General features: G+C 39.2%; 6 protein-coding genes and 2 long non-coding RNA genes across 23 annotated transcripts; 2 read left to right on the forward strand and 6 right to left on the reverse strand.

Annotated features, from left to right (window-relative positions):
- Nucleotides 1-43,060: 43,060 nt before the first annotated feature.
- Nucleotides 43,061-307,939, forward strand: PTPRR (protein tyrosine phosphatase receptor type R). The gene is made up of 14 exons (XM_065932177.1): nucleotides 43,061-43,185; nucleotides 69,117-69,415; nucleotides 185,130-185,243; nucleotides 187,899-188,054; nucleotides 196,295-196,405; nucleotides 208,278-208,540; nucleotides 255,185-255,371; nucleotides 258,180-258,264; nucleotides 265,224-265,303; nucleotides 265,735-265,872; nucleotides 279,170-279,280; nucleotides 280,574-280,731; nucleotides 284,963-285,076; nucleotides 306,851-307,939. Exons 1-14 carry the CDS (start codon nucleotides 43,116-43,118, stop codon nucleotides 306,942-306,944), a joined length of 1,980 nt encoding a protein of 659 aa, XP_065788249.1. The 5' UTR covers nucleotides 43,061-43,115; the 3' UTR covers nucleotides 306,945-307,939.
- Nucleotides 307,940-308,663: 724 nt separating this feature from the next.
- Nucleotides 308,664-431,853, forward strand: PTPRB (protein tyrosine phosphatase receptor type B). 2 transcript variants are annotated; one of them, XM_065934625.1, is made up of 34 exons: nucleotides 308,664-308,761; nucleotides 309,996-310,391; nucleotides 317,740-317,990; nucleotides 340,494-340,767; nucleotides 353,769-354,044; nucleotides 354,749-355,000; nucleotides 356,616-356,879; nucleotides 359,818-360,087; nucleotides 361,456-361,716; nucleotides 366,666-366,932; nucleotides 370,582-370,845; nucleotides 374,771-375,034; nucleotides 375,567-375,830; nucleotides 376,629-376,892; nucleotides 380,291-380,560; nucleotides 385,367-385,630; nucleotides 389,830-390,093; nucleotides 391,065-391,346; nucleotides 395,395-395,673; nucleotides 396,201-396,350; nucleotides 398,932-399,175; nucleotides 404,450-404,556; nucleotides 407,812-407,911; nucleotides 408,986-409,069; nucleotides 409,170-409,187; nucleotides 409,309-409,390; nucleotides 409,993-410,083; nucleotides 410,800-410,876; nucleotides 412,439-412,573; nucleotides 413,813-413,935; nucleotides 414,341-414,504; nucleotides 416,031-416,166; nucleotides 424,184-424,304; nucleotides 426,458-431,853. In XM_065934625.1, the coding sequence occupies exons 1-34, from the start codon at nucleotides 308,707-308,709 to the stop codon at nucleotides 426,478-426,480; spliced, it is 6,636 nt and encodes a 2,211-aa protein (XP_065790697.1). In that variant the 5' UTR covers nucleotides 308,664-308,706; the 3' UTR covers nucleotides 426,481-431,853. The 2 variants fall into 2 exon arrangements, with proteins under 2 accessions (XP_065790697.1, XP_065790698.1); XM_065934626.1 differs by lacking the exons at nucleotides 308,664-308,761; nucleotides 309,996-310,391; nucleotides 317,740-317,990 and adding an exon at nucleotides 339,900-340,088.
- On the reverse strand, nucleotides 424,318-525,652 carry KCNMB4 (potassium calcium-activated channel subfamily M regulatory beta subunit 4). 3 transcript variants are annotated; one of them, XM_065934629.1, is made up of 4 exons: nucleotides 525,048-525,652; nucleotides 498,426-498,553; nucleotides 459,320-459,401; nucleotides 455,968-458,796 (listed from the first exon to the last, which is right to left on the reverse strand). In XM_065934629.1, the coding sequence occupies exons 1-4, from the start codon at nucleotides 525,381-525,383 to the stop codon at nucleotides 458,785-458,787; spliced, it is 558 nt and encodes a 185-aa protein (XP_065790701.1). In that variant the 5' UTR covers nucleotides 525,384-525,652; the 3' UTR covers nucleotides 455,968-458,784. The 3 variants fall into 3 exon arrangements, with proteins under 3 accessions (XP_065790700.1, XP_065790701.1, XP_065790699.1); XM_065934628.1 differs by lacking the exons at nucleotides 455,968-458,796; nucleotides 459,320-459,401 and adding an exon at nucleotides 424,318-425,132; XM_065934627.1 differs by having other exon boundaries at nucleotides 455,968-459,401; nucleotides 525,048-525,651.
- Nucleotides 525,653-539,318: 13,666 nt separating this feature from the next.
- On the reverse strand, nucleotides 539,319-658,521 carry CNOT2 (CCR4-NOT transcription complex subunit 2). Of its 7 annotated transcripts, none has more exons than XM_065934631.1 (16): nucleotides 658,390-658,519; nucleotides 617,594-617,736; nucleotides 580,537-580,659; nucleotides 569,504-569,570; nucleotides 560,325-560,472; nucleotides 559,396-559,578; nucleotides 557,078-557,157; nucleotides 554,375-554,500; nucleotides 552,474-552,598; nucleotides 551,397-551,517; nucleotides 551,144-551,300; nucleotides 550,222-550,283; nucleotides 550,083-550,132; nucleotides 548,187-548,287; nucleotides 546,345-546,489; nucleotides 539,319-540,486 (listed from the first exon to the last, which is right to left on the reverse strand). In XM_065934631.1, the coding sequence occupies exons 2-16, from the start codon at nucleotides 617,639-617,641 to the stop codon at nucleotides 540,400-540,402; spliced, it is 1,623 nt and encodes a 540-aa protein (XP_065790703.1). In that variant the 5' UTR covers nucleotides 617,642-617,736; nucleotides 658,390-658,519; the 3' UTR covers nucleotides 539,319-540,399. The 7 variants fall into 7 exon arrangements, with proteins under 7 accessions (XP_065790703.1, XP_065790702.1, XP_065790705.1 ...); XM_065934630.1 differs by having other exon boundaries at nucleotides 617,594-617,666; nucleotides 658,390-658,443; XM_065934633.1 differs by lacking the exon at nucleotides 658,390-658,519 and adding an exon at nucleotides 630,950-630,968 and having other exon boundaries at nucleotides 617,594-617,666.
- A 154,736-nt stretch (nucleotides 658,522-813,257) lies between these two features.
- Nucleotides 813,258-859,877, reverse strand: LOC136166141 (uncharacterized). The gene is made up of 3 exons (XR_010662858.1): nucleotides 859,745-859,877; nucleotides 839,209-839,359; nucleotides 813,258-813,289 (listed from the first exon to the last, which is right to left on the reverse strand). It is a non-coding gene; the product is annotated as an uncharacterized lncRNA (long non-coding RNA).
- A 23,042-nt stretch (nucleotides 859,878-882,919) lies between these two features.
- On the reverse strand, nucleotides 882,920-978,423 carry MYRFL (myelin regulatory factor like). Its single transcript, XM_065935091.1, has 25 exons — nucleotides 978,339-978,423; nucleotides 971,589-971,679; nucleotides 959,563-959,630; nucleotides 959,215-959,461; nucleotides 958,066-958,157; nucleotides 951,758-951,908; nucleotides 947,400-947,595; nucleotides 945,297-945,373; nucleotides 943,371-943,481; nucleotides 940,196-940,286; nucleotides 932,756-932,956; nucleotides 925,917-926,025; nucleotides 924,963-925,072; nucleotides 908,584-908,747; nucleotides 907,887-907,950; nucleotides 901,498-901,583; nucleotides 898,869-898,910; nucleotides 898,736-898,788; nucleotides 898,435-898,614; nucleotides 889,587-889,646; nucleotides 888,865-888,952; nucleotides 886,505-886,579; nucleotides 883,667-883,787; nucleotides 883,285-883,359; nucleotides 882,920-883,006 (listed from the first exon to the last, which is right to left on the reverse strand). Exons 1-25 carry the CDS (start codon nucleotides 978,421-978,423, stop codon nucleotides 882,920-882,922), a joined length of 2,724 nt encoding a protein of 907 aa, XP_065791163.1.
- Nucleotides 978,424-1,011,165: 32,742 nt separating this feature from the next.
- RAB3IP (RAB3A interacting protein) lies at nucleotides 1,011,166-1,062,076 on the reverse strand. Of its 7 annotated transcripts, none has more exons than XM_065934641.1 (12): nucleotides 1,061,869-1,062,076; nucleotides 1,049,601-1,049,681; nucleotides 1,046,182-1,046,457; nucleotides 1,045,075-1,045,333; nucleotides 1,032,163-1,032,258; nucleotides 1,026,264-1,026,341; nucleotides 1,025,020-1,025,223; nucleotides 1,021,514-1,021,642; nucleotides 1,019,963-1,020,075; nucleotides 1,015,477-1,015,576; nucleotides 1,015,322-1,015,391; nucleotides 1,011,166-1,011,520 (listed from the first exon to the last, which is right to left on the reverse strand). In XM_065934641.1, exons 3-12 carry the CDS (start codon nucleotides 1,046,430-1,046,432, stop codon nucleotides 1,011,438-1,011,440), a joined length of 1,383 nt encoding a protein of 460 aa, XP_065790713.1. In that variant the 5' UTR covers nucleotides 1,046,433-1,046,457; nucleotides 1,049,601-1,049,681; nucleotides 1,061,869-1,062,076; the 3' UTR covers nucleotides 1,011,166-1,011,437. The 7 variants fall into 7 exon arrangements, with proteins under 7 accessions (XP_065790713.1, XP_065790712.1, XP_065790716.1 ...); XM_065934640.1 differs by lacking the exon at nucleotides 1,061,869-1,062,076 and adding an exon at nucleotides 1,061,028-1,061,491; XM_065934644.1 differs by lacking the exon at nucleotides 1,049,601-1,049,681 and having other exon boundaries at nucleotides 1,061,878-1,062,076.
- A 24,712-nt stretch (nucleotides 1,062,077-1,086,788) lies between these two features.
- Nucleotides 1,086,789-1,099,223, reverse strand: LOC136167373 (uncharacterized). Its single transcript, XR_010663091.1, has 3 exons — nucleotides 1,099,099-1,099,223; nucleotides 1,094,108-1,094,230; nucleotides 1,086,789-1,086,923 (listed from the first exon to the last, which is right to left on the reverse strand). It is a non-coding gene; the product is annotated as an uncharacterized lncRNA (long non-coding RNA).
- Nucleotides 1,099,224-1,102,651: the final 3,428 nt, after the last annotated feature.

Genomic DNA, 1,102,651 nt, shown 5'->3' on the forward strand with positions numbered 1-1,102,651 from the left:
ACACAAGCCCTTAAATGTTTCACAACCCTGGAAGCCGACTTTGCCTAATGCGCTGTTTGCCCCACTGACCAGAGTGAGCATCAAGAGTGCTGCCACCTTGTGGACACTTTCCGTAACTACAACTTGACCAAAGGCGTTTATAGGTACCTCCATTTCAGAAGCGGGTGGGGGTGGTGTCAGTGACAGCTTGCCTCAAGAAAGGTCCTGAGGCAAATATTAGAGAAATAAATTGCAAACATGCCCAACATGCAAGATGCCAATAGAAACTTAAAATTTCCACACAAGCCTAACTAAAAAAAAGAAAGAAAGGAAAAATACCCTAACCACCATAAGACAAGATGCTCAGCATCCCTGATTATTGCAGGAGGAATGCTCATCAAAATACAACAAGAAATCAAACCCCACCAGTCAGAATGGCCATTCTCACATGTCTACAGATGATATATGTGGGAGAGAGCAGAGAGGAACAGGAAAGCCCCACACGGTTGGCGCAAGGATCACTGGCAACAGCCTCTAGAACTGACAGCCTCTGCACAGCAGGAAAAAAATGTAAGAGAGCTGACCCCAGGATCTGACGTTCCCACATCTCGGCCTATACGCTGAGAAAACCATTATTCAAAAATTCACGTCACCCCAACATTCACTTCAGCACTACTTACAAGAGCCAAGACAAAGACCCAGCAAAATGTCCACCGATAGATTAAAGCTTAAAAAAGGCCCGGTACTTATAGACAATGGACGATTATTCAGCCATGAAAAACTGGCAATGAAATCATGAAAGTATTCCACTTGTAGCAATAGAAATGGATGCTGGAGTATCACATACTAACTGAAATCAGCCGGACAGAGGAAGATAAGAGCATATAAAATGTCCCTTCTAGGCAAAATTTAAAAAGAGATAAAAAGGAACAAAATTACAACACAAAAATTGACTCTGAGAATTCAAACACAAGAACTTTTATAAAAGGAAAGGCCAAGGAATTAATTAGAATTTTTGGAATAACACATACACAGAAATTTGGGTCTATACTAGATACTCCACCAGGACCTGATGTCAGCGCAGGGAACTATGCTGACCTTCTGCAAAAACCTCTATGGCGAAAGAGTAGAACAGATATGCTGTGTGTATATGCCATAAATGAATCAGGCAACGGTACACTGACAGCAAACAGAAAACCGCAAAATTAATACACTCCAACATAGCACAGGCATGAAATTAAAGAACGTAAAAGCACTGCTGTGTTTGTTCCCTCCAGCCTTCCTGACTTGCACTGCATTCCATCCCTGGAGCCTGAGTAAGCTTGGGTTCCGTCGCTGGATTGGAGTGGAGTCGAGACAGCCGAGCAGTGAGCCCTTAATTGAGACCCCTGTTAAACCTCTTCTGTCTGGTTTTCCTGCCTGAGACCAGAGTCCCTACTGCTCCCAAAGAATGGGGACCCAAACCTCTATCTTCCAGGACCTTGGGAATGTTACCTGGCCTCCAGGACCTCTGGTGCTGGGGTCCCCAGCTCAAGCTTCCTTTTTGAGAGTGCAGCCTCCTAGGCCCCTCAGCAGGGTGCTGTGGCCCCGGTTGGAATGAATCTGGAGGGGAGGGGTGAAGCTATAGGGGAAAGAAGTGAGACACAATCCCTTAATTTGATGCTCATGCACATTCGACTCCAGTTCACAGCCCAGGAAGCCTGGTTGCCCTGACTCTGGTTGCCCAAGGAACCAGAGGTGGCCCAGGGAAAGTGCTGCCATCTTGTGGACACTTTCTGTAACTACAACTGCGCCTCCCGCGCTTACTGGCACCTCTATTTCTCAAGCGTTGGGGTCTGGTAAGGACAGCTGTCCTCAGGACATGCCCTGGGGCAGGAATTGCAGAAATAAGTTCCAAACACAACCGGTTTTCAGGAAGCCAACTGCCACAGGTAAATTTTCCTCACACCGTTCCCGGAAAAAAACAAAGACCCAAACCTCCAGCACAGGATAAGATGCTCAGCATCCCTGATTACTGCACGAATGCCAATCAAAATGAAAATCAGAAATCAAGTCCCATCAGTCGCGTCAGAGCATCCTCAGGAGGCTACAAGCAGTAAAGGCAGGAGAGTCTGAGGAAAGGGAACGTCCCTGCACGGTAGGCGGGAAGGCAGACTGACAACACCCAGTATAATGGACAGTCTCTGAATGCCTAAAAATACACTATCAAGAGAGGCTAGTTCTACGATCTGACATTCCCACGTCTGGCCCTGGAGCCCAAGAAACCCATCACTCAAAGAGGCACGTGCACCCCAACCAGCACTGCAGCCCTACTCACAACAGCCCACACAGAGACAGCAAACTCTTTATCGACAGATTAAGCTTAAACAAGATGTGCTGCGTATATACAATGAACTTATTAGCTATAAAAACCAAAACTGAAGTAAGGAAATTATGTCACTGGTAGCCACAGGGATAGATCTAGAAGGATCATACCCTAAAGGAACTCAGCCAGACAAAGGAAGGCAATAACACAAAATGTATTTTCTCCATCTAGAAAGGTCTGCATTCTCTTATCCCTGTATGGTATCCAAGAAATCTATCATGGTTATCCTTTCCTCAGTAACATCAAAGATATGATTTTTGCTTCCTTCCTGAACTTCTGTATTCTCTGTACTTGTTGGTCACTTATCAAACACTGCCGTTCCTTGTTAGAAAATTTAAGTGTTAGTTGCTCAGTCATGGCCGACTCTTTGCGACCCCATGGACTGTAGCCTGCCAGGTTTCTCTGCCCATGAGATTTTCCAGGCAAGAATACTGGAGTAGCTTGCATTCACTTCTCCAGGAGATCTTCCCAACCCAAGGATCAAACCTGGATCTCCCACACTGCAGGCAAATTCTTTACCAACTGAGACACCAAGTGTAGTATAAAGCTGTGTGGCTCCAGGTGAATTTTAAACCCTTTTGCTGGACATAGAAATCACACCTATTTACCAATAATCTAACATAGCATAACTTAATTAACTAGTTACAAAGACTGATCAAGATTGAGCTCTCTAAGTTCTAATATATGAAACAAATCTTCAAATATTAAGAATAATATCTCTTGAAGATATAATAAAAGTTATAATTAACTTCCAAGTAATGGAAGTCACAAGGAGGTCTGGGGTTGAAGAACAAAAATAAAACCTATTCAAGGAAGTCTGGGTTTAAAGAAAAAAAATAAAACCTATTCAAAACCAAAGGTCTTGTAGGTCTTCATAGAAACGTTGAACTTCAGCTTCTTTGGCATTTGTGGTTGGGGTATAAATAAAACTGCTTATAAACCTTCAGAGATGGTAGAATGCTAAAATATTGTGAAAAATCAAACCTACTCCATTTGGTTTCTGACATATTCCAAAAAGGCAAAGAGGAGATCCAAAAGGCTTCATCAACCAGTTAGTTGCTAAGCAACTCATCACTAAGATGGATGTAAAGTGCCTTGATAATGATAATGGGCATCAGGGGATGTCCTTGCAGTAGTTCAGTGACACAATCATGGGGAAATACAAAAATAAAGAAGGATAAAGCCAGGTAGTCCTCAGATGCTAACCTCAAACGACTGACCTTTGAAAAGGTCTTATGTCTTAGCACAAACCTAAGTACTGAACACTTGACCATTTCACAGCGGATATTCTTCATTACAGAAGTACTTCATGAGTCACAAGAGTACTACAAAAACAATCTAAGTAATGATGTGCTTAAAATAAAACAAAAATCTTCATTTCCATCTCCATTTTCCTATTTTCAATTTATGTTGCAAAGTAGTATGCTTAAAATTAAATCCCAAGTTCTCAAGGTATTATTACTGTCATTTTCACTGCTGATGAGTAGAAACTTCATTTATGATTTTAAAAAAAAAGTTCTAAAAAGTATACTAGTTGCATGGGAAAGTTTTTGAAAATGCACCAGGTACCTTTTATTAACTAGTGGCAATTACATTTTTTATAATTATACGGTCATGCAGAGAAATAAGAGCATACTGAAATTAAAGAGGATATTAAAACAGTAGAGATGAAATAAAGTCCTAATTGTTGAAAATCTCAAAAATGACAGAATGATTTCTGCTCATTTCCAAGGCACACCATTCAATATCACAGTAATCCAAGTCTATGCCCCAACCAGTAATGCCGAAGAAGCTGAACTTGAACAGTTCTATGAAGACCTACAAGAACTTATAGAACTAACACCAAAAAAAGATTCCCTTTTCATTATAGGGAACTGGAAGGCCAAAGTAGGAAGTCAAGGGATACCTGGAGTAAGAGGCAAATTTGGCCTTGGCATACAAAACGAAGCAGGGCAAAGGCTAACAGTTTTGCCAAGAGAACACACTGCTCATAGCAAACACCCTCTTCCAACAGCACAAGAGAAGACTCTTCACATGGACATCCCCAGATGATTAACACTAAAATCACGTTGATTATATATTTTACAGCCAAAGATGGAGAAGCTCTATACAGTCAGCAAAAACAAGACCAGAAGCTGACTGTGGTTCAGATCATGAACTCCTTATTGCCAAATTCAGACTTAAATTGAAGAAAGTAGGGAAAATCACTAGACCATTCAAGTTTGACCTAAATCAAATCCCTTATGACTATACAGTGAAAGTGACACATAGATTCAAAGGATTAGATCTGATAGACAGAATGCCTGAAGAACTATGGAGGTTCATGACATTGTACAGGAGACAGGGATCAAGACCATCCCCAAGAAAAAGAAATGCAAAAAGGCAAAATGATTGTCTGGGAGGCCTTACAAATAGCTGAGAAAAGAAAAGAAGCAAACAGCAAAGGAGAAAAGGAAAGATATACCCATCTGAATGCAGAGTTCCAAAGAATAGCAAGGAGAGATAAGAAAGCCTTCCTCAGTGATCAATGCAAAGAAATAGAGGAAAACAACAGAATGGGAAAGACTAGAGATCTCTTCAAGAAAATTAGAGATACCGAGGGAATATTTCATGCAAAGATGGGCAAAATAAAGGACAGAAAAGGTATGCACCTAACAGAAGCAGAAGATATTATGAAGAGATGGCAAGAATACACCAAACAACTATACAAAAAAGATCTTCATGACCCAGATAATCATGATGGTGTGATCACTCACCTAGAGCCAGACACCCTGGAAGGTGAAGTCAAGTGGGCCTTAGGAAGCATCACTATGAACAAAGCTAGTGGAGATGATGGGATTCCAGTTGAACTATTTCAAATCCTAAAAGATGATGCTGTGAAAGTGTTGCACTCAATGTGTCAGCAAATTTGGAAAACTCATCAGTGGCCCCAGGACTGGAAAAGCTCAGTTTTCATTCCAGTCCCAAGGGAAAGGCAATGCCAAAGAATGTTCAAACTACCGCTCAATTGCACTCATCTCACACACTAGCAAAGTAATGCTCAAAATCCTCCAAGCCAGGCTTCAACAGCACATGAACCATGAACTTCCAGATGTTCAAGCTGGATTTAGAAAAGGCAGAGGAAACAGAGATCAAATTGCCAACATCTATTGGATCATTGAGAAAGCAAGAGAGTTCCAGAAAAACATCTGCTTCTGTTTTATTGTCTATGCCAAAGCCTTTGATTGTGTGGATGACAACAAACTGTGGAAAATTCTTCAAGAGTTGGAATAACAGACCACCTGACCTGCCTCCTGAGAAATCTGTATGCAGGTCAAGAAGCAACAGTTAGAACTGGACATGGAACAACAAACTGGTTCCAAATTGAAAAGGAATAAGTCAACACTGTGTATTGTCATGCTGCTTGTTTAACTTATATGCAGAGTACATCATGCAAAATGCCAGGCTGGATGAAGCATTCAGCTGGAATCAAGATTGCCGGGAGAAATATAAAAAACCTCAGAAATGCAGATGACACCACCCTTATGGCAGAAAGCAAAGAAGAACTAAAGAGCCTCTTGATGAAAGTGAAAGAGGAGAGTGAAAAAGTTGGCTTAAAACTCAACATTCAGAACACTAAGATCATGGCGTCTGGTCCCATCACTTAATGGCAAATTTGATGGGGAAACAATGGAAACAGTGAGAGACTTTATTTTCTTGGGCTCCCACATCACTGCAGATGGTGACTGCAGCCATGAAATTAAAAGATGCTTGCTTCTTGGGAGGAAAGTTATGACCAACCTAGACAGTGTATTAAAAAGCAGAGACATTACTTTGGCAACAAATGTCCATCTAGTTAAGGCTATAGTTTTTCCAGTAGTCATGTATGGATGTGAGAGTTGGACTATAAAGAAAGCTGAGTGCTGAAGAACTGATGCTTTTGAGCTGTGGTGTTGGAAAAGCCTCTTGAGAGTCCCTTGGGCTGCAAGGAGATCAAACCAGTCAGTCCTAAAGGAAATCAGTCCTGAATATTCATTGAAAGGACTGATGCTGAAGCTGAAGCTCCAATACTTTGGCACCTGTTGCAAAGAGCGGACTCATTTGAAAAGACCCTGATGCTGGGAAAGATTAAGGCAGGAGGAAAAGGGGATGACAGAGGATAAGATGGTTGGATGGCATCACTGACTTGATGGACTTGAGTTTCAGCAAGCTCCATGAGCTCTATGTGCCTTTCCCCTTGATCATAAATTCTCAGGAGATACAGATGGCGCCCCTCTACAAATTGATGACAGTAGATAATCTTGTGGTTTTCCTGTTGGTTCAGACGGTAGAGAATCTGCTGCAATGCAGGAGACCCAGGTTCGATCCCTGGCCTGGGAAGATCCCGTGGAGCAGGGTATGGTAACTCACACCAGTAACCTTGCCTTGAGAATCCCATGAACAGAGGAGTCTACTGGGCTACAGTTCGTAATCTGGTCATGTGAGCATACAGCCTTTAATGTCGTGAGTTGTTTCTGCTTTCGGGTTCACCCCAGAGTGTTCTACATGCGAGTGTCTTATATATAACAGAGCAGACTTCAAAGGAAACTGAATGGTACTCTTCAATTTTCTTCCTCTCAGGGTAATTTTAAAATTGTGTTCCCTCTGATCCATTTATGTCCTCAAAGTAAGTTAGACCGTCTTACTACTGACAAGAGTTGCCAAGAGCTACACAAAACAAGGTCGAAAAAAGTTGGGACTAAAAGAAAGTGCAATATTTTTTGACAATAAATACGCAATCTTTCACGGAAAGTTTTCTAAAAGTTACATTTGTATCTCAATTTCTAAAGATAAATTTTTGTAATTTAACAAAAAACTAAATTAAAAGTGAAATGTCTTTGATAAATTAACTATGTGAACCCTTGAAATGCATAAAAAGGATAAGCTAGTTCATGGTGTTGATTGAATTCACGTGTCAACTGTCAGCTACAGTGTGAGTGCCTCTGAGCTGAGCTCTCTCTGTTGTCGTTCAGTCGTGTCCGACTCTTTGTGACCCCGTGGACCGTAGCCCACCAGGGTCCTCTGTCTGTGGGGTTCTCTAGGCAAGAATACTGCAGTGGGTTGCCATTCTCTTTTCCGGTGGGTCTTCCCGACCCAGGGATTAAGCTCACATCTCCTACACTGGCAGGCAGGTTCTTTACCTCTGAGCTACCTGGGAAGCACCCCACACCCAAGGTTACTGGCCTGCTCTCTGTTTATTCTGTGGAAGCTGAAGTAGAAACCACAGCCAGCTCCCTGCCCCTCCTTAGCTCAGAGCAAGTGGGCAGCTCACCCCTCCCCGCCATCACGCCTCACCAAACATCCTCTGGCCAGCATTTTTCCACTGGAACCACTGGACAGGCCATTTTCATATATTCTGCGTAGACTAACTACAAAGAGCACTGTGTACCTTCATTAAAATAGAAACTAATTGTTCCCACCTTAACAAACATAAATCATGTGTTATTATTAACAAACAAAAGACCAACACCTTTGGGAGTTGCCAAGGATTTTCACAGATGTCTACCTTCAAAGAGTCAGTTCTTTCTCCTTTTCCACTCCACTTAATCAATTAGAAAAGGCAAGTCTGCCTATTTTCAAAAGCCACATTTCCCAATAGGAAATCAAAAGCCTAGGGAACAACTATGGAAAATGGGGCAGAGCAAAATGTAGCAGCCATTCATGCTCTTTAAAGTTTTCCTGAACATCCGTTTTCTGTTGCTTCTTTCTCTCTTAAACGGGTTATACCTAATGCCCTCAAAAAGTTAGAGTCTGGAATATGAAGAACTGTTTTGGCTAATATAGAAAGTACTTTCTTACAATATCAGAGCTAAAGGTACAGAGTCTTAGCAGGTAAAAACATCCTTTCTCTTTCGGTCTACCAATGTCTTCAATCTGATGAAGAACAATCTGATTTCTTCATGCTGATTTGATCCAAATCAAAAATAGAGCTAACGTACATAGTTTTGAATTGGAAGTATTAATAAATCAGTTTAAGCTCATAGTTACTGTTTTATGTATCTCACAAGAACTTTCACCAACTGATCTATAAACAGGATGACTAAATAGAGTTTTGTAATGTATGTTTTTGAAAAAAAAAATCATCTATCTTCTTCAGGTAATTGTTTTATGACATTATTTTAAGAAGTATTAGTTTAGATTATTTTAAATCAGGACACAGTTGAGAAAGGCCTTTAATAATGCCTTTCAGAGAAGTAAGAAGAACTACACAGGCTGCTGTCTTTGCCCAGGACTGTGGCGACAGGGCTCAGCTCATAGAAGAACTGTCTGCTGAAGACCTAGATCTCATCTGTGCTCAGCATTAGCAAGAGCCCCAAGGCGACAATGAAGGTGCTGTCCAAGCGTAGCTGAGAACCTGTTAGTGATTCTCAAGAGGTCGTTGACGGCAGTTTTACAGTCATCCCTTTGAAACTTGTAAGCCAGAGTTTTGGTAAGTGTGCACATTTCCTGCAGACGTATGAGGAAACGCTTTGTGCTGTGTGTGTCTAAAACCTGCTGAAATAACTGTGACTTGGCAAATGCACTCAACTGCATGTTTAGGCGTCACACACATCAGGGAACTAGATCCCACCTGCTGCAACCAAGACCTGGAACAGCGAAATAAGTGAATATTTTTGGGCTTCCATGGTGGCTCAGACGGTAAAAGCGTCTGCCTACAATGCGGGAGACCTGGGTTCGATCCCTGGGTCGGGAAGATCACCCTGGAGAAGAAAATGGCAACCCACTCCAGTACTCTCGTCTGGAAAATCCCATGGACGGACTGAGGAGCCTGGCAGGGTATAGTCCATGGTGTCGCAAAGAGTTGGACACGAATGAGTGACTTCATTTTCACTTTCACCAATCAAACTGGTTACCTCGGTTTTTAAAAGTGAAATTTTCAGGGCCTTTCCTGGTGGCCCAGTGGTTAAGAATCCACCTTGCAATGCGGGGTGACTTGGGTTCAATCGCTGAGTGAACTAAAATCTCACGTACCAAAGGGCACCTGAGCTTCCATGCCTAGCTACTGAGCCACAGAGCCGCAGCTAGAGTTTGCACAGCTGCTCAAAAGACCCCACATAGGGCAGCAAAGACCCCGTGTGCCCCAACTAAGACCTGATGCAGCCAAATAAACACACAATAAATAAATAATTTCTTTAAAAAGGTGAAAATTTTCAGTCGTTTGGAAGAATAGTACATTTGAAATCTGTGTGAGTTAATACATTTCTGAAAGACCTGATTTCCTTGTACCACATGAGGGGGGTTTTTAAAAGCCCCAAGAAACTGGGAGTTATGGGAAACACATGGGGTTAAGAGAAGGCCACGGTGGCCAGGAGACACAGGGGTGGAGGTGGCCGGACCAGACCGCAGAGAGGAGCGGCTGAGGATAGAAGCTCAGTTGTGAGGCTGCTACCACCATCACTGTCTGCCTCCTGACAGAACTTAGAAGCTTAGGAAAGAGTTTTCTCTCTCTCTCAGTGAGACCGTTGGGGCAGGTTATCTGGGAGCTCGGCATCTGCAGGATGAAGGCTGAGTGTTATGAGCACTGCAGGCATCGGAAGGCTTGGCTGGAGCTGGGGCATCTGCCTTTGTGTGGTCCAGCCGCACAGGTGAGGGCGGGAGGGCATCCCCACTTCCGGATCACCTGTGCCTTTCCAGAGCTGCTGTGTCCTCCCTCAAGGGGCAGCCACTTCCCACCAAGGGCCCCAGGAGGAGGCGGAAGAAGCTTCCGATTCCATATTAGGAAAATTTACAGCCTCATGGTTGTATATTGTGATCCTGCTTATTTAACTTCCATGCAGAGTTCATCATGCAGAGTTCATCACCGAAATGCTGGGCTGGATGAAGCATAAGCTGGAATCAAGATAGTAAACTCAGATAGGCAGGTCACACCACCCTTATGGCAGAAAGTGAAGAGGAGCTAAGGAGCTTCTTGATAAGGGTGAAACAGGGGAGTGAAAAAGCTGGCTTAAAACTCAACATTCAAAAAACCAAGATTATGACATCTGGTCCCATCACTTCATGGCAAGTAGATGGGGAAATAATGGAAACAGTGAGAGACTTTATTTTCTTGGGCCCCAAAATCACTGCAGATGGTGACTGTAGCCATGAAATTAAAAGACACTTGCTCCTTGGAAGAAAAGTTATGACTATTTAGACAACATATTCAAAAGCAGAGACATTACTTTGCTGACAAAGTTCTGTCTATTCAAAGCTATGGTTTTTCCAGTAGTCATGTATGGATGTTAGAGTTGGACCATAAAGAAGGCTGAGCACCGAAGAATTGATGCTTTTGAGCTGTGGTGTTGGAGAAGCCTCTTGAGAGTCCCTTGGACAGCAAGGAGATCCAACCAGTCGATCCTAAAGGAAATTAGGCCTGAATATTCATTGGAAGGACTGATGCTGGAAGCTGAATCTCCAATCCTTTGGCCACCTGATGCGAAGAGCAGGCTCATTTGAAAAGACCCTGATGGTGGAAAAGATTGAGGGCAGGAGGCAAAGAGGGTGAAAGAGGATGAGATTGTTGGATTGCATCACTGACTCAATGGACATGAACTTCAGCAAACTCTGGGAGATGATGAAGGACAGGGAAGCATGTGCTGCAGTCCATGGGGTTACAAAGAGTCAGACACAACCAAGCGACTGAACAACAACAAATCCACAGAAAACTGTACGAGTCCATATTCACTGTGAGCTGCTCTTATGTCTGAATTAAAATGTTCTACTGGGATAGCAATGCATTTACACTTGTTCTCTTTTGTATGAAGAATAATGCCTGTCCACTGCCTCCCAATGATTTTGGCAAAGGTGAGCAATGTGCAGAGAAAAGAGAACGAGGTGAAAAGGCAGGACTGGAAAGGGAAGAGAAGGGCCCGTAGTCAGTCATTGGGCCAGACCTTCCACTCTGTGGGCTGCTGTCACCATCAGTCAACAGGGAGGAAGCACAGGGGACAGAATTCATTAAAGTAAGGAGCTCAGAATCTGCCTGCAATGCAGGAGACCCCGGTTCAATTCCTGGGTCAGGAAGATTCCCTGCAGAAGGGATAGGCTACCCACTCCATTATTCTTCAGCTTCCCTGGTGGCTCAGCTGGTAAAGAATCCGCCTGGAATGCGGGAGACCTGGGTTCCATCCCTGGTTTGGGAAGATCCCCTGGAGAAGGGAACCCACTTCAGTATTCTGTCCTGGAGAATTCCATGGACTGTATAGTCCATGGGGTCGCAAAGAGTTGGACAAGACTGAGTGACTTTCACTTTCAAGGAGCTTAGGAAGTCACAGAGATTCCGATTCAGCGAGAGGCGAGAGGTTCCTGTCACAGCTCCTGAAACCCTTGGTTTCTGGTTTATAGAAGATTGTGCTCAATGACATGTGTGTGTATCAGTGACCCTTCCATACCTATGAGGTGTATTACGCGTCAGCAGCGGTGAGTTCAAGCCTCGCAGTTTCTTGTGAGACAAATCACTTACCAGACTGTCTTAGGACATCTGAGGTGTCTCGTTTTTTTCATTCTCTCTTCTCAAACTGCCTGAGCCTAATGGGCAAAAGCGCAAAAACTAAACCATGTGGTTTAGTTTCTCAGAGAAGAGTTCAAAATAAATGGAAAGAATGTTTCAAATACCTCTGCTATTTTAATACAGAAATGCAAGATCGACTAAAGTTTGGGTTATTTCAAAATCATTCTTCAAAAAGAAAGACCTAACTACTTCCAAATAATTTGGAGCATGTTATTTCATAATCAGATTTCTAACTTTGGTGGTATTATTTTTGTTCTGCTAATGCAGATGAGGGGTTTCCCCAGTGGTTTAGATGGTAAATTAAAAAGAAACGGAAGTTGTGTCTCTAGAATTTAATCAGAGTACAATGGTGAGAAAGCAGAAATAACATAACAGCAAAATAGGAAATATATTCAGTTCACCTGCCACCAACGACACGTTGTATATCAACGCTACTATAAAATGGAATAAAGGTTAATTTAAAAAAGAATACTCAGGAAAAACACAAAAAACTTTTGGGGGTTTGTTCAGGTACATGCAACGTTGAATTACAGCCCTGAGTTAAAACTCTCAAAAGCTTTCATTTCCCAGGTAATCACAACTGGGCTTGGGAAAGTCTGCCGCCTTGTGGCCATTCCCTGCAATAGCAACCATAAAAGTCTTGCTTGTGAGTCCTTGTTCAGTTGCTCAGTGGTGTCGGACGTTATGACACAGATTATTCAAGGCACATACAGCTCACGGTGGGGCTTCAGCGTGGTGCGTCGCCAGGCTGGGCTGGGCTCCAGGGCAGGGAAAGCAGGTCCAGGGTCCAGAAGAAGAAAGTCTTTCAGGGGAGGTGCTCGAGTGCACTCCCTGAATAGGATTCAGTTTGGAGACGTTAACACTCCGGTTACCTCTTAGAGGATAATGGGAGTTTTCCCGGCAGTCAGAAAAGAACAACGCGTGCAGAGGTGATGAACAGAAATAATCACAAATGACTCTGCGAACCTAAGATGGAGAAGTGTTTGGGTAGAAGAGAAGGAGAGGGCCATTTACAAGGTTCAGACTGGGAGCACTTCTGTGTACCATTTCAGAGACTTTGAATTTTGCACCGAGGAACTGCGGAAGCACTGAAACTTCAGAAGGGGAGGTTGGTGTTTGAAGAAAGGCCCCTTGAAGACAGAAGGCTTCTCACGGCACTGATCTAAATGACCCCAATATGACCTATTCTTTGTTTCTTAATTTTAAAATTTATTTCTTACTTTTCAGCTTTATTAAGAAATAATTGACATACATTATTGTATAAGTAATGTATGTCAGATGGCTGGATGGCATCACCGACTCAATGGACATGAGTTTGAGCAAACTCCGGGAGTTGGTGCTGGACAGGGAGGCCTGGCGTGCTGCGATTCATGGGGTCGCAAAGAGTTGGACAGGACTGAGCGACTGAACTGACTGACGGATTGACTATAAGTTTAAGGAATACAACATGAGAGTTTTGATTGATATGTACTGTGAAATGATGGCCACAATAGGCTCAGCTAATATCCATCTTCTCATTCATCTTTTTCTTATTTCATGAATCATACTTTGAGTACTTCATAAGGCTTTAGAAGATTCATATATCTCTAGCTGAGTTGTGCTCATTCTAACACCTTTAAACAGAAATGTAACAGCCTCATTATTTTTCTTTACATTTTGTAATTGGAGTATAGTTAGTTACTTTACACTGTTGTGTTAATTTCTACAGTGAAGTGAACCAGCCACATGTATATACAAACCCCTCTTTTCCGGGTTTCCTTCCCATTTGAGTCAGCACAGAGCACTGATTAGCCTTTCCTGTGCGGTATAGTGGGTTCTCCTTAGTTATCTATTTTATACTTCACAGCCCTGTCCTGGAGACGGGGCTTGCATGACTCAGTGAAGATAGGAGCCATGCCGGGCAGGGTCACCTAAGACAGACAGGGCAATAGTGAAGCGTTCTGACAAAATGTGGTCCCCTGGAAAGGGAAATGGCAACCCACTCCAGTATTCTTGCCTGGAAAACCTCATGAACAGTATGAAAAGGCAGCAGTCCGTGGGACCGCAAGGAGTTGGACACAGCTTAGCAACTGAACAGCAGCAAAGTGAATATAAGACTTAATTTTTTAAAAAGCATTTCCTGTTCTTTTTATAGAAATGCAATGGAAATATCTAGATTAATGTAGTTACTGTTTCTTAAACAGTTTCACTGAAGTACTTCTTTATGGTCCAACTCTCACATCCATACATGACTACTGGAAAAGCCATAGCTTTGACTAGATGGACCTTTGTCTTCTTTTTATCATAGCTTCCCTTCCAAGGAGCAAGTATCTTTTAATTTCATGGAATATTTCAATGGAATATTACTCAACACTAAATAGAGATGAGCTATCAATCCATGAAAACACATGGAGGAAACGTAAATGCATATTATGAAGTGAAAGAAACCAATCTGAAAAAAGCCACATACTATATGATTCCAACTATATGACATTCTGGAAAAGGCAGAACTACGGAGACAATGAAAAGATCCGTGGTTGCCAGGGATGCGTGAAGAGGGAAGGATGACCAGGTGGAGTACAGAGGATATTTAGGGAGTGAAACTACTTTGTGCGATACTGTAACAGTGAATACATGCTGTCATAAATTTTTCCAAACCGATAAAATGTGAAGCACCAAGAGTGAACCCTAATATAAGCTATGACTTTTAGGTGATCATGATATACCAATGTAAGATCATCAGCAGTAACAAACGCACTGCTCTGGAGAGAGTTGTTAATAAGTGGGAATCATCTATGACTATATGAGGGCAGGGAGTGTATGGAAATCTCTGTATTTGCCATTAAATTTTGGTGTGAGTTTAAAACTGTTCTAAAAACAAAGTCTATTTAAAAAAGTCAATAGCCTGGCCAACTTTCATTTTTCCCATCTGCTTTTTCAATGTCTTCTACATGGAAAACTCTATACACACCAATCACATTTAAAATCATGGAAGTAAAAAATGTCTATTACAGTTATTTCAGTGTACTTTTGCTTGAAGGATAATTATTCAGATGGTGGTCAAAAAGTAAAGTGAAGTAGAGATTAACAGTCAAAGCTCTAAAGATTCCATTTTAATCAAATGATCTGGAAATTTTATTGGGCAAGTAAGTAGAGACACTGAAATTTTAGATAAAGTAGATCTTAAATTTGAGGGTCCCATTTCCCTAGTTATAACAACAATTAGACTTATTTTCCCTAAAAAAACTTGCTAAGGTAATCTGAACGTTGCATGACCATATGGGCATTAGTTGAAAGGATCTTATTACATATCGGTGATCTATTTTGGTTAAAATAATCATGAACGTTTTCATATTTGCTAAGATTCTTAAATTCTTTGGGGGAATTCCAAGTCATATAGCATTTAATATCAAGTGTTGTTCAATGAAAAATGATCTAATGCCAAGGATACTTAGAAAGGCTTTCATAAATACATTTAAGTAGACTTGACCTGTAAAACAGAAGTAAATGTTTTATCAAAAGAGTAGAAAGAATAAATCACAAGAATTTTGGAAGGGAGATTATACAGGTAGCTTCTAAGTTGGTCTTCAAAAAAGAACCTGGATAACCAACAAGGACAGGCTGTATAGCACACAGAACTCTGCCCAGTATTATGTAGCCTTGGAAAAAGAATTTGAAAAAGAAGAGGTACAACTGAAACACACAGTGTCATTAATCAACTATGCCAACATAAGATAAAAAAGTTTTTTGAAAAGGAACATGATAGATCAGTTTACAACAAAGCCGCTAAGGGAATACTTGGATAAAAATGGAAAATATACATATCAGTAACTCCAGATGACATGGTTTTGAGGATTAACTGATAGCCAAAGGAATAAAAACAATGGGTCAAATGACAAGCCAAGTGGATGTCTAATAATTGCTAATGTTTTAGAAGTCAAACAAAAACCAGGGGAAGTGGAAAACACAGATTCAATAAAAGAATCAATGTGGCAAAATAGAAAACAAGGTTACCGTTACCAGAGAATGGGGAGGGGCAGACAGCGATAAATTGGGAGGTTGGGATGGCATATACACACTGCTGTATATAAAGTAGACAACTAATAATGGCTTGTTGTATGACACAGGGAACTCTACGCAATACTCTGTAATGGCCTCTATGCGAAAAAAATTTTTTTTTTTTTTCGAAAAAAATTTTTTAAAAGAGTAAGTGTATGTATACATACAACTGATTCAATTTGCTATATACCTAAAACTAACATAACATTATAGATCAACTGTACTCCGTTAAAAAAAATTTTTTTAAGGAAATGTGTACTTTTGGAACGACTATTAAATGCCTCCCCCTGCCCCCGAAAAAAAACAAACAAACAAGAAATCCTGATATACCTTTTGAAAAACTTGGAAAAGAAGCAAATAAGCAATAAAGGCCGAAAGGCCTTCAGTATGTTCAGCTATGTAACTTGCAAATAAGGACTCTTACAGTTAATATTGTTCACATATTAAAGCACTTAATATAAGGGGACGACTTTGCTGATCTATCGATGTGTATAATTATTGGCTGTTAGAAACTGGTCATATCAAAGTTTCTTGAAAAAATTGAAATATGACCTTTTTTCTTGAGGGAGAAAATAAATTTATAGATTTTTAATGTCTGGAGCCTCATGGGGAGTAAAAAGATGCATGTTTAAAGAATGTAACTCCAGATGATTACCAATGCCTTTCTTTTTAAAAAAATGACCTAACTATCATAAAATGATGATATAAAACCTTTACTAATCGAATATTGTATTCTATTGGAAATTAGGCAGCTCAGGTCACTTGCTGCTCATTATTATGCAAATTGTGCAAGTAACTTAACCTCGGTGAACCTCAATTTCCTCATCTATGAATGGGGATGGTAAAAGTATTTACTCCATAGTGTTGCGTCAGCGAACAGCACTGGCAGAATGCCTAGCTCGTGTCTAGTTAGCATGAAACACTGGGTAAAGACAAACTTCATAGAGTTTGGTGTTGTGGTTTTAAATATTGGCTTAAATACTGAAATGAGACCATTATAACATCAACAGTTATCAGGAAAGTGATAGAATCTGACCCAAGATACTATGAAGAGTTCTTTTACCTAGTGGAAAGGTTAGGTTCAGCATTGGATAGTGGAGGGCAGCTACTAGAACAAAGACATCTATTCCATCAGAATACTTCAATGGACTTAAATTCTTCAGTCAACTCATTACAAATCTGTTAATAAATGCCTTAAATAATAGCAACTTATCAACTCATTCAATACCCCGAAGAATAAGACTTTTGAAACATGAATACAATCTTATAGGAGAATAAAACAGGTGCCTTAGAAAAAACTTAAACTGTTCTTTAAAGAATACGTTCTGATTATATGTCTCTGTGGTTAAAAAAGAGATGCTTAATTTTTTCATCTAGAGCATTGCATAATGACAGATGGGCATTTTTTTCTGTAATTATTCTGATACAGCATGAATAACCAACAGGTACAGAAATTAGTTTCACTCAAAGGGAAGAAATTTAAATTATGGGAAGAAGAATGAAAATTTTGTTCATTTCCATTTTCTGTTGAAAATAAGAACAAAAAAACGAAAGCATCAAAAAAATTGCCATTGTGTCATCTGCCAGAGAGATAATTCTTTGAGAATTCTGTCTCAATAGCATTTATTCAACAGCATTCTCGGAGCTCTGCATAGTGAATTCTCTGGAATACGGAAGCAAGGGAACGACAGTAATTTGCTGTAGCGTTATGCCAGACTCCCACTGTTAACAGCTGCTTCCCTTCCCTCTCTCACTGGCAGAGAGTATATCGTGTGAGTTTTACTCACAATCCCAGTAATACTTAGCCCACACACCCCTATTTCTTTGTAAACTCTAAGGAATAAACACCCTATCGACCCCTCACATCAAGACTTCCTGCAAGAAAATCTAATGAAAAATAAACCATCGATTATTCTTTTAGTGTTATGCCAGTATCTCTGGTTATCTGCTAACAAAGCACTTTGGCTAGTCGATTATGTCTTTCAGACTGTTTTTCAGAATGGCTTAATGGTTCAATCTGGCTTCTTTGTGGTGGATTCAAATCAAAGAAAATGTGAATTCAGATTACCATCTTCGTCAGTTTTCACATTCGCCGGAAACCGATTTTAAGTTAATGCTGATAGCATGTCTCGTCGTAGGGCAATTTCATGTATTCAAAACAAATTCTTAACTTTTGTCATAAAAATATGAAGGGCTACGTATAAAACAATTTAGCTTCGCTCAAGATCCTAAAGCTGAGATGAAACCATAATTAACCAGTCTTCAGAACTGACCTGAAAAAGGTAAGATCCTGATGGATAAATAATTTTGTTAAGCTTCTAGGAATAAGAGATGGGGAAACCTTTGCCACCACAGGAGCTTCTCAGTCTTAAGAAATCTAGATTTAGAAACATGGAACAAAATCTGCTACCTGGTATCCATTAGTAAGTGTAGCATTCTAGGATGAAGTCTAGCCTAGGTTAGGAACAGAATAGATACACATTAGTGATGCATGCATGCATGCTAAATTGCTTCACTTGTGTCCAACTCTGTGCCACCCTATGGACTGCCCCTTGCCAGGCTTCTCTGTCCATGGAATTCTCCAGGCAAGCATACTGGAATGGGTTGCCATGCCCTCCTCCAGGGGATCTTCCTGACCCAGAGGGCAAACCTGCATCCCTGAAATCTAACCTGCATTGGCAGGCAAATTCTTTACCACTAACACCACCTGGGAAACCCATGCATTAGTGAATGAGATAGCAATTCTACATGTTATACATAGATTACATATACAGAGTAGCATGCATTCAGTTACTCATTCATTCAACAAATATTCATTGACTTTATATCAAATGCCTTTCTCTCTATGCTGCATTAGGGCAATGCCAAGATATTCATCTTTGCATAATGCCTACACTTAAGAACTTAATAGTTGAGGAAAATAAAGACTCTGATGTACCTGATTTTAGTGTATCATTAAGTGCTGAAAAAAGAGTTACACAAAAAGAACTCTGGGGTAAACCATCTTGTGGGTCTCCATTCAAAATAGCAAGGGATTGAGTCAGATAATCTCTTTTCTTTCAGCTCTCAAAATTCCATGGTTTTGTTTTACATATACAAATAATCTATAAGGCTGCAAACCCATTTTAAATCATAAAAATTCTTTGTTCCAGTTTGGTAATCACAGAATATACCTTGTTATTTTTCTGTGTCATAAAGATAATTCTTTGTAAAGCATTCCTCGATATATTGTTATAAAGTCTGTTTATATTCTTAATTTTAGTTTACTGTTTTACATAAGACTTTATTTTTATTTTGATATATGGCTGGTATGACTTCCCTCATAACTCAGTTGGTAAAGAATCTGACTGCAATGCTGGAGACCCAGGTTCGATTCCTGGGTTGGGAAGATCCCCTGGAGAAGGAAATGGAAACCCACTCCAGTATTCCTGTCTGGAGAATTCCATGGAGAGAGGAGCCGGGTGCTTACATGTTATCACTTTTAAAATTGATTGGTCCATTTAAAAATTGAAACTGAGAAATGTGTAGATATCACTGATCTTCCACAATTTTGGTAGAGCTTCCAGAGGGTGGGATGGAGTGGGCAGGATTGGGAGGGAGCATTGGAGGGCTCTTTCATTTCAGTTCAGTTCAGAGAATATCTAGTCTGGGTACTATAATAGGACTTGATATGCAGTGACAATCTGAAAGATAATTATTTCAAAGGGGTAAGATACCTGTATGGCTAGTTCAGTTCAGTTCAGTTCAGTCACTCAGTCATGTCCAGCTCTTTGCGACCCCATGAACCTCAGCACTCCCGGCCTCCCTATCCATCACCAACTGCCAGAGTCTACCCAAACCCATGTCCATTGAGTCGGTGATGCCATCCAACCATCCCATTCTCTGTCGTCCCCTTCTCCTCCTGCCCTCAATCTTTCCCAGCATCAGGGTCTTTTCCAATGAGTCAGCTCTTCGCATCAGGTGGCCAAAGTATTGGAGCTTCAGCTTCAACATCAGTCCTTCCAATGAACACCCAGGACTGATCTCCTTTAGGATGGACTAGTTGATATGGCTAGTAAGTCATTCTAAAAAATTACCTGCCCTTAGAGATTCTTGGTCCTAAGTTGAATCATTGCCTATGGTCATGTAGGTAAATAGACAAGAATCCACCTGCCAATGCAGGACACGCGGGAGATGTGGGTTCGATCACTGGGTCGGGAAGATCCCCTGGAGTACGAAATGGCAACTCACTCCAGTATTCTTTCCTGGAAAATTCCATGGACAGAGGAGCCTGGTGGGCTGCAGTCCTGGGTGTCATAAAGAGTCAGACACGACTGAGCATGCACATAGATAACAATCACACATTCAATTGAGAACCTTCCGTGTGACAGATATTTTGTCTACTGTGGATCATCAGGCTAACTATGTGTAAACAAACTGCCAAGAGCGCTGAAGCACCCCACCGTGGGTTTCTCAGCTTCCTCCAGAATTGATCCTGATTGATACCAATTTGCCTGTTCTATCCTTCTGCTATTTGCACTCATCTGTGTAGTTCTGATTCCCATTTGGCCTTAGATCTTGGCTTCTCATGATTGGCTCAAGATCTCCTGCTGCTTTTAGACAAATTTCTGGCTCAAAATTTGCCGGTCATTTCCTCTCAAAGATGATTCTGGTATTTGTTTTCGTGACCTAAGTATTTCGAGCCACAGATAAAAGACACTATTGACATCTGCTGTTGTGCCAGGAAACAGAGAACCCTGGAGAAAGCCCTTTAGAAGGAGCTAGACTCCAGACCTATTTGAATCACTTTTTTATACAAAGTGGGTCCCTGTTATCTTTCTACAGACATTCTCCTACTCAACACAGCATGTTCTGCAGTGAAACACTGATTGTTATCCTCCTCATCTCCTATCTACTCTTGTACTTCTGAGTCTTTGTATATTAAAATGTTTTCAATACTGTCTTCTCAGTCTAGGGGTTTGTACATGTCTTTCAAAGTCAGCTCAAGTGTCATTTCCTCTTGGAAGCATTCTGACTTCGCCACACCAAGTGTGAGGTGATCCTCAGTGGTGACCCCGCATCAGTTAAGTCCCTGCTCAGTAACTACTTGACTTCCCTGTCTGTTTTCCAAATATACTAAGAGCGCTTTCACCTTATGCAGCATCATGTTCACCTCTGAATCCTCAGTGCCCAGGACAGGGACTGGAACAAAATACATGCTTCATTAAGTGTGGGTTGCGTGTGTGAATGCATTAACAATGGCTCCTTGATTGCTAAATGTCTCCTTCTTGGGATAGCATCACCTTGTGGGATAGTGCCAGGTTCAGAAATGTTTCATCTTTTCCATTTAAAATTAAATTATATTTTCCTGCTACTGCCTGCTTTTTTCAGGTTTTCATTAAGAATAAATAGTGAATATTTGGATTTTTCCCTCATAGTGCTTTGGGGATGTTTCTGTGTTATAAACACTTGTTTTGGCATTTGTCTCTTTTGGTGGGTTACCAGTATTCATCCAGTCAGTACATTTTTATATGAGGAAAGTATTTTTCAAAGTATCCAAGGACTGTATCATGACTGTTACCCATTATTTTGACAATACCTTCTTTCTACCAACTAACTTTATCATATCTTCCACTGGAGTCCTTCAAACTCAATGTACTCCATTATTGCTGGAGATTTATAGTTTACTCTTAAAATCAGCCATCCTCATACATTAGCTTGGGGTTTCTCAATTTTGTTCAGGTGGCAAAACGCCTGGAAAAATGAGGCATGTTGATGTAATGAACTCTCACTTAAAGGAGAAGCACTTTTAGTTACAGAAAATGTGGGTATATTCTATGTACATGAGGTAAAAGCCACAACACTGAACGCCCATATCCTTGGAAAAGAATGAGGTCGGTGAATTAGACATAATTATTGCAATAATTTATTTTTTATTTATTTCTTTCTTGTGAAAAAAATAAATGCAAATATTCTACATTTTTCTATGTGAAGACTTAATACTTATGGCAGACCAGAATTTCTTCCTGGATGGAAGGTAGTTTGTATCTTTCAGGGTGTGTTAATTACTCTATATTTTATGAAATGTCTTTTAAAACTATGTTTCTATAAAACACATATTTCTCCACTAAATTGAGTATAGACTAGATGTATAGAATATATAGATATAGAATATATATTTTTCTAATATTTTTTAATTTATAAATAAAGTTAATGAATATTATTTAGTCCATTTTTTTGTTTTTCCCTCATTATTATTCTTTACTTAAAAAAATTTTTGTTAATTGGAGTATAGTTGCTTTACAATGTTGTATTAGTTTTTCCTCTACAGCAAAGTGAATCAGCTATATATATACATATATCCCCTCTCTTTTAGATGTCCTTCTCATTTAGGCCATCACAGAGCACTGAGTTCCCCATACTACACAATAGGTTTTCATTAGTTGTCTATTTTATACATAGTATCAATAATGTATATATGGCAATCCCAATCTCCCAATTCATTCCACCTCCCATCCTTCCTTGGTGCCATATACTTGTTCTCTACATTTGTGTATGCATTTCTGCTTTGTAAATAAAATCATCTGCACCAGTTTTTTCAGATTGCACATATCCATTAATATGATTATTTGTTTTTTTCTTTCTGACTTACTTCACTCTGTATGGCAGTTTCTAGGTCCATCTACATCTTTACAAATAACCCAATTTTGTTCCATTGTATATATAAATATATACATCTTGATTATTCATTCCCCTATTGATGGACCTTTAGGTTGTTTCCACATCCTTCACGTTCTGATTCTTTGATGTCACCTGCTAGTAAATGACAAAATGAATTTACAAGTAGTGAATCAGTGTAAATTCAAACTCCATAATAATAATAACAATAATAATAATAATCCTGTAACCACTTTTAATCATCTCTTCTATATAAACTAATCTGCACATTGAATTTTATTTATATTCATTATATAACATAGTTCTCCTACTAACAACAGAGAAATTCCACTTTGCAGATGAGGAAACTGAGGTTATAGAGAATAAATAACTCATCTAATGCCTCTTGAAGTTTGTGCTTCTTCTTTATCATTCTCTTGCCCTGAATTTCATATATTCTTTGGGAATTATATTGAAGTGAACAGAGGAGGATATTCTAATCAAATACTTTTATGATATTAGTGTGATGGAAAAAATTAACCCAGAATTTTAGGCAGTGTCTCATAAAGCTTTTATTTTGTTTCTATTTTGATGGGGAGGGGCTCATTCTTACTTTTACAAGGTAGCAAGATATAAATTGAATACCTTTAACAATGGTCAGTTGCAACCAAGATTCTGTAGCATTAGAAGGTTTTCTCTGTGAATTTTCATTTGACCTGCCTTCTCTGAAACTGAATCCATCACTGGTGTGATGCTGACTTGAGTGTCTTTGTTCTAACATACAAAGCCTGAATAAAAAGCAAATACATTCAGAAATATATAAATTGGAACTCAGTTCATGGAATAATATATTTTCCCCCTTTGAAAGAAAAATACAGCTCTCTGGATTTATAGCCACCAAAGAGTTTTATTGACACGTTAATTTCTGAACATCATTTAGATAAATCACTGAGTCTTGCCAGTCCCATCATATGATTTGTGATGCTTTCCAGAGTGTCTGGGTCCAGAAATCAATGACTGCCTTGTGCTTATCAACATATGCCATTCTTCATCTGTGACAGACAGAGCATGGGAAATAGATCCCTGTTAATTTTTAATAAGATTCACAAATAACATCCCTTTGGGGGCACAGAAAAGAGTTAGCTGTGCAGAGACTTTAAGATACATTAAAAACTCACATCAAATATACATCAAGACACAATATTAAAGTCCTCACAGGTATAGGCAAAAGAGCCATCCACAAGAGCATCAGTTTGCTTAAAATGTCTCAGGGAGCATACTCCCATCACGTACAGCTTACCATCTGTGACTTTCCATTAACTCTGCGATGGCATGACCTCTTTGGTGAGTGTGCCGCCACAGGCCTGCTCTCTGCTTTCCCAGCAGGACTGGGAAGGTTGCACTTGTGAACAAATGCTCCTACTTCTTCATTCTGTGATGGCTTTTGATTTAGTGCACCCTTAGAGAGTGAAAGCGCTACACTCAATATGCCAGCAAATTTGGAAAACTCAGGAGTGGCCACAGGACTGGAAACGGTCAGTTTTCATTCCAGTCCCAAAGAATGCTCAAACTACTGCACAATTGCACTCATCTCACACGCTAGCAAAGCAATGCTCAACATTCTCCAAGCCAGGCTTCAGCAATACATGAACCATGAACTTCCAGATGTTCAAGCTGGTTTTAGAAAAGGCAGAGGAACCAGAGATCAAATTGCCAACATCTGCTGGATCATCGAAAAAGCAAGAGAGTTCCAGACAAACATCTATTTCTGCTTTATTGACTATGCCAAAGCCTTTGACTGTGTGGATCACAATAAACTGTGGAAAATTCTTTAAGAGATGGGAATACCAGACCACCTGACCTGCCTCTCGAGAAACCTATAGGCAGGTCAGGAAGCAACAGTTAGAACTGGACATGGAACAGACTGGTTCCAAATAGGAAAAGGAGTACGTCAAGGCTGTATATTGTCACCCTGCTTATTTAACTTATATGCAGAGTACATCATGAGAAATGCTGGGCTGGAAGAAGCACAAGCTGAAATCAAGATTGCTGGGAGAAATATCAATAACCTCAGCTATGCAGATGACACCACCCTATGGCAGAAAGTGAAGAGGAACTAAAAAGTCTCTTGATGAAAGTGAAAGAGGAGAGTGAAAAAGCTGGCTTAAAACTCAACATTCAGAAAACTAAGATCATGGTATCTGGTCCCATCACTTCATGGCAAATAGATGGGGAGACAGTGGAAACAGTGGCTGACTTTATTTTTGGGGGCTACAAAATCACTGCAGATGGTGATTGCAGCCATGAAATTAAAAGACGCTTACTCCTTGGAAGGAAAGTTATGACCAACCGCGACAGCATATTAAAAAGCAGAGACATTACTTTGCCAACGAAGGTCCTCTAGTCAAGGCTATGGTTTTTCCAGTGGTCATGTATGGATGTGAGAGTTGGACTGTGAAGAAAGCTGAGCGCCGAAGAATTGCTGCTTTTGAACTGTGGTGTTGGAGAAGACTCTTGAGAGTCCCTTGGACTGCAAGGAGCTCCAACCAGCCCATCCTAAAGATTAGTCCTGGTGTTCATTGGTGGGACTGACGATGAAGCTGAAACTCCAATATTTTGGCCATCTCATGTGAAGAGCTGACTCATTGGAGAAGACCCTGATGCTGGGAGGGATTGGCAGCAGGAGGAGAAGGGGTCAACAGAGGATGAGATGGCTGGACGGCATCACCGTCTCGATGGACATGAGTTTGAGTAAACTCCAGGAGTTGGTGATGGACAGGGAGGCCTGGCATGCTGCGATTCATGGAGTCGCAAAGAGTCAGACACAACTGAGCGACTGAACTGACTAAACTGAACTAATGACTTATGGACAGTCTCATTTTTATAAAGCTATTTATGAGAAATAGGAACTGTGTGATGGCAAGGTATAACAGGAAGTGAAAGTGAAAGTTTTTCAGGCACGTCTGACTCTTTGTGACCCCATGAACCATATAGTCCATGGAATTCTCCAGGCCAGAATACTGGAGTGAGTAGCCATTCGCTTCTCCAGGGGGTCTTCCCAGCCCAGAATTTGAATCCGGGTCTCCCCATTGCAGGTGGATTCTTTACCAGCTGAACCACAAGAGAAACCCAAGAATACTGGAGTGGCTAGCCTATCCCTTATTCGGCAGATCTTCCTGACCCAGGAATCAAACCGGGGTCTCCTGCATTTCAGGAAGATTCTTTACCAACTGAGCTATGAGGGAATCCCAGGTGTAACAGAGAAATATCACAAATGCTCACACTGAGGGACAAAATCTTACTGCCTGGTTATGTTGTTGTCATTGTTGTTTAGTCTACATCATGTCCAGCCCCATGGAATGTGACTGGTGATATTGGTTATCGTTAATGATGCTGTCTAGGACTTGACATTCATCTTACATTCATGCCAGGTAACGTTTCCCTCATCAACTCTCTTTTCCTTAATATTGACGTTACTCAGACTTCATTGTCTTAACCCATTGCTTTTTGGTCTTCACATACTGTTCATCACGTTACTTGATTCAGTCTGATGTCTTTATCTTTTTTTTTTTTTTTTAATTTTATTTTATTAGTTGGAGGCCAATTACTTCACAACATTTCAGTGGGTTTTGTCATACATTGACACGAATCAGCCATTGAGTTACACGTATTGATGTCTTTATCTTTTACCTGCATGCTTTCGCCTTCAGCTTTAGCCTCTTGCTTGTGATTCATAGAAGTCTAAATATAGGCTGTACACTTGGGCTTGACAGGACCCACTATCTCTGCTCTCTCTACTCTTCTTTTCCTGGTGGGTGCTCTGATCCTCTCCGGGAACACAGAAGTCGTTTTTGACTCATCTCTCTCCTATATATCTGTCCTTCAATCCTTCATCAGGTGATACCAATTATATCTTCAGATGTTTCTAGAACGTACACCCTTTCTGTTCCACTGTATACCTACTTCTACTAACCGGGTAGAGGCTCTTATCATCTCTTCCTATACAATTTCAGTGGCTTCTTGTTTTCTTTTACTCCAGTCATGCTCCAACTCCTTAATCAATCCCTCTTAGAACCAAAGTGATGTCCTTACACTGTACACCTTAGCACATCACTCCAGCCCTCAAGACATTTACAAACTCTCCTTTGACTGTGGGGTGAAGTTTAAGTTCATTAGTACTACATGCTCAGTCGCTTTGTCATGTTCAACTCTTTGTGAACCCCACGGACTATAACCTGCCAGGCAATTCCATGGACTGTAGCCCACCAGGTTCCTCTGTCCATGGGATTTTCCAGGCAAGAACGGTGGAGTGAGTTGCCATTTCCTCCTCCAGAGGATCTTCCTGACCCAGAGATTGAACCCAAGCCTTTTGTGTCTCCTGCCTGGGCAGGCGGATTCTTTACCACTGCACCATCTGGTTAGAGTGGCATGTAAATAATTTTATGTCTTGATTCCATCTTCCTCTACATGCAATTTCTTTTCACTTTTAAGCTCATACTCTAATTAATACTAATTTCATACTCTAATTAATAAACTTTATATTCCTTTAACATTTTGTGTGCTCATTTGCTTTGATCCATTTAAGAAGGAGGTCCATCTTTCTTTTCTTGGCTACTAATTACTCATCTTTCAAGGTCTTGTTTTCTTCTGGGAGTCATACATTAACCCAAGGTTGGAATAAGTGGTCCTCCATGCTCACAAAATATCAAGTATACATCTGTGTTATCCTTAGTACTTATGACAATATCCTCCATGTCGTCTTACCCTAATATAAGCTTCTTAGGAGCTACCTGCTTATTTTATTCTTTGGCTTCATTCTTCTAGTCAAGTGACTAGCATAGCGCCTGACAAGTGTTAAGAGCTCATTTTTTCCTGATGTGAACTGAGAGGTATTTTGAACATCATTATGGACACAAGAATCAAGACTTAAATTCTGAGGTTTTCACGATTATATGTCATTATTCAATTTTCAAAGTGTTTAGTGAATTTATTTCTGGTATTTTTTTAGGGTAAGGATACAGGAGGAGGGTAAAGTATGGTTCTTAACCTGAAGGAACGTACTAGTGCAACCAGTATGCCAGGGGTATATTTCATAATCATTATTTAATTGCATATATTGCATGTTTCACAAAATTCACATATATACTTTGTGAATTTGAATACATTAATATTATGTATAATGTATGCATTCAGAAGATCGGTATGATTGTTAACTCTTTACCAGGCATTAGGACAGGCACTGAAAATTTTACAGCTATAAGACATGACCCTTACCCTCAAAGAATTTACAGTCTAGTTTGGGATTAAACTGAGGAGCGATCACAGATTCATAATGCAGTGTGATGAGTGTTTCATGTGCACCAGGAACATGCATGAATAAAAGAGTGCACTTGCCCTTGATTTGAGGGGTTCACACAAGAACTAGTATAGTGAATGGTGTAGGCAGTTCAGGGGGGATCAAAAAGAATTAAGGAAGGAAGGGGTGAGTGTACGTTGAGAAGTGGGTAAAGATTTCATGCGCTATATGGAAACAGAGTTGGACATTAAGGGATTGGTTAGATGGTGACTATGATCTGACTCATCAGACACCATTAAAATTATTCAGCATAGATAGGATATAAGTGTAATCAAATTGTGATGTATATTTTTCTTTCCTTTCTTATTTTGAGAAGGGAAAAACTCAAATAATTTCTTGTTATGCTATGCTTATCATATAGTTACTTCCTTTCACTCACAGTCAAGTTTCATAAATGAAATTCATCTATGAAAATCATGCATGATATTTAAGGAATAGTTGAAACAATATTTCAAAGTTCATTATGGGGAAATACTGTTACCTGCCTCTGGCAAATTTTGTGCAGCAATCTATCTTATATATGAGGATTTCAGGAAGAGATTATCTTTATGATCCTTTAATAATAGGTGGGATAGGATGGGGAAATAAAGAAAACACCCAACACATCAGCGATGGAACACCAGCACCTACTTGTATTTCTATTTCTTGGTTAGACTTTTCCTGGGTTGTGGTTCTTTAGAACTTTGTAAAACATCACATCAGCAAATCTCAAAGAATCACAGGGCATGAGTTCATTTTCCATCTGATCAGTGACAATAGCATTTTAATCATGAAACTTACAAAACATTGAGGATCTCCAGTTTCAAGAATTTAAAAAATCAGTCCTTAAAGCATTAATCCAAATATAAAAATGCTAAATGGTCCTTTTACTCATTTAACAAGTTTTTTCACCAAAACTCAAGATAGAACTTTCCTCAGAAAGCTTCCTCAAGTAATGTGTAGTGTAACACCCAGCAAATGCCTACTTGTGAAGTGTTCCCAAATGACCAGTAGATTAGTGCATCACACGCTGAAGGTCACAGTGGCTGCCAATGGTCGGGTGCATTAACCTCAAGGCCAGGCTCACGCTACTCTTTTTTCTTCCAGCTTTATTGAGATATAATTGACCTACAGCACTGTGTAATTTTAAGGTATATAGCATAATTACTAGACTTACATACATCATGAAATGATTATCACAATAACTTGTTAAACATCCAACATCTCATATAGATACAAAAATTAAAAGAATAGAAAAAATTTCCTTATGATTAAAAACTCTTAGGATTTACTCTCTTAACACTTTCCTATATTAACACACAGCAGTATTAATTGTATTGTACACTACCTCACTAGTACTTACTTATTTTATAACTGGAGGTTTATACCATTTACCTGCCTTCATTTAATTCCCCCTCCTCCCTACTTCCCACAGGTGGAAACCACATATCAGATCTCATTTTTTGTCAGTTTGTTTATTTGTTTATGAAGTCCACTTGAACTACATCCCTATGTTAGCTTATGTTATACAACATAGTGGTTCAATATTTCTATACATTTCAAAGTGATCGCCATGATAAGTCTAATTACCACCTGTCAACATATAAATATATTATATTAAATAAATGTAACTACTGACTATAATTCCCACACTGCACATTTCATATATGTGGCTCTTTTATTTAACAACCAGAAGTTGGCATCTCTTTATCTGCCTTCTCTATTTCTTTTCTTCTCTTACTCTCTGCCCTTCTGATAAATACCTGTTTGTTCTCTGCATCTATAATTCTATTTCTGTTTTGTTATGTTTCTTCATTGTTTTGTTTTTAGATTCCACACATAAGTGAAATTATGCAGTGTTTATTTTTCTCTGTCTGACTTATTTTACTTAGCCTAACAAGTCCCTCCATGTTTTATCACAAATGACAAGATTTCATTCTTTTTCATGGCTGAATAGTGTTCCATTATATATGCCACATCTTTATCCATTCATCTACTGATAGATACTTAGATTGCTTCCATATCTTGGCTATTGTGAATGATGCTGCAGTGAACTCTGGGATGCATATATCTTTTTGGTTTCGTGTTTTTGTTTTCTTTGTGTAAATATCCAGGAATGGGATTGTTAAATCATATGGTACTGCTATTTTCTAACTTTTTGAGGAATCTCCATATGTTTTACATAACAGTGGTACCAAATTTGCATTTCTACCAACAGTGCATGAAGTTTCTCTTTATTTTCTCAATACTTTCACCAACATTTTTTATTTGTTGTCTTTTGATAATGGCCATTCTTACAGATGTGAGGTGATGCCTCACTGTGGTTTTGATTTGCGTATCTCTGATGATTAATGATGTTGAAAATCTTTTCATGTGCCTGTTGGCCATCTGTATGTCTTCTTTGGAATAATGTCTGTTCAGGTCCTCTGCCCATTTTTAAATCCAATTTTTATTTATTTTGAGTTGTATGAATTCTTTGTATATTTTGGACATTAACTCCTTATTGGATATACTTTTCATGTAAGGTGATTACTCTGCTTTGAAAGGTTCTTCTCTTCTGAGAACAGAGTGACATTTTGTTGATCCGTATCTTCTTGCTTATTTGGTCTCCCATTGACAAGAAGCACACATATTTATGAAATAGCTGACAAAGGCAAATGATGTGTTTGTGGTGATAGAACAGAGGGAAACAAGCTGGCAAGCACAGATGGTAAGTAGGGCATCAGAAAATCAAGTCCTGATTCACCAAGAGCGAGATCAGCATTTTGGTCCATTTTATAGACATAGAATTTCACTCTTTTTAATAAAACAGGAATGGTAAAATTATGGAAGAAATACAGTTTAGTATTGAGCATTTCCATCCCCCAAATAAACATTCCCAGTTATTTGCTTTCGATTTTGAACAGGTCTTTGGCCTCTTCCAGACAAACACACAAAACTATGATTGCGTGTGTGCCAAGTCACTTCAGTCATGTCTGACTCTTTGCAACCCTAGGGCTGCAGCCCACCAGGCTCCTCTGTCCACGGGCTTCTCCAGGCAGAATACTGGAGCGGGTTGCCACACCCTTCTCCCGGGAATCTTCCCTTCCCAGAGATCAAATCCATGATGAGTCTTCTGCAATGGCAGAAGACACTAGCGCCACCTAGGAAGCCCACTATGATTGCAATTATAGCTAATTTTTAGAAGCCATTTCGGGCCTACTACTTAAGCAGAAGGTCATGATTAACTGAATTCACTTTTATATACTTGTTCAGTGTATTTAGAGTTGTTGAGGACAATTCAAGAAGAGAAACAGTTCCTGCTTCAGCTACCTAATACCGAGTGAACTGTGACTGATTTCATGCTAGTGCTTATATAACAATGCACTGCTGATGATATGAACTAGTGGTAAACCATGGTGATTGCACTGAGCTGTACCTTATATGTTGCACTTTTGTAAAACAGCATTTGGATAGAGGCAAAGATTTTGTTTTAGTAGAAGTTATAATCATGAATATCATCATTATTATATTCTCTACCAGGTTACAATGCCTATTATGACAAATACGCATGTATATCTATTCATATATATACATATATGTATAGTGCTTCTGCTTTACAAGATATCTTTAAGATATCTGCTTTATAAGATAGAAGACAAAGATCATGTTCTCATTCTGACAGAATGATTGATTAAACTAACTTCTTCCTAACCCTTCTGTTAGAAAATGCCTGGAAGTAATGAAAAAACTGTGACAAATAAATTTAAAGTACTGCCAAATTTAAAATAAAGAAAGAAGTATCCCCAAAGAACAAAACTCAATGGGAAAATGGAAGTCAAGGTACTAAACACAACTTGACATTGGGAGAGAAGTTTGGAATGATGGTGGATATGGTGGTACGGAGTTGGAGGAAGATTAGGAGAGTTATTATATTCTGCAGCTGGGCTTTAATTTCCAATATAGACAAATAATAAACCTTGAGTTAGACAATGAGTTGAAAACTGAGAGATTTCTACATGTATTTAGAACCACTGAAGGACTGTCATAAATAAACAATGTAAAGATTCTGAGCTATGCTCCTGGTTTGATCCAGGTGTTACTGGACCACTGCTCTCACAGATACTATTAACAGTGAAAAAAGATGCAAAAGAAGATGAACTTACAGCACTGAAGAGAAGATAAAACCAGGTATATTGTGAAGGAGAGGTGACATTTTGAAGAGAATGGCATAGACAGCATAAACTATTCATTTTTGTGGCAGTTAGCAGAGAGGGCATCATGAACTCCGTTAAGAAACATGCAGTTCTTCTGGAACAAAGAACTAGTGAGTGGAGTTTGCTGCTATAAAATTACAGTATAAAAACAGATACAATCTAAAGAGCTGAGAGAAAAAAAATATGAGCAAAACTTCAGGGAAAGTGAAAGTCGCTCAGTTGTACCCAACTCTTTGCAACCCCATGGGCTAAACAGTCCATGGAATTCTCCAGGCCAGAATAATGGAGTAGGTAGCCGTTCCCTTCTCCAGGGGATCTTCCCAATCCAGGGATCGAGCCCAGGTCTCTGGCATTGCAGGAGGATTCTTTACCAGCTGATTCTGTATCAGATGGATTCTCTATCAGGGAAATGTGGGTCAAAATCAAAAGTACTAATATTCGTATAATTGGAATCACAGAAAGAGAGAAAATGGCTGCAGAAAATGTGTGTTAAGAAATAAAAGCTAGATTTTCCCCAAATGTGGGCAAAATTATAAATTTATAGATTCAAGAAGCTCACTATCTCCAAATATTATAAACTAAAACAAAAGAAAAAACCTTTGCCAAGACACATCACTGCTGAATTTCAAAAGTAAAGAAAATAATCTTGAAAGCAAGGAAAAAAAAAACCACATTAGTTAGAAGATTAACCATGAGCAGTTTTTTGTACACCAATTAAACATCAGTAAAGCAGGATAAATGGTATGTATCTGGGTAAATATAAAGGACTATATTTTTTAAGATCTTTAAAACATGTATTACTGTTAAAAGCAAAAATTATCATGTTTATAATGGGTTTCAGTGTATATAAGAGTAATATATATGAAAATTAGAAGGGCAGGTCCAAGGAACCTATATGGGTATAAATCTTCTTCTTTACTTAAAATAGCAGCAGAATAATAACTCCAATTGGTTGTGAATGGAAGGTATGTGCATTTTACTACTTAGAGCAACTATTGAAGAAATGATACAAAGAGAGTTAGCCAAAAGGCCAGTGCTGTTGTTGAGTTGCTAAGTCATGTCCAACTCTGTGACCCTATGGACTGTAGTCTGCCAGCCTCCTCTGTCCATGGGATCGCCCAGACAAGAATACTGGAGTGGGTTGCTGTTTCCTTCTCCAGGGGATCTTCTTGACCCAGGGAATAAACCCATGTCTCCTGCATTGTGGATTCTTTAATGCTGAGCCACCAGGGAAATTCTAAAAGGCCAATAGGTAAATTTAAAAGGAATTTAAATTTTTTTTAAATTGTTTAAATTTTTAAAAATTTAAATAGAATATTAAAAATAGTTCAGTAATCCAGAAGGAAGAAGGGAAAGAGGCTTAGAGAAACATTAAAAGAGGGGACAAACAAAAAATGAATAATAGAATTGTAGTGCTAACTGCCAAGAAAAGATATTTTAAAAATGAGATATTATTTAATATGTATTGATTTGGTTTGGAAAGTATGACACTTATGTGTGGGTATAGCAAAATTGATTCTCATACATTGCTGTTGTGAATGCAAATTACTATCAACGCTACATAGTGATAGCCTATACGTGAGCAATTTAACTTCTATGTGTGTGTCTTAGAGAAACTATGGTAAACATGCTTGAAAAACATGTGCAAAGATTTATTGAAACATTTTTTAAAACTAATTTTTAATAGAGGGAAAAATGCAAACAATTTAGCTTTATAGAATTTAATTCTGACAAAATATTCAATATAATTCTGACAGAGTATAGTTCTGACAAAATGTGATCCACTGGAGAAGGTAATGGCAAACCACTTCAGTATTCTTGCCTCGAGAACTCCATGAGCAGTATAGAATATAATGCCAGTTAGTTAACATTAAAATTTTTAAAATGCTGCATATAGTTTACAGATACTACAGTATGTTTAAAGCTCTGACTAGGAACTACAAAATCATGAGCATCATCACATTTGTGCAGGGAGGTAATAAGTATGAGGAAGTAGTTATACTGTTAAGATTTTTAAAAGAAACCAGAAGCAAAAATAATATTTTTTAAAAGAAAGGAAATACACAATTACTTATAGCTCCTATTTATACAATTCACTTTATAGGCCTTTTTACCCCATAGTGCTTTTTGTGATGATAATTTGTGTCAGCTGATTGAGTTATCCAGGGATAATGAAAAAAGGAACAAATACTGCTCAATCATCTCCTGCTTTATTCATCATTCTTAGGAAAGACAGCAGTCTGATTGGAATGTACACATTTGAATTCTTCCTAATTTGCTAGGGGTTGAGGTAGGACTCACAGTCTGTGATGTCCCATTCCTGACACCTGGTTTTGACACTTTATAATTTCCTTTTTTAGAATTTAGAATTTCCTTTTTTAGAATTTAGAATTTCCTGGGGCAGTGGCTTCACCAGTGCTAGAACTGCCATGGCTATGTTAAAAGTATTATAACTTTCAATCTCCTGTACATGTTCCCAAATATTTTACAGGTTAAGCGAGTATCATTTCTTACTCTCTAAAGCAGCTCACAATAATTGAGGAAGAACTCTAAAAACTGAGAAGTCAAAAATGGAAAGTCATAGTGCAATGCTATGCAACAATTAAAAATAATGACATGGTAATATGCTCCCACAATACTATTAGGGAAAAAAGTGTCCAAATCCATAGTTTGATGCTACTAAGGTAGAAATTTTGTTAAAGTTAGTAATAATTATAAACACATGGATGCATAAACTCGTATTTCCCCAGGGTGGGAGTGGAAGGGAAGTCTGTACCAAAATGTTACCTCTGTTTATCACTACTTAATGGAATTCATGACTACACATTTTTCTTTCTTTCTGTATTGTCTATTGTTCAATGGGTGCTTTTACTTTCATAATTTAGAATGTTCAACTCTAAAGAATTAATTTAAACTTGATTTAAATTTAAATACATTTCAGAAAGTTGGCAGTTTCAGAAATTTGGTAAATTTCAGAAATATGGCATCTGTTTTTCCCCACTTCCTACAAATAGTGTGTTAAAGTTACAGTGCTATCTAATTATAGCTAATTCAAAGATAAACTTAGTTTTATTTCCACATTTGTCACTGAGGGCTTCCCAGGTGGCACCAGCAGAAAAGAATCCACCTGCCAATACAAGAGACACAAGAGATGTAAGTTCAAACTCTGGGTCAGGAAGATTCTCTGGAGGAGGAAAGGGCACCCCATCCCAGTATTTTTGCTTGGAGAATCCCATTGACAGAAGAGACTGGCAGGGTACAGTCATGGGGTCTCAAAGAGTCGGACGCAATTGAGCGCCTGATCACAGCACATCTGTTACTGAATTTGGTTTTGAAAGGAGAATACTTTTCAATCTTTGTGATTATCAATTTAGAACAGATCAAATATAAAATTTGGTTTAAGTTCTGCGGTCAAAATCTAAGATAGATTATTTACTTTGTTTTCTAAAGCAGAGTACTTCTAAGATCAGAGGATCCAGATGACTTCTTTCAAGAGAGTTTATTTATGTTTTTCTCCTTTTGTATTGACCACGAAGTAGTATTTGGATGAGCCCTTGTCATATGGACTTGAATGAAAAAAGTATTTTTTAAAATGTAAAGTGAATTTACCTTCTATTCTATCCCCAAACAACAAAAAATCAAAATTAAGCTACTCTAAGAAACAGAACATTTGCAAAATCTTTATTCTCCAGCATTTGGATAGTATTTAGCTCAAGTATTTTGATACCATTTGCCAAGGAAGAAGCTGAGAACACAAAAATGCTTGCTAGGGTATTTTTCTCTTTCTTTTTCTGCTTAGATTTCTCATCCATAATACATTGGATTGATTCTTTTGTTGGTAGTTTAATATAAGGGTAGTCCACAAATTTTTTTCTCTAAGTCAGTCTCTTAGGATAAATAAAGTATCAACATATGCACCCACATTTCTAATTAACAAGATGTTTATTTTACACTAATAGCATGAAATAGAGAGTGGAATTTCATATGATTATGTCCATTGGGTAGTTGCAGTCTCTTGAGTTTTTTTATTTGAAGAGTTGTATTACTGTAATTTGAAATCAATGCAACTAGAATTAATTTAAAAGTTCTTATGGAGAAATTTTCATTTAGTTTAATTTTGCATTTTTCTTACTGTATTTCTCTTTACATACATAGTACATTTATAGGCATGCTGGAAAATTTTTTTGACAGGTTGGTTAAGATATCTATGGAATTACAAGAGACTTTCACTGGTCCCTCCTCCTGGAAAGTTCTTTAACCAGGTATCTGTTTTGATAACACTTTCACCAACTTCAAGTCTCTAATCTTTACTCAGTTTCACCTTGTGGCTTATCTTGAATATCCTATTAATTTGGTAAATTCCTTTTACTCATTTTGACCCCACCCTCACTCTCCTAATTTCCCATACTCCAATCTACATTTTCCTTTCCCTGAAGCACTTATCAACTTTCACCATATTATATAATTTACTTCTTTCTTATATTTACTGTTAAATGTGTAATTCTTCCTCCTAGAATGCAAGTATCCTGAGGGCAGGAATCTTCGTCTTTGGGGCTTAATAATACATCCTAAGAACTAAAAACGCCTGCTGGATCATCACAGGTTCTCAACGTGTGTTTTCTTTAAATTATTTGAAGTCAAATGAGGTATCAATGAAATATCAGCAGATTATTTCACTGTTTGGGAAATGAATGTGATGCAGCCTATCCCACTGTAACTTGACTTCAAATACTGTTTCCTAATGTATTCACTGAGCAATGATGCCAGTGTTGTCCTGGCACACTTGGATTCTGTTGAATAAGTCAAAATCATGGCCATGGACAGGTGACTGACTGCTTGGTTATCTGAGGCCACTAATGGTCATATTAGAGCCATCTTTACTAAGCTTTCCTCTAATTCTCCCCTCCATGTGTGGAGGTGTAGGTTTTTCACAAAGGAATGTTTTAATCTAAAAATGTTTCTCAACACTAAATCTTAGACTGATAAATTATCATCTTCTCTTCTGTAAGCATAAAACTGCAAGAATGAAGGGAATAAGGAACTATAAGACAGAGAGAACCATGGCTTTTCATTTCTAAGAGGGAGAAATCAATGAGAAAGACATGGAGGCCCATGTTTGGGAGATATTCTTTCATATCATCTTACAGTTATGGGAGAAAATGATAAACAGGAATGGAGTCAGATTAAATGATCTAACCAAGCCATAGCTACATTCCTTGAATCTTCTTAGTGGCTTGGGCTTTTGGGTGAATGAATTGTTCCAAAATGGCCTCATTTAAGGAAATCTTAAAGAATGATCAAACAATGTCGAAAATGTATTTGACTGGCCCCAAGTAGCTGGTCTAAGCTGACACTGGGGGTTCTCACATCTGTGCTGCTCGGTATGATGGATGGGGTAAGTGCATCCTGATTAGTGTCTAGGGATGGACAGAGAGTTAATGCAGAGAGTCAGCAGTTTATAAATCTATTACCGACATCTTGGCTGAATCTGACCTTTGCAGTGCCAGAGTAGATGACAGCGTAATACACTGGTACCAATGGCTAGCTCCCAGGGAAGCTTATACTTCATCTTGAATCAAATTTTAATGATGAACCAATAGCAGAATCTATTGGTACTTATAGACTTTCTATGTGATATTTTGTCTTATACTAGAGTGGGTAGCCATTCCCTCCTCCAGGGTAATCTTCCCAACCCAGGGATCAAACTCAAGTCTCCCCATTGCAGGCAGATTCTTTACCAGCTGAGCCTCAAGGGTAGCCCAAATTATACTAAGACAGCTAGAGAAGACTATATATCTTATTTTGGGTTTCTAATTTTTTCTTAGAATACATATTGCTGTCTTTATGTATTTGTATATGTGTGTGTGTATGTGTATCAAACACTTGAAATAGCTAAAACTCAAAAAAACTAGAGCTCTGTTAAGTTGTAAAATTTAATTGCCATTAATCTTCTTGATGAAGTCTGTTTCTTGAGATGTTCCCAACTCAGGGATCAACCCAAGTCCCCTGTATTACAAGCAGATTCTTTACCATCTGAGCCACCAGGGAAACCCATTGAAAACAGTACATTTTCCATTTAAGTCTTGATGTTAATTCTTTCCATTAATCAGGGAATCAGTACAACAGAGTTGTTCAAGCCTGGTACTAGGGTCACCAGTCCTGAATTTTAATCCCAGCCATATCACCTACTAGCTGGATGACCATGGGCAAATGACTAGTCTTACTGAGTTTTAGTTTCTTCTTTCCTCAAAAAGAAGAATAACACCTCCCAGAGCTCTTGTGAGAGTGTGAAAATATATATTTTGTGAATTTTAGTCATTTAGTCTTCATTCCTGGTGCCCTTTCTATCTCACTATTTTCTTCACTGTGTGCTTACACAGAAGGGTAGGTTGTTCTGCTTTTTCATTGTTGGAAAACTATTTCTAAAAATTAATGGTGAAGCCACTCATCTGAATGTACCTTTGCCCCCAAATTTCTACTTCCTTCTCTCTGAGCCGTTTTACTCTGAATATAGCTTAATTCACCTCCAGTCCTTTAATTTGTAGAAATAAATTATTACTCTTCTTTTCCCCTCTCATCTATAGATATCTCTCAGGCAAAGGAAACACACTTCGTGACCGACAAAATTACTATATAGCAAGGGGCAGGGTAAACACATTACAGATCTCAATAATGTGTGGGTCATTGTCGCTGGTTTCTCCTGTGCACGTTCAGAAGTTCCTTGAATTCATTTCACTCTTTCATGTCTCTTTTCCTGGCTCACACAATCCCACAACTTCTCCACATAGAACAGTTAGAACTTATTTATCCAGTGAGACTCGGCTCATTTGTTTTCCACTAATAGCTTCTTGCCTGCTACGCATCCCTGCCTTCACTTCCACCCTCCAAGGAGAGATAATCTCTCTCCTGCTCCACTTTACTGTAAGCTTACTTCTTACAAGTTCTTCTAAGCATGATGGTGTGTGTTGTCTGTCTTTGTTCACTAGATGCTAGACGTTAGAGTCTGCTGCCACAGCATTGCGTCATCCTTTTGGAGACAATCTCCAATGGGTGTTTCTCGCTACAGAGCTTTACTGCCAGGGCTAGAATCAGTGTCTTCTGCTCTGGCCCTGATCTAATTCTAATGAGTTGACTACAACTATCACTATTTACATTGATATATATGTGAAGTAGTATATTGTAGTGGTTTGGTAACAAATTATCTGATTGTACATCCTAACTCTACCAATTTGTCTTTTGGTTGATCACCTACTACTTGAGTTTGGGCAAGCTGCTTCTCTGATGCTTGTCTATGTGAGCTCAGTTGTGCCTGATTCTTTGCAACCCCATGGACTGTAGCCCGCCAGGCTCCTCTGTCCATGGAATTTTCCAGGCAAGAAAACTGGAGTGGGTTGCCATTTCCTACTCCAGGGGATCTTCCCAACCCAGGAGTCAAACCCATGTCTCCTGCATTGACAGGTGGGTTCTCTACCACTGAGCCACCAGCGAAGCCCTACCATCTCTAAATTGAGATGATGATAATACCTCCTTGTAGGGATATTGTAAAGTTTAAGTGGGAAATCCATATGCTTAGAATGCAGCCTGGCACATAGAAGCACTAATCAAGGTTAACGCTCATATTTAAATAATAATCATAATCTAAATAATTTAAAGAAGAAACTTTTACAGTCAGTAGATCCAATTTCTTTAAAGTGTCCTAGGGAAAGATGGCCGGTATGAATGGTTTTCATCCATTTACAGACATGTTAATGTGGAGGCTCATAGTGGTTATATTCAGTTTGAGGGCATGTTCTGAAAGGCTTCTTTCCTGTATAAATTCTTCCCGACTCACACCTCATAGGAAACAGAGATGGTGCATTTTCTGGTGAAAAAATTTCACATGATAGTTATTTTCTGTTTCTCTTTCCAAATGTAAATGATTTCCTTTAGGACACAGCTCTGTAATCCAGTATTATTAATAATTTGCCTGGCTCTCACATAGTAATTTCCAAACTTCTTTAAATTGGAGCTAATTTTCTGAAACGGTATAATTTACTAACAGAGACTCTTCTCTAAAACACCAAATTGCCTTCACTGGTGTTAGATCACCGAGTCAAGGGAAAGCAGCATCTGTGAACTCACAGAGACTCTGTCTCAAAGAACTAAGGGGTTGACTTTTCATTGGTAGGCTGATTCACTTATTATACTCTGACTTCACATGTCACGGGATCAAATCTCTTGCAAATATATTAGGTCAACTCACCAAGGAATATGAAATTTTTTCTCCTTTATCTTTTTCAAGTGAATTAATAATTACTGTCTAGTCACCAAAATTACATCTCACTTGAGGTTATTTTTACTGTACTGAACTGTTCTAGTAGTATATCTTGAATTAGAAACTGGAAATTTTGCTGTGAAGGGAATTTTCATGCACAGTTTAATAACTCAGCTACCTCAACCCCTGGGCAAAATAAATAGCTAGCTGAATGCTTGTTGGCAAAGTCACAGCGAATTATATTATTTGAAACTCGAAATATTCCCCCCCTAAATAAATGTTGGAATTATCTGTGGGAAAGCAAGGGATTCAGGGCATTACAGTAACATTGCTTCCTTACCGTATGTGCATTGTCTTCTTGGAGATCTATGGAGTTTGGTAATTGTTTTTATTAGGAATAATATAAGTACACCCATTGCACTTGGGCTGCAATTACTCCTCCTGGCTCTCAGCCCTGCAGCAATGCTAGGACCTGATATTAGTTGAGAAGAGTTTCTCTTCTGAGTTTTAAACATAGATAAATAAGTTATCTCAAATATCTAGTAAGAATCCCAAAGAGCTGGAACAATTGTCACTATTGAATTTTATCAACTAGTTGCTTTTAATTAATTTATTTTTGAGCATTTATTTTGTGTGAGGCACTGTTAGAATCAGTTGGCATACATTAGTGAATACAATTGTCAAAGATAACTGCCACTGTAGAGGCTGGACTCCGTTGTGGGAAGGGGTTGGGGTTAAGGAAAGAGATAATGAATGATAGATGCCATTAGCAATTCTTTTGGTATGTTAGAAACCGATACAGGCTATGGGGAAGGAGACTGGGGAAAAGTGAATCCGGAGTAAGGAAAGAGGTTGCAGCCTAGAGAGGTTTGGGGTGAAACGGTTATGCCACAGAAATGGTACGTAACACACCCACGTGGGGAAGTGGTGGAGGGGGGAGAGTAAAGCCTCATAGAGCCCAATTTTCAGCACAGAAGTCCTGACAAGGAATCTGAAATATGTTTCATTCTCTGCCTTTTTGCAACTAGTGGAGTGCAGGTCGTGGCCTTGTCTCTCACCGCTAGAGATGAAATAAATTATAAAGGAAATGATACTGCCCAGGCTCAGATCCTGTGACATCCTGTCTAATTGAAACTCTTGTGGGTAGTATGTTTCCCATTAGTTGTCCCAGTTCACAGGGGATGGAAGAAGAAAGCATTGAAGAGATAGGCAGCTCAATTCAACAAGCACTTATTCATATCTCTTATTTACCCAGAATGACTTTATTCAATTTCAGTGATACAAAGATGCAGACCTTCTTAAGGCCCCTCAGCTGCCTTGTAAGATGAACCAAAGATGAATGAATATAAATGAAAAATATGTGATGTTGCTAAGCAAAGGTTGTGTATACATTCACATGTGGAAGAGATATACTGTAATCTGGAGTTAGCCCAGGGCTTTCTGGAAAAATGAGATCAAGGTTAGACCTTTGCAAGCTTGAGTGTGGCAGTGAAGCAAGCGGGAATAATCCGGGAAGGGCCACAGTATCCCACCAAGACACAGAGGTAGAAAAGTCAGAGCTCCTGGGTTAATTAAGGGAGACAAATCTGGCCACGGGATTTCATGACCAGGAGCAATGAGCCCCTGGAGTAACAGAAGGATTTCCACACTCAATGTCCCCAATGAGGGGGATCAACATCTATATTAGACAGACTGCTACAGCCTTCCTAGGGACTCGGATCTGTGCAGGAGAAGCCCAGTTACAGGGGCGATTCCATTACATTTTACCTTAGTAAAATGGAGACAAAGGATAATTATCTCCAAAAAACAAAAAGATGTCTTCTTCTCTTCTGTTACATGGATATATCCTACTAGTCTCTAAGTATGGCCTGACTTAGGTCACTACGGTCATAGGCTTTGAGCTTGAGTCTGGAGAAAGTTTAAAAAACAGGGCCCCCGCTGAAGACACAGGAGAAGGGGATCATGTTAGAAAGAAGGCACCCCCAGGATGCGTGTTCACTGCTTATACTCAGCAGGCTGCCCCATGACCTCTCCCCCTGGCAACCCTGCTTAGAGGAAGACACCTGTCCTCTGTTCCCATGGGCAGCCTGGAGAGGCTGGCACTCGGAGGCCCAGAGAACGTCAGCTCCCATCCACGAGTTCTGTCCACGTGTAAACCAAGATCTGGGGAAGGGACAGGGTGAGTTGGGGGGTTGACACTTTCTTAGGCCGCCTCCTCTGGTTCCTCGGGTCGGGCCCTCATCTGGTCCCACTCCCAGGCTTTGGACAGATACTGGATCCCCGATGACAGCCTCAACACGCTTCCCCCACACCCCCGCCGCGCCGCGCAGCCGGCTCCCCCCGCAGCCGCCGCTAAGACCCGGAGGAGCGGAATTCCACTTTGAAACTCTGCGTGCGGCGCCAGGGCCAGACCCGGGCATGCTCAGTGGCCGCGGCGCGGCGGGGCTGCAGCTCGCACGGCTCCGGCCGCGGGCTCCAGGGCTGGCTCCCCCCACCTCCGCCTCCCCGCCACGTCCCCCCCGCGGCTGCGGAGCTTCCAGAAGGCCGAGCGGCGGCGGCTCCCCGCGATCTCGGCCCCCGCCCAGCGCCGCCCGGCTTGCCGCCGCCTCCCTCTCCTCTCTCTCCCCTCCTCTCTTAAGGTGGCGAAGCTGGGGCTGGCTTCCGTTCGCGCCACACACCGCGCCGCCAGCCCCAGCCCGGGACCTGCCAACGCCTCCCGGAGACCAGAGGACCTCGGCGGGGGCTCTTTCCAACACCACTTTGCCCGAAGTGGGGTCGTGGCGGAGTTGCTGCTCCGCCGCTCAATGCAAAGCGCGATGCGGAGAGCGCTCGGCTTCCCTGCGCTGTGCCTGCTTCTCAGCCTTCACGCTGCAGGTAAGCGGCTGCCCGGCAGAGCCGTGGATGCGCTGGGAGACTGCACGTGCTCCAGGACTCTAGGGAAAGCTGGCTTCGCGAGGAATCCCCTAGAAAGGCGAAGCAGGACAGTGCTGACCCGGTGGGGGCGAGGGAGTCCTGCACCTGTTGGAAGACTGAGGCCGAAAACTTAAGCTAAAATCAGCCCTTGATTTTTCCTGACCTCGTATGAACATTTTCAATGCGAATACAGGTTTGCTTCCTCCACCCCTCCCCTCCATCCAGACTCCCAGGTTTTGTTTCTAAGCTCCGCACTTGACTGCCCGTTTTTCAGGAGGCAGGCAAGACTCCCCACTGGATGTAATATTTTCTACTGCAGCGACTACTTCCGTGAGGTCTCTCGGTTTAGCGAGAGCTCGCAGAGATCCATTGGCTGTAACCTGATGGACCACATCTCTGCCCCAAAGATCGAAATACACGATTCCCGTGAGCGATGCCGCTCCAGGCTCCTTTGGCCCCAGCTCTTGTCAGTCGAATTTTCTAAACCAATAAGACGGACGAAAGCTTTAAAATAGGACCCCCTCGCCTCTTTCAGCATCATGCTCAGGTTCCGAGGGCACGAGACAGAAAACCAATCACAGTTTCAAAGCTGACAACCGCAGGGCAGGCACTGTCCCCTGGGACGGGTTTGATGAGGTATAGAAAGGAATGACAGTGAGACCGGTTCCCAAATATAAATATAGTTGATATCAGAACCAGTATCAGGTTTCGTTTGGAAGCAAACCTTAAGAAGTACCTGGGGAATTTTACATAAAATGTCGCTATAGACCCTGCTTTTTTTGATACATGCAGCCTCGATCTGATGCAGGGACTTGCTGGACTGAATCCTTTATCATTTTTACACACACGTGAACCAAAATAAAATATGGCAGAGAGATTTTAGGAGCCCTCCTGCGACAGCAGTTGTCCATGCTGTATCCCTATAGCAATCAAAGACCAGGTATTTTCCCCGAGTTTGCCTGTCATCCAATCACGCGTATTCATTCATTTTTCCAAGCAATATTTTATTGAGTATATACTACAGTCCGGAGATAGTTCATAAAGATAATGGATGCAAAATTGCAATTTGGGGGTGTCTTTTAGAAAGAGTGTGGGTGAGCCCTTTTCTGTGTAGGCAATAGGTACTTTCTTATTTCTAGCTAATGCTATTTTAATGTATGGTGAATCTCTTGAACAAGTAATGTATGGGAACATTCAGGCTATAATTAAGTACCCATGTTAACTGTTATAATTGTGATGTTATATTGTGGAATTTTCAGTAGTTCTTTGCACTTTGAAAACTAGGATGTAGCTGTGACGTGGTCATTAAATTATTTGCAAACAGTTGTAGTAAATCCTTTTATTACTGCATACAATTCTTTAATGTTGAAATATGAGATGAAAACATACACATAGGGTTGAATTTTATCTACAGTATTGTTTTATTATAGCCCTGAGACAAATAGCTATTACCAAAAAAAATCCTCAGTTCCTATCAAGTTTAGGAATGATTTGAACTGATCTATGAAAAATATTAGTGTTGTTATTTATTTTTAAAACTAACGTATAAGATTTCTAAAGATAACATTTAAGGTATCTTGAGTAATTATAGCTTAAAAGCTATAAATAACCTTAAAACTAAGCAGGTGGAAAACATTTATAAATTTGTCTTAGATGAACATTTGGGATGAGAAAATAGAGGACTTTTGTTCATCAAAAGAGAAACCTAGAAGTCTGTAGACCTAGATTATACCTGGAGCTCTGCCAAAGGGTGTATTACCAAGACAAACCAATCCAACTCTACTTTGACTTCTTAATTTGAAAAAAAAAGGAAGATGATTAATCAATTGAATTTAGTCACAAGGCATTGAAGGCTATCTCCAGATTTCAGTTGCAATATGCCATATAGAAATTAATTGCATTCATATTTTTAATGTAGTGCTTTGATAGGTGTTTTTTTCACAGCAGATTGCAAGTTTAATATTGTGGTTGTCTTGCCAGTTTCATTTTGAATGCATTTTAATTTAAACAGCAATTTGTGGGTCACAAGCTGTCATCAGATTAAAATTCATCACACAGTTATCTAAATAACATTGTTAGGACTTTTCATTAGAACTGAGATGAATCAGCTTTCTTGATCTCAGCTCCTGTAGATTTGGATAATAAAAAAGTGAGTGACTGGAAGGACAAAGATCAAGAAGTCAGTGATGGTCTCCACTTGTTGAATGTCTCATTTGGCTTCTCTTACAGAATGCTCTCCTCTCAGGAGGAAAGTGGGCTTTATAAAGAAGGAGAATGAATTCTATGTAGTCAAGCCTCTTTGGCTGAAAAGCTAATTGATCCGTTTTGGTTGTGCCCAGGGTACCAGCCACTACTTTATGCTGGCAGAACTGATGATAGGTTAGACATCTTTCAGGATGGGAGAAATTGGCTGCCAGGATGTGAGTGCTCTTCGTAGCTATGCTAGAAACTGTTAACTTCCATAGTCATTCTCCTAATGGTAAAGTAGCAGACTGTTTTCACCTTGAGTGCCCTCTCCAACTGTTTGGTCATGATCGCCTGAGTCACTATACAAAAAAAAAAAAATTCTGACCAACCCTGAGTTCTGATGACTTAACAAGGAAAAGTATTGAGATATGTTTGCAGTGTCTATGGGAGCAAAAAGAGGAAGAGGGGTACAATGCTGTGTAATTAACATCTCTAGTAAGATAACTGTAATGAATTACTGAGCATGGCGTTTGTCAGAGAACCTGGACTCAACTCTATCCATGGCAGCTGATGTTCGTAGACCTTCTTAACAGAAAAAGTGATAGTTATTGTTCATCCAGCTGCTTACTATACAGGTGAGAAAACTATGATTCAGTAAAAAGTAGATATTATTACTTTAAAGTGCTGGTTAACAGTATAGTCAGGGTAAAAACCCTGTGTTTCCAGGCCTGTGATTGCACTCTACTACACTCTTTGCAAGGCCACCATTGAGATAATAGTGCCAGATTCTTTTTCCCTAATTGTCCTCATTCCTTAGCCTCTGTGAAGCAACATAATGTATCAACTTCACTAGAAAAGACCACTTCAGGAATATCCAAGAAGGCAACTACAAGCTACTCAATGATATGGATGGTAAAATAATTACGTGGAAAAGCCACAGATAGCTTATTTTCTTCAGTGTTTCTTCTCTTTTCTTGTCCAAGGAACTATGGGAGATGATATTTATTGATAATATTTTAGTTACAAAGGAGTAAATGTCTTGGGGTATCTTGAAGATTCTCATGGGAAAGCTTTCTTTTTCCTAGTGAATGTCTTGCTAAAAAAACACAACTTGATTTCAATGCATTACTCTCTCTTCAAGCTCTGGAAATGGTTCTTTCAAACTTCTGTATGGTTCTTGCTTTTTTTTCTGTATGGTTACCTGCTTTTCTGGATGGCACAGAGACTGCCTTCCATGTATATTCTGAGGATGCTTCTTCATTCTCAGAGAAGTGCCTAGTCAGTTTCCCTAGTCTTTGAGAAGTAAGGGTTCCTGTGATGGAGCTAAGAGGATCAGGGAAGTCACTGGCAGAAACACCATCCTCAAAAGAAAGGGTAGGAACTTCCCTGGTGGTCCAGTGGTTAGGAATCTGCCTTGCAATACAGTGGACACGGGTTCGATCCCTGGTTGGGGAACTGAGATTCCACATGCCGTGAAGCAGATAAGCCAGGCACCCCGACTACTGAAGCCCGTGCTGTGGCTAATACCCAATGTAGCCAAAATAAATAAATAAAATATTTTTAAAAAGAAAGGGTAGACAGATAGGAAAATGATATTTTAAGATATCTTTTCTCAACGAAGAGTCCCTTAGAGTCCCAGAATCAGTCTTTCACTCGACATAATTCTTACGCTGGCCAGGGGTCTGCTCTATTCTCTTCCACATTACCTCCCTGATATCTCTCTGCTTTCCTCTCTTTTGTCTCTCGCCAGCTACAATGGTCTCCTCCCCAATCCAAGAAGACACCAAGTTCTTGCCCATCCCCCCGAAAAGTTTTGCTTATTTCTTTGCCCGAACTATCCTTTCTCCATATTTCCATGGCTTAATCCCTCAATTTTCGGTCTTTGTTCAAAGATTACTTTCTCAGTGAAGCCCTCATTGACTATCCTAATTAATATTTCATCACCCCTCAAATCTTCCAATACCTTTCCCTGATTTATTTTTATTATTAATTTTATCAAAGTATAGTTGATTTACAATGGTGTGTTATTTTCTGCTGTACGACAAAGGTACTCAGTAACTCATACGGGTATTCTTTTTCATATTCTTCTCCTTTCTGGTTTATCACAGGGTATTTAATATATATAGTTATAGTGCCCTGTGCTATATAGTAGGATCTTGTTGTTTCTCCATTCTATACATACTAGTTTGCATCTGCTGATTCCAAGCTGTCAATCCTTTCCCCCACATTCCCTCCCCCTTGGCAACTACAGATCTGTTCCCTATGTCTGTTTCTGTTTCCTGGATATGTTCATTTGTGTCCTATTTTAGATTCCACATATAACCCCTGATAGCTCAGTGGGTAAAGAATCCACCTGCAATGCAGGAGACTCAGGTTCAATTCCTGGGTCAGGAAGATCCGCTGGAGAAGGGATAGGTTACCCACTCCAGTATTCCTGGGCTTACCTTGTGGCTCCGCTGGTAAATAATCTGCCTGCAATGCAGGAGACCTGGGTTCAGTCCCTGGGGTAGGAAGATTCCCTGGAGAAGGGAAAGGCTACCTACTCCAGTATTCTGGCCTAGAGAATTCCATGAACTATATAGTTCATGGGGTCACAAAGAGTCGACACAACTGAGCAACTTTCACTTCGCTTTTCCCAAGTGCTATCAGGTATTTGTCTGTTTTGTTTACTGCTATTTCTATAGCAGATCCTGCCCATCCTAGCACTGGGAGAGGAGCAGCGCCTGGCATAAAAACTACTAAAGATTAGATAAATACATTGAATAAATAAAAACAGCACAGTAATATTTCTAGTCTCCTCTTTTTGCATTTAATTTCTTCTTGGCACTCATGCAAGGCACCTAGTAAGCTTAGTCACTTCCAGAATGGATTTCAGCAGAGCTTATTTACCCAAAAATTAAGTTGCTTCCCAGAAGTCTCACATACCCAGGGGACATACAATCTCAAGCAGGCTTTGCTACTTTGGGAAATGAAGAGCAACTGGGGATGAGCTTTAACTATCGATGAACTCAGTGGCAAAGTCCTCCCAACTGATTGCCAGATGCTATAAGAGCCCAAATGCCATGTTGGTTGGCTGTATTTTTAATTCTTTGTAAAGGGCTTTATACCTGTGGGAATGACTATGGTAATGTCTGCATCTTTAGCATTTAAGAAGATAGATGTATGTATACTTGAGACCACACATTCCTAGAACCCTGGAGATTGCTTATTCTATTGGAAATCACACCCTGACTAGCACCTTATGAAAATTCTGGGTTGTATTATCCACAACCCAAATAATGATGAATGTATTATCTATCATTCAGACTTCTCTGTTTCTCATCTACTTTTCTACCAACTCTAATCTTTTTTTCTTAATCTTAAATTTATTTATTTTTTGATTGAAGGATAATTGCTCTACAGGATTGTGTTGGTTTCAGCCAAACATCAACATGAATAAGTCATAGATAAACACATGTCCCCTTCCTCCTTCCCATCTTCCCTATCCCACCCCTCTAGGTTGTTGCAGAGCCCCAGTTTGAGTTCCCTGCATCATACAGCCAATTCCCCAAGTCTAATTATGGTTCAACATAGTTAAGGTGGTCATTTATCTTTTCCTTATCAATGAATATTGAGATTAGATTAACTCTAATTTTGAAAAATTCTTCTCATTGATTCCCATGGATAGCCACTGGTTTCCTCAATGGCTTCTATCTTATCTAACTAGTCATTTCTCAGTTGTACTTTTAGGTCTTTCTGTGAGCATTCTCTAATAGGTTAGTGCTCTGTAGAATTTATGTGTCCTAGGTCTTTTTTTCTCTCTTATCCTGGTATACTTTCTCTGTGGATGTTTATATTCAGCAAAGTTGAAATCCATATTTCTATCTCAGATATTTCTCCTGCTCTCCAGTCCTATCCCTACAATTACCTAGGAGTCATTGGCGATCCCACAAGTATCAGGAATCTGGCTGTTAATGTTCAGTACTTCCCATAACAACCGCTTTTATTTCTATATATTCTATCATCATGAATAACATGCGAGTCCCCCACAGACACCCAAGCCTGGAGTTAATTGCTCATCTTGTACCCTACCTTTGCTGTTTTCAGTCAAAAAGTTACCAGGTCTTCTCACCACCTCTTTACTTTTCATGCCCACATCACTGCCTTGGGATAGGTCCTTATTTCTCATATAGTATCTTACAATAACCTACCATCAAATTCGTCCTTCATAATCATGTTGGAGGTAAAACTGGAAAAAAGCATACTCGATCACATTCTCACTTTGTACTCTCTAATACAGCCATCTCCTTTTCTCTTAGGGTAAACTCAAACTCATTAGCATGGGGAAGTCTTTTACTCTCAGGTATTTCCCAACTCCATCCTTATTTCCTATCATCATGTTCTGCTTTGCCCACTGTTATCATACTAAAAGCAAATTTCATTGGTTTTCCAGGCCTCTCATCCTTTTCACATACTGTTCTGTTTATCTTAAGTATCCAACTCTGCTTTGTTTTCTAGATAATTTTTCTTCAACTTTAAATCATAGTTGAGCATTGCCTCCTTTGAGAACCCTTCCTTGAATCCCATCTCATCCAAGTAGCTTTCCCAAGTTTTTCTTTGAGGCCTGTGTATTACACTATTAATGCCTTTAACCTGAGGTGTTTTTTTTTTTTTTTTTTTGAGGACAATAAGAGAATTGTAGCTTTTATCTCTGTATACTAATAACATGTTAATAGAACTGTGCTTGTTATCCAGTATACCATCAGTAAATGTTGCATTCAGTAAATATATTCAGGATGAATTTGGAAAAATAAATTTTGATTAATTTATATTTACAAAGAGATTATATCTCATTTTCATGATCATAACGAGTAGAATTGACTTTACTACTGCCCTTTCAATCCAATGTATATTTACTGGTTACAAAGTGGAAATGGGACAGAATAGCTTTCATTTAAACATATTCTGTTTAAGATAAGTTTGTGTTCTGTGAGCATGATGCTTACTCTAGTGGGGTTGTGTGTTGAACTCCTCCTAGATGTATAGACATCCCTATATGATTTTCTAGTACTACTTCAAGATGGGAGTGAGATGAATGTGTTTATTTTAAAGAGATAAAAGAGTTAGACAAGATACATAATATGATAACTGTGCATTAAATGGACCCAGAACCCCTAACTCTGATTACTGATCAGCTGTCTTGAAATAACAAACATGAGCCACCTACACATTTAAAATCAGGTGGGAGTTTGAGGCAGTGGGTTCAATAAGCAGAAATAAAAAATAATCCAACCTTCCTTTACTCCCCCTACCAAAATCCAAACTAACCATCACAGAACATTTCTGAGTATTTGGATGGTTTTATACAATTTTTCTCTTTTTTATGTATAGATAAAGTCTTTATTACACCTTCTTGGGAGCCATGCTTTTACTTGAAGAATGGAGAGTGGCTGATGAATAATAAAAAGTCACTTCTTCTGAGATGATGGGGTCACACATCAAAAACTCATTTATTGCCATTATTATTAGTGATAACATGAATGTTATGTTTCATGGTAAGTATATTGTTAAATCTCTTAAAAGCTGTTTGTAAAGTCTAGTTCAAAAGGTAGAGAAAGCCATTTTTACCTTTAAAGGCTGATTTTGAAAGATCCTACTTGGTCATAAGTGCATTCTTCAACTTCAAAGCACTTACAAATGCTGACGTGCTTAGAGTAGCTTTGATATTTCTCAACACAAAGGATTTTAATAGCTTGAAACATTTTAATGGTAAAATATTATTTTAAGATCAGGTTTCCTAATGCCTGCTCACCAAATAATGTAGCTGTAAGTGTCTACTATTGAGATATTTGCCACAGAATGACAATTAGCAAATTTATGCTGCACATAGTAGCACTTTCCATTTAGATCATTTTCTACTTATAATGACAGTCTAGACTTTTCTCATAATCAAATCTCATTTGATTTCATTTTACTAAGATGTTGATATCCATGAAAATTTCAGCCACAGGAACCAACAAAACAAAACTGCTTACCTGAAACAGCAGTCTAGATCAACATGTCTAATTACACTGAAGTAGATGCTAAGTTCAGTAGGGGCATGAACAATTTTCTGTCTTGGTTTGGACCTGAAGCAATGTCCATTTGCTGACTTAAATGTGCAGAAGGGCTTAAGACAACCTAAACTACTGTTTCTTTGAAAAAGAGCAATGAATGAGCACAGATTAAGAGTATCTCATAGTGATTTACTGGCCTATACTGCAACCTGTGCAGAGTAAGACTCTTCTGCTATTTCACTACAGTAGTAATTCAATTCCTGACGAAGACTGGAGGGGAAATGAGGCGATGCACATAACTACACAAAGTCAGCTGCCAGTACTGGGATACTTTCACATACCTGGGGAAGAGGCTCAGTACAAACTATGCCACACATTATATCATGATGAGTTAGTCTGCATGGCCATCAATCTATAAATATAAATTTATAGATTGTGATTTTAAAGTAACTCACTTTCTTGGTCTCTTGTTGATTCAAGGCAGTATTTTTATTCTCCCTGGAAGAAAATGAAATAGCTTAAGCAGAAAAGTAAAGAGAAAATTGAAATAAAGGAGAAAGTGCCATATTTTTAGATAATGCTTAGCAGAGTACTGTAGCAGTTAAGAGCATGTATATGGTGGTCAGTTTCAAATCCAGGCATGGTCACTTACTGTTTCTATGGTGATTTAGTCCCTAAGTTGTGTCCGACTCTTGCGACTCCATGAACTACAGTTCACAAGGCTCTATCCATGAGATTTCCCAGGCAAAAATACTGAAGCAGATTACCACTTCCTTCTCCAGGGAGGATCTTCCCGACCCAGGAATTGAACCTGGGTCTCTTGCATTATAGGCAGATTCTTTACCAACTGAGCTATGGGGGAATCCCTATGATCTCTCTGTAACTTGGAGTAAATTTCTTGATCTTCCCACATCTCAATTTCTTCTTTTGAAAATGGAGACCATGTATTATAGAGTTGTTGTTGTTGTGTGTTAAATAGGATAATGTAGTGTAAAATAGACTTTGCTGTCTTAGTAAATGCCATGTAAGTGTTAGGTATTATTGGACTAGGGGTGGGAGCGGTCAGATGCTAAATGACCAACCAGTATCTTGGAGCAATTTCTCATTCTTTTTGTATTTGAGCCAATTCTAGAGAAGATACATGCCCAAGAGAGATTCTGGATTCTAGCCCCTTTTTCAGTTGAATCTTATCTGCATAATTCCTTTCTCTTTGGTCTGAGCCTTACTAATGGGCAGGTTTGTGATGGATTTTGAAACTTCAAAGCATCCACCTACTTCTTCTGGCCACGGAAAGGCTGAAGAGAGCCTGGCCAAGCCCAGGATGTCAGATCTCATTCTCCTAGTCCCTCTTCAACACCCCACACCAAACCCCTCAATAAAGTATTTTAACATGCTTCTCCTCCTCCAAATTCACCTCTCCCCTAAGTCTCTCTCCTAATGCCTTACCTATAAGTGTCTAAATGTATTATCTATCTACGTGTCTTCAGCAAATCCTTATTTAAGTGAACATATTAGTAAAATGCAAATTTTTCTTGGGCTTGCTTCATGGTAATTGAAAATAAATAAACTTTTCACCTTTTCCTAAAGACCATAGATCTGAAATATCTAGTTCTTATTGCACTGTGTTGCTTAGCAGATAGCCCAGACTTGTCCTAGGAGCTGCCTCCCTAACTCATCTCACTAGGCACAGATGCAGAGTGAGTTCAGACGTGTGACCTAGGCTGCGACTCATAGCTCTAAGAACTTCTTTCAGGACTGCTGCTCTAGTAAGCCTTCTCTTCTACTGACTGACTGACACTTGCTATTTGTAGCCTATGGAACTTCTAGATCTTTGGGCTCCAGGTCCACATGGAAGGCTGCCCATGGTTCTGTGGGCACTAGAGAAGATAGGAGTGTTTGAACATAAAGGGAAAGCAAGGAGGGACATGGAGATGGGAAGACCTTTTATTGGGGATTGTCAAGCACAGCCTTAGCCTGTTCAAGGGACGACTTATCACTCCCTAATACCCAGACCTTGCTACCCAGCCCCATTTGATCTGAGGATTCTATCCTGCTGGTTTTATCTCAGATGACCTACCATGTATAGCTCCAGTCTGGCTCCCTGAGAGAGCTGCAACCCACCAGAAAAATCAGAATTCAACTAAGGAAACTTTTTCATGGTGCTAACCTCCGATATGCAAAGTTATGTTCGTGGTGGGTTGGCTGTTTCAGTGCCTCTGAATGCTCCATGGCAGTTAAGAAGCTCCCTAGGGGAATTCTCACAGGTACTCACAGGTCTGGTCCAGTTGGGCAGGGCTCTTGGCATTTCTGGGTCCCTCTGCATCTCCGGAGCATCAAGATTCCCCATCAGGTGTCCACTGGTCTTTTCTGAGTGACTTATTTCCTCAAAATGGGAGTGCCTGATTCTTAGAGAGCTTGGATTATAACATTTATCAGCTGTTTGTAATTCCTAAATCTGAACATTAACTGAAGGTATGAAAATATAACAAAAGGTCTCCTCTCTAGATAAACATTGAATTTATAGGGAAGAGACAAATAGATTTCATTACAAGAAAAGAAGGAAAATACAAATGACTATTTCCTAAATCCCTGTGATGTGCTAAGTGTGAAAGTGTTGGCTGCTCAGTCATATCTGACTCTATGATATGGCCTCATGGACTGCAGTCCAGCAGGCTCTTTTGTCTGTGGAATTCTCCAGGTAGGAATACTGGAATGGGTAGCCATTCCCTTCTATTGAAACCAGGTCTCCTGAATTGAGGCAGATTCTTTACTGAGTTCACCAGGTCTATTTAATCCCTACGACGTACTAATCTCTATCCCAAATGCTTTCTATAATGTAATCATCTCACCCTTTAGGATAGATAGTTTGTTTGAAATGGTATGCTTGTACAACAGAAACAGCAAAAATATACTCTAACTCATGTAGCAGAGTAAAAATAAAAGAATTAAGCTCTAGAATCTGACTTCCTGGACTTGAATCACTTCTCTGCTATTTACTGTTTAAATTCTCTGTGCTTCCCTTTTCTTATCAGAATAAAAGGCTAATACCACGGTAACTACCTCGTAGGGTGTTTTAAGGATTTAAAGAGCTAATTCATAAGGCCTACAGCATGGGGCTGGAACACTGCATATATTTAATGGTGATAGTTGTGAGAATTATCATATTAGCATGTGAAAACTTTCATTGGTCCTATATTTCAGGTTCCATACTTGAAAAGGAAAAAGTGTGCACATTGACTATCACCCATTAAAAAGAAATTCACTCTGAAGCCTTCTTTTGTGAAGTGTCCCTGCCCTGAAAATCTAATTGTTGTACCTCCATTTAAAAAAAAAAACACTAGTAGAACTTTTGTCTTATGAATTAAAAACTGCTTGTAATTAGTAAGCATGTGTTGGAAGCAATGAGTGCTGTTTTCCAAACTGGAGAGCATAAGAGAAAAATAACTCCATAGCCACCAGAGGTGCTGCAATTATGGGCAACCTCCCTTCTGGTAAAGACCTTCAGTCTTAGATTTGGGGTCGAATTTGTAGTATCACCCCTCCTGCTGTCTCACTCTACAAATTATCTGAATTCACAACATCCAACAGGGGCCAAAATACCCCACTTCTAATGTTGAACCTTCTGCATGTCCACGGACACCTTGCAAACTCTGTGCATTGCATGGTTTGTGTACTCCACTGTGAGAGCCTTGTCCATATACCTTTGGGGTGTCTACTTGGGAGGGGAGGGAGTGGGCTTCATGAGATCAGAGTTGCTATATATGTGTACTGTGGATCAGGTAACCCACCTGCTCTAGCGTTAAGTTCTGCTGAGTCGACCATAATTTCACCATGGGTACAGAGTCCATGCTTCCAAACCAGTCTTGCCCTGAGCCTGAAGCAAAAGTGCCTTGGCTCTCCCATACTTCAGCCTAAGGCATCAGCCCCGCTGCCAGCAGCCCCCTCGCCGCTCCCCCAACCCTGCCCTTGAAGTCTTGAAGTTCACTCTCTGGAACTCTGTGCTCAGACTGAATCTCAACCTCCTGCCTCCTCCTTCCTCTCCGCCCCAATTAAAGTGTGTTGTTCTTGCTTCCCACTGCAAGAGAGGTCTCTCCTCTGCTAGCGCTATTTTAGGAAAGATGTGACACAGTGATCTACTCCTGATAAAAATAGCTGTTAATTGTATGGTCTTTCCCTAGCAAATGTTCATTTTTTTCAAAGAACAGTGAAAAAAAAAAAAGCAGTGTCTTCTGAGAAAGCAGTGCCTTCGACCAGTGGTGTTCATTTCAAGTGATGGATGAAGGGACCAGGACAGGATGTAGTAGAGGAGTTGACCTGAAGGACCTACCAAGTGCCCTGTGCTCCTCAAATCCCTAAATGTAGGCAGAGGAGACCAGAGCAAGATTTTTTCAAGGCCACCATGGGCCTCCTCCCTTACTCTCTGTCGTATCATAACTGGGGCTTCCCAGGTGTTGCTAGTGGTAAAGAACCTGCCAATGCAGAAGACTTAAGAGACACAGGTTTGATTCCTGAGTCAGGAAGATCTCCTGGAGGAGGGCATGGCAACCCACTCCAGTATTCTTGCCTAGAGAATCCCATGGACAGAGGAGCCTGGTGGACTATAGTCAATGGGGTCACAAAGAGTCGGACATGACTGAGTGACTCAGCACAGCACAGAATCATTACTATGAAAATACTGTAATTTTTTATATGTTCTAATATTCACTTTGCTATTTTTTAGTATAATTCCTAATCTACTATGAGAATTATTCTTAAAACAGATATTTTTCTTGCAATTGAAATACAGCTTTCAAATCATTTGGAGAATTCTACTATAAAAGAGATGATAATAGTTTATAATCTCTATATTTATAAATACTAATATTTTAAATGCTTGCATAACAATGAGGCATAAAAATTAGATTTTACAAGTGTACCTAGAGTTTTATCACTTCATAAATGCATATGGAACTCAATTTCTATGATCTCTGCAGAGGCTAGTGTTACTTAGCTTTCTAGCTGTATGATCATTTTTCCCCACTTCTGCATTTCCCAAGAGGGCATATGTTGATGAAGATCTGCTCTTAACTGCTATGTAGAGTTGAAAAGATTGTAGCTTTCACTCTTGTCAACCTCTGCTCCAGGCATCTTTTAACTCAGTTCTTCAGGAACTGGGGAGCATCTGACTGCTTCTGTGGAGTCAACATAAATCTCACTTCCTCCAGCAGAGTCTGAGGCCGTGGTCTTAATCTCACTTCTTTATGACTTCTGTCTAGTCACACTGCCCCAAAGGATGCTGTCCTAATTGTATTAAATTTCACTCTGTAATACTAATTTATCAAATGAGACATATGGCTACTAACGCTGGGCAAGAACTAGGAAACATGAAATCCTTTCATTATAATTTTACCACCAGCACATGGCACACAGTGGGTATTTTCTGAAATGACTGTCCACTTCTGTGGCTCCCAGATAGAGTTTTCTGTCATGCAGCTCAACTTCGGATGGAAGAGATAAATAGGAAGAATGGAGGGACTCCCAGAGTAGTTACAGTGAGCTCTAAGTGGGAGTAGAAACCATGTTAGTTCTAACAGGATATTTGAGGAAATATGAAGGAGTATTTATATCAAAGATCATGCAGGAAAAGTTGATAAGATGGCTTAATAAAAATCTTTCCTTATTGTTGTAAGATTCAGGCCCTTTCCTACATAGAAAAATATAGAAGCAGTTCTGTAAAAATAAGACTAGTTACTGTGGTGTTGTTTTTTAAATTTTTATTATTGATATACTAGATATATCACTGGTCAAACACTTGAAGCATCTAAATAATGTTAGAAGAAGACATAGAGCTTCCTCATGGAATTATGTGTTTATATCCTAGAAACTAGGGCATAGACTAGATTTTAGAAAAAAACATTTCTGGAAGGGAGTGTTCTTTTGGTAACAAGCTCTTTTACTGAAAGGGAGGGCCTTTCGGTAAATCATGGTAATAATGGGAGGGCCCATGATTGTTTAAAATTTATATATGTATAATTCAAATAAAATTTATAATTGTTATCCTTAAGAAACAATGGCTCAGTGGTTAAAGAATCTGCCTGCGATGCAGGAGACTCAGTATATACGAGTCTCCATCCCTGAATCAGGAAAATCACTTGCAAAAGGAAATGGCAATTCATTCCAGTATTCTCGCCTGGGAAATCCCACGGATGGAGGAGTCTGGAGGTCTCCTCCATGGGGTCGCAAAGAGTCAGATATGACTACGTAACTAAGGACGCACGCACACATTGTTTTACTTTTTATGATTCATTTACTGATTTGAAGATGAACTTTTTTTTTAAATCAAATTGGTTATTTGATATCAGGATACAAAACAAGTGTGTACACATATAAATATATGCATACATAATATAACACGTGTTGTAAGAACATAATTAAGACACACAAACTGAATATTGCAAAGTTAGCTTTATGTTAATATATATAGAAAGAGCCATAATGGAATTTTCAAAACACTAGTGTACCTTGCTAATAAGATTAGTACGAGTGAGTGTCTGTAATACCTGGAAGGTTATCCTAATACATCTCAGTTGCCGCATCTTGAGAAGGCTGTATTTGTTCACCAGGAAGATTCAGTGTTGGTCCTGTGGGTGCTTCTAATTGGAGATTAGTGCCATGGTGACCTCATGGGTTAGCATTAACAGTAGTAAGTAGTATTACAGAACAACTGGAAGAGTTGTTTTAATGTTAGACTCCTTACATCCAAGGATAGCACTTCTGAAAATTCTCCTTTGAGTTCCCAGAGAGTCCTATATTGTTCTTATGGAAAAACTTATCTCTTTAGAGAAAAATCAGCGCCATGTGAAATCTAACTGAATTGAGGCTCTCTTTAAAGAATGTACTGTATTCTCTTGTAAAGTGCATTTCTAATCTGGTTGTAGACCTGTAATACAAGAACCACCTTCATTTTCTGGTGAGAAAACTGAGGCTCAGAGAGGCTGAGGACCCATAACTCAAGTTCTGATAGACGGAGTGTGGTGGTTAGGTATTAAAGATACAATCTAGGTCTCTAATCTCTAAAACCATTTTTTTTGTTTGTTTGTTTTTTTTAAGCATGTTTCTTTCCTTTCTCAGTTCTATTAATTGGCATTTTCTAAGTAAATTTTTACTGGTACTTATGTATTTTTAACTTTTCCTGAGAGGCATTTACAAAGAAAATGAGAACCTTGTCATATCTCATGTAGAAATTCCCGAGGGACTGCCTTGATGTTATCCATTTGCATCTCCTTTCTAGAGAAGAAAGTGCTGGCAATACTTGAAAAACAATGATTGTCCTTTTACAAAATGATCAGAAAACAAAGTTGCCCTTTTTTGATTGCTCACTTTTTCAGGTCTCTTTGGTGACCACTGTTTCATCCTTTGTTGCTTTCCCAAGTCACTGACACTGGTTTAAACAGCTGCAATATGAGGATTTATTCTGAGAGGGTATATGTGGACCCATTCTACCTTATGCATCCAGAGTTACCAAAGTTGAACGTGAAATAATGAATCATAATGTACATAATCATAAAATCACTCTGCGATTTTACATATTTTCTCTTTCCTTTGTTATGGATCTCTTCAGAGACTATTAGGGTCATATCCAGGATGAAATTTCAATTGTGGAATTTTATGACCATCAAAACTGTTTATTGTCCTGTAAATGTTGTTCCTGTGATAAACGTACTTTTATTTTAAATTCAGTTAAGTATCTTTGACAAGCTATTCACTATTCTGTGAGGGAGCTCTGTCCCTTAGAAATTGAAAAAATTGTCATTGAGCTCTCAGTGAAGATGAGGGATCCTACTACTTATCTCATTTCTACTTCCTTTTTCATTCCTTACAAGAAGTTTTTTCAGTCCTTCTCAATTCTCCTGGAACCTCCAATCTTTGTTCTCATCCTCTCTCTCTTATGAGATAGCTTCATCTCCTTCACGGAGAAAATAGAAGCTGTCAGAAGAAACTTGCTCAACTTCCACTGCCAAACCCATTAACATCCTTCATCTTCCTGCCTCTCCTGTATCCCCATATTATAATGGGAGAAATACCTCCCTCCAATCCAGGGCTCATCCCCTTGATGATACTCTGGATCCCAGCTCCTCCAGTCTTCTGGGGAGGCTCAGTCTAATGATTCTTCCATCTGTTTTTTTCTTTTAGTGATATTTCCAACCACTCCTCCTCAACTAGCTCTTTCCCTTTAAAGATTAAATGTACTCAGATCTCTCCTATAGTGAAAAAAAAAAAAAATCTCTCAATCCCACTTTCCCTTCCTGTTAATACATTGCTCTTGTCACACTGAAGTTTGTTGCAAGAGTTGTTTTTCATGTTATTTCTCATTTATCTCCCACTTGAGCCTCAATCCAGTTAAATCTAGCTTTCTTCCCCCACCCCCACTCTGAAATTATTTTCTGTACATTTATCAATCATTTGTTAATGAGATAGATAAACATTTAGTGATGAGAAAAGATGTTTTGATACAGTATTGAGTGAAAAAGGTAGTTTACAAAGCATAATATAGCATAATCTATTGCCTTTATTTGGAGTGTAGTGCAATGAATTTTAACTTATCTATAGAGTCATGTAATCACATTGTATACAGAAAAGTTCAATCACTCCAAAGAACTCCTTCATGCTACTCCCCCTGCTTCTCAACTGATAACTTAATAATCATTGATCTAGTTTTTTCTTTTCAATATTAGTTTTTGCTTTTCAAGAATGTTCTATAAATGGAATTTCTGCATCTGTCTTCCTTTCCTCAGCCTAATGCCTTTGAGAGTGATCCTAATTGTTTTGCAGATCAATAATTCATTTTTTTAAAATTGATGAGCGATGTTCCATTGTATGGATGTATCAGTTTGCTTTCCATCCATCAATCGAAGGACATTTGAGTTATTTCCACTTTAGAGTAATTATGCATAGAGTTGTGCAAAAGTTTGTTTACTATCTGAGTATTGTTAGTGTTTTTCATTTTAGCAATTCTAAGAGGTATGTAGTGTTATCAGATCACAGTTTTAATATGCATTTCATTACTGGAGTAATATTCATGTGCCTCTTTGCCATTCATGTATCTTTGATTTTGTGTCTGTTCAAATCTTTAACCTAGTTTTAAATTGGTTTGTTTTATTTTCCTACTGTTAAATTTCTTGAGTTCTTTATTTTTTCTCATTACAAGTCCCTTATTGGATATGTGATTTGCAATTATTTTTTGCCACTCTTTAGCTTGCTGTTTCATTCTCTTAACAGCGTCTTAAACAGAGCAAAAGTTTTTTTGTTTCAATCCAGTCTAATTGATCAATTCTGGTGACATCTCTAAGAATTTTCTGCCTAACCCTAGTTATAAAGATTTTCTCCTGTATTTTCTTCTAGAAGTTTTATTTGGATCTGTGATCTTTATTAAGTTCATTTTTATGAAGCTTGTATAGAGATTGATTTTGTTACAAATGGATGTCCGATTGTTCCAATATGATTTTGAAAAAACTATCCTTTATTGTTTTTACATCTTTATAAAAAAATCAAATGGTGACATTTTCCCTGGATCTGTTTTAATTAATTAATTATTTTAATTGGAGGCTATTTACACTATTGCAGTGGTTTTTGCCATGCATCAATCTGTTTTTGAACTCTGTTCTGTCTCATTGATTTATCTTTATCGTAAGTCCTAGAATTAGACAGTAGTATTCTGTCACCTTTATTTTTCATTTAAAATTGTTTATTCTACTTTAGAATCAATCTATTATATGTGTAGAATTTTGCTTGAATTTTTATTGTTGTTGGGGATAATTAAATCTTCATTATATAAAGCCTTCCAATTCATGAACACAGTATGTCTATTCAGTTCTTCTTGTTTTACTTTCTCAGCATTTTGTAGTCTTCTGTATATATATCCTGTACATATTTTGTTATAATTATGCATAGGTATTTTATTTTTTGTAACTGCTGTAAATAGTTTTTAAATTCAGTATTCGGTTGTACATTCCTAGCTTATAGAAATGCCATTGATTTCATAGGTAAACACTACAGTCTATTAACTTGCTAAACTCACCTGTTCTACCAAAATTTTGATGAGTTCCTTAGGATTTTATACATAGACAATCATCCTTTCCACAAATAGAACAATTTTATTTTTTCTTCTCTACTGCGTGTGCCTTTTACTTCTTTTCTTTGTTTACATCAATGAATAGGACTTTCATTCAGTATAGTATTGTATAGAAGTGATGAGTGTCATTGTCTTGTTCTCTGTTCTTAAGAGAGGGAAGGTAAACCTATTGTTAATTGTGAGTTTTTGTGTAGGTGTCTTTTATAAGTTTGAAGAATTTCCCTTCTATTTCTGATTTGCTTTTTTTTTCACTGTGAGTTGATATGAATTTTGTCAAATGCTCTTTCTGCATCAGTTGGTATGATAATATGGTTTTCCTTCATTAGACTGTCAATATGATGGATTAGGTTGATTGCTTTTTAAATATTAAAGCAGCCTTACATTCCCAGGATAAGCCTTACGTGGTTATATATTATCCTTTATATTTCTGCATTCAATTTGCTAATATGCTCTTGAGGATTTTTACATCTATATTCATGAGCAATATTTGGTCTTTAGTTTTCTTTTTTTAGTAGGGTCTTTTTCTGGTTTTGTTATCAGAGTAATTTTGGCCTCATAAAGTGCTTTGAGGAGTGTTCCTTTTTCTTCTCTTTTCTGGGAGAGGTTATGTATAAATGAGGTTAATTTTTTCTTTTAAGTGTTTCAATTTGCCAGTGAAACCATTTGATCCTGAAGATTTCTTTTTCAAAAGAAAACTTAAGTAGGAATTCAATTTCTTTTATAATTTTAGGGCAATTTAGGTAACATATTTCATCTTGGGTGAGTTCCATTATTTTCTAGGGTTGGAACTGGTCATTTCATCTAAGTGTTAAATATAGATGCAAAGAGTTGTACACAGTTATTTTCTCATTATCCTTTTCATGTCTGCTGGGTATGTAATGGTATTCTTTCTTTCATCTGGTGTTGGCAATCTGCAAGACGCTCTATTTGTCAATCTTGCTAGAGCTTTATCAATTTACTGATGTTTTCAAAGAATACACTTTTGTTTCATTGATTTTCTTCTTTTCCTCTGCATACTTTACATTTATTTTGCTCTTTTTTTTTTTTCTGGTTTCCTAAAGTAGAGGCTTAGATTATTGATTTGAGACCTCTCTTGTTTTCTAATACAAACATTTATGCTGTAAGCTTTCCTCTAAGCACTGCTTTGACTGCGTCTCACAAATTACGGTGTTGCATTTTCTCCTGGAGCTATCCTTGCCTATACTCTGGTGTACACTGTGGGTTGGCTAGAGAATCCTGGAGGCAGGGAGAGACGGTAAACTTACTGCCGGTGTTGTGCAATTTTGAATTCTGTTCTCCGTCCCTAATGGCTCTGCTACTGATTACTTCTCAGAGTCCCCAAAAAGATGTTTTATGCATTTTGTTTAGATTTTATAGCTCTGTTTATTGTAGTTAACAAGGCAGAGTGTGCTTGCTTCATCTTACCCAGACTCAGAATCTTCCTTAACCTTTTAAGTCCTTAAAAATTCCTTTATTTTTGTTCAAAGGCTCAACAGTGGAGGATGGTTAGCTTTGTATTTCTAATGCTGTACCCAGAGCTTTTCCATGTTGAGTCTGGTGCTCTGAACATCCAGGGTCAGCTGTCCATTGATGAATTTTAGGTCAGTAAATCCTATGCAAGTGTTCAGAGTTGTTTCAACTCGAAGACTGTCAGTGACACTCCTGCTGAGGCTGCTGCTAAGTTGCTTTGGTCGTGTCTGACTCTGTGCGACCCTGTAGACAGCAGCCCACCAGGCTCCCCCGTCCCTGGGATTCTCCAGGCAAGAACACTGGAGTGGGTTGCCATTTCCTTCTCCAGTGCAGGAAAGTGAAAGGTGAAAGTGAAGTCGCTCAGTCATGTCCGACTCTTCGCGACCCCATGGACTGCAGCCCACCAGGCTCCCCCGTCCATGGGATTTTCCAGGCAAGAGTGCTGGAGTGGGTTGCCATCGCCTTCTCCAGCCAATGACACTGGACACTGCCAATCACAGACTCCTTGGCATACTCCTCCCACTGCTTCCATACTTCCACAATCTCTAATTTTTCTTCTTCTCCTGCCAAGCATTCCTTTAATGTGGCCTCTTCTGGATCTTTGCTGTAGACTCATAGTTTTTCTCATTCCACAAGGCAGTCTCATCATTCTGGCACTCACTTTTCCTTGAGTATGCTTATGGTTTTTCAGTACTTATCTTTAGTCCAGCACTTTCTACTGGGTTCCATATAAATGTAATTTCTTTCTAGATGTTTCTGCTTCTATATATTGTAGGCACTACAGAATCACATTTCCGTGTCTCAATAAAGGACACCTCTATACGGTGAATTGCCAACTAGAAATAGAATTATTCTTAAATATCCACTGTTCATTCCTTCCTACAATATTAACTCAATTACTGAATTTATTCCCTTTTATTTTTGCATCAATTCCCATATCTTAAGGCTTCTGGAATTCACCTTCGCTTTGTCCTCCTACTGCCTGCCACCTTGTCTGGGCTATTCTCCTGTCATCTAAAATATTTTACCCCGTACATTTGCACTTACTTTTGCTTCCTCCCAGTCCATTTTATTGTACAGCCAGAGTGATCTCTGAGAAATATAAATTTTACTTTATCACTTCCCTCTTTAAATTTTATAAAATATTCAATTTCCTAATGCTTCATTTCTTAAGTGCTATTAAAGGTATTTTGCAATGTACCATGTTATTCTCAAAAAATCACTCAGTCTCTTGGCATTAGTTTCCTATCACTGCATAACAAATTGCTATAAGATTTAACAAATTAAAACAATACATATTTAGTATTTCTCAGTTTCTGTGAGGCAGAAATTTGGCCATGGCTTACTGGAGACTCCTGCTTCAAAGTTTCTCATTAGGCTTCAGTTAAAGTGTTGGCCTGAGCTAGGCTCCTAGGTGAAGGCTCACCCGAGGACAGATTTGCTTCCAAGCTTATTTGCATGATTGCTGACAGGATTCAGTTCCTTAGTTGTTGTTGCAACTGAGAGCCTCAGTTCTTCCTTGGATTTTGGCTAGAAGCCTTCCTTCTTCATGTGGACCTCTCCAACAACTTGCTTCATCAAAGTCAACAGGAGTCTCCTAGCAGCACAGAAGTCATTTTTTAGCCGAATCACAGAAAGGACATCCCATCACAAGTGAGGTCTCACTCACTCTTAATGAGCATGAATGCCAGTAGGTATGGGTCTTAGAGTCCCAAAGGAACCTTCTTTTTCTTATTTCCTCTCTTAATTTCTCTGTGCTGCTTTCTAAATTATTACCTAAACTTTTCCTACTTACCAATTCTCTATTTAGTGGTGTCTAGTCTACTGTTTAATCCATGTGTTGCATTTCTTCAATTATGATATTTTTCATTTCTTTGATTTTCACTTGAATTGAAACATGCCAGTTCTCTTTCCCTCAAATCCCTTATTCTTATTTTCTCTTCTATTTGGATGTTTTAATTAACTTATTTTGAAGCCCCCTTCAATTTTCTCTTTCATTTTTTCTTTCTTAATTAAGAATCTACCCACTTCATCTTCTGACCATCTCTCATGGCAGGAATCCCCATGTGCTTTGTAATTTTTTTAAGTCTATAAGTATGTCTTCAGGGGGACTCATCTTACTTGGAAACACATGGAAATTCCATTTACATTCAAGTTTCTAGAGACATCACTATAAGATTGATTTTTCAGTTGCTTCTAAGACCTTATAATACATACAGGTTCTAAAATATTTTCTTTCTTAATCTGCTAGGAACTACTCTTCCTTGGTTTTCCTCCTCCTTTACTACCATTCCTTCTCATTTGTCATTGTTGGCTCTGTTTCATTCAGCTTCTTGACTCAAAATGTTGTAATTCTACCATGAGCTCTGTCCTGTATACTCTTCTCTTTTCAAGGAATCTCCAGTCACTTGGCTTTAAATTTTATCCGTACTGGATGAGTCACAAATCAGTCTCTCGCCAACCATGAAGTATACACTTATTAAATTTCTAATTCAATATCTCCACCATGAAATTAAAAGATGCTTACTCCTTGGAAGGAAAGTTATGACCAACCTAGATAGCATATTAAAAAGCAGAGACATTACTTTGCCAATAAAGGTCTGTCTAGTCAAGGCTATGGTTTTTCCAGTGGTCACGTGTGGATGTGAGAGTTCGACTGTGAAGAAAGCTTAGCGCCAAAAAATTGATGCTGTGGTGTTGGAGAATACTCTTGAGAGTCCCTTGGACTACAAGGAGATCCAACCAGTTCATCCTGAAGGAGATCAGTCCTGGGTGTTCCTTGGAAGGAAGCTGAAACTCCAATACTTTGGCCACCTCATGCGAAGAGTTGACTCGTTGGAAAAGACCCTGATGCTGGGAGGGATTGGAGGCAGGAGGAGAACGGGATGACAGAGGATGAGATGGCTGGATGGCATCACCAACTCGATGGACATGAGTTTGAGTAAACTCTGGGAGTTGGTGATGGACATGCAGGCCTGGCGTGCTGCGATTCATGGGGTCGCAAAGAGACGGACACAACTGAGCCACTGAACTGAACTGAACTGAACTTTGATCTTTAATAGGCATCTGAATCTTAAAATTTCCAAAATGTTTACTTGAATATATTCATAATGTTGAAATGAAGAGAGGTAATATTTGAAGACAAGAAAATAAAACTTATGCCAAATAGTAACTCAGTGGTCCTCAACTTCAGAGTTGGAATGTGAGAAAATTTTGTTTAGAAATCTAGATTTGTAAGCTACCTTTCCAGAGAGTCTGCTATGGTAGTTCTAGGCTAAGATATGGAGATCTGAATCTTAATATCCCAGGTAATTTTGATGCAGGGATCTAAGCACAACACTTTGAAAAACTTTTTCTTTCCTAATGTCTTTGGTGGGATTCCTTATTAATAGTGATGCCAACTTGGTTCTTATTACTCAAGGACAAGGCAGGACTGAGTATTTTCACATATAAAACTGATAGGGTTGGGAGATTCTAGTTGTGTTTCAACTGCACTTAAAATTAGATTTTTTTCATCTTTCTCTATAGGGCTATTTTTGTACAAGAGACTTTATTAGTTGGACTCACCTATTCTATTTTTGGGAGATTGATATCATGTGTTTAGCCACTCAGTCGTGTCCAACTCTTTGCCACCCTTTGGAGCATAGCCTGCCAGGCTCCTCTGTCCATGGGATTTTTCAGGCAAGAATACTGGAGTGAATTGCCATTTCCTTCTCAGGATCGAACCTGCATCTCCTGTGTGTTGTGCATTGCAGGTGCATTCTTTACCCATGGAGTCATCAGGGAAGCCTGATATCATATAAAAAAAGATTGAAGATCAATTTCTCAACTCTTCATTAAGTTTTCCCCTTCTCATAAATCTGCGTTTTCTGATCTTCTGAGCTACTTCTTTTTCTTGGTGAAACTCTTCGCCATCCCCTACCATGTTTTGTTTTTTTTTTTTCCTTTTTTCTCTTCCCAAATCTTGCAAGGACTTCCAATCTTTTTTGCATGTTAATTTTTTAATTAGCACGCCTATCTCTATAGCACTATCTTGTTATATAGGGTTATAATCCCTCTTTTTGGTAGGAGAACCAACCCCCAGGTGAAAAACCTAAATTCATTCAAGTGTGCAATATGCCTTTTCTGAAACAAGGGACCATCTTTAGGTGAGGCATGTTTAAAAAGTCAGCTAAGATAAAAATAGTACCTCCATTCTGTTTCTTAACCTTAAGGTGACCACTCCATTGTTGCTCTTTACAATGTCAGACTCAGTCCTCTAACAGGGGAGGGAGGAAACTGTTCATCTATAGTATAGAAAAACTGTAGGACAGCGGGCCCCAGCCTTTCTGGCATCAGGGATCAGTTTCGTGGAAGAGTTTTTCCATGGACAGGCCTGATGGGGGATGGTTTGGGGATGATTCAAGTGCATGACATTTATTGTGTACTTTATTTCTGTTATTGTTACATCAGTTCTACTTTATATCATCAGGTATTAGATCCTGGAGGCTGGGGACCCCTACTGTATGACACTAAAATATAATTTATTAAAGCACTTTTAGTAAAACTTAAACAAACATTTGTGGTCAGAAAGTTAATATATCTCTAAAACATTTTATCACCATTCTCCATTAATAAAACACAGCAAGAATTTTAACAGTAAAGGACCATATTCATTTATATATGCTCCTAATGACAGTGTCGTTTCCAAATCTGAGGAATTCCTACTTCATTCAGAGAAACAAAGTTTACAGTTATTTCAAAGTCATAGTGTCTAATCATCATTGTTGGTGAATTAAAGTAACTTGATTTCTTTTTCTAGAAAGTTAGTCTATTCAACATACTGAGGATTGAAGACATGAGGACTAGTTTCTATTACTGTCTCAGAATTCACATGGAATTTAATTGTGATTTGAATGATCTAAAAGCCTAAAGTCACTGGGACCCAATGGTTTCCAAACAATTACATCGTGGTGAATGCAGCTGACCTTACTGAAAAAAAAATAATAACCTGTCTTCTTATCCCTAAGTGAGAGTTGAGAGCATATTGGTAAAATAACATTACTGAAAGTGCTGTAAATATATGCTGGTCACAGAGGCTTGGTGGGAGGAAAATTTATAAAAACCAGCAATTTCTCTACTATAAATATTTGGTAAGAATTCAAGGCACCCCAGAATTCTTATAAAAAGAGGGAAGTCAACTTCTGGGGACAGCATTTTTATAGCTTATTGTTGCCATAGGCGTCCTGAGGGGAAATCTGTGGTGCCTAGGTTGCTAGGCACAACGTGGATGGCATTACCATGTTGTGATCTGTTCAATCTGCTTGTCATCTTACATAGAAGATCTTAAGTTTGCTTTTCTAATTGATGTGTGACCTAGTGATACTCTTTTGACTTACATGTATATGTTATCTGTTTCCTTCCGTGGCCAATGATAAAAAGAATAAAAGAGATATTCAAGTCAATGGGTATTTACCTAACAGATGAAATAAAAGAGAATGTATTACTTTATCTGGATGCCCATATTACTAAGTAAAAAGGGGAGAATGGTTATTATCATTCAACTTGGAGTTGCTACCACAATAAGTATACTCAGACTTCTGCCCTTAGTTAGCTTCAAATAGTCTACAAGTATTAAAAATTACACATAGTTGATTATAAAATATCAGCAGGATAAAAGAAGTATGAAATAAAAATTGTATGAAATGCTATTGATTAAAGGGAGGAAATCTTGAGTATGATATAAAGGATTGTCATTTGAGGAATAGGTAGGACATCCAGGAAGAGTTGCTCAGCAAGGTGTTAGAACCATGCTTTTAGATAAAGGAGGAAATTCCTGACCAAAAGATGCATTAGAATATCTGAAATATAGGACTTTTTCAAACTATACCCACTTCTGTGCACCCAAAACCTCTGACATGCCTCCGTACCATCAAGTGTGTTCTCTTTATTGGGGATAATGGAGTAGGGATGAAAATGGAGAGTAACTGATCTAAATCCTTCACAAGCCTTAAAGCTTTCTAAGAACAGGTAATTCTCTTTATCAGATAATCTATTCAGCTCAGTGAAGAGGGTCTTTGATTTTTGCTTCTGCTTCTTCCCCCTTTCAGGATGCCTTTCAAGAAATAATGATCACTTTTTGGCAATTCGTCAGAAGAAGAGTGGGAAGCCAGCATTCATTTATCACCACTCACAAGACATTGAGAAGAGCCTGGATATAGCTCCACAAAAGACACAGAAACATAACTACCATTCCTCTTCTGAAGCTCAAATAGGCAAACACCACCAAATTGTTAATTCAGCATTTCCTAAACCCGCATATGACACATCTCTCAACCTGTTGGCCATGGCTGGTCAAGACCTTGAAGTGGAAAACCGCCCACTCCCAGCAGCAAGTGTGATTGTGGTGGTAAGTATTGCATTTAACTGATGCTGACGCTTTCCTCTGTGGTTGATGCTTTCAAACAAATGAAAACTAATGGTGATGAGTTATCATTGGATCTCAGTGACTATTTGCCATAACATTTCTTATTCTCTGGTGTTTCCTTTTTGTTAATTGATTGTTATCTGCTGACTTCCTCTTGAATGTAGGCCCATAAAATAAGAAACTCTGTCTGTATCTTCTCTGCACAGCCCAATGCAAGGTGCATAGTAGGTGCTTAATAATTTGAACAAAAAATTGTATTAGGAAGTCTTTACTTATGTTGGTTCATATCCTGCACTTTTGGATCATATCCTGAACTAAGCCTCCTGCCTTCTGTGATAATTTGCTCTAAGTAGATTGACTTGAGTCTCAGTTTATAAATTGTTTTTGCTGTTGCTTAGTCATTAAGTCATGTCTGACTCTTTTGCGACCCTATGGACTGTAGCCCACCAGGCTGCTCTGTCCATGGAACTTTTCAGGCAATACTGGAGTGGGTTGCTGTTTCCTTCTCCAGGGGGTCTTCCCAACTTAGGGATCAAATCTGCATCTCATACATTGGCAGGTGGATTCTTCCACCTAGCCAACAGGAAAGCCCATATATATATGTATTCATTAAAGATCTTCTGGTCACTTGACTCAAATGGTAAGAAATGAAGGGACCCTGAAAGGGAAGAAGTGATGTTGAAGGAGGGGAGTTTTCTAACTGGAATAGATAAAATGGTTGGGAAGTAATTGATGGATAATATTCCTAATATCACTGAACAAGCATCACCTTTTATTAATCAAGGTGATGTAGTGGGTCCATTGTTTGCATTCTTAGGGTTTGTAGCCTAGACCAGAGGTTCCCAATTTCTGTAAGTATCATGAACTTATGCTAAGGTTGACAGAGCATTTGAACTCCAGTCCCTCTCAAGTTTAAAATTACGATAGGAGGATTCACATTAAAACTACAAAGCAGTAGCTAAATGAGTGTTGATTGCATTTCTGTCTCCAAACATAACCAAATATGTTGACTTTTAAGGCAAGATGATTCAATGAAACCATGTTTGTATTTTGGCAACCTCTCTATAAGCCTAATGTAGTGAAAATTAATAAGCTTTTGTTCCTTTTCTTTACTTTTTTATCTACCACATATATGACAGCTTAGTATGGAGGATCAAAGATCCATTCATTGATGTTTTCAACTAGCATGCACTTAATATTTATTATGATCCAGCCATCATTTTGAGTATCTAGAAATACCCATCATTTGGTGTATCTACAAGTGAAATGGAGTCTCTTGTTTTGGTTGGGAAATGTCTTGGAGGAATGTTGGTAACCAATATAAAATCATAAACTGAGAACATAATATCCCTTTTGTTAAGAAAAAAAATGTAGGTCATTTTGCTGCTTGAAAAACTCAGACAAATTTTCTGCATTTACATGAGTAACAGATGTTCTGAAGGTAAAAGCCATGCACTGTGTCTATTGAGTGAAGACAAATGATGTTAATGATGTTGCTGTATCTCTATATGCCTGTGCTAATGCTCAGACTCGGGAGAGATATTTCCTCTAGTGACCATCATACACTCATTGTTATCAACTCTTAAAGTCACTATGAATTACAGATCAAGACGTTTGTTCTATCTTCTGATGTCATGTACTGTCAAGTTAATTTAATATTATGGAGGATAAAAGGCATCAATGAGGAATTCTGGCAGGTCATTTCACTTTTAGTCCATCTGTGGTTTAGAGATTCATGAAGAAGCTGTGCTTTTTCTTTGGGGTGGTGATGACATGGAGGTAATAGGCAATTTTGCTGCATTAGCCTTCACTAACCTCTCTTGGTCTAGACTCTGACCATGCTGTGGCTCTGGTAGGTGGCACAACAATCGCTAGTGCTAATGTTTCCTGTAATCCACTTACATTACTCATGCACATGATGATTTACTAGGAAAACCAGGGAAGTAGGGTTATTTTTAAATAAATCAATAATTTTCAGCTTGCTCAAAAAGCAGAGTGTCAATATTTAATCAACTATCAGCTGGTTTGAAGGTTTATTCTATACAGAAAGGAGAGTTAGGAATGGAACATATGTAGTGGAAGGGAGATATTTCAGCTGCTAAACGACTTTGGTGGAGTAATTGGTATGTGTTTGCACACACACACACACATACACATATATATTGCAGTGATACAAAAGAATTATTTTGTGGCTTAATTTATGACAGAATGAGTAGTATCAATGAGTATTCATTTCCTGTATTGGGGGAAATGATTGAAGTCTTTTTCAGCCAGGGTGAAAACCTACTCCCAACTTCCAAAATATACATGTAGATAACTTTTAAGACTTCCTAGCTCAGAGAAGACATCACTTGTTTCTCTCTCACTTATTCCTGACGTCTTTAAGACCATGAATTTTAAAATGAAAAATTATCAAGAACTTGAAAGTTGCATGTATCCTTCTTATTTTCCTGATTCCCGGTTGTTGGCACAAAGCATTTCAGAAAACATTTGTCCCCAAATGATTTTTTTTTTCCTTTTTTTCTTTCTTTTATAATCAGGAAAATCTGTAGTTTATTTATTCCAGGGAGAGGACAGCACAATTAGAATGTTTATCCTAAAGCATGCTAACTATGTTCCAGAAGCTCAATTGAGAAGTTGTTCAGATTTTTGTACAAAGAGGAAATATGAATATCCTCAAGGTCAAGGCTGTGGTAGGAGTTAAAAAAAATGGCTCTAGCCAAACATGTGCTGAGAATTCCATCAATATACATCAGGTTGCAAGGCTACCACATTAAGAAAGAGGGAAGTTGGGTGTGAGGGAAAATGGAAGCGTAGAAGAAGATGGAGGCTTTTCCAGTTCAGCAAGTTCAGCATAGGTTGCTGAGTGAAGGTTTTAGCTTGGGCAAAGTTTGAGAAGACTGGGGAATAGGAAGGTTTTGGAATATAAAGGGTGGGGATTATATAGTAAGATTATGGCTTGCTCCCCAGAATGGATTTGAGGGAAGGAAAAGGGATAGGAGGAGGAGGAGTAAGAGAAGGGGATGAAGAAGAAAAGGGGAGGAGAGAGGGCAGGAGAGGAAGGAACCGAGAGTAACAGGAAAGAAACGAGGGGAGAAAGTAGGGGAGGGAGGGAAAAGAGAAGGAGAAGAAAGGAGAAGATATAGCGGCAGTTCTTGGGGCAGTGGGAAGACTTTTGTGAGCACATAAGATGATGGAGAGCCTCCACGAGCCCAAGATGTTCTCTGTGGGATTCCTAGAATCCCGAAGCTTCTTGTCTCACTTACCACTCACCCAGACCATTACCCAGACTATAGACTAAATTAAGTTACTTACTTACTTCATCCCTGAACAGTTTGTGGCCAGGTAATAAAATAAGGCACATTATCTCAAACTAAAACCAAATATGCCTCACCTGTAGAGCATCCCTAAAAACCCACCATCTGTTCACAAGAGGAGAGGTTACCTGAATAAAAATTGGGACACTATTAACAAGTAAAGGCAAAATAGATGCCAGATAGCAACTAAATGCATGCGAAAGCAGAAGATCTGGACTTCATTTTTTATTAAGACATGATAGTGCCTTCAAGAAATAATGAGGATATGAAGCTTACAACTTGTCCTCAAGAATATGATTCTTGTACCAAAAAATATATGACTAAAGTCACACTGACAGTAGCTCAAACAGGTGGCAAATACACTCTGATATAGGATAAAATTAAATAAAGGGGCTTGGGCTGTGTCCTAACACTCAGACTTTTTGCCTATGAGGACTATGACTTAGTGCAATCTTTTGGACCCAGGATATTTTATCCCAAGAAGGTTCTGAACTTATGAAAACCACTCTAGTCTGTATACTTCTTGATGCGTGCATGCATGCTCAGTCCCTCAATGGTGTCCTAGTCTTTTGCAACCCCATGAACTGTCACCTGTCAGTCTCCTCTCTCCATGGAATTCTCCAGGCAAGAATACTGGAGTAGGTTGCCTTTTCCCCTCCAGGGGATCTTCCTGACCCAGGGATCAAACCCATGTCTCTTGTGTCTGTTGGGTTGGCGGTTAGATTCCTTACCACTAGCGCCATCTGAGAAGCCCATATTTCTTGATGCTGCTGCTGCTGCTAAGTCGCTTCAGTCGTGTCCGACTCTGTGCGACCCCATAGACGGCAGCCCCCCAGGCTCCTCCATCCTTGGGATTCTCCAGGCAAGAATACTGGAGTGGGTTGCCATTTCCTTCTCCATACTTCTTGATAGTGACTGCTTATATGGTGGGGACCAAGATGACTACATTCATGCGTAGGCTAAGTGATTGCAGACAGTGGAGTGATGGTCATAGTGGGTAGGCTCACAGAAGGTGGGAAGCAAATGCAGGCTTTGGGAAAATTATGAATTATTGTGTGTCAAGCATATTCAGGGTCTGATAGTAAGTACCAAGTCCAAAATATTAAATGGATGCAAGACGTAAGCCTAATCCAATGTAGTATCTTCCAATGCAGTCCTGAGACACTAGTCCCAAGTTCCTAAAGAAAATGAATATAAAAAACCTCAGAGAAAAATCTCTACCATTTTTTTTGAATGTTGAGCTTTTTTAACTTTATTTTTAATTGAAGGATAATTGCTTTGCAATATTATGTTGGTTTCTGCCATACACCAACGTGAATCAGTCATAGGTATACATATGTCCCCTCCATCGTGGACCCCCCTCCCACCTCCCACCCCGTCCCACTCCTCTAGTTTGCTACAGAGCCCTGGTTTGAGTTCCTTGAGTCATACCGCATATTTTTACCGACTATTTTATATATGGTGGTGCTCTGTCGTGCTGTGTGTGCTCAGTTGTGTCCAACTCTTTGCAATCCCATGGACTGTAGCTCACCAGGCTCCTCTGTCCATGGAATTTTCCAGGCAAGAATACTGGAGTGGATTGCCATTTCTTTCTCCAGGGGATCTTCCCAGACAAGGGATCGAACCCATGTCTCCTACATCTTCTGCATTGGCAGGCAGATTCTTTACCAGTGAGCCACTGGGAAGTCCAAAATGTAGTTAAATTCAGTTAATATAGTATGTTTTGTATTATGTGACTTTTAATGAAATAAATTTTTTAAAAATTGGATTGCTAGGTCTTATCCACCTTTTCATGGATGAAACTGCAGAGGGTTTGAAATCACTGGGGACTGTTTTGGAGCTTGGGTGCCACAATCTTCAAAGCAAAATTGGAAAATCTTTATATTATGCTATTGCTTATTACGTACTTCTACCTGTAAACTTCCAGGAACATGACATATAAACTTCAGGAAAGGTAGCTGTGTGCTAAAACCATATTACTGCAGAAATTGCATCATATATCATAAAGGGGGAAGAAACTGTGTCAATAAAGAAACTTTGAGCCTTATAAAAAGCCTTCATGATTGGTGGCAATTTACAGGCAAAAAAATCAAAACCCTAAATCAATGTTTCTCCAAGTTATACAATTAATAAAAGGTGCTAGAGGCAAAATTCAAATTTGTCTGACTTTAAAACTCAGACGGTTTCATTTTTAACAGAAGATATTTGGTTTGCTTTGGGAAAGTACTATCAATTTTCCTAATAGAGAATGTGACTTTATGAATTACATTTTATTTAAGCTAGTGATAATGTTAATTTTTATACTCTAAAAATACATTCATTGATAGCTAGATGTTCATGTTGGAGCCAGAGATTAAAAGGTAAAAGATCCACTCCACAGACAATAATATAAAATGAATTATAATGTAACATTAGATTTTAAGAAAGTCTAGTAAAAGAAATTCTGCAGTCTACTTCAGATATTTAGTTAACTTTTTACTTTTTTCTGAAACAAAAGCCTTCATATTAAACTACAAGACCTTCTTACATAATCGCCTTTCTTTTAAAATCCCAAGCATTTGCATTTTGGAAAGCTTTGTGCCTAGATTCTCCAGATATTATTGTACCCCTGCAGAATCATCTTGAAGTAGAAATTCCATTCTCGAGGTTGGCCCCCTGACAGTCACAGCTGTCACCATCTGTTGCTTTTCTCCATTTCTAGCTACTAAAGCAGCAAGGAGAATGCCGGAACACATTTTATGTGTTGATAGAGGTCAAGCTTAGGCAACGTCTATGTGAAGTTTCAACACTGGGCCACTCAGTACATCTGTTTGTTTTGGATCATTTAGATTCAACATTAGAATGATGGGAAGTCTTAAGAGAACTGGCTTAATTATCATACTAATTGGACATTGGATATTTAGTCATGTTTTTAACTCCAGAAGTAATATATTTTCATAGCGTTTTAGAATATTTAGAAATATAGAGAAGGACAAAAGAGGAAATAAAAATAATCCTTAGCAGATAACAGTGTTGTCTTGATATATGTATCTATCTATATGATCTTTTCAATATATATGTATATAAATCTTTTTCTTTTTTACCAAATATGCAGTCAGGATATGTAAGATTTTGTCTTTTTTTTTTTTTTGCTTAGTTTATATTGCATAAACTATGATATTCCATCATATATCTTCATATTATTAACTATACAGCATTATTTTTGTTGTTGTTGCTCAGTCACTCAGTTATGCCTGACTCTTTGTAACTACATGGACTGCAGCATGCCAGACTTCCCCGTCATTCACTATCTCCCGGAGTTTACACAACCTGTTGTCCATTGAGTTGATGATGCCATCCAATCATTTCATCCTCTGTCATCCCCTTCTCCTCCTGCCCTCAATCTTTCCCAGCATCAGGGCCTGCTAAACATTCCATCGTGTAATAGATTTCACAGTTTTTATGTATTGATGTATATCCCCAATACATTCAGTAAGTTAAGACAAAAGGAGAAATAAATGTTGAGTATATCAAATATAATACTTGATTCCATTGCAACTGCCTCCTTAATAATCTTGAGAGAATTTTGAGAGTTTATCTTAAGGGAAACTGCTTTCTTTATGAACTCTATATATAACTGTAATATAGGATCGATTTTTTTCCACTTGGCCAAAGTATGTGTTCCATAGACCTTAAATCTGAAGCAAGGGAAATATTTAAAGCAGTCAATGAAGTTAACAGGACAAAAAAAAGGATGTCCTGTTAAAAGCATATTAAAAAATATTCTATTTCCGGACTTTTCATTGAGGAAGATGGAAGGTGCTGTGTCTCATTGTGTTGAAACCTAAAAACTCTTTTCTTCATTCCAAAATTTTCAACAATGTAAAAACAAATAGAATCTGCAGATGAACAAAGAGGATATATTTTCTTTTGAGCAAATATTTACTTGTCAGGTCTCTCTCTAAGAATTGCCCTTCGGTTTTCAGTTGTTAAGAATTGTGCTCTTGCACTCTGGGAGTGATTTAGTCCCTTTTTCTTTCTTTCTCTGTTTCTCTCTAATTATAAATACCTATACGTCATGCTTGGAGAAGGCAATGGCACCCCACTCCAGTACTCTTGCCTGGAAACTCCCATGGACGGAGGAGCCTGGTGGGCTGCAGTCCATGGGGTGCGAAGAGTCGGACACGACTGAGCGACTTCACTCTCACTTTTCACTTTCCTGCATTGGAGAAGGAAATGGCAACCCACTCCAGTGTTCTTACCTGGAGAATCCCAGGGACGGGGGAGCCTGGTGGGCTGCCGTCTATGGGGTCGCACAGAGTCGGACACGACTGAAGCGACTTAGCAGCAGCATATGTCATGATTATTTGTGTGTTTGTTTGTTTTACTGTACAACGCTTTATTTAAAATCTAACTGCTGATGGATAATTCAACTGGGCTTTCTGGGCATCTGGCATTGCCAGTGAATAATGAGATTGGCCCCATTTAGCAAATGACTTAGTTCTTTCACCATGATCCCTGTAACTCAGATGGCAGAATCAATTTGTTCCTTTCTCTTGTTTTAAGAAAACATGAGTTAAAAGTCTCTGGAAGGTTGTCTCCTTGAGCAAAGTTATGAAGCTTACTCATTGGTAACTTTTATCTTTAGCAACGGAGCACACCACAGATGCTGCTTCATTCTATGGGTGACCACATGGCCTCCAGGGAATCAATGGTCATTGTCCCCTGCCCTTTGATCCATTTTCCACCCCCGCCCCCCGCCAGACCACATGTTTTCGTGAACCAGGACTGAAATGAAAAATCCCATTTTTTTTTTAGATTTTTTTTTTTTAATGTGGACCATTTCCAAAGTTTTTATTGAATTTGTTACAATATTGCTTCTGTTGCTTATGTTCTGGCTTTTTGGCCAAGAGGCATGTATAATCCTAGCTCCCCAACCAAGGATTGAACCCCCCACACACAGACCTCACACTGGAATGCAAAGTTTTAACCACTAGGCCACCAGGAAAGTCTCCTACTTCCCACTTTTAACACCAAAATTCAAAGGAAAAAATCCTCCTCTGGTATTCCTCTACTCTCCACATTCTCAGTACTCTGGTTATGACATTTCTGGCCACCATATCTGAGGGAAGGGCAGTTTTTCCACACCAAGCAATTCTGCAACACCAGCTGGGTGTCCTCCAATTTAATCCAGGTCAGATACTCTCTACTGGGAGAGAGTATCAGATCCCACAGGCTAAGGGCTTAGTCCTATGAAAGTTCAGATGCCAATCACAAATCCAGGATGTTACCTGTGCTTTTGATCAACTGTCTGTAAATTGGAGTTCCTTTGAACCCTTTATTGGGTTTGATCAGTTTGCTGGAGTGGCTCACAGAGCTCAGTATGACATTTTACTCAGCAGATTGCCAGTTTATTATAAAAAGATATAACTCGTGAAAAAGGCAACTGGAAAGATGCAAAGGGCAAGGTATGTGGGGAAAAATGCAGAGCTTCCCTGCCCTCTCTGGGTGCACTGTTCTCCAAGTACCAATCTCTCTGAACCCTGTTCTTTGGGATTTCTATAGAGGCTTCGTTATGTAAGCATGATTGACTAATTCATTGGTCATGGGTAATTGATTGAACCTCCTAGCCCCTCTCCCTGCCCCAGAGGTTTGGGGATTGGACTGAAAGTTGTATCCTTCTTTCCCTGAGGTTATTTCTTCTGGCAACCTGCCTTCATCTTTGCAGAGATGGGTGGTCCAAAAGTCACCTCACTAATGTAAACCCAGGTGTGGTTTATATGAATAACAAAAAATACCCATTTCACCTTTATAACTTGAGTTAGTTCAGGAACTGGAGACAACTAATTAGTATAACAAAAGATGTTTCTGCTGCTCTTATATAGGAAACTGTAAGGGTGCCAGGAACTGTGGTATGAAGACCAAAATATTTTTTCTTATTATAAATCACAATATCACATCACCTTAACCATTTATCATTGCATTTTCATCTTGTACTTTATGCATTTTTCCAAATTTTCTTTTTGAAGAGTGAAAGTACAACCCAGCCAGTATTCATAACCCAAGTTGCTCTTTCCTAATCTATCTGCTGTATTTGGACCATATGAAGCCAGAAAAATAAACCAAGAGAAAATCATCAACTTTATATCTTTCAATTTAGCCTGTTTTTTCATATGATTAAGTCATTTAACTGAAACAGTAAGTTAGCAACAGAAACTTCAACGAAATAAGAAGAAAAAGACCCACTTTTGAGGGCTAGGACAGATGTTCACAGTTCCTAAGCCTGCAGGAAAGACGTGTTTGTGAGACTGGTCTGCCCTTTTTTTTCTGGAAATGGCAGTCACACGATACAAATTCCAAGAGAGCTGGAGAGAACACTGAGATATACATCAAGATAATCATGGCTAAAAGTCTTAATCCCAGATTTCCTGGATTGCATTTATGAATGTCATTCAATTATTTTGAATATCTTGGGATTCTGTATGTTTGTGTGTCTGTAGTTCAAAAAGGCCTCTGATTTCTCCTGCTTTCATTATTGACCTAGTGAAGCTGCACGGTTTAAGAATTTGTCTATTTTTCCTGCCTGAAAGCATGGCAACTAGAATTAGGTCTTTAAACAGAACAAGTTATTATAGCATGTTGGTTTACTGTGCTTTAAGCCATCAAGTTGCTTAAAGCTGGTCTGTATTTTAAATAGAAAGTATTGAGCAACAAATGGCAAAATTTGTATGAAATGAGCCTCTATGCAAATTCTTTGAATTTAGACTTTTAGATATCAGCAGTCTTCTTTTTATGGGCAAATAAATGTTTCAAAATTTCCTCCTGTATGACAGGTGATGGTAGCATCTTTATGCTTAAATGTAATTTTTGAAATTATAAGATCAGATTAATTAAATTAAATCTATGATAAGCTGGATTATGAAAAACAGTCAGTTACAGAAAGCAATATATTTCTCATAACTATTATAGTATAGGTAAATCATGGAGATGAGAGAAGAGTATGCCGTATCTGGAAGGAAATGAGAATAAGCAGGAGCAACTGGATCCTCAGACATGCAAAAGGTTTGAATGAACACCTAATGCTTGCTCCTTGAAATATTCATTCATTCAGAAATATCATTGAGTACCTCCTATGTCCTAGGCAGTATAGTAGGCTCTGGTAATGCAAGAGTTGACACAGTAAACAATATCATTACAGCTGTGTAGCTCACCTTCTGATAGGGGAAAAACAATAAAAACAAGTGAGCAACTGAACAGACTTCAGATGGTGATAAATGCAATGAATAAAACAAAATGAAGCTATGTGGCAGGGAGAGAGTGGTGGGACTAGACTAGACTGGATGTTGAGGGATTCTATTGTATATCCAGAAATACTTAGGGATTGGATCAAAGTATAGCTCCCAAATGGAAGCTGCACATTAGAAGCATAACTTTGGAGTCAGCAGAGTGGGGTTGGAATCCCAAATTAGGTACTTATTAATTGTATTTCCTTTGGTGACTTAACATCTTTGTATTTCACTTTCCTCATCTATAAAAAATCGATACTAATAATACCCATCTTATGGAATTCATGTGGGAATTGAATGAGATAAAACATTCAAAGCACTTTACATCATGTCTGACACATAGTAAGATGCTTCACTAACCTAGAGCCAGACATGTTGGAATGTGAAGTCAAGTGGGCCTTAGGAAGCATCACTACAAACAAAGCTAGTATAAGTGATGGAATTCCAGCTAAACTATTTCAAATCCTAAAAGATGATGCTATTAAGGTGCTGCACTCAATATGCCAGGAAATCTGGAAAACTCAGCTGTGGATACAAGAATGGAAAAGGTCTTTGGGATTTCATTCCAACCCCAAAGAAGGGCAATGCCAAAGAATGTTCAAACTACCACACAATTGCACTCATTTCACATGCTAGCAGGGTAATGCTCAAAATTCTCCAAGCAAGCCTTGAACAGCACGCGTGAACCGAGAACTTCCAGATGTTCAGGCTGGATTTAGAAAAGGCAGAGGAACCAGAGATCAATTGCCAACATCTGTTGGATCATAGAAAAAGCAAGAGAATTCCAGAAAAACACCTACTTCTGTTTCATGGACTACACCAAATCCTTTGACTGTGTGGATTACAAGAAACTGTGGAAAATTCTTAGAGAAATGGAAAGACCAGACCACCTTCCTGTCTCCTGCAAAACCTGTTCTCAGGTCAAGAAGCAATGATTAATACTGGACATGGAACAACAGACTGGTTCCAAATTGGGGAAAGGAGTACGTCAAGGCTGTATATTGTCACCCTGCTTATTTAACTGATATGTAGAATATGTCATGCAAGATGCTAGGTGGCATAAGCTGGAATCAAGATTGCCAGGAGAAATACCAGTACTCTCAGATATACAGATGACACCACACTTATGGCAGAAAGTGGAGAGGAACTAGAGCCTCTTGATGAAGGTGAAAGAGAAGAGTGAAAAGCTGGCTTAAAACTCAACATTCAAAGATCATGGCATCTGGTCCCATTACTTCATGGCAAGTAGATGGGGAAGCAATAGAAACAGTGAGACACTTTTGTTTTCTTGGTCTCCAAAATCACTGCAGATGGTGACTGCAGCCATGAAGTTAAAGGATGCTTGCTCCTTGGAAGAAAAGCATTGACAAATCTAGACAACATATTAAAAAGCAGAGACATTACTTTGCCAATAATGGTCCATCTAGTCAAAGCTATGGTTTTTCCAGTAGTCATGTATGGATATGAGAGTTGGACCATAAAGAAGGCTGAGCACTGAATAACTGATGCTTTTAACTGTGGTGTTAGAGAAGATTCTTGAGAGTCCCTTGGACTGGAAGGAGAGCAAACCCGTCAGTCCTAAAGGATATCAACCCTGAATAGTCATTGGAGAGACTGATGCTGAGGCTGAAACCCCAATACTTTGGCCACCTGATGTGAAAATCTGACTTATTAGAAATGACCCTGATGCTGGGAAAGATTGAAGGCAGGAGGAGAAGGGGACGACAGAGGATGAGATGGTTGGATGGCATTACCAAGTCAATGGACATGAGTTTGAGCAAGCTCTCGGAGATGGTGAAGGACAGGGAAGCCTGGCATTCTGCAGTCCGTGGGGTTGCAGAGTCAGACATGACTCTGAGTGACTGAGCAGCAGCAACAATGGCAAATTGTTAGCATTGGGCTTCTCAGGTATTGCTAGTGGTGAAGAACCCACCTGCCAGTGAAGGCGACATGAGACACAAGGGATCGCAGGTTCAATCCCTTGATTAGGAAGATGCCTTGGAGGAGGGTGTGGCAAACCACTCCAGTATTCTTGCCTGGAGAACCCCAAGGACAAAGGAGCCTAGTGGGCTACAGTCCATAGGGTCACAAAGAGTCAGACATGACTGAAGTGACTTAACATACATGCATTATTAGCATTATATGAAACAGTGGAAAATACAGCTTTCTAGTCAGTACCAAGAACACTTGTATTTCTCCTGAGCCCTTGGTTGGCTTATAACATTTAAATACTGTGAATCATATTTCCCTCTTTCTCTTGACAGCTGGAAATCTGAGAGCCAAATTTGTGGTCCACCTCTAGCAAATAGAACTTTATTGAGTGCCTTATTTATTTTGTGAACTAACCTCATTCTTGGCTGGATGTTTACTTTTCTTCACTTGTTTTCTAATTCAATTTCCTCATTTCCTTAGTTTTTATTCAATTTTATTTTGTATTATTTGTGTTTTTGTAAGCTGCCATAAATCCTTTGTGTAATATGTTCTCTCTAAACAAATAGTCACTACAAGGAAACAGCTAATCAGTATGGACAAGTTGAGTCTGAATGTTACATGTTCTCCCTTACAGGGAGAATTTGTTTAACCCTTGGGTTTGAAAATATAAGGAAATATAATTTATGTTAAAAATTACAATGTGTATAATGGTCTGTTTGGCTCACTGCTCAGCAGGCCCTTAGCCTCAGCCCAATCCAATGTCATGGACCAATATTCATTCTTATCATGAGTGGTTTGAGCCAGTGGGAACACAATGGTTTAATTTTTTATTTTTTTAGCTTTTCATTTTATACTAGAATATAATTGATTAACAATGTTGTGTTTATTTTTAAGATGTACAATAAGGTGATTCAGTTATATATATACATGTATCTATTCTTTTTCACATCCTTTCCCCATTTAGGTTGTTACATAATACTGAACAGAGTTCCCTGGGCTATACTGTACGTCCTTGTTGGTTATCCATTTTAAATATAGCATGACATGTGTACGTGTCAATCCCAAACTCCCTAACTATCCCACTCTCCCTTAGAAGGAGATGTCCTATGTTCACATGACTGTTCTGCCACTGACTGCCTTTGAGATCTTAGGCAAGTCAATGAACATTTCTGAGTCTCTGATTTTTCATTTTAATGGCAATTTTAATATGTGACCCGGCTACCTTCTTCTGCTCTTTTCCAGGACCAGTGAATGTATTGTGTAAAGCATATCACATTATCATAATGTCTGCTGTTGCAATCATGGTGATGATAGTGATGGTGATGATGATAATCAGTAGGTTGTCAATTTTGTTGCTGATCTACTCTGATCTTGGGGTAAAACCCCAGTACTGTAATGGGCTTCTTGCCTTGCTATACAAACCTAGAAGGTATCCCTAACACAGTAGTTTAAGCCAACAGCATCGCCCAAAGCTGTGCATCACACAGCCCAACCAGCCACATGTGGTCACCCTGACTGAAGCCCTCCTTAACTTCCGTTGCTAATTGTCTAAGTTCTTGACATCATCTTCCTTCCCTGAGTGTCTGCTTTGTTCAGTGAACTGGTAATTCAGTTCCTCTGAGCCTGGAAACCTGTCTTCTTACTAGGTTTGTCTTTCAACTCCAGTCTCACAGCCAGCCCACACCTCTTTCCTGCTGGTAGCTTTTCATGTTGCCCTGGGCCATGTCTTATGAAACTCCCATCTTCTATTCTTATCTGCAGAAAGCCTAACCATCTTTTCTGTCAGCCAGAATGTGCTAACACCTGCTCCACTTTCACCTCTCATCACCTGCTCCCAGATGCAGGCTTCTTTTTGCCTAGAATTTTCTGAATAAAATAATGCATTAATTGCCTTCAGGATCTTAACATTTGCTGTATTGTCATTAGTTTCTGTTACAGAAAAGATTTTTTAAAAGGCGTTATTAATCCAAATGCAGAAAAATTTATTGAAAATTAACAATTTATTAATAACCTCATTATTTATTCCCAGTTTACTAGGGAAGATCAGGTAATAAGGACTCCATACATATAAATGCATACTCTAGGTAATTGAAAGTTATCTTTATAATTATTAAAGATGTGAATTTTTTAAATTTATATTATGCATTTCTCTATTTTAAATGGGTATATAGTGATTTTAATTACTTTTTAAAAAACTGGGTCATACTCTACAATTTGCTTTTCTTAATAGTAGCAGGTCATAGACATACCTCAAAGCCTTTAGATATAAATTTGGCTAATTAGAATAAATATTCTAACTAGAAGAAAAATTCTAAATAATTCTAAATTTTGAAGGTTGGATCCACCATATTTTCTGAAACTATGCCTCAGATTCAGTGTACAACCAATTGTTCCTTATGTTTTGTATTTGCTACAGTAAAATTGCTGCAATAAATGTCTTTAATACACACTCTTAGAGAAAAAAGAATATCTAATATGTATGTGTGTATATATTTATTATAATATGTATATAATACATGTGTGCTTATATATAGTATGTATTTAAATATATTTTGTTCATTTATATATATATGAGATTTTCAAAAAAGAGTGTTTCTTACAAGAGTATTTTAGTTAATATATTATCAAATTATTATTTTCTGAATAATTGTAGCAATACCCTCTGACTAGTAATGTATCTGACTGATTCAAAATCTCTCTGGTAGCAGTTGGCTGCTGATTTTTTTTAATTTTTGCTGACCAGTAGGGGAAAGAATTGCACCTCACGGTTGCTTTGCTTACATTAGCATTTCCATGACAGTGTAAAATATTGAGCGTCTCTCATGTGTATTGATTATTTGGATTGCCTCTTATGCAATTGGTTATTTGTAACTTGTGTATCAAGTTAATTATCTTTTTCTTAACAATTTGTAGAAGCTCTGTTTATTGGGATATAATCCCTTTGTCTGCCATATGGGTTGCCCAGATTTCCTTCTAGGCTCTCATTTCTCTTTTTTATGATGTCTTTTGCTGTACAAATTTTTAATTGTTTTGCATTCAAACATTTATGTTGGCTTTCTTTGAAAAGTAACTTTCTTGTGGCTCTTTCTTTTCCACTTAACAATATATCATGGTCATTTTTACAAGGCAGGTTTAATTTGTTCATTTATCTTTCCCTAGTTTCTTCGTATGGGATAAGCTTATGCATGCATAGTTCTGTCTCAATGAGAAATCATTTCATTTTTTATTATAATCATTCTTATTTAGCATTTTTTGTGTCCTCCTTCCCCTCTCCTCCTTCTTTTCACCCACTGCATCTCCTGTTGAACCCTCTTATTCTCCTGGTCATTCATACTGAGAACTTAGTGGGTGTCCTCTTATTTATTTTTTATACTCATAGAATTCACACACACATACATGTGCATGCACATACACAGTCACACACATATATGTACATATAGACATATACCTATGTTGAAATTTTTGTCATTTTATGTTCCACAAAAATGGTATAATGTTATAAATATTTCTTTGCTCTTTTTTCCTTTCTTTCCCACTGATAACTCATGATAACTCATGAAAAGCTTTTCTACTCCATGGTCATACTACTTCATGATGTGGTTAGACCATAATTTATTCAGTACTTCCTCTATTCATAGTAATTCATATTGTTCCCACCTTTATTTTTGGCCCTATGAATAATGTTATAAAAAGATCTTTGTACATATGCTTCTACATGCTAGCCCTTTTATTTCTACAGACTAGATTCCCAAAAGTGATATTGCCAGGCTGAAGTAATGTATAGCAAGATTTGTTTCCCAAAAGACAATAGGAATTTGCATTTCTACCCATAAGTACATAAGTACCACCACCTTTCATCCTTATCAAGAACAATGTTATCAGTCTTAATTATTGTGACTGACAGGTGTAAATTTATATCTCATTATTACTTCTGGCTTCTTAAAGAAGCTATCAAGTATAATGGCCCTTTCTGGATGACTCCAGATCCTTTGACTTCCTTTTTTACATGGTGTGGTATGTTAGTTTTGTGAGTTTCCTGATTCCTCTCTGAATGTCTCAGAGTCACTGCCTCTGCCTGCTTCTAGGGGTCATGCCTCCACCCCACCTCCTGGGTTGTCTCAGATATGTTTGAAAAGTTTGGACTTTAAAACCAGAAGACAGTATTTGCCCATAATATTTAAACATCAGTCAACAAGCTCTCAGTGAAGACCCAAAGAGTACCATTTATGAATTCAGTTTGATACTTCATAATCATTCAATTCTTAAGAAAAATTTATTTTCCAAAAAGTTAGTTAATGGGGGTCAGTTAAAAAGCTTGGATTCCATGATTTAAAATTGCTGGACACCATTGTCAGTCTGCTTAGAGTATAAATAAACTCAGAAGCTGCTTATCACATAGCAAGAAAAATGTATAACCTCAGGTCACCAGCTTTGAAAAGGGTGATCACCTCCATCATGACAGCCTCTTTAATGACAAATTCTGTTTGTCACTCACTCTTCCTGCATCCTGCCACTACATCACTGAAATTTATAGACTCTGGTCTTTATATATTCTGAATGTTCCTGTCTGGGAACATTTATTTTCTTTCCTACCATGTCCCTGGGATAGTCTCATGGCAAAATTGTAGCCTAGATAAATGACCCCAGTGAAAGATAGCAAAGTTGGCTCACAAAAGGAGAGAGAAGGCATGCTGGGTGTGGTCCTATACACCCAACAGTCTCCCACAGAATGGAGTCTTTGTCAAAAGATTCCAAATATTTTGGTTTCATAGGTTCATGCATAGTGAGAAAATTCTTCAGCTATCTTAAAGACTTTTCTTTTTTTCATTGATCATTTCAATTCTTTTTGCTTTGATTTTAGAGTCAACAAAACTGACTTCTATTCAAGACTAGGCCCCTCATCCAGCTTAACTACAGGATGAGATTACGCCAAAGAAAATGGTTTTAAGAATTCTGGTTCCCAAGAAATTTATTTAAAAAAAAAAAACAAAAAGGATTCTGGTTCCTATGCAATCAGCAATCACTTCTCTTTGTAAATGAAATCACTAGACACCCAGCTGTCCCAGGCTTCTTGATTGGCATGCATTCACTCATGGTTCCATCACATCTAGGCACTGGCAAGAGAGAGTAAACTCCACAAGTTGGCAGCCTGATCAGTTTACCACCCAGTGAAGTCTGAGTTGTTTCAACCACTTGATCTTTAAATTTACACAAATACTAGTAGAGGAAGTAGTCTTACACACCACCTACCTGTCTAACTCACTTATTTCACAGATAAGACAGAAATATGAGATGTCTTGCTGGAGACTTAAAGCTCATCAAGGACTAAAGCATCTTGAACCAGATCATCTGAATCTCAATTTCTTTCTTGAAAAATTATGATATTAATGTCTGTTCTGTTTCCTTCACAAAGATTTTGGTGATGAGCAAATGAATCAATGCGTATGAAAACACTTTGAAATAATTGTGTTATGAATGAATGTCAGATATCAAAAATTGTTTTACATTTATTTTTTATTGACTTATTTTTTGGCCACATCATGTGGCATGTGGGATCTTCATTTCTTGACCAGAGATCAAACTTGCATCTCCTGCAGTGAAAGCAGTCTTAACCACTGGATTGCCAGGAAGATTCCCACAAAATTGTTTTAAAGTTGAGTGCTGAATTTGTTGTAGTAGAATTTTCTAGATGGATTATAATAGCCACCATTTATTGAGATGCTATCTATGAATGAACCCTCTACCAAACTTATTTCAAGATTTTTATTGTCACACCTCTAGGGCTCCCCAGGTTGTGCTAGCAGTAAAGAATCTGCCTGCCAATGTAAGACAACCAAGAGACACAGGTACAGTCCCTAGGTTGGGAAGATCCCCTGGAGTAGCAGTGTACTTGCCTGGAAAATTCCAAGGGCAGAGGACCCTGGCAGGCTACAGTTCATTGGGCTGCAAAAAATTGGAGACAAATGAAACCCCCTTCCCCCCACACACACATTGTCACACCTCTACCCTTGCCCAAAAGGGATGGAATAGTTGATTTGTTAAACTCAGGATGTTTCTGCCATCATTTTTTCTGAAAGACATTTAAGATGAGCAATATAACATGGAGAAAAGAGTCAAATTCAGGCAGGTCTTTCCCAGTGGCTATGCACTGAACCCACTTGTCTTCATGAAGCCTATTTTATGTGCCACTATATGACCTTCAATAGAAATAAGAGTAAATATTTTACAAACACGAAATAAAAATGTTTATGTCTGAACATAAAGTTTTACTCATACCCACATTTTAAATTACCTTAAAAAAATAAATCTAACTTAAAAAAAGTTAAATATCACTCCAGTCAATTCTGTTTATGGTCCTTATGAAACAGCTGTATGAATTCGAAGTTAAAAAAAAATAAGATTATTCAACTTATATCCATTGTTTTTTGTTCAGAAAGATAAAGTCTGTGTTTTCAAAAAAAAGTTCAAAAGTGCCACTCTGAAAGCTCTGTTGTTACCTCTCTGAACTCTTTCAGGCTTCTCTACTGACCATTATTATTGTCTTTATAAGAATGAAGCCAAGGTGGTAATAGGAGGTGATAAAATAATCCCTGCTCCAAAATATTTCTATCACAGTCTACACTTCCACCAGTAGAAAATAATTTTCTCTAATAATGGCACTGAATTCCCAGGCTATCTGGGGTGAATAAAGTCTTGATATTTTAGCAATACCTAGGTACTGAGATATTCCCCATATACATTTTCTAGATAGCACCACCAAATAATTTATTTATGCAGCTTGCCTTATTGATCCTGACTTGATGATGTATACTGTTGTACCTGTGGGGCTGTGGATTCCTAGCCTTATCCTCAAGGGATAAATGAGGCTTCAGATACATAATCTTGTCCACAAGAGAGTGACCTAGGCTTGGAATATTCTTTTGTTGCTGTTCAGTCACTCACTCATGTCTGACTCTTTGTGACCCCATGGACTGCAGCATGGTTAGGCTAAAATGGGCCTTTTGGGGAGGTCTGAGGAATCAGAACGGGAAGTACAGGGTGTGGACACCTAAGAGGCGTGATGGTGATTTGTTGTAGGGGTGGCTCTGAAAACAAATAGCTTCCATAGCCTTCTTTTCCTTTAGACTGAGTTTGTTACTGTTGACTTTTTCAGCAAACATCCCTTAGCCAGAGGGGCCACATGCTCCAAGTCTGTGAACTGAAGTCAGCCTGCAGAGGAGTCTTTTGTTTCCAGGGTTTTGATGGAAACCCCAAGGCAGAGCTTTCAAGCAGGACCTGATGCTCAGCCTGCACCAACTCCTATAGATGGCAGGTCCCTCATCCTTAACACCCTGGGTTTCCTGCTTGCCTTCTAAAATCGTTTCAGTTTGTAACATTGGTTTTGGATTTCAAGATCCACCGAACCTCTGTATCCCAAGTGTTGGTTGTATTTTTAATCTGCTCCAAAATTTGTTCACATCCTTTACCTGTTGTTTTTCTAGCATCAAATCTGTGAATGCATCCTGCTTTACATATCCTCTGCTCAGTTAATGCAATAAAACTGTGAAAACCTTACTGGAAATGTCACTGTGAATCTTTGCAAAGCCTGAAGGCTGCTGAATGCCATAAGCCTGTAGTCTGAAGCTGCAATAATTAAATCCTTCTTTAACAAGTGCTAGTAACACTGTGTGTATTGGACATGATGGTTGTCAGGATGGCTTAAGGACAGTGGACTTTTCTAGAAGCCTCTCATTCTTCTAATATTCTAGTGACAGGAGGTTGTACTATAAATGTACTATGTTCACAGTGGATGCAGTATCTGTCATCCCTGTCTTTGAGGGAATAGAGTATGAAGACCAGAATTAAAGATTTTTTGTTGTTTCTATTGAGCTGCTAGTTGACTAAGGATATATAGAAAACTCAATGTTGTGATCATGGTGAATATAGAGAATATAGGGTAACAATGAAGGAATAACCATGTATTGGGCTCCCACTATTCATAAGGCCATGGTAGAGGCTTTTTATCCCTCTAGTTCATAATTCTGTCTCATATCATTATTCTCATTTTACAGATAATGAGATTGAGGCTCACAGAGGTTGTCACACAGAACATATCTCGTTTGACTTTTAAAGATAGCATTCTTTCCACCATGTGGCTCTGGGTTTCCTCTCATCTGTGGGCTTTTGGAAAGGTCTGATTAGGATTGGAGATGACTGGTAACTATCTTTCTTGGGCTCTAGCAAGAGAACTATTTGTGCAAGGAAAATCAAGGGCTTTCTAGTAGATAGTAGGTTCCCTTAGTGCTCGGAAGCTCTGAAATTCATGGCCTGGATCTGTGAAAAACTCCATCTCTAGCTCTCCCACAGCATTCTCTTTGGTCCAGAAGAGAATGCCTGACTTCTTGGGAAGTTCCATGTTGCTTTATTAGCTGCCTCCGGTGCTGCAATAAATCACCAAAAACACAGTGGCTTAGAACAACACTCTTGTATCATCATATAATTCTGGAGGCCAGAAGTCTAAAATCAGTCTTACTGGGGTAAAGTCAAGGAGTCTACAGGGCTGGTTCCTTCTAGAGGAGGCTTTAGGGGAGAGATAGTTCCTTGCCTTTCCAACTTCTAGTGGTCACTTGCATTCCTTGACTGATGACCTTCTTCTAGCAATGACATCTTTCTGACCCAGCCATCCATCTTCTCATCTCCTTCACTTTCCTGCCTGTCTCTCATAGAACTCTTGTGATTACACTGATCTCATCTGGAAAATCCAGAATAATTTCCCATCTCAAAATATTCAACTTAATCATATCTGCAAATACCCTTTTGCCCTGTAAAGTCACATTCATAGGATGAAGATGTTGGCATCGCCGGGGGCCCATTATTCAGCATACCACAGCCGCTGTTCCTGATGATTGCTCCACTGGTAATGATATCCCACTTCGGGCAACTCAGGACTGCCCCAGCATCTCCCGAGACACAGAATTCAGAGTTGCTCTCATGCGTACCTCCTCAAGGCAAGAGTGTGAGTGGCGAAGCCAATTTGGGCTTCTTGCTGTCAAACAGGACTTGCAATTTGGAAACCTCAATCTGGATGCAGCCCGTAGATAAATTTTGAATGTGCATTTTTTTCTTAAGTTGGATGTTCTATACAAAAATTGGCATTTTGGGTATTTAAAAATTGTGAGATCTGGCATCACAGTGCCATGTTTTCAAATGGCTGCATAATGGCTTTCACTTCTCCATTTTAGAAAGAGGATGTCTCTCCCATTCATCTTAGTCCCTGTCCCTGTCTGATGATGAATTACACTGGCCTTTTCACTCATTTATTTTAACCACTTGGACTGTGCAGTTTGAGTATCTGAATGTACAATAACGATTCTCAAACCACAGCATTAACATGGTTATCAGAGAACTTCTGTTCAGTCATTTAGAGCAGGGAAGTAACTTTATTTGTACTAGAACACTTTGTGTTAATCCCTGGGGTATCCATGCAAGGTAGAGCATGATCCTTGTCTTACAGCCACATCCTGACATTTGCAGGTTAGTTGGATCCTCCCTTTGGATGTTTATTTTTTCAGCCTAACCATGCAACCTTTGATCCAGCAACACCTGGGCCAGTTTAATATTTCCTTTTCACTGGAGGCAAAATTTTCTACCTGTTACTGGGAAAAGTGACCCTCCCTTTCTTCTTCCTAAGGCTGTTTCATAAGTATATCAGTTTCTTAAAATTTAGAATCTACTTTATTCCACAAAAAGACTGTCATTCTCTTTATGTCCACAGTCTCAGAGAGTGGCTGGTGTATAATGAGTGATTTATAAATATTTACTGAATGAATGAATAAATTATGATAATGAGTGACATTGGTAATGATGGCTAACATTTATGTGAACTTAGTTATGAATGAATGTTGTATCTTTAAATGAGTTAGCAATTGCAGTCCTGATAGACACAAGTTCACTGTGAGTGCATGCCCTCCCACAGGCCCTGGAAAAGCTACCTTATTTATCATATGACGTTCTGTTCCTGGCTACAGATGATAGGACCACAGAAAGATTTCTAAGCCAAGGATTCCCTATCCTTAATCTGACCAGGAACCTGTGACATGGCCAATTGCAAAGAGCATTCCCAAGAAATCAACCTAGCCCTCTAGGGTGTTTTTGTTTTGAGAACTCAAATCAAGAGAAACAGTCTCTCTACAATTGGTAGCAGATGCTGGAGCAAATGGATCATACTGGGATTAGGGACAGACTCCCAGCCAGACTATATGCAAGATGATTAGGCAGAAATAATGCAGCCACTGAGAGATGGAGGAGAATCTCAGTGCCTGTTTTTCCAGCTCCCAGTTAACATTTTACTGAGGCTTGGCTATTTTGGGAAGGCTCTGAAATTATCTGTTGTACCCTTACAACTTTGCTTCATCTGTCTTTAACTCAGAGAGACTATCATTAAAACACTTGCCCAGAACGTTGCCTTAGCCTGGGATCCTAGCATGACAGCAGAATTTAATGAAGGAGGGATTGTCGAATAGCAGTGTGGCCAAAGTGAAGATTAAAGGAAACCAAGAATTCTGACAGCTTCAGGTGCTATAAACTCCCAGTGAACAGAACTGGGACTCAACAGTTTTTAGTGTTGAATGTTTTTCAATATGTGAATGTGCCTGAATCCTTCCATTCTAAATGGTAAAAAAAGTAATAAAAATACCTGGAGATACTTAACCCTGTTATAAAGCAAAAAGAAATGATAGCAATTGCTTCGTTAGATTCATTGGACTGAAAAGGATGTCAAATAAAAAGAAACTGTTAATATTTAATTGGGCATTTTAGGAATAAGCTTGCTAAATTTGTAAAGATTGCATTCTTGGTTTTTTAATATGCTTCCTGGAATAACTACCTTCAAAGTGGGTATAATCTTTATGCAATTGCCTTGGCATTAAATTTTTATGAATTAAAAAGCATGCTAGGGGATTAAAGTAGAATAATAGATGTAACATTACATGAAAGTAGGACACTCATAAATCATTTATGACTTCCTTGCACATCAGGACTTGACTTTTTGAATCTTAATTGAAAACTGGCATGGATTTATTGTTGAAAAAAAGTAAATTGGTAATTCTGATAGCAGACAACTTTCATTAGGGAGTTAATTAATTTTAGGAGGCTAAGAGCCTGGTTTTTTAAACATACACAGTCATGTTGAGTCGTGAGACTTTATTTAATTACAGTCATCTTTTGGTCAGTGCACATTGTTTATCTTTTATTTTCATTCTGACCAATGCTAGTAAGATACAGCATAAGCTACTGTGAGCTATAATTGTATAGCAAAACAAAAAAATAGTGTTAGGCCCCAAGTAGTCTTAGATGTGCATGTGTGTGCTCAATTGTGTCCAACTCTTTGCGACCCCATGGACTATAGCCCACCAGCTCCCCTTTTCCTGGAGTTTTCTAGGCAAGAATACTGGAGTGGGTTGCCATTTCATGCCCCAGGGGATGTTCCCGATCCAGGGATTGAACCCATGTCTCTTGCATCTCCTACATTAGCAGGCAGATTCTTTACCACTAGCGCTACCTGGGAAGCCCAGGCCTCAAGTAGGGCATAGGTCAATTGGTTGACAAAAACACATATTCTGTAGCAATCTTGACACTAAACCAGTCCTCATGTCATCATATTTCTATCTTCCTTTTATGTTTACTTACTCATCAATTGCTGTGATAAACTTGAACATTTTTTAGATCCCAAATGAGATACTATTATAAAAGATCAATTAATTGATTTTTTAGAAAGAAAAGATCAATTAATTGCTGTTTTAATTAATTGATTAAAATTAATTTTATTAAGAAATAATAGAATTCCTTGATAAATTAAGCAACAGATAGACTGGCTGGTATACTTTATCTTTCTGAAGTTATTTATATAATTTCTTTAGTTTTTACCCTTTGAATTCCCTAATCATCTTAGTTCCCTTCTTTAATACAAATGATTATTCTACTATTTATTGCACATCAAACAACACTAGTTGTGATACCTGTACATCTGTAAAAAAGGCATCATTCTCTTCATTTTACAGATGAAGAAACAGGCTCATGATGTCACCAAAACGTAACTTTTCCAGGGCTGTGAAGTTCTGAAAAAGACCGCTTTTTAAGTAAGCCCTGGAGAATTTTCAAGCGCTTATAAATTTTTGCACACTGCTTCACCTCTCCTACCAGGACTGTGGACAATCGCCCTGCTCATCACTAATCATGAACTTTGTCATGCTGAGTGGATTGGTGTGGGAAAGAAAGGTCTGATCATGAGCAATCCTGATTTATTTGCCTTGTGCCCGCACCCTCTGGCCAGATGTCATCCTATTTAAAATTCTTCCTTAAAAGAACATGACAGTCTGAGGATCACCCTATTCTGGATTTGAATTTACAGCCTGGTTTTGAAATCCAAATTTTATTCCTTAAGAACTAGATTTGGAAGACAGTAGCCAATTAAAGCCACCTGTTTATGGGCACAGTGATGTGTTTGGAGGAGTTCTTGTACAATGAAAGAGATTGATGGACCTTCAACAGGATCATAACTCCTATAGGCAGAGGACCATAATTTGCTTACCCAACCCCAAACTAAACAAAGGTCTCTGTGTGACCTAAAGGGGTGCAGTGTAACCCAAAACACAGCCCAGACTGAGATCAATCCCAGTCATTCCACAAGGCCTTGGGAAATCTGCATGGTTGCCTTTGGAATTCAATCTCCACAAGGATATTTGGAGCAAAGCAGCCCAGCCTTATGGTTTTACAGCCATATGGTTTTATAGATTTCACAACCTGATTGATGACCTCTATAAAAGCTTATCCTATTTTCCATTTGCCAGGCAGTTTCTCAAGCTCAACTTTAAAGACACTATATGAAAACATGAAATTTCAAAATTAAATAGTTATCAATTCTAAGAATGGGAAAGACCACATGTGAAAATAATTTTACAGAAACCCACGGCAAGGAAATGGTTTAACGGTAATATTAACAAATGCCCTCAGAAACTCTGCTGTGAGATCTCTTTCAGTCTTTCTTTCTAGCTGGCATTTTCTCCTCATATGGATATCTCACCTTTCATTTCTTACTAGGCCAAGAGGAGCTTCTTGTATGGAACTTTCTTAGTGTGTTGTAGTCTTGTCCTAAATCCTACCGCATCAGAGTCTCATTTATTCGATGAATATTTATTAAGCATTTTTATGTGCCAAAATGAATACACTGACCCCCTGTCTTGTCCCCTTGAAAGAAGGAAATAAATCTCTCCTGTGAAAGGTACCCTTCCTCACCAGGAGATAGAAATACATTCTTATCACCAGACAGAGAGTTCAAGGTCCAGAAGGTTGTGTGAATGAACTTCACTTAGATTCTTCATTAATGAGTACCCAAGCCTAAGTTTCTTTATCTTGTCAGTTCTTGACAAATGTATTATTTCTTTGTCTTAAAAGTATAAAAGCTGCCTGCTTTGGCTATTTCTCCATGTCTCATATATCTACGTATGAAATAATTAAAGTGTGATTTTTCTCCTATTAATCTGCCTTATGGCAATTTAATCACTGGACTAGCAAGAAGAACCTAGAGGAGTAGAGGAAACATTTTTCCCCAACAAGGTTGTAACACAGAATGGAAAGCAATCCTGAGAGATGAAGAGATTAAAACTGAATCAAGAAAAAGGGGCTAGAGCAGCATTTCTGAGAAGTCAGCGCTCTCAGGCAGAGGGTTTGTTCCTCTGTTGAAGAAAGAACATGATTTTGATTAGAACCACTATAAAAGACCAAGGAGAGCCCACAGTGGATGATAGGGCAGCAGTGTGGTAGGATAGTGGGATTCTAGGTGAGTTCTCTCTGATTTAATATCACTGATGGGAAGAGAATTTTGAGAACAATAAAAGAATTTTAGAAATAGTCTTCGTGGAAAATTAAAGGGAGAATTAACTAGGAAACTAGAGTAAAAGAACAGAGCAGTTTGTAGGACCACTCCTGTGAAATGAGAGAGGGTAATAAGGCAGGATTGGCTAAGAAGAGCCTCAGACGCAAGTGCAGCTCTGAGAAAGGCTCAGCCAGGCTGGTGGGGAATGAGCACCCATAGAAAAGATTGTCTAGAGAGTCCCGTATCTGGCAGGAAGGGCCTGGCTTTTTTGTTCCTACTGAGCTCAGTGGTTGATTGGAGTGGTAAGGCGAGAAAATAAGCTCAGCATGAACCTCTGGTGAAAACACAGCAGCTGGAGACGGTGAGCAACAGGTTTTCTCTTGAAGGGAGATCTGAGCAGCACACCCCGCAGCTGCCATGAGCTAAGTAAACGCCACCAACCTCTGGCTCCTCTGGTTCCCCTTCTGTGCCCCACGGGCTTTTGTCTAGCAGCCTGTTGTCAAAAAACAGTGTTCTTGCTTTCTAGGTTTTGAGTCGATTTTTTCCCTGTCTCCTTACTTTAAGTCTTATCAACTTAACTAGAATTTTGTGTGTTCCCAAACTTCTGGTGACTCAGACGGAAAAGAATCTGCCTGCCATGCAGGAGACCTGGGTTTGATCCCTGGGTTGGGAAGATCCCCTGGAGGAGGGCATGGCAACCCACTCCAGTATTCTTGCCTGGAGAATCCAGTGGACAGAGAATCCTGGTGGGCTGTCGTCCATAGGATTGCAAAGAGTCAGACACGACTGGGGCAACTTAATACACATGCCTATCTCTCTATTCAATATCATTTTCACTCAAGATGTATGTGTGTTCAGTCACTCAGCTGGGATAGAGTTTCAGGAGGAAGGTGAAAAATCTGGGAGATGGATGATGGTGAGAGTTGCTCGAGGATATATCTGCACATAGAGCCACTGGAAATGTACAGTTTGTTTAGTCGCTGAGTTATGTCTGACTCTTGTGACCCCATGGACTGTAGCCCACCAGGCTTCTCTGTCCATGGGATTTCCAGTGCAAGAATACTAGAGTGGTTTGCCATTTCCTTCCCCAGGGGATCTTCCTGACCCAGAGATCAAACTTTGCGTCTCCTGTGTTGGCAGGCAGATTCTTTACCACTGTGCCACCTAGAAAGACAAGATATCAAGCACCTATTTGCTAATGGCTCTCCAAATGTATGTCTCCACAACAGATACTTCTCTACAGCCCCAGAATGAACCACCACTTAAAATTATTTGATCATTCGACTCCTTCGTCGAAATCTCCCTTCAGATGTTACACAAGTGCCTCAAAGGCAGTCAATCCCATGTATTCCTAAAATCATATCCCTTGGATTTCTCCCATTTTCCTGATTATTATTCCCTGTTTTGGTTAAAAAAAAAAAAAAAAATCCACTCAGTTGCCCAAAACGTAACTATAGAATGATACTAGATTCTTTCTCTCTCCCCACCTTGCTTGCCAACTCCATCTCACATTGAACACCAACCCTAAGTAATTCTAATCCATATACGCTTTGCCATCCTAACTGCAATTTTAGTGGTTAAGGACTTATAATTTCCTGCTCATTTAGAGCTATAACCTTCAAACTGGCATTCCTGACTCGAGATGTGATCTCTGTTATTGCTGAAGAGATTATTCTCATGGGCAATCTGTTCATATTACTCAAAAGTCTTCAGTAGTTCACCATCAAATACTGCTTATATACCACATGTAGCCTTCCACCATTTTGACTCTGAAAATGTATCCAATTCCATCCCCTCTAAGTCTAACGTTCCTGTGCTCTCCTTGAACTGAACTACTCATGGGGAGAAGCCACCACGCTCCTTCTTACCTGCCCTTTTGTATATATGGCTGCATCTACCAGCCTGGAAAATGCCTTCTCACTCCTCATACCCGAGGCAGACTGGATGTCTTTTCTCTGTGCTCCTGTTCTTTCTTTCATGCACCGTCACTGTAGCCATTGCAATTGGCCTGCCATTGTCGGCAAGGTCAGCAATGTGTGTCTCCTCACCATAAATGACACTAATTACATGCAAAGGTTGTATCTTTTAATCAATATATTCCCAGAGCCTGGGCCTTTAAGTGACTCATGACACTTGAGTTTCAATGAGCACATGAATATGAATGAATTCAAAGAATTGAGTCTTGAAAATAATTTTTTAAAATCTATCCTCTCCTAAATTGTTTTAAAATAGTTGCCTGAAGAGATAGCAGAGAATAAATATTGGGAATGAAAAATACTGTGGGTTATGGATGAAAATTTTCCTTTGTTTACTAAAGTACACATATTTCATTATATTTCAAGCAACTTCAGAGGATTATCTCCAACTGCCTGTCATAGCTTCAGTTGTATCAAGTATTTCCAGTGTGAGTAGGACATGGCGGTGTCTTAAAACACATTGTTCTATGAAGGTTTCCACAGGCAGTGCTTTGTTGTTGTTTAAATGGAATTTGGCCTGAAATCCTTAAAAAAAACAAACTATATTCATACAGTACTTAACAGTTGCCAAACCATTTTCACACCCTGATTTTACTTGATATTTAAAGTATCTCAATGAAGTAGTCAGGACAAAACTGATCATCTTTTTATAGATAACAGAAGCTCTGAGCGGCAACGAGGCTTACTCAAGACTGACCGTTACTGGAGCTGAAACGCACCACTTCTGGTTGCTAAACCCATGTTCCTCCTCTCCACCCTTGCAGCCTTCTTGGTGGTTTCTGTCTGCAGAGCAGATAGAGCTGTGGGCTGTTCGTCACTCCCCAGATCAGTTTGGATTCCTACAGTGTTTCTCATGGCCCCAAGGTTATCGGTCACTGTTGACTGTGGATGTTATAGAAGTTACTTCATTCAAAAGTGCTTTTCCTCAACAGCTTTCCCAGCTGCTCTAGTTAAGGTTGGAGCTGCCAGCTCGAGTTATTGACACTAGCAAACTCCTTTATTGATCTTACATAATGATCATTGCTCTTGGGTTGGTGTCTAAACTGCAATCCTACATTTGATGGTTTTATAGTTTCATCTTCCTGGACATAAAAACAGTCATCACAACAATTTTTTTTTAAGCTTAAACTGAAGTTCTTTAATTCTGCAGAGGGCTAGAATATTTTTTGTAGCCCTCATAGAAGAATTTCTTAGCCCACATTTCTCTACACAAGGCTAAGTTTAACAGCAGATGTGTTTTGTGTGGATTTTACAGTGCTTTAAAACACAGTTAGAATTTGGAAGATTTTAGGTAGAGTATGTACCCTTCAGTTTTTCCCTGAGGCCCCATCCTAAGTCATTTAAGTTTCTGGCCCCAGAAGTAGTCTGAGTTTGCACCCCACCTGTATTAATATATGTCATGGTTTTAAAATAACAGCTAATATTTATGTACTGTATATCTATGTACTATTGTTTTCAATATTTTGCATATATTAGTTTAATTTTCACAACACACTCTTGATAGGTAGATAACTCTTGGTTGTAGGTGAAATCTCACCATCTGCATTTTAGAAATAAGAGGATAGAGGCACCACGAGATAAGTAACTTGCCCAGTCATATAGTCATCAAGTGGCCGGGCTGAAATTCAGACCAAGCACTCTGGATCCAGAGGCGAGCTCTACACTCAAGAGCCCAGATACAATGTCAGCTTTTGTATGATTCATAAAAGGAAACGGAAAACAAATCATTGGTTGGTGGTCCTTACCAAAGAAATGTGAGCTAAGGAGCTTGAATAAATGAGCTGAGAGTGCTCTGTCTGCATATGCAGCAATGAGCATAGGCTTGCTTCTGTGGACATTGAGGACTCTGAGGATTCTCGTGAAGATGCATCTACTACTCCAGTCGAAAAGATGTAAAGGGCACTTGGCACAGAGTGGACCCATGAAATTGGAATGCAGCGTGAGTCCTTGTGCTACTCTGATTTTGTATAAATGTAGATTGCTAGATTACATTGGTAGGAGCAGCTGGTTTTGCTCTGCATTTTCCTTGCTAGTAATTCCACTTCTCTTTGCAAGCTTGTGATATCACTCAGTATCACACAGAGGTTGAATGAGATCCCTAAGAAATCCTTACCAGTCAAGCTGGGGCATTGTATGTAATCAAGGCAAGGGAAGGGGAGGGTAAGTAATTCCTTCCCAATATATGGCTACAAGATAATTATCACTAATCACCAGTATGCAATTTTATTAATAGAATGGAAAAGAACAGAACGATTCAGATGTTTCCAAGTTTTAAGATTTGATAGAACTCTAACTCCAATAGTAATAATAATGACATTTTAGCTACTGGAATTGTAGAGGTTTATTGTTGAATCACTCTGAAAAGACAGAGATGGAGAGAGAGAGTGAGCACTATATTTTACTTTCTGACAGACAAAAGTGGAGGATAGAAACACTTGTAAACTTGGAATGTTATGCTCATTATCATTCCCCCTTGTTGGCCTATAGTAAATTTTGTTCATAAGCCTATGTGATCAATATGTTTCATATTTGGTAAGGGCATTGCTGGCTGACTTGACTTTGGTCCTATAGCAAGCCTGATAGCCAAGAACTGTCATGCTATGTTAGGAACAGAAACCAGGGATAGGAGAGAATGCCATCTTGTCTGGGGTGAGCACAATAGGACGGCAGAGTCCTATACAGGATGCAAAAGCATAATTGGGTTTAGTGCAATGTCATAAGTCAGGCCAGACCCCAAAACTGAGGAAAGGTGGGTGAGAAGCCCAGTGTGCGTGCTTAGTTGCCCAGTGATGTCCAGCTCTTTGTGACCCTATGGACTGTAGTCCTCCAGACTCCTCTGTTCATGGGGCTCTCCAGGCATGACTACTGGAGTGGGTCGCCATTCCCTTCTCTGGAAGATCTTCCCAACCCAGGGAGTGAACCTAGGTCTCCTGAATTGCAGGTGGATTCTTTACTGTCTGAGCTGCTGGGGAATTTATATGGGAAGGCCAGAGACAAAGACCAACTAGAAGGAGAAGAATGTGGCCTGGCAAGGAGACAAGGCAATATTGCTTAATAGAAGTTAAAAGTCTATGTTTTGGAGTCAATTCTGAATTCCTACTTTTATCGTGTGTGTTAGTCGCTCAGTTGTATCCAACTCTTTGCTACCCCGTAGACTGTAGCCCGCCAGGCTCCTCTGTCCATGAGACTCTCCAGCAAGGCTACTGTAGCCCGCCAGGCTCCTCTGTCCATGAGACTCTCCAGGCCAGAATACTGGAGTGGGTTGCCAGTCCCTTCTCCAGGGGATCTTTCCAACCCAGGGATCAAACCCAGGTCTCCCGCACTGCAGGCAGATTCTCTACCATCTGAGCCACAGGCTTCCCTACTTTTCTTACTAGCTGTCTGCCTATTTGTAAGCAGAAGGTGCAGTGGGCAGGTACTAGATTCTGCAGTTGGATTGCTGAAGTTTGAATCCTGTTTCTTTACTACCAACCCTGTGATATTGTTACCAACCCAGGTTCTTGGACTCTTTATGCAGCAGAAATTGATAAGAGGCCAGATGAGAAATTCAGGCAAGGCTTTACTGGGACTCCTGCTATAGCATGAGGGAGGAGAATCAAGTAACAGGTGCCCTCACTCACTCCCTGACAGGGGACAAACAAACCCTTAAAGGGGCTGAGGGTAGGGGTGATAGGCTGTCAGACAGGAGGGCTGGCTTAAGTGGTCTGCCCACCGCCTTCCTGGTACTGTGTGCAGCGATCACACATGGTACCAGACTTTTGCTCCTGGCACCTGAGAAGAAGCAGGTGGATTTTGGCCCTTTTGTATCTTATTGTTCATACTTTGCCCCCACTGTACACGCAAGCAGTTGTTTTCAGCCCCTTATAATTTCTTTGTATTTTGTTTCTCCAAGAGATGTTTGTCCAAGCCCCAGCAATTCAGTAAAGGGTGCCAGGTCCCAGCCTGTCTCAAATGAGTAGGTTATTTAATTACTGGATGTTTCAGCTGTGACTCTGGGAATTAGAGAAGACCCTTCTTCTTCAGAGGCTTCTATGGTGGCTCAGACGGTAGAGAGTCTGCCTGCAGTGCGGGAGACCTGGGTTCAATCCCTGAGTCGGGAAGATCCCCTGGAGAAGGAAATGGCAACCCACTCCAGTGTCCTTGCCTGGAAAACCCCATGGACGGAGGAACCTAGCACACTACAGCCCATGGGGTCACAAAGAGTCAGACACAACTGGGCAACTTCACTTTTCTTCCTCATAAGATGGATATGAGGATTGGGTGAGTTTATATACGAAAAATCTTTAGCATAGTCATTGCAGATAGTAAGCACAAATAATTGTTACTATCATTAATCTTTTTGTGCTTCTGTGCCTCCTTTTTAAAATGAAAGTCATAACACACACTGCAGAGGGCTGTAGCAAGGAATAAATGAGATAAGGCGTGGAGGTAGCCGGCTCCAGAACAGTAGTCAGGGATTGTTATCAGGTCCATAGAGGATGTGTTTGCCAAGGTAATATCCCATGAGGACAGACCTTCTTTTAAGAGCCCTAAGATCCTACCAATAAATCAAATAAATCATAAAGCATGTACTCCAAGCCTAGCATCTGACAGCAGCCACTTTCCTGCCTCTCTCAGCCTGTAAAGCATAATATCAGAAAATTGAAGAGTGCAAGATGGAAGGGAATTTAGAGTCCTAAATTCAGTCTGTGCTTAGTATGAACAAGTGGACAGAAGCCCAGAAAGATAAGGTAATTTGCAGTGACATACACCTAGCTTGATATAAAGCTGCTCTTTGAATTTAGTTATAATACTTAGCCTCCTAGTCTAATATCTATTCCACTCAACCATGCTGACTCTGCCTCTTCTCAATTCTCACAGCCTAACTGGTGCCTCCTCTGGGGCTGACTTGAGTTCCATGAAGGACCTTAGCTTAACTTCACTATGGAGTGAACCTCTCCTGAGTAGGTCCCCAATTTCTGCTTGATGAGTGCTAAGTATTTCTGATAGTAATCACAGTATAAAGGAAATAATATACTATTAATCAGGAAAGCATTATGCTAGCAACAGGAAAACTATGTTATGGTCACAGTTAACTATGCTATTTTTAAACACACTTTTAATTTCAAGTTTCTCTTAGGCATTTTTTCTTCCTATAATTGATAATGTCTTATTTGTTTGTTCTTTTAATATCCTTCACATAGCACATTAAACATCTTGAGTTCACATTGGTTAACTTAATATCTGTTGAATGAGTAATTTGATTAGTGGGTTTGTCTTAAGCCTGACAACTCACTTTGATACCTGATTGAATTTTTCAACCCCTTACATTTTTCTGATTCTCATGTTTGCCAGGTAGTTTTGGATACCGATTTGAAAAACCCAAGTATCCACACACTCTTCAACCCTTTACCCCTTTACATTCACACACTCAAACTTTGTCTATGGTCCTTCTAGAGCCTTCTATCTTTCTTCAGAGGATTGAGTACAGCAAGTAATTTTGGTGGGGGGTGGAGGGAGTGCGCACCACAAAGCATAGAGGATCTTACTTCCCAGACCAGGGATTGAACCTGTACCCCTTGCAGTGTAAGCACGCAGTCTTAACCACTGGACCAGCAACTAACTTTTAAATCTAAACATAAGTAGTATTCCCACAACAATGAGACTAAAAGCTGATGATCAGACACAAAATATTTTTTAAAATAATGCAGAGAAAGTAAAAGTTAGTATTGAAAAAAAAGAAAATGTTAATGTACTCAAACATTTAATTATCTCAAATGGCTTCTTTTTTCTTCTCTATTCTGTCTGTAATAATAAAACGGTGTTTCATCAATTTTAGGATATACTTTTTTAAAAAAACATTTCAACATCTCTAACATTATGATGTGTTTCCAACGTGATGGCATCTTGCATTTTATAATATCAGACTTTTTCTATCAGACTACACAAAAAATATGTCATTGTATGATGGAGGATGTTTTCAACACGATGAAATACAGCAATAACAGTCATCTTCTGAGTATTTGATACATATTAACTTCTCTAATCCTCACAAATACTTCCAGAGTGGGTTCTCTTATCCTTCCTCTTTTCAGATTAGAGAAACAAGGGCAGATTAGCAGTTAAGTAGTTGCCTATAAAGTTCTACATCTAGTCAGTAATGGCTCTGGGATGTGAACCCAGACTCCTTCCCAAGGCTGCTTTCTTAACCTCTACCTGCTACATTTTTCTGGCTTTCCTTATAGGACTTTGAATGCTCTTCTTGTTTCCATCTTCTGGATTGTCTTTTAGAATACTTACATATTTTTGTAAAATAACTATACTATCCATTTTCATTCTCACTGGTGTTTAAAATTAATTAATTAATTTGTATTTTTGTGTCTGCATGTTTTTCCAAAGGGCCATTAATATAGTTATGATAAATGCAGTTGTTAAGATAGCCATCTCTGGGACTGGAAACTACCTGAGTTCAAACACTGGCTTGGTCACCTACCAGCTTGCTTACCTTGGACAAATTACCTAACCTCTGTTTCCTCATTTAAAAAAAAAGGTATTTAATGTTTTTAGAAATTCTGCTTTATAAGGTTATTTTGAATATTAAATCAAATGACCTATATGTATTTAGGACAGTGACTGACCATAATGAATGCCCAACAAATGTTAAATGATTATTATAACTTTTATGAAATCAGTATATGAGACTGAAGTAAAAGGGGAAGAAATGAGTTTAAAATATGTTAGGAAGAAATACTCAGAAAAGTTAGTAGTTTACTAACTTATTTGTGTATTCTACAAAATACATTTGAGGTTGTATTTCGTCCAAAGCAACAGAGGGACAGTATCTTCCTTCTTACACCTGAAGGTCTATAGAAGGAAGATACCTTGCAAAATACCTCTGTGTTCTGCACAGAGCCTGGCACTGAAAGTGAATGAATGAATGAGTGAGTGAGTGAATGAATGGATGGGAAGGAGAGGTACATCAATTCTTATTCCCCAAAAAAGTATAGAGCATAGAGCTCTGAGTACTCAGGGAAGGGTGAGATCACTCCCAGCTAAGATGGATGTGAAGATATTCACTCACCATATATTTAAGTGCCTTCACTATTCTTTCTTGTGGATACAGAGAATAGAATGTCAGGGGCTTCCCAGGTGGTGCTAGTGGTAAAGAACCTGCCTGCCAATGCAGGAGACATAAGAGACAAGGAGCTCGATCCCTAGGTCAGGAAGATCCCCTGGAGGAGGACATGGCAACCCATTCCAGTATTCTTGCCTGGAGAATCCCATGAACAGAGGAGTCTGGTAGGCTATAGTCCATGGGGTCGCAAAGATCCAGACAACTTAGCACATAGCATGCTGCTCTCAAGAGTGATGCTCCTAGCACTTTCTTATTTATGTGTAGATATTAATGGTGAAAAATATCACTAAGGAATTGGGTAGTCATTTTAGTCAATAGAATTGGATTCATTTTATTAATTCAGGCAAGCTGCCTCTAAATTGCTGCTATCTTTTCTTGAATGGATACAAAATTACCTTATTCCCATAGAGAAATGTATTACTCTATCTGAATATTTAAATTAATTTCAAATTTATGAGAGCAAAAAAAATCACATGAACATCTTCGTAAAGACAAATAAAAATTGTATTTATAGTTTAGACAATTGGGTATTTTCTGTTTGTGTGTATGCAATTTCTTGTGCTGAATGACTGGGGTTAAAAAAAAAAAATCTTAATTTGTGGCCAAGAAGATTACATGCTACGTTTTGCAAGACAAGTGAACTCATCCTCAAAGAGCCTAATTTGAATTGATGAAAGAAAAATTACTAAAAAGGCATTAATTTGATAAATATTAAAGGACTAGATGAAATAATTATCTTACCCAAATCATCTGATTATAAATAGTTATTGCTACAAAGGAAATCAGTCCTGAATATTCATTGGAAGGACTGATGTTGAAGCTGAAACTCCAATACTTTGGCCACCTGATGCAAAGAACTGACTCATTTGAGAAGACCCTCATGCTGGGAAAGATTGAAGGCGGGAGGAGAAGGGGATGACAGAGGATGAGATGGTTGGATGGCATCACCGACTCAATGGACATGAGTTTGAGTAACCTCTGGGAGTTGTTGATGGACAGGGAGGCCTGGCATGCTGCAGTCCATGGGGTCGCAAAGACATGACTGAGTGACTGAACTGAACTGAACTTGTCAACTATATATAGATAGATTGATAATTTTTTTCCGTGGAAAAAATCAATGGAAATGTCAAAAACAGTTAAAATATGAATATGAAATTAAAACCCCTCTTCTTTTGCTTATTCCATCCACCAGATGTCCCTCTTCTCAAATGTGGTGATGTGTTACTACACAAATAAGTGTCAACGCTACGTTAATGAAAATAGCTGGTAGTTGAGTTGAATAAAATCCACAATCCCAAAGACTTATTCTGGCAACTGCAAAATGGCAAAGCCTTAGCAACTAAGTCTGAATGCTCTTTCCAGATAAAACTTCTCTCTATACTGTCATTGCGAAGAGGCTATCTGGCCTGTTCTTAAAAATCTACTTCAGTGGGAGAGTCACTCCTATCCAAAGCAGTGGGTCTAACTCTGGTCAGTTCTGCCTGTTGGGAAATTCTTTCTTACACTGATCAAAAATCTCCTCCTTATACCTATCAACTACTGTTTGAATTTCTACCTTTGGAAATTTTGTGTCATAACTAATATATGTATTCCAATAACATGCATCTAAATAATTAAGTAGCTATTAAATAATACCTGTGTATTCTTTTCTTCAGGCTAAGTATGTTATGTCCCCAAAATTCACTGATGAGTGAGTTGTTTAGAATTAGAGACATATTTTCATATAAGCACAAAATTATGGATGGTGATTACAGTTGTGGACTAGGTCACAAAATTTTATTTAACTTATACCAAGATGAAATAGTCAGAAGTTACCTTTATTCAGTAAATATTTGTGAAATACCTAATTAAGAATTTCCAGTGAGAGTATTTAATGTTAATTATATTTGGTTGAATGAATACTACACAGAAATTTATTTGAAAATTATTTTCTCAGATTCAAATCATAATTCTAAGCATCTACCACATATTCTGCTCCAGTGTTTTGATGTAGCTGTAAATAATCTGAATTGTAAATGATTATTTTATATTATTCAAACTCTAAGAGTAACTAAATAGCATTCAAAGTACATTTCCATTCTTAAATTATCAGACAAGTCTCTAATCTGATCATTACAATTTAATATCCATTAATCTGCATGAACACAGATGAGCATATAAATATCCAGAGGGAATAGTACTGAGAGAAGGAAATATGATCACAGACCCGGGTAATTATTGCAAATGGAGATTACTCAGCATCAGTACAGCTGTCTATACACTAAATCACTATATTTTATTTTTAAGAGTTGTTTGATGGCTGCTCTAGTCAACATCTGAACTCTGTTAATTTTAAAGACATTTTTTCCCATTATATGTAATATGAGTGGGCATTTCTTGTAACTCATTGTAATGACCCCATGACACATATACATTTTTAGTTCTAGGTAATAATAGTTTATGATCACACTCATTTGAAATAATTTCCTCCTCAGAATCTCAGTGAAAGGATGGAGTACTCCAAAAATCAACTGACTGCAAATTATCTTCACTGAAAATCATTATGTTTATGCAAATCAAGTAACACAAATTACATGTTCCGACTATTTCTAAACTGGTCTTGACAAAAAGAAAAAGAAAAAATACTTCTTAAAATGAAAATCCAGCCAAATTTCCCAGTTCTGCTGAGTCTTTCTAGGCTCTCGAGATGTCCATCCAGTACTTGAAGACACAGAGTTTGAAATTCAGAAATTCTCTGCTTCCGAGCATTATGGTTGTGGAAGGTTTAGATCTAAAGCCCATTATTGACAAATCTTATTAATTGGTGCTTCATCTCTTGGTGAGGCAGGAACAGGGAGGCAGATTCTCCAGAAAATCATAAAAAAAATAGGCCACCAGACAGTTCATCAGTGATGTTGACTCCACAGGGCAAGATGCCAAGATTAAGTGAATTGCTTTCTTTTCTGTCTATACTTTCCATTTTTCTCTTAGCTCCCTAGGCTCTAGTCGTTTATAGAACTACGAGGGTTCAAACTTTTCTTGGGCGTTTCAGCCAGTGACGACCTAAGATTCATGGTATTGTTGGGATAGTCCTTAAAGGAAATAATGAACTTTTAAGGTTAATGGAAAACTATTAGCATTGTGTGTGTGTGTGTGTGTGTGTGTGTGTGTGTGTGTTAAAGATAATTAAAGAAGAACACAGGTCATCCTCAAGAAATGCAGAAAAGCATGCTAAATTGCTGTAAGTCCATAGATGAATCCTTTCCAAGTTGTCCCGCTGTGATCCTGACTTTTCAGTCTCCTCTCTTAGATGATATATTGTAAATATAGATTCAGATTCTGTCCGTGCAATTCCTATGACTCAGTTTTGTTTCTTTCCTTTTTTTCCCTTTGACTTGTTTTTCTAACCAAGATAAGTGCTTCCAATGTTTCCGCTCATTTTTATTGTGAGCTTCATGTTTTGGGGGAAATTTCCTGTGCACCCCTACAAGTTGCTTTCTCTCTGCACTTTTCTATTCCTTCAACTCTTCCCTCCCAGTGAAGTCTTCCTAGAAGAAGAAAATGAGCTTCATGAGCTTTCATGATCTGCTTTCATGATTTTCAGAACTTTAATGGGAGCCCGAACCAAATGCACTCATTCCAGCTGGCCCCTTACTGCTCTTTCATATACTATCCTCACTTACTGGGAGCCATGCCAGGCAACACGTTGGGTCTCAGTTCCCCGACCAGGGATTGAACCTGTACTCCCTGCACTGGAAGTGTGGAGTCTTGGCCACTGGACCACCAGCGAAATCTCTAATAGCCTCAGTTTTACCTCTTGACCTTTGCTTTTCCAATTCCCTCCAGCTGTCTTCCTTAACTTCCCCAGTCTTCCTTCTTCATGGTCCAAATCAGATCCAATCTCCTTTTTGAAACTTGTCTGATTCCAGTAGCCCACAAAGTCTTCTATTTTTTTTCTTCTTGTTATTATGCTTGAAAAAATGTAACTCAGACCCTCAACTAAACTCTACTTCCCTAAAAGTGTACAAGATGATTTATACTTCTCTGGTATTTTCCTACCATAGCTAGTAGGAAACATAGGTGTATATTGTAATATAAACTGTATTTATTTTTTATTTTGTGTAAATATTTGTCTAGTAGTTACTCTTTCCACAGGATTTGAATGAAAAATTTTAAAATCAACTAAAATTATCATGTAGTTCAAGTCCAAATCTAGTATGAACTTTCTTATGTAATGTAATCAAAACTGATAATTGGATCAGTCACTTAGCTGTGTCCAACTCTTGGCAACCCCATGAACCACAGCATGCCAGGCCTCCCTGTCCATCACCAACTGTAAACTCATGTCCATTGAGTCAGTGATGGCATCCAACCATCTCATCCTCTGTCATCCCCTTCTCCTCCTGCCCTCAATCTTTCCCATCATCAGGGTCTTTTCAGATGAGTCAGCTCTGAGCATCAGGTGGCCAAAGTATTGTAGTTTCAGCTTCAGCATCAGTCCTTCCAATGAATATTCAGGACTGATCTCCTTTAGGATGGACTGGTTGGATCTCCTTGCAGTCCAAGGGACTCTCAAGAGTCTTCATCAACAGCTCAAAAGCATCAATTCTTTGGTGCTTGGCTTTCTTTATAGTGGAACTCTCACATCCATACATGACCACTGGAAAAACCATAGCCTTGACGAGATGGACCTTTGTTGACAAAGTAATGTCTCTGCTCTTTAATATGCTTTCTAGGTTGGTCATAACTTTCCTTCCAAGGAGTAAATGTCTTTTAATTTCATGGCTGCAGTCACCATCTGCAGGGATTTTGGAGCCCCCAAAATAGTCAGCCACTGTTTCCACTATTTCCCCATCTATTTGCCATGAAGTAATGGGCCTGGATGCCATGATCTTAGTTTTCTGAATGTTGAGCTTTAAGCCAACTTTTTCACTCTCCTCTTTCACTTTCGTCAAAAGGCTCTTTAGTTCTTCACTTTCTGCCATAAGGGTAATTTGTTAACTAATTTAATTCAATTGCAGTAGGGAATGATAAAAATCTTAGTTTCTTCACTAATTTAATTCAATTGCAGTAGGGGATGATAAAAATGATGTACCTTTTAGTCTTTTTTATTTTATTTAGTTTCAACTATATAGTCTTAGACCATTTTTGATTATGAATGCACTGATTAGGGTATGATGTTATCTTATAAAACCCATGCTCAAATTTTATATCTAATTTCCAATTTTAGTGTTTTTAAAAATAGAATGAGAACCCCATTTGCAAAAATAAACTCAAAATGGATTAAACACCCAAATGTAAGACCGGATACTATAATAAAGCTCCTAGAGAAAAACATAGGCAGGATACTCTTTGACATAAATCACAACAATACTTTTTTGGCTCCATCTCCTAGAGTAGTGTAACTCAAAGCAAAAATAAACAAATGGGGTTGAATTGAAGTTAAAAGCTTTTGCACAGTGGAGGAAACCATAAACAAAATGAGAAGACAACCTATAGAATGAGAGAAAATATTTGCAAATAATGTGGCCAACAAGGGCTTAATTTCCAAAATACAAATAACTTATATAGCTTAATATCAGAAAAACAAACAACCTCTAAAATGGGCCGAAGACCTAAATAGATATTTCTCAAAAAAAGACACATGGATAGCCAACAGGCACATGAAAAGATGCTCAACAACACTAATTAGAGAGATGCAAATCAAAATGACCATGAGGTACCACTTCACATTGGTCAAAATGGCCATCATTACAAATCTACAAATAATAAATGCTGGAGAGGGTGTGGAGAAAAGGAAACTCTCATACTGTTGGTGGCAATGTAAATTGGTGCAACTACTATGCAAAACAGTACTGAGGTTCCTTAAAAAATGTTTAAAAAGTTACCATTTGATCCAGCAACCCCACTCCTGGGCATACATCCAGAAAAGAAGAAAACTTTAATTCAGAAGGATACATGTACTTCTAGGCTCATAGCAGCTCTATTTACAATAGCCAAGACATGGAGCAACCTAAATGTCCATCAACAGGTGAATGAATAAAGAAGATGTGGTACATATATGCAGTGGGATATTATTCAGCCATTGAGACAAAAGAGGTAATGCCATTTGCAGCAACATGGATGGACCTAGAGACTATCATACTAGATAAACTAAGCCAGAGAAAGAAAAATACCATATGATATCACTTATATATGTAATCTTAAAAAAATTATATAAATGAACTTTTTTACAAAACAGTAATAGACTCACAGATACAGACAACAAAGTTGTGGTTACTAAAGGGATAAATTGAAATTTTGAGGTTAAGGATACACATTACTGTATTTACTATTATATATAAAACTGATAAACAAGGACCTACTGTATAGTATAGGGGACTATATTCAATATCTAGTAATAGCCTATAATGGAAAACAATCTAAAAAAGATCATGTCTCTCTATCTACCTATTAACTATCTGTTACTGAATCACTTTGTTGTATACCTGAAACATTATAAATCAATTATGTTTCAAATAAAAAGGAGTGAGAACCTGAAAGATATAATGTGAGTACAGAATCCTTCTAGATTCTAGAATTTTTCCTAGCCTAGTACAATTGTCTAATCTAAACATAATTCGACAGGGATTCTTTTTAGCAACATGTGTGCCTTGAATCTTTCAAAGATTTCAGCATAGCTTTCATAGAAATAATAGCTATCTGGGTTTCAGTACTCATTTTAACCATCCTACATAAGAGTTCCTAAATTACAGAAGTAACAATAATAAATGCATTTGGCATATACAGGTTTGGAAACACATCCGACTGACTTTTAGTGAGCAGACAATGAGTTGGTGCAGAATCACACAGATCTGCTAGAACGGAATCCACTTATCACCACCATCTAGCAGATCTTGAGATTTGCTCCATATATCTTACAGGGCAACTGGGGAGTTCCTTGAAGAACACTTAATTATGGAGGTAATGTTTGGGAGCTTCTGTGAACACATAATATTCACATTGCCTTTTTAGACATTCATGTTCACCTCCAGAGAGTCATAGCACACAGTTAACGTTCAATAAATATTAGCCATTTCATGTTTCATGAGAAAATCAAATATTTTTAAATGTGTTAAATCAGTAAAACCTTTATAGACTGTTTCAGTTCAGTTCAGTTGCTCAGTCATGTCCAACTCTTTGCAACCCCTGGACTGCAGCCCTCCAGGCTTCCCTGTCCATCACCAACTCCCAGAACTTGCTCAAACTCATGTCCATCAAGTCAGTGATAATCCAACCATCTCATCCTCTGTCCCGTTTTCCTCCTACCTTCAGTCTTTCCCAGCATCAGGGTCTTTTCCAGTGAATCAGTTCTTCACATCAGGTGGCCAAAGTACTGGAGTTTCAGCTTCAGCATCACTCCTTCCAATGAATATTCAGTACTGATTTCCTTTAGGATGGACTGGTTGGATCTCCTTACAGTCCAAGGGACTCTCAAGAGTCTTCTCCAACACCACAGTTCAAAAGCATCAATTCTTCGGCGCTCAGCTTTCTTTATGGTCCAACTCTCACATCCATACATGACTACTGGAAAAACTATAGCTTTGACAAGATGAACCTTTGTCAGTAAAGTAGTGCCTCTGCTTTTTATTTTTTTATTTTTTTCTTCTTTTTTTTAAATTTTATTTTATTAGTTGGAGGCCAATTACTTCACAACATTCAAAAAGAACAGCATGTATATTATCTATGGTGAAACAGATCACTAGCCTCTGCTTTTTAATTTGCTGTCTAGGTTTCTTTTAGCTTTTCTTCCAAGGAGCAAGTGGTTTTAATTTCATGGCTGCAGTAACCATCAACAGTGATTTTGGAGCCCAAAAAAATAGACAGTTTAGCTTGCAATATACATTTCTGGGGTAAGATAACCATAACTGAAGAGCATTAAGACTAACAGTAGTGAGACTGCAGAACACATAAAGGTCTAGTTCATTCCTTATATTCCTTAATTCAACAATCAAGACAGTATTTTTTTAATAACTCAAACACATTAATTTTTTGCCAGCCTCTGCCCTCAATTATACAAATACAGAAATTTGTCAAATTTTAGTACAAGTATCTCATCTTTTTTATTAATATTGTGAGTGATTTCTTTTAACTCTGGAGTAAAATATGTTTTCCAAACTTAATCGAACAAATTTCTGTAAATATTTAAGTAGAGTATATACACAAAACTTTTTCTAGAATTAGTTCTAGTTCTTTAAACACATTGAAAGAACAGTAGAATTATAAGGCAGAAGAATTAGAATATTTCAAGCGAAATGGTTTTAAATATCTGCCATCTAAGGCTAAATAATAGCCCTCCAAAATATATCTACACCAAATCTATGAAATCTGTGAAAGCTGGCTTATTTAGAAAAGTGGTCTTTTCAGATGTGATCAAGTTAAGAATCTAAACTTGAGATGATCCTGGACTACCTTGATAGGCCTAAATCCAATTATAAATGTCCTTGTAAGAGAAAGACCAAAGAATGCTCAAACTACCGCACAATTGCACTCATCTCACAAGCTAGTAAAGCAATGCTCAAAATTCTCCAAGCCAGGCTTCAGCAATATGTGAACCTTGAACTTCCAGTTGTACAAGCTGGTCTTAGAAAAGGCAGAGGAACCAGAGATCAAATTGCCAACATCTGCTGGATCATTGAAAAAGCAAGAGAGTTCTAGAAAAACATCTATTTCTGCTTTAGTGACTATGCCAAAGCCTTTGACTGTGTGGATCACAATAAACTCTGGAAAAGTCTGAAAGAGACGGGAATACCAGACCACCTGACCTGCCTCCTAAGAAACCTGTATGCAGGTCAGGAAGCAACAGTTAGAACTGGACATGGAACAACAGACTGGTTCCAAATAGGAAAAGGAGTACATCAAGGCTGTATATTGTCACCCTGCTTGTTTAATTTATATGCAGAGTACATCATGAGAAACGCTGGGCTGGAAGAAACACAAGCTGAAATCAAGATTGCCGGGAGAAATATCAATAACCTCAGATATGCAGATGACACCACCCTTATGGCAGAAAGTGAAGAGGAACTAAAAAGCCTCTTGATGAAAGTGAAAGAGGAGAGTGTGAAAAAGTTGGCTTAAAGCTCAGCATTCAGAAAACTAAGATCATGGCATCTGGTCCCATCACCTCATGGGAAATAGATGGAGAGACAGTGGAAACAGTGTCAGACTTTATTTTTTTGGGCTCCAAAATCACTGCAGATGGTGATTGCAGCCATGAAATTAAAAGACGTTTACTTTTTGGAAGGAAAGTTATGACCAACCTAGACGGCATATTAAAAAGCAGAGACATTACTTTGCCAACAAAGGTCTGTCTAGTCAAGGCTATGGCTTCTCCAGTGGTCATATATGGATGTGAGAGTTGGACTTCGGCTGAGTGCCGAAGAATTGATGCTTTTGAACTGTGGTGTTGCAGAAGACTCTTGAGAGTCCCTTGGACTGCAAGGAGATCCAACCAGTCCATCCGAAAGGAGATCAGTCCTGGGTGTTCATTGGAAGGACTGATGTTGAAGCTGACACTTCAATACTTTGGCCACCTCATGCAAAGAGCTGACTCATTTGAAAAGACCCTGATGCTGGGAGGGATTGAGGGCAGGAGGAGAAGGGGGCGACAGAAGATGAGATGGCTGGATGGCATCACTGACTCGATGGGCATGAGTTTGAGTAAACTCCGGGAGTTAGTGATGGGCAGAGGCCTGGTGTGCTGTGATTCATGGGGTCGCAAAGAGTCGCACATGCCTGAGCAACTGAACTGAACTGAACTGAAGAGAAAGACAGAGGTAGATTTGAGCCAGACAGAAGAGAAGACACAGAAAAGAGAGCAGTGTGACCACAGAGGCAAAGACTAAGAGTGATCCGCCTCCAAGTCAAAGAATGCATACAGCTGCTAGAAGCTGGAGGAGGCAAAGACTAGATCATTGCATAGACCTTTTGGAGGGAGTGCAGTCAGACCAACACCTTAATTTCAGAATGCTGAACTCCAAAACTGTGTGAGAATACATTTCTGTTGTTTTAAGCTACCATATTTGTGGTTCCTTGTTACAATAGCCACAGGAAATTAATATTCATAAAATAAATCCAGTAAGCATGTCATCTAATCCAATACTGGGAACAACTCAAGATTAAATAGATACTAAAGTCTTCTTTAGATGAAGATTTCCCAAAGAATGGTATTTGAGCAATTCAATGATTTTATATATATATATATATGGATCTGGTTATGTTTATTATAATCTATTTGTGCTCCTTATAGAGAATTATGGGGAAAAGGTAAAATATATTCATATGAAAAAGCAAAATTCAGAAGTCTTACATAAAAAGTGGCAGCATTTCCGTAGGAATTTCTTTATTGTGCCTTTAAAGAGGAAATTTGGTTCTAAGTTCCTTCAGGGGAAATATTAACATTGTATTTTGTTTTTGAAAACTTGTAAAATTAAATTTGAAGCTATGAGACTTGAGTATTGATAAAGAAAATTGCAATGCTAATACTAATAGAGCACCAGGGGAATGTTAACAGAAAGGCTTATCTGCAGAGTAATCATAAATTGTTTTATAAGTACTATGTGCCCATACATGTACTCTCATTAATAACATGTTAATTGGATTTTGAATTTATGGTGAAAACTAATGCCATGAGCAATTAAATGAGTAAGTAGTAATCTAGTATCAGAAATTTTTATTAAATTGGGAGGAAAACTGTCTTTACTTTTATTCAGCTTACAGTGAAACATTTGGAATGTGAATATTTTACATTTGAATATTTTAAGCTATTATTGTGTTGTGTAAAAATCAGAATTATTGTACACTTTGAATCTTACCGTATTTTCAATAGACTTTCAACTCCATGACAAAGGTTTTCTTACTTTACCCAATCTTAAGCATCACATCCTGCAATTATGTCCTAGTTTTCAGCTTTTCTTATGGACTGTGGTACTCAGAATCAAAGTCATGTTGCAAGAGTTAGCTTGTAGAGGTACTAATAGTTTGGGGGAGATCACCCAAGTCATGATTGAGAGAATCAGCCAAGGGATGAGGGATATTCAGTTTGTGATGCAAATGGAGATAAATAACAAATGTGGGAAATTATGTGATACCTCTACAGGAAATTGAATTACCCGTATCATATTAATAGGTTTAAGATTAGATCTTCTTGTAATCTATCATATTGAGGCACTGCATCTTAACTCGACTGCTGATTCACAGGTGGTTCAGGTGAGGGGTGGCTGTAGTTGCTTATGCATTATGGTATTTTGTTGGTACATTGGCGTCTGAGTCCAACTGAGCTGAGATACAATTTCCACTGAATGGCTCTTCTGTGGCAGAGAAAAGGGTCAGTGCAGGGATTTCTCTAAAACCAACCAAAGAAGGCTTAGTTACTGAGAGAGTACAAAAGAAGTTGACTGTAAGGGTCTCTTATCTCTGAGGTAAAGCCAATTAAAAAAAAACAAAGCTTTGTAAAAATTCGAGATAAGATAATCTGACCATGTTGATCATCGTATATTTGTATGCATAGTGACTTTGTGGTATCTCTGTTAAATCTAAGCCCTGTTCTGATCATTCTGGTGGAAGAATTATGCTGGAATTTGATTAACCTTAATCTCCTGCTATGTAGCAGAAGTGAAAAGTGAAAGTGTTAGTTGGTTAGTCGCTCAGTCATATCCAACTCTTTGGGACCCCATGGACTATAGTCCATCAGGCTCCTCTGTCCATGGGATTCTTCAGGCAAGAATACTGGGGTAGCCATTCCTTTCTCCTGAGGATCTTCCCAACCAGGGATTAAACCCGTTCTCTACATTGCAGGCAGATTCTTTACCATCTGAGCCACCAGGGAATATATGTGGTGAAGGATATTCAAATAGAGACACAAGGACAACTCCTGCCTCTCTCACCAGGCCTCAACCGTTCTTAAAAGGGGAGGGATTCGCAGTGGGTTCTCCCCACAGTTTTCAACGATGATCCATGTTTCACTGTCCTGTGTGCTTTCACACAAATTGTTCAGAATCGTGTAAATCTCTATCCCGTGTTGGAAAGAGTCTAATGGAAGAAGCAGCTGGTTACAATAAAAGAAACTCAGAAATTAATCCATTTAACTCAGAAATCCTTATGGTAGACAGAATAATACCTCAAAAATGTCCATGTCCTAATTCCTGGAACCTGTGAATGTGTTACTTTACATGGCAAAGGGGAAATAAAGTTGCAGATGGAATCATGTTTGCTAATAAACTGACCCCAAGATGAGGAGACTATCCTGGCCAATGAAATCACAAGGGTCCTTAAAAGCGGAGGAGAAGCAATGTGACAGTGTCACAGTGGAGTCAGTGTACCACTGGCACCTTTGAAAATGAAAGACAAGGAACATGACGTCCTCTAGAAATAGGAAAAGGCAAAAAAAAAATGAATTCACCCCAGCCCTAGTACCTGCAGAAAAGAATGTGGTCTGGTAGATGCATTTTAGCCCAGTGAAACCCATGTCAGACCTCTGACCTACAAAACTATACGATAAATTTGTATTATTTCAGGCATTAAATTTCAGTTATTTGTTATGACGACAGTATTAAATGAATACAGTGGCATTCAGGAACAAACAGAAAATCAGAATCCAGTGACTATAGTTACTTAATTCACATTTCAGAATCCAAAGACTTGATCACTTCTTATGGGACAACAGGCGAGCCAATAAGAGGACATTAATATTTCAGGATGGCATAGACACATTGGTTTTGAACTGGTAGTGGTTTATATCTGCTTCTAGGAAAGATATTTTAAGTACCAATAAGAGTACCAACCAGTGTCCCAGTGGAGGGAAGCCAAACTGTGTATCTTGCTCACATTGAGCACAGTCATTCAGTCATCAAGTGGGTAAGCTCAGAACCATATCATAGCCAGGTTCTTCCTACCTATCACAAGGTTGATAATTTAATAATCACTCCTTTTACTCACTGTCTATGGTACTCTAATATCATTAAAAGAAAGGAGTTTGCAGACCATAAAATGATATCTCATGGAATGTTTTATCCCCCTGACTTAAATACCCCATATCAATATCAATATAATTACACTAGATTATAATAGTTTTAAAATAGCCTGTATAGCTTCACAGATGAAGCATATGTTGCAATCACATATTCCTAAAGTTTTTTTTCCCTTAATCTTTAGCAATTTAAGCCATCTGACTTGTGGTAACCATGTTCAGTGATCAATGATGTATCAAATGTCTTTTAGACATATATGTTCACACACAGAATAAAGAGGAGTGGAAAAAGGTTGAGTGAATTAGGATATCAATTCAGTGGTTTTACATTTCTTTCCTATAGAAATCTAGCCTGATAGGTATATCAAGTGGGCAGAAAAGTTCTGACCTATGAGCTCATCTGAAAAATTGATGCTTTCGAACTATGGGGCTGGAGAAGACTCTTGAGAGTCCCTTGGACTGCAAGGAGATCAAGCCAGTCAATCCTAAAGGAAATCAACCCTGAATATTCATTGGAAGGGCTGATGCTAAAGCTGAAGCTCCAATACTTGGCCCCCTGGTGTGAAGAGCCAGTGCCTTAGAAAAGACCCTGATGCTGGGAAAGATTGAGGACAAGAGGAGAAGGGGAAGACAAAGGATGAGATGGTTGGATGGCATCTTCAACTCAATGGACATGAGTTTGAGCAAACTCTGGGAGATGGTGAAGGACAGGGAAGCCTGGCATGCTGCAGTCCACAGGGTCCCAAAGAGTTGGACATGACTAAGTGACTGAACAACAACAACAAATGAGCTTATCTGAGACCCATGTTGTGTCTTTCTGGCCACCCTACTTTAGGAGATAATTCTATACATTCACATCACAATGTCACAGCATCTTCAGCATCACAGTATCCACATTCTGGTCCATAAGCGGGGAATGAAGCAGAGGACAGACAGCTTCTGTTCAAAGGTATGCAGACAGGTACACACTCTACTACTGACTTCTCATTAGCTAGAGTTGAGTCACGTAGCAAAGCTGCAAGAGAGGCTGGGAAATGTAATCTGTAGACAGGTGGCTACATGTTCAGCTAAAATTTGGAGGATCATATTAATTAAGGCAAATGGAGAGTCTGGATATTGGGGGAGTAATTAGCAGTCTCAGCGCAGAGAGCTAGAACAACCCCTACCAGTCAAACCAGATTTGGCCCAGACCTTTGTATCTGTATCTTCATCTTATTCTTCTGACAATGTGCCTAGTTTTGATCTATTTCTGGCTGCCAATTTCTCCCTTTGTATTCCTTTATGTATTTCTGTTTGCACATTGTCACTTCACTTGCCTTTGGTACCAGTTTACAGTCTTTTTTCCACTATATTCTTGGGATATCATTTTTGGTTTATGGTTGTCTGTCACTCCTACATTCTGTCTTTAAGTGGTCGCCTTCCTGGCCAACCAAATAATCTGGAATCTCAAATAGCCCAGAGTTCTTCTCTTTCACTCCCAGATAATCTCAACCAATAATGTGTGACATAAATCATCTTTATGCAGACAGCAACCACAAGCTTTATCCTTTGCCAAAATGCATTAAGAAAGAATGACGTCAACAGGTTTTATGTTTTATTGACCTTTAGAGTAGATAAAACTTGTGCTAAATAGTTAGTAGCTCTACTTAAACAAATTAGATTGATTTGAGACCAAATCTACATTAGGTAGTCCATATGAAACCTCATTTACAATAACACATCAATCATAATGTAGGATTAGCAGTCATGTGGATGAACCTCTGAAGCTACCACCTTCCATGGATTACTTATTCTTGATATTTTTAAGATTCTTTGTTTGCATCTTGAAATTTTTTGTTTCTTTTTTAAAGAAATTCTGAGAAAATGAGGCCCAGACTCTAAAACATAGTTAAGAAGAGGCATTTCCAAGTCAATAGCTTTCTTTGTAATAGTCAGCAAAAAATATATATAAGTTGAACTTATAATGGAGAAATCATAATATTCCATCAAAATAAGGCATATAAAGTAACTGACCTTTAGTGCTTATGAAGGCAGTCAATGACTTCAGCAATGTAAAAGATAAAAAACAGAACACTCAAAGATTACATAGCCCGGCACCTTTTGTCTTACTGATTGAAAGACATATCCAAGTGGGGGGATTTTCACTTGAGAAAGCCAGAACTGGAACCAGGTATAAATGCTTGGGCAAAATACAGTGTCTTGGATTTCTGACTGATCGACCTTTAGAGCTACATCTCTTTTTATCTCTTCTTACCTTTTCTTTTGTTTTTTTACTAACAAAGTTGCTTTACTTTGGAAAATGCTGAAGGAAATAAATTAAATACTCTGGTCATTTGGCTAACCAGTTCCACAAATTCCACATATGAGATGAGTTTGTACCAAGTCAGAGGAAACAAAAATACATGCATATTCATATACAAGAGTGGGCTTCTCTGGTCACTCATAATCTGCCTGCAATGCAGGAGACCTGGGTTCAATCCCTGGCTCAGGAAGATCTCCTGAAGAAGGGAATAGCAACCCACTCCAGTATTCTTGCCTGGAGAATTCCATAGACAGAGGAGCCTGGTGGGCTACAGTCCGTTGGGGTTGCAAAGAGTCAGACACGACTGAGTGACTAACACACATACAACAGTAGAAAGAGAATTTTTAAACTTTTAAGACTTTCAGAAGTTCACAGATTGAACGTCCTTTAGTAGTACAAAATTAAATGAATACCAAAATGTTTTTCAAAGGTAGTGAAAAAAATAGTTCCAAGTCAATCTACTGACACCAGGTTGTGGTGAAGGAAAGTGCAGTGTTTATTTCAGGGTGCCATGCAAGGAATTTGGGCCTGTTAAGCACTAGCTACCTGGACTCCTTGCTTGGTATGCTGCAATAAACACTGTACTTTTCTTCACCGTAACCCAGTGTCAGTAGATTGACTTTGAGGCACACAGGCAAGCAGACCCTAGTTTGGTGTGGTAACAGTATCACTAGCTTTTGTTCTAGCATTGAGAAAACTTACATATGAGCTTTTAGAAGGTGAATTGGGTCTAATTCTTGGAAATTTTACTTTTCTGAATGAAAGAGGCCTGAAAGCAACAGGACTTCCTAAGTGAGCGGAGAAAGGTAGGGGGAAGAGGCCCCACATATCTTCACTCAGGCTCCTCCTCTCTGTCTCCAGATTCACAGTGGGCAGAGCTCCCAGTTTCTGGCTTGCTTACCCAGGAGTAGTCAACAAGATTTGTAGGCTACTTCAGCCAAGGGTCCGTGGCCAGCTTCTCCAGGATGGTACACAGTTTAGGGACAGCCTTGTCTTTGACTACAAGCCAGTGCTGTTTTCTCTAAGTCATCCCTGCAACTAACTGTTGACATATGTTTGACTGTCAATTAACTTTTAGCATCAATTACTTCCAGTAAGAGATGCTAAAGAAATATTTTCTAGCCAGGAAGAAAGTAATCAGGATAGATACCTTGTATGCAGAATGACAAATGTAGTTTTCATCCTTTAAAAATGTTCTTATTCTATGGCTTACTTTTAAGGTTTACCTGGGAGTAAATTCATTCTATTAGTCAACAACTGTACATCAAGGACCTGCTGGGTCCTAGGCATGATTCCAACCACTGAAGAAGCAGCAATGAATAAAAGAAAGGAAAACCCTGCCCTGATCAGTCTTATATTCCCATCACCTGAGTTCTTGTAGTTTGAATCACTCAAATAGTTTCTCTACTAGGTGCCAACACCAAACTAATTTGAGAAAATGGGCTAATTCTGCACTTTGCACTACCTATGTGATTTTGTCAGTTGAAAAGACTGAACAAAGATCTTCATGTATCAAAACTTTCGGTTAGGTGGCCTGAGAGATTTGAGGATATGCAGAGAGAGATGGTTCAGAACATTGTCATTCAGTGGGGCTTTGCTACATACATATATAAGCTTGTCACCATAAAAATGGGGCAAAAGCCTGCGGCCCTACAAAACATTAAAACATTTTTTAAATAAAATAAATTTTTTAAGTTGTAAAAGATAATATCAGTAAATGTAAATATATATATATTTTAGAAATACATTCAAAAATAGTTACCATATTCTAAAGGTCACCAATGTACCATGGAACTACTGGAGTCCCACAATAATAGCACGGGTATGTCTGGTGCCCCAGGGTCAGGTGATATTTTGCAGTGAACTTTAGCCCACGCCCCACGAGGCTGACATCTGTGGCAGAAGACAAAGTTTCTGTTCCCCACAATGTGCCCACAATTTCTGAATGCAGATTCAAAAGTCAATAACTGCCTGAGTCTCTAGAAAGCCTGCTGATGGAGTCAAAACCAAAATCATTGTACATTCTTTTTCCATTGTGATAACGTTCGTAGCTGCGGTGACTGTTGGAAGAAGAAATGCATGGGAGGGATTGAGCAGTCCCAGGAAAGCTTCTCCCATGTATTGAGTCTGTCCTGGCTGGGGCCTTTTCAGGGACCACTCTAGATGTCACATTTGTTCCATCAGGGGTTTTCCATTGGATTGCTGCATGCAAAGTGAGCTCGCCGCGTGGCAGCTTAGATATCCAAACCACTGTAATGTCTAGGGGCAGGGAAGCATTGCTCTCTCCTGCCTACTGAGTGAGGCTTTTTGGTTGTAGGATCCACGTCTCCAAGGGTACATATGATGGAAGTAAGAGTGTTGTCTTCGTTGACTGTCTTCCTTAAACAGCTAAGACATCATCCTCGACTCCCCGCCTTAGAGGTTGTTGTGCTCCAGCTGCCGATCCCAGGGTATTTCCTGTCTCACCCTCCACTCCCAGCGCTTCAAGCACAGTCTTTCCACTGATGTCTCCCCAGAAATTGTCTCCAGCCCACCTGAATACCTCACAGCATATCATACCGAACTTGTCAAAACCTGAACTTGTTGCCTCCACTTCCCCACACCACGAATCCACCATGCCCACTCTTGTCCCCATATTTCCAGCCTCAGGGAATGACAGGAGTCACTCTCCACTCATTTTTCCAACCTAGAAACCGACTGGCAGCCTGTGTCCTTGCTTCTCCATCATTACCACTCTGACCCCGTCTCTACTTCCTGTTGCTTCTTTTCCTATGAATTCTTAAGTCTGTATGTCCTCTGCATCCCTGTGTGTGTTAGATCCTCAACATGCTCCCCAGAACTGGTGTGGCATCCTCCTGACTACTTGTCCAACTCCAGTTTTCTGCTCAACTCATCCTCTTAACCTCTCAAATATAAAGGTGAATCTGCACCGTATAACCACTAACATCCTTTCATAGACTCTCAACACCTGCAGGATGAAATCCACTTTTATGACTTTCAGCCCACTCTCGATTATTGCCTAGCATGCGCTACACCCTAGTACATGAAATTGCTTTAATTTCAGACGTACCACATTCTCTCAAATCCTCTCTGCCTGTAAAGTCCTTTCTCCATAATATTTTTCAACTTCAGGTAACATTGAAAAATCTGAGGCTTTCCAGACTCACAGACTTAGAGAATGAACTTATGGTTACCATCAAGGTGGGTATAGTTAAAGAGTTTGGGATAGACATGTACACACTGCTATACTAAAATAGATAACCAACAAGGTCCTACTGTATAGCACAGGGAACTCGGCTCAATATTATGTGGCAGACTGGATGGGTGGGAAGTTTGGGGGAGAATGGATACATGTATTAGTATGGCTAGGTCACTCTGCTCTTCATCTGAAACTATCACTACACTGTTAATTGGCTATAAATTCAGTTCAGGCGCTCAGTCGTCTGACTCTTTGTGACCCCATGAACCGCAGCATGCCAGGCCTCCCTGTCCATCACCAACTCCCAGAATCTACCCAAACCCATGTCCATCTAGTCGGTGATGCCATCCAACCATCTCATCCTCTGTCATCCCCTTCTCCTCCTGCCCTCAATCTTTCCCAGCATCAGGGTCTTTTCAAATGAGTCAGCTCTTCCAATGAGGTGGCCAAAGTATTGGAGTTTCAGCTTCAACATCAGTCCTTCAACCCAGGACTGATCTCCTTTAGGATGAACTAGTTGGATCTCCTTGCAGTCCAAAGGATTCTCGAGAGCCTTCTCCAACACCACAGTTCAAAAGCATCAATTCTTCAGCGCTCAGCTTTCTTTATAGTCCAGTTCTCACATCCATACATGACCACTGAAAAAACCATAGCCTTGACTAGACGGACCTTTGTTGGCAAAGTAATGTCTCTGCTTTTTAATATGCTGTCTAGGTTGGTCATGACTTTACTTCCAAGGAGTAAGCGTCTTTTAATTTCATGGCTGCAATCACCATGTGCAGTGATTTTGGAGCCCAGAAAAATAAAGTCAGCCATTGTTTCCACTGTTTCCCCATCTATTTGCCAAAATAAAAAGTTTAACAACAAAAAAATTAGAAAAAATTTAAAAATAAAAATCAGAGATTTTCAGTTTTCAAAATCTGAGTTTTAAACTTCTCTAGAAAAATCATCTCTGGTGGCCTGGAGTCTGCTTTTGCACACAGCGACAATTGGCTACAGCTCCAAGCTACAGGCCTTGTAGCTAGAACCTCAAATCTGTTTCTGACTACCACTCTCCAGCCCTGCTCACTTTATTCATTGCTGTTACTTGTCTGCTCACTGTTGGCATTTGAATTTGCAACCTCTGATCTACAGAAATGCAAAAGCTTACGAATTCATTTGCCAGTGAATCATAAAGCTTCCAGCATATGGGACAGTTGCATTGCCATGACTTAAATAAACAGTGTTGCTGTAGACATTCTGCCCTCTTGTTCTTTTCCGGGCATGGAGAATAGCAAATTTGGTAAGATAAGGTTATACTGGCATGCCTATTACATTTTGTTTTATTGCATTTGCACTTTTTTTTTCTAAACAAATTGAAAATTTGTCACAACCCAGCATTAAGCAAGTCTGTCAGTGCTAGTTTTCCAACAGCATTGACTCATTTTGTGTCTCTATGTCACATTTTGGTAATTTTCACAATACTTCAAACCCTCCACAAGCAAAATGATTGTGACTTGTTGAAGTTTCAGATGATGGTTAGCATTTTTTAGCAATAAAGTGTTTTATTCTTTGAGGTAGGTGCATTGTTTTTTTTTTTTTTAAACATAATGCTCTTGCACACTCAATAGGCTACAGGATAGCATAAATACAACTTTTATATGCACTGGGAAACCAAAAAATCCATGGGATTCACTGCATTTCAATGCTTATTTTATCCTGGTGGCCTCAAACCAAACCCAGAATATCTCTGAGATCTGCCTGTATCTATTTAGGTCTTGGAGGAGACACTAAATTTGGGCAAGAAAGATTTTGTTTCAGAATGTGAGCATTAAAACTAAACATGTTGGTGAGCAAGAACAGGCAGAATCATGTTTGAATGGAATTAGGGTGCTACTAGAAGAAACATTGTTGGGATTTAGGTGGGAAGATCCATGTTGGAAGACTTCCTGATCGTTAAGACTTTAAGAGATCTAGGAGGAGCAATGAGGTGTCAGGGACTATAAATATGACCTGAGAAAAGAAATGCTTTCTTAAGAAACAGAAAGCTTCATGTAGCTACATGCAGGTGAGCCAACAAGCAGGCCTGAAGCGACAGCTTGCCATCTGTCCTCCCAGAGCCAGCTTTGCAGAACACCAGCCAAAACGAAAATGGTACCACTTGTGTGGGTTGCTCTATTTTGTAGCATTTGTAACAACAGAATTCTTCACCCAGAGTGAAGCCAGAGCATTCCACAGCTGAAGGGAGGGTTGGGAAACCCTCATATCCTCTGTTTCCATCTTCTCCATGGGTGGGCTCAAAGAAGCTTCTTTCAGGTTTCTCTGCAGTCTGGCTCCTTGTTACAGAGAATGCCAAAATAGTATCTGAAAGAGCTTAATTGAGACTTTACCTAAGCTATTGATTGATGGTTATGACTATTAGCCCATTAAGTCTACTGGGTCCAAAAAAGTGAGCTAGTGCCTTCTGGTGAATTGCCAACAAAACATTTAAACCTCCTCCTATCCCCCAATTCACAAATTTAAAATGAAGAATTAATATATTCAACATTTATCATTTTCCGCTTTACACAGTGGTGTTAAAGGTGTGGGCTTTCTTGATCCAAAACTGCTTATTAGGGGAACTGGAGGTTAAAGTTATTTAACCTCTCTGTGCCGGTCACCTTTTCCTTATCTGTAAAGTGGGGATAATTTAACAGTAGCTTTTTCTTAGAGTTGGGAGAATTTAAAAAAGCTAAAACAGGTTAAGTCTTTAAAAAGAGGCTAGGTGTGGATTAGCTACTATCAACACTGTATATATTAGACACTGCACTAGGTACTGAATATCTTTCACAGAGTTTAGCCTAGTGGCTGGCTATGTGTAAAATGTTTCATAGCTACTTTGATTCAGCCAGGCCGGACAGCACATTTGGATACAAAAGAGACCTTAGAACCCCTGAAGACAGCTTTTTTCCTCTGGCAAAGTGATCATATCCCTGCACAAAGATGACCTCTGATACTGCCATATGACCCAGCAATCCCACTCCTGGGCATACACACCGAGGAAACCAGAGCTGAAAGAGACACGTGCATCCCAATGTTCATCGCAGCACTGTTTATAATAGCCAGGACCTGGAAGCAACCTAGATGCCCATCAGCAGACGAATGGATAAGGAAGCTGTGGTACATATACACCATGGAATATTACTCAGCCATTAAAAAGAATTCATTTGAATCAGTTCTAATGAGATGGATGAAACTGGAGTCCATTATACAGAGTGAAGTAAGCCAGAAAGATAAAGACCAGTACAGCATACTAACGCATATATATGGAATTTAGAAAGACGGTAACAATAACCCTATATGCAAAACAGAAAAAGAGACACAGATGTACAGAACAGAATTTTGGACTCTGTGGGAGAAGGCGAGGGTGGGATGTTTCGAGAGAACAGCATCGAAACATGTATATTATCTAGGGTGAAACAGATCGCCAGTCCAGGTTGGATGCATGAGTCAAGTGCTCTGGGCTGGTGCACTGGGAAGACCCAGAGGGTTCGGGTGGAGAGGGAGGTGGGAGGGGGGATCGGGATGGGGAACACATGTAAATCCATGGCTGATTCATGTAAATGTATAGCAAAAACCACTACAATATTGTAAAGTAATTAGCCTCCAACTAATAAAAATAAATGGAAAAAAAAATAAAGAAAGATGGCCTCTGGCAGAAGCCCAGAATGTTGACGGCCTGGTCAGGTGAGAGATCAGTGATTGCCTTTCAGAAGGACAGGTGCCGGTTTGGCCAAGTTGCATCCATAGATGTTACAGTTTCAAAAGATAACAGAAGCTGCTCGAGCAGCCGTGGTAGACTGCACTACCCTTCAGGAGATTCCTTGCTCTTCCGTGGGAGAGTATCGGTGGCCGACTTGGCCATGTAACTTGCTTTAGTCGATATAATCCACTTCCGCTAAGCTTTAGAGCCTTTGTACTGTAAACTGTGCTCTTTTTCTTGCTCCTGAGATTATCGAAGCATGTCACGTGAAGCCTCCTTCAGCCTGGGTGTCTGAAATATTATAATGAGCATTCTTTGTACATGGGGTGCATCTTTTGCACATGAGGTGCATGAGTGAGAATAATTCTTTATCAATGAAGCTCCTGAACATGTGGAGCCCTTTGTTACTGAATCATCACCTATCCTATTTTAACTAATACATCATCCACAGTTACCTCCAGTTGCTAGGATGGCCAGAATGCCCTACTGCATAGATCCTTTAACCTCAGGACCTCTCTTTTTTTTCATTTTCTGTCTTTGGTGGCTCCACTGGTACCCCCAGTCTTGCTGTTCCCTTGGAGGGAACACAGAGTGGGACAATGAGCACTAGACCTGAACCCAAATCCTGAGACCAAGGTCTGGCCGCTCCACTGTCTAACTTTGTGATCTTCAGCAAATCAACTCATCAATCTGAGCCTCAATTTTATTTGCTTAAATAGGAGGAGTAAAATATCTGCTAATTGTAACACAACTTTGTTCTCCAGAAGCACATTATAAGTTTTATGATAATATAGAAAATAATTTTCTTAAGAAGTCATGGGTGAGACTTCTCTGGTGGTCTAGTGGTTAGGACTTACCACTTCCATGGCAGGTGACATAGGTTTGATCCCTGATTGGGAAGCAAAATTCCCACATGCACACGATGCAGCTGGAAAAAATTAAATAAAGCTCACACCAATTTTATACAATTTTTTAAATTAAAGAAAAGAAATTATGGATAGGCCTCATCACCATCAACCCATGAAACTCTCAGTCAACACCAATCGACTGATAAGGGTGACCACAGAAGGCAGGGCACCTTAAAAGACTGGTTTATGAGTGAGAGGTCAAGGTCCTCATCTGTGTCCTTACTCAAACACACTTCTCAGTCCAAAAGCGCCATTCAGAAAGGGGAGACTTAATGACAACTTTTCTTAGTTTCTCAAGACACGTTTTCTTATGCCAAATAATATTGCAATTGTCTTTGAAATGCAATATGTGAGGGAGAAAAGCTTAGACTCAACCATCGATATACACATGAATTCATATTTAGAGAACGTAAATAAATGTGTACATACCCAGGTTGTTCTCAGAGATGCTTACGTCACCACGCACAGTGATTTGTAATAGCCTGAGGGTTTCCCCCAGCCCTGAATGACTCAGAGCAAAGTAGGAGCAGGGGAAGTTAGCATGTTCTTGCCTATCATTGTTTCTCAAGAAGACTCCTTCTCAATCTTCTTTCTAAGTAATCTTACTTGACTACACAATCTGATTTAGATTAATTCATTCATTCACTCCTTTATCAAGTTTTTGAGTGACTATAATGTACCAGTTCTAGACACTATATACAGAATAGACAAGTCCCTGCCTGCATGGAACTTAGATGTCTGAGGGGAGCTGACGTTCTGTGTTTCTATAGCTCCTGACACTTGTCTCCATCTGTCTCCATGTGCAATAGTCACTGGTTTGGACTACAAGATCCTCAAAGATATGGGGAATACATATCTCATTAGCCTTTGTGTCCTCAGTGTCCACAGCCCTGGTGCCTGGAATAGAGAAGGAATCCAAAAATGTTTCTTTCAAATGAGGAAATATCAGGAGTTAGAAGAGCTGGCTTTCAAGTTCCCAAAAAACATGAAAAATAAAGGATTTAGTTACAGTGCACAATCAATAGTTATCCTTAACTGGTTCATTTTGTGAAAATTTACAACAAGATTAATGTTGCTTTTGGTGCCGCTGTGTATTTGCTGACAGACTTAGAGGAGATCAGAGTGAATAAATGCAGAAAGCTAGCTACATTCTTCTAGCTTATAAAAATTGTTATGAAGTACTTTGCAAACAGTAAGTGTCAGAAATTACTCTTGAGAGTCCCTTGGACTGCAAGGAGATCCAACCAGTCCATCCTAAAGGAGATCAGTCCTGGGTGTTCACTGGAAGGACTGATGCTGAAGCTGAAACTCCAATACTTTGGCCACCTCATGTGAAGAGTTGACTCATTGGAAAAGACCCTGATGCTGGGAGGGACTGGGGGCAGGAGGAGAAGGGGATGACAGAGGATGAGATGACTGGATGGCGTCACCGACTCGATGGGCATGAGTTTGAGTAAACTTCGAGAGTTGGTGATGGACAGGGAGGCCTGGTGTGCTGCGATTCATGGGGTTGCAAAGAGTCAGACATGACTGAGCGACTGAACTGAACTGAAGAAATTACACCAAGGTGGTCAAGGCTAAGCATAGGGATGCAGCCATGTGAGCAATCTGTCCTGTGTACAGCCAGTAGTGCATGAGTGTTATGCAGAGAGAAAAAGAAAACCAAAGTGCGTATTTGAAAGCATTTTCTTCTGAGAGTCACTTAGAGCTAAGCTTTGAGTACTGCAGCAGTTATACAGCAAATTCTGTGGGCTTAAGAAATGTTTTCCCAAAAAGGTACTATCAGTTCAGAGGTTGAGAAACTGTAAAGACAAGAGGGAAAAGGGGAGGGACTTCCCTGGTGGTCCAGTGGCTAAGACTTCACAGGCCCAAAGCAGGGACTGGGGTTCCATCCCTGGTCAGGGATCTAGATCTCACACGCCATAACTAAGAGTTCTCATGCTCCAACTAAAGATCCTACATGTCGAAACTAAGACCCAGTACAACCAGATAAACAAATAAATAGTTTGTTTTTTTTTTTAAGAGTAAAAAGGGGAGGAAAAAATGGGCAAAGGATGTGGAGACAGAAGTGAGCTTGTTAGTGACAGTCACATGCTAAGCTACTCTTACCCTCTTCATTTATTTCTGTGGCATGTTGTGTACCTTACAGTGTGTTTAATTACCAAAGGAGAAGAAATACACCTTTATTTAGTCATTTATCAAGCAAATGTTTATGAGTATCTGCTCTTTTATCTTTGTCTCTTAGGTACTTATTTTGAATCAGATACTATCTTAGATACTGGACAGAAAAGGACCCTGCCCTACTGAAACTAACATTGTGATAGGGAAAACAGATAATCAACAACTATCTATATAAATAAGATGATCATAGGTCATGATAAGGGCCACGGAGGTGATATTAACGGGCCATACCCAAGAAGGTGTCTGGAGTGTGGTGGGTTAGTGCTAGTTTAGAAATGCCTACAGAGGAAGACATCCTAAAGAGTTGACTTTAAATCAAGATCTGAACCATGAGAAGAAGCTCACCATGAAAAGCTTCAAATAGCAAAACATTCTAGCCAGGAGAGAGAACAAGTGCCACAGCCATGAGGCAGGAATAAGCTTGGCAAGTATACAGAATAAAAAGCAGACCAATATGACTAGCAGGTGGTGATGAAAGGGTAGAGGAGGTAGAGATCAGATCCTACCCAGCCTTGAGGGGTGTGGCAAGGATTTTAAGATTTTCTTTTGGACCTAATGAGAGTCATTGGAGAGTGTTTGACAGAGAATTGAACATGATCTGGAGCAAAGAACTAGTGAGCTCAAGGTGTTACACAAACCAAATAACACTACCTTCACTGCTTTAAGGCAGCCCCAGGCCTCTTCTCTCCTTTATCACTAAACCAAGGCGCATGCACCCACATTTTAGGTGGTTGGTGACTGATTCTGACCCTGTAGAATTATGAGGCATATATTTGAAATTGGGTGCAATTTTGTTAGATAATTTTGTTAGATAATGCTCATTTCTTTAAGCATTCATGTGATCAGTCTATGTTGACTGCATTTTTCTCAAATCAAAAATTTCGGTACATGAATTGACAAGTTTAAAGTTTGCTTTTTTTTCAATAGCTGAGTAGTATTCCATAGTATATATGTACCATATCTTCTTTACCCGTTCATCTGTTGAAGGATATCTAGGTTACTTCCAAGTGCTAGGTATTGTGAATAGTACTGCCATGAACATTGGTGTGCATGTGTCTTTTCCGGTTATTATACACAGTGAAGTAAGTCAGAAAGAGCAAAACAGATATCATACATGAATGTTTTTATATGGAATCTAGAAAGATGGTACTGATGAACCTACCTGCAGGGCAGCATAGGAGACTCAGATATAAAGAACAGACTTGTGGACGCAGTGGGGGAGGGGGGGGCACTTGAGAACAGACCATTGAAACATGTATATTACCTTATGTCAAACAGATGGCCATTGAGAATTGGCTTTATGATGCAGGGAACGCAAATCCAGTGCTCTTTGACAACCTAGAGGAGTTAGATGGAGTGGGAGGTGGAAGGGAGGTTCAAGACGGAGGGGACATATGTCTATATATCTATCAGTTCAGTTCAGTTCAGTCGCTCAGTCATGTCTGACTCTTTGCGACCCCATGAATCGCAGCATGCCAGGCCTCCCTGTCCATCACTAACTCCTGGAGTTTACTCAAACTCATTCCCATCGAGTCGGTGATGCCATCCATCCATCTCATCCTCTGTCGTCCCCTTATCCTCCTGCCCCCAATCCCTCCCAGCATCAGGGTCTTTTCCAATGAGTCAACTCTTCCATGAGGTGGCCAAAGTATTGGAGCTTCAGCCTCAGTGTCAGTCCTTTCAATGAACACCCAGGACTGATCTCCTTCAGGATGGACTGGTTGGATCTCCTTGCAGTCCAAGGGACTCTCAAGAGTCTGCTCCAACACCACAATTCAAAAGCATCAATTTTTCGGCGCTCAGCATTCTTCACAGTCCAAATCTCACATCCATACATGACCACTGGAAAAACCATAGCCTTGACCAGATGGACCTTTGTTGGCAAAGTAATGTCTCTGCTTTTTAATATGCTGTCTCGATTGGTCATAACTTTCCTTCCAAGGAGTAAGCGTCTTCCAAGGAGTAAGCGTCTTTTAATTTCATGGCTGCAGTCACCATCTGCAGTGATTTTGGAGCCCCAAAAAATAAAGTCTGACACTGTTTCCACTGTCTCCCCATCTATTTCCCATGAGGTGATGGGACCAGATGCCATGATCTTAGTTTTCTGAATGCTGAGCTTTAAGCCAACTTTTTCACTCTCCTCTTTCACTTTCATCAAGAGACTTTTTAGTTCCTCTTCACTTTCTGCCATAACGGTGGTGTCATCTGCATATCTAAGGTTATTGATATTTCTCCCGGCAATCTTGATTTCAGCTTGTGCTTCTTCCAGCCCAGCGTTTCTCATGATGTACTCTGCATATAAGTTAAACAAGCAGGGTGACAATATACAGCCTTGACATACTCCTTTTCCTATTTGGAACCAGTCTGTTGTTCCATGTCCACTTCTAACTGTTGCTTCCTGACCTGCATACAGGTTTTTCGAGAGGCAGGTCAGGTGGTCTGGCATTCCCATCTCTTTCAGAATTTTCCACAGTTTATTGTGATCCACACAGTCAGAGGCTTTGGCGGAGTCAATAAAGCAGAAATAGATGGTTTTCTGGAACTCTCTTGCTTTTTCGATGATCCAGCGGATGTTGGCAATTTGACCTCTGGTTCCTCTGCCTTTTCTAAAGCCAGCTTGAACAACTGGAAGTTCTCGGTTCACCTATTGCCTATTGCTGATTCATGTTGATGTGTGGCAGAATCCAACACGATATTGTAAAGTAATTATCCTCCAAGTAGAAAAATGATGTAAGTTTTGGAGACTCTGCATTGGGAAGGATCCCCAGTGTTCTCCCTACTTGCTACAAGTGAAAATAAAGCCTTCCTTCTCCCACAATAAAAAATTAAAAAATAAAATATGCTTTTGAGGTTAAGAGGACAGAATATGTTAAATCAGAATTGTTTGTGGAAAACTTATTGTGCCTAGCCACATACATCTTGTTATGCGAAATAAAAAGACTGGATTCTTAGCTCTATGTTATTTGTGGAAGGTGTTTCTCAAGTGTTATTAAACAGAAATTTCAAGGAGTTCCCAAGCAGGAGTCAGGGAGCAGATGACACAGCAGGGCTCATTAGTGCTGTTCTTGGTGTGAGCACCACCCCTATGCTGGTGTGAGAAAAAGGGGGTGACTGCCCAGCCCTTCCCACCCTCTTCCCACCTTCTCCTCTATCACTGTTCCATTTGCACCTCACTCCTTCTCTTCCACACCCTATTAGCACTACTATTCCATTTGCAGATGAATTGATAGAAAGGTGTTACCACAATTTCAGCCTTTTTCTCAGTAGTAACCTAATATTTTGATGCCACTGACAATTTCTCTCTCCTGCCAATTCCTTCTCTCATTCCTTTATCACCTCCTTCCTCTTCTTTTCGCCTCATCTCTCCCACTCCTTCTTTTTTAGTAGGGCTTCCTCCAGGACTTCAGAAAGTCCCAGATGAAAACTATTTAAAATCTTTTCTGGTAGAAAAATAGTTTCTGAAAAAGAAGATTGATCATTAATATTTTTAAATCAAGTGATATATACTTGTAAAAGCTTATTTAAGAAAAAGAAATGCATGATATCTTTTCTATATTGAAAAAGAACTGGGATTGCTAAAATATCAACTATATGGGTTATTTTGGGGGGACCGTTTGTGTGCCAAGCACAGTGTGAGATGATGAGAGAGATATATACACACTCCCTGCCCTCCAGAGCAAATATCCAACAGGGCAGTGGGACCCCACAAGGGACTCCAGGGCAAGAGAGGCCGTAACAAGGTCTTTTACAGAGGTGTGGTTTTCCACGGTAAGACCGAGAATAAATGGGAGATTTATTCCAATGGAGGCCTGATAGGGAAGGGATTTGATGCAAGGCCAAATAACACTACCTTCCACTGCATTCTGGAGAAAAATGACAACCCACTCCAGTATTCTTGCCTGGAGAATCCCATGGGCAGAGGAACCTGGCAGGCTACAGTTCATGGGATTGCAAGAGTCAGACACGACTTAGTGACTAAACCAACCACTGCTTTAAGGGGGTGCCAGGCCTCTTCTCTCCATTAGCACTGAACCAAGGTCCATACATCCACATTTTAGATGGTCAGTGACTGATTTTGACTCTGTAGAATTATGAGGCATGTATTTGGTACTGGGTACAATTTTGTTAGCAAGAGGTTAATACAGCGATGTGAGTGAGCACTCTTAAGCGAGGCTGTCTTGAGTGGACTGGCTCTCTGGAGTGGGGTGCTGCCTCCATCATTTACTATCTAGGTGAACTGAACCAAGTAACTTAGCCTTTCTGTTCCATTTCCTTGACTGTAAAGTGGAGTCATAATATTGTTCATATTGCGTGCTAAGTCACTTCAGTTGTGTCTGACTCTGCAACCCTATGGGTTGCGGCCTGCCAGAGTCCTCTGTCTGTTGGATGCTCCTGGCAAGAATACTGGAGTGGGTTGCCATGCCCTCCTCCAGGGGATCTTCCCGACCCAGGGATCGAACCTGCATCTCTCACGTCTCCTGCATTGGCAGGCGGGTTCTTTACCATCAGTACCACCTGGGAAGCCCAATGTTCATATAAATTCCATGAAAGGACTTATTATAATATTTGATACACCATTAGTCCTTGATGGATCTTGTATATATGAGAACTAAATGCATATAGTGCACTTAGAATAGTTGAAGAAAACTTAGTAAACCCTGGATGATGCTATTGAGTGTTAGTTCTAGTGGCCTGTTGTTAGGGCTTTGGGTGAGAGCCGTCTTTGGTCCTGAGGGAGTGGTGCTTTTTCATCATTACTTGTGCACAGACGCCCCCTCATGGAGGCAGAGCCAAATATTTGCGGCCAGTTCCTCTCTCCAGTTCCAGGACAACATGAAAACAGTAAGACTCAGCAGCTGACATCACCAGCCACGCTGCACCCCGTGGCTTCTCCCAGGCCAGGCCACTGCTGAAACCAGGCCTACCCCAGGGGCTGCTAAGTCACTTCAGTCGTGTCTGACTCCTAGCGACCCCATGGACTGCAGCCTACCGGGCTCCTCCATCCATGGGGTTTTCCAGGCAAGAGTACTAGAGTGGGTTGCCGTTGCCTTCTCCTACCCCAGGGGAGAGCAATCCATGTGGGAACCTAGCATTGTGTGGAAACCCGGCTCAATCATATAAAAGGGAGAGTACTTAAAACAGTATGATCATTTTTTGAAAGATGAAACAAAGTCAAAGTGTTAGTAGTTCAGTCCTGTCTGACTCTGCGACCCCATGAACTGTAGCCCACTAGGCCCCTCTGTCCATGAAATTTTCCAGGCAAGAATACTGGTGTGGATAGCCATTCTCTTCTCCAGGGGATCTTCCTAATCCAGGGATCATTTTTTGAGATAATCAAATACAGTTTTACATAATACCCTTCATGGTTGCTTTTAGCCATGAGAGTTTCCCGATGGAAACATTAAAGTTTACTATATGATCATCCCTTACCTTTTTTAAAGATTTAAATTACTCAAAGGTATGTATTCCTTCAAATGCAAAAAAATCTTTGCTGAGTGACTACTATATGCCAGGCACAGGTGAGACCTGAGGTACCAGAGAGAATAAAATACAGCCCCTGGCTCAACAGACTCATCATCAGACAGTACAACAGAGAATGCGGAGCAGTGAGCTAGGACTGAGCTGGAAAATATATCGTAGCTCAGTTGGTAGAGAATCTGCCTGCAATGCAGGAGACCCAGGTTTGATTTCTGGGTCAGGAAGATCCCCTGGAGAAGGAAATGGCAACCCACGCCAGTATTCTTGCCTGGAGAATCCCATGGACAAAGGAGCCTGGCGGGCCACAGTCCATGGGATCACGAGAATCGGACACGACTTAGTGGCTAAACCACCACCAGGGACGCTATGAGGATGCAGGGGAAGGACGTGGAATGGAGGAGTTGCTTGCCAAGGGCAGTTCTGTCTGGTATTGGAAGCTCCAGGGATGCTAAGGGTTCCCGAGGACACGTGTGGAGGGAGGTGGCCTTAGCTTCTCACCGGCAGAGGAGTTGCCTGCTCTGCCGTGTCGCCTCCACTGTTTATCTCTTCACAGAGCCCTGCCCCTCATCCACATGGCCCCCTAGACAGCGGAACTGGGGCCCACAGGCTGATTACTACATCCAGCTCCTGACCGGACAGCAGGGGCAGCCCCTTTCTGGCTAGCCCTGCCCTCACTGGCCCCCTCTCAGGGGCGCCTGCCCTGGCCTGCTGGCCTCTGAGAGGTGTCATCCGTGCTGGGCAAGGCCCTGGCCCTGGACAGGCAGCCGCCGCCTCCCTTAGGGGGGGTCAGGCCTCTCTGGTCCTCTCCTGGAGATCCTGGCCTTCACCGTTGCCAGTGGGAACCAGAGGGAGGAAGATGAAGCTTCAAGCCAAACAGAGCTAGCAGGGAAGTATGGTAAGTGTAAGCTGTAAAAAAAAACAAATACTACTAACATAAAATAAATATGGGATGCTGTGGGAGTATGGGGGCGGAGCTGATTACTCTGCCGCGGGGTCAGAACTAGGTCAGGGCAGTTTTCCTGCAAATCCCTTTTTCTATTTTCTTTGAGATCCTGTGGTCCGTGAGCTGTGCTGTTCTCAGTCGCTAAGCTGTGTCCCAACTCTTTGCGACCCCCATGGACCTCTTTGAGCCCCACAGGCCCCTCTGTCCTTGGAATTATCCAGATAAGAATACTGGATTGAGTTGCCGTTTCCTCCTCCAGGGGATCTTCCTGACCCGGGATGGAACCCTCATCTCCTGCATCTACTGCATCTAAGGCGGATTCTTTACCACTAGTGCCACCTGCCCACTCCAGTATTGTTGCCTACAGAATCCTGTGAACAGAGGAGCCTGGTGGTCTGCTGTCCATAGGGTCGCACAGAGTAGGACATGATTGAAGTGACTTGGCAGCAACAGCACCACCTGGGAAACCCTGTGGTCTTATGAGGCTGGAGGCTTTAGCTTGAGTGACAAGTGACTGCAAGGGCCAGGTTTCTAGACAGTGGTTTGCATCCCTGAGCTGCCCTGTCTGTGGGTCAGTTTTAGAATGGGTTTCAGTATCTCACTATCCTTTTCTTTCATTGTTATAACTGCAGAAGTGTCATATGCAATTATAACATCACCTCTGCTGCTCCATTCTTTTTCTAGCTTAACAAATAGTCTTGAACGCTGAGCAATTCTATAGCATCAGCCATGTTATTTCAAAAACAAAACAACACCAACTCTGTGTGTGTGTGTGTGTGTGTGTTGCTCTGCCAGTGATATAGGCAAAGGGAGGGAAAATTAGGGTAAAAAGGAAGTGAGCACAAAATGTTTTTACTTTATTATTTTTTTGAATTGGGCTTTAGGGGAAATCCTTTAAACCCAAGGATAAAAAAGCACACAGCCACAAAATTGGTCTAAAGAAGGATCAAGGCCCATGACCTTAATTTTATTGGCATTATGCTCTAATCAGCCAATGAATTAAGAGATGAGAGGACATTTCAGTCAATTACAGTCACGTGAAGTCGGTGCCTTTTTCTATGGTGGCAGTTTTCTAAAGGCCAAAAGAGCATTTTTCAAATGCGTTTTTTTCAGAGACTATTTATTGGCAATCCTGCCTCGGTATTGATGGAGGAAGTCATTAAATTTCCTTCCTCTGTGTTCATTCAGATGGGCTCTGAAAGGAGGGAGGAGCTATTTATATAAATGTGAACTGGCTTCTAATTGCATGCAGAATCCTGGCATCTCTTGCTTCAGCCTCAGTTACATCCCCACCATGTGTCTGATACCAGAGACATGAAATTATGAATTGGCTCAGCCTTTACACTGCATGACACATGTTTTTCATGAACATTAAAATTCATTTAACTGAGAGAAAATTAAACCTAGGTTCTGGCACTAATCTCCACTTGTCTTTCTCCTGGCAGCATAAATTGTTTATTTCTGTGATGTAAAAAAGCATAGCTCTTGTTTGTTTGTTTTGCAAACTCCATCCATTTTCTAGGGAAACATTTCCTGTCTTTACCACTCTCTTGTATGGATACCAATGGATAATTCAAGTCTGATCAAGTTTTGTGCCACTTCCTGGGCTCTAGGGTTAAATTGTCACCTTGTCAAAAGCAACCTTACCTTTTTATTTCCTGCAATGCTCAGCACCATGCCTTGTATACAGTGATGCTCAATGAATGCTTATTAAATAAGTGAGAGCTTCCTGGAATGTAAATATTGATTTTTCTATTAATTTTTGATACATTAACCACAGAAATCAGATATGTCAATAAATCTTTAACTCAATAAATCTACAGATTTTCCCTTACTATCCTCCCCTCAAGTGAGCTCCAGCCTCACTAGTCTTCATGATCATTCTTAAGTATGCCAAATTTATTCTTGCGTCAGGATTAAGGCATTGAAAGAAGCAATGATCTCTTTCAACATATTTTCATGTATATGAGCAATGTTGACAAATACTGAAATGTCTCTTGAAAGATAAAAATCTTCTCCTTTGAGGGAAATAGTCTAGTATGGATAATGCCTGGTATCTTGCTTGATCTTTTTGAACTGACCTTTTTTTTTTTTTGGATTGTTAAAGAAAAATTCTTCTGACACTTGTTAGAGCAGTTAAGGAAGACTTTATTTGGGACTGCTGTGATACATGGCAGGACTATTGCCATAGGGGAGAGAAATCAGGTTCAACTCCAGGTATAACCAAGATAACTGAGGATTTATGGCCACTGAGCATAATGAGGAGTCAGTGGATAGAATGTTACTAATAGGAGACATTAAAGATAGAGGTACTCTTGCTAAACCTATTTAACAGGATTCTTGCTGAGGACATTGTGGGGGTGAAAGAAAGATGAAAGGAGGGAAGAAAGGGAGGTGGGGAGGAAGGAAGGAAGGAAAGAAAAGAAAGAAAAAGGAATGAAGGACTCTTCAGACTAGTGGGTTTTTTATTGCTTTCCTTGGAAAACTAGGGCAGAGGGCCAACAAATCTTTCATTTTTACTTTTTTCATATACTTTAAGCTTTTAAAATAAATTTTAAACTATTTTAAAAGACCAGTACATATGCTAAATTTTGACACTTTGCAGCCCACAATCACATTAACATGTGCGGCCTGCTGGGCTCGTTTTTGTGTAGATGTTAAGGTTTCTCCTGCTAACTCTTGTTGAATTAAAGACATCCCGGCATTCTTTCATTCATTGTTTATCCACCCACTTAGCAGTGCCAGTAGTATTGAGGATCTACCAAAGACCTGTGCTGGATGAGATAAGCTGTTAGTCTGTGATCATTCGTAGCTACTTGTCTATGAACACTGCAAAATCCATAGAAATAAATCCAGAAGCAGAGACTGATAAAATGCTACAGCTATCCATAATCCTTCACTTCAAATCAAATAGCTCCATCAATTTCTTGACTGATTTTGTAAAACTCAAATGATAGAATTTTTAAGTTGGAAAATAAACAGTTTTTATTTTAATATGTTTAAAAATATTTATATTATCCTTCCCTTTATTTTGGGGGGGTTTAAATATGCATTTGTATGGGGAAAAAAAGGGTAATGTTTCTAATACTATTTAAACATAACTTGTCTAGACCTGGGTTTCCAAATATTTTTTGTCACATACCCATAAGTTTAAGAATTAATATATTCCCTGATGTATGTTTATTTATATAATAGAGCTTTGCTGGTGGCTCAGCAGTAAAGAATCCGCCCGCAATGCAGGAGACTTGGGTTCAATCTGGATTGGGAACACCACCTGGAGGAGCGCATGGCAACCCACTCCAGTATTCTTGCCTGGAGAATCCCGTGGACAGAGGAGCCTGGCGGGCTACAGTCCATGGGGTCACAAAGAGTCAGACACGGCGGAAGCAACTTTCACACGTGCACATTTACATAATAAGTGTATACTAGAGTAGTAGTGTTTTATATACATTATACAACTTACCCAAAAAAGAAAACTAAAAAAAACCAAGTAAAATGAACATAAATAAAATTTCTAATAACCTCTTCCTTGACTCTCTTGGCTCATCTTGTTGATCCAGCTGACTCCATTGGACCCCTCGCTCTTGTACTGTACTTTTCAATACTTTGAGGCTGAACTCTTTCCTGCTTTATTATCTATTCTTGACTATTGTTTAATGGTGATGACTAGTACTGCACTGTATAAGTCTGTTTAAAGGTCATTTTTCTTGAGGAATGCTAACTTATTTACATACACATTTGTATACATTACATTTGTATATCATATATATATATATCATATACACTTGTATATCACCTCTACAAAGGTCATTTTTTTTAGGGTATGCTCATTCATGTCATACTTATTTGTAAATATTTGTTCTCTCCCACATGACTGTTGCATTTTTACTTGTAATAAAATTTTAGATAAGACGCTTCAGGAAACATTTGTGCTAGAGATAAAGAATGATAAATTAAAGAAGTGACTAAGCAGAAAACTATTTTTACCACAAGCAATACCACCCACCTCGTGCGCCTAGAGAATGATTTCACACATTAAGAAGAAATAGATAACTCAGGAAAAGAGCACTTCTTCTAAATTAGCAATAAGTCCGTGTTCAGTGCAATATGTGATAAGGAAATGAGGAAGAAACAGCTAAAATCGACATGTGTGTCTGTCAAACAGTTTTAAAATTGTTTTAGCCATAACACTTGGAAGGAAATTAGATTACTAGGTCTCTGAGGGCAGGGCTAGTGTTCATTTTTATGTGTCCTTAATGTGCTTTTGCAAAAACAGAGTTCAAATGTTTGTTGAATGAATGTTAGTGAATTAATAAACAACAACATTTTCCCAGCTTCAGTACCAATAATTTTGGTCAGAGTTAGCAACCTGAACTGCTTAGCTCATACAAATTACCAGAAGTTCTATGTTCCCCTTGATGTATTAATTTTCACGATGCTAAATTTGTATAAAATATACAGAGAATGGGATTAAAGGCAAATTAGACCAGGCAGAAGAATAGATTAGTGAACTTAAGGTCATAGCAATAGAAACTATCCAAATGCAATACACAGAGAAAAAATTGAAAAAAAAAATTAATAGAGCCTCAGTTAGGTGTGGAACACCTTCAGGTGGTTTGATATTTAATTATTGGTTTGATATTTATTTATTGGATTCCCTAGGGGGAGTCAGAAAAATATTCAAAGAATACATATATTTCACACCAGACACTGTAATTTTTATCTCTAGAAGTGAGATTTGCCTCTTTTTTATACCTTCAGTTTCTGTCCTTAGAATGTTCATGCTGTCTTCCACCTCATTGTTGTTGTCGAGTCACTAAGTCATGTCTGATTCTTTGCAACGGTGTGAACTGTAACTTGCCAAGCTCTTCTGTCCATGGAATTTTCCACAAGGATATTGGAGAGCACCTCCTAAAATCATCACATCGAGGGCTATGAATTTGGGGAAGAAGCGACGGAAATATTCAGTCCATAACACTGCACACTAAACAGACCTTTCCTCTCAAGCTAGTGTTTTCATTCTAAGAATGTCTCCAGCAGATGGCAATTAGACATAAAGCATGCCTACCACATGGGATGGCCCATCTTGGCCAAATAGGGAGTGCAGTGAGGAGTTGAGTCTCTTGTTATGTAAGGATGTACAAAATATATTTGGTTTTGTCTCTTTGTCTATAAAAGTCTAAAATATGTGAACTTTCATAGGAAAAACTTGTGGACCTTGATCCAAGACTAATCCTGCCCCACTGCTGAGGCAATACCATTCTGAATACTCTGCCCAGTACTCAGTGTAATTTAAGGTTTTGGTGCTCTAGCTGGTGGAAACAGGAACTATTCCCATCCTATGTGAACTCTGAAAACTATTCCTCCCATGTTTTTCTGGTGGTTTTTACTTCTGCCTCAGGAGGTTTCATCCTTTCTGAGGTTCCACAAAAAATTAAAAACAGAGCTATCATATGATCCACCAATTCCACTTCTGAATCTGAAAAAAACGAAAACACTAATTTGCAAAGATAAATGCACCCCACGTTTACTGAATCATTATTTGTGATAGCTAAACCATGGAAACAACTTATGTGAGTATTAGTAGTTATATGAGTAAAGAAATTGTGGTATAGGTATATATTATTCAGCCATAAACAAGAATGAAATCTTATCACTTGCAACAACATGGATGAATCTCAAGGGCTTCATGCTAAGTGAAAGAAGTCAGACAAAGAAAGAAAATACTCTATAATCTCTCATATATGAAACTTAAAAAAAAGAAAATAATAAAACACTAAGGTTATAGATACAGAGAACAGACTGATGGTTGCCTGAGATGAGAGGACGGGGTGGAATAAATGGGTGAATTGAGTATGTGTGTGTTTTAGATTAAGTAAATTGAGTAAAAATTTAAGTGCAACAAATTATGTCAAAGAATAGGCTGAAATTCTTTCTCCCAGATTCTAAAATTTAAAATTAATTTGTACCCAAATAATGATTTTTAGAAAGAAGAACATCTAAATAATGAAGCAATTAAATTAGGGTTTGATTTATATATATATAACTGGATTGCTTTGCTATACCTCAGAAAAACAAAATATCGTAAATCAACAGTACTCAATAAAATGTTAAAAAAAAAAAAAAAAACCTAAAGGCTGATTTTATAGATCCAGAAAGTAGGTGGTGTAACTTTCTCATTGCTGACTCTATTCAGTGAATTTTTTAATCTGTCCATGACTATGAAAATGCATCTGCAATAGTAACAGAGAAACCATTCAGCTATAGTTTCATCCATGAGAAGGGCACTTTCTGAAGAGTATGCTTTTCTTATCCCTAACATAATATCCTTTAGACATATACACACACCAAACTGCTTCTCAAGCTGCCAACTCTTTGTGATAGACTGCCAAGAGAAAGCTTATTTTCTTCTTGTCATTAATAGTTAATTGTTAGTGCGGTTTCTCAGATGGGAGATGTGGGTTACAGAAATCATATCCATCCTTTCTAAAAGTGCTGCAATATTATTAGAGGTGATCATGTGGCAGAAAATAAACCTGTTCCTTGGAGGATTAAATGGAGTGGGCTTGCGGATTTTTCTTTCTCCTCTCCTCTGAAGCACTTTAGAGAGTCACTCATTTTCACAAGTAGTCTGCCTGGGATACTAAATCATTGTTAATGTTCCATGAAAACTCTCCTGTTCTGGAATGATTTGCATTGGTATATATCTAAAGCTTGCCTTTTGAGGGGTAACATGCGTACCCATAGTAATGCTTCATGCATTACTGAAGCATTTAATTTACCCTCTCTACTGCCAGGGTCTCTTGTACAATTATACTGGTATTTGGAACATCATTTTACAATACTGTGAGCCAACTTTTCTAATATATCACCTCTGAGATTTTGTGGCTTCCCTAATTGGGGAAAAGAACAAAAGAAAAAGTGAACAAAAAAGGTCAACCAATGAAGAGAAGGAGAATTTTAAACTATCCTTAGAACACAGTAGAGAGATCACTTTGACGATCCCTCACTGGACAATCTATCTTATTAGAGGATCTTGATTAAAATAAATTGAGTTGAAAAGCTAAAATGAAATAATGCCTAAAATAGGAAAATCTTGATGTAAATATTAGTCAATGCTAAATGAACCCTTTGAAATTTTGCTATATTTGCTGCTTTGCAATGAGACAAATACAAGTTTTTTTAAAAATCGGCTAAAATCTCTGTAGGGCAATGTAATGGATAATGTTATAGAAGCAGAGTCGGGCCCTATATCCACTACTTATAGCTATCTGACCTTGGGCAAGTCATTCACCTCTCTGCATTTCATCTGTAGTTTCCTCATTGGCAGGATGGACACAGTAATGAAACCTGTTGAGTAGGAATGTTGAGAAACTTCAGTGAACTGGTGCCTGCAAAAATGAAAGTGAAAGTCGCTGTCATGTCCAATTCTTTGAACTGCATGGACTGTAGCCCACCAGTCTCCACTGTCCATGGATTTCTCCAAGCAAGAATTCCGCAGTGGGTAGCTATTCCCTTCTCAAGGGAATCTTCCCAACCCAGGGATCGAGCCCAGATCTCCCGCATTACAGGCAGATTCTTTACCATCTGAGCCATCAGGGAAGCAATCCCTGCAAAGGGTTCCATGAATGCTAATATTGTTATTAATAATCAAAAATATCCAGCACAATCTACATTTGCTTCAATTATCTGGAAATATACAATGAAAGTGGCTTGGAGACAAGAATTATCTGGGCTTACAAGCTAAGATTTCTGTCATGTTTTGTGTGGAGGCCAACCTCTACCTGAATTTTGCAATAATTTGCAGAAAGCTAAGAGGAGCTAAAGAGCCTCTTGATGAAAGTGAAAGAGGAGAGTGAAAAAGCTGTCTTAAAACTCAACATTCAAAAAACTAAGATCATGGCATCTGGTCCCATCACTTCATGGCAAATAGATGGGGAGACAGTGGAAACAGTGGCTGACTTTATTTTTGGGGGCTACAAAATCACTGCAGATGGTGATTGCAGCCATGAAATTAAAAGACATTTACTCCTTGGAAGGAAAGTTATGACCAACCGCGACAGCATATTAAAAAGCAGAGACATTACTTTGCCAACAAAGGTCTGTGTAGTCAAGGCTATGGTTTTTCCAGTAGTCATGTATGGGTGTGAGAGTTGGACTATAAAGAAAGCTGAGCGCTGAAGAAGAATTGATGCTTTAGAACTGTGATGTTGGAGAAGACTCTTGAGAGTCCCCTGAACTGCAAGGAGATCCAACCAGTCCATCCTAAAGGAAATCAGTCCTGAATATTCATTGGAAGGACTGATGCTGAAGCTGAAACTCCTGTACATTGGCCACCTGATGCGAAGAACTGACTCTTTAGAAAAGACTCTGATGCTGGGAAAGAAGGCAGGAAGAGGAGAGGATGGCAGAGGATGAGATGGTTGGATGGTATCACCAACTCGATGAACATAAGTTTGAGCAAGCTCTGGGAGTTGGTGATGGACAGGGAAGCCTGGCATACTGCAGTCTATGGAGTCGCAAAGAGTTGGGCATGACTGAACGACTGAACTGAACTGAACCTCTGCCTAACAATCTTGTTAAAATGGGAGCACTTTATAACAGCATTGCATGTGCTTTTGAATATTTTGTAGGCAGATTCCACCTCTGCCAAAAAAAAAAAAAAACCCACAGAAGTATATTAGAAAATGCATACTTTCAGTTATTCAGTCAAACTATATATATGTGTATATACACACATATATATATAATTTCTGTTTTCATTTTTCCTTTAAAGCTGCCTGAAGCACTTCACATTTGGGGACATGTTCACTGAACTTCTGACATAAAATGCAACCAAAATGAAGTTGATGATATCATATTTTGTAGGCACTTGTCAGTTCATAATGTCCCATGAAATTATTATTTCAGAGTAGAGCCTCTCATTGTGAATTTTGCATTGGTTCCAAAACAGTAGTTGTGTCCATCAAATGCAAATACCTTCCATCTATGCTGAAGATACCCTTTTCATCTTGTGCTTTTATTGATGTGAGGTTTAAATACAGTGAATTTTCATCTCCCTATCCCCACTGTCTCTGACATATCTCAATAATACTGGACACAATGACTTTTTTAAAGATGCCTCATTGCACATTCACTAACATGCCTTACCCTTTAGAAGAATAATCCTGGTTAATACTGACAAGATATGCAGTCATAGAATTGCCAGAGTGCATTTCAATTAAGTTTGATTTTCTTACCCACAAGGTCTTAAATCTAATTGGCACAGAGAGCTTTTGTCTTTCTGTGAAAGACAGATACATAATTATGCTATTTGTTAAGGGAAAAGAAATATGCCTGGCACTGAGATTTCCATTGTCATTTAAATGATAAGTACTTTGTAACCACAAGACATTCTCATTCGACTTGAGAAACTACTTAAATCCCAAACATATTGATCAGAGAAATGTTTTCTCAGCAACCATTTCCAGGCAACATGCGTTTTGTTATAGAGTTCATATTCATTCTACATAAGAACAGCATTGTTGCATTAAGTCAACACTCAAGAAAACAATCCTTTAAAACTTATACTCGAGTAACTGTTGAAAAGTCAGATGATTATCCTAAAGGATGTTTATGTATTTTATCACTAATTTTTGTGCATACTTGGAAATGAAGGAAAAAGACCTTCATGGAAGTAATGATATTGTATCCCTAATGACTAAATTTTTTAGTATTACTACCCAAAATTAGAAAAAATACTGGGCAGTTCTACCCTTTGAAATTTAAAAACTGCTACAAAATAAATTCTAGGGACACTGTGTGCTTTGAATCATCCCATTTAACCCCAGAAATTGTTCACTAATTTTAGATGATGTTTTTATTGGGACGGAATCTGAAAATAACTTCAGCATGGATCCTTGTGGTTTAATGAACATAGCAGATGCTTACCTGGATGTATGTATAGGGGAACACTGCAAACAAGTAGGAATTCCATTAGGAATGCGTCCGCAGCAAAAAGCAAAACATTCAGCTTAACAGAGGCTCTCACGATAAATCATTTTAGTTTCTCACATGTAAGAAGCTTATGGGTAAGCAGTCTTGGTCAGACACAATAGTTTAACAATGTCCCATCCCTTCACTTTGCCTTCCATGGCATGTGTTCTGGCCTTGTGCTTCCCACCTCATGATTATAAGGTAACTGGCCTATCTCTGAGTATCACATCAATGTTTAAAGGGAGTTCCCCTCTGGTGCCTCACTCTTATATAAGGAAGCATAAGGTTACTTGTTATGCAACCTGATCGTGTATCAGAAATATGCCATATGACCTCACTTAGCTGTACAGAAGGCTCAGATATGAGCACTTAGCTTTTCCAGTCCCTCTGTGGGAAGTGGTCGGGGAGAGAGAAGAGACTTGAGAATCGCTGCTTGGTCAGTCTCCCTGTAATATCCCCCCATAGACCAACTAGACACGGCAGACAGAAACCAGCTATAAGGAGGAGAAAAGAGCAATTTCTGATTTGGGGTAAGGATATGAAAGTGGTACCTAGACCGGGACTTTTAGGATAAATAAGACTTGGTAAGGGAGTTGCAGGCTACAGAACAATTCAAACTAGAGTAAACAAAGGAAAGTATAAAGTATAAAATGACATGACATGTATGGGCATTGAGCAAAAAGTATGGATCTAGGGATGTATAAATGTGCTGATTGGGAGGCTGTATGCTAAGAATTTACAAAGGGATTTTGAGATTCATTTATAAACTGCCAAATAGTTTAACTTTTCAGTGGTTTCCCAGAACTATCAAATCAAAATCACTCAAACTGCATAGTCTGGCAGTAAGGCTCTCAGTTATTTGGATCTAACCTGCTTAGCTAGTGCATTCTTTCCTTCCACTTTATCTGCATATATGTAGATATCTTTGGTCAAACTGGATTTCTTATCACATCCACTGGCTGCCCCCAAACAACCTGCTCTTTCTATAGCCATTAGTCTCCTGTTACGGATTCTACTGAAATCTTCTGCTCACCCCTTTCTAGACTGAAGGTCTACCCCTCAAGTCCCCTCCCATCAAGAGATGTAGTGGGATCTTAATATACCGTAACTATATTAAGTCCCTCTTCTGCACTATTGTGTGTGTGTGTTAGTCACTCAGTTGTATCCGACTCTTTGCAGCCTCATGGACTGTAGCCTGTCAGGCTCCTTTGTCCATGGAATTCTCCAGGCAAAAATGCTGGAGTGGGTAGCCATTTCTTCCACCAGGAGATCTTCCCTACCCCGGGAACAAACCTGGGTCTCCTGAATGGCAAGCAGATTCTTTACCATTTGAACCACCAGGGAAGCCTGCTATTTTAAATGTTATTGTCCTGTATTGGGAAGGATAAGGTAAGAGAGACCCAATCTCCTAGCCTACATGCAAAGACTGGCAAGAATGATGACTTCAACTCAGTTCAGATTTGCTTTCATTTCAGAGGACTCCCAAGCAGGCAGTCAAGCAGGTCATGGATAGACACAGGATTAGGAAGCAAGTGAGTGGCCATAGCTCCCCAGTTTCTCCATAAACCTTCATGAAATCATGTGTGTAGTTGTTGGTCAACTCACGCCTATCGGGGTAAGAAACCTGTCAGATCCGAGGAGGTCAGAACTACAGGTTCAATGCCTTTTATATGCTTCACCAGGGGCGAGACCACAACAGCATCAGGATCTATCTATTATGTAAATAAATTTTGGCTTCAGCCCAGTTACAGTCCACATTCTATTTCTGGCCAGAACCTGCACACACTATCTTACCACATATTTTTGTAACGTTGGAGTTACTGTGTACATCTGTTACACCTTGTATGTGTATATCGATTACACGTGTTTACTTGTTGTTGTTGCAGTCACTCATTTGTTCCCGGTTCTCTGTGACCCCATGGACTGGAGCAAGCCAGACTTTCCTGTCCTTCATTATCTCCTGGAGTTTGCTCAAATTCATGTCCATTGAGTCGATGATGCCATCCAACCATCTCGTATTCTGTCACCCCCTTCTTCTGCCTTCAGTCTTTCCCATCATCAGGGTCTTTTCCAGTGAGTCAGCTCTTCTCATGAGGTGGCCAAAGCTGAGCTCCAGATCCAGCATCAGTCCTCCCAATGAATATTCGAGGCTGATTTCCTTTAGAATTGACTGCTTTGATATCCTTGCAGTCCAAGGGACTCTCAAGTGTCTTCTCCAACACCACTGTTTGAAAGCATCAATTCTTTGGCACTCAGGCTTCTTTATGGTCTGACTCTCACATCCTTACATGACTACTGGAAAAACCGTAGTTTTGACTATACTGACCTTTGTCCGCAAAGTAATGTCTCTGCTTTTTAATATGCTGTCTAGGTTTGTCATAGCTTTTCTTCCAAGGAGCAAGTGTCTTTTAATTTCATGCCTGCAGTCACCATCTGCAGTGATTTTGGAGCCCAAAAAAATAGTCTCACTGTTTCCGTTTTTTCCACGTCTAGTTGCCATTTATTACACATATGTATATCCATTACAGGGGATGCCTGATGTGCTGCAGTCCATGGGATCAGAGAGAACTGGACACAATTTGGTGACTGAACAACAACAAATGTCTAGTACACATAGAGAAGGAAATGGCAACACACTCCAGTATTCTTGCCTGAGAAATCCCATGGACAGAGGAGCCTGGTGGGCTGCAGTCCATGGGGTTGCAAAAGAGTCAGACATGACTTAGCCACTAAACAGCAGTTACATATTGTAACAAGCTCTAGAGTCAAATTACCAGAATTTAATCTCAACTCTTAGCTGCTTTATTTTAGGGAAAATATGAATGATCTTCATTTTTTCCCTTATACTAATTTTTAATTATTTTACAATGACAAAAAAGCTTTCTTCTTGTGAAAGCAATCATCTTGAAATGTCAGCTTTTACAAACACCAGTGCAATGGCCTGTGGTTCCCAGCCTGTTCACACATTCATCAGGGCTGTCAACAGTCTGTCTTCGGATGTGAAGGCGGTGGGTGGTGTGGTGAAAGCGAAGACCCGAAAAGCAGACTGATTCTAATCCCATTTCTGTTGTTAATTTTCCGTGTGGCCTTGGGCAATATTTCTTCAACTGTCAAGACATACAGATAATCATATCATATTGCTATTAAGTGTAGGTAAGTTTACTTGTTTTCTAAGTAGCTAGCATCAAGGGTCTTCAGATGCTAAAATAAAATAGCTCTAACCCACCTAACTGTAAAGAGCCTACTGCTAATTACAGACCCAAATTTTGAGTTAGGACACACACACACACACACACACACACATACACACACAATGCCAAGTCCAGGGGCAGGCAAGTAAGGCACTCTAGGCACAAAATGTAAGGAGACAGGCATTCTCCGAGTCATGCAAGCTGACTGTCTGACTCTAAACCCATTTCTAATCCCCAAAATGACCAATGCTTGACCTCAACTCAGCCCTGACTGTGAATGCCTCCTTATATTTTCTACCTTAAGTGCCTTTTACCCTAGTCTTGGCCATGCATGTAAGTGTACACACACACACACACACACGCACACACACACACACACACACACACTTTAATAGTAGTCAGAAAGAAGGATGAAAAATATTTCTCTAGAATGCTTGTCAGTTCTATAAAGTTTATCAAATATGTAGAAACAACTTAATTGCACTTAGAAAGAAGAAATTACTCTGTTTTCTGATAGATGATAAGGAACAGTAGAAAAATTTCTCCTTACTCAGATAGTATCCTGTCCTTTTTTTTCCTTCCATGTGATTCTCATTCTGTTTCTTCACAGCCATTGTTGTCTTCTTGGCATGACTCCAGAATTCCCACATTAGAATCCATAGGAATAGTATTATGTTTTGTTTTGTTTCTGGCCACACCGCACAGCATGCAGGCTCTTAGATCCCTGACAAGGGATCAAATCCATGCTCCCTACAGTAGAAGCATGGAGTCTTAACCACTGGACCACAAGGAAAGTCCCCATAGGAACTGGATTAAAAGTGTCTATCCAGTCATCCAGTGAAGCTTCCAGATATCTTCTTACCACAAGTTTCAAGCTTCACATGTGTGAAAAGAAATACATGTTGGCCTCTGTCTAATTTACATACTGCCTTTTCTTGGGGCTTCCATTTAGATTTAGTCTTCAACTCTGGACATTTGAACTTGCTATTGACCTGGCAACTTCAAAGGATGCTTCTTTTGGTTATTACTCACTATTCTTATCTCTGTGATCTGAAACTGCTAACTCCCCATGCCCAGAGTAATTACTTGAATTCTGTTTGTCAGAAGGTGTTGAAGTGATAGCATTTGCAGGGTACTGAGTGTCTGTAAGGACAAAACAGCAGTTTAACATGACCATACTCCTTGGCACATAGGCAGACAGCAAGTGCTTCTGTGACAAAACTTCCTGGTGCACTGGGAAGAACCAGAGGAATCGGGTGGAGAGGGAGGTGGGAGGGGGGATCGGGATGGGGAATACATGTAAATCCATGGCTGATTCATGTCAATGTATGACAAAAACCACTACAATATTATAAAGTAATTAGCCTCCAACTAATAAAAATAAATGGGAAAATAAAATAAAATAAACAAAACAAACAAACAAAAACTTCAACATGACCCCAAATCAAAAATTTACTTTTATAAAAGGACAGATATCCTTTCTAAATTTTTAGTTTGGAGACAAAATTAACAGTTCAGCCTTATGAAATTAGATTTTACTCTGTGTAGCTAAGTAATATAAACCAGACCTGCATTATGCTAATTTACTCAAACATTAATTCATTCGCATGAGTTGAAGTAGGTCATTTTGCCATATGTAGTTACATTTATATTTCTATTTCAGGCCATTTTTTGGTAAAATAAGACATTTCCAAGGCACTATATTGGCAGGAATTTACTCTTTGCTAAAAGCAGTTACTTATGTTCTCACAGAATCATATCTGAAAATGTATCTCAAAGTATGGACACTAATTGCAACTGCTGCAAACAAAGAGAAGTGATTCCTGGTATGGAAATCTGAAAACCTGGGTAAGAGCCCCAGGTCTAACACTAGCTGTGTGACCTCAGATGGAAAGCTACTTTACTCTGTGTTTGGTAAAATGTATCTGTAAATTAAGAGAGTTAAGACAACATAATCTCTAAGATTCCATTACTTTAACATGCCTTATTTCTTAACTATTGTCTAACAGATACTTACAAAATGTATAACAGTACATGTGAAACTAATTGCAAATTCGCTGCCCAGCCATTGGTCTTAACATGCAAATCCACTTTAAGTGTTGTGTCATGTACCTGATTCCTGATCAGTTAGCATCTCACAAAATATGACTTCTTCTACACAACTCTTCAGTCTAATTTGCTTATCATTGCCTAATGGAGTAAATGAAATGATATTTTGCCAATCATGAAGAGACATCTGTGAGAATATTATTCTTGGTAAAATTGCATCAGTTTAACAAATAATGCTTGCAAAGACAGCTCTTTTAGATTGGTGTTGCTTATATTTTGTGAGTAATTCAATAGCTGGTTAGTATTATTTAGTTCATTTCAGAGAGAAGCCCATGTAACATAATATTTTTTCTTTGCTGTCAGACAAGAAAACTAAAGTAAAGGATGACAGTTATTTTGGTTGTATAAGTATTCTGTTCAGCATTGTGGGTTAAAGACAAACTGACTCTTACAGATTTTTGATAAATATTCTCTTGGTTTGGTAACCACAGTCTACTTTGCTACACCCCCACACCATCTGTTTTTATCCTCATAGTCTATAGGATGACAGCCAAAACTTTCTACAAACTCCAGGAGGATGTGAGAGGAAAAGTTCAATCACAAGAAATCTGAAAAAACCTGTTTTTTATCATTCAGTGTCATTGTTATTATTATATGGGTGTGTTAGTGGTGGGTTCTCTGGAAAAAAAACTGAACCAATAGGAGGCATATCTAGATTTATTATAAAGAATTATCTCACATGGTTATGAAGGCCAGGAAGTTCAAAAATCTGAAGTCAGCAATCTGAGACCTAGAGGAATTGATGGTAGTTCCAGAATGAACTTTCAAGTCTTGAGAACCAGGAAAACCAATGGTGTAAGTTCTAAATGTCCAAGTCCAAGTCCTAAAGCAGGAGATGACCAATGTCCCAGCTTGAAGCTTATAAGCAGAGAGCACAAATGCTCTCTTACTCAGCCTTTCTGTTGTATTCAGGACTGCAGGGGATTGGATGAAGCCTAGCCACGTGGGAAAGAGCAGTCTGCATTACTCAGTCCATAGATGCAATGTTAATCTCATCCAGAAACATCCTTACAGACATACCCAGGGTAACAGTCAACCAAATATCTGGGTACCTTGTGACCAAATCAAATTAACATGTAAAATTAAGCATCACAATGGGCGATCTAGAGTGTATAGTCAACTCTATCCATTTAAACCTAAGAAAACTGAACTCCAGAGACATAAAGTGACAAAGTGACTACCCAACTCATATAATTAGTGGAAGATCCAGGATTATAACCTAAATCTTTATAGTTTATAATATATATTATATGCATCAACTATATATATATATATATATATATTCATTCAACTTTCATTCTACTATACCACAGTAGTTCTTTTTAAAAATTGCCATTCAAACTAATTTAAATATAGTCTATGTTAATGAATCCCATCTGTGTGTGTGTGTGTGTGTGTGTGTGTGTGTATGGTGTGTGTGTGGAGAAGGAGAACATGCATGACTTAATAACTATGTGATCTTTGGGAAATCATTAATACTCTTGAGCCTCAGTTTCCTCATTAGTAAATGAGGGCAATAATTGTACCTACCTCATGAGTTTATTGCAAGGATTAACTAGGTCATTGTATTAAGGGTAAGTGCTTCTAGTTACTGGAACATAGCAAATGCCACATAACCATTAGCTATTATTGGTAATGTTGATTTAAAACCTTATGTAGTCAAGTTTTACCTTATTCCTCCCCTTAGCACCATCCTTCTCTGCCCTAATCACTAGGCCTGGTATGTCAGCTAGTTCCTTTTTCTCCATGATACTGTATCTCATTCTGTAAGCACTCAAGGATTTCACAATCAAACTGGACAGCCACAGCACAGAAAGAATAGTATGTCTGAAAAGTACCGGGCAAGGGGAAAACTGGTTTAGACAAGCTTGAAGAAGGAGGCAGTGTTCAGGTATTTTATTATTCCTATTATTCTGTTGCTGAAGCTGAAGCTCCAGTACTTTGGCCACCTGATGTGAAGAGCCTACTCACTGGAAAAGACTCTGATGCTGGAAAAGATTGAAGGCAAAAAGAGAAGGGGGCAGTAGAGGATGAGATGGTTAGATAGTATCACCGTCTCAATGGACATGAATTTGAGCAAACTCCAGGGGATAGTGAAGGACAGAGGAGCCTGGCGTGCTGCAGTCCATTGGGGTTGCAAAGAATTGGACACAACTTACTGACTGAACAACAGCAGCAATTCTTTATTAGGTTTTGGATTTTTGCTTTAACAAAAACAACCAAACCAATGTGTGTAACCATATTCGCTGAAGTTTCCAAATGTGCAGTTTAGCAGCACATTCCAACCTGGGAATCATTTTCCAGATACTTGCTATACCTCCAAGTGGGTAGGTAACCTGGGCATATAAAGAAATAAGAACTTAGGTTTTCCTTTATTTTGTTTGTATCATTGTGACCCTCAGCTTCTTCTTAATTACATGTTACAATATTATTTACAATGACCTGCTAGTTAAAAGGACTGGCCAAGTGATCTGAGAGCTACTCTCTGAGATTTTGCCTCATGACAAAGTGCTTGTGACGTGGGTAATTTGGGGAGCTGTAAATTTACATACCAGGGCTTGAACTAGGCTTATTTTATGAAAACCCACCTCTTTTTTGAAATGACTTACAAGTCAGACATTTGAATATTTTTTTCTTGTCAACAAGGATATTTTCCCATGTTTATTACTGAGAAAGAGTTGACTTCCTGTTACTTAGCAAAATGTTAAGATACTTATGAAATTTATACATATCCAGGAGAACATGTGTTAATATATCCATGGTATGAAAAAATTAGTGCTATAACATCCCTAATGACAAAGAAATATAAATATCACACCTAGACATTGTTTATTATAAGAGGTGCATATTTAATTTCTTCAGTGGCTCTAAACCTCTTTCATACATGATCTTACTGAGATTCAATATATGAAGATAAACTTTTATTTTAGAGGAACTAAATTTGTGATGCTTAGACCTCAGTCACAATCTTTAACTTCTGATGAGGAATTAAGAACAACAATTATAAAATAATACCTGGTGTGTTGTTTCTAGATTTGTGTGTGTTTTATTTAGTTCTGGTGCATATACTATGGGCTTCCCAGATGGCTCAGTAATGGAGAACCTACTTGCAAATGCAGGAGACATAGGAGACATGAATCTAGGTTAGGAATATCCCCCGAGGAGGAAATGGCAACCCGGATTCTGGCCTGGAAAATTCCATGAACAGAGGAGCCTAGTGGGCTATTGTCTATAGGGTCACAAAGAGTCAGACACAATTGAGTGACTGAGCACGCATGCATGCACATATAACACACATGATGTGCATAATATTCACTACATATAGACACAGACTATTGGCTAAGTTGTGTAATTGGGTCTAAAGTACACTGGAGTGCTCTTTGAAGATAAGATTAATGTTCAGGTGTGGTTAGAATGATAAGTGGACCCTACACTTCTCTTCTCCTGGTTGAAAGATTAGGTGCCCTTAAAAGATGCTCTTGGAGCCTCTTATGCTTTCTTTGCCAAGGTCTTTGGACAACTCTTTGTTATTTTTTATTTCCTTTCACTCTTTGGTATCTACTGTTTGCTTCCATTTGTCTGCTTAACAAGAAATTTGTTGAGTACCTACTTATGTGCCACGACCTATGATGGACACTAGGTTGAACACAGCCAATCTGACTTACTCCTCAAATTGCTAACATTCAGACAAATATATAAAGTGAATACATAAGTGTAGTCATTAGAGATTAGAATAAGACTTATGAAAGAAACACAGGGACTGTGTTGAGGATGAGAATGAAGGGCTTCTCTAGATAAGATGATGAAAATAGCCACCATGAGGATGGACACTTGAACCAGATATGAAAGAGAGTAAAGCAGAATTTCAAAATTTGGCAGAACAGCATTATAAACAGAAGAGCCAGTAAAAGATATTTGCAAAGCAGAGAGGATGCCAGTGTGGAGGGAGCATTGAAAAAAGAGGAAGATGAGGTTAGTGAAGTGAGTTGAAGATAGTGTAGGGCTTTGTAGGCCAAGGTATGAAGTTGGGACTTTCTTCTAAAAGGAGTGGGAAATAAGCCTTAAAGAATTTTTGCAGGGAATAGATGTGGTCTTATTTAGAGTTTTAAAGATCTTTCTTGATGCTCTGTGAAGAATGAATTGGAAAGAAGCAAGAATGGGAACAGGGATATTATGTTAAGTGTTCTAAGATACAGATAATGGAAATTTAAACTTGGTGTTGACAATAGAGACAGATCAAAATGAGAAGATTTCTTGTGTATCTAGGGACAGAATGAAGAGATCTTGAGGACAGTGTGTGTGGTGGGTAATAAAGTATTCATGGGTGCTTCAAGTTGTTATCTTGTGCAATTGGATGGTTAGTAGTTCCAGTTACTAAGATGGGAAAGTTCGAAAAATAACAGGCTTAAGAACAGTCAGAATTTCAAATTCAGAATATTAAGTTTCAGATTCCTTTTGGATGTGCAGATGGAGATACTGGGTAGCAGTTAGATATCGGAGTCTGTAGAACTCCGGGTAACGAGCTGGGCTGGAGATAGACATTTGGTAAACATCAGCCCATTAAGAGTGTGCAAAGCCTAGGGCTAGGTAATAGCTCCTAAAGGAAGAGTGAGGTAGAAAATAGAAGGTGTCCAGGAAGGAGCCCTAAGGTTCATCAGCATTTAGAAGCTGGGCAGAAGAAAAGTCAGCAAAGAAAATGAGAAGGAAAATCATCGATGTCGAAGAAAAGTTGAGAGAATACGACACCACAGAAGCTAAGAGAAGAGTTTCAAGAAGGAAAAAATAGTCAACTGTGCCAAAGAGCTTGTGAAAATTAGATTAGGATATATAAGTGTCTATTAGACTTGACAATGTGGAGGTTGTTGATGATCTTAACAAGGCTGGTTTTTTTCAGTTGTTGGGGTCAGTGTTAGATGAGAGTGTTTGAAGAGTGAAATAGAGATAATATTGGGGCAAAGACTACAGAAGATTTGCTTGAAAGTATTGGGTTGGCCGAAAGATTCTTTCAGGTTTTTCCATAAGATCTTATAGAAAATCCCGAACGAACCTTTTGGCTAACCAATATTTAATGTGATGGGGAACAGAGAAATGGGACAATCACTAGAGAAAGATATGGACTCTATGAAGGTTTAATTTTAAAGATACATATTTATACATATGTATCTTATACATACTTATATGTTCATAGGAACTGAGTACTAGTACTGAGAAGGGAACTGATAATGCAGAAGACAGAAGAGGAAACAAATTCTCCAGAACACAACAGGGGATGAGAGCACAAGTGGAGGGATTTGCCTTTGGAGCAGGAAAGGACTGTGTGGGGCAGAGATGGAGCCTTAATAACCATTGTGTGTCCAACGTATTCAGTGCTTGGCATATGTTAGAAGTTCAATAAATATTTACAGAGTGAATCAAGTAAACATCCGCCCTAAGGCTGGGAAACCAAACAGGCAGCAGACTCAAAGAAAAAGTGAAGAGAAAGAAAGCAAAGAGAAGGACATGACACTTTCACACTCCTTCATTAGTTATTGCTTATTTTATAATATGTTCTTTATGATTCTGGTTAGACAACTTAGCCAGAAATTTTAAGAATCAAGCTGAATTTTTTAAATGTGGGGACTCAGGCTATGTAGCGTTTAGCTACCTTAGTTCTTGGTTACTTAAAGCCTAGTATGATCCCCTGACAATGTGAATTCTCAAATGCAAGAGATGTGTTCTACCTCAGTAATTCATTTCCAGATGCATGGCAACAGTCTAGCAAATTTGTTGCTAGACTGCGTGTAATTTCCCTTAGTTTTCACGATTTTCTTCAGCACTGATAAAATTACTGATAATATTAAACAAAAACATATTCATAAATCACATAACCATTTTTACTTTGGAGGTACAAATTGGCACTTTGTAAGATCTAATTCATAGTCACAGAGTCAATGTTTTTCACAAGCCTAAGAAAACTGTCATAAAAAAAAATCTGTGTACTCTGATGAGGTTCAAATAAACACACTTTTATTGTGCCTATGTCAAGATGTTCAGATGAACTAGAAGACAGATCATTTGTTATTAAAATTTTTCTAAACACATTTTGAAATACAGGACTCAATAAAATATTGTTGGATATTTGTTGTTTAGCAATTGCCATCCTCAAAATACATGGCAACCAGCAGTACTCAGAAACAACACTATAAAGAAAGCACATCAAATAAGATACATTTAATATCAGATTTTGTTTTCTTTTTATATTAGGAATGAGTCTATTGATGTTAATAAATCATGAAACTTTGTCAGTGCATTTGGAGTAAAGTAAATTTTGAGGTTCTCATTTTAGTTCTCTAATGTAATACAAACAAATTATATATACACTAGAATGAAGTGTATGGATAATAAATGATGTGGCTATATTTTTATCATATGATAAAAACCAAATTGAAAAATAACATAGTCAGAAGAATTCCGATGAGTTAATCACAAACGTTAGGCTTCCCTCATAGCACAGTTGGTAAAGAAATCTGCTTGCAATATAGGAAACCAAGGTTCGATCCCTGGGTTGGAAAGAGCCCCTTGAGAAGGAAATGGCTACCCATCCCAGTATTCTTGCTTGAAGAATCCCATGGACAGAGGAACCTGGCAGGCTACAGCCCATGGAATTGCAAGAGTTGGATACAACTTGGTGACTAAACTTACCACCAATCACAAATGTGAATTTATTCTCATACATTCAGTGGATGAGAATTTATTTTAATTTATTCTGGAGTTACTGTGAAATTTTCACTTGTGGTTTGTTAGAAAATCATTAAAGATTTATCTCATCTCTTATTATTCTGTTGGAAGCTATTCCAACATACTAATTGTTTGCTTGAACTTTCTAGAGACTTTGAGTGGTACATTGTAATAGTTGTCATATTTAGAAACAGTTTCAGCCTAGAAAATAAGAAGTTTAATTTAATTTATATTTGGGGAGTGTAACAAAAGAACCCCTGAGGAAGTATCATTTAAACTGAGATCCAAATGATGAAAAAGAGTGAAGTAGTTGAAAAGCGACAAGAGAATTGCGTATTGGAGTTCATGGCAAACCAAAAAAGTCTGAAGAAACCTGTATTGCCCTAGCCTTCCCAGCACAGTGATTAGACGTGCATTAAACAGTGATGACAGAGATTACGGATACTGTACTGGCTGCTTGCCCCTCCTTATACCTAAACTCTGACTACCACCTTGAGTCCAACTTCTTCAGTTCTCCCATTTTCATTTTTACTGAGACTCCCTGGAAGACATCAACCTTTTCTCCTAAGTACAGTTCTTTTGGTTTTGCACAACACATGCAGGACAGATGTCTGCTGCCCTCAATGCTGGGGTCACCTGCTCTGAGGTTTCCTTGCCTCCAAGTAGCCACAGCTGATGGCAGCGGGGATATCTGCCTGTGTCTGTATCGAGACTTCCTCTACTGGTGCTGATGCCATTGATAGCTGCCCTGAGGACGCTGTTGTCTGGTTGCTACTGATATTTAAGGCCCCGTGTCTCTTGACTGAGGATGCATGTGACCTGATTCGCTGCATGAGCCCTCCGTGGGCTGAAGCTCTGTTCTGTGTGACACCAGCGGAAGGAGATTTCTATACTGCCTCTCTTCTACCACGCTTGTGTGTTCCTTGGTAATGTGTGTGCCCAAAATGATGTTGTTTCGTTGCTGTTCAGTCGCTAAGTCGTGTCTGACTCTTTGTGACTCCATGGACTGCAACACACCAGGCTTCCCCTTCACCATCTCCCAGAGCTTGCTCAGACTCATGTCCATTGAGTCAGTGATGCCATCCAACCATTTCATTTTTTCAAGCTTAATTTCCCCAGAGTTCTGGAACAAGTCTACCTAAATTCTTCTCTCCTCCTCTTCCATTTCACCCAAGTCCATTGTCCTTAAATCCCTCTCTTGAGACCCAACCCCCACTTCCCTTACTACATGTTTTTCCCCAAGAAGCTTCTTAAGCTCTCATGTGAATAGAAAAGACACGCAGTTATTTCTAACTCATTGGTTTTCTCATTAAGCCAGATTTTCCTGAATCCTCAGATGCACACATCATTAGTTGAAGCTGTGGTTCCTCTAACGTTAGTTCTATGTTTTTGGCAACTAAGTTCCTTGACCAACATTTTCTAGAAAAGGTTTTTCAATAATATGATTACATGTGAATTTTTAAAATTACATGTATGCTTCCAGAATCCTCATTTGGTGCCTATGAAGTGATCTAAATATCTGGTTGAATTAGTCACCCTCTCCTCCCTCATCTCTCCACTGTTAAATATTTCGTTAGTAAGGAAATGTGATTATCCTGTGAGATATTAGAAGAGTTAGTATATGTATAAAATCCAGTATAAATTATAATCTTAATAAGAGATACAGCAGGAAAGTTAACAGAGAGACATAGCATCATTTTCCATAAGCAGAATTGGTCTACCTTTGCTTGAGTCCTACAGAACAGCCCCATGACATAATAATAGAACAATTACGGTTAGAGTAGGAGGAAGTCCTGACTATGAGCTCTGGTTCTGCTACTTTTTGTTCATCATTTAAGTTTTTTAAATTTTAGTATCCTTACCCATGAAATAAAGACAAAAATACCTGCTCAGCTTAAAAATAGCAAAGTAATTAATGGTAATATTTACTGAATGCCTACTAGGTTCCAGACAACATGATAAGCATCATAGAAGATTTATCTCAATCAGTCCCCTTAACAGCCCTCTAGGATGGGTACATGGAACACAAAAGGCTGCATACGGATGTTTATAGCAATTTTATTCATATTTGTCAAAACTTGGAAGCTAACTTGGAAGATATCCTTCAGTAGGTGAATGGATAAATAAAATTTGGTACATCCAGAGAATTAAATACCATTCAAGCCTTCCCTAAATATAATTGCCTGCAATGCAGGAGACCCTGGTTTTATTCCTGGGTCAGGAAGATCCCCTGGAGAAGGGATAGGCTACCTTCTCTAGTATTCTTGGGCCTCCCTGGTTACTCAGAGGGTAAAGAATGAGCCTGCAATGTGGGAGACCTGGTATCAATCCCTGGGTTGGGAAGATTCCCCTGAAGGAGGGCATGGCAACCCACTCCAGTAATCTTGCCTGGAGAATCCCATGGACAGAGGAGCCTGGTGGGCTACAGTCCATGGGGTCACAGAGGGTCAGACACGACAGAATGACTAAGCACAGCATACAGCACAGCGCTAAACAGAAATAAACCAACAAGTCACGACGAGACACGGAGGAAATTTAAATTCATATTACTAAATGAAATAAGCTAGTCTGAAAAGGCTATAGACCATGATCCCAACTAAATGAGATTCTGGAAAAAGGAAAAATATGGAGACAGTAAAAAGATCAGTGGTTAGGAATATGAGAGGGATGAATGGATGAAGCACAGAGGATTTTCACAGCAGTAAAAATACTCTGTGATACTATAATAGTGATTTCATGTCATTACTCATTTGTCAAAACTCATAGAATGTACAACACCAAGAATGAACCCTAATGTAAACTATGGACTTTAGATGATTAGTGATGTGTCAGTGACCTGACTGACCTGCCTCCTGAGAAATCTGTATACAGGTCATGAGGCAACAGTTAAAACTGGTCATGAAACAACAGACTGGTTCCAAATCGGGAAAGAAGTACATCAAGGTTGTATTTGTCACCCTGCTTATTTAACTTATATGCAGAGTATGTCATGCAAAATGCCAGTCTGGATGAAGCACAAACTGGAATCAAGATTGCCAGGAGAAGTATCAATAACCTCAGATATGCAGATGACACCACCCTTATGGCAGAAAGCAAAGAAGAACTAAAGAGCCTCTTGATGAAAGTGAATGAGGAGAGTGAAAAAGTTGACTTAAAACTCAAAATTCAGAACACTAAGATCATGGCATCTTGTCCCATCACTTCATGGCAAATAGATGGGGAAACAATGGAAACAGTGACAGTCTTTATTTTAGCGAGATTCCAAAATCACTTCAGATGCTAAATGCAGCCATGAAATTAAAAGACGCGTGTTCCTTAGAAGAAAAGCTATGACCAACCTAGACAGCATATTTAAAAGCAGAGACATTACTTTGCCAACAAAGGTCCATCTAGTCAAAGCTATGGTTTTTCCAGTAGTCATGTATGGATGTGAAAGTTGAACTATAAAGAAAGCTGAGTCCCAAAGAATTGATGCTTTTGAACTGTGGTGTTGGAGAAAACTCTTGAGAGTACCTTGGACTACAAGGAGATCCAGCCAGTCCATCCTAAAGGAGATCAGTCCTGAATTGGAAAAACCGATGCTGGAGCTGAAACTCCAATTCTTTGACCACCTGATGGGAAGAAACGACTCATTGGAAAAGACCCTGATCCTGGGAAAGATTGAAGGCTGGAGGAGAAGAGGAAGAAGAAGACAGAGGATGAGATGGTTGTATGGCATCACTAACTCTATGGACATGAGTTTGAGTAAGCTCCGGGAGTTGGGGATGGACAGGGAAGCCTGGTGTGCTGCAGTCCATAGGGTCGCAAAGAGTCAGACACAGCTGAGCGACTGAACTGATGTGTCAATGTAGGTTTATCAGTTGACAATCAATGTACTATTTTGGGGTTCAGGTTCAGGGGAGAAATGTTGTTAATTGGGGAAGCTAGGGATGTGTGTGGGAGAAGGAGATATATGGAAAATCCTCAACTCAATTTTGCTATGAACCTAAAACTGCTCTGAAAAATAGTCTTAAAAAGTACTGACCTTGATAGTGGTTAAGTCACTACAGCAAAGTCATCTGGTTATTAGTGGAAGAGCTATGCTTCAGATCCAGACCCTCTGACTCTGAATTGCTGCACTTATCTGCTGTACCGTGCTGAATAGGAGATAATGTTCAAATGTACATGAATGATATTAACTCTGAAATCCCTGTGGTGTTTTTCCTCTGAGATATGTGGCTGAAGCTAGTCATTTCTCAAAAAGAGCAACTGCATTTTCTGTAACTGTCACTGATATCATTTCCCAACTACACATGGTGATTTTTCTTTTATTTTTTTCCATTTCTTTTTATTAGTTGGAGGCTAATTACTTTACAATATTGTAGTCGTTTTTGCCATACATTGACATGAATCAGCCATGGATTTACATGTATTCCCCATCCCGATCCCCCCTCCCACCTCCCTCTTCACCCGATCCCTCTGGGTCTTCCCAGTGCGCCAGCCCAGAGCACTTGACTCATGCATCCAACCTGGGCTGGTGGTCTGTTTCACCCTAGATAATATACATGTTTCGATGCTGTTCTCTCAAAACATTCCACCCTCGCCTTCTCCCACAGAGTCCAAAAGTCTGTTCTGTACATCTGTGTCTCTTTTTCTGTTTTGCATATAGGGTTATCGTTACCGTCTTTCTAAATTCCATATATATGTGTTAGTATACTGTATTGGTGTTTATCTTTCTGGCTTACTTCACTCTGTATAATGGGCTCCAGTTTCACCCATCTCATTAGAACTGACTCAAATGAATTCTTTTTAATGGCTGAGTAATATTCCATGGTGTATATGTACGACAGCTTCTTTATCCATTTGTCTGCTGATGGGCATCTAGGTTGCTTCCATGTCCTGGCTATTATAAACAGTGCTGCGATGAACATTGGGGTGCACGTGTCTCTTTCAGCTCTGGTTTCCTCAGTGTGTATGCCCAGGAGTGGGATTGCTGGGTCATATGGCAGTTCTATTTCCAGTTTTAAGAAATCTCCACACTGTTCTCCATAGCGGCTGTACTAGTTTGCATTCCCACCAACAGTGTAAGAGGGTTCCCTTTTCTCCACACCCTCTCCAGCATTTATTGCTTGTAGACTTTTGGATAGCAGCCATCCTGACTGGCGTGTAATGGTACCTCATTGTGGTTTTGATTTGCATTTCTCTGATGATGAGTGATGTTGAGCATCTTTTCATGTGTTTGTTAGCCATCTGTATGTCTTCTTTGGAGAAATGTCTGTTTAGTTCTTTGGCCCATTTTTTGATTGGGTAATTTATTTTTCTGGAATTGAACTGCAGGAGTTGCTTGTATATTTTTGAGATTAATCCTTTGTCTGTTGCTTCGTTTGCTATTATTTTCTCCCAATCTGAGGGCTGTCTTTTCACCTTGCTTATAGTTTCCTTTGTTGTGCAAAAGCTACAAAGGAGGCAAGAATATGCAATGGAAAAAAGACAACCTCTTTAACAAGTAGTGCTGGGAAAACTGGTCAACCACTTGTAAAAGAATGAAACTAGAACACTTTCTAACACCATACACAAAAATAAACTCAAAATGGATTAAAGATCTAAACGTAAGACCAGAAACTATAAAATTCCTAGAGGAGAACATAGGCAAAACACACTGTGACATAAATCACAGCAGGATCCTCTATGACCCACCTCCCAGAATATTGGAAATAAAAGCAAAAATAAACAAATGGGACCTAATTAAACTTAAAAGCTTTTGCACAACAAAGGGAACTGTGATTTTTTATTTTAAAAACCTTAGGGATTAAGGATTTCAGTGGGTTCAGGGGAGGGAAGGTCTATTAAAAAAAATCTTGGGAATTAGTGCAACATTATAACTTTTTGTTCAAAAACCATTACTCACAATTATTTTAATATCTTTGTATCACTTTACAAATCCTAACGTACTTGTGTAGTTCTAAAGCATACATCCTTTGCATTTAGGGCTTCCCTGGTGGCTCAGTGGTAAAGAATCTGCCTCCAATGCTGGAGATGTGGGTTCGATCCCTGGGTCAGGAAGATCTCCTGAAGAAGGAAATGGCAGTCCACTCCAGTGTTCTTGGTCTGGGAAATCCCTTGGGCAGAGGAACCTGGTCCTTTGGTCCATGGGGTTGCAAAGGAGTTGAACATGACTTGACGACTAAACAATAAGAACATTTTGCATTTATGCTTATCTAATCTTAAATTATGAATCTGCTTTATTCATTCAAAAGATATTTATTGAGCTTCTGCCACAAGCTAGGTATTGTCTAGACTGTGGTTAATCAGAAAGAAAAATAGCTATCTTGATTAATATTTCCTACTTGGGAGAGAGTACTATATATCATTGATGAAAAGTGTTGAGAAATAAAAAGTAAGGCAGGGTAAGGAGGCATAAGTAACAGGCAAGATGATATTTTAAAATAGTCTGATTTAGGGAAGGCAACTCCAAAAACCTGAGTAAAATGAGGGTTTGAGTCCTACATATATCTCAGGAAAAGAGTTTCTAACAGTGAGACAGCAATGCAAAACCTGTGAGCGGAGGAGGAGTTCGCTGTCTTGGGAGATCAGCAAGGAGATAAGAATGTCTGGGGTAAAATAAGAGGAAGAGTAGTATAAGATGGTAGCCGGAGTGGAACAGATGGGGATGGGGGAGGGGAGGAGGGATGCTATTAGGGAGATCAAGATTATTTTTATTTTTCCTCATAAATTTTTGAAGGTATAATTAGAAAAGAGCACTGCATAAGTTTAAGGCTGCAACATGATAATTTGACTTACATACATCATGAAATGCTTGCCATAAGTTTAGTGAACACCCATCATTTCATATAAGTACAAAATGAAAGAAATAGGGGAAAAATGTCTTCCTTGCAATGAGAACTAAGATTTACTCTCTTAACTTTTGCATATAACATACAACACTGTTAATTATATTTACTATGCTATATATTACACCCGTATATTATCTTATAACTGGAAGTTTGTACCTTTGGACTACCTTTACTGAATTTCCCCTCCCCCTCCCCTCACCTCTGGTAACCACAAACTCAGTCTCTTTTTTCATGAGTTTATTTGTTTTTAAAGTGTAGTTGGCCAACAACACTATGATCGTTCTTGGTACACAGTGTAGTGAAAATCGTTCAGTTGTGTCTGACTCTTTGCGACCCCATGGATTGTAGCCTGCCAGGCTCCTCTGTCCATGAAATTCTCCAGGTCAGAATACTAGAATGGATTGCCGTTCCCTTCTCCAGGCGATCTTCCCATCTCAGGAATCAAACCCAGGTCTCTGGCATTGCAGGAGAATTGAGGACTGGGCCCTCCAGTATAGAGAGGTCAGGAAGATGAAGAGAAGTGAGCAAAGGCATCTTGAAAAGGAGTGGTGGTGAATGAGATACAAAACTAAGAAAATGTGGCATCATGGAAGCCTGCTGAGGAAAGAACATCAGGGAGGAAGAACGAATCACCTGTGTCAAAGTCTGCTCATGGGTCAAGCAAGATGGAGTTTGAGAAGTGACCACTGGATATGGCAATCCTGGCTTCATGTCACAGGAGCCAATATAGAAATAAAGGAGGTAGAATAGAGGAACCGAAAACAATAAACATGGACAATTCTTTTTAGGAGTTTGTTTGAAAGGGGCATAGCGAAAGGGGGTGATAGCTGGACAAGGAGATCTTTTAGTCTGACTTGTTTCACTATAAGAAATGTAGCACATTCGAAGGCAAATTAGAAAGACACAAAAGAGAGGGTGAGCTAATGATGCAGGAACAAGAAAGAGAATTATGCAATAATTACCTCTCATTGATGTACCTAATATATTTATCCTTTTGCAACAATGCTCATTTAAGTTGCTTCTGATTTTTTACTATAATACTGCAAAGAGGGCTTTGCCGGTGACTCAGCAGTAAAGTATCTGCCTGCGATGCAGGAGTTCCAAGAGACGCGGGTTCAATCCCTGGGTTGCAAAGATCCCCAGAAGCAGAAAATGGCAACCCATTCCAGTATTTTTGCCTGGAAAATCCCATGGACAGAGGAGCCTGGACCCCCAACTCCATGGGATTGCAAAGAGTTAAACACAACTGAGGATGCACACACACATACTGCAAAGAAAATCTTTGTGTCTGTTTCCTTTTGATTCATTGAAATCATTTCCTTAAGGTAAATATGCAGGTAGGGAATTACTGGATCAAAGATCATGAGCATTTTTAAGAAACTTGATGGTGCCCCATTGCTTTAAAAAAAATCAATGTCCTGTTCTGCTCATAATGTATAAATGGTTAAGATTTATTTCAGTCTTGCTTGCATTATCTTGTGGCCATAGCTCATGGAATCCCCATACTGTTTCAACAGCATTTTTTCTAACAAACTGTTAGCTTCTTAAAGACAGGGATCATACCTTAAAATTATCTTCATTCCCTCCTATTTTTTAAACCAAATATTTCACTTATAATAATAAAAACAATCGTTTATCTGATAGCCCTCTCCATAAAGGTGTGCATGTGGCATAATGGGAAAAAATAATCAGTTATGGAATCAGACCAACCTATATTTGAACACCACATTCATTACTTGGGTTTTTTTTTAATCACTTTAATTTCCCTATCAATTAAAATATTGATAGCAATGCCTGCTCTCTAAATCCTGGTGAGAGCTGAAATGAGATATCTATAAAGTCCCTTGCACGAGTAGGAAATTTTATAGAAAACAGTGGAACTTTTAGAAGACCTTTCTTATAAAACTAACTTGTGAACATATATATATTTTTTAAGGGCAGAAAAAAAATAAAAACCTTCATATAGCTTGTCTGTAGTCGTTAGAGTTCTCATATTATAGTTTTGCTAATGGTCATAAAAAAAAATCCCTATGCCTTTCAGTTCTTATAAACTGTTGAAACAGAAAGCACCTGAGCTATCCCTTGGGAATGTACAGGCTGCTCCAGTAGGCCTGGGATCTGCAACGTCTCGAAATAGCGCCAGGCAGCTCCCTCCAGGTGACTAAATGGGGCTTCCTCTCAGTACACCAGGTTAGAAAGCTTTCTGATTAGTCCGGCTCTCCGAGGTGAGGAAATAACACAAAGAGGAGTACAAATGGAAACCGAACTTAACGCAGCATCTAGCCAATTCCCAAACAGGTAAGAGAATCTTTCATGACACTAACGGTGCTAGGTTAAGAGGTTGAATATTGAGATTTCTGTCTGTAGCTGTTCTTGTGCATGCATATGAGTGAGTCAGCAGAGAATCTTTGTGATACCTAGGGAAATAGCTTTAGCCTCAAAGTTTGAAATTAAAAGAAAATCCTATGCAATTACTCAATATCTCTGAACAGTAAAAGCTTACCACCATTACAAGAAGTTTCTTATAAAAAATTTGTATCCAGACCAACAAAGTCCTACTGTATAGTGCAAGGAACTCTGCTCAATGTTATGTGGCAGGCTGGATGGGAGGCGAATTTGGGGGAGAATGGATACATGTGTGTGTATGGCTGAGTGCCTTTGCTATCCACCTGAAACTCTCAAACGTTGTTAAATGGCTATACTCCAATATCAAAGAAAAAGTTAAAAAAATATTAAACTAAAGGCGTTTCCCCCAGTTTTATAAAATATTCTATGGGAAATACATGTTTTCTTTATATGCAGTGATATAAAAAAATAAAGATGTGTGTTTCCCCCAGAATATTGTGTCCATCATAAAAAGAATGGAATTACAAATACATCCACTTGGACAGATCTGAAAATTTTCATAAAAGCTATTGAGTGGGGCAGCTATTTCCTTGGTTTTGCTTGGTGTAATTCCCACACTGACACTGGGGAAAAAGATGAGCCCTTGCATTTATGATAACTATAAAAGGAAAGGCGAGCTTACACTGGGTTTAGTCACTAAATCTAGACATTTTATCATACTGCATCCTGGGGACCCTGCCTTTGTGTGCAGACTTCACGAAAAGACTAGTCAGTATCTTCCACTGTAATCGGATGTGGGGGACCAATAAACGACAGTTGGTGACAGGAGATATCCTCTGTCTAATTCCCAACCGGGGACCTCAGCTTTGTTGTTTTCTACCAGTAAACCAAGAACCTTATTATGAAAGCTGGGCTGTCCTCATAAGAATTAGGGCTCTCATTAAAAATTATGTATGAATTCATTAGCTAATCTCTACAGAAAGTGCTATCCTCGGGTGAAAAGACTCACAAAATATTTAGTTCACTTAAGTTTATTTCAAAATAGTACGTATCAAGTTCCCATTGTATTCTAAGCATTGTACAAAGTTCTGGGTGTACAAGGACTAAAAATAAGAATTTAGGTTGAATGTTTAAAGATAATAGAGTGATTTTGGTGTTGGTACAAAATTATGGGTTATTCTGATTTTATCTGTGGTCTGTGATGATGAATAACAATGTCAGAAAACAGTACATCTGGTGCTTCCATCCATCTTAATCATAAAATTGGATTAACTTCTTGTCTGATTCAATGTTGTAGAAAACAGTCATCAAGATGCCCCAAATATATCATTTGATTCAAGAAATCAATCTTTATTTGCCACAAAAATATAGGACTGTCAGATTTTTTAAAAGTATGTTTCTAGTGTGAAACATGAGGAGATTATAATGCCAAACAATGGTTTGGCAATCATTTCAAAGAAGGATTCAGGTTTAGCAGCAAGATTTTAGATTAAAGAGAAATAAAAGTTTTTAGTGATTTTCTTTTAATGTCTTTTAATATGAAGAGGATAACCTGTTTAAATCTGCCATTTAATAGAAATGAAAGCTTTAAAGGAGACATGGCTTCTTAATTCTGCACACCAAAATATCTTTCCCTACAGCTTCCACAGTCCTAAATTTATATTTTAAATTGCTAGAGTGAATTATCCAGCTGATAATTGATGCTAGATTGTGTTGTATGAAATATAGAAATTAGCCATTTCTATATTTAGCTGTAACAAGGAGGAATAAGATGTATATAGTTTTCTTTGTTTTTCTGAACAATCCATGTACTTCTATCTAGCAATTTAATAATTAGTTCAGAGATATAGCAATCCTAATAAATATCATGACCCCAATTATGCTTAAATGAAAAAAAAAAGAGTGTCACTAGGAAGATTGAGAAGTAATAACAGGATGAAATTGGCACAGTCATGCTGTGCATTAAAGTTATGCTATAGACAACATCACTCAGAACCTTTATTTTCCAGAAATGAGATAATTCTCAGCATTCTAATCACCAAAATAACACATTGTGGGTAATTATATGCTTATTATTTTGCCATCTCCTTCTACAGATGAAAAAAACCACAAGAACATTGACTAAAACTTATTCCACCTCTCTCTTTATTCATTTTTAGTTATGCAGAAAATTGTTACTTCCCACTGTGTCAGAAAAATCAAGATTCCTAAGAATAAAAGTTGAAAGGACACTAAATCATAAGAGTTTTTATTTGCATGCCCAGAACACATGCCAATAAACCTCGTTTTATTTTACCATACTTCTTGGGAAATTGGGTGGTTCACCAGAAGAGTGAAAAACAGAATCCTATTACAGTCATTGAAGTGAAACATAAACTACTTCATGGAGGGAATGGAAATAAAAGTAAATTTATAACATCCTTCCAGGGATGTTAGACCACAAACCACCCTGTTGATCAGACTGATATTTCAGAGCCTGTGTGGTCCTCCCTGCCACTCACAGCTCAAGATTTCACATGTGAAAAAAGTCAAAAGTCCCAAAAGAATATATTCCTGTTGATTGCACATAAGCCCATAGAGATAAAAGGGGACAATCTCCCTATTTAATCCACAGAGGGATTAAGCACCCGGGGTCTGTAATGATTGATAGTTTCTTCATTTTTTGAGGTAGTATTTATATGCTTAGTGGCTTGGAAAGCATCACTTTCTGACTGAGAAGCAAAGTGCTTGAGGAGTTAAAGGATTATTACTTTGCCCTGGAATGTCTATTTCCAAGCATCCCTAAATGCCACTTAGCAGTCAGCCTGCTCACAATTCTTACTGCATTTGGTGGTCAGATGTCTCCTCCGTCTTTTCAGAAAAGCTGCATGAATGGAGCGGTCATGGCTGTGATGATTAGAGTTTTGTCATCCTGATGGGGTTGAATGTAGAGACCTGAATTAGTCTGACCTTGTTTTTCAGGCAACATGCATCTGAGCAGTGGGCTTTTGTCTGTAGAGTTTCTGCCTGGCCTTGATTCTAGCCATTTTCCATTCAAGCTTTTGGTTAGTGTGCCTGCCTACAGCATAAGAGATGCTGAAGGACAGGGAGGGGGAGTAGTAACAGAGGGGAGATTGAAAGAGAACGCAGGAATAAGAATAATGGAGAAGAAATAATAATCAGTACAAGGTAGAAAACATAATCAGGGGAGTTGAATGTGGAAATTTCTGTTGACTGGAGCATATAATAATGAGACTTGAAAATTCTGTTAAAAGCAAGTAACTTGCTATTATATTTGTTTACTGTACTCAGAGTAATATCTATTCGTGAGTAAATCGTGATTTTTCTCCCGTCTCCAAAGAACTTTGTGTTAAAACTGTATTTTTGTCTGTCTTACCCATAGATGTGTCTGTGACTTTTATTAAAATATTTTTCTAAATGTAAATGGACACCAAGTCACAAAGTATAGGAATGATAGTATCATAAAAGTATATGAAGTGGTATTTTGTGATTTTTGGAAGCCTCATCTCCTCCATTGACTCGGAAAAGTCAAGACCTTAACCATTTCATGATTTTTTTAAATAGCTCATTATAAAGATGGGGGCTTACTCCAAATTAAATAGAATTTAAAGTTTTAAGAGCAATGTATTAAAATTCTTAACTTTATTGCTAAATTATAGGAGGCTTTTTTTTTTGGCCACAAGGCATATGAAATGAAGGATCTTAGTTCCCCAACCAGTAATTGAACCTGCGCCCACTGCAGTGAAAGCTCAGAGTCTTAACCACTGGACCATCAGTGGTTAAGTCTTTAAAGGCAAAAGAAAAGATTTTTTTACAAGAATCTTATTAGAGGATGTGAAAGGGAACACTAATTAAGAGGTAATATTAAAATAGAAAAGGGAGATTAATGAAATGAAGAAAAATATGGTTATAAAAAGCTTTTCAAATGAATAGGACAGGGATTGCAATCTAAATCACTAGATTTGACTGTTTCAATATTAGTATTTAATTTGTAGTAGTAAAGAGAGAAACAAGAAAAGGAACATGAATATGAATTTGATTCAGTAGCTGTAAGGAGTCTTTTATACAATTTGGATCTGAGTTGATGGTTCACACAACCATGGTTAGAGAGAGTGGAATAGGGAGCAAATGGAAGTAGAGATTCTGAAATCAAAGAATCCTTCTTAAAGTGTGCTATTTTAACCTTGAACCTCATGCATGTATTCTTCCAAAATTATGTCACTTTAGCAAAACCAAATTGTTTGACCATTGCTTTTTCCTCTGACCTAGATTTCCTAATTGACTTTTGGCCAAAGTCCTTGGATTGTCAAATCAGTAAATGTAAGCACTGGAAATCCAATCAGGCCACTTCTTAGTATATTAATATTATTACTGTTCCAGGAAATAAGTATAAAACCTTCATTTAGTCAACAGATTTGCTCCTCACCCACGTGCTGAGTATTCGGAGAAGTAGATCACTTCATTGTTTTTAACATTGATGTAGTCAACCCACAATTTTAAGCAAAGTTTATGGAGCACTTTTTATCTATCAGTTTTAGCTGTTTTATGTTTGATAACAGGTGATCTTCAAAAGCCCTGTGAAAGGTATGCAGTTAACATTTGATTTGACAGATGAAGAAAGTGAGGCTCAGAGAGTTAGTAATTTGACCAAGGTCACTTAGCCCAGGATATATCAAAGTCTGTCTTACTAACCATGCTCTTAACTATTATATTATACTGTGGCAAAGTTTTCTTATTTGGTGTTTGCTTACCTGTGTACAACTTCCAAACTCATTATTATTTTAAGTCATATTCATTCTCTCTAGCTATTAGAAAACCGAGTACTCAAGAGCTTTTAAATGTGTGAGAACATTATTTGAGAAGCTCTTGAATATCTCCCTTGTCCATAGGTCTTTCCTTTCTAAACAAGAATTCAGATACATTTTCTCACTCTCTACCAATTTTCATTTAGCTCCTTCATGAATTGTTTTAACTGATTAGCGAATCAGTTGTTTTAGCAGCCCATAGCTCTAACAGAGTCTAGGATATGAGAAACTCGTGAAGCTGGCATTGCAATTGTTTTCAAAATGTCACAAGACATTACTCTGCCTAAAAGTAGTGTTGGCATGTCATGTGTTAAAAGAGGTAACTCTTCACAGTGTAGAGATCTTAAAAAGAAAGATCAAGTCACATGATGCATGATTGCTGTGGTATAAAGGTCAAAACTCTTACCACCTGAAGGGAAAAGATTTTCTATCTATTTACCATCTTGTCTTCTTTGTTCTCAGAAAAAAACTGGCCTTGGTGTTCTGCCTGTTTTTTCAGTATCCAATCACATCTTAACACCCCACCTTCCCTACCAACTTCTCAATATACACTTATTACACATTAACTTTAGTTTATGAGTATCAAATTGAACTAACCCTTAAAAACTCATTAAGGGACACTTTAGGACAAAAGAGGACTTCCCTTATGGCTCAGCAGTAAAGAATCTGCCTGCAATTCAGGAGATGCAAGAGACTCGGGTTCTATCCCTGAGTCGGGAAGATCCCCTGGAGGAGAAAATGGCAACCCACTCCAGTATTCTTGCCTGAAAATTCCATGGACAGAAGAATCTGGTGGGCTACAGTCCAAAGGATTGCAAAAAGTTTGACACGACTGAGCGATTGAACACACATACCTAGGAAAGAAGAAAGTCTGTGGGATTGTACCCCAGGCACCCATATATCTACACAGTGATCCTGCACCTTCAAATAAGTTCCAGTGAGGACTCACTTGGCCTCCCAATGGACCATGGACCACATTTTGAGATTCATTACTTGAGGGGCACCAATTATTTCTCATCAACAAATCCAAGACCCTTTCCTTAGTCTGCATTTTTCATAACCTTTAGCAGCATACAGCATTATTGACAAACCTCTTTCACAAACTGCTCTTGACTCCACATCACCATATACTAGATTTTCCTTGATCTCTGCCAGCCCTGTAAATATCCATGCTGAAATCAAGGTCAACTAACAAAAATAGTTGTTGAACCTTTTTGCCTTTTGTGGGTTTGGGCAATGGGGTGCAATGTAATGTCTAGGTTTGTTGCACCATGTATTGGTGTTTGAGGGGGACAAGAAATAGCATCTCTCTTCTCCTGCCTGAGGAAGACAGAGGAAACAGACCTGTGAAGATAAAAAATGTAACTTTATTGCTGATGGAGCTGCTGGACTGTGACTTAGGAGCATGACAGTATACTTCTATGACTGCCTCTCCTTCTTTAGCAAATTCACCCACCAGTCACAAGAGTACTGGGCAACTCGGGCCTCACTGGAAGGGACAGAGCCTTCACAACTTACTTTACTATTTGCAAAGAGTACACCAGGTTGTATTGTCTTTACAGGTAAGCAGACCCCAAAAGGAAGTACAGAGCTACATATGCCCCAGTGTCTCATTCCAAGTGCACCAATTACATGTCACTTACCCTCCCCCGGGGAGATTGAGGAGGGAAGGAACCAGGAATATTACTATATTTAAGATGCCACCACACAGAATAAAAACATCAGGGTTGGGGAATAGTGTTTCCTCCTAACATTTAGTTCAGTTCAGTTCAGTCACTCAGTTGTGTCCGACTCTTTGCGACCATGAATTGCAGCATGCCAGGCCTCCCTGTCCATCACCAACTCCTGAAGTTTACTCAAACTCATGCCCATCGAGTCGGTGATGCCATCCAGCCATCTCACCCTCTGTTGTCCCCTTCTCCTCCTGCCCCCAATCCCTCCCAGCATCAGGGTCTTTTCCAATGAGTCAACTCTTCGCGTGCGGTGGCCAAAGTATTGAAGTTTCAGCTTCAACGTCAGTCCTTCCAATGAATACCCAGGACTGATCTCCTTTAGGATGGACTGATTGGATCTCCTTGCAGTCCAAGGGACTCTCTAGTGTCTTCTCCAACACCACAGTTCAAAAGAATCAATTTTTTGGCACTCAGCTTTCTTCACAGTCCAACTCTCACATCCATTCATGACACTGGGAAAACCATAGCCTTGACCAGACAGACCTTTGTTGGCAAAGTAATGTCTCTGCTTTTTAATGTGCTATCTAGGTTGGTCATAACTTTCCTTCCAAGGAGTAAGCGTTTTTTAATTTCATGGCTGCAGTCACCATCTGCAGTGATTTTGGAGCCCAAAAAATAAAGTCTGACACTGTTTCCAGGGTCTCCCCATCTATTTTCCATGAGGTGATGGGACCAGATGCCATGATCTTAGTTTTCTAAATGTTAAGCTTTAAGCCAACTTTTTCACTCTCCTCTTTCACTTTCATCAAGAGGCTTTTTTGTTCCTCATCACTTTCTGCCATAAGGGTGGTGTCATCTGCATATCTGAGGTTATTGATATTTCTCCCGGCAATCTTGATTCCAGCTTGTGCTTCTTCCAGCCCAGCTTTTCTCATGATGTACTCTGCATATATGTTAAATAAGCAGGGTGACAATATACAGCCTTGACGTACTCCTTTTCCTATTTGGAACCAGTCTGTTGTTCTATGTCCAGTTCTAACATTATGGGAAGAGAAAAGGCATAGATATATGTGGCAGTTATAGCATCACATTAAAATGAATACATATTTGTATGATTATATATTAGATTATATATTAGATATATATGCACACATATATATAACATATGTGCACATTACATTATATTACCTACATATTAGAAAAAAGCTAACACTAAAACACCACAAGCTTTATTTCAGGGTGATGGAATAAACTATTACGAATAATATTTATTTCTTTTTCCTAATTCTTTGAAGTTTCTAAAGCTCCTATCATGAGCATATTTAGTTTTTATAATTAGAAATATAAAATTTAAAACTCTTCAAATTAGTCACAAGAAATATGCACACTGATAAGTGCCATTTACAAACAGTATAACACACCACTCAGGAAGCTGATATTGATTTTGCATGTTAGAAACAAGTTTCAAAGAATTGGTTAGATGAAACAAACTGATTTTTCCCCCTCCTGAATGGTGCAGTAGTCAAAGAGTGTGTGTGTGTGTGTGTGTGTGTGTTTACACTCAGTTGTGAAGACCAAAGCCCACCAGACTTCTCTGTCCATGGGATCCTCCCAGCAAGAATACTGGAGTGGGTTGCCATTTCCTACTCCAGGAGATCTTACTGATCCAGGGATGGATTCTGTGTCTCTAACGTCTCCTGCTTTGGCAGATGGGTACTTTACCACTAGCACCACCTGGGAAGCCCAACATTGAAGCCCCACCCAATTATAGTTTTTGATCTTTGAATAGTGTGAAAATTAGCTGAACTGACCCCACTTTCAGTTGTAAATCCAAATGTAACTTTACAGTCGGCCCTCCGCATCTGAGGTTCTGCATCCTTGGATCCAACCAACCCTTGCGTTGTGTAATGCTGTAGTGCCTATCCAGTGAAAGAAATCAGGGTATTTGTGGACCCACAACTTTCAAGCGAGTGCTACTCATGGGTCAAGCGTAGTAACTACACAATGTTGAGTGTGATGATTTACATATTCCTTCACTTCACAAAGATTTATTAAACACCTACCAAGTGCCAGGCACTATTCCAAGTCCTGGAGACATAATGGAGAACCAGAAAGGCAAGTTTCCACAACGGCGGCGCTCCCATTTTAGTGAACGCATGCATCCTAGGTTGCTTCAGTCATGTCTGACTCTTTGTGACTTTATGGACTGTAGCCTACCAAGCGCCTCTGTTCATGGGATTCTCCAGGCAAGATTACTGGAGTGGGATGCCATGCCCTCCTCCAGGCACATTTTAGAGAAAGGAGGTATATGATAAGCAAACAAACAAACAAAAAAAGAAGCAAGAAACTATAAGATAGTGAGGAATGCTATCCGGAAAATAAAGCAGGGTGATGTGATAGGGATTGGCCAGGCTGGGACAACCCCTCTGAGGAGATGACACTTAAATTGAGAGCAGAAATATCAGAAGGACCCACCATATAGTGGTGTTGAATGACTATCCAGTGGGCAGGCAGATGCCATGGCCATGGTGTGGGAATGAGCACAGCTTGCTTGAGGAACTGGAAAAAAGGGTGGAGTGAATTGAGGGAGAGATATGAGATGAAATTTAGAAGGAACAGGAGCCAAATAAAGTAAAGCCTGGTAAGCCATGTAATTGAATTTAATTCTAAATGTAATAGAAAGTCATTGGAGGATGTTAAAAGAGAAAGGAAGCTGAACTCTGGGAAAAAATAGATTTAAAAATGGGTAGAGAAGATTAGGAAACTATAAATGAAAGTTTTGTGCCATTTCCTGTCTGAAACAGTTAAGAGAGGATGTATCTTATCTGAAGCATCACAAAGAATACACTGACAGAACTCAAAAGATAAATGAAGATAATAATAAAACATACTTTACAGAATCAAAATCACACTAGAAACCAAAGAATTAGATTAGATTCTATTGAAAACATATAAGAACACAGAACAGACCTGAGAAAATTTTGATGAAATAAAGAAGTGGTAAGAGAAAACAAGTATATTAAACAATAAAGTGGTTAAAAAGAAAGAATATAAAATTGCATAATTAGTATCCTTAAAGATGAACCAAAAAATATTTAGAAGAAAGATCATTCAGATGTATAATAGGAAGAAATACTTCTGAAATAAGACATCTAGGATGTGTAGACATCAAGACCATGTATGTTGCAAAAACTACCAAATCAGGAAACGTCCTGGTGAAACTTTTTCACTTTAAAAAATAAAGACTCCTATGAGATTGCAGGCAGAAGAGCAAGTTATCTCCAAGACAGGCTGGCCTCAGGCCAGGGCATTTTTCACAGCAATTTTCAGTGCCAAGAGGCATTGGAATAATAGCAGCAGAGTTCAAAGGCAAAGAATAAAAATGAGGATTGAATCAAGAATTTAATATTCAGCCAAGTTGTAATTTATTGGTAAAGGCACCATAAATACATTTTCTTATTTATTTATTTATTTATTACTTTACAATATTGTATTGGTTTTGCCATACATTGACATGAATCCGCCATGGGTGTACATGTGTTCCCCATCCTGAACCCCTCCCCATCCCATCCCTCTGGGTCATCCCAGTGCACCAGCCCCGAGCACCCTGTCTCATGCATCAAACCTGGGCTGGCGATTCACTTCACATGTGATAACTTACATGTTTCAATGCCATTTTCAAACATATAGCATGGGAGGAAACAGTGCTTATAAAGCCTGCTTGAAAGAATCTACTTGATAATGAAATACGGCTAAATAAGAGATACATCGAAATAAAGAATTCAGGAATGGTATGCCCTTCTAAAAAAGAGCTGGTCGTGATCTTTACTATGAATATGTAACTAACACTACAGAGCCTTATGGATTTTAATTACAGAATATATTCTTTAGTGTAAATAGTGCTAACACAATTCCAATATTTTAGTGACTTAATGCAATAAAGGTTTATTTTTAACTCATATCGCTGTTTAACAAGTGTTGGATGGGCCCTCTGCTTCATGCAGTGATCAGGTCCTATGCATCTTCTTTTGTATGGCTCCATCATTTTATTACAGTCTTCAGAGTCACGCTGGACCCATACAGCTTATAGACAGAGGGAAGAGACAGGGTAGAGAAGACTGCGTCAGACAGAAAATGTCACTTCACTTTAATTTACATTAATTGGTGACTCCACCGAGATATAAATGGGCTAAGATACCAGGAGGAAACAATAGGTTTAGTGAGTAGTCTCTATTACATAAAAACATAAATATCATCAAATATAACAATACAAAAATAATAACGTAATTCTAAAAACTGGAAGATGATCATGATAATTGATGGAAGAGATGTACATTTCCTCACTTTTCATAGCAGCAATTAGTAAATATTTTCTGAAGTTTTCAAATCAAGAAATAAAGACTTAAATATATTATCAAGCAATATCTATATTATGAACATAGGCACCTGAAGAAAAAATATTTAGAATGACCAAAAAAAAAAAAAAAAGACCACTTAGCAAAAGACAGAAAACTAAGGAGATATAGAAACAAATTTTAAAAGATAGCATAACATAAAACACATTTAGATCTACTAAAATAATAAAGTCAATGCGATCAGCGAAACTATAGTAAGAAATTATTAGGTGAGACTCAAAATATGATATTCAATGACAGTATATATTATAAATACAGAAATATATCTGGGATATATTTAATAAATTAAGTATATATTAAGTGGAATAAAGCAAGCTATGGACAATATGTGTAATTTAATCATATTTGTATTTAATAATAATAAACATGGTGTATAATAAATATACATTATTCTACATTCTATATGCATAGAAAATATTTGCAGGAGTACCCAAGAAATAGCAGTGTTGTGTCTGACGATTTAAATGAAAAGTTAGGAGAAGGCAAGCATGCTTACATTTTTTACTATATATATTAAAATTAAAATTTTTGTAATATGAATTTTTATTATTAAATTTAAACAAAAATAACTAAAGTTCAACATAGAGTACTGTCAGAGAACTGAAAGATGCAAACAAAGGGAAGGGAAAGAGAGGTCATGGAAATCTGACAGCATTATATTTTCTTAAATATAGAAACAGAAGTAAATTTGGTAGTGGATGAGGAGAGGGGAAAAGGCAAGTTCAACTTGAGTAATACTGTGCTTGAAGTATAAATGGAACAGTCAGGTGGAAGGCTGCAGGTGTGACTAAGAAATGTGGGAGCATGAAACATGGAAATAAAAAAGATTAGTATGTAAGTGACAGACGAGGATAGCACAGGGAGTTAGAAGAAAAGATTGAGTGATGGTATAAAATTCCTCCAATAGGTCAGGCTTTTCTTCTCTGTTCAGAGACAGAGCAACTTTTGCTTTTCTTCTTGGGAATCACTTGACATTCCAACTGCTGGCCAAAAAGGGAAAACTCCTTGCCAAGGATGAGTTTAGAGATCCTGGGTAGCAGTGAGCACACATTAAATTTAGGAAGGGGTGAGTGGAGTCTTCCTGACCTGCTTGGTCCTAAAGGAAGCTGGGATTGTTTGTGGCTGTTGGGAATTGAAACTGGACTTCTTTGAGCGCTTTGAGGACATCTCTTTGGCTTTCCTCCCCCATTAGGGTCACTAGGTGTGGTCCTGACTCTTACTGGGGGTGATCAGATGACAGACCAAGCTTCAAGAGGTGACTAACATTTAGAAAACTGACTCCCCCCAGGCAAAAATAATTCAAACTGTCCTTTAAATAGAAATAACTAAAAACTAGCTGCATACTTACAATTTAAACATAATGCTGGTACATAAATTCAGCTGCTACATTTTAATCAGTTTCCTCAAATTGATTTATATCTAAGACTCATAGGCTTCAAATGCTTTAGTAGACTGTCTAGTGACCAAAGAAAGAAAGTTATATTACAGGGGTATTTCTTTTGTGGGAAGAAGTTGACTTGGGGGAGGGGACATGGGACCCAGATCAGAGGAACTGACTCAGGAATCTCTTTGGAAGGTAGAAGCCCAATAAATTTAAATACAGATAGAGCTTGAAATCTTTGAATTTTTACCATGCTTAATTTTTTATATGTTTAGATATTGGTAATATCAATAACAGTACTCAGTTGTTTGGGATAGTAACTCTATCTGCACCATTCATTACTGTGAAATGGCTTACCATTCGTACTTGGAAAAAGCACTGTAATTTCTTTTAAACTTAAAATGTTCAGTCATTTGTATGTTAAATAGTAGGAATGACCAAATGGGTTTAGAATAAGACTGAAATATTTCTTGCACTGTTATATGGTAACTTTGAAGTTGTGACACTGTTATTGCCATGGAAATTTATATGCTGTTATGATCTAACTTAATAGGATGAGAAAAAGCTGTGTGTTTCTAGCATCTCTCCAAGCGGAAGAAGGTAACATATATTCTTTTATTATAGGAAGTCATATTTATTTTCCCTGAAATAAAATTTTCATTTTTTCTAGAACCCTTTCTTTTTCTCAAATTGTAATTGTATATAATGTCTGGCATGTATTAGGCCTTCCAATACATTTTTTGCTTGTTTGTACTGTATTTTAGCATTACTCTTTTATGGTGAATAGTCAGAAATACATGCATGTGCTCTGAGATCAGTTTAGCTTTTCACAGGCAAGCAGAGAACTGAGGTAAATTATTCAAATATTTGATGCAATGAACCGGATGATTGGAGTTTTAAACCAATTGCTTCAACTCACTCCTTTATTTTAGTTAGGGAATCTAAAATTTCTGTTTCAAAGGCACAGTTTTACCTTCTTGGAATGATGCCATCTTGAGTGATTTTAAATCTTGAGTTCCCATTTCACATCCATTTGCCATTTCAGTCTGAGAAACTTAGACTTTAATACTGTTTCCACAGTTACAAGCTTCAAGTTAATCATGGCCCTGGGAATTGAGCTCTCAAGTGTGTACACCACCCCCTTGGCTCACAGTTCTCAGCATAGACTGTTGGCTCCAAATCATGCCCATGGGAATCAAGGGCTGTGCCTGCTTGCTCCCCCAGCCCGACAAACACTCTGGTGAGCCAGAAGTCAGTGGTTCCTCATCAGTGCGTGCAGTAACAGAGGAACCCATCTCTGGGCTTTCCAAAGGGAGGGAGTAAACAGTCTCCAATACAAGGTCCAATATCTACTGGCAGCTTCCACAGCTTTGCAGAGCTGAAAGTAAGCTGTTAGATAAGAGGAAGTCTCTGTTTCTCAGAGCCACCAGATGGATTTAGTTTTTCTAATCTTTTGGATTTTCCATAAAGCACGTTTTTATAAAATATAAAATGTGCTTAAAAGTATTGGGTTTTTCTCATTACTGCATTTCCCTACCCTACTTCAGTTTTACTTTCTGCATCAAAGTGTGTGTATTCAGTCACTCAGTCATGTCTGACTCTTTGTGACCCCATGGACTGTAGCCTGCCAGGCTTCTCTGTCCATAGGATTCTCCAGGCAAGAATACTGTAGTGGGTTGCCATTTCCTCCTCCAGGGGATCTTTCCCACCCAGGGATCAAACCCTCATCTCTTGTGTCTCCTGCATTGACAGGCAGATTCTTTACTACTGTGCCACCTGAGAAGTCACTGCATCAAAGTATATTTTTGTATATAGGAAACATTTTTAAACCATAGAAAAGCACACAGAATAATATAACAAACAATTGTGAATCATTAAATGGCTTTTGTCTGATTTTTTTTTAAATGTTACTGATGGCATGAATGTACCTTTTCTACATACTCCCAGCAAAATTCTCCTTTTCCTCTTTCCAGAAACAAGTTGTACCTTATAGTTAGGGTTTGGATAGAGTTTTTCAATGGTTCTTCCCTTTTATGGATCTCTGGTTTTTGCCAGGAGTCTTCCAGCTACCTAACATGACCAAGCTCTATGGCCTCTGCCCCTACGCAAGTATTAAAAGACTCCAAGGTGCAAAAGCAGTATAGACTTCAGTTGGGTGTACATTTTGATTGGAAACCATTATACTTCTTTTGACCTCCCCCACTCCCTTTGATTTCTGTGTATGTGTGTGCGTGCGTACTCACTTGTGTCTGACTATTTGCAACCCCGTAGACTATAATCTCAAACGACAAAGAATGCTCAAACTACCGCACAATTGCACTCATCTCACACGCTAGTAAAGTAATGCTCAAAATTCTCCAAGCCAGGCTTCAGCAATACATGAACCGTGAACCTCCAGATGTTCAAGCTAGTTTTAGAAAGGCAGAGGAACCAGAGATCAAATTGCCAACATCCACTGGATCATCAAAAAAGCAAGAGAGTCCAGAAAAACATCTATTTCTGCTTTATTGAGACTGTGTGGATCACAATAAACTGTGGAAAATTCTTAAAGAGATGGGAATACCAGACCATCTGACCTGCCTCTTGAGAAACCTATATGCAGGTCAGGAAGCAACAGTTAGAACTGGACATGGAACAACAGACTGGTTCCAAATAGGAAAAAGAGTACGTCAAGACTATATATTGTCACCCTGCTTGTTTAACTTATATGCAGAGTACATCATGAGAAACACTGGGCTGGAAGAAGCACAAGCTGGAATCAAGATTACCGGGAGAAATATCAATAACCTCAGATATGCAGATGACACCACCCTTATGGCAGAAAGTGAAGAGGAACTAAAAAGCCTCTTGATGAAAGTGAAAGAGGAGAGTGAAAAAGTTGGCTTAAAGCTCAACATTAAGAAAACTAAGATCGTGGCATCTGGTCCCATCACTTCATGGGAAATAGATGGGGAAACAGTGGAAACAGTGTCAGATTTTATTTTGGAGGGCTTCAAAATCACTGCAGATGGTGATTGCAGCCATGAAATTAAAAGACGCTTACTCCTTGGAAGGAAAGTTATGGCCAACCTAGATAGCATATTAAAAAGCAGAGACATTACCTTGCCAACAAAGGTCCGTCTAGTCAAGGCTATGGTTTTTCCAGTGGTCATGTATGGATGTGAGAGTTGGACTATAAAGAAAGCTGAGCCCCAAAGAATTGATGCTTTTGAATTGTGGTGTTGGAGAAGACTCTTGAGAGTCCCTTGGACTGCAACGAGATCCAACCAGTCCATCCTAAAGGAGATCAGTCCTGGGTGTTCCTTGGAAGGACTGATGTTGATGCTGAAACTCCAATACTTTGGCCACCTTATGCAAAGAGTTGACTCATTGGAAAAGACCCTGATGCTGGGAGGGATTGGGGGCAGGAGGAGAAGGGGACGACAGAGGATGAGATGGCTGGATGACATCACCAACTCGATGGACATGGGTTTGGGTAGACTCCAGGAGTTGGTGATGGACAGGGAGGCCTAGTGTGCTGTGCTTCATGGGGTAGCAAAGAATCGGACACGACTGAGTGACTGAACTGATCTGAGACTGTAACCTGATGTGAAGAGCTGACTCATTTGAAAAGACCCTGATGCTGGAAAAGGTTGAGGGCAGGAAGAGAAGGGAATGACAGAGGATGAGATGGTTGGATGGCATCACCGACTCAATGGACATGAGTTTGGGTGAACTCCGGGTGTTGGTTATGGACAGGAAGGCCTGGCGTGCTGCAGTTCATGGGGTCACAAAGAGTCAGACATGACTGAGCAACTGAACTGAACTGAACTGAGACTATAACCCACCAGGCTCCTCTGTCCATGGAATTCTCTAGGCAAAAATACTAGAATGGGTTGCCATTTCCCCCTTCAAGGATCTTACTGACCCAGGGATTGAATCCACATCTCCTGCATCTCCTGCATTGGGCAGGCACGTTCTTTACCACTGTACCACCTGTACAGTCCTGTACAGTATTTGGTCGTTTCCAATCACTTATTTTGTATCAACTTTATGTATAGAGAAATTATTTCCTAACAAAGCTATAAATTATTGAAGCAGTATTAATTCTTCTTTCAACAGCAAACTGGGAGAAGGTCCTCTAAGCGTTCTTACACTCTAGTAGATTACACTTAAAGCCAATCGCTTAATCACAAAAGTGTGTACATAGACCTGCTCCTAACTTTATAGAACAGGTGGTATTGCAGCCATCTAACAGTTACTGGTAATCTTCTATGGTCAAGTTGGGGAATTAAGCGTCATAAAATAAGAAATTCCTAAAGGTTTTGTTTTCCCACTTTGCAAAGCATCCATTTCAAGTGATTATGAAGGATTTTTAAAAATACATAGTTAACTAATTTGAATGTAATAACAGCACCCATGGCTTTCATTAAGGATGTAGTATTAATTGCATAACTTGTTTTATATTTTAGGAATTTTTAAATACTTAGTTGTCTTTTTCCAAAGCTATTTGAAAATTAAGAGTGCTTGCCCAAGCAATTGAATAAGAATTATTTACCTTAGACTCAATCATCAGTTCCATTGATTTCTTTACCAGAGTTTGAAAATGCATCATTGCAGCTCATTCTTTTGCCTTGCACTGGCAGCAAATTGCTCTATAGAGAAACTGCCAAGTCTGGTGTTATGGAACTTACACAGAATCTTCTTCTCTGTGACTGTGTGTGAACACAAATTAAAGATGTCCTCTGGCTTGGATTACTGAAATGTACTTGGCTGCATGTTCTATTCTATCATCTGGACTTAAAGCAAAATAAATCAGTACACATTTCAGTGAAATTCTTTGTGAATTGATCATTCATATGAATTCTTGATTATAACTAGACAAATCACATTATTATATATACAATGTACCATCTTCTTAAGTAACACCATTTAAAATTTCACATAAAATGTCCCTATAATTTTATCTCCATTAAAAATGAAATAAAACACCATGACTGTGAATTTCTCAGAGTCACAGGAATTGTGGTCAGTCATCCATCAGGAACTGAATGTTGAAAATCAAAGATTTACTATAATTTGAATTTTTTATTTTCCAGACACTGCAAATGGATGTAAACAGGCTGAACATAACCTTGCTTCGGATATTTCGCCAAGGAGTAGCTGCAGCTTTAGGACTCTTACCCCAGCAAGTGCACATCAATCGCCTCATTGTAAGATACCTACATTTCGCATTTCCAGAGTATAAGCTTTGATCTTTATTGCAGGGCTCAAGAATAATGAACAATAATAAAGAACACCCATGCTGTAGTTTTATGGCCCATGAGCCAAATCTGGCATAACACCTGTTTTTGTCAAAGAAGTTTTATTGTAACAAACCATACCCAATTGTTTACATATTGTATAAGGCTTCTTTCATGCTACAATGGCAGAGTTGAGTAGTTGTAACAGATTGTCTGTCTAAATTGAAAGTTAAAATATTTGTTATCTGGTCCATTACAGAAAATGTTTGTCAACTTTCTCATAGTTCAAGACTAGCTACCCTGGTAGGTATAAATAGAAAGGCCCTGAATACCTGTCTCACCACCCTGATACTCCTCCCAAAATATTCTCCCTAAGAGAGAAATGTTTTGTATCAGGTAAGACTCTGTCTCCAGACAGCATCTATTAAAATTCCTTCAGGTATAGGAGGATGAAGGATAGTGAACACATAGGCAGAGGATTTTGAATAAAGAGTGAAGAAGAACCATCCTTAACGACAGCAGTCCAAGGAAAATGCAAGAATAGTCTTGAAAAGTCAAGAGAAAATTTGGATGGATAACTGAAGTGGGACAAAGTAAGCCCAAAGGATCTTTTCTATTAGGCCCACTTTAGACCTATCAATTACCCATATCCTTTCTTTTCCTCCTCTCTTCAGTATTTAGGGACCTTGATATCATCCAACTACATGTTCCCATCTGTACTTGAAGGTGGGTGTGAGCAAAGGCAAAGAAAGGCAGATTAAAAATATGATTTTCTCTTTGTAAAAAGCATATTATCAAAGCTTCCTGTGAAAAGGGACTTTGGAATAATCTTTTACAGTTTTAAAATTGTTCTTAATTTCCACTGCCTTAGAAACTCAAGCAAGAACTTCGCGTTCTCCTGCCCTAGACACTTAGGCCCCTGCTCGGGCTCAGTTTTATACTACATCAATACCTGCATTTCCACATATGGAGAAGAATTTGCTTTTAATTTTGGTCTAGAATTGTTATTTCTTTTCCTTTTTCCTGTGTGGAGGGTAAATTACTTTCATCCCCATCATAACTTTTATTCTGTGAGTCAGCTAATCTCTGGGACTAAATAAGATTTTTTAAAAAACAATTTTTTAACAATACCAAAAAAGAAGAAATATAGCATTTCCCATTATCTTGAAAGAAGTTATTTATATCCAGAGTGTACCTTACTCAAGTGAGAAGTGAGGTATTATAGATGTCTTAGAGCTAGGTTTTATATGTATATATATATATACTTAGATATCTTAGATATACTTTTATGTGTGTAGATTTAAAGAGTATAATGGCTCTTTGAAAGGATAAAAGAGGAATTTGCCACACCTAGAGTGGGATATGCATATCCTCAGAAAATGTTAGCACCATTTATGCATGTCTATTTCTAAGAGTAGTTTTTGTAATAGTTTGAGTTATGATGACACCTGAGGAAGCATAGTAAGTGCTGTGGCGACAGACCCAGAATTCTATTTCATTTCCACTTTGGCCGTGTCCCAGCTCTATTACCTAAGGCAGGTTACTTAGGTTCTTTCATTTACAAAATGAAATGACTACAATACCTCTGTCCTGGAGGTAACAGGTTTAAGGCACAGGGGAGCATAACAAGTACAAAACAAGGGTCTCTCTCTACTATTGTTGCTATTAGATTGTAAACTATTTGAATTATTACCAGCATCTTTCACATCAGCATTATGTGATATCCTGTTGTTGGCTGTTGTTTGCTGTAAACACAGAAACATTTTTCCCTGGATTGCTAGCTGTCCTCCATTTGATGCCTGACTGAACTTCTGATAAATGGCATTCAAAGAAAATATTCTCTGAAAAAAAAAAGAAAGTTTTCTAGCAGGATAGAACCCTGTGTATTGAAAAGAAAAGCTAACCACAATTTTCTTTACAAGTGCTTTGTGTAAGTTGTGAAAGAGACTCTATCAATGGCAGCATCAGTTTGTGCAGTGTTTGTATTTTATGGGTGTGTGACACATCACCCATTTATGGTAAGAAGTCCTCTCACCCTGCCTCAGCAAATGAGGTCAGACTAATAGAAAAGTAACATGATATCATTGCATAACACATGCACTTCTACTGAACAATAAATCTTAAGAGTGTGACATATTTAAGGTGAAAAACAGGATCAGGGAAGTAAGTTCAAAGACAGCATTGCCTTCCATAGTTAGTCCAGTCTTCACATTAATGCAAGTTATAAGATGGGGTGATGATGTCTAATAACTCTACTCTTAAATCAGATTTTGCTTAGTTCATTTGATATTAAAATACTTCTTTAAACACAATTTCTCAGGAAACATCTAAACAATATATCTCAAAATTTATAGTATTGAATAGAAAATAAACCAGCATCTAGTGAAATATAAAATTAGAAAACGAGGCATGTTAACAATTGAAAGAAGGCCATTTGAAGCTTTGGGACTTTGGGCTGGTAATTTTAAGTGTACAAGAGAATACTTAATAAAAGTGATCTCCAAGATGCCATTTAGGAATCTAAGTTTCTGGTTTTCTTTAGTATTTCTAGAGGAAAACCAAAAAATATTTCCCAAACTTGCTTCACATGTCTACTAACATATACAAATAATCTGCTTTTACTAGGAAAAGAAGAACAGTGTTGAACTATTTGTGTCCCCCATAAATCGAAAAGCAGGATTTTCTGATGCTCTGCCATCTGAAGAAGTGCTGCGTTCACTCAATATCAATGTTTTGCATCAGAGTTTATCCCAGTTTGGAATTACAGACGTCTCCCCTGAGGTAGGTTGTTGCGTGGGATATTTCGTTTAAAATTTTGCACAGTTAGTGTGACACAACCCAATTCTAGGAGACTTTGAGATGAAAACTGTTGATTGTGTGTTAACTGATAATATAAAAATCTCCCTAAAGGTCCAAATTCTCTGATTTCACTCTGTATTTTTATTCCTTAAGGAAGTTCATTTTCATATCAAAGTTTCACTTTTTGACACTTTCTTCTCCAATCTTTATGGCCTTATAATTTATTTTGACTTATTCAACAAATTGTCCAGAAGAAAAGTCATTTAGATATATTTGTCAATTGATTGCTTATTACTGAGCCGTTCCAAAAAACAGCCCGATATCTTTCCTCCTCAACAGTTTTGCTTCTCATTGTTTTTGTTATCAAAATAGTCACTTTTTCCACTAATAAGTGAAAGTCACTCAGTTGCGTCTGCCTCTTCGTGACCCCTTGGAATTGCTGGGTCTTTCTGGACACAGGCTTTCTCTAGCTGCAGGGCCTGGACCTGTCGTCGCGGTGGCTTCTCTTGTTTCGGGACACTGGCTCTGTGGTCCACGGGCTTCAGCAGCTGTGGCTTGTGGATTCTAGAGGGCAGGCTTGGTAGTTGCAGTGCACAGGCTCAGTTGCCCCACAGTATATGGAATCATCTCAGACCAGCGATCAAACCTTTGTCCCTAGGACTGGCAGCCAGATTCTTAACTACTGAACTACCAGGGAAGTCCACGTGTATGTGAAAGAGAAGTGAAAGTTGCTCAATCGTGTCCGACTCTCTGCAACCCCCTTGGCTGTATAGTCCATGGAATTCTCTAGGCTGGAATACCGGAGTAGGTAGCCTTTCTCTTCTCCAGGGGATCTTCCCAACCCAGGGATTGAACCCAGGTCTCCCGCATTGCAGGCAGATTCTTTACCAGCTGAGCCACAAGGGAAGCCCAAGAACACTGGAGTAGGTGGCCTATCCCTTCTCCAGCAGATCTTCCTGACCCAGGAATCGAACCAGGGTCTCCTGCATTGCAGGCGGATTTTTTACCAACTGAGCTATCAGGGAAGCCTACCTTGGGATTAATATGAAATGTGGTTTTTCAGTTGGTGAGAAACCCAGTCTTTAGAACTGTGAATATTTCCTTTATAGTGTTTTCTAAATTTGGCACTTTTCAGATTTCCTCTACCACCTCCACCATTTTCATTCTTAAATAAATCCAGTCTTGTTTTTACTTCACCTTGCTGTGTCCCACTCTTAACAAACTTGCTAGAATAAACATCATCCAAATAAACATAATTAAATTCACAGAATCATAGAATTAGACCTTGAGAGAACACATGGACATTTCAAAGATGCAGAGAGTAAGGCCCATAGAAATTAAGTGACTTCATCAAGGTGACAAAGCAAGTGAAATATTAAGCAGTATTTAGCATCTAGACATCTTATTCCTAGTCTATTTCCCTTTGCAGTGAAGCACACTGCCTCTCATTATAGCAAATGTCAGGTGTAGTATAAAAAGCTCTGTTACAAGATTGAGTTTGAATCCCAAAGCCAGCATTTATTTATTTTTTTTTTTTTTTAATATTATTTTATTAGTTGGAGGCCAATCACTTTACAACATTTCAATGTGTGTGTGACTGTGGGCGATTTAGTCTCTGTGAAATTCAGTCTGCCTTTACCTAGTATCAGCCTCTCGGAGACTCAGATTCTTCATATCCTACATGAATATAGAGAAAGAAAAAAGGAAGGAAGAAAGAAATAAAGGAGGGAGGAAGAAGAAAGGAAAAGGAAGCAAAAGAAAAAAGAAAAGAAAAAATTGGGTATAGTCCTCATCTTATACACTTGAAATAAGAATAAAATTTTAAAACGTAAGAAAATACATGAAAGTCATCACAGAGTAGACACTGAACAAATATAATTTGAATGCAGAATGAAAATGTATTTCATCACTGAACCATGACTGTAACAACAGCCTCCAGCTGGTTTCCCTACATTTAATGTTGTTTTCTTCCCTGCTTTCTCCACCACCAACCCCAACACACACACACACACACACACACACACACACACACACACGCACATGCATACACACATGCACACACACGCACACGTGCACACACACATAGTGTTTTCTTTCTTGCCACCAGAGTAATCAATCTAAAAGCAAATCCGGCCATGCGCTCCTAATGTCCTGATTCTCCCCTGGCTTCCTAAATCCTGCGGAATCAAGTCTGAATGTCTTACTGTGATAAATGGTTCTTTGGGGACAGAGCTGTATTATTGTTGAACAACACTCTCTTGGTTTATGCTTCAGCAAATCCAAACCTAATAGGCACCAAGACGCCGCACACCATTTCTCCTCTCCGTGGGCTTGTGTGCATGTTGATACGTCTACACGCCTTTCATGTTTCAAGATCAGTCTACTGCATAGCGAAGGCTTCCCTTGTGCCTCCACAGGCGTGGCTGCTGGCTTTGTGCTCTCACTGCGTTTAGTACAAAGACGTATCCCCTGGTGGCCTTCCGGTCCTACACTGTTGCTCCTTGAGAGCATTTTATGTGTGTACTCAGCGCCTTCATTCAGGACCTGGCATGCAGTGGGTGTAAAAATAGCCAATAAATGAGATAGGTGGTGTCCAAAGTCAGAAAAATAAATGCATAAGCAAACAAACACACAAATAAAATACGATTTTTGCTTTCGATGAGTTCTATTCATAACAGGGCCACAAGAGACAAGCAGATAAGGAGAATACAGGGCTACAAAAACATAACCGTACTGTGCTGTGGGGGTTTTGAGAAAGAAGAGGACACTTCATACTTCAGAGAGACCAGAAGAAGTCAACATGAACTCAAACACCCAGACCCCTCCCCAGCCCTCGCACGTGACCCTGGAGAGGCTCCCTCTTATGCATCAAACCAAACTCCATGCCCGTAGTCCAGGCCCCTCACAGACTGACTTGTACACATTTTGCTCTGAACAACTCATCTCTAAAAAAGATCATTAGATTAATTTATACTGCTACCCATCCTGGGTTGGGAAAATCCCCTAGAGTAGGACATGGCGTCCTACTCCAGTGTTCTTGCCTGGAGAATCCCATGGACAGAGGAGCCTGGTGAGTTATAGTCCATGAGATTGCAAAGAGTCAGACACAATTGAGTGCGCGCACACACACACCCATAAGCTTTCAGTGAATAATTGTTTCTTCCTGGTGCTTTATTCTGCCTTTAAATGACATCCTGAAGGCTTTATGAATATGGCAGCTTGAGTCATCTAGATTTGTGACCCCAGGGAAGCTCACTGTACCAAAAATTAGTTAAAATCAAATATTTGAGGTGCAGCACACCTCAGCCTGGTGAAGGCAAGCAGTCTAGCCTGAATGCCTCTCATAGAACTGTTAGCTGTCAGTAGACCTCAAGCCTGTACTGCATTTGAATACTGAAAGTTTATTTGATGATCAAAATATGATAGTGTCTGAAAGAATTGTGGGAGTCTAACAATCTAGGAAACCTAGAATATGGGAAGTTTTGTATTACAGGAGCCTAGGATGTGTTTTACCTGGATATAAGGAACATTTCATCAAGGACTGGGGGATTGTTGTGGCCTTTTCTTCCGGCACTTCTAGAATGGGCCCAGTGATACCCTCTGACCAGAAGCTCTAACTGCTGCCAGAAGAAAGCTATCCTCAGTGTTCACAGGCCCCTGCTGGGAGCTTCAGACACAAGCAGTCCAAGAGGCTCTGCAAGAGCATTTGTTGATAGTTCTTTAGGCTGATAGGTATTCTGCGAATTTCCCCACTTCTTTATTCATCGTTGTGGTTCATGTGTAATAAACAGCTTAAGCTTCAACCCATTCTTTCACATTTCTAATCCCCAAATTATAGCCCTGTTATGGTAACGTGGTTATTACCAGAACAAAAAAAAGGAATACTGGTATTTGGGGTTTTCATCCTTTACATTGATTACAGAACATGATGAATGCTGTCTTGAAGCATCCGTTTCTACACTTTTATTAATTACTTTCAGGGAAGGATTTTTGTTGTTGTTGTTGCCATTTATTTATTTGTTTGATTTTACTTAAATTAAAAACTACCCTTGGGAAACACAGACAAATACCAAACAGAGAATTCCTTTCACTTACTCGTCTGTGTTTATTTCGAATTTAAGTTTCTTGAGCGACAAAGACATTTTTTCTTTTATATATTTTCATATGATACCTAGAACATTGTAGGACCTTAAGTATTAAGATGTTCATAAAGATTGAAAACTAGACTTCCTCTTGCCTAATAAGTTAAATCTCAGGGAAATAAAATTAAATTCATTATTTTAGTTTCTATTTTTTAAATGCATTTACAAAGTTAATTAAATATCTTTTGAAACAGTATATTCTGCATTGATAGTGAAAAAAATGATTTAACATTTTGTTGTTGTTCAATTGCAAATTACCCTACTTTCACAGGTCTTATATTTCAAAGGAGGATGTTACCTTCTTTAAATAACAGGTCAAAGTAATGACTGATACCTTCTTGGAATGTTTACAAAGAGAAAAAAATCATACCAAATAAATATAAAACATAATTCATGAGTTTGGTGATTGTTCCTTTAAACATTAGCCAGTTGTCTGAACAGTTATATAGTCCTAGCCATACAGTGACTAGGAGGAATACAGTCAGTTTTAACATGGGTCAGATCATGCATAACAAATTGTTTACCTTGTGCATGATATGGTGGAAGTTTGGCATTTATCTAACAAAACCATATTGTTATATGATCAGTTCAGCTCAGTCACTCAGTCATGTTTGACTCTTTGTGACCCCATGAACTGCAGCATGGCAGGCTTCCCTGTCCATCACCAACTCCTGGAGCTTGCTCAAACTCATGTCCATCAAGTTGGTGACGCCATCCAACCATCTCATCCTCTTTCGTACCCTTCTCCTCCTGCCTTCAATCTTTCCCAATTGGGGTCTTTTCTAATGAGTCAATTCTTCACATCAGGTGGTCAAAATATTCAGCTTCAGCTTCAGCATCAGTCCTTCCAATGAATATTCAGGACGGATTTTCTTTAGGATTGACTGGTTGGATCTCCTTGCAGTCCAAGTGACTCTCAAGAGTCTTCTCCAACACCACAGTTCAAAAGCATCGATTCTTCAGTGCTCAGCTTTCTTTATGGTCCAACTCTCACATTCATACATGACTACTGAAAAAACCATAGCTTTGACTAGATGGACCTTTGCTGGCAAAGTAATGTCTGCTTTTTAATACACTGTCTAGGTTGGTCACAGCTTTTCTTCCAAGGAGCAAGCATCTTTTAATTTCAAGGCTGCAGTCACTATCTGTAGTGATTTTGGAGCCCAAGAAAATGAAGTCTATCACTGTTTCCATTATTTCCCCATCTGTTTGCCAGAAGTGATGAAGTGTTATATGATACATCTCATTAATCTGCCTAAGTCAATTAATTAACCAGCTAATTTGTAACATTTCCATTTTATTCTTATTCTGTGTGCTTCACCTTTCTAAAAAGATATAGCTCTTAAAGTCTTTGTATTATCTTTCCTAGCAATGGAGATCTTTCCCAGCATTTGGGGTCAGAATTGGCTTTTTTTTAAAAAAAAGGAAATTATAATGCATCAAATTATTAAACAGGATGTAGAGAAGTCATTGCTATCAGTATAGGAAACCACCCACTTTTTAAATAATCAAACTGAACAAAACCCAGCAGCTTCTTCCACTGCCACAGAGTTAAAGGGAAAGTGATATGGTTGTGAAATGAGATGTAAAGATAATACTGTACATTGGTGTGACCTCGCCAGGGAGCCTCTGAATCATTAAACCCTCAACCCCCTGTCAAAATGTAAAAGGCATCACAGTAACCTTATACAAAGGTTAGACTGGAGATTTTGTGAATTACAATCTTATGACTTGTGGGATCCTAACTACAAACCTTTTCACTTACTACCCTGCTCTTATCAAGGTTTTTAGATCTCTGTACAAATATAGTAGTGCTCAGTAGGACCAGCATGACTCAAAGGAAATCTGTTTACCAAGAAAGTGCAGTGACTAAGTTCTAGGAGTTCAAAACATGTGTCTTTCTAACTAGGGGTAGGGGGATGGGAGGTGGGAAGTTCATTCCTCCATCATTACTGCTTTGCTTAAAAGGGAAATCATAATTGATTTGTCTTAAGCAGAAAGGAACATGTTGATGTTCAGGAGGTGTTGAACTATAGCAGGAAAAAAAATGAACCAAATCAGGTTAGGAACACAAAATCTCTTTCCACCCACCTAATCACTCCTTTTTAATCCAAATTTTATATGAACTAAAGCTCAGATCCTCACACTTAAATTTGACAAGTTTATGCTGCCTACTTGAAGGCTTAAGTGCTTCGCTTTTATAGCAAGCAATAGATGCTATTTAGTTGCCTGCAAAAAAAAAAAAAAAAAAGCTCATTTCCATATTTATACTTGATTTCTACAAGAGTTTTCTCTTCTGTTAGTATCTAACTATGTTTACAAAGACATTGGAATAAAATATGGTCTGGCTAAGACAAGTTGTCACTTGAACCCAAGATTTCCTTTTTAGGAGGACATATGAGTTTCTACTTATTTAACAAGCAAGCGTTTTCAGATTCTCCATCAACTTACCACTCATGTATTTTAAAAACATGCATTAATCATTTCTTGCATCTATGAATTTGTCTCTGTCTTAAAGAAGGCAAGGTATTACAGTGAATTTAAGTATATTTTACAAGCAAAAGAAAGGGAAATTCAGCTACTTCAAGCAACAGAAGTCTTCCTCACATAGTTATAACCACAGTTGAACTCAGAGATCCTTTTGGTTCTGTTTTATTGAACTCGCCACCAAGACTCACTTGAGTTTCAGGATAGAAATTTTTCATAAAATATTTTTCAAAAGGCAAATATTTCTTTTTGTCTAATTTACAAACATGGAATGCATTTTTTAAGTCTTGACAAATAACTAACAATGATTTCAAAATTCAGACACCTACAAGAACAGGTTTAGCTGAAGACTTTTTTTTTTGAGACAATTACTATTTATTTTTCAGGATTCTATAGGTTGACTAGGATCAGCTGGGTGGTTCTTCTTTTCCACATAGTATAGGCTGAAGTCATTCCAGCGGTTACATTAAGTTGGGAATTTACCTGCCTCTGGAATGCTCAGGATGACCTCTCACTCTCCAGAGCCACTGTCTTTGACGTTTTTCATCATTCACTATCCTATTGTTCAGGGCTTTCTTAATCACTAGAGACAGCTCAACTAAAGGGAAGAAAAATCAGACTTCAACAAAATGTAATTTTAGATGAGTGGGAGCATTCAACTTGATTTAGCCCTATATGTTTTTCCTATTTGTGGACCATTTGGTTTCCAGCTAAATTTTCTTTAACCTAAATCTGTAAATTTCACTGAATTATAAAACTTATGTAAACTTATAATTTATATAAATTATAAAGCTCCATTGCATTATAAGATGTGATTTTAGTAGATGCGTTTTTTTAAAAGAATAGGTAAAATTAAACTAAATCATTCATTGACATTTTATTCATGCTATTTCTCTACCCTCTCAACCCCCAAATAGTAAGCTAATAAACAAATAAATAAAACTATTTTCCTTTTATTACCTACCAAATAATTTTAGATATTTTGATGCCCCCTGTTGATTTCAGTAAAATATAAAGTCCTAACAATTTATATGGCTAAAGTGGTACATTCATCAGATTTTGACAAAATAGACTGGATTTTTAAAAAAAGATTTCATAAAAAAAGGAAGGAAATGATCTCGACATTGTTGCTCTGTTTATTAATGCATCATGAGACTGCACCTGTTTCACTTTTGTTTAAAAGTTGAGAGCAGTGTTACAGCCCGTAAATCAGGGTGTTGGTGTTGTGGGAGGAGTCTGAAAGAGTAAGGAAAGCTTCAGAAACAATTTCCTCAACCCAGAGCAGAGCAGAACTCTCTCACCTACGAAGCAGGTAGTTGCTGAGAGAGAGCTCGAGGGACATTAACAAAGGCTGGGGCAAGGATGCCATGTCGGGCTTGCTTGCTCCTATACAGGAGATAAAATAGTCTTAATGTCTGAGGACGGCAATCCGATGTCTCAGATCAGTTTGAGAAGCAGCTCTGGCAGTGGGGGATGTAGGTGTGTTCTACTACACTGGATGGAATCAAGCTAAAAATATGTTTAGTGTCTGATAAGAACGCCAGTCTCCTCAAGCTCTCATTTAACATCGGACTTTCTGTTTTGCTTTCAAAGAAAAACGTTTTACAAGGGCAGCATGAAGCGGACAAAATCTGGAGCAAAGAAGGATTTTATGCTGTTGTCATTTTTCTCAGCATCTTTGTTATTATAGTAACCTGTTTGATGGTAAGTTCGTTTCTTTATATATTTTCTCTTTTACTGAGCCCACCGTTTGATATTATTGGACACACTGCCATTCATTGGAAAGACTGGGAACAGAAGCAAGGCTCTGATCCTGCTAGGTTGGGAATATTTCACATCTAACAGCAGGGTGAGAGCTAAAGGAAAACCTATGGAATTATGGATTCTGACCTGCAGAATAAGGCTATAATTGCACTGAGGCTTTTAGTAACTTGATCAACCCTGAGAATGAAGCTTCAGAAACTGATTTAGCGAGGTCACTGAAACCCTCAAAGTCGTTTAAATCTCATGAATGCACTTTGGGATTACTTTATTTCTTCGTTTATATCATCTTTATGCAACTTGGGAAAAAATTTTAAAAGAAATATGTCTTAGGGGTAAGTTTACTTCTTAATGAGTAAAAATAAGGTTTTCTTATTTTTAACGGGCCTTGAAAGCACTCTATGAAATTCCAGGCATGCAAAGGAGATGATTATAGGCTAAAAGGCTAAACAATCCATAATCAACTAATTCTTAGGTGAAAGAATAATGTAAAAGTATAAAAGCATATACTGCAGATGGCTCTGTAAATGACAAGTTATAGATATGAAGCCTTTAAGAGTATATTTCAAATTTAAAAAAGTAGAACTCCAGATAAACTTAAACACACTAAAATAGGCGGTGCTTCTTGATGTTGAATGAATTAACAGTTACCTTTCTAATAGAATGATAAAATTTTCTATTGTTTTGAAAATTCTGTGATATGACTTTAAAATATTTGAAGTTTATAAATGGGTTTTAGTATCTTTTTTTCCTGTGTGCTATCTTCTTCTTAATTTTGCACATTTGTAAAAGCATTCCCTCCTTAGTTTTTAAATGCCCCCTGCAAAAGACATCACTCCAGTTATGCTTGTGGCAGTCAGCGGTGTGGCTGGGTGTCTTAATGGGTTTTGTTTATTTGTGCTCCTTGTCCAGGGAAGGGGTTTATATTAGAAAGATTAGGGCTCAGTTTGGAAAGATAGAGGCTGAGCGGATCTAAACTTGAAGGACATAAAACAATTAAGGCTTTAAATAGACTAAAGATTGGCATATTTCCTAGAATCTAAACTTTAGAAAGTTGCAAGTGTCCAGTCGCCCTAAAGTTTCCATCACCATGAATTCAGAGGCATCTCCTATGGGTCAGGCATTCAGAAAGAAGATTTCTAAAAATTGTGACAATATCAAAAAAACAATAAGATTGGGAACACAGATTTTTATAGCTAAATAGTGGAGGTTAAGGGTAAAAAAATTTAATGAAATTTGAAGATTCTATGGAAATTTTGACAGACACCTCTGGACATTTTTTAGGTAGTATAGGATATGGTTTCTTGTTATGGTTAATTGTGTTTTAAAATATGTGGTTCTTTTTTCCTTTTTTTAATAGAGGAAATCTCAAGTGTTGTCCTCTATCTTATAAGTCACAATTACAGTATTTTTCTGCTCGGAACATTGGAAGGAAGAGGAAAATAGAAACGGGTGTAGAGAGATTCAAGTAGAGATTGTATCTTGTCTGACTCTTTGTGACCCCATGGACTGTAGCTCTGATAACTCAGTTGGTAAAGAATCCACCTGCAATGTAGGAGGAAGAATCCCCGGAGAAGGGATAGGCTACCCACTCCAGTATTCTTGGGCTTCCCTTGTGGCTCAGCTGGCAAAGAATCTGCTTGCACTGCAAGAGACCCAGCTGGGTTCAATTCCTGGGTTGGGAAGATCCCCTGGAGAAGGGAAAGGTTATCCACTCCAGTATTCTGGCCTGGAGAATTCTGTGGACCGTATAGCCCTTGGGGTTACAAAGAGTTGGACACAACTGACTCACTTCACTTCAGTTCGGACTGCTGCCCATCAGGTTCCTCTGTCCATGGAATTTTTAAAGCAAGAATACTGGAGTGGGTTGGCATTTCCTTCTCCAGGATCCTCCCTACCCAGGGATCGAACCTGCATCTCCTGCACTGGCAGGCGGATTCTTGACCACTGTGCCATCTGGGAAGCCGCCTTGTTCAGGAAGTAAATACTTAAGATCCAGAAGAGCAAAGGCAAGGATGAAAGGAAGAAAGTGGGAAAGCAGAGTCCTGAGCAGCTCGTGAGCTCTAGAGGGCTGAGGGAGTCGGAACAGAGGTTAACTTGTTAGATATGCTCCAAATTCTGTATCTCTAGCTCGGGGTGGATCCCCATGTATCCAACGTGATTGGATAAATTCCCACCCTACATACTGGTCTCCAGTAGCAATAGAACCTGTAGTCACCACACGTTAAACTACTTGGAGCCAGGGAACAACTGACCCTTCTTTTCCCAATAGCTGCAAAGCATCCATGTAAAATTCAAAAATCTAAGTCTGCTCCAACGTTGCTAGAAGAAACCAAGAAGGAAATGTTTCAAGAGTGTGTAGGCGATTGCTCCCTTCAGTGCTGGTAGGTGGATTCATCAGTTCATTCAATCCAGGAATTCCTGGAGTGGGTTCACTGTGAGCCTGTTGGCCCTTTGGGCAAAGGAAGGAACAAGATAGATAAGGTCTCTGTGCTCACGGTGCTTGTTCTCCAGAAGAAGACAGAGACAATAATTAAGTTACTGTTTTCAAAAATCAAATAGTGTTCATATTCTATGATTCCTAGTATATGACATTCTGGCAGAGGCAAAACTATAGATAAAAGTAAAAAGATCAGTGGTTGTCAGAAGTTGCTGGGGGCAGTGAAACTTTTCTGTACAATAGTGTAAAGGTGCATACTGACATTATGGATTTGTCAAAACAAATCCATGGAACGTACAGCATCAAGAGTGAGTGAGCCCTAATCTACGTTCTAGACTTCAGTTAATGATAACATATCAGTGTTGACTTAATTAGTAACAAGTATGCCACACGAGTGCAAGATGTTAGTAATAAGGGAAGTTGTTGAGGGAGGTGGGGGAGGGGGCAATATGAGAGCTCTGCTCTCTGCTCAATTTCTAATAAAGCTAACACTGCTCCTAAAAAAATAAAGTTTATTTATTTTGTAAAGAATCAAAAAGCATCAAGTGCCATGAAGAGCTTATGGTGAGATAATAGTGAGTGAGTGGAGCAGAGTAATCAAAGGCAACTGAGATATCTGAAAAAGTAGGGACAGGGCCTCCCTGGCAAAGGATGTTACAGATGGTGTGTGGAATGGAGCAGGTGAAGCTGAGGCAGGAGTCCTCTCTGGCTTCCAGGAGAAGGGCAGAAGCTGTTTCAGACAGAGCTTTGATGTGATCTGATTTGTGGATTTAAAAGATCAGACTCTCTGTTGGTGGGGAGTGGCTGGGGACAGAACTTGGGGTGAAGTGTTGGAGCAGCTACTGTATTAGCCTGATGAGAAATATGATGGTGGCCCTGAGTAGGGGGTGGGGATGGAGAATGGAGAGGAGTGAAGGATTGGGATTTATTTGTAGGTGGAGTTGAAAAGACTTGCTGTGTACTGATTCTCTGGGAGGAAGAAAGAGAAAAATGAAGGATGACTCCCAGGTTATTTGACTGACAATCGGATGGTTGTGTTTCCATTTCCTGGGAGAGGAATCTATTCAAGATGGGGAGTAGTGAATCAGAAGAAACATTTTTGATTTGTGTTCCAATAGATTTTGAATAAATGAAAGAAAGTAGTCGAATGATATGTTTCAAACAGGATCTTCCATTTTAATGTGAAAGCGTCACTTTAAAAAATAGCAGGGGAATCAGCAGTATAGAAAGGAATTAATATTGGTAGAAAAATAAATACTACCTGTTAGACAGGAATAAGATGAAGTTAAGGTTATCTGATAAAACTTAACCACTGACAAGTTCACATGTAGGACTGGTCAAATGTGATTCTCTAAAATAAGCTTATCTTTGTACATGTTCAAGTGTTTTTGATAATGATCTTGATTTAAAGTAAGTTTTTCCCTTGGATCTCTTTGTAATAGTTACACTATCACTCTTGTGACTTTCAAACAAATATACTTTGGTTTCTGTTTCCCATAATTTTGTTGATTCCATGGCAAAGGAAAAGATATAACTCAGAAATTTCCCTCTGGCGTTAATTATATTTATAAAAGATCAAATGCCATTATTTGTGTCCAAGCCTTCCTCATATCATAGAAATGAAAAGCATGTGGTTTTATTATGAAATTATATAGGTAAATCGCTGTCACAGAGGATTATATGCTTTGTAACAATAACATAAGGCTTGGCAAAATTTTTGAAATATGGCATATTGTTTACTTTCGTTAAAATTTAAAAAAAAAAATGTATGTTGCCAGGCATAAAATTAGACACGCATGACATTTTCAAATGTGTGACTTATTTAGCACCTCTCAAATGTGAATGCAGAGTGGGTGGCGCAGCAAATAGACAAATACAATTTTCCAGGGAAAAACGTGTGGGCAACTTCCAATCCATTCAGTCTGTTTTAGGTGGAGGAATATATTACTGAGAAGAATTAGTTCTTAAACTGGAATAAATAATAGAAAGAATGTGGTTCATCGCCTGCATTACATCTCCAGTGCACCTAGAAGTTTATTAACAAGTGCAGAAGTATTTATGGAATTAGGTAGAGCTGTCTACAGACCAGATTGCTACTGGAAAGCAATTTTATTTTATTTGTTTTTGGCTGTGCTGGATCTTTCTTGCTGCACGAAGGCTTTCTCTAGTTGTGGCAAGCTGGGGCTGCTCTTCATTTTGGTTCACTGGCTTCTCCATTGCAGGGGCTTCTCTTGTTGCAGAGCACAGGCTCTAGGAGCTTGGGCTTCAGTACTTGCAGCGCAGATGGTCAGTATTTGTGGCACACAGACTTAGCTGCTCTGCAGCATGTGGGATCTTCCCAGACCAGAGATTGAACCCATGTCCCCTGTGTTCCCAGGGGGATACCTGTCCACTGCGCCACCAGGGAAGTCCCGGAAAGCAATTTGAGAAAACACATAAAAAGTAGGTGTTTGGGTCAATAAAATCTCTGCCTTCTTAGCCCCATGGAAGAGCCATCCATATGTCATTCAAAATGTTTGTCTAGTCATGGTCTTGGTAGTGAACAAACGAAACTCTCTATTGGACTACCTAATATAGCCTGAGCATCACAAAGAAAATACATGTCAAGGGTGAACATACATAGCCACACTTTTCTAATATGTTATATGTAATTCCTAGTGGTTCAGGGAATGGGACTAGATTCTGAGCTGGAATGCTTTGGTTACAGAACCATTTTCCAAAGTAGGTATATCTCTCAAACTAATTTTCGGTTTGTTTTTTTTTTTTTCTGTATTAATAGAAACCATTCAGCTCAAAATACAACCCTCTCAATAATAACAAAAATAATATAACAACTATGATAACCAGTTTCTTCCAGACAATACTAAATGTACTGCCTGGTACTAAACAATATATTTTTAACACACTTCATTGACATACAAAGAGCTGTACATGTTTAATGGAAACAACTTGATGAGTTTGGAGGTAAGCATACCCCCATGAAACCATCACCATAATCTATGTCATAAATGTATCTATCGCCTCCAGTAGTTTCTCTTTTCCTCTTTATTGTTATTTTGTGTTGTGATAAGCACACTTAACACAATATCTATCCTCTTAGCAAATTTTCAAGTATACAATACAATAATTCGTTAATTACAGACTCTCTGTATAAACACAGTATATTTTAGTTTCCTAATTTTACTGACAAGGAAACCAAGATTCAGAGAGGATAAGTGACTTGACCAAGAACTAGCAGCATGTGGGTTTATGTGTGTGGGTGTCTGAGAGGAGAGGTTGGAATTCAAATCCAAGTCTATCTGGATTAAAAGTCTGGGTTCCTTCCCGTGATTTTATATGTAAAGGGGTCACACTGTAATTTCTTCCGATCCTGTCGCTCTGTCTTGTGAACATCTATTTCTGGCCACAAAGGAGTCTAGAAATCAATGACAATGCCTGTGTTAATTAGAGACATTCAACTCACGCAGACGTAATAAATGTGTACTACCATACCTGCTGTCGACCCAGCTCTATTTTTCCACCTAGTATCTGGTACCGGACATCATTTTCACACATCTGTCTCTTCTGGAAGCCTGTGAATTCCCAGAAGCAAGGATTGTGTGCTATCTTTGCACCCACAGTGTTGTTCTTACAATGTAGTAACAATTGATTCACATTTTATTCAACTAAAAGAAATGAATGAACTGTTTCAGAACTAACTGTAAACTATTGCAAAGGAGAAATGCTATGACTGTTAGTTGGTGGCATCCTCTTTGAGATCTGAACATATTTTAATCCAAACAGATGTTTTGTGTGTTAGTCACCTATGTGTTTTTTATTGAAATATATTTGACATCTAACATTGCATAAGTTTAAGCTGTACAACTGAATAAGATTTTTAAATGAAAATTATAAGCTCCAAAATAACTTTACAGGATTTTTTAAGCTTCCTCTCATTTGTTTCTCTGGTTTCTCTGGTTCTCTTCCTCCTGTTATTTTTTTTCTCCTGCAGTAGTTGTGACTTTTACAGTTTCTTTCATTCAATATTCCATTCTCTTTCTTTTTTCAAATGATCAAATGAGTGTGTGTTGATAATTCCAAGATTTAAACAGCAAGTTCTTAAAGGGAAAGTTATATTGACTTGCCATTCCTACAGCAAGCTTTTAGGTGGAGTTTGGAAACAAAGTGCATTCATATAGAGAAACATGCATATGGTATATTCCAGATCTCGATCTGCGCAGAGAAAAATTTCTGACAACACTTTTTCAGAGGCTTTGGGAAAAAGATGGGGAAGAAGATCTGTGGGGATTTAGAAGACACTGTAGCAGAGAATGATTATAGGCATATGTCAGGAAGCCTGGATTCTAAACTTCATTTAGAATCAACTTATGGTTGAGTGCCATAAGTCACTCAACCACTCTGGATTTAAGTGTGAAGTGACTTACTACACCAGGTGATTTTTAAGGTTCCTTATCCCAGTTTCCTGATAGCAGCACTGCTGACATGTTGGCCTGGATAATTCCATCAGGACAGGGGGCTGTCCTGTTCATCGTAGGGTACTTGGCATTCTGTCCAGCCTCTGCCCACTGCAGGCTGGTGGCCCCCTGCACACACCCCAGTGCACGTTGTACGCATGTGCATGCTAAGTCACTGCAGTCCTGTATGACTTTTTGCAACTCCCTTGACTGCAGCCCACCTGGGTCCTCTGTCCATGGGATTCTCCAGGCAAGAATACTGGAGTGGATTTCCATGCCCTCCTCCAGGGGATCTTTCTGACCCAAGGATCAAACCCGTGTCTCATGTCTCCTGCATTGGCAGGCATGTTCTTTACCACTAGCACCATCTGGGAAGGCCCAGTACCTTGACCAAAAGAGGTTTCCAGATGTGGCAAATTCCTGCTGGTTGGGAAACACTTCTGTAGAGCTTAATTCCATGACAACTGCTCTATTGCCAAGTGCCAACCTCTCCAATTCTTTTCTCATTTTGTCAGATAGACCAGCTCTCTCTGTTGAATATTTAAATAGTGTCTTAAGAGTATTGTATATTCTCCAGGTTTTGCTTCCCCTAATTAAAGATGTAGAAGTCAGTTTTTACACATACTACATAGATATCGATTTAAAAAGTGACCTCTAACCGGAGATGAAGTAAGGAGATGATTGTAAAATATGTGGCAAGGTTCACCACCAAGAACATAAGCTCGTGAATGGTATAGAAGGACTTTGAACCAGAGCTAGTTTTCCATTAACACCTGTCAGTGGAACTAGGGAGAAGGCTGACATTTTCTTGGCTTTCTCATTTCCATTTTTAAAATATTTATTTATTTATTTGCCTGTGCTGAGTCTTTGTTGCAGCACATGGGATCTTTAGTTGTGGCATATGAGGTCTAGTTCCCTGACCAGGAATTGAACCTGGGCTCCCTGCATTTGGAGCTCAGAGTCTTAGTCACTGGTCCACCAGGGAAGTCCCTCTCATTTCCATTTTTGAAATATACTTCTCCAAAACTCTAATGTAAACAGGCAAGTGAATGTTTTGATTTATATATTATAAGTGAAGTGAAGTTGCTCAGTCGTGTCTGACTCTTTGCAGACTCCTCCAAGGGGAGGAGTGTTTGCAGACTCCTCCAAGGGGCTCCTCCATCCATGGGATTTTCCAGGCAAGAGTACTGGAGTGGGTTCCATTTCCTTCTCCAATATGTATTATAGTTGACTGTGAAAAAGCTTAGAATATACAATATATGCATTATCCTTGATTAAATAGATTTTTGTAAATATATGTCTTTTTCTTTTCTCATTCAGGAAAATAACATACTATTAAAAAAAATAAAAAGCTGTCTCAACTTAAATTCTAATTTCCTCGTATTTTAGTAATTATGTATTTATCTTAATACATACATGTCATCTAATTGATATTTTTCTATTGTGGATTTTGTTTGTGCAGAATGTTGACAAAGTGCTTTTTGAAGGTTATAGAAAATGAAAAGAAGGAGCAGGTCCAAAAACATCTCCCCATCCTTGGGCATTATCTTCAGTATTTTCTATCCTACAGAAAGTAGTTACATGCCACTTAATATTGGACATCTTTTTTCCTTATGCAGTCATATTTGTCACAGGAATATTTAGAACCCATTGTTTCAAAAATTCAAGATTTAGCTTTATCTTTCCACAGTCAACTTTTATACCACCAGTATAAAGTTACCAGGTTATACAAAAGTGAACTGACATAAAAGGCAAGAAAGATTCTCCTTAATTTCCTGGCAGTTTGATTTATAATACATATTTCTAGTTATACCTCATCTGTGCATAGTCCTTTTCCCTAAAAGAACTTTCTTTTTTAATATCTATTTATTTTTATTTATTTATTTGGCTGTACAGGGTCTTCACTGTGGGATGCGGGATCTTTAGTTGCAGCTTGTGAACTCTTAGGTGCAGCATGTGGGATCTAGTTCCCTGACTAAGGATCGAACCTAGGTCCCTGGCATTGTGAGTGTGGATTCTTAGTGACTGTATGACCAGGGAAGTCTCAGAGAGAACTCTCAGCGTACAAAGATGTACTCTTAGATTTGGTGATGTTCAAACCCGTTGCTAGAATCACATGGGCAACAGATGGGATTTCAGAGTCGATCTCTAAGAATGATGGTGTGGCAAAGAGCATGCACATAAGGGGTAGGAAGTGATCAGTCCTTCGAAGCAGAGGGGCCTTGAGTTTGACTTTCCCACAACTAACTGCTGATTTTGGAGCAGCCACATTAGTTAGCTAAACTTCAATTTCTTTCATGTATAATTAGGTCAGAAGGACCTCTATTTTTTTAATATATAAAACCTGTATATATGTTATTGAACACACCGATAATGTTGCATTTATTAAGAGCTGAAAATTGTGAACATGTAAATTATCTCACTTAATATTCACCAAAGCTCTATGCGATGCTATTATAATCCTCATTTTGTTAGTGAGTGATGACCCTCAGGTTGGGAGGGGTCAAGAAATGAATGTACCCAATGACATACAGCTGCAGGATACAACAGAGAGAGAAACATTAGGAAAAAGGAGTTTAAGTAAGTCTTCCAAATTAACGTAGTGACTTGGGAGTAAAATGTTTGAGTCCCAGTTTCTCAGGTTATGATATCATAGAGGTCTTCTCTAGATGCGAATCTCTACCATAATTTTGGGACGGTGGTGACCTTTTCTTCCTTTTGCCCCAAAGCACACAGGTGGGTGGGACAGCTGAGGTCCCGGACTCCTTGGAGGAGCCTGTAGCCAGAGAAAGAAGGAGGTCCTTCTTTCCTAACCTCCTAACACCCTGACCTCCATTCCCTCTGTATCCCTAACTAAAAAGTTACTTAACATATATTCATCCATATTTTTTTTATTTCTTTGCCCTCCTTCAACTTATTTCTTGTTATTACAATCTGAGATGTTGGAACTAAATAAATTTATTTTTTACTCTACATTTAAATAATTCCAGGGCTCCCTTTCATATTACAATTTCTATCTCTTCAGTTCTTCATTTGGAGTCATCTCTCTCATGACGCTGAGTAAAGTTTTTTCGGGAAGGGTAGACAGGTAATATGTCTTATGAAACTTTGTGTATTTGAGAAATTGCTCCTGCTGGCTTTATTCACATGAATATCAGTTTATCTAGGGATGGGATTCATATATACTCTGTAATATGCATTTTTTTCTCAAAGTCATAAAAATTGCTCCATTTTCTTCTCACATTTACTCTTCTTTCAATCGACATACTTAAAAAAAAAAACTAAGAATTTTTTTCATTCCATATCCCTAAATTCCATAGAAACAGGATACAGTCTATTTGTTCATGATGGAATACTTGGTACTTCACACAAGGCACTGAAAAATAGTTTTGAATGACTTGCTTCTCTCTTTTATTCTGGCTTATCATTTACCATAACTCTTCTCTGATGTCCATATCCCATCTTTTCTCTTGTTTTCACCTTCATTTGTTTCTCCTTTGCTATAGATTCCAGGCAGACTCTCAGCTTTGTCATATCTACCACTGATTGTATTTTCTGCATTGTCAGCTCTGTTCTCTATAAAAGAAGATTTACACCCTGCTGCTGAGTTTTCGGTTCTTTGAATTCTTTTCTTCTTAATCTCAGTCTAATACCTTCTCATCTTAGATTGTTGTGGTTTTGTTTCATCCTGGTTCTTTTTTTAATAATTGAAGTAGAGGAGTTATCATCAAGAAAGAAGAAAAAACTATGAAGCCGTTATACTGTACATCTTAAACTTTAAACGTATACAATATTATGTCAATTATATCTCAGTTAAACTGAAAAAAACTATATTAAAATATATAAAACATAAAAATTAGTATTTTAAAAAGAGAAGAGAAAAAAGGGGGAAGGGGCTTATAAAAAGGAAAGCCTGAGGACAGGAAGGACATACCTTGCTCACTTCACAGTTTGGTCCACTAGAGTGTCCCAACGAAGTCAGTCCCATTCTTTTAAAAGTTTTAAAACTTTCTGAATTGAGTTAGCCATTCCAGAAAGAACTCTGAGAATGAAGGAACATGATACTTTGACTTTTTTTCAACACACATTCAAAATTTAAAGGAGCAAGAAGTAAAAAAGAAAATTCTGATTGTCCAAATTATTCTTTAACATGTACCCTAAAATTTAATTTTTTCAAGTATTTACTAGATACTCAAATTAATATGTGACTAATGCGGATACTTACCTACATTAAGAACTTGTGGCTTATAGCATTGCTATGCTCTAATTACTACTTTATGAGACTTTTTTCTTACACATTGTAGTGGTTGCAGATCTCTGTTTCTATAAATGTCTTAAGTCTCTATATCATGGCTATTCTTTCTATAAATTTTCCATGTCAGTCATTTTAAATTAGAGCTTACATGTGATCAAACTGACATCTGATACCTTTATAAAATTAGGCATATTTGTTTTTGAGTTCTATTTGAAAAGCAGACTCATGTACATATACGTTTAATATGTTTGTACTCCTTGTGACTGCAGTGTTTGCTCAGTCACTTCAATCGTGTCTAACACTTTGCAACCCCGTGGACTGCAGTCCGCCAGGCTCCACTGTCCATAGGATTCTCCAGGGAAGAACACTGGCGTGGGCTGCCGTTTCTTCCTCCAGGGAATCTTTCTGACCCGGGAACTGAACTCAAGTCTTCTGCATTGCAAGTGGATTTGTAAACACTGAGCCACCGGAGAAGCCCTTTGCACTCCATAACTGGAAACAAACTGTATCTTTTTAAGGAAAACCCTCAATAGTATAAAACTGAGAAATCATCCTAGGAAGCTTTTCTCACTTACTTTGGTTTGTCTTCTAAGTTGGGATGGAGATCATATTCTGTTGTTCAACATGAAAAACTGTGACGGAAATTCTTTGTATCTCCTTCCATAGATTCTTTACAGATTAAAAGAAAAATTTCAGCTTTCCCTGAGACAAGATAAAGAGAAAAATCAGGAGATCCACCTATCACCCATTGTGTTACAGCCTGCACACTCTGAGGACAAGACAGCCAACAGCATGGTCCAGCCTGAACAGGCTCCAAAGGTCCTGAGTGTGGTTGTGGACCCTCAAGGCCAATACACTCCTGAGATCAAAGCTACCACCGCTGTCTGCCCTTCTCCTTTCAAAATGAAGCCCATAGGACTTCAGGAGAGGTAAGAACTTTTTCTAGATTCCCCCGACAGGTTGCTTTTTTTTCTTTTTAGAGTATTCCTAACTGAGAAGGATAGAACTAGAGATGATTGGCATACTGCGTAGAATTGTTCACCACCAGATGAACACTAGGAGGAAGTGGTTTTTCTTGTCCCCTAAAAGAGACTAGCTGTGTTATCAATAATCTTTTAGTCACATCTGATTTTGATAAGACTTGGGTCTGGTGAAGACCCAAGTCAAGTCTTCTTCAACTACAGGACAGCTTCTATAATCATTTATTGAGCGCTTTTGAAGGCCACTGTTCACACATAACACTATCATGTTTAATTGTCATCAAAACTCTGGTAGATAGAAGGTATGGGAATAAGAATATTTATTGACTATAGTAGAGTATTTCCCACCAAAGACCACATTCTTGTAGGAAGGTAGAAAGAGTCTATACCACAAAATAGCTTTTATGAAGTTTTCCCTCTGCTTCTTTTGAGCCAAACAGTAAATATCTCAAGCTTCATGACATTATTTTTGTTGTTTACCTGCCTTTGTGATATACTTGTACTGGTATGTTCCCATTTAAAGCAAATTTAAATAGGAAAACTAGAATATGCAAAATATTTATTTATTTATTATTGTAGTGGTTTTTGCCATACATTGACATGAATCAGCCATGGATTTACATGTGTTCCCCATCCCGATCCCCCCTCCCGCCTCCCTCTCTACCTGATCCCTCTGGGTCTTCCCAGTGCACCAGGCCCGAGCACTTGTCTCATGCATCCAACCTGGGCTGGTGATCTGTTTCACCCTTGATAGTATACCTGTTTCAATACTGTTCTCTCTGAACATCCCACCCTTGCCTTCTCCCACAGAGTCTAAAAGTCTGTTCTGTACATCTGTGTCTCTTTCTTTGTTTTAGAATATGCAAAATATTTAAATGAGGGGCTAATTCTTTGCTTCCTCAAAATATTAAGTAGAGCTTTCCCATGGTATGTCTTAAAATAAGAAGCTTTGCTCTTACATTTGAAATGTGATTGATATTATATCCAACACTGCACATCAGGGTAGTGGGGAACTGAGAGCTTTTCAAGGTTCATTCTCCCAAGTTTGTCCTCTACTTGTTTCCCTGGGTCTCCATTTTTCTATCACTGTCCTTGTTGTTGCCTTAGAGCATGTATGTAAATTTTGATTGTATTTGTTATCACATGCACAAACATACACCCCATATTTCAGAAAATATAGTTTGGGGCTTTAAGAACTGCAAAAGACAAAGTGGGTAATTCAGATTTCTTTAAAAGTATTATCAAAGAACAATGAATGAAGTGAAAAGAAAGGAGTTTGTTGCAGTGATCTCCAAAGTAAAAGAATACTTTGACTCCATCATGGAAGGGAAATGGAGAACAATCAAGTCATTCTTCCTACTTCCTCCCCCAGAAGACTTAGTTTCCTTATGAATCTACTTGGGTCTACATGGACCATTCTCTTACTTAGATGCCACCAAATTGCTTTCTGGGCTACAATCTTAAAGGCAGACAAGATGAACTTTCTTCCTAAGGCCAACCGGAAGAATGACTCCAGACCCAGCTCTGCCATTTCTGGATTGAGTGATTTCAGATGAATCATTTTACCTATCTGGGTCTTGCTTTCTTCTTCTGCAATACAAAGCAACTAAACTTGACTTCTTCACTTCCTTCAGGCTCTTTTATGCTTGTCACCCAAATTCGTTTCATGCCTTTATGTTTGCTTCAAAGAGAAACCTTGAAGAAGGTGTCTGAGCAGCAGTGGTGTAGCAAGGGCAGGGTGGCAGAAAAGATCTGGTCAGATGAAATTGGTAAGGGAGTCACAAAGATGATTTAAAGTTGATAATAAAACTGACTGAAAATCAGACTAATTTTTATTAGCATCATGCACCACCACTTCTGAGCAAGGTCAGCCGTTTAGTCCTCTGGGGAGAATCTATTTCCAGCATCCTGCCCTTTGTAGGCTACTGCTGGGCATGTTTGAATTTCAAGGGGCAGAAGGTTAAGTATCCACTAATTCATTTAAGTGAAGTGAATGTTTAAGAAAGGATTGCATAGGGATGCTGGCTTGTTTCTCTTTGTGGTCTACATGGGGAACTCTGGAGAGTAAGTGTGTGATCAGCATTGTGGATTCCCTGCCTCCTGGTCTACAGACTTCCCTGCATCCCCACCCATTGCCTTCCACTTCCTGCCTTGAGCAGGAAAAAGCTCTTCTCTACACAAGGGCTCCAGCTCCTCCCTCCCCACCCGGATAACTTACTGTATCAAATTTCTTCGCCTAAGTTCAACTGCAACCTTTTTGCTGATACAATACCCTCAGCATGAAAATGGTTCTCTTTTGTATCAAATAAACTCCCTTCCTCCACTCCCTCCTCTGATTTTTATCTTTTCTTCCTTTCTCAGATGTGTCTTAAATAAGCAGTCTATTTGGTGCGTCTATGATCTTCTTTAAGCATCTATCCTCGCTGTTTCTCTCACATCTTCTTGCCAAGTATGTCAGTGGTCTAACCACCAAAGTCAAAGCCTATGTTTTGTTTCTTTTTACATCCAACATTAACGCCCACTTCCTGTTTGATACTCTCTCTTCCTTTGGCTTCCAAGACTTTGGTTTTCTAGTTCTTGAGTGGCTACTTTTAGGCACTGATGAACTTTCTCCCATAACTTCAGAGTTTCATCAGAGAGGTAGCTTGAGCTGAAGATACTTCTTTAGGAATCAACCATGTCAAAGGTAGTAAGAGAAAAAGAGGAAAATGGTCTTGGATTACCTGTGTGTGGTTGGACTACCCAAAAAAGAGACAAGTGGTCCTGGGGTGAGGAGTGGAGGTGAGGAATAGGTAAGGAATATGGAGAAGGCAATTTAAGCGTCACTGTCTCATGAAAGTCATTACCTCCTCCTAATTCTTCCTCTCACCCACCTTCCAACCCGGATTCAGTTCCCTCTCCCCCATGCCCCTCTATGCTAGTCCCATAATCTTGTGTGCATACAGTAGTTATAAACTTCTTAGGTAAATTTTTTCATTTGTCTTACCCCATAAACTCTAAGCTTCTTTAGGGCACGTATATGATTTGTCTCTTCCATATAGAACATAATTCCTAAAAAGCAAGAGCTCCTGTAAATAAATGCTGTAATGAATGTATGAATGTTATATTGAATAATTCTCAGGTTAACAACAAGTTCTTGTAGGGAAACACCTTATTTATTCCATCATCTCTATTCTCATCCTGTTTCTCTACCATACTTCCCTTGCCAAGATGTCATAGTGACGAGGGTTTTAAGAGTGATAAAAGATGAGAGATATACAGTGTTCCATATAGTAGAAACTTTCCTGAGAGTTTTAAGCCTTAAAACATAATTTATGTTTATATGTTCTAATGGCGCCTTTAAAATAGCCTTGTGTTTTATAGCCTTCCATCTCCTGATCCCAGAGTGAAATAATCATCCTCTGTTTATTGCATGAAAGTCTGGCTTCATTAAAATCACCGTGAGATCATAAAAGCTGCATTATGAGTCATTTGTCCCCCAAAATCTTTTGGGTCATGCCACATAAATCTCTCATCCCTGAAGGGGAGAATCTATTCCTCTGGCATAATTGATAATAGAATATAATTTTAAATTAAAAATAAATAAAGAAAAATATAGAGACTAATTGAATATGCTTGACTGAGTACAAAGGGTATACCCTGAAAATTATGCAGATTAAAGAATTATAAGGGGAGGGATAGAGCAGTCCCCTTGTTTTCCTCTATTTGCGATTAGTCACCAGGTCATATTGATTCTTGCTACTTGGATTTCATCACTTTCAATTCTTCTCTTTGTAGCCATCACCCTGGACCTAGCTCTTACTACTTTATATTAGCATTATTATGTCCTATGATTATAAAAATGGCATTAGGACTAATGGGATTATATATTTCACATATATGATTTTATTCCATCATTTCTGTCTGATCTAATTCTCTTCCCTCCCTCAGTTCATACTATACACTCTTCAGATTTATCTTGCTGTAACAATACTTGCATTATGTTACATTGCTGTGTATGCATCCTCAGTAGCTCCGCTTTGCCTGCAGGGTCAGGCACAGCCCACCTCCGTGAGCCTTAGAGGTCCTGAACTATCTGGCTCTGAATGTTCCATTTACCACAATGCCCCCAAGTAAGCCCTGCAGCCTGTTCTCAGCGGGTCATGCCCCTGTCTGCGTGTGCACCTTTGTTCGCCTGCTTGCTCCTCGTCCTCATGACAGCCATCTCTAGCCTCCAGGTCCCAACACAAAACTTACCTTCCACCTTTGGCCATGACCCCTACTGAAGCCCACAGTGTTTTAACACCTCTGCCTTCTCACATGTACCACACTTCTAGCAGTGATTTTAATTAAAGAATCATTTAGAAAGGGACTGAAATGGGTTTTTGATAGATTGTCCTGTCCCCTCACCGGCTTGTGAGAGTCTTAGCATCAAGTACAGGCTCAAGGTATTTCTGTGTGTTTCATATTCCCGTGTGTTCCATGGTTCCTGTGAGCGCCATATATTGTAAACACATGAAAACCATTATGGAGTTAATTAATTAAGTAATGCTCCTTTACATATGAGGATCTCAAATATTTCTTTTAAAAATTCCATAAAAACAGATAGTCAAATGACAACCTACTGAGCTGGGTCTCCGTGCTAATACTGCTTGACATTTACTAAATAAGTGACTCAAAAGGTTAATTAAGTCCTTTTGGTACAGTTTTCCCAATTTACAAAATAGGTATGATAGTATCTGTTCCACCTTTTTTCAAAGGATACCGTAAAATTAACAATCAATATAGGGACCTTCCCTGGTGGTCCAGCAGTTAAACTGCTTCCACTGCAGGGGACATGGGTTCAATCCCTGGTTGGGGAACTAAAATCCCATGTGCAATGTAGTGAAGACAATTTATTTTTTTAATTTTTAAAAAATTTTTGAATAAAATTTTAAAAACCCAATCAATACAAAATGATATTATTCTTTTAAGAAGGAAAATTAAATCTAGTCCTGTTTTCATTTTTCATTCTCTGATCTCATTCCATAAGCCTGTACTAAGTCAGTTATATTTTTGAACTTAAGCATGTTGAGACTTCTTTTAAACTGAATTGATACGGTTGAACTTGCTGTTCGACATCATAAATATTTTTAACTGTTGCTTGACTTACAGGTTTTCTCATCCTGTTTATAAATTTGGTTATTTAATATTATTTAATAGGCATTAATATCAAATTAAATGAATTCTCATCTAACAAAGAAATTCTTTCCCCACGTGAGTCCATGAATTTGAGAGCTACATTCAGGTACTTGCTCCACAACTTCTGCATGTATAACTTGCTTGTTCACCAGTGATGAGGGGAATAGCACATGCCTTGCAAAGGTCTTGTGACAGTTAAGCCAGATAACCAATGTCACATGGCTGGCACAGCAAGAGGCCACAGTTAGCTCCTGTTCCTTCTTCCTGTGACCCATTCCTGTCCTCCTCAAATTCTTCTCTTGTCCCTCTCAAGGAAACTGTATTTTATAGTTGGTTTTTGCCAGCTTCCAAATGCCCAGTATATAAGAGATCACACGCAGACCTTAGAATGGTACACTTTCTTCTGTACGACGACAGAGAACTTGTAAATAGAAGTTTCTGCAGTTTTCCCCTTTAGGCTATTGTGTGACTAATGCAGTCAATTTTATGGGAAGGAAATCAACAGGTAGATTCACATTATTTCCTCATTTTTCTCATCTGATTTTCTATTAGAAATAAAAAGCAAGCAAAGACAATTAGAAAACTGTCCAGAAAGGAAGGATGGACTCATTATAACAAGGCACTCTCACTCCTGACTTAAATTTGCCTCAGAAATGAGTGAATGTGCCAGTAGGTGTATGGCATTAATGGAGGTTTTCTTCCTATCATAATCAAAATCTCCCCAAACGCCCTAGGGTTGCTGATACCCAATGACATTCATTTTCTAACTTTTCTTACTCTGCACCACAGGATGATTTGTTCTGGTGTCCATAAATACTGTGCAAATGCTGAAAAAGCACCCGGGTATGTGAGTTTAAAGGTTTTGTTAGGGGTTGCAACCTGGCTGAGCCTGGGAGATTTCTTTCAGAGCTAGAAAGATGTTTTTTGCAGTGGAGGAAGCCATGAAAACGCAGGTATCAACAAGAGATTGGTGAGTATTCTACACCTAAACTCAAAGCCTTTGTTTACTGTCATTTCCCTGAGGCAAGGGAAATGTCTTGACTTCCACCCTTGCCCTCCCTTACAGAAAGACATTTCAGTGCTCAAAATTTTAACTTAGGAATGCTGAGCAGTGCTTAGTTGCTCAGCCGACTCTTTGTGACCAGTCCATGAGGACTGTAACCTGCCAGTTTCCTCTGTCATGGGGATTCTCCAGGCCAAGAAAACTGGAGTGGATATCCATGCCCTTCTTCAGGGGTTCTTCCCAACCCAGGGACTGAACTCAGGTCTCTGACACTGCAGGCAGATTCTTCACCAGCTGAGCCACAAGGGAAGCCCAAGAATACTGGAGTGGGTAGCCTATCCCTTCTCCAGCAGATCTTCCTGACCCAGGAATCAAACCTGGGTCTTCTGTATTGCCAGAGGATTTTTAACCAGCTGAGCTACCAGGGAAGCCCTTAACTTATGAGATACATACTTAATTGTTCCTTGACCAATCTCCCTTTGGAGATATAAAGTAAAGGAAATAGTGTAGAATGTATACAACTGAGCATCAGGGTACAAAGCATTAAAAATACTCTAGAAATTAAAATCTGTATTCACCAAATGAACCCATGAGTGAAAGAGGGGTTGAACTCCCTCATTTTCTGTTTAGCGAAACTGAGACCCAGAGTCTCCTTTCTTAGTTGTTTCTTAGGTGTTAGATGAGGTTCCTTCCCAGGCAGTGCTAGTGGTAAAGAACCCGCCCACCCAGTGCAGGAGACATAAGCAACGCGGATTCAATCCCTGGGTTGGGAAGATCCCCTGGAGGAGGGCACAGCAACCCACTCCAGTATTCTTGCCTGGAGAATCCCTGTGGATGGAGGATCTTAGAAGGCTTTATGGTCTGTAGGGTCGCAGAGAATCAAACAGGACTGAAATGACTTAGCTATGCCCTAAAAGCAGACTGATCTAAGGATTCTTGTCCCAAGTTTTAGAGAAAGCTTCTGGGAGAAGCCTAAAGGAAAATAGGGGAAGCAAACAGATGATTTCCATTGATGTCTGGCCTCAGCCTGATCACACAGGAAGAGCTGGAACATGAGACGTCCCACCTTGAGGGCATCTGTACCCCATGTCAGTCAGCCATTGACTTCAGGCCACCTGAGGATGGTGGAGGCATCACTCCCCAGGTACTGCTGGACTAGGCCACTCCCATCAGCCGGGGGCGATTCTCCAGAGAAGTGGCAGCTATGTGCCATCCTCCATCAATATTCCCAGCAGCTGGGGAGGAGAAGGTGCAGGCACCAGTCTAGTAAAGGTGATCTGGGTGGGGAACCAAGAGCGTTACTCCACTCACCAAAGCTGATGACACCAGTTATAATAGAGCCAAGTTTATATTCCAGGTTTCCTTGATCTTTCCAGGCTGTTGTGCACATACCACAAAGCCTCCTTCAAATAAACACTATTTGTTCTAGTGGAATTTAGAAGCCGGCACCGTGGAACACAGTCTATCAGCCACAACTCATTGGTTCAGCCTGATAATATGAGGATAATAACATAGCAAATAACCGTATAGAGACCAATCCTACTGAACTCCAAGTAACGTCAATGAAATTAACAACTCAGTGAGATGTAGTGACCCTTTATCTGTACTTTCTCATTTAATCTTCACAAGGGAGTTATTAGCCCCTCCTTACAGGAAACAGAGTTTACATTATTGCCAAAATAGCGGAATAGTAAATTTCTGGGGATGAGAAAATGACAAACAGAATTCGAACCCATGCAGTCTGGCTCCAGAGAATGTTCTTCTAACTGGTACTATATTGTGGGAGTGGCGGGGGGTGGAGAAGTGTGGGGTATATGGCACATTCCTACCTTTTATGGAAAGTAAGTGAAAAATATATTATAAATCAGTATGTTTATGGAGTGTCATGCTGTTATTCCTCCTAACAAATTTCATGCTTGGCTTTTGGAATGCTTTTTGGTTTCTAATTCTAGTAGAATTCAGCTTTATTGTGTGTGTATGTATGTATGTATTGGCTGTGCCTTGGCAGTTTAAAAATGGGACCTAATCACTAGACCTCCAGGGAATTCCTCTAGAATTCAGTTTCATGAGATTAAGTTTCAATATATTCAAGGCAGATAACGATTTCTTGGCCAGTCTAGAAACCCACTGTCAGCCGCAGGTTTTTCTTGCATCTGGTTGCTCCCACTCCAGAAGCCTGGTGATTATCCAACATGAAGGATCGAGATGGTGGCAAACACGAACATAGAAAGAAGGCAGTCTGAAAGGGAGACATGAGGCAGTAACTCACAAAACTCAAGTCAAAAACTGCCCTCAAGGGTTGTGGCAGGGAGGTCTCTATTGTTCAAACAGCCTGAATAATAATGAAGTCCATGTCACCAGCCACTGTGCCTGCATGGGAGGAGAAGTCGAATAATGCAAGGTAGCATACTGACCCCTCACCTACCACGTGCTGCCTACCACCAGGCTAATGTATTGATTTTATCTCCTCCACTCTTCACAGCATCTCATGAGGCAGGTACTATTTTTATTCCTTCCTGCAGGTAAGCTAACAGAGAGAGATTGAATATCATGCACAGTGTCACAAAGAAATAAAGATGGAGTGGAAGGGTTAAACCTGAACAGTCTGGCTCCAAAATCTGCACATATCCACTCTGTTCTACATCCTCCTAGATGATGCAGATGATAACATTTTAAACTTCTCTTATTTTATAATCATATCCTTATAAAATGTTTTTATGAGGATATCCATATTTGGGGAGGCTTTGGAAACATGCTGAGCCCTTCATTAGTAGGGAACATCAAGCAGGTTTTTTCTTTATTTCTAGGACAGGCACAATCACATTTTTCTAACGGGGGAATGAGGTTCTGAAGGGTTAGAAAAAAGCTTTATATGGTTCTTTATTATTTAAAAAAAAAAAAACAACACTGGAATGGAAAGGATGGAGGCAAAAGTTTTTAAATCTGCCTTAAGTTTTTATGGGAAATGAGGCAAAATTTAATAGTGGTAAATGAAAGAAATGACAGTGGCTACAACCCAGGAAGAGTAGAACAGAAATCAAGATATATTTTTAAGGAATTAAGTGTGGCAGCGTTCTGCCTAAAAAGGTAAAAATTGGCCATCACTTATAGCAAGCACAGACCTAGCTTCTCTCCAAGCAGACTGAAATGTTTGAGCCTGTGTGAGTAAGTCCCAAGAGTGCAGACGTGGAAGTAACTCTACTAGCAATCACTATAATAACTCTTTTCCCCTCTCCCTTCCTTTCTTCCCCCCTCAGGGCCCTTGGCAGAGTAACAGAGTTAAGTCCCATTGGGTCCTCTTACTGCTATTTCTTCCACCAGACCACCCTTCCCACAGGCTGCCTCATCCTGAGATTCTAGTAAAAAGGGCTTCTCAGAACACCATCCCACCCCATTCTTCAACATCTATGAACTTGAAACCTGATCCTGACACTGGCTTCCAGCTTTACTAGGTGATCCCTGTGTCCGTCCACACTATGGGGTACAAATTCCAATAGGCTTCTGGGAAGTTTTAAAGCTATTCTGTAGGGTCTGACCTATTTTTAGAGAGAATTATGTACTTCCCCCAAGCAGCATGACGACAGCATCTCAACAGAATTCTTGTCCTGACCTTCCAGAAGAGGTTGTGTGGTATAATGGTTTGAGGTTCATATTGACCAATTCCTCTTTCCATGATTAAATTAGAGTTTCACTGTGGAGAGTTCTAAATGCACTGCTTTAAAAAAAATTATTTTGTATTGGAATAGAGTTGATTAACAATGTTGGTGAATTTCAGGTATACAGCAGAGTGATTCAGTTATACATATACACGTATCTATTCTTTTTAGCCCTCTTTAGAGCTTCCTTTATGATTCAATTGGTAAAGAATCTGCCCGAAATGATGGAGACATGGGTCCCATCTTTGAGTCAGGAAGATCCCCTGGAGAAGGAAATGGCAACCCATTCCAGGATTCTTTGCCGGAATATTCCATGGACAGAGTAGCCTGGCAGGCTGCAGTCCATGGGGTCGCAAGAGTCAGACATGACAGTGACTAAACCACCACCACTACTTTGCAAATTGCTTTCCGTGTAGGTGATTACAGAATATTGAGCAGAGATCCCTGTCCTATACAGTAGGTCTTTGTTGCTTCTCTATTTATGTATAGAGAACTCTCAATCTATCCCTTTCCCCTACCTTTCTCCCTTGGTAACTGTAAGTTTGTTCTCTAAGCCTGTGAGTCTGCTTCTGATTTGTAAATAAGTTCATTTGTCTTATTTTTTTAGATTCCCCATACAAGTGATAACATGATATCTGTCTTTCTCTAAACTCAGATTTCTAGTCTTTGCTAGCAGATCATGTTACAGATCTTGGTGTACAGGTTGACAAAATTAGGTAAAATAGCCCTTTTTGAAGAAGTGTTTTAATCAGGGCAGGCACAGACAATTCCCAGAGTATTTGGCTTCCTATTTTGAGAGAGTCCAGCTCTGAGTCTCGGTTACTGTGTCAGGAGATTTTAGCTTGTAGGCAAAGTCTTTTGCTTTTGGAATTACTTTAAATGTGTCATAAAGCTACAGCTCGGGGTCCTACTCTCTGTATTTAAAGGACTGTATGAATATTTGTTTTCCTGTTAGGTGATGTTCTACTCTGTTCTCATCAGATTTTCCCAGCTCTTGATACATGACCTCTTTTCAAAACACACTGAAAAATCACAGATCACTCACAGGAGATGACTTTAGCAAAATTATTTTTCAACTGAAGGATTGGTTTGGTTTTTCACCTGTAAGTGTACTACAGACATTACAGTGTCATTTCCATTTAGCAGTGCATCATGATTTGTTGTTCATTTGCTCAATCATATCCAACTCTTTGCCACCCCATGGACTGCAGCATGCCAGGCTTCCCTGTCCTGTTTCATCTCCCAGAGCTTGGTCACACTAATGTCCATCAAGTTAGTAATGCCATCCAACCACTTCATCCTCTGTCATCCCCTTCTCCTCCTGCCTTCAATCTTTCCCAGCATCAGGGTCTTTTCCAATGAGTTGGCTCTTTGCATCAGGTGGCCAAGGTATTGGAGCTTCAGCTTCAGCATCAGTCCTTTCAATGAATATTCAGGGTTGATTTATTTAGGATTGACTGGTTTGATCTCCTTGTAATCCAAGGGACTCTCAAGAGTCTTCTCCAACGTTGTAGTTCAAAAGCATCAGTTCTTCGGTGCTCAGCCTGCTTTATGGTCCAGCTCTCACATCCGTACATGATTACTGGATTATCTGGGTGTAATTTAAACAGGGTGGCAGGGCCTTATTTTCTGATAGGTTCTGAAGTCGGCCCAGTCCATCTGATTGTATTGATAGTACTATGGGGAAATAGTGCCCTCCAGTGGATAACTGCATTTTGAAGCAATTATTAGCTAGCCTCATCTAGGGAAAAGGAAGCCGGCTCTTGTTTTTGTTAAAAAAAAAAAAAAAAATCCATAATGACTTTAATGTCCTCTCTGTCAGATGAAGCCTAATCTTTTTTGACAGATACTTTAGTAAAAGGTCTCAGCCGAGTGAGAAAGAGCTGTAACTTGAGAAATAACAAATTGGTGTGAACGTTCTCAAATATGATGTGCTTTCTAAAAATGCTTAGCTTCCAATCATTTTCATTTCTCATTAAATCCACAAGTAATTTTAAAGACAATGTGTCAGATGGAATTATTATTGCCTACTATGTCTTATAATATATGAATTCTTATATTTAGGAGCCATGTCCCTCCTCTAAATCAGAGGTTTGAATACAAGCCTCAATATTCCTTTCCTTTTCCAGCCTTTTCACCCTGCCTGCCTTACCCCTCATTTCCCCTCTTTTTCCTCTGGATTCTGATTTCCCCACTTGGTGGTGTCTATAGCACAATGCCTGATACACACTTTATGTTCCTTAAATATTTGTTAAGTCTCAATATGAAAAGGACTTTCCTGGTGGCTCAGCTGGTAAAGAACCCGTCTGCCAATACAGGAGACGCAAGAGACTCGGGTTCAGTCCTTGGGTCGGGAAGATCTCCTGGAGAAGGGAATGACTACCCACTCCAGTGTTCTTGCCTGGAAAATTCCATGGACTGAGGAGCCTAGCAGACTACAGTCCACAGGGTCGCAAAGAGTCGGACACAACTGAGCATGCATGCACAATGTGGAAAAAGAAACAAGTTCTTGAAATTAGGTTTATTCTATAGAAAGAAATACATTTAAAAAAGATAATAATAACAGATGATCCCCATCATCGCTGCACTGCCTCCAGACAGAAGTCCTCTGTGATTTCTGGCCTCATGAACCAGCACAGGGGCTGAGAGACCCCTTGTCTGTCCTGGATCTCACACTGCATCACAGGGAACTAACAGACGCTTATAAAAACCCTCCTTCTCCTGCTCTGAGTATGGTTTCCTGACTCATTCGTTTTACTATTGCTATATTTTATTTGCTGTTGAATTTTGGTCCCTAAGTTAGCATCTTGTTACTAAATATTCAAAATAATGTTCTTCTCCTGATAGAATCTTTAGTCTACCTACAGATTCTAAAAGACTAATTGGAATTTTAAACCCACTTGAAGCAATAATGTGAGTAGAAATGATTAAGTGCTAAAGGACCTATGAGTGAATATATTAAAAGTACAGCAAAAACCTGCTGTATAGCCAAGGAATAGACCTCAAGCATGTATCCTTGGCCACATTGGTCTCTGACAGACACTCAACACTGCATCCTTTTTCCAGTCTGTCCTTTTTTCAATCATTCTCTTTCTCATTGTCCAGGGCACCTTTCATAGATCTGTACTGTCCTCCTTAAATTCCCTTCCTTCTTCCCCCACTCCATCCATAGAAAAAAATAAAGACCTCTGGGAATAAAATATCTTTAAACACACCACACACACACACACACAGAGGCACACCTCAAATCTCCTAAGAGTTCATTCATCTGTTTCCCTACTTCCTAGTTTCACACACACAGTAGGCGTTCTTTAAATATTGGTTACATGATCCAATGTTAGCATTATTCATGTTTCAGCCGTAAAATGTCCCTATAGCTCTAGAAAGCCCAAACACAGAGGAAGCTTCTCACTTGCCATTTCATTCTTGGGTGCTTACTTTCTCCAACACTTATGCTGACCGATGAGCTTTTTCAATTTTTTTTTTTTTTAGGCCTATCTGTTCCTGTTTAATGAAGAGTCTTGTAAAATTAAAGAGATTCTATCCCAAACCTGTTATTGTCACACAAATATGCATTAAAACACTTGAACAAGAAACATCATGCAGTTGAATGAGTCCACATTTGTGAAGTAATGGTTTAGAAATCTATGAGGTCTCAGATCATGAGATGGAAAGTTTTTCCAGGAGAGGCAAGATTTCTTCATCTTTGAATATTCTGTAGAGCTTGGATGGGTGACTATCCTTATCCTGTCTTTACTTTCTTATTACACATTTTAAAATGTCAACCTTCTTTTTTAAAAATAATCATAAACATTTTGCAGAAGGAAGATACTTTCAGCCAACTTCTTGTTCCAGGTGACCCTTATGATCTCAACCATGGTGATAATGGCTTGATTTGCCATCACTGTTTTGTAGAAGACAGTTTATTTCTTGAACCAGCCTTTAAAGTGTATTATCTTTAAAAGTGTTTTATTCCCCACTCCATCCTCATAATTCATGGAGGGTTAAATATATCATGGGCAGAAACTAATAGGAAAAAGCTCTTATTTTAGCCAAAATTTGTACAAAAGAAGGACTTAGGTACTGGAGCAGTTCAGAGTAAATTTCCTTCCAGTTGAATGGGTGAGAATTCAAGAATGCAAGTGATAAAGCCTTATGCATATGTAAGGTATGCGGGCAGATTTTATGTATTTTGTGACTTGGGCAGATTGAGTCCAAGAGCTTGGTTGGTAAGTATTCTGGAAGAATGTACACAGAGATATTATTAGAGCGATTGGTTCCCCCATCAAACGTGAAATCCTTGAGAGCCATGCTCTCAGCAAATGTGTGAGTAATGCCCCCAAATTTCTAATTTCTGTTTTAAAAATCCTTTCGTATATGACCTGTAGGGGGAGCACCGAAACAACAGTATACTTAGAAAGTGAAAATGTACTCTTCCATGTATGACAGAAATTTCCAAGCAATATTCTCACGCTATGCCAGTAAGATCAAGGGGGGGGGAGGTTGTCTCATGAAATCTTGAATATGGTGTCAATAAGAGTCATTCCAAAATACGTTTGTTATGGGTTATCCTGCCCTGAGGTGGGAGCATATGCACAAAGTCAAATGGCATTAGAAAGTCAGGAGCCTAAAAATATTAATAATAAGTAAAATAATAAAACATGGCTTAAACATGATTATATGACCCCACACATTATCATCCTTCAAAATACTACACTGTGTCATTTAGTGAACAAAACTGTAGGCTCTTTGGGATAAGGATGATGTCTTACACCATTAATACTTGTATTGCTTATCAAGGTACCTGGGGCACATGAGACCTTAATAAGTGCTGACTCCCCCCTCTCAGGTGATGCAGTTGGTAAAAATCTCCCTGCCAGTGTGGGAGATGTAGGAGATGTGGGTTCGATCCCTGCTTGGGGAAGATCACCTGGAGAAGGAAATGGCAACCCACTCCAGTATTCTTGCCTGGTAAATTCCATGGATGGGGAGCCTGGCAGGCTACAGTCCATGTGGTTGCAGAATCCGACACGATTAAGCACACACGCACTGCACGGTAATGTACCCCCTCTCATTTCCACTCGCTGCTGGTGGCAGTAGTCCTGTGGTCGGCATGGTGATAGTCTGGAAGTAGGTGGTGATAATAGTAGAACAAGGGCATTCTTGAAAAGTCAAAAATACCGCATTTTAGAGTGAGAGAAACCTCAGAGCAGTGGTTCCCAAACATAATTCCACATCACATTCCCCTAAGGGCTTGCCAGGGGGCACTAGTGGTAAAAACCTGCCTCTTGATGCAGAGGACATAGAGACATGGGTCGGGAAGATCCCCTGGAGGAGGGTATGGCAAAGCACTCTAGTATTCTTGCCTGGAGAATCCCATGGACAGAGGAGCCTTGCAGGCTACAGTCCCTAAGATCCCCTGGAAAAGGCAAAGGCAACCCACTCCAGTACTCTTGCCTGGAGAATCCCATGGACAGAGGAGCTGGCAGGCTCCAGGCCATGGGGTCACACAGAGTCGGACACGACTGAAGCGACTGAGCATGCAGCATGCACAAGGAGCTGTTTATAATGAATATAAATCCAAAAATAGCTCCTAGAAAAGCTGTTGCTGACTCTCAGATACATTCTTCATTGGCCACTTGGAAGCCTGATTGCAGTAAAAAAAAAAAAAAAAAAAAAAAAAGTGATAATTTCTCTTAAAAGTTCTTTTGTGAAGTTTTCTTTTATGCTTCTTTATGATTAATTTTAATATGTTATGTATCATTTATGCTTAGAAGTTAAATATTCTGATTTTTTACCCTTATAACCCATTCTAAAGTTGACATTTTATCTTATCATTGTAATTAAAGCCTTTAATCACCTTTTCTCAAAAGTAATTCAGTTTTTTAATGTTCAGCAAAAACTCCTCTCCAGGAGGACTTTTGTATCAATAAATATCTGAGTGTTTTAATCTTCTGAGAAAGGAAAAATTAGGACTGGGACCCAGAACTCAGTATCATCTAGCATGGGGCCCTTACAAGTTTATGAGACAATTTCAAGATTTCTTCTCTGCTATATTGCCATCTGAAACCTTTTGTATGATCAAATATACAACAATAAACATGTGGCATCTTTAACACTAGGTAGGAATTTTAATATATATATTATTTTTACCAAAAACCCATCCCACCCCGCCAACTCTTCCCCATCATCTTCCCTATATGTACCAAAATTTTGAAAAAAAAAAATTTTTTTTGAAAAGAGGAAATGGAAATAAGTAGGAAAGAACCCGATTTTTGAAATGCAAGCTATCCCATGATGACAAGAGTAATAACAGTTAACATTATATTGAGTGTTTACTACATTCCAGGCACTGTTGCAAATGCTTTACGTGTATAGCTCAAATACAAAACAGTCCTGCAGTTATCAGCCCTGTTTAACAAGAGGAACATGGCCCCACGAAGTTTTGTCACTTGCTCAAACTGGTCGTGGGAACCATAAAAAGAATATAGGTGATCTGGCTTGAGACTCCAAGCTGTTAACCATTGCACATACATTTCTAGGGCATTAAATTTCTACCCAGATTTGAAGCCTGATTTTTGTGTTATAGTGTCTTACTCACAATAGACACAACAAATAGATATTTGTTGCCTCGAATTGGATTTCTGATGAAATGTTCCTGAATTCAATTGACCAAAGTACAAGCAAAAAGATAGAGTAGACTTTTTTAAAAAGAAGTAGAAGGATGAGGAGGAGGAGAGGGAAGGGAGGAGGGTAGTGGGTTGGGGAAGGAGGAGAAGTAAGAGGAGGAGGACGGGTGGGGGCATCATTCCTTACTGGGCTTCAGGGTGGGTCCCCTGGACAACGTCTAAAAGTTATATTGAAAATATCACCTGTGTTCATGATCAGTCTCTGATATGAGTCTACACAAGAAGCAACACTATTTAATTATGATTTTCTTATGTAGGCTTGGAAAGGTCCTGCAAAACCCTCCCTTAGCAAAGAGAGATAAACTCATTGAGTTTGCCTTCAACCAGAGTTTTGTTGGAGTCCTGGATGGTGAATCCGTTCATCCTAGAACTTAACAAATAGTCCAGAAATAAAGTCATCATTTGACTCATTTGGCTCAGAGTCAGATGTTTAACCCTTTAATACTTAAAGTTTCAGGACAGTTGGTAAGGGAAGCAATAAATAAATTAAGTATTGCTGTGACATTAGTCTAAAAAAAATTACTTTGTTCTGAATGTTTTCCATTCTTTCCCAGCATTTTCTCTATTCTATTAAAATGGTTTGTACCACAAGGACAATTGTCAGTTTATATAAACTCACTCGACTTGGCTGTTGGCACTTTTTTTTTTTAACCAGTATTCAGTTCCCAAATCAAGAACTGGGGAATCTGAAAATATTTAGTGACAGAAGCATAAAAATGTATTACATTGAAATGATGTAGATTTCCTGACTAAAATATAGAGCTTTTCCTAGATTTAGTGGATAATTTTACTCCATTGTGCTTTATTTATTCTTAGTATAACTTGAGGGGATTGTTTTCAGGATAAGTCAGGATAATTGTTCAAAACTGAGCTATGGGCCAACCCAAGGGCATTCTCCTGGGAGCAGTTAAGCTAAAACATACAAAAGATCTCTCCTCTTATCAAAATTATCTCTCCTTAAAGATAAATGAGGAAAGGTTTGACATGAGATAAAGATAAAAGCAAAGTAGATCAGTGACTAAATGTCTTATGTGATCTTAGGACATAGTTAGATGGCAAAGACATTATGTCTCCCAGTCTCTTCATGCTGACTTTATAATGGGATAATATATAAGATGCCTTTTGAACACAGTTGACACCCTTCCTTTCTCAGAAAGGTAATATTGACCATGAGGCTGTGCAAACTATTGGTAGATATGAGAAATCAATGTTTATCCAACTCATTAATTTTTTTTTCAATTTTTAATGTATTTTACAAATAATATGTTGTTACTGCCGAAATGTTGAAAGCATATTTAAGCCAAAACAAAAGCGCAAAAGTTACTTCAGGGTCAGTTCCACCACCAGGGGGAACCACCATTAACACTTTTTGTATATCCCTCTAGACTTGCATGCACACGCATACGCATCTTCATACACACCAGACCTCTCGCAATCGCTGCTAACCGTGACAGCAGAGGTTGCATCAGGAATAAGAGCAAGCATCAGCCGTAGCTATAACAGTAGCGGTAGCAGTGTTAGCTACCAAAGGGGAGCTAGCAATATCAGTAACAAGAGAATCCATAACCACAGTAGGTGTAGCTACAGAGAAAGCTGTGATGAGTGTAGCAGATGTCTTGGCAACAGAAGCGGCAGCAGCAGCAGCATCGTAGCAGTAATAATATTAATAATACCAGTTAAGAGTTACATAGCACTTACCATGTACTGAGCACCCTTCTAGGTGTTTCACTTAGACTGTCTCAATTTATTTCCACAACAACCTGATGAAGTAAATGTATCAGTTGTATCCCCACTTTACAGATGAGAAACCTGATGTACATCCCAGTTAGTAACTTGGCCAAGTCCACACAGTCTTCATTTAATCTTAGCCAGAAGGCCGAGAAACGATCAAGATCACCCAGTCTTAAGGGATCTGAATGTGATCCCCCGCCAGTCTGACTCCGTAACCCACTTTAACCAGGAAGCTGGTAGTAATAATATGAATTCTGAGATATAGTATGAGAAGTATTTTACAATTTACCTATGTAATGAATGGATGAATTAGAATGATCCTGAAATTGGAAAAACTGAAGAGGAAGATATGAACTAACTTCCCCAAAAACATCTCTTTCAACTAAAATGATAATTTCTTACAATTTTCAAAGTAAAGTGTCTTTCAAAGATAATATATTTTGCAAACATTTCTGCTCCCTTTTTCATTAGCCCTCAACAATCTGTGCCTATCTTTTTGGGTGCTTGTATAACATTTTAGAGTCTCTGACTGAAATTTCTTAAAAATAGAAAGTAAATGAACCATACTGCCTAATTTGTCATATCCTCAGTTTATTTAGATATATTTAGATATATGGAGTATTTATGTTTAATAAGTATTTGTGAGTGAATGAATAAAGCAATAAAGAAATAAAATTTTAGAATCCACACTAAAGGCAAACAGAACCTTATTGGACCAAACGCATACAACTGCAGTAAGAATGCTATTTAATGCTGAAGGCAGCAGCAACCAAGGAAATAAGAAAAACTTACTCACGACAGAAAAGGTGAATGACGCTGATGCTTTGGTTCTATATTGACTCTATTTCACCTTCCATAATTCCAGATTTTGAACATTTAAGTTACAAATAGTATTAATATTTAATCTGCCTGTACACTGGACCATCTTTATAGAAAAGATTTCCTCTGCTCCCTGAAAGCTATAAATATAATTCAAGATAGAGTAAAAACTGAAACAAAAATTGACTTTGGTGCATTAGTAAAATTGTGTCTTTTGTATGATGTGAAATATTTAATCTTGGGCAAAATATATGGCCCCTAACATAAGTTTTAATTTTTGTGGCTTTTTAGTAATTTCAGGCTGCCAGAAAGGGCAAAATTGGAAGTCATTGTACTTTAAATATAAAGTGACTTAAAAGAAAAAAAAAAAAAAATCCCCTCAAAAGTCATCTTAGGACTTTTCGGCTCAGAGTTTCAGGCTGAAGTTTCAGTGATATGACTTGATTTAATTTCCAAGGCTCTTATCTGTAGTTTATTCTTGTTACTGCAGTTGCTACTGGTTTTTAACTTTGTACACAGGAAACCAGTGCCAATCAATTTTGTTCCCAAGGTGACAGGAAACCCTGGTTGGTCAGATGTTGATTGTGCTTGCTGTTCATGCTCCACCCATCATATTTTCTTCCCTTTTGGCTGAACTTAAGACAAATTAATCAGCGTTCAACATCTGGCAGACAGTTTTGGTGTCTTCTCAGTGATTTGTTGACCTGCATGGTTAAAAAGTAAAAATCCAGTGCATAAAACTTGCAGACTTCCAAGAATAAATACTGCCAAGAATCCCTTGAAAGGACTTGCATAGAAGGCCCATCTTTGGGCTTTTTCATTGAAAATGTGAATTTTCTCGAGTAATGAAACATCTGCTGAATAAATATATCACCTTTTTTGTGATGGTCAGTTGCTTACCTCACCCTATTGTAAATTCCAGAGATGAAATGTGGAACAGGGAACAAGGAAGGGCTCGGAGAATGTTAAGCTTTTTAGCAGGTCTCCGCTGTTGATGATTAGCTTTAGTCTCCCGCATCTTTTCTCCATAGTAAGTGCTGTTCCACATAAACATACCCCTTATCACTAAGTACACTGAAAGTAAATGTTGGTACCCAGAACATGACGAATAACAGAACTCACAATTAGAAGCTAGGTGTAAAATCAAGCCCAATGACCTTCCCATCACTCAAAGCCAGTCTTCTTTGCAACTTTTTCTTTCAAACTCACAGTTTATGATTCTATAAAAATTGTCAACTGTCTACTTGCTTTGCAAGCTGTTTTTTTAGAAATCATTAAAGATGGTGATACTAAAATGGATGTCAAAAAAAAAATAAAATAAAATGGATGTCAGATGTTATCATGTCTAGTGATAGTAAAGGTTTCTCATGAGAAATGTACAAGAAATTCTTTTTTTTTTTCTTTTTCCTGTGCAGGAAAATGAAGGAAGGTAAAATGCAGGAAGGTGAGATTAAGATAAACCTAAAAAGGGCAGGTATGTTGGACCGGATAGGCTTTTCCTGTTCCTAAAATGTCTCGTGTTCTTACACAGGAAAAGCATTCTTATCCACCCGAGGCATTTGCAAGTCCTAGGCACAAGACCTAAAAGTACCCTGGCTTGTGATGGTAAGAAAGCAGGAAAGAAGTGGGTGGGAGAGGAAGTGTCCGTGGTAAGTCCATAACCAGGACAAGGTTCCCAAAGGTAGAAACACACCCACGTCTCCTTTGAAAACAAATTCTGCTAGTTTGTTCTTCCCTAATACTTCCATACCAAAAATTGGATACCTTTAAAATTGAGGTTGATTCAAGCTGTTGAGTCACCACAGAATTGGTAAACCTGCCCATTTCGAGTTCACTTCCCTTCCTAATCCTGCCACTTCAATGTCTTCCCACTCCCCTCCCAAAGATTACTTTCTTGATGCATTAGCAGGAGGAGTTTTGATCCACTTGTTTTACTTTTTCATTAAAATATCTTCCTTAGAGAAGGTAGGTCTATGAAATAAAGTTGAAGGGCTAGAAATATTTTGCAGTGTTTTGAATCCTAACCATTTTGCAGAGCCATAATCCTGGGTTTTTTACCAATAACCAAGTAGAAGGAAAACTCAAGAAATTAATTAAGTATTTTTAAGCACGTGCCAAGGTCCTGGTAAGAAAGCTGGTTTTGGTTGTTGTTTAGTTGGTAAGTCATGTCGACTCTTTGTGACCCCATGGACTGTAGTCTGCCAGGCTCCTCTGTCCTTGGGATCTTCCAGGCAAAAATACTGGAGTGGGTTGCCATTTCCTTCTCCAGGGGATCAAACCCAGGTGTCCTGCATTGGCAGGTGGATTTTTTCTTTTTTTTACCACTGAGCCACCAGGAAGCCCTAGCTGGTAGTGACCCCTAATAGAATCCTGTGGCAAACCTAAAATGCATTTGAAAAGCCTTTGCAATTCTCTCTCCTCCCCCTCATATTGGTTCCCTTTGGATTTGCATGACAGTCTAGTTGAACAGGAGCAATCTGCTGTGTACCTGGTCTTCTTTGCATCTGCATTTCCATCAGCAGTGGAAAGGAGTGTGCCCAAGGGTGGGGGGTGGCTGCCCACGATAGCGTCGGGTGCCCCTCCTCAGATGCTAGATCAGGATAGAGGAGTGTCTGCTCCTGGGCTGCAGTATCACCGTGTACAATGCCAGCTGATCTTTGACCATAATCGAAACTGTTCCCTTGGCTCTTCAGCATCATTTCTAACCTACTAAGCTGGGAGCTTTAGGACGTTTGGCGTAGCGTGCATAAGGAACAGCTTTTGTAGGGCATCCAAACAACAGAGATAGCGATGGGTAAATATCTGCACATGCACTTCTTTTGGGAACTTATGGCAAATGTGTTTTTCTGGATGATCCTGTTTACATAACACATTCCGTTAAGTAACGAAATCTCTCTTGGCTTGCTTAGAATACAAGTCCTATTGTGGAGTGGCTATCTGTATAGGCAAACCCTATCTAGTGAAAAATGCTACACTGAGCTTTCATCTGAACCAAGATAGAAAAAGTTGTTGTGGCAAAGGTAAGGGGGTGGGGGAAGTAAGATACTTATTGGGCACATTTATATATAGGATAACATTTCATGGCCTAATGTTAATATCAATTAAAATAATGTCCCAGAAACTAGAAAAGCCTGGATATGGCTCTGTCAGTACCTCAGATTTATTGAGCAGCTGCTCCGTACTATGTATGTATAGGATGCCTCTCAACCATGTAATATCATTTCCTCCTCATGACTGTCTTGGAGAGGGGGGGTTTATGGTCTCACTTTTAACTGAGACGTGTGCGTGTGCAGGCTAAGTCACTTCAGTCATGTCCGACTCTTTGTGACCATATGGGCTGTAGCCCTCCAGGCTCCTCTATCCATGGGATTCTCCAGACAAGAATATGGAGTGGGTTGCCATGCCCTCCTCCAGAGGATCTTCCTGACCTAGGGATCAAACCTGCGTCTCTTGCATCTCCTGCATTGGCATGCGGGTTCTTTACCACATGTGACACTTAGAAAGTCCTGAGATGCAGACACGTAATAAATGTCACAGAGCCCACAAGCTCCAGAAATGGGACTGAGCCCAGGTCTGTGCACCACCACCAAAGCTCATGCTCTTTTCCATCACCTACCTCCCCTGATGCTCCAGGTATCCCATAATTCTTCTGGTTTTGCCTTTTCTGTATTCATGGTTGGACTGTGTTCAGTTTTGTCAGTAGAGAAACATAAACATTCTGAATCATTTATTCCGCTCAGCCCTCACAAGCCCATCCCACTTGGAGAAGAGCCGGTAATGCCTCTTTCCTCCCCTAGGTGGCACCTGTGTGCCACCAACAGACAGAAGAACATTCTGGGTCAAGAGCAGGTTGACCTGCTCTTGCTTTTGTTCAAAGGACATTTAAGCAGATCTTTTCTCTGTCTTCAAAAATCCTGCTTGAGGAATATGTAGCATTTTTTTATGCATTTATTTTATCTTATTAAAGTATAATTTATTTACAATATGTGTTGCCATTTTAAGATTTAAAGTCAAATTAAGTAGACAAGGAGAGGACCAGATCCTCTCTTCAGGATCATTCGATCCTAAAGCTCATGGAGTCTCCGCAGTCAGAGGCACCTTATCACCGACTGGAGAAGGCAGCCCCTGAATTTGCTCAGACAGCAGATGCACTCAATAGGGTTGCCCAGATACAGTGTCCATGACCTTTAAAAAATTCTGGTTTGGAATTAACTGGGAGGGATTTTATTTCTTCTTCGTTAGCAATGATAAAGATGCATGTTGTATGGAAGCAATAGAACGTGGGTGCCTGTGCCTTTGAGTTCTCAATTTTAAAAAAAAGAGGATGTGTTGCTCTCTCATGCGACCCATCCAACAAAACAGTAGTGTCATTAAATCTGGGAGATTTTCATGATTCATTAGGATTTGCATTTAGAAGGGATTTCTGTGATAAAGGCACAATTTCACTGTAGAAATGATCTGCAGGAAAAGATGGGGGTGGGGAGCCTTGAGAAGTGTGCATTTGTGAACACTGGATTCCCGTAATGCAACAGTCCTTATCGAGGGCAGCCCAGGAGTGAATTGGCAGTACATTAGAAAGCATGATTATTAGAGGGAAAGCTGAGATGGCCTTCATGTCAGCTGTTTTCCTCCACAGGATACTGGGTGATTCCTGTCCTAACCAGATACTGATTACTTAAAGCTTAGCCCAAGAGTTCTTGTCACAAATGATTTCCGTAGTGTATTTTGACTTGCTGAGGTCTGAAGAACTTTTGGAATTTGTTAGGTGTGGACCTGAACTCCAGGAACAGATTGTCTTAAGTGCCTCATTTTTATCTCATGACTGGTTTTCTGTCCTCATTTGACATGGAGAATTATTGGTGGAAAATGCTTGCATTGATAATTCAGAGAAATTATGGTTTAAAAAAAAGTTCAAAGGACTTCACATTTTTTAACAATATATCAAACAAAGGCAAACTGCTTATAAATGTTTTAATCTACAAAATTATATATTCTTCTATTTCCCCATTATAATTGCATTTCTTACATTTCATAAATATTTCACTTCATCTATCATATTGAAATTCAAACTCAAAATATTTAAATTGCTGAAGACTATTTTTAGAGTGAATAAATTTTCTTTTCATAAAGTACAAAGAATTAATGTGCCATCCAACTTTTCAAAATATTCTACCAAATATTCAACCCAAAATGGTAAAATACAAAAAAGGTATATGTTTGTGTATAAAGCAGCAGACCATTTGTCTTTTTTTATATAACTCTTTCTTAGCAATATAACTACCAGTGTTAAGGCTTATGGTACTTTATAGTTCCAAATGTCCAACAGTCAAGAATTCCAAATACTACAAATAATATAAATTCGAGTCACAAAACAGATTTTCTAGAACTCATTCTATTTTAAGTCAGATAATTTGCAAGACCTTTCAAGTACTTGTAGCTGTGTGGGATTTTTAAAAAGATTTTATTTTTCATTTCTTAGCATGGATCCCTATTTATATTAGAAATCAAGAAGCATTATTACAGGCAAATCAAGTTTTATATTATTAGGTTATAAGTTTTAAATTACCATTATTACATTTTATATTATAATTGTTTAGAATACCAGCAAAAGCAAATACTACTTTTTTCCCTTTGAAATCGGTGAAAAACATTATGATAAGTACAAGAAACAATTTGTTTCTAGCCAGTCTTGAAAATCTCCCAGTACTTAATTCTTACTTTCCTCCCCACATCTATAGATCTGACGTACACAGAAAGAGATTAATGGTTGCAGATAAGGAACAGAAATTGGGTAAATTATGTTCTTCCCTGGTAGTATAGGCAGGCATTCTATATATATAAGATATGTCCTATATTGTAATGTTTTTGTTCTGGGGTCTTGTATTAATTTTGTCAGGACACCCTAAATGTCAGTATTCAATTTTTTTCATTAAACTACAAAAATTTGACAGTTAGAGCTATTTTTCAAATCTAATGGGCATCCTGTGTTTTCTTATTTGCTAAATCTGGTGACTCTATACCTTGTTATCCCTTGCTAAGCATCCTTTAATAAGTAGACTCATTCATATGTTTCTCAAGTCCTCTCTAACCATTAGAAATTACCATTTTCAGAATAAAGTGTCACTGGTCTAGCTTAGAACCATTTAGCATGCTCAGATGATAGAGTTAATTGGTATTTAAAGTCATTCTAGTCTTTTGCCATACTTGATCTATAGCAGCCATATATTAGTTATACCTCTCATAATTGTTCCTACGAACACATTTGCACAAATAAGCAAAAATATAGTTCAAGACTATCCATTGTAATATTGTTATTAATAGCAAAAAGAATTGGAGATAAATATCTATTATTATTCATCAATAAATCTATACCATTATATATTTATTATTTGTGAAATCCACATTGTTACTCTAGTTGGATAAGCTTTCTAATATATAATGGAAAATGGAAGAAAAGTTGAAAAACTATATGGAATTTTATGATCCAGTTTATATTAAAAGCCATACGTGTGTTTATCTTTGTAAATGCATTGATAGCTTCAGAAATTGTGTATAAGAGCCTGAATAGGGGTGAGCTTTGGAAAGTAGATCCAAAAATTAGGAGATGGGAGGAGCCAAGGAGGAAGGGACTTTTTTCCTCTTTGCTTATTTGAAAACTTTACTGTAAGTACACATTAATTTTATTAATGTTTTAAAATGAAAACAAATAACTTATTGCTTTCTTTGAATTAATAGATACGTAAAGCATAGATATGTCTGTGCATGCTAAGTTGTTTTAGTCGTGTCTGCCTCTGCAACCCCATCGACTGCAGCCTGACAGACTCCTGTCCATGGGGATTCTCCTGGCAGGAATCTAATTGAACATAAAATGAAGTGTGAGTAGAACAGTAACCACATTATTTGAATAGTAATGTAAGTAGACACAGCCTTTAAGACCAAGAAAATAGCTTAGAGTGTTTACCTAAGAATAACCAGGCAATGACAAAATGAATTTCAATCTATGCCGCGTAGTGCTTGTGGCTCAGACGCTCAGTCATGTCTAACTCTTTGAGACCCATGAACTGTAGCCCGCCAGGCTCCTCTGTCCCTGGATTTCTTCTGCAAAGATACTGGAGTGGGTTGCCATTTCCTCCTCCAGGGGATCTTCCCGACGCAGGGATCAAACCCATGTCTCTTATGTCTCCAGCATTGGCAGGTGGATTCTTTATCACTTCTGCCACCTGGGAAACTCCATGCCATGTAGACATAGTTATAAGTTAGCATCCCTCATGTGATCCTTGATATTACACTGGCTTCTTTATTAGGATATATTTCATTTACAGATATATACAGTATGACAATATGAACACTAAACGTAGTTAATAAATCATTGTATTATAAATATCTAGGAATGCTCGTTGCTTTTAACTTATCTAGCTCCTCTCTGTATCCCTGAAAGACAATCAGTATTCTAGACTTGGTGTTTAATCATTCCTGTAGCTATTCTTATGCTTTTACTTAGTATATATATACCTCATATAAAGCATAATGTATAGTATATATTATAGATAATATGTAAATATATAAACAATGTGTAGTATAATTTTGCATAAACTCCATCTATAAAATGATGCCTAAGTATATATTCTTTTGCTTTACTGCATCTCAAATACCTAAATGTAAGAACTAAAACTGTAAAGCTCCTAGAAGAAAACAGAGGTGTAAATCTTCATTATCTTGGATTAAGCAATGATTTCTCAGTTATGATGCCAAAAACACAACAACCAAAGGAAAAGAATATGTAGCTTGAACTTCATCGAAACAAAAATGCTTGTATTTCAAAGGAGACTTTATAAGTCAGGGTTCTCCAGAGAAACAGAACCAATACGATGTGTGTGTGTGTGTGTGTGTGTGTGTGTGCATATGCACGTGGGCTTCCCAGGTGGTGCTAGTGGTGAGGAACTCGCTTGACAATGCAAGAGACATAAGAGATGAGAGTTTGATCCCTGGGTTGGGCAGATCCCCTGGAGGAAGGCAACCCACTCCAGTGTTCTTGCCTGGAGTATCCCATGGACAGAGGAGCCTGGCGGGCTACAGTCCATGGGGTCTCAAAGAGTCGGACATGGCTGAAGCAACTTAGCACACAGGCATGCACACATACATGTGTATTTATATAGAGATTTATTGAAAAGAATTGGCTCATGTGATTAGAGAAGCTGGCAAGTCCCGAGATCTGTGGGGTGAGCTGTCACACTGCAGATCCAGAGAGCTGACATAGTTCCAGTATGGAGGCTGGCAGATTTGCAACCCAGGAAGTGTTGGGGTTTCAGTTCAAGTTCGCAAGCAGGAAAACATTGACGTTCTAGTGCAAGGGCTGTCAGACAAGAAGAATTCTCTATTAACTGGGGAAGATAACCTGCTTGTTTTATTCATACCTTCAGTTGACTAGATGAGGCCCACTTTGGTTATGGAGGGCAATTTGCTTTACTCAGTTAACTGATTTAAATGTTAGTCTTACCCTAGAACATTTAGAATGGGATTGACCAAATATCTGGACTTTACTTGGCACAGTCAAGCTGGCACATGAAATTAACCAGTGCAGATACTGTCAGGCAAGTGAAAAGACAATTCAAAAAATGGAAGAAAATATTTGCAAATCATATATCTGATAAGGGTCTCATATGTAAAATACATAAACAACTTTTCAACCCCAAACTAAAAACATAATCCAATTTTAAAATGGGCAAAGGATTTGAATAGACATTTCTCCATAGAAGATTTGCAAATCACTGATAAGCACCTAAGTAGATACTCCGTATCATTAGTCTTTAAGGAAATGCAGTTAAAACCAAATGAGAGACCACTGCATACCCACTTCAGTTCAGTTCAGTTGCTCAGTCATGTCCGACTGTGACCCCATGAACCGCAGCACACCAGGCCTCCCTGTCCATCACCAACTCCTGGAGTTTACTCAAACTCATGTTCATTGAGTCGGTGATGCCATCCAACCATCTCAGCCTCTCTTGTCCCCTTTTCCTCCTGCCCTCAATCTTTCCCAGCATCAAGGTCTTTTCAAGTGAGTCAACTCTTTGCATAAGGTGGCCAAAGTATTGGAGTTTCAGCTTTAACATCAGTCCTTCCAATGAATACTCAGGACTGATCTTTAGGATGGACTGGTTTGATCTCCTTGCAGTCCAAGGGACTCTCAAGAGTCTTCTCCAACACCACAGTTCAAAAGCAGCAATTCTTTGGCACTCAGCTTTCTTTATAGTCCAACTCTCACATCCATACATGACTACTGGAAAAACCATAGCCTTGACTAGATGGACCTTTGTTGACAAAGTAATGTCTCTGTTTTTTAATATGCTATCTAGGTTGGTCATAACTTTCCTTCAAAGGAGTAAGCGTCTTTTAATTTCATGGCTATAGTCACCATCTGCAGTGATTTTGGAGCCCAAAAAAATAAAGTCAACCACTATTTCCACTGTTTTCCCATCTATTTGCCATGAAGTGATGGGACCAGATGCCATGATCTTAGTTTTCTGAATGTTGAGCTTTAAGTCAACTTTTTCACTCTCCTCTTTCACTTTCCTCAAGAGGCTCTTTGGTTCTTCTTCACTTTCTGCCATAAGGGTGGTGTCATCTGCTTATCTGAGGTTATTGATATTTCTCCCGGCATTCTTGATTCCAACTTGTGCTTCTTCCAGCCCAGCATTTCTCATGATGTAATCTGCATATATAAGTTAAATAAGCAGGGTGACAATATACAGCCTTGACATACTCCTTTTCCTATTAGGAACCAGTCTGTTGTTCCATGTCCACTTCTAACTGTTGCTAACATACCCACTAGGATGGCTTTAATCAAAACTATGGACAGTAACAAGTATTGGAAAAGATGTGGGCAAATTAGAACCTTCATATATTGCTGGTGGAAATGTAAAATGATGCAGCCGCTTTGGAAAAACACTGGACTGTTTCTCAGAAAGTTAAACCTAGAGTTACCATATGACCAAGAAATCCCACTCCTACATGTATACCCAGGAGAAATGAAAACATATGGCCACACACCAAAAAAAAAAATTTGAATGTGCCTAGCAGAATTATCCAAAATAGCCAGAAGTGGAAACAATCCAAATGTCCATCAACTGATAAATAAATAAATGCCATGTAGCCATACAGTAGAATATACTGTGCCATAAAAAGTAATGAAGTACTGATAGTTACTATCAATACAGCATGGATGAACCTTAAAAACATTTTGCTAAGTGAAAAAAGTCGGATACAAAAGTCCATATGTTGTATGATTCCATTTATAAGAAATGTCCAAAATAGGCAAATTTCATAGACACAGAAAGTAGATTCGTGGTTTCCAGGGACCTTGGGAAAGGAGAAATGGGGAGTAACTGCTAGTGCATGGAGGTCCTTTTGTGGCTAAGGAAAACATTATACACTTGACCATTGAACAACACAGATTTCAATTGCATGGGTCCACTTACACATGAATTTTATTTTCAATAAATACACGGATTCTCCTTTGTTGTTCAAGGGATGGCTGAAAAATTGATTATTGTGCTATTTACACAACACACAGACTATACTAAAAACTACTGAACTGTACACTAAACAAGCGAGCTTTCATACTTGAAGTTTGTAAAGTATACCTCAATAAAAAAGGAGAAAATATATAACTTTAATTTTATATCAAAGTGTTGGTTATTTCTAGAAAATTAGTTGGATGGTGCTTCTGACATTTTTCCACTTTATTTGAATTGGTTGAAATGTGCTAATTTAGAACATTTTTATTTATGGAAAAGGAAAGGGATGTATTTCCTACCACAAGTATAAAAGTATCCTTTACATGACAAATTTCAGTTCACTCTTAAAAATGTGTATGGCATTTTGCATTCCAGAAATATTTATTTTTTACCAGTCCATCTGCTCCTTGAACATCATAAAGATAATAAAGCACAGTATCCAAAGAACTCTTTACTTCATCTGATATGCGTGATATCTCTTCTTGGGTGAATGGCTATTCTGTTTTTAGGCTTATCTTGTGCTTACTCCATCTCACAGTAGATAAGAGAAGGCCCAAAAATAAAAAATGAATTATTATTAGTGGCATTAGATCAACAAATCCCAGTTACTTGAGGGGGAAAGGTTTATTTTAAGTTTTAGCAACATTGTTCAATCACTGTTTTTCAGTCCCTCAGTCATGTTTGACTCTTTGCGATCCCGTGGTCTGCAGCATGCCAGGCTTCCCTGACCTCTTCACCAAATCCTAGAGCTTGCTCATACTCATGTCCACTGAGTTGGTGATGCCATCCAACCATCTCATCCTCTGTCATCCCCTTCTCTTCCTGCCCTCAATCTTCCCCAGCATCAGGGTCTTTTCCAGGGAGTCAGTTCTTCATATCAGGTGGCCAAAGTATTGGAGCTTCAACTTCAGCATCAGTCCTTCCAATGAATATTTAGGACTGATTTCCTTTAAGATTGACTGTTTTGATCTCCTTGCAGTCCAAGGGACTTTCAAGAGTCTTCTCCAAGACCACAGTTCAAAAGCATAAATTCTTTGGCTCTCAGCCTTCTTTATGGTCCAACTCTCACATCCATACATGACTACTGGAAAAACCACAGCTTTGAGTAGACAGGCCTTTGTCAGCAAAGTAACATCTCTGCTTTTAAATGTGCTCTAGGTTTGTCATGGCTTTTCTTCCGAGGATCAAACATCTTTTAATTTCATGGCGGCAGTCACCATCTGCAGTGATTTTGGAGCCCCCCAAAATAAAGTCTGTCACTGTTTCCATTGTTTCCCCATCCATTTGCCATGAAATGATGGGACCAGATGCCATGATCCTCATTTTTTGAATGTTGAGTTTTAAGTCACCTTTTTCACTCTCCTCCTTCACTTTTATCAAGAGGCTCTTCAGTTCCTCTTGACCTTCTGCCATAAGGGTGGTGTCATCTGCATATCTGAGGTTATTGGTATTTCTCCCGGCAATCTTGATTCCAGCTTGTGCTTCATCCAGTCCAGCATTTTGCATGATGTAGTCTACATATAAGTTAAATAAGCAGGGTGACAATATACAGCCTTGACATACTCCTTTCCCAATTTGGAACCAGTCCATTGTTCCATGTCCAGTTCTAACTGTTGCTTCTTAACCTGCATACAGATTTCTCAGGACGCAGGTAAGGTGGTCTGGTATTTCCATCTCTTTAAGAATTTTCCAGTTTGTTGTGATCCACATAGTCAAAGGTTTGGTGTAGTCAATAAAACAGAAGTAGATGTTTTTCTGGAATTCTCCTGCTTTTTCTATGATCCAACAGGTGTTGGCAATTTGATCTCTGGGTCCTCTTCCTTCTCCAAATCCAGTTTGAACATCTCAGTTCACATACTGTTTAAGCTTAGCTTAGAGAATTTTGAGCATTACTTTAGTAGCAAGTGAAATGAGTGCAAATTGTGTGGAAGTTTGCACATTCTTTGGCATTGCCCTTCTTTGGGATTGGAATGAAAACTCACCTTTTCCAGTCCTGTGACTGCTGCTGAATTTTCCAAATTTGCTGGCATATTGAGTGCAGCACTTTAACAGCATCCTTTTTATGATTTTAAATAGCTCAGTTGGAATTCCATCACCTCCACTAGCTTTGTTCATATTGACGGTTCCTAAGGCCCACTTGACTTCACACTCAAGATGTCTGGCTTTAGGTGAGTGATCACACCATCATGGTTATCTGGGTCATTAAGGTCTTTTTTGTATAGTTTTTTATTGAGCAATTAGCAACATTGTTCTATAATTTATTTTATTTTAGAGGGTTTTTTTTAGTTGTGTGTTTTTTTTTAATGTGGACCATTTTTAAAGTCTTTATTGAATTTGTTACAATGGTTGTTTATGTTCTTACAATGGTTGTTTATGTTCTCTTGTTTATGTTCTGGTATTTTGGACATGAGGCCTGCAGGACCTTAGCTCCCTGACCAGGGATCAAACCTCCACCCCCAGCATTGGAAGGCAAAGTCTTAACCACTGGATTATCAGGGAAATCCCAGTTCAATAATTTATGTTTAAACATCTATTCTTATACTAGACATGACTGATACATGACCGTGTATTTACATTGGCAAGAATGAGACCATCATGATCAAGTGCCACTCCTCTTCACTTCTCACTAGCACAATGCTTCTAGGTAATTGAGGTGTTCCTTCCACCTGAGAAGTGATAACACTTTAGATAGAGTCCACAGCCCCAGAGTAACCCTGCAAAGTCATTTACTCTTCTCTGGCCAAGAGGAAACAACTCCCTACTCCGAAATTCCAAGGTGAAAGGCCAGTGATTTTAGATGGCCACCATCATCCTGGTTTATTCCTAGAACATTTGAACTGACCAAAGCCCATGACTGCATTGCTGGGTGGTGCACTTTTAAATGAACACTGAACAAACACAGGAATGCATATTTAAATAAATTACTGTTCCTGGGTAAACATTTGGGGAAGTTCTGGAGGCAGTAGATTTTCATAATTTTGACCAAGTTCATTTTAGGTAAAAAGAGATCATGATGGGCTCCAGTGAATGGTTTAAAACATCTGCTTCTTAGATCAAATAACTGAGAAGGACTTCTGGAAGCTTTCAGATAGGCTTTAAATTTAATTACTTTTTCAAGCTATCTAATTCCTTCCCTTAAATGTGAAACTTTTCTTTGTGAAATTTGAATTTTACAAATGTTCTCCTCCAGTGACTAAAGAAAATTTCAAGGATTTGGTATAAAGTAATGTGTTCTGAAAAATAAATATTTTCTGCCCCTAAAACTTCCTGTGCATGATTCAATTCCATAACAGACAGTAAAATATTTGAATATTCTATGTAAGTTTCTTTCCAAAGATGTACTATCAACATTCACTCTAGGGGACTTCCATGGTGTCTCAAGGGTAAAGAATTGGCCTGCCAATGCAGGAGACATGGGTTCGATCCCTGGTCCAGGAAGATCCCACATGCCACTGTGCGCTAAGCTCGTGTGCCATGACTACTGAAGCGCAAGTGCCCTAGAGCCCATGCTCCACAACAAAAGAAGCCACCGCAATGAGAAGCCAGTATGCTCAACTAGAGAGTAGCCCTCGCTCTCGCAACTAGAGAAAAGCCCATGCAGCAGAAAAAGACCCAGAACAGCCAAGAGTAAAATAAATAAATAAATTTATTTTTTTCATTTAAAAAAAGCATTCATTCTAGCTGCAGTCAGAGGTGAAAATACAGTCTTGCTACATTTTTGCAGTTAGAGTCTCTTACATACAGACTTAGCAGTGTCAGATATGTTGGTTTATAGTTTTACTTCATAGTGTACCACTGAAGTGTAAAATTATACCTTCATTGCTAGTTAAAACTTAAAAAGTAGTCTTAAACTAGAAAGCAGCTAATTTCCATCAGGATTGTAGAGTTTGGATTTTAAAACTTAGGTTGAACAACCAGATGTTGTTTAAAAAAGAAGCTGAAGATACCGAGAAGTTGTATGTTTTTGATGATTGGCATTTCAGCTGGGCCCTACAGGTCACTGTAATCGTGTGTCATTTCAGATCTTGAAAGAAAGTGAATGTGTTTAATTCAGCTGTAATGTTCATTACTAAAAGAGTGCTTTGGTAATTGGTTGCTTTAAAGTGACACAGAGTTATTAATTGTACTATGTTGCTGAGAAACCATCATTGTGTGACTGTGTCATGTGTGTATGTTTTTGTATATAAATCTGCTAAAATTCAAGGAAAGATATTTCACTTCGAAAACGATGATTTATTCATTGAGGCTTATTAATGTTTCCTCAGCATCATCTTTTTCTTAATGTATGAGCTTGGAAAAACTAAACTTGGGAACTAAAATTAGAGCTACCATCATTTTGTTCTTTTGTTAGAGGGAAACAGCCTCCTCACCATGAGTGACAGTCAAAACAATAACAAATGCCAAAAAAAGAGTAAAAAAATTAATCATACTCAGATATAAGACAAAGCCCTACTTTTTTTTTTTTCTTTTCTACCACCAAAATCACCATAGCACTTTAGGATATTAATGCTCAGACTTCATTGGTATTCATTAAGACTCAAACTAAATATCTACTGTAATGTTTACTGTACCTAGATAAGCTTGGCTTCTCCATTCTAAATTTTCAAACTCCTGTCTAACATGATTTCCCGCTTCTTTTGTTTTCAGGGAGTTGGAAAAGCCAGCAGAGCACAGTAACTACACATAGCCTTACTCTCACCAATTCACTTGCAACTATTTATCCATGCATATGACAAACATGTTGCTTTCCACGTGTTTAAGACTAGATGGAGAGGGAAGAGTAAAGTCAAATTCTTTGCCCTCAATGAATTCACACTTTAGGGTACATCCTTTCTAGTGAATATAGTATTACTAGAGACATTTTGGGGGAAAAAATTGTTAAGAGGATTCCAAGGAAAGAGACCATAGCAGTAGGGCAATTGGATCTGAAAGAGCTGGGGCAAACCCATTTCAGGCATAGAAAGCAGAGTTGTAGGTTGATTGACCTGCCAGGAGCCCAGTTCTAGGTTAGGATGCCAGAGGAGATGAGGCTGGGGAAATGCACAGTGAATAAATGAGAAAGCATTTTATGTCCACGGGCAGCCATGTGTGGGTTTTATTGTCATATTTTCAGTGTCTCAAACATCATATTGATGAAATCTAGAAGAAAATTTATTGGACTAGGAGATTTTAGAGGTAGGAAAGTTTGCTAGGAATCTACTACATAGATCAGAGCAAGATGTGAAGAGGGTCTTAGCTAACTCAATGTCTGTGAGCGTGAGTCAGTCTTCATGCTTCTTCCATGTTCCTTCCATCCAGTGATTTATCCAAACTCAGAGATTTTGAGTTAGTTTTTAAGACTTCTTGACCTAAAAAATAATCATGAAGTGAAGTGAAGTGAAAGTTGCTCAGTCGTGTCCAACTCTTTGTGACCCCATGGACTGTATAGCCTATGGGATTCTCTAGGCCAAAATACTGGAGTGGGTAGCCATTCCCTTCTCCAGGGGATCTTCCCAACCCAGGGATCAAACCCAGGTCTCCCACCTTGCAGGTGGATTCTTTACCAGCTGAACCACCAGGGAAGCCCATGGAAATATGCAAACATTCGATTTAAGGATGTTCATTTGCAGTCCAGTCTATAATGGTAAAAAACTGAAAACAACTTCTTGTCCAAAAACAAGGTATTGGTTAGAAAGAGAGAAGTCGTCAGTCATGTCTGACTCTTTGCGACCCCGTGGACTGTAGCCTACCAGGCTCCTCCGTCCATGGGACTTTTCAGGCAAGAGTACTGAAGTGGGTTGCCATTTCCTTCTCCAGGGGATCTTCCCGACCCAGGGATCAAACCCAGGTCTCCCACATCGCAGGCAGACACTTTACCGTCCAAGCCACCAGGGAAGCCTCTGGTATTGGTTAAGAAAACTATGATACATCCATCCAGTGAAGTACTGTGGAGTGTTTGCAATTAGGGTTTTAATAAATTTGAAGACACAAAACATTCAAAATATGTTTAGTTAAATGAAAAGCAAGTCATAATGAATATGCAGACAAAAAAATCTAGATTTTGTCATGCATGTTACAGGTATAATACTTAAAGGACAGATAGTTAAAATGTTATTAACAATTACTCTTAGCATTGGTATTATAGGATAGTTTTCTTTTTGATATCTATATTTTTAATTTTTATAGTATTGAGGCATTATTTTTGAATCTGAAAAAAGTTATTAATTTTAATTTTAAGGATAGGAAGTAAGAATTTTAAGGGCTTGTGGAATAAAAAATGGTCCCAACTGAGGTGACCACTGACTTTGCATATGTAATGCTGCTACTGACTCTCCATCACTAAGCAGCTTCCCGAGGTTACGTTCTTCAAACGTTTATCAGTGTATGCCGTATAGCTCCCAGACAGTCATGGCGTGGAGTGCAGTAAGAATTCCCATGTTACCATTATTAAGTGTTATAGTCATTCATTTATTATGTGTCAGTTAGTAGGCTAGAAATGTTTGTCTATTTTTGCTTCTTTACCTTTTATCTTGTGAACCAATTCCACATGTTTTATTATTATCTCCATTTGCAAATGAAGGAACCTGAGGCCGAAAAAGCTTAAGTGAAGTGCAAAGCGCTGACTGAAACTCAGATTCCAAGGTCAATGCTCAAAGAACAATGTAACGAGTTCAATTTATTTTTTTTACTGATTGTTTTGATTTTTACTTTTTATAATAATAAAAAAGGGTGTAGTAAAGTTTGCCTCATGCTGTACATATGTAAAAGGTCAGATATCATTGTATGAATTAAAAATATTTATTTAAAAAAAAAATATTTATTTAATTCCTCAAAAGGAACAAGAATGTTCTACCTAGTGAAATAGGTGCTTTCAAGTAGGGAAATCAATCATTTCTCACACCAAAAAATATTCTTCACATTATAAGATTTTTCTTCTTACTTCAGAGAAAAATTGATTTGTCATCTTCCTGGGTCTGGTGTCTTTCATACTTAACATATGTCTTTCCTTTGGGGAATTTTATTATAGACAATCACAATACCTAGTCATTCATTTCAGCTTCTAGATATTAGTAATACTTTATTTATGTCACCATTTAACTTTCCAAGAGCTTTGAATTTAATTCACAGTTTAACTTAGCATCCTATATCCTCTTTTGTTTTTAATTGCCTTTGTGATCCAGAATGGGGGTTAGCACTATATATAATTTATTTGAAGGTAAAGAGATGGAGGGAAACAGCAAACTATTCATTTAATATCATAACCCTTGGAACTTAAAAATCATAGAATCTGGAGTTTCAGAGAACTGTGGAGGCCAGTCAATCTAAAGGAATTCTATTTCTCTATTTCCATGTTTTTCCTTTGTTATTCAAATGAGTTAAAACTTCTTTTTTTTTTCATCTTTATTAGAAATCTTCCTGAAAACTAAATATGTGGACAAATTTGATGAGCAAATGAACTAAGAAAAATCAAGTTGGTGGTCATGGATCTTAAGGTCACCTTTACAATCAAGCATAGTTTATCAGATTTGTGACCACTGTGATCAAAACACATGATGAACAGATTGGCCTGAAGGTCTCAGACGCGAAACATTTCAGATTTGGAAAAGACTTCACTGTTCAACTTCTTGCTTCTCACCAAGTTGAATTAGATGTGTATACTGATAAAGACAGCTCTGAAAAAATCATGCTTATTTTTGACAAGACCAAGAAAAAAAAAAAATAAGATTGAGAAAGCTCTCAAAGAGCTGTTTGCCTTCATTCTGTACTAAATTCTTATAATCTTTTGATGCATATTTTTCCGTTCCCATTTCAAGTACTTTGAGATAAGCAGCTGCCACCATTTCCCACTGAAACGTAATTTCATAATCTAGTAGTTTCAGAAGTACATCTTCCTGGACTCCAGGCAAAAGGATCACTGTCTCATTTTGTTCTCTTACTCCCATTTCCATTCTTTACTGAGTATGAAATGAGGGACCATGCTTGAAGTCTAGTGTTCTTGGTGATAGCAATACCACAAAAATAGCAGCCATACGTGAGGGTTAGAGTCATGGTCACAATACTGGAAATTAGCTTTTCTGCCTAAATTTAACTTCTAAAATCCAGCATATTGCCCCAACTACCAGGAAAATAAATGCCTAGTTTCTGAGTTATTCCAACACTCAACTTCTTGTATTTTTAGCTTGTATTTTCTTTTCACCTCTTGGTCACTAGGAGCAGCAAGACAAAAATTGAAAAATCTCAACAGAGTTGTTTATGTTCTCTTGTTGAAATGAATGTGTAGCTCTGGTCCATAATATTTATACAAGTTTTCCTTTTTACTTAATTATAATTAACATGCTGTTTATTGCATTCCTTTTACCTTTCCTTAAGAATTTGCTTTTTCCTTCAATTGTTTGCATCGGTATCTTTTGAATTTCCTCCCTCTTATTTATTTTTTGGCATAAATAAAAATTGGTGCTACAGTGGGAGCTTGATAAAGCTTTTTATTATGTTCCCTTTTGTCTAAGAGCAATCATGAGACCTAAAAAAGGTCTAAACGGTTTGTCAAGAATTATGTTACAAAAAAAGAGACAAAGTTTTTAATAAGACTTTGTGTTCTTAGTTTTCCGCATCAGTTTTTATTAAAGGGCCAGATTTCCTTCAGTTATTTCTATGGATTCTATTTATTTTTTTTCTCTAAATCCTTTAAACTTTTTTCCTGTCCCTTAGTTTAAATTTTCTCTTAATATCTTGTATCTGTTTTGTCTTCTTATTGAAATGTCTTTCTGATTCTGGCCTTATGTCTTACCATTTGGCTTATGGGTCCTGTGGAACAGATGTACATTCTCTAGTTCAGTAAAGTGGTATTTTCTCTCTCCTCTAGACCACTAGTCAGGGATAGCTAGTTAAAAGGCTTCCCAGGTGGCTCAGTGGTAAGGAATCCACCTGCCAATGTAGGAGATACAAGAGATGCAGGTTCAGTCCTTGGGTCAGAAAGACCCTGTGGAGGAGAAGATGACTGCCCACTCCAGTACTCTCGCCTGGGAAATCCCATGGACAGAGGAGCCTGGCAGGCTACAGTCCATGGAGTCGCAAAACAGCTGGACATGACTTAGGGACTCAGCACACAGCTGGGTAAAACCTAATATTTGCATATTTATAAAGCACATCCTTTCTCCAGATTGTTTAGTAAATTTTGTTAGAAACATTGGTAACCTATTTGAGGGGTGGAAATCCTAGGTTACTCTCACCTTTATCACACTTCAAAATCAATTACAAATAGATTAAAAGATTAACTCTTTAAAAAACAATCCAAACTCCCAGGAGAAGAATTTCTATGGATTTTAAATCAGTGCAAGAAAATACAAAAGAAAAGAGTAGAATCTTTTCCTCTTTAATTTGTTTTAATATTTAATTTATAAAATTTAATGCTTGACTAGATGTAAACATACTTTTAAAAAATCCTTTGTAGTTTATGATAACAGTAAGCTATGTATATGCAGCAGATATGTCTGAGAAATAATTAGTATCTTATATCATAGAAATCTATAAGTACATTGATGCCAGAATATAAATTTAAAAAGAGCATGAACGGACAATTGTCCAAGATAAGGACCAATAAATGAACAATAGTCATATGAAAATGTGTTTATCCTCATCTTTAACCAAAGAAGTAAAAATTAAAACAATGTCACTGCACATACTGCCCATAAAATTGCAAAATTGAAATATCAGTTTAAATATTAGTGACATTATTTATGTGACTGAGTCATTTTAGTTTCTTTTTTTAAAACCCCTAAGTTTTAAATTTTCTACAATGAATATGTTACTTTTATAATAGAAAAATTAATACTTTAAAATAGATATGTATGCATATTTAATCTCTTCTCTCCAACTCAAGACATGACTAAGAAGTGTACACATTTGTAAGTTGATTCTACTGATTTTATTTCCTAATTCCTCTATATTTCAGTTGACATAAATATTGTTGATTCCTCAAAAATAAGAATTAACCGAAGTGGAGATTTTTCCAAGCTCATGACATCCTATGGCAGTATTTTATAGTTAGGGTACAAGAGCCCTCATGTTAAGGCCTGTGTTTTGTGGAAAGTGTTTTCTATAAGGTCAACAACCTGTGCCAGCTTGACTCCATAATTAAACTTTGAGACATGTCTGAGATATTGAGGTAAAGTGTTCTGGAACTGCTTAGGGCTCCAGGGACATGGATTTGCCATAATAAAATGAAAAAGAGAAACAGATTATCAAGAAGGATGTATTTTGCTTTAGTGACGAAGTATAGATTCTATCCATTGGTTTCAAAATGTTAAAGTTAATCTCAGTTAAACAATTTTTGAGTTTTTGTGGTGATCACTTAAAATGAATCCCTTAGAGAAGTATTAGAAGGTGAGAGTTATATAGAACTTTATTCATTACGACCCAAATTAAACACTGGCCAAGCATCTCCTTTTATAAGCAGTTTACTTAAACTATCTGATTAACTCTTATAATAACCCTCTGAAGTTAGTACACTGAATTGTTTATTCACAAAAGAGAAGGAAATTGAGATGTACGAAGTCTAGCCAGACCAAAAAGTCCGTCACAAGCTCATGCGAGAGGCAGGATTTGAGCCCAAGCAAGCATGACTGTAAAGATTAAATTTGTGACTTGAAAATTGTACTGTTTCCACGTTATGCTTCAATAATCCTAACTTTGGGCTTCCCCCGGTGTTTCAGTAGTAAAGAATCCACCAGCAATGCAAGAGCCATAGGAGTTGTGGGTTTGATCCCCGGGTCAAGATGATCCCCTGGAGGACGGCAGGGCAACCCACTCCCGTATTTTTGCCTGGAGAATCCCACGGACAGAGGAGTCTGGCTGGCTACAGTCCATAAGGTCGCAAAGAGTCGGACACCACTAAAGCGACTTAGCCGCAGCAATCCTAACTTTACTCCAACCACTGACCCCAACTCTACATAGAGCCCTGCACAGACTAGCATGGCCTGCCCACTTTACCCTGCTTTTGTGTGGCAAAGCAGAAAGAGCTTGGGTTCTATGTTCTAACATGGGTTGAATCTTTAGTCTGCGATCGTGTTCCTATTAGTTATTTCTTCACCTATGAAATGAGGGAAAATAAGGCCTCAGAGAGCTGCTCTGAAAGTTGCGATATCATATGTGAAAGTGCTTAGAACAGTGCTTGGCAAGTAGTAGATGTTTAATAAATAGTATTTGTTTCCTTTCTTCCTTCCCCTGCCAAACAAAAGTCATTCTTCCTGACCAAGTCAGTTTGCATGAAAATGCTTTCTTGGCTCTCAGTTTATCACAGAATCCTGACAAAAAAATTTTTTGATTTATTTATTTTTAATAGAAGGATGATTGGTTTACAATATTGTGTTGGTTTCTGCCATACATCAACATGAATCAGCCGTAGTATACAAATTTTACACATTAGATCAAAAGGACCTAAGACAAGGATCCCAAAGACTTTTAATCCTCCAGGTTTGGGCAGAGTATGCCACGAGAAGCCAAAATAGAAGCTGATATAACGCGATGCTCTGAATTCTCTCTTTTCTGGATTCGGGCAGTTTTTTAATACTCTTGTTTCTATGACTCTTGCTTCTCTTTCCAGCTCTCCTACATGACCCTGCCCCCCAGTTCCAAAATACATCTTACACAACAGAACTCTAGCTCAGACTGCTGATATGTGATTTCTCAAAGATGCTTTATCATTTCCTGCTCCCACATTTTTGTTTTCCTGCCAGACTCTGTCTCTGAAATAACTGTCTACTCAAAATTTATCTTTTATCTTCAAGACCCAACTCAATTCGTTCTCGTTCATGCATCTGCTCTGATCACTCTTGACGGAAGAGACCTTGCTTTCTACTAAACCATCACCTAATAGCACTGAGTGTCCCTCAGTTGGCAGGTTGCAGATACGTCTATGTTTTAGGGCTAAAAATGGACTGAACAGAATAATGGTTTTAAATGGCATCTGATCAGAAGTCCCTTAAGCCACCTCTCCCAGCTCCTTACTCAAGTATCTATGTAACCAATAAAGTCAAATTCTTACAAATATAGTAAAAATCTAAGGCCAATAGGCAAACTATTATCAGAATTAGGAATTTCTGCAATTTAAAGGTCAAGAGAACTGGACTGAGAAACTTTAAAAACCACTTTCCCACTAGAAATAGATTAAAATTCTTGGCGTGATTGTAGAAGCACCCTTTGCTCCTCCTCAACTACTTATCTCCTGCTCAGAAACACAGGCGCTCTGTCAGTCACCACTGACAGGCCCCAAGAAGGAAAACCTGGTGGGAGCAACCAGCCCTCTTATCAGGTAGGTGATTACTTTATGGGGTGGCCATTATGCTATCCCCCAATCCCTAATACAATGATTCAGAAGAGTTAAAAATAATAACGGGAACTGGAAAGCTTTTTTAGGAACATGCTCAAAAAAGGCAGATAGTCAATACTAAATTTTGAAGTCGAATGTGGAGGTTAGGGGAGTGTGAATTGAATCAGTTCAGTTCAGTCTCTCAGTCGTGTCTGACTCTCTGCGACCTCATGGATCGCAGCACGCCAGGCTTCCCTGTCAATCATCAGCTCCCAGCGCTTGTTCAAACTCATGTCCATCAAGTCAGTGATGCCATCCAACCGCCTCATCCTCTGACATCTCCTTCTCCTTTCAGTTGTAACCTAAACATGTACTAGGGATGTGATGTGAAATATGATGACTATTAACACTGGTCTGTGGTATATCTGTGGAGAAGGCAATGGTACCCAACTCCGGTCCTCTTGCCTGGAAAATCCCATGGACGGAGGAGCCGGTGGGCTGCGGTCCATGGGGTCGCAAAGAGTCAGACACGACTGAGCGGCTTCACTTTCACTTTTCACTTTCATGCATTGGAGAAGGAAATGGCAACCCACTCCAGTGTTCTTACCTGGAGAATCCCAGGGACGGGGGAGCCTGGTGGGCTGACGTCTATGGGGTCGCACAGAGTCGGACGCAACTGAAACGACTTAGCAGCAGCAGCAGCGGCAGCATGGTATATTTGAAAGCTTTTAAGAGTAGATCCAAGAGTTCCCATCACCAGGAGAAAACTGTTTTTGGTGTCTATTCTAGATAATGGGTATTAACTAAGCTTATTGTTAATCATTTTATAATATATGTAAGTCAAATCATTATGCAATATGCCTTAAACTTCTATTAAGTCAATGCTATGTATCAATTGTGTCTCAGTAAAACTGGGGGGGAAAGTCAGATGTGAGGCTAGACATAAAATTAATGAGAAATTATTTATTTAATATTGATAAACTTACAGTGAAACTATATTTATGAATCTCTTCAAACAGCATAATAGCTGAAACATATAAAGTAAAAATTATTAGAAATATAATGAGAAATAACAGACACAATTCTATGGAAGACTCACATATATATTTCAGGCTATGAGAAATCCAGTAGGAAAAAAGTAAGAAGAAAATAGATTGGAATAGTATTTTTAATAATATATCAGAAAATAATATATAAGGTGATAGATATGTATATATGTACATATATATGATATGTAGACATATTTATCAATAGATCCATGTTTAATAGCCAAGCCAGCTGCTAACAAAAGCATGTATGAAATATTTAGAAAATTTTATTATAGCTTTTGTCTCAAAGAAAACATCAAGAAATTCCAATAATTAGAAATCTAATTCATCCTGGTTTCTATGTACATTTCATGTACTAGATATTAATAAGGAAAATGAGTGGGCAAACAGCTAAATTACCCTCGAGTTAAAGCAAGAATTAAACTACAACTACAAACCATTTAGAAATTAATGAAAATGACAGCATTATATATCAAAACGTAGAATGACACCAAAGCTGCAACTGGAAGCAGATTCGTAAGAGGAAAGAACTGACATATTTTCATTTAATGAATTTTTTGCTGTGTGTTCTAATCATTTTCTATTTCTTAAAATTAAGCTCTAACCACTTCAGCGTTTCTTGATGTAGTACTTCATACATGTTAAACACCATTTAAAGGAAGTAATATGCTACACTGAGCCAGACTTGCCTGTGAGTGTCCAGGAGTCTCTGGCGGAGGCATGGGTCAACAGTGGCCTACGGCGGGGCCAGGGGCACTGAATACAATGGTATGACTGAGCGACTGAACTGAACCTGAACTGAACTATCTGCTTGTATTCTCTACTTGGATTCATTTTGGCTCGTATATGCCAGCTCTCCATTTTCCTGGGACAATAACCACTTGGCACCAAATTTGATCACCTGACACACACCTCAGTCCCCTTTAAATTTAAAAATTCTTTAAATACACTCTCTGACCTTGACCCTCAGTCAGTTCAGTTGCTCATTCATGTCTAACTCTTTGTGATCCTGTGGGCTGCAGCATGCAAGCCTTCCCTGGCCATCACCAATCCCCAGAGCTTGCTCATACTCATGTCCATCAAGTTGGTGATGCCATCCAACCATCTCATCCTCTGTCGTTCCCTTCTCCTCCTGCCTCAATCTTTTCCAGCATCAGGGTCTTTTCCAAAGAGTCAGTTCTTCACATCAGGAGGCCAAAGTATTGGAGCTTCAGCTTCAGCATCAGTCCTTCCAGTAAATATTCAGGATTAATTTCCTTTAGGATTGACTGGTTTGATCTCCTTGCAGTCCAAGAGACTCTCAAGAGTCATCTCCAACACTACTGTTCAAAAGAATCTTCTTCGGTGCTCAGCTTTCTTTATAGTCCAACTCTCACATCCATACATGACTACTGGAAAAACCATAGCTTGGACTAGGCGGACCTTTGTCAGGAAAGTAATGTCTTTGCTTTTTAACGTGTTGTCTAGGTTGGTCATAACTTTTATTCCAAAGAGCAAGCGTCTTTTAATTTTATGGCTGCAGCCACCATCTGCAGTGATTTTGGAGACCCCAAAAATAAAGTCTCTCACTGTTTCCATTGTTTCCCCATCTATTTGCCATGAAATGATGGTACCAGATGCCATAATCTTCATTTTTTGAATATTGAGTTTTAAGCCAGCTTTTTCACTCTCCTCTTTCACCTTCATCAAGAGGCTCTTTAGTTCCTCTTCACTTTCTGCCATAAGGGTGGTGTCATCTGCATATCTGAAGTTATTGATATTTCTCCCAGCAACCTTGATTCCAGCCTTTGCTTCATCCAGCCCAGTATTTCGCATGATGTAGTCTACATATAAGTTAAATAATCAGGGTGACAATATACAACCTTGACAGTATACCTCCTTTCTCAATTTGGAACCAGTCCATTGTTCCGTGTCTGGTTCTAACTGTTACTTTTTTTTTTTCATTTATTTTTATTAGTTGGGGGCTAATTACTTTACAATATTTTAGTGGTTTTTGTCATACATTGACATGAATCAGCCATAGATTTACATGTATTCCCCATCCCGACCCCCCCTCCCACCTCCCTCTCCACCCGATTCCTCTGGGTCTTCCCAGTGCACCAGGCCCAAGCATTTGTCTCATGCATCCAGCCTGGGTGAAGTAAGCCAGAAAGATAAAGACCAATACAGTATACTAATGCATATATATGGAATTTAGAAAGATGGTAACGATAACCCTATATGCAAAACAGAAAAAGAGACACAGGTGTACAGAACAGAATTTTGGACTCTGGGAGAAGGCGAGAGTGGGATGTTTCGAGAGAACAGCATCAAAACATGTATATTATCTAGGGTGAAACAAATAACTGTTACTTCTTGACCTGCATACAGATTTCTCAGGAGGCAGGTAAGGTGGTCTAGTATTCGCATCTGTTTAAGAATTTTCCACTGTTTGTTGTGATCCACACAGTCAAAGGCTTTGGCATAGTCAATAAAGCAGAAGTAGATGTTTTTCTGGAATTTTCTTGCCTTTCCTATGTTCCAACAGATGTTGGCAATTTGAGCTCTGGTCCCTCTGCCTTTTCTAAATCCAGCTTGAACATCTGGAAGTTCTCAGTTCACATACTATTAAAGCCTGGCTTAGAGAATTTTGAGCATTACTTTGCCAGCATCTGAGATGAGTGCAGTTGTGCAGTAGTTTGAACATTCTTTGGCATTGCCTTTCTTTGGGATTGGAAAGAAAACTCAGCTTTCCCAGTCCTGTGGCCACTGCTGAGTTTTCCAAATTTGTTGGCATATTGAGTGCAGCACTTTAATGTACTATTTGACCCTCAACACATGCTATTTGATAGTTACTCCTTGATTCCATACACCTAATGTTATTAGTAAGAGGCACTCACACCTTCTGTTCAGGACACAGGGAGCCTTTATATGTTGGAAGAACCACACCTTGCCTCCCAACAAGAGGGAAATCACAGAGAGAGGCTCAATTGTAATTTAGTATGAGGGTCTGTGGTCTTCCTGTTGTAAGTTTATCACAGAATTAAATACATACATATGCAAGTACATACATATATGCATACATACATATACAGGACAAAATGTATACATATGTATACAGAATGAAACAGTTATCTTTTAGGAATTTACCAGAAACTATAAAAAAAATACATTTTGAACTTTTAAATTCTATTTCAATGGCAATCACTTGAACTAAAATAAATAGATTGTTTTTCTCCTCTGAACTTCAGTTTAGTAAAATCATAAGTATAATATATTGATGTCAAAAATATTAGCTAGGGTGGATACAGAATTTTTATACTGGACTGTCAGATATACAGATAAAGTAGGTTTGTGTTACATCTTATTCCTCAATTCAAATGCTGTTTACTTTCCCTGAATTTTTCACTTAATTTATTAGCCATCTTATTCATTTATTAGCCGTCTTATTATTTCCATAGCAGCTATTTCCCTTAATAAACTATAGTTCATTTTCTCAGTTCAGAGTGGTTTCTCCAACAACAAAACTGTCAGTTTGCTGTAGAGAAGCTACAGTAATTGCTATCATCAATTATGGTACCCTAAAAGAAGGTCCTTATTTCTGTAATAGTTCTCACTGAATTATGTGTATATACAGGAAGACAAACTGATCTGCTGAAAACAATCCATACAGTGTTTAAACCTAATAGCATTTTCCTCCAATGTAGGCGAGGGTCCAACGTATCTCTTACATTGGACATGAGTAGCTTGGGCAATGTTGAACCCTTTGTGGCCATACCAACCCCACGGGAGAAGGTAGCCATGGAGTACCTGCAGTCAGCCAGCCGAATTCTCACAAGGTCGCAGCTGAGGGACGTCGTGGCAAGTTCACATTTACTCCAAAGTGAATTCATGGTAAGCTTACTGTTTGTTATTCACTCTTCAGGAGGCATTTTGATATTCTAGCCACTAGAGGCACATTCCAAAATGACACTGTCAGCTCATAGTAAAATGATTACAGTTCTGTAGGTTAACTGCAAAGATTTCAGGTCCACCCTGCATCTCATCAACTATTGGTGAGTGTTCAAACCAGGATGATACCTAAATTAAGGCAGAGGGTATAGAAGCTGGCCAGGCAAAGAAGTGGCAAGAATGAGCTGACCATTCCAGGATGACAGAGCAGGCTTGCTTGTCACTATTTGGGAAATTAAATTGTTCAATTTGACACGAGCATTAAAATTAAGGTGGGAAGTAACAAAAATTGAGCTTCAGATATAAAACAAATCTAAGACTTAATATGTTACTGAGGGTTTGGATTTATCTTGTGTTTAAAAAAGGTTACTATCCAGTTAGGGAGTTTGGGATCGAGAGGTACACACTGCTATATTTTAAATGGAGAAGCAACAAGCAGAGACCTACTGCATAGCACAGGGAACTCTGCTCAATGTTATGTGGCAGCCCGGATGAGAGGGAACTTAGGGGAGATCAGATACATCGCATGTATGACTGAGTCCCTTTTCTGTCCACCTGAAACTATCACAACATTGTTAATAGGCTATACTCCAATAAAAAATAAAAAGTTTTTTAAAATTACTATCGGCAGTAGAGTCTGCATTGGAAAGAGGTATTTTGGAGACTCTAGAGATTATCCTATGAAGCTGTGATTAGTCAAAACTAAAGAAGTAGCAGTGAAAATTGGAAGGGTCTATAGGAGTCTACAAGCAGTGGCCTTAATGAGGTAAGTCAGTCAAGAAAAAGGGAGGTTAGGAAAGACATCCCCATTTTTAGACTTAGCAACAGGGTGCATATAACACCTTTTAATGAAATAAGAAACACAAAATGAAGACTAAATGTGGGCTAAAGATAATGGTGAGTTTCATTCAGCTAAAAATGATGATGACCTATCATTGTTGCTGGTAACAACTTAATGCATAAAACACATTTTATCCAGAGAGCATGGAGACACATTAGACCTTCTTAGGTCCAACTGTTTCTCCAGGGGAATATCCATTTTCTAGAACCACTTGCATCTTAAAGCAGTTGTACAGTTTAAGCATATCTGTTGGGTATGATAAATTGAACACTCTAGGGTGAGTCAGGTGTTTGCAACTGCCCTTTCATGAGCCAGCCATAGGTTTGATCTATTACTTCATCAACTATTAAGTGTCCAAAGTAAAATACCAAGCATGTAGTTTTAAAAATTAGACTTTGTAGCATGTCATCTCTTTATGTATGAAAAAAAATGAAACCTGGGGGGGATAAACAAACCAATCAGTGATCATGTAAGTGGTCAAAGGTATGTTTCTTGAACTGCAGATAGTTCAGTGAGGTAAGCCTTTAACATAGACTACTTCCTTGAAAGTGAAGATGAGGCCAACAATGAATAGAGAGAGAGAATGCTGGAAGATAATAAATTGTCTGTGTGTGTCAGAAAACAAGAAAGAATGGGAGGAATAAAGCTAATCATGACTTTGCCAAAACAGGCTAACCTATTTGAAATTACTAAGCATGAACATGTGGTTTCTATTGAATAGTCAACAATTTTGCTTATTTTGGTAACTTGAAAATATGAAATTTTAACATTTAGTTGGAGAAAAGAACAGGAATAAATTATAAATGTCTAAAATAATGCAAGTTTCAGAAATGATGTTTTTAAAGTAAGCTTCTCCTCTCTATGGACCGAGTCTTAAATTCTTAGTATAGTCAGGCTTTTCCTGAATTTTCAGATTGCCTGAAAACAAGGACAATTTAAATAAATTTGTAGATAAGTTCTTTCATTTCAATGAATACTAGGCTGTCAAGTTTTATTTTCTTTTGGAGAAAGTGTAGGTAACAAAAATATTATTTTATGTGATCCAGGGATAAAAGGTATTTTAATTCACATTTATCTAAGCAATCCTTTGCAGGGTTTTAAGTTAGAGAACATACCACTTTGTATAATCAACTCCTTAAATATTTGTTTAGAACCTTTTGAAAACTTTGGCTTCTTGTTTCCTTTGTTCCAGTCAAAATCAGATGCTCACCTTTTAGGTCTAACATGTAGAGTGACTCCTGATCTAAATGTTCCCTCCTCCATCATTTGGCATATATTCTGACTTAATAAATATATTTGTATTCTTGTTAATTGCTAGAAGACAGTGTATAAATGCCGTTCACTACAAATACTGCATTTACAACCAGAAATGGAACAGTAAAATTAAAAACCATTCCTTAATACAAAAATGCATCATATCATTATTAGTTAAATCAACAAAAATGCCCTTTATGTTTACCATTTGAGGGGAAGTTTTTCATAATCCTAAAAGAGTCACAGTTAATGTTAAAACAGAATCTGTCATAATAAAAAAATTTAGTATTAAATCTACACAAAGATTGGAAGAAATCTAAATACACTTAAAAAAAGTTTTTCAGCCACCTGTTTATAAATTTCCAGCAATTATGTCAGAACAGGATTCTTAAAACCTAACCAAACCTTTCTATGTCTCCTTAAAAACTACATATCAAATAATACTATCTAACACACAAAGCCATTTCTTAGAGTCAGCTTGTCAGGGTGAAGCTGACGTGTTTGGGAAAGGAAGGGTGTTGGCAAACCAGAGGCGGTGGTCTGTTGTTTCATAAATGACTTTGAAGTCCAATAAAGCTCTGGATCAGATGGCCCCCCATGAAGATTTTCTTTGTGGCAGCATCAGATACAGTATTTTATATCACTTATTTTTGCAGGAAATACCAATGAACTTTGTGGATCCCAAAGAAATTGACATCCCACGTCATGGAACCAAAAATCGCTATAAGACCATTTTGCCAAGTAAGTTTCTTGAATTAACTAGTTTGTGTCGTACCCCTCCCTCAACATTTCCCATCCTCACAACTTCCATATACACACCAAATTTGGAATTGCAAACACAGCTCAAGACTAATAATCATTAAAGTGGAATTCCCTGGCGGTGGAGTGGTTAGGAGTCAGTGCTTTCATGCTAAGGCCAAGTTCAATCCCTGGTCGGGGAACTAAGATCCTGCAAGTGGTGCGGCCAAAAGAAGAAAAAACTAATAACGGTTAGAGTGGGCAAAGGTTAGTAATTTTATCTTGTATTACTCTTGTTACAATGGTCTGCTCACAATTCCAGTAGACCTATGGTTCTAAACTTTACTGTAGCACACGTTATGGTCAATTAATTTTCACTAAGGGTGTCAAATAATTCAGGGGAAAAGAATGACCTTTTCAATAAATGATGCTGAGAAACTGGATAGCCACAAGCAAAAAATAAAATAACGCCTCACACAACATACAAAAATTAATTCAAAATAAGATCAAAATGGATATTCTAAATGTAAAAACCAAAACTATAAAACTTTTCACATAAAACAGATGTCAATCCTCATGACCTTGAATTCATCAATAGTTTCTTAGATATGACACCAAAAGTATAAGAAACAAAAGAAAAAAAGTTGAACTTGATCAAAATTAAAAAGTTTTGTGCTTCTAAGTGAGTGAAGTCGCTCAGTCATGTATGACTCTTTGCAACCCTGTGGACTGTAGCCCACCAGGCTCTTCCATCCATGGGATTCTCCAGGCAAAAATACTGGAGTGGGTTGCCATTTCCTTCTCCAGGGGCTCTTCCCAACCCATAAAAAACTAAAAAGATGACACTGACACAAATTGGGAGAAAAATTTATAAATTATACACCTAATAAAGGATTTGTATCTATAATATATAAAGAACTCTCTTATAACTCAATTATATAAAGACAAATACCTCAATTTTGAAATGAGCAAAGGACTTGAATAGCCATTTCTCCATAAAAGAATATACAAATAGCCAACAAACATATGAAAAGATGCCTGACACCATTAGGCATCAGGGAAATCAAAACCATGGTGAGATACCACTTCATATCCACATGATCATAATTTAAAAGAAAGATAGTAGAAAGTGTTGGCAAGGATGTAGAGAAATTGGAAACTTCATACTTTGATGGTAGGGATATAATATGGTACAGCTACTGAAGAACAATCTGGTATTTCCTCAAAAGGTAAAACCTAAAGTTACTATATGATTCAGATATTTTACTCCTAGGTATATATGTAAGAAAAATAAAAACATGTGTCCACACAAAAGTTGTACACAAATGTTTGTAACAGTATTACTCATAATAGCTCGAAGGGTAGAATCAACCAAAATATTCATCACCTAATGAATGGATAAATAAAATGTTGTATGTTCACATAATATAGTATTATTCAGTAATAAAAAGCAATGAGGTACTGATGCATACCATGACACGGATGAACCCTGAACACATTATGCTAAGTGAAAGAAGCCATCAAAACCTCATATTGCGTGAGGCCATTCATATGAAGTGTCCAGTTAGGCAAATCTGTAGCGATAGAAGTGTTGGAAGGCATGAGAAAAGAAAAGAAAAGGGTATGGAGTTTGTTTGGGGGATGATGAAAATGTTGCCCTTGCTAGAAATATTTATCTCGCATCCTTACAGAAAAGAGTCTATAGGGCTGCCTACAGAACCAAAGAGCTGGGGTTCCTATCCAGCTGGAGTGCTTACTCTATGGCCTTGGGTAAATTCCTTACTTCATCTGCGAGATAGAAGTAGTAGTGTCCCCGTCACACGGCTGTTGTAAAGCCCAGGGCTTTGCACGTGATAAAGTGCTCAGGTCACTCTCATAACTCGGAAAGATATTACTGTTCCTTTGCTGCAGAGGAGGAAAACTGAGATCTATAGATATTAAAGAAGCAAGATTCAAACCCAAACACAACTGCCCACATGCCTTTCATCACTGATGGTTGTACAACTCTGTGAATTAAACAAATAAAAATAAACTCTGTGATGGTACACCTCACACAAGTGAATTGTATGGTATATGAATTATGTCTCCAAAAAATGCTTTTACAGAAAGACTTCATTATGCATAGCAATCACCCGAGTCTTTGTTAGAAATGTGGCATCTTGTGCTCCACCCTGAGGATTCTGTTTAAGTGGGTTCTGTTGGGCCCAAGAATCTGTACTTCTAGCAAACAGGTGACTCTGATGTAAGTGATACCAGGACCACACTTTGAGAAACACTGCTTAGACTATTTTAAAATCAAATTTAACTGTGAAATTTATCGATGTCAAGCAGTGAGCTAAATGCCAGGAACCAGGAAAGAATAAGGAAGATCATATAATATCAAAGAGGTCATGGACCAGAGAAGATACATGTAATGAGTAATTATGTCCAATGTGAGCGTCCATGGGGTTGCAAAGGACATGACTTAGCAACTAAAGAACAACAATAACAACCAGAATAGAAATGTTGCCCGAGTGGTGTAGGAGGATGGAGTAATCAATTCTGCCTAGAAAGGCAAAAATACTTTGGAGAGGAAGCAATATTGTCAATCACTGAACAAACAGATGTGGTTGGGATCATGACAAAACCCATAAACATCTCAGGGCAATAACTCTGGAAAGATGGAGCCACAAAGGTTTGTTTCAATGTATTAACACTGAAATAGTAGCGTTTTCATAATTCAGTTTATTATTTCATTCATAAACCTCCAAATTCTCCATATTTATGCTAATAGAGCAAGAATTACTATTAATAGTGTTCATGCGCTTCCCCTTCTGCTGGAGTTGGAAGCACATTGTAATAGTTACTTCACAGTAACATATTTTTAACTGATCTTTATAGTTAAACCTGTTTACCTAAGATACAGTCATTGCTGAAAGATGTTTTGTAATAATAATTGACTGAAGGGAATAAAAGTGCTGTGTGTTACATCTGGTATTTCTCTCTCTCAGGCTTTTTCATCTCAAATTTACCAAACACAAGTAAGTAGGGCATGAACATGCATTGCAATTATTATACTTACCCACCTAATCTCAGAAGGATTTGGAAATTATTAGGACTGTTTTAAAGTTCAGCCTTCTCTGTTTCCTGCCCAGATGCTATCAGACAACTGCTTCATCGTCCTGTGTCAGCTTTTCCATTCCCAGAACTGGGTGGGTCACTTGAACCAGGGCACCTGTGCTGACGAATGATGTTGCAAATGACGGATTTTCTGTTGAAAATGTCTGTAGCCTGAATACCCCACCCAGCCCCCTGTCATGCAAGATATAATCTAGTAAATATAGCATGGACACGTCACATCACTGGTTGGAAAACCATCAGAAAAGATGGGAATGAATATGAAAATCTGCTGTTCATGGTTTATTTTAGACTGTATGATGGGATAAGTTTGAAATAGTACATAAAATAATTTTTAAATGAATAAGATTTTAAATATTACAATTGTTCTTATTTTTTAACCTACAATAAACCCTTAAGTTTAAAAGCTTCCAGCTTGTGCATATTAGTGAGACTGTGTAATTTGGAGGATGTTTTGCAGCAGAAATATGGATGGCCAAGAACTAATTAAATTGTAGCTTTTTTTTTTCCTATCTACAATGTCAGCCTGGCTCTGATCATTCTTAAGTGGCAGATTAAAGTGCTTATGTCAAATTTATATCAAATTATTTTACAATATAAACAAATATTGTGATGAGGATATCTTTATGTCTTAAACGCAAGAGCAATGGGAAAAACTGGTATCAGTGTGAAATTATTTGTACAACAAAGAATTTTTATGTATATTTCTTCCATTCAGTTTGTTTATACAACTATAAAACAATATAAATCAAATTTTAAAATCTTAGTTACTCTGGTCATCACTTTTTATTTAGAAGTGTAACGTCTAGTAATGTTTCCTACTTACAGTATGTTTTCTGTTTTATTATATTATGTTCCTAGAACAGAGTAGATATGCAAATCAGTGAACCACTCATTAAGGCAACAAGTTGTATGACTCAAGCACAGTATTGGAGTTAGACTTGATTTCCCATCCTGGCGAAAATATTTACAATTTATGGCAGGCTACTTCATCTTTCTGTGCCAGCCTTTCTTTGCCCTTAAAAATAGTAGTAGTCATACTACCCTATAAGGCTGTTGAAAGAATTACATAATCATATGTGAAAAATGGCTTGGAAAGTTCCAAGAAATAGTAAACCCTCAGCGAATGTTAGTTTCTCCTTTCTTTATCTTCCTAGTGAATTCATCATTAATCCCAGAAACAATTCCAGATATTAAGAACACTAACTATGGGAACATTTACAGTTTCAGAAACAAGAGTACTGAAGAGCCCTGTTTTCACATAATAACCATCACTGCACTGGCAAAATCACCGCTGTCCACAAAAGCTCTGTACAATGAGGGAAATGTTCTCTATCTCCCGTGTGTGCTGAGTGCTCAGTCACTTCAGTCTTCTGACTCTTCTGTGGCCCCATGGACTGTAGCCTGCCAGGCTCCTCGGTCCATGGGGTTCTCCAGGCAAGAATACTGCAGTGGGTTGCCATTTCCTTCTCCAGGGGATCTTCCTGACCCAGGGATTGAATCTGTCTCTTAGGTCTCCTGCACTGGCAGGTGGGTTCTTTACCCCTAGCGCCACCTGGGAAGCCTGTATCTCCCATGAGATAGTCATTAGCTGCATGTGGCAATAAGCACTTGAAGTGAAGTGAGTGCACCCACAGAACTGACTTTTTTTTAAAGAAAGCAGCTTATTTTTATTTTTTTTAATATTTACTTATTTTATTTGACTGTGCTGTGTCTTAGTTGTGGCACGTGGAACCTTGGGTTGTGACATGCGAGCTCTTTAGTTGCAGGATATGGGATCTAGTTCCTTGATCAAGGATAGAACCTGGGCGGCCTGCACTGGGAGCGTGGAGTCTTAGCCACTGGAGTACCAGGGGAGTCCCAAGGAACTGACTTTTAAATGTTGCTTTGTTTTAATTAACTTAAATTTACCTACACGTGGCTAGTGGCTACCATATTGGACAAAGCAGGCCTAGATTCTTCTCTCTCTTTCACAACAAATTTGAAGATGATTCCCAATCACCTTGAAGGTGTGACCAGTCCCTGCCCTTCCTTCCATTTCCCTCTTCTCCTGAATTCATCTCTGAGAACTATCCTATTCCTCTCATCTCTGCCTTTGTCCATCACTAGCAGTGATAGGCTTTTTCCTTATCTAATAGCTTCCTCTCTGACTTCAAACCTTAAACACGTTTCTTCCTGAAGAGGAAATCGTCAGACCAGTATGTGGGTTCAGTTGCTGTCATGTCCAACTCTTTGCAGCTCCAAGAACTGCAGCACACCAGGCTCCTCCGTCATCTGTCTCCTCGAGTTTGCTCAAATTCATGGGCACTGCGTCAGCCCAGTATAACCTTTGACAAAATCTGATATGATTCTAATCAAAATATCAGGATCCAGGTATCATTCTGTCTGTTAAATAGAAGATTTAAGATTGTCAGAGGTATATTAAAGAGATGGAGAAGAGGGCAAACTTTCAAGTATTCTGTACACCAGACCTACATGTTTGTGTAATACTTTGTAGAGAGGAAAAGAGAAACAAGAAGGAAAGAAGAAGAGAGCGAAGGATGGAGGAAGGAAAAGGATGTAAGGAAGAAGGGAAGAGAAGAAAGAATGAAAGGAAGAAAGCAAAAGAAGTAAAAAGAGAAGAGCAGGAGAGAGGGGCAAATGTGATCAGTGTCCAATGTAACATTGAATTCATGCACTGCATGAATAAAATTATAACAGTAAAGATGAAAACAGTAATACATGATGGCAATAATGACAAAATTCTGTTTTTTATTATTTGGCTTTTTATTAGACTAAACTAGCTTTAAAAAGGCTTCAATTCATTTTCATTTTCTCCTACTCCATTGTATATTGTATTGTATTGTATATTGTATTTTTTTAAGTATTTCAAAATCTCTAAATATTTGAAAATACTGTAAATTACCAGTTTTCAACATAAATTTAGTTTAGCTTGACAAGGAACCTGCTTCTAAGCAATTTTGGGGTTGAGTTCCCAGTAAATCATATACATCATAGGCATTATAAAAACTGAAGGAAGTGGGCTTCTTTTCAAGTGTGAGTGGTTTAGGCCATTTGTGGAAACTTTTAATAATCAGTGCATACTGAAAAGAAATAGTTTTCTCGTCCCCTTTGCTATGAAAAGAGACAAACCTAGAAGAAAAGCATTCTTTTAACTCTTTCTAATTGAAATTAATTCTGATATTAAACACACTCTGAGCCACATATCAAGTAGAAATCACGAAAGATATAAAAGTTAATTAAAGACAGTCTTTGTTCTCAAGGGGCTCATAGTAATCCATTGAGGGTAAGCAAGAATAGAAGCACTTAAAATACAAGATATTAAATACTAAAATAAAATTCAAGCAGCCTGAGCAAAGAAGGGAATGCCTAATTCTGCCAGGAAGACAAGGAAGGAAGGATCTCTTGAACTGAGTCCTGAAGAATGAGGACGACTTGCCCATGCAGAGACGGCAGGGAAACAATATGCGCAAAAACATAGAATCTGCAAGAATGTGGAGTAGTTGGGAGATTGCCCTTGGCCCTTGTGACTAGAGTATGTACTCTATGTACACACAGAAAATTGATGATAAATACATGCATGCTCAGTCATGTCTGACTCTTTGTAGCCCTATGGACTGTACCTGCCAGGTTCCTCTGTCCATGGGATTATCCAGGCAAGAATACTGGAGTGGGTTGCCCTTCCCTTCTCCAGGGGATCTTACTGACCCAGGGGTGGAACATAGGTCTCCTGCATTACAGGCAGATTCTTTACCATCTGAGCCACTAGGGAAGCCCCACTGACATTCTAAGAAACTTAAAAGAATAAATCTGGTTAACCTATTCTTTCTTGTTTTCTTCATTAGATCCCCTCAGTAGAGTATGTTTAAGACCAAAAAATGTAACTGATTCATTGAGCACTTACATCAATGCTAATTATATTAGGGTAAGTAAATAAACCTAAATTTCTTTCTGATAAGCATGTCGATTCACTATCTGGAATTGTTGGGGGTTTTTTTTTTTCACCCCTCAGAATAGATTAATTTTGATTTAACTTGGTTACTAGCAAGTTTTGTTTTGCTCGCTTGGTCATAATCAATGTTGGTAGGTCTTCCTTTCCTGTGTGTCTGTGGCCACAGTGCTCCCTCTGAGGTGCTCCGGGGAGGACTAAGCTTCACAACCCTCAGTACCGTGTGCTATGCTTGACTTGTTGAGAGAACAACCACAAGAATGGTGGTGCTAGAATCAATGAAGCCTCAAAAGTCTGTGTAGCTTTTGGACCTGCAGAGTTGCTTTGTTTTGAAGATCTTTCACCTAAACTTTCAGTGCAAGGCATGGACTTCAAAACCAACATTTTTTCTTTTTTTCTCAAACTAGGGCTACAGTGGCAAAGAGAAAGCATTCATCGCCACACAGGGCCCCATGATCAACACCGTGAATGATTTCTGGCAGATGGTTTGGCAGGAGGACAGTCCCGTGATTGTTATGATCACAAAACTCAAGGAAAAAAATGAGGTATGACCTTTTTCCAAGTGCAGAACATTGTTATTTTTTCTGTTGCTCTAGAACAGAGATTGTTTAAGGAAAATTACCATATACTTTCTAACAAATTTAGGATGTTAAGACATTGAAAGGCTAGGTCAGTTTATGCTCCCAAAAAATAGTAACTGGTGTCCTATGAATGATAGCTTTCTTTCAGTGAAATCAATGTGCTTGGCATGCACCGTTCACATTTGTATCCATATATCTATGTAAGAAAATGAAGGGCCCTGAATCACCACTCTGATTTATAACAGGGAAATAAAAAATTGTTCATTTACATCATGAGCAATTTTTGAGCACCTCTAAGTGACAGATACTATTTTATTTACTTACGTATTTATTTACGGCTGTGCTGGGTCTTCATTGCCGCACGGGCTTTTCTCTGCTTGTGGAGAGCGGGCGCTACTCTCTAGCTGCGGTTTGCGGACTTCTCACCGTGGACAGAGGAGCCTGGCGGGCTGCAGTCCACGGGATCGCAGGGTCGGACACGACTGAGCTTCTAACACGCACACACACACTGTGCTGGCTTCTCTTGCGGTGGAGCGCGGGCTCTAGGGGCCTCAGGCTTCAGTAGCTGCAACCTGTGGGCTCAAGAGCGCAGACTCAGTAGTTGTGGTACATGGGCTTCGTTGCTTCACAGCATGGGGGATCTCCCTGGACCAGGGACTAAATCCACATCTCCTACATTTGGCAGGTGAGTTCTTTACACTTCGCCACCAGGAAAGCCCCAGATACTATTTTAGTTGCTGGCAGTTTATTAGTAAACAAACACAAAGATTCCTGCCCTTGGTAGATTTTAACTTTCTAGTGAGGGGGAGACAGACGAAAAGCAAGAAGCAGAATTTCATAAGAATATAGCATATTAGATGGGATAAATGCTGTAGGAAAAACAGTAGAGTGGGATAAGGGGACTGGGTGTCTGAGCCATAGGGAGCAGTAGGAGAAGAGTAAGCTGTGATGTTATACAGGGGGTGGGGGATACATCTCACTGAGAAAGTGAAATTTGGAGAAAGATTTGAAGTCAACCAAACCAAACGGCTTTCTCAATATTTTCATAAAACAAAATCCAAGAAAGAGACAAAATTAGATCCCACTCCAAACTAGTAAACTTTTCTAAGGATCTAGCTTATAGAATATGCTTTCTGTATTTTGCATCATAAAAATAAAACTGTGTAATTCCCAAAGAGTGCTATCCTAGGCACTGCCTACATTTCATGACATCCTATTGAGATAATTTACAGTCTGATTTTAGCCAGCATTTGTGTTTGTTTTCTGATCAAAATTACTAAGCCCACATCTCACCCTGACAATAAAAATTTAAGAAAATGGAAATTTCTCTTTTACTCCTTTGGTGAGTTGCAACCACCGACCATAGTATAACCATGCTACTAATGCAGAAAACTTGAATTCACAAAGAGCAACTTAAAGTTCTTTTAAAGTTTTGTTGTTTTCTTCCATTTTTGCTACACTAGACAAAGAATCTTTTTCTGAAATTTATCCTGGGGAAAAAAAAAGTATATTTTTGGCCAGTAGATGAAGTTATATACTACATTAGCTATATGCTTACTAAATAAATGCATTTCTATGAATCTTATATGAAAACCTAAAGTGGCATAATAAAATAATCCCTAATAGTCTTAGCTATTTCACCCAATATCAATTTGTCAACATAATAAGCCGCTGACAAGTCCTGCACAGTTGTTTAATATCTATGACAATTTATCTTCATGGCAGGAAAAAAGTTCTTCAAGTTTTAAAGGTATATTCTCTGTGTATTTATACTCATGTATATATACATAGAACTTATATAATATAGCAAGCTAGATAATCTGAAAAACCAGTCATACTGAGTGAAATATGAGATGGCATGCATAGCAGAGCTTGGGGGAGAAAGTAAATTCAAGTAGTCAAAAACTGAATAAAATGCATAAAACCAGAGAATTACAGGTTACTTGTGTTTTCATGATAATACAAGAACTGGAGACAAAGTCTTGGGCTTGCAGGAGCCAGGACTTAGAACTGAGACCTTCCATGAAATGAACACCTGCAAGGGCTATACCTTCAGTGAAAGGGTGAACCACAAAAATAAACCTGCCTACCAAAATAGGATTATAACAGGAAATTAATCTATCAAAGTCTGGCCTTCTCATGCGATCAGTAGGAAGGTACTCTGGAGTATTCAGAATTCAAAAACCAGGAAGCACCAAGTGGTAAGTAATTAATATAAAATAGTAATTTTTAATGTATGTAAATCATTTATAAACTAGTTTATATTCATTTGATTAAAAAATTAAAAGTAATACTGCATTGGTATGGCACTTTACAAAAACAAAATCTTCAGCTATCTGCACAGCAAACACTACACAGAATTTCAAAGGAAAAAGCCCAGCAAATATAAACTCAGAAGTCAAACTTCTGAGACACACATGTAAATAACCAACATAAGTAAAAAGCAGAAACAACGAATAGTAGAAATAGACCTATTAGAAATTGAAACAATATAAACTATAAATACAGGCTTTTTTATAATCAAACATACAAAATATAAAATTAAAAAACTTGACAAAAGAACAATTTACTATCAAAAAACACTAGGAAGATTTAAAAACAAACCAAAGAGTCCTAGAAATAAATATTATACAGACATTAAAGTGAAAAAACTTCATGAGAAAAGTTGATTGGCAGGCTGGACACAGTTGAATAAATAATTCCTGGATTAAAAAGCAGAGCTAAGGAAATTACCTAGAAGATCAAAATGACCAAAAATGTGAAATAGAGTTTCAGAGGACAGTATTTAGATGTCCAATATATGTCTAGTGGATATTTTAGAAGAAAAGGGAGAATATAAAAAAAGAAGTAATATTTGAGGAAATAATGTCTAGGTATTTTCCAAAATTGGTAAAAGACTTGATCTCTCACAGTAAATCCTAGACTGGATAAATAAAATAAATCTATAACTAGACACACCTGTGGAATTGAAAAACACTGCAGAGATTGTTTTAACAACCAGAATGACTAACAATTGGCTTCTCAACAGTAACCAAAAATCAGTGGAATAATACCCACAAAGGAATGAGAAGAAATCACAGACACCTTAGAACTCACACAAAATTTAGCAATGCTTCCTAGATCTGAATAGACTGAACTACTCCTGCCCACTTTGGTTGGAATTACCATTTTCTGAATAGATTGTCATGATGTGTTTTCGCAAAGAACCTGCATACCTTTATTAATTCTATTTATTTTATTAAAAATAAAATCATGCAAAATTGACATAGAAAAAGCACTGTGATTTATGCAATTACATAAATATAAGGATGTAAATGTTTTGAAACAAGTTTTCTTTCCACTGAAAACATAATTTGTTGCATATTTATTAAGGATTAATACTTGGCAAAACATATATCCCACAAGGATTGGAGAATAGGCTTAGTAACTGTGTAAGATAATTTTTGTTGTCCTGAGCATTTCATTCCTCAAATGTTATGATATATTTGTTCCCTTAGACAAAAAGACAGAGATATGTCAATGGCGCTTTAGCTTGTTCTTGAGTCAGGTTTCATCAGGACAGGACAGAAGAAGCCAAGATTGTTGGTTAGTAAGTAAGAACTCCCTAGAAGTTAAGTAGGATGTGATATACTTTAAAGGCCAACAGAGATAATATGAATAATTGGCGAATATGCCAAAGCCCTAAGAGACAGTTCTATTCTTCCCTTCTGTCCCCAAGATCAAAGTTTGTCATTCTAAGAGAACTGCATTGCATGAGATAAATGTGTATTTCAAAGTGACACTTGAGTTGGTTAACTGACAGTGCTCAGACATCTCCATTCTGAATGTGAATGTGCAAAGAAATAGACCCCATCTTGTTCTTTTCTTTTCAAGTGCGTTAAATCTGAAGCTAACCTGTGGGTTTTCCAGGTGACACCATCGGTAAAGAACCCACCTGCCAATGCGGGAGATAGACAGGGTTGGATTTCTGGGTCAGGAAGATTCCCTGGGTCAAGAAGATCCCTTGGAGAAGGAAATGGCAACCCACTCCAGTATTCTTGCCTGGAGAATCCCATGGACAGAGGAGCCTGGTGGGCTACAGTCCATAGGGTCACAAAGAGTCAGACACGACTGAAGCAACTTAGCACGCAGACCTGTTGGTCCCATGCTCAGAGTTCTTGTTCTCCAGAGGAGAGTCAAGTAGATCTGTTGAAAGCCAGAATTTTTGAAAAAATAATGGCCACATAAAGGATGACTGAGATTTTTATTTTTCACTTTGGCTGCATAATTCAGAAATTGAAGAGGTATTATTTTTTCTTACCATTTTTAGCCTCCTGCCTTTTTAAATGTCTGAGATATATCTTCTGGAAATATCAAAGTAAATATTGATACATTATGTTACACTTCTGTGTGTACTTTGCTACATGTATTTTCCTGTGGCCAGGCATATTCCAAATATTGCAATAAAGATTTTGACTTCTGTTATTATTGATTGCTCATTAAATTAAAATGAAAATTCCTTTCCATCCAGATTCTGTAAAGATGTACAAAGAACACTGTGAAAGAAACTTTGATGTTTTACAAATCAAAATGATACTGAAAAGTCTGGCTCAAAAGAAATAGGCAGTAGACTTCACACTGCCAGGAAGATGCTGTTTACCAAAAATGTGCCAACTTTCAATTGTGTTAAGCGTCATTGTTTGAAATAGACAAAAATCATTTCCTCCAAAAATATGTGAGGGTGGAGTTATCTTTAGAAATTCCCAGGCTTTGTATTTTCATGAACCTTCCTACTTTCTAATAAACAAATAAAAGAAAAAAAGAATTGCCAGCTCTTATTCAATAATCACAATGTTCTCATAGTTACTTTATTAAATAAGAATAGACAAAAAAATTTTAAAATAAAGCTGACAAATCAGTTCTCATCTATTGTGAGAAAGGAGAAGCAATTTTTATTGCTGGTAAGTTTGATTTCTTCATTTAGGTAAATCTCAAGGAAGGAATTCCTCTTGAAAGAAATAAAACATTGAAAACACAGTGTTCAAGCTTTTAACATGAACTATTGCTTAACTAGAGAAGACAGCAGCTAAAACCTGAAAAGCTAGAGTTAGATCAGTATAAACAGCATTTCTGTTTCCAAAGCCCTCCAACTAGCTCAGACTTTCCTCTAGGAAAGAAGTGGCTATGAATGTTGGTCATATTATGCGTATGGTGGAAGATATTTTCCACCGACTGCCGTTTGTTGAATGCATATAGTAAGCACAGTTCATATGTTAATTCAGTATATTTTCACTCTATCTCTACAAAGCAAGATTTACTCTACCTATGTTATGGATGAGAAAGGAAGGTCAGAGGTTGAATCATTTGCCTATAGTCTCAAAGTTAGTAAGTGATGGAGTCCCAATTTTAGTCCAGGTTTATTTGATTCCAAAGCTCATGTACTCATCATGCTCCAACATAATAAATGGGCTAAATAAAGGATGTAAAGTAAAGTGTTAGTTGCTCAGTCGTGTCTGACTCATTGTGACCCCGTGAACTGTAGCCCACCAGGCTCCTCTGTCCATGGGATTCTCCAGGCGGGAATACTGGAGTGGGTTGCCATGCCCTTCTCCAGGGGATCTTCCCAACCCAGGGATCAAATCCAGGTCTCCCACACTGCAGGCAGATACTTTACCATCTGAGCCACCTGGGAAGCCCATAAATAAGGACGCAAGACATTAAAAGACAAAGTAGCCACGGTTGGCTTCAAGGAGGAGTAAGACACCGAATTATCTTTCATGAAGTGAGGGCATTACTTGGCGATCTGGCCTAACAAAATACTTCTCTCGAGTGCTTAACGCTGCCATATTCTGTCTTAATACTTACATCTTTCATCTGAGTTCAGCTATGTGACTTAAATACTTAAAAACCCTATTTTGCCATTGACCTATTCAGCGCTTTGCAAGCAGTTTAACCTCAAAAAGCAAAATGAAATCGTATTTTAAGTATTCCCCAATTTCATTCTCTTCCTTTCTCTAACTGATAAAATTATGGATAAGATTATTTTAACTACACTTCTTCGTCCAAATAGCCCTTATGGTGCCTTACAGTTTTTCAGTAGGGACCTACAGAGTAAGTAGATGCACAAGGAACATAAATCTGGCAAAGCAATAGCAGACAGAGGCAGACACGACACCACAGAGCATGCTGGGCAGTTTGGTGTGGTTTGAGCATAGTAGGGAGTGAAGGGAGATGGGCCTGGAATGTTACATTTTGCTGAAGAATACAGAGGATGAAAGACGGTTCTTTGTATATTCTGCTTTTAACATTACGAGTGTTCTCCATATCATTAATAACTCATCAAAAACATGATTTTAAATGACTGCTAGAATTTCACCGTATGGATGCTAAAATGTATGTAATAATTTCCTTATTAATAGATAAAGTCATTTCTAGTCTTTTTATCCACATCTTTCACTATTAATTTATATTTTTAGCTGTGAAATAGCCTGACTAAATGATAAGAACTTTTGAAAAAATATATTCCCAATGTGTTTCCCAGAAATATATCTAACTGTATCATCATCTTTGGACTTCCCTGTGGCTCAGCTGGCAAGGAATATGCCTGCAATGAGGAGACCCAGGTTTGATCCCTGGATTGGGAAGATCCCATGGAGAAGGGAATGGCAACCCACTGCAGTGTTCTTGCCTGGAGAATCCCATGTATGGAGGAGCCTGGAGGGCTAAGTTCCATAGGGTCGTAAGGAGTTGGAGATGACTAAAGTGACTAAGCACTCCAATATTTTTGCTTGGGAAATTCCATGGACAGAGGAGCCTGGAGGGCTATAATCCATGGAGTCACGAAGAGTCGGATATGACTGAGTAACTATCACTACACTACTGCCATTAACTTTAGCATCTAGAATTCTCCAGCTAACCTTGATGACTTTTAGTACTTAGTTCTTCTTTATAAAACATCCAGTGGTGTGTGTGTATACATTCATTCAACAGATATTTATCAACTATCAACCATCAAGTACCAGTGTAGGCACTTGGATTATATCTTTATTGACAAAATGGTCAAAGATCCCTCTTTCATAGAGTTAGAATCTAAAAGAGGAGACACAGTAAACAAGAAACAAAAATTTAAAATCTTAGATATAGGTACAGTGTTAGGTCTTATGAGGGGTGGAGAAAACATATGGTAGAGTAAGAGAGATGGAATACAGTTTATACCAAGATCAGGAGATCATTTTAAAATGATATATGGCAGCCTATAAGAATCTTATGAATTTATAGAAGTTAAGTAATAGCTTAAGTCAAATCACAGCGACTATAGATGACTTTATTTAATTAAATACATCCAAAACAGGTGTGTTTTTTTGCAATATAAATATTAATCAAGTATATCCCATGTTTACCTTAAGTTTCATCATGAAATCTGATGGGTATTCAGATGGAAATGATCGGTTTGTAAGTAAATTATAGTTAAAAATAAAGTAGATCTTTTTAAACTGTACATTTAAAGAGAAAATAAATTTTCCTGATAAAACACTAGTAATTAAATGTTAATTATACTATGTTATATTCTAAATCCATGAAATAAAGCTATATCTTCTCAACTATTATTAGCTAAAAAGATTAGAGTTTAAGTTAGATAATCTAGAAAGTTCATCAAATATACCTAGAAATTCTAGAAACTGGGCTGTTTGATCTTCCAAATAACTAATGTTTATTGAACACTAACAGAGTGCTTAGAAATCAATCTTTACAGTAAGCTTATTTGTAAAACTCAATGAAAGAAGACCTTGAGGTCCAGGGCAGTTAAGCAACCTGCCCAGGCTAAATGGCCAGCAGCCTGACTCCCAACTCCTCCCTCTCCCCTCTCTACATACCCTCCTCAAGTCATCCTCCTAGTTAGGGTGAAAAGGGAGAAAGTTCCAATCCAAGCAGTGATTGTGGCCAGAGAGCAGTATGTAGGATTGCTTACAGCCCTGGTTTAAAATCTCTAACCATTCTAAGAAGGAACGAGGAGAAGGATAAGCATTTTGACTTAGTTTAAAGAATAAGTGCCAAGTCTGTTCATTCAAAGTAGTGGACAATTTGAAATTGTGGATTGGAGCTGTGATTGGGGGAGTCATGCTCAAGTTAGAGGTCAGTCTGTGAAGCGTGGGGTGGACAAGAGGATTCACTCTTTGTACCAAGCATGGAAATAAATGAGCAAAGTCCCATAGTCAGAGTGTCTGTCAACAAGGTCAGGGAGGGTCATGTTGAAGGAGAGTGGAGACCCATTGACTGGTATTCAGCTGTTCTGGAGGATCAGAATTAGATATTTGGTTTCTAGAGCCTAACCCAGCACTGCCCAGCACTGCCCAGCAGCCTCAGCTCATTTCCTGAATGACCGGGGGCTGGACAGTTACGCTGCACAAGCAATTATGAGTGGCCAGGAATTCTGAGGCTGACAGTCCCTAAGAAAAATTACTCACTGTTCTTCTAAACATGCTTACATTCCAGATAAAATTTGGCACCCTAATTTTTAATTCAGCTGTTCTCCATTCAATTGCTGTAACTTGCTTTATTTCTAGCTATAGTTAGAAGCCCTCTTATTTGACACATATAATCCAAAAACGTCAGAGTAGAGACGCAAACACAGCAAAAAGCTCTTTTATTTTGTCCTAAAACAGGTGCAGTTGTTCCTATTCAGACTTGTTCATTATTTTATTATGGGACAGTCTTTTATTATTTTTAATATTGACTCCAGGTGATGTAGTTTGTGTAATTCCTGCCCTTTATATATCATTAAAATGTCCCATTTCAGTTTCTTTAAAATGAGAAAACATAAAAAAGTTTATAAAACCATACGAATGCAGAATTCTGTCTATATTTCCAAACTTTGCTCTTTCATAAGTCTCGTTTCTACCTGATTTGCATGCTGTTTTCTTTACTGATTCAATTCCCCGCCCCGGATGAAAACCTAATTAACTCACACAATTATTTCATGAAACAATTCTTTTTTTCTTATTACCCTTATGTTTCATGAATTTATGTAAAGTTTCATTAAATGAATGCAGCTGTCCTTAAAAGGTTTGGATACAAATACCACGTACTAACATACAGCTCAGCAGACAGTGACAGAAGTACTGGACTTAGTAAGAGAGTGGATGGAGGGCATTCAGTGTTCCATTATCAGCATATTTTACAGAGGGAAGGAAGAGTATTGGTTAATGGTATAGAAAGAGTTGGTTATTGGAGCAGAAATCCAAACACAAAAGCTTGAGTTTATAAAGTGATATTTGCTCAAAGGGTCTTGGCTCCAAGAGGATGTTCCCTACCAAAACACCTGAACTTCAGTATTCTTAGCTGTAACATTATTAAAAAAAATAATAACAATAACAATATCTACTCTCTGTTCTACTTAACATAAATGATCATGGAAGGGATTAAATGATATATTTTGGTGAAGATGCTTTTAATATTAAATTGTTGCATCTATGTTAGTAATACTCGGTGGAATACTAAGAATTAGAGTAACTAAAACCATAATAATTTTAGACAATCTGATCCATTCTCTTTTATGCAAATATAACCCAACTGCAACTAAGTATCTCTTTGTTTATTTACAGCCACTTCCTATGTGATGATACATCTTTCGCTCATAAAGCAAAAAATCTCTTTGATTTTAAATGCATAGAATTTAAAAAGAAAGTGACTGAAAAATAGATTTTCTTTTCGGGCAACTAATATACTAGCTAGACTTGCTTCTTCTTTATACACAAATAACCCTAATGTGGTGAGAGTGAGAGGGATGATCAAAGAAAAAGAAATAGATTATAAAAACATGGATTTGCATTGCTTTGCACTGCATTCTATTTTTGCTGTAAACCACTGATGATGAAAAATTGGTTGATGTCCAGGATCTTTACAGTCAAGGTTCACTAATTACTTGTTTGTACAAGAGACACATAACCTTCTGGAAACCTCTTTGTCCTCCAAATTATGAATTCTTAGAATTAATAGATAATTTTACTGAAAGAATCGGCCCAGCTAACAGAATAGTGATGATTTGGGGTTATATTCTGCTACATAGCGTGCTATTTTGAATTACCCACAATTAGTGTGATTTCACAATATTATCTTTAAGAGAGCATTTTCCTTCCTTGCATTTTCCTTTTTCATATCATTGTTAACACCACAATGAAAAAACCCGAAAAAGCTGCTCACAAAAATAATTCAAATGTGAACTGATGCCCTTAGAAACAACCACATTTGCAGCTCTCGCTCACCTCATATTCAAAAGCGCCCACACTTATCTGGTCTCTTTTTCTACATCCTCCTTAAAGAGGAGGAAAATGTATTCAGTGTATAAAAATAAGCTATTGTATCTCAGAAAGGAGATGGGATGCTAATTAAGGGTTGTTTGAATGAACAAGTCACATTACATTGTCTACTGGGAGCCGGCTGCCAATTGCATTTTTGGTAAAGAGTCAAGAAAAACATTCAGGAGGGCCCCGGCAAGCTCCGGAGAGAAGCAAGCAGGGCTTCCATTTATCAAGTAGGTGCACAAGCCTGGATTGTATTGGTAAGAGTCAGGGTGCAAGCTGAGAGCTCCTGCCTGGCAGTTTTTCTTACCAGTTTCAAGAGCCACCTTCTCGCTGAGGGGCCTGCTACTCAGACCCGATGCTGGACAATGGGGCACGTATGCCTGACTGCTGGGCCACTGAATGCCTCTTCCTTTGTCCAATACCTTTTGCAAGATTCTTTGTTACTCTTCTTGGATTCATCCAGGAGGCATGGGCTTTAAGTCACACAATAGCCCGGGTCTTGCAGCGAAATAATTGATGCTCCATTGAAAGCAACCAGGCAATTTGGTTAGTATGATTATCTTTAACAAATCGGGGAAATTTCAGACATTTGGCAATTTGTAAAGGAGGAGGGAAAGACATTGCTTTATTTTTTTAAAGATTGCTATTTTTTAAAAAAAATTATTAAAATATAGTTGATTTATATTGCTGTGTTAGTTCCAGATGTACAGTAAGGTGATTCAGTTATACAGATATATGTATGATTCTTTTTTAGATTATTTTCCATTAGAGGGTATTACAAGATTTTGAGTATAATTCCCTCTGCTGAAGGTTTCTCTGTTTTAAAATGTTAATGTTATATTAGCCAGACTAAGCCTGATAGCCTTATAGCTTGATACTCTTGGGGATGGAATGGCATGGAAATAGAGGTGAAAATGATTTACTTTGTTTGGAAAAGGCCCAAAATGTAGAGGAGGCAAATGTGTTTTTATTGTAGTGGATGAAAAACAGTGATTCCACTAGATAAAGCGACTTCCTTGTGGCTCTGTCACAGACAGCATTTGGTACTTAGCATGATAGAGCCCCAGAGGTGTGTTTCTGATATGTTACATGTCTTTTCCTTTAGTTCTGTAATTCTGTAATTTTTTTGCTGTTGCTCTTTTAAATCTATAAGAACTTAATTATTTTTAAGTGTGGTCATATGACTTTGACATAGATGTAAAGAAACAAGTGTCCTGAGGACTGAAAGATCCCTAACTGAAGGCAATAAGTGAAAAAATTTCTTTATCAATATCCATGTGTGTTTGAAAGAAAATGATGAACTCTATTTAAACAATATTTCTAAAATTAAATTACTTCCCTGGGCACTGAAAATAAAGCATTAACTTTCACACTTTTATTCTTAGACATTAAAATATGTGGTGAAAAAAGTAATAATTCTTTTGTGGTTGTTTAAAAGGCAAAAGAATAAATAATATGAGTTTATATGTATGTTTGAAACTCATTTTGTAGTTTTTTAAATAATGTGATGATGTCATAAAAATAATATATTTGACGCATGATCTAATGCATATTTAAGTAATGATCGAATCACTGTAGATCAAAAACCCATCCCATAATCCATTAGTTGTAAAATACAATAACAATAATAATAATATCAAGTTTTGAATGCTTACTGTATGCCTGGTTTTGTCCTAAGTGCTTTCCATGTATTAAATCTTGAGGAAACTGAGGCCAGAGAGAGCTTATGTTTCCTGTTTATGGACTCACAGATAGATGGTAGCACCAAAATTTGGTCCCAGGCTCTTTAACTCCAAAGCTTGCACCTTATCCATCATATCATGTTTTCTTGTTTGCAATATAATTGTTATTACTGCTATTAAACCCTTCAAAGAGGATCCTTCATAAAAATTTTAAAAATAATTTTGCTACACATTTATTTCAATGGATCCCATAGGTGAAAAGAAAATTAGTCCTGGAAAATACAGTACCACAGATATATTAATGGCCATTATGTCTACTTTACATACAGGGGAGACTGCATTCTGTGGCATCTAATACATTACAGATACTCTTACTAGAGACATTAGTTTGATGAAGCAGGAAATGTGTGAAAATGAGAAAGTGTTAGTCACTCAGCTGTGTCCCACTCGTTGCGACGCCATGGACTGTAGCCCGCCATGCTCCTCTGTCCATGGGATTCTCCGGGTAAGAATACTGGAGTGGGTAGCCATTCCCTTCTTCAGGGGATCTTCTCAATCCAGGGATTGAACCCTTGTCTTCTGTACCGCAGGCAGATTCTTTACCATCTGAGCCACCAGGGAAGCCCCAAGCAAATGTGACTTGCCTCAATCATAGTGGGAGAACATTTTTTTTCCACCTTGTTCATTGCATGATGAACTGTAATATTTGGATCTTAGTTTCCTAATTCTTAATTCAGTTCTGAATTAGCCCTTAATTTCTCTGTGGGGATTTGAGAAATTTTGCCTTAATTATTTTTTGTATGAGATTAATAGCAATAGTGTTGGTTTAAAAAAAAAAAAAAACTTGATTGACGTGTAATTTATACTATACATAGTATGGGCTTCCCAGGTGGCACTCGTGGTGAACAAACAAACAAACCTTCCTGCCAACGAAGGAGACAGAAGAAATGTGGGTTCTATCCCTGGGTCGGGAAGATCCCCTGGAGGAGGAAATGGCACCCACTTCAGTATTCTTGCCTGGAAAATGCCATGGACAGAGGAGCCTGGTAGGTTACAGTCCATGGGGCTGCAAAGAGTTGAACACAACTGAGCACCACATGCATATATATGTATACTATAAAGTTTACCCATTTAAAATGTATAGTTTGGTGGTTTTAGCTCATTTACAGAATGTTTAAAATTGATACTTGATTTATTTTATTTAACTAAATAGAAACTTTTGAGATGCTTGAATGAAAAATGCTTCAAGGCCAATGAAAACCATTAATATTTGCTGTGTTCTTCTTTCCCCTCCTCCAGAAATGTGTGCTTTACTGGCCAGAAAAGAGAGGAATATATGGAAAAGTTGAGGTTCTGGTTATCAGTGTAAATGAATGCGATAACTATACTGTTCGAAACCTTGTCTTAAAGGTAAGAATATGGAGCTGCAGCAGTCTACAGAGTGGAAGGTTTTGGAGGACTGCATTTTTATTTTGAACTTTTTTGTCCTCAGAACTGCAGATTCAATTTAACCAAGTTAAATAATGTCAAGATCAAGGGGAAATTATAATCACTCCCTTATGTATTTTGTTGTCAGCTACTGTCACTCTGGAATAATTAAGTAGACATTAAAGAAATCCACTAAGTAAGGTACTATGGTCTTTTAATTTGCATTCATATAACACCTCTGATTTAACCTTTTGAACACCTTTAACTAAAGGACTAAAGGCTTGTGCTGGAGGTGTTACCATGATTTCTTTTTTTAATGTCACTTTGTCTCACCAGATTTAAGTAAGGCCTGGAAACTGTGAAAGGGAAAATCTGTACCCGTGGGTGGTTGTGGGAGGCAAGAAAAGCCTGAAGTGTTGTTGAGATCTTCCAAAACTTGGAGTTACAGTCATTTATAGGGACTTTCCCAGACCAGATTATGTCATAGAAAATTTATCTTACTTAAATTTTGGACAGCAAATGCTGAGGGATGTTGCCATGGTATTGTTGGTATTGTTTTTACTTCTAGAGAGCAATCATCCCAAAGATTCCAGTTCTATCTAGAACCCCACTGCTGGGACAGAATCATCACAAAGAAAAAGAGAGACAGAGCTTCACTGATGGGTTTTGGTGGGAAATTCATGATAGGAAGGCACTTGGAGAAACCTGTTCTTCAACATGCCTTCTCTAGTGTCTAGTCTATGCCGGGCCCCAGCTTGGTTTTGAGATGACTGCATGGACCCTCCTTTCCTCCAGGGATTCCTCACTGCTATTAAGCACTGGTATTTAGGGTGAGTGTAGAGTCATGAGAGTGACTGAGGATAAAATTAAGCATTCTTATACTGGTCAATATGTTTATAATAACCTGTCAGGAGCATTCAAAGAACAGGAAACGCACTATATCCCAATTCTTTCTTGGCCATTTATTCATCTACCATTATGTTCATGATCATAAATTACAAACATATGTATGTTTTCTATATTAAATATATATCGTGTATATATATATATTTCTCATTTAATTGAAGCAAGACTGTCAGATTTTGACATCAGCATATTTACAGTAAATTTTTCTCAGGTTGAAAGAATATTCGTCAAAAGTCTCCTAGATTTTATTGCCACCTGCAAGTGAGGAGCAAGCAAGATGGCAGTGATAGAAAGCGTTTAGTATTGTGGTTTGGATGACTCTTAGTTCCACAAGTAAACGAAGCGCTTGGTGGCTGTTTCTATTTTCAGCAAGGAAGTCACACCCAGCGTGTGAAACACTACTGGTACACCTCATGGCCCGATCACAAGACTCCGGATAGCGCCCAGCCACTTCTGCAGCTCATGCTGGACGTGGAAGAAGACAGGCTGGCCTCCTCGGGCCGAGGGCCCGTGGTGGTCCACTGCAGGTAAGGGGTGAGCTGCCCTTTCTGCCTCAGCAACCGTCTATTCTTTGCAAAGTCATGCAGCAGGTGGAAGCTGGGTTTGACTCCCTGGTTCTGACTTTGCTGGTAAATTGAACAGATATTGAAACTAATGAGCCTCCCCCTTGATTCTTGACCACAATGATACTTGTCAGAAATGAAGTGCCTTTACTAGTGTATTTTTAGCAGTCATACAGTGAAGAAAATTTCCCTAATGAATCACTCAGGGAACAGGAGCTCTTATTCATTCGGTCCTCTACCTTGAAATGTAGGTGGATTCATTTAGTCTCATCAGTCTCATGAGGAGACTGATTTTTTAATTCTCATATGATTTTTTAATTATCAACAGCTTTTTTCTTGTTTTGAGATGCCCCTAAACTTTACTAGGATTATGTCTTGATAGCATTTTTTATTATTATGCCAAATTTGGTGAAAGCCAGTCAACTGTTCTAAAAGTTACCTCATGAAAAACAGATGGAAATAAATTTATGAAATGGTGAATGGCAAGTGGTAATTCACCAAGAGGAAAACAAAATGCTCTTACCAGAACATGGGGTCCTGGAGGCTGGGCTGACAAGAGGCCAGATCGATGTCTAATGGTTCCCTTGACTCGTGTCCAGTTTAAAGGTCTTATCCTTTAACTTATACCTCTTCCCCCTGTTTTCCTGTTAGTGTGCCCAAAGCAAAGTACAAATTTTAAAGTAATTTATGTAACTGGTCATTTATTCTCCATATTTTCTCAAGACAATTTGCATTATTTTACTGATCCCCTTAAGTCTTATAAGATAGATTTTGGTGATATTTTTAATAAACAAAGTATATTACTTTAAATTATGATTTTAGCTTTCTTTTGAACATTTGTGGTTTAATTAAGAGTAAAATTTACTGTATGTCTACTTGCCCAATGTGTCATTATCTAGTTTCTAACATTAGGCCTTATCCTAAACTTAACTTGGGTCTGAAGACAAATATCTAACTGACCATACTCTAGAGCTGGAACCGTCCCCCACCCAAAATCATAAAACAGTCAGGATATCTAAAATGAACTAACCATTTCCCCTCTAAAACCAGCTCCCCTTCTGATTGCTATTTCTAAGAATGAGACCGTCTTTTTTCCAGCCACTCAACATCAAATGTTGACAGTTATCTTTGGCCCTTTTCTCAATTCCAGCCTCAGTATCTAATCAGTCACCAGATTGGCTTTCCCTTCAAAGCTTCTCCCATAATCATCACTTCCTGCCCAACCACCCAAGTTCAGGCCCTTATGACCTCATCCATGTATTTTAGAAGTCAGCTAATTGCACATACACACCCCACTTCCCCATGCTCCACCCCCACCACAGTCTATTCTGTGCACTTCTCTTGGATGATGTGCCTAAAACCCTCTTTCATCACATGGAGTCTCTGCTCAAAGCTTCACACAGGCTTCCCATTGCCTAGAGCAAAATTCCTTAATCTTGGATTTGTGGGTTGGCTACAGGGGCCAGTGAACTTAAAATGACTTGAATAGATTTGAGTACATTAAGTTAAGTGAATTTTCTGGGGAGTGAAAGCTCATTGTTTTCAACATATTCTCAAAAAAAAAAAAAAAAAAAAAGTACCATTCTTTTAGAGGATGAAGTCCAAAGTTCTTAGCTTTCCATAATCCTTTATAGACTCTCTGTTCCTTCCCAGCCTTCTTTCCCACTATTCCTCTAACGTAGCTTTCTTTTACTAGCCAAACAAGTCTACTCATTGTCACACATCTTATTTTCTGTTCTACAAATTTTTCCCTATACCAGTCTCACCTATGGAACATTCTCTCACATTGGTGATAACCAAAGTGCGTGCCATTCACAAGGTACAGTTCAAGTACTATCTCTTTATTGACAGAAACTCTCTGTAGACACTTACACTAAAGGGGATGCATTCCTCCTCTGAATTCCTCTGCACTCATATTCAACAGGAAACAAGTGCCAAGTCCGAGAAATAAGTGCTATTTGACTGCTGCTGCTGCTGTTGTTCATTCACTAAGTTGTGTCCAACTCTTTGTGACCCCATGGACTGTAGCCCACCAGGGTCCTCTGTAATGAGATTTCCCAGGCAAGAACACTCGAGTGGGTTGCCATTTCCTTCTCCAGGCCATCTCCCCAACCCAGGAATCAAACCCACGTCTCCTGCATTGGCAGGAGGATTCTTTATCACTGAGTCATCAGGGAAGCCCATATTTGAGTGCTGAAAGGGGAGCTATTCACTCAAACTATGAGATTTGAAGAAAGTCTCTAAAAGTTGGAATAATGCTGAATAGGATCTTGGAAAAAGGACCAATGTTTGTGGTTTTAAAAGGTGGTAGGGTGGGCATTTCTGACTGGAGAAATATCATTAACTCAAAAAGGAAAATTCAAAAAGAAAAGTTTTTTTTTTGCAAGGATTCAAATGAAAACAATGGCATAAAGGGTACAAAGTCAACAGCTCAAAGACAAAAAGCTTGAAAGTTCGTCCAGTCATATTATGTAAGGCGTGAATACCATGGAAGCTTGCTTAGACATTGTACTGTGACCACCTGCAGTTTTTGCTGGTGCTTATGCATGTTCAGTCATGTCCAACTCATTGTGACCCTTTGGGCTATAGCCCTCCAGACTGCACTGTCCATGGAATTTTCCAGGAAAGAATAGTGAGTGGATTGCCATTTCCTGCTCCAGAGGATCTTCCTGACCCAGGGATCAAAACTGTGTCTCCTGCATCACCTGCATTGGCAGGTGGATTCTTTACCACGGAGCCACCTGGGAAGGCCCTATGGTTTTTGAGTATCAAGTAATATGATCAGGTTCCTATTTCAAAAAGATGAGCCTAGCAACTGTGTATATCATGAATTAGCCCAGGAAGAGTCTTGAGACTTGGAAACCATGGTGAGATCATCGTTAATCATGAAGTAAGATTTCAAAAACGTGAGCACAGTTTATAGAAAGAAAAGCACAGATCCCGAAAGCTCAGTGGAGGTGGGAAACATAAGAATTGGTAACAGACTGGATGTGGGAAGTGAGAGAGGGGGAGATGTTGAAGATGGCTCCAAGATTTCTAGGCTGGAAAACTTGTGGCTGCTTGGTAATGCCATTGAGGAAAAAGATAATTAATTCTGTTTTAGATACATTGAATTTAGAGACACTGAACTGAAGCAAGTGTAAAATAGCAACAGCAGAAGTGCCAGCTAGGAGGTGGAATGCTAATCTAGAGTTTAGGAGGAACTTGGGGAACTTAAGTGTAGATTTGGGAGAAATTTACATAAAGATGGTTGAAATTGCTGAAAGAGAGAAAGACAGAGAAAGTTTGTAAAGTTGATAATTTGCCATCTAAAGAGATTCATGAGTAAACCTTCCATGACAGGTAATATTTCTGTTCAGCTGTTACCTTGATTAAGAAAAAAAAAAAAGACTTGGAAATATGTGCCTTTAGTCACATCCTCTCTCCTAAACTGAACTGAATCTTCAGCTATTCACTAACATCTTTTACATCAGTATATGTGTATGTGCTAGTTGCTCAGTCTTTTCCAACTCTTTGCAACCCCATGGACTATAGCTCACCAGCCTCCTCTGTGGAATTCGCCAGGCAAGAATACTGGCGTGGGTTGCCATTCTCTTCTTCAGGGGATCTTCCTGACCCAGGTGTCGAACCTGGGTCTCCCGCATTGCAGGCAGATTCTTTACCATCTGAGGCACCAGGAAAGCCCCAGCCACATTTTTATATCCAGGACCAAAGCCCCCACTCTCTTCCTCAAATCAGACCTCATTCCAGACCTCCCACTGCATCTCAATGACGCTGCCATTCTTCAAGTCCTCCGGGCGAGTCACCTTTGACTTTTTGCTTTTCTCACTGTTCACCTCCACTCCTCCATGCTCACTTCTGTGATGTATGTAGATCTTTCCCCTCCTTTCTACGGTCCATACCTTACTGAATTTCAGGCCCTAATTCTTCTTTGTAGAACAACTGCTACCTTTTTCACTATTCTTTCCACCCACCACCTCCCTCCATCCCATTCATCCTATTTCTTAGACCTAAAAGGAAGGATGCTGGTGCAGCGCTGAGCAGAGGACCTGGTTTGTACACTCAGTACACGAGAGCAGCTGCTGTTATCATAATTATTGTTGTTGATCCTAATGATTGTTTTCAATGTTAAAAGAATATATTTTATCTCTGCTCTTTTCCCTGCACCTTTTAATTCACTGTCTGTCCTTTGCAGTGCAGGGATCGGCAGGACCGGGTGTTTTATTGCTACATCCATTGGCTGTCGGCAGTTGAGAGAAGAAGGCGTGGTGGACGCGCTGAGCATCGTCTGCCAGCTGCGTGTGGACAGGTGAGTGTTGGCGGGATGCAACAAGAGACACTTCAGAGCAGCAGCAGTATCACAACCTGATTTAATCACACGCCTGACTCTATAAAGATTTGTGTAAAATGCTTAAGAATGTACATTATACTAAAAAGTCATTAAAGAAAGTGTTATTTGCAACCCTGACCCTCAGGAACCCAAAACCAAGAGCTTGTGCTTAACCCTCCTTGTCTCTGATGCAGTTTGTTTATAGTGGTAGCTCTTCTTAGACTTCCACCTCTGTTCCTTCACAGGGACTTTGCATTTTCATTTGAATTCACTGAGTCCTTCACTTTAGGATCTTGCTCCTTGAGAGGCATATGCCATACTACCAAAAGTCTTCCCTTTCCTCCACTCATCCTTTTTTAATTGTGAAAAATGCACATGGCAAAAATTACCATCTTAACCATTTTTAATAGTACAGTTCAGAGTGTTAGGTATATTCATATTATTGTGCAACCAATCTCCAAACTCTTCATCTTGCAAAGCTCTGTACCCATTTTCTTGGCAACCACCATTCACCTTCTGACTCTTTGAATTTGACTACTCTAGGGGCCTCATATAAGTGGAATCATACGGTATTTGTGTGTTTGTTAGCGGCTTATTTCACTTGGCATGGTATCGCCAAGATTCATCCATATTGTAGCATGTGTCATAATTTCCTTCCTTTTTAAGGCTGAATAATATTCCACTGTATGTATATACCAGATTTTGTTTATCCAGCTATCTGTTGATGGACTCTTAAGTTGCTGCCACCTCTTGGCTGCTGTGAATAATGGTGCTATGAACATGGGTGTACAAATAGCTACTTGAGATTCTTTAAGGTATATACTCAGAAATGAGATGGCTAGAGCTTATGGCCATAATTTTTCAAGGAATGCCACACTGGTTTCCATAGCAGCTGCACCATTTACACTCCCATCAACAGTATACAGGGATTCCAACGTGTGTGTTTGTTTGCTTGTTCTTTTGTAGTAGTCGTCATCCTAACAGTGTGTGGTGAAAGAGTCATTTTCAGGGATAGATGGTTTGATAACCTTTGTGATGATCTCTGTTTACGCACTGAAAACAGAACAAACAAGCAGTTTCTTTTCTTGCTTTGCTCCAAAGCTAAACCTGGGGAAATGAACAGTTGAGTGAATGACAGTTGAGTGACAGAGAAAGTGTACAGATGCTCATTGAAAACAGGCACAGAGAGGAAGATGCTTGCAATCACGTGAGCAGAGGAACTGCCTGCTCTGCAGTCCACTGCGCTGTTGTGGAAGAAGAGTTGCCCCAAAAGCTCGGCTGTGGGTTCTCTTCATTCACACGGCGAGGGTGTATCAACCGCCTTCCAACTGCAAGGCATTGTTCTGGATGCTGCAAGTACTGAAAGAGCTTGAGTGAGACGCTGCTCGCCTAGAGTGTACATGCTAACAGTGAGAGATAATAAACACAAAGAAATAAACAGGATAATTTCAGACAAATAAATGCTGTGAGGTAATAAAACGCTAGCATCACAGAAGCTGAGCCTCCTAGAATTCAGCCCTATGACCTAGAGTTTCCTAAAAGTGAAACCACAAAAGTCACATTTTAAGAGTCACGCAATAAATATTTATTGAGCTGCTACTCTGTACTTAGGTCCTGCAATTTCAATACAGACAAAAGAATTATTCTGAAAATTCAATGAGAAAATAGATACAAAGGCAGATAGAAAGCCTTCCAATAAATGTTCACTTTGTTACTGTCATCTTCATTATTACTAAAATCATCAATAAAGCCTCTCCGATCTCTAAAAATTAAACATTCAAATTCCCTTTCGGGATGACGTTTTCCCTCCTCATTGCTATCCTTCTTTCTTTCCTTTTAAATAATCATTTCTCCATCTTAGTAAGTGTATCTTCCCTCTATTTTTCTCTTAAGTTTGACTGGCTTATTAGAGGCTGTTACCCATGGTGATTTCAATTATGGACTCTGTAAACAGACTGCCTGGTTTTGCATTCTGGCTCCCACCATTGCCTGGCTGTGTGCCCTTGGGCAAGTTACAGGACTTCTCCTTGCCTTGATTTTCTCATCTGGAAAATGGAGGTAATAATGATATCTAATTCCTATGTTCTTATAAGGATTAAGAGGTAATCTGTAAAGTGGCTGGCACATACGCATGTAACCAAGGTTAGCCACAGTTATTATCAATAGATATAGCAAGAACCTGGGCATGCATCTGTAAAATGGAAATAATAATATATACCCCAGAGGGTTGCGGTAACAGTAAGATGAGATTACGCCTGTGATGTACTGAGGAGAACACTTAGTCTAGGTTTCTTTCTTCTTTGAATTCTTACTGAATTTGTTACAATATTGTTTCTGTTATTTATGTTCTGGTTTTTTGGCTGTGAGGCATATGGGATCCTAACTCCGTGACCAGGGCTTGAACCCACACACTCTGCATTGGAAGGTGACGTCTTAACCAGTAGGCCACCAGGGAAGTCCCCTAGTCAAGTTTCTTACCCTCTCTCTACCCTCCCCCCCACTTCTGCCTTTCCACGAGTGCTGAGTTGCTTCAGTCGTGTCCGACTCTTTGTGACCCCATGGACTGTAGCCCACCGGGCTCCTCTGTCCATGGGATTCAGGCAAGAGTACTGGGTTGAGTCGCCATGCCCTCCACCAGGAGATCTTCCCAGCACAGAGATAGAACCCGAGTCTCTTATGTCTCCTGCATTAGCAGGCAGGTTCTTTACCACTAGTGCCAGCTGGGAAGCCCCACATGTAACTGCTTCCAAAAATGTTTTTGTGCGTGAGAAGATCAGCTCCAACTCTCTGTCCCTTCCTTTAATATTTACTGTCTCAGTTTCCTGAAACCGCCTTGTATCTATCCACTACTACCCACCCCAACTGGGGTAGGATTCATTTGTTTCACTTCAGACTCTGGGACCTACCTTGACCAAGAAGAGGGATCCTACATTAGAGAGGGAGGGACAGTACCCACTCAGCCTGGAGCTGCTCCTGCAGTGACCTCAATCTCTTCTGCTTTGTGCTTCGGTAAACAAGGCTCCTTCATGGGACCCACAGATCCCTAGGGAATCCAGTTCATATCCGTGCACGCTCTTTCTTATTAGCTAATGCCGGAACTCCATGAATGCCTAGTATGCAGATCTAAATGGACTCCAAATTGATGTACGAGGCTTGATCTGACCCTATTTGAAACAAAACCTTGAAAAAAGGAGGCTTAGTTTGTTCATTGTATAGGCTCTTGTGCCTCTTAGATCTTGTCTATTCACCCACCCCTATATCCCTCCTCCCCTACCTGCTTCTGTAGCCTGACATTCACCTTGGTTTCTACTTCCCAGTCACTTTATTCTGTCAAGTCTACCAAATTGTCCTCTAACTTCGAAGAAAATCACAAATACATTTTTAAAACCATATCACAATGCCTCCTTTCATCGATTCCTTCCTTCCTAAAGCAAATAGGCAGAAAATTTAGCCTTGGCCCACCATCAATACCAAGGTCTTCCCACAAGACTTGTCATTTTGCTCTGGGTAGGAGTTTCAAAATATTCCACTTCTCTGCTGATCTAAGTTCTATAGGTTCTCTACCCCCTGGATTTGAATTACTGCCAATACATGTCTCGAAATCATACTAACTGATTTATTCATCAAGATCCCTACTACAGAAATCCTAAGCAGCCACTTCTATTGTTTATGAAGCAGATCATCTCCTTGAAATTTTCCTTGGAAAGTCTTTTCCTTGCCTGCCTTCCTTCTCAGGATTAATATTAGTTGGTTCAGTTGCTCAGTCGTGTCCAACTTTTCGAGACCCCATGAACGCCAGGCTTCCCTGTCCATCACCAACTCCCAGAGCTTGCTCAAACTCCCGTCCATTGAGTCGGCGATGCCATCCAACCATCTCATCCTCTGTCATCCCCTTCTCTCCCTGCCTTCAATCTTTCCCAGCATCAGAGTCTTTTCCAGTGAGTCAGTTCTTCACATCAGGTGGCCAAAGTATTGGAGTTTGAGCTTCAGCATCAGTCCTTCCAATGACTATTCAGGACTGATTTCCTTTAAGATTGACTGGTTTGATCTCCTTGCAATCCAAGGAACTCTCAAGAGTCTTCTCCAACACCACAATACAGAAGCATCAATTCTTGGCACTCAGCTTTTTTTATAGTCCAACTCTCACATCCATACATGACTAATGGAAAAGCCATAGCTTTGACTAGATGGACCTTTGTAGGAAAAGTAATGTCTCTGCTTTTTAATATGCCGTCTAGGTTTTTCAAAGCTTTTCTTCCAAGGAGCAAGTGTCTTAATTTTATGGCTGCAGCCACCATCTGCAGTGATTTTGGAGCCCAAGAAAATGAAATCTGTCACTGTTTCCATTGCTTTCCCATCTATTTGCCATGAAGTGATGGAACCAGATGCCATGATCTTACTTTTTTTAATGTTGAGTTTTAAGCCATCTTTTCATTCTCCTCTTTCCCTTTCATCAAGAGGCTCTTTAGTTCCTCTTCACTTTCTGCCATAAGGGTGGTGTCATCTGCATATCTGAGGTTATTGATATTTCTCCCAGCAATCTCATGATGTACTCTGCATATAAGTTAAATAAATAGGGTGACAATATACAGCCTTGACAATATACCTCCTTTCCCAATTTGGAACCAGTCTGCTGTTCCATATCTGGTTCTAACTGTTGCTTCTTGATCTGCACACAGATTTCTCAGGAGGCAGGTAAAGTGGTCTGGTATTCCCATCTCTTGAATTTTCCACAGTTTGTTGTGATCTACAGAGTCAAAGGCTTTGAAGTAATCAATAAAACAGAAGAAGATGTTTTTCTGGATTCTCTTGCTTTTTCTATGATTCAGTGGATGTTGGCAATTTGATCTCTGGTTCCTCTGCCTTTTATAAATCCAGCTTGAACATCTGGAAGTTCACAGTTCATGTACTATTGAAGCCTGGTTTGGAAAATTTTGAGCATTACTTTGCTAGCATGTGAGATGAGTGCAATTGTGTGGTAGTTTGAACATTCTTTGGATTAACATAGATTTTTTTCTTGTTTCTTCCTTCTGTTGTGAACTTCTTTTGTCCAGTTGCTCAGTCGAGTCCGACTCTTTGAAACCCCATGGACTGTAGCACACCAGGCTTCCCTGTCCTTCACCGTCTCTTGAAGCTTACTCAAAGTCATGTCAGTTGAGTCAGTGATGCCATCCAACCATCTCATCCTCTGTCATTCCCTTCTCCTACTGCCTTCAATCTTTCCTGGCATTAGGGTCTTTTCAAATGAGTCAGTTCTTCACATCAGGTAGCCAAAGTATTGGAGCTTCAGTCTCAGCATCAGTCCTTCCAATGAATATTCAGGAGTGATCTCCTTTAGGATGGACTGGTTGGATCTCGTTGCAGTTCAAGGGACTCTCAAGAGTTTCCTCCAACAGCACAGTTCAAAAGCATCAATTCTCCGGTGCTCAGCCTTCTTTATGGTCCAACTCTCACATCCATACATGACTACTGGAAAAACCATAGCTTTGACTAGACAGATCTTTGTTGGCAAAGTAATGCCTCTGCTTTTTAATATGCTTTCTAGGTTGGTCATAGCTTTTCTTCCAAGGAGCAAGTACCTTTTAATTTCAAGGCTGCAGTAACCATCTGCAGTGATTTTGGAGCCCAAGAAAATGAAGTCTGTCACTGTTTCCATTGCTTTCCCATCTATTTACCTTGAAGTGTTGGGACTAGATGTCACAATCTTACTTTTTTGAATGTTGAGTTTTAAGCCAGCTTTTTCACTCTCCTTTCACTTTCATCAGGATTTCCCTGGTGGCTCAGACAGTAAAGCGTCTGCCTTCAATGCAGGAGACCTGGGTTTAATCCCTGGGTCGGGAGGAACCCCTGGAGGAGGAAATGGCAACCCACTCCAGTACTCTTGCCTGGGAAATCCCATGGACGGAGGATTCTGGTAGGCTACAGTCCATGGGGTTGCAAAGAGTCTGACATGACTGAGCGACTTCACTTTCACTTTCATCAAGAGGCTCTTTAGTTCCTCTTCACTTTCTGCCATAAGGGTAGTGTCATCTGCATATCTAAGGTTATTGATATGTCTCCCGGCAATCTTGATTCCAGTTTGTACTTCATCCAGCCCAGCATTTCACATGATGTGCTCTGCATATAAGTTAAATAAGCAGGGTGACAATATACAACCTTGACATACTCCTTTCCCAATTTAGAACCAGTCTGTTGTTTCATGTCCAGTTCTAACTGTTGCTTCTTGACCTGCATATATGTTTCTCAGGAGGCAGGTAAAGTAGTCAGATATTCCCATCTCTTGAAGAATTTTTTACAGTTTGTTGTGATACACACAATCAAAGGCTTTAGAGAAGTCAGTGAAGCAGAAGTAGATGTTTTTTGGGATTTTCTTACTTTTTCTATATCCCAATGGATGTTGGCAATTTGTTCTCTGGTTCTCTGCCTTTTCTAAATCCAGCTTGAACATCTGGAAGTTCTCGGATTCACATACTGTTGAAGCCTAGCTTGGAGAATTTTGAGCATTACTTTGTTAGCTTGTGAAAATTTTTAGCATTACTTTGCTAGCATGTGAAATGAGTACAATTTGCACTTCCTTAGTTGTTATAAAAAGCAAAACAGAAAACCTCACTCCTTTCTTTGACCCCATCCAGCTTCTTCCAATACTTCTTGTGTCTTGCTTCATTTTTTCATTCATTTATTGTCATATTTCATTTTCAAAATTCCCAATCTGTAGGTGACTGCTGCTGTTGACCATGTTTTAACTTATGCCAATAAATGAAAAACTGGCTTTAGAAAATCTGAATGTCTGCCCTTCTGCTCTTGCAGCTTATTGTTCTTCATCAGTTCTTCAAACCTGTCTGCAATCCTGGTCTCTGGTCATCTTTACCTTCAGTTGTGGATGTGTCTTCAGACATTCCCAAGTGTGCTATTAATTACAGAGATTGATTTAAGCATGGCCATTCCACCGTGTGTCTTCAAAGCACATCTTATTTAACTCCAAAAATGAACCCAAGAGTCAGAAAAGAGATATTCTTTAGCCTCATTTTTAAAAAAATAAGTAAACAAAGAATTCAAGATATCAAATGTCTTGTCTGATAACATTTAGCTAAGAAAACTGGCAAAGTAGAACTCTGGCATCTGGGACTTCTGATTTCTAACTCAAGGTATGACTCTTGATTAAAAGTAAATAAGATTTTGGAATATGTTTATTGCAAAATTGCTAGACAAAAACATAACTCTTTGAAAATTCTTTGTCAATGAAAAATGCAGTGACACCACAATTTTTAAAACAATGGTTAACATGAAGGACAGCTGTTTCATGAATAAGGTGATATTGTCAGCAATTGTCTTAAGAATATAATTTGAGGAACATAGAGATGTTGCCTCATTCCAAAATATCTATCTATAGAGGGTGCCTAAAATATCTCTGTGTGGCGAATGCCTAAAACACTACCATTAGAGAGCCAATCTTTTTGTTTAAAGAGCTATTCTTTTAAAGTTTCTTGAGCCTAGAGTTGAGAGGTGAGAAGTGTGTATGTATTAGTCACTCAGTCCTATTCAACTCTCTGAGACCCCATGGACTATAGCCTGCCAGCCTCCTCTGTCCATGGGATTCTCCAGACAAGAATACTGACGTGAGTAGCCATTCCCTTCTCCAAGGGATCTTCCCAATCCAAGGATTAAACCTGTGTCTCCTGCATTGCAGGCAGATTCTTTACCGTCTGAGGCACCAGGGAAGCCCCTATATCTTCCTGGGTATTAACACATTAAACAGGGTGACCTAGCCTTTTCCAGCTTAGGGTATGTCAGCAAGAGAGTATAAGTCCACACATCAGGAAGGCATTCAGAACTGAGGTTTTGATGAAGGGAATTGAGGAGACGGCCTCAGCAGAGGTTCTGCCATTGAGGAGACGGCCAGACAGCTCTGTGCACTGCAAAGGTGAGAGGCAGAAGACACCTCTGGCAGGATCAGCTACCTGATTTGCAGGGACCAGTAAAAATGAGAATGTGGAGCCCCATTTTAAAAAGTGATTAACTCTTTCAAGATGGTGACAGCAGAGCCTGAAACCAATACAGAGTCTTCCTCAGCACAGGGAGACAGGCTGGTTTGACCGAGCATGTCAAACCAATGGAGGCGTTCCTGTCGAGGGATATTGCAGGGTGGGTGTTTGTAAGTGGGTGTGAATTCTGTGTGCTGTGGAAACAGTCACCCAAGATCTCTGCTCCGAGCAGTCCCCCTGAATCACACATGCGTTCATGTATTTGACAAAGGTTTACTGAACATTACTACTGAATACGCATCAGTTTCCTGGGGAGCTTGCGTGCATGCTGAGTCGCCTCGGTCGTATCCAACTCTTTGTGACCCTGTGGACTGTAGCCCACCAGGCTCTGCTTGCCTGTCCATGGGATTCTCCCAGCAAAAATACTAGAGTGGGTTGCCATTTCCTTCTCCAGGGGATCTTCCCCACCCAGAGATCAAATCTGTATCTCTTACATCTCCTGCATTGGCAGGTGGATTCTTTACCACTAGCATCACCTGGGAAGCCCCCACTTTGGGTAGAGCAAGATGGATTTCTTAACAGACTTTTCCAGACTGTGTTTCTCAGGGCCTCTCTTTTCTTAGGTAAAGGTTTTTAAAATTGCTTCTTTATTTATTTTATTTTTGGCTGCACTTGGTCTCCATTGCTGCTGCAGGAGACTCTCTCTAGCTGTGGTGCTTGGGCTTCGCATCGCGGTGACTTCTCTTCTTACAGAGCACAGGCTTCAGCAGCTGTGGTGCGCAGGCTTCATTGCCCCGAGGCATGTGGGGTCTTTCTGGACCAGGGATCGAACCACGTCCTCTGTATTGGCAGGAGGATTCTTCACCACTGGACCACGAGGAAAGTCCCTCAGGGCACATTTTAATGATTAGTTAAACTATGAGAACCTGCTACATGTCAGATTAGCTACAGTACAAATTAGCCTCAGTTCAGTCGCTCAGTCGTGTCTGACTCATTTCGACCCCATGAACCGTAGCACGCCAGGCCTCCCTGTCCATCACCAACTCCCAGAGTTTACTCAAATTCATGTCCATTGAGTTGGTTATGCCATCCAGCCATCTCATCCTCTGTCGTCCCCTTCTCCTCCTGCCCCCAATCCCTCCCAGCATCAGGGTCTTTTCCAGTGAGTCAACTCTTCGCACGAGGTGGCCAAAGTATTGGAGTTTCAGCTTCAACATCAGTCCCTCCAATGAACACCCAGGACTGATCTCCTTTAGGATGGACTGGCTGGATCTCCTTGCAGTCCAAGGGACTCTCAAGAGTCTTCTGCAATACCACAGTTCAAAAGCATCAATTCTTTGGCACTCAGTTTTCTTTATAGTCCAACTCTAACATCTATACATGACCACTGGAAAAACCATAGCCTTGACTAGATGAACCTTTGTTGACAACATAATGTCTCTGCTTTTTAATATGCTGTCTAGGTTGGTCATAACTTTCCTTCCAAGGAGTAAGCGTCTTATAATTTCATGGCTGCAATCACCAAATGCAGTGATTTTGGAGCTTAAAAAAATAAAGTCAGCCACTCTGTCCCCATCTATTTCCCATGAAGTGATGGGACCAGATGCCATGATCTTAGTTTTCTGAACATTGAACTTTAAGCCAACTTTTTCACTCTCCTCTAAAATTAAAAAGTTTCTCAATTTTGAGAAAAAAGAATCTGTGTGCTATGTTTCTTAGAACCTGTCTCCCCTGGATAGTCACAAAAAGTATTAAAGTTTAAAGGATACAAAGCATGCCCCAGCATGGTAATCCATTCCACTTACTTGAAGCACTCTTTCACATTTATTTGACCACATAACACTTTCCTCAGAGACTATCTAAATGAAAGGGAAAGATGTTATAAAATAATAAATATAAGCTGTTCTTTCCAATGTTTGGTGCCAAAGAGAAAACTAGAGATGGCAGAGGAATGTGAGCCTGGGAGGAGACCATTAAAAAGGTGAAGGGAAAGGGCAGGATTGACTAAGTGGAGCGTCTAGCTTTAGTATAATAAGGGCTACGAAAGATGGAGTCAATATATCATAAGGCTGATATTTTGAACTCTTCAGAGTTCAAGCTCCACCAGATTGTTCCTATCCTCTCATACCTTTTTTAACAACAGCCTCTATCCACTAGTGATCCAAAGCTGGACACTACCTCTTTATAATTTATCCCCCACCACTTTTACCTGCCTCCTCTGAGAAGTCCAAGGCCTGGCTAACAGCAAAGAAAAAAAGTGATTTGGATACTGGAATGGGTTACATGACTGATAAATCAAGAGTCTGAGCATTGAGTAGGATCAAAAACCTAATCAAAAGAAAACAAAAAACAAATGACAATGCTTGATCATTGTTATTCAACATAACATAAACTGGGCAATTTGTACTCAGATCACAAGTCTACATTTTAGCAATAAATTCAAATGGTCTGATTTAGAAATGAGTATGTTATGCTGAATGGATGCTTTCAGTGTAACAACAATGACAAAGCCATTTGGTGGATTCCTCATTCCCTGGCAAGACATTATTTTTATTGGCTTTTGGGCAACATCTATTAATAGATGCTATAGTTCTCCCTGAAGATTCATGAGTCTGTGATTCTCCTGTTAATAATACTTTTGGGCATATTTTGAACTAAAATAGGATTTTTTTTTTCCCAAATGGGAGTTCAAATTCAGTGCTGGGCACCCACAGGTATTTTATTTAGAAGTGCATTCATGGATCATTGCTTCGTTGCCACTGTGGTCATTTTTAATTAAAGGATGAAGTTGCTAACAGGCAATTGGGATAGAGCACTGGCTGGTGCCTCTCAGGGCTTCCCAGGTAGCACAGTGGTAAAGAATCCGCCTGCCAACGCGGGAAAACACAAGAGACAGGGTTCTATCGCTGATTTGGGAAGATCCCCTATAGTAGGAAATGGCAACCCTCTCTAGGATTTTTGCCTGGGAAATCCATGGACAGGAGAGGCTAATGGGCTACAGTCAACGGGGTTGCAAAGAGTCAGGCATGGCTGACGCTCCGCGTGCCCGCACACACACACACACACACACACACGCACACACACACACACGCATACACACACACTGGTGAGACTGGGAAGCAGGCAACAGCTAGAGAAAGAGGTGGCAGGGATCGCTGGAGCAGATGTCAAGGAACCTGAAGCTTGTCCTAGCTCTGCCCCTAATTCCCTGTGTGACCACTTGTCACTCTGGGCCTCTGAGTCTCCATATGTAGAAGGAGAAGTGGTACTTAGAGGCCTCCAACCTGTTTCTGGTCCAAAGATCTCTTTTTAAGAGTAGAATATTTCATGGACCTCAAACTGATGGTTATACTTTGAATCCCACAGTGCTTACAGATTATCCTGTTTCATTACTTAGAAAGCCCTTATTATCTTATTTAAATATCCCTAAATTGTTGTGACAATACCACCTAATTAAGAATTCCAATCGCTATTAAAGCTAAACCAACCAGATTTCACCATATTTAGGGCCTGCTATAAGAGATTCATTTAGGCTTGTGTATACCACGTTTTGGGCTTCCCTGGTAGCTCAACTGGTAAAGAATCTGCCTGCAATGCAGGAGACCCTGGTTCAGCTCCTGGGTTGGGAAGATTCCCTGGAGAAGGGATAGGCTACTCACTCCAGTATTCTTAGACTTCCCTTGTGGCTCGGCTCGTAAAGAATCTGCCTGCAATGCAGGAGACCTGGGTTCTATTCCTGGGTCGGGAAGATCCTGTGAAGAAGGGAGGAGCTGCGCACTCGAGTATTCTGGCCTGGAGAATTCCATGGACTGTGTAGTCCATGAGGTCACAAAGAGTCGGATACGACTGAACAGCTTTCACATCATACGATGTCTCTCTGATGTGAGATAGTGATGAAGGTCATTTACACATTGAGTATGAGAGATACTTGTCCTTTAAAAGAAATAGTAATACATAGCAATAAAATGGCCCACAATACTCAGAGACTGCCTCATATGCATATGGAGAATGACTAAGGAGCCATATGTGACCATCAAAAGACATCTAGGCAGAGAGGGAAGGAATGTGCTCCATTGCAGGCTGACGTCAGGCAATTTTTTCCTCATTGTATTTCTTTTCACCCCACTTGGCACCTCTGAACTCTGGAAGAACTTGAAAACAGAGTTTGGGAAGTGAAACACATAAAATAATTTGTGATCCCAAAGCCTTTTTTTTTCTTCTTCCCCCTCCCCTTTTTTTTCCTTCCCCAGAAACAGGAAACAATCTGTCTAATCCTCCCTTTTGAGAGTCAGTAGTGAAATCTGCAGTTGTCTTTGTACATCCTTACCTTGGGGACCTTAAATTGGAATGACATCCAAAGTCCTTACTTGTGGCTTCCCAGACAGGATAGAAAAATGCTTCCAGTGTGCGTCATATCATTGTTTAAATGTTTTGATTAATCACTTTAGTTTGATGGGTTTTTTTAAACTATAACAAACTAAGAGGAGGAATACATATGCCATCAGTTTCCTTAGCTAACATGTGTCTCCAGAAAATTCTTTGTTTCCAAAACTTGGTTAAAATAATTCCAAAGCTAAAATTTCCACCTCTTGGTATATTTTTTTAAATTAACTTTTGTCTTGCATTGAACTATATCCTTTTGCAATCCCAACTCATCACAGAGATCCCCTTAATTAGTGAATTTCAACAATCTCATTGGAAGATCAGGAATTGAACACTTTAGTTTACTTATTTTAAGAACACTTGAAGATAAAGCTTAAAAATTGGTTTGGATTTCCTTGACATCACAGTTCCTAGGCCGTAGCAAGATGTCCTCTTGTAAAACAGATTATGCCAACCAAATCTTTGAAGTGGTTGTCAGGACAACCTTTTCCTTCTTCTCAGCTAGGATTCAATTGAGTGTTAACCTGGATGTTCAGAAGAAAATTGACCAGCTTTAAGGGAAAAAAAAATATGGGGAACTCAAGATCTGCTAGGGCATTAAATTATCATTTGATTTGTGTTGGCTTTTGTGCCCTACAAATACTCTGTAGAGAAAATGTCCACATTCAAAATACCTGGTCAGAATCAATCAAAACATTTAGTTTACATTCTCAGTCCTTGAAATGACATGGTGTTTAGACATGGAGAAAACATCTGTCCAAGATACCCCAAGTTCAGCTCCAAACGTTAGCTGTGTTTGACTCACGCCCAAGCTATCGGAGCTTTACCCAGGAGGCACATTATCATCCACACCTTTTGTTCTAAATTTACTGTACCAAACTTTACCAAAAGAATTCCAGATTCAAAAATAATAAAAAGCCAAGGAGCGTCAGTTCCATTGTTAGCCCAGAAATGAGTCACTGCTGCAGAATTTCTTCTGTCTACTGATTAGACCGGATACTCGCTGGGCGGTGCAGCAGGAAAGGCTTGTTGCTCTTTGTATGTGTGAGTTAATAGTCACAAAAGGTCACAATTTTAACATGTTAAAAACCAAATCTCTCTCCTGGGCATCTGGCAGGGTTTGTTTTTTTTTTTTTTTTTCAACACACCCTCCCAGGAGCAAAGGGGAAAAAAAATATAACTTTTTCCTTTCTAACCTGAGATTACACTCTGCTGACATGGCTACGTGCTCTTCTGCATGAAGACCAAGATGACATGGATTTTTTGTGTTTGGCGGGGCTGATGTGACTTGAGTTATCTGACATTTCTGGAAGGGCAGTTGGTCTGAGTTCTTTCTGGCCTGGCTGAGCACACTGTTCATATTCTGTGGCTGCAAAGAAATCTGAGCCTTGCACCCAACACTATTTTTGCAATACAAGAAGTGACTTTCTTCCAAAGCGTGAAATGGGGCATAATTAGGGTGAAAAGATAGTTTGTCTAAACCAATGCACCTCTGAGAGTGAAAAAAGGAGGCTGTATTAATAATTAGACCAGGACAGCAGGAGTAAACTGGCTCTGTCCCAAGCAAACCAGGTACATGATCACCCTAAGGGTTTGTATTAACCAAGCGTTTACCAAAAGAATAACAAATAGAATATGTGACATTTATTTAATACTCGCTAAGTGACAGTCACTGTGTCCACTAAAAAATATAGTCACAACCTGAAAGTAGAGTTATTTTATTTGGTAGAAATGTTTAGGACTCCCAGCCCCCCAGAGACAACATCTCAGTAGCTCTGAGAAAACTTCCAAAGAGGTGGAAGGGGGAGTTAGGCCATATACAAGTTTACAACAAAGGGAGCAGGTAGTCCGAACATCAAAGATCAGATATCAAGTTAAGGAATTTAGCGATCTATGTTTGAGAAGATGCAAGCCTCTGCTGCTAAGTTACTTCAGTCATGTCTGACTCTTTGTGACCCTGGGGACCATAACCCACCAGGGCCCTCTGTCCTTGGGATTCTCCAGGCAAGAATACTGGAGTGGGTTGCCATGTCCTCCAGTGGATCTTCCTGACCCAGGGATTGAACCCACATCTCTTACGTCTACCTGCAAGCTTCTGGGCTCACTGAATTCATTCCTTTCTTATGCACCTCAGCTATCTGGGACCAAATCCTGTTTCCTTGTTCATTTTAAAGAGTGGTAGATGGCTGCTTCTTGCAATCTCCCCAGCTCCTCAGTGAGGCAGGGAGTGAGGTGGGCGGATTGGCTAGGTCACAGTTTTAGGAGCCCTCATTCACATATGGCTTCCTTGGTGGCTCAGAAGGTAAAGAATTTGGTTCAATCTCTGGTTTGGGAAGATCCCCTGGAGAAGGGAATGCAACCTAATCCAGTATTCTGGCCTGGAAAATTCCATGGACAGAGGAGCCTGGTGGACTATAGTCCATGAGATCAACTAACACTTTCAATTTCATTCACATTTGGAGGCTAGAAATTGCTGTTGGCTATCATATTTCTTGTTTATTGATATGGCAGGAGATGTTTTCATTTCACAACTGTGCTAAGCTAAGCATTCTCTGAATTATCTCATTTAAACCTTGCAAATTTTAAAGCCTATTAGGTAAACACTCTTTGCCAGGCCAGTGGTTTTTAAACTTTTGGAGGAGAAACAAAATATTGGGAAGACAAAATCTTCCACAATACACTGATATGGAAAACCAATGACAGTAATTTAAAAAAGAAGAAAGAGTAAAGAGAAATGCCTTGGTCAAAACTGGGATTAGAAACCAGTCTAAGGACACCCTCCTTTCCCACACAGACACTGTGGTAGAACCCTGGGCTCCTGGGAATTCTGTGAATAGCCTTTGGCTAGATGTTGACAGGCTCTGACTCATTTGATCCTCACGATCTTGATGAGGTTTGTCATTTTACAGTTCAGGAAAATTCAGCTGGGATAGCATAAGTGATTTGTTCAAAAGCCTGTAGCTGGTAGGTTTAAACGCAAGGATTCAAACTTAAATCTGTCTGACTCCAAGCTTCATTCTTTCTACTAGGTCATCTACCTCCACTGTAGGTGACTCTTCACTAGTAGGTGACTTCTAAGCTGGTTCATATTTAAAAACATATTTTAATTTTTCCATCTAGGCTTACCCACTCCAGTATTCTTGCCAGAAAAATCCCATGGACAGACCTGGTGGGCTACAGTCCAAAGGATCACAAAGAATTGGACATGACTGAGCAACCAAGCATATCTAGTCCTGCCCAACCCGAGCAGTATGGCAGAGCAGTCTTCTGCCAGATGTGCTCTTAGTCCTGTAAGATCCTCAGAGGACTCATTCCAGAGCCTACCATCCAGCCCTGTTTGACCAGATAGCGCCAAAGAATAGCTAACACGATGGTATCTGCAAGTGCTTAGCTGTGTAGTAATAAATATTTTTAAATGGACTGTTCATTTATATCTCACAACAATGCTATAAAGCACGTATAGTTAGATGATTACCTCATCATTTTGCAGATGAGAAAACAGCATGGCAAAGATTATGTAATAAGTGTAAAGCAGCTAATAAGTGGTGGAGACACAATTGGTCTTGAAAACAGTGTATGATGTCTTTTTACCTCTTAACACTCTTTGGTCCCTACTGGTAATGAACTTGATGCTTTGGCATCTCAAGATTTTTCAAACTCACAATGACTCTCATGTTTAACTGGGTTGCCTTGCCCTGCTTTTATATGGACTTATTCATTTTTGATAATCTAATTCCCATTTGGCAATAGGTATTGTACCTTAATGTGTTATACCCCCAGGAAAAGACTTGTATCTAAACAGGATTCTCCAAGGAGAGACAGTGCTTTAAATACAGTATGTTGGGTAATGGTGGTGATTTTGGCATGCTGCCTGACTGATGACAGTCTTTTTCCACTGAAGCATCATCTTGATCACCACGGAACTCTTAAAATCTTAACCTTGTTTGAGTTTTTAACTATAATCTGTTGGAGATCAAGGATTATTTAGTGCCTTGATAATTGAGTTGGCTTATGCCTTTTATGTGGTGTTGGAGAAGACTCTTGAGAGTCCCTTGGACTGCAAGGAGATTCAACTAGTCCATCCTAAAGGAACTCAGTCCTGAATATTCATTGGAAGGACTGATGCTGAAGCTGAAACCCCAATACTTTGGCCACCTGATGTAAAGAACCGACTCACTGGAAAAGACCATGATGCTGGGAAAGATTGCAGGCAGGAGGAGAAGGGGACGACAGAGGATGGGATGGTTGGATGTCATCACTGACACGATGGACACGAGTTTGAGTAGGCTCCAGGAGTTGGTGATGGACAGGGAAACCTGGCGTGCTGCAGTCCATGGGGTCGCAGAGTCAGACATAACTAAGCGACTGAACTGACTGATGCCTTTTAAAGTATTAAAAAGAAAATGTTGGATGATGCCTTTTAAAGGAATAAAAAGAGAATTCTTGCTTCTTACCTTTAAGGACCACCTTGCTCAGAAACTTTACATCAGTAATATAGATCCAGACCTCAGCAAGTCCTTGGAGCCCTGTCTGACCCGAAAGGTACCTGCAATCTGAGTCAGAGTTCTCCTGGAGGCTGAATTAGCATGGAACTCTCTTGAGGGCTCATGATTAATCTTGCTATGTTCATTTATTCCATAAATATAATTTGTTTTAGGCACTACATTAGCTTCTTGAGTATTTTTCACTATGGTCAGCCTATAAAAGATTATAGTTGTCCTATAACAGGATAAATAAAATCTGCAGGTTAAATTATTAGAATTTAAGTTCTTACAAAGATCAGCAGTGTTCTACATACCAATATATGTAATTTGAAATAATATTTTAAAAGATGATTGTAATGAGTTCCTGATTTTGAGTCAACTTCCAGTTAATGCGTTCTGTGATGCCCCTTCCCTTCTTTTAGCCTAGAGCTTATATGTTTTCATACTACATGAGACAGCCTGGCCTCAATAACCTACTTGACAAGTATTTATTTCAGACTAGTAAATGTTTTCCACTTTTGCAAATATGCACAAACTGTAACATCATGCCTGCTCTTAAAGGACCTAAAGCCTAGTTAGAAATAATTTTGAAATGAAATTAGACAGTATATCACATGATATCAAATTACTTGTAGTCAAGATCCTGCCTTAGCCCTGTCTTCTTCTACTCCATTATAAATGACAGATAAAAAGACACAAGGCATGCTTGTTCACTATCTGGGAGACACCAATCTGGGGGTGAGAAGTAAAGGCTAATATACGGAACGATAGGAATAGCGATGTCAGTAAATAAGGACTTTGTGCTGAAACCAACAAGTTGAATAGGAATAAACAGAAAGTTCCGTACTTAGTTTGAAAAAAGTGGAAGACAGCTGTGATTTTCACATTCAAAAATAATCCTGTGGACTTTTTCTTTATCCCAAACCTTCACTCAATATCCTAAAATACTTGCCAAGCACCAGGCACTCGGTAGCCACTGCGGGATCTTTCCACCCAGCGCACCTGCAGAAGCAGACCCTTTGACTTATAACATGCAGCTAGAGAGGGAAGTATTCCCACTGACTTGATCTCATCGGGAGTAGACACAACACTCTAAGAAGGTCATACTTGATAAAACAGCCTATAGAAAGCGGAGGCTAGACTGGGGAGTGACAGGGAAACCAGGCTGCATAGAAATATTGAGTGACCACAGGATGTTTAGTCTAGAGAAGAAAAGATTATGGGACTTTGATGGTTGTTTTCCAACACTTAGAGAACTATTGTGTGACTCTTAAGAGGAACCTTGAGGCTTTTAGGGTTATTTCAGTTTAACCAATGGGGCGGGTGAAAGTTAAAGAGGAGCAGACTCATTCTGACGTCTTCAAAAGTTTTCCTGCCAACCTTGGCAAAGGCTAACTACCCCCGGCAGAAACTAGCTGACCATCTACCGTGTAGACCTCTCCCTCCTGGAAAGGCAACATTTTGTTGGCAGTTGGAATGCATGACCTCTGAGGATCCCTCAGATGCCGAATCTTTCCCTTTTATTTTTCAAAACAAGTGAGAAGTAACCTCACTTTTCATGCACCTCCCTTAAGCCTTGATATCCACAAGAGTTTTGCTAGTCTGCAGCTAATGAGTTTGTTTCCGCATCTTGTCCACCTTCACTGGCAGAAACAACATTTGACTTATTAACAGAATATCATAGTAAGTATACTCCAAGCATTAAAATTACACTGCTGACCTTTCTGGGGTAAGATGGTGATTAAACCTAGACTGAACCTTCATTCATTCAACAGTTGGACATGTTCACTGGAACATATAAGAAGGGGGAAATCTTGTCTCAAAGTGAAGTAAATGGCGAGAGGAAATTCACAGACCAGAGTCCAGGAGACTGAGCACTTGTAAGGCTCCATAGACTGTCTGTAGCTTAAGGAGGGAGCCTGATGAGCTGTGCTGATGCCAAAGGAAGGGAGGTACCTCTCAGCTCCCTAGAGTGGCCTCAATATTTCCTGTGGCTGGCTCTCCCAAGCCTCACAGTCAAAGCCGGCATCTTCCGGACACCTGCTGTTTTTAGGTGTGCCCAGATGTCATCATCCAGCTGAGAAAAGTCATCACCTCAGCTGGCCACTCCTGTTGTCGACTTACGATCAAGGAACACTTTGACCAGAGAGCTGCCCTTTAGTACAACAAAATGTGCAGTTTTCTATGGAAAAGGAATGAGGATATATTTCTGCCAATGAGTTGCAGTCATGAAAACAGTCATGTATTTGCCTTTCTATTACCAAGTACATCATTTGGGCATCCCATCGAAAAAGCAAGAGAGTTCCAGAAAAACATCTATTTCTGCGGTATTGACTATGCCAAAGCCTTTGACTGTGTGGATCACAATAAACTGTGGAAAATTCTGAAAGAGATGGGAATACCAGACCACCTGACCTGCCTCTTGAGAAACCTATATGCAGGTCAGGAAGCAACAGTTAGAACTGGATATGGACCAACAGACTGGTTCCAAATAGGAAAAGGAGTACATCAAGGCTGTATATTGTCACCCTGCTTATTTAACTACTATGCAGAGTACATCATGAGAAACGCTGGGTGGATGAAGCACAAGCTGGAATTAAGATTGCTGGGAGAAATATCAATAACCTCAGATATGCAGATGATACCACCCTTATGGCAGAAAGTGAAGAAAAACTAAAGAGCCTCTTGATGAAAGTGAAAGAGGAGAGTGAAAAAGTTGGCTTAAAGCTCAACATTCAGAAAACTAAGATCATGGCATATGATCCCATCACTTCATGGCAAATAGATGGGGAAACAGTGGAAACAGTGGCTGACTTTATTTTTCTGGGCTCCGAAATCACTGCAGATGGTGAATGCAGTCATGAAATTAAAAGACGCTTGCTCCTTGGAAGAAAAGTTATGACCAACCTAGACAGCATATTAAAAAGCAGAGACATTACTTTGCCAACAAAGCTCCGTCTAGTCAAGGCTATGGTTTTTCCAGTAGTCATGTATGGATGTGAGAGTTGGACTATAAAGAAAGATGAGCACCAAAGAATTAATGCTTTTGAACTGTGGTGTTGCAGAAGACTCTTGAGAGTCTCTTGGACTGTAAGGAGATCCAACCAGTCCATCCTAAAGGAGATCAGTCCTGGGTGTTCATTGGAAGGACTGGTGTTGAAGCTGAAACTCCAATACTTTGGCCACCTGATGCGAAGAACTGACTCATTGGAAAAGACCCTGGTGCTGGGAAAGATTGAGGGCAGGAGGAGAAGGAAATGACAGAAGATAAGATGGTTGGATGGCATCACCAACTCAATGGACATGAGTTTGAGTAAACTCCGGGAGTTGGTGATGGACAGGGAGGCCTGGCGTGCTGCAGTTCATGGGGGTCTCAAAGAGTCAGACATGACTGAGCGACTGAACTGAACTGAATTGATTGGCCTGTTTAGTATAGTTGAAGGATGAGTGTTTCTAACTTAACACTGCTGTTTAAGAGGGTGAAATCTTACTGCTTTACTACCTTGTAAGCTTATATTTATAGAAGTGGGCAAGTAAACCTATATATAAGCCCAATTTTAGTTATTACCATTAACTAGAAGTTACATTATAGTGAGGTAATATATCTCATTTTTAAAGTTGAAGTGCTGAATGTCCTAAAATCAATTATTTTGAATGGTAACAACAGCCACTAGGAAGAACTAATAAGCTTAAAATTGGTTGTAGTATTGGTTTTAGAGTTATGAAGACTTTATAAGACTTCACATAGTTACTAATAGGGATGCATTTACTCAGTGAGCAGGAAAAATAACATTTATACAACTATAGTAGCTTTGCTAGGTAAAGGAACCATTATCAAAAAAAAATTCAATGTACCTCCTTTATGTATAAATGTATAAGGAGCAATGTTATTACTTCTTATGAAGTTAGGTGAAGTGCAGTCGCTCAGTCGTGTCCGACTCTTTGTGACCCCATGGACTGTAGCCTACCAGGATCCTCAGTCCATGGGATTTTCCAGGCAAGAATACTGGAGTGGGTTGCCATTTCCTTCTCCAGGGGATCTTCCCGACCCAGGGATCAAACCCGGGTCTCCTGCATTGTAGGCAGATGCTTTATCATCTGAGCATGAAGTTAGGTACCTTCCACTAATCTAAAACATATGGTACACAGAATAACTAGTGATGTTAATGACATTAACTAAGGGGGAAAAAGCAAGAACCAATTCTCTTTTTCCAACTCATTTAAGGATCTCCTGCTACTGTGTTTAAATACCCAGCACACCACACCCAAAATTGTTTCCCCATAACATGCTCAAATAAACCATTGCAAGGTAGTTCTTTTAACTTGTAGAAAGAGCAACATTTTACAGTTCAGTTTTGTTTAGTAAACCTACATCAATCAAATCCAAGTGCATAAATCCGTATAACATAAGAAGAATGATAAGGCACCCTAGAAGTAATATTAACACTCCAAATAGAAGTGAATTTATTTAACCCTAGCAATAATCCTGTGAGAATAATCCCATTATTCTCCTACTTTAATAGCAGATGAAACTGAGACAAAAGCATTTTAAGGAACTTGCCCAAGATCAATTTGCCCTCGCTAAGACTAGGCATCGGAGGGATTTGAACTCAGTCTGGTTCCAAAGTCCAAGTACTTAACCATAAGGCTGTACTGCCTCCCCAGTAATGACGTTGATTAATCAAATGCCTACTATGTAGCAGACACTGTTAATCCCTTCATATATATTAGCATATTAAAATCATCTTTCGGGTCATCTGGACATAGGAAAGAGGGACAACAAAAGAATTACCATGTCAACTGTTCTGTGTGTCTTTGGCATAGCACTTTCACTTGAGTGTGGTCTCTGCATTACTTGAGATGGTGGGATGTTAGCAATAAGTTATATTATCTCTTCCTTGCAGGGGTGGAATGGTCCAAACCAGTGAGCAGTATGAATTTGTTCATCACGCTCTGTGCCTGTACGAGAGCAGACTTTCAGCAGAAACTGTCCAGTGATTCTCTGAAGACTTACCAGACCTTTGATCTCTAGGGGTGATTAGCTGATTACCCACTCAAGGCTTCTGGAAGGAGCTTCCCGCAGTGGAAGGGAAGAGAAGCCAAGAAGCCAAGTCGGGGCATGGATTGTGGAAGATGGCAACATATTCAAGTCCTCCAGCCTCTTGTGTATATGAATGCACTTGTAAGCATCCCCTAAATTATTCTGAAGGTCCTCTGCTGATGGAGGTACGGTCAATTTCTCACACCGCTAAGGAGGAATTTGTTTTGTCTGTATTGACTATCTGCCACACAGAATATATGTATGAAATATATGTCATCAGATGATACCTTGAAGAGCTGCTGAAGAAATTATTATTGTGTGTTTAGATGCTTTAATGTTTGCAAAATCTGTCTTGTGAATGGACTGTCAGTTGTTAAACTGTTCCTGTTTTAAGTGCTAATCCTTCTCAGTTACCAGAATCTTGCTGCTAAAGTTGCAAAGTGATCGATGATGGATTTTTAACAAATAAGTCTGTGTTTTTGAAAAAAAAAAATCAAAAGCAGTAACTATTTTATATGGAAATGTGTCTTGAAAATATTACCTACTAAGTGTGTATTTATCAGTACCTCCTATCAAACAATTACAGAGCACAATGATTGTCATTGAGTATATATGTATTTACTCTCTACTATTGAGCATAGAGGTGGTTTCTGCTCCAGAATTCTATCCACTGTATTTATACATTGTGAGTCATTTTACCTTCAAAGGGAAAAACAAATTTGTAGCAACTATGATGTATTAAGAATTTTAAATACTTATCTCTCTTTTACTAAGAAAGAATTTTTGAATATAATGTCTACCTGAAATCTCTCTCCCAGTAAAAGGCAGATGCCTTTGAAATTGATGTAACCTGTCCCATTTCCAGTGGTTCTTTAAAAGGATGCTGCTGTGGATATCCTTAAATCTCTGAAATGATTTAATCCTCAAGAGACAAAGTTAAAAAAAATCTACACTCAGCAAACCCTAGATGTTCTGCTCACATATGAATTTTTAATGCAACTATGTTGATTTTGTTTCCTACTGCCAATAAACTACTCTTAATATTAAATGTTGAGTAAGGCATGTACTTTTTTTCCCTTATTTGGAGAGAGACCATTATCTTTTAGGGAAAGCCTGAAGTCAATAGTGTGATGGGTGTAATTTTAGTCTGCCTCTCCCCAGTAGAGATGATGATTTCAGAATGTAGTATTGTCATCACTTGAGTGATAATGATCTAGAAGTGCCATCATTATGTGGTTTTCCTCAATAGACTTCCAGCTATCATTATACACACAGTACATGTTTATGTCTTCATATCACTTGTCATAGGCCTTCATAAATTACATGGTTGGTGTTTGTTCGGCAGAATCACATCACCTGAAGAGATGTAATGCTGTAGGAACATTGAGTTACCTAAGATTACAATTCTTTTCCCTCTTGAGCTTAGTTGTGTGGCAAAGGGATGGTAGAAGAAAACGTATACATTTTATTCTGCTCCTGGGGGCTGGAATTTTTTTGACATAAAAAAAAGACAGAGGTAATCATAATCCCTTCTTTCTAAGGAAACAGACAAAAGGACAACTGGTGTAAAACTTCCCCCAAACAATTCAATAGGAGGAAGTGCTCGTCACTGACTTTTCCCCCCACCATGAAGGCACATTTCCTTCCTAGTCTTTGCTTCTCTTATCTGGGAGAATTTTTTTTCCCCCAAGCAAAGCATGAACAGTCGTTAAGTGGAAAATGGAGGCTGAATTTTACATGGCGATTCTTACCTGCTTCATCTTCGTGAACTCAGGTGAGTGGATCTGCTCAAGTTCCCTGAGGCATTTCTTCAATAGCCAGCAGAGGAGTCCTTTGAAACGTCTGTGAAACAAAGCGGAAATGGAGCCAGGTCTCCATGGCAGTTTAGCCAGAGACGATGAGGAGGGGGGATAAAAACAGCCTGTGATGGCCACATTTTGTTGAGATTTCTCCCCAAAAGAAAATAAATGGCCTCCTCTGGTGTCCTCCAAACGCCTCAGGCAGCTCCTGAAATGGCATCTGAATGGCAGAGACTAAAGCAGCCCCAAGGTGGGGAAAATGTATCATTATGTAACTGTCTGTGGCATCTTTCTGCTTTTTCTCTGTCAAGTTATAGTTTGGTTTCCTTTGTGTTAAAGAAAGAAAGTATAAGAAATATAATTACAGAGAGTTGAGGAACTGTGCTGGGTTTTATTTGGAAGTTGTTTTCGGAACGTCTGAATATTTTAATGAAATAGCTGAGAAAATTAAGTAAAAGCACCTTGAAGATGGTTCTTAAGCCTGAATATTTCACTTTTTAATCTGATGTTTAACAATTGGGTGTTAAGTTTTTTTTTATTAGCATTTGAGGGAAGATTATAGATACTGTCACAAAACAGAAAAATACTTCTCTATAGTATTATAAAAATTCAATTTGTGATAATCAATACTTTTATTAGTTACTATTAGCTAGGAGAATGTGCTTAGAAGAATGGAAAATTTTGTTTTATTTTGGGATAAATATACCTAATTTTCAAAAATTGTATTCAAACTCATCCATTTGTATATAAACACTTATAGTAATGGTAACTTAAGAACTGGAAAATGGAGTGTTTCTTTAGAGTAGAGAATGGAGGTGAGGGGGAAGGAGTGAAATGGTTAAAATGGGAGTTGGATTTTATATGACTTCAGCATATTAAATGTTTGGGCTAAAGTAGCTCACCGTATTCTTTGGATGGTTTAGTTTCTTTTCCAAGCTTCCTTTCATTATTTCAGTGGGGGTGTATTTTCTTCCCTAACCCATGTGAAAGGAAAAGAAAAGAAGCTAAGTGTGACATTTTTGCATTGTCTGTTTTGGGATTTTTAAATCACATGTGTTGAATCTGGAACTGTTCACTTTAAATGATAGCAATTGCAAAAGATAAGTAAACCTTGCATTTTGACCAGGCTGATTTACGGGTGGGTTGCTTTGTTTTCTGGTGGGCTTTATGGTTTGTTGCATAGCCCTTGATGAGCTTCTCATCTTCCAGAGGGGTTTCAGATTGTCCATGTCCAGAAACAACAGTGTCTTCTCAAAAATGAGAGAGTGGTCATGGACTTGTGCAATAGGACAAACCAGAACCAGCAGTGGATGTGGACTGAGGATGGAAAGCTCCTTCATGTTAAATCTGCTCTGTGCCTGGGCATCTCCAATTCCTCTGGTGGCCCTGGCCGAGCCGCCATCTTTGCCCCCTGCTCCCAGGCTCCTCGATGGACTTGCTATGAGAAGGAAGGGTTCCTTGAGGTGGAAAATGCCTCTCTCTTTCTCAAGAAACAAGGCTTCAGGGTAGTGGTCAAGAAGGGCAGGAAGTACCTCCATAGCTGGATGAAAATAGATGTCAACCAGGAGGGAAAACCAGTCAATGAAAGCCTCTGCTCTAAAAAAGGTGAGTTCTTCCTTTCAGAATTGATTCTGAAAGTTCTGTTAAATATCTTGCTGTTTTGCATTCAAGGGACGTCCACATGCTCCAACAAAATTCTAATTGAAGATTCATAAGCAAATGGAAATTGATTGTGTGGTACACACCAACTTGGAAAACTTCATTATCTTCGTTAAAATAAGCCCATCGTTCCTTTTTCTGTCTGTCTCTCATGCTTCCTTCCTTTTTTTTTTTTCTTGCTTATTTTATTAATTCAACAAATATTTCTTGAGCTTCTCTTTTGTGTCAAACATTAAGCACTTTGGCTAAATACTACTAGATGTGGGGATGTAAATCTGTGCATAGCGTACACAGGTAATGACTAAAGGCAATGATAAGGAAGTTAATAATTTTGCTGATGTAGACACTTCTGTTCTCTGATTATGAGGAGCTATTAGAACATCAAAATGGTGCTTGATAAGACTGGGAAGATAGTAAGTTATGCTTTTGCAAATCTCTTGTACTAATGTTTAGGGGTAGATTTTTTTGGAGGTAGTATCTTTGAAATGTTAAGAACCAATGTGCAGCCACAGAATTTTCTACTTTGTTGATCATTGATGAATAGAACCTAGATAATGGACATATAAAAACTTGTATACACATGCATAAATTTCTGGTACAACATACAGTTCAGTCCTAGACTAGGAATTTTTATTTGTCAATACAGCTTAATTTTCTGTTTTACTTAATCATCTTATTGCTTATTTACTCCTTTATCAGAGGTTTGCTTTAGGAAGTCATGAAGGATAAAAGAATTGCTACATACTAGCTATAAATAACTGGAGAATTATCTAGAAATGAAGCCCTTCCATAAGATTATAATTTGTCAGGGTAAAGTGAATTGCCCCAAATAATTAAATAGCAGAGGTATAGATTAGAACCCAGGTTTATTTTTTTTTAACTTTTTTTTATATTAGAGTATAGCCGATTAACAAATAGTATTGTGATCCTTTCAGCTGAACAGTGAAGGGACTCAGCCATAGATACACATGTATCCATTCTCCCCCAAACTCCCCTTCATCCAGACTGCCACATAACTTTGAGCAGAGTTCCATGTGCTATACAGTAGGACTTTGTTGAGAACCCAAGTTTCTTGATTCCTTGTCCAATATATGTTCCATTTTACAGTAGTTTCCACATGCTTATCCATAGGATTCTTGCCCAGTTGGCTACATTCAGAATCACCTGGTGGAGAGAAGGCGTAAAATGAGTCATAGCCATCATTTCTTCCTTTACTGTTGTCTCCAAGATTTGATTCCAAGAAATCTATGTTTGGGCATGATACTGGATTCTTTTTAAAAAGTTCCCCAAATGATTTTGATTCATAACCTCATTTCAGGATCAGCATGCACTGTACATTTAAATATTTTAATTAGGTTTTGATTTTTGAGACTTAGATGAGTTTTTTCACCACACTGATCTTTGAACAGTTTTAAGTCACTCATTCAGTAAATTAAACATCTAAGTAGGTGCCAATTAAATGGGCTCTTCTACAGTACAAGAGTCTCTGTTCTTATAAAAACTTCTGATATGAGAAAAAGATAAGAAATATAAAGCTTAATTATGAAATTCAACTTTATCAGGGAGAATACATCACATAGCACCATCCATACAGTTCCTTCCCTGTAGTTCATCTAGCTAGGTCCATCCTAAACAACACAGGAACACTGTAAATATTTTGGTTGTATGGTGTATGGTTATACCCAAGCAGTGAGATTCCTCCCCAACTCCCAATCACACCTTAGAAGAATATTCTTTCATTAGAACTTTTAAAAAGCACATATGAATTCAATAGATATGGGTTATTCAAGATAGAAGATAATTCATGGAAAAACTATTTCTTTCAACCTTCACAGAAAACATGTCTAATGATATACTTTATTTCAAAAGTAAAGTAGATATAATAGACCACTGGCAGTTAACCTCTGAACATGCCATATCCAAAATGCCTGATAATGTGTGTTGGGGGGAAAATGGACCTCTAGAAAAAGCAAAGTTAAAATTTGAACAATTCCAATACAAAAAAAGTATATTTGAATATACATAGGTGCAACATATACTTTTACCTTCTGTTAGAAACCAACAGACTTTTTTCTTCTCCAACTGTACAAAATGATATTGGTTGACCCAGAGCATGAACACTCACTGATTTTCTAGAGAGTTCATTGTGAAATGTTAAATTTCATGTAGATGTTTATAATGAATGAATTCCAAATGCCTTTTCTTAAGAATTAATAAATACTACACTTTTAAGTAGCACAAATATGCATGCTGTTCATTCAGAGGATGTATTTTTTTTTATTAGGCTCATCAGTAAAAGCATACTTGTGAAGGTCAAAACCTGGGCTATATATTTCATATTTGTTTCATAGAAGAAACATTCATAATGCCATTCAAGTAGTTAAATAATGTTTCTCTACTTCCTACTAGGTGCCAGAACTTGTGCTAGTAACTGAAGTACCCTACACCAGTTATTCTCAACCCAAGTTTTACATCAGAATACAGTGGGAACGTGAAATAGTATTAATATCTTGGCTTCATCCTCTAGGTCAACTAACTCAAGGATTATATTTTTTAAATACTTCCAATATGCAGCCAAACCTGAGAATCACTAAATATGTCTTGCTCCTTAGGATAATGAGAAGGCAAATAAGTAAATAGTTAGTTATAATAGAGTATGAGTAGAAAAAATATCCCTTCCTCCAATATATATTCTTGCCAATGTGTCACATTAAATGAATTATTGAAGTTGTATGGCCCTACACAATATGGAAAATAACTCATTCATTGGGCCCCCTCTTTTACATGAGAAACAGAGAAATCTTCTCAAAGGATATTACATATTTGCAAGCATACCTAAGCAAATAATCCTTAAGACAGAAAAATAAAAGCATTCTAAACTTGAAAAGGGGTTCCACAACACCAGCACCAATCTATTGACAGTAAACCATACCCAAATAGTTCTAGGACTTCCAAATGAAGAGTACAAAATTCCATCTGTGGTTTGGATACCTATTCCAAGGAATTCCAAGTCTCCTTACAAGTATAAACACCCAGGATGACTGTCTAAAATTGTTACTTTCACTAAGATGTTTCATATTGTATGAAGAGTAACATTGTATATGTCAGCCAACCAATCAACATTTATTCCACATCTGCTACAGATTCATTCATTCAGATCTCAGTTTTGTCTGAGGACAAGCAAATTTTTCCAGATATATTTTTAAGTGTCCCTGATATGGCTGAGTTAGTAAAATCACTATGAGATCTCACTGCTGAAGTAAATCATATTGTTGGCAGGCTTGATATACCTGCTGGTTAAAGTAATTGTTTCATTGTAGTCGTATGGGTGAGGGAATAAAATGCATAAGCATTGTAATAGATAAGCAATCATATATGCTCTTGGGAGACTGGGTTTTAGCAGCTATTTCCTCTAGTGATCGGTAGTAGTGCTTGTAAATACAGAGAGCTTGATGGGAAATGAACAAAGCAAAACAGAAAGTGTCTTTGTATACACAGAGTCTGACCAAATTGGCTGTCACTGACATTTTAGAGTTTCCCTCCTTGCATCATTATAACAACATGGACTTTGCAATTAACCATTTATTTACATGATCATTGAAAATCATCCGGTCATTGAGTATTAATATATGCTTTCTATGATCACTGAAAAACATCTAACATAGCATCCGGAGTTGCTCAACGATTTTCAGCCTGTGACACAGCACTGAACTTACCAGGACACACCCAAGGCTGCATATGACTTCCATGGGCTCTGTGCTCTTATATCTTTGTGAGTTCCTTCCTCCACTGGGAAAAAAAATAAAAAATAAAAAATTATCATGGGTCCTAGCATTCTTATTTATTCACAACCTATGAAAAAAAATTAACATTTTTTTGACACTGAAAGTTCTTTGTTAAAAATTATTTTCAAAGAAAGTAAACCATTTCATGGATCCTAGAAATCAAGAGCCCTAGGCAGTGTTTGTGTTGCGCCTAACAGAAGAGCCAGCCCTGGGCACACCAAGTAATTCACCTGCTTTCCACATGCTTTTGCCCTAACCCTGTTTAGGCTCTGGCTCAGCATGTCTCCCCCAAAGCCTTGTAGCCATGAACTAATAAATCATTCTTCTCCCTCCATCCTTCTACACCACCATTTCATCCTTTTCCAATGTTTGTGTGTGCATTTTCCCAAAAGAAAATGTGGGACATTAGGATAAACCAGGCTCATCGTCATCTAACAAACCATAGTACAGTAGTTGAGTAGTAATTAGCTATTGAAAAGCATTTCTTTGATTGGCTAAACTTTTATTTTTTAATCTAAATTTTTTACTTTGCTATGCTTTGATGTTTTACTATCCTATGTCTTGGTATCAATTTCCATTTATTAATTTTACTTTTTCCTAATCTTGCATCTTTTTAAGGTTTCTTTAAAAAAAAATTAACCCCTGATTATGCTTTCTTGATTGTTATGCCTCCTATTGTTTGTAAAGTTTCCATCTTTGGTACTCTTTTCAAAAATGCTTAACTTCCTAACTCACTTTTTCAAATTTTAGGCATGTGTAATTTTAAATGTATTCTTTATTTCATTGACTGCATTTTCTGAAATTTTAATTATTCATTTTAACATTTCTAATAATTATTCAGAATATTATAATGCCCAGACCTTTCACTTTATTCTAGTCAAATCTTATTTAATATATCTTGTATATTAACTTAAATATTTATGTGCAAATGTATATATACAAATCATCATTTTTCTGAGGTATCTTCTGTTTCATTTATCTCTTTTCCAGATTGCTTTTCCACTTTTAAAGGACTCATTACATTTGGTATCTTCCTACAGAATAGAAAGTATCAATATAGTTTAAATTTTATATATCCAAAATGAGTTTTGTTCAAGTTCTTGCTTTCAATATGCTTGAACATTTTTTTAATCATTTAAAAGAGGGAAACTAACAAATTGTGCATTGTCTCCACTATCATTATACAAAAATTCCATTTCTATTATGATTATTTCTGAGGCAATCATAAATGAATTAATAAACTAAAATGCTTATTGCTTTTTAAAGAAATGTATTTGAAATATGGTCTTGATATGACACAGTCATTGCAAATCATCTTATAGATGAGCTCTAAGTGCTAAGCTTTATTTTTTCTACACTAAATACTAAACTTCTTAGATTGAACTTAGGATGGTCCACCTTATTTTGAATTGTGTTCTAAGAGGAATTGTGTATAATGTGGAAACAATGTAATAGCAATGGTACAATAAAGCTTTTTAAAAATAGCTTCAACATATTGTTCCATTGTGTAGGAACTTTTCCTTGCATTTGTCAAAACACATCTTGTTCTTTCATGAACTGTAAAGGGTATATACCTTTTAAAAGAACATCAGAAGACTTATAGAACCCAAAACACACAGAGATATACTATTTTTAGTATAATTTCATAGCACCCATTTCAACAAAGAGTTCAGGCAATGGAAAGGTGAAATTATTTTAATCACCTTATATATTTCTATGATGGATTTTTCTTTCTTTTCATCTACTTCATAATTCTTCAATTCCCACATTAGACATGATTAGGGTTTAGCTTTGGCTCATATTGTACATATGGATAAAGTTACATATTTAGAGTATATTACACCAGAGAAATGTATATAAATGCAGGTGCTAGATCCCACACCAGATATACTAGATCATAATTTGGGGGTAGGGAGTGGGGCAGTAAGGCTTTAACATTCCAACAAGCTCCAAAGGAGATTGTGATACCTAGCAAAGTTTGTTTTGAAATTCACAAAATTTGGAAGTTAAATGTTAAGACTAAAGTTTCCTTCCTGTTTCTTAAATAGCACAAGTTAAAACATAGACACAAAATGAAGGGGTACCAGACTTGAATATTCTGTAGGTTCTTTCTTTGGAAAAAAGGTGGTGTCCTAAACTGGAAAATGAACTTGTTTGGTTTGGCGTGTTTTAAAAATACGTTTAGAAGGTTAACTAAAGACAGTTATAAAAGAGTAGAATTTTTTCCATAAGATATCCCAAAGCTACTTGCAATGGTGGTAAGCTATGTTATTTGCAAAAGAAATTTCAAGAGTGCTTTGATCATTTACCTAACTTGGTAAAAGTCTTGTTTCATCCATTGAATTAATTCTATAAACTGACTTAAAAAAATAGTTCTCAAGAGGAGAACATACCAACTGCTCCTTGGTGAAGAAGAGTAAACATAGGTCGACATGCAAAGACACATAATTACATGCTAGGTATATGGAAGCTTGTCTCTGCCCTCACCTCACCATTAAATCTTTTTTTTTCTGAGGATATGAGAGCTAAAATTGTCTTAGGTAGTAATCAACTCCGAGGATTGACATTGGCCAAAGCTCGAAATAGCCAAAATACTAATCTCCACGTATAGAATTTTTTGCATCCCAACAATAGATTAGTGTCTGTGTAAAAGGACATTCTATCACCTAAATCAGTTAAGAGTGCAGAATTAAGACTGCTTCTTGGGGTCTGTTGTAAAGACATATTACTAATAGTACAGTTGGATCTGTCCTATAGAAGACATCCCAGGAATGAGTACATCTCTACATATACCAGGCACAATAGCAATAGTGGCACAGAATTCAGGAAGATAAACACAAATAGAAACTAGGGAGAATGTCCAAACATTTACCAAAGCTTTAGTAGATGTACAGGTAGGGTTGCTGGATAAAATACACCACACCCAGTTACGTTTGAATTTCAGATAAATGACAGTTTTTCGTATAAGCATATTCCTAACATACAATATAATATAATCTTTGAATGTTGTATATTGGGGATATATTAAAATATACTGAGTCTTTGGTTATTTATATGAAATAGTAATTTAACTGGGCATCACATATTTTTATTTGCTACATCTGGCAATTGCATATACATGGTACCCTGAACAATCCTTCACATCTCAAGGAAAAGATGCTTAATGGTCTTGGTTATTTTATTACCATTTAAGAGAACAGCTGATATTTACATCTTGCTAAATTATAAAAAGGCCTTTTCCATCTTGAGCCTCATTTTGGGCTTCTCCCTGATAGCACAGTTTCCATAATTCTCCCTGCACCTTTTAAACTGGATAGATGGATAAGAGATGGGTAACAAGACAGGGCAAGTGGGTATGGTCACACTCAAACGATCTTCTATTTTTCGTGGAACTGAAACTTACCTACATGCCCATTGTTAAAGCGGTCTTTTTCTAAGAAAACCTGTTTTTATATGAAGACTGTATCGAACACGAGGGTAATTTTAGCACCTGTGCTTTCTTTACTCAGCTGGCCCGGGAACTGAAGTCTCAGTAAGGAGCGTAAGAAACACAGCTCCTCCCCAGACCCCCTCTACTTTTAATGCACTTCCATATAGCCCGGGACACCTTATTAGAAACACCACCGAGGTCTTCACCAGAAGTACCCCGGAAAACTACAGCCAGAACATTAGCCAGAGGCAGCACCTCAGCCTGTGGGTGGCTGGAATGACATCTTGGGTTCCCTGGACTACTCCACCCTTCTCCAGCACCACGGAAGAGGTAAGTGAGGAGAAGGCAGTGTGTGGAGTGTGTCTTGGGAAGGCCTCAGGAAGCCCGTTGTTTGCAAAGACTGGCTTTGCCAGAAATAATGCTACTCAAGTGGGTGATGAGGCACTCTGTGTCTCTGTTGTTAACTGTACATGAAGGCATTTTGCATAATGAGAAAATCTTGGAGGTAGAACTTAAATGGCTACACCTTTATAAGCTGAAGATAATTATAACTCCTGTACAGGCCTCATTTCTGAACTGAAGTCAGGGTTCATAGTCTTACAAGAATTAAAATCAGGAAATGAAAATTACAATCAGTAATTTGCAGGTCCCCCTGCATATAGGTCACCATCATTTATGCTTATAAGGGAGGGGAGAGAGTCACAAAGCAATGGAAGATTCAGGAATCATTATACTAGATTTGTGAAGATGCACAAGGATAAGCTGAGTCATATAGCAAGTCTATCTCAGCATCCACAAGAGGACAGGTAAATGGCTGAGAAGCAGCCAGTACACGGCTATAGAATCTGTTCTCATAGCGTTTCCATTTCAGGTGTTCACCTCTTTGGTGAACTCAGGGTTTTAGGCCATCATTTTAGACAATAGCTGTAATTAAAGCACATTTTAAAAGCTAAGGTTTCATTTGGCAGTGTTTAGCTGTTTCATAATAAGCGACCTGAGGGCTTCCCAGGCAGTGCAACAGTAAAGAATCCACCTGTCAATGCAAGAGATGCAGAGACCATGGGTTCGATCCCTGGGTCAGGAGGACTCTCTGCAGGAGGAAATGGCAACCCATTCTAGTACTCTTGCCTGGAAAATTCCATAGACAGAGGAGGCTGGCTGCCAATAGTCTGTGGCGTCACAAAGAGTCAGACATGACTGAACACATCCACACACACAAAAGCAACCCAAGTAATTTAAAGAAAGTAAAAGCTCAACACTATGCATGTGACTTAACCATTTTAGAGCTGTTTTCCATTGCATTGTGCAGAAATTAAAATTGCACACGACTCCTCACTAGTGAACCCATACCTCATTATTGATTGCAAAACAAATAGAGCCAGTGCTATAAATCTGCCCTCCAACCTATTTCTTGCCTTGTCTCTGAAGAGTTCAGAAGGCATCATGACTTTTCTGGACACTTTTTAATCAGTTTAAAGCTCAATATTCACTGTCAGCCTATTAGCAAAAATATTATTTCAACAGATAACCTAAACTCTAAGTTCAATTGAAATGTTAGCTTCTCCCTTCCATCACCCCACCAAGCTTGGTCTTGAAATAGGGGAAAGGGAGTATGTTCAAATTCTCTCACATCTCACCAGCTATATACCCACCTCTCCAAGCTTGATCTTCATGGTTTCAGATTTATCTGGGCTTGGAAAGTAGGAAGGAAAGACAGGAAAAAGGAGCAGGAACGCTGTTACTTAAGAATGCCATCATGAACTGGCCCTGTGGTCTCCCTAAATCTCCAAGTCCTGAGCCCTTTCAACCACTGATGTCAGTGAGAGTTTCACCACTTGCTTGTGGAATTGAACACTTCTTGGTGGAACACCTTCTCATTCTGGCTGAATGTGCCTTGACTAAAGCTGTATTCTAACACCAGTTTATTAGAGGATTCTTATAGCTGAGCTTAAATATTTATGTTTACTTTTTTTCTGTACTTATGTGTGTATTTTGTGTATATGTTGCTTTTGTTCAGTCCCTAAGTCATGTCTGACTCTTTTGAGACCCCATGGACTGTGGCACTCCAGGCTTCCCTGTCCTTCTCCATCTCCCAGAGTTCATTCAAACTCCTGTCCACTGAGTCAGTGATGCTATCTAACCATCTCATCATCTGCCACCCACTTCTTCTTCTGCCTTCAATCTTTCCTAGCATCAGGGTTTTTTCCAATGAGTCAGTTCTTCACATCAGGTAGCCAAAGTATTGGAGCTTCAGCTCCAGCATCAGTCACTCCAATGAAGACTCAGGGTTGATTTCCTTTAGGATTGACTGGTTTGATCTCTTTGCAGTTCAAGGGACTCTCTAGAGTCTTCTTCAGCACCACAATTCGAAAACATCAAGAAAACAGCAATTCTTCAGTGATTACCTTTCTTTATGGTCAAACTCTCACATCCATACATGACTACTGGAAAAACCATAGCTTTGACTATACAAAACTTTGTTAGTAAAGTGATGTCTTTGCTTTTTAATAAACTGTCTAGGTTTGTCATAGCTTTCATTCCAAGGAACAGTGTCTTTTAATTTCAAGGCTGCAGTCACTGTCCACAGTGATTTTGGAGCCCAAGAAAATATAATCTGTCACTGTTTCCACTTTTTTCCCTTTCTATAGGTCATGAAATGATAGGACCAGATGCCATGATCTTAGTTTTTTAAATGTTGAGTTTTAAGCCAGCTTTTTCACTCTCTTCTTTCGCCCTCATCAGGAGGCTCTGTGTGTGTATGTATTGATATCAGCATATATGTACTAATTTTTATCGGTATATATACAGGCTTTTTCCAGCAGTCATGTATGGTTGTGAGAGTTGGACTATAAATAAAGCTGAGCACCAAAGAATTGATGCTTCTGAACTGTGGTGTTGGAGAGGACTCTTGAGAGTCCCTTGGACTGCAAGGAGATCCAACCAGTCCATCCTAAAGGAAATCAGTCCTGAATATTCATTGGAAGGACTGATGCTGAGACTGAAACTCCAATACTTTAGCCACCTGATACAAAGAACTGGCTCATTGGAAAAGACCCTGATTCTGGGAAGGACTGAAGGCAGGAGGAGAAGGGAACAACAGAGGATGAGATGATTGAATGGCATCACCAACTCTATGGACATGAGTTTGAGCAAGTTCTGGGAGTTGGTGATGGACAGGGAAGCCTGGCCGGCTGCAGTTCATGGGGTCGCAAAGCGTCAGACACGACTGAGTATCTGAACTTACTTAGGACTTATAGGCTTCCCAGGTGGCTCAAATGGTAAAGAATCTGCCTGCAATACAAGGGACACAGGTTAAATCCCTGGGTCAGGAAGAACCCCTGGTGAAGGGAATGGCAACCTAATCCAGTATTCTTGCCTGGAGAATTCCATGGACAGAGGAGCCTAGAGGGCTAAGTTCATGGGGTTACAAACAAGTCAGACACAGCTTAGTGGCTAGACAACAACAACAGCAAGCATATATATAGAGAGAGAGAGAAAGAGAGAGAGAGAAGGAGAGAGAGAGAGAGAGAATCAGTACCAAAAAAACACAAAAAAAAAACCCTGCATCAAATAAAAAACATGCCAAATAAAAACTACAATCAATAGAGACATATCTGCCTGAACACTATAAGGCTGTATTTTAGCAAAAAAGAATATTGCCTCATTTTTGCCCAAGTTTTACCACTGTAAAACAAACATATAGGAAGCTCCTAGATGTGGCTGGTCTCTACCGGGGTGAGGCAAGGATGGCCAGCTCTAGAGTTCCAGGAGCAAGCCGGTCCTGTGTTACAGAGCTCATGTGATCCAGCCCAGAGCTGGGTTTGCAGCCTTGGGTTGTGATAAATACTCTGTTGGGTTTTTTTTTGTCTTTCGAGTTTTAATTTTTTCTAAGGGGAAATTCATGCTAAGGTTTATATGAGCTCCCAGATGAAGCACCAGTTGTTGAAATTTGTGTGTATCTAGTGTTCAATATGTTTCTATTATCAAATATATATAGAGAGAGAGATAGAGAATTTTATCGAGGAACTAATTATACACACATACACACTTTCTCCTTTGTAATTTCTCCTGTTTCATCTCTTAATCACTCTTCAATTCCTCACCCTCAACCACCAAAAAAAAAAAACAAAAAACTGTCCAGTGACTTTGGAAAATATTCATACATTCAACAAATAATAATATTTCTTGAGAACTTAACTAGTATCAAAACACAGCAGTTAAGAGCTCAGGCTTTGAAGTCGAAGGCCTGAATTCCTCTTACTAGCTGGTGACCAACTTCAGTTTCCTCATCTATTAAAATGAACCTCTACCTCTTAGGGCTATTGTGAGGACCGGGAGAGACAAGGCCTATAAAGCACTTTCATATATTCTGAGAGGTGGGTACTTGTATCTATTTTCCATCACTGTGTAACAAACAACCCCAAAACTTAGTAGTTTAAAACAATAAGAGCTTACTATTTCTCATGGTTTTGTTAGTTGGAGGGTGAGAGTGCGAGCCTCCTCTGCTGGTTTCACCCAGGCTCACTCTTGAAGTTGCCTTCAGCATGGGGGCTCAGATGAGCTGGAAGCTTCACAGTAGCCTCTTCCATGGCTAGCATTTGAACTGGCTACGTGCTTGGTTCTCTACCTGGCCTCTCAGCCTCCATGAGATGATACCACGTTCTTTACCAGATGGTTTTGGAAAGCTTTGCAAGAGAAGAAAGGTGGAAGCTACAAGTCTACTGAGGCCTAGGCTCTGTGACCACACATTACTTTTGCCACATTCAATCAGTCAGTGGAATTCTGAGCCAGGCCAGACTGAGGAGGTGGATGGGTAGAATCCACTTCTTAATGGGAAAGAGCTGCAAAGTCTCCTTGAAAAGGGGCATATGTATTGGGTGAGATGAATCTGTGGTCATTCCACAATCTACCATAGTATTTATTGGGCTTCCCTGGTGGCTCAGATGGTAAAGAATCTGCCTGTAATGCAGGAGACCCGGGTTCAATCCCCAGGGAAGATCCCCTGGAGAAGGCAATGACAACCCATTTCATAGTCTTTCCTGGAGAATTCTATGGACGGGGGAGCCTGGTGGGCTATGGTCCATGGGATTGCAGAGAGTCGAACACGACTGAGCAACTTCACTTTCACTTTTATGCACTGGAGAAGGAAATGGCAACCCACTCCAGTGTTCTTGCCTGGAGAGTCCCAGGGATGGGGGAGCCTGGTGGGCTGCCGTCTATGGGGTCGCACAGAGTCGGACACGACTGAAGTGACTTAGCAGCAGCAGCAGCAGCTTAAAGAGGCAAGAAGGAGTCACCCAAGGTCACATGGTTAAACAGTAGCAGAGCAAAGAGGAGAGGAAACACACACACATACACTCCCGCCCATCTAGTCACCTTATTCTCTTGCATAGAGCTCCTATTAATGAAGACAAAGGCCAAGAAAGAAATGATTTGGAACCCAACGTCACTCACTGATGCTCCTGCAAAACTGTCCTAAGTTGACCCTTTTCGGAGCAGATTTTTCCCTACCTTTGTCCTTTTTCTTCTCTTTCCTCACATCCTCTTATGTCAGTTTGGAGGATTGTGAACCTGAGCCAGTACTTGGCTTCAAGACTCTCTTTCTCTCATCCAGGACATGAATTAAGTAAATCAACCTGTATTACGTGCCTACAGTATTGCCTAGAAAATAGTGTTTAATTAATATTAGCTATTGCTGTTCTTGCCTGGAGAATCCCAGGGACGGGCGAGCCTGGTGGGCTGCCATCTATGGTGTCGCACAGAGTCGGACACGACTGAAGCGACTTAGCAGCAGCAGCGTTGCTGTTATTATTGTTACCATTACAGTATTATGTGATTGTGTGTATGTGTGTTTGTGTGTGTCTTTACAAGGACAAAGTTGGTAGAATAAGAAGCTTGCCTATGGCATGAGTCAAGAAATATCTAGTTCAGTGGTACGCAAAGTATGGACCCCAGATCCAGAATTTGTTAGACATGCAGCCACTATGGCCCTACCGTAGACCAACTGAATCAGAATCTCTGAGTGTATGGTCCAGCAATCTTTGTTTTAGCAAACCCTCCAAGTCACATGGATGCACTTTTAAATTCCAGAACAACTGATCTAGATAAATCTCATCCTTCATTCACAATATCTCTCTCATGGACTCACTAAATGCCTTAGTTTCCCACCATTGATGGCACTTTTGTGCATGTGTTATGAGGGGGGAAAGTAAAGTGTTAGTAGATCAGTTGTGTCCGAACTTTTGTGACCTTATGGACTGTAGCCCGCCAAGGCTCCTTTGTCTGTAGGATTCTATAGACAGACATGTCTATAGACATGTCTATGGAGTGGGTAGCCATTCCCTTCTCCAGGGGATCTTCCCAATCCAGGGATCAAACCACTGAACCTGACCCAGGGATCGAACCTGGGTCTCCTGCATTGTAGGCAGATTCTTAACCATCTGAGCCACCTGGGAAGTCAGTGGGTGGGAGGGGATGGTGCCATAAAAGCTAAATAATCAAGTAGCAGAATTAATGCATCTAATTCCAGTCTGCTGTGACTTTAGCAAAGGTACAATCTTGACGGAAGGGGGCCCGGGGTGGGTAAGTGGAGCCTGAAAAAACACTGAACTGCTGCTGGCCTCCAGGTTCTTTGTGTTCATTAGAGAAAAAGGCATTTCCAGGCCATGGTTCTAGCAGGCATGCACGAGGCTCCATGTTGGAACATCGGCTGGATTTCAGCCCCTGCACATACCCTCATCCAGGCACCCCTGTGTGCCACATCCACAGAGATATACTCTGTCTTTGTACACAAGCCCAGGTGTAGATCAGACCAGAGGTGGGTGTCAGAGGTTCACCTTTCACGTATTAGCCATTTCCTATGGGCAAGGAGAGACAGGCAGGACTGGAGGTAGCAGGAAGTCAACCTTTTGGGGCCATGAGCATGGGGTGCAGGAGGAAATTGCATGTGCCTAAATGGCCTCCAAAGGAAGAGAAGACAGGCCACGGAATTGTGTTTCTCTTCAAACTCTGAGCGGAGTTCATTTATCATTTGAGTCATGGGCTCTCAAGAAAGGACTGATCTGGATCGTCTCTCAGCCATGTGACCTTGGGGGAGATGGTTTGATAAAGTGGTAAAGAGCCAGGGCTTTCATGTCAGAGAAACCTGGTTTAAATCCAAGTGTTATCAACTAGTAGTTACTCAGGTCACACTTGCTTCCTCTTTAAAATAAGGATAATTAAGGTACTCTATCTGCCACATAAAACAGCTGTGAAGATTACAATCTGATTAAGAAGTGTTTAGTGCATTGTCTATACACGATAAGTATTCAGTAATGTTGACTGCTTTAGAAATTAACACTAGCTTCTTGTTTTTGTCTCTTTTTCACTACCCTGCCTATGTCACAGGATTGTTGTAAGAACCAGATGAGCTAGCATTATCACATGACAATGCTTTCAAAGGAATGAAGTATTGAACATGCATTAAAAATGTTACTGGCTGGTTCTAATAAACACCCATCAGTTTTGTTTGGAGACACACCCCCTTCTTCCCCCCACCGCCATCCTGCCCTGGCCCAGGCCTGCGAGAGGGACCGCATTTCCTCAGTTCATGAATAGCCATTGTGGTGCTGGTGCAGGTTTAATGGTTCTGTGCTTCCTTTCATTTGGCCCTAGAGACATCACCGCCCAACATGAGTCTCCAAATAATTGAGGAGACAAATGCAAAAAACAAACAAAACAAAACCCACCCCCAGCAAGTCTGGGGTCAACCCCTTTATCACGTTACATAAACACAGGGGCATCTCCCCACTGCCCCACTGCTCTGTGGCCAGAACTAAAAATGGGACAACATTCCCCTTTTCTGAGACAAACACTTAGCAGCAGAAGTGCAAACATACAGTAAAAAGAAACATTCCAAACCATCCCCTAATGACTCCTTGTGATCAAGAGAAGATTCTCAGGTTGTCTAGAGTGCATAGGATAAAAGATAAACAGATGCTGAGGCTGCTCACAGCACAGGGAGCTCATGCCGGGGGTATAATATTGAGGGAGGGATGTGTCTCTGACGACCCTTATTTATAAGTGCACCATTTAAGCCTAATTCTGACAAAGGACTGTAGTTCTCTCAGATTGCCCGCTAACGTGGACTATTATGTGCTAATAGCATAATATGGCTTATGATTCACTCGACCCTCTCTGGTTTTAAAATCTCTAGGACTTTCCTTTTCTTTCATTTTCTATTAATTATAGGGGATTTGCCTGACTCTCCATTTGGTGCACCAAAAGGCTGTGTTCTTATATTGTCACAATATGGGTCACATGCACATAAAACGCAACCCATAAAATCAAGCATGTGCATTGACATGGGCTCTTTAACCTGCCAGTATTTGTCTAGCATATGGGTTCCCTTTGACAGATGAGGTGGAGCCCAGGTGAAGGTTGATGCAGAGGGGAGAGAATATAGCAATGAAGGAAAATGAGATTGAAGGAGAAGCCAGGATGTGCAAATTGAGATAGGAAGTCTGTGGCTCTCAGTCCTGGTCTTACACACATCAGAATCATCTAGGAAGCTTTTTTAGATTCTCAAATTTTCCCTCAGATCTATTGAATTAGAATTTGCCAACACAGGACCTCAGCATCAGAGTGTAAAAATCTTCCCATGGATTCTAATGTGCAGTTATATTTGTGATCCACTGGGAAATAATTGAATAATTAATCTGTTAGAGAAAAAACACTGAACCCAAGAGAAGAGGAACAGTTCTGTTGACAAGGTGCCTATAACTTGAATCTAATCATAAGAAAACATCAAATAATTGCAAATGGAGGGAAATACATAGCATAAAGATAACTGACATAACATTCAATAAGGTCAATGACATAAGGATGATTTTAAAGACAGGAAATGTTCCAGATTATGGCAGATTAAGAGATTTGACAACTAAATAAAACACAGAATCCTGGATGGGATCCTTCTTAGAAAAAAAAACAGCAACAACAAATGCCAAAAACAATGCTTGAGTCAATTGATGAAATTGAAATATGGATTATGGATTAAAGCATTATATCGATTTTGCATTTCTTAAATTTGCTGTCTTTACTGATATTTAACAATTCATTCAGGAGATATGCATTCTACTCTGAAACTGTGGCAGAATGTTAGAATAAGATTAATGGGTCTTGGTAAGGATATGTCATAGCACTCACTGTTATAATTCATAAGTTTGAAATTATTTCAAAACAAAAAAGCTTAAAAAAAATAAAAACAATGATTTGCTTAAGGGCGTGTATAGGGCAGAATCCAAGGGGTGCTCTTGAGTGAGGGGTAGACCAGTGGCTCAGACCTAAGAAGACCTGTCCATCTTCTTCAAGGACCAGGAGGAGAGAGGGTTGGGTGAGGGGGAGAGGATAGCAAGCATCATGATAAATGATGATGAATTTTGCAAGAAAGAACAGTAAATCCAGGGGTCAGAACTGGTGGGTGAGCCAGCTGATAAGTATGAAGATAAAGATACTCTGGAAAAGACAGATAAATTCTTTAAATCTCTGCAATTTACCCCTGTTACATACTGGTTTTACTCACATAGTCCACTCACAGGATAACAGCTTTGAAAACCAGTTATTATGAAATATGGTGAAAAGTCACTGAAAGGGGAAACTGTATGAATTCTAGGGAATGTCTCTGAAGGGAAATTTTTTTCATTCTTCCCACTCTTTGGGTGAGCTGGCAACAGAATCCTACCACTGCTAAATCCAGATGCGGTCACTCCTGCGGTATTGTCTGTTTGGGAAGTACACAGGAGGTACCTGTTTAATCATCAGAGCTCTCCTTATCTGGATCTCAGGTAGACCTGGGCCAATGAGCACACACTGACAGTGCAGCTTTATAGGGTGCTAAACCTTCATCTGCATCCGTGAACATTTACATTTGCGCCTCTTTGCACAAGGCTGTAATTCCAGCCCAGGACAGCAGAGTTGACAAGAGAATGCCACAATAGATGATTTGCTAAGAGTTTTGATCTCGGTGGTCTGAAACCAATGACCTCTGAATAATTCCAGAAGGATTAGATCTTTTGTGGAGTCAGAGGTTGCTTAGGCACTAGTTTATCTGAAGGCTTAAGTACTAGGTACTCTTCAATTCTGTCATGCTGAGGGTTCCACAAAACCTCAACAGAAGAGTCCGACATGCAGTATTTGGATGCAATCTCAAAAATGACAAAATGATCTCTGTTCATTTCCAAGGCAAACCATTGAATCTCACAGTAATCTAAGTCTATGCCTCTACCAGTAATGCTGAAGAAAGTGAAGTTGAACAGTTCTATGAAGACCTACAAGACCTTCTAGAACTAACACCCCCCCCCCAAAAAAAAAGATGTCCTTTTCATTATAGGGGACTGGAATGCAAAAGTTGGAAGTCAAGAAACACCTGGAGTAACAGGCAAATTTGGCCTCGGAGTATGGAATGAAACAGGGCAAAGGTGAAGAGAGTTTTGCCAAGAGAACGCACTGGTCATAGCAACTCTTCCAACAACACAAGAGAAAACTCTACACAGGGACATCACCAGATGGTCAATACCAAAATCAGACTGATTATATTTTTTGCAGCCAAAGATGAAGGAGTTCTATACAGTCAGCAAAAACAAGACCGGGAGCTGACTGTGGCTCAGATCATGAACTCCTTATTGCCAAGTTCAGACTTAAATTGAAGAAAGTAGGGAAAACCACTAGACCATTCAGGTATGGCCTAAATTAAATCCCTTGAAATTATACAGTGGAAGTGAGAAATAGATTCAAGGGAATAGATCTGATAAATAGAGTGCCTGAAGAACTATGGACAGAGGTTCGTGACATTGTACAGGAGGCAGGGATCAAGATCATCCCAAAGAAAAAGAAATGCAGGAAGTAAAAATGGTTATCTGAGGAGGTCTTACAAATAGCTATGAAAAGAAGAGAAGTGAAATCACTTGCATTCCTATATACTAACAATGAAAAAACAGAAAGAGAAATTAAGGAAACAATACCATTCACCATTGCAACAAAAAGAATAAAATACTTAGGAGTATATCTACCTAAAGAAACAAAAGACCTGTACATAGAAAACTATAAAACACTGATGAAAGAAATCAAAGAGGACACAAACAGATGGAGAAACATACCGTGTTCATGGATTGGAAGAATCAATATTGTCAAAATGGCTATTCTACCCAAAGCAATCTATAGATTCAATGCAATCCCTATCAAGCTACCAACAGTATTTTTCACAGAACTAGAACAAATAATTTCACAATTTGTATGGAAATACAAAAAACCTCAAATAGCCAAAGTAATCTTGAGAAAGAAGAATGGAACTGGAGGAATCAACCTGCCTGACTTCAAACTCTACTACAAAGCCACAGTCATCAAGACAGTATGGTACTGGCACAAAGACAGAAATATAGATCAATGGAACAGAATAGAAAGCCCAGAGATAAATCCATGAACCTATGGACACCTTATCTTTGACAAAGGAGGCAAGGATATACAATGGAAAAAAGACAACCTCTTTAACAAGTGGTGCTGGGAAAACTGGTCAACCACTTGTAAAAGAATGAAACCAGAACACTTTCTAACACCATACACAAAAATAAACTCAAAATGGATTAAAGATCTAAATGTAAGACCAGAAACTATAAAACTCCTTGAGGAGAACATAGGCAAAACACTCTCCGACATAAATCTCAGCAAGATCGTCTATGACCCACCCCCCAGAATATTAGAAATAAAAGCAAAACTAAACAAATGGGACCTAATGAAACTTAAAAGCTTCTGCACTACAAAGGAAACTATAAGTAAGGTGAAAAGACAGCCCTCAGATTGGGAGAAAATAATAGCAAATGAAGAAACAGACAAAGGATTAATCTCAAAAATATACAAGCAACTCCTACAGCTCAATTCCAGAAAAATAAATGACCCAATCAAAAAATGGGCCAAAGAACTAAACAGACATTTCTCCAAAGAAGACATACAGATGGCTAACAAACACATGAAAAGATGCTCAACATCACTCATTATTAGAGACATGCAAATCAAAACCACAATGAGGTACCATTACACGCCAGTCAGGATGGCTGCTATCCAAAAGTCTACAAGCAATAAATGCTGGAGAGGGTGTGGAGAAAAGGGAACCCTCTTACGCTGTTGGTGGGAATGCAAACTAGTGCAGCCACTATGGAAAACAGTGTGGAGATTTCTTAAAAAAACTGGAAATAGAACTGCCATATGACCCAGCAATACCACTTCTGGGCATACACACTGAGGAAACCAGATCTGAAAGAGACACGTGCACCCCAATGTTCATTGCAGCACTGTTTATAATAGCCAGGACACGGAAGCAACCTAGATGCCCATCAGCAGATGAATGGATTAGGAAGCTGTGGTACATATACACCATGGAATATTACTCAGCCATTAAAAAGAATCCATTTGAATCAGTTCTAATGAGATGGATGAAACTGGAGCCCATTATACAGAGTGAAGTAAGCCAGAAAGATAAAGAACATTACAGCATACTAACACATATATATGGAATTTAGAAAGATGGTAGCGATAACCCTATATGCAAAACAGAAAAAGAGACACGGAAGTACAGAACAGACTTTTGGACTCTGTGGGAGAAGGTGAGGGTGGGATGTTTCGAAAGAACAGCATGTATATTATCTATGGTGAAGCAGATCACCAGCCCAGGTGGGATGCATGAGACAAGTGCTCAGGCCTGGTGCACTGCGAGGACCCAGAGGAGTCGAGTGGAGAGGGAGGTGGGAGGGGGTGTCAGGATGGGGAATACGTGTAACTCTATGGCTGATTCATGTCAATGTATGACAAAACCCACTGAAATGCTGTGAAGTAATTAGCCTCCAACTAATAAAAAAAATTTTTTTTAATAAAAAGAAAAGAAAAGAAGAGAAGCAAAAGGCAAAAGAGAAATGAAAGATACACCCATTTGATAGCAGAGTTCCAAAGAACAGCAAGGAGAGATAAGAAAGCCTTCCTCAGTGATCAGTGCAAAGGAATAGAGGAAAACAATAGAATGGGAAAGACTAGACATCTCTTCAAGAAAATTAGGCATACCAAGGGAATATTTCATGGAAAGGTGGGCACAATAAAGGACACAAATGGTATGGACCTAACAGAAGTATAAGATATTAAGAAGTGGTGGCAAGAATACACAGAAAGTGAAGTCACTCAGTAGAGTCCAACTCTTTGCGACCCAATGGACTGTAGCCTACCATGCTTCTCCATCCATGGGATTTTCCAGGCAAGAGTACTGAAGTGGGTTGCCATTTCCTTCTCCAGAGGATCTTCCCAACCCAGAGATCAAACCTGGGTCTCCCACATTGTAAGCAGACAATTTACCATCTGAGCCACCACACAGAAGAACTATACAAAAAAGATCTTCATGACCCAGATAATCACGATGGTGTGACCACTCACCTAGAGACAGACATCCTGGAATGTGAGGTCAAGTGGGCCTTAGGAAGCATCACTGAACAAAACTAGTGGAGGTGATGGAATTCCAGTTGAGCTATTTCAAATCCTAAAAGATGATGCTGTGAAAGTGCTGCACTCAATATGCCAGCAAATTTGGGAAACTCAGCAGTGGCCACAGGACTGGAAAAGATCAGTTTTCATTCCAATCCCAAAGAAAGGCAATGCCAAAGAATGCTCAAACTACCACACAATTGCACTCATCTCACATCCTAGCAAAGTGATACTCAAAATTCTCCAAGCTCGGCTTCAGCAATACGTGAACCGTGAGCTTCCAGATGTTCAAGCTGGATTTAGAAAAGGCAGAGGAATCAGAGATCAAATTGCAAGCATCCATTGGATCATCTAAAAAGTGAGAAAGTTCCAGAAAAACATCTACTTCTGCTTTATTGACCATGCCAAAGCCTTTGACTGTGTGGATCACAACAAACTGGAAAATTATTCAAGAGATGGGATACCAGACCATCTGACCTGCCTCTTGAGAAATCTGTATGCAGGTCAGGAAGCAACAGCTAGAGCTGGACATGGAGCAACAGACTGGTTCCAAATTGGGAAAGGAGCACGTCAAGGCTGTATATTGTCACCCAGCTTATTTAACTTATATGCAGAGTACATCATGAGAAAAGCTGGGTGGATGAAGCACAAGCTGGAATCAAGATTGCTGGGAGAAACATCAATCACCTCAGATTTGCAGATGACACCACCCTTATGGCAGAAAGTGAAAAAGAACTAAAGAGCCTCTTGATGAAAGGGAAAGAGGAGAATGAAAAGGCTGGCTAAAAACTCAACATTCAAAAAATGAAGATCATGGCATCCAGTTCCATCACTTCATGGCAAATAAATGGGAAAACAATGGAAATAGTGACAGACTTTGTTTTTGGGGGCTCCAAAATCACTGCAGATGGTGATTGCAGCCAGGAAATCAAAAGACGCTTGCTCCTTGGAAGAAAAGTTATGACCAACCTAGAGAGCATATTAAAAAGCAGAGACATCACTTTGCCAACAAAGGCCCATCTAGTCAAGGCTATGGTTTTTCCAGTAGTCATGTATGGATGTGAGAGTTGGACTAGAAAGAAAGCTGAGCACTGAAGAATTAATGCTTTTAAACTGTTTTGTTGGAGAAGACTCTTGAGAGTCTTTTGGACTGCAAGGAGATCCAACCAGTCCATCCTAAGGAAATCATCCCTGAATATTCATTGGAAGGATTGATGCTGAAGCTGAAATCCCAATACTTAGGCCACCTGATGTGAAGAACTGACTCATCTGAAAAGACTCTGATGCTGGGAAAGATTGAAGGTGGGAGAAGAAAGGGACGACAGAGGATGGGATGGTTGGATGGCATCACCAACTCAGTGGACATGAGTTTGAGTAAACTCTGGAAGTTGGTGATGGACAGGGAGGCCTGGCGTGCTGCAGTCCATGGGGTCACAAAGAGTCAGACACAACTGAGCAACTGAACTGAACTGAACTGAACTGAGGGTTCCACATCTGCACTGGAACAACTGAAGAATACAATTATTTTAAGATTCCCCAATACTTAGCCGTGTCCTTGTTGAGTGGTGAGATTTGAATATTTACTCTGTTAGACAGATGTACAGTCATTGAGTCTCTACAACATGGGCATGGGGATATAACAAAGAGCCAAGACTTCTTCCTTCAAAAGTTTTCTATTGTTGCTGATGGTTTTATCATCGTATTTTTGAAAAACATGTTAAGACCCCTTTGATTTTTCACTTTGGTCACTGTCAGCTCCAACATTCAGAGAATCCTGAGATGCCCTGTGTCTGCCTCATCCAATAGAAAAGGGTGGAATGGGAAAGCTATATGGAAGAGGTGAGCAGGATGGGGGCCCAGCAAACCTCCATTTTTTACTTTTTTTAAGTGAAAAGTCAAAATTCAGACTTTTTACCATGAGAAATCTCGTATTTTTCTCAAAATTACCTGCTTATTCCATTTTTTAAAAACAATATTAAGATCACACTATAAAAGCCAGAGAAGGAACATGTGCTGACCAAATAGAGTCCTCTGTTTACAACCTCCAGAGAATTCTTGGGAAATAATGTTCTAACATGATGTGTGTTCAGTTGCGCAGTTGTGTCCAGCTCTCTGCAACCTCAAGGACTGCAGCCCACCAGGCTCCTCTGTCCATGTAGTTTTTCAGGCAAGAACATTTGAGCAAGTTGCCATTTCCTACTCCAGGGGATCTTCCTGACCCAGGGGTCAAACCTGCATCTCCTGTATTGGCAGGCAGATTTTTTACCACTGTGCCACCTGGGAAGCCCCCATGCTACACTTGATCTTAGTCAACAGTCTAATATGATGCACAGAAAAAAAGAATCTTTACCCTCCAATCACCCCTTTCTAAGGGAGATGAGATGTGTGATTTTTGTTTTTGTTCTCCTTTTCCTTAAAGCTGGTGTTAGCCATGTTTTGTTTATTTACTATCCTAGGGCTTGGATAGTCGTGAGAATCATGACCTAGCTCCTGACAGCGGAATGTATAGCAGTCACACCCATATAGACATCCCCACTGGCCACATTAACCTCTTGATTTGGTGCATATGTGAGCCAACTCATTTCTGAGGGTGGGGTGACAGCGTGTGAAACGTGGGAATGAAGATGCAACAGAATCGCTTGAGATTGGAAAAGTGATTCGTTTACAGTCACATCTGGTTTTAAGTCATTCTGAGTACAGTTATAAAGCTCTGACAAAAGCTATGCAAAGCCCATTTCCTCTAGATTAAAATTAAAAAGTGGGGGAAGGGAAGAGGGTGAGAAATTTATGTAGGAAAAAAAAAATACCAGGAAACCTTAGAGATGTGTCTGGGAGAGATGGTGGGGCTGCTGCTAGAGACACATCCGGCACTCCCACCCCTCCCTTCCAGGGTTTAAAAAAAAATCTTGGCATGGCCAACAGTCAGAGCAGCCAGTGAATGTCTTTTGTGCAGATCCACTGAAGAATTACTCTTGGGTATGGGATTGACAGAGAGGGTAGTTTATTATTATTTGGATGTGCTCAGAAAGACATTCTCATTCGTGGACTTTGTCATTCTCTAGCATTGCTGGGTGCTCAGCATCCATGATTTATTGCTTTTATATATTATTACTACTCACACTGTCTAACACTTGTGCCCTTTAGCCAGGGAAGTGCTATTCATATAACATGTACCTTCTCATTTAGTCCACCCCCTCATTAAACCACCCCCAAATGTTTGTATTTGTTTCCATTTTCCTGGAGACCTATGACCTAGTAAGGTTACAATTAAGGAAGCTAGAAAGCTTCCTTGAAATGTAAGTATCCCAAAATAGTATCTCTAAACCCAAAAGTCACGGTCCTTTTTAGAAAACTGCTTATCAAAATATCTTACCTTAAATTTTAATAAATCCCTTTTTAAATGCATGACACCTGTGGCAGGTTAAAATTGTATTCACTTCTGCTATCATTGACTTATAGAGCCAGTTCAAATTTAAACAAAGAAAAGGATTTGTCATCTTGTAATTGTTTTTAATTGACACATTCCCTAATTGCTAGGCTTTCTTCTTTTTAAAAATCTCTGAGGAAACAGACATGAGAGCTGCATAAAAAAGGCATCAGAATTGGCCTGTCATCTGTTGTTTGCTGCATGTTGATCATTTTCCCTTTAGCATCTGTACTTTATGGAGAAGTGTTAAATATCAAAATGTGCATATAATGCACACTGTAAATATACTATATAAAATATATACTATATTATATATTATGTCACCACTTTACTTGACACCTTCTAAAACTGTTCAAGACCTTTTAAATTGCCAATATATTTGTTATAACCAGAGAGCTCAGTGAAATTTAAAAGAATGAATTATCATTAACTTTCTTTAATATAAAATGATCTGGTTCAGGACTGACAATCTAAAACTTTTTATTGGAATTTGGATAGCTCTTTCTCACCAACTAAAGCAGAAAATCTTGTTAAACACCACGCACATATTATTGAGCTCCACCAGAGCTCATTTCAAATTCCTCAGATTGTGGTAGGGCCCTAAGATTTTATGTTTCTAGAAAGTTCTCAGATGATGCTGATTCTAGTCTTTGAGAACCACTGTCCTAAAGATTACGCCTTCCCTCCCCTTTCTTCTTTTTCTCCCTTTATCTTTCCTCCCACCCATCTTTCCCCACCTCTTTCTCTTCAAAATCAATCTTCTCTTCTCTCTTCTCTCACCCTCCCTCCCTTTCAAGATGATCTTTGAGGTATACAGCAGGAACATGTCTAGAAGGGCTTGTTTAAAGTACTTATTCAGAGGACAATATTTATTGAGCAGCTACAAAGACTCACTCATTCATTCATTCATCTACTCATTCAAAAAATACCTGTTGAAACTCCACCATACTGCCAAGTTCTGTGCAGAGGAGCAAGACAGACAAAGACTCTGCCCACAAGGAATTCTCTGCATGGCCAGGGAAGGCAGTTTGTATACAAATATATAAATAATTAGATTACTACCAAGTGTCATTAATGTGCAGAATTAAATAAATGGGTTGCTGAGATGAAGGCTGATAACAGCACACTTAACCCCAGGAGGTCAGAAAGGGTCTGGCCCCACAGGGGTGTGTTTAGGCTGAGAGCTAAAGATTGAGAAGATAGCTAAGCAGAGCCTGTGGGCAGGAGTGGTCCAAGAGAAAACTGCAAGCACAAAGGTCCTGGGGCAGAAAAGAGTCAGCTCCTTAGGGTGTCTCCATAACTTAAACCAAGGCCTGGCACACAGTAGGTGCTCAGTCAGTATTTGCTAAATGAATGAGTAAATGGATTATTAGACCCAGGGTGCTAGACCCAGGCAAGCAAGAGAGAGGCATGCGGTGAGCAGAGGCCAGGTCACGAAAGACCTTTTAGGTCATGAGTGAGAAGTTTGAATTAACCAATCAGATTTACCAATCCACTCTCCCTACCTCCCCTCAAGCTTCTCTGCACCCTGCTCAAACTTGGATGTAAAGTAACAATTCTCAAAACATGGCCCCAGGACCCCTGATGATCAGTTGTATCATTCAACATGTATGTTCATAACATGAAAAGAATCATGCTACCATCTATGAATTCATAATTAATGAATGTCACTTAGAGAAATTATTCATTAACTGTTATGACTGTTTGTTTAAAAGGCAGCTGTTTAACCAACAGTTTGATTTTAGACACATATCTAATACAAAAAACAGCCCCACCCTTCCCATGCAGTCTGGGAAAGATTTCATAGTGGCAAAGAGAAGTTATCCCTGAAAAGTTACAGAGAGGCTGACTCCAAATTTCTGGAATGCAGTAACTCATAAAGCAAATGCAGTGGCATTAAACAGGATTTGTTGTTGTTTAGTCGCTAAGTCATGTCTGATTCTTTGTGACCCTATGGACTTGCAGCATGCCAGGTTCTGTCCTTCACTAATTAAACAGGATAAATAGGTTCAAAAGAAGTTGAGGAATTCCAAACAAAGATGAGAACAAAGAATAAAATGAATTATTTTATTTATACTTTGTACAGTAGTTTCAAATAAACTCCTTTTGTAAAAGATGTTATCTGGCAGATTTTCCCAGTCCCTTACTGCCTTGAATCTACTACACATCTCTCTAATTTTTCATATTCATATAAGTGTTTCTGAAAGGAAACTCAGCCTTTAAAATGTAATCAGTAAAAACCTGAGTTTAAACTTTCTCTCCTTGTTTCATAATATATTCATTCTTATGGGTTATTTAGGACCCACTAATTAATTGGGGGCTTTGCCATGAGCCTTAAGATTCTCCAAAAAACAAAACAAAACAGCAATTACATATCTTTGGAAAAGAAATATCTCTGACTCCTAGGGCTTTCCTTCATAGATTGCTATAATTCTCCATACACACTGGTATCAAAATAGATAAAAGACACACAATCTTAAATGTACAACATCTCTCTTTGATAGATCAATAATAAAATCATTGTACTTAAAGAAATTTCTCCTCCTTTTCCTAGTTCCTATCCCCAGGGTTATTATTAGCATGTCACTATTAATTATAGAATTTAGAAGCATTTGAAGAGTGTGGTGGGGATATTTTGTTATTGCCTTGACTAGTCCTCTTCACCTTTTTTTGTATAGTTGCCTCTATTATAAGACAGTATATTGCATTATATTCAGACAGTATATTATATATAAAAAATATAATTTTGAAGTTAACTGATAGGGTACAGTAGGTTGGTAATGTAATATTTTTTTTAAAAAAAGGATGAGAAAGCTTGGAGAACTTAGAAAAAATAAGATTTAGCGAAGTTTTGTGCAAAGGAAAGAGGAGTATTTAGTAAATTGGAGTGGAAAGTTTCCAAACTGGGGGGGGGAGGGGCCAATCTATGAGAAAAAAATGCAAAAACCTCATTGGAAAAGACAAAGAAGGATGGGCAGCAGAAGTTAGGTAAGCGGATCCTACGTGATGGATGAACTTAAAAAGAGTTGACGTGTGTGATTTGGATGCAGTCTATTATTAGGTTAGCTGGCACTTGGACAACACATTAAAGTTTGCAAAGGTGCTTAAACATATGTGATCTTATTCTTCATAATATCTCTGGGAAGTATTTAGAGTAGGCATTATTCGTTTTACAGACAAGGAAATCACATTGCTTTCTGAATACACCAGAAAGGGAAATGGTGACGTGAAAAAGGAATAAAGCTGAAAAAGACTCCTGTAAAGGCAAAAGGCAGCTTGTAGGTTTACAGGATCTAATGTGAAGAGGAGTGTCTCTGATGATGCTGAAAGGCACGCTAGGCTGTGAATAGCCATTGAATTTGAGGGGCAAAATATGGAGGGTAAAGGTTCTTTATTAAGACCAATGACCTGGGCAAATAAATAAGAAAGATTCCATTTTCCCAAAAATACACACATATTTTAGGTTTGACCTTCTTTGAGTATTTGTGACTTGAAAAGGAGACTTGAGATCTCTAGCCTAGCTGCTGGAGAAGGCAATGGCACCCCACTCCAGTACTCTTGCCTGGAAAATCCCATGGATGGAGGAGCCTGGTAGGCTACAATCCATGGGGTTGGGAAGAGTCGGACGCGACTTCACTTTCACTTTTCACTTTCATGCATTGGAGAAGGAAATGGCAACCCACTCCAGTGTTCTTGCCTGGAGAATCCCAGGGACGGGGGATCCTGGTGGGCTGCCCTCTATGGGGTCACACAGAGACAGACACGGCTGAAGTGACTTAGCAGCAATAGCAGTCTAGCTGCAGATTAACAACCTATAGAATCTTCAAAGGAGTAGAAACTTCATTTTTTCGTTAATTAAAAAAAAAACAAAATAAAATATGATTTCTCAAAGAATTGAAATAATTTTCATTTTTCCTTTTTTTCTCAAAGTAGATACATTTGATATAGTAGTCAATAGTATGCTTTTATGTATAATCTATTTGAAAAAGAAAAGAATGGCATCTTTCCCATTAATATAGCTCTACCATTCTGTTTTGAAAATCTCCTCTCTTAGCAATTGTCAGAGATGGTACCCAAAGAAAAGTAACCGAACATTAGAAGCTTGTTGCAATACTTTGCTACTATCACCTGTTTAGCCCATCAGTCCTGTCCAACTCTTTGCCATGGACTGTAAATCCCCAGGCTCCTCTGTCCATGGGATTTCCCAGGCAAGAATACTGGATGGACTGCCATTTGCTCTTCGTTTATTGGGAACTTTTTAAATTTTCAGATACATGATCACTCAGGTATTGAGGCAACTCCTAAAAGTCAGCACAAAAAAGTTAGCGCTTGAAGCTAAGTGAATTTTGCCTTTTTGTAATATATGGGGAGCTGGGCCATTAAAGGTATTTCCCTCAAACCAGAGTTTATATTGCTTTCTTATATACAATTATAGCTAAAACGACTTTAACTACTGAACCGTCAGTCATGAACCTGCTTTGCTTGTGGGCTGAACAAATGGTGGTGATTATATATGTCCTTGGTTGGCACTATTTGCATAACATTTGGAGAGGGCACAGACCTCTACACAAGAGAAAGGGGAAAGTGAATGGCAGGAAAAAAATGAAGGCCAGGTTGACGATGGACACCACCATTTTAGAGTCTTCTGCTCTCGGTGGTGTCAGGGGGCATGCGTTGAGACAAATGAATGCTTTGAGGTGAGAAAGGCCAAAGCAGCCTAATGAAAGGCTTTAGGAAAGAGTGAGGCGACCTAGGAAAATCTGCAGTGGTCAAGTTTAATCCTGGGAAAAGGGACCCTGGAGAAAGCAGATGAGGAAGATAGGAAGGAAGACGGGGAGGGGGAGGCGCAGGGTGTGGGGGGAGGAAGAGGGCGGGGTGGGGAGCTGGAAAGCGAGAGGGGGCGAGTCCAGATCGTGGTGAAGCCGGTGGGGTTGAGGACCACAGAGTGGGGCAAAGTGACAGTCGGGCGGAGAGGTGCAGAAGGAGGCAGAGCTCCGCGGCCGCGGCCGGGACCCCCGGACGGGGAGGCGGCGGCGCGGGGCGGCGGGGGCAGCTTGGCCCGCCTCGTGCCCACTTGGCAGCCTCAAGCCTTGGCTCCTCGGGGCTCCCTCCCTCGCCGGCGCATTGTTCCTTTGCCGGGAGACGAGGAAATTGCCTTTTGATTGCGGAAGTCCGCGGCCGGGGCCCGGGGCGAGGCAGCGCGGGTCAGAATGGCAGCGTGGGAAGGGCGGCGCGCTGCCGGCCCCAGCCGCCTCTCGCGTCCGCAGCCCGCCCGGGGCGGCAGCAGCAGCGGCGGCGGCGGCGGCCCCCGCGCGTCCCCAGCCCGGAGGCCCGCGCTCTGCGCCCGCGGGGCGCGCTAAGCGCGCGCAACAAGTGGTCCCGGCTCCGCCGGCCGTCGGGCCGCGCCGTGCGTCCCAGCCCCGCAGTAGAGTTTGGGGGAACCGCCGAGCGCCATGCGGAGCCATGGAGCCGGGCTGGCCCTGTGGACCGCGCTGAGCCTGCTGCAGGTGAGGGGCCGAGAGGAGGTCCCCGCGGGCGGACGCGCCCCTCCCCGCCGGGGACCAGATTCTCACCCCGCTCTCTGGTGTCCTGGGTTGCGTTTTTGGAGAGGGAGGTGGCAGAATTTCTCCCCCTCCTTGGGGAACGGTGATCCTCTTCTGAGTCCCCAGCCAGACTGACAGCTCGTGCCACAGAAGGCAAAAAGCCACCTTCTCTCTCCAGCTGCTCGGGAGAAAAAAGCAGTTAGGGGGAGAGTGGCCACCCACTTCTTTTCTCTTGACTGGAGGGCGAAAGGATGCAGGGGCTGAGGCTGGGGCCAGGGGTGAGTGGAGGCAGCTTGGGGAGCTTGCTCCCGACTCATCCCTGGGCAGGGATAGATGGTGGGCTTCAGCTTTGTTCTGGTTCCTTTGCAGACTGGACTGGGGGAGCCAGTGAGATGCAACTTCACCTTGACAGACGCCAGGGTCTCCAGCCGGGCCGTGTCTCTGCAGTGGAGAACTTTGGCGTTCCCCTGTAACTTTAACCTCAGCTACAGAAGTGACACGTCGGGGGTCGCGTGGTGCCACCCTGCGCGGATAGACAACACCACCTATGGATGTAACACCAAGGATTTACAAGCGGGAACCATCTATAATTTCACTATTATGTCTCTGGATGGAGAAAAGAAAACTGTGGTCTTGCAAACAGGTAAAAAGTGACAGGTGCGGCTGGAAGTCCAGGCCACTCCTGCTGAGACCTGCCTTTTCAAGCCAATACTTCCTTTGAGTTCCAGGCATACAAAATAATGATTATAAAGGTAAAAACATCTGTAAGATAACTACTGACAAAGATTTCTAGTCTCCTCAGATCTGGCAAGAAACAGCTTGGCTGACCTTCAGAGATGTCCCTAGTGCTGAAAACAGCGGACTAGCCACTTAAACAGGGAGAGCAGCAGAGAGAATGAGTGCTCTGTGGAGGGAGTTTGTTAAAGTGATGGGGTTTGAGCTTCCAACACGTTGAAGTGTCAAGCCCTGGAATAATTTTCAGTCAATGTTTTTAGAATAAATAACGGAAGTGCAATGATTAGGGATATGACTTTCCCCAACTTAGTTTTATTTTTGGAACCAAGACCTAAAATCATCAGGGATAGAATCATTCTTAGGGGGAAATTAGAAAAAGTCCTTTGAAATGAGGATATGAAAATTTTATTTATTTATTTTTTATCACTTGAGTAAGTAAAACCATACAATATCAAAGAACATCTTTTGGTTACTCTGCAAGTTAAATCAATCATTTTCTGTTCGCTTTTGGTAAAACCTTCCATGCATGGTAAGAGTGTCTTTCCGGCCTCAGTTTTCTTATCTGTAAAATGAGAGTGTTAGACTTGGTCATTGAAGTCCAGGTTCCAACCAAGAGCTTACTTAGGCGGGGGCTGTTGTGCATGTTACCTCATTAATCCCCAGAGTCACCCTTATATATGCTGTAAATCCGCTAATGACTTCCATGTTTTATGACCTTATTAGTCTTCCTTTTAACATTATCTTTATCTGTTGCCATAGAGAAGCCTGACTTTCATCCAAAAAGTCAAATTTAACTGAAAAATTCCAGAAGTTAAATTTAGAAATGTATTGTCTTCACTAGTCTTTCACTTTCAGCCGAGCAAAGATCACTTCTTTAGCTATAGTTCTTTGAGAGGTGTGAGAGTGGTAAGTTATCAGGGCTGTTACAAGAGAGTCAGGAAATGTAAACAGATTCATATGATAAGCCAATTAATTACTCTCTTATTAAGAATGCCCAGTTACCTCAGATGAAAGATAATTTCTGAGATTTGCAGGAACTTGAATTGAAAAGAGACACCACTTGTTAAGAACACGGTTGTGTTTTTATATAGAATCAAAGAGAGTCCAAAATCATTGACATAATAAGAACAGGTTACAGAAGTTTAAGTGGCAGGGTTTTTTAGTTATAAAGTTCTTAATTGCTTGGTATATGAAGGTAGTTCCATGAACACTCAGATTGCTAATACTGTGAAATTCATGACAGAACTTCTAGATATGTCGTTTACATTTGATAAGGTGTTGTATTGAATGGAGCAGGATGATTTTTAGAAACAGGTGAGCCTTCAGAAGCTTAAGGGAGAAAAGATGAAGACATTAAGCAAGAATACATTGATTTAACCCAGAGGTTTTGCTTTTTTGGAAAAACAAAGTTGATAAAAATGAACTCACAGTGGTGTCACTAGTTAGAATATGTTTAGAGTTTAATTAGTGCGTGTGTTTCAAGTCCAGAGACATTTGTGAAATGTAAGAAATATTTGCATTTTATTGACTATGTTGAATTAAAAGTAGACAATCAGCATTCACAGTTGTTAGCATTCAGTGTCTCATCATTTTCCTTAAGGATTCACCTTTTACAGTACCACAAGTAGACTTTTCACCACAAATTTTATGAGTGCCGTGCTAAATGTGAAGAATGAAATTTGATCAATGGTGATGTTTGTATAATGATAATTTTTTCATAATTATTTGTATGATGGTATAACCTTACTTAGGATTCTCTATATTTAAAAATAATTTACTTAACTAAATATTTTTTTAATTAAGATATTTTTACAAATGTTTCAGAAAGAATATTTTTGGTTGATTGTTGTTTATTTTTTGTCAGCACTTTCTGTGCTTCCTATATTTTAAGGACATATGTGAGTTTTTATTCTAAGTTCAGAGAAAGTGCTGGTATCCCTCTAGTATTAACTGGTAAGCTACAGAGATGAATGCCACAAATCATATTTTATTGTTATAAAAGCAGGATCAACTAGTCGCATAATATTGAGTCTGAGGTATAACTTCAGACAAAAAAAGTCATTCAGATATATTGTCCTTTTCTTATTCCGTTATGCCTGTCTTATCATTATAGAGTAAAATAGAGTGAGAGCAAGGCATGATGTGGCTGGAGATATAGCAGTTGCTTAGATTATCTCTGTGTCATTCCAAGTGGGATTTGTCTGGTTATTTTTCCTGGTAAATTATCTAAAAACAGTTATTTTAGTAATGGAGACATGACCTTAAAATAAAATTTAACTAAATAGGAACTATTCCAGCAACAGTCAGTTTTCACTTCAGATTTAAAATCAGAATTGGGAAACCTATGTGGATTCAAATTCAGTTCAACAAACATTTATCAGGCATGGATACTGTAGGGAATTAGGCCAGGTAGTGATTAATAAAGATGACAAAGCATGTTCTCTGTTCTTGTAGTCTTCTACAGAGGTGAGAGAAGTTCAGGATAAGGGTGGTGACAGAGCTTTACCACTTCTTCCCGTTGAAGACCCTGCTCTGCTTCTCTTAGATGTATTTGGTCATAAACGATCAATGCAAGAACTGTAATAATTTGAAAGCCAAATTATCTTGTTGTAAATTTATTAGAAGCAGATTATAAATTTGAAAACCTCAACACATCTGTTAATACTCTGTCCTCGGAATATAGATCAGAGATTGCAAACTGGTAGCCCCTGGGGTGTCGAAACATTACGTGAGCCAAACAAAATCTATCTATTATTTAGGCATCTCGACACTCCCAGGGGCTACCAGTTCACAGCCCCTGATCTAGACTCTGAGGACCCAGTGTTCACAAAAGTGTGGAGGTTTTCAATATTTGTTATCTGCATAATTTATTTCAATAGATTTTGTTTGGTTCATGTAATGTTTGTGAAAAATTCAGATTATTTCACCAGCATTGAGCTGAAAATTCATATAAATACCAGGCATATTGATTACCTTAAAATATTGAAAGATTTGGCAAAACTTGATCATTCTGCCTGGAACTCTCTAAAGCTGAATTGTGGCTTTTCTCCTTTCAGATATCAGTTCCCCCGAATCCCCTGGACCGGGGATTATTTATTTCCTTACCTTAAAGTATCCTAAGGACATTTGTGTTTGCTTACATGAAACTGTAGAGTTTTCATTTAGAAATTTGGGGGAGTTTTTATCTTTCCACAAATAAGAAGTAGTTCTTCAGGACCTAAAATGGCATCTAACCTGTGGTAGGTGTTCAGTAAATATTGATTAACTGGATAGAAAGATGGATTGATGAATGGAGAGATGAATGGGTGGACCTATGAATGAATAAATAGATGATAGACAAACATTAATAAATGAAATTAATACTTTAGGGGGAGACTGTATGTAAACAAAGTGAAAGTGAAGTTGCGTCCGACCCTTTGTGACCCCATCCTACCAGGCTCCTCCGTCCATGGGATTTTCCAGGCAAGGATACTGGAGTGGGTTGCTACTTCCTTCTCCAGGGGATATTCCCAACCCAGGGATTGAACCCAGGTTTCCCACATTGCAGGCAGAGGCTTTACCATCTGAACCACCAGGGAAGCTGACTGTCTGTAAAAATATGGTCTGTTCTCCTTGGGTTATGGGTAAGTTATGGAGCCCAGGGAAGTAATTCGATGGTAGGGAACTTTACCTGTAGGAAGAATATCTTTGTGGCATATACTTTCTTGTTAATCACTGTCAGGTTCTTATCAATCAGCCTAGTGCACTTTAGTCATGTCCAACTCTTTGCGACCATACAGTCCATTAGGTGGTTTTAACCTTATGGACTGTAGCCCACCAGGCTCCTCTGTCCGTGGGATTCTCCTGGCAAGAATACTGGAGTGGGTTTCCATGCCCTCCTCCAGGGGATCTTCCCGACCCAGGGATTGAACCTGAGTCTCTTTCATCTCTTGCATTGGCAGGTGGATTCTTTACCACTAACGCCACCTGGGAAGCCCTGCTAATCAGCCTAGAACAAAAAGGCAAAAAAAAAAAATAGCTCTTTAAAATTAGCTCCTGTGTTTTTAACTTTTAAAAGAGCTTTAATTACCGAATTACTACATCAGATATTATTTCCACCTCAACATGTTGTATTAGTTTACCAGAGTTTCCATAACAAAATATCACAGACTGGGTGGCTTTAACAGCAAATTTATTTTCTCATGGTTCTAGAGCCTAGAGGTCCCAAATCAGGTCGTCAGCAGGTTTCTTCTAAGGCTCCTCTGACTGTCTTGCGGATGACCACCTCACTATTTCCTTACTTGGTCCTTCATCTGTGTTGTCCGTGATCTAATCTCCTCTTCTTGTAAGGACACCGGTCATATTAGAGTAGGAAGCACCTTAAAGACCCCATTTTAGCTCAATTACCCCTTTAGAGATCTTATCTCCAAATACAGTCACATTATGAAGTATTGGTAGTTAGGGCTTTAACATATGGATTTTAGAGAGATGCAATTCAGTTCATAAAACTCACATGACTTTAAACACAAGTCATTATTTCTCAGCACTGTCTGTAACTTATGGCATCAAAATCTGTTGCAAGGTTTGTTATAAAAGCATATTGTTGGCTTCTACCTCATACATAATGAATTTAAAACTAGAGCCTAGGGTATCTGATTTTAAACAACTATCAAAGTGAATCACTGCATACTGAAGTTCAAGAGATAATGATATAGTTTTTCTGTTATTCATTGGCATTAAGATTTTGATAACCATTTCTTTTTATGCCTAGTTAATTCTATAATGTTTAGAAATATTTATTGTCTTTCCCAAGAAGAAAATAATACTCTAATATTTGTCTTGTACTCCTCTAGTATTTAAAATACTTTCATCTACCTTGTTTCATAAGTAAAAGTATAAAATATATATATTTAACTGACCGTATATTGTTTAATTATATCCACATGGCAATCCTGTGGAGGGAGTGTCATGAGGCACAGGTTACATAGTGGTTAAGAGATGAGTTCTGAAAGCAGCTGCCTCCATTACTTACTAACCAAGTTGCCTTGGGCAAGTTATTAACCTTTTCTAATCTCTAAAATGGGGACAATAATAAAAATAATGCTCACTTCATAGGGTTGTTTTGAGGTTTTGATTCAGACATAAATTCTACAACCATTTTTGTCACATACAAAGTGTGAAATGTTTCCTGTTATTACTTTCAGGTTAGAGATGAGATTGATATTCATAAGAATTAACTAATCACAAGTCCATACTGTTAACAAACATAGACCTTGAACCCTGGCTTACTGGCCCCAACTCCTACTCCTATTCTTTCTATTACTCTGTAGAATGGATACAATTTTTAAGTTGGCTTTTGTTCTTTCAAATTACCTGTGATAGTTTGTTGTTACTTTTCAACTCAACTTTTTTAAAGAGAAGAAAATATATTACAAAATGCTTTAAATCTATAGATACTTAGCCTTACTCAAGGGTAGAATAATGATTAAAAGTGTGTTAGCGTGATGAAATAATATTGATTTTGATTTTGTTGTACGTCTGGTGATGAGCTTCAGTATTCAGGAATCAGCTATTTGCAATGTATTTATTTCAGGAATTTTAAGGTCAAGTTGAGTTCCATATATGAAATGGACCAACCTAGTTCTCTGAACGTGACTTTTTGTGTGTTTGGAAGCTTCTGCCATTAGTCTGACCTCTGTAGGTGGGCATGGCATTCTACACATTACCAAGAAATAAAATCTAATTTGCCCAGACAGAATGGAAGAAAATTTATTATGGCTTCCATTCCCAGACACCAATTCCCTGGAATCCCCCTGGGGGATGGAGGATAATGCTGACTACTTTCTAACCCTGCAAGAGAAGTCAAGGCCATTCTATATGTAGAAATGTATATAAACAAAGATGAATCTATGGAACTGAAATTAACATGGTAGATATACATACAGATTTCCAGGGATTGGGGGTTTTGATTTTGTTCTTCTTCCTTCTAGACAGAAGAACCCAAATACATAAAAAGTAAGCAGAATAGTATTATGAACGACCATGTACCTACACATCACCTACTGTCAACAGTTACCAACTGACAGACCATTTTGTTTCATCTGTATCCCCACCCACTCCCTAACCATGTATCATATCAACACAGCCCAAGTCATTGCTTAATTTCATTTATAAATATTTCAGTATGCATTTCTGAATGATAAGCATTATTTTTAACATAACCACAGTATCAATATCGTACCTAACATTAACAGTAATTCCTTGGTACTGAGATGTCTAGGTTCAGAAGCACACATCAAGCAACAGCTCATGGATTTCTACATAAGAGAGACTTCTGGGCAATCTCTTTGGAAGAGGAAGCCAAAGGACTTCCCTTTATACTGCGTTTATATAATATTGAGAAAATCTCAATTGGTTTTGCTTTTTGGTCACACTGCGTGGCATGCGGGATCTTAGTTCCCCGACCAGGGATCAAACCTGGGGCCCCAGCAATGAGAATACTGACTCTTAACCATTGGGCCAGCAGGGAATTCCCAAGAAAACCTCCACTGTTAATATCAAAGAGAAGAGTGGGACTGCCGAAGGATATCCGGGGCCTGAGGGTATTAAAGTCTCTATCAGCTGGCAGGGCCCCCGCAGTGTTGACACGGTTCTCCAATGCTCGGTGGAAGTGAGCTTTTGAGTGCTGTAGCTTAAACTGCCCTGTCTCTCTGCAGTGGCCTCTCTTCTCTCTGATTCCTAAGTCCTGCTTGACCTTCCAACTTGCTCACGTTCATTTCCTTCATGAAGCCCACCTCTGAGATCTCCATCCTTGAATGTCATTCCCCTTTTGCATGTTCAGCATTGACCCTGACCTGTGTTACCCTGAACAAGAACAGTAGCAGTACTCACACCAAGTACCACTTTCTGGGGCCTCACCACATGCCTGGGCTGTACTTAACACTTTGCCTCCATTTCTTCTTAACACTGCAACTCTGTAAAGCAGGTGTCCCATTTTACAGATGAGGAAACTTAGCCTCTGTGCAGTTAAGTGACTTGCCTAAAGTCACTGTTTGAAGTGCCATTGTTGGGATTTGAACGCAGGTGTAGTGTGACATCAAAGCCAGCCTCCCTGATAAGTCACATTTGTGTTTACCTTTTTCACATGTCCTGTATGCCTGAGTAAGCTGTAGACCCTCAGAGGCCAAATACGATGACCTGTGAAATAATATGGTATTCCTCGCTGTTAATCATGATGCGATGATTGTCTAACCTGATTTAATTTCAAGGCTGTTAAAACTTTGAAAGTTCTCTGCTACCTGAACTTTATGTCTAGTGTATAAAGGTGATAAATAAAATGTATCATTAGCATAATATGGTATGCCGCTGCTGCTGCTAAGTCGCTTCAGTCGTGTCCGACTCTGTGCGACCCCACAGACGGCAGCCCCCCAGGCTCCGCCGTCCCTGGGATTCTCCAGGCAAGAACACTGGAGTGATTGCCATTTCCTTCTCCAACGCATGAAAGTGAAAAGTGAAAGTGAAGTCGCTCAGTCGTGCCTGACACTTAGCGACCCCATGGACTGCAGCCCACCAGGCTCCTCCGTCCATGGGATTTTCCAGGCAGGAGTACTGGAGTGGGGTGCCATCGCCTTCTCCATATGGTACACATCATCCTATAATTCAGAAAGCTGACTATAGTCAAGCTGCAACAAAGTAAAATAAAATTGTCCTTGTTGTTTAGTCACTACGTCTTGTCCACTCCTTTGCAACCCCATGTGCTGTATGTAGCCCAGCAGGCTCTCATGTCCATGGGATTTCCCAGGCAAGAGCACTGGAGTGGGTTTCCATTTCCCTCTCCAGGGGATCTTCCTGATCCAGGGATCAAACCCGTGTTGCCTGCACTGACAGGCGGATTCTTTACCACAAAGCTACAGGGAAGCCCTTTGAAAGAGATTTTTCTCTCTATGCATGCGTGCTAAGTCACTTCGGTCGTGTCAGACTGTTTACGACCCTACGGACGGTAGCCCGCCAGACTCCTTTGTCCACGGGATTCTCCAGGCAAGAATACTGGAGTGGCTTACCATGCCCTCCTCCAGGGAATCTTCCTGACCCAGGGGTCAAACCTGAGTCTCTTATGTCTCCTGCATTGGAAGTTGGGATCTTTACCACTAGTGCAGCCTGGGAAGCTCTTCCTCTTTCTAAATGTATTTAATTAACTACAGATTGTGAGAGCAGTTGCTTTCTCGTTTTCTTCTTCCGCCCACTTTCAAAAACCTGTACCGAGGAATGGTTTGTGGCTTTTGCCTCACCTTTATTCTGTTTCCATGATAAAATTCCCAGTTAGTTTATATGAATAGTTGATGTTCACACCATTTTATGTAGAGGGCTACTAAATGCAGCTTCTGGTCTCCTAGGCACCCTGCTTTTAACTAGAATAGTATAATTCCTGTAAAGGTACAGAAGTTAACCCTGTAATCACATAAAATCACATAGAACTCTTGGACTGGAGTTAGTGCTGAAACATAAGGTGTGTTTTGGAGAGGTGGGTGGAGGATAGTAGCCTGCTTGAGGAGACCTTGAGTTTCTGTGGGGAAATTCAGGCTTCATCCCATGAAGAATTCTTGGTGCTTCCTAGGAGATCAGGATGGCAGATGGGAGAGATATACAAAGCAATTATTTGGCAACAGTGGGAGAAAGACAGAAAATAAGGAAGGCACTTGGAGTAATCCGACACAACACAAGGAACACCAGGTTAAGGCAGTAGGAGAGAAAAAGCAATAGACAAGAAAAATGTTTTTTAAAAATCGATAGAATGTTCCCGGATGTAGAATTAGATTTAGCTTTTATTAATATTGTTATTCATTTATCTGTATTACAGTATCCAAACCATCATCAAAGCTTCATCAAATGAAGCTTCTGTAAATTTGTCTATTATTTTTCTTAGACATCTGGTTTGATTTTTTGTTATACTGACTATGAGACTCATGACATCATTTTCCACCCTGGGACAACTAGGGTGTGATAGAGAAGAACTCACTGGAAGCTCAGCTGAATTACCTGTGTAATGTAAATGAGTCACTTCATGCATCTCATCGTCTTCTCCAAAGTACATTGTAAATGACCAGACCCTACGCATGTATACTCTGTGCCATAGGATTTCAAAAAAAGCTTTTGACACTAACTTATGAATTCTCTGTTCTCTTGTTGTAAGGCTGAATTTATTTCCAAAATACATACTAACATTTTGAATTCTAAACACTCCTCAAATTCTTATAGCAGTAGATAATAATGCTTTAATGACTATACAAAAGAATTCTTTAAATATCACTTCCATTTTATACATATGGGGTTTTCTCTCTCCTTAAGTCAATTTAAGAAAAAAAAGGAAGAATCTGTTTTGGTTCAGGAATTTGACTAAACTTTATCAGAAAAAGCAGATCGACAGCAAACCTACTTATGAAATTCTAGGGCTTCCTGATAATGAAATTCAGTGAAGCTGCACAGCTGAATACTGCAGAATTTTGCATTTGGCACTCCACATTTCAGGTCTGTCCGGAACCAAGAAATACAAAGAAAGATGTCTTAATTTTATGGCTAATGATAAATTTTGATATATTGATTGAGATTAAGCTATTGATTTATGGTTTCCAATTGTTCTCATGGCTTAATAATACTTCACTGGTTACAGTATATATAACAGCTGTGGATGGAAAAACCAGAAAGGCTATAAATGCACACATGTGTACATTGATAACTTTTAGCCATCAGCATAAATTATATGTCAAGTAGGGTTTTCTAATTACATATGATCTTCATATGTCATACAGACATATGACTAAATTTTCAAATGGCATTAAAACTCTCTTTCATATATCTATCTAGATAGATGATATGTCTCTGCATAGGTAGATGATATATAGATGCATAGGTAGGTAGATGGACAGATAGAGAGATAGATGAAATTAGCATCCTGATGGAAGTATCTAATTTGTTTCTAATAAAATATTGAAAACCTTAAAAAATTTAATATAGCAGAGTTTTCCTTGGTCTTAGATTGAAAAGTCCGAGAACTATTGCACTCCTGCTGCATGCATAGTAATAGTGGACCTCTGCCAGCAAAGGCCTTTATCACAGCGTAAATGGGGTTTTAAGTGTTTGTTTCCAGTGCAGGTTCTTGCAGCCCAGGCACTTCCCAATCTCATTGTTCCTTTGTTCTAGCGGATGTACAAAGGGTTGACTGTTTTGTTTTCTGGCTCAGAGAGATTAGATAAAGCCTGCATTTCTGAACTTCACCCTCTAGGCACGCAACCTTAAAATTCATTTTTTATAGCTTTTATTTTGCAAATTATATATGTTTAGATCATAAGGATCATAACATCATATTCTTTAACCTTTACCTGGCTGGGCTGTGCATGTAGGTGACAGTATTGATCCCATTTGAACAATCACTGGAAAGCATCTCTTTCTCTCGTTCTTGTCCTTAAAATGCCTCTTCAGCAAAAACGCATCACCTCAGTTGGCTATGACAAGGTTGCTCTTGAGTTTCTCAGGCTATGAGAATCTCATGATAACAAGAAAACTTTTTGTGACGGGAAGTTGTGTTTTTTCCTTTTATTATGGCGTCTTTAATTGTAGACTGCTATGTAGGATAGAAAATTTAAATAATATTGCCACACATACACACAGACACAAACCCATACTGTTTTTCCTCAAGAACCCATAAATGAGAATCATCTTGGGAAATTTTTTTTTTAATCTTAAGGGTTAGAAAGTTAGTTCATGAGAATAAATTGATAAGATTTTTCCAAGTTTTTTTTTTTTTTCTTAAGAAAAGCGATTAATGCTATTATCAGTTTAGTCTCTAAAAAATATGGTATTTCAGTTTTGCCTCCATTCTGTCAGTGATTCGGAGGAAATTTCTCACAGACAGAATACGTTGTATACCAGATGAAGTCTCTGGTATATCTTTTTAGTCCTCCAAACATTTAAGAATATAGGTACTGTTATTATGCTCCCCAGACAGAGGGAGAAATAGACTTAGAAGTTTAAGTAACTTCCAAAGGGTCTCATGACTGATACATGAGGGAGCCAAAATTTGAATTGAGTTCTGACTCCAAAGCCCCACTCTCTCTGCCACTACTTCTGTGACAAGATTGTCCCACCTAGAAGAGGAATAATGGTAATAGTAATAATAGCAAAATTGAACACCATGTGCCAGACACCTTTTTAAGCGCTCTAGATAAAATACTCAATTTCATCTTCATAATAGATCTACTGAAAAGATAGTATTGTTATCAGCATTGCATAGAGGACACAGCTGAGACAGAGAGCGGGTAAGGAGTTGCTACACAGCTCTAAAGCGGGAGACCCGATTCAAGACTCTAGAGTCTACACTGCTTAGGTCAACCTGTGCTGCTAGGGCGTAAACCACAGAACCCTGTCCTCCTAGCGCACCTGTGCTGTGCAATCCCAAAGTTTGCTGCCTTGACTTGGCTGTATTTAGCCTATGTGTGGCGTCTACTCAGCTGTCTGGCTATAAATACCTTTTGAATATAGAGTAAGATTACCTTGTTCCTATTTGTATTAATGCAAATAACAAGTGAAGACTTTCTTAAAACATATACTGTTCTAGGAAGATGCTAGAATTTCTTATTTCATGAGTAAAATATAATTTACCAGGTGGTAGATAAGAACTGAGATCGCCATGCCATGCCACTAAAACAGTTAACCTGACTCTTGAAATTTAGTCTCCAGTATCTTTTTTTTTTTCTTTTTTTGTTTTTGAGTCTCCAGGATCTTGAGCTCATTTCCTAAAACAAAAGCCAGGTAGGACTTCTGAAAACTGTATATGTCGCTGTCAACATTTCTTCTCCCCATATTCAGGGTGTGGAGAGCCTCTGCTCAGATGGCCCCACAGCATCACCTGCTCTCTAAATCTCATTGAGTTAGTCCCTAACCTGGAGATGTACCAGTCATCCTGTTTCCGCTTCTACAGTGAAGATGCAGTGCAGAGGAAACAGGACTCCTCAAACTGACCCATGGCTTTGAGAAGTGCATGGCCAGGTGCAGGACTCACCCATTCCCGTTTGCTCTAAGAGTTTTGGCAGCTCTAAGAACTGATGAAGTTCTGATGTCCCAGAACTCAAGTTTAAAAAAATCTAGGGACATAAGGAATCCCAATTTCTAAAAATATTTATTTGGCTGAGTCGGGTCTTAATTATAGCACACAGGATCTTCACTGCATAATGCGGGATCTTTCCTTGAGGTGCACAGACTCTGTAGTTGTGGTACATGGACTTAGTTGGTCTAAGACATGTGGGATCTTAGTTCCCCAACCAGGGATTAAACCCACATCCCCTGCATTACAAGCAGATTCTTAACCACTGGACTACCAGGGAAGTCCAAGGGAATCCCTGTTGTTGGGGGCATTCATTTTGGTGAACATACCTAGTCTTGGCTTCATTGTCAGGTTTGTATCTTTTATGGTTTTCTGATGTCTAAGAACAACCCAAAGTTCTGTAAACGTAAGCCCCTAAGCCCCACAACCTAAAAAAGAGAACATTTAGCAGAAATTTTAAAATTATTTCTTAATATCTGTATTTTCTGTTAAGATTTTCAGTATTTATCCAGGAAGAGCCTGGATGTTTGTCAGTGTTTGAAAAATGCAAAATCTGCAAGCCAAAGAAAATGTAACCTTGCTTGGATCTCCAAGCTCAGAGCTGTCGTAACAAAAAAGTTTTATTAGAAAAAAAGGAGTTTATATGACTATTAACTAAGGTAGATTCCTTTCTTAAATACAATGGTTTGGAAGTAGTGTAAAATGCCCATTCATATCATGGGCAGCAGAGTTCTGAAAGTGTTGAAGGAAACTGAGTCTGAATTGTAGCAAGGTAAGAGTGCATTTGCAAAAGTCCTCAAGCCACTTTCTCTTTTTTGGTTTTTGCCCTGTAGATCCTTTACCTCCTGCTAGGTTTGAAGTCAGTAAAGAGAAAAGTACTTCCACCAGTTTGCATGTTTGGTGGACTCCTTCCTCGGGAAAAGTCACCTGGTATGAGGTACAGTTACTTGATGATAATCGAAAGATACAGATGGCCCAAATTCAAGAAAGAGCTTCACGGAATGAATACACATTTTTCAACCTCACTGCTGGTAATAAATATAATATTGCCATCACAGCTGTTTCTGGGGATAAACGTTCCTCTACAATGTATGCCAATGGATCAACAGGTAAGATTTGTTTACATGTAGTTGGGTATTTAACAGTCTATACACCTTTTGAAATTATATTAGATTCAGGAGTAAGAATGCTGTGAGATCAACAACAGATAGATAGATAGATAGACAGACAGGCAACGAAACTGTTTGATATAGAGGAAAGATTGGACTGGAAACGAGGAGGTGGGATTGGGCTGCCACCTTGCCGGGTGATTTTGAACAAGTCATGGAACTTCCCTGGGACTGGAACTTTCTCCAAAATGAAGATGTTTCCTAGCAAGTCTCTGCTTGTACCCATGTATCCCAGTATCAGTGGCATATTACCATTTCCTTCCATAACGCACTGTCTTATCATTCACTCTCCACTCATTTTCTCTCCTGCTTTATTGCTCTCTTTCAATTTTTCATCTTCTGTAATTCTTTCTTTTCTCTTTTTCTTTTATTGCTATGCTACATCATACTTCATGGGCAAAATCTACCTTGATACCTGTTAAATGGGGGAGATAGACAGGTAAACTATGATTTAGCTTTAGGCTGTGGGATTTGAAAAGAGCGTTAATCCAGGTCCCAGTAAAATGTCAAGGGTGCTATTTTCATTAGTTATCACACAAATTACAGAGAAGCAAAAGTGAATGTGTGGTTTCAAATTAAATGTGTTTATATATTTTATAAGGAAATTATGAATAACACTTTGGAAATGCATTTTATCCCACTAGTGCCATCCCCAGTGAAAGATATTGGTGTTTTGGCAAAAACTAATTCGCTCCTGATTTCCTGGTCACGTGGCTCTGGGAAGGTGGAACGATACCAGCTGATGCTAATGGACAGAGGGGTTCCAGTTCACAGTAGTGCTGTGGACACCACTTTCTACACTTTTCATGGACTGACACCTGGTCACCTCTATAATGTCACCATTATTAGTGAGGCTGCAGGGCTGCAAAGCTACAGATGGAAATCAGCCAGGACAAGTAAGTTTCCCCAGCTTTTCTGTACAGTAATAAGCTCAATTCAAGGAAATGTGTAATAAACAAGGTCTATTATTTGAATAGTGGCAGTTTAGGGCAAATTAAAATCCATATATTATAAAAGACCTTAGTATGTATCCCTATTTCTACTTAGAGGAATTCCCTTTTATTCTAAAGTTTAGGCTAGCCCTTGGCAGTGTTAGGAAATAGCAGAATTAATCATGGATATAGTCTCAGCTTCTCTTTTTATTTAAGGATTGTTACTTCCTTCTCTTAAACCAGCATCCACTGCCTTTGTGACATCACTCACAATGAACCAGGATTACTCTTCTCAGTGCTATACAAACACCTACTCCTGTGAACCAGCCATTTCCCAAACCTTCTCTTCTATGAAGCATCTACTGAGACCCAATTCTATAGTTGTCCTCATAGGCTAATCTGTGCTATGCTCAGTTTTTAATGAATTGGGTATATACACGCATACTCATTCATTTGTTCTTTTAATCAGTATTTATAAGGTGCAAACAATATCCTCGACATTGTAGATACAACAGTGTCCAAGAAAGAGCATGTCTTTGCCTTCATGGAGCTTCCATTCAAGTGGATTCTAATGCTTCTAGTCAGTCTACTGGGTTAATAAATAACCTCCTTTGGGAAGCTATGTAAGTTTATATGAAAAAGAAAGTACTTTTAGCACAAAAATTTATGATACCCAATCAATCAACCAATCTATTTATTATGTACTTGTTGTTACTAAATACATAAAAAAGATGAGTAGAAATTAGGCAGATGACCAACTTCTTTGAGGAGTCCACTTAAAGAATTTCAGAACTGGAAAAGACCATTTTAAGTTTTTCTGACCCAAGCCATCATTAAACTAAGGGCCCCATTATACAGAGTGAAGTAAGCCAGAAAGATAAACACCAATACAGTATACTAACACATATATATGGAATTTAGAAAGATGGTAATGGTAACCCTATATGTAAGACAGAAAAAGAGACACAGATGTATAGAACAGACTTTTGGACTCTATGGGAGAAGGCGAGGGTGGGATGATCTGAGAGAATAGCATTGAAATATATATATTATCTAGTGTGAAACAGATCACCAGTCCAGGTTGGATGCATGAGACAAGTGCTCAGGGCTGGTGCACTGGGAAGACCCAGAGGGATGGGATGGGGAGGGAGGTGGGAGGGGGGTTCAGGATGGGGAATACATGTAAATCCATGGCTGATTCATGTCAATGTATGGCAAAAACCACTACAATATTGTAAAGTAATTAGCCTCCAACTAATAAAAATAAATGAAAAAAAAATTAAATAAATAAATAAACTAAGGGCCCTTAGGCTTAGTGAGATAGACAGAGCTGTCTAGGGTTGCCCAGCCAACCCATGGCCAAATTTGAGCCAGAATCTAGACTCCTGACTGCCATATTTGTGCTCTCTCCACTAGCCAGACAACCTTTCTTTGGTTTTGTATTTTTTTTAATGTTGTGAAGTCATTTTCTTCAGAGCAGAGACTGTGGCTTGTAGAGATTAAAATACAGGTCAGAATTTGGCCATAAGAGTGGTATGACATCCTGAATTAAAATCTCTTTCTGGTTCTTCCTAATTAGTCCCCATGGAAGTCTCAAATCTGAAGGTGATGAATGAAGGCTCTATGACTTCTCTAAAAGTCAAGTGGCAAAGGCCTTCCGGAAATGTGGATTTCTACAACATTACCCTGTCTTACCAAGGGACCATCCAACAATCCAGAACATTAGCATCCCAGATTACTGAAAGTCAATTTAAAGACTTGGCCCCTGGACGACTTTATCAAGTCACCATCAGCTGTGTGTCTGGTGAATTATCTGCTCACAAGACAGCAGTGGGCAGAACAGGTGAGTCTAAGTCTCCATAGATTCCTTAGTTCCTCAAATCACTCTCTGATCCATCTTAGAATGGGATAAAATAGTTCAGTTCAGTCACTCCGTCGTGAGCACGCCAGGCCTCCCTGTCCATCACCAACTCCCAGAGTCTACTCAAACTCATGTCCCTTGAGTCGGTGATGCCATCCAACCATCTCATCCTCTGTCATCCCCTTCTCCTCCTGCCCTCAATCTTTCCCAGCATCAGGGTCTTTTTCAATGAGTCAACTCTTCGCATGAGGTGGCCAAAGTATTGGAGTTTCAGCTTCAACATCAGTCCTTCCAGTGAACATTCAGGACTGATTTCCTTTAGGATGGACTGGTTGGATCTCCTTGCAACCCAAGGGACTCTCAAGAGTCCTCTTCAGCACCACAATTCAAAAGCATCAATTCTTCAGTGCTCAACTTTCTTTATAGTCCAACTCTCACATCCATACATGACTACTGGAAAAACCATAGCCTTGACTAGATGGACCTTTGTCGGCAAAGTAATGTCTCTGCTTTTTAATATGCTATCTAGGTTGGTCATAACTTTTCTTCCAAGGAGTAAGCATCTTTTTATTTCATAGCTGCAATCACCATCTGCAGTGATTTAGAAATCACCATCTCCAGAAAGATAGTCTGCCAGTGTTTCCACTGTTTCCTCATCTATTTGCCATGAAGTGATGGGACTGGATGCCATGATCTTAGTTTTCTGAATGTTGAGCTTTAAGCCAACTTTTTACTCTCTTCTTTCACTTTCATCAAGAGGCTCTTTAGTTCTTCTTCACTTTCTGTGATAAGGGTGGTATCATCTGCATATCTGAGGTTATTGATATTTCCCCCAGCAATCTTGATTCCAGCTTGTGCTTCATCCAGCCAGCCCAGCGTTTCTCATGATGTACTCTGCATGTAAATTAAACAAACATGGTGACAATATACAGCCTTGACGTGCTCCTTTTCCTATTTGGAACCAGTCTGTTGTTCCATGTCCAGTTCTAACTATTGCTTCCTGACCTGCATACAGATTTCTCAAAATAAGTTAGAAGGAAAAAATTTTCCCACCTTGGGAAGTATAGTCTACATCATTCCTATGTAGACTGAGAGTGTCTATGAGTGAGGACCCCTTGTGCAGAGTCAAGCAGAGGGTTCATTGCATTCATATGAGTTTTTTCAGCAAGGGGATTTGGATTGATTTCTGAACGATTTGTATTACTGGCTCTGCCCTGTGCTCTGTCATGTCACACTACTTAAGTAGCATCAATGAATTAGAACTGATACTAATCAAGAAAACATTCCTGATCAACTCTTATCATGAGGGCTTTGTTGTTGTTTGTTGTTCAGTCACTCAGTTATGTCCAACTCTTTGTGACCCCATACATACCAGGCTTCCCTGACCTTCGCTATATCCTGGAGCTTGCTCGAACTCATGTCCATTGAGCTGGTGATACCATCCAACCATCTTGTCCTCTGTTGTCCCCTTCTCCTCCTGCCTTCATTCTTCCCCAGCATCAGGATCTTAACCATGTTTTCCATAAGTCATTTTATTATGCCACCAAACATTTATTCATTGCCTTCCTTGTATAAGTTATAGTATCATGCACTTTCAGAGTTGTTAAGATGGTAGGGTTCAGCAAACTACACCCTTCAGCCAAATATGGTCTGTGACCTGTTTTTGTGTAACCCCAAACTGAGTGGTTCTTACATTTTAAAGAGACTTTAAAAAGAAAGAAAGAAAAAAGAAAAATATAAGAGAAATATATGGCCTGAAAAATCAATATTTACTTTGCTAACCCTTGTTTTTATGGAGGTTACATTTTAATCACACAAATGTAGAATATGCACACAATTTTTAAAGATATTACATTAAATTACATTTAATGATGTAATTATATTGATGTTTCCATGGATCAGGCACTGACTGAACACTTCACAGCATTATTTCATTCAGTTTTCACCAAAATCACTAGAGGTCTTATTGTTATCACCAGTTTATAGATAATTCAGAAAGGTCAAATAACTTGTCCATAGTCATTCAACAAGTAAGTGGTGGGATTTAAACCAGGCTGTCTGATTCCAGGGTTCATTGTCTGTGTTATTGGAGATGCCAGGTAAGAGCCATAAATATGGTCAGAAAGAAATGAGAAGCTCTCCTTCAGAAAATCAGTAAAGATTTTGGGGAGGCAATGGCCTTTAACTGGGATTTTTTAAATATGATGCTCTTAGCAAGTTAAGAGGGAAAAGAGGGAAGAGCATTTGAGGTATAGGAAATAATAAAAACAAAGACACAGTGGCAGAGGAGCCCAGGAGATCTAAGGTCTAAGGATGAGAAACTGGAGGCCAGCATTCAAGAGTGGGGAATAAGGGAGGGGCCCTGCAGGGAGAAGTCATAGTGAAGACTAGCAGGATCTGGGCTCTGATTTGGGAGAGCTACAAACTCTGCATCAAAGACTTGATGTTTTTTTCTGTAGTTAATGGAGAAACCTTGAATGTTTTTGAGCAAAGGAATAATAAGATCAGAGTTATATTGCAAGAAGATTAATCTTTGCAGTTGGAAAAAAAAAAGAAAGGTTTTGTGACCACTGTCTTCCAAAAGATGCCACATCCATCAATGTCACTGTCCTTAGAAGCAACATCAATATTGTCTCTAGGGCTGGTGTGCAATTAAAAAAACTCAGCGTTCGTATCACCAGGTTAATAGTGTTACAGAAGATCACATTACTGATATATTGCTAAGATGATTTTAGCAAACATTTCTCACATGTCAGATGGCTCCAAATTACTCATTTGCAATTCACAAACATCAGGAGGAGATAGAAATGTTTTGAATTGCTGCTATTAGATTTCTTATCTACTGTTGCCCATGAAAAGTGACCGAGTACCCTTACCTTTGGATTTTCGTGTCTCCTTGTGACATCATTTCACGGTTTAGTTCCACAGGAAGTTGGGGACCTGGAGGCAAATAGCAATGGTTCTACGAAGTCCCTGGTAGTAAACTGGTCGCCGCCTGCTGGAGACTGGGAGCAGTATCGTATCCTGCTCTGGAATGATTCTTCGGTGTTGCTCAACGTCACCGTGGGAAAGGAGGAAACGCAGTATGTCATAGATGACGTGGGGCTTATACCGGGAAGACCGTATGAGATAGAAGTCACTGTTGAGAGCGGAAATCTGAAGAATTCTACGCGCTGCCAAGGCAGGACAGGTAAGCAAATAGTATGGTGTTAATGACGGACAGAACCTTAATTTGGACCTTCATCCAAGTAACCTAGGTAGCCATCAATGTCTTACCCCAGCATTCCCTGGATTTGAGACATTTTAGACTGGTAGACTGAAATAGGTTGGTAATATTTATTTTGTCGAATTAGAACAATAGAAATCACTTCCGCTAGTAAGTCCATTGTTGTATCAAAGAAGGACCTTTTATAACATCAAAAGAATAAGGAAACAATCTGGGCCAATCCTCCCCACAAAGTAGATATTTGATAACTATTTCTTGGTAGTTAGTGTTAGAGAACCACTGCCTTGACCCACTTCTGACTAATGGGGGAGTTTCAGGTACAACAAAAGAGTTGTTAAAGCAGTGAGGGATATACTCAGACGTTAGGGCAGAGGAGAGTGACGTTTCTGAGACATGGATTTCGGTATTCTTGCTGTCACCATTACACTGTAATTCCATGGCCAAGTCACAACCTCTTTGAGTCCATTTCCTCAATTTTCAAATAAGAGAGTTGACCTCTAAGCTCAACATTTCTATAAAAATCCCTGTGACATGGAATACGCCACACTTAGAGTGAAATTCAAATATATTCTCTCTTAGTCTTGCCTGATAATCAGGAAATAACTACACTGATGCAGTGTTTTTAGAAGAATGTCAAAGAAAAGGACCAAGACATGTCTTGGTAGCTTGCCAACTGTATCTTCCAGTCATCTCTTCATTTTCCAACTGTTAATATCTCCTGGATGATGATCAAAAGTAAATGACCCAGTAATTTCCAAGAGTATTCTTTTGAATCCTTATTTCTGGTTATATTACACAAAGTTTTTTGTGATTAGCTTTTTTTTTTTTTTTTTTTGCTAAATGCTTATAAGCATTCAGAAAAGAAATGTTCAACTAGAACACTCCTGTGGATGGAAGGGAGCAGATCTGTAAAGAATATTCAAATGTATCCGAGTAAATCAATGACCCAGACGTTGTTGTTCAGTTGCTCAGTTGTGTCTGACTCTTTTCTGCCCCATGGACTGCAGCACACCATGCACTGTCCTTCATCATCTCCCAGAGCTTGCTCAGACTCATGTCCATTGAGTCAGTGATGCCATCTAACTGTCTCATCCTCTGTCATCCCCTTCTCCTGCTGCCCTCCATCTTTCCCAGCATCAGGGTCTTTTCTAATGAGTCGGTTCTTCACATCAGGTGGCCAAACTATTGGAGCTTCAGCACCAGTCCCTCCAATGAATATTCAGGATTGATTGCCTTTAGAATTGACTGGTTTGATCTTCTTGCAGTTTAAGGGACTCTCAAGAGTCTTCTCCAACACCCAAATGACCCAGATGTCTACTGCTTTTTCCTCAGTCCCCCTGGCTGTCCTTCATCTTCGTGTCAAACATGCCAATGAAACCTCACTGAGCATCATGTGGCAGACCCCTGCATCAGAATGGGATGAATACATCATTTCACTCGTTGACAGAGACCTCTTACTCATCAATAAGTTGCTTCGCAGAGATGCCAAAGAATTCACTTTTACTGACCTGGTGCCTGGACGAAAATACAAAGCTACAGTCACCAGTATTAGTGGAGACCTCAAAAATTCATCTTTAACAGAAGGAAGAACAGGTAATATTTTAAAATAAATTTTAGACTTTAAAAGTATCCTATTTGCTGAATTATGTAACATTTCATCTTATAAATGTTCATTAAGAGCCTATTCAGTACAGGGCATACTGGGCATTGTATATATATATATACATTCATGTTTCATGTTTTTCCATATATTTGCTTTCTGGGCTATAGTCTGGATAATTTCCTAGATCTTAGTTTTAGTTTATTAATTCTTTTTTTTTAGTTTTATCTCATCTGTTTGAAAGTCCACCCATTGAGTTTTAAAATTTGTTATGTTCACTTTTAAATATTTTCTTTGGTTGTCTTTCAAATCTGTTCTATATTCTGTTGCTCTTTCCATTCTCCCCCCTCTATTACTATAAGCAAATTAATGGCTTTTATTTTCAATCTATGTCTGGTCAGTGCAACATCTGAAATCATCAGGAGTTCAGTCCTATTGTTTATTGACTTGTCTGCCTTTGTCCATGCTGCTTTACTTCCTCAAATGTTTGTGATGCTTTATCACATATCATATATCTTAGATTTTTATTTTGTGGGAATTCTTTGAGAGGTTTCAGAAGGAATTTTCTTTTCTTGAGATTCTTTGAGGTGCACAGGATTTCTAGCAACTCAGACATTTAATTGAAATTATCAGCTTGAGGTTTTTGATAACCCAGGTTTTATGAATTTGGGTTGCAAACTCACTGAAAATGTGATGAATTCTCAGTGGATGTTTTTTTTTCTCCCAATACTAAGGAGGCTGAAGTATATGGGGAACAGGGAGGAAATATTTATTTCACTTGCATTTAGAATGTAAGCTTTCAGGATTCAGTATTATGCAGAGTCACCTATGAGGTCCCTCACCCTGGGAAAGTCCTATTCATAGTTCCAGCAAAGCTATAAAATCAAAGCTTAGATTTATATTTGAAAGGTGCCCTCATGGTGAAAGTCTACTTCAGCTATCCAGTTATCTCTCTCACTTTATTATAGGTTTCTGAGAATTCATTACATTCTTGGCAACTCATTCATATATTTACATTTTTATGTTTTGTCCAGCATGTGCAGTTGTGTTTATTGAGGGGATTTTCATGGTTTGTGCCAGAAATGAAAGTGTTTTTATAGTGATTTCCCTTGTGCAAAAGCTTTTGAGTTTAATCACGTCTCATTTGTTTTTACTTTTATTTCTCTTGCATTTAGGGGACAAATCCAGAAAAATATTATTACAATTTATGTCAAGAGTGTTCTGCCTATGTTCTCTTCTAGAAGTTTTATAATTTCCAATCTTACATTTAGGTCTTTCATCAATTTTAATTTTGTGTGTAGTGTGATGAAATGTTCTAATCTCATTTTTGTACATGTAGCTGTCTAGTTATCCCAGCACCACTTGTTGAAAAGAATATCTTTTCTTCATTGTATAGTCTTGCCTCCTTTGCCATAGATTAAATAGCCATACGTGTATGGATTTATCTCTGGGCTGTCTGTTCTGTTTTATTGATCTGTGTGTCTCTTTTTGTGCCAGTATCATATTGCTTTGATTACTGTACCTTTGTAGTATAATCTGAACTCTGGGAGCTTGGCATCTCCAACGTTTTCTTTTATTTTTTCAAGATTACTTTGATAATTCATGGTTTTTGTGATTTCATGGGAATTTTAGGATTATTTTTTCCAGCTTTGTAAAAACTGTCATGGATATTTTGGTAGTAATTGCATTAAATACATAGATTACTTTGGGTAGTTTGGCCATTTTAAGCAATATTAATTCTTCTAATCCAAGAGCATGGGATATCTTTCCATTTCTTTGTATCATCTTCAGTTTTCTTCATCAGTGTTTTTATAGTTTTCAGACTTTATATTTCACATCCTTGATTAAGTTTATTCTTTGATATTTTATCCTTTTTGTTTTGTGGTTGTCATGGGATTCACATATGCTGCTGACCTATAATTATATCTACTTGGTTTAGACTGGTAGTCATTTAAGTTCACATGCATTCTGAAAGACCTACGTTTTTTACTTTCCTACCCCACATTTTGTGGGTTTGATACCATTATTTTACGTCTTTTGCTTATCCCTTAATTGTATATGGTTATTGTAGTTGCATTTACAATTTTTTGTCTTTTAATGTACATACTGGCTTATTTGAGTGGCTGATCCTTCATTCTTATTATATATTTGCCTTTTCTATTGGGAGTTTTTCATTTCCTATAGATTCTTCTTTTCTATTTAGAAAAGACCCCTCAACTTTTCTTTTAGGGTATATGTAGTATTGATGAACTTTTAGTTTTTGCTTGTCTTTAGTTTTTGCTTATCTCTACTTCTATTTTAACTGATAATCTTGTTGGGTATTTTAACTGATAATCATCCAATCTTAGGTTGGATGTTTTTCCCTTTCAGCACTTTGAACGTATCATGCCTCTGCCTTCTGGCCTGGAATATTTCTGCACAGAAATCAGCTGACAGCCTTATAGGGATTCCATTGTGTATGAGTCTTTGTTTTTCTTTTGTTGCCTTTAGAATTTTCTCTTTAGCTTTTGCCTTTTTAATTATGCTGTGTCTTGGAATGGCTCTATTTGGGTTCATCTTATTTGGGACCCTCTGTGCTTCCTGAACCTGCATATCTGTTTCTTTCTTCATGCTTGAGAAGTCTTCAGATGTAATTTCATCAAATACATTTTCAATCCTCTTTTCTCTCTCTTCACCTCTGGGGCCCCTATAATGCAAGTATTGGAACACTTAATGTTATTCCAGACATCTCTTAAATTGCTTTCATTTTTTTAAATTTGTTTTTCTTTCTTTCTTTGTTCTGATTGAGTAGTTTACATTATTCTGCCTTCTAGATCACTTATGTGTTCCACTAAATCTGCCCCTCATTCCTTCTTAATGTTTTTTTTTTTTTCTTTTATTTCAGCTATTGAGTTATTCATTTCTGGTTGGATCTATTTTATATTTTTTTGTTCCTTGTTAAAATGTTCACTGTTTAGATAATTTTTTTCCCTAATTCAGTTAACATTTTTATTAACCAATGTTTTTAATTCTTTGCCTGGTAAATTGTTTATTTCTGTTTCATTCATTTTTTTAGAGATTTACTTTTTCTTTTCAATTGAGAGTAGTTCCTCTACTTTTTCATTGTGCTCTCTGTCCTCTTGTTCCACCATGTTGATCTCCTTCTCTGGCTTGTCTTTTCCTTAATTATTAGTTTGTCTTGCAAAACATAAGTTTTTAACTTTGACGTCCAATTTGTCAATTTTTTTCTTTCATGAATATGCTTTTGGTGTCATATCTAAGAAATCTTTGTCTAACACAAGGTCATCAAAATTTTCTCCTAGAAGTTTCGTAGTTTTAGGTTACAAATTTAGGTGTATTATCAATTTTGAATTTTTGTATATATGTGAGATATGAGGCAAGGTTTCTTTCTTTGCACATGGATAGCCAGTAGTTCTAATCCTCTTTGTTGAAAAGACTCTCCTTTCTTCACTGAATTGCCCTTGCATCTTTAAAAAAACGTCAGTCTACTATAACGTGTTGTTCTATTTCTGAATCCTCAATTTTTTTCCGTTAGTCTGTCTACTTTTTTTCCAGCATCACACTGTCTTCATTACTGTAGCTTTCTAGAAGTCTTGAAATCAGGTGATGTTAGTCCTTCCACTTTTTGTTTTTCAAAATTATTTTGGCATATAATTTCACTGCTTTCCACATGTAATTTAGAATTAGGATTGAATCTTTCAATCCATGTACAGTAAAATATTTTAATGAATATGTTTATATTTTAATCAAAAAGTCAGTGATTTCTGAGAAAGGTTGTGCCAAGGTTCTAATCCCTTTGATTATCTATCTTAATTCTGGGAAGAGGCACAAAGGAAATGTTGATCAAGTGCCAACTTCAAGATCTGTGTAAAAAGATTTGTTAATAGACATGTTAAAAATCACAGGGACTTCCCTGCTGGCCCAGTGGTTAAGACTCTGAGTTCCCAATGCAGGGGGCCCAGGTTTGATCCCTGGTCAGGGAACTAGATCCCACATGCTGCAACCAAGACCTGGTGCAGCCAAATAAATGAATAAATATTTAAAAAAAAAAAAAAAAAAAAATCACAATGGCTATTAATTAGGTAAAGGGCAGTAGCTCACAGGCGAGACAGATCAGGCCTTGGACCCCAGAATGACTCTTTCCTAGCACCGTTGTATAGGCCAATTACATTTTTTGATAATTGATTCAGTTGTTATCATTATTATTATTATTTAATACTATAACGTATATTATTGTAGCATTTTCATGTGGAATAGGGCTTTCCCTTGTGGCTCAGCTGGTAAAGAATCCACCTGTAATGTGGGAGACCTGGGTTCGATCCCTAGGTTGAGAAGATCCCCTGGAGAAGGGAAAGGCTATGCACTCCAGTATTCTGACCTGGAGAATTCCACGGACTGTACAGTCCATGGGGTTGCAGAGTCAGACACGACTCAGCAACCTTCACTCACTCACATATGTATAATAAGAATGGGCCTCTTGAGAATGTGCCAGTAAAGAATTACTAGTTTCCTAGACTACAATCTAATCATCAGGTTGAAGGGATTTCCCAATACCACCCCATAACAACCATCCAGTAAATAATGTGACTTTCAGTTCTCATTGAGTAGGGACAGGTGAAATCCCATTAGGTAAGCAATTGTCAAAAATAGCACCCTTTTATTATATAAAATTTAAAATAAAAAATACTTAATCGGCATACATCTTATCCTTGGATATGAAATAATTTTGGTTTTCCACATAAGCAGCTTTTTCAGAATGATGGAGTCTCTGTAGGGGACTAGTTCTCCATATGTCACAGAAAATAAAGGTGACTGTCTATATCAAAGTATATGTATATATTTTACATGCTCAAAACTGCCCCCCTTTTTACTCCTTTTTGTCACACTTCCTTAGGGTAATGAAGTATCACCTGTTTTTTCTTCCCTCTCTGCTCCATTTTAGTGCCTGCCCAAGTGACTGGTTTGCATGTGGCCAACCAAGGGGCAACAAGCAGTCTGTTTACTAACTGGACCCAGGCCTTGGGAGGCGTCGACTTCTACCAAGTCTTACTGATCCATGAAAACGTGGTCATCAAAAATGAAAGTGTCTCCAGTGATACCAGCAGATACAGCTTCCACTCCCTCAAGTCAGGCAGCCTCTACTCCGTGGTGGTAACAACAGTAAGCGGAGGGATCTCTTCCCGACAAGTGGTGGTGGAGGGAAGGACAGGTAAGAAGAGTGTGACCTACAGATATCTGAGCACATGGAACCTCCAGACTATATCCCAGAAGTCTTAAAACATCCTAAAGACAGGCCCAACTCAGACCTTCCTAAAAGCCAAGTTTCAATACTATTTAGATAGTACATGGTGATCTCCCAGGAATGGAAATTGGAGGATGAGTGAGAGAGGAAAGAATGAATACTAAATTTTCTAAAATCTCCAATGCTTGTGTCAGAACTCCTGGAAAACCTTACTGATGACACAATAGTCATTTGCTGCCTAAGTTTATTCCTTCATCCAGCTGGTTTTCTTTGAAATTTTTATGTCAGATTAAGGTAAGCAAGTCATGAACTTTTAAAAAAAAACAACATATCTTCCATTCTCTTTCTTATTCTTTGTTTCAAGACAGAAAAAACAATGATCTTCAACTTCTATGGTTGAAAGTTAATAAAATTCCCTAATCCCATATATTTTCATGGGCAACATTAAACAGTGTTTAATACTGTATGCCACCTAAACAGTCTTCCTTGACCTTAAAGAGCTCATATTCAAATAGGGCAGAGAGCTAAGTAAGCAAATAAATATCTTATGGCAATATGAGTCCGACAGAGGTGCAGCACCAAAGAAAGGAATATAATTTTCTACACAACACAAAGAAAGAATCTAAATACAATATAAAAAATGTATGTTCCAGTTTCTTAGAGAGGAAAACAGTTAAATAAATCCAATAGAAGCTTTAATAATTATTAGTGACCTCAGAATCAGGTCAGTGACTTTGCCTATTTAATTTCATATGATTATAATAAGTTGGATGTCAGGCTCATCCCTCTATATTTTCAATGCTCAGATTCTGAGTATCAGCAGCCTATATCCACAGTTATGTCCTTTTCTAAAATCACGAATCTCATCTGCTTATTGAATCTAAGGACCATTAACTTCATTAACTCTTTCAAAAGATCAACTAAGTCGCTGAAAAGATATTTCTTGTCTAGGTAGAAATTCACGGATGTCTGCTCATTTCTGTGGCAACTGATGCTATTCTTCCCGATATCTTCCTTCTTCTCCTTTAGTGATTTTTGGCACTGTCCATCCGTGTAGCATAATTGGATTGGGGGTCCCAAAAGCTTAGTTTGGGATCAAGAGGCCTAGATTCTGGCCCTAGCTTTCCATTAACTTATCTCTCTAAGCCTTCATTTTCTCTTCCATCCCCGGTAATCCATGCCAACACCAGGTATCAGAGTGGGGAAGGAGAAATAAGTTGAAGAGAAGAGTTGAGAAGGAACTTGCATCCATTTCCCATTGAGTTGCAGTTGCATTAGTCAGATTACACTGACTTATTTCCTGCTTATACAACTGTACAATGTAGGTGTTCCTGATTGGACAACTCTATTGGTTGGTTCTTCTCCAAGCAGCAATTTAGGGACCCAGGGTCCTACCATCTGTGGTTCTTCCTTCCTCTAGATCCTCGGAGGTCTCTTCATCTCTCCAGAGGATGGAGATTATGGGGAGGAGAAAGACTACCAAAGCTGGAAGTAAACACATCACTTCCACCCACATTCCTTTAACGGGAACAGTTGTGTGACTCCCCTGCGCTGCAGGACTGGCTGGGCAGTATAGTCTAGCTGTGTGTCCAAGAGGAAAGGAAGTGGTTTGGTAAGCAAGTAGTCAGATTCTGCTACATAGGTTAATTCCCATCTTAAAATACCCCAAGGGCTACCCAGCTTATTGTGCTATACTAAAATAGCTTCGTGTCTGAGATCACTTGATAAATGGGACTTGTAATTATTTTATACTATATTTTAATGGTAACAGAGGTATCAGTATTTTACCAACATTATATAATAAAAGTATGCAAGAAATAGACAAGAAATTCTTAGAAGAATGATTATAAAGTTTTGAGGAGAGGACAAGATATGAATAAATACAAGCATCAGTTATTTTATTCAAACACACTGACTGCAGACATTATAATGAAAAAGGAGAAAAATGGAATATTACTATAGAGACACAATGTTGAGAATTTTGAAAGGTGCTTTGCTTAGTATATTTTGAACATGGTAGATTGTAAAAATAATTCAGTGGCTAAAGCCTTGATGATCATTACCATCTTCTCAAGTTGCTGAAGTATTAGTCAAGGTTGAAATATTTCATTTATACTTATACAGATTTTAAACATATATATATATAAAACCTCCCAGTTTAGATAAGGTGGCAAAAGATTTAAAATTTAAAATATCAAATGTGTTTAACAAATCTAGTTATAAGCTGAAAAAATGCTAATTCTAAAGAAAAATAAGTTTTATATCTGTCTTTTAATTTTATATCTGTCTTTTTAAACATGAGTTTATATTTTGGTAATATTTTTGATAATTGTATCTTTTCTAATAAAATGTTAGTAGTTGCAAATATTTCCAGGAGTTTTAAAAAACAAGCATAGTTATTTTGAGAGCTACCAAGGGATGTGACGTACAGATACTAGGAAGGACAGAAAAGAAGGAAGGGAATAAAAAAGGAAGCCATCAATACACAAATAATATGGCTAAAAGTTCAATGTTATATCCAGGAAATGTCCATATACATGGAACAGCATTAGCAAAATTATTCAATAGAGTGCTGTTTATATCTTCAGTGATGGATGAGTGCTTATAGATGTAAAAAAGACTTTTAGGGTTTAAATCACGAAGTCGGAGCATATTAGATAAGAAGGATTCTCAGAGGTCATCTAGTCAAATCCCATCAATTATATGTGATGTACAGATTTTGACAATTATATAAAAATAGTTACCTGAAGTCAGTCAACCAATGATGAAAACTGCAGTGGAGTTCATATACACTATAGTATTTTATTCTGATACTGTTTATTCTGATACTGTTTGTTGTGCACTTATTTCTAATACAGGGTATAACTATTATTCAGCATCACAATGATTAATTTTCAGACTGTACTAGTAGCCGGGGAACTCCTGAAAGGCATCCGCATCTTTTCTATTTTTGTACGATTATGGTGGACAACAGAAAAGTCATTATCTCCACGACAGGGCTTTGTGCCCACAAGTCTGGTCCCCAGACTAGTTGCTTACGGAATAGATATTTAAGTTTATTTCTCACCACTAGAGGGCAGGAAATGCTTTGCAAAGGGAAATAACAACCCCTTCACCTGTGTTTATGATTAGACTCCCCAGAAATAAATAACTTAATCACAAGATCGAAGCTATCCCAATGTCTAAGACTTTTAGAAAAGCCATTGTATCTTGAATACCTTTCCCCTCAAGCTTCTTTCTTTATCAGTGGGTTGGGATTCAAGCTCTTACATTTAGGATGTTAATGTTTGTCCCCTGTGCTGCAAAGGGAACCTCCTGACACACGTAAAAATGCCTCCACTTCCAATACTCTGCAAACAGTCACACCACGAAAATTCAGTAGCAGCACCCTTATATTGCAGAGGCATCCAAAAGACTTCTTGCATTTTCATTTTGGTTAGCCTTCTGAGGTAAGAACTCTCAGCTCCCAAAGCTAGTGTGAAATCCTTACACTTCCTCGACACTTCCTAGGTAATCAGATCTTCTGAGTCCACGCCGTTTGTGCAGACCGCAGTAAATGACTCACAATCTGACTGTGCTTTTCTCTTTAAATGTTCCCCCCTCTTTAAAATCCCAGTCCCTTCCAGCGTGAGTGGAGTAACGGTAAACAACTCTGGCCGCAGTGACTACCTCAGCATATCCTGGCTGCCGGCGCCCGGAGACCTGGATAATTACGTGGTCACACTCTCCCATGACGGCAGGGTGCTTCAGGCCCTGGTGATTGCCAAGTCCGTCGGCGAGTGTTCCTTCAGCTCCCTCACCCCAGGCCGCCTCTACAACGTGACCATAACTACGAGGAGTGGCAAATATGAAAGCCATTCCTTCAGCCAAGAGCGGACAGGTGAGGCTTTCATGAGATACAGACTCTCTGAGAACCAGCCACCTACGTGGTTCAGGGCATCAGGCACGCATGTGTGTGTGCTAAGTCGCTTCAGTCCTGTCCGCCTCTTTGTGAGTCCATGGACTGTAGCCCAGCAGGCCCCTCTGTCCATGGGATTCTCCAGGCAAGAATACTGGAGTGGGTTGCCATGCCCTCTTCCAGGGCATCTTCCCGACCCAGGATTGAACCCACATCTCTTATGTCTCCTGCACTGGCAGGTGGGCTCTCTACCTCTAGCGCCACCTAGGAAGCTCCTGAGGACATTATAGATTTGTGGCAATTCTGTAAGGACGGGATTAAAGACTGCTGAGGTCACAACACTGTTCTAGAGTCCTCATATTTTGACCCAACAAGTTCCTTATGTGAGAATACCTTCAGAATAAGATGAACACAATTTTTGTGGCTGGAGTTCATAGTATATTTAAATATAGTATCAGGTATTTCTGTTTAGGGAGTACTTTTTGGCTGCTAGACTCTGGCTTTATATATGTTCACTAATTTAATCCTTGTAAAGTCCTTATTGAGGTGGTTGTTATTATTCCCATCTTACAGGTTGTGGTAAGTGTTGAACCAAAGTCCAAGGTAACTTGCCCAGTTGTTTAACTTGTTAAACAGCCAGGGCATTTCACATCCTGGATTTTAAACTCAGTTCTGAATGACCCAGGAGCCTATATTGTTCTCTGTCCCAAAATTTTTCCTGAAATGTCCGTTGGTCAAGACCACTGTTCATCCTTTTTTTAGATAAGGTGAAAATGTGAAACTTTATTGTTCTGAGACTAGGAGCAAAATCTTAGCAAAGGCATTGAAGGCTTGGTCTTTAATGTGGTATAAAGAACTAAATTTAGACAGCTACCATTTTCCCAATTTACTTATACCTCCTGGGGCTTACATCTGTGATTGCTGCTTATGGTGCTGTTAATGTTTTGTCAAATCTTTCCTGCTGAGCTATGGGTTGATATTTACATTTTAAAATGTCAGTTTTCCATGAGGATCTGGGACAACTAATATCATTTAATGCCCTAGCACAAGATCTGGAGCCTAGTAGTAGGCACTCAATGAATGTTTGATGAATGAATAATCAGAAATCAGTTAGACTGGAGGTTTTTACCCAGTGCTTCATTAGGTAGACTTTTGGAAAACAGTACCCCCAAAATTTTCTGTGAAGTTGTTGGGGACAGGGGAAGTATGTGCATTCCTTTGGAAAGAGGGTGGATGGCTTTTTATCAGAGTCTCACAGTTTCTGTAACCTCAAAAAGTTAAGAGCCACCAATTCACATTGCTGCAGCATGCTAACATTGAAAGTGTCTGTAGAGTGGTCTGATCCCATCTCATTTGAGATAAAGCCCCAGAAAGAAACTGTGGCTTCCTAAAGGTCACATGGCTGACCAGTACCCAAGCTCAACCATACTCAAGGGCTGTTTCCATTACATAATGTTCTCTCTGAAAGCGCTAGTTGGAGATATAAAGAGATAGTCCTTACCCTCAAATGATTGAAAGTTTAATTATGCTGATAAGCACAATACTGTCTTAGATCTGAAAAGCAGATTTCTATTTACAAAGCAGCCTCATGTCAGCGTTTTATGTTGATTTAACTTGGAGCCTAAAAATTGCCGGAAATTAAAGGATATGTCATCCAGTCACCAACCCTTTTCTTTCCCTTGGTGTCAGTTCATGACTGTTCCATGTCCACATGACTTTCATGTTGCAAGGTCTTGTGCTCAGATTGTTTTTAAATGCAAGAAAAGTGAGTCTTTATTCAAAGCACCCTTTTGATTCTTTACCAGCATGAACTTGGATTTGGCGCATGACTAATCAAGGCAGACCATTGCCCCTGACAAATCAGTTTAACTGGAGTGTCGTGTCTGAGCTGTTGCCTTGTTGATTTTGGCTGATTGTCTCAATGCCCCTTTCATTTTCTAATGCTTTTGTTCTACATTTCTGGTCATAATGTCAGTATTTCTAATTCTGTACCACATCATCTCACCGTGTATCAAGGCAAGTCTCACAAATTACCCTCAGTTCCACCTGGAGAGCCCCTTATTGACTTAGCGTGGTATTCAGCCTAGTTTTTCTCCCTGGAAGAGTTGCTTTGTCTTCAGTAAATTGCCTGGATCATCAACCTTTCTTAGCCCATACAAACAGCATTACTCTGGAATGTATTCTCTGTAAGTCTGTGATGACTAAATTCTAGCAACATGCTGATGGGTTCCAGGTAATCATCTTGGGAAAAAAAGCATACCTGCTCTTTCTCCATATCTGGAGTGTGATAAATTCCCGTATAAAGCCCAGCACGCATAAGACAACAAAGGATAATAGTACAACTTGTAGGTGTGAGAAGCATCATGAAAAATGTAGCTTAGATACCAAAATATTAAAGTTTCTGGATCATTTCATGCTTGGGGAAATGTAGGAGAGAAAACCCGGACATAGGCTTAGCATGTGATCAGAGCAGAAATCCCTTGTCATACACCAAACACAGAGATTGCCCAGATCCAGAGAACATGGTGGCATTGAGATAGAGTTTAGCACCCTGGATCCGGCTGAGTTCATATCTCGTCTCAATTCTCCTTCTCATTAATATTTATAAAATCCAGTTATGCCCAATAGTAATTAATCTGGGATCTATTTTTGAATTAAAATACAGCCCCAAATAAAAAAATAGAATATCTGTGATATCATGCTCTAAATACAGAATTGGCTTATTTTACAGTGCTCCTGTTAACAAGCATTCATGGATTGATTGATCAACTGAGGGGAAAACTATAGGTTCACAGAATTGTTTATTTATATAGTTATGGGGAATGTCAGGTGCACAAAATTAAATTAATCATAATTCTTGGCTCAGGGTCCTATGTGTCAGTTGCCACTTTGCCAGTTTTGTTTTTTAGGCATTTAATTAATAATTCTTAGTAATTTTATATGTACATCAGAAAGCACTACCCAGAACAAAAGCTAGGGACTTAATAATCCACATCAAATCATGAGATTCCCTCCTCACTAATCCATCCCACAATAGCCATCATCTTGACTCCTATTTTTCTCTCTTGCCTTCCATGTTGCACTTTTATTATTTATGTAATCCTAAAATTATATATATTTTTAAATTTTCAGTTGTTTTGATATAAAATAGGTATTTTCATGCAATATGTAATCTTCTGGAACTTAGATTTTTTTCACTTAATGTTAAATTCATCCATATTTTGTGTTTTGCTGTTAAGGACAAGAAATCTGGATTTTTGTGTTTTGAGTTAAGAAAAATTAATTATGACTTCCATATACTGTTTCACTGTGTTTATTTACCAGTTCATTCATTCAGTCTTCTGTGAATGAGCACCCTCTCTCACACTGGGTTTTATCAGGTTTTTAAATTTTGTCAACCACATGGATGTAAAATCATATTTTACCATGGCCCTAACTAGCATTTCCTTGGTCACCAATGATGCTGAACATATTTTCATGTATCAATTACCACATGTCCTTCCTCTTCTTCCATTTTCTTTTGGATTGTTTATACTCATGTTGGTAACTTATTGTCATATATTGAGTTGCCAAGGTATGCTGGAATTATTAATGTCATTGCCATCATTCATATTAATCATCAGTTATTACATTTCATGTTCCATCTTGTACTGACACTTTGTATAGGCTAACAATAGGATTAGAATTCATTCATCAGGTTCTGTTAAAAAAAGATCCATTTAATCACTCCAAATAGTATAACCATCTTTCCTCTCCAGAAATTTGTGATTTGAAGGTCTAAGATTTTTTTTAAATGCACACAGTAAAGATCTACTCACTTTCCTTTATCATCTGAGATTGTCATCTGTGGTCAATGGCTCCCTCAGAATCATTCTATATCTAGCTGTTTTCTGTTCTCTTTTTTCAGTGCCTAACAAGGTCCAGGGAGTCAGTATCAGCAACTCGGCCAGAAGTGACTATTTAAAGGTATCCTGGGTACATGCCTCTGGAGACTTTGATCACTATGAAGTCACCATTAAAAACAAGAACAACTTCATTCAAACAAAAAGCATTCCCAAGTCTGAAAACGAGTGTATATTTGTTAAGCTCGTCCCTGGACGGTTGTACAGTGTTACTGTTAGTACAAAAAGTGGACAGTATGAAGCCAGTGAACAAGGGAATGGAAGAACAAGTAAGTGGAAAGATTGCAAAATTTGATGGCTGGTTGGGACTTTAAAGGTCATTGAATATATAATTTATCTGAACCTTGAATTTTATCTACTTACTGATCAGTAAATTATATTCCCAGTTAGTCTCACTTGGAATTAACATCATTCAGCCAAGCCAGGACCTTGTAATCACAGAATATTTATTGACAGATAAAAGCAAGCATAGTGGACAAGCAGGAAGGCCAAATTTCGCATTTTTCTTCCCTGTCCTCCTGCATCATGCATTTAAAGTTCTAGACATCTCGTTTTATCTTATGATTGAGATCATAACTCATTTTATAATTATAGTCTACCAACACTTAGCATATAAGATTTATGTAAGGAAAAAAATTACAATTTTAATAGTGGCTTCCAATTTTTCTTGTTTAATTATGCGTGAAGTCGCTGATGTGGTTTATTTGGGGAAGAGCTATGTTTGCCAGTTCTGTGAATGTGATTCATAAATTATTGTGGAGTAAACTCTAATCAGTCACTTTCTCAAACGTCTTCCTATAGTCCCAGAGGCTGTCAAGGATCTCACACTGCAGAACAGGAGCACCGAGGACCTCTGGGTGACGTGGACGCGAGCTGATGGGGATGTCGACCAGTACGAGATCCAGTTGCTCTTCAACGATATGAAAGTATTTCCTCCTTTTCACCTTGTCAGTACTGCAACTGAGTATCGATTCACCTCCCTCACCCCCGGGCGCAAGTATAAAATTCTTGTCTTGACGATTAGTGGAGATGTCCAGCAGTCAGCCTTCATTGAGGGCTTCACAGGTAATTGGAAATCCGGCTCTTGAACCTGACTAGATGGAGCGGTGTATTTAGCATGTTGGGTAGCCAAGTGTTTTGGTTGAGGATTGAGGGCTAAGGGGTGAGGGAGGAGTGGGAAGAAAGGAGAAATTTATCTTGATAGTGACAATGATGTTGTCCAAGCTGGTTTAACAAAACTGAAGTATGATGTAGGGAAGAAGAAAAAGTTTCTGAAAAAAAAGCATTGAATAGATGTGAATAGCTGTTGCCTGTGAGTCATACAAATTAAGTAGAAATAACTGGGTTGGTTGGTTGGTTGTATATTCCTTCTTTGGAACTCTATTGGGAATGTTGCTATAACAGCTAACATTTATTAAGAGTTTACTGTGAACTGGACCCACAGCAAAGAACTTTATGTGGAAATTTTGTTCAGTCCTAACAATTTCATGGACTGGTTACTGTTATTATCACTGCTGTTTTTCTGATGAGGAAATTGAAACTTACAGGGGTTGAGTAATTTGCCTATAGTCCCACAGCTAGTAAATGAGGAAAACAAGACTTGGACCAAGACAGTCCCATTAGCACTCTCTGTATAACTGGCATTCTTCATTTCCACTCACTGGCCTTAATGTCCCTCTAAATTTCCCCTATCAACTTCAGTTCAAGCAGAAAAGTCAGAGAAAAATGGTAGGCTGATAGCAATTTTTTCATATGTATTCTTTCAGTAGATGCCAAAAGGTAGGAAGTATGAAAATTTTAGTTGAAAATTTCCACAACTCATCCTGCAAGTGATTTTTTTTTAAATTTACTGTCTTTTCTTAGTTCCTAGTGTGGTCAAAAATATTCACATTTCTCCCAGCGGGGCAACAGATAGCCTGACAGTGAACTGGACCCCTGGTGGGGGTGATGTGGATTCCTACGTGGTGTCAGCGTTCAGGCAGAATCGAATGGTCGAGTCTCAGACTGTCCTCAAGTACGTCTCTGAGTACACGTTCCAGAGGCTGGAGGCTGGCGAGCAGTATCGGATCGTGATCGCTTCTGTCAGTGGGTCCCAGAAGAACCAGATCGACGCGCTTGGGCGGACAAGTAAGTGTCCATCTGGAAAAGAGCCAGATAGTTCTCCAGGGCCATTCACAAATGGACAATATCCAAATTCAAAACCACTAACTTTATACAGTTCAATGTGGTTTGAAGAGCTTTTCTCATATTTTTTTCCTTGCATTTTCCTTTTTTAATAGAGATGTTCAAAGCAATGAAAGGTAATTAGAAACCAAATCATATGAAGATTTTTTTCTCACTCAAGGAATATAAATAGCTGATTTTCTAACATATGCATTTTTCAAAAGTTTACTTCTTTCTATCAATTATTTAAAGAAAAATACACTTATGTCATCTATTTCATTTGTGATAAATTAATAATATTCTGTTTATTTATATTAATGCATGCTAAGTCACTTCAGTCATGTCCAATTCTTTGCGACCCCATGAACCATAGCCTGCTAGGCTCCTCTGTCCATGGGATTCTCAGGCAAGAATACTGGGGTGGGTTGCCATGTCCTCCTCCAGGGGATCTTCCTGACCCAGGGATTGAACCCATGTCTCTTACATCTCCTGCCTTGGCAGGCAGGTTCTTTACCACTAGCACCACCTGGGAAGTCCATTTATTCATATATTAATCAGTTCAGTTCAGTCACTCAGTCGTGTCCAACTGCTTGCAACGCCATGGGCTATAGCACATCAGGCCTCCATGTCATCACCAACTCCTGGAGCTTGCTCAAATTCATGTCCATCAAGTCGGTGATGCAACCCAACCCAACCCAACTCTGTCATCCCCTTCTCCTCTTGCCTTCAGTCTTTCCCAGCATCAGGGTCTTTTCCAATGAGTCAGTTCTTCACATCAGGTGGTCAAAGTATTGGAGTTTCAGCTTCAGCATCAGTCCTTCCAATGAATATTCAGGACTGATTTCCTTTAGGATGGACTGGTTTGATGTCCTTGCAGTCCAAGGGACTCTCAAGAGTCTTCTCCAACACCACAGTTCAAAAGCATCAGTTCTTTGGCACTCAGCCTTCTTTATTGTCCAACTCTCACATCCATACATGACTGCTGTCAAAACCATAGCTTTGACCAGGCGGAACTTTGTCACCAAAGTAATGTCTCTGCTTTTTAATATGCTGTCTAGGTTTGTCATAGATTTTCTTCCAAGGAGTAAGCATCTTTTAATTTCATGGTTGCAGTCACCATCTGCATTTATATTAATAGCACTATTCATATAGTGCTTTCAAAACAAAAATAAGCTAGAAGCACCCTGTAAATACCAGGCATCTAAAATGATCCTTAGGAACTTTCCTGGTGGACCAGTGTTTAAGACTTCACCTTCCAATGCAAGGGTGCAGATTTGATCCCTGGTCAGGGAGCTAAGATCCCACATTCTTCAGAGCCAAAAAACCAAAACATAAAACAGAAGCAACCTTGTAACAAATTCAATAAAGACTTTTAAAATGGTCCAGTCTACATCAAAAAAAATCTTTAAAAAATAGTAAAATGATCTTTAGCCACACTACAAGATAGAGATCATTATCTTCACTTTATAGATGAGGAAAGTAAGGCTCAGAAAGTTTATGAAACATTATCAAGGATACAAGGCCTAGAACTATAATTCACATCTAAGTGGCTCTGACTCCAAACCTCATGGTCTCTCTACCACGACACTATATGTGCTAGATATCTTCTACGCTCGTAGCCGTTTATTTAGTTGTGGGACCCAGGCCTCTGTGCTGTGCCCTGCCTGCCTCTATTTCATATGTATCTCCAACTGTATGTCAAGCACTATGTTAGAAAATGGGAAGTTAACACCACGATAGAGCCCTTGAGCAAAGAAGTCTACAATCTAGAGAAGGAAGCAGAGAAGTGAAAAGGCAATTACAGTACAACACAATACATGTTAAAATAAAGGTAAAAAAGGGATATTATAGAAGCAAGCAAAAAGAGTCAGGGGGACTTGCCTGGTGGTCCAATGGGTAAGACTCCCTGCTCCCAATACAGGGGGCCTGGGTTCAATTCCTGGTCTGGGAACTAGATCCTACATGCCACAGCTAAAGATCCTGCATTCTGCAACTAGGACCTGGCACAGCCAAATAAATAAATAAATATTTGGGGGGAAAAAAGAGTCAGGGAAGGCTTCCAGGAGAAAGTAACATTTAAAAAGACACTAGGAAATCATCCTGGTGAAGTATATGTTGATCAGGTTCAAGCAGAAAAGCGAGGGCCTGGAGGGAAGAGATTGCATGGCACCTTTGAAGAGCCACACACCATTATTTCTAGAATAAAGATGTGAGCCATGTGGCCAAGTAGGTAGATGGACCTAATTGCCAAGGGCCTCATTGTTAAAATTATAGAATTACAGAGAGCGATGAAGGGCCGTCAGCACTGTGTGCTATGAGAATCTGCCAAACACTGCAGTTTGGAGCAGTGGAACATGAGGAAACTCTGGTCAAGAGACACTTGCAGTGCTGTGGGTGAGAAATGCCTGTCCTAGGCTGGTGCAGTAGAGAAGCAGAGAAGTGGAGAGACCCAAGAGATGCAAGACTTAAGATGCAGGAATGGCAGGACTCATGCTTGATTATGTAGAAGGGTGAGGGTGACAAGTCAAGTTTCTGACTTGGACCAAGACGTAGAAACAACGAGCACTAAGGAGGTGGGGGAAGGGAGATGAGGAGTTCGATTGGGCATCTTGAGAGCTGGGAGTCTGTGGAACATCCAGAGAGGAATGTCATTTGCACAACTAGAAGAGAGGTCTGAACTGAGTTTAAATCTGGGGGTCATCACCACATGGGTGACAATTCAAATTATGGGAGTGTATATATGATCTCTTGAGGAGACTGGGTAGAATGAGAAAAAATATAAGCATAGAACACTAAATATTATTAATAAACAATACCATCTGGCCTTTCACATCAGAAGTCGTAGGACAAAGACTGTTACATGCTAGTGCTTAGGTCAAGGCTTGAAGGTTTGATTTGAGTTAATCTCGGGAAGGAAAGTCTAAATAACGTAATTTAGTCATCCAAACTATATTCATTGAATGTAAGTTTGTTCAGCATTCTTCCACTTTGTAAATACTTAGATATGTATCACTCTGCCTATCAGTGTCACTCTCACTAATTTTTCTACTTGTTTGACTTCAAGATCCTTTCTAAATCAGAGGGGGAAAATAGAGAATCTAACCAGTTATATGGCTAACTCAGGTCAAGAAGTACTGGGTTGGCCCCAAAAGTCCATTCCATTGGGTGTTACAGAAAAATCTGAACGAGCTTTTTTGCCAGACCAGTACTTTCTCCGAAGGGAACATGAAGAGTCTCAATGCAACCATGAGGCATCACCTTCCATCTGCAGTTGATTTAGGGAAGTTTTTCTCAATTGATTATTTTGCCCTAAGTGATGGAACCTGCTTCTCTCTCTCTCTCTTTTTTTTTTTTTTTTGCAGTCCCAGCATCTGTCCAGGGAATAACTGCAGACAATGCATACAGTAGTCATTCCTTAATAGTAAGTTGGCAAAAAGCTGTTGGCACAGCAGAAAGATATGACATCCTACTTCTGAGTGAAAATGGGATGCTCCTGAGTAACACATCAGAGGCGGCTGCCACGAAGCAGCACAAGTTTGAAGACCTAACACCAGGGAAGAAATACAAGATACAGATCCTGACCGTCAGCGGAGGCCTGTTCAGCAAGGAAGCCCAAACAGAAGGCCGAACAGGTAATTCGCACAGCTTACTCTTTTGTGCAAGATACCTCCTTGTCTGCCATTGCCTAAGGACCGCAGACTCAAAGGGATGAAGCAGTATTGGGAGATGAAGTCTATTCCTTGATGCAGCAGGAACATTCATGGTGATCTGCCACTCCCACACCAGCTGGCCTGTTCACACAGCCTTCAGCTCGCCACACTCCCAAGATTCTTCATTAAACTGGCTCTGCTCATTTCTTATTGTTGCTGTAATATATTGTCACTAACTTTGTAGCTCAAACAACACAAATATATCATCTTACAGTTCTGTAGATCAAAATCGGAAAATAAGCCTCGTGGCGTTAAAATCAAGGTGTCAGGTCACAGAAGGGCTGTGTTTCTATTCTAGAGACTTTACGGGGAGAATCTATTCCTTGCCTTTTCAGTTCTAGAGGTCACTCACGTTTCTTCCAGGAGTGACTTCACTCCAACTTCTCTGCTCTTTCGCCTCCTCCTTCCATCTTTCATGGACTGTGGTGATTCCATTGGTCACCACCTGGACAATCCCGAATAATCTTGTCACCTCAAGATCCTTGACTCAATCACACTTGCAAAGTCTGTTTTGCCACAGACTGTTTTGACACATAGTCCATGGGGTCACAAAGAGTCAGACATGACTGAGCAGCTGTATGTGTTCCTAAGTCACTTCAGTCATGTCTGACTCTTTGTTCCCCCTTGGAATGTAGCCTGCCAGGGTCCTCTGTCCTTGGGATTCACCAGCCAAGAATACTGGAGTGGGTTGCCATATTCTTCTCCAGGGGATCTTCCCAACCCAGGGATCAAACCCACATCTCTTAAGTCTGCTGCATTGGCAGGCGGGTCCTTTACCACTAGTGCCCCCTAGGAAGCCAGGCGACTGAACAGCTAACACACACTTTCACTAGGTCTGAAAGGGTTTGATGTTGATAGGAACATAAATTATGTATGCTTCTCATCCTGAAAGAGGTGACCAACACTTGGGGGAGACAGACATGTGGACAAACAATGACAACACGTTGTGATAAAGGTTGTATATAAGACAGGAAGGTCCAGCGCCAAGGGGAGCATGGAGGAGGGGGCATTGGGAAGTTTTAAAAGTGACTTTTCAGTACCACCATGAAGGATGAAACAATTATCCACGTGGAGAAAAGCCAGAAGGACACCGGTGTAGACAGATGACTGGATGCCACCACAGGCAGGTGTGAGAGGAGCAGTGAGGTTTTGTGGGAACTGAAGTGTGTCTGACATGGTGGCAACGTGAGGCTGGAAAGGTAGGTTGGGGCCAATTAGAGAGTGCCTGGTGTGCCTTCCTCAGGAATTTATGTTTCATCTTATAAAATAAAGAAAATAATAAAAGTTTTTCAGCCAGAGAGTGAATGTTTTGTAATAAAAATGTGTACTTAAAAAAAAAAAAAAGATAAATCAAATGGCAGTGAGGAATAGATTGAATGGAGGAGAGACCAGAGGTGAGAAGACCAGTTCATTAATGCATGTGTTATGAAGCACCTACTGTGTGTGTGAGGCACTGTTTAAATGTTGGATACACAGAAATGAGTAAAATAAACCCTCATGGTCATAAAGCCTATCTTCTAGCAGAGGAGAAAGGCAATAAACAAAGAGGTAAAAAGTAGAATAGGATACTTGTGGACACAGCGGTGGGAAGGAGAGGGTAGGACAAATTGAGAAAGTAGCATCGACATATATATACTATCATGTGTATATATATCATGATATATGCACACTATCAGGTGTAAAACAGATAGCTAGTGGGAAGCTGTGTATAACACAGGGAGGCCAGCCTGGTGCTCCGTGATGATAAGAAGGGGAGGGAGACTCAAGAGGGAGGGTATATTACTTACATATATAATTTGCATTGTTATATGGCAGAAACCAACACAGCACTATAAAGTAATTATCCTCTAATTAAAAACTAAAAGAAATATATAGTAGGTTAGATGGTAATGAATACTTAGGAGAGAACTTCCCTGGTAGCTCAGCTGGTAAAGAATCCACCTGCAATGCAGGAGACCCCAGTTTGATTCCTGGGTCAGGAAGATCCCCTGGAGAAGGAAATGGCCACCCACTCCAGTATTCTGGTCTGGAGAATTCCATGCTCTGAATAGTCCATGGGGTCACAAAGAGTCGGACATGACTAAGCAACTTTTGCTTTTCACTGAGAAGAAAATTAAAGCAGGAAAGTGGGTTAGCAAGTGTTAGAAGCTTAACATTTTAGATAGTACAGTCCTGAAAGGTTTTGTTGAGAGGGTGACAGTTGAGTAAAAATTAAAAAAAAATTTGAGAAAGAGAATGGTATAGATATTTAGGGAAGAGTATCCCCAATTAGCACCACTTGGCAAGCAGAGGTAAAGAACCCACCTGCCAATGCAAGTTAGATGTAAGAGACGCCAGTTCGATCCCTGAGTTGGGAAGATCCCCTGGAGAAGGGAATGGCAATCCACTCCAGTATTTTTGCCTAGAGAATCCCATGGACAGAGAAGCCTGGCAGGCTCTAGTTCATGGAGTCACACAGAGTTGGACATGGCTGAGCTACTTAGCCCATCCCCAAGTAGAGCAAACAGCAAGGCGAAGATCCTGAGGTGGGAGGGTGGAGGCCAGTTGGAGGAGCAGTAATGGGGCTGCTGTTGGCAGACACAGTGAGTGACAACAGAATGGGAGGAGGTGGTTAGAGCGATGACAGGGATCCTAAGATGATGGCAGTCATAGAAACAATAAGGGTCCAAAGCTAAACTAACTCGGGGGCCAGATGAATAGTAGATACAATGAAGAAATAGCCCTGTGTTAGATAACATGGCGCTGAGTGGCTGAGTGGAGTGTAAGAGGAGGAATGGAAGAAGATTCTAGAGTTTCTACATGGGGTATCTGGTGGAAGATGACTCTATTAACTCAGATAAGAGAAGCAGGAAGAGAGAGGGTTGAGGAAAAAGACACAGGGCTCAGTCCCGGACTGAGTTTGAGTTGTCTGGATGATGTGAGAGAGAGGTGAACGATAGGTCATTGAAAAGTGAGAAAAGAAAAGTGAGCTGGGGATGGAGATTGGGATAAAAATTCTAGTTAAATTCTCCATGTTTTAGTCTCTTCAGGATTCTGTACCGAGAATACCATAAACTAAATGGTTTAAACAACACATTCAGTTCAGTTCAATTCAGTCACTCAGTCATGTCCGACTCTTTGCGACCCCATGAATTGCAGCACGCCAGGCCTCCCTGTCCATCACCAGCTCCCGGAGTTTACTCAAACTTATGCCCATCGAGTCGGTGATGCCATCCAGCCATCTCATCCTCTGTTGTCCCCTTCTCCTCCTGCCCCCAATCCCTCCCAGAACCAAGGTCTTTTCCAATAAGTCAACTGTTCGCATGAGGTGGCCAAAGTATTGGAGATTCAGCTTCAGCATCAGTCCTTCCAATGAACACCCAGGACTGATCTCCTTTAGGATGGACTGGTTGGATCTCCTTGCAGTCCTAGGGACTCTCAAGAGTCTTCTCCAACACCATAATTCAAAAGCATCAATTTTTCGGTGCTCAGCTTTCTTCACAATCCAACTCTCACATCCATACATGACCACAACAGCACATTAAACAGACATTAATGCTCACAGTTCTGGAGGCTGGAACGTCAAGGTCAAGACTCCAACAGATTCGGTGTCTGGTGAGGGCCCATTTTCTGGCTTTCGGGCAGGACAGGAGCACCCTCTGTGGTCTCTTTCATAAGGCACTGATCCCACTCACAAGGTCTCCACCCTTAAGACCTAATTATCTCCCACTGGCTACACCCACTAGGCTTCAACGAATGAATTTGGTGCCTGGAGGGAGGAGCACAAACTTGCAGACCATAGCAATCTATAAAGTGACTGGAATTGATTGCTGAGTTAATATTATGCATTATGAAGGGGACAGAGAATGATACCATGGGAAATACCAGCTTTTAAGGATCTGGCATAAGGAGAGGGGAAAAGCAAAACAGCCCAAAAAAGTGTTTGGAGTGGAGAACCCAAGAGAAACTGAGACAGATGTCCTGTCTTATTTCCACTGGCATCTTAAGACTTCTTGGGTATCAGACAGCATCTGTGCCAGTAGTCTGGAAGCAGGTTGTTTCTGGTGGCACTTGATCACCTTGCCAGCAGGTAGCATGGAAGGGCAAAAGGGTTGGAAAATCTTCATGTAAATCTTTTATATATATATATAGTTTTGGCTTTTGCTCTTCCTTCTCTTTCCAATTGTTGTTGTTCAGTCACGTCCAACTCTTTGTGACCCCATGGACTGTAGCACAGCAGGCTCCTCTGTCCTCCTCTATCTCTTTCCTATATCCCTAATAGAATTTTCTTCCTGCTTGATTTTCCTTTCCTTGCCCACTCACTCCTCCACTCTACCCTTCCCTTCAATGGTCACTTTTTAGCTCTCAGATGGCACTCAGAAATAGTTTTTTTTGTTTGTTTTTTTAATCTCTGAACTAGCTCTTAGTATTGGAAAAACATTTAGTTACACAAGTCAGACTAACATTTATTTTATATGCAAAAAATGTCTTTGAATATAGTATTCCATTAGTGGTTTTTTTTGTTCTCTTGAGGTTTTGTTTTTTAACATTAACAGTTCCAGCATCAATAATTCACAATATTCAGATTTATTTGCTTTGGGGGGTCTCCATGAAGTCAAGTATTTTCAAAAGCAGACACCACGTGTTTTGAGCTTCTTGTTGGAGTGTGGCCATCCAGGCGTCAATCTGGGGCTGTGTCAGAAATGTGCCAAAACTCAATCTCTCTCTCCTGCTTCCTGATTTTTCCAGTCCCAGCAGCTGTCACCAATCTGAGGATCACAGAGAACTCCACCCGACACCTGTCCTTTAGCTGGACCCCCTCAGAGGGGGAGCTCAACTCCTACAACATCTTTCTGTACAACCCAGATCGAACTCTTAAGGATCGAGCTCAGGTTGACCCGCAAGTCCAGAGCTTCTCCTTCCAGAACTTGCTACAAGGTCGAATGTACAGAATGGTGATTGTGACTCACAGTGGGGAGCTGTCGAATGAATCTTTCATATTTGGGAGAACAGGTAAGACCTGGACTCAAACTGTAATGAACAGCAGGGAAATTGTCACGGTACTCACTGGCTTTTCCTTCATTTGATTTTAGTTTCCTACTCTACCCAGGGTGTAGCTTTATTTGAAATTTGTGACCTTTATATGAAATTTCTGACCCTAAATCAGACATTTGATTTATATGTCAAAATAGTTTCTGCTTTGTTTCCACCATGTGTTTACCTCATAAGAGTTTGGTGGAAAAATGAATCTGGCTCCTCCACTTGCCAGCAAACCACTACAAGAGGGTTATAACACATTGGGTTCAATTCAAACTGTGCCTTTCAGCTTTGTACAAGAAGTAGATGGAGTGGAGAGCAGGTGCAAAGGAGGGCAGCTGCAAATGGGACAAAAAGCAATGACCACTGTGAATCAGAAACACAGCACTCGATGCAGTGAACACAAGAGTTCCAGGAAAATGCAAAAGAAGCATGTCTGGGTTTCACATAAGAAACTGAATCTACTCTTTCTCCATTGTTGCAGTTCAGTTGCTCAGTCATCCCCAACTCTTTGTGACTCCATGGACCGCAGCACACCTGGCTTCCCTGTCCTTCACCGTCTCCCAGAGCTTGCTCAAACTCACGTCCATCAAGTTGGTGATGCCATCCAACCATCTCATCCTCTGTTGTCCTCCTTCTCTTCCTTCCTTCAATCTTTCCCAGCATCGGGGTCTTTTCTAATGACTTGGTTGTTTGCATCAGGTGGCCAAAGTACTGGAGCTTCAGCTTCAGCATCAGTCCTTACAAAGAATATTCAGGATTGATTTCCTTTGCAGTCCAAGGTACTCTCAAGTGTCTTCTTCAACACCACAGTTAAAAAGCATCAATTCTTCCACACTCAGTCTTCTTTATGATCCAGCTCACATCTATACATGACTATTGGAAAAACCATAGCTTTGGCTATACTGATCTTTGTCAGCAAAGTAATGTATCTACTTTTTAATATGCTGTCTAGGTTTGTCACAGCTTTTCTTCCAAGAAGTAAGCATCTTTTAATTTTATGGATGCAGTCATCATCTGCAGTGATTTTGGAGCCCAAGAAAATAAAGTCTGTCACTGTTTCCATGGTTTCCCCATCTATTTGCCATGAAGTGATGGGACCGGATGCCATGATCTTGGTTTTTTGAATGCTGAGTTTTAAACCAGCTTTTTCACTCTCCTCTTTCACCTTCATTAAGAGGCTCTTTAGTTCCTCTTCACTTTCTGTCATAAGGGTGGTGTCATCTGCATATCTGAGGTTATTGATATTTCTCCCAGCAATCTTGATTCCAGCTTGTGCTTCATCTAGCCTGGCACTTCGCATGAAGTACTCTGCATATAAGTTAAATAAGCAAGGTGACAATATACAGCCTTGACATACTCCTTTCCGAATTTGGAACCAGTCCATTGTCCCATGTCCGGTTCTAACTGTTGCTTCTTTACCTGTATATGAGTTTCAAAGGAGGCAGGTAAGGTTATCTGATATTCCCATCTCTTTAAGAATTTTCCACAGTTTGTTGTGATCCACATAGTCAAAGGCTTTAGCATAATCAATGAAGCAGAAGTAGATGTTTTTCTGGAATTCTCTTGCTTTTTCTATGATCCAGTAGATGTTGGCAATTTGATCTCTGGTTCCTCTGCCTTTTCTAAATCCAGCTTGAACATCTGGATGTTCGTGGTTCACATATTGTTGAAGCCTAGCTTGGAAAATTTTGAGCACTGCTTTGTTGGAACGTAAGCATCACTTACGTTTGTTGAAACGAGTGCAATTGTGCAATAGTTTGAACATTCTTTGGCATTGCTCTTTTTGGGGATTGGAATAAAAACTGATCTTTTCCAGTCCTGTGGCCACTGATGAGTTTTCCAAATTTGCTGACATATTGAGTGCAGCACTTTAACATCTTTTAGGATTTGAAATAGCTCAACTGGAATTTCATCACCTCCACTAGCTTTGTTAATAGTGATGATTCCTAAGGCCCACTTGACTTTGCACTCCAAGATGTCTGGCTCTAGGTGAGTGATCACACCATCGTGGTTATCTTAGTCATTAAGATCTTTTTTGTATAGTTCTGTGTATTCTTGCCACCTCTTTTGAGTCTATTATCTCATTTTTCTATTCAACTCTCATTCTCAATTGATAATCATTTTTGAGCACTCTTGTGTGCCAGGCACTGAGCTCACTTCTGGACTAGGACAGCGGACAAGACTTACGTGGGTCCCTGACTTCACAGGGGTCTTCCTTACCAAAGAGGGAGAAGGGGCAGGATGGCAGATTTTAAAGGAAGATGATTTTGGAATGCCTTCAGTCCTCTGAAGGAAATATGCAGTACATTTTGATGGAGAGTGACTTGATAAGACTAGACTTAGAGACCACTTTATACAGAGAAGGCTTCCAGCTGAGACCCCAAGGTGGGAGGAACCTTGGGGGGAGCTCATTCTAAGCACGCAACAGGATTTCTCAGTTTGTCTTCCGAGGGAATGAAAAAGAGCAGCAGAAATTTCCTGGTGGTCCAGTGGTTAGCAATCTGCCTGCCTGTGCAGAGGACATAGGTTCGATCCCTGGTCTGGGAAGATTCCACGTGCCGCGGGGCAACTAAACCCATGCACCACAACTACTGAAGCCCACACACCCTAGAGCAGTGCTCTGCAACAAGAGAAGCCGCAGCCTGAGAAGCCCAAGCACTGCAGAGAAAGTCCACGTGTAGCGACAAAGTCCAGCATAGCCAAGAATAAATAAATAAATAAAGAACTTTTAAAAAATAGCAGCAGATGAGCCATAAGTAGAATTGCCTAGGTGTTACTGTTTCCAGGGCCATCTGCCTATGCACATGTTCCCTGATCTGCCCATTAATGTTTAAAGTTCCTCCAAAAAGGAACAACAGTCTTCGCTCTCCAAGGAATCATGAAACTTACATACCCATGGGACAGGTACCAGTCTGACTAACTTATACTGTGGTAGAAATGACTGTCGACACTTCGTTTCCCAATTGAGGTTCCGTCAGTATAGGTTGTGGGGAAGAAAGAACTGAGAGCCTAAAGGAGGATGGAGAGGAAGTAAAGTGGCCCCGAGAAGGGTATTATGGGATGGTGGCCTCAAGTAAGGTGAGCCAGACTGGAAGAGGCAGGAACCTTTTATGAATGCTTTCAGGGTTTTTGGTGAGCTAAGTTATAAGCTATTTGACCTGTCTTAATTAATCATTTCTGAAAATTTCACTTAATATGTTTATCAGAGAACATGTAGCAAGCACATATTAATAGAAGTCATCTCCTGTTGTGCTTTTTAAAATTTTATTTTAATTTGTGCCAGGTCCCTAGACCACATGGTCTTAAAAACTCAGGTGACCTGAAGTAGAAGCAAGATCTGACTCTACAGTAGGTGCTGCTCATCCATACACCCAATGTAGCTCATGTGTTCATCTGTGGGGCCCGTTGCTTTTGTTTCCATCTGTTTTTTTTTTTAGTGGAGTGCAGTTTATTACACTGGTGGGCCCAAGGCAGAGTCTCCTCTTAGCCAAGGGCCCCGACCAGCATTTGTGAAAATCTTTTATACCCCATCTGTACGTGTCCAAACCCACCACCCCAATCCCTTGATGCTTACAAAGGAAGGGTAAATACAATCACAATAACCCTATCAATCACGTATTATGTGTTCAAACAGTTAATAATCAATAAGCCCACGGTTACATTCCAACCAGTTAATAACCGATAAGCCTGTGCTTACATTCTGATAGATACTGTCCGGAGGCAGGGGTGATTAGTGTCTGTTTTCTCTTAGGTGATGAGTAACCTGGATATGATCTTCAAGGTTCCCCTGTCTGGAGCGGGTCTTATCCTTCCATTGTCATTCCCACAGGCACTAAGCAGAGAGTTCAGAGTCCACTGGAGAGGTGGCCGAGCACGATCAGCACAGACAGGCCTCAGATGGAGTCCAGGCCCTATGAATTCCTTCTTCATTCCCCCCTCTTGATGCTCTTAACTCATATTATGAGCATCATTCATAGGGATATATTGCACCCTGGCTCTCCAACTGCCAATTAGGGGGAATGACATCAACCTTCAGGTTACAAAGTTCATAATACCTTGTAAAATTCAGGGTCCACAAAGCAGAACTATCAAGGCAACTATAACAGTGGTAAATATAGTTTTCCACCAATCGCTCTGTTTTGTTTTAAGTAAAGGTTTTCCCTCTATTTAAGTCCCAGCCACTGTGAGTAACCTCAAGGGATCCAATCAAAACATGACAGACAGCCTCTGGTTCAGCTGGAGTCCAGCCTCCGGGGACTTCGACTTTTATGAACTGATTCTCTATAACCCCAATGGCACAAAGAAGGAAAACTGGAAAGACAAGGATCTGACCGAGTGGCGTTTCCATGGCCTCATTCCCGGAAGGAAGTACACGCTATGTGTGGTAACTCACAGTGGAGATCTCAGCAACAGGGCCACGGGGGAGAGCAGAACAGGTAAGAAGCCCAGTTACCAGTGGCCAAGCACTGGCGGGAAGTAGCTTCCACTGGCACGTTTTAGTTATGATCTTATTAATAAGAAATAAAATCAGCGGTGTGCCATGTGCTCACCCCTGAACTTGGGAAGGGTCTGTGGCAGAGTGGATGAAGGAGATAGACTTTGGGTAAAGAACAGCTGGGTGGTTGAGTTAGCTCTGCCACTTACCTATGTGAAACTGGGCAGGTCACTGAGCACCTCTAAGCCTCAGCTTCCTTATCTGTAAAATGGGGATGATCATATATATCATCATTAAATTTCTATGAGCAGTGGGTTGTTTTTTTTTTTCTTTTTTTTTTGACTGTGCTCGGCCTTTGTTGCTGCACTTGGGCTTTCTCTGCTTGTGGTATGAAGGCTTCTCAGCTTCTCATTGCGGGGGCTTCTTTTGTTGCAGAGCGCTGACTCTAGGGCCCACCGGCTTCAGGGCTTAGTTGCTTCTCAGCATGTGGAATCTTTGCTGACCAGGGGTTGAACCTGTGTCCTCCTGCATTGGCAGGTGGATTCTTAATAACCAGGGAAGTCCCGCAGAGCTTTCTAAATATTTCTTGGGCACACACGGATAACACTGGCATCTGTGAGCCACCCTGGAGTCAATGAACAAGGCTCTCTCAATTGGATGTAATTGTTAACTTGAGCCTTCACTTTCACTTTCACACTTATAACCCATTCAGGGCACACTCTTGCTCCATAGCACCCTGGTTAAACAAAAAACAAAACTCTGATTATAAAAATTAAACAAAATGTACATAAAACATTTGAGGACAATTTTTTACACATAGTAAAAACCATAAATGGAAGCTCTTACTATTATGGTATCATATTACCTCTTCCTACAAAGTACATTAAAAGTATGTCTGATGTCACTTAGCTATCTTATTTGTGTATGGTGCAGAAATAATTGCATGCTTTTTTCACTTTCTCATACATATAGCCCCAAGTCCTCCCAGTCTTATGTCATTTGCCGATGTTACAAACACATCATTGGCCATCACCTGGAAAGGGCCACCAGACTGGACAGACTATGATGACTTTGAGCTGCAGTGGTTCCCCAGAGATGCCATCACAGTCTTCAATCCCTACAGCAACAGAAAATCAGAAGGACGCATCGTGCATGGTCTTCGTCCAGGGAGATCTTATCAATTCAGTGTCAGGACCGTCAGTGGTGATTCCTGGAAAACCTACAGCAAACCAATTTTTGGATCTGTGAGGACAAGTATGACATGTTTTGCTACTCTTGGTTCTCAGATGAAATGGGGAGGAAGTATGTGTTGCAACATCTTACTGGATTGGGGCTTGGTTTAAATCCGCCTTTTTACCTGGAATTGGTTAGATCTGAATTCAGACAGAAGTTCTACATAGATTTATTCATTTATTCAGCTTTTACAAGAAGAAATCATCTCTGCCTTCATGGAGCTTACAACTCAGTGGGAGGTCCTATCATTAAAAAGACATTTTGGGTGTGATGAAGTATTTGGCACTAGAGAAACACATGGCAAAGACACCTGACCCAATACAAGGGAATTTCCTAGAAGGAGAAGTTTCCAAATCAAAACGCAAAGAAAGAGTAAGACATGCAGGTGGAGATGAGGAAAGAAGTAAAGAATATTCCAGGTAGAGAGAATAAAAGAGTCTAAAACCAGGCAGGAGACAGAAATAGAAAGGAGTTCCGCTGACCAGAGGATAAAAGGTGAGGATTAGGAAAATCAGGTCATGAAATGTTTTGTGAACCATGATAATGACTTTGAACCCCAATCCATTGGAGCCACTGAAGGCTTTTTGGCCTAGGTATAATAGATTTGCATTTTATAAAAGTCACCATGGAGGTGGTACAGAGAATGGGTTGAAAGGGGCAAACTACAAGCAGAGCGACTGGTTAGAACATAATGCTGTAAATTCTAAGGATGAAAATACCTCAGTGATAAAATATGTATCAGTTTCTTCCCCAAGGCATTTTGAGATAAGTACCACAAATCTCAAAGAAATAAAAGTTTTTGGTATAGGAACCTCAATCCAAATATTTGTTGCTCAATAATACCCAGTAAATGTAGATTTGGAGATCAGGCCAGATAGTTATTGGTTATTGATAGAATACAAAGCTGAAAATTAGAAATTTAAGCCAGTACCTGGTTTATTAATTCAACAAACATTAATGCTACAAGAGTTTTAACTTGTGTTTTATATTTTATCCGAAGAGTAGTTTGGAATCAGATAACTGCGTGTCGAGAGAAACATGTGAAAAAGAACTAAGACTTTTCATTTTTAGCAAGATCAGGAGGAGTTTTCAGTGGCTTACTGTAGGCTGCGGAATTGAATCCCAGGTGTTCAGTATGAGAACTCAGTTGAGGCTGGGCTGGTCAGATCACATCTGGAGAGTTATATTCGATCCTAGATGCTAGAATGTAAGCAAGTCATTTACCAAATGGGGCTTGCTCAAGAGGAGAGCAACTGACACCAAGAGGGACTTGATAATGAGTTTTTTGGGGAATGGCGGAGTGAACTTTGAGGATTGCATTAGTTAGGATCAGGTTTGGCTGTGGGTAACAGAAAACCCAAGATAACAGAGGATTAAACAAAACAGATGTTGAGAATTCTCATGTAAAATCTTTCCAGTGCCCCATTTCTTGCAAAAACATTCTAGCTGTTATAAACATTGTGCATGGCTCCACCAGCCATGCCTCCTGACCCCACCCTTCATGCCCAGGTTCGTGGTTGTCTCTACCTGAAATGCCTCTTTCCCAGTATCTTGATGAAGTGTCATCTGTACCAGAAAGGCTTTGCTAAGTCCTGCCTAGCACTGATGGCATAACAGGAAGTTGTCTCTTATTCCATAGAGCATCCTCTTCCCCAGCTCATGTCTACCTCGTATTATGTTTAGGACTCATCTCACTTTCCAAGAGGTTACAGCTAATATCTTACTCATTTCTATACTGTTCACAGACTCTAGAAGGGCACTTTGTATGCAGTAAATACTCCTTTCTTAGTGAATTGGAGACCTGACCTGGGTCTTGGTAGACAAGCAGGATTTAGAGGTAAAAAGCAGAGAGAAGGAGCTGAAGGAAAAGATTGAATTGAAGCAAATTTCCAAACACTTCCATACTTCGTGTAAATTATCAGGATGATAGATTAGGCAGGATGTTTTAAAAGACTTTCTCCAAAGTTGAAAGAGGAGATGTCTTTAGATCTCAGCTGTGACTTGGTCTGAAGGGAGTTCAAAATTTGCCTCAAAGGCCAATTCTTCCTCTATTCTGAAAAATTCTTGACTTGATTGTTTTTTCCCTAAATTATCCTCATCTGACCTGCTGTGACTCAGCTCACATTTGTAGACCTTGATCGTTGTTGTTCAGTCACTGAGTTGTGTCCAGTTCTTTGTGATCCCATGAACTACAGCACGCTAAGCTCCTCTGTCCTTCATTATCTCTCAGAGTTTGCTCAGACTCACATCCATAGAGTCGGTGTTGCTGTCTAACCATTTCATCCTCTGCTGCCCCTTTCTCTTGCCGTCAACATTTCCCAGCATCAGGGTCTTTTCCAATGAGTCAGCTCTTTGTATCAGGTGGCCAAAGTATTGGAGCTTCAACATCAGTGAATAGTCAGGGTTGATTTCCTTTAGGATTGACTGGTTTGATCTCCTTGCTGTCCAAGGGACTCTCAAGAGTCTCCAGCCCCACAATTCAAAAGCATCAATAGCTAGGCCCTGATATGAAACAGGACTTCACTCAGTGGCACACCAATGCTATGTGTTTATTGAGGACAAGAACTTCTATAACAAATTAGGGGTCAGGGAAGGTAGGCTGTGCTCCAAATCAGAGCAATGGGTGGTGGCTCTGGGAGTGCCAAATAGGTCTACACATAGTTCCCAGAAGATCTTATGTAATGGGGTAGGCTTTGTTAATAACAGTTTGGTTATTAACCTACACAGTCACATGACTGGTTTTCTTTCAGACTGAATCTTTCTTTATGGGTCTGTCACTCACAAGAACAAATAAAATCAGCTGCCATTCAAGTCCCCACTGAGTCAGGCACTGTGTCAGGCAGAAGAAAGTGAATGATCGTAAGCACAGGGCCAGGAAACAGGGGCATGGAAGAGTCTGGTGTATGCGGGAACCACAGGTGTTTCAGTGCCTGGAGTACTGCACGTGAGTGGGGAAGGGCAGGCAAAAATGGGATAGAGGGACAGAAGCCAGACACAGAAGGTAGCAAGGCAGCAATGCCATTTCTTACTGTCCTTGTTGTAAGGACTAACATTTGGACCTCCCTGGTGGTCCAGTGGTTGGGAGTCCACCTGCCCACGCAGGGCACATGGGTTTGATCCCTGACCTGGGAAGACCCCACACAACGTGGAGCAGCTAAGCCTGAGCACCGTGACTACTGAGCCAGTGCAAGAAAAGCCACCACAATGAGAAGCCTGTGCATCACAACTAGAAAGTAGCCCTCACTTGCTTCTACTAGAGAAAACCCGTCTGCTGCAAAGAAAAGCCAGTGCAGCCCAAAATAAAGCAAATTAAAAAAAAAAAAAGAACTAAAATGTATTGAGCAATTACCACGCAAGCCTCTGTGCTAGGTGGCTGTGCGTGTTTCAACTCATTGAGTCATTCCAGTAAGCACATGAAGTATTTGTTGTTCGGTTGCTAAGCCACTGTTTTGTGACGCTATGGCCTGTAGCCCACCGGGTTCCTCCATCCATGGGATTTCCCAAGTAAGAATATTGGAGTGGTGGCCATTTCCTTCTCCAGGGGAGCTTCCCGACTCAGGCGTTGAACGCGCATCTCCTGCATTGGCAAGTAGGTTCTTTACCCCTGAGCCACGAGGGAAGCTCAACCACATGAAGCAGATAATTCTTAACTTTCCCACCTTACAGATGGGCCACAGATATGTTAAATCACTTGCCCAGGACTGCAGAGCTGATAAACAGAATTTGGATTCAGGCAGATCGAGCTGCACTATTAACCTCTAGGCTACTCTGCCCCACCTTCTGTCTGACTCCTGCCTTCTGTCTGACACTTGGTTTCAGTGTCCCTGTTTACATTTGGGTTTGCAATCACACTGGCACCTGAGGGTTTTTTCCTAAAGGGACAGCATTTTAATTTGCAGTGTTTCTCAAAGTGAGGCCTCGTAGGCAGAAATTGCCTTGGAGACCTATGAAAAGCAGTTCACATGAAGATCGAGAATTATTTATTTAGATCTCTGAGCTAGCTGGAGTCAAAGGAACTAAAAATGTGTCTCCCAGAGTTGTGAAGTGTCTCTTCCTCTCTTTTATTTAGAGCCAGACAAAATACAGAACCTGCATTGCCGGCCTCAGAACTCCACAGCCATTGCCTGTTCTTGGATCCCTCCTGATTCTGACTTTGATGGGTACAGCATTGAGTGCCGGAAGATGGACACTCAAGAAGTTGAGTTCTCCAGAAAGCTGGAGAAAGAAAAATCTCTGCTTAACATCATGATGTTGGTGCCTCATAAGAGGTACCTGGTGTCCATCAAGGTGCAGTCGGCCGGCATGACCAGTGAGGTAGTTGAAGACAGCACCATCACCATGATAGACCGTAAGTGTACCTGGAGGTGTGTGCCTCCCTCTCTGCTCCCATCACCCTTGTTCACGTGTGTATGGCTCATTTCCACATTAGCGAGTCCTGTTGTCACTTGAAGAGAACTAAAAGGCTCTGAGAAGTATAAACATTTCTCTGTGTAAAGCATCCTGGCAGCAAACAAGTTAAATGATCTTAAAGAACCTGAATGAATTAGTGTTTAAATACATCTCTTTGCCTGATGTAGAAAGAGCCATAATAGAGCTTTTAAGCAATTTGATGCTAAAACTTCAGGAAATCCTGCTGAGGAGCTGCCTCTTTATGTTTAATGTGCTACCGGCAAGTCACTTCCTCTGCCGGCTTCCCTTCGGGAGAGGAGGAGGTGGTTTTTTTGATTCTAAGCATTAGACACACACACACACACACACACACACACACACACGTGCAGCCTGATGAAGGTGAGTGAAGACCTTCATCTCACTAATATTTTATATTCAAAAGCATAATTATGACCCTTCTTGATTCGTTTCCCATCCTTCTTCCAGGCCCCCCTCCTCCACCTCCACATATTCGTGTGAATAAAAAGGATGTGCTAATTAGCAAATCTTCCATCAACTTTACTTTCAACTGCAGCTGGTTCAGCGACACCAATGGAGCTGTGAAATACTTCACAGTGGTGGTGAGAGAGGCTGATGGTAAGTGATCATGAATTAACTCCAAGACACAGGATTACTTTCTCGAAAGTCAACTGTGGGGGCTCCTTCTGTGACAAGTTTTTAAAAGAAGAAAACTTAATTTTTATATCATTTCGCTGTATCTCTGCTGGCTGCAGTGAGATGTAATAAGAAAAAGAAAACCTACTGGAAGCCTATTATATGCAGGATTTAATTATTAAATGGGTAATAATAGCAACTATGTCAATAATCACAATAACCATCATTTACTTATTGCTATTTCAGGCACTGTTGGAAATGCATTGCGTTTGCTGACTCATTCAGTCTTTACTACTCACTCAGTCCCATTCAGCTCCATTATTCCGCCATTAAGCAGCAACATGCTTTGTCTGTCTTCCCCACTCCCTGTCTCAAATACTTCTACCAATCAAATACACCCAAACCACTCACCAATTCACAAAAATGCTCAAATGCTTGAAAGAGGGAAAAAATGATCATGAAAATCATCCCTGCTTTCTCTACTGAATTTTCAATATGTTTCATTATCTAGTCTACTAAATTATTCAGTGTTACCTAACTCTTATGTAACAGGCAAATTCTAGGTGATTCTTATAATAACATTCCATTCAACCAAGTAAGATCTCTAGTGCTTATGACATCAACATCTATCAGATTATCCTCAGGAGTTTGTATCTGGGGACACACATGTCCGTATGTGTTTTTGCCACTGAGGTCCTGTGTGTTATGTCTCCACAACAGATGTTTGTGTCTGGAATGATATTAATATATCCTGCATGTCATATATTTTCCAAAATCGTTTAAGATGCTGCACTGGAGTTTCTCAAGCATCCCTGACTATTTTAACTCATTGGTGGGCAATGGGAAGGTTTAAGCTTGCCATGACAAATGTTGGAGCTAAATGGTATTTTAGTCTCACCAGGTACTTTTAGGGCTTCTCAGTTGGCACTAGTGGTAAAGAACTGACCTGCCAAGACAGGAGATGTAAGAGGCACGGGTTTGATCCCTGGGTTGGGAAGATCCCCTTGAGGAGGGCGTGGCAACCCATTCCAGTCTAGAGAATCCCATGAACAGAGGAGCTGGGCGGGCTACAGTCCCTAGGGTTGCAGAGAGTCAGACACGACTAAAGTGATTCAGTACACATGTACTTTTATATTTTATTTAATTGTACTAAAGCTGGTTATGCATAATTAATTCAATAATTTCAAGGGTCAGTGTTGCATCCCAGATTTCCTCACACATAGTAGTTGGAGATAAATAGGTGAACTGTGAAGAGACTTTAAATTTAAGTAGGTTGCAGTGAAGATAGTGTTTTGCTACCTAAATATGTCAGCAGCCAAAAAAAATAACACCCTGGAATTTAGCCTTGTGTTCTTCAGCCAGGTGGGTTTCAATGACTAATGTCCATGGAGATGGGCTGTGCTCACCTGGTGATCTGAGATAACAAGCCAGCTCACACAAATGTCATTTATAGCATATATACTCTTCCTCAAGGCAACCTTCCTTTTAACTACGGCCAACAAGATAATATTTCCAGGAGCCACTCATTTTGAGCAAGTTTTATCAAACAAGAGTCCAGGACGCAAAGAACCCCCAAGCATATCACTCCTTAAAGTTTACTGTACATGGTATCCAATCTCTATGATATTTTTCTTCCTAATTATGCTTTCCTCTGGCCAACATCAAAGTGAGTTTGCCCTGCCAAAACACACAGCAGCTGGGTGGACAGGAGAAGAGTTCTGGGAAGTGTTCTGCACAAGGGCCCAGATTCAGCCAGGATTAAATTGTACTCAGGATAACGGAGCAGGACAAGGAGTAGTTATCAGACTGGGCGTGGTGCAGGAAGCATGCATGTGGGGCGACTGCTCCGGCCTCAGACCTGATTTCTCTTATCTTTTCCCCATTTCCCAGGTCACAGGGATTTCCTTATTCGCTCAGCTACAGTGGTTATTGGCAAGTAGAGAGCTTGTTGAGTGGATTGACTTTCACGATGGGGAGTACCCAACTTTCTGGAGTTGTGGCACGTTACCATCTGATGCATGAGCCACCCTTTCATATGTGCATATTTTATTTCCTAGAAAAATGATAGCGCGTGTGTCTATGTGTTGGCGTAGCTCCCACTGCGGCTGCTGTTGAGTTGCTCAGTTGTGTCTGACTCTTTTGCGACCCCATGGACTGCAGCCCACCAGGCTCCTCTGTCCATGGGATTTTTCAGGCAAGAATACTGGAGTAGGTTGCCATTTCCTCCTTCAGGGCGTCTTCCTGACCCAGGAATTGAAACTGTGTCTCCTGCACTGCAGTGGTATTCTTTACCACTGATCCACCCAGGAAGCCCCCGTGTTTGGCGTATGCATATATAAAATGTTGTATATACACTATTTATGTTTAATTTTTTATTTATTTTAGAAAAAGTGAATTAGATTAATTTCATTGGGAGAATTTCACAACACCCTTCGGGATCACAGCATCTGCACTCCAGGGATGACTAGGGATAGTGGGTGGGGAAGGTAACCTCAGAAACCTGGTTAGAAACCCCTGAAGTCACAAGAAAGGCCGTCCTTCACTGTGGGTTTTCCTCCTCCAGGCAATGACGAGCTGAAGCCAGAGCCGCAACACCCTCTGCCCTCCTACCTGGAATACAGGCACAACGCCTCCATTCGGGTGTATCAGACTGACTATTTTGCCAGCAGATGTGCCGAAAGTCCTGAGAGCAACTCTAAGAGTTTCAACATTAAGCTTGGAGCAGAGATGGAGAGCCTGGGTGGAAAATGTGATCCCAATCAGCAAAAATTTTGTGACGGGCCGCTGAAGCCACGCACGGCCTACAGGTTAGATGTATTACCATCATTTCACCAGGAGGGACGTGCTCCATCACCTGGCGCTCAGCTGTCGGGGCGTCTGATGCACATGAGTTCCTGTAGATTAATAACCTACATTACAAGAGTGCTCTGCGTTTTACTGGCTAATTTATAAAGGTTGTATTCCTGCCTCCGTTCACAGGGAATGGGCTTAAAGAGGGCCTTTGGCCTTGTACAAAAGCTCCAGTTCACTATGTGAAGAATTGAAGATTCTTAATAGGTGGTTCTTTCTCCTAAAACTTCTCTAGGATGGATCAGGTGATTTATTTACCATGTTAACACCTGTGAAAATGTCCAAGTAGAAGGCTAAGTTTAGGGAAACTCAAGAAATATGAGTTTTTTTCCCACTTTTAGTGAGGACTGGAATTACACTTATTTATTTGCCTGCTAAGGCATAACAAGATGAATGTTCTTTTTGGTCCAGATAGAACTGTTGAAGGGAAAGACCCCTTAATGAATGGAAGCACCCTCTCCTCTCGGTAAGATGGCAGGTGAAAAGGAGCAGCTAATTGATTTGGCCCCAGGGAGTACTCCTGCAGCCAACAGGCCCTTCCAGTGTAGGAACTAGCCATGCCCTTCATATTCCCGTTCATGTTCATCGTGTTCCCGGAAAGCAGAATAAGAATACACAGCATCCCAAACCTGGGTCCCCAAGAGATAGAGAACCTAGGCCGCCATCTTGGAATCAAGGCTGCAGGAATCCAGGATTAGTGTTTTTGCAGAGGATGTGCCTTCTGTTAGGTGTTGGCAGACCTGATGTCCAGCCAGATGGCAGCCAATCAGGTTCTGTATGGGCCAGTGTCCATTCTGGTTGGTCAGTGTCCAGGTCTTATTAACCCTTACACGTTTTAAATTTCAGCAGAAACCTTTCTGCCAGCTCCAAAAGGAGACAGTGACATGTCATCATACCTGAGAGCATTCTTAACCCCTCCCTTGCATCAACACGGTCAAGCCGACAGCTTCCCTAAAACATCCCTAAAAGATGGCTCCCTTTGGACAGGAATTCCTCATAGATACCTCCACCCAGGACTCACCACAGAAGTGCTACCGTCCCCCAACCAAGGCTGGCGCCTCCAGAGTGAACACACACAAACTCATTAGTGATGTTTGCTTCAAGAAGAAGCTATATGAACCTACCTGAAGGAGACGAGATCTCAGAGCAAAGGAGAAATATACAAGAGATCAGAAATCCAGGATCCTTTAGTTCTTATTAGAATCAAGAAATGCCTCAGCCCCTTGGTCAGTTGGGCTCTGGGAAATTTGAGGAAATTTCTCCTAAGGGCTCCCAAGGACTGTTTTCCCTTTGTGAGTTGGAAAGCTGAGCTGTTTTTGTTTGTTTGCTTTTTGAGAGAGGAGAGGAGATGAGTGATTACCACATTTAAGAAAGAGAATAAGAAGCTAGAGAGCATTCACACATGGACCAGGGCCCCAGTCAACCAGCACACTCTTTCCTGTCCATCACGGCAGCCAAGGTGCTAGGAAGAGCCCCTGCATTCAGGTTCCAGTGTGGCCACTGTTTAGCTGTGTCATCTTGTAAGCAGCATGTCAGTTCTCTGATCCTCACTTTTCTCATCTGCAAAACATCACAGGACTATCCTGAGGAGTCATATGGATGACAGATCAAACCTAGTCATGACCCTTGTAGATTAAGGTCCTTCAGTGGTGCCCGTTCACTTCTAGGAGCAAGTGAAGATCCCAGAGTAGGGGACACAAAGCCCCAGCCTTCTTGCATTCACCTGCCCACCAGCTTTGTCCCCCACCATTCTCTCCAAGTATTGATACACTCCACCCATTTACTACTCCTCACCTCCTCTGAGTTCCCTGAAATCTGACATGTCTCTCTTATACCTCTGAGCCTTTGCACATTCTTTTCACTCTGTTTGGGAAGCTTTCCACTCTCTTGTCTGACTGATGAATTCCTTCATACTCTTCAAAAGCCAGCTCAACCACAACTAGCCCTGAGCCGCCCTGTTAACTTGCACCTGAGCAGTGGGGCCCTCAGCTGCACTTCCACTGCGCCCAATCTCTGTGTCTGCATGCTAAGTCACTTCAGTCATGTCTGACTCTGTGCGATCCCATGGACTATAGCCCGCCAGGTTCCTCTGTCCGTGGGAATCTCCAGACAAGAATACTGGAGTGGGTTGCCATGCCATCCTCCAAGGGATCTTCGAAACCCAGGGATGGGACCCACATCTCTTGCGTCTCCTGCAATGGCAGGTGGCTCAGATGGTAAAGAAATCATCTGCAGTTCAGGAAATCCCTAGGTTCTATTCCTAGGTTGGGATGATCTGCTGGAAAAGAGAATGGCAACCCACTCCAGTATTCTTGTCTGGAGAATCTCATGGACAGAGGAACCTAACAGGTTACAGTCCATGGGGTCGCAAAGAGTTGGACATTATTGTGTGAGTAATACTTTCACTTTCACTTTCTTCACTAGACTACAAACGCTCACAGACTAAATTGTGGAGACAGACATGACATTGGTTACAGAACGATATGGCAAGTACCTGCCACAAAAGAGATGGCATTAAATGTTTATTAGCAAATAGGGAATGAGCCAAGATGTTCTATGAAAAGTTAAACATTCTGATTATAGCTTAATCAACTCCTGCTGCATTAATGTGTTTTCTAGGATACGGCTTTCCTCTATTTCTCTGTATCTAGTTCACTCCTGTGAAAAGCATGCCAGGCAGATAATACCTGATATGAGCATGGAGAACCACATGCCAAGTGGCCACCTGTGTGGTAGCTGCTGAACCCAGGCTTCGTGCAAGCAGAATTATGCCTGTCTCACAATGATAATCACCATAGTGACCCTTAGTGCTATCAAGAATCTTTTTCCCAGAGAGAATAGGTAGACAGGAAGGAAAATGGGAAAAAAAAAATTAGGATTGCCAAGAAATGGAAAATGCTAAGTTTAGCTGATATGCAAGTTTATTATACCAACAAATGTTTAACGTTTTACCATTCACCGTTGGGTTCCTGTTATCCAGGTGTATAATTAGTGTTGTTCCATATGGAAGGAGAATGGGCAGATCATGATGGGTGAGAAACAGTGCAGAGGTTGAGGAAGTGCTGAGCTGGCTTTGTTTTCTATTCTAAATAGAATAGCAATGTGACCACAATCAGATAATCTGCTTCTGTTGACCTCACTTTCTTCAAACGAAAGAAATTGAACCACATGATCTATAGCTTTGTAGAATTCTGATTCTGGACATATTTAAAGTTGAAAAACTTACCATTACATATCAGTTCATTAAAATAATCTTATATGCATATAGAGAAGACCTGTCTGTAAAATATAGCAGAAATGTTGAAGGACCTAAGAGGGCTGTAGGTCAATAAATGCTCTGAAGGTCCAAAAGTCTTCTTGAAGGAGGTATCATTTTGGCTGGCTCCTGAAAAGTAGGGAAGGGTTTGAAAATGGGGATATAGGGGCAAAAGGAGATTCACGGTTCAGAAAACAGTCATAATGCAGAGGCAGAAATACACAAATTATTTAGAGAAGAACAAACCCAAATAGTCCAGTTTCAAAGTGAGGGTCCTATCGAGGGGGTAGTAAGGAAGACAAAAATGGGAAGAGAGGCTGGGACAGGATTCCAGATTGGGTGCTAAGTGCTGGGCTGGGGGATGTGGCTGTGACATCCATTATTGGAGGGGTTCTAAGGGCAGAGTTCCTGCTGACAGCCTAATTTTAAGCTAACCCTACAGTAAAACTGCAAGAGCTGTAGTAAATGCAGTGAGCTCTTGCAGTATCTCCTTCCTGGGTTCCCAAAGGCCCTGATTCATCTGGATCCATTTTGTGTTTTGCATTTGCACCTTTGAATCTTAGAATTCCGGAGCAGAACCTGTCAAGGTTGTTACACCCCCAGTGCTTTTATTTTCACAGATGAGAAAGCTGAATCATAAAGAACTTTAGGAACCATTCACCTAATCAGTGATAATGAGAAGGAGACCTCAGACCCCCAGTTTCCCAGCCCAGGCCCTTTTTACAGCCCTCCAACAGAAGTCACTGCTGTTAAACCAAAATTAAGCCGAGAGAAAGAGATCTGGACTAGGAGTCAGAAAATCCTGAGTTTGGTTATCTTTCGCCAGCTTTCTCTATAATCTTGAGTGAGAAATGGTATCTCCCCAAGCTTCAGGTTCCAAATCCCTAAGTAGTGTCATAAGTTTCTGATACTGGAGAGGTTAGAGATGGTCAAATAGAATCATGTTTGTAAAAGTTGCTCACACTTACAAATCACCATACAAATTAAAAAAACTCTTCATCGGAGAGACTCTTTTCAATGTCCAAAGCTACAATACACTGGCAACACACACCAGCTCCTTCCCTTCCACGTAATACATGTTGACTGCTTGTTACTCTCTGGGGACATTGCATAATACCTCCACCAATAGTCTGTTATTCCTGGAAGTACCACTTTTGGCTTGGAAGGTGTATTTTAGACATGGAAATTATAGATGTGGTTGATCAATACAATCTTGATGATATTGAGGAGATTATACTTAGACCTGGCCATGAGTTAGAAGGAGAGGGGAAAAGGTCAGAACAGTTTGTCGCGGCTGGCTAATGCTGGTACTGTTTCAGCATTATTACAGGATGTGCCCAGATACTTCTGGGTTAAGCAAATCTAGATTCCTTTTTTAAGGGAAAAAAGAGTCATTCATTCATTCTTATATGATTTAAATTAACCCTAAAAAAGTTTTTCCATCTAAACCAATCCTGTTACTCTCAGTAAACCTACAATCTGGGAAACTTTAGGATAGAATGGGCTCAAGAGGTTGCCCAAGCCAATCTTTAACTTCATGCCTGGTTGCTGTCCTACAGGTCCCCTGAGAGCTGGTTCTCCAGTCTCTGCTTAAACCCCCTCAGTGACTGGGAGCTCGCTACCTATGTGGGAGCTCATACTCTAGATGTTAGAAAGTGATTTTTTGTTCCCACGCTGCCCTGTGACTTCAGCCTACTAAGCTCAGTTCTATATTCAAGAATGTAAACCTTGAGATGATAGGGACTTATTCTTTGCAGTATATCTAGCTTCTGGACAGGTTCTGGCACACAGTAGAGGCTCAATAAATATTTGATGAATGATGCATGAATGCACGAAGCCAGGGCCTTCTGATTTCATAATTCATACCCTCCCCTACATGCATATCGACCAGGTGACCACCCTGTTTCTCCTTGAAAACATCCTCCTACTGTGGCCAGTCACTAATTTGTGCTTAATAAATTGGTTTTCTTTTCAGAATCAGCATTCGGGCTTTCACCCAGCTATTTGATGAGGACCTGAAGGAATTCACAAAACCACTCTATTCAGACACATTTTTCTCTTTGCCCATCACCACTGAGTCAGGTAAGGCTAACCTTTTCATCCATCTGACATGGTCTGCCAACCACCACATCACCTACAAGAGCCTCTAGTAAGAGGCTGGACCTCAGACTCCCTGCTTCCCAACCCAGGAGAGATCAGGGGACTTGGCTGATGGTGGGAGGATCATTTATTTTTGCTTGGAATGTAACCTTTATATGATCATGAATTGATGTGGATTAGAGAAATTGCACAACTTCTGTAGCAGAGTGGACTGAAAGGAGATTTATCTTGTAAAGAAGGTAGAAAGAGGAACCAGATTTTTTTTAATCTATTAAAATTGAATTTAAAAAAAAAAAATAGTGGATGAAGAACTTTCAAGTCAAGAGCTGACACAGGCCAAAACAAAAGTAGGTATAAAACGCTTTCAAGTTGTAAATGGGAATGTGTATATGAAATATATACATAGAAATGCATAGGAAAAAAGAAGACTAGAAGGAACTTTTTTCCTTTTGTTTATTATATGTTGCTTTTACATGATAAAAAAAAAAGTGTTAACTTGGCTTTACATAAATTTCTGAAGGAAACTTCTCTAAACTGTGCTAGAAGGAAAGCCTGAATAACGTTGTTTTTTAGTCGCTAAGCTGTATCCAGCTCTTTTGCAATCTCATGCACAATAACCCACTAGGCTCATCTGTCCATGGGATTTCCCCGACAAGAATGCTGGAGTGGGTTGTCGTTTTCTTCTCCAGGGGATCTTCCTGACCCAGGAATCAAACCTGTGTCTCCTGCATTTACCACATAGCCTCCAGGGAAGCCCCTGAATAATAATAGTAGCTAATATTGACTCTCTGTCCTCTCTGTGGAGCTGCAGTTTTAAGCGTTGTGCTTAGAATAATTTACCTAATCCTCACTATGGCCTTTTGTGGTAGATACTATTACCATCCCCCGTTTTAAAGGTGAGGATTTGAGATACCAAGAGTTCATGTAACTTGCCTAAGATAGCAGAGCTGGGTTCTAGCACTTTCTGCCTGACCTCTTAACTTCTGCACGGCACTGATGTGGAATAGTTCCAACACGCTGAGAATAGATTTATTTTTTAGCACATTGTTCTTTGGTACCATTATCTGCCCAGCCTTCCTCTGTACCCAGCCTTTCACAGTGCTTGGTCTCAGGAAGTTCTTCTTTAGAGCTAAAACAGTCTCTCATGCTGCATGACAAAAGATGACTCAGCCTCACAAACACTCCCATCTATTTATGCCAAATATAGGATAATCTCCCACTTTTCAGACCAAAAAGGAATCAGAACACAGTTAAGAGAATTTAGATGTGTTTGCTTACAAGTTAATATTAAGAATGGGATTTGTAAACATTATTCTTCCCTATTTAAATTATTGTTATACAACAAAAGTTGTACGTAGTCCAGTAAAGATAGTAAACATACATCCAAAAAAAGGAATATTAACCACCTTAAAAGAAAGATGATTATGTTGATTTGTTAAATCTTGAAAATCAACATTGAATAAACAAATCCAAGTGCTTAAAATGCAACTTCAAAAATGGATTACTCCATAGACCTAAATGTAAGAGCTAAAATGATCCAACTTTTAAAAGAAAACATAGGAGGAAGTCTTTGTGACTTTGAGTTAGGAAATGGTTTCTTAGCTATAGCACCAAAAGCCCAAGCAGCAACAAAATAGATAAATGGGACCTAATTAAAATTAAAAACTCTTGAGCTTCAAAGGACACCATAAAGTGAAACAAGATAACCCACAGAATGGGAGAAACTATTAGCAAATCCTGTATCTGATAAAGGTCAAGTATCCAGAATATATAGAACACTTACCACTCAATAATAAAAAGACAACACAATTTAAAAAATGGACAAAGGATACAAATAGACATTTTGCCAAAAAAGATACACATAAGTCCAATAAACTCATGAAAAGATGCTCATCATTAGACATTATCATAACTACAATAAGATACCACTTCACACCCACTAGAATGGCTATCATCAAAAAGATAATAGCAAGTGTTAGCAAGGATATGAAGAAATCCAAACCCTTATACATTGTTTGTAGAATGTAAAATGATGCAGTTTCTATGGAAAACATTTTGCAGCTTCTCAAAATGTTACACCTTCCTCAGCAATTCCACTCATTAGTATATACCCATGAAAAATGAAACAAAAATTTGTATATGGAGATTCATAGCAGCATTATTCAAAATGACCAAAAAAAGTAGAAATACCCCAAATGTCCATCAATGGCTGATAGCTAAACAAAATATGGAATATTATTCAGCATAAAAAGGAATGAAATACATGCCACAACATGGATGAACCTTGAAAACATGCTAAGTGAAAGAAGCCAATTCCAAAAAGCACATGTTTATTGCTTAATTTATACGAAATATCCAGAAAAGGCAAATCTATGAAGACAAGGTAGGTTAGTGGTTGCCAGGGTCTAGAGAGAGGGAATGGAGAATGACTGCTAAGGGGCATGGGGCTTCTTTTAGGGGGTGATTAAAATGTTACAAAATTGAATGTAAAATAATTGAATTGTACAGTTTAAATTGGTGAATAGTCTGGTATGTGAATTATATTTCAAAAAAAACCTGTTTTTAAAATGGGCTACCTTCTTATAAACTCCCAGTGACAATATCAGATCATTTAATAAACATGGAATTTCATTAAAATAATTGAGCAACTCACTGGATTTGCCAATGTCCCAGATGCTGTGTAACAAATGAAATAGCATATTAACCTTGGCAAACTTCTGGCCTTGACCTCAAGTGCCCCAAACTGTGCATACAAGCACAAGTGAAGTCCCAATTAATTATAAGCTGAATATCATTAATTTCAAAAATATAATGACCAACCCACCATTACATAGCAGTAGCTCATGGTTCATCTTTTCAGCTGTATACTTCTAAGCTTTAGATAGTAAAAGCCTTGGGCTTCCCTGATGGCTCAGTGATAAAGAATCTATCTGACAACGCAGGAGACGAGGGTTTGATACCTGGGTCAGGAAGATACCATGGAGACAACCCACCCCTGTATTCTTGCCTGGAAAATCGCCTGGACAGAGGAGCCTGATGGGTTACAGTCCACGGGGTCACCAAAAGAGTTGGATACAACTTAGTGACTGAACGACAGTAAATACCTTAATGTGGGCATCATTCAGATTCTTCTATATTAACATCACTGGGGAGACGGGTTCCCATAGCTCTCTTATTGGTTCTTTAATAACACTAATTTTCCCACCTGGCTTTCTTGTTGCGCTCTGGATCCTGTAGAGCCTCTGTTTGGAGTTATTGAAGGTGTGAGTGCTGGTCTGTTCTTAATTGGCATGCTCGTCGCTGTTGTTGCCTTATTCATCTGCAGACGGAAAGCCAGGTGAGTACAAAGTTCCCTTTGGTGATTGGGTTCACAATTTTAAAGACGCAACTGAAAATGCTCTTTTGCCTGAAAACTAAAAAGGGAGAAATCATTTAATTTCTCCAGGTTAAGTCACTTTATCTCTTAAGAAAAACAAGAGTCAAACCCTAAAACCATGACTCACTTGTTTGCATACCATTGCTGAGTCTTATCCTTACCAAAGGAATGAGGGGCCATCTGTATCCTCATTTGAATGTGAAATAGCTCCTTTGGCACAGAGAAGAAAAAATGTGTATGTGTGTGATTCAGTCACCTTGTGAAGACTGAGATGTCTATGAATTATGTTTTCAAATGCTTTTCTGAACTATTCTGAAAAGTATGGGTGCCATCTCAGTTTTGTGGTTCCTACATGCCATGGTAAGCTAAGAAGGAAACAAAAGAACTAAACATGTGTGGCCCCAATGCCATGCCCTCTTTCCTTAGGGAATTTCTTCTCTTTGGCACATTGTCCTCTCTCTTGCAGTCGTGTCTTGCATCTAAGGTTTACTGTGTGTGTGTGTCTTTTTTTTTTTTTAAAGGAAAGCTTTATTGAGAGTGTGGGAAGTGATTATGACCTGTAGCCAAAAACAGAAGACACATCTTCAGCTATTGCAAAGATCTGTTTCTGAGTGGGGAAAATCTGTTTCTTATGTTCTTCCTCCCTGCTCCCTCCCTCAAAGGGATGTTGGCTGAGTGTAAAATATACATGTACTGAAAAATCCATATTTGTACAAACATGCACACTCTTACCATAAGTGGAGAAATCTGGGCTTCCCTGATGGCTCAGCGGGTAAAGAATCTGCTTGCAAGGCAGGAGATACAGGAGACTTGGGTTCAATCCCTGGATTGGGAAGCTCCCCTGGAGAAGGGAATGGTAATCCACTCCAGTAGTCTCGCCTGAAAAATTCCATGGACAGAGGAGCCTGGCAGAGTACAGTCCACAGGGTTGCAAAGAGTTGGACACGACTAAGCAAGCCCAGCCTTACCATAGACAGAGAAATCTGTTTAAATTATTTCATAATCAAAATATCAGTCCTCTCCCTTGTGTCTCAGCCACGGTCGAGAAAGGCCCTCTGCTCGTCTGAGCATTCGTCGGGATCGACCACTGTCTGTCCACTTAAACTTGGGCCAAAAAGGGTGAGCACATTTTCCTTCACTTTATTTATTGAAAGAAGAGTTGATTGTCTTACATGAAATTTGCTAACAAGATCTTTCTACTTTCGGCTTCTCTTCACAGTAACCGGAAAACTTCTTGGTAAGAAAGAACTCATCAATTACTCTATTGTCTGCTTTTGAAATATAACTGGGGCTGGGTAAGGCATTTCCCCCTGTTCTTCAGTAATTTTCTTCTCTTTCTGTTATGTTTTTAACCATAGCCCAATAAAAGTAAATCAGTTTGAAGGGCACTTCATGAAGCTGCAGGCTGACTCCAACTATCTTCTATCCAAGGAATATGAGGTACAACTCAGATGCAATGATGTTTTAGCATCCCTGGTCCTTAGCAGAATTTCCTTTCAGCCTTCACTGTGGAATCACAGCCCAATTGGGCTCAGGAGTTAGAATGGCACATAGGGTCTCACCGAGTGTTCTTTTATGCCCGAATCCATTCCCTGCACAATATACCACCTAGTCTCAGAAGCCAGTTTGATCTCCAGAATAACCAACAAAGTGCTATCCAGATCAGATGGAAAGAGAGAATTAACAGACTTCAAATGCAAACTGATGCTGTCAGTTATTTAACCTGGCCTTTTGCTTGCTTGGGAGATAATGTGGTTGGGTGAAAAGTGCCCAGGCTTTGGATTCAGTTCCCAGCTTTGCAACCTGTGTGACCTGGGGCAAGTGAATTATCCTGCCTGAGCCTCATCTGTAAAATGGAGATGAGACTGCCTCCTCCGGGGCTGTTGTGGGGATGACAGCCGATGCCTGTGGTCGAATAGGAGACATTCCACAAATGCAGCTAGTGTAGCATACTGTTAGATTATTATGTATCTCAAGGACTGTCCAGTTTGCCATATTCTATTTCACATTATCCACATGCAGACTTATTTTTGACCTAACAGGACTTAAAAGATGTGGGTCGAAACCAGTCATGTGACGTTGCACTCTTGCCAGAGAACAGAGGGAAAAATCGATACAACAATATATTGCCCTGTAAGTTTCGTGTTGAAATCTGTAATCCCGTCTTCCTCTCACCATTTCTTTCCTTTTCCATGGTTAAAAATGGAGCTACAGCAACATGCTATAGCTGGATATGGGAGATCTGAGGCTCGAAATGTCTTTAAAAACAAATGACTTGGACATAACTGGACTTCTCTCCAGAGGGTAGCAACCAGCTGAAATTCTGGCTGTGAGAGAAAGACCTCTTATGCTGTTGACATTTCATCACGTGGTCCTGATGCTTCTCCTTGGAGGGTTAAGAGCTGTGACAGGGTTAACAGTAAGGGTCACCCTTGGTTTACTTAAAATCTCTAGTTAGCAATTATTGCATAGATAAAGATATATATTACATATATTATTCTTATTATCCTTACCCAATTGGGTGAAGCAATTGAAGGTGGCTTTTCTGAATTGTATTCATTACAACAATGAAAAGGAGCTGGCCCCTCCATCAGATGAATGTTGTTAGTGTCACAGAGGGAAGCACAGATGGGCTTAGAAGAGCATTTGGCTCATTTGCTTGTATGTTTCTGGGCCACTTGTGCAGCTCTGTGTGAGCTTGACCTGCAAAATGGAGCTGAGGCTGTCTGCCATGTGGGGTTGTGGTGGGAGTCAGAGCTAACACGTGTCAAATTCAAAGCATTCTGTAAACAGTAGAAAAATCACCCCACGGCTCACTGATACATCTTTCTCAATAAACTTCCTTCCAGATGATTCCTCTCGAGTGAAGCTGTCCAACGTGGATGATGACCCGTGCTCTGACTACATCAATGCCAGCTACATCCCTGTAAGTGAACCCGGGGCCAAAGCAACTGGGATGAGACTTTGACAGGCAGTTATGCTGGAGACACCTCTCCTCCAACACACTCCCACTCTTCTCAGGTCCGGAAACATGGACTTTTTAGAAGAAAAAAAAAAAGGCCATGTCTGATTGCCATAAAATGCAGGCTGTCCTAGTCAATCACTGCTAAGGCCCAGCTTTCACAATGGCTATAGTCACATAGGATTATTACGGGCCCAGGAGGCATTTTCAAAGGTCGTTTCCTCTCTGCAGCCCTTAGTCAAGATTAGAGCTCCCTAAGGAAGCTGAATCTCCACAGCTAAGGCTGCCTAGCTAGGGAAGCTAATTCAAAGTTATTTGGATTTTTAAAAACCACAGACACAACTCAAAGGTTGTGTCAAACCTCTGGGCTCAGATTCTGGCTAGCAATTCACCAGCTTCCTACAACACCTCCAGTGGAAAAAGCTTCAGGTCAGGTAGACCCAGTTTGAATCCCATCTCTGCCCCTGCTGCTGGTCTGAGGATCCCTCTCTGAGTAGCAAGAGGCTAGAGGTTGCCACAGGAGCTTCTGGGAAAACATCCTCCAGCAGAGATGAAGATAAAGGAAAGTTCAGCAGAGCAGGCAACATGCTGAGACTTGGAGGATAAATAAGGATTCGCCAGACGAGCGGCTGTGTTTGGGTGGGCAGGGTGGGAGTGGGGGTAGCAGAGGTGACAGAGCAGAAGCCCGAAGGAATGACAAGAGGAGAAAGAGCTTCAACTGGGATCTGCAAGTAATACTGTAGTGTTGCTAGAATGCAGAATGTGTGGGCGAAAATATCCTAGCTCATAGAGCTATGGTTATGATTCAGTAAGATCTGTGAAAATCCTGACCCACAGCTTATCATGGGTTTCCCTTGTAGCCCAGTTGGTAAAGAATCTGCCTGCAATGCAGGAGACCTGGGTTCGATTCCTGTGTTGGGAAGATCCTCTGGAGAAGGAAATGGCAATCCATTCTAGTATTCTTAGCCTGGGGACTCCCATGGATAGAGGAGCCTGCCAGGCTGTAGTCCATGGGATCACAAAGAGTCAGACAGGACTTAGCGACTAAACCACCACCAGAGCTTGTGATAGGGTAGATGCCCAATAAACAGTGGGTTCTCTTCCCCTCAGTTTCCCTTGCATGATATCTCTTACCAACATCCCAAAGCCAAGTATCCCAAATGAGTAAACTCTTCTTTGTTAAATAGGGCAAGAGCCTCATCAACGTCAGTTCCTCAGACAATCCACAATGTGTATACACACACATAACTGAGGGTGAAGTGTTTTCTAAATTATGGCCCAAGTCCTCCGCTGCCTTTAAGAATAAACCCAACCTAATAAAAAAAGGCCTTGGCTCTTCACAATAGGTCAGCATTCCGGCCTTTGTCCTTCCTGCTCCCAAGCCTTGCCACGTGTTAGTATCTCTTTTTCAAATCAGGGACCTGGCAAAGACTTAGGTCTCACCTAATCTACAGCACTAAGCCCTTTGTTTAGAGTTCTGAAGAGGCCCATTGTTTCTGACTCCCCACATTGTAAATTCATTGCAGGGCAACAACTTCAGGAGAGAATACATCGCCACTCAGGGACCTCTTCCCGGCACCAAGGATGACTTCTGGAAAATGGCGTGGGAACAGAATGTTCACAACATCGTCATGGTGACGCAGTGTGTGGAGAAGGGCCGAGTGAGTGCATGGTCTTCCTGCCATACTGACCTTGCTTTCCACCCCTTGGATGGAATTTGACTCCCCGCCCCGTAGAAATGAAACCCCATAGGGACTTTCCTGCCTGCCCAGTGGTTAAGACCACGCCTTCCAATGTAGGAAAATCTCTGGTCAGGAAGCTAAGCTCCCGCATACCAAACACCCGAAAAACCAAAACATATAACAGAAGCAATATTGTAACAAATTCAATAAAGACTTTAAAAATGGTCCTCATCAAAAAAAAAAAAATCTTAAAAAAAAAACCCCATGAAAACCAACTAGGGATCATACAAGAACACTGTTACTGAGTTAAAGCCACTCGATTATAGAAAGCTCTGTAGTAAACCCAGGTGATACCCTGTTCAGATGCTGGGTCTGAAGTTTCAGTCAAAGATGGTTCCGCTGAACAAGTGGGATCATCAGAAGTGTCCAGGACACAGAAGGATTACCTGGGCTCTTGTCAGCACCATCCTCTGTTGTATGGGGAGAAGAGGTATGTTGGCAGAGTCACTGGCTCTACCCCTGATTTCAGGAAGTAAGGAGTAATGAATTTTAGGCTGTGTCTGCAGACACAAAGTAAAATAGTTATCTGATTAAATGGTTTATATGGTCATGTTGCTGGTTAAAAAGAAAGATTACATGAAGTTCCCAGTGTCTGTGCTCAATAATTATATATGTTCACAGTACTCTTTCTCCTGTCTTCACCTGTGAATGTGATCTTAGCTAAATGTTCTGACTTTTCAAAGATCGCCTGGCCCATGGCATTGGATCCAGGTTGGAACAACATAAAAACATGGACAAAAAAGGGCCAGGGAGATGGTGCCTTCATCTTCCCAGCTAGATCTTTCTTAAGAAAGAAAACAAAACAAAGCAAAAGCAAACAATAAAAGAGCACAAGAAACTGTAAGACATGGTTTATGTGCCCATGAAATTGAAAGGCTGAGGAAATCAACAAAAACTGAAGCCACAGAACACGAACCTGAAAGGGAAATGAATCTAAAGGTGTGGGATTTGCCCCTTGACGATGCCTCTCCCTCACTGGGAGCAGAAGCCCAGCTTCAGTCCTGCCCATGAGTAGGTTAAGGCAAAGCAGATCGTCAGATTGCTTTAGCAGCTGACCCTGGATTCCAACTCAGGAAGACATTTCCAGGAGGGAAAGTTCAGGTTCATGGTAGAAGCATGTTTCCAGACTCACTTTTTTTTTCTGCTGTCTTCCTCTAGGTAAAGTGTGACCATTATTGGCCAGCAGACCAAGATTCCCTCTACTATGGGGACCTCATTCTGCAGATGCTGTCGGAATCTGTGCTGCCCGAGTGGACCATCCGGGAATTTCGGATATGCAGCGTATGTTTGTTCGTTTGACTTCATTGACTAACAAAGCTGGAAAGATGAAGTGCGTGCTAAAGTCGCTTCAGTCGTGTCCGACTCTGCGACCCCAGGGACTGTAGCCCGCCAGGCTCCTCTGTCCATGGGATTCTCCAGGCAAGAACACTGGAGTGGGTTGCCATGCCCTCCTCCAGGGGATCTTCCTGATCCAGGGATCGAACCCACGTCTCTTCTGTCTCCTGCTTTGGCAGGTGGGTTCTTTCCCACTCGCGCCGTGCGGGAAGATGGAGAACGCCTGTGAATCCCATTTCTGCTGGTTCCCTCTCCTGCAGTTTGGCTCCTAGGAATCCCTGCCTGGGCGCGGTTGTCAGCTTTGAAGGTTTGCCTTGAGCCGTCCCACTTCTTACCACTCTGCTCTTCCAGGAGGAACAGCTGGACGCACACAGGCTCATCCGCCACTTCCACTACACGGTGTGGCCAGACCACGGTGTCCCGGAGACCACCCAGTCCCTGATCCAGTTTGTGAGGACCGTCCGGGACTACATCAACAGGAGCCCCGGGGCCGGGCCCACTGTGGTGCACTGCAGGTACCTCCCGCCGGAGCCAGCAGGCCGGCAGCCGGGCGTCTAGGCCTGGGGAGGGGGTGGGTGGAGGGTCTGTGTGCCCAACCAGGCTGCTCGGGCCGGGGGGTGTTCTTCCACCCTCTTCCCCCGCTGCTCCCCAACCTCACTCCTTCGCAGTCTCTTCACCTCCCATTTCTCTCCCTGGCTCTCCATCCTTCTCTCCCTCGTGCTTTTTTTCCTACTGTATCCAGTGCAAAGCCCTTATGTGACTTCCAGGTCCCTCATCATTGGGCCCCATCTCACCCCTCAATCCAAGTTCTCAGAAACTCACCTCCCTCTCTAGCTGGGGAGGAGACTGCTCAAGCTCATCCTTGCCGCCTGCCATTCTTTCTGCTTGGAATGGCCCCCTCTCTGTCCTCCACCTGTATAAACCATAACCAGCCTTTAAGATCACAGCTCTCAACTTCCCACAGAGTAGCATTGCCATCTGTGGCAACCCAATTTTGCTCTTAAATTTCTGTTCTCTCTTGACTTCTCTTTGCTTCAGCCTGTACAACCATAAAATCAACCTAACAAGCAGGCGCTCACTCTCTTTCTCCCTGGGGAGCCTAGTGTTTAGCTAATTAATGTTTGCAGAAACACTTGGATAGCCCTAACTGAATGGCACTAATAAACAGCAGGGAATTGCTACAGTAAGAGAAATGTCACGTGTTCTTGTTTTCTCCCAATCTGCCCAGCACCCTAGGAGCCCTGCTTTTATATGTCATCGGAACCAGGATGCTTTTTATAGGAATGTGAGACTTTCAAGAGTTTCCTGCCTTCTGAAAATGGCAGGCATATTCACCCAATAACACCCAAAACCTGTTTTTCTTTATCTTATAAATACATGCATCAAAAAACCCCAGGTTATGCCATCACTTTAGGGAGCAATTTGACAATTCCTGGTGAAGCTGAAGGTGTTCATACACTATAACCCAGCAGTTCTTCTTCTAGATATCAATCCTCGAGAAACCCCACACGTGTGCACAATGATGCTCACTGCAATGCAATTTGTAATAGAGAAAAACTAAAAACAATCTCATTGTCTATCAGTAGGGAATGGTGGCTTATGAACTCTGTAAAAGAAATTATGTCTACATGTAACAAATGTAGACAAATCTCAAAAACAATATTGAGTAGAAAAGTTGACATAAGAATACATAAACCTTCTTTAGTACCATTTTAGTAAATTTTGGAAACACATTAAATGAGTATATTGTGTATAGATTTACATGAATGTAGGAAGAGTATGAAAGCATGCTTGAAAATGATACACAGCAAATCCTTACCCTTGATGGGGTGGAGAGGTGGAGGAGGGAAGGAGGAAAGGATGGAAGTTCAGAACCCTGGGTTTTATTTCTTTGAGAGAGCACATTGAGAGAAAGAAGTATCCTATATTCTTCTCTAACTTGGAAGGGAAGGGAAAGGGAAGATTGTGCTAGAGTCATTGGATACAGACCAGAAAGTCCAGTTTAATGAAAAAAGTGGTCTTTCTTCACTCTCTTTTCTAGTGCTGGTGTGGGTAGGACTGGAACCTTTATTGCATTGGATCGAATCCTCCAGCAATTAGACTCCAAAGATTCTGTGGACATTTATGGAGCTGTGCATGACCTAAGACTTCACAGGGTTCACATGGTCCAGACCGAGGTAAGAGTTCAGCTGAAGGACACACATCACCCTGTCTGTCTCCCTCCCCCCACAAATGTTCAGGGCTTTAATCTGATAAAGGGAAAGAACTATGACTCATTAAGAGGAGAAAGAGAATTGAATGTTGATGTTTTCTAAGACTTTATTTTAAAAGAAATTTCAGTGACCTTGAGGATGATGTGTATCCTTATCTTTACTGAACTAGTTGTCCATCTTCTTTAGGTCGGTAGGAAGAAAGATGAATTTTTTTTTAAATCCATATATGAACATGGGGGCAAACCAGCTAGTTCATCTTGAAGATCATTTTAAGATAGGCTGGTGGTTGAGCACAAGAACTTCAATTAGTAAAAAGGAAACAGATTCTAATCTCTTGTCTCCTCCAGCGCACCCCAGCTGCACCCCCATCTCTGGAGACACTAAAGAGTCTCCACATTAATTGTGCTCTCTACATTAATTGTGGAGGATAAATGCTTGCATTTATATAGTCCTTTGCCATTAACTGTGGAGGATAAATGCTTCCATTTATATAGTCCTTTGACATTTACAAGGTATTTCTAAACAGGTCATCTCATTAGATTTTCTCACACACACACACACACAAACATAGATAAGAGAGAATTATTTTCCATTTCCAGAATAGAAAATAAGTTCAGAGGCTAAAGGACTTTGCACAGCTATGAAGTAGCTGAGCTGGGACTTAAACCCTGTTCTAGAGAATCACAAGTCCCAAGTCCTAATTCCCAAGTCCCCTGGCCCACAGCCTCAGAGTCAAATCTGTGTCCCCACACAGACCAAACCCGTCCCTCCCCTGCATCATTGCCTTACCAGTTCTCTTCTTACCAATTCCACGTTCGCTTGCCCTTCTGTTTCCCAAGTAACTGTGCAAAATCTTCTATTTTTAAAAAATGCCTGTGCTCAGAAAGGTGAAGACTTCTGTGTGCGACTCTGGTAGAGTCCTGGGACACGTGAAAACTGTGCAGGTGGCCGTGATCCACGAAATGGAGATGTGCCATAGCAAAGGCGCCCCTCGAGCTCTTTGAGCCCACTATTCCCAAAACCACTTTGACCCCCAGATCCTCTTCTTGTGCAGAGCATATTCATATCCTGCAGACCCTCATGTTATGTAACACATTTGGGAGAACACTGTCATCATTGCCTCCTATGGACAGCACCCACACCCAGGATCTTCTATCCCCACTGTCCTTTCATTGTAACAATTATTGCACTATATTTTAAATATTTTATTAAGTACTTTAAAAAAAATACATGAAAGTAGGGAAAATAGTATAATGAATTTCCATACCCAAGCCCCAGTTTCTGTAGTCATCCAGTAATTATAGCCCACATATACTGTTCCCCTATCCCATGACTTACTGGACTGTTTTAAAGGTACTCCTACTTATCACATCATTTCATTCTTAAATACTGTGTATCTTAAAACATACATATTTAATATTATATATTCTACATATTATTAATAATATTATATATTTTATTCCCTATATATTTTACAGTTATATATATATTTTAAGTTAAAGACTTGTTCAAAAATCATGACCACAATACCATTATCATGCATGACAATTTTAATCATAATCCCTTAATATCATCCAATATTTAGTCAGTGTTTAAATATCCCTAATTATCTCAAAAATTGCTTTTTACACTTGGTTTGCATTAGAATACAAAGTCCATACATTGCATTTAGTTGAAGTCTCTTGTAAATTTCTTTTAATCTATAATAACCCTCCCTCTGATTTGTTTCCTGCGCCATTTATTTGTTAAAGAAATCAGTTCATTTGTTCCATAGATTTTCCTACTTTCTAAATGTGGCTGACTGCTTTTTCATAATGTGTTCTATTTTTCATAATGTAAGGTGATATAATCCTCTATTTTCCATAATTTTCGTCAGCAGTTCATTGGCTCTAGAGGCTTAATTAAGTCTAAGTTCCTTTTTTACCACCACCTGCTTCCTGGGTGGTACTGAGTACTTCCTGTTGCATCCCGTCTGAGTACTTCCTGTTGCATCCCGTCAGGAGGCACTTCCTGTTTGTGTCTCTTCCCGATACTGATGAAACTGACAATGGCCATCCACTATAACTTTTCCAGTCAGCCCTTCACTTAATGGTTTGGGCAGCCACTGATGACCACTAATTCTGTTCTTTCATTGTGTTGTAGAATTATATCACATTATGTAATAATTGTTTTCCCTCAACTTTTTGTACAAGACTACAAGTTCCTAGAGGTTAGGAACTTGTTTCCTTTGCTCTAGCCTCAATATTCTTTTTAAATCTATTAAATGAACAAATAGCCTACAGTCATGTTGCTAAAAAGTCAAGGCATCAATGTTCCATTACAAATTTGTTTTCATTTTCACAAACTCAAGCCATACTTAATTGTGATTTGGGGAGGAGGAGATCATCACTTTATAAATAAGAGGTGCTGGGGGTAGGGGCCTCAGGCTCCATACCTATTTTTAGAGGCTTCCTGGGCATGTATCACTTCTGTACACCTGCCCAGAACTCTGGAGATGCATTTTGGCAAAGAACAGGCAACCCCACCCCACTGTAAATATCACTGGCTGACATCCAGGGCAGGGGCATCATAATGTACCAAAGCTCTCCCTCTTCCCCCTTGGACATAACTCCTCTTTCACCTATTCTTTCCCCCTTCCTCCTCCTAACCTCTCTGGGGATTCTGTGGTTCTTATTCTAAAGTCTGACTTTTCAGTGTTCAAGTTCCCAAGAGTCTCTACTCGAGGCACTACTCTTGTTTCTCCCCATCTTCATTCTTCATATTTCTTCCATTCCCATGGCTTCAGGAACCACATACCTGCTCAGTTCTCTCAGATCTCATTCTCCTTCCCCATGATAGCTGCTTCATGGACCGTTCCACCAGGAAGTCTTACAGTCATCACACCTCCAACTCAAAACTAAATTCATTATTCATTTCTTTAAAAAACAAACAACAGAAGCACTTCTGCCCTTTCTTCTTTAAGCTTCAGGTGATGGTGTTGCCATTCATCTTGACCTTCATTTGTTTGCCCAGGCTGGGATCTGACTGTTCCCACAGACACGTTCAAGCAATCATTAAGCCCTGTCCATTCTCCCCAGCATCCTTCTCTTTGTTCTAGACTCTCTGCCCTTGCCTGGCCGTTCATCACCTCTCAGAGAGCCTTCGCAGTAGCCTGCTCGTGGGTCTCCCGCCCCCGCTTCTGCCCTCACAGTTCTTTATCACCACTGCCACCCACAAAGTGCTCTGTCACTATCAGCTCCCTGCATAGAAGTTGTGGAAAACTCTTCATTGCTTTGAAATGATTTTCAAGTTCTCCAGAACCTGGCTCCAAGTTACTTCCCCAGTTTCATGTCATAATGCCACCCACCCCCAATCTTTTAGGGTCTGCCAAAATTAAGGAAGTTTTTACTCTCTGGTCCAGAATCAGTGATTCTTTTGATCATGTTGAATGAAGATTTCAATAAGATAGAAATTTTCTCTTTCCTTTTTTCTCTATCAACGAAATCCCAAACAGTATCCAGATGTTATCTGTCTTGCTTTAAGGCTCTGCTGAAGGTGGGCTCCTTCTACATTCTCAGACAGTCAGACCCAATACTGCTCACTCGGACCTGAACGTGAGGGCAGAGGGGTGCAAGCCACAGCTGAGCCCCTGTGGGTGATGATTCCAGCCAAAGAAAAAGGGCATTCTGACATCCCTTGTATTTCTTTTCTGGGTCCACAGAGAGAGTCAGCATCAACTTTATTCTGCTTTATTTGGGAGACAAAGGGGTGGTGGGCCTTCCCAACTTTTGATCAGTATATTAAAGAGCAAAGGCCTCTAAACAAGAGACATTAGATAAGGGATTTGTGAGTGTGACCCTCCTCCTTTTAGCCTAACTTGGGGCATGTTTCCTGCCTGATTCTGAGAGAGACACTCAAACGCACTTGTTAAAGAAAAAGAGCTGATAGTCACCATCTGTCAATGTCCTCTGCTTCCCGTGAGGAGGAAACGGTGGGATGTTATGGACTCAGTGCACATTTGGGGGATTCTCCTGGGAGTTTCCCGTGACTTATGCACCCTACCTTTTAACTACACTAGACTGTTCACAGTTTCCAGAATATACGTACACTCTTCTGTTATTTATATCATTTAGAATGTCCTATTTCTTTGCTCAAATTCTTAACAAATGTCACCTTTTCTCTCTAGCTCTGTATTTTCCTCCTCCAAAAGTGAACCTGATGGCGTCTTCTCATGTATGAAGCTTTATATACAATTCTGTCTTGTGTTTATCACCTTACTTGTTCACATACCTGCCCCTCTGCTAAACTGTGCACTCAGAGGCCATGAAAGGCTCTAGGTACAATCCTATAAATATTATCTCATACTACAGATATTGGTGAAATTGAATGGAACTAAGGCTTCACCAGCTCGCTAGACAGAGGGGAAAAAATGAGCTTTTATGATGTGAAATTCATACATTAAACTTTGTCTACTTTTCATTAAGAATAAAGTGTGGAGCACATTAATAATCTGAAAGGTTTTAGGAGTAATCATTTTCAAAGGGGTATTCTGTTGGGAAAAGGAGCATTTATATTTAAGACAAGGCAAATTAATGAATATTAACTGGTTTCAAAGCCCAGAGTAGATTATTGTTGAAGAACTTACTAATAATGCATAGCATATGAGAGCTCATTCATAGCCAAACTCCAACGTCCCAAACTCTAATATCCCAGTAGAATTGAAAATGTGATTTATGCTTTGGATGGGAGAAACGAGGGAAGTGTCAGCCTCTAATTTGGTAGTTTTCACGGTAAGGAAAATGACTCCCTATACAAACAACCATTTTCAGGAGAGGACCCTTCTCGAGTTTTCAAGATCATAAGATACTCATAGCAAGTAAGCTGAGTTTGTGAGCAGAATTGCAGAGAATAGTTATCAATATTAACACAGACATCACTTATGATTGGTTTGTTTTTTTGAAATGTTCTAATCTAATGATTATACCAAACCTACATGATGAGTTCCTTTGAGTAGATGACCATGCACCCAGGGACAATGCCTAGTGCCAACACATAAAAATAAATACCTATCCACTTTTAAAGATCATTGATGAAGACAGATTTATAGTCTCCCTGTGTGTCTCAAACCTTAAAAATACTCTAAAACTGACCACATGGATCACCTTAAACATAGAGCCTAGGAATGTTTTTTGATATCCATCTAATTGACAGCAACACAAAATCTAATACAAATCTTTAATGGTCACAAGAAGTTAGCTGTAGAAGAGACCCTTGCCTCCTTGTTTTACAGATGCAGAAACTGAGATCCCTATCTAGGCCAGCTGGTGGCAGACCGAGAGCCCAGAGTCCTCATCTGAGGAGAGCCCAAGGCTGAGCACTAACATTACACGTTCATTCCCTTATCAGACAGCCTGGCTGGTCGTAAGGAGAGGAGCCCAGTGCACACTTTTAGCTGCCTGTGGCTGAGCTTCTATGGTCAGCGAAGGTCTCTATGGTGTCCTTTTGGCCCCCAAAACACTGACTCTTCCATATTTGTTTCTGAGTCAAAGGTCGTTTCTAAACCACAGACAAGATACACCACGCTCCTGCACCCAAATGGTGATTTAGGGCAGTAACAACCAACCCATATCATTGTGCCCTGGTGAACGGTACAGACAGACATCCAGAGGAGACCAGTTGCTTTTCCAGCCTAGAAGAGTCTGATTAGGCTTCAGAGCAACACAAAGTCTGTCACTTTCTCACACAAACATAACCATTGGGTTGGCCAAAAAGTTCATTTGGGTTTTTTCATAAGATTTTATGGAAAACCCAAACAAACATTTTGGTCAACCCAAAAGGTTTTATGTGCTTTCATACAGGTTGAAATGACAATGTACTGAATTGCTCCATGACTCTTTTTATGAAAATAATCTGATATATGACCAAATTTCATGGCTTAAAATTTGGCTGAAATCTAATTTTGTCTTGTTCTTTATAACTCACCTTAAACATTACATTTGGTTAACTTCTTGCTCAAATTCTCATGCAAGGAAACTTGTCAAAGCAGATTAGAAATTTGAACTATAAGAATTCTTATCTCTTTAAACAACCATTATCCACAGACTGTGAATAAAAGTATTTCAAAATGTCACTCTATTTGTAAAGAATTTAAGCTTTTCCAACATCTAAAATTTTAAGAAAAACTGCACAAAGGAGAACACAACTTCTCCAAAGGGAGAGCAAAAAAAAAAAGTAGTTCCCAGATAGCTGACAGGTGGGGCTATTCTCACTGTGTAAACCTTCTTAATGAAGTTCAAAGAAGGAAGTGAAAAAGCTGGCTTAAAATTCAACATTCAAAAAACAAAGATCATGGCATCCAGTTCCATCACTTCCTGGCAAATAGGGAAAAAGTGGAAGCAGTGACAGATTTCATTTCCTTGGGCTCCAAAATCACTGTGAATGGTACTGCAGCCACGACATTAAGACACTTGTTCCTTGAAAGAAAAGCTATGACAAACCTAGATAGTGTATTAAGAAACAGAGACATTATTTTGCTGACAAAAGTCCATATAGTCAAAGCTATGGTTTTTCCAGTAGTCATGTATGGATGTGAGAGCTGGACCATAACAAAGGCTGAGCACTGAAGAAATGATGTTTTCAAATTGTGGTGCTGGAGAAGACTTTTGAGAGTCCCTTGGACAGCAAGGAGATCAAACCAGTCAACCCTAAAGGAAATCAACCCTGAATATTCATTGGGATGACTGATGCTGAACCTGAAGCTCCAAAACTTTGGTCACCTGGTGCTAAGACTTAACTCACTGGAAAAGATCCTGATGCTGGGAAAGACTTAGGGCAGGAGGAGAAGTGGGCAGCAGAAGATGAGAAGGTTGGATGGCATCACTGACTCAATGGACATGAGTTTGAGCAAACTCCAGGAGATGGTGAAGGACAGGGAAGCCTGGCGTGCTACAGTTCAGAAGGTGACAAAGAGTTGGACATGACGTAGCACCTGAGCAACCACAAAGCCTCTACGGTTTTCTGCAGTAAGCCAACATCTTTGAGATTCTTTAATGAGTCAGACTCAGATACTGAGAACCAAGATACGCACATCTATTGTACAACCTCTTTTTTTCTCACCATACCACCCCCACCTAAAAAGAATGAAACAACACAGTATGCAGTGACATTATTTTCACATTCAATAATGCAATGATTTTAATGCAATCATCTAAGAAAATTGATGTAATGAAAAAAGCATGAAGTTTGGGCTCACACACCCGGATTAAATCCTAGGATCTCATGTCTTAGCTGTGTGACCTTGGAGAAGTTACTTATTTTCTCTTAGTTTCTATTCATATGGGTGATTATATCTACTATATGAGGTTGTCAAAATAATTAAATGAGATAATTCATATAAAATGCATAGCACAGTGGCATTTATTTTGTATATTTAATAACTATTTGTGGAGGACCTACTATGGTCAGACATAGTTGTTGGCCCTCATAGGACATATTCTAAATATGCATGTACCTAAAAAAGATGAATAAACACTGCCTTTCTGCCCTTTTCCATCATTCTCTTCTCTGTGGTAATAGAAAGTAGTTACCTTTCTACATACTAAAAGCCACTAGTGAAGCGTTATCATGAAATTTGCTAACCATTATAGAATCCCATTACTGTTGAGGTTTGGTGAGAGTCCCTTGTCTTTCTTTTTTATAAGTATCTTGTCTTTAAAAAAAATTTTTTTTAAGCAATTTTATTGGAGTACAGTTGATTTACAACTGTTGTATTAATTTCAGGTGTACCGCAAAGCAAATCAGTTATATGTATACATGTATCCACTGTTTTTTAGATTCCTTCTCATATAGGCCATTACAGAGTATTGGGAAGAGATCCCTGTGCTTAATACAGTAGGTCCTTATCAGTTATCTGTTTTATATATATATAATAGTGTCCCTCAACTTTCTTATGCTTTCCTCTGAGAGTTTGCCTCCCTCTGACATGTCTTCTGCTTTTTCATAGTGTCAGTATGTATACCTACACCAGTGTGTAAGAGATGTTCTCAGAGCAAGGAAGCTACGGAGTGAACAAGAAAACCCTTTGTTTCCAATCTACGAAAATGTGAATCCAGAGTATCACAGAGGTAGGAGCTTACTGCACTTCTTTATAAGTTTATTTAGCAAAATACAGTCTATCTGGAAGCCATTAAAAACCTCAAGCTTTCCCAACACGCACTGATCATCTCTTCTTCTCCCCAAAGGTTTGAGGGAAAGGCCCTCAAAAAGTGGCAACAAGGATGAGAGGCTGAGTGCGGAGGGAACCCCCACAGTGGAGCACAGGTTTCACGTGGTGTCTCCTCCCAGGCTTGGGGTGCCCTCTGTTCAGGACTTGGCTTAATATTTCTAAGGAATGAGGCTTACTACTAAAGAGGATGCTTTGAAATAGCAACTGGGAATTCAAATTGTAAAATCCCATTGGAGAAGAACTTGGCCATATGTATGAAGGTCCTTAATATGTTCTTGTCACCCAGTATTTCTACTACCACCCTAAGTACTGAAAAAGCTTTATGTGTGAAGCTTTTCATAGTTAAAGGTCTGAGTGAAAAAACATAAATGTTCAACAGTGGAGGTCTAAGCATACCATGGTGTATTCACTGAGTAGAACCAAATGCAATCATTAAGAATGATATTTTTAAGGATATTATAATAGTATAGATTTTCTCATAAATAAATGAGAAAACTAGAATGTTAAACAAACAAAAACAGCACATAAGGGGGAAAAAAAAGACTGGAGAGAAATTTGCATGCTCAGTCACTCAACTGTGTCCGACTCTTTGTGACCTTGTGGACTGCAGCCCACCAGGCTCCTCTGTCCGTGGGATTTTTCAGGCAGGAATGCTGGAGGTGGATTGCCATTTTCTCCTCTAGGAGATTTCCTGATGCAAGGATCAAACTGATGTCTCCTGTGTCTCCTGCATTGGTAGACAGATTGTTTACCACTGAGCCACCCAGAAAGCCAGAGAGAAAATAAAGAAATATATCACAGTAGTAAATCAGATTTCTCTGAGCCGTAAAATAACATATCATTTTTCTTCCATTTTATGTTTTTTCTAAATGTTATAGAACAAGCATGTAACATGTAATTTTTGAATGAAAAAAATCAGTAGAAGAAAATGTATAAACTTTGTAAGGCACTGCTTTGATCAGACAATAATTAATTGACATGTGAAGGGTCTGCTTTTTCCTACTCAGGACCATCCTTAAAATCTATTTTATCACACTGGCTAATTGCAAATTTGAAGTTACATTGTAATTTATTTCCAGCTAACAAATTACCTCAAAACTTATCAGCTGACCTCTACATTTAGTATGTCATAGTTTCTGTAGATCAGGAATTTGGAAGGGGCTTAGCTGAGTGGTCTGGTCCTGGATCTCTCATAAGTCAAGACATTGGCCAGGACTGCAGTCATCTGAAGGCTTGACTGGGGCTGGAGTGTTCACTTCAAGATTGTTCATTCACGTGGTTGTTAGCGTAAGTTTCAGCTTCTTGCCACATGTCCACCCATAGATCTTTTTTTTTCTTTTGGACAAACATTATTTCAGAGCTCTTTTATCTCCATTTCAAAATGCTCTTCAGTTTTATTTAGTTCTCTGTACCCTCTGTACCAACCCACCTAGCCAGTATATTAAATAGTTAGTAATCTGTAAAGCACCCATACATGAGAGGACTTCTATTTAAAGGAGTTCTTTGTAAATCAGATAATCCTTTTGTTTTGTAAATAATTACCCCCTAATTTATCAGGAGAGTAAATTAATAGGTTTTGCATGTGAGATTCTTTAAGAGGCCCAGGATGGAGGAATCTCTGGAGGATCTTGGAGTTTCCTTGTCTTGTTTTGGCTTGTTTAAAGGTCTTTTTTTAGTGTGATCTTGGGTGCTCTTAAAAGAAGCTAATTGTATGGTTAGCTTCAGGCATCTGAAAGTTAGGATTCAGGTCCTAGCTCTGGAACTAGCTAGCATTCACAAGCCATATAACCCTGAGTGAATTTCTGTACCACTCTGAGCCTGTGGGCTTATCTGGAAAACCAGAAGGTTATACTGGAATCACTAGTCTTTTCCAGTTCTAGTAATCTACAATCCTGAATGCAGTGACCTGGTCCCCACAGGGATGGTCTCATCCTAAACCATATAGAGTTTCCGTCATTTCTGCTGGTCTTTGCATTCGTCATTTTCATAAATAGAACAAACAATTGTGACACACCCCACTACAGCCTCTAATTCCAGTGTCTTTCCTTTCAGATTCGGGCTATTCAAGGCACTGAGAATGTACCCGAAGATCTCCTGGATCAGAACTACTCACTGTGTGATTTTATTTAAAAAAAAAAAAACAAAAAAAAACATGCTTCATGCCCTACAGAGGTGCCAGCTATTTCTGTTGATATTATGTATAATTTATTAATCTGAAGAATTTTAAAGATTTTATGTAATTTAAAGGTAACAGATATTATTGTACATAGTTGTAATTTGTAGTTTCTTCTGTAAATATGTATTTTTCATAATGTTTAATATTAAGCTTTATATAATACTATTTTTCCACACCAAAGTGTTCATGGCTTGTTCTACCTAAACTAATTCAACCTGCATAACAGGACAAGTGGTAAGAAGTGTACGGAGGTGGTTGCAGGGGTGATCCCCTCGGCCAGGGCTTTTACCATTTTTGATACCCACTGGGCAGGATGCAGGGCAGGGCTGGAGATAGCAGAGAGTACAGCTGGCTTGAGGGCATTGCTGGGACCCAAAGATGATCCAGAAGCAATTCATGTGTGTAACAATGTAATAATACAACAATCAAAAGAAAGGATCGAAGAGATGAGATGAAGCACCAAAGCTGAAGGAGGTGTTTGTGCATCACATGGTTAGTGTCTCCCCTTTGTCCTGCCAGAGCTCCAAGCCAACGTGGTCAGCTCAGGGGCCACGTAACTTGCAAGGCAAGTCCAGGCTGCCGGGCTGAGGGTTCTGAGAGAGAATGACCAAAACAGAAGTGATGAACTCCTCTTATCCAGAAGCGTGCCACCTGCTCCCCTGACTGGAAACAGTCAACATGCAAAGCGCCACCCGCAGCCGTGGGAGACTGTCCCACTGCATCCACCGTGTGCCGTGTGTGAGCATGCGTCCCGCACTGGGATGTGTGTTTTGGCCAATGGACACACACTCATCTCTGTCTGATTGCTAGGAGGCTGCACTCCTGGAAAAGTCAAAATCACACTGGTCATACTTGGATTTCCCATTAAAAGAAGATTGTGGTGACATATTATGCTACTGATCAAAGGGCCTAATATTAATACCTCTAGAGAAATATCCACAAACATCACATATCACTAATTTAAAAAATGCTGAAACAAAAGTTCAGTGGTGCCTACTATAAAATTTTCCAGACACCTCTTTTTAGTAAATCATTGAGGTCAAAATATCAAGTAGTCACCTTCAGTTGCATTTAATATGAAAGGCACTCATATCTGCCAAGTTGACCGATTTTGACCATCACAAATTTCAGTGAGTCAAAAAGTGAGCACTGCCCTCTCCAAGGTCCAGTTCCAAGGGTCTTCCTGGAGAAAATTTGAAACACATCTGTATGGTATCATCGTGGCCTCCTGAGAGATGAGTCGGGAATGTTTGCCTTTCTCTCACTACAGATTCCTCTGTAATAAATTTAAGATTTAGAGAGCCAGGTTGTTGGTCTCATCGCTTCATTTGCAGAAAGACTACATTTCTTTTCAAAATGTATATTTTTTGCTACAAACTGTAGAACCCCATAAGTACTATAATGGGTGTAATTGCCATAGTAAGTGGAAAAATCATTAAATATACCTAATATAGTTGTAGTAAATTAAGGCCACACCCAAACTGGAAAATTTTCCAGGGCTTCTTGAAGTTTGTGGGAACAGGAAAATCCTTTATAAGAATGAATGGGAAGAGGATTCCAAATCTTCACAGTGTTATCACGCTCAATGCCTTGTGAAATGACACTGTTAGGGTCTGATCCTGTTTCAGGAAACCAGATGGCTCTTCTTGAAATGAAAAGGAACAACATACATGTAAGTGTGGCAGAGGTACCACTGGGGAGAAAATAAAGATCAGAGATGTATGAGATGATATGTCTATTAGGAACAACTTTCCCTGTATCAATAAGAAAAAGCAATAAATTTTAAAAAACCAGAATTTGAAGCCGACGTCACTGGGTACGAAGCACATTTATACATGGAAAGAAATTCATTTTCGGCTTCTCACTCATTTAGAAAAGTTTAAGTGCCTGCAACTTGCTAGGCACTGTCCTAGGAACCACACATTTCTATTCAATAAAGAGAATACAGCACGGTGATAATGGTGGGATTGTTGTTACTATTTTCAATTAAACCTGAAAGAGGGCCTCAGCAAGGCAGCAACATCACCCTGCAGCAGGGAGTGGCAGCCTTCTTTGGGCCACAAATTGGCTGATGCTGCTTCTCTAGCAAATCTCTGGACAAAAAAGAGAAAGAAAGCAATTAATTGCACAAATCAAGAATTAAAACCATAACAAACCTACACGGCTGTCACAGTACATACCCTGGCATATCTGGGGTGGAATCAGAGTTATGGAAATGGACATGACAAGGGAAAACTGTATGTTCTTTTAGTCTAATGCAGGACAAATTTATTTCTACTCTCCACCTGTCTAATTTTAAATCTCCTTAGCAACAAATATTTCACTGTCTTCCCTCCCACCACCATCAAAGACTAAATACATAATCTAGTTGATCTATTTATTAAATTTAAGAGGAGGAAAAACAGGTTTCCTTGACATTCAGCTCAATTAATTTAATCCCATCATGTGTTATGTCTTGGTAAACACTCCACTTCCTGTCGCGCTGGGCATCCTGGCTGTGCACCTGTGCAGTACACTTTAATCATCAAGCCTTCATAGTGCTTTTGAGCTATCAAATCTTGGAAGGTTCCTGTCTTGCATCTTAATAATTATTTATCCAAGTCCTTTATAATTAACTCCTTTAATCTCTACTCATTAAATCAATTTTGTACTATTCTGTCTTCTCTGGATAGCAGCCAATTTTTCAGCTCTTGAGTCAGATTTTTCTAAGGCTCCTCTCCCTGTCTGGGTCTGCACTTGTCCTAAGAAATTCAGCAGCACTTAACACTTCCAAGCCCCTCTTTTTCACTACACTTCCCCTTCTCCTTTTTGGATGTGGTTGCTTTCCCAGTAGAAGGTGATTTTATTTTCTGTTCATCTTATCTCCTCATACCCATTGGTATGTCATAGTCCTTTTTGGCTCCACATTTTAGAAGAGATGATAATGATTCACTTTTGAACACTAAAATGGCCACAGCACACATTATACTGGGGACAGTTTAATTTGGTAGGGTCTTTAATTAATTTTATTATCTCTCGGAAGAAAGCCCAAAATGATATTTGAAAATAATATGAAAGCACTAAGCAGATGTCCAGCAATACAAAAATAGACTTCACATCTTATAGTTCACACTGTGATTCTTCTAGTGTCTCAGGATCCAGGTTCTTGTATTTAAACACTCGCCTTCCCTCTTGAAAGAAAATTGTTGATTATGCACTAAATTCTCATTCACTTAGGCTTCTGGGTCTCTAAAGTCATACACCTGCCAGATCTGAGTAACAGCAAGTAGCAGAATCTAAGCACCAACTCTGGGGTGCTCTAGAGGTTTAGTTCACACACATGAGCCAGGCCAAATCTGACCTGATTAGGGAAAAAAAAAAAAAAAAAAAAGGTAATAAGCTGCTTGTTTGATGTAGCAGCTCAAGGACTTTCCACGTTCCATTTCATTGAGGAAATGGAAGTAATTGATGACTCACAACAGAGCGGCAAAAAGGAATGGCTGATCCTCCTGGAAGTGGCTGTGAGCAAGGCTTCAATGGTACCTCACTCCAGAAGAGACAGATTGGAAAAGGCTGTTATCAGCCCAAATGTTCTGTTAACGTTCAGGGTATTTTTAACTTGAGATTTCAAATCATATCAAGTATTCAAAGATTGTTTCACTCAAGGGAAAATCTATAAACCATGACTGCAGAAAATGAGTGAAATAATACAAAAAAGGAAAAATATTTGAAAAGAGGGAATCTAAGCAGACATCATCAGAAAGAAGAAACAGCATTCCTTCTGTATCCAGACTGTTTCTTGGGGGTGTCATATGTTTCTGTTAAGACGCATTATCCTTTGAATGGTTCACTTTGACTATGTTGGCCAGATGATGTAGCTGATTAAGCAATTGAATTGATTCATTTAGTTTTGTGAATTGACCAGGTGTTTGACGAAACTGAGTTTGGAATTCTGAACACACTACCTTAGATTCTTTTAGTGGATGGTGCTTTTGAAAATGTTTGGCCATTTTAGTTAAAATGCAGGGTAACATTTAATGCAGCCATGATAATAGCAAAAATCTGTTCTGTTCTAAAAATGTTTCTAGCAACGGAAATATTTTGGACTAAAAGACTACTCTTGACTTGTAGGGAGGCTCCCTAGGAATAAATATATGCCACAAAAATAAGGCATTTTATTTTTTTTAAAGATTGTCTATATAGATGCATTCATGACATAAGAAAATGGTTGGTGAATGCTCCTAAAATAAAGGCTTATGTAATGGAAATAAGAAGCTCTATTAACAGACCTACCAAAAATGATTTTTGTAACCTATATGCCAATGTACATGATCTTATGTAAGATATCAAAATAAGCTGTTGAAAATGGTGAACAATGTCCGACAAAAGTAGTATGTTTCTTCTAGAATATTCACAAGAAAGGTTAGTTATGGCTGTTTTCTGCAGTAAGTAATTTCTTTTAAGGAAAACTATCTTCATCCTAAGAGTAAGCTTTTTGTTATGTTGGAGATGTTGTGTTTTCATAACATCTTGTGAGTGAGCAAGTAAGCCTCCCCACAGAAAGGAGCATATGCAGTTGTGGCTTTCGGAGTGTGTCATAGAGTTGGGTGGCTTTCCCCTGCAAGCGGAAGTGAGAGCCTACAGTGGCCTTCATGAAATCTCCTAATTTCAACCACCTTAACAACCAGGTGCACCAAAGTTCTTACCTGAAGAGTCCTTAATCTCTAGTTTCCTAGGTAGGACCCATCAGGCTTATAAATTCTGCAAGGATAAGAACCAAGTCTTTGATCTCTTTTATACTCCCACCTAATAGAAATTAGTACACAACTCATAGACATTCAACATATACCTTTTGAGTGGAAATTGCTCCTGGCCCAATACTTTGGGTATTAGGTAGTCAGTATCTAATAATGCTAGATATACTCCATGTGTTCATGGAGGCTCATCTGGCTGTTCCTTGATTTGTGTGAAGCTTAAATAAATAAGGCAAATACATCTAGCAACTGAATGTGTTATGTTTTTTAATAGAGCTCTTTTTATGTTTTTTATATTATGTATTCTTTCTCTGCAAATCTGGTCATTTAAAATGGCAGTCGATGGTTCTGTTTTTTTCTTATGATAGTACCTCTCCACATGTTTGTGTTTTCTAACCAACTCTATTTAAAGAAAGCACTTCCATAGTCTTTGTATTTAATTTATGTATTTGCTTAATATATTTTCATACTGTAACTGTGGTCAAAAACAATCTATATAGTGTCATACACACCTTCCCACTAGTGAATAAAACTGCTATTTGTTGAAGGAAAGTGTTCTGTCTTCTATTTGCCTGTATCTCATTTATCAATTTCTGTCATCTGACTGCTCGGGAGAAAGGTCAGAAGTGACTGCTTCTAAATGAGAAAAATCTTGCAAACCATTATCATGAAGCACTTGGTTGTTTTAACCTTTGCTCCTGTGAATGCCTAGTTGGTCACCTAGGGTATCACGAACATATAATAGACTCTCTGGTTGACTGTCTCCAGCTAAATTCTTGGTTTCAGTTCTCTAATTCGTTGGTAACCAAAATGTCATCTATCACCAACAGTGTCTGTGTATTCTCAGAGGCACTGCCCCAGCTGGATCCCTGAGCCCTTCAGAGGCACTTCACACATAAGCGGGTGGTGTGACATTTGGTTAAGAGCTGCTGTGTCTATTTCCAGAATCATTATTTTGCCTTTTCTTTACTTTTTCATTTCAGTTGAAAAAACTCACTGTCCTTCACAACTCCAGTGTTTCATTTTTCTACAACTTACTTACAGAAATCTTCATTTTTTTTTAAAAAAAGTACCATAACAGATTTACATGTAAAACCATTAAATCAAAGCCATCCTTCATTTTGAAATAATTTCTGGATTCAAACTGAGTTGGCAAAATAATTTGACCTCTGAAGCTTGACCCTGTTTTGCCCAAAGTAACTGTTTGTTTGATGGAATTTACTCCTAAAGGAAAAGGGAATATGACAATATGAAATAATCACTTAGTAATTCTACTGGAGTATCCTCCAGAATCATGAAGTGTTAGAACTGAAAGGGCCTCTTTATGATGGACAATGATGGAAACCAAGACCAAGATTAAGATTATAGAGCAAAATAGGACAATGCTAGAACCAAACCCTATCTTCCTATCACTTGTGGGGGTGGATCTGCCTACATGTAAATCTAGAAGAAATGAGGAAGAATGATTCTCAGATCCAGGACATGTAATTGGCATCTTGCACACTGAGACAGAAAGAACCCTGAGTGGAACTTTCAACATTTTATGTGATTATTCCTTTAATTTTGTATGTTTGGAGACATTCATTTGCCAAACAAATCTCAGACTATATTTTAGAGTCATACCTTAACAAAAGTCATCACCATCTTAGAGCTGAAGTACTATTGAACAGAAAAGGAGAAAACATGATTTTTTAAAAAACATAATACTATTATAAAACATTTTTTATTAAAGCTGATTAAATCAAACCACCCAAAACCCAAAAAATTTCTACCACTAGATTTGGAAAGAATTGGCAAAGCTTTTGATGTTGCCAGTAAAAAGAGCATTCATAATACAAGGATAAAAATTAACTGGTAAAATTCAGGCTTGAGTAATAGAGAAAACCATGCAGGGATGGTTCTGTGTAGGAGTTAACACTTGCCAAAGGCCAGGCTTAACTAAAATATCTCCCCAACCCAGCATCTCCCAAAGAATATTGTACCATTATTTTAGAGAACTGTTGATCTAAATAAGGTTTGCCCTTTTTATCCTGGGGTTTATTGTAATGATACAAGAACCTTTGTGTAGAGTATCTTAATATTAAATTACTTTGCTCTTGGAGCTCTTGACCCCAGGAAGAAACTTGGCATCTATTTCAGTCTTTAAGAAAGAACTAACAATGAAATATGTTTCCTGTCTCTGTGACCCTGCTGCAAGCTTGTCGGTGGCCAAGAAGTTTCTGTGTCTTAGGATTTGCCGGGGAGCTAAGGCAAATAAAAACAACAACAAAATAAAACAAAAAGCTGACAAGACAACTATAGAAACATAGGCGTTAAAAGAGGAAAAGTTCAGAAGTTTGGGAACATTCCTAAATCTAACCTCCATCAGAAAATACAATTTGTAAAAGTCATAAATTAAAGATTCAAGCCAGATTTCATTCCTAAAGAACTTTCCAATGACCCCTGATCCAGTCTTCACCCAAGTAGGTACTCCTTCTCCACTCATGACAGATGACAGGGCAGGGAGCGGGGGCAGGGGTGAGGGTGAGGGGTCAGCAACCGTCTACCTGCAAAGAACACCGCATCAGCAGTAAACAAAGATGAACCAGGAGAGAAGAGAAGTGACATGAGTGATCCCACGCTGGTGGAAATCTGGGAGGAAGAAGGCAAAAATACAGTGAAAGATGAGAGCTATGAAGGTGCCATTGGGAGTCTTAGACCCCTTGCAGTAACAGAGGATTTTCTCATTTAAGAGGAAGACATTCTAAGTTCTGTTTAAAGTGCTACAGATGAAAAAAAAAAGTGCTACAGATGGGTCCTTCATTTCTTTCGCTTTTTTGTGGTTTTTTGCTATGCTGGGTCTTGGTTGTGGTGTGCTGGGCTTAGTTGCTCTAGGGCATGGGGGATCTTAGTTCCCTGTTGTCAGTGGCTCGGTTATGTCTGATTCTTTGCGGTCCCATTGGCTGCAGCACCCCAGGTTTCCCTACCCTTCACCACCTCCCAGAGTTTGCTCAAACTCATGTCCATTGAGTCGGTGATGCCTTCCAACCATCTCATCCTCTGTCATCCCCTTCTCCTCTTGCCTTCAGTCTTTTCCAGCATCAGAGTCTTTTCCAATGAGTCGGACCAGGGATGGAACCCACATTCCCTGAGTTAGAAGGTGAATTCTTAGTCACTGGACCATCAGGGAAGTCCCAGGAGCTGCATGTTTAATCTTTAGGATGTCACTTAAAAGTCTGACTCCAGGCTATTATCTTAGTGAGTGCCTTTGCCCATCATATACTATCAATCAATGATTGTTTCCACTTTGTAGATTAGAAAGCAGAGACACAGAGAAGACCAAGATACTGCCTGAAATTTAGCAGAAGAATAGGAACAATAATGCATATGATGCCCTAACTGTAGTATCATCTAATTTAACTCTTCACGCAGTCTAGTTCTCACACTAACATTGGAGATAAGGAAGCTGAAGTTTAAAGAGAGAGTAATTGGCCCAAGGCCCCACACTACCAGCTGCTTAGCTTCCAATCTGAATCTTCCTGACTTCAAAATGTGGCCACTTAACCTCTGTGCCCTGATGGGTCAGTGGTAAAAATTCCATCTGCCAAGCAGGAGACTGGGGTTCCATACCTGGGTCAGGAGTACCCCCTGAAGAAGGAAACAGCAGCCCACTCCAGTATTCTTGCCTGAGAAATCCCATGGACAGAGGAGCCTGGCGGCTACAGTCCATGGGTCACAAAGAGTAGGATATGACTTGGTGACTAAACAACAAACCTCTCTGCCAGAGTATTCCAAAGTTTGGTTCCCGGACCAGCAGCACTGATATCAGCTGGCTACAAATGCAAATTCTCAGACTCACGCCCCTGTAATTCTACTGAATCTGAAACTCTGGGGTTGAAGCCCAGCAACGTGTGCATAACAAGCCCCCCAGGTGATTGGACACGTGCTGTTCTGTGTGGAGCCTCCTTGCTTTGCAGCTTCTTGTTAATCAAATCTAATTCCTTGAGATGACATTTTGTCAAATCCTATATGACAAAGAAGAATAATAATGTGTAATGTTTTTGACCCCTAGCACATAAAAAGTACTTAATAAATGTTAGCAACTATTACTATTGTGTCCCAGGTAGCACTCTCTACAGCCTTACCTGTGTTATCTCATTTAATTCTTGAAAAAAAAAAAAAATAAGGTAGGGACTACAATTATTAAAAAGCAGAGACATTACTTTGCCAACAAAGGTCCATCTGGTCAAGGCTATGGTTTTTCCAGTGGTCGTGTATGGATGTGAGAGTTAGACTGTGAAGAAAGCTGAACACCGAAGACTTGATGCTTTTGAACTGTGGTGTTGGAGAAGACTCTTGAGAGTCCCTTGGACTGCAAGGAGATCCAACCAGTCCATCCTAAAGGAGATCCGTCCTGGGTGTTCATTGGAAGGACTGATGCTGAAGCTGAAACTCCAATACTTTGGTCACCTCAGGCGAAGAGTTGACTCACTGGAAAAGACCCTGATGCTGGGAGGGACTGGAGGCAGGAGGAGAAGAGGGTGGCAGAGGATGAGATGGCTGGATGGCATCACCGACTCGATGGGCATGAGTTTGAGTAAACTCCGGGAGTTGGTGATGGACAGGGAGGCCTGGCATGCTGCAATTCATGGGGTCGCAAGAGTCGGACACGACTGAGTGACTGAACTGACTGACTGAACTGACAATTATTCCCATTCTACAGGTATAGAAACTGAGGCACACAGAGTGTGAGATACTCAGAGTAAATACCTGGACCTAGGTCACAGAGCTGGCAAATGTCAGAGCCCAACACTCAGCAGGGACAGAGTAATTCTGAAGCCTTTGTTCATAACCACTTCCTCCTATACCACAGGTTGGAGAAAAGGCTGATTAAGCTCCACAGCTCAAATTCAACTTTGAGCTTCCAGCTCTCACTTCAGCTTCAAAGACTCATTTATGTGCTGCATGTCACTTTCCTCCAGCCTGAGCCTGCTGACTCTTGCTCAAAGGACTATGAGGCCGTTAGCCTTGACATTTATGTCCCTCCCAGCTTTGTAGACTGAAAACAATAGCACCATCATGGACTCTAAATGCCATCCTTTCTGTTCCCTCTGGGGCCCAGGGAAAGCTAGCAAACAATTCTCAGGATGGCAGTAAATTCTTAGGGCAAAGAGATACTGGCTTGTCCCATGCAGAAATGGCAGGTCAACACAGAGGCGAGAACAGGAAGCCACCCCAGGGAGGAATCCCCAAATAAGGTGGGAGAAAAGGGAAGATGCCCTAAAAGGCAGCTGCAAGCTCTCAAAGATGCTAACAACCAGAGGCTACAAAGTTCAGCTCCAGATGATTGCTAAACCAGTGGAGAAAGGAGAACAGGAGCAGGCCTCTATGACACTGTTTATTTATTTATTTATTTTTTAAATTTATTTAGTTTTTGTCGGTGCTGGGCTTCTCTAGTTGCTTCATGGAGGCTTAGTTCCCCCATGGCATGTAGGATCTTAGTTCCCCAATCCAGGACTGAACCCACATCCCCTGCATTGAAAGGCGGATTCTTAACCACTGAACCACCTATGATACTATTTAGAATAAGCAAGACTGAGAAAGCAAGCATGTGAGGAGTGAGAAGGAATGAAGAACAGGGAAGCGAAGACCTCAAAGGTGCCACTTCGGCTCTGTCCCCCAAGCCCTAGCCATGAGCAAGGAAGGTGGGACTGAATGTTCACTCATCACCTTCACTTGGGTAAAGATAGCATCAGTCCACCGGACAGAGGTCTGGCAGGAAATGGAAGGCATACTCAAAAGAGTATGAGCAGAGCTCAACAAAGAACCAATGCTCAAGAAGTGGTCAGTCTTCCTGGCTTCACTGGAATTTCCCAGGGCCTCAGCACTCAAGGCCATGAACACACTTGGTAGGACAACATGGCAAGGGTTTGGGGGTAGAGCAGGACATTGAGACCCACTTAAAAGCTGTGTGACTTTATTAAGCTTCAAAGACCATTTGTCTTCTCCATCTACACCTCCAGGACAGGAAGTCATCAGCAGTTTCTCCGTGAGTTATTGTTTCTCTTAACCTTCTATATAGAGGATAGCTTGCCCTTCTCTTGATCACTGTCTTCCTGGCTTCATAGCTCATCACCCCAGCAAATGCAGAAGTCCTCTGTGTTGTCCCTATGCCTCCGTCTGGCACTCCAATCCCCCTTCTACACTGCCATCTGAGTGACTGATCTAAAATATGAAACTGACCATGTGATGTGATATGAAAGTCATTTAGTCATGTCCGAATCTTTGTGACCCCATGGTCCAGTCCATGGAATTCTCCAGGCCAGAATACTGGAGTGTGTAGCCGTTCCCTTCTCCAGGGAATCTTCCCAACCCAGGGATCGAACCCAGGTATCCTGTATTGCAAGCAGATTCTTTACCAGCTGAGCCACCAGGAAAACCTGAAACTGACCATGGTCCTCCTGAAATTGACCAGCGACTCCTGATTATCCACAAGATGCAGGCTCCTTGGAGGCCCTAGAAAGTCTTTGATGACTTCACCACTGGCTTCTTCCCCAACTGCAGCTGTAGCCCCTCTTCTCCCTGCAATTTACAAGTCATCATTCAAACCCTTGTGGTTTCTAGGGTGCATGCTGCTGTTCTACACATTTTTGCTCTGATATATTCCTTTTTATCCTCCCTGAAATAGTTCTTACCTCTTCTCTGAAACCCAGAACCCAGCACAGGGGGCAGGAAGGTCATTAGCTCAGGCCTCACCCTCACAAAGGGTAGCAAACATAGCCCTTTGATTTATCTATGTGCCTGTGTGTGTGTGTGTATGTGTGTGTATGAGTTGCTTCAGTCATATCTGACTCTTTGTTACCCTATGGACTGTAGCTCACCAGGCTCCTCTGTCCATGGGATTCTCCAGGCAAGAATACTAGAGTGGGTTGCCATGCCCTCCTCCAGGGGATCTTCCTAATCCAGGGATCAAACTTGCATCTCTTATGTCTCCTTCGTGGCAGGCGGATTGTTTACCTCTGGGCCACTGGGGAAGTCATCTGACTTATCTACACACAAAGTTAAATGTAGTCACAGAGATGCAGACAGGTATGAGAGATGAAGACAAGCTTCAGATAACTTTCAACTCAGGCCTGTTACTAGATCAATCTGCCTAGAGTATTTTATAAAGAAATATTTTTAAAGAAGTGCTTTCATTATTTTGTGATTTAAGCAATTTCTATAACCCTCTTTAGACATTTTTTAAAACTTAAATTTTCTTTTTTTACTGTACCAGAAGTCTCAAAAACTGGCAGTGACCTTCTCTTGACCCCAAGATGGTTGTTGACCAGTTCCCAAACTTGTCTCCTGAAACTCAGCTGCAACTCAGGGTTACTTCTGTACCCACAGAAACATTTTCCATTTTTCATGCACATTGGCATATTATGCTGAAATAATTTGTTCTGTCTTCCCCCTGAAACTTCATAGTTTCCAGAACAGGTTCTCCAAGGCATCTGAGATTGACTTCAGATGTTATTATAATAGCAATATGGTTCAACAGGTAAAGAATCTACCTACAATGCAGGAGATGCAAGTTCATTCCCTGGGTCGGAAAGGTGCCTTGAAGAGGAAATGGCAACCCACTCCAGTATTCTTGCCTGGAAAACCCCATGGACATAAGAGTCTGGTGGGCTACAACCCACAGTGTCGCAAATAGTTGAAGATGACTAAGCATGAGCATAGAATAGTTATATAATAGAAAGAGATGCATTTCAACAATTACTGGGGATCAGTCATTGCTTCCTCACACATTTTCACTGAGTCAAGTCTTCCCCAAAGACCCTGTGAGATGAGAAATCGAGCCTTAATAACACAGCCAATTAGCAACACAACCAGGATTCAAGCCCTGACAATCCGGCTTCAAAGCCGGTGTCTACCACTCTACCAGCAGTTCTCAAACTTTGGAGTGCTGACTCTGTGGTAAAGAATCCACCTGTCAAGCAAAAGACATGGGTATGATCCCTGGGTCGGGAAGATCCCCTGGAGAAGGAAATGGCAACCCACTCCAGTCTTCTTGCCTAGGAAATCCCATGGACCCTGGAACCTGACGAGATACAGTCCACGGGGTCGCAAAAGAATCAGAAATGACTTAGCAACTAAACCACCACCAGAATCACCTGGAGAAATATTAATAAAGCACAGTTTAACTAGGCCCCATTAATAGAGCTTCTAAATCAATGCATTCATATTATGCTCTGGTGTTATGAAAAATAGTGAAGTAAAAATTTGAAAGCTATTTCATATAATTCTCTGAGGATGGTTTCATCTCATTAAGTAGATAATGATATTTCAGAAAATAAGTTTGTAGCTTTTTAACAGAATTCAACTTTAAAGAGAATTTTGCAAAGATTGAGTGTTCATTTGTAGTCATTGGTCTCTGGAAGAGCACAGAATTTTGAGACCAACTGGGTTCAAGAATGCCTGCTGACAAGCTCTGCATTTGCACAACTTCACAATGAGGAAATGAGTTTAGAGAAATAAATAACTGCCTCAAGTTGCTGAGCCAACAAACAACCCTTCCAGAGCGGCTGCCCTGAGAACAGGCTGAGCTCAGGACAGAACATTCTCCGATCAACCGTCTAGTCACACCATCACCAGCTCAGCCCACTTCCCCACACCCAGTTCTTTCTAGCCTGGTTTATTCCTCTGTAAAAAGAAAAGTCCTTTGCTGCCTGGCATTTGTGTATGCTTGCAAATCTGATGGATGGAAATCCTCTTGCAATGGTCCACTTCTCCCATTATAACCATCTCTCTCCCACCCCACTCACCACTGGCAATATTTTTTTCTCAAATAGAGTATCTCCTTACCTAAGTATGGATTTCTTTTGAACTTGATACCAGTCTGGGTTTGCTTCAAAATGTGTATGATTTCTCACCTGTATGCAATCTTAGATCCACATTCATGATATTTTTATCCTCATTTAGTAGAAAGAATAATGGATACGGAAATATCCACTTTCTAACCCCTGAAACCTGTGAATATGAGTATGTTAGGTTACATGGCAAAGGCGGGGCTTCCCAGGTGGCACTACTGATAAAGAACCCGCCTGCCAGTGCAGGAGATGCAAGAGATGGGAGTTCAATCCCTGGGTCGGGAAGATCCAGGGAGGAAGAAATGGCAATGCATTCCAGTATTCTTGCCTGGAAAATTCCATGGACAGAGGAGCCTGGTGGACCACCATCCTTGAGACTGCAAAGAATCAGATGTGACTGAGCACATTATTTCAATTTAATTTTCATGGCAAGGGGGAATCAAAGTTGCCAGTGGAATTAAGCTTCTAATCAGCTAACCTTGAGATAGAGAGATTGTCTTGGATTCTTTGGGTGGGCCCAACTACAAGAGTTCTTATAAATTGAAGATGGAGGCAAGAGAAAGAGAACCAGAGACAGCAGTGTGAGAAGTTGGCCTAATATTTTTGATTTTGAAGATGAAAGAAAAGGGCCATGAGCCAAGGAATGCAGGTGAGCTCCAGAAGCTGAAAAAAGAAATGGATTATTTCCTAGAGCTTCCAGAAGGAATGCAGCCGTGCTGACATTTTGATTTTAGCACAATGAAGCCCATTCTGTGGAATTTGACCTCAAGAACTGTAAGATAATAAACTTAGGTTGTTTTAAACCAGTTTTCCAGTAGTCATGTATGGATGTGAGAGATAGACCATGAAGGTTGAGTGCCAAATAATTGATGTTTTCAAACTGTGGGGTTGGAGGAAACTCTTGAGAGTCCCTTGGACTGCAAGGAGACCAAACCTGTCAATCCTAAAGGAAATCAAAACTAAATATTCATTGGAAGCATTGATGTTGAATTTGAAGCTCCAGTACTTTGGCCACCTGATGCAAAGAGCCAACTCATTGGAAAAGACCCCAATGCTAGGAAAAATTGAGAACAGGAGGAGAATGGAGCAACAGAGGGTGAGATGGTTGGTTGGCATCACCAACTCAATGGGTATGAGTTTGAGCAAACTCTGGGAGAGAGTGAAGGACAGGGAAGCCTGGTGTGCTGCCGACCATGGGGTTGCAAAGAGTTGGACAGGGCTGAGTGACTGAACAAGAGCAACAAAGCCACTGAATTCATGAAAACTTGTTACAATAGTGATGGGAAACTAACATACTCTATTTTACAGATAATGGATCTGAGATTTAGAGAGTTTGTAAAATTTGTCCCAGGTCATACAAACAGTAAATAATGAAACTAAACCTGAAACTCAAGCCTCTATATTCAGAGCCCCTGTTTGTACTACTATGATAATTTGTAAAACAAATTCTAATCTCTTCTTTTACATGATAACTTTTCAAATATTTGTAAGTAGATACCATGTCTTCCCTTAGTCTTCCCTAGGAAAACCAAAAGTTTCTGTAAGCCTCAGGTGACAGTTGGAGGTACCCTGACCCTCCTGGAAAATATGGCAGCCAAGTCGAACAAGGCGCCAGTGAGGCTCCAGCACCGCCTTTCTATGTTTCAATTCGTCCTTTGAAAAGTGGCATTTATAACTCATAAAATTTAAGCATGACTCTTTGAGTTAAAAAAAAAAATGAGGCGGTAGTTTTCTTTTATTGACAAATTGGCTGTGAACTTAATGTTCCTAAAAAATGAGTCATTTGAATTGGAACATTAATTTATTTGAGCAGCTGGGTCCACATCACTCTGAGAAAATGCCATTGCTCTGTCCCTACACAGATCATCCCGTAACGGCCCCAATACCTGACTATGGTAGTAATAGTCCAGGCTTCCTTCTTGCCCTCCCACCTGAAACCTCAGATGCTGGAGGTAATAACACCTTTTAGAAGAGTGCATTTGAGAGTCCACCTTGCCTCCTCTGCCCCACCTAGAGACATTAAGTTTTGCCTGCAACTGAGATTCAATAGTACCACATGTTTGTATTAGAGATAAAGTCTGTCCTGTCTCTGTAAGATCCATCCTATAAGAAAAAGTGGGAGGAAGATTGAGTCTTCAGCTCTGAAATAACCAACAGGGTCAATAAGAACTACCAATACCTCACAGCTGGGGAAGCATAGATAAAGGGACTCACTCATCTCCCATAGAGGTGCTTAGCTTGAGTCCACAGGAGCCAAATGTAAAGTTCTGAACCAGCTGTTAAACACAACCATTATTAAAAATTATATAAGTTCGCAACTTTATAAATCATATTAAAAACAAAAGCAAGAAACACTCAAAGCTCGTTACTTCCTCATTATTTTACCACCTTTTACCATTATCCCCTCTCTTGAGGTTATTTCTGTTGCTAGATCTATGCGATTGAAAAACTATAACAGTGCGCCACTGAATAGCTCTCTCAGATCCTGAGTTCAGCAATGTCACATTGATGGCTTTACAATCAGCCATGGTGGGTGAATTTATTCCACAGATGTCAGTAAATCCTGTAAATGAGGTCATCTATTTCACCCCTGGCTGAGTGTCAAACATTTACCAGGACATCACTTCCCATCAGTACATCTTTCCACCCTGCACGACACAAAACATTGCAACCCGCTCACCTTGGGAAGACATGAAGGCATCAGCCACTTCATTTCCTCCAATAATTATAAAGGGCAAAGTAAACCGCTCTAGGATTTTTTTTTCTTTAAACATTTTTTCTTATTTTTTGGTTTGGAAGGTTTATTCACACATTTATACATCATCTGTTTCCTCTTTAAATTTCAGAGTAACTTTGGATTTTATAACATGGAGTTAGCATTTAAGGTATGCTATCTCACAAAGGAGAATTATAGGAACTAATGAGAATTCTACAGTGTTTTTGGTGTCTCTTGGTCTATGATGTATGGGACAGTATGGAGACCTCCTTGAGTATCCTCCTTTCTATATTACCTTTTATTTCCACTGTTCAGTTCAGTTCAATCGCTCAGCCTTGTCTGACTATTTTCAACCCCATGGACTGCAGCACGCCAGGCCTCCCTGTCCATCACCAATTCCCAGAGCTTACTCAAACGCATGTCCATTGAGTCGGTGAAGCCATCCAACCATCTTATCCTCTGTCATCCCCTTCTCCCACCTTCAATCTTTCTCAGCATCAGGGTCTTTTCAAATGAGTCAGTTCTTCGCATCAGGTGGCTAAAGGATTGGAGTTTCAACAGTTGCATCAGTCCTTCCAATGAATATTCAGGACTGATCTCCTTTAGGATGGACTGGTTGGATCGCCTTGCAGTCCAAGGGACTCTCAAGATTCTTCTCCAACACCACAGTTCAGAAGCATCAGTTCTTCGGTACTCAGCTTTCTTTAGAGTCCAACTCTCACATCCGTATATGACTATTGGAAAAACCAGAGCTTTGACTACATGGACCTTTGTTGGCAAAGTAATGTCTCTGCTTTTTAATAATGTCTAGGTTAGTCATAATTTTTCTTTCAAGGAGCAAGCGTCTTTTAATTTCATGGCTGCCATCACCATCTGCAGTGATTTTGGAGACCTCCAAAATAAAGTCTCTCACTGTTTCCATCGTTTCCCCATCTATTTTCCATGGAGTAGTGGGACTGTATGCCATGATCTTAGTTTCCTAAATGTTGAGTTTTAAGCCAACTTTTTCACTCTCCTCTTTCACTTTCATCAAAACTCTCTTTAGTTCCTCTTCACTTTCTGACATAAGGGTGCTGTCATCTGCATATCTGAGGTTATTGATATTTCTCCTGGCAATCTTGATTCCAGCTTGTGCTCCATCCAGTCCAGCATTTCTCATGATGTACTCTGCATATAAGTTAAGTAAGCAGGGTGACGATATACAGCTTTGACATACTCCTTCCCGATTTGGAACCAGTCTGTTGCTCCATGTCCAATTCTAATGTTGCTTCTTGACCTGCATACAGACTTCTCAGGTGGCAGGTCAGGTGGTCTGGTATTCCCATCTCTTGAAGAATTTCCCACCATTTGTTGTGATCCACACAGTCAAAGGCTTTGGCACAGTCAATAAAGCAGAAGTAGATCTTTTTCTGGAACTCTCTTGCTTTTTCAATGATCCATCGGATGTTGGCAATTTGATCTCTGGTTCCTCCACCTTTTCTAAATCCAACATTAACATATGGAAGTCCACAGTTCACGTACTGTTGAAGCCTGACTTGGAGAATCTTGAGCATTACTTTGCTAGAGTGTGAGATGAGTGCAATTGTGTGGTAGTTTGAGCATTCTTTGGCATTGCCTTTCTTTGGGATTGGAATGAAAACTGAACTTTTCCAGTCCTGTGGCCACTGCTGAGTTTTCCAGATTTGCTGGCATATTGAGTGCAGCACTTTCACAGCATCATCTTTTAGGATTTGAAACAGCTCACCTGGAATTCCATCACCTCCACTAGCTTTGTTCATAGTGATGCTTCCTAAGGCCCACTTGACTTTGCATTCCAGGGTGTCTGGCTCTAGGTGAGTGATCACACCATCGTGATTATCTGGGTCATGAAGATCTTTTTTGTAGTTTTTCTGCCCATAGTACTGGGCACTTTTATTAAAAATACTCCTATACCTAGGTTTTCTCAAGAATCCCAATTTCATTAACTTTATAACTTAATCAAGGTTTCCTTGTTTAGACACAACCTCATCCAAAACACTTTAAAGAGGTTGTGAGGTTTGTTTGTTTGTTTATTTGGAAAAAGTGGCAGAAAAATCTTCTCAACAATCAGGGCAAAATACTTTTCACTTTTCATTATTAAAATAAAATGTCACTGAGCAGAGAAACCTCCACTCAGGCAGTGCTTGCCAAGAAAAGGTCACCTGAAGGAGACTAAGGAGGGGAAATGTGAAGAACTGAACTCCCCCCTCAGCCTGTTGCTGGGTCGGAAGGGGAACAGAGTCAAAACACCAGCACGAGGAGGGAGGGGGACCAGACGGTCACTGCCAATCACGAGAAACCAGTGACGACCTATGACTGGAACTCTAATCAGAGAAATTAACCAGGAGTTTTCAGGCTGCTTGGAGGTCCAAGTAAGGAAGAGTTAGGGAGTAAGGGGATTATAATATAACTAAACATTCACTGAACACTTGAACATACTGAGTCAGGATCACTATTAAGTATAAAGCATTTTGTGTATGTTATCTTTCCATGCATCATTTTACCAATTACCCTTAACTAAATGGCCCAGAAGAGAAAACACTCTTCTTAAAATGTCTTTACACACTTCCAAAACAGAGATTCAGACAATCTGTTAAATAATAGTAAATCGGGTTTTAAAAAACCACATGCTACTTCAAGGCTTCAACAAGATGAATTTTGTTGAAATCACAGAAAAAGCTGCTGAGCAACAGAGGTGAGTTTATTAAATTTACAGCAGCAAGGGAGACCTTATTGACAAAGTCTTGGTAGTCACACAAAAAGTGAGTGTAAGAAAAGTATTTGTAGGCTTTTGGAATATGAATTCAAGCAGTTTAAGGCAGTTCTTTAAGGTGCAGAGCTTATTGAGAGTGAGCCAAATTAATAAGATAATGAATCAGTAAAATAAGTTTTGCCAAGAGAACACACTGGTCATACACACTGGTCAAACACTCTCTTACAACAACACAAGAGAAGACTACACATGGACATCATCAGACGGTCAATACCAAAATCAGATTGATTATATTCTTCACAGCCAAAGATGCAGAAGCTCTATGCAGTCAGCAAAAACAAGACCGGTAGCTGACTGTGGCTCAGATCATGAACTCCTTATTGCCCAATTCAGACTTAAACTGAAGAAAGTAGGGAAAACCACTTGACCATTCAGGTATGACCTAAATCAAATCCCTTACAATTATGCAGTGGAAGTGACCAATAGATTCAAGGGATCAGATCTGATAGACAGAGTGCCTGATGAACTATGGACGGAAGTTCATGACATTGTACAGGAGACAGGGATCAAGACCATCCCCCAAAAAAAGAAATGCGAAAAGGCAAAATGGTTGTCTGAGGAGGTCTTACAAATAGCTGTGAAAAAAAGAAAAGAAGAAGGCAAAGGAGAAAGGGAAAGATATACCCATTTGAATGCAGAGTTCCAAAGAAGAGCAAGGAGAGAAAATGCAAAGTAAGCAATGCAAAGGAATAGAGGAAAACAATACAATGGGAAAGACTAGAGATCCCTTCAAGAAAATTAGAGATACGAAGGGAATATTTCATGCAAAGATGGGCACAATAAAGGACAGAAATGGTATGGACCTAACAAAAGCAAAAGATATTAAGAAGAGGTGGCAAGAATACACAGAAGAACTATACAAAAAAGATCTTCATGACCCAGATAATCACGATGGTGTGATCACTCACCTAGAGCCAGACACCCTGGAATGCAAAGTCAAGTGGGCCTTAGGAAGCATCACTATGAACAAAGCTAGTGGAGGTGATGGAATTCCAGGTGAGCTGTTTCAAATCCTAAAAGATGATGCTGTGAAAGTGCTGCACTCAATATGCCAGCAAATCTGGAAAACTCAGCAGTGGCCACAGGACTGGAAAAGTTCAGTTTTCATTCCAATCCCAAAGAAAGGCAATGCCAAAGAATGCTCAAACTACCACACAATTGCACTCAACTCACACTCTAGCAAAGTAATGCTTAAGATTCTCCAAGTCAGGCTTCAACAGTACGTGAACCATGAACTTCCAGATGTTAATGTTGGATTTAGAAAAGGCAGAGGAACCAGAGATCAAATTGCCAACATCCGATGGATCATTGAAAAAGCAAGAGAGTTCCAGAAAAAGATCTACTTCTGCTTTATTGACTGTGCCAAAGCCTTTGACTGTGTGGATCACAACAAATGGTGGGAAATTCTTCAAGAGATGGGAATACCAGACCACCTGACCTGCCACCTGAGAAGTCTGTATGCAGGTCAAGAAGCAACAGTTAGAATTGGACATGGAGCAACAGACTGGTTCCAAATCGGGAAGGAGTACGTCAAGGCTGTATATTGTCACCCTGCTTACTTAACTTATATGCAGAGTACATCATGAGAAATGCTGGGCTGGATGGAGCACAAGCTGGAATCAAGATTGCCAGGAGAAATATCAATAACCTCAGACATGCATATGAGACCACCCTTATGACAGAAAGTGTAGAAGAACTACAGAGACTCTTGATGAAAGTGAAAGAGGAGAGTGAAAAAGTTGCTTAAAACTCAGCATTCAGAAAACCAAGATCATGGCATCTGGTCCCATCACCTCATGGCAAATAAATGGGAAAGCAATGGAAACAGTGACAGACTTTATTTTGGGGGACTCAAAAATCATTGCAGATGGTGACGGCAGCCATGAAATTAAAAGATGTTTGCTCCCTGAAAGAAAAGTTATGACCAACCTAGACATTATTAAAAAGCAGAGACATTACTTTGCCAACAAAGGTCTGTGTAGTCAAAGCTCTGGTTTTTCCAGTAGTCATGTATGTATGTGAGAGTTGGACTCTGAAGAAAGCTGAGCGCCGAAGAACTGATGCTTCTGAACTGTGGTGTTGGAGAAGAATCTTGAGAGTCCCTTGGACTGCAAGGCGATCCAACCAGTCCATCCTAAAGGAGATCAGTCCTGAATGTTCATTGGAAGGACTGATGCAACTGTTGAAAGTCCAATCCTTTAGCCACCTGATGCGAAGAACTGACTCATTTGAAAAGACCCTGATGCTGGGAAGGAATGAAGGTGGGAGAAGGGGATGACAGAGGATAAGATGGTTGGATGGCTTCACCGACTCAATGGACATGAGTTTGAGTAAGCTCTGGGAATTGGTGATGGACAGGGAGGCCTGGCGTGCTGCAGTCCATGGGGTTGAAAATAGTCAGATATGGCTGAGCGACTGAACTGAACTGAAGGTGAAGTTCATGAGATAAATCTTGATTAGTGCTCTAAATAAGGGAGCCTTTTCCCCAATTTTGGAGCCTATCCCTGGTATTTTGTAATAGATTTGTTTTTTGGGGTTTTGTTTGTTTGTTTTGCCAATAAAAGTTCTCCAAAGATTTGGCCTTGTAGTGCATTATGGAAACAGGATTCTTAGAAGATGTCTGTCTCTCATAATAACCTGGTAGCACATTTCTATTAACCTTCAAATTACCTCTTTTTATATGGCATTCTACCTCCTTAAGAAACATTAGAACACTTTAGAATTTCTTAGTCTTTTAACCATTTTTGTTTGCTTTTCCCACCATTTTGTTTTGTTATTTTCAAAACATTCTACATCTCCTGCCATTGCTATTAACTTAGCTCTCCTTTTTCTGCTCAGTTGACAAGTCCTGGTGGGTACGAGTTCCACCTTCTCTGCGACTTTAGTTCCAGTAAAAGGTCATTGGGCTTCCCAGGTGGCGCTAGTGGTAAAGAATTCACCCACCAGTGCAGGAGACCCAGGAGATGTGACTTTGATCCCTGAGTTGGGAAAATCCCCTGGAAAAGGAAATGGCACCCCACTCCAGGATTCTTGCCTGGAAAATTTCATGGACAGAGGAGCCTGGCTGGCTGCAGTCCATGGGGCTGAAAAGAGTCAACTGAGACTGAGCACAAAGGGCCATTATTTTTAGGAGTGAGTTGAAATCTGTTTTGACATATCCAGCTTAATAATTTTCTTTTCTTTTCTTTTGGAAGGTATGACTTGTCAAGAAACAAGATTAACTCTGAGTTTTCTAGATGAGTTTCTAATTTATTTGTTCAGGGCATGGACCGGTCTTGGACAGAGGTTGAAAGTGAAAGTCAAAGTGAAGTCGCTCAGTCGTGTCCGACTCTTTGCAACCCCATGGACTGTAGCCTACCAGGCTCCTCTATCCATGGGATTTTCCAGGCAAGAGGACTGGAGTGGGTTGCTATTTCCTTCTCCAGGGACAGAAGTTAGATAGCCCTAAATTATTCCTTCTGACAGAAGAAGGAAATTAGCAGGATTTCAAGTACTACCATCAAGGAAGAAAATGAGTGAAGGAAAAAATAATAGAATTTCATGTGAGGTAAGTCTACCTGCTAAGAAATAGAGCGTCTTTTTAGTAGGCGACAATGATTGTATATCGTGAGAAGGAATGAGGACTTAGTTAGCAGTAGCCTTTACCATTTTCTTCTCTGGTGGCTCAGACAGTAAAAGCATCTGCCAGCAATGCGGGAGACCTGGGTTCAATCCCTGGGTCAGGGAGATCCCCTGGAGAAGGAAATGGCAACCCACTCCAGTACTCTTGCCTGGAAAAGCCCATGGATGGAGAAGCCTGGTAGGCTACAGTCCATGGGGTTGCAAAAATTCAGGCATGACTGAGTGACTTCACTTTCTTACCAATTTAGCTGCAGTGACTATTAACCTGCAACCAGGAAGTAGAACTTTTAACATAGGGTCAAGAGAAAAACTATAGCAAACTTTTCTCTGTAAAGACCATGAATCTGTGTCAAAATGATAAGGGTTTGTCCAGATTGTTTTGCACGGTTATGTAGAAAGGTTTAAGATATTAAGCTGGCCCAGGGTAAGAAGATGCCAAAAAGCTAATCACTTTATTTTTCTAAAATTTATTTTATTGAAGTATACTTGATTTACAATGCTGTGTTAATTTCTGTAAAGCAATTGAGTTGTATACGTGTGTGTGTGTGTGTATACACATATTCTTTTTCTTATTCTTTTCCATTATCATTTACCACAGGATATTGAATATAGTTCCCTGTACAATACAGTAGGACCTTGTTTACCCATCCTATATATAATAGTTTGCATCTGAAACGCTAATTTTAAAATCACAAAATGCCAGCTCACATTGAGGTTCCAAGGCAGAGATTTGATTCCCAATAACTTGATTAAATCACAAAGAGATCTTGTGATTTAGGAACAGCTGGTAACTAGCTGCCTGCAGTAGCTATCAGACCTCAGAAATCCTCTTAGTTTACTCTGAATTAAGTCTGAATAATTGGCCTGGAAAATTTTTGAATGGTTTTTAGTCTGTCCAAAATGAGGGTAACTCAGTAAATCTGCATTAGGATAGATTTTGTCTTGGGTGATATATTTTGTTTTGACAAAATTATAACATTCCTTCTAACTTAAAGCCCTTTCTAAGTTAAAACTCTTCAGAAGATTAATGAAATTAGTTGAGAGAGCTCAACGCATCTTCAGAATCTAATAAGAGGTTAAGAGGTCATCCACGTATTGAGTAATAGAATTGCAAGGAAAGTTAAGATCCAAAATGTCCTAGGCAGGGTCGTATAAAAAAAAAAAAAAAAAAAAAAAGCAGGAAGCTACTTCATTAAATCACTGAAGCAAAACTGTCAAGACATATTGCTGAGTTTTCCAGGAAAGGGTGAGTAGGATTAACTATTACAATCTAAACTAAGGAACTACTAAAGAAAGCAGATTTATACTCATAACACAGATTTATGAGTCTAAAATAATGTAAACCCATGATAAAACAGCACTTTGGTTGAGTATCACAGGGAAGTAAGGAAAGGCTATTTTATTTATGACTCTGAGGTCCTAAGCAGGTCTATATCCTCACCCACTGAATTTCAGGCTGGTATTGTAGCATCCAGCTGATGTTCAGGATGTACTCTGGCACCTTGGCATATTAAGTGTCTTGAGCTGGAAGAGTCTGAGAAAACAGTAGAAGCAAGAAGGTCACTCTGACCTCCCCTTCACTTGTCCTTCTCCCCTAAAAGCAAGATATAAATTTCCCTTATAAAAGGTACCCTCCCTGTACCAGGAAGAAGGAAGACATTTGGGGAAAAGAAATCTGCACCAACAAACTTTGTTAAGCTAACCCTTATCTTCCTAGTTATCATTCATCATTTACTACATTTAGCCCAAATCCCCTTGTCTTGTCAACTCTTCACAAATGAATTGTCTCTTCTGTAAAAGTTTCTTGATCTAGTCACCTCTCAGGCCTTCATTCCTCTGTGAAGGCTCTCAGGTACATGTAAAAATTTGATAAAAAGTGTTAATCTGTCTTGTCAGTTTAATTTTCAGACCCAACCAGGGACCCTAATAGTGTGTAGAAAAGCTTTCTTCTCCTACCGTCCATTATCAAAAATGTCTTTGCAAAACTGTCATCAATAGTTAAATTTCAACCTGTGAATTTCAGAGTAGAGGGCTAAGTGGATACTTGGCTCCCCCTTCAGAGCATTTTTTGGGCATCTCTGGTGGCTCAGACGGTAAAGAATCTGCCTGCAATGCAGGAGACCTGGGCTCTATCCCTGGGTTGGGACGATCCCCTGGAGAAGGGAATGGCTACCCACTCCAGTATTCTTGCCTGGAGAATTCCATGGACAGAGGAGCCTGGTAGGCTACAGTCCATGGGGTCACAAAGAATCAGACCCGACTTAGTGACTAACATGCTCAGAGCATTTTTATTACCTCTTGAGAAACCTGTATGCAGGTCAGGAAGCAAAAGTTAGAACTGGACATGGAACAACAGACTGGTTCCGAATAAGGAAAGGAGTACATCAAGGCTATATATTGTCACCCTGCTTATTTAACTTATATGCAGAGTACATCATGAGAAATGCTGGACTGGATGATGCACAAGCTGGAATCAAGAATGTTGGGAGAAATATCAATAACCTCAGATATGCAGATGCCACCACCCTTATGGCAGAGAGTGAAGAAGAACTAAACAGCCTCTTGATGAAAGTGAAAGAGGAGAGTGAAAAAGTTGGCTTGAAGCTCAACATTCAGAAAACTAAGATCATGGCATCCAGTCCCATCACTTCATGGCAAATAGATGGGGAAACAGTGGAAACAGTGGATGACTTTATTTTGGGGGGTTCCAAAACCACTGCAGATGGTGACTGCAGCCATGAAATTAAAAGATGCTTACTTCTTGAAAGGAAAGTTATGACCAACCTAGATAGCATATTAAAAAGCAGAGACATTATGTTGTCAACAAAGGTCTATATAATCAAGGCTATGGTTTTTCCAGTAGTCATGTATGGATGTGAGAGTTGGACTATAAAGAAAGCTGAGTGCTGAAGAATTGATGCTTTTGAACTGTGGTGTTGGAGAAGACTCTTGAGAGTCCCTTAGACTGCAAGGAGATCCAACTAGTCCATCCTAAAGGAGATCAGTCCTGGGTGTTCATTGGAAGGACTGATGTTGAAGCTGAAACTCCAATAGTTTGGCCACCTGATGTGAAGAGCTGACTTATTTGAAAAGACTCTGATGTTGGGAAAGATTGAAGGCAAGAGGAGAAGGGGATGACAGAGAATGAGATGGTTAGGTGGCATCACCAATTCAATGGACATGAGTCTGGGTAAACTCTGGGAGCTAGTGATGGACAGGGAGGCCTGGCGTGCTGCAGTCCGTGGGGTCGCAAAGTGTCGGACACAGCTGAACTGAACTGAGCACCATCAAAAAGTTTATTCCTGGGACTTGGTGGTGTGTGCTGTCACTTCAGTCATGTCCAACTCTTTGTGATTCCATGGACTGTAGCCATCTAGGCTCCTCTGTCCAAGGGATTCTCCAGGCAAGAACACTGGAGTGGGTTGCCATCTCCTCCTCCAGGAAATCTTCCTGACCGAGGGATTGAACCAGCATCTCCTGCATTGCAGGTGGATTCTTTACCACTGAGCCACCGGGGAAGCCTCTCCCTGGCGGTCCAGTGGTTAAAACTCCACCTTCCAATGCAGAGGGTGCCGGTTTGATCCCTGGTCTGGGAAATAAGGTCCAACATGCTGCAGAGTGAGGCCAAAATTTTTTTAATAATAATAAAATTTAAAAATCCGTTCCAATGACTTCTTTGGAAGCTTCTTCACGCTAATCAAAAACAGAGATGATTGAACTTTGCTCACTTTTTGTTTTAAGGTTCCTGTCTAATGGACAATTGTGTTCTTATCAGAAGCTCCCCACTATCATATTGCTGGATCTCTGTTACTGAATTTATTCCACTATAACCCTAATCCATGCACTTATCTTTCTAAGTGGTGAGATTTCACCAGGAATAATTTAGAATTATAGTCAAGCTACTTCCTGATTCCTAACTTTCAGGAATGATATGAGATAATAAATACTTGTTGTAATAAGCTTCTTCAGTTTTAGGATAATTTGATAATGAATGGAGTGATTATTATTCTTTTCATTTGTTTAACAGACTGCATATAATATTTATATACAAAAACGTTAGTGTATCTGTCTTATAGCTTTTCATTTAAAGGCTAAAATTGCAACATGTATTTGTCTATTCATTAATTTTAATTTTTTCCAGGGTTTAGTATGCCCTGGGTACTATGCTAAGTGTCTTACTCTGCGCAGCTCTGATGAAGAACTTAGAAAGATGTTAGATAAGGCATTTAGACGCACTTGGAAACCACTTAATAAGAGTTAATTGGGCATTATTGTCATTGTCATTATGGATAGAAAGATCAATAAGTTTCTTGTTGGAAAGGACATGGAAACAATATGTACAAAGGACATAATGGATCTGGGGAGCACTTATTCATTTATTTAGCATCTTAATGTGTCAGGCACTATGCCAGTCATGGGGAAAAATATGCCACCAACACTGTTCTTATGGATCGTATCATCTAATGGAAGAGAGAAATAATAGATAAGTAAACAGATAAGTATAAGCAGTAATAGGTACTACAAAGGAAGAAAGAAGGACGGAGAGGAAGACGATGACACGAGAAATCTACTTAAATAGGATTCAGGGAAGGCTTCTAGGAAAAGTCAATATTTAAGCTCAGATCTGATGAGTAAGAACCAGATTTACAAACGTGGTGAAAAGCAAGGTCTAAGCCATGGGACAGGACCAGTACATCTGAACTATAGAGTATGTGCTAGGAACATTGAGATGTTAGGAAAATGTTACAATGAATCGGTTTATTTCAATAAATTCTCAGGACAAATTATTTGAGCCGGGAAATGTTTCCTTATCCATTTTGTTTGGTACTATTTTGTTGCATTGAAAGTGTTAGTTGCTCAGTTGTGTCTGACTCCTTGTGACCCCGTGGACTGTAGCCCACCAGGCTCCTCTGTCCATGGGATTCTCCACGTAAGAATACTGGAGTGTGTTGCCATTTCCTTCTCCAGGGGATCTTCCTGACCCAGGGATCAAACCTGGGTCTCTTATATTGCAGGCAGATTCTTTACCATCTGAGCCACCAGCATTACTTGTCATCATTGCACTGTCTACCCATCACTATGCTTATTAAAGAATTCATTGGAGCTATTGCAAATACATTCAGAGCTCAAAACAGGAGAGAATAGATGTGGGAATCACCAGCTGAGATCATCAGATGAGACCATTCAGAAAAAGACAGTGTATGTCTGCATGTCTATTCCTGTCTTGGAACTAGGTTTATCTGTACCATTTTCCTAGAGTCCACATACATGCGTTAATATATGATACTTGTTTTTTCTCTTTCTGACTTACTTCGCTCTGTGTGACAGACTCTAGGAGAGAACAGATGTGTCGACACATTGATGGCAGGGGAGGGAGAAATGAATTGGGAGATTAGGCTTGACATGTATAGACTACCATATGTGAAAGATAGCTAGCTAGTGGGAAGCTGCCGTGTAGCCCAGGGAGCTCAGCTCAGGGCTCTGTGATGGCCTAGAGGGGTGGGATGGCGGGGTGGGAAGGAGGCTCAAGAGGGAAGGGGTATACTATCCCGTGGCTGATTCACTTCCTTGTACGGCGGAAACTAAGGCAACAATGTACCGCAACCATACTCCACAAAAAAGAGAGAAGGGCCATGTAAATTATATCCCTGTCATAACAAAATATGTGGCTATGTATTGTTGCCAGGCAGCGAGGAAATAGATATTACAGGATGGAAAACTAGAGACCCTTGTGCTTTGGCTAACCACTAGATAAAACTGGCACTTGTAACGACTTGACAGGCAAACCTATGGCTTTGTGGCAAGTAATTAGAAAAAAGCAGAGTGGGGCTTCCCTGGGAGTCCAGTGGTTGAGAATCCACCTTGCGATGCAGGGGATGAGGGTTTGATCCCTGGTCAGGGAAGATCCCACATGCCGCAGGGCAAGTAAGTCTGGGCCCCGTAACTGCTGAGCTGATGCTCTGGAGCCCTCAAGCCACAACTACCGAAGCCCTCACATCACCACTAGGCTAGCCCCTGCTCTCCACAACTAGAGAAACTCTGTGTGCAGCAACAAAGATCCAGTACAGCCAAAAATAAATCAATAAATAAACATTTAAAACAACAGTTAATTAAAAAAAAAAAGCAGAGTGATGATGTGTATTGGCTGCTTTATTGCTGTTTTTTTGGCAAGGAACTATGAAAAATAGTGAAACAAGAAAAACTATTTACAAGTAGGTAATTCAGCCTTGTTTCAGGAACTAAGACTATATCCTGCAGCCCGACCATTTCTATGCACCAAAAAGCAAATTATTATGCAGTCTCTCTGAAAGTCTCCACTGAGTATCCCAATATTACTGACCAGACAACGGAAGTCAGTTGAGCAGAAAAGACCAGCTAAAGGGTGAAGCATTCTCACTTAAACCCGGTTTTCCAGAAGGCTTCAAAGTGGCTGCCACTCAACTGAGGGATGGAGACACAGGCCAAGCACAGAGACTAGTAAAGAAGATGCCGCTGCCTTAAGAAGTATAACAAGAGTAGCTCTTTGGCTGTGAATACTTTTGTGTGAACTAACAAAACTAAAAGCAAAAACACCGAAAACCATGTTTTGATGAAACTTCATTACCAATGTTGTAAGCACCCCTTCAGAGGCCACATGAAAACCCATTACCCCAAATTTGGTTTGGATGTTGAGACTAATAACCATACACACATCAAGAGGGTATGAAAAGGTTTATTATTCACATAATGAATGAGACTTTCTAGGAGAGTGGAGCAGTTCCCAAGCAGATCCAAAAATGACTTGACTGGTTTGACTTTATTATTCTTAGGATGTGGGGCAGGGAGTGGGTTCCTGCAAGCAGGCTAGGGCTTGTATGATTTGAACTTCCCACCCAGTCCAAAGGAGGGGGTACCCAGGCTCACTAATCAGCTTGCCCAGATGTGGAGCAGAAGGGGAAAGGAAAAGGGGAGCAGAAAGGGAAAGATGTTAGCACCCCAACATCAAAAATAGTCAAACTCCCTACTGCAGTCAATTAAACAACCACCCTATAAACTTGAAAAATCTACATTTGTTCAGTCTCTAAGGAAATCTAGGTCTCCTCTACAAATCTGCACCAGCAGGTGGGGGCCTGCAAAAGCTGTGATGCCTCCCAAAAGCTTCAGATGTGGCTAAGAAGTCTGAGGAGCAAGAATCTCCTAGAAGTCAAAGTAGAGGCCAGAGAGAACAGAGGACAAGGGAGTTTCTCCCAGAGAGAAGATTCACGGTCTAACCAAGGCCTGTACATCCTGCCAGGGCCAACAGATCTTTGTCATCCCTGCCCAGATTTTCATCGTAGCATGGGCCACTGACAGCTGCCCATCATTCCTGTCTTTAACTCTAGTATCATTCTCCCCTTTTCCTTTTATCCTGGAGCTTTAATAGGACATACGTCCATCTAGCTGGAGACAACAGGTCCCAGTCTTCCTTGAAGCTAGGTATACTTATGTAATCGGTATTCACGGATGGACTATGAGCAGGGTGATGGCTGGAACTTCCTTAAAAGGAAGCATTGGGTTGGCTGAAAAAGCTTGTACAGACTTTTCCAAAAGGTTAACACCTTATGAAAAAACCAGAACGAACTTTTGGTCAACCCAATAGCTGGCTCCCAAATCGCTCTCTTTTCACGGGCTGCAGAATGTGGTGTATTTTTGAGCCCACTTTGACCATGGGATGAATAACACCTTTGATAATGAGAGGACAAGGTAGACAAGCTTGGGTTCCTTGATTACCTTAAGAAACAGACCTGCCCTCCCTGACCTGGATGACTTCTCAGGTACCTCCAGATTGCCATAAGAGAAAGAAAGAAACTTCTGTCTTACATGAGTCATCATATTGGGGGGTTTCTGTTTCAGCAGCTTATACCATTTCCTCATTTATATTTAGAAAAAAGAGAATTGAAATATTAAGTAGTTAAGCTTCTTTGTCTTCTGTGATCTTAAAAATGTTGTTCCATTGCATTTTATCTTTAATGATAAGTATAAATAAAGTACCTCAAATTTAACTGGCTACTAGCAAGGAAGATTTTAAAATTATATGTGACCTCAGTAATTCAGCGTGCTTCTTCTTTCCAAAAATCAACCTACAGAATATAACCAGGTATACTCTTTGAGCCTAAATAGAAGCATTTATTTAATTTAATATAAATGGTTAAAAACTGGTAAATAAAAACTCACATCAATATATATCAACTTCCCTTTTTACCAACATGTATGTTCACGCACTGTTTTTATCAACTCCCTGTAATCAATTAATCACAGATTATTGGATTTAGATAAAATGGATAAAGAGACTTCATCTACACAATACATCTCCCACAATGTAATGCAATGACGTTGACTTTCTCTGAGCCGCATTTTCATGTTACTCTCTGCTTCAGAATGGTTCACTTTGTTGCTGAGACAACAGGGATGCTGCAACAGAAACCTGGGATTGAAGTCAAGGCACTGTAGCTGCCTCAAAGGATGTCATAAATAGTGTGTTCAAGGCCTTTTTCACAGTGAAATCTGTAACACTTGAATTGGAAGAAAAATATCTTACTCATCCAACACCCTAGTCTTCCACAGATGACAATGGTTCTTTCAGTTACTTGAGTTTCAAATTTAAGAAAACATTGCTATGTGGACCCAAAGTCAGGAAGTCATCAAGCCACTAATATGTATCTTTCTTAGAATGCTGAGCAAAATAAATGAGGGCAGCTTGTCCTTACAGTCCAATTTGTCATCATTCTAACAGAAACACGTCTGAAGAATAAGAAAAAGCAAATAAAGTGTGTGTTGTCAGTTTTTCCTCAACCAAAAATTTGTACATCTCTTGTAAGCAAAGGTTTGATTCTACATGGTAAATAAATAGAGGAGCTTAGATAGTCACTTAGATATGATTGATATTTGGAATCTGAGTTTATGAACAGATGCAAAGAAGTACTGTCTCGTCCATGAACTTCTGATAAAGGCGCAGAGAGCTCAGCGGCAGAGTGATGTGAGCTGGCTTGCGTCTCCAGGCTTGTCTAGGCAACCATTAACAACTGCAGCAATAGTCTCATTTTAAAACTGAAAACATCAAGGCAAGGACAAAGAAAATAAAATTAACTGATTTTGATCATTTTTACCCTGACCTAAAAGAAAAATGAAAACCGCATTTAACTAAGCTGAAATGTGTCCTTCACATCATGTACATTCTATTGCAGAGAGACAAAAACCCATCAAAAATTACCTGAACGATGAATAATGAGGCACAGTGCTCTTAGAGCTAGGACAGACCTTGTTCAGAATCTCCTCCCTCTCTTAAGAAATAATCTGGTGAGAAACAACGGAGTGTTGGGAGAATGTTTTCCTCTTTGAGGGTTCCTTGCTGGAGAGTCACAGAAGTGACTGGAGACTGAGTTAACAGTGGCAGTTTTTCCTTTTCAAAGAGGAGTCTAACGTACTCCTTCATACCAGAGACTGGGGGTTACATGGTGAGGTCAAGATTTGTGCAGGAATCCCTGTGTCCAGGTCAAAGTTTCACCTAGCAAAATCAAATGAAACCCATAAGACCCTTTTTTAAAACCCTGGTGTTCAAAGCATAAAAAAGGAAATAGAAAAGAACACAGACCACTCTATTTTAATATTTTTAGGTAGCATAAATCATAATAGTTTGTATTCTACACTGTACAATTATATAGTTATTTCCCCGAAGAAAATTAACTTCTATAGGATTTTCTGAAACGGATAACTCCATACAGCTCAGAGCTTGCCCCTGCAGCTATTGCTACAACACATGGAAAATAATCGGTGAGGTTCCAGGTCTTCGGGTTGTGCCTGCCTCTGCTGTCATTGAGGGGGAGCCTCTCGGAGACCCCTCACAGCCCCTTCCATCTCCTGGGCCGGGAAGCAGGCTCTGCAGGTAGATGTGTGCAGACGAGAGCAGCTGCTGGGCTTCACTTCCCACGAGCCGACTCCCCTTAAGAGAACTTGCGCTTCTTCATGGCTTCTGCCTTGACTGCTAGGCTCTTGGCGCAGATGGTCAGGACCACAATGAGAACACCCACCACGAACGTCACCAGGGGCCACAGGAAGCAGTGCAGAAGGACTATCTCGTCATGCGTGCGATGCAGGAGCACATCGTCTGGTCTGCAGGACAGTGGAGAAGAGGGAAGAGAGAGCGGTCAACTGCCTTGGCATGGCAGAACTCTTCACGAGTGGAGCTCAGCTGGCTTTCTAGCCCCCAGAGTATAACCATCCTTGAAAGTGAAGACTCCACGCTGGCTATAAATACTGTACTTTGTGCTTCAAATCCATTACAGAAAGGTCTGAGGTCCTGAATCAAGTAACTGGTGCATATTATTTATAATGCCATTTACATGTGAAATGTCAAAAGTGCAGCGATCTCTTATTCCATTATTTTCCCCCATTCTGATTGCTTAACATATTCCATCCACTCCCTCATCCTTTAACATCTGCTGACTCAGTCTAAACATGACTTATGAGCTGGCGCTGTCAAACAAAACCAGACCCAAATGATAGCTGGCATTTTACCCTTTCACACATTTTGCCCACCGTCCCAACACTCCACCTCTGGCAACCACAATCTAATCTCTACATCTATACACTCGGTTGTCTGTTGTGTTCATTGTTTATATGTGTTCATATGTTTAGATGCAATTCCACATGTAAGTGAAATCATATGACACATATAAAGACATTTGTTTTTCTCTATCTGACTTAGTTCACTTAGCATAATACCCTCAAGGTCCATTCATGCTGTCAAAAAAGGCAAGATTTTGTGTTTTTTTTATGGTTGAATAATGTTCCACTATATATACTATATAACTTATATATATATATATATATATATATATATATATATATATATATTTGTGTGTATAAAATCACATTTTCTTTAGCTACTCCAATTGTTGGACACAGGCTGCTGCCATGTCTTGGCTATTATAAATAATGCTGTAATAAACATGCAGGTGCATACATCTTTTCAAATTAGTGTCTTCATTTTCATCAGATAAATACCCAGGAGTGAAACTGTTGGATCATATGATTGTTCTAATTTTAGTTTTTTGAGGAAATATTTCCATACTATTTCCATAGTGGCCTCATACTGTTTCCACAGTGGTTGCACTAATTTATACTCCCCTCAATGGTACACAAACAGTTTTTGTTCCAATTCCAAAGAAGGCAATGTCAAAGAGTGCTCAAACTATTGCACAACTGCACTCATCTCACACGCTAGCAAAGTAATGTTCAAAATTCTCCAAGCAAGGCTTCAACAGTATGTGAACCTTCCCCTTCTCCACATCTTCACCAATACTTATTATTTTTGTCTCTTTGATTTATTCTGACAGGTATGAGGTGATATTTCACTGTGCTTTTGATTTGTATTTCCCTGATGATGAGTGATGCTGAGCATCTTTCCATGTACCTGCCAAATGATCTTAATTTAGACAAAAAGTCAGCTAATAAAAAGGAACACATTTGAGTCAGTTCTAATGAGGTGGATGAAACTGGATCCTATTATAGAGAGTGAAGTAAGTCAGAAAGGACTTCCAGGGTGGCTCAGATGGTAAAGTGTCTGCGTACAACGCGGGAGACCCGGGTTCGAACCCTGGATCAGGAAGATCCCCTGGAGAAGGAAATGGCAACCCACTCCAGTACTATTGCCTGGAAAATCCCATGGATGGAGGAGCCTGGTAGGCTACAGTCCAAAGAGTCGGACATGACTGAGCGACTTCACTAAGCTCACAAGTCAGAAAGAGAAAGACAAATACTGTATGTGCTCAGTCACTTCAGTCATGTCTGATTCTTTGCAATCGATGGACTGAACTCCGCAGACTCCTTTGTCCTCGGGGTTTTTCCAGACAAGAATACAGGAGTGGGTTGCCATGCCCTCCTCCAGGGAAATACTGTATATTAATGCATATATATGGAATTTAGAAAGACAGTAACAACGATTTTATATGCAGGGCAGCAAAAGAGACACAGATGTCAAGGACAGACTTTTGGACTCTCTGGGAGAAGGCGAGGGTGGGATGATTAGAGAGAACAGCACTGAAACATGTATATTACCATATGTAAAACATGACCAGTGCAAGTTGGATGCATGAGGCAGAACACCCAAAGCCAGTGCTCTGGGGCAACCCAGAGGGATAGGGTAGGGAGGGAGGTGGGTGGGGGGTTCGGGATGGGGGGACACGGGTGTACCCACAGCTGATTCATATCGATGAATGGCAAAAACCACCACAATATTGTAAATTAATGATCCTCCAATTAAGATAAATTAATTAATTAAAAAAAGAAACACTTGAGTAAGTGTGTTAGAATCAAAGATTAGAAGCAATAATTATGCATCAACACTTATATCTTCTAACAAAAATTTCACACAGATTTTAAAAAAGCCAACTAAAGTCACTATTTGCATTTAGTCATGAAGACCTGTGGCGTAGTCTTCGGGTCAGCTTTACCATGAACAGACAGTGAATAGTTGGATTTAATGCATTTTCCCATGCTTCTGGGTAGGATTAGCCATCATTTGAAACCACTGACCACTTTCTTGATAAATTCTGCAAAGTCTTAGCAACATAGCTTAAAACGTGAGGGTTCTATTTGCAATTTCAACATTGGTCTCATTCATAGGAAGTAACAATATCGTCCACAAACCATGACATGTCATCTTTGGCCACTTAGATACGGGCAATTTTGCTTTCATACAAGAGGTTTACATGTTCAAGGTATTGGGTTGACCAAAAAGTTCGTTCATATTTTTCCATAAAATGGTACATAAACGCCTGAGGGAACTTTTTGGCCAACCTAATATTTCCATTTCATCCACAGAAAAGTTTGTTCCATTATACTGGAGTAGTAATGCTTCCACTAGAAAATAAAATAATGCAGTAAAATCAGTCCAATTGCCCTCAAGAACATCAGAAGCTTTAGAGTACAAAAGCAATGCATTTAACAGAGGAAGGCATTCCTGAGGCGCTCTCACTAATCACAGTTCTCAAAATTCAAGACCTAGTTTCCCAGAAGGCTGACAAAGAATGCTGGGTATGTCTCTTCTATCTACAATACAGTCATCATGAAGCATTAATAAAAATGGTTTGGCAGATTGGCTTTGAAATTACATAATTCTTGCCCTTTTTTGTGCATAGTGTTTCAAATTCTGTAAACAAAGTGAGATTTTTATTGACATTTGATTTCAATTAGAATTTGAACTAAGTGAATGCAGTCATTGTAACAATTAAGCAAAAATCATTCCAGCTTGCAGAAGTTACTCCTTTTTCTGAATTCCTGTACCAAAACATTGTCTTCAAGACCTGTGCTATCATTCGGAGAAGTCTGCTCAGTATTACGTGGCAGCATGGATAGGAGAGGAGTTTGGGAGAGAATGAATACACCTCTATGTCTGGCTGAGTCCCCTTTGCTCTCCACCAGAAACTATCACAACACTGTTAATCTGCTATACTCCAACATAAAATAAAAAGTTTTTTTAAAAACAGACTTCTGCTACCACTGATCTGTGATTTATATTAATGTGCATATCCTTTGCTCCTTTAAGACCCTTGACTGTGTCATTGTCTGCTATTCTGCACATAGAAGGTGCTTCCCACTGATCAAGGGAAAACCATCCCAACTGCATCCCATCTTGTTATCCATGCAAAATTTCAACAAACTTCAAGCCTTGAATGTAAAAAAGTAGAGACCTGGGTCCATAAATAGGGAGCAACACAGTTCGCCGCATATTTTACAGTCTTTGAAATCCCACCTGTAGCACTGCCATGGTTCTTTTTTCAGCTATGAGAGCTCACAGCTGCCAAACTCTCTAAGTGTGTAAGGCAAGTGAAAGCTAAAACTATCTTGGGATGACCCTCCTTCTTCCCTTCCTTCTTTTTGATTTATTTACGGCTGCACTGGGTCTTGATTGCTGCACGTGGGCTTTCTCTAGTTGTGGCGAATTGGGGCTAGTCTCTAGTTGCAGTGTGCGGGCTTCTGATTGTGGTGGCTTCTCCTGTTGTTGAGCACAAGCTCTAGGCACATAGGCTCAGTAACTGCAGCAGACGGACTCAGCAGTTGTGGCAGAGGGGCTCCAGAGCACGCAGGCTTCAACAGTTGTGGTGCACGGGCTGAATTGCTCTGCAGCATGTTCAGTCCCGGACCAGGGGATTGAACCATCCACGTCCCCTGCACTGGCAGGCAGATTCTTAACCACTGACCATGCAGAGAAGTCCCTTCCCTTCCTTCTTACCTTTATTCCTACCTCCCTGCCTTACTTTCCTTTCCCCTCTCCTTCCCTCCCCTTCTTTCTTGAACTGTTCCACTCCTGATTTGTACGAAGATAATCTAGATTCTTCATCAAAAGGTGAGTGTATAGTAATGTGAATGTACTTAATACCATGGACTATGTAATTATACATGGCTGAAATAGTTAAAAAAGGCGGGAGGTTGGTGGAAGGGGACTTGGATTTTTAATGTTATTTAAGTAATTTGCATGTGATTTCCATAATTGATGTGTTTTGCAGCTAATTTTCTAGTAAAATAATTGAGTGAGTATCTTCTATCCTTTTTCTAGACATAATTCTTGAGGTTGAATCCTTTACCACAATACAGGCATCCCCTCCCCTTACCTGTAGTTTTGCTTTCCATAGTTTCAGTTACCTTGAATCAACTGAGATGTGAAATATTAAATGGAAAGTTCCAGAAATAAACAATCCATAAGCTTTAAATTGTGTGTCGTGCTGAGAGTCACGGTAGAATCTCTTGTCACCCTGCTCTGTCCGACCCGTGATGTAAATCATCCCTCTGTCCAGAATATCCTACCTGACAGTCACTTAGTAGCTATCACGGTTATCAGACCCACTGTCACGATATTGCAGTGCCTGTATTCAAGTCACTCTTATTTTACTTAATATTAACCCCAAAGCACAAGAGTAGTGATGCTGGCAATTCAGATATTCTCTTACTATGTCTAATCTATAAATTTGTCATAGGTATTATGTATAGGAAAAAACATAGTATATATAGGGTTCAGTTAGAAGTACTCCACTCCCTAGGAGTTTGATCTTCAGTTTAATGCTCTCCCAATGGCCACCGGTTCCCTAGGAGTTTGGAACATACCTGTATAGGGTTCAGTTAGAAGTACTCCCCACTCGGGGTTTGGAATATACCCCCCACCTGCAGGTAAGAGGCACCACTGTACCGTAAAACTGAGTCAGGAAAACTGTCCCAGATGAAGGTGGTTGGAACCATTAAACATTTCTGAAACACGGTTTGAGGAACATTTACTAAAAAGAATGAATAAAAGCAGGAAAGAAATAATAACTGGAAATTGCTGGACCCAGATATTTGCTTTATCTAAAAACTGTTTAGCTTCCACACCTACTAAAGCCATTGGGGGAAAATTTGATTTTAATATTTCAAATGACAAAACAACATCATTCACTTGAGTTAGCTATGCTGAATTTGTAAATGCTTCAAAAGCCTTCTTTGAGGTAGAAATATTATATAAAAATGTACCTGGTTTCTAAAATAACTAGTGTCTGTTTCCGCTTCACACAGTCCTAAAATGCTCCACGGTCTCCTTCAATGGGAATGAAGCGTACAGAATATCCTACTTTAGCATAAGGATTATTTTGAAATGAAGGCAACTGAGAAGAATCATATTCAAGGAAAGCTCTCCACACTTTCCCTGTTTGCCTGAAAGGAGGACATAAATTTGTAAAGGTATCCCCCTCCTTTCTCTTCCTGGAAGGACAGAAGTTAATCACTGGAGACAAGTTTAGACCCTAATGGCCCAGGGATGGCACCAACGAAATCTATAAAATGAACTTTATTAACTCAGCACTTATCTTCTATTAGCTCCTAAAATATTTACCTCCCTACAATATGCTGCCCTAGAAACTCAAGGTCCTTATCTTTCATCTTGCCTCTTCTCTAATCATTTATCGCTTTCTTTTTTTTAAAAGATGCCATAAGCCCAAGTTCTAACCACCTCTTTGAATCTCATCACTGAGTGCTCCCTTGTATACAGAGGTGTACATGTCAATAGACTTCTCTGTTTAATCAGTCTTTTTTCAGTCTGATTTACAAGGCCCCAGGCAATGAACCTCTGGAGTAGGAAATGGCAACCCACTCCATCCAGTACTCTTGCCTAGAAGATTCCATGGACAGAGGAGCCTGGTGGGCTCTAGTCTATGGGGTCTCAAAGAGTCAGACAGTCTGGGCATGCACACATACACAAGAAATGAACCTGAGCTGGGTAGAAGGAAAAACAGCTTTTCCTCCACTATAGGAAAAACTTATTTCTTTGTAGAGTAATGCTTAAGTCCACATTCAGTTATAGGTTTTACTGAGATTATCTCTAAATTGTCTTTGTGATATAAAGTCTGGCTCTTTCAAACTGGGCAGTTAGTGCCTAAATGGAAGGGAACCCCCAACTCTGCCCCAGCTTCCTGCAATTTTATGAGGCAGACTTCAGATGAGTTAGTTAAAATTATTCCCAAGGGGATTTGGGCTTAGAATTCAGCTTTCCATAATTCCATAATAGTGACATTAAAGGGAAACATTGAAAAAAAAAAAGAATCACTGTTTTCAGCATTTGCAAACTAGATAAATGGCTTGATGAGATCTGAATATTATGTATTAAAATAAGCATGGTGATGAGGATGTAGGCAATAAGCAAAATCAAAAATAAAAAAGGATGACTACTTTATATCTGAAGACTTCAAAGAAGTAAGCAAGAGATTTCTTTGGGGTTGTATAGATATGCTAATGGAAGCACTTCTATGCCCTGAGGAGGTGCAGACAAATATCATAAAATGAGAGTAAAGTGCTGTCTGTGCGTTCACTTAAAAATACTTTCCTAAGGGTTGGACTTACCCTGAATAGAGCTTTGAAAGTATACTGTGAAAACAGTAACCAGCATTTATTATGTGCTTACTACCCTCCAGGTACTCTGGTAGAATATTTAATCTGACTTCATCCTTAAAATAACCCTGTGCTGGAAGAATTTTTAATTGGCACTTTACAATCAAAGAAACTGAGGCAAGGAAAAGTTGGTTTTCCCAGACTTCCCTGGCGGTCCAATGGCTAAGACTCCACACTCCCAATACAGGGAGGGGGCTCAGATTCGATCCCTGTTCAGGGAACTAGATCCTATGTGCCGCAACTGAGAGTTCACATGCTGCAGCTAAGGCCTGGTACAGCCAAATAAAAAAATATTAAAATAAAAATAAAGAAAGAAAGGTTAGTTTTCCCAAGTTTACACAACTTATAATGACACAACAATTTGAAATTCTATCAGTATGATTTTTAAACCTGTACTATTTATTCCTTGGTCAGCTTTTCTCAAATTGGAATCACCTTGCTTTTTGTTAAAATGTAGCTTCCTGGGTTTCAATCCCTGGTTTACTATATCAGAATTGGAGGTTGCAGTATCCAGAAATATGCATTTTTAAGAAGTTCCTGTGTGATTCGAATACCTAATAAAGTTTAATAAGCCTTGTGAAAAATTCTACTAGTTAAAAAAAAATGAGGCTGAAACATGAGGCTGTTTAGCTGGCTATTTCTGAAACTGCCTAATTGATCCTTCAGTTCATTTTCATGACCGCCACATACTTTTACGCATGTGCACTGCACAAAATGTGCCCTGGAGGACTTCCCTGGTTGTCCAGAGATTAAGACTTTGCCTTCCAACGCAGGGATTGCAGGTTCGATCCCTGATCAGGGAGCTGAGATCCCAGATGCCTTGCCGCCAAAAAACCAAAACACAAAACAGAAGCAATACTGTAACAAAGTCAATAAAGATTTTTAAAGTGGTCACATTAAAAAAAATTTTTTTAAAATAAAATAAAGGTGCCCTGACATAAGACAGGAGGGGAGCAGGTGGGCTGGTAATGGGAGGAGAGATAGGGGTGGAAATCTAGATCTGAATGCTAGATTTGCCTAGGGTTGGGGGGTGGTGGTCCTTTGTTCTAATTGGTAAAAAAGCACCCTACAGCCTAGAAACTGACCTAGCGATACCAGACAGGAAGACAAAGATTTGGTGTGTATCATCCTCAATAAAAAAAACTGATTCCCTTTGACTGTGTATCACCAAAGGAGATTTCTTCCACCCCACAATGCTTGTTCTGTTGGCTAACAAGGAGAAAAAATGTTGACAATCTCTTTTTTTAATGGACTGGAAAATTTCTTAAACTCATCTTAACCAGTTCACATAAAAATCTGAACTGCATTATAATTTACTAGCATCACATGATGGTAACAGTCCCCACTGAAAGACAAGATGATGCCCTTCAAAGTGCTTTCTCCATGAAGATCTTATAGGAAACAGAGATCTTTCTAGATTTACGATCACACGTACTTCTTATCTGAGCAGAGAAACTTTTCATATGGGCCGCTAGAAAGTTAAAATTTTCCCATCTCCAGCAAGACTATGTTGACTTTTTTTGTGCCAATCAGACCTTTCATGCTTTGTCTTATTTTCTTCACACTTGTCTAATTTATTTTACCTTACAAAATTCTGTGAATCTTTAGAGCACTCATTGAACCTTTCTTAGAATAGGTGTGTGTCAATTATGTACATTTATACATCAGGTATACAAGAAACATTGGAAATTATGTTAGTTGCCAAGCTTTACCCATACTTCTATGAGAAAGAATATGCTACCTCACTACTGAAAATTGCACTTAAGCATTTTGATGAAATCTCATTTCAAAGTCTACAAATGCCTCATCATTATCACAATCACAATAATTCTGCAGGCATAATGTCAGTTCATATATGCCAGGCCTCTGGTATAGCGGCATAGCCAAATGACATAAAAAAGGTCATGATTTCATCTTTTGAACCTTTTAAAGAGGTTCTATCTATTCCTGCTCTAAATCTTGTTTATTATTGGTAACATGACCTACTTAAAAAAAAAAATCTGAAAAAAAAATCTGAAACAGATAAAAATAAAAACAAAAAACTTAAATACAATAAAATCTTTAAACTGACAGTAAAGAAGTAAAATGTGATTAGGATGGAAATAAAACAGAAATCCCAGGCTAAGAAAAACTCCTGCCTTAAAGGAGAAGTGGAACTTACCTCTCGAGCATCCCAGTGCCCAAGGAAAAAGGAACAGAGATACACATTGTCATTATATAAAAAAAGGAAGTCTGTCAGTTCACCAGATTGAACTTTTTTGCTAGGGCTAACTGCCATAAATTAGGTTGTGTGCATTTTTACATGAAGCAATTTGTATAACACATTTAAAGGCCCTTAACAGAAGGTTTACAAAGCTGGTTAATGAAACCATGTTAGGGGTTTTCAAACACTGATTTCAGGGTCTCAGTTCTCCTGAGGTTTTAAATAAGCTTCCAGGTGAGGCTGATGATTACTCACATTTGGTAATACCTGACCTAAACATTATTTTACTTCCAGTTTTACTGTAGTATAATATACATTCAACAAACTGCACACACTTGAAGTATACAATCTGACGAGTTCCACAGTATACACCTGTGAACCAACACCAAAATCAAGCTGGTAGATGTATCCCCTGTCGCCAAAGTTTCTTTGCACCCTCTGATAAGCCCTCCCTGTCACTCACCCACACCTCCTACCAACAATGCTTTTTAAATATCAAATGTATCCATCTGGTTTTTCACAATAACAAGAGCAAGTCGTTCAAGACTGTGATCACTGGAAAGCAGTCTCAGTTACGGGTTGAAAGGAGCGTCTTCTGCCAGGTTAGACTCCTGCCATTGAAGTGACAACATATTTTATATTGAATACTGAAGAACCTGACATGTATTCATTCCCAGAGAGCTTTGTCTACATGGAGTTGGGCTTCAGACAGGGTTTGAAAGTTTTCTATAAAAGTCTCTAATGTATAGACAAATATTCAGTTGATATAAATCCCTGGCAGTTCCGTGGTTAAGACTTGGTGCTCTCACTGCCGTGGGCCCTGCGTCTGATTCCTGGTTGGGGAATTAAGATCCCACAAGCTGCGCAGCATGGCCAAAAATAAATAAACGAATAAAATAAAAACAATCCAAACATTCAGTTGAATTGCCACAGGTGCGAGGTGGCTATGGCACACAAGATTTTCAGGTAGGAACTCTTACTTAATCATTGATACCCAATCTGTAAAACTTTGATGTGGGTATTCTTAAATGTTTGTGTTTTCAGCAACATTGAAACTTAAATGTTTCAAGTTTCAGAGCACATGTCTCTACCCATGTGCTTTCTGCTGCTGCTGCTAAGTCACTTCAGTCGTGTCCGACTCTGTGTGACCCCAGAGACGGCAGCCCACCAGGCTCCCCCATCCCTGGGATTCTCCAGGCAAGAACACTGGAGTGGGTTGCCATTTCCTTCTCTAGAAGACCAAATTAAAATGCACCCCATGAAGAAACTGACTTGATCCACTGATCAGTGATTTTTTAAAAAATTGTTTGCTACTTATAGATGTTGAAGATTAGCCAATAAAAACACTGAATTTGGTTTTGGCGTAATTGAGCTGTCCTTACTAAGAGTAATTAACCAATGTGTTTATTTAGTTACTGTCTGAAGCAATTATAAGAACTTGGCAAAAGAGGATGAAAGCATGTTAATTGTCTTCTCTTATACAGGATTGTATATCTTCTTATACAATCACAGGAGGGCACCTGAACAGCTGATCCAGAAGCTGTATGAAGTTATTGCTATAAATTACAGTAGGGAATGGGGACCAGAATACAGAGCCTTTATAGTATTCTTTATGGTGATCTGCTGTGTGGTGAGCCCATTTTTGTCCACTTGCGTTCAGCTATGATATTGTGATATGGGCTTGTTTTTTTTTTTTTTTTGGTTGTTCTGCATCTTCCTTCCAGAATGTGGGCTTTCTCTGGTCACAGTGAGCAGGGAACACTTTCTAGTTGTGGTGCCCAGGTTTCTCATTGCAGTGGCTTCTCCCGTTGAGGGTGGAGCATGGGCTTCAGTACTTACAGTGTCCGGGCTCTCGAGCATAGGCTCAACAGTTGAGGTGCACGGGCTTTGTCGCTTCATGGCATGTGGAAGCTTTCCAGCCCAGGGATCAAACCCACCTCCCCTATCCTGGCAAGTGCATCCTCATCCACGGTGCTACCAGGGAAGTCCTGTGATTGGGGCTTTTAAAAGCTTGAGAGGTATTCTACTGACATCATGGCTTACTCCAAAGATGGCATCTATTAGGGTGAAAGGTCGATTATAGGTCTATAAATGTTATAAACATCCTTACATTTTCTTAGCTGTTTTCTCCAATTAGATGAACTTAGAGACATAAATGTTTTCTTTACTTATAATCAGAGGATAATTGCTTTACAATATTGTCTTAGTTTCTGCCATACATCAACACGAATCAGCCACAGGTATACATATGTCCCCTCCCTCTTGATCCTCCCTCCCACCCCATCACACCCTTCCAGGTTGTCTGGAGTAGTAATGTTTTTTTAAAAAAATATTTATTTGACTGCATGGGGTCTTAGATGTGGCATGAGGGATCATCAGTCTTCACTGCAGCATATGGGATTTTTAGGTGCAGCATGTGGGATCTAGTTCCCTGACCAGGGATTGAACCTGGGCTCCCTTCATTGGGAGCTTGGAGTCTTAGTCACTGGACCAGCAGGGAAGTCCAATAGTAATGTTTAATTGTATACAAGTTGTTCCTCAGCTTGCCTGTTCTTCATGCAGGAAATTACATCAAGACCCAAACCTGCATTTTCCAGAAAAAAAAATCTGCACCGAGCCTTGGCAGGATATACAGCAAACTGGCAGGTGTGATATTTTGGAGCAATAAAGGGTTACATTAATTATAAATAGGAAAGATTACACTTTAAGTCCACCCTGATGGAGAGTTCTAAGTAATGCTGCAAGTATAGCACCATCTTTCAGCATACGAATTTGAGTTAGAAAAACCTGGGCTTAAATGTGGGCTTTACAGATTGCTAACTACATGGCCTGAAGAAAAATACTTAATACCTTTGAGTCTTAATTTTTTCACCTGTAAAATGGGTATAATGATATGTACCGTAAAGGGTTCTCCTGAGGAGTAAATGAGATAATGCACACGAGGTATGTAGGCAGATGGCTGCCTAATAGTGAGCATTTGACATTCCATAAGAGGTGGTATCGTTAATGACTGTCATTACAAATTTGGGGCACACAACTCAGAAAATGATATTAAAATGTTGGCAGTAACATATCTTCCACAAATATCTTCTTCAGTCTAAGACTCCCAGGCTGAAGTCATAGCAAACTCTTTAAATCAAATTAGAACTCCTTTTGGTATAGATACCCTCATTTCCATCAGGTTTCTTTGCCTCTTGGAGTCATCACTCCAGTCCTACACACACAGGTTTAAGGCAGCAGTGTGAAGAAAGAGGATAGAGGAAGACTTCCCTGGAGGTCCAGTGGTTAAGACTCTGTGATTCCACTGCAGGGGGCATGGTTTCAGTCTCTGGTGGGGGAACTGAAATCCTGCATGCCATACAGTGAGGCCAAAGCAATTTTTTAAAAAAGAAAGAAAAGAGAATTCGTTTAACAAGCTAGTGATTACAGTTGCCCCCCAAAAGCTCAGGGGTTAGGGGTACTAACATCCATATAGTCAAAAATCCCTATATAACTTTTCTATCCCAAGTTGCTCATCCATGGATTCAGCCAACTGCAGATACCACAGTATTTATTGAAATAAAATCCATGTATAAGTGGACCTGTGCAGTTCAGACCTGTGTTGTCCAGGGTTAACTATACTTTCCATTCTGGTATACGTATCTTGAATAGAGATATGCAAGGGAAAAAAATCAGTAATACTACTTGCTTGATTAGGAACACAAATGGAAGTTATCCCCTAAATGTATCCCAAGCCATCATTTAGCAACATTAAATTATTATAGTGGTTGGGCTTATTTAGCAAACATTTTCCTACTCATTAGGATGACTGTCCCTACAGATGCAGCCCAGACAAGTAACTGTCTCAATCCAGCTCTTCTAAGGCAGAGGCCTAGGAAAACCATAGCAATCTTGTGCTCCCAGAGTAAAAAACTTCTTTTAAGTTTTTATTCACTGTAGGTAGTAATTATTTTTAATACATCTGTCTGTTTTCCCAGCCTGAGTCTAAGAACCCTGAAGTCATTAGGGGTAATCCTTGCCTGAGAAAATCTCTCCTGCATCTTCAAGAAAAAAAGGAGGGATTATTGGTCAAGACTTGCAAACCAAAGAGGATGCTTATCACTTTTTGCCTTTAAAAAGGGCAAATCAATGAATCGATTTTATCCTACATTCAGCTTGGCATAATTATAAATCCTCTGCTTTTGCTGTTTGTTTTCTTTTTTATAAAAAACTTTTTGTTTTGTTTTGGGGTATAGCCGATTGACAATATTGTGACAGTTTCACATGAACAGCGAGGTATGACTCAGGCATATATATACATGTATTCATTCTTCCCCCAAATTCCCCTCCCATCCAGGCTGCCATATAAACTTGAGCAGAGTTCCACGTGTTATGTATGCAATAGGTCTGTGTTTAAATCCTTTGTTTTGTTCCATTTAAAAAATGGAAAAATAACTTAAACTATCTAGTCTCTAAGGCAGAAACCTAAGACTGCATTAAATCTGCATGAAATCCTTTCCTTTTCCACCCACCTCTGTGAATCGCTCAGGAAGAGTCACCTGTATCTGTGTCTGTGCTGCTGGAGAGCATGACTTTCAGCTCCCTGACAGCATCAAAGAAGAGGACGCGTCTGTAAAGTGGAGGACGGTGTTGGCCCAGTACTTCCTCTGAGCTTTTCCTAAAAAGAGCCATTCTTTGGGGGCAATTTGGCTTGTGGGCCTCTGAATTACCAGGTAAGCTATTTATTTCACACAGAGCTGTGTTTTCTGGCCAGAGTGCTTAAATTTAAGATTTAAACAGAAATAAACTAGAGAAAGGAAGACATCTATATTCTATTTAAGACAAACTGTTCCCATAATAGTTCTTACCTCTGTACCCTACTTTGTAGTTCCAATTTTAAAGTGAAAATCTAATACCATTTAAAAAAAAAAAATCAGTGTGGAAAAGATGGGTTATTCAATAAATTGTGTTGGGACAATACTGACCATTTGGGGGAAAAGGCATTGGTTCTCCATCTTATTCTTTACCAAAAAAAGAAAAGAAAAGTTCCAGATGGATTGAAAACCATGAATGCTCGAGAAAAACACCTGAATGTTTAAAAATAACATTGGAATGAGAAAAACAAAAGGTCTTTGTAATGGAGTTTTCTTTAATACAAATATGTCCCAAGTATTCTACTGGACTTACTTATACTAAGAAGTTACTAATTGTTTATCAGAAATTAAAATTTAACTGGGTTTCTTGTATTTCAGTTCACTAAATTTAGCAACCCTAATTTCTAAGACATGAAATATAGAAACTATAGAGAAAATATGGATGATCCAATTATAGAAATGTATACATTTTTGCACAGCCAAAAAACTCCACAAAGACCCATAGGTTAAATAAAAACAACTAGCTAATAAAAATAAATCACTTTTCATATGAAAAAGATACTCAGTTCTTTAACAAAAGAACAGGGTAGTGTCCGTGGCCAAGATGGTGGAGTAGGAAGAACCTGAACTCACCTTCTCCCAAAAGCATCCAAAATAACAACTATTTACAGAGCAACAATCCATGAGAACAATGCGAAGACAAGCAGAAATGATTTTCCACAGCTAAAGATATAAAGAAGGAACCACACAAGATGGGTAGGAGGAATGGAGCTGACAGAGTCAGAATCCACAAGCTCGGGTGCTGCTGCTGCTAAGTCGCTTCAGTCGTGTCCGACTCTGTGCGACCCCATAGATGGCAGCCCACCAGGCCCCTCTGTCCCTGGGATTCTCCAGGCAAGAACCCTGGAGTGGGCTGCCATTTCCTTCTCCAATGCATGAAAGTGAAAAGTGAAAGGGAAGTCGCTCAGTCAAGTCCGACTCTTTGCAACCCCATGGACTGTAGCCTACCAGGCTCCTCCGTCCATGGGATTTTCCAGGCAAGAACCCTGGAGTGGGTTGCCATTTCCTTCTCCAATGCATGACAGTGAAAAGTGAAAGGGAAGTGGCTCAGTGGGGTCTGACTCCCAGCAACCCCAGGGACTGCAGCCCACCAGGCTCTTCCATCCATGGGATTTTCCAGGCAAGAGGACTGGAGTGGGGAGCCATTGCCTTCTCCAACAAGCTCGGGTAGACAACTCACAGACAGAAGGATAATCACAGTTGCAGAGACTCTTCCCAGAGTGAGAGGTCTGAGCGCCACACGGAGCTCCCCAGCCTGGGGCTCCTGCACCGAGGAGACAAGCTTCCAGAACATCTGGCAGTGAGGACAGTGGGGCCTGACCACAGGCGAGCTGGAGCACTGTAGGAAACGCAGACTCTGTGCTTCAAGATGCACAAAAAAACATCGTGCTCTGAGTGCCAGCCCAGAGGCAGCGCTTTGAGAGGAGCCTAGAAAACCCACGTGCTGGTCCTGGAGAGCCTCCTGGAGAAGAAGAAAGCAACTGGAACCACCCCGGGGACACCGACACTGGGAGGAGCCGTTTGGGGAGTTCATTCTCCCACGAGGACACTGGTGCGGGTGACTGCCGTTCTGGAGTCTGCCCTAGCCTGTTACTGCTAGGGGAGCATGTGCCCCCGGCAGGCCAGGGCCAGCCCCGAGTCCTCCACAGCAGGGTGGCTATCATACAAGGCAGGGTCTGACAGCCAGCTGGGGTGGGGCTAGCCCCACTTACCACTGCATCCACCGTGGTCGGCCCTATCACAGCAGATGGATGGATGTAGCCCAGAGTATAGCTCTAGTGGCTAGGACCTCCTAAGACCTCTCTTCCATAGGATAGAATTTCGTAGGATCAGAGGATCGAACCTCAGAGGACATCTCTTACATGCTGCCATTTTTCCAGATCAGGAAACAACCCACCTACCCAAAAGAGAACGTCACTCAGTCGTGTCCGACTCTTTGTAACCCCATGGACTATACAGTCCGTGGAATTTTCCAGGCCGGAATACTGGGGTGGGTAGCCTTTCCCTTCTCCAAGGGATCTTCCCAACCCAGGTCTCCCACATTGCAGGTGGGTTCATTACCAGCTGAGCCACAATCAGGAAACAACCCACCTACCTAATACATACAAACAAACACAAAGAATGAGGTAAAATGAGGCAACAGAGGAGTATGTTCCAAATGCAGGAATAAGAAATAACCTCAGAAAAAGAACTTTTAAAAGTGGCAAAAGCAAGCTACAAATATTTAAAGGTAATGATCATGAGATCAACAAACTCAAGAGAAGCATGGATGAACAAAGTGAGAATTTTAACAAAGGATTAGAAAACATGAAGAACCAAACAAAGCTGAAGAATGCAATAGCTGAAAGAAAAAACACACTAGAAGGAATCTACCGTAGGGCAGACGATACAGAACACTTCCCCTAGTGGTTTAGCAGTGAAGAATACAGCTGCAGTGCAGGAGACAGAGGTTTGATCCCTGATTTGGAAAGATCCCCTGGAGAAGGAAATGGCAACCCACTCCAGTATTCTGCCAGGGAAATCCCATGGACAGAGGAGCCTGGAGGGCGGGGCTGCAATCCATGCAGTTGCAAAGAGTTGGAAATGACTTAGTGACTAAACAACAACAAAATGATACAGAGGAACAGATCAGTGAGTGACCTGGAAGACAGAGTAGTGAAAATCACCCAAACTGAACAGAAAAAAGAAGGAAAAAAAAAATTTTTTTTAAAGAGGATAATTTAAGGGACTTCTGGGACATCAGGCAAACTAACATTTCTCTTTGAAGGAGAAGAAAGAGAGAAATGGGGCAAACTTATTTGAAGAAATATTAACTGAAAATATCCTTAACTATAAAAGGAAACAGACATCTAAGTATAAGAATCACAAAGTCCCAACAAGAGGAATCCAAAGAAGTTCACACTGAGAGACACGGTAATTAAAATGGCTAAAAGACAACTTTCTCACATCATAAACTCAAAACGTAAGACCTGAAACCTTAGAACTCCTAGAAGAAATCACAGGCAGCATGCTCTTTGACATGGATCTTAACAACACTTCTTTTGGATAAGGCTTCTCGGGCAAGGGAAACAAAAGAAAAACTAACAAATGGGACTACACCAAACTAAAAAGCTTTTGCACAACATAACAAAAGCCTACTAAATGGGGGAAGATATTTGCTAGTGATCTATCTGACAAGGGGTTAATATCCAAAGTACACAAAGAACTCCTACAGATCAACATCAAAACAAAACAAAACAAAACCAACCCTGATTAAAAAATAGGCAGAGGACTTGAACACACACTTTTCCAAAGAAAACATGGCACATGAAAAGATGCTTGACATCACTAATCATCAGGGAGATGCAAACCAAAACCACACTGAGATGTCACCTTGGTTAATCTAAGTAAATGCTTCCCTGAGTTCTGTGAGCCACTCTAGGAAATCAAGCCTTACGTGGAGGTCATAGAAACCTGATTTGTAGCCAAGTCAGATCCCAGGTATAGCTAAAGCTATGATTTTTCCAGTAGTTATGTATGGATGTGAGAGTTGGAGCATAAAGAAGGCTGAAATTGTGGAACTGGAGAGTCCCTTTGGACAGCAAGGAGATCAAACCAGCCAATCCCAAAGGAAATCAACCCTGAATATTCACTGGAAGAACTGATGCTGAAGCTGAAGCTCCAATACTTTGGCCACCTGATGCAAAGAGCCAACTCACTGGAAAAGACCCTGATACTGGGAAAGATTGAGGGCAGGAGGAGAAGGGGGTGACAGACAATAGGATGGGTGGATGGCATCACTGACTCAATGGACATGAGTTTGAGCAAACTCCAGGAGATAGTGAAGGACAGGGAAGCCTGGAGTGCTGCAGTTCACGGGGTTGACTGACAGACTGAATAACATCAGTACCCAGCTAGCGCTAGTGGCAAAGAACCTGCCTGTCAACGCAGGAGGCTTAAGAAACGTGGGTTCAACCCTTGGGTTCAGAAGGTCCCCTGAAAGAAGGCATAGCAACCTACTCCAGTATTTTTGCTTGGAGAATTCCATGAACAGAGGAGCCTGGCGGGCTATGGTCCACAGTGTCGCAAAGAGTTGGACACGACTAAAGCGACTTAGCATGGCACACACAGAAACTGTGGGTAACCTAGTAAGACCTACTAATAATTGGTATCTGAAACGGTATAGAAGCAATCTGGTGCAATTGAGCCCTTAACCTTTGGGCTCTGACTCTATCTCCAAGTATATAGTGTCAGAACTGAGTAATTAATAAATTGTAGGACACCAGCTGGTATGGTGGAAAATTGCTTGATGTGGGGAAAAACCCACATACATTTAGTGGTCAGAAATGAAATTTCTGTACGAAGAATAAAGGAGACACACAGGAATGAGACTGAACTGAGATTTTCTATTAAAGCCTCAAACCAAGGCCATACCCAAGTTTCCTAACTTGGAGAAATGAATTCGTCAATCCACACAACACAACACAGAATCAAAATCTTTAGAAACTGTGGCAATTTAAAAGCCTTAGAATTGAAGACACGCTCACAGCCATTCACTGTAAAAGGTAATTACACTTAATATCATCTACAGATTACCACCAGTATGTTTCCTATTGCTGTTCTAACAAATTTAGCAGCTTTAAACAATGCAAATTCATTCTCTTCTAGTTAGTTCTGCAGGCTAGAAGTTTGAACTCTGATTCACTGTGCTGAAATGGAGGTGTTAGCAGAGCTGTTCCTTCTGAAGGCTCTCGGGTGAATCTGTTTCTTTGCCTTTTCCAGCTTCTAGAGGTTCCCCGCATTCCTTGGCTTCTGGCCCCTTCTCAGCATCATTCCAATCTCTTGCTTCCAATTGTCACATCTTATGTTACTCCTCGGATCTTCCGTCTCTCTCTTATAAAGACTCTGTCAATTCAGATTGACCCAGATAATGCAAAGAAACCTTTCATCTCAAGATCCTTTACTTAACTGCATCTGTGAAGTCCCTTTTACTATACAAGGTAACATAAGGTAAGAAGGTAAGGTACCATAAATCCATGGAGACTAGGATGTGGACATCTTCACATGTATATGTGCTAAGTCACTTCAATCATGTCCAACTCTCTGTGACCCCATGGACTGTAACCCGTAAGACCCCTCTGTCCATGGCATTCTCCAGGCAAGAATACTGGGATGGGTTCCTATGTCCTCCTCCAGGGAATCTTCCCGATCCAGGGATAGAACCCACATCTCTTATGCCTCCTGCACGGGAAGGCGGGTTCTTTACCACCAGTGCCACCTGGGAAGCACTGTGGACATCTTCGGGGGCCATTATTTAGACAATTGTATAAGTTTCCTATTCCTTTCCCCAATGAGTCATTCAGAATTAAATCATTAACAGATGGAAGTTTTTAAAAAGGCAGGGGAGTACTTCCCTGGAGGTTCAGTGGTTAAGACTCCAATGCAGGGAGCGTGGGTTCGATTCCTGGTCGGCGAACTAGGATCCCATGTGCCATGTGGCGCAGTCAAAACACAAAAATTAAAAACAAGACAAAAAAAACTACAGAATAAATTCTTTTCTAATATCCCAACTTGAATTATTAAAAAAATCTAGCTTTTTCATTTTTTTCAACATTTGCTCTTTTATACAAAGGCATTTACATACAAAACACACATGACCAAAGATATTACAAAACACTTCTCTTTCCTTCATCCACACCATTTTCCTGTACTGTTTCCTCCTAGAGTTCCACCACATCCCCCAATACCTGCTGTTCCTAATCACATCATTAATAGAGCTCCAAAAATTTCAATCTTCCACTTTAATCCTCCCTAAGGAACTGCCTCCTTATTTTTCACAAACTTTATTTTGTCTTAATAATACATTCATATAATATTACATTAACTAATACATTAATAATAATAAAATAATACATCTTTTCTGTTTTCCTTTCAACTTTACACTTTATCAAATGTGTCCAAAGATTCTTGATTCTTCTTTACTCATTGTTTCATGAAACAATGTCATGAGTAATTCTCTGTATTAATTTTAACTACAGTGCCATACCACATTATAAATTTGACCCTCTTGAACTTTTTCTCCATTATTTTTCCTTCAAATCTTTTCAAAGCTCTGAATTTTAAAACCGGGGTAAATTTCCACACAGAGAAATTCAGAGATAAAAAGTGCATAACTTTGATTATGTCATATTAATATTGTTGATTTCTGGTCCTTTTACCTCTAGTTTATAAAAACAGTTTCATAATTTCTATCCCACCCATTCTACCATTTAAAAGCATGCATTCTTCTATAGAATTATTTTTCTCATATTTAATGATTTAATCTCATATTAAACAGATTTTAATCAGAAATGGGGAAGTTGAAGAATGGGTCTTTATGTTCCCAAAGGAAGTCTCTTAGAACCTGTTTTCCATTTCAGCAATGCCTACTCCTGGAGATAAATCCTTAGAAATTAGAAATGTTGATTTATGATGCCAATGCTTAAAATGCTCTTTGGCGTTTCAATTCCTTATTTAGAGTAACTAATACTTTTTTTAAATAAATTTTTTCATGTGGACTATTTTTAAAATCTTTATTGAATTTGTTACAATATAGATTGTTTTATGTTTTGGTTTTTTGGCGTGAGGCATGTGGGATCTTAGTTCCTTCACGAGGGATCAAACCCACACCCCTTGCATTGGAAGATGAAGTTTTAATCACTGGACTGCCAGGGAAATGCCTAGAGTAACTAATTCTTAAACATCAAAAGATGCTTGTTGTGATCCAGCATGCCTGAGCATTCAGTGAAACAAACAAGACTTCCTAGCAAGCCAGGGACTGGGAGGGACTAAAAACAACAGTACTGATCAACCGGGATCTCTCAATATTCCTCCTGCTGAGAGGTAACAGGACTCTTTAGTCACTTTGTGAAGCCAATACCAAAGTAGAAAGAGAAGCTCTCTTTATAGAAAAGGCTGCAAATACTATATTAAAAAAAAAAAAATCACAGACTTTATTAAGTGCCTTTTTCTCAAAATCTTCAAAAACAGGGTAGAGGCTCTCCTTTGAAATGAAATAAAATGATATCCAAAGGCCTACAGTTGAGCTAGTGTCTTCCAGGCCATCTGATTTCGTGATTCTGAGATCCTCATATTCAAACTTACTCCATTGTTTCAGGTGAAGGAAGACTTGATTGCACCCAGCATAGTAACTGCACATAGAAAAAGGACTCTTTTGAAAGATCACTTTAACAGCCATACTTTGTATGATTTCCCTAAGCTGAATCATATTCACAGCCCTCCCTCCAGGCAAAGAGGACATGAAAAGTAGCAGGAGATAGAATCACAGATCACACACTTGCAACGTGGGTGTGAGAAACCGTTTCCAGGGAGAAGATGACAAACATTCTGATGCACCCGAGATATGCATATAAGCAGGGATTCCATCGAGTATTTGTGAGGTTGGCAAGAGCTTCAGAATTTGGTTCTCAAGGAAATGAGGCAGGTAAGGAATCTCCCCAAATGTCAATGTGTCTTCTTACCATCTGAACAATGCTGGACATATTGTATACAGTTTGAACTGTGGCATTTCAAGGGAGGTAGGGAAATATTGCCCCCATGATTTCTGATATACAATCAAGATGGCAGGGGTTCCTTAACTAGCAACACTGAAGGAGAGGCAGAGCAATGAGGGCTCCCTCACCCGCCTTCACTTCGAAGGCGAATGCCCCCACAAAGCGTGATCTCAATGCGTCTGCCCAACTCAACAAAGCCTGGATTTTCTTCCAGTGGTTCCCACATCTAGAAGAGCGTGACACTGAGCTAAGCTTGAAATGAAAGCTCGGTAAATGTCAGTGGAATAAGAAGGGAGTGAAAAGCCAGGAACACAGTTTCAGTTAAGCAAATCTGGGGGGATGGAGGGAATGAGGGGGATGGGGGGATGGGGGGCGGGATCCTAGACTTCATGGGAATTCTTTCAAAGGTCATGTATATTTGTTTGGAATTATAAATACCATCGATGTAGTTGCATAAACAGTCAAGTCTATTTTTGTTTTTGCTTGTGTTTTTACCAATTGTGCCAACTATTTTCAGATAATTTCCAAGAGTGATCGTGTATACTACGCTTTTGTCATCACAAAATTTCCTTTCTTCTCTTCGTGCTTGGTTATTTAAAAATCTATCTCTAGCCTGTCCAACCAATACACGTGCATGTAACTCCTGTCACTAGGGGTTCCTTTTCCTTCGACTCATCTGCCCCAGGCTTGCTTGGTCGCATTACCCTTCCTGAGAAGCCTACCAGTGCTGTTGTTCCTAGGACGCTGCTTCAGGACTAGCATGCTTGGAAATGCTGCCAGGACCTAATAAAGCCAATACCAGATGAGCCCAAGCAGCTGAACAGACAACTCTACTTTTTCCAAACCTTGGAGAAAGATCCTGTAACTCATTTCACAACTTACCCTCAGGAAATCACTGCTAATGTCTGATTAGGTGAAGTCCAATTCCCTGTAATTAGATCCTCAATGAAGAAAAATCAGCCAGTCATCACAATTTCTTTTCCTTTCCACCCCTCTCCCATCAGCCCGGCTTCATTATTTTGGCAGCTTTGAAGAGAGGATCTGAAAAATACATCCTGGGTGGGGGAAGAGTGAACTGCATGTCTTTCTGATTATTACGAAAGCTCGAAGGAAACAGAGTTACTGCCTATTATAATATTGTCATTCTAGAAGCTTCCCAATTGTTAAAAACCCATTTCATTAAAACATATTATGCACTAAACAGTTATTTTTTTAATTGAAAAATTCACAGATGATCTATACTTTGCTGCTGCATGTAGGAAAACAGAAACAGGCTAGCATTTCTATCAAGGCTAGCAATGAATCATTCAACCTAACCCCTAAATTATACAGTAAAGAATTCATGAATAATAGCTTTACATTCTGTTTTGTTGCAGTCTGTAATGTAGTTATTTTTCTTGGTAAAAGTGCACTGAACAGATATTGTAATACTTCAACCCAGTAAAATTAGCTAAATTAATTGTCAAGCTCGTTTCCTAACTAGTAAATTGCTTATTATATATATATGTTTGGAGGACAAAAGCTTTATAAAGAAGTGTGTATAACAATGAAAGTGATGACTTACAGTACAATCATAGAATTTTTTAAACTTGAGAAATTAAAAAGACCCTATCAGGCAATCATAAAGTCTCTCTTGAATGTGCCAGTAACTTAACTTTACCTTGGTAGCAGGCGATATTCAAGATTCAAGAAAGTACGCATACATAGCCATCAGACTGTTGGACTGAAAGTGATAAAGAGTTTGAAAATCACTAAAAATTTCCAACCACTAAAAATTTCCTAAGGAAATCTGTTTTCTTTTCTTCTGCCACAAGACTAATATTAACATCCCATTTTGGGTTTGCTCAAAAGATACTTCTGTTTTATTTCCCCAGACACGTGGAAGTACTCCTTCCATTTTATCACCTCTGCATTTGTACAAATGCACTTTGAAATATATCTCAACAGTAAACAAGCAACAAACATTTACGGAGAGGTGCCACAAACAAACAACAGGAGAGGTGCCACCCCTTCAGCTGGGGGTCCTGCAGTGATAAAGGCAGAGGTTGAAGCTGCATGGGGCCCCAGACAGACAGGTACTGTAAGCAGAAAATAAACTCTCATTGTTATAAGCTACTGAGATTTTCAGGTTGCTATCCCAGCACAATTCAGCCTCAGCTGACTGAATCGCACAGGTACAGGCTGGGGATCCTAAAATTTCACCAAGTAAACTAGCCCTCTGTTAATCTCAAACACAGTTCGCAGGTGCACATCTGAGTATCTTAAATGAATTTCTCGGCACTCTGTTCCCTTCCATTCAGCCATTCAACAACAGTTGCAGCACCCACAGCGCGGCCAGCCCCAGGGCGGCGCCTGTGTGTTGGTTCTCACGAGTCAGTGGTAAGCCTGTGGGCAGAACACTGGCTGCTCCTGCATCCTCATCGGCCAATGCCGGGCACATACTGCAGGTGCTCCGTAAATGTTTGTTGTTGGTTTACTGTTGAGATATATTTCAAAGTGCATTTGTACAAATGCAGAGGTGATAAAAGGGAAGAAGTACTTCCACGTGTCTGGGGAAATAAAACAGAAGTATCTTTTGAGCAAACCCAAAAGTAGAAGAGGAGTATGGAGTGCAAGTTTCTTGGCAGAGGACCCAACACATACAAAGGCACAAGTTCCTTTGTCTGCCATTTCAGATCATTTTGCCACCAAGGGTGCAATTAAAGAATGGTATAATTGCAATGTCACTGATAAGATTCCATGGAGTCCCTGATGTTATCTGACCTCAGTATGGGCTAGAATCGTGGCTGATGTCAGCAGCTGTATAGCAGAGTGCGTAAGAGCCTGGGCCACAGAGGTAGACTGCATAGGTTTGGATCCTAGTTCTGCTACTTGTCAGCTGTGTGATCCGTGCAAATGGCCTCACCTCTCTCTGTTTCATTCCTTTATGCAGAATATGAGAACTATGACAATAACGCTTTATATGGATGCTGTGCAGATTTAATGAGATTCAATGTGTAAAGCACCTAAACTCTTTCTGGAACACAGTAAGCACTATATAAAGGCGTTGGCTACTACTAGGTAAGGCCAGAGGGCCAGATTATCAGGGAAATAGTCCCATCTCTGCCTGTGACTCAGTATTGTCCAGCATTTTAATCAATAACTTGCATAAGGAAATTGAAGTCATTTAGATTTACAATTAGAATAACATTTTTCAATGGAAGAAACAATACCTGTATTCCAGAATCAAGATTCAAAATAATCATAAAAGAATGGAACAAAAGGGAAAACAGCATTGGTATGTATTTATATAGGTATAAAATTCTTGCACTGAAATTCAGAACATCATTCTTACAGAGAAATGTTAGAAATGGGGATAGGGAGAGACTTCAAGAGTACCGTGTATAAAACAGATGTGGGTCAAGTAAGTTGATTAATCATAAGCTCTGTATGAATCAACAGTGTGTCGTTGCTGCCAAAATAATAATATTGCCACGTCAGGCCTCATTAACTGAGTTTGAGTTTCTAGATTGAACAATGGGGGCAGAAATGTTTTGCCTTCCTCCATACAGGCCAGCTCAAAGCAATAGTAAGAACAGCATCACAGGCAGTGAAAACACGTCAGCATGGCAGTGTGGAATGGAGGACGCCTTCGGTCTGAGGGTCAAGGATGCGGGTTCAGATCCTTACTCTGCTCCTTCCAGGCAGTATGACCTTAAAGGCTGTTTCTTCTTCTGTAAAATTCAGATAGTAGGGCCTACGTTCCTTCCGAGACCACAGTGCTAACCAAGATGAAGTTTGTGTGTGTGCGGTTAAAACATACATATATACACACATATATATATGGGGGTTTCCCAGGGGGTATTAGTGGTGATGAACCCACCTGCCAATGCAGGAGACATAAAGAGACACGGGTTCAATCCCTGGGTCGGGAAGATTCCCTGGAGGAGCACATGGCAACCCACTCCAGTATTCTTGCCTGGAGAAGCCCATGGACAGAGGAGCCTGGTGGGCTACAGTCCATGGGGTCGCATAGAGTTGGACACGACTGAGTGACTAACACTTTATTTTATATACACACACATATATATGTGTGTTTTATATATATATATACACACAATATATACATATACACACACACAATCTGCCTGCAACACGGGAGAACTGGGTTCAATCCCTGGATTAGGAAGATCCCCTGGAAGAGGGCATGGCAACCCACTCCACTATTCTTGCCTGGAGAATCCTCATGGAAGGAGGAGCCTGGTGGACTGCAGTCCATGCGGTTGCAAAGAGTCTGAGGCAACTGAGTGACTGAGCACATATATACACACATGATAAAATTTGCCATTTTAAGTATACAATTTAGTGGCATTAATTAAATTGACAATGCTGTACAATCATCACCATTATCTATTTCCAAACAGAAGCTCTGTAACCATTAAGCAGTGACTCCCTTTTTCCTCTTCCACCCAGTCCTTGATAAACTCTAACCTATCCATCTCTGCTTATGTGCCTATTCTAGGTATTTCCTTAAATGAATTATGGACAACTAAAGACATTGGGAAATGGAATGGGTTGCTTCAGGGGAGGTGACATATACTATCACCGAGTTGTTAGAGAATGGAAAATATTAATACCTACAAAAAAATGGGCCAGGGAGCCACTCTGGGTTGTAATAAATGGCTAGAAGATGTCGCCTAGATTTGATACCCTCTACATGTTCAGCTCAGGTCAGTTTCTCAGTCATGTTCCACTCTTTGTGAGCCCATGGACTGCAGCACACCAGGCTTTCCTGTCCATCACCAATTGCCAGATCTTTCTCAAACTCATGTCCATTGAGTCGGTGATGCCATCCAACCATCTCATCCTCTGTCATCCCCTTCTCCTCCTACTTTCAATCTTTCCCAGCATCAGGGTCTTTTCAAATAAGTCACCTCTTCACATCGGGTGGCCAAAGGATTGGAGCTTCAGCTTCAGCATCAGTCCTTGCAATGAATATTCAGGACTGATTTCCTTTAGGATGGACTGGATGGATCTCCTTGCAGTCCAAGGGACTCTCAAGAGGCTTCTCCAACACCATAGTTCAAAAGCATCAATTCTTCAGCGCTCAGCTTTCTTTATAGTCCAACTCTCACATCCATACATGACTAATGGAAAAAACATAGCTTTGACTAGATGGACCTTTATTGGCAAAGTAATGTCTCTGTTTTTAATATGCTGTCTAGGTTGGTCATAGCTTTTCTTCCAAGGAGAAAGCGCCTTTTAATTTCATGGCTGCAGGCACCATCTGCACTGATTTTGGAGCCTAAAAAACAAGGTCTCTCACTGTTTCCGCTGTTTCCCCATCTATTTGTCAAGAAGTGATGGGACTGGATGCCATTATCTTAGTTTTCTGAATGTTGAGTTTTAAGCCAACTTTGTCACTCTCCTCTTTCACTTTCATCAAGAGGCTCTTCAGTTCCTCTTCGCTTTCTGCTATAAGGGTGGTGTCATCTGCATATTTAAGGTTATCGATATTTCTCCCGACACTCTTGATTTCAGCTTGTGCTTCATCCAGCCTGGCATTTTGGCATATAAATTAAATAAGCAGGGTGACAATATACAGCCTTGACATACTCCTTTCCTGATCTGGAGCCTGTCTGTTGTTCCATGTCCAGTTCTAACTGTTGCTTCTTGACCTGCATACAGATTTCTCAGGAGGCAGGTCAGGTGATCTGGTATTCTCACCTCTTGAAGAATTTCCCACCGTTTGTTGTGATCCACACAGTCAAAGGCTTTGGCGTAGTCAATAAAGCAGAAGCAGATGTTTTTCTGGAACTCTCTTGCTTTTTCGATGCTGGCAATTTGATCTCTCCTTTTTCTAAATCCAGCTTGAACATCTGGAAGTTCACCGTTCATGTACTGTCGAAGCCTTGCTTAGAGAATTTTGAGCATTACTTTGTTGGCATATGAGAAGAGTGCAACTGTGCGGTAGATTGAACATTCTTTGGTGTTGCCTTTCTTTGGGATTGGAATGAAAACTGACCTTTTCCAGTCCTGTGGCCACTGCTGAGTTTTCCAAATTTGCTGGCATATTGAGTGCAGCACTTTCACAGCATCATCTTTGAGGATTTGAAATAGCTCAACTGGAATTCCATCACCTCCACTAGCTTTGTTTGTAGTGATGCTTCCTAAGGCCCACCTGACTTCACACTCCAGGATGTCTGGCTCTAGGTGAGTGATCACACCATTGTAGTTATCTGGGTCATGAAGATCTTTTCTGTATAGTTCTGTGTATTCTTGCCACCTCTTCTTAAGATCTTCTGCTTCTGTTAGTAAGAGGCTTATTCTGCCCCCATTTTGTCCAAGATGAAACTGAGGCAAGAGCTCTTCAGTAAGTAGCCCAAGGTCATCCGCCGAGTCAGAAAGAGAGCTATGGATAGAACGCAAGTCTCCTGACGCCCAGCCCTGCCCTGCATTCCGCCCTCTGACGGCACTGCACTCTGTGACCCACTTGTCCTTTGGTTCCTGTAGTTTTCCTCCCAAACACCCTCAGGGCTTTGTTTAATAGCTGCATAAACTATCTTAAATGAAAAGTGATTTAATAACATCAAATTCTTGACTTTACTGCCATGATGATAAAAACTGTTAGGAGATGAATTTGCAAGCATTAAGAACACTTTGAATAACCATCAGAAAACAGACTCTCAAATTTATATCCTAAGTAATGTACGGCCATTTGGATGTCAGATTTTGGAAGAACACTGAAATGAATTCCATACATATTCTATAGCATGCTGGAGAAGCCACAGAAATCATTGCTTGTTTTTAAAAAAGTACAGATTTTGAGACCAGAGCTTTCAATTCTGATGTAATCTCTCTTAATATGGAACCAGACACAAATGTACACAGAAAAGACTCAATGTGGGTAAGAATCCAGATTCATTGCTTTGCTTTTTAAAACTCAAGATATATCATTGGACTTAATGTCTTAAAAGAAAGCCATATTCCTTAAAAAAAAAAAAAAAACTTTCGAATCAGTCTCCTATTTAATGAAAGATTATAAGAAACATTTTTCAGAGTAAACAGAAAACAAAAGTAAAAAGATCTACTAAAAATGAAATTTTTGTTAAATAAGTCTAGTATTTAGTAATTTATCCAAAAGTCAATAAAATTTCCCTATAGAATTTATTCAAAATATCCTTTTCCACATTTATATGCACATGTCTCCCCATTTGTATCCTGAGGGGTCTACCAGTAAAAACAAGTTTATTTCTTTATTAATTTGTCCTATAAAAAAATGAAAGGAAAGCTTAGAAGCCATTGGAACAATTAAATTCAACTATAAATATATTAAAAAGAAATCTGGCAGATTATCTGCCAATTCAATGGTTAGGACTTGATTCTTTCACTGTGGGGGCCAAAATTCAATCCTTGACTGGGGAACTAAGATCGTGCAAGACGAGAGGCATTGCCAAAAAAAAGAAATCCGATTTTAGAGTTTCATAAGTCAAAAACAGATGCAAAGACATAGCCAAAATCAACTATAACTGACCAACCATTTTTCACCATACTGGTTATAAATGCATTCAGAGACATATATATAAGCATGTATTATTAATCTCACATAATAAGAAACCCAGAGGTAGGTGGACCAGGGCAGGGGCAGCTACTCAAGGATGGTGTGGGAAAGCTGGCCTTTTCTATCTTTCTGCTCTACCCTTCATAACGCATGCATGCCCACCTTGATGCATATCATCCAAAGCTGCAATATGGCTTCCTGCATTTCTGCCATCAAGCCACTTCCATCCACTTCTCTGCCAGGACAAAAGTAGTAGAAACAGGAGGGGATGGTACTTATATTAGGAAAGCAAAAGTCTTCCCAGAGACCCCTAATTGATGTTGCCTCCAATACCCAGGACAGCAAACCAGAGTAGTGCAATCCATCCTCCTCTGAATCTGACTCCCAGTCATGCACAGGTGGATCTCTAAGTCTGTGAGCTCCACTTCCATTATACCCAGTCCCTCCTTCACTTCTCCACTAATTCTGCCTTTGCCCAAGCTCTTTTAATCCCTTGTTTAGACTGACTCAATAATTTCCAAATTGTTTAACCTTATATCCTGTCTACCTTCCATGCAGTCACAAGACTGGTCTCCCTAAATCACAAACGTGAATGTTGCTCCTCCACCGCATACAGAGTAAAGTCTAAAACCTCAGCATACCATAAAAGCAAAGCATTATCTGATTCACCCTCTTCGAGTTCATCTAACACTTTTCCCTTAAAAGTACTCTCCAAGAATATGTAGAGCCTTACATTTCATTCAGTTGCCTATGACATTTCAAATCTTCATGCCTCTGAATATTCTTTATTTTACCCGAAATCTCTTTCCTTCAGTTCAGTTCATTCACTCAAGCGTGTCCAACTCTTTGTGACCCCATGGACTGCAGCACACCAGGCCTCTCTGTCTAACACCAATTCCCGGAGCTTACTCAAACTCATGTCCATCGAGTCGGTGATGCCATCCAACCATCTCATCCTCTGTCATCCCCTTCTCCTCCCACCTTCAATCTTTCCCAGCATCAGGGTCTTTTCAACTGAGTCAGTTCTTCGCATCAGGTGGCCAAAGTATCAGAGTTTCAGCTTCAGCATCAGTCCTTCCAATGAACATTCAGGACTGATTTCCTTTAGGAATATTCATGACCGATTTCCTTAGCCTTCATTTACCTGGAAAATTCCTACTCATTTATCTGGAAAATTCCTACTCATTTTTAAAGAAAATGCAATTCAGACTTTCCTCTCTGAAGGCTTTTCTCTCTCCACTCCTTTTCTCCATTCAAGTAGGTCCAAGCACTATACTGTGTGTGTGTGTGTGTGTGTGTGTGTGTGTGTGTGTGTGTGTAATTACGGCACTTACCACTGAATAAATTACATCCCAATTGTTTGTTTACATGTTGGTCTTTCATAGTACTCAGTGACTTCCCTGAAGACAGAAACTAAGTCTTATTATCTCTGATTACCATCACCTGGTGTAAGGCTAGTCATTAACAAACACTTGAATAAAAGAGTAATAGGGTATGTGTGCTCAGGTGTTCAGTCGTGTCCAACTCTTTGTGATCCCGTGGACTGTAGCCCACTGAATTCCTCAGTCCATGGGATTTTCCAGGCAAGAATATTGGAGTGGGTTGCCATTTCCTCCTCCAGGGGATCTTCCTGACCCAGGGACAGAATCCTGGTCTCCTGCAAGTCTCCTACGTTGGCAGGCAGATTCTTTATCACTGAGCCACGGGGGTAGTTCTAATTCCTAGATTTTTAAGGAATTTCCATACTGTTCTCCATAGTGGCTGTATCAATTTACATTCCCATCAACAGTGCAAGAGGATTTCTGTTTCTCCACATACTCTCCAATATTTATTGCTTGTAGATTTTTAAATGATGGCCATTCTGACTGGAGTGAGATGATACCTCATTGTAATTTTTTTTTTTTTTTTTTGTAATTTTGATTTGCATTTCTCTAGTAATGAGCAATGTTGAGCATCTTTTCACATGTTTATTTGTCATCTGTGGCAGAAGCCAACACAATATTGTAAACCAATTATCCTCCAATTAAAAAAAATATTTTTTTTAAGAGTAAACGACTGAAATAGTGGTAAATCGATGGATGAAATCCAGGATGCTGGGAAGGGTAATACCATGATAGAAGAGTCATTAGCTATTTTGTGGCAGGAAGATTTTGGACTCCCTAAAACAACATTGTTTATTTCAAGGGAAGGAGGTAGGTATTCACATAAGTGATTCTTCCAAATAATTGAAGTTTAACCTTTTAAGTTGAATAAAAACCAATACAAATATTAAAATATAATTGGTAACATCGTTCTAAAAATGCACTACACATTTTCTTACCTTTTAAAGACAGTATATTGAACCAAATTTAACTTTTTTGATGACTCAGTGTCATCATTATGAACTCAATTACTGCTGAGGTAGGACTCTCTGCTCCTCCACTTAATGGCTCCAGACTGTTAACTATTTAGTTCTTTGCTAATTTTCTTTCTCTTTCACCATTAGGATTTGATCCAACATCTTAAGCTATTGCAATTGTACACACCTTCAGAATCAGGGAATTACAAAATCATAAAACTTAAGAACTTAGAGGATTCTTAGAGATCATTTAATCTATGAAATTTTGTAGGTAAGAAAACTAAGTCCTAAGTAAGTGAGCATTCCTTTTCTATGACTTTCAAACTGTACTCTAAAGAGCATTCTATTCAATTTTAGCTCAGACCATTATGTTCATCTTTCTCTAAAATGCTAAGGACAAATTTAATTTGGAAAATATATATCATAGGACAAACATACTCTGGGTGAACTTAAAAATTAGGATATATCTGTTCAGGATCAGAAGTACAACATATTTATTTCACAATAGAATTCTTTCCTTTGAGTTATTTTTGTGTGTTCCATCACTTTACTCATTAATCAAATTTCTATTATGTATTCATTCAAGATCTCACTCAGCGTCTAATCAGTGAATACCTAGGCTATGCTCTGATTAGTTGCTTCCATCATTGATGCTACAAATTTACAGGACAAGGAAAGAAAAGCACATACATATACTAAGTACTCATTCTTGTGCAGATATGATCACTACCAGAATAAACAAATAAAAAGTAAAATCCTTAAGATAGACAATGTTGTCTCATTTTACAGATGACAAAATCAAGATCAAGAAGTTCCATAATTTACCCTCGGTCACATAGTTATTAAGTGGTAGAGAAGAAATGTAAACCAGACACCTAAGGCCACATGGCTGCTGCACTGAGGAAGTCATAACCTATCCAAGGAGAAAGATACATACTCAGCCAACTCTCTAACAGTGTGATAAAAGCAATCATAGCCCTGCAGGAACTCAGAAGAGGGAGTGACTGATTATACCTGAAAAGGTGAGAGAAGTTTACACAGTGGCCTTTGAGGCAAGTCTTAATAGTAACAAAAATAATAATGGCAAACACTTTCATAGGAATTACTCAGGGTTAGGCATGTGCCACCTCATTGATAACCTCACAATAACCTTGTTATTTCTCCTTTCTACAAAGGGGATGGGGGCATACATAGGTCAGAGTAATATACCACGTGTTAGAAAGTGGCTAGTTTCAGGCTTCCTACCACTGTAGTATGCTAATTCCTACAAAAGGGAGAAGGAGAAGGAAGGAGAGAGAGACATGAGCGTGTGTGTGAAACAGGGCATACTCAGGTGACTGGACTAGGTGGGATGAATGTGAAAACCTTTAAATCAGGTCATGTCACCACTCCCCATCACTGGCTACTCACTGAGTTTAAGAGAAATGTGTGGCTCAGATGGTTAAGTGCCTGCCTACAATGTGGGCGACCCAGGTTCAATCTCTGGGTGGGGAAGATCCTCTGGAGAAGGCAATGGCAACCCACTGCAGTACGCTTGCCTAGAAAATCCCATGAGAGGAGCCTGGTGGGCTACAGCCATGGGGTCGCAAAGAGCCGGACACGACTGAGCGACTTGACTTCACTTCAAACCCTGCCTATTCTCTCCAGAATCAACACTCACCACTTTCTTCTCCCCAGCAGCTCCTCTGTCATGCGGGCCTTTTGGGTCCTAAAACTCACCAAACTTTCTTGCCTCAGAACCTCTGCACACAGTGGTGTCTCATTCTGAAACACTGTTCCCCTTGCTTTTTGCCTACCTACCTCTTGACCATCTTCTGGTCTCCACCTAATTATGATTTATGCATACAGGCCTTTCAAATTCCCCACCTTGTTATAATATCTCATAGCAGCACCCCTGGTTTTCCTTCATGGTGTTTACTCCACTTTGTAATTATCTATCTAATGTGATGATAGGCTATAAGCTTCATGAAGGCATGAATCACATCTGTTTTTCTTTTTCCAGCTTATGGACATGTGGGTAAACAGCAGAAGTTGAACCTGGAATTGGAATTGAACCTGGAATTGAACCTGGAATTGGAACCTGGAATTCTTCATCCAATGAACAATAAGAAGGCAGAAAATTTTAATCAAGGACTGTGACAAAATCAAATAAGACTTAAATGAAGTACAGCAATACTTCGTCTAGTGTAGATGACTGATGAAAGAAAGGCCAAGCCTAAAAGACCAGTTGAGGGGCACTTCAACAATCTAGATGAAAAACAGTGAGGGCCTCAACTGAGGGAATAAATTCAAGGCTTCACAGGTGAAGTGGCTGGATTTGTTCAATTGTGTGTGTGTGTGTCGGTGTGGGTGTGTGTGTGGGTGTGCACACATGTGCATGTGTAAGCCTGTTCTGTGCCCTCTGTGAACTATTATCCACTTAGGACAAAAAAATTAAGTATTAAAAAGTAAACCCATATAGAGAAATACAATGCTTTCCTTAAGAGGAAAAGTTCAAAAACTAAGGACAGATCATGCTTCCTTGTCCTGAGATCCAAAGGGAATTAAGGAATGAGTATCCATTTTCCAGGGACACGCCCTCATCAAGGGGAAGCTGGTGAAGGCAGAGATGAGGGAGGAAAATTGTATGGAAAGACTAAGAGATGTTTTTGAGCAACCGAGTGAAGATTTTAAAACAAACTTGGTGGGCCTCCCTGGCGGCTCAGTGGTAAAGAATCCACCTGGCAATGCAGGAGACACGGGTTCCATTCCTGGTCCGGGAAGATCCCACGTACCTTGGAGCAGCTAAGCCTGTGTGCCATAACTACTGAGCCTGTGCTCCAGAACCGGGAGCCACACTACTGAAGCCGGAGCTCTTAGAGCCCACGCTCCGCAACAGGAGAAGCCACGGTGATGAGAAGCCTGCACTCTGCAACTGAAGAGTAGCCCTCACTTGCTGCAACTAGAGAAAAGTCTGCATGGCAGCAAAGACCCGGCACAGCCACAAAAAGAAAAAAAACTCATCAGGGGGCATGGAGCCGGGTGGGCTACAGTCCATAGGGTGCAGAGAGTTGGACATTACTGAGAGACTTTGAGTGAGAAAGAGAAGTGGGCATTGCTGGGGTTTTGCTGAGAAAAGATAAGCCAAGGAAAGGCTAACAGGAGACAAAAATATATAGGGAAAGGAAGTGTGATCTTACCCATACCAAAGAGTGTAAAATAAAAATCTACCCATTGTATGGAGACGCGATGCTTCAAGGTTGAAGGAGACAGAGAGCCAAAAGGCTGTGTGGGAAGATCATGAATAGAGGCAGCTAGGTTCCTCTGGTTCCTCCTGGTTCCACGAGCCCTGGGCATGAAGTTACTACACCACGGTGTGCTTCCTGGGGGGCACAGAAGGAAGGGATGATTGCATGGGGACCATCCTTCCAGGGCAGGCCTGGCTACTGATGGCTGCTCTGGCCACTGCAGATTCTATGTCTGAGTGTAACTCATCTAAACAAGCCTTCAACAATGGAAAGCTAAGACTCCAATCATCTTTGTCTTAGATCTTTAAAATAACATCCTTTTCTTGAAAACGGAAACTTCTTGAGAACTTTTCTCCCCAATCCTGCATTTGAGTGAAATCTAAAGGTTACTTTAAATATAAAGTTCATCTTATCAAGAGCATCTGGGAGTCTTTACAGTGAGTCTATTTTTATTTCATATTTAGCAGTAGTAAAAAGTGTACTAAGAGTAGATGGCACCAAGGAGCTGCCATTTTTCACACCTCCAACCAGCACTCTTGTTTCCTCTTGCAAATGTCATGATGAAAGAGCCAAACTTCAAACTTCTGTTTTCTCGAAGTCACTTAAAATCATGTCTGGAGTGCTTCTGAGTTGTGACAGACCACCCCTACTTCTGTCTATACCCCAACAGTTTCAAAATGAGACAGTGAGATGATGGATGGGGAATGGGTATCTGTTCTGAAGAAGGAATGATGAGCTTAAATGTACCACTACTAAAGTTGATATACTGTGTTGGCCAAAAAGTTCATTCAAGTTTTTCCATTAGATGTTACAGAAAAACCCCAAAAACTTTTTGGCCAACCCAGCATAATGCAGGGTGAGTTCTTTACAGACAATTCTCAGCATGCCAGGGAATGGTCCTGTGTGATTTGGTACTGCGGATATTCAGAGTTCGTGCCCTAGCAGAAGGCAGCCCTATTTGGAGGAGGCAGCCTTTAGAAAGCTTGGTACCTGAGTGGGGAGTGAGGGCAAGTTACCAAGATGACCGGCAGCTGGGGAGCAGAGCCCGTGAGAGGGGGTGCCTATCTGCTTCCTCATGCAAGCTCAAGGTCATGCACATTCGGAAACCAGCTCCTGGTCCAGGGGTTGGGAGCCTGAAGGATCACCTCGTGCAGACCGTGGTGGGTTCGGTATCAAACTGTCTTGACTGCTAATGCCTATTTCCTGTGGCTGGGCTCCCTGTCTCACTGAAAAACATATCCCCACTTCACCTCTGTATTTCATCCTCCCCTGTTTTCCTCAGGGAATGTTCCCTTTTTTCCTTGTTTACTATGTGTAGTCAATATTTCCTTCTTCCTCAGCAGTTTTAGTCCATATCCCGTCTCATTTCTCTGTATCCATTCCTATTTCCTTCTCAATTACTCATCTCCTCCCTCAAATTCTTTTTCCAGTCACGGCAAACTTCTTGAACAAGTAGTCTGCACTTGGTAAAGCCTTCACAGGCTCATCTTAGCCTAAGACAAAATGATTTCAAACCCTTTGCTTTACGGCAGTACCTAAGCTGTGTTCACGAAGATCACTTACACACTCGGAGCACTTACACACACACACACAATTGACGACTTCTCGGTAGCGCATCTTGATTATTCTTTTCCCCTTAAAACACTCGCGCTTCCAAGTCTTTTCACTTTCCTCTCAACATCTGGCCACTCTCTCTCCATCTCCTCCCCCTCATACATCAACACAGCGGATCCCAAGATTCTGTCAACATTTCTCTCCTCACTCCAGGGTGCATTCTTTCCCAGTGTGTGTTCTTTCTCTTTGCTTCAACTATGGCTTGGGTGCCAAAGATTCCCAGATCCGTATAACACTGACCCCAGCTTCTTGCTCTTGAGCTGAAAGTTTGTACTTCTACCTCTTTTTTTAAATTTTTTTAATTTTTATTAGTTGGAGGCTAATTACTTTACAATATTGTAAAATTTTTGCCATACATTGACATGAATCAGCCATGGATTTACACGTGTTCCCCATCCTGGACCCCCCTCCCACCTCCCTCCCCTTCTATCTCTTTCTTTTGGCTATTTTGAGACTCTCAAATTCAGCACAGTCAGAGCTAGACAATCGTTTTCTCACACTCAGTCAAATGTGACACCTCCCTTTTCCGCATCACTCTCAAGGCTGCTAAGTTCTGTTGACTGTGATTCTAAATGTCGCTCTGATGTACCCCTCCATGGGTTACTGCCATTACAACTACTCTCAGACTGCTTTACTGGGATAAGAAGATGGCTAATAGAAGGAGCTCAGGGAATCAGATGAGCTGGTTTCGAGCTGCATTCTGTTTTTTTCACTCAAAGACTTCAGCTGGAGTCTTTAAGACTCAGTTTTCCCACCTGTCAAGTGGGGCCAGTATTTAGAACTCTTATAAGAGATATAGCGATCTAACCAAACTGTTATTCACATTGATTGGCACAGGTCACCACTCAGAAACTCCATGCTTTTCACTCAGGACTCTCTTTACCTCCCCCACATTGCTGAGCTGGAGCTCCCATCTTTCCTCTCCAAAACACATCCAACTCTCACACCCCTTACTTTCTATATCAGAGATCTACTCAAGTGAGTTTTTGGTTAAAAAAAAAGAAAACCTTTTCATAAATTTTCATTGCCCAAATGACAAAGAACATTCTCCTTAACATGGCATTTACGACCCTTTGGAAATCTAACCCTAAGCTACATTTCCAGCTTACAAATTCACCACTCCATAACCTATGTACCTAATGTTACTTATATTGCCAAACTTGTTCTTTTTTTTTCACAGCCACCCCATCTTTAAAGTCTTCCTCTCTTTCATTTCTAACCAATGAAATCATTCTTTGCGTGAAATTCTTGCCACCTCTTCTTAATATCTTCTGCTTCTGATAGGTAAACCATTTCTGTCCTTTATTGTGCCCTTACATTGCATAAGCTCTGTTTCCCCCAAGAAAGTCTAATTCCTTGGAAGCAAAGAACCCTCGTTATTATTCTGGCACATTACATTCATTGATTCATTCATTCACCAAACATTTCTTAACTGAGAATCAGCCACTGCGCTAAGTACTAGAGATACAAAGCCAAAGAAGAGATGATCCATACCATTAACCAGTAGGCAGTCTGGTTGGGAAGATGGGCATACAAACAATTCCAGTAGAGGGTTATGGGTGAGAGGACAGAGCAGAGGCTCTCAGTCCTGACTGTATATTAGAATCCCTAGAATTGATTTTTTAAGTGCTAATGCCTAGGTTCAACCACCAAAAATTCTAAGTTAATTCATCTGTGATGCATTTTTTTTTTTTAAAGTTCTTCCGGTATAGTTAGGACAGTGAGGACTGCAAACCTGAGAAAGAGCTCCACACGGCACACAGAGGTATATCTTGTAGCTGGCACTTTGGGATGTTCTACAAATTGCCCCTCTTATGTACCTCCTTCCTCTACATGAACTAGGAGACTCTGCCATATCCCTGACTCAGAGGTAGATCCTGCTTATTCTTGCTTTCAAGTTTAAGAAAGACAGTCTTGGCAGCAACGTGGAGAATGTCTTAGAGCGGGGCAAAGGGTGGAAGTAGAAGGGCTGGTTAGAAGACTATTGATTGTTGTGTTAATAGTTAGAAGACTATTGTGTTCTCAGATTCATGAGAAATAACATGAATCTGAACTAAAACAGTGGCAGAGGGAAGGCACAGAAGAGTTAGTATAGGATAAAATCAACAGGATGATAAATATAGGTTATAGAGCACAAAGGGGAAAAGTGAGTTAAGAATTACTCAAAGTTTCCAGACTCAGTAAGTGAGTAGACTACGGTGCCATTCACTAAGAGAGGGGTTATGGGAGGAAGAGAAAGTCTGACCTAAGTGTGGAACACGCAAATGGAGAGTGACAGCAAAGAGCTGAGAATACTCAACATTTGATGAACAAATTACTATGATTAATCTGGGAGGATACTGAACTATTCTAATTCAAGGAACTGTTGCTGTATGCTATAACTTGAGTTCTCTCTAGGTCAAGTAAAGTTTTAATGATGGAAACATTTGAAGATACCTGGTCAGAATTGAAAGGAAAAAGATAAGATTTGATATAGACCAAAATGATGATAAATCTGAACACTGTTCAGTTTGTGATCATTAATCACAAATGATTCGGGAGAACACTCCTAATATACAGTCCTCCTACCCAAAGGCACTTTCTTAGTGTATCCAGAGGGTAAACTCTATGATGCATGATACAGTTCTCACCTTTTTTGGCTAGCATATACATGCTATACACGTTTTTTGGCTAGTTATACATGCCCCCCCATCCTATAGAGTAAGAAAGGGCTACCCTAACTACATGCTAGGAAGAGTCGAGACTCTATCTTCATGTTGTATATTTTGTCAAGTGAGCGCAATCTATGATTTATTAATATAATTAGCTACCGAGGCTACAAACAACTTTAATATGCACATGTAAATATTTGCTTACCTTTGAAATTGATTAAAATAGCAAGTAAATGGCTGGGAACCAATCTCATCTTTCCAGTACTGTTGCCAATTCATGACACTTTCCAAGTTCTTCTGATTTTCTCTCTTACAGGGAGGAATATAGGAGCACTAACAAAAGAGAACACAGAAAGTAAACCTATTATTCTATAGAATACTGAATATAGGCCGTTTCTAATAGATAGATGGCATTATGCATTATGGTAAATCTAATTCTGACCTACTTAATTTTCAATTTAACCAAACTGGAATTGCTAAACTATATTTCAAACTTTGAATTTGGCTCAATTACAGGAAGTATTCCAATAATAAAAATACAACCAAAAATAACTCTCAGTCATTACACTATAAAGATACTTTATAAACAATTAGTTACAACCTACTAGTGGGTTGAAAGCATAATATGGGCCTGCTGATCAACAAAGGGAGGTAACACAAAAGTTGATTTTTATCCCGTCTCCAGCAGACTTTGATGTTTTCCTCTTCTCCTTTTAACTAACAAAGCAAGCACACAGCTCTCCTCTGATACTGATCTCAGCCGCTGAAACTCGTTTTCTTTTCTTACATGTTCTTGAACAGCAAAATCAAAGGGAAAGTTCATCTCAGTTACATAATCAATGCATTTTGCTAACTGTTGCCCCTTTCTAGCTATGCCTCTGACAAAGTAGTTCTCTGTGAAGGGACTTCATTACTTGAAGCGATGTACTCAGCAGAGTTAGAACACTGCCCTTAACCCTAGATGTTACAATTAACCCTTAGCATGCTAATCCAGTTTTTCCATTTCAGTCTTTTACGATGATGATCATGATGAAGATGATGCCAGTTTACAGCTATTGAGTGTTTACTATGCCAGTGAAGTGGAAGTCCCTCAGTCATGTCCAACTCCATACAGTCCATGGGATTCTCCAGGCCAGAATACTGGAGTAGGTGGCCTTTCTTTTCTCCAGGGCATCTTCCCAACCCAGGGATCAAACCCAGGTCTCCCACATTGCAGGCGGAGTCTTCATCAGCTGAGCCATCAGGGAAGCCCTTACTATGCCAGACATGGTAATAAATGTTTAATAGCCTTCCCTCCAGTCCTTCTTACAACAATCCAATAATGAACCCCACCCTACAGATGAAGAAACTGAGATTTCCATCAGTGCTACAACTGGAACTAGAGTCTGCTGACTCATCCCATTCCACTCTCAGATGTTGTATCAAGGTGTTCAGTATTAAGGAGCAGAAAAAAAATCCACTAGCTCTATAGTATAATTTGAGTCACATGATTTTAGAGCATCTACTTTCTTAATGTCTTCTAGCCATTTTTGGGTAAAATACAAACATTTTAGCACGATGCACAAAGCTCTCCATGATCTGGTCCCTGCCTGGTCCTCATTCTCGCTCAAGCCTGGGATGCGGATGTACAAACTCTTGTTCCCAAATCTGCCATGTGGAATCACACAGTATCAGACTTGTCTGTTTTATGTCAGCCTCTCCAATTTGTTGGCAAGCTGGGACAAGGGCTATTTTATTTTCTCTTCTGTATCTTTAAACCTAGGACTAAACCTGGTTAACATGGACACTTCAAAAATGTTGGTAAAATTAAATAATGATAACACATGTGGATACATCTTTATTCAAGAAGAGGAAGATTTTTTTTTACAGCAGTTAAACATTTTAAAGTATATATAAACACATTTTAAATTTTATTTCATTTAAATTTTAAATATTTTTATTTAAAAAATTTAAAACTTTCAATTTTAAAAATTAAAATTTAAATTAATTCAAAAATATTTTAAATTTCTTACATTAAAATTTTAAGTTTTATTTATTTAAATTTAAAATATTTTTCCGTTATATATAACAAATTCACATTATACAAACATTGTCTCAATCCATATTTACCCTCTGCATATATAGTTTCACTTCTACTAATAACAATAATATATAGCTAAAAAATTCTGTGAAATTATGAATCCTGAGCTCTTCAAAGCAGCAGTCGGGCTTAGAAGCAATGGAGACCATTAGGTTGGGTTCCAGTCTTATTAGTTGTTACATGTTCGGGTTTGAGGTAAATTACTTTTTCTCTGAATTTCACTTTTTCTAATCTAAGTCTCCAAAATAAATTCTAGCTCTATATCTCTATGATTCTCTTCTTGGAGATACAGCAAGAAAGGACCCAGCAGAAGGCAGGACTGCAAACACTGTCGAGTCTTTTCTCCAGAAGAGGTCCCAACCCCTGGGGAGATGGCCAGGAAGCCCGATGAAACCACCATTCCGGCCAGCGAGGAGGACAAGTGTGGTTAGTCTTCACTTGGAGACATGTATTTTGCATTAGGAAAATGTTTATAAAGGACTTCTGATTTTCCTGTTGCTTATTTCCTATAATGTGACAGATGTTTCCTTTCCTTCTATTAAAAATTCTTTTTCTGTATCACGGTCAACTAGCTTATAAAGTGAGAGTAGTTGTGTCAAATGACTGTGCTCTTTGTAGGGGGCAGAAATTTCTAGATCCGGAGGTAGAAGCCATGAGGTATGAAACTTGAAAAACTCATCAGAGCTCTTTTTGCAATAGGCACACTCAATACAGGGCTTCCCTAGTGACTCGGCAATAAAGTATCCGCCTGCCAATGCAGGAGACACAGTTTCGATCCCTGGGTTGGAAAGATGCCCTGGAGAAGGAAATGGCAACCCACTCCAGTAACCGTACCTGGGAAATCCCATGGACAGAGGAACCTGGTGGGCTGCAGTCCATGGGGTTGCAAGAGTCGGACATGATTTAGCAACAAAACAACTGATCCTCAAAACAAGAAGTACGCTAAACATTTTGGGGAATAACAACCAATAACCAAAAGTAATTACAGCAGATTTTTAAATTCTGTAATTATCTCAGTTTGAAAACTTAACTATTCAGTTTTGGGAGGAGGGGGAAATGAATGGATTTAAAAGAAATGTCTCTATTGAATGACAGCTCTATAGTCTGATCAGGAGAATTACAGCTACACATTTCTGAAAAAGTCAGACTAAAACTTTCACTGAGGGCATAAAGTTTTATATTAGGTATGTTGTGATTTTTATTTTTTATTTTTGTATGTTGTGATTTTATGTGGGATAAAAGAAATGTTTATTGCCTCTAGGAGACTTTGAGCTAGTATAGATGGATTTTTGGAAGCAAAGTACTCTCTCACATTGGGGAAAATAACCTGTGATCAAAATTTAAGTATTTTTTCAATGGACTGCATTCTTTCCAAAGAGTATCATAGATTAAATAATGAGTTTACAATACTCCAGCAACTTCTAAAGTGCACATCTCCTTGAAAGGAAATTTGGGAAAATTGTTAAAAGGCTAAACATTAAGGCTCTTAAAAATCATTATTATCTATTTTTTTACACCTTGATTGTCCACTTAATTGGTCTTTAAAATTTCTATGAAGCCTAACTCAGATTTGCTCTAGATTCTTTCTTAATTTAGTGGATCAGTGTAGATTGTTAGAATTTTAAAATAAGGTATAAGTGAAAATTCAAAGCAGTGTTCCAGAAAAAAAGAATTCAAAAATCAGTCATAGAGATTTGCTTTTCTGTGTTGTTCAAGTTGTTCAAGGTTTTCCTGGCACCAAATAGCTCCCTCATAAATCTCTCTCCTTTGGGGGAGGGGGGCACAAATAACAATATGTGTCTTATCACCATCATCATCTCTATCATCAGCATGGTTAACATTTACTGACTATATGTCAAACATCTCATTGATCCAAATATCATTTAATTCAAATGAGCAAATATTATAACCACCCTCATTTTACAGATGAGGAAACTAAGGGACAGAGGAGTTTCAGAAAACTTTCCTTAAGGCTTCCCTGGTACAATACAGTTCCGTCCCTCAGTCGTGTCCGACTCTTTGCGACCCCATGAACCGCAGCACGCCAGGCCTTCCTGTCCATCACCAACTCCCAGAGTTTACTCAAAACCACGTCCATTGAGTCGGTGATGCCATCCAGCCATCTCATCCTCTGTCGTCCCCTTCTCCTCCTGCCCCCAATCCCGCCCAGCTTCCCTGGTAGCTCAGTGGTAAAGAATCCGCCTGCCAATGTAGGAGACACGTGTTCGATCCCCGGTCCTACATGCCATGGAGCAGCTAAACCCGAGTGCCACAACTACTGAGGCTGTGCCCTAGGGCCCAGGGGCAGCAACTACTGAGCCCATGCACCTAGAGCCACCGAAATGAGACACCTGCTCACTGCAACTGAAGAGTGACACTCACTTGTCACAACTAGCGAAAAGTCTGGGCAGCAACCAAGACCCAGCACAGCCAAAAAATAATTTAAAAAAAAAATCTTTTCTTAGATTACAATGGCAAACGAAACAGCTGGGATTCAAACTGCAGAGAATTCTTTTTTTCCTGAGCTTCTTGAGTTATTTTATTTTATTATTTTTAGTTTATTTTTTTATTTATTTTTTGCTGCTTGTGGGGTCTTAGTTCTCTGACCAAGGATTGAACCGGGACCCGTGGCAGTGAGAGCGCAGAGTCTTAACCACTGGACCACTGAGGAAGTTCCTGCAGAGAATTCTTAACCACTGCACCACAATGTGGAGAAGGCATTGGCGACCCACTCCAGTCCTCTCGCCTGGAAAATCCCATGGATGGAGGAGCCTGGTGGGCTGCAGTCCATGGGGTCGCGAAGAGTCTGGACACGACTAAGCGACTTCACTTTCACGTTTCACTTTCATGCATTGGAGAAGGAAACGGCAACCCACTCCAGTGTTCTTGCCTGGAGAATCCCAGGGACAGGAGGCTAGTGGGCTGCCGTCTATGGGGTCCAACAGAGTTGGACACGACTGAAGTGACTTAGCGGCAGCAGCAGCAGCATCACAGCACCTCGCTTGAGGGCTTCCCAGTTTTCCCTTTTTGGAGCCCCCTGATTTGGTGGTCAGGGAGATGGCCTGACATCACCCTCCTCTCTTGGAGAACTAGTGTAGTGTTTTCTTGGGAACCGACTTTGTGAAGTCCTCCTGAGGACTGGCGGGCTGAGGCTGTCGGTTGCAGCCCTTTGGTTTCCCGGTACCTTCTCAGAGAAATGTATTGTAAGTCTTTGCTTGTTCCCTCCTGTCTCAATTTGGCTTCGGGGTTGGTTTTTGGTGCCACAGATGTAATTTCACTTAGGTGAATTTATAGACACGATGTCTTCGGTCATGGAGGACAAGGAGCATTCCCTTGGAGAAACTTGCTCCTGCCGTTCTGACCTTTTCTTGTTTTTCATTTGCAAAGGCTGCATTTCCCAACTTCTAATACCATTATCACCCGAATAACCTTCACTAGAGGCTGTGTCATTTGCTGCCTAAAATTGCATGAAATCACTCTCTTTAAAAAGTCAGGAGAAAAAGAGGCACATGATAAAATATATTTGTTTAATGCCTACCTTTTAGAAAGGAAATTTGACTTCTGCATTCATGAAGGAAACTGATGGAACTGAATGGACTGTTCTGAGTGTATTAATGTAAAAACGTTCAGAGAGTTTATGGAGGGAAGAAACTATCATCACTTGACGTGAAATATCTGATTATGTATGTATTATCACTTATTTTACATTATCTTATTTTAGGGCTTATCAAGATTCATAACAGCATTCGTTTTCAGCCTACCACAATGAATTTGTATTTTAATAGAACACTTCTTGAGTGGGTTCTTTGTGATGTGTCTTGAGGATTGCGTTTCAATCATGTGGGCAGAGTAGGCAAAATTCACTTTCTTCCTTTACTGAGTCACTTTAAAAAAACCACTGCACAAAACACTCCATCTATTTAACTAAACACTGGGAGCTGGGTTCTATGTTAGGCATTACCTAAGAAAGAGAAATGAAGACTTTTTTTGGTACCAGTTTCTTTCTTGACTTGACTTGGTTAGGGAGGTGATTATTGCAAGACATAATATTGGCATGGGTTTCGTAGATTAAATAATTTCCAAAGTAAATTGGGTTAGAAAATGAATTCTTAAAACATTATCTACTGGAACATAGATTTAATTATATTTTATACCATACTTTCCTATTTTCTGAAATCCTGTGTCAGTTCTGGTGTATAATTTTAATGACATTTCTGACAAAATAAACATACAATCAGAAAAGCACTTAAAACAAAGCGGTGGAATTCCTTGTGGTCTAGTGGTTAGAATTCAGTGCTTTCACTGCCACGGCCCAGGTTCAGCTCCTGGTCAGGGAATTGAGATCCTATACGGTCAGAAAGAAAAAAAAAAGCTCTGTAGAATAAAAAGTTTAACTGAGTCATTTATAAACCCTACAATATTTCACGTGCCTCATGACTTCATTAACTGTTTGCAAACATGTGCACTGTATGCAAACACATATTCCTTATGAATGTGGGTTAACTGAAGAAACACATACGGAATTATATGTCAGCTAAGCTAAAATTCTAGGGCAAGTGGTTCCAGTATGCACACCCACATCTGAAAGCTAAATGGAAATAATCTTATGGAAGAATCCGAAGGCCAAATGAATGGCTTAGAAAATGTGAAAAGTAGGGCTAAGAACAAAGGGGCGCTAAAATGAGCTCTTCAGAGAGAGCAAGCTGGACAGGTACAGAGCAGTGCCCAGCCTAGAATAGGGTTCGTCAAAGGATGGTCCACAGACCCCTAGACTGTCAAAAGATCCACCCTTCTGAGAGTCTCATTCAGAGGCACTAGGAACCTGCACTTTTAACAGCTCTCTTTCTTCCTTGGAATGACAGGTTTGGGGAATTGATCATTTATGCACTAAACCATTCTTGATTGCTCAGTACAGGATACAAAGCTTAGATATTACTCCCTAGCCCTCTTCCTCCTCCCTTCCCAGGAACATGTAGTTATGAAAGAGGGAGTGAAAACCTTGGCTTTGAGGGGAAATAGAAGGCTTCACAAAAGAGACAACATGATTGTGTCTTTAAGGCTGAATGGGAGTTTGTTTCTCAGAGAACGGGTTGGGAAGGGGGACATTCCAAGAAGAAGAAATGGAATGTGATGGATGTTCCAGAAAGACTGAATCATCTAATGTGCTTGAAGGTGAGGGACATGGAAGAAGACATTGGAAAATGCTCCAATTATCTGAACCACTCACTACTCATGAAGAATTGTTCTCCTAGCCTCACCGGTTTCTGTGAAAAACAGCTCACTACCCACCAGACTATTCCCACCCGCCCCCAACTCTCCTTTAGTGGGACTGTATTATTAGGTGTTGAGACGACATCTGCATTTTTGTAATTTAACATTATTTATTTAACTTCTGGATTCAAGTAGACTGCTAAAGTTGGTGACATTATTAAAACTGAATAAAATTTGGAACATTCCACTTTGAAGAGAAAACAGTTCATTCAGCTGGAAAGTCAGAAAATAAAAATGCAGAGCCTTTGCCAAAAAATAGAGGTTGAATCTCAACAGAAGTCAGACCAAAACAAGAAGTTTTAATCTGGAAGAAGCTCAACAATAATTATTTATAATAAGCATGGCAGTATATGTAAAGATGTGCTCAACGGCTTATGATGATAATTTAAAATCCTTGAGGAGATGGCCAATCCTCTTATGACCATATAGAACACTGAAGTGAAATAAAATATCTTAAATGCTCTTGACTGCTTTCAGAAATGCCTCATAATATGTGTATATGTGTGTGCTCGGTCGCTCAGTCATGTCCAACTCTTTGTGACCCCACGGACTGCCAACTGCCAGGCTCCTCTGTCCATGGGAATCTCCAGGCAAGAATACTGGCATGAGTTGCCATTTCCTCCTCCAGGGGAACTTACCAACCCAGGGATCAAACCCACACATCTGCATCTCCTACACTGGCAGATGGATACTTTACTACTGAGCCACCTGGGATTCATTGTGTGTGTGTTTGTGTGTGTGTATAAAATAAAATATTAACAGCCATCATTTATGCATGAATGGAAACAAGTCCTGTCTGTGCTAAGTCCCCTAGAACCAGGATTGAGAGATAGTGGTGATGAAAAATTGATGCTTCCTATTTGTGGCAGAACGTATTCTTCCACAGATGGCTCCACCAACATCTATCCTACTGTACATGCTCTTACAATGTGACATGACTCTCCTCTCCTCAGGGCTGTGGGTTTCCCTTGCCTAGAATATGGATGAGTCTGTGATTACAGAGGAAGCAACGCTGTGTGACTTCCAAGGCTAAATCAGAAAAAGAGGACGTAGCTTCTGCCTGCATCTCTCTCTCGGGAATGCTTGTCACGGAGTTCTGACACTGTGCTGTGAGAAAGCCCAGGGTGGTCCATGCAGAGACCACACGGAGAGGCCTGGGTGGAGAGGAACCAAGGCCCCCCACTCAACGGCCAGCGTCAACTCTCTGATCGTGAGTGAATGAGCCTTCCGATGGTTCTCGCCTCCTGGCTTCGAGTATTTCACTAGAACCTCAGACATCACAGGGCAGAGCTAAACTGTCCCCATTATGCCCTGTCTGTATTTATGATCCACAAAATTTGTGATCATAATAAAAATGATACACACTTGTGTGTAGTCGCTCAGCTGTGTCCGACTTTTTGTGACTAGACTGTAGCCCGCCAGGCTCCTCTGTCCATGGGTTTTTTCAAGAAAAATACTGGAGTTGTTTGCCATTTTCCTCCTCCAGGGGATCGTCCCCACCCAGGAATCGAACCCAGGTCTCCTGTGTTTCCTGCACTGCAGGCGGATGATATCAGGCTGATGATACACACTGCTGATATCAGAAATTGGGTAGTACAAAGTGCTCTAGATTCCTTGGTAAAGTAAGGTGTGCCAGAGGGTGGGAAATGCAGTGGTCTGTTATTTCGGTGATGCTTCTGGGGGTGTCATGCCACAGGGAATTTCTGGATATCTCCTCCAAACTGAAAGAGATTGCTGTTTCTTTCACTTGTTAAAACTAAGAGGCACAGTGCTTGATGGACCCTTGGCATTTTGGAGGAAACACTTACCCATATTTGGGACTGCACCTCTAATCCCTTACTGAGCAATCCACAGACCTGACCCCTTTCAGTGGCAGCCAGAGCAGAAGAACCTGCTCTTTTCACTGACTTCTGTGGCCCAGGACCTCGAATGGTATCCAAGGAGTGCCGGATGGGAGGGATAGATGGAGCCTGTGGAGTTCTGATAGTGTAAATCAAACCCATGCTTTCTTTGACAAATTGCTATTCTCCTTTCAAGAAACTCTTGGTTTGTTACTGATGCCTAAGCATGGGACATCCAGTCACCATGTCATTCATTGTATGTCATTCTATTCAACCCACCTAGACAAAGAGGTGGGGTTTTCAGGGCTAACTAATGCAGCTCCTGCAGGCAAACAAGATGCATAAGAAAATGCTTTGCATTCCTGACACATCTTCACTCTTGTACCATGGCCTTCTCAACTTATCCTAATGTGCAGTTGTTAACCTAGGCTTATTTTTCTCATACTAAGATATTCAGGGAGGCCTGGCATGCGGCAGAGCATGGGGTTGCGGAGAGTCAGACATGACTAGGTGGCTGAACAACAAGATTTTCATCCCTCTAGGAGCAGCCTGCAGTGTGCGTGAGTGCTTAAAGCCTGCGACCAGTTCTGGTCCAAGAAAACATTTGAACTCAGTTTAGCATAATTTTGAGCAGAACTTCTAACTGTTTATTTCTCTTTGAAGGAATGATGTTGGACGTACAGGCCTATGTTGATTTATTGGCAACAGATAACAAATAATAAATTGCATTTTGAGTAAACTGATTAGAGTATGTTACAGCCTCAGAAAAAGAACTCTGATTGATACATAACATTCAAAAGTTGTATTTCCCATGCACCCTTTCTCAGGAAGCTACTTGAAGATGTATCTCACCAAAGCAAAGGTATATAGACAACAGCATAGGGTCAAGGAAACAAAATATCTAATAGAGGAGGGACATAGCAGGTCCAAGGTGCAACCAGCGCAGTTTGGGGCAGTAGGCTGAAGGAGTTCAGAAAGGAAAGTTTTTTAAAAGAGAAAAATGTAGACTGAAACAGTTATACATTATGAATAAGTATAGGGGCTCCCCAGGTATTGGCACTAGCGGTAAAAAACCCACCTCCCAGTTCAGGAAACATAAGAGATGAGGGTTCGATCCCTGGGTCGGGCAGATCCCCTGGAGAAGGGAATGGCAACCCACTCCAGTATTCTTGCCTGGAGAATCCCCATGGACAGAGGAGCCTGGTGGACTATGGTCCACGGGGTCGCAAAGAGTCAGACATGAATGAAGTGACTTAGCATAGCATATATATGAAAAACAGTATACAAAGGAGTCTTACAATTCTGTGGGAGAATTTTGTAAAAGTAAGAGAAAGGTACATAAGGAAGTAAGAAAATATTAAAAGAGCATGATTATTTGCACAAAGAAAAAGCGGCAATAAAAATGAACATTATGTAGTTAAAATAAAGTTAAGCACTCCATGTTAATTTGGCCCAAAACTATGATATCTAAAGGATGAACGGCCGAAAATTGAGATGGAATGGGATAGTGTAAGAAAGTTAAATGCTCAGATTCAACCATTGGCAGGTGATTGTCTAAAATATATACATTGGAGAGCCTACTGTTTGAACATGGATTTAAACGATGGAAAAAGAGAAAACAAAAACAGTGAAATATAGTGGTCTCTGGATGACAAAAAGGATTGGGACAGAGGGGTCCTCATTGTGGTTCTATTGAAATCTTTCTCTATTTCCTCTCTAGCAACCGGCCCACTTTGAAAAAGAAAAAATCATTACTAGATTGTTTTAGTTTGGAAGTTTGTATTACCCTAGAGGATCAGCATATCATCCTATGGTTTCAAATCTACTAGCATAGTATTTGATCCAGGCATTCAGGAATCAGTATAGACTAACAGGCAACTTTTTTTTGCTTTTGTTTCTTAACCATACCATGCAGCATACGGGATCTCAGTTTGTCCACCAGGGATCAAACCCGTGCCTCTAGCAGTGGAAGCCCGGAATCCTAACCAACGGACTGCCAGTGAAGTCCTCAGAGAATTTATTTTATAGTAATATTTCTGGAATTTCTCTCATTACAGAAATAATGGTTTACAGATATCTGGACATCCTTTAGCCCAGTTAAGTTGACACAGGAAATTAACCACCACATGTATAAGTCTTCCAACTGAAGAAAAGCCATTTATTGCCAAGAGCTCTTCACGTAATGACTTTTGAATCACTGCTCCACCATGGTGCAAATATTCTCCCAAATTGGTCATTTTTTCCTTCAATTTTAATATTTTTGAAAAACATGTTACCTTTTTTCTTACTGTGTCATTAAAAAGGTGTATTACTTTATAATATTTGCTTTTGCTTTAAAAGGCTTTGTTCACAGACAAATTTATGTAAATACCTATATTTTCAGGATTTTCACAGTTTATTTTTTGTAAATTAAAAGTTCATTCCATCAAAATTATAATTTTATTTTAATTAAATATTTTCAGAATAATTTTGAGTGTTTTACAAATAAATTTTATTTGGAAAATTACTATTTTAAAATACATAACATTCAGAGATCAGATCAAAATAGCAGAGGTGTATGATACGGAGCTCAGCATCTCCCCTACAGATACATCAAAAAATACCTATGTGTGTAGCGACTCTCAGAGAACATCTGCTGAACACTGGCAGAAGTCCTTAGACCCCCAACAGAGCAAGAAAATCTCCAAGTAACTGGGCAAAAGACAAAAAAAAAAAAGACAAAAGAAAAAAAAACTTCCCACACTTCCCAGCCTGCGAGGCTTGTCCACTCGCCCAATGGAGCAGGTGGGGCTGACTACTGAGGCTCAACCTCGAGGCTCAGATGCCAGGGGCAGGACGGGGGTTCACTGGGTGAAGACGGCCAGAGGGGGCTAGGTGGTAGAGCCCCACAAATGAGGCAGTCTGGGAAGAAGCCTCTCACTAGAGAGGCAAGGGGCCATTGTTGGAGGCCGTGCATGAAGACAGGGGGTCTGCCACACGAGCTGCTTTCTCTGCATGCCTATCGGTGGCAGCGAACTGCCTACACGAGCTCCAGGGCAAACAGAACTACCGTATGACCTAGAAAACCCACTCCTGGACATAAACCTAGGGAAAAATCCCTAAGTCAAAAAGCTACGTGTACTTCAAAGTTGACTGCGGCACTCTTTATGATAGCCAGGACGTGAAAGCAACCTAAATGTTCATCAACAGAGGAACGGATGAAGATAATGAGGTACATATACACATTGGAACTGTATTACCCAGTCATCAGAAACAATGCGTTGTGCCATCTGCAGAGATGTGGGCAGATTGAGACTGTCATACTGAGTGAAGTAAGAAAGAGAAAAACAAATATCGTATAGCACCACCTATCTTTGTAGAATCCAGAAAAATGATACAGATGAACTTAATTTGCAAAGCACAAACAAAGATACAGACATAGAGAACAAACATATGGATACAAAGGGCAAAGGAGGGGCCGGATGAATTGGGAGACGGGGATTGACATATATAGACCACTATGCATAAAATGGATAAGTAATGAGAACCCACCATATTAGCATGGGCAACTCAACTCAGTGCTCTGGAGAACTGGGCGGGAAGGAAATCTAAAAAAAGAGGGGGCGTCTGTACGTGTATAGCTGATTCTGCAGAAACTAACACAACATTATAAAGCAACTCTGCATGTGTGTGCGCTCAGTCGCTTCAATGTTGCCCAACCCTTTTTGACCCTATGGACTGTATGGAGCCCTCCAGGCTTCTCTATCCATGGAATTCTCCAGGCAAGAATACTGGCGTGAGCTGCCATGCCTTCCTCCAGCGGATCTTCCCGACCCAGGGATCGAACCTGCATCTCCTGCATTGCAGGCAGATTCTTTACTGCTGAAGTCCTGTAAAGCAACTATACGTCAATAAAAATTAATTTAAAACAACAACAACAACAACAAAAAATCCTCTGGACTCCTACCACCCAGAACTTCTACCACCGGACTTTCTCCTTTGCCCCGCTCCCCGTCAGTTTCCCACAAATTAAATCAAAGTAAACATTGTATTTTGCATTTGCTTCTCTCATTGACTATCAGTGAGTATACCCTGCATTATCCTTTTTGATGGCAGTGCTTCTTGGCTGCATCTTCATCTATTTCACCTTCTTTAATCAATAGACATCTTCCATTTTTAAAATCACTATATACAACACTCATTAAATATTGTGCACAGTCAATTTTGTTGACAAATTTGGCATTGATTCTTAGGAGTAGAAATCCTACCTCAGAGGGAGCGGGGAAAGATAAATTAGGAATTTGGGATTAACAGACAAACATTGCACATGCGTGTTTAGTTGCTTCAGTCATGTCTGACCCTATGGACTGTGGTCTGCCATTCTCCTCTGTCCGGGGCATTCTCCAGGCAAGAATACTGGCGTGGGTAGCCATTCACCTCTCCAGGGGTTCCCCACCCAGGGACTGAACCTGGGTCTTGTGCATTGCAGGCATATTCTTTACTGTCCTTCTTATAGCCAAATAAAATTCCTTGCATGAATACAGCACATTTTATTTGTCCATTCATCAGTTGATGGATATATGATTTATTTATACTTTTTGGCTATTAAGAATAATGCTACTATGAGTAGTCATGTACAAGTTTTTGTGTGGACATGTGATTTCATTTTTCTAGGGTATATACCTAGGAATGGAGCTGCTGGGTCTAATGGTAATTCTGTTCAACTTTTCGAGGAACTGTCAACTGTTTTCCAAAGCAGCTACAAATCTTTTACATTCTTATCAACAGTATACGAGGATTCTAATTTCTCCACACCATCATCAACTTGTTACTGTCTTTTAATTTTTAATGGTCACTTAGTGGGCTGAAAGTAGTATCTTATAGCAGTTTTGATTTGCGTTTTCCTCTTTGCATAGAAAAAGTAAGAGAGTTCCAGAAAAACATCTATTTCTGCTTTATTGACTATGCCAAAGCCTTTGACTGTGTGGATCACAACAAACTGTGGAAAATTCTGAAAGAGATGGGAATACCAGACCACCTGACCTGTCTCTTGAGAAACCTGTATGCAGGTCAGGAAGCAACAGTTAAAACTGGACATGGAACAACAGACTTGTTCCAAAAAGGAAAAGGAGTATGTAAAGGCTGTATATTGTCACCCTGCTTATTTAACTTATATGCAGAGTACATTATGAGAAATGCTGGGTTGGAGGAAGCACAGGCTGGAATCAAGATTGCCGGAAGAAATATTAATAACCTCAGATATGCAGATGACACCACCCTTAAGGCAGAAAGTGAAGAGGAACTAAAAACTCTCTTAATGAAAGTGAAAGAGGAGAGTGAAAAAGTTGGCTTAAAGCTCAACATTCAGAAAACTAAGATCATGGCATCTGGTCCCATCACTTCATGGCAAATAGATGGGATAACAGTGGAAACAGTGTCAGACTTTATTTTTTTGGGCTCCAAAATCACTGCAGATGGTGATTGCAGCCATGAAATTAAAAGACGCTTACTCCTTGGAAGGAAAGTTATGACCAACCTAGATAGCATATTAAAAAGCAGAGACATTACTTTACCAACAAAGGTCCATCTAGTCAAGTCTATGGTTTTTCCGGTGGTCATGTATGGATGTGAGAGTTGGACTGCAAAGAAAGCTGAGCGCTGAAAAATTGATGCTTTTGAACTGTGGTGTTGGAGAAGACTCTTGAGAGTTCCCTGGACTGCCAGGAGATCCAACCAGTCCATCCTAAAGGAGATCAGTCCTGGGGCTGAAATTCCAATACTTTGGTCACCTGATGTGAAGAGCTGACTTATTTGAAAAGACCCTGATGCTGGGAGGGATTGGGGGCAGGAGAAGGGGACGACAGAGGATGAGATGGCTGGATGGCATCACCAACTTGATGGACATGAGTTTCAGTAAACTCTGGGAGTTGGTGATGGACAGGGAGGCCTGGCATGCTGCGGTTCATGGGGTCACAAATAGTCGGACACGACTGAGGGACGGAACTGAACTGAATGACTAAGCGGGCTTCCCTTGTAGTTCAGATGGTAAAGAATCTGCCTGCAATGCAGGAGACCTGGGTTTAACCCCTGGGTCAGGAAGATCCACTGGAGAAGGAAATGGCAACCCACTCCAGTATTCTTGCCTGGAGAATTCCATGGACAGAGGAGCCTAGCAGGCTATAGTCAATGGGGTTGCAAAAGTCAGACACAACTTGGCAACTAAACCACCACCAATGACTAATGAGGGCTTCCCAGGTGGTGCTAGTGGGAAAGTATCCTCTTGCCAATGCAGGAGACCTGAGACTAGGGTTCCATCCCTGGGTCGGGAAAATTCCCTACAGGACAGCACGCCAACCCACTCCAGTATTCTTGCCTGGAGAATCCTATGGACAGAGGAGGTTAGTCGCTACAGCCCAAGAGGTTGCAAAGAGTTGGACACAACTGTGTACACTTTGGACGTGACATAGTGACTTAGCACACAAGCATGCAATGACTAATGATACTGAGCATATTTTCATGGGCTTATTGCTCATTTGTATACTTCTTTGGAAAAATACCCATTCCCAACTTTTGTCTGTTTATAAATTGGGTTGTCTTTGTGTTACTGTTGTTATTGAGTTGTAAAGGTTCTTTATATATCCTGGATATTCAATCCTGATACATAATTTGCAAATATTTCCTCTCATTTTGTGGTTATCTTTTCACTTTCTTGACAGTATCCTTCAAAGCACAAAACCACAAATATTTTTAAAAGTTTTATTATGTCCAATTATCTATTTTTCCTTTGGTTGCTTGTGCTTTTTGCATCATATGAACAAACTGTGCCTAATTCAAAGTCATAAAGATTGACAACTGTGTTTTCTTCCAATAGCTTTGTAGTTTTGCTCTTACATTCAGGTCGCTCATTGATTTGACTTAATTTCTGTATTATGATGTGAAGTAGAAGTCCAACTTCACTCCTTTGCATGTGCATATACAATTGTTCCAGCATACTGGTTGAAAATACTTTGTTTTTTTTCCTATTGAATACTCTTGACACCCTTGTCAAAATCAATTACTTATAAATGTATGCATTTATTTCTGGACTCTCAACTCTATTCCATAGATTTGGAATCTATTCCTTATGCCAGTACCATACAGTCTTGATTACTGTAGCTTTCAAGTAAATTTTAAAATTGGAAAGTGTGAGCCGTCCAACTTTGTTCTTGTTTTTCAACACTGTTTTGACTATCCTGGGTCCTTTGCACTTTTATCTGAATTTCAGGATCAGCTTATCAATTTCTGAAAAAGAAAATCCAACTGAGTTATTTTATATAGGAATTGTAATGAATCTATAGATCAATTTGGAAAGTGTTGCCATCATTACAATATTAAGTTTCCCAATTTATGAACAAAAGGTATCTTTATTTCTTTCTTTCAAGTGTTTTGTAGTTTTCAGGGTATATAAGTCTTACACTGTTTTGTTAAACTTGTCAAATATATTCCTAATTGTTTTATTATTTTGATGCTACTGTAAGTAGAACTGTGTCTTAATTTCACTTTTGGATTGTTAATTGTTACTGTCTAAAATACAATTATACATTTCCTAAAAATACTGGCATTGTACACTTACAATGGACATATCCTTATGAAGATCTCAATAAAGCTATTACAAATCAAAGCTTTAAAAAATAAAAATACAATTGATTTTTGCACATTGACTTTATATCCTGCAGTCTTGCAAATTTATTTGGCTCAGTAGCTTTTTTTTTGCTGGAGTTTTCAGGAGTTTCTATATACAAGATCATGTGATTTGTGAATAGAGATAGTTTTATTTCTTCCTTTCCAATCTGGATGTCTTCTGTTTTATTTTCTTACCTAATTGTCCTGACCAAAAACCTCCAGTACTATGTCAAACAGCAGAAGGAAGAATGGACATGCTCATCTTGTTTCTGATCTCAGAGGGAAAGTTTTCAGTCTTTCATCATTAAGTATGATACTAGTTGTGGGTTTTTCAACCCTTATCAGGCTGACAAAGTTCCCTTCAGTTCCTAGTTTGTTGATGTTTTAAGTCATGAAAGTATTTTGTCAATTTTTTTCTGCATATATATGCATGTGATTTCTGTCATTTATTCTATTAACATGCTGTATTGATTTTATTATGTTTAACCAAGCTTGCATTCCTAAAATAAATCCCACTTGACCATGGTGCAATATCATAAACTCTTCTCAAAAAAAAAAAAAAAGGAGAGAATACATCCCAATTCACTCTGTTATTATGATACCAAAAAGCAGACAAAGATATCATAAGAAAACTACAGACCAACATACTTTATGAATATAGATGCAAAAATCTTCAAGAAAATGCTAGCAAACCAAATTTTGGAATATATAAAAAGAATTATATATCACAACCAAGTTGGGGGAATTGGGAGTGAGAAATAATATGCATGAGATTTCCCTTGGGAGCAATGAAAATATTGTGAAATTAGCAATGATGTTTGCACAACTTTGTGAATATACCAAAAAAATGTACACATTAAAAGGGCAAACATTACAATATTTGAAATATATCTTTTTTACAGGAAGCTGTCTTTCCTTTATTTTTCCTCTTTCACGCTTCTTTCTGCCCACAAGGCAGATGTGATGCAAGTTAGGAGAAACCTGTTAAGGGACATGTTGAGAGCAAGAAGACAGTAAGAAACTGGGCGTTTGAATGACCTCCCAGATTAGAATGGTTTAGCCCCATAGACTGCTTACAAGCTCAGACGTTTACAAAAGAAAAAACCCAGTACTTCCTTAGATGGAGGAGACATGGGTTTGATCCCTGGGTTGGGAAGATCCCCTGGAGGAGGAAATGGCAACCCACTCCAGTTTCTTGCTGGGAAATCCCACGGATTGAGGAGCCTGGTGGGTTACAGTCCAGCAAGTTTCAGAGTCTGACACGACTTAGACAAATTAGGATGGACATGAGTCTGAGTAAACTCTGGGAGTTGGGGATGGACAGGGAAGCCTGGCGTGCTGCAGTTCATGGCGTCGCAAAGAGTCAGACACGACTGAGCGACTGAACTGAACTGAACTGATTGATAATTTCCACTAAGGAGATACAACATCAATAAGTGCTTCTACAATATTGTTAAATTATAACTAGTAAATTGGACATCAGATAAGGTTTCAAAGTCCATTTGGTCTATTGCATCAGTTAGATGAATGGATATTTCTTCACATGTGCTTCAAGGTACAGAGAACTTTCAGTGACCAAATCTGCTGACTTCTGCTAACCAACCAAGCAAATACATGAAATAAATTTGTTTGATTAGTTTATTTACCAAAATGGTCACAGATCTAAATAATTTAATAAACATACGGTTTTCAATTTTATAACTGATTATTTTAAAAGAAAACAGGATATTACCACAACTCAAATTACAAATTTTTACACATTATTTTTATGTGTCCTAGAGACTACCAAACGCACAGCATGAGGAATCGTTAGAAACATATGTAATATTGAAAACCATTCTGTTCAGTATTATACTGTGAGTATTAATGGTAATTGTAATATAAATGTACTGTTTATCTAGGAACTCAATCGAATACGAAATTCTGCTAAAGACAGAGAAAAAAATTTTAAACCCAAGGTAAATAAAATGAGTGACATCTTCACTCACAGATGAGTATTAAAAATATTTCAGATAAACAAAACTGACAACTTATAAAAAGCTTTATAATTCTGAGGTAAGTTTGTAATAATGGAAAATATATGCATTTCCCCCAAAACTAACTGAAATGTACTGTAATATCACAAACCTCTCATGTAAAAGTAAAAAGTTTCTGATTAAGTTTGAGATACAAAATTTTGAGAGTTCTTACAAATAATTAATACATTCATAAACAGCATCCACAAATGGAAGCCAGAGGTGGCTCATGGTTACATACTCTCAGACAGGAAGATCCTAGCAGTCTGCAAAGTAGATTGCTTGCAAAGAGCTGTAACAGGCGGATATAATCTGACCAAGCTTTCAAATATCTAATCATATTGGTCACCTACTCAAAAGCCTTACTTTGCTTCTGTGTTAGTTTCCCATTGCTGCTATAGCAGAAACTTAGCTCAAAACAAATGTATTAACTTGCAATTCTGGAGGACAGAATTCCAAAACAGGTCTCACTGAGCTAAAATCAAGACACCAGCTGGGCTATACTTCTTTCTGAAGCCTCTAAGAAAGAATCCATTTTCTTGCCTTTTCCCGCCTGCATTCTTTGGCTCATGTCCCTCTTCTGTATTCAAAGCTGCCAACAGTCAGTCGAGTTGTCTTCAAATTGCATCACTCTGACCTCCTCTTCCACTTTTAAGGGTGCTTGAGATTCCAGAGCCCACCAGCACATCTCCCTATTTTAAGGTCAGCTGATTAGCAAATTTAACTGCGTCTGCAACCTTGACTCCCCTTTGCTGCATAACATAAGATATTCACGGATTCTAGGGATTAGTATGTGACCATCTTTGGTAAATGGGCACAGATTCTTCCTACTATGGGTTCCCAATGTTCACTAAACCCACCCTGTCTGTCAAGGACCTCTACATTACTGGCCCCAATTTACTCTCCTGCTTTATCCCAGGTGAGACTAGTGGTTAAGAGCCTGCCTGCCAATGCAGGAGACTAAGAGACATGGGTTCAATCCCTGGGTTGGGAAGATCCCCTGGAGGAGGGCAAGGCAACCCACTCCAGTACTCTTGCCTGGAGAATCCCATGGACAGAGGAGCCTGGCAGGATATGGTCCATAGGATTGCAAAGACATGACTGAAGTGACTTAGCATGCATGCACACCTTTCCCCCAGACCTCTGCTCTTTGTCCCCTAGGTTCCAGCCACATCAGTCTCTCTGCTGGTTCCTCAACACACCCCATACTCCACAGCCCCAGAGCCTTGCTCCTGGCATTTTTCTGTTTCTTAATGTTCTCTTCATTTCTCCTCATCTTTCCTCCCAAGATAAAAATTCTATTCATTCTAAAAGTTTCATGGCAAATGCTTCCTCCTCCAGGAAGCTTTCCCCCTAGTTATTCCCCTTTAGATGTTTGTCATATTGTTTGCACCTCCCAGAAGAACTTGATGTGTTGCTTTGTTTGATAGTTATTGAGTTCTTATCTTGTCTGCTAAGTAATGATCTTCTTGAGGGCAGAAACTCAAGATTTTATCCTCATTTGTATCTCAGTTGCCTACAAGGGTGCTCAGCTGTTTCCGACTCTTTGCAATGGAGTGTAGCCTACCAGGCCCCTCCATCCATGGGGTTTTCCAGGCAAGAGTACTGGAGTGGGGTGCCATTGCCTTCTCCACATAAGTCACTTAGGCATACCTAAAACTGAACACCCGCTTTTCATGCAGTGTGTTTCTGTGTGTGTGCTCAGTTGTGTCCGACCTCCAAAATTGCTCCTCCTTCAATTTTCCTATTTACAATAAAACAATCTCCCCTTTTCAGTTGTGACTGCCACAAATCTTGGAGTCATCTTCATTCTTTTCTCCCTCATTCCTCACATCCAATCCATCAGCGGACCTTATCAATGCTACTCCCTGATCTAAGTCACCACCACCTTTGTTTGGCCTACTGGACTCCTTGTTTCCAATCTTGCCTCTGCCGCTCTCACCTTGCACAAGTGAGCATGCGCGTGTACACACAGACTCCTCCCCCCATGCAAATTCTATCCTCATCTCAGTATCCGGATGGATCATTCAAATTTTTTAGAAGTCTAAGTCTGATTATATCTGGGTCCGGCCTAGTGTCAAATAACTTACCATCACACTTAGACTAGAATCCAAAGTCCTGATAAAGTTTTCTGAGACCCTCGTCTCATTTCCCACTGTTCTCTATTCACTCACCGTCATCCTCACTATTCCTCACATTTGCCCCAGTGCCTCTGCACTTGCTTCTCTGGAGAGCCACACAACTCATTCCTCTAAGTCCCTTAGGCCACTGATAATCCTCTTATGTCCTTTGGGTCTCTGTGGAAATATCACTTCATCAGAGCCACCTTCCCTGGTCATCCTATGCAAAAGAACAGCTCTCATTCCTTCCATAACTTTCTGTACCTTTATGCTGCTTAAATTTTCTTTGCCCATCTATCATTACATGACAGTACACTATGAATTGATTTCTTGTCAGTCACTCCACCAAAATGTAAGCTCCAGAAATCTTCTTTTGATCTCTATTCCAGTCCTAAAACCTAGAAACACACCTAGAACCTAAGCAGGCATTTAATAAATATTTGTTAAATGAACTCATCTTTGTACATCCTCCCATTTCTTGCCCAGTTCTTTGATCATAATCAATGTTGAAGAAGTATTTGTGCACTTAAATTTTATGTACATCCCCAATATTATTTCATATTATTACCAGAGGAAAAACCACCACAGTAAGCCACTTTTTCATGGAGAAATAAAGGCTACAGATAAGTTGTCACAATTCAGATTAGCCTTTTATTAATTTTGATATGATGGACTCCCTAGAGCACAAAGTATATCACGTTGAACATTTAACTCAAGAATGGAGCTCAGAAATTAACCCCAGCAGACCTTACAGTCTATACAGGGAGTGTGTGTGTTGGGGGAACGGGCACACTAGAATGGATAAGAAGGGTACCAAGAAGGTGACTAAGCCACAAAGGTCTGTAGTTAATTATATCCAATTTCAGGGGATATTCTTAATGCCTGAAGCCTCTTCCAGTTCTGGTCTAAGTTTTTCTTCTCTTCAATGCGTTTCTCTTAGGTTTTTAGTAGTACTGATTTCTTAGAAATAGACATTTGTCCACTCTTTTTAGGTTTTTCTTATCAGAGAAAGAAAACTCAAAAATAAAACATACAGCCTCTAATCACCTACTTTCTCTGGTCTCTCAAGAGGCCAGTTTTAATCATTCATCTTTTCTTGGCCATCCAATGTCTACAATAAGGTAAAGGCGAATGTTTGGAACTGCGTAAGTTCATTTCATTTACATTGAACTAATTTTAAAGGATTCTCTTCTTTTCCTTCAGAATTTGAGTGCTTCCTCTCATACCAACTCTCTACATTCGGTAGCATCAGTACCATCTTTTAACCTAAACACACAAATATTAATCATGATGAATCCTTTGGGCTCTTATTTTATTTTTCTTGAACAACAGATGAAGACATTTTCTAAGGTAGTGTTTATTTTCACTCCATCTACAGACTAGAATTACTTGTAGAACTTTTTCAAAATTACCAATGCCCAGGACCCACCCAAGACCAAGTGTGAATCTCTAAAGGCTGGACTCAGGCATCCGAACTTCTTTTTAAAGTTCCCCCACCCCGACTCAATAAACATGAATTCAAGCAAACTTCAGGAGATAGTGAAGGACAGGGAAGCCTGGTATGTTGCAGTCCATCAGGCTGCAAACAGTCAGACATGGCTTAGTGACTGAGCAACAATAACAAATCGATATATTCTCAAGAATCAGAGAATTTTTTTCCCTCAACCGTGTTCAGTGTACTAATAAACATCAGAAGCATTCTTAAATAAATAAATAAAATTCCCCCAGTGATTCTAATGGATTGTCATGGTTGAGAACCAAAACCCTTAGCAAACACAACAGCTAGTCACAAAGAGATAATCCAGTGATAAGAACCGTAGTCAGAGGAAGCTGACCCCAAATTTAGATTTTTTTGCAATGGTCAACTCAAAGAGCAGATCACTGCCCTGTGGATAATTAGGACTTGACTTGAAAACTAGGATAAATGGCTTGAGTACTACATTACATGAAGTACTACACTACTTGAAGGAACCAGAGATCAAACTGCCTATATTTGTTGGATCATCGAAAAAGCAAGAGAGTTCTAGAAAAACATCTACTTCTACTTTATTGACTACGCCAAAGCCTTTGACTGTGTGGATGACAACAAACTGTGGAAAATTCTTCAAGAAATGGGAATACTAGACCACCTGTTCTGCCTCCTGAGAAATCTGTATGTAGGTCAAGAAGCAACAGTTAGAACTGGACATGGAACAACAGACTGGCTCCAAATCAGGAAAGGAGTACGTCAAGACTGTATATTGTCACCCAGCTTATTTAACTTATATGCAGAGTACATCATGCAAAGTGCTGGGCTGGATGAAGCACAAGCTGGAATCAAGATTGCAGGGAGAATTATCTATAACATTAGATATGAAATGTCACCACCCTTACGGCAGAAAGCAAAGAAGAACTAAACAGCCTCTTGATGAAAGTGAAAGAGGAGAGTGAAAAAGTTGGCTTAAAATTCAATATTTGGAAAACTAAGATCATGGCATCCGGTCCCATTACTTCATGGCAAATAGATGGGGAAACAACGGAAACAGTGACAGATTTTATTTTATTGGGCTCCGAAATCATTGCAGATGCTGACTACAGCCATGAAATTAAAAGACACTTGCTCCTTGGAAGAAAAGTTATGACCAACCTAGACAGCATATTAAAAAGCAAAGACATTACTTTGTCAACAAAGATCCATCTAGTCAAAGCTATGGTTTTTCTAGTAGTCATATTGTGAGAGTTGGACTATAAAGAAAGCTAAGTGCCGAAGAAATGATGCTTTTTAACTGTGGTGTTGGAGAAGACTCTTGAGAGTCCCTTGGACTGCAAGGAGATCCAACCAGTCCATCCTAAAAAAAATGAGTTCTGAATATTAATTGGAAGGACTGATGCTGAAACTGAAACTCCAAAAGTTTGGCCAGCTGATGTGAAGAACTGACTCACTGGAAAAGACCCTGATGCTGGGAAAGATTGAAGGCAGGAGGAGAAGGGTACGGCAGAGGATGAGATGGTCGGATGGATCACAGATGCAATGGATATGAGTTTGAGTAAGCTCCGGGAATTGGTGGTGGACAGGAAACCCTGGCGTGCTGTGGTCCATGGGGTCGCAAAGAGTGGGACATGACTGAGTGACTGAACTGAACTGAACTGTATTACATGACTGGATACAGTTTCTGCTTTGGATACAAGGATACATTTCAAAACATAAGTTGAATAGGACTTAAAGATATTTTAAAGAAATTATTAGTCAAAGGTCAAATTTATTCACACTATCTCTTTAGTAGTCTGAAGCATAAGAAGTTATATATTTGCATTATTCTTTCCCCTTCCCTGCTTTTTACTATAACTAATGTAGTAAACTCACGGGAGAGGAGAAAGCCCTTGTTCTCTTTTCTAAGAAGAGATCTCCAAATGGCTTCTTGCGGCAGTGGGTCATAAAGCAGAGAAGGTTGGAGGTGATCAGGATTCAATACACTGTAGGGAATCTAGACATTCTGCAAAGAGAATGGGTGGGGAACCCAGGCTTTCAACAAAGAGGTAAGTTCTGGGTAGCCTAGATGAAACAGCACTTGGTGGTGGGTACTGCGTAACTGCAAGCGCACTGTGGAAACATTCTGCTTATGTGATGGGCTCTGGCACAATATTTTGGTTACACTGAATTTTTCCATCACTAATTGCTTACAAGAATTTCCAAATTGAGCATTTCATTGCTCAAAAGTGGAAAGGTGACTGCAAAAGAACACGTCTAATGTTCTTTAAATGGTCCAATGCAATCATAATTTGGATAAAGAGATATACACTGCTTTGGCTGAGGAAACCTTGACTAAATAGAATGGGATGCTGTTCATCATTTTCTGTAACATTAATGTATCTTTCTCCAGTTCTGTCATTTCTTTAATGATGAACTTTAAAAAATCTTACTTTGTTCAGATATTTCTTCAAAGCAATTGTTGCCAGGATCCAAACTGGCACTGGAAGGAAACTGTTTATTTGCAATAAAAAGAGATCAAATCTTAGGATTACACATAAGCCATTACCACTCTTTCCAAGTGATTCAGAAATCTATGTCCTAAGGATCCCAATTAATTTTTCCGCCAGATGCTACAAAATTACCTGGAAACTGTGAAGCAGTCTTTGTGTAGTAAATTCTGTCTTCTCAATGTTTTGATTAGGTATTAGGCACTTACTGGAATATGTACATTTAATTTATTAGTGCCTGAACCACAATCTTAAACTAATTGCAATGTTTCACCAATTATAACACCTTTTAAATGATAAACTATCATATAATTTCTAAATTACTACTACTGTGCCACATCTTGCTTTTATATTAATGGCTTAATCTTGAAAAAAAAAGTGATGTTCCTAAAGCCTTGCAATTTGTTTTGAAATTCCTGAGCACTGAGCTGCTTAACTTACAACATCTGTCTTGAGACTTTATTGCTTCTTCGAGACTTTGAAGTTTATACTCTAAATTCTGTATTTCTATACTTATTACTCATCTATTATCTTCATTTTAAAGATACTCTTCCTTTGTCATCAAGAGCATCTTTAAGAGAAGTCATTCTTTTTTTAAAAAAGGAATTCTCTTTTAAAAATTTCCCAAATTCAAGAATTAACTCTATAGGAGACAAGAACAGGAGTTTTGCTGCAGAGAAATGATAAGCTTATCTTTAAATATTTTAAAAAATATTGATAGACAATTCTTCTTTTGGATTGTTATAATTATATCCTGTCACATGTAAGGAAAGTTTCCCTGTGTACACAAGACTCATTCCGTTTTGGAGAGTTTTCTTGATCTTCAAGCACTGCTCTAACAAACAGGGAGGGTGTCAGTAACTTTAAAGAAGAAAACATACATTTTCTTTGATAGTTAAGTAATCAGAAGAGTAAAAAAGGCCAAGAGAAGAAAAAACAAAAGAAAGAAAAGCCTTCTTGCAAAAGCAGGTGTACTACAAAGCTCAACTAGTTCACAGACAGAGGACACTGCTTTTTATAAGCTTTTTCTCCACTGGGAACGGTCTTCTGAGTTCTCCCTTTCTCTGCTTTCCACCCCTCGAGTCCTAACCAGGTTTTTTTTTTTTTTTCTTTTTTGCTTGCGAGAACGGAAAAAATTGCCAAGGCAGGCATATTCGGTACATTTCACGGAGGCTTTTCTATTTTCAGAAAGTTTTACCGTTCCCCAGATGGCTCCCAATTGTTCTTAGACACACGGAGAATCTAGGCTTCCTCTAGACCCTTCTGAGAAGCTATTTCGTGACAACCAGGAGTCCACCGTACCCGCCCAAGATGGATCTCCACAGAATTTCGCATTTGATTCCACGGCGTTTGTCGACCCACGAAAGCTCATCTTTGTACCCCAAGTTAAAAACATGTGTCTAGAGTGGAAAGGTAAGGAAACCGCTAACACCTCTCAAAGGGCTAAAGGACCCCCTGCAGCCCCCCAAGGCGAGTTCTGGACGCGGCCAGTGGGACTTCGGACCTTGACCATACGCCGGAGTTGGTGGCATCCCCGCTACGCACTGGATTTAATCCGAGGAAAAGTTAACTTTCGGCTCTTCGCATTTCTGCAAAGCCGGTCCGGTAGGGCCCGAACCGAAGCTGGGCCAAGGCCTCAATATCTGAGACCCGGCAAGCCAGGTGTGTAAGGAAAGCCTCCGGGTACCACCGGTCGCCGCACACAAACCCTCCGGAAGCACCGGGGGGCGCCCCGGGCTCCCCGAGGTACTCACTCCCGGTTTAAGCATCGTCCGCGACGCCCTGTCGCCTCCTGGTAACGCTTGCACGCTCCGAGCCACCCCGCGCAGGGTTTAACACTGACGCTCCCCCGAACCTCAGCATCTCCGCAGGAGCGAGGCAGCCCTCCCGGGGCGTCCTTACCTTGGGGTTGGTCAGGAGCTGGTGCTCGTCGCTGTGCAGCAGCGCCCTGGAGTTGGACTCGGAGTTGTTCACGTAGACCTGGACGCAGGGGTACTGCGAGGTGCCCCTGCAGTCGGCGCCACAGGTGAAGGTGCACTCGAACACCTCGCCGATCTGCTGCACCGACAGCACCGTGCAATTGGCCGCCGTGGCTTGCAGATCCTGCAGCGCAGGACTGAGCCAGCAGAAGCCGAAGATAAAGAGCGACACGACGCCGGAGATGATGAGAAACAAGCCGAGCCGGATGCTCTTGTCCTCGGCTTCCGTGTACTCGTAAGCCACCCGGAGCTTCGCCATCGCCCCCCACTCCCGGCGGCGGGCGCGCTCCCCCCGCCCCCTCCCGCCCCCGGCGCCGAGCCCGACTGCCTCGGCGGGAAGAGCCGCCGCCGCGCGACAGCAGGGGAGTGGGCGGCCAGGGGGAGCGCGCGAGAACAAAGGGGCCGAGGCCGGCGACGCCCCCCGGCGGCGGCAGCGCCCCCCACCTCCACCGCCCCGCCGCCGCCGCCCGAGCCCCAGAGGCTCGCCGCGCGGCCGAGGTTTCAGAGCCGCCTGCACCCCCGGGCGCGTGGAGCGCACGGGCGGCTCCTGCCTCCAGCGCCCCCTGCCAGCCTCCGCCCCCGCGCTTTCCCCGCCTCCCCCACCCCGCCTCCTCTCGCCCGGCCGCTCCCAGTCTCCATCGCCCGCCGGCCGCCGCTCCGCGGACTCGCCTGGCCGCTGCCCCGAGGGCAGACGCTGCCGGGCTGAGGCGAGCCCCGGGGCTCCCCCGCGCGGGAGGCAGCTCCGCCCGGCCCCGCCCGCCGCCGACCCGGGTCCTCCCGCCCCGCCCCGGGGCGTTTCCCGTGGGCGAGGGGCGGGCAGGCGCTGGGGATCGCGGCGCTGGCGCCGGGGATTCTCGTTACATTCCTCGGGAAGGGACATCCGCGATAAGAGGTTAGGATCAATATAACTTAACGGAGTGAAAGTTTAAAAAACAAAACAGAAAACAAACGAGGGAGAGGGTGTCGTGCAAGTGGAGCGGCGGGAATTTTGAACTGCAAACGGGGACTGGTCAGCCAGCGGAGGCGTGCGCTCTCGGGGAGACTGGCCGCCGGCACCAGGCGGATGGGGATGGAAGCCCCCGGGGCGAGCGGCGGGCGCCCGGGCGTGTGCCCCAGAGCCACCCGGCCGCCGGTTCCCACGCTTGGGGCGGGCGCGCGCCGCAGGGCGGGAGGCGTGACCTGCCGCCGCCCCCCCACTCGGGCGAGCCGGTAACCGTCCGGCCTCGGGGTCCCGGCGCTCCCAACTGCCCGGGAGCAGCCCTCCATCACCCCCACCCCCGACACCGCCCACCCTCGCCGGCCCCAGCCGGGCCTGGAGGGCAGCAGGTCAGAAGTGAAACAGGCTGAGTCAGACGGAGTTTGCGGTGGAGGCAACGCGCGTGGGGGGCAGGCGCCTGCGACGCCCCCCACCCCAGACCCAGGAAACTCGCTTCTCAGGTCCTGGGTGGACCGCGCGGCAACGCAGGTCTAAGGGCGGCCGGGCCGACCCCAAGTCTCTGTGCCCAAGGCTGGGGCTGACCAGGGACCCAGGGGAGCGAGTGCAGAGGCTTACAGCCCTGGAAGGAGACACCTTACTCCCCATCAGGACCGTCCTCTCGCTCCAAACCGAGAGCAGAATCCTCTCTGTTCTGGCTCCCTCCTCAGGAGTCTTGCCACCGTTGGCCCATCTCGGAATTTGTAGATGAGCTTTCCAGGAGCGCTGTGCGAGCGACCGCGGCGTGCCGACCCACTCTGGGACAGGTACCGTTTCTAGAGCTGCGTCCTGCTCTCCTAATCTTTCTGCTGCTCCCTCCACGCCGCCTCCCCACCTCGCCTGTGCAGACCTCAGTCTCTGTTCTTTTCCTGACCTTTAAAAAGATTACCTTTTTAAAGTCATACTGCTATCAAAATATCAAACTTGGAGAACTGTTTCGACCTACATTTTGAAGCATCAGAGTATTCACTTGGCAAAACATATAAACATGTCTTTTTCTTGACTTGCAAGTCCCAAATGAATATACTCTTAATTAAATTCAGTCATATATTCATATTCAGTTCCTGATGAATACGGAAACACCGAATCATAGAATTCTTGACTTCTCTTTCTTGGATTTCAAATGTTAGTTTACTGGTATAGTACTTTTCAACTGAGGTCCTTATCTATTACTTTGAAGTACTCCTTCATGTGGTATTTCCAAGCAAGGGGTAAAGCAAGTTTAATTATAGGAAGACTCCAGGTGTTTTTCTGAATAAATTAAGAAGATACAGGGTTTGGAAATTTTCCAAGTCAGGAAGACTCTGTACTTTAATACCTTTCAAGTTTTGAGAGACTATTTTATTATTTTCTTCCCTTTCTGTTGAAATAAAGACAATTGTTAGTGATTACACACGCTACCTGAAAGGAAAAGTGAGTTTATTAGTTGAAGCATATTAACCCAAGATTACAGATTTTCAGTGTGAATCTCTTTCCTACAGTGGGTTAAAATTATTTTCCTTTTCAAGAGGGCTAAAGCCAATCTAGATCTGAGGCAGCGGTGAACAGATAAGATTTTTTGGATCTCATAGCTCTGATATGGTGAGCAACTTAACCTTGAGGCAGAATTAATTCCTATAGCCTTTCATAAAACACAGGGATGGGGTTGTCTAAAAATCATTTAATGAATATGATTCACTTTTCAATGATTCTACAGCTCAGAGAGTTGTGTGAATGTAACCTTTGCCTCAAAGGTTACAAGGCAAGATGGTCTTCCAAGTAAATCTAGAGAACAAACAACAGAAAATATTGGCTTAACCTAAATTTATTCTCAAAGGCTTTTAAATCCATTTTTTTCCAAGTTCTGTATTTAGTCACTTTCCTTCTTTATAATTATTCTAAAAGTATTTGAAGAAACTGTTGCCACCTAGCCTTCTGCTCTTTACTCCTTTTTTCATACTTTTTTTGCCTTTTCACACTATTCATGGGGTTCTCAATGCAAGAATACTAAAGTGGTTTGCCATTCCCTTCTCCAGTGAACCACGTTTTGTCAGAACTCTCGGCCATGGCCCGTCCGTCTTGGGTGGCCCTACACGGCATCTACATTCCATGCAGAGATGAGCATAATAAAGGACAGAAACGGTATGGACCTAACAGAAGCAGAAGATATTAAGAGGTGGCAAGAATACACAGAAGAACTATACAGAAAAGATCTTCATGACCCAGATAACCACAGTGGTGTGATCAAGCACCTAGAGTCAGACATCCTGGAATGCAAAGTCAAGTGGGCCTTAGGAAGCATCACTACGAACAAAGCTAGTGGAGGTGATGGAATTCCAGCTGAGCTATTTCAAATCCTACAAGATGATGCTGTTAAAGTGCTGCACTCAATATGCCAGCAAATCTGGAAAACTCAGCAGTGGCCACAGGACTGGAAAAGGTCCGTTTTCGTTCCAATCCCAAAGAAAGGCAATGCCAAATAATATTCAAACTACTGCACAACTGCACTCATCTCACATGCTAGTAAAGTAATGCTCAAAATTCTCCAAGCCAGGCTTCAACAGTGCATGAACTGTGAACTTCCAGATGTTCAAGCTAGGTTTCAAAAAGGCAGAGGAACCAGAGATCAAATTGCCAACATCCGCTGGATCATCAAAGAAGCAAGAGAGTTCCAGAAAAACATCTACTTTTGCTTTATTGACTATGCCAAAGCCTTTGACTGTGTGGATCACAACAAACTGTGGAAAATTCTTTTAAGAGATGGAAATACCAGACCACCTGACCTGCCGCATGAGAAATCTGTATGGTCAAGAAACAACAGTTAGAACTGGACATGGAACAACAGACTAATTCCAAATTGGGAAAGGAGTTTGTCAAAGCTGTATATTGTCACCCTGCTTATTTAACTTATATGCAGAGTACATCATGCGGAATGCCGGGCTAGATAAGCACAAGCTGGAATCAAGATTTTCTGGAGAAATATCAATAACAGCAGATACTCAGATGACACGACCCTTATGGCAGAAAACAAACTGAAGAACCTCTTGATGAAAGTGAAAGAGGAGAGTGATAAAGCTGGCTTAAACGCAACATTGAAAAAACTAAAATCATGGCATCTGGTCACATCACTTCATGGCAAATAGATGGGGAAACAATGGAAATTTAGTGACGGACTTTATTTTCTTGGGCTCTAAAATCACTGGAGATGGTAACTGCAGCCATGAAATTCAAAGACGCTTGCTCCTTGGAAGAAAAGCTATGACCAGCCTAGACAGCATATTAAAAAGCAGAGACATTACTTTACCAACAAAGATCCATCTAGTCAAAGCTATGGTTTTTCCAGTAGTCATGTATGGATGTGAGAGTTGGACTATAAAGAAAGCTGAGCACCAAAGAATTGATGCTTTTGAACTGTGGTGTTGGAGAAGACTTTTTTTTTTTTTTTTGGAGAAGACTCTTGAGAGTCTCTTGGACTGCAAGGAGATCCAACCAGTCCATCCTAAAGGAAATCAGTCCTGAATATTCATTAGAAAGACTGATGCTAAAGCTGAAACTCCAATACTTTGGCCACCTGATGCGAAGAGCTGACTCATTAGAAAAGACCCTGATGCTGGGAGAGATTGAAGGCAGGAGGAGAAGGGGATGACAGAGGCTGAGACGGTTGGATGGCATCACCGACGTGATGGACATGAGTTTGAGTAGGCTCCGGGAGTTGGTAATGGATAGGGAAGCCTGGGGTGCTGTAGTCCATGGGGTCGCAAAGAGTCGGACATGACTGAGCGACTGAGCTGAACTTACTCCTCTTAATTCCCATTTAAATTAGCTTGCTTCTCTTCTGAACCTTTCATTATTTCATGTGTTTCTCACTAAAAGTCCAACATATCAATAAGACTTTCCATACTTTAATCCTTAATGGAACACTGTGTGTTACCAGTTTCCTTTATTTGAACTGGGGCTGCCTTTTCACATTTCCAAGAAAGGTTGGATATGTTAGCCCCTCAATTTCTGAAAACAGATCACCATTGATTCTCTTTAAGTTAGAAGAGTAGTAAGAACACTTAGGGCATCAGAGATTCTGAGCTCTGAGGCCACCGAGCATCTTGTTTCCTGTGGAGGGCAGAGGCAACTCAGGAAAAGAAAAAGCTAGTCTTCTCTTTGCATAGTTGTCCACCAACTAAAATTGAGATGAAAACTGCAGTACTCAGGACCAGACTAACTTACTTGATGCACTTCTTTGTTTACACAATGTTTTCAGGAGAATCATGGTCAAGCCTTGATGAGGTTCTTTTTAAAAGAAAAATAAAGCATATCTAAACAAAGACTTTAAAATCACTGTTATTTATAGTTTGTTCTCATGATAAGTATTCCTCAAGATCAGTATTCCTCAAGTATTCCACAGTATTCCTGTGACTGATGTTACAGTTGCAATATACAATTTCATACGTATATATACCTTTATTAAAACATTGTAAAAAGAATGATCATAAGTAAACCTATGATAACCTAGGGACAGAAGGGAACTTGGAATATGTTGGGAAAATGTTTATACATGATTTTCAAAATTTGCATATTGTGAAGTTTTTCAAACTGATACTACACACTTGGATAGCTAAAATATAGGGTAGAAAAGTAATATTGTATCATCACCTTTTCTCATTAAAATTCACATGCTGAATAGCTTTTAGACATTTGCAATTAGAGAAGAGTAAATATGAATGAAAGCATGAGTGATCCAAAAACAAAAAATATATAGAAAAAACTTATCAAGCTTTTTCATTTAGTTATGTAAATTTAGATTTTGTTATTGTCAGAAAATTAAGTTTCCTTTCTGTTTGGTCTTAACTTTAAAAATGCTTATAAAGTTGTAATAAATCATTTCCAGCTTGCTAATATTAACTTTCTTGCCAAGCTTCATTGTGAAAATAAAATATTTGCTATTAGCGTCAGAATTTTACATTCTAAATAAATTTCCTGTGTGGCCACTCTCTTTTCTAATTGCTTTTATTTTTTCCTGTCTATAAATTTTACCTATGATATTCAGCACATAATTATTATTGAGAACACGACTTACTATTTTTAGATAGTTATAATCATGTTAGAACAGGAAGGGATCTTAAATATTACTTAGTTAAATATTAATTAGGAAAGAAAGCTCTCAAAGAGTTTGCATTTTGTTTTAAATAGTAAATAATGATTATTAAAAATATTTTTTCAAAGTTGAAATTTATTTGCATACAGCCTTTATCTTTGCAATTGAAAAAGAAAAGCAAAAAGCAGAGATAATCACTTCATATTAATAAATTCATAATACTGTACTGGATGTGCTGGTTGGATTTCCTAAATTCTTGCCACCTGTCAGTCTTTCATGTTAATGGAAGTGAACTTCTATGCATATAAATACAAATGTAGCAAAAGGGAAATCAACTTTGACATTAGAAAGCAAGAAGTTTTGGTTTTAACTTTAAGAATAAATAGTTTGACATAACTGATGTTTCAGACTGGAACATTACATGATTTTTATTCCAAGTTGATTTTGCTCTTCCCATGTTCTTCAGAAACTTAGGTATTACTCTCTTAACAGTTCCCTGTTCTGTTAAAAAGTCATTTAATAATTCCAAAATATGGAAAGTGCCTCCTAGTACAGTGACTAACAGGGGGAGTGTCTGTCTTTGGAGAAATGGACCAGCATCTATTGAACACCTATTATAAGCAAATGCTCTAATTTAATCTTACCATGAGATGAAGAGGAACAAAATTAAATATCTTTTCCAAGATTATGCATGTGTTTATTATGGCATATTACACGGCCCATTCTGTTTTTACTCTACTGGCAGTGGTTTAGTCGGTAAGTCATGTGCAACTCTTGTGACCTCATGGACTGTAGCCCGCCAGGCTCCTCTGTCCATGCGATTATCCAGGCAAGAATACTGGAGTGGGTTGCCATTTCCTTCTCCAGGGGATCTTGTCCCACCCAGGGATCGAACACGGGTCTCCTGTGTAGCAGGCAGACTCTTTACCAACTGAGCTACAAGGGAAATCCCTTCTACTGTACTACACCATTGCTAAGGAATTACTGTACAATACAAAAGAAGTGTAGGTGATACAAGTGGATTTAAAATGTGCTTATATACTTATGGGCTTCCTTGGTAGCTCAGACAGTAAAGCGTCTGCCTACAATGAGGGAGACCTGGGTTCGATCCCTAGGTTGGGAAGATCCCCTGGAAAAGGAAATGGCAACCCACTCCAGTATTCTTGCCTGGAAAATCCCATGGACTGAGGATCCTGGTAGGTAGGCTACAGTCCATGGGGTCACAAAGAGTCGGACACGACTGAGTGACTTCACTCACTTCACTCACTCTATATATTTATATTCAAGTATGGTTAGCCTTGATCAAAATCCATATTGTGAAACCTGACTATGAAGTGGATGTGGCAGGAGGGCAGTGGGTAGAGAATGCAGGAGTGATGACTTAATCTGGTCCTCCTGTTCAATTTTACCCTGAAACACTTGTGTAGAAAATAGCTCGTTTTTAGATGCATAGCAAATATAAGTAGTACTGTGTTATGCAGGAAAGAGAGATTAAGTGTAGTTTTCAGGTTTCAGAGAGACTTGTTAGAACTAAACTCAAGCTATTCAAAGCTTCTATTACTGTAGAAGTAAACACAGGGAATGAGATGTTAACACAAATCATTAAATCATTTTAGGGTAGAAGAAAAGCCCAAGTGAGTGAATGAGAGTTGCTCAGTCGTGTCCGACTCTTTGCGACCCCATGGACTATACAGTCTATGGAATTCTCCAGGCCAGAATACTGGAGTGCGTAGCTGTTCCCTTCTCCAGTGGATCTTCCCAACCCAGGTCTCCCACATTGTAGGCAGATTCATTACCAGCTGAGCCATCAAGGAAACCCAAGAATACTGGAGTGGGTAGCATATCTGTTCTCCAGCGGATCTTCCTGACCCAGGAATCAAACTGGGGTCTCCTGCGTTGCAGGCAGATTCTTTACCAACTGAACTATCAGAGAAGCCCCAGAAGAAAAGACTATCTTCCTCTTAATGCAGGGAATCACCTAATACTTCTAATAATAGCTTCCTTGCTTTTGCTTGGACACTTCTAGTGATGAAAAAATCATTAACTCCTAATGCTATTCATTTGATTTTTGGACATTTAAAAAATTTATGGCGTAGTATTTTCTCATAAGTTGAAATCTGCCTTGCCACAACAGCCATGTAAATATCCTTATTCTGCCCTCTGGTGTTACATAAGTTAAAGGTAGTCTGTCTCACAAAGGATAATCTGCCTTACCAATTTAAGATATGGCAAGACAACTGTCATGTCCTTAGGCCCTTTCTTCTTAGGCTAGTCTTAAATTTCTTCAGTATTCTCTTTTGATATGGTTTAGAAAACTAAACCAAAATGCTAAGAAAAATAGATAACTGGGGGTTGAAAACATTCTCTAAAACAAAAGTCTGCACCTTTCTTTTCCATGTTTTTGCCGACAAACACTCCTAGGACAGAGGACATTGCTGTTCACTAATTAACAATGTCACTGCAAAAAGATTTTGGCTCTATTCATTAGACAGAATTGGGATTCCAAACAGTGATATGCAAGTCAACTCATGTAACATTCAAATATTAAATCATTTACAGTGAGCTGAAAAAAATTATTTTTAAAAACAGGTATAAGTTTCCACTCAATAAAGGGACATAACTTGTTTTATATTTGAAGACTATTAACCGTTTGAAGATTATAACCTAAAACATTAAAAATAAAAATGTCTGACTCCTAAGAGGAAAAATATTTAACAGCTCAAATTTTTTCTTAAAACAGACCATTTTTTCATGCAACTGTTACATATGGTAATTACATCTTAAAATAAATGTTCAGTATGTAACAGATTTAAAGGTAGCTTCAAAACATTCTGGCTGCCCTAAATCTTTATTTTTATACAAAGGATGAAACTATTTATACCATTCCTGCATGTAATTTTTTCTCATTGAGCTGTGTATTTTTGAATAATCATCAATTTCAAAGTTCAATTTAAAAGTCTTTTCATTACAAATGAGTAACCATAGAGCTGGTCCTAAAAATAATCCCGCACACCCAGCCGTTTGACATCATAACACTCATTGAAATTTGATGCATTTCTTCCAAAATGTTTAAAGAACTCTCAAGTATTATTCCCAAAATTATCTTCAGTTTATACTAGAGAATAGATTGGTCTGGAAGAAAAATATCACCTGTTAAAAAGTTTTAAAAATTAAATTACGTGGTCAAAATGTAACTTAGGCTAAATACAAATGCATGTTAGCAGAACATTATGTTTCAGGGTATGCTTATGAAAATTCAGAGACTAGCTCTGATTCATAGTAAAAATTTGTTTTCCTCAGCTAGTATCCTCAGTTGTTGCTTAAAGGAACTACCATGTGGGTCACAGGCTATTTTATCTCACCTTCTCTAACAAAAATGTCAAAATATATTTGTGGTGTGGTAGATGCCTACTCAGGCCTTAGAAATGAAAACCTAGTTTCGCTATAGAGAAGATAAGTAGTTTATTAGCTAAAGTATTAAATATTTTGGCAAATGCCAAGTGGTGGCCATAATAAGTTTTTAAGACTATGCAATAATTTGGGTTTTTGACAGATAGGAAATTATGATGGTGAAAACTACCATTGACTTCTTGGCATTTTCAAGATGTTATCTAAATGACTGAGTTAAAAAAAGCTTTTCAGCTGATGGACATAAGAGTTGAGAGTGCACCTAACTGCCCTTAGCAGTTTTCACACATAGAAGTTGAAGTGGCAATCTAATGTCCAGCAAAAATATCCCTAGGAAATAGCTAAGGTTAAAAAAAAGAGAAAAAGCATCTTTACTGTGTTGTACTTGGAGATGGATTTAAATCCCCCCGTATTCTGCTCTAATAAATACTCTTGTTAACAATGCAGTGTCTGTACTAGAACACTGGTTGATGCCCCAGATACACAGTAATGCATTATCCCAAGATCAACTCGGTTTGTTTCACCAGGATCTGAGGATTTTATTCTAGTTAATACTTACACAGTAGGCATAGTATAGTATAAGTGGTAGTTCACTAACTTCAGAAATGACTTGTGGTACTTAACTAAATTTTATATTCTTGGCCTCTCTGTAGATATTAAAAATCAAGAGTATGTAAACATGAGACCTAAAATATATTTTTCATGTGTCCCCCACTTGATTCTTGTGCACATCCGGTTTGAGAATTACCTAACTAGAGGATAACTGGTGAGCTCCTGAAGCTGTCTCAATCCAAATTTAGCTTTCTATGATCAAATTTAATGATCAGTTTTCTTTATTAATAAAAAATAGGATTATTGCTTACTCGAATTTCTGTGATCACCAGTGTGACAGAAAACAGGAGACTGTACACTAATACAATATATAGTTACAGGCTGAAATTCACCTCAAAAATTTAAAACTCTTTTCTCCTTTGAATGTAGAACTAAATACAAACATAAATGTGGGGAATATACACATACACGTGATTTACTAGTTCTTGGGCTTTACTGTTTCATGTTCCTACTCCAAAACTAAGAAAGTGTCTTTTTGATTAAATCTTTCCAAAGATATTGCAGTAATTTACAGTAAACCTTACCTATGATTAAGAGAAGAGCACATTTTCGACTAGATCAGTGTTTTCAGTATGTAATTTTTAGCCCTGATGACATCATGTTCTTTGACTTCAGATCAAGAAGAGTATCAGCATATGAAAAGAGCTGAAGTTGTCAAATCCAACATTTTACTCAAAAAGACAGTTGCCTCAATAGCAATTCTGACAGTCATCTAGTTTCTGCTTCAAGGTTTCTACTGAAGCCTCACTTCATGAAGCATTTAATACTGTGGGATAGGCACCTTAATATAGAGAACAAAAATTTGTCTCAACTTCCACCTGCTGGTTTGAGACTTGCCCTTTTCTTCATTTAAATCCTCCTTGTATTTGAAGACAGCTATCATGTCTCCCCATAGTTGTCTGTTGTCTCTCCTCCGAGGGGTGCATCTGATCAACTCAATTCTTCCCATACATGACATCTTTGAAACTGCTAGGCATTTTGAAATTTTTGATTTCTCTAATTGAACTACTTTGGTTCCTTTGTGAATACAACATAATGGTATCTTAAAATTGTTGGCAATTAGGTTTGCTGAAATACAGTAATTATCCCACTTAAACACGCTTTCAATCAATGACAGAAACTCAGTCATCCAGTTCAATTCCTTACCTTATACACGGAACACTGTCCAGCCAGTCTCTCCTGGGTTACATCATGTGAAGTTGAATTTAATGCCTTACAAATCAACTCTTCAAAATCTCATCTCAGTTACATTTTAATATTGTGCTGAAATCTTTCTTATCAGTTGTAGTTCTGCCCTTCAGCTACACAAGTGAAATTTGTCTTTCACTGACAGCTCAAGTTAGATACCTGAAGACAGATTATTGGTTCCAAAGTTTATTCTCTAATGCTAAACATTCCTTCTTCCTGGTGGGTTTTTTTTTTTTTTTCTAATGATATTTTAACATATAATGAGGATACTCAAAAACCTTACCTCTGATGCTATGCTTAAGACAGAACATATTAATCCATGTAAAACACTTAGTGTGTTGCTTGGTAGCTAGAAGGCATGTCACATTTTCTACTGCCTTCCCTAGTCATGGTAGCTCTTAAAATACATCAAACTTTCCTATCTTATTCTGAGCGCTGTAGTTGTGTTAATGTAGTTGAAGACTACATTAGTATTTTTGGCAATAAAATAACAATTTGATCTACATATGAACAACTTTTAAGCCATGGTATGTATATCCCACCAGCCTTTATTCTTTTAATAGCAACCAAAGTGCAAAACTAAGTAATTTTTCTGGTGCAATGTATCCTATTTGATGTAATTTTAAAAGATTACTGGGTTGGATTGAGGTTCCAATTTTGACTTTTAATGTGTTTATTTGCTTCATCTCCTAGATTTGTCATTTATTCATGGTATGATCTAATTCATCAGTGATGCTGTAACACTAGCAGCAAAGAGAGAAACTTGACATGCCATTATGATCTACGTTTTAAAGACACTGAGATATGTCTGGCTTATATTATTTTCCAGAGACTGTTTTAGAACCAGTGACCAGGTATTCCTGTATCTTTTCTGTTAACTCACAGACAAACCATGGTTAAGAGAACATTAAAGACGGACATCCTCTTTCTTTACACATATACACATTTAGTTTTTCAGCAATTTTTTTTGCAAGATTGATGCTATTAAGCAAATTTAAGTTAAAATAAGTGAGTGCTTCACAGTCATGCACAGATGCAAGAGAATGGAAGATCTATGGTTTCGGAATGAAGATTCAGAAGGATTAGCTAGAGTTTGAAAGTTTGAGAATTAATTGAAAATGCCTAAAAAGATTCTTTTAAAAATGGAACTACGGTAGAAAAGTTATTTCAAAGCCCACTGCTTTGTTTCATTTTCAAATTGGAACTATCGATTTATACCAATCAACATGTATTTATCAAGCACCTACTGTGTCCCAAGTTCAGTGGCAAAAAAAGACCAGATAAATGGAAATTGGAAAAATGTACATACTGTGAGAATTTAAAATTTCATCTTAATTAAAATGTTGTATCCAGTGAAAACTATCTGTGCAGTGAAAAATCCCTAAAGGTGAAATTTATCATATTACACACCACAAGCAGCATCACCACAAGTAGCACGGAATATATCTGAAAGTAAACAGCTGAAAGGACTTTCTTTGCAACTATTAAGTAGCTTTTGTTTCAGAAAGCCAATTATAGTATAATCACAAAACTTACTTAACAAATGTATGTGTCACTAGTTATAGAGGGAAAAGTTAATAGAATTAAATCTAAGGCAACTGGAAATATTAATTTAGGTCAACTTCCGTCCATATGTAAACATGAATTATAAAACCAAGGAAATAACAGTGTATTATATTAAAGAATTTAATATAGTATTTTAAAGATTTCAGATAGAATTTTAAAACTTGGATTTGAAGTCAAGAACATGGTAATTTCTGCTATCAACAAGTTATAAAAAGTTTGTTTACATGTAAGAATTTTCTCATGTTGATGATTCAGAGTAAAAAGGAACTCAGAAAACTGGAAAAATATGCACTTAAAACTTTGCATGTGGCAGTTAAAATAAACAAGTAGAGAGCCACTTGATGAGCTATCTTGTTTTTGTGAGTTATTCAGAGTCCCAATCGTGATAGTGGTAACACTTGTTTATACTTCCAAGAATAAAGATCCCCTTCCATTTTTTTCTTTCTGTTTCTTTTGATTATATAGGAAAAGTTACATTTTACATAGTATATTATTATGAAAAAAATGTAATCTGCTTTTAAAAAATTGATTTCTGGATTTAATTCTTATTTATGTCAAATTAGGTATGTGTTCTGTGAAGTTTTTTTGTGTGTGCAAAAGTTAAATTACATAAGTACCATTTTCCTACAGAACAAATGCTTTGGTTTAAATCCAAAGATTATAAAATCTTGATATTTTTATGTCAGTTTCTTATATCTCAAAATATATAGGAAAAGGTAAATCTTGAGTCATTTTATATTCCTGATATACAAATAAGATTGTATATGTTTCATTTTCAAACATGATTTAGTAAATGTCAATAAACATTCATTCTTCATAGACAAAAATAGCTTAAAAATGAAAATTTTAAAGAATAAAAACTCATTGCTTAAAAAAAATTTCCATCTCTAGTTCCGCTTTCATAACTTCAATATTTATCTTTAAATGGAAAAGAATCCACCAACGTGTATGTGAAATAACCAGGCAAGCAAACTGAAGGGAAAGATGATTCCACTCCTCTTTGGCTTAATTTGTACATTATTTAAGATATATCTCAAAGGTCTATTAAATTTCTTATATACTACTCACAAAAGCAGTGTTTTGATTGGGTGTACGGAGTGTTCAGAAGTTTCATTTCTAATGCTGTTATTATTCAGTTAAAAAATAGTTTTGTTTAGACTTGGTTAACACTAAGAATGTCTAAATTTTCAACCTGCAAATGAAATGGGGTATGGTTCCATTAAATGAGCTGTCAAAAGCAAAAAAAAAAAAAAAAAAAAAAAAAAAGACTGCATTTTAATTTTTCAGTCATACCATTCAGTTGTCTAAAACTTTTTCTTCTCTATTTTTTCATGTTGAAGAAATAAGTTCACAATTTCAAATCAAAGTCAACACTGCAGTGAGGAGAGCTTTTCTACTTTATTACAAAGAGAAGAAGCCTTTATGTGGTCAGAAAATACAAGATTGATCTTTTTTTTTTCTCTTCCTATGAAACGCTGCTGTTCAAACAGCCAGAGTGAATTGTCTCAGTTCACTTCTTTAAGTCCCATCACATTCACTTGGGTATGGATGTCCTTGGCTGCTGAAAATCTGGCCCTTTAGTGCACAGGGCGACAAAGTCCCCTGACCAGCAGTTCCAGAATGTCCCATTTTCATATATTGCATCCATGCACACCTCCTAAAAATGAGGTACAGCAGGGCAAACATTTTCCAAAATAGATGTCATATATATAATATATACACATTCGTACATACATACCTTTATTCATGTGATGTCCAAAAATTTAAAAAAAATGTACACATTTATTACAAAATCGTAACAAAGACTGGACAGTGTTTTGCTCATTCTGGAAAGATGAAGCTCAGTAATAACACAACCCTGGAAACCATCCAGAGATTGTGGCAATATCTTTCTTCTAAACAGTCAGATATTCTTGCGTTAAGCTTGGCGAAACTGCCTTTCAAAAACAGAAGGGGAAGTAAAATGAAGGAAGCAGACCTTGCTCATCTTTCCAAATGAAATACGAGAAGGATCTTCACATAAAAATGCACAAACATTTGTTATTTTATTACCAATAGTGCTACAATGAACAATGCAAATTTTGTGGTCTAATTCTGTTGAGTCTCTTGTGGGTTTTCTTTTTTTTTTTACATTTTAGAAACTAAATGGTAAACTTCTGTCAGTGTACTTGCTTGTCTTTACAGACCCAAGTCTGTCTGCTGGCAAAAAAAAAAAAAAAAAAAAGAAAATAAATGAAAAAAAATTCAGACCCTGCTCGAACTAGAGAAAAACAAATTACAAATTTAGTTGTTGGGCAGCACATAATTAGTAAGGCAGGACCTCAAATGGTGACCCTTTGCGTAAGCCAATTGCCAGATCCTCAAGGACTTAAAACCAGGGTGCCTGAGCCACATCAGTTCTGCAGTTCTGTTGAGTATTGTGCTGAGACAGCCATACCCCAAGAAAAGGGAAGTCTTTTTTTAGAAGGCTTGCTGAGCAGGGTTGTAGTTGAAGGTGGATGGCAGGTGAGGCCGTTCTTCTAATTTGTCATATTCCAGATGGAACTCCTATAAAACCAAATTTAAAAATTTAGATGATTTCCTCTCCCTCTGATCTCAGATTTTTGTCAAAATATATTTTATTTACTATATGAGCAAATAAAATACCTACAACGTATGCGAATGAAGAGAGATACCAACTCTTTTTTCCCCACTAAGTAAAATATAGCTTGAAGAAAAATAATGTGCTGTAGTTTCTATCTGATATATACAAAAATGTAGACTTTCTACATAAAAGTCAGAGACTAGTCATAAGCATCTATTTTATGACACAGAAATTTTATGCATTTTTTCCTCAAAAATAAGTTTGAAGGGAGCAATTACTGTATTGCTAATAAAAACTATTAAAAATTATAATTTAAAGTAAAGCTACCTTCAGTGAAGTATAAAACAAAAACCTTTTTTTTTTTATGAAAAAAGTTTAGAAATAAAGGATTTCTCAATTTGTCTTATCGCATGTTTTTAAAAAAACAAACTTTAAAGTTATTTTAAGCTCATTAACTGGGGAAAACTCACACCTCTCCAGACTTTTCATTTCACAATCCTCAAATCCTGAAAAGATGCAAATGCCACCCCAAAACTGACAGTGCTTTTGCTACAGGCACATTTGAAGATGAACTATATATAGCTCATTTTAATTAAACTTTCAAAACACTACATGAGCTTTAAAATTTAAGAATGATAAAGCAAATTCTTCATACTTCCCCAAGATCAAGAAGGGAGATGAAGAATATAACTTTGTATATTAAAAAACAAAACAAAACAAAAAAACACCTTTTTAAGACCAAAAGGTCAGAGGTTCTAAAATTATTAATTCTACAACCTGAACTCAGGTAGCACAAACCATCTTGGTTAATTCCATTTAAAACATTATGAACCATTATATGTACTACACACTAGAGAAAGTCAAGTAAAGTCAGTACCATGGCTTAATATATTTTACCTGTTTTATTTCAAATTAATTCCACGATAGATATTTCCATTATTAACTGAAAATTTCATTATTACAATGAAAACCTAGGTCATGAGTTATAAAACCAAAGATTTAAAATTTTAGGATATTACAATAAGAATTATAGAAATAGCAGGTATCAGAAGCCTAGTATGTGTCAAAATTAGAGGCAGAACTAATTTTGTTCTCATCTTCATAACTGTAAAGTAGACATCACTATTTTCATTTTTGCACTGGAGGAAAATGAAGCTCATAAGTAACCTGCCCAAGTCACACAATAACTGGCAGATCAAGGATTAGGATCCACACCTGTAGGACACCGAAGTCCATAATTTTTCCAGTATAACACATTATTTTTAGCCCAAGATCCAAAACTACTTAATTACACTCCTATCCAGAAATAATGTTGAAAAAAATCAGTCCAGTGACAAATGTCTGAAAGGAAGGCACACGGTGATGACTTTTAAAAAGTTCACTTTAGAGTTAACTAAGGCACAGAGCTTATTTGCTTATCAGTAAAACTTTAGCAAACACCAGCAGTAGCATCACACTCCCTAATGTTTTGTGTAGGCACCTCTCCCTCTCTGGATGCCCTGTCTAGGTTTTAAAAGAATTTATTACCTGGCGAAAGGTAAGTATCTAAATTAGTAGAGAAAGTATCTTCCTGTTGTATCATTCTTTAGAAATTAAAATTGGCTAACTAGCTCCAAAATATGTGTAGTTATTGGGTAAAAAGTGTATTTGTAGCTGACAAATCATATACTCCACTATCTAAGATACAGAAATTAAAATTTTGTTCCATTGTCCTGTCCTCATCATTGTACACTAGTGAATTACACTGTATTATCAGAATTTAAACTAGAGTAACTTCATCAGATTAGAAGATCAGTCTAAACCTAGGGAGTAAATATGATAATTAAAATCTCAAAGACTTTATATATCAGAGATTCAGAAATGAAAGAGATCAAATTTGGTCTCATTTTTAAAATCTTTTCATCTTCTATGTCTTTTTATTTTTCTTAAAAGACATAAAATTCACACTTTTTCTTTGTTCCCTAACTTTACTGATCGTATCTTTTTTACATGTCTATCTTACATGTACACATGTACCACACACCACACACACACACTTTTGTATAATCTGTAGGGGCAAGAAGTGTGTCTGTTTTGTGTATCACTATCTACTGCCCAGAATACTGAGAATACTACTGAGTTGCCAGGCTCCCAGCAGGGGTATAATTAATGGCTAGTGAATAAATGAACATAAATTTTCATTCATTTTAGAAACAGAACACTTAAAATAAATATTCAAAGATTAGGTATTCAAAGGTCTATGCATATAATTGCTCTAATGGAAAAAAAGAATTGCAGATGACAGTTAAATGGTTTTAAGACTAGAAAGAGTTCTAGGTACTAAAAATCACATTTATAGTAGGTTATGATATGCTAAAGGATCCTAAACATTTAAAATCCTACTTAGTGTTGGATCCATAAGGTAAAGTCAGCCTGAAAGAATTCTGACACTTTCAGTCTTTATAGTTTGAGAAAGCGATTTTCACCTAAAAATTTTATGTGGATAAAATTATTTTAAAAATCTTACTCATTAAGACTATATATACTGTAACAAATTTTTAAATAAATAGGATATTTAATAATTCCAACTTAATTACATAGGACAGATCACACAGTGTCAACAAATAGATTATCTAGAAAAGAATAAACAAATATGATGTCAAATCTTTTTTGTGTGTGTTTTTTTGGTTATAGTGTCAAAATTTTTATGAAAATAATTATTGACATATAGAAAATTCTTTATATAAATAATGGGGCTGTATCCTAGAGCTCGCAGAAAATTTTATGGGAGAAAGTATACTGCTGATTTAAATAATCTAATCCCTTACTTGAAATTATAGTTCTTCAGTTCTCTGAAAATATTAAGTGATTTGCAGAAGTGAAAGAGAGAACCTCATTAAGTATGACTGAAAACCTGACTATGGTCTCGATCAGGTCAATACTTTTCAATAATACCATGATAACATCAAGCTATTAACTTATAATACTAATTCATACAGAAGGCTTCTTATCAGTTGATGCTATTAAATTCATGTTCTTTACCTGTGAATAATAAACCACAACCACTTCACAGATGGGGACTTTGACTTGGGACATGGCACATCAATGGACTTTCTGTAGTGTGATGAAGTCTGTTAATAAATATACTATGGGATTCTTAATTCCTAATCCAATTTCTAGAAAAACAGTGAAAACATCCTTAAAAAAAAAAAAAAACCCAGAAGCCTTTGTGAAAAGTTTATTCTGTGAATATAACATAAAAGTTTTAAGTCCATGAATTTTTAAAATAGAATAAAAAGAAGAGAGCTGCATATTAATATTTGATAGAAACCAGTATTTCTGCTTATTTTCATCACTATGAAAATAATTTTGTTGAAGAATATCAGTGCAAGTGGCCAACAAATTACTTTAAGAAAGAGTTCTCAAGATAGTTTAATAATGATATTTCTCAAGTTCTATTTTTCAACTTCACGGCTAAAACTTTTAAAGGTAAAAGTTAAGGCAAATGCTCAACTTACACAGGAGAGATCAGACAAAGCTGGGTAAAATTATTACTTTACATATACACACACACATATAATTTTCTTTAAAATGACATTTACCTGAGGAAATTAGGGGACTTACTAATGTTCAAGTTGTTTCTGAATATTTCTCTTTCTGGAAAACTGATTTTTTTTTTCATGTAAGTTGATTTCCTCACAGATTTCAAACTAAAATTCAACTAAAATTACACATCTACTGATGCAAATATCTATTTCTTTTTGCATATGTTTGGAATAGTTTATGATCTTGAGCAAAAAGTTTCAATGAATAGAACAAACTTCAGTTATTTACTATTAGAATTTTTCCCTTCCAAAGGTACTCCTCCCAAAGAACCAGGTTCTCTAACTATGGTGCCAAGGACCAGCACTATCATTGGCATCACTTGGGAATTTGTTAGCAAAGCAACTTCTCACGTCCCACCCACAGACCTACTTGAACCAGAAACAAAGCAGGTTGGCCCAGCAACCTGCCAGATGATAAAACAAGGCCTCCAGATAATTCTGAAGCAAGCTAGAACCGCTGACCTAACAACAATCAGAATTTCTCCATCTTGGATTTACGGTAATAATTTGTAATAATAACACTGATAAAAACAACAACAAACTACCAAAACTACTCTCCTCTATCAAATACCTAATGTATGCCAAGCAGTGCACTCAGTGTACATGTGTGCCTGTGTAATCTCAATTAATCTACATGATGATAAGAGACAAAAATCATTTTGATTTAAAAGAGAAGGGGAGAGAGAGAGAAGTCGCTCAGTCATGTCTGACTGCGACCCCATGGACTGTAGCCTACCAGGCTCCTCCGTCCATGGGATTTTTCAGGCAAGAGTACTGAAGTGGGCTGCCATTTCCTTCTCCAGGGGATCTTCCCGACCCAGGCATCGAACCCAGGTCTCCCACATTGCAGGCAGACGCTTTACCGTCTGAGCCACCAGGGAAAGGAAGCAGGTTTGGAAAGGAAACTGGTACAAGGTCAAAGTATAAACAGCAGAAACAAGAGTTAAATTCAAATCCTGATACAAGAGTTACGGTTTTCTACTTCACTATATTTATTAAAGAACAGGTAATATACACAATGTCCTGTATACTATTTGTAATTAACTATTTGTATTTAACTAAAAGGATAGGTCATGAATCTACCTTTTAAAGTCAAGAGGTGCATATTAGAATTGTTAAAATAACTCAAGTACAGTGTAGAGTGGTATCTAGACTTGGATTGAGAAGCAATGACATTTATCATTAGAGAAATACCCAAAAATAATAATAATGAGAAAAGGTTTAACCTTTCACATGTGTTGTCGTCATCTTTTTTGGTGGGGGGAGCTCACTTTTTCTATTTTTTTTTTTTTCACGTTTTATATGAAGTCTTTTAGTGATGTAAAATTTTGTAATAATTATCTGGTAAGCATCTTATACTATCTTTTAAAAATGTTTTACTCTTCAGTTTAGTAAAGCTGATTAAAAAAAACACTAAAAAAGTATCCAATGAACAGTCAAGAAATAGTTTTTTCTGTTTAAATTTAACAAAACCAACAAAACTAACTCTAATTTTTAATCCCTAGATTTGTTAGTGGAAAGAGCATTCAGAGAAATCCTGAAGTTATGAAACAAGACACTGTGAACGACCCTTTCTACTAGGTAGAGTACGTACATACATAAGGAACTAAACACAAAAGTGTAATATGCTACAGCACTGATGAAAACTGCATGTGGGACAGTTAGAAAGGTGTTTTTGTGAGGAAAAGTTGCAAACCAAAACTTCTCCACTGGCCTCTTCCCCTCGGTTATTTCACATCCTAGTCAAAGGAACAATCATGATTCGTGCTTGCAATTTTCTTTCTTTATATTTACTTGCAAATAAAAACTCAACCATATTTCCTGCAATGAGTGCAAGTGTTTATAAAGTCTACGTCTATTTATATACTGGTTTTAGGAAAAAAATCTCACATTTGCTTAAAGTAATAATAATATAAGAATACATGACCGGGATTGCAAGAGGGTATCTTTATTTAACAACTGAGCAGACACAAAAATATTTCAAATGTCACCAAGGCTTGTGAAAAATTACAAAATTTCTTACCAAGTTCAATCATTTTCCTAAACTACAGGTAAAATGAACTGCTTCCAGATACTCTCGGAGAATTTAAAACAAGCCAAGGAGGTGGAGACAATGGACTCAGCAAATATCTGGCACATTATCAAAATGGATGTACATATAAACAGATAAAAGAGGACACTTCTTATTAAAATTTAGATTTATACATTTACACATTTGCACACGGAAAAAAATATACCTTAGCTACTTTCCTCCAGTTAAGACAGTCAAAGAAGTAATATGTTCCCCTCTCATACGTGTTGGTTTTCATTGTTGGCTCCATGCCGGGTGCCCTGGTTATCCATACTCGCTCTTCCTTGTGGTATCTCCAGTCACGGTTAAAACTTCAATTTTTAAGAGAAAAAGACAATTAATTTTTCCCTTTGGCTCACATCAAACATTTTCTACATCCTGTAAAACACTTTTCAGAAAATAATCAATACAATAACTATATGAATATTGATGCTTCTTTACCCTGATTTTTATTGTTATTAAATACAAACCTAGTAAAATAAATATAGGAAAAGACTTTTAAAATTTATCCCAAAACCGCACTCTTCAATACACACATCTTTATTTAACTGAAGAAATTTTTTATGCAAACAAAACGAGATCTTAAAAGCTCTGTGAGCAATGTGATAAAAACTTTGGCAGACCAAAAAAAGATCCAGTGTTCCAGAAACTTCACTCCTTTTTTGTTCTTAATATTCAATAAAAAATGAGATATCTATTTAAACAAACAAAAATCTCAACTATTTGTGTTATTTTGTAAGAAACTAAATGTAAAGCCTATTTGAATTACTTAAATTCACATAAAATTTGTAACTAATTTCAAATTAAAAAATATTTAGAGAATTCTTAATAAGTCTATTATTTTTATTTTTTATTCAGATCTCATTGATCCTAAATTCTCAATAGCCCAAAGGATATCCATTAATATTCACATAAGAATCAATGACAGTTTACACCGCCTGTAAAACCAGGGAAGTAACAGCCAAAGGAGGCAAATGTACCACAAAAAATGTCTCTGGTAGAACAAACCTCCATGCAAACAAATTCCTTCTTATCAATACAATGAGGAGTTACTTTAGACATATATTTTATATATGTTTATATATTTTTAGACATAAATAAGATATGAGACAGAACTGCCAGTGATGGATGAATGAATGACTGATGAATTTATTTACGTATGGAGTAAATCAAAAGGAACAAGTAACAAATGCTATCTTACAAAAAATGAGGGAAAACATGGAAAAAACCAAATTCTCAATTGAGAAATTAAAAACAATTTATTACCAACACAGTGAATTTTACATTTTAAAAGTATCTGATCCAATGCCATTTGTAGAAATGTTAATAATATAAAATACTTAACTCTACAAAAAGGTCTCCCAATCATTACGTCATAAGTTTTTGGTAACAATTCACTTTATAGTAAACACGATTAATAGAATAGTCTATTGCTAACAAAATGTTACCAACTGGACATAAAAAAATGACACAAAATTTTTATTCTTAGAGCATCAGGTAAAAACAGAAATGCTCAGAAAAACAATATATTCAATGGACCAATTTCTTAATACTAGTTTATTTAAGTTGGCAATAGGCTTCTGGTAATAACTATGGAGTTCATTTTATCAGTACTTCAAAATACACAAGAAATATGCACAGTTCCTTGCCCCTATAATGCTCAATATATATAATAAATGATGAAATTCACTGTCATTAGCATTAAGTGGTTCCACAAGGAGAAAGATGACCCACAGTTATGAACCATATCTTATACTTCATTTATTTATAAAAATCAGAATTACCAAATGCACGAATCAAGCTGATCCTGACTTCTTACAAATTTAGGGTTATTTAAGTTTGAAAATGCTTTTTATGTATACAGCTAAAAGCAAAACAACTTAAATTTCTTGATGAATATTTCTGTTCTAAAAACAAAGATAAAAACTACAGCCATTGTCATAAAAAAATATTTAAAATAAACAAGATCTATCATAACACAAAAGCTTTAAAAATGCTTTGAACGTACAGCTCTACCGCAGCTAAAAGCTGTAACACGTCGCCCCCGTTCATGTAATAGAGATAGAAAAGGAGGTCTTCTCCGTATCGGCCAAGCTTTATTGCAGCCAGCTGGAAAAGACAAATTATTCTGAAATGTAAAGTGAGTTTCAAAATCCTAACATATAACTGATTCCACTACAGTAAAAATGTAAAGTTAAAACAGAAACTCCTCTTTGCAGCAGATAACTGCCATTACATGATTACAGAGCTAAGCTATACAATTTTAAAGGGGAGTTTCATCATCTGAATGACTAAACTCATTGAACAATTATTTCTGATATATCTATTTTGTGTATTAACAGGAGGAAAAAGCTAAATAAAACTTTCTGAGCAAGCTCTAATGCTGTCTTACTCAAGGGTCTGTTAATAATCAATGTGGCAATAATAGTGGAACACTGTGTTCAGAAAAAAAGGACTTACATTCAAGTCTTAGTATCATTACTTACTAGTATGACCATATCCAAGTTCTTTAATGTCTCTGACCTTTCAATTATAAAACGTAGCTAACGATACCAACAAGGATTACTAAAAATGTAACTGAAATTAAGTGATAATGTGAATGCACTTTGTAGAGTGCCTGATACATACAAGCCTTAAATATTAACTGAATTTACATCTGACAGTGATTCACAAAATGGTTATGTACTTTTAGCACAACATAGATAGATAAGTATAAAAATCACAACGGGATACATTCTTTATTTTGTTTAAATGGATGACCAAAAGATGGCTACTCTACATGTCACTCCATAGAGGAGAAACAACTGCCTAACAAACTATCAAACACAAGTTCAATAGTTTCAAATTTTCACATTAAAAGAAATATTTTTTTATCTCTTTATCTACACTTGTATTTAAATGTTTGTTTAGTTATTGTTACACATTCTTTGAATGTCATTTGTCTCTCTTTTCATATTATCCCCATTCAAGCAACAGTCTTCAATGTGACAAATTATCCTAAAGCATTATTTCTTAAATTGTTACGAGAAAAGGCTCTGCAACCCTCAAGTAATTGGAGCAATAAATGAGTGTTATCGTCGAAGTGGCAGCAAATCACATAATCCATAAACAGAAAAAAACTAGCTCTATCTCATACTTGTCTTCCATCTACTCAAGTATTAAAAGACATTGACAAATACATGTTTCTCTTTACTTGCCTATCTGCAACATCAACATCCATCTGACTACACAACTGCATGGTACAGATGCAGGACACTATATTTATATTATACATATTTATACACATAACACAAATGTATAATTTTTAACAAACTATACGTATCCTTTCACATGACCAAAATCTAGTCTCCTAAGGCAGAAGTGTTTTCTTTCTTAGAATAATAATAAAAAGATTAAAGCTGTAAACTCTTAACAGTTACCTATAACTAGAAATTTAGGTAATTAAAAATAGAAAATGAACCAAAAAAAGTCAAAGATAATAGCTTTAAAATGTATTTTTTTCGTTAAAAACATTGTATCTGTAGTATTCATAAAGAAAAATCTTTCTCATTGATACATACATAAAATAAAAATATCAGGAGGAAATTTATCAAAATTTCCATGTTACTTTATTCCCATCAACTGTGGTTATGGTTACACCCTGTTATTAACAATTATAAAAAAGATTTTACTGGTCCTAACATTGTTTTTAAAATATTTAAAAAATATAACCCAGACCTCATCAAAACACAAGATTATAAACAAAAATAGAAATTAAATTGTTACATACAACAAAATGGACATAGAAAAACATACCCCTGAGACCACTGCTAATTATTTCAAAAACTATGCTGTCAGAATTGAAAAACAGCACCTAAAACAGAAAAATTCATGCTGACTGAGTAGAATAATAAACTACACTCACCTTATCCCTAATGTGAATGTTCGTTAAGTACTCAGATGGAACATGGAAGTCTGGATAATAAAATGAAAAAAGCCTTATTAACTGATTCTCAGTTACAAATACATTTTTGAAAGGTCTAAACAAAAACAGGTTATCCTACCTATGTCTTGAGGTCGACAAGGTGAAGATGCCCAGGGTGATGCAAATTTGGGGTAGAGATTTCTGAATAAGGAGAAAAAAAATCATTCTGAAGTCCAAAGTAGAAAAAGAGACTTCTAATTTTATTTTAGGAAATCAAGAAAAACAATGATTTAATATATTAAGATGCGCATCCTCAAACTTCCAATTTCTTTTCTTGGTTTTACTATGACTTACACAGCAGGAAACAGAAACAAGGTTAAAAAATATACATCCATATATGCACATTTGTATATATAAATTACTACTTCAAACTCAGAATGCTTTAAGCTCATTAATACTATGTCTTCAAGTAAAATTACTTGCCCATTTTTATAGCCAATAAAAAAGTAATTATTATAAACAAAAGTTCAAATTCAGCAAACATTTATAAAGTATCTATTATTATATACCTGGCACTAGGTGCTTATACATTAGCAAGCATAACAAAGATCATCAACAACATGAAACTTACTTTCTGATTGAGGATGGTGGATTGGGAAGGAGACAGACAAAAACAACTCAGAAAATGGAAAACAGGAAGTGGCATGGCGTCACAGACCATCTTACAGACAAACAGAGGTTACCAAACAAAGTCAAAGGGGTGACTAGAGGTGAGCAGCTGAGGGATCATGAAGGGTAAAATTTCTGGAGGAGAGAAATTCAAGAAGCTGGGATTTCAGGGTTTAGGAAAGACTATATATGTGTATATAGAAACTGCCAAATTTCAAGAGGAATATTACTATAAAGTAAGAGTGATCCAGCAACTAACCTAAGAGGGGATGACCCAGAGTCAGCAGATACCAGCAACTATGAGTGGTAGAAGATGATACAATTTGAACACATACATTAAAAACTGTAGCAAGGTATTATACACAAATAAAGAAGAAAAGAAAAAAACTTACTCGGGGGAGTTCAGATTGAGGCCTAATGTTGTTAAGTCACTTCCTAAAGCAAGATGTACCATTCCTGGGTCTGTCTCTGCTGCCCTGATAAATGTTAACAGGCCGATCATTCCAAATTGGTCCGTCACCATCCCTTGGGGAATGTTAGTAACCCGACCTGGATAAGAAAAACATAGTCATTTCTATCTTTTAGAAAAAAGGAAATAAATAAATAAATTCTATAATATCTTTGATATATTCTACAGAGCCTCACCATCAGGTAACACCTGGATCCCTTTTTTCTGCTGGTTATTATTTTGTGTCGTTGAACTTTTATCTCCAGGGAATTTGGGTCCATCTGTACTTGAAGTTGTCTTGCCAGATGTATTCAAATTCTAACATGAAAAAAAAAATTAAATGTGACATTAAAATCTGTTAAGTGTAAAAATTTCAAGTTCATAAACTAATACTTTTTTACTCATTTTTTATTATATTTAAGTTGGCAGTTTTTCAAGTTCTACATGAAACTTTTTGTCTCCACAACTGTCCCATGGTATACAAATAAACCCTGTATTATACACCTTTGAGTATTTAAAGGACAAGAAATATATGGAAAATATTTTTATTTATCTCAGATCTTCAGTCACAGACCAAAAAATCCATCTCTGTTATCTTAGAACTGTTTGTTACAGGATACACTTGAAGTCATATTTCTCAATACCTTCATTTAGAAGACAAACTAAACACAGTATATTACCTAAAATAGCACCAAAAAACCCTCCAAGGTAAATCAGAATATATGAATCTTTACAATTCATATCTATTTTAATTCTTACCCAATAATCTTCTGTATCAATTATTTTAACAATATACACCTTCCATCACACACACACAAAAAAAGCACTATTTTCATTGAAATGTGGAAGAAATAAACACAATTGTTAAGTCAGAAACAGGAAGCTGAGTTGGTTGAATCAACACAGGAATAAAAATGTGTATAAAGATTCTTCAAGGAGAAAACTTACTCAAGAAAAACACAGCTCCTTAGAAGGCTATAATATCAAACTTCATGGGATCCAGCTGACAGGGACTACAATAAAAGTCTACATTAACTCTGAGAAGTTCAACAGAAATTTGCAAACCTATATGAAATAGGAGAAAAATAGGCTATCTTCTAAGTTACAAAGGTTTTCCACAGTTTTCAGAAGTTAGATTACTACAGATATTCAAAATAAATAATTTTCTAATAGCATTTAATATGTCCTTAATATAGACTATAAAACTATTAATATAAGAGAAATCTGAAGGGAAAAAACTATGCAACTCACATAGATAATTCTCAGTTACTTACAGATTTACTGTCATCATTACTTGATGTTGGATCTTTATAACTGGAACCAGGTAATGCTGGAAAATCTTCATTGTGTATTGAGAAGTCCTGGGATTGCTCATTTGCTGGTTTTGTTACCATTCCAACTATATAATGAAAATAATCCAGAGAATTGCAATTGATATTTATGAAATTTTGCTACAAATTATAAAAAGTTAACTTTCCTCATGATAATATACCAAAAGGAATTTTTTTATTATGCTATGAAAACACACTTCAAAAAATTAGTATTTTTGGATAACAATGAATAACTAAATTCTTATATAATTGATTAATAACTAAAATATACAAAATAATACAAGGGAAATAAGTGGTAATGCCATAATTCTAATCTAATGTCACACACAGATGCTGAAAAAACACAGTCTGATACTGGTAACAATTATTAAAATTTTTTGTTTAAAAGCTTGCTTTAAATATTTGACTAGTTACTATAAATATCAGTTAATTGTCAAATAGCAAATGAACAGAATAAATTTTAAAGAAAATGTCAGTATTCTACTTGAAAGTGACTTACAGAGTGAGCAAATTGCAATCAATTATAAAACAACTCCATATTATTTCAGATTTTCTTGGACTCCATGTAATAGATGTAAAACATGCAAGAACTGGGAAGTAATCCTCCCACTATACTTGGCATTAGTCAGGCCCTTATTGGAGAACAATATCCAGTTTGGGGCTCCACAATTCAAGAACGATATGGAGAAACTAGAGATGGTCCAAGGAGAGCAACGGGAATGATTAAAGGGATGAAAAAATGGACCTATGAGGAAAGGTTAAAAACATTAGAGTCTGAACTGAGAATCAAGTAGCTAGGTACTCAACTTCCAGGGCAGATCATTTTTGCTTTTTTGGTGGGGAGGAAAGCTAATTAGGAAACATTTGAAAGTGAATAATAAAGTTTTCCCTTCTTCACATATTATTATTTGTATTCATATTCTGAAAGTAACATAAACCCATGTTGGTTGAAAATGGGAAAATCAGTATCTTAGAACCGATGAAATGATCCCTTTAAGTTCAGTGTTTTTGCTATTAGTCTTTATCACATTCTACAAATTATGTGCAAAGGATACAAAAAGATATGGTTACATTATTGTTACATAATTTCCATGTCTAGTTCATTTAGCCTCTGTTAGCCAAATCTCTCATTTATTAAAGATAGTGAAAAAGGGTACAGTGGTGACCAAGAGTCTACATAAACTATATATACATGACCCATAAGTAGTTCTCAAGAGGAGGCGATTTTTTGTTCCCATGAGACATGTGTCAACATCTGTGGTTGTCACAATGGCCGGGGGTGCGGTGGGTGGGGGGCGTGCAGAAAGGGTGGGAGTAGGGGTGGGGGTGCTACTGGGCATTGAGTAGGCAAAGGGCAAGAATGCTGGTAAACATTCTGTAATGCACAGGACAGTCTCTCATTTACAACTATCTATTCATATGTCAGTAGTGTGGAGGTTGAGAAACTGGCTTAGCAAAAATCATCAGTGTATGGTTAGTCCTTATTAACTACTAGGAATATGAGCATGTATTCTTTAAAAAAAAAAGTGCGACGAACTGAACAAAGCAAACCATAGATAATTAAGGTATACTAAGGCAGAAATGCCAGAAGAAAATAACGTCTGGATACCAATGAAGACTTCCTTTTGGGGTTTCTATACAAATTAAGTTTTCCCATTTAACTCTGCTATCATGGTATTCTGGGAAGAAAAAGCACTTTGCATTTATCGACTCTGACAAAATTACATTACTCTGACTAGAAAATACATGTGTGTACACACAAAGGCAAGCAAATATACACATATATGTGTGTGTGTATAACAGAAAATTTTCACTAGCCATCAATAAAAAGCTTAATTAATTACCATAAGGAGCTCTTCCAGCCAAGGGGTTTATTAATGGAGTTGGGTTACCACTTCCTTCCCTTCTGTTTCGGTCTGCTAATGCTGGAAAATCTGAAAGGTCCAATCCTGTCACATTTTCACTTCCATCTAAATAAGAAGAGACAAACTAGTTATTGCTCTACAAACATTTTAGAGAGATTATTACTAACTATAATAAAATTTGAAATGACAGTGTCTTCTTCCCAAACAATGTACAGCACTGTACTTGGTATATGTAAATGTACAATAAATATTTGTGGATTGACTTCGTGTGAAAGAACTTATGAACAACTCAGTAAAGCAGTATGTACCTACTATATAATAAAAATCCCAAATCCTAGAGGCTTAAGATAGATAATAAGGAGTAAGGTTGTACGTTATTTCTCCTGTGAAAGATGGTACTCAAATTATATGTTGCTGACTAATAAGAGGGGAGACTGTTGTGATAAAATTGCTCTTTTCACTATATTCAAAAACAGAGGTTGTATCTGGAATGCTTGGAACTTCACTTATAACACTGGTATGATAATGACTGCCTCCTGCAAATGGTCTGAATCGTACTGGAGGCACAAGCGATGGAAACAGAACCCCTACGGATACTTTTGGCCTATTTGGCCTATTCCATACACAAATGTGTACACATGTGAGCATGTGAGTGTGTGTGTTTTGCAGTTTAGAGTGTAAGTAGGGTGGAGAACGGAGGATACATGTAGAGCTCCCATGTCTGGTGAGTGAAATGTATGAGAATATGACACAAAGCCCAGAAGTTTATATTACCTATTACACAGTAGGCGCTCAATAAATTGAATAAATAAAATATCTGTTCATTTTGAATTTTAAAATATCAGTTCCTTTCCTTTTAAAAACTAAAATTTAATCCAACATTTCTACTTTGCCTATTTTAATCATTACTTTGATCTCTTCTCAATGTGTTAATTATGCTAATACTCTAACAATCTTATATTCTTAATTTTTGAAGAATTTATTTTCTACCTTACTGTTAGTATGCACTATAGTTTTTCTTTGATTTGTCTCATCTAGTGTATTATAACCATTTTCAATTTATTTGCCTCCTCTTTCAGTTTAATTTTCCTCTTAATATTCATAACTAGAAGGATCTCAGAAAGAAACAACTCAAGAACTCTGTTCATAGAAAACAGTTACATTCCAAGTCAGGTGACAGTTTAAAATTATGAAGGGTAAAAGATAAAATAATTCAAACCCATTGCTTTTAAAGAAACTGCAGCTTATGAACACTGAATTCTAAATAGGCATTATATAAAAAGACAACAATACATATCAATAGCTTATATCGTACTTTAAAAAGTAATCTCTCTTGAATTACTTGATTATGAATTCTAACTATAAACTTACAGTAAGCGTTAACCTTGAATACACTTCTTCAGGTCCTCTAAGATGGAGTTTAAAATTGGCATGTATTATTTAAGAATACCTAAAAATAGTATTAACTCACAAATTTTTATTTTTAGGGTAAGACTTGGAAACAACTTTCCTAGTGTAAAATATACTTATTTAAAAATGACTTAAAAAATAATTGTAAAATTTACGGAAGTGTATAAACCATATTTCAGAATACAAGATGGCACTGAGGCACACTGTCACTTCACAGTTCATTTAGGAAGGGAAAAAAACCTCACTAATTAAATTATGATATGCATCCTAATTTCAGAGATATTTAAATATGAAAAAAATGTGCATCTGAGAAACAATGGAATATGGTACTTCATATCAGAACACAAAACTTTAAATGCAAAAAACTAAAATTCTGAAGTGTCACTTGGGCAATCCAGGCTGCTACTAAACATACAATAATGTTGAAAAATTAAAAGCCGATAGCCAGAACTATCATTTCAATTGCTAATCTTCTCATGCTTCCACATACACCCCGTTTCGCTGATCATTCTTCCACCTTCCACTTCCTTTACTATATTTCTCTCAACAATCATACTCATTTTTGCTCCTATGACTATAACAACATCCTTCATTTGCTTTCTCAGGAAAGGGTCTGGAGGCAAGGGTGGAAGAAAGTAAAACCTGAAGCAGAACAATAACAAAGCCTCCTGTTCTGTTCTGTCTGAAGTCAGCTGATAAAAGAAACCAATAGACTGCAAAAATTTGTTACTGTCAAAATCAGAATTGGCTTTCTATGTATTTAAATTTTGAATTTTACACTTAAAACTGGATTAAAAATTTATGAGTTAAATGCAAAAATTAGTATTATTAAAACTATTAAGAAAAAACTGTTAAGTGCTCCATATAGTTTTAAAGGTTTCTTCAATCTGGGTCTCTATAGCCAGAATGCCACAATGCTCAACCTAGTTTAGACTACAGTGAAAGGACTGAGGATAAGAAAAGCTCTTGAAGCAAAAAGATTCTGAGGCACAAATATAGACTAAGTTAACGTTCATGCTTTCTCCAGGTGTTAAGAAAACAAATCTGAGGTTATAACACTGCTATTACCATGCCAAGTGAAAAAATATATTTAACTATCTTTTAACTACTGACTGAATTAAATTCTATTTCCTGTCAAATTCTCCCCTAAATTAAGTTCTATCATTTAAACACAAAAATTTCTTTAATTATTTTAAGACCAGTATGTTGAACTGCTTTATATTTCAAGATCTATCATATTTTTATAGGGTACTAGCTCCAGAATAAGCTTACCTGTTCCATTAAAAATGTTACTTGATAAGGAGTTATTCATTCCAAATGCCTGATTCCTGTTCATTCCAAATCCAGACATACTGGGTACATAGAAAATAATTTTAGATATACAGTAAGAACACTAACTTTCAGATGAAGAAAAACAAAAGTGTTTACTTTTGATCTCCTCATATAAAACAACATGTCTAAAAACAAACACTAATTTTATTTTTGAGTTGAATATTTTTATTTAAAGGTTCCCTAAAATCCTTCCATGAACAACTGAGAACCAAAACGATCAGTTAAAAAACAAAAAGCAAAGAATTTATATAAGGCTTGAGGAAAACAGATTAAGGGTAGCATTCTGTGTACTTGGCGAGTCAACCTACTGAATATACTGAAAGACGTAACTAAATTCAAAAATAGGTGATTTAGTTTAAGACTATTCTTGAATATTTGTTTTTCTTTTACTACTGGTAAAATGTGCTATTATTACTTTTCATAAAAGATCTTCATTCATATAGTCTGTCTTTTCCCAACTAGAATGGACAGAGTTCATGTCAGACATACCTTTGCATCTCTCTGCTCTTAGCATTCAGGAGGATACAAAAGGCACTCAATAAATGTTTTGTTGACCTGAATTAAATGGTGTTTTTCTTTAACTGAATTCAGTGTTCTAAAACACATCATTCTTATCAAGTGTATCTTTTAGTTATTTTTTAAAAAATCTCTCCATAGTTCCCTTAATTCTAAATTAAGTACTTGGTAAATAGTTACCAAAGCCTCCCTTTTCTGCACAAGTGTAAAGATGGGAAAACAAACAAACAAAAAATAAGGCTGAATTTAAAGTGAGGTCAGAGTAATTAAACACGTCAAAAAGAACTGTTAACGCAAGTTCTACAATGAAAGAATGCATTTTTAACATCAAATAGTCTGAGAAAAGACAGTTGTATTAGTGTTATGAGTAAGGTTAAATCGAAGATGACAGGGTTTTCTTTTTGCCTAGATTTGGAAAACTAACTATAGCCAAAGCCAAACAGTATTTTCATAAAATAATGCAGCTGGTGAAACAATACTCTAGAGAAGAGCAGAAAAGTCAACAAAAAGTTTTGTTTAACAGTGCGTTAGAACTGCTGACAACAGAGGTACCCTCAAACATTGAATAAGCAGTAAGAGATGAAAACATTCCAAAATACATACATCTTATCAACAGTACTAAGCAGGGCTTTAGAGACCCACACTTCATTGACAATTTATAAGAATATTTACAAGCAAAGTATTTACAACTAGAATGTGAAAAAACATGGGAAAGCAAAAATTCAAATATACATTCAATGACATACTACAAGAATGCAGAAAGATGTGTTCAAGTCCAAGAAGTATTACATGATTAGGAAACTGTCAAGGAGATGAGTCTTGAGAACCCCTTTACAGAAATAACTTTGGTAAAAATTAAAGAGCAGTCAAAATTATAAAAGAAATGCTCATATAAGTCTTAAAGTAAGAACTGGAGGTTATGGGATGAACATTAAATGGGAAATGTGCTAATAACCTACTTTTATTCAGAATTTACAAGTACTAAATAAGAGAAGGTAAATTAAACGGGTACCATGATAGCACCTATATCCTTTACCCACTATGCTGCCCATTAAAAAAAAGATCAAACTAAAATATCACTTTCACAATAAAGAAAGCCCTGTATTACAGACATAACTCTCATACAGATTATCTGAACAGCTTTAAAGTCCTAACAAAACATGTAACGTTTTCATATTGTTAACTATTATTTGCATAGTAGTGTAACAGTGCAAAAAAAGGAGTGAAAAGCACAAACTCTTCTTTTGTTTTAAATCCCAGGACATGACACTATCTCAAATACTACAGATGTAGTCTTCAAAAGGTCTTTGGTCAGTAAGTCTCCAAAGAACAAAACAGAAGTTCGGTTGAAAAGGAACTTAACCAAAGGATAAATGAAGCAAGGCAATAATAATCATATTTCCAGTGCTATTCATAAATATGGAGCTCTTACCACACAGGCGACCAGCCTCATTTAATAGAAGAAGGACTTTTCAACAAAATTTTTTCTGGTTGGCAAACTAACAACAATCCTTTTCTAACAACAGCAAGAAAAAGCAAACTGATTCTCAAAAGAGTATGTCTTTAAGTTTGGGAGTTTAAATTGCTATGTGTAACAAAAAGAGAAGCTTTGGACAAAATATATGATGAAACACACTTATGAAACAGAAGCCAAGACTCAAGAACAGAACGTTGAATATGAAAAGGCAAATTTGAAAATACCCAGAAAGAACAATTATACACAGTATCAATAAATATCTTACCTGTTCACAGTAAAAGGTTGTCGAGAAGGCTGCTGCTTTGGCATACATATTATGCTTGGCGAGCTTCTGCTGGGGCTACCTAACCCTGAACTGCTCATGCTATTTGTCCTGCTAGGAATTCCAATGCCCTGACCAACCTGGGAGTGGTTCATCATATTCCTAGGGTTCATAGGCAAAATGCCCCTGAAAAAGAAGTCCAGTACACTAAATAAGCTCTCTATAAGCACTCATTAAAATTCTCTGTAAATAATCAATCGACCTAACCCTAAAATTTCAGATACACTTTCAAATTGCATTGTAAATTTTTATTCATTTAATTCTCTTGTCTAGTCATTTGAAAAGAGAAAAAGCTCTCTGAAAGTCAAAGTAAACAAACCAACAAGAAAGGGCAAATTTTAGAAGAATATATGGTGATAGCAAAGATGAGAGAACTATTGGTGTGAATATCACATAAAATACAAACATATTTCACATATATATTTTGAATAATTTCATTCCAAATGTATGTCATTCTATCTTCTTAATACTAAGATGCATCATTTTTTGTGACCTGCTTTATTTTATTCTCACTAGAACAATGGATGTGTGGTGAGGGAGCAATAAATAGAATCATCTGAGGAGTGATTTGAAATTGCACATTCTCCTTTGAAGAAAAGAGTTTGCTTTTTTGAAAAAAGATCCCCAGGTGGTGATTAATCCTTGATACCCATCCCAGCTGATAACCAGTACGCTAGCTGCAAGATAAAAGCATCTTACACTATACTTATCAATTTGCAATGAAATTAAATGAGCATAGGGTATCAACTTTCTTTTTCTCAGGCACTGAACCAGAAAATCAAATAAATAGTTACTTTATTAAAAAATTAAAAAGCTTGCTTACTCTACAAAGATACATTTTGAGAAATATTCTGGTCCATCAATATAAATACCTGCTTGGAGATGGAGGCGTGTGAAGTGACATTGTTGGTACCCCTGTTGTTGGCGTGACGTGGCTCGGTAACTGAGTGCCTTGTGATAAGCTGCGATTTAACTGAGGGGTATTGTTGCTCATCCCCCTCATTGGAAGGCCTAGTGCACCTATTAAAAAAATTCAGAAGAAGGAAATTCATTGCCATCAGGAATGAAATTGCTATCCATCTTCTGGAGTTGGTAATTTAAAACATTGAAAAATGACCTAACGTAAAATAATATGCAAATTTTAAATGGAAATATTCAATTCACTCCAAATGGACTCTAATCTGATTTTAACAAAAATGTTTGTCTGAAATTTAATACTATGAATTTTCATATTGCTTCCATTTTTCTATTTTTTCTTCTATGCTTTTATCTATCTTCTTTTCATATTTCTATTTTACAATAAACTATGTCTGCCAATAACAAATTAGATGACTTGTTTCAATAAAAACATTTTGCATAAATATGCCTTTAAGAAATTTGCAATCTTGTGTTTTTATATTTTAAATCATAACTGAGTTACACAGACATTTAATCCCCACTTTGCTGAAGTAGTTTAAATTTTTAATTGATCCTTTCTAAATGCATTTAAGAAATAGTTTATTTACTACTATTTACACATACATATTTCTCAACATAACAATTTTTATAAACACAATATGTCAGCAACTGTTAAAAACTCAACCTGATATAGCTATGAGACAAGAATGCATAATATTTCAAAAGATTTCAAAGTACAGTGACCTATTTATCTACCATTTATGGGGCCAGATGTGAGGTTAGACGTGTTCAAATATGTGTACTTTTAAAAAACTAGTGAGTTTACCACTCAGAAACAAAACATTAAAATAAAAATAAACCAATTGGGATAAATCATTTCCTGCCTTGTGTTAATATAAAATGATATCAATTATTATTTTCTGAATAATTCAGAACAATCATCATAGATATTTAATGTCCTAGATGCTTTCCTCCCCTTTTATCCCTCAAAAGTAAGGATGTTCAGCTATCATTTATGTTGTCATCACACCTGCCTATGAATGTCAATATGCTTCCTTTCCTCTATCCTCATACTTTTTGATGCCTCCTGTTTCTAGTCTATTGTGGAATGACGTATTAGTCAACCACACTTATTCCGAACTGGGGATTAAATAAAAATGGCTAGATAGAATGAAAGTTAATGCATAAGAGGATTTTAGCACAAAGCATTAGACTCCCTCCCCCTCTTTCTGGTCTAACTTTGGGTTCAAGAATTTCAAAGACCTGAATACTTCGAAACTATGACTTACAAAAAATTGGAATATATTGTGTATGTTCTGAATATTTTCCTTCAAATATTGCAAATTTATTTTCGGGCATTTTCTACCACTCTGTAATGTGGGACACCAGTGAATCCCCAAGATTCAGCTGGAATCCGTCAGCTTCAGTTCTCAGCCGGTAGCCTAACTGCTTCTCAGCTGAATGAAGCCAACAAACCCAACTTACTGTAACTCCTACATTCTATGTATATTTATATTCCATGAAGATCTGAGCTTGACTCTATTATTCTTTAAGTCACATACATAAAGTGAACTGAACTAGATTGTGTGTTGGTTTAGTCATTATATGTATGTCTATCACTACAAGTTTTGTGATCTGGAGTATACCACTAGCTATAGCCACTTCCTCTGAATTTAGGATAAAATAAGGAGGAACAAGAGATTAAAAACCAGCATACACAAGATTTCTTCAGAAGTCGTAAGTCTTTGCCTTTTCTCAAGCACACTAGCTTTCCTCTAGCCCCTCTAGATGCTTCTCCCATAATGAACCACCAACATGACACTTTTCACATCACTTACTGAACAACCATCTATTGAGTGCCTAATGTGTCAAGCACTGTGTGAGCTGCTGGGGATATGGCAGTGAACAAGGCAAAAAAGCTCACATCCTTTTCCCTAAATATGCTGTCCTAAAGTCAGCTATAGTTGCAAATTTCCCACTGGAATGTTTCTCACAGTTACTGACCACAAACAAACATACAATTTTAGAACATGAAGGGACCTTAGAGATCACCTAATCCAATGTTCACATTTTACAGATGAGGAACCTGAGCCTCCGATAAGTTAACTGACTTCTCCAAGGTGACTCAAAGAACCAAGATTAGAATTTAGATTTCTTAGCTCCTGGTGCTCTTAACTGCAACCCTATGGGAACGCAATTAAACAGTAAATGAGCACCCTCGTGAGTACTCACTGACTTGTAACACCCGTTATCCATTCTTTTTCTCTTGCTTTCTTTTCCTGAACATGTTTACTTCTCTTCAAACTTTTTCTAAACCAACGTATCTTGTCTTTCCCCTCCATTTGCTTCCTCATCTTCTCTGTCTCTGTCAAGTTTCCTTTTCCTCTAGATTTACTTTCCCTTCCCATCTCATTCTCTCTATACCTTCAACATTATAAACAAACATTCATGTTCAAAAGGACTGCACCCTTCTGGCTCCTCAGTAAGATCTTCTAAAGACTCATGAGCTTTGTTTACTTCAACCTTTCATATACTATGTTGTACTATGAAAATCTGTAACTTGAGAAATACTGTAGAGACTGCAGATTATCTGACCACTATCAAAATAACTCGAGAAGGAAACAAGAATGGGTCAGGTAATTTATTTAACTAATTTTAGATAGGCACATTTGAATTAACCTACAGTGAGGAGAGCAGAGGAAGACAGTATGAAATAAAGAACTCAAAGATTAGCATTTAATTTTATTTTTTCCTTTAACATTTTGATTTCATGAAAACAGCTAATAAATTCAAATGATCTGAGCTGCATTTTATTGAGCCAGGTGGGTAGGGGAAGAAATCAAAAGAAAAGAAAGGAATGCATCAATTTCAAACTGGATCAATAACCTCTGAATACTTAATAACTGAGTTACTTTAAATTCAACTGAATTCCTTTAAAACACACAGAATTAATATCACTTACTAGAAACAGATTTATTTTTAGGAATGAAATACACAATCGTTGAATTTGAGTTGCTTGAGTCAAACTATTAATATTACAACGGGGTAGGGTCAAGGGAGGGAAAATTTTAGTTTTACTAGTAAAATTAGAAACATCACAAAAAATCATCTCTGTCCATGAATCTCCAGGCCAGAACATTGGAGTGGGTAGCCACTCCCTTCTCCAGGGGATCTTGCCCACCAGGGATCGAGGTCTCCCGCATTGCAGGCAGATTCTTTATGAACTGAGCCACCAGGGAAGACCAAAATATTATACCAGAAGACATATAAGCTGAAAGGGGAATAAAATATCCAGTTCATTAAAAAAAAAAAAATCTGATATGAAATAACTACAAGTAGAAAATGTTAAATATGTACACATAAGCTTGTGTATTGGAAGGACAGCAGAATTAAATAAAATATATCAAGCACCTAAGAACTACGTGAAGCACTATGCTGCTTCATCTCCTTATAAAGTATTATAGAGAAGGTATTTATCCCTTTTTTACAGACAAGAAATAAAAGAACAAACTCCCCGCTCCCCAAAAAAGAATACCAGGTTAAAAAGCAGTTTAAAAGTTTATAGATCTGAAGCAAATTTTTCTTTAATCTGACAAAGAGATAATAAAGTATAATACTGTATTAGAAGAAATACATGAACATATTCTAAGTAGACTCCTACTATTTGGCAGAGTGCTAAACAAAAAACGAATTGAATTCTTTATTGATCATTTTTCAGAAATCCAAAATATCACCTAAGAAATGTTTCCATGAACTACCATTGCACAAACTGGTTAATAGCATATTTCTTAAACAGTTATGGCATGATATGTCACACTTTATTCAATCTTTTGCTAAAAATTAATAATATTAATGACATAAGTAATAAGAAAAAAGGTAATAGCAACCAAATTCTTGAATACTCATACTTAAATAGTCTCCTGAAATCTTTAAAGAGAAGGGAGAAAACTTAATTGATGCACGAGGTCTTCAAGTATCCTCTTTCCATTCCCAAAGCAACTGGCTCCCTTAACTCACTGTCCTGCCCACACATAAAGGGCAACTATCTTCTTACCTCCTACCTGTCCCCATATCCTCTTACCTCCAACTTGTCCTGCACTTAGCTGGTTAATCGTCTCTGTATACTATTTCATTATGCCATTTCCTTCATGAAAATCAAAGAATTTTAGAGAAAGAAAAGTCTCCAAAGACTTTTCCAAAAGACTCCAGAGTTTGCAATCAAATTACAGATGAAGGTCATTCAACTTAATTTATAGAGGAACTAACATTAGGCATTAAGTGACTTGCCCAAGATCACAAACAATGAAGAATAAATACACTGATTCAATTTCTTGTCTCTAATTTCAACCAATCACACTTTCTGCTTCCTATAGTAGTTGCTAACCTTTGCATCATATGGGAAACTTTAACATCTGGGTCCCTGCCCAGAAACTGTGACTTAGTCTGGGTCCAGCAATTCATAGGCAGTGGGATTTTTTTTTTTAACTCTGTGGGTGTTTCGGGGGGGGGGGGGGCAGCAGTAAGGGTTGAGAAACACTGTTGTATAGTTAAATCCAATCTCAGTTTGTTTACTCTTTAAAGTGCTCTGTTAAGACCAAAAAAAATTCTTCTAGTCTTTATTTTTCCCAGCTTTACTGAGATACAACTGACATAATAGTTTTCCAATCAACTTAATATTTTACTCACCCAATACAAACTCTGGTTTCTAGACACCACATACTTGACTTACACTGTCCTTCATTATTTCCCTATCTTCTTCCCAAAATATACCCCCATATTTTTACTCATATCCTTCTCCCCACCTAGAATTCTTTCCCTCCTATTGTTTTACGGAGATAAAAGACTATTTAAATAAAAAAACCAAAACCCAAACTGCTATGATCAAGGTGTTTACGTGCAGTGTATGTGTAGCGTACTTGGATGTATACGGAAGGCACCTCTAAGTCAAGACAGGAAAGCAGAATGAATCTGGGATCAGCAAATGTTTGCTAGAGAAAACTGTACATTAGCTGAATAAAGGAAGAGCCCTAGTCAGGCATTTGGTAGTGGTGCTGGGAGTTGGGGTGGGGTGGGGGGTGATATAAACAAGTCACTGCAGTTCAATCCGAGAAAACTGCAAGATGTGTGAAGGTGAGGACAAGAGTTATGTGCCTGGTGGAAGAGTGGGCTTGCTTCTGAGCACTAAGGATATATGAGAGAAGCATGGATGAAGTTAACCTGGCTTCAACATCCTCCACTATGAGAACCCAGCCACAATTCCCGAACAATATTTGTCTGCATCTTCACAGCAGGTGGCACTCTATTGGTGGAATAAACTGTGTCAATCTCCTACAGATACCTTACACTCCTCCAAGTTTGCACAACAGATTAGTGGCATGTTTTCACAAAGTTTTGCAGGTCTTAAACCTTAGAGGCCACCCTTGATCCTTCTCTTCCGTTCATACTCCACATCCCCAAATCATATTAGCTGTATGTCCAAAATATCCCAAATCTAACCGCGTCTCAACATCCCCATCACTAATCCAAGCCACCCTATTTTCTTGCCTGGACTGCTGCAGTAATTGCCCTTTCTTTTTTCTTATCACTTGGCCCACTTCCAGTTGGTCCATTTTCTACATAGCAAGGTGATCTTTTAAAAAGGAAACTGTATCTTAAATTCCCTCCCACTAAACTTAGAATAAAATCCAAATTTTTTATCAAAACTTCACAAGACTCCATGATCTGACATCTGCTACCCATTAACCTTCCACTTTCTTTGTTCATTATACTGGCCCTCTCATTCATCCTTTAACACATGAGGTTCATTCTTACACTGTCATGAATTAAGAACACTTGCATTCAGTTATCTGTACCTGAAAAATCTCTTACCCAGATCTTTCCAAAGACTTCCACTTCTCAACAGTGTGGTTTGTATTCAAGTATTACCTTGTCAGAGACACTCTTTGCCTACTTGAAAACTGTTAATCCCATCTACTAATCCACTAATATGGTAATTTTTATAGTACTTACTACCAGAATATTATTTGTTTCCTAAATGTCTGCATGCTGATTCTATGTCTTCCTTCATTAAAATAAAAGCTCCATGAAAGCAGCAACTTTGTTATTTGCCACTCTTCAATCCTGGGATAATTGTTCACTCATGGTATAACACAATAAATAAATAACTGCTATCATAATTCCTTAGTCAGTGGACTCTTGGAGTCTGTGGATTTAACATTTATAGTTTCTACTATGTGTAAATTGCCTTCCAAGGTCATGACATTCAGTAAGTAATATGTGGCACCCACGTTTCAAAGAAACTCATGCTCGAAAAGTTAAACTTATAAAGTAAGGCAATCTTGGCTCTATTACTTACTATCTTAGGCAAGTCCCTTAACCTTTAACAGGGTTACTGAATGTCTTAAAGTAAGGAAATTAATTTCTGGTTCCCTGTTCATTCCAATCCGGCACACAGCTTCAGGGAGTCCAGGGGTCTTTAAACCTAGACAATGTACCTAAAGCATCACACCCGAGTAGAGAACATCATGTAACTTTAACACAAGACCCCATTCCCCAGCTCCTACAGTTACCACTTGATGCACAGCAGTCACACAAACCCTTGGATGAGTGTTAATTACATATCTGTATACAATTATACGATACTAGAACCCAGGATCTCACTAGCTCCAAGTCCAGCGTTTTCTGGGTACCGTTATGTACTACACAATCACTTCCACCCAAATCTGGCAAAATGCACCTTTAAGCAGCTCTGTATCCATTCCAGGAGACACTCCTTCCGGTGTTTAAACTCAGTAAGTCTGAGGTTTGGAGAGGGCACTCCACCTTCTCTACCTCTCATCTCTCTAATTACCAAGAACAAAAACAGACAATAGACCTTCATTTTAATGGCTCAAGTTCCTACTGAACTTTGCCCATCTGAATAAAGAGTTAATAGTGGTACTCAATCCACTTGGGAGGCAAAAGAACTTTGTTGTATCAAGTCCAATGCACAATTAAAATTAGCTGCCATAAGAACAGCATCATCAATCTATCCCCACCTACTTATTCTATCTCCCCATCCTTTATTAAGGTCAGCCCCTCAAGTTTCCTCTTTCTGACTTACTTGTACTACTGAAGCTGTGATCCTGAAGTCCTAAATGGTAGCTGATGTTCTCTCTGACAAGGTGTATGTTCAAACTACTTTGGCCCTGCTAGGTCTATCTTGACAGACAAAGCCCAGGAATTCAGGCTCTGTTTTATTTTACTTTACCAGTTGTAGTTTCCAGGCCTGTGCAATAGAAAGAAATAACTGTACCCTGACTCGAGACATTTCAGTTCCAGGTGACCCGTGGTTCACTTTTTTATAAGCTAATACCTACAATGTCAGTTAAAAGAATAAGTCATGCATTGAAAATGCTAGTTCTTCATTGCTACAGTAATAGAGCCATTTATTATTTTAAACTCCAACAGGAAATACTTGTCATATATGACTTCTTTTTAAATTAATAAGTACCTTAAAATACTTTCCTAATGAAAATAACTTTCCACATTTATTAATCTCTGTAAAACTTTAACTATCAGCACAATCATGTACACAAATTAAGAAGTCAATAAATGTTTATCCTACCAATGAGACAGCTAGATTCCAAACCTGGTCCAGGCTCTAACTTAGCTCAGCTACAATTTCAAATTTGCAGGTTAAAAAAGTTAGGTCAGATTTTCAAAGTTGATACAGCTGATAACGCTGTAAAATAGCTGACAGTCTCCTTCATTAAATAATCTTGGCTTCTCAAATTTAACTTTTTCCTTTCCATTATCTACTTTCTGCTGTGATAAACTGTGGGTTTAAGTTCTTTGTAGTGATTCTATAGAAATAAAGGGGAGCTTTAAAATAACTAGATATTTCCAATGTAAGGGCTACCAGAAGAGTGAAAGTAGTAGATTTCAAACAAAAACAGCCCAAACAAAACAAACAGCTAGCTAATAACATTCCCTTAATAATGAGAATGAATATTTGCCGATAAATAAGCAACATCTTTTTTGTGTAATAAAAGGCTTTAAAAATATTTTCTACTTAACTAGAGGAAAACTGTTAATACCAGTAAGTGATTAATAATTTTCCTTACTAATTCTGTATTAACAAAAATAGGGCTATGAAACAAAAGATGGAGAGAAAAAAATAAGATGGAAATTGTATTTTTGTAACAAAATACGCTATTCCCCCCTACTGAATTTCAACATAAAATTGAAGGGTAAAGTAGTATGACAAACTACTCTGACATCTATCAAAATTTGCCTTTTATTGGGAAAGAGTTCAAAATGAAATATCTGAGTTTTATTTGAAGCTGGTTAAATTACTTGGTCATCATATTATCTGCTTCAGTTACTCTATTATTCTGTAATTTCTCATGGGAATTTATATCCCTTTTAACACTCCCTCCCACTAAAGAGATGAGAAATCAGTAGTCTCTGACATTAAGAGAGATTATATACCTTATTAATATATAACAGTTTGGAAAATTAATTTGAAAAATTGGCGAAAATTTTAAATTTAGTTTTATAAAAATTTTGTCAAAATAATAGTTAACATTTATTGAGCGCTTACTATGCGCTAGGCACTGTGCTAAGCGCTATAAAAGTTAATACAACACAAAATAAGAAATAAAATCTTGTATATGGAAAAAGCATTGAACTATGAGTCAAAAACAGAGATTACATACCCAGACTGAGCTACAGTAAAGAAGTATTTGCTAAACAAAGAGAGCATTTCACAAACTGCTAGGTATGGGCTTACAATAATAATAAGGCCAAAAAACATAAGCAAAACAACCCACCTAACTGGCCAATCAAAAATCCTTTAACCTCCTCTAATTGAAAACACAGAGGATGTCTATTTTTGATTTGTTTAGCAAATCTTCTCCAAAACTACTGCAAAGGAACATACAGATACGAAAGATGCAGAAATAAATTTTGATCTACCCTATATCCAAATAATTTTGAATTAGAAAGGTCTGAAATAATGAGGTTTTGCTAACTAAGTAAAATAAGGAAAACTGAAAATTAAATATCCTTCCTTTTAAATCCTAGAATAAACCCACAAGGGCAGCATTATTCTTTATTTGATAGTTATTTTTTCTTTAAATAAAGTATCCCAGAATAAATACAAAATTCTTACTTTGTTGCCCGTATAAACTTGCCCCAAACTGAGACAGCTGACCTGATGTAGATGGTGATGCCAGCATCTAGAAACAAATTAATTATATTAGAGCATAAAGAAAGTACACAGAACATTGCATTGACACTTTACATACAACATATCATAGTATGTGAGTCAAATCCACATTTCTTCTCAATCTTCAGAAAAACATAAACATTGCATAGTGAATTCCACATTAATTAAGAGCATAACACACTGGATGACATCCAACTATGCAAATAAAATCAACTTTTGATCACTACAAAGTGTTTTTTCTCCAAATTACTCTAAATAAAACTATGACAGCATCATTACTTTACTTAAAAAAAAAAAAAAGCAAACTAGGCTAATAAAATCATGAAGACAGTACCTCAAGTCAGTCTCTATAAATTTAACTAAAATTACTTGATTCTTAAATAATATTTAAGCTAAGTTCTAAGTTCAGTTTATTAAAGTTTATTATTTTATTTATTGAAAATGAAATTACCTAAATAGAAAAGCTCTGTATTTTATAATAGCTACTGATTTTTATATAGAAATAATTGATGTGTATTAAGTGGGTAGAAAAATCTAACAGACATATACACACAACCATATACATGGGGACATGGTACAACACCAAAGGACAAACCCAAAATACTTACAAAAATATTTATATGTGGTATATAATGTACATTGTATGTACATGCATGGCATTGGTACACAATGCCCTTCAATCTACTGCATCATTTCCCACCCCTCAGAATAAAATTCTTTGAAGGCATGTTATATTCATGGAACATGTCATATTCATTTTTTATTTCCTCATAGAGAGTAGCACTCCATGTAGCAGTGCTATAAAAAAGCTAGATGTTTAAACTGAGTAAATGAAAATGTGTATGTGTAAGTGTATGTTTGTGTATTCCCTGTCTTATATTAAGCAACCATCAAAACACCTTAATTAAATAACATATGAGTCATGTCATCAAAAGGGTTATAATCTAGTGAAAGAACAGAATGAATTATATTAATACAACTAATTATGTTCCAAGGCATAGTGTGGTAAATGGTCTAAAGGAAGTATAAAGCAACACTGGAGGAAAGTATTTCTAAAAAAGGGTCGAATACTTCCCAGAGTATTAACATCTGATGTAGGTCTTCCAGGGAAAGAATATGCAGCGAGTGTGATAAAAGCTAGTGACATGGTTAGAAAACAAAATACAAGAAACAACAGTGACCGAACAATAGAGTAATTAGGGAAAGGAGATAAGGCCCACCCTATGCACACCGGGGCACAGAAGAATGGGAAATAAAAAGAGTATGATGGGGCCAGATGTAAACGGTCTTCTTAAATGCTATGCAAAGATGGCTACTAACTATGGCAATAAAGAGAAAAAATAATTTTTAACTCTTTCTTCGGGAGCCACATTGCGTGGCATGTAGGACCCTACTTCCTAGAGCAAGGATCAAACCCAGGCTCCCTGCTTTAGAAGCCCGGAGTCTTAACCACTGACCTACCAGAGATATCCCAGAAAAAATAATTTTAAGCTGGGAAGTGACATGATCAAACTGTGTGCTTTGGGAAGATAATTCCAATAGCATAACTAGATGGAAATGGTAAGATATTAAGCTAGAACAGAAGTGGGACTAAAAAGGAGCCCTACTGAAATGGCTGAGGTAAAGGGAGACCCATCCACTCTGGTTTCCAATGTAAGAATTGGGTTGACATTGACCACATTAAGAAGCCAGGAGGAGAAATATTTTAACAGTAGAGTCTTATACAATATATATTTCCTGCTATCTTCATGCTGAAATTCTGAATTGTTTTAATTATTATGAAATTGAGGAAAGTTTTTATACAACAGTAGTTTTAAACTAATGACACACAGCAGACTCTTCTGGGGTATAGCTAAGTTCACACTAAACACTATATTTAAATACAGCAACACATTTTCTGAAGAAGCATCAAACCTTATAAATATTCCTTCTGAAATCTGAAGGGTAAACAATACAAACAATTAAACTAAAAGAGTATGCATTTTATGCCTGACCAAGTTCTTCTGTTATGTACAGTTATCATTACTATTACATAACCACAAATATTTTAAGCACATTAAAAGTTCGTTTCCAACTTGCAAGAAAAAGATCAAAGAAAATGTATACTGAAGCTTTAGTTGGTGACAGAAGGCCTTAATAATCATGATTTTCTGTTATCATTATAATCTATAAACAAAAGTAAAAGAGAATAGTTTCTGCAGGCTTCACATATAAGATGCTGGCCAACATGAACCCATGTCTTGGAATGATACATAACGTAAATATTCTAGAATGGACCACTGAAATTTTATTTTTCCCAGAAATTATATGCTTACTGTGTACATAACTCCAGAGAACAGACATTTTATCTACTTTCTCACAAAGGCTATACATTCACAAGTGAGTTACAGGTATCACCCTTCTCAGCACTGAGAGAGAACACAGAGGAGACACACCACGGAGGTAAAGGAAGAAATGGATCCCTGGAGTCAGAGAGCAGTGGGGGGGCCCAACCACCAGTGTGCCACATTAAATATTCTAACTTTCTCTATGCATGACTACATGGGGAAGGTTAGTAAATGCTGCTTTACAGAAATACGAAAGCAGTTTAATAGTTTATAGCCTTACAATCATCCAAGTAAAATAAGCATTGATCAGCTAAACATATATTAAAATGACTTCAAAATGTGTCAAAAATGCAAATATATAACTTCTTATGAAATCAATCCTATTGGTCTGTGTTAGTCGCTTGGTTGTATCCGACTCTTTGCGATCCCATGGGCTATGGCCCGCCAGGCCCCTCTGTCCATGGAGTTCTCCAGACAAGAATACTGGAGTGGGCAGCCATTCCCTTCTCCAGGGGATCTTCCCAATCCAGGGATCAAACCCAGATCTCCTTCATTGCAGGCAGGTTCCGTACTGTCTGAGACACCAGGGAAGCCCAAGTGTTTTTAAACTCTGTAAGCATGTATTTTTAAACTCTGAAAGCATGCTTCATTAAATATATTAGTGGTAAAAACATATTTTAAAATAGATTTAACACACAATGAAGGAATATGGGGTAGAAATGGTATTTCTAAGAACAAAAAAATGTTCAAGAAATGTACACTGGCACAGAAATAACTATAGCAGACAACAGAAAATTTACATAATTTTTTAAATGTTGAAAGTTAACTATATACAGATAAATGTCTTAGAAAAATATAGAACTTTAGATCAAGAGACACACTTTGTTGTTGTTTAGTTGCTAAGTTGAGTCCGACTCTTGCGACCTCATATACTGAAGCCCGCCAGGCTCCTCTGTCCAGGGGATTTCCCAGGCAAGAATATTGAAGTGGATTGCCATTTCCTTCTCCAGGGGATCTTTCTGACCCAGGAATTGAACGTGCGCCTCCTGCATTAGCAGGCAGATTTTGTGCCACTGAGCAATCACTAGTACCCTACTTTTTTATATTCATTTTTGCCTAAGAAGAAGTTTATCAAACTAATTCTAGGTAAAATGTCACATAATCAACCAGTAAGTAGGTTACTGTGTTTCCAGTCTAAAACCATCATAACAATTATATTCTTCTTCATTTCTCAGTCTACAACACACATTTCAGTCAAAAAACAACACTAAAAACCAGGAACAACTAAAGGAAATAGTAATGTAATTCAAGTCATTTTCCTCACTCAACAAAAAGCTCTTTTATCCTTTTGCTCGATATACAGAAAGCCAAGGAAATCAACAAGTTAGAAACTGTGTTTTTAAGTCATTTCCACTGTTACTAGATATAATTCTGAAAATCATGACCAAAAAAGTCTAAGATTATTTTGTTTTACATAATGTGTATTTGAAAACTTTATAATAGGCAAATCTGGCTCCTTTGCCTAATAATAGGCAAACTGCTCCAGCAATCCATAACAGCAAAGAACTGTTAATTATTCTGTCCCCTTTATGCTTCCCAACAGTGACCACCTCTCACAAATATTCCCTCCAATAAATGTACCTTCAGTCACAAAACCTATTTTAAGAAACATTAAAATCAATTTGGTCAAGAAATAGTTTTCTCCATAACAAATGAGTTCAAAATACAACAAAGTTTAAAAGTGAAATAAATTTTTAAGTGTTCCTTAAAAATCCATTGTACAATAAACTTAAAAGGTATGGTGACAATGTAATTCCTAGCATTGTCATTTTTTTCTAGGACAAAAACAGCAAAGATATATGACTCTGACTATATAATATCTACAAACAGAAAAAGAAACAAAGGGAAAGAAAGTTTTAAATCTAGAAAGAATCTGAAAAATATTTAAAAATTAAAAATAGTATGGTTAAAAAAATAAGAAACCAGTGAAGTCATAATGAAATCTAGCAAACAAAAGGAAAGACTATGAGAAAATAATATATTAAAAAGGCAAAAAGAAAAATGAGACAAAGGAGGATGCAGGCAGAAAAACAAAACAGTCATTAAGTCATAGGGCCTCGGTAGTTTCTAAATCACAAATCAATAACAAATTATGAGTTTACCAGGCATTTTAAGCAATTTTGATTAAAACATTGTTTTCAAGAATAACATTTTAAAAAAATATAATATATGCTGAAATAGTCAATGTAATGCATTCCATTGGAACATTTAACACTCAAAATCTTTACTAAAAAGAGTATGGCAATGAACATCTTTATATTATCTAAATTTTAGGTCAGAGTCAAAGCACAAATTTATAGAAAGGCATGGTAAAGGCTCTTAATATGTACCACTAAACCATTTCCTACAAAGTTTGTATTAATTATACTTCCACAGCAAGATACTTCAATGTTCCCTTACAGACAATGACTACTCTTCCACTTAAAAGCAAACAAAAAATTAAAAAACAACAAAAGACCCTCTCTACCACTGATAGAATGAAATGGTATTTTCTGACTATGGATTTTTATGATTGTTATTAATGAATAAACATATTGCAATTATTTTTGCAGATATATCAAAATTTGTTATACCTTTTAAGTGTATCTTTTTAACTTCCTTTTATAAACAGAACTTTATCTTTAAAAATACAGTCTGAAGATTATTTGTCAATGAAATTGAGATTTTAAAACATTCCCTTCAAATGATTTGATATTTAATTCTAATTTCTTTAGAGTCTGATTTATTTACATTTAACTCTATTAGGTTACTGCTGTCATAAAATTTTGAAATATTTATACACATTCAAATTTTCTATTAAAAATTTAAAGGTTATTTTGAAAGATTTTTAGGTAAACAATCATATCATCTGCAAATAACGTTAACTTTGTTATTTTCAATATCAACTCATTTCCTTTCCTTTCTCTAACAAAGACTCAGTAAGAGTCTGTTATCTCCTACACCTATTGTTAAGTTCTAAGAACAGAGCAGTAAACTAGAGAGGGAAAGTCCTTGCCTTTGTTAAACAAATTCTACTGCAGTAGACAGGATAACAAATAATTAATAAATATATATATCAGGTAGAGCTTGGTGTTATAACTGCTAAAAAGCAAGAAAGAAGTTAGAAGGTACAGCAAAAGTAGTACTGAAATTATATACAAGACTACTTAGGAAAAGAGTGATCAGAGAGGCTTCTCACATGAAATATTTCAGCAGGTACATGGATGGAGTGAGAAAAAACTATGTGAAAAGTGCAAGCTCCTGCGACAGAAACAAATTCAAAGAGCTGGAGAGTCAGCCAGCATGCCTCCATATGTAATGAAATACTAATCATGAAGATGACAACAATAATGGTGATAGATCGTATCCTTATTTTAGACTAGGTTTTAATAAACAATCGATTATTAATTGGCCTGGGAGAAATCCTAGTTGCCATAATTTCTATAGGCTAACACAAGTATGTTGGAGAAGACTCTTGAGAGTCCCTTGGACTGCAAGGAGATCCAACCAGTCCATCCTAAAGGAGATCAGTCCTGGGTGTTCATTGGAAGGACTGATGCTGAAGCTGAAACTCCAACACTTTGGCCACCTCATGCGAAGAGTTGACTCATTGGAAAAGACCCTGATGCTGGGAGGGATTGGGGGCAGGAGGAGAAGGGGACGACAGAGGATGAGATGGCTGGATGGCATCACTGACTTGATGGGGATGAGTTTGAGTAAACTCCAGGAGTTTGTGATGGACAGGGATGCCTGGTGTGCTGCGATTCATGGGATCGCAAAGAGTCGGACACAACTGAGCGACTGAACTGAACACAAGTATGAAAGGTAGGAGTTCAAAATGGTTGTTATTTGTCAAAATGGGAAGTAGCTTACTCTAATAGGTTTTAAGAGTTACTTTTTTAAAAGTAAGGATGGATAGGTGCAACATTTTGTATGTCTTTACAGCACCTATTAAAACAAGGAAAAGGGGATTCCCACAAGTTTGTGCTTCCAAAATGCTTATTTAAGCTTAAGTAAGTTATCAAATGAGTACAACAAAGACTTAGATTAGAAAATGTGAGCAATTTATTACATTTATTACAGATATATTTTTAAAGAAAACCCTAAATTGCTTAGATTATATTGTCCACAAAGAGTTGTCTATTATGTCTTATATGAATATTTTTTCATTTTCTGTAAAATTCCCCTGCCAGAACTGCCCAAAGCCTCAGAGCTAATAAATGGTAGCACTAAGATTCAAAAAATGCAAAGGGAAAAATCAAGCTCACATCTGCCTGTGATTTACTTAATCTTGTGAAAACATTTAAGTAATGTGTCTGCAGTATTTATAAAATTACTTTTATACCTTAAAACCAGGAAACTCAGCATTTTATAAAAGGACATGTACAGGCATCTCTTGAAATAAATGATCTTGGAAAATATGAAGTAGTCCTAAAGAAACATTTAGCAATTTAATCAGCACACAATCTTACAAAGAACAGTTTCCCAAATACTTCTACAATCATGCATATGATGAAAAAACAAGTTTCATGCTCTACAGTTTGGGCAGATAGGAATGAATTAGGTTTTGGGGGTCTTTTTGCGTCTGAGATTTTTTTTTTTTGGATAGTTGGATTAAAGATTCACTCAACTATTGGCCAGTTTTCCTTTATCATAAATTACAATTTAAAATTATTTTCTCACCAGGGGGAAAAAAAAATTACAAAAATGTCCCAGTAATTATGTTAAAATTTTTTTCTCTTCAAAAGCTTTATAAAGCACAAAATAATCATTATCTGCAGATGATATACATAACTACTGAAAAAAACCAAAAAGAATTAAATGGAATGTCATACTTATTCATATCAGCAGCCACATTTAATATTTACTATTTGGTCTTTAAGTTTTGCATATAGCTTTTCATTCAGTCCTTAAAAACACCCATGAGTCATGTATTACTGAGAAAACTCAGACACAGAGACTGAGCAACCTGCCTAAGGACACAGCTAGTAAACCATGTGACTGAGATATAAATTCATGATAGAATTTCCAGAGTCCATAGTCTCAATCGAAAAATAATAAAAGAGTTTTGGCAGGTAGCTGGTTATAAATTAAATATATATACATACCATCTATTCCATACATCAGTAAAAAGCAATTAGAAAAATGAAAATGGCTACCATAAAACTCTACTTACTAAAGGGCATAAAGAGCAGAAATAAAAGAAACACACACTTCTGAAATAAGGTAACTAACAGTATAAATGTGTAATAGTCAAAAACATTGTTGTGAAGGATGTGAAAGATCTTACCTAAAGACATGAAAATTGCCTATAAAGCTATAGCAGTTCAACTATGTTGCAGTTCTTCCACAGAATCAGTGTGATAAATAGAACAAGAGTTTAGGAATAGGCCAAACACATCAGATCTTAGTATATATTAAGGGAGAATTCCAATTAGCTTAAATGAATAGTCTAACTCAGGGGTGGGCAATTTACTGAATGCAGGCCAAATCCAGTACAGTGCTTATATTTGTAGGATGCATAAATTAAGAATGGTTTTCCATGTTTTAAATGGTTATATAAATACCTACATATTATCCTTTATTTACCCTCTAGGAGAAGGAACTGGCAATCCACTCCAGTATTCTTGCCTGGAGAACCCCATGGAGAGAGGAGCCTGGTGGGGTGCTGTCCATGGGGTCGCACAGAGTCGGGCACGCCTGAAGCGACTTAGCATGCATGCATTGGAGAAGGAAATGGCAACCCACTCCAGTGTTCTTGCCTGGAGAATCCCAGGGACGGAGGAGCCTGGTGGGGCGCTGTCTATGGGGTTGCACAGAGTCGGACACGACTGACGTGACTTAGCAGCAGCAGCAGCAGGCCCACAAAGCCTGAAGTGTTTACTGTCTGGCTCTTTATGGAAAAGTCTTCTAACCTGTGACCTAAACTATAAAAAAATGTTTTGGGACAACTGAATACCAGATAGCCTTAGTGGGTATGGGCAGCAAGAAAGTCATCACAAATTCACACCTCTATCCAAAATACATTTCTAATGAAGTTATAGGTGAAGAATTAAGTACAAAAGTGGTAGAAGAAAGTCATTGGGAAAAGTCTTCCGGAGGTATGACCTCAAATACAGAAATTGTTAAAACCATAAAGTCACACAAAATGTATGAGTCAAATGCAATAAAAATGATAAATATTCTTATATTAAAAAGTAAAAAACAGCCTGAAAGCAAAAAACTGAAAAAAAAAAATTGTGACAAATAACAGAAGGTTACAATCTTAATATATGGGAAACACTAACAAATAAATAAGACCTATCATTTCAACAGAGAAATAGAAAATGGCATAAAAGCAGTAATCCACAAAGGAAGAAATGAAAATGGCCAATTACACAGAAAAAAATATCACTGCTGTGTGTGTGTGTGTGTAAATTCAACAATATTTTAATGCACATTATGTTAAAACAATAAGTTTCTTTTGTCTACTGGCAAAATTTAAAAGTAATAGGTGGTATTCTTAAGGGCACAGAGAGTGCTGATGATAGCAAAAAATTGGTACAAACTTTCTAGTGAAAAATATGTCAATATGGCTCAGAGATTCCACTAAATATATTTTTAAATAAAAATATTTGAAGTATAAAATCAAAAAGTTTAGCAGTAAATTACTCCCAACTGGCACCATTACAGGTAATTTTTCCTCTCTTTGCTCCATGCATATTTTCTAAAATTTGTGCAGTATCTCTGTACTGCTTTGTAATGAAAAAAGATTCAGCAATAGCAGAAATTCATAAGGAGCCTACAGTATTATTATTTCCATTTTCAGATGAGAAAACTAATAGGCAAAGCCAAGATCCAAACCCATGTCTGTACTGTGTCAGAGCCCAAATCCTTAATCCCTATGCCTTACTACCTTCTTAATTAGTTTTTAAAAAGAAGTTTTTCTGAAGCAAATCATTCTGTTATTTCTGTGACAAACAACTATTCTGGAGCAGTAACCAACATATGCATATGCATGTATATAATAATTCTGACTAAAAAGTTTTGACATACAATATATCTGTTCCTTAGAAGACAGACATCTCTGTCATTCATTCTCTGCAAATGCTTTAAGAATTTCAGTTATCGTTACCATCTTTCTAAAAACCACTACTATACTGTAAAATAATTAGCCTCCAACTAATAAAAATAAATGAAAAAAAAAAAAGAATTTCAGTTAGACAGCTTCTTATCTTCCTCATCAGAATGAATGCTTTTCATCAATAAGCAATAGTGCACTATATTTTTGCATCAATCTTAACTTGTACTATACAATCACAGTAACACCACACAAATCAGTTTCTGCAATGATGCTACCAGAAAGACATCCCAAACTATTAACAGTAATATCAAAACTTAACCTTAGAATTTTATGTAAAAAAATTTCAATTATAATTTACATCAAATAGCAAATAGCTAGAAAGGCAGGAAAATAACAGAAAATTAATCAGATGACACTATTCTGTGAGCTACTCAATTGCACAAAGAAAACTACCAAACACTGAATTTGAAGAGTCCTAATAATGTGTTTAATAGTTAGCTGCCAAAATGATACAACTGTCAAATAAACAAAAAGGAATAACATCAAGATAGGGGAAAAAAAGAAAAAAAACAAACCCATCAAAATTCTAGCTTAAAACTTGAGTAAGCCTATTTGTAAAATTCTAAAAGATATAGGAAGTAATTTACTAATGATTAACTTTAATGAAAAATGAGGGCATTTGTTATATATCTTAAAATTTTGTAAGTGTTTTAAAACATCAGTAAGAACCTCATTAGGTTAATACCTAGACTAAATTGCTATACAGATAGGGAAATTAGGAATAACAAGTTTATAAAAGTTTGAAAGGGGAGGAAAAAGTTTGCCAAGTACAAAATACAAGAATGCAACTGCTTTGACTACAGTATATAGTGTATAAGTTAAAGTAGCTTACCAGAAACTGAAAATAACAATGGAATTTATTTTAAAATACTTTATCAACTTGCTAATTATGGCTTGGCTGTGTTCTAAATCCTTTCATTTCAAATGAGATTACTGAACTAATAACCTGCCAAAGCATTTAATCCATACTTCTTTAATATATAATCTTCCATGTTGTGAATACAGCTCTTCAATATTTTTCTACTGCAGCATCCCTATAGCCAACAGAGAAGAGATGTCTTCCTATCTGAGGTCTAGGATTATAACCAGAATATTACAAAGCAAAGCAAGTTTCACTGATGCCTGCCATTAAAGTTTTAAATCTGTACAAATCAGCTTTCTGCTCTTTATAAAAGTGCTGTTTTAATAAGAAAAGTTACTTCACAAATTTTAAAAATCAATGATCTAGAAGTAATATCATGTTTACCTCATGTCTTGAATACTTCCTAGCACAGTATTACCATATCCCAACTTGAGAATCATACGACACTTTGTCTCCAATTAGAATGTTAGAAAGTTCATCATTTTGATATCCCAAGGGCCTACCACTGTGCCTAAAACAGAGTCACTCAACCAAAGGTGGTACTCTGCAGTTCATATACTGCTTTCCAGGAATCAGAAAGAAACAGACATACACTATGTAAATACAGCTTAACCGGTTAACTTACATCTTTTTCTGACCGATGTGGAAACATAGAAGACTGGCTGTAGTACATGTTTTCGTCATGGTAGTCACTGTCGACCCCCTCTACAAACTTCTTTCTTGAAGCACCAAACATGCTGTTTGTCACCTAAACAAAAATATTACTTTCATCAAGAATAATATTTTGGAAAATGTCAAGCTTTACCTTACTCCTATGTAACAAACATAAAATGAAGTATTGCTAAGATAAAGAAACAGGTCAACTCAAGATTAACGGGACAGGTGAGAAACTCGTGACAGTGTAGCATAAATGTTTACTTGCAGGACCTGAGAGTAAGAGGAGAAACTTAAAGCTCTGCTGTATGCAAAGATTCCAGTTCCTTTAAAAGAAAAAAGGATCACTATTCTTGAAAAATGGCAACCCAAAATATTTTCCCATACAAAGATTTTTCAAAACATGTTTGGGTTTAACTATTCAAAATCTTCACATGCATCTTCAATATTATTCAATATGAATAATTATTATTCAGTACAAATAATCCTCAAGTATCTGAGGATTCTTATTCATATCCAGGAGTGTCTCTGACATCACTATATCTACTTTCTAAACTAGCTGTTTTGCAGAGTATATTATCTTCACTGATAAGCTAAGTTTATTGAGATAAAGCACTTTTTGAGCCCATGAATAGCATACTGGAAATTTTATCTCAAGTCACAAGCTCTCGCTCATGTTAACAGTAGGATAAATTTTTCATTCATCATCCTGGTGTAAATTTATGATCGTCACTAAATAACCTGCTTACTCTTGTGTTTTAAGTCTTTATCACATCCAACACTAGCAATTCTGAGCATTCATCAAGGTAACTGCTAAATCTGTTTTCCCCCAACATGACCTCCATAAAAATTCCAAAACTGACAGGTTATTTACTTAAGGTCAATGTGTCTATCCCTAGTAATACACTTTGCAATTCAAAGTCAACTGAAATGTCATGACAGGAGAGATTTGTAAAGACTTGAACACAAAGTAACTACATGCTTTCACAAAAAAACTGGGGGGAAAAATTAATCAAATTTGACATCCATCTGGTACACTATGAATAAGTATATTTTTTTGCCACTGTAAGAATAAACAATTTCCTCTCATTTCAAAATTAACACTGTAGTTACTACCATTTACCGGTAGATATGGTAAACTGAGAGACTACAGGCTTTAAAGCCCAAATGTGATGTGCAAGTCTGTTGAAATCACCCAAGCTATTTAATAATCACTTAATACCGGAAGTTCCTTGTTAAATTTGTAGGAAACTGAGATGCTATTATATTTGTGTTTTCTCTCCCTCTAGCAAACACCCAGGGAGTCTGGGCAAATTTGGTATTGATGGAAGAGGAACATTTTTGTCTTCCTCTGTCTAGGCATTTTACATGTTTAGTTTTGCTTTCAAAAAAGTAAAACCTCTTTGCACAATATTCAGTTCAGTTAGGTTCAGTTCAGTCGCTCAGTCGTGTCCGACTCTGCAACCCCATGGACTGCAGCATGCCATCACCAACTCCTGGATCTTGCTCAAACTCATGTCCATTGACTCGGTGATGCCATCCAATCATCTCATCCTCTGTCATCCCCTTCTCATCCTGCCTTCAATCTTTCTCAGCATCAGGGTCTTTTCCAATGAGTCAGTTCTTTGCATCAGGTGGCCAAAGTACTGGAGCTTCAGCTTCAGCTTCAGTCCTTCCAACGAACATTCAGAATTGACTTCCTTTAGGATTGACTGGTTTGATCTCCTTGCAGCCCAAGGGACTCTCAAATGTCTTCTCCAACACCACAATTCAAAAGCATCAATTCTTCAGCACTCAGACATGTTTATGGTCCAACTCTCACATCCATACATGACTACTGGAAAAACCATAGCTTTGACTAGACAGACTTTTGTTGGCAAAGTAATGTCTCTGCTTTTTAATATGCTGTCTAGGTTGGTCAGAGCTTTTCTTCCAAGAAGCAAGTGTCTTTTAATTTCTTGGCTGCAGTCACCGTCTGCAGTGATTTTGGAGCCCAAGAAAATAAAGTCTGTCACTAAATTTCCATTGTTTCCCCATCTAGTTGCCATGAAGTGGTGGGACTTGATGCCATGATCTTTGTTTTTTGAATGTGGAGTTTTAAGCCAGCTTTTTCACTCTCTTCTTTCACTTTCATCAAGAGGCTCTTTAGCTCCTCTTCACTTTCTGCCATAAGGGTGGTGTTACCTGCATATCTGAGGTTATTGGTATTTCTCCCAGCAATCTTGATTCCAGCTTCTGCTTCATCCAGCCTGGCATTTCACATGATTACTCTACACATAAGTTAAATAAGCAGGGTGACAATATACAGCCTTGATGTACTCCGTTTACAATTTGGAATCAGTCTATTGTAGAATGAAGTTTTTTATTCTGTACAATTAATTTCAGAATTCTGAGTCTATTAATTGGCTTTTATGATAAATGTTATATCAGAACTGTCAAAAGAAGAGTTCACTTTACTCCATTTGAGTTAACTTATGTATATAAAATTGATGAGAGATATCCTGGTACTCTCCTGAAATTTTTTTGAATTCTGTAAGTTTCATGCCATTTTCCTGTGTTTTTCCTTTTTTAGAATTAGAACTCAGTAGTAACTGTGAATTAAATGTAGTAGTAAAGGGAATTAAATGTATCCTTAAGTTTTTCAAACCAAACCTTTTTAATCTCATGTGTAAAGAGTCTTAATTTGCAGATTATAAAGTGTTTTCTTCCACTGTCACTTTGCTGAAACAAAAATCATTAAAAAAAAAAAAGTTCTTTTCCCTGTTAGGGGCTACTTAGGCAGATGGTGGATAGGTGTGTGGGATTCTAGCCCCTAAAATTACTTTCAGAGTTACAGAATACCTTCACCAGGGAGTCTGCTGCCCAAAGAAGATTAAGTATGTTCTAACAAATTAATAGTTCCTTTAAAAATATCTTTCTATATTTCACACCTAAAGAGATTTATAGCCTAAAAGCATACAACAAAGCAGAAGTTGTCTTCAGACTGTAGTTCATATTTAGCTGAGTAGCTGTTGCTCAGACTTTAACAGGAAATAGTAACGTCAGCTAATTAAGCTATTAAGCCTGTACCCCAAAAATGTTGGTTCATGTCCTTCCCCAACTAATAAACCCAATCATCTTTATCATTATTTTATCAACTATAATACTAGGAACTATCATTGTTTATAATTAGCTCCCACTGACTACTCATCTGAATTGGATTTGAAACCCAGATTCAGTCCCTGGTTGGGGAACTAAAATCCTGCAAGCCGCACAGTATGGCTTTAAAAAAAAAAAAAAAGAAGAGGAGGATTTGGGGGGCAGTTTAAGAGTGACATAATTTGGTATATTTCCTGTAAGTATACATTTAATACGACTGCAGGTAAGCTGTAAGGAATGGACAAGAGGGGACAAGAGTGGAAACAGGGAAACAGGTTGGTGAGAGATGACGGTGGCTCAGAATACAGTGATATGGTAGAAGTGATGGAGAAGTAGTTAAAGGGTATATTCTGAGAGAGTGCTGACACTAATGAATATAAGAATGGATGGATATGAAAGGGTAAGATATTCACATTACCCCCTGGAAGAGAATAATTAAGAATCAAAGGAACCTAGAAATCTACTTTTTATCAAAGGGGATATGTCAACATTTGGCCAAAATGTATTAAAATTACTGGTTATACCATATATATTGAAGCCAACTCAGTAAACAAAAATTTTTAAAACTAATTTAAAAACAAAATCATGCTTCACTCTACATTACATATAAAATTTGTTCAAAGATATGATACATATAATTTTCAGCTTTTTTCAAGCAAACATACAAAGGGTTTACATCCATTTTAACTGACCACCTTCTTCCTCAACTCTCATAACAGATATTTTAACAAAGGAAAAGCAAAAGTCGAGATTTCACCAAGAAAAAATACATGAAATATGTATCTACCAAAAGCAATGTTTCTTAAGTCTTTTTGAACACAGATCTAAAACAGGTAACTAAGACACTTTTTATTTGCTTTGACTCCATAACCACAAATCAGAATATATATAAATATACACACATACATACATATATATATTACATAGGTTAGCATACACTAATTCTATCAGCCTGACACTCCCCCCATTGCAAAAGAAAAAGAGAGAGCGAGTTGGCCTCAGAATGTAGTGACAGGAATTAAACTGAGAAGCAGAATAGAAGCACCAAGTTGGCTGGATCTTCCCAGTAAACATCTTCATTACTTAACTAGGACTAGCCAAGAATTCCTAAGGTCTAACATTCCTTACATCTAACTATAATATTTCAAAGCCAAACACAGTAAGTCAAAATAATCACAGAAGAATTCACAAAACCTCAAACTCGAGACAATCTTAACCAACATACAACTTCAAAGACTGGTGAAGTGGACCCTGATCCAGGTGGGATGAATGGTAATTACAAAAGGGAAGGAATAAGAGAAAAGGCTTGGAGCTTTTTAAACGGTCCCAGAAACAACACTAGGACAATCTACAAGTGAAACTTTAAAAATAAAATTACAGACAAGAAGCAGTAAAAAACAGACCATATCCAAGGCAGGACAGATGATATTTAATCTTGCACAGTTTTCTTTCACCAAGACCTCTGGAAGGAACTTACTCTAAAATCATTTCCTGTCTATAACGCTGGAAATGCTGGCTCAGGCATGGAATCCTATTCCCAGGGACCAGAAACACAATCCATGGCAGAGTGGTCCTTTTCCTGATAGCAAACAAATGTAGTTTGATTTTGAAATCTATCTCCCAAGGTTCCAGCAGCATATTTTAAAGTGCTGCTAGGACATTTCTATCTGAGCAGAAGCACATTTTAATCAACTTAATCAGTAATATTTAAAACTGACTTTCCAAGTTGTTCTCTTCTTTGTTCTGCATATCATCACTTTCTACCCATTCTTTACATGGTTTTCATGTTTTTTGCTGTTCTTCCTATCATCTTCTTAGTTTAAGCTCTGGACTAGTTTTTTTAGGCTTCTGACTGATCTCTCTTTACATTTCAATGAACATGCTAAGGGTTTACTATATGAATTATGTCAAAAATTGTGATAATGAACACAAAAACTGAGTAACAGCTCCAAGTCTTGAACAAGCTTACAGTCTAGCTAGGAAAAATACCTGTAAACAAAAAATTGTTCTATGAAAACCTATATAGGTGCTTTGGGACCACAAATAAGGAACTATCTAACTTTAACTGAGGGAAACAGATTGAAAGATCTTATTATAAAGTAACATGTGAACATATATTTAAATTTGTTAATTTTTTTTTTTATTACAAAAAACACAGAGTGTGTGGGGTGGGTGATGCAGCAAACTCTGGCATCAGAGACATCATGGATAAGTGCTCGGAAATAAGAGAAAGCCCAAGAAACGAAAAACTTTTAATATAGTTAACAAGGAGGATGCCTGGAAGGACAATGACAGGTGGTAAAGAAAAGTAAGTTAAATTCCATTGTCAGGTTAATAGGGCAAGTATACAGACAGGAAAATCAGGTATAAAAATCTAGGTGAAGACTCCCCTCAACCAATATTTTACTATGATGTCACATTCATAATCACTACACTGAATTTGTTACTTTCTTACTCTCATATCTCTTTTTAATTTTCCCTAAAGGATACAGACCAAGATTCCAGAGATTATGACCTTAACACATAATTCTGCTGTAGTAATTATCTCAAAATTCAACACAAACCTTATGCCTCAGCTTATTTTGGTTTCTCTTTGCTTTCTGCCATTAGAGTGGTATCATCTGCATATCTGAGGTTGTTGATGTTTCTCCCACTTATCTTGATTTCAGCTTGTAATTCATCCAGCCCAGCATTTCTCATAATGTGCTCAGCATTTGGTTAAACAAACAGGGTGACAGCAGACAGCCCCCCTGTATTCCTTCCTCAATCTTGAACTAATCAGTTGTTCCACACAGGGTTCTAACTGTTGCTTCTTGACCTGCAGACAGGTTTCTCAGGAGATAGGTAAGATGGTCTGGTATTCCCATCTCTCTAAGAACTTCCCAGAGTTTGTCAGGATCCACACAAAGGCTCTAGCGTAATTGATGAAACAGAGATAGATGTTTTTCTGAAATTCCCTTGCTTTCTCTATAATCCAGTGAATGTTGGCAAATTGATCTCTGGTTCCTCTTCCTTTTCTAAACCCAGCTTGGACATCTGGAAGTTCTTGGTTCGTATAATGCTGAAGCCTAGCATGTAAGATTTTAAGCATGGCTTTACTAGCATGGGAGACGAGTGCAACTGTCCAATGGTTAGTACATTCTTTGGTACTACTTTTCTCGGGGATTGGGATGAGGATTGCCCTTTTCCAATCCTGTCGCTACTGCTGGGTCTTCCAAATTTGCTGACATAATGAAAGAAAAAACCTTGATGGCATCATCCTTGAGGGATCTGAATAGTTCTGCTGCGATTTCGTCACAACCAAACTAGTTTTACTAGTAGCAATGCTTCTTAAGGCCCTCCAAAATGTCTGACTCTGGGTAACTAACCATTAAATCTTTTTTATACAGATCTTCTGTGTATTCTTTCCATCTCTTCTTGATCACTTCAGTGTCTATTAGTTCTCTGCCATTTTTATCCTTTACTGTGCCCATCTTTGGGCGGAATGCTTCCTTGATGTTCCAATTTTCCTTAAGAGCTCTCTAGTCTTTCCCCTTGTGTTGTTTTCTTCTATTATTAAGCATTGTTCATTGAGGAAGGCTTTCTTGTCTCTTCTGGCTATTTTTGGAACCCTGCGTTTAATTGGATGTAGCTTTCCCTCTCTCCCTTGCTTTTTGCTTCTCTTTATTCTTCCGCTATTTGTAAAGCCTCTTCAGATGACCACTTTGCCTTCTTGCTTTTCTTTTTCTTTGGGATGGTTCCACCTCTGGACTTCTGCATAGGAGGATACCCCTGCTTAGAATGCTCTTTCTCCCATTCTTTGAAACTCTCACACCAAATCAGGACCCTTGGTTTACACAGTCACTGAAAATACTTTATCATAACTATAATTACATAACTTTTATTGACCACTTACTATATGCCAGGAAATATATTCTAAATGCTTTAAAATGTATTTATATAATCTTCATAGTTTATTTAGTAGTAATTATGTAACATGCATGTAATCCTCATGTATTCACTTATTTAGTCTTCATTTTTAGATGAGGAAACTGAGAACTGCAGAAGTTGGGTAATTTGCCCAAGGTCACATATCTGATGTGTCCAAGGTTTTATATCTGATAAGTAACAAAGAAGGGCCATGAACCCATACAATTTGCCAGAGTCCCCCATTTTAACCATGATAGTACACTGACCCTCAGACATACAACTAATAATTTAATGTGTGTACTCTCCCAAAACCATAAGCTTCATTATGGGAGAAGCAGTAAAGGGCAAAAGAGGGCGAGGGACTCCCTCCGCAGTAAACAGCGGTAAGCAGAGGGCGCCACATCAAATGTGCATGTAAGTCAAAAGGCCCCTTTATCAGAAGAGCGAGAATGAACTGACCGGAGGCGTGCGGGACAAAAGCTAGTCTCTATCAGACTGACCTCATCTCCTTTAGAGAAAGAGACAAGTTTAAAATAAAATTATGCTTGAGAACATTACTACACCAATTAAAAAGTAATTACTGTTTTATATTCCAAATTAGTATTTTTACTTACTTTCAAAATACAATGAACATAACTGATTCATTCAAGGAATTAAAATGGTCATTATAAAACTATATTTTTACTATAAGCTACTGAAACAGACACTGTAGCATTAAACAAGTGGAATACATTTACCGACTAGATTAAAATAAGAACAAATACCTAAAGGCAACATTTTCTTGGGGATTGCATTTCTAAAGCAGCTAGGAGTTTTACTGTTAACATGCTGATACCTGTGACCCATCACAAAATTAACTATTTAACAATATTAAAGTATGAAGACTTTTCTATAGACAACAAATTTTCACCTTTAGCAACAGAGTTTGTACTCATATTATAAAGGATAAAGAGAGCCAAGTAAAGGTAGTGGGTGTGAGTAACAAGACTGTTTTCCACTCCTGCTTCCATAATGGAGACTTTACTAATTCAGTCTGATTGCTGAACACAGAATTTGACTTCTAGTCTATTTTGCCCTCCCAATTTCATATTCACTATCAGAAAACATTTCACACACATGCATATACACTGAAGTTCTTTGTTATCTATAAAGTAGGCAGAAAATTAATTTAAAAAAACACAGTCAATTGCAATTAACATTTATCTGCCTTTACCAACATGTAGTAAACCAAACTGAACCAATCACAAGAAGCTAAGATATCTGAAATCTACTTATCTTCAATACTGGCCTTCAGGAAAAGTTGCCAGGTCAAATCCATTAAGACACTGTCCAAATTCTATGAAACCACAATACTGTGCACCTATATCAAATATATACTACCACCTAGAAATATTTATAACCCAAGAAACTTCTGTTCTAGTGGTAGTTCTTGGTAATAGGATTCTGAGCTGCCAATCCTACTTCACAACTGTAGTAAATAATACTAATTTTCATTCCTAGAGAACACTAAAAAAAAACTGAAATGGGATTAGATAAAAGGAGAGAGAGGCACTAACATTGGGGAAAAAAATCTAGCTTCTCAAAGAACAAAGAATTTAAAATCTGGAAGTCTTTAGGAAAAAAAACAAATGATCTTTCCTTCTATTAAAAAACTAAACTACTCTCAACGTCCTACTAGCTCTAGAACACTGTGACTTGATACTATAATATAAATAACGTATAATGAATAGTTTAATAATCTGCTCAGGATGTAGTCAAGAAAAGTGAAGATTTAAATACATTTTAAATTGATAATTTCTAAAATCATCAACTTAAACTGATATGGAAATAAATAAAAGCAATTCACTTCACAGTTTTAGTAAATGCAAAAGGCCTGATAAATGAGCAATAAAAGCCTTAATGAATTCTGAAAAGGCAGCACAGGAAACTGGCTGGAAATGTGATTCAGCAGAAAATCAGAGACTTATATGAACATATCCACAATCATTATCTTGGAGAGTGTTAAATATTCTGGCACAAGATTTTTTACAGGGGTTACAGGAATACTTTGTAAGAGGTGCCATCACCCCACAAAACAGGGTAGCTCACATTTCATAGAAACACAGAGAGGGCATCAAGGGGAGATGAAAACACATCACTCTTCCTAATCCAACACCTGTTACTGAAATTGGGTATCTGAAGCTGCCTTACTGAGATGACATTCCCATGTCTGGTATGCACACCATACCTTAAGATGCACCCCTCCCCCAGACCTACAAACTCTGTAGAGTATTACCAAAAAGTCTATAAACACTCCTATCAGTCTGACTTTGATCTAGGGTGGATATGCTGTGCATGTTTCAACTTGAAGAAAAACAGATTTTGTGGTTTTCCAAAATCTTAGTCGCTTGTATCAATATGCCTCATACAGATTCAAACCATCAACATATAAGCTTTAAAAGATAATTGTATCATCCTAAAATCAAAACTCTTCAATTACTCAAAAAGTGCTAACCAATTAAAAAAACCCACACAATCATATATTAACTAAAGAATCAACTATAACTGGGATGCCTTACCAGCAGTAAGATTTGAGAACTCACACAATATGGACTAAAATTAAAATAAACATTATTTTATCCTTGAATACAACTGGAAGAACATATAACAGTAACCCTGTTAAGTTCAGAATATAAAACAAATATGTAGGAAAATTTCCAAATGAAGGTAGATATCTTAAACCAATGTTAAACATGGGGTCAGAGGTAGGGAGCTCTAATAAAGGGAAGAGGAAGAGAATTCAAAAGATACTGGACATATGGTTTGCTTTGCTGGGAGATATGGATGTCTATAAGCCTCCTAGCAGATTTAAGAAACCCTGGAACTTGAGATAAACTGTTGAGGATTCTGTATTTCAAGACCCTGCTCTGAGATGCGAAATGCCAAATATTTGGTGCTCCACCCTTTTTAAACCTGACACACTTTCTTTGAAGAAATGTTAGCAATCACAGGCCAAATTAATTCTATTTTTCCTGAGTATAATTTTGCACGTCTTAGTATGTGCAAAAGAATTTAGAAATCACGTGAATAAAAATCATGTGGTATAGACATGAGAGAACTAAAGAACAATTTTTGAAGGTTTTCTGAGAAGCAAAAGCCTAAAATGATAATAAAGTGCAGACCCAGGGCTATACTGCCACAGAACTATTTCTAAAAAGTATGCATTAAGAAAAAAACCTGCATTGTTAGATCATGATTTTAGATACAAGACAGACAAGTAGAGAATGTCAGGAGTGTTGGCATTTTATACACACACACACACACACACACAATTTGGTGAACTTGCTCACTCAAGTGTTGGCTAAACTTTGTACCAAGTATTGTGCTGCTTCTATACTTATTAACCTCAAACCTAGAGATGGGTAGAAAAGTTTCAGTTTTCCTGTCTAGATTTCAAGGAAAAAAGATGTTTCAAGTTTCTATTCCTGCAAATTTTAAAAATATATAGCTACCTGACTAAAACTTTGGGAAAGGGAAGGACAGCATGCCTACAGCTACCAGAAGGAAACTAAAATTTGCCTCCTTCTGATACCAAGCTAAACATGGCAAAATTTTAACTCTGTGGATTTATGCTTTCCCTGACTTCTCTTAGCTTCTTTTCTGAAAACCAGTTTTTTTGGTCCTGCAATACTTTGTGGAGAATATGAAGTTTAAAACAATCTAACACCCTCCCTTTGCATTATAATATTTATGATTTATTCAGTTTTAAGGTTTTCCCTCTTTCACATCCAATAAGAAAAAATTATTATTTCTTAGAACACATTAGGATTTTATTTAACAATTTATGAGGTAATTTTATGAAAAATAATTCATAAGAAGCATCGTATTTTTAAACTAACAAAATGACTCACTGGTAAGATGGCCCAATACCCACCCCTAAAATACTGCTGACAGTACCATTTTTCCCCCAGCCTTTCCCACCACATACTTACCTGTGCAACTTCTTTCAACATTTGCTACTCTGGGGATTGAAAGCTCAGAGCCGGAGGCTGAAGTGAAGAAGGAAAGGTTGGAGGGTGAGCCACGGCGCCAGCCCCACACTAGGAGCTCCCCTGAGACACTACAGCAGGGTTGACACCATAGCTCTGAAGCTCAAACTCCAGCAAACGATAAGAAAGGAGTCCAACCAGAACATGATAAACGATGGGGTTCTTCTGCTCTTTGAAAAATAAGGAAATCATGCTATAAAGATCTGAATGTCCAGTTTCAACATTATGACTCCCTGTTCACATCTTCATTATTCCCCAACCCCAGAGTCAACTCTCAGACTGATTCAAAGTGCTCATCAAAACAGGGTGGAAGGCAAAGTCCTACAAACTTGTACACAGACAATGAGGATAGGGCTTACCTGGCCAGCATAAAAACGTCTAAGACAATATGTTAAAATATTCTGCCTACCTGCCCCTTGAATACTTTCTTGCTCTCCTAAACGCTTAACATTTAAGGCTCCCAAACACATTAATATTAACACCATCAACCAGCAAAATGACAGCTGGGCTATTTAGATGTATTTAAATTCCTATAAGTAGTCTAGTGACCTTTTTAAAACCCAAGGATAACTTTTGGTATAAGGATATTCCTTGGAGGTATTTCCTGGCAGTCCAGTGTTTAAGGAGTCTGACTTTGACTGCTGGAGCCCCAGTTCTATCTCCAGTTGTAGAACTAAGATTTTACAAGTTGTGCAGAGTGGCAAAAAAAAAAAAAAAATTCCTGGGAGGACACTAAGTTGTTAAAAGTGTTCCACTCTGATAAAAGCAAATAAGGACCCCCCTTAACTAATATAACTCTAATCAGACTAAATGATAAAAAATTAGACTTTTAGAGAAATAAATCTAAATATAGGACTTAAATGTGACTTTATGAGAATATGAATCCTCATTTTATAATATAGAAAGCAAACTATCAATTCAAAGGAAACTAGATTCTGATTACTATGACTAATAAAGCTAATAAAAGATGTTCATTTCAGTTATTGAAAGATAACATCTATTTAGTAACATAAATATTACTGAAGGTGGCAAATACTATAAAACCGTAAACTAGGAAATGGCAACACACTCCAGTATTTTTGCCTAGAGAACACCATGGACAAAAGAGCCTGGGGGATAAAACAAACAAACAAACAAAGAAACAAACCAAAACTGTAGACTAAATTCACTGAAGTATCAGAATCCCAAATTATTTTATATGAAGCAATTAAAAATGAAAAGTATCCCTTTAGCAAGGGAACACAGGGCCTTTAAAATACTTCTAAACAGCTTGCCATATAAATTAATTCAGTAAACATTATCCAGTAAACATCTACTATGTGCTAAATATTTACGTTTATACCCTTATATACTTTATCCATTAGATGCTCAGAACAGAGAACATCATAAATCAAAGTGAGTAAAGAAGAAAACACATTTATAGTGTTCCTCTACTACTCTGGCCTCCAGGCCTTAAATGAACTTGCCCTTCATCACCTCTAACCTCCCACCATTCCTGCCACACTGCCCTGCTCCCCTTGATATTTCTCAAACTCAAAGGGCATACTCCTGACTTCAGGCTTTTGCATTTGTATACTCCAGGAAAGCTTTCTTCTTAGGTAGCTACATGGCTTCGGCTCATTTTACTACGGATACTGAGCCATCCTAGTGAGGACTTCACTGTCTATTCTATTTTAGATTATACTATCCCTTGCCCTAATCCCTTAGCACCCTTTACCCCTTTTCCTATATGTGTCAACATATAACATACAATGCATTTTACCTATTTTGTTTAATGTCTTCCTATGCTCTAAAACATTAGCTCCCCGAGAACAGAATTTATTTTTGTCTCTTTGTTCACCTCTGTCTCCACAGAATCTGACGGTGCCTGGCACTGAATAGGCCTTTAACATGCACGTGTCCTCCTCTTACTCCACACATGGTGTTACCTGTGTTATTTGACAGGAACCCATCAATGCAGTGCTTACAGCACATGTGAAAATTTTATGAGGACAACAATTATTTTAAAAAGTAATGGAATTATGTAAAAAATTAATTTTTATATTTCTGAAACATATGAATAAAACTGTTATATGCGTTTTTCCACTGAAACTGACAACCACTTCCAAAATACCTAATAGACACCTTCAGTGGTTAGAATGCCATACCATGAGAAGTAAATAAAAATTTCAGGATTTAAAATTATTTTTCTATTTCTTAAATTTTTTCTCAAGTTAGATTGTCTTAAAAAAAAGTTGCTTCATGAGTATTTCAGATTTATCAGTTTAATACGATGAGATAATACACATCTCTTTTCTAGCAAAAAAAAAAAAAAAAAAAAATCCCCCTAGAAGAATTATACTACTCAGAGCCACTGGGTTGCACTGTAGTCCATGGGAATGTATACTCTCTTAAAGTCAGCTGAACCATTTACTGCCAGAACAGTCTAACTCAGTGGGCTTGGTACAGACATGCACTAACATGTACTGAGTGTTTACTAAACAGTAAGAACTGCTCAAAGCACTTCATACATACTACCTCACTTAATCATAACAAAACCTCTGTAAGATGTACTTTTACCTCATATTGAGGCACAGAAGGGCAGGGACTACATACTCTCATCAGACTGAAAATATTTCTCTACAACAGTTATTATGAATACCCAGTTCTTACAACCCCAATAAGATATGAAAGGCTTATTTACCAGAAAAACCCAAGTGGAGAGACTCCAAATTTTAGAAGTTAGCCAAAGTATAGGTAAGGGTGAGGCACTGGCTTGAAAACTGAGAGATGAAGACCCACATTCTGAACTGTGGGATCCTCAGCTTTCTTTCCTTGACTTGCTTCAGAACACTGTCAGATATAAGAATCATCCCGTGCACTGCACCTTGATACTACCTGTGAAGAAACTGAACTGCTGCAGAGAAACAAATGTCACACACTAACAAAGTGAGGTCCTTCTCAATGAAAAGGCTAACTCAACTACGTGTGTTTTTTTTTTTTCAACTACATGTTAACACACTGTCCACAAACACCATAATCACTTTACTTTTTTAGAAATAATTTTAGACTCACAAAAGAGCTGTAAAAATTGGACAGAGTTCCCATATGCCCCATTTTCTTCCAGTGGTAACATCTTGTTAGGACAAGTATCAAAACTAAGAAATTAGCTATTAACTAACTTCACACAGATTTCACCAGTTTGCCACTAACTTCCTTTTTCTGTACCACGGTAGACACTATATTTCGCTTTATGCTTCCTTAGTCTTCTGCAACCTCAGACTTTACGTCCGTCTTTCACAACACTGACGTCTTCAGTCATACCAGTGTAGCTACACTACACAATGTCCTGCAACTTGGGTGGGTCTGAGGTTTTGTCATGACTAGATTGACGTCATACATTTTTAAAGTCACATCACCACAAATGTGACATGTCCTCAAGTGCAACTTATATGATGGATATAGTCCAATATATGCATGCATGTGATGATAAAATGTCTTATTACAAGTGATACTAAACTTGATCTTGGTTAAAATGGTGTATCTGCCAGTTTTCTCCATTGGAACTCATTATTTTCCTTTTTAAAACAGTAAATATTCTGAAAAAAGTACTTTTAGAGCATGCAAATATCTGTCCTTAAATTTCTGGCTCACTAATTTGAGCATTCATCCATGGATACTGCCTACAGCACTTATTACTATGATGGTTTAATGATGATTTCTATTTTCTTCATTTCTTTTACACTGTACTTGTTCATCAAAATGTTTCTGTAAGTAGACAAATCATCTTTTAAAGATCTCATTCTCAAACATGAATAAAAGTATCAAAGATGTAACCTAACTGACTCAAAGTGATATAGACAAAAAGTCAAAAATAATGTCTTAAAACCAAAAGTCTTTTAATCTATAACAATACATTCTTTCAGTTTCATTACACTACTCTTATCCCAGTAGAAAAGAGCACTTTTAAAATTTCATATGCCCCAAGCAGTCTCTATCAGTACTTCCAGCCCTAAATAAGAACGATCTTTTCTTTTTCCTAAGAAAAAAAATCACCCTATTTTCATTACTATACATCATTATACATATTTACTATAATATTTAATCTACTGAGGCAGGTTAAACAATGAAGAGATAATGTAATATTCTATGTGACAGAATAAAGAATACTAATTAGTAAAATTATTACCTCAGTTGAGAAGATAAATGGTCATTGTATTTACAAGTCTACTGGGCTTCCCTGGTGGCTCAGTGGTAAAGAATTCACCTGCTAATGCAGGAGATGCAAGAGACTTGAGTTTGACCCCTGGGTCAGGAAGATCTCCTGAAGTAGAAAATGGCAACCACTCCAGTATTCTTGCCTGGAAAATTCCATGGACAGAAGAGCCTGACGGGCTATGGTCCATGGGATTTGCAAACAGTCGGACAAGACTGTGAGACTAAACACAACAACAATATTTAGAAGTCTACTAGATTCCAGGGAATCTTAAGGGAAGGACCTGATGGGGAAATCGTTCAATTTTTAGATTTAGGTAAAACAGAATAGCAGCTCTGATGACTCCATGTATGAATTGGAAGTTATTTACTGACTTGAACTGTTTGATGTTTCTTCACAAATGACGCTAAGTGCTGAGAACAAGTCTGATCTTTCTTTGGATTGCATTTCACATAGTGTCTTACACAATAAAAAGTATTCAAGCCTTGACTGAACACTAACTTAAAAGCTTATTTTCTCAGTCTCAAGAATGATTTTTCATCCATCTTTTCAACCAAAATAAAAATTTTTTAAAGATGAAACCTTTTAAGATTTAGTAGGACTTATTTCTACTTCCAGCCAAGATGGAGGAGTAGGGCTCCCCTTCCTCCCATGTCACCTGAAATAACTTTTAAAATGGATTTTAAAAAATGGGTAAAATATATTTGCCAATGGTTTTCAGACACAGGACATAAAGCGGTATAAAATGAGAACCCCTAAGAGAAGAGAAAGAACTGATATGAGCCCTACAACTGCCCCTGCTTATTGAATGGGGGAGTTTCCAAGTTATAATACCAAGTTGCAATACAAGGAGAGGGAGGCGTGGTGAAGGCCAGAAATTTCTGTGAATTGAGGAAGTGTAGCTGAGAAGGCAGCTAGAGCCCCAAGTAAGAGAGAGCTGCAAAGAGACAGCATTAGAGAAATCTGGAGAGGGTTCCTCTCTGGTCACCTGTGCATATGCATGTATGCAGAGGCTGGGAAAAGAGACAGCACAAATAATCTTCAGGCTCACACAACTACTCCCTAAGTCAAAACAGAAAAACATAATTCACGGGGCATCAGATAGAGTACTCAGAAGAATACAGTCTCAGTATGTGGGAACAATTAGCCTAGACTAAAAGCTACTGTGGTCCTTTGTAACAAAACTTACAATTAAAAGGGGGAGGGGAGTGGAGGGGAGAGAGGAAGAATGTCTCCAAGGGCTCAAAAAACTTCTAAGTAACTAAGAAAGCTCAAGAACACTAACAGAAATACAAAAAAAAAAAAAAAAAAAAAAAAAAAAGTATAACACTGTTGAACAGATTAAAAATTCTAAGAACTGGCATCCAAGCAGAAGTTTCCTGGCCATGCAAAAAAATAATAAAATACATAATGGGGAACCAACAAGAGAACAGACCCAGAAATGATACAGGTGACAGAATTAACAATGACATTATAGAGCTGTTATGTTTTGTGTGTAAAGGGAAGAATAACTGGCATGATGAAAAAAAAAACTGGTGAACTTTTAAAAACACAGATATAAAAAACCATCCTAAATACATGGAGGAAAAAAACTTCAAAAACTGAAGAGAGCAACAGTAACCTGTGGGACTTCGCATGATTTAATATATGTATAATTGGATTCCCCAAGATTGAATAGGAACAGAGTAAATATTTACAAAAATAGTAGAATAAAAATCTCAACTGATTCACTTTGCCATATACCTGAAACTAACACAACACTGAAAGTCAATTATACTCCAATAAAAATTCTTAATCAAAATTCCAAATTTGATTCAAAGACTTATAAATTCACAAATTTAAAAGGTTGAATGTATCTCAAGCATGAGACATGAAACTACACCAAGATACATCATAGTTAAATGTGCAAAACCAATGACCAAAAAATGTTAACAGTAGCCAGAGAAAAAGTTACAGTATGCAAAGAGGGCCAAAGACAAAACAGCAGCAGGTTTTTTGCAGAAATGGTCTAAATTAGAAAACGGTGGAGCAAAATCTTCAAAGCATTAAAACAAAAATCTGTCAACTTTGAATTCCACATTCAGCAAAAACTTTATCAAAAATAAAAGTGAAATAAAAATTTTTTCAGATAAATGAAACCTAAAAGAATTCATCACCATCAGAAATGTATTACAAAGTCTGTCCATTGGGATAGACTCTGACGTTTTTAGGTCAAAGTCTATCCCAATGGAGCTTTTTCTATAGATTCACATTGCTGGAACATCCTCATTGTATAATTATGTGGGTTGTTTTACTGTTTCTAGGAAAGAATTATAAGACGAGATGCTACTAAAAGCATGAAAGATCTAGTAGTTAAATTTTTTTATCTTAGATATTGGAATATTCCAAAGGTCTATCCTATGATAGGATGTGATGAGGGTGAATATGACTTGAATTTATACTTAGAGGGCATGTGAAATTAAGAACCAGGTAGATTCATCAATTCCGACCCTAAAAGTTGCCCTAAAGTAAACTGCTTAAGAGTCCCTTGCACAACAAGGAGATCAAATCAGTCAATCCTAAAGGAAATCAACCCCGAATATTCACTGGAAGGACTGATGCTGAAGCTCCAATACTTTGGTCACCTGATGCAAGGAGCTGGCTCACTGGAAAAGACCCTGCTTCTGAGAAAGACTGATGGCAGGAGGAGATGGGGGCAACAGAGGATGAGATGGTTGAATGGTCGTCATTGACTCAATAGACATGAGTTTGAGCAAACTGTAGGAGATAGTGAAGGACAGGAAAGCCTGGCATGTTCATGGGGTCACAAACAGCAGGACATAACTTAGCGACTGAACAATAACAAACTTTTTGAAGAAATCAGATCATAAAGATTATAGGTAGGGAATTTTTGAAGTCATCAGTATGTTAATATTCAAGTGGAGATCAAAGAAGCTCAACTGAAAGAACTGTGAGCTGACAGGACAACTGTGGGCTAGGTTCTTTTAAAATGCAAACTCTCAAGGAACTAAGGTAAAGTAAGGTAAGGTAAGGTTAGGTTCTTTTAAAATGAAAACTCTCAAGGAACTTAAGGTAAGGTGAAAAGCAGTAGAAGGAATCACAACATGCAAAATCCTTAAAAACAAAAGTTTAACGACTTTAATTTTGTCTGTGTCACACATAACTTAAAAAGCTTAAAAAAATTTTTAAGTCCTTCAATTAGAAGGAAAATGATACTATAAGGAAGTGAAGGAAGGAAAAAGAAAAGAAGAGGAGTGAAGGACAGAGGCAAACAAGGGAAGTAACTGGAAGGAAAAGCAGAGGGAAGTTTAAAAAAAAATGAGAAGAAATGGAAAGAGAAATAATACCATGAAAATGGATCACCAAACATTTTCAATTACTGGTAATAATAAAAAGCAGAAGTAACGCTAACCCCTCCCCACCAAATTACAGTAAACAATGTGAGAATATGTCACAGAAATTGAAACAAGAATTGTTTCTCTTAAGAAGTGAAATTTCCACTGAGACCTTGAGAATGGTAAAGAAATATGCTTCTGGCAGTCTAGCAGACTATTAAAAAAATGCTCCATTCAAAACCAACTAAAAATGCTCCACAAAACACTCAGCCAACAACAAATATTTATTAAGCATATATCAAGCATTCTTCTCAGGTAGGGATACAGTGTGAAGAAAATATTAGTGAAATCTAAAACAGAGATTACATTCTGATTTTTAACTGAACGTTCAATGTGGAAGATGGGGAAGCACCCCAAAACAAAATGCTTACATTTCCAAGCAGGAATTTGCTCAAGGTAGAAAGCTATTAAAAGACTTCTCATAAAGCAGGTAACTTAAAACCCATTACTGAAGAATTCATCAAAAATTCTTGATGGCCCTAAATTTGATGCTGGCAGAAGCAGGTAAAGCAATCTCTTCTGAGAATCTATAGCCAAAGCAGCCCAAATTCACATTACCTGTATGGACTACAACTTCAAACCAACATTTTATTTTGAATTGGGCCTGGATTTGGTAGTGCCTTAGGTACTGGCAGAAGCAAATGCAAATCCCTTTGGGAAAAATGTCTTTTCACCCATTCCTCAAAAAAATCCCACAGATTTTTAAGAAACATAAAATGATAACTTACACAAAAATACAAAGAATCAAGGTACCATAAGTGAGAACCAGCAGAAACAAGAAACATTAGAGTGATCTGTGTCAACTTTCAACGCTGGAGTCAAAATCTAAACCAAAAAAATACATAATGGTAAAAATGTGAATAATGATGATAAATATGCAGGTACAAAAGATACGGACAAGATTAACAAAGTTGGTTTTATGGAAACTGAGCAATATACCTGCCAACTGGTCAATATGCATTTTGTTCAAGTATATAAAAATGATTGATATCATACTGACCACATTCTCTAGCTACAGTGGAATACATGAGAAATCAGCAATAGGAAGATAATAAGAAAAACCTTGTAAGTTTGGAAAATTAAAAACACTTAAGATTAAAGAACAGTAAAACAAGCCCAAAAAGAATAAAAAGAAATAACTGAGTAAAGAGCATAAACTGATGAATATAAAACAAAAAATAAATTTAAAAAATAGGTAAATGAAGCTAGAAGTTGATTTCAAAGTTACAAATCCTTAGCAAGGGTGACAAATTAAGAGGAAAAGGCACACAAGAAAAAATCTTAAGGATAAAAAAGGTTCTAAAGAGAAAAAATATAAATAAGAAGGTAGCATTATAATTTCTTAATCCTAATAAAGCGTATCTACAAAAAAAAAAAAAAATCCTGCACCAAATATCTGATTTACTAATAACTTAAAGCTTGTAGGACAAGTAACAAGAGAAAAGAGTTCTACTGTTAACACCTATTCAATACTGTATCAGAAATACAAGTGAGTTCTGAAAAGATATCCAAGTCATAAAAAGTATAAAGTATCAAAACTGGAACCTACAGATAACATATTTATTTACATAAAAGCCCCCCAAAGAACCTACAGATAAATTATAAGAATAAAATTTCAGTAACATTAACTAATGGATACAATATATAACAGTAACATCTGTAAAACATAATTTGAAAAATACAATTTACAAAAAAACCAAAAAGTACTTACATATAACCCGAACTAAAGATTTATAAGTCCATTGCTTAAAAAAATTCTTTTGAGAGAAATAAAAATTTACTGAGAGAAAATATAGAAGATTTCAGTGTATGAATTCAGAGAGGAAGAATATCATAAATATATCAATTTTTCCCCAAATAAAAATGAAGGTAATAAAATTTTACTTGTAAACACAATAGTTTTCTTTTCAATTCTAAATTGGTCATTGAACAAAGGCCAAGAAAGTTAAGACAATAATAAAAACCAAAGTGGAGAGACAGACATGAAAATTTGATGTAAAGCTATAGTAAAACAAAATGGGATACCGGTATAGGCAGAGACAAACACACGAAAGCAACCAAATAAAGACATAAGAAACAGATCCATGAATATAATCAAACTGATTTATAGCAAAGCACTGCTGATTAGGAGGAAGGCAGAACAAGATCAATACATGATGTTAATATAACTGATTATCTTTATGCTAACAAAAGGAATTTGGTCTCACACCATACAAAAAAAAATCAATCTCAGAAGAATATGGAAGACAAAACTAAAAATCTTTAAAAGATATGACAATATCTTCATTTACTTAATTTCAATAAGGAAATATGTCTCCAACACAATCTCAATAAATTTGAAAACTTTAAAATTTGACATTATTAAATGTCAGATCAATATAAACACTGTTGATGGGATTCAAAGTTGGTATAAGCACACCTAAACATATTCCTAGAAGATTTTTTGTGAATCTAATTTTCATAAAATTCAAGACTATGACATGGTTCAGAAAACTTCTCTAACTTCATAAAGCTCCTTCTATTTTTATGCAGTCTCTAAAAGTACAACGGTATGTCTTGTAAGGTTTTCTTTTATCTCCCTCTCCCACTCTGTTCCCCTCTCCCACTTTCATCTCCTCTTTCTCTTTCCTCTGTCTCTGTTGCCCCTATGCTCCTCAATTTTGGTTCTGCTCCCAGAAACTTCTCAATGGGTCCCAGAAGCGAGCATTAGTGGGTAAGTCTTGAGAGTTCAGAGGTGGGCAACTTAAGTCACTGCAGGCCTCAGCACAGGTCCTTTACACTGATCCAATCAAGCAGGCAAAAACTCCCCAATTTCAAAGAGTCTAATTACATTTTCAAACGGGTTGTTCACCACTTTGAGGTGTTTCTATGCTCAGGTTCAGACACCCCAATGCTTCTACTTTCTTATGCATAAAAACTGATAAATTTAAGTCTTTTGTTAATCTTTCATCTGCTTGTATTTTGAGGTTCATGGAGATACTTCATCTCTAGCTTTTGTTACAAATGTTTTCATGGGTTTTGATTTTCTATCTAGTTGTTCTATTTTTATGTGGAAATTCGGAAAGATAAAAAGCAAAAAACTAAGTTTCACCCTCAGTGCAATCACTTCAGAACCTAAGAAAGGTCTGAGACTATATTTTATTTATTTATTTTTTATTTTAATTGGAGGCTAATTACTTTACAATATTGTGGTGGTTTTTGCCATACATTCACATGAATCAGTCATGGGTGTACATGTGCTCCCCATCCTGACCCTTCCTCCTACCTCCCTCCCCATTCCATCCCTCAGGGTCATCCCAGTGCACCAGCCCTGAGCACCCTGCTTCATGCATCAAACCTGGACTGGTCATCTATTTCACATATAATAATATACATGTTTCAATGCTATTCTCTCAGGTCATCCCATCTCCACCTTCTCCCAGAGAATCCAACAGTCTGTTCTTTACATCTGTGTCTCTTCTACTGTCTCGCATATAGGGTCATCGTTACTGTCTTTCTAAATTCCATACATATGCATTAATATATTGTATTGGTGTTTTTCTGACTTACTTCATTCTGTATAATAGGCTCCAGTTTCATCCACCTCATTAGAACTGATTCAAATGCATTCTTTTTAATAGCTGAGTAAGTTTCCATTGTGTACATGTACCTCAGCTTTCTTATCCATTCGTCTGGTGATGGACATCTAGGTTGCTTCCATGTCCTGGATATTATAAACAGTGCTGCGATGAACATTGGGGCACACGTGTCTCTTTCAGTTCTGATTTCCTTGGTGTGTATGCCCCGCAGTGGGATTGCTGGGCCGTATGGCAGTTCTATTTCCAGTTTTTTAAGGAATCTCCACACTGTTCTCCATAGTGGCTGTAATAGTTTGCATTCCCACCAACAGTGTAAGAGGGTTCCTTTTTCTCCGCACCCTCTCCAGCATTTACTGTTGGTAGACTTTTGGATAGCAGCCATTCTGACCGGTGTGAAATGGTACCTCATTGTGGTTTTGATTTGCATTTCTCTGATGATGAGTGATGTTGAGCATCTTTTCATGTGTTTGTTAGCCATCTGTATGTCATCTTTGGAGAAATGTCTGTTTAGTTCTTTGGTCATTTTTTGATTGGGCTGTTTATTTTTCTGGAATTGAGCTTGTCTTTTTTTTTTTTTTTTTTTTTGAGATTAAATCTTTGTCAGTTGCTTCATTTGCTATTATTTTCTCCCATTCTGAATGCTGTCTTTTTACCTTGCTTATTGTTTCCTTCATTGTGCAAAAGCCTTTAATTAGGTCCCATTTGTTTATTTTTGCTTTTATTTCCTTTACGATGGGAGGTGGATCATAGAGAATCCTACTATGATTTATGTCAGAGAGTATTCTGCCTATGTTTTCCTCTAGGAGTTTTATAGTTTCTGGTCTTACATTTAGATCTCTAATCCATTTTGAGTCTATTTTTGTGTATGGTGTTAGAAAGTGTTCTAGTTTCATTCTTTTACAAGTGGTTGACCAGTTTTCCCAGCACCACTTGTTAAAGAGATTGTGTTTTCTCCATTGTATATTCTTGCCTCCTTTGTCAAAGATAAGGTGTCCATAGGTGTGTGGATTTATCTCTGAGATTTCTATTGTGTTCCATTGATCTATGTTTCTGTCTTTGTGCCAGTACCATACTGTCTTGATGACTGTGGCTTTGTAGTAGAGCCTGAGTCAGGCAGGTTGATTCCTCCAGTTCCATTCTTCTTTCTCAAGACTGCTTTGGCTATTCGAGGTTTTTTGTAATTCCATACAAATTGTGAAATTATTTGTTCTAATTCTCTGAAAAATACCGTTGGTAGCTTGATAGGGATTGCATTGACTCTATAGATTGCTTTGGGTAGTATACACATTTTCACTATATTGATTCTTCTGATCCATGAACATGGTATATTTCTCCATCTATTTGTGTCACCTTTGATTTCCTTCATCAGTGTTTTATAGTTTTCTATCTTTTATTTCTTTAGGTAGATTTATTCCTAAATATTTTGTTCTTTTTGTTGCAATGGTAAATGGTATTGTTTCCTTAATTTCTCTGTTTTCTCATTGCTAGTGTATAGGAATGCAAGGGATTTCTGTGTGTTAATTTTATATTCTGCAACTTTACTGTATTCACTGATTAGCTCTAGTAATTTTCTGGTGGAGTCTTTAGGGTTTTCTATGTAGACGATCATGTCATCTGCAACAGTGAGAGTTTTACTTCTTCTTTTCCAATCTGGATTCCTTTTATTTCTTTTTTTGCTCTGATTGCTGCGGCCAAAACTTCCAAAACTATGTTGAATAGCAGTAGTGAGAGTGGGCATCCTTGTCTTGTTCCTGACTTCAGGGGAAATGATTTCACTTTTTCAACATTGAGGATAATGTTTGCTGGGGGTTTATCATATATGGCTTTTATTATGTTGAGGTATGTTCCTTCTATGCCTGCTTCTTGGAGGGTTTTTATCATAAATGGATGTTGAATTTTGTCAAAGGCTTTCTCTGCATCTATTGAGATAATCATGTGGTTATTATCTTTTAATTTGTTAATGTGGTATATCACATTGATTGATTTGCAAATATTGAAGAATCCTTGCATCCGTGGGATAAAGCCCACTTGGTCATGATGTATGATCTTTTTAATACGTTGTTGGATTCTGTTTGCCAGAATTTTGTTAAGGATTTTTGCATCTATGTTCATCAGTGATATTAGTCTGTAGTTTTCTTTTCTTGTGGCATCTTTGTCTTGGTTTGGTATTAGGATGACGGTGGCCTCATAGAATGAGTTTAGAAGTTTACCTTCCTCTGCAATTTTCTGGAAGAGTTTGAGGAGAATAGGTGTTAGCGCTTCTCTAAATTTTTGGTAGAATTCAGCTGTGAAGCCATCTCGTCCTGGGCTTTTGTTTGTTGGAAGATTTCTGATTATGGTTTCGATTTCTGTGCTTGTTATGGGTCTGCTAAGATTTTCTATTTCTTCATGGTTCAGTTTTGGAAAGTTATACTTTTCTAAGAATTCACCCACTTCTTCCAAGCTGTCCATTTCATTGGCAAGAGCTGCTGCTGGGAGTCTTATAATCCTTAGCATTTATGTGCTATCTGTTGTGATTTCTCCATTTTCATTTCTAATTTTGTTGATTTGACTCTTCTCCCGTTTTTTCTGGATGAGGCTGGCTAATGGTTTGTCCATTTTGTTTATCATCTTGAAGAACCAACTTCTAGCTTTGTTGATTTTTGCTATGGTCTCTTTTGTTTCTTTTGCATTTATTTCTGCCTGAATTTTTATGATTTCTTTCCTTCTACTCACCCTGGGGTTCTTCATTTCTTCCTTTTCTAGTTGCTTTAAGTGTAGAGTTAGGTTATTTATTTGATTTCTCTCCTGTTTCTTGAGACAGGATTGTATTGCTATGAACCTTCCCCTTAGCACTGCTTTTTCTGAATCCCATAGGTTTTGTTTGGGTTGTTGTGTTTCCATTTTCATTCATTTCTATGCATATTTTGATTTCTTCTGTGATTTGTTGGTTACTCAGAAGTGGGTTGTTTAGCCTCCATATGTTTGTATTTTTAATAATTTTTTTTTTCCTGTAGTTGACATATAATCTTACTGCATTGTGATCAAAAAAGATGCTTGAGATGATTCCATTTTTTTAAAATTTACCAAGGCTTGATTTATGGCCCAGGATGTGATCTATCCTGGTAGACGGTTCCGTGCACACTTGAGAAAAAGGTGAAATTCAATGTTTTAGGGTGAAATGTCCCAAATATATCAATTACGTCTAACTGGTTCATTGTACCATTTAAAGTTTGTGTTTCCTTGCTAATTTTCTGTTTAGTTGATCTATTCATAGGGGTGAGTGGGGTATTAAAGTCTCCCACTATTACTGTGTTACTGTTAATTTCCCCTTTCATACTTGTTAGCATTTGCCTTACATATTCTGGTGCTCCTATGTTGGGTACATAAATATTTATAATTGTTATATCTTCTTCTTAGATTGATCCTTTGATCATTATGTAGTGCCCTTCTTTGTTTCTTTTCACGGCTTTTATTTCAAAGTCTATTCTATCTGATATGAGTATTGCTACTCCTGCTTTCTTTTGGTCTCCATTTGTGTGAAATATCTTTTTCCAACCCTTCACTTTCAGTCTGTATGTGTCCCTAGGTTTGAGGTGGGTCTCTTGTAGAGAGCATATACAGTGGTCTTGTTTTTGTATCCTTTCAGTCTTTGTCTTCGGTTGGGGCATTCAACCCATATACATTTAAGGTAATTACTGATAAGTATGCTCCCATTGCCATTTACTTTGTTGTTTTGGGTTCGAGTTTATAAATCTTTTCTGTGTTTCCTGCCTAGAGAAGATCCTTTAGCATTTGTTGAAGAGCTGGTTTGGTGGTGCTGAATTTTCTCAGCTTTTACTTGTCTGTAAAGCTTTTGATTTCTCCTTCATATTTGAATGAGATCCTTGCTGGGTACAGTAATCTGGGTTGTACGTTTTTCTCTTTCTTACTCTAAGTATGTCCTGCCATTCCCTTCTGGCCTGAAGAGTTTCTATTGAAAGATCAGCTGTTATCCTTAGGGGATACCCTTGTGGGTTATTTATTGTTTTTCCCTTGTGACTTTTAATATCTGTTCTTTGTGCTTGATCTTCATTAATTTGATTAATATGTATCTTGGGGTGTTTCGCCTTGGGTTTATCCTGTTTGGGACTCTCTGGGTTTCTTGGACTTGGGTGGCTATTTCCTTCCCCATTTTAGGAAGTTTTCAACTATTATCTCCTCAAGTATTTTCTCATGGCCTTTCTTTTTGTCTTCTTCTTCTGGGACGCCTATGATTTGAATGTTGGGGTGTTTAACATTGTCCCAGAGGTCTCTGAGGTTGTCCTCATTTCTTTTAATTCTTTTTTCCTTTCTGCTTCATTATTTCCACCATTCTATCTTGCACCTCACTTATCCTATCTTCTGCCTCAGTTATTCTACTGTTGGTTCCCTCCAGAGTGCCTTTGATCCCAGTTATTGCATTATTCATTACTGATTGACTCTTTTTTATTTCTTCTAGGTCCTTGTTAAATTTTTCTTGCATCTACTCAATCCTTGCTGAGACTATATTTTAAAAAGTAACTCTGCACCAATGTTTTCTTAGGTCAGTTTCCCAAAGCAAAATGAGACCCAGTCAAGCTTATAATCTTTTACACAGCAAAGGAAACCATAAACAAAACAAAAAGACAAGCTAGGGGCTGGGAGAAGGTATTTGCAAATGATACAACCAACAAGGGCTTAACTTCCAAAATATACAAAAAGCTCATAAAATTCAACAAAACAATCCAATCAAAAAATGGGCATAAGAACTAGACAGACACTTCTCCAAAGAAGACATACAGATGGGCAACAGGCACATGAAAAGATGGTCAACATCGCTAATTATCACAATAAGGTACTGTGTCACTCCAGTCAGAATGCCAAATGTTAAAAGCCTACAAATAAATGATAGGGATTCCCTGGTGGTTCAGTGGTAAAGAATCCGCCTGCCAATGCAGGAGACATAGGTTCAATCCTTGATTTGGAAAGATCCCACATGTGGTGGAACAACTAAGCCCGTGAGCCACAACCACTGAGCAGACATGTGCAACTACTGAAGCCTACGGGCCCTAGAACCTGAGCTCCACAACAAGAGGAGCCACCACAATGAGAAGCCACCACTGCGACTAGAGAGTAGCCCCTGTTCGCCACAGTCTAGCCTGAGACCTAAGAAAAACCATGCAGCAACGAAGACCTAGCACACCCATAAATGAATAAAATTATATGTATATGTGAGTGTGTGTGCATATACATATATGAAAGAGTCTGCAAACTCTAAAAACAAAAATAATAAATGCTGAAGAGGGTGCAGAGAAAACGGAACCAACCCTCTCACACTGTTGGTGAAAATATAAAGTCGTGTACTCACAATGGAAAACACTATAGACATTCGTCAAAAAACTAAAACTACAGTTGCCATGTGATCCAGGAATCCTCAGATCAGTTCAGTCGCTCAGTCGTGTCCGACTCTTTGCGACCCCATGAATCGCAGCATGCCAGGCCTCCCTGTCCATCACAAACTCCCGGAGTACTCAAACTCATACCTATCGAGTCAGTGATGCCATCCAGCCATCTCATCCTCTGTCGTCCCCTTCTCCTCCTGCTCCCAATCCCTCCCAGCATCAGGGTCTTTTCCAATGAGTCAACTCTTTGCATGAGGTGGCCAAAGTATTGGAGGTTTCAGCTTCAACATCAGTCCTTCCAATGGACACCCAGGAATCCTACTCCTGGGCATATATCCAGACAAAACTGCAATTCAAAAAGATACACGCACCCCCATGTTCACAGAAGCACTATTTACAATAGCCAAGACATGGAAACATCTGTCTATCAACAGATAAATGGATAAAGATGGGGTACATACACATAAAGGAATACTAATAGGCCATTAAAAAAATGAAATAATACAATTTGCAGCAACAAGGATGTAACTACAGATTATCAAACTAAATAAATCAGAAAGAGCAAGACAAACACTACAAGGTATTACTTATACATGTAATCTAAAATATGACACAAATGAACCTACCTATGAAACAGAATCACAGATACAGAGAACAGACTGGTGGCTGCCAATGGGAGGGGGTTAGTGGAGGGATGGAGGGGTTAGGGGAGGGATGGAAGGGGAGGCTGGAATTGGGAGATGTAAGCGTTTGTCTAAAGAATGGATAAAGAAGATCCTACTGTATAGCAGAGAACTATATTCGATCTCCTATGATAAACCACAATTAAAAAGAATATTTTAAAAAAGAATGAATATATGTATAACTGAATCACTCTGCTGCTCAGCAATAATTAACAAAATGCTGTAAATCAGCTATGTTTATACTTCAGTTTAAAAAAGGCAACTGCTTCTATATTTTCTCTGATTGACGGAAATATCTACATTAATGTTTTAACTTGCTATTTAATCATGAACACATTCCATATCCATGATTGGGGCAAATCACTTAAATGTAAAATATATTTCTGAAAGAGAACACAATTATTTCATATGCAAAAGCCTAGAACTAAGTTCCCAAAGGAGCACCACAGTGAACACATGGGGATGCTGCCAGATACCATATGAACTATGAAAGTGGTTAAACCTACTTATTTAATTTAATGAAACTTTTAACATTTCTGTTGGCCGAGGGTCACTGTGAAAAAATTACTAAGATACCACAGGTGCCATAAAACCATGTATCTTAATGAAACTTGCCTTTTGGAAAGCAAATTTCACCTCATTTGATGATTTCATAAGATGAGTAAAAGAGTATAAGAATATACACATTCAAAGAAAGAACAACACTGTTAGCATCATGTAATAAACCAACCAATGAGGAACGTGGGAATTCATTTAATTTGATGTTTTTGGTTGGCTAGAGGAAGAAGGGGAGCCATAAATGACAAATAAATGTCAAACATTTATTTTAAACAAATATTTAGGTCATGGAGTCAAAATAACTTTTATGGCTGTTAATATGATAATGAAATGAACAGAAGCATTGCATTTTAAATGCAACTTTGAAATCCATCTCATTTTAGCAGGAATTATGTAACTGCAAATGAAGAGAACTTAAACAGTCCTGCAATTTGAGGCTTTTTACTCCCATTCCTTCATCTGTGGCTACAGCCATTCATTTCTAAGATTTTCGAGAGCAATGAACTATGAACCAGTTCACTGGCTTCAGGTATTTTATTTATTTTTGAATGAATTCCTTCCTCAGCTCACTCTTGCTCACCTCAACCCAATGCCAAAGAGCAACAATGACTGAAACCTTCATTGTTCTGCTCTATGCACTATATCTATTCTGACAATTCTTCGCTAAGTATATTCATTTTCCAAAAATTCTTTTTCATTTTAAGTGTTCTTTATATTATGTATCTGTAACATTAACATATCAGATTCTAAAATGCTTTGGTGTTAGTGCTGTTTTCAATCATATAAGAACTTATCAAGAAAAGGTTATAAGCTACTGGATGGCTCTAAGACACCATCCATTGTAAGATGCATCCTGATAACTTACAATAGAAGAAATGGAGTACACCACTGCTTACTTACATTTTCATTGCAGTAAATAAAAAGAAAAAAATTAATTTGTATTCAGTATTGTACAATACTCTCAAATACTGAATGGAAAGATCATCTATTAGATGCATTTGTATATGCACCATCAATTGTTAAATAATTAGGTAACTTGTGTTTTAAATGCTTTCCTTATGCAGAATTGTCAGTTCAATCGCTCAGTCTTGTCCGACTATTTACGACCCCATGAATCGCAGCACGCCAGGCCTTCCTGTCCATCACAAACTCCCGGAGATTATTCAACCTCATGCCCATCGAGTCGGTGATGCCATCCAGCCATCTCATCCTTTGTCATCCCCTTCTCCTCCTGCTCCCAATCCCTCCCAGGATCAAGGTCTTTTCCAACAAGTCAACTCTTTGCATGAGGTGGCCAAAGTACTGGCGTTTCAGGTTCAGCGCCAGTCCTTCCAATGAACACCCAGGACTGATCTCCTTTAGGATGGACTGGTTGGATCTCCTTGCAGTCCAAGGGACTCTCAAGAGTCCTCTCCAACATGACACTTCAAAAGCATCAATTCTTCAGCGCTCAGCTTTCTTCACAGTCCAACTCTCACATCCATACATGACCACTGGAAAAACCATAGCCTTGACCAGACGGACCTTTGTTGGCAAAGTAATGTCTCTGCTTTTTAATATGCTATCTAGGTTGGTCATAACTTTCCTTCCAAGGAGTCTTTTAATTTCATGGCTGCAATCACCATCTGTAGTGATTTTGGAGCCCCAAAAAATAAAGTCTGATACTGTTTCCACTGTCTCCCCATCTATTTCCCATGAGGTGATGGGACCAGATGCCATGATCTTAGTTTTGTGAATGTTGAGCTTTAAGCCAAATTTTTCACTCTCCTCTTTCACTTCCATCAAGAGGCTTTTTAGTTTCTCTTCACTTTCTGCCATAAGGGTGGTGTCATCTGCGTAACTGAGGTTATTGATATTTCTCCTGGCAATCTTAATTCCAGGTGTGCATCTTCCAGCCCAGCGTTTCTCATGATGTACTCTGCATATAAGTTAAATAAGCAGGGTGACAATATATAGCCTTGACATACTGCTTTTCCTATTTGGAAACAGTCTGTTGTTCCATGTCCAGTTTTAACTGTTGCTTCCTGACCTGCATACAGGTTTCTCAAGAGGCACGTCAGGTGGTGTGGTATTCCCATCTCTTTCAGAATTTTCCACAGTTTTATTGTGATCCACACAGTCAATTTTGGAGTAGTCAATAAAGCAGAAATAGATGCTTTTCTGGAACTCTCTTGCTTTTTTGATGATCCAGTGGATACTGGCAATTTGATCTCTGGTTCCTCTGCCTTTTCTAAAACCAGCTTGAACATCTGGAAGTTCACAGTTCATGTACTGTTGAAGACTGGCTTGGAGAATTCTGAGCATTACTTTGCTAGCATGTGAGATGAGTGCAATTGTGCAGTAGTTTGAGCATTCTTTGGTATTACATTTCTTTGGGACTGAAATGAAAACTGACCTTTTCCAGTCCTGTGGCCACTGATGAGTTTTCCAAATATGCTGGCATTTTGAGTGCAGCACTTTCACAGCATCATCTTTTAGGATTTGAAATAGCTCAACCGGAATTCCATGACCTCCACTAGCTTTGTTCATAGTGATGCTTCCTAAGGCCCAATTGACTTCACATTTCAGGATGTCTGACTCTAGGTGAGTGATCGTACCATCATGATTATCTGGGTTGTGAAGATCTTTTTTGTATAGTTCTTCCATCTGTTCTTGCCACCTCTTCTTAATATCTTCTGCTTCTGTTAGGTCCATACCATTTTTGTCCTTTATTGAGCCCATTTTTACATGAAATGTTCCCTTGGTATCTCTAATTTTCTTGAAGAAATCTCTAGTCTTTCCCATTCTGTTGTTTTCCTCTATTTCTTTGCATTGATCACTGAGGAAGGCTTTCTTATCTCTCCTGGCTATTCTTTGGAACTTTGCATTCAAATGGGAATATCTTTCCTTTTCTCCTTTGCTTTTCACTTCTCTTCATTTCACAGCTATTTGTAAGCCCTCCTCAGACAACCATTTTGCCTTTTTGCATTTCTTTTCATGGGGATGGTCTTGATCCCTGTCTCCTGTACAATGTTACGAACCTCTGTCCATAGTTCATCAGGCTTTCCATCAGATCTAGTCCCTTAAATCTATTTTTCACTTCCACTGTATAGTCATAAGGGATTTGATTTAGGAGATACCTGAATGGTCTAGTGGTTATCCCTACTTTCTTCAGTTTAAGTCTGAATTTGGCAATAAGGAGTTCATGGTCTGAGCCACAGTCAGCTCCTGGTCTTGTTTTTGCTGACTGTATAGAGCTTCTCCATCTTTGTCTGCAAAGAATACAATCAACATGATTTCGGTACTGACCATCTGGTGATGTCCATGTGTAGAGTCTTCTCTTGTGTTGTTGGAAAAGGGTGTTTGCTATGACCAGTGCGTTCTCTGGCAAAGCTCTATTAGCCTTTGCCCTGCTTCATTCCGTATTCCAAGGTCAAATTTGCCTGTTACTCCAGGTGTTTCTTGACTTCCTACTTCTGTATTACAATCTCCTATAATGAAAAGGGCATCTATTTTGGGTGTTAGTTCTAAAAGGTCTTGTAGGTCTTCATAGAACCGTTCAACTTCAGCTTCTTCAGCATTACTGGCTGGGGCATAGGCTTGGACTACTGTGATATTGAATGGTTTGCCTTGGAAACGAACAGAGATGATTCTGTCGTTTTTGGGATTGCATCCAAGTACTGCATTTAGGACTCTTTTGTCGACCATGATGGCTACTCCATTTCTTCTAAGGGATTCCTGCCCACAGTAGCAGATATAATGATCATCTGACTTAAATTCACCCATTCCAGTCCATTTTAGTTTGCTGATTCCTGGAATGTCAACATTCACTCTTGTCATCTGCTGTTTGACCACTTCCAATTTGCCGTGATTCATGGACCTAATATTCCAGGTTCCTATGCAATATTGCTCTTTACAGCATTGGACCTTGCTTCTATCACCAGTACCATCCACAACTGGGTACTGTTTTTGCTTTGCCTCCATCTGTTCATTCTTTCTGCGCAGCCGCTGCTCCTTACCTTGGATGAGGGGTATCTCCTCACGGCCGCCCCTGCTGACCTTGAACGTGGAGTAGCTCCTCTCGGCCCCCCTCGCAGAATTGTCAGGTATCTGAAATGCTGATCTGAACTGTCAGATAGGTGTTGAGTGTTTTCACAACATCTGGGAAATTGTTTATGGTTTGAGGTGGGCTGGAAATTTATTATTTTTTTTCTATTCAAAATTCTAAAATTTTGAATTTTACAGTACAGAATATAGGGTACCACTTCCTAAAAACCTGACACACAATAAAGATGCACCTGTATACTGAACTATGTATGTAACAAAAATATAAAAACACAAACAATGAAACAAAATTCAAACTAGTAAGTACTTACGGGGAAGGAAGCAATTTGAAGGGTGGGCATGGAAACATCTACATTAGGTACAATACGCAAGCTGCTGAAATATGTGTATTTGTTAAAAACAATAACACACCACATTTGCACTTATATAATTACTAGAAAAAAAAGACACACTAAATTGTTAACAGTAAAATTACAAACTTATACATTCTATAGCTCTGTAATTAAAAAAGAATAGAATGGAAATAAAATATTTAGTGGGAGGAGGAGAGAGGAGGAAACAGCAATACAATCACTGCCATTGTTTGTTCTCTAACATGATATATTTCACAAAGTTAATGTGGTATTTTAGATTATGAGGTATTCTTAAGGGACACAGAGACTGGGATGCATTAGATCCAGTTTATAGATAATATACATTGAACTAGCCAACATATAACATGATCAGTAAGCTCAAATTAAAAAAGGTAATATCCTAAAAATACTGGATATATATATGTAGCATTTCCCTCAGCACGTGTGCAATTTCTGTAACTTCTTTGTTTATTTTTATTACAACAATATGCCTTTGAACACCTATTATGTAACTGAAACCATTTGGTACTGGCAATACCAAAATATCAATAAATATGGCTCCAGTTTTCAAGAAGCTTAACATAGAAACACTGTCCAATACAACTTTCTACAATAATGGAAAAGTTCTATATCTGCACTGTTCAATATGGCAGCCATTAATAGCATGCAACTATTGAGCATTTGCAACATGGCTGACATAACTAAGAATTCAAATTATTTTATTTTATTTACATGAATTTAAATACCACTTATGGGGCTAGTCCCTATGGTATTGGGCAGCATGGGGCTATAGCAAGACAAGGGAAAAACAAACATAACTTTGGTTTGTCATAGTACACACTAAACTAGAAATAGGTAGAAAGGTTATGAAAGCAAGGGAAAGGCCATCACTTTGAATGGCTTCTGAAAGTACTGATAGAAGAAAAGGCATCACATGAAGAGGAACCCAAACAAGTAAAGGCATACACGTAAAAGTGCATTGCAGGGAGATTCAAAAGTAGTTTTATATTACTCATGCAAAAACTCACTATAAACAGAGAAGACAATGGAAATAAACGCATGTGGGATCACAATGCACAAAGATTATATGTAAGGTTTAGGAGCTCATCTTTACTGCATTAGAAAGGGGAATAGGCACTGGTAAGTTAACCTGGTAATTAATATGATTAGATCTGTGCTCATAGTTGGAATAAATTAGTGTAAATTAGAGGAAGATAAGAAATTCTAGCCAAAAACTGGAGTTACATTTCCTTAGAAGAAGCTTGACAATTCTTCTAAGAATAAACTGTAAACCATTTATATGATTAAACTGTCCTGTCTGAACTAATATTGCAGTCTGTCCATATAAATAAATTTCAAATACTCTATTCAAACTTTAGTAAGAAATAAAACACAAAAAGTAGATAGCAGCAGAAAAATCAATACTTCAATCAACGCCCATTTGAAAGTCACTAAGTTTTAGCACAAAGTTGAGGAAATGCATCTTCCCAAATAAGTTCCTAAGTCTTTAATCAAGTCCTCAATGAAATAAGAATTGGCAAAGTATTACCCTTTTTATTAAATTCTGGAACATTAGCTTATTATTATCAGAATGCTTAAATATCACTATAAGACATCAACGGCACTCCAAAAATAAAAGGCATCAAAGAGAAATTAAAACAAGTAAGATAAATTAAAATAGGTATAAACATGAATACAAAGAAATCCTACTTTATCCATGAAAAACAACAAATAAAATTCCACAAACATGGAATTTTAAAAAATCCAAATCATTTCATCTCAGCATACATATACAGATTCTAAGTGCTACCAATACAGTAGTAATTTATCTACTATTCCTTTGAATTTCCCATATGTAATTAGTATATCATCATAATTATCAGACCAGAAATTATACTTCTATACATGTACTTTCCAGAAGAGGCTTTTAAAAATAAAATAACTTTACAATAGAAATTTAAACAATTGTTTCCAAGAATATTCCAACATGCATTGACTGTCACTAGGTAAAAAGAGAAAATATTTTCAGGCAGAAAAACCCTAACTAAAAATGAATTTTCTGATAAGCTAAAAAGCCTGAATTATTTATAATAACGTGAGTGAAACAGTGTGACTCTAAACTATTTTTTTTTTAGCACAATGAACAGAAACCAGGAAATCTCTTCATGTATAAAATATAATCTGATTTTTATTCTTAAGTGTAAAGTTTGGAATTCTCTATTAATATGATTTCATCAAGTAAATTAATCACACTGTGTGATGATACAAAACTTCTATACTTTCATTTTACAAACTGGCTTACGAATACTAAAAAGCCACACAATCTAGAATTATGATATTCTTAAAAAAAAAAAAAAAACAACTTAGCATAATCTACCAAAATACAGAACCACCCAAGTAGTGTAACCAATGGAAACTTGTATGAGTCAAGGTAGCTGGAAGCGGCTGTGAGGCAGCAGTCACAGCTAGTGTGAGTGATGCACAAAGGCCAGGCTGACCAAGTCTGCAAGAGCAGTTCAGAGCAGAAAAGGGTGCAGGAGAACCGCTTCTTCATCGCCACAGCTTACTCTGGCTTATTAAATTCTAAAAATCTAGCAAGAAACTTCAGATATAAAACTGGGTCCAATTCTAGAAAGGTTAAATATGACTCTATTTTTCATTATGTATAGGACCTAAGTCTTGTTTTCAAAGGCTCTTTGTTATTTCACCATGAATTTTCTCCCCTGTTCACTTTTCCAATCTAAGGGAAGAAAAGACTAACCAGACTAAAATTAATGATTAGAAGATAAATGGTTAGTTAACAAAGCTGCTACTATCACACCAGTTGCCTTCACAGTCTGCAGAGAATAACACCTGGTGCTAAGGGGCAGAGGGAGGTTGTATATGTATTTGTGAAATAAGCCTAAAGTTTATTCCTACTTGAGTTATGAACTATTGCTTATTCTGAGTCACGACATCATTTGACATTAAATTATAGGCAAATTAATAAAACATATTTTCTTTGAGAAAATTAAATTCAAATATTATGGGTTTTAAAAAAATCACTATTTAATAGTACTACTGTTAAAATTCACCTTCTTTTAAAAGCTCAGAAAGAAACAGGAATATTACACTTCAACTATCCTTTCAGCATCCTTACACATTTAATAGAGGATGGATATTATTAACTACCTAAATAAATGAGAGAGCAAGAATCCAGTATTGTGAGGAAAGCAAGCTAATGATAATAGATAAGCTAATTCAATACAATTTGAGTGTCTGAGTACCCTGATCTTATTTCTTTTATACTCTAACCAGTTGTGTCTACATCTCTGTGATGCTATAGTACCCTGAATATAGTCCAAGACTTCAGATTTAGTTTTATAGGAATAATATGTGTAAAGACAATCAACATTTTGTTTCATGGAATATTAACTCTGAATCCGGCCATGAAGTCATAAATTGTGTATTAGATAAACTAAGTTTTGACATATATATACACACCAGGAAATTTATGCTCTGACACTAAAAGAACATATACATATTTATTATATAAATATATGTACATAATTTGTAATAATATACATTTATTATAAGCATGGTTTAGTCTGAAAAATGTTCTCAACTATTTCAACTGTCTAAACCAACATGCATATTTTTAAAATTATAACCACAATTTTTCAAACTCAGGTGTATCCAACCTGCTGATTCCAATTAAACACAACATATTAAGCAGTTCATGTAACTATATGACCAATAGAAAAAAAGAGAAGAAAATTGATCTTACCTGGTAGTTTCTTTTCTCAGATAATGTATGTCCATCAGTCCTCACCATAGAGTCGTGTCCTTTCCTCACAGTACTGGAGGCAATCAAATAGAACTGTCACTCAAGGGTCGTGTCACAGGAAGGACCGCCCACCAGTTCTCCCTCTAGAGTGGAATTATCCAAAAGCCGTCATAATTACTAACATGTAAACATATGAACAGCAGCAAAAATATCCAATATGATACATAGAAAACAAAACCAAAAGTACTTTTAATATTCTAATTGATCTTCCTCTTAACCATCTAGGAAGGGCTGGACTGGCAGACATACTTTATTTGAGATAGAAGTTATTAAATATGAAAACCTTTTCCCTTGCAATTAAAATTGTCCGCCAGACCACACACATAGGAAGAAAGTTACAATGAATAAAAATGAAGTGGACAAATAAATGCAGCCCTGAATTGACATACTTTTTCTTTTAAATAAACATTCTCCTGTTAGTCTCAGAAATGTTCAGTTAATTCAGATCTAGTCATTTAATTTCAAATTCCTCTCCTCCAAATGCTTATTTATATAGCTGCTATTTATTCAGTTTATGTGAATACATCATATAATCTTAGAATTGTAAACAGAGGCAAACCTAACTCAATAGTCCATTAAAATTTACCCCAATGAAAAGTAGCAACAAATGTCATCTTTCTGGATGCCTTAGTCCTTCAGCTCTCCAATTTCACACATGCTCTAACAATTTGCTTTTTCACATTAGGGCAAAAAATTAAGAGCTTATTTCTTAACCTGGCTAGAGGTAAACAAGTCCAACAATGACTAAGCACTGTAAACCTCAGGTACATTAAAAAAAAAAAAAAAAAAAAAAGATCACTGAGGCAGAGGTACTAATTGCCAGAGATGCTAACTCAAAAATGTAAATTGAATATGAAAGACCAAAAATTCAAAAGTGGTATCTACAAAGAATTTGCAAACAGCCATTTTCAAAACACAAGTTTTACTTTTACCTAACTTTTAGTACAATGTTTACTGCTTGCAATGTGGGGCACGAAGGTTCGAGTCCTGGATTGGGAAGATCCCCTGGAGAAGGAAATGGCAACCCACTCCACTACTCTTGCCTGGAAAAATCCATGGATGGAGGAGCCTCATAGGTTACCATCCATGGGGTCGCAAAGAGTAGGACATGACTGAGCGACTTCTTTCACTTTCACTTTCCCCTAGGAAAGTAGTAAGTACCATACTTACTAAGTAAAAACAGTTGCTAACCACTAAAAATTATATTCAAATTGAGAGCAATTATTTAACATCAGACAAAATTCACTTTGGAAGAGGATGATAAAAACATCTAATTTAAATTCATAAGAAATATGAACCAATTTTATTAAAACCAATAAACATGCATATACACAAACATATGGATTATCCCTAAAAAGCAATCTAGTAAGAAGAGCTGAATATTTTTCAAGGAAAACATTAAGATTAGTATTATTAGGTTTACATTTTAAAAAGAAGTCGTGTAATAAAAACCTATACTCCACCTCCCATTTTATGTTTGGTAACAAGTTAGTGGGTCCTTAATTTTGACCATCTTACATTGTAAATGTTTCATTAAAATACTTCAAAGATGCCTGGCTCTATGGCAAAAATGTAACTGTGCATTACCAAATTTATATGTACTACTGGAATTAAACATCTCTTTTAAAAGTAACAAAGAAGAAAAGTTTTTTTTAAAGAATAAGTACATTTATCACTTTAAATATAATCCTAGCAAGGAACTGGATTATTCATAAAGAAAAATGATCTAGTGAATGGGGGGGGGGGGGTCAAGAACAGTTTAAGTGACATACATTCAACTCCAATTTAAACGTTCATGACAGTCACAAAATGAGAAAGAAAAGTATTTATTATGCATCCCACATCCCCAAAACAACATTAACTCTGTTTCAATGTATTTTATAATATTAATAGATTAAAACAGCACTTGCCTCATTAACATGTTCATGACAACTCTGAATTCAGTGAGCAGTAAGTGTAAAATTTCAGTTTTTTCTTAGGAAATAAGCATGTTTTCCTTCTTAAATAAGTTTAAAAATAAGTTGATGCACTATCTTTCATTTGTATTAGTTTAATAAAAGATATGTCAGAAATCTAAAGTCAGGCAAGGCTATCCCATTTTCAACAGCATAACATTATACATATAAAAGAGATGATTAGGACTTTTTCTACTAAATAATATTATCATTAAAAATAAAAGTTAATATTTAATCTGTACATTCACCAGATAAGAGAAAAATACTAACTTTGGAGTACTATGGATTAGTACAAAAGTAAAACTTGTTTCTTTTGTTTCCCCAGTGTGGGTAACGCTAGGTATTTCATGGCTTAGGGTTTCAAACAACAGCCACTATAGGCACACCTCCAAGAACTGCAGGTTCGGTTCCAGAGCACAGCAACAAAGCAAATATCACAGTGAAGCAAGTCATGCAAATTTTTCGGTTCCCCAGTGCACATAAGTATTTGTTTACACTATACTGCAGACTATTAAGTATACAACAGCATTATGTTTTAAAAGAAAAACAATGTACATCCCTTAACTTTAAAAAAAAATTTATTGCTAAAAAATATTAACCATCTCTGGAGCCTCCAGTGAGTCATCATCTTTCTGAAATAGTAACATCAAAGATCACTGATCACAGATCACAGAAACAAACACAAGAATGAGAAAGTCTGAAATAATCTGAGAATTCCAAAATGGGATAAAGACGTAAAGTGAGCAAATGTTGGAAAAACACCAACACTTGTTTGATGCAGGATTACCACAAATCTTCAATTTGTAAAAACTCAATAGAATTAAGCACAACAAAATGAAGTACAGTTGTCAGGGGAACCACTGACTGAAACTACCCACACTGGCCAGACATGCGAGTACCCACTTAACAACAGGAGGCTTTGGTGAGGAACACAGAACTAACAAGCTACCAACTGGAATAACTTGGGAGAGAGAAGACCCCAGTCCACATGTCCATCAACCTCTCAGAGTCCTCCCTGGCTGAGTGACACATGTGCCACCAGGAAGGACCCCGAGTCAGAATGATCGGCCAGAGACAACCCTGAAACGAATCCCATTTCGATAAAAGCCAAGACTACAAGCCAGGTGGCAGAGCAGCCCTGCTGGGTTCCCTAACGATGCCGCTCCTACCTGGACACCCCCTTCCAGTAAAGTCTCTGGCTTTGTCAGCACATGCGTCTCCTCGGACAATTCACTGCTGCGTGTTAGACCAGAGCCCACTCCTGGGCCCTGGAAGGGGTGCCCCCTCCTGCAACACAATGTGCCTGAATGTGTCCTAACCAATATAGGAATCAATATTCTATACTGAACAATAACTAAGAATCATTATCTTCTTTTAGTAAACAAAGGAAAAAAAGAAATGAAGGTACTCCATTTTCTTCTAGGTAAACAGATAACATCTGTCAAAATGATCTTACATTAAATTAACATTTGTCACCACTATCCTATATTAAATAAAAATGCTCAATAATAGACTGTGTTGATGCTCATATTAGGAATGGAAGGACAGTGAATAGATAAAAAAGTGTGAATAGATATGTGAGACAGAGAATATGTGAAAGAAAGTAAAAAAGAGAAAGAACATGCACCCTAAGTTTTACTAAATTTACTAAAGTTCATGCACTGTTTTCCTCATAAATTTTAAAAAGTCATAAAAGACAAATATTTATAAAACTAAAATGAAGTTTTCTATAAGGCAGTGATGCCAAGACAGAAAAACAGATTGTATTTACCTTTCTATCTTAAATAACTAAAAAACTAGGAAAAAATATATCAAACAATGATTTTCAGAAACTGAACATCATCTCAGGCCAGAGATCATCAAGAGAAAAGAGGAAATGAAGTAAGCTTTATTGCCTATAGAGTTATGAGCTGAAACACAGGGAGGGGGTTAGGGGCTGGAACCCAATCTGAGCACCAAGAGTCTCTACGAGTTAAGGCAAAAAAGAGTTGAATTAGGGGAACCACCAAAACAGCTAGAATTTCCAGGGCAAATGGAGAGAAGGAAGCTGCAGACAAAGGGCTCCGAAAGTCTAGACAGAGCTTCTCGATGTTTTCGCTAAATCTGTGCATGTATGTGAAAAAAGTTGTTGAGTCTGAAGAAAAAGTCTCTGAAAAGGAGTAGTCAGAATAATCCCCTCAAACGCATGTTCCCATCAACCAGTTAAAGGCACTCAGTCTGTCTGACTTTTTGCAGCCCAATGGACTGAAGCCTGCCAGCCTCCTCTGTCCATGGAATTCTCCAGGCCAGAAGACTGGAGTGGGTAGTTTATCCCTTCTCCAGGGGATCTTCACACCCAGGGATCAAACCCAGGTCTCCGGCATTGCAGGCGGATTCTCTGAGCCACCAGGGAAGCCCCTCCCATCAACCAGAGTAGACCTTTTAGCAGGGGGTACTGAATAGAGTTAAAATAATGAAACTTCAGTAATGAAACCAAAAGAGCTTTAAACCAAAGAATTTTCTTGACCAGCACTAACACAGCTTAAAACCAAGCCTCAAAAAGATCAAAACAATTCTAAATAACATTATACCCCAAAATAAAGCCCAAAATATTTAAAATAATATAACATCAGTATTAAATAATGTAAAATTAAATGTTTAGCATCCAGTCAAAAACACTAGCTATGCAAAGAAGCAGGAAATACAATCCACAAGGTGAAATATAAAAATGGAAAAAAAAAAACCCAACAGTGATACGATGATAGAATTAGTGGACAAGGAGGTTAAAAGGTATTGTAGATGTATTCTATACATTCAAGCAAATAAAGAAAACTATGAACATAGTAACAGAAATGCAAAGTATCAAACTGTATCATGCTCTTGGTGGTGGCGGTTAGATGACTCTACACATGTGAAAATACCACAGAATGATAAAAACATGAAAAGGTGAACGCATGAAGAAAATGGTGAAGTGAGTTAATCTGTATATCTAGTCAGTTATATTGACTTCTCGTTTTGATAATTAATGCACTCTAGTTATGTAAGAAGACATCACTGGAAGAAGACAGGTAATGGGCATCTGTACTATTTTTGCATCTTATGAACTTATAATTATTTGAAAGTCCAAAGATTCTTTAAAGGCTCAAACTGATCATTTTAGAGATAAAAATTAATATCTGTAACTAAACATGCACTGGAATTCTTCTGGAATAAAAAACATCTTAATGAACTTGAAAAGAAAGTCTTAATGAACTTGAAGATACAGCAATAGAAAAAAATGCAAAGTTAAACACAGTGAGAAAAGAGGCTGTGGGGCGGGGGGCGGGGGGGGGAAGGAATCATGGGACAATGAACTGTGAGTTAATATCAACTGCGGCAGCGAACTGCTGAGCAATATCACAGAGTCTAAAATTAATGTAACAGTATCCCAGAAAGAGTACAAGAGCAAGAAGGACATAAAAAAAAAAAAAAAAAACACAATGCCAAATTCTTCCTAATTTCATGAGAACTATAAACTCATAGATCCAGTAACTTCAACAACCTCTAAGGAGAACCAAAAAACAAGATTATCATTTGAGTCAAACTACTGAAAAATAGTAATAAGGAAATCATAAAGCAGTCAGAAGGAGAAAAAAAGAATATACATAGAGAAACAGAGACATAAATGATGGCCAACTGGTCATCAGAAACAAGAGGAGAAAAATTAACTTTTTTTTTGGATGGGGTGGGGTGAGGCTTGTGAGATCTCAGTTCCCAGATCAGGAGGGACTGAACCCAAGCCATGACAGTAAAAGCCCAGAATCCTAACCTCTAGGTCATCAGGGAATTCCTCTCAACATTTTTAAACTATAGAAAGAAAGAGGAAAATAAAACATTCAACCAAGAACTCTATCTAAAATATCTTTCAAAAATGAAAACAAATAGTCACTATGGAAGCATTTGGCAGTTTTTGTTTATTTTTTATAAAGTTAAGCATACACTTAACATATATATAGCCCAGCAATTGTGCCCCTGGGTATTTATCAAAGTGTACTGAAAATTAATGCTCATACTAACCTACGAGTGAACGTTTATACCAAGAAAGGGGTCCTTCAGCGTGTGTGCGCTCAGTCGCTCAGTCATGTCCGACTCTGCAACCCCAGGGACTGTAGCCCACCAGGCTCCTCTGTCCATGGGGATTCTCCAGGCAAGGATATTGGAGTGGGTTGTCATGCCCTCCTCCAGGGAATCTCCCCAACCCAGGGATAGAACCCAGGACTCCTGCATTGCAGGCAGATTCTTTACCATCTGAACCACAAGGGAAGGGATAAATAAAATGGTATATCTATACAACAGAATTCTATTTAACAATTTTTAAAAAGCTATCATGCAACATGGATGAATATTAAAAGCACTTCCTAAGGGAAAGAATTCAGACCAAAAAGGGCATATAACGTTTCCATCCATACGACATTCTGGAAAGGCAAAACTATAGAGACAGACAATAGACCAAGGGTTGCCAGGGAACTGGAGAAGGGTGGAGGAGTGACTGATTACACAGGAGACAAGAGGGAACTTGCATGTCCTGAAATCCATAGAACTTAACAACAGGAAGAGTAAAGCTGAATGTATGCAAATATAACTAATCAACCAGGAGTCTAGAAATACAAAACTGGCAAAAGAGTAATTGTATTACAAATGTTTGGCTTATCCACACTGAAGAGGGCATGGAAAATGGCGCTGACCTTAATAACTCTGGTAGACAGTATTCTGACTGGTAACTGTAGCAGAAAAAAAAAAACTGTATATGAACACTGTGTTCTGGTTGGTGAAGCGATTCCTTACAAGGCTACAGATTAGTAGTAATGCTGAAACAACTATACATGTCTACTGAAGACAAGCAATCAGTAAAATAGATGGTGGCGGGTGGGAGCCAGATTTTCCACTTCAGTGAAGTTACAGGTAAAGTAAGCAAGGAGGAACAGCTAGAACAAACTATGTAGTACTGGAATAGAGTCAGAGATACCTCTACTGGTACCAGTTTGTTCTCAACTATAAAACACTTGAAATAAGGTAATCATTCAGATTATTAGAGATGGATCACTTTATTGGTATGTTGCTTGAAAATAAGTTTGTAAAATGCTACATATATCAAGCTTGATAAAGTAGTATTTAAAGGATGTGTAAGCAATGTAAACAAATGGGAAAAAAAAAACACCTTAAAATAGATTTAGTCATGCTATCTGCTTAAATTTGACAAGAAGCCATTAAAAGGGAAACTATAAACCAAATCTTACATAAGAAAAAAAAAGCAGGCTTATTCATCCTACACATTTTCCTAATATGAGGCTAACAAAAATTAAGCACATAATATTCTCTAAATAAACGCAAACTGAATCCTGATTTTTATTTCAAAAAGAGATTTCTCAAAACAAGAAATCAGTTAATCATGAGTAAAATTTCTAGAAAATTTACTTTATTAGAGAGGAGAAATAATCATTAACTTTATTCTCCATATTCTATTAAGTTCTATACATCATTATCATACGAAAATATTATACTTTGAATAGAACAAGAATCAGACAATCTGAATTCTAGTTAGTACTAGCCTGATCAATCTCCTGTCTTCAGTTTCCTAGTCTGTAAAGTGAAGTGATCAATTTACACGAATTTTTTTAATGTGTGCAGCGCCAATGTTCTGTGTCAAAGCAATCCACTTAGGAAAGTGGACAATTACAGTTGATTTTTTCCCATATTTTTTCCTCCCACTTTATTTCTCAGTAGTACGTTATAACACTGCCCAAACATTTTGAAGGCTGGGAATGATATCTAAAAGAGTTTAATTTGGTAGTTATTACTACACTCAACTAAGCTACAATGTGAATTTGGTCAGGTTAAAAGAGTTGAACTTGTTAGGCAGGTTTTACTTTCTGATATATTATATTCCAGATAAGTTATTAATTAGAACACATTACCAGATGTAACCAATTTCACTGAAGCTCAACAAAAGCTGAAGTAAATGCACACAGCTATTATTTTTAAAATCTTAGGCTTCTCAAATTCCAGAACTGTTTCAAAGAAACGTTTTCTTCTTAGTAGGTAGGCTGTAGTTACAAAGATATTATAAACTATTTTCTGACCTAATTTTTCGTTCAATCACATAGATAAAAGTTTTCAAAATTCTGAATTGATGACTTCTGTTATATACAAGAAATGTGGGCAGACAAAATAAAAATAAATAAAACTCAGGAATTTGTTTCATACCAAACTTAGTCTGGGAAAATGTCACATTAACTAAAAATAGTTCTTCTGAATGTTTCAATAATACAGGTTTCATGGGTCTATGATTAACATGCAAAGTGAAAAGTCACCAACAAAGAAAAACAAAATAAATCACTACTAATAAATAATAACCATTCTTTTAAACTCCGCTTCCTCCTGGTTGTGGTAATTTAAGGCTTTATAACTTAACTCTGTGCGTCTCTATTTTCCCCACTGGCCCCGTTCCCGACACACCACTTCCGGCGTGTCTGTGCAGCTCTGTCACATAGATTTCAAGGAGCCTTCCAGGTGCCTGACACGTGCTGTGCGCTGCTGAGTCACTCCGTCGTGTCCGACTCTGCGACCCCCTGGCCTGTAGCCCGCCAGCCTTCTCTGTCCATGGGGATTCTCCAGGCAGGAATACTGGAGTGGGTTGCCATGCCCTCCTCCAGGGGATCTTCGCAAGAAAGGGATGGATAATAAAAAATCAACAGTCTAAAGGCCCAGCATCTCAAGACAGAAAACATCTACTACCAAGTCTAAAAAGTTCCAAATAAAATGAAATACAATACAGTCCTACTGAAATGTAATGACAAAGGTTCAATATTTCTGAACCACAGGCTTTCCAATTAAATGCTCCTCATTTGTTTTAGTCTTAAATTAAATTGGGGCCCAAAATTAAAACAATCAGGGGGTCTTCCTCTGCCTGAAACTTACATATATGTTTAGATAAGTTGCTTAACCTCTGTGTAATTCAATTACTTCATATTAATGTAGTAATATCTACAAAGTCTAGGTCACAAGTAAGATCAAAAAGTTCAAAATAAATTTACAATACAAAAACCTCATTTCAGTAAATAGCTGTTTAATTAGATCAGACTACCAGATGCGTTTAACAATCTGAATGTGTGAATGGCCAAACGATTAGTACTTACTAATTTCCTGTGAAGAACTGAAGCTTGGAAAAGACACTGATGCTGGGAAAGATTGAAGGCAGGAGAAGAAGGGGACGACAGAGGATAAGGTGGTTGGTTGGATGGCATCACTGACTCAATAGACATGAGTTTGAGCAAACTCCGAGAAATAGTGAAGGACAGGGAAGCCAGGCCTGCTGCAGTCCATGGGGTCTCAGAGTTGGACACAACTCAGCAACGGAACAACAACAATTTTCTGCAAGTTTATAGCTAAAGAAAGTTATCAGAATTAATGAAATGTTTTTGTACCACTCATTGCAGTTAGTTACAAATCCACAAAGGTTTCCAGGGAGGAAGCAGCAACCACCAAAGCCGTCCCTCTAAAATAAGACCAGGTGACATTAGTCTCGGGACCTCTCTGGTGGTCCAGGAGTTAAGATTCCACAGTTCTAACGCAGGGGGCACAGGCTCAACCCCTGGCGGGGGAACTAAACTCCCACATGCCACATGGTACAGACAAAAAATTAGGAAAAAAACACAAACACAAACAAACTACTTGGTTTCACAATTTACTCGAAGGGACTTACTGGTTCTATTGCTTTAACAAGGAAATTTGTGTAAGTTATCATCGGCAAGTCAAACTCTTTAGAATATATAATAGTTCCTTTCTTAATACTCTCCCTTGCAAAATGGCTGTACATTCAACAAATAATTTTATTTTATACCAGCAACTGAATATAGCACATGGGAACAGAAATCTGAAAACTGCAATTTTAATACTAACAATTTTTATAGGTAATACATATATATTTTTCTCATAATTTATATAAGCTGTTCATTTTGATAGGGTGGTATTAGAAACTAGTTCATATCAACTATTTAGACTTAATTACCAAATTCGTAACAATTAAGCTCACCAAATTACCTCATTAAGATGCTGCTCTTAACATAAATCTAGAAAGCCAGTTATATGTTAAAGCATGTATTTGAAACCTCAAAACTAATTTTTTTTCAGGTTTCCTAAGAATATTAAAACAAAGCTTAGGTAGAAAGCAGAGAAGAATAATCATAGCTCTCCATTTAAAGATAACATAGTCAGTGAACACTAACTTATAGATATTCTGCCAACTCCTCAAAGTTTATTTTTGTAAAACACAAAGCGGCAGCTACGGGTACACTGCTTTTTGCACCAAATACAAGGGAATAGCCACAGATGCTCTTCAAGGCACTGCTGCGTGACTGTCTAGGACACTAACACAGACAGGAAGAGACAACAGGCCTGTTCATACAGGACAGAAACAGGCTGAAGGATTTCACTATTTTTAATCACAGAATGCACATCAGAATCACCGAGGGTTTTGGGGTTTTTTTCCGTTATTGTTGTTTTTTAAGAAATACTGATACACCCTTGCCCATATCTTTGGAACCTGGTCATCAGTTTTTTTTGTGTTTTTTTTTTAAGTGCTCCAGATGATTCTAATGTACAGCCAGGGTTAAGACTTTATAGCAGAGTGAAATTCAAAAATGTTCTCACCTCAGTTTAAGTACTAGACAAAAAGAAACATTATATATATTGAGAGTACTGTATAAGAGCACTTTACATCTCCTATGCATGCCATTTCCTTGCCTCTCACTCTACCTCTGAGAAATAATGGTGGGCTTAAAAGATTAATTTTTAAACTGCTTTTTAAAAACACGAGATTTCTTTTGTTAAAATACATACAATGCAAGTGCAGAAGCAAATAATCAGAAGTAGATGAAAAATTCCAGTAAAACTTCATTACAAGAAATTTCTAATAAAAAAGTTCTTCTAATATATTCAATCAGTTCAGTTCAGTTCAGCCACCCAGTCATGTCTGACTCTTTGCAACCCCATGAACCACAGCATGCCAGGCCTCCCGTTTACCCAAACGCATGTCCATTGTTCGCTGATGCCATCCAACCATCTCATCCTCTGTGGTCCCCTTCTCCTCCTTCCCTCCCTCAATCTTTCCCAGCATCTGGGTCTTTTCAAATGAGTCATCTCTTCGCATTAGGTGGCCCAAGTGTTGGAGTTTCAATACTTTAGGTTTAAAGATACGTCCACTATCTTAACATTTCTTCCTAGAAAGGCAATATTAAGTATCATTTGCAAGGCATGAGGTACTGTGCACTTCAACCCTCAAAACAGTTCTATAAGGTAGATATTACTGTCTACCTTTTTTACAGATGAGAAAAAACCTCTGACAATAAGAAAATTACACAAGGTCAAGAGGTAATTAAGTAAGCTATAACTGCCATAATTTGAGTTCATGCTCACTTGATGTGAATTCAGTCTTTACATATCTATATATGTATATACACACACAAAGATACAAGTGGAAGTGAAAGCTGCTCAGCTATGTCTAACTCTTTGCGATCCCATGGACTACACAGTGCATGGAACTCTCCAGACCACAATACTGGAATTGTAGCCTTTCCCTTCTCCAGAGGATCTTCCCAACCAAGGTTTCCTGCATTTCAGAGGGATTCTTAACAGCTGAGTCACAAGGGAAGCCCCAAAGACATAAATGTACACATATATATCTCATACCAATTACAGTTTCATGAAGAAAGGTGATGCTTCTTCATGAAATGTAATTGGTATGATGGATATCATATAAATATCATAGATATAACATATATCTATCATACCAAATATGGTTTCAAGAAAAATGAAATCATTTTGGGAAATTCCAGCTGTCAAAAGTTCTACTCAAGTCTCACTATGATTCTAGAAGAAGGAAATCAGCAACAGGGTGACAAGTGACAGACATTAATCAGTTGGAATTTCAAAGTTCTAGAATCAGGAAATAAAGTACCCACAATATCCTTTCAGACACAGCTTCAGACAACTAAGAAAAAAAATAGGCACTACGTCACAAGGCAAACTGCTAAATTGTTTTGTTAAGTTTTAAAGCTAGATTACTATTGTCAATCTATGCTTTTGTGTCAACCTGTTTACACAGAAATTAGTAAATTCAATGTACAATTCTCTAAGGAAGCATCAAAATTCCTTAAGAAGTCCATTTCCTATGCCTTTCTGAATTTCTGCAAATGCTTTCTGCCTTTTAGATTCTCTCTCTATAGCAGACACTCCTGGGTGACTCCTTAACAGTCCTCCCTGTGATTGCCATGGTTGTTCAGTGGTTCAACCCTACCCACATGACTTAAGGGGAAATTCTGATTGGTCTAAGTTAATATGATAATACAATGCCCCCTCCCAGCCCCATTCAGTAAATGATTTATGTAAGGACATTAGAACCAACTCTGGCCAGTGAAATAGGGTAGAATTTTTAGGAAAGCAGGGTTTTAGGAAAGGAGAGGGGGACAGCCCCCTTTGTTCCCCTAAAAGTTCTATCAAGCTATCACAGTTAGAACTACTTACCGTAACCATCTTTCAACCATAATGAGAGCTAGTTTGGGGAATTCTCTGGCAATCCAGCGGTTAGGACTCTGCCCTCACTGCCAAGGGACTAGGTTCAACCCCTGATCAGGGAACTAAGATCCCACAAGTTGTGGGTAGTGTGGTCAGAACCAACCAACCAACCCTATACAGAGCTAGCTTAAAGAGAATCTCACATTTTAATAAAGGCAGAACTGAAAGATGAAAAGAATTTTGCTCAGGCGTTAATCCCAACTTGCAAATGTCCATTATTCCAGATATGAGAGAAAATACACTTTATGCAGTTGAACCAAAATCTTCCTAAACCTTGAGGCTTATCTACACTTAGTCCTTTAGTAATTTTTAAATCATTTTATGTAAACTCTTTCCAATGCATCCACCCTATTTATCCAGAGCATATACACAAACAGCTTAAACAATAGTTCTACCTCATTATTTCATTAGCTTATATATACTTAAGCTAAAAGTTGCATTAACACTAGCATAAAAACAGCTGATTCTTAGCATATACCTAGCCCTGTAGGGCAAACGGTACATAAGTAAGCCAGAATGGTTCTTTAGCTGTAAGTGTTCAGAACACTCTAGACTATAGGAATTGAAAGCAGTGGTTTAAGAGCATGTCAGTTAAGTGGAATTTTGTTAAGGACACCTGTCACAAACACATTTCTGTACATGACTGATTATGTATTTAACAAAAAATATATTCTTTTTCTATGTGAAGTGGGGGATGGGGTGGGGAGGCAACTAAGAAATCCTACAAAAAAAGAAGGGGAAAAAAACAAACCTTGGACAAATGTTTCCAGGAGAGAAAAGTGAAGTAAACCCAGAGTCAAAGAAGTATGGGTATGATCTATTTCAGTCTCAGCTCCGGCCAAGGGGCACTGCAGGAGAACAGAAACTATAAAGAACCTTCATAACCGTTAGTTGCTCCACTGCTAATGAATTAAAATGACAAAATCCCACAATCAAAAAGCTCAGGCAATACAGACAAAATGTATTATTTGCTTAATCTGTATAACAGCCAAATTCATTTTATCATATGTCATATCAAGGCTAACTATAGCAGTGTTCCACTGACAAAAAAAATTTGTTTTCTCTTTTAAGAAATATTAGCTGGACAAATTATTTCAAGTAGAAATTGATCAGAGATTCTGGAACAATTATTCAGTATTAAAACAGCCAAATACTCTTGATATTAATAATCATGTTATTTTCTACTTTCTAGCAAAAATATTTAACAAGCTTTACTATATCCCAAGACTTCCCTGATAGCTCAGCTGGTAAAGAATCCACCTGCAATGCAGGAGACGTGGGTTCAATCCCTGGGTTGGGAAAATCTCCTGGAGAAGGGAATGGGTACCCACTCCGGTATTCTGGCCTAGAGAAATCCATGGACAGAGGAGCCTGGCAGGCTACAGTTCATGGGGTCTCAAAGAGTCAGACATGACTAACTGACTTTCACTCACTGTATCCCAGGTAGTAAATGGAGGTTTCAATTAGAAATCCCCATATGAAGGACTTCACTGTGGTCTAGTAGTTAAGAATCTGCCTACCAAAACAGGTGACACAAGTCTGATTCTTGGTTCGGGAAGATCCCACACACTGCAGGGCAACTGGGCCCACATGCTCTAGAGTCTGCACCTCTAAATAAATAAATCTTTAAAACAAAAAAAGAAAGAAAAGAAGGACCCATAAGAAGCACAGAACTAGAGAATTTATTTCTGGAATAAAAACTCCAATTTGTACAGATCTTGGGGTCAGAAACTATGTTTCCAAATTATTCTCCATAGAATTATAAAGCAATGAACACCACAAAGTTACAAATGGCAATAATATCCACATCTTTAACAGTAATATTTATTCATTAAGAAAAAGCACTTAATATTTATTAAACACAATTTATGTTCACCTAACACACTAAATTAAATGTCTTGGCAGACTAATAAGAGCAGGAGTTTTTAATCTGGATTCTAAAAATATTTAGTTTGTTGGAAATTCCCTGGCAGTCCAGTGGTTAGGGCTCAGTGCTTTCACTGCTGTGGCCCAGGTTCAACTCCTGTAACTAAGAGCCTACAAGCTGTGCACTACAGCAAAAATAATAATAATAATAATTGATTTAAAAAAATTTTAATGCAGAGTTTGTTGATCAAACACAGTGGGTATGAAACTGGATGGGAAAAAGCTACATCTTTATTCTACTAATCTCTAATTGATATTTAGCATATCTTTAATTAAAAGCATAAGCAATAATCATCAAAAAGACCACAAATAACAAGTGTCGGCAAGGATGTGGAGAAAAGAGAATCCTTGCACTCTGTTGGTAGGAATGTAAATTTGACAGCCACTGTAAAAACCAGTATGGAATTTCCTCAGATAAAGTAAAAAGAGAACCACCAATGATCTACCAATTCCATTCTTGTATATTTATCGGAAGAAAATGAAAACACTAATTTGCATTGATACATGCACTCCCATGTTTACAACAGCATTACTCACAAGTCAAAATAAGGAAGCAACTAAAGCATCCATGCACAGATGACTGGATAAAGATGCAGCGGTGTGTGTATATACAACAGAGTTCTGCCAAGTCGCTTCAGTCGTGTCCGACTCTGTGCGACCCCATAGACAGCAGCCCACTAGGCTCCTCTGTCCCTGGGATTCTCCAGGCAAGAACACTCGAGTGGGCTGCCATTTCCTTCTGGAGTGCATGAAAGTGAAAAGTGAAAGTGAAGTCACTCAGTCGTGCCCGACTCTTACCAACCCCATGGACTGCAGCCTACCAGGCTCCTCCGTCCATGGGATTTTCCAGGCAAGAGGACTGGAGTGGGGTGCCATTGCCTATACTATTCAGCCATAAAAAAAAAGGATGAAATTTTGCCACTGGCAATAACATGAATGATGAACCTGGAGGGTATTGTGCTAACTGAAGTAAGTCAGAGGAAGACAAATGCTATATCTTATCACTTATTGTGAAACCTAAAAATAAAGGAATGAATACAGCAATACAGAAAAAGACACGGAGAAGAAACTAGTGGTTCCCATGCAACTCTACGGCAAGAGAGAAGGGAGGAACAAGAAAAGGACAGGGAATTAGGAGGTACAAACTACTACATATAAAAAACTACAAGGATATACTGTATAGCACAGGAAATGTAACCATTATTTTAAATTTAAATGAAGTGTAATCTATAAAAATTTAGAATCACTGTGCTATATAACTGAAACTAATATTATAAATCAATTACACCCCAATTTTTTAAAAGTGTCAAAAAAAAAAAAAAGGTAAGTAGCAAGCCACAGTGGGATGATCGCCAGCTGTGACTTTGTGACCTTGGAAAACGCAGGTATTTTCAAAGCACTGCAGCTGCTTCAAGTCTCGAGTTCTCCTTCACATGCATCACTGGCCTCAAAACTAGTCTACACCACTGGACACTGCTGATATGCACATCACTGAATTTACTTTTTAAACGTAAATGTTTTTAAAATTTTGTTTTAAAGTTTTACTTAAAAATCATACTCTAACTGGTGTCCTCATCAGCATGTATATTTAATGTTGCACAATTAAAATATTATTTTAGGAAAGGGTCCACATGTGTCAACAGAGAACCAAAGGCATTCACGGCCCAAAAAAGGATGAGAACACCTGGGAGAGAATTTCAGAGCAACAATAAGACTTTGCAGAGGATAACAAAGCATAGCAATTTAAGAACAAGAAAAAGCCTCAGAGCATTTTTTAGTTGAAACTCCTTGTTTTAGAGATACAGAAATCGTGGTCTGGTGACAGCATCCCTGTTCAAGGTCACACACACAACTAATTACTGACAGAACCAGAGAAAACAGAATCTACTGTTTTCTGGCTCAGGATTCAAGGCTAAATTAACCTTGATGAGACTTGGCTATAACAAAGCAAGACAGGGCAAAGACGACTCTGCAAATACATGCCAAAAAGTTATTACAGAAAGAGAGAAATTATACAGAAAGATGAGCTAGTTTGCAAAAGAAAAGGATGGGTCGAGGTGTGAAAGCATATTGAAATTAAATTCTACTACACGGCATGCCAAAACAAACGTTGAAAAAGACAAGTAACAAAGCAAAAAGGTGACACCCTATTTGCAGAGAATGCATAGGCATAGTTCAAATAGCTGACTATTCCAAACTTTATTAAAAGATATTGTCTCTCCCACTTTTCCTGAAACATATACTTCTTGGTCATTTTTCCCACTTTATAGAGTGACACAGGCAAAGAGAAATTTTTACTTTCCTCCTTATCTATGATAGTAAGTACAACAGCATAAGCACAACAGCAAAAATCAAATAAGTTAGTATCCATACCAAGGAAACAACAGAAAGAGGTAGTTGCTGCTACTCAATTCTAGCTAAATGCTACCAAGAAAAGAACTGTCACCTTAGAATTCTAGATAGAACAAAAGAACAAAAAATGAGGGTGAAATACATTTTCAGAGGAAAAAAAAAGACAAGATCATGAGACTTGTTCTAAAAACAGGAAGTTTCTTTGTGCAAAGGTAAATAATAAAGCTTAGAATTTCTTGAATGAAAAACAACAAAAATAGCAAACATGTGGTAACATATAACTGACCAGGAGATGACAAACTTTTCTGTAAAGGGCCAGCCTGATGATAACAGCAGGTTAGGAAGCGACAGAACCTGACAGAGAACAACAGACTGGCTTCAATCGGGAAAGGAGGACGTCAAGGCTCATACAGTCCCCCTGCTTATTAACTTCTATGCAGAGCACATCATGCAGAATGCCAGGCTGGATGTCACTGGAATCAAGATTGCCGGCAGAAATATCAGTAAGGTCAGATATGCAGATGACACCACCCTGATGGCAGAAAGACTTCCCTGGTGGCGCAGATGGTAAAGCATTTGCCTACAATGTGGGAGACCCGGGTTCGATCCCTGGGTTGGGAAGATTCCCCTGGAGAAGGAATTGGCAACCCACTCCAGTACTCTTGCCTGGAAAATCCCATGGACGGAGGAGCATGGTAGGCTACAGTCCATGGGGTCACAAAGGGTCGGATAGGACTGAGAGTCTTCACTTTCTTTCTTTCACTTATGGCAGAAAGCAAAGAGGAACTAAAGGGCCTCTTGATGAAGGTGAAAGAGGAATGAAAAAGCAATTTTAAAACTCAACATTCAGAAAACAAAGATCATGGCATCCAGTCCCATCACTTCATAGCAAATAGATGGGGAAACAATGGAAACAGAGACAGACTTTATTTTCTTGGGCTCCAAAATCACTGCAGATGGTGACTGCAGCCATGAAATTAAAAGGCACTTGTTCCTTGGAAGAAAAGCTATGACAAACCTAGACAGCATATTTAAAAACAGAGACATTACTTTGCCAACAAAGGTCCATCTAGTCAAAGCTGTGGTTTTTCCAGTAGTCATGTACAGATGTGAGAGTTGGACCATAAACATGGCTGACGGCTGATGAATTGATGCTTCTGAACTGTGGTATTCGAGAAGACTCTTGAGAGTCCTTTTGGACTGCAAGGAGATCCAACCAGTCCATCCTAACGGAGATCAGTCCTGGGTGTTCATTGGAAGGACTGATGCTGAAGCTGAAACTCCAATACTTTGGCCACCTCATGCGAAGAACTGACTTATTAGAAAAGACCGTGATGCTGGGAAAGATTGAAGGCAGGAGGAGAAAGGGATGACAAGGATTAGATGATTGGATGGCATTACCAACTCAATGCACATGAGTTTGAGCAAACTCCGAGCGATGGTGAAGGGCAGGGAAGCCTGGCGTGCTGCAGTCCATGGGGTCACAAAGAGTTGGACAAAACTGAGTGACTGAACAACAACAGACCAAGAGACAGCAAACTCTTCTATAAAGGGCCACCCTGATGGTAAATGTTTTAGGCTTTGCAGGCCAAAAAATCTGTTGTAAATAACCAATTCTGCACTTGCAACATAAGAGAACCAATAGACAATACATAAACTAACAGGTGTGGCTGTATCTCAGCAAAATTTTCTTTATAAATGTGGGTGGCAGGTGTATTTGGCCTGTAGTCATAGTCTAACAGGCTTCCCAGCTGGCATAAGTGGTAAGGAACCTGCCTGCCAGTGCAGGAGACATAAGAGACAGGGTTCAATACCCTGGAGGAGGAAATGGCAACCCACTCCAGTATTCTTGGCTAGAGAATCCCATGGACAGAGGAGCCTTGAGGGTTACAATCCACAGGGTCATAAAAAGTCGGACACAACTGAAGCGACTTAGCAAGCACAGTCTAACAATCCCTATTCTTCTCTTTTCAAATTCTTTAAAACATGCATGATAATTTAAAGCAAAATTTGCATCACTGTCTGAAGGGGTATGTGAACCATGCAGATAGACAACTACAGCATAGATGAGGGTAACGAAAGGGAGCTACGTGGTGACAAGATTATAAACTGTAATAAGTGTAGTGGGTTGAGTTGTGTACCAATAAAGATATATTCAGGTTCTAACCCCTGGTATCTCTGAATCTAATTATATTTGGAAATAAAGTCTTCACCGAGGCAGTCAAACTAAAAGAAGATAATTCTCAGTTTGTGGGGGCCCCAAATCTGATGACTAGTATCTTTTTAAGAAAAAGGAGAGACATAGAGATATACAGAAAAGAAAGATAATCAAATAAAAATGAAGGCAAAAATATGAGTGACATAGCTGTAAGTTAAGGAACATCAAGGATTTCTGACAACAACCAAAAGGTAGAAAAGGCAATAAAAGATTCTCTCCTAGAGCCTTGAGAAGAAGCATGGACCTGCTGCTACCTTGACTTCAGACTTCTAATCTCTAAAACTAAGACACAACATGAAAAGTCTTAAATCTATTGAAAAAATTGAATTCACACTTAAATTCCTCCAGGTTTAGATAGTTTCACCAGTAAACCTTCCAAAGATTTCTAAAGAAAGAATGCCACTCTGACACAGTGTCTTCCAGAAAAATAGAACAAAACTGATAGGAAATAATACTTCCTATCATTTTTATGACACTACCATTACATGGATACCAAAACCAAAGACAATGTAAGAAAAAAAAAACCCCGATATCCCTCAAAAAAAAAAAAAAGAGAGTAAAAATCCTCAACAAAATATTAGCCAATCAAATTCAAGAAAATAAAAATAAATGACAAATAAGCCTTATTCTGGGACTATATTTGCTCACCTTTCTCTCAGTTTCTTGAATAAGATAAAAACATATGAAATAATAACAACATACTGTTGAGTTTGTAAAATATTTAACTGTGATATGTATAACAGCACAAAAAGGGAGAAGAGAGAGCTGTATAGGAATAAAATTTCTATATCTCACTAGAATTAAACTAGTGTGTCTGAAGTAAATTCTAGTAAGAATATAGTAAGCCTGAGTGCAACTCCTAAGAAAGTAATACAAAAGGATATGGTGAAAATAACATTAGAGGATCTAAAACGGTATATTAGAAAAACATCATTTGATGTAAAATTAGAAAGCAGCAGAGGAGGAATAAAACATCAGGCAAGACACAAAAACATACAGAAAACACAGCAAAACGGCAGGTTTTATATCTTACATCAGTAACAATATTAAATGTAAACAAAGAATCCAGTCAAAAGGCAGTGTCAGACTGCAAAAATATAAATAACACAATCTAAATGTCCATCAACAGAAGAATGGATAAAGATGTGGTGCATATACTTACATATATATGGGGTTTGTGTGTGTGTGTGTATATACACATACATACATATATATATACACACACATATATATACACATACACACGCACATACAACCTTCAAGATGCACAAGTTGGATTTAGAAAAGGCAGAAGAACCAGAGATCAAACTGCCAGCATTCACTGGGTCAGAGAGAAAGCAAGGAACTCCAGAAAAACATCTACTTCTGCTTTACTGATTACACTAAAGCTTTAGACTATGTGGATCACAACAAACTGTGGAAAATTCTTAAAGAGATGGGAATACCAGACCACCTTTTCTGTCTTCTGAGAAACCTGTATGCAGGTCAAGAAGCAACACTTAGAAGAGCTGAACATGAAACAATGGACTGGTTCAAAATTGGGAAAGGAGTACGTCAAGGCTGTACACTGTCACCCTCTTATTTAACTTATATGCAGAGTATATCATGTGAAATGCCGGACCGAATGAAGCACAAGCTGGAATCAAGATTGCTGGGAGAAACAGCAACAGCCTCAGATAAGCAGATGACACCACTCTAATGGCAGAAAGGGAAGAGTAACTATTGAGACTCCTGATGAAGGTGAAGGAGGAGAGTGAAAAAGCTGGCTTAAAACTCAACACTAAAAAACTAAGATCATGGCATCCCACTCCATCACTTCATGGCAAATAGATGGGGGAAAAGTGGAAACGGTGGCAGGTTTTATTTTTTTGGGCTTCAAAACTACTGTGGATGGTGACTTCAGCCGCAAAATAAAAAGATGCTCCTTTTCTTGCTCCTTGCAAGAAAAGCCATGACAAACATAGACAGCATATTAAAAGGCAGAGATGTCACTTTGCCAACAAAGGTCCATCTAGTCAAAGCTAGACTACTGGTTTTTCCAGTAGTCATGTAAGGATGTGAGAGATGGATCAGAAAGAAGGCTAAGCACCCAAGAATTGATGCCTTTGAGTTGTGGTACTGGAGAACTGTTGAGAGTCCCTTGAACTGCAAGATCAAACTAGTCAATCCTAAAGGAAATCAACCCTGAATAGTTATCGCAAGGACTAACACTGAAGCTGAAGCTCCAATACCTTCACCACCTGATGCAAAGAGCCGACTCACTGGAAACGACCAAGAGACCGTGATGCTGCGAAACATTGAGGGCGAGAGAAGGGAGTGATAAAGGATGAGATGGTTGGATGGCATCACCAACTCAATGAAAATGTAGTTGTCGTTCAGTCACTCAGAGACTGCAACACACCAGGCTTCCATGTCCTTCACTATCTCCCCGAGTTTGCTCAAATTCATGTCCACACACACACACCCACACACCTGAGTCACTTCACTGTACACCTGAAATTAATACAACATTGTAAATCACTTTGATTTCAATTAACACTTTATTGCTAAAAAATGCTAACCATCAGAGGCTTCAGTAAATCATAATCTTTTGGCAATAGTATCATAAAAAATCACAGATAACAGATCACATAACAAATACGATAACAATAAAAAAGTTTAAAATATTGTTAAGAATTATTGAAGTCTGACAGAGACACAAAGTGAACAAATGTTGGAAAAATTGGCACCAACATATTTACTTAACACAGAGTTGCAACAAACTTTCAATTTATAATACACAAAATATCTTCAAAGCACAATAAAAAAGGTTGCTTGTTTCCCCTCAAGATCAAGTGGCTGACGGGGAGCTGGTGGTTTGCTGTTGCTGCTGCCGAGCATCACTAGTTTCCTACTAAATATTGCTAGCCTGGGAAAATGTCAAAGTTCAAAACTGTAAATACAGTTTCTACTTGATTGTTTTTGTACCATTGCAAAGTTGAAAACTCAAAACAATCATAAGTTGGAGACTTTCTGTAATAGATTTTATAACAGTTTAGTAAATGAGTTCAGCAAGTTTGCAGAGTACAAAATAAATATGCAAAAATCAACTGCATTTCTAATCTGAAAATAAGAAAACAATTCCATTTATGAAGCATCAAAGAGAATGAATTACTTGGTAATAAGTTTAACAAAAGAATTACAAGACTTATCTTCTGAAAACTACAAAATATTGTCAAAAAAACCTAAAGATCAACTATGTAAATGGAAACTACAGTAACAGAACAAGTAAGATGGCAATACTCCCTAAACTGATCTACTAACTCAAAACAATCTGGCTTCTTTGAAGAAAATGACAAACTACTTCAAAAATTCACATGGAAATTCAATGGACTCAGACTAACAAAAACTATCTTGAAAAAAGAATAAAGTTGAAGGATTCATTCTTCCAGACTTGAAAAGTTCACAATGCAATAGACATACTGGCATAATGATAGATATAGCAACAAAGAAGAATTTAGTCTAGAAAAACCCTCACATTTTATAGTCATTTTGTTTTAGATGGGATGCCAAGATAATTCAATGGGGAAAAGTATAGTCTTTTCAACATATAGTGCTGGGACAATTTAATACCCACATGTAGAAGAATCAAGTTGGACCCATTTTCTTTTATCACATACAAAATGTATTCATATGGCCCATAAACATAAATATATGAGCTGAAACTCTGAGAAAACATAGAAACAAATCTTCAAGACCCTAAGTTCTCAACATGAAAGAATGAACAACAAGATAATATGCTGTATTTCATCAAAATTCAAAACTTTTCTGATGAAAATTATACCATTTAATAAGTAAAAATAAAACCCAGAAAATGGGAGAAATATTAGAAGAATTACATACCTAGTGAGGAATTTGTACCTAAAATAAAGAACTGCTACAACTGGTTAATAACAAGACAAACTGGTTTAAAACTAATTTAAAAATAGACAAAGGATCTGGATCTGAATAGACATTTTTTCCCAAAGAACATACACATATTTGTGGCCAAATGTGTACACACACACACACAATTTGATGTCATTAACCACCAGGATAACTTTTAAGTGAAGTATCTAGATCATACACAGGAGGATGAGAACAATAAAAACACAAACAATAACAAACATTTGCCAGAATTTGTAGAAACTGAAACCCTCACATATTGCTGGTGGAAATATATAATGGTACAGCAGCTTTGGATAACAGCCTGACAATTCAAGAAGTTAAACACAGTCATCATTTGACCAAACAATTCTACTATGTATGTAGCCAAGAGAAATATATATACATACATAAAAACTTGCACAAGTTCATAATAGTCAAAAAGCAGAAACAATCAAAATGTCCATCAACTGATAACGCATAGATAAAACGGGATATACCCATTCTGTGACATATTCTACAGAAATAAAAGGATTAAGATGCGAATACTTCATCATGTATGATCTTTGAAAACACTATGCCAAGTGAAAGAAGCCAGTCACAAACGATCATGTATTCCATTTACATGCAACATATAGGACAGGAAAATGTAGAGAGACAGGAAGTAGACCTGTGGCTGCCTAAGTTGGTGGAGGTGGGGGTTGGAAAGAAACAGGGAGGGCCAGCTAAAGGGTATGAGTTCTTCTGAGGTGAGAAAAATGTTCTAAAATTAATTGCGGCGGTGGTTACAAAGATATAAGAAAATACTAAAAACCACTGAACTGCACAATCTTAAATGGGTGACTTAAAATATGATAAGTGAATTGTAACTCTATGAAACTGTTTACATTTTAAGACTGAAAATCAGGCAAGGATGTTCCAGCCAGTGCAACAATGCAAAAAAAGAAAAGAAAAGAACAAACAAGACAGATGGGAAAAATAGAAAAAACAAATCTTCCTGTCTATAGATGACATGGACTGCCTGAGCAAAATACGTTAAACCATCTATAAAAAAGCTCCTAGAACTACTATGTAAGTTTTGCAAGGTCAAAAGCATGATCAAGGTATGAACAAAATCCTATTTCTATATGGAAATGAAAGTGTCAGTTGCCAAGTTGTATCTAACTCTTTGGGACTATAGCCCACCAGGCTCCTTTGTCCATGGGATTCTCCAGGCAAGAATACTGGAATGGGTAGCCATTTCCTAATCCAGGGAGTCTTCCCAGTAGATAGTATATTATAGCTCCAAATAGTTTCCCCAAAATTAGACATTCAGGTATAAATATAAAATACATAGTTATAAATTTAACAAAAAGTGCAAATTCTATATGCTGAAAGCAACAAAACTTTTATGAGATAAATCAAAGATACTATGTCTAAGGATGGGAAGGCAGTATAATTAAGATGTCAACTCTCTCCTAATTGATCAACAGATGAATTAAATACAATCCCAATCAAAATCCCCAAAGGATTTTTTTAATAAAGAGAAATAGATTTCCATCCATCATTAGGAAAATCCAAATAAGAACCACAATGAGCTCAAACACACAAGAATAGCTATATTCACACAAATAGACAAGTACTGGCAAAGAAATGGAACAACTGGATCCCTTATACGTTGCTGGCAAAATGTAACACTGCTCCAAGTGCTAGAAATACAGTCAAGATACTAAGTAGAAATGAGGCAGGGAGATACCTGTTCTCATAGAATTTTCTTCTAGCTAACAAATAATGAACAGAAATTACTTTTTTTTTTTTTAACATTTATTAAATTATTTGGCTGCACCTGGTCTTATAGTTGAGGCATTGCAGGATCTTCAATCTTTGTTGCAGCATTCAGGTTTTTCAGTTGCGACATGTGAACTCTTAGTTGCAGCATATGGGATCTAGTTACCAGATCAGGGATGGAACCTGGGCCCCCAGCATTGGGAGAGCAGTCTTAGCCACTGGACCATCAGGAAGTCCCCAGAAATGATTTTTGATACTGACACATGTTAAGCCAAATAGAGAGTATTATAATATTGCAAAAGGTAAATTGGATAAAAGTAATCAGGAATTACTTTTTGAGATTACAACTGATAAGTCATTCAAAGGATGAGGGTGTATGTATATAAAAAAACTCACCAATTCAATAAGGACTCAAAAATATTTTCTATTTCTCACTCGATTAAATAAAATAGCTTTTCTCTCTTTAATAAATACATGTAACTAACCAAGGTATTTTAATCTACAGAAATTATCACTACTATCATAAACTGGTATGCTGTTTATGAGAACCCAAGAAGACTGATTTTAATTAGGCTTGATTTTTTAAACAATGAAGTAAAATAACACACTCCTATCTTCACTGACCCCATGGGGTATAAAACACTCTGCATTAAGAACCACAAGTCTAAATGAAAATGTTTCTAGTCTACCTTAATGCCTAAAAACTAATACTAGTTTTTAAGGATCTTAACTCTTTTTCCTGTCTTCAAAGGCACAATTTAGTATCTGTCCCACTTTCATCATCATGTGTATGCCCACTTAATTTCCACTCTGTACCTGTTCTATTAACTTCTTTCTTCTACATTACATGTTTTCAGAATGAACATCCTGCTTTGTTTTCATTGAACATCTTTTCTCCTATTGATTGTACAGTTAAAAAGTTATCAATATTTGGTTTAAACAATTATCAACAAGACAATAAATCAACTAGACTTACTCCATAAAAATTGTTTTTAAAAAACGTGACATATTGGCAAACTAAAATTTTGTAGTGAAAAAAAAAAAAGCCACCAAAAGATATCCTTCAAAATTTGGCATCCTTATTCCAAAGTTTCTATATACTATATACAAGCAGCAAAATTTACTATTATTCCTCTGCCATTTTACTTCTTTCTTTCCAAAGATCAAGCCTAATTTGATACAAGCATAGTCATTGTTTATGGTCAAAATATAAGTTTTATTAGCCTTTTAATTATTTAGGTAAATTTAAAATTATCTTTGGCCACAAATACACACTACTGATTTAATTTGCTAAAAGCCACATTAACTCCTCAGTTTCAAGGCCAAATAAAAATATTATTGCATTCAACAAGCATACAGGGGAATTAAAAATTAATAATCCACAAAGTGACTTATGTCTTAGAAAAGTATCTGGTACCTAGTAGGCATTAATTAAAATTTGCTGAATGAATAAACTGTGTGTGAAAAGCACTTACTACAGAACATGACTTAAAAAATACTAGTTTCCTGACTGCTTACTCCCCAAGAACGTATTACTCTTTGAAAAAACTATCCACAATAAGGAAGAGTTGATCTTATTGGTTTTTCCCCCTTCCTTATATTTTACTAAGCTTTCCAAGCTGTTAAAAAAGTTTTACGAATTGTCATTTTTATTACAACTTTAATTAGGAGAAATCTACAATTTTGTAACCTAAAGTAAACTAATCAAGACTTTAATCACTCTCACTATATGAAACTTTTTGCAAGCATAAACATGTGCTTCTTGAAGCCACTAATGAAGACTAATAAAAAATACAAAACTGCAACTCTATGGGTAGGCAGAATTGTTAGTAGATAAAAAGCAGATGTTAGACATCACCACCCAAGAATCATCACTTGAATCACACTACCATTTTTACAAGAGTCTACATACAGTGTTTATATATAACACCCTAAATACTACAGCAATATTCAAATATAATTACATCCACTTTAGAAAAAAAGGAAACTGAACTTCAGAAAGGTTATGTAACTTGCCTATACTTATAGGATGGGAGAACAAGGACAAGGTTCCATGTCAAAGTCATTCAGCTCTAAACCCTGTACATTTTTCACTATTAAATCACACCTTCACATAATCTATACATAAATTTAAGTCTAGCAATACACACAATCTGGAAGAGATTTTACCATCCTCATGATAGAAGATGGAGAAGGAAATGGCAACCCACTCCAGTATTCTTGCCTGGAGAATCCCAGGGACGGAGGAGCCTGGTAGGCTGCTGTCTATGGGGTCGCATAGAGTCTGACACGACTGAAGCGACTTAGCAGCAGCAGCAGCATGATAGAAGAAATGTAGCAAAATTGTGGAGGAAGGGATACTCACTATACTAAACACCCATTCATTCAATCAACGTTTTTAGGCCCTATTAGCACAACAGAAAACTATCCAAAAGAAATGACTGATTAATACATGAAGCAACACTGAAAAAAATCAAAATGTTATGCTGAGCAAAAGATGTCAGACACAAAAAGAATGCATATTATACAATTCCATTTGCTCAAATCTCTAAAAACAATTCTAATCTACAGGGACAAAAAGCAGATTAGTGGTTTGTCTGTGGCTACAAATGAGGACTGTCTGGAATAATGAACTCTGGTATGATGGGCAATAGGAGATACACGTATACACATTTTAAATCTTCCTAAAATGTTTAGGCAGTGAATTAACATGCTTTAAAAAAATCTTAGTACAATAAACATTTGACAGAAATTAGTTGTAGTAGAACTAGCATCATTAGCTGCCTGGTCGTCAACTGTTCTGTCCTCTTACTACAAGGTTTATTTTCAGCCAACTAAAGTTTCCTAAGTTATAGATTTTCTACAAGGAATATAAATCACACATGAGCCTTCAAATGTTACACATATATTTTTATACTCTATTAACTGCATTACATCTTGCTTCCCAATTTAAGGCTAGTTCTATAGATAAAAGGGCTTGCTTCCCCGGTGGCTCAGACTTTAAAGAGTCTACCTGCAATGCAGGGGATTGGGGTTTGATTCCTGGGTCAGGAAGATCTCCTGGAGAATCCAGCATTCCTGCCTGGAGAATCCCAAAGACAAATGAGCCTGGTGGGCTACAGTCCATGGGGTCTCAGAGAGGTGGACACAACTGAGCGACTAGTACTGTCACTTATTCCCTTTCTATAGATACAACAACTGCTTCTTAAGTGAATGTGGCAGCTACTCTTAGCATAATTCCGAGCCAGAGAAATATGAACTTCTGGCATTCCAAAAGGACATGGTGCTGTCATTTTAAACTATGTACTCCAACAGTGGGCCATGAAATAAATTCAGTGAATCAAAACCAGCATGCTTAAAGACATGATATATAATAGAAGACATCCGAATGTACCTTGCAGTAAGGAAAATGTTTTCTGTGATTTGTTGTTCTTTTTTTCTTTCAGTCACATACAGATGCATAAACACTCAACACTCAATCCATACTATGGATACTGGTTTGAGGCAGCAAAAAAGTGAATGTCTCTACAAATATGGTAGAGCAAGAATAACAGTGTAATGAAAAAGTAGTAAGCTTTGAAATAAAAAAAAAAACCCAACAAAAAAACCCCAAAGTTTTTAATCTTAGTTCTGCTACTCATTAGCTATATGAACTTGGAGAAGTGGATTGTAGGTTGTCTTATAGAATCTTTATTTAACCAACTATAAAATGAGAAGTATTCAACTAATTTTGTATATGTAATAACTGTGAAGAGTACAGATAAGATCATTGTATGGAAAGTAAAAGCCAAAGAACTTTTGATGGCTTTACAAAATCTTCCCTGACTTACCTTTAAATAAGTCATCCATCTACCTTTTCTCCATCTGTCTACCTTTCTCCTTTCCCACCACACCCCAGTCACATACACCTCTTGCAATTTTTCAATCGTAAGACATCCAATCATAAAACACCCTCTCCCAGGGTATCTGCTCCTGTTTTTGTCCCTACCTGGAACCCCTTTCTCTTGAACATGTACAAGACTGCTCCTCCACTCACATCACCTTCTAAGGGAGGACTTCCATGACCAGGCAATTTAAATATGCATCCCATAAATACAGTCCAAAGCTCCAATACCTTGGCCACCTGGTAAGAAGAGTTGACCCATCAAAAAGACTCTGATGCTGGGAAAGATTGAGGGCAGGAGGAGAAGGGAGCAACAGAAGAGGAGATAGTTGGATGGCATCACCGACTCGATGGACATGATTCTGAGCAAACTCTGGGAGATGGTGAAGGATGGGGAAGCCTGCTGCAGTCCATGGGGTCACAAAGAGTCAGACATGACTGAGCGACTGAACAACATGTTATAGGCTTTGATTTGATACCCATGGATAAATTTGAAAATAACAGGTGGTTTGCTAGTGGAGGGTATGCAAAGTACCATTATTATGTTTGCTAACTTTATTTCTGTGAGAAATATCAACAACTTTTATTTGCCAGAAGAAATATCAACAACCTCAGATATGTAGATGATACCCACTTTAATGACAGAAAATGAAGGGCAACTAAAGAGTTTCTTGATGAAGGTGAAAGAGGAAAGTGAAAAAGCTGGCTTAAAACTCAACATTCAAAAAATTAAGATCATGGCATCTGATCCCATCACTTCACAGCAAATAGTTGAGGAAAAAGTGGAAATAGTGGCAGATTTCACTTTCTTAGGTTCCAAAATCACTGTGGATGGTGACTGCAGCCACACAATTATAAGACACTTGCTCCTTGGAAGGAAAGCTATGACAAACCTAGACAACGTATTGAAAAGCAAAGGCATCACTTTGCCAACAAGTCTGTCTAGTCAAAGATATGGTTTTTCCAGTAGTCATGTATAGATGTGAGAGCTGGACCATAAAGAAGGCTGAGAGGCCAAGAATTGATGTTTTTGAACTCTGGTGCTGGAGAAGACTCTTGGACAGCAAAGAGATCAAACCAGTCAATCCTAAAGGAACAAAACCCCGAGTATTCATTGGAAGGACTGATGAAGCTCAAATATTTTGGCCATCTGATGAGAACAGCTGACTCACTGAAAAAGACCCTGATGCTGAGAAAGACTGAAGGCAGGAGGAGAAAAGGGTGACAGAGGATGAGATGGTTGGATGGGGTCATCAACTCAACGAACATGAATTTGAGCAAGCTCCAGGAGATAGTAATGGACAGGGAAGCCTGGCATGCTGCAGTCTATGGGGCTGCAAAGAGTCAGACAAAACATAGTGATTGAACACACAACTTTGTTTCATATTTGTGTAATAATTATTTACTGAAACTATCTCTTAATCACATTTTGAATAAATATTAGACAGTGGAAAATATTTATTATATAAAATTTTTAAAAAGAAATTACAAATCAGTAAGAATAGCCCAATTTCCCTTTAACAAAAATGGGAAGAGTTATTGTCTCTGGATGGTTTTTCTCTTTTTATATACTCCAGATTTTCTAAAATTTTCACACTCACTTGTGTTACTTTAATAATAGAGAGTAAATGCAAAAACAAATTGGAGCGCTTTTTAACACACACATACAAACATGGTGAGTGGAAACAACAAATAATATTCCCCTTCAATACACAATCATCTTCCAGCTTCATTACTCTGTGATTCACTTTCCTTACTTCGCTGCTGCAGCTACTTAGTACTATTCACTTTCCTTATATGGTATTTATTTTAATGCTTCCAAACGCTAAGTACCCAACAGATCTTTAAAATTACTCATACACATTACATAACGCAGAGACTATACAACAGTTTCAAACTACTGCACTGACTTCTTAATGCTCTTAATTATAAATTACAAATGAATTTCATTTATAGGAAAAAAAAGCATGATGTTCACAAAAATATGTCTGGCTAACAATGATAAGAAGAAAACACACAGGTTACCAAACCTAGGGTAAAAATATTCTAATTCAAAATCTTTCATCCTTAATGAAGAGGGAATGATGAGAAAGGTATACTTCCTGTTATATATATGTGCACACAGAAAGTATTAGGAATTCACCATGCAAAAAATATCCAAGTATTAACTGGCCTACTTTGAAACACAGCAGAATCATTTTTTTTCCCCTCTCCCAACTCCCCAGTCCAATAGCCTAATATTTAATTAAATAAAAATAAAGGACAAACCACATGAATACCAAAGTACCACAAGGTAAAAGCAGTGAATGAATGAGTGACTGAACCACACGACCTAAGAAACTAGTTTCATCACAGCCACTATTAATCAGGACTCTACACTCTCACATGCTTTACAGTTAGCCAGACGTTTCTGCTCTTAACATCTCAGTTCTCATCAGCAACACGAGGAGGTAAGTGACTAAAAAGTTGGTTATCCAATGCTAATCTGCGCAGGCACATAGCTGACAAATTCAAGGAACCCAGAAAGAATCCATCTTCAGAATCCAAGTGTTATAGTCTGCTGAAAATAACATATTAACCCTCCATTAAAGATGAGCACTTACTCAAACCTTTCTCAACTTCTAAAAAGTAAATGATAGGTGCTATGCTAAGTATTTCTTCTGAACTTCCTCCAGATTTCTGACATAGGAATCAACATTGCTAAGAACCTATTGTCAGGTGTTTTGCACTGTATTTAACCTGCTGCTGCTGCTGCTGCTAAGTCGCTTCAGTCGTGTCTGATTCTGTGTGACCCCATAGATGGCAGCCCACCAGGCTCCTCTGTCCCTGGGATTCTCCAGGCAAGAACACTGGAGTGGGTTGCCATTTCCTTCTCCGATGCATGCATGCATGCTAAGTCACTTCGGTCATGTTCGACTCTGTGCGACCCTATGGACAGAAGCCCACAGGTTCCTCTGTCCCTGGGATTCTCTAGGCAAGAATACTAGAGTGGTGTGCCATTTCCTTCTTCATTTAACCTTCTAAATAAGTCTAAAAGAAGATATTTTATTCATTTTAAGGAGATGAAAACTGAAGCACAGAGAAGAAACTTGTTGTAGATAACCTGACATGATTCAAGTCCTAAGTGACAGACACAGTATGAGTCCTAAGTCAGTGCCCTCCCTGTTAGACTTATCCCATTTAGCAAAAGAAATGACTAAATACCTATCATGTGCCAGGCACCGTGCCAAATGCTTCAGACAGAGAAATGCTAAGATGGATCTATGTTACTAACACAACATCATCTAAACAAAATTCTTGGTAGGAAAAACATGTAAGAACAAAACCACACTCTTCTAGTTTACATTTATGAATTCAACACAAAAAGAGCATAGTGCACTCTATGAAATAAATTGTGGCTAATTCTCATTTGCTTCAGAAGCTTATCTTTAACTTGCAACCTCACTCCAAAAAACAAACAAAAACCCCCACAAGAGCCTTTATTCGTTATATCAACCTTATGAGGTAAATACAGTTTACCTATCCACATTTTCCCAATGAGAAACCTGAAGTTTAGAAAGGATAAGTCATACAGCTAATTAAAAACATAACTGGTGACTCCAATTCAGGCTGGTGAGTACCAGAGACTGTAACAATCATGTAAAATTCCAGCATAATATAACTCTCTTTAATAGGAAATAGCTAAAATCAGTTCCATTTTATTCAGTCAAAAACTCAACAACAATTAGGCAACTTGGGCAGCTCCAGGTCATCATGTAGAATAACATACTTCTGCTATGGAAACAAAAATAAAAAGGTACATAATGCATCCTATCAAAGTAGTAATTTGCTCAAATTGCATTCTTAGGGAATCTTTTTTATTTAGAAACAGTTCATTTGGGCTCTTTTTTAAAATGTCAGAATTAATAATGTTAGCAACCTAAAATAAACTCATAACTTATGTACAGTATTTTGAAAAACACACACATTAGCATTGCAAAATAGGTACTGCTAGAAATACAATATAGGTATAAGTTTCTAAGAATGATCAATTCACTAATTTAGACTTTTTTGGTATTCTAATTTACTAAAGCAATGTTAAATTTCATGCCTGCAAACAGAATCAAATAACAACATTCAAACTCTGCCTGCCCTAAAAATTACTTAACAAACCCCATTCCATTCATTAACATAAAACTTTACATTATGGACATTGGTTTATATATATAAAACAAGTTCTCTGGAAAATAACAAACTACAGAATTTCAAAGTTGTTAATAATTTAAAAATCTTACCAATATAAATACAGAATACATTGTATGTAACAAAGAAAAAAAATCCTTCAAAAATGTCAGAAATACACTGAAACATCAAGTTTGTAATTTAATTATAAATCAACTGTGGAATCTAAAATTTCTCCCTGAAGTATAAATCTGATTTTCACTCACATTGTTTAAAAAAACTGGTTAATTATTCCTCACCATGTAAAAAAAAAGTCTCTCACACTATGGCAAATTCATTGCTTCAGTCAACTTCTCATGAGGTCCCAAGATTCAATCGAGTACTACAGATTACTTTACCATTCTCTAAATCCAGTCTATCCTTCCAGACTTTTCATATCTGCAGTGCTGATTCTGCATCCCCCTCCCCCACCTAACTGAACTCCAAGTCACCCTTCAGAACCCAGTTCAAACATCACTGAACTGAAACCAACTCTATCCTTTTCTCAGACAAGGTTGTTGTACTCTAGCATGTATCCACAGCATTCACCACAAAAACTGAACTTCAAGAATTAATTTACTGCACCTCTAACAGTTCATGGGACATGGTAATATTTATTGAACTGAAAAAGGAAATCTAAGTAAACGTGAAAATCATTACTGATTAGTTTCTAAGAAAAGTCTATCAAAATACTGCAGGGTCAGAATCTCTTAAATGTTTTGATTATCCTATGCAAACACAAAGTTTTAAGTTTGTTCTCCTTTATAATTTTCCACTAATACAGAGATATACCCCTCATTCTACCAGATCCAGAAAACATTATCATGACCTCTTAAATGAAGAGTAATTCCTCCTCTCTACAGTTCTTCATAAAATATAAGCTACTGGGTCTGTCAAAACATTTTCAGCAGTTGGAAGACAAAGATTTATGTCTGAATTATCTCTTTTTCCCTTTTGAATTTGCCCCTGTTTATGCAGAAAGCACAAAGTAACTACTGATGAAATTCCTTGTTTTCAACAAACATGAAAAACTTGACTCCATCCCAGGGTCTTCTCTTCTCTCTGCATGGAAAACATCACCCAGATTTTTGCATGGCTGTCTCCTTTCTCACTTTCTGTTCAAAAGCTACCCCCAGAGAGGTCTTCCCCTCATTACCCTACTTACTTAAAAGTCTCCTCCTTCCATCCCTAACCAACTGCTGAAACTGTGCCCCCCTTTACCTTCTTCATCATAACTGCCATCCTCTGAAACTGTTTGTGTACTATGTCTCCCCGTCTAAGGTGTCAGTTCGCTGAAGGCAGAGGCTTGTCCTGTTCACCATCATATATACCCAGCACTTACTCAAACACAAGCAAATTCTATGAGAGAAGACAAAGTCTTGATTTTTTAAAAATATATAATTGTAGGTTGGAAGTGACTCTACATCAAGTTCAGAGGTTTTCAAACTATGCTTGAAACATCTTAATACAATCAGAGGTCAAATTTCCTGAAGCACTGGACTATGTGTAGCTATTCTACACATATGTATCTATTTTAGGATGTGTGACTCATAAACATACAAAACATACAGAACACAAAAGTGCATCAAGTATCAAATTTAAAATTAGGTGACTGAAATCTGTTCTGTCAGGTTAAACAGTTTTGCTATAGACCTCAAAGTTTGGCCGGGTACGTCAATAAACATATGTACAATTTCTCTTAAATGTGCATAGATTAGAAAGGTTCTATGGCTCTGAAATTTTTCTAACGTAAGGCCAGACATGCTCACTCATAAAATTATAAAAATACCCTTAAAGCACTATTTCATGTACTACTAAATCAAGACAAAGTTCAACACATGATCTCCTCAAAAAATAACTGTGCAATAATAAGTAAACTTGTAAAACGTGGTGTCTGTGATACAGTATTATTACTTACTCTCATTATAACACAGGATTATTACTAAAAGTTTGGGTGCTTCTTGAATATGTTTATCATTTTTTAAAAATATGAGCAGCTACTGTGTTCTGCCAAAAAGTCACTTGAAACACAAATTTCCTTATACTTCTCTTTCAAATTTCCATATTAAACGATCCTGAATCTTCAGGATGATCAGTTAAAAACAAAAACAAACCTTCTACTTACACCTACTTGATTTGATAATCAGGATTTTCCCTATAGAGCAGCATTAAATTAGTGAGAGAGACATTAGATGCTAGGTTCAATCAAAGGATAAAACGGCCTTCAAAATTCCCAATTACTAATTTTCATGCTAATCAAAACAAATTGACTGTTCTATCTTTAAGTTAATGTTAAAATTTAACCTTATTAAAAAGTTTAAACTTATTTTAACACAACATTAAAATGACTCTATAAAATTATAGTGGGGTATTATGAAAATGCTTTGCGATTACCAAGTATTTTTTTTTACATACATATTAAGTAGTAAAACAAACTCAAAACGAATGAGGTCCTTTGAACAGTATGGCAAACTTAGTGATTATTATTATTTTACCAACCTATGAAGGACTCTTACTAACAAAATTAAGTCCAAAATTTGTATGAATAGCATCATAATCTATAATGTAAAAAGTTAACATAAAAACACATTCTTGCCAGATATGACACAAAACCAAATGTTCCTCTTCCAAACACACATTATTATTAATACTTGATCAGTCATTACATTTTGTCCAGATGTTGATACAAAATGGTTATGTTTCGACATCCAAAAATATAAATGAAAAATGATATATCAATATGTTTGAAAACAGGCAAATCTATTCACTGTTACCTAAACTGTCAGAACACAAATTTTTCTCTTATTTTATCATTTCTTGGCAAAGTAAATACGTACTGTGTGTGCATGCTCATCTACTTTCACATAAGGAAAGACATTTCAATTCAGTAAAAGCACAGAAAAAATTGGTGTCCCAAGTACTAGAACAAATTCTCTCTCTGTATCTTTCATAGCTTTTTGTCATTAAAAAGTCAATGAAAAATACATAGGCAAATGAGACATTTCAATATCTTAAGTCAAATGTTAACATCTCCAATAAATGCAATTCTGGAAGTCATTTACTGTTTTGATTTCTATAGCTCAAAAAATGGACACAAAATTGGTGCACAATCTCTTATTCAAACACTTAAAGGTCAGATATTTCTCAGAATTGGAATTTGCCAGATTTTAGAAAGTTAAGACAGCATATATATCATGTATGACCTAAAACCTCACAGGGTGGCCTAGGCAGCACTTGCAATCAACTACATTAATATTTCTACATAAAAATGGAAAATCAGGTTAAGACAGATAAGACTATGATTAGGCAACTAATTTCAGTTGGAATTTGCCATCATGTTTGCTTTTTTTAAAAAGTCCATTTTTAGAGCTTTTTGAAATTTAGACAGCCAATAAAAATACATTAAATCATCTCACCCAATTTTCATAAGGAGAAAGGTATTAAAAAACTAGAGAACTCTTACTTTGTACTAGGCACTGGGCCAGGCATTAGGAGTAAAAAGGTGGAGAAAGGGGAAGACATAGAATCTAACTTCAAAAAGCCCAAATCTAACAGTATCTCATGGTTAAGCAATGTAAATATATATTATGGGGTAAATACAAAATATCTTCTTCAAGCACTGACCTTAATCATAGAATACACCAAGAAATGTGGACCTAGATACCGCCAGAAACATTCTTGCTACTTTTTTAAGTCCTGTTCTTACTCCACACACATTTCTCCTAGAAGCTTGTTGTCTAGTTTCCCATAGGTTATTACAAAGCAAAACTGTAAGAAACAATTCAAGGAAGTAAAGGAATACAGGATGCCCTTCTTCCCCATCCCCTTTTCCAATCTTCTTCCAACGTGTGGACTGTGAAACGGCACAATGACTGCACTAAGTGTCAAGTGACAATCTGGCACCAGTTCAGTTTATTGCATATTTATTGATAACCAGGTATTACACACTTGGAAGGCACTAGAAATGTAAATATAAGTAAGACAAAGCTCTGCCTCACAGGTGCTTCCAGTCCAGTGGAGGTTATTATGAGTGGTGGGGATGGATAGTAAATTACAATGCAGTGTGACACACTCAGCAGTAGAAATCTGAGGAATAGAAGCAGGACAGCAGGAGGATTCGGGAAATCGGGAAGATTTCATTAAGAAAGTGGCACTATAGGTTCATTAAGGAAGTGGCACTACGTGGTTCTGAAAAATAAAGTTTGTCAAACGACAGAGAAGTGATAGAAATATCACCACCACTATCCCATTCAAGCCCCACATAAAAACATAAGCATGAAAGCAAAAAAAAAAAAAAAAAAAAAGCATGGGGGAGTTAGCCGGGTGGTAAGGGTAGGGGGGATACCTTCAGGGTAAGTGGCAAATATGTCCAAAATATCAAGCTATATCTAAACAGGCTTAGATCCCCAGTCTAAATACATACAAACCATTAAAGTGTATCCAGAAAAAAATTTTTTTGTTTTTTTTTCATAGATAACTTATTTTGCCTCTCATGATTATATAAACTATATGGTCTTACCAAAAATCAAAACACTATAAAACATTTTATTAATTCACAGTATAGCATACCCCCAAGGAATAATACCAAGAGATTATCATCTGTATTTCAGAGAACTATCAGAAAAAATAAACCACTAGGAATTATTTTTTCCAGGTCATTTCTAATAGTACAGACAAAGTAAATAAATAAATAAGCCATATCAGCATGAGCCCTATCAGACTTATCACAAGAGGAGTTTTAAGAGTTTAAAAAAGGATGTCAAGCAGAAAAACTAAAGCAAAGAAGAATATATATATATATAAGTTAAAGAAAAGTTCAATGAAAAAAACCAAGGTAAAAATTATATAATAATTTTTACAACTCATTAGTCTGTTCTATGTTTTCAAAAGTAGACTTCCTAAACAGACACCAATTTTGGTATAGATAATTCAAAAAAATCTAGAAAAAAGTCACAAGGAAACCTACTCCTTTAAGCATTAGGGGTAGAACTCATCCATAGTTAAGGAACAACGATCAGACCTATCATCATCCAGAATGATTCCTTTGTTATCAATACTCCGATATCAGTAGTGTGTGTGATTCTATTCCAACATTACAGTGCAACTCGGTTAAGCTCTGCCTCTAAAACTGCCCTACCTGGTACCTTGGTTTCTTTTGCTTCTTTGTGTCACAACATCTACTAGAAGTCTAAGTAACAAATAAAATCTTAATAGTATCTTTTCCTAAGATTGTATCACTATCTGCGTAAGTTGTTCTCAAATGCCTAATATGCAAGTACATGGAAAGTTTGCTTTTAAATATGTAATTATAATAGAATGAATTTTCTACAGTTAAAAATGTTAAAACAATTAAAAAATTACTGTTTAACACAGCTTTTAAAGAGCAAAGAAAAAAAAGTTTACTTATTTTTTACCAATCTAGTAACGTCTAGTATTATTTCGTATGTAAACATGAAGCATACTTTTTATTTTCCCACATTATTAGAAAATCTTATGAAGCACATTTGTGAGTGAAAAGGTAAACCTATAATTTCCCAGAGGATGCAAAAGATTCTGCAAAGGTCTTTCAAAATACAGATACTTTTGAACAAAGAATTTCAGATTATAACTAACTGTGAGTATCTCTGAGAAATGAAAGAGTAAACTAAATATATAAAGTTATTAAGTAAAAACATAAGTAACTAGCTCTCTAGGGGAGGAATATCATTCTGAAGTTTATCTTCAAGATCACATAGTTCGAAATGGAAGGGAACATAAATCACTCATGCATTATGCCCTCATCTTCCTGCCACATAAATTTACTTTAAAACTAAAGTATTACAGAAACTAAAAATCTTTAAAAGGTTGTATCTGTTGGTTGGTTAAATATATAAGCAATTCTAATTCCCCAAGAGTATCAGATTAGGTTACAGATATCTTTATACAGTATACTTATAATAAAAGGGTTCTGCCAAAAAACAATGCTCACATTATTTTTACTGATGCAGTATTAATCAAGAAGCCAAAATGTGAGTTTCTCAATTTCTATCAAAAATATAAAGTAATCACAGAAGTCACTGCACTTCAAGCAGTCAAGCGGGGGGAAAATGAGAGCAAAGAACCTTTTTAAAATTAAATGAAGATCTTACAAAGTGAGGAAACAAGTGGGGCATAAGTTGTCATCTTTTCACATGTATCTTGTATTTTTCCTTTAGGGTTAATATTACACAAGAACTACAAACTGAAGAGATGCTCAACATGACAAAGTTAACTAAAGATCTTGATCCACTAAGAAGTATCTCAGGAAGAGAGATCTGAATGTACACATCAAACTGTCTGAATTTAGTCATTTCAGACCACTGAGATTCTTAACCAACTCCTTACACCGAGGATAAAGTTATCTTCCAAAGTTGCAAGAGACGTGTTCACCGGTAACACGTTTCAGAAATAACTTGTCAAATATACTAAGTATTTCCAAACAATATAAACCCAGAATGTAAACAAATATTTTCGAATTTCTACCTCCTGCCTCCATATTTATTACTTCCACTTAAGTAGTTTTAAGGGGCAAATAAAGTTGCACTTACGATTCCAGAGGTCTAGAAATTCCCATATCAAGCATGACAGAAAATCTGTTCAGCTTTGAACTCTAAATTCAAGCAAGGCCTCCCTCGTGACAGATTCTAACTAAGTACTTCCTACCATTTCACCAAGAATCTAAGGGTTGCTATCAATGTATTTAATGATTAGAAAACGACCAGAAGGTTAAGAAAGGAGTAGGATTCTCTGACCAAGAGTTTTATGAAACTAAAAGGTATTGCATTCGGTCTTCTGGATGTTAAAAACTGAAGGCATCTGCTCGGTTCTAAGGGAGTTGATGCTTAGGTTCAAGAGGGTGGCACCCATGTGTAAGACTTTTATGGTTGTAATATCGTACCCACAGGGCCTGGAATAAATGCAAATTCTAAGACCTTGGAAATGTTCTCATTAAAAACAACAACAAAAAACTCATATTCGCTAAGAACCACAGTTACCAAGAGTTAGAGGCTTTCTCTCCTAAAAGGACCAGAGCCTGAACTAAGAACTAAGTTTTAACCCTACTCACTTCTTCCGTGAAACTTTTCAGTTAGACTCAAGACAGCAAAAGGTGGAGAGGCCCCGGCGGAAGTAGAAACCTAGGGCTAGCAACTTCAGAGATCGAGGCGTTTCGGGTTCCTCCGCCGCCCCAGGACTCTCCGGACTCAGTCACTACCAGACTACGGAAGCTTCACCCTCCGGGTGCGGAAGCAGAGGAAGCATCACAGTTGCACTCCTCCTTCCACCATCCACAGCCTTCGGTACCCCAGGGCCTGGCAGCTCCTGAGACCCGTTAGCCAGTCCAGGATCCCCCATCTTTCACATATACATAAACAGAAACACACACAAGTTGTAGATGATGTACGTGTATTGAGAGAATGTGAACTGCCAAAGACCGGGGCAACTGCTGGGAAGGCGGCAGCGCCGTCTAAAGCGGGCCCGGGGTCCTTGGCCACCGCCGCTGTCGCCTTCTCTTCTTCCCCAGAAGCAGCGCGACGGAGGCTTCTCCGTGCTGGCGGGAGCCCGGGGGAGAGGAGTCTGGGGGAAGCCCCAGCGCCAGCCGAAGGGACCGGGCCTAGGATCCAGAACTGCCGCTGCAGCTACCCGACTACAGCGACGCTTTACGTCCCGTCCACCACCCTCCCCATACACACCCCCTCCCTCCCTCCACCGCCACCACCCCCCCTTCCCCGCCCGCTCCGCTCTCCCTCTCTCGATTGGAGCCGAGACAAAAGCAACGGGAAGCGGCGGGCCGGGACGCTGCCCGCGGACCCCGGGCGCGACCGGCCCGGCCCCGAGGCATTCCCCCGCCTTGCGAGGGCCCCGAATCCGCCGCTCCCGCCGCGCGCCCCGCTGCCAGACTTCCGAAAATTTGCCAAAAACTCACCGCATGAATTTTCTTGTCCCGCGGATCCAAGATGGCGACGTATCCACCGCGGAGGCTGCTGGGAGCAAGACCTTTACCCTCTGACCCCCGCCGTGACCCCCGCCGTTCCGACTTCCCTCCAGGCGGCGGCGGAAGGTGGGAGCGGCGATTGCGGACCGGACAGAGTCGGGGGTGGGTAGACTGCTTCTCGCGCGTTGGAGAGGGGACTCGGAGGGGCGCTTCACCCCCTCGCTTTCCTCTTCGCGGCCCCCACCTTCTCTCTCACCGACTCACCGGGAGACTCGTAGCTACTCCGCAGCCGTTACAGTGAGTGGGAAGTCTGTTGCCGCTAGGCTCCCCTGGGTCCAGGTTGCTTCGCGCGGGCCACGGGCCCTAGGTCCGGGGAGGACCGCGGGGTCCAGGGGCGGGGAATGGTGAGGTGGCGTCGGTCCGCCCTCCCCGGGACTCGGAACGTGTTTGTGTTTGTGTTCCGCCCTTCGTTTCCCCCCCCCCCCCAACTCCCGTAGTCTGCCTCGTACCGGCCCTCCCTCCCTCTGCTTCCTGAATCGCATCTGATCGCTGTTCAGTTTTCTTCCTTCAGACCCCGAAACCTCCGGTGCTTGCGCGCGCGCTTCCAGGGACCAGCAGCACATCACCATCACTTTTTGAGAAGTGAGTGATCGTCAGCCGAAACCGTGGGTATTTTAACTCATCACGCTTTCTATATTATTATTTTTTTTAGCTTGTTGGGAGGGAGCATATTGGGGGAGGGGGCAGGTTTTTAAAACTGTTGGGTGAGCTTTCCTGAATCAGATTTATAGCATTTTCTCCCTCTCACTCCCCAATGCCCACGTAAGCTGGAGTGACAGCCTGGGCTATCAGCAAGACCATCCGAAATTACGGTGGCTTTTTTGGAAACTTAGCAGAGTCTCTGCTTCCCAGAAAAATAATTGTAACTCAAACTAAAATTAGTTTTATTTTCTTTGAAATAATAAGTCTCTCTCTATTCGTTTGTATATTGCTCAACTCTTCCCTTTTTTTTGGTATTTTTGGACCTGAAAAAGAGCATTTGCATGTGTATTAGGAATCGTATCGTTTCATAAAGTGAAAATTGTTACTTCCTTTCTAGTTGAGTAATAGAATTTACTAATGTAAAGTACACTTCCTTTGGGGTAAATAAAGTTTCTACTTCCTTTGTTTTGTTTCTTTTACAAAATCATCCTTCCAAAAACTGACTGTAATCTAATTTAAAATTTATAACTGAAGGGAAAGGGACATCTGTCAGTCAAAATAGCAGGAAAAATAAGCGTACTGTGAAATATAGATGACTTCTACGTTTATAAGGTGCCAAGTATTTCGATGAATTAGTAGATACTGTGTGAATTTATTTAAACTGTTAGGTGATGCTGATGTAGCCAGTAGAAAATGTTTTGCCTGGTTGTTCATTTTATTAAACATTCTGCTTCATTGTGTTTTTTTTTTACTTCAGGAAAATTCAAGAAGGAGCAAATCTTAGGTCCTTCCCTCCCTTTTCCCTCCCTTTCCCGCAACAGTTCCTTCCTGCCTCTTCAGCTTTCTCTTCAGCTATGTAAGATGGTGTGTTAAAAGATTAAATACTTTTAAGCATATGTGATACACATTAATATGTATATCTGTGTATTACCGAGCTTTTTAATTTAGCTATTAATAAATTGAAAGTCTAACTGATATTTGGAATTGTAAGATGAAATGAGACAAGTTGGATGGATACGTGTATGGTAACATCAAGTATCAGTTTGATTTATATAGCAAATGTTGTTTAGTTGCTGTCGTATCTGACTCTTTTGTGATCCCAGGGATTGTAGCCTGTCAGGCTCCTCTCTGTCCATGGATTTCGCAGGCAGAAATACTGGAGTGGGTTCCCATTTTCTTCTCCAGGGGCTCTTCCTGACTCAGGGATTGAACCCACATCTCCTGAATGGGCAGGCTGATTCTTTAGCACTGAGCCACCAGGGAAGCCCAGTAAAGAGCATGTGTGTGCACATACAGGTGTGCATAGGACTTTGTTAAAGCCAAAAAATGACCCTTATTTATATCTCATATTTACTCAAAGCACAAGTTTTAAATTGTCTAAACATTGGGTGGAATTGAAGAAATCACTTACGAAAGGAGACAGGTCTAATTTGAGGGTTTTATTACCTTGGATAGTTTCCTGGGAAAGATAGAACAGCAGACATTTTCATCCTAAGTGTGTATGGTAGCAGTGTTAGGGGAAAATACCTTGATACTGTTGTTTTCTTGAGAACATATTTGTTTCTGATAAATCTGCTTGAAGCCTTACTGAAGAACAAATTTAAAATTGTTCTTTAGTGCTGTCCGTCTTCTCTATTGATAAATTTGTAAAATTTATGTAATACCTACTTAGGGGTCAGTTCTAGATATTAAATAAGCCAACATTTGTCAAGGGCTTATACTTATGGGTTTCTAATAAGCACTCTAAGTGGTACATTTTTAACATTGTCCTGTTGCTTCCAAAAGTTTTTGTTGCTAAAGTTGATAATTCTGCCCATTTGGTAGGTTGTGAGGTGTGTTTTTTTTTTTTTTAAGTATTCACTTGAATAGATTGTCTTGAAAAATAGCCCATAATGAATGTGTGATTTGTGTGTTTTTGAAATGTAAGATGCATCTTATAGAAAAATTGCCAATTTGGGTTGAGAAAAAAAATTTCTTAAGGGAAGAATGCATGTATGCATGCTAAGTTGGCTTCAGTCGTGTCCAACTCTTTGATCCCATAGACTGTAGCCTGCCAGTCTCCTTTGTTCATCGAATTCTCCAGGCAAGAATACTGGAGTGGGTTGCCATGCCCTGCTCTAGGAGATCTTCCTGACCCAGGAACTGAATCCGTGTCACCTAGGAACTGAATCCATGTCTCCTGTCTTGCCTCCTGCATTGCCAGGTAGATTTTTCACCCTGTGTGCCATCTGGGAAACCCAAGGGAAGAATGACTTTATACATGGCCATTAATAGTTGTCCTTCATGGCTCAGTTGGTGAAGAATCTGCCTGCAGTGCAGGAGACCCTGGTTTGATTCCTGGATTGGGAAGATCTCCTGGAGAAGGAATAGACTACCCACTCCAGTATTCTTGGGCTTACCTTGTGGCTCAGCTGATAGAGAATATGCCTGCAATGTGGGAGACCTGGGTTCGATCCCTGGGTTGGGAAGATCCCCTGGAGAAGGGAAAGGCTACCCACTCCAGTCTTCTGGCCTGGAGAATTCCATGGGTTGTATAGTCCATGGGGTCGCAGAGTTGGACACGACTGAGCAACTTTCACTTTCACATTAATAATTGTAGATAAGGGAGACCTCCCATTGTTTAAAAGGTATAGACATTACTGAAAATCTTACCATGGCAAAAAAATAAGAAAGACGGGTATCTCAAAATTAACATGTGCTGAAACAAAACATTTGAATCCAAACGTTTCCTGTAGTCTTCCTGATTTCCACAAGCAGTGCTCCCAACAGTTCACTCACTCGCTCGGGCGAAATAGTAGGAATCTTCTGTGATTCCTCTCACTCTACGTATCAGTCAGTATCATCAGCTCTTCCTTGTATTTATTGTTCCTTCAACCACATCACATCTGATGCTACCTCCCTATCCAAGCCACCATCATCACTTACACAGCAATATCCAACTGTTTCTGATTCCGTTTTTCCTTGTACTTTTAAACCATTCTCTAGAAACCAGCCAGAGTGACCATTTTAAAAAACTTGATTCAATTATGTTACTCACTTGTTTAAAAGCTTCCAGTGATTTCCCTGGAATAGAATACTAAGTCCAATTTCCTTACCATGGCCTTTAAAACTGCATAATCTGACTAATTCTCCACACTCACCTTATCCTCACCCTTCCCATTGCCTCCTTTCTGTTTCTGTCAGGTACCAAGCTTTTTCCGGTCTGTAGCAGACAAAGACTGTTGTCCCCTGAAATTTCTTTTTTTTCCTTAATGATAATAGACATGGACATATGGGCATCCAGAAAAAAGGCTATATTCTAGCCTCGTGTAGCTAGCTGTGTGGTAGTCCTGGCCAATAGAGTGTAAGCAGGTATATGTGACTCCCTTCCAAAACCCTTCTTAAAAGATAGCTGCCGCACACCTTCAGTGCTTTTCTTCCTTTTTATATCCTGCATCCTGGAATATAGATGTGACAGCCCTTTGCATATGCAAGCTCCCTGTTCCTGGAGGGATGGCAGGACCTCAGCGGGGTGAAAATGTGGGTCCTTGAGATCTATGTAGAGTAGTGTATCAGCCCTCACTCCTTATGTACAGGTACTGATGTGAGGAAATGTGAACTTTTATCTTGCCAAAGCCACTGTTTCAGTTCAGTCACTCAGTTGTGTCCAGCTCTTTGTGACCCCATGGACGGTAGCATGCCAGGCTTCCCTGTCCATCACCAACTCCCCAAGCTTGCTCAAACTCATATCCATCAAGTCAATGAGGCCATCCAGCCATCTCATCTTCTGTTGCCCCCTTCTGTCTTCAATGTTTCCTTCTGTCTTCAATGTTTCCCAACATCCGGGTCTTTTCTAAAGAGTTAGTTCTTCACATCAGGAGGCCAAAATATTGGAGTTTCAGCTTCAGCATCAGTCCTTCCAGTGAATATTCAGAACTGATTTCACTTAGGATGGACTGATTGATTCTCCTTGCAGCCCAAGGGACTCTCAAGAGTCTTCTCCAACACCACAGTTCAGAAGCCACTATTTAGGGCATCTTATTCTCAAGTTGAAATGATACTCCATCTCAAAACCTGTGCACTTCCAATTTTTTTCTGCCTGAGATGTGTTTTCTCTGTGTCTGTATGGCTAACTCATTCTCATCCATCAGCTTTTAATTCAGGTTATCATTTCTGACCAGCATTCCCTGATCTCTGTACCTAAAGTAGCTCCTTTTCCCATTTTTCTCACACATGGCCCTCTGTTTTCATAACAGCATTTGTAATTGTATCATTATCTTCTTTATTACTGCTTATCTGTTTCCTTTCACCTTGTTAAAAATGTAAGTTCTGTGGGAGCAGAGACTATTTCTGTATTGTTCACTGCTTTATTCTCTAAACAGCATTGCATTACATAAGTACTGTTGAATGAGTGAGACAGTGAATAAAGGAATCATTGAATGAATGAAATAGATCCTTATCCAAGATTAGGTAGAATTTTTAAAAATAGATGTTGTAAATTTTCCTTCAACAGGTAATGCATAAAATCCAAGGTAGGAAAAAAAAAAAATCCAAGGTAGGAAGCAGCTAGGAGACATAATCCAAATTAATGGTATAGGCCCAATAAAGACAATATGCCTTTTTTCTGGTATACATGATAAGGTTGGGCTTCCCTGGTGGCTGAGGTGGTAAAGAGTCTGCCTGCAATGCGGGAGACCTGAGTTCAATCCCTGGGTTGGGAAGATCCCCTGGAGAAGGATATGGCAACCCACTCCATTGTTCTTGCCTGGAAAATCCTATGGACAGAGGAACCTGGCAGGCTATGTAGTCCATGGGGGTCACAAAGAGTTGGACGTGACTGAGTGACTAACACTAATAAGGTTATTACAGAAGAAGCTTAGTTGGTGAACCAAACTAGCAAGTCAAAAAGCACTGCAAACTAATCTGGGGAAGAAGCTCCCACTACATTTACTCCCACTGATTTACTCTGTAACTTACTGGACCTCAGATTCTTCATCTAAAATGTATGGAAGAATCTTAAGCTTTGAATGGTAATATTATAAAAATTTAATTGTAAGTCCAACTTAGGAGTGACCTGACATGTTAAACATTAATTTGGTCTTCAGGTATTATTTTAACAGGTGATTATGTCTTGATAATACTGGCAAGGGATCAGAGAAACAGGACTTGTTACACTGCTGAGAGTGTAAATTGGCATATCTCTAGTGTGCAGTTTGGTAGTATGTATCAAAAGCCTTGAAGGTCTAGTACGCAGTTTGGCAGTATGTATCAAAAGCCTTGAACATACGCCTTTGATCCTGCAGTTCCTCTTCTAGAAATGTATCATAGAAAATAAGGATATGTGTAATAATTGGATTGCGATAATATTCATTATTGCACTGTTTATTAGGATATTAGTTAAATTAAGCTCCATGCATACAACAGAACAGTATTCAGTCATTAAAAATGATGTGGAAGAAATTTTATTGACCTGACATATAAAGTATGAAGGGAAAGTTTTAAAAATATCCAATTTTATAAAAAAAAGTTTGTAAGTCTTGCAAAGACCCAACAGGATATGTACAAATTATTAATTCAGTTCTTTAGAAGTAACTTAATTATTTTTGTTTCATTATTTCTATTTCATAGTTTTTATTAACTTTCATAGAATACTAATTAAAATTCTACCTTTAAAGAAAAAGATGGATGATTTGGGGAAATAATACCATACACATATCTGATACACAAGCCTATATGTTATTATCCTTTCTTCTTCCCATGCCCCAGAACTAATTTCCATTCCTTGTATGGTTTACCTTCTAAGTACTTCTAGGATTCTCCCTTAGCTCTCCATTCCTTCAGTCATTCTCTTAATCATTTCCTCCTCATCTCTCGTCTGAACTTTGAAAGAGATTTTTTTTAAATTGGTCTTCAGTAAGTTTTACCCCTCCTCAGTCCAGACTACCACCGGATTTTACAGTACACATCTTAGGAGATCCCCCTCCCTAAAATCTTTATAGTGATATACCTCATCCACCACAAGTTGAAAGTGCAAACTCCTTTCCATGAGGCATAAAGCTCTTCATGTTATAACACCTTCCTATAGCTGTAGGTACTACTTGTGGGTCTATCCTAATACATGATGCTTCATGCTTCGAACCTTGCAGTTTTCCTTCTGCCTTGAGTGACCACTTCCTCTGCTCAAAATATGTTAAACCAGTATAGTCTTCTAAGCTGGTTTTAAAACTATGTCCATAAGGGAATTCCCTGGCAATCCAGTGGTTAGAACTCTGCACTTTAACTGCTGAGAGCATGAGTTCCATCCCTGGTCAGGTAGGGTACTAAGATCCCAAAAACTGGAGCATGGCCAAAAAAAAAATATGTCTGAAAAATATTTGATACTTCATTCTCAGGATGTGGAACTACTTAAATCACCTCCTTCTAAGTGTGAGTTGAACATTGTGAATTTCTTCTTGTAAATAGAATAAGATAGAAGAGACTGTGACTCTGAGACTAGGTCATAAAAGGCATTGAGACTTCTTCCTCCTGCATATTCTCTTGAGTCACTCCCAGGGAAGCCCACTACCTTGTCATGGGACATTCAGACAGCCTATGGAGAAGCCTGTGTGCCTAGAAATAAATTATCCCAGCCGACAAGGAACCAAAGCCTGTGGACAACTGTGAGTGAACTCAAAAGCTAATCTTTGGGCCCCTTTGAGATGACTCCAGCCCTAGCCAGCAGCTGAACTATTACTTCATAAGACACCTGAACAAGAACCACCTATCTAAGCCCCTCCTGAATCTGAGATAATATTTGTTGTTTGAAGCTGCTACTGTTTGGATTAATTTGCTATTCAGTAGTAGAACCCATAAAGCTTCCTTTGGGACTCATCTTGTGTGAAAATTTTCTGAACCCACTTTTGTCTTCACTTTCTATAAAATTGGGTTTTGCCCAACTAGACGATGAGCGGCTTACAGGCAAGAACTATATTTGCTTTATCCGTTTTCCCCTTTTTCTAGCACAGTATTGACAAATGTTAAGTCCTCAAAAATATTTTGTCAGAAAGAAGTGTAAAATTCTTTGACCAGTTGTAAGCAACTTGAGGGTAGAAACCCTGTATTTTTAGCATTTTATCTTCCTTTACACAGTATAGGAAGGCAGTTAAGCAGGTGCCCCAGAAAGATGTATGTGATAAATAAGGTTAGACCTAAGAATTTTATGCATCAAGTGTTTTTAGTATTAATATGCCCAGTGTTGTACTAAAAAGAGTCTCAAAAAAAAAAGTAAAATATATAAAAATAAATAAATAAATAAAAAGAGTCTCATGAGTAACATGATTTGATTAGAGAAAAATATAATTAGGAAATAGTAATAGCAACAGGTAAAGCAAACACATATACCCACAGGCACTGTTTTAAGCATTTTACCTGTATTAACTCATGAAATCCTTATGATTTCTACTTTATGTGCTAGAAATTGCTAAAATCTGTGGTAGAGTCTATGTAAACTCTGCTAGATCAGTAAAGGGAAGTGAGGGATAGCTTCACCCTGTGGCTGCTTAAGTTCCATGTTCAGCGACACAGTTTGGATAGATGGATGAAAGGAAGAGACATTTTCAGTGAGACAGAACAGGACAAAAGGCAGATTGCCACAACAGAGTACCAGTGGCTCGATGACTTTTAACAGATTTATTTTCCCTGTGAGTCTGTCTCCAAATTTCCCTTTTTTATAAGAACACCAGTCATATTGGATTAGTACATACCTATATGACCTCATTTAACCTTAATTACTTTTTTAAATGGCCTATCTCCAAATAGAGTCACATTCTGAACTAGCAGGTATAAGTACCTCATAAATTTGGGGGTGGGGACACAATTCAGGCCAACTCAGATGCTGAAATGAGCATGGACCAGAGGCAAGAATGGGCTTAAGATAAGCAGAGGGGTAATGGAATTTATGTAGATTTGGGAGTATTTTAAATGCCAGGCAGAAGAGTTTATAGGATGGCTTTCAATAAGTCACCAATAATCAATCCATTCCCAGGTTTTAGCACTAAATAGAATCCTTTATAGTATTTGTTTTCATTTTATCTACTTTTATCACTGCTCTTATCTTACCAAGATAAGATCTTATCTGTGAATCATCCCAAAACTAATGAGATGTAAGTTTTTACCTATTCAAATCAGTCCTAAAATAAAAGCTGATTCTTTTGCATGATGTTTCCCCACACTTGCAAAAGAGTCAACAAAATACAATTGACCCTTGAAATATAGTTCAACCCTGAAAAGGTTAAATATAAATTTTAGTGTTTCTAATATTACCTCTCATTACTTTACAATGCTTGATAACATGTAAGTCTGGCATAAAAAATTAAACTTTTTTCAATGCATATTAGAAACTAGCTTTTGAAGAGTAAGCATTGGTTTCAAAAAGGAACCCTCTGTCAATTATCTGGTTAAACATGAATAGTTAATTTAGTTCACAAAGACTGCGTTGGTAATAATGTCTGAGAACACATAATACCAGTTTCATTTAAACAAAATAGTTATCACAAGTCTGTGCAGTAAGAGAGACAAATATTTCAGTAATACATATACCAAAATGCCATTAAGTTACCAAGATTTAATAAAAAGAAACCCATTATATTACTAGTGTTCAACTCTGAAACCTTTAAAATATGAAAGGAATAAAGCCGTTCGCTTTCCTTCCCAGTCTGACAAATTTAGTAGAATAAAAAGTGTTACTGGATCACAGGTTCAGCTTCTTTACATATTTTTAGAAACTGCATAGAATCATAAATGCATAAGATCTGAAACAAAATTGGAAAAAAAACATGCTATACTTTAAGTGAAGCATTCACCATTCTAAAATGAGAGTCATTATGATAAATTTATCATAAGACAGTTATCTTTCTGGGGAGGGGGGACATGTTTATTGTACATATTCTTCTTAAGATCACTTTTTATGAACTTCCACATAGATTAGGGTTACTGTTTACTTAGAGAAGCATTTTTTAATGCTTGAGAATCTTTATTAAACTTCATTTTGTTTAATCTCATAATCATGAAAACAGTAACTCTTATCAAACACATAACCAAAATATCTTCATCTTCATTCTGTCACCTATACATTTCATGAAATATTCAATGCTGGAAAAATACAGTCACAATGCAAATACAGTAAAATAAGAAAGTTTGGACAGTTGCTTAGAGTTTGTCATGTAAATGATTTCTATAATTGTGATTTTCCAAAGCTTTGCATTATTTTCATGGCATTTTTTCTGACTTCTGTAAATTTTCTATATCATTTATGAGTTGTTTTCCAGATATGAGCATAAAAGTATGTTTTTAATATAACCAGTTTTGAAAATAATAGAACAAATGCTTCATCTTAATAGGATGTTCTGTTCTGACTTGGTATTCATTTATCATTCATTATTCAAATGTGACTGAATCTCAGTTTTGTACCCACATTGTGTTTTATTGTCATTTAGTTCTCGAGAAAGTACATGATGTAGGTATAATAGTGTAAGTTCTCCCATATTCTTGAGTACCACATGTATGTGAGAGACACCCAGTGTAAACTTCTAAGCCAATCTTATCTTTCAGGTGTCCTGTTCTTATATTGAATTTCTCTCTTTTTTATTATTCATCACCTTTGGAATTGATAGCAGCAATATTAAAGCCACTTAATATTCTCAGCTGAACATTAAAGATGTTATTACTCTCAAGTGTTTTTATGGGTCGTGCATGCATGCTCACTTGCTTCAGTTATTTCTGACTCTGTGACCCACTGGACTGTAGCCTGCCAGGCTCCTCTGTCCGTGGGATTCTCCAGGCAAGAATACTGGAGTGGGTTGCTGTGCCCTCCTCCAGGGGATCTTCCCAACCCAGTGAGTGAATCCATATCTCTTGCATTTCCTGCATTGCTGGAGATGGTTTACCACTGAGTCACTGGGAAAGCCCTCATGGGTCATTATCATCTAAAAAATAGGTGGCCTGAAAATAAAAACCAAGCAACCAATGAGAAGAATATGAGATCCTTGGAAACCATATAGTGGCTGTGACAAACCAATCAGCACAAGAAAGCCTAAAAAAAAAAAAAAAAAAAAAACAGTAATTAGAAAATAGAAGGTCATTACTGGCCTGATAATAATTACAGCTACAACTTGGCATCTACTAAATTGCAAGCATCATAATTACATAATTTGACTCAATCTGCATAACCTGAGATAGCTAGTACTTGCACTTTACAGAAGGGAAATGGGGGCTTTAAGAGGCTTTAAAAGGGAGGTCTTAGATTACATAGATTGTTTCTACCTTAAGAGCTTGTCTTCTTTTTGTTGTTAATAAATGTAATTTTAATATTGTATGTAATATTTTTATGTATCTTTTTCTAGAGTGGGGCCTCATAGATATAAGATTTTCTAAGGGGTCCTAATGAAAGAAGTCTAAGAACCACTAAAACTCACTATATAGTGAGTTCAGTGCCGTTACTGTGAGGAAGAGAGTAATGCTAAGAAAGTTTGGCTTAGTCATTCAAACAAATAAAGGTGGAGAAGCTAAGTAGATTGTGAAAGTTCTGATTCAGCTAACATTTATTGAATTTCCATTTTGCATCAGCTATACAGATTGTATAATGCTCTCTCAATCTTGAATATATAGAAACACCTTGTAAGAGTTGTGTATACCCAATGAGAGAAATTTGGAGAAGGAAATGGCAACCCACTCCAGTATTCTTGCCTGGAGAATCCCATTGACAGAGGAGCCTGGCAGGCTATAGTCTATGGGGTCGCAAAAGTCAGACATGGCTGAGTGACTAAGCACAATGTGAGAAATTGTTTTTATTATACAGCAGAAAACTTGAGGTAGGCCTGTGCTGATCAGTTCAGCTCAGCCGCTCAGTCATGTCCAACGTTTTGAGACACCATGAACCATGCATGCCAGGCCTCCCTGTCCATCACCAACTCCCGGAGTTTACTCAAACTCATGTCCATTGAGTCAGTGATGCCATCCAACCATCTCAGCCTCTGTCATCCCCTTCTCATCCTGCCCCCAATCCAGCCCTCAATCCTCCCTTTCCCAGCATCAGGGTCTTTTCAAATGAGTCAGCTCTTCTCATCAGGTGGGCAAAGAATTGGAGTTTCAGCTTCAACATTAGTCCTACCAATGAACACCCAGGACTGATCTTCTTTAGGATGGACTGGTTGAATCTCCTTGCAGTCCAAGGGACTCTCAAGAGTCTTCTCTAACACCACAGTTCAAAAGCATCAATTCTTTGGTGCTCAGCTTTCTTTATAGGCAAACTCTCATATCCATACATGACCACTGGAAAAACCATAGGCTTGACGAGATGGACCTTTGTTGACAAGGTAATGTCTCTGCTTTTCAATATGCTGTCTAGGTTGGTCATAACTTTACTTCCAAGGAGCAAGCGTCTTTTAATTTCATGACTGCAGTCACCATCTGCAGTGATTTTGGAGCCCAGAAAAATAAAGTCATCCACTGTTTCCACTCTTTCCCCATCTGTTTGCCATGAAGTGATGGGACCGAATGCCATAGTCTTAGTTTTCTGAATGTTGAGCTTTAAGCCAACTTTTTCACTCTCCTCTTTCACTTTCATCAAGAGGCTCTTTAGTTCTTCACTTTCTGCCATAAGGATGGTGTCATCTGCATATCTGAGGTTATTGATATTTCTCCTGGCAATCTTGATTCCAGCTTGTGCTTCCTGCAGCCCAGCGTTTCTCATGATGTACTCTGCATATAAGTTAAATGAGCAGGGGGACATTATACAGCCTTGACGTACTCCTTTTCCTATTTGGAACCAGTCTGTTGCTCCATGTCCAGTTCTAACTTTTGCTTCCTGACCTGCATACAGGTTTCTCAAGAGGTAGGTCAGGTGGTCTGGTATTCCCATCTCTGAGAATTTTCCACAGTTTATTGTGATCCACACAGTCAAAGGCTTTGGCGTAGTCAGTAAAGCAGAAATAGATGTTTTTCTGGAACTGTCTTGCTTTTTCGATGATCCAGCAGATATTGGCAATTTGATCTCTGGTTCCTCTGCCTTTTCCAAAACCAGCTTGAACATTTGGAACTTCATGGTTCACATATTGCTGAAGCATGGCTTGGAGAATTTTAAGCATTACGTTACTAGCGTGTGAGATGAGTGCAACTGAGCGGTAGTTTGAGCATTCTTTGGCATTGGAATGAAAACTGATCTTTTCCAGTCCTGTGGCCACTGCTGAGTTTTCCAAATTTGCTGACATATTGAGTGCAGCACTTTCACAGCATCATCTTTCAGGATTTGAAATAGCTCAACTGTGCTGATAGCTCTTTTTAACTATTAATTTGGGAAAAAAATGGAAATTAAGCTAAAATATTTTTAATTACATTGATTTTAATGTAACAGTATTGTTTTGCTGAGCCTAAAATTATTGGAAATTCATACAGCACAAATTTGATTTTTGGGGGGATACTAGTATTACTGCATGGTAACTCAATTTTCCCAGACAGTTTTTAAGGCTTTGTTCCAGAAGCAAGCAGTCACAGCTTTTGACCTTTTACTGGCATGTATGCACCATTCATTTGTTCGTTTCTACTTCTTACTGTATGACTCAGGGCAATTTAAGTTTTATAACTTGACTCCAACTTATAAACACAAATGAAAATATGGCATTCAAATCAGGCAAAGTATTTTATAAATTAACCTTCCCTATGATCCAAAGTATAGTTATTAATTTTTAAATCATTTTTGAAATGAAATTTCAAAACCAAGCTTTTTTGATGAAAAATCTAAATTTAAGAACATGTTAGTGAATTGCCAACGACTTGAAAATGTTAAGAGGTTAGGGTTTTAGAATAGCTCAGAACTGGAATTATATCCAGCTAAGACACAGGCAAGCTAAGTGGCCTTGGGCAAGGTGCTAACCTCACTAAGCCTCAGTTTTGTTACCTAAAAATTGCATGTAGAATATCTTGCCTCTTCAGAATTAAAATTTAATTTTAAGAGATGATCTATGTAAATGCTTAGCATAATATATGAAATGAACCAAACATTCAAAAAATAGTAGTTGCTATAATGTGAAATACCATATAACCTAAGAATGTCAAAGAGAGAAGCATAATTATTAATATAACATGTGAAAGGAAAAATGAAAGAAAAGATTGTAAAAACAGACACTCACATTTGCAGCAACATGGATGCAACTTTAGATTCTCATACTAAGTAAAGTAAGTCAGAAAGACAGAGACAAATACCTTATGATATCACTTCTCTGTGGAATCTAAAGTATGTCACAAGACTTCCCTAGCAGTGATTAAGAATCCACACTTCTGCTGCAGTCAGTCGCTGGCCAGGGAAGTAAAATCTCACATGCCTCACAGTGCGGCCAAATAAAATATGTCAGAAATGAACCTACCTACAAAACAGCATAGAGATCAGACTCATTGTTGCTGAGAGGAAGAAGGGGAAAAGAGAGGGATGGACTGGGAGTTTGTAGTAGGTAAATGCAAACTGTTAGATTCAGAATGGATAAATAGCAGGGTCCTACTGTATGGCACAGGAAACTGTCCAATCTCCTGAGATAAACCATAAACCATAATGGAAAAAAATATTTTTTTAAATGTATATATTGGGTTGGCCAAAAGGTTCATTCCGTTTTTTCCATAAGAGAACTTTAGTAGCGCTTAGGTATCTTTAACTTCATTTGAAACTATTCTTATTGTGGCAGCTGTCATAGCGGCATGCATTTTTTTAAAAAACAAATCAAAATTTTGATGTTTGTGTAGCCATTTTAACACGAAAGATGGAAGAAAAACTTTGTTCATATTATGCTTTGTTATTTCAAGAAAGGTAAAAGCACAGCTGAAGCAGAAAAAGTTTTGTGCAGTGTTTGGAGAAGATGCTGTGACTGATCAGATGTCTCAGAAGTGGTTTGCAAAGTTTTGTGCTGGAGATATCTTGTTGGAGGATGCTCTGTAGTCAGGTAGACCAATTGAGGTTGATAGCTCAATCAAATCAAGACATTAATTGAGAACAATCAACATACCATAAGGTAGATAGCTGACATCCTCAAAATTTCCAAATCGAGTGCTAAAAATCATTTACACTAGCCTGCTTATGTTCATTGCTTTGATGTTTAGGTTCCACATAAATTAAGTGAAAAAAAAAAGACTATTTCCATGTGTGATTCTCTACTGAAACATAATGACAACATTCTGTTTTTAAAACAAATTGAAGGAGATGATGGAAAGTGGATATTGCACAGTAATGTGGCATGGAAGAGAGATCGTGGGGCAAGTGTAATAAGCCACTGCCAACCACACCACGGCTGGTCTTCACACAATGAAGGTGATGTTGTGTATATGGTGGGATTGGAAGGAAGTCCTCTATTATGAGCTCCTTCTGGAAAACCAAGCAGTTCCAACAAGTACTGTTCCCAGTTCGACCAACTGAAAGTGGCACTTGAGAATTCCAAAATTAGTCAAGAGAAAAAACATAATCTTCCATCAGGATAACACAAGACCACATATTTCTTTGATGACCAGGCAAAAACTATTACAGCTTGACTGGAAAGTTTTGATTTATCTGCTGTGTTCATCAGACATTACACCTTTGGATTTCCATTTATTTCAATCTTTACCAAATTCTCCTAATGGAAAAAAAATTTCCAGTTCCCTGGATAAGAAGCACCGCCATTCTTTGCTTAAAAAGATAAGTTTTGGGGTGATGAAATTATGAATTACCTGAAAAATGGCAGAAGGTAGTGGAACAAAACAGTTAATACATTGTTCAATAAAGTTTGTGAAAATGAAAAATTTGTCTTTTATGTTTACTTAAAAAATTGAAGAAACTTTTTGGCCCATCTGGTATGTGTATACCTGAGTCACTTTGCTGTACCGCAGAGGTTGGCACAACATTGTCAATCAAATACTATACTTCAATTTAAAAAAACTTTTTTAAGGCCACTTGAAAAAACAGAAACATAAATGTGCTAGCTGGTTGACAAATATTTTCTGTCAAGAAAACTCAGGTAAAGTAAGAAAGTGAAACATTTTTAAATGATTGTTACTCATAGTAGCAACTTAGTTACTATGTTTTGTTTTTGTAGGAGTATTTTTTAATAGTGGGTTTTTAAAAATAAGCTGTTAGCTAATCTTTTTCATTTCTTGTGATATTGGATTTATATTCCTTCCATAGTTACTAACAGAATTTTGAAAGAACCATCACTTTTAAAAGGCATTGTTTACAAGCTCTCTGGTGGCTCAATGGTAAAGAATTCTGCCAGTGCAGGAGACATGGGTTCAATTCCTGGTCTAGAAAAACCCTACATGCCGTGGAGTAACTATGCCCACGAGCCATAACCTCTGAGGCTGTGCTCTGGAGCCCATGCTGCACAAGAGAAGCCACAGCAATGAAAAGCCCTTCCACTGCAGTGAAGACTAGTCCCTGCTCTTTGTCACTGGAGAGAAGTCTGCACAGCAACAAAGACCCAACACAGCCATAAATAAATAAATTTTTTTAAAAGACACTGTTTACAAGATAATTACAATTCTCAAATAATTTTACCTTTTTAATGTGGTTTTCAATTTTTAATGAAGTAGAACTTTTAGTCATAATTCAGATATTTTAAAAACACTACCTAAAATATAGGTAAGCACAGTATTTCATAAAACACTTGTATTTTTATATGAGTGAAATTAGTTCCTTTTAGCTTCTAGATTTTAGAAGTTGCTCCATCTGCTCTAGCTTTGACTGGTGAAGGTGGTCTTGAAGGTATATTATCCTCAGACTTTCTCTTATCCTTTTAATGATGCACTCTGTGTAATTAGGAACGAACTTTTCATAAACATAACATGTAAGTGTGCAGAGGACAGTTAAATGGCAGAACCAAGAAAAACAATCAGTTGATCACTTAGAAATTCAGAAGCTACCCCAAGGAGATATTTTATAATGTAGTGCAAAAATAAATCATGAGATATAACACTTCTAATAATAAGAAAGACCTTTTCTGTTAGCCTCATCTCTAAAGCTAGTTTTCCCTGCTAAAAGCCAACAAACCTTATTTTTAAAAAGAAAATAAAAGCCTCTTAACTATAGCTGCAGAAGGAAGAAAAAAACCTCTATTCTGAATGAAGTGATATCAAATATATTATTATACTTCTGTAAACTGAAGAACGTGCTCATATCTCTGTTGTTTCTTATGGAAACAAAAATTACAAAAAGGGGAAAGAGGAGGGAGAAGGGATCCAAACCAGGTTCCTCATACCAGTTCTGTGAGATATTGGTAAATATTCTGTGGGAAAAGATTGCATTGTAAAGTAGACGTAGGGTTAGTTAAACCAAGTAAAAGTTGAATGACTGTAGTGTTTATTGAGATTTTTAATATGCAAATATATGTTCCTAAATGCCTTAGTCCTTTTTTATTAACGACTTCAGTTAATACCTCACGAAACCATGAACTGTCTACATTTAAGGAAATACTGTGCTTGGAAGGTTGAATTGAGTTCCTGTAAACAGACTTGAGGATTCTCTACTATCAACTTTGTTGGGATTTGAATGGGCTGTTATAGATATTTGAACCAAACCAAATAAGAGATATTTCTTGTATCCACTTAGACTAAGTTTAACCAGTACTTTAAGCAAGGACTGGCAACATTTAAAACCAATACTATAGTTAGAGCGGAATATTTTTGTAGACACATAGCATATTGAATGGGAGTTTTCCTATAATTGTCCTATAACTGTGCCTCAAAACTGAAGATGAAATGCATGAATTCATCACATTGTAAGTTAAAATAACTTTAACCTCACGGTATTAAATGAGTAGGGTCATCAGCAGTCCTGTCACTGCTGCCACAACCGCTCCTGTCCACTCTTGGTCAAAAAAATATAAGAGATACAGAGGAGACCTGTTAAGAGAAAGCAGTGTTTTTAGATAAGCTATTTCAAATATATAATTGGGGTGGAGGGTGCTCAAAGAGATTCATTTCTGAAGATTGGATTTGTAAAAGAAGAGACGTTTTCTCTGTTGGATGTTTGCTTGGCCATAGAACTTGGCTGATATCCTGAAGCTGAGGAAAGAGGAATTTGAAGGATGATAGACTGAGAGAGGGCAGGACCAGGGGAATAGCCTTCATGGCCACCATCTAGTGTGGCGAGAACAATAGTCCCCAGGGATGGTGTGACTACTGGGGAAGCTAAGTGGGCTTGAGCCATTTTGTCAGTATGAGAACTGACAACCAAAAGAAGGAAGCACTGAAGGTAGAAGAATGAAACGTCTGGTAAGCTGGAGCCCCGATAACCACCATCAGGAAAGTAGATAGTGGTAAACCCCTGTAGACTCCCTGAAGACTTACTGAAGATCTAGCTTTTGGATACTGTCAGAGAGAGGTCTTAAAAATCAGTCAATGAGGACTTGTGTCCTCAACCAGTCAAGGAAGCATTTGTCCTTTTCTTTTTCATGTAAGGAAGCATTTACCCTTTTTTCACTCCATTCCTTCTGTCACAGACCACGAGCACTAAGCCTGGAAGCGGGAGGAAAAGGAGTTGTCCGAGAGCCAGATTTTCCCCCATCTCCAAGTAATAGAACTTTACCTGTACTGGGGATGGCTAGATGGGAGGAGCAGATGGAAAGAGTTTTGAACTGAGTAGAGATCAAAGCTTTCAAGTTGGTGGTTCCTTTTTTTTTTTTTTTTTTAAGACTTTAATTTTAGATTGTAACTGTTCTAATAAAATGACTAGAAATCATAGAGCATAAGAAACCATTAAAGGAGCCACCAATCTGAGAAATGGAAAGTTCTACCTTATATTATTGAGGATAGTTATTGAAAGAAAATAAGGATGTTTCTTGTCTCTCAACAGTCTGAGACATTTTAGTAAATAAATACTTTAAGGCATTTTCAGCTTAAATTATCTAGTTCTTTTTTTTTTTTTTTTTGATCGAGCAGCATGACTTGAAGGATCTTAGTTCCTTGACCAGAGATTGACCACAGCCACGGCAGTGAACGTGCTGAATCCTAACCACTAGACTACCAGGGAACTCCCTATCTAGTTCCTTTCAAAGTATGGTTTCCATAATTCATCCATTTCTTTCGTGAACTTTTATAAAGTTTTGAAATGTAAAACTTTTTTGAAAGTATCTTAAGTTTCGCTGAAGATTCTGAGGCCCAGGCAAAGTAAACAACACCCTTTACAGGATAGTATTTTTACAACTCCTTTTTGCATTTGCTAAATCAAAAGAATTGGACACGATTTAGTGACTAAACGACGACGACAACCCATCACAATGATGAGCAGCTGTGCCATCCAATCCTGATAGCCACTCAGTCCAGATTTTACACAGAAAAGCAGAATTTAAAAGCAAAGCAGCATGAACTACTTCCACTTTCACGTTGGCCTTGCTCCCGATCTTAAATGAATTCCACAGAATTTTAGATGTGTCTTCTAATTTTATCAAATTATAGTTCCACCCAGAAAAGGGCAGAGCAAGTCTAAAACTTTCATATGATTTAAGATTTAATCTTCCAGGTCAGTATTAAATTTCATTGATATTTGGTGGAAAAATACCTAGAACATATCTACTCAAACCTTTTAACCTTGTTACTTGTGGTTTAAAGCGTGAAGAACAATTGCTATTTGGTTGGTTGGTTATTAGTGAGGAACTAATATACAAATGATTGCTGTGCAATTTGAATCTGCTGCTGCTGCTGCTAAGTCGCTCCAGTCGTGTCTGCCTCTGTGCGACCCCATAGATGGACGGCAGCCCGCCAGGCTCCCCCGCCCCTGGGATTCTCCCAGCAACAACACTGGAGTGGGTTGCCATTTCCTTCTCCAAACTTTGAATCTGGAGGCAAACAATTGGATCATTCTCATATGAAGAACAATATGAATGCCTGCAAATTCCCAGTGCATTCAACGCTGACAAGTATTTACTGTGTGCCAGGCACTGATCCAAACACGGGGAAATAGAGCAGTAAGGAAAGTGTGTAATTCCTTGTTTTCCTGGAGAATGTAGATAATAAATGAATATTCAACATAATATTATGCAATTATAAGCATTATGAAGGAAATGAGGCAAGATAAGGGCTAGGGAATGACGAGGGGATGGGATGCTCTTTTACATAAGGTGGTCAGTTGACTAAGATAACAGCAAGATATCTACAGGAAATGAAGTTGCATCAAGTTTACTCAGTAGACATGATTTAGATGTCAGGCTATGAGTTTAGTATCCTTTGTGCATGTGTGTTCAGTCACATCCGGCTCTTTGTGACCCCATGGACTGTAGCCCACCAGGCTCCTCTGTCCATGGGATTTCCCAGGCAAGAATATTGGAGTGGGTTGCCGTGTCCTACTCCATGGGATCTTCCCAACCCAGGGATCAAACCCAAGTCTCACATCTCCTGCATTATCAGATGGATTCTTTACCACTGTGCCACCTGGGAAGCATGTAGTATTCCTTAGAGACATACACACATACACACACACACACACACACACACACACACACACACACACACATTTTTGAACCAACAACCCTATCCAAGAAACACAGCTTTTTACAATGAGCAGCATTAGGGATTTCCCTGGCAGTCCAGTGGTTAAGACTCCCAGCTTCCACTACAGGGTGCATGGGTTTGATCCTTCCTCAGGGAAATAGGACCCCACAGTGCCACACAATTCAGTTCAGTTCAGTCGCTCAGTTGTGTCCAACCCTTTGTGACCCTGTGAGCTGCAGCACGCCAGGCCTCACTGTCCAACACCAACTCCAGGAGCCCACCCAAATTCATGTCCATTGAGTTGGTGATGACATCCAACCAGCTCATCCTCTGTCATCCCCTTCTCCTGCCCTCAATCTTGGCCATTATCAGGGTCTTTTCAAATGAGTCAGCTTTTCACATCAGTTGGCCAAAGTATTGGAGTTTCAGCTTCAACATCAGACCTTCCAATGAATACCCAGGACTGATCTCTCTTAGGTTGGACTGGTTGGATCTCCTTGCAGTCCAAGGGACGCTCAAGAGTCTTCTCTAACACCACAGTTCAAAAGCATCAATTCTTCGGCGCTCAGCTTTCTTTATAGACCAACTCTCACATCCATACATGACCACTGGAAAAACCATAGCCTTGACTAGATGGACCTTTGTTGGCAAAGTAATGTCTCTGCTTTTTTAATATGCTGTCTAGGTTGGTCATAACTTTCATTCCAAGGAGTAAGCATCTTTTAATTTCATGGCTGCAATCACCATCTGCAGTGATTTTGGAGCCCCCAAAAATAAAGTCTCACTATTTCCACTGTTTTCCCATCTACGTGCCACACAGTGGGGCCAAAACAAAAAATACAAAAGGTAGCATATTGCTTTGTACAGTTATATCTTCATAGAAATTAATTTTTGTTTTTGATGCTATTGCTTCTGGTCCCATTTCATTATTAATTTTTTGAAATTTATTTTTGGCTGCACTGGATCTTCGTTGCTGCACATAGACTTTCTCTAGTTGTGGCAAGCAGGCTTCTCATTGCGATGGCTTCTCATTGCAGAGCGTGGGCTCTAAAGCTCGCGGGCTTCAGTAGTTGTGGCACACGGGCTGAGTTGCCCTGCAGCATGTACAGTCTTCCCGGATCAGGAATCAAACCGGTGTGCCCTGCGTTGGCAGGCAGATTCTTAACCACTGGACCACCAGGGAAGTCCATTTCATTTCACTTTAACTCAGCAGATCTTTTTTGCCCGGTTGCTATATTCCAGGCTTTATTCTAGGCTCTTGCAGTATGCCAGTGAATAAAACACGAAAAAGATTCCTGACTGTATGGATATTACATTCTAGCAGGGAAAGGCAGACAATAAATATGTAATATTAATATGTAAGTATAATAAATTACATACTGTGATAGAAGGTGATTTGTAATATAGGAGAAAAGTAGACCAGAGACAGAGAGATAACGTAAATACTGAGAGGATGATAGGTTTTCATTAGTAAATAGGCTAGTCAGGGTGGGTCTTGAGATTAGACCAGAGCAAACATCTGAAGAGTTGAGGGAGTTAGCGTAGTGCCTATCAAGGGGAGCAGCTCTCATTGACACATAGATACGTAACACACACAGGACACACATACATATGCTTTTGCCTTCAAGAAAGTTACTATCTTCAACATGTAATTTTTAGCTTATAAAAATAGAGTAGCTATATACAACTACTTAAAAGTGTGCATGTTATCTTTTATTTACTTAAAATATAGCCACTTTTATAGATAGATATTTGATTTTTTGTGTGATCAGATTATGAGTCACTACGATTTTAAGAAGCACTGAAAAATAACATGATTAAAAATGTACTTAATTTTGAACTTCTCTGGCAGTCCAGTAGTTAAGACTTCTTGTTTCCAAGGCAGGTGATGCGGGTTCAATCCCTGGTTGGGGAACTAAGATCCCACATGCTGAGTGGCATGGCAAAAAAAAATATGTACATATTTTTGTGTACTGGCATGTGTAAGCCACACAGCAGTTATACTGTATCTTTTATTTTTTTTTAATTGAAGTATCAAGTGTAAGTGTTAGTTGCTCAGTCATGTCTGACTCTTTGCGACCCCATGGAGTATGGCCTGCCAGAGTCTCCTCTTTCCATGGAATTCTCCAGGCAAGAATACTGGAGTGGGTTGCCATTCCCTTCTCCAGGGGATCTTCCTGACCCAGGGATCAAACCCAGGTCTCCTGCATTGCAGGCAGATTCTTTACCATCTGAGCCACCAGGGAAGTCTAGTTGATGTACAATATTATGTTTGTTTTGGGTGTACAACATAGTGATTCAATTTTTAAGCACATTACAAAATGGTCAATAAGGTTAGTAATCATCTATCTTCATATAAAGTTATTACAATACTCTTGACCATATTTCCTATGTTATGTAGTGTATCCCTGTGACTACTTACGTTATGACTGGAAGTTTGTACTTCTTAATGCCCTTTGCATATTTTGTTCAACCTCCTATCTTCCTCTGCTCTGGCAACCTCCTCTGTTCTCTGTATCTGTCAGTCTGTTTTCATTTTTTAGTTTGTCTATTCATCTGTTTTCTTTTCTAGATTTCACATATAACTGAGATGATACAGTATCTGTTGGACTTAGCTTAATACTCTGTAGATCCATCTATGTTGTCACTAATGGCAAGATTTCACTCTTTTTTGTGGCTAATATGCCATTGTGTATACATACCAAATATATTCACCTGTGTGTGTATATGTATGTACATATATGTGTAGATATATACTTATACTTACGTATATATGGCTTTCCCAGTGGCTCAGTGATAAATAATCCACCTGAAATGCAAGAGACAGGGGTTCAAACCCTGGGTCAGAAAGATCCCCTGAAGGCAGGCATGGCAACCCACTCCAGTATCCTTGTCTAGAGAATCCCATTGACAGAGGAGTCCATGCAGTCCATGGAGTCACAAAGAGTCAGACACGATAGGAGCAACTGAGCACGCACACACACGTGAATATGCATGCCGCATCATCTTTAGCCATTTATCTATCAATGGACACTAAGATTGCTTCTGCATCTTAACTATAATAAATAATGCTGTAATGAACATAGGGGTGCAAATATCTTTTCAAATTACTATTTCTGTTTTCTTTGGGTAAATACCTAGAAGTAGAATTTCTGGATGGCATGGTAGTTTTGTTTTTAATTTTTTGAAGAACTTCCATGCTGTTTTTACTAGTGGCTACACTACTGTATCCTTTCTCTTTTGTTCAAGGGTAATGATATTCTCAAAGATGTATTAGAAGTCCAAGATAATTTAAAATAAATTGGAAAACATGGTAGATTAATTACTTCATGCTATAAATTGAGTGCTTGTAAATTAGCAAGCAAAATGATTTGTCAATACGAGTAGTTAGAAAAATGTACCTTTATGAGTTCTTTCAATAAAATTAGAACAATTTATAGTCTTATTTTTGCTTCATTCCATCTGTTTTCCAGTTATCACTTTATTATAAATCTATTTAAAGTCAGCCCTCATCAATTTGCCTGTAATATCTGTTGTTCTGCAGAATTAAATAAAATCTTCTAATCTTTGTGTTTTTAATGCATAACTTTTTTTAAAAAATAGCTGGACAATTACAACTAGCCATAGAGAAATAGTAGCTAAATTTCTTTTTTATTTTAAAGTTGCTTTCTGTTTTAATTCTGTAAGAACAAAATTACGTTTTACCTCCCTGGTCTGTGCTTTTGAATCAGTATTGGATATCAGATGACTTTTAATTTTTATTTATTTATTTATTTATTTTTTGACCAAACTATGCAGGTTGTGGGGTCTTAGTTCCCTGCCCAGGGATGGGACGCACACCCTTGTCAGTGCAAGTGCAGCGCCCTAACCACTGGACCGTCAAGGAATTCCCAGCAGTCAATTTTTTGGTACAGTCAACTTTTGGTACAGTGTCTTATTGAAAAGGGTGCAAATGTTTTATGAACTTAAACATTTTGTATACTTCTTTTACTAATATGAAATAATATGTTTGATTTGCTAAAATTTTTTAAAATTTTTCATAAAATCCTTCCTTTCCAGTCCTGTCTATGGTGTTCCTCTCACTCTTCAGAACAGATTTTTCTATACCGCTTATTTTACACTTTATACAAGCTGTCTTGTGTCTGTTTTAGCTTCTAGAAATAGACTATACATTTTCCAAGGACAAAGATTCAGTTCTTATCAGTTAGCATAGTGATATTTCTAAAAGTAACTGTTCCACTAAAATTTTTTGTTCAATACAAGTATAACTTATGTAACTCAGAGTTACTATTGTGATATTGTCATTTTTAATCAGAAATGTAATTTGGTTTTCATCCTCATTTTGGCATAGATTTTGTGAAACCCATGGACTTTCTTAAGTGAAGAGAGATAAAAAGGTACAATTCATAACAAGCTCCAGTCAACCACACCTGAGTTGATGTTAACACTGTGACTTTTAGGCAGCCTCAAAGAATGGAGGCTTGTTGCCAAGGGTATCACCAACATTACTAAAGGACTGAAGTTTTCAGCTCACCACCCAACCTCTAGGGAGAGGAGAGGGGCTGGATGTTGAACCAATCACCAGTGACCAATGATCGATCAATCAATAGTGCCTGCTAGAATGAAACTTCCATAAAACTTAAAAGACGGGATTTGAAGAGCTTTCTGGTTGGTAAACATATGGAAGTGCTGGGGGGGTGGTACACCAGAGGGGCATGAAAGCCCCAGGCTTCTCCCCCTGTACCTTCCCTGAGTCATGTATTATTTTATGACAAACCAGTAATCTATTAAATAAACTGTTTTCCTGAGTACTGTAAATAATTTTAGCAAATTGATCATGAGGAAGGCTTGTGTGAATCCCTAATTTTTAGCCAGTAAGTAACAAGCTGGACTTCTGATTGGCCTCTGAAGTAAGGACAGTCTTCTGGGTCTGAGCCCTTACGCTGTGGGATCTGATGTTGTGTCCAGGTAGATAGTGGCAGAATTGAATTGCAACATACCCAATTGTGTTTACAGAGAATTGGAGAATTGCTTGGTATGAGAAAAATTTCCACACATTTGGTCAGTAGGATTGTCAGAAATGACATGCGAGTGAAAAATATATGACATACTGTAGTATACAAAGCTATACCCAAATTGGAGTCTCTGTGAGTTTCAAAGTGTTTTTGTAGTATGCTTTCCTAAGCTAAGGAAGGAGCCCAGTTTTCCAGTATTCCTCATTTCTCTGTGGCAGTTGGAATTCTTTTATCAAAAATAATTGTGTACCCAAATTTGTACTTGCCAGCTTTTAGATGTAAAAAGTTGGTCATGAGCAGTGTTAAGGAGAAATAGTTTAGCCCCCAAATGTTTTTGTTTTATATTGACACCAAAATGTTTTTCTTTTATAGCAACACAGCCTGAAGATATAAAAGTTAAGGAAACGGGAGGGCAGAGTTCCGTGTTTTCCATCTCTAACCTTCACAGATGTTAAATACAGCAGTAGAAACATTCTTGCCATTAAAATATGAGTAGTATATTTTAAAACCAGTCATGAGAGTCATGCCATCTGATAGACTTAATCTTTGAATAACTAAGATGACATGGTCCCTGGTTCTACCCAGATATACATGTCCACAACTACTGATGCTAAACTGGATCATGGATGAGAATCAGTTTTGTCTAAGATGTCCTTGTCACTTCCCTGGTGGTTCAGTTGGTAAAGAATCTGCCAGGAATGCAGAAGACTGCCTACAATGCAGGAGACCCTGGTTCGATCCCTGAGTTAGGAAGATCCCCTAATAGAGGAGAAGGAAATGCCAACCTACCCCAGTATTTCTGCCTAGGAGACTTCATGGACAGAGGAGTCTGGCAGGCTTCCGTCTATGCAGTCGCAGAGTCAGACATGACTGAGCGCACACACCGCAGCATGAAGATGTCCTTAGGAAAGCAAGTTAATCTTTGATGCCTGCCCTGTACTCACTTTAGATCCTCATCCCTGATGAGTGCCTTTTTCCCGAAAAGAGTGCTCCAATTCCAGAGTAGATTGGAGAAAGGGGAAGATAGACTCCAATCTTAGGAAAATTGGGTACTGCACAAGTTATCAAGGCCTAGGAACCCAACCACTTTACTAGAAAGTTGGAGAAAGATTAGCCAGTTAACCTAATGAAGAGAAAAGTGAGGTACGGACATGCTGCTTCCTAAGTTTTTCTTGACAAAGGGCAACATTGACCTGTTAGCTCTGGGCAAAGCTGAAGCCTCACACGAACTTCTAAGTTCACATCTGCAGGTTTAGTGAAGAGACTCAACAATCCACACCGACTTCCAGTTCCCCAGAATTTTTTGATTCCCCATTTCTCCTCACCCTACCTTCCCTCTACCTGTACACATTCTGCATGGAAATTTACGTGTTCTGCATGTGATCTCATACACAAAAAGAAGAGTCAAGGGATCTCTACTTTTAAGGCCTATCGAGTAGTTAATCTGATAAAAGAGCCGAGCACAGAACCCCGTGGCCCTGCACAGAATGCGTGCCCATGAAGCTGGCCCCCTACATCAGTGGGAGCCATAGAGTGAAAATCCTTGATGTCTGCTGTGACTAGCACAACTGCTGGTCCTGTCTTCCGCGAGAGTTCTTAAGAGTACCTGTGCTTGGGACTTCCCTGGCAGTCCAGTGGTTAGATCTCCACACTTCCACTGCAGGAGTTTCAATCCCTGGTCAGGGAACCGAGATCTCATGTGCCTGGTGGCATGGCAAAAAAAAAAGTACTTGTGCTTTTTAAGATTTTATTTGGAAAATTATTTGATATCATAATTGTAAAGAGTTATTGTTAGCATATTTTCTCATAGTCCAAATTAAAATGTTTAGATTTTATGTTAAAATGTTAAACATTTTATGTCTAACATTCAGAAATCAGTATTGAAATCAGCTAAAAATTCAGAAATCAGTATTGGTTAAACCATAGTTTTTGTTATTTTTCTCAATGGTTATAAATTCAGATTTTCTAAGGAGAAAAAAAGTTATTTTTCAGTTCTGATAAAAGTGTGAAAAAATTTTAATAAGCAGTCTTAGGTCTTATTTTCTGTAAGTTGATAACATCAGCTTAAATTACCATAGTTTCAGTAGAATATTTTTTGGCCTCATTAATCAAAAGTTATACTTTAGTGAAGGAACCCTAGTATTATGCCAAGTAACTGCTTCATTAGTTTGATCATCAATAATCACTAGAAAAATAGTTAGGGGGTGGAAAAACACATTTGTCAGACAAGCTTATGACTTTAGAACTTAAAAAGTTCAGCAATTAAATTGCAATGTACTTAATCAAACTTGCTTAGTTTACATATTCCTATAATGTAGAAAGTGGAATGTGACCAAGAACCTGTCAACCTATTCTATTACAACAGATGTAGTACCCTTTCTTTCCTTAAAAAACTACAACAGTTAAGAAAGTCAAACTGACTTGATTTTTTTTTAAATTTTGGCTTGAAGTTTTAGGATGGCTACCTGATTAGTGGATGATTAATTCTCACTATGACAGTTCTTTGTAAAAGAAAGTAGTGGCTATATAAATACAGAACTTATGTTTCAACCCTTCTAACTTGCTGTGTTGAATTTTACAACTTATTCTTGATTTTTAGAGATTGGATCACTGAATGAAACCTCTTCTTACACTAGCAATTACTTTCTAGCAGTCTTTGTGCCAGATGAAGATAAAGCAAACCAAAATCCCTGCCTCATGGAACTGAAACAGTGGAGAGGGTGAGGCAGGCAATAGATGAAAATAGCATCAATAAAATTTTGGTATGTTAAATGTGGTTAAGTACTAGGGAGAAAGAAAAAGCCAAGAAGGAATATAAGAAGTAAACAGTAGAGTTAGGGGTAGGAAAGGATTGTAATACTAAACAGGATGAAAGGAAGTCCTCTCGGAAAAGATGACTACAGAGAAACCTAGAGAAAGAGTATGAGCTTTTGAATATTGTGGCAAGAGCATTGCAGGCAAGTGCATGGTACTCAGTCACATCCAGCTCTTTGTGACCCCATGGACTGTAGCCTTCCAGGCCCTTCTGTCCATGGAATTTTCCAGGCAAGAATACTGGAGTTGGCATTTCCTACTGCAGAGGATCTTGCTGACCCAAGGATCGAACCCCTATCTCTTGCGTCTCCTGTAGCTCCTGCATTGGCAGGCAAATTCGTTACCACTGCACCACCTGGGAAGCCCCAGAAGGGAACTGCAAATGCAGAGTCCTGATGTGTTCAAGGTTCAGCAAGAAAAACTAGAAAGGAGTGAGCAGATGGGGGAACAATAGGAGACAAGGTAGGAGAGTGAGGTGAGGGCGGAGAGAGTCCTGTGGAGAAGGGTACAGATTTCAGTCACTTGGGTCATTGTAAACTCTTTTGGTAACTTTTACTCTAAGTGAGCTAACAATCCACTGGAGCAGAAGTGTGACATGGTCTCTTTTATTAATATCTGACAGAAGTGGGACAGGAAGCAGAAGAAAGACCAGTTAGAATGCAATGGCAATAGTCCAGATGAAAGAAGATGATGGGTTAGACAAGATTCTGAATACAGAATAAAGAGGTCCCGAATATATTGTTTGTCATTGATTGAAGTATTTTTTATAATCATTTGTGTTATACATTTCCATGGTAAAATACTGTGATCATTTCCCATTTCTTTAAATATTCTCCTACCACATAATACTAGTGGCTGCAAGGTATAGTTCGGATATGGCATAATTTAGCCATTGTATAGGTAGAATAATGTATTTAACTCTCCTCTGCCTGAGCACTTTCCAATATTTCTCTATTATAAATACCACTAAAATGAACATCTACTTTCTTATATCTTTGCTAATATAATTACTACATAATTTAGGAATCTCTACTGATTTTAGGAATGACTGCTTAAATTGTGCTAGAAAGACAGAAACTGGAAAAACAGACATATTACTATAAACCAGAAACCTAGATTGGTATTTTTCCAGACATAACCATAGAAAGATTGTCTCTATCAGATGCAATTGATCTTAACATTGAAAGAGTTTAAAGGACACCAAAAATATTTGAATATGAAATATTTATAAATTCTTACTCAAGATTGAATTAACAGTATTGTATTTTAGAATTTGTTTTCTATTTCTGATAACCTTCATTATAACCAGGAAGAGATGACCAATTATAAGAACTGTCGCCATTTTAACATTCTACATGAACTGTGGCCACAAGGATTTCTGGCACCTGAACATTCACATCTGTTTTTAGGGCACTCTGCCCATTCATGAGATTTATGCCAGTTTCCAAAAGTCAGGTGTGAATCAAGATAGGCAATGTGTATTTTTAAGATATAAATAATCTACTATTTAATCTCTTTGAATTATGTTTTTAGAAAGAACTTTAGCTACTTACTGATTTGAAATAACTTTCAATTAGGCATGTATAGAAAGCAAAATATAAGTAAAATTTTAAGTTTATTAAGTAATAAATAGAATACTAGACTTCTTTAGCATGAAAAAGTTGAAATTAGAAAAGTTGTTATAACAAATATGTGAAAAGAGTTTTTTGAATATATTAATATTTGAGGCAAAGAAACTTTACATTTATTTGGTCATGCTTTGTACAAGGTGCTTTTGCATAATTTGTTTATATAACTCATAATAATCCTGTGAAATAGGGATCATTATCCCTGTTCTGCAGATAAGAAACTGAAAGAAATGACTTACCTAAGATCACACATAGGAAATACCAAGATCATTTCAAGTCAGTTCTATCTCACTCCTAAACTCATGTTTTCTCAGCTCTACCACACTATGTAAATGGTTGGAATCCAAATAGTAGGGCAAATTTACAAATCCGTGATGTTGATTGAAGATGGTTTTTAGATGTTAAAAAAAAAACCCACCAAACAAATTATTGCTTTACTCTTAAAACTCAACTAAATATTCTAAAGTAAGTAGTATAAATTAGCTCTCATTATCAGGAGGGCAAAACCAAAGAGCAATTATTTTTTTACTGTAAGCAATTATATTTTACTCTATGTACTTAGATAGAGTATTTAAGAAAAAAATCTAATGATCTGTTTGCTCAACTGTAGGTCAGTGGTTTTCAAACTTAACAAAAAAATTTTAAAAACTATTTCTTTTCCCCAAACTAAACTATATAAAACAGATGAAAAGGGTTGAAACAAGGGTGCAAGTGGGAGGTGGTAGCTGCTTGCTTCTTGCCCAGTTTCCTCTCCCCATTTCCTCTTGTAACCTCTAATGGAATACTTGTAAATCTGAGGATGTCACTTAAAGCCCATGTTTGGCTGGAACACTTGGTTAATTGGCTTACTTTCCCAATGTTTAACTGATTTATTTTGGTTATCCACTGATTACAATAAAAATGTAACTCAAAAGTGATGGGAAATTTCCTGCAGCAGTGGCTAAAAACATTTTATTTTAAACAGAATTTTCTTTCTTTCGGTCCTCATCAACAAATTCATCTTTCAAATGTGTTTTGAACATCAACTGAGTGCTAGACACTAAAGCTGGTTTTTACCTTCAGGAAGCTTAGATTCTAGTTGAGAGAGACAGATAACAAAGAAGTTAAAAAAATTATTTTGTGCTGTAAAGGAAATATATATTTTTAATAAAGAATTGTTATGGTCTATTAAACTACTTTATTTTTGTCTTATTGGTAAGAGTTATTTGTATTGCCTTGAATGTGTTCCCCAAAAATTCATGTGCACCCAGAACCTCAGATTGTGACTTTCATGGAAATAGTGTCTTTGAAGATATAGTTAGTTAAGGTGAAATCATATTGGTTTAGAGTGAGCCTAATTAGTGTCTTTTTGTGAAGAGGGAATGTGGAGGAGACACAGATACACAGGAAATTCATATGAAGGAGGCAAAATTGAAGTGTTTTATCTACAAGCCAAAACCAACATTTGCCAGCAATCACCAGAAGCTAGAAGCAAGGAAGGATTCTTCCTTAGAGTCTTAGGAGAGAGCAAGGCCCTGCCAATGCCTTGACTTTGGATTCCTAGATTCCAGAACTATGAGAAAGTAAATATCTGTTGTTTTAAGGAGCCCAGTATATGTTAGTTATGGCAACCCTAGGAAACAAAAATACTATTTTAGATAGAGCAGGCAGGAAGTCTTCTGTTAGTAGTTGTAAAACATTCTTTATTTTCTCCTTCACTCCAAATGTGTTTCCTTTGCAAAAATAATAATAATAATAATAATAATTGGTATGAAATATCCCTACTTTTCCTATACAGCCTAAGGAACCTGACAGGGTCACACACCTAGTGAATGGTAGGTACCATCTAGATTCAGACTCAGGTGATCCAACTTCAAGAGCCTAAACTCACCAGATCATACTGACACTAACTTTCAAATGTCAAGCACCCTGTTTACACTCTGTCCACGGGCTTCAGAGTTGCCCTCCTGTGATAAGTCCACTTTAATCAAGTCTTTTATGTGGAATATAGCTTCTCTCTTTTGCCTCATACTTTTCGTCTTCCTCTTTAAAATAACAGTAATAGTGATGGCAATCATGATTGCTAACTTCATTGAACACTAAGTATGCCAGCTCACTTAATCCAAGCAACAACCCCTTGAGGTAGATACTATTGTCCCATTTCTTTTTTTTCAATATTTGTAAACCACGGTATAAACATATATAGTAAAATGCATAGTGCTTAAATAGAGAGTTCCATGAATTTTCTGGTGTCTTGTTTCTTTCTGGAGTCCTCAATTTTAGTGACCAGGTCCAACAAAATTGCCAGGTTCTCTGTCTTACTTCCCTAGGCTTTTATTAAGTAGTTAATATTGGTGATTTAATAAACTATTCTTTCTGAAATATTAGTGAGTGAATGCAGTTTGTTAGTTTTTTCCAGATAACTTATTAGTATTGTAACTGGCCTTAACCCTAGAAAAATGACTATTATGGACATTCTAAGCAGAGTCAGAGAGAATTTTTGGAAGGAGAATAGAGAGAAGATTTTGCTTTTTTCTTGACTCAGAACACATAATTTTTTAATGAGTACACTAATTGTGTACCTGTCAGTCTTTCTTCTAAAATGTAAATGCTGTATCTATGATTGGAGTTGAAATACTACAGAAGAAATCTTAGATGCATAAAAAGAAAAGTTAATATGATATAGAAAAATAAGCATTGAAGTTATCAAAAATTTGAGATTCTGTTCCCTGCTCTGCAATTTACTGCCTCACTTAAATCACTGAATTTTTCTGATTCATCATAAAAAACATTTGCATGCCTGACAGGATTGATGTGAAGATAAAATATGAAATAAACTAATGCATATTAAACTACTTTATAAGATCTCATATATGATACTTGCCATATATATAAGAAAACTTTCCAATCACATTTCCATAAAGCATAATGGGTATACATAAAATTGAGTATTTGGACCGTCTGGTATGTAAGAGGTGATAGGGAAATTGTTTTTGAAGATCTTTTAATTTAATAACCCAAACTGCCAATTGCTTAGTTCAAGTTTGTCAAATCTCTAAATGAATTGATTTTGGAAAACACAGTGATGTATGGGGGCTTCCCAGATGGCACTGGTGGTAAAGAACCCACCTGCCAATGCAGGAGACGTAAGAGATGCGGGTTCAATCCCTGGATTGGGAAGATCCCCTGGAGGAGGGCATGGCCATCCACTTCAGTATTCTTGCCTGGAGAATCCCATGGACAGGGGTGCTTGGCAGGCTACATTCCATAAGGTCACAAAGAGTCAGACATGACTGAAGCGACTTATCATGCAGTCACGCATGGATGTGAGTGTTGCACCATAAAGAAGGCTGAGCACCAAAGAATTGATGCTTTCAGATTGTAGTGCTAGAGAAGACTCTTGAGAATCCCTTGGACTGCAAGGAGATTCAACCAGTCGATCCTAAAGGAGATCAGTCCTGATTATTCATTGGAAGGACGGATGCTGAAGTACTTTGACTACCTGATGCGAAGAGCCAACTCTTGGGAAAAGACCCTGATGCTGGGAAAGGTTGAAGGCGAAAGAAGGGGGCAGCAGAGGAGGAGATGGTTGGATGGCAACACTAACTCAATGGACGTGAATTTCCGGGAGATGACGAAAGACAGGGAAGCCTGGCACACTCTAGTTCACACGGCTGCACGGAATCGGAATTGACTTGGTAGGTGAACAACAACAACAACTATTTGCTTTTTATTTGCCTAGATCTTGTTTCTATATTTTACCTCTCCTTGGTTCTAAATTTCGTTGAATAGCAACACTATTTTTTACTTTTAACCCTTTCCTTAGAATTTCTTGCACTTTACGTATATTTGTCTAGGGATTCTCCTTGAACAAGAATTATCTAAATGCCATGTTAAAGTGTGAAGGATTTATTAGAAAAATGTGGAAGACTTTTCTCACTGAAAGTGAGTATTCTATAACCAATGAGAGCAAGTGGGGAGGGAGTTGAGTAGGAGAGGGTGGGTAGTAATAGCCTGTTCAGCTTTATTTTGGAGTGCCACCTGCTGGTAAATGAAGCCCAGTAGAGTCTGACAAACAAAAATAAGAACTATATTGGAAGATTAGAACAATCAAATTGTTTTATATAAAGTATATCTAATTATTTGAATCACTGTGGAAAATGCTGATTTGATTTAGTAACTGGATAATTCTGTTATTAAAGAGATTTTTCTCAAAGCTTTTTGTGGGGTAATTTCTTTATTTTAAATTCTGAATTCTAATCAGAAAAATGAAAATATATTTTGAAGGTTCATTATGTTAGCTAATTCATCAAATATTTAAGTGTTTATGTGTCATATTTTGCTAGACATGAGCTGAGGTTGTGAAAGGAGCAGATAGAATCTCCCTGCCTTCTTGGGACTTAGAGTTCAGAGTAAAGAGAAGTAAAATGACAGATTGCTAAAAGAGGATATGAATAAAACAAATAAGGAGCAGAGTGAGAGAGAGAGAGAGAATAGTGAGTGGCTGAGGGAAACAACTTTGAGGAAAGGTGTTTCTGATAAGACCTTTAAGCACTTGTTCTTTGTTATATTACCAGCACTGAACACAGTGCCTGGTACGTAATCAATGTTCCGTGAACCTTTGTTGAATGAAAGGGTAGATGACTCTGGATGATGACCTTGAACAGATTTGAAACATCATTAGCTTTTCTTTCTGTTCTGGTCATATATTCATGGGTCAGGTTGGTCTAATAATATAAAAATGTGGTAGAAAGAGAGTGGACGAAAACTGCTGAAAATGTATGTGGCATACTCTTTTCCCCTTTGAGCTGGGCCAGTTGGTAAAATCCAATCTAGGTTCAAAGACTGATGAAAATGATAACTCAGTTCAAGGCTACTTTCACTTTGGTTTACTGCTGAACTACCAAACAAGCAGTGCTAGGGATTCAAGAAGTATTATGTGATATTTTTGGAAATTCTTTAAAAAGAAGTGTGTGTGTATTCTCTCCTTTCTTCCATCTTGCTGCTTGGAATACAGTTGTGGTAACTGGTGCTCCTAAATTGATAATGGGTCAGGAGTTCAAGGGCTGCAGAAATAAACCCATGCATCTATGGTCAATTAATCTATGACAAAGGAGGCAAAATTACACAGTGTAAGAAAGACAGCCTCTTCAACAAATGGTGCTTGGAAAACTGGACAGCCACATGTAAAAAATGAAACTAGATCACTCTTTAACACCATACTCAAAAATAAGCTCAAAATGTTTTAAAGACCCAAATGTGAGACCGGACACTATAAAACTCCTAGAGGAAAACATATGTTGAACACTCTCTGACATAAATCATAGCAATATCTTTTTTGACCCATTTTCCAGAATAATAGAAATAAAAACAAAAATAAACAAATGGGGATCTACTTAAACTCAAATGCTTTTGTACAGCAAAGGAAACAACAAGCAAAATGAAAAGACAACCACAGACTAGGAGAAAATATTTGCAAATAACTTGACCAAAAAGGAATTAGTCTCCAAAATCTACAAACAGCTTATGAAGTACAACATAATCAGAACAGTCCAATCAAAAAATGGGCAGAAAACCTAAATAGACATTTCTCCAAAGAAGACATATAGATGGCCAAGGGGCATGTGAAAAGATGTTCAACATCACTGATTATTAGAGAAATGCAAATCAAAACTACAATGAGATGTCACTTCATATCAGTCAGAATGGCTATCATCAAAAAATCCACAAACAATAAATGCTGGAGAGGGCATTTATTTATTTTCTTGGGCTCCAAAATCACTGCAGACAGCGACTGCAGCCATGAAATTAAAAGGCACTTGCTGCTTGGAAGGAAACCTATGACAAACCTCAGTTCAGTTCAGTTCATTCGCTCAGTCGTGTCCTACTCTTTGCGACCCCATGAACTGCAGCACTCCAAGTTTCCCTGTCCATCATCAACTCCCGGAGTTTACTCAAACTCATGTCCATTAAGTTGGTGATGCCATCCAACTGTCTCATCCTCTGTCATCCCCTTCTCCTCCCACCTTCACTCTTGCCCAGCATCAGGGTCTTCTACAATGAGTCAGTGCTTCGCATCAGATGGCCAAAGTATTGGAGTTTCAGCTTCAGCATCGGTCCTTCCATGAATATTCAGGACTGATTTCCTTTAGGATGGACTAGTTGGATCTCCTTGCAGTCCAAGGGACTCTCAAGAATCTCTTCCAACACTACAGTTCAAAAGCATCAATTCTGGGTACTCAGCTTTCTTTATAGTCGAACTCTCACATCCGTACATGACTACTGGAAAAACCATAGCCTTGACTAGTGGACCTTTGTTGGAAAAGTAATAATGTCTCTGCTTTTTAATATGCTATCTAGATTGGTCATAACTTTTCTTTCAAGGAGTAAGCATCTTCTAATTTCATGGCTGCAGTAAGCATCTGCAGTGATTTTGGAGCCCCCTTAAAATAAAGTCTGTCACTGTTTCCACTGTTTCCCCATCTATTTGCCATAAAGTGATGGGACCATATGCCATGATCTCAATTTTCTGAATGTTGAGCTTTAAGCCAACTTTTTCACTTTCCCCTTTCACTTTCATCAAGAGGCTCTTTAGTTCTTCTAATGACAAACCTAGACAGCTATTAAAAAGCAGAGATATCACTTTGCTGACAAAGGTCCACATAGTCACAGCTATGGTTTTTCCATTAGTCATGTACAGATGTGAGAGAGGGACCATAAAGAAAGCTGAATGCCAAAGAATTGATGCTGTCAAATTGTGGTGCTCGAGAAGCCTGAGAGTCTCTTGGACTGCAAGGAGATCAAACCAGTCAATCCTAAAGGTAATCAATACTGAATATTCATTGGAAGGACTTATGCTGAAGCTCAAATACCTTGGCCACCTGATGCAAAGAGCTAACTCTTTGGAAAAGACCCTGATGCTGGATTATGCAAAATGCTGGGCTGGATGAAGCACAAGCTGGAATCAAGATTGCCAGGAGACAGACAAAGATGCCACAAAAAGAAAACTACAGGCCAATATCACTGATGAACATAGATGCAAAAATCCTTAACAAAATTCTAGCAAACAGAATCCAACAACATATTAAAAAGATCATATATCATGACTAAGTGGGCTTTATCCCAGGGATGCGAGGATTCTTCAGTATTCACAAATCAATCAATGTGATACACCACATTAACAAATTAAAAGATAAAAACCATATGATTATCTCAATAGATGCAAAGAAAGCCTTTGACAAAATTCAACATCCATTTATGATAAAAACCCTCCAAAAAGCAGGCATAGAAGGAACATACCTCAACATAATAAAAGCCATATATGTTAAACCACAGCAAACATTATCCTCAATGGTAAAAAATTGAAAGCATTTCCCCTGAAGTCAGGAAAAAGACAAGGATGCCCACTCTCACCACTACTGTTCAACATAGTTTTGGAAATTTTGGTCACATCAATCAGCAGAAAAAGAAATAAAAGGAATCCAGATTGGAAAAGAAGAAGTAAAACTCTCACTGTTTGCAGATGACATGCTCGTCTACATAGAAAACCCTAAAGACTCCACCAGAAAATTACTAGAGCTAATCAACGAATACAGTAAAGTTCCAGGATATAAAATTAACACAGAGAAATCCCTTGCCTTCCTATACACTAACAATGAGAAAACAGAGAAATTAAGGAACGATTCCATTCACTAATACAGTATATTAACACATATGTATGAAATTTAGAAAGATGGTAACGATGACCCTATATGCGAGACAGCAAAAGAGACACAGATGTAAAGAATAGACTGTTGGACTCTCTGTGAGACGGCGAGGGTGGGGTGATCTGAGAGAATAGCATTGAAACATGTATACTATCATATGTGAAATAGATTGCCAGTACAGGTTTGATGCATGGGACAGGGTACTCAGGGCCGGTGCACTGGGATGACCCTGAGGGATGGGATGCGGAGGGAGGTGGGAGGGAAGGTCAGGATGGGGAACACGTGTACACCCATGACTGATTAATGTGAATGTATAGCAAAATCCATCACAATATTGTAAAGTAATCAGCCTCCAATTAAATTTTTAAAAAAAAAGAATATTCCACACACCCCCACCTCCACCATCCTACAGCATGTCAGCTCATAACTAATAATGGATGTTTTTGAACTCTGGTGTTGAAGACTCTTAAGAGTCCCTTGGACTGCAAAGAGCTCAAACCAGTCCATCCTAAAGGAAATCAACCCTGAATATTCATTGGAAGGACTGATACTGAAGCTCCAACACTTTGACCATCTGATGCAAAGAGCTGACTCATTGGAAAATACCCTGACGCTGGGAAAGATTGAAGGCAGGAGGAGAAGGGGGCAATAGAGGATGGTTGGATGGCATCACTGTCTCAATGGACATGAGTCTGAACAAACTCCAGGAGATATTGAAGGACCGGGAAGCCTGACATGCTACTGTTCATGGGGTCACAAAGAGTCAGACACAACTGAGTGACTGAACAACAACAACAATAGTGGACAGATGTGGGAGGATAAATACCTCTGCTCCCTCTTCCCTTGACCAGGACAACTCAAAGGCATGACCTACACTCTTCCTAAACTCTTCTGTGGAACTGAGCCCAAGTCACTCTCTCTATGACTGCCTAACATCACACCCTGGCACACCCTCCTCTTCATGTCCAATCCCCTACTCTCCTACAAGTCTCCTTCTGGGAACATTTCCTAATAAAACTGGAATTTTTATCTCAAAAACAAAAGATTGCCAGGAGAAATATCAATAACCTCAGATATGCAGATGTCACCACCCTTATGGCAAAAAGCGAAGAAGAATTAAACAGCCTCTTGATGAAAGGGAAAGAGGAAAGTGAAAAAGTTGGCTTAAAACTCAACATTCAGAAAACTAAGATCATGGCATCCAGCCCATTACTTCATGGCAAATAGATGGGACAACAATGGAAACAGTGACAGACTTTATTTTTAGGGGGCTCCAAAATCACTGCATATGGTAAGTGTAGCCATGAAATTAAAAGTCATTTGCTCCTTGGAAGAAAAGCTCTGACCAATCTAGACAGCATATTAAAAAGCAGAGACATTACTTTTCCAACAAAGGTCCGTCTAGTCAAAGCTATGGTTTTTCTAGTAGTCATGTATAGATGTGAGTTGGACTATAAAGAAAGCTGAGTACCGAAGAATTGATGCTTTTGAACTGTGGTGTTGGAGAAGACTCTCGTGAGTCCCTTGGACTGCAAGGAGATCCAACCAGTCCATCCTAAAGGAAATCAGTCCTGAATATTCATTGGAAGGACTGATGCTGAAGCTGAAATTCCAATCCTTTGGCCACCTGATGCGAAGAACTGACTCGAAAAGACCCTGATGCTGGGCAAGAATGAAGGTGGGAGGAGAAGGGAATGACAGAGGATGAGATGGTTGGATGGCATCACTGACTCGATGGACATGAGTTTGAGTAAACTCCAAAAGCTGGTGATGGAGAGGGAGGCCGGCATGCTGCACTGTGTGGGGTCGCAAAGAGTCAGACATGACTGAGAGACTGAATTGAACTGATGCTGGGAAAGATTGAAGGTAAAAGAGAAGGGAGTGGCAGAGAATGAGATGGTTCGATACCATCACCGACTCAATGGACGTGAATTTGAGCAAACTCCAGAAGTAAGTGGAGGACAGAGGAGCCTGTCTCACTGCAGTCCATTGTGTTACAAAGAGTCGTACATGACTTAGCGACTGAATAATCAGGGAGAGATAAAGGAGAGAGAATCTAAAATGTTGATAAAAGAATCGTTCAAAATGTATTTATTAAATGGGCTTGTGTTTGGTTATTGAGCTTGAATTTTCTTTTAAGTGGCATTTATCAGTGGCCATTTACTCCCATGGTCCTGTCCTGCTTGCTCCTTCATTGAGAGAGACATCAAAGTCCTTTGTAAAATGTACAGTCCTTTACCTAGGCAACATATATGTGTTATTTTGCCTTCAAATTCCCAAGTGTTGCCTCAATAATTAAAGAAATTAATACCCACCCAATTAAAGGACACAGTGAATGAACCAAACCCACAAAAATATACATATACAGTTAACCAGGGCCTTTTGGAAATTGTACCTCTTCTTCGACTGTCACGCATGCTGACAACTATTTATGATGGAATCTAAAGCCAGATCATTGTGGATGTTTGTGCTAGAGGGACCTTTCAGGAACATTTAAGTCAAGTTGTATTGGAAGTCTCTGTTCAGTCTTCCATTAGGACCAGTCCAAAGGAAGGAAGTCTTAAACACACACACACAAAGTCAGAGATTCAGAATATGTAGAGATGTGATAATTTTAACTCTCTCATTGTACAGATTAAAAAACTCAAGTCTTGACAACTTGATTGTCTTACCCTGTATTTTTACTAATTAATAGCAGAGCCAGGATTAGAACCCAGGTCTCTTAGCTGTAAAACTAATGGACTTCCCACAATATCTAGTTGCCTCATGTCTAGAAGTTAAATACACACTTTCAGAGCCCACAAAAACACCAGACAAAGGCAAAATGCCAAAAACAAGATCCTGCAAGTCCGACATCAAACACTGGGAAAAAAGGTATAAGTATTAGGTGGAATAGAATCTCAAGCCATTTTGCCTTTTGTAGAAAGTAGATTGCATCAACTGTACTAAATGATTTTTTTCCTACTAAAACTGCTAAACAAAAGAGCAGAATATAGCTTGTTACTTATTTGGGACTTGAAACATTTTTTTTATATAATATGATGTGTGTCATTTGAAATTTGGCTTCAATAATTTGTGCAATAGTTATTAGCCATGGACAAAGAGTAAGAATGAGGCTATTGTGTGAAGATGCCTGACTGAGTGCAAAAGGAGTCAGAATAAGGTCATGTTTATTCTACTGGATATTTTACTCCTTATCTAGACACTAGGAAGGCAAAAAGCCTGATAATAAGGCATATTGGTGACATAATTTGGGAGTCATTGTCAACGTGAATGAGGAAAGAAAAGTAAAATACATATATACAAGTTTAGACATATATGCCAGGAAAGATACAAGCAGGACTTCATTTCAAAGGAAACCTGACAACAGCTTGGAATGGAATTGTGTTCCAGAAACTCTAAGGATAGGAAAGACATAGACGATGATAATGACTAAAAAAGAAACAGGGAATTTTAACAGTTTGCAAGATGATAGAACATTATAATACAGAAGAGAGAAAAATATACCCTAAACAAAGAAGTGCAACTATGAATTTATACACATTTACATAAATTTTCATCTCAAAACCTATGATTAAAAATATTTCTGTTGTATTGGAGATAAAAACATTCTTGGTGTGGAAATGGACATGGTATCAAAATAACCAAGTAAAGGGATGAGTTGCACAGAAAAGGGACTGTGAGTACAATGTGAAGGTATTGGTAACATCCTTACGATCCCATTTAAGTTAAAGGCAAGAGTAGAGAGCAAAAAGGAAGTTGCTGCTGTGTCTACCTTATCTTGTGTATTATGCTTTTTTTTCTCTGTTGCTTCATGGAGAAAAAATTAAACAAAATTTTTCTCTTGTCCTTGTCAATTTCTAGGTCTAGAAAAGAGTAGCCAGGTGGTTGTTACAGCACCTGTCAAGTTGGTGAAGCTGAGGCTCCTGCTATAATCCTAGGAGCACTCTTGATATCTCAGCAGACTAGAGCCAGTATTGCTCAATATTCATCATTCTCCCACATTTATAGGGTTAGAATCCTCTCAAAGCTCTTTATCAGAGCATACAACAGTCTGTTCCCCACTATATGAAAGTGTTAGACGTGTCCAACTCTTTGCAGTCCCTTGGACTGTAGCCCTCCAGGCTCCTCTGTCCATGGGATTTCCCAGGCAAGAATGCTGGAGTGGGTAGCCAGTGTTTCTCCAGGGGATCTTCCTGACACAGTGTATAAGCAATGTTATAGTGAAATTCAGCACATGTGATTCCTGTGTAGTGAGATTCTTTCAAAAATCGTATGCCATTGGACCAGAAATGGATTCTCCCTACTCAACTGGATGAAGTACTGGGGTGCCCCTTTTGGCAGATGCCTCTATTTCATGGTAGAAGGAATCCATGAAAGATTGTGAGAGATTTAAACTGAAGACTGACTTACCCAGAAATATTAAATGAGCCACATACACAAATTCTCACCAATCTACAGGTATGCGGGGGTTTAATTGTTCTGCAAAAGTATAAGAGAAATGAGAGATGACATATGATAAGTAAAAAAAAGACAGACTTATAAGAAAGAAAAGATACTTTAGCATGAATTTTAGTAAGCATCCATCTAGCCTTCAGTTCTAAGAGGACAATCTACCCAACATGAAGTAGTCATTATTTACCAGTCAGGACTGCTGGGAGCCTAAAAACAACTTCAGATCATCTCCCAGAAGAGCTTTAGGAATGATCTGGATACCAGATTTTCCCTTTCTCTATTCTTAAAGTCTGCCTGTTTAAAAATTTCAAATGTAGCGCAGCCATCAGAGAAGGTGTACTCTTCCCCAGCCAGCACCTAAGCTGCAGGGGCTCGTTTTCTTAGACCAGCACACTATTTGACAGAGGGCCCTGTGTCAGCATTACTTTACCTCACTATATCCTTTCATGAATCAATCCAGGGACTCCTAAACGACATCCTCTTTCTCTTGCCTACTCAGTTCTGTGTATCTGAAAGGTTTAGCTCTTTAAAAAACAAACTAAAAGAAAGGCCGCAGCTCTTCAGTTTTCTGGAACAGTATCATATGTGCTGCAGAGCAGTAAGAGAGGCTGCTCTGACCTCTTTTTGTTCTCATCACCCGTGTCCGTGACGGCACAGTGATGATTGTAAAGAATTTATTGAATGCAGCACATAAAAGTCATCATTGACAGAACTGATTTTACATCCAAGGACCTTAAAATAAGTGCTTCATGGCTGAGGGAAACCTGTTTCTGATACAACTAATATTTACGAGATGTATTTATGAGTACCTGCTACATGGGTCAGGCACTGTTTATTTCATTTCAGTCTTACTAAATGGAAAAGAAAAAAAAAACTCACTGAATGCCAACTCTTGTGTTTATGCTAGGAACACAGAGATTAATGAAATATAATCGTTTTCAAGAGGCTCACAGTCTGTTAGGGAGAGAGATTCCAAATATTAAATTAAGTAGTCACACTCAGTAACGATACAGTAAGCGTAAGGAAAGAAGCAATCATGGAGGGCTGCAGAAGGAAGTAGGAGGCCTTAAGCAAGGTTTTCTGCAGAAGTGACTTTTGAAAAGTCTTGAAGAAGACTAGAAAGAAGCAGCAGCTTGAACTAGGGCCAAGGGCTGAGAACCAATGCTTGAGTGGTACTCGAGAATAGAGTAGATGTGAGGAGTTGAGGGGCAAATGATGGCCAAAGAGTCAGGCAGAGTCCAGATCATTCAAGGCCTCATGTGATATGTTAAGGAGCTTTCGTAGCAGATACTGGATGGAATATTTTATTCCTAGAAGGAGAATTCTATGGGGGGAAAAAAAGAAACTGAAAAACATTGGATCACAAAGACTTTTAAAGCAGAGTCTCAAATATGTTAATGTGTATTGTGACTCTCTGAAACAAGGGTATACTATACAGCTTTTTTAAATGAAACACTTATAAAAGATCATTTTGGGGGGCTAGAGTTTTGAAAAGCACACTTTGGGAAGAAACATACAAATCTTTGGGGGAACCATTAAGAATTTTAAATAGATTGATGTTATGGATAGGTTTGCATTGTGGAGCTCACTGGCAGCAGCACTTCAGACCTCTCTAGCTGTAGTGTAGTCAACAATTGTAAGGGGGCAAAATTGATGGCAGAGAGAGAATTTAGGAGACCATCATTCCAGGAGAGCAAAAACAGTGGTTGGCAGTCAGATTGTTGAAGGAAGATAAGGATTTTTTAAATGTTTAGGAGGTTGGCGTGACGAACTTGATCATGGATTGAATCAAAGAGAGTGAGGGATAGGAAATACTCAAAATTTCTAATATGGGTGATTGAGTGAATGGGATGCCAAGAATTAAGTATTTATAAGAGGGGGAGTTGGGCTATAAAAGATACCACGAGTTTAGTTTTGGGCAAATTGACATTGAGGAAGTCTATGTCATATCTGATGGCATTTTTAGGAGATAAACGGATATGAATATGAAGCTTCTGTTAAATATACAGATTTGGTAGTCAACAGTATATAGGTGTAGTTAAAATTATGACAATATTAAAAATCAAGTAGAATTAGGGGAAATATGGACTAAGATTGGGAGCCAGGGAGAAATCTAACAGTGTCCACATACATAACAATTTCAAAACTTTAAGTCAACTCAAACCATAAACTCACATTGCTATAAAAAAACACCAACACCACATATTAGGTCTATTTCAATGATGAAACATTGAAACAATGTTGTTGTTGTTCAGTTACTCAGATATGTCTGACTATGATGCCCTGGACTGCAGCATGCCAGGCTTCCCTATCCATCACCAACTCCCTAAGTCTAACCAAACTCATGTTTAGTCGGTGATGCCATCCAATCATCTCATCCTCTGTCATCCCCTTCTCCTTCTGGCTTCAATCTTTGCCAGCATCAGGGTAGTTTCCAATGAGTCGGCTCTTTGCATCAGACAGCCAAAGGGTTGGAATTTCAGCTTCAACATCAGTCCTTCCAATGAACACACAGGACTGATCTCCTTCAGGATGAACTGGTTGGATCTCCTTGCAGTCCAAGGGACTCTCAAGAGTCTCCTCCAGCACCACAGTTGAAAAGCATCAATTCTTTGGCGCTCAGCTTTCTTTATATATAATAAGTCCAACTCTCACATCCATACATGACTACTGGAAAAACCATAGCTTTGACATGATGGACCTTTGTTGGCAAAGTAATGTCTCTGCTTTTTAATATGCTGTCTAGGTTGATCAGAGCTTTTCTTCCAAGGAGCAAGTGCCTTTTAATTCTATGGCTGCAGTCACCATCTGCAGTGATTTTGGAGCCCCCCAAAATAAAGTCTGTCACTGTTTCCATTGTTTCCCTATCTATTTGCCATGAAATGATGGGACCAGATGCCATGATCTTAGTTGTCTGAATGTTGAGTTTTAAGCCAACTTTTTCACTCTCCTCTTTCACTTTCACCAAGAGGCTCTTTAGTTCTTCTTCACTTTCTGCCATGAGGGTGGTGACATCTGCATATCTGAGATTATTGATATTTCTCCTGGTAGTCTTGATTCCGGGCTTCCCTGGTTGGCTCCACGGTAAAGAATCTGCCTGCAATGCAGAAGCCACAAGAGATGTGGGTTCAATCCCTGGGTCGGGAAGATGCCCTGGCGGCAGGCATGGCAACACACTCCAGTATTCTTGCCTGGAGAATTCCATGGACAGAGGTGCCTGATGGGCTACACTTCAAAGGTCATAAAGAGTCAGACATGACTGAAGTGACAGCATGCTCGAAATCTTGATTCCAGCTTATGCTTTATCCAGCCCAGCATTTCGCATGATGTATTCTGCATATAAGTTAAATAAGCAGGGTGACAATATACAACCTTGGAGTATTCCTTTCCCAATTTGAACAAGTCCATTGTTCCAATGTTGATTTTGGATCCACGTTAAGTTTGTGTCTTTTCTTACTTAGACTTTATTTATATCAAATATTTTCACAGCATTCTCCATTCCCACTCCAATTAAATTACCAGAATTTTATTTTATTTTTTAATTCAGAAGTGCTTTGTCTCTTTTAGTCACTCTTTGAAAATAAGTTCAGTAGCAAGTAGAGATTTAAACTGAAGCTGTCCAAAGAAGACATATAGATGGCCAACAGGCACACAACCATAAGAAGACTGGTGCAAGATCTGAAAGAGACACGTGCACCCCAGTGTTCATCGCAGCACTGTTTATAATAGCCAGGACATGGAAGCAACCTAGATGCCCATCAGCAGATGAATGGATAAGGAAGCTGTGGTACATATACACCATGGAATATTACTCAGCCATTAGAAAGAATGCATTTGAATCAGTTCTAATGAGATAGATGAAACTGGAGCCCATTATACAGAGTGAAGTAAGCCAGAAAGATAAAGACCAATACAGTATACTAACACATATATATGGAATTTAGAAAGATGGTAACGATAACCCTATATGCAAAACAGAAAAAGAGACACAGAAGTACAGAACAGACTTTTGAACTCTGTGGCAGAAGGTGAGGGTGGGATGTTTCGAAAGAACAGCATGTATATTATCTGTGGTGAAACAGACCACCAGCCCAGGTGGGATGCATGAGTCAAGTGCTCGGGCCTGGTGGGAGACCCAGAGGGATCGGGTGGAGAGGGAGGTGGGCTGGGGGACCCGGATGGGGAATACGTGTAACTCTATGGCTGATTCATATCAATGTATGACAAAACCCACTGAAAAATTAAAAATAAATAAAAATAAATAAATAAAAAAAATAAAAAATAAAAAAAGACTCGTGCAGCCAAATAAAATTTCATTAAAAATACAGTCATCCTTGGCAAAACACAGTTTTGTTTTATTCTATTGTTGATTGTCAATTTTTATAATGTAGATACTAAGCTTTTTACATAATCATGTAAATCTTTTGTAGAAAAAGTCAGAATATAAATAAAAGTAAATATACTGATTTGGAATAATAAAATAAATTATGTATCTCATTCATTCATGTGGAAAATTACATACTTTGGTATTTGAGTTGCAAGTTTATGTTATATGAATGTGGAGGAATATTAAGGAAAATGGAACAAGCAAAACAATGACATATTCTGTATGTATATCAATAAACAGTAGTTCAGCAGATTATAGGGCTTCCCAGGTGCCTTTGCAAAAGGCAATTTTGCCTGAAATCCTTGCACTGGGTACAATTAAGTTGAAGCTTAATCAAGTCAAGGTGGTTTTCAATGCCCAGGTTCATGCTCAAAACAATGTTCATTGTGAGATTCTCAGAAAGATTAATGTATGTCCCATACATTAGCCCAAGAGGTGATGTCTAGTTAAAGGAACAAAGCAATACCAGCAATTATTATTTCCAAAGACTGGTTTCTTTCAAAAGAATGCCAAAGCAAGTACATGTTATATCAATAGAATCTTTGCAAATTTAGAGCAGAGAGAGTAAATTGAATCTCATACGAGGTCAAAGCCAGTTCTTTTTTTAAAAAAAAAAGTTATTTAGGAAGAGGAAAGACATGTAATAATACTCAGTTTTGGAGAAAAGATATTTCATATTTTTTTCTTTGTCATAAGAGATTAGAGTTTAGGGGATATCCTGTTGGCTCAGTGGTAAAGAATCTGCCTGACAATGCAGGAGGTATGGTTCAATCCCTGGTCCAGGGAGATTCCCACATGACATGAAGCAACTAAACCCATGTGCTGAAGCCTGTGTGCCTTAGATCCTGTGCTCTGCAACAAGATAAACCACCATAATGGGAAGCAACTAGAGAATAGCCCCTGCTCTCAGCAACTAGAGAAAAGCCTGTGCAGCAACATGGACCTTGCACAGTCAAAAATAAATAAAATTTTTAAAAAAGATTAGAGTTTATGCATTAAAGTTGAAATTTTAGTTAATAAGATAGATGATTATATTAACTGATATTTCTTAGGAAACTTAGCTAGTATTTCTTGGGAAATCCTTATAAAACCTGCTGTTACTGATAAATAATAAAATGTTTATGAGCACCTATCTCCCTTCCAGAGAGATGTCAAGCCCCTCTTTGGTCTGAGTTTTCTGGCTTCAAATTGCAAAGGAACCTCACAAGCTATGAATCTGGAGTTTAAGAATGACTAAAAGAAAAAATTCTGGGTAGAAAGGCTGAAAAGAATTTCATGATCTTGAGATATTTCCCTGCCTCATTTCCAGAATATAAACAATCCCCAAAAGACCAAGGAAAATATAACTGAGAGTCAAAGAATAGCAAAGTAATGTCAGTAGGGGAAATAACTAAATATTTTTCAATCAGATATATGTAATGATTTTCTTGAGACTTTATTTATCATATATACAGGTTTTATTTTTGTCACTTTATGAAAACCAAACCACATAAATGATGAAGAAATTCAGGCAGATTTTTGATTTGGGGGTTTTTCTTTTGACCCCACAACTCTGCTTGTGAGATCTTAGTTCTCCCACCAGGGATTGAGCCCAGTCTACAAAAGAGAAAGCTCCAAGTCCTACCCACTGGACCACCAGTAAATTTCCCCAGGCAGATGTTTGTGAAACAACCTTGTTTCTGAGTTTAAATATGTGTTTTCACTTAATCCACATTTTAGTAATATAGAAGAAATCTATAGTAAATTATAGATTTGGTATTGGTAGATTTTAGGAGTAACTTTATATATCTGTGTTATTTCTAGTCATATTTTCAATTTCAAATAAAAGCAGTTTGGGGTCATAATGTGGTTTACTTTCTGTTTCCCACATTCTCAGTTCAGTTTAGTCGCTCAGTCATGTCCGACTCTCCACGACCCCGTGAACTGCAGCATGACAGGCCTCCCTGTCCATCACGAACTCACAAAGTCTACCCAAACTCATGTCCACTGAGTCAGTGATGCCATCCCACCATTTTATCCTCTTTCATCCCCTTCTTCTCCTGCCCTCAATCTTTCCCAGTATCAGGGTCTTTTCAAATGAGGCAGCTCTTCGCATCAGGTGGCCAAAGTATTAGAGTTTCAGCTTCAACATGAGTCCTTCCAGTGAACACCCAGGACTGATTTCCTTTAGGATGGACTGGTTGGATCTCCTTGCAGTCTAAGGGACTCTCAAGAGTCTTCTCCAACACCAGAGTTCAAAAACATCAATTCTTCAGTGCTCAGCTTTCTTTATAATCCAATTCTCAAATCCATACATGACTACTGGAAAAACCATAACTTTGACTAGACGGACCTTTGTTGGCAAAGTAATGTCTCTGCTTTTTAATATGCTGTCTAGGTTGCTCATAACATTCTAGGCAGATTCTTAATCATCTGAGCCACTAGAGAAGCTCCATAATTATAGATACGCATACAATATTTGGCTTCCCAAGTGTTCAGTTCAGTTGCTAAGTCATGTTCGATTCTTTATGACCCAATGGACTGGAACACACCAGCCTCCTCTGTCCTCCACTATCTCCTGGAGTTTGCTTAAATTCATGTCCGTTGAGACAGTGATGGTATCGAACCATCTCATTCTCTGCCACTCCCTTCTCCTTTTACCTTCAATCTTTCCCAGCATCAATTCAGTTCAGTTCAGTCGCTCAGTCATGTCTGATTCTTTGCAACCCCATGAACTGCAGCACACCAGGCTTCCCTGTCTATCACCAACTTCTGGAGCTTACTTAAACTCATGTCCATTGAGTTGCTGATGCCATCCAACCATCTCATCCTCTGTCATCCCCTTCTCCTCCTGCCTTCAATCTTGCCCAGCATCAGGGTCTTTTCCAATGAGTCAGTTCTTCACATCAGGTGGCCAAAGTACTGGATTTTCAGCTTCAACATCAGCCCTTCCAATGAATATTTAGGACTGATTTCCTTTAGGCTGGACTAGTTGGACCTCCTTGCAGTCCAAGGAACTTCCAAGAGTCTTCTCCAGCACCACAGTTCAAAAGCATTGATTCTTCGGTGCTCAGCTTTCTTTATAGCCCAACTCTCACATCCATACATGACTACTGGAAAAATAGCTATGACTGGATGAAACTTTGTGGCAAAATAATGTCTCTGCTTTTTACTATGCTGTCTAGGTTGGCCATAGCTTTTCTTCCAAGGAGCAAGCACCTTTTAATTTCATGGCTGCAGTCACCATCTGCAGTGATTTTGGAGCCCCCCAAAATAAAGTCTGTTACTGTTTCCATTGTTTCCCCATGTATTTACCATGAAGTGAAGGAACCAGATGCCATGATCTTAGTTTTCTGAATGTTGAGTTTTAAGCCAGCTTTTTCACTCTCTACTTTCATTTTCATCAAGAGGCTGTTTAGTTCTTCTTCTCTTTCTGCCATAAGGTGGTGTCATCTGCATATCTGAGGTTATTGATATTTCTCCCTGCAATCTTGATTCCAGCTTGTGCTTCATCCAGCCTGGCATTTTGTATGATGTACTCTGCATATAAGTTAAATAAGCAGGTTGACAATATACAGCCTTGACATACTCCTTTCCCGATTTGGAACCATTCTGTTGTTCCATGTCGAGTTTTAACTGTTACTTCTTGACCTGCATACAGATTTCTCAGGAGGCAGGTCAGGTGGTCTGGTATTCCCATCTCTTTCAGAATTTTCCACAGTTTGTTGTGATCCACACAGTCAAAGGCTTTGGCATAGTCAATAAAACAGAAGTAGATGTATTTCTGGAACTCTTGCTTTTTTGATGATCCAGCAGATGTTGGCAATTTGATCTCTGGTTCCTCTGCTTTTTCTAAATCCAGCTTGAACATCTGGAAATTCATGGTTCACATACTGTTGAAGCCTGGTTGGAATTTTGAGCATTACTTTGCTGGCATGTGAGATAAGTGCAGTTGTGCAATAGTTTGAACATTTTTTGGCATTGCCTTTCATGGGTTTGGAATGAAACTGACCTTTTCCAGTCCTGTGGGCACTGCTGAGTTTTCCAAATTTGCAGGCATATTGAGTGTAGCACTTTCACAGCATCATCATTTAGGATCTGAAATAGCTCAACTGGAATTCCATCACCTACAGTAGCTTTGTTCACAGTGATGCTTCCTAAGGCCCACTTGACTTCACATTCCAGGACGTCTGGCTCTAGGTGGGTGATCACACCATCATGGTTATCTGGGTCATTAAGTTTTCTTTTTTTGTATAGTTCTTCTGTGTATTCTTGCCACCTCTTCTTAATATCTTCTGCTTCTGTTAGGTCTGTACCATTTGTTCTTTATTGTGCCCATCTTTGCATGAAATGTTCCCTTGGTATCTCTAATTTTCTTGAAGAGATCTCTAGTCTTTCCCATTCTATTGTTTTCCTCTATTTCTTTGCATTGATTGCTGAGGAAGACTTTCTTATCTATCCTTGCTGATCTTTGGAACTCTGCATTCAAATGGGTATATCTTTCTTTTTCTCCTTTTTCTTTTGCTTCTCTTCTTTTCACAGCTATTTGTAAGGCCTCCTCTGACAACCATTTTTGCCTTTTGCATTTCTTTTTCTTCAGGATGGTCTTGATCCCTGTCTTCTGTACAATGTCACAAACCTCCTCCATAGTTCTTCAGACACTCTGTCTATCAGATCGAATCCCTGGAATCTGTCACTTTCACTGTATAATCATAAGGGATTTGACTTAGGTCATACCTGAATGGTCTAGTGGTTTTCCCTACTTTCTTCAATTTAAGGCTTCCCAGGTGGCTTAGTGGTAAAGAATCTGCCTACCAATGCAGGAGACACAAGAGATGTGGGTTTGATCCCTGGATAAGGAAGATTCGTTGGAGGAGGAAATGGAAACTCATTCCAGTATCCTCGCCTGGAGAATCTCATGGACAGAGGAGCCTGGAGACTACAGTCCGTAAGGTCACAAAGAGTTGGACATACTGTGCAACTGAACCTATAATATTATGTAAGCAATGCTGAGAGTCCCTTGGACTGCAAGGAGATTGAACCAGTCAGAAATCAACCCTGAGTATTCATTGGAAGGACTGATGCTGAAGCTGAAGCTCCAATACCTTGGCCACCTGATGTGATGAGCTGACTCATTGGAAAAGACCCTGATGCTGGAAAAGACCCTGACACTGGGAAAGATTGAAGGAAAAAGGAGAAGGGGGCGTCAGTGAATGAAATGGCTAGATAGCCTCATCGACTCAACGGACATGAGTTTCAGCAAACTACAGAAGCCAGTGAAGGACAGAGAAGCCTGGCACGTTGTGGTCCGTGGGGTTGCAAAGATTCGGACACAACTTAGTGACTGAACAACAACAAGGCAATAGTAAAGCTTCATTTTTGTTTAAACAAAACAACAAAAATGCAATGCTTATATTCATAATTACTCTTTGCTCTTATTATAAAAAAGACTCTAAGCTGTTAATTTTTAAATCTTAATTAGGCTGATATTTCTTACTGCCAGCAAATATTTTTACATCTCTATCTTATCTGCTCCAACTCTCTCTGTAGCCATCTCTTCCAACTGCTATTCCCATTCTATCTTTCCCTGGTCCTACTGAATCCTGTCAGAATGACTTTGCCTGAGAAAGCATGAGTTCAAACATATATATATCTAGATTTGACAAAAGCTGTGAATAATATTTTCATTTAAGAAATCAAACACTTTCTAGAGAATCTAATTTAGGGCCGCCTTCTCTAGAATGGACATTTAGCACATAGGGTTTGTGTAAGATGATCCATAGAGCATGTGATAAAACTTTGGATGCTTCTGTTTCTATTTATGTTTTTTTGTTTGGTTTGGTTTCTTTTTGGCTGCACTGCACAGCATGCGTGATCTTTGTCCCCAACCAGGATGGAACCTATGCCACCTGCAGGGAAAGCGTAGATTCTTAAACCACTGGACCACCAGGGAAGTCCCTCAATTTATGTCTTCTTATCCTCTTAAAATGTCAGTCTTCACATGTTTTACAATGTATATATTTTCATAATGTCTTAGGCTAGTAAAACATGTGTATAGAGCAGATTCCCCCCACCTCTCCCCACCAAAACTTTGATGATGATTGAAATTGCATTTTAATGTTTTTTTTTTTTCATTTTGTTTTTCAGTTTGGTCTGTGCCGACCCAATGTTCAGTCACTTGATTCAGAGAACCCTCATAGAATCTAAGTAGAAAGATGCCTGGATAATAGTTTTTTTATATATATTATAGACTTCTAAGAGGAAGGGATGAAAAGGGACAAAAATGGACTCTGAACACTTATGACAATTGATGTGACATCAGACTTTTATTTCAGTCAATATGTGACTTTAGCATAAATGTATTTTAGAGAAACAGATAATGAAAATCAGATTCAATGAAATATTCATAAAGGGCCTAACATGCTTAACAAAAATATATTAAGTACCTTCTGTGTACAAGACATCACAAAATTCTGGGAATAAAGTAGAAGGAGATGAAAAATAGTAAGATATATAGATGAATAAGATACGATCTTTCTCCCCAGAGAAATTCCAGTCTGGTAAGAGAGATATACAAAGTAAGCATGTAAAATATGAAAAAAGCTGTGAGATGGTAGAAAGAAGACTAGTAGAATTGTATCTCAGGTGTGAAGAATTGTATTTTCTCTTACTTACTGGTTTAGACTAAACTGACACCTAGCTAAATTTGAATTTTAAGTAAATAAGGAATAATTATTCATTTTAAATATACCCCATTACATGGAACATACTTACACTAAAATTTTACTTTTTAAAAAACTATGAGATTCAAATTGAACAGGGCATCCTGTGTTATTACTCCCTAAGTTTGGCAGCCCTATTTTAGGCAAGCTTGTTGGTTATTTATAGTCTGCCAGGCTCATCCACCCTCTTCTGCCCTCCTCTGTATCCCTCCTGCAGACCGACTCCCGAGATCTCTGTTTCCTGCGTTTCCTTGCCAGTTGGCTTCTTGTTGATTTCAGCCAGTGGGAGGGGCGGGGAGCAGAGTAGACAGCAGGAGCAGGGAGAAGTCAGGTCTTCTTCCTTGCCTCTTCCATGCCTCCGTGGCGCTTCTCCGGTGGTGTCAGTATTCCTGTGTAGCAACAACTCTTGCATGACAGCTCAGCCTACATGCCTGTAGCTTTCCTGCCACACTGGTCACGCTTTTTTCCTCCCATGGATCTTTCAGGTTTGGAAGTAGCAACAACTTCCCTTTGTTGCTAAAATCTGGATGCCTCAGCATTCTTTTTGGTTTTCCCAACTTTGCGTTTATCTCTGTAGGTAGTCTATTATAATCTTCTGTTAAACTGAGTTTCCTTCCTGGTCCCTGGTTGGTAAAGCCAGTCTCTTTTTCTTTGAGTCACATCTCTTTATTTATGAGATGAAGAAATTATAAATATATATATATATATATATGTATTTTGTAAGGAGATTATATACATGGATATCATGGAGTGGGGGAGGGATCTCACATTTGAATTCATACTTAGCACACATTTTACAGCTCTGGTGTAGCTGAGTGTTGTTTTTCAGTTTGCTAAGTCATGTCTGACTCTTTGGGACCCCATGGGCTACAGCATGCCAGACTTCCCTATCCTTCACCATCTCCCAGTTTGCTCAAACTCATGTTTATTGAGTCAGTAATGCCATCCAACCATCTCATCCTCTGTCACCCCCTTCTCTTCCTGCCCTCAATTGTTCCCAGGGTCTTTTCCAATGAGTCGGCTCTTTGCATCAGGTGGCCAAAGTATTGGAGCTTCAGCTTCAACATCAGTCCTTCCAATGAATATTCAGGGTTGATTTCCTTTAGGATTAACTCATTTGATCTCCTTGCAGTCCAAGGGACTCTTGAGAGTCTTCTCCAGCACCACAGTTCAAAAGCATCAATTCTTTGGGACTCAGCCTTCTTTATGGTCCAACTCTCACATCTGTACAGGACTACTGAGAAAACCATAGCTTTTCTTTTGTCAGCAAAGTGACATGTCTGCTTTTTAATACGCTGTCTAGGTTTGTCACAGCTTTTCTTCCACGGAGCAAGTGTCTTTTAATTTCGTGGCTGCAGTCACCATCCAAAGTGATTTTGGAAACCAAGAAAATAAAATCTGCCACTGTTTCCACTTTTTCCCCATCTACTTGCCATGAAATGATGGGACAGGATGCCTTGATCTTAGTTTTTTGAATGTTGTGTTTCAAGCCAGCTTTCTCACTGCTCTTTCACCGTTATCAAGGGGCTGTTTAGTTTCTTTTCACTTAGTGCCATTAAAAATGGAGTTGTTATTATAGTCACTTGAATGCAAACCCTTTCACCTCCCTCTCTTCCCACCATGAGCAAATTATATACCATTGCCAGTATTCCATTTAATCTGAGATTTAATTTCTTCATGTGTTAAATTGAAATTTTACTTATTTCACCTGCCTCACAAGATTTTTATGTTAAGATCATTTTTGTTGAAGCACTTGTAAAACACTAAAAATATTAGTTAGCATTATTGTTTATTTTGCAGGTTGTTTTCTTATTTATAATTCTGTCTCAAATGACTTAGAATAGCACTCAATGTTTTTCTGCAAGAAAACAGAGATGAAACTTCCACTCACATATAAACTACTTTCTAAAAGTAGGTGTGCATTTTCTAGACATTATTCATAGATTCTGTAATTGCAGTCATGGTGTAAGGTCCTACTAGCCCACTGATCTTTCTTCTTCTCTGGGCTGAGCTGCTCTCCTACTTTAACTGAAGTTTCTCAATATGGGTTTCTAGTAGGATAGAGAAGAGGGTTCTAACTTCTGAAAGCATGTTCATATTTTACCCGAACAGGTAAGGCTAACTTTGGTGTTGAGAGAGGAGATTATCTTCTGAACTTCAGTTAGCACAAATCAATTGATTAGATTAACCCAGAGTTCGCTAAAAACATCCAGATAGTAAGATGGGCACATTTCAGTGGAGGAGCAACACATGATCAAAACATCTAAGAATAAATAGCTCAACAAGCTTTCATTCTATTTATACCCAACAGAAGGTGGCTGCTTCCCTAAGATGCCTCCCACCAGATGGTGACTTCTCAGTTCATTTTTTTAACTACCTGTAAAATCATAACACATGGCTCTGACTTCTTTTCATTTTACAATTCACCTTTCAGCACTAGATTACTATAGCTTCTGATTTCCATCTGGGAAAAAAATTTCCTTAAAAGGCAAGAGGTCAAAGTCACAGGCAAACATACATGCACACAAATATATTTAGTTTTATAAATAGAATCTTCATTCTCCATCTGTAATTATGGACAACTGATTTCTTGTTTCAGACCATGTTATCTTCTCTACCTGCATAATAACAGTTACCTCTGTTGACTCGAGAAATGAAAGCTGATTTTAAATTATCCTAGAGAAAATGTAATTACAAAGGATATTGAAAGCTTTCCATATATAGTGCCTTCTAAACTCAATATAAAATCCTTGAATTATCTATATCAATCCTCATTCCCCAAATCTCCTTTTGTTAGTATTTATGATTGAGAATTGATAGCAGTTTTACTCAGCCTCTGGGATAATGAGGGTAAGACTTTCCAGTGATGAGGTGTCACTAGAGCTTAGCTACTATTCTAATCAATTGCTTTGTTTTGCCTGAATTTATGACCACATATTGCTCTCTTAAATTTAGCTGAGAGCAGACAAATAGGAACTGCTGGTAGAAAGAGGTATGGAGCCAGTAGAAGGATTAGATCTGCTCATCATCACTACTGGGAAAATAATTCACCATAACTCAAGGGTGGGCTAGTTTATCATTCTCTTACATGCAATTTAGCAAATGTTGTATTGGAGAAATGAAATGATGTCCTGCTCTGCCATCAAGTATAAATTCATCTCATCTGTTTTGATCTTTATTTCCCAGGGTGAGCTGATTATTGTACTGGGTACAATAAATGTACTCTGTGCTTAGTCGCTCAGTCATGTCCGACTCTTTGTGACCCCATGGACAGTAGCCGACCAGGCTCCTCTGTCCATGGGGATTCTTCAGGCAAGAATACTGGAGTGGGTTGCTATGTGCTCCTCCAGGGGATCTTCCCAACCCAGGGATTGAACCCAGGTCTCCTGCATTGCAGGCAGATTCTTTACCATCTGAGCCACCAGGGAAGCCCAGATACAATAAATAGGTTATGGGAAAAAGTCATATGTGTGTATGAAAAATAATATTCATTTAAAAGACACAATGAAATTAAAATAATTTTTAAGAACAGTTGAATATTCACAGTAAATTTGAGGGGAAAGTACAGAGAATTCCTATATATCCCCAACACTGACACATGCATAACCTTCTTATTATCACCATCCCCCTTCAGCGTAGTACATTTGTTACAACTGATGAACCTACATTGATATCATTACCACCCAAAGTCCAGAGTTTACATTATGGTTCATTCTCAGTGTTATACATTCTTTGTCTATGTTTGGACAAATACATAATGACATATATCCATCATTGTGGTATCAAAAAAAACACAATAAAATATTTATAGTCACTAAATAAACAATGATAATAATCACTCTCAACATCATATAGAGAACTTTCTGTTGTTGCATACTTTTTAAAATTTTAGATTTTATAGCATAGGATATTATAACTATTACCCCAAAAAAACCATGAAGTTAGAACATTTGAGAATGACTAGTCCAGCATCCTAATTTTACATAGAAAACTAAACCCCATATAGATTAGGTGACTTTCCCAAAGACACAAAGCTGGCTCATGGCAGAAGATTGTACCAGATGTGATCCTACATCTTCTGACTTTTAGTTCTGCCTTCTTCCCACTTCTTTGCACACAGATATTTACCTCTATGTTAAAAATTGAATTTATGCTTATAGTTAATAACTTTATTTTAAAAAGTGGTCCTCATCTTAGACACGATAAAATCGCCTGGACTGATGTTTAAACTACCAATGCCAGACTACATCCCAGATCAATTCCATTACAACATGTATTTATATGTGTGTGTGTGCGCTCAGTCACTCAGTTGTGGCCATCCTATGTGTTTACAGCTAAGTGTAAATAAAGAAAGAAGCTATGTGCTGTTTGGGAAATGTTTGTTGTTTTTTTTCTATGTGTGTGGGTGGAATGGGTGGGGTGGACAAATTATGGGTGTGAGAATTTCATGTATCTTCTCAATGCTTTGTAATAGATCAAATTATGGGAAATAAAGATTAAACATCTATACAGTGAATACTTACTATGTACTGTGAGGATATAGAAATAGAATATGTGAATTTCCTGTCCTGTGAAAATTCACAAATTTCTACAGGAGATAAAACATGCACACACATTACTCTGAAACGGGAAACCAAGTTCGATTATATGTAGAAACTAGTATCCTAAGCACCTAAGAAATTCAGAGAGAAAGGGAGAGAATGCACCATTCTCTAATCAGAAACACTCTATAGAGGAGTCAGGATCTGAGTTAGGATTTAGAATATGGGTAATGTTTTCTTGTGTGAAGACTAGATGGAGAATTTTTAGACTGAGGTAAGAGAACAGCAAAATATGGAAGCCAAGAAGTATAAGGCCAATTTAAAGAGAATACGGACTAGGACAATTTGATGTACCAAAATTGTGTCACAGAGTAGCAGAAAGTAATATGAAAAGGTAGCTGGATTTCAACTGATGTTGAACTTCTATTGGATCGGTTGCTTTTTCTTATGGATTCAGTTGACTCTTTGTACACTCTGAGCAATCATAATAGCTCTCAGCTAACCCTATTATTATCTCCATTTTATAGATGAATAAATTTGAGGCTCAAAGGAGTTAAGTTACCAGCCTAAGATCAGAAGACTAGAATCTGGTGTAGCTAGTATCTGTATATGGCAATCTCATTCCTGAGCCTGTGCTCTTAACATCACCTATGCTGGTTTTATGTGTCGATCATATGTGTTGCAAATATTTTCTCCATTTTCATTTATCATTTTAACTTTTTGTTGATGTCTTTCGCTGTTTAGACATTTAAATTTTTATATAGTCAAATTTTTAATATTTTAAAAAATATACTCAGTTTTGTTTTATACTAAGGCTTAATGAGAAGAATAATTAAAATTTTACTGTATTTTAGTCTGAAGTTTTATGACTTTTACTTTCAACTTCATGATAATTAATCTTGAATCTCTTACTAAGTATGTCTATCTTCTGAGATAGGGGTCTAATTTCACTTTTCCCCCAGATGGCTATCCATTTTTCTCCAAAGTATATCTTCTCTCTAATGAGTTGATATCCCACCTTGATGCAGTAGATGGTCAGAAATTTGCTAAAGTACTGGACATTCTATCAATTAGTGTTTCATTCTGGTTAAAAAGAATTCTTGTAAAAATTCAACCTTGGAAGGGTTACTAATTAGAAATACTACAGTGCAAGTTAGATAATATTGAGTTCTTAATACATAGTTGAGATAAATGTAGCAAAGAACAGTAATTTTGGCTCTGGAAGTCACATCTTCATGAAGAAGAAAGATGATGAAAGAAGAAATTTTAATTTTAATTTAGGCCATGGTGAAAGAAACTGTTGCCTTCACAGCTTTGCTTTTTATAGGCAAAATTCTCACATTTTTTGATGACAATAATTTAAAGACAGCTGGCAACAACTAAAGTAATGAGGACTTATAACCTGACTTTTTTAGTAAGCAAGTATCTCCAAAGTGTTCTATTATCTCCCAGCTTTCAACCAATGCAAAAGCCATCAAACAAGATGACCATAATGATAAATAACCTAGTGAAGACCCTTTCTCTGGAAATGTGAAACCAAGATGTGCTTTGGGGGGAAATGCCAAAACTTTTAATTTCTTCCAGGAAAATGTCATACATGTGTATCGGTGATTCTTCTCTGTAGAGTATTGGGAAATTCACATGCAATATATTGAATAGTTTCACCCCATTTCACTATGTGCATGCTCTGAACAATTAATGTCCCTACTTGCCTTCACAATGGTTCAGAGTGATCTTACATAGATTCAACCATCTGTCCATGTTTTGTTCCATTTGCAACATTTGTTCTTCCTGCTGATCTGACTGCTTCTTTTCTCTGCTTCCTGATTCAGATAGAGCAAGCTGTTCCAGAAATGTGTTTGTTAGCCAAAAGCAAGTCCCTTTGACTATAGAAATATAAAATTCACCCCAGCTAGTAATGTTTAAGAAGACCATTGAGTTTTTCTTTTTCCTTTTAAAAAAACATATTGCTTAGAAAACATTCAAGGTCTTAATGACAGAGGTTTTTGAATCTGTTGGCAAAATCAAATATAGGTAAATCTAAAACCATGGTTGGAAGAAATAAACAGTGTTTTCTTTATACTTGGCTCTGAAGATCACTGGTATCCTGTTTAAGTGAAGTTTCCACTTTCCTGCTTGATAAGTGCATCTCAGGATATCTTACTAGAATCACTTACCTTCTTAATGAAGTACATTCTTGAGTTGTTCCCTCAGTGAGAATTATTTAGTGGTAAATCCTCTTGGTTTTATTTATTTATTTTTTTGAATAGTGTATTTCATTTTCAGAAGGTCATTCTGATTATATATTATTCCACTATCTTTTGGCTCCCATTATTGTTATTAAGGCATTAGCTGCGAGTTTAACTGTGTCTCCCTTGTGGGTAATCTATCTTTTCTTTCTAGTTGCTTTTAAGACCTTCTTCCTGTCTTTGTTGTTCTGCAGCTTTATTCTGTATGTACGTATGGATTTCTTTTTATTTATACAGTTTGGCATTTATTGAACTTCCTGAATGTGGTTATGCCTTCAATTGATTTTAGAAAATTCTTAGCCATTATTTTTTTTTCTTTCTTTTTGGCTGTGCCACACAGCTTGTGGGATCTTAGTTCCACAACCAGGGATTGAACCCAGGACCCTGGCAGTGGAAGCATAGAGTCCCAACCAATGAACCACCAGGGAATTCCCTTAGTCATTATTTCTCCTCATATTGTCTTTCCTTATCTCAATAGCCTTTTGAGGAATTCTAATTAGCCCTTCTCACTCTTACTTTATGTCTCCAAAACTCACTTTGGTGTTTTACATCAATTTGTCCCCTCCATCTGCAATCTGAAAATTTTTTCTGTTCTATAACTCATTCATTCTAGTCAGCTGTATCTAATCTGCTTTCTAATTCTTTGGCTGAGTTTTACATTTATTGCGTTTTCCTTTTTATGGGTTCACTGTATTAGCTTTCAAATCTTCCTGATCAGTTCCTATTACCTTTTTCTCATTCTCAGATATTTCAATCTCTGTTATATTCCTGGAAATATATCAGAGTCATCTGATAATTTCAGTATCTGTAGTCTGTTAAGGTCTGTTTCTCTAATATATTATTTATTCTATTTCTGATTTTTTTCCTTCTGTGTTTGTAATTTTAAAATTACTATTAAATAATTAGATTATTTAATTGTGTATTATTAAATAATTGGAACTCTATATGTAGACATTAAGGCTAACATAAGAGTATACTCTTCCAAGGAGGGTTTGTTTTCTTCTTCCAGGGGCCTTCCGGGAAACACAACATACCAATGCCACTTAAATCTCAACGCTCAATTACAGAAGATTTAGACTCCAAGCATAATGGCCAATATTTTGTGGAGAGACTTTTTTTTGACTTCCGCCCAGAACCAATTCTGAGACTGTGCATCTACTTTACTATTAACATGGTCAAGTTTCTTTTTTATATTTTGCTCTTTTTCTGAGACTATAGGTCTTAAAGCATTTCACTTTCATAAAGTATGATTTCTGGTTTACTTAAGTAAAAAGGTGTTTTTCAGAAGGATATTGAGAATCAAAGCGGCTCTGGGCATCAATTAACAAGAATGATAGGAGAAGTTACATTAGCACTATTTCAGTTAGGATACCTCCACTGAGATGAATGTATTTCAGCTATTTTCAGTGCCTTTACTAAGTCTGCTCAAGATTCAAATTTCAGGAGTTCTGGGAAGAAGGTGGCAGGGTGGCAGCAGAATTTTCTTGAATCTTTACATGAAAATAAAGTGAGAAACTTGATAACAAAACCAATTGGAGAGCGTTTATAATAGAATTAAATGAATAAGATGTCCCTCCCAGCCCCAAAACACTGGTATCCTCAGGCTTGTATGTTATCACTGTCTTGGTGGAAGAAACCTGGAAGAAGCACTAAGGCATCTGACAGACCTAAGAACAAAATAATATCCAGAAATTTCCACTGGGATTAAAAAAATAGTTTTCATTTTTCTACTGATATTTCTCTACTGGTATCTATCTTTTAGTTAACCCATTATGACAAATTTTCTGTAACTGTTTTAAAATCCTTGTCTGCTAATTCCAGCATTTAGGCCATTCAGTATTGCTTTCTCTTAATTGTTTTTTCTTTTGTCCATGGGTCATATTTTTCTGTTTCTTTGCAAATTAATTATTTTTATTGTATGCATGTGTGCTCAGTCATGTCTGATTCCTTGTGACCCCATGGACTATACCCCACTAGGCTTCTTTGTCCATGGGATTTTTCAAACAAGAATACTGGAGTGGGTTGTCATTTCCTATTCCAGGGGATCTTCCTGACCCAGGGATGATACTCATATCTCCTGCGTCTCCTGCATCGACAGGTGAATTCTTTATCACTGCACCACATTTTTGTTGTATACTGTACATTATAGAAACATTGGATTTGCTAGTTTCCTCAGAAGAACATTAGTTGTTTTTTCAGCAGTAGTTAACTTGACTGGATACAAACTCAATTCAGTCTCCCCTGTGATAGACAGTAATTGAAATGTGCCAAATTCCTTCCCTCTTTCCACTGTTGTTTCCTACGGGGTTCCATAGAGTTTCCCTACAAGGGTATAGTTCTGTGATCAGCCAAAGACTTGGATGGAATTTTTATGCAGATTTTCAGACTTCTTTATTCTCAGGGCTCCCCATTCCAGGTGTTCCAGCAGCTCTACACTCAGTCTTATGATTCCTCATGCCACTAAGTTCTCAGTTTTCTGCTTGAGTTCTAGCTACCATATGTCTCACAGACAAGGAATTTCCCTCAAGCGAAAAGCCTTTGGAACACAAATATCACACAGTACATCCTTTATTTCAAGAGTCAACATTCCTTTAGTTTTTGCCTGTCTTTTTCATTCTCCAGAAACTTCAACTGGTTGACTTAAACAATTTTTTTTTTAAACAAATGTTGTCCAGATTTTAAATGTATCATGCGCAGAAGAGTTAGCCTGATACATGCTACTCTATTATTCCTGGAAGCAGAACTCATTGTAGTAATCTTTGATTTCTTCTGGATGGGTCTAAAAGCCAAGCATGCTAGTAGCAGTGAGCGTGTCTGAGCCTAGGTTTAATTGCAAATGCCATTCTTTACATTTGTACCACTTCCATGGTATTTCTGCCAAAAATGCATAACCCGAATCTAATCATAAGAAAAGATCAGACACATAAATTGATGAAAGACTCTGAGGTGACCTGGATTAATCAATCGATGTAATTCCAGGAGTGCAGTTGAGTGAAATATTATGAACTGTGTGAATGCTGCAGATTTTCCCAACTCTCTCTTTGTTATGCTGTGGTTCTCACTAAATTATGACCATTAACATCCAATCACCGAAAATATGTTTCCCCCTCAAGAAGTGGCTCAAAACAAAAACATATGCTAGACCATAAAATATACAATGTATGTGCTGAAAATAAAATATCTTCTTCCTAGAAAGAAAAAATTGTGCCAATAGAATACAGGAATCAACTGGAGTAAGCTTCTATTGCTCAAGCGTGACATAATTTGAGCTTCAACAAGGATAAGAGGGCTTCCCAGAAGGTGCTAGTGGTAAAAAAAACTTGTCTGCCAATGCAGGAGACCTAAGAGACTCAAGTATGATCCCTGGGTCAGGAAGATCCTCTGTAGGAGGGCACAGCAACTCACACCAATGTTCTTACCTGGAGAATCCCACAGACAGAGGAGCCTGGCAGGCTACATTCCATAAGGTCATAAAGAATTGGACACTACTGCAATGACTTAGCACAAGGATAAGAATTACAATGGATCAAAGTCCATTAGATAAAGTTTAAATGTGTGATCATGAATTATCGTAATGACATTGGGGAAAAAAACAATTGGTTACTTTTTGAGGGTAGTCAGTTCAGTTGCTCAGTTGTGTCCGACTCTTTGTGATCCCATGGACTGCAGCATGCCAGGCTTCCTTGTCTGTCACCAACTTCCAGAGTTTACTCAAACTCATGTCCATCGAGTCAGTTATGCCATCCAACCGTCTCATCCTCTGTCATCCCCTTCTCCTCCCACCTTCAATCTTTCCCAGCATCAGGGTCTTTTCAAATGAGTCAGTTCTTTGCATCAGACGGCCAAAATATTGGAGTTTCAGCTTCAGCATCCGTCCTTCCAATGAATATTCAGAACTGATTTCCTTTAGGATGGACTAGTTGAATCTCCTTGCAATCCAAGGGACTCTCACGAGTCTTCTCAAACACCACAGTTCAAAAGCATCAATTCTTTGGCACTCAGCTTTCTTTATAGTCCAACTCTCACATCCATACATGAGCACTGGAAAAACCATAACTTTGACCAGATGGACCTTTGTTGGCAAAGTAATGTCTCTGGTTTTTAATATGTTGTCTAAGTTGGTCAGAGGCTTTCTTCCAAGGAGCAAGTGTCTTTTAGTTTCATGGCCTCAGTCACCATCTTCGGTGATTTTGGAGTGATTTTTGAGTGTAACAGGGAACAAATTCATTTTCTTGAAAAGTAGAGAAAGAAAAGAATCATATATTTAACCTGCCTTTCCTATATAAACTGTACCATGGGGTAGCCAAGTAACATAAAACTATATTGGCAAATAAATGAAAATAAAATGATAAAATTAAAATGTAAGCATTTTTGCAATCTTCAGTGAATTAATGGAGCTAAGCATTGAGCATCAGTGTCTGCTAGTATCAAAAAAGTGAGAAAACTGAACATTATGTGCTTCCTAACGCATTTGATTAGGTGGCTGGATTTCATCTGCTACTTCATAAGAAATAGGAAAGAGGAGAATTTTACCTGCCCCATGAGTGTGTAATCAGCAAAATCCAGATTTTGGAATACTGTATAGGTCAAATGGTTTTAGATTCTTCAAAAAATGTATTTTAAGAAAGAGGAATAATGGAGAGTCTGCAGATTAAAAGATTCTTAAAAGACATATTAGGTTTGTTTTTTAAAAATTCTTCATTGCATTTGCTGCAATATTGCTTCTGTGTTCTATTTTGGTTTTTGGCCATGAGGCACTTGGGATCTTGGGTCCCCGACCCGGGATTGAACCACACCCTCTGCATTGGAAGGTGAAGTCTTAACCACTAGACTACCAGGGGAAAAATGGGGCAAGACTAAACTGCAATGCCTAGAGACACTTGCATGATTAAATCACAAAGAAATGTAAAAAGCAATCATTGTAAGAGTCATGATGGTGATTATTTTGTAGAAAAGGAATTGCCTTTTGGATGGGCAACGTGAAGGGACTTCTGGAGTAGTTGCAAAGTTTCATTTTCATAATGTGGGTGGTGGTTACAGGGGTGTTGGCTTTTAATAATTCATTTTTATACATTTATTTTGTGTTTTATTTAATAATAAAAAAAGGTTAAATTTAAAAAAAAATTCTAGAAAAGAAGTTTCTAACAGGCCTAGTATGGTGAACCAGGATATCTGTTGGTTAGGGAAATTACAGTCCCACCATATTGTATTTATAGGATTAAAAATTATTCCCCAAGATAATGGAGTTGCTGTAAGGATTGGGCAAAAGCAGCTAGACAGCCTAAGCCCACTACCTTTTATTACAGTACAGTCACCTCAAAAATAATTCCGTATTGCTTATTAGCATTTGAACAGGGAAATCAAGATAGATTAGAGTCAAGATAACTCCTGGCTCCTGGTTCCCCAGTGGTGTAAGCCAGTCATCCCCTCTGACAATTGATTTTCTTACAGCTCCTTGACTTTTTCTTCTCTCTTTCTTGCTTTTCTTTTCTTCCCCCCCGGGAAGGTTTTATTATGCACAGAGAGAAAAGGCTCAGTCCTTCTTCGCCACCACTTCCCCCATGGTGGCCAGGACATTGCTCAGCTCCTCATTCTTCCTCTTGGCAGGAATGTGTGTCCCCACTCTTTTCTTGATGAAGCTGAGAGCTGACTTGTCCTTGGAAATCTTGAACAGCTCCACGGGCTGCCCCTCATCAGGGGCGAAGCCACACACGTCCCACACACAGTTGGTGCATTTGCTGAAGCGGTGGCAGTGATGTCTCAGTCGCTCACGTTCTTGTCCTTGGTCACCTGTGGCCCTTGGTGAGGCCAATGGCCACAGGACAGCACAGAGCCATGGCTGATGCTCTTCAGTGGCTGCCGTGGAAGAAGCTACTTTCTCTTTTTTTATATTTGCTTGAAAGAATTTGAACTCGGACTGAGGAGCACTAATTGCCTTTGATAATATCAAAATCAAAAGTCAATACTGAACAAAACAAACCAGGCTTGGACATCAGCTACGTTGACTAAATAAGGCGGCTAGATATGCAATCATTTGTCCATAAGGTACTCCCAACTTCTACTGATCATTCATTGCTATTAGACAGTGACTATCTGAATAACTATGGATGGTATCCCTGAGAGCCTGCCTCAGAGTCTCTGACTGAACACATTCATTCATAAAATATTTATGGACTATAAATGGCCAATCAGGACATGAGAAGGTGCTCAACATCATTAGCTGTTAGATAAATGCAAATGAGAACCACAATTAGATACCATTTCACACCTACTAGGATGATTAAAAAAAGATAATAACAGGCGTCAGTGAGTATGTGAAGAAATTGGAACTCTCATTAATTATTGGTGAAACTGTAAAATGGTTCAGCCATTTCACAAAAACAGTATGGCAGTCCCTCAGAATGTTCAACATAGAATTGTCATGTGACCCAGAAGTTCCACTCCTTGACATATCTCCAAAAGAATGTATCATATGTGTCCACACTAAATATTATATGTGATTGTTCATAGCAGCACTTTCCTAATAGCTTAAAAAGTGGAAAGAACCCAAATGTGCATCACCTGATGAATGGATAAATAGAATGTGATATATTGATACAATAGAATGTTGTTCAGCCGCAGTAAAGAGAACCAGACAAGAAAAGACCACACATTATATGATTCCATTTATATAAGCTGTCCAGAATAGGCAAATCCAGAGAAAAATTAATTAATGGCTTCCAAGTGTTGGGGGGAGGAAAGAGCATGAAAAGTGTTAATGAATGGAGGATTTCTTTTTGAGGTGATAAAAATGTTGTAAAAATTATGAACTGGCATGACTATACTAAAAGTGAATTGTGCGCTTTAAAACAGTGGATTTTATGGTACATCAATTCTTTCTCAATAAAACTGTTACAAAAAATATTTATTGACTGCTTATTCTGTGCTGGAAAACTCTTCTAAGTTCTGGAAATAATGCAGTGAAGATATCAAAGACCCTGCTCTCAATAAGCTTTGAATAAAGAGATGGATCTGCTGAGTCCAAACTTGTGTCCCTGATAGACTGCACATAGATTAGGGTCCTATCACTTTTTGCCAAGGGAAAAATTTGTCAGGGTAGTTGACCTCAATAGTAATCTTCACTCTACCCTTTTCTGAAGCTTTTTCCACTAAGAATATATAAAGAAGAAATTGTCAAAGAAGTAAAAGAGAAGAATAAACCATCACAGATTACAAGAATTTCAAGAAGGTGAGAGTGAAAGAAATTATCTAATCCTGCAGAAAGGTCAAGAAATAGAAGGATCAAAAAAGGACTTTGGATTTGATTAGGATTTCACATGATAATCTCTTAGTACAGTTTCAGTGGAGTGATAGAGGCAGAGCAATTTTGTAATGGTTGTACATAGCACAGTGCTGGATATATAGTAGTTGCTAAAGAAATACTTGTTGGATTGAGAATAAGTATGTTGTAAGTTAAGTAAACAAAATAAAGACAATACTTATGACAAGTTTGTATGAGAAGGGAAAATAGATAGTGGGTGGTGTTTGGGAGAATATGAGTTAAAGGAGTTTATTTTTTGGTTTGAGAGAAATTGATTGTAGTGTGAGAATATGTTGCTAGTAGGGAAGAAAAATTTGAAAGTAATGAAAAGAGAGAAGGTAGCAAGGTCTGGAAGAGGTGGGAGGGTCCCTCTAAGATTAAATTATTCCTGTAGATGCAAGAATATTTTCAGAGATGGAAAAGAAGTTTAGGAAAATATTATTTGATGACTTCAAGTTTCTTTATTAAGCAGAACGCTGTCATCTTCAAAAAGTGAGGTTAGGTAGTAGAGGACAAAGAAGGGGCCTTGAAGTTAGCAGTAAAGATGTGGAATATAAAAAAGTGGAATATAAATTTGTCAAGGACAGGAGAAAAGATTGCCAAGGCATGTTGATATCTCACATGTAACTAATAAAATCATTCATAAATGTGCCCAAATGCTTGATAGTTTGAAGTTTTCTTGGGCATATTTTATTTAAATGTTTTTCAGCAGTTATTTAACTTCAGAGATAAAACAATAAAGAAGGCGAGTTAGTGCTGTGCTTATGGATATTATTATTTTCAGAACTCAATGTAAGATTTCAGTATTTCAGATCATAAACAATACTTAATATTTTTTCTTGATAAAATGGTCAAACATAACATGTGTAACTCAGAGGTTGTCTTGGTTCTCTGGGGCCACCAAAGATATAGATGAGGTTGATTCAATCCATCACTAGTCTATGGATTGTAGATGTCTGTTTTCCTAAAGTTTTATATGTGTCCCTGGAGGTCTTGAGACCTCATAATAATTTCTGGCTCTGAGTTCCTGTTTCCATCTACTTAGTCTAGTTTACAAATTATGCATCATCCTGTTCATGTTACCTGTTTTGTAACATGTTAACCCAGCTGTAGACTTTGGTCTTTTCCCCAGTAGCTATTTAAAACATTCAAAGACTTTTATATGTAGAGATGACTGTAATGAAGGTGGTAATGTGCAGGGATGCTCATCATTTCACAGTAACAGAAAGCCCAAGTTGATGTCAGCCTCCTGTATTTTTCTTACTCTTGTGACTTTTCTTGTCCTCTCCTTTAAGGAACACAACTTCAATTTCTCCAACTCTTTAGTGATAGAGTTGGAGTCTATCACTCCAACTCTATAGATAGAGTCTCCATGTCTCCTACTCCCAAACTCGGTTTCATACATCTTGGCCTATCCAAGGCTGTAAAATGCTCACAGAATAAATGGGCCTTCTTTAGAAGTCTTTTTTTGCATCCCTCACATTAGTATTTAACCAGTTTCATTGGATTCCCTTTTGTATAACTGTCATTGTCTATAGAACATCTCAGGGTTTCAAAGCAGACCACAGTTTTCATGAAGGCACCAAAGTCATACATAGCTTCTTCACTGTTTTAATTTAAGCTGCTATATCATTGAGTTTTGTTTAGTTTGCTCAGTCGTGTCTATTTTTGACCCCTATGGATTGTAGCCCACCTGTCTGTGGGATTTTCCAGGCAAGAATACTGGAGTGGGCTGCCATTTGCTATTCCAGGAGACCTTCCCTACCCAGGGATCAAACCTGAATCTCCTGTTTTGCAGGTGGGTTCTTTATAGCCTCAGCCACCAAGGAAACAGGAGTGTCTAACTATCATGGCACACCATCATTACATATTCTTTAAAATCTGTATGCCAGATTTACTAATCCTCTTTACCAAGAGAGAGACAAAAAACAGAATTTGCTTTGGTAACAGCTATACATCAGTTTTCTTAGATTAATGCAGCTTTCCTCTGATACAGCTAACAAGGTCCTATCTCTTTTCCTGAGGGAGGGTAGTTTTGAGCTGTGTGGGGAATCGAGAATGCTGGGCTTTTGTCATTAAACCAACCACTACCTGTTCATGTCAGCTAAGTGACATAACTGAATCTAATTGCTTGTTTATTGCCCCCTCACAGGGATGAATAAAGAAGAAAAGGTGCTATTTGAGAACAATTGAGAAATGTAAAGTAAAATCTTTCTTATAATATATGAAAGCAATGAAGTGGCTCAATGAGTCCAAGGTGGTACTCTCGGGATCCAGAAGGAAGGAAGGTGACAAGTACATAATTACATGCTGTCCTCCCCAGTGGATTGGTATCTAACATACCAACAAGAGTAAACAGGAAGTAGTTAACAGGGGATGAGAAGAAACCCATAATTTGAGCAAGCCAGTGTTCTTATTTCAGAGGAAAACACCCACTTAAGACTTTTCAGATTCAGGGGCTTTTCGGATTCAGGGTGGTTCAGCTGTTACATTAATGCAGTTTTAGCTTAATAAAAAATATTTCACTCTATGACTACAGAATGTGACTAGAAATTGTTACAATGACATTAATGAAAGTAAGACAATAAAATGTCTGAGGCATGAATAGTCTTAAAAAGCCATTACTAAGAGCATCTACCCACTGCTGTAATATGGAGTTGTAAGGAGTAGAGAAAGTGGAGAGATCACCACCTGGATGAGCAGCTTAAGCTTAAGTGAGAGAGTCCTTGGGTTTTGTGAAGAAGGGGAAAGGGCCAGCTAGAACTTCAGAAAATTAAGAAACCTGGGGAGACTGCTCAGCAGGCAATAATACCAATGGCCACATATGCAAGAACATCTTAACTGATACTCCATGTGTTATTTTGACTCTGTGAATGCCAGTAGCATTGTATTTCTGTTGTGGATGCTATAAATTGTAAACATCAATGATCAGACTTTTTCTAGAGCCTTCCGAGGAGTAAGAGAACACTTCAGAAACAGAAGACTGGAATTGATAATTGAAAACAAAAAACAAATGGAATGTTGATTGAGCTTGAGATATGTAGTTCAGTTAGTCACAACTGAATTCTGGATAATAATGACAGTAACTACAGTTTTTTATCTACCTTATACTAGGTACTGCAGTATACATTTTACAAATGGAAACTCATTTAATTTACATAATAAATGAGGTGAGTATTTTCTCATGTTTACAAATGAAAAAAATTGAGGTTAAATAGATGTGTTTCGAAGACTAGAATCTGTAACATAAATGGAAAGTTCCAAGAAGACATATTTGTCCAGGAAAAGCTTAATAAGTTCTAAGCCCAGGGATGGATTAGATGGTGTTATCTACTTTGTACTTTGTAGCAGAGATTGACTTGAACCAAATTTGGGATATTAGTGGAGAAGTCATTAGTAAAATCCCTTCCTTGCCTTGCTACCTTATCAAGCACTCATCACTCACTGATATTACTATGCTAAACAAATTAATAGAATCTCAAATCCCATGGAATTACATTCTAGTGAAGGAAGCAGATCATAAACAAGTAAACAAATATTAAAGTAATTTCAGATTATGGTATTGTATAAAGAAAACGTGGTGGTGAAATGGGGATGGTTAACTTTAATTAGGGTGGTACCTGAGGAGGCAAAATTTGAGTTTATCCCCAAATAATTGAAGAAGCTGGGTATCTGAAGATCTGGCAGGAAAACATTTCAGATGAAGTAAATATTTGGGAAATCCTAAACTGTTTCAATATTTTGGTGAATAAAAAGAGCTTTAGTTGGTCTTGGTGTTTCCTCTAAATCTTTTAGTATTCAAGCACTCAGTGGTCTAGTCTGCGTCTAAGATCCCACTATAAATATACTTGGTGGCCTCCTAATGGAGGCCTCTTGTGACCTTCTCAGCTTATGTCTCAGCTCCTAGAAAAGAAAGGCTTTTAAATAATACATAGCTGAGGTAATTGTTTATAAAGACAACTGCAGTGATTCCTTCCATCTGTGTACAAGTGTTCTTTGCAACAGTGACCTTGATACTTCTCTTATCAAGAGGTGAAATTATTTCTCCAGATCCTTGAATCTGGGCTGACCTTGCCTTCTTTACTTACAGTGGAACTTAACACTGTGGTACTTCTGAGTGTAGGCTTCAAGAGGGCCTTGAAGCTTCTATTCTTGTCTTCTTGGAACACTGACACTATCGTACAAAAAAAGTCTCCTCGAGAATGAAAGCTCACATGGAGACAGAGAGACCTAATCAAAGCCATCACTGACCACCAGACTTCTCAATTAAAAATAATTTGGATCATGCATACCTAATGGCCTCTAGATGATAATTTCTACAAGTGACCATCAGCAGAATGAATGAGATTAGCAGAGGAACCACCCTGCTCAAATTTCTGACCCATTGAATTATAAGCAAGTTGAAATGATTATCATTGTTTGTAATGCAGCAATAAATCATTAAGAAACTAGCTAGACTCAGACTTTGCTGCAAGAGCAGAGTGGAAAGACTAAGACCTTGAGCTCACTTCCTCTCATGGGCACACCAAAATTACAACTATTTACAGAGCAACTGTGGATGAGAAAGACAGGGATCTACCAAAAGACCTACAACTAAAGATATAAAGAAGGAACCACAATGACATGGGTATAAGGAGTAGCATCACAGTATAGTTAAGATCTACACGCGACAGGTAGGTAGCTCACAAACGGGAGAATAATTACAATCACAGATGTTCTCCCCAAAGAATACGGCAGCTGAAGTTCACATCAGTTCCTCCAGCTCAGGTGTCCTGCATCAGGACGATGGACCCCCAGAATATTTGACTTTGGGGCTTACTTTGAGGAGATCCAGAGGGCTGTGGGAAATAGAGAGTCCACTCTTAAGGGTGCACACAAACTCTCACATACTCCAGGACCCAGGGTAGAAGCAGTAATATGAAAGGAGCCTGGGTCATGCCTACCTATTGAGAGTCTCCCAGAGAGGCAGAAGGCAACTGGATCTCACACTCGGGATGTAGACAGTGGTGGCAGCTATTTTTGGAAGCTCATTCTACTGCATGGATGCTGGTGCTAGAAAGCACCATTTTGGAATTCTCCCTCTAGCTTATCAGCTTTGCGACTTAACCCTGCCCCTGCCCACCAGCCTGTAGGTACCAGTACTGGGATACCTCAGGTTAAGCAACTAGCCAGGTGTTTACACAGTTCCCACCACCAGAAGGCAGGTTGCCTCAAGACCCCCTGAGCACACAGCCACTCCTGGACATGGCCCTGCCCTGCCCAATAGCAGATGGATACCAGCTACAGGACAACCATAGCCCCATGGCCTGCCATGGCAAGACCCAGTCCAAGCACTAGTAGGCCAGCACCAGCCCTGGGACATGCTGGGCCCCAGGCCCAGCCAAAACAATCTCAAGAGTGAAGAACAGAAATGGAGGTGTCACGCTCCCTGACTGTAGATTATACTACAAAGCTACAGTCATTGAAACAGTATGGTACTGGTACAAAAACAGATGCATAGGTCTGTGAACAGAATAGAGATCCAAAAATAAATCCATGTACTTATGGTCAATTAATCTATGTCAAAGGAAGCAATTATCAAATGGGGAAAAGGCATCCTCTTCAATAGATGATTCTGAGAAATGTAAAAGCTACTTGTAAAATAATGAAATTAGAAATTCTGTAACACCATATACAAAAATAAATTCAAAATGAATTGAAGACCTAAATGTAAGACTGGAAACCATAAAACTCCTAGAGGAAAAAAGGCAGAACACTCTTTAACAGAAATCAAAGCAGTATTTTTTTTTTTGATCTGTCTCCTAAAGCAAAGGAAATAAAAGCAAAAATAAACAAATAAGACCTAATTAAACATAAAAGCTTTTTCACAGTGAACTATTGACAAAGTGAATAGACAATCTACTGAATGGGAGAAAATATTTGCAAATGATATGACCAAAAAGGGGCTAATATCCCAAACATAAAAACAACTCATACAACTCAATGTCAAGAAAATGAACAACCTGATTTGGAAATGGACAGAAGACTTGAATAGATACTTTTTTAAAAAGAACACATGTACACCCATGGCTGATTCATATCAATGTATGGCAAAAACCACTACAATTTTGTAAAGTAATTAGTCACCAATTAAAATAAATTAATTAATTTAAAAAAAGAACATGAAAAAAAAAGAAGATATGAAGATAGCCAGCAGGCACATGAAAAGATGCTCAACATCACTAATCATCAGAGAAATGCAAATTAAAACCACAGTAAGATATCACTTCACACCTGTCAGAATGGCTATTATCAAAAAGACAAAAAATAACAAGTGTTAGTGAGGATGTGGCAAAAAAACCTTCATCACTGTTGGTGGGAATGCAAATTGGTGCAGGCACTATGAAGAGCAGTATGGAGATTCCTTAAAAAACTAAAAATAGAACTACCATATGATCCAGCAATTCCACTCCTGGGAATATATCTCAAAAAAAAATGAAAACATTAATTTGAGTAGATATATGTACCCCCATGTTTATAGCAGCATTACTTACAATAGCCAAGATAAGGAAGCAACCAAAGTGTCCATCAAGAGATGAGTGGATAAAGAAGAAGTGATATATTCATATTGTTGCTGTTGTTTAGTTGCTAAGTTGTGTCTGACTTTTGCAACCCCATAGCCTGCCAGGCTCCTCTGCTCATGGGATTTCCCAGGCAAGACTCCTGAAGTGGACTGCCATTTCCTACTCCAGAGATCTTCCCAATCCAGGGATAGAACCCATGTCTCCTGCATTGGCAGGTGGCTTCTTTACCACTGAGCCAACAGAGAAAAGCTGTGACAAACCTAGACAGCATATTAAAAAGCAGAGACAATCACTTTGCCAACAAAGGTCTATATAGTCAAAGCTATGGTTTTTCCAGCAGTCATATACAGATGTGAGAGTTGAACCATAAAGAAAGCTGAGCACCAAAGGATTGATGATTTCAGATTGAGTGCTGGAAAAGACTCTTGAGAGTCCCTTGGACTGCAAGAAGATCAAACCAGTCAATCCTAAAGGAAGTCAACCCTGAATATTCATTGGAAGGACTGATGCTGAAGCTCCAATACTTTGACCACCTGATGTGAAGAGCCAACTCATTGGAAAAGACCCTGATGCTGGGAAAAGTTGAAGGCAGGAGGAGAAGGGGACAACAGAGTTGGGTAGCTCAGCTGGTAAAGAATATGCCTGCAATGCAGGAGACCCCAGTTCAAGTCTTCGGTCGGGAATTTCCCCTGCAGATGGGATAGGCTACCTACTCCGGTATTCTTGGGCTTCCCTGGTAGCTCAGTCAGTAAAAAATCTGCCTGCAATGTGGGAGACCTGGGTTTGGTCCCTGGGTTGGGAAAATCCCCAAGAGGAGGGTATGGCAACCTACTTCAGTATTCTTGCCTGGAGAATCCCTATGGACAGAGGAGTCTGGCGGGCTTCATGGGGCTGCAAAGAGTTGGACATGACTGAGCGACTAAGCACAGCACAGCAGCATATGTTTGCATATGCATGTATGCACACACACACACACACACACACACACACACACAGGAATACTATTAAGCCATGAAAAGGATGAAAATTTTGCAATTTGCAACAACATGTATGGACCTAGAAGGTTTTATACGTAGTGAAATAAGGTGTTATACTTAGTGAAATAAGTCAGACAGAGAAAGACAAATATCATATGTTATCATCTATATATGGAATCTAAAAAGTAAGCAAATGAATATAACAAAACAGAAACAGACACACACATATGTGTATCTAGTAGTTACCTGTGGGAGAGAGAAGGGGTGAGGAACACAACCGGGGTAGGCAATTAAGAGATTCAACCTACTATGCATAAAATAAATAAACTTATAAAGATATACTGTACTACACAGGAAACATAGCCAATATTTTATAATAACTTTAAATGGAACATAATCTATACAAATTTTGAATCACCATGTTGTATACCTGAAACTTGTATAATATTATACATCAACTATGCCACAATTTTTTAAAAAATCACCCTTAGGTTTTACAGGTCTTCCTGTTTACAGATGAGTCTTGTAGTGTGGGTCTTTGCTACTGAGAATATATCACCAAGATTCTGTATCCCATCTACATTTTGGAATATGAAAAGCAGTGAATTATTAGTCTTGAGGACTCGCTTTTATTCACTTCCCACCTTCAGTTTCTCATTGGAAACTTGAGCAAATGTGGATTTCTTTACATATGTTGGGGCCTTTCCTTAATGAGGAGGCAACTAGGAAAAAAAACTAAAATTGGGCCAAAGGGGAGGGAAAAAACCCCACTTAGTTAGACTCCAGAGCTCTCTTTACAGGTTTATATCATCTTTCTTTGACCTTGAGGTAACTGACTGAAAGCTTCTCAAAGAGGTCTCTTGAAAGGTATCAGAATGTATTACGTTAAGCTTTCTCCTTTTTTCAAATTACTTCATTTATAAGTATATATCAGCAGATTTGAAAGATTATTTTTGCTTTCAGTTAGAGTAAGGATTCTTTGCTTATTATTCTGAACATATGACAGACATATGACACTCCTAAACCTGAACAGATGGATTGAGTCCCTTTCTCACTGTTCCAAACTTCTGCTTTCTTTTAGCACATGCTCTAAATTCCTAGTTTAAGAACATTTTATATATCATGATCCCCACTAAGATGGGGACAGAGATTGGTGACCATGTCTTTATGATTTTTCCATTGTTCTGGCTGTGTTTATTCTTTTTTGCTGCTGAACAGATCCAGGCTGAATAATTCTTTAATCATAGTAGGATGCCTGCTACAGCTTCAACGAACTTCTATTTATTTATTTATTTTATTATGGTAGTTTTGTAAGGATCCATGGTGTTTGATGAATAGCCAGGTTCTGACATGAGCGTTCACTGAAAACTCTTCCTGTTACTTGTAATCCCACTACTTTATGGTTATTTTATTTGTAATTTAATCAATACCTCTTTTCTATTTTTCCATTAGCATCAGCTGTGGTGAAAGCATCCTTTTATTGACCACTGGGTTTGTGTGGTTTATCCATGCAGTGGCACCTACATGTGGATTATCCTTGTCTCTCAAATGATTTTCTCTGTTGCCTGTGAAATACCTTGACCAGTTTCATTTTTAACTCTTAACTTTTCTTCATGGCGTCATATTCCTCTTAGTCCATGCCTTTTCTGTTTCCAGGTTTATGTTCCCTTTCTACTTCCTGTTGGAAGAATAGTTTTCCATTTACAGTAGAAATAAATGGGGTTTCCTGAGCTCAATCAGTTATTGGGACTACACTCCTGTCAGTTCCTGGATTACGTATCCAGCTCTGCACGTTGCACACGCCCATGTTCTTTCTGGAGTTTAACACATGTTTTTAAGAGATAATGTTTCTAAATGTCCTTTAGTTGTAGCACTATAGTGCTTAAGATTTCAAACACTTTAAGATGAGAGATAGATAAGTCCCATTAATGCTGTTTTTTTGAGGGAATAGCAGGTTTATAAATTGCAGCTTTTTGTAGACTTATAAACTGACAAAATTCCACATCAGGAATCTTTTCCTATGATTCTACTTTATCAGTTTCTAAATGTGAAAGGCCGAGAGCAGAATGAGTTGGAAATATTTGCTGAACTCTGGATCTAAGCTTTGAGAGATTTAAAGGAGTATGAAGCATGAAGTATTTTTTAAATACAAGGTTCTTTTAGAAAAATCTTCCCAGGTGGCTTAGTGATAAAGAATCCACCTGCTGATGCAGGAGATGCAGGTTTGATCCCTGGGTTGGGAAGATCCCCTGGAGAAGGAAGTGGCAACCCACTCCAATATTCTTTCCTGGGAAATCCCATGGACAGATGAGCCTGGTGGGTTCCAGTCCATGGGGTTGCAAAGGGCTGAACATGACTGAGTGACTGAGCATGCATTCACACACTCATAAAAACAAAACCTAAAATTGTAAAACAATATTCCAGATTCACAGGTGTGATTTGGCCAGGGTGAACATTTTTAATTATATTTTTGAATGATGCAAGACCTACACGAATATATCATTATTGTGAAAAATTAATATTATACAGAAGCTTATGGAGTAAAAACTTAAGAAACTCTTATCTTAGTTTGGTGTTCCAAAAGCAGGTTCTGAGAAAATGACATGAGTACAGGTACATCAAGGCTGCATATTATCACCCTCCTTGTTTAACTTATATGCAGAGTACATCATGTGAAATGCCAGGCTGGATTAAGCACAAGCTGGAATCAAAATTTCCAGAAGTATCAATAAACTCAGATATGCAGATGACACCACCCTTATGGCAGAAATTGAAGACGAACTAGATGGCCTCTTGAAAGGGAAAGAGGAGAGTGAAAAAGTTGGTTTAAAACTCAACATTCAGAAAACTATGATCATGGCATCCGGTCCCATCACTTCATGGCAAATATATGGAGAAACAATGGAAATACTGACAGACTTTATTTTGGGGGGCTCCAAAGTCACAGATGGTGACTGCAGCCATGAATTTAAAAGGCACTTGCTCCTTGGAAGAAAAGCTCTGACCAACCTAGACAGCATATTAAAAAGCAGAGACATTATTTTGCCAATGAAGGTCTGTCTAGTCAAAGCTATGGTTTTTCTAGCAGTCATGGATGGATATAAGAGTTGGACTATAAAGAAAGCTGAGCACTAAAAAAAAAAAAAAGAAAAAAAGAAAAAAAAAAAGAAAGCTGAGCACTGAAGAATTGATGCTTTTGAACTGTGGTATTGGAGAAGACTCTTGAGAGTCCCTTGGACTGCAAGGAGATCCAACCAGTCCATCCTAAAGGAAATCAGTCCTGAATATTCATTGGAAGGACTGATGTTGAAGCTGAAACTCCAATTCTTTGGCCACCTGATGCAAAGAACTGACTCATTGGAAAAGACTGATTCTGGGAAAGATTGAAGCCAGGAGGAAGTGGATGACAGAGGATGAGTTGGTTGGATGGCATCACCGAATCAATGGACATGAGTTTGAGTAAGCTTCAGGAGTTGGTGACAGACAAGGAAGCCTGGCGTGCTGCAGTCCATGGGGTCACAAAGAGTCAGACAGGACTGAGCGACTGAACTGAACTGAAGGAACCTCCATACTGTTCTCCATAGTGGTTGCACCAGTTTACGTTTCGAGCAACAGTGTAGGAAGGATCCATTTCCCCACATGCATTCCCCCCAAATGCTCTCCTGCATTTATTTACAGATTTTCTGATGATGGCCATTCTGACTGCTATGAGGTAATTATAGCTTTGATCTATATTTCTCTAGTAATTAGTGATGTTGAGCTCTATTGGCCACCTATATGTCTTCTTTGGAAAAATGTCTACTTAGATCTTCTGGTCAGTTTGTTTTGATTGTGGTTTTCTTTTTGTATATTGAGCTGTATGACCTGTTTCTGTGTTTTGGAAATCAGTCCCCTGTTGGTTGCATCCTTTGCAAACATTTTCTCACATTCAATAGGTTGTCTTTTCATTTTGTTTATGGTTTCCTTTGCTGTATAAAAGCACTATTGTAATTCTTTTTGAAGCCTAATAATGTTTATAATTTTTTTCCTTCTATGTAATGTTTAGAATAAGCTAATCACAGTCTAATTTTAAAAAAATCCTGAGGGGATTTGGACCATAATTACTTAGCTTTTGAATATTGAGTCTTCCTATTCAGGAACATGGTGTGTCTCTATTTAACTGGTTGTTTTGTATGTTTGTAACCCACTCCAGTGTTCTTGCCTGGAGAATCCCAGGGACGGGAGAGCCTGGTGGGCTGCTGTCTATGGGGTCACGCAGAGTCGGACACGACTGAAGTGACTTAGCAGTAGCAGTAGCAGTTTGTATGTTTGTAAAGTTTCATTTTTTTCACACAGATTTTGTGCATTTCTTATTTCATTTATTTCTCTAAACTTTATAGTTCTTGATGCTGCTGTGAATGGAATCTTCAAAAACATGTTATTGGCAGTGTATAAGAAAGATACTCATTTTTGCAAGTTGATATGTATATAGCCATTTTTCTGGTTACTGACAGTCTCTTGCTTTCAAAGTTTTTTGTTAGCAATTGGAGACAGAAGTTGACTGCTCTTTCCCTCATCTCTTATTCCTGGAGATTAAAGGCAAGACTTTATTTTTATGTTTTAACTAGATTTTACTTCTTTGAGGATTGTGATTGTTGTTCAGTCACTGGGTAGTGTCTGACTCTTTACAACCCCACAGATTACAGCACACCAGGCTCCTCTATCCTTCACTATCCCCCAGAGTTTGCTCAAATTCATGTCCTTTGAGTCAATAATACAGCTAATCATGCAATCCCCTGCTGCCCTCTTTTCTTTTGTCTTCATATCTTTCCCAGCATCAGGGTCTCTTCCAATGAGTTGACTTTTTGTATCAGATGGCCAAAGTATTGGAGATTCAGCATCAGTTCAGTTCAGTACAGACCTCAGTACTGTCCGACTCTTTGCAACTTAATGGACTGCAGCATGCCAAGCCTCCCTGTTCATCACCAACACGAGTGTTTACTCACACTCATGTCCATTGAGTCAGTGATGCCATCCAACCATCTCATCCTCTGTCATCCCCTTCTCCTCCCACCTTCAATATTGCCCAGCATCAGGGTCTTTTCACATAAGTCAGTTCTTCGTATCAGATGGCCAAAGTATTGGAGTTTCAGCTCCAACATCAGTCCTCCCAATGAGTATTCAGTACTGATTTCCTTTAGGATAGACTGGTTGGATCTCCTTGCAGTTCAAGGGACTCTCATGAGTCTTCTCAAACACCACAGTTCAAAACCATCAATTCTTTGGTGCTCAGCTTTCTTGATAGTCCAACTCTCACATCCATACAAAACTACTGGAAAAACCAAAGCTTTGACTAGATGGACCTTTGTTGGCAATTAATGTCTCTGCTTTTTAATATGCTGTCTAGGTTGGTCATAACTTTCCTACCAAGGAGCAAGCGTCTTTTAATTTCATGTCTGCAGTCACTATCTGCAGTGATTTTGGAGCCCCCCAAAATAAAGTCTGTCACTATTTCCATTGTTTCCCCATCTATTTGCCATGAAGTGATGGGACTGGATGCCATGATCTTAGTTTTCTGAAGGTTGAGGAGGGTTTTCACTCTCCTCTTTTACTTTCATCAAGAGGCTCTTTAGATCTTCTTCACTTTTTGCCATAAGGGTGGTGTCATCTGCATATCTGAGGTTATTGATATTTCTCCTGGCAATCTTGATTCCAGCTTGTGCTTCCTCCGGCCCAGTGTTTCTCGTGCTGTACTCTACATATAAGTTAAAGAAGCAGGGTGACAATATACAGCCTTGATGTACTCCTTTTCCTATTTGGAACCAGACTGTTGTTCCATGTCCAGTTCTAACTGTTGCTTCCTGTCCTGCATACAGGTTTCTCAAGAGGCATGTCAGGTGATCTGGTATTCCCATCTCTTGAATTTTCCAGTTTGTTGTGATCCACACAGTCAAAGGCTTTGGCATAGTCAATAAAGCAGAAATAGATGCTTTTCTAGAACTCTCTTGCTTTTTCAATAATCCAACAGATTTTGGCAATTTGATCTCTGGTTCCTCTGCCTTTTCTAGAACCAACTTGAACATCTGGAAGTTCACAGTTCATGTACTGTTGAAGACTGGCTTGGAGAATTTTGAGCATTACTTTACTAGCATGTGAGATGAGTGCAATTGTGTGGTAGTTTGAGCATTCTTTGGCATTGCCTTTCTTTGGGATTGGAATGAAAACTGACCTTTTCCAGTCCTGTGACCACTGCTGAGTTTTCCAAATTTGCTGGCATATTGAGTGCAGCACTTTCACAGCATCATCTTTTAGGATTTGAAATAGCTCAACTGGAATTCCATGACCTCCACTAGCTTTGTTCATAGTGATGCTTCCTAAGGCCCACTTGACTTCATATTTCAGGATGTCTGGCTCTAGGTGAGTGATCATACCATCATGATTATCTGGGTTGTGAAGATCTTTTTTGTTTAGTTCTTCCGTCTGTTCTTGCCACCTCTTCTTAATATCTTCTGCTTCTGCTAGGTTCATACCATTTCTGTCCTTTATTGAGCCCATCTTTGCATGAAATGGTCTCTTGGTATTTCTAATTTTCTTGAATCTATCTCTATCTATCTTTCTATTGTTTTCTTCTATTTCTTTGCATTGATTGCTGAGGAAGGTTTTCTTATGTCTCCTTGCTATTCTTTGGAACTCTGCATTGAAATGGGTATATCTTTCCTTTTCTCCTTTGCTTTTCACGTCTCTTCTTTTCACAGCTTGTAAGCCCTTCTCAGACAGCCATTTTGCTTTTTTGCATTTCTTTTTCTTGGTGATGGTCTTGATCCCTGCCTCCTGTACAATGTCATGAACTCTGTCCATAGTTCTTCAGGCACTCTGTCTGTCAGATCTAATCCCTTGAATCTGTTTCTCACTTCCACTGTATAATCATAAGGGATTTGATTTAGGTCATACCTGAATGGTCTAGTGGTTTTCCCTACTTTCTTTAAGTCTGAATTTGGTAATGAGGAGTTCATGATCTGAGCCACAGTCAGCTCCTGGTCTTGATTTTGCTGACTGTATAGAACTTCTCCATCTTTGTCTGCAAAGAATATAATCAACATGATTTTGGCATTGACCATCTGGTGATGTCCATGTGTAGAGTCTTCTCTTGTGTTGTTGGAAGAGGGTGTTTGCTATGACCAGTGCATTCTCTTGGCAAAACTCTATTAGCCTTTACCCTGCTTCATTCCGTACTCCAAGGCCAAATTTGCCTGATACTCCAGGTGTTTCTTGACTTCCTACTTTTGCATTCCAGTCCCCTATAATGAAAAGGACATCTTTTTTGGGTGTTAGTTCTAGAAGGTCTTGTAGGTCTTCCTAGAACTGTTCAACTTCAGCTTCTTCAGCATTATTGGTCAGGGCATAGACTTGGATTACTGTGATATTGAATGGTTTGCCTTGGACGTGAACAAAGATCATTCTGTATTTTTGAGATCACATCCAAGTACTGCATTTCAGACTCTTGTTGACTATGAGGGCTACTCCATTTCTTCTAGGGATTCTTTTCCACAGTAGTCGATATAATGGTCATCTGAGTTAAATTCACCCATTCCAGTCCATATTAGTTCGCTGATTCTTGATTTCTGATCAGCAAATCAGGAATTAGGATCAACATCAGTACCTCCAATAAATTTTCAGGGTTGATCTCCTTTAGGATTGACTGGTTTGATCTCCTTGCAGTCCAAGGGCTCTCAGTCTTCTCCAACACCATAATCTGAAAACATAAATTCTTTGGTGCTCAGCTTTCTCTATGGTGCAACTCTTACATCTGTGTTTGACTACTGGAAAAACCATAGCTTTGACTATATGGATCTTTGTCTGCAAAATGATGTCTCTGTTTTTTAATATGCTGTCTAGGTTGGCCATAGCTTTTCTTCCAAGGAACAAGCACCTTTTAATTTTATGGCTGCAGTCACCATATGCAATGATTTTTGAGCCCAAGAAAATGAAATCTGTAACTGTTTCCAGTTTTTCCCTTCTATTTGACATGAGGTGATGGGACCAGATGGCAAGATATTTGTTTTCTGAATGGTGAGTTTCAAGCCAGCTTTTCACTCTCCTCTTTCACACTCGTCAAGGGGCTCTTTAGTTCCTCTATATTTTCTGCCATTAAAGTGGTATTATTTGCATATCTGAGGTTGTTGATATTTCTCCCAGCAGTCTTGATTCCAGCTTGTGATTCATCCAGCCTTGTATTTTGCATGGTATGTTCTGCATATGTTAAATAAGCAGGGTGATGATATACAGCCTTTTTGTACTTCTCTCCCAATTTTGGCCCAGTCAGTTGTTCCCTGTCTGATTCTAACTGTTGCTTCTTGACCTACATACAGGTTTCTCAGGAGACAGATAAGGTAGTCTGGTATATCCATCTCCTTAAGAATTTTCCACGGTTTGTTGTGATCCACACAGTCAAAGGCTTTAGTGTAGTCAATGAAACAGAAGTAGATGTTTTTCTGGAATTCCCTTACTTTCTCTATGATCCAACAAATTTTGGCAATTTGATCTCTGGTTCCTCCCTTTTCTAAATCCAGCTTGTACCTAAGTCCACAAGAAACCTTAGGTTTAACCCAGGTTAAATCCATATGTGGATGCCTGAAATGTTTATCACTGTAGTTAGCTTTAATATGATGTATAAGAGAGAAGGAAGCTTAGTAAGAACTGAGACAGGATTGAATATACTGGCTAAGATAGCTTTATTTCTTATTCTTTGATTTTATCTCTGTTTTTTTTTAATGTTACAACAATTACAAAATAGCAGTTTGATAATAGTGAATACTATAATTTTGGGGATCTTATAATTTTCCAAAGGGAACACTGAGTACAGTATTAACATGGTTTTTGGTAACGTGCCTCAATCTGGCTCAGTTCAGTTAGTTCAGTTGCTCCGTCGTGTCCGACTCTTTGTGACCCCATGGACTGCAGCATACCAGGCTTCCCTGTCCATCACCTACTCCCTGAGCTTGCTCAAATTCATGTCCATCAAGTTGATGCCATCCAACCGTCTCATCCTCTATCATCCCCTTCTCCTCCTGCTTTCAATCTTTCCCAGCATCAGGGTCTTTTCAAATGAGTCAGTTCTTCGCATCAGGTGGCCAAAGGATTAGAGTTTCAGCTTCAACATCAGTCCTTCCAATGAATATTCAGGACTGATTATTATTTATCCTTACATTATTTCTGTCTACTATTGTACACAATCAAGAAAATGAAGTTATATAAGCTTGAGTACTACAATTGCCCATATGCCATGACTATATTAGTGGAATGTGAGCAGAAGCATGCCTATGTATTCATACTAGATATTTTATAACTTATTGCAAAGCATGTAGTTAGGTTGACTATGTAACCACTCACTCCAATATGTTATACAATAATTATTTTGTATATTTGGATTTAATCTATATGGGAAAAATATCACCAAGATAACACTTTTTCTAAAATATTATTTTTATAGTTTATTCACTCAACTATCACTTCTTACTTTTGTCCTTGTTTCACTGTCGCTTGAGCTGTAAGTTGAAGTGCTCAGAATTATCACTGAATTCATACCACATGACCCCGGCTGCACATGAGAATGGATAGTACCCTATGCTATTCTATATAAGCAGTAAATGTGGTTTTTAAGGGTTTCATGTAAAGATTTTAAACCCAAATTTTCCATTGCTTCCATTAACAAACATATGTCCACAGAAAATATGTTGGCCCCAAGGAATAATAAAATCACTCTTAGGAAAACGGCAAATCCTTTAAAGTAACCATTTTAAAGGAAAATATCATTGTGAACATATCCCTGAGAAAATAAAATAAATTTTCCACACTATCATTAGAGAATTACTTTGCAGACAGAAATTTTCAAAGCTTTCCCATAAACATCTAAACCTCTATAGCATGGTATCTTTGTATTAACTTACAGCTTCCTCTCCACTCTTCTCCCCCATGAAATCTCTGCTCAAGTATTATGTTTTTCTTCCCATTTTCTGAAGATACAATGAACTCTTGCCTCAGGACCTTTGCCTTCAAACTTTCCTCCCTCTATGCTTAGCAAGCTTCCATTTCCTCTCCCCCATCTCTGCTCTTACTACTGTTTTGTTTGTATTCAGTCTGATTCCACAGGGCATTCTGTGGAATGCACATAGAATAAATAGAATAGAATAAATTCTTACACTGACCTGAGCAGACTGGTTCTGACACCTACATGTCAAGCTGTCATTACCTGTGGGAAACCCTGGAAGGGATGGTGGAAGGCAGTTTGTGAGGGGTGTGGAGCAAACCCTTGCAGGCTGGGCAGTTTCTGCCAGCTTAGGACAATTCTTTGGAGAATAGGACGGTTGTGTTGGCACCTTATTAAGTAGATCTGGTTGAGGCACTAACTGTATCCACTATAAAAGTGATTGCTCAAGTATGTTCTAACAGGATCAGCAAACAATAACGTGGTAGCAAAACAACATAACTTCTACAACAGCATAATAAATTACTGGATTTTATTCATTTCTGTGTATCAGAAGCTGAATTGAATTAACAAACTGATTAAAGAAACCTGTAGATTAGGAATTACTATGAAGGCTTAATAATCTGTGAGATAATGAACTAATTTTAGCAGCCAACAACTTCCATTCAACCAGTATTTATTTAAATCTTACTCTGTGTCAGTTCGTGGCACTGGTGATATAAGGTTGAATCAAACAACTGTGCCACCCTCCTTCCAACAAGAAACATAAAATATAGTGAACTGATTAAATATTGCACATCTAAAACACACAGATCTTGCATGATAATTGGATATTTTGTCAGATTAAAACAGACTCCCTTGCTATATGCTTTCAGCATTCTATGATAAGAAAATTCACTTCCAATTTTCAACTCTTGCACTGAAGTCTTTTTGTGTGTTTAGGTTTAATGGATAGGACAATGACATAATGGAAAAAACACACATGTTGTGATTAAACAGATATGTATTTAAATTCCAGAGCAGGACTCATTCTTCAATTTAAACTTTTGCAAGGTACAGAATAACTTTGAATCTTTTTCTCTTTCTCTCTCAAGAAAATGGCAATAAAATACTCATTGTGCAGGGTTAATGTGTGGTCTTTCATACTGTCAGTTCTTTCCTCCTTCCAGAAACTGTATGTTGAATATAAATTTCAAAATAGAGGAAAATGAAATAGAGACTGCTCCCAATTACTATAGATTACTTAACAATGGAAAACTCTGTACAATTTCTATTCTGAATTTTAGTACTGCTACAGATTTTTGGCATGTGCAAAAGTTTTGGAAAGCAAGCCTTATTTTTGGTAAATTGAAAAGTATCAATCAACTTTTACTTTTTCTATTCAAGAGCTATCTGAAGGAAAAGGGCTTCCCAGGGGGCTCAGTGGTAAAGAATCCACCTGCCAAGCCAGAGACACAGGTTCAGCTCCTGGATCAGGAAGATCCCCTAGAGGAGGGAATCGCAATCCACTCCAGTATTCTTGCTTGGGAAATCCCATGGATGGAGAAGCCTGGTGGGCTACAGTCCATGGGGTCGCAAAGAGTCAGGACACGATTGAGCAACTGAACACATCTGAGGGAAAAGAAAGTCACTGATACAGATTTTCTTTTTCTGTAACTTTCTGTGATCTTTCTACAATCACCATGAAGAGAGAAAAATTGGCTCACCTGACTAAGGGCCTGTAGAAAAGAACTAATCTTCCACTGCTTAGTAAATTCTTACAAGTTAGAAGATTTAGGCGAAAGGCAATAGGACAAAAGTGAGAAGTTTTATAAGCCCTACAGTTGGGTCAAGACTAGACAAAAATGTGAAGATGACAGTCTTTGTCTTTGGTGTTCCCGATCTCTCTTTTCACTCCTCCATCTTGAGTACACAGGGCGCTCCAGTGCTTTCGCCTTTCTCCTTTTGTTGGAGGGTCTGTTGAATTAGCTCTAATTTGTAAATGTATTACCTCCTTGAGGGGTATTTTTCAGTCAACACAGAGGTAGGACAAAGTCAGAGGAATATATGAGAAATATATGAATCTGTAAGCAGTATAAGTGAAGTAAAAAGTGAAGTGAAGTCGCTCAGTCGTGTCCGTCCAACTCTTTGCGACCCCGTGGACTGTAGCCTACCAGGGTCCTCAGTCCATTATGTTTAATGAACTCAAGGATTTCTACACCTCAATGAGATAGTTGGATGTGGTAAAATGAGCACTGGACAAGCATACTGGGCATAGGAGGTTTTCTTTTTTCATCCATTCTCCCTTTTTGGGCAATAGCATAATAGTATTACAATTTCCTTTTGTGGAATTACCTCTCCCCTATTAAACAAAAACTTCCTGATACCATAAATCAAGGTGCATGTCTCGCTGACTGAGGAATGGATAGGCAACCCAAGAGCCAATCTGACTTTTTCTTACTAGTCCTTGGGCTCATTAATGGTTTGATCCAGAATAGGGACAACATATTGTTTCCTCATGTTCTATGATTGCTCTCTGTCAAAACATTGAATACTTTCTGTGACCGCTGTAGCTCCCTGGTTTTGTACTTTCTGATCTTGGCATTTGAGACTTTGCCTTATCTGTGAGATCTCCGTTATCTCCCAGCTAGTCCTTCATTCTTAGGATAGCGAGGGAGGCTTCTGTTTCTTACGACCAGAGACAGACATCCAGCTTAAGGTATTAGGAGACATGATGGCTCTGTGTGAAATACCAAGCATCTCTGGTTTTATTTTTCTCCTGTGAGAAAAGGAAGCAGTTGAACTACATGATTTCTAATTTCTTCTCTAACTCTAAAAAGAAATAAATATATAAGGCCAGCCCTCCTTAGAAGTCTTTAATAATTCTGAGCATATGCCTATTCCTAGATGAATAGATTGAGGGATAATGCACTTTCCCATTAACTGTGGCTTCTCATTTGGTCTCTTAGCATGCCTTCAGCCTCTAGGCCCTGGAGTCCATTTAAGGTCATTTAAGCAGAGGCCACATCTGCGGTATCTGAATTATCTGGCTAAGCATCCTGAACTTGTTGGATATTTGCCAACCATATGCTAGATCAGGGCCTGTCAGAATGGCCTCATTTTGAAGGGCTATTTAAATGGCAAGAGAAATTACATCTGAGAGAAAGAAAAGCATGGGTAAAGAGTACATGGAATTGGCACAGCTGGGTTTCATTAGCAATAATCAACCTTATCCAAGATAAAAAGCAACAGGAAGTAAGATGGGGACAATGTGTATATGTATGTGTATGGATATTTATGTATGTATGTATGTATACATTTGTATATATGTATGTCTGTGTAAGAAAGTAAATGTGTAAACATTTTTAAAACATTTTATTTCTTCTGCCTGCTTTGCTCCCTCATTCTTGACTCTTTCTACTGTGTTCCTGTGAGAGTGTTTGATGTATGAAATCATCTCAGAATTTCACAGCCTTAGAGACAGTGACTTTGATGCTACAGACTCAGAGGAGGATTAAAAAATTATAACATTAACAAGAAAAAAAGTGCAAATATTAAACAGCTTCAGGAGAATTGAAGCAATGTGAAAAACATATCCTTGAAAGATCCATATCCTTTTTCCTCCAATTATTGCATATATTATAGTGATTAATTTTGTGATTGTGAAATAAAACCTTTATTATAGAACACAATAACTTGGAAAATAAATAAAATATATATAAAGGAGCAAACAAATATTACCTATACTTTTATCATCCAGATATATCCACTAATAATATAGTGATGTATTTCCTTTCATTTGCAGAAAATGTTTTTTAATGAAATAATCCAAATTTCAGCTTTACTAAAAAGAGTCTGTAATTTGGGAATCTTCTAATTCTGAACTTGCATTTAGTTAGCAATTTGCTAAACAGACACAGGAGTTCCCTTAGCAGCTCTAAATTTAGCTTTAAAATTTTCTTTAAAAATGATTATTCTGCAGATTTTATTTTTGAAGCTTAAATTTGACATTTTACATTTGCCCCTCCCCCAATCCCACTCCCTTTCAGTCTATTGTACTAATCCTTGTTCACCTTCAAGTGAAAGCCAAAACCCCTGCCCCACATTCACACAAATCCATAGGACATGTCAAAATGGGAAGAGAGAGTCAACAAAAATCATTGAACACATGTCAGGTGCCTTACCAATGACTTTTTGTGGGTCATCTCATTTAATCCTCACAAAGCCTATGATAAAGATAGTATTAATATGCTTATTTTATTGATGAGAAAACTAAATCTCAGGGAAATTAGATGACTTGCTCAAGATGGTTATAAACTAGTTACTGGCAAAGTTAACATTTCTGTTCAGGTCAACCTGATCTGAAAGCCGCTATGCTGCTGTAGCATGTAAGGGCAAAGAAAATCCACACCTAGACAAAACTGTGAAGACAGAAGTCTGTGATTAGTGCCCTTAATTCCCATCCAGTAGGAGCCCTTTTTAAAAAGTAGTCTTTGACGGGAAGAAGAGTATTCATTAAGCGTTTTCTGTATTAAGGCAGAGGAGATACTTTGAACATTATGATGTTGACAGGGAACACTGACCTCTGGACTATTAGAGCTGGCATCTAGAGCTCTGCTAAGTATATCTAGCTATACTGAGTATGTGTGCATGCATGCTAAGTCGCTCCAGTGTCCAGCTCTTCACGACCCCATGGACTGTAGCCCACCAGACTCCTCTGTCCATGGGATTCTCCAGGCAAGAATAGGAATGGGTTGCCATGCCCTTCTCCAGGGGATCTTCCCAACCCAGGGATCAAACCCATGCCTCTTCCATCTCCTGCACTGGCAGGCGGGTTCTTTACCACTAGTATTACCTGGGAAGCCCGTGAATTAATTTAATTCCTTCAATTTACAGATAAAAAACAGAGGTCTGGAGAGGTGGGGCTGTAACTTCTTGGAAATAATAGGGCATGGCCTCGAATCCATGTCTCTTAATTCTCTCAATCTAAAGCTTTCTGGCCACACCAAGGTGTCTTTCTTTCACAATGTAGATGAATCTGATGAAACAAAATGATTTTGAATGGACTTTGAAGAGTATTGTTTTTCCACCTGCTAGATGATTTTCTCTAGGTTCAAATTTCTAAGGCCAAGGCCACATAGTGGCTAATATTTGCTTTCAAGACTCTGTGTCTTTCTGATTTTATCAACAGAATCACATGAGATTCAGCCATATTCCTAAGTTTTAAAATGCCCATGTGAAACTTTTTCTGTACCATCTGTCCTGTGTGTTGTTTTAATTTATACGGAACCACATAAGGCAGCAGTTATGTCTGAAATGGTTTCATGTTGCAATGTGTGTTCTTTTTCTCTTTTTGGCTCATTGTTGTAATTTTTTAAATGAAAAAACATATCAAACACAAAAAGTAACCAAATGAAACAAAAGTATAAAACACAGTTCCTTCCTATAGTTTAACAAAAATAGCTTAGAAAATAAAAGGATAAATTAATGCATACAGAATCATTTCTATTTGAATTCTTATGATTGGTCTCAAGTCTACTAGCCTTGGAAGAGTCCACTCTGAATTTTTGCATCATGAAATTCAGTGCTTCTCTTCAATCCAGAACTCAAGGCCATTATTGAAGCCCCTTTACCTTCAGTTTGAAAGACAGTTTCTTTTCCCTTGGTTTTGAACTTAAGCTTGATCTTGAGCCTCTGAGTTTGACTATTTAAAATAATTAGATTGCAGAAATAACAAGAATATTTCTTATCAGATAGAAATGATGAAAACAGAATGTGTACTTAGTTTTATTCTGATAAAGCCTGAGCTGAAATTCCCAGAAGCCTGAATAATAGTAAATAGTGAGGGCAGATGTTATCAGATTTGTAGACTTATGAAGCAATTCTGTGAAATGTCATTTGAATAAGTAAATGTTTTTCAAAACTAAGCTCCATCAGCACCACACCCAGGATGTTTACTACAGTATGCGTTTCAAATAAACACATATGGATTTTCTATATTGATGCTTTTTCTTTGAGTTTGCTAAAGGCTTGAGTTACGTTAAATGAAACAGAGAAGCAGAGGAGGATATCTAAATGCTGGGTGACAAGTGGGGGTGATGGATGCCTATAATTTATACATCTAGAAATCTAATCTATCATTACTTTGGGAAGAAAAGCATTTTATGTGGTTAAGGACTGGCTACCTTTACAAATCTCTTTCATTTCAGAATTCCCATAAGTTAAAGTTCCATTTATATTTAGATATGTAATACAAAATGAATATTTGTACATTTTTAAATAGAAAAATATTTGGCATATAACATTGTGTAAATTTAAAGGATACAACATGCTAATCTTAATACATTTATATATTGTAGTATGATTGTTATTTTATTGATAATTAGCACCTCTATCACTTTAACTATCATTTCTTATGGATGGCTAGACAAATTAAATTCTAGCCTTTTAGCAAGTTTGATGATTATAATACAATATTGTTGTCTATATTCACCATAATGAGCATTATTAGATCTCTAAACTACTCACTGCAAGTTTGTACCTTTAAACAAAATATGTCTGATTCCGTTCCTTCCCTCACATCCCTGGTAACCATCATTTTACTGTTTCTGTGAGTTTGGTTTTTTAGATTCTACATAATGAGTGAATCATATAGTACTTATCTTTCTCTGTCTGATTTACCTCACTTAGCATAATGTCCTCAAGCTTCACCCAGGTTTTCACAAATGACAGCATATCCTTCTTTGTCATGACTGAACAATATTTGATTGTGTATATACACCACAACTTAATCAATCATCTGTTGGTGGGCACTTAGATTGTTTCCATATCCTGGCTACTGTGAATAATGCTGCAATAAATATGAGAGTGCATATATCTCTTCAATATCCTGTTTTCATTTCCTTTAGATATATACCCAGAAGTAGCATTGATGGGTCAAATGGTAGATCTGTTTTTAATATTTCAAGGAATTTCCATATTGTTTTCCATAGTGACTGGACCAATTTACATTTCCACTCACAGTGTATATGCTTTCCCTTTTCTCCATATCCTTGCTGACAGTTGTTATCAATTGTCTTCTTGATGATAACTATTTAATATGTATGAGGTGGTATCTCATTGTGGTTTTTCTAATTTTAATTTTTTGAATGTTATAACTTTTTATTTATTTTTAGATCTCATTAGAACATCAAACACCTATACTTTCACTGTGGTTTAATTTGTATTTCCCTGGTGATTAGTGATATTGAGCATCTTTTCATGTACCTGTTGGTCATTTGGATGTCTTTGGGAAAATGTCTGTTTATTTCTTCTACTTATTTTTAATTAATTTACCTGTTTTTTGTTGTTGTTGTATGAATTTGTACCTTTTAAGTTCACAATTATACAGTATTTAAAAATATCCCATATCCTTATATACTGTACCTTTGGCACATGACTAAAAGAAATTTATGCATCCAGAAATCATTCGATTCTGGATGAAATCTCAATTCCCTGACAGTGGCAAAGACTGAAGAAAAAATACAGATTTCCACATTTTTTGTGATAAGCCCATGTTGGGTAATGCTACCCTATATGGGGCTTAGATTAATATATTATCAAGTATTTTCTAAATGTCTACTCTATGCAAGCACTGGGCTACATTCTGGATACATAGTAGTGAATGAGATACACATTATCCCTGCTTCCTGAAACTTTCAGTCCCGTGGTCAAGACAAAAGATAAATAACTACAAACTGTAAAAAGACGATAGAAGAAACAAACAAGGAACTCTGGTAGGGAATATCTGGGATGAAGGAGATGGGCGAGGAAGACCTCTATGAAGAGATGACCTTTATTTAGAATGCATGGTGAAGTGGGGTAGCAGTGAGGCGTTCTTTTCATCGCAACCACTTTTTTGAGCTGTAAATCTGAGCTAAATTTTTAAATGTATTTAAATGAGCTAAATAATTAAATGTCACCTCTATAATATGATGCCCACATTAAAGATGAGCAAACTTAGGCCTTAGTGACCAAGGTCACAAGGCCAGTAGTAAGTGGAAAGGTCAGTCAGTTCAGTTCAGTTCAGTAGCTGTCGTGTCTGACTCTTTGCAACCCCATGGACTGCAGCACGCCAGGCCTCCCTGTCTATTACCAACTCCCGGGGTTTACTCAAACTCATGTCCATTGAGTCAGTGATGCCATCCAGCCATCTCATCCTCTGTCATCCCCTTCTCCTCCTGCCTTCAATCTTTCCCAGCATCAGGGTCTTTTCCAATGAGTCAGTTCTTCGCATCAGGTGGCCAAAGGATTGGAGTTTCAGCTTCAGCATCAGTCCTTCCAATGACACTTTTCAGGAAGTTTTAACAGAGTATTCACATATAACATGCACATCTCCTTTACTCCCTTAATTCCTTAGATTTGTACAAAATTAAATAGAAACAGAAAACCTAGGGCAATAGAAAATATATTTATGGAATTTATATAGTTGGGTTTGAAAGTTATTGCACTTTTGATGACTGAATAGTAAATAAAGCAAACATAGAACAAGAAACAACAACTCTCTTGGTCAATTAGAATTTTCATCCTGATCCATGAACTAGTTTGGACTCACCTAGATTATGGTTCTATAGAAGTAAGTAATAACATGACATGCCAGAAAATTTACCCAAAACTTGGAAATAAGGCCAGAAAGTAAAAAAAGGTGGACACTCTTCCACCTTTTAAAAAGCAGGGGCCAAGGCCACCCAAGGATTATGTAGGGAAGTTACTCAGTTCATAGCAATACTTAATACTGATTAAAGGCCCAGACTTTAGTGACATGGCTCACTAACTCAGAGACTTTGTCAAGTGGAGATACTGATGGAGTCTGCTAGAAAAGATAACCCCAGAGATTTATGGCCTGTTGGTCATTACCAGTTTACATCTCAACCCAAGAATCTCATTCTAATATTTCTTTGTTAAATTTCCCATAAATACCTCAGCTTCTTAAATTATTTTTGAACTTATTTTACTGGCTTTCTTGTTAGTTAAAGAAAACCTTTTACATGTGTTAATTTTATATTTGCTTGAGAGTCATGATTTTACTTTTTGAAAATTATACTTTAACATGAAGGATAAAGAATCTTTATAACTTGGTTTTATTGTGTTTTATTGATGTTTGTGAAATGGGATTATTTTTAATTTGCTGTGAATTTTTATTCTTATTACTTGATTTATAATTCACTGGGCTTCCCTGGTGGTTCAGATGGTAAAGAATCTGCCTGCAATGTGGGAGACCTGGGTTTGATCCCTGGATCAGGAAAATCCCCTGGAGAAGGGAATGGCAACCCACTCCAGTATTCTTACCTGAAGAATCCCACAGACACAAACTATAATCCATGGGGTTGCAAAGAGTTGGACACGATTGAGTGACTGAATGTTTGTGTGTATATTTATGCCTGAAACCTCCGTAGAGGAGGTTTTATTCTTTTTAATTAGTGCTTTTGCAAGCAAATCCTCAAAAATTTTCAGTTAGATGAAATATCTAAACTTAGTGGACCCAATGAACATTTGCAGTAGGAGCCTAATGCCCAGAATAGATGAAGTAAGCTGAGACCAATCTGATGCTACAGCTAAAATGGAGATGACATCATCATAGATCCCTCTGTACCTGATTTCCTCCTTTGCCTCATTTTCCATTTATTCTCTTGTACATACTTTGCAGGATATGTTGAGACAAGTATTTTAAAGAGCAATTAAGTGGGCCAGTATTTCATATCTGTTTGCCTGCCTTTGTTATTCCATTCGGTAAGGTGAATGGATATCCAATTGCTAAGAGCATTGTTTATGCTTGGGTTCTATGCCTACAGTGTTCCACCGATTTAAAAGAATATAGATTCCAATTTGATAAGCAGTGCTCATTAATGGATTTCTCCATTTCTTTCACTGGAAGTTACTGACAGACAGTTAAGATTGCTTTGAATTTGGAGGAAACTGTCTGATATGAATAAAATGGACTGATAACGAAGCACTCACTTTACTGACCACATCTCATTTGTCTACATTCCATTAATTCTATATAACTCCATGCTCATTGACTTAAGGTGTTTTGTTTCTGTTATGCTGATATGCTGTGGAAATAACACCTTTTAAAATTTCCAGCTCAAAGTATCCTACATAACAGTTGAAAGTGATAACTTGAGCTTTGAGGGAGAGGGATGCCATATCACACCACCGGTACTTTTCAGGTTTGTAGAAAACAACAACGACAAAGTAGTTGAAATGTAAATGATCCAGCTCTGCCTGATTATTATGTCAGGTGATTTCCATTACTGATAACTGTTATATATAAACCAATTAGTCATCTTTGTGCAATTGTAGACCAAGGAATTGCCACATTATTGAAAAAGAAACTAAAGGCTTCCTTTGTGTTTTATGTTCACTTGCTGTAGACAAGTTAAACTCTTGTTAGGTCCTGGATGTTAAAGTTCCAAATAAGTCTCATTGTGTCCTGAAACTTTAAGCTTTTCTAAAACAATCATCTTGCTTTGACACTAACTGGTGAAGTGATGTTTGGCAAGGCAGTTAACCTCTCTCTTCTAGGTTTCCTTATCGTGAAAAGGTGGTTATTGAAGCAGGTGACTGGAAAGATTTCTTTTCTAAGTGTTTTTGAGTCTTTAATTTGGGCCTTAATTTAATGAAACTCAGGCATTTATAGGCTATTACTAATTGGTGAATTTTCTTTTAAAATGACACTCTACATTAGTGTTTACAGTTGACATACGACTCCCAGAAAGAAACAGGTTTGTCTCCTCAAAACTAACAGCTTATTGGGAGTAGTAAGTGTTTAGTAAATATATTTTGTGTGAATTAATACATTCTACTACAAATGTTTAAACCTTCCTAGAGAAGGTTTGTGGTGTTTTTTTTTTTTTTTTTTTCCAAGTATTACAGTAATAACAGGGCTTCCCTGCTGGATCACACAGTAAAGTATCTGCTTGCAATGCAGAAGACCTGGGTTCAATCCCTGGATTGGGAAGATCATCTAGTGAAAGAAATGACAATCCACTCCAGTATTCTTGCCTGGGAAATCCCATGGACAGGGAAGCCTGGTGGACTATAGTCCCCTGGAGTAGGAAATCCCCTGGAGTAGGGAATGGCAACCCACTCCAATATTCTTGCCTAGAAAATTCCATGGAGAGAGAAGCCTGGTGGGCTCCAGTCCATGGAGTTGCAGAGTCAGACACAATTGAGTGACTGAACTGACTGATTATAATAGAAGGTAAATATTTTCTTCAGTGATTTGCAATAGTTAAAATGTAGAAAGAGCACTGGATTTGTAGATAGAAGAACTTGTTTCTAGTCTTGTTCTGCAACTCAGTTGGATGATTCATATCTCTCATCTGTAAAGTGGGAATAATATCTCACAGAGTTGAGATATATACTACTTCATCTGTGAAGTGCTTTGCAAATCTGAGATAGACTCATTTTTGGATTAACTTGTACGACTTAGCAGCAGCAGCAGCAGCATACAACTCTTGATGAAAGTGAAAGAGGAGAGTGAAAAAGTTGGCTTAAAGCTCAACATTCAGAAAACTAAGATCATGGCATCTGGTCCCATCACTTCATGGGAAATAGATAGGGAAACAGTGGAAACAGTGGCTGACTTTATTTTTGGGGGCTCCAAAATCACTGCAGATGGTGACTGCAGCCATGAAATTAAAAGATGCTTACTCCGTGGAAGAAAAGTTATGACCAACATAGACAGCATGTTAAAAAGCAGAGACATTACTTTGCCAACAAATGTTCATCTAGTCAAGGCTATGGTTTTTCCAGTGGTCATGTATGGATGTGAGAGTTGGACCATAAAGAAAGCTGAGCGCCGAACAATTGATGCTTTAGAACTGTGGTGTTGGAGAAGACTCTTGAGAGTCCCTTGGACTGCAAGGAGATCCAACCAGTTCATCCTGAAGGAGATCAGTCCTGGGTGTTCATTGGAAGGACTGATGCTGAAGCTGAAACTCCAATCCTTTGGCCACCTCATGCGAACAGTTGACTCATTGGAAAGACCCTGATGCTGGGAGGGATTGAGGGCAGGAGGAGAAGGGGACGAAAGAGGATGAGATGACTGGATGGCATCACTGACTCGATAGACATGAGCTTGGGTAAACTCCCGGAGTTGGTGATGGGCAGGGAGGCCTGGTGTGCTGTGATTCATGGGGTCACAAAGAGTCGGACATGACTGAGCGACTGAACTGAACTGACTGATACAACTCTACATAGTAGATTGTGTGCATGCTTATTTGCTCAGTTGTGTCAGACTCTTTGAGATCACATGGACTGTAGCCTGCCAGGCTTCTCTGTCCATGGAGTTTTCCAGGCAAGAATATCAGAGTGGGTTGCCATTTCCTACTCCAGGGGATCTTTCCCACTTAGAGATCAACCCTGTGTCTCTTGAATTTCCTTCATTTGCAGGTGGATTCTTTAGCACTCCCTGATCTGGGACGCTCCACATACTAGATTAAGACCTCTTGATTTTTTTCCGCCCAGAGTTGAAATGGAAAACTGGAAAGGTTGATGAATTTATGCTCACAAAACCAAGTTGAAAAGCCAGGGCAGCTATGACAAGGTTGAAGTTTATCCATCAGAAGTGAATGAGACAGAAGGGAAAGCTTCCTAATCATTTGATCATCAAGATAATGATGACTGACCAATTAAATTAGTAATTATATCCAGCATAAAAATGGCCATAACAGATGTGATCATCCACACTGTAATTTAATGGAAAACAACAATCATTAATAACACAAGACTTTGGGTAAGGAAACCTGGACTTAGACTCCCACCAATAATAAAGAATATGATCTAAAGTTAATCATTCAATCTTTCTGAGCCCTAGTTTCCACTTCTGTGATACTGTGCTTGGCAGTAAATGACTTTCATGTTTCCTATTTGGCATCATTGCTGATTTCTGTTTCAGCCATGCCTTCCAGTGATAGAGTTGAGGTAGGTGTTTTCTTTTTGCTACATTTCTATATCTTCTCAAATCTATCTGGAATGGCAGGTTAAACTATTCTTTATTTTGTGCCTACCGACAATCATTGCAGTTAGGTTAGTCAAAACATCTGTCTTGGCTTTTACGATTTGAAGTTTGGAAAGGATATTTCCAAAGAAAATTTAAAGAGGTTGATAATTAAATTTATCTGTTCACAATTCAGAGGATAAATTAGGCAGGCTCTTTTAATACCAAAAATTATTTTTCAACACAGTTCAAATTAATAAAATGATTGCAATCTAAGATTATGTATACATAAATCATAAAATAGAGCTTCTAATTTTTAAAAAATCAGATCAAATAAGATTTTTCTTCAATAGCACATTATCACTCAAGCTTAAAAATATTTTGAAGGTAAGTAAAGCAATATTCTAAGCTCATATTTACAAAGAGAAATTTTTCTCAAGAGAACTAAACAAGTACATTGCATCATGACATTGAGACTGATAAGGCTGGTAAACAGTCAATCCGAAAGGAAAATCAACCCTGAATATTCATTGGAAGGACTGATGCTGAAGCTGAAGCTCCAGTGCTTTGACCATCTGATGGGAAAAGCTGACTCACTAGAAAAAACCCTGATGCTGGGAAAGACTGAGGGCAGCAAAAGGAAAAGAGGGCGACAGAGGATGAGATGGATGGATGGCATCACTGACTCAGTAGACATGAACTTGGGCAAACTCCAGAAGATAGTGAGGGACAGGGAGGGCTGGTGTGCTGCAGTCCATGCTGTCCTGCAGACAGAGAATTGTACATGACTTAGCAACTGAACAAGGAAGGCTGGTAAACTGCCTTCCACGGAAACCAGAGAAGGTAGTCTCCCTCGAGACATGTAAATGTGAATCAACCTGGTGAGGCAATTCATGAATCAACTTGAATAACTAAAATCAAACAAAGCCTCTTTATGATACCATATACCTTGTCAACATTTGTTCATTTGCCTGTCAACCTTATTTGGCTGTTATAAAGGCCAATTAAGTAGGAAGTGAAAACTCAGAGAAATGACTGAGGACTGTAAGATTTTCTTGAGGTAGGATCAAGCAGGATGGGGTCTAAGCCCTGGGTCTGTGTAGCTGGCAAGTCTTTACCTCTTTGTTAGGGCCTCCTACACTGGGGACATTGTTGCTGTTACAAAATCAGGGTTTTGTGCATGAAGGGGAGGAAACAGCTGTCTTCCATGCATATTGTCCAGTATACTCATATCTGATTGACTTCCTCTAAGTGAGTACCTAGTCAATCAGGATTTCCAACTTTCACTCCCTTTCTTTTATGCTATGGAGCTGCTAGAAAAGAAAAAAAGAAATCCATGCAAAATAGAAAAACAAAACTAATGACTTTTTCTGCATAAGCCTTGCCGAGGTAACTGCCATGGAACCACAGAACTCTGAAGGACAGTTTGTAAACCATTGTATGAACTTGTCAATTTTTTAAAAGTTGTGACATCCAAAAATGAAGACATAATTCAGGGCATGCACGAAGTTTGGCTTGCATAAAATTGATCTTTCAACTCACTTGCTTATATCTGGTAGATGTTTTTTTAACCCATTTTCTGTTTACCTATATATCAGATTAACCAAGTATTTCTGCTCTGTCAGTAAAACTTACCCACTGAAGCCTACAGTGCTGAAAACTCAAGGCTAGGGAGGCTATTCTCTAGTATACTCTACGTGTCCTCTCTCCCAGTTGAGTGGTACACTTACCAAGTTGTGTACACTTACCAGTTGAGCTTTTCTAAGTTCTTCATATAGTTGTACTTGTTACTGCAATAATGTAATTTGAATATTATCTAACCAAAGAAATACAAATGCAAAAATAAAAGTGCTATCTTCTGTTTACAATAGCCAAGACATGGAAGCAACCTAAACCATCAACAGAAGAATGGATAAAGAAGATGAAGTAGATATATACAATGGAATATTACTCAGCCACAAAAAAGAACAAAATAATGCCATTTGCAGCAATATGGATGGTCCTAGAGATTGTCATACTGAGTGACTTAAGTCAGACAGAGAAGAAGAAATATCATATGACATCCTTTACATGTGGGATCTGAAAAGAAATGATATAAATGAACTTACTCACAAAACAGAAAGAGATTCACAGACTTAGAGAATGAGTCTTTGGTTGCCGGAGGGAAGGATTCAGGGAGGGCATAGTTAGGGAGTTTGGGATGGGTGTGTATACACCGCTATATTTAAAATGGATGACCAACATGACCAACCAGGACCTACTGTATAGCACATGGAACTCTTTTCAGTGTTATGCGGCAGACTGGATGGGAGGAGAATTTGGGGGAGAATGGATACATGTGTACATATGGCTGAGTCCTTTTGCCATTCACCTGAAACTATCACAACATTGTTTATTAATCAGCTATGCCCCAATACAAAATAAAAAGATTTTTTAAAAAAACAAAAGTGCTACCTTGTGGAAACTAGATTGCCAAAAATTAACTCAAAGGAGAAAACATGGGAGACAGTCTTTGAAACCTTGGCTTAAGCCGAGCCAAAATTTCTTAGATGGAACACAGAAAATACAGACTATGAAAGAAAAAAAAATCAATAAATCAGACTTCATTGAAATGAAAACATTTTGATCTTTGAAAGAAAATGAGAAGAAAAGCTTGAACTGGGAGAAAACATACGTAACACATATACTTGATAAAAGACATATTCATAATAATAAGGGATAAGTAAAGAACTCTTAAATTCAATAAGATCACACACACATATGTGTGTGTGTATATATATATGTAGTATATATATATATATAAAACCCAATTTAAAAGTGATCCAGATTTGAACAAATGAGCAATGGGTGGTGGATGAGAAGAGCCAGGTTTCTCCCAGTTGGAGAGGGAAATCACAGATGAGCAAGAAGAGAAGGCTAGAATGAACCCTGTGATACTGGATTAGTGCCTGAGACATCTTTTGAATTCAGTAAATATTCTTTCTAGGTGGCTCAGTGGTAAAGAATCCACCTGCCAAGCAGGAAACATGGGTTTGATCCCAGGTTCAGGAAGATCCCTGGAGGAGGAGGTGTCACCCCAATCCAGTATTCATGCCTGGGAAATCCCATGGACAGAGGAGCCTGGCGGGCCACAGTCTTTGGGTCACAAGGAGTCAAACACGGCTTGGCAACTAAACAGCAACAACAATGTAGCTGGTACACGCAAGAACCTAATTCTATCTAAGAGGGCGTAGGGATTTCAAGTATAGCTGGGCCTCAAGAGAACAGGGAAGAGGTCTCCATAATGCAGCCTCCCGAGGCTCACCAGACAGCTTCTCTCTCTCTGATGCTCTCTGTGGTCACAGGGTGGCTTGGTTATCTCGCCTAAAGCTTCTACATTCTCCAGTTCTTATAACTGGCCTTTTCCGCCTATGAAACTGCAAACACGTGCTTGTAACTTGCCACCAGCTTAAAGTCTACATTAACTATGCTCAGTGCCCACCACCATTGAACTAAGCTAATCTCTGTCTCTTAGATTTAGTTCTTCAGAGAGGATATCCTTGGGCCAGCTTGGCTCACCTGTGTCTGGGGAGCAGGGTTACTTGTGTAAACGTGGTGGCTGGGCAGGAAACTTCATTGGTGTGCAACCTGTGCAATCACGTGGGGTCCTGGACTCTGAAGGGCTGGCCACACTCACTTTACAGTTCCACTGTCACTATCAAATTCTTTACGTGTATATATATATATATATATATATATATTTTTTTTTTTTATGACTGTGCTGTATCTTCATTGCTGCTTGAGCTTTTCTCTAGTTGCAGTACGCAGGCTTTTCATTGCAGTGGCCCCTCTTGTGGAGCATGGACTCCAAGGCGCACGGGCTTTAGTAGTTGCAGCACATGAGCTTAGTAGTTGTGGTCCCCAGGTTTCAGAGCACAGGCTCAACAGTTTTGGTACACAGGCTTCGTTGCTCCCAGGCATGTGAGATCTTCCTGGACCAGGGATCGAACCCATGTCTCCTGCATAGGCAGGCAGATTCTTAACCACTAAGCCCTATCATGGAAGGGCTATCATGAAACCCTTGAAGGGCTTCATGGAAGGGCTATCATGAAGCTATCATGAACCAGGGAAGCCCTATCATGAAATTCTTAGTTTTCAAATGAGGGCCCCATAGATGATTTTGCCAGTTCTGTTGCTGGGCTCAGCCATGGGACAAGATTTGGTGCTGTGGATAGACTCCCTTATAAGCAGATACTGGCAGATAGGCAATATTTGGTGTATTTAGAGTCTTGATTTTCAAAACTAGGCTTCTTCCTTCTTTGTAGTCACATCCCTGCTTAGTGTCTCATTCATCTCATCAGAAAATTGTTGTGTCCCTAAGTCATGTCTGACTTTTTTGTAACCCCATGGGCTGTCCATGGGATTTTTTTCCAGGCAAGAATACTGGAGTGGGTTGCCATTTCCTTCCCCATGGAATCTTTTCGACCCAGGAATTGAACCCATGGCTCCTGCCGCACCTCCTGCATTGCACTGGGTTCTTTATCGCTGAGCCACTGGGGAAGCCCATATATATTGGCTCCTAATGTACTATTCCATGCTATGTACTGAAAACACTCAGTGAACAAGATAAATTTAGTTTGTTGTCATGGAACTTAGCATCAAGCCAAGGTGACGCCAGTCCTAGAGTTACTGCCTTGTTCAGTTCTTCCTCAAGGAACTGGGATTCTGGTGGTAAGTAACCTCTGACCTTTCCATCCTGAAGCTTCCTGCCTGCTCTTGTCATAACTCAGACAAGTATAATTGAAAGGTATGTAGGGACCTTGGTGGTGGAGACTGGTAGGGAAGAGAAGCCAGTAGTAGGATTTGTAGATTTGCCAGACTGAAGTTTCCTTTATTGCCCCACTTCAAGCACACTGAGCCCCAAGAGACTGATAGTCGGCAGCCTAGTATGGCAAGTCCAAAGGGCATACTAAGTTTGCCCCCAGCTGCCATTAATATAAAGGTTAGTCTTATCTGATAGGAAATGGGAGTGCAAGGCATCAGGGAGCTGTAAAACTCAGATGGGTAGCAACATCGTGGTTTTAAGTCCTGGATTTATTTTATAGCAAGATAGTTAGCTAGCAGCTGGGAACATAAGGAAACACAGCCTTCCTAGTGGAAAGTGCTGGAAGAAGTAGGGAGGAGGTATGACATGTCAAGTATATAGATGCTCAGATATTAATAAAGATCAACTAAGGAAGCCAATGCAGAATACACCATAGAAAGTCTTAAGAGGAGGCTGAGATCCCTGGACTCTTCGCAAATCATCATCAACACACCAGCACAACCATTTTCAGATCCAACCAGCTGCTGACTCTTCCTTGTACTGTGCAGAAGTCACTCAGGAACCAAGTGTGGCTGACTCTGTGGGTTGAAGATATCTGGATCTACAACTGATCAGATTTGCTTCAATGCATAAATTTGTGAATATTGTTAACTCGGCAATTATTCTATGCTGAAGATAGCTCAGAGGTAGAGAATCCGCCTGCCAGTGCAGGAGACGTGGGTTGGATCCCAGGTTGAAAAGATCCCTGGAGAGGAAAATGGCAACTCACTCAAGTATTCTTGCTGGGATAATCCCATGGACAGCTGCCATAATCCCATGGCAGGCTGCAGTCCTTGGGGTCGCAAACAGTCAGACATGACTGAGTGACTGAACTTAAGCCACATTTTCAGGTACTCACCTACTTTGTGGCATACTTCTCTTATTTTGACAGCTTCACTAGAGCATGCCTTATGATGTATCCTGCAATAAATCCACTTTGCTAACCCTTCTTCCTGTTAGTAAGAGAACACCTGAATTTGGCTGATCACATGACTGTGCAACTTTATTTCTCAGCACCCCAGGAGCAAGATATGGCTTATAGAAGACTAAGCTTTGCCTGTGTGATGTGACTGGAGATGATGCGTGCAATTTCAGCATCATTTCCTTAAGAATAAAACTGCTTACTTGGAACTCCTACTTTCCCTTTTTCCACTGGCTGGATTTCCAGGCTACAACTGCCGCAAGGTCCTTGACCTGAAGTGTGGCAGAAATAGTAATCTGGGCCCCAGGATGACCCCATCAAATTAAGCACCCCTACCAACTTGGGACTGTTAAGTGATAGAAAAATGACTTTTTAACCCACTGTATTGGGAGTCTCTTTACTGTAATTATTGTAGCCTATACTCTAATTTGGGCTTCCGCATGGCTCAGCGGTAAAGAATCTGTGTTTGGTGCAAGAGCTGCAGGGGACTTGAGTTCAATCCCTGGGCCAGGAAGACCCCCTGGAGAAGGGCACGGCAACCCCCTCCAATATTCTTGCCAGGAGAATCCCATGGACAGAGGAGCCTGGCGGGGTGGGGCCCATGGGGCTGCAAGAGCCTGACACAACTGAAGCGACTTAGCACCTACTCTAATTCACCCATTTATTGAGGACTCCTTTGTGCCAGACACTGTGCTGTGCGCATTTGTATGTATTATCTCATTCAGTTCTTCCAATCATGCTGTCCAGACAGTAGTAATATCCCTATTTTATAGGTTGCTAAATTGAGGTTCAGAGGAGTTAAGCTACTTACTCAAGATTTCTAGCTACTAAACAGCATAGGATTCAAATTCAGGGCTGTTTGACTACACAGTCCTTGTTGTATCTCCCATGATGCTACTGAGTCTTCTAGGAATTTTGTTTCCTCTTCTAATTTGACATTGTAGAAATGTTGCTGCAGATAGTTAAACATTCTCCTCTCCATATCCCACTTCATCCACACAAAAACGCAGAGAGTTTAATACACATTATTATTAAAGGTAATAAAACAAGTGGGATGGTCCATTTCCAGTTATCTTGTTTACCCCTTTGATTCTATCTTCATTTTCTTCTTGTAACATTATTAATGAGGTTATGACTCTATGTACCCCAGGAGTCATTTTCTGTAATAAGTTTCCTTTCCTGATATATAATTGAAGAGAAGCTCTGAGACTATTAGAAGAATTAACCTTTCAACTATATAAGAGTCTTATTGCTTGTATATATTTTTTAATTATAGGAGAATGTCATCAGTAGATAAAATATAGTCTCTACCTCCATGTGCAACATACTGGTGGGTATATTGCTTTTTTAAAAATTTAATCTGGGGAAGCCTCAGTTGCAGGAAGGGTATGAGTTAGGTAGAACTGAACTCTAGCAAAGTCTTACTCTAGGGTTTAAAACCAGGAAATGCTGAGATTAAAAGCACATTGATATCTTCAGGAAACAGTTGTGAGTGTGTGGTATGGGAGAGAGGATGCGGTTTAAGTCATATAAATAACAAATATTTGAGTTCACTAATTGTCAGGCTCTACAGGCATGCCTCATTTTATTGCACTTCACTTTATTGTGCTTCACAGATACTGTGTTTTTTTACAAGTCAAAGATTTGTGGAAACCCTGTGTCAAGCAAACCTGTCAGTGCCGTTTTTCCAGCAGCATTTGCTCACTTTGTGTCCCTGTGTTCCATTTTGGTAATTCTTACACCATTCCAGACTTTTTCATTACTATTGTATTTGCTATGGTGATTTATGATCAGTGATCTTTGATGTTACTATTGTAATTGTTTGGGGGCACTCTGAACCATGCCCAAGTAAGACAGTGAACTTAATCCATAAATATGTGTGTTCCGACCGCTCCATTGACTGACTGTTCCCTCAAGCTTCAATTTCTCTGTGTGTGTGTGTCTGTCTGTCTGTCTGTCTGTTTATTTCTCTCCTTGGGCCTCCCTATTCCCTGAGACACATTAGTATTGAAATTAAACCAATTAATGATCCTATAATATCCTGTAAGTGTTCAAATGAAAGGAAGTGTTGTACGTCTCTCACTTTAAATCAAAAGCTAGGAATGATTAAGCTTAATGAGGAAGACATGTTGAAAGCTGAGACAGTCCAAAAGCTTAGACTCTTAGGTCAAACAGCTAGCCAAGATGCAAGTGCAAATGCCCATTGGCAGCACACCTGGTCAGCCAAGAGCTGTGATGGAGATGTGCAGTGAGATTCATGTTGTTTTCATGCCTGCTAACATAACTTCCATCCAGCCACCCATGGATCAAGGGATCATTTTGACTTTCAAGTCTTATGATTTAAGAAATATATTTTGTAACGTCATAGCTGCCACAGATGGTGATTCCTCTGATGGATCCAGGCAAAGTAACTTGAAAACCTCTGCAAAGCATTCATCATTTTAGATACAACTAAGAATATTCGTAATTCACAAGAAGAGGTCAGGATATAAGCATGAACAGGAGTTTGGGAGAAGTTGATTTTAACCCTCACGGATGGCTCTGAAGGCTTCATGACTTTGGGAAAGAAATAGCTATAGATGTGGTAGAAATGGCAAGTGAACTGGAAGTGGAAGTGGAGCCTGAAGATGTGACTGAATTGCTGCACTATCATTCTAAAACTTGAACGGATGAGGAGTTGCTTCTTATGGATGAGCAAAGAAAGTGATTTCTTGAGATGGAATCTAATCCTGGTGAAGATGCTGTGAAGACTGTTGAAATGACCGTAAAGGATTTAGAATATTTCATCAACTTAGTTGATAAAGCAGCAACAGAGTTTGAGAAGACTGACATCAACTTTGAAAGAAGTTGTATCGTGGGTAAAATTTTATCAAACAGCATTGCATGCTACAGACAAAGAAAGGAAGAATCAACCAACACAGCAGATGTCATTGTTTAAGAAATTGCCACAGCCTCCCAGTCTTCAGCAACAACCACCTTGAACCATCAGCAGCCATCAGGATTGAGGAAAGACACTCCACCAGCAAAAAGATTAAGACTTGCTGAAGCCTCCAATGATGGTTAGTGTTTTTTGGCAATAAAGTAATTTTTATATGTGTCCATTTTTTTAAACATAGTGCTATTATGGGCTAATAGACTACAGTTTAGTGTAAGCACAACTTTTATATGCACCGGAAAACCAAAAAATTAGTAACTTTCTTTATTGCAATATTCACTTGGTTGAGGTGGTCTGGAACCAAATCTGCGGTATTCATGAACTATGCCTATATACTCTGCAACAGGGATACAAAGATAAATAAGACATGGGTTTCATGTACATGGGATTTTGCTTTTGCTTTTTAATTCATTTGAGTTATTATAAGTTTATTCCTTGCGTTCTCTGTATTGTACTCTATAGAAAATAAAATTTGCTTTTAAAAGACAGAATTTCAAGATATAATGATGTTCTGACCTAGAACCAGCTCATCCCTCATTAATATCACTATTTAAAACTACAATTTCTGCATGGATGATTCAGAAGACAATAAAAAGAGTCATAGGACCAGGAGAAAGGGACAAATGGACCTCAAAGTGTTTGGGGGGAGGAGACAGGGTTTTGCTTCACAACCTAGAATGAAATAGAATCTGAAACAGATTTCCTGAGTCAGAAAATTTGGGTTAGAACCTTGCCCTTGCTCTATAACTTCAGGCAAATTACTTCAATATTCAACACTTATTTATTGGAAACTGTTGTTGTTGTTTAGTCGCTAAGTCATGTTCAATGCTTTTGCGACCCCATAGACTATAGATTTCCCAGGCAAATATACTGGAGGGGGTTGCCATTTCCTTCTCCATATTGAAAACTGACTATGGGTCAAACACTGAGCTAGGTGTATATTGTAGTGAACATCATAGGCAAAGTTCCTGTCTTTATGTAAGTTTAGTGGTATGTATTTGACAAAATAAAGCCCATAAAGGAATAGACAAGTACTACTTTAGAAAGGGTGATCAGGAGCGACCTCTCTAAGAGGGTGTCGTTTGAGGTGAGACTTAAATGAAGCAAAGATATTATCTCCTCTGAGCTTTGGCTTTCTCATCTATAAAATGAAAAATAATAGTGGTCTACCTTATGGGGCTGTTAAAAATAGACTGAGACAGTGTATGGGGTTCGAAAACCATAATCACTAATCCAAAGTGAGGTATTCTTGCTTTTACTGTTAATGTTGTGTTTCTCTTTGAAAATAATGTTCTAGGCATTTACAGAGGTTGCGAAGGAGAAAGGAGCAGATTATAGAAAATACGAAAGACCATAAAAAGAAGTTTAAGGACTTTCTTGGTGATACGGTGGATAAGAATCCACCTGCCTGTGCAGGGGACATGAGTTCAATCCCTGGCCCAGGAAGATTCCATGTGCCACAGGGCAACTCAGCTGCACACCTAAGCCCATGCTCTGCAACAAAGAGTAGCCCCCACTTGCCATAATAGAGAAAGTCCACACACGGCAGTGAAGACCCAGTGTGACCAAAAAGTAAAGAAGTTTAACCTATTTAATAATTTAGTATAGAGCATCTGTGGTACTTGTTCGTCCTTTTTTATAATCCAGTCTTTAAAATCACAATTCTGTAAACAATTCATTATTTGAAAGTAACATTTTCCCCCAAATTTAGAAATAACCTTTATTGAAGTATACTTTGCATATAATAAAATGCACTTATTGTATACATAGGGCTTCCCTGGTAGCTCAACTGGTAAAGAATCCACCTGCAATGCAGGAGACCCTGGTTTGGTTCCTGGGTCAGGAAGATCTGCTGGAGAAGGGATAGGCTACCCACTCCAGTATTCTTGGGCTTCCCTGCTGGCTCAGCTGATTGGGAAGATCCCCTGGAGAAGGGAACAGCTACTCACTTCAGCATTATGGGTTTCTGTGGTGGCTCAGATGGTAAAGAATCTGCCTACAGTGGAGAAGACCCAGGTTCGACCCCTGGGTTGGGAAGTTCCCCTGGAGAAGAGAATGGCAACCCACTCCAGTATTCTTGCCTGGAGAAATCCACTGACAGAGGAGCCTGGTGAGTTACAGTCCATGGAATTGCAGAGTCAGACATGACTAAGTGACTAACACTTTTCCCCTATATTGTATACTTACAGTTCAATGCATTTTGAGAAATGAATGCAACTATGTAACCAGTACCACAAACAATATTTAGAGTGTTTCTGTCACTCTTTGTGTCTTTTCCAGTTTAATCCTCTCCACCCTTGATCCCAGGAAACTATTGATCTGCTTTCTGTCTCTAGTGATTAGTTTGCCTGTTCTAAATTTTATACAAATGAAAACATACAGTATGAAATCCTTTGAGTCTTTTGTGTTTTTTTTTTATTCAACATGTCTTCAAGACTTGCATGTATTGTTGCATGTGTCTGAATTTTTTTCATTTTATTACTGAGTAGTATTCCTTGCCATAGATTTAGAGCAATTTGTTTATCTAGTCACCTGTTGATGGACATTTAGGATGCTTCTAGTTGTGGGTTTTTATTAATAAAACTGTTATAAGTACTCATGTACAGACTTTGTGTGGATATGTTTTCATTTCTCTTGAGTGAATATCTAAAAGTAGGATTACTAGTTGTATGTATTTAACTTTGTAGGAAACTGCCAAATTGCTTTCCAAAGTAGTTGTGCTATTTAAAATTTCCACAGGTAATATATAAGTGCTCCAGTTGCTCTGTATTTTCACTAAAACTTTGTATTATCAGTCTTTCTAATTTTAGCCATCCTAGTAGGTTTGAAGTGGCATCTCATTGTGGTCCTGTTTTATTGTATATACCTGCGATGACTAATGATGTTGAACTATTTTCATGTACCTATTGGATATTAATACATTTTGTTTTGTGAGTTATTTATATTAATATTTAAATCTTCTGCCTATTAAACACTTTCTTCTTATTTTTTTGCTATAAAATTGCTTTGTATATTTTGGATACAAGTCTTTTGTCCAATGTATATATAGTGAACATTTTTTACCCCATCTTTGGCTTGCTCTTTTTATTTTATAATTTTTGCTCTTTTGATTTTTTAAAAGAACCTTTTTGAAGAGTAAGATTTTAATATTTATGAAATCCAATTTATCAATTTTTTTCTTTGATGATTAGTTTTATTTTTTTATACTTTTATGAAACATTTATGTACCCCAAGTCCATAAATACTTTATTCTGTTTTCTTCTAGTAATATTTGTATATAATTTGAATTTTAGGAATAGGTGAACTAAATTCATTTTGGGAATCAGTGAACTACAATGGACTGGAATGGGTGAATTTAATTCAGATGACCATTATATCTACTACTGTGAGCAAGAATCCCTTAGAAGAAATAGAGTAGCCATCATAGTCAACAAAAGAGTCCAAAATGCAATACTTGGGTGCAATCTCAAAAATGACAGAATGATCTCTGCTCATTTCCACGGCAAACCATTCAATATCATAGTAATCCAAGTCTATGCCCCAACCACTAATGCCGAAGAAGCTGAAGTTGAATAGTTCTATGAAGACCTACAAGACCTTCTAGTACTAACACCCAAAAAAGATGTCCTTTTCATTATTGGGGACTGGAATGCAAAAGTAGGAAGTCAAGAAATACCTGGAGTAACAGGCAAGTTTTGCCTTGGAGTACAGAATGAAGCAGGACAAAGGCTAACAGAGTTTTGCCAAGAGAATGCACTGGTCATAGCAAACACCCTCTTCCAACAATACCAGAGACAACTATACATGGAAATCATCAGGTGGTCAGTACCAAAAGCATATTGATTGTATTCTTTGCAACCGAAGATGGAGAAGTTCTGAACAGTCAGCAAAAACAAACCAGGAGCTGACTGTGGCTCAGATCATGAACTCCTTATCGCAAAATTCAGACTTAAATTGAAGAAAGCAGGGAAGACCACTAGACCATTCAAGTATGACCCAAATCATATCCCTTATGATTATACAGTGGAAGTGAGAAATAGATTCAAGGGATTAGACCTGATTAGACATGAAGAACTATGGCCAGAGGTTTGTGACATTGTACGGGAGACAGGGATCAAGACCATCCCTAAGAAAAAGAAATGCAAAAAGGCTGTCTGAGGAGGCCTTACAAAATAGCTGTGACAAGAAGAGAAGCCAAAAGCAAAGGAGAAAAGGAAAGATATACCTATTTGAATGCAGAGTTCCAAAGAATAGCAAGGAGAGATAAGAAAGCCTTCCTCAGTGATCAATGCAAAGAAATAGAGAAAAATAAGAGAATGGGAAAGACTAGAGATCTCTTCAAGAAAATTAGATACCAAGGAAATATTTCATGCAAAGATGGGCTCAATGAAGGACAGAAATGGTATGGACCTAGCAGAAGCAGAAGATATTAAGAAGAGGTGGCAAGAATACACAGAGGAACTATACAAAAAAGATCCCAATGACCTAGATAACCATGATGGTGTGATCACTCACCTAGAGCACAACATCCTGCAATGTGAAGTCACATGGGCCTTAGGAAGCATCACTACAAACAAAGCTAGCGGGGGAGATGGAATCCCAGTTGAGCTATTTCAAATCCTAAATGATGCTGCTATGAAACAGCTACACTCAGTATACCAGCAAATTTGGAAAACTCAGCAGTAGCCACAGGACTGGAAAGGGTCAATTTTCACCATTAAGTGTGGTATTATTCTTTAGGTTGTCCATATATATCATGGATGATTTTTTTCTATCGTGACAGATCTTGGATTTTGTTAACAGCTTATTCAGCATCTATTATAATGATTATCTGCTTTTGCTACTTTAGTTTGGTGAACTACATTGATTAATTTTTGAATATTAAACTGTCTTTGCATTTGTAGGACAAATCTCATTGTCAAGATTTATTAAATTTTTTATATGTTGCTAGATTTGAGTTCATAATATTTTATTTTAAATTTTTAACTTTTTTCTTCCTGTATTACCTAGCTGATTTTGGTGTCAGAATAATGTGGCCTTATAAAAAGATTTGTGAAGTGTTTCCCTGTTTTTTATTTCCTGTATTGTGTGGGATTACCTCTTTTCCTTCCTTAAATGCATGATATTATTCATCAGCAGATTCTCACCTCTGATCTCACCTTTTGTTTTATTGTCAGAGTTACACTTCTAACTTGAATTATTTTGAATATTAACTACTTAACCAAAGAGTGCTGATAAACAGATGCTGCCTGGGACTGATAAGTTAAAAGCTAGTTATAACTAGATTAGAAAACTGAGAATTTAACTTACTTACATTATTCCTGTCTTTTTTCCTCTCCTCCATATGTTTGATATTTGTATTATTTTTAGTTCTTCTACTGTACATCTTTATAGCTCTAATGTATATTCATAACCCTCTATTTCTTGTTCCATAAAGTTTTAACAATCTCTTTTAACTCCCATTTCTTTTAAGTTTATAGTATGAATGCATCTATTTTATTTTTTACTTGTCATCCTGTTTCCATATCCTCCCTCGTGTCAACTAAACTTTAAATTTTTGCTGTCAGGGCTGTTGAAATTTGCATTTGGTCTTAGAAACACAAGTAGGTCATCTATATTTTGCCGTAAGTTAGCTCTTAAAGTTAAAAAGCACTAGATGGTCTTTATTATCACGGTAAAATTTATTCAATGCCTCTTCAATTTACTGTGCCAAGATTGTATTTCTTTCTTTATAGATTCAAAGTAAAAGTGGCCTTTTTGAAGAAAAATATTGCTTGTTTTTTTTAAATTAATCATTTATGTCTACGCTGGATCTTCACTGCTGCGCCTGGGCTTTCCTATAGTCACGGCGATCCTCTCTAGCTGCAGCGTGCAGCTTCTCATCGTGATGGCTTCTCTTGTCGCAGAGCTTGGGCTCTGGACGCGCGCGTTCAGTAGTTGTGGTCCACCAGCTCAGTCGCTCCACAGCACGTGGGATCGTCCCAGACCAGGGATCAAACCCATGGCCCCTGCATCGGCAGGCAGAGTCTTAACCACTGGACCACCAGGGAAGTCCCAAAATATCACATTTTAAGATCGAGGGTATACTCTTTGTTAAGCTTTTATTAACCAGTAGCTTCATTTTAATTTTTTTCTTAGTTAGACCGTGTGTTTCATGTGTTTTATTTTGTTTTTCCTGGGTTTCTGTCCTTTTTCTGCTTGCATTATCATGTACTGGTTTTCTATGGCTGCTATAACACATTACCACATACTTGGTGCCCTCTAATAATACACATTTATTATCTTACAGTTCGCTAGGTAAGGAGTTTAAGATGGACTAGTAGGGCTGCATTTCTTCTGGGTGTTCTAGGAGAGAATTCGTCTGCTTGCCTTTTCCAGTTTCTAGACACTACACCCGTGTTCCTATCCCCCTGACCCCGCACTACTCCAGCCTCTGTTTCTATTATAACACCCCCTTTTTCTCACTCTGATTCCCCTATCTCCCTCTTCTAAGAACTTTTGTAATTACAATGGATCTACCTGGCTAATCCAGTATAATGTTTCCATTTCAAGATCCTTAATTTAATCACACCTGCAGAGCCTCTATTGCCAAGTAACATAACACAGTCACAGGTTCTAGGGACCAGGATGTGGATGTCCTTGGGGAACCATATTCATACGTACAGTATTTACAACTTATCAATCATATTTTACTCTAGCAAAAAATAAACATGTAAGAGTACCCTGCAAATCAAGTTTTCCCTAGAATTAATTTCCAGTTAGTTCTTTCCTCCATGCTTTTCCTGGCACTAACCTTGTATAGGGTAGGAATTTGTATTTTTCAATCAGATTACTAGACTGTCATCCATCTTCGTTATTAGACAGAAAAAACCTTTTGAAAGAAGATATATGTGCTTCTTTCCCCATTTCTACTTCAACTGAAAGTTGTCCCCTTTTTGGAAAAAACTGCCTGAGGCCTCAAAGAAAAGTCAACACATTATAACATCCAGGTTTGTCCTTCCAAGGCTCTGAATGTTGCATTTTTATTAAGTACACTGTCTGCATCACAAGATTCAACAGATAATTAACTAGCTGTGTGCTACAACATAATAAAGTAGCACTTGACTTTTTAATTACAAGCAAAAACCACTCAGTGTATATCACATCTAGTCCCTGTGCTAATTCCATTGATGGATGTAATGATGAATATCATGGTTCCATAAGGGTTTAATGAAACCCAATCTGGGGGTTTTATATGGACAATTGAAAATAGATTTTTTTTCTTTAAGGTTTTTGTACTGGTAGAGATGTCCTTTGGAGCTGCTGGTAGCCTTCTTGGCATCATAAAGGGAGAGTCTATGTGAAAGAAAAACCAACAAAAAGAATAAGCAGAGCTCTGAGTTGGAAAGACAGATAGATGGTGAGTCCCAGTGACGGTTGCTAAGCCCTTTGATCTAGTTACGGCTAAATCCAACTGTACATCTCCATTGTCTGAGATAATGAATTCTCTTTTATTTTAAGCTAATAGGTCTTAGTTTTTTATATTCATTTTTTAAAATTGAAATACAGTTGACATAAAATATTATGTTAATTTCAGGCGTGCTACATAGTGATTTGACATGTGCATACATTATAAAATGATAACCATGAAATGTCTTGTAACTATATGTCCCCATATAAAGTTATTACAATGTTATTGACCATATTTTTATGCTGTATGTTACATCCGCGTAGCTTATTTATTTTATAACTTGAGGTTTGTAGCTCTCAATCCCCTCCTCCTATTTTGCCCCCCAGGTTCCTCCCTTCTGGCAACCACCTGTTTACTCTCTGTGTCTATGAAACTATTTCCATTTTGCTTTGTTTGTTGATTCATTTTGTTTTTCACTCTTGTGAGATTTGTGTGTGCCCTTTAGGAGCAGAGTTGCTGTTTCCTGTAGCTCTCCACCTCTCTACCTCTCCCAAACATAAGCCCTGCTGGTTTTTAAAGCCAGATGTTCTGGGGGGTTATTTTCCATGTTAGGGCCTCTGGTTGAGAAGCCCAATGTGGGTTTCAGACACCTCACTCTCTGGGGAGGACCTCTACAGTTGTGGTATTCCCCTCATTTGTGGGTCACTAACCCAGGGAGCTGGTGATGGGCAGGGAGGCCTGGTGTGCTGCGATTCATGGGGTCGCAAAGAGTCGGACACGACTGAGCGACTGAACTGAACTGAACTGAACTGAACCCAGGGATGTAGGTCCTGAGTACTGCTTCTCTACACTTCCTATCAATCTATTTGTGATTCCTTCTTTATGTCTTTACTTGTAGGGAATCTTTTCTACTAGTCTTCAGGTCATTCTCATAGATAGTTACCCTGTAAGTAGTTAGAATTTTCACCTGGAAGGAGGTGAGTTCAGAGTGTTTTTATTAGTACTCCTCCATCTTGGCCCTTTCTAATAGTCTTCATTTTCTTCACAAGTTAAAAATAGCTATTTAGGTAAGAAATTTGTGAGGACAGAAATATGGATCAGTAATTTACTCATTTGAAAATTTCCCTGAGACAACGTGAAACTCCGATCTAAAGCTCTTGTATTTACAGTCTATATTCTCTTTTCTCAAAAGGAGCAGAATATTGTTCCCTAATGGTAATCTCTATTACATGTTTATTTACTCACCTCTCAGAATAAAACTTTGTAGTGGGAATTGAGTGGCTATGACTTCCTAATAGAGGAAGACAAAGTCATTTAAGCTCTCTGAAATTCCCAATTACTGGGCGTCCCCCGTGGCTCAGTGGTAAAGAAACTTCTGCAGTGCAGGAGCTCCAGGAGATGGGGGTTTGATCCCTGGGCAGGAAGATCCCCTGGAGCAGGGCATGGCAACCCACTCCAGTATTCTTGCCTGGAGAATTCCATAGACACAGGAGCCTGGAGGGCTACAGTCCATAGGTTCGCAAAGAGTTGGATGCAACTTAGCATGCACATTAGCTTTGGGGCTTCCAAGATGGTGCTAGTTGTAAAGAACCCGCCTGTCAATGCAGGAGACATAAGAGATCCCTGGGTTGGGAAGACCCATGGAGGAGGCCAGGGCACCCCACTCCAGTACTCTTGCCTGAAGAATCCCATGGACAGCGGAGTCTGGCGGATTATAGTCAATAGAGTCGCAAAGAGTTGGACACACCTGAAGCGACTTAGCATGTGCATACACGTTAGTTTTTATCTCTTGAACATATAGACAGACAGATAGACAGATAAACGCACACACATCCCCCAGAAAGAAACGAAAATACTCCACAGAATGTTTTAATAGTAAGGTTAAATCTATGTCCTTTGACTGATCAATCCTCTTTCATGTACATAATTACTTACAAGGACAAAAAAAAATTTCATCCCAAACATCTGTATATTTAACACATAATCCCTCTGCTGGATTTACTTTGGATTTGATTCTCAAAGATAAACTCTAATGTCTTTAACCGAAGCTTTAAAAAATAGATTTTAGGTACCCAGGCTCTAATCTGAATTCTAGGGAGAAGCCTCCTCAGTGCGTAGGAGATTTTAACAAGAACCATCTCATCTTCCAATATCCACTTTGAAAAATATTTTCCATGCTCTTTCTGTTATCTGCTTACAAAATACTGGACTGGTTTGTCTAATGTTATTTGCAAAGGAGTGACTTTTGTGTTGCCCTCCCCCAAATCCCAGGATAATCCTCTCTGAAGGTCTGATAGACTTTATAGAATTAATATGACATTCAGAGTGCTCTCAAGGCTCTGAGCCACACAAAGTATTTTTCCAATATTGTAATTTATCTGTGATCTTTTTACTGCTGCATCCTCTAAAATACTCAGGAAGACACAGTCAACATGGCTTATTCTCTAGTACCTTTTGTTTTGTTATAGGAAGGCAGTTTTTGAATGTGAGAGGTAGATGATGGTACATTCACAGTTTCCTCTTTGGAAGTGAAAAGTATCGTTGTTTTTTCACCAGTGGGTTTAATGGCTTTGGATACACATGGCTTAACTGGATCCTTTGTCCCCCTCACGGTAACATGTACCCATTTCCCAGTACTGGGGGGATATGTGGGGCTTCCAGGTACATAAGCAAAATAACCTTCACGCTAGGTTTGATAGAGGACGCTTAGCTCTGAGTTTTGTTCTGAAATTGCTTCATAACCCTGCAGCGTCTCAGGTTCCTGAATTGTCTACTTCTCAGGAGAGATGGGGGGGGGGTGGTGTTGGCCCATAGAGTCATACCTAATCATTAGCTGTTTGGTGGGGAATTGCTTTATTCCAGAGCTATCATCTCAGAGCTCAGCACTGGAGAAATAAGATTCTGATGTGTGGGAGGTCAGAGTATCATTTTGAAGGCCTGATCATTGCCCAAGTCTACATAGAGAACTATGAAGGGCTGTGCTTGATGCTATGGAAATTTGAGTTACAAGGGATCAGGAGAGAGGAGAAAGGCTCGGAATTCAGATAAGTTTGTCTGTCTCAGTTTTGCCAAATGGTGGCTCTGTTTCAGAGATCAACTCCAAGGGCTAGGGGGAATAAAAACTTTGAGTTTATTCTCCTCCCCACTTTATGCTTGTTTTAAATTTTTTTCCTTTGTGGTCACATCTGAGTTTTTCTGACTTCTACACTCACAGAAACAATTTCATGCTGAGAATTGTTACAAAGCAGATCAGTGAATAAAAAATAAGCCAAATGTTCGCATCTAAGGTCAAAACATTTATACTGCTCTGATAAAGACACCCAGTAATTTTCTCATTATTTAAATGGAACTTATGTCTATAAGACATTCCCAGAAACAATCTTCCGTGTAGCTGCAGATAAAGGATTTCTTTGACCACTAGCTCTCTACAAAACCTCTATTAACAGAGCACAAAGTAATTATATTGTCTGGTTTGGTAATATTTGGAAAAAGTAATTGTTTAAAAAGGGAGAATATGCAGACAGACTGATTTAATAATTTATATATCAATTTTGCCCTTTGGGCGGTTCTTATTAACATATAAATTAACTTATAAAGCATATTCTGAGCAGCGCATAAATTCTGGAACAATTAGATAAAGTAAAACCAGGCTTATAAAGTTCCCCTCCATGTTCTAGAATTTCTCATAGCTCAAAATGGAAAAATAACTCAAAATTCTGAAAACATGTGAGACTGCCTCACTGCGCTGTAGAATTTTGAATTGCTTCCAACAAAAGACTTTCTTTAATATTTGGGCATAGATCGCTTGCCAAACAGGGCAGCAAAAGGTAGAAAAAGCAAGCATTGGAAGCTCTTCCTATATGTCCTATTGAGTTATTGAATATTCATACCCTACTTGTATGTTCAAAAAGGTATGAGGATTCAGGGTGCAGCTTCTGCCAAAAGTCCACTTGTGAATAGACATTTTTTAAAAATTAATTAATCTTTTGAAAGATAATTGCTTTACAGAATTTTGTTGTTTTCTGTCAAACCTCAGCATGAATCAGCCATAAGTATACATATATCCCCTCTCTTTTGAAATTCCCTCCCACCTCCCTCCCCATCCTACCCTGCTAGGTTGATATAGAGTCCCAAAAAGACTTTTAAAATCTACTCTAGTAAAGCCCAGAAATCATTGCAGCAGTTTATGCCATCTAGTCTTAAATACTTTTGAAGCCCAGGAAATGTATCATGCCTAAAAGGCCCAGGATAGGGTATTTAAGAATAATGTAGTATTTCTAAAAATATTGTAAGTGGTAATGGATAATTGATGATGGTAATTGATTCAGTAATCACTGAAGACATCTTTATAATTATTGTCCCCTAAGATCCTTCTTTCTGATCAATGAGATCCCTTTCCGAATTCATTTATATTTGGGAAGAAATCTCAACATATAGAAAATGAAGTGAATACCTTTTTACCTTTTCATACTGTTGATGGGATTCTCAAAAAAAAGATGTTCATGACCCAGATAACCATGATGGTGTGATCACCCACCTAGAGCCAGACATCCTGGAATGTGAAGTCAAGTGGGCCTTAGGAAGCAACACTACAAACAAAGCGAGTAGAGGTGATGGAATTCCAGTTGAGCTATTTCAAATCCTAAAAGATGATGCTGTGAAAGAGCTACACTCAATATGCCAACAAATTTGGAAAACTCAGCAGTGGCCACAGGACTGGAAAAGGTCAGTTTTCATTCCAACCCCAAAGAAAGGCAATGCCAAAGAATTTTCAAACTACCGCATGATTGCACTCATCTCACAGACTAGCAAAGTAATGGTCCAGATTCTCCAAGCCAGGCTTCAACAGTATGTGAACTGCGAACTTCCAGATGTTCAAGCTGGATTTAGGAAAAGCAGAGGAACCAGAGATCAAATTGCCAACATTCATTGGATCATCAAAAAAGCAAGAGAGTTCCAGAAAAGCATCTACTTCTGCTTTATTGACTACGCCAAAGCCTTTGATTGTCTGGATCACAACAAACTGTGGAAAATTCTGAAAGAGATGGGAATACCAGACCATTTTACCTGCCATGGGGCTTCCCTGTGGCTCAGCTGGTAAAGAATCCACCTGCAATGTGGGAGACCTGAGTTTGATCCCTGAGTTGGGAAGATTACCTGGAGAAAGGAAAGGCCACCCACTCCAGTTCTGATCTGGAGAATTCCATGGACTGTATAGTCCACAGGGTTGCAAAGAGTCTGACACGACGGAGTAACTTTCACTTTTACATTTTACCTGAGTCATGAGAAATCTGTATGCAGGTCAAGAAGCAACAGTTAGAACCAGACATGGAACAACAGACTGGTTCCAAATAGGATAAGGAGTACCTCAGGGCTGTATATCATCACCCTGCTTCTTTAACTTATATGCAGAGTAAACATGTGAAATGCCAGGCTGGATGAAGCACAAGCTGGAATCAAGATTGCCAGGAGAAATATCAGTAACCTCAGACGTGCAAATGATACCACCCTTATAGCAGAAAGAGAAGAAGAACTAAAGAGCCTCTTGATGAAAGGGAAAGAGGAGAGTGAAAAAGTTGGTTTAAAACTCAACATTCAGAAAACTAAGATCATGGCATCTGGTCCCATCACTTCATGGCAAATAGATGGGGAAACAGTGGAAACAGTGACGTGACAAACTTTCTTTTCTTGACTCCAAGATCCCTGCGGACGGTGACTGCTGCCATGAAATTAAAAGACGCTCCTTGGAAGAAAAGCTATGATCAACCTAGGCAGCATATTAAAAAGCAGAGACATTATTTTGCCAACAAAGGTCTGTCAAGTCAAAGCTTTGGTTTTTCCAGTAGTCACGTATGGATGTGAGAGTTGGACTATAAAGAAAGTTGAGGGCCAAAGAATTGATGCTTTTGAACTGTAGTGTTGAAGAAGATTCTTGAGAGTCCCTTGGACTGCAAGGAGATCCAACCAGTCCATCCTAAAGGAGATCAGTCCTGGGTGTTCATTGGAAGGACTGATGCTCAAGCTGAAACTCCAATACTTTGGCCACCTGATGCGAAGAACTGAACTTTTCATTGGAAAAGACCCTGATGCTGGGAAAAATTGAAGGCAGGAGGAGAAGGGGACAACTGAGGATGCGATGGTTGGATGGCATCACTGATTTGATGTAAATGAGTTTGACCAAGCTCCAGGAGTTGGTGATGGACAGAGAAGCCTGGCGTGCTGCAGTCCATGGGGTCACAAATATTCAGGCACGACTGAGCGACTGAACTGAAAGAACACCTGTGATATTCACCTTCAAAATAAACAAGTATTAACTTTCATTCCTTTCAGTTGTTTTTTCTTTTTTAAATAAAGCATTAAAATCTCTCAGTTTCCTTTGTCCTGGCCCATTCTCTTTTCTTTCCAGAGGTCAGTATCATTTGTATATGTATCCCAATTGTATTTTTGTACCATATTAATGTTATGTTCTTTAACATAGTTTTTGTGATATTCTCCATAAATGTCTTCATTAAAATTTTTGAATTGTATTTCCTATTTGTTATTGCTAGTGTTTAAATTGCTATTGCTTTTTGTCTGTCAATCTCAAGTCAAATAATCTGAATTCTCTTAATTTTATAAGTTATCTGAAGGTTCTTTTGAATATTTTAGGAAGGTAATTAAATGGTTTACCAGTTAAAATTTTGCATCTTCTTTTCTAGCTCTGATACCTCTTTTCTTTTATTCCTTTGATTAGGAATTCCAGTTTGATTTGGCAGACATCCTCATCGCATGTTACCGGATATGCTTCTAAAGTTTTACCATTTAGACTAATGTTTATTGTTAGTGCTTGATAGATTCCCTTGATTAGGTAGGAGAAGTTATCTTCCCACACAGGCTGTGTGACCTTGGACAAGTTACTTAATCTCTCTTCACCATAATTTTCTCACCTATAAAATGAAAATAATTATAATTGTATCTACTTCATGGGATCGTTGTGAGGTGGTTTATTATTGTCAGTGATTGTCAGTTTTGATTACAATTAGAATGATTATTACTATGTCTTTGTGCAGGTACTGTGCTAAGTGCTCCCATATCTCCTCAAGTTTCCCAGCTTCCCAGGTGGTGGTATCATTGCTTAGGAATGGTGGAGCTACGCTTGAATCCTCTGACTCTAATGCCCATCTTCTTAATCCACCTTCCTGTGACTGGAGGTTTATGAGAGGATAAATCCAAGAAAGAGTTCATAAATTCTGGCATCACTCTACAGTATCCGGGATCTGAGAGGGAAAAACAAGAGGACTTAGGCTGCCCTGTGACAATTCTCACGTTGTCACCAATGTTGCTGCTGTTTAGACCACTCAACCCTGATTGCAGTCTACAAGACATCCCACAGACTTCACTGGAAACACTTCAAGAATGTCGTGCCTATTTTCTTTGCCATGAAAAGGCCAACGTAACTTAAACAGTTTTGTTTGGAAAAAGGATGTTTTTGGCATTGAACCGTTTAGCATGAGGATATTTTATGGAACATCAAACATTCGATGATAGCTAACAATGCTGGTTTTGCTTAAATGAAAGCCAGCATGAAGCAACCAAATTATTGCATCTAGCCAAGAGCCACAAAGCTCGTTAAGCCATGGGGGCATCTATATCAAAGGGAAAGATTTTTCAGCTACTACTTAACCAGAATGTTAATCTCTTTCTGGGAAAAAAAAAAAAAAAAAGCAAGGTAGAGGGACAATGAGAAAAAAGAAAGAGGAAAGGAAGTTCTAGTTATTGGGAACTAGCAAAACAAAGTACCCCAAGTACCTTCATTTCATGAATAACAAGTAGAAGTAGCACTCCTTAGAGGTATAAAATAGCATTGATAAGGATTCTCTAATTAAAGTTTGAATTCTGAGTAGTTACATTAACATAAGTAATAATGTGTAAACCATTCTCCAGTAGAGAATGGGAAACTCCAAAGAGGGCCACCAAGCAAAGAAGAATAAAATAAATAAAGAACATCTAGACAGGAGAGCTCAAAGACTCCCACTGTGATCCTCTCATTCAGGATTTACCTATCCTTTTATTTTTGTCCTTTTAAAACTTTTATTTTGTATTGGAGTATAGCTGAATAACAAACAGTGTTGTGATAGTTTCAGATGAACAGCCAAGGGACCCAGCCATACATACACATGTATCCATTCTCCCCCAAACTCCCCTCCCATCCAGGTTGCCACACAACATCGAGCAGAGTTCCATGGGCTACAGTATTACCAATCCCTTTATAAGAAAGGGTTAGAGCAAATACCAGAAGCATCCTCTATATTATTTGTAGTTTGTGGTGTTATGAATGGTTGCTTAGATTGAAAGTGGAGTAGCAATATACAATATAGCATTTATCTTTTTACATCAACATAAAGTCCTGAATAAAATACCTCCATCTCAGGCATTGCTTATGGAACTATGGAGGATTCAGCTGATAATAGTGGTATAGGTTTGTTACCCGTGCAATTTTCTCAGGAGAGAAAGGAAAAAACAGAGAAAAACAGAGTGAGAAAGAGAGATGTGAAATTAGCCCTAATGCCCTAAGGCATCCATTGTATGTAATGAATAACTTCCCTCCTTTGCATCTAGAATATTACTAGTTATACTTTGCCACCATCCTTGGAAGAAATGAGAATATAATATTCAAATCACTTTTTGGTAGAGTCTAATTTTCTTGTGGAAGCTGCATTGAAAGAGACTGCTAGAAAATGTTTTCAGAGGCGGCCTTGGCCCATCTGGATGTGTCAGAGGTTTCACTGATGTGTTGAGAGATGTTGAACTCTTATTTCTTGTTACTGACACTTCACCCAATGGCATTAAACTGGCCTTTAAGCACTGACTTTAGAGTCTAGCAGGCATGGATTCAAATTCTAGGTCTTGCATCTCTAGGCTGTCTGATTTGAGGAAATTTATTTATCTACACCTGTGGCATGTATGATACATAACATAATAGTAGTGTCTACCTTACAGGTTGTTGTGATTTCAGGAGACAATTCACATAAAACAGGCTTCAGCACACTGTGAACACTCTCCAGTGCTATTGTTAATCACTGGTTTGTGACAATCCTGAGTACCCCCCTCTGCATAGCTCTCCTCTGGGGGAGATGGAGAACAACATAGAACCATTAGACCTGTCTCCTACTGAGTCATCTGGCATCGATTTTTCAGCTGCACATCCCGGGGACAAGCTGCATCTCACTAGGGCCATAAAATAAAGGAAGCAATAATTTTCCTCTGACCACTCAACTGCTAAAATGAAGGGACCTGGAATTTTACACCCTCCAGTTTAACACAGAGAAAGCCTTGTAATAGGTTACCCTGTTGCTGGTTTCAAGAATGTTAGCTAAGGGGGGAGGGATATTTTGTATGCTAGAAGACCTTCCATTATCCATTAGTGTTGTGGTCTCTTTGAGTTCTTGTCATAACCTGAAGTGGTATTTTATGAAAGAATTAACCCCAAGTATCTTTGGAACCAATAAAATTATATTCTGTAGAAGGCTTATTCATCTTCTGTCTATATTTTACTGCTATGTAAAACATAAGGAGTGAGAAAATGCAGAGAAAATGCAGGAGGAGAGGCAGAGAGATGAGCAAAGAGAAAAGGGAGAAGTATGTATTGATCCTACTCTTTTTTGCTTTGACTAAATATGTATTTTCTTTTTTAAATTGGAGTATAGTTGCTTTACACTGCTCTATCAGTTTCTGCCATACAGCCAAGGGAATCAGCCATACATATACATATATTTCCTCTTTTTTTTTTTTGGATTTCCTTCCCATTGGGATCACCGCAGAACTCCAAGTAGAGTTCCCAGTGCTATACAGTAAGTTCTCATTATTTATCTATTTTATACATAGTAGTGTATATATGTCAATATATGTATATATGTATATATGTCAGACTAGGGAAATGCAAATGTATATAGTGTATAAATGTCATGCCCTCCTCCCTTCCCGCCTTGGTATGCATACATTTGTTCTGTATGTCTGTGTCTCTATTTCTGCTTTGCAAATAAGATCATCTATACCATTTTCCCCCTAGATTCCACATATATGTGTCAATATATGATATTTGTTTTTCTCTTTCTGACTTACTTCCCTCTCTTTGACAGTCTCTAGGTTCATCCATGTGTCTGCAAATGACATTATTTCACTCCTCCTTACGGTTGAGTAATATTCCGTTGTATATCCATACTAAAACCAAAAATAAACAAATGGAACCTAATTAAACTTAAAAGAATTTACATAACTAAGGAAACCATAAACAAGATGAAAAGACAACCCTCAGAATGGGAGGAAATATTTGTTAATGAAAAAACTGACAAGGGATTAATCTCCAAAATATACAAACAGCTCATGCAACTCAATGTCAAAAAAACACAAACAGCCTAATCAAAAAATGGGCAGAAGACCTAAATAGATATTTCCCCAAAGAAGACAAACAAACACATGAAAAGATGCTAATAAAGACATCACTAATTATTAAGGAAATGCAAATCAAAACTACAATGGGGTATCACTTCACACTGGTCAGAATGGCTATCCAAAAAATCTACAAACAATAAATGCTGGAGAGGGTGTGGAGAAAAGGGAACCTTCTTATACTGTTGGCTTCCCTGGTAGCTCAGCAGTTAAGAGCCCGCCTGCAATGTAAGAAACTTGCAGAAGATGTGGGTTCTGTCCCTGGGTGGAGAAGATTCCCTGGAATAGGAAGTGGCAATCCACTCCAGTATTTTTGCCTAGGAAATCCCATGGACGGAGGAACCTGGTGGGCTACAGCCCATGGGGTCTCAAAGGAGTTGGACACTACCGAGCGACTAAACAATAGCAATAAAAGCTTACACTGTTGGTGGGAATGTAATTAAATATATATTTTCTAAGTCTCTTTTTCAGACTACAAAGTAAAAAGCAGAGCCAAGTTTTTTTTTTTTTTTTTTAATTAAAAACCGTGTTCTGCTTTTCTTTCTGGTTATAAATATTCACTGGGCTTACCAGGTAGTGCTAATACTAAAGAACCCGCCTGCCAATGCAGGAGACATGAGACCCGGTTTGGATCCCTGGGTCGGGAAGATCCCCTGGAGAAGGGAATGGCAACCTACTCCAGCATTCTTGCCTGGAGAATCCCATGGAGAGAGGGGACTGGCAGGCTACAGTCCATAGGGCCTCAAGGGTCGCAAGAAAGCAAACACGCCTGAAGCGACTTAGCACACACGCATAAATATTCATTATAGAAAATATAAAAAGGATATTGAAAATAATACTTTAAATTTCCTATAATGCTATTAACCAGATGTAAACATTTATTACATTTTGGTGCATTTTCTTTCTAGTATATTTTCTATGTGTATTTGTGAGGGTCATATTAAACATATTATTTTTATCTTCCCTTTTTTATCCTAAAGGAAATCAGTCCTGAATATTCATTGGAACAACTGATGCTGAAGCTGAAGCTCCAATTCTTTGGCCACCTGATGAGAAGAGCTGACTCACTGGAAAAGACCCTAATGCTGGGAAACATGGAAAGCCAAAGAAGAGGTCAGCAGAGGATGAGATAGACAGCATCACTGACTCAGTGGACATGATTTGAGCAAGCTCCGGGAGCCAGTGACAGACAGGGAAGCCTGGTGTGCTGCATTCCATGGGTCACAAAGAGTCAGACACGACTCTTAGTGACTGAACAACAATAACAAATAGATTCTTAGAAGCTGAATTACTGAGATAACACATGCAGCACTTTTGAAACACTTTTAATGTAGGATAACACTTATAAAACATTTGATGCGTATACTGTCAAAAAGCTTTGGGCAAGCTTCTATACATTTATTCAGTTATTCAGTTATTTCACCCATGTATTCATACCAATTTACAGTATTTTGCATGCTCACATCCCTCCTCAACACTGAAAAGAAATTTTCTTAATATTTCTAGATGTATAAGAATTTTATTACATTTTTGTTATGATATACATTGTGTTAGAAAAAACATTTTAATGTGCTTACTACCCATTTATTTGTTCTAGGAATTTTCTATGTTTTCTGCTTATTTTTAAGGGTATTGTGGGTTATTAATTGATAAGTATAATTTCTTTATGTAGAAGATAGATAACACTTGGCTGTATTTCTTGCAAAGGAGGATGAATGGCTTAGCTGCTTGACTTTTAACTACACAGCGCTGGCCCTGATGTGCAGAGGAAGGCTTAGCAGGAAACACTGAAGGCGCTAGTAGGCTGCGAAAGTCCTGGTAAGTGGGGCTAGCTGAGGAAGAATTAGATTATAGAGAAAGAAAAAAAAGAACATTTAAACAAACATGGGGATAGGGGAAAACCTTCCCAGGGAGCTATAGTTCACAGGCCTAATTAACTTCATGGCAAGAGGCAGTGGGAACAGCCCTTGGCATACTGGACTGAAAGTGCTCCCTCCCAAAAGAGTGCAAGGCTTGTCTCTAGGTGGGACCTACTCTCCTTGTGGTATCTGGGTACCAGATGTGTGAGCACTGAGAGGCTTTAAATAGGCAAAAGGGCACATTTTATCAGTTATGAAGGTAAGAACACAGCATTATCTCAAATGCCATTCTCTGAGATAGGAGACAGTTTGCATGGGTAAATTTCACCATTCACCTCCATCTCTAATTCCAGCAGATGTGCTGTTTATTTGCACAGGTAATAGATAACCAAATCTGACTGGCATTCTGGTGAGACTGAGATCAAGTTTCCTTCTAAAGCTTATTCCATCTTAGATGATATTGCTGTGAGTCTGCTATGATCTTTGTCAATATCAAGTTTTGAGATCTTGGGATTTTTCTTTTTTCTGGAATAATGACTTTATGTACTAGGTGTTTACTTTTTTATTTCTTCAGCGGGTGTTTGGGGAGATTCTGTGTCAATCTAGTATATTCTGTTAACTCTTCAGGAGGCTCATGATAAAGTGGGTCCCACAAGAGGCTTCTTTAGCTTCTGAGGCCCTGAAAGAAACATTCCCATCCCAGGAAAGACAGCTGAGGCTGCAGCAAACCAGGAAACATTGATTCTTTCTCGGCATTGCAAGTGGTAGACTGAGCAGAATACAAAATTAGAGCATAATTTAATTTTTTTTGAACTTTAACTCGTAAGAACAAGAAAATCTGATTTCAGACTTAAAGTCCTCTGGATATTTATATTTTTAGATTCTAATATGCAAAGAATTTTAACCTTTAGACTTAAATTTCTCCCCAGGAATTTGCAATGGAATGTTAGTTTATATAGCAATATTGGGCTTTGCTATACTGGTATTTTATTCTTGGAGTACTTCAGTTGGTTAATCTCATTGCAAAGCCTCTGCTGGGCGGTGATGAGCAGTGTGGCTGGATATAATTTGGAATAAGAAATAGAATGAGAATTTTCTTCTTCTATGAAGTTCATGAAAAATAACAATGTCCAGAATGACTGTTACAGGGCTCTTCTTGTCTCTTCTTTCACCTGCACCACAGTCTAGGTTAGGTTATATTGCAGTAAAGATCAGCCATAAAAACCTCAGTGGTTTAATACAAGGAAATTTTTTTCCCTAACTCATCCTATGCATCTAGTGCAGGTCAGTGAGTGCTGCTTATCATAAAACTTACTCAGGAACCCAAGCTGATGAGTGCTCCTTCTTGACCTGAGCTTCTTTCAGCATCGTGGCAGAGGGAGGAGAACATGGTGAATCATAAACAGTGCACCTCAGCTTACATCTCATCAGCCAAGAAAGCTGCACTCCAAAGAGGAGGAGATAATATGATCCTGCTGTGTGCCTAAGAGAAGAGAACTGAAATAGTTTTCAACAGCTCTTCCGCAAACACTTAAAATCCCACCTCCAAGTGTGTGTTAATACGCCACTATTGATTCCTCTCGCTTAATACATTTAAGAAATCGAGTTTCTAAATGAATGTGGAAAATTAGACATCAGTTTGCACGAGTGAATGGTGCATAATGATCTGGACATGTTAAAAGCTATAGCCTGTGGCCGTACATTTTACTTGTGGGTAAAGACCCTGAGTAGAATAACCTAGAGACAGTCATGGCCTGGGGGTGGGAGGGGGAAATGAAGCATCTTCTTACTTCTGTTCAGGCCAACAGTTTCCTCTGTGTCAGAAAGGAATGTATTTATAGACCATTGAAAATAGATTCTCAGTCTAGTTCCATCAACTTGTGGTTTGTGTCTATACTTGATTTTGGCCAACATTGACCATCAGTCTTAGATTGTAGTATTATTGTTATTGTCATAATTTTTTCTGTATTGCTTCTAATTGTTTTAATGGGGAATGGGTAAAAGTTGCATCAGAAGCCATATAAAAATGTTAACTAGTGAATTTTTGTAGTATTGTTCTATGAAGTCTCATAAAGGATTTATTTTCATTTATATTGTTGATTTTAAGTAATGTCTATGGATAAGCTGTTGACTTCCCTTGATTTTGATTGAAGAATTTAACTTTTAAATAAGTGAAAGTTAATAAGTGTAGAATCTAAAGCCTGCAAGAAGACTTAGAGAATGAACTTACGGTTGCTGGGGTGGGGGGAAGAATTGGGGGAAGGGATAGTTAGGAAGTTTGAAATGGACTTGTACACACTACTGCGTTTAAAATGGATAACCAATAAGGTCCTACTGTATAGCACAGGGAACTCTCTTCAATATTATGTGGCAGCCTGGATAGGAGGGGAGTTTGAGGGAGAATGGACACAAGTATATGTGTAGCTGAGTTCCTTTTCTGTTCTCTTGAAACTATTACAGCAGTACTAATTGGCTACACCCCAACACAAAATAAAAAGTTAATAAATAAGAAAAACAAATCTCCCAACTAAACATTTCAGAGAATGTTTTAGTCCTCATTATTTTCTATATTAGTTTGCTGGGATTACAGTATCAAAGTGCCAAAAAAACTAGATGGTTTAAAGAATAGAAACTTACGTCTCATAGTCCTGGAAGCTAGAAATCCCAAATCAAGGTGTTAGTAGGGTTTATTCTTTCTAGGGTCTGTTAGAAAGAATCTGTTCTAAGCTTCTTCCTAGCCTCTGGTGGTTTGCTGGCAATCTTTGGCATTCCTTGGCTTGTAGAAGCATCACCCCAATCTCTGGATTAATTTTCACATGGTGTTCTCCCTGTTAGCATGTCTGTGTCCAGATTTTTCCTTTTTATAAGGATACTTGTCATACTGGGTTAGAAGCCCACCCCACCCCAGTATGACTTTTATTAACTACAATAATGCACCTTTATCTTATTAGGAGATGCAATCCAAGACTGCCAGTGAATGACTGAAAATGCACAGAGCACTGAACGCTACACACACCATGTTTTTTCTTACACATACATACCTAAGATAAAGTTTACAATTAGGCACAGTAAAAGATGAACAACCATAGCAAATAATAAAATAGAACAATTATAACAATATACTGTAATAAAAGTTATGTGAATGTGCTCTGTCTCTTGCTACCTATCTTGTTCTCTCTCTCAAAATGTCTTACACAAATTTACCGTCTTTTCCATTTTAACTAATCACTTGTGGCACGATGGACATAACTTTTGCAGTCTGAGGGATGACAACAAAACTGTATGATTTTCTTTTTCCTTCTTCATGGTTTGTTCTTACAATAGACCTTAGCAACCTCAGCATATGAAATTTTTCTTATAGAGTCAAGAACTTTCTCCTTTTCACTTAAAGGAAGCACTTTACGGCTTCTCTTTGGCATATCCGAATTGCCAGTAGCACTTCACCTGTGCTCTGGAGCCAGCATTAAGTAAAATAAGGGCTGAACACAAGTATCGCAATACCGTGACAGTCAGTCTTGTAACCCAGACAGCCAAGTGACTACTGGGCACGATGCGGTGGACAAAGAGGTGGTTTATGTCCAGGGCAGGGCTGAGTAGGATGGTGTGTGAGTTCATCATTCTATTCAGAACAATATGCAATTTGAAGCTTGTGAATGATTTCTGAAATTTTCTATTCAATAATTTTGGACCGTGGTTTACCATGGAAAACTGAAACTGTGGCAAGTGAAACTATGGCTAATGGGGGAGGGGGCTGTTGTAAGTACATTTTCAATAACTCTTTCCAAATTAGGTTCACATTCTCAGGAGCTTCCAGCACAGCTCAGTCGGTACAGCATCTGCCTACAATGTGGGAGACCTGGGTTTGGTTCCTAGTTTGGGAAGTTCCCCTGGAGAAGGAAATGGCAACCCACTCTCGTATTCTTGCCTGGAGAATCCCATGGACAGAGGAGCCTGGCGGGCTACAGTTCATGGGATCATAAGAGTTGGACACACCTTGGCACTTTTTTTTTTTGGCATTCTGAGGTATGGAACATCAACACAGAAATTTGGTTAACTCATAATATATAGGAATATGAAAACATAATTTAACCCATAACATTTACTATATAATGAAGATCTACAAAAATAAAAATGTCCCCCACAAATTCATTTGGCCCCCTTCGTAAGGAAAACGTAATTGTAAGGGACAAATAGAAAGCTGGGGTAAGAAAGTGGAATAACTTTCACTGAACTAAATATTTATGTCAGTAAATATTTAGGCATTTGAAGCATACATCCATTTAATCTGATATCAACTGTCTTAGGGAGATAAGTATAAACAACAAAAACCAAGTTTCAGTAATTAAATTACTTTCCTAGGATAAATTAGAAACTGGATTCACACTAGGATATGTCTGACTGCAAAGCCCAGGCCTCTACCTTTTCCTTGGCTCTCTGCAAAACCAAACTATCAATAATAATGAAATAGTAATAACCAGAGAAGGCAATGGCACCCCACTCCAGTCCTCTTGCCTGGAAAATCCTGGGACGGAGGAGCTTGGTGGGCTGCAGTCCATGGGGTCGCTAAGAGTCGGACACGACTGAGCGACTTCACTTTCACTTTTCACTTTCACTCATTGGAGAAGGAAATGGCAACCCACTCCAGTGCTCTTGCCTGGAGAATCCCAGGGATGGGGGAGCCTGGTGGACTGCCGTCTATGGGGTCGCACAGAGTTGGACATGACTGAAGTGACTTAGCAGCAGCAGCAGCAATAATAATAACAACCTCAACACATGGGAAAGTTTCACTAAAGCAACCATTTCTTAAATTAAAATGATTAAAACAATCACTGTTATATCTGACAGGGTGATAACACTCAAAGCTTCAATTCTCCCTAAACATTCACAGCAGAATTTTCCTTCCTACAGCTGAATAGAGGCTAATTCCTAAGAATAAAGAGGGACAAAGAACAACAGAACACAATTTAAATATTTATGAATGCCAGAAATTAAAAACACCTTTTTCACATTTGATTTTTAAATCTTCAGGCTAGTCATAAAGCCAATATTATCCTGAGAGTTTCAAGACAGCGATAGCTAGCAGTTATTAAAGTTTCCTAGATGCCAAGCACGTTTGCTTGGCAAATGTATTAACTCATTTAAACCTCACAACAATCTTGTGGGTTAGGGGTAAGATCATCTCCATTTTACAGATTATAGAGCAGAGGAACACAGTCCAAATTCAAAGCCTGGTTCTCAAACACTATGCCTAGCTCTTTCTCACTGAATAGAAATGTTAAACCATAAATGAGAGCTCTGTGTGATCAAAATTCTGCTTTGCAGCCAAATCTTTCCTAATGGAGGATTTCCAGTGGTTAGAGCAAGAGGTTTGGAATCAGTCAGACCTGAATTCGAATTCTGGTTCACCTTTTATTAGGTACCTGACCTTAGGCAAGTAGCTTAGCCCTCCAGGGCCTCATTTATCATTTTCAAAATTAGGATAATAACACTTTTGCCACAGGTTATTGTAAAAATTAAATGAGGTAATGTATGCAGAGCACAATTACTGGAGCTTAGGTAATAACTATCAAATTTATCATTATTATACATATGCTTTTGAATTATATTCAGATACATTTTCATGTCTTATAAATCTTGTCAACTGGCAACTTATCACTGTTTAAAAAGGGGAGTTCAAGTGCTTCAGGAGAAGGATAGATACCTGTTAAAGAGATTATGGCTAATGTATCTGGTTGAGATCAAAGCAAAGCAATAGTTTTAAACGCCTCATTTTGCCAAGGAAGAAATGATTTAAAATTTTCTTTTACCTTTATTAGCATACTGAAAATTGAGCCTGAATTTCTAAAATGTAAATGTATTTCCTTGAGTAGGGCAAAGACTTCTGAAGCCTCTCTTGGCTGGCTTTCAGTCTTGACTGTAATGAGAGCAGAGCATAGAGGAAGGAGGAATTACAGTCAGGGCATTGCACAAGTGGATTAAGGAAGTCAACTAGCAGAGTCCTTCTAGTAGCCCTTTCTGCTTAGGACTGGGCGCACCGGAAAGCACCTCAAGAAAGTTAGTAGAAGGAAGCATTTTCAGAAACACCCAGAGAATTTAGGAAGCATCCGGAAACAGCAAGGTTTCTGGCCAGCTTTTCTGGTCTGGGTATAATGTGTGAAGGCTGCAGGCATCTGGGAGAAGCCTAGCTCAGGACGGAGTGTTACATCCACATGGGATGGGAGCAAGATCATGGAGGTGGCTGTAAGAGAACGCCAGGTCAGTGGGGCTTCACTGATCTCCTGGTTCCCTGGAGCTCACACGTGGCAAATGCAGGCAGGAAAGTTAGCAGGAGCACTGAAGAGGCGCAGATCTGCAGCAGCCTGGGTTAGAGTGAAGAGCAGTCAGTCCCCTTCTAGGAACTGGCAACAGAAAATACAGATTCCACTAGTGAGTGCTGGCATATACACGCTTACTTCGTCACTTTAGTCATGTCCCGCTCTCTGAGACCCCATGGACTGTAGCCCTCCAGGCTCCTCTGTCCATTGGATTCTCCAGATAAGAATACTAGAGTGGGTAGCGAATTCTCTTCTCCGGGGGATCTTCCCAACCCAGGAATCGAACCTGTGCCTCCTGCATTGGCAGGCAGATTGTTTCCCGCTGAGCCCCTGGGTGGGTGCTGGTACGCCTGCTTATAAACTGCAAGTTCGAGCTACACCTCAGTGACCACCAGGCCAAGGAGCAATCTTGAAACTGAATCTTGAATCAGAAACTGCCTAGCAGCGACTGGCCAAGGCTTTCCAACTGGCTTTCCTCATGGCAAAATGTTAGCCTGTAGACCCTCTTCTCTTAGTACCAGCTTGGAAAGAGCAGAAGAAAAAAGCAAAACTCTGAATGACTGGAAAATTTCCTGAAGCATCCAAGCAGAGATTATAGAAATTGAACCATAGGTCACACAGATATCACTGGATTGTTCTAAAATGTAGTATATTTTCTTCTGCTGCCTGGTGGGTTGGGTCTCCTGGGTTAGAATGGATAAGGCATAGGAGACAGGAAGTCCAGTTCCTTTACACACCTTGCCTCATGTAAGAGCCTGTGAGGATACTTAAAAATCAGGGTATACCTGTTTTCACACCAAGAATTGATTATAACCCCTACCAAAATGAGAATGCTTTTTTCCTGTAGTCATATACAGATCTGAGAGTTGGACCATAAAGAAGGTTGAGCACTGAAGAATTAATGCTTTTGAATTGTGGTGCTGGAGAAGACTCTTGAGAGTCCCTTGGACAGCAAGGAGATCACATTAGTCAATCCTAAAGGAAATCAACCCCTAACTATTCATTAGAGGTACTGATGCTCAAGCTGCAGCTCCAATACTTCAGACTCCTGATGCAAAGAGCGAACTCATTGGAAAAGACCCTGATGCTGGGAAAGATAGCTGAGGGCAGGAGAACAAGGGGATGACAGAAGATGAGATGGTTGGATGGTATCTTCAACTCAATGGACATGAGTCTGAACAAACTCCAGGATATGAAGGGCAGGGAAACCTGGAGTACTGCAGTCTGTGGGGTCACAAAGAGTCAGACACAGCCTAGTAACCGAACAACAAGATTAGAATGAAAAGTTTTCTTAAGGACCAGGCCATGAACCTATGAGAAAAACATGGGAGGAATTCAGACTGTCATATAGATATGCAGAGAGAAAGAAAGACCTAGTATATAGTTTCTGGTGTTCAAAATAGGCTTTTTGGATATGTAGCATGATACTGAATTTGAAAGTCAGTCTTTTAAAGAAAGCCTTTGGAAAAAGCCTACACAAGCTAATTTCTATGTTGGAAAAAAATGGCATTGAAGGTAGTGACAAATGACAAATGAAAGGATGAGTTATAAGTTGGCTTCTCTGGAAATAGATGCTGAGACAGAGTTTGGGGGGCAAGATGTTTTTCGGGATCAGTACTTGTGAGAAAGGGGAAGCAGTAATGGACAGAAAGAGAAATTGATGAGGTTGTGATGAGACTCAACAAAGCCTCAGCTAACCCAAAGGGAAACGCTAGAGTGAGAATTGCCCATTAGCATTGTTTTGCAATCTGCTGAATTGGTCAGGTCTTTACACCCCACCTCATTTAGGGTTGCCTTGGGAAGGGCATGACCTTGGCTGAGACGCCTTTTTATAGCTGAAGGAGATCCTGAAGGAGTTGTAAGCTCAGATGCTATCTGCTGACCACTCTCTCAGCTGTCAAGGCAGCAAATCTTTTCTTGAAGGGGGATCTGAGCAGTGAGCCTTAGGTCTACCATCTGGAGTTCCCAATATCCCTTTGCTGAAAGGACTCTGAAGTATCTGTTAGTCCCAAAGGGGCACGCTCTGAGTACTGGCGGAGGGGACAATCCAATAAAGTCCTGAGGTTATGATGGAGAGGCTGCTGGGAAGACTTGCAGAAAAATAAGGCCAGCAGCCCCTTGATGAGTGCCACATGAAGGGGCATCCCTTTCCAGCCCCTATACATCTAACACCAAGAGGATTCAGTGACCACAATAGAGCTGAGGACCCCCGTCTCACCAGCTGAACTGCACCTCTATTATTCTGTACAGGCAGACACCACCTTGGAGTGGAACAAAAAGAGCAACAAAGCATTTAGTATTTGTTGGGGTTAACTGACCAGAAATTGAATTCCCTAAAGAGATTTCAAATGAGTGGACCAGACTAAGGCTCCATATTTAGACTAAAACTTGGCTTTTAATTTCCCCTTATCTACAAGGCTGAGAGAGCATCAGAGAGACAACATCAGCTGAGGAGTGCTCAGGGCTTCACTGGTGGCTCAGTGGTAAAGAATCTGCCTGCAATACAGGAGACACGGGTTCAATCCCTGGGTCAGGAAGATCCCCTGGAATAGGAAGTGGCAACCCACTCCAGTATTCTTGCTTGGAAAATCCCATGGACAGTGGAGCCTGGCGGGCTACAGCCCATTGGGTTGCAAAGAGTCAGACCCAACAGTGACTGAGCATGCATGCGTGCAAGGAAACCACGTCTGCTCTGCCCGCTTGGTTGTAGTGTGAGGGCCACTTTATATTTGCTGCTTTACCAAAGGAAAACAAGCACCAAAAGTTCATTCCAGACTTGGAGGGTAAAAATGACACTGGGAGAGGGATCAGGATTATGTTTTCTGAGAAAGTACATTATGCAGTTGCTAGGTTTGGTGGGTGGACAGTGTGATTTTTCATTCTGGCTTACTTCCTATATGAAGTTCTGAAATATTAGGACCTTACTCATTCTCACTGGCCATAAAAGTTATATGTTAAACAAAGCCCAAGATTTAGTAACCCACAAATCTCTTCTGACTTCCCGCTACTGTGAAAATCTACACTCAGCATTAAAAAAAAAAAGGTTGTCATTGATCTAGTTGCCTATGAACATTATAAACACCGAAGTCAGCAGCCAGAGACTAAAGAAAATTAAATTCACATAAATTTCTTCATCAGCAAGTAAAACCCCAAAACAACACAACTAAAACTCTGGAATCAAAGGATGGCAAGATGTGAGAAGCAGGAGGTATACTATCAGAAACCCAAGGCACAGCACAGAATTAATGAAGAGAGCTTCAGATGAGAGAAGCCTGGCCATCCCTCAGCTGTGCCAGCCCCTTGAACAGAAAGTCATAGATGAAAATGTCAAACAAAGCCTGGAACAACTGGGGTCTTAATTCAGTCTAAATTTACTAATCCTTTGAAAATGCATAAATGCTCAAAATGATCACTTTTATTATGGCCACGAAAGTCTAACTCTGGAAGGAGTTTTAGCCCCATTTCTAAACAATTTTTTTTTTTTTTTTTTGGACAATGGAACAGAACCTTGAGGCTTTATTGTGTAATATCATTATGTGTACTCAGAAGTATGCCAATATGTCTTTCCAACCGTGCTAAAAGATCTGTAAATGAACCTCCTTTCCTTTTTCCATCTCCCCTAGAGCTCCATCATGTTGCAAATAGGACTGATTTTTATAACAATAACAACAACTGACATCTATTGAGCATTCACTATAGTCCAAGCACTATACTCAATGATACATTTTAAAGTTTTAATTACAATCATTTAAAAATTTTGATTCTTCCCACTCTTCATGAGATAACCATTATTATTATCTCCATATTACCCTGAAGAATAGAAGACTCAGAAAAATTAAGTAATTTTTTCAAAGTCTCACATTTAGGATACAACTGAGTGAAAAGCCAGAAAAGTGTCCCTAGGTGAGAAAAGCCAAAATTGGTGGTGAAATCGGCATGGTTTTGCCCATGGATCCTGTGGTGTCGTCTCAGCCTGCGTTACCCAGACAGTAGAGCTGGAAGCAAGGCGCTTAGAATGCTTCTACTTGATTAGGGAGTGCGTTTCCAGCTTGGGGGACAAGAGGCGGAAAAGGAGGAGCCAATAGAAGACCACATTACCAAACTGGCAGCTGTCAAGTGAGACTGACTGTTCAGAGCCACAGGTCATCCTTCAGGAAGTCACATAAACAGCATCTCAAAAGAGACCATCCAGAGGGAGAAAGAGAGATGGGCTGTTGATTAGCTGTCTCCATCTGCAAAAGTTGGCCTCGTGGGGCACCCACCCCCTGCACTTCAGGGCTTTACGAGCAGAATCCTGTACCGCTCTTTTTTTTTTTTTTTTTTTTTTTTAATTAGTTGGAGGCTAATCACTTCACAACATTGCAGTGGGTTTTGTCATACATTGACATGAACCAGCCATGGAGTTACATGTATTAATCTTGGCATTAATGCCTCCCTGAGGCTGGAGATGAGAGGAACCCGGACAGCCTAGTGTGAGGCACTGTCGGCAGGAGCCCATGTAGAACTGCTGGTATTGAACAAGAGACAGGTGAGTCTGAGAGCTCTGATACCTCTGAGGGGCCTGAGACATGTGTGTCCTTTTTTGCAGGATAGAACTCAGTTCTAGAATGTTACAAGCGGTTGGGATGCTTAATAATGACTGAAATATAGGAAGTTAGTTTGTGATCTCAGGTAGACACTGAAGCGAATTCTTATGCTCTAGTCCAGAAAGCAGAGTCTCGAGGCATCTGGACAAACAGCAGTTATATAGCACAAAAAGGGTCAAGGGTAGAGAAGAGGAATATAAGAAAAATCACCTAGTCATGAATTCTTCCCAGAAAACTAACCAGTGGGGTCCAAATACATACACGGAGGATCTCAAGAAGCGCACCCTCTTTCCTGGAGGAAAGAACCAACTGTGGTGTGATTCCATCTGGGTTGGACCATTGGAGGGCTTAGAATACCATTGCACAGTTCCCTGACCTAGAGTCTGATGCAGCATTTTGCTCTTATGCAATGACTTCAGAAAACAAAATCCCCTTTGTTTTGGACTCAACAAGATAATAGCCATAAGCCCTCCTGGAGTCTGTGACAGTTAAAATTTGTTTTAGCTAAAATTAAAATTTAGGTTTTTAGCTAAAATTAATGGTAAAAGCCCTTTGTGGATAACTCTCTATGTGCCAGAAGGGAATCCTCATAGTTCTAAGCAAAGTGGACCATGATGAGGAAGTTACTTCTGATTGCTGGAGCCTAGACCACCTGACTACTGAGCTACAAGGGCAACAGGGAAGGCATGTCATTTCCAACTGACATAGTGGGTGGCAAACTGCCTCACAAATTATAAAAATTACCCAAACGTAGAAAGGAGGTCCAGGGCTCCCCAGGTGGTGTAGTGGTAAAGAACCTGCTTGCCAATGCAGGAGATACAAGAGACGTGGGTTCATCCCTGGGTCAGGAAGATCCCCTGGAATAGGAAATGGCAACGCACGCCAGTGTTCTTGCCTGGAAAATTCCATGGACAGAGGAGCCTGGCAGGCTACAGTCCGAGGGACTGCAAAGAGTCGAACACATCTGAGTGACTCAGCACACAGGAAGGAGATTCAGATTCTAGGTAACAAAACGAAGGTCAGATGTCTGTTTTTGTCCCCATTCCCTCTTCTGTTAACTGATTCTTTGCCTGATGCCCATGTCCTCCTTGTAGCTGGGTCCCTGATATTTTCTGCTAGACTTCCTTGACAGCTAGTAAAATCAAAAGAACAAAATCTTGCCAGACATAACTCTGCAGGTCTGTTCAACACTCCCTGACTGGCCTTCCTTGGTTTTCCTGGTCCAACAGCTGGCCAAGCCCAGAATATAATGCTCTTGTTACAAATCTGTCAGAAAACCCTGCCATATGGAATCTGAATATTGGAACCACTAGTGAAAACAACCATGTTACACAATGTAATCCAACTCCCCAGTAGAGTTAAGGCTGATAGATTGTGATATAAGAGACCTGGATGTCAGCCCTTGCTCTCAAATTAACCAACTATGTGACCTTAAAGAGGTGACTCAAATACCTTGGTTTTGTAATCTGTTACAGCTTTTTGCTTTGCTTTTGTTTGTTTTTCTGCGGCCTCACCACGTGGCCTGTGGGATCTTAGTTTCCCAACCAGGGATTGAATCTGGGGCCCAAGGCAATGAAAGCATCGAGTCCTAACCAGTGGACCACCAGGGGACTCCCCCTAATCTGATTTTTTTTTGGTTTGTTTTATTCAAAGGTTTTCAATTTTTTTTTTTTTTTAACAAACATACCTGGGATTCAGTAAAGGTTACTAACTGAAGGAGATCTAATGCACAGATTCACTGTGGCTTTGACACAACTTCTACATGATCAGCTAGCTAGTTAGGATTGTACATTTGGTACTTTTTCTTGTTGTTCAGTCATTCAACCATGTCCAGCTCTTTGCCGCCCCATGGGCTGTAGCCCATAAGGCTCCTCTGTCCATGGGACTTTCTAGGCAAGAATGCTAGAGTGGGTTGCCACTTCCTTCTCCGACCCTAATCTGTTTTTTAAAAAGTTTTTTTAAAAAGAAAGACAGAAAAAGCCATTGGACTTGGGATAGGGAAAAGAAAACTAACAAATGGGAATACTGATAATGTACAAGGACTTTTATTTTCAGTCTTTACAGTGAGTTTCCTTGGACTAGTAGCCTTCTTCCCTGCTCATATCATCATATATAACCACTCTTACCATTTTGGTGTACCTCCTGCCAGAGTTTTTCTATGCATTTAAACACTACGCATTAACCTTAGAAATCATATAATAGTGCTCTTATATATATATATATGTTCATGTGTATACTTTTCTACAGAAAAATGATGGCATCTTTCTGCAGCTTATATTTTCCTTTAACAATAGGTCTTGGAGAGCTTTGGTTTTCCCAATGGCTCAGCAGTAAATAATCTGCCTGCAATGCAGGAGATGCAGGTGGAATCCCTGGGTCAGGAAGGTGACTTGGAGGAGGAAATGGCAACCTGCACCAGTATTCTTGCCTGGAAAATCCTATGGACAGGGAAGCCTGGTGGACAATAGTCCAAAGGGTCACAAAGAATTGGACATGACTCACACACACACACACACACAGATCTAGGTACCTAGAGATGGTACCTAGAGAACTATCTCATTCCTATTCACTCCTGCATAGTATTTCATAGTATGGCCATAACTGGTTTATTTATCCATTTCCCTGCTGGTGGATATTTTGTTTATTTGCTGTTAGCCCATGTTTCTATTCCCATCTTCTATAGATGAGTTCCCTCATGGCTCAAATAGTAAAGAATCTGTCTGCAATGCAGGAGACTCGGGTTTGGTCGCTGGGTCAAGATTCCCCAGGAGAAGGTAATGGCTACCCACTCCAGCAGTCTTGCCTGGAGAATCCTATGGATAGAGGAGCATGGTGGGCTACAGTCCATGGGGTCACAAGGAGTCACACACAACTGAGTGACTCTTACTTTCACTCACAGGGTCTTATAACTAAAAAATTCTGTGCCATGAAGGAAATGAAAATGTCTAAGGACATCATAATTCACTTCCAAAAAACTCATTTATTAAGCAGTGAATTAGCACCAAATTGTGAGATATATGTTACCATTAAAATAAAAGAGCTAAAGAGACCAAACAAAAGAATCTAAACAGGTCCAGGCAAGGATAATGTCTCTTTGGTAACTGGGGACAAACCAGAGTCTACTCTGTGTTCATTTAACCTTGTGACTCAAGGCTTTGCATGGATAATCTTGATTATAGCAGTTTATTCCAAAATACTTGAGGCTTAACAAGATACCATGCAATATACTGGATAGTACAGACATTATCTTTTTAATCCTTGATAATAATCCTTTAGAGAAGATCTTTGTTTTATTGATGAAATCCCTAAAGGTTTAGAAAAGCTAAGTAATTTTGTCCAGAGTCACCAACAAGTGACAGGACGAATTTCCAACCTAAATTCCCTGGCTGAAGAAGTCTGCCTTCTTTCCACTGTCTATCATCAATTCCTTCTCTCTAGAGTCAGTTCAGAAAGACCTGCTCCTGAAGAACGGGTTCTCAAAAAGAGAAAAGCATATGTTCTCACCTGGTGGGACCGCTGTCAACACCCTGTCCTGTGCTTGCTTTCTCAGCTCATCTCCCACTCTCTTCCCTGCCCTGGCCCTAAATTACTTAGAGTCTCCCTGAACACATTACTATGAACTTTGACATGTATTATATTTTTCTCTTCCTGGAACACTTCTACTCTTTGTCCAGGCAACTCCTACTTATCTTTCAGCTCAAACATCACTTCCTCCAGGAAACTTTCCTTGTAGCAGCCCCAAGCTTAGGTTAGGACCTTTTCTTAGGTTCCTAGGTTTCTAGGACCTAAGGAAACAAAAAGTAAACAAGATGTTTACTTTTCATAGTGTATTTGACATAATTTTAAATATTACAAGTTTATAAATATTTATAAATATTCATAAATTATACATATTTGTTACCTGCCTGTCTCCCTATATTACACAGTGAACTCCTATGCATTGGCAGGCGGATTCTTTACCACTAGTGCTACCTGGGAAGCCTTGAGAACGGACACCACAGCTTATTCATAATTAAATCTCTAACTCTAGCATAGTGTATATTACACAGTTGTTTAAGTTGCTAAGTCATGTCCAACTTTTGCCACCCCATGGATTGTAGCCCGCCAGGCTCATATGCCCGTGGGCTTTCCCAGGCAAGAATATGGGAGTGCGTTGCCATCTCCTTCTCCAGGGGATCTTCCCAGGGATCTAACCTGCATCTCTTAAAATCTCCTGCATTGGCAGATGGGCTCTTTACCACTGAGTCACATAATACACGATAGTCATTCAATAAATGTTTGAAAACTAAATCTCATAGTGATGACAAAAGTGAACCTGGGAGTGTACTTTTTAGCACCACTTGTGCTGATGGCATTACTTTACTAGTGTGTGAGATGAGTGCAATTGTGCAGTAGTTTGAGCATTCTTTGGCATTGCCTCTCTTTGGGCTTGGAATGAAAACTGACCTTTTCCAGTCCTGTGGTCACCGATGAGTTTCCCAAATTTGCTGGTGTATTGAGTGCAGCACTTTCACAGCATCATCTTCCAGGATTTGAAATAGGTCAACTAGAATTCTATTACCTCCAGTAGCTTTGTTCGTAGTGATGCTTCCTAAGGCCCACTTGACTTCACATTCCAGAATGTCTGGATCTAGGTGAGTGATCACACCATTGTGATTATCTGGGTCATGAAGATCTATTTTGTACAGTTCTTCTGTGTTTTCTTGCCACCTCTTCTTAATATCTTTTCCTTCTGTTAGGTCCCTACCATTTCTGTCCTTTATTGAGCCCTCATCTCACACACTAGTAGAGTAATGCTTAAAATTCTCCAAGCCAGGCTTCAGCAATATGTGAACCATGAAGTTCCAAATGTTCAAGCTGGTTTTAGAAAAGGCAGAGGAACCAGAGATCAAATTGCCAATATCCACTATATCATCGAAAAAGCATGAGAGTTCCAGAAAAACATCTATTTCTGCTTTATTGACTATGCCAAAGCCTTTGACTGTGTGGATCACAATAAATGGTGGAAAATTCTGAAGGAGATGGAAATACCAGACCACCTAACCTGCCTCTTGAGAAACCTGTATGCAGGTCAGGAAGTAACAGTTAGAACTGGACATGGAACAACAGACTGTTCCAAATAGGAAAAGGAGTATGTCAAGGCTATACACTGTCACCCTGCTTATTTAAGTTATATGCAGAGTACATCATGAGAAATGCTGGGCTGGAGGAAGCACAAGCTGGAATCAAGATTGCCAGGAGAAGTATCAATAACCTCAGATATGCAGATGACACCAGAAGTGAAGAAGATCTAAAGAGCCTCTTAATGAAAGTGAAAGAGGAGAGTGAAAAAGTTGGCTTAAAACTCAACATTCGGAAAACTAAGATCATGGCATCTGGTCCCATCACCTCATGGCAAATAGATGGCGAAACAGTGGCTGACTTTATTTTTGGGGGCTCCAAAATCACTGCAGATGGTGATTACAGCCATGAAATTAAAAGATGCTTACTCCTTGGAAGGAAAGTTTTGACCAACCTAGACAGCACATTAAAAAGCAGAGACATTACTTTGCCAACAAAGGTCCATCTAGTCAAGGCTATGGTTTTTCCAGTGGTCATGTATGGATGTGAGAGTTGGACTATAAAGAAAGCTGAGCACCGAAGAATTGATGCTTTTGAACTGTGGTGTTGGAGAAGACTCTTGAGGGTCCCTTGGACTGCAAGGAGATCCAACCAGTCCATCCTAAAGGAGATCAGTCCTGGGTGTTCATTGGAAGGACTGATGTTGAAGCTGAAACTCCAATACTTTGGCCACCTGATTCGAAGAGCTGACTCATTTGAAAAGACCCTGGTGCTGGGAAAGATTGAGGGCAGGAGGAGAAGGGGACAACAGAGGATGAGATGGCTGGATGGCATCACCGACTCAATGGACATGGGTTTGGATGGACTCTGGGTGTTGATGATGGACAGGGAGGTCTGGCGTGCTGCGGTTCATGGGGTCGCAAAGAGTCAGATATGACTCAAGCAACTGAACTGAACTGAACTGAACTGTGCTGATAGCCCCAAGACAGTCATCTTAGTCTCTCCAATGCCAGACTGTTGACCTTCCTGAGCTTTCAAGATTTTTTTTTTCTGCATAGGGGTCAGGAGGCTTGGGTTTAAGAAAGCTTGGGAATCTAAAGTCTCTAAAGACAAAGCAGCCCTTTCTTATGTGGAGTCCAGATTTATCTACAAAAGATGGTGCATTCCTCTACATGAAGGAAGAAAAGAGAGCTGAATTCTACTGAAGAAAAAATGAATTGTAGAAGAAAAATAATGAAGATCCCCTGGGAAATGTCATGGAAAATATATCGTTCAATAGTTTTAAAGAACAAGCATCAAAAAATCCAAAGCAGAATATGTGAAACATAAACAGATTTTGCAGATGATAAATTGGTCTCCTGTGCACATTTTTCTCTTTTCAGTTACAGATCATTTGATGAAAAGAATTTGTTTAGTCCAAGTTTGCCGACAGAGTTTTTGTTTTGACAGTTCAAGGAATGTATCCACTTTATCTAACTGCCTTTGAGCCCTCAAGATGTAGAAGTTTTGTGTTCTAGACAATGTTTAAAAAGTATTCATGAAACTGAAACTTACAACTTGGGTTAACTAAATATTAGGAAGAAAAAATAGAATGTGGCACCAGAAAGAAACTGACCTACACTTCAGAAAGAGTTGACATCTTCATTTGATCATTCAACCATCCTTAAAAATAATGCTAAGTCACTGCAGTCGTGTCTGACTCTGTGCGACCCCATAGACGGCAGCCCACCAGGCTCCCCCGTCCCTGGGATTCTCCAGGCAAGAACACTGGAGTGGGTTGCCATTTCCTTCTCCAATGCAGGAAAGTGAAAAGTGAAACTGAAGTCACTCAGTCATGTCCGACTCTCAGCGACCCCATGGTCTGCAGCCTATCAGGCTTCTCCGTCCATGGGATTTTCCAGGCAGGAGTGCTGGAGTGGGGTGCCATCGCCTTCTCTAGTAGCAGTAATTGTGGCTACCTTGTACTGAGCACTGACTATGCCAGTGTGCGTTTGTGTGTGTGAGTGTGTAGCTTATGTGCTCAGTTGCTCAGTTGTTGTTCAGTCACTCAATCATGTCCAACTCTTTGCGACCCCGTGGACTGTAGCCCATCAGGATCCTCTGTCCACGGTATTTTCCTGGTGAGAATACTGAAGTGGATTGCCATGTCCTCCTCCGGGGGGCTCTTCCATAGCCAGGGATTGAACCTGTGGCTTCTGCATTAGCAGGCAGGTTCTTTACCACTAGTGCCACCTAAGAAGCCCCAACTATATGCTAGGCACGGTGCCCAATTATGGCAATGCAGTAGGAAGCAAAAGAGATATGTCTTGTCCCTGGATAAGTAGATAGTAAACAGATCATTACATATATACATATATAATTCTGAAGGTTAGTAAAAAGAGATTTTTTAAAAAAAAGAATAATAGAGGAAGACCTACTGTATATTGATATCAGGGGAGACCACTTTAAGGAGATAATGTTTAAGCTGAGACATGAAGAATCAGTCAGCCAGGTAGAATTGTGGGGAAATAATTATAGGCAGAGGTCAAGGAATATGTAAATATCTTCACTCTGGGAAGAGCTTGGCCTTTCCAAGGAACTGAAAGAAGGCTGTTGTTTTCCTGTTAGTGCCCAGATCAGTTCTTCCCCCTGCCCCAGGAATGCTGGCATCACGTTGTTTTAGGCTGTCTTGCCGGATGACTCTGCTGAAGAGAGCCGACAGAAGGAGCTGGTAGGAGATTGAGGTGAGCAAAAGGGAGAAACCAGGATACTTCTATCTCTTTTCCCTGTCTCAGGAAACCCTCTCCAGCAATGAAGATATCTTCTCTGTGGCTTTAGAGGGTTTTGTCTTTGGGGAAAACATGATGATGATCCCTTTCCTTTGTTTTAGGACTAGAATAGTTGACTGGGGACACAATTCTTATAGTTTAATGGCACCTCCTTGTGCACAAGGGTGTAGTGGTTACAATCACCCAGTTGCTTCTGTTTAGAAGGTAACAAGTTTATAAGAAACGAAAAGGCTAAAACATTGCAGCACTCGCACATTAAAACCCCATCTCTCTATTTTCCCACTAAAAGAGAGAGAAAAAATTACTGTGACCCATTTCTGGAACATCTTGCAAAGTTATCAGAATTTTGATCAGGGCAGCCAAGGTTTAGAACCGTGACTCACATGATCAGTAATCCACATGGAAGCAGCTGTCTGAATTTTTTTTTTCTTTTTTGGCTAACAGTAGTAAATAGAAAAGTCTACCCTTGCACAGGAAAATTGCATGTGACCCAGAGTGAGTTGAGTGTGTTACTTATACATTGATAGTAGTAGTTACCAGTAATTGGACATTAATTCTGCTCTGGCATCTAGATTCTTTACATATAATGATATGTTTTCATGATAGATCAAAATTACCCTTAAGATTGTTAGTATTATTACCTCCTTCTATAGAAGAGAAACTGAATGTTGAGAATATTAGGAAATTTATTTAAGGTCAAAGAGATGGTAATCTGACACAAATTTGCATCTGTTTGACTTTACAATCCACAATGCTATATTACAATAGTATCTCTTTTTTTTTTTTCAGTAATCTCACAATAGTTCTGTTTCATGGTAGAATTATTTTTTAAATGTGGCTTGAATTGTATTCAACTTTAAATATCACAAGTAACTGAGCCAGGACTGCAAATATGTAAATGGTGGCAATGAGGTAAAAGCAACAAGGCTGTTAGATCCTATTGGGCTATGTTTTTATTAAGGAAGTGAATAGATCTTCAAAAAACTGTTTTGCTGTAGTTGTTGTTTTAAATAAAAATTTGAGATGTGTTGCACTGGCTCCCAGCCAGTCTTGGATGCTTGGGACTCCTCCCCTTTGATATGATGATCAATGCCTTCTTCAAAACAGCAAGCATGTATGAGGATGTTTGGTACCACCTCTAACTAACTGCAGGGGTTTTCTGGAGTGCTGTGCAAAAACCCCTAGGAGTGAATCCGCAGAAAAGAGGGCCTTGACATCTCTGGAGTACTCTAGGGTACGATGGATGCATAGGGAAATTTATACTTGCCATTTCTGCCTTAGCAACCTATCGCTGGTGTCGAAAAATGCCTTAATGCTTTGGGTTTCCTTCTTCTACTGGACTTCCCAGGCCGGTTTCTCAAACCCTTTCAAAACAAGTCATTATAAGACGTGATACTGGCTGTATGGTTAGGGGAAAAGGCATCTTCTTTTTTTTTCCTTTTTGTTCTCAAAATATGAGGCTAAGAAGAAGAGAGGGGAGTTTGGTAATGTTTACTGATATAGCACACATGGGCTGAATGACCTGATACCACACACACCAGACCTGGGCCAGCATTTATTCAGAGAAATTCACAGAACCAGGAAGTGAGCAGATGTACAGTTCCTCACTTGCCAGTTGCTCTCTGGGACAAAGCAAAGCCATCAACAGGACTGCCATCTACACTTTGGGCTGATAGGCCGCATGCTTAAGGAAGTGCCTGCATCAGCTTCAATATGATGAGGGCCTTAGGTCCAAGCCTTGTGTTCTCTGCTCTCAGAATTTGTGACTGGGGCAGCCTTTGGCATGAACAGCAGCTCAGGTACAAGCCTTGCAGTTTCAGATGTCTCTGTGTGGAACCTTGGCCTCCTGTCCTATTCCTCCACCTCAATATTCTCTCAGGATATTTGCCAAATGGTCCCGCCCTGCAGGAAGACAACTCTTGCTCTGGGAGGCCTGCCAGGGGAGGCCAGATAAATTAACCCTTACTTCTCACTGAAGCATAAAGCTGAAGCTCTCTGAGGACCAGGTAGAATTGAGACTATTTTGTTAGCGTGCTTTGTTGAGTCTTTACCAATGCATCAGGTGTCTTGGCCTGTAGTATTTCTATTATCATCCTAATTGATCAAAAGAAATCGATCAAACCAAAAGCCTTCATTTTATGGGTCAGAGTCATTCCCTCCAACACATCTGCTGTCCAAATTCTTGGTCATTTCATTATAAGCAAATATGATTTTTCCAATAGCTTGATACATCTGCTTCTTTGAATTCTTATTCTCTAGTGATTTTTTTCCTCCATCCTACCTCCCTGACACTCCCACAGTCCTGTTGTAAATCTTGTCATTACCAGCAACTGCCACTCCTTTGTTATCTCAATTTCACATCCCCACCTTTTATCTTTCCAGTTCATGCCTTTTAAAGTTCAACTTTAACCATCCTTTGACCTCATCAGGACTTCTAGTGCCTTGATCCCTGTATCATTTTCCTGTCCCTCATCCTGCTTTCATATCCTTCATTTCTATCTTAAAGTCTACGATGACCCCATCATCACTTCTGTGCATGTAGAGAAATGCCTCTCTCTCATATTAACTTGGAGAAACACAACCCTGATTGAATCTAACTCTCCGCCTACTCTGCATAATATGCAGCAGAAGGAAGCCATACTAGCCTTTGATTAGCCCCATTTTAAATTCATAACTACAAACATCAAATGGGTCTAATGCTGCCTGGCAATATCACTGTATTAACTGGTCCATTTACCATTCAACTTTGCCAAACAACTATTTCCCACCTTCTCCTCAAACTTTTTTTTTTAATGCGTGACTTTCTGCTTCCTTTTTTTCAGGTTTCTGCTCAAATGTCACCTCATCAGAGAAGCCTGCTGTCATAAATAGTAATTGCTTTCACTCTGTCTCTTTGCACTGCTGCCTGCTCCCGGAGCACTAAAAACCACATGAGAGACATTATTTAATGTATGTGTTTGTTGTCTGTCCTCTGTCTTCAGCTAGGTGGTGAGCTACTTGAGGACAAGGACCTCGTCTTTGTTTTGTTGAATATTTATCTATTTATTTGGCTGTGCTGGGTCATAGTTGTGGCGCATGGGATCTTTGATCTTTGTTGTGATGTGCAGAATCTTTAGTGGTAGCATGTGGGAGCTAGTTCCCTGACCAGGGGTCAAAACTGGGCCCCCTGCATTTTGAGTGTGGAGGCTTAGCCACTGGACCGCCAGGGAAGTCCCCCCAAACTCTTCACAAACTCTCTCCTCCATCTTTACTCTCAGATGATAACCTTCCTGCCTAATGCCTTAAGAAAACTGAGGTACTCAGAAGAGGCTTTTTTTAGACCTTTGCTACACATTTACCCTCTGGTAGCATCTGCGCCATGTACACTGCCTTTCTGCCTCTTCCCAGAGATGAGCTATTCACGCACCTAGCTAAGGCCAGCACCTCAAATCCCTTTCATATGCATGCAAAGATTTTACTCTGCTAATTTTTTACAGTAAATTTCTTCTCCTTCTGCAGCATTATATTTTTCTTCCTCTCAGGATTATTGCCATAAGCTGCTAAACATTATATTGTTTCTCTCATTGAAAACAAGCAAGTCTCTTGATTCCAGTTCCTCCTACAGTTACTGTCCCATTTCTCTGTTACTTTTGACAGCAAATTTCTTCAAAAGAATTGTCTCTACCTGCTCTCTCTAATTCTTCTCCTCACCTTCTGGCCTGAATAACCCACTGCACTCAGGCTCTGACCCCCGTGATTCCATTCTAACTGCTCTTATCAACTTCACCAATGACTTTTACTTGATTAAATTCAGTGGTCAATCCCAGGAGCGTTTGCCATCCTCTCATCCCTAATATACCTTCTTCACTTAACCTCCAGGACACTACATACTCTTGCTTTCTTCACACCTCACTGGTGACTTCTTATTTCCCCCAATGATTCCATCTTTTTCTTCCCCCAGACTTTAAAAAAAATATTTATTTGCTTACTTATTTGGCTGCATCAGGTCTTAGTTCTGGTATGTGGGAACTAGTTCCCTGACCAGTGATGGGTCCCAGACCCCCTGCACTGGGAGCATGGAGTCTTAGCCACTGGACCACCACTGAAGTCTCCCAGACTTCTCAACATTTGCTGTTGACACGGTTCAGTCTTTGGAGAGCTTCTCTTCTCTATCTACATTTACTACCCATTTACTACTATCTACATTACTATCCCTTTCTATCTACATTTATTAATCTCATCTAGTCTCTGTAAGCTTTGTCAGCATGGATCTGGGTTGACCTATACTCTAAGTCTAGTTTAGTCCATAAAAAGTAGATATTTTGAAGTCTTGACTGAATTCTCCCAGTGTCCACTCTGCCTCTCCATCTCAGTTAATTGGAACTTGAACATTTCCCAGCCAAGGGCAAGCTCTGGTAATTGTTCAGTTTGTGTGTGTGTGTGTTGAGTTGCTCAGTTGTGTCCTACTCTTTGCAGCCCCATGGACTTAGAGCCCGACAGCCTCCTCTGTCCATGGAGTTTTCCAGGCAAGATTAATGGGGCAGGTTGCCACTTCCTGCTCCGGGGGATCTTCCTGATCCAGGGATCGAGCCTGAGTCTCTTGCATCTCCTGCATTGGCAGGTGGGTTCTTTACCACTACACCATCTGGGAAGCAGTTTATTCTCCAGTAATTAGAGTTGCCAGATAAAATATAGTAAGTACACGTTGATACTCAACACTTATTTGTTGTTCACCTAAAATTAAAATATAACTGTGCATCCTATGTTTATATTTGTTAAATCTGGCAGCTCTAGCAGCATTTGGGTTTTGCCTTTCCTGTGGAATCTTACCCTGCATATGCATAACTTAAGAGTTCAGTCAAGGACTCAAGGGTCATCTCTGAAGATTTATGGAGATCTAGCTCTATAGGTAATTTTTCATCTATTAGTACTCTGTCCTACCAATTCCTTAAATTCCAGTCTCTGACTCTTCAACAATAAAGATCTAGCTCTATCTGGGCGACCTCACTCTTTTCCACAATCCTGAAAGGGTGCCAAGTAGGAAGCTGGGAGAATTGTAGGGCTCATTTAATTTGCTTTCCTTCTCCCAGGAACTCCAGTTCTAAACTGCCTATTGTCCAGTGTCTGAAGACAATTGTTTATTTTAGTAGTGATAGTGAAGTAACATCTGCTCCTTCACAGACAGAAGCAAAAATTCATCTTTTGTCTTTTGAATTTTCTGGTGGTTTTCTTTCTTTGTTGTCCAGAAATTTAAGAATTGCATAAAAAGTCAAATTTAGCAAACATTTTGGTATCATTTAGAGCTATAAAAGACCCTTTCTGATAAATTACTATTAAATTTTCATCCATTTTCTTTTAATAATTGGTTTACTTTTTTACAGTTAAATCTTTGATTTCTCTGAATTTATTTTGATGTAAGGAGTGAAGGTTCAGTCAGTTCAGTTTGCTCAGTTGTGTCCAGCTGTTTGTGATCCGATGGACTGCAGCACGCCAGGCTTCCCTGTCCATCATCAACTCCCAGAGCTTGCTCAAACTCAAGTCCATCGAGTCGGTGATGCCATCCAACCATCTCATATTCTGTCATCCCCGATACAGATTTTTGTTGTTGTTGTTGCTTTCAGCTACCTAGAGTAGAAGATTAAAGACATTGATAAATTCATAAATTTGTGGACCACATTCCCAATGAGAGGTGGATTCTGCTTCCCCTCTCCATGAATCTGATCTGTCTCAGTGATTGGCACGGCCAGTTGAGAACAGCAGAGATAATGCTTGCCAGTTCTGGGCTTAATATTGGACAGCAGTGATAGCTTCCACCTTAGTTTCTTGGGGCTCTAAGTTGCCATGTCAGAGGACATCGCCATGCCTGTGGGAGAAGTTGTATGCAGGGGCTCTGGGGCCAGCTGGGAAGAGAGTGGGGAACCAAGAAGAACCCAGTCTCCTAGCTGTTTCTGCCAAAGTTCCAGGCATATGAGTGATGCTCTCTCGGACATTCTAGACTAACTCAGCTATAGCTGAATATCACTAAGTGACATAGTCAACACCATGTAGAGCAAAATAATCACCTAGCCAGATCCTACCCAAATTCCTGCCCCCCAAATCACAAGATATAACCAGTAGTCTTGTTTTAGCCATGAGTTTTAGGGTAATCCATTATGTAGCAAATTTTTAGTTGTCCCAACAAGATTTTTGATGAATCTATTTTTTCCTATTCATGTGATTGTCACCTTTATCAAACATTAAATTTCTTTTGTAGGTTTTTTCTCAACTTTTGATTATGCTGCAATGATCTTCTCTTTATTATTCCTTTACCAGTTCTGCAGTGGTTTACTATATAGCTTTATGATATATGTGCAATGTAGTAGAGCTAACATCCTCTCATCTTTCTTATTTTTCAGAATGCCTCTGTAATTTGTGCATTTTCAGGTGAGGTTTTATATACTCTTGACATGTAACAAAAAGTTCACCATTAATATTTTTATTGGTACTAAATTATACTTCAATCTAAATTTAGAAAAAATTAACATGAAATATAGAGAAAATTTTCATTCTTTTATAAACCTCATTGGTTTAAAGTGTTTTAAGTATGTAAGCAAGCCCTCTGCATCTTCTTGGAAATTTTTACATGAATATTTGATCATTCTTGCTATCCTAAATAAAAATTAGTATTCTATAATTTTCCAGTTTATTATTGCTTGAATATAAAAAATTTGATTTGTATATTAATTAGAAATTATTCAGTGGCTGAGAGTTCTTGTTTCTCATAATTTGCATTTGAAATTTGTGGTTTTCTGTATATACAGTTATTCACATCAAATCATAATTTTGCCTTTCTTTCCAAAATCAGTCTTTACTGGTTTTATTTCTATGTTGTGAGCTCCACGAGGGCAAGGGTTTTTGTCTTTTATGTGCTGCTATATCTTTAGTGCCTGTAAGTCTGATACATGATAGACATCCAATACACTTTTGTCAATTAAAATTAAGAGTGCAATAATTTCGAGTTGGAGTCAGAGTGCCTGGGTTTGAATCCCGGCTCTACTATCATTGGTGTTAATCGAAGTTTCATAAATGGAGACCTGATTAAAATAGGAAAGTGTTTATTTGGGGTTTGTTAGGACTGCAGCCTGGGAGTCACAGATTCAAGAAGCACTTGAATTGTGTTCCACCAGCCTCCAAAATGGAGGAAACTCATAAAGGCAAAAAGCTGCAAGGCCAGTCAGTTGCGTAAGTTGTTTGTCAAGAATTCTAATTGGAGCTGGCGAGCAGTGACGAGCCCGGACAGCAGGGACTGGCTGGGGTTCGCAGTGGTTGCATGGTTACACGGGGAGACCTCGCGACCATAAAGCCGCAGCCGGCAGGTGTTCTGAACCGGCGTGGTGGTGTCCTTGGGTCTGGCGCAGTTCAAAGAAAGTTCACGTTCTCAGCGGTGCAGGGACACGCCTCAGACCAGATCCTCAGTAGCCACCCTACTCCATTTTTGTGTGTCTGAGCTGTGATTATCCCATTATAATTTCAATTTGCCATTCTTGGATATGTTACTACATTTCTGAATTAAATTTTCTTAGCCTCAGTTTCCTTTTTCAATAGCAATTTGGTGTTGCAATAGGATCTTATAAAATTGTGAAGATTAAATGAATAATCATAAAAGCATCTTAATGGAATACTTGACATATAGTAGGTTCTTGATATATTTTGATCTTTCCCATTATTTCTCATGTCTAACTGTTCTTAGTTATAGAATACGATAAAGTAATAGCAATTATGGTAAATCACTTTTGCACAATTAGGAATGCTTATAGAGTTTCACCATTAATCATGATGTCAGTTGTTGATTTGACACAGATTTCTTAAATATGTTAAGGAAGATTAGATATACAAAATCCTATCATTAAGGTTTTGATTTAGAATATTTGTAAGATTTGGTTAAATTATTTATTGAAATAATCATGTTATTTCTTCTTTAACCATTTAATAGAGTTTAAAAATCTTAAGAGAGTTTATAGCACTATAGTTTTTACTATTGAAAAATTATGTTCTTTAGGCATTAGGAATCCAAATAGCATTTCAGGACTAAAATTTTAAACAAATACACTTATCACAGAAACATGATTCTATATATTTCCTTAAAAAGTAATAATCAGTTCTCACAATAACAGGATCTTTGAACTGGCCTAATCTGTGATGCTTCTTGAGATTTCAGAGTTCTGGTGCAGGTTCACAGTTCACGTAAAGAATCTGAAGTTACCACAACATTTATCTCAAAGAGGAGATTTTTAGAGGCAAGAGCTTGGACTTTCTGCATTTCTACAACAGAACTGACTATAGAGTTTATTCTTTGTCCCAGATATTTCATATATCTTTCTCCCAATATTTAATTCTGAAAATAATTCAAACTAAGATAATTTTTGAAAATCCTTTCAAAAATTGTATAGCAGCAACGCATACTTATATTTATATAAGTATTTATATATATATATATATACTTATATTTAATGAATGATGAGTATGGGTTTTATCTTTCGAAAAAATTCAGTTCTATTGAGATATAATTGATGTATGACATTGTATGTTTCAAGTGTATAACGTAATGATTTGATATTTATATTTATTACAAAGTGGTTACCACAATGAGTTTGGTTAACATAATTCACCTCACGTGATTATAAGGTTTTCTTGTGATGAGAACTTTTAAGATCTACTCTCTGAGCAACTTTCAAATATACTACAGACTATTGTTAACTATAGTCACCATGCTGTATATTACACCGCCAGAACTTACACTATATATATGCATATACATATATATCTTATAAAACTGGAGGTTTTATACATTTTGACCACCTTCACATAAACCTTTCTTTTGTATCGACCGTTGCTTCTTAGCAGTTTTGCTTGCTGTTTCACTTTACTTTCCAACTCAAACTGCTAGTGTCAGCCTACCCATCTCATTAGTAGTAAAAGGATCAACACTTATAACATACAGAGGCCATTAAAATGCCTTCCTGTTGATTTGGGTTCTGGCTACTATGGTCCTTAGAAGAAGCAAATCAAAGAACCACATTTTCCCCAAATCCCAACCCTTTAGCCTGATAAAAGTATTTTCCCCTAAATTTGTGTTTATTTATATTAAAAAGTTTCATAAAAATCAAATCATATTAAAAAAGAGTAAACTACCTGAAATTGGGACTATCTCAGGAAACTTCCAATCCCCTCACTAAAGTTTGAAATGTGCTCTTTCCATTCACCCCTGGTTTAATTTCCATGTACATATTGACCTTTTATACTTTTGACCATATTAAAAAATTTTATACCTTGGATAGAGATATATCTCAGTGCCCTTGGATTTGGGATTTCAAAGATCATCCTTTTTCTCCACAATTTCCCTTACATTTATGAGTTTTTCCACCTGGATGCAGTGGATACTTGATCTTTTTTTGTGTATATGTCCTTCATTTTTCAAGTGTTCATTCCAGGACTGAGACAATTACACTCCTTTATTGCTGAAGCCGGAGTTCCAAATATGTTAGGTGATCATTCTGAGGGCCAGTATATTGTTTCACCAGAGCCCCACATTCTGTGACTATTCCTGCCCATCTGCTGAAGCTAACCGTGTTTTCTGCTCACTGATATCCCCAGTCAACCTAAAGCTACCCTCCAGAAAGCAGCAATAACAGCTGGGTGGTTTATGGGCTTGTATATTTGCTTTGCAAATGTTCTGCAGTGCCACATTTCTGGGCTGGTAATTTTCAAACATTAATTTGTTATGGTAGTATAAGACTCTTCAAATATCATCTTACATGGCAGTCCACAAGGTAAACTAGATGAAAAGGCTGTTGCTCTGGTTGATGTAGGGATAGGGCCCGGAGTCCTGGGAGCTCAGAGCTCTGCATCTCCTGCTCGCTCGCGTAGAACAGCATCTACAGGTCTCGGTAGAAGTCCTCGTGTGAAGGTCTCAAGATGGCAAAGTCGCAAATAATAGACCTTAAGAGAAAGAAACCTTCCTCTTATGGTCTTTTGCTTCTGTTAAATGTGTTTTGTTTGACCTCTATAGTGTTCTTATTAACTATATTTTTTTCCCAGCTACTTTATTTTCAAAGAAATCACAATGAACTCTTTCAGCTGCTTAACTTGATACTTTACCTCTTCTCTTCTAAATATTATGTGTTTACTGCCATTTCTTTTTTCTTTACTTTTTACTTTTTAACTGGTTAGTATTTATAAACATAACAAGAAGGCTGGTATTGGAGACACAAAATCCAGAATCTGAACTACCTGGCAACCAAAAGGTGGAAGGGTGTGTTTTACTGTAACTTACCATCAACCCAATTTCTTTCCACCCCTTAACTGAGAGAACCAGGGATTTGAGAATGTCTTCTACAGCGCCTCTGTAGATTTTCTTTGGCCAGAGGACCCTAAAATGGTTTCAAAAAAGACAAATTGCTATATCTTCCTGAGCTTAGCAATTGCACAATTAAATTTTCATATCAATTAATTTTGACCAAAGGGCAACTATCCCCTTCTTAAGCATACTTTTGTTGCATTGTGGCTTGTGCTCAGTAGTGTCTGACTCTTTGAGACCCCATGGAATATAGCCCGCCAGCCTCCTCTGTCCATGAAATTTTCCAGGCAAGGATACTGGAGTGGGTATTCATTTCCTCCTCCAGAGGATCTTCCCAACCCAGGGATCAAACGCATGTCTCCTGTGTCTCCTATCTCCTGCACTGCAGACAAATTCTTTACTGGCTGAGCCATCAGGAAAGCCCCTTCTTAAGTATACTTCAGGTTTTTTCCTCAATATTTTCATTGTTACTTACTGCAGTTTACTTTCTTTTAATATATATTCTATTATCATACATACATATTGAAAGTATAATAAATTTTTCTGTAATAATTTCAATTGAATAAATTGGGGGGTTTTGTTATGCAGATAAATATTGTAAGTTTATTTGTATAAAATATGGACTATTTTGCCAATTTCCTTTTCTTCTTTTCCTGTATTTGTACTGGAAAATTTGTATCACCTTTTTTTTTTTTTCTGGTCTTTATGCCTTGGCTGGCACTTTCAGAACAATAATGATACACAAATTTGATTGTGGCCACCCTTTGGTTGCTCAAGCCCTAATAGGAATTCTTTAATAGCTTGGACTTCCCTAGTGGCTCAGCTGGTAAAGAATCTGCCTGCAATGCGGGAGACCTGGACTAAATCCCTGGGTTGGAAAAATCCCCTGGAGAAGGGAATGGCAACCCACTCCAGTAATTCTGGACTGGAGAATTCCATGGACTGTATAGTCCACGGGGTCGCAAAGAGTCGGCCATGACTGAACAATTTTCACAATAGAAGCAGTGAGTTTTATTCCTGGTCTAGAATCTAAGACTCCCCGTATACCATGTGGCAAGGCCAAAAGATTTTTTAAAAATTGTTTCAGGTATATTCACAATTGCTTGTTGAAGTATTTCTGTGACGGCTGTTTACAAATCCTGTGAGGTAACTCCAAAGTCTGTGTCATCTCATTGTTGACATTTGTTGACTGCTCTTTCTAATTCAAGTTGAGATTCTCCTGGTTCTCCGTAGGATAAGTGATTTCATTTGTATCCTGGAGATTACTCTGTTTCCTCTTCACCTTCTTTTCTGCAGGTATTCATCCTGTGTAGGTTTGCATTTGTTAAATGTGGACAGTTACAATACACTACACTTGTTGAAATGCTGTCTTGGCATTTCACTTTTTCATACAAAGAGCCTCTCTGAGAAACCCCACATACTTTGGCTAAATTCACTGTCCAATTTATAATTACATTTTGTTTCTTACTGCTGTTATTTAACTTTTAACATCTCTTACTTTTAAAGTCCATAAATATTCATTTTTAAAAGAATATTTTATTATTTATCTTCTCCCACAGAGGGCCCCAGGCCATTTCCATCTGTCCCACCTTTTCCAGCCATGTTCTCAGCAGTAAATCAGAATACAGGTATTTAGCTTGCTATTTTTGCTATTCAGTCACTAAGCTGTGTCTGACTCTTAGCGAACCCATGGACTGCAGCACGCCAGGCTTCCCTGTGCTTCTCTTTCTCCTGGAGTTTGCTCAAATTCATGTGGATTGAGTTAGCGATGTTATCTAAACACTTTGTCTTCTGCCGCCCCCTTTTCCTCTCGCCCTTAATCTTTCCTAGCATCAGGGCCTTTCCCAATGTGTTGGCGCTTCGCATCAGATGACCAAAGTATTGGAGCTTCAGCTTCAGCCTCAATCCTTCCAAAGAATATTCAGGGTTGATTTCCTTCAGGATTGAGTTTGATCTCCTTGCTGTCCAAGGGACTCTCAGGAGTCTTCTCCAGCACCATGGTTCAAAAGGATAAATTCTTTGGTGCTGAGTATTTAACACTCCCCAGATCATTCTGAGATGTGAAATTTTGCAGGGTTGTCAGGCTGTCTCACTCTTAACTCTCATAGACAGCCTGGGATCCTGACGTCCTTTCCCAGTCATTTCTTTCCTGTAGCCCCAGCATCCTTCCTTCTCTAGGGCACCTGAACTGCCTTCCAGAGAGCATATTTGTACCCACACTCAGTTTAGCAACAACTGTTGCTAATTAACTTATTCAGATTATTTCTTCTGGAAGAGTGATGTGAAAGTGAAAGTTGCTCAGTCGTGTCCGACTCTTTGTGACCGCATGGACTCTACAGCCCATGGAATTCTCCAGGCCAGAACACTGGAGTAGTGGCTGTTCCCTTCTCCAGGGGATCTTCCCAACCCAGGGACTGAACCCAGGTCTCCTGCATTGCAGGTGGATTCTTTACCAGCTGAGCCACAAGGGAAGCCCTAGAAGAGTGATGTAATGGCTTCTAAATATTGGACAGAACTTCTGCTTTTGAGCATTGTGAAATTATTCAACTGGCAAAGTAAGCACTAAAATCAAAATTAAACACTTTCTCACCCACATTTAGGCTCTAGACTCTGGAGGAGGAAGACCAGTAGGGCAACAGGAAGAGAGGGTGGGAAGGAAGACTCAGAGAGACTCCAGATTGTCCCTGGAGTGAGAGCCCAAAAGCCCCTGGAAAGCTCCACATCTCAGAAAGTTTCAGGAAGTATTAAAAAGTGAGTAAAATATGTATATTCTAATCAACAATTGGACCTAGCTAGACCAGGTAGGCTGTGAAAATGACCTGACAGCATAGGTAGGAAAAGAAAAATAGTAAAACAATTGCAGAACTTGCAAAACAGAAGAGATGCTAAAAATCCAGTGATAGAAATAGTAAGGAGGTCTTCCTTGGTGGTCCAGTGCTTAAGAACCTGCCTGGCAATGCAGGGGACAAGGGTTCGATACCCAGTCCGGGAAGATCCCACATGCTATAGAGCAACTAAGCCTGTGTGCCGCTACTACCGAAGCCCGAGTCCCCTAGAGCCTGTGCTACACAACAAGAGAAGCCGCAACAATGAGAAACTCACACACTGCAACTGAAGAGTAGCCCCCACTCACCACAGCTAGAGAAAGCCTGCATGCAGCAAGGAAGACCCGGGGCAGTCAAATAAAGAAAGAGTAAGCAAATGGACCATCTCCTTGCTTCCCTAATTTCAATTTTTCTTATTTTATTCATATCCAGGATGTAGTCTTCTCATTTTAAAGTGTGTGACAAGTGTTCCCTTTTTGCAGACCAGATAGTGGTGTCTGGATTTGAATGTCTAAACTTGATGGGAAATGGAGGCCTTTTACCTGGGAACATTGTGCCAGAGAGGGCCTCCTCCTATTTAACTGGGGTGGTGAGCGATGTGTTGAGCAAGGTGAGCCTGCTCTTCACTGTTATTCATGCAGGAACTTGTTTTAACTGTGCTTCCCTCATTAGGCAGATCAGTGGCCTGTAGGTGGTTGAGTGCATGAGTAAATAAAACAATAATAATATGGAGGACTTGGCCTACCACCTCAAACCTATTTTCAGGCTGACTACATGACGGGTGATAGAGGGGCAGTAGGAATGGGAGGAGAGGAAAGTACTTTGCTGGGAGGAGGAAAAAAGGGTATAGGTCCCTAACAAATTGAAAGAATGAGGTCCCTGGACTGCAGACTGATGGATGGGCTGCTCTCCCGGGCCCGTGCCTCCCAGACAGGTGTGCGGTTGTGCGCATGCGTTATGTTTATATGCTAGCACTGCAGCTGTCTGTGTTTCTCTAGCCTGGTGCCTTTAGCTTCTTATCTCTGTTCCACATGGCATCTCAATGTCTGGCCTCTGCCCAGCTCAGCCTGCTTTTTTTTTTTTTTTTCCTTTTTTTAAAAAAGAAGTCATTTACAGTTTTTAAAAATATTTTTATTTATTTATTTATTATTCGGCTGCGCTAGGTCTTAGTTACTACAGGTGAGGTCTTTAGTCTCATCATGTGAACTGTGTGTTGCTGCATGGGTGATCCAATTCCCTCACCCGGGATGGAACCCAGGTCCCTTCATTGAGAGCATGGAGTCTCAGCCCCTGGACCACCAGGGAAGTCCCTCGGTCTGCTTTCTAGCCATCCTCCTGCTCCCCCATCTTGTTTCTGTTAGTGGGCCTGGATATTTGATTAAGGAGCTCTGACAATCCATGTCTTTACCCATCAACCCCCCACTAATTCCTCTCATTATCTCCATCCTGCTTATCAAACCTGGTCCCAGAAGACCTGAGAAGCTGACTTCTCTTGGGGAGGTGCAGTCCCAAAGTGTTTGCATTTTTAGAGGCAACCAAGTGAAAATGTTACTCAGTCCTCTCAGACTCTTTGCAATGACGCCATGGACTGTGGCCCACCAGGGTCCTCTGTCCATGGGATTCTTCAGACAAGAATCCTGGAGTGGGTAGCCATTCCCTTTTCCAGGAAATCTTCCCAGCCTGAGACTCGAACCAGGGTCTCCTGCATTACAGGCAGATTCTTTACCACCTGAGCCACCAGGGAAGCCCCTAAGAGGCCACAAACTTCATGTTGAACAAAGCAATCTCTAATTATATTGCTTTAGGCATCAGTAGGAAGAAAAACACTCTTTGGAGAAGACTGCAGGGAGAGATCCTATGGGTGTTTAGAATTTTGACTTAATAACTAAATCACCATTTTTCTGTCTATAAAATGCAGATTATAATAATACACAACAGAATGTTTGAGGTCTAAAGTGAGAGTGCCTATATCAAGTCCCGTGTCACATACAAAAGTAAGTGTCTGATAAATGTCTGCTGCTGCTTCTGTGGCGGCAACTATTCAGTTATGTGTCTATACCGGGCACTGGGCCAGGCAGTGGGGAGACTTCCAAGTACAATAATAACAAGATCATTCTCCAGACCCCTAGGAGCTCAACCCAAGGAGAGATCATTAGCATTTTGACAGCCTAGTTCATTCTTCCCTAAAATGTTCTCATACATGTCACCTCACTTAACTCTCATTTTTTGCCAGGTATGTGTAATTTTCTTCGTTTCCAAGAGACTAGAAGATTCCAAATGACTTGCCCAAGTTCCACACCCAATCTGGAGCAGACTTTTTTTTTTAAGTGAACATGACTCAAAGCTATGTATATCACAGCAAAAAACATTTATTACAAATAATCCTTAGCACATTACTGAACTCAGGACCATGGGAGGGGAGGACCCATGAAACCAAGAGAAAATTCTGCAAATTTTTCTATTCAAAATGTGCATCTGAGTTATGGCTCAGAAAATATGACCAATGTAAATGTAACATGATGATAGGAAATCATCAAAAATGCTTCTTAAAACAGATTTTATTCATTCTGTCACACTGGAAGAGCCACAGGCCAGTTCTCTCTCCGTCCCTTCCGTATGTATGTTTAAATGGGGTAGAGGTTAGTGGAGGGTAGCTTAGCATGAATAAACAGTCAAATAAGCTCCATGTTGCAGTATACCCTTCATAAAAGTGAGCACTTAATTAATTCAAGAGCACACCTGTCACTTTAATTATGATTCTGTCAATAAATTTTAGTGCCTATGAGAGGTGCTAAAGTGAAATTACACTTCACCTTTCCTGGCACAATAACGAAAGAGGACGAAATCTGCAGTCAATTACTCTATGCCCCCTGCCTCCATAGGGGACCTGGATACCAGAGCCAAGATCTAATTAAATCTCGTGCTTTGTTCCTATGTATTTCACAGCTTTTGTTGCTACTGTGTATGAGATCTATTTTTCTATTTAATGATAAATGTTAACATATACCATTACACTTTCATGGCTCATTTTGGCAACCCAAAATTTGATTGTCTCTTAAAGATCACTCTATTGCTCTGTCCCCTTGAGGATGGAAAATTGACTGTGATGGTGATAGAGGAGGCGAACGTTGTGGGGAAAGCAATTTTGCATCAAGTGTGGGGTGGAGGTATCTGGGTCCTTCACACAGCATTGGAGGAGCTCTGAGAGTGCAGCCCAGAGCACCATTTGCCTGGGAAATGGAGGCAGTAGGGTCTCCACTATAGGATCTCCCCCTCCAAAGTCTCACATATTGTATGAGTGGGTATTCCTGGTTGCGTGGCTTCAGGCTCCACCCTGCTGGCCTCCCACAAATGTTGTGAACTGGCCAATATCCTTTCACATGTTCTTTTCTTATTTAAGCCAAGCCGAGTCCTTTACCCACAATCCGTGGATTGCTCTGTAGCAGGTAAAAAGAATCTGATAGGTTATACACACTGACATGGCTTCCCAGGTGGTATTAGTGGTAAAGAACTTGCCTGCCCATGCAGGAGACATAAGAGACATGGGTTTGATCCATGGGTTGGGAAGATCCACTAGAGGAGGAAATGGCAACCCACTCCAGAATTCTTGCTTGGAGAATCCCACGGACAGAGGAGCCTGGTGGGCTACAGTCCACGTTGTTCAGTTACTCAGTCGTGTCCAAGTCTTTGTGACCCCCTGGACTGCCGCACACCAGGCTTCTCTGTCCTTCACCTTTGCCTGGAACTTGCTCAAACTCAAACGAGACACCATTGACATGGTGATGCCACCAACCATCTTGTCCTCTGTCGTCCCTTTCTCCTCTTTCCCTCAATCTTTCCCAGCATCAGGGTCTTGTCTAATGAGTCAGCTCTTCGAATCAGGTGGCCAAAGTACTGGAGCTCCAGCTTCAGCATCAGTCTTTATAATGAATATTCAGGACTGATCTCCTTTAGGATTGACTGGTTGGATCTCCTTTCAGCCCAAGGGAATCTCCAGAGTCTTCTCCAACACCACAGTTCAAATGCACCAATTCTTAGTGCTCAGCCTTCTTTATGGTCAAATTCTCGCATCCATACATGACCACTAGAAAACCCACAGGATCGCAAAGAGTCAGACATGACTGAGTGACTAACACATTGACAAGGAATTCCTAAAACATTATTATGTGATAAAAGCAAGATGTAGTATCACCAAACAAGGTGACATAGTTCTTCATGTATGTGTATATTTGTAACTGTGTAAAGAAATTCTGAGAGACTACAAAAGCAAATGATAATAGTGGCCACCTCTGGGGAAGGGAGTGGAGGAAATAAGTGTAGACTTGTGCCTTTCACTCTGTACACTTTCTCTTGAATTTTGTACAAAAGTAATGCTTTCAAGTATTGCTTATGTATTCAACACAGCAAAGCAAAACAAACAAAAAAGATAAAACCAGTGGGCCTGAGTATAGCAAATAGAGAACAGGAGCCTCCAGCTCATTATCAGCTTGACTCCACTGAACAAATACTATGAGCCCTGTGCCATGTACTGTTCTTTAGTCACTGAGTCGTGTCCGACTCTTTAGCCACACCATGGACGGTAGCCTGTCAGTCTCTTCTGTCCATGGAATTCTCCAGGCAAGAATACTGATGTGTGTGTTTAGAATACTGGAGTGGGTTGCCATATCCTTCTCCAGGCTGTCTTCCCGACCCAGTGACCGAACCCACATCTCCTGCACTGGCAAGCAGATTCGTTACCACTGAGCCACCAGGAAGACTGTCAACGAACCAGACAAACAGATAAACACTGTACAGTGTTGTAAGTGGGAGGATAACAATACGAAGAAGGTTTGTGGGGAGCCCCTGCTCACCCACCCAGGAAGAAGAAAAGAGGTAGAGCAAAAACTTCCTTGAGAAGGTGACACCACTCTCCAAGTCTTGAAGAGTAAGAGAAAAGAAGAGAAGGAAGGGTTCAGAGTAGGTTTGACGTTCTGTGAAGTACAAGCAGCATTATAATTCCCCTCTAGCTCAGCCTCAGCAAAGCTGTTTTTCCCCACCAGGTGAACAAGCCAGCCAAAGCAGACCACATCAGAGAGAACTGTTAACAAGTAGCAGCACATCGGAGCGTTCAATCTGAGCCCGAATAGCCACAGGCGGCACAGGCAGCTTCCAGGGCCAGCTTGGAGACAGCTGTCTCCATCACCAGGAGTAATGCAGAAGCCAAGAGGCTTCCTTGGGGCAACGTTGTCGTAACTATCACTGGCATGTTTTCCAGGCAGTGTGGGGGCATTTACTGAGTATTTACTGTGTTATAAACTATTGAGTCTTTATACAAAGATCACAGGATGAGGTTGCATAAGCTCTGATGGATAAATAGCTAACGCTTATCTTCCTCGCCCTGCACACTAAACCTGTGACCTTGTCCCACTTTCTTATCTACCTCATTCCTTATTCCTTTCCCTCATGGCGCCTACTAGTGGCCACCCCCCTGCCTGTCAGTAGTCAGGACCTCCAAAACTTCTCGGTAAGCCTACCTTTCAGCTTCTATTTGAACATCCAGAATTTTCCTTTGTCTCAGCAGCCAATTTTTGGCACTCCCAGTATGACTTGTCTCGGTCTAGCTGAATCTTGGAGCCAGTCTGGTAAAGTCGGCTTTCCAGTGTGATGATGGAAGATGATGGCTTGATGAGTAACTCCCTCCAGGTAAGCGATGCATATTTTAATCAAGTCTCTAGGGCAAGCGATCTCTTAAGTCCAAAGAGGAACACCGATACATGGGGAATTTAACCATGGGATTGCCCCGCCCCCTCCGCCCCACCATTCTGGTCACAATTAATCACCAGGGCCATGCACCTTCTGTTCTAGGTCATCCTCTTGTCCAGCCCAGTTAGGTGCCTCTGACAATCCCTACTCTAGTCCGTGAGCTCCCTGAGGGCAGCCCTCACCATGAACCTCCCGTTGTAGAGCTCAATGAAAGTCAGCTTGAGCTCACTCATCCAAAGAAGTTTTGAACTCCAACTGTGGGCAAGAAGCTGCTAGTTCTGGGGACAAAAAAAAAAAAAAAAAAAAAGAAAAAAGAAATGCTCTAAAGGAGTCCACTGTGTGTAGAACAGTTCTTCTTCCTGATTCATGACAGTTTATATCCAATGGGAGAGAAGAGATGGTGCAGGCATGAATAAACCCACTGCCAAGCCAAACACATACAAGTAACAGTGTTTCTCACATCACAACAGCAGTTAAGCTGAGTGAAATATATGGACAGGTCTCTGGTATTAGAAGAACAGTCTTACATTCAAATAGAATGGTGGGTCTTTTCCATTAGTTTTCTATTTTATTATGAAACATTTTGAATAATAAAGATACCAATATAGAAAATATCTTTACCACTGAGCCACCTGGGAAGCCCAGGAGTTGTTTTAGGTTCCTTTAATTCATTAAATCTCTTAATCTTTACTACAGCCTTTCGAGAGACATAGTATTGAGTTGGCCAAAAGGTTCTTCTGGTTTTTCTGTACCATCTTACCCCAAGCAAACCATTTGGCCAACCCAACTTTTTGGCCAACTCAGGTTTATATTCTGAGGCTATGGATGCTGGGCTGAAGTAAGTACCCCAGCCAAGATGATGGAGCCAAGACATGGCAGAGGCAGGACTTCAGACCAAATCTCAGGGGCCTCCAAGGCCCACAGTGTTACACGAAGAGAGATGACACCCTCAAGAAAACACACAAAACTAATTTCTGCCAAAAATGGTAACTTGAATTTCATTTAGAAAAAACAAACCAAATTGAGGGACATCCTTCAAAACAAATGAAATACACTCCTCAAAAATATCGATGTCATGAAAGACAAAAGCTAAGGAGACATTCCAGATAAAAGGACACTAAAGAGACATGACATCCTAATGCAATGTGTTACACTAGCAGGGGGAATGTTTTCCAAAATACTACTGGGGCTACTGGCAAAATTAAGCACATTACAATTTAGATGATAGCATTGTTGTTGTTGTTAAGTCACTAAGTTGTGTCCAACTTTTTGCAACCCCATGACCTGCAGCACGCCAGGCTTCCCTTTCCTTCACTATCTCCTGGAGTTTGCTCAAACTCACGTCCACTGAGATGGTGATGCCATTGAACCATCTCATTCTGTGTCATCCCTTTCACTTCTGGCCCTCAACCTTTCCCAACATCAGGGTCTTTTCCAATGAGTCAGCTCTTCATGTCAGGTGGCCGAAGTATTGGAGCTTCAGCTTGAGCATCAGTTCTTACAGTGAATATTCAGGGTTGATTTACTCTAAGGTTAATTGGTTTGATATCTTTGCTGTCCAAAGGACTCTCAAGAGTCTTCTCCATCAGCACAATTTGAAAGTATCAGTTCTTCAGTGCTCAACCTTCTTTATGGTCCAACTCCCACATCTGTACATGACTACTGGAAAAACCATAGCTTTGATATTCAGTTCAGCTCAGTTCAGTTGCATCTGATTCTTTGTGACGCCATGAATCGCAGCACGCTAGGCCTCCCTGTTCATCACCAACTCCTGGAATTTACTCAAACTCATGTACATCGAGTCGGTGATGCCATCCAGCCATCTCATCCTCTGTTGTCCCCTTCTCCTCGTGCCCCCAATCCCTCCCAGTATCAGGGTCTTTTCCAGTGAGTCAACTCTTCACATGAGGTGGCCAAATGATTGGAGTTTCAGCTTCAGCATCAGTCCTTCCAATGAATACCCAGGACTGATCTCCTTTAGGATGGACTGGTTGGATCTCTTTGCAGTCCAAGGGACTCTCAAGAGTCTTCTCCAACATCACAATTCAAAAGCATCAATTTTTCAGCACTCAGCTTTCTTCACAGTCCAACTCTCACATCCATACATAACCACTGGAAAAACCGTAGACTTGACTAGGCGGACCTTTGTTGGCAATGTAATTATTAAATCAACATTAAATTTTCTGAATTTGATCTTAGTCATTATGACTTTGAAGGAAAACATGTCTGTTCTTAGGAGAAACATTTCTTTCATTATTCCTAACATACCTATAGATTACTTGTAGTTCTTTTATGAATATCCTATTGTTATCTTTGGGCAAATTAAAAATGAGGATATGATATGACTAGATTAATTTCAGTTTTGTTTTTATTTAATTTTTTAATGAAATTTACTGCCTGCATATTGAGTGGATCACAGAATCAAGGAATGAATTGGAACAACCAGGCTGGAGGAAAAAAGAACTAGCATTTGATAATGTCATTTTTAAGGATTTGGTGGGTTTCTTTGGTATGAGGCCCCTGGCTATTTAATCATGAACTGTTCTCTAGCAGGGCTCTGACTACATTCTACCTCATTAAGTGCCAATTACACTCTTAGACTTCAAATATGATACTTGTGCCTGAGTTCAAACTGTCATTATACTAAAAATGCATTAGTATGCTTTTAATTTAAAGCCTACAGCCTTCGACAAGTTTCAGGGTAAAAGAGAGAAAATTCCATTACAAAACTGCCAATTAAATGACCGTGGTAAGGGAGAGAAGTTTCAGTCAGGTCCTATAAATATAATCTTTTGAGACTCACCCTGAGGAGGACTTCTCCAGGAGGTCAGACTGGGCTAAGGCTGCTGTTGGTAATCCAGCAGCATTTCTCTGGCACTTACTTAAAACATTTTATTATTGCTAGGGCCCATCATGGGTGTCTCTCTCCCCTATAAACTATGTGTGTCCCAAGGAAAGATAGACTTATTTCCTTTGACCTCAGTTGTCTAACCCAGTTCCTGGCATTCAGATGAAGGTCTGTAAGTAGTTAGTGAATTAATCTAAATTTCTGTGTTTTTTTTTTTTAAAAAGCATGTCCAAGTGCATTTATGTGTGTCTCTGCATCTATATCTAAAAGTCAGGGTCTGATGACTCCAGTGATCACTTGCTCACCCTTTTGTTTTATATAGAATTCTAATAAGCGATTCTAGTTTCATGCCTTCAGTAAGAACCAAAAAATGGAACAGAAAAAAGAGGTTGTGTAGTCTGCTTCTAGAGGAGAACATTCATAGCAGCCATAAGTAATACCCCAACAGAGATGAGAAAGAGAAAATTAGGAAAAGTAAAAGTCTGGAGATATTTACTATAATTGATGTCTATAAGGACGATGCTGATTAGATTGTACTTCTTATACTCTGGTTCAACAGACAGCAAAACATATAATGTCTCTAAAAGTTAAAATAAAAATGCTATGAAACATTTAAATTGTGGATTTTTTTTTTCCCTTTGGACACATCACTCCTGTTCAGAGTTTAATAGATGGGAAACGGCTATACGTGCATCTTTAATTACTTGTTGTTTTTACTGAAGGCTCACAGGGCTCCTGCTTTTCATTTTAAAGCAGATGAGTTAGAACATTTTGTATTTCTCCCTTCCAGAAAGACCCCACCAAAAATGAATTACTGTTGTGGCCCTTGACCAAATTTTGTCAGAAATGAAACATGACTTCCCTCAGGCACCTTTGCAAACCTCCGGGAGGAGGGAGGAGAGACGGGCCAGCCCCTTCCCTTCCTCCCACACATTTCCAGTCCTGTCAACACTGCAGCCGCCTGCGTGGCAGAGGCAGGTCTGAAAACAAGGCTTTCCCAGCCCTCGGTCCTCTTCCTCCACCCGGGTTCCCGGCCTCCCACCTTTCTGAAGGGTGACATTCTGAGCACAAGCAGCCTTTGTCGGTCTCCATCAGCGCAGGAAGCAATCTCCTGGGAGCCGCTGGGGTGGCAGACCCAGAAGCATCAAGGCAGGACCAGGGAGCGCTGCATCCAATCAGTCTCACGGGGGCTCCTCGGAAGCCCCTGCCTGCATCGCAGCGCCGCGCAGCGTGAGGTCCTTGTTTTCAGAGCTCAGAAACAGCTGTCCTGGCCGCCCAGGTCCTAATTCCTTTGGCCAGAGGCCTTATCCAGAACTCGCTGCCTCTGGAGATCAAGCCTCCAGCTTTCAAGGATGGGGCAGCGCTGCCTCCAGCCCAGCCACCCCGGCTGGATGGTTCACCGCCTCCCGCTCAGCTCTCAGAGCCCCGCCGGGGAGGGAGAAACTGGGGGCTGACAAACTCTCTGGGTTCTGCTCAATTTCTCAGTGCTTGGCCCAGCTCTAAGGAACCTGGCCTTATTCTTCTTAGCACATCCACCCTCCCTCCTTTGCCAGGGATCTGTGCTCTGCGGAGCATGGCTTCAGAAGCCTACTGAATTAGATTTATTTGTCTGTGTTTTCAGATAGAGAAACAGCAACTGTTCCACTCATTCACTTAAAAAGTTTTAAGAACAAAGCTTGTGAGACTTGTGGGAAAAGAAGACAAAGAACAGAGCCTACCTTCGGGTCTGCATTTCGGCCATTGATACAAAGAGAAGTATGAGGAAGAAAAAAGAAGATAACAGAAGAAAAGAAAGGGGCCAGGACAGGTTAAAAAGATATAAAGAGATTTAGACAGCAAGGAAGAGAAGACCAGACATTAAATAATTGAAAAAGAAAGGACTGTACAACTGCAGACCAGACGTGCCTACAGAGAGAGAAAGTCAGAGAGAGAGAAAGCCACAGAAAACCAAAATACTATTCACAGAAATAGAGCGGTTCCCTGAGGACAAGCACTGTGTCTTTTTGTTTCTATTTTCCACAGAACCAAACACAGTGCCTGACGTAGAGCAGGCACTTAAGAAATAGTTGTTGACTATATAAATGAACAAATGAGACAAGCGCATGGAAGTCAATAGAAAGAAAGAAGTCTGCGTAGTGACCAAGCACAGGTGGACGTAGGTTCTGATCTTGGCTTCATATCTTCCGATTTGTGTCATTTGCAGTAATGCACTCATTACTTTTTAAATATTTTTGTGTCCCAGTACTTTAATATGTCAAACAAAATTCTATTCCAGGTATTTCACTATTTTGTTCCTATCTCCAAACTACCCTTCCATGTTCTGCTCTGTGTCTCTGGGGCTGCAGCTTTGCAGATCACACTCTGGCTTTGCCAACTGGCTGAGAAGGAAGAAGGGGTTTGCTCCTCCCCTCTGCTTCCTGTTGCTGAGCATCCTTTCCCCCAGAACTTCATCACAGCAGTGGCAGTTCTTTCCTATAGCAGCAACTAAACTCACTTTGCCATTTTCCTAACAACTGCAGAGTCAGCTTCCCTGGCACCCCTCAGGCCCTGCAGAGGCCTGAGGTTCAGGTCTGAAGCTCTCCTCCTCTATATTTCTAAAGTTTAATAACTTCAGCCTCTTGTTTTGGTTCCCCCAGGCCCAGAGTGGTAGCTGCTTCCTGCTGCCTCCTTGATATGTCAAGTCCTCTTTCGGCCCTTTTAGTTGCTATGTTCTGTTTAATTGCTCAGTCATGTCTGACTCTTTTTGACCCCATGGACTGTAGCCTACCAGGCTCCTCTGTCCATGGGGATTCTCCAGGCAAGAGTACTGGAGTGGGTTGCCATGCCCTCCCCCAGGGAATCTTCCCAACCCAGGGATCGAACCCAGGTCTCCTGCATTGTAGGTAGATTCTTTACTGTCTGAGCCACCAGGAAAACCCAAGAATACCAGAGTGGGTTGCCATTCCCTTTTCCAGGGGAACTTCCCAACCCAGGAATCAAACTGAGGTCTCCTGCATTGCAGGTGGATTCTTTACCAGCTGAGCTAACCTGGGAGGCCCCACCCTTTTAAGTACTAGTTATCAATTTCATACCCTGTTAGCAATTATTTCTAATCCATTTTCTCTGTTTAAATGACTAGTACTGTTTCTGCCTCCTGCCTGAATCCTGACTGAAACACAATAACACTGACATCATTGAATTGTGAGGCTAGCTGTGTACAATGCTTAGTATGTGGCCTGGCTATAGCAAGAAACCCAGTAACTATGAGCAGTGTAGTACATGGAGACTCAGACAGCATGTTTAAACGATAATACTGGAGATGACACAGGTGGGCTTTCATGGAGCAATGCATCGACTTTATGACCTTTGGAGACATTGACAGGTGTGCTCAGCCCTTACAGCTATGGCACAGACAAAGTATCCAAGTCAAGTCATTGAATCTAACACATCAAGTGAAAAGTGAAAGTGTTAGTCGCTCATCTGTGTCTGAGTTGAACCCAGTCTCCTGCACTGCAGGTAGATTCTTTATCATCTGAGCCACCAAGGAAGCCCGATTGTTAAATATACCATTCATTAATTATATGTATGACTAGGAAAAGTAAAAAATCACTACCAATTAAACTAGGATTTTTCAGGTGGTGCTAGTGGTAAAGAGTCCGCCTGCCACGGTAGGAGATGTAAGAGGTGTAGATTCCATCCCTGGGTCGGGAAGATTCCCTGGAGAAGGGATTGGCACCAACTCCAGTATTCTTGCAAGGAAAGTTCATGTGCAGAGGAGTCTGGCAGGCTACAGTCCATGGGGCCGCAAAGAGTCGAATACGACTGAATGCCTGAGTAGACAAACCCGCTAAGCTGCGGTATATTATAGATTGTGAAACTCATTCTGATGTAGAAATACTAAAATGTGAAAAAAATGTGTGCCTTAGAGTTGATGCAACAGTAGTCAGCCCTCTGTTTCTGTGGGTACCACATCCATGGATTCAATCATCTGTGAATCAAAAAAAACTTTTTAATTCAAGAAAGATCCAAAAAGCAAAACCTTAATTTTCTGTGTGCAGGTAACTATTTACATAGCATTTACATTGTATTAAGTATTATAAGTAATTTAGAGATGATTTCCAGGATGTGCATAGGTTATATGCAAATACTACACCATTGTATATAAAGGACTTGAGAATCCATGGATTCTGGTATCCATGGAGGGTCCCAGAACCAATCCTTTGTGGGTAACAAGGGACAACTGTTTTCACATTAAACTCTGGTGAATTTTAGGAAACCGTTGAATAGATCTATAGTCATTCCTTAACCCTTACTCTATACCAACGTTAAAAATATATACATACACCCACACAATTAGGAAAGGTGAAGAATTTCCTGGCCTTTCATGTATCATTATTTGAGGGTCCCTGAGGATGCCAACAGTTGGCAATTGGCCCCAACAAACTATTTATTTTGTTTGGTTTAGTCTGCCTATTCTAACTAAGGTTTTACCTCTCTCACCCAACAAAGCCTTCCAGTTTTCTGAGCAAAATAACCTAGGACACAAACCACAGACTCATCAGAAATTTGTTTTCCATTCAAACTGAGAAGGAATGAGAACCTAAAGTGGAAAATGTCCTTGCTTACTAGCATGACTAGTGGTACGAACTAAAATTATCCTGTGTTCAGATCATTCTGTGGGCTTTTATGCGTCATACTTAAGCTTCAGTCCAAGTATGTTTCTGGAGTATGGTTACAGTCAGAAAAACAAGGAATATGAAAATAGCACCTTATGACTCAATGGATTTCCTGACCCCAAAGAGTTGTTACTATAGCTGGCCTCCACAGCCCCGATCACATGGGGAAGAGCCTGGAACTGACTCCACATCAAGACCACCTATCCTCATATAAAGTCATGAACTACAGAAAAGTGCTGAAGTGATGGAACTTAAGGAAGGAGAGAGGAAGCAAGAGAGATGGATGAGTGTGAAACTAATTGGCAGTTGATTTGAAGAAGGAAACAAACTAAATGCAAGCTCTTCAGACAGTGTCCGTTGACGGAGGCTTATTTTCTTTAATTTTCACACACTGGTCAAACGGGGAACTGTGATCCATCTCTTTCCCTGCCTTCATCCGCTGACTTGATATGAAGGTGGAGAATCACAGTAGAGCCTCAGCCTCTTCTAAAGCTCTGTCCACTCTGCGGGCACACTTGTCTAAAAATCCTTCCCATGCCTCTCTGTCTCAGCTTGCAATTTTTTTCCCCTAGGATGTGTAAAGAAGAAAATTCAACACTACCAGGTAAGAATATTGGAAAGGAGGAAGTGTGGGCTGCAGAAGGGGGAGGAAATGAACCTACTGGGCTAGTGTTGTGAGATCCTCAGAAAGCCTAAACAAATTGCTGGAAGAACACCAAGAGAGGATGTGGAGAGGGAAGTAGATTAATCAGGTGATGTATGATGTGTCCTCTTTATTGCACATTTACTACATAACTAGCATTGTGCTGGACTCTGGGGATGCAAAGACAAATAAGAGAATTCTAGCGTCTAGGAACTCACAGTGTAATCAGTCAACCCAATAATTTCCAAAAGTTGAAAGCAGAGTTGTTGATTCAGGGCCCACGAAAATGACAGAGGAGGAAGTGAATTAAGAGGCAATCACCCCCAGGACCTTTGTAGTTGCTGTTCTCTCTGACTGGAAGTTCTCCCCTGAGATACCTTTGTGGCTCACCCAGTCAGCCATGCTCAGAGAAGAGCTAGCATCAAGGAGACAAGGATACGATGGGTGAATCTATAGGGTCTGTGACACCCCTGAGATCCTTCTATCAAAGACCAAATCTCTTACCGTATTATTCAACAACATTTTGCTCATAGCACTTTCTTTCCCCACATGTGTGTCAACTTCCCTCTGTGCTAAATTTCTCAGAGGTGATCAGTATTTCTGATAATATATTCTGGGATAAGTCCCTAACAGAAAGGTAAGTCGAACCCTCTCCTTGGTGACTCAGTAGCAGTCATGGGCTCTGGAGCTCCAGGTTGCACGTCAGTAGTGAGGCTCTAATTGGAAGTCAAGGGCATGCTGATGCTGGCTGGCATGGCTCATAAGAACAAAAGGCGAGAGTCTTAAAAATTTTGCAAACTGGTTAATCACATGTTTATAGCTTGAAATCGGCTATATGTGAGTATTGAAACCATAGAGATTAGCCAACAGTACACACCAGTCTTTTCCTTCTGTGAAGCTGGTTGTTATCTATTTACTAGCACACCACTGCTAAGGATGATCCTTCTGGATTGCAGGGAACAGATTTGGCCAAATAGTTCCTTTAACAAAAACAAGACACAGCTTGTGAAAGGCAATAGGGAAGAGGCTCCTCCTTGATCCTGAGCAAGAATGAAGGTCCTCACATGCTCCGTGCTCAACAGCTCCTTGAAGCAGGACTGGCAAGCTTTGTACAGAGCCATATAGTTAATATTTTCAGCTTTGCAGGTCATCCTGTCACTGTTGATACTCTTCAATTCTGACTTTGTAGCACAAAAACAACCAAGGACAATACATAAATGTTGGGTGTGGCGGTCTTCCAACAGAATTTTGTTTATGGACACTGAAATTTAAATTTCATATCATTTTCATGTCTCAAAATAGTCTTCTTTTGATCTCTTTTCAGTCACTTATAAATGTAAAATCTACTCTCAGGTCACCATCTGCCCAAAATCAGACTGGATCTGGCCCGTGGGCTGTAGAGTGCCCAGTTGTACAAAGTATAAGCGCCAGGGGCTAAACTCTGCCTTGAAGTATAATCTTGTATGATATTGAATCGTATTAAAGAAATAAAAGATATCAGTGTGTCTCAATGAATACAAATAAAACTTTTTTTTTTTCTGGCTGTGCCAAGTCTTCATTGTAGCTCGGGGGCTCTTCATTGCTGCACACCATCTTTCTCTAGTTCTTTCTTGAGCAGGGACTACTCTAGTTGAGGTGTATAAGTTTATTGTGGTGGCTTCTCTCGTTGCGGAGCATGGGCTCTAGGTGTTCAGGCTTCAGTAGTTGTAGCTCACGGGCTCCGGAGTGTGGGCTGACTAATTGTGGTGCCCGGGCTTAGCTGCCCCTCATCATGTGGGATCTAGTTGCCTGATCGTGAATTGAACCCATGTCCTCTGCATTGGCAGAAAAATTCTTAACCACTGGATCACCAGGGAAGTCCCAACAGCTCTCATTATTGACTAATGTATGTACCAAGTGCTGTCCTAGGAAATCTATATACTTTTACTCACTTAATCCTTAATATGATCAAGAAATAAATGCTATTATTGAGGCTCAGGGAAGAAAAATACCATGACCAAAGCCCCACAGTGGGAACATGGCAGAGCTGGCTGAGGTTTAGATTCAATTTTTCCCTCATTTGAAACTTGTAATTTTAGCCTATACCACCACTTTTTGGAATCCGGTGTCTTACTACTAGCTCATAGATCTTCCCTCCTTCAACTGGTCATTTGCAGCTACTCCCGCTTTCCTTCTTTCGTCTCCAATCACAGGCCATCCAGAAAGCTTACTTCAGAAGAACAAGAAGATGGGCAAAGTCACATGCAAGTGACTTTTTTCAAGAACTACATAAAATATGGAAGTAGATTGAATAGCATTTGCAATGTGTTTCTAAAACATTAGGTAAAAAAGAGTCCTCTGGGTCACACGAGGATTAAGCAAAGTCCCTGGCGGGACCTCACTCTTGACTGACAAAAGGACCAGCTCATGTCTCAGGGGCTGGGAGGACAATGCTTCACACCATTTCAAAGAATAAGACAAAGAAAATGAATTCTTGAGAGGACAGTGACTCCTGGCAGGAAAAAAAGATTATTTGGGAGCTGTATGTGTATTTGTGTGTGTGTATTTATGGAAATAATATTCAGAAATAAGAAAAAGTGTAAATTACAAGGTTAAATTATTCCTAGTAGATTAAATATAATTTCTGTAATTATCTTACTGCTACTTTAGTAAGAAAAAAAATCAGATGAAGCTAATTTAAAATGTTAATATTTTTAGATCTAAATGAAATGTTTCACAATTAACACAATTTTTTAAATGCATAAAGCAAATAGTATGACTGAATAAAAGATAGATTTGTATGTAGAACATAAACAGTTGCTTAGCTGGAGTTCCAAGGTAAATCAGAGGGACGGTGACCTGAGTGCAATTGAGTGATGTCCTGACAATGATTTTCCAGTTTAGCTCAGCTCTAACCAGAGATGATCCTTCACTTGGACATTAATTTTACTCAGCTTTGAAATAAGCCCAATCTGCCTTTGCCAATAAAACTCAGAAATCCAGACACACAGTTAAAGGGAAACTTTGGTTCAACCCTGAAGACCAGGATAAACAATCACTGGTTTATGGAGAAAGTTGATTTGTCTCCTTGGGAAGCCAACTCTTTAGATAATAAAATGCCATGCCTGCTTAACCTTGAAAAAGGTCAAGCTACTGGTGATGAAATCCAGGCTTCAAAAAAAAAGAACCAGTAGTCAGAATGGAAATGATCAAGGTGACAGATGGTATCTAGTGTTGCTGAGCGTTTGGGGAAACAGGCATGAGCATGTACTTTTGATGGCAGTGTAAACTGGTATAACCTTCCTAGGGGAAAACTTGACAGCATGTAGAAAAGCCTTTTTTTAAAGTCTTTGACTTAGAAGTTCCACCCCTAGAAACTTACCCTAAGCCAATAGTTGAATAAATGTGTTAGGATGAACAAACAGGATGTTAATTGCTGGAAAGATTATGGTACTGATAAATTTGAAATGACCCAAATGTAATCAATAGAAATTTACTTAAATAATTATGACATATCTATACAATGAAAACCATGAAGCCATTAACTAGAATGATTTGGCTATATGTTTATAGACATGAAAATATAGATGCTTATATGTTGCTAAGTTGGGAAAAGTGTCCTCTGATTCTATTCACTTTGCTATACACCTAAGACTAACACAACACTGTAAATCAACTATACTTCCATGAAAATTAAAGATAAAATAAAAGTTAATTCTGATCCTGTGTTTTTCATGACATCTGCTAGTTGGTCTTCTAACACAGTCTTCTCAGAGGTTGAGATATTCAAGCGATTTCCATTTTTCTAGGGTTTTAGCATGGCGTGAAGTGAAAGTTGCTCAGTTGTGTCTGACTCTTTTTGACCCCATGGTCCATGGAATTCTCCAGGCCAGAATACTGGAGTGGGTAAGTTGTTCCCTTCTCCAGGGGCTCTTCCCAATCCAGGGATTGAACCTAGGTCTCCTGCATTGCAGGTGGATTATTTACCAGCTGGGCCATGAGGGAAACCCAAGAACACTGGAGTGGGTAGCCTATCCCTTCTTCAGCAGATCTTCCTGACCCAGGAATCGAACCAGGGTCACTGCAGGCAGATTCTTTACCAAAGGAGCTATCAGGGACCCTCTTAGCATATATGTGTATATATATTCACACAAATTTAATTTGTACTGCACCACAGACTGTGTAGTCCTATAATAGGCCACAAGTTTAAAGTGGTATAATGAAGTTCTTTGCCCCAACCCTTTCAGACTATCTCTAGACCTGACTGTATGCTCCTTTGGAGATATAAGAAATCAAAATATCCAAAGTCAAAATTTGAGGCCTTTTGGCACGTATGCCTTGAGTCATATGGGCCTCCTGACCCTCTTATAAGAGGCTCTCCCTTTGTCCCAAGCTGGACTACTTCAGTACAACAGCATACTCCGTTCTATCTAGCCCTCGCTTTTTCCTTATTCTGGTTTTTCTAGGCTGTAACCTGAGTCTCTTGGCCTACAGCTTTCAAAATATATTCTCCTCAGAGTACCTCAACCCAGTGGGTTTTACATTGGAGAATCTGGACTCTCTCAACCCCCGTGTGAGAAGTGCGGCTGCCAGCAGCACCGCAGTAAGGGCCCAACACCACATCATGGTTTCTCTGTTGCCTGAAGAACGCAAAGTTCTAGAAAGAGTGATTTGGGAGCTTGGCAAGACGACGAAGTCACTGATGGGGGGATCACGGTGCTAGGAGTAGACCAAGGAGCATTAGACACCGGCCTGTGTTCAGAGAGGGCAGCTGCGTGGCGCTGGAGCAGCCATGAGGAGATACCCCACGCCCAAGGTCAGAGAAAGTCCAGTAAGATGGTAGGCGCTGGAGCAGCCATGAGGAGATACCCCACGCCCAAGGTCAGAGAAAGTCCAGTAAGGTGGTAGGCGCTGGAGCAGCCATGAGGAGATACCCCATGCCCTGCCCAAAGGCAAAGGAGAAGCCCCAGCAAGATGACAGGAGGGGCAAATTTGCATTTAGAATCAAACCCCATTCCCACCAGAGACACTCAGAGGGCTCCAACAAACCTTGTGTTCACCAGAATCCAGGGACACCACAGAGACTGAGACAGACCTGTGTCTGAGCATCTCCTGAGGAGGTCCAGGTCAGCAGTGGCCTGCCGCAGGGGCGGGGGCTCTGGGTGCAGCAGACCTGGGTGTGGCATAAGCCCTCTTAGAGGAGCTCACCATCAACCCCACAATAGAGCCGCCAGAACTTACACAGGACTGGGGAAACAGACTCTTGGAGGGCACAAACAGAACCTTGTGTGCCCCAGGACCCAGGAGAACGGAGCAGTGACCCCACAAGGGACTGACCCAGACTTTCCTGTGAGTGTCCAGGAGTCTCCAGCGGAGGTGTGGGTCGGCGGTGGCCTGCTGCAGGGTTGGAGGTACTGAGTGTAGCAGTACATGCATGGGATCTTTTGAAGGAGGTCGCCATTATCTTCATTACCTCCACCATAGTTGGCCCCAAATAAATAACAGGGAGGGAACACAGCTCCACCCATCAGCAGAAAATTGGATTAAAGATTTACTGAGCATGGCCCCACCCATCAGAACAAGAATGGTTTCCCCTACATTCAGTCTCTCCCATCAGGAAGCTTCCATAAGCCTCTTACCTTTCTCCATCAGAGGGCAGACAGACTGATAATCACAATCACAGAAAATAACCAATCTAATCACATGGACCACAGCCGTGTCTAATTCAATGAAACTATGAGCCATGCTGTGTAGGGCCACCCAAGATGGATGGGTCATGGTGGAGAATTTTGACAAAACTGTTCTGAACAGTATGAAAGGGCAAAAAGATAGGACACTGAAAGATGAACTCCTGAGGTTGGTAGGTACCCAATATGCTATTGGAGATCAGTGGAGAAATAACTCCAGAAAGAATGAAGAGATGGAGCCAAAGCAAAAACAACACCCAGCAGTGGATGTGACTGGTGATGGAAGCAAGGTCTGATGCTGTAAAGAGCAACATAGCATAGGAACCTGGAATGTTAGGTCCATGAATCAAGGCAAATTGGAAGTGCTCAAATGGAAGATGGCAAGAGTGAACATCAACACTTTAGGAATCAGCGAGCTAAAATGGACTGGAATGGGTGAAGTTAACTCAGATGATCATTATATCTATTATTGTGGGCAAGAATCCCTTCGAAGAAGTTGAGTAGCCATCATAGTCAACAAAAGAGTCTGAAATGCAATACTTGGATGCAGTCTCAAAAATGACAGAATGATCTGTTTGTTTCCAAGGCAACCATTCAATAGCATGGTAATCCAAGTCTATGCCCTGACCAGTAATGCTGAAGAAGCTGAAGTTGAACAGTTCTATGAAGACCTACAAGACTGTCTAGAACTAACACCCAAAAAAGATGTCCTTTTCATTATAAGGGACTGCAATGCAAAAGTAGGAAGTCAAGAAATACCTGGAGTAACAGGAAAATTTGGCCTTGGAGTACAGAATGAAGCAGGGCAACAGCTAATAGAGTTTTGCCAAGAAAACACCCTCTTCCAACAACACATGGAAGAGCAGACTCTACACATGGACATCACCAGATGGTCAATAGTGAAATCAGATTGATTATATTCTTTGCAGCCAAAGATGGAGAAGCTCTATACAGTCAGCAAAAACAAGACCAGGAGCTGACTATGGCTCAGATCATGAACTCCTTATTGCCAAATTCAGACTTAAATTGAAGAAAGTGGGGAAAACCACTAGACCATTCAGGTATGACCTAAATCAAATCCCTTAGAACTATACAGTGGAAGTGAGAAATAGATTTAAGGGACTACATCTGATAGACAGAGTGCCTGATGAACTATGGATGGAGGTTCGTGACATTGTACAGGAGACAGGAAGCAAGACAATCCCCAAGAAAAAGAAATTCGAAAAAGCGCAATGACTAAGGAGGCCTTACAAATAGCTGTGAAAAGAACAGAAGCAAAAAGCAAAGGGGAAAAGGAAAGATATACCCATTCGAATGCACAGTTCCAAAGAAGAGCAAGTAGAGATAGGAAAGCCTTCCTCAGTGATCAATGCAAAGAAATAGAGGAAAATAATAGAATGGGAAAGACTAGAGATCTCTTTAATAAAATTAGAGATACCAAGGGAACATTTCATGCAAATATGGGCTCAATAAAATACAGAAATGGTAAGGACCTAACAGAAGCAGGAGATAGTAAGAAGAGGTGGCAGGAATATACAGAAGAACCACACAAAAAAGATCTTCATGACCCAGATAACCATGATGGTATGATCACTCACCTAGAGCCAGACATCCTGGAATGCGAAGTCAGGCAGGCCTTAGGAAGCATCACTATGAACAAAGTTAGCGGAGGTGATAGAATTCTAGTTGAGCTATTTCAAATCTTGAAGGATGATGCTGTGAAAGTGCTGCACTCAATATGCCAGCAAATTTGGAAAACTCATCAGTGGCCCCAGAACTAGAAAAGTTTAGTTTTCATTCCAATCCCAAAGAAAGGCAATGCCAAAGAATACTCAAACTACTGCACAACTGCACTCATCTCACAGGCTAGCAAAGCAATGCTCAAAATTCTTCAAGCCAGGTTTCAAGAATACGTGAACCGTGAACTTCCAGATGTTCAAGCTGGTTTTAGAAAAGGCAGAGAAACCAGAGATCAAATTGCCAACATCCACTGGCTCATTGAAAAAGCAAGAGAGTTCCAGAAAAACATCTATTTCTGCTTTATTGACTATGCCAAAGCCTTTGACTCTGTGGATCACAACAAATGGTAGAAAATTCTTAAAGAGATGGGAGTACCAGATCACCTGACCTGCCTCTTGAGAAACCTATATGCAGGTCAGGAAGCAACAGTTAAAACTGGACATGGAACAAAGGACTGGTTCCAAATAGGGAAAGGAGTACGTCAAGGCTGTATATTGTCACCCTGCTTATTTAATTTATATACAGAGTACATCATGAGAAATGCTGGGCTAGATGAAGCATAAGCTGGAATCAAGATTGCCGGGAGAAATATCAATAACCTCAGATATGCAGATGACACCACCCTTATGGCAGAAAGTGAAGAAGAACTAAAGAGCCTCTTGATGAATGTGAAAGAGAAGAGTGAAAAAGTTGGCTTAAAGCTAACATTCAGAAAACTAAGATCATGGCATCCGGTCCCATCACTTCATGGCAAATAGATGGGGAAATAATGGAAACAGTGACAGACTATTTTTGGGCTCCAAAATCACTGAGATGGTGACTGCAGACATGAAATTAAAAGGTGCTTGGTCCTTGGAAGAAAAGTTATGACCAATCTAGAGAGCATATTAAAAAGCAGAGACATTATTTTGCCAACAAAGGTTTGTCTAGTCAAGGTTAGCAGAGAAGGCAATGGCACCCCACTCCAGTACTCTTGCCTGGAAAACCCCATGGATGGAGGAGCCTGGTAGGCTGCAGTCCATGGGGTCGCGAAGAGTCAGACACAACTAAGCGACTTCACTTTCACTTTTCACTTTCATGCATTGTAGAAGGAAATGCAACCCACTCCAGTGTTCTTGCCTGGAGAATCCCAGGGACAGCAGAGCCTGGGGGCCTGCCATCTATGGGGTCGCACAGAGTTGGACACGACTGAAGTGACTTAGCATCAGCAGCAGCAGCACTCAAGGTTTTTCCAGTAGCCATGTATGGATGTGAGAGTTGGACTATAAAGAAAGCTGAGTGCCGAAGAATTGATGCTTTTGAACTGTGGTGTTGGAGAAGACTCTTGAGAGTCCCTTGGACTCCAAGGAGATCCAACCAGTCCATCCTAAAGGAAATCAGTACCGAATATTCATTCGAAGGACTGATGTTGAAGCTGAAATTCCAATACTTCAGTCACTTGATGCAAAGAACTGACTCATTTGAAGAGATCCTGATGCTGGGAAACACTGAAGGTGGGAGGAGAAGGGGTCGACAGAGGAACAGATAGTTGGATGGTATCACTGACTCAATGGACATGAGTTTGAGTAAGCTCCAGGAGTTAGTGATGGATGGAGAAGCCTGGCGTGTTACAGTCCATGGGGTCACAAAATGTCAGACATGACTGAGGGACTGAACTGAACTGAATTGAACTGTGTTCAGAGAAACATATAGATACAGATATAGACCAAGACCACAGCTGCCTTAACATGGCAGCAAGCGCCAAACTAAAAGCAGGAGTTTTTTTCAACTTTTCTGAATGACTAAGAGGCTAGGTCCTGCCCAGATGCCGCGTTTGAATGATTGAATAGACAAGGCTTCCGCATTCTCAACAAGACAGAGATGGATCACTCACAGTGATTTCCTGGAGAGGAAGCAACTGAGCCAACTGCGATGACATTCCTTGTTTTGCCACATCCTCTTGTGAGATGGAGAGGAGCAGACAGACACTGGGAGCCCAGTGTACTCAGGCAGTCACCAAGGACAGCTGAGAAAGGGTGGCCGTCCTGGAAGAAGAAACAAATGTAAGATACTCCAAAGCACCTCCATAAGCTACATGAGCATCAAGAAAGGACACAGCAGACAGTCAAGTCTGGCCAGTGGTGCCACAGACAAAGCAAATGGCCTGGAAAACACTTTTGGTTGTTGTTTACTTTTGAACATTCTGCTCAGTGACATCAAAAGCCACACAAACCTCTCCCTTATTTTACTTATAAGTTAATTTTTGTAATAGATTATATTATTAAATAATTATTACATAAACTCATTTCCATTTTTTCTGACTACTACCATCATGCTTACACCATAGGTGGTCATTTTAATGTGTTTAATGTAGATGTTTTTATTTGTAGGTCTTTTTGCAAAACATGTAATGCTTTGTGTTCATGCATTTTTTTTTTTTTTTTTTTTTTTGCCGTGTATGTGGCTTTCTGGATTTTAGTTCCCTGACCAGGTATCAAACGCATGCCCTCAGCAGTGAAAGTTGAGGGTCTTAACCACCGGACCACCAGAGAATCACCCATCAATTTTAAAATTACATAAGTGGTTATGTTAAACATCTCATTCTGTTTTCTCCCTTTTCTGCTAATTCACTAAATATTAGCATGGCTATTTGTTGGTGTATTCCATATTGTTGTATGTATATCTACTGCCGTGTACATACATCTAATACACTTTTTAATTCCAACTCATGCCCAATCATGTGCATTCACAGCACTTTACCCACTGCCTTTCCCAGTGATAGACAGACACTCACAAACTATATTGCAATTAACACTATTGTATATGTTCTCTTTTGAACCTATATCCCTGGCATATGTACCCAGGAGCTATACTGTTGGAACACTGGATGTGTGTATACTTAGTTTGACTTAAATTCTGTAAGATTGCCTACCAGAATGGCTGCCCCAATCTCTACTTGCATTAACACTGTGTAAAAATTCTTCTCTCCACATCCCCAGGGCAGAAACCATTTATTTACAAGAGGTAGGTCACACTATGGAGCCCTTCTGTTTTAGATAATGGACCTTGTGTGTCTTGCTCCCAGACTAAACGCCTGAGCACAACACTTGAGGAACTCCTGGGAGTTGGTGCTGAGAATACTCATTGCTCAGGCTCCCTGGATGAAAAGTGCATTGATGAGCCTCACTGCTGTTCAGTCATTTTTTGAGTGCCTACTAAAAGCAAAGCTCCAAGATAATGTAGAAAATCTCATGGGGTCTGTGACTTTTTCTGGATTTAGGAATTAGTGGGGAAGAATGACATTAATTTAAATTCTTACAAATGAATAACCACAAGCTTGCCAGGGTTGTGAATGAGAAAGCTGTGGGGAAATTTATCTAAACAAGAGTGAAAGTACCAAGACGGAGGGAGTTTTTTAATACTGTATATTAGTTTCTAGAAGAGTGCCTGACACTGGTTGCCCTCATTAAATATTTGCTGAATAAAGGACTAAAAGAATAGAAAGTCAAGGTTGAGGTAAGACTTCCCCAAGAACGTGATGTTTGAACCAAGCCTTGGAAAGTGAGTATGGGTTAATAAGGGCAGCAGTGGTGGTACCAGTTCTCCCAGGGAGGGAGTTGGGGAACAACTAAACCAACCTGCTCAAATACCCTCACATGGCACCTCAGACAGCTGTGTTCTGGACTGCTGATCCCTCTTCTCAACAACGCTGTTGGGACCAAGTTCAGACCCATGAGCAGGGTCAAAGGCAGTAAGAAATCCTGCAGCCACGGGGCAGCAGACACGTTTCCATATAATGAATTGGCGAATTTTTTTTGCAGTGCAATGAAAAGAGAACAAATTTGGAATCCAGAAAAACCCGAATTTAAATTTTCCCACTCTATCTCTTAGCAGCTAAGCAAACACGTGCAAGTTACCTAACCTCTTATAGTTTCCACGTGAATGAAAAATGAGATGATGGCACCAACTTTCTAGGGGCTTTGAGAAAATTAAATGAGATATGTTAGATTTATAAGATATATAATAATAAGATGTATTATTATAATGATAACAGCTAAGTACTGCTGAACATATCTGCAGAGTTCTTTACATAAATTGTTTTTTTTTATTTCATGTATTTATGTCGTAGGATTTTGCACACATAAAAGCACTTAGAACAGTGTTTGACACGAAAACACTCAAAAAGTGTTAGACATTATCACACAAGTATCCTCACTTTATAGATGAGGAAACTGGCATTTGGGGGGATTAAGTAACTCACCCAAATTTCCGTATCTAATAAGTGGCAGAACACACTAACAATTAGACAGGATCAAACACAATCTTAGCTTCATAATTTCGCCAAGGGTGGTGCTGACACGCAGTGGGTCTCAAAATACCGACCAGCCTCTCTCACCACCCACCCCCATGGGTCTTCCCACCTTCCTCCCATCCTCCCACTTGCCTCCCTTGAGTAGTAGCTAGCAATGAGGAGCTCCAGAAAGGTCTTCAAGAGTGGACGGAACTGTTGGTGATAGCATGAGGCATCTAAGCATTCCTCTGTATACACACACACACACACAAACAGAACTCACAGATATTTCTGACAGATGGAAGACAGGCCGTAAGTATTGTAAATGGTCCTAAACGGACACAACAAATGTGTCTGACTTATTTGGGGGCACTCTAAACCTCTGTGACAATTAGCGGTAGATTTCATAAAACTCGTTTAAAATTGGAGGTAATTTAAATTAGAAGGTATTAAGTCATTTTTTCCTTGAAGAAACAGGAAATTTTCATGATGGTGCCTGACAATTATTTAATTATTTCGGGAATCCACAATTGGGCTGAATCCTAGATTCAGAATCTAGGTTGCTGAATTCCAGGTAGTCACTGGTATTTTGTTTTAAACAAAATAAATCCAAGGCATGAAGAAGTTCAGGTACTCTGGAGAGAGAATAAATCACTTGAAATAGACAAATGGAAGCCTGAAACATTTTTTTTTCTCTCTCTTTGTGCATTTTCTTTTCCAAGGAAGATTTCGCTCAGATGGAGTAATGTGTTTTCTGAGAAAGTCGAAGAATTCTCTTGGGATCTCTTGAGGATCTGGTAGAAGGTACAGTGATTAAGTAACTCAGTCCAGATGAAGAGCCAAAAGTTTTCTATCTACTTTTCCCAAGCTCCTTTCTCTTGCTCTCCCCTCCCACAATTCTTCACGTTTTTAACCCTATGATCTCTCCAAGCACATGGATTTTCACCAGAGAGAAAAAAGGATTTATTTTACAAGGTAATCTAAATATCTTGGGGTTTCCACCAGGCACAGAAAGGACTTCTGGCAGTGTAGAAATGTGCAGATCCAGGGAAGGGGAAGAAATCCTCAGACTAGTGAGGAGTGATTCCTGACAGATTTGTGGAGGCCTCAACCATGTTCTCAGGAAAAGGGATACGACGGAGTCTCTAACAAAGATTCATAGCATAGCCACGCTAAAGGAAAACTGCTGAAAACACACACACACACAAAATGGGAGGAAAGGAAATGGAGGGGAAAATGTAGATGACTTGGACCAGGTATGTGCATGCCGAGTTGCCTTCAGACTCTGGGACCCTATGGACTGTAGCCCACCAGGCCCCTCTGTCCATGGGATTCTCCAGGCAAGAATACTGGAGTGGGTTGCCATTTCCTTCTCCAGGATATCTTCCCAACCAAACAATTGAACCTGCCTCTCTTCTGTCTCCTGCCTTGGCAAGCGAGCTCTTTACCACTAGCACCACCTGGGAAGTCCCAGACAACTTAGATTAGGTGCAGTTTATATTAATGACATGCTAGGCAGGACTTGAAGGAATTGTATGACAAGCTGCGAAAATAAAATATAAAAATAAATCTGAAAGAAGATACAGAATGTATTTTTTTAAGGGAAGGTTTACAAACTACGGAGATTGTGTTTCCTCATGAATAGAGATGGATTTCCACCTGGGAATGATTCTTTAGAACAAATTATCAACAAATCCTTCTCTGCTTAGGACATTCCCTTTTCTCCTGAACTGAAACACCACAAACAGCAAAAGGTGTTTGTGAGTGTGTGTGAGTGAGTGTGTGTGTGTGTGTGAATCATTATTTAGATAGATGTGTACTATGTGTCATGTTGATTTTCTGGTAGTTCAACACTAATTCCTGGCAAAGCATCCTAGGAGATTCCAGACTTTTGCTTTTCTGGATGATCACAATCAAATGTGTAGAAATCCAACTATATTTCAAACAATTCTTGGATTCTTTTTAAAATCAGGAAACAGCACCCCTGTATTATTTTTCTCCTCTTCTGGTAAGTACCATTCATTAAACTGCTAGTATTTTAAAAATTTGACCTAATCCTCAAAATACCTCAGGAGGAAATGTGACAAGTGTTACCACTACAATTCTCCAGAGATTAAAGAGAATGCACTTCCCAGGCCAGTGGTGGAAGTGAACATAAACACCGGATTTCGTTACTCACAGTTTAGTGAGAAATCCATGACACAATGTCATTTTCTTGCCTCTAGAAATCATAAATAAACTGTGTTTCATTTAAACTTTAAAACCTAAGTTTTCTTTAGCAAAAATAAAAAGAAGCTATACTGTTAGAGGAATCAGAGATCAATTTGCCAACATCCATTGGATCATAGAAAAAGCAAGAGAGTTCCAGAAAAACATCTACTTCTGCTTTATTAACTATGCCAAAGCCTTTGACTGTGTGGATCACAATAAACTGTGGAAAATTCTTCAAGACCACCTGACCTGCCTACTGAGAAATCTGTATGCAGGTCAAGAAGCAGCAGTTAGAACTGGACATGGAACAATAGACTGGTTCCAAATCAGGAAAGGAGTATGTCAAGGCTATATATTGTCACCCTGTTTATTTAACATATATGCAGAGTACATCATGAGAAATGCTGGACTGGATGAAGCGCAAGCTGGAATCAAGATTGCCAGGAAAGATATCAATAACCTCAGATATGCAGATGACACCACCATTATGGCAGAAAGAGAAGAAGAACTAAAGAGCCTCTTGATGAAAGTGAAAGAGGAGAGTGAAAAAGTTAGCTTAAAGCTCAGCATTCAGAAAACTAAGATCATAGCATCTGGTACCATCACTTCATGGCAAATAAGTGGGGAAACAATGGAAACAGTGAGAGACTTTATTTTGGGGGGCTCCAAAATCACTGCAGATAGTGATTGCAGTCATGAAATTAAAAGGTGCTTGGTTCTTGGAAGAAACATTATGACCAACCTAGACAGCATATTAAAAAGCAGAGACAAAGGTCTGCTTTTTCAAGTAGTCATGTATGGATGTGAGAGTTAGACTATAAAGAAAACTGAGCGCTGAAGAGTTGATACTTTTGAACTGTGGTATTGGAAAAGACTCTTGAAAGTCCCTTGGACTGCAAGGAGATCCAACCAGTCTGTCCTAAAGGAAACCAGTCCTAAATATTCATTGGAAGGACTGATGCTAAAGCTGAAACCCCAATATTTGGCCACTTGATGCGACGAACTGACTCATTGGAAAAGACCCTGACACTGGGCAAGATTGAAGGCAGGAGAAGAAGGGGACGACAGAGGATGAGATGGTTGGATGGCATCACGGACATGATGGACATGAGTTTTAGTAAGTTCCAGGAGTTGGTGATGGACCGGGAAGCCTAGCGTGCTGCAGTCCATGGGGTCACAAAAAGTCAGACACGACTGAGTGACTAAATTGAACTGATACTGTTAGATTCCTTTTTGCACACAGCACCAAATTATTCAGTCAATTCAGTGAAGAAAAAAGACACAATCATTAGATTCCTTTTTGCACACAGCATCAAATTATTCAGTCAATTCAGTGAAGAAAAGACACAATCTCATTCAGTTAGCATTAAATCAGTAAAAATAACCTAAATTTGGATCAGTTATGAGATAAAAAGTGCTTCTTCCACCTGAATACTCTTCTTTCCCTCCTTGCCCATCTAGGTTATTTGCTATAGAAATGGGTGTTACTACCATTCCCATTTTACAGATGAGGAAATTGTCTTGAGAGTGTTGAGTAAATTGTGCAATGTCACAGGCCAGTTAATATGGAAGAGCAGTGTCTACACCCAAGGCTGCACAAAGTTCAGATCTCTTTCATAGGCTCACAAACTGACCATCTGCTAACTCTTTCTTATAATTAAACTGTTCATCAAAGTCTGACCCCTTCCAGGCTTATCTGTACTTCAGTAAGGACTTTTTTTAGAATGTACACTCCATCAGGGTAAGGACTTGGTTTATTTTGTTCATAACTACAGGTTAGCAGGTAGTAGATGCTCTGTAGTTACTGAAACCCTCTCAGAAGAGCTCCACACTTGGGATTAATGCTCTGGAGTCACCATCTTGAAATCCTTAATAATTTAACCTTTGAACTTCTGTCTTATGGATGATGACGTCTGATGGGACAATGAAACTTGGACAGGGCACTTGAAGTCTCAGTTCAGCTCACGCGGCATGGCAGCCCTGAACGACTGTGTGATCAGTGTTCAGAGGTCAGGCCTGAAAGGGCCAGGCTTCACACGTCTGAGTGTGAGTAGATATGTGAATGTAGTCACATGGGAACCAGTGGGAGTCAAAGAAAACAGGCCAAAACTAGAAAATGGCACGCTGATTCCTAAAAGCAATCAAACTGACTCTTAAAAACTCGGTTGGCTAAAGAGTAGCTATCTACAAGTAACCTTGTCCACTGAAGCCACAGTTCTCTTGTGGGAGTCATCACCTGGATGTCCCTAAAGTGGCCTGTTCTAGCTCTGATTGTCAAGAAATTCGGGGGTATAGAGTATTTTCTTAATTCTACCCACAGTCTACTGGTCTGGACTCAGTCACAAGGTGCTACTTAACTGCAGAGGAATTTGGCAGCTCACATGAACTTTTCCTTCTAGCAAGATCCTTTCTGAAATACAGATGGGTATGATATTTAAATACAGGCAACGGTCAGTGAATGGTCTGTTTTTGAGTCTATTGCCTAGGTTTCAAATTTGTTCTACCCTAAGTTTAAATCCTGCTATGCAACTTTACAAGCTGTATGACTTTAGGCAACTTATTTAACCTCCCTTCAGCTCATTTCCATCTACCCACATGCCTAGGAAAAAAAAAGCGGGGGTCTTGCTGCTGCATTGGGAGTCTTTGCTATTATAGTAAAGATTGTGTAACGTTTTCTTTGTATACATGATGACTGGCACCTAGGAAGTATTCTGTAAATATTTTCCAGATGAAGAAAATAAATGAAATGGTGTTAATTGCATTCCTGTAGCAAAACAAAAGTTCTGATCTGAATATATTTAAATTGAGAGGGCATGTTAAAAATAAAATAAGCTACACGGATATGTTGTACAAGTGGGGAACATAACTGATGGTTTATAACTATAAGAAGAGTATAACCTTTAAAAATTGTGAACCACTGTATTGTACACTTGTAACATATAATACTGTGCATCAACTATACTGCAATAAGAAAAAATAAAGTGAGAGGTGGTGTTGTTTACAGAAAATGAGAATTCAGGGAGTTGACTGGAACTGTTGATTTGTGTTTGTTCTCTGACCCAGTGACTAAGTGGAAGATGTGTGTACAAAGTCAATCTTCTCTACCTCATTTACTTTTCCTCTTTTAGTGAATTGCTTTTCTCCATATTAGATTCCTTTCTCTTTATGTTTGTCCATTCTCCAAAGAACATGCTAAAGGTTTTCAAAATTGTGATCCTGCCCTTTTTGTGATGTCATCAGTTGTCTTAAAAACACTTCTGCTCTGCAAGATATTAATGGCTCAGGAAAGCATAATAAACTTCAGCTTGGATTTAGGACAAAACAAATGTCAAACAGATATTAACTTCAATGACACGTCTTTCATAACATAAGCAGTCCCCTAAACAGGAAGAATACAATTGCAGTACCCTTTATCCTAGTGGCAGATATTTACCTTCATCTGTACATACTCGAGTGTGCCAGAATTAATCTCCTTGCATTTTCTATTTCCCTGAAATCATTTTTATTTTTTCCCCTAAGTGTTCATTCTACTGTCTGGGGTGAAGTTTCATTTTAGACTTTATTAAAGCCTGAAACTGCTTCCAAGGTAAGACCAGAAAACAGGAGAATTCTTAGGACTCAGAACTGGGAGAAGGTCCTCTAATATCTAGTTTATCCCAGTTTCTTCCTGAGTTCCTCACTGCTCAAACCAAAGTCCGGATGCTGTCAGCTTCACTGTCATGCCTGTGCATAGGGCATCTTTGCCTGTGCTCAATGCCTCAGTGGTCCATCCTCCCAAAGACCCTGCATGGTCAACCCGTATGGAGCTTTGTCTATGTAGAGGTCTTCAGGGAGTTGAGGTTGGGAGTTCCTGGTGGTAAGGAATACAATCAATGACTATTAGTAAGGTTTGGAGTCACTGCCTTGATTAAGGTACCATCTTAGGTACCATCTAAGGTACCATCAGTTTTATCCAGATTGTTTTTGCAATCTCAACATAGTAACTGTACAGGCAGACATCAGCTAAATTAATCTTGCCAAGGAATTCTTCAGACAAATTCCATAGCTCCTAAGAATCTAAGTTACACCATGGTGAGAAGAAGTCTCAGTATAAACTATACAATGTTAAAGCAGGGAAAACCAGTGTCCATTGCGATGGGGTAAGCACAAGCCCAGCATGAACAAGGAGCCGAAAGAACCTTTAACCTGGAACCTCCCTCATGCACCAGTAGTTAGGAATCCACTTTCAATGCAGGGGTCAGGTACTGCAACTAAGGCCTGATGCAACCAAATGAATAAATAAATAAAAAAGAACCTTTACCCAACACCTAAACTTGGATTCCACGAGTTCAGTACTCCCACTTGCTTATCTGCTTCATTTCACTCATCTGTCATGAGAATGACAATTATCTAGTTATATGACATTACTGGTACCTAATCTAATTATAGCTGTCAACCCTAAACACAAAAGTAGTAGGAAGAGACTTCAGAATCTCAGACATTACTTTCTTCACCCACAAAATAAATGTGGCCAATTCATAAGGAGTCAAAACTACTTTTCACAAGGATGTTAGATTTCGACCATTACCAAATGTTGTTGTGTAAAAATCTCACTAAAATTAGATTTTACACCCTGGATCACTTGGTAGTAGTAATAAGAGCAACAATACTATATATCTAGCAAAGCAGCTATACACAAGCCAATGTGATAATCATCACAGCTCAGAGGAATGAGGATAAACTAGGGCTTCCCTGGTGACACAGTGTATGGGAATCTGCCTGCCAATGCAGGGGACATGGGTTCAATCCCTGGTCCAGGAAGATTCCTCAAGCCACCAAGCAGCTAAGCTCATGGGCCACAACTATTGAGCCTGTGCTGCAGTGTCTACACCCTGCAACTATTGAGCTCGTGTGTTGCAACAACCGAAGCCTGTGTGCCCAGAGCCTGTGCATCGCAGTGAAGAGTAGCTCGCACTTGCTGCAACTAGAGAAAGTCCTCACACAGCAACAAAAACCCAGCTCAACCAAAACACCAATTAATATTTTTAAAAATTATAAAGGGAAAAGATAAAATAGCTTCTTATTAATCCCATTTTGTGGGAGGAAACCCTGAGAAATTATGTAATTTGTCCAATGTCATATATTTATTGGACTTCCCTGGTGGCTCAGATGGTAAAGAATCTGTCTCCCACTTTTGGGACCAAAACCCGGCTTTCAGTCCTTATTATTCTCTGTTTATATGCATTTTGACTGTACTAATTATATTGTTTTTATTTTCCCATTAGCTCAAGGACAACATCTTAGTAGAACATCTATGTTTAATATTCTTTCCACAAACTCTTCAGAGTTTATTCATTAGAATAAAGGGTTTTGTCAACAGTTAACCTTTGGACTGCCTCTCAGGAAAGCAAAGGCAAGCCAGTGGTATTGCTTCTCTCTCTGTGGGATTTCCCAGGCAAGACTACTGGAATGGGTTGCCATTTTCTTCTCCAGGGATTTTTCCAACTCAGGGATCGAACCCAGGTCTCCCACACTGCAAGCAGATTCTTTACCATCTGAGCCACCAGGGAAGCCCCTTTCTTTTTTGGCTTTTTTAAGCCCTTTGGTCTGTCTCTCAGGAAAGCAAAGGCAAGTTGGTACAGATCTGGAACTGACATTTTTTAGTAGCTGCTGCTGCTGCTGCTAAGTTGCTTCAGTCGTGTCCGACTCTGTGCGACCCCATAGACGGCAGCCCACCAGGCTCCTCTGTTCCTGGGATTCTCCAGGCAAGAACACTGGAGGGAGTTGCCATTTCCTTCTCCAATGCATGAAAGTGAAAAGTGAAAGTGAAGTCGCTCAGTCATGTCTGACTCCTAGCAACCCCATGGACTGCAGCCAATGAATCAGTTGCAGTCAAGATAGACCATTGGAGCAAACTTCATCTATCTTTACGCGCCAGCTATTTTCAGAAAGCAGAAAGGAGAAGGAGTCAGTCACTGAGAGGGTATGTTTATGCCATAACCTTGATCACACATCAACAAGATAGAGAAAGCTCAGGAAGTCCAGGATTCTAAGCAGTTTTCAGGGCCTAACAAAGACCTGGATTCTGAGCATAGTGGGAAGACCAAAGGAATATGTCTTTTGATGGAGAGGACAGGTGGAGGGTAATGCAAGGGCTCATAGGTAGGTCTACAAACAGGCCCTGTTCAAGGAAATAGGACAGCGAGATGGGGTGCATCATAAGAAAATGGCTTAAGCCAAGATCTCTGTCTTTAGTCCCTTATAGTCTATTAAGGCGGAGAACGCAGTGGCACCCCATTCCAGTCCTCTTGCCTTGAGAATCCCATGGACAGAGGAGCCTGGTAGGCTGCAGTCCATGGGGTTGCTGAGAGTCGGACACAACTGAGCGACTTCTTTCATTTTTCACTTTCATGCATTGGAGAAGGAAATGGCAACCCACTCCAGTGTTCTTGCCTGGAGAATCCCAGGGACTGGGGAGCCTGGGGGGCTGCCATCTGTGGGGTCGCACAGAGTCAGACACGACTGAAGTTACTTAGTAGCAACAGCAGTCTATTAAGGAACATACGACACAGGAAACAGGTGTCACAGCCAGGACTGCAACATAAGCGATCTAACTTCAGAGTTACCTGGCACTTAATGGCCCATGGCATTATTGGCAAGGGCATTAAGAGAAGGGCTAACTGAGTACTACTCAGGAACAGAAAGAGGGAGAGAGGCGGGCTTAGGCCATTCTGCCTGGAAGGAATAAGGAAGGCTTCACAGAGAGTGAGTTTGAACTGGGCTTGGATACTGAAGAAAATTTTGATTGATAGAGGATAGAATGTGAATAATGGAAACGACCCACCCAAAATAGTTTAGGCAAAACAAAAGTGTTTTGGCTTGCATATCTGAAAAATCTAGAGATAGTTTTGGCTTTGAGCTTAGCTTGATCAAGTTTTCTAATAGCAATGTAGAGGAGGAAAAGAAAGATTTTCCCTCTATTTCCTTAAGTTCTCTAGCCGGAGCCAACAAATTAGACTGATGTACCCACGCACGCACACACACACACACAAAATTAACAAGAGAGAAACAGAGTTTATTAAAATGTGCAGTGTGCTTATAGTTGGTGAAACTCAGTGATGGGTAACTCAGAGGTGTGATTAGAACTTGAGGCTTATATAGCATCTTAACAAAGAACAATGCATTTGTAGAGATGTGACAAGAAAATGGAAAAGGTTTTAGGCTTCCAAGGGCAGCAAACTCTTGGAAGGTAAATATAGGAAAACTAATGGAGGAAGGTTTGTTTGTGCAGGTCCATCTCGATGTCAAATTTCCATCTTCTTCATGGCCATAAAACTTTCCCCTAAAGAGATTTATGGCAGTCTTTGTTTCTCAGAAGCTTCTGCCTTTAGTCAGAGAAGGTTCCGTTCAGCATGCGTTGACTCTCATTTCCCTCCAACTCAAAATAACCCTGATGCCAAAATGGCATATCTGAGGATGGCATATTTTGATTCCCCCACTGTATCTTTGGGACCTGGTTTCTCACTCTGTCTCAACTTTGCTTTTGGCCATCTCGACCCCACCCTCTTCTCCTAGTAGTTAGATGGCTGCAGCAGACCAACTGCTGGGCAGACTGTCTCCAGGACTGCATACTTAATCACTGCACCAGATTTCCTCTTAGGTAAAGGAGTCAGGAGGAGTGAAAGTTTGGTGTGGAAATAATAAATCAATTGCCTATATGTTTTTGTACCCCAATATTCAGTTCAGTTCAGTTGCTCAGTCATGTCTGACTCTTTGCCATCCCATGGACTGCAGCATGCCAGGCTTCCCTGTCCATCACCAACACCCGAAGCTTGCTCAAACTTAGATCCATTGAATCAGTGATGCCATCCAACCATCTCATCCTCTGCCATCCCCTTCTCCTCCTGCCTTTGATCTTTCCCACCATCAGGGTCTTTTCTAGTGAGTCAGTGCTTTGCATTAGGCGGCCAAAGTATTGGAGCTTCAGCTTCAGCATCAGTCTTTTCAATGAATATTCAGGACTGATTTCCCTTTAGAATGGACTAGTTGGATCTCCTTGCAGTTCAAGGGACTCCCAAGAATCTTCTCTAACACCTCAGTTCAAAAGCATTATTCTTCCGCACTCAGCTTTCTTTATAGTCCAACTCTCACATCCACACAAGACTACTGGAAAAACCATAGCTTTCACTAGGCGGACCTTTGTTGGCAAAGTAATGTCTCTGCTTTTTAATGTGCTGTCTAGGTTGGTCATAGCTTTTCTTCCAAGGAGCAACTGTATTTTAATTTCACGGCTGCAATCACCATCTGCAGTGATTTTGGAGCCCAAAAAAATAAAATCTGTCAGTGCTTCCATCATTTCCCCATCTATTTGCCATGAAGTGATGGGACCAGATGCCATGAGCTTAGTTTTCTAACTGTTGAGTTTTAAGTCAGGTTTTTCACTCTCCTCTTTCACTTTCATCTAGAGGCTCTTTAGTTCCTCTTCACTTCCTGCCATAAGGGTGGTGTCATCAGCATATGTGAGGTTATTGATATTTCTCCCAGCAATCTTGATTCTAGCTCGTGCTTCACCCAGCCTGTCATTTCACATGATGTACTCTGCATAGAAGTTAAATAAGCAGGGTGACAATATACAGCCTTGACGTACTCCTTTACTGATTTGGAGCCTGTCTGTTGTTCCATGTCCAGTTCTAACTGTTGCTTCTTGACCTGCATACAGATTTCTCAGGAGGCAGGTCAGGTGGTCTGGTAGTCCTGTCTCTTTAAGAATTTTCCAGTTGGTTGTGATCCACACAGTCAAATGCTTTGGTGTAGTCTTTAAAACAGAAGTAGATGTTTTTCTGGAACTCTCTTGTTTTTATTTAGATTATCTAAGCAAATATTGTGGTTATTTTGAGTCTAATATTAGAATATCTGTATTCAGTATTCTCTAGCCTCAAGCTACTTTTGCCTAGATAGGTGTGTGGTTGGGTGGAAACTGAATCTATTTGACAAGGCATCAGTTGACAAATGGTTTCCCTACCCAGAATGATTCCAAAATTCCATGCCTCCCAAGAGAAACATATTCAGAGCTATCCAGTGGGAAACCAGAGTCCCTATCAATGAAGTCTGGAGGTCACAAGTCAGACCAAGTGATTAAACAGACATTTCTCCAAAGACGACATAGAGATGGCTAACAAACACATGAAAAGATGCTCAACATCACTCATTATCAGAGAATGCAAATTAAAACCTCCATGAGGTACCATTACACTTCAGTCAGGATGGCTGCTATCCAAAAGTCTATAAGCAATAAATGCTGGAGAGGGTGTGGAGAAAAGGGAACCCTCTTACACTGTTGGTGGGAATGCAAACTAGTACAGTCACTATGGAGAACAGTGTGGAGATTCCTTAAAAAACTGGAAATAGAACTGCCATATGACCCAGCAATCCCACTACAGGGCATACACACCAAGGAAACCAGATCTGAAAGAGACACGTGCACCCCAGTGTTCATCGCAGCACTGTTTATAACAGCCAGGACATGGAAGCAACCTAGATGCCCATCAGCAGACTAAAGGATAAGAAAGCTGTGGTACATATACACAATGGAATATTACTCAGCCATTAAAAAGAATTCATTTGAATCAGTTCTAATGAGGTAGATGAAACTGGAGCCCATTATACAGAGTGAAGTGGACCAGAAAGAAAAACACCAATACAGTATACTAACGCATATATATGGAATTTAGAAAGATGGGAATGATAACCCTATATGCAAGACAGAAAAGGAGACACAGATGTATAGAACAGACTTTTGGACTCTATGGGAGAAGGCGAGGGTGGGATGATCTGAGAGAATAGCATTGAAATATATATATTATCTAGTGTGAAACAGATCACCAGTCCAGGTTGGATGCATGAGACAAGTGCTCAGGGCTGGTGCACTGGGATGACCCAGAGGGATGGGATGGGGAGGGAGGTGGGAGGAGAGTTCAGGATGGGAACACATGTAAATCCATGGCTGATTCATGTCAATGTAGGACAAAAACCACTACAATATTATAAAATAATTAGCCTCCAACTAATAAAAATAAAGGAAATTAATTAATTAATTAATTAATTTTTAAAAAAGAGTTGTGATAAATTTGTAGACAAAACAATAGAATCAATTGCTTGAGAACTGAGTTTGATGAGTTGAAATTAGGCTTTGAGAATTTACAATTGTTGAGTTAAAGCAAACAAACAGATTTACATTTGTTGAGTTCGAACAAACAAACTCTGTGCATGGTAGAATTCTGTAACTAGCTTTTATTTGCTCATTTTGCACACATGTGTGCATGCTGTCATTTCAGTTGTGCCCGACTTTTTGCGACCCTACAGACTATAGCCCACCAGGCTCCTCTGCCCATGGGATTCTCCAGGCAAGAATACTGGAGTGGGTTGCCATGCCCTCATCCAGGGGACCTTTCTGACCCAGGGATCGAACCTGTATTTCCTGTGTCTTCTGCATTGGCAGGAGGGATCTTTACCACTAGCACAACCAGGGAAGCCCTTTGCACATGCTGATCATCTCATAAAGCCAGATTAACCCAGCCTAAAGACTTTTTAATGGGCCTAATAATTTTTTACCCCATTCTGTAGTAGTTTTGTTTCATCTACAAAGAAGAGCACCTGTCTGCCAACATTTTCTCACCAAAAAATGAAAAATTTTTTGTTTTCACAAACAGGGAACCAGTTAAATGCCCAAGGACTCTGCCAAGTGCTAATCACACAGTTTCTGATCTCCAGTGGGCAAAGCAAAGAGACAGGAATGACTGGTCACTATGGAATCACAGTTGAGAGTAAGTTCAAAGGCTTACTTCAGAATTTCAGAACATGCTTCACCTCTTACTGTACTGAAAATCTGTCATCTGGCACTACGTGGTGAATGCCTTTAGACAATGATGAGTTTCTCCCTCACCTAATACTTAGAACTGGAATTTATTTATAATCCTGGCTGTGTCCACAGAGAACTTCAGGGAGGGCGAAGCCTGGTTCTAGACTTACAGGAACCAGGTTTGATCCCGACTTCCACCACTTACCAGCTGTATAAACATGGCAAGTATCTCACCTCTTTAAATCTCAGATTACTGGAATATAAAATGGAGATTGAAGTGGCACCAGATGTAGCGGTCATTGAAAAATAATAAGGTGATAAGACTATGCCACCCCAAATATGCCACGTTGGTATAAGGATTATTTTGAGCTGAAGTCAGTTAAGGAAACAGACACAGAACAAAGAAAGCTCTCTAGCTTTGTCTAGTTTGCGTGAAATCCGGACATAAATTTCCCTCATGACGGCGTCCTTCCTGGCCAACACTCTCATACCAGGAGGGGCAGAGTGGTTCTTAATCACTAGAGACAAGTCTGGACTCTTAGCTCATGGATGGCACTGAGAAGAATCTGCCTTACAAACCTTACTAAGATGAGCAACCCTTATCTTCTATTAGCTTTCTCAACTATTTACATCCCCACAATTCACTACTCTTGGAAGCTCAAATCCTTTTATTCTGTCATGTCTCCACATTTATCACTTATGTAAGATGATACATAAGCCTCCAGGTGTGCGTGCCTCTTTAGAGCTTTCACTTCGCTTCTGTGAAAAGTGAAATTGTTGGTCACTCAGTCATGTCCGACTCTTTGCAACCCCAAGAAACGTAGCCCATCAGGCTCCTCTGTCCATGGAATCCTCCAGGCAAGAATACTGGAGTGAGTTGCCATTACCTTCTCCAGGGGATCTTCCAGACCCAGGGATCGAACCCAGTTCCCCTGCACAGTAGGCAGATTCTTTACTATCTGAGTTGTGAGATCTCCCCTACTCATTTCAAAGGTTCATAAAACTTTTTCTCCTGCTAATCTGTCTTTTATCAGTTTTTTTTTTTTTCAGGGTCTCTAGTCACCAAACCTAACAGGGTAGATGAAACTGTTTTTTTTTCTCCCCAACCAATATCTCATATTCAAAAAGTTCTGTTTATATCCTGTAAAGGTATATGCCCAAAGTTGGTGGTTTCTTCATGCTCAAGAAACACAAAACATTGGAAATTTTGACTATTATCCTTGATTTACTTCTGGCTAATGCTACTTTTTCCTAAAGTTGCCTCTAAATTGGCTTCAGTAGGCCTATGAAGCAAATTATCATTACCTCTTTTATAACATTTTAAATATATTTAACATTTACTAGTAGCTTGCTTTCTGCTGAGCCATCAGTGTAAGTGAAGCACTTTCACTATCCCTATCTTACAGATGAGGAAACCAAGACTCAGAGATGTGAAGTAACTTCCTCTAGGTTGCACAGACCGCATGACTAATTATTCTGACAAAACATGGTCCACTAGAGAAGGGAATGGCAAACCACTTCAGCATTCTTGCCTTGAGAACCCCATGAATGGTATGAAAAGGCAGAACGATATGACACTGAAAGATGAACTCCCCAAGTCTGTAGGTACCCAATATGCTATTGGAGAAGAGTGGAGAAATAGTTCCAGAAAGAATGAAGAGATGGAGCCAAAACAAAAACAAAGCCCAGTTGTAGATGTGACTGGTGATGGAAGTAAAGTCTGACTATAAAGAACAGTATTGAATAGGAACCTGGAATGTTAGGTCCATCAATCAAGGTAAATTGGAAGTGGTCAAACATGAGATGGCAAGAGTGAACATCGACATCTTAGGAATCAGTGATCTAAAATGGACTGAAATGGGTGAATTTAATTCAGATGACCATTAAATCTACTACTGTGGGCAAGAATCCCTTAGAAGAAATGGAGTAGCCCTTATAGTCAACATAAGAGTCCAAAATGCAGTATTTGGGTGCAATCAAAAACAACAAAATGATCTCTGTTTGTTTCTAAGGCAAATCATTCAATATCACAGTAATCCAAGTTTATGCCCCAACCACTAATGCCAAAAAAGCTGAAGTTGAATGGTTATATGATAACCTACAAGATCTTCTAAAACCAACACCAGAAAAAGATGTGTTTTTCATCATAGGAGACCGGAATGCAGAAGTAGGAAGTCAAGAGATACCTGGAGTAACAGGCAAGTTAGGCCTTGGAATACAAAATGAAACAGGGCAAAATCTAACAGAGTTTTGCCAAGAGAACGCACTGGTCATAGCAAACACCCTCTTCCAACAACACAAGAGAGGACTCTACACATGGACATCACCAGATGGTCAATAATGACATCAGATTGATTATATTCTTTGCAGCCAAAGATGGAGAAGCTCTATACAGTCAGCAAAAACAAGATCGGAGCTGACTGTGGCTTGGATCATGAACCCCTTATTGCAAAATTCAGATTAAATTGAAGAAAGTAGGCAAAACCACTAGACCATTCAGGTATGACCTAAATCAAATCCCTTACAATTATTCAGTGGAAGTGACAAATAGATTCAAGGGATTAGACTTGATAGAGTGCCTGAAAAACTATGGACAAGAGGTTCATGATGTTGTACAGGAAGCAGTGATCAAGACCATCCCCAAGAAAAAGAAATGCAAAAAGGTAAAAGGGTTGTATGAGGAGGCCTTACAAACAGCTAAGAAAAGAAGAGAAGCAAAAGGCAAAGGAGAAAAGAAAAGATATACCCATCTGAATGCAGAGTTCCAAAGAATAGCAAGGAGAGATAAGAAAGCCTTCCTCGGGGATCAATGCAAAGAAATAGAGGAAAACAATAGAATGGGAAAGACTAGAGATCTCTTCAAGAAAATTAGAGATACCAAGGGACTATTTCATGCAAATATGGGCTCAATAAAGGACAGAAATGGTAAGGACCTAACAGAAGCAGAAGATATTAAGAAGAAATGGGAAGAATACACAGAAGAACTGTACAAAAAAGATCTTAATGACCCAGATAACCATGATGCTGTGATCACGCACCTAGAGCCAGACATCCTGGAATGCGAAGTCAAGTGGGCCTTAGGAAGCATCACGACAAACAAAGCTAGTGGAGGTGATGGAATTCCAGTGGAGCTATTTCAGATCCTAAAAGATGATGCTGTGAAAGTGTTGCACTCAATATGCCAGCAAATTTGGAAAACTCAGCAGTGGCCACGACTAGAAAAGGTCAGTATTCAATCCAATCTCAAAGAAAGGCAATGTCAAAGAATGTTCAGACTACTACACAATTGCATTTGTATCACATGCCAGCGAAGTAATGCTCAAAATTCTCCAAGTCAGGCTTCAATGCTACATGAACTGTGAACTTCCAAATGTTCAAGCTGGGTTTAGAAAAAGTAGAGGAACCAGAGATCAAATTGCCAACATCCGTTGGATCATAGAAAAAGCAAGAGAGTTCCAGAAAAACATCTACTTCCACTTTATTGACTATGCCAAAGCCTTTGACTGTGTGGATCACAACAAACTATGGAAAATTCTTAAAGAGACGGGAATACCAAATCACCTTACCTGCCTCCTGAGAAATCTGTATGCAGGTCAAGAAGCAACAGTTAGAACCAGACATGGAACAACAGACTGGTTCAAAACTGAGAAAGGAGTACGTCAAGGCTGTATATTGTCACCCTGCTTATTTAACTTATATGCAGAGTACATCATGCGAAATGCTGGGCTGGCTGAACCACAAGCTGGAATTAAGACTGCCAGGAGAAATATCAATAACCTCAGATATGCAGATGACACTACCCTTATGGCAGAAAGTAAAGAAGAACTAAAGAGCCTCTTGAAAGTGAAAGAGGAGAGTGAAAAACCTGACTTAAAACTTAGCTTTCAAAAAACGAAGATCATGGCATCTGGTCCCATCACTTCATGACAAATAGATGGGGAAACAATGGAAACAATGACAGACTTTATTTTCTTGGGCTCCAAAATCATTGCAGATGGTGATTGCAGCCATGAAATTAAAAGACACTTGCCCCTTGGAAGAAAAGCTATGACCAAACTTGAGAGCATATTAAAAAGCAGAGATATTACTTTGCCAACAAAGGTCTGTCTAGTTGAAGTTATAGTTTTTCCAGTGGTCATATATGAATGTGAGAGTAGGACCATAAAGAAAGCTGAGCACTGAAGAATTGATGCTTTTGAACTGAGGTGCAGGAGAAGACTCTTAAGAGTCCCTTGGACAGCAAGGAGATCCAACCAGTCTATCGGAAAGGGAAATCAGTCCTGAATATTCATTGAAAGAACTGTTGCTAAAGCTGAAGCTCCAATACTTTAGCCACCTAATGGAAAGAACTGACTCATTGGAAAAGACCCTGAGGCTGGGAAAGATTGAAGGCAGGAGGAGAAGGGGACGACAGAGGAGATGGTTGGATGACATCACCAACTTGATGGACATGAGTTTTAGTAAGCTCCAGGAGTTGGTGATGGACAGGGAAGCCTGGCGTGCTGCTGTCCATGGGGTCACAAAGAGTCAGACACGACTGAGCAACTCAAATGAACTGTCATCCCTGGTGATGAAGTAAAGATGGAAAGTAGAAGAAAAGATAAGAAGGGAAGCAAAGGAAAAGGGTCTATAGAAATGTTCTCTTGTTGAACAATGCCTTGCATGTGGTCAGTACTTAAATATTTGCTGGGCTTCCCAAATGGTGCAGTGGTAAAGAATCTGCCTGCCACTGCCAGAGTTGCAAGAGATGCAGGTTTGTTCCCTGGTTGGGAAGATCCCCTGGAGTAGGAAATGGCAACCTGCTCCAGTATTCTTGCCTGGAAAATTCCATGGACAGAGGAGTCAGTTGGGCTAGAGTCTACAGTGTCACAATGAATTGGACATGACTAAGCACACACACACTTTACACATACCTCCTAAATATTTGCTAGATGAATGACATACAGGAAATAAAAAAATAAAATTATATTAACAGCCAGTGAGGTCAGTTCTCCTCCTGGCCATAGCTCTTTAGCTATATGAATATTATCAGAAAGGCCAACTGTTCATCCCACCCTGAACTCTGTAAATACTGATTTCCCATCCACTTACCTTTATGACATCTTCTATCAGGTAATCACATGAAATTTCTCTGTGTGTCATATTATGTTTACAGCTTTATCTTTCTTCTCACCGCTATAATCTACATGATAGGCCAGCTGGGTGAGTAGATTAAAATTCTTTTCAGATCCACTCTTAATGCAGCTCTATGGTTCTGTCCTATAAGCCAGATAGAATGGAGTGTTTGTGAAAAAGCAGTGAAATCTCTTGGAACAAAATGTGATCATTTTTGCAATCATTCTGCCCCAAAGCACATTTATAAGCCAGTAAGTTCCCTGTTGTTCATTTCAAATTCTCATTTCCATCAGCCAAGCACAGAGCTCTGAAGATTAGATTATTTTAAAACTATTTGAATGTCATTTGCTGATACTATGTGCTAATTTCCCTGGGCCAAGTGTTTTGAGTTCATTCAGATTAGGGATTTCCATTAGCAGTTAAGCCAAGTCTCCTGTCCTTGACCCTGTAATTGAAAGTGATGAGGCTGTGACCATGACCTCCATTTCAACCTAGGTCAGAATTCAGTCTAATTGTCTGAGGAGCCTCTATAAATGTTAATAAAGAACCCCAAAGTTACTTCCAGTTCTCTGAAGAGCAATTTCAAACAGGATGTGTCTTTGCTTATCATCCACAGGCTTGAGTAAGATCCCCCTTGGGTCACAATTTGACAAGTTACATTCTATTCAGAAGTCTTGCAGTTTTAGAGAGCTGAAACAGAGTGGTCATTCCAAGAAGTAATGTGGCCACTCCTAAATGTCCTAAAAGTGGGGAAAGGTTGGTCACGTAGGCAGCGTCATCCTTAGAGCTAGCCAAATATATCCCCTGGCCTGCGCCCCACCCTGGTCTTCTTCTAGGCAAACTCACCTCCAAGTAATGAGGAGCCATGAAGCCAAGGAGACGTGTCCATACTGAAGTCACCCCCCAGTCCCAGATCATCCTCACCAAACGGGCTGTAGCAAATACCAGCCTCTTCCTTGAGTTCATCCTCCAAAGACAGTCATTGCACACTCCTGAGCCTGAGATAAGGCCAAGGTGTGACTACTGGGTAGGCAGGAGCTGGGGCAGATTGTAGACTGGATAACTAGTGTGTTCTTATAGTTACCCACATAAACCACTTTACCCCACCACCTCCCACTGTGATGGCTAGAGCCACCAGTGAGAAGAAAGGGGGCTTGGGTCCTACATTTGTACTTTTGCCCTGGGCTCTGCAAATGGCAGGAAAAGGACCACAGGAGGAGAGGGGAATGAATTAGTCGGGTCACCTCAAATTTGCAGGTTAAAGAATCTGGTTTATATACCGTAATATGCTAGCTCTCTAGCAAACACACCTCTCAAGAAGGTGGTACACAAATCAGTGGTCCGTTTTTCTGCAATGAGAACCAAAATGAGTTGCCAGGCCAACTGGGATGTTCATGCCAGTTGATCAAATATTTGCTCACTAGAGGAAATGCTGTACGGAAAACCAGATTATAATCGCATGTGTTCTTATCAAATGTGGAGTCAGAGGAATGGGAGTCAAGAGGAAGGCCTGTGCTTCAGGTTCATGTTTTTTGAGATCCAGGTTTGGGGATATGACTGCTACATGACCCCAGTGCTTACAATGCCAGCTTCTTAATCAGACATTTCTTTTCCTATTAGACAAGCTCTGAATGCACTTCTCCTGGAGGAGGGCATGGCAATCCACTTCAGTCTCCTTGTCTAGAGAATCCCCCATGGACAGAGGAGCCTGGTGGGCTACAGTCCATGGGGTTGCGGAGGCAGATAGGATTGAAGCGACTTAACACACAGCACACACAAATGCACATCTAGGATTGCTTTCCCCACTTGGAATTTATACCTCTTATTTATTTAATTTTTGGTTGCACTGGGTCTTTGTTGCTTCACACAGGATTTCTCTAGTTGCACCAAGAAAGGGCTCCTCTTCACTGTGGGGCTGGGGCTTCTCATTTTGGGGGCTTCTCTCTTGTGGAGGACAGGCTTCAGGCACGTGGGTTTCAGTAGTTGTGGGACACAGGCTTAGTTGCTCCTCAGCATATGGAGTCTTCCTTGACCAGGGAGCCAACCTGTGTTCCCTGCATTGGCAGACAGATTCTCACCCACTGTACCACTAGGGAAGTCCAGAATTTATACCTTTTAAAGTTAATTTTCAGAGAAAAATTCTCGGTTGATGCTTATTGGACTAAATGCCAGTGATAAACTTGAAAGAAAGTGTAGGAATCTTCATCGGTCATGAGAAGACTGACAACTATATACATCATTTTAGAGTTATTCCCATCCTGAGCATGGACATGGGAATTTCTCAGTTTTTATTAAAATTACTTACCAGAATTTTTCTTTTCATGTCCTTTGCTCATAATCTGGAGTAGCTTGCATTGGTTATTGTAAATGATGTTTTCCTGTATCCTGGATTTGAAAGCAAAAACACAGCAGGGATGGTCTTCAAGCTTTCCATCAGCCCTTCCCTGCCAATTCCTCCATCCGTTATTACCTTTTCTATTTCACTAGTCACCAAGAAACAGAAGAGACGTTTCAGAGTGGTTCTCATCGTCATAGACAGGAATAAACATGAAGTCTGGTGAGTATGTCATGTGTTACCTCCATCTCGAAGTTTAAAAGGTATTTGGATGTCTGTACTTTAGGTCTTATAAGAATCACAGAGGATTAAAATTCCAGAGCAGAGCACATCAAAAATGTGCGTGTGTGTATATGTGTGTGTTTTGTTGTTTAGTCTCTAAGTCATGTCTGATTCTTTTGTGACCCCATGGACTGTAGCCAGCCAGGCTCCTCTGTCCACGAGATTTCCCAGGCAAGAATACTGGGGTGGGTTGCCATTACCTTCTCCAGGGGATCTTCCTGACCCAGGAATCAAACCCATGTTGCCTGCATTGACAGGTGGGTTCTTGTACTACTGAGCCACCAAGGAAGCCCGTATATGTATGTGCGTGTGTGTATATATGTGTGTGCATGGGCATTGATTCCCTTTGTCTTGGTACTTCTAGGGATCTGTGATAGAAGCTGGAGGGAACTGCCAGCAGACGCTTGGCTTTCCTCAACTTGTGATGAGAAAAGGAGGAGTAGGAAAACATTGTCAAAAGAACCTGCTGATTAAACATGGGATGAGTGATTCCAAGTTTTGACAGGCAAAGAATGTGTTTCTGGATGGAATCGAGGCTGCCCAAATGTACACAGCATATTTATGAAGAGAATAGATAACCGGCCCACTTGATTTTAAAGCTATCCCCTGATTCAGTGTCTGCACTTAACACCCTGGTAAGATTTTTGGCCACCTGATATGAAGAACTGACTCATTGGAAAAGACCCTGATGCTGGGCAAGATTGAAGGTAGGAGGAGAAGGGGATGACAGAGGATGAGATGGTTGGATGGCATCACTGACTCAATGGACATGAGTTTGAGCAAGCTCTGGGAGATGGTGTTAAGGACACGGAAGCCTGGAGTGCTGCAGTCCATGGGGTCACAAAGAGTTGGACATGACTGAGTGACTGAATAACAGCAAAAGATTTTACAGCACACAGCATCTAAAGATCTCAGAAAACACTTTCTAGACAATTGTGTGCTCAAGATTGCCTCTTGCCTTTATTTACATTCTTCTCTCTTCTCGCCTCCTTATGAATCTCAGGCCATTGTGAGACCTAATATTTTGCTGCTCAATGAGGAAGCCAGAAGGAATCAATCTAGATGAACGTGCTGTCAAAAGGGATGCTGGTCCTGGAGAGGTCTGTCGACCACAAAATCCAGCAAACTCTGGTCATCAGGCTCACGAAGTAAGGGGACAGTCTGTTTGATGAAAAATACCCCAACAGCTACAGAAAACTGGACTCAGAAAACAATAGTAACAGTAACAATATTTACAGAAAATATAATCATCCTTGAAGGCTTGGCAATGAATGATATTTCCACTCAGACTAATGAAAACGCAGTTCTGAATTGTTATAAAACTTTGGTGTAAATATATTGCAGGATGGCATTGAGAGCAGGGGAGCTAGAATTCACACACACTTTAATGTCTACATGAATGAACGATAGTAGCATGTGTGTGTTATTTAGAAAAGTGATCCCCGATCAAGAATCAAGAGCTTAAATAACAGAAAATAGTTGCCTCTGGAGAGTGACATGGATATGAGTGAGAGAAATGTAGCTTCAGCAATAAGCTTACTGGTCCCATTCAACTTCTGAAATCACATTCATGTATCACTGTGATAAAACAACATTAAAAAAAATTGAACTTTGTCTAACTCCATATATCACTGCATAGGGAAGTCAGCATTACTAACTTCTCATTCCCCATGTAAAGGCAGAGGGCCACAGTTTGCACACTCCTGTTTGGAGCGCTCTTTGCCTTGCAGTCCAAAAACACTGTTAACTGGGACAGTGAATTCCCCTGGGCTAGATAGACAGGGAGGCCTGGCGTGCTGCCATTCATGGGGTCGCAAAGAGTCGGACACGACTGAGCGACTGAACTGAACTGAACTGAACTGAGGGTGACTCTGAAGGTCTGTTTTCAACATTTCTGGTTTTCTGCACACACACGCTTCCTATAAAGGCCATATTATCGATAGTTTAGTTGAAGGAGGGCTTGTTAGATAACACAGAAATAATTTGCAAAAAGAGATAAATACTGGCAGTTAGAGGCTGTTTTTAAGGGAAGGCACCCTTCTCATTGCCACTGGTGACCATACATTTAGATTCTAAATCAAGAGGAAAACAAAGCAGTGAAATGTTAAGCGACTCTTGGTTTGAAGGGAAGGTTAATAGCCCCTTGGGAGTTTATGCCATTCCTCTCTAGAATTCACTTGCACTTTTTCGGTGTTTATTTGCACATACCTAGTTTCACAGAAGTCATAAAAGATATTTATTTCTCTCTGTGCTTATCTTTTAGTTACACACCAGAGGCCTTGCCTGAAACTTGAACACTGGGGGAGGCTGTTCCAGACAAAACTACCAGAGCTCAGAGCCAGAGATTCCCTGGTGACAAAGGTCTTTAAATCCAATAGAAATGGAGAACTGCATAAAGCAGCGGATGGTCAACTGTGAGCAGCGCCCTGCCACCCAACTCAGGGTAACCTGACTCGCTACTGTCCTTGGTAGACAGCACTACCTTCGGCCAGGTAAACGATGCTGATTTGATTCTAAACCCAAGCATCTCTGGGTGAGGGTGGAAAGTTCTTTCTGGAGTGAACAATACCATTGAGCTCCAGCAGCATTCCTGAGCTGCATGCCAGCGCTGCAGGGCCTGCCCCTTATCTCCAGGGCTCCCGCCTTCCGGTCCATGCACCCAGTCTCAGCTCCTTAGTGTCAAGAAGGCAAACGGGGATAGAGAAACAGTCAGGGGACCATTGCAGTCACTGCTGCTGGTGGAGCTGTTTGAAACTAATATCGAGGAATCATTGCAGACCCAGAGTGTCAATGAGTGTGGTGAACATACACTCAAGCATCATAATGGACTAGAAATCAGAGGGTCTGTGTCCAGTTATCACTTCCACTAATTCCCATCTTACAACATTAGTCTAGTTACTAACTACAACATGTCTACTATGGAAGCAAAAGTGCTTAATTTTTTAATAAATGTTGAAGTCACTTGAACTTTTTGGGCCTCTGTTGCTCTATATTAAAAAATAAGGAGGTTTCTATGTTGGTAATAATGATACCTGTTATTTATTGATCAATTACTATGTTCTGGGTACTGTTGTGAATTAATTAAATCTAATTAATTAATCTAAGTAATTAATTAATTCAATAAGCTAATTAATTAAAAGGCAAAGTTAAAATCTTTTTAACATACAAGGAAATAAAAATACAGAGAGGTTAAGTAACTGGCCCAAAATTATTCATTTGGTAAGAGACACAATCAACATTCAAAACTTCAAAGCCCATGTGTCTGCCCACTTTGCTTTTGTCAACTTCTAGCTTTATTATTATTAATATTATTCTCATTTTTGTCAATTGTTATCATCAATGGGAAAATGTTTAATCTCTTCTTCTAATTCTATGTATATGTCTTATATTACTTCTCATAGATTGATCCTCCATGTATCCATCAACACTTGAGCCTCCAAATGTCACTGAAAAGTCTGCATTTATAATCCAAATATAAGAAATCAGAAATTTTGTACCCACCTGTGGATACAGTATAAGGAGGAGAGGGACAGCAAGTATTTAGACAGAATCTCCAACCAAAACATGCTAACTGGCAATATAAAGGAGCAGACAGAACAGGATACAAGGACTGCGATTATACACAGCTGTGTACTTTCTGAAATGGAAAGACTTGATATGCAATTTCCCTAAGCAATGTTACAGGCCAAGAGCTGCAGTATGCAGAGGAACCCTAGTCATGGGGAAAGAAAAGCATAGGGCTTAGATTTTGAGAAATAAATGGCTACACAACCCTGGGCAAGTCTGTTGATTTCACTGAACCTGCCTCCGCTTCTGTACAATGGGGTTGTGCCAGGTACGTCACAGGCTTCTTGTAAGGACTGGATGGGGTTACAAGGAAAATACTCGGTAAACTCTTAGGACTGGCTGTGTAACGTGGCGCCCACCACAGAGCAGCGGCTTCAGCATCACTTAGGAGTTTGTTCGAAAGGCAAATCCCAGGCCCCATCCTAGACCTACTGAATCAGAATCTGCATTTCAACAGGATGCCCAGGTCAGTCATAAGCACATTACATTTGTGAAGTTCGGCTGTAAGGCAACAAATAAATGACCTGTTGTAATTTGGGGCTCCGTTTTCCTTGCATATTCTGCCAATGAAATATAACACGGCCACATTTCAAGGATTCAGCCTGCTCAAAGGTTTCTACATCCTCCCTCCCTGGGTTCTGATGAGTTGGCCTAGTACGCATGTGACCAAGCAGGTTATTCTTAGAGAGCAGTTCTGTTTGTTCAGGAAAGGACCACCCAAGAGAGGCATTGCCTTGTAAAACCCTTAGTCACTTTTGAGTTAGGAGAACCAATAAAGTGCATACCCACGTGTTTAAAGCTGTCTCAGCCCTGGGAAAGGTTGTTAAACATGAGACTGTGTGTTCAGTTTTGTCCGGATTCTTTGTGACCCCATAGCCTACTGGGTTCCTCTGTCCATGGGATTTCCCAGGCAGGAATACTGGAGTGGGTTGCCATTTCCTCCTCCACGGGAATCTTCCTGATCCAAGGGTTGAACCCACATCTCCTGCATTGGCAGGCAGATTCTTTAGCATCAAGTCACCTAGCAGCCAAAGTGGAGATGGTGTAAATTTTAATCTTTCCTGTTCAGAGTCCCTGAGAGCAGCAGCTAAAGGAAGCCACTCAGAGTAGAGGGCTTTTGTCATAAATGTGTCTTTTATTAGATCCCTGTTGTGTATGGGAGACACGGAGCAGGTGTTCACAACTGCCTGCTAGCATGGGTGGAATACAGTATCTATCAGCTTCTTACCTATTAACACAATTGTGAACACATGCTATCCTAAAACATGGCACTTTGGATATTGAATATTTTAAACTGAAAGAGTTTGAGAAAACAGCCAAACAGGATCTCTCCCCACTTCCCCACACTGTCTTCTCTGAAACATGGCACAAGACCCCCATGTGAGACGCAACCTTTCTGAACTCTAAGGAAAGGAGCGTCCTTATCTCAAACACAAGGGACACTGCCAGAAGAATTCAAGCAAACAGGTCTCACTGTTTTCCCCAGTTTACTACATTCACCTTATATTTTTTGACCTAAAATATTTCTACATGACCACGCGCTCATCATCAAACCCAGCATAAAAAGTCAGGTTTAATCATTTCTTCAGGTCTTCATTTTATTAAGACTCTCGTATCACACAAAATGTATATTAAGTACACTTGTACGCTTGTCTTCTCTTATTTGTCTTTGTTAGTTTAATTTTCAGACCCAGCCAGGGACCCTAAAAGGAAAACGATTTTTCCTCCCTTTTACTGGATTAACTCCATTTTATGTGTATAGATGCACACTTACATCACCATTACTCCTTTTCACCACTGTGATCTTCTTTACCTTCCATTCTCCTGGTCAGAGATTAACCAAGGGAACACATAAATTTTAATAACCAGTCAAAATGTCATAATAGAAGTGAAATGATTCCCTTTGTAAATCACTATTGACAAAAAATATTTCTGCATTTCAAAAGTGTTTTAAATAGATGTCCTAAATTTGGTTTAAGAAACAGTCTGTTCCAGAAAGTCTATGACTCAAGATACGAATGATGAGCTAAAGTGAATTAATGAAGCATTAGTGCTAAGACAAATCATTGTTCATTGTTCTAAAATGTCAAAGGTCGGAGTCCTTTGCTGTGTAGAAGTGGGTCAGACGAGGGAAAAACCTCCCAAGTGGAGAAAGTCTCAACTGGAGAATGTCCCAGTTGAGCTTATGTGCTCCTCAGGACTAATGCAATTCCAAATAGGTTCTTTTAGCTCCCATGGAAAAGCATGGGAGCAAGCACTTTGGCACCCTCTCCTTGAGCGGTGATTGTCTGGTGTGAGGCTTGGAAGTTGCCTGGGAGGGCTTGACCATCAAGACCCTCCCAGGCCCTTATTACAGGAAAGCTGTGTGTGTCCTGGGACACATTTGCACTCCCCAAAGTTTCAGCATGAGTTGACTTTATCACAGTGATAGGATTATATAAAGCACTATTCAGTAACAATGGTAAGTTTGTCAGAAGGTGCCTATACATACGCAAGTATTCATTTACATTTTGTTCTAAAAGCTCCATTCACTTAAGATTCAAGCATCTCTGATTATGGGTGGGTCCTCAAGGTCTTTTAAAAGAGAGACAAAGGGGCTCATCCCAGGGGAAGCAAGTAGAGCCCCACAAGCTTGTTCTAGGACAAAAGCAGCCTCCTAGGAAGTGTTTTAATAAAATCCAACTTTCAGATCATTCCTGATCTATCTCCAAATCATGGCTGACTTCTCAGAAGAGGAGGCTGCCAAAAAAACAGAAAAAGCCGCCTCCGCACAGGTTCCGTGGAAGACAAGCCCCTTGGTGGCAGCGGTGACAGGCAGAGGTCTCAGCACAGGCCTGGGGGGCTGTGAAGGCACAGACGCCCATGGCCAGAGTCGGCGGAACCTTCAGCGGCTATCTGGGGCATCAGTGGGTCAGCGACTGAAGGCGGCGGTGCTGATGACCACGATAACAGACCAAGGAGCCACAAGAGAGAGAAGGGGGTGGCAGCTGTCCCATCACAGCTAAGGATGATCTGTGCCGCGTCAAACCCTCAGGGGCTCTGAGAACTATTCAAGGTGGAGTTTAAGTTGGGAGTGGCGGGCTTCCCTAATAGCTCAGTTGATAAAGAATCTGCCTAAATGCAGGAGATCCCAGTTTGATACCTGGATCAGGAAGATCCTCTGGAGAAGGGAGAGGCTACCCACTCCAGTATTCTTGAGCTTCCCTGTGGCTCAGCTGGTAAAGAATCCTCCTGCAGTGTGGGAGACCTGGGTTTGATCCCTGGGTTGGGAATATCCACTGGAGAAGGGAATGGCTACCCACTCCAGTATTCTGGCCTGGAGAATTCCATGGACTATATGTATAGTCCATAGGGTCACAAAGAGTCAGACAGGATTGAGCCACTTTCACTTTCATTTGGGGAGGGGGTGGAATTGGAGTTAAGGGGTGAGTCCTGCATAGCAGGTCACAGCAGAGACAAAGAAATACAAGGAACTTTTGCTTTCTTCTCCCCAGTTCAAGACTGGTGGGATATGGGAAACAAAGGACAGAATAGAAAAGTCCAAGTTTGTTAAAGTGTGAGCTATAAATCTGAGATTCAGTCATCTGTACTTAAAGAAAGCTCAAATGGGGACATTTTTACCAACATACCACTATACAGTTGGCAACATTCACTACTCAAGCTTATAAATTATAAATTTTTTGTTGGAGTCAATTTTATTCTTTATTCTTTCTTCTCCCCCAGACTGAATGGCACTGCTTATCTCCATAAATATTATATACTAATTTAGTGCAATTAAAAATGATAAAATAATAAACTAGATAAAGTGGGTAGTACAAAAAATAGTAGTACCATAGTACTATCATTTGAAGGAAAAAATTTGGATTTTCCACCACCTCAGCTACTGCCAAAACCTCTGCAGCTGCAGATAAGCCCCACAGATGCCAAGAGCCCAGGGTCCACTAATTTCCAACTGTGTTTCCTGTTGAACTTTTTCTGATAGAATTCTAACTCCTGCTCACATCTTCATTGACGGGTAGCAATGCATTCTTCAAGACCCATAGTTAGGTTGAATGGGGATAAGAAGCAGTTCTATCTCTCAGAAATACAGGCGTCAGATGAGACAAAGAGACTATACTGATGATATATGTAAGTTCCTTCCCTCCCACATTCCCTACTTTCTCAAATATAACTTTATTTGTTTATTTATTTTTGACTGTGCTGGGTCTTGGCTGCGGTGTGGACTTTCTCTAGTTGCTGCGATGGGGGCCACTCTCTGGTTGTGGGGCATGGGCTTCTCACTGCAGTGGCTTCTCTTGTGTCACGTGGCCTCATGGGCCCGTGGGCTTCAGTCGTCGGGGTCCGTGGGCTCATTAGTCGCAGTTTCCAGGCTCTAGAGCACAGGCTCGGTAGTTGTGGCTCACAGGTTTAGTTGTTCGATGGCATGTGGGACCTTCCCGGACCAGGGATTGAACCCATGTCTCCTGCATTAGCAGGCAGATTCTTTACCGCTGAGCCACTAGGGAAGCCCAGATTCCCTGCTTTAGAGTATCTATTCACCACTACCCTCAGCTTAAAAGGAGGAGCCCTATGGGCCATATGACCCTCTTCCTGGCCTTAGCTGATGAAATGCCAGATGGACAGCTGAGCCAGGCTGGACCAGCCAGATTCTCTTTCCCAGGAATTTGAGAGAATAGTCACGTAGCCCTGGAGACCCAGGCTGGAAGTTGATGGAGACTTGGGATCCAAGATTACACTTGGGAGTAGCCCTGATGGGCTAGTGAGTGGATGGAGAAGCTGGCCCACAGAAAGAAGAATGAAGGGGCCTTTCAGATAGAAACAGGCAAGACTCTGCCTTCCCCCACAGAGGAGAGATAGTGGGAGAAACTTCTAGTTTTTGGAACTGTCTAGTTCCCATACATCTCAGCTCAAATGTACTTCTTGTATTTGGTGTATAATTATTCTATGAGTGAGTGAAAGTCTCTTTGCGACCCCATGGACTGAGGCTGTCAGGCTCCTCTATGCATGGAATTCTCCAGGCAGGAATACTAGAATGAGTAGCCATTCCCTTCTCCAGGGGATCTTCCTGATCCAGGGATCAAACCCAGGTCTCCCTCATTGAAGGCAAATTCTTTACTGCCTGAGCTACCAGAGAAGCCCAAGAAAACTGGTAGGTAGCCTATCCCTTCTGCAGAGGATCTTCCTGAATATTCTGATATAATAAGCCTACTGTTCTTGTTTCAGTTTAGTTACTTTAAGTAAGTTTTTGTTGCCTGCAATATATATATATTGGAGAGATCATTGTAACATCACAAAATGGAAAGCACCATGTAAGATTAATTTTGTCTTTGAGTGTCACCTAGGACATAGCAGCCATTAGGGAAAGGCAAGGGCCGTCCAAGTGCACCTTCCAGATTCCGAAAGCGACTGATACCCTCATAAATAAGGTATCAGGATCTGAAGACAGCCAGAGGAACACCCTGTGTAGAAAAATGTTCAGATTCTTGATAAGGACTGGTATTCACCACAATTCTTGTTGGCTATGTGTCAGAATCCAAATGTAATCTACTAAAGCAAAGGGAACTCTATTAGACCATCAAATGCTAAGTCGATGGGAGGAGGCAAAGGGAAGGGGAGCCAATATCAGGCTTGGAAATCTGTCCTATCTCAGCCCCACTTTCCTTTGTATCAGCTTCATTCTCAGACAAGCAACCTACCATGATGATAAGACAGCTGGCTCCCGGCAGTTCCAGGTTTAGTCCTGCCAGCTTAGTAACTCCCACCAAGGATATAGTAGCTTATGGTTCCAGTCAGACTCCCAGGGATGGTTCTGATGGGCCTGATTTTGGTCCTATGCTTATCCTGAACCAATCGCAGTTGCCGAGGGACTGCAGTATTTTCTTTTCTTGGGCCTGGGATGAGGGAGTGATGCCAACCTCATCTGATTCACACGGACTGAGAGCTGGGTCAGGTTGTTGCCAAAAGAAAATCAGTGGGTGGTGTACCCAAAATAAAAAAGAAGTCATCCCAGGAGATACCCTGAGCTTGAGCTTCTGAGACTTAAAAATGAGAAGGGAGCTTCCTTTAGAAAGGAAAACCTCTTTATTTTAAAATGGGCAGAGGGACCAAAAGACAGGTGGGCATTGGTTACATGCAGCCGGCCCTTACCCACTGCACAAATACTTGTCAAACCCCTCCCACAGAGAGAGAGGTACCTGTGGGTGAGTCAGTCACTGTCCTGAGGCTCAGCCTCCCCGCCCAGTCTCATCGCCAGCTCCCTGAGTCATCCCATGCCCCACCCAGGGAGTTTTGCCTTTCCCACAGTTTTCTTGAATCTCCTGGGACAGATGGCCAGCTCTTGGCGCTGAAAAGGAAAAGGGGTGTCTTTCAGAAAGAGGAGTTCCTCTCCCATAAGCAAAGCGAGCAGAAGAGCTGGCTCAGATGGGCGGGGGTGGTGATCATTAACTTAGCAATTCCTGATGTCTTTAAAATCAGACTTTCTCTCTTATAAAAGACTGATTCACAGGTAGCTTCTGCCTTTTTCCATTTCTGGTTAAACACACACACACAGAACACTTCTCATCCTTTTAGATCCATACAACTCAGATAGCTCTTCCTGCTTGAAGCCTCTCCTTTTCCTCCCTTCAGACTCTTTCTCATTTACCTGAGAGGCAGGATGTACCACCTCTTCCCAGCATACTGTCAGTGTCACAGTGACAGCGCTTTTCATGCTGTGTGATGGCTAGCCCACCAGACGGTGGATGCCTCCCAAATGTCAGGAAGGATGCCAGGCTTTTCTTGTGCCCCAGCACTGTACTCCGAGTCTGGTACACGGATAGTCCCCCACAGATGTCAGTAAGTGAAAATGAACAACGTGTTACAGAGCTCGGAGGTTGAACAGGTGGAAGATCCTCTGTATTGGAGGGTTTTCTTAGCGGTAAATGGACCTCTGTGAAGTAACTAAGAAACTTTTTCTTCTTAACACAATCTTGAGTAGCTCTCTGTGTTAGATAATTCAGGGCCAAGAATATACGCACTAAAAAGAAGCATTTCTCAGTAATTATATAGGATGTGAAGCCTGAGATCTTACAACTCACGTTAGGGGAAAACTACAGCGGCTTAATTACTGTCGTAATGCATTCAATGTTTGGATACAATATGAAACCCTTATTACACACTTTATGATTAATCTGCAATTAATTTGGATATACAGTTGTGCTACACAGAATAAAATGCAGACGTATAAATATAAATGATGAATAATAAGTCATAATGGACTATCAGGATCTGGAATCCTCTAAAGGACAACAGGCCATTTGACTTCCTAGTTTCTACTGGAAGTCATTTGGGGGTGTTTGGGGCATTAAAAACACTCTATTATTTCTAATAATAGTCAAAAAAATCACAGTTAAAATGTGAGAGGAATTCCAATCTCTTTCAGTATGTCATCTTGCCATTCTCCTTGGTAAAGGAGAGGCAATGTTCCTGTTTACTCATTTTTCGTTTAACAAGTGTTGATTGGGCATCTATTGTGTGCTACATGTTTTCCAGGTGAAGAAGATGGTGGATGGAAGTATAAGTAACTCACCCTAAGCGTAATGGACTGAAGCTCATTAAAGAAAGTGAGAAGGACTTCCCTGGTTGTCTAAGGGGTAAGACTCCACACTCCCAATGCAAGGGGCCTGAGTTTCATCCCTGGTCAGGGAACTAGATCCCACATGCTGCAATTAAGAGTTCACATGCTGTAACTAAAGATCCTGCATGCTGCAACTAAGACCCAGTGCAACCAAATAAACATATATATTTTTAAATGAGAATTTCTAACTTCTTACTTACTCATTTAAAATAACATCTTCCCAGGGACCATTGTTAAAGACTCTTGTCTTTGCACACTTTCCACTTTACAACAAGGTTTTCTGTAAATACCTCATGTAGTGTCCACAGTAACCCCTAGTGTAGATAGGACTATTATAGATTCAGTGTTGCAACTGGGGAAGTGAAATAAACTATACAAGATGACACCAATGGTCAGTTATTGAGCCAGGACCAGGACAAACATTCCTGACTCTGAGTCTAGCTCTTTTCCCAGTTATTCTGTGTTTAAACAGGAAGTCAGACTAGTGTAGCTAAAAATGGGTTTAGAATTCAACTCTGGCAAAGACATGCCATCAAAAGTCTTTCTCAAATGTGATCTCATCTATATTTGTATGGGATCATGAAAAATTACCTGCCACCCACTATCTATTTCTGGGCCTTCCCTGGTAAGTCAGCTGGTAAAGAATCCACCTGCAATACAGGAGGTCCCAGTTCGATTCCTGCAAGATCCCCTGGAGAAGGGATAGGCTACCCAGTCCAGTATTCTTGGGCTTCCCTCGTGACTCAGACAGTAAAGAATTTGCCTGCAGTACAGGAGACCTGGGTTCGATCCCTTGGTTGGGAAGATCCCCTGGAGGAGGGCATGGCAACCCACTCCAGTATTCTTGCCTGGAGAATCCCCATGAACAGAGAGACCTGGCAGGCTGCAGTCCATGGGGTTGCAAAGCATTGGACTTGACTGAGCAACTAAGAATGATGCACGTGAAAAAATGGACGGAGATATTGTGGTCATTGGCATCCATCCCTTCCTCCAATAATATCTCTTAATAATTGTCAAAGACTTTCTCCATTCACAGAATCCAGCCATGAAAAGATGAAACCGTATGTGGAACACTGTTGATAAACTGGAGGCCCCTGGAGTTGTGCTTCTGAGAGCTTTAAACAACCACATCAAAAATGCACTAGAGTTTAAATCCTTGGATGCTTCTTAAGAGCTCAACCGGCTGCTTAGAATCAGACACAAAAATCAATGACATATGTCCTTGAAGAAATGAAAACCAAAACAGTTTTAGCTTTGCCAAGTGAAGTTTTTCCTGAAGTGTTCCTTGGAGTGAGGTTGATATTTAGCATTCTCAAGTGAGCTGTTAAGCCCTGATGCAGTATAAATAGATATAACTTAGTGGATAGTGACAGGGGATTTTACTCACGTCTGTCTGTCTGCCCTCTGTCTAGTCTGTATTATGGCCAAACGGCCTGTAATAAATCCTCTCAGCTCACAGGACCTGGTAAGTGTAAGTATCTCTTACCAGAGCCATTAATGTGTTAGTACCTTTGAGGTAGGTCATCATCTGTGTTGGTGGTCTTTTGCAAACTTTGAAGAGTTGTGAAGAAAGGAAAAAGTCTCTGAAGAGTAAGTGATGCAATTTTCTGAACTGAATTGTTTCACTGTTGAGTTCATATTACTGAACCGAATTGGGGTCCATTCACCTGACATAAGCAAATCCAACCTGACACCAGCTGTGGTGAAAGAAAGTACATTGATTGCAAAGCCAAGCAAGGAGAACAGATGGTTCATGCTCGTAGATCTAAACTCCCCAGTGGCTTTTAGGGGAGTGTTTTAAAGACGGTGCGAGGGGTATGGTTGCAGGTACCTGATATTCTTGTGCACAGTTCTCTGGTTGGCTGATGATGAGGCAACAGTGCGATGTTTCAGGAATCTCGTGTTTGACAGCGAGGTAATAGGGTGATGTTTCAAGAATCTCAACCATCAAGCTTCTGGTTCCAACCAGTTTGGGGTCTACGTGCTGACTGACGGTCAGCATGTCGGTAACTTCTTCCGTATGATAGGGATTTTATTATCTGCAAAGCAGCTCAAGGATATGACTCAGGATACTACCAATAGCCCTTGAGGAGAAACTGAAGATCCTTGACTTGTTCTATGGTCAACTACTATTTTTGTCTTGCTTGACAGTTTTCTTTTGTTTCTGCATTTTCTCAGTTCTCTAATTAAATTTGCTTTTTGGAACTCCGAGAAGGCCTAGGAGACTAAAACTTTTCTACAAATAAGAGGGACATGGGGAGTGGCCCTTCCCTTGAAAGTTTCCCTCAGGGTTCTGTCAGTTTTATGCTGAAGTCCAGTCCCTAATATGATGATGTTTGGAGGTCTGATTTGGGGTAGTTGTTAAGTATAGACAAGGTCATGAAGATACAGCCCCCATGATGGGATTAGCACCCTTATTTAAAAAAAGACACCAAAGAACTTGATTTCTCTCTTTCTCTTTCCCTCCATGTTCATGTACTAAGAAAAGAGCACGTGAGGACAGAGCAAGAAGGAGGCTGTCTCAGCTGAAGGATACAGCTCTGACCAGACACCGAGCCTGCTAATCTTAGACTACCCAGCCGCCAGCACTGAGAAATAAATTCCTGTTGTTTAAGCCACCCAGTTTTAAATTTTGTATGATAGCCCACGCTGAATAAGATATGTGTATAGTGGAAGTGGATTAAATTTAACACCAGAAAACTTGGCTCATCTCTTATCCTTGCTCAACCTCTTTGTGCCTTAGTCTCCTTATCTGTAGAATGGGGACCTATGAATAACTCTCCTCACTCCCCGCATCACAAAGTTCTTTTTTTAAAACGTTTTTATTTCGTATTGGAGTTTAGCTGATTAACAATGTTGTGATGGTTTCAGGCGGACAGCCAAGGGACTCAGCCGTATATACACATGTATCCATTCTCCCCACCTCCTTGGGCTTCCCTAGTGGCTCAGCTGGTAAAGAATCTGCCTGCAATGCAGGAGACCCAGGGTTGATCCCTGGGTCAGGAAGATTCCCTGGAGAAGGAAGTGGCAACACACTCCAGTACTCTTGCCTGGAAGATCCCATGGACAGAGGAGACTGGTAGGCTATAGTCCATGGGGTCATAAGAGTAGGACATGACTTAGGGACTAAACCACCAAATTCCCCTCCCATCTAGGCTGCCACATAACAAAGAGCAGCTTTCCCAATGCTATACAGTAGTACCTTGTTGGTTATCTATTTTAAATATAGCAGTATGCACATGTCCATCCCAAACTCCCTAACTACCCCTTCCCCTCATCCTTCTCCCCTGGCAACTATAAGTTTGTTCTCTAAGTCTGCCAACATCAGAAGGTTCTTGTGAGACTCAAGTGAGGGAAGATTTGTAAACTGCCAACAGAATTGCTTTTTTGATCTTCTCTTGAGGATCTTTAGTTTCATGACTCAAATAATGTGTTGTTGAGAATCTGCCATTAAAGTTGAAATGGCAAAATTGTGTAGGAAAAATAAAAATGGAAAAAGAGGTTAAGAGCTCTACAAAATATTTTTATTTTTAAAATGCTGGAGGTCTAAACCCGTGCGTGCTAATTGTTTTAAGTGAATGAATTTTTATGGTTTGGTTGTTCAAAAAAAAATCTGAGCTAGTTTGAATTCCTGTATTAGAACACAACAAAAATCATTGTAATTCTATTTGCTATGTTATGTGTTATTTTATATTTTATAATATTTATATTTTATAGTATTCTTTAAGGTACTTGAAAGCTAATCCACCAAGCTGTTCTGTCCATGGAATTTTCCAGGCAAGAACATTGGATTGGGTAGCCATTCCCTTCTCCAGTGGATTTTCCTGATCCAGGGATCAAACCCAGGTCTCCCTCATTGCAAGCAGATTCTTTACCATCTGAGCCAATAGGGAAGCCCTCTGAACTGAATTCATGTGATCACAAATGGCACCTGTGGTACATGTGATATTTTAGCCTGCTGTTACGGACTGCATTTCTTACTTTTTAAAAATATTTTTTAAAATTTTAGAACAAATTTAGATTTATTAAAAAAATAATGAAGCTAGTACATAGACTTCCAATAATCCCCACACCTAGTTTCCCCTATTATTAATATCTTAACATTAGTATGGTATATCTGTCACAGAAAATGGACCAGTATTGACACATTATTACTAACTAAGGCTATACTTTATTCAAATTTCCTTAGTTTGCATCTAATCTCCTTTTTTGGTTCCAAGGTCCCCTGTAGAATATCACATTACATTTAGTTACGCCTTTTTTAATGTCTTGAGAATTCCTGGCAGTCCAGTGGTTAGTACTTGGCACTTTCACCACTATGGCCCCAGGTTCGATCTCTGGTTGGGGAACTAAGATCCTGTGGCACAGCCAAAGTTAAAAAAGAACAGTATTGGGTCAGGTATTTCATAGAATGTCCCTCAGATGGCATTTGTCTGGTGTTCTGCTCATGAGTGGGGCTTCCCAGCTGGTGCTAGTGGTAAAGAACCCACCTGCCAATGCAGGAGATGTGAGAGGCACGCGTTCGATCCCTGGGTGGGAAAGATCGCCTGGAGGAGGACATGGCAACCCACTCCAGTATTCTTGTCTGGAGACTCCCATGTACAGAGGAGCCTGGAAGTCCCCAGGGTCATAAAGAGTTGGACATGATTGGAGCAACTTAGCACGCACACACACACTGCTCATGATTAGACTGGAGTTATGGGCTTTTCAGAGGAATACTCTTCTAGACATTCTAATCACATGAATTTGGGAATACTCTAGTAGAGAGTCAGATAATTCTCTGACATAAGGAAAAATCTTTTGTCCTGAAGCACCATGGTCTGCAATGGACATCTAACACCTAAAGAAGTAAGAAGTGTTATCCATACAAAAAGAAACTTACAGCAAGATCTGTTTTAGACCTAACTAATCCCAAGAAGCCATAGATTGCCACAGGTCTGTTCACTATCTTAAATCCTTTTGTTCTGAAGTCTTTCAACACATCTCCCATAGTAAGTTTTCTTTGGGGAAAAGATTTTCAGTTTATTACGGAATTTAATGGGAAAGAAGTATTCATTCATTTTATAAGAATCGTTACTCATGTATATATGGAATTTAGAAAGATGGTAACGATAACCCTATATGCAAAACAGAAAAAGAGACACAGAAGTATAGAACAGACTTTTGAACTCTGTGGGAGAAGGTGAGGGTGGGATGTTTCGAAAGAACAGCATGTATATTATCTATGGTGAAACAGATCACCAGCCCAGGTGGGATGCAGGAGACAAGTGCTCAGGCCTGGTGCACTGGGAGGACCCAGAGGGATCGGGTGGAGAGGGAGGTGGGAGGGGGGATGGGGATGGGGAATACGGGTAACTCTATGGCTGATTCACATCAATGTATGACAAAACCCACTGAAATGTTGTGAAGTAATTAGCCTCCAACTAATTAAAAATAAATAAATAAATAAAAAAGAAAAAAAAAAGAATCGTTACTCAACTAGATATCTGAAACCTCTATAGTATCCTGAACATAAATGTGTGAATAAGAATATGGGAATTATGTACTGAGAAGAACTGTTAAGTTTGCCACTGACAAGTATGTACCCATGTTTGCCAAGTCACTTCAGTTGTGTCTGACTCTCTGCGACCCCATGGACTGTAACTGGCCAGGCTCCTCTGTCTATGGGATTCTCCAGGCAAGAATACTGGCGTGGGCTGTCATGCCCTCCTCCAGAGGATCTTCCTGACCCAGGGATCAAACCCATGGCTCCTGAGGCTCCAGAACTGCAGGCAGATTCTTTACCATTGAGCCACTGGGGAAGCCTCATGTACCAGCAGAAGAGTCAAATTAATGGTGTCTCTACCACACCAAGCACCTGGGACATTATTTTAAAAATGGAGTGGCAACTTCAGTATCCAGACCAACGTCAGGCTGTGACAGTCTGATACTACAATTCAGAGAAGCAAGTCTGAATTTGAATCTGAGAAAATGTAGGAATCCTGAACTCTCAAGACTTAACTACCTTATCTAATTTTCTGCAAAGGCTGTGCTGTTAGTAAAGGGAAAACAATTTTTCAAAATAGAAAAAAATCTAAATGTTATATAGTACACATGCATGTGTTCTATGTGCAGTCTGATTTTTGCAGCTGACAGAATGTCTTCGTGTATATGAGTGTTCAGTTACCCAATCCCTTTGTAATCCCACTGTGATCTTTATTCGGTTCTGTATAACAAAGCAGCTTGTATTTATTTAGATTCTACCTGTGCATTATTTTATCTCATTTAATCCTATCTGTTGCAGGCACTCACTGTCCTCTATAAAATGAGGAAATTGAGGCTTAGAGAAGTTAAGTAATTTGCTCAAGATACACAAATAAAGTCAGGGTTCAGGGCCAAGGCAAGGACTATATGACTCCAAAATCTCAACTCCTACTGGGTTAAACTACCTTTGTGTCCATAAGTTATTTCAAAATGCTTTCTGTGTAAGTAAGCCACATGCCTTTTCTTAGAAGCTCTTGTAATTTCCATCTACATGGCATGTGCTTAATCATACTTGAAAATAAGGAAAAAGGGATTTATTATTCCTACTAATTACCACTGTCAAGGTAATAAAAAAAATCCAATTGTCTCATCATAATTGACTCATAGGCTAAAAAGGATTCTGGGACCCAAGTCCTCTCTATGCAAGTGTCTTATCCCCACATCACCAAACAATTCTCAGACACCAGCTAGGTGTCCAACAACTCAACCCAATTCTGGTACCATCTGTCAGGAGACAGCTTCAGATTCTACAGGTTGAGGGCCAGGTCCTATAGGACTCTCCCCAACCCCCAACTTCAGATGCCAGATGCAAACCCAGATTATCATGTGTGCGTCTGACCTACCAGCTGTAGATTAGTATTTCCCCTATACCCCCTCTTTGGGTTTGATTAATTTGCCAGAGTAGCTCACAAAACTCAGAGAAACATTTTACTTACTAGATTATGTGTTTATTATAAAAGAATGTAACTCAGGAGCAGCCACTTGGAAGAGAAATCCAGGGTAAGGTGCAGGAAAAGGGTGCCTTCTTACCAAATCCCCATGTGTTCACCTACCCATAAGCTCTCTGAACTCCATCCTTTTGGATTTTTATGGAGGAATCATTCCATAGGCATGACTAATTAAATTATGCCACTCCTGACTGAAATCAACCTCCAGACCCTCATCCCTCCCCAGAGATCATGGGTGAGACTGGAAGTTCAAATCCTCTAATCACGTGATTGGTTGTCCTGGTAACCAGCCCTCATCCTTTGGTGCCATGTAAATGTCACCCCATTGACAAAACCAAAGATACTTTTATCTCTCTCAGCACTTAGGGAACTCCAAAGGTTTTAGGAGCTCTGTGCCAGGAACAAGAGATAAAAATCAAATATACATTTCTTACTATAAATTACAGTATCACAGATGCCAACAGTAAGATAAGGGAAGGCCAGTCATTCAACAGCCCTGTTACCTGAAGCTAGAGTGACTTGAACCTCCATATCCTAAAATACAGTGTATTAATGAAAAATCTGGGGTATATGTAGGTCAACAGACCAGAAGATGGTCCCCATTGAAAGATAGCTTGTTACAATTCCAGGGGAAGAGATATGACACTAGGAAGCACCAGGGTCAATAAGGAAGAGGAAGGAGAGGGAGGAACTGTGGGCAAAAGCCTTTATTGTCATTTCCATGGAAGGAACAGGTGAGGCAGGGGAAACAGGCTTAGAACTGACTAGTTTGAGTAATTTCAGCAGGCTCTGGGCAAAAGAGGCTGTCCCTAGTTGTCTGGTACATGGCCTTGAAAATCAGGGACGGGGGATAGTAGTTCCAAATATGAGAACTTGATAAAGGAGGTGGTTGGGGGTGGAGGCTCTGGGTTGGTTGGTTGGTATTTGAAAATCATTGGTGGGCAAGTTTACTATCTCTAGGAATAGCCTAAGCTCGGGACCTAGAGTCCCATGAGGGTCAGCAAGACTCCAAGATATCAAAACATCAGAAAACAGAAAATAAAAGATATAGTTAGTACACTCCAGCTAGAGGATTTCCAGCTCTTCTAAGTTGGGAAGGGCATTCAAATCTACCCATAAGCTAAGTAGAAATATCCAAAGCTAATTCAGCTGTCAACAATGGAGATGGGTCTTAATGCTCTGTAAGAGAACCTCTTGCATGTAGCGGAAGAACAACAAAAACAAGGCAATGTTTCTCTCTTCCTGCCCTGCACATAGGCTCATCTGTCCCATTTCTCTAGATTCCATATATATGTGGCAATATACAATATTTGTTTTTCTCTATCTGACTGACTTCACTCTGTATAACAGATTTTAGGTCCATCCTCATCGCTATAAAGGACCCAATTTCGTGCCTTTTTATGACTGAGTTATATTCCATTGTATATATGTACCACATCTTCTTTATCTCTTCATCTGTGATGACCTCGAGGGGTGGGATGGGAGGGTGGGGGGGAATCTCAAGAGGAAGGAGATGTATGTATACATATAGCTGATTCACATTGTTGTATAGCAGAAATTAACACAACATTGTAAAGCAATTATACTCCAAAATATAAAAATAAAAGAATTTTTAAAATAAAAAAAACCTAAGATACTGGTAATGACAACTGAAAGATCAAATGCAACTATCTGAGCCTAGATAGTTAATTTAATTTAATCTGGGTTAATTTAAAGGACTTGTCACAAGCTAGCGCTTTCCAAGAGGAAGTAAAAGTTTAGCACCCATCAAACATTACAAAGTAACATTACAAAGATCTTATTTTTTTTAATTCAGTTTATTAGCAAGTTACAGTCTCTACACTAGTATATGTAGTTCAAGTGCACGCACACACATTTACACATAGTAATAGCTTGCCTAAATGTGAGCTCAGCTTCAGATACCCACCCACCCCTCCCCCAACACACACCAAATCACAAATTCTCAAGAGTTTGTGTTTAGTGGGTCCAAGTTGACACGGCTAAAGTGGGTCTTTTTGTTTTCCTCAAAAGTGTTGGGATATACAAAGACAAAGTAAAGTCAAACCTGCCCACTTTGACCTCACAGCTTCCTTAGGAACAGAAGCAGTATTTTCAAATCCAACAGTGCTGTTTACTCCAGGAAATGTTTTCCTCATAGTCGCGGCAAAATCAAACACCACAGTATCTCAAATTCCAGCAAACACTTTATTCTCCTCACTAATGTCTCAAAACCTTTGGAAGCCAAAGCCTGGAAAAAGCCCTTTGGCAATAAACGTGAATGTTTTACAAAGGGTAAAGAGAAGTTGCAAGAGGATAAAAGTTTCTGTTAACTGTATTGAAGTATTTTTCTTTGGCAGAGTCCCCAAACAAACTTGAATAAATTATATACACTGTCGATAGAAGTAAAAGAAGTAGTCTGTAAAGAATTTCCCAGCAAAATAAGGGTCCGTTGAACAGTCAGCTAAATCCTGTCAGGAGGGGAGTGGGGGGAGAGAATGATTAATGTAAGAATTAGCTGTAATTAAAATGATCTACATATCTGTTTGGAGAAGGAAATGACAACCCACTCTACTATTCTTGTCTGGGAAATCCCATGGACAGAGGAGCCAGGTGGGCTACAGTCCATGGGGTCTCAAGAGTCGAACATGACTTAGTGGTTAAACCACCACCACCACCATTTACCTATCTATTTATTTAATGGTTCATTTCTTTCTCACTGAAAAGAAAAAAAAGAGAGAGAGCTTACCGGTGCAGCTACCCGGAAATGGTACCCGCTGTCGAAGAGGGGTGCTACAGGGAGGCTCCAAATATGCTGATATCCCTAAATAATAAATGAAAGAGAGATCCATCGCATAACTACAGTTTACTCCTCGCTGGGAAAAGCCCAGGCGGAAAAGCATCCCCTTGACTGCAGTAGGAGGGGTGTTTGTGGCCATAGCTTCTGATGGTGTTGCTGGAGAAGTCTGCAGCTTCCAAAGGATGCTGAGCCAAATGCTGTGAGCAGGGTCAGCGAAGGGGGACAACGGCGTGAGACTCACGGCATCTCTGTCGTGCTGAGCATCAGAGGCTGTGCCGCCATTACGGATGCACTTCTGGAGGGCAGAATGCCGAGGAGCCGGAAATGTTACCTGTGTCATCTCCTGGGAGGCTTCCTGTTGACTTTGCATCCCTTTGGCCTCCATTTTACTGCGGAAACACACATTTCCAAGGGTGAACTTGCATTGGAAGACTATCAGTGGCTCTGTTGTGCTTCAAGAGACAAAGGAAAGAAACGGCAAATGGAAAAGCAGATGTCAGCTCTCACAGGCTACAGCTTGAGAAGAGGGGCTTATGGGAACATAACTTGGAAATCCATTCAAAGTTCCAAATAGGCCTGTTATTACACAAAACTCTTGAATGCCAATATACTAGTTCACCTCTCATCACAATAGAAAGAAACTCAATCTCAGATGACTACTGTCGTCGACTGAAAGCTTGTGTCCCCCACCCCCAAAGTCATATGTTTAAATTCTAACCTCCAATATGATGGTGTTAGGAGGTAGAGCCTTAAGGAAGTGACAGATCCTGACAATGAAACCCTGATGCGTGGGGTTAGTGCCTTCATGAAAAGGACCGCAGAGAGCCCTCTCACCCCTTCTGCCATGTGAGGATATAGAGAGAAGACAGCTATGTATCAACCAGGAGGTGGGCTCTCATCTTACATCAAATCTGCCAGTGCCTTGATCTTGGACTTCCCAGGCTCCAGAACTGTGAGAGATGAATGTCCATGGTTTAAGCCACCCAGTCTATGGGGATCTTATTATATAGTAGACTGGAACTGACTGAAACTAAAACTGAGATAACATACGACAGTCTTGAAAACCTAGTCTCATGACTTAAGTCATTTCAACATTAGAACTTCTTATCTCCATAGATTTTTAAAAACAGTTTGGGGGTATATCCCTTCTCTTTTCACTGGCAGCTGAATTGACTTTCATCTGACATTTCCAGGATCTGAAATTCTGCAAACTTCTGGTCTGGATAGGTCTCGTTTGAAACAGAGAGACAGACAACATAGGTATGGGTGTGGGGGTGGGATTATTAGAAATTATCAGTCCTTAAAGTTATCAGAGTAGGAGACCTGCCAGAAAGAATGGTTCTTCTCTAGAGGCTGGTCCAGGAATCATCATCAGGAGGATGAGGTCCACCTATCTCTGGGAAAACCTACAATCTTGGTTGAGTATATGTGTTACTTTAAGATCACTGTTGTTAGAAAAAAAATGATTCCTAAACTAAAAAGCCCAATTTATTGTGGGAGACCCAGTTTCGATCTCTGGGTCGAGAAGATCCCCTGGGGAAGGGAATGGCTACCCACTCCAGTATTCTTTCCTGGAGAATTCCATGGACGGAAGCTACAGTCCATACGGTTGCAAAGAGTTGATCATGACTGAGTGACTAACACCCACTTTTCAGTGGTTCAAGATGACCTTCTGCCACTTCAAGGGATATACCACTTCAGCTTACTTCCTTCCATCGGAGCCAGGGACAAATGAGGAAACACTGTCCCAGGCAGCTCAGAGAGTGCTAGAGAGTAGTACACTTAGCTTTTGCTCTGCCTTGTAACGTGGTGGATAGTGAGTCATGAAATTTGAGCTGCTTGAAAAGGACCATTCCATGGTAAGCGGTTGGCTTGTGTTAATATCTCATTGTAGAAGCAAAGTTGATGAAAGATGGAGTATGAAGTCTGAGGGAAACAGAGGAAGGGACCAGAGTGGAGTGGGAGGAAATGATGGAGGAAGAATAACAGAGCTGGGGAAGCAGAGGGGAGAGGGGAGGACAGAGGAAAGGGAAAGGAAGGGAGAAAGGAAAGAGGGAGAGAGGAAATGTGGAGGGGACAAAGGAGAAACTGACATCAAGAGACACAAACATCATCTATCTTCAGGGTGAGTACCTCACTTCATAATTTCTGTGAATGTCTTCTGAAGTATCGTGATTATGCAAAATAGCTGATAAAACAGATTCGAGTTTTGTAATTTGGAAGAAAAGGTAGTCATAATGTGAAGTGCCTGCTCTCTGCCAGGACGGAGCAATGTTCTTACGGGTCTCACCTCACTGGGGAGGCAGGAAAGTGATGGTCGAATGGAAGGGCTGATTGGAAGCCCATCTCCACCACTTAATTGCCCTGACTTTCAGGACAAGCTTTTTGACCTCTCTAAACTAAGTGCTCCCATCTGAAAAATATAAACTAGAGAAAAACACCAACCACAGAGGGCTGTTGTGAGGAGTCTGTGACCCAGTAGCAAAGTGTAGAGTGTCTGGCATATAGTCTGTGCTCAGCAAATGGGAGTAATTCATTTTGCTATTATTATTACTGATTCTCACAGAGGCTCTCCATGTTATGATACAATGTCAAATTCATCTTATAGATGAACAAACAGTAGTTCAGTGAGGATAAGTGGTTTTTCCAAGATTACAGAATTAATAAGTGATGGAGACAAAATCTGAACCCCGGTCTGCCCAGCTCCAAACTCTGACTCCATTTTTTAACTCCCCTGGGGAAAGTAAATGGTGTCTGCATTAGCACTGCTCCCAGGAGCTCACAGAAATGTGCAAATCAACCCCCCCCTCCCATCAAGGAAACATGCTATTATTCTAGCTCCCACCCCAATTCAAAGGGACACCGCCAAGGGCAGCTGGCAGCCTGAGAACATCAAATCCAAGGTCAGGCTCACTTTGCAGGTATGAGCATACAGCCTAGAGCCTTTCTGTCCCTTGGAAGAAACTTGGAAGGTCCCAGGCTTCATTTTGAAAATCCCTCCCTAAAACTGGCCCACCTCTCAACCCAACCGTCATTCTTTAACTGAAAACTTTCCACCTCCTAAATTATTAATCAAATTGTGAGGAAAACTCAAGCTTGGTATTCAGATAATAAAACCAGAATTATAACATAATAAAAACAGAATTATCTGTTACAGTTATGAACTTACTTGATTTCCAGAGAGAATTTGACATTGGTGGGTGTGTACTTATTAACAGGAATATGGTAATTGTAATTTCCAGACCTAATTAAGGGGAAAAATAAAATCACAAGTCAAAATATGCAGGGAAGGGTTCAGTCTTTTTTCTAGTTTTGTGTATACTACATAAACTGTGAAATAGTCTATTATATGTGATAGATAGAGAAAATCAAGTTTAACATGGCACAATTTCACGTTTTTCAGAGATATACCTGTCAAATTTCAAAGTGATCTCTTTCAGATCAAACTCTATAAAATATACCACAAACGGATTCATGGTTTCTTAGAATACACAGAAGAAATGATAGAAAGTCAAATCCTCGACCAAATGCACAAAATTAAACCAATAGGAAATGACTTCAACATCCCTTAAGGAGACAGAGATTTCAGAAAACAAATGAGGCAAAGGTCTCAAACTTAGCAGTCTTTCTGGAAAGAACTGGAAAAAATAACTACCAGCTTTGATACAGTAAATCACTCCCTTTTAGGCAACATCAGCAGGAAATACCAGGTACTTTCAAAAATGAAATCAAGTAAAATTATTACAGTCCTAATTATCATTGAGTAATGGAGAAAACCGCAGGATAGAAATGCTTATACAGGGATTCCTCCCACCCTTGGGGAGGGATGGTTGGGAAAAAGGGGGAGTTCCTTTGATTCATATTGTAATGAAAACTCAAGCAAAACAGCACATTGTATCTAATACAAGTTCTTATGACCTTCCTATCCTTTGAATTATATACAGAAATAAAGCCAGATAAATGGGGGAAAGGGCCAGTCATTTTAAATTCTCTTTAATGAATACTAAACTGAGTTGTTAAAAATGAGAAAGCAAAAATAGAAGCAATAGATGTGAATTGGGATCAGGACTTTGTCCTACCAGAGGAAACTTAGATAAATAGAAGTCGTTTCCTACTATGTTCCTGCCAATATCTATCTGCTTCTCTGAAACCCATCTACTTAGGTAGTAAATATCCTCATCTTACAGATGGAAAACAGGTACGCAAGGAGAATGAACTTCTTGTCAATTGGAATTTGAACCCAAATCATCTTACTCTTCATCATCACATCATTCCACCAAACCAATTAAGGTCTGCCTCTGACTTTTTCAAGCTCACTGAGCCTTAAGTTCTCTAACTTCAAAATGGGGATAAATAATACCAACCTTGTGTGATTTTGTGAGAATTCAATGAGATAATAAATGTAAAGGTCATAAACAAATAATAAAGTGCCACTCAGGTTATTTTCAAAAATCAGGTCCAGGAAATACCCCAGTGGTCCAGTGGTTAGGATGCCCAAACTCTTACTACCTGGATTCAATCCCTGGTCAGGGAACTAAGATCCTACAGGCTGTGTGGCAGAGCCAAAAATGAAAAAAAATATATTAAAAAAATTTTTTTTATAAAAGTCAGGACCATCAGCCTGAAGCCTAAGCTATATCAAGCTTAAAAAGAGATAAGGCTGAGAGGACTTTCCTGGTGGTCCAGTGGATCGGGTCCACCTGCCGGGGCAGGGGACAAGCGTTCAACTACTGCTCCGTGAAGATTCCACGTGTGATGGAGCAACTGAGCCTGTGAGCCGCAACTACTGGCCGACATGCTGTAGCTACTGAAGACTGAGCGCCTAGAGCCTGTGGTTTGGAAAATACGCAGCCTTGCCTTTAACCTAGCAGGCTGAAATATGAGCGGGCTTAATTAAACCAGTAAATACTTAACAAATAAAGAAAAATACCTCCCCATTCTTAATACCTTCAACTTGCATATTGTGTTTGCTGAAGCTTCTGTGCTTGTCCTCTATGCTTCTAGATGCATCGTTACCTTGATGCATGTGATACACTAGAGATGAACGTTGCTGTAAACTTATGCAATGCCTAGATTTTTCTCCTCTTAACTGAAAAGGTTAAGATATGCTCTACTTTTTCAGCAATTAAAATAATGATATCCCTTGTTATTAAAATATATAAATGTCAGCTCACTCATAACTCAGAGCCATCAGTAATAATGTCTTCCTTTTCTATAAAATTAACTAACAGCTCTGTGACTATGGTACGTGGCCTCTGAGAGCTGCCCCCTAGGCTTTCTGCTCTGGATTTACCCATTAAGCCAGGAGACTGTAATCTTTGGAGCCATGGCTTATTGACATTTGCTAATACCAACCATTTTACGATTCCCTCGTCCACCATATAACAAATGTGTTTTCCACTTGAAGAGCCATGTAAGCACACATCGATTTTGCCATGTAACTAACATCAGCTGTCATTCCAATCTCCAAAGCCCTGAGCCCTGAGTAAATTCCAGAAACAATGGGAGATAGTGGGGAGGCTTACACACCCGCACTGGAGGCTTCTGCTGCAATACCGCCGATCTATTATTTGCTGGATTTCCATAATCTGAATAGAACTGATGGTTGTATCAATCCCTGAATTGAGAATAAATAAAGAAAGTAAACTCTTCTGCAGAGGAAAAAAGCATTGTGCTCCAGTGCAGACTCCAAATTACAGAATGTGAAATAAGAATTTTCTAGACAAATGGATTCCATTTGCATTCAAATGAGATAAAAAGAAGGGGAGAAGGCTTTTGTTGCTGTTACGGTAAATTTTAAGGAAGCTAAAAAAATAAAATAAACCCAAGCTCCAATAGATAGCTCCATAACATCCAAAAGAAAACCTGGATCACTGAAGTCCTACTGAGTTGAAATTTATTAAAAATGGACAGTGCAATGGGATATGCGATCTGGCCAATGAAGATTTTTTTTTAGAAAACAGAAAACCAACTAAAAACTTAGCAGTAAAATAGAAGAAGAGAGCAGGAAGTTCAAATCAATTCTTAAAATCCATGAAGATCAACCACAAATACCTAGCAGTATGCAACCATTTCCAATGCTTCCTTAATAGTTAGGTTGGCATTGATTTCAAAAAATGTAATCCCCACAGGTGTTTGGGGCAGAGCGCAGCCTCCGTCCCTCTGCCTTTTTCCAGGATCACTTTCATAGCTTGTTGTCACTCCGCCTGGCTCCACAAAGCCAAAGAAGAATCACTTCAATGTAAACTTACAGTCACTCCTCCAGTCAACGCTGGTTTGTGCCTCTGCTGCCAAGAATGATGTGCGTCTGCCTGTTGAAGAGGAAAAAGTCTTAAAGCTTGTTCAGGATGAGAAGAAACCCAGTGTGTGCCCTAGCTTGTCAACCAGTTGAATGTTTCTCCACTCTTTCTCTCTCTCACTTTTCAACCCACCATATCCCTAGGCCACTGTTTGTTGGTTGGTTGGTTTTAATCTATTTGACTCTGCCAAGTCCTAATTGTAGCATGTGGGATCTAGCTCCCTGACCAGGGATCGAACCCGGGCCCCGTGCATTGGGAGCATGGAACCTTAACCACTGGACCACCAGGGAAGTCCTCCCTATGCCCTTTCTTACAGATCTAGTTTAGCGTCGCCCTTCTCCAAAAAGCCACCTGTTTTGGAATGAATTAAAGTCCTCCAAATTTTCACACATGCAGCCCTAACCCCTGGTACCTCGGAACGTGACTGTGTCTGGAGATGGGCCTTTAAGGTAATAGTACATTAAAGTGAAGCTGTTACGATGGGCCCTCATTCAATTTGAGAGGCATTCTTATAACAAGAGGAGATTAGGACATGAAAAGCCTTGCGTGTGTGTAGGAGAGAATTTACAAGGATACAGTGAGAAGGCATCTCTCCGCCCCCAACTGTGAGCTTCTGGGTCACTGCCTCTTGTTCACTGTTGTATTCCCACACTTGACAAGGCCACACTCAGCTATGATGCTCAATATATGTTTGTGGAAGGATAGAAGGGGGACGTCAAGAAAAAGGGAGGAAGAGAGAAAAGAAAGCCAACCCAGGAGTGGGACTTCAAGGAATCAGATCTCGTGACTCCTGAATCTTGGACTTCGAGACTCCAGAACTGTGAGAAAATGAATTTCTGTTGTTTAAGCCACCTAGTCTGTGGCGTTTTATTTTGGCAGCTCCAGCCGACTAAGACACCATCCCGAATTAGATCACCATAGCTCAGAACTCCAGCCTTTCCAATGGAGGGTGTATTACTATTATGCCGTAGCATGTATTATTAACTGAATCCTCAAAGTGGTGACCAGTTAGTGATATCTTCTCTATCACTGTACCAATGGGCTATTATCACTGTTTTGTTACTTAACTTTTCATGTATTTTTGCCCTTTCTCAACACCTCCAGGACTTCCCTGGCAGTCCAGTGGTTAAGGTTCTCACTTCCACGGCAGTGGGTATGGGTTTGATTCCCGGTCAGGGGAACAACTAAGATCCCATGTAATGAGCGGGACAGTCAAAAGAAAAGAAAAGAAAAACTCCAGAATAGGGAACCTCTTTTAACATTCTTTGAATTATGTATAACTCCAAGCATAATGTGATCCACACAGAAAAAAAAGCGAGCTTAAGCTTCCCAGGTGGTGCCTGCCTGTCGATGCTGGAGACGTAAAAGACACGGGTTTGATCCCTGGTTTGGGAAGACACCCTGAAGGAGGGCATGGCAACTCACTCCAGTATCTTTGCCTGGAGAATCCCACAGACAGAGGAACCTGCTGGGCTGCATTCCATAGGGTCTCCCAGAGTCAGACATGACTGAATGGACTCAGACACACGCAAAGCAAAAACTGAGCTGAAGTCATCTGAGAAGAAGAATCAAATCACTGGTGTGGGGCCAGAGTTTACTGATGGGGAAGGAAGCCAGGGGAGTGGTTATGATCTGTCAGCGCCAAAAAGGCATTTTAAAAGCAATTTTGAAAAGGTAACCACTCAGATAATGGTTGTTAAGGCTGCGGGGAAAAAAAAAAGTGTATCTTTTTAAAGTGGATAGTGAAAGCCATCATTTAGTGAGTTGCAAAGCTAACCTCACAAAAGAATTTTAAAGTGTTTTCAGTAATTTCTTTAAATTTGCAGATTTCTTCAAGTAAATGTCCTCTTTATTGCAGTCCTTCATTTGCATTAAACAATATCTATGTTTTTCAGTATAATTTTGGGCAAAGACATTAACCTTATTTAACAAGAGATATAAGTTAATACAGTATGCTCTGTTTTCATGGGAATGAAAAAGAAACAAGATGTGAAACTAGTTTCTGTATGGAATTTCAGGGGAGAAAGCAAAGCTAGTGCGTATTCCTGAGTGTCTCTGTCTCTCCTGGTTAGTACTTCCTTTTTCTTTTTTGTCTTTTATTTATTTATTTTTCATTTATTTTTATTAGTTGGAGGCTAATTACTTTACAATATTGTAGTGGTTTTTGTCATACATTGACATGAATCAGCCATGGATTTACATGTGTTCCCCATCCCGATCCCCCCTCCCACCTCCCTCTCCACCCGATCCCTCTGGGTCTTCCCCGTGCACCAGGCCTGAGCACTTGTTTCATGCATCCAACCTGGGCTGGTGATCTGTTTCACCCTAGATAATATACATGTTTCGATGCTGTTCTCTCAGAACATCCCACCCTCGCCTTCTCCCACAGAGTCCAAAAGTCTGTTCTGTACATCTATGTCTCTTTTTCTGTTTTGCATATAGGGTTATCGTTACCATCTTTCTAAATTCCATATACATGTGTTAGTATGCTGTAATGGTCTTTATCTTTCTGGCTTACTTCTTACTTGAAGTGGAAGGGCTGGTTTACTTATCCAGTTCCCCAGCTGTGAGCTTCTGGAACACTGCCTCTCATTCACTGCTGTATTCCCACATTTGACAACGCCAGTCTCATCTGTGGTGCTCAATACATATTTGTGGAAGGATAGAAGGAGAGACATCAAGAAAGAGGGAGGAAGAGAGAAGAGAAAGACACCCATGTATCTTCTAGAGAAACGTTTTCTCTTCCACACTCAAACGAGAAACCCCTAGGGGCTGGGTGGGGAGGGATGCTGGGGGTAGATGAGGAAGCTGGACTTTTTCATCTCATTAGCAAGTGGGAGTGAGACAACTGGAAGGCCAGTTTGCTGAAAATCTTCCCCAGTGTGATGGTTCTCTTTAAGAAGAAATGGACCTTAATATATACTGATTTTCTAGAAAATTGAATATTTATTTCCCTTTACATATAAATATATGTGCTGTCTAAAAAGCCTCAAGATTACTTCAATTCCAGCTCTTCAAACAATAATTTTCAAGCACATGTCTCCTGCTATGAGTTTTGTTTACGATTACTTCCATAGAAGGCTAATTTACAAGGCAAATGAGGCAAAAAGAGAAGGAGAAACCAGACTTATCTATCCTGTTTTTTTTTTTCCTTACCTTTTGTTCTATTTTCCTGCTGAATTTGCAGGAAAACAGCTTATTTATAAAGCCTGGCAGCAGAACTACAGAGTTGCCTTAGTTTCACAGAAGCATGTTTCCATGTTCCTGGAGACATAGAACCCTAGGATAGGATTTAGCTTCTGACGGGATAAGGTATTTTTTAATGGTAATAAAAAGGTGAAGTTGAGCTTGCAGCTTAGAATTATGAAAATGGCTTTTCAAAAGCAGGATTGGAAATAACAAATTTTAAGTCTCCTATAAAACACCTCTACTGTGTCACTTTTCTGAGGCAAGACTTTTCCATTCTGAAAGGCTGGCTATTGGAAAACCATAAATTCTCCTGTAGTCATACAGGAGTAGATCTCATTTTACAAGAGCCTTCCAGCAACATTCCCTATAAACTTAATATACATTCCCCATGGTTTTCATCGTAAAGTTGGAAATATATTTCACAATCAGCAAATGAGATCTCCCCATAAGCTAAATTAGAAACTTCTGGAGAAGAGAGATTTAAGATGGTGTCCAACCAAAGCATATCCTGTCGTGGTAGAATGTGTATATTGCATTACTTGTAAAACTCTACTGATGGCTGAGTCCCAATACAGCATCTTGGATTCCTTTCTCTTCCCTGATTGAAATAGACTCAGGCCAAGAAAAAGTCAATAAGCCCAACCAATCCATGGCTGAGTCCTTTAACACAGGGAAACATTTTCTTTCAACCACTGGCTCTTCTCAAGCTCTGGTCTCCAAATCAAAGTAAGCATGACTTACAGATGTTTCTTGCTTTGTGAGATTTTAAAAAACTTTAGCAAATCTCCTAAAATCTATAGAATTCTATTGGTGCTTTTTCCCATAGGCGCTTAACTTTTCAGTATCTAATTCTGCGGCCTATTTAAATCTTTATTAGTTCCATAGATTAAAATCTACTCCATTATACTCAGTTCCTCAGAATATAAGTTGAATATTTTGAAGTACCTGCTTTCCACTTGTTAGTTTTACTCAAACCTTTTATTAAGTATGGGAAGAGGGGATATAACCTTTCTGAAAGACACTTTAAGTAATCAACTTAGGCCCAAAGGAAGAAAAAGGGCTTGAGCTCAACATGTCATAAAAATGCCAATTTCCCTTTGTTTATTTTACTAGTATTCTTACTCTTCAGAAAGGAGGCTCGTAAGTGTGTTATGGGGCTTTGTAAACCATGAGATATTACTCCACATCCTACTGAGGGTTATTCTACATTTTTTAATTGAAAAATGTATTTGTAAATTTGTAGTTGGTCTTAAATGCACCAGAAACACCTGGTTGAAATGAATATTTGCCTGACTTTCTCCTCTGTTGGATTTAGAAACTCTGGTGTTACATGGTGTCCTGGACAGAGTGGGGAGATGGAACGTCAGCAGGGGGAAGATGCCTTTCTTCAGACCCCAGAAATATCCTGAGGTGGGAATGACATCTCAGTGGCTATAGGCACACGATGGAATACTACTCAGCCATAATAAGAATAAAATAATGCCATTTGCAGCAACATCGATGGACCTAGAGAGGATCATACTAAGTGAAGTAAGCCAGAAAGAGAAAGACAAACACCATATGATACCACTTACATGTGGAATCTAAAAAGATGACACAGATGAACTTATTTATGAAAGAGACTCACAGACATGGAAAACAAATTATAGTTACCAAAGCGGACAAGGGTGGAAAGGGGAGAAGAGATAAATCAGGAGATTGGGATTAAAACACACACATTACTATATATGAAACAGACAACCAACAAGGACCTGCTATACAGCACAGAAAGCTATGCTCAATATCTTGTAGCAAAATATAATGGAAAAGAATCTGGAAATTTTATATATATATATACGTAACTAAATCATTTTGCTGTACATCTGAAACTAACACAATCTTGTAAATCAACTGCAGTAGTAGTGGTGTTAGTCGCTCGGTCGTGTTCAACTCCTTGTGACCCCATGGACTGTAGCCCGCCAGATTTCTCTGTCCAGAGGATTCTCCAGGCAAGAATACTGGAGTGGGTTGCCATCCCTTCTCCGGGGGATATTCCCAACTCAGGGATCGAACTCATGTCTCCTTTGTCTCTGGCATTGCAGGTAGATTCTTTAACATCTGAGCCACTAGGGAAGCCCTAATTAGCTGTATTTCCCTAATTTTTTTTTAATTTAATTTTTTTAATTTGAATTTTTAATGGCTATAGGCAAAGGGGAGGAGGCATAGGGCACTGAAATTTCTTTCTGGAACCACAGAATAGATACTTTCTGCATCTTCTGGAGTTGATCTCAGGTAGATGCACACACAAGCCCAAATAAATAAAGGTTGAGTGGTGGGGATGGGCACCTAGATTTCAATTTCGACTTTACTCATAATTCACTGCAGAATCTTAAGCAAAGTGCCAAGCTTCTCTTCCATCAACAGTAAAATGGATAAGCTGGTACAAATCCAAGATCCTCCTGACCTGGGGACTTTGGAACCCCAGATGACTGCATAAAGGGGTATGTGGTGTTGGTTGTGAACTTAAAAAGTAACATCTCTCCCATAGATACATACCATTTTTCAAATGTTGCTGTTAGATTAACAAAAACAATTCATTTAAAAGCTTAACTGAACTTATAGTTACATTCTCCCTCTATATATTAATACTTTTCCAGTCAAATAATTGTAAAAGCATAATGGATTCATAATCTCAGGGTCAAAAAATCAGGGCACCTCTCGAGTAGCTGCTCTGGGGCCTTCTATAACTCGAAATCCCCCAGAGTTTTCAAGTTTCCTGAAGGTGATAGCAAACAGAACATTTCAATCCTTTCCATTTTTTTTCTCAAGTGGAAAGAGAGAAGAGGGAACAATTGCCAGTATGTCAGAGAGCCTGATAAAGCAGAACTTCAACTCCATTCTTAGCAAGAGAAGTTGACTGCTGCATCTAGGAGGACACAGCCAGATGCCTGGGGCAGATCTCCTCTCTCCAGGATTCTCTCCAGTGTCTCTCGTCATTATGGAAACATAAGGTGAGCAGACATTCATTGTCCCAGAGCAGAGAGCAGCAAACCTTCATCTGGGTTGATATGGTCTGCTCTTCCCAATCTCCCCTTGATGGGAAGAGATGGTGGCTATAGGCGTGAATTTGCACAAAAGTCAAAAAACTTTTTGGAAGTGGAGATCGGGCCAGTGTCCAGACTCTTCCTGTTCAGGATCCACGATTATCCACCTCACATGAGTGAGATGGTCTCATCTGAGCACTGCTCTCAGAAAAGGACACCAGGTGTCCCCAAGGTGGACTCCCATGGTAAGGGAAAGATTGACCAGCCATAAGGTTCCATGTGCTCTAAGCAAGAGATGAAGGTTCTGGGGGATTTTTGTGACAGTAAGGGATTTTTCCATATTTAAAACCATTGAGGATGTGATGACTGAAATTAATTTTTTTCTTTAAAATGAACTTTTATCTTCATTCTATAGTGATGCATCTGTTTCCAAGTTCAGTGGAAAATTGCTTTCAGGAGAGAAACAGTGTAAACATTGCCTCCTGTAGCTGTGGGGAAAACTCTCTGTGTCTCAGCTTCCTCACTGGGAAAAAAAAAGATCATAAAGCTGCCTATCTTTCAAGCTTTCGAAAACTAAACAACTTAGTCATGTAGACTACTTATGATGGTGCTTTGCCTACAGTAGTAATACCTCATAACATGGTGTTACTGATGATGGTGATAACAATGGTTTACAGAAGCTATTTATTCAAGCTTCAAATATAAAATAATAGAGAAGCTTACATTGCTGCCCCCAGACTTCAACCGTTGACCATAATGATGTCATTCATAATTTGGGCTATTCAAAAATATTCTGGTTCCTCTTCTTCCAGGCATGTGTAGGTCTGCACTTCACCAACTGCTTTTAAATTAGACATAACCAATGTCACTTGCTTTGGTGAATAACATGTAAGCAGAAGTGACTTAGTGGAAGCCTTAACAGCCAATGCACAATTTACCCTGTTCTTTTACCACCTCTGTAGAGATTGTGGAAATACGTACTGAGAAGGAGCTTCATCATCTGAGTCCTGAATGGCATGATGTACAAGATCTGTCTTTTGATGCACATTTGATGTGTAGAGTGAAATAAATTTTTGCCACATTAAGCACTGTGATTTGGGAGTTGTTGTTACCATAGCGTTCTAATTGATAAGTCACACTGATATATATGTATTGTTATTATTACCATAATCATCATTATTATTTTGGGCTTCTCTGGTGGTCCAGTCAGTAAAGAATCTGCCCACAATGCAGACTTGGGTCAATCCCTGGGTCAGGAAGATCCCCTGGAGAAGGGAATGGCTACCCACTCTGGTATTCTAGCCTAGAGAATCCCATGGACAGAGGAGTCTGGTGGGCTACAGTCCATGGGGTTGCAAAGGGTCAGACATGACTGAGCGATGCACACATTATTATTTTAGACACTTGCTAATATGTGTGTATACAGAAGGAAATTTCTGAAAAAAAACTTAGTATACATTTAGATGTGCAGTATTTGATCTTTCAGTGATAATTTTTTCCTTAATCAAGTTTCCATAATTTTTTTTGGCCTTGGGGCATATGAAATCTCAGTTCCCAGATCTGAACCTGTGCCCCCTCCAGTGGAAGCGTGGAGTCCTAACTACTGGACCACCAAGGAATTCTCAGCTTTTTTAACATGAACATTCTGATACTAAAAGAGCACCAGTACGTATGTGTGTGTGTGTGCGTGCGCACATACGTGTGCATGTGTGTGTTTGTCTATGCCCCAAGAAGATAATTTGAAAGTGAAAGCTTTTTTTCATGGACTTAAAGCCCACCCTGAACTCATTAGAATCTCCAAAGCCATTTACATCTTGTCACACTTGGTTTGGGTAGAGAGCCAATCACTTTTTAAGTTCTAAGTGAGCCAAAGAGTCTACCCATCTGCAGATGATGACTTCACTTGTGCTACTATTACTATCTTGGTTGGCAAAGGACAAATGAGACCCTTTCACATGAATCTATCAACACTTCAATATTTTGGGAATTCAATATTGTAAATGCAATCATTTGATGTGAAAGAAAGCTGAGCGCTGAAGAATTGACGCTTCTGAACTATGGTGATGGAGAAGACTCCTGAGAGTCCATTGGACTGCAAGGAGATCCAATCAGTCCATCCTAAAGGAGATCAGTCCTGAATATTCATTGGAAGGACTGATACTGAAGCTGAAACTCCAATACTTTGGCCACTTGATTCAAAGAACTGACTCCTTAGAAAAGACCCTGATGCTGGGAAAGATTGAAGGCGGGAGGAGAAGGGGACAACAGAGGATGAGATGGTCGGATGGCATCACCGATTCAATGGACATGAGTTTGAATAAACTCCGGGAGTTGGTGATGGACAGGGAGGCCTGGTGTGCTGCGGTTCACAGGGTTGCAAAGAGTCGAACACGACTGAGCAACTGAACTGAACTGAACTGACATGATGGCAAGTTTGTGCGCTTGTGTTTTTAAAGATCGTGCCACCCCTAACAGAGGAGTGGAACCATTGTCTAGACTCATTAGCAGACTAACCACGTAAACATTGGGAAGGGGAGCAAACCCCTCAGATTCAGAGCACTAGTTGTTACCCTTTGATTGTTCTTTACCTCCCCATGGCCCCTGATTCGGCTCCTGCTCCTCCGACTGTCTTTGCACGGGGCTTGAGCGGCCTCTTCTTGCTCCCCAGATGGGGCAGCAATAAGTCTGCTGACACGGCAGGATCTCACAGAAAGTGATCTCGGGTACTTGGAAGGAGGGCGGAGTGGTCGCCAGGGTTGTATTAGGTGCTGCAAGGCATTAGGAAGAGGGGAGGGAAGTGACAAGGTTAACCTGAGAGGCTGGTTCTTCTGTTGACAATTCACATGAAACCCAGGCTGGGTTTGAAGGTGACCGATGGGGAGATCTTACCCGAGGGGGAAGCTGTGGAGGGCAGAGCTGGCTCCTGAGAGCTTGTGAGGTTGCTGGAGGAGGAGAACAAAATGATTAATGAAAGAGGCCTTCAAGAGTCCTCCCCGAAGGAAAAGAAGATGGGAACTCTTACCTGGAAGGGGCACTTGGGGTACATCGGTCTTGATCTTTTAAGCTAAGTATGTAAAGGGAGACTATCGTCAAGCCACTGTTTAAAAAAATAACAAAAGAAAGAGTTATGTGGCTGATTTGATTCCAGATAAATCTCACATAACCTGCTGCCAGAGATGTCCCCTCCCAGACCACACAGATGAGCGGGCAAGGGGTGGGCAGCCATGGAAACCAGCACAGCTCTGCTTCTTTGCCCTGGTGAGAACAATCTCCCAGTCTTCCTGGAGCTCAGAGGCTCCTGGGGTAGGTGGGGCATTTTTCCACAAGCAGACCCCTGACCCTGGCAAGCTGTCTCAGAAGTGTCTGTCACTAGCGGAAGATTACAAGAGGAAGTGTGTAGAGTGCTGGAGGAAGCCCTCTGCTCCTTGCAGGAAAAGTCATAGCAAAGTTCACATCCCCCAGTGGAGGCGGCCGCGTGGTGGTGCAGGGAGATGAAAGCCCACACAGGTTTAGTCAGCAGTAGGTCCCAATCCTTTTGGCCACTTCTGACATCTTCCTGCAGCCTGTCTTTTGAGAGTGCAGTGCACCAAATTGGACAGAGGAAGGAAAAGCAGTGCCATAAAGCATCCATTTCCACTCTACATGACTTCAAAATAATGAGTGTATCGTTCCCCACAATGATCAGAACTTATACATCCAAGTGGAGGCTTTCCTCAAAGGTCCTGAGCTTTGGGAAGCTATTCCTGATACCACTCACACATCCCAACACTCAGCATCCTCCTCTCTGGGAGGGTGTCTGTAGAACTCTACCATCCCACTGTGTGTGGGCCTGACACAGGGGGGTCTCACTTGACCTCCTGCCAGCTCGATGTCACGTCTGGTTCCCTAGACTCAACTCCTCATTATTTTGTTCCCCATCAAAGGTAGTGGATTTACCATCATTAAATACATACAAAGAAATGTACCCCCCATTTGAATTCAGCTCATAGAGAAAGAATTCCCAGAGTTTTCTCAGAAGCAGCTGGTTACTACCCAGCAGGCACAGGGCTGCTTGGTAAAAGCCATGCTGAGCCCCAACGATGCCGTCAGACAGAATCTGTTGCGTTGCCCTGGAAACTACTTGCTGTGGTCCAGTCTCCCTGACTTTGTTCTCCCACATTCCCCATTCTCTAGCTCACTACAACTAATCCTTAAACATGTTTTCTGATCCGTCTGCTATCTGCGTCAATGCATGGCCCAGGCAGCTTCTAGGATCATAGACCAAAATAGGCATCTGCTTCTTTCTTTAGGGCTTTGACCCCTCTCGGGTACACCACAGGCTGGGAACAAGACAATAAGCCTAATACCACCTATTTCTGGCCTTGGAAGTCAACAACATTGGAATTCATAAGACCTGATGAGCACGTTTAAAAAGCAGTTTCTTCATGTCAAAATTAGACTTCCTATAAGCTTTGCAGTTGGCTTTCAAGGGAACCTGTGTCTCTAGAGAATGTTAAGCATGTGTGTGAAAGGTCAAGGTGCTCACTCTCTGCTGAACTGAGAATCCTAGCAGAAGACAAGTTCATTTAGGAGAGAGAAGAAAGGACCCCAGCTTCTATGGAAGTTCCATGTAGTGGTGTCAAATACTTGGGGATGCTCCCCACAGTGGGCAGTAGCAAGTGAAAAGTTAAAATGCTGACGGGAGAGAAGGGTACAGAGAAACCAACAGTGTCTCCTATAACTAGGAAGCTGCCTTAGTTCAAGGAACCGGAAGCATCTTTGGGCCCATCGCTTACTTAGCCTCTGAGGATAATTGTCTCGTCTGGGACATGGCCCAGGAGCGAGTCCTTTCCCACATTAACACAGCATTTTGGAGGGATAGATAAATACCCATTTCACCCTGTGAATAGTCAGACAGGAAACCAGAAGGCAGGAAAGACACAGGCAAGAGGGCTAAAAGGCTGAGGAGCCATCATAGTGGAAGCCCAGGCCTGAAGACCAAAGGCCTGAGAAAAACCTCTCATTCCGGAAAAGCATGACTCTTTCTCATGTGGAAGAGGGGTGGCAGACCAAGGGTATCCAACACTTGCCTAGCAAGTACCTCCTCCTTTCTGTATTCATTTGATTTAACTGCTTAGCACATTTGACTGGCATTTCATCATATTGCATATCTTGGGATAATCTGATAGTCTCTTTTGGCACAAAATCCAGAAGAATCCTAATAAATTTAAGTATCCAGGGGAGAGTGGATTGTACCTGATTGATTGTTTACTCACTCTTTTCCTCCAAGTAGATGGGAAAGGAGAGCAAAGATTTTGCAACAGTTATTTGCAGGGCAGGACTAAACAAGATACACACATTTATGCACACACAAACCTGCATATACACAAACATGAAAGGCACAATGAGCTAGTAAAAAATAATCAGTTGATTATAAAAAAGATCTCTTCATATTTAAGAGCAGAAAGCCTGTGTTGTTTTTTTTTTTTCTTCAAAGAATGAGTTTACAAAGGGCTCCCTCATCTCTAAGCGAAATCAAAGACCAACACCTGGTTTAAAGGGCTTCTCAATCTTCAAAGTAAATAGAAAGTCAGTCCCCAGTTCATGTGTGAGAAAGGAAGATGGAAAGAGAAAAAGAGTTTGACGTAGCATAACACTGATGTTTTTCTTACCAAAATGCCATCACAGCAATGAGGGTTATAACCAAGGTCTGGAAAACCCAGTTAGGGCATGACTGTCTTTTTCCTGAAAAAGAAACCTATAAAAAATTCAGCAATGAGAAATGACAGATCAGTGACACCAACTTTTGAGAAGGATGTCTTAAGACTCACTCCCCGGGGGATCTTTGCTGCTGCCTTCAGCCTATCTCTCCCTCCTCCTCTTTGAAAACGAAGTTCCTTCAAAGCCAAGTTCTTCCCTTTCCTTGGGACTCCAGGCCACGCTCTCTTTTCCCTGCAGGACAATTGTCTGTGCAATTAATTTAGCACTTATTCTTGAAGGTTTTTGAGAAAAGAGGACCTACCAGACAAGATACTGTCAGAATACAGAGGTCCATTTCTTTTAATAAGATACTTTTGAAAAACAAAATGTCTTCAAGACATGATAGAATAAATCCCAATGGAAGGATTTCGGGCAGCATGAAAATTTGCAGAAAAGGTTTTTGTGGCATGAAATACTATTAATTACTCCTTAAATCATGTATATTAGTATCCAATTCTGCCACCTGTTTTTTAAAACGGTTCTGGGTCTATGTCTTATTTATTCTTATATCCCTTCAGTAAATATACATTAAGTACTATGATGAGTAACACTATAGGGGAAAATGAAAATAAGTAAATTACACTCTCTAGGAAGTAAATGAGATAAACCTTTAGGACTGGTACATATTTGCCTTAAAAACTTGGACATGAGGAATGAGCCAGAACTAGGATAGACAGCTGTGCAGTTGGTGAGGAATCTGACTAGAGATCGGAGAGGTTTTCTGCCCAGTTATATATAAGCTCTTTAAATATGAGTTTTCCTACTAATGCAATAGAAAGTGTTATGTTTGCTTCCTCCTGGGGGTCCAGAGTAAGAAGGGAATTGAAGAAATAGACAAGAAAAAGCTTAAATTGGTCTTTGAATTTCTTGGGCAGATTATCTGCATAAAGAAAATGTTCTTCAGTGTAATATTGTGGGTGGGATTAACTGCACCCTTTTTAACAATTACCCAAATCTTTAAGGCTATTTTATATATATATATATATATATATATATATATATATATATATATATATATATTATAACCGAGTCATGCATAGGTGCAGTAAGAATCCACTCTGAATACCAATAGGCTTCCCTTGTGGCTCAACTGGTAAAGAATCCGCCTACAATGTGGGAGACCTGGGTTCAATCCCTGGGTTGGGAAGATCCCCTGGAGAAGGGAAAGGCTACCCACTCCAGTATTCTGGCCTGGAGAATTCCAAGGACTATATAGTCCATGGGGTTGCAAAGAGTCTAGCAAGACTAAGTGACTTTCACTTTCACTGAATACCAATAGCTCAGTTGCTAAAGAATCCGCTTGCAATGCAGGAGACCCAAGTTCAATCCCTGGGTGGAGAAGATTCCCCTGGAGAAGGAAATGGCAACCCACTCCAGTATTCTTGCCTGAAAAATCCCATGGATGATTAGCCTGGTGGGCTACAGTCCATAGGGTCACAAAGAGTCAGACACAACTTAACAATTAAACCACCACCACTGAATACCAAGAAGTGGATGGTTTATACCATTTCCCACATCTCACTGGAACAGTTCTGAGGATGCTCTGCTGGTGCTCTGTGCACAGAAGTAACTCAATGCAATTTATTGAATTGATTAGAATTAAATAGTATTAATTTCAGGATATCAGCTTCCCTTCCAACCTACTCCCTAAAGGTGCCAGATTGTTTTAAATCTCTATGGTTTTGTTCCAAATCCTTTGACCTAATATAGGAAAATCACCCAAGACCTGGAGTCAGACTTGGAGTCAAGCCCTGAACAAGTCATCGAAGTGTCATTGATCCTCATTTTCTTCATCAATAAAATAGGAAGGATGAAATCATACCTGCCTATTTTACAGAGTTATTGGGTGAATCTAATTAACAGCGTAATGGTTCTCAAATTCAAGTTTGCATGAAGATTACTATGGAGCTTGTTAAAAATCTAAATGCCCTGAAACATTCTGATTCAATAGGTTTCCGTTAAGACTGAGCTGGGGGCTGGGAATCTACAAGAAGCAGAATAATGAAAAGTGTCTGCATGAGTTCCTTCCCTTTCGCCCTTCTTCTCCGTGTCCTCAGTGAATTTTTACTTGAACTCTGAGGTTTTTTCAACTTCACCCAAGTCAACAGCACACATTGGTATTTTACCAAGCTCCCTGGAAGACTCTGATATATGCCAAAGTTTGCGAACCACTGAAAGAGTGGGTTTGAAAATACTAATGGTGAACACTTATATGGCACTCATGTGCCACACCCTCTTCTGAATGCTTTATGTGTACTAATTTTTTGAACCTCACAATAACCCTCAACAACCCGTTTAAGGCAAGTACTATTCTCATCCCTATTTTAGAGATGGGGAAAAATGAGGTCCAGGGAGGCCAAGTTCTTCACTCAAGATCACACAGCTAATAAGTTACAGAGCCAGGCTTTGACCCAAATAACACTTGGCTTCAGAATCTGTGGGGCTCTCCTGCTGGCTCAGACAGAAAGAGTTTTTCTGCAATGCAGGAGACCCGGGTTCGATCTCTTGAGAAGATCCCCTGGAGGAGGGAATGGCAACTCACTCCAGTTCTCCTGCCTGGAGAATTCCATGGACTGAGGAGCCTGATGGCTACATGGGGTCACAGAGAGTCAGGCGCAACTGAGCAACGACACTTTCAGAATATGCGCTCTTATTCTCAATGTCATGCTGTTTCCCTTTTTCTGTCTGTAAAGAAAGGAGACGCTGTACAATTTGTTATTATTATTCAAAAGGTCTTCATAGCTACCAAATGAACTCCTTAACTGATGATCCAGAAACTGAGACTTATTTTCAGCCTTAACTTCTCCTCTTCTCCCTAACAAACTCCCACCTAGTCGATGAAGCCAGCACCAGCTCCCAGACCTTGGCTTCTGTCATTCCATCCAGAACTGCTCCAGCAGCTCCTGGCACTTTCCAGCCAAAGCTTTGCCCTCTTGAAGGCCTGGTTCCCATGATACTCCTGCAGTGCTCTGAGCTTCTACCTTATTTATCACATCCAGGTACAACTGGTCTTTTTATTCTCTTCTGATTTTCCCTGGCTACTTTAAACTTCTTTTTTCTTCTCTTTAAGATTTATTTTTTTAAACTTAGACCCTTTAAAAATCTTCATTGAATGTGTTACAATATTGCTTCTGTTTTCTGTTTTGGGTTTTTTGGCCCCAAGGCATGTGGGATCTTGCCTCCCTGACCCCCTGGGGTGGAGCTTCTGGTCAGAGGTCACCTCTCGGTGCACTCCCTGCATTGGAAGGCAAAACTGGACCACCAGGGAAGTCCCTAGCTTAAAATTCCTTAGAAGAGGCCACATCTTACTCAACTTTGCCTCCACAGGCATAAGACAGTGACTATAAGAGGTCTTTGAATTGAATGAATGCTCTTCAATGTCTATATAAGTCCTGGACTCTGTATTCACACCCCAACTCCCCTGCCACCCATGCACTCAAGACATTAAATCTCTTAATGTTTTAAATTTAGATTGTGAGCCTACAGGGAATATTTTCAGACTGGTCTCCATTCATGCATTGATTTAACGAATGGTTCTTGAGTACACACTATGTGTCAGTCCCCGGGGACAGAGAGTGAGGAAGGCAGACACAGAGTCTGTTTTCATGGACATACATTGTAGCTGAAATCCTGAGAAAACTGTGAAAGAAAGAGATCCCTTAGGTGCAAGATGGTTGGTACAAAGGTTACACAGGAACCAAATGCATGTGCGCTTGCTAAGTTGCCTCAGTTGGGTCCAACTCTTTTGCAACCCCATGGACTGTAGCCCGCCAGGCTCCTCTGTCCATGGGATTGTCCAGGCAAGAATACTAGAGTGGGTTGCAATACCCTCCTCCAGGGGATCTTCCTGACCCAGGGATCCAACCTGAGTCTCCTGCAGCTCCTGCATTACAGGTGGATTCTTCCTGTGAGCCACCAGGGCCCACAGGAACCAAATGGTACCTTCCAATCAGGGCCTCCATTGATGTAGATAGTCCCTTCTATTCCCTCGCAAACTGGTTAGTACAAAGAGCACCTTCCCTACACAATATTGTTAGTATTTTGTGTTTATTGAGCAACCTGCTATGTGCTGGGTATTGTGCCGAGGACTTTAGATCATTTAATCCTATCAATTATTTTTGTAAGGTAGACACTATTATTATCTGTTCAGTTCAGTTCAGCTCAGCTCAGTCACTCAGTCGTGTCTGATTCTTTGAAACCCCATGGACTGCAGCACGCCAGGCTTCCCTGTCCATCACCAACTCCTGGAGCTTACTCAAACTCATGTCCATTGAGTCGGTGATGCCATCCAACCACCTCATCCTCTGTCGTCCCCTTCTCCTATTTCCTTCAATCTTTTCCAGCATCAGGGTCTTTTCAAATGAGTCAGTTCTTCACATCAGGTGACCCAAGTGTTGGAGTTTCAGCTTCAGCATCAGTGCTTCCAATGAATATTCAGGACTGATTTCCTTTAAGATAGACTGGTTTGATCTCCTTGCAGTCCAAGGGACTCGCAAGAGTCTTCTCCAGCACCACAGTTCAAAAGCATCAATTCTTTGGTGCTCAGCTTTCTTTATAGCCCAACTCTCACATCCATACATGACTACTGGAAAAACCATAGCCTTGACTAGACAGAGCTTTGTTGGCAAAGTTTTGTCTCTGCTTTTTAATATGCGATCTAGGTTGGTCATAAGTTTCCTTCCAAAGAGTAAGCATCTTTTAATTTCATGGCTGCAGTCACCATCTGCAGTAATTTTGGAGCCCCCCAAAATAAAGTCTCTCACTGTTTCCATAATTTCCCCATGTATTTGCCATGAAGTGAAAGGACCGGATGCCATGATCTTAGTTTTCTGAATGTTGAGTTTTAAGCCAACTTTTTCACTCTCCTCTTTCACTTTCATCAAGAGGCCCTTTAGTTCTTCTTCACTTTCTGCTATAAGGGTGGTGTCATCTGCATATCTGAGGTTATTAATATTTCTCCTGGCAATCTTGATTCCATCTTGTGCTTCATCCAGCCCAGCATTTTGCATGATGTACTCTGCATATATGTTAAATAAGCAGGGTGACAATATACATCCTTGGTGTACTGCTTTCCTGGTTTGGAACCAGTCTGTTGTTCCATGTCCAGTTCTAACTGTTGCTTCCTGACCTGCATACAGATTTCTCAGGAGGCAGGTCAGATGGTCTGGTATTCCCATCTCTTTAAAAATTTTTCATAGTTTGTTGTGATCCACACAGTTAAAGGCTTTGCCGTAGTCTGTAAGGTAGAAGTAGATGTTTTTCTGGAACTCTCATGCTTTTTTGATGATCCAAGGAATGTTAGCAATTTGATCTCTAGGTCTTCTGCCTTTTCTAAATCCAGCTTGAACATCTGGAAGTTCATGATATTATCTGTTTCCCAATGCAATTAAAGTAAACTTGCCCAAGAACACTTCTACATGTTTATTTATCCATGTATTTATATCTGTTGACATATATCAAGAAATTTGTCTGCAGTATAGCATTTTAGTACTTTTTAGTAGAATACTGTACTCTTCTTAAATCCTCTTAGAATAGTTCTGCGATGTACAACAGAAGAAGTAGAGAATAAAGCAGGACAATGGCAAAAATATCAGGTCAGCCCTTAACAGGATATAGATGAAGGTCGTAAATATCTTCCTCTGGGAACATCAGTGGATCTGAGGGGTGAACTGAGGGTCACAGCTTTCTATGAATGCAGCTAGGAAGAGAGGACTGCAGCTTCGCCCTCCCTGACACTTCTCTGCCATGGAGAGGCTGTCCTCTAAGCTAATGATTAACCTTCATTTTTTTACTGTAAATGTTATCCTGTTTGATGAAATGCTCATTCGTTAATAAAGTTGCCACATTTTAAGCTTTGCGAGAAAGTGAATATCTAGTCTCTATTTGTATATAGTGTACCGAATATCAAAGGTAAAAGAGAGATTTAGAGGTTAACTGACATGCTTTTTGGATCTTTTGGAAGCAAAGATAAGGGACTAAGTCTAGTCAAGGAATACACATAGGTCTTATAACCCAGGGTCATCTGCTGATGAATTTCACTTATTGGGGAATATACACACAAAAACTGGCAGAGTAATATTTCTGAAATGAACGTGTTCTATACTCATACCCCTAAACTCCTCTTTGAAAAACCAATAATATCTATTAAAGGAATAGTATTTAAATGCCTTAAGCACATAAGGATACATACTAGAGAACCCATCAACAAATAAATGAAGAAAAAACTTCTTGATTAATTTTCATAAACTCCATTTTAATAGAAAATATCATCTCTGTTCATTATAAACTTAAGTCTATTTACCTTGCTGTTTTTTTTGGAAATGGTCCTTTTTGGAGAAGATGCACTAAGAGCTCTGCTAAATTTGCTTTAAAAAGAGAAAGAGAAAATTAATTACAAATCAAATGCCTCTCTGGGAGTTATATGACAAAGGACTAGGCTGTCACTAACACAGTATGGCTCTTTTCTGTAATACAGTGGTAATTTTAAAAAGGAAAGTCAAGGCAACTCAGAGTTCTTTTTGTGTATAAAAACTTTAGTAAATATAAATAAATGCATTAAAATTTATATTTCCCTTTTTCTCAAAACTATACCCTAGAAAATATGCACTTACCTCCTTAAGTAATAAAAAATAGAATAAGTTTTGTCCCTGAGGACCAAACATGGTTTTCTAAATTTAGAAATGGTCCCCTTTCCTTGTTAAAAAGAGAGGCTGTCATTTTGTTAAAATGTAGCACATCCCATAATCACCACTCTTAAATAGACCCATTATATTTTGTTTTATCTTAAAAGCAGCAACAGAAAAAATAAGAAAATTATCACATAAAATAATTGTGTTTCAAAACATTCATTCTAAAAGAAGAATAGAGACTTAATTAAAACAAAGTAATGGTTGCTGCTTGGTAGACAAACCATTCAGATTGTTATAGAAAGGTCTTTCTAGTTATAGAAAGACCCTCATTCTCCCTTTCTCCAAATTTCTATGCAGTCGCGGAGGTACCTGATTGAGCTCGCCTCACTGGCAGAGGACTTCCAACTACTGAGCCGCTTTAGCCTGGCCAGCTTTCTGTTCCATATTTCTAGTTCTTCTATTCTTTCTTCAAGGTTGTTGGTTAATTTGCAAAGCTGCTTCACTGCACCCACATTTTCCATGAAGATCTGGTCCTAAAAATGAAAATAATTCAGAGCATAGAAGTTTACAATTTGAGACCACTAGACAAGTGTCCACACCCAATCTAAAAACAGTTCAACACTTCATTGAAAATGGTTATACACACACACACACACACACACACACACACACACACACACACACACACAATCTCAAGTTCATTCAAGACAAATCTGGAGGCTTGAAACTTAAAGTGATCTTGCTAAACTTCTGGTTGTGCAGTAAAATTGCTTATGTTCAATTTGCAATAAAATGGAGATATGTCCTTGTAATCTAAGAGAGAGAACAGAGCTGAAGGACATTGTCAAGTTTTGAGTCCAAAGATTTATTTTCAATGGCCATTATGCTCTATTTAAAACTCATAAAAAGAAAGTCAGAACAGGCTTCTGAATGTTGATTTGTGTGTGCATCACTAAATCATCATAAGGAATGACTCCTGATAAAATGTACATCAAATTGCTCAGGTGAAGGAAGGAGGAATGAAGATCTGGGCTTTTCTCTGAGCTCTGCCACCTGCTAGATGTGAGGGCCCAGTAAAATAGAACAACTGCTCTGAGCTTCAGTTTCTTCATTTATAAATGAGAGAACAGTTCTTGAGGTGTTAATTCTGTCTTGCTGTTGCATGCAATTTATATTTTAGCTTAAACAAAATTTTAAAAACAACACTTAATTCCTTCTATTCAGAGAAGTTATCAACATGTCAGAAACAGCAATAAAGGAGAGACCAACCCAAACCACAGCATGCCAGCCATCCCTTCCCCTCCCCACACACTTCAGCCATCATAGCAACATGTGTGTCTATCTTTTGCGTGCATGCTCAACGACTAAGTCGTGTCTGACTCCTTGTGACCTCATGGACTATAGCCCGCCAGGCTCCTCTGTCCATGGGATTTCCCAGGCAAGAATACTGGGGTGAGTTGCCATTTCCTTCTCCCGGGGATCTTCCCAACCCAGAGACTGAACTCATATTTCTTGCATCTCTTGTATTGGCAGGTAGATTCTTTACCACTTGAGACACCTGGGAAGTCCCATAATTAACAATACTATATTATTTACTTGATAGTTGATAAGAGAGTAAATCTTAAAAGTTCTCACACACACACACGCACAATGTAATTATATGAGGTGATGGGTTTGTTGATTAACCTTATTATGGCAATCATTTTGCAATATAAGTGTATATCAAATCATCATGTTGTACACCTTAAACTGACATAGTGCTGTGTGTCAGTTATATCTCAACAAAGCTAAAAAAATTCAGCTGTAAGGGAGGATAGTTTATTTAACTAAAATAAGATCGGAGATGAATTGATAACTGTGGAATCTGAATGAAGTATATAAATGCATTTTATTATTCTTCTCTCTCATTTTGTATGTTTGAAATTTTTCATTAAGAAAATGTTTAAAAATAAACAAATCACAAAATAAAAACAAAGCAAAAAAAAAAAAAGTCTCCCGACAAAGGCTCTTCTAAATTTTCTAATTCTGGTACAGATTTCCCTTTACTTCTAAATTTGTTTTATAAAAACAAGTCAGAAGTCACGAAGATAGGAATGACATTCTATGGTTCTAAACCATAATAAATGTCACGTTACAATTTACGGTAATGAGTAGAAAGCCTTAGAGTAGAATTATAACTGTATTATTTAGAGTGGGTCACAAGGTCATATGACGTCCACTTAGCAGTCCAACACAGGTTCCTAAGTATCATCTCTGACTCCCTCCCCCTGCATGAAATCCATCACACAGTTCATCATCCAAAATCTACTGAATCTACCTACTTCTCTCCATCTGCACTGGAATTACTATTTCTCATCATAATATTTTAAAAATTTTTCTTGGCAACTGGCTTCAATTTTTTCTCTTTTAAAAAAAAAGTTTGCTTGATATATTAATTTGTGATTTAGTTCACACTAAAACAGACTGTGGAAAATGATATTGGTGTCCTCTCTAAACCGCAGTCAGTTTTTTCTGCCACGTTTCCCCACGGGACTTTTCATGCTGCCTCATGACACATGAGCGATGGTTGCATTTGTTTGGCTACATATCAATAATGATGAAAAGCCAGCTCTGATTTCTCCAACTCAAATTTGCCAGCACCATGCATCTTCCGTGTAGACCCAATGGGCAAGAAGATAATTCATGTGTTTTCCTATTTAAGAGGAAATAAACCTGGAGAGCGGATTTACTACTATCTTTCAATAGTAATGACGGCTTTGACTTTATGGATCCAAAGGAAGATTACCAAAAAAAAAATAATAATAAATTTCTAGGACGTGTCATGGAGATTGACTCTTATTAGAAGACTTCTGACTTATCCCCTATCATCATAGTGAAGTCAGTACAAATATATTATTCAAAAACATTACTACATTTTTAATCAAAAATGTAATCTAGAATTTTCTGAAAATGACCTTTTCTATGCAAGTGGTAAGGTCTCCATGAGTTCATTTTAACTATAAATGTGCACCTAGATGGCTGAGGAACTTTTTCTAAGTATCCAACTTGAGGTTCATATTCATTAGGACTGAGAAGTGCATAGGGTTGGGGAATTTTGAAAAGCTTCCCCATCTGATGCCCACTGTTGGTTAAGAACCATTTTGGAATTGAATCTAATTTAATTACTCAACTCTGTCCAGTTATTATTGACCATTTCAAACGAAACCCACTACCTCAGCTGAAGTGTAGCTTTACAATCATGATGTAAAAATGATGAAAATTAATATGTACACTATAGATGGTTGGTGAGAACCTAGTGAATAGTGTGTGTGAGTGCTTATCACTCAGTCGTGTCCGACTCTATGTGACCCGATGGACTGTAGCCCGCCAGGCTCCTCTGTCCATGGGATTCTCCAGGCAAGAATACTGGAGTGGGTTGCCGTGCCCTCCTCCAGGGGATCTTCCCGACCCAGGGATCAAACCCAGGTCTCTTATGTCTCCTGCCTTGGCGGGTGGGTCCTTTCCCACTAGCGCCACCTGGGAAGCCCACTGTATAGTGTAGGAGAAAGAAAGAAGAAGGTACAATCTGTTTATAGGACATTTATTAAGCCAATCTTTAAAATGCACACCAATATACCTTAGGTGCAGAAAAATATTGTTTGATTCCACTTATAGGAGACACCTAGAATAGTCAAATTCATAGGATCAGAAAGTACATTGATAGATGCCAGGGGCTGGGTTGCATGGGGGAGGGAGGATGGGGAGTTAGTGTTTAATGGAGATAGAGTTTCAAATGAGGACAGTGAAAAATTCAGGAGACGGATAATGGTGAGAGGTGAATAAACTTAGTGTCACTGAACTGTGCAATTGTGAAGTCACTCAATCAAGTCCTACTCTTTGCAACCCCAGGGACTATAGCCTATCAGGCTCCCCTGTCCATGAGATTTTCCAGGCAAGAGTACTGGAGCGGGTTGCCATGTCCTTCTCCAGGGGATCTTCCTGACTCAGGAATCGAACCGCATGGCAGGCAGATGCTTTATCATCTGAACCACCAGGAAGGTAAATATGGTTAAAATAGATGTTTTATGTTATGTGACTTTTACCATAATTTAAAAAAAAAATTAAAAAGAATTAAACCAGCTTGCCACCAAAAATTGCTCAGAAGGCTGGGGGTAGGGTAGTCTTCACCCAGCATTTAAAAGACTTGCTTTGGGGTAAGGGTACACATGGACAGCATGAGCATATTTTTTGGAAGGACACACAGGGCAGTTTGGCAAGTGTGTGTGCACAGAAAAACAACAGGAAGTGTTTGTGAAACCAGAGGCCTCGTTTAGCGTAGACGTGTCTCTGTCCCAGCCTCGCCTTTCACACATCCCCTTCACAGGCTGCACGCTAATCACACCTGACCTCGTGCCCGTCACGGAACATACATCATGTATGCCCTGCTCTCTGCTGCTGCCTCTGCCTGAACCAGCCGTCAGCCCCCTTCACCCACCTGCCTTTCACTCGCTGTCATGGTGACCAGCGTTATAACCCCTGGAGACAGGGCCTGCCTCTGGTCCACAGCGGATTCTCCCGCACAGGGCAGAAATGAATGAACGTTCTTACTGCGGTGACTCAAGAAGCCCTGAAGCCCTGAGATGACATAGCCTGGCTCTCTGGTGGAACTGGAGAGCGTGGCCAGACTTCCAGTTTGTTTCTTTACCTGGGGTTTCTCTCAGAAAAACGAAGTCTATGTGCCAAATTCCCTTTCCATGTTAGGAAAATCGAGTGAATTAAGCAAACACACACTAGGGTCTGACACCCTCAGTGCGAGCGGCTAGTGACTTGCTGGTCACCTGCCATGTGACTTCCACTCTGGGGGTACACATCCTCTCACGCCTCCCCACCCGCTAGGAGACAGACTGCAGGACGCTCCCGGGTCCCTTGCAGGACTGACAGTAAATGAGCCCCCGGACATGGAGCAGCCAGGTGGTGGACTTGATTTCTCCTCTCTTTGGGAACCCCAGCTTGTCCTCTGTCTAAAAACACCAAGGAGGATAACTAAGCCTGATAGCAGAGAATGCTTTGAGAAGTTGAAACAGACTCTTATTGCTTTCCAGGGAGAGTCACAGACTTGAAAAAAATCTCTCCTTGTGGCATCTGATGTTGCATAGACTGATGTTTTTATAATAAAATCATGGGAATAAAGCTGCCTATAATTGAGTATTATGAAAGTGATGGTGCAAGGGAGAAGAACTGTCTTTTAGCCAGTGGGTGTACCCGGCAATTGTTTAGGCTTTGGATAAACTCAGCTTTAGATCTTTGTCCAAGAGTTTATTTGTGGACAGCTCACCAAGCCTTGATGTGGATTAAAAAAAAAAAAAAGAAACTAGAATCCCCAAACCAGAAAAGCAGGCTCTGAGATGATGTGGGAGCTCAGACTTCAGCTCAATTTCCAGCAGGTCCCTGGAGGCGAGGTTTCCCTCCCAGGCAGTTTTCTCTGGCAAACAGGGCAACTCTTGGGCTCACTCCACTGGATGTTGTGTTTTCACCTCTGCTTTACCTGGGAGTAGCACAAGTTCATGAAACTGTTTACAATTATGTGTTTTATTGTTGCCCTTTGTTTGTTTGCTTTAGAATTCTTGCTTAATTTTCATCATCTCTGTTTCAATGTAATTTTCTGTGGAAGGGCTTGAGTCCTTTGACTGAGATAAGTTTCCAGTTGAACAAACACATGTAACAGTTTGTTGCAGTTCTCTGATTTCTTGTCTTCCCTGGCTGGCCAATGAGCTCTTTTTGTGGGCAGTGTCTTATGACTCCTCAGGGCCAACTCATGGCACCTGTAGTTCAATATTCAATGAATGAACAGAATCTGTAGTTCTTTTTCAAGGACCACTGATGTGCTAACCATTGTCTTAAGTGTGTGTGCGCACTCAGTCATGTCTGAGTCTTTGAGACCCCAAGGACTGTAGCCTGCCAGACTCCTTTGTCCATGGAATTTTTCAGGCAAGAATACTGGAGTGGGTTGCCATATCCTTCTCCAAGGGATCTTCCTGATTCAGAGATCGAACCTCTGTGTCTCTTGAGTCTCCAGCACTGGCAGGTGGATTCTTTCCCACTGCGCCAGACCTCTTAAGTGCAGGGCGAACACAATTAGATAAGGTACAGGATCTCTGCCTTCACAGACCATGTTTTCTAGCAGGGAGATTAGCCAAGAACAAGTAAACCAGAAGTAAATAATATAGTTTTAAGTTGCAATTAGCACTAGGAAGGAAGCCATTGAAACAAAAAATAATTGTTCCTCTCTTAAGCCATCATCACAGATTTGGTCTATTTTATTTAAGAGAGCAACGGTGGAAAAAAAATTACATAATAGCATTAAGTGGAAAAGTATATTCTTGTCCTGCAAAAGAAAGGTAATCCAATGGAAAACTGGACCAATCAATTCACATAAGGAGAAATCTAAATAGCTAATATAAGAAAGAGATGCACAACTTTATCACTCATCAGAAAAACACAAATTAAAACAGTAAGAAACCACTTTACCCTTAATAGAAGTGAAAAAAATAGAAAGTCTGAAAATGTCAAGTATTGATGAGGACACAGAGAAGCAGTCAGCCTCATGTACTGCTTTCATGAGTTGGAACTGACTAGCACTCTGGCAGCGTTTTGTAGAACTAAGGCTGTGTATATCCTATACCACTTCCGGAATGCGTGCCAGAAAAAACCGCCCACATATTCACAAGGAGGCTTGTGTGAGAACATTCATCGCTGCATAGTTGTGGTCAACAGAGTTGGAAGAGTCTGTCACTGGAAGAGAACGCAGGACACAAGCCAAGGAATTTCATGCATCAGAGTCTGAGCAGATGTATATAATTCAAAGAAATTTAAAACACATTCATGAAACACTAATAATATTCCAGACAGCCTGACTATCCAAGGATATATATGAAACACATTAGCATAGCTGCCATTGTTGGGGGGGTGGGTTGCATGGAAGAGGAGGATGCAGAGAAGAAAAAATACAAGAAAGGTAAAGAGCAGCACAAGGGGGAAGGTAGTACCTCCACTCTAAAGTTCCAGTGATGAAGACAAAGAGGAAAATCTAGAGGAAAAAAAAAAGAAAGATTTACATCTGGAGAGAACCACTCTAAGTCCAAAGTTTCTTTACCTACTCTCCAGTGCTCTTACTCAGCTTGTCGTTCAAAGGCAGAGTGATGGACTCTGCATGATTGAGACTGAGCTCAGAAATCTAAGAGCTTCATGGATGAAGGCTAAGCAAACTGAACTCTACCTACAGGGAAGAAGTTGTTCTGACCTAGCGGCCAAGCTTTATAGGTAAAGAAAAGTCAGCAGTCATCTGAAAGGGACTCGAGTATCCTTAAAGACTTTATTTTTTAAGAAATCATTCAAAAATATTCTCTTTGAAACTTTTGGCAAAGGTCCGTGTAGTCAAAGCTCTGGTTTTTCCAGAAGTCATATAGGGATATGAGAGCTGGACAATAAAAAAGGCTGAGCATCAAAGACTTGATTTTGTGGGGCTGGAAAACATTCTTGAGAGTCGCTTGGACAGCAAGGAGATCAAACCAGTGTATCCTAAGGGAAATCAACCCAAATATTCATTGGAAGGACTGATGCTGAAGCTGAAGCTCCAATACGTTGGCCACCTGATGTGCAGAGCCAACACATTGGAAAAGACCCGGATGCTGGGAAAGACTGAGGGTAGGAGGAGAAGGGGAAGACAAAGGACGAGATGGTTGGATGGCATCACCAACTCAATGGACAAGAGTTTGAGCAAACTCTGGGAGATAGTGAAGGACAGGGAAGCCTGGTGTGCTGCAGTCCACGGGGTTGCAAAGAGTCGGACACAAGTGAGTGAGTGAACAGCAACCACCACTTTGGTAAATAAAATGTGAAATTCCAGGTATTAAATTAGTAAAGGCTTAAATAAACGGGCTACCTGATCTTCAGAGCATTGCCACCACCTGCTGACACAATGTTTAAATTGCAGTTTTAGGTGTCCGGAACAGTGCTTCTTTACTGAACATTTTATTACAAAAGTTTTCAAGCATACAGAAAACAATTTAAGCATGCATTAAAAAAATTTTAATTGCAGAGTAAATGCCCACAGACCACCTCCCACTTTAATTTTACAAGTAGTATATTGCTCTAGTTCCTTTATCACACATCTGTCCATCCATCCATCCATCAACCCACCTTATTGAAACGCATGGAAAAAAATAAATGAGCAATTACTTTTTAAAGATATAGCTACAGAAAGAAACTTTCCAAGAAAACAATAAATGTCTTGTGTGTGTGTGTCTGTGTGTGTTAGTCACTCAATTATGCCTAACTCTTTGCAACCCCATGGACTATAGCCCACCAGGCTCCTCTGTCCATGGAATTCTCCAGGCAAGAGCACTTGAATGGGTAGCCATTCCATTCTCCAGGGCTTCTTCCTAACCCAGGGGATGAACCTGAGTCTTCTGCGTTACAGGCAGATTCTTTACTTTCTGAGCCATCAGGGAAGCTTAGTACATGGCATAGTTCTCTCTAAACTTTAGAAACAAGAGAATTTTCTCCCTGCTTCCAGTGTAAAGAGCTTCTGGGAAAGAAGATGATCTACATGGATTTCCCTAGTGGTCCAGTGGCTAAGACTCTGTGCTCCCAATGTAAGGGGCCCAGCTTCGATCCCTGGTCAGAGAACTAGATCCCACATGCTGCAACTAAGAGTTCACATGCCACAACTAAAGATCCCACTCACCACAACTAAGACCTGTGCCAAATAAATAACTTTTTTAAAAAAGATAATCAACAGACAAGTGGCCAGTTGTTAAAATATCCAGAGTTGTTTGCAATAGCATATGAGCTTTAATCATTTGGCTTGGAGTCAAGTCAATCAGTGAGTGCCACAGGGTATACTAACTCCTATGGGAAACATCACTGCAACTAAGGAATGAATTCTACTCCTCTCTTGATGAGAAAAGAAGGGACTTTTAAACTAACTGCTGAGTAAGACCTTTCAAAGTCCCGTTTAGATTCCAGGTTGGTTATAAGAACTGTAACTTATAATTTTAAACTCAGTTTTTCTGTATTTAAAAATGAAAACTAATACTCGTCACTCATTAAAAAACATAAATCATTTCAGAGACACCCCAAATAGTGGCATCTGTAAAAAAAAATTAACAATTAACCATTTATCAAGTTACCCTGGTGACTCAGATGATAAAGAATGTGCCTGCAAAGCAGGAGACTCAGGTTCGATCCCTAGGTCAGGAAGATCCCCTAGAGAAGGAACCATTTATCATGTTATACTGTGTTGCAGACTCAAAAGTTGTGGTCCTAAGAAGATTTACTTTAAAAAAAACAAATTGCTTATGAAAACAACTGCTTCATTGGGGAAAGTGATTAAGGTGAGTGATTAACTCATCATACTAAAGTTAGTTCACTCCAGAACTGTAAAGAATAAAATAATTTGTTTTAAAGGTGACCTTATAATTCTCCAAACTGGCTGAGTCAAGTTTGGGACAAAGTTTTATTTGATGCTGAAATTCATGCTCTTAAACCAATGTGCCATATACTATCAATGAATTTTTAATCATCAAAATCAAAGAGATTTTGATAAGGTTCATTTTCTTCCCATCTCCTCCTTATTTCCTTATCCATCCTCTCTGCCCATTTGGTTTTTTGACACTGTGTTGTCCCACATTCTCCCCCTACCTTGCCCAATCCTTCAGCCTTCCCAAGGGCCTTTCTGTCCCCTAAAGGCCCTCTTGGAAGTGTTCTGTTGCCTTTATTCTTCTGTGCTTCTCATCCAATATCAAGACCCTGCAGGGCCAGGCAGGTAACAGAAAGCAGAGGTGTAAGGGTGCTGAAGCCCCTCTGGGACGGGGCAGGGTGGAGGGGTGGCACTCCTTAGAACCATATTCCCAGATCTGATATCAAGGGAGCCAGAAACCTGAAATTTGTGTGAAGATCTCCTAATTTTATTTATTCGTTTATATTTTTTGGCATGCAGGATCTTAGTTCCCTGACCAGGTATTGAACCCATGTCCCCTGCAGTGGGAGTTCTGAGTCCTAACCACTGGACCGCCAGGGAATTTCCATCCTAATTTTTAAAAGCAGGCAATGAATTTGAAAATTTCTTAAACATCCTGAGGGAAAAAAGTGTCTGCAGGCCAGACTTTGCCACAGCCTTCCCATCTGTGACCTGTGACCATAACCTTTTCCTTATGAATTAATACCTTCACCCTTGTCTGCAGCTCACCCTCGACCCCCCAATGGCTCACTCACGTTCTATACTCCCAGTCACCTCTGTATGTCTTCATCTGAAAGTTCAGCTGGCTTCCCAAACTCGAAATTGAACTCATCTTTTCCCCCAGAAAAACACTTCTCCTTCCGACTCCCTTATGTGAACAGAACCACATCTCTTCTATTTACTGCGATTCAAAAACTCATGCGTTAATATAAACAAAGTCTTATTGAGAACCCACAAGGTATCAAATACTATTTTAAACAACACGGGATGGGGACTTCCCTTGCAGTCCAATGGCTAAGGATTCACCTTCCAACGCAGGGGATACAGGTTCGGCGACTGGTGGGGATACCAAGATCCCACATACCATGGGGCAACTAAGCCTGTAGGCCGCAACTGCTGATCTCACAACTCCTGAGCCTGGACACTCTAGAGCCTGTGAGCCACAGCGAGAGAAGCTCACACAGCATAATGAAGACCTAGCACGGCCAAAAACAAATAAATAAACTGAACACACACACACAGGCAAACACACACACACGGGATCGATGAGGCACATTCCCGACCTTGAAGAACTCAGTCCAGTGGAGGAGACACTGAACAGTAAAAAGAAGGATAACGCAACGCGACAAATACTCTAGAAGATGTCTATCCACAGGCGTAAGGCCGTGTGTAGACAGGAGCAATCCAGGTACCATGGAATGCATTAACTCAATCACCCAAGAGCTCTCAAAACCCTACAGTCCCCTAAGCCCTGGGGTTAATGCCACATAGAAAGTATTGGAGATAGAGTTTGGAAAAATATAGAAAGATTTGCTCCCACACAACCACCCAGGGAGCTTGGCAAAGAACAAGTAGGCAAATAAACGAGCTCATGTCAGATAGGGACAGAAGTGTCCAGGATGCTGGGAGCAAGTTTGCCGTGTTAGAGGCCCTGCTGAGGGGGACCATGAGATCTGCACCAGCTAGAGGGAGCGCCCTTTTCAACTCATCGCCAAGGCGCTCTGCACCCTCACAGCGGCCCTGGATCTTAGAAAGAAAGTGAAGTTGAGCACCACGGAGACTCTTTTAGCCAAGGTGGTCAGGGAAGGTCTTGCTTTGCGATCCAAATGATGAGATCATCTGAAGGGAGGGCCTTTAGGGCAGAGAACAGTCCACAGAACACCTCCAAGGCAGAAATAAAATGTGGACTGTACGGAGCAGAAAAAAGGCTGGTGGGGAAGTGCTGGGAAGAAGACATGCGTGTGTGTGCAGACACATCAGAGTCTGAAGGTCTCAGCCCATTCAGAGGGTGTTCGGCAGCTGAGGGGTGTGAGTGTTAGGAAATGAGTTAGAGAGGGAAGATTCCATCCAGATTGTGGAGGGTTATAATCATAAACCAGTGAAGAGTCAACAACGGGAAAGGGGGATTATAGATGAGATATTTGTTTTGTTTTGTTTTGTTTTTAAGGAAAATGATTCTCTTGGCGTCTAGTAGGTCAGTTACAGGGTTGCTATGATAGCCAAGGAGAAAAACAGAGAGAATAAAGAAGGGAGCTGACATACACGAGATAGTGCCAAAGTAAGAACAGCAGGACTGGGTGTCAAATGGATACTGTGGATAAGAAAAAGGAAGGTTTGGGGGCCCTTATGATCCCCTTCCCCGCATGGCCACAATCAGTCTCATCACTTCCCTTCCATCTGTGAACCCCTGCCTGGCCTCCAGGGAGCCCCTCTCCTTCCTATGAACTGAGGTAACACTTCATCTATGCATTCCACAGATCCATTACATCTCAGGTTTTAACTTAGAGCTTTATTTCTTGTGTACCTGCCACATCACCCTGCTTAGACTGACAGCTACTTGAAGACAAGAACCAAGGGTTGTTTATCTTTGAAGGACTCAAACAGACAACTCTTGGCACATTACAGTTGCAGGAAAAATAGAACCAAAGAGAAAAAGTGGCCACAAACTGAGTTATGTCAGGATGGCTTCTAACGCAGTCTTAAAAACATACACAGATTGTTCAAGAACTGGTGATTCATAAGATGAACCTCATCTTCATATAGGCTCTGTTGTGAATTCCTTTAAGGCAGTTGTTACATTTATTGTGGACATTTTTCTTATACCAAGTATTCCTAATAGTAAGGCTCAAGAAATGGAACCAGTTGTTCCCAAATAATCACAGAAACAAATTTTAAAAGTTGACAAGTAAAGAGAGAGATGAGCAAGCCAAAAGGCAGAGCCCCAGGAGTCTAGCTCAGGAGACTATGGTGTCCACTCTAAGGCTCCCTTGCTCTCACTATGAACCCCAAGTCCTCTCACCCCATCTCCCATGGCTGAGCTCTCACTGAGCCACCCAAAACATGATAAATTTTGAGAAGCAGCACGTCACCCCAGATGTTTATCTCCCAAGGACATCTCTCCTGTAAGGAGAGAAGGTGTATTTCCCTGGCCATCTAGTGGTTAAGATTCACCTACCAATGCAAGGGATGTGAGTTCAATCCCTGGTTGGGGAGCTAACATCCCACATGCATCATGGCCAAAATAAATAAATAAATAAAACAAAATCAATGTTACAACAAATTCAATAAATATTTTAAAAAATGGTCCACATTTTTTAAAAAATGTGAAACTCATATGTAAAAAAAAAAAAAAAAAAAAAGGAAGAAGAGAAAGAAGAGGGGCTTACATCAACTTTGGCTGACATCCCTAATCTCCAACTTTGGTTGGTTGTATGGACAATCTGTAAATAAAGATCCAGAATTCTCTTTCCTATTTCAGCTGCAAGTTGCAAAGTCCAGGTGGAAATGATACAGCAGTCACGGAGCACAACATTTCAACATTTCAACATTTCCAGGTTCTAGTTTGCATTTTAGCTTCAGTGAGAATTTCTTTATAAAAGAGAAGAGAAAGGGAGTGCAGAGGGAGAGACTTGTGTCTTAATTGGATCTTCACCTATTATTATAACACACAAAGCCCAGGAAGTGCTAGCGAAGGTCTTGACAACAAACAGGCCTGGACAAAGCAAGGAAGGTCGCCATGGTGCCCACAGAATAGGGAGGAGCCCAGGAAAGCAAGAGTCTGTCTGTGCGTCTTTCTCATCGCACAGTTAAGAGAGCCTGGAGGTACTTCCCTGGCAGTCTAGTGGTTAAGACTTTGCCTTTTAGAAAGTGCAGGGGGTGTGGATTCAATCTCTGGTCAGGGAACTAAGATCCCACATGCCGTGCAGCCAGAGAGCCAAAACATAAAACAGAAGCAATATTGTAACAAATTCAATAAAGACTTTGAAAATAGTCCACATCAAAAAAAAAAAAAAAACTTTAGAAAAAAAGAAAGAGTGTGGACAATAGGAATCACATACCCTATGCCTTTTTTTTTTTTAACATGAGAAATGCATGCATATTTTACTTAATGCAATCTCGTGGACTGTAGCCTGTCAGACTCCTCTGTCCGTGGGATTCCCCAGGCAAGAATACTAGAGTAGGTTGCCATTTCCTTCTCCAGGAATTTTTCCATATGCATGGGCAATTTCATAAGAGAATGAAGACCTGAAAACATGACCAGAGCTGCAAACTTCTAAACTTGTTAGACAAAGAAATAATAAATTTGTGAAGAAGCGACAAGACAGAGAGATTTGGGTTAGGGACAGAAAAAAGTGAAGAAGTAACTAGTTCAAGTTTAGTTAAACAAGGTTTATTTATGCAAAATTCTTTGCCCACAATTCCAAAGGGCTTCCTTCCTCCTGGTACATGGAGGGGACCTCTCACGTCACCCTGTGTTACTTCACTACAAAGGATATTTGGGGATGAACTTATAATGTAGAAGAGGGATATTCCAGAGTGTTGAGGTTTAAACCAGCAATTCAAGTCTGTCCTCAGAAGGGAGTCAAAGAAGAAAGTCGGGCTTCAGAGTGTGGGGATGTTCATCGGCTCTTGGTGTCACAGACGCTGTAAATGACTGTGGCCTTGGTGACGTTGCCATAGACCATATCATGACAAGGTCCTCTTCCTAAGAGAATCGTCTCTTTTGCTTTCTGGACTCTTGTCAGTTCTAAATGTTTATAAACTGAGTGCCCCCTTGGCATGGATGGCTTTTCAGGTGATAAGTGAACCTGGCTGCTTGGAATAGGAATGCCACCCCTCACTTTCCTAGGATTCTGGGCTTGGTTTCCTAGCAATGAACTTGGGGTATAGCTTCCCCAGGGGAAGTGGGGCGTTCGCCCGCAGAACTGCTAATCTTCTTGACTGTCTCCATTCAACTCATCTGGGAATGGGAAAATACTAGGCCAGAGGGAGAACTATTAGGTTGGCCGAAACGTTCGTTCGGGTTTTTCCATACCATCTTACAAGAAAAACCCAAAGAAATTTTTGCTGAACAGTGACAGTCCGAAGATCCTCAGCAGGCGCTACCCACACAGGTAACATAGAAATCTCTTTCCTGAATGTTCCAGGGAAGGGCTGGAGACAGAAGTGAGACAGCCGCTACCAGATAAGACCCCAAGAGCCCCCACCCTGGCGGTCTGCTGACATATTCCCAGGACCCGGAGGCTGACAGCTGGGCTTCTGCTCTTTCTCTCACCCCAGGAAGCTTGAAAATGCAAGAGTGTGAGGGTGACTTTATTTTACATATACCTCTAAGTATATTTTATATTTTAATATATTTTTAATGACTTTCCAGGTGGCATAGTGGTAAAGAAACTGCCTGCCAGTGCAGGAGATACAACTCAGGAAGATCATCTGGAGGAAGAAAGGGCAATCTGCTCCAGTATTCTGGCCTGGAAAATTCCATACAATACCTCTGAATATATTTTATATTTTATTATATTTTAAAATCTATTTTATAACATTTTATTTTATATATAAAATAGCTTGTGTTTTAAGTAAATTATATAAAAACTTCAGTGCTGTTTTTATTATTAAAAATAAATTTCTGGGTAACTCCCTGCTGGTTCAGTGGTTAGGATTCGGTGCTCTCAGGGGCCCCACGTTCAATCCCAAGTCGGGGAACTAAGATGCCACAAGCCATGTGGTATGACCAAAATATTTTTTTTTAATTTCTTCAAATACATTTCTGATGATAACACCTCTCAAGTGAACACAGCCTAGGTCTGAGAACCTGAAGAATTTCTCCTGTGGAGGATGTGGTCCTAGGAAGCAGGAAAGTGAAATTCAAAGTGTTAGTTGCTTAGTCGTGTCCAGCTCTTTGCCACCCCACAGACTAGCCCACCAGGGTCCTCTGTCCATGGGATCCTCCAGGCAAGGATACTGGAGTGGGTTGCCATTCCCTTCTCCAGGGGATCGGAGGCAGGAGGAAGTATTAATTAACTCAACTTTTACTACTCGGCCCTTGCTGCCCAGTGACGAGGCCATCTGATGCTGTTATCTAAGGGATTGTTGTCTAAGAGCTTGTCGGTAGAAGGCTGAAAGGGCCTAGCTGGCTACTCCAAGTGTCTTGCTGATCCGCAGGACTGGCAAAATTGGTTTTACCTGGAGGCTGGTTAGAAATGCAGGATCTTGGGTCTCACCCCGTTCTGACTGAACCAAAACCTGCATTTTAATAATGCCCCCACTGATTCATGTTCACTTTGAAGTTTTTGAAGCACTGCCCCATGAGCTGACAAATTGCAAATTAGTCTTCACTCAAACATCTCTTCCGACTACCATGAAATCCCTATGTCAATCAGCCTTCCCTCCAGCATCAAATATAATAATGTGATGGAAAGTAAATCAGCCACAGAGTGAATCTGCAAACCTTGCAAAAGACGCAGGATTTCACGGAATTAGCAGACGTGATCTGGGAGAACCCCTCCAATCATAACTGAAGCATCAGCTAGTAAGGAAATGGCAGACTCCTTAACATGCCAAGAGGAACGAATCTACAAGGGCGGTGACATTCCTTCACAAGAGAATGATGTGAAAAAAAAGAGAGAGAGGATGATTTAAATATCAAAGAGTTTCGACAGACCCTTGGGAAAAAAAGATGAAGCTCATGAATATCTTTGTAAAAATGACCCACTTTACGATTGTGCTGTGAAAGTCAAACATAGAGTTTTGTTGAAAACCTATGCTCAAAAAAGAAAAAAAAAATTCAACATTCCATTCAGTCTTTAATCATTCTAGGGAGGAGCACACTGTGTTAATTACAACTTAAAGGGTATCATGTGAGAGAAATGACACGTTCGCAAGGTTAAGTCTCTTTTTTCAAGACAAAGTCTAATCAAAACTGGTGTCACTATTTCTCATGATGTTTGGTCCTTGTTTGAAGGGCAATCTGGGCGAGTGGACTTTCCCAGAGCCACTGCTCTTCGCACAAGATCCACGGTTTCCAGTGTTGTTTTGTGGTCTTTCCCCCCTTTTCCCTAATGTGACTTCTTTTTTGGTCCCTACGACCAGTGTGGGACAATTGATACCTGCTTACTCTATAGCTCAATGAAGAATTCTTTTTACTGTCCCATTTCCTGGTTGGATATTCAGGACACAGTGAATATCCAACATGGAATGATCTGGCCACAGAAGGGGGTTCACCGTGGGGAGCTATCTGTGCAGGGGTTACCTTATCCACCATGAGGAAGTTCTCCAACGTCTCTCCGTTTTCACAGGTGACATCGCCGACCTCCCTCACAGCTCTGGGCAGGATCTCTTGCACCTCCTGGGCGATCATTCCTAGACACAAACACTCCATCAGGTTTCGTCAGGAAAAGACCTTTCCCAGAATGGGAACGGCGAGCAGGATGTCTTTGCAAACAGATACTTATCCCTCCTCAGTGTTGGCTTTGATCTACAAGGCATTTGAGGAGGAATTTGGATCCCAGAACCACTCTAACATTAAAATATGTATACCTGTGACTGATTCATGTTGATGTTTGGGAGAAACCAATGCAATTTTGTAAAGCATTTATCCTTTAATTTAAAAATAAATTAATTTTTTTAAAAGTGGGAGTGTTGTTTTCTCCACTCTTTCTTGAGATTCTGAGCCAAAAATTGCAAAGAGTAAGTGCCTTAAAATCCCTGTACATAGATGTAAGGCTGGAGCTTGATTTTCTCTCTTTTCCTGCAGGTGCACCCTGACCCCTAAATGGTCCTTGTTTCTTTAGAATTCCTGGACTGGAGTATAGACACCACTCTGCCTTTCCTCTGACTGGACCCACCTGCCCGGCCACCTTCCCCCTCTACCCGGAGGCTGTCCAGGGCTGCTTACAGTTTGCTCTGCCATCTGCCCCTCAGCCCTCATCCCATGAGCAAGAGGACTCTGGGGAAGAGAAACAGCGCATTTCAGAATCGTCCACCAGTACCTCGGGCTGCAGGAGTTGGGGTGGGAGTGTTGTTGAGTAAAGATGACAAAGCAATTTCTTTAACCTTCCCTGTCTGGTGATCATAGTTGCACAGGGGACATGTTAGAACGACAGGATGCTGTCAAGAGCTATGGGCATACAGCCTCCAGATGAAGTGGGAATTAAAACATGAATAGTCAACCACATAAAATCAAGAAGGGAGTTTGTGTGTGTACCTGTCTGATGGGCAGTGTTTATCCCCATTGCAGACGCAAATTCAGGCTTGTAGTCATATTCAACAATCCTCATTTGGGCTATTCTTCTCAGCTGTTCGTTTGTGTCAACCTAATGGAATTAAGAGCAGATTTCACATGCTTAGATGTTTGTTATTCAAATTAAGGCTCAGAGTGACCCAGAGAGACAAAGAATGTTGGCAGTGGGAATGTCCTTTCCTTTTGCCCAAACTATTTTAAGAGAAATTTGTGGTTTTCTCCTCCAAGAAGCAAAAGTTTCAAAATTCATGTCAGTGACTTCCATCCACTACTTTATAAAATGAGCCAGAATTAAATGGCTAAATAACAGGGGAAAACATTTAAAAAAAAAAATAAAGGACTTCCCTGGTGGCTCATTGGTAAAGAGTCCACCTACCAATGCAGGAGACACGGGTTCGATTCCTCATCGGGGAGGATCCCACATGCAACTGGAGCTCTTTTGCAAATGGAGCAACTGAGCTTCTTTACTACAACTACTGAGCCCATGCTCTAGATCCTGGAAATGCAACTTCTGAGCCCACGTGCGGCAGCTGCTGAAACCCGAGTGCCCTAGACTGTGTGCTTCCACTACAAGAGAAGCCACCGCAATAGCAGGTCCGCACACTGCAACTAGAGAGTAGGCCTTGCTTGCCGCAACTAGAGAAAAACCCGTGCAGCAGTGAAGACCCAGCAGAGCCCAAAATAAATCAAATTTAAATAAATTACAGGGCCAAAGCTCCCTCATTCACTACTCTGGCCTCACTTCTCTCTGCTGAGAGTTAAACCATCTTTTTGAGAACGGAGCTGGCTGACCTTGGAGAGAAACAAGTGCTGTCCAAGATGGCAAGGTATCATTTCCAAATAATCACGTGGTATAATCACCCAACAAATACAGGCCAACCTTGTATTTATAAATTAAAAGAGCAGTGCTTACTTCAAGTAACAACATTTGAAGAATGGGTATATAATATATCATTGAATTGCTAGTGGACATCTTGCTTGAGAAAATTTCTTCAAGGGGCAGTTTGCACACCCAGATGACCCACCAGCAGGTCCCTCAAAATTCAGGGTTCCTTCCTACAGATGACTTCTCCCTTAGACCACCCTAACCAGGGGTCCTCCTCTGAGCCGACAACTCTTATAGAAGTAGTTCAAACACTCCCAACTGTCAATGCAAATTGCTCAAAATAAATTTCATGAGTGCCAGCAAAATGATAACAATAAAGCAATATAGTGGAATTTTCCTAGGGCTAAATGTGCTGATTCAAAGGCTTCTTTTTCGATTGGAATTTTTAAAAAATGAATTCATAGTAATAGCATGATCAATTTTTTTAATGACCTAATTTGACAAGTTAAAAAGTTGGCAGTACTATGTGGATCCCTAAATTTTCTTTTAGGGAACATAACTGGATTATGAAACCAGCATCTCTTGGCAATTAAAAATATACCACCTGGACATCATCTATATGTTGGAACAACTAGAAATGCTTTTCTGTTGTTTTAAGAAGTCCCTGCTTTGGCCCTTAACTCCTCCCTGCACTCACTCTGTAAGTGAACAGGAAAATTCTTCCAGTATCAGAAAGGCTCTCTGTTCATCCATTCGGCTGGTATCAGAAGTTGTGACTTGGTCCTTAACTGGATAAACGGACTAACTTTACTTCAGATACTTGTCAGGGAGCTCACAGCTGTTTTGATCACTGCTGTCATCAAAAGCTCAGTTCAACTCATTCATTCACTGCTTCATTTGACTAATATTCACCAATCACCTTTGACATAGCAGGTAACTACACTAAGTGTTGGAACTTCAAAATGATTGCTCTTTTAAAGTTCATGGTCTAGACAGACTCATCCCATAAGATTATATGACAATGTGAAAAATGCAGGTGAGGATGGAGTTATGAAAAGAGAATCCCATCAACTCCAAGGAGGTACCTGAAGTATTCTCAGGGGACTGTGAAAATGGGCTTACCAGTGATGGGGAAGCCCAACAGAGATCTTGGCTTATTTCTCAAACACACTCTGCCCCTCCACAAGGTCAAGACCTTTGCTCAGGGCATTTCCTGCCTCAGAAGCTCTTCCTTCCTGCTCCTCTACCTCCACGTCCCCTATTTAAAACACCCCTTCACCAGAGAAGCATTGTTTGACCTCCAAGACTAGGAAGGCTCCCTCTGCCTTACACGCCCGCATTAATCAATTCATCACCAAACAACTAGTAAGTCACCTTTACTGTCCTCTTCTATTGAATAGATACCCTTATGAGGGTGAGGACATATTTGAGCCCATGGTTTTCGATTCGTCACCATATCACCAGTTTCTAGAAAATTCCTTGTATATAGTAGGTGCTTAAGTAATATCTATTAAATAAATTAATAACTTTAAGATAGGAGTGGGACTTTGCTGGTGGTCCAGGGCCTGAAACTCTACGCTCCCAATGTAGGGAGCCCAGGTTTGATACCTGGTCTGGGAATTGGATCCTGCATGCTGAAACTAAGATTTCTCATGTCACAGCTAAGACCTGGTGCAGCCAAATAATTAAATAAATAAAAGATAGAAATTAGTCAAAGACAGATGTCAGCTAGGGAAGGGAGTGGAAAGGATAAGAATAAGACAGGGATGCTGGGCAGAAAGAACACCATAAGCCAAGTCCTGAGGCAGCAAATCCCCTGAATTATGTCTGCACAACCGAATTCGTGTGTCTAGACTGTAAGGCTCAAGGCCAGAGCAAGGAGAACCTTGCCAGCCATACCCAGATGGAGCAGTCAGAGTCTCATATTGCCCTGTGTGTACATGCCACTGTGAGCCACTTCATTCAACAATATAAAATGAGTAGCTACTATGTGCCAGACACTATGCCAAGCCCTGAAGATTCAAGGAGTAGTTCTTATTTGGAGCTTAAATTTTCATGAAAGTTCCTTTCCTGAGGCTGAGACCTGTATCTTGAGCATCTAAGAACCTGCAGAGCGCCTGGCACAGTGTCTGACAGGTAACAAGCACCCAGATTTTGAATGAAGGAAAGAAGGAACGGAAGAATGGAGGTAGTGAAATGGCAGAACTGTCACTGACACTAACAGAATTGAAGGCAGGGTCAATCAGGAGCCCGCTAGCCAGGCCCTGCCCTGGCGCCCGCTCCCCACTCCCTTGGGAGACCTGTGCCTACTTTGCCTACTTCTCATTATCTCCTGGTTCCTGCATGAGGGCCCATCAGAGAGCAAAGTGGAGGCAGTGCCAGTTTCTTTGTTGCAGAGGGAAACCAGAGGAGAATGTGCCCTCATGCCAACTGTCCAGGATACACAGAGAGAAAATAACTCCTGCTGTCTAAGTGGGATTCTTGACTTCATTTTCCCCGAAGACATATTCCCAGACATAGCAATTAGATTCACTAGGACTACTACCATTGTATTTCAGACAGATTTTTGGCCAAAGAAAATTTTAAGGGTTGACTTGGAGAGCTAGACACCTTCTAGAACAATCTTTATCTAAGAAAATGCTTTCGTGATTTCTAATGCTGGATTGTAGACTTTCCAAAGCTAAATATAAACAGCTTGAGTTGCATGTTCCCTGTGCCATGTACAGTTGGCCCAGGGAAACCCCTAGAGACAAGGGCTGTGCCTCCTTGGAATCCTCTGCCAGGAACTGTACCAAGGCCACCATTCAACCCCATGCCTTGCTCACTGGTGTGGAGTAAGAGCCTAGTGAGTGAATCTGGGCGCCCGATCTTGCTCACAGCAGTTTTGGAAAGTTTTGACTATGAATGCAAATGGTTGTCTCTGTCATGCTATCTCACACTCAAGGTTTCCATATCATTAACTCAAGCATTGTACCGCGGAGAAGACATCACAGACCGTGGACTCCAGTCTGTTTAGGGAGGGAGATCTCACTACACATGGCCCACAGCCCAGACTATCAGTCTCCCATCCGGAGCAGCTTGAATGGCACCAGCTCACCCTGAACTTCTGATTTGGCTCATGGCCCTGAAGGGAGACTTTGCATGTTTGGCTTTCTTGAGCTCATCACACTTTTGTCTTTAACTAGCACACTGCTGGTGCTGTTGGGAGAAATGGTCTAGACCATTTCTAGTACCATTGTACTAGACCAACTGAAATGGTCTAGACCATTTCGCCTTAACTGATTTTTTTTTCCTGGCTTTTCTTGTTTAGCCCTTTGCTGCCTTATTTTCAGCCTTTACCACAAAATTTGACTGATGCATTCAATGTTCAACTTCCTTATTTTATTTTTTTTGCATTGACCTTGCTGTTCTTCATGCCCCTTTGGTTCTCAGCATACCCTTGCCACCCTCATTTTGCTCAGTTTCCATTGTAAAAGCTGTGTTTCATCTCCAGGTTATTGTTGCCTCAGTAAACACCGTGTCTGGGTAAGTAAAACTGCTCTTCACAGAGGCTGATCTCATTTTCCAGAGCTTCTGTTTTGCCAACTTCAGTCACATCTGCTCTGTCGTCTCTGTGTCTTGGATGTGAGTCCACACGAGTCCCAGAAATCTCCTCCAGGCCTCTCCACACAGGGTGCTGTGTACTTATTATCTGCAAAGCCCCCTCCCCACTGCCTGGAGTGAGGAGATGCAGTCAGGCGCTCAGCCACTGACATTTGTCCTCCCATCACAGCACCAGGCACAGGTGTAGCCACAGCAGTTGTTTCACAGAAGCTAATGCAGAAGCCAGCTCTGGTTATCATGCCTCCTTAAAGAATGGGAAAAAGCCTCTAGTCCTACACTTGCAATCAGATCAACCAAGCTTCACTTTCCGGCATGTTTGGAAGAATGGCCTTCTTTTTAAAAGTTGGGAAAATTGAGTCAGAAAGAGGTGAAGATGAAGTTCACGTGTCTGTAAGCACCATCATCAACATTACCATCATCTCTCTTGTCTGTAATAAATGGCGAATGAGGTAGACAAGATTTCTAGAGACGTGTATTTTGTAAGTGTGGATAGACTTATGAAAAACAAAAATATTAATGTGAAATAATGGATGGATTATGCACATAACTTGCATTTTATGTCAATAATATAATATCCATTTATATCTGCTTAGCTGTATACATCTAAAAAATGTTTCCCATATATGAGATTAGAAAAATCCTTTAATGTGAGTGAAATGAATATGGGTATTCCCCGCTCACAGAATAATAAACAGAGGCATAGAGCAGGTCTGGGTTAAAGTTCCTGGGCAAGTAGGTACCAGAATCAGGACTCAAACTAGTCTTCTAACCAGGGATTTGCTTTTCTTTCTTCCCTCCTGCTGCTCTGGGCAGGAAGGGGGCACAGGAGCGTCTCATCTAGAGCCTTGATTGGGTAACACTGCACTTTATGGAGAAGCTTCCTAGGGGGACTTGAGAAGCTCCAGGGAACCTTGTTATTTTAGGACAATATGTTTTTGTCAAACCAAGGAACATCATTCGATGAAGACATTTGGCAAATGGTAGTAGGAGGGATTATGGAGGACCCTCCCCACTTGTCATCTTCCGCTTACATTTAGATAAGGCCTGGTGGGGGATTGTAGAGCCAGTTGCAAGGATGAGTTTGAGTTGGTGTGATCTGAAGCTCAGACAGTTCATCTCTTTCTAAAAGGCAGAAGCATGGTATCTAAGGTCGGTATCTGGAAATGTGTATGAGAACCTCCCAACCCTGAGAGTTCCCATCCGGCTAGTAGGTCACATCTCTTTTAACATGAACTGCAACTTTGCAATCAGTATAAAAGTCTACAATTACAGCCTTTCTCTGGGATTCTCTCAGCCAGCGAGGACATTCCTTGGCTACTTTAGAAAAACCAGTGCAGATCTGCACTGGGAAAGGAATGCAGTCTGGAAGCATGGCCAATGATTTACAAATTAAGTCTCCTCTTAACTGAGAAAGAATACGGAAAGGAGATTTAAAAACACCATTCTGCAACTGCCTCAAAAATGTTTACAGGAGATGCAGTATGTGTGAGAAGGTGGGGAGGGGGCAGAAGCCGTGAATGGGCAGCAGAATTAAGGTTGGAATGACCTGGCATCTTCATCCTGACCCCTTAGGTCTTCATAGCATTTGTGACTTTCCAAGATGATTCAGTACTTATTGTCTCCATGGGTTAAAAATTATAAAAGACTCAGTGGGGTTAGGCAGAGAAGCATCATCTCTACCTTATAGATAAAGACACTGGCATTTCAGTGAGGTTAGGCATTTTTATCCAGGCAAGCCCAAAGTGGACAAGCAGCCTGCTTTCAAGGCCTGATTTCTGATTTTTATAAGGCACGCATGCCTCATTACAGAGGGAAAAAGTCTTGACCTGGAAACGGGATGATGGGGTTGCCTGAGTGAGGACTGAGGAGGTGAAGTTTCTCTAAGTGTTCTCAGAAGGATGCTGAGCAGGGAAGACAGTGCAGGCAGGCCTGGCACCAGGGACTCTGGGGGGAAGAAGGTGGAGAGGCCCAGGGGAAATATGAGCAAGAACGGACCTGAGACAGTGCTCAGAAGATGAACAGGGAGATAGAAGGCTGGAGATGGAAAGGAAAGGCAAGCTCCAGTAGTTGACAACAGAAAAGCAGCAGCCTGTGGAAAATAACTGAGAGACTTCTTGCTCGTGAAGGCAGTGTCACACTGTCATGGCCCACTACTCCTGGGAGGTAAATGCATTCTCTCGGGTAGGAACTGCATTATAGTTTCAGCAGAGACACCTAACGACTCCAGCGCTCATAATTGTTAAGAGCCATGTTTATCTCATGCCAGCAGGTGACGTGGAGAGGTGCCTCGTGCCCAGCGTGTCAGAGGCCAGGAGAGCCCAGAACTCCTGATTCGGGTGTCAGAGGAGGTGTCCGAGGTCTGCCCCCTGCTCACCTCCTGGACATTCTGCTTTGCCCGGCTGTCAGAGGGATGCATAATCGACCCCATCACTTTCATGTTGCCACAGACAACCAGGGCTTCGTCCGGTGCATCTGTGTTTATGCCCACTCGCCCGTGACAAACGACAGACTCTGGAACTTGTCCTCGCTGCCATAATGCATCAATGTCATTTTCAAATTGCCCAGGGTTGGAGGCCTGGAAAAAAAATACATAAATACATTACAATTAAAGTTATGGACATAGGAACAAATGATTGCTTTATTCCTCAAAGGAAAGCAGAATGTTAGCTGAGTCACTTGAGAATCATTTGTCAGATGGGACATTCTGACATATTCTAACAATTGCGGCCCCAGGAGAACAAGGAAGTCTCCTTTAAATGCTCTGTATCCTCCACAGACCCCCGCCCCCACCTCCACCTGCAGGAACTCAGCCTGTCATGGTTTGCAACATCCGGTTTCTACATGGAACTAAAAATGTGTCAGTTATAGTAGGTGGATGATAAGGAAGAAGAAAAAAACCTCAAAATGAGTATCTTTTTAGGGAGAATAATAATAATGATTTAAAACCAGAATATTATGTCAGAAAATATTACAAGTTTATTAAAGCTCAGATAATTTTTAAAAGCCCTTGCATTTAGCTAGCCCTTTTATAATTTCAAATCACTTTCATGTTTATGATTTCATATATAGTCGACAAGCAAATGACGATGCAAGCATAATTCATACACCTCAGCTATTCCCTAAGTACAGATTATACTGAAGGAAGCATTGTAATAGCTACATTTGCTGAGTGCTAATCCACGCCCCAATTCCATGAGATAAGACCCTTATCTTTCTTTTACTGATACTGAGACTCTAAAAGAATAAGCCTATTTCCCAAGGTCACAAATCTAGTAAGTTCTAGAGTTGTAATTATACTTCCTTTGATTATTAAATAATGATTCTAACTTTGACTTTTGTGTGGTATTGCATAGAAGCATCCCTGGCTGAATGCAGTCTTCAAGGAAAATCCAAGTGGATCTATTAGACTAGAGAAAGTTTTGGAGGTTTTATTGTTATATAAAAATTTTCTGCCAAATAATTTTCTACTGTACTGCTTTCCCTCTGCCCCATTTCCCTGTAGCCAGTGAACATATCTCCACATACCTTTTCCAAACAATTTATTTATATATTTGGCTGCACTGGGTCTTAGTTGTGGCATTCAGGATCTTCTGTTGTGGCATGTGGACTCTAGTTCTCTGCCTGGGGATTGAACCCTGGGCCCCCTGCCTTGGGAGCGTGGAGTCTTAGCCACTGGACCACAAGGAAAGTTCCATATTTCCACATATCTTTGAGTGGGGAATCAATGAATCCATCAAAATCCTCACAACAAAATTAATGTTTTTAAAATTATGACCTATCCTTCTCTACCTACTCTCTTGGTATTATTTGAATGTTTTTTACCATAGTCGTATGTTAATAATTTACAAATAATAATGAAAAGAAATCTCAAAGTGTATTGCTAAGTTTGGGTTCAGTTAGGAAATTCAGGTGTCTTCCGCTTCCAGTTTCATTTCCACCTGTCTGAAACTTGATCTGCTTGGAAGACTCAATCATTGACACCACATAGACAAAAGTAGGGAAAGAATATACAGCAACAACTTTGAACAGTATTTTGTGTGAATTCACTTGAACAAAGAGCTTTTCTGCAAGGTCCCCAGAGCCTCCTTGGTTGTGAATGGCAATTTGGCTTTGACTCAAATCCTTTTATAGTGAGCAGTCAACTAAATCCAAAGGTATGCCATATAAAATGCTGATGCATTTTCCTCTACTATGAACATAATGAGCCACTTCAAGGAAACAAAACAGGACAGTGATGGATTTTCTTTTTCTTAATGAGCTCTGGGATAATTATTATCCTGTTGGTAACTTGATAGTACTGGAACAGCAGATATAAGTAGGTTCAATTTGGGGGGAACAATTACAAGAATCTCTCTTGGCTTTCACCAAATGAAAACTCAAATTCCTAAAACATATTCAGATCATTTTGGAACGGTCCTTAGATCTACAAGGTTTAAAATCAGAGCCTTGAAGACGATTCCTCCTCAGTAATGTGTGTGTATTCAGTTGTATCTGACTCTTTGCGACCCCATGGACTGTAGCCTGCCAGACTCCTCTGTCCATGGAATTCTCCAGGTAAGAATACTGGAGTGGGTAGCCATTTCCTTCCCTGGGGATTCTTCCTGACCCAGGGATCAAACCTAGGTCTTCTGCATTGCAGGCAGACTCTTTACTAATGGAGAATTTTATTATAAAATCTGTGAACTTATTTCCCTTCTCTAGTAACAGGAGTGTTAATGTATCAAAGCAAACTGAAGTGGAACCACAGAAAAACATTCTGGGATCACGAATTTGTGCTCAGATGTGGCCCAATAGTGGTTGATTGCTCTCAAATGCCAAAATAAAGTTTACAGAGTACTTTTATTGTTTATCTCACAGCCTTACATATTTAGGGATGACCTGAAGATTTTATTCTATGTTGTGACACAAACTGACTGTGTGACTTTGGGCCACTTAATTAACCTCCCTCTATCAGTTTTCTCCTCTGAAGAATACAGATAATGTCTTTACCTATCTTATGGGGTTGTGGGAGTTAACTGAAATCATGTATGCATGAATGCTTTGTAAAAATGAGGATGAATGGTCTCAAATTCATGCTCAATACAATCTGCTGGGCATAGTAAGCACCATTCAACCTGTAATCAATCTGTCCCCTCAGTAGCATCTGCAGAGCTACACAATTACGAGGGAGCTCCCTTCACAGAGAATACAATGGAAATGGCGCCCCCTGCAGATGCTTGGGATGGGAACCATCACTAGTAGCAAAGGTTGGAAAGGAAAGCAGGATTTCTTTACTTTATCAGTTTGGGCTTCTAAAGAGCAGCCAAAGAGCATAATATGAAAGCTTGAGCTGAGGAAGGCAAGAAACTCGTTCTTGTACCTTTTGAAAGGTCTATTGAAAATGGGCCTAGAGATGCGATCTCCCAGGGCTACTCAAAGTGTGGTCCAGAGGCCAGCACTGTCAGCATCCCCTGGAAGCTTGTTAGAAATGCATAATCTTGAGAGAGTAGCACTGAAACATATTCATTACCATCTGTAAAATAGATGGCTAGCGGGAAGCTAGTGAGAGTCCCTTGGACTGCAAGGAGATCAAACCTGTCAATCCTAAAGGAAATCAGCCCTGAATAGTAATTGGAAGGACTGATGCTGAAGCTAAAACTCTAATACTTTGGCCACCTGATGCAAAGAACTGACTTTTTAGAAAAGACCCTGATGCTGGGAAAGATTGAAGGCAGGAGGCGAAGAGGACCACAGAAGATGAGACGGTTGGATGGCATCACCGACTCAACGGACATGAGTTTGAGCAAGCTCCGAGAGTTGGTGATGGACAGGGAAGCCTGGCGTGCTGAGGTCCATGGGGTCACAAACAGTCAGACATGACTGAGTAACTGAACTGAACTGAAGTGAGTGGGAAGTTGCTCTGCAACACAGGGAGCTCAACACAGTGCTCTGTGACAGCCTAGGAGGGTGGGATGGGATGGGGCGTGAGAGGGAGGTTGAAGTGGGAGGAGACATATGTGTACTTATGGCTGATTCACATAGCTGTCCGGCAGAAACCAACACAATATTGTAAAGCAATTATCAAATTAAAAATTAATTTTAAAAGATAAATTGGAAAAAAAGAAGTGTATATTCTCAGACATCTCCAACCTACTGAACCAAAAATTGTGGAGGTGGGACCCAGGCATCCGGGTTTCCACCAGCTCTCCAGGGGATTCTTATTCCCAACATAGTTAAGAATAACTTCTTTATGTCATACACTAGTTCCATACCACTATGAAAGGGCTCATGAGTTACCCCTTCTATAGTTAGTAGACTGTTCGGTTGAACTCCAACTGCACAGTGAGACAGACATTGCTCTACCCACTGATTTCTTTGTGTAAATAAAAATTCAGCTGAACTTCAGAAGAGGGGTGTGTGTGTGTGTGTGTGTGTGTGTGTGTGTGTGTGTGTGTGTGTGCAGGTCGAGTGTGTAGGGGAAGGGAAGGGAGGTTTGTGGTCAGAAATGGGCCCGGACCAGGGAAAACAGAGATGGTACCTGGAGTGACTCTGTTCTCCCCCCATCCCTCACCATCCTTGCATCTGCCTTCTTTCTCTTGTCTTTCCCGATCTTGCGTGTGGGTTTCCCACCTTGTGGTACTGTGGTTGCAGAGCAATAAAAGAGAACTTGAGGGGACCTGCCCATTTCTATTCTTCTGGAAAAATAAGCTGGAATAAATTAATGGTTTTCAAAACTAGGAAACCCTGGCGTGTCTTTGAAAGGCGGACAAAACTGATCATCCCTCCTGCTCGCAACATAGCCCTTCCAACCAGGTTTAATTATGTGTTTTAGGAGAAGAATGGAGCTGAAGGAAAGTCTAGCCATTAACAAGGAGAATCAAAGGAGCTCTGCTGGGGAATACTCCCCAAAACAAAGAGCTGGCAAACAAATCTGTTCTTTGGAGTGAGCTTTAATTTCCATTAAATTGGTCAATTTACAGTATGGGACCAAAATATCTTTCCAAAGCTGTTTTGATTGACAACCTGGATGAACAATTGCTGAATCTTGCCCCTGTTTCTCTCTCCTCAGAGAATTCTGAAGAGCTTGGTCTCCTGAACCCCCCACCTTGAGGCCTGAAATTCATCGACTCCAGTCTTCAGGCTGTGTGTGCTTTGCTCAGTCACTCAGTCGTGTCCGGATCTGCGACACCGATGACTTTAGCCCACCAGGCTCCTCTGTCCATGGGGATTCAGCAGGCAAGAATACTGGAGTGGGTTGCCACGCTCTCCTCCAAGGGATCTTCCCAACCCAGAGATCAAACTCAAGTGTCCTGCATTGCAGGTGAATTCTTTACCATCTGAGCCGTCTAGGAAGACCAACCTTCCTCCATACATTCACCCTTATGTTAATTTCTGCTACGGGGAAAAATGACTCAGTTCTCAAAACGAATCTGGATTTGCTAAATGCAATTTGCAGGTCTCCATATAATGTGGTCAGGTCTTATCTTTGTTACATTTTTCTTCCTTCATTCTAGAACTCGAACTAACAGACCCAGGCCTTGGCACAAGAGGGCATATCTGGCCTTTTTGTAGAATATAGGCTGGTCTGCCCTCTGCTCAACCCATGGTACATATACCTGTTTAACACCCTCTAGAATCTCAGGGGCAGGAAACGTGCTCTCTAAAACTCACTGATTCAAACAATAATGCCATTTCTTAAATTCAGTTTTTCTCTTAGTTGGTTTAAACATTATATACTTAAATAAATGCAAAAGTCTGCATTCATTTTCAGTCTGCATTTGGGGTTAGAACAAAATAATCTCAGTAAGATATTTCCAGTAAGATATTATTACTATCGTTTTTTTTCTCATTGTTGTTAGGGTAACCCTTGTGTTACCCAGCATACATATAGAATAGGGTATTCTCTTTAACCAAAAATTATGGCTAGAAGAAAGTCATTGAATGTAGAACACACTCATTTTAAAAAAATAAAAACAGTGAATAATATGACATCCAGTCTATACTACGCATAATTTTTTCAATAGTCATACTTAACATGCATTACAGAAACTTTGGACTTCTCAGGGTCATCATCATGAGTTAAATTTTCATTGAACTTTGGGTACAAGAAAAAGCCCATTAACAGAGAGTTCTGGGAGCAGCATGTCCAGCCATGTTCCCCTCTCACTTTGCTGCTGTGGAGACTTGCACGGCAGCCTAAGCAGAGCTTTGCAGGAGCTGTCAGCAGGAAATGGAGAAATCTCAACACCAGGTAAATTATTTAAAGTAGGCAGGTGACTAGCAGACTGCCTGACTTAAGCATGAATTTCACCACTCAAAGCAGCAGTTTCATGGTATCCGATCTACCCCAGTTAAAAAGAAAGGCATTGCCTGTATTTGCTCCTTCCTGTGAGGAATCAGAAAAAACAAGTAACCTAGGTTTCCAGACTTGACTTCAAATCATATTAGCACACGAAAGCAATTCCAGATGACAGCAGGTGAGGGGTCAGAGGCCACCCCGAGCCTGGCTGAGGCACGGGCCGGAGCCTCTGCCCTTAGCTCATGACCTAAGGAGGGGTCCCACCTGCCTTTGCCCCAGGGGAGGCTGTTTTGCCGAAGCTTAGGTCAGGCCCCACAGAAACACAGTCCGCGTATGCGTGCTGGCGGGCACACAGCCGGCCTCACCCAGACATCTGGACACACCAGTGTTTCACTTCATTTCCATCATTACTTTACTTCCAATAAAACTCTGAGATGTAGTTTCAAGAGTTCCACTAATAGACGGCTTGTTATTTTTTATTGACTAAGAGAATGACACAGAGGGCCCTTTGTTTGAGAACAGCTCAATGCAATTTGTGGAAGACTCACTTCCCCAAATGGGCAGCTCTTGTCCCCAGGCCTGAGTCTAACAGCCGTGCCAGTGGGCGAGCCCCGCTGTGAACTAGCTTCCCTGCTGGAGTGCGCACGTCCCCCTGTGGCGCTTCAAAGAGCCATCACCCAACAGCCCCTCCCAGGGCTGCCAGGCCTGTGGTCACCTGCTCCCTCATGGCCCTGGCATTCTCCGTGCTGCCCAGCCTGGCCGCACACAGCTGCAGCTGCAGCTGCCGATAGCTTTGTGTTTCTGTGGCTGCCAAGACTCCCGTCCAGAGCTGTGACCAATCATTCATTCAGCAAAGCGTGCTGAGCCATTACTATGCTCTGGGCAGCAGCCTAGAAGTCCCTGGGGTCACCGATCACTCTGGGCCATGGGATGCCTTCCTGCCTATTCCCCCACCGTGTGGGCTTTGGGGTCAGAAGGAACTGGGTTGTAACCCAGGCTCCATCACTTACCTACTAGCTTTGTGCCCACCGATGACTTTCTCTCCCTCTTAAGTCTTAGTTCCTCTGGGTGTAAAGAATGTAATGTAAACGTGAAACAATGTAGAATGATATCATATAGAAATTATGTATCCCAGTGCCTACAACATATTGTAAAAACTGGGGTTTCTCAACTACGGCACTGCAGACATTTGAGGAGGAGTGACTCTGTTGTGGGGGCTGTTCTGGGCATCATAACGTGTTGAGCAGCATCCCTGGCCTTAACCCACTAGATGCCAATAGCTCCCCTAGGTGTAACAGCCAAAAATGCTTGCAGACATTGCCAAATGACCCACGGGAAACAAAAGTTCTGGCTGAGAACCACAATGTAAAAACTAAAATAGCAGTATCTGCTGTTACTATCATAATCTTTGTCATCACTGGCAATTGAGAAATTGCATACTCCATGCATTCCACTGAATATGTAAAGTCCTCTTAGAGGGGAAAAAACAACAACAACAACACATGGGATCCTGAAAAGTCAAAGAACCGCACTTACCCTTACAATGATCCGTTCAGAGATGTGGGCAGACAACAGGTAGAACTGGCCTTCGTTAGCAGCATACAGTCCAACCACCAGCATGAAGTATCTAGCTCAGAAACAGCAGACCAATGCCAACACATCAGGAAACAAGAGACATGGTTTGTGCCATCAAATTGTAATTAACAGAGAATTTACCCAGATGGGTTTACATATTTAAAGATTTTCTCTTCCACTTTAATTTGCCCCTCCTGTGAAACCACAGAGGCGTTGGTTCACTCACTGTGTTCTGGGTCTGCCTGTCACTCAGCTTGAGGGACGAGTGTGCTGTTTTGCACGCCCACAACAGCGATCACTGGGCCGACCGGGCTCGGCCCATCAGTGCTGGCCTGGGGCAGGCCTTACGCTGGTGCAAAATACACACGCACAAAAAAGTCATCTTAGAGGTGCCTTTGTCCAGAGCCATCCAAGCCACACATCCTAGGCCATAAGGCAGGAGGTGGGGGGCTGCAGGGTGACCCCACAGGGCTCGCCCAGCCGCACAGGCTCCTTCCTATCCGGATCTGCTCTTGGTCAGGTAACCTGCACCTTTCATAGCCTCCAGTCATGACTTCAGTCAAAAACCAGAACCCTCTCTTCCGATTGTTATCAAGGCGATCTTCCTCATTATTTTAACTGCTCTTTATGTGTATCACTGATGAAACACTTTTAAGATTAGACCATTTCTTCCTCTTTTTTCAAAGAAGTATGATGCATTTTTAAAACTTTTTATTGACGTTACTTTCTGCTATACAGGAAAGTGAATCTCATATATATGTCCACTCTTTTTTAGATTCTTTCCTCATATAGATCATTACAGAATATTGAATAGAGTTCCCTGTGCTATACAGTAGGTCCTTATTAGACCATTTCTTTAAAGTCAAAATATAAACTATCCCTATAAGAAAAGCATTTACTTTAAGAATTTCATTAAAAAAAAAAAAAAAGCTTCGCCAACTTCTTCTGTAGCACTCTAAACAGTCTCCAATCCTTAGGGAGTAAGACTTTCCCCCTGAAACTAAATTACGTCAATAATTGTAATAACTGTTACAATGATGAAAATAATTAGCTACCATCCACTGAGTTCTCAAAATGTGCCATGTGCTGGGCTAAGCAGTTTATCTACATTATTTCACTTAGAACCCCAAAACAACCTTATTGGAGAAGGATATGGGTATTGAACCATTTTTAGAGAATAAGAAAATGAATCTCAGGGAGGTTAAGTTCCATGCTCAAGGTCACCCAGCTAGTAAATGGCAGTATCAAATAGTCAAACTCAATTCCCTCCAACTCCAAAACCTTTGTTCTAAAATCAGTGGTTCTTAAACTTGAACATGCAGCTCAATTCCAGAAAAATAAATGACCTAATCAAAAAATGGGCCAAAGAACTAAACAGACATTTTTCCAAAGAAGACATACAGATGGCTAACAAACACATGAAAAGATGCTCAACATCACTCATTATCAGAGAAATGCAAATCAAAACCTCAATGAGGTACCATTACACACCAGTCAGGATGGCTGCTATCCAAAAGTCTACAAGCAATCAATGCTGGAGAGGGTGTGGAGAAAAGGGAACCCTCTTACACTGTTGGTGAGAATGCAAACTAGTACAGCCACTATGGAGAACAGTGTGGAGATTTCTTAAAAAACTGGAAATAGAACTGCCATATGACCCAGCAATCCCACTTCTGGGCATACACACCAAGGAAACCAGATCTGAAAGAGACACGTGCACCCCAATGTTCATCGCAGCACTGTTTATAATAGCCAGGACATGGAAGCAACCTAGATGCCCATCAGCAGATGAATGGATAAGGAAGCTGTGGTACATATACACCATGGAATATTACTCAGCCATGAAAAAGAATTCATTTGAATCAGTTCTAACGAGATGGATGAAACTGGAGCCCATTATACAGAGTGAAGTAAGCCAGAAAGATAAAGACCAATACAGCATACTAACACATATATATGGAATTTAGAAAGATGGTAACGATAACCCTATATGCAAAACAGAAAAAGAGACACAGATGTACAGAACAGACTTTTGGACTCTGTGGGAGAAGGTGAGGGTGGGATGTTCTGAGGGAACAGCATCGAAACATGTATATTACCTAGGGTGAAACAGATCACCAGCCCAGGCTGGATGCATGAGACAAGTGCTCGGGGCTGGTGCACTGGGAAGACCCAGAGGAATCGGGTGGAGAGGGAGGTGGGAGGGGGGATCGGGATGGGGAATACATGTAAATCCATGACTGATTCATGTCAATGTATGACAAAAACCACTAAAATATTGTAAAGTAATTAGCCTCCAACTAATAAAAGTAAATGAAAAACAAATAAAATAAAATGAAATAAAATCAGTGGATCCTAAACTTGAGCATGCATCAGATCACTTGGGCGGGGGGAGGGGCTTGTTAAAATATAGACTGCTGGACCTCACCCCAAGTTTTTGATCAAGTAGGTTTTTAGTGAGTCCCAACAACTTGCATCTCTAATAAGTGTCTAGGTGATAGCATCTGTGCTGTTCCTGGGAGCACATGCTGAGAATCACAGGTGTAAATCATTAATGCAAATATATTTTCAATCAAAAAAGGCTACAGCAGAACTCAGGCCATTATAGTGACCAGCACACACAATTCAATAAATGCCATCAATCCTTAGCCCTCAGCCAGTCACAAGGCATGAACACATGCCCCCTCCAGATGCAGCTGTCCCCAGCTGCACAAAGGGCCAGTTTCATGGAAGAGAATTTTTCCATGGACTGGAGTGGAAGGGGCATAGTTTCAGGAAGATTCAAGTGCATTACATTTATTGTGCACTTTATTTCTATGATTATTACATCAGCTCCACCCCAAATCATTAGGCATTAGATCCGGGTGGTTGGGGACCCCTGCAGAAGGATCACGGGGAGAATGAAAACAAGCCACTGGGAGACTGGACAGGAGAGGAGGCATCACAGGGTGTGAGGATGGAAGAAGGACGATGTCTAAGGGTAAATGATATGTGGCAACAGACAGAGTCAGAGAAGGGAGGAGCAGCTGAGGAAGGCCAAGGGGGTCAGAGGGGCCTCTGGGGGCCCTGGGCTGTCAGGTAGCATAACCAGCTACCCCCCACACACCCCCGCGATGTACGCATACCACGCCAGTACCTCTGGTCAGGGTTTGGCTTCCCCTTCTTTCTCATGTTATTTGCTGTGGTTTCGCTGAAGTGTAACCGGCCCAGAGTTACTTTGGTGACCTGGTCGGCCAGCAGGTTAATTCTAAAGTAAACAACAAAAACACCAAGAGACTGTAAGAGAACTTAGTTCTTGATCATATCTGATTCATTCTTAGATTCTGAGGTATGTTTAGTCCCCCACTCTTATCACACTGTGGAGGACACTGATTTTTAATATAGTACCTACAGCCTAGTCAAGAATGGTTGCCAGGGAGGTACTCTTTGTTCGGTCCCTAAGTAACGTCCAACTCTTTTAAACCCTTGGATTGCAGCACACCAGGCTTCTCTGTCCTTCACAATCTCCTGGAGTTTGCTCAAATTCACATCCATTGAGTCAATGATGCCTTCCAACCATCTCATCCTCTGGCGTCCCCTTCTTCTCCTGCCCTCAATCTTTCCCAGCATCAGCGTCTTTTCCAGTGAGTCGGCTTTTCACATCAGATGGTCAAAGTATTGGAGTTTCAGCTTCAGCATCAGTCCTTCCAATGAATATTCAGGGTTGGTTTCCTTTGGGTTGACTGGTTTGATTTCCTTGCAGTTCAAGGGACTCTCAAGAGTCTTCTCCAGCACCACAGTTTGAAAGCATTATTTCTTCAGTGCTCAGCTTTCTTTACGGTCCAGCTCTCACACCCATCATAGCTACTGAAAAAACCATAGCTTTAACTATAGGAACCTTGGTCAACAAAGTGATGTCTCTGTTTTTTAATACGCTGTCCAGGTTTGTCATAGCTTTTCCTCCAAGGAGAAAGTGTCTTTTAATTTGGTTGAATGGTTAGAAATGCTCATTCAGCAGCAGTTCAAGTCCAGGGTACCTGACTCCGAAGGGCTGTGTGCGCCTACGTTGCGGCTCTTTGATCTCGACAACAGGAGAGAAGCCCTGTCACCTGCGTCACTGTCTCTACAGTGCTCGCCTCCCGACAGAAGCGGTTCCTCCAGGTCCCTGGTGAACTCCTTCACATCTCCTTCACGTATTTGCCTTCTCCTGGCCTGGCTGTGGGAAGCTGCCTGCTCCTACAGTAGACCACCCACAGCCTCCCAGCAAGGGAAAACCAGATGTACCAGGCAAGTTCAGAGCTGCCTGTACACGCTTGAGCTTCAGGTTGAGCTCACACCTGGTCTATCCAGGCTCTAGCACCACCTTCTTCCCCAAATAGGACTGACTCCGGGTCAAATCATCCCCAGCCAGTCAGTCAAAAAGCAAGTCTCATTCATTTTATGTGGCGCGGTCCACCATATTGCTTTGGATGATCCCAGTCCTCTGGCTTTCTTTCATTTGAAATATTATTTTCATTTATTTATTTCTTGGGATGCACAGGATCTTAGTAGTGACATGTGGACCTAGTTTCCTGACCAGAAATTGAACCCAGGCCCCCTGCATTGGGAGCACGGGGTCTTAGCCACTGGTCCACTGGGGAAGTTCCCTTCATTCTTTCTATTTTAGGGCTCATTAAGCAATCTAGCAGCATTGCTTTAAGAAACAAGATAAATGAATTATAAGCACAGCATGGATCCAGAACTTCAAAATCAATTCAATCAGTAGCATGCTGATTTAAATGAAAAATTAAAAGAAAGATCTAATTATAATCTGTCTCGAGGAACCAAAGTTGTTAGCAAGGTTATCAGTAATAAATATTCTGTAAATAATGATGACCTAAAAGATGGGGCTTTTTATACAGATTTTTTTGCGATTATTTCAATATATTTTACCTACTTTTGTTGATAAGCATGTGTTCATAATACTAACACATTATTACTAGTTTAGTTTGTATTGTGGAATTCTTTTAAAATAAAATAAATCTGGCAATAGATTTTCTTCCCGAAAGATGTTCACAAGAGATTTCAGAAAAGAAGTTCTTACTTAACAGGATTGAATATCTTTTTGCTTCTGTCTGCTTGGGACTGTTCAATAGCAATTATTTGATTGGTGGCTTCTGCCTATGTAGAATAACAAAAAGTAATTACTTCATAATTAATTTCTTTATTAATTAAAACATTCATTAGTAAATAATTTTCAATTACTTAAAGTTTCCCAAGGCATTGTCTTAAGCGCTTGACAAGAGGCCCAAGTCACTGAAAGATGTGTAAGGACTCTGACCTTAAAGCAGTGCGCTATTGGTGAGAAAAGAAACAAATACCTGAAGAGCTAAACAAAGAAAACACAAGACAAGAGAGAACTTCAGGCAAACAGGGAACATAGAGCAGACCATGGATCCTCCCGACCCAGGGATTGAACCGGGGTCTCATGCATTGCGGGTGCTGAGCTATCAGGAAATCCCCAAAACACAAGAGCAAGGCAGCTCAACAGATACATGCACTCACTCGTTCATTCATTCATTTCATACATACTTGTTGAGCACCCGCTTTGAACCAGGCCTTGCATTAGGCAATAGAGGTGAGAAAACAAAGCTAACAGAAATCTCAGCCCTTTCAGAGCTTATTAATAAGAAATAACAATAAATGGTAAAAATAAATAAAACATAGGAAATGACATTTATTCAATAGTTGCTACAAAGTCTTCTTGTTATTAGGGAAGAGTAGCAAGTGTCTGCTGGCATCTGCCCTATGACCTGTAGGTATTTGCATAGTCACTATCTTTCCAGAAAGCAATTAGGCAGCCAGTATCAAGAGTTTTAATACTGACCATATGTTCAATGTGCAATGCCTATTCTGGAATTTATTCTCATACAAAAATTAATATGCCTGAATGTTCACTGCAGTTTTATTACCAATAAAAAATTTACAGTAATACAGGAATTAATAAGGTATCTTGATATAATGGAAAACCATATCATCTTTGTTTAACAATATTTTATAGTCTTTAATGATATTATATAATGCTATTTCCATAATATAATATTATCTATATGAGATTAATTTTAATAACAGAAAAAATAAGGAAAAATTAACTTACTAAATTGTGGATCCCAAGTATGAATGAATTTTATCTCTTCTTTCATACTTTTCTATTTATTCCATAATGTCCACACTGGACTCACATTACTTCCATAATCAGAAATATATGTTTTATTATTGTGTGCTTGCTGTTTATTTTTTGTGTGTTTGCTTGGTTTGCATTGGTTTTATTTAAGAGCTTGGTTTGGAGCAAGAGCAGCTGATGTGTTTAGCGGTGAAGCGCCACTAGTGGTAAAGTGCCTTTTTGGGAGACTCAGGTTAGTGATCAGAAAAAAATATATGTAGATAATGGATATTACTCACCCTAAGCAGCTGGATCTGAGGTAATAATGCAATAAATACTTGTTGACCACTCAGAAGTCATCCTACCTGCATTCTAATCCCAGCTCTGTTATTTACTATTTTGGATGAATGGTGTGACTTTCCTGGGCCTCAGTTTCCCCTCTGTTAACTGGGAGGGAGGGAGCATCGACTAGATTAGTGGTTCCTTGGCTTTTTTAAGTTACAGACTTCTTTGGGAATTTGGTGAAAACTGTGAACCAACTGCATATGGAAACACACCAGCCTCAAGAAGAATAAACTAATTACACTCAGCAAAAGAAGCCCAAGATTTATACACTAAAAACTTTAAAGCTGTGGTTTGAAGTGATGTTCTGCCAGATTCTGAATTCGCAGCTTCTATTTCCTGTGTCTTGGAGTATTTATTCTTAGACCCCCTCCACCATGCTGTGAGGAAGCACAAGCTGTCCCGCAGAGAGGTCTACGTGGAGAAGAGCCCAAGGCTCCGAGCTACAGCCCTCTTTGAGCTCCGGGCTGATGGCCAGCACAGACGTGACAGACACTCAAGTGAGCCATCTTGCAAACTGGATCCAGCTAATGACTCCTGAGTAGAGCCAAGCCCTGACCAAGCAGCAGATTTTTGATCCAAACCAATGAGTGTTGTCATTTTCAGTTGCTAAGTTTCAGGGTAGATGGTTATGTAGCAACAGACAACTGGAACACTTACTAAATGTTGGCTGAATGAGATGAAACTAAATAAAAGACTTACCTTAACCCCGAAAGCTTTCAAGTAAAACATTTCTATTGGCTTTAGACCCATTTGTGTTTTGATAAATTTTGGACTTCCCCAAACTTGAATATGGATGGTGATCTGAAAATGGTTCTTCTTTTGGCAAACAAAAGCTTCATCTGCTGGTGAAAAATTAAATCCTTTGTCTGTGACAACTCGATAGCCTACATCGGGTCTACGAAAAGTAGAAGCAAGAAACCAGTCTTACAAATATTTTCTACACATTTTCTTTCATGAATAATATTAATTATACAAACATTTTGGGAGAATATATTTTGGAAAGTATCTTTTGCTATAGCTGAACAATGTGAAAGTGTTAGTCACTCAGTCGTGTCTGACAGTTTGCAATCCCATGGACTGTAGCCCGCCAGGCTCTTCTGTCCATGGAATTCTCCCGGGAAGAATGCTAGAGTGGGTTGCCACTCCCTTCTCCAGGGGATCGAATCCAGGTCTCCTGCATTGCAGGCAGACTCTTTACCAACTGAGCCACCAGGGAAGCCCTCTTGCTATATTTAGTCAATCAATTTTGTTAATTTTAACCAAGGAAATGAAAATGGTATTTTAGACCACAGCTGGCTGTCTCACAGCCTTTTTTTTCATGGGAAAGAAGTACAATTCTGGCCAAATGGAATCATTGTCTCCTCAGCCTGCCTTTTCGCTTTGTGTTTCCTACATTTCTAATTTGACTCCACTATACAATAGAAAGACTTGCATAGAAGAAACACTTAGTTAGAAGTTGAGAAGTTACTATCATATCAAATATCTGGGATAGAATTCATTTTTTTCCTTCTTACAAAAAATCTCTCATTTCATCAGCATCACCACACTCAAATAGTCCCTCAGATGAATGACTAATCAGCTTCCTGGTAGTCATATGAAAAAAAAAAAAAAAAAGCAGACTGGTCACAACTACCAGGAATAGCTTTCAACCAGATTAACCAGAGTCAGTCAAACTACTGATTGAAAACATGTTTTCACTAAAGTATGGTCATTTCCTTTTTATCCTTCCGATCTGATCAGAGCACCGAATACCTACTATGTTGTTTACTTCTGCAGAAAAAAATAATAGGATGACGGTGGGGCAGCTAATCAGACTCTTGCTTCATTTGTTTTATCAAATCATTTCCAAGAGCTACCCTTTACGTATATGTACATGCTGACTTGCCGCAGTCGTGTCCGACTCTTTGCGACTCTATAGACTGTAGCTCGCCAGGCTCCTCTGTCTGTGGAATTCCCCAGGCAAGGATACTGGAGTGGGTTGCCATGTCCTCCACCAGGGGATCTTCCCAACCCAGGGATCAATTGCACATCTCTTATGTCCCATGGGTGGGTTCTTTACCACTACCACTACCACTACCTGGGAAGTCCTTGCATTGCCCCTATGCGTGATTAAATACTTTTTAATGTTAATAAAAATGAAACCTATTTTCTTTGAAGTTGTCATATCAAAAATAAAACCTATGAAACATGCAACATTATCAAGTAGGAAAGAGAACATAAAAGTTGAAAATTTTGGTAATTTTTTCTGTGTGCATTGTAGATATGGAACATAATTTTTAATGCATCAAGTTTCCTAAATGTTCCTCAGGAAAAGCACGCCTTCCTACAGTGACACAGAGATGACAGTACTTCCTGCTTTGCTCGCTCTCTGCTACTGTGTGGATCTTTGCTTCCTGGGATCTCAGTCTGGATGGCTGCCATTTAATGAACAACACAGACTTTCTACATTTTTTTCTAATTTCAGTGACAGAACTATGAATGGGTCTCTTGGGAAAAGAGTGTTCACGTTCTTGGCATGCTAAGCAGCTCACCAATGGCTCAAGTCACTAGGTCACTGATTAGCCTCAAAGTCTTCTCAGGTGGCACAGTGGTAAAGACTGCCTGCCAATGCAGGAGACGTAGGAGACATGGGTTCTGTCCCCAGGTTGGGACGATCGCCTGGAGGAGGAGGTGGTGACTCACTCCAGTATTCTTGCCCGGAAAACTCCATGGACAGAGGAGCCTGGGGGGCTCATGGCATCGCAAAGAGTCAGACAGGACTGAGCGACAACGGGAGCACGGACTGATCAAAGGCCCCACAATCACAGGGCCCTCCAGCAGCAATGGGAAAATCCATTGAATGAAGGTTTGATAAAAAGCAGGTATTTTAAGGCATCTGGGACTTTATATTGACTCAGGTTTCTGTAATTTGCTTGTCAAAAGGCTAGATGGATTGAATTGTATAGATTTTACTACAGAGGGTAGTAAGAACAGTTTTGATTAAGGAAAAAAAAAGCAAAGGAAATATTTTCGTGTGTGATCTTCTATGTTTCACTGTCAAAAACTCTGAAGAAAAAAGGTAAGATTTGCAGCTCAGATGTGAGCATTAGCCTGAAATTTAAAGACAGCTGTAAGCAGACACTATATCAACCCATAAAAATTATACAGTTGAAGAGTATTCTGAATCTTAAAAAAATGTCTGATTATAAAAACTATTCTATTTACCTAAGAGTAGCGATTCTGCTTTTGATATCAAAAGTTAATTATAAAATCAACTAAACTGGCCTTTTTAAAGGTCTTTTAACACAAGTTGTAAATATCATTCAAAAAATGTAATAAAATTTTAATCCCCTAACTTTATAACTTTCAGGTTATTTAGAAAAATTATGCTTTTGTAGCGAGTTAGATCTACTAATCTAAGCAGAGGCAAGTGATATTCTGTCTCAGTGATGTGAGTAGTGAATTCAAGATCTCCTGAGTTCTAATCTAGATGAATACCGCCAATCTTTTTTGCTTAAGGAAAGTGAATTATGGCTAAGCATTCAAAATAAAACTGCCTCTACATCTTTGAGTTGATACTACTCATGTATCCTCTTTTTTTTTCCAGATCAGTGAAGCACAGATTGACTGCTCAGATGAACTTAAAAAAGCCTACTCAAGTAAGAAAAGAGATAACAGTTACCTTGAAAAGTTGATCAACTCAGATACATTACAGACTAGGAAGCATTACAGGTTTCGATTAAAATACTGTGCTTACCTGTGAGTTTCAGACCTGGGTACTCATACGTAAGATACTATAAGGAACAACTCCCCCCAGACCATTAAATGACGTCTGACTCAAAACCAGGACCTTTGGATCCTTCTTTTCCTTTTCTATTGCACACAACAGCAAAGATACAAGTTGCGACATTTCAGTGATACAACTAGCAACTTGCTTCTTTTTGTCTCCATTTAAACACATTGAATCCCAAAGTCTAACTCCTCAGATTTTAAGGAAAAGATTTCTCCCTTCTAGTTCATCGAACATAAAATTCCAAGTGATAAGTTTTGCTCTTAAAAAGCTATTGGGATTAACATATATACACTACTGACACTATGTATAAAATAGATAACTAATGAGAACGTACTGTATAGCACAGGGAACTCTATAGTCAATGCTCTGTGATGACTTAAATGGGAAGGAAATCCAAAGAAGAGGGGATATATGTATAAGAATAGCTGATTTACTTTGCTGTACAATTGAAACTATAAGCAACTACACTCCAATAAAAATACAAAAAATAAAAAATTATTTGGAGTTTGAAAAATACCTTGAAGATCCCCAAGTTTGTAGCCCAGCATTTCTCATTTCATATTATATTTATTAATTGAAAATCATATTCTTTACCCATTAACACACTTTAGTGCTTCAAGAAGGCATTTACAATCAGTGAAAATTCTAGAAGAGCTGGGTAAGTAAATTATATCCTAAGGAATAAACAGAAGGCTGAAAGGATCTTTAAGAGCAATAGTGTATAAGTCTACTTTTATTTCTTGAAACTATAATGTCATAAGAATCAGATGAAAAATTTCTAGTTTAAGGATATTTTGCATGGTTTGATTTCAGTCTCTTAATATAAAGCCACCCTCAGCTATGATCACTACAGGCTACATTGACAAGAAACGGACAGTATTGAATTGCAAAATCGATGCTGGGGGAGATAATTTAATATGTCCCCCAAAATAATTCTATGAAATTTTTAGTTGACTACAGGATTAAACATTAGTGATTTGGGAAATCTCCCTTCTCCAGCTTTTAGTTTAAACTGGGCATTTGATCTCAAAAAGATTCCCTCTTCCTCCATCATTTAGTGGGTAAATTATGAGTTAGAATTACAAATCTGGATTCTTGAAGACCAAAACTCATGTCCCAACTGTTTATTGTTAAAATGCAAAACATAAGGAGTAAGACACACTTTCTCACTGACAAATTCCATTTGATCAGAGGTAGCCTCAAAGCCCAAATACTTGGATTTAGTCCTAAGAGTTAGCACTGCCTTGCTCCCCAGCCAACCATAGGGGATCCTAAGGCCACTTACAGTTTTTCATATTGACTGTTTAATAAGCTATGCCAAGGAACACTTCGGTATGGCTGCCACTTCAAAGCAGGAGAAGGCTGGTCCGCAAGAATCATGTTCTGTCTCTCACTGTCGAGGTCTTGCACTTCGATGCTGTGACTCCTACCTGTCACTGCAAAGAAATTTGTATGTTAGATCTTCCCTCTGAGGCTGTTTTTCCTAGACTCACAGACAGCTGCATGGAGCGAATGCATAGTCCACATACAAGGCAGAGTGACCTGTGGGGAAGCACAAGTGTTGGGAAGCAGGGGGCATGTGGCTAGGTTTGTTTCCTCATCTGTAATTTGAGCAGCTTGGGCCAGTGATTCTAAGGTGCCAAGGTGAGCACTTGTTGGAAATATCGCCCTCGCTATCTATCTACTCTACTTCCGACATGGCATCTCTTCATTCCCAGTCTGTCTGGTTCTAGTGAATTCTATTACCAGCCCAAAAAGGTGCAGTTTGAGTGAAGTCCATTCCCAGCCTGAAAACGGTAGGGAGCCCAGACTTAATTAATAGAACTGCAACATTCACTATTTGCATCAGTAATTGTACATACATGGCCTAATTCAATCCAAGAAACATGGGCCTCTGTGCTTTAGGGAAGACGGGTTCAAAGATGCTGACTCTTTTCCATGAGGTTTGAATCTAAGACACATTCCCCAAAACTGCTGGCACCATTGTGGGACAAGAGAGAAAAGCCTGCCTGGAAATGAACCGGTCCAGCAGAAGGTGGAGTTGAGAAGGAACACACCCAGTCCCAGCGGCATAAGTTTCAGTTCTGGCATCCTAGTACCAAATCTTGGGTTACAGGAGTCAATAAAGCCCCTCATTTGGATTTTTAGTTTGGTTGCTGCATCAGGCAGTTTGAGGGTTTTTTTTTTTTTTAATTGGTTTTGTCCTTTGCTTTTTTGTTTTTGCTCTTTGCAACCAATACATTCTAATTTGTTACAGGTCCCTTGTGACACCAAGATTCTGTGGTCTAGCTTTTTTAAGTTATTTATTCCCTTGGTGTCTTACTTCCCCCAACTGCAAAACAGAAATTAAAACAGGTGTCTTACCCGTCTTGCAACAACACATAAGCAGAGAGAATATCATAACACAAGTGAAAGCACTTTGAGAAGCTAATATTAAAACCAAGATAAATTAGCAGAGAATACTTTGTTAAAAGCTAGTATTAACTATATGAAACTGCTTCTTTTGTATACCAAAAATGGTCCAATAACAGCAATTTTGCATGTGCAAGCTTCTAGTTTTGCATAATCCTTGCAAGTTGTTTGTCTAATTTGAGTATGCCTCCAAAACTTATGATTCAACCACAGAAAAATTTTATGTAAATCCTATTAAGATGTTTGCTGTTTCCCTTTTCTGTGAGTTTTCTACCATCACTCATGCCTCATATCAAGAGTGAAAGGGAAAGAGTGTGTGTGCACAATGACTGGTGATGGCTGTAAGCAACAAGTCAGGATATAACACCACCTTCTGTACAACGTGTACTTAGCCCACTCACTGTTCTGTCTTTCTTTATACTTTATTGAGGGCTTCTTAAATAAATAGCAGAGCTATTTATTTTGTATCCCAAATGTTTGCTTTGTATCCCAAATGTCCCAGAAACTGTGTGTTTCTTGAGATAGCACTATTATGTGTCACCTAAGCAGAACACCTATTATTTGAGTTTTGTATACAACCATTTCAGAAAAGGATTTTCTCAAAATCCTGAAGAACTTTTTCCCAGCTAAGAATATATAAGGTCAGTAAGGCTCCGAGTTCTTCATGTCCTCACTCCTCCAAAAGTTACCTATCTTAAACTTTTCAAAACAAACAAAAAAACCTTGTGTGGTTCTCCTGTTCATACCAAGTTCAAAGAAAGGGAGAAACTAGCTCTTTCATCTTTTCTTTCTCCCTTCTGCAGTGGAGAGAGGATAAAGGAAGCTCAAGAGCTTGGAGTTTGGAACCATATGGAACTGGGTTTGAATCACAACTCTGCATTTACTGGCCAGTTAGGAAGTGGTGTAACATCTCTAGGCTTCAGTTGCTTCACCTGCAAAATGTGAGCAAGAATACGATGCCTCCCAGGACTGTTGAAGGACTTCGCTGAGTCATGTCTGGAAGTGTTTACCAGAGCGTCTGTCTCCAGTGAGAGTTTAAACAATGTGCCTTTGGTTAGGATTACCAGCACTGTCATTATCACATGGACTCGTTTTTCTCAGGTGACTCAGTTATTCCTAAGAAGCTTTAGCAAATACTTCTTTCTTGGCCTTCATGGTGGCTCTGTCTGATGTGAAATCATGTTGTGGGCCTGAGTGAATGCCTGCTAACTCAGACCCTTTCCTACTCAAGAATGGCAGTGGGTGGCAGGGAAGCAGTCAAATGTCAGCTCTGCTCCTCTAGGTGCTGGTAGGGAGGGTAGGCAGGGGGCAGGGGGGTCTTTACTGCTTGTACCACCCAGGAAGCCCTGATTGAAGTATAATGTTCATGAGAAAGAGTGCACAGATCATTAGCACACAATTTGATACTTTTTAATAAAATGAGCTATACTGGGTAACTACCTCTGGATCAAGAAATAGGATACTTTCAGCACTCTAGAAGACACACTCACGCTCTCTTCTAGCTACTACTTTCTCTTGCTCAAGAATAATCACTATTCTGATCCAATATCATGGAGAAGTTTATAGAAATTATGTAACATCATATGTACTCTTACATATTGGCTTCTTTTAATCAACAATGCTTATGAGATCATTCATCATTGTTGCAAATGATAGTAGTTTGTTCATTTTCCTTGCTATGTAGTATTCCATTTGTGGTTATTATAACTAACGCTAGTATGAATGTCTGTGGGGTCTGTTAGTGGACATATGTATATACTTCTGTTCGGTGTATTCCTAGCAGGGGAATCAATGGACCATTGGATATGTTTCAGTAGATGTAGCCAAAGAGATTTATAAAGTGATTACAAGGTAAGGATTCTTAATCCCATTTAACAAATGTAGAAATTGGGGTTCAAAGACCTGAAACACTTCTTCAGTGTCACAGTTGTTACCTGGGACAGATGGATTCAACATTTCTTTTCATACTGCACTGAGGAAGTCTTGAGAAATGTAGCAGAAGAGAGAAACAGAAGTGTGAAGGCAGCAAAGTCTCAACTTTGGGGAGAAAACTCACAGCTTGCATCTGATTGTCTTTCAAAATATTTTCTTTTACTTTACTTTTTTTTTTTTTTTTTTGCTGTGCTGCAAATGGGATCTTAGTTTCCCAATCAAACCTGCAGTAGAAGTATAGTCTCATCCAGTGGACCACCAGGGAAGTCCCTATATCACTTTTTAAAAAAACTCTTGGTGAAATAGAAATCATGATTCTCACTTGATAATCAAGAAAGTCAGGCTTGAAAAGTCCATGATTCCTGGAGACACGAGACAGGTACTTTTCCTGATTCTACACTGGAAATTCTTTCTCTGTGGACTAATGACCATGACTCTGGGGTTAAAAAACACTCATGCATTTGAAGTTTAAGCCATATAGGGCCATGAACTCTCTTATATTTAGAATTTTCATCAGACAGGACCAGGAATCCTCTCATATTTGGGGTCCAGACCACGTGGGGCCAGGAACCAGCTGGCAGAAGCCTGCTCAACAACTACTCTCTCTCTAAGCAAGTTTTCACATCTGCCTCCAGCAGCCCAGTAATTCTTCATTGTGAACCCAATAAATGGGCATCTTGGAACCCTTGACCAACATGAACTGCTGAGGAGAAATTCACCAGAAAACCCTTACTGATTGATTTAGGACATCTTCCCCCATCAAAAATCCTGCCTGTAAGACTAGCTCCTCCTTCCGTTCCCCATATGCCATTTCTCCAGGACCTTTGTAAAACTCTTGATCTCTGCAACAATAAATCTGAGTTCCCCAGTGGAAAACTTCTGCTGAAACAATAGCATTTGGATTAAGTGGGTTTTTGTTTTTTTAATTCCCCTGGGAACCTGCTCATTTTTCATTCTGGAATTGCTATCTGGAGCCAATTATCTTTGAAGGCTTTTCAGGGATCTTTGAATAGGATTTAAATAAGGAATGCAAGATTTCTGATGTGCTGGGACAGTTCACTTACTTCTCTATGACTATTCTCTAGAGAGAGAGTGACACATCAATGCCCTCCCTAGGGACAGGCTGCAGACCATCGTCACAGGGTGGAGCATACTTCTGAAATGGCCAGGAGAATTTGAGTAGCGATCTAGCTTATGAGAAAGCTCTTGGAAGGTTTGGGTGACTTACCCAAAGTACTCTCAGTGAGCTGGTGCATCTGTGGGAGAGTGAACAGATGGTCCCCTCATCTGGCTAGAAATTTACTCAGCTTTTTGTGTTTAAGAAGCATAAACAAGCAGCAGGCAGTATGCAAGGATCCTTGAAGAAATTAGAGTAACCGTGCATAGGAAGGTGGATGGAGAGCTCTATATTATTCAGAAACAAGGCTTTAATTAGCGTTCTGTGTTTTAAGGTTGAATAAGAAAAACCAAGGCAGCTGCTGGCCATGATGGGACCATGCAAAAGACAAGTAAGCAGAGGGTTGGTTTATATGATACCCGGATGCCCGGGTACTACCACAGCACGTCCAGGGAGTGATGATGTATGGGACTTGGCCAAGGGAAGTCATCATCCAGTGAAGGATTCCCACAGCCCACGATGGAGCTGAGGCCAGATGTCCCTGAACAAATCAGCAGGCTCCACGGGACACAGAGGGCCAACTCTCATCATGTGGCTGTAAAAGGCAAAGGCAGCGGTTTTCTCACCTGAGCGGATGAGAAGGCCACGGGCGCCTCCTGTCTGGGCAACATAAACCTCTGGAGTGTGGGGACAATCGTTGCAGGGGAGCCTTAAGAGGAAAATCTTGGACTTCTGGCTAAACTGATGATTAGGAATAAAAGAGACGTGACTGGGTATCCTGAACTGGGGGCACTGTCCCCACTGCCGACGTTCATTATTTACAGTGGGTGGTAAGATTGGCATGGAATAGTATCCTTGCCCCAAATGAGTGTCATAGCACTTACTCCCGAAATTCAGAAGTTCAAGGCTTCAGGCTCAAAAACTTCAGCTTGTTCTCAACTTGGTCAGGTCCCTAAGCTCAAAACATGATGTGTCAAAAAAAACGATGATGTGTCATATGATATGTAAGACAAAGAATGAGGTGGGCTAACCACTTGGGCATCATATAACCTGGTTAAAGGACTTCTAAAATGATTTTTGTTGTTGTTTTAGTCGCTCGGTTGTGTCCAACTCTTTTGCGACCCCCACGGACTGTAGCCCTCCAGGCTCCTCTGTCCATGGCAATTCCCAAGCAAGAATATTGGAGTGGCTTGCCATGCCCTTCTCCAGGGGATTTTACAAAATGTCAAAGATCTACTGGGAATCTGCTCATTGGAAGCAAGTGCTAAGGAAGCTCATCTCTCTACCTTCTTGCTCCCCTGGAGAAATCCTCTCAAGTCCCGCTTCTCCCAGTAATTTCCCTTCCATGAGCCAGCAGCATCAGCATCGCCCAGGAGCTTGTTAGGAATGCAGAATTTCAGCCCACACCTCACACGCACTGGACCTGAGCATCTGCATGTTACTAAGATCCCTGTGTTATCTGTGTGCATGTCCGTGTTGAGAAGGATTGCGCGGAACGAAGCCCTGAGCACAAGAGCAGGCTCTGCGGGTGCTGCCACACTGCACGGCCTCCCCAGGCCTGGAGCCTGCATCCTCCAAGACACAACTGCCCCTAAAACTGAAAGGACAGCATTTCATCTCTGCCAGAGAGAGACAGTGGCATCTTTCCCCAGGAGCACCTGTATGACCCCACCTAAGACTGCATGAAACATTACATCCAGAAGGAAAAAAAATAGGATTTCCCTGGTGGCTCAGTGGTAAAGACTCCGCCTGCCAATTCGGGAGACCCAGGTTCCATCCCTGGTCCAGGAAGATCCCCCATGACGTGGAGCAATTAAGCCCATGAGCCACAACTGCTAAAGCTGTGGTCTAGCGTCCAGGAGCCACAACTACTGAGGCCCAAGCACCCTGGAGCCTGCGCTCCGTAACAGGAGAAGCCCCTGCTCACCACGAGAGAAAAGCCCGCGCAGCTTTTAACGAAGACCCAGCACTGCCAAAATATAAATTAATACAATTATGAAAATAGAAGGAAGAAATACACCCCCAGAGCATATCATCGCCCTTCTATGAGAGAGAAAGTGATTTTTAGGCCTACTCCAAGGCTGGTAAAAATCCCTTATTTAATGGCAGCAAGGGGCCCCGGGTTGGCTCACTGGGTCTGGAGTGGTGGGTCCACACGTGACGGTCCCCGGAGTCCTCCAGCCCCTGCGTGCACTTTCTCTTCTTGGTTGGAGGCAATGAGACTCTAAAATCAAGAACCCGAAATAAGGTTAGGATTTTTCTTTGCTCTCCATGTCACATTAAATCAAATTAAATTTCCCAGGACTCTGCTCTTGACCTTCCTAAGACTAATTCTAGTTAAAGTTTCTTGCATCCTGGAGTCTGTAATACAGGGTTGATACATGGAGTGGATGGAGCAAGCTCCTATTCCATGAGCTCTACTAGCCTGAATTCAGTTTTCCATTATCCAGTGGATCTGGGATTCATATGTTTGAAAAAAATAAACTGACAACATTTCCAAAGGCAGAAACCAAGACAGAAGACAGAAGATACTTAAAATTTAAGTGTACATTTTACACCTGAAACTGTTTTTCATGTAGAATTTTGTCACAATATTTGATGGCCTTTACTCTTTTGATCATCCTCTAGCTCCAGAGGAAGGAATGAGAGAGAGGGAAGGAGGAATGGAAGGGAACGAGAAAGAAAGAATATTGATTGACACGTGAATACTGATTGAAAGACAGTTGACACATGAGTTTCAGAGAGTTCATGCACAAATTACTTGAGTGGTCTAGCTGAGGCTGCAAACTCAGAGTGCTTTCTCATTCACCCAGAATATCCTCTACATTTCTGACATTTTGGCTTTCCATCACATGAGGACCTTGGGTTCGGTGGATTGTTATTTAAAAACTTGTCTAAAGCCAAGCGTACTGGGTATCTGATACATGTCTCAACACTGCCATCTTCTGGAAAGAACTATACAGTTCATTCTACCAGTACTGGGGTGAGGGGCTGGCTGGACTTTCAAAACGAAGCATCTACAAATATCAACATGAATCAGCCATAGGTATACATATGTCCCCTCTACCTCCCTCCCCACCCCAGCCCTCTAGAGTCCCGGTGTGAGTTCCCTGAATCGTAGAGCAAATTCTGTCTACTTTACATATGGTAATGTAAGAAATCAACCCCCTTCTGCAAAGCAATTATGCTTCAATTAAAAAATAAACAAACTTTCAAAAGTTAATTTAAAAATAATTGTAAAAAAGAAGACAAACAAGTAAACTAAGGATCTAGCCCTTTACCCAGGACTGTGGCACAGAGGCTGCTGATGGTAAGAACAACCAATTGCCCCAGACTGGTCCAGCGGGCTCACGAGGTGACTGGCGTCTGGGTAGCAGTTGTGAAAGGCGCTGTGGGGATGGCCGGAGTTGCTCACTTCAGACGAGGCGTGCGATTGGTGTGCAGGCAGGATCCCAGGTGCATTTGCCGAAGTGAGGAGGGCAGCCGGGGTCCCCCGGGCTGCAGGTGTCAGGCTCGGACAGCACGCACCTGGGGGAACACGCAAGTGAGGGACGCCTCTCTTTCTCACCACGCAGGGCCCAAGAGAAGAGAAGGGCAAGACAAGTGAGAGGGAGGTGTGTCCCACTCACCTTTGTCCTGTGGAGGAGAGCAGGAGTCTGATGCAGAATAGGGCGGGGTGTCTGGGAGCTGGCCTTGCCTGAGGACGAGAGACAGGCATTGCTTTTTGTTGTAACCTATTTCATCACTGTATTTTTTGTCACAAACTGGTAGTGTGTGCAGCAGCCCCCAGGGAGGGTTCTAGGTGCTCCTGGGGGCCGAAGCCCACCAGATCACGCCCAGCGTCACGTTGAGTGGGCTCCAAGCTGAACAGACCTGGGTTTGAATCCCAGCTCTTCCACTTCCTAGCTGTGTACCCGCGAACAAGGACTTACTCTCTCTAGGCCTCCATTTCCTCACCTACAAAGTGGGAATAATCATGACGCCTCTTCAGAGCATCATAATGAAAATTAAATGAGATACTGTGTATAAAGCATAAGATACACCCCAAACACAATGAGTACTCAATAAAGTTTAATTAACATTAGCGTTGCTTCTTGACATCCTCAAAGCACTTACACCAGAGAGATGGTTGGGCCAAAGCAGTATAAAATATCACTACTAAAGCCCTGGCTTTCCATCTGTGTTCTGGGGAGTCCTAAAGGTCTTGGAAGGAGTTCGGGTGTTTTATAAAAGAAAAAATTTAAATGCCTGTAGGGAAAAAAATTACAGCTTTTTTCTGTTTTATATATTGAGATGCAAGTAAAATTTTATTTTTTTAAAAAAATGAGTACCACCACTAAAGAAAGTGTGAAAATTTTCTTTTAAAAAACCTACATATGTATACTTATGTATACACGTTGTTGTATGGCAGAAACCAACACAGCTTTGTAAAGCAATTATACTCCAATTTTTTTTAAAGTTATTACAAGATAATGTCTATTAAAAAGATAAAAAACACAAACCTATCTTTTATGTTCAAAAAGTTTTGGCTTATGGCTCTGATTGTAAGTGATGTATAAACACCACCATCTTCCACCTGACTCTCTTGCTGAAGAGTAACTTATCCTGTTTTTCTCGATTAAGATTTCAACCTCATGCAATAAAGAGAAAAGTGAAAGTTGCTCAGTCATGTCTGACAATTTGCTACCCCATGGACTATACAGTCTGTGGAATTCTCCAGGCCAGGATAATGGAGTGGGTAGTTTTTCCCTTCTCCAGGGGAATAAAGAGAGAAGTAAATCTGTCTTTATAAAGACAATATAGAAAAAAATATAGAGATGCTATATTTTCTCCTCAAGTCGGTCCTTTATAGGTTATTCATTTTCATTAATAAGGAAAGAGAGAACATACACTATCCTTCCTCCCAAAGCTCCACCCAAATGAAAGTAAAAAGGAATAAAGAAGCGGAAACACAGAAGGACGTAGACTCCGTGAGTAGAGACCATGATAGACCGTATTTCAGTAACCGCACGGCAGACAGAAGTAGGATAGATGGTAACTGAATTAGCAGAAGGGAAAAGCAAAAACAAGACTGCCTGGGGATGGCAGAGGGGCTGTGGGAGCCAACAAGAGTTTTTCCAGGTTGAATATAACTCCAGCAAAGCCCAAAACCTTGACGTCGCCAGCAGACTCTGAATCCAGGGATAACAAGCTGGAGCTAAAAGTGAAAAAATTGGGACTCCCCTGGTGGTCCAGTGGTTAAGAATCCAAAGGCGCCCCGTCCCTGGTGGGGAAGCTAAGATCCCACATGTCACAAGGCAACTAAGCCCATGTGCCACAATTCAAGGGCCCTCATGCCATACTGTGTGCCACAGCCAAACCCCTATGCAGTCAAGTAAATGTATAAAAATATTCAAAACAAAAAATAAAAGTGAAATAACTGATTGCAAGTTTAAATAAGAAAAATAGCTGGACCCTTAGATCAACTTCCCCAACCTGTATAGTCTGGTAACTACCTCCATCATCCCACTGGAAAGATTTTTATTCTCCAGAGATTCTGGGAGATTGTAGAGCTCTGGGACCAAAAATGGAAGGACTCATTAAAAGTCTAAATGCTGAAAGGTGAGACCCTTCTTTAACTTGGCTTTGCAAGCAACCAAGCTGATTTCCCACAGTAAGAAATTAGAAGATTGTTCCCTAAAAATATTCAATCTACTCAGGACTGGAGAGGGGGGAGTGAGATTTGGAATTGAAAAGAAATAAAATGGCCAATCCCTGCCTGATCACCCTATAGTAAAACTCATTCTTTAAGAATAGTGGTTTGCCAAATAACTTCTTAAGCAGGAAAAAGCAATAGAAGACCAGACATTTTTCAGAGAATCTTAACCATTAAAGACAGAACAGACAACTAGATTCAATAAGAATGCAAAAGAATCACAAAGAGTTCTTCTACATCTGATAAGACCGGTAAGCTCTGACCAGACTTGACCCTCCCAAAGATAAAAATATCAACTCCGGAAAATTTTATATATATATATAGTTGTTTTTCAGTTGCTTAGTCATGTCTGACTTTTTGTGACCCCATGGACTGCAACACGCCAGGCTTTCCTGTTCTTCACCATCTCCCAGAGCTTGCTCAAACTCATGGCCATTGAGTGGATGATGCCATCCATTCATCTTATCCTTTGTTGTCCCCTTCTCCTCCTGCCCTCAATCTTTCCCAGCATCAGGGTTTTTTCCAAAGAGTCGTCTCTTTGCATCAGATGGCCAAAGCATTGGAGCTTCAGCTTTAGCATCACTGCTTCCAATGAGTATTCAGGGTTGATTTCCTTTAGGATTGACTGGTTTGATCTAATTGCAGTCCAAAGTACTCTCAAGAGTCCTCTCCAGCATCGCAGTTTGAAAGCATCAATTCTTCAGCACTCAGCCTTCTTTATCATCTTGTTTATGGTCCAGCTCTCACATCTGTACATGACTACTGGAAAAACCATAGCTTTGACTCTGGAGCCTGGTGGGCTACAGTCCAGAGGGTCACAAAGAGTCAGACACAACTGAGCACCTAAGTACGCACGCATGCGTGTACCTGAAAATACTGAAAAGTAGACAAAAGGAAGAAGATTTTGGAGGAGTTCTGAAACTTAGAAGAAAGTAATGGCATAGGGTGAGCTGTCTATTTACAGCTTTTAGCCTTAAGGCCAATTGAACAGTTGCTTCTCTGTTCAAGGGTTTTTCCAGGCAAGAATCCTGGAGTGAATTGCCATTTCCTTCTCTAGGGGATCTACCTGACCCAGGGGTCAAACGCTAGTCTGCCGCAATGCAGGCAGATTCTTTACTGTCTGAGCAGCCAAAACTCCAATAGAAACCCAGTCTTTCAGGACTGAAGAACCAGAGAACAGAGTTTGGGGCAAACATAGCTGCTAAAATTGAAAGGGAAATCTTGGGAAAGGGGAAAACAGAGAGGGGAAAAAACAGAGGGGAAACCCTAAATTCTGTGTAAAAACCCTGGCCAAATGTCTGGCTGAATCATGAGCTATCAATGTGTCTTACAGAGGAATAAGAAGTAGAAGAGATTTTTTTAAAGACAAAAAATAAAGCGGCAGAATTAAATGCAGTATCAATAATTGCATTAAAGGTTAATAGATTATTAACCTAGCTCCCATTAAAGGGAAGATATTGGAAGAATGGATTTTTAAAAAGCAAGGCCCAACTGTATGTTGCCTGCAAGAAACACTTTAAAGACTCAGATAAGTTGAAAATTAACGGAGAAAGAATATGTGTATGGGAAAGCAGAAGTGAGTTCATGAATAACAGCTAAAATAGACTTGAAAAATAAAGAGACTCATTCAATAACAATAGGATAAATGGCTAAGTGTGGTCTCCTGGGGGTTGAAAGCCATGCAAACTAAAAGGAGTGCAAAATAGAGGTTCTCTGGAGCTGGTGGAAGTTAACACATCCAGGACATCTATATGCGATCTCCAAAACAGCCAAGATTCCTTTCAGATTGCAGCCAGGCTGAATTAAGCATTGACTGAGTGCCTAGTATGTGCTCATGACTCTTCTAGACACTAGGCAGGACTTACAGTGCTAAGATGTGGGCTTCCTGGGACTTCCTGGCGGTCCAGTGGTTAAGGCTTGTGCTTCCACGTCAGTGGGCATGGGTTTGATCCCTGGTGAGGGAAATAAGATTCCTCATGCCCTGCGGTGAAGCCAAAAAAAAAAAAAAAAAAAAAAAAGACATGGGCTTCCCATGAACACCCAGCTGGGACTATTCACAATTCTACAATCCGGTCCTTAGTTTTCTACCAAATGCACCTTCTCTAAAGCTCTATTACACAGTGACATCACCTCAACAGAGTGCCCTGTACCAAGCTATTACTTAATAAATATGAATTACTGCTTTTTACCTGACATATAGCCATAAATATGTGTATATATATAAACTCATATATCAAGAGAGTTTTCCTGACCACACCAGTCTAACCTGGTAGTCTTCCCCCACCCCTTGCACTCTGCTCTTCTACCCTGGACTTGCTTTTCTTCACCTTACTGAACGACTTTATACGATACATCGCTGTCTTTCTCTTCCCACTGGAGGCCATAATGACCCTGGAGCACTAAGGGTGAATGCTGAAGGCACAGGAAGCGTTCTCCCCAGGAGCAGGCAATAAGGAAATGCGCTGTCTTCTGAGAATTTAAAAAAAACAATACTTAAACCCACAGAAAGTCAATCTGCTATTTGTCATTATAACCACGCACCACTAAATCAAAGAAAAATGCCTGGGTGCCCTGCAGGGCAGACCGCTTTACCACAATGCCCTCGGTAAACTGTTACAGAAATTGTTGACTGTTGTACCCCATCATGCAAGTACAAAGATAGCTGTTACTGAAAGTATTTTCTCCAGATTTTCATGTGTATGATTCATGTCCTGCCGCACAGACATTCACTTAAGAGCATGTCTTAATTCTGTGTGAGTGTGTGTGTATATGTGTGTGTGTGTGTGAGTGTGTGTGTGTGTGTGTGTGTGTCCTGCATTGTGCCCACTGGCAAGCATGTAGAAGTGAAGTCACTCAGTCCTGTCCGACTCTTTGTGACCCCATGGACTGTAGCCTGCCAGGCTCCTCCATCCATTGGATTTTCCAGGCAAGAATACTGGAGTGGTTTGCCATTTCCTTCTCCAGAGGATCTTCCCAACCCAGGGATTGAACCAGGGTCTCCTGAGTTACAGGCACACTCCTTAACGTCTGGGCCATCAGGGAAGTCCATGTCTTAGTACTGTGTGTGTGTCCTGAATAATGCCCGCTGGCAAGCATGTAGTAAGCACTTAATAAATGAATATTTGATCAAACTTGGTACCCACCACCTGGAAGCTGGGATGGGAAAGGGCCTTGGCAGAAATGTCATCACCAAATAAAGTTGCCCAAGAAAATCATTTTATGACAGGGCAGTGGAAGCAAGAAAAGCAAGGTGCAAAGCAACTATCCTACAATTAGAAAAAAGAAGAAGAGCAAGCTGCCACCCCTCTTCTTCAGCCCTATCTTGGCAACCTGCAAAGACCCTGACCCTCTCACCGCTCTCTCCTGCTGCTTGAGAAATAAACAACCTTTAGAGAGGACCTACTCTGGTCCAGTCACTGAGCTAACCCTTTGCATGTGTTGCCTCATCTAATGTCTGCTATGATTATTTTTGCCCCTAACCCCCAGACAATGAAACTGCGAGTTGATGAGGTTAAGTAATTTACCGGAGCTTATTCATCTGGCAACCAGTCAAACTGGAGTCAAAAGATCTAGCATCCGAGTTTATGCTCTAGAGATCAAGGTATTGGACTTCTCTGATGGCTCAGTGGTAAAGAACTTGCCTGCCAATCCAAGAGACATGGGTTGGATCCCTATTCTGGGAACATCCCACATGATGCAAAGCAACTAAATCCGTGCACACAACCTCTGATCCTGTGTTCTAGAGCCTGGAATTGCAACTACTGAAGTCTATGTGCCTGGAGCCTGTATTCTGCAACAAGAGAAGCCCATGCATGCAACTAGAGCAAAGAAACAAAGACCCAGCACAGCCAAAGATAGATATTTTTTTAAAAAAGAATATGGTGTTTTTCAATACAGATATTTAAATATCTTAAATTCTTTACTATAGATGACTTCATTTTTTACAAATATCTTTAGAATTGGGAAGCCACTGGTCATACTTTAGCTCAGGATTCTGTTTAGCTTTTCTCCTACTGCATCCGTTTGAACCCCGAAATCAAACTGGTCGATGAACCCAGCCTTTAACAAGCTCATCTCACAGAATTACACAGGCTATCTCACTCTCTTTCGCAACATCACAGTGAAGAGTTCATCAGCCCCACTATACCAGTGGCAGAACTCAAACATGCAGCTGGTCATTGACTCCTAACTCGTTTTGCCATCCAACTCCAATAAGCCAAGTCCAAAGTGAAACTTGGGCTTCCCTGGTGGCTGAGCAGTAAAGAATCTGCCTGCATTTCAGGAGACATGGATTCAGTCCCTGCGTTGGGACGATCCCCTGGAGAAGGAAATGGCAACCCACTCTAGTATTCTGGCCTGGAGAATTCCATGGACAGAGGACCCTGGCAGGCTACAGTCCAAGGGGTTGCAGAGTCGGACACGGCTGAGTAGCTAACACTCTCACATGGTAGAAGGGAAATAATGCAATGTTTGTAGTAAATTCATGCTTGAATCCCGGCTCTGCTACTTATTAGCTGTGAACGCAGGAAAGAAAACCTACATTCCAGGGCTTCTGTAAGGAATACAACTAACCTGCAAAAAGAGAGCCTGGAATTTAGAAACACTCAACGCTTGGGGTATTTGAATACATTATGCAGATATATAATGATCATTGGACCAGCTCAGCAACTCCATGAGTACAGACGGGCTGTTTCCACTTGTTCTCTCTTGGATTTTTATTGCAGCTCCACTTAATTGCACGTATCTGAGCAAAGGCAGGTTATCTGATCATAGGACTTCTCTTTAAGGTGCGAGAACTCTGACAATCTTTGCAAACAATGGTTTAGGATCCATCTGAGTCACAGCTTTTAGCACACAAGTTGAGACAAACTTCATGTGTTTCCCTCAGTGTCATAGAGTCTAAAAACATCTCCGAAAATATCAACTAATCCAAAAGATGCATGTAGAAGAAAAGGCAGGTGTTCTAGAGCCAGGCACATTTTAATTCCGGCTTTGTCTCTGATTAACCGATGAAGACTTACATTGCACCTCAGCCTCTTCATGTGTAAAATATGGATAATACTGTGCCTATTTTGAAGAATTAATAATCGAATGAAATGTGTAAAATCAAATATGTAATTAAATAAGTGAATAAATTACAAAGAATAACACCTAATAATTGGTGTATGCTCAACAATATTAACTCCCTCCTCTACTTCACTTACAAACTCTCAAAGGTAGAAAGTAAATCTGATTGAGCAAACTATGTCTGAATCTCAATAGCGGTCATCCAGAGTGAGATATCTGATCTTGCTTGAAGGACCATTATTATCAGGAAGACCAAGATTAAATGACAGATTTCTGAACTCCCAGGTTAGAAAGACAGCTCTTCGAATAAGACTTAAGACTTGTTCACTTTTTCCCACAAACAGAGAAAGTTCTTTCTGCTAGTCATAAAAGTGATCCAGAAGATTAAACAGATTCTGATGGGATAAGCTTTACTTTATTTTAAGAAGAAATCACGTGGGGGAAAGAAACTGGACAACTTCTGACAGATTGTTTGTAGGCAGGGATGGCTAGGGTAAACCCACTTGCCCATCCTTCTCACAGGAATGATGGCAGCTGCCTGGATGGACTGAGAGGAAGATGAAAGCAGGCACAGGGGCAGTTTGTGTCTGGTGTCAGCCCATGCAGCCACCTGGAGCAAAGAGCCAGCTCAGAGTGTGGGCTCAGAGATGTGGCAACCCATCAGGGGTGTGTGTGTGTGTGCGCGCACACGTGCTTAATTAGCTGCAAAATGTTGAGCTTCCATTCTTCCCCACAGTCATTTTGGCATGCATGTTGTTTGTTGGCAAAGAGCAACAAGAGTCAGGTACCAAAGTACCTGCAAATAGCTTTCCATGTTACTATTGAGATTCATGCTCATTGTTCCACTTTCTGTCCTTCATGGGGGAGAGATGGAAGGGCATTTATAGGAACATCGATGTGGGCTCAACAACAATGACAGAAGAGGGTCGGTGAACTTAAAGACAGATTAATAGAAATGATCCAATATAAACAACAGAGAGGAAAAAAATGAACTGAGCCTCAGGGGCCTGTGTACAACATCAAAAGTCTAACATTTGCATCACTGGAGTCCTTGACAGAGGAAAGAAAGACATTGATACAGAAACATAAATGTGAAGAAATAATGACTAAAAACTTCCTAGATGTAGTGAAAAACAGAAATTTATAGTTTAAAAGGTGGAGCAAAACAGTATAATCTCAAAGAAAACCATGCCCATCTCCAGACACATTATAATAAAGTTGCTGAAAATGTTATCTTGCAGATAGAGAAAAATGACATATTACATATACAAGGAAGCAATGATTCAAATAACTGCTTATTTCTCATCAGAAACCATAGAGATCAGAAGACAGTACTGGGGAAAAAAGAACTGAGAACTCTAAATCACAATCATTCTTGAGGACTTTGGCATTCCTCTTACAGTAATAGATAAAAGAAGTAGAGAAAAATCAGGAAGGCTATGGAAGACTTGAACAACAATGTTAACCTGCTTGAATACTTGACCCAACAACAGTGAATGCACATTCTTTTCAAGGGAACATTCACAAGATAGATCATGTCCTGGATCATAAAGCAAATCTTAACAAATTTAAAATAATTAGAATTATACAGAGTGTGTTCTCTGTCCATAAGGGAATTAAACAATGAATCAGTGACAGGAAAATTCCAAAATATTTGGAAATGAAACAAACCAATTCCAGCAACCCATGAGTTAAAGAGGATGTCTCAAGAAAAAATAGGAAATATTTTGAGCTGAAAGAAAATCAAAGAATAGCATATCAAAAACTGAGGAAGACAGCTAAAGGATTGAACGATTAAATTAGAAAACAAAGAATGGTCTCAAATCAAGAACTAAGCTTCCAACTTGAGAAACTAAACAACGAGGAGCAGACTAAACCCAAAACAAACAAACAAACAAACAAAACAAACAAAAAAAAAGACAAACAAACAAAAATAAATAAATAAATAAATAAGCCCAAAACAAGCAGAAGGAAATAATAAGAATAGAAATTAGTGAAATTGAAAACAAACACAATGGAGGAATTCTTAAATTAATTAATGGCTTCATAAGATTGCAGGATCCAAGCCCACTATATAAAAAACAGAAATAGTTCTAGATGATGGCAATGAATAATTGGAACCTAAAATTTGAAAAAAAAAAAAATTAGAACCACAATTATTTACAATAACTCAAAGAAAAAACATGAAATATTTGGGTGTAGATCTAAACAAAACATACAGGATTTGTATGCTAAAACTATAAACACTGATGAAAGAAAGCAACAAAAGCCTAAATAAATGGAGAGGTATAATATGTTCATAGGGCTTCCTTGGTGGCTCAGTGGTAAAGAATTTGCCTCCCAAGGCAGGAGATGCAGGTTCAGTCCCTGGGTTGGGAAGATCCCCTGGAGAAGGAAATGGCAACCCACTCCAGTATTCTTGTCTGGCAAATCCCGTGGACAGAAGAACCCAGGTGGACTACAATCCATGGGGTCTCAAAAGAGTCAAACTTGACTTAGTGACTAACCAACAATTATGTTTATGGCTTGAAAGACTCAATTTTCTTAAGATGTCGTACGTACAGGCTCAGTCACTAAGTCATGTCCAACTCTGTAGCCCACCTGGGTTCTTCTGTCCACGTGATTTGCCAGACAAGAATACCGGAGTGTGTTTTCATTTCCCTCTCCAGGGGATATTTCTGACCCAGGGATCGAACCTGCCTCTCCTGCATTGGCAGGCGGATTCTTTACCACTGTACCACCTGGGAAGCCATTAAGATGTTGATTTTCCCCCAGATGGATCTCCAGACTTAATACAATTCTAGCCTACCTCTCAGTAAGATTGTATAGATATAAATAAGCTGATTTTAATATTTATGTGAGGTCAAAGGAACTAGAATTATCAAAGCACTTTTGAAAAAGAAGACAGATTTGGAGAACTTATGCTATATGGTTTTAAGACTTACGTTTACAGTAATCAAGATAATATGGTACTGGCAAAATAACAGATACACAGATCAATGGATCAGAATAGAGTCTAGATATAGATCTACACAAACATGGTCAACTAATTTTTTTACAACAGCATAAAGACAATTCAATAGAGAAAAATTATCTAACAAGGAATTCATAAAGTAACTGGGCATCTATACACAAAGAAATTAATCTCAACTTGTATCACAAAACTCATATGAGAATTAATTCAAAATGTATCACAGACCTAAATATAAAACTAAAACTTTTAGGAAAAAAACAGAAGAAAATCCTTGACAACTTGTTAGGCAATATCTATATTTCTTGTATATAAAACACAAAAGAAAAATTTGGTCTATTGGACATCATCAAAATTTAAAACTTCCACTTTGGGAAAGACATTGTGAAGGGAATGAAAACACAAGTTACAGGCATGGAGAAAGTATTCATAATCACATATCCAACACAGTTCTAATATCCAGAATATTTAAAGAATTCTCTAAACTCCAAAATAAGAAAAATTTAGTTTTTTAAATGAGCAAAATATTTGAACAAACACTTCAACAAAGAAAATATATGAAAGGCAAACAACCACATGAAATAAGGCTCAACATCAGCTGTTGATAGGAAAATACAAATTAAAACAAACCGGGATACCATGATAAATCTATTAGAATGGCTATAATAACATTTTTTTTTTTAAACCAATAATTCCAAGAACTGGTGATGAAGAGAAGAAATTGGCTATCTCATATATTGCTAAGGGTAATGCAATTTTATAAAGTTAAGCTTGCACTTATAACATGGTCCAGCAGACTTTATCCAAAGTGTTGCCCTAGAGAAATTAAAACTCTTGATCACACAAACACCTATGCATGAATATCTATAAGAGCTATTCATAACTGTCAAAACTGGAAATAATCAAAATATCCTTGAATGAGTAACTGGCAAACAAACTGTTACAACAGAGTTTATCTCAGTAATAAAAAAGAATGAACAACAGCAAAAAGAATGAAAAAAAGACATTATGCTTAGTGAAAGAAGTCAGACTCATTGTATTATATACCAGAGGGCCTCACTTATATGACATTCTGGAAAAAGCAAAGCTATGGAGACAGAAAAAGAAAAATCAGTGGTCACCAGGGGTTAGGGGAGCATGATGTGTATGAACACAATGTGGAAATGTAGGGGAAATGGATCAGGTGAGAGGATGGTTGTGTGTGGTAATCATGGCAATAGTTAACACAACTCTATGAATTTCTCAAAACTCACAAAACCATACACAAGACAAAAATGGAATTTTATTGCTTATAAGTTGTTTTAAAAGAAAGTGGGCATGGCTATATAAATATTAGAAAATAAGAGCAGAATTCAATGACATAGAAAACAGAAAAACAATTAAGAATATAATTTTAACCAAAAGCTGGTTCTTTAAAAGCTTAAGAAAACTGATAAACCTCTTGATAAATTATCAACAAAAAAAGACATGAATTACTGATATCAATGACAACACTTGTTCACTATAGATTCTACAAACATTAAAATTATAATGAGGAAATGTGATGAACAATCTTATGTCAGTAAATTCAATAGGTGATAAGTGAAATTTATAAAGCCATTGAAAGACATAAACTGCTTAAGTTGATAATTAATCATTGATAACCTGAATAGCCCCATATCTATTAAAGATACAGAATTGGAAGGGAGGGCCTTCCTGTTAAAAAAAAAAAATAAAATAAAAAGGCAAAGCAAACCAAAAAACTCCAGACCTAGTTAGCTTCACTGGTGAAATTTGCAGAAGGTTTATATTAATAGAAGAAATAATGTCAACTCTACTTAAGCTCTTCTGAAAAACAGAAAAGGAAGAAGGACTTCCCAGTTCATTTAATTATTTCATAATTTTTTAAACACCAAATGGAGAGCAGTGCTCTTATTACTTACAAGGCTCCCAGATCGAAATCATTGCCCAAGAACTCCTCCAGTAGACTTGTATCCAGGGCGGGGTTCCCCAGACTGCCATTGGCACCTTGAGCTGCAAAGGCAAATTGAAAATCTAGAGGTTCATGAAGATTTCAGAATGGTTAATCACTAAAATTTCAAAGCAATTAAATGGCATAATGTATTTACTGAGAATGTGGCCTTCCTTCCATTCAAATATTTCCTTCAGAAATCTTTTTAGACGTTACCCTCTTCCAGGAGCCTTCCTTGATTGCCCAAGGTTGGCTTAGGTGCCCATTTTTGTGTGCTTTCATTAACACCATGTATTTTGCCTTTTGTGCTATTTTAATTGCTTGCTTTTGTGTTTGTTTCTATATTTAAATTCTCTAACTTCGGGGACTGTGTCTTTCTTATTGTATCCACAAGTATCTATGGTATAAAAAAAAGAAAACATTTATTGGCTGGCTGACTGGCTGGCTAGCTGGATGGATGGATGGATGGATGGATGGATTGATGATTGGTTTGTGGGCTGGACAGATTACCTCCAGTTAAGTCATCAAGAAGTTCAATATCCGGCCTCGTGTTTTTGTTAGACTTCCCAAATATAACACAATAGTTCTGTCTTTTTCTGGATTTGCAAAATGAAAATGAGCTTATTGATTTCTTTCTGATTATAATAAAGATACTAGAATTTTTTAAGAATGTAAAATATGTTATCAAGAAGACAAAACAATCTTTCTTTGCAGATAACATGGCTCTATACCTAGATAATTCAAGAGAAACAACTGACTACACAAGGAAATGATCAGAAAAGTCAATAAAGTACAGTTAAAATTAACTATAAAGACTAATTACTTCTGTATATACAAAAAAATGACCAGTCAATCATTCAAATAAATATAATGGGGGGAAAAGAAGATTCCACTCAAAATAATGAAAAGCCTAAAATATCTAAACATATATTTGGGGACAATATGTTTTTTAAAAAAAAAAGCTAAGAAACTCTATGAAGTAACATAAAAAGAAATTTGAATAAATGGAAAGGCCATCATTATACTTAGACTAAAATAATCATTATCAAAAAGCTTTTACTAGACATTGTTTAGGATGCCTGCCAAACCCACAGTCATTTTCTAAGACATTTCCCCTTATAAAAAGTCTTGAGCAACGTTTACAAGTACCTGAATCAGAGAAAAAAATCATTGGTTGGACAGTGACCAATTCAATTATTTCTCCTAAAATTTGAACTACTAAACTTTAAAGATTAAGTCATATAATAGCTCTGGCAGAGGACTGGAGTGATAGTCTAAGTATTTCTGCCAGGTGCTTTACCCAGATCCCTCACCCAGGCCCTTCATGATTGAGTGAGGCGGGTTGTTTCCCTTTTACTCTAATCATATGACAATGTCTTATATGCATGCAGTAAACCCTTTCGAATTGATTTGTATGTCATCTGAAATCAAATAATCCCCAAGGAAATTGTTCTGGAAATCTTCTGGAAAAGTAAATACATAAAAATAACCAGAAAAATTATGGAGTCAGGGGGAAATAAGTACTGAGAAATACACATATGAACACGTCAAAGGAACACCATGAGTCCAGGATATATCAAGAAATATTACATATGTAAGGACTAAATATATATGTTGTGTGTGTGCTAAGTTGCTTCAGCCATGTCTGACTCTTTGTGACTCTAGGGACTGCAGCCTGCTAGGTTCCTCTGTCCTTGGGATTCTTCAGGCAAGAATACTAGAGTGGGCTGTCATGCCCTCCTCCAAGGGATCGTCCCAACCCAGGGATCAAACCTGAGTCTCTTAAGTCTCCTGCATTGGCAGGAGGGTTCTTTACCACTAGCACAACCTGGGAAGCCTCATAATATATATTATATTTACATATATATATATACACACAATAGGTACATGATAGGCATATCCTTTGACACCAGTGAGGAAAGATTATTTAATATATGTTGTGGGGGAAATTGGTTATGTATTTGGGAGAAAAAAACCTGGATTATTTTCTTGTTCCCACACCAAAATTCCAGATAGATCAAAAATTTCAACACAAATAAATAAAACCATAGAAAGAAAACGTCAGTGACTATGCTTATGACCTTGAGATAAAGAAGGTTTTTTCAAGCATGGCACAAAAGTCAAAAATTATTTTTTAAAAAAACCTTGATAAAATTTCATTATATACATGTTTTGGGCAGGGAAGAATTTTTAATGGTTTATTTTGAAATAATTTCTAACCTAAAGAGAAACTACAGGAATACTAAGAAAGTCACACATAACCTTCACTCACATTCATCAATTATTAACACTGTGTTGCATTTTCATTATTCTCTTTTTCTCTCTCTCTCTCACACACACAAACACACACAGATACACACCCACCTATACATATCATTTTGAATCGCTTAAGAACAGGTGCCTTCATCCCTACTTCAGTATATCTTCCTCGGTATAACCATTATCTTCACAACCACAATTCAATTATCAAAATCAGAAAACTTACCATTGATACGGTTTTATTATACAATCTACATTACACATTCAAATTTTGCCAATTGTCTCAATAAATGTCATTAATAGCATTTTTCTGGTACATAATTAAATCCAGTGGAACATAACACATTTAGTTGTCATGCCTCTATGGATATTTTTGAAGGGTATAGGCTAATTGTTTTATAGAGCGTGCTTCAGTTTTGGTTTGCTCATGTTTTCTCAAGGTTAAATTCAAGTTTCATGTGTTTGGCAAGAGTATTACATAAATGATATTATGTCTCTCTTAGTGCCTCATATCAGGAGGACCATAATGTCTCATTATTATTGATACTAATTCTCACCCCTTGGTTAAGGTACTACCTGCCAACTTTCTCCACTATAAAGTTACTACCGTTCTTTTTGTGATTTGTGGCAAAATACTTTGAAATTATGCAGATATTCTGTTCCTCATTAAATTTTTATCTAATAGTTTTAGTATCCGTTGAAGATAATGAGCATTTTAATCCACAAGGAAAGTTAAAAACAAAATGAAGGAATATTTTCAATATATATGAAAAAGTAACTATCCATAATACCCAAAACATTCTTTCAAATCAATAAAGTAACAGCTACACTTCAATAGAAAATAGTAAAAGACTTAAAGAGGCAGTTCATAAAATTAAAAATCAAATCGGCTAATAACTGCTCAAAATATATTAAACTTTACTAAGAAACAGAATTTAAAATATAAGAAAATTTTCTTTTTTCTTAAAAAGTTGGCATATATTCAAGGAATTAATAAAAATCCACTGTTAATGATGATAGAAATAAATGACCCTCTTATGCACTGCTGACAGGAATACATATTAAATAATCTATCTATAAAGAGCTAGCATATGTTTCAAAAAAACTGAATGTGCATTTATACTCTGGTCCAGAAATTTCACTTAATACACTTATGATAATATACTTGCTATAATAATAGAAAATTGGGAATAGGTGACCGTTAATTGACATTCATTTAATGAAATACTATGCAGTCATTTAATAAATTCTATAACATTTCAAGAGAAAGTAGGTTGCAAAATCTTTACCTACCCAATTTGTTTTCAAATATAAATGCAATAGACAGACAATTTCAAAATTTAAAAATTTAGAGTATAAAGCCCCCATGACTTCCTCTTGAAAATAACTCCTTGACAGTGAAATTCCACCAAGCAAAAATGATTCAAAAGAAAGAACTCAGAAATATAGAAATTGAAGGGGGAAAACAATGATGAACAGTGAATACAAGACTTAAACTGAATAGCTGAGGGAAATATGGTTACAGATCAAAATGTAAAACTAGTAAACCCTTAAAAAGGAAAAAATATCAGCAACAAAATTTACAAGATAGGGAGAGGGAAATGCGAAGAGATGTGATGTCAAGCCCTCTATTATTCATATCTCAGAGCTCATCTTCATTACCCTAAATCTCAACCATTGAGTAAAAAACTAACTGTTTCAGCTTTGTAGTGACTTTTAAATCCCCTTTCTTAATCTTGGAAGAATCATTTAGAACTATCTCTAATAGTAAAGAAACAATTATTTAAATTTTATAATTCCTTCAGTTTCCCTTCAAGTTCTTTTTATCTTATTAAATTCAACTAAAATTAATATTCATATTATATTTACTATCAATATTTTATTTAAATAGTACATGTGAGGTAAGATCCATTTCTTACAAAATTATTTCTACCATCTATCTAGTTATCCATCCATCTATAGATATTCATAGAGAAGATGAAATAATATTCTACCACTATTGACAGTAGGTAGATGGTAGGATTTAGAGTGATTTATCATTTTTTAAAAAAAATTCCTATTACACACTTTGGAAAATTATTTTGCACTTTGCACAATTTTGAATAAAATGATTTTCTAAAACAAGTGAGAAATAAATTGCTAAAATAGATAAAAACATAAAACCTAATCTGCCCAAAAGCCCTGAAGTAAATAGAGAAACTTTCCACTCATGACTGTCACCCTATACTTGCATAAAAGATAAAAATCCCAGGGGCATCATGAGTTATGTTCTAAAACATGATAATTCCTCTGCCTGCCATTTTCACAATTCTGGAACATAAAGAAAGAAGAAAAGCATTCAAATATTTTGCATGAAGCCATCATAAAACTGATGCCAAAAGATGAGATACATAAAGAAAAATACAGACTAATGTCATTTGTGAATATTATACCAAAATTGTAAATAAAATGCTATCAACATGATTTAACATTTCTATTAAGAGAAAAATTCAAGAAACCAAAGGATAATTCAATATTGAAATTCATGTATCGAAGGTAAACTAGTATTTGACCTCAACTGAAATGTTAAAAAGGCATTTAACATTCATTATTGATTCCAATGAATACATGCTTAAGATTATATATACTTATATGCATACATATACATATATCTATCTCTCATATACATAAATGTGATAAAAACCTATATTAAATAACATCATGTTCAATTGTTTAAGAAATTAGAACTATTTCCATTAATATTAGAAATGTGTATATTAATTTACCTGCTATTATGCAATAACAGCATCAACACTCCTGAATTAATCTATATCAAACACCCACAATTTTAAAAAAGTCTTAAAATGATTCTAAAGTGTATCTCAAAGAATAATAATGTAAAAATGCCCAGGAAAATAGAATAGAATCTGAAACAACTGGTATTCTTTTTGGCTTTTGCCAACAGTCGTAAACCAAAAGCTTTTTCTCTTATTGTGATATCTGAATAGGTTATAGAAAATTTAATAATATCTTTATTGAACTTTGCAGCCATTTCCTGGGTATAATTTCAATATGGATTATTTCAGCTGTTTATCCCCCACACTCGTATCCTCATGCAATCCAGTGCCTTGAATTCCTCCTAGGAGTAAGGTACCTCGGTACTAGATCACTGCACTGGTTATATGAATTGTAGGAGGGCCATTTCATCTTCAGCTTTGGGCTTGCTAATTTACCCATGGCATTAAAACGAAATTTTAAAAACCTTAAGCACCTCACAAATGGGAAAAATTGATGGGTGCTGAGACAAGCAGAAGAGGGGGAGTGGGAAAAGGAAGAGACAAAAAAGATCCCCAGCTCCATTCAGTAACGTGAACTCAGAGGGAGATGGCCGGAAGATATCCCTAAAGGTTGCGATGGTCAGAAATGACCTCGTAGTGGGGCTTTGTCTGGAGCTAGACTTCGGAGAAAGGATAAGATGGAGATGAGAAGAGACTCATTCCTTCTCTTGTTGATTCTACCAGTAGTTACTAAGCATCTGCGAGGCACCAAGCACTGTACAAGGTTCTGAGAACACAGCCTTGAAAAAAATTAAGAAGATCCACTCAGGAGGCTTGGATTCCAATGGAGGGGAAGAGAGCAACAGTGAGGGAGGAGGTACATGACATATGAGAAACAATAAATAAACAGGATCTTTTTGGGTGGTGATGAAAATAAAATAGAGTGGCGTGATAGGCGGTTGGGGAAGGAGCTCCATTCAGCCTGGAGGCTTTTCTCAGGAAGGCACCAGCCATGCAGAGATTGAGGGCAGAGCATGCTAGGGAGACGGAACAGCCTGCAAGAACCCAGGGGCTGGACTGAGATGGCTTGTCAGAGAAACAAACCATTCCAATGTGGCCAGACCACAGGAGCACGGGGAGGAGGAAGGGAAGGTGCTCAAAGCAATGAGAAGCCTTTGGAAACTAAAATAACATGCTCTACATTTTTTTGTTTATTTATTTGTTTGGCTGCGTTTGGTCTTAGTTGCAGCACATGAGATCTTCATTGTGTCACTGTGGGATCTTTCCTTGTGGCCCATGGACTCCCTCGTTGCCCCTCGAGCGCTGGGTAGTTGCCCCGTGGGCTTGGTTGCTCTGTGGTTTGTGGGATCTTCCCAGACCAGGGATCGAACCCACATTCCCTGCATTGCACAGTAGAGTCTTAACCACTGAACCACCAGGGAAGTCTCGCTCTTCCTTTATAAAAAGTCACCCTAGCTGCTTTGCAGGAAAGGACTATCCAGGACAAGAACAGAAGAAGGGAAATCAGCTTGAAGCCTGTCGCAGTTGTCCGGGGACTTCAGAGGGAGTTTGGAGTTCTTACTCTGGAAAGGAGAAGCACTTTGCCCGACCTCACCAGTCCTCCTAACAGCCCTAGGGGGTGGGCAATTAGCATTATTTCCAGTGTACAGGGAAGGCAATGTGATTACACAGGTTAACTAGCTCACCCAGGGTCACATAGCTGTAAATGACCTGCAGGGACGCCAACAGGCCTGCGCTGATTCCTGAAAGTGTTCTCACTCCCACCCCCATCACTCCCACCCACCCCCACCGTGTTCCTCTTCCTCCCCAACAATGCCAGCCAACTGAGGGAAAGCAACTTGCTTTCAACTGTGCTTTGGTCAAGACAATTGCTAAGAGAAGCAGATGGAGGAAAAGATCTGTTTAGTTTCCCACTGAAGCCCCTGCTGGAGTCCCATCTGCTTTATACAGCACACCCCACCCCACCCCCAAACACACACAACTCCCCACGTAGCAGTAGCAGGGGGCCCATAGATTCTCAGACCTGACCTCTGTGCGGCTTGCATTGCATCACCCACCCTCCCCAACCTCCATCCCCAGGTAGAAATAAGAGATGGTCCACGGCATCCAGGACCTGCCTGGGTGGCTTGTCCAAATTCCTTACTGAACCAGGAGAGATGAACCCCAGGGTAGCTGGCTTTCTGTAGGACTCCAAAACCACAGCTGTGCTTTCCAGACCCAAAGGAAATTATTTCACAAGATAAATCCACAGTGTCAGATAAAATTGTTTCCAGGAGGCTTTACACACACAGGGCAACACTCAAATGGCTCTTCAAATAAATCACATGCTTTTAAAAATAATCACTTTACTCTAAATGTCTTAAACGCTGGTTTATAACATCCAAACCTGCAAAGTGTGGGTTCTTGAGCATTCCACCCACTGTCAGGAAGACTCAAGTTCAAACCTTGATGCCACCCTTTTCTATATTTCTCTCTGTGGCCTGGAAAGGCTGTCACCATCCTGCTCACAAAAGCAGAAACTGCCCAGGCCTCCAGGAGTCCCAGAGGCCCACTCCCTTCATTGCTCTTCCTTAGAAGGTCCTTCTTCACCCTAGCTCTCTGCCCCACTTCCAAGCACAGTGACAGCTGCAGGATGATCACCCATCCTGTTGCCCCTGGCTTTGGGCAGACAAGGAGAAAAACCTCAGTCCACCAGGGATACCACAGACAAATCTAAGTTGCATCCACAAGACTCACTCATAAGCATGCTTGTGCCTTTGGAGACACAGGGCTTCCCCAAAGGTATGAACAGGGTGCGTACAGCAAGAACCTCCCTTTCTGTTTCCCTCCCACCCACCCAGCCACCACCAACCAGTCCTGCGTAAGGACCCTTCTTGTTTCTACCCAAATGACCCCCTTCCAATATAAATCCCCCAAACCCAGGTGCCCCCTGTCCTTTTAAACTACTCTTTCACTCTTTGTCCCAAAACAGTGCTGCCCAGACTATTCAGACAACAGGAAAGGTAAAAAAAATTTGTCTGTTAGGACAACTCTAGGATTTTTTACATTTTTATTTATTTATTTTTTGGCTGCCCCAGGTCTTAGTTCCATCATTTGGGATCTAGCTCCCTGACCAGGGATAGAACCAGGGGTCAAACCTGGGCCCCCTGCATTGGGAGCACAGTCTTAAACACTGGACCGCCAGGGAAGTCCCTCTAGGTTTTTTAAAGGCTCTAAATAGCAACCAGTGTTCCCACCTCCCCCAACCCCCACCTTGATTGCCCTTTGGACTTAAACATAGAGCTTCCCTCTGATGTACCAGTGCCCATGAGGCATCATAGCATAAATGTTCGTGGATATGCCAAAGAAGAAGGAGGAGTATGTGGGGGGGAGGGAAAAGATGGAGGATAGGAAGAGAAACGAGACACTCATTTGCTTCAGGATGTGTGCTTGGTCCCTTGAGCCACCCCTTTTGCCTTCAGTCTTTCCCAGCATCAGGGTCTTTAGCAAGGACTTGGCTCTTGGTACCAGGTGGCCAAAGTATTAGAGCTTCAGTTTCAGCACCAGTCCTTCCAATGAATATTCAGGGTTGATTTCCTTTAGGATTAGGTGGTTTGATCTCCTTGCAGTCCAAAGGACCCTCAATAATAATAATAATAATAGAATAAAGGTAATAAGAGCATTTACCTCAGGGAATTGTGAGGATTAAATGAGATAATGCAGATAAAGGTATGCAGCACAGTTCTCAGCTCAGTAAATACTGTCCTTTGTCACAACCATCTGTTGCTGTGCTCAAGAACTTCATAACCCATAGTGAGAAAGACTGACATGAAAGTCCACCATAGCAGCCTGATGCGGCAGCTGAGGGTCACAGGGCATTACAGGTCACCTAAATGACTCAACAGGAGTAAAAAGGTGCCAGGGAAATCTTCCAGTAATAGGGGTCCATGAAGCTGGAACTGTTAGCAGGGGCAAATCCTGGGGCTTTGAATGACATGAGATTTTTTCTTTAATGTTCCTTACTGACGTTATTTTTTAAATTAATTTTTATTGGCATATAGTTGCTTTACAATATTGTGTTTGTTGCTGCAGTATAGCAAAGTGAATCAGCTGTGTGTATACATATATCTCCCCTTTTTTGGATTTCTTTCCCATTTAGGTCACCACAGAGCACTGAGCAGAGATCCCTGTGCTACGTAACAGGTTCTCACTTGTTGTTGACATGTATCATGTTTAGTCACTCTGTGATCGCATAGGCTGTAGCCCACCAGGCTCCTCTGTCCATGGAATTCTCCAGGCAAGAATACTGGAGTGGGTTGTCACTCCCTTCTCCAGAGAATCTTCCCCACCCAGCGATTGAACCTGGGTATCCTGAATTGCAGGCAGATTCTTTATCATCTGAGTCACCCGGGAATGTCAATCCCAATCTCCCAGTTCATCTCACCCTCCATTATCCCCTTGGTATCCATAAGTTTGTTCTCCAAATCTGTGGATGACATGAAATTCTGATCTGGTGCCATGGAGGTGGGGTCGGGAGAGTGGAGGAGTGTGCAGTGGTATGCTGGAGCCAGCTTGCACAAGCTTGGGCACATCTCTTCCCAATTCCATATTTAGAGTCTAGTAACTTGAAATTCGGAGAAGGCAATGGCACCCCACTCCAGTACTCTTGCCTGGAAAATCCCATGGATGGAGGAGGCTGGTGGGCTGCAGTCCATGGTGTTGCTGGGAGTCAGACCCGACTGAGCGACTTCACTTTCACTTTTCACTTTCAAGCATTGGAGAAGGAAATGGCAACCCACTCCAGTGTTCTTGCCTGGAGAATCCCAGGGATGGGGGAGCCTGGTGGGCTGCCGTCTATGGGGTCGCACAGAGTCAGACACGACTGAAGCGACTTAGCAGCAGCAGCAGCAACTTGAAATTGGCAATAGTGGGAAGATTTACACCGTGGAAATTGGCAAACATTACAACTTGAGGAATTTTCTCCAAAGGTTTGTTAAACATTTACCAGCACACCCCTGGATGTGAGTAGTATTTGGGAGAAGAATCCCACTGGATTTAGTTACTGATTGGATCTTCCCATCTCTGCTTTGGTGGCTGGTTGGGAGGTGGTGCTGGCGCCTTGAAATAGGAAATAGGAAAGCACTGGGTGAGGAGCCTGGGGAGGAGCTGGAGGGGTTCATCCTCTCCAGGCTGTGTAGCGCCAACCCTGAGAAGTGATCTCCAGGGCACTGCCCCAGGAAAACCTCCACCTAATGACCTAGCATCCTGGGAGTCTCCCCAGCCTTCCTTGTGCAAACAGTCCTGCACTGATCCAGGAAGAAAGAAGCGAATCAGTTCTTTCAGGTGGCGGTAACATGGTCCAATGTTGAAAGCAGTCGCCCAATTAAAAGACTGTCTCTGAACTTTAACATGATATGAATCACCTGAAATTTATGTGTCCGGTATTGAGAGATAAAATGAAAACCTTTATTCAACTTGAGTAAATAAATGGATCAAGCACACTGTGTAACAGGATGGCAATGCCCACATAGCTTTTCAGAAACTGTCACGGATGCAACATTCTAGAAAGGATTGCTCAACACTTGGCTGTTGGCCTCTGAGAACAGCAGATTATCCAGGAGCCTGCATGTGTCCCACAAGAACTGGTCCTGTGGATGGACTTCATCTGCTTTCCTGACTAAAGTAGGAGCCTGTGCATGGAAATGTATATCTTGATTTCAATTAGACACCTAACAAAAATTGCTAATTCACTCATCCAATAATAACTATTTTAATGAAGTGTGTGTGCTAGGCAGTGGGATATAATCATGAGTGACACTCAATCTTACCCTCGAGCCAGGGAATGAGAGCATAGACAGTAAAAAGGCAGGACTAAGGGTGATACATAAAGCCCAAGAGACATATAGGAATGCCTCTCCCATGCAGCTGGGGGAAGGGCCGTCAAGGAGGGCTATACTTGTAGCTCAAACACAGAAAAGTAGAGGAAATTACATTAGAATTAGGTGAATTTGTATCCGGGAGAACAACTGAACTCCAGCATGATAACCCAGAGAAAATCCTAAAATTTACTGTAAAAGTGACTCTGCTCTTATCCTTCTCAATAAGGTTATTTGTAATTTGAACAAGTATAGAAAAGGCAAACCTGTCACATATACAGATGGCCCAAAGGAGATGAGCAAAGTGCAGATACAGTATAAAGGAGTCAGGTCACTAGAGATAGTCATACTGAGTGAGTGAAAGTCACTCAGTCATGTCCGACTCTTTGTGACCCCATGCACTATACAGTTCATGGAATTCTCCAGGCCAGAATACTGGAGTGAGTAGCCTTTCCCTTCTCCAAGGATCTTCCCAACCCAGGGATTGAACCCAGGTCTCCTGCATTGAAGGCAGATTCTTTACCTGATGAACCACAAGGGAAGACAGAAAAAGATAAATATTATTTGATGTTACTTATATGTGGAATTTTTAAAAATGGTACAAATGGTTCAGTTCAGTTCAGTCACTCAGTCATGTCCAACTCTTTGCGACCCAATGGATTGCAGCACACCAGGCTTCCCTGTCCATCACCAACTCCCAGAGCCTACTCAAACTCATGTCCATCACGTCAGTGATGCCATCCAACCATCTCATCCTCTGTCTTCCCCTTCTCCTCCTGCCTTCAATCTTTCCCAGCATCAGGGTCTTTTCCAGAGTCGGTTCTTTGCATCAGGTGGTCAAAGTGCTGGAGTTTCAGCTTCAGCATCAATCCTTCCAATGAATATTCAGGACTGATTTCCTTTCAGATTGACTGGTTGGATCTCCTTGCAGTCCAAGGTACAAATGGACTTATGTACAAAACAGAAATAATAGAGTCACAGATCTAGAAAACAAACCTATGGGTACCAAGGGGGAAAGTGAGAGGATGGATGAATTGGGAGATTTATATACACAGTTATATATATAAAATAGGTAACTAATAAGAATCTACTGTATATTACAGGGAACTCTATTCAGTACTCTGTAATGACCTATATGGAAATATAATTTAAAAAGAATAGATATGTATTTATGTACAACTGATTCACTTTGTTGTTTAGCAGAAATTAACACAGCATTGTAAATCAACTATACCCCAATTTAAAAAGTGGTCAGTCAGACTCTACTACAAAGCTACAGTCATCAAGACAGTATGGTTCTGGCACAAAGACAGAAATCCCAGAGATGAATCCATGCACCTATGGGCACCTTAGCTTTGACAAAAGAGGCAAAAATATACAATGGAGAAAAAACAATCTCTTTAACAAGTGGTGTCAGGAAAACTGGTCGACCACCTGTAAAAGAATGAAACTAGAACACTTCTAACACCATACACAAAAATAAACTCAAAATGGTTTAAATATCTAAATGTATGACCAGAAACTATAAAACACCTAAAGGAAAACATAGGCAGAACACTCTCTGATATAAATCACAGCAAGATCATCTATGACCCACCTCCCAGAGTAATGGAAATAAAAGCAAAAATTAAAAAATGGGACCTAATTAAACTTAAAAGCTTTTGAAAAATGAAGGAAACTATAAGCAAGGTGAAAACACAGTCTTCAGAATGGGAGAAAATAATAGCAAACAAAGCAACTGACAAAAAATTAATCTAAAAAATATACAAGCAGCTCCTGCAGCTCAATACCAGAAAAATAAACAACCCAATCAAAAAATGGGCCAAAGAACTAAACAGACATTTCTCCAAAGAAGACATACAGATGGCTAACAAACACATGAAAAGATGTTCAATACCACTCATTATCAGAGAAATGCCAATCAAAACCTCAATGAGGTACCATTACACGCCAGTCAGGATGGCTGCTATCCAAAAGTCTACAAGCAATAAATGCTGGAGAGGGTGTGGAGAAAAGGGAACCCTCTTACACTGCTGGTGGGAATGCAAACTAGTACAGCCACTATGGAGAACAGTGTGGAGATTCCTTAAAAAATTGGAAATAGAGCTGCCATATGACCCAGCAATACCACTTCTGGGCATACACACTGAGGAAACCAGATCTGAAAGAGACACGTGCACCCCAGTGTTCATCGCAGCACTGTTTATAATAGCCAGGACATGGAAGCAGCCTAGATTCCCATCAGCAGACGAATGGATACGAAAGTTGTGTCACATATACACCATGGAATATTACTCAGCTATTAAAAAGAACGCATTTGAGTCAGTTCTAATGAGGTGGACGAAGCTGGAGACTGTTATACAGAGTGAAGTAAGTCAGAAAGAAAAACACCAAAACAGTATATTAAGGCATATATGTGGAATTTAGAAAGATGGTATAACGATGACTCTATATATGGGACAGCAAAAGAGACACAGATATAAAGAACAGACTTTTGGACTCTGTGGGTGAAGGTGAGGGTGGGATGATTTGAGGGAACAGCACTGAAACATGTATATTACCATAGGTGAAACAGACTGCCAGTCCAAGTGTGATGCCTGAACCAGGGCACTCAAAGCCGGTGCACTGGGACAACCCAGAGGGATGGGATGGGGAGGGATGTGGGAGGGGGGTTCGGGACGGGGGGACACATGTATACTCGTAGCTGATTCATGGCAATGTATGGCAACAACCACCACAATATTGTAAAGTAATGAGCCTCCAATTAAAATAAATTAAATTAATTTAAATTTTTAAAAAATTCAGGTCAAATCTCAGCAACTGAATTGATGGCTGACTCTGACAAGATGAAATTTAGCAGGTTAAGCATTCAGCTTTCCATTGATTTTCTCCATTATGTAAATATGATATGGGGAAACCTGAATTTTGAGTAAATACATTATAGAGACATCAATTTAGTCTTGTCATCATGAAGAAGTATTGGGAAAACAAAGAAACAAATTTCCTCCTGAAATCATTGAGGACAGAACTGGGAGGGTAGGTACCTGTTCCTCTAGGCACAGGTCCAATCTTAATGACCTGGGCCCCATTAAGAGGAATGTCCACAAATAGTAGGATGTCTGAATGAGAGCCAATAAAGTGAGAAAGAATCCTAAGTCAAGCTACATACAAGATGATCAATGGAGAAAAATATGAATAATAATAGTAAAACTTGGTAAATTTGCTGAGCACATTTTATGTATCCATACCATGCAAAGAATTTTCCATTTACTTTCTCACTCATCCCAAGCAATAATTTTATTCTGTCAGATAGGTACAAGTATTATTCCTGTTTTTCAGAAGAGCAAATAGTCTCAGCAAACTTAAGTAACTTGCTCAAGTTGCAATAACACAGTTGTCATTGCAGGGGTTATTTTTTTATTGCAGGGGTCCTTATTGCAGAGTTTTCTACTATAACATAACATACATGTTCCTGAACAAACTTGCTTTCTGCAAAATCATGCGAAATAATGAATGAATATGGGATAAACCACTCAAAAGCTAATAAAAACAATAACATTCCTAGTAAAAATGTAAAGGACACATCAAGTTATAATTCATATAGTGAAGTACTTCAGAAGACATAGGGATTTACCCTTTATAAATAGGTTGTTAGAAGGAAGAGTTGTGGCTACTGAATGTTGAGGGAAGAGAAGAGGGAGGAGGCAAATGAAATTGGGATAACTGGTTTACATCACCTGCATCATTGCCTACCCTTCTCAAGGACTCTCCTTTGTCTGAACACATTAAGCTTCTGTTAGGAGGAAAAAAGGTAGAGTGCCTGCAGTTTATACCTTAGAAATACAGTTCTTTCAGCATTAACATTGTTACAATTCCACATGACTGTGTCCTGAATTGCTTTTTTCACAAAGTCAGTGTTGTTCGGTATAAATAATAAATGATGGCTGATGGGCTCAGCACCTTTGGAGATCTGTCTTTGTGGCACAGATTCTGGGTGAATCATCTGACAATTCACAGGATTTAAGGTAGGAGAAGGAACTGGTCTGCCTACTCAGTTTTCATGACAGTATTTCAGTGTCTTCACTAGCTGATTATCAAGTTCAGACTTCTCCTTTAAAATGAATTATTTGAAATATAAATTAAGCAAGATCCTCTGGCCTTTCTGGGAGCCTGGGGATTCGTTTTTCCAGGAGCCTTCCAGCCTTTCAGCATGAGGATTAAACTTTCATGCTGTGTCCATTTTCTCTACAACAGCACATACTAATGTTAATACATACAGGAAAAATAAAAGAAGAGAAATAAAACACAATCAGCATGTTAACCATGTTAATTTAACTGTGGAAGACAAATTTTGGAAACAGAAACTGATCACATTTCTTTTAAGTAGTGTAGGAATACACCAAGGGCTCTGTTTTACATCCAAGATTTGAAGAATTATTGTTGTGGTTTATTCCACGTGTGCATGCGTACTCAGTCATGTCCAGCTCTTTGCAACCCCGGGGCCTATAGCCTGCCAGGCACCCATGTCCATGGAATTTTCCAGGTAAGAATACTGCTGTGGGTTGCCATTTCCTCCTCCAGGTGGTCTTCCCGGCCCAGGGATAGAACTTGTGTCTCTTGCATCTCCTGAATTGGCAGGTGGGTTCTTTACCAACTGGGCCACCTGGAATTCCCAGTTTGTTCCATTAGAAAGTCTAATTCTACCGAGGGTCAAAATAGAGGAGGAAGGGAAAGCAGAAGGAAGAAGGAGAAGGAGAAGGATGAGGAGGAAGACACCCCAAAGGAAGCAGAGCTAAAGTGGGGATGCCCACCCACAGTCAACAGGAGGGTTGACTCATGTACAAATCAATGCCCCCTGGGCCTACACCGCACAGATTCAGGAAAATGTGACCAGGAAGCGGCTTGTCCTGTGGCTTTCACTGTTCCTGCCTGAGTCAGCGAAGCCTTCCTTCCCGCCAATCCAGACAGAGGGGACAGCACGGCAGAGCCCTGGCTGAGGGCCGAGTCTTTAGCCAGGTGTAGGACAGACTCGTGTCCTCTTCAATGCAAGAAATAAAGGAGGGAAATCCTGAAGACTTAGGATCTTGAAGAGAGATCAGGCTCAGATTTATTTATTGATTTGGCAAATATGGTCGAATGCCCACTACTGTGCCAGTCCCCAGCTGCCGAGGCTATAGAAATGAATGAGACATAGTTCCTTACTACCAGGAGTCCACAGGAGATAGACACAGAAAAAGGCAATCCAGGCTTTGAAGGGTGAAATGCAAAGTGCCCTGGAATACATGGGAGCCGTGACAGGTGGATACTGAAGGAGGGACCCCGAGGGTGGACTAAATGCCGTTAGCCAAGTGAATGAGAAGGGGGAGGGTGTTCCAGAAGGAGGGAGCCCCAGGTAACCTGGAGGTAAGAAAAGCAGGAGCTTTGGAAAATCACAAGTCAGTCACACTTGGGTTAAACTCCAGTTCTTGAACCTCTCTGGGCCTGTTTTCTTATCCAAAAAAGAAGATGGGTTTTACCACCTTGGAGTGTCACTTGCAAACTAAAAGTGATAACATATATAATCCCACTACGAACAGACTGTACTCGGGCTGCCCTGAACTTTCTTCAATGAGGTCTATTTCCATGTTTCTCTCTTCATTTTACAGTTTTAGCAAGAATCCTGATAAATCCGTTTAACCAGAATCCCTTGTCCTTCGGATCTGATCACTCTTGATGTCAATCCAGCCCCTCATCCTCCACCATCCCCCAGGTCACCATCTGACCACCCAGCCTACTTTCAGGAAGAATCTCCTTAGGTCAGTTTATGAACAATCTCTCCCCTTACCCTGCTCCCTGAGTATAAATTCCCACTTGCTGTATTGGGAGTTGAGCTCAATCTCCTTCCCTCACTGCAAAATTCCACCCCGGTGGTTATTACTTGCTATAACAGCCCTTCTCTTAAATAAACTCCTTCTTTATCATGCTTTCTGCTTCCCAACTGGCTCACTGGTAAAGAATCTGTCTGCCAATGCAGGAGACAAGGGTTTGATCCCTGGGTTGGGAAAATCCCCTGGAGAAAGAAATAGCAACCCACTCCAGTATTCTTACCTGGCAAATACATGGACAGAGGAGCCTAGCAGGTTACAGTCTATGAGATTGCGAAAGAGTCAGACATGACTTAGAGACTAAACAGCAACAATATCCTGCTTTAACAAGAGGCATTGAATTTTTTTTCCTTAATACTACTAGTGTTTGACACATAATGAATATTCTTTCCCTTCCAATCCCTTCTCTGTTCCTCATCCCCATCCCCAAACACAGGATTTATGTAACTTGATACATTTGTTTCAAAGCAAGAAAATTCTCTAATCCACCAGGGAAGGGAAAAAGAGGATCTTTATGTCCACATTTTGCCTCGATAGAGTCTCACACACAGAATGCATATGGAGCAAGAGGAGTAAAATTCCCAATAATGCTTTTTCACTATTTAATATGCATAATGAGACAAATAGCCATGCAGATTTAAAAAGCTATTTCCGTATATGCTTTTATAAGCTTTTAAAAATATAAAATTTACTAGAGTATTTTATAGGATATTATATTTTTTTATTCATTTTGGATTTCTAACCTTTATCTAATTATCTACTACTATCTAATTATCTACTATCTAATTATACTAATTATCTACATGTAAAAACAATAGAAGTAACTAAAACTTTGAAACCTTTCAAAGAAGTAGAGAATACAATTTTGTCATAGGAAGATCAAAGCCACCTTCCCAAACCCTGCCAATCCACGGCTGAATAACCTGTTTGGGGTCAGTGGTTACAAGGTCAGCAGATAACATTTTTCATATGTATTTTACAGTGCCCCAGCCTTTTCCAAAAGACAACCAATAGATCAAAGAGCCAGTTTTCTTACAGGGAGAGCATCACAGAACAGAAGTAAAATGAAACAAGTTCTCTCCTTAAAGTGAATTTGAAGCTAGGCTTCAGAACTTCTTACAGATTTATTATGAAGTTAGCATAAATGCTTTAGACCATTCAGGAACAGACAATAATAACAATTTATTCCTTTTAGCTTTGATTCTATCCCCAATCAAGGAATGCCCACAAAACACAAATATGGTATTGTTTCATTATTCTGTTTTTTTTTTTTTTCTAAAAAATGTTGATTTCAAGATCAACATGGAAAAGCTGAACCTTTTGCAATAAAAGGAACTACTCAGTACTTTGTCCTTTGTTGCTTGGCAACTAAAGGCTATAAATGGATTTTATGATTATAAAGGCTCTGGAATTAATGTGAACATGTAAAAGTTGTAATAACTCCATGAGGACAAAAGTATTCCTTTGAAAAAAATGTATGTAGCTTTTACTCATTCTTGTTTCAAAATAAATAGAACTATTTTGTTCCTTCACACTTGTAAATGCTATAATTAAAAATCAATAACTATCATTTACCTCATCATTTCAATATTTTATCATTAATGCTCACAGCCCAAGATGTAGGTGTTATCATCCCCATTTCACAGATGGAGAAAACTGAAACTTTAAAATGTTAATTTAGGGGTGATCCCTGGTGGTCCAATGGCTAAGACTCTGAGTTCCCAATGCCGGGGGCCTGGATTCAATCCCTGGTCAGAAAACTAGATCCCACATGCCACAACTAAGAGTTCACATGCCACAACTGAAGACCTCACATGCCGCAATGAAGACTGAAGATCCTGCTTGCCTCAGCTAAGAACTGGCACAAGCAAATTTTTTTTTTAAAGTTGAGATGACTTTAAAAAAATAAAAAATAAAGAGCGTAAATAGTATGATCCTAATAAACACACCCCAAGATCAACACCAAAATGTGAAGAGCTGTTATCACTAAATGGTGTAATTTACAGTGATAACTATTTCTTGTTTTGGGTTATCTGTCTTTCCCACAACTGTCCATGTATTCAATGCTTAGCTCCCAAGACATTGTGGAGTCTTCCAGAAGGTGACTTCTAGCTCCCAAGTTGAGAAGTTTGACATCAGTAACACCAAAGAAAGTAGTGGAATCTCTGCTCAGGAGCATCTGTCTGAGTAATTTTGTTCCAGGATTCCCTAGAGTTGCTAATAATGCTGGCAGGTCTCAAATGTGGGATGTGTGTGGTGACAGAAGTTAGCTCTGACCTAGTTACAGCACATTTTAAATTCTAATAAAATCGCCTTCACCTTGGGGATCCCAGCATGAAAGAATAAAGGATTTTTTTTCTTAATGGCAACAAGCCCATACCTCTTTGTTCTGGATGCTTCATGATAAGGTAACATAATTTCTAACCACCTTCCAGCATCAGATAGAAGTGTTCAGATAATTATAAGCTGCTTGCATTATCTTCTTGCCCTTGATGTGTTCTTGTTCCCAGTCTCCTGAAAAGTCTATACTGTTTCCAAACAGAAACAGAGGCAATCTCATCGATAAACAAGGAGTGCCTATCTCTGTGGGATAATTTCAGAGATACTAGGATGCAACATGATGTCTAAAATTCCACCATTGGAGATCAACCAAACCTACCCGTAGAGAAGGTAATCTTTTTGATTCATTTGATCAGAACAAATGTGTTCTATGAAAGTACATTGGATACAAAACACTTTAGAGATGTCAGGTGGCATCAGATCTTTTGCCATTTGTACCTTCTGTGCAAGCTCAGGTTTTATTGGGACAGAAGGAAGAGGGAATAAGGATGCTGGTTTGTGAGAGGTGAGAAGGCGGTGGTCCCAAAGTGAATGAAAGACAAAGGTTGAGAGATTGGTCAAAGACGCCCCTTACCTGCACGACTCGTCCCCAGGGCCAGCCCTCTACACTGCATTCAGTTGCTCAGAGCTTCTGATTCCAACCACAGGAATTCAGAAACATCAACCAATCAGAGCTGGTTTCACTTTTGGAGGAGTAATATACAGGAATCACTTAAGACATTTATGACTTTACCTTTGGTAATAATGGAACCTGAGGCTTTCCACCGACTGGAGCACGTTGTACAATCTGCCTGTCTTATTCACTGAACATTTATGCTGTGTTAGTCAGTCAGCTGGGCCTGACTCTTTGCGACCCCATGGACTGTAGCCCACCAGGCTCCTTTGTCGACGGGTTTTCTAGGCAAGAATACTGCAGTGGGTTGCCATTCCCTTCTCCAGAGGATCTTCCCAATGCAGGGATCAAGTCCACATCTCCTGCATAGCAAGCAGATTCTTTACCATATGCTAGTTTTTCTTCTTCTCATATCTGAACTTACTAGATGCTCCTAACCTAGAGTTTAAACTATTGAGTAGAATTGTCATCATCCATTTATTCTATAAGTATTTCTGTCTACTGTACGCTGACACCATATAGGCACTTTTCCAAGCTACATTTCTCTTGTCTCAACAATTCTCCCCATGCCTTGGAGACTTGATGCCTTTGACGCCTTTCTAGATGCATTCTATCTGGGGTGAGTCCTTTGAGTCACTGCATTTCTGCTCCAGAGTTTTCAGCATTTTCTTCACTTCCAAGAAAACTTGGCTCCTCCCTAATATTCCTGTACAATTCATGGGTAGCAGATGTTTTTGCCTAAATCCCTACCACCCTACTTTAATAATAGCTAATTAGAAATTTAAATCTTAAGCAGAGAGAGGAGGGCAGAAAATATACTGCTGCTTGTTTGACGGCCGCTTCCTGAAAGGCCTGTTCCTCCTCTTTGATCTCAGGAGCTGTTCCGTGCTTCCTGCCCATCCACAGTTTCTGATTCTAGGAGGTACCTTTCAACCCTCAAATTTCAATAGGTGCATAAGAGTTTCTTCAGCTAGTTTCCATCTTCTGCTTTTCCATGTGATTCACTCTTAGGAGAGTCAGCCCTCCATGTCTGCAAGTCACACATTTGCAGATTTCAACCAACCAAGGATGGAAAATATTTGGGAAAAAAGATCCCAGAAAGTTCCACAAAGGCAAACTTGATTTTGCCACATTCTAGAAATGACTCACATAGTATTTACCTTGCACTGGGTATTATAAATAATCTAGAGATTATTTAAAGTATGATGTACATCAAATATGCAAATACTACTTCCATTTTATATAAGGGACTTGAGCATTTGTGGATTTTGGTATCAGAGGGGCTGGATACTGAGGGACAACGGCATGTAGTTTTCCCATTTCTGCTCAGTCAGGGCAGGAATCTCCTCTTTATTTCATGATAAGCCAACAAGCATTTGAGAACCTACTTCCAGACCCGATGAAGAAGATGAGCTGAACATCTTCTTACCAACTTAGAAAATTTCTTCTTAAAGATTAAATTAATGAACTATAAAATATTCTCAAATTAGCTTTTATAAACTGAAATCTACTTTAGAATAATTTTCTTTTTCTTCGTTTCCATGAAAAGTAATTCTCAAATTAGCTTTTATAAACTAAAAGCTAGTTTAAGATGATTCCCATGGGAAATAAAAGATGAATCCTGATATCACAGTAGTCCAAAAGAAATACCCATAGGGAAACAAATTTAGAATGTAAGGCCACAGCTATCAAAATGAGTGAAGTAAACTGAGGGATGGGATATAACATACTTTATTTTATACTCCTTTTTTAACCAGGGGGTTGTAAGAATTAAATGAGATAATGGTGTAAAGTGAATGGAATAGTACTTAATGCCTAGTAAATGTTCAGTAAACATTATTAATCTGGTTTGAATTTAAGGTAAAACAAAATCTAAGTTAACTAACTTAAAACTTAGCAAGTGTTAAAGGATACATATTTTTAAAGATAAAATCATGACTTATACAAATAAAAGATGAACACATGTCAAAGATTTTTTTTTACTTAATTAAGGAAATTAAGATGTTACAACTGTTCAAGGAATATTGAAACAGCAGATCTAGATCTAGTTATCTAGAAATATGAACCAAGATAGATAGATGGATAGAGAGATAGATCTATATAGGTAGGTAGATAGATAAGCAGATAGATAATCTAAGTCTAGCTATGCTATGGAATGAATTTAATAATAATTGGAAATCTGGGTTTTACTGAAACTGTTGTTGTTTAGTCGCTCAGTCTTGTCTGACTACTTCTGCAACCCCATGGACTGTAGCCTGCCAGGCTCCTCTGTCCATGGGATTTCCCAGGCAAGAATATTGGAGCGGGTTGCCATTTCCTACTCCACTGAAACTATTGATCCCCAAAAGGAGATAATTGATTTACATATCTATAGACAAAATTCATTGTATTGATATCAATCATCTACCATTTACAGAGTTTCAGAATAGCTCTAAAACAGTAAAAGGTGAAAATCCCGTAGAATTTGATAGCCCAGAGGACATGATGCAGCCATAGTTTTCTGTGTAAGATACCTAGTAATCTTTTTTTCATCCATGTCAATGTCTTTTACAATTTTTCTTTATGCAAAAAAGAAATTCTAACAGAAGAGTTTTGCAGAATTAAATTCAATGCCCTTTATTTAAGATAACCTATGACATAGTACACTCCAAGTTTGAAGTACTGAGATAATAAAGAAGAAACTAAAAGTCTCAATATTCCTACTGCTAAGAGATAGCTACTGCTAATACTTGTCATGTAATCATCCAGTTGTTACCATGTATATGTGTGTGTGTGTATATAGTATATGTGCATCCATATGTGTATATATAGTAACTCTTTTCAGGTCAGTTTAAATAAACTCTGTTCTAGAAATATATAAATATATAATTATAATACACCAATTTTAACCCATGTTTCTGCTTTATATCATTAATATTTTCCTTATAATCATCATTTTTACTAGCTACAAAATATTCCATTATATAAAAAAACTATAATATATTTAACTAGTTTACCACTAATTTAAGTTGTAATCAATTTTTGGTTGTTATACATAAAATAATGTGCCTCTCCTCTGACAACTTTTCTCTTGTAGTGGTATCAACATTATTAAAAAAAACAAATATTTCACATAATATCTGAGCTTCCAGTGGATGTTGGGATCCCTGGAGAATGTGATCCACCTCTTCTGCTTTAGTTGATGGGCCTACTTATTGCATCATTGGCAGGCAATAAAATGAGGCTTGCCAGTTTCCTAGAACCACTCTTTGTTCTTGTCATTTTCCTGAGACACACAGTAAAGATTTAGCATAATCAGCATGAACTCTGATGTTCAAGGTCATTTAATTCACAATGATATTGTCAGTCCAGATACTTTTTACTACAAAAGTGTTCATAAGGAAAGATATATTATTTAGGATTCAGTTTATTGAATGAAGAGTTTGAGGAAATGAAAAATTAGCTTTCAGGTGGGTAACAAATTAAGAAAACTTTTCTTGTTTTTCAGACCTTGTTTTTTTAATATGAGATTGCACTTAATTGGAAGGTGATATATAAACAGGAGAACAACATATAACTGGCCCTTCTCATGAGAATATCATATCCAGTTTTGCTGTCCTCGTTCTAAGGAATATTTGAGAAAGGAAATCATAATCTAAGGGAAATTCTTCAAAGCCCTACAGGCTTTCAAAGAGGTGATTGTTGGACTTGGCACACAGTCAGTGATAGATATTTGCTGAATAGGTAATAAAAGATTGACAACCAACCCTGTGACATTCAAGGGGACAGGAGTCACTAAAATTAGTACTTCTACTTTTTATTTCAAAGTTCACCATTTTTTCAATCTATTCATTCAGAGATAATGTAAGAAAACACTGACCATTTTATTCTCTTTCCACGGAGAAATTGCTCCTCCCTAGTTAAAAAGTCTCCAAAAGGAGCCCGAGTTCAGTTCGGACTAAGAAAGATACAATAATAATAATCTGATTTTTGTAACCAGCTATAGAGAGGATTTGTGGAAACTATATCTCCAAAAACTTCAGAAAATAGCCCAAACAAGGACAACACAGTGACCCTATAGGTATGACAGGACTACTAAAAAACAGAAGGTAGACCAGATGAACTTTTCAGGTCTTCTCCAGTTTTGGAATAAAGCTAGGTAGATTTTGTGCTTTCATAAAATGAATGGTTTCTCTAAAATAAAGTAGATATAAATGTAGCTCAGAGCTTCCTACTCTATTCAAATGAATGTTGCATAGGATATAAAATCAGGCGACAACAATTGAGCCACATTATTGTACCTAGTGTGTGACCCAAGTGGACACATTGACTTGGCCACTGTCAGAGATAGAACACAATGAGATAGATTGTAGAGCTAGAATAACACAATACTTCTCTAGGTCCTATATTTTTCTTGCCCCATCTGACAAAATTCAAGCCATTGAACATTTGTACTGTGCTAATGCCTTCTGATAGTGACCTAGAATCTCACGGTTTCTTTGGTAGCAACACTCTTTAGCGTTTGACACAATATGGTCATTCAACCTTTAAAGTCTAGTATTTATCAGGCACTTTACTAATCACAAGAAATGCCAAAAGCACTTTGTCAATATGCTGCTAACTGCCCTTGGGATTCTGTGAGCAAGCAGGTCTGCCCTCAATAATTCTCATACTCTCTCCTGGGAAATACCCGGAAATGTGCAAAAGCTCTGGCCACATTTCCTGTTCCATGGAAGTCTGAGCATTGCTAACTGATAAGAAACTCTAGCTGCACTAGTGTGCAGCCTCCCAGGGGCTCCCTAAAAGATGTCACAAGAAGGCAAGGCCTTGCTGACATTTGCAGTGGACCCATCATGAGAATATCAACCCAACTGAATATGAGAAGTGCTACCGACATTTCAGGTTTTTAGAAAAAAGAAAACCTATGAAACCATGTCACATAGTAAGCCTCCCCTTGGGGAAAAAGATACTTACCCTCAAAAACAAACCATCATTCAATAGTTATATATTTTTTAAGTGTTGTGAAAAACACAGATGGGAATGGGAAAAGAGGTGCTTCTTTGCTGTTAGGCTGTTTTGTATTTAATTATACCAAGAGAAAAATTGTCTTTAGTAAACTTTTGCATTTTTGTTGTGCTATATTCAATAATTTTAGAAGTAAGAAAAATCTAGCTTTATGAAACATAGAGATTGGAAAAAAATCTAGCATAGGACAGGGACAAATTCTAGTAACATAGGAATGCTGACATCTTGATTCTTTTAATAACCAACCTATAAGATGGAAATCCTGAATTTTTAAAAATCACTACCTACACCACTGATTTTTTGCTACAAACACAACAAACAAACCTGAACTTCTGACTTTAGAACAGTTAGTACAATTGTATTTCTTTGAAAGCCAAATTTAAGTGAATTCCAAAAAGGTGAAACAGTTATGTAAGCAATGTCATCTCCCAGGTGTTGAAAACAGGTCTCTTACCTTCAAAGAACTGCTGTAAGGCCTCGTTTTCGCCTACCACATCCATGGTACTGAGGTCCTGGTTGTTACTTCCTCATGGAACAACCACCAGATCTCAGGAACGAAGTGCTCTCCTCTTGGCTCAAAGCCTATGAATGCTCTTGAAAAGTTTTCATTTTCTTTTTATTGGAGTGAAGCATCTCTTCAGCCATTGAACTGTGCCCCAAAAGATGGTCAAGTTTTCAAATGTGATTATAAAGCCAGAAGGATATGCAAGCATGCAGAATGAAAATTCATGAAGAGGGAAGTGGTAGCAAGTCCATCTATCTTACCAAAGGGAACTGCTTCTACTCTGCCTTTCGTCTTTGTTTTAAAGACCTTTGTCCTCAGTGACACATGTAATTACATAAATGGGCAATAAATACATAGTCTTATCTCCTATGTGTCCTTTTACACCAATATATTTATATCTCTGCCTCTATCAACCAGATCAATTTAGCTACAACTAAGCAAAGATACAGTTTTTTTTATTTTTACTTAGAGAAAGGGGACAAATCAATACATCACTTTTATACACATGAAGACTTGTGAAAAAGAAAAGTTAGGGTTTGTTAAATATTTCCAAATCTACCCACAGTGCAAACTTAAATTCCTTAATACACACGTAGTCCATTTCCTCCAGCTTATTTCCTTCGAAAGTATAAGCCATAAAATATGAGAAGTCCCTCCAATGAGCAATATAACTTTATTTCTGATTTTCTAATTCTTACAACTAAGCACATGACTGACTGTTAGCTGGTTTTATTCCTAAATATAAAGTTATACCCAAATAGCTGTTTTGTTTTCATTGCTTAGCTATTAACTTATCTATTACTAGACAAAAAAGAACACAGTTAGGAAATTAAACCAGGTCTTTTGGCTTCTTCCTTTTTCTCTAAGTTTATTTGGAAAGTTTTTAACCTACAGAAAAACTGAAAGAATAATACAATGGAGTACCCTATATTCTTCAGCTAGATTTAGTAATCACCAATATTTTCCCTTATTGTTCACTTAAGAAAGGCCTCTTAAGTGAACAATGCAAAGAAACAGGGAAACAATAGAATGGGAAAGACTAGCGATCAATTCAAGAAAATTAGAGATACCAAGGGAACATTTCAGGCAAAGATAGGTAAAAGGACAGAAATGATATGGACCTAACAGAAGCAGAAGATACTAATAAGAAGTGACAGGAATACACAGAAGAACTACAGAAAAAAAAGTCTTAATGACCTGGATAACCACAATGGTGTGATCACTCACCTAGAGCCAGACATCCTAGAGTGTGAAATCAAGTGAGCCTTAGGAAGCATTACTATGAACAAAGCTAGTGGAGGTGATGGAATTCCAGCTGAGCTATTTCAAATCCTAAAAGATGATGCTGTTAAAGTGTTGTACTCAACATGCCAACAAATTTGAAAAACTCACCAATGGCCACAGGACTGAAAAGGTCAGTTTTCATTCTAATCCCAAAGAAGGGCAATGGCAAAGAATGTTCAAACTACCGCACAATTTGCACTCATTTCACATGCTAGCAAGATAATGCTCAAAATCCTTCAGGCTAGGCTTCAATAGTATGTGAACCAAGAAATTCCAGATGTACAAGCTGGATTTAGAAAAGGTAGAGGAACAAGAGATCAAACTGCCAACATCTGTCGGATCACAGAAAAAAAATCAAGAGAATTCCAGAAAAACATCTATTTCTGCTTCATTGACTACACTAAAACCTTTCACTGTGTGGATCACAACAAACTCTGGAAAATTCTTAAAGAGATGGGAATATCAGACCACCTTACCTGCCTCCTGAGAAATCTGTATGCAGGTCAAGAAGCAACAGTTAGAATCGGACATTGAAAAATGAACTGGTACCAAATTGGAAAAGGAGTGCCTAGAGGCTGTATATAGAAAACTAACCAATCTGATCACATGGACCATGGCCTTGTCTAACTCAATGAAACTAAGAGCAATGCCATGTAGGGCCACCCAAGATGAATGGGTCATGGTGGAGAGTTCTGACAAAATGTGGCCACTGGAGAAGGGAAGTGCAAACCACTTCAGTATTCTTGCCTTGAGAATCCCATGAACAGTATAAAAAGGCAAAAATGATAGGACACTCAAAGATGAACTCCCCAGGTTGGTAGGTGCCCAATATGCTACTGGAGATCAGTGGAGAAATAACTCCAGAAAGAATGAAGAGATGGAGCTAAAGCAAAAAAAAAAAAACAAAAAAAAAAACCCAGTTGAGGATGTGACTGGTGATAGAAGCAAGGTCCAATGCTGTAAAGAGCAATATTGCATAGGAACCTGGAATGTTGAATCAAGGCAAACTGGAAGTGGTCAAACAGGAGATGGCAGGAGTGAACATCGACACTTTAGGAATCAGCAAACTAAAATGGACTGGAATGGGTGAAGTTAACTCAGATGACCATTATATCTACTACTGTGGGCAAGAATCCCTTAGAAGAAATGGAGTAGCCATCACAGTCAACAAAAAAGTCTGAAATGCAATACTTGGACGCAATCTCAAAAATGACAGAATGATCTCTGTTTGTTTCCAAGACAAACCATTCAATATCACAGTAATCCAAGTCTATGCCCTGACCAGTAACGCTGAAGAAGCTGAAGCTGAACGTTTCTATGAAGACCTGCAAGACCTTTTAGAACTAACCCCCAAAAAAGATGTCCTTTTCATTATAGGGGACTGGAATGCATAAGTAGGAAGTCAAGAAACACCTGGAGTAACAGGCAAATTTGGCCTTGGAGTACAGAATGAAGCAGGGCAAAGGCTCATAGAGTTTTGCCAAGAGAATCCACTGGTCATAGCAAACACCCTCTTCCAACAACACAAGAGAAGTCTCTACACATGGATGTCACCAGATGGTCAATAGCGAAATCAGACTGATTATATTCTTTGCAGCCAAAGATGGAGAAGCTCTATACAGTCAGCAAAAACAACACTGGGAGCTGACTGTGGCTCAGATCATGAACTCCTTATTGCCAAATTCAGACATAAATTGGCTCAGAGGGTAAAGCGTCTGCCTGCAATGCAGGAAACCTGGGTTTCATCCCTGGATAGGGAAGATCCCCTGGAGAAGGAAATAGCAACCCACTCCAGTACTCTTGCCTAGAAAATTCCATGGATGGAGGAGCCTGATAGGCTATAGTCCATGGGGTTGCAAAGAGTCATACACGACTGAGCAACTTCACCACCAGAGACATAAATCGAAGAAAGTAGGGAAAACCAGTAGACCATTCACATATGACTTAAATTAAATCCCTTATGATTATACAGTGAAAGTGAGAAATAGATTCGAGGGATTAGATCTGATAGACAGAGTGCCTGATGAACTATGGATAGAGGTTTGTGACATTGTATAGGAGACAGGGATCAAGACCATCTCCCAAAAATGCAGAAAAGCAAAATGACTGTCTGAAGAGGCCTTACAAATAGCTGTGAAAAGAAGAGAAGTGAAAAAAGCAAAGGAGAAACAGAAAGATATACCCATTTGAATGCAGAGTTCAAAAGAATAGCAAGGAGAAATAAGAAAGCCATCCTCAGTGATCAGTGCAAAGACAAGGAGGAAAACAATAGAATGGGAAAGACTAGAGATCTCTTCAAGAAAATTAGAGATACCAAGGGAACATTTCATGCAAAGATGGGCTCAATAAAGGACAGAAATTGTATGGACCTAACAGAAGCAGAAGATGTTAAGAAGAGGTAGCAAAAATACACAGAAGAACTATATAGAAAAGATCTTCATGACCCAGATAATCACGATGGTATGATCACTTGCTTAGAGCCAGACATCCTGGAAAGCGAAGTCAAGTGGGCCTTAGGAAGCATCACTACAAACAAAGCTAGGGGAGGTGATGGAATTCTAGTTGAACTATTTCAAATCCTGAAAGATGATGCTGTGAAAGTGCTGCACTCAATATGCCAGCAAATTTGGAAAACTCAGCAGTGGTCACAGGACTGGAAAAGGTCAGTTTTCATTCCAATCCCAAAGAAAGGCAATGCCAAAGAATGCTCAAACTACTGCACAATTGCATTCTTCTCACACGCTAGTAAAGTAATGCTCAAAATTCTCCAAGCCAGCTTTCAGCAATACGTGAAACATGGACTTCCAGATGTTCAAGCTGGTTTTAGAAAAGGCAGAGGAATCAGAGATCAAATTGCCAATATCCATTGGATTATCAAAAAAGCAAAAGAGTTCCAGAAAACCATCTATTTCTGCTTTATTGACTATGCCAAAGCCTCTGACTGTGTGGATCACCACAAACTGTGGAAAATTCTGAAAGAGATGGGAAAACCAGACCACCTGACCTGCCTATTGAGAAATCTATATGCAGGTCAGGAAGCAACAGTTAGAACTGGACATGGGGGTACTCTTTTGCCCCCTTCTGATGCCTATGTCAGAAGCTTTCTCTATCTCCTTTATACTTTAATAAAACTTTATCACACACACACACACAAAAAAGAACTGGACATGGAACAATAGACTGCTTCCAAATAGGGAAATGAGTACATCAAGGCTGTATATTGTCACCCTGCTTATTTAATTTATATGCAGAGTACATCATGCAAAATGCCAGGCTGGATGAAGCACAAGCTGGAATCAAGATTGCCAGGAGAAATATCAATAACCACAGTTATGCAGATGACACCACACTTATGGCAGAAAGTGAAGAAGAACTAAAGAGCCTCTTGATGAAAGTGAAAGAGGAGAGTGAAAAAGTTGGCTTAAAGCTCAACATTTAGAAAACTAAGATCACGGCATTGGCAAATAGATTGGGAAATAGTGGAAACAGTGACAGACTGTATTTTGGGGGGCTCCAAAATCACTGCAGATGGAGACTGCAGTCATGAAATTAAAAGACACTCCTTGGAAGAAAAGTTATGACCAACCTAGACAGCATATTAAAAAGCACAGACATTACTTTGACAACAAAGGTCCACCCAGTCAAAGCTATGGTTTTTCCAGTAGTCATGTATGGATGTGAGAGCTGGACTATAAAGAAAGTTGAGTGCCAAAGAATTGACACTCTTGAACACAGTGTTGGAGAAGACTCTTGAGAATCCCTTTGACTGCAAGGAGATTCAACCAATCAATCCTAAAGGAAATCAATCCTAAATTGTATCAGAAGGACTGATCCTGAAGCTGAAACTCCAATATTTTGGCCACCTGATGTGAAGAACTGACTCATTGAAAAGACCCTGATGTTGGGAAAGATTGAAGGCGGTAGGAGAAGGAGATGCCAGAGGATGACATGGTTGGATGGCATCACTGACTCAATGGACATGAGTTTGAGTAAACTCCAGGAGTTGATGATAGACAGGGAGGCCTCGCATGCTGCTGTCCATGGGGTAACAGAGAGTCGGACATGACTGAGTGATTGAACTGAACTGAACTGAAAGCTGTATATTGTCATCCTGGTTATTTAACTTATATGCGGGATACAATCATGTGAAATGCCAGGCTGGATGAAGCACAAGCTGGAATCAAGATTGGAGGGAGAAATATCAATACCCTCAGATATGCAGATGACACCTCCCTTATGGCAAAAAGCAAAGAGGAACTAAAGAGCCTCTTGATGAATGTGAAAGAGGAGAGTGAAAAAGCTGGCAAAAAACGATGATCATGGCATCCAGTCCCAACACTTCATGGCAAATAGATGGGGAAACAATGGAAACAGTGACAGACTTTATTTTCTTGGGATCCAAAATCATGGCAGATGGTGACTGCAGCCATGAAGTTAAAAGACTTTTGCTCCTTGGAAGAAAAGCTATGACAAACTTAGACACATATTAAAAAACAGAGACATCGCTTTGCCAACAAAGGTCCATCTAGTCAAAGCTATGATTTTTCCAGTAGTCATGTATGATTGTGAGAGCTGGACCATAAAGAAAGCTGAGTGTCAAAGAATTGATGGTTTTGAACTGTGGTTTTGGAGAAGACTGGAGGGTCCTTTGGACAGTATGGAGATCAAACCAGTCAAGCCGAAAGGAAATCTGTCCTGAATGTTCACTGGAAGGACTGATGCTGAAGCTGAAGCTCCAAAACTTCGGCCACCTGATGCAAAGAGCCAACTCATTGGACAAGACCCCAATGCTGGGCAAGATTGAAGGCAGGAGGAGAAGGGGACGACAGAGGATAAGCTGGTTGGATGGTATCACCATTTCAATGGACATGAGTTTGAGCAAACTCAAGGAAATAGTGAAGGACAGGGAAGCCTGGTGTGCTGCCATCCATGGGGTTGCAGAGTCAGACATGACTGAGTGACCAAAGAACAGCAAAAAAATTTCTCCCATTTTGCTTTCTCTCTCTCTCTTGCTCTGTCTCTCTCTCTCTACACACACACACACACACACACACACACACACACACACACACACACACATATATACACACATATACTTGTTTTGGCTGAGCCATTTGAAAATAAGTTGCTCTCATAGTTATTTCATTCAGAAATAACTCTGTATATGTCTCCTAACAAATAAGGGTGTTTTCCCACATAAATCATGATATTATTGCTACTATCATTATTGGACCCAAGAAATGTCATATTAAATACTAATATTTTGTATATAATTCCTATGATTGTGCCAAAACTATCTTTTATGACTTTTTGTCTCATCAAGGATCCAAGCAAGGTTATACATTACCTTTGGTTATGCGTTTCTTACAATATAGAACACTCTCCTTGTCATTTTTATTGGTTGGTCTTTATAAGACTGACACTTGTTTAACAGTCCTGGTGTATTGTCTGGTAGAATGTCCCACATTTTGAATTTGTCATATTATTTCATTTTTGTAAGAATTGGTATGGGTGATGAGTATGATTCTTAATAAGTATTTTAAAACTTCACACTTATAACCTGTTAAAACAAAAGAATTAATTTTATCCTGGAGAAAGAAAATGAGGCTTAGAATCTTGTCTTGAAGGTTATATTGGGCTCCATATCTTTACGGACAAGTCATCAAGTTCTTCATGAAATAGATTTTCTATTTGAAACAAATAGAAAACTTGTGCTAAACTCTCTGTTAGGTGCAGAAAATAAAAAGATGTGTCAATTATGGCCCCTGCCTCCCTAGGCTCAAATGCAGGGCATGAGGAAAATACAAGGAACTATAATTCAAGGCAGAGTCTGATAACAGCAGGGGAAAACATCCCAAGAGAACAGAGGCAGGAAATATTAATTTCATCTGAAGGGACTTGTAAAAGTGTCATAAAGAGCTAGGATTTGAAGAGACTTAAACAATGGATATGTCTTTAAACACTTGAGCAGTGACTTGGAGGGGAGAAAGCCCATGAACTGAGCCTGGAGTCACAGTGGATGCGTGGTAGAGTGAGAAAAAAAAATAAAGGGAAGTAGGCTGAAGAAGGGTTTGGGTAGATTTTGAATGTTGGGCTAAATCTGAATTTGATTCTATGCATATTCATTCTAAGTATATCTATTGATGTTTTATATTTGGATGGTGTGTGGTACATGATATAGTTAAATCTAATTTAGAAAGAAGCTGTGTTAGAGTCTGTTGATTGGGGCAGTAACTAAATTTATAGCAGCTGAGATGCTACTGCGGAATCCAGATAGGCAGTAACAAAGCCTGAAGATGCTAGAGAACCAAGAAGATGTGCTGCTGATTGAATGGAAGTAAGGGAGAAATCAGATGTGATTTCTCAAAAGGATTTCTTTACCTTTAGGTGCAGAAAGAATTAAAATGTCTAAAACGTGTGCGTACATGCTAAGTTGCTAATCCCATGGACTGTAGCCTGCCAGGCTCCTCGGTCTGTAGAATTCTCCAGGCAAGAGTTCTGGAGTGGGTTGCCATTCCCTTCTCCAGGGGATCCACCCAACCCAGGTAGCAAACCCTTGTTTCTTATGTCTCCTTCACTGGCAGGCGGGTTCTTTACCACTGTGCTGTGTGCTGTAATTAGTTCACTCGGTCATGTCTGACTCTTTGCAACTCCATGGACTGTAACAGGCCAGGCTCCTCTGTCCGTGGGGATTCTCCAGGCAAGTATACTGGAGTGGGTTGCAAGCCTTCCTCCAGGGGATCTTCCCAACCCTGGGAATGAACTCAGGTCTCCCACATTGCAGGTGGATTCTTTACCATCTCAGCCACCAGGGAACCACCTAAAACACATAGCCTATGGCTAAATCTAGACTCCAAAGCAAGCTCCCAGCCAAGTTTACTGAAGGCCACTGGAAATTAAGTCAGCACACTGCATCCTCTACCAAATGATGATTCAGGATTCTATGCAACAATTCACCCAGAGACTTGACATAGTCAGCAGAGAGTGATGAGTGATAGGAAACAAATCAGGTTTCATTTAACAAGCTGAGAGACAAAGGTTAGACTTGGAGTCCCAAGCTCAATTATAGGACCAAGCAGATAAGTGAGTAAAATGGGTCAAAATAAGCAAAAACAACCATGCAAGCATATTGATAACCGACACCTGACCCTTAGCCGTGGTGTCCAGGAGACAATTACGGGTGGTGGGGCAGAGAGCAAACGAGAGGGGACACACCCTCGGGGTGGAGCTGCCAGCTGCTGGTGGAGTCACTCCACCTCCTTCACGTGCCGCCGCTCAAGAATGTGGACTCAGGGTTCTTGAAACGGTCAACTTGAGAAGAGGAGCTGGCAAGGCAGTTTTAAATCATATTTGTAAATGTTGCAAATAATCTGTTTAGAAACAAAACAATAAACCAAGACACTGTCAAAGACAAATTCAGAACATGTGTGAAAACACAGTTCAGTCTTCAGGAGGCAACGTCTGGGCTGGAGGCTGAATCATAACCAACAGGGCTTGAGGAAAGCCTCAAAAGAATGAAGAAAGGTGTTGGAAGGGCTAGAAAATATATCTGTATTGATTAATGAGCAGACAGCTGAGCACAATACAATTGGTGGAAACCGGAATTCAAGTGGAAGTTTCTCCCTCACAGTGAATAATAAATATTACCTATATTTTGCCTCACTTCTGAGCTTTACTTCCCCAATGGTCTAAGATTTTCCAATTCTACTGGTCATCCCATCTTGCACACATTTGATGGAGATTCATTATCTTGAGTAGCAATCTAACGTAGCTGTCCCTTGGATTTGTTTGGGATTAACATTTCCCAAGAACACCAGTAGATAAATGATCAGAGCTGAGCTGCCGTGGTTAAACCTGGGCATGTAGTGAAGGGAAACTTGTCTCTCTTAAGACTGTCCTTGGTGAATGAATCTAGAGCCTGTTACACAGAGTGTAGTAAGTCAGAAAGAGAAAAACAAATATCGTATATTAACGTGTATATTTGGAATCTAGAAAAATGGTACTGATGAACCTCTTTGCAGGGCAGAAATAGAAACACAGAGAACAGACATGTGTCCGCAGTGGAGGTGGGACTAATTAAGAGGGTAGCACTGAAATGTATGCATTACCATATGCAAACAGCTAGCTAGTGGGAAGTTGGTGCGTAACACACGCAGCTCACCCTGGTGCTCTGTGACACCTGGAGGGTGAGATGGGGGAGTGGGAGGGAGGTTCAAGAAGGAGGGAACATACGTGTTGTTGTGCTGTGTTCAGCTGTCTGACTTTGAGGCCTCATGGACTGAAGCCCGTCAGGTTCCTCTGTCCATGGGATTTCCCAGGCAAGGATCTTGAATGGGTACCATTCCTTCTCCAGGGGATCTTCCTGACCTAGGGATCGAACCCTCATCTCTCACATCTCCTGCATTGGCAGGCGGGTTCTTTACCACTGAGCCACCAGCGAAATTTCAAATAAGTACTTTTTAAAAAGCTGTCCCTGAGATCCATCACTCCGGAATTCTTGTATTCATACCAGTCCTCCCTCTTGAAGTCAGAGTGTTCGTGGGCTTGTACCTCTGGGACAGATGCCTTTGGCAAGTGTTTCTATTCTTTGACAAGCTTGCTCCTCTTCTCTATTTTTTTTCATCTTAAAAAGATTCATGAATTGTTTTCCAACCTGATTTTTATTGTTTTTTCTCTGTTAACAATAACCACTGTGGAAATTTGATGATTTTCTATTGAGTTTGGATTTATTTTTCCAAGAAGCCATGAGAGGACATTTTGATTTTTGTTTTTAAAATGATCATGTCGGCTGCTGTCAGGAATTATAGAGGGGCAGGAGTGGAAGCCAGGATACCAAGTAAGAGATTATTGCAGGAATTCAGGTGAAAGATAATGATGGCTTGGACAGGGTGGAAATAGTGAACACTGAAAGGAGTGGATGGTGCCAAGATATGTTTCTGAGACTTGATCGGACTTGCTGATGGATTGGACTGAGGTAGTAGTGACAGAAAAGGAGAAATCAAGAAGAACACCTAGATTGTTGCTTAAGCAGCCGGGAAATGTTCAGCCACGTTAGATTTGAGATGCCCATTTGAAATCCAAGTGGAGTGGCTGAGTAGGCAAATGGATACAAGAGTCTGGAGCAAGGAAAGGGATAACGCCAGGGCTGGAGATGCAGTTATGAGCAATGGTTACATAAAGTTTTCAAAACCATGAGCCCAAATGAGATGATCTAAAGAACATTCAGATAAGGAGAAAGGGGCCCAGCACAGAAATCTGAGGATTCCAGTATTTAAAAGCTGAGTTGAAAAAGGGCCAGCTAGAGCCTGACCAGAGCTGTCACAGAAAACTCCCAATTTCCAACCATGACTTACAAAGATCTGCATGGTCTGACTGCCCACTCCCCCACTTTTCTCTTACCACTCTTCCTACCGCCAACTGCACACTAGCTCTCCTTGCAGTTTTTTCATTTTTCTCAGGAGTTAACACTAGCTTTAAAACACTCTCCCTACTCTCTTCCCTTCTCAAGACTGGATCTTCTCAGAGCCCCACCTAAAAATGCCAAGTCCTAAATGTGGCCTTTCCACACCACCCAATATGAAGCGGTCATCCATTCCCTCTAGCCATTACCCCATTTTAATTATAGAGGACGTGTCCAGTCTTTGAACATTCGTCTTTTTGTCCATTTCTCACTACTGAGAGCTCCATGAGAACTGAGACCTTGTCTGTCTTGCTCATTGCTGTACCTGCAACACCTGCTTCTGACACATACAAGACCCCCAGAGATGTGTGAATGAATGAATGAACGAATGTAGTGTGGAGGAATTCTCTTTGTAGAAGTCCTACACACAATTATAGACCCTACTGGGTCTTTGTCCACACAACAAAGATAAGAAAATCAGCTATTAAGATGTAGGGCATCCCGTGAAGAAAATAAAAAATCATTTTCTAGCACAAATTCATACTGCTTTGGACTCTTGTTTTTAAATTAACTTTTATTGGGGTATAGTTGCTTTACAACGTTGTTAGTTTCTACTGTACACAAAATGAATCCGATCTCTTTGTTTTAAACATTGTATCATATTGGTGTGGGGGGGAATCTATATAGGAAAAAATGCAATGAAGAAGATCGTTGAAAATAAAAGTTGAACAAAATCAGACCCATTTTAGAGTCTGAGTGCATGAAACACACACACAGGATTCACAAGGCGGTGGTGGTGGAAGTGGGTAAGTAGGTGGTTGCACGTTCTTTTCAGGACTGAACAAAATCTTTCTTCTTTCAGTGTAGATGTTTAGTTAAAGGCTGTGGGCTGTTAGAGCTGGGAGAAACCATGGAGAACACCTGACCCGGCTTTACAGAGGCGGCCGGAGAGGAGTGGCCAGCTGCCTAACTTTCCAGTTTTTGCAGACCCAAGCCTGGACCAGAATGTAGGTCTTCTGAGCAACTCCCAGTCCAGAGTTTTCTTCACTGGGTTAGGCTCTCCCCCCAGCTCTGAACTTACTTACAGAAATGTATCCAAAAAATCTTTTTTCAGAATTGGTAATCAGGGCAATTAAACTGTAGAAATATTCTCGAGAACCTAAGTCACTGATCAGCACCCTAAACGTCCCTCTCCTCTCTGCCTTTTATTCCAACTAGCTCCTCTGTAGTCAGTCTTCCTTCAGGCTTTTCCTCTCCTTGTCATAGGAACTCAGGGCTCAGCGCCGTATTTCTGACTCCCAAGTATCCCCAAAGCTCTCATGGCTAACTACACCCAAACTTATCTCCTGTTCTGACCTTACCACTGAATTTAGACTTGATATGCAGTAAAGGCTTCCCCAGTGGCTCAGTGTAAAGAACCTGTCTGCAATGCAGGAGACGTTGGTTTGATCTCTGGGTCAGAATATCCCCTAGAGAAGGAAATGGCAACCTACTCTGGTATTCCTGCCTGAGAAATCCCATGGACAGAGCCTGCCGAGCTACAGTTCATGGGGTTGCAGAGTCAGACATGACTTAGCGACTAAAATAACAACAGCGTCCAATACCTACTTAACATTTCCACTTGTAGAGTCTGTAGTGACATACACCTTTTCATTCCCAATATGGGTTATTTGGCATTTTCTTTTTCTTCAGGATAACTTGCTAGAAATTTGTCTATTTTGTTCATGTTTTCAAAGGCTCAATGGCTTTGATGATCCTCTACTGCATTCTTTTCTATTTCTGCTCTTATCTCTTTCATCCTGCTCTTGTATAGATTAACAGGACACTGAGCTCATTTTTAAAAGCAAGGATTTAAAGCTATAAACTTTTCCTTGAAGCCTTTCTCTGCATCACTGGAGGTTCTGATGTTATTAGTTAGCTCTTAGTAATTTTAAATTTCTATTATTTCTATTTTCTCATTAAGTCTTCTCAGTGCACTAAATTTTTAGCTTTATCTAGAACCTCTAATAATGCTTTTGTCTTAATGACATCTGTTTTGTCTGTATAATCACACTAGCTTTCTTTTGATATTTTCCTGATTACATTTTTCCATTCTTTGATTCTAACTTTTCCATGTCCTTATGTTTTGTGTAGTATATTTTAATCCAATTTGATTATCTTTTTACTAGTGAGTTTATCTCATCATTTTACCTTTTATTTCCATATCATACTGTTTGGTTCTCTACTTGGTCTTTTTTTGGTCTTTTACTTTTAACTGATATCTCCATCTTTCATCTAACAAGATGAGAACTTTAATATATCCCCATATTCTCTGGTCTCCTTCCATTCCAACTGTGTTGATACCATAAAGAATTTCAGTTCTAAATTGTTATGAATATACTTGAAATTTAATATTTTTCTTTACCTTTGTATTTTATTCTAAGTTATCAATAAGCTATCATTTTTCCTTCCAAATCTCAAGCATCTCCTGGATTTCTCTTTTATTTTAGTATTTTCTTCAAAAGTGTTTTTAATTTGCATCTTTGGGTGGAAAAATCTTCTGAAGCTTTGAAAGTCTGAGAGCATGTTTATTATGCCCTCACATGAGAGTAACTATAAAGACATGAAATCTAGTGTCAAATTTCATTTTCAATTTCATATTCTTGAGTTGGGTATAGTGATCTCCAAACACAATTAATTAAACTATGCTAATATCCTAAAATCAAAACCTTACAGTGATTAAGCTTTGTAGAATATTTAAGTAAAAAAAAGTTTACTTTTTGTTTCAGAAATGTATGTATGTAGGTAGAAAATATCTGAAAATCTATTCTTCAAAAATATGGAGTGGCTTTCACTAGATGGGGACACTAAAGTAATTTCTTGTTTCTTTTTGCTTTTCTGTACTTACTATGTGCAGGAGATGTTACGAGATGCATGTTTGATCCTTGGGTCAGGGACACCCCCTGCAGGAGGGCAAAGAAACTCCAGTATTCTTGCCTGGAGAACCTCACGGACAGAGAAGCCTGACAGACTATGGTCCATGGAGTCACAAGGAGTCAGACAAGACTAAAGTGACTTAGCATGCATGCATGCTTCATGAAACTATTTACTCTTAGTTTTTCCAAGCAATTTCTATTTTATAATTTGAAATTTATAAATCAAGAGTTTCTATGATCAGTCTATCCTTTGCAGGTATCACTCTTTCAACCCACATCCCTTACAACTCCCTGGAGGGCACATCATATTAATTTATCTTTAAGTCCTTTCAATGATTACTCAGTGCTCAAGAAATATAAAGTATAGATACATTACATCCAGATGCCAAAAGAATGCATCTCTAGGATAAAATTTGAATGTCTTCTATCGGATATATTTAAACCAATCACCACAATAATGGGATTCTTTAAATTAGAACTGAATGATTAAAAACAGAGAACTTTCTTTTCAGAAGAAGTCTTTCTTTAAATAAAGTCTTTTCTTTTAATCCTAACATATAAAAACAGACAAAAATAGAGTCATTCTAGTGGGTGTGGGGGGAGGAAGGTGATCCTGTCCACTTAGCCTTCTTCCTTGTCCTTCATAGGCTGCTGAACAGTTTGAAAATTACAGTTCAAATTCAACTGACCCTATGCACCATGTCAGAGCTAGAAGAGAAAGCAAAAACACACTCAGTTTAACGTTTATTTATTCAGCTATTTTTTGCAACTATAAATTACAATCACTAGTACACCTGTAATTCTTTATAGTGTGTTCAACTAAATAATAAGCAAACACAGCATAGGTCAGTTTAAAAAGAAATCACAGTACTTCTTAGTATAATCTGCAAAAGAGGGAAAAAGTCTTGGACCCGCTCCTTGGAAATAAATATCAAGTAACCGTAAAAATATTCAGCCATTTTCCAGGTCTTCAGGGAGGTTCATGGATGGTCCCAGGCAGAATATCAGAGTTCCTCTTTGAAATAGCCCAGCTTTGCCAATGACATCTCTTTTCTCAACTGCATAACTTCCCAAAACATTTGGTCAACTACACAAACAGAAAAGAGGGACACATAAATCATAAAATATCATCTTAATTATTTTCGTTTCAATGAAAATTTAGGATTAGCTGAAATGCCAACTGGACATTTCTAATGATATACCTAATGCTTAACATCCTATCACTTATTTCACACTAACTTTTCCATGTACTTCTGAGCATCCCAGTTTTATTAATAAATATATTTAATGATTTTGCCAACACAATTTGTTAGATATTATCAATGACTACCATTTTAGTCCAAAAGAAGGTAGACATTTCAGCGTCCTGAGTAACTGGCGATGTTGCTGCTTTCTTGAGTGACTATTCTCAATGCTCGTTTGTGCAAGAGTTACTATCTCACTTATGGATCTTCTTGCTCTAGTTTGCTATATCTTGGCCATTTTTCACTTTTCATTAAAACTAACAGAGTAAATAGGAAAAAAGGAAAACACGAGACACTCCAGAGAACTTAGTAACATTCTTTGTAATAACAGGGAAAGATTCTGTGTATGACTCAACTAGAAATAAAAATAAATTAAGAGGATAAGCTGTAAATTTCTATTTTCTCTGCTTCTGTAAGTCCCCTCTAGTACGTGGGGAAAAGTTGGCTCTGTTTTAGATTATAAAAGGTCTCCCTCTGACATATGATCAGATTAGACTGATTTAGATCAGTGGTTCTTAACCAGGGAGATTCTGCCCCCCAGTGTGCATATGGCAATGTCTGGAAATGTTTTTCATTATTCACATCTAGTGAGTAAAGCCCAGGAATGCTATTAAAACATCCTACAATGCACAGGACAGCCTCTCTCAATAAAGAATTATCTGGCTTAGAATAGTAATAGTACCAAGGCTGAGAAACCCTGCTTTACATTTAGCTGCCTTAAATCCTTTTTAACACAAGGCACAGATAATAAACAGAATGTAAAATCAATAATAATTTACTACAAACCCATGCAATATATAATGTGTACCAAATACTGTGAAATGAAAGAGTAAGAGAAGCCAGAGAAGACATCACTTTCATCACTGTCAATCCCCACCACTTATGACCCTTTCTTCTTATTTTTATAAGTAGAGTACTTTTCATTCGTCCCTACAAAAACTCTTTTATAACAAGTAGAAAAAATATGCTTGACAACTTGGCACAAATCATCTGTTCTTAAGCTTAAATAGTATTACCAACCAACAGCTATTCAAAAAGATTTACATTTTATTAAAGTCAGAAAAAGTCAGTTCAGTTAGTTCAGTTCAGTCGCTCAGTTGTGTCCAACTCTCTGAGATCCCATGGACTAGAGCACGCCAGGCTTCCCTGTCCATCACCAACTCCCAGAGCTTGCTCAGACTCATGTCTATTGAATCGGTGATGCCATTCAGCCATCTCATCCTCTGTTGTTCCCTTCTCCTCCTGCCTTCAATCTTGCCAAGCATCAGGGTCTTTTCTAATGAGTCAGTTTTTCACATCAGGAGGCCAAAGTACTGGAGTTTCAGCTTCAACATCAGTCCTTCCAATGAACACCTAGGACTGATCTCCTTTAGGATGGACTGGTTGGATCTCCTTGCAGTCCAAGAGACTCTCCAGAGTCTTCTCCAACACCACAGTTCAAAAGCATCAATTCTTTGGCGCTCAGCATTCTTTATACTCCAACCCTCACATCTATACATAACTACTGGACAAACCATAGCTTTGACTAGATGGACCTTTGTCGGCAAAGTAATGTCTCTGCTTTTTAATATGCTGTCTAGGTTGGTCATAGCTTTTCTTCCAAGGAGCAAGCGCCTTTTAAATTCATGGCTGCAGTCACCATTTGCAGTGATTTTGGATCCTCCCAAAAAAAGTCTGTCCCTTTTTCCATTGTTTCCCCATCTATATGCCATGAAGTGATGGGACTGGATGCCATGATCTTAGCTTTTTGAATGTTGAGTTTTAAGCCAAATTTTTCACTCTCCTCTTTCACCTTCAACAAGAGGCTCTTTAGTTCTTCTTCACTTTCTGCCATAAGGGTGGTGTCATCTGCGTGTCTAAGGTTTATTGATATTTCTCCCGGCAATCTTAATTCCAGCTGAATGCTTCATTCAGCCTGGCATTTTGCATGATGTACTCTGCATATAAGTTAAAAAAGCAGGGTGACAATACACAGCCTTGGTGTATGCCTTGTCCAATTTGGAAACAAGTCTGTTGTTCCATGTCCAGTTCTAACTGTTGCTTCTTGACCTGCATACAGATTTCTCAGGAGGCAGGTAAGGTGGTCTGGTATTCCCATCTTATGAAGAATTTTCCACAGTTTGTTGTGATCCACAGTCAAAGGTTTTGGCATAGTCAGTAAAGCAGAAGTAGCTGCTTTTCTGGAACTCACCTGCTTTCTTGATGATCCAACGGATGTTGGCAATTTGATCTCTGGTTCCTCTGCCTTTTCTAAATACAGCTTGAACATCTGGAAGTTCATGGTTCGTGTACTGTTGAAGCCTAGCTTGGAGAATTTTGAGCATTATTTTGCTAGCGTGTGAGATGAGTACAATGGTGCCATAGTTTGAACATTCTTTGGCATTGCCTTTCTTTGGGATTAGAATGAAAACGGACCTTTTCCAGTCCTGTGGCCACTGCTGAGTTTCCCAAATTTGCTGGCATATTGAGTGCAGCACTTTAATAGCATCACTTTAGGATTTGAAATAGCTCAACTGGAATTCCATCACTTTCACTAGCTGTGTTTGCAATGATGCCTCCCTGAGGCCCACGTGACTTTGCATTTTTACCAGTCATAGAAAGTACCGCACAGTTTAAAGCCTGCTTGTCCGCTCTGCAGCCTCTTTTCAATACTGATAAGAGGCAGGTTTCACCCCTACTCTTTTAGGCATTAAAACCTAATTACCCATAAAAAAAAAAAAGAAACCTAATTACATGGGATTATAAACAAATGACTGTTTTCAATATACCAGAGTCTGAAGATGCTAAACTTAAGTTTTTACCAACACAACTAATTCTTCCAAAGGATTAACATTCACTGATTTACATTACTAAAACACAGTAGGCTTTTACCAGTTTTTCAGTATAAGAAAATTTTCAGGGTCTGGAAAAAGATAAACAGGAAAATTCTCCACAACTTCAAATACAAAATTGGCATGGACTTGTCCCTAAGTCAGTATTTGCTATTTCTGTTTTAAAACAACCATGTGTATTAACAAATATATATTTTGGAGTTGTCAGGTCATGTTAGTTTCTATGCCTGCATTTAAGACATCCGACTATAAAATCATAACTAGTCATGAAAGACTACAACTAAAAATGCTGCCAGCCTGGCACTAGGTTAGCTCTCTGGATATACCATCAACATGTTTCTGTTGATTTAGAAGACAGTGATCTTTACTCCATTAGGAATTGCCCTCACGACTACTTTATTAACTCACACGTGAAAGAAGAAAATACAGAAAAAAGCTTAGTGCCCTGTGGGCTCCACTAATTAAAATAAGCCTGACCACATTTAGAGCTTGCTCAATTTTATTTCTTAAGGAGTATATTCTATGGCCTTTATGCTCCTCTCACATTTACCATCTGGTTTATCATATATTCCTTAAACATTAAAACTGATCCTGCTTCAAACTCAAGATTAGAGTAAAATGTGACAAATCTAAGCATTAAATACAGTATGTTTTAAAAGATGCTTTTGTTCCCAAATTCTTCACACATTTTATTAGACCTATAAAACAGATTCAATATAAAGGTACCAGTAATGTTTATTTGAGCATTACTATTATGTTCTATACTTTTTACTGAACTTTCATGAAAATATTTTATAATGAATTGACACTCACCATCTTGTTGTTTCACAAGTCCCTGCTGAATGTACCGAATGTATGTGAAAAAGTTACAGACAGACGTGATCTAGGCCAAAAAGAAAAGAATGTCAAACAGTCAAATGTTTCACATCAAAGAGGGCTTTATTAAAATTCATGGTTACGTTACTTACCCTGTATCTGCAAAAAGGAGAAATATAATAGTAGTTGCTTGAGTCCCCTAGCTTAATTCTGTGTTTACAGGACTTGCTCTGACCTGTGAGGGCACATTTTCTGTAAAATAAGGATAAATTTGAGTTTTTAAAAATTAAAAGGATTTTGCCTCTACTTTCTGAACAAGCTGCACATTCATTCAGACAACAAATATTTGACAACCTACCCTGTATCAGGCACTCTGTGAAGATGAGAAAGACAAAAGCCCTACCCTCTAGGGCTTACATTCTAGTAGAAGTTTACAGGCATAGCATTCAGTATGGTTCTAGAAATAAAAGCTAGATGTTTTAATATATGTCCTTGCTCAGTCACTTCAGTCGTGTCCGACTCTCTGCGACCCCATGGACCACGTCCCGCCAGGCTCCCCTGTTCATGGGATTCTCCAGGCAAGAATACTGGAGTGGGTTGTCATTTCCTTCTCCAGTGATAAAGTATGGAGTGAGTGAAGTGAAGTCCGACTCTTTACGACCCCGTGAACTGTAGCCTACCAGGTTCCTCCGTCCATAGGATTTTCCAGGCAAGAGTACTGGAGTGGGTTGCCATTTCCTTCTCCAATGTATGTCCTAACCAGGAACAAAGTTACAAACAAATAATCAGCTGCAGGGAAGGCCACAGCTTTCCACTGGGACTTCGACTTCTGTCTTAGTTGAAAAAAACTTAAAGTGACTGCTCAAGTCTCAAAACATGTTACTGATGCCCTGCAGGACAACTGTTTCCAGATGGGATACTTTTTGGTGTGTTGGGTTGGTGTATATGAATTTAATGTGGCATCTAGGACTGAGAAATACAAAGGAATAAGATCCCTCACAAATACACTGCATCTTAACAATTACAATTACACAAAGGGTACACACTACATTTAGATATACCAACAACTCTTTGCATACTACAACATGTATGAGGGTTTTCAGGCTACGAGAGGGTGGAAGTCTCTTGAGATCAGAGAATGTCCCGTATTCATCTTTTAACTGCCTTTAACTGCCTGGCAGTAAGTATCCGCCGGGCAGGGAGCAGACCTTCAGTGGTCGCTGGCTAAGCGACAGGCCACCTGTCGCTCTACTTGCTCAGTAAGATCAGGTTGGACTCACAGCAGCCCAGCCGTCATCCTGCTAAATCAGAAGCTTGACTAAGGGCAGCTACCACTCCTCGTCAATGCAAAGTCAGGGTAGCTCTAAAGTAAAAGAAAGTGGCCAATAGCATTTATAGGACATTATAAGTTATAAAGAAAAATGTATTAACTAGACATTGAATTTTCAGCTATACTTACGAGACATACGAAATGAATGTGGCTCCATATTAAGCAAACACACAACAAATGGTTACGTAAAAGAGAATAATTTTGGCCATTCAAATCACAAAAGAATCCTTACCTTTTCAGAGAGATTCCACCTCACTGTTCCTTTATTAGAAAATTCCTTTAATGATCTATAACAATATTTAAAAGCACTACTACTAGCTTGAGGAGGATGGACGATCAAGAAAGTTAAAGCACAAATGTTAAAAGTCCTTCGAACTATACTATTTTAAGTATAATTTATACAAGAGAAAAAAAGTACCATCAAACATAAAAATCACCTTTACACTGCTCTTCTGGAAGCAGACATATATCTGTTTGTCTACTATTTTTCTAACTTTCAAATGACTCAGGTAAAATGGTTAAAAGTATCAACTTTTAAAATAATAAAGTGTCTAAGTTAATATATTTTTATTTGAGCTAGAATTCAACGCTGTCTTCTGAGCTCTAATTCCAATTTAAAAAAAAAACAAAACATACTACACTACCTCAGTATCTCAACAGCTCTAGTCCCAAGAGTTCAAAGCCTTGCTTGCCATTTTCACTCAAGGATGTCAGCGTGTCTAAGTCTGCATCTATCATCTTGTAATCCAGAGCCCTTCCTATTAACTTCCAAAAGCTCACAGCACCCATCCAACCGGTCACCTCTAACCCCTTTCTTTACACATCTTTCCTCCCCATGCACTCATCATCCACTGAACATAGTTTCCTTGTTCCCTTCTTCAGTCTTTGTTATCCAAATTCCACCCATGCTTCTGAGTCCAGATCAGACCAAAGCCCCTCCAAGAATAGTTGTGATCACCACCAGTGGAGTGACCTTGCCTTCCACAAAATTCCCAGAGCACTATGCCACTCGCTTACTGACTGTCTTGACAATCTCATCCACAAGAGCCTTAGCCGGGGCCATACTTCACATTTCATTTAAAAAAAAAAGAAAAGAAAAGACAACATTTTCTTTTAGTTTTCTCCACACACTATGCACTGCAAGCATCTTGGCTTCTGGCCCCATTTTCACAAGCACAACAATACCCTTAACTATGTAAATTGTTCCCTAAATAGCTCAGTTGGTAAAGAATCCACCTGCAATGCAGGAGACCCCCTTTGATTCCTGGGTCGGGAAGATCCACTGGAGAAGGGATAGGCTACCCACTCCAGAATTCCTGGGCTTCCCTTGTGGCTCAGCTGGTAAAGAATCCGCCTACAATGCAGGAGATGTGGATTTGATCCCTGGGTTGGAAAGATCCCCTGGAGAAGGGAAAGGCTACCCACTAGAATATCCTTGCCTGAAGAATTCCATGGACTGTACAGTCCATGGGGTCACAAAGAGGTGGACATGATTGAGTGACTTTCACTTTCATTCAGTATAATTATTTTAGTAAAATATTGTAAAAATCTACTGTAACTGAGATTTCATTTGATGATATTGCACATTTAATATGTGGGATAGATATAATGCAACCATAAATTTAAAATCATACAATAAAAACTGCTATTTGTAAAATAAGGTATAACACAGAACTCAGAAGTACAAAAACTGCTATCATTAAAGATCAGGATAAAAATACCCAGGAGTTTGTTGATGGGTAGAATCTAGGAATGTAAATCTCTTCCCCAAAATTCAGAGGCCACCATACACTACAAGTATGGCATGGGGAGTGTAAAACAGGACACAGCTCTAAGTGGACAGACCTGTGGGTCACGAGCAAACACAGGACTGAAGAAATCAGTCACCTGAACACCAGCGCTGACTGACCCTGTGAGACTGCAGTGTGCGTAACAGGATACAGGAAGAACCAGACAACCCCCACACCCGGCTTTAACAGACCTGGCAGTTCATCTCAACCAGCCGTTTCCTCTTCTGCCTTCAAACAGCCTGCCTGATAGGATTCAATTTTTGCTAGCTAGGACTCCAATACTTTGGACACCTCATGCAAAGAGTTGACTCAATGGAAAAGACCCTGATGCTGGGAGGGATTGGGGGCAGGAGGAGAAGGGGACGATAGAGGATGAGATGGCTGGATGGCATCACCGACTCGATGGACATGAGTTTGAGTAAACTCCGGGAGTTGGTGATGGACAGGGAGGCCTGGCGTGCTGCGATTCATGGGGTCACAAAGAGTCGGACACGACTGAGCGTCTGAACTGAACTGAACTGAGGAGCTCTCTTGGGCCTCCTAGGTGATGCTAGTGGTAAAGAACCTGCCTGCCAATGCAGGAGACATGAGAAATGTGGGTTCAATCCCTGGGTGAGGAAGATCCCCTGGATGAGGGTATGACAACACACTCCAGTGTTCCTGCCTGGAGAATCCCATGGACAGAGGAGCCTGGCGGGCTATGGTCCATGGGGTGGCACAGAATCGGACACAGCTGAGCGACTTAGCATGCACGCATATGAGCTCTCCTGGGCTCTTCAGTCCCCTCATACTGATCCAGTTTTTAACCAACTAAGAAGCTTCCCCTAAATTTTTCAAAGTCACTTTTTAAACAGCTATGACAAAGGTTTTTAAGTACTTCTGGTTTCAGTCTTTCCTCCTCCCAGAACTAGTTGGAAAAAAACTTGTTCTGTTATGAAATGTGGAGTCACTCCTGAAGGTACACACTGTCAAATATCTCTTACACATGAAGACAGAAATGTTTCTTTACCAAAATGAGAAAGCTTTACAATGACAGTACTGAAGGAGAGGACTAGCCAAGTCTTTTTGGTAACCTGTTTTCATGCTTGGTAAGACCTGGTCTAATTCACTGTATAATTCACTGTCAAATTATTTTTGACAGCAAACTTTAGGAAAAAATATTTTATACAAAAAGCCCACAACATGAAAAGTATAACAAAAAGAAAATCTGCTTATGACCCATTAAAGAGATTTCATAATCAGGTAATGGATTACAATATGTAGTTTAAAAAAAAAAGTTTCTGACACCTGATCTACCTGGATCCCACGTACAGGTCTGTAATTAAAGAGCTCTCCACTGACGATACATCTGAAATCCCCACACTGCCTGCGGGTTGGTCTCTGGACTGCACAGACTCTAAACAGAAAACCGCCGAGAGATTTAACCATATTTAAAACCAGAAAAAATTAAAGTAACTACAATACATAAAATTTTTAAAACTCAGTATTCTTCCACAAGACATGATTTTTAAAACATACTTTGGTCCTCCACATTCAACTGCAGATGCTTTCACGAATCGAACAGGTTGTAATCCCACTGGTTCAATGCTTAAAGTGTTGTTCTCCACAGCCTCCAGAACAGCTGAAGCCAACTTCACAGAACACAGAAAAGTATTAGATGCTGACAGGAAAATGTAAAAATTCTAGTTCACAGTAAACTGATGTTTAAAGATTATTTTCCCCAAGTCCCCCTAGATTTGCTTTAGCTAATGAAAAAGAAAGGAACCACATAAGCATGGTTTGAATTATTTTATAACTTCAATATTGTTATGAAAAGTGATTCAGTTACAGCTAAATAACTTTTCTCATTTTCTGGAAGGAAATTAAAGACATTAATTCCAGATCATCCCTTATCCACATTTAACATCCACTATTAAAGTCACTTCAAAATGAATATCCTAATGCTTGATTTTGCTAAATTTATGCATTATTTTTTATTACTGGTCATCATAACAGAGCAATATATTTAATTTAAACAGAGCTATATATTTATTGATCTCATATTTATGTGCACAAGAGTATACAAAAGAATTAAATAAATTATCAAATATGAAATGCCCAGATGGAGATGGTAGTAACTGATAAACAATTGATGAAATGGGCAAACTACTTTATTCTGGCAAGATTACTTATACATAGCAATCTATCTAAAATTAGGGCCAGAGACATAATGACTAACAGCTATATATCAAAAGCATTTTATTCTTCCTCTTAACTTCTCCTTACAAGTAGTACTGTAATTAAATTCTCTAAATTCTCTTTAGAGAATTTATTGATTGAATATTTGTAGACAAACCTTCCGCATGTAAGAACAAATTAAAATTATGACCTTACATTTGCATAGTGTTTTAAGGTTTTCTGTCTACTTGAAAGTGTCAAAGTTAGTCACGCAGTCATGTCCAACTCTTTGAACTGGATTGTAGCCCACCAGGTTCGCCTGTCCATGGAATTCTCCAGGCAAGAATACTGGAGTGGGTAACCTTCCCTTCTCCAAGGGATCTTCCCAACCCAGAGATCGAACCTGGGTCTCCTGCAATGCAGGCAGATGCTTTACCATCTGAGGCACCAGGGAAGTTTCTCTATCTACTTAATTGACTTCGTTTTGTCTTAACAACCCTGAGACCCGGGCAAGGAAGGCATTTTTCCCCCTGTTTTAAAGATGAAGGAACTAAACAGGAGTTTTAAAATCACATACAGATAAACCAAACAAACAGCTTGAAGTGTACAGAAATTCCTTTACACTGACTCTTGGACTAAAAGTTAAGAAATAAGCCCTACCCCCTTAACATATTTAATACTTCACTCCAGTGCAAAGCACACTGCAGTGTGAGTGATCCTCTGCTCAAATAAGGAAGGAGGATCAGTAAGTGAATGCCAAGAAATTATTATGATCCTAGTATGGAGTGGAGAAAATGATAAAACATGACATTTTATAAATTATTTATATGAGATACTAAAATATGTAACATGTCTAAATAAAAGGTATAGGAACAACTCTAATGCATTTCTATTAAAGTTTTTTAAAATTACCTCACTTTTTGAGAAGGTTAAACAAGGAAAGATATCTTCCTGATAGATTTTGTCTAAGAAAGGACAGGTTCTGTCCATTGTGGGCTCATCCTTCCAAGATCTGAATTCATTATACAGGGATAAGTCAGCCTGACAAAAGAAAACATATAATAACTTTTAAAAAAGTACAAACAGAAAATCACTTTATAAAACCAAAACCTAATTAATATATTACCAAAAAACAAATATTCTTTATTTAAAATAACAATTGAACCATTCTTGATTAGTTATAATATGGGATAGCAATTTTTTAATTGAAGTATAGCTGATTTACAATATTGTTTGTTTCAGGTGTATAGCAAAGTGTTTCAATTAAACATATTTTTTTTTCAAATTCTTTCCATTATAGATTATTATAAGGTATTGAATATAGTTCCCTGTTGTTGTTTTAGCTGCTAAGTCATGTCCAACTCTTTAGTAACCCCCTGGAGTATAGTTCACCAGGCTCCTCTGTCCATGAGATTTTCTCAGGCAAGAATACTGGAGTGGATTGCCATTTCCTTCTCCAGGGGATCTTCCCCACCCAGGGATTGAACCTGCCTCTCCTGCTCTAGCAGGCAAGATCTTCCCCACTGAGCCACCAGGGAAGCCCATGGTTCCCTGTACTATACAGTAAATTCTTGGCTTATTTTATATACAGGGGTGTATATCTCTTAATCTCATACTTCTAACTTATTCCTCTCTCAGCCTTTCCCCTTTGGCAACCATAAGACCCCTTTCTACGTCTGTGAGTCTGTTTCTGTTTTGTAAATAAATTCATTTGTACCTTTTTTAGGATTTCACACATAAGTGATCATATTTGTGTTTTTCTTTCTGACATCTTCAGTGAGTATGATGCTCTCTAGGTCCATTTATGTTGCTACAAGTGGCAATATTTCATTCTTTTTAAAAAACAATCTAAACTCCCAAATAACTAGTGGGTGCTTTTCAATGTATCCACTATGGTGTCAATGATCACTACTATTACCCACCCACCGAAAAAAGTGTAACACTAATGGTGGAGTTCTTCTTAAGACACAGGTGCACACTGTTCTGAACACAAAAGTCTTCTGAAAATAAACAATTTGGAACCAAGCTAATTAAAACAAGTGTTTAAATAAGTAGAGGCTGACCAAATTGTGAAATCTATTTTGGGGTCAAAAGTGACACCAACTGTTCAGCTATTTAAGGCACTTTCAGAATTTTCTAAATTTTTACTGTATAAGCTGCAAAACTAAAAGCAGCACACACACACAGTCTCCTAAATTGACTATCTCAAGTATAAAACATTCATTTAGGTTTTTTTTGTCACTTCAACATCTAGTATCTACCATCTGAGTTACCGATAAATCCAGCAGGCACCGGCCTTCCGATTCACTCTTCCAGTTGTCTCTTCTCTTTCCTTCCAGTTTAATAATTTTTCCCAAGTATTCTTCTCTTCGGATTCCCTCAGCCCAGCTCAATCCTGCCCATCAGCATATAAGGACCCACCCAGCCCCCAGCCCCCCGAACACAGAGCAGTGTCCCTCACCCGCCCGCAGCTCTAAGCCACTCTTGTCCAGAAGCACTAGATAGCCTGTAAATGACACACGGACTGCATCTACGGCCTCCAGGACAGCTCACTCAGATGTGCGTGCAGTCTATGTGAAAGTAACGAAAGACTGCCTGTACCCCAGCTTTCCTAGAGACTTTCCTTTAAGGTGTATAATGGCAATCTCAATATGAATTTTTTTCATCCCAATCCATAAATTCCTTGAATCAAAGCTAAAGGCAAAAGGATAAAAATATTAGCAGCTAAGTAATACATTTACAAATTAATTTTCTTTGTAAAGTCTACCCTTTGATGGATAGAAAACCCAAAGTGGGTAAGTAGTGTTCTGAGAAAAGATTCTAGTTGAAAGGCAATAATTTAAACTACATTTTAAGAACTGACTCTGTCTGGAACTATACCAATAAGCACTTCACAAACATTTAATCCTCAAAGCTGGGCAAGATAAATATTATAACCTCCATCTATAGACAAGGAAACGAGGGTTTAGAGAGATAAAATAACTTGACCAAGGTTACCAAGCAAGAAACCAGTAAAAGCTCACATCTGAGTGACATGATCTCAAAGCCTTGCCTCACTGTGTGTGCATGCATGCACCTGTGTGCTCAGTGATTTCAGAACATACACTGTAAACGTCATGACTGAAGGCCCCCATCACATTTTCTATAGAAACATGGACATGTTCCATTTTCTGTCCAACTATTACATCTAAAATTTACACAGGCCAAATTTATGTGTTTCCTTTGTCTAATAAAATATATTGACAAGTTTTTCACAAAGTATTACAAGATATAGCCAAAAAGCAAAATGTTATATGCTGTCTATATGCATATTTTAAGGAATTTCATAAATACGAAACTTTAAAACGTTCCATGAGAAACATCTAAATTTTCTTAGTGTAAACAACAGGGAGGAAAGGGTACACACACTGAGAAACCACAGCAAAAATACAAGTTGTACCAAGCAATTAAAAATGCTATCAATACTGAAAGAAATCAGAATTAAAGTTATGACTAAAAATGCTTCTTAAATATTTAACAGAAACCAGTGTGAATTTTAATTTCATCACATTCAGATTTAACCAAGTATTGAACTTTTCTCTCACCAGCATCTTTTTTTTATAAATAACTAAACAATATGCAATTCAACTAAAATGAGCAACAAGTCTGGTTATTCAACTTAATAAACTCCTGGCTTCTATGTAAAAATCTAAACAAGCACAGCTTCTTAAAGATTAATGAGAGACTTGAATTCGACAATGTAAAATACAACTTTCAAGAAAAAAAATGGGAAAAGGCTGCTTGTTAATTAGTGATCAATCCCCTTGGACATTCTTTCTCAACACATGTAAGTAAAAACTATTTTACAATTACACAATTTTTACTCAAAACAACTCAGAGTATTAGCACATTATCTCAGCTATCCTCATAACATATCTTATAAAATTATAAGCTTACCATCAGTTCTATTTTTTGTTGCTTAATTATCTGAATTAACTCCAGGACTTCCTTACTGATATAAAATTGTTTCTCCCTGAATTTAAGTAAAAACAATGCACCATTCTTCAAGAAAATCACCTAATATTTTCATATATTTCTTATATTCATATTTTGCTAGAGCATGCAAGCAATAAATTTTGACTAGCCAGATCATTAAAGTCACCCACTCTCCTTTATACAACACACAACAGTTTGCTCCCTAAATGAAATATCGAGATTAAGAAACTTACCAAGTTTCCAGCAGGTACTCCAAGGTCAGCCAGGTAGAGAAGGGAACCGAAGAATCCCTGAAAGCAGCCAGCTCTAGACAAAGCCTCCCCCATCTTAATACTGAATATTTTGTACTAAAACTTTTGCTGGCAAAAATCATAACCAACACCTCAGTGATGAGAATTACTAAGTACCAACAGAGTCAGAGGGGACAGTCCTGGACGAGTTACCTCTTTGCAGTCTTTTACAATTGGCTGTATCACACTGAGGTCCTGATGACTGCCACTCATAGCACTGCTTGTACTTTTATTTCTTGTATGCCCCTTTTTAAAATGTGCCTTTCCACCTGGCAGAGGCTCTTGTGTAGGTGATGTTGGAGAACTGGACAATACAAGTGTCTTCAATGCCGCTACTTCAGCTTGAAGTACATCAATCTTGAAAAGAAATCATCATAGTCACATATACTGAATATGTTTTATAACAGATGCAGCTAAATGTTAACCATTTGGTTACTTTCAGAGATGAAACATAAGTTTAATGTGTATTTCCTGTGGAGTAATAAAAGACCCTGATGCTGGGAGGGGTTGGGGGCAGAAGGAGAAGGGGACGACAAAGGATGAGATGGCTGGATGGCATCACCAACTTGATGGACATGAGTTTGAGTGGACTCTGGGAGTTGGTAATGGACAGGGAGGCCTGGCGTGCTGCGGTTCATGGAGTCGCAAAGAGTCGGACACGACTAAGCGACTGAACTGAACTGAATAAGAGAAAAGTAAACTAAACGGTTTTTTTGGGAGGGCTTTTTAATTTTTAATCAGTTTTTTTTGATGTTCCCATACAGTCTGGATTCAGTTGCTATTCACAATGTCAGATGAAAATTTTAAAATTATCAAAATGTTTCACATTTCACTATGAGGATTTTCAGATGAGATCAGGTGTGTTCAGGGCGGTATGGCCATAGACATCACCAACTCAATGGACGTGAGTTTGAGCAAGCTCCAAGAGTTAGAGATGGACAGGGAAGCCTGGCATGCTACAGTCCATGGGGTCGCAAAGAGTCGGACACAACTGAGTCACTGAATGGATGTAAATTTTCAGAATCTTCATATTTAAAAAGAGCTTATGATTAGGTGCAGTTCATTTCTAAAATAGTAAATCTAGTAACATTTCAGTGCCTTTTTTAGTGAATTAAAAAATAACTGACTTTAAAATGTAATTATATAATCCTTTTGATAATATGTGTGATTCACAAAGCTTTAAATCATTTGCTTATAATATAAATGTACACCAAATGTTCACTATTAATTCTATGTAGTAGCTATTTTCTTCTTTATGGTGTCTTGTAGTTTTAAAAATCTTCTAAAGTAAGCACTACTTTTATAATCAGAACAAATCCAATAAACATCAAGGTATTTTTCAAACTGTAATTACTAGTTTCTTTATGTTTTATCCCATTAAAAGCAGTAAAACTTACTTTTCCTTGTGCTTCTTTCAGTTGTTTTTCTGCTGTTGCCTGCTTGACATTTGCTTCTCTCACCATCTTATGAGCTTCCTGCAAAAGTTAACATCTCATATTTTGGGAACAAAGTATTTAGCATTTGTTTCCAAAAATCTTTCAACAGGTGTCTATGATTGAAACAAAGATACACTAAGAAAATTTTGCCCAAAATTAAGTATTCAGTGTCAACAGCCAAAGAAGCAGCAAAGGTCATCAGGCAGATCAATTATTAGGAATAAAGAATAGGTACCTTATTTAGCATCTATTACCACAGAGGCAGGCAGGGTTAGTCTGATCATTCTAATTAATACTGTGTAAAGACTGCAAATGTTAAAGGAGGAAAAGTCATGATCGCATGTCAAATCCAACTTCTCTGCAGTTAGGTTTTTATAATTTGTATTCATATTACTCCACAGAGCAAAGACATACAGGAGAGGCAAGCAAAAATACTAACACATCAGTAATGCTGCAGTTTACAGGAGTAACAGCTGAGAAGCCTTAGAGCTTCCAATGAAAATACTCACAAATCGACATTAAATCTTGGTTTTGTGCAGAGCAATAGAAAAAGGTTGAGTTTATCCTAAGATCTTAATTTTTTAGTACCAAATATATGAAACTCTAGGTATTTAATTCTTCTTTATTCACACAACATTTATTCATGACATCTATTCCTGAGCTACCGTTCCAGGCGCTGATAATTCTTAAGGAGCTTACACTCTGAAGACATTCTAATAATCAAATAAAATATGAGTACAAATTCTGGATTTTATTCTAAATCCATTATGAAGCCTTGTGGCTTTTTAAGAAAGAGAATGACGTTATGTTATTTGTATTTTGAAAAGCTTTCTCTGCTGCCTATAAAATATGAAGGTGGACTGGAACAGTACAGAGGGTGCTTGCAACAATCCCCCAGGATGTGAGAGCATAGATCTTAGAACTTCAGTTTACTGTTCATGAGGAAGAGTGATGGAAGGCAGAAGGAAAGAAATCAGCTTCAGAGATGTTTAACAGTTTGACAAGAGAACCCTCACTCGGTCTGTCGACTGTTCAGGGAAGGGTGGAGGTTCTCCACGCCAGAGTTCCACGATGGCACTCCCATTTGTTCATTTGCTCTCAGAGTATGTAACGACATTGCACCTTGTGTGTGCCCTTGTATTATAATAAATTTACAGACATTATTTTAAATAAGACAAGCTTTACTATCAATGCTCATAATGAGATGAGATTAACTGTCAGAATATTCCATGCACCGTTATGCTGGCTATCCTGTGTCAAAGCCTGTAGGAGCTATCAAATTTAATAACGAGATAAGCATTTTTCTTTTAAAAATAACAAGTATTTCAGATGTGCTGAATTTGTACAAGTGGCTGTCATTAAAATACTACTTGACAGGTAGTTTTCAAATAATAAGTATATCTAATCTAATCCTTCAAGATAAGTGACATTTTAACTATGAATCCAGAAGTAACATGTGCTATGGAGAGAATATTTGTTTAATGTTTAGAATTGGATTCTGTTTTCATTAATGGCGGACCACGCACTTGGAACAAACTTCCTACAGAGAATAGTTTTTAAAAGCTGGACAAACTTTTTTTAAATGTTTTTGAAGGCATTAGAGAGCAACAAAATAGTTAAGAACCAGAAGACCAAGATCCAGAAGAAGTAAACTGAGGAAAGTGAGCTGAAACTTGGGGTGATTTGTCCCCTTAGAGATATAAGGGATATACTGAAGAGGTTTAAAATAAATATAACTGGAGTCCAAAAAGGAAAGAGAAAAGAGCTAGAATGAGGCAAGAGGAGTATCTAAAATGATAATTCATAGGATTTTAAAAACTGACAAAAGACATCAAAAGATATATGAGCTTGAGAACTTTTCTATCACTGTCATTCTGAAACCAAAAAATTATGTAAGTATCATCTACATAGGAAAGTCAGTAAACTTTCTAGAAAGGCCAGATAGTAAGTAGTTCAGAATTCTAAGCCATATGGTCTGTGTTGTAATGACTCAACTCTGCTGCTATAGTGTGAAGACGGCCACAGACAAAAAAACAATGAGTGTAGCCATTCCAATAAAAATTCATGGGCACTGAAATAAGAGTTTCATAAGAGTCTTCATATGTCACAAAATATTCCTCTTTTCGATTCTTTTTCCTCCTCTTACCATCTGAAAATGTAAAAACCAACCTTGGCTCATTAGGTTGCACAAAAGTATTTATAAGCCAGTTTTGGCCTGCAGGCTATAGTTTGCAGACCTGTGATCTATACAAACATTCATGTCCATATATTTACAAACGCTGAAGACAGAATTTTTTTCCTCTCTGGTTAGCAGTGATTCAAATTAAGTTGATTTTTTTTTTCTTTTTTAAAAATAATGTTTATTCACCATCTTCTGATTAGTTTTCAAAAACAATTTGTGGGCATTAGAGAAGACAAAAATTCACTAGAGAAAGTTATGGAAAAAGTTTCACAGAACTAGCAATGGGACTGAAAACTCAGTATCATGATTTACTACAGGAAAAGACATACTCGTTCCTTTCAGATGAGTATATCTGTGAGTTAACAGTAGCATTACATCTAAATTTTAAAAATGGAATTTAGACCATATCATCATCTGGATCATAAATTTAAAACAAGGTTTCAAAAGCAAGATAACATTCAATCACAATGTTCTCACTAAATAAATATACACATATACAATATGTTTTAGTGAGAATACTTTTGCATTATAAAAAATTTAAGTATTTTTATTATTTCATTATTTTTAAAACTTTTGTGTTTTATGTGTATGTAACATTATGATGGGTGTTAGTATATGTGCATAATTTATAAGTACATATGTCTTAGAACAGTGCCTAGTACATAGGGAATTCTTAATATCTTCATCATAATGAAGGTTCATGCTCAAATTTGTCTCTGTGACTTGAAAGAAATGGGAAGTGCCATTTATGACTTTCAACGTACTTAAAAGCAAGATCAAGGTCATGAATTTGAGTCCCAGCATTCTTAACTCTACTTATGATTTTCTTCACAGACAAAATAATTTGTGCAATATGTTCTTACAGCATTGTTGAGAGAAACTAAGCATATCAAAGACATTTACTAAAATTGGCTGAAAAAACATAAAATCATCTTAAGACTACATGTCTTTTTTTCCATGTTAAATGTAGACTACTTTGTAAAGCATTCTTTCAACTTATTTCATTTTATATTTTACATTACCTCAAAATCCATAATACTATAAGAAAAATATATATACACATACACACATATATACAACTTTATAATCTTGTATTTTTTGCTAAATACAAAGTGCAATTATATTCAAGATTATTCATCATATATAAATGCCTAATCTCAGTTTACAAGCTTACCAAAATTATATAAATTGAGTTTATTCAGAATAATCTTTAATTCTTAAAAAAAAAACTATTTACACATATACACAAAATGTAAGCAAAAATATTTTTTCATAAAACAATGGTAAACTGAGATCATGAAGGCACAATTGAGACCACAGAAAAATTTTCTCTCCTTTTTTCTAAACTCAGTAAGCAGTTGGTTTGAATACAGTTTTCTTCATTACTGAAATCATCTTTAATTAGTGTAGTTTCTTTCCCAGAAAGTACACACAGTTAAGGTTATTAGTCACTGTTAGGTCAGAGATAAATTAGGGACCCCAAAATTATGCTTTTTAGATAATTTTTTCATTCATTGCACAAACTGCACTTCTGGTGTTTCACATCCTGCTAGAGACAGGGCAAAGTTTCTGTCTGTTCTCCTACTTCACCTAACAAAATGACATGTACGTGCAGCTGGGGGAACTGAGTGGGGGCTAAAATTAAGGGCAGGCTGGTAGGAAACCAACATTAACATAAGCAGCATAATGTATTTGCTTTCTTATCTACTAACACTATATTATAAAATTTTCTTCTAACCAGAAGTTACTGAAAGAAATGCCTTATGTTTCTGTACACTCCTTCTACACATAAAAATGTAACATTACATAACTCCTGTTCCAGATCTGTGTATGTTAGTAGCTCAGTCATGTCCGACTGAGACCCCATGGACTACAGCCCACCAGGCTTCTCTGTCCATGGGATTTCCCAGGCAAGAATACTGGAGTGGGTTGCCATTCCCTTCTCCAGAGAATCTTTCTGACCAAGGGATCAAAGTCAGGTCTCTGGAATTGCAGGCGGATTCTTTGCCATCTGAGTTACCAGGAAAGCCCTCCATATCTTTAATTTCCCACTATTTCTAAGTTTAAATTTATCTTCCTATTATCTGTGATAACTAGCTAACTAAACAAACAAAAAAAGTTTTTAAACATTCATGAAAGAAAATCACCCCAAAAAAGACAAGTAAGAGAGCAAAGGGAGCAGAGGGGGGCATGGAAAGCCCACACTTCTGAAAATATCCTCTGCAATATTACTTATAACAATAAAAACTGTGGCATATACACTGGATAGATTATGATTTTCATGACACTGACTATGTAGTAACATGAAAAGATGTTATTTAAAGTACAAAATATATTAGGATTACAACTATGCAAGCAAATATGCATACCTAAAACTAAAAAGGATTCTGCATATACAAAAATAACAAAGGTGAAGAAACTTTTCCCCTAAAATCCATTTTTTCATTAAAAATTTTAAGAACAAATTTTCAGGGGAAAAAAGAAAATATTGGTAAAGTGATAATGACACTAGCCATTCTAGTAACACATCAATGTTTTTGATAAAGAACCTCTGAAGGCTCAAGATCTTAAAACCTAAAGGAGGTGTGCTAGGTAGTGGTTCTTAACCTAGAAAATAATATCCTCTCCCCACCCTCCACAAGGATACTTAAAAGTTGTCAAAATGATGAGGGAGTATTACTAGAATACTGGGGGCAACATCAAGCGTGATGGTTAATTCTGTGTGTCAACCTGACTGGGCCCCAGGTGCCCAGGCATTTTAGTTAAACATTCTGGATGTTTCTGTGAAGATGCTTCTGGATGAGCTACTATGTGAATTGGTAAAGTGAGTAAAGCAGATTGCCCTCCTCAATGTGGGTGTGGCTCATCCAATCAACTGAAGGCCTGTTAGAACAAAAAGGCTCATCCTCCAAAAGAAAGAGAGAATTCTTCCTGTTTTCAGACTTAAGTTGAAACACCAGTTCTTCCTGGGTCCCACGCCTGCCAGCCTTTGAACTAGAAACTAGAATTACATGATCAGCTCTCCTGGTTCTCTGGCCTCTGGACTGAGACTGGAACTACACCAATCAACTCTTCAGGGTCTCTAGTCTATCAACTCATCCTCCGGGTTCTGGACTTGCCAACCTCCTTACATAAGCCTCTTTCTACACATATATAGATATATGTATGCACAGACATGCATCCTATTGGTTCTGTTTCCTGGAAAGCCCTGATTAATACACCAAGGATGCTAATGTCCTACAATGTCAATGGCACCCCTACTGAGAAACACTGCTTGAATTGGGTAGAAATTTTGATCCTGTGGCAGGCTGGAGATAAAGGTAGGTGCCTTCTAATGTTCCTCAAATCATCCCCTTTCAGAAAACTACCTCAAAGGTTTTCCATCTGTGTTATGGAAGCATATAAAGTTACTTGAAAGCAGCCCCTAAACAGTTGGTAAAATCAAATTAAAATTTACCTCCTCTCTTTTCATTCACATTTTTAAACCACCTGATTCTAGTAGCCCATAGTTTTTTACATCATTTTAAGTTGTAGCCTCTATATTTCTTAAATATTTTTTAGAGGACTTACAAATATGCATGAAACTAAGCATATCTTTTTCAAGATTCCCTCAAAAAAAATTCTATCAATATATAAAAATTAAGACATTGCTCTTGACCAAGACATAAACAGACCAACCTCAAATAGACTAGCTGTGAGTTCCTCCAATTCCTGTCCAAGTTGATCTCGTACTTTAGAAAGCCTCTCACACTCTTCATCTTTTAACTTCAGTTCCTATGAGAAATTGATCATTTTATTTTTTTTAACTTCCAAAGTTTGATGTTAGACTCAGAAGACTATATAGTCTTTACTAATAAAATTATAAAATATTAATACTGCCCCCTCCTACAACATTCACACTGGAAGTTTTTATTTAGCACTTGCTATGTGGAAACAACCAGGCAAATCTAAAATTACAAATAATTCTACCTCACATATTAAATTTTCATAAAATATACAAAAATTAAGTATAACTATTCATTACCTGTGAAAATAAACAAAGAACTTCATTTTTTTCCCTTAACGTTGCTCTGAAAATATTTGTTTCCGTCAAGCAAGGAATTTCTTCAATTAACGCAGGTTTATTTCAATAAATGTTTAGTGAAGTTGTTTCATGTTTACCTTAACAATTGTTTACCTATAATTTCATGTACCATACTGCAATTAGTATAAAATGTCCATTAGGAGACTATACCCATTTAACACTGTGAGGCAAGCAATGTATATTACATTTAAAATCAAGAAGAATATTAATGACAAAAATCCTGTATTTATACATAACTCCTCAAAAGGTAATAAACAGATGCTAAAAAATTCCTTTATTAAGATGTTAAAATATGCAATTAAAAAATTTTATATGTAAATTTATCTTTCAAACTTAGAGATTAAAAAAAAATCCAAGCTCCCTATATATTGGCCACAGACACACTAATAAAATAATGAGTTAGTTGTGCTATAATTGTGGTGGCAGCATAGTTTCTGAATTCTCCAACAACTCCTAAAATCACTGCAGATAGTGACTGCAGTCATGAAATTAGAAGATGATTGCTTCTTGGCATGAAAGTTATAACAAACCTACACAGTGTGTTAAAAAGTAAAGACATCACTTTGCCAACAAAGGTTTGTATAGGCAAGGCTATGGTCTTTGCAGTAGTCATGTACAGATGTGAGAGCTGTACCATAAGGAAGGCAGAGCACTAAAGAATTGATGCTTTCAAACTGGTGCTGGAGAAGACGCTTGAAAGTCCCTTGCACAGCAAGGAGATCAAATCAGTTAACCTTAAGGGAAATAAACCCTGAATACTCTCTGGAAGGACTGGGGCTGAAGCTGAAATGCCAATACTTTGGCCACCTGATGTGAACAGTAGACTCATTGGCAAAGGCCCTGATACTGGGAAAGACTGAAGGCAGAAGAAGAGGGCAACAGAGGATGAGACAGTTGGATGGCATCACCGATTCAATAGACATGAACTTGGGCAAACTCCAAGAGATGGTGAGGGACAGGGAAGCCTGGTGCGCTGCAGTCCATGCGGTCATGAAGAGCAAGACATGACCTGGTGACTGAACAACTCCTCCTAAAAACCAAATATACCGAACGGGATATCAGAAGAACCCAATGACTACATCTTCAACAAAACCAACTAAAAGTGAATCCTCACAAATCGTAGACCCTGAGAAAACGTGATTACACTGCCCAGACCACAGAATCAGGAGTTATGTGGAAGGGAGCACCAGAAGTGAAAGCACTTCCATTCCCACAGAGTCCCAATATCCCCCCACCCCTCTGCTGGAGGCTTTAAGATTAGCAAGTGAATCTCCCTCACTTAGGTCTAGGTAATGCTTTTGTGCTGGGTCTCAGGGTGAGTCTGCATGTGAGTCTTTCAGATTGGAATCTCAGTTCCCTAGAGTTTTTGGGTCTCCTGGACATAAGCCCCATTGATTTTCAAAGTCAAATGTTTTGGGGCTTATCTCTCCACTGCAGGTCCCAGGGGTTGAATTGCCTAATGTGGGGGCACAAACCCCTTGGGAAATCCAATTCATTTAAACACGAAAGACAAAAAAAAGTTATGTGAAGTTACCATTATAAAAAAGTTAAACATAAAGCCAAGTCAGCTACAAAGTAAAGAAAATCAGATAGGTATCAAATTTCAACAGCATTTTATGCTAAAAAACAATGGAGTCACATTTTTAAGATACTCAAGGGGAAAAAAAATGTGAGTTGAGAATTTTATATCCAGTCAAAGTATCCTTCAAATGTAAGACCAGAGACTAAAAGTTATAAACCTGTCACACTTTAGAAACTGTATCTCCCATGAGCTTTCCAGAGTAATCAGGCAGTGAATGAGTTTCATATAATCAAGAAAAAGAAGGAGAAGCTTTAACATTAAGGACAGGGGATGAGAAACAAATGTATTTAACTGTAGAACTACAAATAAAAGATGAGGATACACAAGAATGAAAAGACAAGCCACAGACTGGGAGAAAATATTTGCAGAAGACATCTGATAAAGGACTGTTAGCCAAAATATACAAAGAATTCTTAAAACTTAACAGTAAGAAAACAATTTGATTAAAAAGTGTGCAGAAGATCTGAAACAACACCTTGTCCAAGTTATAGAGATGTCAAATGAGCACATGAAAAGATGTTCCATATTATATGTCATCAGGGAAATGCAAACAACATGATTCCACCACACACCTATCAGAATGACCAAAAAGCAGAACTACAGCAATACATACTGACAAGGATGGGAGACAACAGGAATTCTCACGCATTGCTTGGGGGAATACAAAATGGTACAGCCACTTTGGAAGACTTTCAGCAATTTTTTTGCAAAACCAAACATATTCTTACCACACAATCCAGTAATCATACTCCTTGGTATTTACCCAAAGGAACTGAAAACATATCCACACAAAAGCCTGCACATAGATGTTTACACATTCATAACTGCCAAACTTGGAAGCAACCCAATATGCTTCAGTTAAGTGAATGAATAATTAAACTGTGGTATATCTAAACAACAAACCATTACTCAGCATTAAAAGGAAATGAGCTCTCAAGCCATGAAAAGATATGGAGGAAAAGAAATGCATGACTAAATAAAAGAATCTAATCTTAAAAGGTTGCATGCTGTATGATTCCAACTATATGACCTTCTGAAAAAGGGAAAACTATGGAGACGGTAAAAAGATCAGTGGGCTGCCAGGTACTAAGAAGTAGGGAGGGATGAATAGGTAGAACATAAAGGATTTTTGCAATGCAGGAGAGCCAGGTTTGATTCCTGGGGCAGAAGATTCCCTGGAGAAGGAAACGGCAACCCACTTCCGTGTTCTTGCCTGGAGAATCCCACGGACAGAGTAACCTGACAGGCTACAGGCCATGGGGTTGCAAGAGTCGGACATGACTTTTCGAATAAACTACCACCACAGAGGATTTTTAAGACAGTGAAACTATTCATATGATACTAATGACAGATATACATCATTATGTTTTAGTCAAAACCCATAGAAACTAAACTAGAATTAAATGACAGAGGCAAAGGAAAGAAAGTTACTAGATAATTTTATAGTGTTGCTTATAGTAGGGAACAAAGTCAGTATCTAAAGAAAGGCTAAGAGAAATTCTTTGATTAAAGATAACAACTAGAATAGAAATCAAACCTTCTAAAATACAAAAAGGAAAAAAAGAAAAAAGAAAAAAAGGAAGAGAACGCAAAGAAAACATACACATAGTGAAAAGATTTGTATACACACAGAGTAGACATTTGAAAGCTATGTGACAGAAACAAGCCTAAATACAGCATTTTTCTCAATAAACATAAATGTGTGTAACTCACTTACTAAAAGAAAATGACTTTCAGACTGGCTAAAAGAGCAAAATCCATCTCTAGTCTCTATACAAGAGATACACCTAAAATAAGTAATTTAGACAGATTAAAAATAAAAGCCTGGGTAGAACTGTACTAAAAAATATAATACAAATAAAACCAAAATAGAGACCTCAATACTGATATCAGACACAAGGCAGAAGTCATTAAAGAAGATAAAAGAAACTTCATAATGCTAAAGACTACAACACAAAATGAAAACCATAAAATACTCTCAAATACAAAAGTAGATCTAATAGGAAGAAAGACATATTATGTTCTTGAATAGAAAGTAGGAAGTCATCATAAAGATGACAATTCTCCCTGCATTTTTAAATCTATAAATGCATAAATTTAATACCAGGTCATTCTGAACTCTAAAATTTCACAATTTTATAACTATATGTAAAACTGAGTCAATTCATTCAACATTTACTACTATATAGGTATTATGGTAACCCCTCAGGATACCAAGTAAGACACTGTTCTTTGAGAAGTTTCCAATCCTTAGAGTAAAACATATATCATTCACCAAAGTAAATTCTTGACTCGTTCCCTACCATCTACCACAGTAAACCTCATCCTGATATTAAAGACCCTCTACAACATGTGCTCACTTTCCCTTTTCAGAGTTATTACCCTTGATTCACACTCTAAAACTAGAGTTAAATTGTTCTGATTTGTTCCTGTTTCATTTCCCAATTTGATCTCACCCACCTGGACTGCCATAAACATTTGACTCTTTATGCTTCTAGATCCAACTCAATCTACCTATATGAACTCAAGTTTGTATTTCATATGAATACTTTTTAAAATGTCACTTGTACTTTTCATTATCAGTACCTTATACTGTAATACAGCTATATGAAATTAACTCCTTCAACAAACACTAATTTTGTGAACAATTCATCAGGTATTCATCAAGGGTCTGGAAAGAGAAAAGGAAGGAGGCCTGCTTCATGGTTGTCATAAAGCCATAGCCTGCTAACAGTGGCAAATATTTAAATAGATTCACAAGAAAAAGGAAACAGGAAACAAATATTTAAACAGATTCACAAGGAAAAGTCCTGATAAGGACTAGCATAGTGATATGCACATACCAGAGAAAGTAGGAGCTTGCCAAATGTAAAGACTAAAACTGTGTAAGCTACAGTAGCAAGACAGGGAACGGTTGATGCCATAGTTAGATAATGCCAGAAAATTCGGTTTATGGTGAGTCCTGAAAAACCTTGGCTAAGAAAGTGGAACTTAAAAAAAAAAAAAAAAGAATATCATCTCAAGGGCTATGGGAAGTCACTGGAGGATTTTAAACAGGATAGTGACAATCAGATTGCAATTCAAAACAGTAACTTATCAGTGTGCTAGATTTAAAAAAAAAATTAAGACAGGGAAAACAGTTAATTACTGCAATACTTTAGGCAACAGACACAAATTTACAGTAGCAATATTAGAGAAAAGAAACTTAAGAGACATTCAAAACAGAAAACCAGGACTCTATAAGTATACTCCATCTAAGTTAACACTATTCTGAAGATAAACATTTTATACATCAAGAGAGAAAAAATGCTGGCAATGAAACTATAATCTGATGGTTGTTTTCTTTTTTTTTTCCAGTTAGAATTTTCATTTTGTACTTTACAGGAAAAAGTCTTTTAAACTGATGGAGACACAAATTTTTATCATATGTCATTCTCTTTTGTACCTTTCTCTTTGTTTTGATGTCATATCATAGTGAGATCCTTTTAAGATTTTTAACCCAGTAATTCACAGTAACAAATAAAGCACTCAACTCGCATAAATTCCACTGACTTAATAACAACATGAACAGCTTTAAGCAAGTTCACGCACAAGCAGACAATGATAATTGTCGTGACTGCTGCTTAGCTGGGAGCAATTTTAAAACTCATACTGATTTCACAGATGTTAAAATGAGGGAAAATGTTCAATTCAGAATCAATGAAACATTACCACATATACATGTCTTTTTCCCCCAACTAGTAAACATCTTTACTGCTGCTGCCAAGTCACGTCAGTCGTGTCCGACTCTGTGCGACCCCACAGACGGCAGCCCACCAGGCTCCCGTCCCTGGGATTCTCCAGGCAAGAATACTGGAGTGGGTTGCCATATCTTTCTCCAGTGCATGAAAGTGAAAAGTGAAAGTGAAGTCACTCAGTCGTGTCCGACTCTTAGCAACCCCATGGACTGCAGCCCACCAGGCTCCTCCGTCCATGGGATTTACCAGGCAAGAATACTGGAGTGCGGTGCCATTGCCTTCTCCCAAACATCGTTACCAGTAAAGTCTAATTTATCTGTCCCTCTACAGGGCCTATTAAAACTTTAAGTACACTGGTTACTCAAGAAAGGTTTGTTCATTAAAGAACACAGTAAATGTTTATAAACAACCCTGGTCACAGTTAGCAGGGCCATGCCAAACATGGATTTGTAGAAGTATGTGTTTCGAATGACTTTCTCTGACTGCAAGCTATAATATTCCACTGAATTTTATTTTCTAAGTCATTTTCATTTTCTTTTAAGGAAGAATAATTGAAAGTTGAAAGTAATACCTTATACCAGTAGGTCTCACACCTTAGTGAATATAAGAATCAAAAGAATATAAGAATCAAAGAAAGAATATGTATACCAGAAACTAATAGAACACTGTGAATCAACGATACTTCAACTGAAAAAGGAAAAAAAAGAAGAATCAATAGGATAGTTTATTGAACATGCATATCCTCCAGCCTCAATACAATAATTCTTTTTTAACAGAATCTAGGGTGGACTCCAGGAATCTACATTTTAAAAAACACGTACTAAAACCCAACTTCTGCCGGAGGATTCCACCAAGAGCTGTTCTTCAGCAATGATCTATAGAAGGCCAGAAGAAAAGACTGGCCTACATCACAAGAAGTGAAGGACTACATCACTGTGTCAAGCGCATCTCTGCACTTGACGCTCAATCACCACACGTCTGGTCTCCCTGAGTACAGTACGGGTTTGTGCTGGTGAGTGGTTGCCCCAGCAATGACTACATTTCCCCGTCCATCACACATTTAAGTGTCAGCATGAAACTGGCTCACACCAAAGAAATATGAGTAAAAGTTAGGTGTATCACTTCTCAGGTGAAGTTTTTTAGAAGCAGGTGTGCTTTCTCCAACTTCTCTTTACCCTTCATCTCACTGGTTAGATACACATAATAAAACCCTAAAAGATCATAAAGATCCAAGATGGAAGAAACACAGATTCCTGAATTATTTCACAAAGAACTGCCTATGAACTATGAACACCTGCTTAAAAGTGTTAAGTGAATAAAAATGAACTTCTACCATGGTAAGTCACTAAAATATAGGGGTACCTCATAAGGAGCTGGCACATCCCTAACTAATATATTCTGTATGTCTACTTACACAACAGTGTAATGCATGCATATATTCATTTAATCAACAGAATGTGTTGAGAAGCTTTTATGTGCTCAAGATATAATCATGAGCAAAAACACATGTAATCCCAATCCTTGTGAAGCTCAAAATTACTGAAGTGTATGTGTAAGTGTAGACATCTACGTTGGGGTTAACTGGGATGGAGCAGAGCAACCAATACAAACAAACAAACAGAACTTAGCACTCTCAATCAAGATAGAATAACAGGGATCATATTCACCACCCTGCCTGACACAACTGAAAAACTGGAAAAAACATACGAAATGATTTCTCAGACACTGGATGCAGGCAAAAAAAAAGTGATCCTCCAGAAATGGGAGATAATAAAGCAAAGCCTATGAGTTGTTCCAGCTTATCACCTGAAGAGAAAACAGCATTAGTAGATATGGATTCAACGTTATTAAACTGTATTTCATATGTTTAAGAAGCTAAGACAAAGCACATTAAGTAAAATACTTAAAAGACCCAATCAAACTTTCAGTGATGAAGACTACATCTGTGATAATAATAATAATAATAATAATACACTGTGTAGAATTAACATATTAGATACTACAGGGGAGAAAAAGAATAGGGATACTGATGACACAGCAATAGAAATCATCCACAATTAAACAGAGAGAAAAAAAAAAAATTAAAAAAAAATGAATGAATAGAGCACCAGTGAGTTACGGGACTTAAAGCAGTCTAATGTGCATGTAACAGGGGTCCCAAAAGAAAGGAGAGATAGAGGAGATATGTAAATACGTTTGAAGAAGTAATGGCCAAATTTCCCAATTTCTATGAAAAAAACAAGCAACATACCCACTTAAGAAGATCAACAAATCCCAAGCTTAAGAAACCTGAAGAGGACTACAACAAGACACACCATAATCAAATCATTTGCAGCCAATGATAAAGAGAAATATCACATCACAGTACACAGAAACAAAAGTAAGGGTCAACAGTTGACTTCTCATGAGAAACAGTGCAAGCTAGACCATAATGCAGCAAGACCTTCAAAATAATGATACTGATAGAAAAAAATTATCAACCTAAAATGCTTTAGCTGGTGAAAATACATTTCAAAAACAAAGATGAAAAGAAGATCTTTCAAGATACACAATAGCTTAAAAAAAATTTATCAGTAGCATACAACAAAAAATGTTAAAGGATGCCCTTCAAGTAGAAGGAAAATGTTATTAGATGGAAATCTGGATCCACATAAAGGAATGAAAAGCACTAGAAATGGTAACCACATGGGTAAATACAAGGATTCTGGCAATTTAAATGGGCTTCCGAGGTGGCATTAGTCCGCCTGCCAATGCAGGTAGACAAAAGAAACACAGGTTCGATCCCTGGGTGGGGAAGATCCCCTGGAGGAGGGCACAGCAACCCACTCCAGTATTCTTGCCTGGAGAATCTCATGGACAGACGAGCCTGGTGGGCTGCAGTCCACAGGGTCGCAGAGAGTCAGACACAATTAAAGTGACTTAACATGCATAGCATGCATATGGATTTTTAAATCCCTTTAAAAACAACCAGTTGTTTAATGAAAACATAAGTTAAATGTATCCGGAAATTTAAAATATATGGAGAAGTAAAATATACGGTAATCATAGCATAAAAAGTGAAAGGCGGAGATAAAAGTACACTTGACCTCTGAACAAGATGGGTTTGAACTGCACATGTCCATTTTTTTTTTAATTTTATTTATTTATTTTTTCCCAGTGGGTTTTGTCATACATTGATATGAATCAGCCATAGAGTTACACGTATTCCCCATCCCGATCCCCCCTCCCACCTCCCTCTCCACCCGATTCCTCTGGGTCTTCCCAGTGCACCAGGCCCGAGCACTTGACTCATGCATCCCACCTGGGCTGGTAATCTGTTTCACCATAGATAATATACATGCTGTTCTTTCGAAACATCCCACCCTCACCTTCTCCCACAGAGTTCAAAAGTCTGCTCTGTACTTCCGTGTCTCTTTTTCTGTTTTGCATATAGGGTTATCGTTACCATCTTTCTAAATTCCATATATATGTGTTAGTATACTGTAATGTTCTTTATCTTTCTGGCTTACTTCACTCTGTATAATGGGCTCCAATTTCATCCATCTCATTAGAACTGATTCAAATGAATTCTTTTTAACGGCTGAGTAATATTCCATGGTGTATATGTACCACAGCTTCCTTATCCATTCATCTGCTGATGGGCATCTAGGCTGCTTCCATGTCCTGGCTATTATAAACAGTGCTGCGATGAACATTGGGGTGCACGTGTCTCTTTCAGATCTGGATTCCTCAGTGTGTATGCCCAGAAGTGGGATTGCTGGGTCATATGGCAGTTCTATTTCCAGTTTTTTAAGAAATCTCCACACTGCTTTCCATAGTGGCTGTACTAGTTTGCATTCCCACCAACAGTTTAAGAGGGTTCCCTTTTCTCCACACCCTCTCCAGCATTTATTGCTTGTAGACTTTTGGATAGCAGCCATCCTGACTGGCGTGTAATGGTACCTCATTGTGGTTTTGATTTGCATTTCTCTGATAATGAGTGATGAGCATCTTTTCATGTGTTTGTTAGCCATCTGTATGTCTTCTTTGGAGAAATGTCTGTTTAGTTCTTTGGCCCATTTTTTTGATTGGGTCATTTATTTCTCTGGAATTGAGCTTCAGGAGTTGCTTGTATATTTTGGGGATTAATCCTTTGTCTGTTTCTTCATTTGCTATTATTTTCTCCCAATCTGAGGGCTGTCTTTTCACCTTACTTATAGTTTCCTTTGTTGTGCAAAAGCTTTTAATTTTCATTAGGTCCCATTTGTTTATTTTTGCTTTTATTTCCAATATTCTGGGAGGTGGGTCATAGAAGATCTTGCTGTGATTTATGTCGGAGAGTGTTTTGCCTATGTTCTCCTCTAGGAGTTTTATAGTTTCTGGTCTTACATTTAGATCTTTAATCCATTTTGAGTTTACTTTTGTGTATGGTGTTAGAAAGTGTTCTAGTTTCATTCTTTTACAAGTGGTTGACCAGTTTTCCCAGCACCACTTGTTAAAGAGGTTGTCTTTTTTCCATTGTATATCCTTGCCTCCTTTGTCAAAGATAAGGTGTCCATAGGTTCGTGGATTTATCTCTGGGCTTTCTATTCTGTTCCATTGATCTATATTTCTGTCTTTGTGCCAGTACCATACTGTCTTGATGACTGTGGCTTTGTAGTAGAGTCTGAAGTCAGGCAGGTTGATTCCTCCAGTTCCATTCTTCTTTCTCAAGATTACTTTGGCTATTCGAGGTTTTTTGTATTTCCATACAAATTGTGAAATTATTTGTTCTAGTTCTGTGAAAAATACCGTTGGTAGCTTGATAGGGATTGCATTGAATCTATAGATTGCTTTGGGTAGAATAGCCATTTTGACAATATTGATTCTTCCAATCCATGAACACGGTATGCACATGTCCATTTATATGTGGATTTTTTTCAATAAATACATACTACAGTACCACACAATCCATGACTGATTGACTCCAAGGGTGTGGAACTATGTATACAAAGGGCCGACTGGAAATTCAAATGCAGATTTTCAATCACAGGGGTCAGTGCCCCTACGTCCACATTGTCCACACGTCAACTATATTTTTATAAGTTCTTATATACAGGGTAGTATAATATCACTAGAAAGTAGAGGTTGATTAAAGATGCATACAATAAACCCTAAAGCAACCATGAAATTAGCAAAAAGACGACATATAACTGATAAGCCAAAAGAGCAAAGATGAAATCACAAAAATATATAGAATTAATCCAGAAGGCATAAAAGGGAAAAGGGGGAAAGAAACATGAGACGAACAGAAAACAAACAGAAAGTTGGCAAATTTAAACCAAACTATATCACGTTAAATGTAAACAGTCTAACACAAGCACACCAGTTAAAAGGCAGAGATTAGAAAGAATTATAAAAGAAAGATCTAATGGCGTGCAGCCTACAAGAAAACCCACTTTAAACAAGAAGACAAAAATAGGTTAAAAGGATGGAAAAATGGGAACTGTCTAGCCACTCTTAAAATCATCATCAAAATAAGAAGAATGACTAGTGACATAATTTTGATTCACATGTTGCTATAACTCAGGAAATATTTTCATATTCAACAGACCTTTACAAGGCTTAAGCTCTAAGTAAGTATCAATACTATCTTGAATTCTTCATAACAGAATTCACCATTTGCATGTGTTCACACATCATTATCATTTCAATTATGTCAACAGTACTTCTAAATATAACAACCTAAAAATTTCAAAACAAATTTTCAACTTGAGCTAAGAAATTAGCAACATATCCTGATGAATAAGTAACCACAATGTATTCTCAAACATGGATATATATGTTCAACAGTTCACTTCTATATAAATTGTGATTTCACTTAATATTCTGTACTAAGATAAGAGTCTGAGCCAGATGACATAGGCCAAATATAACCACATCTCACCACACCCCCTACCTTTGGGGAAAAGTTTAAAAGAATATTGATTTATCTTTCTGATATATTCAACCAAAAATGTTTTAACATCTCTTTATGGCCGTCTAACCATCAGGCATCCATTGAAGCATTTAGAGACATATACATTAGAAGCATTCAGAAGGATATAGAGACATATACACACCAGGCATTGTACCTTATTATGCTAGGCACCAGGGATACCAAAACCAGTGTTATACTCCTGAGAAACAAGTCTGTTGGGGGAGAAAATGGGAATATATACTTGTAAAATGTCATATGTGGAAATTATGTTGTAGAATGATTTCCCTATCTTCCCAACTTTCTAAATGTGAACTGGTCCATTTCACCTTAGTGTGAAATTTATATATGTAGAGCTGTTTGTATTATTCCTTTACTATACCTTTAATGTCTGCAGGGTCTGTAGTGATATCCCCTATTTCATTCTTGCTATTGTGTCTTCTATTCTTGTTTTTTTCAGTCTTGTTAGAGGTTTGTCAACGTTATTGATCTTTTTAAAGAACCAGCGCTTTGTTTTGTTCATTTTCTCTAATTTTTATGTAACCAGTTTCATTGTTTCTGCTTTTTATTATTTTCTTCCTTCTGCTTGCTTCTAGTTATATTTTGCTCATCTTTTTCTAGTTTCTTAAAGTGGGAGACTAAATTGTTGATTTGAAACTTTTCCTTCTCTCTAATGTATAAATACTTAGTGCTACAAATGTCCCTTTAAAGTTTAATTACAGACTCAGAATAAGAAAGAAATTTAGTCACAAATTTGGGAATATCAGAAATTTAAAAGATGAGCAAGTGAGAAATAAAACAAATTAGGAAGAAAGACAAATCTCCAAGTTAAGATACAGAAAACATTCAAATTCAGCTGAATAGCACAGCATTATTACTAAAACTATTCCTCAAAACATAATGACTTGGACCTAATGGCTTCAAGTAAATAATCACAAAATCAACCACGTGTAGAGAGAAAAAAAATCCACACACAGAATGTAACTCCCCAAATCTGCACTACAGAAAATGCAAGACAAGGAAAGGGAAAACAAAGAATTAAGAATCTCTTTTTTTCTGTTCGTATTCTTGGATAAGCTTCTTTACTATCGAGACCAATTCACAGATTTCTAAATGCTGCCCAACAGCAACTGAGAGTACGCATGTGCAAAAGAAAGGTGTAGAACTATAATGATTTCCCTTGAGTTGCCCCCATGGACAAATATTCATTCTGAATGTAACACATAGAAGAATAAAATATATTTTTGCTTACCCTCTGAGCTTTTGCAAGTTCTTCTTTTAATCTTTCATAGCCCTTTTCTCTGACTTCCAAAACAGATGGGCTTCGTAAGCGGGACAGACTATCAGTACTCAACCCAAAAATATCCTCACTGCCATCACAGGCCTCCGTTACAGTAGCACCCTGTAAAAACTCCCTCTCTGCACTACAGTTGTCCTTTCTCGTAGTTAATTTAAGTAACCCAGCTGTGACTCCAGAGGTAGAACAAGGTGCTGGATCTGTACCATGGATGCTGTAAAGGAGAGTTCAAACAAACATCAGCCTGTGCTCAAGCATTAACTGGCATAAACACACATGCCTGTAACTGCATTATCCAATGTGTTCACCACCAGAACTAATTCATAGTATGTCCAGGGCCAAAGCAACAACATCTCAAGTCCTTCACAGCCATATATGGCTAATGGCTATCATCTTAAACAGCACAGAGAATATTCTCATCATGCCACAAAGTTCTATTGGATAGTGATACTCTAGAACAGGGGTCTACAAACTAAATGTAGAATAAATCCAGCCTGCTACCTGTTCCCTGAAGGCCCACAAGCCAAAAATGATTTTTACATTTTCAAATGGTTCAAAATAATCAAAATAATAATATTTTGTGGCTCAAGAAAATTATATAAAATCCAAAATTCAAGGTTCACATACAAAGTTTTACTGGCGCTTATCCATTTACATACTGTCTATGACTACTTTTGGAGAAGGAAATGGCAACCCACTCCAGTATTCTTGCCTGGAGAATCCCATGGATGGAGAAGCCTGGCAGGCTATATAGTCCACGGGGTTGCAAAGACTTGGACACGACCGAATGACTTCACTTTTATGAGTACTTTCACACCTTAACAGTCATGGCCAGCAGTCGAAACAGACTGTGTAGCCCACAAAGTCTAAAATATTTGCTATTTGGCCCTTTACATAAAAAGTCTGAGACCCCTGCTCTTGACCATTAACATGCATTGCTCTTCATAAACAACCTTATATTATTCAAATTTTCTAAATTAATAAAACTTAAAATTAGTTAACCAAGCAAACTCCATTTGTTTAATACAATGCTCTAAAACAAGCATCTTGATTCTCTCCTACCTGCCACTGGATATTTCCGCACAATTTAAACGTCTGGGGGAGGAATACACAGGCTGTGTAGGAAGGTCAGAAACATCTAAGGCATTAGCTTGGATAGGGGTGGCGCACAAAGCGGAAGGATGTGGCCGGTAGATGACACTAGGTGAGGTAGTCTGCTCTTGAGTTCCCGGTTCATACACGGCAAGAAGGTCTGGAGAAGTAGGTGAAGCAAGGTTCACTTCATGGAAGCCTTCCAAGGGGTCATTAGCCATAGCAAAAGCCTCATCATAGAACAACCTACATTAAAAAGCAGAAAATTATTTTGAGATAATGACATTTAAAATTAAAGTAAGATGCATATTTATAGAATGTGTTTAACAGTCCATTATAAAATATAAAGTTAAACAGGAAAAAAACTATAGTCATTTAAAATTTAGTAAGTGACCTCGGAGCATAAATACCATAAAAGGCAAACAATCTGATTCAGAATAAACTTGAAAGTTAAGGATAACACTGTTACAGTAAGTAATTAATAAGTAACAATGAGGAATGAATAAAAACTTGCTTGATACTAACTTTGCTATCATATGTGACTTTGGTTAGAAAAAGAAGAGGCAGTAAAGACAGACAGATACACACACTCGGAATAAGACTAAGTTCAATGAATTATTCTGTTCCGCTTCAAAGAAAGTCACATATGACTGGATGACTCCGTGTTTTCTCTTCTTTTATTTTGAAATAATTTCAGGTTTACAAAAAGTTGCAGATATATATATATATATTTTTCACCCACATTATGAAACTGTTAACATTTAGAACCATTTGAGAATAGATCTTACGCATGATACCCATTACCCTTTAACATTTCAGTGTATATACCCTAAGTAAAACATCACCAAAATCAGGATGTTATTAACACTGATCACTATAACCATCTAAACAACAGGCCCCAATCAAAGTTCACTGATTATCCTAATGATGTTCTCAATAGCCCCAGGATCCAACCCAGGATAATGCATTACATTTCTCTAAGCCTTAAATTTTCTCTCTAATGGGATGAGAATGGGGATAATAATACTCCTTTCCTTCATCAGGTTGCAGTGAGGATTGAGGAAGAAAACCCATATAAAGTATTTAGTAATGTACTATGCATTTGGCCCAGACTACAGCTCAATAAACATGTTATCAGTCAGCCATTAACAGTAATATGTATGCTTCAGTTTCTCCATAAGTAAAAAATATTTCATAAACTATGCAACTATGTAACAAAATTTACATGAAAACTAAAAAGTATAACACTCAAGTTTTTCACTTGAAAAATATAAAGAAATCTTATAAGCTTTTATTGATTTCCCACTGCCTAAAGGATAAATTCTGAACTTGTTATTCTGAAAATCAAGGTCTTCTACAACGTGAACTCAATCTCTCTTGTCAATTGTTTCTTTATTACAACAGTACTTCGATAATCGTGACTAATACCTTCCCCAAACTTTGAAAAAAATCCCAAACACAAGCACTACTACAGCACATGATTTCATTATAAAATACAAAAAAAAAAAAAATTCATTAAACTGAAAAATTTTACTCTCTCATATTCTTAATAAAAAAAATGTTAAAAAAAAAAAATAAGACAAGTAGGGAACAACAAAGGCCACAGTAAAGTTGGGAAGGAAGGGAACTGACAAAATATTTATACACTCTCAAAATTACAGATTACTACATGTAATCTGTAATCAGGCCTTCAAAGACATACAGTCAGCCCTCCATATCCAGGGATTCCACATCCTCAGGTAGAAAAAATTCAGAATGAAAATTCCAGAAAGTTCCAAAAAATAAACTTGAATTTGCCACACACTGGCAACTATTTACACAGAATTTACATGGTATTAGTTATTATAGGATTATAAACAATGATTTTAAGTATATGGGAGGATGTGCATAGGATACATGTTGATACTGTGTCATTTTATATAAGGGACTTGAGCATCCGGGAATTCTGATATGGGGTGGGAGTGAGTCTGAAACCAACGCCCTGTGGGTTCTCAGGGACAACTGTATATGGACAACCAAAACTCTTAACTATTAAATCTGCAAATACCAAATTTCAAATCCAATGAATGTTTTCTTTATTGTTGTAAACAGTAATCTCAGTCCTTAAAATGAAACTAAACTTTGCTTTTTTACCCAAAATATTCACTATGCTAAAAGAAAGATCATATCAACAAGGAATTTAAAGTATTTAACGTTCAATTCTAATTTATTACATTTCCCCAAAATACTTTTTTCATTCGTTGTTCATAATACACACACACACCAAAGCAAACATCTAAACCTGAACATTTCATTTTCACGTGAATATAGTTTACCAATCAATTCACTCAACACAAGAAATGAGGTTTTCATTAAACACTGACATTTTATCAGGAACCATGATACTTTTTCTTTGATCTCATATACTCCTAATTCACCTCTATATACCTGAGAGGTTCACTGAATCATCATGGGAAAGCATTTGCATTTCCAGAAATGTAAAACAGCACAAACCCTATGGAGGAAAATTTGACAATATCCACAAAATGACACAGTCATTGAATCTACGACCCAGCATGCCCACTTGACAGGGCTTTATCCCAAACATAAATGGGAAAAATAAAAAAGAAAAGATATATTCATAAGGCCAATGGCATTAGCAAAAGACTGACTGAATGAACCAACATAGGTACATCCTCATCATGAAGCACTATACAGCTATAAAATAAATGAGCAATACCTAAATACTGCTGTGAAGGAAATCTGAGAATATGTTGACATTGAAAAACAAGCAGTTATATAATAAGATACCTTTTATATAAGAAAGGGGAAAATACAAATTTATATGTATATAATTATATATATTTCTGTGTACTTATATTTTAAAAATAGAAGGGTATACCAAGAATTAATTTTTTTAAAAGTTACCTTTAGGAAAAGGGCAAGAACAGGAAGAAGAGACAGGTGTAAAACCCAGACTTTTCCAAATGTACCCGACTTTGCAGATATGAATTTGAACTTGGAACCATGTACATAAGACAAAATTAGATTTTTTAAAAAAAATATTTAAAAATAAAAAATGAATCTAGCTCCATTTGGTACTTTATAACATTGAAAAGAACTATTTCAAATGATTTTAAAACACAGTAATAAAACTGTATATCCCCAGTGGCATATATTCTAAGAACAAAAGGAAATTAAAAAAATAATACTTTCAATAATCATATTAGTAATGTTGATACTGCTATTCTGACACTATTGTATAAGATTAAACAGTATCACTCAGAACTAAAATTTTCAGCATATAAGAAAAGAGACACAAACAGAAAATCAAGGAATTTAAAACTCTGAAGTCCTAGATTTGAATCAGAAATACCAGGAAAATCTCTTCTATTTATAAAAATGCCTACCTTTATCCACTGAAAAGGTGTAACAGCAGTAACCAACTCAGGAGCAATGAGTACCTCTTATGCCCAGAGCAGTATCATATCCTACCAAAAAAAAGAACAATGGGACCTCTGAAGAAGGGCTGATCCCAGGCCCGGAGCAGGAATATACAAAAGGATCTTGGAGCGTCCTGTTTTACCAGGAAGCAAGAAGGCTATCAAAGACTACTGGAGAGGTATCAAAAGGACTCCCACTAACCAAAGACGGGACAATCTGAGCATCAAAAAGGACAATTTCTGTTAAGAACAAACAAAAAAACCCAGTTTTAAGCTCAAGGTTTCATGATTATACTAAAAATAAACAAAAATAAATCTCACTTGACTCCTTTTGATCAGTGCCATGTAATCAAAACACTATTTTGAAAACTGGTAAAATAAAGAATCCAGTATTTATCCTGACTTTCCAATATATCAGAGAACTAAGAGTTTATGAGGAAAAGTCCTTCTTTTCAAAGAGTCCCGCTTAATAACTTTGTAATCTTAATGAAACAATGAATCTGCTACTGCTACTGCTAAGTCACTTCAGTCGTCCGACTCTGTGCGACCCCATCCCTGGGATTCTCCAGGCAAGAACACTGGAGTGGGTTGCTATTTCCTCCTCCACTGCATAAAAGTGAAAAGTGAAAGTGAAGTCCCTCAGTCATGTCCGACTCTTCGCGACCCCATGGACTGCAGCCTACCAGGCCCCTCTGTCCATGGGATTTTCCAGGCAAGATTACTGGAGTGGGGTGCCATTGCCTTCTCTGGGATTGAGTCTAGGCAACAATTATCAATAACTATTTAAACCCTAAGGTAAAATCTGGGGGACTTTATAATTAATGGATCAAAATGACAGTACTTGAACTCACTGATGACTTAATATCACGAAAAGGGAGAAAATCATAAATTATGAGAATTATGTGGTAAAACAGGGAATGAACACTAATACCATTCAAGTATTCTTGACTCCGTCCCCTAATAAAAAGAAAATGACCTCAATTCAATTAACCCTCTACGTGATTATCAGTTTGTAGGAAATATAGAGGACAGTATGTGCGGGCCCAGTCATGTCCAACTCTCTACAACGCCAGGAACTGCAGTCCACCAGGCTCCTCTGTCCATGGAATTTTCCAGGCAAGAATACTGGAGTGGGCTGCCATTTCCTACTCTAGGGATCTTCCCAAGTCAGGGATCAAACCTGAGTCTCCTGTGTCTTCTGCACTAGCACACCTTTACCACTGTGCCACCTGGGAAGTCCAACAGAGGGTAAGAGAACATATTAAAAATAGCACCATATGGACAAAAACAGCAAAATCCAGACTTTGGGAAACTCTACTGGATAAATCACCTGTTTTTTCAATAAACAAAAATGGGAGGAAAAAAGAATTTATAAAGAGACTTGAGACATAAAGAAATACAATGTGGGGGACCTTGTTTGAATTATCTGAATTAACCAACTATAAAAACATATTATGAAAAAAATCAATGGAACCTGAACACTGGACGTTACTGATATTATTATGAATTATTGTCAGTTTTTAGAGATAATAATGGTATGATGGTTATGTGAAAAAAAAATTATCTTTTAGGGATACCACAGAAATATAGAAGAAATAAAATTCCTTGGATTTGCTTCAAAATAATCCAGGGGAGAAGGACGGTATGGGGAGCTAAGTCATCCAACTACCAGTACCAATCTCACAGGATTACAGAGCTGTTTCCCCCATCAGTTCAGTTCAGTCATTCAGTCATGTCTGACTTTTTGCGACCCCATGGGCTGCAGCACCCCAGGCTTTCCTGTCCATCACCAACTCCCAGAGGGTGCTCAAACTCATATTCATCAAGGTGGCGGTGCCATCTATTTACCGAACATTTACTAAACAGCAGGTATAGTGCCAGGATACGTATAGCTGAGGAAGCTACAGCTTAGGGCAACCAGGATTAAAATCTCTGGCTGTTGGGACTTCAGAGTCCTAGCTCTTAACCACACCACACTTACCACCACTAGAATTGCTTTGCCTTTCCACTGTTAAGATGGTTCATGTAAAAATGTTTCTCCTTAAGTTGAATTAAAACCCATTAGGTGGCTCAGATGGTAAAGTGTCTGCCTGCAATGCGGGAGACCTGGGTTCAATCCCTGGGCTGGGACGATCCCCTGGAGAAGGAAATGGCAACGCACTTCAGTATTCTTGCCTGGAAAATTCCATGGACGGAGGAACCTGGTAGGCTACAGTCCCTGGAGTCACAAAGAGTTGTACACAACTGAGCCACTTCACTTCACAACCCAGCAACACCCACTCTGTTTTTCCTATAAACATTCAACTGTTCTTTCAATGAGTTTTCACAGAGAGTCTACTATGTGCCAAGCTCTGGGGGAAAAAAGATGGGAAATCATCTCTGTTCCCAAATAGTATCAATATAGTAGGAGACACTGACAATTACAGGCAATGACACAGTGTGATAAACGCCACTGAATAAGCAAAGGCTACCCTGGTGGCTCAGATGGTAAAAGCATCTGCCTACAATGCGGGAGACCCAGGTTTGATCCCCAGGTTAGGAAGATCCCCTGGTGAAGGAAATGGCAGCCCACTCCAGTATTCTGCCTGGAAAATCCCATGGACAGAGGAGCTTGGCAGGGTGCAGGCCATGGGGTTGCAAAGAGTCAGAAACGACTGAGCAACTTCACTTTCACTAAGAGACCACACAAGAAGGCCAAACAAATCACAAGGAAAGACCCAAAGAAATAAGAAATAATGAGAAAGATGAAGCCCTTGGAAGGACTTTTCAGGCATGTCTAAGGTTTAAAAGTAACGCATTTGTGGGAAATGTTCCATAAACTGGAGCACAGACCAGGAAACAAAAGATCCAAACCTCAAAGAGAGGCAGGTTTGAACCCTGGTAGTTCAGTCAGTAAGGAACCCGTCTGCAGTGCAGGAAACCCAGGTCCAAGCCCTGGATCAGGAAGATCCCCTGGAGAAAGAAATGCCCAACCACCCCAGCGTCCTAGCCTATAAAATCCCACAGACAGAGGAGCCTGGGGGGCTACAGTTCATGGGCTCCCAAAGAGTCGGGCACAACTGAGCGACTAACACTTTCACTTTTCTATCAAATTACTGGGCCAGTGTGTGCCTAGGTTCTCTCATCTGGAAATCTAGTTTGGTTTGCTTCCTCAGAGGTTGAGAATTGAAAGAGAAATGCAAGCAGCATTTAGTAGAGTACCTCAGAGCACTGCCTTTATGTACAATGTTTTCATTCTGGGGGATACATTAAAACACTGTTTAAATTCCAGTCACTCCTGAAAAGGAGATTATTTGAAGATTAAATGTAGTCCCTTTTTCAAGTGTGTGAAATTTCCATAAAATGTGTAACTTAGCTGGTAATGAGCTGCCAATCACAATGATCTGAAAATCTCTTGCTCTTTCAAATGGAAGCATTAAGATCTGTCTTGCATTCAAAGTTCTTATACGAATAAAATAAACTATTTGTAAGCAGTAGTACTCTCTGCATTGTGTGTGTGTGCAATTGTTCAGTCGAGTCTGACTCTGCAACCCCGTGTGACAGCAGCCCACCAGGCTCCATTTCTTTCTCCAGGAGATCATCTCAACACAGGGATCAGACCCGTGACTCCTGCACTGGCAGGCAGCTTCTACCACCAGCCCCACCTGGGAAGCCCTACTCTCAGCATTTAGTAGTAAGTAATTAAAAAACTCAATTTCAAGTGCAGTTATCCCAATTCATAAACTAAACTTATCAGATCACTACAAATGAGTGAAAAGGATGATAGCATGTAATTTTTATGGGTTAATTACTAACCCACTTTGAGTGGCCTTATTATCACTCGGTTTTAAGTAATAAAGCTTATCTCCAATTTAAAAAGTTGATCAAAACAATTTGCTTCTGATTCATAATATTCATTATATCTTATTTCTTCTTTCCAGAAGTCAGCATTATCACAGCAAAAACAGCAGCCAATATTTACTGAAAGTTAACTATGTGTCAGTTAACTAAGAATTTCACATGTATCAACTCAATGAATGCCTAGAAAAATCTTAATGGTTTATACTTATTAAATGTATTTTATACCTATATTATTTTAGTGTAAGTATAATTAATAATTTTATCAACTATTTGTATTCCAGCTGAATGGAAGGAAGATTGTCAGCTTCAACTCCTCAGGGCAAATCCTGGTACTAAGTTCTAAGAATACAGATATGAAAATGGGCTAAAAAGAAGATGCATAGCCTATTATGGGTCACTAAATGATAATCCTGAAGAGAGAGAAGGAGGAAGGCAATGTTTCAAGGAGAAGTAAAACTATAAGTTAGATTTTTAAATGCCGAATAACAGTCTGTAGATGAGCTAAGCAAGGAAATAAAATAGCATAGTCAAGGAATAAGGGTCTGGCACTAATGAAACTAACCAAAAAAAAAGAGGACAGAAATTCAAGCTGGAGAAGCAGATATGAGACAAGATAATTAAAAACTTCACTTAACATGGAAAACGTTACTTGGAGTTTTATCCTGAAGAGGTGCTCAGATCTACATTTTAGGAAGTACAGATGAATTGTGATGTCATTAGAAAAATGACTCCCAAGGACTTTAACTAGAGACAAGAAGCTAGAGGCAACTAGTTAAGAGGCTACTCCAAGAGACCAGGCAAGAGAGTATGACGGTCACACACTGCAAATGAGGGGATGGAGGCATATATATTTAACATCTATATATGGAAACATTCAGAATAGCTTCAATTATATTTCTACATATAATACATATGCATTACATTATTATATTCTTTACGTGCGACATATACATTTATACATTATTCTAGTTATTTCTCTTAGCATCCCCTTGAAATGGTTCTTACCTCTATTTTATGGATTCAGAAACTGAGGATCAGAGAGGTTAATTAATTTTGTTAGGGTGAAACAGTCAGTAACAGAGGGAGGATTCAAAGCCTGGTGTGTATGACTCCAACACCTGTGTCTGACTCCTCCACATATTAAAAGGTTAGGGGTAAGACTCAAGATAAAGGTTAGATGAAGACAGATGATCTCGAAGGCTTACCCAATCAATTGTAAGAAGAGAACAATCCAAACAGAAGAATCCTATTTAACCTATGAACGCCTGTTTTACTTTCAGAAAGAAAAAACTAAAGTTTCTCTAATGAACTGCTATTGAAATGAGCATTTACTGTTACTTTGCCGTCCTTTCTATTTTTTCCCTACATTCTCTGTGCTCTCATCATTTCCTTATTTATTTTGCTGCTATATTTTGGAGAAGGCAATGGCACCCCACTCCAGTACTCTTGCCTGGAAAATCCCAAGGACGGAGGAGCCTGGTGGGCTGCAGTCCATGGGGTCACTAAGAGTCGGACTTGACTGAGCAACTTCACTTTCACTTTTCACTTTCATGCATTGGAGAAGGAAATGGCAACCCACTCCAGTGTTCCGGCCCGGAGAATCCCAGGGACGGGGGAGCCTGGTGGGCTGCCGTCTACGGGGTTGCAGAGAGTCGGACACGACTGAAGCGACTTAGCAGCAGCAGCATGCTTGGATTTAAAATAAGTACTTATTCAGCTCCTTATAGTTTGCTGTGGGAGGGTAGGAATAGCATATAAATAAAATCAACAGAAACCTGATTTTAATATAATGGCCTTATGATATAATCAAAAAATTGTGGATGTTTGTAATTAGTAATCCTGACTTAAAAAAATTTTGAATGTTACTTTTTAAAAGTGTGAAACTGTACTGTAGCTAACTGCCTTTATCTTTTAGAAATACACAATGAAATATTTATAGATGAAATTTTACAATGCCTGGAATTTGCTCAAAATGAGGAGAGGGAACAGTACAGGAGTAGATGGGGCAGGACTGACAGTAATTGATGGGCTAAATGATGGGAAACTTGAAGTTCATCATATATTTGCATCTATGTATTTTGTTTTAAATTCTCCATAATTAGAAAATTTTTAGATTTATTCAAATACTATATAAAGGAACAAAACAAAAAGGTGTATAAAAATAATTTTCTCATTAACTTTCCCTAAAATTATAAAGTTGGTTTTCCAAACTAATATTTTGGTTGTAAAAAAAAAATTCACATTTACATTTTAGGAAGCAGTCTATAAGTGGGAAATTAATTACTAACTCAAAGGAAAACTTAAGTCAGATGGTTAGTCAAGCTTCACAATCTTCCCAGTCATTAAAATAGACCACAAATTAATTTCCATTTACTAATACCACAGGATTAAATGTAGAATCTGACATATTGAGAAATGTTAGTTATTGCAGATTCTTAAAGGTTTTCAGAAATTCTCAGAACTTACTGGGTTACTAATACTATGAAAACTGTTAGCTGCTCAGTCGTGTCCGATTCTTTGTGACCCCATGGACTATACCCCACCAGGCTCCTCGATCCATGGAATTCTCCAGGCAAGAATACTAGAGTAGGTGGCCATTCCCTTCTCCAGGGGATCTTCCCGAGCCAAGGATCAAACCTGGGTCTCCTGCATTGGCAGCCACTATATTACAAATTCGTGGAATAAAAACATTAAAAAAAAATTGTTTTCCAAGTTTCCTTCTCTTAAAAGTGGAAGTCTCTTTATTTTATATATGTAAGAATACAGGTCAACTAAATATCCAATAGGCACTGAAGTATATGTTGATTGGATAAATAAGCAATAAGAGTATTTAGGGAGGGAATAAAGAGCAGAGCAGTGAAGAGCAGAGACAGTGATTCCAGGCCACCTTTAAAATCTGGAGATAAAACAATAAGCGCCCTATAGCAAGATTGGAGAAACTGTTTTTAAAGTTTGGGGAAAACTAAGCATTTGATCAAACAAGCTTCAGAAAACCCTTCTAATTCAGATTCTATTATTAACTGGCTGTGTGAACTAGGGCATGTCATTTAATTCCTCTGAGCTTCAGTTTCAGCATCTATAATGGTGGTGGTATTATCGCCCCTGCCTACATTTGAGAAAATCAAGTGGCTTATCCGTCAATGTAAAAATGTCCTGAAGATTGTAAAGCACAACACAGATGAATGATATCTATAAAGATCTAAAAGAGAATAAAGGAGAGGGTAAATGATAAGAGCCTACAAAGGGGTTTGTCTTACAAACCAGAAGGGAACCTTACTTATCCTTGAGGAAGGAGAAGGAAGGGGAAAACAAGTCTCTCTGAGGTAGAGAGTTCAAATTAACTCTCTTCCCAAAAAGAAATTAATTAATGCACATTTACGTACTGTTCTTCAAATCTACTTTAGTTGTTCTTTTATACTTCATCTTGATCTGTCAATCAGATGCCCACAAATACTCAAAACTATTATCTGCACACATCAAATGACAATTCACTTCCTTATTAAACGGCTCTAAGGGGCGTCTCAGGTGACTCAGTGGTAGAGAATCTGCCTGTCAATGTAGGAGACATGGGTTCAATCCCTGCGTTGGGAAGACCCCTTGGAGGAGGAAATGGCAATCCACTCCAGTACTCTTGCCTGGAAAATCCCACAGGCAGACGAGCCTGGCAGGCTACATTCCATGGGGTCGCAAGAGTTGGATACGACTGAGCGCATGCACACGCAGGCTATCATCAGTATGTTTCTGTATGCTTCAAAGCTACTCTCATATTCTTGCAAGGAGTTTCCTTCCACTAGACTGTCAAGTCATCAACTTTACTACGCAGAAGTGAAGTAAGTAAAGTCTCTCAGTCATGTCCGACTCTTTGCGACCCCATGGACTGTAGCCTACCAGGCTCCTCCCATGGGATTTTCCAGGCAAGAGTACTGGAGTGAGTTGCCATTTCCTTCTCCAGAGGATCTTCCCCACCTGGGGATCGAACCCGGGTCTCCCACATTGTAGGCAGACGCTTTACTATCTGAGCCAGCAGGCTTCCATTATGCTTATGTTTACAACAGTTGCCAACTATAAGCCACAAACCTCTCACTGAATATTCAATACTGAATATTGAACTATTTCAATAATTTCCATTCTTTTTCCTCTGATTTAAGTAATCTTAGCTTATGGTTAAAGCTATTTAATTTTGTGCTGCTGATATCCTAAGATAAATCAAGATTACTTTTTCACTTTTTTCTATATACAACTGAAGCTTATGAAACTACCTCACTTAGGTTTTTGCCTGGAGAATACCAGGGACGGGGGAGCCTGGTGGGCTGCCGTCTATGGGATCGCACAGAGCTGGACATGACTGAAGCGACTTAGCAACAGAAGCAGCTGTTTAGCTTTAAGCATTTAGCTTTAAGTTGGAAGGGAAAGCAGAAAGGAAACACAGAGATGGCAAATTAATGCTACCTAACCTCTCCTTCCCTTAGTCCCCTCAATCCCTACTCTGAAAACTCACTTCCATTTCTACTGCTAGACCGATTTCAACATATTTTAACATTTTTTTCACTAACCATCCATCACCAAACAGCACAGTACCTACTAGGCTCCAGGCCCAATACTAAAGCTATATGGTGGGGTAAGATGCATTTAAGCCCTGCCCTTAAAGCATGTGTTCACCAGAAGGCAGCTCACTGTCAACAAACATTTACAAATACGATGTAAATGTCAAAATGATACCAAAATGGAGGCATGTACTCCGTGCTTTGGAAATATATATTAAAAAAAAAAAATAAGTACTATGTGGCAAAGGTAAGGACAGCAGGACAGAAAAAGAGAAACTGTTAATAGCTAGAAGTGAAGTGAAATTCACTCAGTTGACTCCGACTCTTTCAAACCCCATGGACCATACAGTCCACGGAATTCTCCAGGCCAGAATACTGGAGTGGGTAGCCTTTCCCTCCAGGGGATCTTCCCGACCCAGGGATCAAACCAGAGTCTGCTGCACTGCAGGCAGATTCTTTACCAACTGAGCTATCAGGGAGAGCTAGAAAGGAGTCTTTACATTTCTTCAGACATTTTCTTTTTAGGATACCAGATGTATTTAAGTAATTTAGCACCAATTTACCACCCTTCATTGAACTACATCTTGACTCGCACTCTACAGGGCAGAGGCTTGGTGTGAAAGGATGTACTCCCTCAGATTACCCTCAAAGCTTTCCCTCAACACACAAGTATCACCACCAACTCCTAGTTCTTCTTTTTTCCCTACCCTCCAACTACTTAAGCACTTTGTCTTACCTGACACTCATTAAAATTACAGCACCATATGTATGTGAAGGTACCTTCTAAATTTTGATAAACTTACAAAAAGATATGGCAATGATTACATGGTCTACCTTCCAGACATCTTCTAAAGTCTTTCCTTTAACCCCCACCGTGACTAGAAGAGTAGATACTCAATGAAATGTCTGATTTATAAATCTCTGGTGATACATTAAGAATTACTTATTACACCAATATTTAAGTATCTCATAAAAGCTAAATTAAAACCAATTCTTCAGCATTATAATCTGCACAGGAAGAAGTAGTAGAGAGGTTAAGAGCATGGACATCAAAGAAAAACTGCCCAACTTCTAGTCTAGTCCCCTCATTAATTAGCTTTGTGACCTTAAGCAAGCTTCATAACCTCTCAGGGCCTCAATCTTCTCAACTATTAAATGGATAAAGTATTACCTAACTCCCAGGTCAATGTGAGAGTAAATGAGTTGGCATAATGCTTAGACCAGAACCTGATACACCCTAAGGGCTAGACTCTTTAGTGGTAGCAGCAGTGCTCGTATCACATCATCAGAAAACCTGTTTATTTTTTAACCAGTCTTCTTAGTCACAAAGCTCTTTTACAGAAGGTGTTTTTCAGGAGCGGAAAGAGCAAGGCTGGTAGGATTTCCATTTCGGGGAGTCACACAGTGTTTAATACCGGCTCTGCCATTAGTCAGCTATAGGTCTACAGACAACTAGGTAACTAGAGGCAAGTTATTCACCTCTCTGACCCTCATGATCTGTAAAATGTAATAACACCACCTATACGCCAGGAATGTCTCAAGGACTAGAGAGTCAAGGTGCTTGAAGCAACAAGCACAGTGCAAGGCACACTCTTGAGCTGTATCTGTTCCCCTCCTCCACCCCCTCCACGGAGTATCTCATCTAATTCTCATCCCACCATTATGAAACTCATGTGAGATTGAGACATGTCAAAAACAGCTGAATACTGGCAAACCCCAAACCGTCCAACCTAATGCTACCCCCATTTGCAAATGGAGAAAATAAGCTCAGAGGTTAAATGATTTACTCAAGGTCATATGCACGGTTTAACGATGGAGCTAAAACTTAAAAAAGATAATTTTTTATTAAAATTGGTTCAGTGAGTCCTGCTCAGAAAGGGGGGGGGGGGAGGGTATACTAATTACAATAATAGGTGTAAAACTACTGTAACCTGCAAGTTTTTGTTCTGCCATATCAAATCCCAAGATGATGATGTAGATTTCTAAGAATCTGTCAATCTTAAAAACTATTTGCAGTGGACTGCTCTGCTGGTCCAATGGTTACAATTCCACACTTCCACAGCAGGGGGCAAGGGTTCATCCCAGGTCAGGGAAGTTCAACAGACTGCACTGCACAGCAACACACACACACAGTGTCTACGTGTGCTGTAGAAGTTGAGGGTTTAGTGAAAATTAGAGGAAACTAATATTAAAGAAAGCATTAACTACACCAATTCAAAACCTACAACTGGATCTAGTTAGAAACTCCACTAATTAGAAAATTCACAAAGCAGCTGAACATCAAATATTCATCCTGGTGAAAAGTTAGCAGTATTCAATACCACCGATGAGTTGTTTGCCAAATATACCAGAAGAGTTGCAGTCTATGTACGCCCTTTGGTTCTCGAAATAGTGGAAATAGGAAAAAAAAGAAAAGAAAAGGTTTTTTTTTTTTTCTAATAGTAAGAAATATACTATTGTAGTAACATTATATAACCACTAAGTGTATTTCTACATATTCCACAAGGATAGGATTCTATCACACAAACCATATTTGGGGTACGTACCTGTCCAAATATGAAAGCTCCTATAAAAACGCACCACACTAGTAAATAAAACAGCAAGCGTTAACACAACAAGGCCCCATCTAAGTGGTGAAATCTTTCAACAGTATCAAATATTTACTCTGACTGGTTACAAATCTATTTGACTGTTTTCTCCACTCTGCCTCCTTTCTCCTTGATATATCATTTACCATTTTTCCCCTTAAAATGGCATGAACAACAAAATAAGGATAATGAACAGAAACCGGGTCTTGCAACAGATTTACAATACAACAGTTTTGTTCTAATCCTCTTACTGGCCTCTGCTGCAATTATGTAATCATTTCAGTGCAAAAGCTTACAAGGAAGGCTCTTTCCCGACCCTGAAATAAAGCTGGAGGGGGAAACAGAAGTGGGGAACAGGTAGCCTCGGAATTTGCTACATTTCCGTGAAACTAAACTGTCTGCATCTTCCGAATCACCATTACCTGAGCGCTCTTAATTTTCAAGACTTTACCCTTTAGCCATTATAGACTTTTTCTTTTTAATCCCATAACAACTGGCAACTCTTCACGTGCTGCAGATTCCATCTTACACCATCACTTCCCGAGTCCATTAAACTCTTTTCCCTGGGCGATCGGAGCGAGCTATCCACGCTGGAAGGGTAGTGTAATTACAATTATGTCTAAACAGCTCGCCTCAACTCCCCGAAACAAAAGTCAGGCTGAACTGAGCTGTCTCCTAAGGCGCCGGTTCTTGACCACCAGGTTTCGCCGAAACCTCCCAAGGGTGACCTCTACGCCTTGGCGCCGTGCCCGGCTCGCCGCCTCCTAAGACCCTCGGGCCATGCCTACTGCCTCGCCCGGTCCAGCTCCCGCGCGGCGCCGGCCTCCACACTTGTTCGCGAAGTCTCTTTACACCCTGCTCCGCAAGCCCGGGCCCTCAGCTCCGGCCGCGCGCGCCCCCCCGACAGGTAACCTGGCTCTGGCTCCACGCCTCGGGCGCTCAGGACCGCGCAGTTAATGAGTAACGCGCCCGAGGGACGGGGGAGGAGCCGCCGCCGCCCGACGCCCACCAGCGGCCCCAAGGGGCGCCCACATGCCCCAAGGCGCCGAGCCTCCGCCACCGCCTCCGCCGGAGTCCGCGAGCCCCGGCGGGGGAGCGCGCTCGCCGGGGCCAGGACAGCCGGGCCGGGTCCCCGCGCGCCGCGCCCTCACCTGCACCTGCTGCGGCCGCCCCTCCAGGCCGGCTCGCGGGAGGCGGGCGCGCGAGCACTGAGGGGGGCGGTGTTCCGCGTCCCGGGCCTCTCCCTCCCGCCGCCGCGCTCACCTGACTAACCTACCACCGCCGCGGCCCGCGCTCAGGGGCGCTCGCAGAGCCGCACACAGCGCACGCCGAAGCACTCTGAGGCGGAGGAGGACGTCTGGCCGACGCCGCTACACTCTACCGCGGCGGGTGCCCGGCTGGAGGAGCCGCCGAGGGAGCGCGGGACTGCGCCTGCGCCGGGAGCCGGGCCGGAGCCCGGAGCCGAGCGGCCCCGCGGAGGGAAGGCGGGGCTAGAGGCGGGGAGGGGGCGGGGCTAGAGGCGGGGAGGGGGCGGGGCGGGCGTGGGGCCGGAGGGGGCGGGGCGGGCGTGGGGCCGGAGGGGGCGGGGCGGGCGTGGGGCCGGAGGGGGCGGGGCGGGCGTGGGGCCGGAGGGGGCGGGGCGGGCGTGGGGCCGGAGGGGCCGACGCGCTCCCGCGCCCCCTGGCGCCAGGCGGGGCCTTCGCAGGTGTTGGGCGCGGGCCCCAGGTGCCTTCGCGGGCGGTTTCCTTGGGAACCAGGGCGAACTGGCGCTGAACCTTGTTGCCCTGGGCTTGACAGACGGTCTCCGGTTCACTTCGAGTTTGCTGGTCTCTCCAGGAGTCGGAAGAGGAACCTTCGATGTGAGTTGAGGACCACTATATCCAACCTGAGACTCGGCGCGCATATGTACCTTACAACGTGTGTCTGTGTGTGTGTGCGCGTGCGTGAGTCTCTGGGGGCATGGATGGGAGGAAGGGGAGTCTGATAGAACCTAGATCCTAGCATTCCAGCAACTGTTAGAGCATTCGAGAATGTCGTGTCTCTACCTACCTTCTCTCATCTTTCGTGTCAACTTTTATCAAGCTTCCACCCCACTTTAGGTCCTCCAGAAAGGAAACATGAAACTACAAACCATGTTTCCGAAAATCTGATAAAAAAGAGGCAGTCACATCAAATATGCGTCTCTATGTTTAGTCAAAGAGATACAGGCAGTTTATGCAATATGTATATTGAGTAGGACCCCCATGCTGTATATTGATGCCATCCTTGAGCGGCAATAAAGAAGAGTAGGTTACGTGTATGGCTATAGGAATCAGGATTCCTGGCTTTGAGGTTGGCACCTACTAGCTGTTGTCAGTGACCTTGAGCTAGTTGATCTCTAATAGCCCCAGTAAATGGGGATAATAAGACCCACTTCAATAAGTCGTTAAGAAATTAAATGGTTTAATGTATGTAAAATACTTAGTGTACTTCATGACACAGTGCCTAATGAATATTGTGTATTTGTCTAAGTAGCTAAGTCGTGTCAGATTCTTGAGACTCCATAGACTGTAGCCTGCCAGGCTTCTCTGTTCATGGGATTTTCCAGGCAAGAATACTGGAGTGGGTTGCCATTTCCTTCTCCAGGGCATCTTCCTGACCCAGGGATTGAACCAGGGTCTCCTGCATTGCAGGCGGATTCTTTACCAACTGAGCTAGAAGGGTGTGTAATGAATATTATCTATTAATAACATTATTACTGTTATCATCCACCTATAATAAAAACAAACCTAGAAACTCACTATTTACTCTTTTGTACTCCATCTCCAATATATCGAGTCTTACCTATTCTAATTCAGAAACAGTTCTTAAATCTACCCCATCCCTTGTTTACTGGGACTAGACATGATCTCCCTGATGAGGGAGGTTGGTTCTCCCTGAGTCCCCTTCTCTCCCTTTCACCATGTCATTCATTTATCAAATGTTTATTGTGTTCAATCTGTGTACCTACTGCTCGACTTGGGAAGAGAGAAACCATTCCACACAATCTCCATCATCCAAGGACTCAAACATAGTGAAGAAAACAAACATGTCAATAATAACTAAGTGAAATAAATAACTGCAACAGAAAGTAGTCTTTCCATGAAAATGCATTATTTAAGAAATTTTTCTGGTGGCCAATAACAGAAATCCATTCCAAGTATAAGCAGAATGGGAGGAATTACTTTAAGGATATAAAGATTGCTCTCAGAATCCATGGGTAGGGGTGAAAGAAGGCTTGGGAATAGTCTGAAACCTGGGGCTGAAATGTTGTGGAGAAGCCAGGAGGTCCCCTCATTGTGTCTCATCTCTCTTTCTCTTCCCTCTTCCTGCAGATTATTTATGTTCCCGTATAGAGAAGCAATAAATAAACATTTGTTTAATGGATGGCAATTTGTGAAATAAACTGGACCCAAAGTCAATTTTCAAAACATTTCCTTATAAGTAGGTAACATGTTAAAATGACTCTTTTGTAGGGGATGATACAGTTTAGAGTCTAAGTCCTTTTAGGCTTTTATCAGTCCTTTCAGCTCTCTGATTTTTTCAGTTGCCTATTCCAACATCAGAAAAAGGATGTGAAATACAGAGGTGTCCATAATTGATTCCATGAGAGATATATTAGAGACAACTGTTTTATACATGAGTTGTGAAAGCAAAATTTTATGTGACACAAGCACTGGCCCACAAGCAAATATTTTGCTAGACAAGGAAATGATAGACTACTTTCTGTTGCAATTAAAAACTCATAAATTAAAAAAAATAAAGAGAAAAAATTCAAAATAACAAACTTAAGCAAAATAAAATATATTCCTCTCATGTAGGTTTATGCAGTGCAAAGTTGATATGGTGGCTCTCTGATCAATATGGACACAGGCTTCTTCTGTCACATGGCTTCACAATCCTGAAGGTTCAGCTTCTACCATCAAGTAGGCTGTTCAAGCTCCAGCCATCACCTCCTTATTCCAAGCAGCAGAAAAGCAACAGAGGCTAAAAAGAATATCCCTCTACTTAAAAACACTTGCAGAAGTTGTGTACACCACGGTACTTACACCTTATTGGTCAGCAGTCAACCATAAGTGATGTTGAAACATACAGTTTCTATTGAGTGGGCATGTACCCAGCTAGAAATCAGTGGTTCTAGTACTAAAGAAAACAGGAGAACAGATAGTGGAGACAATTAGCAATATCTGGTTCATCATTCCATATCAGACTTAGGATGAGAGAAATGGTGTTGGGGGAACATATAAATAGAGCAAAGGCATCATAAGGAAAACATGATATGATGAACACTGTACCTGGGACAAGTGCAGGTAGATAGATAAGCCTGGAAATATGGAGGATCCAGTTGTGGAAGATCTTAAATGCCAGACTGAGGAATATAGAATTTGGTTCAGTAGTCAGAAGAGAGTTTCTGAAAGATGTTGAGCTGGAGAGTGAAAAGATCAAACCAGTGCTTTGGGAAAAGTAATGTGGTGGTAATGCCTGGAATGTACTTGGTGGGGGGGGTGGGGAGTGATAAGAGGCAAGGAAAATAGAAGCTATTATGAGATAGTAGGTGCCTATACTGCAGTAAAAATGGGAAAGGATGAATTTCAAAGAATGAGTTTGTCAAAAAATGCAACAATTGAGTAGATGTGCTCTCTTGCTCACCCTTCCTCTTTCCTCCTCCTCTAAAGTTCAGAATCATTCTACCTATTTGAGATCAGCACAATGATTTTATTTGGGAAGGTACCCTTCCACCATGTTCAGTCCAAGTGACCCACATAAAATTGAATTCCCTGTCCCCGCTTCCAGGGTAAGTATGTGACCCAGGCTTCACCAGTCAGAGAATCTTCCTGATCTCTGTGATTAGCTCATGATAAGCAAATGACTCAAGCAGGGCTGATAAAAAGTCAATTCTGAGACTTTGGGGAAATTTTTGGGAAAAGTGAATCTCTCTATGAGGATTGCTGAGACCACTAAATGTAAACCTGAGGCTACTGGCAGTGATCTTGCCACCCAATGGAGAACATGCTTGAGAATGGAACTAATGGGGAGAAGGCAGAGCTGAGAAAAGCAAGAGTAGGCCCTGATGACATTATTTCACTTCCTAGGTCAAGCTGTGACTGAAGCTGGAGACCCTGAACTTTTCAGTTATATGAGCCAGTAATTTTCTCTTTGCTTAAGACAACTTGTATTGTGTTTTCTGCCACTTGCAAATGAATATACAGAAATAAAGGCAAGCATGATAATTCCAAGCCTTAAAAAGAGTACCATCTACCTTTGTCATACATAGTATTAAAATACCTGGCTCTAATAAGTTTTATCTGTTCCAAAAAACCAACTCTACAGTCAAAGAGAGGATGTTCGATATAGCTGGGAATGTTCACCATGCTATGAAAACTCTGAAAGTAATTAGAGTCATGGGAGCTAAAGGAGAATATTAATTCATCTCACCTCTTCACCTATTTACACAAATGAGGAAACAGACTCAGAAAGATGAGATTTACGAAAAGTCACAGAGCTAATATATGCCGGTCTTGAACCCAGGTCTTTGGAATACTAGTCTATATAGTTTTGGGATACTAGTCTACTAGTCATTGTATCGTTCTGACACTTCAAAACAGGATATCTAAAAAATGCTTTCAAATACATTTGAAACACATGTATTACTAACAACTTCCCATGAAGCAACTGTTTTGAAAGGATAATATTCAGTGTGAAAGCCTGGGGGTGCTGACAATATTCACCACATTCTTGTGAGGGTGGATGGTCTTTCTGCACAAAGTTGCTGTGACTCATGCCATTATACAATTAAGAGAAACCAACCATGCTGTGTGGACCATTAATACTGGACCTGTGTAGTTGCCTGAGCCAAAATTAGACCTGTGTGTTTTGATTGGATACGAGGAAGGTCGACCTTCAACAGCGTTTTGTTGAGTGAAACAAACCCAGTTCAATACCCTTCTCTTTGACAATATGAATTTGAAAATAAGTATACGTAGGAAGAGTGATTATTCAAGCTCAATTGGTGACCCAAAGCAGAATAAACTATCCTTTATGAGGCCTATTAGTCATCCTCATTATAGGAATTCTGGAAAGCCGTATGTCCTATAATATCTAGTAGTCCCTGTGTCTTTGCAATAATTCTTTCCCTTATTTACCGAGTGTCCCTTACATGCCAAATTCTGATTTAATGTTGGGAATATGACAGTAAGAATAAGACAGTGACTTGGCCTTTATTGCTCTTACGTTCTAGTGGAGGAGACAGTCAGTACAGGAATAGATATATAACAGCATGTTAAGTAATGAGGCACGCCATGAAGAAAAGTAGGGGACTCATTACTTCATGAGAACTTGGTCACATGGCCAAACACGGCTGTAAAGGAAGGCTGGAAAGTGTAGTTTTTACATTGAAAGTCATCTGCTCAGGAAAAATGGGGAACTAGCAGTCTGCCACAAAGAATACTGGGGTCAGGGGAGGAAGAGAAGTCACGTGCACTGTATATAACGTGTCCACAAATTAACAAATAATCCACCATATGGTTAAGTTGACCCTAGTGGAGTCCTTGCATGGTTGGTCACATAAATTGTAGATAACTTGTATTCCTTGAGTCAATTTTGGGGGGTTCTGAGGCTATCTGTCTATTAGGCCCTATTTTTATGTAGCCATTCATCAGTATTTACTGCATATCATTAGCTAAATACCACTCAGTTGAATGGATCACAGAGTATTTTTGAGGTAGAAATGAAAATGTTTCTCCATTCTCCAAGGAAGCTATTCCTCCTCAGTTCTTCTCTGTTGCTACATATGTTATCTCAGCCAGTCTTATCTATAAAAACAATATCTTTTCTATTACACGTATCATGAGTTCTCATGTAAATACCCATGCCTGTATGAACCAGTCAGCTAATAGTATTTAGCAGCCATTTACAAGGTATGATTATTGAACCACCAGCATCAGAATCACCTGAGGTGTTTGTTTAGCCCAGACTTGATGACTTAGAATCTGAGGACTGAGACTAACTGCTAAAGTTTGTAACAAACCCTAAAAGCAATTCTTGCAATACTAAACTTTAAGAATCAACAGTGAAGGCTATGAGGAAAGTAAAAGGATACCAAAAGGGCCCTACAATCTAGTTGAGATAATAAAATATATACATGAAACAGTGACTTTTAAAATGTGCTATGGAGAAATTTCCAGAATTAAAATGGAAGAGTAAATATAGCATCTTCTACTACTCTTTCTACTCTAAGAAATTATCCCGTAGCAAAGATAATGACACACAAGAATGCCAAATCCATTTCCACTGAAAATAGGAGACACCTGAAACCCTGAACTACAGTATATGTGGATGTACAGTGAAGGGCAGGAAGACCGATAAACAAGATGTCAGATGGCTACAGACCTCAGAAAACTTCAACAAAACACACTTGTACTATTAACTTAGGGGAGAAACCAAGACTCTCATTTGAAACAAGAGAATAAGGGATGTGTATCGGCAGCAATGCCTCCCCTCAGCCTGATCTATTGTGAAAGAGAAGTAAGTAAAGGCACAGTTGGAAGAGGAATAATTCAGACATGCCATATATGCAGAAGCACTCTGTTTCTGAGGCAAGATGGAAAAGATGGATTCTGAAATGTGAGCAGACCTGCAGCCACCAGTTCCTCTTAGAAGTAGAAGTTGAAGGAACCCATCCACATAACCTTTGAGTCATGAGGATTCCTGTTGGGCTGGAACATGGTTGATCGGGGTTCTCTCCTCACTACAAACCTTTTGTAAGTTGCGTATGTTGGAAAACTTTTCTTTCAGAGATGAATAGCCAATCAAAAAGGAACCAGCATGCAAAGATACTATAAGAAAAAAAGAGAAAGGAATAGGACATAATGGCAAATTAAAATTCTCATTAAAAGAAATGTTGCCATTAATGGATGGACCTAGAGATTGCCATATTGAGTGAAATAAGTCAGGGAAGGAGAAATATAGTATGACATCCCTTATATGTGGAATCTAAAAAGAAATGATACCAATGAATTTATTTACAAAACAAAAATAGACTCACAGAGAATGAAGTTATGGTTGCCAGCGGTGAAAATTGGGGGTAAGGGATATTTAGGGAGTTTGGGATGGACATGTACATACTGCTGTATTTAAAATAGATAACCGACAAAGACACATGGAACTCTGCTCCATATTATGTGGCATCCTGGATAGGAGGGGAGTCTGGGGGAGAATGGATACATGTATATATATCTTTGAGTCTGCTGTCCACCTGAAATGATCACATTGTTAATTGGCTATACTTCAATATAAAATAAAGTGTTAAAAATTTAAAAAATGTTGCCATTAAGCAAAAGAAATTTTTAACCAAATGTATCAGTTCAGTTCAGTCACTCAGTTGTGTCTGACTCTTTGTGACCCCATGGACTGCGACACGACATGCCAGGCTTGCCTGTCCATCACCAACTCCCGGAACTTGCTCAAACTCATGCCTCTGAATTGGTGATGCCATCCAACCATCTCATCATCTGTCGTCCCTTTCTCCTCCTGCCTTCGATCTTTCCCAGCATCAGGGTCTTTTCCAATGAGTCAGTTCTTCACATCAGGTGGCCAAAGTATTGGAGTTTCAGCTTCAGCATCAGTCCTTCCAATGAATATTGAGGATTGATTTCCTTTAGGATTGACTGGTTGGATCTCCTTGCAGTCCAAGGGACTCTCCAGAGTTTTCTCCAACACCACAGTTGAAAAGCATCAATTCTTCAGCGTTCAGCCTTCTTTATCATCCAGTTCTCACATACGTACATAATTGCTAAAACAACCATAACTTTGACTAGATGGAAATGTATAGCTATAAATTTAAAAAGCTAAGAGTGCAACTTGGAAGAGGATCTTTGAAATGAATTTCTGTTGTTTATAAGCTACCCAGTGTATGGAGTTTTGTTATAGTGACCCGAATGAATTAAGACAGCCAGGGTTATTTGTGGCGGTGGGGAGTTGGAAGCACTCTGGTAATGATCACCGGGAGAGTGAATAAGTAAAAACTAGTAAATGCATAGCATGCAGATGTATGCCACATTGGAAGCAGCTGGTTAGATCTAAGCAACAGATTAGATCTAAGTGGTTAGGACAAAGCAACATGGATGGATCTTAAAAATATGATGCTAGTGAAAAAAAGAAAAAGATACATGATCATTACCATGTATGTTCATTAAAAAGTATATACATATGAACAATGCACATTTAACAAAAACACTAAATGATATACATTTAACATAGGTTTGTGTGAATGATTGCCTACAGGGGATAGGAATATGAAAAAAAGGAAGAAATAAATAAGACTGGCCTTGTATTCGTCAACTATGTTAATGTGACAAGCACTAACAAGTATGATTAACTCAACTTTCCTCTCTTCCCTTGAAATTTTTGAAAATAAAGCAAAATCACAAAAAGAATTCAAATATTAATTGAAAGAAGTAGGAGGAAACAAACTATCTCATAAATGAAGGCAGGCTTGGAAATAGCACAAAGGAGAATAAACTCTTATTAAGGGAAACAACAGAAATAAAATATTTTTTAAGTGTAATGGAATACCAGATTGAGAAAAGCAGGTAGAATGAAATAGAAATAAATGAACTGCTTGAAAAGATTAGAGAGAAAATTATGTAGATGCCAGAGAGACCAAAGAAATTCAATATATGGATAAATAAGAAAACCGAGAAAATAATATAGATATTGAGACAGAAAAGAAAGCTCACATAAATATTTTGAAAGACTTTCCAGAAATATAAGAAGACCTAAACCTGTAGATAGAAGCATCATATAGTACCCCAAACAAACAAACCAAAAAAATGAGATAGAATAGTCTAAGACATAATCTAGTAAAGCTAATAGATTTCAAAGCTGATGAAAATCTTTTGAATAGAGAGATAGAGTAATCAAGATCTCTATTGGGGGGGACAATCATAATCTGAATCAAAGGATTTTATATCCAAGAATTCAATACCAGAGAAACTTATTCAAGTACAAATGTAATAGACAAGATTTTTTTAAATGCAAGCAATATGGTTTTCATCAACCCTTTTATAGGACATTAGTAGAGGATGAACTTTAGCCAACCATGAATTTAGAAAAAAATTTAAAAGCTGGCAGTGATCCTTGAATCCATTTATCTGTAGAATTAAGTCTAAAGCAAATTGTGAGAATTGCAGTCATAGAAGAGAATGTATTTTTTAAATCCTGACAATACAGCAGTAAAACAACCAACAGAAGAAAGAAAAAAGAAATAAGGTAAACATCACCAGATTCAAATACATAAAGCAAGAACTACAGAAATTCAAGAAGAATCAACAGAAACCATGACTAGTCATGTCATAAAAAACAGCAAAATGAGTAAGGATAGAGAAGACCTAAGTAACAGTTAATGAGGTAGGTTATATGCATACATATATACATATGTATTTTTACATTTTTATATAAAGGGATAAATATATGTGAATAAGAATACATCTTCTCTTCATTTACCCATGGACTAGTCAGAAAAATTGAATATGCATCAAAATGGCTTTCAACAATCCTGAGAATTTTGTGTCTCAGCTCCCTTTTAGTAAAGCCGGTTTCTCTTTTATTTCCTTTACATATTGAACTTCCAGATGTATTAAAAAAAAGTTTGAAAATCACTGTGACAAACACACTTAAACAACAAAGTAAAAATATTTATTTTATTTTAAATTTAGAATGTACAGTCCATGTGCCCAATGTATGGACTGGAATGCTCTAAAGTAAATGACCTAAGTGACCCCGATTACAACAGAAGTATTTTCAAAGGCTATCTCTGCCAGTAAGGAGTTTGAGAAGTTTGGTATAAGTATGGATCTTTTTTATATGTAGGGTACCTGTAGTGAAAGAGGGAGTGGGGATGCTCCAATTCTAATTTATGACAAAGGAGAAGCCTGATGCTCCTTGGATCATTCGTCGGGCAAATTTGTGACTTGAGCTATATAAGAAAGATTCTTTTCCTCGTGTAAGAATGGAAACTATCGTGGTTGTCAGCATTTGTTGTGCCTATGTTCTTAACCATCACCAGATTGGACAAAGACAAAGCAGTGTATGCAGTTTGGGTTTATTTTAATGAAGTCAGAAGGCTAGGTTATGGGAACCTGTTAAAGAGATGTTTTGAGGCCGAGGACTTTGGGGAATGAAAGAACTCTCAGAGGCCCAACTTGCTCAACATTCAGGGGCCCAAGAGATTTGCTTTCTTGTTGGTCTGATGAAACATCTGAATATACTGAGCTTGAAACCGCAAGGGAAAGGAAGGGCTCTTGTTTCAGGAAGTGAAGATCTCCGGCTCTAAGCAGCCGTGTAAATTGAGCTCGTAGCAACTTCTCTGAGCCTAATGGAATTATAGATTTGAGGAGTTGCTGTACTATTTTGGTAGAGGTAAAGTCCAAATTTCAGAAGACACATTTTAATGAATATGAACCATACTTTAACTTTCTGCCACTGCTTTTGGTGCACAAACCTCAAGATGTGTTTGAATTACCAAGTATCTCTCCTATCTATGCAGCTTGGTTATAAAAGAGATTTAATTTCACAGACCCAAAAGGAAACTGTGCTGTCAAAAAAGACACAATTATAATTTGAGAAGTGGCATATGAGTCACAAAATTGTCCTAAATTTCTGTCCACCTGGCTCCTTTTAATGAAACCGCTGAAACCTAGGCTGATGACAACTATCAGTAACACAAATATGGAATAGAAATTCAGGATTCACTGATTAAATACTGTCTGACATCTCAAGAATTGTTCAGTTGCATACATAATGACATTGTCACTGACATAATCAAAATTAATCAACGAGTTTTGCTTTAGGTAAATATTTTTCAGGACTGGAAATACTCTGACATCATTCCCATGTGAGATATATCTTGCCAGACAAGCAGACACTTTTGGCTGCAGGGAATGGGCATCTGTCACCAATTGCTTGAGCCAGCAATGCTAGCTCAAGGCCCAGATGATTCAGATCATTGTAGAATCTGACCTTGAGGAAGCAGTGTGGGAAATATCTGAATATTGCTTAGCATGATATTTTATAAAGAGTAAATGAACAATACAAATTCTTAATTAGTCTATCTCTTGGGGTCTTGAAATTTCCGGCATATTATAATTATGTGGCTTTGAGTAAGCCTAGCCAAAAGTGAGTCATCCCTAGTTTTAAAAGGCTATATGTGCATTTTTATTAATAGTTGACTAATTTTGAAAGATTACTTTTATATTATCCTTAAAAATTGATAATTTTGAATACCATCAGGGGAGAATTCAGGCCATACTCATATGAATTCCTCATTACCCATAAAATATGAACATCATTATTCTAAAGAATTATAGAGGACTTGTGGTGAGAACCTACAATGGATGTACAAAAACCAAAAAGAAAATTACTCAAGCATATTGCAAAAGAAAATCATCAATTCACAACAGAAAAAACAAAGAGAAGAAATAAGCAGAGAAGAATTACAAAAGCAACTAGAAAATAAGTAACAAAGTGGCAAATAAGTACATAACTATCAATAATTATTTTAAACGTCAATGGACTAATTGGTCCCATCAAAAGACAGAATGGCTGATTGGATTAAAAAAAAAAAACAGGACCCATCTATATGCTGCCTATAGGATACTCCCTTTAGAAATAAAGACACCTACAGACTGAAAGTGAAAGGACGGGAAAAGAAAGCAGGGTAACAATACTCATATCATACAAAATAGACTTTAAAACAAAAGCTATATCAAAAGACAAAGAAGGTCATTATATAATGCTAAAGACATCAACACAAGAAGAGGACGTTACACTTATTAACACATATGCACCAAATACAGGAGCTTCCTGGTGGCTCAGCTGGTGAAGAATCTTCCTGCTATGTGACCTTGGTTCAATCCCTGGGTTGGGAAGATCCCCTGGAAGAGGGAATGGCTACCCACTCCAGTATTCTGGCCTGGAAAATTCCTTGAAATATATAAAGTAAATATAATAGACATAAAGGGAGAAGCTGATAATTATACAGTGCTAGTAGGGGAATTTAACTCCCCGCTTACACCAATGGAATAGATCATCCAGACAGAAAATCAATAAGGCAACAGTGGTATTAAATGACACAATAGATCAGTTGAACTTAGTAGATATCTATAGGACATTACATCTAAAACAAGCAGAATACACATTTATTTAAGCAGTGTTCCTGGAATGTTCTCCAGGATATGTCACATAGTAGGCCACAAAATAAGTCACAACAATTTTAAAAAGATAGAAGTTATATCAGGCATTTTTTCACAATATAAAACTAAATCAACTGCAGAAAGGAAAATGAGGAAGGTACAAAGACATGCAAACCAAACAACATTCTACCAGTTGGTCAATGAAAGAAATCAGAGAGGAATAAAAAAAATACTTGCAATAAATGAAATTAGACACAACTTCCCAAAGCCTATGGAATGCAGTAAAAGCCGTTCTAAGAGGGAGATTTATAGCAATACACACCTTCCTCAAGAAAAACCTCAAATAAACAACTTCACCTACCAAATGAAGGAATTAGGGGAAAAAAGAATAAACAAATCCTGAAACCTGAAGAAGGAAGGAAATCATAAACATCAGAGAAGAAATAAATAAAATAGACACCTAAAAAACAATAGGGAAGACCCATGAAAGTAAGCTGTTTTTTTTCTTTTTCTTTTTAAAGATAAAATTGATAAACCTTTAGCCAGGCTTACCAAGAAGAAATGAGAGAGGACTCAAGAAACAGAATGAAAAATAAAACAGAAGTAGCAGCCAATACCACAGAGATAACAAAAAAATCATAAGAGAGTAGAGATGCTGCTCTGGCTTCCACTGGGGTCAGTGTGACCTCTAGGGCTCAACAAATGAATCTCCTGGAATTCCTGACAATGCGGGAGATTATCTTTGGGGCATCTCCTGCTTCACCACCAATAGGAATGACTTCCAGAGGAACTTGATCCTCAATTTGGAACTCTGCTGCCAGAGCAGGGCTGGCCAGGAATTCGAGAGACATTGACCTAATACCACTTCAGCCTGGGCTGGGGCCATAAAGACACGTGGAACCCCGGTGCCATACTTAAACCTTCCAAAAACACAGCCTCCAATCTGTGAGCATCACAGGACTTGCTCTGATGGCAGTTGAAGTTTGATTCCAATGGGCACCTTCCCTTCTCGGCCTGACTTTGTTTTCTTTGCTGAGTCTACTCAGAACATCCTTCTCTGGCCAGCAGGCAGGTTTCAGCTAAAGTGCTGTCCTCTGTTCTGTAAAGTTCTGTGGTGGGTGGGGTGTGTCCTCAGTCTTCTCCAACTCTTTGCATTCCTTTGGACTATAGCCTGCCAGGCTCCTCTGTTCATGGGATTTTTCAGGCAAGAATACTGGAGTGGGTTGCCATTTCTCTCTCTAGGGGATCTTCCCAACCCAGGGATCAAACCCATGTCTCCTGTGGCTCCTGCATTGCAAATGAATTCTTTATCTGCTGAGCCACTGGGGTCCTGTAAAGGTCTGTACATAGTTCTTAATTATCTGCAGGGGATGATCTTTGGTCTTGTCCTGAGGAATAATCTAGGGGTATTTTAACAAATTAAGTAAACCTTTCCCTGTATGCAGATAACACAATACTATACATAGAAAATTCTAGTCTCCACCAAATAACTATTAAAACTAATAAGTGAATTCATTAGAGTTGAAGGATACAATATTAGTATACAGAAATCTGTTGTTTTGTATACACTAAAAATGAACTATCAGAAAGAGAAAGCAAAAAAAAAAAATCCATTTAAAATTACATCCATTTAAAATACTTAGGAATAAACTTAACCAAGGAGGTGTAAGAACTATATCCTGAAAACTATAAAGCCTGGTGAAGGAAACTGAAGAGGATACAAAGAAGTGGAAAGCTATTCCATACTCTTGGATTCAAAGATTTAATATCATTAAAATAGCCATACTACCCAAAGTAATTTATAGATTTAATGCAATCCCTATCAAAATACCCATGACTTTGGTCACAGAACTGGAACAAATAATCCTAAAGTTTATATGGAACCACAAAACCACCTAAAGTTTATATGGAACCAAAGAAATCTTGAGAAAAAAGTGAACAAAGCTGAAGGTATCACCCTTCCTGACTTCAGGCTAAACTGCAAAGCCACAGTAATCCTAACAGAATGGGACTGGCACAAAAACAGACACATAGATCAATGGCACAAAATAGAGCCCAGAAATAAATCCATTTGCTAAGTTGAATTAATATATTAATAATAAAGAGAGCAAGAATATACACTGGAAAAAAAGACAGTCTCTTCAATAAGTACTACTGGGTAAACCGGACACCTACATGTAAAAGAATGAGATTAGGACATTTTTGGGACTTCCCTCGTAGTGCAGTTAGTTGACAAGAGTCCACTTGCCAATGCAGGGGACACGGGGTCTATCTCTGGTCCAGGAAGATGCTGCAGAGCAGCTCAGCCCATGCACCTCAACTACTGAGGCCACACTCTAGAGCTTGCGAACCACAGGCTCTACTGCAACTGCTGAAGCCTGCGGGCCCGAAGCCTGCGCTCCACAAGAGAAGCCCACGCACCACAACGGAGAGTGGCCCCTACTCACCACCACTAGGTTAAGCCCATGCAAAGCAGCGGAGACCCAGTACAGCTAAAAATAAATTAAATAAGTAGAAAATTTAAAAAGAACATTTCCTCACATAATATAAAAAAATGAACTAAAAATGGATTGAAGACCTAAATGTGAGACCCAAAACCATAAAACTCCCAGAAGAAAACAGGCAGAACACTCTTTGACATACATGATAACAATATTCTTTTGGATCTGTCTCCTAAGACAAAAAAAAGTTAAAGCAAAAATAAACAAATGGGACCTAATTAAACTTAGCTTTTGTACATCAATGGAAACCATCAACAAAATGAAAAGACAACCTACTGAATGGGAGAAAATATTTTCAAATGATATGACCAACAAGGGGTTAATATCCAAAATGTTAATATGTAAACAGTTCATACAATTGTTTATACAATAAAAAAAAAAAAAAGCCCATCAAAAAATGGGCAAAAGACTTGAACAGACATATTCCAAAGAAGACATACAGAGGCTAACAGACATGTGGAAAGATATTCAACATCACCAACTGTTAGAGAAATACAAATTAAAACAACAATGAGACATTAGTTCACACCTGTAAGAATGGCTAGCCTCAAAAAATTTACAAATAACAAATGTTGGCTAAGATGTGGAGAAAAGGGGACCCTTGTACACTGTTGGTAGGAATGTAAATTAGTGCAACCACCGTGGAAAATAGGATGGATGTTCCTCGAAAAACTAAAAGTAGAGACTTCCCTGGTGGTCCACCTTCCAATACAGGGAAAGCAGGTTTGATCCCTGGATGGGGGACTAAGATCCCATATGACACAGGGCAATTAAGTCCATGTACTGCAACTACTGAATCTACACACCACAAGTAGAGAGAAGCCCGAGTCCCACAACAAAAGATCCTGCAGCCACCACTAACACTTGATGCAGCCAAATAAACAAATATTAAGAAAAAAAAAAATAGAACTACCATATGATCCAACAACTCTACACCTGTGTGTATATCTGGAAAAAAAAAATGAAAACACTACTTTGAAAAGATGGAACACTTCAGTGTTCATTGCAGCACTACTTGGCAATAGCCAAGGTATGGAATCAACCCAAGTGTCTATCAACAGATGAATGGATAAAGAAGGTGTGTTACACATATATAATGGAGCAGTACTCAGCCATAAAAAAGAATGAAATTCTGCCATTTGTAGCAATGTGGATGAACCTATATAGTACATTATGCTTAGTGAAATAAGTCAGATAGAGAAAGTGTTATCACTTACATGTAGAATCTAAAAAATAAAAATAATACAAACAAATGTATTTGACAAAACAGAAACAGACTCACAGATATAGAAAACAAACTAGTGATTACCAGTTGGGAGACGGAAGGGAGGAGAAGCACATTAGGGGTATGGGATTAATAGAAACAAACTACTATGAATAAAATAGATAAACCACAAAGATATATTGTACAACACAGGGATTTATAGCCATTACTGTGTAATAACCTTGATAGAGTATAATCTATAAAATACTGAATCAATATGCTGTATACCAGAAACTAATAACATATTGTAAGTAACTATGCATCAATAAAAAAAGAAAATAGATATTTTAAAATAATAATTTTGTCTTTCCTTTTGTCCCGATCAGTATTTTACATAGTTTCATTCATATTTTGATTTTTATTCTACGGCAGGTCTGTGATTAAGATTTTCTGAGAAAGAAATCCAAAGAGCTGAAGAAGAAGAATATTTTGTATTCTGTAATACAATAAATAGGCTTTAATGGGGTTAGTTGACTCTTAAAATAGATCTATTAAGTCAAGAAAATTACAGATTTCAGAAATGCCATAGTTAACCACTTTAGGGAAAGTGGGGGAAGGGTACCAGAGTGATCAGAGGCTGTAGCCGTGGCTGGAAAGGCAGGAAGACAGGCTGCCCAAGAAAAGAGGAAAAGCAGATGGAGTCCCTGTTGCTTCCTACAGGGGTCATTACCTTCAAACCTGTCAAGATGTCAAAGCATTAACAAGATTAAGAAAAAAAAAAACAAACCAACCATAAGGTAAAAGAGTTTTCCTCTAAAACACAGAGGTAGTTTTTGATGTAGGATATGTAAAATTTCCCATGAGGATGCTTTTCTTATTAATGAACACTTCAACACCCCCCTCCACCTCTGCACCCGGCCAGTGTCAGGAAATGCACAGTATCCTCCTCAAGTTCTCACCCCTAGGCCATTGCCTGACTAGTTATATCTGCCTAAATAACAGAGGGGGGGAAACCCAGGCTGGGCAAAGTCAGAATACATAGAATTTCATTTTTGTATTTATTCAAGACACTTATTCACTGACAAGGTAACTCAAATGGAAAGGCTTTGGGCATATGCAAAAATGGAAAGTGATCTCCGCTGAGAGCAAGGAGCCTCCTGGAGAGGCTTATCAGTGCCTTATCAGTGTCACAGACCTGCATTTGAAAAGCCGGCAGGTTTCAGTCAGGGACAGAAGCCCAGGACAGCAAAAGTCTGTGCAAAATGCAATGGAACATAAGTAATGCAGCCACAAGGATCAGATGAGTAAAGCTCCAGACAAGTGTGGAGACTGATTTTAAACAAGATCTTTCTTTTCAAATTATTTTTAGCACTTTAGATTTGTCCTCCAGAAAGAGTGTACATGTTCCTTAAGGGATATTACTGTAATGTGGAAAACCAGGGACAGCTTGAATGTCCATCCAAAGGAAATAAGGAAATGGCAAAATCAATCATGACATATCCACTCTCTGGATCTTAGGCATCTGCTAAAAGAATGTATTTGATCTCAAAATCCTGAAAGGGAAAATGGCTATTTTTTTTTAAACAAAACAATATCAGAACAATGTGTATATGATTCTAATTTTGCAAATTTTCTGTTTTGGCAACACTGCCATTTTGTAAAGCAAGTATATTAGATGCAATCTTTGTGCACCTTCTCAGATTTCCTTTACTGTCTCTTTTTTTGGAAGATAACCTCATCTTGACCACAACCATTGCCTTCACTGAACTCCCTGAGATGGCTGGGGTTCAATGAAACCTTTGGCCTGCATAGCTCTTGCTTTACATACACTGAATCCTGTTGATATCAAGTCATCACTTGAAATGCCAGATTGTTACATAAAGGAATTTTCTTCCTGAGTGGCTGCCAAGGGCTGAAAATATGGAGAGTTAACCCTAGTTTGGGGACTTCCCAGGTGGCGCTAGTGGTAAAGAGCCTGCCTACCAATGCAGGAGACATAAGAGACACGGGTTCAATTCCAGGGTCAGAAAGATCCCCTGGAGGAGGGCATGGCAATCCACTCCATTATTCTTGCCCGGAGAATCCCATGGACAGATGAGCCTGGTGGGCTACAGTCCATAGGGTTGCACAGTCAGACACAACTAAAGCAAATTAGCATGTACACATGAGGGGAAATTTGGCCAATGGAAAGTGAGAGCCAGGAGGCATATGAACAGAACAATGCCCTCCCCATGCGCCTTGTAGCGGACCACTCTGGAGTGTGATTGCTTCTTGCAGCCTTTCCAGACGTACCTGCTGCTCACCTGCTATGTCTCTGCCAGGCCTGTTGTGAAATGTGGCCAGAGCAGTGACACATCCCATCACATTGCTCTGCATCTTTCTTACCCCACTTCCGCTGTTTCCTCACCTTCACCAACTTCAGTGTCATGTTCCAAGTCAAGTGGCCGCAGGTTAACCCTTGCTTCTGCCTCTCCAGGCTAGAAGGCCCAGTCCAAAACCACAAGCAAACTAGATATTAAGGCTGTATCTATGTACATTTGTAGTGATGGTATCAGACTTTCATAGAAATAACCCTTTGCTTGTAAATTCATAGACATGTGAGGAGACACTTCAGATTAAGCAGTGGTTAGCTGTTGTTGTTTACATTTTTAGCATGTATTTCTTTTATATATTTATCTAAACAATAAGTTAATACCATAAAGTCATGCCATGTTAACAAGCCTAGCACATGATTCCCTGCTTTACTCCTTTGCAGGCAATATATTATTGTATTTCTCAGGCAAAATCAGTTTACAATATTCTTAAATTTTTTTAACTGTGTGACAGTTGTTCCCTTGTCACCTTGGGAACACGAGAGACAAGCCTAAAAAGCCCAGAAAAGAAGACCAATGCCATGATATCATGAAGGCTGTGTATTAAGCAACAGTGAAGACTCCTATCCCCAAAATTCTGGGTTTGTGAGATAATAAATGTGCTCACTGTTTAAGAAACTTTAAATTGGGTATTCTGTTAGTTGCCTTAAAACCATTCTGGGGGATTGTTTATATATGTATGCATTTGTGTGTGTATCTGACTTTATACATATAATAATGTATATATTACCATGTGATACGTGGTGTCATAAGAGTTAATATTTGTCTTATTTAACCTTCATGTCCTCAGCTCCTAACATGGTTCCTACACAGTGAACAAACTGTAGGAGGTCAACAAACATTTCTTGAATTGAACTAACAAGTCCCATTCATCTTAATCTGTAATTTGCATAGTACACATCCAGTGGGAGGCTATAAAATAAAGAGAAGGTAAGGTACACAAAATAAAATCTGAATCACTTCTCATCCAAAGAGCTTAAGCCTATCAGTAAAGTTAACAATCACAAAAACTGCATTATTTAAATCACATCATAGAGCACTGTCTAAACGATAGCAGCAAAATTTAAAATGGATAAACAACAAGGGCTACTGTATAGCACTCTGCTCAATGTCATGTGGCAGCCTGGATGGGAAGGGAGTCTGGGGGAGAATGGATACATGTATAAGTATGGCTGAGTCCTTTTGCTGTCCACCAGAAACCATCTCAACATTGCTGATTGGCTTTATTCCAATATAAGAAAAAAGCTAAAAAAACAATAAAGGATAGCCGCAAACTGCAGTGAGAATTAAAAGATCACACTGATGTTATTTCTAGATATAACCAATTAAAAACAGCTCGTAAAAGACTTCTGTTTTGGGTAAGGTAATCATAGTATTTGAAGAGTACAAATAGGATAAGACGCCAGAATGTAACAAGGCACCAACCAAGATTTAAGGTGGGTGGTGGAAGCAGTTGTTACCCCAGTGAGAGCTATCATTTCATGATCTAGATCAAGGCCCTCATCCTAAACCCAGTCTGTCAACCCTTGCCTTTTGTAGCTTCCGAATTGCAATAACAAAACTTAGCCAACTTTAAATTACAGACATGGGTGGGAAAAACAGTTGACACAGACAAATGATATTCGTTTATGCAATTTTTATTATCCTAGCACAACATGCCAGGGGATGTTCTAAGTGCTTGAGATTCAGCAATGAGGCAAAGAGACAAAAATCCCCACCCACATGGAGTGTATGTTCTAGAATTGGAGGGGATGGGTTGGGAGGGACAGTAATCAAAGATTTCAGACTTCATTTTGGTCCTTCATGTCCTGGCAAGGCTAGCTCTGAAAAAAACTTGTCAAAGCAGCAAGGTTCTGTTGTTTTCTTCCCCACTGTCTGGCCTGTTTTGCACCACGCTTCGCAGCTTCTACACTGCAGCCTCCTAACTACCTACTCAGGGTGATGAGTCTGGTCAACTGAATCTCAGGAGGTCTTGAGACAGAGCCTGCTAATCTATTGCTGTTTTGTTTTGTCTCTAAAATGCTCTCCAGATGGTTCCGATGATCAGCCAGCCTGCTTCAGTTCTCTCTCTCCTCCTTCGAACCATCCAGCAAAATTTACCGAATTTGTGTCTTTTCCCACAAATATGCTCACTGCATTCCACGGCAGTGCTATTAGCTCAAACTCACGTGTTACCGTATTTTAATAGCTTCCTAATACTGAGGGCCTCTGATATTTGCAGAGCGCTTTTGTATTAACAAGAGCATTTCCATGTGTGGTCACCATTTGGTTCACACTCTTACCCCCAGAGATGGGCAGGGCAGGTTTTATTTCCCCCCTTCTACCCTGGAGAGACTCAGAGTGACTAAATTGTTTGCCCAGGGTCGTTCAACTGGGAAGAGCAGAGTTGGCTCGGGAATCTTTCCAACCTCTTAACCCTACTCCTTTCACAGTCTTTTGTGCTGTTCTCTCCAGATGAAAATTTGAACTATTTTGATAATATTTCATCACAACTCTAATGGTGGAAATGCTAGGCACCAGAATGGGGTGACGGGAAAAAATTCTAAGGCATATATCTTTGCTATCTTAAATCAACTAGACAGATTTTCTGTTCTGCCTTCAGGTAGAAGTAATGCTGTCAGAATCAGTATCAAGTAACAGATATATGACTGGTTAGACTAAGTAAGACAGCCCATGTTTATTGGCAACTGGGCTCCTTTCTGTCCCTTTGAGTACTGCTTCTGGCTCCAGGAACCATCTGCCCTTCCCCCACACCCCTCCCCTCCAAGCGTCAGCATCCAGACATTACCATTCTTCCCTACCTCCTCCCCACCTCCAATATTGCTGGAGTGAACGTACAACTTATTGTATGGACCAGAGCAATTTGGAGAGAAAAAGAGGACACAACAGATTAAAAATTATGTCAGGACAACTTGTGCAAAACAGGACCCTACCCATCACCTCCCAATAAAAGGAGAAAAACAACTTAAAAAAAAAACTGACTGAATTAAAGTTTGTTCTTCTTTCTTGATCTGCTTCTGATAAAGGTGCCAGTACCTACAATTGTATCTTATGTCACACTAAAAAGAAAATATTCCTGAGAAGTTGCATGCTCTATGATGCATAGGAAAGCTAGCAGTTAAGCGTGTGAACGTGCTCAATCGTGTCCAACTCTTTGCAACCCCATGGGTTATAGTTCCTCTGTCCATGTGATTTCCATGTTAAGGAAACTTGTGAATTCTTTGGAAATGTAAAAACACTCCTTTCATGATGCACCTTCTCATTTCTTACATAAGATTGTAAAATTTAAATTTTCTATAATAGCTTCCTACTAGATAGTAATCTATACTGTCCAGTTCATTGTAGTAGAATATTTAAATCCCACACAGATGCTGTGGAGCAGTATCATATGGATCACATCTACCAGGAGTCTGCCTTGTCAAGTCCTGGATCAGATCCACCCTAGCAACAAAATCCTTACTTATACAGCGTTTGTTTTGTGTTTTAATATTGTAAAATAACATACATTCATTGTGGAAAATATTTAATATAGACAAGTTCAAAGCAGAAAAACAAATCACCCACAATCACCACCTTTCAAGTAACTATTATTATATTCTGGAATATTTAATTCCAAATATTTATATCTATACAACATTTTTTTACTTTATAATCATAGCACATATAAAATGTACCCTGCCTTTCACTTAAATATTATTCCTTGTATTTCTGGTGTCATTATAAATTACTTACAAGCATGTGTGTATGAGTCGCTCAGTCGTATCTGACTCTTTTCAACCCTGTGGACTGTAGCCCACCAGGTTCCTCTGTCCATGGAATTCTCCAGGCAAGAATACTGGAGTGGGTAGCCATTCCCTTCTCTAGGGGATCTTCCCGACCAAGGGATCAAACCCAGGTCTCCTGCATTGCAGGCAGATTCTTTCCGGTCTGAGCCACCGGAGACGCCCATATAATCATAACTTTACGTGAGTAATCTGTTATGTGGAGAACATCTTGTTTCTTTAACTATTCCCAGATTGTCTGGCATTTAGGTTGTTTACAACTACTTCTTTCAACTACTTTTCCATTCAAAAAACAAAGACCATGACATCTGGTTCCTTCACTTCATGGCAAATAGATGGAGAAACAATGGAAACAATGACTTTATTTTCTTGGGCTCCAAACTCACTGCAGATGGTGACTGCAGCCATGAAATTAAAAGACACTTGCTCCTTGGAATAAAAGCGATGACCAACCTCAACAGCATATTAAAAAGCAAAGACATTACTTTGCCAACAAAGGTCTGTCTAGTCAAAGCTATGGTTTTTCCAGAAGTCAAGTATGGATGTGAGTGTTGGACTATAAAGAAAGCTGAGTGCCAAAGAATTGATGTTTTTGAACTGTGGTATTGGAGAAGACTCTTGAGAGTCCTTTGGACTGCAAGGAAATCAAACCAGTCAATCCTGAAGGAAATCAATCCTGAATATTCATTGGAAGAACTGATGCTGAAGCTGAAGCGCCAACTGATGCTAAGAACGGACTCATTTGAAAAGACCCTGATGCTGAGAAAGATTGAAGCCAGGAGGAGAAGGGGAAGACAGAGGATGAGATGGTTGGATGACATCCCTAACTCAATGAACATGCGTTAGAGCAAGCTCCAGAAATTGGTGATGGACAGGGAAGCCTGGCATGCTACAGTCCATGGGGTTACAAAGAGTTGGACATGACTGAGTGATTGAACTGAACTTCATCTTATAAATAATGCCATAGTAAACACTTTATTCTAAAAGTTTTCTCTGTACTTCATGTCTTTTCTTGAAGTTAGATTCTAAAAATTGAAATTATCTTAAAACATATGAACATATTTAAGATTCTTGTTACATATTACAAAAGCTGTCCAACAGGTTTTTATCCAGTTTACAAATTTTTATCCATATTCAACAATGATTATGACCCTTAGCAGCCTAGAATATTTTTATATGTAAAACATGATTTTTTTTTCCCTAGAGAGGCTTAGCTCTCTCTCATATCCCGGCTAACTAATTGTATATTCTATCCTATGAATTGTTTGGTTGTATGATTTGCTCACCAGAATTTTTACTAAAATCATAAACTAGAAATATGTATAGTATACCTTAAAAAGTTCTTTATGTTCAGACAATAAAAGTAACAAAAATCCACTAAGAATTATTATATGTATAACTGATTCGCTTTGCTGTATCCCTGAAACTAACATAGTAACACAAGTATACATCAATAAAAATTTTTTTAAAAAAGAATTATTACATGGATTATGGAATGAGAATAATATACAATTTTCTACAGAGAAGTAGAAGTATTTAAGCAAGAAAGTTATGAAATTCAATGAGATGTTGATATTAATTTCCATCCTCATCAAGAGGAGGAGTGAAGGACACTGCTCTTAACCCTGCATAGTGCGTTATATTCTGTATTCATAGTCTTATTAGTTTCCTGACCTCCTCTGTGTTTGAAGGTTTAATCCTTTATGTCTCCTGTAGTAGAAGCTGAAGCAGGTGTTATTGCCATCTTTATAGATATGAAAACAGGGGTCCAGACAGACATGTGACTAGCTCAAGATCATGCAGCTGGTAAGGAGACAAACCCTTTCTGATTCAAAAATCTCATGTTTTTTCCATTAAAGTGCCTTTAACCTAACGTCAGATGTTTAAAAGCATTCAGGAAAATGAGGAAGCAAAGGACCCAAAAAATTTACTAAAATAGCAGCTATGAAGTTTTAGAGATTGCTTAGCCAGGCTACACTGAGCATCAGTAACAAAAGCACTCCTTTGCTCTACATCATAGTTTTCACTTTTATAGAAATTCCTGCCTACTTCAGCTTCATTCTCTTAGGCACTGTTTTACATGAAAGGTAGTACTGCACCGTGAGGAAGAGTGCAGGCTAGGAAATACACATCTGCGTTTGAATCCCAGCTTTGCCATTTGCCACGTTGTAGCCTGGGAACATTACTGAGATGCTCAGTACTCTCCATTTCCTCATGTGCTAAAAAACAAAAATGAAAAATAGGGCGGTGATGATAATAGTAATTGCCACACAGAGTTTTAAGGAGGAGTAAATGACATATTACATGTAAAGCACTTTAAGTCTGCCTGGCACACAGCAAGTATTTGAGTAATACTTGTTGCTGTCATTATATGTATTAACTCATTTAAACTCATTAGAACCCTGTGACCCATGACAACTCTACTGTGATCCCCTTTTTACTGATAAGAAAACAGAGACTTTATACAAATTATGAAAGCATAACGTAAGGCGCTATTCAAATCTTAAAAGGATCCCTGACTGTAGGGATGAACCAGATTTGGAAACAAACAATAAAATGTGTTTCCACATCAGTGAAATACAAACAGTTATGGGAAGTAAGTTATGTTTTGCATCGGAAAGAAAATTAAGTAACATTAGACACTAGCATATAAAGCTTTTTTGTTAGAATTGAGTGGGCAAGAAATATTGTAGAGAGTTTTAAATAGTTCTCTTTTTACCGTGAAGTTGTGGAAGAAAAAGACCATCACTAATCTTAGAGGATTGACAGGGATGTTGACAGATGCTGACAGTCTCCTCCTTTGTGCTGTTTAAATACCACTTATCTCTGTTCTCAATAGGCTTTAATGCTTCGTTTCTGATGCCTATGACTCATATTTGTAAATAATAAATGTATGAGACACATATTTTGTGCATCAACATACACTTTCATTTTGAATGAAAACACTTTTCTTTTTAACAAATCAATCTTTATCCTGAGAACAACCATACATCAAAACCCTAGGGGAAGTCGATATAACTTCAATATTTTTATGAGCATTGTCCTTAAAATACAACATTAAAACAGTTACTCTTATCTTCTTTCTCCTACTTCCCAAATGTAGGGGAAGATCTTACCAAGGGATGGTCTCCCATTGGGTCCTAGGAACTCCAGCCTGACTCAGGGGGACAAGTAGTCAGGGACTGGAAATGGCTGCAGATACGGAGACCTTGAAGGATTTGCCAGTGAGTGGCAATCCATGTGTGAGACGCCTAGAGAAAGAGGAGATGGTAGTCAGTGAGGAAAAAGGGAAAATACAGACATGAGGGAAAACAAGGGGAATGGACACAGATAGAGGACTAAAATGGTATGAAAGCCGGCAGACAGCTAAACTTCACCCATCTCAAAAGAAAATCAGGCTGTTGAAGAGATCCATGGGCTATGGAGAAGATAAAATAGTTTATTTCTAAGAGTACTGAACTGTTAAGTCTGAGCTGAGAGGTATAACATATGGAGAAAATTACAAAAATAAGCCTCTTAGATAGCCTGTTGCTTTTTGTTTACAATAAGTACACACTCTATTGGACTGCAACCAATTGACTTATCTATATGTATAAACTTGACCTGGGGTCTCTCCCACTTTTCATCTGGTGAGTGGTTTAATCACTAGGACATCTATGTTTGCAGATTTGCAGAAGTGAATGTTATCATCGAACAGCCTGGATGTGACCTGAGTATTTCCTGTATAGCTTAGCTTCCTAGATTCATTTCAGCCATCCTAGAGCTCCCTGAGTTTCAAATTAGTATTGAGCCTCCCTGAAAAGTGAAATAATTATTGGGTAGAAATAAGGGGAAAAGATAGAGAGGGGTAGGGATGGAGAACGGGCCTTGGGAAGGGATCAGGTTTGCTAATACACCTCAGAAAGGATGAATCTTTTCTCTGACAAGATCCTCTGAACACTGACCCCCAAAATTCCCTGGGTCTGTGCTATCTCACACTTTTGTATATATAGAATGGGCCTTCCCCAGTGGCTCAGCGGTAAAGAATCTGCCTGCAATGCAGGAGATGCGGGTTTGATCCTTGGGTCAGGAAGATCCCCTGGAGAAGGAAATGGCTGCCCGCTCCAGTATTCTTGCCTGGGAAATCCCATGGACAGAGGAGGCTGGTGGGCTGCAGTGATGGAGTTGCAAAGAGTATGATACGACTGAGCATATACGCATACATAGAATGTAATCACTCCCTGCCTGACAATGGCTTGTCTGTATGTCTGTCTCCCCATCTAGACAGTGAATTTCTTGAAGGCAGAGAAGGAGTCTTATTCATCTTTGTACTCCTAGCTCCTAGCACCAAGCGTGGTGCATGACTGCTACTCAATATCTATTTGTTAAATAAAGGAATCAAATGCTCAAATACATTTTCCCCTTTGAAACATTATTATTTATGAAACTTTTTAAGGCCTATAAAATAAGCTGGAATGAGTTGTTTTGTGCTCAAAATCCCTTCAGTCTATATGGAAGTCAATGGAAATTTATGTGATCTGATTTTTTATAATGTCACCAAACCTCCAGAATTGGACACAGACTGGAGAGCAAACCCAGTTAAAAGAGACAGAGGGACATATGAGTACTTTGCACAGTGTGTGCTACATTAATATAAATAAATTTAAAAGCTATTAAAAATACACATCTTAGAATTAACCCTTAAGTAGGTATTCTTAATTTGGGGTCCATGGAGCCTTAGTAAGGCCAGGCATGGACTTCAGAGGACTTGTCTATGCAACACACACACAAAATCAAAGTCAAAATTAGGTATATGAATGTGCATTTTCTAAAGGAGATGATGTATAGCTCTTGTTAGATTCTCAAAGGCATCTACAATCCAAAATACACAGTCTGTTATTGCAAAGAACAACTTGTAGAAACATGAAAAGAAATATGCCCGAGGATGTTCATCACAGCATTGTTTGAAGGTAAAAACTGGAAGCTATCTAAATGGACTTCAATAAAGGGGGTCAAACACCTACATAAAATATGTGTGATCTGCAGTGTGTATGTCACAGCCCACTGTTCAGTAAGAGAGCTGATTGCCACACAGCACATATCATGTGGTCTCACTTATGAAAAATAATATGCATCCGTGGGGAATTCCTTGGTGGTCCAGACTTTAGGACCCAGTGTTTTCATTGCCAAGGGTCTGGGTTTAATCTCTGGTCAGGGAACTAAGATCTCATACAAGCCAAAGGTGCAGCCAAAAAAAAAAAAAAAAAGAAGCGTGTATATCGAGACATAGAATGATTCTGGAAAACAAAATGTTAATAGAAATTTTTGATTAGTGGAACTTGGGATATTCTTGTCCTTCCTTTTTATACACTGAATTATTTGAATTTTTATATTGAGCACATTGTCAACTTAACAATAGTAGTGTTTTCTGGAAGTGGAGGGCTTATTTAGAGAAATGTAGGAGAGACAGAATCACAATAGGCAACTAATAGAAAGTCGGGAATTGTTAACCTTAACGATGGCATCAAAAAGATCACTGATCCATGGCAAGCAGACAGCAGAGTAAGATAAATTGTAAGGTTGATCCTGCGTGGCAATTACTCTGTCCAAGTTTGCGTGCTCTATATTTGTGGGCTCCGACTCTGTGACCCCATGAACTGTAACCCATCAGGCGCCTCTGTCCATGGGATTCTCCAAGCAAGAATACTGGAGTGGGTTGCCATGCCCTTCTCCAGGGAATCTGTCCAAATTTAGGCAGGGTTTAAAGGAAGTGACAAGTGGTCTTAGACGATCCTATCTTCATCTAGCTCACCGTAAACTGGTTTTCTGTGAAGACACAAGAGCTCCATACAGGAATAAGACGTGTGCAAGATGACGTGTGCAAGAGGTAGAGGTAATTGCATATTTTTATGCAACTTATCACACGTGGCTGAGCCAGTCAGCCCAGTCTGTGACACGACTAGTTCCTGGAAGGGCTCAAGTTGCTCATCATCTGAGTCAGACTAGACTCTTCTTTCCTCTTCAGCGGACAAAGATCTACTTTCAACCTTACGTTTCAAATGTGAAACATTCATTTACGAGATTCAAACCCTTCTTGGAAAGACCATGTGCGTAAGGGCTTACATTTGCCAAAAGTAAGGGCTGCCCCTTCAGTGCATCTTCACTGAACCTCTCTGGTTTGCTGTCATAGGAATCTGCCTCAAAAGCTATGTATTTTCAAAACTTTCCTACATTTGGTGACCCCAGATTTTCACATCCTGGAGCAAGGCACCGTAGTAATATTTGAGATGGGTGAGAAAACTTTTTTCTGTCAAGTAAGAAGTTATGAAAGCAGATAATTTTAGGAGAGACTATACATCAGAAAACCGAGTCTGAGAATGATTCCCTTAAAACTATCCATGACCCTTTACCTCCTGGAAACTCTCGTGTGTGCTCAGGGGTATGTGCAGCCCAGCTTGAAGGCCACTGCTTAAGTCCATCTCATGTATTCACAGGTATGGAAGCTGCAGTTCAGTGCAGTGGCCAAGTCAAAACTAGAATCTAGGTTTTCCAGAAGGCTGACTAAAGGGATTCAGGCTCTATGACACTGCCTTTATTGTGACCTTGGATAAATCTTTTCCCTCATTGAGGTTTATTTTTCTCATCTCTAAAATGAGAGGGATAGACCAGCGGACCTTGAGTGAGATACTTTTCCTTTTTTCCTCCCATTCTCCAGACTTCTCCATTCTGCTCTCGATCCCAGAGTTGGATATGTTCAAACCTCATCACTGGGCTCCCTTGACTTCTGGCTTCTGGGTTGGGTGCAGCCAATGGGAGGCCCTGGCATGAGCTTGGAAGGCAGAAAAGCAATAAGAGTGGACCATTCGTTCACCCGGATTTCCTGCTTGGTTACCATGGGTTGTTCGTATCTTGCCCCGAAGGGTTTCCTGCTTGGTTACCATGGGTTGTTTGTATCTTATCAGGAGTTCCTTCAAATTGTTTTCTGTATCATATTTACATACCTCATAATTTTTTAGTACTTCCTGGCCTTTGGACACCATAAGATGCTCCAGGCTCAACTTACATTTTCCTTGGAATCAATCATTTCTGCAAGAAGCCCATTAATTATTTGTCCAGTCCTAGTACACATGTAGTTTCAGAATTCCTGACCCATTGTTTGTGTTAATCTCTCAGTCATGTCTGACTCTTTGTGACCCCATGGACTGTAACCTGCCAGGCTCCTCTGTCCATAGACTTCTCCCAACAACAATACTGGAGTGGGTTGCCATGCCCTCCTCCCAGGGATATTCCCAACCCACAGATCGAACCTGAGTCTCTTGCATTGCAGGCAGATTCTTTACCATCTGGACTATGGGGAAGCCCCCTGACCCATGCTGCTGAGGGAAAAATTTTTACCAATTAGAGTCTAATATTTGTGCATAGTTGGGTCTTTAATCTGACATCGTATGGTCAAAATATTGTTTTTCAAACTTAGTTAATTTTTCCCCAACTTCTTTCATATGGTCATGCTATTCATTTATAAGATAGTTGCATCTATTTGTTACTCTTTGTATTCTAATTTGGGCTCCCCCCACATTCTGGTTGATTTTAATTATTTATTTTGGGGGTATTTTGGTTCTAAGTGTGAGAGCCATTCATAAAAAGAATAGCGGGTAAATGTCCCTCCCTCACCCCACTACCCCATTCCCACTTCCTCACTCTTTCCACTGCCCTCCCATCCCATGCCTCAGTAATCAGTCTCATTAGGTTTAATTCTTCTTATGTTTCTTTTGCACAAATGAACAAGTACATGTATATTTTGTTACCTCTCCTGTGTCTTTCATGAAAGGAAACATACTATAGCAACATTTTTTTAATTGTTATTTAGGTACAATTCACATAATATGAAACAAATCATTTCAAAGCCTGACATTCACTGGGGTTTGGTATATTCACATGTCATAAAACCACTATCTCTCTTTTGTTCCACATTTCCACCACCCTGAAAGGAATCCCCACACCTTTGAAAAGTTACTCCTCTTTTCCCCTCCTTCTAGCCCCTGCAGAAAATAATCTGTTTTCCATCACTGTGGATTTACCTATTCTGAATATTTAATATCAGTGGAATCATAATATGTGTGAACTTTGGTATCTGGCTTCTTTCACACAGCATAACATTGTGATGCCTGTCCACATTGTAGCATATATTAGTATTTCATCTCTTTTTATGGCTGAATAATATTCCATTGTTTAGATATAACACATTTTTTAAATCTATCCATCAGTTGAGGACATTTGGGCTGTTATCGTCTTTTAGCTATCGTGAAGAGTGGTGCTGTGAATATTTTTGTACAAGTATTTTAATATCTATTTCAGTTCATTTCAGTTCCTCAGTCGTGTCCGACTCTGCGACCCCATGAATCACAGCATGCCAGACCTCCCTGTTCATCACCAACTTCCGGAGTTTACTCAAACTCATGCCCATTGAGTCGGTGATGCCATCCAGCCATCTCATCCTCTGTCGTCCCCTTCTCTTCCTGCCTGCAATCCCTTCCAGCATCAGGGTCTTTTCCAGTGAGTCAACTCTTCGCCTGAGGTGGCCAAAGTAGTTGAGTTTCAGCTTCAGCATCAGTCCTTCCAATGAACACCCAGTACTGATCTCCTTTAGGATGGATTGGTTGGATCTCCTTGCAGTCCAAAGGACTCTCAAGAGTCTTCTCCAGCACCACGGTTCAAAAGCATCAATCCTTCGGTGCTCAGCTTTCTTCACAGCCCAACTCTCACATCCATACATGACCACTGGAAAAACCATAGCCTTGACTAGACGAACTTTTGTTGCCAAAGTATTGTCTCTGCTTTTTAATATGCTGTCTAGGTTGGTCATAACTTTCCTTCCAGGGAGTAAGCATCTTTTAATTTCATGGCTGCAATCACCATCTGCAGTGATTTTGGAGCCCCCCAAAAATAAAGTCTGACACTGTTTCCACTGTTTCCCCATCTATTTGCCATGAAGTGATGAGACAAGATGCCATGATCTTAGTTTTCTGAAAGTTGAGCTTTAAGCCAACTTTTTCACTCTCCTCTTTCACTTTCATCAAGAGACTTTTTAGTTCCTCTTCTCTTTCTGCCATAAGGGTGGTGTCATCTGCATATCTGAGGTTATTGATATTTCTCCCAGCAATCTTAATTACAGCCTGTGCTTCTTCCAGCCCAGCGTTTCTCATGATGTACTCTGCATATAAGTTAAATAAGCAGGGTGACAATCTATAGCCTTGATGTACTCCTTTTCCTATTTGGAACCAGTCTGTTGTTCCATGTCCAGTTCTAACTGTTGTTTCCTGACCTGCATACAGGTTTCTCAAGAGGCAGGTCAGGTGGTCTGGTATTCCCATCTCTTTCAGTATTTTCCACAGTTTATTGTGATCCACAGAGTCAAAGGCTTTGGCATAGTCAATAAAGCAGAAATAGATGTTTTTCTGGAAGTCTTTTGCTTTTTCGATGATCCAGCGGATGTTGGCAATTTGATCTCTCGTTCCTCTGCCTTTTTATCTATTTAGTATGTCAAAATACAGTTCTAGGAGTGGAATTTCTGGATCACATGGTATTTTTAACTTTTTGAGGAACCACTAAAATATTTTCCACAGTAGCTGCATCACTTTACATCCCACCAGCAGCACATGAGGGTTCCAAGTTCTCCACATGCTCACCAGCATTTGTTATTGTGTGTGTTTGTTTTTAAATTATACTTATCCTAGTGGGTGTAATGTGGTCTCTCATTGTGGTTTTGATTTGCATTTTCCTAATGACTAATGATGTTAAGCATCTTTTCAGGTGCTTAATTTGCTATAGATATGTTTTTTTTTTTTTCACCCAGTACATGCTGGAAATCACTCCATATCAATTCACAAAGATTGTTCATATCCCCTTTGCACATGCATAGTAGGTGAATTTTGTGGATTACCATAGTTTATTCAACCAGTTGCCTAAACATGGGCATTTAGGTTTTTCCCAACATTTTTCAATTAAAAATAATTCTGCATTGAATAACTTGGTACATATGTATTTTCATATTACTGGAGGCATTCTTTAGGGTAGATTCTTCATACTTCAGGTGGAAATGGGATTGCTGGCTCAAAAGGCAAGTTTGAATGTATTTTTGTTAGACATGAATGAAGTTAGCAAGGAACAATACTGTTTTTCTTAAATAGTTTAATGATAAATACAAGGATTGAATCTCAAGAGGAAGAAAAAACTCAGCTAGTTGTTTATCATGAGAGAAAGGAAACTTGTATAAAAGTTACTTTTTAAAGATAATCTTGTGTGCATGCTCATATGCTCAGTCATGTCCAACTCTTTGCAACCCTATGGACTGCAACCTGCCAGGCTCCTCTGTCCATGTGATTTTCCAGTCAATCTTATCTTGTAATAAGATAACTCTATGCTAAGGGAAAATAGTTTTGTTAGCACACAAACATACCTCATTTTCCTAGGGTTAGGATTTACATTTTTATAGAATTCCATGTGGTCTAGTAGAAGCTGAGTCCTGAGTATGCTTTTATGCAACTCATTTTTGTGTTTTTAACTTAATTTAATCTTCACTCTGTGTGAAAAACAGGATTAGAAGAATCATGAATCATTCCAAAATTACCAGGGTATGTAGGAGTGGTAAGGAGTGAAAAGAGAAGACACACTCAATTTTCAGCTTACTTCAATTTTCAAGTCACAGAAATATTGAAATATCAGAATGAGTTCTGAGATACCACTTTAACAGTGGATCTGAAAGGCCACATCTCTCATATACTATTACTCTACCATTGGGATTTAGTCATTAAAATTCTACTGAGGGACTTTTGCAGTTTAATCTTTACCAAGAAGCATACCTCCCAGTCCAGAAAGGCCTTCAAGATCAAGCACCTCAGGAGCCACAAGAATGATATCACCACCACCTAGATTATCATCAGAGAACATTAACTGTAGTCATCCTTTCATTTCAGTGTTATCTTAAGGGGTGTTCAATGTATCTGTCACTAGCCAAGTGAGCATTCAGTCCATGCCTGGACCAAATGATGCTAGGAAGTACTCAAAAGAAGTAAAGGAATCAATTTATTGCTGCCTCTACCCTTTTAGCTCTTCAACTGAATCCCCTTGAGGTCAGTTTAAAAAAAAGAAGCTGAGAGGCACTGTCCAGATGGGTTGCCTGGAAGACACCATTGACACCCCTACTCTGTGATTAGTTAGCTAAGGATACAGAAACTCAGGAGACAGGAATGTAGGGACATGGAATGCAGAGAGGTAGCATTCCACAGTCCAGAGAGAATGCAAAGTCAGTTCTCAGGGGTCCTGAATGATATCTGACTTTAGCTTTCTGGAATACTGTAAAACCTATACCTCTGCAGGAAAAATTGTCTTTTTAAAAAATTCTATAAAAACCGTGTATATGAAAAATATGATCTAAATATCTAAATAAAAATATATGTTCACTTATTGACTCTACAAACATTTATTGAGTGCCTACTAGAAGCCAGACACTTTTCTGGGTACTGGATCTAAAGCAGTTAACAAAGAGTCATGGCAACCCATGGACTGGGAGAAAATATTTGTGAATGATGCAACCTACAAGGGCTTAATTTCCAAAATATACAAGCAGCTTGAACAACTGAATAACAACAACAAAGAAAAACTAACTAACCAAAAAATGGGCAGAAGAACTGAACAGATATTTCTACAAAGAAGACATATAAATGGCCAACAGGAAAATGAAAAGATGCTCAGCATTGCTAATTATTAGAGAAATGGAAATCGAAACTACAGTGAGGCATCACCTCACACCAGGCAGAATGTGCCTGTATGCGCGGTCACTCAATCGTGTCTGACTCTGACCCCATGGACGGCAGCCCGCCAGGCTCCTCTGTCCATGGGATTCTCCAGGCAAGAGTACTGCGGTGGGTTGCCATGCCCTCCTCCAGGGGATCTTCCCAATGCAGGGATTGAACCTGCGTCTCTTGTAGCTCCTGCATTAGCAGGCAGATTCTTTACCACTGAGCCATGAGGGAAGGCACTCTGGGCAGAATGGCCACCATTTAAAAATCAACAAATAGCAAATACTGGAGACAGAGTGAACAAAAAGGAACCCTCTTACACTGCAGTGGGAATGTAAATTGGCACAGCCACTGTGAAAAACAGTATGGAGTTTCCTTAAAAAACTAAAACATACATGCGACCCAGTGTTCACAGCAGTGTTGTTTAGAGTAGGGAAGACATGGAAGCAACCTAAATGCCCATCGACAGATGAATGGATAAAGAAGATGTGGTGTGTGTGTGTGTATATATATATATATTTCCCCCAATGGAATATTACTCATCCATTAAAAAGAATGAAATAATACCATTTGAAGCAACATGGGTAGACCTAGAGATTATCATATTAAGTGAAGTCAGTCAGAAACAGTAGGAAAAACAACACCACATGATATCACTTATATATGGAGTCTACAGTATAATACAAATGAACTTATTTACAAAACAGAAACAGGCTAATAGATATAGAAAGCAAGCTTATAGTTACCAAAGAGGAAAAGGAATGAGAGAGGGATAAGCTAGAAGCTTGGGATTAGCAGATAAAAATGGGTTGTATATAAAATAGACGACCATACTGTATACCACAGGGAACTAAATTCAATATCCTGTAATAAAACATAGTGGGAAATAAAATCGAGCCACTTGATTATACATCAGAAATGAACACAACATTGTAAATTAATTATATTTCAATTAAAACATTTTAAAAAATAGTCATGGAAACTGATCTCATGATATTTACAATTGTGAGAAAAAGTGGAATCCTGTCTAGCCTCTTTTTAAATTTGTTCATTCAAAAAATATTAATTGAAATAGGACTACTGGTGGCACTTTGCTTTCTTCAATAAACAGAGATATTCAGTAAACAGAGAATAAAACAGATTCGTGCCCTCATGAAATCTCCAGTTTAGTAGGGGTAGATAAACAATAAACACAATAAATGTGTGAATTATATGGTAGAGTCAAGGGAGATAAGTGGTGTGGATAAAAGGCAAAAATTGAGCAGGGTAAGAAGGGGGATCAGGTGTGCCAAGGGGAGGGTGGTGTGCAGAGTCAGCAGGCAACTTTAAGTGGGGCAATCAGCTCACTGAGAAGATATTTGAGCAGAGACTTGAAAGGTGAGGGTGACAGTCCCTCAGATACCTGGAGGAAGACTAGCCATCCCTAAGGCTTTAAGATGGGACCTGATGTGTTCGAGGGAGGAGAGGAGGCAAGTGTGGCTGGAGAGGGTCCATAGGAGAGGTGACGGTAAGAGGAAATGAGATCAGAAGAAACGGGAGCAAACTGTGACAGACCTTGGACTATTTAAGGACAAGATTCAAAAGGATACATGCATCCCATGTTCACTGAAACACCGTTTATAGTAGGCAAGACCTGGAAGCAACCTAAATGTTCATTAAGGGACTTCCCTGGTGGTGCCGGAGCTGAGACTCAATGCTCCCAATGCTGGGGGCCTGAGCTCGACCCCTAGTCAGGGAACTAGATTCCACATGCCCCAACTAAGAGTTCTCATGTCTCAACTAAAAATCTGATATGCTACAATGAAGATGGAAGATCTTGCAAGCTGGAACTACAAATAAACAAATAAATATAAACAAATAAACAAATGTCCACTGACAGATGAATGGTTAAAGAAGATGCAGTACATATGCAGAGTGGAATGTTATCTGTTGTTGCTTTGTTGCTGGCGTATCCGAAGGTGGAATATTACTCAGTCGTTAAAAAGGATGAAATGCCATTTGCAACAACATGACTGGACCTAGAGGTTATCATACTAAGTGAAGTAAGTCAGACGGAGAAAGACAAACATCATATGATACCACTTCTATGTGGGAATCTAAAGAGAATGATGCAAATGAGCTCATTTACAAAATAGTAGACTCACAGACTTAGAAAATGAGTAATGGTTATGGGGGGAAGTGTTGGGGGGGACAAGATAGATTGGGCATTTGGGATTGACATGTATACACTGCTATATTTAAAATATACAACCAACAAGGAACTACTGTATACAAATAAATAATAAATCAAAAAAAGTTTTTAAAAAGAACTTGGGCTTTAACTCTAAGAGATGAAAGGAGCCAGTGAGGGGTTTTAGCAGAAGAATGACATGACACTCCTCACTTGCCTAACACACCACCTTTTTGTCAGAGGAGACCGGAGGGAGCAAGCAGAGAAGCGGGGAGACCTCCTGGTAGCATCAGCTGGGAGACAGATGAGGGGGCTCTGATGAGGTGGGAGGAGCTGAGACAGGGATGTGAGATGAGACAGTGAGGTGACAGATTCTGAGTACATTTGAAGGTGGAGCCAACAGGATTTGCTCAAAGATTAGACTGTGGTATGAGAGAAAGGGAAGAGCTGAGAACAACTTTAAGGATTTTGACCTTTTGGAAGAAAAGAATTTTCACCAATTGAGATGAAAGGTGGCAGGAGGAGCATATTTTAGGGGAAAGAACAGGAGTTCAGTTTGGAGCATGTTGGGCTTAGGATATTTAGGAAATTATCAAGACCAGCTCTGGAGTTGGGTGAAAATCTGGGCTGGGGGTATAAACTTGGAAGAAGCATCATGTAAGATGTTTATTGCATATGATTAAATATGAAAATATGAATGTGGTTCTAAAAATACAAAATTTTATAAAGCAAAAGTTTGAATTTCTCCTTCACTCTATTACTCCAAACCCATGACCCTTTTCAATAGTAACATTATTAAGGAGCTAGTATGTATGTGTTAAGAAACTAAAAATGTCTTCAGAATATGCAATCTGTCATTTCAGAGACCCAGAAACAATCCTTGCTCTAGGATCTACGCGTAGATTTTTTTTCCCCACTTATCTATATCTTCTCTTGTCCATATGTGCTTGGTCATCTCCGACTCTTTGCGATCCCATGAACTACAGCCCGTCAGGCTCCTCTGTCCATGGGATTTTTCAGACAAGAATACTGGAGTTGCCATTTCCTACTCCAAGGGATCATCCCAACTCAGGAATCGAACTCGCATCTCTTGCTTTAAGAGAAGCATCATTGCCAAGCGGATTCTTTACCACTGTGCCACCTAGGAAGCCCTGTATCTTCCCCTTATATACACAGTAATATAATTTCCAGAGTGGCCATCTTCCATCATTAAGGTACTGAAGTAACAGAATTTCACAGCTGTTTGGAATAAACATTATACTTGGCTTTGCATACCTTTTCTTATGAAATTAAACTGATTTTTAATTGGCCCTATGTTGTAATTTTTTCTTTAGCCATCTGGAATGTGCCTGAGCTAAGCGGTACCATTGATTTGAGAAATATCATTGATTATAGAGTACAGGATACACTTTAAGCACTATAGTAATAATTCTCTAGACTCTAGGCTTTCATCCCTAAAATAGAACAAAGTTTCCGTACCTTCCATTAGAAAAAGGTGACCTTCAGAATGTGAACTAATGCATTTCTGTTCTGTTGAGTTGGCAGTTACTCTGTGTAAGGAAAGTAATGATGATTCCTCAAATAGCCAGTCTTATGAGTTTAGGCCTTCATCTGTAATAAAACTCAATAGTCTTTCGAATCTTTGGAGTTCACTGTTTCTTCCCTGGAATAAAGAGAAAGAAATTAATTGAAAAAGAAAAACAAATCAAATCCACTTTAGTTTGATTTTTGGCAGAGTTCTGTCCAAGACCATGTATCAGAAACCTCCATACATCTGGATTGACACACAGTTTATCCCAGTCCGCTGTTGGTTACACAACTATTGCATCCATCACAGTAGCCAATAAATAAGGGGGAAAAAAACAAGAAAGAATAAGACACAAGTTCTCAAGAAACTTACAGTTCCACTAAATCAATAAAAATTTATCTTTAGGGAAAAAATATCACTGTGAATGATTCTCAAACCAACTGAACCAGGTATTCTGCTGACAAAAACAGTAATGTCTGACTGTTCTCAATTGAAAGTTTACTCTCTGAATTTTTCTTGCAACTTTAACACTAACTGCTGTCTTTTTCTAGAGAGATCCAGCACATAGCAAAGTGAATAAGTGCCAGAAGCAGTAACAGAAACTGAAGCTCAGCCAATTATACTTAATCCAATAATTTGATTTTTACAGACACATGAGTTCCTACTTGTGATTTTACTTTGCAATCTTTTTTTTCTGATAAAATGTTCCTATTTGCAAGATAAGTAAAACATGTCAAAACTACATGGCACCCTGCAAAGAACTGTGCCACCTGATCAAATTTGTTCTTCACGTGCAAATGGGCTCAAAGGATGAGGCAAGGGTCATATCAGACTTCTCCTTTCTCCTCCTCCTCTCCCTCCCCCTACCTCCCTCTTTTCTTTCTCCTCGAGTGATATTTTGCTTCTGGGTTCTATCTCATCATCCTTTCTCTGCATTCCACTCACTCACCACCCCAGGTAATACTAGAACAACCATAATAACTTTCAGGCTGATTCCCTTCCTTAGTCCCTGCCCACTCAAATCCAGCACATTTTCATCTCATAGACTCATCTTTCTGCAACATAGATTTTTGTCAGGCCTTTTTCCTGTTCAGAAATGTTTACTAATTCCTTATTCCCCATTTAATAATGTTCAAAAGTCTTAGAGTCAGAATAAAAAATTACAAAATACAACCATTCCTAGCCTTTGGTTAATATCTGAATGCAAAGTTTTGCATACATATGACTGTGTTCAACCCAGTGCTCAAAGGAAATTTGGTAAAAGATTTTTCACATCAATGAAAATGAATAGCTGGTTCCCTTTTAGGGAGTGGCGTGGTCTATCTAAACTTGCTGGGTTTTGTTCCCTTAAGGAATAAAGGATGATTTATCTTGACATCTATGGATGAATATCAGCATTTCCATCACTTAGAAATGATCAGTTATTCTTTTTTTATGAATTGCCCTGTCACTGGAGGTTTATTGGAATTAAACACAAATATATTTATCAGGACTGCTGAAAACCAGAGTGGTCAGGATGGCAAAACTTGATCCTTGCTGTCAAAAGAAAATATGGCTGGTATGGTTATTTCATAGAGCCCTGACATTGCATAAGTGTCTACCACATTGTTTGCTATTTATTAGAGAATTTAAAGTGTCATCTGCAAAAGTCTAAAAAGATTAACTTTGTAACTAAATGATTACCACCCCCCTAGGGAAGCATGATAGAGTACCACTCTGTTCTTTATATGTTGTTTTACATTTTATTTTTAATACACACGTTAACTTTAGAATCCAGAGGGGGAAGAAAAGTATGCCTGTTTAAACAAGAAACTTTAAACTTTCTTGAAAAATTCATGTAGGGACTTCCCTGGCAGTCCAGGGGTTAAGACTTCACCTTCCAATGCAGGAGGTGAGGGTTCAATTCCTTGTTAAGAAGCTAAGATCCCACATGACTCATGGCCAAAAAACCAAAACAAAAAACCGAAGCAGTGTTGTAAAAAATTCAGCAAAGACTTTAAAAATGGTCCACATCAAAAAAAATTTTTTTAAGTCACATGAATAGCTAGCTTTGCAATTTGGTGTTTGCAGGTGTTTGAAATTTGCTGTAGGTGTTGGTCCCCTCTAATGAATTAACTTCTGAATGGCATCTCGGTACCTGTTAGAAATAGCCACCAGACTCAGAGCTCAACAATGGGAGTTTGTTCATTCAATCCAGTCATTACTGACTAGTTTGCATTTAGAATGCTAACTCAACCATTACTTGGTCATTCCTGAAAGAAAACAGCCCGATTAGAAAGACAATTTCCCCTGCTTAAAAGTGAGACCAGTCAACAGTGGTCCATAGAGGAGGCCAGTTCCCCTGTTATTCAGTCAGGACTGCCAGGAATTAAGCCACGTTTCAAGGCCACCAGATATCCAGTAAGACACCCCACAGTGAGATTTAAAAAAAAAAAATAGCTCCGATGTTTCTATTTCATAAACACTTGGGTTTAGATTTGCTCAAATTCTATGACGATCAGGCTTGAAAGCAACATTAGGTCTATCCAACCACTTTTCACAGCAATCCAAATATAAAATATGCAGCAGTGTAGCTGTGCTTTAAAATGTTCACAAACTCCCCCAAATGTACTAACAGTAGTATCAGAGTGACAAGGTGATAATCAGACGACAGATACATATTCAAAATCCAGAATGCACTGGACTCCATGCTGGAGCTATATACAGGGATGGGGGCAAGAAATCAGACACTTGCAACTCTATTTTTGCCCTAAGATACTTATAGTTTGCTAAAGAAACCAGTCGAGTGCAACTTGAGAACACTGTAGGAAAATTTTCAATTGTATTTACTTTAAATTTTTAAATAAGCATCTTTTTTTCTACATCTTTCTCCACAAAAACACATTTTTTTTTTTTTACAGTCATCTTATTTAAGCTTAAGGCACAGTGCTTAGTGCACATGTTACTTTAGAAGGTTGGAAAACTCCCAGGAATTGACCCTGAAATTATTTATTTCATGATTTAAAGAATGCTGATGAACACTCTCTTTCCAGAAGGCAAGTAGAGAAGCATAATCCACCTGAGAGAAGACATTTTGAATAATTAAAACATGTTTCTAGCAGACCACAGACAGATGGAGTGAAAGGAAGTGCTGGTCGCTCAGTCCTGTCTGACTCTTTGCAACCCCATGGACTGTAGCCCTCCAGGCTCCTCTCCATGGGATTCTTCAGGCAAGAATACAGAGTGGATAGCTATTCCCTTATTCCAAGGGATCTTCCCGACCCAGGGATGAAGCCAGCGTCTTCTGCACTGCAGGCAGAGCACCGTCTGAGCCACCAGGGAAGCCCTCACGGAAGGATAACACATGTAATCAATCAGTGTGTTGTCAGTTTCCATTACTGGTGCCATCGTGTGTAATAATTGTCTATGCGGTTCTAAAATACACACACACATCACTCCCATACATACATGCATCTTGTTTTTCATAGAAGAGTGGCCTCAATGCTCCTCAAATGAGTGAAAATC

This window comes from Muntiacus reevesi, chromosome 4, assembly GCF_963930625.1.
Source record: "Muntiacus reevesi chromosome 4, mMunRee1.1, whole genome shotgun sequence".
Classification (NCBI taxonomy): Eukaryota; Metazoa; Chordata; class Mammalia; order Artiodactyla; family Cervidae; genus Muntiacus; species Muntiacus reevesi.

Excerpts from the sequence above, each read along its gene's own strand:
- PTPRR (XM_065932177.1), top strand. The coding sequence starts at position 43,116 with ATGCAAAGCGCGATGCGGAGAGCGCTCGGCTTCCCTGCGCTGTGCCTG. Across the intron at positions 265,304-265,734 it reads TCAATGCTAATTATATTAGG|GGCTACAGTGGCAAAGAGAA; the intron begins GTAAGTAAATAA and ends TTCTCAAACTAG. Across the intron at positions 280,732-284,962 it reads CCCGTGGTGGTCCACTGCAG|TGCAGGGATCGGCAGGACCG; the intron begins GTAAGGGGTGAG and ends TGTCCTTTGCAG.
- PTPRB (XM_065934625.1), top strand. The coding sequence starts at position 308,707 with ATGGAGGCTGAATTTTACATGGCGATTCTTACCTGCTTCATCTTCGTG. Across the intron at positions 308,762-309,995 it reads CTTCATCTTCGTGAACTCAG|AGGGGTTTCAGATTGTCCAT; the intron begins GTGAGTGGATCT and ends CTCATCTTCCAG. Across the intron at positions 354,045-354,748 it reads GTATGCCAATGGATCAACAG|TGCCATCCCCAGTGAAAGAT; the intron begins GTAAGATTTGTT and ends TTATCCCACTAG.
- KCNMB4 (XM_065934627.1), bottom strand. The coding sequence starts at position 525,383 with ATGGCGAAGCTCCGGGTGGCTTACGAGTACACGGAAGCCGAGGACAAG. Across the intron at positions 498,554-525,047 it reads AGCTCCTGACCAACCCCAAG|TGCTCCTATATTCCTCCCTG; the intron begins GTAAGGACGCCC and ends CTCTTTTGTTAG. Across the intron at positions 459,402-498,425 it reads TATTTTAATCAATTTCAAAG|ACCAGACGATGTGCTCCTGC; the intron begins GTAAGCAAATAT and ends ACTGTCCTGCAG.
- CNOT2 (XM_065934630.1), bottom strand. Across the intron at positions 557,158-559,395 it reads CAACCTTTTACTGTGAACAG|TATGTCTGGATTTGGAATGA; the intron begins GTAAGATATTTA and ends CTATGTACCCAG. Across the intron at positions 540,487-546,344 it reads ACTGGAGGAAAGTAGCTAAG|GAGTTCCATCTGGAATATGA; the intron begins GTATATTTTTTT and ends TTGGTTTTATAG.
- MYRFL (XM_065935091.1), bottom strand. The coding sequence starts at position 978,423 with ATGGGGGTGGGAGTGAGAACACTTTCAGGAATCAGCGCAGGCCTGTTG. Across the intron at positions 951,909-958,065 it reads GACCCACCACTCCAGACCCA|TGACAGGTAGGAGTCACAGC; the intron begins GTGAGCCAACCC and ends ATTTCTTTGCAG. Across the intron at positions 901,584-907,886 it reads TTTCCAAAAAAAACAGCAAG|GTTTCTTTTTCAGGAAAAAG; the intron begins GTAAATAGACTT and ends AATTTTTTATAG.
- RAB3IP (XM_065934644.1), bottom strand. The coding sequence starts at position 1,046,432 with ATGGCTAATGACCCCTTGGAAGGCTTCCATGAAGTGAACCTTGCTTCA. Across the intron at positions 1,020,076-1,021,513 it reads TAACCTTCTCAAAAAGTGAG|TTGGCTTCAGCTGTTCTGGA; the intron begins GTAATTTTAAAA and ends TGTTCTGTGAAG. Across the intron at positions 1,015,392-1,015,476 it reads CTCCTTTTTGCAGATACAGG|ATCACGTCTGTCTGTAACTT; the intron begins GTAAGTAACGTA and ends TTTTTGGCCTAG.